Source organism: Gavia stellata, chromosome 4, assembly GCF_030936135.1.
Source record: "Gavia stellata isolate bGavSte3 chromosome 4, bGavSte3.hap2, whole genome shotgun sequence".
Classification (NCBI taxonomy): domain Eukaryota; kingdom Metazoa; phylum Chordata; class Aves; order Gaviiformes; family Gaviidae; genus Gavia; species Gavia stellata.
In genome coordinates, this window is record NC_082597.1 from 80683645 (window position 1) to 81823340 (window position 1139696).

The window sequence follows — 1139696 nt, forward strand, 5'->3', positions numbered from 1 at the left end:
ATGAACCTTGGGCGCTGAAGCGTGGAGAGGCTTAGAGGCTTGTTGGTACTGGAGGACAAGGCAGCAGGGTGTTTTCATCCACTTCATTGATTTCAGTTGCCTTTTATTCTCCTTCTGTTCTTCCTCCCAGCTGTGCAGTGCTGCAGTGAGGATGGCTTCAGAAACCATCTCTCTTCGCTCAGTGCTGTTTAGCATCTTGCGTCTGCTGTCGGGCGGTTGGATAGATGTTGACTCCTACCTGGGCCATACCTGGGGTCGATAATCAGTGGGTACTTATCTTTCTGGGTTGGGGGAAAGTTAATCTATAGATTTTGTTGTCTAGCAAAGCTATCTTCATCTGAGCGCAAGTAATGCAAAAGAGGGCTTAGCGTTTGCAAACAGGTGGAGCCGGGTGAGCCACGGTTGTTCGTGGAGCGTACGGCCTTTAAGTTCTGAGCTGCCAGTCTGGCTGAAAGCAGTGGAGGCGGTAGTTTCACAGCTGAGTCTGCAGTGCTCAAACACTGGCTTAGGCATCCCCTTCCTTCCTCATCCAGCCCACTCATTCCTGCCCCTGGCATTGCTGGTGAAGTTACTTGAGGAACTGCATCAGGGAATGGATCTGGCAGAGATTTCCCACCTTTCTTTCTTTGTTGTTGGTTTGCGTGTTGATTTCCCCCCCCCCGCCCCCCCCCCCCCCCCCCCAAGCTGGATCTATTTCTGGTCTAGTTCAACACGCGGCTGCACTAACAACCCGACCAGCACGGTGGGTGGGAATGAGCACGCTGGCAGCACTACCATGAAATCGCAGCCTGCGAGCTGGTAGCGTCTTCCTTGTGCTTTGCAGTAGAGCAAAAACTAAAGCCTTGTGCGGGACAACTGCCGTCCATCCTACAGCGGTGAGGTTTGCAAGGAGGTGCTGGGCAATCTCTGGTACTGCAGCCCAGGGCTCTGCCTCCCAGCTTTCACCTCATATCTCTGGCCGTCGAAATCTGCTCCACAAATGACCTGAGAGCTGCTTAGCTAGGGAGATAGTGGTTAGTGCCGATGGCCTGAAGTTTCCGCATTGTCTGCCAGGGGATCTCCATCACAGAGGTGTTCTAGAGAGATCTACTGAGTCACAGTTGTTCATTTTTTTGTAGGAAAGTAACCTGGTGCACTGGATGCAAAGACAGAGAAAGGTGCAACAGTGGCTTCTGGAGCTGCAGGCCCTGCATTCGTCATTGCCATCCCTGGGAAATCCTAACCTGCAGTGAGAAGCTTCTGTGAGCGCTCCTGTCCCATGGCCAGGTCCGTGCCTTGCTTGTGTACCCCATGGATTGCTGTCACTCTGCCTCCAGCTGTTGCCCTGGTCTGTGGTCTGTGCATGGTGTAGGGTCACGATAAAGGGGAGAGGGCACTGCAGCCCAGCAGCCACTTAGAGGCCCCTGAGCTGATGGACCTGTGAGAAGGTACAAGCTCTGGCTGTCACCTGGTGTGACAGCCCTTCCCCCTGCATGTCTTGGGCAGCTCGGTGTAGTAGGTGCTCTCACTGTACCTTTCCCGACAGACCTCTGTGGCAAAAGCGCTTGCTTTCTTTCAAGAGACACTGAAAGAAGTTGTTGCTCTGCGGCCACCTTTTATGCCCTTTCCTTTCACCTTCCCCGTCTGTTCCCCTTTTACCAGTCACTGAGTGGTGAGAGCACCCGGTATTTTGTGGACATCAATAATTACGTCTCCTGCCTGGGGGGACCAAAGTTTCTTTTCTCTCTGGAGAGTGTTCTGGGTGCTGGATTCCTGGCTTGCCTGGGTCCTGCTGTCCTTGTGAGCTGCTCCATCCTCTGAAAAAGAGTGAAAGATTCACTGTGTGTTGTCCAGAAGTCTTTTGGGTGGAAGCTGGAGCTCGGAGCTCCTTGTTCTGAGATGAGTGTCCCAGATGCTAAGTACAGAAGCCTGTTTTTTTTCTTCTTCTTTCTTTCCTTTCAGCCTTCCTCTTTCTTTCCAGATCTTTGAGGTCCCAGTGGAAAGAAAAGCTTGACAGACCTGATCAGTTCAGGTCCTTGGAAGGCTCCAAGCCCAGCTAACCTCGTCGTAGCAGGTTAAACCCTCTGCTATGCTCATTTAAAATCTAACCTAAAGGCACGCCCCTGCTTTCTAGAGCTTACTGCAGGTCACTCCCTCCTGATGCCATTTACTGCCCTGTCTAATCTGCATTTGTATTGCCCCTATTTGAAATAGCTCTCGGTGCCACCACATCACGTCCTACCTGTCACTCTCACCTTTAGGTGTGGCTCCGGTCTGAAAACAGCGATGCTGATGGTATTTTATTTAGCTAATCTGTTCAGCACAAATAAGAAAGAGGGTCTCGGGGTTCTTTTCTTAGGCAGCAGTGGAGCAGTTTGCATGTCCCTCATTCATAGCGAGGGTGTTGCAGTGGGCTTTGCTGGCTGACCATGTTGTATACGTTATATAATGGGATTTAAGGAATCGCTGCTGCTTCTGACAGTAACCTGCCCTGTGTTTCTGATCTCAGTGGCTTGGAACAGGAGAGTTGCATGAAGTTCATGTCTTTTGTCTTTATGTTCCAGGTGCTCGGTTGCTTGAACATCTCCTAGCTATAAAAAATTTGAATTCCAGTCTGAGGATCATATTCAAACCCTCTGCTTTTCAGATAGAATCACAGAATCACAGAGTGGTTTGGGTTGGAGGGGACTTTAAAGGTCATCTAGTCCAACCCCCCTGCAATGAGCAGGGACATCTTCAACCAGATCAGGTTGCTCAGAGCCCCGTCCAACCTGACCTTGAATATTTCCAGGGATGGGGCATCTGAAACCTCTCTGGGCAACCTGTGCCAGTGTCTCACCACCCTCAGTGTAAAAAATTTCAGATCCAGGGGGACTTGTAAGGTCGTCTATCCAGGAGACAGAGGTTTTCTCGAGGACCAGTCCAAGACCAAATGGCAGAAATTCTCCCAAGGAGAATCCCAGACTTACTTCTTTCTGCTCTCCATTTAAGGTATGCTTCCTGGTGCTGATTTCTCTAGCAGATGTCCACAAGCACCATAAAATAAAACGCCAAAGCGAAACAAGCCACCGAACACACAGACCTTCCCTGGGCAAGAGGATGAGAGCGAGCGAGCAAACCACATGTGGCAGATGTTAGGCATGTTGCTGAATGCAATTCTGGAAGCTTCTCAGTTGCTGTGCTCAGGTGGGTGGTATTACGAACCTATCCGGTCTAGAAAAGAGAAACATTTTTCTAGTAAATGAAACATATCTGGTAGAGAAAGCACTGCGAGGTAATAAACATGCAGCAGAGAACTGGTGCTTGAGGAAACGCTTTTTGGGGTGAAGCTGTGTCGTCATGGTGCTTTGTAAGTAAGTGCCCCATCACTTCAGAGTTGGGAAGGATAAGATGCACTGGTGGCAGCGCTACTGAGGTGGGAAATGGGCACGTGAAAGACAGACCCGCCGTACCTTAGAGTGCAAACCGGGTCCTGCTCCCAAAACAGCCTGCTTTTAACTGAACAGCCAGATACTTCTGGGTGGGTTTTTTTCCCCGGTTCCTGGATGTCCTGCGTGGGTTTTGCACGAAGCCCTGAATGAGTGTTGTGAATAGTTGCTTTGAGTAAGAGCGCTTTGCTTTTGAAGCCTGATAAATGTAAAGTTTTCTTGTATATGACAAACCCTTTTTCAGTCATGTAAGACAGCACACAGGATGATGGAATTTTTCCAGAGTGTCTCTCTGTCTGGAAATAGGTAATTTATTGTCACGTATGACCCTTCAGTAATACATGATGGTAACCCAGGGTGGCAATCTCAAAAGATCAAAAGAAACTGAGGACACCTGGATTATGCTGAAGAATCTGAACATCGTTTTCTGCTCTTTTACACCGGCCACAAAGATTTGCAGCATTTCTTGGGTCGGATGAGGGGCAAAAAAGCAGTTTTCACTTTTTCATTAGTACCCCATCAGAGGCTGGATGCCTGTAATTTTACAGGGATGCTCAGAACTGACAGATGGCCATCAGTATTTTCTCTGGGATCTCAGCAAAGGTGGATAACACTCCATCTTTAACCTACACTGAAATGGATTAGAAATGACAAATGGGCTTTTCCAAAGAAGATGTAAAGTTTTTCCTTCTTTAAGAAAATTTACAAACAACCTGCCCCTCTTCCCCCACACCCCTTCCCTAAAATTTGGCTTGCTTATCTCTACAGTCCGGGCCAGGGCCCCTCCAAAGACTTGCAGGAGCTCTGGCCAAGGCTGGGGAGGCCACTGATTCTCCACTTCACTGCAATTTGTTGCCTCTTTGAAGAGCAGCTGTTGCCTTTGAAGTGAACTTTTCTGGGCAAATGAGTAGCAACAGATAGGGTGAGATTTTGGCTGCAGACGGGCAGCAGCAAATTCCCTTCGCAGAGGGGACTCTGCTGGCAGAAGGCTTGCAAGACGGAGGTTCAGCTGCTCCACCAGCCACTTCTCATGGAAAATACGCAACAAGTGGGGATGAAGCGGAGGCATAACAGAGCTGGTCTGTGTTAACCTCCTCCTGGCCTGAAGTCCTTGGGAAGGGCCGACCTCGCTGCCCTGCCTGGCACCAAGCCCTCAATCTTTTTTCTGTCCCTCTGAGCTGATCTGGAGCTCAGGTAAAGGCAGAGTTTCCAGTCCCAGCTAATCTGCCTCCAGCGTGGGATGGGGTGGCGTGTTGCGTAGGTTTTGTCTGTGTTACAGAGAGCTTACTGGGCAGGGCTGAGTCATTCCAGAGAAGCACCGAGTTCTGCAAATGCTCAGATGTCTTTGTATTACCCTTCTGCCACCTTTTGTTCTTAGTCCTTTTTCCTCGTCCAGTACGTCTTTTTATTCTCTGCAATATGTCCTTATTTTCTCTACGCTTTTCATCCAACCTGCAACTGGCCTCTGAATCCAAAACCGCTCTTGCTGGCGGTTTGTGCTAATATTCAGGGTTAGTCCCTGTCACTCCCGAGGATCTGGCACGTGTCCCCCCTGCACCTGAGTGGTTGCCTCTGGCTGGGAGGTAGGTGACACCACCACTGCAGGTAAATCTACTAGAGACTGGGAGCCAGAGCCTGACTTGTCGTGTTAAGTGCCTAAATCCCAAATGTCTGCCCTTAAAACTCTGGGTCATCTGTCACCCATCTCTGAAGGTGCCTCAAGTTCATCAGTACCTACTTTACGTGTGAGGGTGCTGAGGTGTCAAGGTCTGCCCAGAAGTACCAAGCGTGGCTGACTTGCTTCCATGAGGCCCTCCTGTAGGTATCCCTCTATGTCACTCCTGGGAGGTGCTGGACCAGGTAGGCACGTTATCCGCGCCCAGCTATTGGAGACTCGTAGGGTGTTGCCACTGCTGGCCTTCTCCTCAAAGAGAGCACACAGGGCTGGCTGCTTGCCGGCAAGGAGATGTCTTTCTACAGGCCTAAATGCTGAAGCAGGCAGGGTGACAGGCATACCTTTCTCATGAGGATTTCTCTTTTGCTGGGGTCAGGCAGCTTTATCCTCCCTGTATTTGGGCTTTGCGGCTGCCACTGTAGGCATGCAATTCCCCTTACAAATTAACGTGAATGTCTAGGTACCTGGTTCAGACATTTCAAATACTCCTAGAGGGGCAAAGAATGAGAATTCAGACACTCGGGCAGGGAAAGCGTCACTCTATTATTTAGTTTGATAGGATCATAAATTACTGAAAACATGGCTCTATATTGTAAACTTGCAGGCAGGTTTGGGTACGGATGTATACGGCTGTGTATCGTACACTTTGCTGCATACGACAGCCCTGTGGAAAGTGAAACCTGGAACCTGCCAGGTGGCTTTACTGATTTTTGGGTTTGCTTTGTACAGGGCGGTTGCTAAAACAGACTTGTTCGTGGATGTCAGGCGGTTCACACTACTGTGTTTTTATGCAGCGTTTCACAAGCACTGGACTAATAGAGAAACAAAGCAGTCTTCATGACCACTCAAATTTGTCTTGACTAAGCACACCATTGCTGAATAAGTATATACGTATTGTTTTCAGACAGCTGTAATCCCTCTGCAGACTTCAGGGTAATTTAATCTCTTGACATGACTGTGCAACTCCTGTTATTTTTAGGCACATACATTAAGAGAAGAAAAGGTCCATTTAATCCGAAAACATATTAGCAAGTTTTCCTGCTTTCACAAATCTGAACCAGGTACCGCAGGGAATAAACTGAAAGTCGTTAACCTATGATTGCTATTTGATGGCCAGAATGAAGCAGTTTCATACCCACTCCTTACGGGCAGATTCTGCAAAGCCAGTTGCTACCCTTGAAGAGGGTATCAAAAGAGATTAAAAACTCATTGCAAGTTGTGCAAAATCATACCCAGATTCCTTGCAAACACTAGCTGTCTGCAACCTGTATGTGCAGTGGGCCGCTGGGCATGTGGGTGAGCTGGTGGGGGTGAGGCAAGGACCTGAAGTCCTCTCACATCGAGGATGAAGGTGGTGTGTTAGTGGCCTTCCCCATGATGCCTGAGGATGCTGAACTCGGCTGGCTCCCATCCCTGGTGTTGCAGCCCAGAGGACTGTCGCTGCCTGCTCTCCTCCTCCTCTTCCTCCCAGGTCACCCAGGACAAGTGACAATGGAGCCTGCCAGGCTACAGAATGAAACTGGTGGCTGTGAACGTGGTCCAGATGCTGGAGCTCAGGCTCTAAGTCTCCTCTTTGGCACAGCAGGGAGCTCCCATATCGCTCACCATGGTCCCTGTGCAAAGCTGTTTCCCTCCCCACTTCTAAAGGGGAGATGGGGTTACTAAAATCAAAGCAGTTTCCTGAAGGAGGTGTGGATTTAGTTTCCTTCTGAATATTCTTAGCAGCATTGTCCAACAGGCATTGGGACACGTGATGAAAACCAAGAAGGATGTTGCTGAGGCCTCCACAGACTCTTCCAGGCTTAGCTTGGGTGGGAAGGTGAGGTTATACGTGGCAGACTTTGCTCATGACTGTCCTCTTTGAGAATGAATGGGGGAAGGCAAAGGCGAGGGACAAAGTGAGAAAAAAAACCTTCAACTGCTGTGTTTCATGGGGTGGACCGTTGCAGCTAGCAGGAGATTGTTGATTGTTTGTTGAAAAGCCTCGCTAGCTGTGTTTGCTTTGGATACCACCAGGCACTGGGTCATGACGGGGACTGTGAGTCATGCTCCTCCTCGCAATGGAAAACACGGATTCATCACCGTGGTGCTGCGCTCCTTGCTCAGGCGCCCGGCAGGGCAGGCTGTCCCTTGGGAAAACGGGAAGGTGGCACAAGGCGGGACGCATGGAGGCCTTCCCCTCCAAAGAGTGTAGGAAAGTGTTTCTGAAATGCGTTTTGCTCTTCAGGCACCCGTTCTTGGTTCTGGGGAGAGCTTTGCTGGAGCCTTGAAAAAGTGGCACGCTGGAGTTCTTGACTTCTCATGTGCTTGTGTTGCTGTGGATACAGGGCTCTGTTTCTGTGCCTCTTGCCTCAGTTTTGCCTGCATCTTGCAGTGCCTTAAATGCATTTTTAGGATTTGGGGTCCTGGGTAGCTCAAAGCATTGAAGTCGCATCTTCCGTGGCCTCTGTGGGAGTTTAGAGCAGGTTGGTCGCGACGACGTTCCCTCCGCCACCTCTTCCTTTGGCAGAACGAAAGCAGGTGGTGGTTTCGTTCGGTTTATAGAGGAGCGATGCCTTTGTCAGTGAGAGATGTTGCAGCTCCCTTTCTTTGGCTCACGCGGAGAAGCCCTTGGTAGAAGAGAAGAATAATGCCAATAGCCGTCGGAGGCAGTGGAGGGCTAGCACGCAGGTCAGCGTGGACCTACACTGCCAGGATACTAGTACTGATTTTGGCCCTGAATGCACAGAGCACACAAACTACCTTTGTCTCTCGGTTTTCCTTGGGTCACTCCAGATTTAACCCTTCATTTTCTTTCTGCTGGAAGCATAGACCTGCGATGGCTCCAGATGCGTGCGTGGGTAAAGACTGTCACTGGGGATACCTAGCATGGGAGAAGGACCTCTGCGTTAGGCGGTGGTAAGCCATTAACTCCTTCCTTTACATCAGGGACGAGAAATTCTTTCCTTGCTGAGGGACAAATAAGTCTTTTGAGCACCTTTGGTCTGCCGCACATTAACACATGCCTTAGTGTTACCCCGTAAACGGTGGAATAATAATAATGCGGTTACAGGCCATCTGAAATGAAGTTGTGGGCTGTACCTGTCCCCATGGGCTGCAGGCTCCTGCCTCCTGTGAAAGAGCATGGGGCTAGTAAAGAGGCTGTGTGTGGTAAGAGAATAGGTGTATTTCAGGAAATGGGGTTTAAATGAGAATTTAATTACTTGGTTTTGGCCTCCTATCTGAGCAAGAATAACATGAAAACCTGAAATTAAGCACTTGTTGCATTCCAATACAGGGAAGAATGCCTCCAGTATTTGAAAATAATTCGAAGATAAATAGAATTAATACTTAACATATAAAAGAGGCAGCTAATGTTTTGACAGACAAGCCTCCTCCTCAGAGCCAAGAACATGCATTACCTAAAGGAGGAAAATCCTCATTTGTACTGAAGGTTGCCAGGAGTCATAATTAAAGAACAAAATTAGTCGAGGCGAGGACGGAATGAAGAGTAAAAAGATGGTTGCTTCTTAGATAACCGTGCAGGCATTGCAGAAGGAGCAACACACAGTGTCGATGATTTTTTTTTTTTTTTCCTTGATCTGTCCCTGTGGCCATCAAAACATTCACTGTGGGTTCCCTTACATTAAAAATAAAAATAGAAATGTCCCACTGTTCTGCTATAGGTGGAAATAAACCTGCTTGCCCTCTGTCGTGTAGAGTCTCTGATGTCTAATTAGGGGTGAGGTGTTTTTTTGCTATTTTATTGTGTCCATCACTATCGGCATCATTAAAGTCTCTTTTCTGTCCTTTGCCACCCTCTTGCACAAAGTGCGAGGCTTCGTACTAACTTGGATACAACTGCTCCTCTGTCACATTTGATGGAAATTTCCTAAGCAGTTGAAAAGCTCCTGGGAGGGCGAAGGGGAAGGGCAGATAACCGGAGACAGACGGACCCACCCACATGCTGTATGGTTGCATAAGGCTCATTTCTGCAGGAAACTAGCCTGAAATGTTGCAGAGGATTGGACCCGTTTGTAGGAGATTTGTTATTCTGATATTATTTAATGCCACACGCTGGCAACGGTTATCCAGATGTTCCCAAAAGGCAGGGAAGTGTAGATAACAGCAGTGCCATGGCCAGAGAAACGGTTAACTGGACAGGAAAAACGGAGGTATTTTTCTGTCAGAGAAAAACAGCGTCTCACTTGGATATATAAAACACACAGCCTTCTCCACCTTACGCGCCTTTCATAGCGGCAAATGTGTAAATCTTTTCTTCCAGAAAGGAATCCAGATGCTCGCTGCCTTTAATTCGAGTGAAGATAAAATGGCCAAATTTTCTCTGCCTGGAACATCTGCAGAAATGCCACTGAGGGATTTTGGCTTGTTGTTTTAGATAGAAAATTGCAGAAGCCCTCCCATTTTTTCCTCTTTCGAGGTTGGACCAAAAATACATTCAGCAGTCATAAGCTGTGGCGTATTAATAGAAAGATTTTCTCTATAAAACGTCCACTACTCCTAGAGGCAGATTTATAGGATATAATCCACCGTTTCAAAGGCTAAGGTCACCACCAAACATGTCAGCCCACCGGGATATCATAACACATAAATTACATGATCAATAGCACATGTTTTCCTCCTTTCTTTACCAATTAATGGATTTTTAAAGTAGAGGGCTTGACTTATATTGTTCCAGTCATGTTGGACGGGGAAACCTGTCTGAAGGAGGATTAAGCAAAAAAGCAGTTTTCAAAGACTCGGTAGAAGGCTGGTCTTTAAGATGCTCACATCAATTCTTTCTTGCACAGCGTTCGGCAAGTGCACAGGAGCATCAGCTGTACTTCCAGTGCCTGCTGCTTCATGCCTTCTGACAATTTTATTAATTCTTTAGAAAAATGAATGTATGTGCTACCAGAAGGTATTCCAGCTTTTTTCTTTTTTTTACTTCATCTCAGATTTGTAACATGTTTCTGTGCCAATGTATTTCTCCTCATAAAACCATCTCATTATCCTTTACCTCCTCCCTTCTTCTTGCAGGTTCTGATTAGAGCATTCTTCTAATTTTGAATGGGATTAGGGCCAGAGGATGAGATAGTGAGTGATTTATATCAGTTGATGGGATATTTCCTGCTCTTACCACGATGTTTTTGTATAAATTAGGTGTTTCTTTGTCAAGGTAATGGGAGTTTGCGCCTGGCTCAGCTCTTTACACTAATTACTCTTCCTATCTATTTACTTACTAAAGTATAGGTATTTTGGGCTGGATTGTGAAACTCAGTGGTCACTTGTGAGGATAGTCCCATTGAATTAGTAGGCGTACTTACTTGGATAGGGGCTTATCGGTGCAGTTTGGCTTAACTTCTGTTTGCTTGCGATAAATATCCAGAGCAGCGTAAGCAATATTTCATGATGTTGATACCTGATCACATCACATGAAAACACATTTTTTAAAAGTGCATAGGAAAGGTGGTCGAGCACAAGCTCATTTTCATTCTGGATTTCTTAACTGTTGCAGGCTTGGCTTTGTCACCTTCACTTTCTGCTTAGGATTTCTTGGATATACAGTTAACGTTCTTAAATTAGAAAAAGCGAAAGAGAAACCAAACTCCCCAAGGCGAACCATTTGTGGGTTTGTGTTACGTGAAGGACCTTCCCGAGTCTGAGGCTGATTCATCAGCAAGTTTTCCAGAGCCCTCGGGGTGGGTTTCTCTGGGCTAGCCTCTCTCTGGAGTAATCCCTTGAAGGAAACCTACACCCCAGTAGGTTTTGATATCAGCGGAGGTGAGACTCAAAGAACCGGTTCTCGTTCCAGAGGGACATGTACTCTTAAGGAATAGCCCCATTCCTTTTGTGTTCTTGTAGCAACGGTTGACCACCGTTAATGGAAGATGTGCTGCACAATGCTTGACAAAAGCAGAGGCTAAGCATACGAGTAGGAAGGAGGTTAGTGGGCTTGGAGGTATTGCTTCTCTAGCAATGGCTGGTTGGCAGCAACTGACCTTTTGTGAGCTAGAAGCTTTTGGAGACCCCAGAGCTGGGGAAGACAGTCCCCTCATAGTTTGTCCATCCTTTCCCCCCATCTCCTGATTGAAATGAGACTTACCCTGTCTTTCTGTCATGGTCCAGGCACATGGATGAAGCACGCAGGTGGAGTTTTCAAACCCTAAAAAGTCTCCCCCGAGCCTGCACAGACTGAGGTTTCTGGGAAGCTTATAACGTGGCTGATTTGGACAAAATCACACAGGGGCAGCAGGAGGCCCGGTTTTGACTGCGCACATGCCATATTCCTTTTCCAGTGTGCGGAGCCATTACAGGATCCCCCAAGCAGCTCTTTTCAAATGTAGAGTCTGTAACTGGGGCAAAATGTGTTTTTCCCCTAGCCTTGTGCTGAGGAGCGACTGAACCATTTTGCTGAAGCTTTCTCAAAAACCACTTAGCCTGGGGCCGACAGCATGCGTGGAAAAAATCCAGCCCAAACAGCTGAAATTTGGCAAAGTTGAACGCAAACTGAAACACGTTCTTCTCGTGGAAAAGTGTTGGGTGACCTCTGATAGGCAGAGTTCCCTGCTCCACCTAGCTGAGACACATAGGCAAAGTATGCAGCTTACCATCTGCGCTCGTCAGCTTGGGTGTATGTAATCCGAACAGCAGATTTTATGTATAAAAATATACACCCTTCTCTATATACATGCTGCATAGCTCCCTGCTACGCAGGATTCCTGGCCACACATCAGTTGCATCACTCCCCTGATGTCATCCTGGCATATACCACCTCCAGCATTCTTCTCTGCCTAGGCGAACGGTATAGTCCAAGACTGTTTTTTCTAGTTTTTCTTTTTTTTTTCCCCCCCTGGTTGGTTGCTGCCACTGCAGAAAATCAAAGGCAGCCTCACACATTTGTCTCTGTTTTTCATTTTGTTTTTGCTACAGAAGTTAAGAAGAAAAGCTTTGGACAGACTTTTCTTCAGTACAAGTGAGGAAGCAGCTGTTTACCATGAAGAAAGCCCATGAGTTTGTGCTTCCTGAGCTAGGAAATAGCTGCCGTCACCACCACTATGGTTTCTTTAGACGTTTCTTGTGGCCTGGGAGATGACTTGCCCTGACACTGTGGCACAAAAGGCTGGAGGATGACACTGGGGTGGGGATGGGAGACTAGGCAAAGTCATGTGGCTGTGACTCACTGGAAGTTATTTTTCAAAACCTTTACTGAGACCGTATGTCCAACAGTCCGTGCCAAGCCCTGTAAGAAATCTACCCTGCGTTATAGTTTCCTTGAAAGAAGAGCGGAAGGAGCAAATGCTGTGGGAATGTCGGTCAGCAAAGCCCGTGAAACTGGTGGCTATGCCACCAGGATGGGTTGTTTTGCTGTTTGTGCAAAAGCCAAGAGAGCAAACCACTGCAATCCACTGTCCGTGTTGGCATGCAGTTAAAAACTGTCTGTGTCCTTTTTCGAGATAGATGGTACCCAGCAAAGGCAGCAGAGGTGACCCTTGCACTGCATGTGCACAGGCAGAAGGTCCTCCCGGGAGGTTTGGCAGGACCTCCTGCAGTCAGGGGCAAGTCATTCTGGGGTATGGGCTTTACAAACATTTCCTCCTCTTTGCACAAGCAGAAACACAACAACACAGGAAGGGTTGCTCTCGTTTCCCAATTTATGCCCGCTTGCTTCCCCATCTGGGCATCAGCGCTGATGGGCTCCCACGCCTCTCTGCCAGTGCACAGTGGGCTGTGGCAGCGTTACACGGGGCAGCGTCGAGCAGGCACCGATGCAGAGGATATGCAAGAAGGTCAATCGCAGCAGTAACTGAATCTCTTGGTGTTAGCTCGTGATGGTGAGAGACAGGCACATCAGTAGTGACAGACAGATCAGACCTTTTTGGTGCCTGAGGCATTCACTTGCTGTGATTTTGCAACAGGCATTGCTTCGCTTCATGTGCTCATCCTCATGATAGTCCTTTGAGGTCTTTATGTGTAACACTGAAGTACAACAAAACATAACCATTTGCCCCAGGCGATTGGGAGCCAGTTGCCTGCAGTACTGCCTGGTCCAGAGAGCAGGATCATTCCCTTCCCTCGCCATGGTCAGAGCATGTCCTGCAGCCTGGCCTCCCCACGGCTGCCCGGGTTGGTCCCATCAGCCCTGCCTAGGACGAGACGTCCTCTTTCCTTCTCGTGGTCCAGTGTTAATGCTGAAGTGTGACTGTAGAAGACGACTGGGCAGGGAGGCTGGGGCAGGAGGTACATACCTGCACTTGGCATGTATGGCCTAATGTCATGGGTCTTCAAGTGTGTGTGGGGCTGTGAAACCCGCATCAAGAGCTGTGTAGACATTTAAGGTGTCTCCATATATCATGTTCTGTGCGTGACCTCCATTCAGTGATGCTTTGTGGCCATGTATGGCGATGGGGAAGGCAGGCACCTGCCACAGCGGTGTGGGACCTGCTCTAAGGGCCAAAGACTTGTTGCCTGTAGGTTATTTTCTAGGCTGTGGAAAAAGGGTGTTGCTGGACAAGGCTTTGAGGGCCAGTCTCACCTGCCCTAGGCTGGTGTTTTACCTACAGCCTGTTTGTCCTTCTTTCTTACCAGCAAGAAGCCTCTGCATGCGGTAGGGTGTGTCAGAAAGGGGGATACAAGCACATGTCTCGGAGATGTGGTGTAGTCTGATTTAGTAACTCCACCACTGCCACACCTGGAAGCAGGAAAGCAAAGAGAACCAGCTGTTGTTATGTCTCACTTTTCTTCTGCTCTGCCCACAGGACCTGGCTTTCCTCCGAAGATGCTCCCTGCATGCCGGGCTCCGCAGGGGCAGCAGGCGCATTTCACCCTGCAGTCCAGTCACCCTCCTGGTGGGAAAAACACTTGCTATTTTCCACAGAAAATGAGGTAGCAGTGCTAGACAGCGACTGCCGCAAAAGCATCGTTGAGAGGCTTGGGATCGCTGTCCCTGCCGCGCTAGGGCAGCAGACAGCAGTGAAGACCACCCGTGCGGTGGTGTAAATCAGCCAGGCCCATGTAACCGACAGGAGCCGTGCTGGCTTACACCAGCTCAAAGTCCACCCCTGGAAGCAGTCACCCTGTAGCACGCCGTCACTTTTAACATCCTTCCAGCCATCGCTTGCACAGGGTACCGAGACATGCCATGTGAGGACCGTAGACGCCTGCGAGCAGCACGGCTGGCACGACACTTCATTTCAGCTTCCACTTCATTTCCCTCTTAGCAAGGAAATCTTTCTCTTGAAACTGAAGTTTCACAATGAATGTACATTTGCTGAGATAAGGTTTGCGGGAGAGTTTTGTTTCATATACTGCTGAAAACACAGCTAGCTGAGCATATTTCTGAGTATTTCCTTTCTCTCTTCAGTGGGGGCAAGGGGGTGAAGTGTTATATGTGGAAAAGCAACATAATGTAGTTACTTTTTTTTCCCCCCCAGAAAGTCCTGATGACAAGTCCTTGAAGGATGCAGAAGTAACTGCATGCCAAGGGAACCCAGGAGACTGGGTTTGGGAAACCTAACCCAGGAGCCTTTTCTGGAGAGAGGGGAGAATGCAGGAAGAAAAGGCTTTTACATAGGAAGTAACAAATTAGCAGGACCAGAAGATTGTCTGGAGGGAGGGAAGAAGCCGGGAGGTGGCTGGTGCATTTACAAGCTGTTCTGAACAAGGTGCCGAACTTCCTGGGAAGCCGTTTTGGGGTTAACCAGTGATCCTGTCACAGCCATGCCTCCGGCTCGGAGCCAGCCTGGGTGCACAAGGGATGATGCCCTTTGCCTGCAGGCAGTTCACGCTCTCCTTCATCGGGTGGCCAGTTCACATTGCTGGCTAGGTGCAAAGAGAAGTAGTTTCATCCTTAGTTTCCCCTCCCCACGCGCTTGCAGGGATGGTGGAAGTAGGGTGCTGGAGTCCTTCCTTTGCTCTCGGGGCTGGGATCCTGGACCTGTGGGCTTGGGCTGAGCCCCTGCTGCCCTGGATGGAGAAGTAGCCGGGGACAAATGAGGAAGCGGTGTGTTGAGCAAAAACCTTGCGCTATAGAAATCTTTCTTCCAGAAAACCAGGGAAGGGAGTGGGGTGGGGGAGGCAGGACACCAGCCGCAGATACGTGTTTTCATTGTGATGCAAATATCTTCATGTAATTTGGGTCAGGTTCAGGTTCACCCAGTTCTTGTGGCTAGAACTGAAACCAGGATGTCTTCACTTTTGCTCACAGCTCTCAATGCTCTCCTCTCTCGCTGCAATCCCGGAGCTTGTTTTGCGACGGGGCTTCTTCCACGTCTCTATAGAGAGGTGCCGTTTGGTGGAGCATCGACCTTAGTCAGCTAGGCAGTCACCATGCCCCTCTCCCCCTCTCTGGTGGCTTTTTTTACTTGGAACAGCTTTTTTTCTCCAGAAAGGTCTGGTGGGATGTGCCTGGGAGCACACGGGTGTGCTATGATGCTGTGAGGTTTTGAAAACTGGTTTCGTTCAATCAGAGTCACTCACACTGAATTTAGGCTGACACTGTCTGCGGCGCCTGCAAACGTAGAAACCAGCCCCTCAGCACCAGATTGCAATTGCCGAGACGCTGCCCTGTATACCAGTCTGGGCAGCTTTGAAAATAGCAGCTTTAATTCTGGGAAACACGATGTACAGATTTGACCAGGAAATTTACTGCCTTCTTGCACAAAACTTGACTTCTCCTCACCCCCCACTTGCAGTCAGCCTGTAAATGTTTAAGTCACCTCACTGTTATCCTGTGTGGGGTCTTTGTTCCTCGCCTCTCCCGCTTATGTTGACCTAGCCCCGCTTCTCTCGCCGCACAGCCGGCATTAAACTCTGGGGGCACAGGGCAAAGGCAGGGCTTGGTCGCTTCTTGCCTGCCCCCCTTGGAGGGGCTGACTTTTGCTGCTGTCTAATGTGGATTAGTGGGGCTCCCCTCCAGTTTCGGGCCCTGAGCAGTCACCTTAGTTGCTCTCTCCTAAATCTAATTCTGTTCCGCTTTGTCCAGATGATAATGCTCCATGGAATTCATTTTAAATGCAGAGCAGGGTCAGGGGAGGCTTCAGGGACAGCTCGGATGCTGTTAGGGCTAGGGCTGTGCTAAAGGCACTTCAGGTCCGTTTTGTAGAATTGGCTGTTAAAATCATAGCAGTTTCCTGAGCTGGCTGTTAAAAAAATCACCTTTAGCAAGCTTGGCTCCCAGTAGCTGCTGCCGTCTCTCCCGGTACCCAGGCTCCCAGGCTGGATTCTGTGCATGGCTCCTCCTCCCACCCATGCCGGCTCAGACCTAAAAATCTCTGTCCCCATCTGTGGAGGGCCCAGCCCTTGCTAGCTCTCCATCCTGGCCTTATCCCTCCTGCTTCCTGGCCCTGGCCCTGACCCAGCTGGCAGCTCAACCTGCCTGGGTTCAGCATTCATCGAGCCATTCTGGTACGTTGAGTGGGGATGGAGCACGGTGGAAGGGATGCAAATCTCAAAGTCTTGCATTTCAAAATCTCCTCTTGCTTTGAAGGATCTGATTCCGCTTTATGGACAATCACGCTCCTGTAAGGCAATTTGGTTTCCGTGCACTTAAATGCAGCTGCTTCTGGTGCGAAGTATGGCAGCTGCTTTACACTGCACAGGAGAACACTTCGGCAAAGGAGACCTAATGATTGTGCTTGGCTGAATCTGCAGAGGGACTTTAGGTAGAGGGAATGTAATTGTTGGAGTTTGGCCAGGACACGGGGAGAAAACACCTGTACTCTTGTGACGTGCGCTGTGAGATTGCAGCAAAGGAAAGCGTACACAGGCAAGCAGTCAGTGTTAGGTAGGTCACTATCCTGGATGTGTAGCATCATGAGTAATGTTCTGCCCTCTCCATCTGTGGGGAATGGGGCTTTAATTCTTCCTACATGATGATTGCATGAGCCAACGATTTCCCTTAATAGGCACTCACAGAAAGAGGTAGTGGTCTCTAAATTTGTAGGGTCCATGGGGAAGCTGTCGGTAAGTTCTCCTGAAATAACTCTGGTTTCCTGGGCTTTGGTTTCACATAAAATTAGAGAAAAAAGCAAAACCGGAATCTTGGACCTGTACAGCCTGGAACCGCAGGGATGAAGGTATAACGGTTTCTTCATTAGGACTGTCTCTCTTCCACCCTGCCCCAGCTGAGACCCTAGGAGGTAAGGGGCTGAGTCTGGGTTTTGAGGTGGCAGTGCTCAAGACCCCAAGGTTCTACTGGACGTGGTGCGAGATGAGCTGGTCCCTTGGCCAACCTGAAGCCGAAGTCATGGCAACAGCTTCTTCGGTTTCTCGGTTGTTTTGTATCATCCTTAGCCCCTTAGCAGTCCCAAACCCAACTGATGTGAGAATTTTGCCTTGTTGACCATCTTTGGCCCTTCACAGTTATTTTAAGGTCCCTTAGAGATGAAGATTCTAAGCTCCTCAGAGAGGAAAAAAAATAATTTTCATGTTGTGTTTTTGCAGTGGCTGGCCTGAGAGGTGGTGAGATCTGTAACCTAACTCATTTGGATGTGACTCCTATCACAGTACAAATGATAAATGAGTGTGGTTGCTATTGATCCTAAATTTGACATAATTTTGATCAGCTTCAGGATTAGCTTTGCCTGACAGCATTCATTCTTGGAGCTGGACTCCTTCTCAAGGTGAACAAGAGCATTAAATGATCTCTTAATAAGTGAAAAAAAAAGGAAGAAGAACTCCTCCAGGCTCACTGCCATCACTAAGAAAGCAATTAGCTTTTGGACTGGACCACAGGATTGCTGTGAGAATGAGCGACTGACTTTTTCTTATGGAGGAGGAAGTTCTGTGTTACTCAGAGGGCATGAGGATACTACAGAAAGTGGCACTAGTTCTTGGAAACAGCACTACTGTTTTTTTCCCCCAAAAATTCAGGAAAATTCAGGGGGGATTTCCAACGAGCAGAATTGTGGCTGTAAAGAATGGTGGCTGTTCCAAACAGATAAATCAATCTCCAAACACAGTGATCCTCAAGAGAAACTGTGCTATTTTTTCCCAGCTATTAGTGAGAAAACTATTAACCCCAACGAGAAGGGTAAGAGGAAGTTCTTATGATGAAATGTTTACAAACAGGAAAACCCCATGGACTGTCTTCTTTAAAGAAAAGTCTAAATCTTCTAGGGGGAGGTCGAAGGCATTCCTTAAACCAGGGGATGAGCTGCCAGGTTTGGTTCATTTTCTTTCTTTCAGCTCTTGAGACCTTCAAGGGTGAGGTGAGCAGGGGGGCATTGGGAAACTCCTCAGCCAGGGACTTGGGGTGCAGGATCCCTGCCGTGTGTGGAGACATGGCCCCGTTGCGCTGTGCTGTCAGCTCACAGTTGGTTGATTTTATCTTTGTTTCCTCTTGGGAGAACTGTGCCTGATATCTGAAACATCCCAGAGGGGCAAGAAAGCCAGTGCGGTTCTTCCATGTCTGCCTAGAAAACGCTGAGCAATAGCAGCTCGGACATTCAACATTTCTTGGAAGCTGCTTTTCAGTTTCCAGGACTGCTTGTTCTTGGTGATCTGCTACGTATCTCTGAGGCACACATCTCCTGTGCTGTATGTAAATCTGCAGCAATACATCCTAGATTCCTGTAAGCTCATACCCCCCCACCTCGATTAATAGAAACCCCGAGTTCCTTTTTTAGCTTCCTCTGCTGACCACAACTCACGTCATGAGTAAAGTCCCGCCTGCCATCCTGCTTGCCAGCGTGTGTGCATATGGTCTGCAGAACATGAATGCAGCAAACCACTTCACAGCATTGTTGTTTGCTTTTGCCTCTTTTTTTTTCTTCTCTCAGTGGAAACTATTAAAGACCGAAAGCCTTTGCTAATAAAATTCACACAGCTGCTGTTGCTACAGATGAAATCCTAACACCACGGTAGGGATTTCCAGGCATGGATACCCCCTTGCAAAGTGCACTGAAGAGGGCAACGCATTTCCAGAGCGTGGAAAGCCATCGCAAAGACATGTCACTGTGTGTTTAGCCACCAAACCTGTAAATGAACTAGTCTGGAAGGCTCTTCTCTGCAATCAGTGCCGGCTTGCAATTTCCTCCCTCACCCCTGTGCCTCCACTGAAGCTGCCCTTCCCCCAAGGTTTGGAGAAGTCAGATTCAGATGCCAATTCTCTCCTGAAGGTCAGGATAACAGAGTTCACCGGAGGCTCACATTTGGCCTGTCAACAGCTGGCCATTTGTCTTCTAAGCTTCCAGTTGCCTGATACTGAGATATTGTAATGAGAGTGCTGACACTACGGTGTGGTTCTGCTACAGGGCAAAGGCAAGGGGAAAGAAGACCTCCATTCTTGCTTTCCCCCTTCTCCTAAACAGAGTTGAAAATGCTGTTTAAAAAAACCACATATACATAAAAATTAGTTTGCAGGTTCGAGAGTGGATCCATCCCAGAATGAGTGTTTGGGAGGAGTGGCTGGCCATGCTACAGAAACAACATTTTCTGTTGGATCCAGCCTTGCCAGGCTGGATAGTCTTTGCAGGGCGGCAGGCACCTCATCTTGGGCAGGAGTGTTTAAAGGGCAGAAGAAAGGTCGATTTCCATGGAAGTCTGCGTTTCTGGATTTCCTTCCCCTTTTCAGTACAAGCCAGCATTTATCCGTAGGTTCCCAGAAGACAAGTCACTTCTGAACTAGTACCTTTTGGTGCAAATACAGCCTGAGTAGCGGCAGTAGAAACGTCATGTTATTCTGTCAGGATACTCAAGCCATCAACACACAGACATACGTGTCAGATTTCCAAGCCACAGGGCTTTCAGTTCTTGTGATAATTTGTGCCAGTTGCAGTAGGAGTTGCTTTAGGTGGTTGCTTGTGCTAAACGAGTTGGGGCAGGAAGGTCTCTGTGGGAATGAGAGAAGCTGTTGCCCTATTTCAGGGCCACGGGAGCTTTTGCAGAGCCTTCCTGAACTTCACCATGGCTGGTGGCCTGCTTGTTGCTCCAGGTGTGAGACGTGGTCTGGCTGAGCCACGAGGCAGGTCTGGATTTATGGTGTCCTCTGCTTCTTGTGGCTTGCAATTTACTTTATCCTGGTGCCCAAAGCCTTATTTCACCTGCCAGTGATGGAGCAAGAATGAGCGAAGGCCATTTGTAGTAACAACCTGATTTTGGCAAATCAAGGTAAATGCGCTGCTTTGGTCTAGCATTTACCTGGGCCTGGTAGGAGGTGTGAAAGTGTAAGGCGGTGTTGTCTTTCCTGGTATTTAGCCTGCTTTTAGCGTTCTGGGACTAAAAGCCCTCCCACTCACCCTCCGGAGGCAGCACCTGCCAAAGAAGCTGTAAGCACTTTCTGCTGAGCTGTTCAAAGCCCTTCAGAGTTGTCTCCTGGTTTATTCGCCTCTAGTTTAATGCAGGTGGTTTACACATCTCATTTTGCCACAGGTGCCTATTTGAAAGAATAATTATTCATTCGGAGTGTATTTGTAATTTTCTGACATACTGCCCCTTTTCAGAAGAGTGCAGCATCACTTAGGGGAAGGAATAGTCTTTAAAACATGTCCCTGGTCCTGACTATTTGTGTTGTTAAAAAATAAATAACTCTAGGAAAAAAAAGTAACTATCCCCTCCTTCTCCTCAGCAGTGTTTCCTAATTATTTCAAAACCTAGTCCCTGAGCATTTTGCTCTGGTTGTTAGAAACCACACGTTCAGCAAGACACTCCTGCAAGGCTTAAGGCTTCTGCTCCCGAAACCCAGAAACGAGGTGTGCCAGCCGGGGTCTGGGAGCTTCACCCTGCAGCTCTTGTTCGCACAAAGATTTTTGTCTTGCACCTGTCCGGGGTGCAATGCAAACTCCCATCCCATTCAAGCATGATTTGAACAGGGCTTTATTCAATGCTTGGCCTTTCGCTGGGTTTATGGGTGAAGGCGCAAAGGGAAAAGAGGACTAAGTGAAAAGAAGTCTTCATTGACTTCAGCGGGAGTAGGCTTTCTTGCTTGGCTGAAGACTACTTGTTCCCCTAACGATTGCCTCCCTACTTGTGAGGGGCGTTGCAGGAGATCGAGCTGGTCCTGACAGATCCCGTCGCCATCTTCCATCCTTAGCACAAAAAACTCACGCACAACTTCAAAGCAGCTGTTAGTTATTTACTTAGCTATCTATGAGCGTGTTGGCCTGGTTCAATAAAATTGGTTATTAAAAATTATAGCTGGGTCCAAGGTTGCCTGTTCAAAGTTGCTGCCTGCAAGCTCTGCTCCCTGCCACCGCCGCTTTTTCACCGGAGGGGTGGACCATGTTTTCCTCTCTTGGCAAATGGTTCCTCTGCTCCCCCAGCCTGCTCCAGCCTGGATGCAGAAGTCTCTCCTCCAGCTTTCTGGGCCCATCGCAGATTATTGGCCCAGCCTGCTCATGTCCAAGCCCCTGACAGCCCCGGACATTTTGATTCCCAGGGGTCAGTTTCTGTTTTCCTGAGAACAGAGGGCTGCTGAGGTCAAAACATCTGAGCTGAATGGAGAGATCTGCCACCTCGTCAGGCGTTGCTGTCCTATTGATGAAGAGGGCAGAGGTTTATTGCGTCTTCTTTTCAGCCGGTTAGACACAAGCTTCAGGCTGCTGACAAAGTGCTATTTGGCTTATTGCTAATCTGGCAGAGAGAGAGCCCTGTATCTTTTATTTACAGCTGCACTCCTAATTAGTTAGCAACAAAAATACATAATAAAATACAGCTTGTACTCAGACGGGTTCTGGCTAAAGCTATGCTGAGATATAGTAAGGTACAAAACCTCAAGACTCTGAGCCATGCTGAAGGTAAATCCCACAGAATACAGAAAATTACCTCCACCCTGGGAAAATCAGAAATTTTAAGGTGTTCTCCATGCAGAAAGCTGCGAAGGTAACACATCAGAGCCAAGACTAGACAAATACTCATAATGTGCACATAATGAAGCCTCTGGATATTGAACAGGCTGGAGCTTGAATCTTTCCCACTGTGGCAACTCCTGCCTAAAATATATAGTTGCGATGATGAAGTCAGAGGATGCTTTATTTTTAAAATATTACTTTAGGAGGAGCAGTACATCTTTTCCCATGTTTAAAAATAAATGCATGTGATACACCACCCTTGGTTTTACTGTTCTTCTATCTGTTTTGCTGGGTGTTTGCTAGGAGGACATAGTGAATGCAGAAGGACCCAAACGCTCATGCATGTTAACCTCACACTTCTGTTTTGCTTGGAGACCCATAGTAGGTTTGCGCTGGTAACATCTCAGACATGTCCTACAGCTAGATATGTGCCATACTCACAGCACAGGGCTGTGAGTATTCCTGCCCATTTCTACTAAATCACCTTTCTCCCATCTTGCTTGCTGTGACTTGGCTTTCAGGACATCTCAGACCTTGTTTTTGCCAACATGAAGTGCCCTCTTGAGTTTTATCCCATAGCCTTGCTGGGAGGGTGTTCATGGAGGCTGTCAGAAATCCAGTGTCAAGTCCTACTGCTGCCTCAGGGGACTTTGGCCCATCTCTGCCAGGTGAATGTGGTGACACTTGGGCTTTTGGGTGCTCAAGCCTGGGTTTTCTCAGCCCCAGAAATCGAAGCACTTGTCTATCAATCAGCCTTAGCTAGTCTTCAGACTGGGAACTGGATGTCACTTGTCTCACTCATAGATGAGCGCCCGACATACTAGATTGCTGTATTCTCCTCTCTTTCTCCATCCCTGCGAGTGGCATGGACGTGGTGAAGTCCATAACTCAGTGCTGTGAATCCCAGCAGTCAGCAAAATTTGCTGCTAAGTTTTGCAGTTTGCTGGAGTGTGCTGGCCTGCCTCGTGAATCTGGCCCGCCTCGCTGAATCCAGGTCACCAGCTTAAGAACAAAGACCTTGTTTCTTCTTGAGGCCCTGCAGAATGTTGTCTAGGAGTCCGTGGGATGTGGTGATGTGTTGTGGTCTCTTTTTTTTAAAAAAAAATTATTATTCTTTTTTATTCAAGCATTTTCCAAAGCACAAGCAAAACAACCTTTTTTATTTTTTTTCTTAGTTCTCTGGTGTGCATGAGTGAGTCATGCTGATAGAGGAGCTCCCGGCCAGTGCTGTGTCAGATACTTGGACTCAACATGAGTGCTGTATGCAGATTTCCCCTTGCAGGCGAGCCAGAAAAAATTGGTCGTGAATATTCAGAAAATATTATTTAAAAATCTTGTGCTGGCTAGATTTTTCCTGTAGCTGTTAAATGCAAGGACTCCCTTTTCATTAGAAGTGACTGTATTTCCTGAGCAGTGCCTCCAGGCACCCCCCCATGCAGATAATCATGCAGAGAGCTGGGATGGTTTGAGGTCTCCAGATGGGAGAGTCTTTTGCTTGGAAGGTGCTGGGGCCAGGGCAGTCCTGCCGGAGAGCAATCAGAGGTCGTTTCCACCTGAGGGCAAGCTTTGTGAGCCTGTGTGAAATAGCTTGGTTCTTCCACAGGTTGTTTTCCGTGGATTCAGGTTTCCACGCTGTGAAAGCTACAGCTGGTAATAGCAGTCTTTTTAGCAGAGTTTGGGTTCTGACTGGGCCTGAGAGCCAAGCTTTGCTGTCCTGCCTAAACCAGGGTTGGGCTGACATGTGGAGGCAGAAGGTCTTTAGGGATGTCCTTCCTGGTGCAGAAGACAGCAGTGGTGTCAGACCAGAATCAGACCACGCGGTTGTCTCTGCCACGGTCTGACTCCAGCCTGCTCTGGCAGAGGAATAAACATCAGCCTCGAGGGACTCCAGTGCACCAACTTCCCTGTTTTAAATGTAGAGGAAAAAACCAAAAGGACTCTGTGAGAAGTCTCATGAAGTTGGTTGTTTCGGGACCAGCAGAAATGCTGCTCCCCCTGTCCTCTTTTGAGCTTTCACAGTTGATGTGACTAGGGCAGAGATTTCACCCCTAATCTGGAGAGGTGCTGTGCAGGTATGAACACTGCCAGAAACAAAGCAAAGTGGCATGTAATTTGCTCTCCTTTGGATGAGGCCCAAGGGAGCAGGTGTGCTGTGAGGATGAGGAGGTCTGCGAGGGGAAAAAACCCCAAACAATTATAGAGGAAAAATACATGGAGAAATTAAAAAGTGAAGAGAAGATTAATTAAATGACCAGAAAGTTAGAAAAATAGAAAAAACAAAAGCAATTAGAGCATTTTTTCCTCCTTCTTTACAACAACTGTCGGTATCTCTCCTTTCCTTCTCCAGAGCAGTGTGGCCTCCTCCGTGAGAGCTTCAGCGGCAGGCGTTGCATTTGAGACGAAAAGACAGCCAACAGTGAGAAAGCCTAGAAATATCCTCTGCAGACTGTAAGATTTCAAAGAGAATGGAGAAAAGATGGTCCCCAGACAGGGCGATAATGCATGGCTGGGCCGGGCCACCCAGGGAGGACATCCATCCCCCATGCAGCCGGTCCAGGGCTGCCTCCAGCAGCTGCCTCCAAAAAGATGGATGAAGGAGGTGCAGACCTGATGTACCCATCCCACAGAGTGACCACACGTCCTAACAGAGCTGATCCTTGCAAGGCTTGGTTTTCCCCACCAGCGTGGAGAAGCAGCAGCAGCTGGGCAAAGGCGTTTCTGCCTTCTGTCAGCTTTGGGCGGAGGCTGGCACTGAAGGTGATGGAAATGTGGTGTTGGTTAGAAATGGGGGGTTTTCAGGAAGGAAATGTTAAAAAAAAAAATGGAGAAAACAACTAAAAACCCTAGTGTGAAAGATTGCAGGAAGAAGCAGGGGCTTCCCCTGGGGAAACTTGCTTTGGCCTTTATAGTTTATAAGGCACGTGAGTGTTTCCTCTGCCATAGCCCATTGACTGACTGCAGAAAATGCCCTATCCTGCAGCGCAATGTGTCTGTCCTCCTCTCAGTCCTCCCCAGCCCTTCCCTGCCCTCCTGCAGGCCCCCCACTCATGCACAGTGAGTCTTCTGCATGGTTTTGGTCACTCTCCTTTCTGTTGTTTACCCGTGAACCTCTCCTTCTGCTGATTGCTACTGCCACCGCCTCCCCTCTCTCTCTGCAGGAGGGCCCATAGCCACAGCCAGGAGCATCTGCAAAGCAACGGCCCTTTCTTCCCCTCCTCTGCCCTGGGATTTGTGGGGTGGTAGCATTCCCCATCGCCCCGTGTGCAAGACGTGGCCCAAGGTGCCCAAGCAAATGAGGGGACGCTAAGCTGGGACATCACCTATCTGGAGGGTTTGCACGGGTCCACAGTGCTGGCACGAGCTCCAGCTGCCAAAGCCATGCCACAATGCTGTCTTCCCATCCCCTTCCACATCAGCTCATGTCCTGAGGCTTTGAAATCCGAGTCCGAACCATTGGTTATTGAGTACTGTTCCTGCTACAGCTGCTACTCCCTCCCCTTCCCCAGTCTTTTATTTCTTCTTCCTGGCATGGGCTTAGGTGGGCATGCATGACTTACGAGTTTTAATTTCCTGTGGGAAACATTTCTTATGGCCTGCAGGTAGGTGCTTTGTTATTTTTCCTCCCCTCCCCTGCCTCCCCCATCAGGTCTTTCCTTAGCTCTAGAGCTTTTCTGTGCCCCTAGCTGCTCCTTTTGAGATCCTGAGCCCCTTTGGATCTCATTTACGCTGAGATGTATCTTGACTGGTTTCAGTGGTGTTAGTGCTCATTCACATCTTGGGTAAGTGAGAGGAAAACCAAGAGTCTATTATTTGCTGGGTTTTCCTCGGTAAGTGTAAAACAGCCTGTCCACGTTGATATTTGCAATTGGGAAACATTCAGCACTAGCGCATTCTTGCATACAGCAGTGCATTTAATGGTCTGTCTGGTATGGGAGACGCTGGGTGGAGGGAGGGAGGTGAAATGGTCTGCCCCATGACAACTTCTAAATGATTATCTCCTGCTGAAGCGTGAAACAGGCTATGGCTCGTGCCGCCTGTGCCACAGATGGCACAGGCAGGGATGCACACATGGCGGCGGTGCCGGTGCCGGCCATCAGCAGGGCAGGACTGACGTGATGAACGCAAGAGGGGTGACAGTGCTCTGGGACCGCGGTCTCCAAGCTTTGCACCAAGCCTGGAGGCTCAGTGATCAACAGGAGTGGAAGCTAGCTGTAAAAATAACTCCTTGGCATTTTGCAATCTTTGCTTTCATTTCATCCCTGTGCTCGCGGTCTTTTAATTGGTTTGGACAGTCGATTTCCCCAATGGGCCAAGTCTTGACCTTCCAGGGGGGTCGGGGGCAGCAAGCTGTAATGTGTCACTGGGCTGCACTTACCAAAGGGGCAATGGATGGAGACGTGGGCATGTGCGTGTATGCGTGTGCGCTGCATGTTTGTGTATCTCGGTGATTAAAAGAGAGGCGTATGTATACACTTACACACATAGAGACACATCTATAAATATATATACATAGCTTGAGCTTTGAAATACGTCTCTTTCCCCACCCAATTTTTTCCATCCGGGATCCCAAATGATACTCCTTTTTCATTTCACTCCAACTCACAGATTCCCTTGGCCCTTAGGATGTAGGGCGGGACTTGATAAAATCATCCTTCCCCAGGACTCCCGTGGTCCACAGGGCCTTTAAACATCACTTGTAAAGAGAATTTGTAACCATGGCCACCTTCAACATGTGTCCTGCTGCCCGCAGGGTCCCTTCCAGCTGCCAGAGAGCCGAACACGTGGGTGCTCAGGGGTCTTGATTTGTCCATCAAAGCCCTGACACTGACCTCCCCCAGCTATACTGATTAATTCCCCCAGCTCACCTCGGCAGAGTGCTGAGAAACTATGGCAGGTCTGTGCCACAGCCTGCACGGCTGGGGAGTGGCAGAAAAGGAAAACGCAGCCCAGCAAGCCGCTCTGGCAACCTGCCGGGATGGGAGAGTCCAGCGGTGCAGCTACCGAGGAGGTGAGAAGGGCGACAACGTGTGTTGAGCCTGGACCAGTGTTAACTCTTGTTTTTTTATGCAGTTCTCCTCCTGACATCCCATGTGTTTAGCTGGTGTTTTTTTAAGAACAGTTTGGAAACACCTGGCCTAGGTTGAGTAAAAGGCGTAAATGGCCGAGATTTCTAACCGTTCACAGAACACAGTGCTCGGCGTTGGGAAGAAGTTTGGAGGTTTTGCTGAAAAGCGAAGCTTTCCTTTTTCTTTCCAGTTCTTCCTTTGCTCATTTATTAGCTGCCTCTGGCTTGGGTACCTGCACAGCCCCACGCTGCATTGCGCGGATGCTCTCCGTGCTCAGCAGCCCCGTAAAAAGCCTGATTTTCAAACGAGCCGAGCGTCTGAGCAGGTTCCACTGGCTTCACCTTATTATCCCAGGGCTCCTGCTCCAACCTACCAGTCAGACCCACCAACATCAAAGGCACTGGGTAGATTCACACCAGATAAAAGCCTGGCCCACCCCTCTTGGGATACACCCATTCCCTGCCCACGTAATGCCGCTTTCCCACCTGGCTGGCTGTGGGTAGGGGGTAGGGTGGGACCCTTGCTCAGCATGGCAGCCTCTGCCCCCGTTCCCTCTCTGCTGGAGGCACCCAGAGACTCAAAAGCTGCCTTCGCCCCGGGCTGTGTCTACAAAGGGAATTTCGCTTGCCGCCTTCTCCGTTGCAGGCAGCAGCTGCTGATGCTGCCGTGGGTGCGGAGGCACAGGCGCGCTTGGCTGCCGTCGCTCCTGCCGATGCCCTCTCCGCCGGGGGCTGTCTGGGCAATAAACGCCACGTACTGCAGACAGGCTCGGCGGGGTCTTTTTCTGCACCCATACCCTGCACTTTTGCAGGGACTTTTTGGCCAGTAGCACTTTGCCTACAGATTAGTGGGAATCCAGCACGAAGTGTCTGAATTCCTCTTTGTTCAGGCTCCTTTTTTAACCTGCGGGTTGGAAAATTCCCGCAGCCCCAGTCCCTGGCTGCCTCGCATCCTCTCCATCTCCCGGAGCAAGGCGACTCGCTCTGCTGCCGGCTGGGCTGCAGTTGTTTCGGGGAAAACTGAGAGCTTTGCTCTCCAGGTCTCCTTTCCCGGGCACAGGGCTCGCTTGGATGCAGCCTCCTAATTTTATTTAACTGAATCAGTTTTAAAAGGCTGGGCTGGTTTCCTGTGAAATGAAATCTCGAAAAAAAGTGGCTGCACCTTTTCCAAAAAGGCCCTGCTGTCAGCAAAATGCAGCTCGGGGTAGCGGGGCAGCATCTCTCTGTGGTATAACACTGCTGGAAAGGTATGAGTTTGCACAGCTTAGCTTATATAAATTGAACAGCAAGTGCCAGCAAACTGCAGCCGTACGAGAGAGCCCGAAAGGTTTGAAGTGTTGCAGAACAAAGCTACTTTTATGATTTATACACTTGCCAGACAACCATCAAATTCTTTGCTGAAACTGGAGCTTCCCTGGTAGCACCACGAGGGGCTGGCTGGCCCGCGAGGAATTCTTGGCATCGGAGCAGCTGTCCCAGAGTGGTACAAAGGGCTTTGCCAGTGCGAGATGGAGCTATCAATAGGATGTCTATCAGAGCAGGCAACAAATGGGCCGCTGGTCTTGGCTTCCTCCACCTCACCAGCCCCAGCGCATGTGATACACAGTGGTAACAACCCCTGAGACAACTGTCATAACATTTCTGTGCAAGGTGGGGTAGCCGCTGAGCGGCCCCTGGGCTTCAGAATGAGCTCTTGACCGTCTGCTGCGCAGAGCTGAGTGGCTGAGCAAAGGGAGAAGCCTACGGGGTGAGACGTCCCTGTGCGGGCAGGCTTCGGGCTGCCCATGGGGCACGGCTGCCCATGGGGCACGGCGCGCACAGGGAGCGGGCAGGAGCTGGCCCCACGGCGGCAGGACGCTGATGGCCACTGTTGGTCCTTCCCGGTAGGGCAGAGCCAGCCATTCCTATGGTCTGCCGGCTCCGGAGCTGTAATCTGGGGAGATGGTCTGGCAGTCAGGCGCTTCATATGGTTTCACTCCTGTTGAGAGTCATGCCACACTCTTAGCTTTGTTACACTTTTCTCAAGTGCCCAGCGAGGAGTCTCTTAGCTGTAACCTTTCTGAGGTGCTCTTTCCTCCTGCGTAAAATGAGGTTGATGAGAGTATTAAATTACTTTATAGCCAGATGAAGCATCTTTATAAAGGCAACAGGAAAGGTGAGGACTCCTGCAATTTTGCCTGTTGAGTGAACTTTGGCCACCATGCCCACCTGGGTGCACGGCTTAATGGTAGGGGCTTATGTGTCAGTGCTTCACTGGAGGGGGGTGGAAACACTGGTTAGAGCCGTCAGCCCAAAGTCTCTTTGCTAGGGCTAAGCTTGTATGCGCTGAGACATTATTTATTTAGAGAACAGCTCTTATTGCTGCTGTTTTGCCAGAAAACATCCTCTGGTTTCCGCTGGCTTCTGAGCCTGCAGCATTAGAGATTATTTTCCACATTTGTTTGCACATTGCTCTCATTAATGCTTCCAGCAGAAGTCTGTGGGCACTAAAGTGAGGAGACAGGGCACGAAATCAATGGCGGGCAGGCAGAAGGATGTGGCGTGTGAAAGCCCTGCAGGAATGTGTTTGAGTATCACCATAGAAAAGGTTTCGGAGGTTTTGCAAAGGTTGTAGTGGTACGCAGGCGTGGCGGGGGCTACCCCGTCAGCTACTGTGGGCTGACCGTTCAGATGAAGGTGTTTCACCTAAAGTAAGGAGGCTCCGTCTGCTTGAAAAGTTTTACAGGGTGGGACTCCAGCTCCAGGCTGACAGTATCCAGGGATCTCCTGTACCCAACAAACTGTCACTGGAGAGCACCAGACAAGTGCACAATGATACATAAACAGCTAATTTTATTTTGGGCATGGGCTTCGGTAAGCCTGGCAGTTCCTTCCTCTAGCTTTTTCTTACAAAGTGCATGTCATCTGGGATTTCTAGATCAGCTGAAATGACTTAACTTTGCAGGAGGGTGATGGTGATGATGCTCTGTAACGGATAGGGGAGAGGGGGAAACCCGTGCCAGAACAGAAACCTGTCGAGTTATTTTGGTATGGGGTGAAGTGGGGGACTGGTCCCATCGAAATAACGGATTTTGGCTCAGACTCCCAGTTCTTCTGTTTCTTACGGTGAGGCAAAGAGGGAGGCTGGTTAACACACAGTGAAAGAACTGGTTCTTCCCATCGGGAACCGTTGGTTTTGCCCTGCTCACCCCGTTTATTCGCAGGCAGCTGACTTGTCGTCTTCTTGGCTTTCTCTCTTCCCCCGGCTAATGTGGACCGGCCATCTCTTCCATTTAGACAGAATCCAGCAGTATTTTGATGCCAGGGAAAATACCAAAATGTTGCTCTGAAAGCCACAAAGGGTTCAATTATTTCCTGGAGACGATATGAAGCCTATTGAGTTGCAAGAGATGGTTATCGGCTCTTACTCGTGGGGGAAAAGGACTGGGAGTGAATGGAATAGAAATCATTGTGCAGGCAGCTTTTGCCTATGAAAGTCATACAGCTCATTTCATAAAATGAGGTTAAGAACGGAGTGCAGGAAGAGAAAAGGGGGACTGAAAATCTTGGCACTTTCTTATCCTTATCTCTTCTCCTGCTCTGCACTGGGCCTGGGCTCCGGGGACTGAGGGCTGTGTAAAACGGGAGCACACTCAGCTCCGGGGAGTGGGAGAGGCAGGGATGTCTCCTGTAGCCCTCCTCTCCACTGCTCCTCCTGGAAACCAGCAGCCTCTCAGTAGGGCAACGTGTGTTGACTGCAAGGATGAGAGGGAGCTAATTAGCTGTCTGGGTGCTTTATTAGGTGGAGGAGAAATGGCTCTTCTGGGAGAAGGAGAGAGGAGGGCACCAAGAAGTCATTTTTATGCCACTTTTTTAGCCCACTTGCTTGTTTTCTGTAAGAGTTGTCATTTTCTGATGCTGGGAATCAGGACATGTGTCTGGGAGACCGTCGGGGAACAAGTTTACATAGCATGGGTTATACTGGTGTGCCTGGAAATAAACAGGAGGCGTGTGGAAGCATGTGTGCATAATGCCTGTTGTAGCGGAGTGTCTTTGTGTGGGATTTCAAAATAGTTCAGAGACTTAATTGTGGTAAAAAAAAAAGTAATCTTCGGTGCGTGGTATGGAGGAGCTGGGAGAAAGTGCGATCTGCTCTTTGAGGCAGCCTCCTTAGCAAAGGCTGGGGAAGGAGAGTTGCTCACCAGTTAAAGCACCTGCATTCTGGTTCTTCAGTCACAAAGTAGCTTCCCTCCTAGAAACTCAGGTTTTATATACGGCATTTGTACAGTCAGCCAAAAATAGCATTTGTTAGGTAGCCCAGTAACAGAGTCTGGTACAAAGAGATCGTAGCTTCTACAAAGAAGCCCAGATAAGAAACAGCTGATTCCAGAAGCATTGCTGGAGATATAGCCCTTAATCCTATTACAGCAGGCAGTGGCCTCTCCAGGTCTCTTTCAGCTTGCTGCTGTTTTGTCTTTTAAACAGGCAGGATTTTCAGCTTGCTGCATGGGAAGACACCTTTCTTTTTTAAGGAAGGAGGGGGAAAACTGACTTAGGAGGTACGCGTGCGTTGGTACTTCTGCGTTGTAGCAGCTGTTGTGGTCACACCAGGGTTAAGGAGAAAGAGGAAGGTTCCTTTATGTGCCAATAGGTGGGGATTGGAGCTCATTTTTCAAATTAAGAGTAACTAAGGAGAGAAAGCAATACCCTGATAAAGAGTCCAATATGGTGGGAGAGTCCAAGAACAAGAGATGCTGGCTTGGCTCGGCCTCAAGGAGTTGTTCTTGCAGAGGAATGGGTGCAGGGATGGAAAACAAAGCACACCTCCGCTCCCAGCGTGGCTCCGAGGTCCGGAGAACTGCCTGGAGCAGTCAGTGTCCAGGCCCAGAGGGGATGAAGCGCTGATGCCGAACGGGCCGGCTGCCCACGCTTACCCTCCATCACTTTTAGCGTGGCCCCAGTCCTGCAGAGGAGCCCTCTGATTTACGATTCAGAAATCGGTGGCATCAGGTAATCCTGGCGATGTCAGCCCAGGGGGGAGCTTTTTACCCAAAACAGACATGTGTGTGCTAGTCTGGCCCTTGGTGAATATTGTAAGATGGTATTTTTCTTACCGTACTCCCAGCGCACTGCTGAGTTTGGGCACCAGGCTGTAAGCCCATTGAGGTGTCCGCAGTCACGCTGAATCAGACCGGCTCCTGTCTCTAGGATGCCAGGCTGAGACCTTCCTGCCAGTCCGGGGCTGGTAAGATCCCTTCACATTATTTTGACCACCCACTGGAGATGGGTCTTCAGGAGCATCCCCAGGCTCTGGAGGTAGCTTTAGGCAGAACCGCAGTCCCCCTGAAACCTGTAGACTCTCCTGGCTATGTGGGTGCACGTGCTTCTCTGTCTTGAAAGTTTATAACATAAAACCTTGAATTGTAGACATTTGGTTAAAGCCAGTATTTTGAGTTGAGCCATCACTCTGCTTTAGGTTGGCTAGAGCTACCTCTAAGCACCAGCTTTCCTCCCCAGTCAGATTCAGTCCCGTGGATGTTTTTGTGTCAACCCCCGAGTGCCTGGAGATGCGCTGGGGGTTGTTAGTGGCAGTTTTAGGCTTGGGATGTAACTTCAAGCATTTTGTTGTTCACCAGAGAAAGCAGGGCGTTTCTTGATTATGGAGATGTCCATTCTTCATTTATCTTCCTACTTCAAGGCTTAATACTGCAAACGTTGAAAATGGATCAGCTGGTCTTCCCGCTGCCTACCTCCCCACCCTCACTTCCTCCAGCTATTTGCTTTGAGTTATTTGCTCAGGATTTGTTTTCCCTCTGACTTTACAAGTTTGCCTTGCACAGCAAAAAAACCTGCTATTTTGTTCTCTCTGGTATTTGGCAGGAAAACAAAAAGAACACAAAGAAGAAAAGGATAATCATTGTTTTTTTCCTGATGATTTAACACACAAGTGTTCTTTTTGGTGCTACTGTTGCTGCTGTGTTAAAGCATCTTCTTTTCTTAGGCATGCCAAAGAGCTACTGCGGAGAGAAGAAAACAGGGTGTCTCTTCACTGTGCTTTCCTGGGGCTGGCAGTGGGCTCTAAGCTGAGCACTGCCTGCCTGCCGGGTGCTTGCTAGCAAGGCTCCCTCCCATGGGATTTTGATCCAGGTGATGGAACTGGACAGAGCCGCTTTTGTGCAGGGATTTGCAAAACTTGTCTCTTTGCTCTTCTGTTCCAGTGGAAGTTGAAACAGGTGTGCTGGAGCCACTGTACTCATTGCATTTTTGTCTGTTTTGCGGTTCACGTTCCCATGCATTATTTTATTTTATGACGCTCCTTATTTCAGGTTGGGGGTAACCTTCCTCTCCTCAGGACATACGAAACGGTTGGTGAAAGATCCCCAGCGGCTTCTTTCAAATAACTGGGGAAGGGCTGGTTTGACAGCAGGGTTGGTAGCTGGTTCAGGAGCGTATCTGAGCAGTTTGAGCCTCTCATTTGCGATGCATACTTTCTGGTTTCGGACATGGGACTAGCCTCTCTCATGTTATTTTTGTTTTCTTCTTCCACCACCAGCTGAGAGCAGGAGATGCACAGGGCACACTGAACGAGACGGCAATCCAGCAAGGCCAGCGAGATGAACTCTCCTAAGGGACTCTTCTGGGGGCCAGAAGGAAGAAGCCTGGGGGGACAGGCTATTTGCTCTCCTTTCTTTCTTTAATGCTCTCAGTCATTCCCTGCCCCCTCCTGCTTGCATGAAAGAAAACGAAGAGTCCCTCACCTTCCTCTTACCGCACAGCGGGTGGAAGAGACTTGCTCACAGACTGAAAGAAGAAGAAGGAAGAGGAAAATAAACAGCTGAGTCATTACTGCAAAAAAAAAACCCCTTCAGGAAAGGGGGGGACTGGAAGAGGCTGGCCATGAAACTTCAAGAGAAACCACAAATGTGGCGCTGGACGTTTACAAAGGCGGTCCCTCTCCATCTGCGGAGAAAGGGCTACAATGGCTCCCACAGAGGACATGGTGGGTACCAGGCAGCTCTTGGCCAGGGACAGTGGCAGCATTCAGTGGGTTCCAGCTGCTGAGAAATACGTGGAAATTACATGCTGTAAGTCAGCTAAATAAACAAGGAGGAGAAATGGCTGAGTCAGAAGAAGTGGAGTATTAAGTTCAAATGCGTTATTAATTGGAAAACTGCTTAACACAGCTGGAGATCCTATGGGCATGGGTAAACAAAAATATGATGAGGAGAGAACCGATTAAGGCACTAATTAGTCCTTTTAGGAAGTTCTCCAGGTCCATTAATGATAACCCTTAATTCTAAGCTATGGAAGAGACAACTTATCTGTATTGCTGCTGCTGCCTTGAGCATTAGTCCTACGTGTGTGCGTGCGTTTCTTGCGTTTTTGTGTCTATACACAAATCATCAACTTAAGAAACTGCACACTTACCAGTGGCAAGCGCAGGTTAATGAACAATTAGAGACTTGGTCTTCCAACTACCCCATGGGTAGGTCACCAAAGAATGATGTACTGGGATGGAATTTATGCAGGTCCATTTTCTGAAAGGAAGGACTACCAATTCATCCCTCGCATTCCCACAGCAGCAGAAATAAAGCAGCAGCACTGGAGCTGAAAATGTTTGCAAGAGCTAAGCATTAAGTATTAATAACCAAGTAATTATCTTACCAATAACTATAATGAAAAACACAAGGTAGTGTTTCCAGAAGATTATGCTTTGCAGGGATGGAAAGAGGTTTCATTCAGCCCATTGCCCTGCCTGTAAGAATGTAGTTTCCAGGCTGAGGAATTCAGCAATTACTGAACTGATCGTTCACTTGATCTTGGCCTCTGCAGCTTTGCCTTCACCAATAAAAGCAACTGTGGAATGAGTAGGGTGAGGGAAAACACCCATGTGCTTGCAAATTAGAATGCCGGCCTCTTCGATTTCTATGTGGAGTTGTTTTTCTGTTCAAGTGCATCCAGAAGAAACCTTCACATGTTTGTGTCTTGGACTGTGAGTGCCTCCTGAAAATAATAGTTATTTGAAGTATGGTGAATCCGAGTGAGTATATGCAAAGGGTCACTTCTGCTGCTGCTCAGAGACAATAAAACATCTACAACAAACAGAAACATTGTCAGGACACCAGAAGCGCTCTCATATTTAGGTGAAAATTATCTCAGACCATCATCTTGGCCGCCTGTGTTTTCCCAAATCTCAGATTCCTAAGTTTTCTCAGAAACAGTAAGTTTTATACTCCAGAAACAAATACAGTTTTAGGTTCCCATCCAAGCTGCTGGGCAGATTTTCAGTAGTGCATGAAGTAAACTGCATGTGGACCTTTGCGTGCTCCCAGTTAGTTTGCAAACTGCAGGGCAGGCAAGCAGCACCTTGCTTTAAACAGCTACGCTGTCTGGAGTCCTGCTGTGAGGAAGTGAAGGGGACTCTTCATTCAGCCGATGATGGAGGCTTGTTTCCCTCTTTTCATGACTACACAGCGGGGCTTCTAGGTTCTTCTGACACGTGAGCCCCAGCTAAACTGCACCGCATGAGCTTCAGTAGCTAAGTTAGCCACCCAAACCCGTAAAGTCTAGAGATTGCTTCAAAATAGTTTTCTCGTGCTGCATGGTGTCTTGAACTTTGTATACAGTTCTGTGCAGTCCACCGGGATGAGAATTTTAGCCTGGATCTCATAGCTCTTTTGAGAGCTTTTTTGAATACGTCTTTGCGTTAATGCATTTGAAAAACCTTAAAGACAAAAAAGTTGCAAGTTTTGAAGCAGAGCTACAAAGGTGCATTTTTCACTACAAATTGGGCAACAATATCGAATCCTTAGACTTTCCTCACATCTGATTTTTTACCTGCTCCTTGATGTCTCCTCCGTGATGTACCCCTCACCTGGAAGGACCATTACTGAGCAGAGCAGTCCTGATGGGGTTGTAATAATGGTCTTGCCTGGGAACAACAGCTCCTCTTTTTGCTTTGCTCTGCATTCACGTGCAAGGGTGCTGGACTGCCTCCTCTAAACTTCCAGTTGAAACCAGGTGGGATAAGTCATCTCCTCAAGAAGCATCTGTCTGTCACTGGTGACTAAGACTGAGTGCTTAATTTAGAGCAGATGCCCAGCTTTTAAGTGGATGGCTCAAATTAGGTGAGGCAAATCCCACCCAGAAGGAAAGTTTCTGATCAGTTGAAGCTCCTGCAGGACTATGGAAATGTGTGTTAAATTTTCCGTTACTGAGATTCAAAAAAATGTTGGGAAAATCAAATACCAAATAACTGTATAAATTGTAATAGCCTAAAACAACCTTGCAAACCATTGGCTCATTGAGCAAAACATCTTACAGCTCTTGTGTGGTGGAGATTCCTCTATTTGCTTTCCTTTCAAGATGCAGCTGCAATAACAAGGCATATGTGATTTTAATGTGACACCATAATCTGTCAACCCTGAGAACTAGGGAGCAGGCCCATATAAGATAACTAGCTCAACCTCGCAATGATAAACATGTCAAGATACAAAAATCAGTTCTTCCCTTACAAATGAGAGAAAGATGTCATGTAATTGGAGATGTCATGCTATGCTGGGATGAGCAACATTCCCACAATTAATCATACCAAATACATTATGTAGTAGTTGTTGCTTGAAGACAAAGGAGGAATAAATACTCGTGTAAACATGCCAAATACGAACTCTCCACAGATGTTGATTGCTGTTCCATATTTAGCATGGAGCACATCAGTACGTGGAAGATCTGCTCTACATCCGAGCAGAACGATAGCTCGGAAAAGGGCTTATGTGGAGGCTGCAGGTAACATGGCTGGTGTCTTTTCTAGGGTCCTTAGGAAACTGGACGTTAGGAGCTCTGCTACTGACAGCAAAAGAAAATTTGCCATTTTCTTGAATTAGGTCTGCATTGGGGCCCTGGTGAACAAGAGATGTTTGGCTGACAATACAGTGGCTTAGAAACTGAAGGCGAGTTCAAAAGTTCCTAACAACACTTCCAAACAAGAACTTTTGTGAATACAATGCAAAAGCGACCATGCATATTTGCTGGAATAAAAAACCAAATTAGCTTCAAGCTGGGTTTGTGATTCCTCCCTGACTTGTATGTTTACTTTTCATTAATATTGATTCCTTCTGACCTTCAAGTGCCTCTTCATTGTACGTGCTCCACAGTGAATAGCTTACTGGCAATAATATTAATAGCAACAGAAAATGTTAAGTTAACAATAGAGACTACTTGCATGGAGAAATGTCACCTTGTGAATAAATTCTTTTTTTTTTTTTGCATCAGAAAACCTCATTTGGGGACCAAAGATGATATACTGTGTGACCTTGTATATAGTGAAGCTGACTGGTATTGCATGAATTTTGATATCATAACAAATGGCTGACAAGCAGTGCAGAGACATATGATCCATCCTGAAAACGGCTCAGACATGAGATCGATACATAAGATTAGGAAGCCATAACCTCTAGGTGACCCATATGGCAATGAGAGCAAGGCTAAAGTCAATGAATAAAATGCTTACTTAGGTCTAGCCGAAATGAAGAGTTTTTGCATCGATTTAATTTTTGCCTTCGATTTTTTACTGCTTCTCTTTGATTTCCTTGCCAGCAGTGAAGCTTCCGTTCCCATCACCAGCAGTGATTTGGGAGCGTGGTTGGAGAGTGCTTCTGAAGACACCTCTCCCTTGGCATCTGCACGGGTTTCTGCAGCTGTGTTGGACCCTTCCAGTCCTTGGCCCGGGATTACTTTCAGCTGTCTCTAGCACCTAGTAGCTGCCTCCCTCTGCCCTCATGGGAGAGACAGGTAGGCAATGGCAAAGGTTGCTGCATCCTCTGTTTCTGAAGTACCTATTCCATGACGGGATGCATTGCCTTTGGGAGCTGACGTTCTCCCCTACGTACAGTCAGAACCTAGAGATCCAGCCTCCTGCGCTAGACACACCGCATACCTAGAGTTACATGTAATATATCCAGGCCTTGGTGTTCCTTCGCTAACTGATTTCTGCTCCACGGGCTAGCCTGTTCAGTAAGTGAAATTATCCTAGAAGGAAAAAATGCCTTTTGCTCTATGTTTTCCATGGGGAGCTCTTGTAGAATAAGGAGCGTGGAACGGCTTACTCCAAAATAGCTGTGCCAGGAGTCCTTCTGCCCTTCTTCCCAGGGTGAAATTTGTTTTCATTTTTGTTTGAGTACTATGGAAAAAGTCCTTTTTCCATAAGAAGCAGCTAAACACAGAAATCTTTTACAGTCCCCTCATAAAGCTGTAATAAAATTTGCATGAGAGAAGAATTTATGCTTGTTTATTTGCTGCCCTTTGTATCCCCCATTGCCTAGAGCTAGCACATCTGACAGCAATGATGGGCTGTGGATATGGGAATCCACCGTGCTGTGAAATCATCCCCAAAACGACAGTACTTATGGTTGAATTTGTAAATACAAATGCCACAGTGTCTGATTTGTAAATACAAATGCCACGGTGTGGCATCCATGGCATAGAAACTGACTCCAGGGTTTTAAAAAATTGAGGCTTATGGTTAGACTTGTGTTGCCCATGGAAATCCGTATTAGGTGTGATTTTTTTGGAAAGTGTCAGGCCAGGAGACAAAGTGAGATGGATGCCCCCCTTCCTCTGGCTCCTCGGAAGAATCCTCGCCCTTGGCTGCAATAGCAGCTACTGTGAGCTCGGAGCGTTTAAAAATCATATCGCTAAAGATGTGGATGGAGGGCTGAGATTTTCCAGAGCCTTTAAGAAGTGTTCTACTAGGCACTTGGATTCCTGTGTTATTAAGATGCTTTTGAAGCTTTTACTGAGGAGAGACTAACTTTAGGCACCCACTTTTGAGAATCTTAGCCAGAGGGAAAACAAACCACTGATAAAAGTTCGACAGAGTCTGTGTTTTGGAAATCTTCCCACAGTTATTTACACATCTGTGCATTATCTCCTATTGGTCACTGGTTTTCGTATGTGTATGTGTGGTTTGTTTGTTGGGTTTTTTTTACAGTGCACCTACCACAAACCTCAATTCAAATACAACCCAACCAACCAGGCAGTCACTAGCATGTTGGGACCCTATCCAGGGTGCACGTTTTGTAGAGGATGAGCACATACGATTTAAGCAACAGTCCCTCGATGCAGAGATGCACAACAGGCTGTCAAACATTACCTGGCTCAGTTCTCACCGCACGGCAAGTTCACAGCTGCTCTTTGAATGTTGAAGGTGATACGGTGAGTGCTCAGTAACAGAGACACCGAAGCCAGCGAAGAAATCTGCTATTGCAGAAAAACTTGACTTTGACCTTTCCCTATAACTAAGCTTCTTTTTTTTTTTTTTTCTTCCTTTACATTCTTTCAAGAATTGTGAGGCCCCAGAGACTTGAGGGAAAATTCATACAGCTCAGGTCATTTTACCAGTCTGTGTGCCGTTCAGTCAGTAATAAACACTCTAGCAGGGCAATGATTATTGGAATAGTAGGGGGCATTCTAGCCAGCAAGCCACATGAAAATGATCGACAGTTGCTGAAATCAAGAGAACTACAAAGCAAAGGAACAAAAGCGTAAGTAAGTGAATCATTAGGCTGGGCTCAGAGACGTGACATACCAAGTGCTGTGCCTCCTATAAATTTGGTGAGTTGATGATTTACCATAGCAGGGCTTTTCAGTAAAGAAAATGAAAACTTCAGGAGGGCTCTTCAGTTCCAAGAAACAGCACCAAGAGAAACATACCCTTTGTGTCACAACAGCTGACTTGGTATTAAAAGCATTGATACCAGTGAATGAGGCTGGAAGAGGCTTCAGACTCTCTCATTCCTATTAGGGTCTAAAAGCAGTAGTGCCAGATCCTGCAGTTCTTGCTCAAGCAAAGCTCCCATTGATGTGTTCTTAATCTGGAAAAAGTCAACATGGTTATTTATGGAGCTGTAGTGCCTAGGGGCTCTAATAAAAACTGTGCTAGACATTGTACCTATATTTAGTAGCAGCCAGTTCATGTCTCATAGAACTTGTGGTCTGCATAGACAAGACTGATAAAGCAGATATGGGGTAGGAATTGCTGTTATTCCTGTTTTACAGATGGGGAGTGAGAGTTAGAGATTGCAGGGGGATTTTCAAAGCCACATAGTGATGTTGGATATTTATTTCCCATGCATTTTAAAGGGAACTGGACGTACAGATGCCTTGGTTGTGTTGAAAGGCTCAGCCAAACACAGGCATCCCAGTTTTGGCGGGATGACGGGAAGTCTGTGATGGATGTGTAATTAGTTTAGATCTAGACATTCCAGGCCAGTCTGCTATGCCAGGAACATCCATTTTTGGAGAGAGTTTGCCCCAAGTTAGGGCTGCAGAATTCCGACCTATGGACAATGGCTGCTGTCAATGTATGGATATAAAAACAAATAGGTAGAAAACAGAGTGAGAGGGAAATGGAAACCCACAGAACCTTAATTACTCTGAAACCTCCTTTGTCTTTGGCGCATGTGGCTGCCTCTTCTTGCCTTTTGCGGAAGCCACCCAAAACCCACCAAGACTTGACTGCATCGCAACTGGATACCTAAGCCCAGGCTGGTTAGCTGTAGAGAACGCTTTTAAGTGAAATTTGGCAGCTGTGCCTGAAGCATCTAAGACCATAGAAACATAACCTGTCACAGGAATTTCCAGGCCGATGACAACCACCATGTTTTGGAAAGGGACCGACATGGCAGAGGAAAGAGTTTGGAAAATTGGAAAGGGTTCAGAAAAAAAGGTCACCAAGTGATCTGAAGCCTAGGAAATCTGCCTTATGTTGAGAGTCGTCAGAAGCTCCGTGTGTTTTACTCAAGGGAAGGCTGCAAAGTGATTTAGTAGAAACGTCTGTATGGGCAGTGACTTTTGGAACGAAGCAACGTGACTTTCTCTTAATTTATATCTGACCCACCTCTGTAAGATTCTGTGACTGAAAAGTGTCCATGGACAAATTTGGGCTGGGAATAGGGCACAAAATCTTACTTATTTTGAGAAAGCTTAATTTTGCCACTAGAACAACAAAGGGATCTGCAATGAATTCTCCATTACTGAAAGATTTGACAGCAAACTTGAAACTTTTCTCAAAGCTGTGGCCTTAGCCAGGCAGAAGCGTTCCGTTTCATCCAGGAGTTACTTTGTGTGGAGCAAAGGACAATGCTGTGTAAGAGTGAGGCAAGATGGTCACTGCACTTTTTAAACTTACATGCTGGGAAAGTCAAATAGAAAGGGAATGTTATTGATAACGGCCTGAAAAAATTCCTGTAGTATTTCCTTTAAGGTTGCATATTTCTCGTCCTCATGCAAAAGACTTCTTGGATTGGAGCTCTTGCAGTGTCCTGCGAATTTATTAGCCAGCCATTTCAGGCTAATGAAATCAGTCAATGTAATGGATACAATGCATACTTAAATATAATCAAGTTAAGAATGCAGGCTCTCTCCTAACTTCGGATGAGATCTGGAGGGGCCCCCAAACAGGATTGTCTAATGTATTCGAGGTCACTGCGGGGCCCAATTTTCAAAAGCACTTAGTGTGTGGCCATCCCTCGTGTGCTATAGGTCAGTGTTCCCTGCGCTGTGCTCTTTGGGAAAGGTGGTCTCATTCCTGGTCCTGAGCCCTTAGAAAAACGGTCCCATGATATGCAGGTGCTCTTTCCCAACGGGATTCAGCTCTTAGCAAAAGTGTTGTGACTTAAGTCAGACAGTACTCAGCTTGTGCTTACTTGAATTTCCACATTTGAAGCTCTAGGTCGTTAAAGACTCACTCATTTCTAGTTTTAGCTTGAAGAGAAGTTTGTTTATATGTGAATATTATATTTAAAAAAATCAGGTACAAATAACAGCAGAATAATAGTAATAATTAAAGTCTCAGTTAGCCAAAAAGGGGATCAGATGCATATGAGTGAAAGTAATGAATTACACTGGCTTGTGAATACAGAGCCACTGAATTTCCATTTTACTGTGCGTTTCGCTGCTCTGAAAACGTCCACTGTCTTTAGTGGGTGAGCCCTCGATCCTATACAAAATGAAGAGACTGTAACTTGTCCTTTTAATGCCTTTTTTCGCCTTCTCCTAATGGATCATCTGGAAGACAGCAGAAGGGCAAAGGTTTACTGCAGGGGAAGAGGGGGGGGAAAAACCCCGGCATCCCCTAAAATACCCATCCAGCACCCCATGAATATCGAGGGACAAGCAGGGACGCCGCGCACCGTCAGCTGCTGGGTTCCCCTCCGCTTGCCTCCGCCCCACCTGTTCCCAGGCGCCTCTCCAAGTGTGAGATGGGATTTCAGCGAGCGGCGTCCTGGGGGGGCTGAGCTGGGACGGGGCAGGGGTGGGAGGCAGAGCGCGGCTGGCCGGGCTGACACATCCAGGATGAAATGTCCAGGTGCAGGGAGCGGGAAGAAAAAAATTAAAAAAAAAAAGAGGAGAAGAAGAAGAAGAAAAAAAAAAAGGCTCTCTCGCGCGCAGGCACAGAAATGGATAAAAAGTGCAATGCATCTTTCTTTAATTAAATCCCACCCTTGAATTCGCTGGGCAGCCCCGTCCGGCGGCGACCTCTGCCCCGCGCGGGTTTGTTGACTGGCACAGCTGTTAGTAAATCACCTGCTGGTGCGGCTCTCTGGGGCTTTAAAGGTCATCTGTCAGCGGCTGCTGGGGAGAGATAAAGAAGAAAAACAGAACCAAAAGTCTAAAAAAAAAAAAAAAAAAGGCACTTTATGAAAGCCAAGCCGTTAGAGTGCTCTGCGTCCAACCTTTCCACTGTTTACCTTGCTGGCACCTGGGGGTGGGGGGGCGCTTTTTATTCCTCCAATTCACCCTACTCTTTTGTATGCATTTTTTCCAAGTTCCCAGTCACTTTTATAATCCTTTTGTTTTTAGCTTTTCTTTCCTGCAGGGGAATCTGTAACCCCTCTTCAGCAGCACTGCTGAGTCCCCGAGAGCCGCGTAAAACTCCCTGCGGGACAGGGTGATGCTGCTTGGGTGGGGTGCCCCCCTCCCCACTCCCCTGCCCTGCCGACACCGTGCCACGACGTGGCCGGGTGTCCAGGATGGCGGTGGTGGGAAGGACGCAGGGCACGTTTCCCCTCTTCCCGGGGTTTGGCCGGCTGCGCTCAAGGTCGTCTTGCTGCCGGGAGGATGCCCCTGTGTCCCCCTTTTTCTTGGGAGCTGCTTTTAAGCTGCGGGGCTCTCCCTGTGGGTGCCCACCTGAGCTATGCTGCTGCTGTGTTGCAGCCATGCCTGTGCCATGTACCCCATTGACCTGGAGCCTGACCCCATGCCTTGATTTCCCACCTTGACCTCCCTCCTTTTTCACCACCATGGACCTGGCAGGTGATCGGGACTCTTGGTTGAACCTGCTTTGCTGGTCTTGCTTGAGTCCTGTGGGAGCGGGTCCTCGTTGGCGAGGCCATGGCCTCTGTTGACCTCGTTATCACCCCGGGCATCTCCGCTCCTCACACAGAGCAGCCAGCCCCCATACCCCCTCACTCCCTGCTCCAGGTTACTTTAGGAAAAGCCAGAAGAAGCTATGCAACCTCAGCCTGCTGTTTCATTTCCAGTGATCTGTGGCTCCAGGGCTGCAGTGCTTCTCCAAACCAGTCATGTAGATAAGGACTGCCTACTGAAGGCCAAACACATGACTTCACCCAAATTAGAGAGTGGGCTGGGTGGAGGGGGGAGTACACGGAGCAGCTCCATCCCAGAACATGAAAGAGCATGATTGTCATAGGTGATCCCTTGCCACAAACCACTCTTTCAGCTATTTATGCTTGAAGGGATAAGCTGGTTTTATGCTTATTCAACAGTTCCACTGTCACCTTAATTTTCAGTTTCATGCAAAACGTTGTCAGTGAAAATGATGTTATTTTTATGAAATGGGTACATGGGCAAGGCCCAGATAATTTGGGAGCTTTTTTTTCCACCTGATAATTACTGACATATTTTCAGTAAGTTACCATTTTAATTCAGCATTGAACATGCAGCAACCTTCTCAGACTTTGATCCCAAGTCAGGCAGAATGTGCAGGGTCTGGTGCAATTTCAATTGTTTTTGCTTTGGGTTCATTAATGTACTAAACCCAAAAAGAAGCTTAGGGATCTGAGAACCCACTCAAAGCAATGCCATTCGCAAAATTGATCACAGCCATCGGGCACCTCCATCATGTCTGTCTCCATTTGTTTCCAAAAGCATGCATTTTCTGTGGAATAAAACCTACTATCTGCCATTGTAATATACAGGTTTTGCAGGCCACTGGAAAATTTTGACTCTAATTCAGAGCTCCAGTAAGGTTAGTGAAACTAGGTCTTCTTTTAACCTACCAACTGTTTATTCAGACACATGGTAAGAGAGATCAAGCCAAATTCACCTGTGGTGCGAGTCCATTGACTCCACTAGATTCATACCTGCATTGAATTTAGGCTGCTTTGACCACAGACCCCATCAAGTACGTAACCTCTCAGTGGCCTGTGTCTCTGCAGCAATGTTCATTCTTGTCCCTAATGCTCTTCCTTGTAAACCCTGTGGAGAGGAATGACTGTAGGCTGTCATCTGCAGCCCTTTGGACTAGATCTTGGTTGATGCTGAAGTTTATTGCTATTGCTTTCCTAATGCAATAGCCTTCCTAATCTGGAAGACTGGCTTAACTGGACTGTTGTGTGGGGAATAACATGATAACAAAGAGGAGAGGAAGCATCAGGACAGTAAAAGGGACATACGTGGCTCTGAGGATAGAGGCTCTGTTGGTCTCTTACTGCACTCTGCTAGTCTCTGACCAAAGCAGTAGCCTCCTGGGAGTTGGCCAACGGGTTTGGTGGAATCCAAGAGTGATGACACCCATGATGTAGCCAAACTGAAGAATTTGGCGCAGTGTTGATGTGTTACAGGAGCCGTCCCTAGCTCTTCTTGGCCTCCTGACCTGCTATCAAACAAAGGGAAGCTTGTACTTACAGTACCAACCATTAGAAGTAGAAAGGAGAAAAAAATCAGTAGTTGGCAGAATCATTTGTTTAGCTTGGAAGAAATGAGCTGTTTAGTGTTTCAGAAAGGGGAAAATTCTCAGCGAAGAAAACAAAAAGAATGAGGACATTGCATCAGGCAATTGCTCTTCTGCTGCAGGAATAGTGCACGGCTGCTTCCCCTTCCCCACACCTTGATGATGTAAAACACAGCCCCTCCACCACAAACACTAAGCTACTTGAAGGGCCCTACTGACTAGGTGTGGGATGGATCTATCTCTGCATCAGAAATGGTAAGAGTTTCTCTCCATAAGGAGAACTGAGGTCATTTGGATCAAAACCCAGAAGCTACTTGCAAAATCTCCCAAGTCACCCAACTCCAGGAGCGGAGTATCTTCATGTTACACTGTAGGACGATGACAAAGGGTAAGCTGTAGGCAGAGAAGAACCAACACACTGCCTCTGCCTGCTGTCACATCACCCGTGGTGTCAGAGATGAGTGAACGACGAGCTGGGCTAGCCTTAAGCAAATCATTGCTCACTTGACAAAGCAGAGGTCAGGAGATGTGGCAAGAGCCCACTCCTGTCCCTTCTGCTGCTCAGCAGCTCTGAACGTCTTGGCAGCAAGTGGTACTCATGGACCTGTCCTCATCCTGGTGTAAGCATTTCCATCTCTCAAGGCAGGCTTTATTGAGCATTTCTTTTGCCTTTTGGCAAAGAAAACGGCCTCTTAGATCTTTTTGGTCAGGGTTATCTATAACCTGTGAGTCAGCCAGAGGCTGCTTCATTTGAAAGACCTGGGACTTTGCTTCTCTCTAGCTTGGTCCTTAGGTAGAGTAGGTGTAAAATGCTGCTAGGCTATTTGACTTCATTTAGGCTCTCCTAACAACAGATGTGACAACCCGTGGTACACAGCAATAAAGAAGAAAAGCTACATTTTAGCTGTGCATAAGAAATGCTCGACAGCTATTTTTGAAATGTGAATTTTCTTTCCCCTTTATGGCTAAGGTAAGGCTCAGGCAAATGCTTAGCAGGCATTGTTCTTGAAAATTATGATTCTTTGGTTAAACAAGGAACAAGCTTTGCCAGTCTGATTGGACAGGCGAACTACAGCAGTTACATTAATCACAGAGTTCAAAAATCCCCTTCCCTTTGGCACTCGCATCGAGTCTGTCCCTTCCATGCAGCTCCGTGACCCCAGGGGGAGGTCAAATAACATCACGAAGATGAGTTAAAGTTCCGTTCACAAACCCACATGTACCAAATCCAAACCCCGAGAGGAACGGGTGCTCAGCCAGGAATCTAAGCAGAGACATTGTACTTTTGCGGAGTCATTCGGGAGCCACTCTAAACCATAATAAGGGCTAAACACAACATAATAAATATTTTCGCAAAGCAGCTCATTGTAGGGAAGATACTCTTTGCTGTTTTACTCTTTCGTGTCTAACAGACACTGTTTGCCGTAGGACGGGGAGAGCGCAGGAGAGAGCAGATGCACGTCCCCAGCACCAATGACATGAATATAATCCAGAGCTCGGGGTTCTCTGGAGGTTAGGAAAGCAGGTGGTCTGCAGTGGGAAACAGGATAATGACCATTAACAGGAGATTCAAAAAGTTTGTTAGACTTTTTGCTCTCTTCCAGTGTTTAATATTTCCAGCTACCTTTGACGGTCCCTTGACTAAGAAAAGAGGTTGCTTTAACTAAGAAAAGAGGTTGCTCTTCAGGCAGACTGAGAGGAACTCAAACCTGTTCCTACCACCGAGGTAGAATGGTACCATCTTGTTTAGTTTTGCTGGCTGGGCTCTGCTCGAGCTAAAAATCATGCCTGAGAAAGGTCTGCACCATGCTTTTCCTAGGCCGTTACAATGATTTTTAGCATGTACTCCTTCAGAATACTGAATAATGCAATTTTGCTGGTTGAGATTTTTCACTCTGTGGCATTTTATTCCCTAAAACATGCTTTTGTTTTTAGACACAGTTGTTGAGACAGTTTGGAAGAGTCTTGAATGAGCCCTGCCATTTAGGGCACATCCTAATACACGTCCTACATGTATTTATGAGTGCAGACCCTTCAGGGCTTAGGTTCGAAACATCAGCAAGAAGAGAAAACTGCGTGAGGTACTGAAAAGAGGCACCAAAATAATCCTGCTCGTTCTCCATAGCTACTGAGCTGGGAGCTAAGTCATGGCCCTATGGAGATGAAAGGGACTTCCAGCACATGCTCCTCCTCCTCCTCCAGGGCGAGGCAGGTGGATGGAAAACCTCCAGGGCCACTAAATGCACCCACATCTGAAATGGACAGCTGTGGCTGGAGAGTCTTTTCTCACTTTTTACTTTCCAGAGGTGGAGTGTTCCAGATGTGGCAGCAGACTTCTGATCTGTGACCCGTATCGGCTGTTTTGGGGGCACAGTTACCTTTTCTCAGGAATGAAAGCCCCCAGCTGATGAAAGCTGAACTTTTCATCCCCCTCACTGCTGCAGCCTTATCATACACAGGACTTTAATCCCACACATCACTTCAGAAATATTGTCGTTGAAGATCTGGGTATACATTTTGAGATAAGATTGGCTCATGATAATATCACTGACTGTGTAATTATGGAAATGAGAAAATAATCCCCTCAGGCTTTGTTGTAATGACTTCTGAGCATCTTGCATCATCATAGGCAGACAGCAGGCTTCAGGATGCCATGCATTATTAAAAGGAATGTGGAAAATCTTGTTTTGGTTGGTGTCGATGTCTCTAGTAAGGGAGGACACCATGTATCTTCACAGTGAAATTGGATCAGGTAGAAAAACATGTGATCTTTTTGAAAATAAATAGCTAATCTTTACTTGATCTCCTGTACTCTTGTCTTTTGATGCATCAGTTAAGCTGCATTCCTGACAGCCACCCCTGCTGATACCGTGGCCTTGAGAGACCTTGGCCGCCTGGTCTGTGCCTCTGTTCTGAATCAAAAGACAATGTGGGACCACTGCAGACCTGGCTGCACAGTGCAGGTGATAACTTCATTGGACCATGTTAATTCATGGTGTTATTACTATTCTACTGATGTGAGCAGAGTTGCTGTAGGAATGAGCTTGCTGAACGTATTTTTTGGTCAGCACCTGGGTGTGTGGTGTCTGTGTTGGACTCCCATCATGGAGAAATGAATAGGATGAACATCAGATCACTGCTGAAGCATGATAGCCTACTCAGTGCACTAATGTTATTAGAAGTGGAGATGAAAACACACAAATGGACTTCCCTAGGAATACTTTCTGTGATTCTGCTTTGTGTTAGCACCACCGCTGAGAGGGAATTCTCAATATCACACCCATTTTTAAAAAGGGTGATAAGGAGGACCCTGGGAACTACTGACCAGGCAGCCTCACCTCAGTGCCCAGTGAGATCATGGAACAGATCCTCCTGGAAGTTATGTCGAAGCACATGGAATACAGAGAGGTGATTAGAGACAGCCAACATGGCTTCAGAAAGGGCAAATTGTGCCTAAATCCAATGGCCTTCTACGCTGGAGTGACTGCATCAGTTGACAAGGGCTGAGCAACTGATGCCATCTACCTGGACTTCTGTAAGGCCTTTGATACAGTCCCCCACAACATTCTTACCTCTAAATTGGAGAGATAAGGGTTTGATGGATGGACTATTAGATGGATGAGGAATTGGCTGGATGGTTGCACCCAAAGAGTTTCAGTTAACAGCTCAATGTCGAAATGGAAACCAGTGAGAAGTGGTGTCCCTCAAGGGTCTGTACTGGGCTCAATACTATTTAACATCTTAATGAATGACATAGACAGTGGGATCGAGTGCACCCTCAGCAAGTTTGTGGATGATAACAAGGTGAGTGGTGCAGTTGATACGCTTGAGGGAAGGGATGCCATCCAGAAGGACCTTGACAGGCTTGAGGAGTGGGCCCATGCAAACCTCATGAAGTTCAACAAGGCCAAGTGCACGGTCCTGCACATGGGTCAGGGCAATCCCCAATATCAATACAGACTGGGGGATGAATTGATTGAGAGCAGCCCCATGGAGAAGGACTTGGGGATACTGGTGGATGGAAAATTGGATTATGAGCCAGCAATGTGCACTCGCAGCCCAGAAAGTCAATCATATCCTGGGCTGTATCAAAAGAAGCGTGGCCAGCAGGTCAAGGAAGGTGATTCACCCCCTCTACTCTGCTCTCATGAGACCCCACCTGCAGTACTGCATCCAGTTCTGGGGCTCCCAGCACAAGATAGACATGGACCTGTTGGAGTGGTTCCAGAGGAGGCCATGAAAATCATCAGAGGGCTGGAGCACCTCTCCTGTGAAGAAAGGCTGAGAGAGTTGGGATTGTTCAGCCTGGAGAAGAGAGGGCTCCAAGGAGACCTTATTGACGCCTTTCAATACTTAAAGAGGGCTTATAAGAGAGCTGGAGAGAGACTCTTTGGCACGGTTTGTAGTGACAGGAGAAGGGGCAATGGTTTTAAACTGAAAGATGGTAGATTTAGATTGGATATAAGGAAGATTTTTTTTTTATGATGAGAGTGGTGAGACACTGAAGAGGTTGCCCAGAGAAGCTGTGGATGCCCCATCCTTGAAAGTGTTCAAAGTCAAACCAACCAAAAGGTTGGACGGGGCTTTAAGCAACCTGATCTAGTGAAAGATGTCCCTGCCTATGGCAGAGGGATTGGACTAGGTGATCTTCAAAGGTCCCTTTCAACCCAAACCATTCTGTGATTCTATGATTTTATGATACAATTTTCAAAAAGATAATGCACAGGCAGAATTCTTCTTTTAAGTCCACCTTTGCTCTCTTCCTTCTAATGAACCTGTAGAGAAGGTATAGTTTTGGACAAGACCTCTACTAATAATCTTCCAACCAGGATTTCAGATAACTACTTAAATAATGGCATACATAGCAGTCAAACTTTCTCTGCAGCTATGCTGCATATTTATTCCCTGAAGGACTCCAGCATGTAACCTCAGGTGAGTCAGGCAGGTGGATCGAGGCAGTCAACTGTGGGAGCATATAATCTTCATGAAGAATTTAATTTCTTTCCAATCACATGCCAGACACATTATGACAAGTTTCCCTTAGAAGGAACTCTTCTAGAAGACACCTTTGGTGGTGCTTCTCCAAGAAATCCATGCTGCAGTTAGCAAAGTTAGCAGTTAGCCAGTTAGCAAATCCTGCCATGCTGCACCTGATGGTCTTCTGATACTGTTCCTTGATGGACTAGTTCATATCATAGGACTTGGGATTGCAAGAGGGCTCCTCAAGGTTTTGGAGTTTCCTGAAGCTCATCCCTGTGCTTCTTCCCTGCTCATTCCATTTCATTGCTGCTGCATTCACAATGGCCTAGATCTGATGCTGTTACTACCTGCTTAGTGGATGGCGAGGCCTGACAAAACCCCACTGAGTAGAAGTCAGTTCTTGCCTCGGGAAATCATAGCTTGCTGCCGAATGTTTGCTGATAGCACGTCTTGGTAGAGGGGCACTCAAAGTACTCATGACACGCAAATGTATTAACATGCAGTCTGTTCACTGTGCAAAACCACCTCTGCTGAGAAAAAGGGTCAGGCAGTATTACCAGACGGTCGCATCAGTGCTACTCCTGGATACTTTTACCCCGGGGCAATCAGAAAGATTTTGCTAGACGGCAACTCTCGTCTTAGCTGTGGGTGTGGAGATTTGCTTCAGTAAGGCTAAGCTATGTTGCTTTTATTTTTTTACCATTAACCTCCTCATACGGTGTGAAAATGGGTGTCTCCCACCAGCCTTCTTCCTCCCTCACTGCAATGTCTTCATGCCGCACCCTTATCTCTCCATCCTGGCAGTAGTGGTGGTCGCCGGCACGTGTTGATGGTGCTGCCTGAAGGTGTTACGCCACACTGCAGTGTTCGCAGTGGCCAGCCCCATAAAGTGGATGGCTGGCCAGCACTGCTGGATTTTCAAAACCTTAAAGGTTCAGGCTCTGGGGAAACTTTGGCTTGTGGTTAAAATAAAAGACACGCGCGCACATATGCACGCACACTTGCACGCATTCTTCTTTTCCGAAGGGACCACTGTGGGCCTCTTTATCCTTTCCTCCCACCCACTCATCCCTTCTGACACTCTCTGTAGCTGAGACCACTTTTATTTTGCTTAACTGAATTTTCTGGGGAAGGGTGTTTAGTATGTTTTCCAGGCACTTCAGAGTAGTAGGTGTTACTGTACGTATAGTGCCTTAACACTTCTACTGAGACTCATTAGTAAGTAAAATCACAGAATCACAGAATCACTAAGGTTGGAAAAGACCTGTAAGATCATCAAGTCCAACCATCCTCGGTCCACAAAACAGCGACCACGCACACCCCTCACGAAACTATCATCTGCAGTGTAGCAGAAGGAAGTTTCACCTTGTGTTGGCCATGGAAGTCCCTGAGCCCTTCTGCTGAAAGCTGCACTGCTCGTCTTCCGAACCTCTGTGGCAAAGGGATCTCCAGGGAGATTTTTTACTTGCGGCTGATGAAACGGTACCTACCTTTGGTGTCCAGTTCCTCGTTTAGCTCTGAGTGGCCAGAGTCAATGAGGTTATATGAAGGACCATTGCAGAAGCTCACGACCCTGACTGAAAGCCAGGAGCAACTCTGTGTTCTGACAATGATTATTTACCGTTTTCCCATGTTACATGCTGTATTTGGTCATGTTCAGTAACTCTGTAGTAATCAGACAAGATGGAACGGCGGCTTGTCAGCTGATTTAATTAAAACCACATTGCTTTTTTTTTTTTTATTGCCTCTCACACATCATTAATATTCTGCCTAAGACGCGCCTGCAATCTAAAGATTGGAATCAGTCTCATTGTGCTCTTTCCAAGCTTGAATTCCCAGACACACAAACCTGGGAAAGAGTTTTAAAGGGACAGGTAATAGTTAGAAGCTAATTTGATTACATTGAAATGGACCAGTCATTGGTCCAAATAAAAGCTTATTAAGGGACCAGTCTTTCAGGTTGCTTTTAAATGCACTGCAGGCTTTGCTTCCATGGATATGAGTGGGAATAGAATATATTTGGGATTTCCCAGGAATCAGGTCTTTGCTCTGCAGACTTCTGCTCATTCAAATGGTTGGTTATGCAAATATATTAAAAAGACTTGAGTAAATAACACTGCACCCTTTTTAGCTTGGTTTATTATTTACATATTTAGCAACAGTGTTGTATCGTCCCTTTTCTGGAGTGCCAGGTAAGATCCATTTCACAGTGACAGTGTATCAGCCAGATACGCACTCGATTTACAACCAGATTACAAGGAGGAAAAAAAACCCGCTAGCATTTAAAATGATATGCAGCAGTTTATTTAAACACCGATTAACTTTCATCAACAGTATGTGCATTTTTGTTTTCTTTAAGAAACCCTGCCATTCTCAATCACAGCTGCAGCCCTCCTGCAGCACCCTGTTACTCAGTGACTTGAATCGAGCTTTACAGATATTTCACAGCCAATTACCATACAGGTTTCTTATGTTAAAATTAAGGCAACCGGAGTCAACAACCACTGCTGAATGAAGGTAAAAGCTTGAGAACATTTTGCATAACAGTCATCAGCGTAGCTGATAGCTATTACAGTGTTCTTGTGCAGTAAGCCTACGCAGATACTATCTCTCTCGCCTGTCTGTTCCAACATGCATCTCATCTCATTTGCAACCCTTTGCTTTAATTAGCTGAAGTCTTTGCTTCAGTCTTTCATATGTCAACCAGCCTGTGTACACTTCCATATTTTTAATCAGTAGCCTATTGTCTTTACTTTGTCATTCGCACTAGCGTATAAATCTGCCCTTCTTATGATCCTCACTGCTTGGTAGAAGTCAAAACATGCTGTTTAATTTTCCTGTTCACTGATTTCCATTTGTTTCATGTTCAAATGCTGGCTCTTTTCCCCCTTTTGGGCATGCTGCGAGCATTAAACTTAGTGATTAAATGCCAAAAAACCAGTCCTTTTCCCCTTCGGCGCCCACGAATGGGTCATCCTAACCCTCGCTGGGATCCTTACCTCAACAGCGCGCCCTGTGCGTGTGCAGTCAGCCCAAATGGGGCTAGCTGCATGGGACCGCCGTAGGCTGACAGGGGTTAGCTAACGATGGCTAATAAAACAGGTGCAAAACTTATGTGCTCTCGTAGGGTCGTGACTGGGTCGTGACTGGCTTCTTGCTGCTTCTTCTCATTTTTTTTTTTTCATTTAACCTACTACAGCAGAATATTTCATTTCACCCACGACACAGCCGAACCCTGAGACACCGAGACTTAAAAATAACCGGACGTAAAAGAATGGGAGGGTGGCATGTGGCTGTCCTCCGGCTTTCAAATTTTCCGGTTGGCTGGGGGGGAATCCGAGGTTGGCTGTAGCGGGCTGACAGGTGGGGTGGCCGGCCCTGACATCTGTGCCTGTGGCTGATCCCCGAACTGAGCCTGGAGCGCGTTCAGGATGTCATCTAGCTTCTGGTCCATCTGCATGACCTGTTAAGGAATCAGAAAGCAGATGAGCTGTCAAATGGTTGCACATGCTTCTGGTGAGAGGCACTCACTGGCCAAAAGCGCTGAGAGGATAAAGCCCGGCAGGGAGCGTTGGCATCTGAGAACCACCAGTTCCCCCGAGTTTTGTCTAGCCTGTTGCTCTAGAAAGGTTGAAGAAGGCTACGAAGTCACAGGGAAGGGTGTAAAGCCATGTGAAGTGGCAGCAGAAGGACAGGACATCGGTGGCCCGAGCGCTTGACCGCTTGAGTCAGCCATTTCGTCTCTCAGCCTTTTCCCAGGGTTGCCAACTTCTCTCGGTGATGATGCATCCTGCAAATATCTGCCCTGAAACTCTCTTTTCGCTTTCGGGTTTATCGTGTTTTTTCCCACTACCTCTCCCAGTGCTTCACCACCCTTAGTCGTAGGACATCATGCTTTCCATTACTGTCTTGGGAAACAAAACAGCTCCCCTCCCTTCACACTGTAAATAGATGCCTCTGTGATACATGCTGCAGTCAGAGATCCTACCAGATACGGTGTTTATTCCCATGCATTGTTAGGAGGATAGCCTACTAAAAACCACATAATAATACCAATGATTTCATTAAAAAAAAGAACAACCGTTCCATAGGAAGCTTGACATGCTAATCCCTCCTCTCATTGCTTTGCTTTCCAGCTGAAATTTCTCAGGCAGAGGAGTCTTTTCTAGTCATTTTTAAGCAGGGAAAGGGAAATCTGGATTTTTAAAGGGACGCTGCTCTCATACTTTCAACCGCTTTTTGAAATCCTGACCTTTACCTAGGAGCCCCAAGCAGGCATTATCCCGTTGTGCTGGTAGGGATTGCCTTCACTGCAGACGGCATCCCGCTCGCTTAGCATCAGCCGAGGGGACAGCTGACTACTCTAGTTTGGCTCTAAAGGCAAAACTGTTGTCAGCATCCTGTAAGCAACCGGGATCGCTTCTAAGGATGCTTGAATACAGTGCAGCTTTGTGTAATAGATGAGCCCAAGAAAAATGAGCATTTTGAAGAACATTGGATGGTTCACTTTACAGTTATCTGCTGTGAAACGCCGAGCCTCTGAAAACTGCGATCTGTCCCAGTGGGTCTAATAAACTTTGATAACAAACCTTTTAACGTGATATCAGATCTAAACCGAGCTTTCATTAAAAAGGGAGACAGAGAGAATAAGAGAGAGAGAGAAGGATTCCAACCTTTTTCTGTGTAAAGATAACTTTGGACATAGCCATTGGCAGCAGGGACTGAAAGTTTAGCAGGCTGAGATTGCTTTAAAACCCAAGGCAAAGAAAATCACCTTATCCACTTCCCCCTCCTCTGCCTTTTCTCACTCCAAGTGTCTGCTCCCCTGCGGGCCCCTCAAACCTCAAGGTACCAGGAGCTTATTCAAGTTCTATCATTTTGGCAACCACTATTCTCTCCTATATACAACCTGCTGGGGGAAGGAGGAGTGGAGTGTCTCTCCAACCTCATGAAGGGAGAGATGTGTTCATGTGCTCGTCTCCCCTTCATTTCCACTTTCACGACTGCTATCTTCTAGCAGAAAAGCCCCTCTCCCTGTCTCTTCTTTGGTGTGGGTGCGGGTTATCGATTTTCAAGCAGCAAGGAGGGAGTGTTCAGGGTATGGGTTAGATAGTATAGCCCTTCACTACGATTTCTGCCTGAGTGCTTTCAGGTGCATGGCTGGCACTGCCTGAGCAGCGACCAGGGCAAGGTGTGCGGGCATGGGAGGATGGGGGCTGCTCGCTGCCCCATGATGATCTCACCTCTGCCTTTTCCCGTATCTAATGAGCTGCTAGGAGAGAGCGGGCGATGCTGCTGTGGCAGGTCTCTTCCCTCTCTAGTGTGGTCACCAAGAGAAGCACTGACAGTGCTCTCATCTCGGGCACAACAGCTACATATTCTGCTCAGCGTTAAATTGGTTGGAAGTCTGGAAGTCACGAGTGGTTTAAGGGTTAAGCAGCATGGAATTAATTTAAAAACCACAGCCTTTATTTTCTCCTCCATTCTTGAAAAGCCTGTTTGGCTGATGCTGGTAATGACTCAACAGAATCTTTCTTAAGCAGAAACGTTGCGCAGAGCAGAAACTAAAGCAGAACTAATACATTACATTAGGGTGAAAAGAGGTGTAGGCAGGGAAATGGGATCAGGCAGATGAAAGATCTTTTGGGGCTTTCTTTTGTGAGGCTCTGTTGATTTTGATCTTAGATAAGTTATGCATGCATATTCCCTATCACTTAAACTTGCTGTATTTCTTTGTATTTTGCCAACTCAGTGAAAGAATGTGATGGGGAATAATTTTATGCACTTTTCTTTCCAGGAGAGGAGCTGGGTGGAGAACGTAAATATTCATTTGTAAGGAGGGAAAAAGGGAAATTCATACATAAGGGAGTCGATTACACTACGTTTCTGTCGCACTTTCCACACAAGGATCTGCAAATATTTCCTGAACATTAACAAATGAAGCCGCCCAGTTCTCCTGTGTCAACCATATACATAGGAGGGGTTTAATGGCCATTTTTGAGATTAGAAGCAGGACCCTGCAAAATTAAGTGACCCATAAGAAGATGTGGTCAGTGGCAGATCTCTTCTAATCCTTAGCTTTGTATTTTATACACAGGATCAAGCCGCCAGTTTCTGGCTTCAGATGCTCTAAAATACGCCTTACTTTGAACATGCAACGAGGCTGGTAAAACTTTAGTCAAAAAGACAAATTCTTAAGTACCTTGTCGAATTGGAGCCTATTAAAAAGGGGTCAGATTTGGAGGCTGGTTAACTGTGATTAAGGAGTGACAAAAGGAGAGCTGTGGACTCTTCAAGGCTTGACCAAAGTCAGGAGGATAACGTGCAGGGTTAGAAGACTTTTCACATGGGTGAAGGTTTTTCACAAGAAAGTCCTGGTTTTAGGTTTCTCCAAAACCACCTAGCAGCTATAACTTTCCTTAAGCCCAAATGGTTGCTGGTTTTGAGTAACACACCCAGGCAAGCGCGCGAGCGAAGGGTTAAATTGTGCAATGTGTTTTTCGGCTGAGTAAAGTGAGAAGCCATCCAGGGCTGGCCGAAGAGTTTCCAGAGAGATGTGATATGCCCCTCGAAGGCTCGGTGGAGACAGGTGAGTTTGGCAGCTGTCCACGGGCAAATGGCAACAAAACTTCTGTTCTCCCACATCACAAAAGCGCTCCGGAGATGATCTATAAAATTGTTAAAAAGCTTTTATAGCCTTTCAACTGCCCTGTAGAAAGGAGACTTGCAAAAGCAGTTTAAAATATTACGCTGTTGTTATTGAGGCTGTGAGGTGAGCTGAAGGAGTGTTGAAATGTATATTCATTTTAACACCCCCCCCCGTGAAAAGGGGCTGGACTCCACGGTGACATGCAGGACTGGTAGGCAAAGAAAGTATCTTCCAACCAGGTCCAGTGAGCCACAGCAAGCCCCGAAGGGGAACTCGGTCAGTCAACCTGTGGGACGCGGGGCGTCCCTGCCCTTCCCCTTGAGCACCAGGTTGGCTTTCAATACCTACCTGCTATTTGAGCTATTGCTTTTAAGCCTCTGTTTGTGAAAGCCGCTGTCTCGACCCGTTATCTAAATACCCCATTTTACCTTGGCGGGCTCCAGCTGCAGAAATGCCTTGTTGGAGAAGGGAACCCTAGGAACGGCAGCAGCATGGAGAAGGAGCGCTGGATGGTGCCGGGGATTTGCCACATGCCGGGCAGATTCCTAACTCCCCTGAGAGCTTTTTTTCTGACATGTTTTGCACATGCACTCCATAAACAAAATGCATGTGTGGAAAACTCAGTTGGAGTAGCCACATGGTCTCCCCCAAATCCTCTCACTTTAAGCCAGAAAAATCCCTCCCCCCCAGGTTGTGCCTATCTTTTTAATATGATTTCTGGAGGCTGGGAAAGCACAACACACTGACTTGAACTATTTCCAGAGGAGTAGCAGAAGGGGAAGACGGTCTGCTGGAGCACTGAAGTAAATCTGTAAACCCACAAACACGCTCATATGTTGCTAAGTAGGTGGAGCTTGGTATCAAAAGCTAAACCCCATAAATCAAATAAAATTGCTGTCGCCTCCCCAAGGCTCTGCTCTCTCCCTGCTGATCGAAATGGCTGAGCTGTACAGCCTTCGTGCAGTTGTCTGCAACACGTCTGGGCTGCTGGTACTGGGGACGCAGCACAAAATGGAGGAGGGAGAGAAGGCAGCCCGAATTCGTCTTGCCGATCAGAATGTCATAGAGCAGCAATAAGTTCTGCTTTTGGTTAAGCTGGATTGACTTTGGCTTCCTGTTAGCCTCACTCAAGGGAGGAAAACTATGAAGCTGTGCCCACAGGACAGCCCGAGGTGTCGTGGCAGGGGTGAAGGACTGTAAGAGCCACTGCCTTGTTGAGCCCCATCCCCTGCTATCATCGGAGCCGCTGGACGATGGGGTGCTTTGGTTCTGGAAGCCCCACAAGACATCCAGGCTTCCTCTCCCTGACACGCAACCCTCACCCCGCAACAAACTGCACACCTAAGCACGGACAACCAAGAGCCACCAAAGCACAGTGGACCACAGGAGGCGAGGAAGGGCATTCCCAGAGCTTCTACACGGTGTTATGTGGGATTTTCCAGCTGCCACTGCAAAGTCAACCACATCTGGGGCCAGAGCTGCCATGGCCAGCTGCCCCGGTGCATGCAAACACCACATCCCAGCCCAGGGCTTCCAAACCACCGGAGTCCTCAGCTCAGCCTACTGAACACCCCTTCTCTAGCAGTGGCCCACCTCTGGGCTCCCAGGCTCACCACCACCTAGCCATGCCCCACCAAGACCCTACCATTTCCTCTGTTTCCAGTTGTTGCTCCCAAGGTAGCTAAAATGAAGCTGGATCCACTTGCTGCAGCTCTGACTTACAAACACTTCATTTGAGGGCTCTAACCCCAACTACTTGGAAAAGAGTCGTCCAACGGGTAGGATTTATTTTGTATGGAGAGAAGAGTGTATGTGAACCTTTGTCTGCCGTGAGCTATTCTGCCTGCACGTACTTATTTCTGAATATTCCCAGCTTGTTATCTGTGATAGGTCACCTAAGGTCTAGTTCATAGGAGAAAATGGTATTAATTTAGTAAAATCAGATGTGATTTAGTTGAACTAGTGCAATACATTTTATGGATGCTTCCATTTCTGATTGGTGTAACGCACTGATTTAGCTTAAGATCGTTATCCAGAAATTCGTGCCATTTTCTCATGTTGACCAGGTCTGTCACACGATTTTTCTTCTCATACCAGATGGTGGACTGATTTGATTAGATCCTGTAAAGCCTATGTTTAGCTTTATATGCACATCTGGTCTTGTAGCTTCTCTCTGCCTACAGTTACACCCAATTATTCAAACATACTAATTGCCTATCGTACGGTTCGAAGTCTGAATTGTTTATTTTAGGAATTGCTTTATTTTTTAGCATGTCCCTGAGTGGATTTATTGGTGTCCAGAGACTGCTGATTCTGGGAAGGGAAATCTTTCTCTAAAGCACTGCATGCAAAACTGCCTCCCTCCCACCTTGTGTGTCCCCTGTTAGAGAAATTTCACTGAGGTGAAATGCTGAAGCCTCTGAAGCATTTTTCTCTTCTTTTTAGCATGGCCAGACAATGTGAATGTTGATGTAGCCTGTTGGTAGCTGCCTGTGAGGAAGCCAACGGACATGCCAGCCATAGAGACCACAGATAGCTTGGGGAGATTCCTCTTGTGCAAGGTGCGGCTGTAGTGCAGCCTGTGTGAGCCTGGTCCAACAAAGTGCTTACGGATGTGTTAGCTTGAAGCTTGTGAAAAGTCTTGCTGAGTTCACCAAATACTTAAGTGCTTTGCTGGACTGGAGCCAGAATGGTCAACAGTTTGCAAGACTATACCTTTAGGATAAGCTTTTGGAGTCTCCTGAAGTACTCATACACACATATGCACAGAAATATATCTACAGCACCATTTTTCAAGTCTCTGAGGAATGGTAATTGGCATCTACCGTGGCATCCTTCATGAAATGACTTTGGCATTAATATTAGCAGAGACCTGGCAGCTTGTCTCTCCTCTTAAAACAACAACAACAACAGCAACAAGAGGGCTTTGATGAACAGGCTCCCATTAACTGACTGTTTTTGGGATGAGTTGTAACAGATTTGGAATTGGCCCGATTCCTAAAACGATGCTGTATCCCAAAGCAAGGTTGCCAGGTGGCACGTACACAGGGAAACATCTCAGTGTGGTATGTCAACGTCTCATAGCCAACTGCCAGCACTCCCTGCCCCAACACTGAGCCGTGCAGCTCCTCGCTTCGTTCTGCTGAGGGTGCAAAGGGCGCAGGAAGACCAGCCTCGGTCAATGGGAGCTTTTACCACTAACCTCAGAGGTCAGGTAAACAGGTACATGAGTAGAAGATACACAAAGCACAATGCCATGACAGCCTGCTCTTCTGGCAGACCCAATTCTCCATGAACACCAAAAAATACATAAACCACCAGACTGTCTTGTTTGACTTGCTCCGTGTACCCCTTAGCAGATATCAGTTGTTTATTTTCATTCCATGAAACTTATCTAGATAAGTCCACAATTTTCCAGGCCTCCCTTCCTTTATCCCAAACATCCCCACCCATTCTTAGGTCAGGTGTTACAACCTTTGGTGGCCTAGAATATAGTAATCTTTATTTTAAGTATAGCTTCATTTGTTTTGGTTTCCATCTACCTTTCCTGTTTAAATGAAAACACAAAGGTCTATCCCTCTGCACTTTGTTCCTGGGGTATTTCCTGTCGGTACCCTTTTGGTGAGCATTATATTTTTGTATTTCCTATGCCACAGTTGCACCGATGAACCTCTGCAGTAAGCCCTGCCTTTGTGGTTGCTGCTTCTGGGGTAAGATGCTGTTGGCTTAATCTCTAAGCAACTCTCAAGAGTTCAGCCCTGGGTTTCTAAAGCAGGTTTCTGGTCAGCACGCAGATTATGTTAGCAGTGTCACTGCTTTGGGGAAGGTGTGGGTTTTTTTTTTTTAAATAAATCCTGGCTTCCTAAGTAAATGAGGTTTAGTTGATGGTGTAGCTGGGTATATGTTGCCCCAGCAGGTTTGGCGTAAGCTGGCCAGCTTCAGGCGTGTTTGCCAGAGAGACAGAGTCCTTACAGATAAGAAGTTCAGACAGATTTCTGAAAGTCTGGCACTTGTGCAGAAGACAGACATCCAAATTAGTGCCTCATTGAAGGAAGGGCAGAAGAGGAAGGTGAACTGTATTATTAGACCCCGGAGAATCCACACAGGATGCCCTGACCACAGGAAAAGCTTTATTCAGCTCTTGCCCCTTATTAGCCTCGGATAATCAACCACAAAATACAGAGTCACAGGAAACCAGGCAGCATAATTTCTACTGCTCCCAGAAGTACTTGTTTCTAGCTGAAGAAACTCAAAAGAAATTCAAGCGGTGCCACTCTTCGAGTGGACACAACCATAACTTTCCACAGCCGCCATTACGCAGCAGCACTTGGCTGCCGGGCGTGCTGTAACTGCTGAGGGCGTCTGTCTCATTCTAGCTATGTGCACGTGCACCTGCCTGTCTGTTTGCAGCCAGTGCTTTGAAATGTTTGGGGGTTTTTCCCCCGATTTCCCCCCCGGTAGGTAAATCAGACTTTGCAGAACTCTCTTTCCCTTGATTTACATACATAAAGGGTTATTTTTGTTGTTGCAGGACGTTTCATTCTTCACCCTCCTCCAGATCCTGCCCAGATCCTCCCTGTAATCTTGCCATCTCTCTTTGCGACATCGCTCTCCAGCCACACCCTGGATGACGCACTGCCATTTCTCAGTTCATTATATTGTGTGGCTACAAGTCCTGCTGCAAAACCGGCGTGGAAAGAAACAACACACAAAAATAACAAAGCTAGTCCAGCCTCAAAGGTGGATATGCAGCTACTGTGAGTCACACCTTAATTTCACAATAAAGCAGCCTTGGGACTTATGCTCCAAGATGCTGATTAATTTAATTTTTAAATCTCTAAACAATAGTGGACGGAGAGAAAAAAGAAAGAGAAAATGCAGCACTGAGTATTTAAATGGTGCCAAAGGAGCACTGAGAAAGAAGTGACCTTAGCCTTTCACTAGCTGGGTGTGATAAGCTCAGCATCTGAGATGGGTGTGATGAACTCAGTATTTGCGCCTCACCTAAACCTTTGAGGAGATGGTATCAAGTCTTCTGCGCGCTGATTGTCTTGCCTTTAACTTTCGCTTTTTTTGAGCTCTATTAAATCTCCCCCGTGAGAACAAAATCTAACCCCACCAGCCTCCCAGCTAGATAGACTTGAGCAGTTCCTGTAACAGGGAGGACACTTTGGGCTGTGCTGCAGATGGTTTGTTTCTTTCAGCTTAGTTGCAAGGATTACTTACTGATACTGAAATCAGCGGGCAAATTCACTTAATCCAGGTCTACTGACCTGACAGCTAGCTAAGCTAGCATCTCGTTAGCACAGCTGGTGGACTGTGTATGACAAGGTAACTTTTATATGCCTCATCACAAGTATTGATACACAACTGCCCTCCGTTGACACTCACACGCACAAAAAGCTTTACTTCAAGTTATCAGTCCATCTTTTCTTATAGGTTGGCAAGAAAGGCAAAGAAAGAGGGAGAGAGGGAGTGTTATTATTGGGAGGAGCACAGGCATTATGGTGATGGCGATCTAGATAGTAAGACATGTAGGTACTAGAAAAGTTCCAGGCAGTTCTTGTAGGACTAGACCAGGACTTCATAAACTCAAGCTCCAGTCTACTCCCCAGCACAGCCTTCTTGCACTGAGGACGAGTCACTTTCTGGATGAGCCTCATCAATATTTCTTAACTGCATGAATCAAACAATCTGCCATTTTCTTATCTTTCTGACATGAAATCACATGAAATTGGGTAGGTTTGATTCTTGGTACAAACCAGAAGACACAGACCTACAAAAGATAAGAGTAATGTAAAATGTTGACTGGTGTGTTGGCTGTAGGAAGGAAGTAAGGTGTATGGAAAAAAGAAGATCAGTCCCTGTTAGGAGAGGACAGGAGGAGAGAAGATGGTGGTGCTCCTTTGTCTTTCCTACTGTTGGCTCTGTGAGGATTGAAACGGAAATGACAGAGCAAGGCTGGAAGTGTGGCATGGTGGTCATGCCAGGAAAAAACATTTAATCGGGAAGCAAAAGGACGATTGTCTAGGGATCAGAGGGTGTCACTGGGAGGCCACCATCTGGGCTTCTGTTCTCAGCTGCGCGAAAGAATCGTCATTCCATTTTAGCCAAACCCTGCAGCAAAACTAAGGGCTGGTCTGTGCGCAGATTTGTGCTGGTGTCAGGAAATCAAGCCTACAACATGCCTTTCGTTGTTGCAGGGGAACCTGTGCCCGGACACTCATTTTGCTGTGCTCTGTTTCAGTGAAAGCAATGAAGTAAGCTTGATAGGAGCTAACTCATTAGGGTCTTGGAAAGTGAAAACTGTGCCTTTGTACTATGCGCTCTTGAGAAGGGCGAATGAAAACTTCTGCCCTTATTTCTTCTCTACTCTGCATGGGACAAGTCTCTAGGGTCACCTTTATGTAACAAGCCCACTGAAACTCTCACACCCTTTGAAGGATGCCGCAAGCCTTGCTTAACGCACGCAACGCGATTTGAGGAAGAAGCTACAGAAGCACAATGTGGTGTTACGTATTTAACTCACGAGGATTACAAAACACCATTGTTTGCTCGTTAAAACACAGAAACCCAAAGCAAGTAAAATATTATCAGACAGTGCTGATTGAGGGTGTAGCAGTTCTTGATTCTTACTGATTCAAACATGCTTTGCTAAACCCTTTGGTTTTAGCCTGTCTGGCTTATCTGTCATTTGATGGATTTTACTAGCTTGCTTGTGTATACCGGGCCTGATTAACAGCACTGCCACACACATATTTTTAATGAATTCTTGAAAAAGTCACGGCGAGTGGGCGGACTCAGGGCTGTCTGGTCTGGTTTTGCAGCCGCAGTGACCCGACGTTGAGGGTGTCTGTCTGTCTGTTCAGTCATACCAAGCCACAGCATTCGGTCCCGGATCAGCAAAAGCCACAGGCAGAAACCGTGCAGGAAAAGCAACTACGCAGCAAGAAACAGTTTGTGACTTGAGCTGAGAATGCTCAGCCTCTGGAAGGGGCTGAGCAATAAGTGGTGTGTGACAGCATAAATCAGTGCATCAACTGGCTATAGCTACAGTAACTGTGGATGCAGAACATCAGAAGAGGTTGCAGGGAGAATGAATTTGACTGGATTTGTCTTTTTTCTCCTTCCCAAGCTAGAGAATTAATTGCATAATACGTTCTATAGCTAAAGAGATGTCTAAGGGCATTTAAAACACTGACTGAGAATAGGAAACTGAGTAAAGCAGATTTTCCAAACCCAGAATCTCAATGGTGGACATTTTCCGTTTCTTTTGCGCTTGAAAAATAACAGAGAAATTTGAAAAATCAGCATGACTACATCCCCAGGGGAGACTCAAATAAAGCATTAATTAAAGTAAAGAAAGGGAGGTGTCTTATTTGAACTCTGCTGAGCTAGATGGATTACCTATGAAAGCTGGCATTGACAGGACAGCTGTATGAAGAAGCCTGTGGCAGAAGTACCGGTGTCTTATACAAACAACAGGAGACAGGGCAGGAGACACAAAGCCATAATTGCCAGATAGATTTCTTCCTCATGAGGCATATGCTAAGTCAGCAGAAACCTGCTTTAGTTTTCTGTTGCAAGGCACCGCGCTGTTAATTAAGGAAAAAAAATGTCGGTTATACCTACTATCGCTCTTACAGCTCTTTAGCCTTATACTGCAGGGAATACTGTTGGAGAGAAGAATATTACAGATCTTGCTCAGAGAAACAATCACTTTTCTCTTGCATGTCTCTTCTTTTTCATATATCATTGCAGAGAAAAAGCACAGCAATAAAAAGGGACATGTATTAACATGAACATTGAGGTGTAGGAATATGAGAATGGCCTGGTGAGATTTCACTGTCCCAGCATTTAGTAAAGTAATTCAAAGTGGTGCTACAGTTTAATTAAGATTTTGGGTTACCGGCTTTTTTTTGAGGTTCTAGAGGTAGAACTGGGAAGCTATGGAGGTCTTTATGCAACTTTCTGCCGTAGCAGGAAACAGATCTTTTTCAGGTCAATAAGCTAAAATCCATTAATAAAATAGGTACCTGTTGGGACTACCGAGAACCTCACAGATTTAATTGCTTAGCTTCACATCTGATTGCTCTGATATTACTTTCACTCACCATGAACTATGACTTTGATCTACTAACTCAATATAATCTATAATAAGTCTAAGCTGTATTTAAAAATGCCTGGGTTATTTGTTGCTCTGCAGTGTTTCTCATCCCTTCAGAGCAAGCTTGTTTAACTCCACATGGAACTAGTTATCAGCGAGAAGAAAAATAAAATACCTATCTTTTTGCTAACTAATGCTTTAGAAAGCTTTCACTTTCATGTTTGAACGCATATTAAAAATCCCAGCTGTGACTGGGTGCTTGTCTTTCTGCACCAGTAGAGCGTAAACCAAAAATGACCATCACCATGAATCCATGACATTGAGGCTCTGGTTTTGGCTGCCTGATCACTGTGCTTGGCTTCCGTCACTGCACACCCAGCCCCAAAACCAGGATGAAAGAGCGGGCTTAAGCCCTGCTGCTGCTGCAAGGCATGGCCCTGCCTGCCCCAGCTGCACCCTCCTGCCCTCCCTGTGCTGTACAGGACCCCGGTCCACCCTTGGCTGGCCTCAGGAGCAAGCCCAGGAGAGCTTTGCAGCACGGCAAAGACTACCCATGTAGGAGGGCTGCCTCCAACCTGGATGCCAGGGCCATGGATGCCTCCTCCTCCATGCTTAAATGACTCTTTTACTGCTTGCAGCTTACACAGGAACGGAAGGAAAAGCAAAAGCCCTAAGTGAACCGGGGTCATCTGCTGCGCTCCAGCTGAGGCACTCTGCACCCCGTCAAAAAAGCTGGGGTTCTTTGCCCTGCTTTCCCTTACCTCTGGTATAGTCAGCTGAAATATCCATAGGAAGGCACATAACTGCTTTTTTTTCCTAGGAATTTGAGCTAAGGTTTTAATTACTGTTAATAAGGAAGTGGATTTTCTATCCTGCAAAAAGATTCAAAATAAAAAAAAAAATCCTCCAGACCCCCAGACCATGCCAAAACTGGGTAAAAGCAAATCATTTCTTTGCCATGAAATATAAATTTTTCCCTTTATTATTTGCTAGTAATTTGCAGAAGACAAAATCACCGTGAAATACATGGCCCCACAACTTCTCATTTTTAAAAGCACTGAACTACCTCCATTCAAATCTTCACTTGTTTTTACTTATTGTTCCCAAAAAAGTTCATCAAAATCAATACGATTGCCTGTAATACAGCAGAACCTGCACATTTTGCCAGGGAAGAAGCGTTTCGATGTAAAATCTCCCGCCAGCTCTAGTTCCAACACCTGTGACTTGGCATATGCCAAAAGCGCACATGGTCTTGCACAGACGGAGAGCGCGGGAGCCCCAGGAGCCAGCCTCGCCTGCACAGCCTCGGGAGAAGTCTGGTCGACCTGCAAGCCAGGACAAGGAGGTCTCTACTCCCCCCAAGGTGTTGGATGCTCGGGTAGGGGCACCAGGCTGTAGCGGGCACTGTGCTGAGCCCTATAACGGGCAGGTTCATTGTGGTACTCCCCTCCTTTCCGTGTACATCCCTTGGGTGCAGGGCTTCCCCCGGTCTGGGGAGGCTGCTACTCTCCCTGATTCTCTGATTTGGGCCCTGGTGCATGGTGTTGCCCCACTTACCACCCTTGGGTCTTTTGGCCGCATAAGCATCATCACTATTTTGGGGCTGGTGCCCTTCACCTCTATCCCTAGCCCTTCCAAGAGAGGCGGAGGGGAGCGGGAACCGCGCATGCAAGGGGGTACCGGCGAAGGCTTGCGCATCCGTGCTGCCAGCCAAAACGCCGTGCCTCCCCCCCCGCAGCCTCTCGCTCACAGTTTCCCTCCCGATGGCCTCTCCCGGGGACTCACGCGAGCAAGGTGAGGGATTACTCAGCTGAAAGCGGTCGTGGTGCTATGCCCCAGGGCAGAGCAAACGCCTCGGTACAGGATTTCGGACGCGGTTCTGTCTACCCGCAGCAGTGGGGCACCGCTGGTGAATGCGGCAATCTGAAATATGATTTTAAAGCCAGCCGAGGCACTCATAGGTGGATCTGCACAGGCAGCCAGGGAAGATTAAATCCTCTTGTTAGCTACAGGGCAGCGTGGTGTGGCAATTAGTATGTTAAGCAGAGCTGAGAGAGACTTTTGTAATGAAACCGAAAACTTGGCTGGCCCCCAAAATCTGCAAAGGTTCAAGAACCTTTCAGTAAACCTGGATTGAGCCTTGGCAGATTTATAATTTCAAGGAGGAACCGTTAAAAACACCCTGGTTTGTGCACGATTTTGAGCCCAGACCCGGCCACACTTGGCACTTCGGGAGTTTTGCTTTGGGTTTTTTGCATAGAAATCCAAAACACAATGTAGACTCAGCAGGGAGGAACCGATGCAAACCAAAACTGCTGAGTTTTGCACAGCTCTAATTATAATCTCTTCACAGTCCTGGTTTTATTTATTATTGTTTGTACTGTGGTAGCAGCGCAGGGCTCCAACCAGCTTTGGGGCCGCGCTGTGGTAGGTGTTGTAAAGGCAGAAGAAGGAGGCAGGATCCCTGGCCTGAAGAGTTTGCAATCTAAATAAACAAAATAGATAAAGAATGAGAGAAAGACATAAAACACATAAGCAAAGTGATCAGGGGGTGTTGGCAAGACAACTACTTTTTCTTAGCGTCTCTCTCACCCACATAAAATCGCGTCTATTTACCCCGTAAACTCTTTGGCGTCAGGGCCACATTTTCCAAAATGCAGAGGGAGATGGGATGCGAGAAACGAGTGGAGAAACGGAGGTGCTGGGGGGCGGCAGTGGGATCGGCCGCCCCCAGGGCAGCATCGCTGGATGTTGGTGGTGAGGGTGGCAGCGGGAGGCAGGCGATGGGGAGACCGGCGGAGGGGTGTGGAGGAGACGGACGGCACTCCCTAGCTTGGGTCAGGCCAGAAAACCCATCGCACGTGCCACGACGACCTGGGAGAAGTCGCCAGACCGCTCCGCGCTCCGATTTCCTCTAGGGTTGAGCAGGGCTAAAAATATTTCCCTATATGGCATAATTCTTCCTTGATGTAAACTGCTTTGAGATACTCAGGTGAAAGGTGCTAGAGGAATGCAAAGATTTATTTTTCATAAACCTCCTCACATATTCTTTTCCCTGCCAAGTCAAGGCCAGAAGCCAGGAATTTTAGAGATACATATATCTCTCTCACTATATATATATATATATGAATATAAAAATATATTTATGAAAGAGGCCAAGGTTTATTTTTTAGAAACGAAGCCTTAAGTTAGATTTCCTAAATCTATATATAGGAACTTAAATGAATGGCCAGATTTAAAATCAGGACAGTTATTTCTTTAAAACTGGGTTCAGGAGTCTAGCTATAAGTTCTTACTTGAAAATGCTTAGCCACAAGCTAGCTGGAAACTTCATATCTTAAAAGAAGTTTGTAATGTCTGGGTTGTTTTGTTTTTTTTTTCTTCTAGGATTTAGGTGAAGGTTTGGGCCGGTTATTTTATCCCAATTATTCACCATTCTGCAACTATTAATTAAAATAAACAGCTCTCTGAAGCTATTTCTCACACCGGGGAAGATTTATATCTTGAAAATGAAGCCTGTTTTCTCACTGCGTCTATTTTCTACACTGCGTAAACATCCAAGTTTGTTATTGCAGCAATCACCAGCGTGAGCTCTCGGAGCTCCTTGCCAGGCTTGTGATATTTATTGTTTGTTAAGCCCCAGCTCCTGGAGTGAAGTGATTAGATGAGAACTTCGGCTTGCAGTTAAAAAAATGATGTAACTTTGCGCTGGACCACAGGGCTGGTGAGAGAAATGGGAAAACATGAGCAGAATGTATAGTCAAGGGTCCAAACATCAGAAAGGCGGGCAAAAAAAGAAAACCCCACATGTATTATTATTTTTAAAACCTAAGGACTCTTAAGCCAGCCTCCCCCTTATAATTTGGAAGGGGGGGGCTGACTCATGAATTCTGACTGCCAAAGCATGGCCATGGTGGGGGTTACTCATCGCCTTATAGCTACCCGGAGGTTTCTCGCCGAGGGGCTGCTCACCCCTCTGCTGAGCCGCACGTGTTTGTTATCGCTGGGTGCTGGGCTCCTGCCACTTTTTTCCTTTTAAAACAACCTTACTGAGGCATTCGTTTATGAAAAAATCCTGTGCAAGGAATTAGACGGACTTGGCAAACAGAGACAAGAGGTCAATTTCTGGCCCTCCCAAATCTGACAGGATCCCTTTAGCTTTCAAAAAAAGAAGAAAAACAGAACTATTAAAAACTCTCAGCTGCCAAATAGTCAGTAAGTCTATAACAATGTAAAGCAAATGTAAACATTATATGATGAAATGCATTTTTTTAAAAAGCCCTCTTTTCTCAGTGGTTAGATGGGCTTTATATACAACGGGAAGATTCATTCCTGAAGGTAGCTCCAGTGTATGAAACAAACCCCTACGTATCACAGTACAAAATACCTATTTTACATGAAACAGCAACCGAGGCATCGCCTTTACCTTGGGAAAAGTTCATTCAGCCTCCTGATTTATGAAGGCTGTACTTCTCACTGCTCCGCTCCCCGCCTTGCCGTGCCCACAAACCCTCTGGGGAGAGGAGAAAAATACGTCTGCAGTGAAGGAACCTAGCTATTACCAGTGTGACTAAAGGACATTAATAACGGAAAACCAATACGAAGAGCACAACAGAAACACAAGCAGGAGGAAAATGAGAATGTTTGCGTGTGGAAAAATAGCTATACGAGGTTGCAGTTGAAGACACGCGAAGGTCTGGCGTGCGTTGTTCACCAAGCTATGGATGGGAGCCGGGGACGCAAGCAGGGATCCGTAGCCAGCTCTGGCCGGACCCTGCGCCCACCCATGCCCGCAGGCGTGGAAGTGAGCACAGAGGGCAACCCCCCTCTGCTTTCTCACCATTACAGCCCTGAGGAAAGGTCCTGTTGACACCCAGGGTAATGCCGTGGGTGTTTTCTACCCAGTTTCTTCTCCACGTGGTGGGATCTGGGCTGGACATACTGGTATTGGTTCTGAATGAAGTGCCTGCTTACGGGCGGTTGGGTGCTTGGGAGGAAGGAAAGGATGGGAAGATGATACCAAAGCTTTACACAAAACCTCATGACTGTAGTCACAGGTGAATTGCGCTGCTCAAAGAAAGCAGAAGAAAGAACAAACCACCCTTGACTTCCCTTCTCCCCTTGAGTGGGTCCCTGCTGCAGACAGTGCACTTGCCAGATGGCTGCAAAAGGCCTGCAAACCAGCGCAATATTCAGGGCATTGCTGCTGGAGGGTCTCCCTCTCTTGCCACCGCGGATGCTACCTGTAGCATATACCTGTGCTACCGTATTGCACATGGCAATAACCTCTGTGTACCAAAGGCAGGGTGGATCCCAGAAGAGGCAGTTGGGAGGAACGTGGTCTTTTCAGCTGGCTGAAAGTATGGTCTATAGCCATGCTGCAGTATATGTGGTCTACATGTATTAATTTACATGGGTACAATTCGCACCTCTCTTCAGGGTGCAGTGAAACCTGAGTTCTAGTTCAAGGTGTGGCTTCAGGAATCAGGACAGTTATAGACCAGCAACAGATGCAGACAGTTATAGCTCAGAGGAGAGATAAATCTTCTCTTGCATGAGTGAATAAATGCCAGATTACCCTGAAATGCCGCTATTCACCAGAGAACCTTGCATTATGAATGTTTGTGGATCTCTACTGGGGCTAGGGTTAGGCATGCAATAATGAACCGGTATTGTCCTTTCTGTTTCACACATACTTTGTGAGCTGGTGGAAGACAAATGTTGGACACACTAGTGCTGCCAGCTGCCCCAGTACACTTCAGGAACGTCATTCTTTCTATTCCTGCTGTTAATTCAGCAACACACCCTGCCAATAAGCCATAGCAATAGCTGCCTCACAGGTCATCATGACTACTGCAGAAGACCGGGCTGCTTGCCAACACCAGACAACTTAGCCACCAACCACGGACGCTCTGGCATAGCCAAATTCTCATGGGCAATGGCAGCCCCTCCTGAACTGATGTCTTCTCCCGCTGGGGCTGAAGGGTTAAGGCATGCTCCCCATACTTCTGGAGCCACAGCTGATCAACCCAAGGGTGCAGGCTGATGCAGTCCTACTGTTTTGTGCTTGCTGTTCTGGTCCAGAACGAGTCAGCACTGGGGTACCCACAGCTGGTAGAACCTACGTCAAGTGTCTTTGCTCTGCCATGTCTCAGCCTGTGTAAGCTGCTAGGCAAGGCACACCATTGTCTTCTCAAGGTGACAAGGCAGGGCTGAAGTGGTCTCCAGCCAAAACATCGTATACCCGGTACTCGTGTCCAGAGAGATGCATGAAGGTAAACAGCTTGAACAACTGGGTACCTGCTGGAAGGAATGACATGTCAAACCAGAGCTTTCTGTTTTATTACTCTTCTGCAGACGGATCAAAGGCAGGCAAGTATCCCACAATAACTTGGAAAATACCTCAGTACAATGCTCAAGTCTGTGGGATGTACCCTCACAGAAAAGCCCACCACCTAATGCAGCCCTGTTGTTGGCACAACCGTGCAATTAAACTTAAGCACCACTTAAGACTTTGGAGGCTTAAACTCAAGAATGCCATGCCCAGACAAATTCTGCTGTAAAGACAAAGTCAAAGTGACTTAGGCAGATTTGTAGATTAAAATGGAAATGCCCTCACTGTAATGATTACTTATGCCATTTTATTTTGTCCTTTGCTTTTGAAGAGGACTGTTGTGTGAGCAAACAGAGCTTCAGTTTTCTTGTCGAAACTCCTGACGCCAGTGATCCTCCACTTACATGCAAAGCAAAGCTATGTGTAAGTCATAGGGTCAATTTGTTTACCTTGCCTGTGGCAAGAGTTGGGTTCATCAGGTTAATTTCAGTAGTTGCTAAAAGGTCTGGAAATTTTTTCTGGTGTCATATGGCTTTTGCCTTTTTTTCAAAGCAGGGGGTAACCATGGACTGTTCAAAACATAATGAAGTAAACAACATTTTTCTGCATCAAGCTCATCCTGCAAATTAATTCATTTGCATTTCTAGCCCTTTCAAGTCATACAGATGTGAGCAGTCATTTAAGGATTTTAAGGGTTATGGTTCATATCATCCAAAATTGATTCCAGGACTACTCATTCACAGAAAAGGGAAAAATGAAGATTGACATGCTGGTGTGTTGGGAAAAATGGAGGATTTTTAATTTAAAAAAAATTATTTTACAGCTGCTGTTATTTATTTAAGTTCAAAGCCTCTGGGCACATCCACAGTCCACACTGCTCTGTTGTGAATTGCTCCTTTGTGGCTGGTTCTAGCGAAGTTGATTTCATATTGCTGATTCATCTAATGGGTTTGGACTACTCTTGTTATCCTTTCAGATAACGGGCCATTGAGCCTGCAAACAAGTCTGCTGTCTGCTACCATCAGCTGATTTACTTCAGATTTCTAAAATGGAGTAGTTCTAGGTTTTGGGGTTTGTACATACAGGAAAAGTGAGAACTTCATGAAAACCAGAGCAGTAAAATACTGTTTTGGTCAACAACCAGCACGTCTTAAATGTTGCTAATGGGAACCAGTCCTGTATACAGGAATGAGTTAATCCTCAGATAACTCTCTTAATAATTTGTCATTAACCATGGCTATTGATTCTGCTGCCTGGCCTTAGGTGAAATTGCTATGTAAAAAACCACAGTGGCAATAGCAACAAAGTACAGTGTTTTCTGGCAGACTCTGCAAGCCCCTTCAATGCAGGAAGCAATAGATTATAAACAAGTTTTATTTTAATCCCTGCAGGACATATTGTGAGAGTCCAAGAACAAGACCTATTTTTCTCAAAGCCCTCCAGAGAAAAAAGTTCTTGAGATCCCAATACAATATCAAAGAGATCAGCCAGTAAAGAAAAACTATCTGTTCCTGGCAAGACATCAAAACATTTCCCACAAGTTTATAGTTGTCCAACTGATCATCAAAGAAAAGAGTTTTGGTTGGGTTGGGGACTTTTTAGTGCCAAGAGGTGTTATTGATTCTGAGACGCCCGGTATTTTCAAGTATGCCAGCCAAAGGACTGCTGAGGGAACACAAATGGTCCTTACTGTGTGAAATGTGTTATCTCGGCGCTATTTTATGCATAAACTGGTTTTTCTGTGAGCAAAATGTTTAGTGGCGTGCCCAATGCAGGCAGCTATTGTGCACACAGTAGCTTCTATTTGCACATCCCACCATGCACACAATAAGTGAGTATAAATATACCTCCTGTGGAAAAAACCTGATGTCTAATTCTTAAAAGTACATGAGTCCATTAATTTCTGCTGTGCTCACCATGAACACATCACAATGGTTTATTTTCACACTTTTTAAGGTAGGGAAATATCTTCCTCTGAAGCAATGAGAGATTCAGTGGCAAAGATAATTTGTGGCTTAGCTGTGAAGGGATCCAGAAGCCAGTCTTACAATCTCTCATTTGTAATACTGTAAAGGAGAGGAGCTGAAGTCATGGGACATGGTCTTCTTGTGCCATATACAAATGCAGAAAAAGAAAAAATACTCTATATATCTGTATGACTGAAGCTTCCACAACATCAGCTGTGCCTCTGGATGAATCTAAATTTCTAGCTATGCTAGTAAACGCTCTGAGTAGAAATGCACGATTTACCAAAAGTGCAGCGCTTTCACTGATTTAGCTTCTGCCAAGTTGATGAGGAAAATAAATGCGAAACCGTGCTTATGCCCGTATCAGTGGGGCTAACCAGAGCTTATGGCAGCAGCGGTTCTGGGAAGCACGGACCTAAGGAAGCCAGCTTTTCTATGGCACCGATGGCTGGATACGTGGGTTGTCTCTCTCTCTTTTCTTCTCTCTGTTCCTGTCTCCTGCCCCTCTCATTCTGCTGTCCCCAGGCCAACGGCAAAGGGCTGATTGAGCGGCAGTGGCCAAGGGACAGCTGCAGGAGAGCAGCTCTGCTCTGCTCCCGTCAGGGACAAATGCAAACGCCCCACGCGCTTGCTCGTAGCCATCCTGCGTGCTGGGCTGGGAGCTGGGGTTTCAGGCTGAGTGGGGATTCAAAGAAAAGAAGCCAAAAGCAGGAAGGAGTCTTCTGGCTCTAAATTAAACCTTCATTTGGAAGGTCAGCTGCAAATGCTTCAGATCTCCTAGACAGTCATGAGGTCAAGCTGTGGCTGGGAAACCATCAGCCGCGGCCAGGGCTGTGCAGGAGAGCTCGGGAGGGCTCTCTGCTGAAGAGTGCTCCTGCCTGTGAGAAACACAGTGTCTCTGGGAGGACAAGCGCAGGTATTTTGGCAAATCTTCCTTGATGTCAGCTTAGGATTTAACTCAGATGATGCTCTGAGGCCACCTCCCTCTTCACGCACAGCCTTGCCACCCAAGCTGAGAGAATTTATGGTCCATATTTGCCCTTCACCCAGGCTAGCAGTGTGTCTACTTCTCTGACATGACCAAAGCGGTCACTTGAATGCTGATAGTCCCCCAGCCAAAAAGGCTGCAGGTCTTTCCCACTACCTCTTGCACTCCCCCCACTTCCCTCTGACCCTCCCACAAGGCATCAGGGGAACACCTCAGTTCCCAGCAGCGCAAAACAAATGCTGTCTTGGCAATAGACAGATGTTAATGAAACACCATACGGAGGCTGATGCTTGCACGTGGCTTTGCAGAGCTGCTGGGGTAACCATAACACCCGGCCTAACTCTGCAGCAAGCTCATCGTCGCTGCAGGGTGCCCATTGCCCTCCTGTCTGTTCCCCGCAGACCTTAGTCCGGGTCCTCGTCCCTCCTGAGCTGGAAGTGCTGATGCTAGACGGCTGTTTGGACGTCTGCACTGCTGTAGCTGGGCGTGAGCAAGCCCCAGCGCAGCTGCATGGGGCAAGCCCGCAGGAAGGGTGCTCCAGCACAGCTGGCCCCACCACCGAGGAGGATCCGTTGTCACGACTGCTTTGTGCATGCTGAGCTTCTGAGCCAGCGCCCGGCACAACCCGCCCTAAGTAGGTCCCAGACAAAATACTGGCGGTCCCAACATTCAAACCCTGCCATTTAAAGGTCATGCTCCTATAGAAACGATGTCCTTAGCGAGGCTGCAGCCCATCTCACTACAGAAGAGAGGAGATTTCAGAAAAGCTCAGCTCTGACAGTGGGCAACGCTTCCTTGTAGCATTGCCAAAAATTTGACGAGTTATTATTTTTGCGAAGCTCCTCTGCCGTAGCTGCCCCATCATCCTCTTAAATGCAAATGTTTCTGTCGTCTGTCACAAAGAGTGCTGCTGTTTTGCCGCAGCGGTAGGAAGCCCAGGCTGTTGAGATAGGAGCCGGAGTTTGACAGGAGATCTGTGCGAGTAGGGAGTGAAAAAAATTCCCAAGGTGGAAACACGCCAGCAGGAAAATTACAGTGTACTGAGAAAGCGGCGGTGCAAAATTTATGAAAGCAAGGGGGCAAGCCCTTTCCAAATGTCCGCCTTTATGAGAATAAGGTGAAGGCGGATGATTTCCTGGGGAGTTAGACTACTTGGTGTGAAAGCCAGCTCACGGTGGTCACTGCTGTTAGGCATGGCACAGAGTTTTGTAAATGGCATGAAGCAAATCCCAACTTCCAGAGCAGAGCATGTAGTTTTGCAGATTGTTGTGCATGCTGACCCTCAAAACTAATTTTAACTGTATTTCATCCGCGGCGAGTTAACCTGCAGTCCTCGTGACTGAATTCCTGGGAAATCAACACCATGGAGAAATTCAGCCAGTGATTTTCACAAAACCGTTTCCTGTGCAAACAATGTCTTTGCAAGGGACTTAATGAGATTTTATTTTGCTGCACAATTTTTTTCATGTATGCTAGTCATTTGAAATGGTAAATGACCCAGCTCTGGTTATGCAGTACTAAAAAAAATAGAAGGGTTGAAAAATGTTTCTGTAAATGGTTTTGACTGAATTATACTGCTTACTGATTTGTTTTTAGTGATGTAAGAGGTATTCAGAATTTTCTACTTTCCTTTTAAAAACAAAGTGCAGTTAACACTCTAAATTTCCAGCTTTTGATTTTTTTTAAGCCTTTTACTGAAAATGTGCTTATTTTAACCGAAGGCTTTTCTAAGGAATTAAAAAGTTAGTTTCAAGTTTTTATTAAAATGGAAGAAAATTAATAGAAAATTGATAAAAACAAGGGATACATCCCCACTCTGCTACCCCATTCATAATTGCCTTTTTTTTTTAATCAGCTCAGCACCAATGGCAAATAAAAGCCTGAATCCCAAGCACCTGTGACTTAAACCAACAACATGGCATGACAAAGTGTGCAATTCCACTAGATCTGCGCACTTTTTAAACAGGCAAAAACTCTTGGCCATTTGCCACGTCTTACAAGGTAGGCGAGGGGTCCGCGGACACCTCGGGGTGACTGCTGGGGGTCTGCCCAACCTCCCACCCACCTCGATGGGTACAGGCTCAAGTTACTTGCCCTGCCTTTCCGCTCGTGCTTTTAACGCTTATGGCACCTATATATATATATATCTCGTTTTTCTCGTTTGCCTCGTTTAACAATGCAACTAGCAACAGCTTTCACACTTTTCTTCACGATTTATAATGACATTTTTATTTGCCCAACAGAATTTTGAATGCGGCTTAATCCTCTCCACCCCTGACCTGCGTTCACCATAACACGAATAATGTTTAGGATTCAATTCATACTCCACCAGGCGAATATAACCAAAGTCACTGCAGGCTCTGATGCCGGGGGGGGGGAACCCAAAAACAAAGGGAAAAAACCCAAAACAAGCCACCCCCCCCTCCCTCCAGCCCCTTCCTGGGACAGAACAGAGTGTTTCGTACTCCATTCAGCCAGTTTGGCTGCAGCGCTGGCCGTGGTTTTGTGTACAGGTACAGCGACCTGCTGCTGCTAAACAATTCCGGGGAGCCCCAGTGATTTCGGGGATGACACTCCCCTGGGAAGAGCGGATGGATGCCTCTCCCTGGCTCAGCCCAGCGGGATGGCTCTTCTCTGCCCTTGACCCGCGGTAGCGTTGCACATCAGTGCATGCCGGGGTTTGTGCGTGTGTGTGTCTGTATTACTAGGGAAGTATTAAAAAAAGAAAAAAAGGAAACATTTTCAGGGACGGCACAGAAAACGGCGCAAGAGTTGCTAGAGCAGTGTGCATACGCTCGAGAGGAATCCCTTTCAGTTCCTCTTTTCTTCAGCTTTATTTAAAAAGGGTTTGAAGGCTGGTTTAATTACGAAAACCAGCTCTCTAGACACCAAACAAAACGGCAGCCTAGCCTAAGTTGGCACCAGGACAGATGCATATTTTGCTCACTTCTCCATGCCAATCGGCTGTAGCTCATCCAGTATGTCAATCCAAGTTGGCTGTCTGAAATCCAAGTTTAGTGGCCTGAAAATATCCCGGTCCGGCTTTGTTTCATGTGGTAAACAGCTTGCTCAGTCTATTTCTTCAACGTTCCAAAACAAAAATCAAACCCCTAAAAAAACTCGTTACTACACGTTATGGTAATAGCCTCTCTTTGCATTTTACCCCACTGCAGGATTTCCCTTTTTTTTCCTCTGCATACGCTGAGCACGAAACGCTGGCAAAACGCATGCTTTTTAAAAATAGGCCTGATTCTGCCGGGCACTGAGCTCTGGTGAACGGGTTCGGAGTTAAGACTGAAACGACCGAGTCCTGTAACAAAACTGTTGGGGGTGTTTGGTGCTTGCAGCTCTGCCAGCTCCTCCGAGCTGCCTGGCCATCTAGATTCGGCTCAAATCGCTAGCAGCTACCTGCGGGAGCAGGCAGGGCTCAGGGACGGCGGCTTTGCAAAGCCCGGTCTGCTCGGGGCTTTCTAGAGCCCGGTGGCTTCTTGGGGTTCGGTTCCCCCCCTCCTCTTATAAGGTTTTGCAGGACAACGCACGGTAAGGCAAAACTAGCAAGCGGTATCAGGGAGGGTTTATCGTGATTTACCACCGATGCGAATTCCCTTCCCTCCCTTTCCCCCCACTGCCATTTTCGTACAAATAAAGGGGCCCAAGCTCCCTAGTCAGCCAGCAGGATCGGGACTGCCAAAAGAAAACAAATTCAATGCGGGGAGGCTGCCCACAAAGCACGGCTTAGTCAGTATTGCGGAGAGGAGAAAAAAACCAAACAGCCTCCCGAATGCCAGTGATGGAATATGGTTTCCTCGATAATTAAATTCAAGCAAGGACTCATCTCTCCTGGTTTCCTACCGGCTATTTCCTCCCAAAGGAAATTGAACATCTCTGAAAACCTGAAATCGGGTCTCCGCTCGCCAGCTTTCCAAGCAGAAGCAACGGCTTTCTACAGGGTACAGCTAATCCCCGTGGAGAAAATTAACAAGTCAGTCACCTAGTTTCCACCTTTCCCAAAAGCTTTACGATTGACCCAGGGTTTACTGGTATATTTAAGGGATAGTGGAGAAGAAAAAAAGGTAGATAGAATGTGAAGGGATGAAAAAATTATATAGCTTGTGAAAAAGAGGTTAAGAAAGTCAGGGAGTCTGGAGAAATCCCTAGGAAATCAAGCAGTATCCCCAGCTGTCACCTTTCTTCTCCCACCTGCCTAGTGAGAAGTTATATGGTGTTCAAACAAGGGAAGAGCATGCCGCCTTTTAATTATCATACTCATGTGCTTTATAAGGGCACTGCACATAGTGGAAGTGCTGGGCAAATATTAACTTTGACTCATCCCAACCTTTGGTTTAAAACAAAGAAACCTGGGAGGTGTGGGGAAGCAAACATTGGGAGAAGAGGCTCAGTTTATTTACCCCATCAGTGAGCCTGACTGCAGAAAAAGACACCATCAACCGTGGAGGTGATTTTGCCCACACTAACGACACTGCAAAGTCGTACGTGCTATGTTGCGGTGTGTTTTTTGCCCCAGAGCAATCCCCTGCTTTACATTTGCACTTAGAGACCATGAGAACAGAAAACGAATAACTGCAAGCAGCCTCTGTCCGCCCTTGGTCTGCAGTATCTGGGCTTTTCGGAATACGCCTTTCCTCTTCCAAACTGCAAGGCAGGGAAATGGTGTGGGTATTGGATCTACCTCAGGGCAGCGTCTCTGTTAAACTTGGCAGGTTGGGTTAAAAGCGAATCACTAACAACAGGCGAGCGGCCGTGCCCTGCCATGCCCGCCTGCGCTGGCTGGGACACGGAGGGGCGCGGACGCAGCATCACTTGGGAAAACGCCATCCCGTTCCCTGAAAACGGAGCATTTCCAAGACTCGGATTATCCAACCTGCCGCCTCACCGCAGTGAGGGGAGAGGGTTGTGGGGCGCAGGAGGGGAGGGCAGCCCGAGCGGCTCTGGCAAGCGTGGTGCACGCACAGCCCAGGGGACCTGCCAACCCCACCGTCCAGCGGAGCCCGGGGCAGAGCGGGCAGGGTTAACCCTGACCACAGCGCCCACTTCCCCTTTCCCATCCCTCAGGAAGAAAAAATTGTATTTCCTGCAAAGGGATGACTTTGCAGCGCTCTGAGCAACTCTCCCAGCAGCCAGGGGATTTTCTAGGTATCTGGGCTGGGAGACTTTGAAAGCATGTGTTTTTTCCAGCAAAAGGCACTCTCAGTGTTTCAGGAGGAACGTGCAGATTCATCAGGCTTCTGTGCTACCCGGTTAGAAGAACGGCACTGAGGGTTAGGCTCCAAAAAGGGCATCTGCCTATTTGCAGGCAGTTACCAGGAAATGCACATCACCACATACATACACATGGGCGGACTGAGAAAATGCTGGGTTGCTGGATTGAGTCCAGTGGAGCTTTTATCTCTTGGGACAGATGAATCGTGAGATGCTGCCTGCTGAAACTCACAGGCGTTTTATTCCTTCGCTGCTTTCCAGTAAAAAGAGCAGCATCATCTGATAGTTGAGGAGGAAAGAGGAGGAGGAAGAGGAGAAGCAGAAGAGCAAAGAAAGGAGAAAAGGAGGATGGGCGTTATTTGCCGGTGAAATCTTAGCAGGGGGACCTGGTGTTATTTCACTGGAACTTGAAATTCTCTGCTCCCACCTTCAGGGAAGGGATGGCAAAGACTGAGCGAGCAGAGATGAGCCCCGGGTGAGCGGGGAGGGTGTTGTGTCACAGCCCCACTGGCCCGGAAAGGGGTAGCAGCCGGGGTTCGGAAGGCCAGTCCTTGTCAGCAGGAGGGTGGCAATGGGAACACGTCTCCTGGAGAACCGTGGGACCCTCAGAGCTCAGAGGTATGGACCCATCTCCGACACAGGAAGCGCTTGATGCTAATCGTAAACAAAGGCTGCCCTGGGTGCAGAAATACAGCTTTATTTCACAAGAGGCACAGACATCCAGAGGACAGAGAGGCTTGCCAAACTGAGGCTTTTTCTTTCTCAGCAATACCTGGCAATTTTTTTTTGTCCGGATGCTGTCCACCCACAAAGGCTGGCCCCCTTCTCTGCACTCAAGTTTTCCCCCTAGGATTCAAACCTTAACACCTCTAAATGTGAGGTGGCTTCCTTCCTAGAAGGAGCGGGGCTATGGGAAAGGGGTTGCACAGTGGCAACGCCTTGGTTCGGCATGGAGAACAAACCTGCAAACCTTTTCAAGCCCAAATGCCAGGGTGACGGGCATTTGCCATTATACAAGAGGGGGATTGTATGAAGACGGTGGGTAAGCTCAGCCGTCACCCATTGCAGGGGAGACAATGAAAACTCTGTATCGGGAGTGAATAAACAGTTTACTGTCACTGAAACCGCACTAGTCAGCTTGCAACGCAAAGGTTAACAGATTTTCATTAAGGTCTCTGAAACCTAGAGGGGTTTTAGTTTTGTTTTTTTGCTTGCTTTTCAGGAGCACAACAAAAAAGCCCCTCCTGGTTTTGGAGCACTCGAGCTGTAGAGCTTTCAGACTTTTCTCTGCAATCATACAGACAAGGAAGGTCCTTCTTCTTTCGAAAGAAAGCTGAGATTCTTGCACAACCGCTTCCCCCCAGGACCTTGTGCCCTAGCCCCCACTCCCAATCCCAACCCCAGTCCACCAAGTACCTTGAGACTTGCAATTAAGTCTGCTGGCAACATAATTGTGATGGTTGGCAACCCTGTGTTCACTGGAGGAGCTTCCACTCCCATGGCTGAAGGATTTGGGCTCCCTCTCTATTTCACATCCGCACCGATGCAGAGGGCATCGTGTTCCTTCTCTGTATAATAATCACTTATTTGCACAGTAATCTCAGCTGTGGCATGGAAACATCTTCTCTGGCCCAGGTTGTGAGCTGTTAAAAATCTGGCAGATCCCATGCTAGAGGTGGCTGCATTTCAGCGGTGGGAAAAGTGATTTTCATATTGTTCTGGCACGGTTCTTGTAAACTGAACTTCTATAACACTTCTCTTTGAGATGCATGGGAGTTTTGCCTTCTCTAGGCCTGCGGTGCAGGGCCATCAGTTTGTAAAACACTAAAAGAATGACTGAGAGGAATGCTATAATGAGGTTTGTTTGTCAGAGAATTTTTTTTTTTTGTCCTCATGTTTGGTTTCCCTTGAGATAATCAGAGTTGACTTTCGCATCTCGCACTTGAATCTTTTTCAAAATGAGCCGTGCTCAACGGGACACAACTCACTTGTGCTGTTACACCACTGATGTGCATTGTTGATACATTTGCATGTGCAAATGGTTATTTTGTGATGATTTTCTTGTGTAATTGATAATGACTTCACTAATTAGGTGTGCTACTGGGTGCAATTTAAAATCAGATCCTTTCCAAGGCTGAAGCTAACATTCAGCATGCAAACTTCATAAACCAACTTCAGCAGCTCTTTGCCCCCACTCCTGCACCTGTGGGCACTTATTTCTGCTTGCCACCCTGTGGGCCCGCGTAGCTGTCTGTGTGGCTACACAGGAAACCGGTGGAGGAAACTGATGCAAGTGAAAGAGAATTCAGAAAACAAAAATGGTTATTTTTCAGCAGGATCAGTTCCCCGACCTGGTTCATTGCACAGTCCCACAAACAGCTGGGCTGGCACAGTGCAGAAGATGGTGCAAGTCTTCAGGATGACACCCTGTTCTGGGCCCTGAACAGAGTCTGGCAGAACAAGGGAGATGAAGACCCCATGGCAGCCTGTTTCCTCTGGCTCTTGCTTGTACAAGTTAGACCAATGCCATTAAGGACAGGTTGTTCTGTATTGGTGGCACACAGTAATTTCCCAGTTGCTGTGCGAGATCTACTGCACAACCTTGCAAGATCTCATGGGAAAACCATTTCGTTTCATCAAGCTTTTGCACTCCGTCTTGTCCCTCTTCTTATACAATTCCAGTGAGAAGCTGAGTTTTTGCTGGTATAATAATACTAAAAAAAATAAACCCAAAGGAAATTAAACCACAAACAACTATATTCAAAAAACAAAGGGTCTGGCTGGTGTCCAAGAAAACAAGGAAATTTAAAGATAAAGCAAACTGTCCTTATTTCACCCTGTTGTGCCTGAGGATGGCTGGGGTTTCCAAAGGAGGCAAGCTCCGGCATGCCCCGCTCTGCCGGGGAGCGGCCAGCAAAGGGCCGAGCCCTCCCAGCAGATGAGCTGGACTTTCTCCCCGTCTCCTTAATGGGAAAGTCATGCGGCAACGTTGAAATTCAGACGTTGAAGTCTAAAAGCCCTCCTAGCCATGTATGCGGCTGGGATGGATTAGGACTAAATGAAGCCCGGACTCGCTGACAGGACGTGGAACAGGGGAAGACTCGAATGGGATGCACTTTCCTTGAACTTGATGATGGGTGCCCACCTCCCTGGGACTTCCGCCTGGCCGAGGAGAAGGAGCAGTGACTAGCCAAACTACATCAGGGGATGCTGGTCACGGTCTGGGAAGGGTGGACTGTGTGTCTAAAAGCCGATGTCTTTAAATCGGGAGGCTCTGGAGTAGCTGAGACTCCAGCTTTGATGCCTCGTCAAGTCAGAGGGAGGAAAATGGAAAGCAGCAATGTCAGAGCTGTCCAGAGGTTTCCTATCCTGTGGCACCACCATGGCTTGCACCGGTGGATGGCCTGGCCCAGCCTCCCAAACTCAAGCAAGGGCTAACGGCAGGACAACCTACCCAAGGCAAGAGAGCTACCTCTGCTCGCACTCAGCCTGAATTGGCTTGCGGTGCTCAGAGGGCAGGCAGGGCAGTGGGGGGAGAATTAGCAAGGAATAAAATCCCAAATAAAGCAACCCACTTTGCATGATCATTTGTTAAGCAAATACTCGCCTTGATTAGTGTATTTGCTGGTTTCATTATGACGCTTGGCAGCACGGTCTGTGCTCGCAGTCTGTATTAAGGGCCCCTTTCAACCTTGTAACGTCTTGGAGGAGCAAGTTGGCCCTTTCTAATTTTTATTCTTTTGTGATACCGGTTTTACTACTACCACAGGCCTCCAGATAAGCTAACTCTTATAATTTCTATTCATAAGTCATTGTTAATTTAGCAAAATCTATTTTATTTATTCTTGAATACTTTGAAAATCAAATAAAAGGATTTCCTCTGTCCTCCTTCTGAGCCTACGTGGCCCTGGTGAATGCCTGCGCTTTCATTCACAATGAAATTAAAAGGCGTAGGCGATGGCCTTGAATATGAAGATGTGCCAAACCATTCTGAAACAATATACCATACCCCCATCCATGACATCTGCATCCCTGAGAACGCTTCTTGCAGGTGCATGTCCTAGTACAGAGTAAAATGCACACAACTGATTTAGATGTTCACTTTGCTCACTGAAATCCCATTAAACAAATGAGGTGCATGCTTTTTTCTTTTCTTTTCTCACTGTCACATAAATTTAGGCTCTACTAATTTCCCTGTACTCACTTGGACCCCATCAATATTTTCTACCATGAAGTGAAAGGCAAGCAATAAAGCCACTGAATAACCAAGACCTTTCAAACCTGCTATGTCAGAAATTGTTTCCGAGTGATCAGAATGTTTTGCTGACTTTTCTTTTTGATGCAGTATGGCCTTTTCTACTTCAGGAACCAGGGATGGATTCAGGTCTAAGAGCCGACTTCATTTATAACCACATTTCTTAAAGACAATTGGGTGCAAAGGCTACCATCTCCTTGCAGCTCCATTGGCAGAGCCAGATGCCCTGAAATCCCAAGCTTTTTGGCAGTTTGCAGGGGAGCTGGGAACCTAGAGGCCAGCTCTGAGGGAGCATTCATTGCTTTGAAAAACCAAGCTCCCCCCTAGGTTGCCAGCCAAGAACTACTGGGGAACCTTGACTCCCAAGTGGGGTGGGAACATGGGGAGCTGAATTGGGCCTCCCACGTCCCAGCTGACAGCCTTAATTTCAGACCTGTTGATTATTCTGGGGTCTGGCTTTCTTTTTTGACATGCAACATTTCAAAAGGTCTCAGTTTCAACTCAACATGAATGAGGGAAATTTGTAGAAGCTTGAAAAAACTTGGCAGGATGGAAAAGCTCTTTCTCACCCATCTAAAGTCTTCTGTTTTCTCCTGGATGAGAGTAGTGGTTTTCAAGCTTATCTAAATTTTTCCCAGTGGAATTGGAGACTCCTGCACAGTGAAGTCATGAGAATAGCTTGCTTTTCTCAGTTATCTTTTGTTGAGCCTTCTGAAGTTGTACACAGACCTCCCTGCGCTGCATTCTGTTGAACAAGAGGGACAAATGCTAATATCCAGTACGGGGACTCCTATGTTCAATTCCTCCCAGAGGACCCTTTTCCTGTGCTCTTCGAATGTCTAGGTAAAGTTATTGCCAGATATTTAAAACTACACCTTTTCTTATTTTGGCCTTAATGAATAAATGCAGCTACCACTACCAGGAGGATCTGTAGCACCATTTTAGAGCCTCATTATTTGAGATGCTGATGTCCAGACTCCTACCGGTTCTTAGCAGCTGCAAAATAAGAACACCTTTTCCATTGATTCCTATCATATGATTTGCCAAAAAAGCGTAGTACTGCCCAAGCCATTTGGCACTTGGGTCCTACTGCACATTTTTCAGTGGTCAGGTCACAATGCAGGAAGCTATTAGAGAGTTAGTTTGAACTGGATACACAGATAACGCTGCTAAAAAGCGCTTCCTCTTGAAAGTACTTGTGTCCTGTGCCACTGTTTGCTAGATAGTTTGCAGTGTGAGCTTGCTCGAAGGAAGTCTCCTTCCAAGCCCAGTTTATGTATGGAAGCTGACATGGAGTCCTCGCTGCAGATGACTCAGTAGGGAGCACGCACGACTGTGTATATCACATCCATACAAAAAACTTCAGCTACTTGCTAGCTAACCAGCCTGCCAGCCAACATCTCAACTGTATTTCCCAAAAAGAGAAGAACTAACAGCATGAGATCTTTGCATCTGTTTTACCCTGACATTAGTACAACTGTCAGAGAGGCACAACTCCAGCGTGTAAACTCTCTGCTTTGAGCCAGGGCTCCAACTCCCTTCATTCGCGGCTCTGACTCACCACCACGCAGTGCCTGACCGCCTCTACAACTGGGTGATGGCTGTCTGCTTGGGGCAGGATTAGGCAACCACAGGTGGCACCACCTGCTGCAAAGCCCTCCCGCCTGGGTTTTCTTACTAATGACTCCTAGACATTTAAGAGCCTGCTCAGTTGCTGAAGGGGAAGCGGCCAAGGGGACAATGGGCTCCTTGTAGTTGTTCAACAGTATCACTTGACTTTACCATTGCCTGGCATTTGGCATAGCATGTTGGGCTGGATGCAAATGGTGTGAGCAGTTGGCTGTGCCTCTCCAGAAAGGTGGCAGGAAGAGTTACAGGTTTATGCTATGTACAATTACACGGAGTGTATGTAACTTTCTCTTTGCCACAAAATCCACCCTTCAGATGGTGATGTGAACTTCTGCAGGCTCTGTCACAGCCACTACAGGTCAATGGGGTACGGCTGCTGCTTTTCTTTATTCCTGTGCTTTCCTTATTGTGCTTTCTGCTCATTTGGATGAAGTACCTAATTAAGCATGTTTCCTGTAGGACAGCCTAGAACCTCACTAGAGCAAAGATGCTACCTGCTAAAAGTGCTGCCTTGCTACCTTTGCCTGCAGCCTAAGGGTATAAGCCAGTGCAGCCTTCTATTGATAAAGCCACCAACAACTGCCACTGTCACTGTCATTGCTTATCGCAAGTCCCAGGCCCATTCTGAGCCAGGGAACTGGCTGTGGAGTCCAGTGCTCCCAGGTGACATCTCCAGAACCTGCAGCTCTGATGTCAGTAGCATCTTCTGTGATGACAGATGGGAATTGCTTACAGCATTTATAAAAAATAAATCCCATGTGGAGGCTAATCTAAAGTCTTCGAGTTCCATTACGAAAGTCATCTATATAGTCCACCCTCTGCACCCTCTCCCCTGCAATCCCTCAAAGCATACAAGAGGTGGGAGGCCCCTAACCAGATCCCCTGAACCCTACACCTTACCTGCCTGGCTGCTCTGCAGCAGAATCTTGGTGTTCAGAGGATTGCTAGGTGAACCTTTCATTTTTATTCTGATGCAGCTTCTTTGTATTCTTAACAGGGGCCACACCGTCTCATGCAAACGAACAGTGTATGCTTGCTTCCTGGTATGCCTCACAGGCATGTGCCCTATGGTTTGGCTTTAATACCAAATAAAGTAATTACAAAAAGCAAAGTGGATGTGCCATCCTCTAGCCTATGCAGAAGAGGTCACTACCACAGCTACCTGTCTTCTCAGGTCAAGCCAAGCTATGAGCAATGTCAGAAAGCCAGGTATCTGTTGACAGACCACAAAGCAAAGCACAAAATCTGTTCTAGTATATGACTGATCTCATTTCTTGTACTGTGCCATCCCACAGTGCCAAGATTAAACCTGGTAAACCAAGATTAAACTCTCTGCTGCTGGTACCAAAGGCACTTCGGTACCCACACGAGGAGGTCCACAGGCAACATATGGAGTACAAGCACCTGAGAGCCCGATCCAGCTCCAGGGAACTGAGAAACAGTGTCCCTCAGACTTCACTTGGAACAGGACTGACTAATAAATTTATCCATATTCATAACTTCACACTTCACCGTCAATTAAAAGGAAGTTCAAGTGACTTTCACCCTACAGCCACAAAATGAGAAGACTTTCCTAGTGCACATGTGTGCACACACACTAGTGGGAAACAATGTAGATATGACTTTTGTATCTAGTCCAAGGCAAGCAAGGGTTTGAAATTTTTGGAGGGCAATGCATATTCGTTTACAAATTCCAGAGGGTCCTTAAATGCTGAATATTAAGAACTCATTGTAATACCAAAGTCCTTGTCAGAATGAGCAATCCAGCACCATTCTTCAGAGTCCATACTTCAGACAGTTTACTTGGGATCAATTTGATTTCAGGTAAGCCAACTGAGAACAAATGAATTTCATCTGCTTTTAAATGATTACATATTTTTGCAATAACGACCACAACTGCTGTGTTCCCTACAAGTCCATTTCCAAACACAAGGACACGCGATTTTGATTTACTAGCACACTTATTTGTGTGAGTTTGGAGATAGCTTCATCTTGTGGGGCTAATTCTCATTTTTCTTCATTCCCTGAGAGCACATCCTGCAGCAAATGCTTGAAACCTAAAAACCTGATGGCATTAAAATGCCTAGATTCATTTACTTCTCTGAATGTCATGCGGTGGAAAGACGAGACAGATTTTCTTGCCTCTGGCCTAGTCCTCTCCTGATCTGAAGATGTCGGCATTGCTAAGGCATCTTGGCTTGGCATTTGTTTTATCTCTTGTTTGCAAAGATACTGTTCTGAATAGTAAGTACTTTCTTCTTTGTGGTACCAAATGACTGGATATTAAAAGGGAAAAATACTGGAGGAAGAGACATTTGTCTTTTCTGAAGAACAACAAACAGAACTAAATGTTGACCTACAGCCTCCAGCTGTCTAGTAGACTAGCCGTACCCAGCTGCAAAACAGCCATCCTTTCTGTAGCCAATGTCCCAACATTCCCATGCATTCACACACTGGCTGATCAAGCAACCTTGTTCACGTCAATGCCGACTCTTCAGATTACTCAAAAGTACCCAGCACAAGTTAATGAAAATAGTGGCAATATTTGTCGCCTTTGATTCAGCTATTCAGTTACTTCTGCTGGTACGTACAAGTTATTGTACTTGTCTGTACTGTAGGCTTTTTAAGAGTGACACTAAATTAAAGTTGACAGCGAATGTCAGTCAGAGAGGCAAGAGGAGGAAGAAAAGGTTTCTGCTATGACATAGCAGATTTACTTGCACAGAAACAACACATGACTTTTGAGTGCTCGTATAGTTACTGCTACATTAACATATTAATGTTCTGTCTTTAATAAATGGAGTTAGAAACAAAAACGTCCTTAAAACCCCTGCCATCCCTCTGCTATCTGGTAGTTCAAATCACAAGAAGTCAGGAATGGGAAACTTTGAGTTATGCAGCTTAATATGGCTATGTTGCACACTGCTATTAAAAAAAAAAGGTCAGATTAAAAAAGTTAAGCACTAGTCTTTTTTTTTCTCTATTTAACAACCTGGAACTCTCCTGAATTCAGGTGGTAATCCCTTTTCTTCTAAAGGACCTCACTAGGGCCAGCCCTTTATTCAGTAATGGCTGCATAGGAGCTCCTGATTGTGCAAGCACCCAGTGGTTAAGGCACCCACTGAGAAGGGGTCAGTTTTCTCCTTTGCCTGAGGGGTGGAAACTCTCGTCTCTAGTGGTGACTGCACTCACAGCTGGGAAAGAAATTGTGCCCTCTCTGACTCCAGCTAAATGCATCTTTCATGGCTGGTAGTCATGCGGAGTAGGCTGAGCAGAAAGGCCAGGAATGACCTTACCCTCTCAGGATAGCCCCGTGAGTGTGACACTTGGAGGGGAGAAATATGTGCCTGACCCCCTCCAGGAGCTGAAGTCAGATCCCCTGTACCCAGAGGAATATAGCCATTGTTAAAGCAGGAGTCATACCACCGCTGTCACCCTCTGGGCTCAGAGGGAAAGCCACACTGACCACAGCATTTCATACAGAGCATCATTCAATGGGCTTGCTCAGAGATTGCCGAATGAATCGAGTCGTTTGTGTGAAATATGTAGAAAAATGCCACATCTGTGGTCGTGACAGGGCTTAACTATGAGGCAGACGCTGAGCAGCGGAGTCCTGCCAAGGCAGGGGCACTGCTGGGCACACCCCGCAGCAGAGACCTAAGTACATTTGTACACTTCTGTGTACAAAGCTGCGGGTGCTGGGTCTAAGGTTTGAGTGGGAGGTGCTGAAGTCTTATTTTGGGTGCCTAAAGCCTTTTATAGCTCTAGATATGCCTACAAAAAGCCCATTTAAATCCACAGAAACACCTTTGTTAATGACAAGGTCAGGCTGCTAGTGCTACACTGACCAGGGCTGGTATGGCCAGGCTGCTCTATAGCAAGGAAGGAGTCCTTCAACAAATGCAGGAGTCCAAGCACAGCATCTACACCACCACCGGCGATGGCAGCAGCAACCACCGCCCCCTTTGATTTCTAGGATGCCCATTCACCCTCCTACTTTCTATACCCCCAATTCCAGTTAGCCCATGTAACCTGCCTTGTGCACAACCCCCTGCAAACTAGACCTCTAAATCACACCCTGATCTCCCCAACTGCGAGCATCAAATTGCTCACTCCAACCGTGTTCTCACACACCAAAAGCACACGGCATCTCCAAACCTCTGCTCCGGTCCTCTTCTTGGATAAGGGTTCATACTATCGCTCTTGGAAAGCACAGCAGTAGCATTGGCAGCAGCAAACCAGATAGGTGCTCAGATGCTGGAAAACATTTTATATTTGTGCCTTCCCTTAAAACTTGCAAACCAGCAAAGTTGGAAGCATTTACTACCCTTCCCTAACCCAGCCCTAAGAAGTGGTTTATGTACTCATTAGTGAGATGGCAATCACGGGATGGGAGTCCCAGTGCTAACGATGAAATTGCCCCCAGGATCAAATGGTACCAGCTGTCCGACAGCACCCAGCAACACTCGCCCAGGAGTGCAAGGCAGCGAACGGAGAGCACTGTGTTCAACTGAAATTAAAGAGCTGATGCAGACACGCTGATCTATCCAGCCATTAATACTGGATAAATTCGGTGTAATGCCTTGTGAAAAATCTGTTTGTCACTTCCAGATGCTCATGCTTGTAGCTCGTTACTGAGCTTGGGGGGCTCAGATGTAAGTAATTAACATCCTAGCCCTGTTAACATTCCACTTTCATTCTGATGAAGCATCACATTGTAAAGCAGACAACAGTGAAAAGCATGTCCATTTTCAAATTGTTTAAATATATTAATCATATGAGCCGGGATGGATTTTAATTAATCATTTTTTAACTTGTGTATGGGGGGGTGGGATTAGCTGACGGAACTGCACAATGTCACTGCCAAAAGTCCCCGCTCTTTTAATAACTGTGTATGAAATTAGAGGGAAAAAAAATCTTTAGCTTAGTGACCAGACCAAAATATATTTTTACAGCTGCCAAGGTTCTCATTGAAGATATAAACCAGAATCTAAAGGGATCCTGTGTATGTGTGTGTTGCATTAAGATATCCTACTTACAACAGCACTAACATTAGTTTTGTCGGAGGATGAATGGTGGAAGGGGAGGGCGAGGGCTTGGCAGCGGTTGCACTCTGGCCAGCGCTGTGTTAATACATCCAAACAAAATCATTTAGGGAGACAAATTTCATGCCACAAGCTGCTGCTTTATTTAGCGTGTGCGTGATGGCTATGAAGGGTCTGGATTCCCTCCTGTGTTCCTCAGGTGGTGGATGAGGCTGGGGCAGTGCGAAATTGAAACTCGGCACATAGAGAGCTCTGCTCATGCTATTGCTAACTGAAAGCCAAATATTTAATGCAGTGCCCAAATGTATGATTTGGAAGCGACTTTGGGCTGGGGAGAGCTGCCAGCTTGCTAGCACCGGGATCTGAAGCATCTTGGAAAGACTCAGCAACCCCCCCTGCACCTGAAGGTGGGGATTCATAGTCAGCTTATGCTGATCTAAACCTGTGATAAAACAGGAGGCTGTCCTGCCTTAGACCATGACACAGCACACTAAATAATGTCATGTCCTCTGAGGCCGGTTTGCTTGAAGGATGGGAGCCTTGGTGAACAGGATGGCAGACCCAGTAACACAGTAATCGTCCCCACGTCTAGCCCAGTTGAACCTGAGGAGCTGTTCTCTGAGTAATGTTCCCCCCAAAATTTACCGGCTATCTTATTTTTGTGCAGACTGGTGTTGACTGTCCTGTCCCCTGCAGCCCCCATTGCAAAACAGAAGATGCCCGTCACTCTCTTAGACCACACTGACGCCACCCAAAATTATTGAAGCCGCTATAGCATACATGGGAGAGTTACCTTCCGTCTGCTGAAACCAACGCAGGTGTTAACAGTGGAAATACTTTAAAGTGCTGAAGCTGTTTGTCTTTTAGTAGCTGGACTTGATGCATTAACCTATTGCTCACAGGTGTCTCATCAAATGGGAATGATTTTCAGGCAGTAACATTTTGTCCAAATCCAAACTTAATTGAAAGATGTGACTTTCTATGATTTCTATGATCCGTTCGAACACCTCCAACTATACAACGAATTTTCTTTTATTGAAGCATTTTCTTTCTTAGGGGCCATATTTCCTTTTCATTCTGCCATACAAGCCCCAAGAATGATCAAAGTCTCAAACGGAATCCCAGCTGAAAGTGGTTACAAGAAACTGGAGATAATAAAACAAATATTGTAAGACCCCTAATACAAGCAGCTCGCATAAAAAATGAGCAATCGAGAAATATCTTTGCAAGTCCTCTTTTAAGTTCATTTAGTACATATATTACACGAGCGCTGAAGATCTAATGTCATAATTCTCCAAAAGTACCATAATGCTGTTTCCACTTAACCTAGAGATTTTCAGCAAATTTTGCAAATAAACAAATGGCTTCATGACATGTATTAAATTCAAAGTGAGCAAGATGAAGATACCAGAACAAAACAAAGTACACAATAAAAGAATAGTCATAGCTTATAAATCACAGTTTATAAATCGCAGATTATAAATCTCAATTTATAAATCACAGATTATAAATCATAATTGCCCTTCAAAATCTGCCACCCAGACTTTTGAATTTCTTTTCTGATGCTGGTGGCCTAATCTGTGTTCAAATTACCACTTGGCACTTGTAATAAATTCTTAAGATGAATGCAGAAAGAAATATTAATTTGTTCTATTAATTGTGTTAGAAAACGCTATGCAGCACTTGAAACATACCCTTTCAGATGAATGGAAATGAAATGTTCCTTTACAGCCTATTTCTCCTACTTTTCACAAAAAAGTTCAAAGAAATCAGAAACGGCTCTGGGAAGGCAACTAGTATTGTAACATATTTTCCTGGAGAAAGGAATAATTTGGATTTTTTTTCTGCAGATTGAATCTGAAGCACATTTGAAAAATGGTCAGGAGCCATATGTCTGAAATCTTCAAGGAATATTAAGGCTAACAGGCTAAATGTCTGCCTCCGAGATGCTCTAGAGGATGCAGATTGGCTAAATGATGTCCAGCCTTTGAAAACCTGGATATACTCCAACTTGGTGCTTGGAGAAAAGGGCCTTAATGAGTCTTTGGTATCTGCGTCTATTGTTCAACAGAACATCTTGAGCTGGGTAAAAGATGGATGTAATTTGTGAGGATCTAAACCTAAGGCAGCAGCTCTTCCCCTTATATGCACTGCTTCAAAGGCTTCCTGTGAAGCCTTGAAGATCAAGGAAAAGGGAAAGATCAAGGAGAAGGGAATGAACTATCTCAGTCTGACCTGCCCTTTGGCCAAGCTGTCTGGGGAGGTGGCATGTGGGGGCTTTTAAGCCATTCTGCTATGAAACCCAGCAAGGGAGCATGAGGTCCACGGACCCACAAGTTCGGGTGGCGTTGCTTCTGCCTCTGTCAACCTCATCAGCTGCACCATCACTGGGACCAGAGGATCTGGGAAGTCACACGCTGCTGCCGCTGGGGAGTTGCACTCTTTCTCTCCTACCCACTAAAAAGGGAAAGGTGCTTGAAGGTTTACCTCTTTTTTTACCATCTTGGGGGGAAGGGAATTCCCAACTACTACTAAAAGAAAATACAGGGCAGGACTCAGGACTAAGAAATAACTTGGAGGGACTCAGTTCAGGACAAGTTTCTGGAAGCCCTCAGCTCTATGAATTTGCAAACTGTGAAAGTAAACAGCAAAAAACCCATGTGGACAAATGTAGTCCATGGCCCCCTTGACTCTATGCATTCTGTAAAGGGTCTTTTGAACCCTGACAGCAGAGCCTCACCACTGCTGGTGGTCCCAGCTGCGTTCCTGCCAAGGGAAAAGAGGAAGAAGATGTGAAGCTACTGAATGGCATAAGGAAATTTTTAGTGTAATCTTCTGAAAGATGATTAGCTGGAACACATTACAGAGACTCAGCAAATACCTAAATTCCCATCAGGTTGGATTGGATGATGAGAGGGTCACCTTGAGACTTAACAAGTTTATGAAGTCCTAAGAGATTTTTAGAAAGTATTATTAAGTCTTGGTGAAGACAAACATGGAAACAAAAAAGACAGCTCTGCTCATGTCTCAAGATAGTCTTGCCTCCAAGAGTACACTGTTCCCGTCTACCTTAAATGTCTTTAAAGTGTGCTGTTCTTTGTTTCTATTCTGCTTCACAATTGCCCCCAAAGTGAAAAGTACTTCAGATGAAACAGAAAAACTCATTAGCAAGTTCTACCAAGTGTACAACATCCAGCCTCCTGAATCTGGACCAAGCCAAGAAACGTAATGGAAATTCTTACTGTGTATGAAAATGGTTATTGTCACAACTTCAAAGCTACTCAACCAGCTTTCTGCGTACTTAATCTGCTTTTTACATTTCACTAGTATACTCAAAATATATTGCCAGTATGTCCAACCATTACAATAAACATGCAGTGTTTGTGTTGGCATCTAAGGCACAATTATGCATTTGCTTGTTTGCGTTTTGAAGCACAAGTAAGCTATGCCAGTTTTCCTGATACTCAAAAATGAACAGAATGGACACTTTTGATCTAATAAAAGTTGACTGAGAGAGTTATGAGCAACTAAAAAGCTGTATTCATAGATGACAGAATGGAAATTGCATTCAGTCTTCATTGTTGTGATTTGTTGGTGCACAGCCATAATAAAACATCTTCAGTCAGCTTTGACGGAAGATGCAAGTCTGTTACTCCGATGGAACCTGTGGGAATAACAAAAAGCCTTTGTCTCAGATGTGGAAGGGTCTCCAGCATCCTTTCTGGACAGCACTGTCCCTCTAAACTAAACACACCTCTAGTCTAAAATCTTTTATTCAACCATGGAAAATAATGGAAATGAAGGTGCATGGCCAAAAATCCTATCCTGCCCTGGGAAAGCATTTTGAGAAAGATCACTATGGGCAGCAGTTACAGGAGTCCTGTCATAAAACAAATGAAGTCTGGGCTTATAGTAGCCCCAGATGTGCCAGGCCTCCTGAAAAGAAAATGAGAGAGAAGGCCAGTTCTGTTTCCCTTAGTCAGGAAACAACAACAGTAAATTATCCAGTACAGAGCTGTGCTGCTTCTGGTACCCAAAGCAGTTCATTTACAGCCTGTGTGGGTCTCTCTGCCCTCTTCTGCAACTGATAACCCCTTTGGGTCTTCCTCAAATGAACGAGAAAACGAGCCTGTAGGTTCTCAACCCCTATTTCCCTTCAACGAGGAGAACGTTAAGAGCTGTTCAGGTCCCGTAGGCTGTATTTATTTTGCATTGCTGTAGCCCTAGCGAGAAGGAGCGCTAGCACGGCACGGGGGCTGTTGGGGTAGGTGCTGTGCAAGCGGAGGAGAAAGGCGCCGGTGCCTGCCGCAGGGTGATGGGGCAGTGCACAGCCCTGCAGCTCTGGTGATCCACGCTCTTTTGTTCCGTCGAGGAAAGCCAGCTAGGTCTTGTTAGCATTTGGCCTTAGGAAGAAAGGGTTAATTGCCCCAGTTTTTGCCAGCTGGGGCGGCGCTGAGCCAACAGAAAATTGGGAGGGGAAGCAGGACAACCAGCTCTTCAGAGTGGGAGGGGAAAGAGGCTGCCAGGCCTTGCTGTTTGTGTTTGTATTTCTGTTTTAAGTTCTGTTTTGAAATAAATCACTTTATTACACCTCTGCAAAGTACTGAGTTGTATAAGCCAGCCCTGCGATACAGCCTACGATCTTGCAGAAACAAAGTCTATGGGCACATGTAGGAATACAAAGGCAAAAGAAGATAGGCTGTGGCCTCAGCAGCTACTTGTGCTGGCAGGAGCAAGTATCTGCATAAAAGCAAAACTAGGAAAACATCCATTTGATATACTTTCCAAACTGCAGCTTGATTCAGTCAAGGCTCAGCTCCTTTGTTTCAGTCCTACTACTGCTTGTTTTTCAAATTGACTATTTGCTGCAGGAATTTTGTTTTAATTTAGCAGGCAGCTGGAGCTTATTAAACATGATTTTCCATGGTAGTATTTTACATCAGTACTTGATAATGGCATACCTGTAAACACCCTCTATAACGAGCACCTTTAGGCGCCGGTGGAATCCGCCTGCTGCAGTTGGCGTGGTGGGGATGCTGAGTAACAACGGCGCGGCAGCTTAAGCCCAAACTTTCTTCAATGCATTTTTCCCCTGTTTCCTAATCTCTCCTGACATAATGTTGAAAGTTATTACTTAGCTGCATAAAGAAAACCATCTGTCAATTATTTACCTGCTTACATGTGGGACCAGGTAGCCAGAAGCTGTTACTGCAAGCCAAGGCCAATGCCCAGCTTCCGAGAAAGCAGAAATCCAATTACAGTCGTCTGAATCAACCATCTATCTAGGGTAAGTCAATAAAAATCTGTTCTCCGTCAGAGAACAACTGAGATTCCTCCAGATACCATTTTTGACATCCAAGTCACGGCTGAGTAGCCCTTAAACTTCTTTTGAGAGCTCTTGGAAAATGAGATTTTTAGCAGCTGTAAGTAAGCATTTAAGTGCACATCTTGCTGAATAGATATATAGAGATTGTTCATACTCATCTAGGAAGTGTATCCTCCTCGTGTTGTGTAACAAAAATGCTAACATCTGAGCTCCAGTCAGCATCCAGAGTGCTCTTGTCATAAGTTACAAAATTTACTGCTTCTCCAGTTTTCCTGGTATGAAGACTGGACTCTTCAGACGTACCTGGTGCCTGCTGAAGCCTGGTCCTGACAGAGTCACTATGAGTTTAACAATAATTTCAGTGGAAGTAGACTCTGAATAGAGGGCTTTGGCTATGTGTGCCTTGACTAAAATGCCCATTTTTTTTCCCTTCCATCCTGCAAATAACAGGAAACTGTACCAAAGGTTTTGTGAGGCTGCTTAGAAAGTCCATCTGGGAAAAAAGCCGCTCTTGAAGAAACTTGTGTGCTTTCCTCTCTCATGACCTGTAAGCAGATTTTTGCTAATGTTACTTCACACAAGTTATTTTCTGCTACGGTTGGTAGACTCACTTGAGTTCTGCGTATTTCTTATTGGGCTCCCTGGAGATTAAAAAGGGAAAACGAAGACTTCTTGTTTTAGGCTTGTGTGCTTGAATTTGCTGTAGCATAGTTGTCAGTGGATACTGCCCCCCTGGGTTCACAGAATTGGAAAAGAATTGAAAGCCAGTGTTTTACACTGCCCTTGCTTGAAATTAAAAGATATCTTTTGATAAACAGAGATTCTGCCATTTAAAAATCTGGCTCATGTTGTAACGTTTTCATTTTTGTTGTGATTTCTTTTTTCCTCTGGTAATTTCTAAGGAGAGGCTAGCAGTCCTGAAATAGAGTCGTCTAGATGGCTCTTTACGGACACCCTGGATGCAAGCCGGGTAAATGCAGTCAGTTTGGTGGGGGTGCCTCATCTGAGACTTACTAAAAGAAAAAAAGCCTAATTCCCAAGGAATTTACACAATATATTAGCAGCAATATTGCCAGGCGTGCCAGGGGAGGGTTAAAACACTTGCTAATAGATAATTCCAGGCATATGTTACCCACTTCCCTGCAGAAGGACTGAAAGCTTGAGGAATATATTTTCTCTGCCCCCCCACCCCTTCAAACTGGATGGATTAATAGAACTGTTTCCTTGAATTACTTACTTGCAAATCATAGCAGTTATAACATGAACTTCCAGAAATAACGTGCTAAAGATTTTGTAGAAGATAAGCTCGGATTACATAAATAGCATTCACGTAGCAGTGTGTCAGCTACTGGAATAACTGCGTGCTGGCCTTAACTTTGCGGAGGATCTTTTATTTGTGGATGCTCCATCTTTTCAAGAATAGAAAGAAGAGGAAAACAAAACACACTTAGTGTTGGTTACAGTGAGATCAGTTAGGTCAGTGCTGAGCATTTCTGAAATCCCAGACAATGGGAGCTAAAATGCTTATTGTGCTGGCTGGATAGGAAAAATGTGGAACCTATAGAAGCCAGAAGCAAAATGGCCAGCTTAAGGCAGCATTATCAGCAGCTGCTTTTCAGTCTTAAATAGAAAGTGCTTTTTAAGGAGGTCTGTTGGGAATACTCCTACAACTAAGTGAACCCGTAACAGCGTGCTGGTGATGACTAAGTAAATGGAGATGGAGGAGGAGAGTTCAATGGCTCCCAAAGGAGTTGCCATATTTCTTTCCAGGATTTCTTGGACAGAAGTATATGTCTGAGCTGTTTGTGATGCCTTCATAATGAGTATGGTCCTTGTGAGACCTAGTACGCGTGCACTGCTCCAATGTTTTGGTGTGTGCGATGGGTCCAACACACTTGGCACGCCTCAGGCTCAGCGGCTGCACCTGTACTCGTAACACAGGGCTAAGCCCGGACACCTGATCATCCGCACTGCTAAATTGCTACCATGGTGCCGGCTCTGTTTGGGCCAACTCTTGCCCTCCCAGACAATATGTGGGTATGGAAACACTTCTCTGTGACAGAAGGTAAAATAGGATGGGCAGGAACTGTGCTGAGCCCATTGGCCAAGCGCAGGAGAACGGGCCCCGTGCTGTTTTGTTTCATGTTAAAAATATGACCACTGTGTACAGGCTGCAAAACTGAGCTAGGATGCCTTTTGCTGCTCTACAGGGGACCTGTCCTAGATGTGCAGTTTGTACAAGCAGACAGTTGTACAAAATCTTCAGATTTTCCTGGGACAGAAACAGAAAATTGGATGAATTTGCATAAAGGATATTTCAGGATTTATAACTTCCTTTCAGCGGTTTTTTTATGACAGTTTTGCCAGCATCCTGTGTTGCTCTTGCATACAAGATGCTGCACAGTCAATGCAGCAATGGAGAAATCGCTGCTTTGCTACAACTTAAGGATAAACTCTACTTACAGCTCACAGTCCAAGGATGCTCAGACCTAACCATGGATGCTAGTGAGACCTAGATCCTCCTCTTTTTGGCTCTTAAACCACCTCTCCCATTCAGGACGAGCTTCCTCTAAACCCATTTTGTCATCAGTTTATAATTTCTTTTTCAGAATACTTAATTTGTACCTGCAGTGGGAGTAGCTTGACAGGACAGAGAACTACTGTCAGGGGCACACATGCTGCAAATGCCATTGGAGGCAAGTCAGCTCTTTCAAAGACATTTTTAAAATATCATCTCCACAGCTTGTGTGGCCATTTGTTAAAAACAAATGGCATTTGGGGAGTCTGGAAACCAGGAGCAGCCATTAGGTGGATCTAAAATATGTGTCATCTGTTTAGTGTTGTATCCCCTTACGCACTGTCTCTTCTCAGAAGGCCAGTCCCTCGAGATTTGTGAGATCAGAGGGAAACAGGAGACCCATCTGCAACCTGCTGATTAGCCAGTCATCAACAGATTATCTCCTACAAAGGGATGAGGGTAATGGGCTGAGGCCAGCTAAGTGCATATATGGTAGTGAAAGCACCAGTGCCACAAAGATGGGAAAGACCAGATGATGTGACTTCTGGGGAGGGCACCTTTAAACAGACAGAAAAAGAAGGGTGGGATTGTTGGGTGAGTCACTCCAGAATATTTGGCGTCGGTATCAAATCAATGGGTTCAGCCTGGTCTTGCGGTTTCCTTTCTTTCTGGGCACAGATCTCCACAAGCCGGAGGAGCTGGTGGGTGTACGGTATTTGCAACCGCTTTATTTTCTCTGGGCTAAAAATACTCTGCAAACTTTGGTTTTATTTTCCATTCCTAACAGCTGAGCCCTGGTCTGGAGGGAATGAATGTGTTATCCCACTGTGAAAACATCTAAACAGGTGGAAAGGACAAGGGAGGGTAAAAGGGAGGGTGGGGAGTCTGGTTTTAGACAGAAATCCTGTTTCCTTTCTAAAAACAGAGTGAAGGTCCTGTAGGTTATTTTAAAGCTAAAACTTGTATTCCCATTCTCATCTATTTGCTTATGTGAAAGAGCCTGGTGTTGGGAGACATCAGGAAGAAACTAGTTACGGAGACACTGCGAGTGGAAAGAGAAAATTGTGGGCACTGTGCTGCTGTTTTAGCCAGACCCAAGCACCCTGCCAATAAGCTTCATTTTTCACCTGTAACTTCTGTTATGCCAGCTGGAGTCTCCCATTCAGCTTTGCCAAAGTGCTTTCTTTCCTTTTCTTCTGAGAAAGCTCTTTCTGAAAACCGTGCTAGTTCTGAGACAGCTCTGTCGAAGCATCTCGGTGCTGACTGGTGGTGCTCTTTCTGTAGCCATCCCTCTGCCTCAGCACAGAAAAGGCTATCAAAGAGGCTGAATTGTGCTAAATGTTATGTTTTCCATTTTTCAGTATGGAAATATTTTCCATTGAGAAGCATGATCCTGCCTGGTAAGACTCTCTTCATCCAAATCCTGTCTGGATTGCAAGTAAGTCTGCAAAGGCAAGGGCTAATGCACTAATCCATTCTGGTACTGTATGTCTTTACAGAAGCTTTTTTAGAAAAGAAAAATAAGAATAAGGGTCCAGAGACTTGTACTATACAGAATGCAATCAATAAAGTTATTCAAAGTTTTACACAAAAGCACTCACACAGATCATTAGGGCAGAAACTTTAATCCACTGAGGTTTAGAAATGAGGAATTTCTTAAGCAGCACCTGAGATATTTTTTTTCTCTCCAAGTCTGCAGGGCTTTGTGGATTGTAAATCCTGCCAAAACACTTTTTCAAATAAATATTGGGGAGGAAAAATAAAAAGAGGAGTAAAGGGAAGCCAAGCTGAACTCTGATAAACAGTCCCAAGGTTTCAGCCCTTTCAGGGGTCACTGACTATTGCCCCAAATTCTCCCCTAGGTGATGGAAGTTAGTAAATAATCATAAACAGTGGGGAGGAAAAACGGTGCTGGTGAGAAGAACAAAACCATGCCGGTTTCATCTTTCCTACACCTGAGCCTTTGGGTAGGCTTTGAATTCCCTTAGACATGCCTCTTGCCATTCGTACTTTTTCTGCTAAACAAGGGCTGGCTACACCCCCCGCCTGCCCTTACTGAACGACAGGTTGGGGCTGTGTGAGCCCTGGATTTGCCTTGCCTGTCCAACAGCAGTTTTCTATCTTTCAGCAAAGGCAGCTAGGCTAGAGGAAGGCCAATGGGTCAAGCACAAAAGGACGGGCACCCTTCCTCTGGCAGGCAAGCACAGCTTGGAGGGTGCTCTTACGGGTGCTGAGTCTTTCTCTGCAAGACCATCGGTTGGAGTGCACCGGAGGCAGCCCTGTGGGCCTGCTGTCAGATTAGCAACACAGATGAGTGATGTGTTGGTCCAGCAGCCCAGCCTCAAGATGGTGCCTGTGCAGCCCTGCAGACATAGCTGCAGGTTAGGCATGAGCCCCACAAGTTCCTGCAGGTGCTTTCCAGCCATTGGCATGAGGATGACCTGGAAGAGCATCCTAGAGGTGGGTACCGGGCTGAGATAGTTCCATGACTATCAGTGGTGTGCAGCTGTCTAACAGAATGTTCTTGGCCAAGGCGTTTGGCCACAGAAGGGGCTTTCCTACGTGACAATTCACCTGACACCAGATGTGAGTTGTCCTGGTGAACCGTGATTCCTCCCAGACCTTCTGAAAAATGTGTGAGATTGGCAACAAAGCAGGGGGATTGTGGAGCTCTTGCAAAAGATAGCACTGGGACCATACATTGCTCTTGTGGCAACTTCTGTCACCATTATCATTTGCATGTCCTCTTTGGCTCAAAGCAGAGAGAGGACTGAGAGGTGGACTAGCATGTGTGAACTATGCGATAAATTAATGAAAAGACACATCTAGCCTACGTACTATACTCGTATAACCCAGACTGTTGCATGTGTCACCTCTACATTTATTGGACACATTTTATTTGCAGTAATGTTGGCATCAGACTGCGTGCTCATTTAAGCTGTCTGTATTATGCCTGCACAGTAGGTCTGGTGGAGCTGTGACGTATGGTCCTTCTCCTCCACCAGAAGAAGATCTGTGCCCTCTACAGTGGAAACTTAGGTGTCCCGCTGTTGTAGGTCAGTGGTTTTCAAACTGCTTGGTGAGGCTGGGTGCCTGGTCTACAGCTGTCTTGGATAGCCATATAAACCAAGGACTTGCAGACTCATTAGTTTTATGTGAGGCTGAGTTCATTTCAGGACTACCAAATGCCCTTTGGTCCATCATGGTTGGGAATGGGTGATTTAGGCTTGCTTGGGGTGCCATATCTGCTTGAGGGTAAGGGAGAACATGTGTGAGAGCTCCTCAGAGATTGCTTCTGCTTCATATAAGCCACTGGAGCAAAAGCAAGTTGGCAAGTGAGTGTTCCTGCCTTCAGCAGGTAAATGGAGATTGTTATGATTCGTTCAGACTCCACAACAGAGCAGTTGCACTAATGGCCATTAAAACGAATTCAGAATAAGATCAAAAAAAAGTACAGGCAGAACAACCATTTGGTTGTGTCACCACCAACAGAAATATTTTCACTTCATCCTGATTACAAATACTCACACTTAAATACTGAAAACACTGTGAAGCGGAGGCTGATGTTCTAGAGAGCACCTGTGAATTAGAAGTGAAGGAAATGCAGTATGGTCAAAGCCTGGCATAGCTAGTCATTCAGGGACAAACCAGAAGCAAGTGGCTGGGGGAGCAGAATGGAGAAAGACAACTGGAGAAAGAAAACGTGAGGAGGGAAAAAATGATTTTGCTGCCTGACTGCTGGTTTCAAGGTTAAAGAGAAATGATGAAATCAAAGCGCCCATTAATTCTAACTATTTGGTCTAACTTAGTTTGCTAATGCTGCAAAACCACTGGTTCACTTTTATCTAAAATTGAAAAAGCGTAATTCAAAGCCTGTTCAAAGAGAATAATGAGATAGCCTGGAAGACCATTACCTAAAAAACGGTTACAATTATATGTTATCTGTGTGGACTCAAGTTTTTATTAGCTTGCATTTGCCCTCCAGGGCATCAGACAAAGGCCATCTATTTGTTAGGCTTTGGAGGAGAGCTAAAATCAAGCTGTTTTGGACAGGGTTGAGGGCAGGACCCCCATATCTCTCTCTGGGATTTCCTAGAGAGATGTAAGCATGCGTGACTTATGCAGTGACTTTACCCTGTGCATGTACTGCACCAGAGATTTGCAAATGCATGGCGAGAGTTCTCTGGGGTTTGTAGATGTCCCTGTATGGGCTGTAGCAGTAGCTCTGACTTGGCTACAAGACTTAAAATCGTATCCCAGACAAATGGCCAATTTTTTTTTTTTTTTCAGCTGAGCAAGATTTGTGGACAGAAAAACTGGAATCAGACACAGGGGAAGCAGGAGCGGGGGGGGGCTCCTGTACCTCCTGTTGGTTAAATACCACTTGCCCTAGTGTGCTGGTGGACGCCCGATAATCTTGTCTGAGTTGCATATATAATTGCTGTCGGCGTACTTTACAGCTTGTGTAGAGGCAGTGTAAGTATGTTATATCCAAGTAAGTTCATAATACATCGGACAGTTGAAAGTTGTTGATTCTTACTTTGCCCATCATAAGCCCAGTCTCTCCCTCTGCAGCTGTGATTTAGTAACAGGGTACTGTTTTGCAGTCTCAGATTACTAAGTCTTTGAGTCCAAAATTAATTCCTTGCATAACTCAGTTGAAATTAATGGATTGATTGATACTGATGATTTGATGTTATTCTGTTAAACTGTTTTTGCGAAGACAGAAAAATGTGTCATGGTATGTTTATTTGTACACTGTGGAGCATAAATGAAAGAGTTGATTCAACTGTTTTATGAAAAAAAGGACAATAATATCTTGGCTGTCAGTACTCTATTGTATCTTTATTGCCTTTGATTCTTTATGGCCTTTAGTGGCTTCAGTGGACTTTGCATCAGACAGTTACTAATTCATCTTCAAATCTTTACACAAATGACAACAGCAAGTTCACTATGCATGTGAATTTCTTAATCTTCTGGGAAAATTTTAAGTCTACCTTGTAAACCAAAGACCTAACGGTAAGTTCTGAGGCTACTTCTGTCACCCCTATAAAAGGATCGTTTATCAGCCATCTGATGTGTTTCCTTGCCAAACTGCCAACATGAGGAAAAGTAGGTTGTGTATGATGCTGTGTGTAAAGTCAGATAGCCATCGGCAAATGGTGACTTTTAATAGATGCTTTTATAAGAAGAAGAGGTGTAAAATGTTGTCTAGTGGAGGATGATGGCTGAAGACTAAAGGAAAGGATACTCCGAGATGGAAAAACTGTTACTTCAATGTCTAGTCCTAGCATACCACATGTGAAAAAGAAGTTCAAGGTTCCACTTATTTAAGCTGTTTGGGACGAGCCATGCTGCAGAGGTGGAGCAGAGGAGGAGATATAAATCTCTCTGCATGCTCTCTAAGACTTGAAGAGAGCTCTGGAAAGAGCTCCTTGCAAAAACGGTTTTAAGAAAAAAAGGTGGAGAAGTAACTGTTCTAGTCTGGATTCAGATCCAGACAAAGCTTAAGGTGAATAAAGACAACTCCTCTGGCAGAGCTTTGCAGGTGACATGGAATGGTGTCACCAGCCCGTCACCATGCTGACCTGAAATCTTACATGCTCTGGCTGACCTGATCGAATGAATGTTTCTTCCACTCGGCTGCTGCTTCTCTGAAAGTATTGAGCCACAGTCCCTGGGGTGAATGTAGAATTTTGCTCGTTATTATTACAGACCATTACATCTCCCGTGCCAGTCACTGGAAACCTGCCTGAAGAGACATAGATCGCCATGCAGCAACAGCCAGAACCTGGATCCCAAAATACCCCTCAAAAGGCTGCACAACGGTAAGCGCTGGATCATTCTGAAGCACTCCCAAGCCACGACTGTTATTTTTCTCTGCTAAAAATCATTAAAAAACTCTGAGGAGGAACACAAATAACAGGGATGAAAGCCTAATCTTTGTCAGAGATCCAGACACTGACTGTATTGTAGTTTCAGCACGGGCATGTGTCTGACATAAAATCAAGGAGGCAGATAAAATGGGAGCACTCAATGCAATCGTGCAAAACTAGGATTTAACCCTTTTCCAGCCTAAGCAGTTGCAGCCTGGAGTGAATAGTGACCGTGTATTTTGTAAAGGAGGAGTTGTTTTTGTTTTTGTTTTAAAAAGAGCATTCAGATCAGCTGAGTTTGAGCCAATACTGAAAACAGAGCTGCCAAATTTATCATTGACCAGAAGATTTGTATGGGGCCAAAGGCAGTTGGTACAGCGAGATTAGAAGCAGATTATCAGCACGTTTTTAGCTTTATCTGTTTCTAGAAGCAAATAATTAGCCTCAGACACAACCTCAGCTTTAAATAAGCTTTTAAATATAAATTATTGGTGTGAAAAGACTGATAAAATTTATAGAAACTGTTATTTCTGCCAGAAGAAATTAATTCCCAGAGGAATTAATTTCAATCAATGTGGTTTCCGTAGCACTGCTACATTTTTGCCAGGAAAAGCCAATTTCAAGAAACTCATTTAGTTCCTTATTTCAAATCCTCGGTGTAACCTGCCTGAAGAAAAAGGGGAAAAAAGAGACAGTACTGATGTCAGAACTCATTTACCTTCTGGAGCTTTGTTACAAAACTGAGAAAATTGCTGGTAATGGCTTTTTTTAGGAGATGAAGTGAGTTGATTCATCCCGGTTTCTGAATTGCACGTGACCCAAAAGCCCCGACTGGAGCACAGCCGACCGGCTCCCAGCACGAGTGCTGTGAAACGTGGGCTGCGTAGCCGGGGCTCATCTAGCCCATGGAGGGATTGTCACCCGGGGAAATAAGCGTAATGTCATTGAGAAATGGCATTCGTTTGTGCTAGTGTCACGTGTGTCCTAAATGTAGGTCGCTGATAACTTTGGAAATGAAGGGAACGCTCATGGTTTGTCAGGAATATCCAGGTTTCCTTATGATCTTCTTGAGAGCCTGGATACCTGATGTCACCTTTTTTCGCTTAAACAGCCTTGCGGGAAGCATTATAGGGGAAAAAAGAGGTCTGATTTTAAACTGGTATGTTTATGTGTTTTTTCAAAGCAGTGAAGATTCAAGTAGTTTCCTTATGCCCCGTTCCCTTACGTTGCTTTGAAAGCCTCAATTATAGAAATTAAGGACCTTTCTGGAGACTAGGGAGAAGTCCTTTTTCATCTTTGAAAACTTATAAATGTTTATTGGAAAAAATGAGGTTAAAAAAAAATACTGTCCTGTATCTCAACACAGACAAAGTGATAAAAGCAAATGAGAAGTGAAAGAAAACTTCGTACACTGGGCTAGGCTCTACAGGTGATTTTTGTAAGATGAAACTTTATGCTGCTGGTATTCTTTATTCTTCTTACGCTGAAGAATAAGAAAGAAACTTTATGCTGCTGGTATTCTTTATTCTTCTTACGCTGAAGAATAAGAAAGCAGGCCTTTTCACCTACATGGTGGGCTTTTTTGCCAAACTTGAAAACTGCTGACTGCGTCCAGTCTCCTCCTTTCCTGGGAAAATATCTTGCCCATACTATGCCTCTAGCACTCTTGAGTTTTACTCTGCCTCCCCATTCGGGGTGTCCTCACCTGGGGAAATCTACATCGCCAGCCAAACGCAAATCCGTAGGAGGCCAGACCAGAAGTTAAGACCGAGGTCTGCAGTGCGTTCTTGTTAGGAGACCACCTCTGACCCACCCTTTTGAGAGGGAGAGCTGAAATCACCTTAAACGACAGACCTTGCTGCAGGGGTAGGACGGGCAGATGTGGATGGAAACACCAGGACCAGGACCTTTAATTTCCCATCTGACAGCATAGCTCCCCGGAACCCTCTGGCAGGCGGGTCACACTTGGTGACGTACAACTGACCTACTGCCTCTTTCCGAGGCGGTTTTAAATCCAGAAGTTACAGGTTCGATTGTTACCAAGAAATCCAGGACAATGCCACACCGAAAAAGGGCGTTCTCCTCAATACAATGCAAGTTAAACCCCCAACTTTCTCCAAGTCATTTGATAAATAAGCAGCTGCATTTTTTTCACAAGGGTGCCTTGACTTCTCTGCTCAGTGCCATCACCGCTCTACTTCAGGGAAGATGACAGTTGCGTGCTCGGTGAGGTGAGCTAAGAGCGAAGCCTCAGTGTGGCTTCCCCGAGGAGTGAAAATAAAACTGCATTTTTTAGTTAGGGTAAAAAAGTGTTACAAATCCGTGCCTGAGTGGGGGGGAAAAAAAAAATTGACACAAACGGGGCCTGGTGTATGCCAAATATATGAGCTGTTCTAAAAGTACGATGTGTCATGGGCTCATTATTCATCAATGCTTCATCACACTGAGTTTATGGTGGCATTAAAACTGGAGAAAAAAAGACGTCATTTACATGAAACGCTGGAGACACTCCCTCCACCCTTTGATTCCTTCAGTAAGCTGGAAGGAGGTTTGTGTGCGCATGAGAAAGTGTGCTATACAATGCCGGCCTTTATTCTCTTCTTGAATTACTCATACTGTGCAGTATGTAGCAAAAAAAAAAAAAAAAAAAAAAAAGTTTGGGGCTTATTTTGCTCTTAAGAAATAACAGTGAAACACTGAAGCAAAGCTACAATGCAAGGGAATGCACGGGTCGCTTCTGGAGTTTATTTTTCTAGTGGTTTTTTTTGAACGCTGGTATCTCTTTCTGTGCTTCACGCTGAAGTTGTTCCTTTCCTACGTACACAGGACAAGCCAAATTCCTTCCCCAGCCCCCTAAGTCCTGACCTCGACAAAGGAATGACTGTTGTCCCACTGCACAAGGTTCCTCAGGCTGTTAAGCAACTGAGGTGGAAAGCACCGGCCGGCCGAAGGGAGCTGGCGCTGGGGAAGGAGCTGGAAATTTGGGCCCACACCAGGGTAAGGGGTTGGGGCAAGGTGGTGAGCTTTGCATGGAAAACCAAGTCTCGTTGTGATGCAATTTGATGCAATTGAGGACTTGCGCGTTCAATAGCTGACCTCCTTCCCCGGGGTGGTTTTTTGTTTTTTTAGACCTTCTGGGTTTTCGCTCCTGACAAAAAAGGGCGTATTTTAAAATCCCAGCCACCACACAGAGCAAGGAGGAATATGGGAGGCTGAGCTCAATGGCCTTCAAACGGGGCTATGGCATTGCTGCCTCACAGCCAGCGGACCGGGTTCGAAGAGGGGCACGAGACCCACTGGAAGGACACAGAAGACAAAACAGGGGGTACGCGCCTGCGCATTTACATCTTGTGCTGACGTCCACCCTAAAGAACTTGTAAGGGTGTGTTTTGACGGAGTCCTCTGGCCATCAGCTAAGGTTTTAAGATCATTTGATCGCTAGTTTTGGAGGCTGTTTAGTTTTTCAAAGTTCATTTCCTAAATAGGCAAAACACCAACCTTTTTTCTTTCTTGCTTGCTTTTTTTTGCATTTTTTGCGAAGAGGGGAGAGTCAACTTTTACTATCTATGGCATTATCCATCTAAGGTTTCTTCAAGCCCATGGTCCACTCCGGCATAACACAATAGACCGGACTGGCTCCAGAGGAGTTTGTTTAGTCCCATATATAATTATTACCCTGTAAACAGGATGCACCTTTAAATTATAATTTAAATACGATAAATGGGCCAAGCCCAAGAGTTTTATTATCCCAGGACACAGTTATTACCAACTTAACAGGAAACACCTGCAAGTTATTGTTATAATTAGAGATGGCTGCAAAATGGGGAAATCATTTTGTGGAAAAAAAAATAGAATTATTGAAGTTATTTTCATTCTGAAAGGTTCAAATGTATCCATTTGGGCAGAATTTTGTGCATTCTTTTTACTGAAATCATGTGCTAATGTTCCCACTTGCAGAGAACCGTTACACTTTTCCACTCAGAACTAGCTCTTAGATAAAGAAAGAGTACTAAAAGGAAATTTAAAGCCATGTAAATTTGTAGTCTCATTGAAACAGTGATCATAGGTTTTGTTTAATGAAAAATGTAACAATGTGGGCAATTTGTGGGTCAACAATTTTTGTTCCCTAAAAGAAGACTATTTTCAACTGAAACAAGGAAATGTCAAGCTTTCTGATTATTATTTCACTGGAAAGTGTCTTAAATTCTTCTTTCTGCCCAAAGCCTTTCGGCTTGTGTGCTCTGGTGCCAGGATTACTGCCTCCTGCCCCTCAGCACTGCTCCTCCGGTTGGCAGTCACAGTCCCCTTTGCGACGCGGGCTGCGCCGCTTTTGTGAGCGCGCTCGATGCACTGTGGCCAAAGTAAACTGCATTAGGAAAGGTCTACTGCTCAAATGTTACAGGCACGGGTCCTCAGCCTTCGTCACCGCAGCCTGACTGTCACCCTAAGTACTTGTAGCAGAGCTGGCTTCAACCCTCAGTCCTGGCTCCAAGCCTCATTCACGCTCCCTGGTTTGGAAGCTGCTCCGTGTTCTGTCAGTCGGTCTCATCCCTCTCCTCGAACACGGTTCAGAGCGGGAAGTGCTATGGGAGGCAAGGGTGAAAAGAGAGATGATACGGTTTTTGCAAGGGGCAGGAATAAAAGACCCGTGAAATGACTTGGGAGCTGGGACTCGGAGAGTGGGGAGAGAGTCTCAGCAGTGGGAGGTGTGAACTTTGCTGTAGACGGTTTTGGGATAGCCACAGCGCATTGGTGAAAGGTCAAGAAGAACCTATCATTACTGTAGTCACTATATGAGGGGGCTTTCCTGGTAACTCAGGGTTGACGTGGTTTTTTAAGGAAGTGTTTCATTTCAGAAAGTTCTAGAAAATCATTTGAAGGTTTTTACTTCATGGTTTTGAAACTGTTACTGTTTTACTCGATGTCCTACTACTATGTCCCAAGAGCCGAAATAGGCTATTTTATTTTAAAATCACGAAGGGCATAGAGATTTATTAGTCTCTTTTCCAGATTAAAATGTCCACTGTGTATTCTGTGTGATAGGAGGGCACAATATGTGTTGTCTCAATGTTCTTTTTGAAAGTTGCTACTATGTTAAAGTCCCGTTGTCAGAAGTTTGTCAGATGTATAACCACAAATACGCATGCATTTCGAATGACACCGTTAGTCTAAACCTTACGGGGATGAAATGAAACATTGAATAGAAATAGTTTCCCCATTTTTGAAATAAGGTTGCACTAGATTAAGGGAGTATTACTAAATTAATTAACATTGAAAATGCATAACAATGTTTTAATGAACAGACCATCAATCAGAATAGATTATTATAGAGGCAAACAGTTCTGACTTTTTAGCGATACAGGTTTTAGTGCTGCAAAATTTTGAATTTAATAATACTTTTTTCAGTAGGAAAACGGGACATGGTTGGTGAGCAGTTTAATGAAAAATCTTTTAAAATAATGGAATATGTCTGTAAGGGATAGTTTTGAACATCTGTGAGTCTCAGTAGACTTCCATAGGCCTGGGTCACTTAAACATGGGACTGAGGCTACCAAGTCAGTAGAAGGCTTTACAAATGTTAACTGACATGTACCATCTATTCAATCTTCCTAGACTAGATTAGGAAGAACGTATTTTATAAATGCACTTTTAATGCAAAATGTATTATACTAATGTAAAGCAGGATGCTGTTTGGACAAAAACACGTCTCCTTTTTGCGACACTAACAGAAAGACAAAGACCAGAAAGCCAAGCTGACTGGAAAGTGCGGTAAACAAAAATGAAATTGAGTTACCGACATCCTTTACTTCTTGCCATATTCAACTTGCCATTTCCCTTTAAAATCAGATTCGCCTTCTAAGTGTGCAAAGGTGAAATGTCTTATTACTCGCTCTTGTTATATTATAATTATTGGCTTTTTAGTTTTGCTACAACTAAATGGTGAACAAGAGAAGTGACTCGAACACATGCTGCTTCTCTTTTCTCTGGTACCATCAGACTTTCCCATTGTGCATGCATAAGTAGGAGAGGACATGACTGAGTAATCAAAATGAGTCACTTTCTATCTTTAGTGAAATAACCCTCTGTTCAGCATTCCCCTTTGCCAAGTAGCAGGCAGCAATTGCAAGTAGGTAATTGCACTGCTAACACATGCCAAGGCTCAGATAAGAACCAATCTGGGTACACGCAGCGTATTAACAAATTCTCCAAGCACTGACTCTGCAGAATAAGATTCAGCATTTTCATCCAAGATAATATGCTCTAATTAACCAGTGCACGGTACTTTACACTAAATACAGGGCTTGAACAGAACTTTGGGAATGGGATAATGGAGGCTTATTAGGTTAATAAAGAATCATGTGTTCCAAGGCTGACTTAAAAACACGATTAGACTTCCTTTAAAATAGGCCAAAGTATTTCAGATTTAATCAGTCCCCTGGAGGTTATTGAAATTATGAAATAGGTTTGGCAATCGATAAGTGACATCATTTATGCTGTTCAGAAAATGAAAATGCTCTAAAGAAACATCAGGAGCTTTGGTGGCTAAAAGCCACCTTAAAGCAGCCTCAGAGACTGGATGCTTTTTGTGCAGTGTTTGGACAGAAAACATTTTATTACAAAAGTGAGAACCAGTCTCTGATGCTGCGTAAGATTTCTGTAACAGAAGGGAAGCTATATGTTATGCCATCTGGCTTCATTAAGATTACTTGTTGCTATTCCCTGGGAAGACTTCTCTAGATCTTTGACTTGAATTTAGAAGCCATCCAAAATGACTTCGCTGGGAAACCTTGATGAAACTTAAGACATGCAGTGTATTTACTAGGATGAGGTTGCCTGGTTCACACATTCAGTCAGGGGATGCTTTGCCCAAAACAGGGGACTTCAGCTACTTGCATGAGTTAATGACATCTTACAAAATTTTTTCATACCATGGTGCTCCTTTCTCATCAAACCTTCGAAATATTACACAGTTGTTTCATATAGTTCCATGGGCCAGTTTTGGAACACCCAGGTCCATTACCTGTGAACCACCGCTACAGTGATGTCCCTACTGGCCTATCCTTAAGCCCATGCGGCATCTATCTGACATCACTGGAGTACCTTCAGATGGCCGCAGATGTTGGGGCGCAGATGTCCAGGCACAGGGAGCTGATTTCAAAGCTCTGTGCTAGATCTGTAGGACTTCCTGCACGGACACAAACTCTTTGAGGACTCAGTCCCATAGAATGTTGGGAATTTGCTTTCTCTCAGCAACTTGAAACAGTTGCTGGACTGGTTTTGACATTTGACAACACTGTCTGAATCCTTCCTTGAGTCTTTCATGGTGACTGGACGACACAGTAGCATACACAACATTAATTGCCTTTCTATTTTTTTTTTTTTTTGAGGGAGCGTTTTTTCTTACACATACACCCTGAAATGTATTTGCTATGCCAGCAGTCTGTGCCTTTATTCCTGCTTTTTATCAATTCAAATTTTTCTTAGCTGATTACATTGCTACTGATGAGCCAAACACCCCAGGGCCTGATCATTAGGCAAAAATCTCACCTGAAATCAAAGGGAGTTACAGCCTAGAGGGTGGGACTGTCTGTCATGAATATTGCAAAAACATCATCAAAATGCATCACGCCATCACATATGTGTAATCAGAAAAGCCAAATGTGTTTTAGCCTTTTTAGTGGAAATAATATTTAAAAAGAAAAATACTGGAAGGGTGGGAACACATCTAAGGAAAGAGTCTGCAAGTAAAATTTGGCTCATGTGACTAGTTTGGTACATTTACAGGGGATTACTTCTAGGACTGGAGTTGGCAAAATTTAATCTTTCCTTTGCAGATCTTCTCAGATTAATTTGAATTTTTCTCCCATTTTTAAAAATCAAATATTCATCCAGCTTCTTTCAGTTTTTCTCCACTTATCACCCACCTTCCTCCACCTTAGCTGAAATTAAGCTCTAGTTGACCCATAACCAATACTTGAAAGACGGTAACTCTCAATACCTGCAAAAAAACCCCTTTAAAAGTCCAGCCTGACAAGGCACAAACTGTTCTCCTCCTAAGCCCCACAGTTATTCAGTGAGTATCACAGTATTTCATTGCTAGCTTCTCTAAAAAGTGCTAGAGAGAGTAAGTACACAGGACAAATCCAGACTTGTAGAAGGACTCCCACATGCTTTGCACTGAACCCTAATTTCACTGCATATCATAAAATATAACTATTTACACAGTCAGATTGGTTCCAAAACCCCCAGCGAAGAGATATGTAAAAAATACGTGCAGAACTGACAGGCAGTGCCTGAATACCAGGTGAATATTATCTGTAGATCTCCTTTTATCCCATTATGTGACATAGGTCTGAACAAAGCTGTCCTTAGTCAGGACAGGCCATTAGGAAAAATAATTCCTGAATTATGTGCAATTTCTGGAATTATGCTAATAATTTGCAAGCCAGTAAGAGTTACGTTTAATTATGCAGTGCGATCCTGCTCTATATTGGCTGTACAGAATAATTAAGATAACAAAGCCCATAGTTGTCTTTTGTTTACCTCAAATCACATTAGAATACAATGAGATAAGCAAGCAAATCTTGCTTTTGATGTTCTGGAACTCCGTTTCCGGCTTCAATGTGTATGTGCACCAGGAAACAGTAACTTAGGTATGTTTAGAAGGTCATGTCAGCCACTTTGTTCATATAACAACCAGCTGTATAATATTTGCCTAGAGGGGGGGTGATGCACCCGGCTTTTGCTGGTTTTCAAGGCACCAGAAAACATGGAGAAATACCACTGAGAGAAGGCACTGGCCTTGCTCCCCTTTTTAGGCAAAAAATTAGGTTTCTGCAGCCAAGTCACGCGTATCAATAATGAAGGCAGGGAATTTTTTTTTTTTTTTCTCATTAATATGCTCAGTCATGTCAAGAACAAACACTTCTTTACATATCTCTGTGGGTTGCCTCCTTAGGTCCCTGTGTTTTGCAGAGGACACTCATGAGGGATTAAGACCTTCACATTCGGGCCAGCGCAGTGAGGCCAGTCCTGCTCAGCCAGGTCTGGAGGGGGTAGGTGGCTACAGCAAGGGCCTGACCTCCATAAGCTGATGCTACCTCTGATCTGCTGCTACTCACATTCTACTGGTAGTTATGTTCAAGGCACCCAAAAGGCCCTGGAAGTCCGTTCTAGCTGCGAATGGTCAATGCGCCACTCATCTGTCACATAAAAGCAGAAGGAAGAATTTATCTTCTTCGCTGAGTTAAACACAATTTCAGCCTGGGTCCTCTCATGGTTGGGTGCATGTAACCCAGCACGCATTTCTCCGGTGGGACGCTGGTCCCTCTCCCTTCGAGAAGACCAGGCGCATCGTCAAGATAGCAAAAGCCAGGTGAGCTGATGGAAGTGAAGCTGCGGGTACCCCCGTGATACTGCACTTGTTCGCATGCTGCATCACCAGCACGTGGCTGGATACCGTGCGGGATGACTTCCTTGGGTAACACAGCTCTTGCTCCTTTGCTTGCCATTCTTACAGCCAGCAAGCTCTGCAGGACAAGTGATCCCTGCGCCAAAAGTGGGACTGCTGAAGGGAGCAGAGCTGTAATAAGCAGGAGCGGCCCTAGCTGGGAAAGAAGGCAGGCCTTCAGATGAACAGCAGAGGATGGGGAGAGGAAGGCGGGTGAAGCAGTCTGGGGCATCAGATCTGGTGGTGAGGCTAATGACGCAAGGCACTTCATGCAGGGACTCGCTGTGCGCACACCGGCTGCACCTGCCCAGGGCTGCTGTGGGAGAGGCTGGTGTCAGCATCCCAGGGGCGATGCCAGTTCCCTGCCCTGCGTGCCCCAGGACCCTCACAGCTCCTGCTCTGCGTGCCCCACGATTCCCACACACAGCTCCTGCCCTGCGTGCCCCAGGACGCTCACAGCTCCTGCCCTGTGTGCCCCAAGATGTTCACAGCTCCTGCCCTGTGTGCCCCAGGATTCCCACAGCTCCTGCCCTGCATGCCCCAGGACACTCACAGCTCCTGCCCTGTGTGCCCCAGGACGCTCACAGCTCCTGCCCTGCATGCCCCAGGATTCCCACAGCTCCTGCCCTGTGTGCCCCAGGATGCTCACAGCTCCTGCCCTGCGTGCCCCAAGATGCTCACAGCTCCTGCACTGCATGCCCCAGGATTCCCACAGCTCCTGCCCTGCACCCCGGGTTCGTCCTGCTCAACTCAGCAGGTCATCCTGATGTCAGGGACCAGGGGCTGGGAGAGCTCTCCGTGCGGATGACACTCACGGCACACTCCCACCGCCCCTCCAAAGGACGGTGACAGGCCTGGCTATGAACTGTGGCAGTTTCAGCTCAGAGAGTCCGATCTTAGTAGGTGTAAGGAGAAACGCACTCAAACTTAATCAAGACTTTTCAAGAGGCAAGATTTTACCCTTTTCCTGTCTGTAATTCTTCATCCTGACTCTTTTCAGCTGCGGCCAAGTCAAACATCCCTAAGATCCGAGACGGCTGCATTCAGCAAAGCCACACGCAGCAACTTCTTAAAGATGCAACAAGCCTTTTGCCCCCTCTCTGTTGTGTGGCTACACTTGGGGCCCCCTTTGTTTTTGAAAAGGTTCAGTTCTGCACATCTGGAGCAGTGCGGTGCCCCACCAGGAAAGGAATACGTTTACAGCAAGTGTAAGAATAAATATTTACCAGAATTCATCTGTAACAACAGAACAGGAAAACTATTTAAAAACAACAACAACAATAAAGAAATCAGCCAAGAAATAATGGAGTGTTTAATCCCATTGGCTGGACTGATCTATTTTTACACTAGGAATAACAAACAGATTTACAATGAATTGTACTTAATTATTTTCAATACGGTAGCACTGGGGGCCCCTGTTCAAGAATCAGTCCGTCAGTGGCATTGCTTGGTTTTCCATCGAAAACTAAAGCATCATTTTTATAGCGCATAGTGTCAACGTTCACAAAATAACCAAGTGCTGTGGCTTCACTTCCATTGAAGCGAATTTAAAGGCTCCCACTGACTTACGTGGGAGTTGGATCAGGCCCCACAGCAACTGCTGATTCCCAAATACAATGTATTGCTGCTGCAAGTAGGGGCAAGCTTTAGGTTTGTGTGATGATGATTGTATTTTAAATTTTGTATGGGGAACAGATGCATATTCTTGTTTGTTTTTCAGAACTGCTTTTATCTTTAAGTATTATGACAACCTTTTACTAGGCTCTAAGCTGACACTCTATAGTTTAAGGGAGGAGTGAACGCCACTAGTGCTTCTGCCCAGGAATAGACTCAGCATTAATGGGTGCCTGTGTTTGGGCGGTAGCAGGCTCAGGAAGAACGAAGGAGCAATTGCTCCTTGGTTAGAGCCATTTTTCTGAAACTCCTCTGCGGAGAACAAGGGCTCGAGGAAGCGGATGCATCCCAGGAGGGAGGAGAAGGAGCCAGGTGTTCGAGTCGGCATGTAAACCTCAGAAGGACCTGCAGAGACAGAAGTCTTAGGGAGGATGGAAGGGGAAAGGGGCATACGCCTTTAGGGGAGGATCATGCTAAAGGTACAAGAATCTCATTGCAAGACTCAAAGGTAGCCAACGTGAGCTATGTAAATCCGAGGTGACCTGAAATCTTGAGAAGACACTGGTGTAATACGCAAGGAACACTAGTGAACAACGAGGAAAGAGCAGCAGAGCGTGACTAAGAAGTGTGTCTTAATTTACCCAGATCTGTACAGCCTTCATGTTGCTTTTAAGAAGAGCATAACACATCACAGGCCTTTTACAGGTTTTAAAGATGATCCTTTTAAAGATGGAGAGTATGCCACAAGAAAAGGAGGAGGAGGAGGTGGAATGCAGTACAGAAGATCAAATGGCCACCTAGCACGTCTTCTGTTTCCAGCAGCGGCCAGCAGCAGATGTTTATGGGAGAGTATAAAACTGAGGATGTGCTACATTATTCATTTCCTTGTTTGGCCTCCCATTTTGGGTAATCAGCTCTTCAGGGACTTCCTGAGCTGGATGTTCAATATGGGCAGTCATGTCCTACTGATACAGCTTTCCGGCATGAATTTGTCCAGTGTCTCTTTGAACCTATTAGAATATCACTCTCCTCACTGTCCCGTGGCAAGAAGCTCTGCAAAGTTATTATATGATGCCCAATAAAACATAGAGCTTTTTTGCTCCCCAACCTCCTAACGTCATTTTTTGTGCCCTGTCGCTTATGTTGTAAAACTTAGTGACTAATGGTTAACTGCTGTCTCTCTCTTCCCATTTATGAATTCAGAGACTTCTCCCGTATCTCCCTTCAATCATGTCTTTTCCAGGTTGAGGGCTTCTAGCCTATGCTACTTGTGTGGTGGAACCACACACGTCTTTGCTCATCCTTGTGACCTTTGCTGGGCCTTCTCTAGTTCTCCAGTCTCCTGAAATGGCTCGGGATCAGACCTGCATATTCTAGTCATGCTTTCAGAAAGGGTTTTTTAGCTATTGGTGTATCTGGGGATGCTGGCAGCAATCTGATGGCTAAGATGGCAGAACCTGGAGGCTTAGTTTACGGCTGCCTGACCAGTACATCTAGAAATTTGGAGGAAGCACTTGGCAGTTTCTCAGGTGGGAAATTTGTTTTTTTGGGAAAAAAGTTCCTCGGAGACCCCAGACCTTCTTGACCAAGGTCCAAACTACTATAAAAGGGAGCCCTGTCCAATAAAGCCTAAACCACAAGGATTTGTCTCCCTGGAGGTCCCATGTAGAGCAGAGTGAGGATGACAGCTGTGTCATTCTCACATCCGTATGTGTGATCCTGGCATACACACAATGTTTCTGGTGGCGTTAAAGGCCTCCACTCCTGCTCTTCATTCCTCTGATTCTGTGCCTAAGGGTAGCTACTAAAGAAAGAGTTAAGGCATATTCGAAACCTCTTATGACTTTTTCTTTCTTCTTACTTTTTCCGTTTCATCTGGAGTTGTGAAGTCTATGTAATTTTGCTCAAAACACCAGTAAGATAAGAAATAGATCATCTTGATAGACCTTATTTATGGTAAATTCTTTCCTTTCTTTGTAAACTCAAATTATGTTCCCAAGGATGAACAGGTACAATTAAGGCCCTTTGAGCCCAAAGGTATTTATGGTTTCTTCAAGAAAGTAAGTGTCCGTGTAAGCTGGAGATAAAAATCACCTAAGGAAAATCATAGCACGTACATTTGAAAATCTCAAATTCAATCTTTGGGTGATTGTGGAAAGATCTATAAGACATACTTTCTTAAAAAAGTAAGGAGGTAATAATTTTCAAATTAGGTATTTAAAAATAATCCACTGGCTGCTAAACACTCCTGACTGTTTTACTGTTTGGAGCATGGCTATTAATTTACGTAAAGAAGGCAGACAATTCAAATAATGGGAAGACCGCTCCTTCCCCACCCTTTACAGCTGATCCAGCGCCCCAGCCCTGTTTTTACTCAGCTCTCTCAATTCTAATCTAAACCATTGACCGGATGCAACATGGAAAAAATATCTTGAAATAAACAGGCTTCTATATTTATACACATTCTGCTGTGCTTATGATAAAACTGATTAAGAAGATGTGTTTTTCTGGAACTCAACTCGTTCTTCACAGAAATAAAGATTAAAATAAAAGAAAAAGGCAATCCAGTGTTACATCAGTGGTCAAAGGATAGAGGAGGGGTGTAATCTGAATTTTGCTGAAAGGTTTGATAAGCTGTGGAAGAGCTCTGCAGGAGTAAAGCACAGAAACCCAGCACTATCCAGCCGACGGTGGCAGAAGAACACAGGATACATGGCAAATAAGCAAAAGCTGACATAGTCTACGGAGGCTGGTATCCTTTTCTTGCCACACTGACATATTAATCAGTCCCACCGTCCTTTCCCTCCTACCTCCTAATGCTAGCCACGTCTCAATGAGTTTACCTGTCCTCAGGGGCTATGATGGCATATAATACTTTCTCTGTTGTGACCAGTTTTAATTACATGTTTTAATCGAGCCAACGGCTGCTCTGATGAAGGACACAGCCATATTGCGAGTCGGTGAGTAGCAGACCTGGTATTTGTGGCATTTATGTCAATGTAAGTCAGCTACCTGAGTCATATCCACATGGGGAGACTAGGTCTCAGGTGCTTTTTTGCAACCGTTTGTTTCAGTTTTCCATAAAAACAAAGAGAGAAGAGCACTGGAAACAAAGCGCCGTTCATCGTTACCCAGAATTTTGTCAGCATTATACAATTTTTCACTCACTGTTTATCACTTCAGCCCCACAGAAAACACTGAGCAGAAGGCTTATTACCTACTAAACCTTATCTGAAACAGAAAGTCCTGGCAATATGCAAACCATCCAAGGCAAATTCTACCGGCATGATATTTATAATATCCAGATTAAGTCAGCAGACATACTGACGAGGTGTAATAAAAGCACTATAATTTTAAGGCTACTGCTGGTATCTTGACAATGCGATAAACGAGATCCCGTGTCATTTCATGCAGCAACGTAACCTTGCTGACTCCAGCAACAGTTACATGAAAATTATTGCAGGGCAGAAACTGAGCCAATGTTAATGGAAAAGAATAATATTCCCCAAATTTAAGGTTATGCAACTGTGGGGCAATGCAGATCGTCTAGAAACGGAGAACGCCAAAGAAACATAAAACAGCAGGACACTAAGTCCATGCAAATGATTTATAAGGGGACTTTTTTCCTTAATGAAATGATGTACCATTAACTGAATGGCTTCTTGCTGTTCCACTAAGTCCTAACTGTGGCCTGTTATGTCTTGGTGATAGCCAGAAGTGACTCTGCTGAAGTCAACAGAATAACCTCTGTATATAAGTGCTCCCTTAGAGTGAAGCAAAGACAATGTGTTTGTTTCTGATCAGGAGCAATGGTACTATGACGTGGTACCTTTTAGATATTGCTATAATGGTCCTTTTACAGTTGCTGTAATTTTTTTGGCATGCCAAATGGGGGGGTATATGTTTTGTGATTTAATATTCCAGCTTCTGGTATACTGCTTCTTACCTAGAAAGCAAACTAGCATGTTTTCAGCATTGAGAACAGAGACTAGTTTTTCCATCTGGGATTGCAGAAAGCAAAGCAGAGGAAAAAAGATATTGTGTGTCTGAACATGGGAAATATAAGAGGCAATACACACACACAGAAGCAAGTAAGGCAATATTCTATATACAGCCGTATTTAGCACTGAGGATTTGTTAAAAGAGAGAAAAGTTGCCAGCTCAAACCCAAACTCCTTTAGAGGTCAGCTGTTTCAGGACCAAGCTCTTGAGACCTCACAAGAAAAAAAGGAAAACATCCCCAAACAAAGAAAATGCAGTGAAAACCAGTCTTGGACACATGTTAAATAACAGCACTGCCTTGAGATAAAAGGGTACTGGGGAGAAATTAGAAAGGTCATCACCCCTAGGGCTTCATTTCCTTGGGGTCCCAAACTTAAAGTTTAGTAAACTAAAGTTTACTTTAACTAAAGCTTTAATCACTCTCAGCCGTGGAGTTTCTGTTATGGAAAAGCACGAGTTAAAAGAGAGTGGGAAAGCATAAACAAGTTGAATGTCACAGCCTGGTAAATAACAACAAGTAGCCGTCCTAAAGGAATGGCTGCGGATTTCAAGGAGACATGGACTCATGCAGGATGTGAGTAACTCCCATAGACTTCCCACTATCTTTAAGTGGGCTCCCACTGACGTTATTGGTATCCTGTGGCGAGAGAATAGGACCAATATTTTTAGATTTGTGTATGCTAGCTATTTTCTGGAGTTGTTACAACACTCGTATATTTTTAGTGGTTCATTATATTAAGTCGAAGAGCCTTTGCGTTGTGTTGTGTCATACACAGTGTGCGAACTTCCTGGAGCTCATCTGTTCCTTTGATCCTACCAGCCACAATAGCAGCAGAGCTGACTCATCAGCCACGACTATTTCTTCCTTAATAGGAGCTCCCCAGGTAGGCGGAAACATGCCAAACAGGGGACGGTAACGGCCATATCGACTCTGAGTCCGGCACTGACATGACGTCCACTGCAGGTGGGAAGAATCTGAGCAATATCAGAGATACTGCAGATATTTCATGTGTTTGCCATCTGATATTCTGTAGTAATACTACGTCACCGTATCCTAAGCGTATTTTGCACACTTTGCAACTATAGTAATGTCACACTATAGTAATGAGAAATTTCTTGTCGGGTACGGATATCTGTGCTTACTGTGTAGATGACAGGGTTTAATAGATAGACTACAAGGCCTGATGCACATATAGAACTCCTAATTCAATGTATCGTGACTAATAAGTTGATATAGAGAGGTCATTTCTAGGTGGTTTTTTCTGGTGTATGTTTCTAGGAAAGGCTGAAGGTCAGTTTTCCTTTGTAAAGTTTCTTTGACTTTCCTGTTGTCATTGTTATTCAAAATAACAAAAATATCACGTTCTACTAAACCTATATTTTTCTTCCTGCCTTCCTTTTCATCAGTGAACACTTAATTTGTGTTGTCAGCAACACATGCTAGCTGTTAGAAAATCCAACTAAAATTATACAATGCCTAATGACAGACATACCATTTCCCCACTCCTCACACAATCCTTCACGACAGCTGTTTAAGATACATGGTTCTGACTTTCTCCATAATGCCAGTATCTTATGTGAATTTGCTAGAAAAATATCACAGTGTTACTTTTAATTTTGAAAACATGGGAGTAATTCTTAGGTACAATATTTTGAGAACAGTTATATAAGTTTAACTCTATGCATTTCAACAGAATTTGCAAAATATTTATATTTGAGTTAGAGAATCACACAACGTATTTTAACATATTTTTGTCACAATTCTCTGTACTGGCTCTTGAGACCAATCCCTTCAACACAGTGTATCTCAAAGACTTTCAGAAGTTTATGAAGCAACATGACTATTGCCTGAGAGGTATTTTCTTTTTTTCCTTGTCTCTCCATCTCTCACAGGCAGAAGCCTGTGCAGCAATAATTTCGTTCTTTCTTTTCTTTTTTTTTTTGTGTGCGTGTACGTTGCACTGCAAATTTCTACTAGTGAAAGAAGAGCTGAAGAAGAGCACCTCTTTATACTTGGAGCAGAAACTGGTGACATCTGAAGTAATGCAAAAGACTGAACTACAGTGCACAGTCAGGAGGGCAGTAAGTTACTCTGGTTCAAAGTATATTTGAGATAACATTTTGGTTGGCTTAGCTCACAAGCTAAGAAAGGCTGGGGCTCATTACTACTTGGATGGGAGATCTCCAGACAGTGTTAAGATTTATTTCAGAAAGCTGTGTTAGTGACTTTGTAGCTGGCACTTTGAATTGGTGCTGTCTCAGCGTTTAGCATGTTCGTAGGGACAGACTATTGCAAGAGAGAAATGGCTGTATTTTCAACTACTTTGCAGAGTCTTTACTTCAGCATAAAAGACAAAAGTCAGATCCAGGAGATAAGAGCGAATGTTTCAGCACTAAAAATGCACTGTTGCTAATCCTAAGTGTAGAGGAGGTTTAACCGTAGTGCTCCTGGCCAAGCCTCTGCTTGGGTTCATTCTGCCCATGAGTGTGGTTTCACATGGGGCTTGAGTCAATCTAAAACCACCTTGCTACTTGACAGGAGTGGACCTGCTCTCCTCCACCACTTCCAGGCACATACTCCCTACTCTGGCCAGCTCTGGCTGAAAAGCAACCCTACAAAACACAGAGGTAATGCGGATCAATGAGGAGATGCAGCTGCGTGATTTAATGATGCCGGCACGAGGCGGGCGGGGGGACCCATGGCTGGGAGTAAGGCAGGGCTGGTCTACTGGCTACCCTCAAACAGTCTCAGGCGACTGCCAAAACAATACCCAGCAATCCCTCGGTGGTTTAGTTTTGAGAAGATATTCTGCTCGCCCTGCCCCAGGTCTTTCTGTGCAGGGTTATTCCATGAGCTGTCACATCCCCTCAAAGGATGGCTGCTGAGAGAATGAGTGACAGGGCTTCGTTTGTCTTCCATGCAAAGGGTGCTGGCCTTCCACAAAATAAAAGACCTAAAGTTTTCAACTGCCATTGTTTCCACAGAATCCAAATCCACTGAGAGTAAAGAGCTCTCTCAAAATCTCCCGCAGCCTCTCTAAGGGCACAGCAGAGACTACGTGAGGCCCCGGTCGCAATGTGAGTATTTAGGTTGCCACCTCATTTTTTCAAAACACGTTGGGCTCCCCAAATGCTGCGTGATGCACAGGAACTGTCCGCCGAGAGGCTTTTTCGTCCTTTGGGTTAATTGCTAGGGGGAAGTCTGGAGTCCCCTAACTGAATACTTGTCATCACAGCATGTGTGTATCTATCTGTGCATGGACATACAGATATGTATACATAAACAGGTACACACGCAAACTCTTCTGGCAAAGAAGGAGGGACAAGTTGCTAATTACAGAAGCAATTCTATCACTACATGAAATTTAAAACTTTTTGGCTTATTAAGAACATTTTATTCCTATTTTTGCTCTGCTTTGATAAATGGCAACTTCAACAAAAGGGAGGAAGAAAAACCGGAGCTGTGCACCAGCCAGTGATGGGAATGGAAACATCTCTCTGTTCCTTCCAAATGTAATCTCCAGACCAGCCTTCCCTCACGCTGCTCTTTCAGGCAGTGATACGTTGGAAAGCATTTCACAGCTTCAACTGTTTTTTCTATGCACAGGAGAGATTCCTGGTCTCAGCTGTGTAAATGTTTTAACTGAAATTCATGCTTGGCTATTCAGGTCATTGCTTTCTCTTCCGGCCCACACAGGCCAAAATGCATCTATATAAGCATAAAGTGTCCAAAATCAACACAGTGTTTTTCACTTGAACACACCCATGGCACGTGGATCACTCAACGTACAGGGTACAATGCCAAGCAGTAGATTTGTACATTTGCCTGATATGAACTTAGCATGATTTATAAACAAAGATGCAATAGCCCTGTTGTGCGCCTTTGCAAATCTGGATTGGCAGAAACACTTTCCAAAGAAGGAACCCAGGGAAACCAAACTCTCCCTTCTGTCTTAAGAAAGGACTAATCTAATGTAGGAAGTGTTTTCAAAATATCCAATTTATATTAAGAATTACAATGTATTTCTTTCTGAATTCAAGTAACCCTCTAGCTCCTTTACTGGAAGAATAAAATAATTTCCCTTCTGCTGTTTTGACTTATTGTATAAGGGTTTTAGGGACACCTTGAAGCTCAACAGCAGTGAAACGATTAAAACACCTTTAGTTACAGAAAGACCTAGGTAGCTCTAGAGACAGGTTTAATCAATGCACAAATTTGCAGGAATTGTGTTCCCACGTATTCTCATTCTGCCTGCAACTCTTTGCAATGTCAAATTAAGATAACAAAACCCAAGGCACACCATCCCGTAGTGCCAAGACTCTCCTTTTGTGACACTTCTCTAGAGGTTTCTTTCTAAAATTCAGTGTAATCATAAAACCAAGAACTTGAATACTATTTTTACTAAATTTAATGAGGAGACCATGAGGTTTTTTGTGATCCAAACTTGAGGACCTTCTGAACTCAGTGCTGCGGTATTTTCCTGTTTGACATGTCCCCTGCGGGGTGAAAGAAGCCATGTTCTCAGCACCCAGGAACTGGTTTTGGTATTTCAGTAGCTAATAGACTGCCACAAATACTTATCCTTGTTGCTTGAGACTGCAAGGCTAACTGATTGTTGGGCACCCTGAGAAAGGCTCCCAAAAAATGTTTGTGAGGCCACTGTTTGCAGCTGGCTTGGCTCAAGGGTTTCCCGTAGCGCTGGGCTCACAGACACTTGCCTGCTGGCATGCACAAGGAAGGCAGAAGGCTTCGCTACTGTCTGAGAGTCCTTGAGAAATAAAACTAGGCAGCTCCAGCCTTGGTACAGGTGCATTTACCATTTTAAGTCTAAAAGAATATGTACGTAATAAAAATAAAATAGTTCTTCTGCAGTTGATCTTGCAGAACAGGAGGAGGAGGGCTTCCATCTTTCCCTAAACTTGGGAAAACAAAAAAAAAAATGAAGGGTCTAGAGCTGAGAGATAGATGCCGCTGTCTTAAACCATCTCAATTTTTGTATCATTGTCATTGTCACTGTCACAAAATCCCCCTTCTCTTTGCCAGCTGCAGTCTATGGACAGAGGTGCTGCCTATGAGCCTTAGCACGCAAGGACCACCGACATGTCTTGCCTACAGCAAAGGAATGCTCCAACCGCTAAGCTATTTGATAACCATCACATTTTCTTTTTCCAGCTTTGTAAATCTATATCCGTGTTCTACCTTTGCATTTCTTTCCGACAGCATTTGTCTCCACAGATTTGGCTGAAAGCTGGCAATAGTTCTGGGACAACAAAGTCACCATTTTTGGTAAATCCTTTTTGTCAGAGAAAAAAATATAATCAAGTATTTCTCTGCTTTTGTTCAGGTCAAAGTTGCTCCGGCCTCTAGATAGCCCAAACTGCAATTGCATTTGTGTGCATCACTGTAAGTAAACAAACTTCCCGCAGGAGGTAGAATAACATATATTTGTGCTGAAAAATGCTTAATCAATCTCCTCCTCATGGACATGGTTGCTTATTGTGTACCTTACGAGCTGCATTCATTACAATTAGATATGCGTGCTTCAGGTGTCACGAAAGGCAGGTGATTCACATAATGGGCCAATTTAAAAGGCGGCTCACAGAAGACAAAAATTAAAACAATACAGAAGTTGAAAATATTTTTTCCGTAAGTTTCTTTTCTCCCTACAAAACGATTAAAGTTTTTATGCTGACATTTTAGGGCAACTGTCATATTGCCTCAATCCCTTCAATTAAAAATTGCCTCAATGTCTTCAATTCACTACGCATTTGTAACAAATTTGTAAAAATTTAGGACCTGGAGTGAAAGAAACACCTCCTGGTATTGCAGCTGGATCCCAGGACACTGTTTCATCCGGTCAGTCAAAATTTTTCTGAACCAGTTTGTTTGCCACCCCGTGCATGCCACGCTTTATTGCCTTTCGGTCTTAGCTCATGAGGTACCTTACCTGGAGGGTTAATCTATTCCTCTTCCCCGCAGACACCTCACTTTGCACTAACAAGGTATTTAAATTTCTATCTGAATGTAAGGCTTCGTACTGGAGTTTTTGGAATAGAGAAGAAAAGTATTTTTTTCTATGTTTTCAGGCACATCCTATTAGTTTCTAGTCAGTACATGTAATGCTGTCTTGTAACAAGTGGCATAGCAAGTCACGGTATTCGTGTTTTCCTTATGGTAGCAACCAGTGATCCGTAAACACTGTGCTGGCTGCTGCAGAAACACTCACTTGTCCTAAATGTTTTACAGAGTGAAGATTAGTGAAGTGTAAAAGGAAACACGAACACCCTTATTATCGATAGGAAATAAAAAATGAAGAGTTATTTAGAGCCTTTCCCAAGTTCAGATGGGAGGCCCATGTCACAGCTCCAGCTCCCTTAACGCCAGACCCATGCTCTAGTCACCAAAACTATCCTTCTTGTAGCTTTAAATGTGGTGTTGTGTTCTCCAGCACAGGCCACTACCAGATGCTTCCAGTCTGAATGACATGACTATATCAATTTTCTTGTTAGATGTGCTAGAAAAGGATGCAGATTATGTTTGACATCTTATAATTTTGTACGTATATTTTGGTAACTTTGATTTGATAACCCTTTTAGAAGCATATCGTGAAGTGGTAATCTCAGGAGACATGATTTGGTGGCAGCAGTAATGCGAGATATTTCAAGCCTGCACCCTGCTTGTTCCTACCCCCTGAATTCTGCCAGCAAAACTCTTACTGAGACCCGGCTGTGAAGAAGGTCAGGAAATTTGGTAGATCCTCCCCAAAACATTTATTTTTAATTTTAAAATAAGGCTATTTATTCTCCTAGAGGCAGGAATGAGAAGTGTTATACTGGAAAATCTGAAGCCGTGCTGCTGCTGAACACTCTCTACTCTGAAACCTCTGATGCAGAAAGGAAATGATAAGGAAATGATAGGAAATTTCATTTCATATCTGTGTTGCATGTCCTGACCAACACTATACCCACCAAAGCGAAGTGAATATGCATCTAAAGTCACATCTAATGAAACACACAGGCTGAATCCCCCCCACCCTGCTCCCCACGTTTTGTTGGGCTTTATCTTAAATCGAGCTGTGAATATTTCCATGCCACAAAACATCCGTGAAGGCCCATGTTTTACTTATGATCCCAGGGGAAAATGTACTATTACCATGCTAATTTGGAGAAGAGGATGCCGGATGGATGGATAGAACAGACTGCGGAATACATTTGAACTTAGGAGAGCTAACATCTTGTGTAAGATATACAATATAAAAAATTTAAAACAAAAAGAAAATGCTAAGTCTAGAGTAGCCTAGAGCTATTTTATCAGTCATATAGTGCATGTGAGTAAAATATTGTTAATTAATGAGGGTCAAGATATGCTTGAGGAGAAAGAAAGAAGAATATACATCTGGTATAGAAACTAACAGAGCCCACTCAACAAGCATTCACATTGCAAGCCCGAAGCAAATCCTAGAACTGCTGATAAAAAAGCCCACGAGAGTTGCCAGAGATCTTAGTGCAGGAGATAAATCTGAGAAGGAAATACAACAGCACATTGTCTGTTACATGTAAGAATAGCCCAGGTCCATCTATACATACAGCATCCAGGAAGAGACAAGGAAAGAGTTGCTTTCCCTATTTTATTTTCCCAGCAAACTGTGACCAAAGGTTGTAACCACGTTGTCAGAGCACTTGATACACCTTGCTTTTGTTAATTGGTCTACATTACATTTTTGAACCTGTTTATGCATATCTAAACTATCTTGCAATGGTGAGTGAAACATGTTAGTCACAAACATGGTATTTCCTCTGATTAAGTTGATAACTGCTGTTTTCACTTGCTGTCCTTTATTTCTTGTACAACTGGAAGGAGGGAATGGCCATTGCTCCTTCTTCTTCTGTACGTTATATTTGATCTGATGGACCCTCTCCAGTGCCTCTTTTCCAGATTGAAGAGTCCTAGTCTACTCAATCTAAAGCTGTACAGAAACCTCCCGTGCTTTTGACCATTCCTGCTCCCCAGGTGTATTTTCTTTCCAGTTCTATCACAGTCTTTCTAGAACTGCATGCAAGATCCACCGTGTGGGGTCACCAGGGATTTGTGTTGCAGTATAATGCAATACATCTTCTCTTCGCTTTTCATTTCTCTCCCAGTGATTCCCAAATGCCTTTTTCACTGCTGGCCTCAGATAGCATTTTAGGGAGTTGCAGAAAAGCACTCCAAGGTCTCCTTTGTGAGTGCTAGCTGCTCAGGCAGGGACTTCCCAGTACAGAAATTCTTAGGGTTCTTTCTCCTCTTATTATGTGTTATTTTGCATTTACTGACTCTGAACTCAGGCTACTATTTTATTACCCTGTCAGCTGAAGCTCTTCATGGTCATTATACTTCTGGGTACCTTGAATAATTTTGTGGCAACAGAATACTGCCACCCATAAAATGCTAAATAATCCTAAATTACTGACTTCTGTTGCCACTGCTCACAAGAGAGAACAAGTCTCATTAACACTTTGATCTTGCATGTCCGTCATATTAAGGGTGTATTCAATCAATCTATTCTTTATGTAATGTAGAGAAGGAACAGATCAACAGAAAACCAGACATACTGACAGAAGAACATGTCTGTACTATGGAAGGAATTTGCCTATTACATCTCAAGTCTGTGTGAAATGAAACCAAAAACGTAAAAGAGTCAATGGTGCAAGTCAATTATATCAGCAAGTATTAGTGAACTCCAGGGACCTCTTTCTCCGCCTGCCATGGACGTTCAGAGGAGTCTGATGTCTCTACAACCCCCAGGGCATTGCTTTGGTCTGTGCATACAGAAGTGCTGTCCCAAACTGAAGTTACTGAGGATTTATCACCACCAATATAATAATCCTCTTTAATTCCTAAGCCTAGTTGTTGAACTCTTCACGTGTATTATCCATTGCGTCAGAAGATAAACCTTTAACTATGTAACTGTGGCAATCCTTCAGTGATTCCATTCAGAAAATATGTAAGAGAAGCTATGTATGGTGGTTTGCCTCTAATTCTTTTATGTAGTTAAAACACACGAGATTTATTCTCAGTTGTTGAACCAGCCCCCCCTTTCTTATCTTCCTGACAATGACTTGCAACATCTGTCAATGCTTATTTAGGAGTGCACCAAGACACAAAGAGCACTAGGACAATTACTCTGAGCTATGTACTCCATTGTCAGGATGCTTTTGTCTTGGCTTTGAAAAAATATGTTCAATGGGAATAAGATAAAACCATGTGACTTTTTTATGGTTTAGAAAGTGTATGTTGGCAAAGGCTTGTCTCTAACAAACGCTGTTTCTTCTTTAAACAACATCAGGGGAAAACCCCATCATAACTCTTTTTAACTATTGTAAGACAATAAGCTACTTTACCCAAATAACATATGGCATCTTTCTCATTTCAACCTGCTGTATATCTCTTTGACAGACTTCAAAAAGTCCTCATAGTCACAGGGGGACAACACTGACAAATACAGAGCTCAGGAAAGTAAAATGAAAATTTTCCAATTGCTTGAATGGGAATAGATCCTGTCAAAAGAAGGCAAAGGATAAGACAATGGAGTTTCAGCTGACGGTCCTTCGGCTGCCACAAAAAGCCTAATGTATCTGCTAACAACTGCAGAAAGATGTATTTCCTTCAGGGTTTTTTGGCTTTGGGTTTTTTTTTTGAATACTTGCATGTTTAGGGACAGTTCTGTTTTAATGCCTACTTAGTGTTGAAAAAACAAAGGAAGGGCAACTCACTTCACTTCCAAACTGAAAGAAAATTCAATGCACAATTTATTTATTTTTTTTTAATTTTTGGAAGCTGCTCATTAAATACTGTGAAAAATAGCAATTTAAAGCACAAATACCAACAAGCAATTACTGTTGAGCATCACAAGAGCCCCAGTCCTGCACGCATTTATGTGGCAAGTTCTGGGACTGCCTACTGAAATAACTGCAACTGACAGAGGTCACATGCCTGAAGAACATCTTTATAAGGAAATATTTACACGACCTGGGTGTTAATGCAAATGTTTTCACAGAAGATGACAACTTTTCACCTAACTAAGGCTTGATTAAAATCCCACTGAAGTTAATGGAATTGGTCCACATGCCTGTAGAAGTCAAATCAAGTCCATAAGAAAAACTCACCACCCTCAGGTGTTCAGTGCAGCACCAGGTATCCGTTCTTTGGGTTGTCCTGTTTGGACAAATGTGTGTCTGACGGTGCTCAGGTAGGGCTATCTAGAGCCTGTAATCCAGTATAAATATTTCCACACTGGGTCTAAAGAACTAATGCTGGGTGCGTGAAGCAATGTAGAGTCGTCACCTGCCTACAAATAGTCTGGTGGGGGGGTTGTGGTGTGGGAAGAAAGAAGGGGAGACCAAACCACCCATCATGACTGAGTCACTGCAGGGCCCTTACTTGGAGAGGCAAAAGGGAAGAGGCTGCCCATCGTGACTGCATCCAACGTTGACCCAAGTTTGCGTTCGCAAAGGTAACGTGGGTATCTCACCCATTACAAAGCAATCTGCAATACAAATTTGCCTTTAAATTGGTCTTTAAAGATCAGGATTTTCCCTTTTTCAGACTGGCACATATATACAGCTCTAGACAACCTTCCCTTCTTACAGTCAAAACCCACAGATGGAAAAACCACTGCAACTCACAACATGAGGCTGAAAACTTATGCGGAACAGAAGAGGCAAAACTGCTAATAATTATGGTTGCTCAGTAGGTATAAAATAATTCCTCCTCCTCCCCTTCCCCCTAACACCCTGAAGAATTAAAATGAAGCACAAACACCACAGTGTAGTTTAGATGAAAATATTACTAGTTGAATTAAATATCTCGGATATTAAATTACTTCACTTGCCCATTTTGTTAATTGACTGTAAGGGAGACTTGCTCAGTACTTGGTCAGGTCAGATGCTCAGACTTGTAATCTGGGTGGCTGTGAAAACCCTGTGTATAATTATGTGTATATACACATAAATAAAGGTATTATCATATTATGAAATCAGTGACTAAAAGTTTCAGGCCTTTGTGACTGACTAGCATCATGGGCAATCTGAGCCACCAGAAGTGTCCCCAGTATTACCTGAAATGCTACAAAGCTGAAGTTATCCTAGCCACAACCACATTACATCTAAAAGATTTAGAACATTTATGAAAAGGCTAGTATTAGAATCATAGAATCATAGAATCATTTAGGTTAGAAAAGACCTTTAAGATCATCAAGTCCACCGTAAACCTGACCCTGCCAAGTCCACCACTAAACCATGTCGCTAAGCGCCTCATCCACACGTCTTTTGAATACCTCCAGGGGTGGTGACTGAACCACCTCCCTGGGCAGCCTGTTCCAATGCCTGACAACCCTTCCAGTGAAGAAATTTTTCCTAATGTCCAATCTAAACCTCCCCTGGTGCAACTTGTGGCCATTTCCTCTTGTCCTGTCACTTGTCACTTGGGAGAAGAGACCAACACCCACCTCTCTGCAACCCCCTTGAAGGTAGTTATAGAGAGCGATGAGGTCTCCCCTCAGCCTCCTCTTCTGCAGGCTAAACTTCTGGAGTCTTCTTGTGACGCTGGGCATGACAGCACAGTACTGCTAGGAGCAGTAAAATCATTTGTGAGAGACCACATTAAGGACACCCTAAGTAGGGTAACAGTCTTCTTTTCTCTGGAGAACACGTTTGGGTCTATGACAACAAGTGGGGGGCATGGGGATCATCTGACCCATTCATGCAGGTCTGAACTTCCCTTTCCAGTGCCCCCGGGGATCCAAGCTCCACGGCACTGCAAAGCATTTTGATGAGATGCCATATGTGGCAGACCGGTTCAGGAAGCTGCTATGCACCCAAAACTAAAACGGAAGTATTGCTTGTGCTCATGGACAAGAATTCAGAGAAAAGGTTTATTTTCCAGTACCTATAATGCTTTGAGATACCCTGTTGATGTGTCCATAATTATTACATAGTTTGTAATAATCCTCCTAATAGCCTTAAAGGTCCCATAATATATTTTGCAGTTACAATGTGAGATATGTGTCTATTTTGTGAAACGACTGACAATTTAAATAATTTTACAGAATAGTCTCAAGTGTGGAAGTAAGTGAGTATATGGTTCTGTAGAAATACACATGTAGAAAAATAATGCCAAATCTTAGGAAATTAATGAAACGGTAATTTTACTAAATGACTGGCTGAAACAATCATTTTGCAAAATGACTGGAAATTTTAGTCATTTTGCAAATGACTCATTTTACAATGTGAATAGAGCATATTTATGTGTTTGCAAGTGAATTTAATGCCCAAGAAAATGAGTGACTAACAAGCATTTGTTACTCCCTGGGTTCACTCCCCAGCACTCTGAACTTCTCAGACCCCGCTCTAGTTATCCATCTGTCTCTTGACCTGAGCTGTCCCTGCTAGGTTAACTGTAGGCTTGCTGGTAAGATGATTTTATGGTGGATGTTCATGAAACAGAAGTCCGTAACTCTGTTTTACTTCTGCTCCAAGTAAATGTAAGAACAGATGTCTCAGGGTTGAGAGAGTGATACGGCTCCTCGGCTGCTTCTGCTAATCTGACCCAAATGTATCTGCAGTTTAAAAAATTAGCAGAACGTCCAAATGCCAAAAATTCTACAACTAAATATGCAAACAATTACCAGGCTTGTGCGAATGTGTGGGTGTGTGAGCCTGTGGGTGTGCGTGTGCATGCCCACAGCAAATCCACACCCACATGGACTGCCATTAATCACTCTGGGATGTTTATTCCTGGCTCCTAAGGATGCATTCAAAGAACAAATATTTGGTTTTGGAGTGCATTAAATGACATTTTAAAAAAATAATAATTGTGTTTCTTGAGGGAGGAGACCCCTGACAACTGCACAATGGGTTTTGTCTTCTATGGTGTTAAATAGGCTGATTGGTAGAAACTACTGAAGATGAGTGCCAAGCTGTGTGGGACAGAGATCATCTCTTCTTACACATGCACACAACATGCAGAATCCAGTTTATGACCAATGGCAAAGCCTTGGTTAAGGCCTTTTCCAGGAGCAGGGGTCTTTAGTCTCCAGGCCTTTCCACTTGCCCTGTCCTCAGTCATGACACTAGCTTAGACCTCTTACGCCAGCTTGCTTAGTTCATCAATTGATGGCATTATGAAAAAAATACAGCACATGTGGTCATCGCTTGAAAGTGTTTATACTAGAAGTTTTGATTCTTGCTAGCAGGCTAGTGATAATGAATATACACATCTGAAAATGAATATGCATATTGGCATGCACTGTGCAATGCTTCTGTAGCAGCCTAAAGAAGCTAGAAGCTACTTAGCGGAGGAAAAAAGCAGAAGGCTCAGCTATGCTGAGCATCCAATCTTCCTCTGGATGCAGGGTATTAAATTCTGCATTCCCCAAACTCATCAGTGCCTCACTGCAGTGTATCTCTTTCTTAATCTGCAGCTAGCTGGAAAGCGCTCATCAGGGCAGCATAGCTGCATATGGGAACGGGCCAAGATTGATGCTAATGGCAGCAATGAAAAGTAGCCAGAGGCAGTAATCTCCTTGGCTTGGAACAGTTGTAGCTGGAAGGAGATGTTTGCCTGCCATCTTAGTTGCTTTTTGTTTTGTTATTACATAAGCCCAAACACCAGGAAAATTCAACTACTACCTATATAGGAGGAAGGAATAATTGAAGGGAGTTGTCTAAGTAAATATGGAGGAGAAGATGCTTTCAGATTTCTGAACCTTGTGTCCTTTATGGTCCATGATGCTATGGCTACATTTCTCAAATGAAATGGCTGGTGATTGTCTCTTCACATGATGGTCCAGCTACCCAGAAGAAGGAGGAGTCTTGTTATTTTACTAGTGTCAGGTAGTCCCACCTCCCAGTTTCATGTGAGAAATACTCAAGGGACCAACTGAAAGAGTGACCCTGAATCTCCTCTGACTGACAACGTCGTCATATTCTGGAGTTCCTCATCTGACTGCATTATCAAAGATAAAAGAATCAGGCTTCAGGTACAACTCACAGAAATTTTCTTTCAGTAGAAGATATCCTTGACTCCCAAAATACCATCCCCTTCCTCTTGTTTAGTCCTTTTCTCCTTAGTCTACACTTATGTTGAACTTAAAAAAAGTCCTTTTTTTTTCGCAAGGCCAAGGTTCTCTCCTACCAGTAAAAGTAAAAAATAAAATAAAAAAAAAATTCTGGAGACTGCCTACGATCAATATCCTTTACAGAAAGTAGAATGATTAGATCAAATCCTTAAGAGATCTGGTGAACCTTTTGTTATCCAAACACAGGTATGACTTGGTGAGTTTTCTGAAGCAAACCTATAGTTGAATTGTGTGAGACACTCTGAACTAGAACATTAGTGCTATGAAGTGCCTTCCAAATATTTATTTTTAGGGAGAGGACAATCCAGGGTTAGAGGAGATTGCCTGCATGAAAACGCAGTGGATAACACACCTCAACCAAACTTGATCAACCATGAAATCCACTTCTATTCTTTTCAGTCTGAATCATATTTTAAAATTTTATGTATCACATCCATACATATGTAATGTATACACACAAACACACATATATTGATTTGAGCATAACACATACATGTATATATGAACTTCTGTGTGCATGTGTAGTAGCTGCCAAATAAAGAGAACTTTTGTCTGCTGGTGTTAGCGCATTGACCTGGATATGAAATAATGACGATACAGCTAAAGCAGTAAAGGAGCAATTTCTTCAGAGCAAATTTACTCAACAGCTAGAAAAATGAATATACAGCGTTGAACAAACTGAAAACAGTCTCAACCTTTGTTGCTTCCCAACCGCCATGATAATATTTGGAAACCACCTGTGAAACATACACAAGGACTGGCATCCTATCTTGGTTTTGCTACGTACTTTTTCCAGAAAAGGGACCTTCAGACCTGTGCATCTGGAGGACACCGTACGCAGTAAAATAAAAAAAAAGGGAACTACTCAGAAATACCTCTTTGCCTCCAACCCTAACAAGACTTCTTTGGGGATGTAAAAATGCAGTAATACTGAACGGCTGCTAGGGTAAGCCAAATACAATAGCCAGAATCCTTTTGCTAGCCTGTTATTTTATAATTTATCAAAATGTTTAAATGCTCCTTTGCTTGGCTATTAAAAAATATTATTAAATGGAAGAAAGACTCTTCAGAAGGCAAAAGCTTTACTGCATTTCACAGAACACCCAGTCAGAGCAGAATGAAGGTGCAAAAATCCTGTCAAGGGCTCAGTGAATTAATAAAGCGTTAGAGGTGATGTGTGTTTTCAGAAGACAGTAGACAGTATAATTTCAAAATTAGGACAGGACACTCCCCCCCTTTCCAATCTGAAGGCCAAGTGTTAAAGCATATGGGCACACTGCGCTGGACAGACTACATCCTTAAAGTCTTATTCAGGTAAGATGTTCAAGGGATGAAATGAACGGGAAAGGGCAGATGCTCAGCTTGGGCTCCTTGAGGTCATATATTAAAACTGAAAGTTTCTGTTCAGTACACATACTCCTCTTCTATAAATGCTAAATACTAGCCTATGTCTATCACAGTAAATGAGTATATATTCGGACTTGTACACATTTCAGAGTTCTGCATGTTGCTCAAAAGCAAGGACACGAGTCCAAAAGCAGGAGTCTGTTCTCTGATATCGACAATATTAGATAAAAGTTGATGGAGCTACACCCATTTTAACCCTGACGCAGGAGGGAGATCAGAAACTCTAGAAAGGAATGTGCTCAAATCCATTTTCTGTATTTGAAAATTTGGAAGACTGGTGAGGAAGAAGCAAAGCCAAGATCTAGATGTGAGTTTGGCAAGTGGTACAAATCCCAGCTCAAACCACTTGGGAGCTTTGGACACTCAAGTTCTGCTTTAAAATCTGCTGCTGGGCCTCGAGCACATCTTGAATCTGGGGTGGATAAATAAATCACGACACCAAGAAAATAATTTTTTAATTTCCCTTATATGCAGTGAGATTGTTTTTATATTCAGTCATTCTTGATACCTGCCTTGCAGAGGGGATTTACAGCTGTTTGTTTCTTGGAAACTCTGGCTGGCCATTGCATTTGCTGTTTTCTTTCTAGCCAGCAGGGAATGCTGGTGTATGAAGTAAATCTCCCTCTCCCTATCATACGCAGAAATGCCTCTTCCTCGTGTTAGGAAAGCATAGAAAACATTCCCTGTACAATCTGGAATTTATTTGTTTCTGGAACAGCGGTGTTCAGACAAAATGCCAAACTGGTTTTCAAGTGCAGAGTACTCTTACCTTAGTCTACCCTGCTTTGCTAGGGTTTCTAGCAGCCTTGAAGTAGGATGTCCTATTCTACAGCACTTGCTGCTAGAGCTTCAGCCAAGAAAGATCTTCATGCTGCAGTTGTAGAAAACCTAGCTTGTCTCCAGGCTGGAAGACATAGTGGTCTTTAAGTTGCCAGCCTCTATTCTTAAACATGTAAATGGTCCAAAGGTCTCTCAGAGCTTGACATGGTATGACAAAGCAAAGGTATTTATGTTCCATGATTATTTTCCCTTGTCAGACCCAGTGAGGATAACATACAGATGTACTTTAAGACCTTCAGTATTGTCAAGAGAGAAAGCTCTTTTGGCAGGCATCCTTACTTTTTCAATAAACATAACGTTTTTCTAGGTTTTAATTTATAGCTCTGAAAGTTAGTATCTTTTCCATTCTGTAGCTGACAATATTGGAAGCTGGAAGTTAATAGTACCATAAAAAACCCCTAAAGCCTTGTTTCCAAAACCCGTACACATTCTTTATACTTTTTGAATCAGAGGATATTTAGGAGCAGGTTCTCCAAAGTAACTGAGCTCCAAGATAAATTGCCCTGGGGACTTTCTCACTTTGCACTCAAAAACCGCAATCCCCAAGAAAAAAGTCGCTCCACACTTATTGCGCCCCTGAAGAGTACCAAATGGAAATGTCTGCCAAAGGGGAGAGGAAAGAAGGATGATACTGTGTTTGGGCTGCAGTTGCAAACCTGCTGGGATGGAAAGGAGGCAATGCAGCTGTGGCAGAGAAATGCACAAGTTTTATCTGACTTGACTTCCCAGATCATAAATCTGCTGATCTTGAGGGGCATCCTCATTCTTTGACAACCATTCACAAGCCTCTGGCAAGCACTAGCATAGGGATCGCTGCCAACAGCTACAACAGCAAGGGCTGTAGCCTGACAGCTCAGCAAGGAGGGCAGCATGGCAGAATTTTTGCCACCCTGGGGTTTTGTGCCTCTGCCTCAGCTGTGGGTACTCCAAATGCCCAAGGAGAAGTGAACCAAATGAGTGGTCAGACTCTCAAATCTTGTGCGAGGTGCAGTATCATGAGTCGGGCGATGCGGCTGCTACGCAGGGCCGTGTAACAGGGGAGGCAGCAGGTTGTGTGCCGTCAGGAGGGAGGTGCTGCAGCTGGAATGAGAAAGCACATTGTCTCCTGGGACTCCTGAGTCTGGGGTCCCACCAGGTGTCAGGCACTCCAGCTGTAATGCCGCAGGGCCATTGTCCCTATCTAACAAATACATATGCATACACACCTATACAAACCATATATTAGATCCAGCCTGTGACTGAATTGTTGCAGAGGCCAACCATCAGCTTGGTACAGAAGACACTGATTGGGATGGCAAGTGGTTGTACAGAGCTGCACATGGATAGAATTACACCTATCCATGGGGGAACATAAGAAAAACGTCAATGGTGTGACAGTTTTGACTTATATCTAACAGGTTAAGCTCAGATGGATAGATGAGCTTCTGCTCTTCTCTTTGAGTCTGTCCCTACCTGTTTAAGCAGCTGAAGACCCTCTGAGTTTAACCCACCTACATTTGTGAATCAACAAGCTATGCATGAGCCTACCCAGGTCTGAGCATCTGCTGCTGTGCCCTGAGCCTTACATTGCTGGGTGGGAAAGTAGTTGCTTTAAGGGAGCCATTTCAGCTGACCCTCAGCAAGTTTGCAGATGACACCAAACTGGGAGGAGTGGCTGATATGCCAGAGGGTTGTGCTGCTGTCCAGAGGGACCTGGACAGGCTGGAGAAGTGGGCTGGCAGGAACCTTGTGCAGTTCAACAAGGGGAAGTGCAAAGTCCTGCACCTGGGGAGGAACAACTCTGTACACCTGACAATGCTGGGGGCTGCACAGCTGGAATGAAGCTTTGCAGGAAAGTACCTGGGGGTCCTGGTGGACAACAAGATCAACGTAAGCCAACAGCGTGCCTTTAGCAGCTAAGAAGGCCAATGGTATCTGGGGCTGCATTTGGAGGAGTGTTGCCAGGAGGTTGAAGGAGGTGATCCTTTCCCTTTATTCAGCCCTGGTGAGGCCACACCAGGAGTACTGTGTCCAGCTCTGGGCTCCCCAGTACAGGAAAGACATGAACATACTAGAAACAGTCCAGCAAAGGGCCACTAAAATGATTTAGGGACTGGAGCATGTCCCCTACAAGGAAAGGCTGAAAGAGCTGTGACTGTTCAGCCTAGAGAAGGGAAGGCTCAAGGAGACCTTATCAACGTATATGAATACTTGAAGGAGGGGTGTAAAGAGGACAGAGCCAGGCTCTTTTCAGAGGTGCCCAGTGACATGACCACAGGCAATGGGCACAACGTGAAACACAGGACAGTCCATCTGAACATCAGGAAACACTTTTTTACTGTGAGGGTGACCAAGCAGTGGCCCAGAGAGGTGGTGGAGTCTCCTTTCTTGGAAATATTCAAAAGCCATCTGGATATGGTCCTGGGCAACCGTCTCAAGGTGGCCCTGCTTGAGCAGGGAGATGCACTAGATGACCTCCAGAGGTCCCTGCCAACCTCAGCCATGATTCTGTGATACTGTATTACAGTGCTGCATCACATATTTTGCAAACTGCATTCCGGGTATTCTTTTAGTGAAGCATTGACCCTTACAACTCAGTATGCTCTAAATACCAGAACTGAATGAAATGTCATGAAAAATGCTCTCCAGTGCCACTCGCGAGCTGAAAACACGTAGGGACATTTTAGGCTGGTGTTGAATGACAGGTGTCACTTGCTTCTCCAGAGGAGGACCTCTGTCTCTCTCCATAGATAAGGGAAGCAGACCCATGCTGGACATCCTACCTTCCCCACTGCTGATGACCAGATATCAGGCCAAGTATAAAGGCCAGCTGCTGATAACAAAATATGAAGCCCAAGTGCAAGGTCCTGCACATGGGTCAGGGCAATCCCCAATATCAATACATATTGGGTGATGAATTGATTGAGAGCAGCCCTGTAGAGAAGGACTTGAGGATATTGGTGTGTGTAAAATTAGATATGAGCCAGCAATGTGTGCTTGCAGCCCAGAAATACTGGGCTACATAAAAAGAAGCGTGGCCAGTAGGTCGAGGGAGGTTATTCTCCCCCTCTACTCTGCTCTGGTGAGACCCCAGCTGCAGTACTGCATCCAACTCCAGGGCCCCCAGCACAGGACAGACGTGGACCTGTTGGAGCGGGTCCAGAGGAGGCCATGAAAATGGTCAGAGGGCTGGAGCACCTCTCCTGTGAAGAAAGGCTGAGAGAGTAGGGGACATTCAGCCTGGAGAAGAGAAAGCTCTGGGGTGACCTTATTGTGGCCTTTCAATATATAAAGGGGGCTTCTAAGAAAGATGGAGAAAGCCTTTTTACCAGGGTCTGTAGTTACAGGACAAGGGTCAATGGTAGTAAACTGAAAGAGGGTAGGTTTACATTGGACATAAGGAAGAAATTTTTTTTACAACGAGGGTGGTGAGGCACTGGAACAGGTTGCCCAGAGAAGCTGTGGATGCCCCATCATTGCAAGTGTTCAAGGTCCAGGTTGGATGGGGCTTCGAGCAACCCGGTCTAGTGGAAGATGTCCCTGCCCATGGCAGGGGGGTGGGACTGGGTGATCTTTAAAGGTCCCTTCCAACCCAAACCGTTCTATGATTATATGCTTCTATCTCCGTGGTATCAGAAGTTTTACTTCATGACCAAATAGCCGTAACAACGATAACTCAACCAGTTTCACTATTAGCTCAGCACCTTGCTGTTGGTTTCAGTGTTGGCTCTGCTTTTTCCCGAAACTCCTCACATTATCTGGGAAGGAAGCCAAAGAGCATTGAAAGATCAGTTTATGACAAGACAGAGCTATTTGTCAGCTTCGTAACACAGGGCACCATGATATACACCGTCCTGACATTTCATTCCCTGCACTGTTTCCCCTCTGAGCCTCCATCCTATCACTGACAGTCCTCCCTGGCATTTCTGGAGCACCTTCCCTGCCACAGCCACGGGGGACCGACTTTCCTACATGCAGGCTACCTTCCTCTCTTTTTGCAGACTGCCCACCAACCATGGCAGATCTGTAAGTGCTAGATATGAAGGTTTCACAGCAGCTAAGACTGGACTCGCTCCTGCCACAGAGAAGCTCCTGAATCAAAAGCAAAAAATATGTGGGTTTTTTTTTTCTTTTAATTTCTCTCTCTGAATAGGCCACGCTTGCACAAACGAGCAATGACCCAGAAAGAATATTACAATTGCTACTGCGTATTGCTGTTTTTAAACACCAGGCTCCTATCCTGACAGAGGCAACTAGGCAGAGATAAGGCTAAAGAGCAGTTCCTGTGGAACTGCAGTCTTAATTTTTATAATAGGATACTGTGGAAAGAAGTGTTATTTTTAGAGACCTAGTTTATCTGGGAAATTTCAGTTTGCAGCTGAAATATTACTTTCGTGATCCATACACACGGTTTTTTATTAATGGTTCTTAAGGGATACTTTTTGCTTCCAAGCCAGTGTTTGGTGACATTTAAAATTATAATAGCAGCATTATGAGGAATAACCTGGTCCAAGAACCCTTTAGAGGCACGAGCACACGTAGCAGATGTGTAGCATCTGCACATAGCAACAGCTCTTCCATTCACCAGGGTGTGCAGGCTCTGCACAAAATCTCATGGGCAAAGCTGCACGGGGCCATAACCACCACATCAGTTGGGCTGCTCCTCCGCTGTTTCACGTCCTCACTGAGCAGACAGCAGTCATTTTCCATGCCTGTGGAGAGAGCTCCTTTCAAAGATCGCAAGCCTCTGGGGTACAGCTAAAACTTTGCAGCAGCTTTGCACCCCGACACTCCCCTGCCCTCAGAAAAATGTACTTTATGCAACAGTTGAGCACTGCTGGCCCCCAGTGTCTGTCTCTCAGTGAGAAACACCTGAAAAGTTCAGTATCTTTTACGCCAGGTAATCAGCCTACAGTACGATCTGCACACATCCATCAGGACCATGGCTGAGTGCCCCGTGTGTAGCTTCCAACAGTGAGACTCTCCCTATCTCTTTTTTCTCTTTCCTTCTTTTTTCTTTGTTTACTTTCCAGGAGTTGTCTGAAGTGTTTCCAGTCTGACTTTACCCAGCTTCAGTTCTGATCCGACTTCCTTTCTTTCTTTTTTTTTTAATTTTTTTTCCATGGGCAGCCTCACTTGAACCTCCCGGCAGCTCAACGGCTAAGCCTGCTGACTTGCAGCATCCCTGGGGAGTTGATTCAGTCAGCCTCTGCCTGTGGGTCTCTTCAGATTGCTCCAGCTCAGAGCTGCGCTGAACTAGCAGCTTGCTCTGCTTTTAAATACGTAACCGAACAAACTGAAGGTCAGCACAGGAGAGATGGTAGGGTGGTGAGAGAAGGACTGGATTCGTGAGGGAAGCAGTGCAAGAGAGGGGAGAAGGGTCTTGAAAAATATCCCAGCCAAATCCATACATATATCACAGGGAGCGACCCGAGGTGGGGAGTGCAATCTGCAAGGTATTGAGATTTTATGAATTTTACAACGAAATAGAGGAATGTTAAAATTTTCTTTTGGGTTTACTTGAAATGTGTCATTTCGCTTGGGGATGTTTATCCCTTTAAAGCCCTTCTTCCCTTGTTTTTAACAAAATATGGCTTGATTTTTTTTAAAGGTCATCTTGGAGTAAGAGGAAGTTTCATTTCAGGACTGACAAAACACAACATTTCAACTTTCCATAAGCCACACATTTCCATTTTTAAAAATGTTGAATTGTTTTTTCTTGATATTTTCAAAACCCTTCCCTCATTACTTTTGCTGGGACAGATTCCTAAATATAAGTGGATTCAGGAACAGTTTTCATTTCTCCAAAACTCTCTGGTTGGCTTTACTACCTGTTGAACGCAGGAGCCATATGCTGCCAACAGACCTTGTGTAGAAGAGCAGTCTCATGGCTAAGCCGTCGTCCTGGGACTCTGAAGGCCTGGGTACAGCTTCTGACTCTGTCAACTGACTTCATGCTGGCCTTTACCCAAGGCCAAATTCCTAAAGGTATTTTGGCAAGGTTTTTTTTTTTTCAAAAAGGCGCCAAAATAGGCTCAGCATCTAATACACACTGACATAGTTTCCTGATAACTACAGCTAGTGAAAACCCTGGGATGACGTAGGATGATACAGCTTCCCTTGCACTTCTTCGCTGCCTTGTGTTACGCTATGTTAAGGGTGCAAAACCGCGCGAACAGATCACCCAGGGGAGCTGCTGGACTCCGGATCTGGCACCCAGATCAGTAAGAGGCAATTCTAACTGGTCTCTGATCAGCTCATTACAATCAGTTGCTACACGACAAACTGGCAACCCAGTGCGCTAATTAAGATGATAGCATAGAAAAAACATTGAGCTGCGGAAGGTATTACATAATTCAGAAATGTTTTGGGGAAATTAATCCAAACCAGAGCTAAGGAAAGGCCAAAACACCAGAGCGAGGTTTCTGAAAGCCTCCCTGGGTTGGGGTCTGCTTGGGAGAGCACTGGCCATCTTCATTCCAGCCAAATTCTCCTCGTTCTCCCTGAGATACTGTACTCATGGGTCACCCTGTGGCACAAATAATTAACTCATCGGAACAATTACTTATATCCAGATAGTTCCGGGATGGTCTTTTGATACCCTGAAAATGAAAGGTCGTGGTTGCTCTGAGGGAAGGCACTTCCACTGTCGCCATACAGATGGGGAAAGTGAGGAAAGTGTCGGAAGAGACGTTTGTCCAAGATCACGCTCAGCAGCAGTACAGGGAAGAGACTGTCACATAATACCAAAATTATTTTTTTCTCTTTTCTGACCTTGCATTTTGGGTCTTGGTGATATTCCACAACTTTGTAACAGGCTGTGAGTTCCTCAGAGCAGGAACTGCCCTGTTGGTATGCTCCCATTGCAATCAGAGATATGACCACAGCTCCAGACACATCCAAGCTATCCTAAAGCTGCCCCACTCACCACTGCAAGTGGAGCGGCAGTGGCATGAAGTTCAGGGAGCGCTAACTGCAGAGGTGTGCTGGAGGAAGAGGCACTGGGTCTTGGACAAGGTCACAAATTTAGCTTAAAGTTAGCTCAGATGCTGCAATCATATCTGTAGATTACACCTTCGACATAACTGCATGCACTTTACTGACTCCTGTGTTGCTTAAAGCATTATACACATATGTATTACTACACACATACACCACCTTATAGATATATTACATGAATTCTTTGTCCAAAGTGGTAGCCTGACTTTTGCATTGGTATTGAGCCTCCTTTGCAGTTCCCGGAAATTACAAATTAAAGGATCACAGAATCACAGAATCACTAAGGTTGGAAAAGACCTGTAAGACCACCAAGTCCAACCATCAACCAAAAAACCCCCACCATCATGCCCATTAAGTCATGTCCCACAATTAAGTCATGTCCCATGTGAAGAGATGATTAATATGTCTGAGCTCTGAACAGCTGGACTTTTCAGAGCTGACAAAATGCATACTCTCTTCATGCAAAACTCATCTGTAAGCGTTGAATCAGTTACACTCACTTATTAATTACCTTCACTGTTAAGACCTCTTAATAATTTTTTTATTCAATGACATTAACCAAGATGCTAAAAGTTCCTGCCTTTATAAACGAAATCACATCTTTCTTAAAGCAAGAACTTCCACACCTCAGGGAGATGCCGCCCCAGTTTCTCCCTCCCCTGGCACAAGGCTCATGCCGGGGCGGGGATTAACCTGGAGATGCCTGTGCCATTTCTGCCAGGGCAGATTTGCTCTCTTGAGCAGAAATCCTTCCCTGGACTTGGCGAAATCTTCCCCATTAAAGTTGCTGCCAGTGATAAATTCCAACAAAAGATCATGTTTGTGGTAAGTCAGTGTTTTTGTCGAGCAAAGCATCTTTTGCTGAAAAATTCTTCACCTGTGCCCGCCTCATCACTGCCCAGCCCTACCATCCTCCGGCTCTGCGGAGGCAGGGATGGGTATGCAATGAATTCACTCCTCTGCTCCGGCTGCAACCCCAGCCTGCGGGTTACTGGATGGGCACACATAGCCGCACCCTTCTCCAGCACATAACGGGGGGATATTTCAGCAGAGAGGCTTATAGAGGTGCAATTCCCTCCACAGTACCTGTGCCTTCACCGACTTCTTTTCTCTTCACCGTGCTTTACAAGCAGCAAGGTAATGGCACTGCCCACATAAAACACTAAGCTCCCATGCTGCTGTAAAAAAACTTCAGATACCCATTTTTAAGTGGAGTTTCCTATAAAGGATTTACGAAAGGATCCTTGGAGGATGTATCCTGTGTAAACACAGGAGTGCTAGGGCGCTTGAGAAGAGCAAGTTCATAAAATAAATGCCTTTGCGTACAGTCCCTGCAAAACGGTCATCCGTAAGAAACCCTCCTGGGTCAGACACTTGTACAGACACTTGTTCTCTTTGCTGACACTGCATCTGTTTGACCGGTGCTGTAAGTAAGGAGATGAATTCAGTTTTCAGGCTGTTAACTTTTCACAAGCAGCCAGTTCTCACTAAAAACACTCACAAACTTTCCTCTCGTAAAATGAACGTAACAAACGAAGCACCTCTCCTCCGATGGAGGAGTGGACCACACTGTCTTACGAAGTGTTATTTTTTTTAAGTCCAAAAAGAATTGAGAGAAAAGGGTAAGTAGAAATAAAGGACTCTGAATGCTAAGGAATCATCTGCACGTGAACAATAAAAATAAGCAAGTACTGCGTGTTTTGGAAATGGGAGGTGCAAGCCTGAGGGTTGTTTGTGCATTAACTTGTCATAGTGGCTTTACAAGTGTGTGCCTGCCTGTTTGCTCACGGACGCAGCAGGAACGGTGTGCTTTCCACGGCAGGCTGTACTGCAAGAAAGAAATATAACTCACAGATAAGTAGTATTGCATGGAGACAAAACACCCATCAAAAAACTGTGGGAACTTTGGTGTCTTTATAAAACATGTTTTGATGGGGAAAGACATGTATAACAACAAAGCCATCTTACCGGTACACAGTATTTAACATTTCTCCTAATTCCATTAACACTTTAATTCTTCCAGGAAGAAAGGCTGGCAAAGTTCATTTGGTTTTAATTAGGGGGGTGAAGTAATAGGTGACTAGGCTTTGCAAATCAGTCAAGTTGTTTTGAGAAACTAATTTACAAAAATTTCTTTTCTTATGATTTGTTCTCTTAAAAAAAAGAAAAAAAAAAAAAGAAAATCTATTTAAGATATGTTCCCTAGCTTAAAGGAGGCTTGTGGTAAGTGTTAGGGATGGAAGTGGAAATTCAGGTGTACTAGAAATAATAATTTTTAAATTGTTTTTCCCTGTCTGAAGTTTTCGCTCAAGCTTTATGAGCTCTTTCCAATGCATGACTTTAGGTCCTATTACCACAACATGCTCTTCTCAAATAGAGGCCTGTTAAATGGACAGGGAAGACAGGCGGTCACCCACTTCATGATTTTCCTTAGCGCGGTTTGTCACACCGCGCGAGCTGAGAGCTGGGTTTCAGGAAGGGAGAAAAGTGTTTGTTTTGCTGTTTGGGACCTATTCGCCTGAGCAAAAAAAAACCCAGGAGAAATTCGGGTTCATTGCAATGGTCACAAAGAAGGCCATAAAGTGATTTTTACTAGAGTTCAACTCTTGGTCAATGAGATTCATGTTTGCATATATATCACTGCGCGGTGGGGGTCCTGCAGCAGGTGTTCTGTGGGGAAACGCTCGGCACCACAATGGCACCTGTGCCCATAAAGTCATCACCTACCACCCGAGACGGGCGCAGAAGCGCGGCGGGTCGCAGAGCCTCTCTTGTTCAGGCACCGCTGCACGGTCAGGGGTTGGGCTCCTTCGAGGGGCGAGCCGGTTGGGAAGGATTAATGGCAGAATGACTCTTTCCCCTTTCGGGGCAACAACTGCCAGCGATACGCTTCTCTCCTCACCCCCGCCAGCCCCGCTCGGAGACAATAGACAGATTTGGCTGCAGCTGGCTGGCGAGCTGACATAAAACCGAACACCTGTGGACCAAATATGCACAGCTGCAGCGTGCCAGGGCTGAAGTACCTATTGTGCAAGCGCCGCACATGCCGCCTGCGAGCGCCTGCGAAATAACGTAAGTTGAAGGACAGAGCCGTCGTGGGGTGGGGGACAGAGAGGTTCGCCAGAACCCACTTATCTGCTTTTACTCAGATGCCCCCAAAAGTCTTTCTGTGGCAGAGGGCTGCGCAATGGATGGATGAAACCACCTAGAGCACTAATCAGACTACATGCCTGAAGAATTAAATGTCTGCTGTGGACACGCTTGGCCGTAGCTTGCAGTGTTGTTGCATTCAGCTTTTGTGTTATCTCTGTGATTCACAGAGAGTGATTCACAAGAGCAGTTAATGCATGCAATGGTCTATTCTATTACTGAATCGATACAGAAAATACCTAGGGAATCACTGAGCTGCATCTTTGTGGATTAAGTTCTGTACTGCACGCTGAATATGTAAAATAACATACACCTATTGTTAGCCACATAAGTGAGTGTAATGCAGACATTGAAGGCCAGATATTTCATGGAGCTGCTTTTGCTCATGAACCATATAGATCTCTCTAGACCATTCTTCCTACCCAAGGTTATACAAGCTTTAGCAAATTAAGACGTGGCCTTTTCCAAATTTGAAATACTAAATTGTTATAATTTGTTATCATGGATAGGGGATGACTACTTCACTGAAATTTATTTGAAGCTGCTCTGAGAAAACACCACCATCCAGCAATCCTCCTTGGAGATTTCAGCTCCGGCAGAACGTTGGTGGATGAGCTCTTGAACTAAGAAAGGAGGACAGCAGCAACTGCATGCTGCAAATTAAATTCCAGCATATTTGCATCCCTGAAAATGATCTGTTCACCAGATGTGTGGTCCAACCTGACTGGCTAAGCACTTTGACCTTAGAGCTTCTTTCAGTTGTGGGTAAAGACCCCTTCAGAAACCCCTTCACCCATGTTACCAGGTGTACCAAGATATGCAGTATAATACATTTGCACATATGCCTGACTGCTTCTATAGATGTGTTCAGTGTTCCCAGTTCTTTCAAAGAGTCCTAAGAACAGAGGACAGTCAAAACAGGTTGTCACCCCCAGAACAGTTTATTCTGTCAGCCTTTGTTTTTCAGGAAATAGCCAGGGAATAGCTGGAGGCCTGCCAGCATTCCCATGGACCCTGCGGTATCTTCCTGGATATGTGAAAGGTTAGGGGCTCTCGGGCCCCAGGAAGAAGCCAGAGACAAGGCATGGGATGGATGAATTGTCTTGGTCACTACATACTTCCCATGAATGTCAACTGCATAGTGTGGGACTGTCTGTTTTCACACTGTTACTTCAGACTCTTAAATAAGTTGCACGGACTAGCTGACTGCTCCAGGGCAGAAGCATGAGCACAGCTATATTTTTTTTTCCTGATGGGAAATTGACTGTGGGACTTGTAAATTTTTAAGTTAGCTTGAAAATGAAAAGAATTGTTGTGGGTTTGTTTCAATTATTTATTTACTTTTTTTAATATTTTCAGAAGAAAATGTTCATGAAGCTGTTTTTCACGGTGAAAGTTTTATATATTCAAAACAAAAGAAATTAAGAACTTGAACTTCACATGACAAGGTGTTTTGGAGTGTCTGTGTTTATTATGTTCACTGTACGGCAGTGTGGCTCAGCATGCTTCAGAAAGAATTTGTGTCTGCTGGAAAGGTGGCACTTCTGAAAACCAAACCCCCTTGTTTGTCCCTCAAACCAGTCAACAACATAAGGAAAAATCACTACTCAGCCAACGTACCCCTACACTGATATGAATAAAACTTCTAAAATGGAGATCCTACGCCAGTTTATAGGAGCTATTAAAAGGGTGTTGAGTATTTTACGCTTACTGGGAAATGGACAGAGGCCACCAAACTCATTTCACAAAGGCTGCTACAAATCCTCCAGTCAGCAACAACTTTCAGTCATCCATGGCTGGATTTCAACTGCCAGCCCATACGTAAGAGCTGCTGTATCCCTTCATCACTCAACCCCTCTCTCCTCAGTTTTTACAGTCAGCAGGTGTGTGTGTAGGAGAGACTGTGATCTCCCATTTAGTTTGTTTCTCCTGATTTATTATATAATATCAGTTAGGCAGGCTTCATGAAGTTGGAGGCCAGGAGGGACAACTAGATCACCTACTCTGACCTCCTGTGTAGCACAGCCCACTAAGTTTCACCCGGACACCAGTATATTAAGCTCAAAGAAAAAAGTCAGACTACAGTACACGGGGGAATGGACTATGTGCCACAGATGGAAAACAGGAGAGATGAAAAGTCATTGCTGCTCAAGACCTCTGCAGTCTCAAAGAAGAGGAGAGTTGAGAGAAGTCCAGCTGACACCAGCAGACAAACCCAACCCTGCCCTGTAGAAAGAGGGGAGAGTCCCCAGATCAAAGACAACAAAGCAAAAAAAGCCCAAGAGCAAGAGCAAAATGGCAGCCAGAAATTTCTACCAACCCGATCTGGGGAAAATCATATCTTAAGTCCAGGTATGGTGATCAGCTGAGCCCTGGATATGACAAGAAGGAACAGTAGCAGAAATATAGGAAATAAACCTCTTTGCCATCATAAGATTGCTCTTTCCTTCTCCCTTCAAGCTCCTGAGGAAGACCAAAGAAAAAAAAAAAACCTCAAACAAAAGGCTGCCTTGCACAGCTAATATTAGAATTGCTTTTTAAAAGGGTTTATAAGGGCACCCAGAGACATTGGGCATGTGACGGTGACAAGTGATGACTGTAATGTCATTTCAAGATGCGAAGCTAAAGCGTGGGGAAAACAAATCCTCGGAACAAGCCATGACATTAGGGCAGCTCTCTTGAGCCCTGACTTTCCTGACTAGGAAACAACTGACTAACAAGGATCGTGCATGGAATTAATTTACTGTCAGAGTGGGGGGAAAAATAATAGGGGTTTTTTGTTGGGTTTACTCCATCAGGGCAAAAGCATGACTGGTTGTCTCTGGAAAAGGCAACTGCAGAAAACTAATCATGCAGTTTCAGGAGTCTTTCAAAGCAGCTTTAGGGGTTGAAACTTTGATGTGTCTCCCTTAAAACGCAGCACTATAAATAAAGGAAAGTTCATTTCTCTCTAAAGTTGTTTTAAAATTAGTGATACTGCCATTGTGTTAATTTGCATTGTGGCTAAGCAGAGACAAGGGCTTTCCCAGGACTGGCACATACAAAAAGAGAAAAGCCAGTCCAAGCTCCAAGAGACAAGCAGTGCAAGCAAATACAACAATTAAACAATATTCGATGGATTTTAGTATCTTGTTTCTTTCAACTGTGTAAATGTTTTAAGGAGAAAACACACAAACAATGTCTTCCCCGGAATGATTAGGTGAAATATTAGGGTTTTTTAAGAGGTCAAAAGTCTCAGCCATCACCTTCCTGACAATTTTATTCTTCCATTTTCATATTAAAAGGCCAGGTTCCCCAGCAGCACTGTCTGTTGCTGCCAAACAGCATGGTGTGATTTCACTTGTGCAATGAATTTTACTGATTTTAATGGGATTTCTCAAGCAAGTAAAATTGCATGCGTACTTTGGTATTTTTTTAGATTCAGATTAAGGCTTTGCTTTTGCAGAGAGTGAGAGAGTCCATCTTACCTTTGCATTTGCCTTGTGCTTTCTTCAGTTTATCCACGTCGCACCATTGAATCTGAATCAAGGGGGACTTCACGAAGTAAAACCACAGTATATGGAGTGTATTGGGTAAGTATATTCAAAGGAGTGAAGAGTATAATGTTGGGTGGCTGGTTCATACAGGTGTCTGAACAGAGTTACATGCTAGGGAGGCATGCCCCAACCGATCAGCTTGTCCACCAGCCCTGAATGACACAGCAAGTAATTTTTCATCCGGTATTTCCAAGTTTCTTTGGTCATTTTCTGAACATTGTGGATGTAAGGAACAGATCTTGCTCCTCTCATTGTTTATCTAACATATTTCTCTTTGTCTGCACTGACTCCAGGGAAAATACAGTCTTGTGGACACCATCGTCAACTGACTGTCGTATACGGAATAACTACAAGGGAAAAAAGCCCGTATTATTAAAAAAAAGGAAAAAAAAAGGAACAGGAACACCAGAAAATGCTGGCATAAACTGAAGATTTTACAAGATTCTGGGTATAAGTATAAACCCAAGTTTTCTTGTGTAATGATGTCACCTGCACATACAATGTGATTCATACAGCCCTTTTTGCACCAAACTCCCTCTTGATATTTTTCTATGCATCACAGAGACTTTGGGCTCCCTCCACAAATAATGGGAGGGAGGGAAAAAATTAAGAGAGCTGTGGGGAGAGGCTGGAAGGGAAAACAAGAAAAAGCTGAAGGTTGTTTTAGAAAAATAAAAGAGAGAAGGATGCAAAGTGCTGGAAAGAGTGTCTGGAAGGAAAAAGTGTAGAAGTGGAAAGGAAAGAGGAAATCCAGCAAAATATGTACAAGTCAGAGACCAGCAAGCCAAGTTTTCAGCTGGGGTAAGCTAGTCAAGCTCCACTAAAGTGAGTGGAGCTGAAATGATGTCTGGCAATTGAGGATCTATCACATTTCGTTACATTAAAGAAATAAAGAACAGGAAATTCACTTTATAGAGAAGCTAGGACTCAGGAATTACGTGTGATTTAGCGGGCTCCCAGAAAAATTTAGCAAGAACCCTGCTAAGGCCCGCTATTCTATCAATGCTATCCAATTAGACTCGCTACATTTTACAAAGCTTGGTGTTCATACACTCAGGGTGGATCCTGGGGATGCCAAACGTGAAGCTTGGGGTTCTGGATACGTCCAAGCACAATAGAGAATATCTGAAGGCAGACTGGGATTTGCCCGCTTGTATCTACACATCCAACACAAGTCACCCAACTTTTCCTAAGCCTTCATGTTTGAATTGCACAGTCCTCGAATTTATCGCTGCAGGCAGAGAAGGCAGCAACACATGCAGTAAATCTCAGCCTCTTGTTAACAATTGCCATGCCAGACCATTAGAAAGTTTTAGAGAGCTGCTAGCCCAGCTGTGGAGGACAGGTCTATTTGATTTGACACAGAACAAATCACAAATCAAACAAAACAAACCCCCATCATGAAGCCTCATGTTAGACTGCCCTTCTTGAAAAGCTGGAACAGTCAAGGCTAAAGCCAGCCGTGTCTTTTGGGGTGGTGGGGAGGACTCCAGAGTCCCCCTCCCACGCGCAATCTCTCTCCTCGCTGCACTGTGGCAGCCCTCCATCCATCTGGAAACACTCCGAAGTTCGGAGGAAGCTCGAGAGGAGCAATGTGCAGCGCTCCTTCTCACAGCCTAGGGAGCTGTGCCAGGGACCAAGTTCAAGACCTGAACAATGCCCTGCTTGGCTAGTCGTTTGGATAGAAAAATTAATTTACAGCCAAAATGCGTAGGAGGGGCCAAATTCCAAAGAGCACTGAAGCCTCTTGAAGCTTGGCTGAAAATTTAGTAGCGCTGCTGCAGCAGCTGAGATTTCCACTTGTTGCAAACTGCGGCAAAACTTCATGGCCACGTACACAGGTAGCCCAAACTGACCTCCACATCACACTGTAAGCTGTCACCAACCGGGAACTGAGTGTGCGGTGCAGCTTTTCACCATGACTACAGTTAAGGTTAGGTCTCCTTGCCAATCTAAGTGCTGGGTGTTTAAAATGAAGAAAACACTGAGATGCTAGAACCTGCAGTGCATTACGTCTGATTGTAACACGCGGAAACGCTTCTTCATATTGAACATGAGAATGGTTGCAAGCAGGTCTTTTCCTGGAGGCTTAGTGCAAATTCTCTGGCTCCTGGAGAAGAGCCAGTATTTCTCCCAGGCAAGCAGGAGTGCCTGGTACTACCATGTACCACATCTACATTTCAGTGTCTCGCCGACTCCTCCGCATCAGTACGTTTAGACAGTAGAAGGATTGCTGAATTGCTACACCCAGGAAAAAGTCTGCACCAGTTTGGAGTGAGGGGGACCATCCAGCACTGGTCTTAGTACCTCTGAAGTAGACTGTGACACCCAGCCCTCCACACTGAGACTGCGACCACTGTGATGTGAATCACTGGGAGCAATGGAAGGGGAAGATGCTTGAAGGCACTTCCCGAAAGCAAGGGAAGATGTTAATGGTTTTCTGGGGGAAAACAAAAGCTGTTCCAACAACAAAAAAAATCTTGGGATTTTAGAAAGGCACAACACAGATCACAGGCCTATTTATACTGTGCCCAGTGAAAATTTCTGAAGAACTTTCAAAAGCTTTATTTCACATTTTTACCTACATTCTCTATTACCTTAGAGAAAATGCCCCTTTCGGCAATAAAATACAGCACGCTAAATGTTGCAAATTTAATCTGATTACCCATGCTTTGGGATTAAAGAAGAGGTTTTGCATCTGCCAAAGGTAAAAAACCCCAACACATTCTTGCCTCTGAGTGCATAGCTACCAAAACCAGATCCTGACTACATACCTCATTCATTGCTCTCAAAAGGTGGGGGGCTGCGCACGCAGCCGTCACTTGCAAAAGGTGTGCCAAGCCCCTTCCAAGGAGGTGGCTCGTGAAATAAAACTTCACAGCTAAAAAGCTAAAAATAAAACTTCAGTTCTTCTCAAGTGTCTGGCTTAACATTCTCTCTGTTCTTCTTCTTATTCTGATGATTCTTCCTGTTATTTGTACAGCTGAGCCAACGTTTCCAGGCAATCACAAAGTTACTCGGAAAGCTCAGCTGGGACATGAGGTATTATAAACTGTAATTTTCATTCTCATTTACACTACAGCTTCATTTACACCCAATTTTAAAGTCTCTTTAAATTCAAAGAGGTACGAAGGGGCTTTTTTCCTAACAGTGTCAGAGGTTTTCTATATGTATCATATATTATTAATTTAATTATAATCTCTCCTAATCAAGTTTTGGGGTTTTCCAAGAAGAACTCAGTTCTTGGTAAAATTCCACAGAAATCAAGGCAATAATAAAAAGAATTATTTTGGCCACTCCTATTATTTTAATAATTTTTCTACTACATGAAAGAAAGAAAACCTGAAGAGTGATACAGTGCAAATCAGGTTACTTAAAACGGGTTCTTTCTGAAGCGCAGGAACGCTATCGACTTTTGCAGCCTTGCAAAAAAAAGAGTTCTCAATGATAGTGATTCACTTCATAATTCACTATTTAATCATATTTCTCTCAGGTAAAGATAAGATTATTAAAAGATTTTTCAGCATAAAGGCAAGATATTTCTCCTTCAGAAACTGTAGTTTTTTTAAGTCTTTTAGTTAGTAGTGTAGGTGCAAAGTTAACCCAAACACCTTCTCATTACCCATGACACTCCCACACCTACTGTCAGTTGACCAGAGTATAAGTTACTCTCTTTCCTTTCCTAACAATTGGGGAAAACACAGGAAAAGAATGTTTAATGTAATGAGAGATATAGATATAATCTTCTAAAGAAAATAATTTCATGCCATGTAAGGTATTTTTCTACCCAAACACTGCACTAGTATTTCATTTTAAAACTTTACTATAGATTAAAAAAAGGGAGATATTTGAAACTGAGTAAAGCTTCTTTTCTGCCCTATTTTCACAACCGTCCTTTTATTTCTCTGCCTTCTGCTCCATTCTCTGTCATCCCCCCCCGCCCCCCGCCCTGCCTTTTCTTGGCTGTTGCAAGTGTACATTCCCTTAACATGAGCATTTCTCTTAATGAAAGCTTGTGAAGATTTTTCAACTATTATTTTCATAGGGATAGATCAGGTCCAAGAAGCATGCCTGTACATGTGGAGATATTTGTTTCAAGACATAGTACGAGAGATGCCGTATATTTGAAGGTAGTCATAGGCTGAATTGAGCTCACCCCATATAATCCACTAACATTTTCGTTGTAAGGGATGACATCATTTAAAATGGGCTTTTGACATTGGGAGCAAGGCTGATTCAAAGCATGCTGAAATCAGTAGGAGTCTCTCTTCCGACTGCAGTGAACTTACAATCAAGCCCTTTAATACCATCTGTAGAAGACAATTTCAAGGCCTTCCTTTCATTTAAAGGACACTCAAGCTCTCTGGTGCCCAGCAAGGCTTTTAAGAAGCTTGCGTATATCCAGTGGGCATGTCAGCCTACCTGCTCACTGCATGTTCCAAAGCCCTGCAAACTGCCCTCAGTGTTTGTTTGTCTAAGAAGTATCGTAATAGTCATTGTACCATTTTGACAGCTGAATGCAGAGACCCCTTCAGTCACTAAAGTATTACTGATGTGCCAGAGGCTGAAAAGCCTTTGCTTCACTTTGACTTTTTATTCCTACCAAATTGCCATTCACAGTTCAGCAAAATTAAATATCCTTCTGTTTAGGTGCCAGCAACTGATGGGCGCAGTAAAAGAAGTTAATTGAAAGCTATTGGCTGCAATACTCAAGCAAGAAAAAAGAAAAGAAAAGAAAAGAAAAGAAAAGAAAAGAAAAGAAAAGAAAAGAAAAGAAAAGAAAAGAAAAGAAAAGAAAAGAAAAGAAAAGAAAAGAAAAGAAAAGAAAAGAAAAGAAAAGAAAAGAAAAGAAAAGAAAAGAAAAGAAAAGAAAAGAAAAGAAAAGAAAAGAGAAGAAAAGAGGAAAAGAAAAGAAAAGGAAGGAGGAAAAGGAAAGAGGAAAAGAAAAGGAAAAGAGAAAAGAGAAGAAAAGAAAAAGAAAAAAGAGAAGAAAAGAAAGGAAAAGAATAAAAGAAAAAAGAAAAAGCAAAAAGAGAGGAAAAGAGAGAAGAGAAGAGAAGAGAAGAGAAGAGAAGAGAAGAGAAGAGAAGAGAAGAGAAGAGAAGAGAGAAGAAAGAAAAAGTCATGGTTTCCTAAAAGTCCTGTAGCTGTGACACAGAGTTAGGGACTATAAAATATAAAAACCTCATGTTCTGTTCTCAGGATGTTCCATCGCATTGACTCTTTTTCCCCCTTAAACTACTCTTTTGACTTTATAGCGGTCTGTTGAAATCACAGTTTATGTCAGGTGGCTTCCGAAATGGCACAGCTCACTGTTCCTACGTTGCTCTCTCTCACAGGAACTAGTGCAGGGCCAGGTATTGTCCACTCTTACCCACAGCGAGAAAGCTCTTCCCTCCCAAGTATTCCTGTCTGTGGAAGAACTGATGGATCCCTTTGGGAGAAAAGGAGACAGGGCCAGGCCCAGAGCGGTGCCCAAGCTCTATCTAAGCAGCAGGCAGAGGAGGAGGGAGATATGGGGCAGAGGAGGGAGATATGGGGCAGCCTGGGGTGGGGGCTGCAGCTGGGGAGAGGTACACGTGGCTCCCACCAGCACTGATGCTTCGTTCTGGCTTGTTGCATCTGGCATGAAGGATGGAGGTGCTGGATAAAAGCCGTAGTGCTGTGGGGGAACAACGTGAAGCACATGGGAAGCAAGAGGGAGAAACTAAGTGGGGAAAAGGAAGAAGAAAGCCCCTCTAGCCCCCTCCCAGTAAACCCAGAGTTGTCAGGCCTCTAAGGTCCTATAATTTCAGCGTGTAGGAGGGCTGCTGCACCCTTGTGGAGCACCTCTGAAGCTGATTGTGAACGGCCAAGTCCAGGATCCAACCCTCAACTCTGCAGCCCGCAAGACTAAATGTTTAACTCAGGAGAGCACTATGTCCACCAGCAGAAGTTTGCAAGATCAGGTCCAAAGAAAGCAATTTTACCAGAAACAGTTTTAAACTACAATTGAAGAATGGGAGCAGGGAAGACTGCAGAATGGGAAGGAAAAGCAGATGTCTCTCGCTACCATTGCTTGCTGCTGGTGTGCCCCATGGCTAAGGAAGACGCTCAAGCTGATGGAGCTACCTCTTGCCTCTTCTCCGTGCTTTTGCCTCCAAATACAACCCCTTGGTCACTACAGGGTATTGAAACAAAAATGATTTCTAAATCAAACTTACAATTTAGTATGAATTTCTTTCTTTGTTGTACTGCACTAATCACAAACTCAGCTGGACTTGATCCCTCCTTCTTCTCCAGACGTACAAGACTGTGCGTTGGGGTTTTCCCTGTAAGGTCCACCTTGCAGAGCCAGACTGGTCCGTACAGGTCCCGCTACTCCTAGTCTGTCTTTGACGCTAGTCAGCATCAACGTTTTCTGAGGAGAGCTCCAGAAATGCTGCAGAAGGCAGCCGTGCTGTGGGTTTTCTGTTCCTTTCACTCCTTAGTTCTGCCTACAGAAATTAGGATTCGCCACATACATAAGCTAATCCCTTCTTTGAATAGTTCTAAATTCTCACCTCAACAGCTTCCTGCAGCCACGAATCCCATAGTCTTATTACACACCCTGTGAGAAAGCGTTTCCTTTTATCGGTTTTGAATATGCCACTTTTCGTTTTCATTGTCTCCATTTTCTAGTATTTTTAGACAGAATCCCATTCTGAGCAAATAACTTAAAAGCCCCAAATCAGCTCTTCACTTACAATAGATACACAGGCTGAAGAAAGATTTCCCTCTGTCTCCTCTGGGGCTTCCTTGGCATTTTAAGCAGTAAGTTCAAAATTGAATTTCAGGTCATTGTGGCAGTGTCTGCTGGGTGACCTGTGCTCATACAATCTGGGCTACGTAAGAGGGGTTTTGTTTGATTTTTTTTTTAATTCAGTACTTGGCTAACTGAACAGAGTAGAAAAAGTACCTGACATGGGATGGACCGATCTCACTTCCAGCCACTTATCTGTAATACTCTGGTGTATACAAATACTGCAAATACTTGAGAGTCTCTTTGGCGTCCACAGAGTGAAGACTCCTAGCTAGTTTGGTGGTGAAAAAACCAGATGAATTTGCAAGTTTTGGATCAGAAACAGCCAGACGAATAAGCTTTTCACATACTGAAAGCCTCAAGTCACTCAGCACACGCAGCTCCAGCTGCACCAGCCCTGCGTTCGCATGGCCAAGTGGTTGCCCAGCTGGGTTATTTCTTACCGGCGGCTCTTCCTGATGCCGGACAGTCTTGCAGCACAGCTTTAGCCATTCTTTGGGCCTTGCATGGCCACATTTGGCTCCAGCTGGTCGTCGCTGGAGCTGAAAGGCAGCAGCCCCCAGTCGCTTATCCCTTCTGTCCGTCCCACCTTTGCTAGGTTAGAAAATCGTGGGTTGATGAGGGTGACAAAGGACCTCTCTGCTGGCTCTGGGCCACCCTGAGGGGGACGGTTATGCTGTCTGTCTGGCTGTGTTGAGGTCTCTGGGCTAGGTAAAGCAGCAATAAAAACTACCCACTGAACAGATGCATGGTTTCAGAAATGTCACCTTCCTCTCGCTTCTCCCTTCCTATGTAGAACTGATAAAGTCAAACCAGAGGTTAGTAAACATTGTGACAGGCCCATAACTCAAAATGTACGGAGCTTGTGCAACAGCCGCACAGCACAATTAAGTTCCTTGTGAATGACATGTAGCGTTACTCATGAAAAATATTATGAATACTCTGCATTCGCTGTCATAAAAATAAACATACTGACTAGTCCAGCCAGTTGTGCTACCGTTATGTACTTTGCTATTATAATCCAAGACATCTCTGTTGCCAGAATTGAGGCTTGCTGCTGAAGGACTTTATAATCTGGCCATTGCAGGAATACTGATTTCTGTTTGACGAGTATTCAGTCTGGTAGTTCAAGCTTCCTTTAGACAGGGCTGCTGCTAAGCAGTTGTTGGGGTTTTTTGGTTTGTTTTTAAGGAAGAATTAAAGCCTGGAAAATTTACTTCCTGGTATCACTACAAATTCTTAGGCAAAGCTGGTTCTGAATTCTGGGCAACGTGATCTCCAAAATCTCCCAAAGGCCACTGTAATTCCTATGTGTAATACAGGGTTTTTGTCAAACCGTAATAGGTTTCATCAACAATAGCTGCCAGAAGACCTGCATTTTCAAGCAAGAATCATAGATCCTATGTCTCCAAGGAAGGACAGGGCAAAGAGATTTGATATGAAAACTTTCTCGGGTCTCCAAATGAGCTTGTTACCATTGTATCCATGACATAATCTGTTAAACCCCTATATTAAAGTATTAAGGGCACACCTCAGTGAGACACCAATGGACGTTAGCCAACTTACTACATAATTATATTTAAAAATTATCATGAATATTTATCTAGCTGTATTCCTATAGCTCCCAAGAGTCCAAAACTATTCGATATCCTTCTGGGATGTGCATTGAAATATGTCCAAGATTACACTAAGAGTTAGGATGAATAAACTTGTTACTGTAAGGTAAATTCCGGTGTGAACTTGCAGCAGTACAGTAACTGTTGTGCACATGTGGCAGCTTATTTAGCTGTCCATACCTCAAATTACTGAAGATCAGTCTAATTAAGGACTTTTCCAAAAAACAAAGATAAACTGCATAATCCTTTATACAGAATCAGCAGCCACGATGGATTTGTAAAATGATATAAACAGCTTGTTTACAAACAAACAAAAAGAACATCTCTTAATTCAATATAACTCCTTTCAAAGAAGTTTGTTTTAAACAACAATTTATGCTCATTCAAGTACACTACTACCTACTTCCCTCTTTGGCCCCAGCAAAGACAGGCTCAGGTATGGCTGGACTGCTCTTGGAGAGACAAAAAGAGACAAAAAATACCTTTTTTTCAAGACGGGTTTCTTAAGAGACTGCACAGGAAAGGGGGACAGGAAAGAGGAATTGACCATCTGTGACAATGGAAAATAAAAGCTTTATATTATAAATCAAGGAGCAAGGGCTGGAGAAGATATATGTGGTCTCCATGCCTGGTCCTAGTCCACAGAGCACACATGATAAAGGGTATTACAGTAGCTGAAAGAACAAGGGAGAACAGCTGACAGAGCATAAGGATGAGAACAGCAGCCAGGCAGGTGATACTTAGTGATAGGTACAGTCAATCGGAAGTAGAAATGAAATTTTGTACAGAAAGGACAGGGCGTATCTTGAAATGAAGAAACCAGAACCCCTGGTGTAGGATATCAAACACATCATCGCAGGAATAACTCAAACCTGGTCTAACTATGGTTAGAATAGGAGTTATGATCAAAACACTGTTGCTGGAAATACTTGCTGTTCCACAAAAACACACATAATGACAAAAGCCATGGGTAACGCTGTACATTAACAGAGCGATAACAGGAATAAACAGAAACAAAACTGACTATCTGGTCACCATCATTTCAAATGGCAAAAAAATGAGCTACAGGCTGGAGTCACATTTTAGAATGAATGAAGATCTATGTAATGCTAGTAGAGACAGAAACATTTCTGAGCGTTGTACTACGTTGAGATACTGTAATTTTCCAGAAATATGTTGGAGAACAAATTCTAGCAATGATGTCAGAGAGCAGAGGTTCCTGGCAGGGGTACTTGACCGGTATTTTTTCACTGCTACTCTTGTGGAACCAACACAAGGAGATGTTACCTTAGATTCAGTTTTGGTGAGCACTTGAGGAAACGCTAGCCAAACTACTCAGAGAAGTAACCTTAGCTTGAATGCTCATGATTCAATCCACCTTAAATTTAGGAGAAGAAAAACCAAAATAAAACTATAAATAATAAAGGAAAAACTTCAGTGAGCTTAGGGAAACAGTTAGTGACACAGACTGGTCTGATTATTTCTAGGATTTGAACGTGGAGGAAACCTAGACTATCTTTGAATTAAGGTACACAAAGTTATCTGGAACTTGTGTCAGCCTGGCCTTTGGAGAAGGATTTCACAGCTAACCCTATCTCAAAACAGGATAGCAGAAATAATAAGAGACCGTCCTAATATGGAGAAAAGGATCCATCTTCAGAAAAGACCTGTCAAAGAAAAACTGCGTCTTACAACTGGAGAATTGGAGGGCCATTGTGAAAACTTCCTGGTCCACTTCTTTCAGGAAATTCAACTGCCTTAAAACAAATGGCAAAGGGCTCCTCACCCATATAAATAGAAAGAGAACAGGGAACATAAATATAAAACTTCTGTGCTTAAAAAAAAAGTAGATATACGATAAAACAGAACAAAAACTTTGCCAGATTTTGAGTAAGCACAACGGCATCGGCCGCAGTGCCAAAGACAGGAGGGGAAATGGAGCACAGATTTGGACAGCGTCAAAAACATGGAAGTATTTTTCTAAATTTGCATGCTTGCCGTGTTTCTGCCTTTCAGTGTGGTGTATTGGATGCAGGAATGGGTTAAAGTCTTGTCTTGGGCTGAGAGACAAGAAGTCTGGAGATATTTGAATTTCCTTGTTTTGCTTGGAGTGGGACAGACCTTCAGGACTGAATAGCACATTACTCGATAGAAAACACTGTTCTTCAGAGGCAATGGCAGCACCATTCATTTGACATTAACTTTCAACAGTGTATTCCTAGAGTACGGATAAAAGGAGTCACCTGAAAGACAAGTAACTTAAGGAGAGAGTGAGAAGAGCTAGACAAGCACTGGCAGCAAGGCACACATGCAGAGGACCCTGGCGAGGCTGGAGTCTGCTGGAGACAGAAGCTGACCCTTGTTTTATGGGGTTTTTCAAAGCCCATGAACAGTTGTTCTCTGATAGACAAAGACCTTGCTAAGATGGTTTCTCACCTGAGAACTCTGCATCTGTACCAGATGACCAATGAACGTAAATCTATGGCATAAAAATCATCTGGCCTTGCTGCAACATCGTTCTGACTGCTGATCTGTCCTGAGGGCCTGCGTCAATTTGGGTTTCTCTCTGGTGGGGCCATGGAAATAGCATGCTGTGACAACCACAGCAGAAGTTGTCAGCCAGGCTCTATAAGTACTGAAAGCTGCGGTCAACTTCAAGAGTTATGCGAGGAGGTTGCTTCAGGGCTGGGGTCAAGAGAAAGATGTGTCTTTGTCACAAATGCACAATAGGGATTACCACATCGGAGGTGGAAGCAAAAACATTCCTGTGCTCTAGTGAAAGGATTAGCTTTTGGACTGATCTCTTCAGCTATTTTCATGAATGGTCTTGGCACAATGATAGGAATGCACAGGAACGCATTCATCAAACTTTCTGATGAGAACTTGGGATATTGCCAGTACAGCAAAGGATCAAACTGTCATACATGAAGAACTGAACTAACTATTAGAATAAAAGAAGTGGAGTAGGTCATGCACTTATGAACTAATGATAACAGTTTCTGGAAAAAGCTGGGAACTCTCCAGTTGGAAATAGCTCAGGAAAGCTTGAAAATGCTGGTCAATACAGCATGACGGGGAGCCACGGTGTGAGGCAGCCATCAAAAAGATTGCTGTAATCCCACGATAACTATTTCCACTCAAAACAGGAAAGTGTTAGCATTGCTGTAGAGGGCAAGGGCAACTTTTTCCGGAAAACCTTGTACTGTTCTATTCACCCATGCTTAGAAGGGAGGAATTCAAAGTGGGACAAACACACAGACTCATTAACGATGCAGTTTATACGTCATGGTGAGCTGAGCTGAGTCCCACTTGGTCTCACACCCTTTCTTGTGTTCACGCAACTGCATGGTGAACCACAACATGAGAGGAAAAAACTTTTGAGGCAGACATTACCCTTATAAGATTTGAGAATGTAGTTCTTGTAGAACACGTAATACTTAAAGTCATCTTATTTCATTTCCTTTTTCAAGAATTTAAATATATAAATGGATTCTTAGAGATATTTAGCTCCCATTATTTTAGTAAGAACTTCAAGTGTTCAAAATACTAAAAAAGCACCTTAACTGCCATTTTTCCAAACCTGCTCAGCAGTTAAAACCAAGGCCAAACTGTCGAAGAGCTGAACTTCCACCAAGGAACTGAAAACTGTTGGGTTTCCAGAAGTGCCCTGTACCCCCCAGGTTTTCTCTTCAGATGGAGATGGAGGACTGGAAAGAGCTGAGTAGAGACAACCTCTGACACTTTGGCCACTTTAGACAACTGTGCTAAGTGTGCCTTCATGAAAATCTGGCCCTTCATTACTACAACAGCCTGCACGGGAACTCCTGGATGCTGATTTCTTATGCAAATTTGGTGCTTTAATGGATTGGCTGGGTTAATAAAAGCATCAGCAGTCTTTAAGCAGGGCTCACATGATGTCTGTCTTCATATGACATACAGTAACATGTGCACAAAATAAATCACGTGCATCAGTGAGGCTGAATATTGTAGCACTACAGAAGAGAACAGCTCAGTAAAATCCTGTCCACACAGAAGAATGGCAACGATTTCTGCCTGGGATTTTTACACTTGCGTTAAGAAAAAGTGTAAAAAGGTTAGTGCCCAGATCCATGTAGGAACTTGAGCATTACAAGACCTTTGATTAGCAGTATGGGTGGGAACTGGGTGCTTACGCTCTCTACAGCACATGCAGAGCATATTGGGTTACAGCTCAGTGTATTGTAGAAGAATACCAATCCTACTCCTCTGAGCATGATCCCTATCCCCTGGGGCACTCCTTGCCTGAATGGAGGCCCCAAGGGCCCTGGTGCTAGGATGCCATTCAAAATTGCCCAAACTGTCAAGTCAGGGACAATTCTGGCAGAATTCATACTCCAGATCTGCCTCGTCATGAAGAACACCTCAAAAACTGAGCAGGAGACATTGCTATCTTTGCAAACACAAATCAGGTTTGGGAGACTCCTCCTTTTATGAGATGCGATGGTGGTTGAAGAGTTGGGCAAGAATTGGCAGGTCTGTGATCGGTATCCCTTCAATCTGCTGCCTTTGGGAAGGATTGTCCACTGCCTCACACCATGCAAGAGCAAGGGGGCATGAAATGAAATAATCGGTTTGCAGCACAGAAAGAGCACTCCAGGTGGCACGCAGTTAGACTGTGGGACTCATTGCCACAAGTCACTCTTAATGCCAAAAACTAGCAGAGGTGATTAGAGAAATACATGGAAGAGAGGTCCACTTTGCATTTAATACAAAGATAGCATCTCTTTCTTGGGAAGTTCCCTGGGACAGATTGCTGGAGGCTGGGAAAATACTGTGGGGAGTGGCCCTACACGTTTGCCATGCACTGACAAGCTTCTCCAGGCATCTGCTACTGGGCCCTGTTGGAGACAGGGTGGTGCCCTAGTTGGACCTTTGGTCTGATCTAGAACTGCCATTGTTATGTTCCTGTGGAGCATAATTAAGCTAACTTATCACAAAGAAAACAGTAAAAACTGTCTCTCTCTCCTAGCTATTCAGAGATAAACTCCTTTTCTTTCCTTGAAAAAATTAGACTGTATGGATGAATATGAACTTCAGACAACCAGTAACATCAATATATTAATGGGAAAATTTTAATAACAATTCATATGAGTAAAACAGTCACTTATAATGACTTCTAACTTCTTCAAGGAGATAAACACCTGCAAAAATTTAGACAGGTTTTCCCCCCCTGAAAGCAGGTTCCTACAGGTAGGCTCCTAATTCCATATTTAAGCATTTATCTTTTATTCAGAGGCAGCAAGAACCCAACTATTTCTATTTTCTCCACTTCTTCTGCCCAGTAACCGGTCAGTTGCAATCTGTATTAACAAAGTCTGGTCTGTACCAATGAAGTCTGAACGATTCTTGCCCCCTTAAGGATACCTCACAGTTAAAAGAATGGCTTATGTTGCTCAAAATTGGCGAACATAGAGATTTAAAAGTCTGGACAATACCTTCTAACCTGGAGATGGAGGATGAGTGAGGAACAAAAAAAAGATGGCTATTAGTTTTACAGCAGAAAAAAGTTAGATGCCTTTTTACCCCTCAAAGCTGATAATGGCTCAGCTGTTTTCTTCTCAAGTTATGGAAGAAAGCTATTTCTTTAACACTGATCAGTTGTGTACAACTTGCTTTCTTTAGCCAGACTGCGTATGTGAATGTATTCATGGAAAATAAACCACTCCTACAAATGAAATATATGTTTATAGGGTTGATGTTATCTTACGCTTCATAAATAGTGTACCATGCGAACAAGCACTGACAAGATAAAACAAGTGTCCATAAAAATGTTTGGCCTGGGAAAACTCCGCTTCTGAATTTAAAAGCTACCTATTGTGACAGCACTGGACACCGTCTTTCTGAACCAGTGCCAGCCACACTTTCAAGACCACCGTTAAGCACCCATGTTAATGACTGAATTTTTCAAGACAGTGCAACTCCAGTGTAAGCACTTGAGTAAATGCTGAGCTCTTTGCAAATGCTGGCAACGAGCAGGAGATGCTAGCTGTTGGGTAACTTCTGAAAGTCTGGCTGTGGCTTAAAAGATAAGCAGAGATCATGTAAAAATGCAGTCCAATGTATGGGTGTTAAACACTTGGAATGGTAGTTCTGTATATGAACATTAGTATGTGAGCATCCAGAATGTCCTTCTCTTCATTTTGTCGGTGCAATGATGGGGGTGTAAAGAATAAAAAAAACCAGTCTGGCTTGCTTATAGATGCTCTGTTGGATTTTTTCCTCCCTTGTTTGTGTTCTTCCTACTTTCAGACTGTAACTTTTAAACATTAGACAGCTCTGAAATATGTATGTTGAGTCACAGTAAAGCTACCCCGCATTCGCTGACCCATGCAATTTCTTTACCTTAAGCCATTTATTGTTGCACTCAACGGAGCCTTCTACACAGCAACTGCGATCCAAGCTGGCAAAAGTTTCAGGTGCTGGACTACCTCGTGATACCATAGCCTAAGTGCCTCCTGCTGATGTAGCTTAAAGCAGGTTTTTCTCTAACACAGAGAGAACTTTGTTTCAGAGCCCTTTCACAGTCACTCCTGTAGATATTAAGCATGGTAGTGTAAGCCTACGGCATGCCCAAGACTCAGCTAGAGGACTACTGTATAAACAATAGTAACAGTAATGCTATATGTTAGATATAACACCTGGTACTGCAACAGACCCATTCCCATTTTCTACATGTAGACCAAGCAGGCTGCTGTAATCTGAGAAGAAACATCTGGTTCACAAGCTTTCGCTCGCTCTTTTCTAAACTGAAAAAAAAAAAAAAACCCAACCCCCAGCCCCTCCAAAACCCCACTTCTTCAAATGCCCAGGGAAATGTCCGATAATTAACTGCCTTTTCGAAATTAGCAAAGTATCACTCGGTTGTGATTAAGCTCATTTCAAACCTGTTCCTCAGGAAATGCCGCTATTAAATTCCAAGCAATTCTTCGGGCGAACCCACTTAGCATACAATAATAGAAAAATACATTTGTTCCAGGTGCTTTCTTGGCAGAACCTGACATTCGAGTCTGTTTATTCTTTCCATTGTCTCCCAAACCCCCTTCAGATTTTGTTATTCTGTAGTTCTCCAGGTTGCCCTGTCTCTTTCTCATGCAAGAGATGGCTGGGGAGGGAAGGAGCTTTAATGAAAGGAGCATGGATCAGCGCCACAAAATGATTCCAAATATGGCCTTTGTTTTCTTATTTTGCAGCTGACCCACATGCATTGTAAAACAGACTCGTCCATAACCACTACCCCATTAAAAAGATACTTAGAGCCTCAAATATTCTGCATGCTTTAAATGGAATTTGTTCTTTCGTTTGCGTGCTTGTTTATTAACTAACGTTGCGCAAGGTATTGTATAAGCACAAAGGAGAACATGCTATTTTCTTTAAAGGTCTTGCAGTCTAAGCAGACGGGCAAAGAGCAGAAACAAATACTGCAGCCCATAAAATGCTGCAAATTATGGCCACAGCTTCCAAAGTAACTTAGCCTTCTGTGTATTTGATTTAAAAAAAGGTCTGTATTGTGTTTGGTCATTTTCAGGGGGTGGGGGTGGAATGACTGGCAGGTGCTGAACATTAGGTGCATATAGGAAGTCTTCAGCAGAACGACTAAAACCAAATGTGCCCCAAATACTTGATCACTTTTAAAAGCTTGATACTGGATTTTTTTATTTTTTTGTACATACTTGGAGCTTTATTTGCCATTTCGATAATAGGTGTTCATAGTCCTTTTATTATATGGGCTGATACCTGTGGAGCTCTCAAAAGAAATAAGCTTTATCCAGAAGCAGTTTTTATTGCAAATTAGCTTCCTCTCAGCCCAAAAATCAATGCTAAAAAGGTTTACGGGTTGGGTGTTTTTTCACCTCTGAGTTTGAAGACGACTCTGGCAACGGCCGAAGAGTCCAGTAAAAGGGGACTTGCTGCAGAAGACAAGAGCACGCCAATAGAGAGAACCAGAGAGGAGAATAATATGATCTTATAAATCATGAGACTAGGATTTTATATTTGGGTAACTGTACAGATCTTAAAGCCTGAGCCACTGGCCTTGCCTCTTATCTGCTATATATTTTATTCTACCTCTTACCTCATTTACCACTGAATCACTTCGGTGCAACCTCTCTTTCCAGGTTATGGTTGTATCAGATTAGGACATCTGCTTCATATTCATGGTAGGTTTTTATTAATAATGCCCTTTCCTGAATTGAATTCAAGTCAACAAGGTAATTGTATCTGGAAAGACAATACAGTGTATCTTCCTTCCGTTTTTCATTTAATTAATTTGTACCATGGACAAAATCTGATGTGTAAAAAACCCCTTCTTTCCATAGTTTTGCATGACTAATGCAGGCAGAGCTTTGCCCTACAAGAGCAGCAATAATATAAACCACTTTTCATGTTTTTAACCCTCAGAGCACTGTACAAACATGTCATATCTATTCCTTTACAATGGAGATGTGACTCTCCTGTCCTGCATGACAACTGAAAAGACCACTGGACTTAAAACAACATAAGGGACCATTTCAGAATACAGGCCATTTTTAATCACCTTTTGTCTTTGCTTGTTCTAAAAATCTTGTAAATGCCAAAACCAAATGGATATTTAAGGAGAGATCTATTTAGAGGAGAACTCTAAAGTCCCTCTTATCTGTAAAAGGGCTTCGCAGTGCCCATCCTGGTCTTCCAGAGGCTGTGACAGGCCTCCAGAGTAAACACATGCTGATTATGCTGGAAATTTAGGAAGACATGATATCCCAAAAGAAAATCAAAGAAACAAATCTCCTTACAGATATCTTTCAGACCTTCACTCTGCGCAATACAACATTTAAGGGAGCAAACAACCATTGAAAAAAGAGTATTTTGCAGTTTAAGCAGAAACTGTTCCGTACTGTGAAAAAAAAATACGATCATTACGCTCAAAAAGTGATTTGCTGCTTCACAGAACAGTTCTCTCCCTAACCCTTTACGAGGAAACATGTTTTCAGGGCTAGAACTACATAGAAACGTATTATGTGCACTAACAGATTGTATACAGGCAAGCCAGATATTATTCTTCACAGCAGAAAAAGCACAGAATTTAAAATCCAGATTCCTAAATTAAATACTCAGAGTTGTTTGCTTGTGGAAATGGTTTGCTTTCCTGACAGGCTGACCAGGCAGCAGTTCCTACTGATTTTTTAAAAGCTCAGGCCTCCTTCATTTAGCAGCCTTGATATAAAATTAGAAAGCTAACTTTAGATACCCGGGTTGGAAAATGTTGGTGGCCTGTAAATATGATGACATGTCAGACAGTGCAATTAAAGTTCCAAGGAAATAATTGGTATGTTATACATACATCTATCTATCTGTCTTGCTATACTTACACACCCATACAGCCCCGACTACTGCCCCCAACACATGACATTAGCACTGGGACCATGAAATCCATCTGCCTTCACTTAACTCTGGCCCATTCTTTCTGAATGAAGTTAGCTACCTAAGCATACTTCTTGCCTATCTACTTGCCTTGAAATTGGAAAATAAATGGTATGTGATGCTATTTTGCCCATCCTCGGTTACCTCACTGAGAAGCTCCCCACCCATCTTGGCACCGTCTTCTCAAGACAGGAAGCACAAAATTGTGACCGCATAGGGTAAAGGTGGTGCCCCAGCAAAGCCACAAGGACTCTAAATTTAAGCCTGCCATAAAAGCTTTGAAAACGATGACACACAAAGAAGGAGAAACTACGGGGAATGAAACACCTTAATTTTGAAAAACCACAACGATCCACCCAGCACTTTTAGAGCTTTTGAGCTCTGAGGCATGAATTAACCACAGGCAGTTTTTAACCTACCAAACACGGGTACTCATTCTTTGTAACTTTGCAGCTGCTTAAAATGGCATGGATGTGTCTTACAAACAGAAAGTGGACTCTCAACATGTCTATGTCTGTTTAAAAAAAACACAACAACCCACACCCACAGTCCAGTAGGTTGGGCACCTGCTTCAACATATGCCTGGAATTCCCAAAGGTGAACTGGTGACCCTTCATTCTGGAATGCAAAATTCAGGATACCATCCTGGTACCTGACTTAGAAAGCCCAGAGCACCCTTGTTCTGAAAAAAAGTGTTCTGCACTACTTCATCTTGAGCTTGGGTCCCCCCGAAAAAGGCATCTGAAATAAGCAGTGTGAAAATCTTGGCCGGGAGTTTGTGATTTCAAAACTCTTGTGGGTTGGTCATGTTCCACAGAAAGGTGCTGACATTGTATTTAACTGTGACTGTAATTAAATCCATTTATTGCATCATTCATTATTCATTTGTATTCATTAGTCAATTACTGTTATTAATTAAGTGTTCTTTGGACTTCGCTTTCATTTGAATAACAGTCTTTAAAGGACAAGCGAACGGTATGAGATGCCTTCTCAACCATGATGCTATCCAGAACCAGCGGTGAGCGGAAAACTGTTATGTACATTAAGCTAAGCTCTTCCCTGAATTAGGGAAATGCTGACTAGTGCTTCCTCTGAAGGTATGTTTTTGGGGAAACTTTGTGTGCTGGTGAATGTGAATATCAAATTAAATCGAAAATAAAACCCTGCTCTCTGGAATCTACTTCCCCTCAAATCAGTCACAGTCTAATCACTGCTTTCCTTGGAGCAACGCTGTGTTTTAGTTTTGGGTTTGTGTTTTTTTTTTCGCATGTGTTCAAAAGACAGCGTGAAATTATAGGAATACTGGGACAGAGGAAATTCAAATGGAAATAAAACATGTTTACAGCCATCTGCAGGTTACTGCACTTGCTCTTACAGCCAAGATTTGCCAAGGAGCCTGAGGTCTTTGCTGAAAAAAATGAGTCCACTGCCCAGAGCCATACAAAGTATTCAAAAGTCTCAGCCCCGAAATCATTCCGAAATTTGCTACAAACATCAACTCTGTGCCCCTAGCAACTCGGAATCCCAAATTTGAGGTGATTTTGGTAGCACCTTCGGGCTAGGACCCAGAGGTCCCCGGAGCCCCACCGGTGGGGAGCAGGCTCTCCCAGGGAGGTACGCTGCCACGTAACTGGGAGCCACAGCGCTGGTCTCACCTTCCCGCCTGCTGCACCCTCTCCCTCTGGCAGGCTTTGCCTCCCGTTCGGTGTAGCTCAGCTGGGCGGGAGAGCCTTTGTTCCCCAGTCCTCTGCAGCTCGGGCAGGCCCCAGCAGGTTTCTAGGTCCCTGCAAGGCAGGACCCCAACGCGAGGAGCGAGCGAGGCACTTCTGGGTGAGTCAGATGGTGAGGATGACGATAGCACTGGGTGTGCCCGGGGATGACAGCATCCAGCAGCGAGGGAGGCAAAGCCGGCCAGCAAAGCAAAGTGGCTACACCCGCTGCGTCAGGCCACGGGGAGGGGAAGATGCTGCGGTGCAGGTGCAAGGCATGGCTTTGCGCATCAATGTGCGTGAAGCAGCGGCCAGATGCGTGATGGCCTGGCTTGGTGTTGAACTTGACTGCCTAGGTAGGAGAGAAACTCCTCTACATACTGAAAAGTGCCTTAAAACTGGATTCTAATATTTTTAAAGGGCTTTTTCTTTCCATTAGAAGCAGTTTTATTTCTCCTGATAAGACCAACTTTGTTTTTAACACTACGTGCTTTATAGAGACATTGGATCTAAGACAGACCGAAAAACCTAACCTTATGGAAGACAAAACTCTAGTAGATATCACAGAAAAAAGTTTGAGGATTTCATTCCAGCTCGCTCTACCTCCTCAAAACCTTTTCCTCAAGAATTGTCACCTTTTTACTGAAATAAACAGGGGAAGCTCTAGTCCAAAAGTTTAAAAGAGATTTTTGCATGTGTAGTTGTGTATATGCCTGTTCAGACAAATGTTTTAAAGCAAACGACATTCAGAAACTACATTTATTATTGGCACGTGATGTTACTCCATCTGTCACTCTGACAACAGAAGCAGGACCTCTAATCCATTACAATCTCAAGACATTACCAACTTACTCAAATTACTTTAAAATACACAGTAAAATACTGTTTTTCACAGAAATGAGATGTGGGGGATATGATTCAGTAGTCAAGAAGGTTGAGAGTCTTGTGGTTGCAATCAGCCCACTACACTTATGGGATCTGTCAAACTGTAGAGGAGAAACCGAGCCCGGCTCTGCCGGAGCCAGAGATGTGCTTTTGGGAAGATGGACAGGAGCATGGACAGGGCTGCCGTTACCGGGACCTCATGGCTGAGACGCAGTCTCTGCTTGAGATAATAAAGGGAGAAGGTGGTGGCTTATTTTGCTTACTTTCAAATCTGGGACATTGTTGCTTCTCTAAGGCATTTCAGTTCCCCAGGAGAGGCTGACGACAGGAGCAGGTTTGTACTCCGCAGGGGATGCCGCAGAGAGGCAACCCACCAGAAGCCTTCCAAGGGAGTGTAGTTTGTCGCTGCTCCCTGCTCTGCCTCGAAGCCTGACTTCACAGGAGGAGGAAAGAAGGAGCTACAGGAGGGCAGATTGCCTGGCCTTAAAAGGAGATTTCCAGTATGGAAATGTTGTGCATAGCCTGACTTTGCTGGTTGCTAAATGAAGGGGAATATACAAATAGGCAGGCACACTCACACAGATGTTCTTAAGGGAACCTTTACACACCCCTCTTCTTTCTTCTAAAAACACATTTCCACTCTTCACCTTTCAATGATGGAAAAGTTTTCATTTCTGTGACCTCAGCAAAGAATTATATTCCGAGACCAAAACACTGAGTCCTTTCTGGTGAGGGGCGTAGCTGAATCTTACACACCATCCTGGAGATGGACTGTTTTTCCTCTGCGCAGTTTCTAAAGGCGGGGTATACTATTAAGAGGCTTGTCTGCAGACATAAGGGCAATAATCTGACTGGAGCCAGTCGGTCCGTGACCTTAAGTGCACCGTTTAAAAACCACACCTCAAGCCTTGCCCTCATTCTTACTCCACCCTCTGCAGAACAAATCACGCCACTCCGGTTTCATAACTCTGGGAGGCTATTTACCCACGTTGGCTATGGTGCCATCAGCAGCTTTCGGGAGAACCGAGTTAGACACTGTGGGATAGCTTTAAGACAAAACTCTTTCTTCGGACTTCTCTTTTAGTACTACCTTGAGTGCCTCTCCTTGCTTTTCACGTTTCCCTTTCCTAACTTGACAGCATGTCTGGATAAGTTTGCATGGAGTTTATCAAGAACAGCATTATGACTAACATATTTTCATGGGTCACAGAACAACTTATATCAATCCAGCTAATTAGCTCTTTTCTGTGGTACTTTTTTTTACATGAAATATTTATTCAGTTTTCTTATCTGCTGGAATTTGTGATGTGCAGACAAAGACATACCACAAAGCGATGCATTATGAAAACCACAAGCCACTGATCTTTATTTGTTCACAAAAACATTCAAAATTCATTTCTCCTAAGGGATAAAAGAGGCAGAGGGAGCAAACTGAAAGAAGATGAAGATAAGGCAGACTGAAAGAGGCAGAGCAAAGCTTTGCCCAACATCTGGATCTGGCACCTCACCCTACAGACAGTCATCTGAATTCTACTTTCAGCCTCTTTGTTACATTACTGGCATTTTAGGCTGACCCCCGTCCGTCTCCTGGCAGCTCTGGGAAGCCACAACCTGCCTGATGACACACATTCACCTGCCAAGTAAATCTCTATCAGCCCTGGTAGGGCTGGGGAAGTGCTGGAGCGGGGCTGTGCTCTGTAACAGCCCCTCCAGGCTGTTGGCAGTGGGCTGTGAATCACAGAGCCAAAGTGCACGGCAGCACCGGCGAGCAGGAAGGTCACCCAGCTCATCCCTTGCCCAAGGCAGGTCGGCTGCATCCCCGTTCTTTCTCCTACATGTTTATCAAGCCTATTCTTAAAGATCTCTGCAACCCTCCAGGTAATCTAGTCCAGGTCTTAATTTTCTCTGTCTTTAGAAAGTGAAGAGTATTTTAGCTGCATATTACTTGCCCCGGTTTATCTTACCTCGCATGCAAATGGAGAACAGAGCCCCCTTTCCCTCCTTTTAGCTGTCTTTATGTATTTATGGCATCATGCTCCTCCTTCAGTCTTCCCCTTTTCAGACTAAATTAACAGAGATGAGTCACGTTTTTTGTAGGCCATTTCTCTAAAACCTTTGATCATATCCTGTGTTCTCCTCTGCTTTCTCCAACATCCCAAACTACAGTCCAGGACAACACTCAAACCCTGATCTAAGGATTTACAAGGTCTAGAAGAACTAGAGTGGAAGAATTATTTTGCATGTCAATCTCTACTCCTGGTTACACATCCCAGGCTGACATTTGCCCGTGTTGAAAACCATGATACTGCTGGCATTGTGGGCCGCCTGGATCCAGTATACCGCTTGCAAGCTTTTCTCCACCGAACTGCTTGTCTTGCTAATTCATTCCCACTCCTCATGCCTGCAGCTGACTACTGCTAAGTGTAGTTTCTGACACTTGTTGTTGTTGAAATGCATCCTATTTTTTCAGCTCATTTCTGTATTTTGTCATATGCAATTTGAATTCTAACCCTGCCCTTCAGCACGCTTGCACTCCCTCCCAAACTGTCATTTGCAAATTCCAGAAGCGTGTTCTCCTCCTCCGTCACCAAGATCACGAATGTAAACACCGCGTGGTATAGGACCTCTTTGGCACTCCCCAAATAATTTTCCACTGAATACAGGTTTTCACCTAGATTTCCAGCCACCCCTTTGTAAACATCTCTGGGCCACATTGCCTTTGCCACGTTGATGAGAACAACCTGCGGGACAGAGTCAAGAGACTTGCTTATCGGCTACTTGTCCTCTGGGTGTACAGTGTGGAAGCTGGCATCAGGTCCCATGGGAGAACACAGGGGACTGAAAAACACTGCTGCTGCTATCGCTCCCTTTGGATGCTGCTCTTTAAGGAGCTCAGCCAAACCAGAAAAGCAGAGCCTTTGTGTTTCAGCACACTGCAAACCCAGTCTCGGAAGGAACATATGAAATCAAAGCAGTTTCTACCTTTACGCTGGTTTTGGATTGCAAGCAAGAGGCCAAAATTCAGCCCTCAGCAGCAGTGGTGTGCATTTCCCACTGCCACTGGAGGGGGGAAGTATGTGTGCATTTCAGGGCTGAATTTGGACACGTTGCTTATGCACACGCTTTCCTTCTCTTGATCTCTACGATGCAGAGAACTGATACGATCCTGAAAAACTCATTATCCAACACCCGGGGCCAATGAGCTCCTATTGTTGTGGAACAAGCATGTTTCTTGTGGTTGGCTTACATGTTCCTTCACCTATCACACCTGTGATTTGAAATTTTGTTACAAAAAATTTAAAAATACTATTCTAAAAGAACTGTCCGCATTTGAAATACTATAAACATTTTACTAGTCCCAGATTTTCTTCAAAACATTTTTTTTACCTTTCACTGCAGACAAGACTTCTACTGATTTTGAAAAAGATTTTGCCAGAAGGACTGATGCTGTATCCAGATCTTGCAAATAAGACTTTATTATTTTGTTCTGCCCCTGGCTTGCCATTTATCTCAGTGGAATTCCCACCTGCTTCTTCCAGGTGCTGCCAACACAGATTCATAGGAGCTCTATTAACTTTTAAAGTGCCAGTTAACGTCATTCTAAAAAGCTGCTTGTTTTCATCTTACTGCCATGAGTCGAAAAAAAGCAGCACTCCTCTTTTCAGCAGCTCATTAAATCTTATTAAAATACATGCCTGCAAAATAGGTAAATTAACTCCACAAATCCGCTGTGACAGTGTCCAGCCTGCCAGCCATTCTTTTTTTGTTTTGTTGTTTGGGTGGTTTTTTTTTTTCTCTTTTCTTTCTTTTCTTTTCTTTTAGTAGCGAGCTACCAGGCTGGTAAGAATGGATACATAAGTGCCGCTCGCTCGCTCTCTCTTTCCCCCCAGCTTCATTTAATTTGAGACTTCACTAAATCATGCAAAAGAGATTTGATTCTTCACTCCCTACATCAGGGGGACTCCACTGACATTTTCCCTTACAATAGCTCAAATAGAGGAAAATTAAGGCCCCAGACCTGTCTGTCTTTAGGCAAAGTATTTCTGTTAAACCTAGCTAATATATGCTAAATGCTTGTAGGTAATTTCACTTTCTTTCACTTTTCTCACATATAGATAGATACTGCATATGTGTCAGCCAGCAGAACATTCACAAAAGAGCAGCTTGTGTGTCTCTAGTTTGCAAAGAACAAATAAGAACCACTGATTTCCAAAGCAGCACTTCTGATAAGAGTCGCTGATTAAGTGAAATACAGATGGAATAAAAGACTGCCATCTGCCTTCCTGTTGTAATTTTTGTGGTAAATTCTGAGAGCCTGTATCTCTCATTTATGCATATACACACATATGAATCATAGCCGTAGGGCGAATGGGGAGTACATGAGCATTATTAATTTGATAAAACAAAACAAAACATGAAAAGAAAAATAATTCCTTGTGTTATTTTTAAAGGGACCTTTATCTTTTGTTTGAACTTCAAACAGAGCTAATGCCAAGTAACCCAACCTTAATTTACCATGAAAGGCACTAATATCCAGGCCTTCACAGAAATGATCCACAATCAGCATTCCCTGCAGGATCTTTGCAACAGTCAGTGGAGCTTTTTCGTTGCCGTTTCTTACTTGTGAATATGCTTTACAATCAATTATTCATCCCATGTCCTCTACCTCCACTGCCTTTCATCATTATCTCTAAAGAGAAACTCAAGACGAGAAACATAATTGCTGCAAATTCATTACTTTATACCTGTCATTCTCTTCCATGACTCCCTTGACCAAAAGAGCGCTTCACTCATGGCTAAATCGCTCAGGCCATTCGTAACTTCTAAAATATTATTACTACCTAGCACTTGCTCAGTTAAAGTTCAGGCTTATGAGGAGAGGAGGGAAAATAGTGGGGGCGCACCTGGGTATAACACAAGCACAAGCACCGGTGCTGGCAAAAAAGCTCCGAGATCGTGAGTCTTGGTCGTACTGTTGCTATATGGATGCAGTGTCGTATAAGCATCCCACTTATACGGCACTGCATCCAGCTCCTCCGCCATCTCCCGTCTGGACGAGGGACCTTCCTCTGGGAGCAGCTGTGATTTGGGGGAGCAGGGAATGGGCTCTCCCCACATAGAAGCTGCTACCCATAATTGAATCATTGCAGGTCTGGTTGGTCTAACTTTATTCCTATCATCGCCTATGCTTCCGTTTGCATAGCTGCATAGTTACCTGCTAACTATAAACACGAGGAAGCCTTGTTGTGAAACTCATTGTTTGCATGTGAAGAAACATAGCGGTACAGAAAGGACTATTATGGAGAATATCCTCCATAATATTTCACAATTATGGAGACCAGATTTTTTTTTTTTTTTTTTTTTTTTAATGCCTTAAAGTTCAGGGCACTGAGATGTTTTGGCCAGAACCTAACATTCACATTGAATTTTATAAAAAAACAGAAAAAAAAAAGTGTATATTTCTGTAATTTGAAATCTCAGAAGCAATTTGACACTACAAATCTTTGTCAGTTACACCAATTCCCGATTAAAAGGAGAAAAAGACCACATCTGAGGGCAACCTTTTGCAAGCTCCTTACGAAATGGCACCCAGCAAAGTGGTAACTGAGGACGAGTAAGAAATCTGGAGCTGGATGAAATACCAAGTACCTCATGGGTAACGCCTGAGCTCAGTTGAAGTGAATGAACATCTCTCCCGCTACAAGAGCGCAATGGTCCGTTATTGCTTTTCATCTTTAACTCCCTAGTGTAACTAAGATTATAGACCAAACTGCATAATCTTTCCTTAGATGGCAAATCAAGCAGCTCACGTGTTTCAAGCTATTCTCTTTGCCGTGTCCAGAGCACAAAGGTCTCTCCTGGTAGCTGCTGCGGGTGGGTATAACCTAGTAAGCAAGATGAGAAAAAGAGGCTCAGGCTTGCCGTTGTGTTTAAACTCCACGTTTAATTGTATCTGGTTGCTGAGATGCACGTAGCTTTTAAAAACTGTAAATAGAGACTGGCTGCTCAAACAGTAGCTGCAGAAGCCTGCTGACAATTTCATCTGGTGACAGGAGCTAGTTTCAAAGAAGATTAGTCGCTGCTATTGAGAATATTCATTGAGACCTCACTCTTTCTGCCTGCAGATTACAAAGGTTTACCGGCAGTCCCGCTAACCTAAACAGACTGGGGTTGTTTTAACCATCCAGTTGCAGCAGTTTCCTAATGTCTTCTGGACCCAATTTACCACCAGCTTCTTTTAGCTGCAATGAGTTGCAGAAAGGAATACGACTCTTTTAAGACTGATTTTAGCCAAGAAAACTACGCGAAGGAAGAGCTACATCATACATTAACTGGGATTTCCATTCAGTTCTAATTAGGCTGCATAAAAATGTCTCCAAACATATTTAACTTGTATGCAGTGGCATAATGTTCAAGGCTTAAAATTTTAATTTATGGGTTTGGGTGGGTGCCTGATACTTCTAATGTTTAATGAATCTGTCCTCACTTGGCAATTTGCCATCGGTGATCATAGAGTTTGTGCATGCCCCTAGGTATTTATATCTGTAAAATTGATAGTGTGTGAAATGTCTTATATTTGACAAAACATGGCTGTTTTATTTTCTTCTGAAATGACATAATTACTCCTGCAGGATATGTGGTCAGTTGAAGATTTGCAATTTTTCATATTAAAGAGTTCTATATATTATTTCTGACAACCAATGTTTTATTTTTGTGAAAGATTCAGAGTCTGTTTAGTTAGTGGCTGTATTTTGCTTAAGTCTCACACTGGAAGCTCCCTGGGACAGGGGCTATCTTTGTGTTGTAACACAATTGAAACAATAACTTTAAAAAACTCTGTAAAAATGGGATTTTCCATTAATTGTACAGATGGTGATTTGCTAAAAATACACAGAGAAATTAAAGGAAAGTGGCACAAAAGCTAGTAAGAATAAACACAACAAAAAATCTCTTAGTCTAAGTCCAAAAAGAAAGGAACAAGAGACAACAAAAAGCTCATAGATGTTAATTAAAAAAGAAAAAAAGGGGGAAACCCCTTTTGTTATTCAAGCAGGTCTTTTAGAATATCTTTATTTTTTCCTTTCAGATACCACCAATGACATATTTAAGTAAAATTTCCACTCCCTTGCCAATAACTACTTAAAAACTACAGTGCTAAAAAAAGCCAGGAGAACAAAATCAGGAAGGCATGCATATATGAAAATAAAACCAATCTAAAGTCCTCTGGATGCAGTCTGAGGGTTCAACGCTGGTACAACAATAAGTCTTTTGAAGGCCTCCCAATTCAGCTACAGTTAAGAAAAATGATGGTGTTGTCAACCCCTCTCTACTGCTCTGGCTTTTGTGAGATGGGCCACCATAAAAATTCAAAGCACCTACACTTTCAGTGTCAGCTCAGGTTCATCCAGCCATAAAAGTAAACTTGCTCGCGTCCCTTCTACCACAGTTGCACTGACAGATCTAGCAAACCCCAGAGTTACTCTCTGTGCACTAAACAGTCTCCCTCATATCCTCTAAGAAAGGGAAACGGTAATTTAAAGGAGATACCTTTTAGAAATGGCATCTAGCAGGCTCTTTTTACCGTGATAGTCGCTAACCCTTACACAGGGCTCGTCTGGGCTTGTCTGTGAATAATTAGCAGGTAAAAGGGCTAGTTTGTTCCGATGCTAACGTACAGCAACAGCGAGTTACGTTACAGCAAATACCAGTGTCCCCAGTGCCTGTTATTATTGCTATGCTGAATCTCCTGTGTGAAACAGAGCAGAAAATAGTAGGTAGTATCCCTCACTTGTTGTCCTCTTTAGAGCGTCAGGAAAGGTCTTATAAATCAAAGGTTTAGAGCTGCTTGTTGTAACAACTCTGTTTACCTTCCTCTCTAATGCACTACTTCCTGAGCGTGATAGAGCCCTGGATATTTTTAACGACTTCTTTCTCCTCCATCTTCCTTCTTCTCCATAGCTCCCATTCTCCAGGGATCCTCCACCCTTCTGGCTGAAGGATGCTCCAATTTGCTCAGAGCCTAGCAGTCCTTTTTGGAGGTCAGTTTGAGGGAGCACTGCTGCCCGACGTGAAACTCCAGCTACGTGGGCTGAGCAAACTGAGCTCACTGGCCTCACACATGTAGGCATAAGAGTTTCTCTAAAGAAACTAGGCGACATTCATCAGTTTAGATCAGTGCTGATAACACATCTTCCTATGGAGTTGGTTTTTTTATGGAAGCAGTTTGGTTTGTTAAGATGGAGACAGTTTGCGGGGCTCCAGATAAACCTTTGAAAAATCCAGGCAGGCTTTTTGTCCAACTTTGTTTACCTGTTGGCTTGACACCCTGTCTAGGGTGCCTGTCTACTGTTGCTCTCCTCCTGGCCAAATCTGTTGCATCATTTTCTACCTCTCTTCTTGGAGGTTGTTCTTAAATTTCCATTCAAGAAAAGTTAGCATTTTTTACTTTTTGTTATGACCTGTAGCAATTTTTCCTCCCCAAAAAGTGATTTCCTTTCCCGACGCAAACCTGTCCGCACCACTCTACTTCTATCCTTGTTTGAAAGTTTCTTTGCATCAACCTTAATGTGCTTGTGGTCCCATATCACGTTTTATCCTTGGAGCTTTCCAGCTTTATTTCAAAAAGTTCTCTGTCCCCAGAATACCTCATACTTCACTTAACTTCAGTATTTAGCAAAGTTGTAGATTCTTCCTGAACCTTTAGGGTTCAGAATAACTGAAATTAAGATTGTGAACTTAACAAGACTGTCATAATACCTGTCCACTGAAGTCAATATTCTGAATTAATTTGGCCTCTTTACCTATGAAATCTTTCCTCTTACACAGGTTCAAGTACTTGAGTTAAGGTTTCACTGACACCAACACAAAGGGGATGGGGATTATTTGGCCCAACAGCTATGAGTTATTTATTTAGCCCACTGTACCAGCTTGGTTACCTTGACAGAACAGCGACACATTTTGGCACTGCAAATGGGCTGTAGAAGTTGTGCAACATTTTCAACCTCCAAGACAGTTTGAGCAGAGCTCAGAGATACTGATAGCACACACAAAAGGGAAAATTACTGGTGTTTTTAGGCTGTTTCTGTTCACTTACTAAATAAATGATTTAAAACTTCAAGGCTTTTTGTCAGATCAAAATGTCACCTAAGCTAAATAATTACATGCAAGAGGAATATGAGAGAAAGGATGTATATAAACAGACATGCTTGGCATCGGAGCTTGAAAGAATCCTTCAGTATGTTCATAAAAGCACAGGCAGGCAGAAAAACACGCGCACATGCAGACATACGTGCATATGCACGCACACATTTCTTCAGGCTCCAACTGTCACGCACATTTGTTTGAGGTTTTATGGGTCTCGGAAAATGCTACAAAATCAAATGAGAATACAGCAAAGAGATTCACATTTTTCAGACATTATTTTTCCTAAAGTGATATATTCACTTTCTGAATCAACATGCTTTCCATCCCAAGGGCCTATTATGAGGGGGAGAAGGAAGGGGAGGAAAAAAAAAAAGGTGGAGAAAAGGCAGTGAAGACTCCAGTACTACTAACTTAATTTGAAACTGAGCGATACTCAAACTGTGACGTTCATACATATTTCTGTGCAAACTGGACCAAAAAAGAAATAGTAAATGCACTGGAATATGGATTATTTGTTAAATTCTACTGTAAAGAGTGGCTGCATGTTTGTGTCTCTTGTAAACTTCTCTTGACATAAAATAACTGGTGTTCCTGGAATATTTCAGTTTAGTAAAGAGGTTTCACTGCTGAGCACAGCTTTTTTTCCTCCTCTTTTTTCTCTTCCCTCCCCCCTCTTTCTTTTTGAGTCTGACGATAGGATAAAACCTCAGTGATTAGCTTCGTTGCCGGCAACAAGCCTGATTCTTTAATGTAGCTGCTCTGCTCCTTAGCTTTGTTTTCATTATTATTTGCATTGTGCAGCAGATGACTAAGAGATAGTCAAAAGATCAAAGGTTTCCTTTGATGGTTTATATCACGGATCCCTGCTGTATTAAAAAGGATCTCAGGTCAGGACATTCTTGTTCACACGCAGATCTGAACAAGGGGCTGCACGGGGTGATCAAACTGGATGAAGGCTGAACACATCCATCAAAGGGCTGACCACACTGGCCCAAACAGAAGAGGAGGTTCTACCTCCATAACCATGACATTAACTAGTGACAGATGTCTCCCCGTGGCTGCTGCTTTGATGTGTCAGGACTAAGGAGAACCAGAGAACACGGAGAAGTTACACTTTCCACATTACTCTAGAACTGTTTTATAAAAAAAATTAAATCCTAATTCGTAACGAGCCATTTGTAATATCAAAGGGTTTTTGTTCTTTACAGAAGAACACAGATAGGCCCATCTTGCATAACCAAGCCACATGTGTGTCAGGTCACAATATGTATCTCTTACACACTGCATTTAATCTTGCAAACATTTAGTAAACAATAATAAACTAGTCATCGCAGTGCCTCTGTGAAGTAAAGTACTATCATGCACGGAAGGGAGATGGAGATATTGAGACCAAAAGGAAGGCCTAGTCTACAGAAGGTGGGCTGGTGCAGCTTGTCCACTTCCATGTGTAAAACTCCTGGCTGTAGGCTAAAATAATTTTGTGTGTTTCTTTGTTTGTGAGAGAGGGTGGTGACATTTTTGTACCATTTAGGATCTATCAGGCAAAGATTGCTTTTGCAGCAGGCCTGTCAAAACCCCTGCACTAAGCGAGACACTCGTTCAGTGAGTGTCGGCACTCCTCTTTAGTAGGTGTCTCACCAGCGTGCAGAACAGAGTCACTGCCGCTCTCCTCTGTGAGCCATATGCCAGATAGAGCAGCCTGCCCTGATTTAGAAACCGCTGCCCAGATGCACCTTGGTTGCAATTTCATGGAGCGGGGAAGAGACCGTGACCTGAACAGTGTCAACAGGGAATGAGGCCAAGGGAATACTGTACAAAAGAGCCTACCCCAGTGCTAGGTATTGTCATTTCCCTACCCCGCAACCCAGAACAACATCACAGAATCACTAAGGTTGGAAAAGACCTGTAAGATCATCAAGTCCAACCATCAACCCAACCCCACCATGCCCACTAAACCATGTCCTGCAGTGCCACATCCACACATTCCTTGAACACCTCCAGGGATGGTGACTCCACCACCTCCCTGGGCAGCCTGTTCCAGTGTTTCACCACTCGCTCAGTGAAGAAATTTTTCCTAATATCCAGCCTAAACCTCCCCTGGCGCAACTTGAGGCCATTTGCTCTCGTTCTATGGCTAGTCACATGGGAGAAGAGACCAACATCCACCTCTCTGCAGCCTTCTTTCAGGTAGTTGTAGAGAGCGATGAAGTCTCCCCTCAGCCTCCTCTTCTCCAGACTGAACAACCCCAGCTCCCTCAGCCGCTCCTCATCAGACTTGTGCTCCAGACCCCTCACCAGCTTCATCGCCCTTCTCTGGACATGCTAACATTTCCTCCAGGACATGATTCACATGCTGTTGGCTTTCCCATCATGTCAATCAAAGTGCCACTTTCTCCTGCGCTGAAGAGACATTTACTTGGAAGGGGTGCCCAAACAACCTGCACCCATTTCCTGAGTAAAATAGAAAAAAGCAACAACAACACCCACCCACCCCACCCCCCCTTTTATGGCAGGCAATTTTTGTTTACATTAGGACTTTTGCCAGGGTAAGTGCTGTCAAAAATAACTTCATGCCTCTAAAGAATATTAATCTATCATGAAAAGCTTTAAGTGTGGACTCACCCTAAATTTTACAGACCATCTCCAGATGCCATTACTTACAACAGCAGCACGGCTACAGCTCAAGGGGCAGGATTCAGCTCTGAAAACAGCATGTGAAGAGAGGTTTCTATCCTGAAGTGTTGAAGCCATCTGCCTCATGTTAGTTAAGGCTTCTCTCTCATAGAAGTGAGCTGACGGCACTTCCATAGCTCTCATGGCACTTCCAAAGAGCAGCTCATTTTGCCCACCCTACTGTCTGTGTTACGATGCTACAGAGGAAGCCCTGTTGACGAATTTTGCTTGGATATTTAGATGTCAAAAGTTAAGCAAAATAAATCCCATTGTAACGCATGATGGCTTTCCACCATGCAGCTGATGTCAGAGCTGGGATTTTAGAAGGAATCTTGGCTTGTGGTTTTGTATTCCTTCAACAGTTCTCACTCAGATCGTCCTAAATTGGTCTCCTTATTAGAAATTCACTGGGCTGATTTCACGTTTCAGGTAGTATGCATCTGACAGTATTTTTGAGATGGCTTGTTCAATTGCGTTACATCTCTGCCTTTAAAAAAACAATAACCCCTCCCCGACCCTCGACGTAGTCAGCAGATGCAAAACTAGAAGAATCTGAAAATCAAAGAGGACGTTTAACTAGAAAGCCCGTTGCTGAGTAGCTTTGTAGGAGTATGTACAAGGCGGCATATGTTCTTAAAAATGTGGAAAAGCAATCTTCTCCATCTATCATCAGAGCCAGCTTCTCTTACTGGACAATGGGGGATACCAAGTGGCAGAAACCTCATTATCTAAATGTGCTTATGAAGTAATGGAAAAATTCAGCTCTTGATCTATAGACTGCTTAAGGGAGCCTTTGTACTAATATCAATATTACCTGGATTAGCCCCATAGTTACTTGGCTTAAATTCCAAAAACTTGACAGGCTTACAGCCCAGGTTTTAGCTGTCCTCCTCCTCTCTACTGAGAAATTACCTGACATCAAAACACTTTTTTTTCCTCTCTTCTCAGAACATCAGATATCCAGTTCCAGTAACAGAGAGTTATTTCTCTGTCAGTTCCAGTCTTTGGCGGTGGAAAAGGAGATGCAATTCTGTTTTGTTACCAGTGAACTTTTGCATATGGTGCCTTGCTTTCCAAAATGATCACTTTTTTTAATGCCAGTTAGGAATCATGTTTGGAAACACTTATTCACAGTGGTGAATGTTTATGTAATAGTTTTAGTGGTGGTAGTGTGGATACTTGTAAAGTGGAAAATCCCCCACAATTTAGTCTTGAAGACGTGTTGTTTTTAAAGGACTGTTTGTTGTAGGTCTCCTATTCAACTTCTCATCTAAAATGGGAGCATTTGCTTCATGACTGAATCTACTAGAAAATTTTAGATTCATGTTCTCTATTTGCTGACGATGTATTATGAAAAGTAATAAGACTTGTAAGCAGTATTCTGGTACGCAGTATTCTCCGTGAGCTGCTTTTTTTGTTGAATGTAGGTGCCAGAGTTACACTGCTGCTCGCAGAGAGAATGCCTGGCAAAAACGTGAGGGCAAAAGCACGTTTGTGTATGCACAGGCTACATCCCAGCCTGTCAGCGACTTGAAATAACATGCAAATAGGTGCCAGTACATCTATCATTCTGCTTATTGTCTTTACTCACTTGCAGTTTGACTTCTCATACAATTCTGGCTCTAAGCAGCTGATAAACACCATTGGACTACTAGATTTTGATTCCCATCTTTATCTTTTGGAAAGGTTGATGAAATACAAACAGTGTAAGAAAAACTTTACTGGCAAGGGCCAGAGCAATGTACTATGGTTGCTTTGTATCTGTTGCATAAAGTTTGTTTGAGTGACAGTCTGACAAATGGTCTTTTTAGCACTGAAACTTAAACAAGGAGCGGATTGAGTAAAATCACAACCTGGACTGACTCAAAATGACATATCAGGACCATTTTTCAGTGGTCAGTTTCCTGATGGTTGAATTAACTGCAGTTTTATCTTGCTCTGTATTAGCTGTTTTACCTCACTTTCACCAAATTGCTTTCTTATCGTCATAAACACTACTGAATTACTGTAAACTGCCAAAGTGGCAGAACTCTGCTACCCAGCCCACGGGTGCAATCACTGGATTTTCTTCTCTCAGTTGTCCATTGTATTTGAAATCATCTCAAGAGAAACAAGCCAACAAAACCATATTTTATCTTGAATCGCACAAACTGTAACAACTCTATTTTCATATGCCTGGATATGAATTTCACGGACAAATATATGCCAGACAAATACATGCCAGAAAAATAGCTTTGCTCAGTCTTTTGGCAGGTTTAGGTGGGTTATAAAAACAAACACATTTCTGTGCAGGCCTCTCCATTCGTTTCATAGTTGCCAAGATGACATCCAGAGGAAACGGAAGGAAAGGCATTGAGACTTTGACATGGATGGGTTGGAGGGTCTTGCAACTGCTCTCTTCTGAGGGTAAGAATTCTCACTAATGAGAGGTGTGAGAGGGCAGGATATATGATTCTGCAAGTTAGGGATGAACCATATGTCTTAATCATTTCCTATTTCAAAGGAAGTACAAGGCAAGATCCATCAAAAGATTTCCCCGGTCAGTGAGGGAAAAAAACCCTAAAAAACAGAATGAGGAGCCCAAAGTTAGCCCCATAGGTTTTAAGAAATGCAACAAAAAGGCTGATTTTTGAAAGGCCTGAAATTGTTAGCCTTTCCTCTTTAACTTCTTTGCAGGAGGAAGCAGGGTCCTTCTGCTCAGGAGACAGAAAACCAGTGTCTAAAATTTATCTTGCCTTTTCAGTAACTAAGAGCCACCGCTGCACTACCTTTGTGACCAGCACACATGCATTGGTTTTCTGATAATCACAGACCTATACGAACTAAATCCATTTGCCACTGCTGTTACTGGAACACAGAGAAAGACAGAGATACGTCAAGACAGCCTGAAAAATATGCTGTGATCTGATTCCACTGCATCCTTCTCAGCCCATCAAAACCTTTCTCCTGAAAAACTCCAGATTTTCCCAAATTGTCCCTTTCAAAGGCAAAACAGGAGCCATAAAAGTAACTAGAAGACAAAACTCTTTGTGCTGATTGGAAGCTCCCAGATTTTAGGAAATAGCCGTTTGTGTCCCCAGCTTCAATTCATTTCACTTGGCTTTAGCAGGAACACTGCTTCTGGCCCTTTCCCTTGCTGCAGAAGCTCAGAGCTAAGAGAAAAACATGTGTCCACAGGAAAAAGATCACTTTTGCTTTGGTCAATAATGTATTGGGACCTGGCAGGAATAACTAAGCAGGTGCATGTGGATATGATTCATAAGCAGCTTACAAGAAGCTATCATTAAATGTGTAATAAGAGCACAGTGCTAGCAAAATAAGACAACTAGATCAGTCAAGGATACAGGATTTATAGACTAGTGCTTTATGTAACGTCCTTGAACTATGCTTTCTAGGTTGGCTTTCCAACAATCTCATGTTTGTCCTGGCAGTTCTGTCATATGGTGCCCACATTTTCCTGGGGTCTGAAAATACAAAGTCACCGTAAAAACTCCAGTAGCGAATGGGACAGGATGTTCTACACCCACCATTTGATATTTATCAGTGATCGCTGGGACCAGAGAGGAAGTGGTTATGGAGAAATAAGGCTGCTGATATCCACTTGGATTACAGCACTGGTGACAGGCAAAGTCTTTTTCAACAGGTTTGTGAGCCATCAGCAAACAAAAGAATTAGAAAGAGATCTTGTTCTTCTGAGGGGCTTGTCCCCAGAGATAGCAGAGAGTGGGACCGTGGAACCCACACAGACCACCGCCTTTGTAACGCTTCACAACGATTCTTCCTGTGCGTTTTCTAGCAGTGCCTGTTTTTGAGCAACAGAAACTAGAATCCAGCTAGTGTGGATCATTAGAGTGTTAGTAAAGCCGTGACCTCAGTAGACATGAATATACATTCTTAGTAAATTTCCAGGTGTGTCTCTTTATACCAGTAATAGTTGAAACTGTGCTTAAAAATGAGTCAAGGAACCTATGTATAAGCACTCAGTTTACCTGCCCGCGTTGAAGTAGGAAAGGTTTAATACCGTTTGCGTAGATTGTTTTCTTTCTAAATATGAGGCCTTCTGAGCTGCCCTTTATCAGCTTTTGAAATAGACAGCAAAAAATTTGCATCTTCTCATTACACTGATGTTAGGATGCAGACATGTCATTGAGCTTCCTTGCTTTCAAGAGTGGGGGCCCTGAACGCAGCCCCCACCGAGAGGCCTGGCCAGCTGGGCGCAAGGCGGCAGGGCTCGGTACGGTACGGCCGCGCAGCCCGGGATCAGCCTGTCGGGAGAAAGCGCCTGGCCCTCTTCGCCCGCAAGCTGCTCTTACCCTCAGGCCCTCGCCCAGGATCTTTGCCTGAGCTGTGCTGTGGCTTTACCGCGGTGCCGCCGCTATCCCCACTCCTGGTGCTTCCCGACACCAGCTCGCTTCTCCCACTTCCCCTTTCTAGTTTCAAGAGTGCAGCTAATTAAACGACGGTTGTGCTAGAATCAGACTTCGACCGCTTTGCAGAGCAATCAAATCATGTACTCTGTGAACTGACATTTCTATCTGCGCTGCCGTGTTCATTCAGTGACTTTATCCACGTCTCCTGGTCTCTTGTGTAGACCGCTGGTTCCAAACCTTCGCTGTCACAACTTTTTCCTCCTGTTTGACTTGCATACTTAAGCAGCTGTATCACAGAATCACTAAGGTTGGAAAAGACCTGTAAGATCATCAAGTCCAACCATTAACAAAAAAACCCAAAAAAACCACAAACAAAAAACCACACCACACACCACCATGCCCATCAAGCCACGTCCCACAATGCCACGTCCACACGCTCCTTGAATACCTCCAGGGAGGGTGACTCCACCACCTCTCTGGGCAGTCTATTCCAGTGTGTTACCACTCTCTCAGTAAAGAAATTTTTCCTAATATCCAGTCTGCATCTCCCCTGGCGCAACTTGAGGCCATATCCTCACCTGCCATCCTGAGACGTTTGTTTCAACCTCCTTATCATTCCCTGGATTGCCCCCTACCCACCATCCACAACTAATAAGCCAAGAAAGTCAACACAGCTTCATAGCTACTTCCTTCCATGGAAGCCTCACGTCCATTGGAGAAGCCTGTGCATCTCCCTGGTGAGGCCTGCCTTAGCACCTAGAAATCAGTGACAGTGACCACAAAACTGTTTTCTAAGGCGACTTAAATGAAAAAATAATGTTCACACTTTGAGAGTTAAAAAAGAAAAAAAAAAAGGAAAAAAGCATGACCCAACTACCCAAGGGGCAACTGTGCCACCACACTGGAGACAGTATCTTCAGAAAACTTCTCTGATGTACTCAGTGGGGCTCAACCATGTGGTGGGGGTCAGGCCACCATAGACCCACATGAATTCAGCCCCTTATTTAACATGACAGAAATTGGACTGGATGCAGAACAAGAAAAAGCGCTTGGGCCTTACTGTAGGTCATTTCTGAATCTACGATGTGCCACACGCCTTGCACATAGCAAGATGAAAAAGAGACCGTTGATAAGTGGGAAGAGTAGAAACAGTGGTACCGTACAATTTTTAGACTCCAGTAGCGTGAAAGGAAATTTTTAATTCTTTTCATTTTCTTTTCTCTTCTGGAAAACTGCATGCCTGAATGGTTTAGATAGGGATGAACATTAAAAACAATGAGTAATCTATAGCAGTTAATCTGCCTGGCTGGGAGAGCCTGTGGCTGAAGCCAGGCATCTGGGTCTGTGCTGGACAGTTGGGATTTATGTCAGCTGTCTGGTCCAGAGTTGCATCAGGACCAGGAAAGGTTGCCTGATTTGAAGTGTGTGGACTGAAGGCTCTCCACAGCAACACAGATGGGGCTGAAGGGGTTGTGGAGAGTGGTTCCAGGCAGACTCAAACCAGAGACAGCACGTGAAAAACTATGCGGGTTATCGCAGAAAATAACATAGCTGGAAGGATCTTAAGGGTTTAAATGATTTCTAGATTATTGCAGTGGCTGAACAAGTATTTTGTGACTCAAGAAAGGCCAGGACAACCAAGTAACAGCCAGCGCTGAGATACCCATCTCAGGTTTTGGGTAACATTCTCCCCAGAATAAGAAGCCATCATAATACATATTGACTTGAACATGCACATCTCCCTCTAACAGGCAGACTCTAGGGCTTCTTTGAGCAAACCCAGGGTTATAAGGTTAATCCTCTTAAAAAAGGTTTTATTAAAGAAAAAGGAGAAGATCCTGTAGGATCTGAAAGGAAAGTTATGTTTTGCCCAGAAGTTCCCAGCATCAGAAAAGTATTTTTTCTCAATTATGCATATGTGGCAGCCTCCAGTTTAACCACATCTTTGGCAGCGCTAGCTAACCTATGAGACCATACCCATCCCTTGGATGCGACAGCTGGGCTCGCTGGACAAGGATAAAGTGATAATTCATCTATTTGACGCTAAAAAATGCCTATATACACTATTAGCCAAATTATTGTCCCATTTAACTGTTTCTTCATGGTTTTGGCATTTTGTGCATATTTCTTAGTCCTATACTATGACTAGTTTTCAATGGGTTGAAAGTTACTTTGCTTTTCCTTTACACCTGCGCATCCAAAACCCAGAGAGTTTACTAACTGTTCTGCATTCTCTTATGCCTCTGTGTAGGCTCCTTTCATCCTGCAAATACTGAAGGCAAACCCCCTTCTAATGTAGAAGTAACAGTCGCTGGAAATGCGCTGCAGCTGATGAGGTATGGCACATAACACTGGCAACACAGCCCAGCTTAGATCTTGAAATGCATCCTGTGGTCTGCTGAACAGAATGTGAATTTGATGTACGCCTGAAAAAAATTGAATGAACTCTATAGGATCTATCGGACACGGTGAACGTGTCACTAAAAGGCAACATCTACTTTCCATAGGCTGGTTGTTGTTAATGCATCTGTTTTAAGGCATCCACACTTGAGGTCCCCAGCGCAATGTCATGTGATGCTGCACCAATAGCGTTTGCTGGTTTCTACATTATCTCAAGAATATTTTTCTTTTTTTCATATACATCTCAAAATAGTTGTCTCAAAACCTGGAAAATACCAGAAGTGAAAAGTTTCCCTTCCACTGTGTCTACATAAATCCATAGACTTCTGTCGTTTCAGATTATACTTTTTTTTGGAAGATGGTTCTTACATTCATCTTCAGAATGACAGCAAATTATTTTCCCTCATCTCACAAGTACAATAGTCCCTGAGTTAGTTACATGTTCAGGAGGAGACAGGCAAAAAATCTGCAGAAGTAAATTAAAAAATGATACAGCAAGATTTCTACTTCCGTTTATCCATCTAGAACATCCTGAGAGGATGACAAAAGGTCTTGGAAATCCATTAATTTAAAGCCGGCAGTACTTTCTCAGTGCAAACGTACATATGAATACAGAAAAAAAATAAGACAGAATGATGAATGAATCACTTCTTGTAGCTACCTTAAGACTTGACAAGATTTTGTGCTGGTGCAGCATTTCATCTGCTTGTGAGAATCCCACGAGAAACAAAAGATGTACCTGAAGGGAAATGGTAAGCTTAGAGACAGCTGCATAGCTTGCTGTATTTTGAGCGTACATGGTTCAGAAATCAATAAGGGATAAACTCCTCATCCTTACTGTAGGCCATAAGCCAAAGTCAAAACAAAATGAACTCAACGGACTCAAAAATTTCTACCCAGAGCGTTTTAAAACACTGGGGACAATTTCAGAATTGCAGAGGTTTGTGGGCATCTACCTGGTGACTTTCTGGTTCAAGCAATTATGCCCCATAAATAATCCAGTTTAAAACTTAGAATTCCAGCCTAATGCCACATAAACAACCAAATTTAAAAGTCCATTTGTAATAACTTTGTAATTAATCAAGTATTTTTTTTAATTAAGAAATTGATTTAAATGTGATTACTGATTTATAAGCATTCTAACTCGGAGCCAACATGTTTTTATTTTGTTTGCCTGAATTTACATTAGAGGTCAATTATTTCTGATGAAACAAAAGAATCATAATTTTGAGTGACAGCATCTATACGGGATCACACAGTTTAGCTTTAATGCATTTTAATCCACTTTCATACTTCTTGTTAATTTGCGTTATTCTTCCTCAGGGTCGATGTAGGTAAGCCCTAAATACAATTGTAAAGGTATTTATGCAGGATCTATGCTTTATCTCTGTCTTCCCTAGAGGAGTGGGGGGGGGTGACACAGTATCAGAGCACTTACTCTCAAGTCGGGGAAAGGCAGAGGAGGGAGATCTCTGTGTCTGGTTTTGGCATAGAAGAGGAGCTATGTTTTCACTGTCCTGCCTTTTATTTGCAACTAGCATTTTTTTCTCCTTGCAGCTGAAGCCCCTAACAAAAGGGAAAGAATGAAATGAGACAAAAAAGCATCTGCTCTGCATGGAATTGGGCCAGTCCAGTCAAGTTTAAAGACTCTGAATCATTTGAGGGGTATGAGACTGGCAATTTACTAATGACTACAACTTATTAAAAAGGCATGAAAAGCTCCCTAATTACATATTTGGATGCTAAGTAGCCATTCTCAGCTTCAGAGGCAGCACGACTTTCTCTTCCAGTCTTGTCCCAGACCACACATTAAAGAAAACAGACATCATAAAGGGTCAGGCGTTTTAGACGCTAGGAACTAAAATATTGTAAAAGAATTAACCAAACTCTTGCTTGAGGCTTTAGGCTACTCTCTCGTTTACCTCTTATTGAAGGCTAAAAAATTTTGGTCATCCTACAGTATATCCATTTACAAATATGTAGTAAATCTCCCTGAAATTACAATATATCCTAAATCTTTCAAAGGCAACACAGTACATTAATCCCAGCCACCTTTTCTATCCTACCAGGCTAAGATCACTGGATCATTAGTTTTAAACATCTATTACGCTGAAAAACTCAAACAAATCCTGAAAAGCTTAAGGACACAATGTCAGACATTCAAAAGTTCGGAAGCGCCAGAGTTAATGTTGACCACAGCCTTAATTCAGCTTCCTTGTGGGTATTAATTATGAGAGAGTCTTTAATTACATGATCATACGCTCTTTTTTTCCCCAGGAACCCTGCCTCATTTAGTGCAAAAGTTCACTGGGGCTCAGCGCAGGGGAATCTATTTACAATTCCTATTATACAAATTACTCAGTGCCTTTATTTACCGCATATCATCCAAAGCCAGCACTAAATAGAAAATTATTCATTTCCTGATGAGTGTTCTTTTTTTTTCTTAAATAATGCATTGTCCTAGTGTCGGACTGCTCCACAAACGTTCTTGGATTTATCTGCAAAAGACACCCTTGAAAGATGATATAAGTGTTATTATAGGTCCCGGTTTCCCAGGATTTACCCTTTTCCCTCTCCATCCATGAAGTAAAGCCAATATTTTCTGGAAGTGATGGATTCATTGTCTATGCACTGTACAGCTGAATTGTACGAAGTTGTATATAAAGACCAGCATAACCTGCATGTGTTGGGTTTGCAGTGTGTGAGCAAACCACCTGCCTGGAGCACAGACCCAAACCAGCCCTTTTCAGACATATCCAACTCTAGGCAGAAGCACAGAGGCCCTCCACGCAGAGCACGCATTTTCTGTGCTTTACAGGAAAGGAAACGACGTACAGATAGCAACACTGTGGTCAGAAAAGGACAGTCTATTCAGTGCATTGCTGCTGGTTGCAAAATCTAAAATCCAAAAAATCCCCACCAAGCACACACAATGAAAATCAACAGCTGTCTCTGCAGCAAGCATTTAAATACAACATATGTTTAAAACCCAAGGAAAATAAAGCTGATCCTGTGTTTTTGTATCAACAGCTCTACAGCTGTATGAGTACTTACTATACACCTATTTCTTTTGCTAAAGTAAACAGTCAGAGAACAGTAACTTCTTATGAAAACTACAAATCCTGTGAGTAAAATTCACATAAACCTATTTCTGTTCTTCGGACAGACATATGCAGACAGGTAGTACACTTCCAAGGAAGAGGGACAGACAGGATTTCTGTGGCTAGTCATTCATATGAGTAGCACCCAAATCACATTTCACCACAGCTGAAAACACGATGCCCGAGACCCATCTCACGTAACTTCAGTCATCTGGAAGATGGGTGTCTAGCTGAAGTTATCTTTGTAGACTTCCTCCATGATCAGTGGGCATAGGAACTTCCAAAGAATGCTTCATCCCACCTGTTCTAGCTTAAATGCAGGCTATACTACAACCAGGCAAACCATATGAAACACAGCCTGTACAAGTTGACTACAGTCAATTAAATTAGGATTGGAAAAGTGTCTGTTGGCTTTTTCAAAACCACAGAATAGTGAATGCCTAAATCGCATATAATCCAGAAGAGCTCAGCTCTCCTACCAATGCAATTCCATTCATGAAGAAGACGGTGACACCACCAAGGCTATTTGCTGCAAAAACATTTACCTTTAAAGTCTCCCATCAAATGCAGAGCCAGGCACACTTAAATCCTGAGATGAGGAAGCATGGCGTCTGCACTACTACCTTATTTCATTTAAAGGCATCTGACAAGGCGTGCATTTACAGCAAAAAAAGGACTGGCAAGGGCTTTCTGAGTAACTGAGTCTTTCCTTGCCACAGGGGTGGCCACGTTACGTTAAAACAAAAAAAATCTAATACAATATAAAAAAAAAAAGATTACTCTACACAGGAATAAAAACCCCCAGTGCCATAACTCCTTCCCCCAACGCACACATCTCTAAGGATTCCTACAGCCACAGAGACAACTTGGGAGCTGGAAAAGGAAGAGAAGGTGGGTAACTGGCAGGCAGTGCTCCTAATTTAATGAAAAAAGCTGTCACTGAAGTTCAGGCATTTTGCACACAGTCTGCAGGCGTTCTCATTTTTCCGAGAAAATCTAGACCTTATCGGTCGTAGAAGACACGACACGGAGGTGGAGCAATGAGATGGGGCTGAGTTCCAGCTTAGCGCCTCTGAGTAGAGAGGAGTCAAATAAAAAACCCCAAATCATTCACGTATGGCCAGACACAATCTGAAGACCACACTCATTTTCTGGAGAATGCTTCAATAAACTTGAACGAAAGCCATATACTATTAAACCAACCGAGGCATAAACACCAAGTTCTGTTTCAACTGATAGAAGGACAATGAAGAAATAATAGTACAACTCACAAGTGTTGTAGGGAAAAAGGGTAAAGATTATAAAGGTATTTTTATTCTTGGCTGACACTTCTATCAACCCAAGCCAAAAATCACAAGAAAAAGAATAGCTGCTTTCCTTTATCCACATAAAAGGATTCTGCGCTGAGCAGCACTTAAGAAAAATGATCAGATTGTGATTATATAACCCTAGCATGAACTTGGTGACCAGTATAGTCATGTCAAATTAGGATGCATTATTCAAGCAGCAGGGAAGGATGAAAGTGTTTACCATCAGATATAAAAACCCCTGCATTTCCCTTTCTTCTAACCTGTTCTCTTCTTTTTCCTTTGCTGGCTATGTTGGTGGGCTGGCTCACTTACTGTACCAGCTCCCCTTCAAAAACAGAGAAATTATCAGTAACAGATGGTGATGGTAACTGAAAAGAAAAGGAAAGACATCCAGTCATTATTTCTCCCATCTGCCTTTACCATAAGCTTCCATCTTCTCCCCCGTCAGGAAACTGGTTTATTTCTTGCTCCTCTCATCCCCAGACCTCTGCCCATTCTTTCCTCTTTTCCTTCATACCAGGGCTCCCATTCTCATTTTTTTGCAGGGGTTCTTCATATGACCCCATTCTCACTTTCTTAATCATCTTTTTTTAACTTCTTTTCACTAAAATGCATAGCATTGTGCCCATCAGTGCCTAGACCACACCCTGTCACTTTTTGGTTTTGTTGTTGATCAGATTTTAAAAAATGAAAAGGCAATGAAATGGAAGAAATAAATGCCATTGGGGTGCATGGATGAAACATAAGACTAAAGCAGTCATAAGCAATGTATGTTTTTAGATGCAGTTTAACTATGTCTAATTAGTATAATGCAAAGCAATTGTTATATTATTCAGGTATATTTTGTGCACAGCCATTCTTACTCTCTGAAAATTACTGACCATATCGTGAGAGCTAGCAAGTTTAATTTTTTGACCACTTTACAGCTTTGAAAACCAACAAAAGCAAAATTTAAGCCCCCAAGCGCCCCAAAGCCAAGACTGCAAAAGCCAGCTTTGGTATTACTAAATGGACCACCACAGCACTTGTTTACATCCCCTATGAATTTATTTTTATACAGTTTTTACCCTCCATCTGAAGATCACAGTTGGGAAAATTCAGTTAAATGTTTTCAACAATATTTAATTCCTCTATCAAGTCAGTTCAGGTAGTCTGGTTCCTTTTCTGAATCAGTCATTAACAATGAAATATAGAAGGGCTAGTTATCTGCCTTGAGACTATGGAATTACATGTGGACATTCAAACACGTATGCAGAGGAATGTTTCCTTTTCACCTACTTTTTTGCAGTAGGAGCTTGTCAGTAGAAATAAGCTTTTCAGGCCTTGGGCAAATACGTTACTCAGATAACGTGATTGCTTGATTCTAGAAGTGAGGTGAAAGACTTTCCATTGCACAGCCCAGCTCCCTCTTGGATGCCTTTAAAGGATTCACTGCCTAACTAATAGTATATGACAGAAGTCATAAAAAAATGTATCCCTTTGGAGGATAAGTAATGTGGTGAACTGGGGCCATCATCACGTTACCAGAGACCTGAAGCCACCATCCTATTAAGAATATTGCAATACGAGCTTAGCTTTTCATTGGAAATAATCTTATTTTACCTTTATTTGCTTTTTAGAATAATACATCCAGAAATCAGAACCACCAAAAGAAAAGCCTATTGCTGGGATGAAAGAGCATTCACTCTTGCTCTCACCTGCACTAATTCATGCACTCACCCTAACCGTCCGGCTTCTCCCTACGTACTCTCAAGGGAAAGAAATGGCTTTCTTCAGGGAATGGTTTAGCACACTCAGCTTTGGTTCCTGCTCAAAATGACTCTGAGAAAGGGCATCCCTCTCCCTCCTTGAACGCTGGCAGGGGTCTCGGTTCCTAACACCTATGCGCTTTCGACTGGCACAGCACGCCTTCATCACGAGGAAGCGGGATGCACGGGGCCACACTATTAAGAACGTGGAGCACACAGGCATCTTGCACCTTTTTGAAAGACGGGGGATGCTTACAGGCAAACCCACCCCCTCTTAATATGAAATTGTTTCTTTGAGAGGAAACCTACCTACCCCTGAATTACTCAGAATCCTTTCCTTAATATTGCACACCAACATTTCACGTTTCAGTATACCCTTCTCTTTATAAGAACAACAGTAGAAACTGGCAATTATTCCTCAACCCACAGAATCACACCATCGCTAAGGTTGGAAAAGACCTGTAAGATCAAGTCCAACCATCAACCAACAAACCCCACCGTGCCCATTAAACCATGTCCCACAATGCCTCGTCCACACGTTCCTTGAACACCTCCAGGGATGGTGACTCCACCACTTCCCTGGGCAGTTTATTCCAGCGTCTCACCACTCTCTCAGGAAAGAAATTTTTCCTAATATCAACTTTAAACCTCTCCTGGCGCAACTTGAGGCCATTTCCTCTTGTCCTGTCACTTGTCACTTGGGAGAAGAGGCCAAGACCCACCTCTCTGCAACCCCCTTTCCCAGAAACAGTCTGTCATCTGTTTGGAAGACATTTGTCCTTCACACATGCTTTTGTCTTATTTCTTACTTGTTCTGTAGAAGCCTTTTATGCAGTCAGCATCACATAGTACACTTATGCAGTTGGTTGCTTCAGAGAGAAATCCCACCCCACCAGCAACAGAAGGCAGGGCAAGGCAATTTCAAGGAGTGAGCCTGAGCGTTCCTAGCTGAAGAGGTAGCCCCTTATTGGCCAGGTCTAAAGAAAATCTTACCCACAATCTCACCCTTCTCCCTCCCACCTTCCTTTTTCTTCTTTTTTTTTTTTTTTTTTTGTACTTGCAATGCTTTTCTTGGCACCCCCTGACATTCCACCAGACTGACAGCTGAGCAGCACCTCACTAATGTATTACCTGATTACATTAAGTACTTTCACATGTGGAATTTTGCACATCCAGTATTCAACCAGTAACAGTAACAAATAGAGTATTAATTAACAACACAGTGATTAAAGACTTAGGATTCCGACATCTGTAATAAATGCTCCAAAGATAGTGTCCTTGCATGGCGAATCTGTAAATCAGGGTGCTTGCAAAATGAGCTCTGCTCTTTCTCAGCTCATTGCCATTCGCTGGGTACTAACGAGGTTAACAAGGCAGAGCTGAAGCATTTGAATCAACCCTTACTTTTTCAGAGGACTTAATGAATCATGAGCAGACCATTTATATCATGTGTTTTGCAGCAATAAGGGGAAGTTGATTAAGCAGTTTACTTACCCCACAGTGCATGAAAGTCGCAGTACATCAGAGGGAACCCAATCAGTTACATGAGAAATGTTTTTATTTCCTTCTCAACATCCAATTTGATTATCTCATTATGTTTTACCACACTTTGTCTAACTTAGCAATTTGCTTCTAGACCATTTCATTCTTCCTTTTTTGCTCACTGTTAAAAACCAGTGACAGGTCAGATGCAAATTCCTTCTCCAACAGGCCTTCACTTCAAAGATGAAGTTGATTAAAATGTCATATATGTAACAAAAATATTGGCATTCAGTCAAAACCTGACAAATTAGTTATGGCTTGTCTAATCCACATTCAACTATAAAACATGATTTTCCAAATACGCTCACCTAACAAAGGGTATTAGATTTCTTACTGAATTCCCTCTGTTTTGACACTCTGATAATATGCAAACATATATGGATTTAATTTTTTCATTTCCTTCACGATTGACTATTTCAACCTGTTAACGTATACACAAATCCTGGTAATCCTGAAAGCTGGTTGGGCTTTATTTTTCTTTCAGATTATACTTCCTTTAATTTTTTTTTCAGTTTCCTTTATGTTGCACACATCTTTGTGCACGGATTTACAAGAGCAGGCAAATCATCAAAATGGCATGTTGTCTCAAAGAAAGCAGTGGAAATAGGCAGAAGACCAAGACTGTAAAAAGATACTTTTAAAATCAAAGTTATTAACATCCTAACGCTTCTTAAAGTTCCCTGGAGAAATGGCTAAAATGGACTTTCCATCGTGCCAGCAATGGTAAAATTGGCAATGGCTAGGGACACTTACAGAGAGGTATTTCAGAAACTTTTTTTTCTAGTGCTTCTACCAGATGAAGACTGTATGAATCGTGGAATCGTAACCTCGCATCTGTTAGGACCGCTTTCGTATTTGTGTCCTAGGTACAATGGAGATGTGAAACTCAATCTGTGACATTAATGGGATCAAATGGTGATGCTTAATCCTACGGAACGGGCAGAGACCGTTTGAACACTCCCTTGAATCTTCATGGCTCTTGCAAAGGTCTTGACCTTTATCTTGTTACAATAAAGTTTGCTAACCAAAGGCATCTTGGTTTTCTCTATGTATTATATAAAACTCAACACATATTAGTTTCCCTGTCGGGTGGTATCAGAACGAAGAATGTATGACAAGCAAAAAGTGCCTCTTTTACCCAGAAATTCTGGTCTTCTTTAGTGCTAATAATTTTCAAAGGAAAAAATAACAATCAGACATCGCTCTATTTTTCAAGATAAACCATGCCTGAAAACAGGTTTTTTCTCTCAGAACGGACACCCTGTGCCTGATGCTGGAACCAACTATACCCCAGAAAACGTGTTCTTTTGTACAAAATGAAAAAAGACACAGTAATTTAAGAGGTTATTTGGAGAAACCTGTTTGTGGCACTAATACACTTGGACTAATATAAGAAAGCAAGCTATGAAAATGGGTGTAGCGGAGAACATGTCCTGCTGTAGCATTTCGGCTGGCAGCGGCCCTAGCATGTACGCACCAAACCAAAGACGATGGAAGGTATTAAGCGTTAATAACTGGACTGTGACTAAACCACAGGTTGGCTGAGGAAGTTGACTAAAGTTTAAGATCACTCCTTCTCCCAATATCTCTTCAGGAGGCAGATGTTTAGTGAATGGAAAATTCCTAGGCACAAAATAACCAGAGAAACAGCTATGGGTGAGGGAAGAAATGGGGCGAGAAGCACAGTGGTTTTCTGTGAGGAGGGCAGAGAGGCTTGGATTATGCGAGGTGCCTGCCAAAGTTAAGCTTAGCCAGAACATATCCATAGTTCAGAAGTCAAGAGAGCGCTGCAGAATAAAGATCGTGGACAATCTTTACCCAAATAATGCTGTCGAGCAGTGAGAAAAATGAAGTAAGCATCTGCTGGAGTTTGTTATTTTTATGCCACAGGGAGAGAACAATAATATTTCAGAATCCTGAGCGCAGCCTCTCTGCTCATCGTCAGCTATGGCCAGTCGAGTGTCCCTGAAGAGGGATGTTAGCCAGAGGAGCCAGACACCTGTGCTTCTGGAGCAGCTCCTGGGGATTCTTGGAGTCCAAATCAGTCTGGGGATCTAAGACAAACTGTCCTCGGCTGCAAGTGCCCATTTCCAGGAAGTGGTAACACAGAGGACACTCTGCCAAGGAAGTGTGACTGAAAAGCCAGTAAAGAACCAGTGCTAACAACCTAATGTGCTTCAGGGGAACTGATGGCACAGGTCTGTCCTTGGTAGCACTGAGGCCAAAGAACGAGGATTTTGAATTGCAAGCAGTGAGGACAAGGCAGTTGAGGAGCTATGAGCAGTGATACCCCATGAGATGTATTTGGGAGAAGTTGTTCTCATCTCTTGGATTTTGATGCCAATAGATCTAGAGGATTTCTTGCCTATCACAGGGGCAAGAAATGGCTTCATAGGCAGCAGACAATATGTTGCCTATTTGAGAGACACCAACCACTGCCAACTTCTAGCTGAGTTCCTACCTGCACCAATAAACTCTAATTTGAGAAAGAAAAATATAACTTGGCATACCCGTACTTGACCGGTCCAGTTTAGAGCATGGAGGCTTGAGACTCAAGAGCGTAGCGAGTGGCCCAGAATGGAAGCTGTCAGCTCTGCGTCAGTGTTCTCTCACTTGCTCTTCAGCAAAAATAAATCAACTGTCACTGCCTCCCTCTCTCTTGAGCCACGTATTCCCAATGGTTTCCTTCCTATGTCTCTCCTCCCCTTCGATGGCAATGTTAATATGTTTTCCAACGTTTCTGCTCCATTTGGTGCTTCTTTTGTGTGCTCTCCAGTGCTCTCCTTTTCTACCACCATCCACTCCTCATTTTCCCAGTTGCCAATTGCCTTTATTGCATTCTGCTCTTCCTGACTCAACCTGTCACAGCTACTGCCAGCTCTGCAGATCTTTTTCTCAGAGGACATCCAAAACACACAGAGCCCTCTTTTCAAATGTTACGCTCGCTTTTCATTTGGGTCTTTTTCTGACATCTAGTTCTCTTTTTTCTGGGATGTTATGTCTAATCAAGGCAAAGTGACTGTCATGTTAAAAAATTATCTCGTCTTAGAATCTGAGCCATTTCAGGATAAAAATGAAAGACGTAAGAAAACAGCTTGAGGTCCCCAGGAGTCATAGCAGGCCAAGAGCTTAAACAGAAGTCTTGTTTTTGTGCTATGTGCTCTTTGTTTCTCCTTAAACTCCACGGGGCGAACTCCCTGATGTGGATGAAACACAGCATCTCGTGATTGGCAGGTCAGAGCATCCTCTCCGGGAGCGCACCGCACCCACAGAAGCGGACAGCTGTCAAATCACCTCTGAGAAGCAGCCCCACTAACATCTTAGATTTAGGCCAGTGTTTTCCAACTGCAGGTCATGACCCCACTGGGCTGGGGTCAAGACAGGGTTCACACGGGGTCACCAAGTGTTAGAAAAAGCTAAAGAAATAGTTACGCTTAAGGACTTCTGTTGGGTTTTCTCCCAGTTGGTGGGGGGAAGGGAAGGAGTGGAGCTGCACACAAATAGATGACCCAAGGAGGCCGATTGTTTCAGAAATTCTGACTTGAAATATTGGGAATTCCACACTTGAGAGAAATAAAATGGTTCTGTGGCTTGTGTGCAGGGGGAATGCTTTGCCTATGCACATTTTTTCCTACATTTTCTTTTTTTAACGTATTAGTTTGAAACTAGCCAGAAGTCTGGAAAGGTTTCAGTAACCTTAGAAGACAGACTAGCAAACAAATACAAAAGACATCAGCACGAGCATCTTAGTAATAGTACCTGGCTTTCATCAGAAGATTCTGAAAGGGTTCTCAACAGTGAAAGCATTTCTACTTCCAGTAGAGTAAAAGAGGTTTTCATTATCCACATTTTGCAGAGGAGAACCTGGCTAGGTGACTTGCTCTATGTCATGCAAAAGTTCTGTGGCAGAGTTGAAAGCTGAATCCAAACCCGAATCCCTAATTAAGTTAATGCCCTCGCCGCAGGACTATTCCATGCTCAGAGCCCTGACAAAACGCATTTTCAATCATATGGATATCACCAGCACCTATGTAATTAGAATTGTGCAATTACAGGAGCATTGCAACAGACCTCGGGGTCACGGAAGGTGTGAGAGAGTTTAATCCAATGACGGAATTTTTTTGATCTTACACAAATAATATAGATACAGCCATAGATAGCGATTTACCAATATGATTTCATCCCTAAAGGGAAAACCTGTAAAATCTTGCCCACACTTGATTATAAAGATCAAATTTGGTGGCTGCCTTTTGTCCTTCAGGAGCAGGATAGCAGTCAAACAAACAATGTCATTATAGATGTTACGGTTCCTCCTAACAGCAATGGTAGTGGAATTGCCAAAGGTCTTCCTTACACGGGCCACCCGCAGCCCCCTTGCTGGTTGCTATAGCTTTTGCTAACCTGAGATAGATTGAAAGGCGGGAGCTGACATGGTGTGGACAACGGGCCATGCTGGGGGGACATCTTACAGCAGCGAAGCCAAGCGGGGTTTGTGAGCAGCTCCAACACAGCCTTCCTCACGTGTGCAACCCAGAGCAAGATGGACCTTGTCTAGGAGGAGACAAAACCTCTTCAACAGCGTATCTGAACTTGAGTAAGCTGCAATGGCAGCAAGACTTATCCAGAGGGGATCAGCCCACCATGTCCACGACTCCTTGGAGCAGGGACTAACCAGCACCAGAATGAACCTGCATTGATTACATTTTACAAGTCAGGATACTTTCAGTTAGCTGATATTTGGCGCTGGTTCATCAACCCAGCTGCTGGCACAATTCTGTTTTCTTGTGTAGATAAGAACTTGGCCTCACCCATTACAGACTGATTTGTTAGCTGGGAAAAGATCATTTATTGCTTTCACATCATTGCTTTAGCTATCCTTGGATAAACTGGGTACGCAATTTAATAGTTGACAGTTTTCTGCTTTCAGTATTTTCTTGATATCTGCATTCTATATACCTCCCTACTTACTTTAAATATTTCCTTATTTACTTTAAAATATTTTTAAAAGTGAAAACTTGTAGTAATTTTCTTCGTGCCATTTCCTAGTGATGAAATTAATCTTGCCAGTATCTTTGTATGTGAGAATAAGCTTGTTACAAATGAACAGATCCTCCCGCTGTTTCCCCCCTTGAATTTGGGAATCTTATCTGTTTACAATCATCACCTCTGTTCCTGCAGGGGAAGGTTGGGAAGCCTGGGACTTTCAAAAAAACACTTATGCATGTGCTGAGTGGGGTGGAGTAGGAATGGATACAGACTGGGAACATTTTGATTCCAGAGCTCTTAGAAAACTGTTAATAGGATGATGAAAGCTTGATCTCATAGATCTGTTACACTCTACTGGGCTGTTTTGCAAGGTTTCTTTGTGTATGGCACTTATTAAGTCCCATCAAAATACCTGTAAAATTTTCACCTGCTGGAAACAGAATCACTTTTCTTTGCCTGGACAAATACTGTGATAAAGGTGCTTGAAAATATCTGCCCAGAGACACTCTAGACTCCCTTGGAATCTAAGGTCTCTTATCCTGGTAGGCACAACAGAGGTTGCATCGAAGACCCATGTCCTTTTGGAAAAGAGGCTAGAGGCCAGATGAGATGTCCTAGGACATCTTAAATGGTACTACAAACCTTGTTTCTGTGGTAACCGAATCCCACATATACTTTTTCTTGGTGTTGGTGGTTTTTTTTTTTCTCTTTTTTAATAACAGGATGAAAAATATTATGGCTCTTCATTTCATCGTTGTAGGTACTTGTATGTGTGTACATTTATAAACAACATTAGGGCATTACACAGCAGCAGCAGCTTGAAGAAAAATGATGGCAAGTAACACAGCCTCGCCTGGCAATAGAGAAACTCACTGGACCTCTTAACTGTTCATTTTCCAAGATCTGGATTTTTTTAAATGTGAAAGTTTGTTTAGAATGTGTAATATCAAGAGCTAGGTGTTTGAAAAAGACTTAATGTTGAGTTGTAGCTAATTGTTTGTTCTGGAAGGTACTAGTAACATATATATATATATGTATATAACTACATAATGGGATGTATTTTTATATATATACATTACATATATTTAAATGTGGCAGCTCATCAGCAGAATCAGCTGAGTTGCACTCCTCTTCTAGAAGGGGGAGTATGGGTAAGCACAAGCTCAAAGTTTCTGTTAAATATCATACCTAGGCAGTCAAGACAGGGAAAAGTATAGTACAGAAATATAGAGACGGCAGGGACTAAAATAAGGAACGCTTTCAGCTCACGCCACTCTATCCTCTGTAACCGTTGTTACTCAGCTGCACAGCACTGGGCTCCAGAAATCTGCAGCCAGAGCAAAAGGAGACCAGAAGTGCAGATCGTTACCTTCTGAGATACAGAAGCAACTTCAAGACCACTCCTAATGCTGCATGATATACAACACGGTAAGAACCATGTGGCTGTAGGGAGCCAAGAACTGGATAAAAGACATAAGACTTCAGGATTTCTAGATGGAGTAATGAGTGGAATTACTTCATGTTTTCTTTAGGTTTCTAAGCAAAATCATATTTGGAGAGAGATCTTGGCTCAGCTCTTCTTTATTTTCCTTCATCTGGAAGGAAAGGTCAGCTTAACTATCTTTGCTGGAGTTCTAAACAGAATCTAAAGAGATGAATGATCAATTTTCCAGATGGGCTGGTGGTTTTCTATGTACCCTACCTATCTGATACACTCACAGGAACTGGGCCAAGAAGCAGGATCCCGATGAAATCCTGGCCCCAGTGAAATCAAGGCAAAAGTTTTATAAGGTGAAGATATCAAAGGTAATCTCAAATTGGTTGAACAATGAAAGGGTCTCCAGACTCAAGTATGTTGTGAAGTCTGACTTCATGCAGCTGTAAATGGAAGAAATAAAGAGTGGATGTACCCACTTGACAGAAGATGGGGTTCTTTTTGAAAGGTCTGACAGCCTCATTTCTGCAACAAGCAGAGCTAATACAATTATAAACACAGAAAAAAAGGCCTCTCAAACTGTTCTAGCCAAAGCCACATGTTTAAAATGCATTACAATGGGTGTTAGACTCAACCAGTAATTATCCGGATCTAGGCAATAAATAAATAACAATAACTTTAACTACAAATCTGTGATAGAACTCATGGAAGGAACAGAAAAATGGTGTCTGGAGCTAATTAATGCTCAAAAATTAACAAACAAGAGAAAGATAAACAGAATGAGATCATCTTCAAGTACTATGAGGAGCTAAACTGTAGTGTATTCCCTAGGCATGGTGGAAAACAGTGACAAATCTAAATCAGTTTTCCTGGGAATTGCAAGTTTTTTGAAGGACATATGAAATACATGTTGCATAAACATTCCTGATACCTAATTCCAAAGAGCTCAATGCCAGGTATGGTAATTTAAAATTACTGAGTTTCCTCGCATCAGCAGAATTCTCATAAACATAGGCATGCCCAATATGTTGACTGTGTGACTTCATATAAAACCACGATTATCCTTGTGCTCCAAGTTTGTAAACAAGAGTTACATAAATGGCACAATTTCATGCAGTGTTTTATCTGAAGCAGCTGGCAGCTGTGCACTTACCCCCACCAGCTCATTTATCAACAACTCTAAGCCCTTTCAAATACAAGACTTGCATTACAGCAAATGCAATGACTTTAAACCTAAAATTATCTCTGTCTTCTCAGCTCTGTCCTTGGATTGGTCTAAGCAAGCGCTGGCCCTATGTTTTGTACTATAAAGCGTATTAGTAGGCATCACCGCGATTGACCAACTCAGGTAGTACTTGTCAAGAGTGTGTCTCTCTGTCTCAGCAATGAATGTGGCTCTGGTAAGAGACATTTGATTGACACCTCGCCTCCATTCATCCACAAAACTGGGAGTGAAGAGATACAGGTAGCATTTGTCCACCGTTTAATCCATACCATGTCTGGAAATGACCACGTCCAGTGGTCACCAACGCCTCAGGGAAGTCTGTCCCTGATTTCAGTGACTCTTGGTTTGGTCTGCAGTCGCTCAGTTGTTGAACCCCGCTGTTGGAAATGACAAGAAGAATGCCAGTTGTGAAGGTGGTTTTCATTCCGTCCAGCAGACACGGGTCCAAAAGCAACTAGAGTGAGGCTGTGACTACTTAACAATTCATTTCAGATGGGCTCCTCTTGACCGTTGCTTTTCCACAGGCTTAATCTGACAACTAAAAGACATTGATACTTGAAGGTTTGTCCATTTGTTTTCAAATACTCCAAGCATACACTATGCTTTCTCTCTCCCTCTTGTTTTCCTTCTTACTATACAACCCATAGTTACAGTTAATTTCTTAGCGGAGACAAGCCCAAGTATTGCAGATTGCTATAATGTTAAAACTGGCTCCATTGTGAACGGTTGAAGTTACTAATAAAAAATTCCAAGCCAAGTCATAAAATGTTGTTTAATTTGAGTAACCTAAAACTAAGCTCAAAACACAGAGAAGGGAGATTCCTCTCTCTCCTCCATAAAACTGTTCCACAGTTGTACTATCAAGGCAGATAAAGGGAACATATTTCAATTCCTATGTCTTTACTCCAGTAGGTCTTTTTTTTTTTCTTATGGAGAAAACACAAGTGAACCTTTAATACCAGCCAAGTACAGCCATGAGGCAGCACAAGAAACTCTGGTTCATACTGCTGTCTTAGCATAACTTTATCTGTTTAAAAATTTTTCAGTGAAGCTTGCAGCAGCGCAAGAAACTATTTTTCTGTGAAAAACTAATGACCAAAAAAAAAAAATCCCCGTTTTTTAATCAAAAAATCAAATCCATTTTCCAACAGCCAGCCCCCCAACTGTCAAATTCGTGGATGACAAAACCAGAAAAAGGTTTTTCCACAGAATTTTGATAAACGTCAACAACAGTTAATACAAAAGTAGCTATTCTTGTAAAGAAAAGGCAATAAAACACAGAGGAGCTGGTTGTTCACTAAAAGATTTCATAAGCTGTTCTTCAGACCTTGTTCGTGTCTCATTTCCATGTCTGTTAGAAACTTAAAAAGGAATGAGGAAGAAAGTGCTGTAAAGTTTCAGAGAATTAAAGCAAAAAAGCCCTAATGACAGCTAAGGCCGTGTGATAACTGTGCAGGTAGTGCATGGTCTGTCACGTTCTGTCCAAGACAGAACCAACGCATAGCAGAAGAGGAAACTGGGGCAGCGTTGGGGAAAGCCTAGAAGTAGCGGTTATACAGAACTTAAGAGCTTCCCTGAATCTCGCCATTTTTTTCTTGCATGGCTAAAGCCATAGCTGGTGTAAATCACCTCCCTGGGGAAGAGCAAGCATCACAGTGTACTTTAGCCTCATGGCAGGGTCAAGCTCTTGCAGCAGAGCAAAGTGAGATTTGTATAAAGCTGGTTTCACAACTCATTCTGCCACAGTGGATTTCTGGTTTTCTAAGTCAACTAATCTTTCTGTACCTTGGTTTTCCCTTTGAAATATGCAAAAGATAGCTTCAGCTCCTAGAAGTAAGACGAGGAAAAGCTATCTGTAAGATTTCTGATGCTACCTCATTCCAGGCAAGAGAAGCAGATGAGACTTGCATAAATCATCGGTAGGAACACTGACTAGAAATGGGCCTTGGAGGGGGCTTTCTTCCTCAGGCAGAACTGCCATTTGCACAGCACAGTCTTGGCTTGACTACTTTTCTTTGGGGCTTCACGTTGCTGGGCTATTGCATTCCTAGTCCTGGCTCTCTTCCATAATAGAAATAGTTGATCATGCATAATTTGCAAAAGTACATCGTGGTTTAGTCTTCCTGTCTACTAGGAACAGTGTTTGGCAAGCAAAAAGATCTGGAGGTGAGGATCTCTGGGTTGTGCGAATAGGCACACATGCGCTGAAAGGAGAAGGGGCTTCAGAAAACATCAGCTCTTGGGAGCAACTTCTGGAAAGATTTCCAGGACTTGGAATCTGTCATGATTAAAACCAGTTGTTCTCTTCCTTATCTTCTGTCAAACTTGAGAAGTGTAATGACAGCTCTTAAAGATCGCACTCTCCAAGGATTGGGAATGCTCAGAGTGGCACGTGAGCCAAAGAGAGTGAGGGAGATAAAAAAAAGCAGGGGTGAAAGTTCCCTTCTGCATATCACAGAAATGTGGGCATGCTTTGCTTTGCCTCCCAACTAACGATATAAAAACATATCATCCTTGAACGTATTTGGCTTTAGAGTGAAAATCTAAAAGGCATCTATTGATATCAATATCACAAATATTGCACTGTGCTCCAAAATGAACTTTTTTGGCTCATACTGTGAAGTGTCAGTTCAGAAAATAAGAGTGCTCTGTTGTGGTAGCCTTTGATTGTCATGTGTGTATATGCATCACACACACACACACACACTCCCACACAAACAAATCTGTTTAGCGACGGCCTCCAAAACAAGGTCTTTGGAAAGGTTACCACTCCACCATATGTAGGACTTTGATTTATAGTTATATTTTTCACAGCACGACACACATTGTTGGTGAACTGAGGCTCTGATAAAATCGTAGAGGTGTAAAGTTTCACTGGCTGGATGGTAAAGAGCCGAGTCAGAGAGAGTGTAATGCGAGTCGAGAGCTGCACTCCAAATGAATGAACTTGTATTGTGGATCTGGTTACAGCCGGCACACTGCCCTAATCCATCAACAGCAAGTTCACTTACAAACCAGCCTTTGTTTTTAATCCATGAGCCTTTTGGGATTCACTATAATCAAATGACCAATCAGAGGAACACATAAGAGGGAAAAAAAAATAAATTGCTACGGTGAAGTTTACTCTCAGCCACAAACTCTCCCTCAAAACCCCCCAGGTAACGCAGATAACAGTATAATGCACAGCATTAAGCTTACAGGCATTAAAAACTCCACGAATTGAAAGTTAAGGCATGGCAAACCAGATCTTGTTACTTTCTGGGGGTGCTTCTCCGAGGCTCGAGAAGGCTTTGATTTCAAACCACGTGTGCTCGCGGCGCGGATACAGATTAGTGATGGAAGACAGCCACGGGGATTGCGATTGCTACAGCTCACTTTGAGTTTTCCCTTGTTTTGAACGAATGAAAAGAACACCCTGGATTTTGCAATTAAAATGTGTCAAGCTGAAATAACATATGTTCCTTGGCAAGGGCGTGATATTAAGCCTTGGGGTGTGTCTACGTATACATAAACAAATACTTTTATTTAAAAATGTGTATGTATGTGTTTTATTCTTTTTCATTTTAGCGTAAAGTATAATCAGGGAGTAACCTTTAGGCTACTTTTCCTTGCGGAAGACTAGGCCACTGCCCAACAGCCCACATTAGGGTGGTAGACACAGACGTAAAGACGGACCTGGGGACAGACCACCGTTCCCATGTTAGTACAATAAAATTACGTTTTCTACTCTTACGCCATAACTCCGGGCTACCTGGGCCACCCTACTGTCCTCTGCAGTTCCTCAAGATGGACCCAGAAGATGAGGACATGCAGCGTGGCTTACTCAGCGCCATATGGCTGAGCTCCTCAACGTGCGTGCGTGTGTGGCGGGGGGGCATGGGGGTGGCAGGGGGAAGGTGGCAAGATGCGCACACCATGCCATTAAAGGAGTGACAGATGGTGATGAAAGTGCCATAAAACCGTAAGCACTGACAGCTCACGGCCGCGACTGAAGCAGCTGCTGAGGTATCACGTTGTAAACAGCCCCCCGTTGGGGCACCCCCCTCGCAGCGCGTATCACAGAGACTGTCATCTCTTGCGAACGCTGCCCTGTCCTGCCACAAACCCACCTCACCCGCGTCTCCCTCTGGCAGGGGATGCCACGGGGTGAAAGGCAGGTGAAGGGACTGCGAGAAGCTTACGGTGGGACTAGAAGAAACCTTTTTGCACACCAGGCAACCTGAGATGAGGATGAAAATGGGGAGACAGCAACAAAGTCCCCCACGCCAGAGCACAGGCAGGATGTTGGTGCCACCAAGCAGTCACTACACATTTCTTGGTACTTCTCTCCAGCCTGGTCTCCCAGCTGCACGGCCTGACTCCCTGTGCGGGAAGGTCTCATACCCAAGAGCATGGCCAGCTCCTTCCTAGTGATGGAACAACTGAGCAGCATAAGTCCTCAGCCTTCAGGTCTGCTGTCCAGCTACGGTGAGGTCCCAGCCTCCTTTAGAGGTTTCCATCAGACCTCATGCAATCTCTCTTTACATCTCCTTCCCATCATGCTAAAGAGAGAAACATACAGTATTTCCTCTGCATCACAACTCTGGATGGCCAGAAACCTAGAAACAAGCTCTCCGCTCTTAGAGAGCTTTTCCTTTAACCTATAAGGAAGCTGAGGCACCGCAGCTTCTTCTCAGGACAAATGACATTGGAGACCAATGCTCCTGTGAGCTCACCTCAAACATCTTTTTTTCTTTTTTTTTTTTTTTTTAATATTTTTGTATTTTAACATACATACGCACACTTGGGCAGGGCGGCTGTGGCAGCACGCAATTTCTGCTGAAATTTCTGAGTCCCACTCTATTCACCTACTTGGCTTCAGCAGAAATGGTGAGCTTTGATGCACAAAAGGACATAGAAAGGGGGCAGATCAGTTACTCCTCACATTTGATCTTTCGATACTGTCGGTGTGGATGCCCTCAGGGTAGGGAGCCAGCAGAATCCTCTAAGAGCATTTTGGGTCAATCCTTTCAGAGCAACCTCAGAGACCGTCTGGCATGAGGTGACTCCTCCTGCTTCTGACAGAGCCCCGTGGCACAGTCCCATCCGACTGAGACCCTTGTCAGGGGGCATCTCTGTGGACTGCAAGTGCTGTGAGGACACTGTCCCACCAGCTGTAAGTGGGCATCAGACCAAGCTGCGCTTGGTTTTGTCAGACCAAACACAATCTCTGGGATCCCCAGCATCTGGCAGAGAAAGGGAAGCATTCAGAGGATCTGGGGTCTCTATATTAGCTTTTTTCTGGCATTATCTGACTGCTTAACACTAGAGCAATGCATAGCCACGGGGTTTTACTTAACTCGCCAAAGTATCTACATGCTCAGCGCAAGCCAGTTGGCCAGGGCTGCTGGCCTGGGAAACCTGCCCTCTTCCCTGACGTATAGACCCCAGCCGTCTCGCTGTGCTCCTCCCAGGCTAAACCCTGCTCTACGGGATCTACCTGGGAACGCCGCTATGAAGAAATAAGGTAGTCGGCGACTGTAGTGCTGCTTGCTGAACCAAACGTAGATCCATGGGAGTATCGTCGGACTATTTCATATCACTGTGAGCCTCACACATGTTGGTTTAAGGACTGTCGTTGGTTGGTGTTAGTTTAAGGACTATGAGAGCATCCCAACCCTGATTAATCCTGCATAACTTGAAGCACTTTGGTGCCTCATTCGCTTTGTTTTCAGTGAGGAGAGAAGGCAGAAGAGTCAGTCCTGTCATACTGAACTGCCTGCAGCAGGTGCCCCTTGCTAACCCAGCTTCAGGTCTGTTGAGGATAGATACATAGAAGAGAGGGCCTGCTTTCCTCTACGCAATGGGAAAGGAAGCTGGAGCTCCTCCGCTCTGGAAACACTGTACAACGAGCAACACAGTCTGCTGGAAAAATTTAGCTGGACCACTTGTCATAGGAAAAGCTCTGTTCTCACCCAAATAAAAACTTAAAAATGTGCTGACTTCAAAAGAAATAGCAAGATATTACATTTTTTAAATCTTTTTTTTTTTTTTAATTCAGGAAGTAATTTTTTACCAGCTGGGTTCTGATTTTTCTTATTTTTTATTCTTTCATGACGTAGTAGGAATAATGTACTAATAACATGTCATTAAAATAGTTCAACAAGTTTATTTTAAGGCTTTTTTCTGAAGTAATCTTTAGTACGTAATGCTGAGGAAAACATCTTGTCTCCTTTTCTTGACCCATTTGATGTAAGAAATAGGCTTGAGACGTAGATCAAAGTACAGCTTTGGGGTGGCGGAACCAGTCCCATGATGTTCACTGATACATTTTAGGGCACAGTTTTATTTTGCTTCACTCCCTGCTTCCCACTCTGCTCCTCATCTGTGCTGGAACTCTTGAAAAGTCCTTTCACCCTGGTGTGCCCTTCCTTTCCTTACATTTACCTCATCTGGACTCTGTACGGATTAGCAGTTTATTCCAGCTTCCCTTTGGAGGGAACTCTACATGGCAAGCCTAAAGTTAATTTCCATTCGTAACAGAGCAGTTTAGCCGCAGCAAAGCCCTGTCCAAGGCGCTGGCTTTTTTAGCAGCACCAATGAGCCCACGCAAATCTCCATGTGGCTGTTCCTTCGAAAGCATCCAGCATTTGGGCTTGCTCATTTAAAGCCACTTGCGTTGTACGTCAATCTGCCAAGAGACAAACCCATGGCCTCTTCACCACTGAGTCTCTTGCAATCTGCTTGAATGTGCCTCCCTTCTCTTCTATTTCCACGTCTTTCTTTAGACAAAGGTTTTCAAACTTTGCCAATATGTGGACCGCTATTTTTTTTTTTTTTGGTATGGGTGTGGACTTCTGGGTAAAGAATTTAAGCCTCCTGACTACATACTTAGTATTCACCACTAGCTTCTGTGGCCACCTTATAAATCATCTATGGAGCCACAGATCCCAAGCTGAAAACCACTGTTCTATGGTACTGCGATGCTTATGTCAATACTTAGTTATGAAAACGGTACTTATCTAGGAAAATATAGATAATCAGGCTGTGAAGTTACAAATATTCATGATTTTCAACATCTCTGCTCCTAAACCATGGTGTCAGTACAAGAATCTGTTTTCCTCAAAATAAATGTAAGAGAAAGCTCTTATGAGTCCTGAGGAACGTTTCCAACATGAACTCTGCACACTTCAGCACCAGAAGACTTTGTAGAAAGCAGAGTAATTCCTCTCCCCTTTCCCCTCACCCAGCCTCCTCTAAGTGTGCGCATTTTTAAATCCCATGCTTTCGGAGTGGGTTAGGCTCCACAATACTGGACTAGCAAAGGAGAAAGGAAAATAAAAAGTTTCAGTGTCACCATCAGGCTACTGCAAATGGTCTGTCATCTACTAGGAAATGAGACTGAAGCTACATGGTGGGAAATGAAATGACACAGCCCTGGTGACAGTGCAGGCAGACATCAATTCTTCAAGTGCTTCCTGTCATGAATCCAGGCATCTGACAGAAAACCACTGAAGATTGATTTAGCATCTTAAAGGATACATGAATATGTTACTAGAGGCTTGGACTGACAAATAGATTTCTAAATTCCCTTTAGACATTTGGGGTTTTTTGCTGAATTCATTTCTCATTTTATTGATATTTTTGGTTATATCATATTGTACTGTATGCTCATGCATCGTCTGAACATGGAAAACCTAGATTAAGAAAATACACAAATATTTGACTTACGGTTAAGTATCATCACCGAGCCTACCAGAAAGCAGGTAATTACACAAACCTGTGTTTCCTCGTGCATAGGAACAGAGCCTCAGTTTGACAAAGAACTAGTATTTTGCTAAGGTAAGAAAGCTGAAATCAGATCGTGTTGTTTTATTACCTTATTATTGATAAACATGGACTGCTAGAATGTTTTAACAGTGATCCAGCCCAGCTATCCTTTACTCATACAGGCTCTGCGTGTAAGCTTAGGCCCTTAAATGGTTGAACTATTCTTAGCCTTATGTGGTGAATACCCAGGAATGTTCATGGGCAGAATATTAAGGACAGAAGATGGCCCTAACAGTGCTTGGCAAAGGGAGATGGGATTTACGGAAAATTTGCTTTGATGCTGTTGACTCCTAACTACTGCCTTCTGATGCTGCCCCAACATACAAAATTAGCATTAAGCTTGCATTCCGGATGAATGACAGGGAGTGAAAAGCAAAAGGGATTTCAGTTAAAGCCTATGGAACTAGATTCAAGCCCAGGATCTGGCCAGGTTTAAAACCAGGCTGGATCTCTTTAGCTGGGAATTCCCTGACTGAGAAACTCTCTAGCCACTTCCTAAACAATACCCTTCCTCTTTAATCGCTTTATAGGAAACACAACATACCTGGTCCAAGTGCTATTTGTGGCTGGCACAATTACCACTGGATGCCACAAAGATGCATTAGAGCTGCAGCCGTATTATATAGACATCTGACCTGGAGGATTCTCCTTTCAAATATGCTCAGTGAACACAGGAATCCTCTACAAACCTTGCCCTACAGTTGTGCTTGCTTGTTATCACCAAAGCGAGAGAGAAGCTTAGCCAAGCAAAATAAACACACTATTTAAGAAAAAAAAGAAAAAAAAAAATCCTTCTACAGCTATCCTAAAAAACTAATCCAATGTTACATTACAGCGCAAATTGAAGTCACATGTAAATAATTACTACAACCATATATTAATTCATATTGCTTAACAGCTATGAGAAGTGACTAAACTGCAATTGCATATGAATGTATTTTGGGAGTGGATGGCAGGTATTTATGCACTGTCATAGAGCTTTGTGACTACCAGACTGTATATTTCTAACAGAATATTATTTGTTTCATGGTAAGTTTGAGCCTTTCCTGAACTTGCTTTTAAATCATTGTAATTACCACTGCACTAAGTTAAACAATGCCTTGTGCAAGCTAGAGATGAAGAATGACTCGGTCTGCGTATGAGGGGGTACTTGACCTATCATTTTGCAGCCTTTCTGGGCTGGAACAGAGCAGCTATTAAAATAGCACCACATAAATACGCGATACTTTGCGGGCAGAATCTCGGGACTCCCCCCTCAAACAAACCCAACCTACCACGCAAAAACACCTCATCCATTTAAAGAGAGAGAGAAGGTAGGCTGCCTTTTTGTCTTGTGATCAGACTAGAAGAACCAGCAACTACCACTGCTGGGAGGGGCAACGAGTGGTCTTCAATAATCAAAACTGACAGCGTTCTTCGCTTTACATCTCGTTAGCCCCAGAGCACCATGTAAGGGTGTTGACTTAGGACTGACACAGAGGGAATAGTGCCACCTACTGAAGTAATTATTTTTAGCACTCTAATTTCTTGACCCAGGCTCTTTTCAGCTAAGGTCTAAAGATACTGCGGCATCAATATGGTATTCATCATATTAAATAGCTCCTCTTCCTCCCTAATTTTTTCAGGAACCGAAAATAGCGTTGCAAAAAAACCCCACAAAGGCAACCCCCAACCCCCCCAAAACAAGCAATAGACTACCATCAAACCATATTATTATAAAGCTATTAATTTGAGAAATGAAACCTTGGCATGAGGGTGTCTTTAAGCTTAGGGAGACTTTGAAGCTAGATCAGAATTTTAGATCTGCTCTGATTCTATTTACACGAGTGAAGAAATGCAAAACTATTTTAGTGGGAGCAAGTTCACGCTGTGATTTTCTTCCAGACTACCTTATTCAGTGTTGGACAAAGAGCCTTGAACTACAAATTTGAAATTAGCTGCTACAGGGACTTGAGATGGCTTTAAAAATCCTGACTTAAAAAGCTGAGGTTACCTTTTAACCTCTCTCTCTTTTTTTTTTGTAGAATAAACACAACTTTTTCTATAACATGGTGATAAAAAAAAAAAGTACCCTTCCCCATATCAATGAACGCTTATAATAATGCCAGGCTAAAGAACAGCACTTTCTCTTTTCAGCAGGTGGAAGAAATACACGAATGTCCTGTCTTCAGATATTGATTAGTGTTGCTATGCGCTGCCAAACAGCTATGGGGAGTCACTTCACTGGCAGCTACTTATCAGCAATGAGTGAAGTGGTCCCTACAGTTTCCCTTAACTACTGCATAGACTTAAATAGTTAACGCCTGCGAAGCACGGCCAGAGGCTTGTTAAGAATGCTCTAGGAACACAGTGACATATCAGTCACGCCACGTGCTGTAAACTGAATTTACCAGTAGAATTATTAATTAATGACCAAAGTCATAAATAACAACAATAAAATGTTGCAATTCAAAAGTCATCTCAAGCGTCTTCCACGGAAGATCTAACCAACTCTGGATGCTGTTTCTGCTGACCCACCAGGAATTTTATTGCTGCAAAGGCAATGCAATGTGTCATAGCATGATAGATTTGGGCTTTTCTGACATCCAGCTGCTGACTGTTATTGTTGGCTGTTGCTGAAGTACTGGAGATGATACAGGTGTTCTCTGCTGTTAGAGCTGACTGTGCTAGAGAGAAATCTGGAATAAGCACGGGGTGAGGATTTGTCTGCTCTGGTGAGTGAGAGCAAGCGGTCAGATGGTACAGAGAAAAATGTCAAATAGGCTTCTTTTTGGTCCACTTCAAAATTAATGGATGACTAATTTATCAGGCTCCTCCTGGTTAAACAGGGAGGATGATCCGTAAATAGAGATCTTTGTTAGCTGGTTGGTTGTTTTTTATCTTATTTTTGCCGATCAGTTGAATGCCTCCAACCTACTCGGTCTGATAACACACACCAAAACTATTAGTATGTATGTAGTCATGCGTTTTGCAAGTTTAAAGCTAGTAGCCATATCTAGCTTGTAACTAAGAGTCATCCTCAATCTACAGATGGGCAAACTGAGGTATTGACCAACTGACCGTTGCTTCATCTTTAGAGGAAGCGATTTGTCCAAGGCTCCATGCTAAGTCTGGGAAAGAGCCTTAGTCAGGACACGGATGCTTCTCAATCTGAGAAGAATGTTTGAATAACGAGTTAGAGCAGGCAGGATAGTTCCCGCTAAACACAAACGCAGGTGAGCGTTATCTCTTTCCGGTATCAAAGAAGCAATACAAAGCTAATCCTATGCCTCTGTTTTTATAAAAAATACTTGACAAATATAATGAGTAAATAAACAGCTGCCTCTGAGTTATTTACAGTGCTGTTAACCGGTATTTAGGCTTCAAAATTGATCACCAGAGTCAACAAAGGGTTGAACAAACATATCCGTGGTTGAGTATTTGTATTTGAGATTAAGTACACATATACGACTGTGAACGCATGTGTTCAGCCAAACTATTGAGGCTAATTATGAAGAGACATCAGACCGTGCATTAAATGGCATTTTGGTGAAAAAGCAAACTATTCATGCAACTAGATCATACTTGTCCTCATCCCCTTGAATCTAATCTAAACCCTTATTTGGGACTCTTGTCAATACTTTATATCGAGCTTTGACCTGATCATTTTTTAATGAGTTGCTTTTGGTTTTTCCGTTTTAAATTCTTTCACCTCTCCCAATGGTATCTTGTCTAAAGCCTTAGTATCCTTTGAAAGGAGTAGTTCAATAGCAGAGCTTCCCTCCCCACACCTCTGGGAAAACAAGGAAATAGACAGCACACATCCTTGCTGGAGCTCCAAATGACCTCAGGAGGTAGCATCAGGAAAAAAATTCAGTGAGACCCTTTTCTATTTCAGGCTTAATTTTTCATATTGCAAATAAATTAAATGCCACAAGTGCTTCAGGGGCTGAATTTGCTCCTCTGCAGCAGTGCAGAGTGCAAGTGGGCATGTATTCAGATGGGCGGATACTACAACTTTTCAGTAGGGACTTGAGCAAACAACAGAGCCAGAAATAACCCAGTGGTAAACCCAAATAAAGGCAAACAGTTTGGCTTTTGCATTTGTGTTTACCTTTTTTAACTGGCTTTTTCAAAACCTTCAAGGAGCCATAACAACCCAAGATCTGGTTTTCTCACAGTACATCCACCATCCAGGAACTGAAATACCGGGAGAAGATCAATTCTTGCAGTATTTGGGCTTTACAAATCACTCACCTTAGACATTTAAAAAAGACTGAAAATACATCAGTCTAGATGTGAGAGAATTTGTGCACCTCTTGGCATGTAGGTATGTATGTATGTAGTCATCTGTTTTGCAAGTTTAAAGCTAGTAGCCATGTCTAGCTTGTAACTAAGAGTCATCCTTGATGACTCTTTGACACATAAGCTTTGACACGTAAAGCAGTGTCTTGTTTGGAAAAAAAGAAGTATATCACGCAATTAGGGAACTTGCAGCAACATGACACTAGAAAATGTTTTTATTCCTTTCCACCTGCCCTCAGAGAGATAGACGGCTCCGCTCAAGTGGGGGTTAGCAGGGCAGATGCTCCTCTCAGCTAATCCAGGTTCCCAAACTCCAATGACTTTGTGGTAAAGGCAGACGTAGTGCAAAGAGGAAATGCCCGCCTGCCTTCTGCCTACATCCACCAGGCAGGGAGTAAAGAGCCCTTGCAGGCTTCCCTGCCTGCACCTCCTTCGTAGTCTCCTGGCTCCCCTTGGGCTCCAGTCTAGGTTGTTAGCAATCAACATCTACTTCTGGTAGAGTTTTAGGTAGTTTCCTTGGAAGTTTTTTGCCCTCCTGTTTTGGCTAGCGTCACTCTGGAGTTATCACCAAAACGTACCTCTTACTGCGTATTACGCCTTTGGACTGTGGCAGGAGCTGGTCAGGGGCAGAGGGTGGGTGTGCTGTGCCGCATAGTGGGCAGGGGTTCGCTCTTACTGACATTTCACATCCTCTGGGCGTCACCGACACCGTTAGTACCACTGGTACTAACACAGTACCCTTGTTGGCTGTCTCACCACCCAGACCAGGCGCTGGATGCTTCCCACACAGCCTTCCCAGGAAGGAGAGTGGGTGGGGAAGCTCACAGTGCCCAAGCCAGTCCTATTCCCAAAAAACAAACAAACAAAAAAAGCCCCTCATTTTCTGCGGCTGCTAGTCTAGTACCTTTTGTTAGCACTAAACTTTCATGGGATGAAAAAAGAGATTAAAACCAAAATCACTCTTCTGCTCTGTGTAAGAGATTTCAGGTGCGGGGGTTTGTGTCCTGAATAACAAGCTACTTGACCAGAGGCTGATTCTTAACAATGCCACGTTCTTATATTCAAAAAACCCCAAGCTGCATGCACTGTAGCTACACACCCTGTTTCACTCCGGGTCTATTTTAACAGGGTTTTAAAGCTATTTCACCTGAGTGCCTGCTGATTAGCATGCTGAGTTTTTTAAACCAATCCATTGAATTCACTTCCTTTCTGCGTCCCCTGTGCCCATTCACCTATAGAAATATATAGACAAACAAGGCCACAGGTGCAGAAAATTGGGCCTTTCCTGCTGTTTATTACAATGTTGACCCCAGGGATTTGTCGGGGGGGTGGGGTGGCGGGGAGAAGGAAAGAGAAAAGAAGAAATACACGCTTTGCAATAGGATTCTGCTAAAATCCTACCTTCCTTTTCTTGCAAAGTTAAAAAAAAAAAGGCTCCTAGCTGCCAACAAACACAGACACCAAATTATTAGGAGGTGGAGTGGGGGCAGGGCTGTTTCTTTCGCATCTGTGAAGGGGTTTTGGATGAACTGCTGCTGCCCAGAAAGCGTGCTCTTCCCTCAGCCCCACTCCCTCTCCCCAGTTTGCCTTCTGGTTATTCTTGGGCGCAAGCATTTGCTCTGCCCTGGGGTCACCCAGCCTGCTGCCTGGTTTTAGGGACATGAGCACAGGAAGAAACAGCCACCTGCTTGCCATGTCAGCGAGGTGCCTTGTGCTGAAAAGGCAAGCCTGGAGAGCTCTCTTCTCGAAAACACACGGCCCCCATCCAAAACCGGACTGCCCCACACCAGGGACTGCGCTGCCTTGCGGGCAGCCCTGGTTCCCCTCCAGGAGCAGAGCGGAGATCCCCAGATGAAGTGGGCTTTGCCCACAGGAAGAGTTCCAACCTTTCTTGATGTAAACTGGAACAACTACTGAGCGGGCTAGATTTGAAGAATCACTTTGCTGACTGGATAGGGGTGGTGAGTGGCTTAACGCCACCCAGTACTTATCTGGGGTCACCCTTTGCTGTGCTGAGAGCTAAGGCAAAGCAGCACACAGGGCGCTGCGGCAAGAGATGGATGCGCGTGAGCGTGTGTAAGGCTTCAGCTTCCTTCTCTGTCTAGAAAGGTGTTTTGGACCGATGAGAGAGTGGCCAAACATTGGAACAGACTGCCGAGGGAGGTGGTGGAGTGACCATCCCTGGAGGTGTTCAAAAAACATGTGGACGTGACATTGAGGGACATGATTTAGTGGGCATGGTGGTGTTGGGTTGATGGTTGGACTTGATGATCTTACAGGTCTTTTCCAACCTTAATGATTCTGTGATTCTGTGTGATTCTGTGATTTCTAGAGCCTAGAAATTCCACTCGATCTCAGTGGATTACCTGAATGCATCTAGGAAGGGCTAGACCCTGACTCACAGAGCTTACAGTCGATTTAAAAATCAGAGACCATGGATGGGAGAAAGGATGTGTAATTCCCAGAATTAATAATGTGGATTTGATGTGCAGAAAGAATAAAGAGCTTGTTAAGGATGGTCTTTCTCATTTGGAAACTGAACTCATTTCTACTCAGCACCAGTTCAGTGCCTTAATCACATGACTGCTTTTCCTTAAAGCAAAGTGCTTCTCCTCAGGCTTACACAGATTTAGTCTGAGTTTGTCAAGGCTGCTTAGGTGCTTAGGCCCTTTGGAACCTGGTGTGCACCTGGTCAGACCGACCTGGAGGTAAAGGCTACTGCTTGAGTTAATGAAGACAAGCGCTCCCCATTTTGCTGTACATCCAGGGTACAAAGCTGACCTGCAGTAAGTAACCTACTCCCCCAGTCTGGTCTGCATTCCATCCATCCTGTTCTCATAGGCACTTCAGAACATGCGTGAAGGTTTACAGCAGAGGAATGCTTTTTATGTGCCTATTTAGGTATATCAGTGGGGGCTCTTTAGTTTGTTGGAAAGTTGGTGCCGAAAAAACCCTCCGAGAAACCTGGACTGGAAATCCTAATCCAAAGCGCTTTGAAGCACATTGCAAAATCTGACCAAAAAGGTCCAGATAGCAGCTTGTGTAAGCCTTGCATAAGGCTGGTCTTTGGTGGGCAGTGATGACTATGTCATGACTGATGATCTCAGCTCCTGAGTCACAAACAGAGCATTCTCATTGATTGCTACTTGATATTGCACTTTATTGGTAATAACTGGGAAAGGCTCAAAGCATGACCCTGCATTTTTATGACTTCTTTCCTCTCTCAGCACCATGTTTCTGGGGCACGATTAGTCACAGGGCCTCTGGCCTGATGCTCTACTATCCTGCCCGTGGCCTGCAGTACACCCATTCCACAGAAACACTTACCTATGCCCTTGCCTTTAATAGCTGCGACCAAAAACTCTAGGTAACAAACTCAGTTAACACAACCAAGGACAGCTGGCACAACAGAGGATGGGTTTCAAGCAGTTTGAACTCTCTTCTGATGATGTAGAGGCACCCATCTTAAAGGATACGACAGGTTGACCAGAAAACTAATCTACTTTCATTCAAGGTGCAGAGTCTCCTATTACACTGCTCGTGGAGACTGACATCCATATTCTTTATCAAGTGCAGACCCACACCCATGTTTGAGTCCAGCTTCACCTGAGGACACGAACTGGTGGTGACGCACAGCCATAGGGTGAGCTTGATGTCATACTGAAGACAGAAAGGGAATGAACTACTGGGGCCACTGAGGGGCTGTAGCACACCGAGGGTGACACAGAGGCCCTTCTGGGAACTGTCACAAGGATGGATAAAGTCTGTGGGCATTCTGAATTCAGGTTATCCTTATTTGGCGGGAAATGCTTGCCACCACATCACGGCCATCCCACTGGAGATGGCTAGGGCTGGGCTAGGACACCTGGGGCCCCTGGAGACAGTACAGGTTTTATCTAGAAGACCGTTTTTAAGGTACTGTGTAGCCACAGATAAAAGCCTGCAAGATATTTTCATTTCCATTTGTTTCCTTTTTCTGACATATGTCTTAGAATACAGGTCCCAAAATTTTAAGACTAATGATGTCAATATGCCACAGTTGGAGCTAATTACTACTTCATGCCTTCCCTGGCTTGAACACACATATTAAGAGGTGTGTTTAAAAACCAGTAAAATACATATGAGTTGTAGGAGTTCCCCTCCATCTCCTCGTGTTCACTTTGATGATCACCAAAAAACACAGTTTGCTTTGTCTGAGTTACGAATTTAGCTCCTATTAGTTAACAAACCTCAGGTCATTAAAATTAAGCAAGTCTTTTCTGTAATATAGGCAGGACTTAATGTTAACTCCCAATACAAAATTCAGCTTAGCCCCTTTTCATGTAAAAACGACTTTCTGCATTTCTCTTTTTCATTTGTTCAATTTTCTGAATTGGAATCATTACTGTAACTGAAAAAGCATGTTAAAAACCCCAGTTATTACAAATAAACACGCTGGAACCTTCATTCTAGAATTCATCACTTCATAAAACCATCCATCATAAAACTGGCCATTCTGGGCCAAACACATGCTCCATGTAACCCACTATCCTGTCTGTTACCATGATTAATAGGGGAAAGTGTAGAAGAAGATAAAAATGATCTTTTCCCCTGCTGTACCCTCCCACCTTCTAGTAATCAGTGGTTTACAGACCCAAAATGTTGTGTTGTAATAACAGACATGTAATGCTTCCAATAAATCAAAATTAAATTGCTGTTCACTTGCATTCAGTCACTCAATCTGATTTTATCATGGTATCTGCTTTTTAAAATTGTGTTTAATTTTTAGAAGCAAATGTATATCTTTATGCCAGCTCCAGAGAATTAAGCTGGAAATACTCCATTGAAATTACAGTACACAGGAAGAAGAAAGAGGGTTACAGCTGGAAAAGAAACTTCAACTAAAGACATGACCAAGACTGGCAAGGTGGGGGGAGCTGTGAATTTGCTCCCATCCTGCCCTGTAGAAACTATCTGGAAGTTAGAATTTTTTCTCTTTTTTTTTTTCTTTTTTTTCCCCTGAGGGTCTCTCTGGGTTGTTCCACATTCTTTCCTTATTCTCCTTCCTTCTTGCTCCTTGTTATTAATTGTATTTTTTATTCCCACTGCCTCTTTTCTCAGCTACTTCTTATGAGAATAGAAAGACAAACCCAAATTAAAACTTCAAACCTATAGATACACATTTGATTAGAAAACATGCAGGGATTCCCCCCACCCCAACTCCTTTTTAAACCCTTCTGTAAGCAAACACGTCTATTTAAACAGTTTGTTTCTCTATCAATCTGTGAAAAGTTAATACAGTTTTGTGCCATTTTTGTTATGGAAACAGCCCTGTAAAAATACCATCTGGTCCACTGAGGCCTGCCCTTATAACCCCAATAAACACAAATCACCCTAGAACTTATCATTGTAAGTTCAAATATGTAGCTAATGTAATCTCAAAAATCCTTCACAAAAAGAAAACAAACCAGCTCCTTTAAAACCCCTGACTTGTTGCTCTTGACTTCAGCTATTTGTTCAATATTTCAACAACACTAAATAAATGTGCCGGAAATAGTTATCATTTCTGAGTCACCCCCTTGCTACCCTAGATCCCAGACTCTTCAAATTAGTGACTATCTAAAAAAGATTAATGTGATTCACTCTCTTTGTTTCTCTCATTTCAGTATTGTCTTCGGTGTATCTCTTGAGAGTCTCCTATTATCGATGCTGCCTAATTCTGGCTAATCTTTCTTGATAATTCATTTCCCATCTCCCTGTCACAGGCTGCTCTGGCCATTCTGTTTTGTACCTTTTCAAACTCTGAAACATTAGTATTATTCATGGCACACAACACTGTATATTATATCCAGCTTATGGCTGATGTTAGCATAGATTTTTCTATTCTTTATATTCTGCGTATACACACCTATCAACAAAGTTTAAATGATATATGTTGCAGAAGAGCATCACCTTCCCTCACCTCCTCTGTAACATATGGCAATTAATTTGCCCTTCATTGCTTATTTATACATACGTTTTTCAGACAACAAGACTCTTCCCTAATTCCTCGTGAGTTATAAGAAAATAGAATAATAAGCTTCAAGCAAAAAAAATTGTTCTCTGAATGCAAAAAAAGAAGTACTCTGGGTATTATAGATATAGTGGGAAATGTGATCAGACAAACTGTATCATTTTATTATTTATCAACAGTATTTCACTAGTGAGTATCTAGAACTATCTTCATGTCAGGAGGCATAGTAGAAAGCAGCCTGATTTCCAATATCACATTAAACTCTGGTTCTGAACTACTTGCTCTTTCAGAGATGCTCAAGAGTTTAGTTTTAAAAGCGAGCGGCAGTTTTGGTGCCTCTCTTTCTGAGAGATCTGTATGACGTCTGATTTTTAAAACCTGTGTTTTTCTGCCAAGGAGTTCCAACATAGAAATGTCAAAATAAAAAGTAGCAAAAATCAAATAGTTGCTTTTGAATAATTTCAGTCTTCATGGCTCCTCTGTCTTCTTGAAGTGTACATGGTATTTTCAAGGACACGATCTTCGTTGTTGACACATCCTTTTTCTGGTTTTAATGCTGCTCTTGGAGTGGATTAGTAACAGTGGAAGTCAAACAACAGTAGCATAACAACAAGCTACACCTTGCTCTTCCCAAGGACCAACTGACTCCTGCCTCTCTTTAGGTCTGTCTTTTCCCTCGCACCTCTTCAACTGTTGGATTCGGGTCAGCGAGACAAAATAACATCAGGGTAACAACATCTGCACAAAAAATGCTTGTGCTTCTTTGTCCTTCATTTCCAGGGAGTGTTGCACGAGCACCACGAATGACAGAAAAACGACTTGGAAATGCATTTGATGATCTGTTCTGGGAGTGCTTCTACTCTCACCCAACTGAAAAATGGAAACAGTGCCAGACAGTTCAGCTAATAAATGCCAATTTAAAAAAGGGCTATTTGGGATCAACCCACACAGTACACAGTTCTAAAAGCTAACTGTAGGATAAATCAGAAGACTGGATATATATAATAAATAAATCACTGTTTACCCAGATAAACCACACAAGTAAAAAAAGATCAGAGAAGTTCATTGCAATGCTACAAGCTGCAAGATTCAGTCCCGGGAGGCTTTTGGGAGAATTCCCAGGTAGCCTGAATGCTACATGCCTGCCTCTGTACCTCCAGCATGTTACTTGTGCAAAAAGCACACCCACGCTGACGTTCGGCGCGAAAAAAGGCCGTGCCAGAGATTGCCTAAGTGCTAAGGGAAGGACTGGTGAGGGTTGCTTAACGCTACTTTCGTCTCTGTTCTTGGAGCTGTCCTGAGTAGAGCTGTTAAGGCATGATGCAGCCCAGGCTCCTAACCTTAATGTGTTAAATACATTGTCCGCTTCGGATTGTTCGCTTCGCTCCAGCAAATCCCTTGTATTTTTTCCTGTCTGAGTACAATTAAAATTGCAGGATATTTGCCAGACAGGCTGAGACTCTTTCTCCACTCTAAGCATCCCTTTGCAGTATTGTGAAGAAAGATCAATCAAATTCACTCTTAGTTTCACCTATAAACAACGTATTTTAACTGTCTCCACGGGTCTGTTTGGAGGCAGCTTGATACACAGACACATGTAGTGAGCGGTACTGATATCTGTGTCCGATTGCACTTTCATTCCCAAAGAAATCATAAAGGAAAACTGGGGTAGAAGTGAATGAATTTATCAGTGAGCTAAATATGGCATATGATAACAAATAAAATTAACATGGAAAGAAGAAATGGCTACTCAAGAATAGGAGAAAAACCCGTTCCTCATACCCTTTTGTATGCCTTCACATGCAAGTCTTAATGTTTTTTACAGGTGGCATACCACCAGGTACGCATAGGAATACATGAGAACAACAAACATGCAGCCTTCCTGCAAACTAACTGCAGACGTCTCTCATTATCAAGATCTGATATACAGCTGATTATATTCCAGGGAATTTCTTGAGTAGTGATTTTAAAAAAAGCCTCTTTGCATCCACTTCATTTATGGATCCAAGAATAGCAACCTAGTGTAAAGACGTCCCAGACACAGAAAATAAATAGATAAAGAAAGAAAGAAAGAAGGAAAGAAAAATTAATCTGTGCAGAGGCCAGGATAACATTATGCTTCATAAGGATATCAGTTCTGAAAGCATTTAAGAAGTTATTTTCCTGGTAATTTCATACTCAAATTTCCGTACACTTACATTTGTAACCTTGTGCAAAAGAAAAAGACCTTAACTATACTATATACAACTATTTAAATATAGTCCATTGTAAGAAACAGAAGCAAAACAAATTTATATGTTACCAATAGCACCTCTGAGACAAAGTGCATAATATTTTAAAAAATATATTCCAGGCTGTAACTTGCATTATTTTTTCTCACCATATACCTATATCCTGGTTTTCAGGACAAAAATTTAAAAGATTACTTTTGCCCTACGAGGTTATGACCAAGTGCACTCCTTTGTCATAAAATACTGCAAACCCTTTTCTGTTGGTACTGAATTGCAACTGTGTTATTTACTGTAGTTCCTCTCCTCCTCTTTTCTGAATACACACTTCTTCGCTCACAACTTGGCCTGCACTGTTTCTATTAAATTAGAAGCACTTTCAGTTTCTCTGAAACCAAATCCTCTAGCGCTAGAAAGAACTCTGCCTATATATGACAACAAATACAGTAGGGGCCCGACTATTTGAAAGGTTTTTTTAACATAACAACCTCTAAAGTCATTGTTACGCCTTTTATGAAAAGTCCATCTAGAAAACGTATGAAATTGGCAATTCAGGAAAAAAAAAATTGGCTAGACAATTGAGTTGCATCAAATCCCACTCTAACAGGTGCAAAGCATTAACTCAGTATCTTTTTATAGATTCCCATATGGGTGAGCAAGTCCCAGAATATTTTTGTATCTGTGTGCATTTTGCACTTTCAACACATTGTTTTTCGTTCTCTGCATACGCCTCTCTGGGTTTGTTGTCTGAAAACTACCGCAGCAAAACAGTCAAGAATGTAAGAGCAGGGGGTTTTCTTCCCCTTAATGTTTTTTGGAACCTGTAATTTTAGCACTTGTATATATGAACTTATGTGAGCCAGAACCACACCTGTAGACAAGCAAGAAACTAAATCATATAATTTATCCTGCTCGAGAAAGTACAATTCACTGACACAGCTCAGACAGAAAGTCCTTCAGAGTGAATGCACAGATTTTAAGTTATCTGCCAAATAACGCATACATCTTAGGAAACCACAACTAAGAACTGTTTTGTGTTCTGGAAACCTGAGGAGTTTCTTCTGTTTTTTAAAAACCGTATCTTCATGTCTATTGCTTATTCGTTAAAAGAAAGTCCCCCACGACACGGCTGCAAGGCATGTCTACAAAGGGAAGTTCAGTGCCCCTTCCCCAGCTTCCTCTTCCTCTACACACTCCTGGTCTCTGATTTTCTATAAGCTGCTCTCTTCTCTCTCGAAGGCTCCTCTGTCTCTGGTATCACACGGACTTATTTATTACAGAAGGGTACCTTTGATGACTTTCCTAGCAGATTATTTGCGTGAGTTACTAATTTGCCGGTCGCAACTGAGAGTACTATGACAGCAGAGAGTACTTATCTATGACTGAAAGAAGGATTTGTTTCTGTGGAAGTTATCCCAATCCACACTTTCGGTGGGAATGAAAAATTCTGATCCGGCAAAGCCTTCACATGACCAGTGCCCCCCAAAGTCTGCAAGAACCATGTGTGCCAACAGCTGGCAGGGCCGGGCGCACATGTGGGCGCTACCAGCTTGGGGTTGCTGCAAGTCAAAGTCCATCCTGAAGTACTTAGCAGGGACAGTGTTAAGCAGCTCTATTTCCAGGTCCTGTCGTGAAAACATCTCAAACATTCATATGTTTGTGAGCGTGTTTACAGGCTGGTGGAAATAGATCTGCCGGACATATCAGAGTGCTGCTGAAGAAAACAGCTTCCTGCGCACTTCTCGCGTCTCCCGCCACTCCTGCCGGCCCCTGGGGATTGCCTGGTTATTACTCATGTGCGTGGCTGTGGTGGCACCCGTCCTGCACCCATCGGGATAGGTGCTGTGCAGGTAAAGAACAAAAAGGCTATTTCTTAATCGCAGGAGTTAATTGTCTAGTTTTTTTTATCCTCCTGGCCGGTCTCCTCTTGAATCTTCATACTGTAACGCCACAGTAAAGTCAATGCTAAATTTATGACGTTACAATCAGCAGTGGAGGAGCAGACAGCAAAACTGTCCAACGGGAGTAAGGAGAAGGTCAATATGGAGAGAAGGGAGAAAAGCCCCACAATAGGGCTTGCCTCTTATTCCCAAACCCGGACCTTATAAGCAACTGTATTTCTTGGCTTGTCAAAGTAAAAAAGAAAATGTTTTGCAAACCAGGACTGAGCTTCAGGTAAAACGCCTTTGTTCCCTGCCAGCTGGAAGGAGAGTGTTATTGGGAGGTAAGATAAGGAAGTGATAATCTGCTTCTTGTATACAATCCACGAAGGACTACTTTCTTTAACAAAGAAAAACCCCACATGTGAATAACACTCCCTCTGCCTAAGGATTCCATATACTGTAACTATTTGTTTGCTTTTTTTTTTTTTATTTTTAACAACTCCCTTTTCTGCTCCTTGCGCTGTGCAGTAAATGCCACCACTAATGAGATAATATCAGTGTGTTTGAGAGCAGACTGACCCTGCTGTTTTCAAGCAGTTTCAACTTCTCGACAGTCAGGAGCCTGCCTAATGTTTTGTGGCTGCCTCTGGTCATTGACATGGTACAAACTGCCTTATCTCCCTGTGGGAGGGAGGTCATTGCCAAACCCACGGCTACTTGACTGGGGAAGAAGGCAGTCTACAGTGATTCGAACACATAGCCTGAGCCAAGCAGAGGGCTTATAACAAATAGCCTAAAATAGCTCCAGTCTGAACGTGTTTCAATTTTTCTCTGCATGTCAACAGATGACATGCATTGTCACGGCGCTATGTATGAGTCAAGAGGCTCGCTTCAGTATTTTACAGTAAAAACCCCATTGTTTAGGATTTCTGCAACTTGGGCACTTTCTCAAATATCCTCCTTTACTTTTTGCAAAGCCCTTTCAATGACCCTTTTTGTGTCAATGTGGAGCTCAGCTCAGCTCACAAATCAATTGTTCTATTTTTATTTCCAATATTACACTTCCTTCCAGAGTGCTCGTAGGACGATGCTGTGCATTTTGCCACCAACTCTTGCCGAGTTCCCCAAGAACTCTCTCACTGGGCCCAGGACTAGCAGGGAAGTGGAGAGAGTAGCAGGGGTTCAAGCAGTGTTATCCCTCTCCCCTCTCCCCGTTAGGACTGCTGGTGTAGAGCGTTTATTTGTGAGATCGGATATCCACCAAACTGGAGTGATGTCTGTGCGGCTGACCATCTGGGGTGGTCAAACGAGCCCAGGAGACTTTGTGGCTTACGGATGCGGGGAGCACTGAGCCTACTGCACATGTAAACTAGAGCTGGCCTGTGTTTCCCAGGGAGTCCAGTTCATCCAGAGCTCCCCCAACTCTGCCTATGCTTGGCAAGTTTCATCCGCCTGTGACTTCCCAGCCCCGTGACTCACCGTATGTGAGCAGCATAACTCAAACGCCAAATTTCTCTCCAGGATCTACCATTAACATGACTTTCTAGAGCACCAGATGAAGTCTCAGATACACATTGCCCACCCTCTCATCCGGCTGCTTCTGGTGCTGCTCAGCTCCTCAGCTCTTTATGGGAACAGGGGGTACCTCTGTGGGACTCCTCGGAGAGCATGGGGACCTTCAGCATGAGTAAGGACAGCACAAGACCCTCCTTCTTTTTGCATTTCACCACGTGTTAGTAGAGTGCCTTGCTGCATAACTGGGGCTCTGACGTACTCCTGCTGTACAATGAAGCAATACGCTAGAGTAAATACTAAGTTACTTCTGACCTCTGTATAAGGGAGATATTGACATTATGGACAACAAAAGCAGATCAAAACTTGCTGCAACAGTCAACTTTCGTATATGGTATCAGATCACGGACACTACTATATTATTTAAGGCTGAAGTCTGCTCCTGAAGGAGCATCCTGCTTCCATTTAACTCACCTGGAGGTATACATTGTTAGCCAGGGATATACACTGATCTTATGTACAAGAACTTTTAATCTCTTAGTCTATCTGGGAAGCTTGAACTACAAAATTGTACCTTAACTGATTTTTTTCCTTCCCCGTTACTTTTCAATTTGTTTTCCCAGGAGCTGAGTACCACTGACGTTCACTGCTTCAGCAACTGGAAGCCCATTATGAATGGAAACATGTATTATGAAAAGACCAAAACCCCCCAAAAAAAAGAGCAATAGCAACTGTCACACCAAATTACATGGAGTTTGTAGCGTGGGGTTATTGTCGCTACAAAGCACACGTGCTTCGCAAGCGCTGAGAATTTCACCTGTGCCGTGCCTGGGGCAGTTAAAGGAAGGGACCCTCACTTTATAGATATGGCACTGGGGCGTGGAGAAATTAACAGACATGCTCATGGTATCCTTCTCTCTCTCCAGATCTCTCTCTAGTCGTAATCCACCTGGCTTTTACCAAATGACATTAATTTTCTCTTATGACACTAATTGAAAGGAATTATTATGCATCATTCAAAGGAAGAGAAATACGCCAGTGGAAGGCCACAGGATGGGGTGTGGATCAGGGCACTGGCGCCAAGGACCAGGATAGTGCAGTCCCAAATCCCTGGCTCCACTGTTGACCCCCTGTTTGCCTGTGGGCCAGTCACTTGGGGTTGCTAGAAAACGGGGGTGATAGTAATCCCGTACCTCACCGCCTCTCGTGAGGGTGCTTAGAGCTAAAATAGAGGGTGTGGGTACGTGTTCGCAGCACAGCCCGTCTCTGGCGATGTTTCCTGGCACACCCATCCCTGGGCCCGAGGCTCCTTGTGCCGGGGCAGGACACCTGCGAGGTGGGACTCTGAGAGGAAGCCCAAGGCTGTGTGTTTCCTGCCGGGGAGGAACAGCGAAACTGTTTTGAGTCAGCTGCAGGTGGGGAGTTGCCTTTCTTCTCCGTTCGAGGCACCAGTAGCTGCTGCTCACGGTGCTCGTGGCCTTGCCGGGGAAACCCTACCAGCAGCTCCAGCCCACCACAGCAGAGAGGCACTTGCTGCTCTCCAGGGAGGGAGAGCTCCATCTTCTTTGCAGTATTTTTACCTTCCTCTTTGCCAAGCACAACTTGTTGCTTTGGCAAGTGGTGCTTTGGTCCCCCCTTTTCCCACTAGCGTTGCTCTTCTTGCATCTCATAATTTAGGGCCAGACTCAATAAAATCTCTGCCTACCTGTAACAGTGGAGACACTTAAGCCCTGAAAAAAAGACTAAATATTGGGCCAGGAGTCCTCTGTGCTGAAATTTACTGAATCTCCCTGATTCTACAGCAGAAAACCAGTCATTAAAACTGGCATGAGCAAAAAAGCAGTATTGTCAATTCACATTTCTCAGGGACTCAGCTGAAACCCACATCTCGGCGCAGATAGAAGATCTAAGTGAGGCGCAGTGTCCCCAAGACGACTGTATTCTTCCTTTGGGTAACGTTCAAATGTTTTCTATTCGCTAGTGTGTCCTTTGTAGAGAACTTGCTGAAGGGACACTGATTTTTAAAAAGCCAACAATTTATTTTAAAGGTTTTCTTTTTTCCTCCATCTTTGTACCAAAAATAGTTTCCCTACACAAAAGTAAGTAGAAAATACCAAAGAGTGACAAGGCACAACAACCTTTTCAGTATGACTGGCAAAGAGTAGTCTTTACCCTTTTCAAAGGTACAGTAGTGCCAGCTGATAAGACGATTGTAACCTACAGGAAAATAACAGCCTGGTCAGAAATTTATCCTCCTGTTTAAAGAATTCAAATAAACCATTCTCATAAATAGCTTTTAAATCACGTTCATGTTAACAAAATGACAAGTTTAGGTCAAATCTCAAGTCAGAGCTCATCACAAAGAAACAGGAGGAATAAAAAAAAAATCATCAGTAGAATCAAAGCTGAATTAACATGATGGAGCGGTCCTAAATAAATGTACTTCACAATACATCCTTCTTTGAAAGAGAGAGAGCAAGAGAGAGTGCAAACTATGCGTTTAATGTGTGCTTAAGCAACTGTAACAGCATAGTAAGAGCTTGTATTTTTTCTGGCACAGCCCTCTGTCATAATCCCATTGCATACTTCCAAATGTATTTTTAAGTTGCTCAACTTCTGTCAACAGATTCATTCAGGGCTGTGTTATTTAAAAAGTGAATGCAGAACTCGCAGGGCGTGCAACGTCCACTCCGACTGACACATCTATAACGAAGGATCACTAAATCACCCCTTTCCAAGTGAAAATAAAATTAGAAATAACTGATACCAAAAAAGGAAGACAGTCCCTGTATTTAGCTTCAGCATGCCAAGATGATGCCAAATATACTTCAAGACTCATTTTCATTAAAAAGATACTCACAAAAAAAAAAAAAAAAAAGTGTTTACCTTGCCTGACTTTGCATGGGTAAACATTCCTGCATCCAATGTAAGGAGCTATATTTAGAAATGTATCCTTACCAGGAAACTAAGTAGGCTTCAGTGAAACCAAAACAGTCCTGGGCCTAACTCTGTCACCAGCGAGATGGATGAAGTCAATAGGAGCTCCACCCGCCTCGCTGAGCTCAAAGCCAGACCCAGAAACTGCACCCCCTCTCCCCTCCACCGTGGGGTAAATCCTCCCTTCCAGGCTGCACAGATAGAGGAGGGCTTCTAAAACCATATGAAGCCATACCAATTATTTAAAAAGGAACAGCATTATTGAAAAAATGTTATACAAGCAGTGGTAAACCTCAGTGGTCTGGGTTTCAGACAACAGAAAATCCCTTTGACAAGTAGTAAACACACTAAAAATAGTACTTGGTTCTTTTCAAAGTCAGCTTAAAATAATTCTCTTTGCTTTTTGTATCCTGTTTTGCAGTTTCATACGAAGGTGCCCAGCAGTCTTTTACCAGCAATAAAAATGACTGAGGTCTTACTCCGCAGCCTGGTGTGGAGCCTAATGCAAATAGAGAAGATCATAGGACTTTCAAGTGAGGACCACATCTCAAGAGCAAAATTCCAGCCTGTGAGGCGTGCCTACATCTCATAGTGAGATTTTGATGCACCAAACGTATCTGGGAACAGGAAAATACTAACTTTAATGTCCTGAGCAACCAAGACAGAAAGGATAAGGATTAGTTACACTGCAATGTTCTTTAATTCATCTCAGCAATAACTCATCCAGGACAGGCTGTGACGGTATTCTGAATCATTTCCACCTGGTTAAAGACTGCCATCCCCCAGGCACCCTTCCCCTCCAGGTCTCAGCTATCACTTGGGAAGACATCACCCGCTGCTAATAAAAGAGAGAAGGTGTATCTCTTTCTACACCAGGCATGAGGAATGTGACTGAGCTCATCTCCTTTGCACTTGAGCTAGACATCTACACTTCCTTAGCAGTCCATGGAGAGAAACAAGGACTTCCAGAGAAAGACTCATCTGACCTATATCAGACACGTGCTTTAGGATGAATTATATGTCAAAAATGGAGTTTTTTTCTACGCTGACAATACAGGGAGCTAGCTCAGACTTAAATTCACATTTGATAAATTCTATCCTAGGTTGGCTAATTCCCTGCCTTGCTCAAATAGAGGATGCCATCTGCAAAATCACTACAATCTGGATTTATTAGGTGCTCAGAGCACGTACGAAATCAATACCTGTCCCGTATTAATTGTGGAAGCCCAGCTGATTCACTGCACTGGCTCTTCTGGGTGTGGACCTGAAACACACCTCACTTTGCTCCTTCAGCTTTGGCAGTGAGGGAAAATCCGTTCCTCTCTTGACACAACTGATCACACGCTTGCACCCCTGAACCACCCCTGAAATCTAGCTTCTGGTCAGTTATAATAGAGAACTCAGTTTCTACGCCTCCCTTCTGGTGTCAGTGGCTTAAGGGAACATTACTTGTGCGCTCTTTAAAGTATTCCTTTCTTTGCATCGCTGCTTTCAGTCCCAGATGGCGATCCCCAGAAGAACGCATGGCCTTTTTTCCTCACCAGGCTGGGCAATCTCCAACCGTCTTCGAGACTAGGAGAATTACTATAAAGTGCAGGTTAATGTATGCTTTTGAAAAACTTTGCTACTTTGGAACATATATTAGTAAGTACATTTAATAAAACATCCTATATGTTTCAAAGGTTTGGCATAAGTTGTTCTCATTTTCCTTCCACTTTGAAGTTGCTGCCTTTTTTTTTTTTATATAAATTCTGTAATTTTGACAAGAGTTTCCTTTTCATTTTCACTTAGCAGGCATTCCACCACAACAAGGGATTCTGTGATCCTAATCTTCTAATTTAGTTACTGAGTATCTCCAAAGTATACTTGTATTTCATTGCTGTATCTCCAGTACAGCTATAGCTATACTTAGCTACCCCGTATCTAAAATCTCATGTGTTCTTTAGTTTTCAGTTCATTAAGGTTCACTTTAGCTTTTCTACTGAAACAAAAGCAATGTTTCCATGGTCATAAAAGTAGTAGCTGGGGGAAGAAAAAGCCTTTGAACATTTGGCACAGTAGTTTGTTTTTTAATATTCGCTTTGTGCGTAAATTTAGAAGAAAAATATACTGTTTATAGGAGCCTTCAGCTAAGAAAGTAAACAAAGCTTCTTTTAAATATAGCTCCTCAAGCAACTATAATGCAGACTACGAAACAAGGATGGGAACGTACTAACGTTGTGCTTACTCCACAATGGGCAATCATACATTTTGAATAAACAGCAGAATTACCATAAAAGCCAAGATCAGTGCCTTTATGGGATGCCTGGTGTCCCGGTCTGTCACTCAGACTTCCCCTGAATGCTGAAAATACCTTGGAAATAACACTGGATGCAACTACTGCATGCTGTGGCTGTAAAATACAAAACCTCAAGCAGCCATTTTATATGAATTTTCACACCAAACCAGAAAACCTGAAGCAATCGGTTTAGAAACAAACCATTACCCTTCTTAGTCAAGACTGATCAGTTCTATGTGACGTGTTTGCCTGCCTGAACGTCATTAAAATTTCCTTTACATTTTGTATGAACAGACACAGACTTCTGTTATCCGAGATACTAAATGCAGCATGGAAAGATAAGAACTGAAGGGGAATAAAACATGAAAATAATTGCAATGGATTTTAGATTTCTGAAAGAAAAACTTAGCATGAACACTAGATATGCTCTGTTGGATGCTCTCCAGTGTTTTACCAATTAGTACATTATTGATACAAAATCTCACAGTATATCTGTTAGAAATATGCTTTTTTAATGCATTTTCATTAGCTTGAAAAGAAGAAATGACAAAGAGAGCTGGGTCTACAGCTCAGACCTCCCATCTTTCTGTCTGGGTGTCATAACCAGTGAGCCAGAGTCCTGGTCATCTTGCCTCCCTTTGGAGTCCGTTACTCCTGCCTCCCTCCACACCAACTCACTTATTCACGTAGTTATCGGATTCAGGTTTCCTCTCCCTAGACCACAGTTCAGGGGTCTCCCACCTTCTCCCTGAGTACTCTAAGCCCTGAATTTATCTCCAAAATATGAGCGTCGCCTCCCCCAGGTATGCCTTGAAAGAAAACGGCCCTAGCTGTTGTTACATATTGAATCACAGAATCACTAGGGTTGGAAAAGACCTGTAAGATCATCAAGTCCAACCATCAACCAACCCCACCATGCCCATTAAACCATGTCCCACAATGCCTTGTCCACACGTTCCTTGAACACCTCCAGGGATGGTGACTCCACCACCTCCCTGGGCAGTTTATTCCAGTGTCTCACCACGTTGTTGCTGTGTGGGAGGTATTCTCCAAGGACTCTGCTGGCACGGACCACAGGGGCTCAAGAAATAGGGAAGCCTCCTCTTCCATGAATCCCAAGTGATTTTAGGCACTAGAGAGATACCTAGATGTTCAGCCTCACCAAGGCAGCACTGCTATCGACCACATACAGTCACAGAATTTTGGGCATCTGAGTACCTTTTCATAATCAAATCCAGATGCTCTTGATGGTAAAATATTTTGTCTGCCCTACTGGGTTATCTACTTACCTCTGCAGAACTCATGGTCTGGATGAGTTGAACTCACTGTTAACTCTAGGCCATTGTTGGCATTTTTCAGATGGGGATTTGAATGACTCGCCTATAGAAGAAAAGGTGAGGGACAGAAGCAGTGGAGGAAATCATCATCTCCTGCTGCCAGCTTTCTGAATGACTAGTGGTGCATAGCTTTTGTCATGTATTCTCCTTCATAAGGAAATAAGGAAGGGCCCATGCTGAGATATCTGAATTTATATCTTCTGGTAGAGCAACGTGCTAGCCCTAAAGTTGTTTCAACTTTCCTCCTCATCTAGCAGTTACTGAAGCACAAACATGTAATCACGGGAAATGCTATAATTAACCATAAATCTCTGCTTCAAACCAAAAGGGCACAGAGCTTTCATTTCTGTGTGACTGAAAGGCTGGAACAAGAGCACAACTATTAGAGAATCTACCTTTGAATCAATTTCTGTCAGCGTGCTGTGCTTGCTTTTTTGGTCTAACCCACAAATTTGTACCTGTATGGTTAGCCAAAAACTGTGCATTATTTACCAACATCAGCATTAAAACTCGAGGATCTGGCAATGCTCCATCTTGGAACTAAAGAGCTGATGCTGTACGCTTACTTAAAGAAAAATCACAATTATGCCTGAGAATACTGCTCCTTCTATAACTCCACATATAAGAAGTAGAGATCAAATAGAGATTTCTTAAAGCTTTTTGCTTTTTCATCCATGAAATTGTTTTGAGCTTGTGAGAAATTGAGTATTCTCTAACACAAGGCCTGATTTTGCAAAGCATTTCGCACCTCTGTTCCCACTGAGGTATCTGCTGAGGTTACTGTAAAGCCCTCCTTCACCATAGTATATGAACAATTGACTATTCTGAAGAAAAGATAACAATAACAGTATCGCTTTCTTGCTTCGTCTTTTAACACAGGCAGACTGCATGAGAAATGCTGATTGTAGCAGAGCTCTGGTTTTGCTAAAATTAAAGTGGGAAAGCCCTAAAACTTAGGCTGAAATTGGGCTGATTTTTAAGTGTCTAAAAAACCTTGAGACTTATTTAGCTTACGCTGCAATTTGCTGGCATCATGGACAAGGTCGAAATAATCTGAGCAGAGTGCTCCCAAAATCCAGCCTTCACTCCAAATCAATTTCTCTCTTGTCCTGTCTTCAGAGGGGCAGGTTTGAGTTGTGTTGGGATTATTCTGAATGTTCCTGGGGTTCAAATCATGGCTCGACTGTTCCTTACCTGACTTCGTTGATTCCAGCTGTTGGAAAAGTGATGATAAAGCTGTTATGAGAGACACTTACTTAGTGTGTGAACTCTCTCAGTCCAAATCAGATTGCAATGTATGTAAACACAACATTGGGGTAAGATTTCCAGCCAGCCTTTTGCGACAGATCCTCCATGGTTCAAGTGTAGATACCATGGCCTTGGAAGGTGACCTGTAGCCAGTCCCACAAAGCTCAATAAAAGACATAAGTGATGAACCTTGGCAGATAGCTACAACCAACTCCTGCTCAGGAAGCTGGGGCTTTGCTGGGGAGATGTAGTTCATTTGGAAGAGGAAAGTAAAGTATGTATGTGAATGCTCACTGGAATACTGTTGGGATGTGGGAATTGAGAGGAGGCAGGGTACAAAGTGATGTAAAAATACAGAGGAAAGTAGCCCTTGGGAGGGATTGTTGGGGTTGGAAAGCAGGAGTGCAAAAAGAGGTGGTGGGAGAGAAACTGGAGGAAGACGAAGCAGCTGGCAAAGTCAGCAAGTGCGAGAAGCCTGCCAGTGGTGTATTCTTCACTTTCAAGTGTGCTAAGATCTGAGAGATGACAGGGGAAAGGGGAACTGTCTGAACTCCCCAAAATGCCGACATAAAAGATACATTGCTCCCGCATCAGGCAGAGAGCCTCTGACCTTGTTTAAAATACAGGAAATTTACTGTCAAAAACCCAAAGCAAAACAAAACCAAATGCAGATTCAAGCTCGCCTGCTGATAGCACATGCAGTTCTGGAGTATCAGGCTCTGTAAAACCTACTGCAGCGAACTCATCTGGTAAGCATGCCAGTAATTCCCGGGGACTCTGACTTTCCAGAGGGTGACAGTTAAGGTTCTGTTGGTATATGCCAGGACTCCTAATTTTCTGTTTTTTTCAGAGGTTTGAGTTTTGCTGAGCAAGGCATTTTGGAAAGGCACGAGAAACCATTTTAACGCTGTGTTAACAAAGATTGTTTTGGTCATTGAATTCGCTTATAGAGGATTTGCTTTAACTGTGTCAGAGTGTGTGTTGGAGAGGAGTTGCAGAGGGGAATCAATGCGTTTCTGAGGGAAACTCCCTCTGGCTGAAGCGCTCTGCAGAATAGTAGAGATTGAACCGTGTGATAAAGATAATATACAGAAGAGTTCAGGTGGGTGAGTGCAGCTGCAGGTTTCTGTACCTGTCCATCCATCCTTCCATTCCTTTTTCTGGAGGAGGAGAAATCCATGGGTAGAGAGGATCTCAGCACAGGCTGGACCGCAGTTTTATCCATAGAAATCTTAGATATTCACTGTGAACTCAGGATAGCTGCATATTTTCTGAACAGGATATTTGAAGATATTTTAACCCCCAGATCCCCATAAGCCGCCCATGAGTATGTCATCTGCTTCTTCAGAGAAGCATGAAGAATCATTGGCTAAACATATCTGCAACCTGGTTAACAATTTTGTTAAAATGGCTTAAAGTCAGTTGTCTTTTTGATTAGGGCATTGTCCTCTAATACAAAAAGTCCAAGCCAGAAATACCTTTTTAAACAGAATCTTTTTTTTTTCTTTTTTTTTTTTTTTTGTTTAGTTTCAGACAGTCTTCTGGATTACAAAAAAACACAAAGAGCTGTTTTGATTATCCTGGTCTGGTTCTACTTTAGGGAGTTTCTATAGCTGCTGAGCTACACACTAACTCGACTGGAGCTCCTTCACCCTTCACCATGTTTTTACATTCGTTATTCCGTTGTTCAGAGACAGCTTTCCGTTAGAGTGTAAAGTTGGGGTACCTTGTCTTGGCAGGCTTGTCCTGAACGTAAGAGAAATTTTAGTCTCATGGCATTTAAAAGGTTCTTGTTTGTCTTGTGGGGCATTTTTTTCAAAGGAAAACAGGGTTTAGCATCTAGGTCAGATAAAAAGATGTCTCACAGAGAGGTGATGGCATTGTTAGTGGACAGTTATAAGGGATGACCCGGCTATAGCAGAAATTTCCTTCTAAATCCATCATGTAGTGGTTAGGCTGATGCTCTGAGGCATGGAGAGGCACGAGACATAAGTCTGATTTTGAGAAAATACTAAATAATGTGTTCTTACTACCCATGAAGTATCTAATCCTGCAAAACTCTTCCACTTGATAATCTGCGTGGCACTGACTTCCACAGATGCGAGTGTGTCTATTTGGGGAAATAAAGAATATCCTTGAACTGCCTTTAACATACTTTCTTATTTCATTTAATTGCAACCCCCTTCAACCTATAAAAGCATACAATTAATTTTCTAAATGGGGTATTATTTGTTTGATTTTTTTTTTTTTTAGGATCATTTAATTATGCTTCCAGGCACAAAACCTTGCTTCTCAAAAACACAAAATTCAGTCTTGTTGCTGTGCCCTAACCAGGCTAGAGATTCAAGTTACAGAAATGAACTCTTCAGCTATAGAGGCACAGGAACCGAGAAAGTACTCATGTGTAAAATGATGTCACAAAATTTCTCACAACTGGACATATGCAAATAAAAATAAAGCAACATTTACAGCAATATACACACTGAATAAATCAGAAAATGAACTAGAAATGGAACTTTACTTACTACAGAAAGTATATACTCTATGTCTGTATATATTTATAGATACACACATACAATATATATTTAGCAAAATTGTGTCTTACTAGAAGAAAGTGCTGACAGTCATCTCAACTTGAGATGTCTATTAAAAACTCAGAAAGAGAGAAAGAAAGTGCTGTTCTGACGAAGTACTGAGCATAACATTTCTAAACTGCTTGTGCCATGCTGTCCCTGAGGTTAAGATCTGGGATTATAGGTATTTATAGAGTGTTGGTTTACTATCATGAAAAATGTTACTCTTCTCCGGGTGAATCAGAGTATTTTTCAACTTACACCGGCCACATGTACAGACAATTAGCAAAAAAAAAAAAAAAAGAGTTTGGGAACTTTACCTCCACCCAGTTCTCATCAAATCTTAACATATCGTTTTTGTTTTTTCCTGCAGACTGTTAAGGAAAGACGAGTGTACTTTCTTTGCAGTTCCTGCCCATGGCCCTGTACTGCCTCAGTCCGATTTCTTTTCCTCAGCAGAAAAAACTCCTAATGCTTTTCAGCACTGGTACAGCTCCAGTGGCTGCAGCAGTAATGGAATCTGAAACCCCAGAAGGTGAAGAGTTGTGTTATGCAACGCTGCGCACCATGCGTGCTACCAGACTTGCACTGGGGGGGGGGGGAAACATGCAGCCATATTTTTCCCAGGACTTGTCTCTGCCAGAAAATGACATCATGCTAGGACACGCAAAGCAATAAGGCATCAAACACTGTTTGGAGCTCGGTTACAGACAAGGTGGCCAGGATGCATCCATTTGATGTCAGCTATGCGAAAGCTGGGTGTCTAATTTAAACCAGTCATCTGGGCTTTTTCTGCAGTTAAGAGAAAGAGAGGTACCTCAAAGGGAGAGCCACCTTATCCACTTCTGGATAGACTGAACAGCATTTCCAAGGAAACCCTCCTGCTCAATCAACCCATTTAACTGAGACTTGTGACAGCTTGCTGTGAAACCTCGCAGGAGCTCAGCTCCGTCAGCCTCGCAGACCAGCCAGGCTTCTCGGCTCCGACCTCACCCAGATGAGAGCCAGGCTCCAGCCCCGCTTTGGGCTCAGACAGCTGTAAACTCCTCTATAGCGGTCATTTCCCTGAAGCACATTTAAATATCTGGAAATGGCGTTCAGCAGTTTTAAATATCTGTAAATTTTCAGACTGATAACATCTATCATACGCACAAGCTATAACACCTACTTATCCTGAAATCTAACTTTTTTCAGTTATACCACTGAAATCTAAAGAGTTAGATCTATGCATGAAAAAAGGCTAAACAGTCATTCTGCAAATATACCTGATCTCCCTACACCCTTTGCAAGCACAAAAGTTGTTTTCCAGGGGCTGTCATATTCACTAAGCAGTTAAATTTCAAGCTACTTCTTTCGGCAAAGGTCAGTAGTAGTCAAAATGTTCACATGCAACAGCATAATTTTCCCCAAGCTTTGGAGTCTGCTTTTAGAAAGGGCAACAATTTTTCCCCTGTGTATGAGGGACGCTTCTGAAAATTTGGGGTCAAACAGATTTGTTACTGTGATCAAAGCTGAAACTGGCAATTTTGACAGCTTTACTGAGCAGAATGCAGCTTGCTACTAGCAAAGGGGTTTATGAGTGAAATTAGAATCTCACAAAACGTGCCTTTATGCAGCCCATAAAGGAAAGAGTCCAAACTAAGATACTCCTTTGATATTAAACACACATAAAGCCTTATGCTGCTTGGTGCATGCCCTGAAGACCATAGAGAAGATAAAAATCAACAGCTGGAAGGCATCCTGCCTTCCTGCAAGGCTCTCCATCCTATATAAGCATGGTCAGGAAAGGGACTAAGGTGATGTTTTAATAAAACCCCTACAAAACATGGTAGATATTGTTGGAAGGTAATTCTCCTGTTTGCAGTAGTCGTTTATGCTCCCTGTCCCCCCCCTCCTTGGAGAATGATGACTACAGCTGCAGCAGAAGCATTGGCCAAACTGCGGCACCTCCAGAAGCTGTGGGGTCATTTAAGAATGAGGAACAAAGATTTAAATTTTCAGAAGAAAATGTTAGTGGGACGGCCAGGAATCAGCACAGAGGCTTCTCAGGTTAGACACTCAGTTACCCTGAGATCTGTCCTTGGAGCCCAGGGTTGCAGACTAGCCCATGTCTTTGCACAGCAAAACCATCCTAAAGCTTTACCACTGAAGCTCTTTCAATGTTGATGCTTTGGAGACATACCTCCCTCTCCTGTACGCCATCCCAGAGATGGAAGATCAAAAAGCATAGCCATCTATCTAGTAAGTTTGCAACCAGTGTGAGTACAAGTTGTCCTAAAGTGATTCAGACAGATTATATTGACAGCCGTACTGACTACTGGACATGAAGACCGTATTTTTCTTACCCGTCTGTATAAATCTGGTTGAAAATTAATTTAGTTCCCTTCTTTTATTGTCTTTTAATTCAGACGCTTACTCTGACAGACCAGTGAAACATCCTATTTTGCCTTTTGATGTCATCCTCGTTGCTCATTGGGGATCAAGATTAACGTTCCAGAGGGGCCATGGGCAGACACCACAGCCTAAACAAACCAGGAACCTCAGAACAAATGCCTCCAGGAAGGAAACTAATGAAACCACCACTCAGAGAATCAATTGATATTTTCCAAGAGACAAAAAAAAGAAAAATCTCACACACAGGAAATTAAAAAGACAAGCTCATGGTATTCTGAGGTAAAAACATGAACGGAGGGGAAGTCCAGCTTTTAGCACAAGCATCATAACGAAGAAATCCAAGTCAGAAGAGCTATCCTCTCCTCCCAATCTCTTTAAATGACAACATTATGTGCAAGTCAAATTCTGCAGGAGACTACACCTGTGTTGTCATAAACTTGTAAGTACGTGCAGAGAATTTCCTGCTTTGCTCTTGGAAACACCGTCATTTGCCATCTAAAGAGCACATGGGAGGCTTGCTTCCTTTCCCTCTAGTCTTATGTGGGATTTGGTTGAGGTATGTACAAAATTTTCCAGGCTCTTTACACCAGAAGACTTTGACCATGTTCCAGCTGACTCCCTTCTTTTAAAATGCTTCCCCTCCTGTATCTGTTTGGAGTTTGCTGAGGTTTTTCCCTGCCTGTTCCCAGAGTTTCTGAATAGTGCCTGGTCATGGCTTGTCATCCGGTATAGACTGGTATGGACTCATCTGCCAGAAGAGGTATCAGCCATCTTTAGAGTTGCAGGGACTACCATTTTTGAATGGGATTTTTTTCCAAAATCACTGGAGATTTTCATTGGAACATTATTTTTTTTCCATAAGGGATGATTGCAATAGAAATATAATGTTCCCACACATGCTCAAATAAAATCATCTGCCTTCTACCTCCTCCTGAGCCTTCAAGAAATGACACATCTTATGGGAAGCACATGAAAGAATATTTTGGCATTTATTCTCGACATGAATTCAGTCGTTGTATGAAAAGAGCTGAGAGTTAACACCTTTGCTGAGCTGTCAAAAAACTCCCCAACAACACCTACTTGCAAAAACTCAACCAAGAAACCATTGTCTATTGTCCAAAATGCAGCGCTGGCAGCCACGTGCCCCTGCCGGTCATTGTTAGTGGGTTGCATTTTTTCCAAAAGATATGTACAGTGCCTCTATTCTTTAGCATTTGTCACAAAAGTTTAACATGGTTACAAGGATGCTAGAAAATTCTTTCCTCCTCCTGGTCTCTGTCTCCGTATCACTGATAAAGAAATCCAACTGAACACCAACCTTTTAAGCTGAAAAGCAAGACAAATAATAATGACAAATCTAAACCAACCCCAAAACATCACAAAATGAACAAACAAAACACCACTACCACAGCTATAGTTCTTACCCCAAAAGGGAAAAGTGGCAAAAGGCGATTTAATTACCACCAGTGATATTAAAGGCAACCTGCTCAAACACTATTTCAGCTGTATGCAGCTATGGCAGAGAAAAAGAGAGGCAATGATGTACTAAATGAGACGTTAAATAATACACATTAAACAAACACTGTAACCAGCTTCACACAGAGACACGCAGTCTGACAAGAGCGCCCATCTAAACAAGCAAAAATGTAGGGGGAAAAAAAAATCAAAAGATCTGCTGCATATTTTTTCCAGTTTATTTTTCCCTTTTTTCCTCTCTGCACTAAGAGGTTTTAAGAGGCCAAAGATATTCAAAGTGAAATGTCACCATTCTTACAAGCTTAAATAAACTATTTATTAGAGGTAGACTAAGTACTCTGGAGAAATTTATTTGCCCTGGCAATAATATTTAAAAATGACCTATGAAATATTGACACTGTACCAGTAGCATTGCAGTTTGCCTGTGAGGATTTAGTTCCAATCAGCAAGTGCACTTAGACAGGGGAAATATTTCTGTGCAGGGCTGGTGAAGTGTGCAGGCAACACTTGGGAGAAGATGAAAAAGCCCTAAGTACAGTCTTTTCTTTGACACTGGCAATAAATAAATATAGAAGCAATAAATAAATAAATCATTCAGCTCAGAAAGAAATGCAGTCATTTTACAGTCCCAGAATCACAGAATCATTAAGGTTGGAAAAGACCTGTAAGATCACCAGGTCCGACCCTCAACCCAACACCACCATGCCCACTAAACCATGTCCCGCAGTGCCACGTCCCGAAGTCCCCATCAACTGTGTCTCTGCTGCTTGTAATGGAGAGGTCTAAACGCGGCATGGCTGAAACAGGGACCGGAGTTCCTCAGGCACAGGGTGGTGAAGGCTGCAAGACTACCGGAGGGGGAACGCAGGTACCTACTGATTGGAGGGAGGCATGGGCTGCTCTTTACGGTTCTTTTTTTTTTTTTTGACCAATGTACCGAGGCAGGAACGACAACAGAAACCCAGCAATTAGGTATTCCAAACAGAACCGCTATTTTAAGAACAACGAACTTCATTAATGGTTTGGGGGTGGAGGGTGGGGAGGGTTTAGAAGTGTGCAGACAAACGTGTAAAATTCAGATTTTTTAAATGCTGATAAATACTACACTTGATCACTTCTCCCAAATGACATAGAAGCCAAAATCTATTTTGCTGTAAACCATAAAGCTGTTTTAAAAGATGGCTTGTGTTGGTGATGAGATATTTGTCCTCCACCACAGGAGAGAGAAAAACTTAGCAAAAAAAAAAAAAAAAAAGGAAACAAAAAATATTGGAAAACAGCTTATGTTTTCATCTTTGTTCCCACTCAAGAAAAAGTTCAAAGTAGTAACTGTGGCACAAACACAAATATTTCCTTGGGATTTAAACACAGAAACCATCATTTGCAAGATCAACAGACGTCATGCAGAACATTTATTTCCAAACATCAACTCACTGAAACTACAAATGTAAGGTCACTCCATTTATGCTTCTTTTGATTTACATATAATTTATTAGTTCACTTCCTATACTGCACTATTCTGCATTACAGGATCTCCCCATAAAACCTGCATCACTTTGTATAAACGCTATTCCACAGTACTAGCCTAGCAATTATTGGGAATGCTTATGTGTTCATTCCAAGCTTTCACTGTAGGTATCATCTCATGCATGTAAGCCATGCAGGTTGAGATTCTTAGTTTTCAGATGAATAGCGACTTTCAAAGACACATTCAGTAAAATTCTACTTAGAATTCTTTATGTGAGCAAGATGGTTGAATATGGAGAAAAGAAATAAAAGAAAATAAATTGAATGGCACTTGCATGACATGTAAAAACTTTCTTTTTAAAATACCAGATTTGGTATGTGTACAGTCCTCAAGAACATACACCTAAAAGATTATATCTAATGAAAGCTGGATGAAAAAAAAAGTACCTGTAAAGTGGATGCTGAATTTTATTCTTTCCCTCTTACATCATGTTTGCCTTATTCCAACTCCATTGTGCTAATGCTGCAGAGGCATAAGACTGACACGATGATACAAAAAGCCCACAGACCCCAACCCTTTCGGTACTTCCATCACAGGCTGTTAGACTGGTGCAGTAGACTTTAAACAACACGCTTTGAAGTTTCCTTTAGGCTTCATTTTTTACCTGGATTTTTTTCTTTAATTTTTTTTTTTTTTTTACTGACCCCTAGCTCTTTGTGCACAAGATTTGAACATACGAAAACTAGAAAGCCCTGCTGAGATGTGGTTAGGAGCAGGTCTCAACAACATGCAGATCACGGGGCATGTCATGATTTTCATCTCCACAAGTACCTCGAGCCTTAGCTCCTCTAGGGAGTGGCCCTGGGCAGGAACCTCTACAAACTTGGCCCAGGTTTCCTGTTTATCGCTGAATAAGGTGTCTTTTGCCTAGTTTGCAAAACAAGCACAGAACTACCCACTGCTGATATTTAACGTGCACTTCCCAGTCACACTTCTCACACTGCACAGCTATCTGCTCTTCTGCGGTTCTTTGTCAGTGCCGTGTGAGTGTAAGGAGGTGGGGACAGAAGAATTCTTTATCTCCCCAGAAATAATGACCAGTGAAAACGCAGAAAGCAAAGCAATGTATGAGACCACAGTGGCTAAGGCAGCAAAACAAGACATTCAGAATCATGGGACTGCCTACAAAATTTCATTGGGATTCTTCTTATTTGACTCCTTGCCTTTAAGCGCTTGTGCTAAACCCCTGTGAGCGTTCAGGGTTTTCTCTGTGTGAGGTCTAGACGCCGTCACGTAACCACGAATCAGACTATGGGGCAACCCTCTAAGCTGGGCTTGGAGGAAAGCCCCAGCTGAGGAAGAGATGTGCAATGAACAGGTAAACTATTCCGCGCCGTGTACCTGCCGCCCCAGAGCAGAAGGGTTTGCAGGAAAGCTGTCACCCACCCGCACCCAGCGCTCACGGACGCTGGCCATGGGATGACAACAACCGTGTGCTTTTGAACACCAGCATCATCCATATTTCAGAGCTGCCGCTGGTGAGTTCTGGCTGCCTTCAGGTGCCTCCTGGCAGGTGAGACCTGCGTGCCAAGCTATGTGCTGGGGACGATACCGGGAGCAGATATGACATGGGGGGGAAGGTGCTGCCCAGCATGGCCCCATGCAGCAGCATGCCCACACCTGCAGTGCAGGACTACAGCCTTTCTCCCGCTGCTTGATGTCCAATAGAGATGGCAGTGGTCAGTGATTTAGAGATCAGACTGGCAGGTAAAGTCCAGTACCTGGAGCTCGGCAGAAGCCTCAACACAGTCCCATAAAGGGACAAGACTCAGGCCAGGCAAGGGGGGGAAACATGAGGTGAGGTTTCAAGAGTCCAGCTCGACATGTGTGAGGCATGAGAGGTCTCTCCCTAGCGCGGACCAAGGGACAGCCAACAAAAAGCAAAGGTCTATTGGTCTGGAAAACAACAGGCTTTTTTTGGCTAAATAAATTTCAATGGATCAATAGTAATCCCCTCTCAACTTTATCTTCAAGAGATAAAAATTGCGTCCCTCGGTTTCCTTCCTTTCTTCTTACCCTCCCCTCCTCCCCCCATTAATCTTAACTTGCTGCCTAGCATCTTCCATGTCTTTGTGCTGGGGCTGTGTGCAGCTAGGAGGTGCGTGTACGCCGTTATGACGAAGAAATGAAAAAGCATCATAAATGTAGGCTGATATATTAAAAGGTGCAAAACAAGATCTATTTTGTTCATTGCTGAATCCAACTTGCTCCACTCTGCCTGCTTATTCTAGTTAAATGCACATGTCAACATATAAAAAGTTATTTCAGACTGCAGCATTTCATTGCCCGAGCCAAGCCAAATGAACACAGGAATAGCAACAGTACACACGCCAAGGAAAATGAACTTTTTTTTCCTCCTACTGTGACATTTTTGGAGGCAGCCAATTATACATTAAAAAAATCATGAATGAGCAGTGTAATTTTGGAGCCATAACTTAAAGTGAAGTATTCCTTTAAATATGAAATTAATATAATCATGACATTTTAACAGTTTTTCATAGTTCTGCATTTTTCTACGAGGACTCATTCTAAGTAAACCTATATGCTATATAAAAAGACCACAATAATCTTTTCCCACTAGTAAAATTGCTACTCTTATGAGTGTTACATATATAGGAGTTTTTACATACATAAACAGAATGTGGTCACTTGTGGGATCTATAGATTACATTGGGGGCATATTAAGGGAGTAATGCGTGCGCCAAATTTGTTGGCGTGTTTTACAGTGTCTAGATTTTTCTATCCTGTGCTATTTTGTACATTTCCTGCCCTGACATAAATGACCTCATTAACAAGAAATTCTAATAAGTATTCATAGGGTTTTTTTATTTCAAAAGCTGAACTTTGCTGGCTACAGCTTACTTCTATTTTGTGACCTCCCTCTGTATGCATGGCCTTGGAGGGGAAGAGGGAGGAGAAAAAAAAAAATAAAATGAAACAAAATTCTGCTCACACAAGGGAGTTTTCTGCTGAATGACCTAACCATTACTCCCATCAGCCTGAGCTACGGTCAGCTTGCCCAACCATCTAGCAAAATTAAGTAAATGCAGAAAAGATATTTTGGGGATTGAAAATTACCTTCCAAATACAAGCAGTTTATTTTTGCCTCCCAAGCCAAAGAAGGAAATCACACAGCAGCATATGGAGTACTCTATTCCCTACGTATTAAGGTTGTGGTAGCTTTATAGCAGTTCCTGTCACCATTCAATAGCTCACCCCCCAGGCAGAGATGTTTTACCACAGGATCAGAAGTCTATTTTTGCAATCCCAACTCAGCGTAAAACTTCACTGGGATTCTAGGATCTGACCCACTTGCAAGTGATCCCTACAGTAACAGTGACCCTGTAGCTGGGGCTGGAAATAAATGTTGCTCTCAACATCGGAAACACTGTTTTGTTTTGGTTTTTTTTCCTCTGGATAGTGAGTTCAGAATGTGCTGCAGAAGGAGAGCAAAAGCTCCCGTCAAAAATAGAAATTATATTCAGTATGCATAGACCTCCAAAAGTGCTTTTTAGACTCTAAAAAATGGAGGCTGAAATGCATAAAATGTAAAAGATAGCCAGAAAAAGAGAAGATGTAGATGCAAAAATACAAAATAGAAATCAGAGCTATATATATGTATACACATCCATACTACTGCACACCCAGTTAACATATACAGTAACTACACCAAAGAAATGTTGACTAAGGTAGAGTCATGCAAGGCTGCAGGACCAGGCTCAAATGAAATCCGGCCTGAAGCATGACAGGGAGGTCAGGCTCTAAAATTCTCTAAGAAAATCTAATTTGTTTGCTGTTTCTAAATCCAGCAAGAGTGAGAGACTCCATGTTCCACCTCCATCCTTCTCTGTCAAACTACCATTTCCCCAACCTCATGTTGGACCTCATCTTCCAGCCATCTCCCCAGCCTCACAGCTGCCTTCCCAACCCACGCTGCACACACACTGTTACCCCGCGGCAGTTGCCCACTGTACTAATTTAACGATGAGGGTGAATGGAGAGGTCAGAGCTAAGGGGGGGCCCAGAAATGCCTATCCCCAGGGCATTAGTGTGCTCTTGTCTACCTAGCCATTTATTTCTGAAGATGGATATCCCATTTATACAGTAATCGTGCGTATAAATTTGGCTTTATGGTGAGTGTACTCTTTGTATATAGTCCTTCTACCCTTCAAAAAATGGTTTCTAAGTGGCTTGCCCAGACTAATTTCAGGTATGTGTGGCAATGCTGGGAAAAGACCGCTGTGCTTCAGCTTCTGGGTACTCATCAAGGACCATCCTCCTTCTATGGCACTACAGAGTTTTGAAACAAGAGCAGAGAAAACAGCAATTTCCTCAGTTTGATTGCAAATACTGAAGCAAACCAAACACTGCACAAAGACGTTAATGCTCTTTGCGTGGCACCTGCTCAACCGTGTTATAGGGTACAGGTTTAGCCTTTCACAGGCAAGAAGACTCGCTGCTGGTGGCTTTAGAAACCCTCCAGAATCACACAGCAACAAGTTGTGCAAGGCAGGTCAAGGCTGCAGCCGCTAAGCACCTTGAAAGTCGGTAACAAAACTAACGTTAATAGGCAGCTCATGGGAAGGCAGAGTAGGAAATGTAAAAGACGGTTGATGTGTTTTGAGCTGCTGCGAACGAACGTGGGCTTCTGCTGCCTCCTAGGGTATGTCCTCAGGGCAGTGCCCGCTGCTTGGGAGATACCTGGACTCATGTTAAACCTCCTAACTGCAGGGCAAGCTGGCAAGGTACTTAGGGTGGCAGGGGGGCCAGGGTGCTCTAGTTTTGAGCATTTACTTGGCCTTTCAGCTGGCTTTTCTGCCTCCCCTGGGCAGCGTGTAGCAATATATATCAGCGTCTGCTAGAGCTATTTACAATCAGTACAACTAGACTGTCTCAAAAAGCCTGACATTTTAAATACATGCTATATATTTTATGATCCTCCTATTTCTCTTTTGAGTTTTGAGGCTTCAGGACTCCTGTTTTTCATGTCTATCTCCACAGCGAAGGCTAGAAATGAGCAGTTTCAAGAATTCTCACATAATTGCGTGTCTCCAGATACCGAAGCCTTAAGAAACGCTCAGAGTAGTAGGAGATTTGTGATATTATCGCAGAGCTGATGGCCTGCACTTTCCGCTCCTGAAGAGGCAGGGAAGCTGTATGAGCCAGATCCTGAATCCAGACGGAGATCTGATCAGACATTTAACCTGAGCTGGCAGCAGACAGCACGGCTCTGTACTAGCCCACATTTTAAATGACTCTGTTTTGGCCACTTTCCGTACCTGTTAAACTTGCTTTACATGCCATGGCTGTATGCTTCACCTCTTGAAAAAAACAGTCCTTTTTATGTCAGTTCTAGCCCCTTATTTTTGTTAGCATTTTTCAGAAGAGAAAATACGACAGAATTTTCAGTACTTCCAGTTGTCAGGTTTTGGAAACACCGAGGCCAAAGACACTGCCATGTTCCATATGTCCACTTTAACTGTCGGCTGCGGGTCTCAGCAACAAATGCAGACCTGCCAATTCGGTGGACTGCAACTTACTGATGCCCCTTAAACACGAGCAAAGCCTGCCAGCACATTTTTAGTGATTATTTCTTCATCTGCATGCTACACGATACTACTAGAGAAGTGTGCTAGACCCACAGTGGAGATGGCGGGGTGCTGTAGGGACTAAACAACCTCCTGAGGTTCCCCTCCAAGCTGAATTATCCTGTGATCCCAAGATATTTGATGACACCACAACCATAGAATTGAGAACACCGGCTATGGCCTGATGCGAAAGCAGATATTTTACTTCACGGGCAGAGATAGGCACTTTAAGCTCAAAGAAAGATTAAAGGAGAGTTGTTTAGGATTGCTCAGTCGACAGAAGGGCATTGGACCCTTAAGAAAGCAGTATTGGAGACTGTGAGGCACACCTCTAGATGCTGAGTGATATTCTTCTAGATGAGGTATTTATACGTCTCTCTCTGTACGATAGTATCCGAGTACCTTATAGTAACTGAAGAAGCAAAGTATTGTATTATAGAGGGGGAGGATACCTCTAGTTTGCATTTGCACTGAGGTTCTCTGGCAGAGCACCCCGGCTTTTTGAAGCCGGAGCTCAGTGCGTGAGCCAACAGACGGTGCTTCCTTTCTTTCAGTCTATTCACAGTCGTAACCGTTCCACACAAAGCCATTTTAACCTGCAGAAAAACACTTGCTGATCGTGAAAAAAGCACAGTTCTGCAGTTACAAGACCATGAATAAATCCCTAGATAAACCGCTTAGTGCTTTAGTATTATTTGATTGTATTCTGACATTGCATAAAAACGCACTCGAGGATGAAGCCTGTGATAAACCAAGCACTGTACCTGCAGGACCAGCGGAGATCTGAGGTAGTCTACACCACCTCACCTCCTCAGACTCAGAACCCAGTGCCCTTCCCCTGGTCTCAAAGGACTGCAGCGTGTAACAGACACATTGACTAACACGTCTTTTACGAAAACACCCCAGAACACAGCACTGAAATCACAACCAAACTTCTAGACAAGAAAAATAGGAACATAATTTATCAGCAGTATTTACTAGTAGGAAAAGTAATTACGTTGTAGAAGGCAGTATGTATTACTGATCTGCTCACCATTTTCCTGCTACATAAAATTTAAAGCTATGTGTTGCAAATAACAACCTGGTGGTAAATACAGGGAGAAAAGAGTTTCTCAGTTTCTTGAAAGAGTTTCTCGTTTCTTGACATTTTATATCTCTCTCCCTTACCTCATAAGCCTTTATATGAAGTCCTTTGTATGAATTTACTGTTGAGTGAAAATTTTCGTCCCTAGGTACAGCCAACACGTCAGGGCAGGTCGCCACACTACTCCAGTGTATCTTGGTGGGGTTTTTAGTTTGTTTTTTTTTTCTTTTACACAGCTGTGTCATCCTGCAACTTGCCTTGTACAGCAGTATTCTTCATACTGCTTATTATATATAATCCATTGCAAACACCCAGAGATTAGTTACAGCAATTTAGACTCAATCTGTTCTTCTAGTCCATCCCTTAGTGCCCAAGACTGGCCACCAACAGCAACAGAATAGCTCCAGGACTACACAGATGTTTGCTTTGACTCAGCATCGCAGTTCTTGCATGAAACATAAATCCAACTGCTAGGCCAGTAACCTTTTGAATCATATAAATCTGGGTTTTTCCGGTGTACGTCCCCTGATCAAGACGAATAGAGGTCAATATTACACGGCATTCAAATAATATTAAAACTGCCCTTTAAATTACTGATCTGAAAAACGTGGTAGATGAAATAACCACAGTAATTCTGAAGTAAGGAGTACTAGAGGAATAGTACTCTTTTTCCTACAGGAAAATTTCTCTGTGTTCTCTGTGAATTCTTGATGATGCTGGAATGTCTTTCATTCAGAAACAGAATGAAATAATAACAATTTTAAACAAATGAATTAGAAATAAATCAGTTCAAGTGAAACGCTCAGAAAAATCAGAGTATTTCACCCCAATTCTGATTTTCAGAAAGTCACCCTGAAGTGGAAAATTGGGAATATTTTCTTTCAGTATATGATTGAAAATACAGTTCCATAGAATGTGACATCTTTTCAAAAAAATGTTCCATTGGAAACAAATTGTCATTTTCAGATGGAGAAACATTCCAAAGGAAAATTCTCAACTTGTCTGTAGGGAGGGCAGCAGTTGCAGCATACAGCCATAAGCAACTAAGAACAGCTACAAAATCTGTTTTTGAAAATAGCTTTCTAAATTAAATTGTTTAACATCGGCAACAATTGGAGGTCATAAAACCTGTTCAAATGAAAGTTATTTCCATCAGAAAATAACAATTTTTAAAAAGCTGTTCATAAGAAAAGACAGTTTTAATGAATTTATAATTTTTAAATTTTTTTTATTTGAACAGGATAGAAGAATTGTTGAAATACTCCATTTTCACATTTCATTGCCTTCATTTAGAAGGCATTTTGGTTTGGGGACCAGGATGACTAATCATTTAGAACTTTATGTTAATTTAGAATAACCTATTAAAAAGTATAAAAGGTAGAAGCAAAATAGCTATAGCCGATCTGATTTCTGTTATTCTTTGGAAGTTCAGGTCAAAGCTCTTTGTGGGAGGATTTGACTTTTTATAAAAAAAAAAAATTGTAAAGATCTCCAAAACACTCTGAAGATAAAAATATAGTTTTTCACCCAGCAACAGTAAATAAATTTCTTCATTGCTTCATAAGCAACAGAACTAACAGAGCTTTGTTTCCTATACATTTGTGGCCGGACTCTCTGGCACCTGAGAAGACCCATGCTCACACTGCAGTCTTTTCTTCTGGGAGCAGGGGGATTAACAGAGTGTCTGTCCTCAACCCAGGCACTTATTTTCTCTAAAACTTACAGGAAATCAACATCTCTAAGCTCATGACCCCCTTCTCAATTTCAGTTTAACCCAGTTGTGATGCTTAGAAGGTTTTGGTGGAGAACAGGAAGAGTCGGACAGGCTCCCCCAACCACAGCCTTTGTGGTCAATGCTGCTATTTCCAGGACCTTTTCCCAGCCTGGATGCATCGATATGATTAGATTTCCAACGTCGTAACAGCCTGTGAAAGACTCCCTTCCCCAAAGGCTCCGTTATTTACCAGCAGCCCTAAATCACTTTACTGTTTCTATCTTCCTTGGTATTCGCAGTTAATCTGCGTGCTCTCCTCAAGGAGCGTTAGGGTAGAGTAGTACATCTTCTGCAAGCGACTCTCCTCATTTCTTATCAAACATAAGGTAGCTGCAAACTGATTTCAGGCTGCTATGCAGCACATGGCTGTGAGCCCCTGCCTCCCCCCACCCCAGCATCCTCCAAGGTGTCATGGGCAGCGTTTGCTGGGTGGTTTTGGTTCCACCAGAAGAATTTCAGCCAAGAGAGCAGAAAAGCAACTAGATTGCACCAATTGCCTAATCACAGCATTCCTTGGGACTGCTATAAATGAGATCAAACTATTCAAGCTGGACGCTAATCAACAGTCAGTGCGATCACTGGGGAGCAGACGCTGCCATCTGCATGCTCATTTATTGGGCTTTGGAATTATTTAACGTTTGATTTATGGTGGTGAAGTGCGTCCTGGCAAACGTTCACTATGCGAAACTCTTTGCTCCCTCACCCATTAAAAATCAGGTCCTGATCCATGTGAAAGCCTCCTGCTGAGTTCACTGTGTTTTGGATCAGGCCTCTGGTTCTCAAGACTGGCAGATAATATTCCATTTCTGTCCAATTTTCTTGCTCAAATTTAGAAGAAGCTCAAGTGTTTTCCATCAACATTTTTATGTTTACTTCTGGGAGAACCTTCACAGTGGGTCAGGTTACTGTGATATAGAAAGGATGACCCACACTGACATACAAATTTTCCAAAAAATCTCAGCCTGAGGCAGACATCTGCCTCGGAGAATTTAAGCCCAGATGCCTAAAGTTTGGCAAAGATGTAAGCAACTGAAAATAGAGCTCTATAATGGAAAGTGGTATACAACCTTAATAATAGGAGGGTGCTACCAAGTACCACGTATGATAAGGCTCCGTAACAAGAACCATAAGGAAAGAATTCAGGCAGGATTCTTGCAGATACGCTTCAGACTATATGAGCTATCTCTTCTTTCCTTTTGCTTGAAAGGGGTATCAGAGTTAGCTCTTATTTTTGCCTGATCCTTCAGACATTACCGCCACAACCAGGCAGCTCAAAACCAGCCTTTCCCTCTCAACCGTATTAAACAAGGTTTATCCGAGAAGCATAAAACCACCCCGGATAGTCAAAAGAAGTCCAGGCTGCGATAGTTCCTCTCTGCACTGAGAAGCCAGCTAGCAAAGTAGAAAAGCTGTGAGGCTGAGGTCTAAGCTCTTAAATCAGCATTACAGATTAAAAACCCGTCTTGATGTTTCAGTACAAGAACACATGCAACAACTTCAGTTCTACGGTACCTTAAATCCCCAGCACACCACAAAGGTTCACTTAGACATAGTAGATGAAAACGTGATTTCACTCAGATTAATTCTGAACTTTCTGAGTCCCCGTTTCTGCTTTCACCTCATCTCTGACAATTTGCTCCTGTTGAGCAGGATGTGAAGACACGAGCTGGAATCTTGTTTAAGGAATTTGTAAGAAAAAAATGTAAGAAATCTGCTGCAATTTACATCTGTGTAAATCTTGAGTAACTCCACTGGCATAAATGAAAACACAGTTTGGCTTGAAGCATCAGGCACTTTTTTTTTTTTTCATTAGGTAACAGCTTCAAAATAAAAATCTAATGACTTCATGAGTATGGTGCAGAATCAATGGATTTGTGCTGGCCTGCCCTGGAGTAAATAAGATCAGGTTTTGACTGTCTTTACTGGCATCCATTCCAAACACACATTCACAGCATCTCTCCCTGTGAACCTCCTGTCCACCACCTTGAACATGGCATACTCCAAGAACACGTACAACAAGCAATACACCTTCTTCACAAGAGCTATACCAGTAACTGCAAGCCACATTAGCTACGTTAATTATTGACTCACACACATTTGTGTTGAGACGAGATGCTCCAAAAATCAGCAGTGTTCATGCATGTTTGCAAAACACAGAGGGCCAGGATGAAATGTATTTTCTATTTACAAGAAGGAACAGCAGTGCAACTCGGATAGCTACTTTTAAGAACTATCAGCCTCTTTTAGTAGCTAAGAAAATCCACAAAACACCCATTTGCAAAAAGACTTCTGAAAAGCTTTATATCATGGAATGACTCAATCTTTCAGGAACTAGGGGCAAACAACCCGCAAACACCTTAGCGCTAAAATATGTTTTTGTTAACAAATGCATTTGCTGGGTTTATTTCAGACATATGCTTGAAACCTCAAAAATGTAGCACGCTCATTTTGCAACTGACTCATTGTGCACCAATTTTCAGCTTTTTCCCTTTTTTTTTTTAATGCAGCTCAGTTATGCCCATCACCCCACTCACAAATTAGGGGTTTATAATGCAAATTCTGACAGGGCCTTCACTATGGTGGTGCTTTCAGGCACTGTCATGATAAATAATTTACTATTTCATGACTCCTGATGTAATCACAGCAGGAATCAGATTTGCTAACATCCATCTCTCCGTTGTTATGCAGGAGGAATAAGATAGTAGGGAAATGCCACTCTTCTCTGAGCCCATCTATTTAGCTCCCAACTTTAAAACGAGTGTTTAATTTGGTAAAGAGAGTTTACCACCACAATGCAACCTCTACATTTGTTTATGTTGGACGACACTTTTGCTCTGGCTCGCATTACTCAGATGGATAAAGCTCAGAAGGGTTCTGCTATACTGCCCTGTTTTCTCTTAGTGTTTCTGCATTTTTTAAATGCTACCAAATGGTTGCTTTTGGCTCCCAGCATTATCACATGTTGTCTATAAGTATGGAAATAGTTATGGTAATATGGACGTAAATCATAACTGTAAATACCACATAAAGACAACTGCCATATAATTATAAAAATACCTAATAGATTTCTTTTTCAAAGACAACACAGCTGTCCCTTCTAACCTTTCATTTGTAGATTCTTTTCTCTCCTGTTTTTATTTATAGGTTGCCGTGCAGTTTGACATAGCACACCACGATTTTTGTTTCTAATTTTGAAAAGAAAAGAAAAAGAAAGAAAACTCATTTCATCATAAAGAAGCATTAGTTTACAATTTTGAAAAGAAACTAACGCCAGCTCTAGAACATCATCTTGGAACCAATCTCCCTCTTAATACATTTCAAAAGAATCTGTCAATGGCTACATACCACAATTTAAAATTAAACCCTGCCATCGAACTAAAGAAAGGGTCGGCCAAATGGCACACATCACGTGTTGGGAAAGAAGCCCCATTCTTTCTCTAAGCATCTCAGTGTTTTTATGAAAAGAGCCACACTAGGTTATTACGCTGACCACAACAAAATAAGATTTTTGTACCCTACTCAGTGAAAAACAGGTTGAAAAATGTCATGGGTAAACTTACGCTATGCAACATGCCATGCTAATGAAAGGGGGAAAGCCTTACACAGCACAGATGTTGCCAAAAAGGTTTTTTACGTGTTGTCTGGAAACTACCACCATGCATTTTATACCTTTCTAGTCAGCTTTGCAATGCTTAAAAGCAAAGTGATAGGAGTGTATTTCTTCAACTCCGCTTTACGCTGGACTCACATGGTGCTTCAGCCTACACAAACTTGTTCTTACCTCTTTTGTTACCTTAAACTTACATACGGAGCCCGGATCGTCACAAAAGAGAGGCTGCAGACAACGCTGCTCATGCCACATGAATGGAAGGCTGTTATCTTTGAATCTTTGAAACATTTTGCCTCAAAGCTTTTATCTATCACTAAGCAACCACTTCAGAGATCTGTGCCTATGCCCTTCTACACAGCAAATCCCACATTTTAACTCAAATAGTAGCAAACCTCTCGAGGGAACGAAGTTCATCTTAACCATCAGAAATGTATGCTTCTCTCTCTCTCTCTCTCAAAATTTATAAAAAGAGTAATTATGGCTTCATGCAGAACAACACACCGCTCTGAATGGGTGAATTGCATTCTGATTCCCTTTTGGAGAAACAAATAAAACAAATGAACTGGAAAATGCTGGTGGGAAAGATCAGTCTGGGCTGGAGGTGTACTAATAGCTTATTGATACAGATTTTTAAGCAGATGAAACGTTCAAATCCGCGCTGCATTTTTATCAGTCTACACCAACTGGCCTTTGTCCAAAAATGTGCCATTTTATCAGATGTGTCACTCGGCTGGGAGGCTGCCATGACTATACTGGGTGACTGAATGTTAAAATAATTTCTCCAGGGGGAAGAGGCTGATCCCAAAGGTTTTTTAGTTCCAAGGGGGAGATCATTTTTCACCACCAGCTGGAGCCTGATGTCAGACATGCCCTTGCTTCATTTATTCTCCTCAGAGGTTGAAACCCAGCTTGTCCTTCCTGACTCCAATATTGTTTCACATTTGGGCACATAACAGCTACTACGCAGTGAACTATTAAAGCAGGAGAGCCCATGAGACATGGGAAAATAGTTTAGGGGAAGCTGTTTGACAGCAGGATGCGGTCGGTTTCTATTGTCCCATTAAAACAGAGATATCTGGGAAGCTTAACTTTGTTTTCACTACATAAACATATGTATTTTAGCCTAATGTGCCAAAAAGATGCAAATACAAAAAAAAAACCAAACCACCCAACCCAAACCCACACCATCAAAACCCCAAACAAACCAACACAACAAATGTTTGCCTTTTTTGTGCACTGTGTCTACTTTCTTAGCAGGAATATGAGAATGAAGCCCTGTACACCTGAAAGAAGGTTAATTTGTACTGAAAGAACGAATGTCCTGAGTTCTGTCAGACTCTGGCATTTTATTTTACATTTTTAGTTTGGTCTGAGAACAAAAAGGAAGCTGAAATGATTGAATGTTTTTTATAGAGTCATTTTAAGAAAAGATCTTGACATATTTTTATTCCCTTCTATTTGTTTTCTCCAGAACAATAAGTAGAGAGATAGGAATCACCAGTTACCATACAACGTGCGGTCAGTTAAAGCACTACAGTTTAATTCTTCAAACAAAATAGCAGCTAGGTCTTGCCCACACTAATGGTTTGAGCTTGCTCCAACTATATTTAGATCATGCTTAAATGAAGTTAAGATGGCTATATCATGGGGTTTTTTAACTTGCATGACTGTTGTTCTGAGAACACTGTTGTGAAACCTTGTTACAGACTGGTTACCACATGCTTACAATAGAAGTTTAACATGAGAAGGCAAAACCATGTGGCTTCATCATCTCTAAGCATTTACATCGAGGCAGTATTGATGAAAATTATAACGTTTTTGAATCAGCTAGAGTTCAGTTTTCTAGCGGGTTTAAGCTGTAAAGGCAGCGCATAAGCAGATATCTGCAACCGAGATCATTCACTGCAGCAGTTACCGTATACACTGGCATCTCCTGTAACGTTCCTCTTCTTACCCCAAGATACCTCTGCAACACTCTAATTAAGGCTTTGAAATAAAAAGTTACAAAATCCACTGTATATTGTGCTAAAGCTGGACCATTGCCAGACACATTAGCAACTTTCTGACCTCTCTTCTTCATAAATACGGAGCAGCGAAGAGAGCATGAACAACTGCTTCCAGAAGTATTTACAATACTAGTAATATTTCTCACACAAAGCAATCTAACTGTTACGGCAGATACTTTTACTGCTCAATGTTCAAATCTGTATTGTGGATTTCTCTATATATGCATATTCAAGAAATCTGCGTGAACTAGTGGTGTGAATTTACAGAATATACAGAGGCTAGAGAACATGGTATCTCTTTTGAAGTGAATTAAGGTAATCTGAACGAAAGCCATTTTCACTTTGAATGAGTGTGTCCGCACAAGGGGCCAATCCACTTTAAAAGTTAACTCAGATAATTTGTCTTTGTCTGTGAAGCTGATTCTCTGACACTGTCCAAGAAAGCTAGAAGTCAAAGAAAACCCGTTCTTTGACATCGCAGTGTCACGTATTTCCAATGTTGTCCTAACAGTGATCACTAGATATTAGGCAAGAGAGGGAGAAATTGTATTTGTTTAATTTCAATTTCTGCTTTTTGGCAAGATGCACAGTTCTTCTTAAGAATAATGACAAGTTTGCTTCCTCTTTCTTTCTCGCCTCACCTCCCCAGAAAAAAGCGAAAAGAAAATTTGCGTGACAAATTTGAGTAAGACAAGGCTACGAAAATGCTTGGATATGTTAAATTCAAATGGACTTTTGTCCCAGCTGTTACATCATACCACATACCAAAGCTACTGTGCTGCTACTATCCACAGAAAGCACACTGTTCCAGGGACACCAGCTTTGAGGGGTAGGTAAGAGAGCTGACCAAAAAACTATTAGAGAAATAGATTCCTAGTTTTAAGCACACTTGTATTTTTGTTATCACTTGAGTGGGAAAAGGTCTTGAGGATGTTTGGAATAGGTCTGAAACAATAGAGCCTCACTGAGCGTTGGCCTTTAGGCATACTTCTAAGTAACTCTAAATAATAACAAAGATGAGCATATTCTTGGAAAGAAGACAGTGGGGGAGGTGTAGAATTGATGCAAAGATAACTGCATGGGGGAAACCAGGCAGTAAACATTAAAGAACCTCAAGATTATTAACTGAGATATCAACTGTTGCTATTTGCAAAGACTCCTGATACTAGCCTTTCTGTTTAACTCACTAATTCTTGTACGACAAACACCTTGTCAGTTCACAGCACTTATCTACAAGATGTGTGGTTTGGCTTCCACATGAAAGTAGGCCCTTTTAAAATCAAGAGCCACATCTGTACGGCAGGTAAATAGTTAACACTGAACAACATGCACATGATACTTCATCAACTCCCTTACAAAAATTAGGATATTATTCTTTATTATGGTGCCCTGTAATTCTAAAGTAAATCATGCCAAGATACTATCTTGCACGTCTGTAGATCAGATATCATTACTCAGGGAAAAAAAAAAAGCTTTCATGCACTTACCTTATCCTCTAGACGGATCAGTCTGGCTCCTACAGTATAGTATCCTTTGTCTACCCCTTTTTCTAAATAAAGAAGAATAAAAATGGGACATTCGTTAGGTCGAGAATAAACTCAAACTAAGAATTATATCTATGGCATTTAAAGTAAAAAAGAAGCTGGTAATAGTAGGGTAGTATAAATAACATGAACATAACAGGAAGGAATTTCTTCATGGTGTAAAGAAGTGAAAAAGGGTAGCTGGAGAGAAGGGAATTAGTTTGTCTAACGGACAAGATTAAGTTAGTCTAAAGGGCAGCCTGGACTTTGGTAAAGGTAGTCTGTGGACACGAAGCACTATAGATAGTGTCTGAGGTAACTTGATTCCTTGTTGAATTATCTCAATTAGTTAATTGAGTAGTTAGATGGAATAGGTGTGCCCCCTGGGGCATACCCCCCATTTTGAGTATCATTGACATGAGCAATGTATGCTTTCTATACATAAAGAAATCGGGATAGTTTTCAATTGAGGTTGTAGATGTAGAAGGCAGCACTATCCAGGGGTTCAAGGGCTGGAGTGGCAGAGATCTATCTCCTCTCTGCAGATGAGTGACACTGGGGAAAGCCCCTGCATCTCCATTCTCGTTTTCCCTCCTAGCCTTCATGAGCCCTGGTTATTGAAGCCCAGTTACGCGATTCTTTTCACTCACACACTGCAAATGGTGGGATTGGGAGCCAAGACTGAAAACTCTGTAAAGTGGGGTCTATTCTTTGTGTTGATGTGGGCAATCACAAAGGAATGCCATAGTTTGGGGGGGTTATTTCACAGGGAATGAAGCACAAAAACACATATCTTCTGAGCTGGGAGAAAATGTTCACAAGAAAAAAAATACTCCCCAATACTGAAGTAACTTAGAAGCCTATAGCAATGGAAGTTGGACACATTTTTCTCTACTAAACTGTATTTCCAATACCAAGCTGGAGTAATTACCCCTTGTTTGTTCCATAAATTATTCCACTTTTGTGAGTGGTTGAGCTTTGGTTTTTAAAGCTATTTAAGTCCATTTTGCTTAGGGCGCGAGCACAATGTGAAGGGCTTCCTGGAAGGCAGGCTGAGATGGGAATTTACTATGCATCAGCATCCACCGTAACTGCCTGTATGTGTGCTCATTCTGCAGGGAACTCGCATTCTTGCATTTCTCAGTGAATGATACTTGCTTTACCATTACCATTAGCCGTGTATACATTTGCTAGTGTGATATGTTTAGTGATATATTTGCACCAAAGTTCATCTCAAGGTAACTTGTAGTGTGTATACCACAACCTTAGGGGAAGACTTTAGTGAAAAGCAATGCTAGCAAAAGTACTCTTCTTGCTTTCCTTCTCCTCTACAGACCGCCTAGAATATTAAAAAGGTCATGGACCCTTAGCAGCTCTGCACAGGCCTTAGAAAAGGGAAGTGTTTCATCAGAGAACCTGCAGGAGTAAATACCATAAAGCGAGAAAATTCAGAGATTGTTCAAGGACACTGTCTGGGGACAGAAAATAAATGATGACACAGCTTGGCTCATACACGTGTACCGTTCATCATTCATTAGTTCACAACCACAGAAACCTCTTAAAACATAAGTAGCTGAGGCTCAAGATTATCTATGTGTTCATCCCTGCTTAAACAAAATAATTAACTCTGCAGTCTACTTTCTAGATAGTAAATCTGTAGATAGTTATAATCTTTCAAAGTATATACCAGAAAAAAGGATGCCTTTAAGGATTTCTAAACTGGGGTGTGATTTGAACAGCAGTGGGTAAGGTAGTGTTTTTCTTTAGGTCTAAAACCAAAATGCCCCCCAGACCTGAAGAAATATTCCAATAAGATTTAAAAAAAAAAAAAAATAATAATTTCCTCACCAGCTCTAATTACGTCCTTCATATAGTCACCAAGACATCCCAAAATGACCAAAACAAGTTAATAACGTTTCCTATTTTAGTTATTCTTGAATGTGGTGTGGAACAGAAAATGAGAAAATAGGAAGCAGATAAGCAGTAAGAAGCTATTTTGTGGCATGTGGCACTCCTATCAGCCAAAGTGAAAAGAATGATATACGTGCATGTAGCTGTGTCATGTCCACCCCTTTATTGGCATGCAGGCTGTGTAAGCCACAAAAGGCTGCGGTCTTTCCCATTGCTTATTAGCCTCCATTTAAATCAGCATTCAGCTCTAACTTACAAGCATTTTCCTCTAATAAAGACCATCTTTAAAAGTAAATGGGGTGTGTAGACAATGTGCAGAGCCTTGTGGTAAGAAGGGTGGGCAGAAGTTTGGATAACATTGCTCTAGTACATTAGATTTCTATCTCACGTTTATGCTTTCTCTCTCAAGTCTTTTCAAGATAGAAGATTTTAGACTTCCTACATGAGATTATCTGCTTTAGCATAGTTGAAAAGATTGCACGGCTTACTATAAATCTGAAGTGTCTTAATTTTTACATTCTTTGCTTTGCAATCCAAAATAACTTTCTTTTAGTATTGACTTTTGTCTGTTCTTTGCGTTGGTCTGCAATAAAACAGATAGACCAGCTAAGCAATCCACTAACCGCATACACCTATGTGAAAGGCACAGACACAAAGGAAACATGCATGATCATCATGATAGGAGGCACAATTATTTCTAACTGGATGAAAATACATATGGGCAAATTTTAGCTCAGAAGAAAAAAATAATCTTGAAACAAGCTTGTATCACATGGTTGGTGTGACACAAACCCATCATTTTATATACTTAGACTTCTTCAATCAGATAAAACACTAGTATCTAAGCAATAGGCATTATGCTTCAGGAGACTGGATAGTTCTTGGGTCATCTAGTCCATTTCTCATCTTTATTAATATATAAATTTCTTCCCTGAAATTCTTTGCCTTCCTCAGTATACATACTATACTACTTTCAAAAAACCATGATCCTATATTTATTTCCTAGTATTTTCACAAAGATGGCCCATCTCTTTTTCTAGTGAATAACAAGAGATGCCTCTTGTAAAAAAAATCAAAAATTTTTAGGTATTCCCCACACCAGTTGAGAAAACAAGAAAGGCCATCCCCAACTCAAATTGAAGCATGTAACATAAATGACATATTATTCAAGTTTGTTTCCTTTTACAAAAAACAGCAATTACCACCTGAAATGAGTAAGAGGAGAAGAGCAAATCAAATGAGGGACGGCACGATAATCTTAATTTTCTACTCAATTAGTGTGCTCCATCTCATCAGAATATACCAAACTTTTAAGAAAATAGATTTTTTTTTTTTTCCTTTGGTCAGAAAAAATACTTACGGGGAGCATTAGGACAGTGAATGAATCGCAGACAGATGGTCTGAAAATGATAAAAGCTGGAAATCATCTACTCTGCTTTTGCAGAGTAAGAGTTCTTCCTTGATTTTTACTTTTATAGTGTATACAGCTAGAAGGGAACTAACTCAAAAACTTTAAAATTTATCTGAAAGCCGTCTTTTTTTTAAGCAGGAAATGAGGACTTGGAGCACTGTGACAATTAGGATACTCCATATTGCTAAAGACGTCTCAAAACCTCGACAAATTATATCAAGTTCAGTACTGGGACTGCAGAAAGCAGGATAGCGCAAGAGATAGCACTACCTTCTTTTGTCTAACTCAATGCCACTACAGCCTTCTGGATCTGTATTTGTTCAAGTTCTGTAAAAGCTCTATGTGGGGAAAACTGTGATGAGCTTACGGCAAGATCTAGATTCTTAGGTTTATAAACCAGGCATGCTTCTGAAAATGCAAGTCGGGATTTCCCTCTTAAACCCCAGATCCATAAAATAGCAAATAACAAAGTTGCCTTAGGCATCATGACTTTTGACTCGAGTCTCTTTTCTTGTCTGCTAGAGCCTTTTACAACTGATAGGTAGAAGAAATTAAAGAAAGGTAAGACATAATCCTAGATCACTTCTGATTTCCCTTGGACAGCCTAAAGAAAATTAAAAAAGCAAACTACCAAAATATTTTAGTTTAGAAGGCTGTACTGCAACACAGAAAACTTTGTGATAAAGCTAACTGTTCCATGGTGAAGGTTCAACGTTATACACCGAAAGTAGAAATTTCTAGCTTTTTCAAGTTGTTTGCAAAAATCTAGCTGCAGTGAGTAACTTGCCAGGTTAAAGACGAGCAATCACCTTTCAACAAATAAAAGTCCTAAACAAAAGGTCCGTCTGCCGACCTACTTCATTTATCCAGCCTCTGAGATGACACAATTTGCTCAAGTGGCTCATGAGGAACAATATAATCAATTTATTAGAGAGAAGCCATATACACTGAATCTGGTATGAACTATATCACGCTTTTGCCCTTCCTCCAGAAGGTGCTGATGGCAGGATTTAGACACACTATCAATATACTCTGTATAAAACAACTAATATACCAAATCCAAAACAAAATGCAAGCTTCTTTATTAGCTTTTTATTAAGAATGTGATTCAACACTGTTCAGAGGACTGGGATGAACAGTAATTTAGCTGCAGTTTCCCAGCCATTGAAGTAGGATATATGTGATATTTCTGCTGGCTCTTATGCATTGAGGTAAATCAACCCCAGTCATGAAATTAATTTTCAGAGACAAGATTGTGAACACCTGACAGCTACAGAAAATGTCCTAAATGGATTTATTTTTGACCAAGTTCCCATGGATTTTGTCTCCAGGAAGAGTGGAATAAATCAGTTCCTGCAGAAATATGGTATCTCTCATTTCAAATATTAATTGACTTAAAAAGATAAAAATTAAACTAAGCATATTTATTATGCTTTAAAAGATATTGTGACACAATTTCTTCTTAACAGCTGGAAAGGAAATAGCATCAGAAAGCTTAGGTGGCATTTAATGGAAAAAAAAGCAAACAACGGAACTGTCAATATTTCACAAGAAAGCCTTTTTCTCCAGGGATTCCCACCTGTGTTATGCAGACCCAAGAGGTTCAGATGAACTTCAGATAAACATCAGCATTTTGCCTACTTTTCTGAACCCAAACACTGGATCTTTTGTTTTACCTTGGCATTATTCTTCACCTTTGCCCCTGAAAAGCTACAGTAAGTCTCAAAAATGGCATTCAAAAGCAATTAACTCCATCAGTAGTGAAGGTCAAGTATTACACTCTTCTTATTTGTATCATTACATAAGTGCCTGCTTTGTTAATTCAATAAATTTTATTAACATGTGCTTTTCCTCTATATCAACACTTTCAATTATTAAGGGGTTTGTTTACATTTACAGGAATCTTTGTTTCATCTCACAAAATTGCGTTACCTGCAACACAGACAGGCTTTCAATGAAACTAAGACACGGTTTTCCGGGTATACTCATAAAAATGGGATTCAAGTCTTTGGAAAATTTATTCATTATCTTAATGTTTTTAAATCTGCTCATGATACTAAGAATTTCAAAGACAGCTAGTAGATGCCAAGGCCAAAACAAACAAAAAGAGAGGATTCCTCACAATATGTGTACGTGAAACTTAAATCACGAAAATTCTTGTCACAAAATATTGCAGATATTTAAATTTTACAGGGGAAACTAGGCAAGCTTGTTGAGGACAAACCAGTTAGGACTACTAAATACACAGAAAACATGTCAGGAAGCCTCTGATCTGCAAATGGCTGAAAGCTTACAGGAAGGTTAGAGGCTTATGCATGCCCTTTTGTTGTTCATTTCCCAAAGCACCTTGCTTTTGGCTCCGTCGGAGTCAGGACTGGTCTGACCCAGCACGGCTTTTATTCTGTTCTTGTATCCTTATCTTGTTTTAACACAGCTTTTAGTGCTTTTTATCTTTGAGAAACTAACTTGAAAAACAACAATAAGTGCTTCCAGTGAATTCAGATTCTGGATCTTTTATGACATCATTCACTTTTGAAAGGTAATAATACTATAGACACACTGCAATTACTTCATATAATATTATCAAAGTTGACAACAGGGTTTGAGTAACAGCCTGATCCAAAACCCACTGAGGTCACTGGAAAGACTCCCATTCATTTCAACGGGCTTGGAATCAGACCTTAAGATTCTTTGACTGGGAGTATAATAAAACAGAAAAAAAAAAAAAAGGAGCTGGAAAGGAAAATTCTTCTCATGTTTTTCTCCTTGGCGGTTTAATTTTCTTTGCATTGTCATTTCTCTTTTTCTTGCCATCAATACAAAAATAACACAGTCTGGAGGAAACACCCATATTGTTTACAAATGAGGTTTCTAGCAATGCCTTTGAACTGGAAAAATATCATATTGAAAATACATTTTCAATGTAGAATAAGCCATCCATTCTGATGAAAACTCAGGAAGAACTCTTTTTCCAGAGGAGGACATGGAACAGTCTATTTCCACCCAAAACAGACCAATACTATAACCACTCAACACTATTCGTCACTTGATTATTGGCAGGTTGGATAATACTGGGACTAATCACAAACTAATCCTAGTTTTAGTTCTGCACACCATTTATCTGGAACCACTTACCTATTTTTGGATTTGTGGAGGGTTTAGATAAAATAACTATTAGATCAAATAACTTTTGGTTTTGGTCTTGCAAACCCCTCTGAGCTTACCAGGTTTTGCATCCCTAACAACCATTTTACCTTTCCCAGTCAGTATATATTCAGTCCAGCTGAGGGCAGAGCCATATATCTTTGCAAGAGGTATGACTTTGTAGAGTTGGCATGCTGTGGAGGCAGACATCGTTCTTAGCAGGGCCACCATGCTTTTGCACCTAAGAGCTGTCTCAAAGCAGCTATTGAGCAGTGATGTTGCAAGAAAAGACTAACAAGGGAAGCTAGTTGCATGGACACGGATGCCATAATCTTCTTCAGAGCACAGATTATGGCTTTCCCAAATATCTCTGAAGTCCTATGATGCTCTCCACAGTAAGATTATCCATCATAAATTCTGATGATGAGCCTAACCTAAGTTATCTTACCTCTGGATGCCAGTGGGTTTTTTCCACATACTAAGTCAAAGCAAGAATTTTTGATAAAAAATGAAAATGAATGATAAAAAATGTGTGGCGGATTTTGACTTGAACCTTCCCCCCCCCCCCCCCCCCTTAATCATCTGGGGCTGTATTTGCAGGCTATCTCTCCAGGATGTGGCTGGTACAGCAAGTTGCTGTGTAACCTCAGGCCTACAAGTAGATCATTCACATTGCTTCTGTTGTCCAATGTTCTGGTGTAGGCTTTGCATGTGAGGTGCCCAGGACTGAATCAATGATGGACACAACCCCACAGCTCTTCCTCAGTACTTTAGACTCTTTTCAACGCTTCAACACTTGTTGAAATCCATGGACCCACCTAAGATTCTCCCAACGGTTGCTATGACCCTTTTGACCCAAGATTTAGTGAGACTAAACTTCCCAAACATCTTCAGCTTCCCAAACTTCTCAGAACATTATTTCACATTTAGCTTCTTTGCAGCCAACACTTCTAATTATTCCTCACCTCTGAAACAAGAAGCTGTTTAATGAAAAGTGCCTCTAACACTCGTCTTTTTGAGCACAACTTACAGTTCTAATTTGGTAATGCTGTATTTGAAATAAAGTAATACATTCTTAGAAGTAAACAAAGTTTTTCCATAAATTTAGCTTGCACATTGTGGAATGAATTCCCAAGCATAAATATTTATAGATGTATTCAATCTGACGGATTACTTTCCTGTGGTCCAAAACCAGCTCAGCTACAGAGAGAGAGGATTGTACTACTGAGTCTTCTGCAGCAATCAGATGTTAAAAATGTGTTTTGAGAGACGCTCCTCATTCTGATAGTATAAAACATTTTAACCACTGATAATACAGCATTTTTCAATGGCTCTGAAATAACTTTGGCACTCTCAGTTACACTTGTGCCCATGAGTGCTCACAGTCACTTGGGGTACGGGACTTCAGTTCCTAAGTCACTTTTGAGCTCGTAGGGACAGAGAATGAGATGAGACCTCTGGAAATTTGAAGTCAATCTCTTGTGATAAAAACCAAACACTTCTTTCAGCCCTTCCCATACAAGCACTCAGGTTCTTGATCTCCATGATTCCCACCACAAGGTTTTCCCAGAATCTCACCACTGTGTGTGGCCAGGGACTTTCCTCCTGGCCATACATTTTGAGCTTAAATGTATTTATATGGCCAGTTCACAAACATTTGTTCTTCTGCTTGCACTGTCCTTTCCCTTACATATTTCTTTTGCCTCACAGGTAATTAGTCCTCTTGCAGAATTAACAGACAACCCTTTCCAGCCCTTTGTTTTGCTAGATTAAAAAGACCAAACTTCTGTTTCCCACAAATAGAATACGTTCTCCTTTTCCGTAGACAACCTAGTATTTCTTCCCCGTTTTTGTTGCAGTTAGTCTTTCCTAAAGATGTGGAATCAAATTTTTGCACAATATGCCACATAAGGCCTTACCTGAGTCATGTGCAGAGACATGTATACTTCCCTGTAAAAACTTCTCTCCTGATCCTAGGATCAGACTAATTTTTTCATGGATATATCACATCATTTTCTTACATTCAGTTGGCATTTGCTTACAATTCATTAGCAGACCAGGCACTTCTTTTTCTCAGACATGCCAGACTCTTCACCACTATTCGCACGTAGGAATTTTTTTTATCAGTTTCCCCGTGCCTGATCTTGCATTTTTTATGATTGAGTTTCGGACCACTTCTATCGCTCTAGCTTTCAAGGCTATCCCAGTTCTTCCTGAATGATACCCTTGATCTTCCTCTGAGCTTTCCAAAACTGAAATTCACAGGTTGTTCAGAAAGGAAGAAATCTTTTAAAGTGGAACCAACATACATTCTAACCCCAGCACAAAAGATTTAGAAAGAATATTTTTGTGGAAAAATTTCCAGCAATATGTTTCCAACTCATTGTGCACTGATACACATTTTTAACGTTTATCCTTAATTTCCTTTTACTCCACTACCACCTGAATGCAAGGTATTTCTCTTTCCACAGTCGTTCCAGGGCTTATTAACAGAATTATATATTCAGGCATAATTGGTTGGATTATAAATCCATATTACTGTTGCCATGGGTATTTTCACAAAGTTATGAAGCTAATAATTTTTCATAAAATGCAGTCACTATACCTGGGAGGAAAAGGCCTGGCTTTCCCAAGGAATGGTCCAATCTGAAAAGCAAACAGAGAATTACCAGCAGTGCAATTACCAAGCAACTTAAACTCTGTTGCTAGGAAAAGCTTAGGAGCATAATTTACATGAGAATTTACAGTAGCTTTAAACCTAAACCAAAGCAAGTAAAAACATAAGACTAGCATGATTTTCTGCACGTACAGCCAGCAGTTTCATTCTTTAGAGTTTTTTTCCAAAATCAAACCAAATTATTATTGTTATTTTCGTGAGTACTAATATCTTATTTCTTAGACTTTCATGTTGTAACTAAAACATAGTTCTCCTGTGTCATATGTAATCTAATAACAAAGACTATACAAACAGAATGGCTTCTTAATAACATTTGCAACTATTCCTTGAATCTCATGCAGGCGGATTTAATATCTATACATGTTGACACAGTAGATTCCATTCAATAGGATTTTTTTTTTTTCATTTCATTTAAGGACCAGAGGAGCTCACTCTGGTGTCCCAGTCTGCAGTGTTCATTTGTAAAGAGAAAAGCACTTTGTGCTGAAACAGAAGAGAATAGTTTTGTGGCAAAATATTTCAGCTGCAATCCCCAAACTTGGAGAAAGCATGTGCATGGAGGAATGTGGGAAGGGAAAAGTTCCAGATAGAGAGGGGAGCGCAAGCAAACCAGATTTCTCTCACTTGTGGAGAACCACAGAGAGGGGACAGAAAGGTAAATCATTATTTGAAAAGCTTTCCTTTTCTACAAAGAGGGCAGAAAAGCTTGCTTCATACTATAAACTTCACAGTATGCACCTTAATTTCTTTTAATTTCACTTGGAGGAGGAGAGGAGGATAAAGGATAATTGTAAACTTGGTCATAAAAGGGTTAAAAATGACTCCAAGTTAAATCCTCTAGATATTGTGCTCCCTGTTGTGCTTGCAATTTTGGACAATTACTGTTCATTAAGTACACATCTCTCCTAAAGCCAGCTGGCACCAGAGAAATCAAATATTTCATGAGGCAGACAGGGCCTACCTTCTTTGAAGTTCTTTTATCCGAACCATCATATTGAGGTGTCCTTGTGAGTACTGTTCAATCACATCGCGTACGTCATATGGTTTCCGAGCTTGCTGTGAAAGGAGTCATACATGAGATTGAAAGGTAAGTATAGTTTAAACGTGATTTTTATTTTAGACAGGCCTTCATTCTATTTTTTTTATCTTCCAGAGGTTATTTGCTTGCCATTTTGCAACGGTTGTTGCAATGAATAAAAAATATGTAGGCATTGTAGGAGTGCATATTTATTGTGGAGATGGAGCCAAATGATTCCCATTACTGTCAGTTAGAGTCATGTCTTCATGTTACTTCATACTGAGCAAAATATTAGACCTTCACAGTGCATTTAAAAACCACAAAACCAAGATATATAATTTAACTGAGACTATCATGCGTGATATCTCTTGGCTCATTCCAAAACCACATGTTAAATCACAATGTCAGAGGACTGAACCACAGAGATGGGCCCAATTCATAACACTTGGACCCAGAATCAAATGCTTCTAAAGACTGAAGATGTCTGGTGACAGAAATATCATTGCTTAAGTAACTGGGAGGGCAGTTGCTTTGCATAAGTCTGAAGACTGCTGCACGTAGACTTTGTGCTTCTCCATCTTTAATGATACCTACGAGGTCAGAAAAAAGATGCAATTCAAATAAATAAAAAAGGACAGATAAAAAATGCAAGAGGGCTAAAAAACTGCCATCTGCCCAGCTTTATTCCCATTCTAATGAGAATCCAGATGCTTCTGCTGAGCTCTGGTTTCTTGCTATAAGTAAGGCAGAGTTTTGAAACAAGTCTGGAGAATTTGCCTAAAGCTATGTGATTATAAAAAGCGCAGCATGGCAAAATTTTATCAAGTAAAATCAACGTGTGTGTGTGTGCGTGCCGGAATAAATGCAAACGGTGTCCTTTTGAAAATTTCAGCGTTTTCAGAGCCATACCAAACCCTATGGGAAATGTAGGGCAAGATGTCTCCTTTTTGGCTCTGACTCAAGAAAAGAAGAAAAAAAAGAAAGGTAAACTGCAAATCTAGTAATTGGAAATTACTGAAAACAGCTCATTAGTCATCCTGTTGTCTGTTTCCACTCTGTCACAGCTTCAGCCAGAGCCATTAGCATGCACCACTGCACACATGCATTGAACACCTACAGTATGTGCTGGAGTCATGCTTGGAAAGCAGCCACAGGATCCTAGAAATTTCAAATGAAAGCATGGAACTGGAATGGAAACAAATCCTGTGAAATGAATGAAGAAGCAAAAGCTCTTCGTGATAAAACGCCTTCCTTGCACTCAGCCGTCAGCACTTACCTGCATTATTGCTTTCAGAAGAGTTCATGGCTTTGGTAGTGTGCATGTACATTTGCGTGCGTTTGTGAGAAGAGATACTTTGCGGGGGAGGGAGGTTTCAGCTTTCAGTTTATCGCCTTTTTTTTTTTTTTTTGCCGTCCCCAGCTTCACATTTTGCAGACGCTGACACATCACTATTTCTGGCCAGAAAAGCAGCCTATTGTCTTCACCCAGAGAAACAGTGCCAGTATCACTCTTTAGATTGACTAGCGGGGGTGCTTTGAGAGCATTTTGGCTAAATCCTCTATCCTTTCCTTTGGACACTCTCTATTTAAACACGATGCATGGCGCAGAGCCTAGATGTGCTGGGGATTTTTTCCCCACCTCCCTCCCGTCTCCCCCATGGGCTACTATGTGCATAATTAATTCTACTCCTTTCCAATGAAATTTCTTTTCTCCCTCAAAAAAAGTCCTCTATCCATTACCCCTTTTACCAAATCAGCAGCTCTGAATCCCATAGTTGCAAAGTACAGTACGCTGCAGTCTGCCCGAGCTCTCTTGAAAGCATAGCAAAAATATCCTTCCAGCTTTCACCAACTTTCTCTTCTCTTTTCCCATAAAGCTTTAGATCTGAGCATCTTATATCCTGCCAAACTTTGGCACAAGCTTTTATCATGTTTTTATTAGGAAATGCTGGTACAATACAGCTCAAGGCGGGAGGTACTGGGCTTCCAGGGAGGTTTGGTAAATGCAGAACTTGAAGAAGGTCTTTAACTTTCTTTCTGTCCATAATCCCAAATCCTGTCCATTTGGGCTCAGCATTCTACACCCAGCGTGCTTACAGCTCCTAATGCAAAACTCAAAATAATATTACCCAGCTTTGAACTTCCAAAATCTAATTAGCATGGGGAGTCTTATAAGCTATATTTCACAGTCCCACGAAAGAAAAAAACCAGAAGAGAATTCCTTCCCCTTCTTCCCTCTCACTAACACCAACTCACAGAATCCTCTCCATAGACTGATCAAGTTTGGTGTTTAAGGTTTGACATGACTGCTATTGGCTAACAGCTCCAGAACTTTAGGTCTCTGGTGGTTTGAAATATCCTGATTTTTATCCTAACTCATTTATATACTGATTTTATTTTCCAGGAACAGTGTCTTTAATTTTCTTTCTTTCTTTTTTTTTTTTTAAATTTCCCATAGCATTTCTCTCTCTGGCGTATTTATAAAATAAACCTGCTCTCCTGTTGTTTGCCGAGTTTAACAAACTGTCTTCTCTTAGTCTTCTTTCATAAGGTAAGGTCATCTGGAGATAGATTTCTGCATGAGCTTGCGAAATGCATGTGCTATTCTGTCTGCCCTAATTCAGAGTCTTCTGAGTGCTGTGAGCTTATCTCAGACTTCTATCCCTGGCAATTAAGTGCTCAGCTCTAATCAAACTTGCTTGAAATTTAGGTTTTTGCTTTATCTTTTTAAAACCTCTTCAAAAGGATTATGAAAGTTGATTAACTTGCAGTAGACCCTCTTAGACAAAAAAGCATGAACCTTCAGATGGAAATAACAGGGGCTTTGAAAATCAGGCCAGAAGTTAATTATTCATTTCCATGGCATCACCAGCACATGGGTGATGAGAATGATGATACCAGAATCACATTCCAAACAGATTTTATTATAATGGGCCTTAGTAAGCAGTCAAAGTAAGGCAGTTTGTCCCATGCAGCACATTTAGTTTGAGCACTTTGTAACCTGATTGAGAAATTTAACTTAAGACTTCATAAAGACAGCAAATTTCCAGAGGGCAGATGCTCCACAATTTTCTAAAATACAGCCTTTCTATAATGTCCCATTCTGGGAGACAAATTTGGAAATGCGGGCCACAAATGTGAAAGCAACTTTACACAGCATAGTACTCATCAGTAAGGTCTATTGATCTGTCAGCCATACATAGCACACAATTAGTTGAACATTCTCTAACCAGTCGTTAGATGATCAGTATAGACAGTAACAGCATTTTAGCAGACACTCCAACAGAGTCTTTTCTTCACTTCTTCTAGTAGATGGGTAAGTAGTTCATATATTGGTCAGTATAGTAAAACAAACAGAACCCAAACAAACCAAATGCAATAAAAAAGAGAAGTGAAAAATAACTATGCTGACTCCACAAATTCAAAAGGTTTTCATACCGTACTATCCCCATGGATAGTTGATAGTTTTGCCCACTCTATGAAAAAAACCACATAAGGTAAGTATGAGGCCGAGAGCCTAAACAGCACATTTGACTTATTACAACCGCATGCACAAGGACAAGTTCACTCTCCGAGCACTTCCAATGTCATATACTTAAGCTTACAAATTGTACTTATGTTTAATGGTGCTGCTTACCTGAAATTTTCTTCTGGCTACAAAATACTGCATTCTCCTGATGACTTTTACAGCTGTTCGATGTGCTTCAGTTAATCTGCCAAAAAAGACAAACACAGACATGCACCAGTGGGGGGGGAAAAAAAGTAGGAAAAATATCTTAATGGAAGACGTTGACTCTAAACACAAAAATCTATAAATACATTTTATGTCTACAATGAAAAAATTAAGCATAACACACTGTGTGTGCATGTGTATGTTGTTCTATTGCTTTACCCTCTTGTATATTGTGGTTCTAAGTATAAAAAAGTGACAACTGAGACAATAAAAGCAGGTGTACAAAGATAATATATGTGGGGGGGATTAGACAGGATTACTGTCAGTGCATACAACTGGCATCAGTTTGAAGAATGTGAAATGTCTTTAGAACCATGCCTGCATTCCTTATTTTGCATTTATTGTTTGCCCATGAGCTCTATTGCACAGAAATTAAGTCCTTTAAAAAGCACTTTGAATTCTCTAGGGAGGGAAGAAAAATTGAAAAAAAAAAAAATTAACACAACACACCCTCTCGGCACACTTGTGTGTGTGTGTGTGTGTTCATGTGGCTGTCTGTATTGATATCCAAACACAGAAGTGGACATATTATAACTTAGCAATATCACTTCACTGTATTTGCAGAACATTAATTGTGCCACTTGGCTGGCAGTTAATTACCACACCCTCTTATTTATGGTGAATTTTGGAAGGGCAGAAAGGAAGCAGGAATATGGTAATTATAAGAACAAGCATTTTATTTAAGGACTGACTCCTTCCCCATGGACTACTTCATTCATTCAAAATGAGTGAACTAAAGAAAACAAAATTTTCCTTCCAAGGAAGCCGCAATTGTGAGGAAATCTATGTTCTATACAGACATCATCTTTGACATGTGATGATAACCCTAGGAAAGCTTGCCAGCAAGTTTCTCAAGTCTCCTGAAAACACAATCTGCTGCCTCTTCCCAGTGTATCTGACTGGGAAAAAGGAAGTATTGGCTAGGCCACCTACTTGGATACCACAGTTAGAGATAAAGTCTTTAAAAAGTGGAAAGATTACAATGTATTATTTCAAAGTGAAGTAAATACAAGCTAAACAAACAGGGACTGTATTTAAGAACTAGCATCGTTTTTCATTTTTATAATTTCTCTTTGATAAAATTATTGCTTCTGGTTGGGTGAGATGCCGCAGGAACAGGGTTTATAAAACAAACTTTCAGCAGCTTTTTCTTGATCTTTCTATTTCAAGTCCCAGTTTAATAGTAAATACATGCACAAATATGTGTGAACCTCAGGTGTGTCTACTGCATATACCCTCACACTTCATATATCTATGTATATTCATGTACACATCCATATATATACACTCGCACATGCAAACACACTGCAGACAATACAGGGTGAGCATGATTCGAGAACCATCATTGTTGTATACCATCAACAGCATTGCTAAGTACGAATCTTTGCATTTGTGTAAGCCCATCAAAGGGATTTCGGTAGTTTAGCCTACAGGACCTTTATTATGGTGAAAGAAAAGCTCTCAGCTTGACACTCAGGGCCCCAGCTGAGCTCCTGTGGCTGGTGACTGGAAAGGAGACAACGTTCTGCTTGTAAATGGCACATACTTGATAGAGAAATCTTTGTCTGTCAGCCCGTACAAGTAATACATATATATTTTTATAGCCAGAAAAGAATCACAGTTTAAGGCTTAGGGTTTAGCCTACTTCCTTTGTGTATCAGTTAAGATAAAGGCTTGAAATTATCCCCTAGCTCTAAATGGTGTGAGACTTCGTATATATACTTAAGAAGGTTTTTTTTAGGGAAATCCATATGAGATGGTTCATGCATTGTTTAAAGAGCCTCAAATAGATAAGCTTAAAGAAGTCAGACATGGAAACAAACCAAGGCAGTAATTTCCTCCTAATTCCCCTCCTTCGGCAGAAATCAGGGCTACAGAACTTTTTCCAATGTGTTACCAAGTTTAAGTGTCCTAAACCACGAGGCTGACTCTTGGAACCTGATACACAGTTGAACAGGCCTTGTTTGTAGAGAGAAAAGTTATTTATTTGTGAAATACAGCAAAGAAAATCACCCAACTTTAATTCAAAAGCACTTGATATTGGCCTGTTCCAACTGGCAAAATTCACACCGATCTCATTGGGAGCAAACTTTGAAAAAGGAGTGAGTTACTGTTCAGATTTGATGGTCACTAGTATTAAACTGAGGGACAGAAATACATGAAACCTGGCTTTAATGGAAAAAAGACAGCGTGAAAAGGTGCAAATCCATAGACTGAGATATGTGGATGTGTTATCTTAATTACCTCAATAAATCTATGAGGAGCACAGCAGCTCTAGATGACTTAAACTCCCTGAGCTGTACAGTAAGCAGAGCTATCCTCCTGACGCGGGTTGTGCAGTGTGGCTGACTGTCATCCGAAACATTTTTGGAGATTTTAGCTGATTTTCATAGTTTCCTAGCACTGATGTCCAGAACGGATGATTACAGCTATTACTGGTCAGGTTACATTTATCCCTGTATCTATCCCAATACATTTATCCTGCTAAGCGTTATATTTTAGCGCAAAACCTTGGATTAGGCAAAACCCTTTCAGCCTCGAGGATGTCAGTCTGTTACATGCCAGAAGCACACAACAGGAGAGAACAAAAGGCCAGAGATGCTTTAGGTCATGCTTTAGTAATGCTCAATAGAAACACAACGCTGCTTACAGTGAATCTTCTAGATATTTTGAGATACGCAACTCACGAAACTACAACCCAGGGGGGTTGTGGTGGACACCATACTTGCACGCTCTTTCCATGTGGTATTTTCGACTGAGAGAAGACAGAAACAGACAGTTCTTCACAGGTATTAAGGTGCCTAACTGCTATGGAAGTGAAGATTTAACTACTGTCATAGCTCTAGCTCCCAAATGAAGTCAGTAGGACCTGAACACTTGCTTTAAATAGGAGTATGGGTGGGTGGGTGACCACACCTCTGCCCCTATGAAAGCAGCCAAGCTCTCCTGCCTCTGTGCAGCAGAGGAAAGTGGCACACACGCACATGGAGATGCTTTCCAGTACATTAAAAAAATCATTTAAAATTGTTTAAAAACTTTACCCATAAAACCAAGCTTAACTGCTAGACCTTGTAAGGACGGGGTCCATGCTGAGGTGGGGTGTTACTATTGGGTGGGTTGGTTTTTGTGTATGTTTTGCTCAAGAGAATATGATTAGAGTTTTATTGACAGACAATGGCGTACTTTCCCATCTTTTAACCTGAACAACAGCTAAGAAGGTTTTGTTAAAAACCTTCCCCCAAAAGACTGTAAAGGAGAACAAAATGACATTTGAACAGAAGCGATCAGGGCTTTGGAAACTTATGAGCACATAAAAAAATTAATAATGGAAGCTTGTAACATCTGTAACTATAATGGATACCATGAAACGTCTACTGAAATAACATATACTTGGATCCATAAATGATACTGACATCATCTATAACTATGTCTTCAAGTAGGACCCAAGCCTTGGACCCGTTTGCAAAACAGCGTGTGTTCCTTACCTCTCTGTTAACTGATTGCTCAGCAGGATGCTCAATTTTAAAAGCAGTCAAACCTAGTCTTAATTACCATGAGTCTTTCCTAGTTTGGCTTACGGACTCCTGGGCTGTCGTATCACTGTGGTAGGGCAGGGAAAAAGAGGAGCGGGTGGAGGGCCTGGAACACGTTAACAAGCAGTCCCCACCCTGATCTGATGTCGAGTAACTCTCCGGCAACTCTTCGAGAGGGCGAGGGGGAGCAGGGCCCCTCTTTGCTGGCTGACTCGACCTTCCCCTCCGCAGGTTTTGGGTACGCCTACGTGGCTGCAGGGCCTGGCGGGACGGCTGCCTGCCAAGGAGGCACTGCAGCCCCGGGTTTGGTCCTCTGCTCGTGGCTCAGACAGCACTGTGAAAAGTCACTACTTTGAGCTTAAAACACTTGGATGCATTTAAGACTTTTTTTTTAGCTGCACAAAGGCAGTAGCCTAAGCCAAAGCAGCCAAACATTTTCAGTTGAAAATAATTGAACCAGAGAAGGAAAGAGAGATGATCAAATCCAAAGCAACTCTGGAAACTATCCACAGGGATATTTTTTCTTTTATTTTTATATACCGCTCTGTTTGTTAAAAGCTTGTGTTGGCCAGTTCAGACCTACTCTTTTTCTTCTTCTTTTGTGTGGAGTCCGACAGCTTTCAGCTTAATGTGCTTTGGAACAGCCAGGGAATATTTTAAGTGAAAAACAGATATGGAAACGGACCCTAAATCCAGGCAAAGTTACAACTATTTCAGGCCATGCTGAGGCACAGCTCAAGTCTCCAAAACAAGCCTGTTATCAGTGCGATGCACCTTTCAGTCCAGAAGCATTTTTTAATCATTAGAGTTCACTTCAGTGTAGAGACAAGGGGAAGGACTTCACCCAGGCTCTGCTGCAGGATGGCTGCAGATAGCGGAACGTGCATTCCAGGCTGGTTTTCCTCCCGTTTATTCAGGTGTCGTGAATTAGAAGAGTTATTCAGTGTAATGTAACTACTTTGATCGTGAACTGTGGAAAATAAAGGCCACTTCAGCGAGGACAATTATAGCTCTCTGTCCCAATTTGCAAAACTGGTTTGAGGATACATGCTTACAGCACTTGGATTACTGCTGAGCTTCATTCATTTGTTACATTTTGATTGCTTAGCAGAAAAACACATGTAAGGTCACACTAACTCTATTTTAATATTGATCATTGGATAATGTTGTAACTCCTGCCCAGGGTGACATACGGCATCATCTATTCTGGAGTTGTTCGCTTGGCATTAGTTTCTAAGCCAGCACAAACAGTGACTAGGTCAGCGATGGCAACTGAAATGTAAAGAAGTTATTTGAGAAGCTCAGCCCTCCATCTGCCTTTTTGTTTTCCCATTGTATTTGATTAAGAGTATTCACTTCCCAGCTCTCTTTCTGGGAAAGAATTTTGATTTTCAGTCATAACTTTAATTTTTCTCATGTACCATTATCTCAAATGGGCTGATATTTTATCGGGTAAAATATAAAGCAAGCCTCATTTGCACTGAAAGCATTACCAGAATCAATGCAAAACGCAAAATGTTGGCATCACAGGGTACTTTTTGTCTCCAGATGCACGTAGCACAGGCCACTTGCTTTCAGAGGCGAGATTTTTCATTAAACTGCAGATTCCTGCTGTTACTGAAGGGCAATAGTTAGCAGAGATGAGTATCACCTGTATTCAGATATAGCTGAACTGTGTAATTATCCCGTCATATGGATAGCATGCGCCAGTAAGTTGTTGGGGGAGAAGAAGGGTGGGAAACAGAAATCATAAAGGACATAAAATTAGAGAGTTTATTCTGGACAGGCGCAGCAGTTAGTTCGTATGTATGCAGTCACATGCACTACGTGGACCTTCTATTGATGGAGACAAGTGGTGGAGAGAGATGGTTCTCATCGCAAGAACCATAAAGAAAAGAAGCTTATATAATGTCTTTTAAATACTGAGGGAAGTTACAATGTCTAAATAAAAATAAAAAAAATCTTCCTACCAATAAACGAAAATAAAATTAGTATTGCCTTCAGCTAAGCAAAGCCAGACAAAATGCCTCAAGCCTTTTAAACCACTCGAGTTAAGAGAAGGTTGCAGCTTGAATCTGACATGCAAACACCTGGAAATGTCAGGCGATGATCCTGATTCCAGAGCTCGCCCCAAGCCAGGAGCAGCAGAGAAGTACAACATAAATATAACAGAAGAGGTTTCCAGTCTTGTAACGTTTCATCAAAGCCTTGTGAAGAACAGATACTTCTGGAGAATTTCCACCACTTACATGATGGAAATTTTATAAGATGCCATTTGCACTGAAACCTGAGAGAACATTTCAGAAAATGTTGGCACAACTTTATTTTTCCCTTTATTCCTAATCACAATCCCACCTTAAACCTACCTCATCTCTGTACTAACCATATCCTTATCTGAACCTTTTCTTTTCAAGCCCATGTTTGGCTCAAAACTATAAATAAATTAGGATCGGCTTCTCTCAAAACAGAGCAGCCTGGAGGCCTATTTGGCTTCACCAAGCCCTGCTGACAGCCTCAATTTATGAAGGAATGCCGCGGATTCTGCAAATCCCCCCTCAGCAGGTACAGTCCTGGGCAAAGTAGGAAAGAGTACAGAAGTGACGTGTTCGTGGGGGGCTGCATTCTGGCATCTGGTTATTCTGCTGAAGATTTTGTGGCATTTGCTATCTCCACCCATCCATCACCATATACACTGCTGCCTCTCTGAATTCATTCCAGAATGCAATTGCCTCTGCTTCTACTTGCTGCTCCAACCTGGCCTGCCCTGAAGTGAATGAGAAAGAAAGCAGATTTCCTACAGCAGTGCTCCTAGGGATTGGGGCAGGGAAGACAGATAGTGCAGGGAGAGAAGAACAGCTCTGAGGAGAAACTGTTAGAAAAGGAAGAACTAGGACATCATTTTCAGGGAGCAACTGGCAAGACGATATATTGGCAGAGGAGACACCACTGGGAGAAGCAGCAGCGTGGGGTGTTTTCTTGATGTTGTCCATGAACAGAATAAAAAAAGTAGAAAGCTCCTGAAAATAATCAAAGGTAGATGTAACCTGCTCACTGAGTGTGATTTAATGAGGAAGAAACCCCCTTGAACTTTGAGTTGTTTTTCTCAACCCTAGATAGTTGGAGTTTTCAGTTACAAGTTTGTTCTGTAATATTACAGAGTGGGTTTATTGAGAAAGTGGGAGAAAAGCTCTGTGTTAGTCCCTTGCTAATTAAAATGCATAATTAAAATGAGTAATTAAGCTTACTACAGAATGCTCTTGTGTCTGGGAGCCCAACTGCCCTTGAACAACAATTCATCTGCTGAACTGTCTCTGAGAACTAAAGTAACCATTGGATATTTTGGTTACATCTTTCCTCTATGTTTTGTTGGCAGCAAAATAAAAGTGCCTGGTCTCTTTTCTGCCATTTTATTTCTTCCATTCTTCCTGCAATGTCAGAACAAACAAGATGATGTCATAGGGATGTCTTTTCAGTGTGGAAATGCAAACACAGAAAGTTTTTCTTTTTTTCCTTTTCCTGAGCAAACAGCTTCTAGAAATTGCCACAGTAATTTCCTGTATTAGCGCTGTACCACGACTACTTCTGGTCCCAGGATAGGTGAAATGCTCTTGTCTCCATGCCAGTTCTCATTTGCTTAGAAAACAGACTCTAGCCACAATCAATTCTTGGGAGGTGGACAAACACCGACAGACAATGACACGTTTTTACCCCACGTATTACAACAGTCGCTGATCCTAGCAGATAAAGGTATTTTTTCACTTCTCTCTCCTTAAGACTTGGTTTTCATCGAGTCGCCTTTTAAAAAATGCCAACAGCACTGAATGACCAGCTAATAACAGGCACTGCAGAGACAGCCACCACCAAGCCCAAACAACCTCCCAGCAGAGGAGATGCCTTTCTGGAATCCGAATAGCCTCCACGGTGGTGCAGGGGGAACTGGAATGGTTACGGCCTTATTCAATGGGCTCTGGTCCGCTCATTTTAAAAAATGCCACAACCCAAATTAATGAACTTTAAGACTTCATTTTCCTCTTCACTGTATTCAGCATTTATGGGAACAACGTGGTGTTGTTAATATACACCAATGACTGAGCGCTGTATTTATGGCTCAATGATTTTCTGTCATGAGAATATAATGCCTGGCAAAGACTGATTCTCTGAAATACCAGTTTGTTTGGGGTCATTAATCTTAATTCCTATCTTGCCTGAATAGGAACTGGATAACAGTCAAGTCAGGGAATAGTTCTGAGAATTAAAACTTCAATGGCTTTTGGGCTGCCCGAGGCTTTACATTTCTTTCAAAAAATACGTAATTAATTAATCTGCACCACGTACTAGGGAGAGACCCTGTGGAATTGAGCAAAATGCTTCTTGTGGTTTTAAAAAACAGAAAACAGTGGCTTTTGGCAGGATCTTTCCTTAGTAGCTCTTGTGATTTAGTAGTTACAGCAGGGGCTATGGAAACACAACTCCTGGGTTCTTGAATTGATTGATTTAACTGGCCTCTGTCTCTCTGGGTGATCTTGTGCAAGTCCTTTTACCTGGCTACGCTCTAGTTTGTGTGCCTATAAAGAAAGTGTAAAACCTAAGTCATGGAGGTGTCAGGAGCCTTACTTCCCTGAGGGTTTTAAGGCAATTAGCAGTCCCAAATGAAGATGTATTTTATTTCTAGAATGACTCGGCAGAAAAAAGCGTAGTGACAATATGTTTTTCCCTTAATAATGATGAGGAGCAAGGGAGACTGATCTGCGGGCTTGGGGTAAACTGCCACGTCACTGCCCCCTAAGCAAAGGCTATTCTCCAAAGCATTCTCCCCTCTCCACCTTCGCAACCTCTGCTCCTCCTCTCCTGAGCACCCGAGCGACCTGTTGGGGAATTAGTTCCCCATTCCCTGGACACTCACAGGATTGCAAGACACCCACGGCATCTGAAGCCAAACAGGACCATTAGATCATGAATGTGACCTGCTCAACAGTGCAGGGGATTGCATTTCACACAGCTGCCCTTGCCCTGAGCCAAAAACCTTGTGTTGGACTAAAGTAACTTTCCAAAAAGGCATCTGGCCTTGATATAAAGACCTTCATATACTGTTTAAAAATGCCTTATTTTTTATTTAAATCTGTCAGTATTCAGCTTCTAGGCTCCTCTCTCCAACTGGAGTAGCAGCAATTTTAGCCTCTTCCAGCCCTGTCTTTCTCCCAGGGACCTTCAGCGGTGCCAGATGCACTGCCTCTGGCTTGGCAGAGAGACCAGGCTCTGGTGTAGGGAAGAGAGAGTACTGCTCTCAGGGGAATTGCAAGGAGAGACTGAAACCCTAAAACATTTTTATCGTTGTTTTTCTGCCTGTGGTTTAAGTCATGCTATCAGTAATTATAGAGATGCATAAGGAAAATGCTAGACTGGCAGGAATGGAGAATGAATGGGAAGGTCTGCTTGTGGAAGTGTCAAAAAGGGGAAAACAGCTCAAAAAGCCCTGTGAGGAGGGCAGGTGCTTGTGGGACCTAGATCATCAACATCACAGCACATTTATGAGCAGCTTTTGAAGATACCCAATTCAGGAACACAAAGGAACTGGTACAGTCAGGAACTGCCTCCGCCTAGACTGAAAAAGGACTCCAGCAACGAAGAGGTGATGGTGGGAAAATACAGAACAGGGCTGGAGCCTTAAGACACTCTAGTAAGGAGACAGAGTACCGAGAATAAATCCTAATGATTCCCAGAGGTGGGAACGTGTTCAAGGAACATGTGGACCTGACATTAAGGGACATGGTTTAATGGGCATGGTGGGGTTGGGTTGATGGTTGGACTTGATGATCTTACAGGTCTTTTCCAACCTTAATGAGTCTGTGAGAGCACGGGGAGGTAAAAGATCCTGACCACTGTCAGCTCCCAGAGGCCAAAAAGGTTCAGTGGCACCCGGTTGCCATCCCGAGGAGATCCCACCAGCCACGATGAAGACTCAACAGAGCATTACTTGGCCCTCCGTGCAATTGCAAGAAATCCTGAGCAGCCCACCTGGATACATGCAGCTGGGATACAGGCATGGTGGACAGACTGCTTGGGTACGCACATCTTTGTATTTGTGAGCATGTGATTATGACAGTATGAACCACTGAAACTAGCCATTTTAAAATAAACTCACCTTGCCCTCCCCTAACGTCTTGTATCGAGTTTTGGTACACAACCACCAGTTCATACCAGCAGAAAAGATTCTTGAAAGCTAGCTCTAAAATTGACTTACTATCTGATCATCTTCAAATCTGCCCTTCAAAGGTCTTGTCAAAAACACATATCTTGTCATAATTGGCCTTGTGAACTCCCATCACCAACTCACAGCCCACTTTTGAGCTCCAACACCAGTTTCTACAAACCCATGGGCCATGAAAGAATATCGCTTTGCCATTAGAGGAACTGACATTTCAAAACCAGACAAAAATAATGATCTTTGTTTTTTTTAAAATTTTAGTGTCCGTAAACTATTTTGCAGTCAACAGTGATCGTACTCACAGAACCTCACAGGGAACTCTGTGTGGCCACAGACAGTTATTATTTTCCCACCCTGTATTTCATGTAAGAACACGCATAAAAATCTTCCAGGCCTCACTTGCTTAATACTGAAAAGATGCAGCGCTTATCAATAGTTTACTATGGAAATAAATATCTTGCTAAATGTTGGAAGCATCACTTGTGCAAAACTATCACTGAAACCAGAAGTTTTGCTGAGCTACTTATTTTAAGAGATTTCACTTGCTCATTGAGTATCTACTTTCCGTGCAAAGATTGTGCACTTTTTCTTTACCTTCAGGAAAAGATGCTATCTCTTGGCATTTTTTTTTTCTGGCAGACCTTTAGCTCAGCCAGTGGATGAACAGAAGGAAAGTGTTCATATACCCATTGCTCGTGACTTACTATTAAAGAACAGGAAAAATTCTTTTTTCAAAGTAAGTGAGGAAATCTGTGCCTTCATGCTCTGGGGAATTCTGATTTTCCTGTCTTTGTTTCCATCCTAACTCACAGGAAAAATATTTTAAAAGTCATTATGAAACAAAAGATTCTGAAAGTATTTGAGCCTGAAATGATAATATGTTTTGGTTTGTCCCACTTTAATACACATTTGTTTCCAAAAAGGAAATATTTTATCCTCTTATAAAATGAATGCATTTTATCTGGTTTGTGCCCTTCTGCCTCCCAGTAACTGGGACTCTGCCCTGAAGACATATACTCTAGACTGCATCATCTGGTGCAGAATGAAGACCACATGCCTTACAGAAGATGTAAACTGGTTTACAGGATACTATTAAAGAATGGCACATGCATGCTGTGAATCCTATGAAACAGCAGACCATGCTGGGCAGATCCAGTTCAGATACTGGTAACTTTGACTGTTTCCCACTAACCACAGTGTTCTGAACTGTGTCCTCCATCAAATGAATTTTAACTCCTCCTGTTATAAAAGCAAATTAATAAAACTCCCTCTCCCCCTCAAAATTTTCTCATGGATAAACTCCATTTTACAGAATATTTTTCCACTGGAAAGATCATCAGCTCTGTGTTCACTAAAAGTTATTAGCAAATGAAGATCTGATAGAAACAAAAGGTATCCATACAGTATTGAGTACATATGAGGTGATCTAATTAACAGGATAATAGCTATAAGTATCAGTGCTTCGAAGTCTCAGCCTTTTGGGTTTTGATTTTTTTTTTGTGTGTTTTGTTTGGGTTTTTTTTAATTGGGCCTTGAGGATGCCAGTACTGCAATCAAAAGTGTTTCTAAATAATTATGCGCTCATTTAGGTGGCTAACCACCTGAATTGCTGTAATTAGAACACTTAATACAAGCAATTAATTATGTCAGCAATGCTGAAGGCTGTTTTTAAGATCTAGATACAGAAATATGTTCAAAGAAACAAAAAAAACACCCAAAAGACAAAGGGATCTTTATTCCATTTGACACATTTCCACTGATTGTTCTCTGACAACAATCTGAGAAGTCCTCTTGGAAGTTCGGTGTAAGAAATGAAATAAAAACTGGGAACGTGCTATCAAGACTCCCACTGAAGTGGAATTTATTTTTTTTCTCCAAGGAACAGACATACAGATGTTGCCTCAAATTAACTTTATCTTGTCTTTGAGCAATTGACTTTATTCCGGATGTGAAGGCACTTACTGCAGAGACGAGGAAGCAGCTCAAGTATTCACATACTCAAGCCCAAAATTTCAGTGCTCAAAAATGTGAAATAAGTCATGACCATCTGTCCATTTGAAGCTGAAATAAGGACATGTTTCTTTTCTTCCAATATACTTCTGTTACACAGAAGTTTCCCAGTATCCTCCCATCCTCCAACAAGTCCTCACAATATTGAACTGGTTTGATAACGAATTACAGGCTCAGTTTTCTAAAAGTTCAGAAACGTAGAAACTTCAATCCCATTCCAAAGGAGCCTGACACAATTTATCTTTTTGCTTGGAAATTATGCAAAAAGAAATTATGCAAAATCTGAGGTTTGGCATGGATTCGCAGCAAAACCACTTGAAACACTGCAATTTAAAGTGAATTTACTTCGACAATTTCGGTTTGCCCAAACCTGAATCTCAAAGCAAACCTCAGGGCAGAAGTGTAAACCAGAACAGATAGAAATCAACAAACGTTTACACAACACTCCATGAATCAAAGATACTTAACTTCACATGACATGAAGCAGAGGCTGACAAACCGGGAATCAGGCAGGAACATTTTTTGAACACAATCTACTCTGTTCGCATTTAACAAGTCAACAGTTCATCTCTCCTATTCCCAGCCTTCTCAATCATGAAGCCCCATTAATCTCTAGTTTTAAGCTCCTCTCCCCATCTTAAAATTCATATTCACAGAATCACTAAGGTTGGAAAAGACCTGTAAGATCATCAAGTCCAACCATCAACCCAACACCACCATGCCCACTAAACCATGTCCCGCAGTGCCATGTCCACATGTTCCTTGAACACCTCCAGGGATGGTGACTCCACCACTTCCCTGGGCAGTTTATTGCAGTGTCTCACCACTCTCTCAGTAAAGAAATTTTTCCTAATATCCAGCCTGAACCTCCCCTGGCGCAGCTTGAGGCCATATTATCATCACTTCAATCTTTCTCTTTCTCAAATTTTCAAGCCTCATGCTGTGAGAACTACAGGGGAAATAAAGCCATTTTATACTACCCAAAAACATCTTTAAATTTGTTCTCAGAAGAATAATCACATGCGTCTAACAACCTGGTGAACCAGTTGCATCTGAGTGATAGCTGATAATTTTCCTGAATTATATAGGGTCACAAGTGATAATCAACCTGATACTATCACTTATCTGATGCAAAATACCTTTCTTCAAGGAAACAGATCCAGGCAAATAGTTAATAAATACCAGGGTGGGTTTTTTTTCTTCTTTTTTTTACGTAGCAATTTTTGGTCAAAGAGATGAACAATTTCAAGCACAGAGGTCTTTCTCTGTTACAAAGAGAGTGCGCTTGTCTCCCCAGCACATCGGGAGAAATGTTCAGTTTGATACACAGCACAATACAGCCTTCACTCCTGGCTACAAAAACTGACCATGTACACCTCAATACCATACACTCCTCAGGCCTCTTAACTTGTACAGACTATTCAGAGACCTAAGGACAGAATAAAGAACTAATTTTTAGTATTCTCCAAGATTAATGGGAAATAAGAAAATAGCTCTTCAAAACCAGCGCCTGTATATATTTGTACGTTAGGATATGTCTATGCTACACCTGTTATTATCTCCTATGCATTCTTAACTCTAAAAAACATTCATGACAGAATGGGCAGTATTCTGGATGTTTATTAGAATTGAATTACATATTTTCAATGCATCATTAATTTTATAAAATAACATGGGTGACCACACAATTATTTGCAAATTCAGCATGTTAGGAACTGGGATATACCAGGGAAAATATTCACAGAACTGCGAAAGATGATTTTTACCTAACAAACCAGCACATAAAATACCCATCCACCTAGGATTTGTTTAATGTCCTTCTTTAGATCTCTTATTTCTAACACCTTCCTCTTTCTCCTACTTCTTCCTCACTTACGGGGAAGAGAACCTTGGCACCTGCACCTGAGGCTCTGCCGGTCTCCTCTCAGCTAGGCTTGCCCTGCGTTGCATGGATAACTAAATATTCACCAAGCCAAAGAACATAAGCAACTGTCCAGCCTTGTGGTTACGGCATTCACTGGCCGATGGGAGAAGGCTGTTTAAGTCCCTGTCTCTGTGGGTGTTTCCTTTTGGAATGGAAAAGCATGAATGGTCTTGGCCTCCAAACCCAGAATATTCTGAGATCTGGTGGCGGGGCATGCTTGAGGGGAACCACGTGCTCAGATCCCTTCAAACGGAGGAAAGAATTGAACCTAAGCCTCTCACAATGTGGATCCATCATGATACTAAACGACAGAAGGACACCTTCTTTTCTAGGAGCTTCATAATCCTTAATCCTCTGCTATTTTTGCATGTCTGCAGGAGAAAAAGGTTTCTTTTTGAGTCAAATAAAGAATTTAATCCAACAGGAAACACATTGTTAGTTTTGTGAAAAAATTGAAAAAATGTTCATTTTCATTCAAACCAGAGTATTTTTTTCAAATATTTGGATCAGAAGCTGCAATGGAAAAAAAAAAAAAAAATTCAGCTGAGCTCTGGTAGACATACAAGTCAACGAGTATCACCAAAATCAGTTTCTACTAAGCAAATACAAATTAACCATTAATGTAAATTATGTGATAAATTGTCTGTGACAGTCTTTAAATCAAGACTGCAGCATCCTGTTGAAGACTATTCCTGGCTGACCGGAGTGCAGCTCCAGTCTATGTTACATCAAGACCTAAGATGGCCTAAAAAAATAAAATGCATTCAAACATTGAGCTTATGAACACAGTGTGGAGATGCTTCCTTCTGGCTTAGAGACTCTGAAGGAATTCGTGGCTGCCTGACGTGAAGGAAGTTTTCAGAAAGCTGCAGTGAAGACATTATTTCTGTCCAAAGCAACTCCCATCCACTTGTGTTTCTAGATAAGGCATCCTGGGGACACAGCTATTACAGACTATGGAGACTCTTGAAAACATTTTGCATTACCGTGGTACTGAAAATGCCCAGGAAGTTTTAAAAAATATAGTATCTCTACATATTGTTTTTCAAATATCTCGGGTGACATTGTGGAACTGCAGTCTTCCATTCCTGGCAGCCATATCATTAAACCCTGAAAGTGTTTGTGCACCTACACACCTCTCCTGCACCTTCAAAAATAGCTTTTTAATGGAAGCGCCTAGAGAAGGAGCAACTAGCTAACTTTCCAAATGACTGATGAGAAATACCTGCACAGGCTAAGATCTGATCAGCGTTAATGAAGGGTTTGATTCTGCAAACCCACTTCTAAGTAATTCTGTACGTGAGTTATTTCACGGAACTACATGGGCTGCAGACAGGTATCAAGCTATGTTCAAAAGTAAGGTTTGCAAAATGGTACTTTAATTATGCAATTAAAAGTGGTGTTGAGGGAATGTTCTTCAATTATTTATCCTCACTATTTTTGCATGTCTGCAAAGTGGGACAAATACTGTCAACAATGTATGTTGTCAGCCACACATACTGCTCTGGCATGCTTCAGCTGCCAAACACAGGTAGAGCTGATCCTGCACCCGAGGAAGGACTGCAAAATCTCCCAAGCAGTAATAGGCAGCTGGCATCATCCTGCAGGATTCTTACGGCTCCACCTTATCAGCTGTAACTTGCTGATCTACATTACATATATTCATTTTATTCACAAGAAAACTGGGCATTTTGGAGATACGCATATACGTATAGAAATAAACACACTTAATACACTTCCATGAATAAAGCCAGACTGTTTGGTAATGCTCAGAAAATAATTAAATATGCATTAAAGTATATGTATAGTTCTAGATTGTGAGCATAAATATGGAAAAATACAAACTTAAAATAATCTCAACAGTGATTTAGCTATAGTTTTAATAGTATGAAAATGACTAATTTAAGGTCAAGAGTAATTTAGTTTTGACCGATTTGGCAATCCTTTGTTCTCTGGGTCATGTAAGTGTTGAGTAAATTATAAACCTGTAATTCTATCCTGAGGTCAAGGGACTTCAGAATTGATTTGATATATTGGTCTCCTGGAAAGTTCTTCCAAGGCCAGTACCCCCTAAACTGTGTTTATGAGTTGACTGCATTAATAACTAATAGAGTCACATAATATTAGCAGAGGTGAAATTAACCCTTTCGAAGAAGAGCATGCTCAAATGCAGGATTTTTAAATGAGGGACAGAAAAATCAGATATATCTGTGAGAAGCCAAGTTTCTACAGGGTGTTGAAAAACTAACATGAATGTAAAAAGGTGTAGATATCTGACTTCAGGAACAAAAATTAGACTGCATCATGAACGTTATTTGGGAAAATCCTGGGTTTGTGAAGCAAAACCTATTAACTTGATATCTTATATGGGGGAAAATAAACAAACCAGCAAGTACTCTGGCAGGCTATGTTAGAAGTATAAATACAGAAAAAAAAATCAGAAACAGCTCATTTAGTGCAGGCTTTGCTCTGTCCCTTAACATTTGCCATTGAAAAACTGAGATGGGAAGTAAACAGAGATTTTTTCCATACAAGATTTAAGCATGCATTATAGCAGCACTTACTAATTTTGAACCTTTTAATGTTTCCAAATGAAAGTCATCACACTACTAAAAAAAATACACTGTAAAGCCCAGACACACGGCCTGGACTATTCTTTCGTCACCAGGCAAACATTAAAGTTAATGGTCCTCAAAGTGTTTAGGGTTATTTCTTTTGCCCGACGTCACAGTCCTGAACTCATTAGCAAGAGGTATATTCAGATTAGTCTGTTCAGTTCTGATTTAAAAGAAACTCAACAGTAATCACAATCTGAAATCTTGAAATCATTAGGAATAACCTAGTGTTCCCCTCGAGCAGTCCTGTGAAAAATTAGAAGTAGGTTCACCCCACCTCCAAGGCTGTAGATTTCAGGTGAATATTAATTTCTCCTGGTATCTATGGAGTACTAGGAGATGTTTGTCCTGGACAGTCCTTGGCTATCTCCTTCCACTGCTTTCAAATTCCGAGCAAGAGCACTAACTTTGCTGTATGCTTTTACATTTACTGTAATTCCTGTATAGAAATCCAACGGTTGGTTAGATTAATGTTCAATAAACACACACCGAGGTTAAAGAAATATCAGCATCAGAATTAAAACTGCAACAGCTCTTACTGCAATGGATGACAGCATTTGACCTGGTCACACAGTAGGAACCAATTCGCAAAAAAGGAATCGGTAAATAACACGACACAGGAGCATACCCAAAGACCACTGAATGTCACAGAATACGTTAAAGGAGCCTTCCTCTTGCAACTTCAAGGGACCTTTGAACAGGTTTTTAATGGATATTAAAAACACAAACCAACATTCAGACGCGTGTTTCACAATCAGCCTAGGTCAAGCTTTGGCCATGCCTCCTGAGAGAAGGCAGTCTTACTCCCTGCATGGTCAGCAGATCGCACTGCCTGCTTGTACCCGGGACCTCACAGCTACACATGGACCCAGGTCAGGCCATCGGTTTGTCAGAAAACTAACCCTGAAGGGGAGGAAAAAAGAGCATTTTCTGTTGGATAAGCGCTCTGAGCAAAAACACCTTTGCAGGGCAGGTGACAGCAGCGGATGGTGGGGGACAGAGAGAGGAAGGAGGAAGAGGTGGTTTGCAGTAGCTCAGATGTAGACCGGTTCAAGTTGTCAAGACACATACCCACTGTCCTAGTGCTCAGGGTCCACCTACCAAGTTTGGTGCCAAAGGTTTTTTGTGTGCAAATGTGCATTTCCAGACTGGGTAATTAAATAAAAAGAACGCTAGCACAGAGCAAAACCCTCCTAACTGACTGACTAGCCCTAATCAGCATCACTTTATGGAGGCCATCACTGTTTCAGGGCCTCAAGGACACTAAGGGTGGCCCTGACCAGCCTCACCTGGGCCTCCTCTCGCCCCTGCCCATGGGCTCTGGAGTCCTGTTTCAGCCCAGACCCTGCCAGAGCTATGCTGTAGGTGCATTTTTCTCTGGTCCGGTCTCCTGGACGGACCTCGGACCCACGTTGTAGCCTTGTCCCCAGTCGTGGCTCTGACCCCGTTTCCTTTGGGTCCTGGACCTGGCTCTTTCCTTACCTGTAGCTGTCAATGGACCCATCACTAGCCCCCAGATCTGCCCACTCTGAGGGTCTACACCCTGTCAGTGAGGGCACTGCTCATGCTGGAGTCACCATGGATCCCAGCTCGCCCCCCTCTTAGGGAGCAGCCAGACCTTGCTCCTCTGTGACACACTATCTAGTACAACCCTAACTGGGTTGTAAGATGGGGACGAGTGGCTGGAAAGCTGCCCTGCAGAAAAGGACCTGGGGGTGTTGGTCGACAGCTGGCTGAGTATGAGCCAGCAGTGTGCCCAGGTGGCCAAGAAGGCCAACGGCATCCTGGCCTGTATCAGAGACAGTGTGGCCAGCAGGAGCAGGGAGGTGATCGTGCCCCTGTACTCGGCGTTGGTGAGGCTGCACCTCGAATGCCGTGTTCAGTTTTGGGCCCCTCACTACAAGAAGGACATTGAGGTGCTGGAGCGTGTCCAGAGAAGGGCGACAAAGCTGGTGAGGGGTCTGGAGCACAAGTCTGATGAGGAACAGCTGAGGGAGCTGGGGTTGTTCAGTCTGGAGAAGAGGAGGCTGAGGGGAGACCTTATCACTCTCTACAACTACCTGAGAGGGGGTTGCAGAGAGGTGGGTGTTGGTCTCTTCTCCCAAGTGACTAGCAACAGGACAAGAGGAAATGGCCTCAAGTTGCGCCAGGGGAGGTTCAGGCTGGATATTAGGAAAAATTTCTTTCCTGAGAGAGTGGTGAGACACTGGAATAAACTGCCCAGGGAAGCGGTGGAGTCACCATCCCTGGAGGTGTTCAAGGAACGTGTGGACGAGGCATTGTGGGACATGGTTTAATGGGCATGGTGGGGTTTGTTGGTTGATGGTTGGACTTGATGATCTTAAAGGTCTTTTCCAACCTTAGTGATTCTGTGATTCTGTGTGACAGCAAATTTTTATGCTTGGCTTTGTTAACATCTTGTTCTTACTCTTTTTGCAAATAGCCAGTGTCCCACTCATTCTCAGTCACCTACTAGTTATGCACTAGAGTTATGTTAAAACTCTACCAAAACTTCCTTTTTTCCTTTACGAGAGGCAGTTGCCTCTCCCCTCCTCAGGCTCGTTAAGCCCATTCACTGCACTGACCTGGCAGAAACAGCTCATAGCTTTTGTCAGACTGCTCTTGGGCTGATGTAGCTATCTGAATCGGCTCAGAGCGCTATCAACACGGCGATGGGTAGAGGGGGGAGGAAAGGGGTGTGCAGTTGGAGCAGGACCTGCCCTGTCAGTAGCGGTGAGCTGTTCTGTTGGCTCAGCCTCAGACTGACTTACTACTTCAGCTCGGTGACTGCACGCTACAACAGGCACTTGACAGCTCGTGCAAAACCAGGTGAAGCTCGGCAGGTTTGAGAACTGAGCGTTGTCTTGTAACTGCATCTGGCAGGGAAGGAGAGCAAATGAGCAGCGAAAACAGTCTGCACTGATTTGAGAATGAGGGTACTTGAATTGGCTGCCTGCAAGCCCGCTTATCGAAGTATTATTTACATTACACATAAACGTAAGGTAGGACTCATCTCCTTGTGCTGAACTCAGGGCTGCAAGCTTCTAGTTGAGGATCAGAGGGACTTAAACTCAGGTTTAGGTTTTAACAACATCAGCAGGAGGTGGGCAAAGGCTTGAATCAAGGGCTCAGAGCTGGGTTTAACTTGCATTGCAAACCTTCCCTCAAATACGCAGTGAGTAGCAGCCTGTGACTGCTCACTGTGAAAAGCAATAGGTTTGGATGGATTATGTGTGGGACGGAAGATTTAGCGAGTAAAGGCAAAGGCTATCCCCTGTAACACAGCGAGTTCCTACAGTTGCAGTCACTGTGACATTATCTAATCTCCATCAAAAGTATCGCCTTAATCCTATATCTGCATTTCTTGGTTTATCAGTACTATAAAATAAAATTTCTGTTTGCTAACATTTATCGGCTGCATTTTAAATGAAAGCTATTTTCTTGGACGTACTGAAAGAAACTTCTCTCTTCTCCCTTTTTAGATACTATATACTGTATGGAGAGTATACGCTGTATTGTATATTTTCTATAAAAACATTACATTTTTAACTTCCCTGGGACCATGTATATAAATATTTGTACATGAAATTATACCATAGGCTTTGAAATTTATGCCATACATTTCTGTTAATGTTCTAAAAATATTTGTTCAGGCAAATGAAATTGCAGTAAAATATTTTACTACAGATCAGTCAAAGGTTCTCACAACTTTATCTTCCTAAAAAACAATATTTCAAGCTATAAAACAGAGTTCCATTTCAGCTATCTAAAAGGCAGATTTAACCAGCTTGATTTGATTAATACCAAGCAGTTTAACATTTTTTTAAACACTGAGGTTTAAGGTGAAATAAAGTCAAGATGTAAGCATTTTTTTTTCCTTACATGTATGATTTAATTTTGTTTTCTAGAAACGCATACTGTCAGAGGCAAATTGCCTAGGCGGTACGCGGGGGGTTATGTGCATATTTCCTATTGCCATTAACAATAATGAGAGCAGGGTGTGTTGCCCAGCACACAAAGCTTCAAGTATACAAATTGTTAATAAATCTGACTCCTCACAAACCAGAAAGTTCATGCCGTATTCAGAACGATGTGTGGTCTGAGATATATTTTCGAACACACTCCTTCGGGTGTCCCGACACCTTAATCACAAGCTCGGCAGCCATCTGGCGACTCCCAATGGCTTACCACCCACCGTGGAAGCCTCCTGGATAGCTGAGTAAGAGCCCTGTTCTGCACCACCATTTCTGCTCGCACAAAAGTCCCTTTAATGTCAGTAATTTTGCCTCGGGAAGGTTCCAAATGGCCCCCAAATCATACGCACAATATCAACAGTTTTCCTAGGCGGTGCACGGGAGGAGAGCCCGTGCGTCTTCACAAAAAGCTGTTTTTCTCCCCCTCTTTCTCCTCTAAATCCCCACCAAAAGACCTACCATCAGGTGAGCTTGAATCCCTACCAGCTCACAGTAAGTTTTACCACACGCTCAGCATACCTGCAGACACCTTTTTAGCAAACCTCACACCTAACTCGCGGCATTTTGTTCCGCTTGGCCGGATCCCAGCTCCCGCGAGAGTACGCTCCTCACCGTGCGCCTGCAGCTCCTGCTCCCTACCCTGCGCACATTGGCTGGCCTCCACCACCTCCAAATGCCAGTTGCCAAAGCTTGTTCCCTACTCTTCTCTGCAGGTCCGCTCTGCAGAAATGCCTCACACCTGGTTGCTAATCTCCCTTCAAAGGCGTCAGCGGTGCAGACGCTAAGTAGCCGCGCAGCGGCGAGTGGATGTTTCAGATAATAGGTGCCAGGGGAACAGCACAGAGAAATTCATGGGCTGTGGGCATAGCCTCAAGTTTAGGAATTTACACCAGCAATTTATTAATCCCCATGAATCTTTTAGATGTGCCCAAATACTTTTTCCCCTCACAGCGTTAGCACGTTGCCCAGCAGATGGAAATAGTTTTTCTTCCTCTCATTCACATGTCAGCAACAAGCAACAACTCAATGCATATTGGGCTCATGTCAGTTTTAGATGGGGGTTTTTTTTGGGAGGGGTGGCATGGGGCATATTTTTGTTCTTCTTTTGATTTAACACTATTTTCTTGTAGTTCATGTGTCACCTCTAAACGCAGCAATCTAAGGGTCATCTCAGTAGTTCCTCAAAACAACAGAAGCCGCAACACCAGCAATCACACTTAATATTGCCCGATTTTGAGACAGATCTCTAAATTACAGATCTCTACATAAAGTTCCCTGTTTTCCAATACAATGGAGTCTGGTAAGCCAGGAAATAGAAAAGACCATGATGTATTCAGCAATAAATGCTTATCCACTTCTGATTTGGGCTATATGAAGCCTACCTATTTCCTACACACACCCCCCAAGAGATGTTAGGGGATTTTATTTCTTCGTTCATTTGTTTTGTTATATTTATGCCCCTAGGAAATAGAGTGGGGACGCGACTCTGTCAGGGGACTGGAGGCATAGAGAGAGATGTAGGGGTAGGAAGGACGGGCTAGAGCCACCTGCCAAAGTAAACTAGAGCAAGTCTAGTAGAGAGCAGAGACCAGGATGAGGAACCAACAATGGGGAAGATGCAAAAAACATTTGGAGAAAATCCAGGGACAGAAGCTGGGGAACGGGAGTGAAAACAGCTGGTAAAAAAGTTTGTTATATAGTATGTGTCTGCACTTCTTCTGGTGTGGGCCCACATAACAGTTTTACAACTAACGCCTTAAATCAAGGATAAGATGCCACTGTGTCATTACTGTTAGGGTATTTTTTTGTTTATTGGATGACAGCAAACACATTTCAGAAATAAAAATTATTGATAAAATTTTAAAAAATAATATTAGGGTGATAGCATAAATCACGAAAGATTAAGAAATGCCATATGTTGAATACCTTCACAAACTCAATTTAAGCCTCTATGCATATGCATTTTAATAGGTTTGCTTGAGTTTTCAGAATGAGTGAAAATATATACAGATATTAGCTACTGCACTATATTCAGCAGAGAATGGAGAAAGTTCACACGTTACAATATGTTCATTAATACAGTTTCCTTTACCTAATTTAGCTTGCCTTTTGCAATAAATTTCAGGTGACTGCAATTTTAATGGGTTTTTTATTTAAAGAAAATACAGTGCAGTAAAGCAGCATCACAGTAGGGAAGCTTCAGTTATTTTATTCATTTAAAATCTGGGTCACTGCACAGCCATTAAAATAATCCTAAACCAAATAGATTGCCCATTCTTACAGCTGAAGAAAGGTGGTGCGAAAATTAACTGCCTGGGTTGAACTAACAAAGGTGGGAGACTGAAACACTTAAAGATGGACTAACCACACAGTTCAACTACTAACCAGCTTCAACTCTGAAGGAAAACCTGAAGCAACCAAGGGTGTGCCTTCCTTTGCACATGGTACTACATTGCAGAGCCAGCTCCAAGAAAATCGTTTTTTAAAAGTCTGAACTAATGTGCACATGAGAAATTCAATGTAAGAGTAAAGTTTGTACCAAATTGACAGTTAGGCTAGCAATTTAGATAAATGTCTGTGCAACTTTCCCAGTGATCTTGGCTACTTTAGGTTTCCCTCTGCCCTCAGAGGCCTTACTTTTGTCCAAGAAGCCGAACACAAACTAAATGAACAACAAAAGAAGTTGCAATGAACTACAGATGACATACTTTCCCACTATATAAAAAGCCAAAAGTCTTGAAAAAGAAACTTAGTACAAAAGCTTTCTATTCATGCTACATAATTGTAGATGCCTTTTAGACCTGAAGAAGTCAGATAGCTCAACTCAAGAGTTCCCAGAGAAACTTAATTTCAGCGTTTTTTTTTTTTTTCACATGCACGTGCTTATAATCTGCAAAGTTAAGCCACGGTGCTAAATGGAGATGGGTTTGTGTCAGAAATTTAGAATTTAAACCTTTAACTTTCTCAGACGTTAAGGGTCAGATCCACAGTAGCAAATCAAGACAGGAGACAGACACAAAAGCTAAAAGTATCATGAAAAATTCAACAAGACAGCCAAGTTTAGAGTTGCTGTGGAAACTCTACTGCTGTAACTTCTGACTTTTGTGCCTTTGACTTCTTGATCATAAGGTTTCACTAAAGGAGTGTTTGCATTGAATATATTTTCTTTTCCTTCTTTTTTGAGATGGATTTGCATGAGAATGGTATCTTTGTTTCCTGGGATTCCATCTGCTCCCACTGCTCCTTGCTCACCTGAAGCCATAATCCTCTGTATGAGACTTCACAAATGGCTACTGTGGACACAATTAAGGGCTTCAGGTGGGCAACAGTTACCAGAGTAAGATAAAAAAGGTCTCCTTTTCATGCAAACTTTCTTGATAATAAAGAATGAGAGAGGGGAAAAAAGAGAACAGAATGCATGGCAGTGACAGAAGGCTTTCCTAAGAAAATGTTCTTCCCAAGTTTTTCACCAGAAAACTTCCTGCTCACATGGGAAGCTGCCACGCCAGCAACATCTCGTAAATGAGTGAATGGGGAAGAGGGAAGACTGCAGCTGATAGGCAGCATACCCTTCTTCCTCTGCGTCAGGCTTATAAATCTGCTACATAGGTATGGCACCTCTTATGCAACATGTTTTCAAGTCCCTAAAGAAAGGTAAGAAACATTGGCAAGTCTACCAGAACTCAGAAATGCGAGCAGTGTCATCACTTTCTCTAAATTGCCAAAGAAAAAAAGTTACAGAATCACACAATCATTAAGGTTGGAAAAGACCTTGTAAGATCAACAAGTCCAACCATCAACCCACCACCACCATGCCCACTAAACCATGTCCCGCAGTGCCACATCTACACCTTCCTTGAACACCTCCAGGGATGGTGACTCCACCACCTCCCCGGGCAGCCTGTTCCAGTGCTTGACCATTCTCTCAGTAAATAAATTTTTCCTAATATCCAGTCTAAACCTCCCCTGGTGCAACTTGAGGCCATTTGCTCTCATTCTATGGCTAGTCACATGGGAGAAGAGACCAATACCCACCAGTTGTGGGTCTACCCAGCAAGCGAAGCTGAAGGACTTGCCTTGAGTTCGCAGCTCTCTCTCAGGCATTCTTTATAGACAAAAGGGCAAAGTAAAAACATGGGTTATGCTCCTTGTAGATGCTGTGTTGAAAGAATGGGTAACATTAAAATCCCTCAGAATTGGATGATGTTCTGCCAAAGCTATTAAAAAAGTGTGAGAATGAAGTGGCTTAGTCGCCACTAAAACCAGAATCGTACACTCATCCAGGTTGGAAGTACAGTTCAATCCCTTGTTAGCACACGGCTCATGTCAAAGTTAGGTCAGGTTGCTCAAGTTTTGAAAAATCTTTGGTACAGAATCTCCAGTTATCAGGTAATAATAATACCAGAGGCCCAGCAGGCTGGCAAGCTGTATTCCAGTATCACATAAATAAGCTGAAAATCATCATTAAATAGACACATGGAAAATTATCTACAGTTTGTGCAATATCATAGCAACACACTACACGATCCCAGTAAAAAAAGTACTCTCCTTAATTCCAGACTAGAATTCTTTTAGAAAACCAACAAAACAGTGAATGAAATTGTACCTGTGAACAACATAATCTTACTGGGGATGCTAAAGGATTTTGAAGATGGTTCAAAATCAGATCATGTAAGTGACTTCAATTCACAGAATCACTAAGGTTGGAAAAGACCTGTAAGATCATCAAGTCCAACCATCAACTAACACCACCATGCCCATTAAACCATGTCCCACAATGCCTCATCCACAGCACTGCAAGTTAGCCACATTCAGGTCTATCGCAGTTCAGGACATCCTGAAACAATTAGCTCTTTTCCCTGACCAAAACAGTACCACTGGCCAAACCTGTATGCAGTGAGTTTAGAGCAAGGATAGAGCAAGGAAGGGCTCAGTCAGCATCACTGCCTGGAAATTGTGCAACAGGCACCAGCAGCGGCAAAATATTATTATCTATAAGAAAGAGTAATTTGCAAGAGAAAGGCTTCCCTTTTGATGAAGCTGCATTTTTATGACAGAACAAATGTCACTTTTACAGTTTGTTAACATCAAAATACGAGAGCAGGGATCAGCTTTGTGGCAAGCAAATCACCGGCACACTACACACAAATTCGAGTAAGGGCAACATTGCAACTGTAAACGTTGAAGAAAATTTCAATCACCATCTGAGAGGTGTATGTAAGAGATTTTGGAAGGGCAGCAGAAAAAACAGCTTCTTTCCCCAAAACTACTAATGAACTGTTGTGTGACCTCAGGCAAAATCACTTCAGTGCTCCATACTTCTGCTTCCTTTCCTACTGGGTCTATTTAGACTAGGAGTGCTTTAGGGATAGAGACTGTCTCTCACTTTCTATTTATACAGCGTCTAGCACAGCAAGCCCCTGATCTTGCATGAGATCTATAGATGCTATTGCATTACAAAAAATAACAATAGTAACAACGAAGATGTAACCAAATTAGACAAATATGAGAGGGATTAGATTTACTCGTGAGAAGCTTTACCGGATCTCTTATTAAAGAGTCTATTACGACAGTCAATTTTAATGCACAGTTAATACAAGCAGGCAAAACCAACAATGAAAATGTACGTAGGTGAACAATTCTACAAACTGAAGGCTGAAGATCAACTCTGGGTCTGTTCAAGGGACCTATAGTTGGCCTGTTAGAGCTGATTTTTGTTATATGTGATATAGCAGATTTTTTTATTATTTTCAAAACGGGAAGATGTGTAACAGATTTGAGAGGCAGAAAACAGTTATGGGTGATTGTGTCTGTTAGTGAAATTTCACCCAGTTGTCCCTCATAATGACACCAATAACTTGGTTTTTATTAACTCTTATCTTCAAGAGGATCCTCTCTGTTTTTCAAGCACTAGTGAAATATGTGTAATGACTTTTCACCATTATCCTGGATTTCTTTTCAAAAGGAGAACCCATTTCAATCCTGTATGAACTACTCATCTGCTGAAGTCCATGAGAATTTTATTGTAGACTCCAGCAGAATTTTTAGCTCCTTCCAAGGGATGCTTCTAAGGAGAAGGAAGAATCTACTGATGCCTGGAGAGCCATTCATTTATTTTTTCATGTCAAGGAAAAAAGCAGTCTCAGAAGGAGGTAGCAGATAGTAAACAAAGAGATTAAGTGGCCTTGCTGGAAATATTTATACTTTCTTCCTAAAATACATTTTAGGATTATATGATTTAATATACAAACTAAGATCACTTAAAATGAGAGGTAAAGAATTACATCTTTGGTATTTCTCGATGGGGAACCTTTTTGGAGAGACCTTATACCTGGGAGAGTCCACTCCATTTCAAAGGCAAGTATTTGCTCTTTAGAAGTAACCTCTGCTAATGGATGCAGACCTAGCAAGGCAGCAAAACCACTTTGATCTCCCTTTCAAAATGTTTTTGGAATGTACCCATTGCCAGGGAATGAGTTTCTTCTCCTGGAAAGCACTGAACCCTTGATCAACAAAGCTAAATCTTAACATTTTAGACTCACAATATGATTTTTATTGATACAGTCCCCAAATATACCTTCACCATCTAAATATTGCAAAGATTTCTAGGTCCTTTCCTATTCTATTTTGATTTGGAGACTTACGGACAGAAGTACTTCGGCCCCTAACTTAGTCACTTCTATCTCAATATAAGTTTTATAAACAAGAAACTGCGCAGAAACGGCACAATTAACAGGGCATAAAATTAAAAAAAATACTGTACATCATGTCAAAAGTTACCAAAATTTTTTTTTGTTTTTGTACAATGCAGTGTATGTGAGTGGATATTTGAAATGCTGAATATCTGTAGCTTTTAATACTATTAGATGATTTACCCATGGACAAAGTTCTGCATAATTTCAAACAAAAATAACTAGAACACAGAGGAATTGAAGTCTGAAATACTTCGGACTTTTAATACAGTTTGATGAGGAAGTTTGTGTTCCTTACTATATGGAATTCTAAAATCTTAGGGAAACAAACTCAAAAATACCCCACTATTTGGAATCTGTTTGCTTTGTATTTTTTCATTAGAACCAATTATTTTTCTTGTACTGCTGTTTTGTCTGTATTTACACAAGCCAGAACTGAAGAGCTATATTCAGTGAGCTTTTTATCTTTGCAAGATCTCTTGGTATAAATATTTTTCCCACAGATTTAATTTAGTACGCTGAAATTTTAAGGACTTACTAAAAGAACAAAAGCAATAGGGAAGAATGCAAATTTCAAAGGTAATTTACAGCACATTAAATACCTTGCACTAAAACAATTGCTTCATATCCATTGAAGAGCCAGTGAAAATCAGACTGCATTAAAAAAATTACAGCCCACAAGGCAGATGCTAGAGTATGAACTCTTGAGTCTGGTCTCCTACTTTTATATAGTTTACAAAGGTCAAACCGAGCCCAAAAGGCAAGTGCACAAACCCAAGTGTTATACTAGCAGTTTAAAAGGTGAGAATTCAGTTATGTTTTATCTTTGTTTTGCCTTCCAGTCTTAAAGCTATTGTTATTAGCTTGTAACCCATGTATAATAACAAACACTCATCCAAGGGAAATATTAATAATAATAAATACAGGACTATACAATAATTTGATTAATCCAATAAATAAACAAACTGTAACTATCCAATACACTGTGTATAATGACTTAAAAAGAAAGTAGAGTAATTAAATTACATATTTTAAACATGACCAGATATATGACCAAGTCATACAATATGCATCAAGTTGAAGATCTGACTTTCCCTCTTCTTGATTCAGATTTTGACAATAGTGTTAGGCAAACACAAAGTTTGACTTCGGATCTCAATTTTGCTGAAAAGAATAGCTACTGAGTTCTGACTGAAGCCCATTTTGAAATATCACCCAGACTGAGTCTTCTATCCTTGATGAATGATTTGGATGATATTTGAAAATACATTTTATTACTTGATCTAGACAGTTACATTTATTCACCCTGGACTGAATGTAACTAACAGGTCTTCTCAAAGATGTAACGCTACCCGAGCAGTGGCCAGAAGTCTGACTGGTAGAAGAAAACCAGGCCATGGCTTAATTTTGAGTGGTCACCCTTACACCTTTGAACTAAACACCGTATTTACCATGTTTGCTGAACAGGAAGGTAAATTCTAAGAAATGCCCACACGAATAATTGTCAGTACCAGACATGAATGTTTCAGGAATTTGCATTTGGGGAGAAAAAATAAAACAAAACATCAAAGTGAGCTTTTATTGTTCAGACTGTAAAAAAAAAAATAATATTAATAAACCAGAAAGCAATATTATATTTCTTACTGTTTTGGAAGAAAAGAGGAAGTAGAAAAAACTTGAGGTGCAATATTTGCATTTTTTTAAGTGAATAGAGTAGACATTTTTCAGAGAGTGGCTGAGCACCTCCTTCAAAATAACCATCAGGAAGAGAGAGAAAGAAACCTCATGGCTTCTGCTCGCTAACGTCGCACAAAAGGCGCTGTTACCAAAACCTCCCCGCATCTCTAATGGGCGGGAAGCGGGATTACTACTGGATTTGTCGTCGCCCGCTGTGCACGCCACCGTTTCCCAACGTGTGCAACGGGAAACTTGCTTGTTCTAATCAAAGACAGGAGCACTAGTGCTGCGTGCGCATAGTCTCCTAGCACCGACGTATGTTGACTTCAACTGCAGAATGCCTTTCTACGACACTGTAGAGACACTTGACTTCCTATTGGGGAAGTGCAGCTTTCTTTCCTAACAATGGGCCAACTGGTTTTCATAACGGAGATAAACGCTCCCTGCTGTGAATTGTAATAGAAAAACATGTCAAACAACCAACAATAAAAAGAAGCACAGCCAAAAGACTGGCTTTTCCTGTTTTTATGTGCAGCACAGAGGAAACTAAGCACGTGAACGGCACTTGGCTCCTTACAAGTCAAAATATCACTTTTTTTAAATGAGAAGAGGAAAAACGCAACTCATTTCTGACCCTTTTTTCACTCTGAAGTGCAGACGTGAAAACTGAACCCATTAGCACTTATTTACCAGAGATTATTATGAAACCTCTGAATGTGAAAGTCGGACGCTTTATTAAAAAAGAATTGTTATTCAGTTAGAATTTTTCCTCACTTTTAAAAGCTGTTATAATTACGAATGATAAGGACATCCAGCTGCCATTCTAATGATCCCATGATATTCTCTAGTTTTGTGTTCTCTGCTTTTGCGCACAAAAGATCACTTGCTTAAGACCCCCTCCTCTTCCATCCCATCACCTGTTCACTTCCGCCCACCCTACACGAATCTCTTCTTCATTGTCTCACTTTTTCCTCTGACTGCCTTTTATAGCCCACTAGTTTTATTTTTAAGTTTCTCATTAATTAGTTCTGTGAAATTGCACTGTAAGTCTTCAGTGAAATCACTGCTCCTACACCCTCACCTTGTCCATCTGGAGTGTTTGCAATGTATCTTTCCCTTTCTTGCTGTCCTTCTCATCTGCTTAAACTGGAAGAAGACAACAATGAGGACTTTTCAGTGAGCATGGATGATTCTGCAAATTATTGGTTAATAGCAGATCTTCTCACTTTGGGTTAGATTGTGCAGAAGGTGGCAAGATGATTGTGGTCATAGTCATTTGATCTCTTTGACCTGAGATGCACACATCGCCAGGGCTCAAGACAGCCCTAGTTTGGGGGTAATCAACCTCTGGTAGTGGTTGATGACCAGGTATATCTAGAGTGATATCCGTAGACTGAGCAGCTGCCTACAGTGCCGAGAGTAATTTTGATAAGAGTGAACTTTTGACAGTCCTGCTTTGACAGGAGTCTTAGTACCTTTGTTCTTTCCTCAAGCAGAGATATATTCTGTTCTCTTTTTCTGTTTCTCTTGTTTGTTATCCGTACCAGACTCCTAGGAAGAAATACTGGTGCATGCGCCAGGCACGCTGATCCTCATATGCAGCAGACCTGCAGTATTTAACTTGTAAGCGTTACAAGGAACACCAGCGCACCTACAGGAAACCTGACACCTCCAAGTCTCAAAAGACTTAATTGAACATGCCTAGACTAACTACACACACATGTTATTTGGATGCATCTGACTCACTGTACCTATAGAATGAATATTTGCTTAGGATCTGAGGAACTTCTAAGCCACAGGTGCTGGGAAGCTGAGCAAGTGTCACTGGGCGCCTCTTCTCTTAGTTTTCTCAAAGTATCCACATCGCTGGCAGGTGACGAGGCTCCATGGACTTCTGATCCAGTACATTCTTAGGTCTCCAGCAGTCCTGTTGGTGTGAATCGTGCTGGTGAGAGATGGTGATAGAAGGGCTAAATCCTCTTAGGTCCCTCTGATGTCTAGCATTTCAGCCAGTCTGCGTGGTACTGTTAGCCGTGATTCTACTACAATGATCCTATTGCTGTTTGATTTTAAACCAAGCATTTCAAAAGGGCGAAAATAACAGTGACTTCATCTAAAGCTGCTGTTTGTGTACTACATTTTAAGTTTAACGCTCCTTTGCTCCCCATATGAAGCCAGCACCTCACACCTGGAAGTTACTGTTATCTTAATCATGAAGCCTAAATCTCCTAGAGCGTAGGAGGATTCCTCATCCACTCGCACGGTGGATGGCTGTGCTTTGGGAACAGAAGGAGCTGGACTGTCTGTGTTTATAAATGTGACATTCTGGACAAGCGCAAATTGTAAGATTAGAAACAATAGATTAGAGAATGCAAGATGTTTGTTACTGTAGTAAGGATGATTAGACTGTGGCTGGGTTGTGAGTGGAATGGGAGAGGTCACGGAAAAAGCAAAGAGAGAAGAGTCAGAACGAGAGGCCTCGAATGTGTGGTTATCAGGAAGGCTGCTTCCACCCTGCTCTGGTTTCTGTTAATAAGACCACAGCTTGGAACCCATCTGAAGACTCTGAAATATAAATGCATTAAGGTACATTAGCTACTATGGCTATAAAGAACCTTAGAGTCATGACATTATCAGATATGCAGGACAAAGAACAGATTCTCAGAGCAGCCAGAAAAAGCAAACAATTAATTACAAGAATAGCCTGCCCACATGTCGTTCTTCCCAGACCTGAGCCCGATACCAAAAATTCAAAAGGCATAATTAGATTTTAAGATGCTCCTAATGAAGCAAGATGCTGAAACTCACTTCCATTTGATATAGAATGAAGTGTTCTACAAAGAACAGTCATATACTGTTTGTGTAGGGTGTGGAAAAAGAAGAAATAATGCACTTGGAAGCATAATGATAATCAGGATCTCTGTGGCATTGGAGAAGATCCAGGGAAAGGAACGGATGCTGGAGGATCTCCTCAGCCAATATACTTGGGCTGGGATGGGAAGGGGGAGAAAAAGGGGAAAAAATAAAGCACAATTTATAGATGGCTGAAATTCTCTCCTCAAGTAACGACTGTCAAATATACCATAGGGAATCTTAGAATTCATGTGATATTTAGGACAACATTTCTGCATCATTAGATCAAATGCTAAAGACTGCAGGCATTCTGAGTAGGCCCACCTGCTCCCACAGTTATGTTGGTCAATGTTAACTACCTTTTTGTTCACATACCAAATCTCTGACTTTTATAATGAAAAAGAAACAAGCAGCGTCTTTCTGAGGGTTTATATCATATCAGAGAGGCAGCGAGCGATATGTTGTAATGGCTGGATAGTTTCCATCTGCCATTAATGAAGAGAGAGAAGAGGTTTTTTCCAGGTAGAAATGAAGACGACTTTGTTCCTAGTGATCGTCAGTCCTTATTACCACATTTTACTGAATTGGGGCCAAACGTGCGCTCTAGGAAATGGTATCAGTTGGAAGGATGTCATCATCTGCACCATGAAATTTAGTTTGCAATTTTTAAATTCAGTGAATAGATGTAAATAAACATTCCTCTGCGAATGAGTGGAAATAAGCAGCTGGCTGTGCTACATTATATTTGAGAACAGAAATGGAAATACAGTGAGAATAAAAAAAGGAGAACTGGCTGATTTAGGTTGTCAATTCTTGAATGTCAACAAAGAAGAAAACTGAGACTTGAGATTTTTTTAAATATGTCAAACTTTTAACAGTCAAATTTAAACACCTGCTTAGGACTTCATTATTAAGAAATCTTAAAGCTGAAGGCAGTAGAGATATTTACTAATTCAGGTTGCTCAGGAGTCCCTTTCTGCCAGAACTTGCCGGCAATGTACATGTCAGAGTTGAAATTAAGCATGATATTGGTGTGGCCTGCACAGCTGGGTATCTCCCAGAGTACATGACCAACGCCACATACATGATTGCTGGACAAAAGAAAGAAGAGCCACTTAACCTGCTGTGAAACCGGCCCTAGGTTTATGCTCTGCAGAGCTGGTCCATGCAAGTCATGACAAGCTCTGGCCGCTGCAATATAGCACCGAGGCTAAATATTTTGCTAATGTTAATCACTTGCATACCTCTTAGTAGCAATTAAATTTTGATTCATGTTTGCAGAGATTTTTCTTCCCCATCCCATCTTTGAACTACTTCACTGAAATTTTACATAGTGTAAAAATGTACCTGCAAAGGAACATGATATATTTGCAAAGGAAAAAGGGAAATATATCATGCAGAGTCACTTATTCAGGCCCAGACCTGCTCACTCCCAGTTTCATGCACATGAATAACGTCATTGCCTTCAATGGCACTTCTTGCAAATCTGATGTTTGACGCATAGAGGCCTAAGCCTTGTAACTATAAATTCCCTACTCATAGGAATACAAGCCTTCTGAGCTAAAATAAATAAACAAACAAAATTAAAAGGATCAAGTATATTCATTTAACAAAACATGCTTGTTAAATGTTGAAAAGGCTATAAAATATTTACAAAATATTTTGTGATTCTTTACAAAAGCCATGTACAATATGGCTTATTTTACTGCATATCTACTCTTTTTTTATTATTACTTGCTTAAAATTGCAATCTGTCAGAGTTGTGGTTCTATACCAATCTGACAACTCTGCAGTAACACTGTCTGTATTTTGTTCCTTTTCACAGTGGAACCACAGAAAAAATGTTTATAATTGACCGTGCAGCGACACACAGTTGCCATGTCTTTGTTTTAGTTCGCATGAGTTATCTACGTTCTATACTATTTCCTGTTATATGTATGTTTGCATTCTACTGTTTTCATCTCAGATCTGCTAAAAAAGTGCAGAATCTGTTGGTATCTGTGCTGCAGGGACTACCTATATAGCTCAGGGATATAGTCTGTAGTTCAGCAAAGCACTTAAGGACAAGAATAACCTCTTTGTTACTCAGCAAAGCAATTTATTTAAGTACACAGTTGAGCATTACGCTGAAAACGGAGAGAATTATTATTACTTGGTGCTAAAACTGTGTTTAATTGTATTTCTTGCCTAGGCAATCAGGGAATTAAAGGATGACCCCGTAGCTTTAGCTATAGTTAAAACTGTTGGTCAAAAATTACAAAGAGACCAGAGTAGTTTTCTCAGCCTTGTTTTCTTCTGAATGGTGAGCACAATAAACTGTGCTGTGATGGCAGACACAAACAATTGAAGGAAAACGTGTTTGTAGCCCATTACACCATTTTGTGCGTTAAAATGCAGAGACACACTTAATCTTTCAGCTGTGTTTATAAACTGGCATTTTACAGCATTTGTAGAGAAGCTGATGATAAATGCATATTTAGCTTATTTAAACCAGTCCCTCATTAACAACACATACTCAAAAATAGAATCCTTGTATTTAATTGCACATCCTAGTAAAAATGCGAATGCATCAGAACTATGCCAACGTTCCTCTTCCATTGGAAGAGGAATTTAACAATTTAAATTGTTAAAATTTATTTCTACCACAGATTGCCCCTCTTTTTGCTCTTACAGTCTTCTGAACACAGGTCTGTCTTTGACAGAAAGGTGAGCAGTCAAGTGACTTTCCATTTTCACCGTTACTTCTGTCACACGGTCACTTTTGCCAACGCACATGTCAACCCAGGCATTCAGTCTTCCGGCTGTGGGAGAGGTTTCCAATACCGCAGTTCACCAACATTTGCACTTCGTGAGAGATTCTGCACCGGTTATTGGGATCCAATCTCACCTGCTGTATACAGTCTTAAGCCACGCTTGTTTAAGAGAGATCAGTCAAGCTATGCCTAAGCATTCCTATTGCCAGTACAGGATTGTGCACGGGCAAGAGAGAAAGAGCTGCATGTAAAGACCCTCCAGGATAAATCCGTATGGCTCATGCCTCTTCAGAATAGATCCAGTAATAAGCAAAAGGAATATGACATTTTTATTGCTGAGTTATCACCAGAAGGATTCTGAGAAGCAAAGGGATATGGATGGATGTAAGTGAAGAGAGGAGGATGGGAGCTTGATGGAACAGAGAGGACGTACCCAGCCTGGAAAGAAGATCATGCAAAAAAGAGTTGGCTTTGTAAGGAGAAATAAGCAAGGATAAGAAAGGCAAGAAAAGCTACAAGAAAAGTTATTTAGGTGTTTTCCTCTTGAAGGTGAAGGAATTTGCACTGAAGTGTCCAGGAAAGCAGAAGCAAGAACTTGAAGCGTTTATCATGTGGTTCAAGCCACAAGAGACAAGGGGACTGTAAGCGTTTCGATGAGCAAGGAGCAAAGCAATTTACAAAGAATATGTCACTATATTGGACAATTGCAATAGGAGTACTTCTAAAACAAGTAGTCTACTTTTGACATATGGCTATGCCTAAAAAAAAGCCTACTCCTAGAGCCCCTCACACTTCTAGACTGAAAGGATCGTTTGCAGTGTGCCAAGGAATACTTACCAGACTACCACATTTCTTCAATTTTCCACCCCTATGAAATATGTCAGTCAGACCCCGTATATTGTTATATTGAATATTGTTACAGGACCTGGAGCCCTCAGTCACAAAATGGGCCCCTGTGCTAGGGTCCAGCGATGCATTTCAGCCAGTGGACTGGAGGAATTTGTGGTCTATAGCAATGCGTTTACATGCGCACACTGACATTTGCAGTGTGAGGGTTTATTGTTGATGGCAGTGAGTAGGAGAGGAAGGGCGGGAAACAATTCCACCCCATGCACAATGCAAACCAGAAAATTTATGGAATGAAAGCTCAGATACATCCCTGAAACAGGACAGAAGATCAGATTAATTTAGCCTTTTCTCTGTAACTTTTTTTTTTAATAATAATCTAAATTTGGGGAAATAATATTGTGCTAAGGACACCAACTTAGTAACTTGAGATAAAATACTGCATTTAGATTTCCCCACAGACGGGCAGAGAATATTTTACATTACCTATTCCAACAGAGCAGTAATCTCAAATGTATCATCTCACTGCTCTAATGATGCCATTACTATTTTATATTTATGCTATTATTCTTATAGCAGATTGTTCACAAAATATTTGATGTGCCTATTGCTCGTGAAACTTGGATTTCAGTATTTTAAGTATGACAGGATACAACAGCATGCTTTTAACCCCTTAATAGATAAGTAAATACCTAATATACAGTAAAATACATAGTTTTCAGCAGACTTATATACCAACTGTGGAGTAGCAGTTCTTTTTCCTTTTTATTAGGAAATATTCCTTATTAGTCACATGAAATCAAATGTTGCTGGAGGTAAATGTTTGCTACTGGCAAAAGACAGAATCAATACAATCTAGGAGAGTATACCATAAAACTTGAATATTTCCCAAACTGTTTTTCTCAGGGGAAGGGGGGGAAAAGGAGGAAAGAGAAGGGGGGGGGGGGGGGAACGATTTAACTAGCTCTAGACCTAGCCATACAATTCTTAACTTCATTTCTTTTTAATTCCATTCTCCCCTGAAGCAAATTTCTCATTGTGTTTTGATGAGCAGCTCAGACAAATATTCACAAACTCCTGGTGTTGCTGGAGGAAGATCTTCCTACAAGAAGAGGTAGATTTTATGGTCTTTTTAACAGATATTACTGGAAAGTACAATGACCTTATTTAAGTACAGGTGGGTGACCTCATAAATAGCGCAAACGCATTATTGTAAGAGTTAGCAGATTACAGCCTGATACCCAAGACCTCCGTCTGTTTATTAGCTATTGCTCTGAGCCCCCAGGGAATCTACACAGCGACGACTTCTCCTGTCATCTGCAGACTTTGTGGAGTCTCTCTAGCCTGGGAGTTTGGTAAACCCAAACCTCCCAAGGTCCTTTGAAAACTCGGTTTGCTTTCTTTTTGAATCAGTAATTACGTAACAGCACAAAATCTGAGCACTGTTGTAGTTTGTGATATCACCTCTCTCCCATATGTAAAATGCCATTTTAAGACTGTAGAGGAGCAGGCTTTGGAAAGGATTATTTCCTGTATTTAGGGGTAAATAGAGCACTCGTTAAGGAGTAGGAGTAAGAGCATTTCAGCTAAAGCAAGGCAGGCTCTTCTGCTCAACTTTCTCCCACGCATCCCTGCCAATGCCAATGACCTGTTTCACCTCCTGTTATTGCAGTCCTGAGCCTCTGCGTAACTCTGCCAAAACACCTCACTCCTGACCTGTGACGCCCTTTGCTATTCCAGTCCCGGGACTCCCAAAAGGTTCTGCCGAGACCTCCTGTCTGACCTGCACCGAGCTCCCCGCTATTTCTCTCCCCCAGCCGCCGTGCAACTTTGTGCGAAGGCCGCTCCTGTGCTCTGCAGCACCTCCTGCTATCTTTGCAGTCCTGGGCCCCTCCGTAGCTCTGTAAATAAGCCTCCATCCTGACCTGCAGCAACCCTCGCGATTAGGATCCAGGGGTCTCTTCTGAGCAGAGCCTGCCAATCATTCCAGACCACTGCCTGGGGGGACCGGGGGGACTTCTCTTCCTTTCTTTTGGGGGGGTGCGGATAGGGAAGAGAGAGGGATGGAGAGGGAAAGGGCTGTTTTTAAAGCTTAATAGAATCAACGAAGAATTTAAAGAATACAGTTTAACATGTTATGAAAACAAAGGCTTTGCTCTGGTTCACTGCAGCAAAAGCACGTGAAATGACACTTTGCTACTTGTGGGAACACAGTGCGGACCGAAATAGAAGGAAAGAGCCCATAGGAAAGGATTAGTCAGAAGCAATCAAAGATCCTGAGAGACAAAAGAAAAACGTACATTTCTGTGTGTGTAATTGGAGGTGCAGCCCTGCACAGCTCAGCTCTGCTTCCTCAAAGCATTTGCTACCGATTTCCCCTATTCAGCATTTTTGCTCTCCCCCATCTTTTCGTATCCTTGCTCGCGTGGGCCATAACCCAGCAAAAGCTGATGCGTGCTGAGTCTCACTGAGTTCAAGGGGATTGGTTCACATAGCTAACATTACTCATGAGTGAAAAGACCGGCAAACTTTGAGGACTCAAACCATAAAGTGTTTGAGATAGAGATTCATAAGTTTTGCCTGTAGGACTTTATACAAAAAGATGCATCAACAGCAATACTGTCTTGAATCGTATTAATGTCCAAGATGTCAAACTTTAAATGCATAAATCTACTTTTAGGAATGAGATAACTCTTGTTACTCCATAGTTTAGGATACAGACGTGGCTTCCCCCCCCCCCCCCCCCCCCAAGTCTTTTGTAAATACTTGCCCTGCAATCTTAAAATCTTAGTGCTCCCGATCTGGATTTTTTTTCCCTCTGATCAGTATCAGCATGTAAAATACTTATTTTGTGTTCATTTCTTACAGCTGTAGCATCCTCTTTTCTTGTTTCTGAAACAATGTAGTTTTTGCACACCCTCACTCTTCCCCCTCCTCTCCCCGCCAACACACTCAATGCTTTTGGTTTCTTCACATCATGGAGAAAATTTGTTTGCTGATAGTTGTTGTTCTTTTTTTTTAAAAAAAAAATCTTTAACTGTGTACATTTAGGAAGAGAGACAAAAGTTGTAACTTGTTTTGAGTTATTTCAGAATTCATTAAATGTTTGTACTTCCCAGATTTATGTCAAGACTGTAGGTTGAGATTACCATGATACATTTGCTGACTGGTCTATTTGATGATTTGCTGGAAGCATCATCTCATAGTTTAGATAACAGCTACGATTCATTAGAGACAAAAATGTTTATTCAGAAATTTCAAGGATTTTTAGGATAACTCTAGAGTCTACAACATGATGCATTGGGTGGAAAGTAATTTTAGACATCTATGAATATCGCTGGGCTGAGCAAAGAAAGAAAAATGTTTCATGTTTCTGTGCAATTACTTTTTAAAACAAAGTTTTGATATATTTCTAAATAGGAACCTGTTCAAGATTTAAGTAAAAATTTTCCTGTTAGTACTGATAAAATTAATTAATAAAAACCTTAAAAAAATAATCCTGTTTGGTCTTAATTTGGCCAAAATAAATAAATGCAACCTGATTTCAGGAACAATTTAAGTCCAACCAAAAACCACATCATCTGAAGTATTTAATCAGACATAGCTACAGGTGATCTTTCCAGTACTTAGACTGTAATTCTAGCTTTGGCTTAAGTTCACTTTGAGTTCACAGGTCATCCGCATTGAAAGCTCAGGGTCCCACGTAAATCATCACTGAAAAAAATGGCCTCGGCCAGTCGTTACTGAACACTAATTTGTTCCACCCTCAAATCCTGCTCTGCAGTGGTTGCTTGGGGAAAGCAGGCATTCATTTTCCCCATCTGCTCAACACCTCAAATTGTCTTTCCTAGTGTGATCAGACCCGTGATGATCCAGCGGCACCTGAGAAGCCTCCAGTCTGTCCCAAGGAAGAATCGGAAGAGAGATGAATCAGAAGATAGGACAGCCAGTCTCAACAGGCAGCTATACGAAGAGGCATGCTCAGCCATATTCAGAAGAGGGAACTTAATAACTTCACAGTGCTGCAACTGTTTTGAACCCTGGCCATTGGTGGGGAAGGGCAACACCGTAAAAACAAAACATGATAGGAAAAGACTATTCTCTAGATGCAAGATTTCTGAGACTTTCTGACTGTAGCTTAATCGATTCTAACCTCCATGTTTCATTTTCAACTACTATATATGACAAAGAGCGGGGTTTTTTTGAGCAAAATATATCCCTGAGCAGCTTATATTGGGTTTTATAAGGAAAACAGAACTGACACAGAAAGATTATTTTTTAAATGTCTTGTAGGTAGGGGAAAATACACTCATTAAGAGAAATGGAATTCTTTATCGCATAAAGCCCTCAAAAAATTAAATGCAGAGACAGGCATGACACAAATGTGGTCATGCATTATAAATGAATTCTATTAAAAAGGCCTAGTTAAATTAAATATACTTACACATCTTAAATAATATTTAGAGATGGCAAGATGGCAAGGGAGATGGCAAGAAAGCAAAACAGAACTCAGACTAGATAGGAGAGATTTACGGCATATATTCTGAAACACAATCCTTCAAATTCCCAGGTTTAGATTTTCATTTTACAACCAGAGGCCCAATCGGGATGGGGTAACAAGGATCTAAGCTACAGCAGGAGAGCCCAGGAGGAACTCTAGCAAAGCCAGCTAACATACTTCCAGGAGGAATGGATGATTTCTAGCCCCAATGACCTGGCTGCCGATGTCTTGTACGCCGTCCCTCACCACAACACACCCAGCAACTCTGGGCACATTTAATCAACTTTCTGAGACAGTTTCAGGGGGCTGGACCCTGGGTTGTATCAAATCCTTGCAGCGTGAGGCAAAGAAGTGTGGCTTCTCATGTTCCCTCCTCCCTCCTGTATCGTCAGGTACTGCCTGACCCACAGTTTGCAAACCAAAGAAAATCAATTAAACTGAACCCTGTTCTTACTCAGCTGGTTTTCATGAGGGTTTTATTTGCTAGAAAACTCTTCCTCTGTGCCCCAGTTCTCCCTCAGCACTATAGCGAGCTTCTCACAGTGGTCTCATGAGCTTGACACTGGCTGTTGACTTTCACAACACCATCTGAAACAGCTCTACCTCATGTCTCCTGCAGGAACAGTAACAAATCCACCGATCACAGCAAGGAGTGGAGAGAGGCATTGCCCACTGGGAGCTGCCATTTCTGCAGGCTGCATCACCACGTTACCAAAGACAAGACCCTAAGTAACTTAATCTGCTTTATGCAGATTTGATGCATTTCAAAGGTCCCAGAAACTTGGTGAAAGTTTGGCTTCAATGGTGAAAAATGTGAGCATCTCTTGAGACTTACGTTTCACAACACAAGTAAGGGGAAAACAATAAAGATGTCCTGCTACTATAGGTGCGCCTGAAGAAGAAATGTGACTTGACAGATGTTCATTGCAACATTAACTCAACAAGACCTTAAAACTGTCTTGCACTACCTTCCAAAAGCTCACAGTGAGAATGTAGGTACAGAAACGTGCAGGCTGTTTTTTAAACAGGCTAATGCTGTCTTTACTTTCCTCACCAGGGTTCGTAGTGGCCGTAACATAAACCTTATTGAGCACAATCAACATGGGAGGAGAGGATGGGGGAAGGGAGGGGGGAAATCAGTCGTGCTAGGGATTGTGTGACTAAAATAAGGTATTGAATTTCTGGTTTTCACAATGAAACACTCCAGGACAAATGAGGTGCTGAAGCAGGATTTATAATTCATTGAGTAATAGGATTTTGTACTGTTTAGCAGGATTAGGCATGTTAAAGAAAGACCTATTTATGTCAGTCTGACAATGGATGAGAAAAGTGTATAGTGCTCTTCGTTGTTATTTTAAGCAATTTACAGGATTACTTAGTAGTGGAGGCCCTGTGCTCCCCCTATCCGCAATGTGTCACAGTAATGGTGATATTTGGGTAATTGCAGTTTTCTCCATACAGTTGCAGAATCACAGCAGTCGAGGGATCAAAGGTGTGAAGGCTGGTGGAGGGGAGGAGGGAGGGAAAGGAGGGATGTCAGGGGAGAAGAAGTAGAAACCAATTAAAACACTCCCTTATTAGGACCATGACCTCGGTGACCTCAGGCTTCCAAGTCTTTGGGACAGCATGCTCTGTGACTTAATGGTTTGTTTCAGGGGTTTTATGCTAAAGTGCTGACTGTGCTTTCTCCAACGATGTCTGCCATTGACATGGCGAGGGACTGAAACCTCTCTTGCAAAGTGGTTGGGGGGAGGAAAAGTTGTTTTTCACTAACACTTAGGATGGGATTTCCTGTTACAGATGTTATTATTTTGTACCTTCTTGCTCCTCTTTTAAAAAAAAAGGCAAAACAAAAAAGCTGCACAGCTTGCTTATTTTTTTTTTTTACTTTCTTAATATTTGATGGTTTTCACACAGTTGTTTACTTCTGTTGGCAAACGTAGAAACAAAACTATCAGCACATCCAAGCTAAGGTTTCAGAGCAAAAGGCATGTGCAGAGAAAGTGGGACTTTTCCCAGCAGTGCTCATTCTAAAGCCCATGCATGAAACGGCAGCTCGTGTCAAGAGAGCACTCGGGTCGTGGAAGAGAAGCTGAAAGCCAGATTACTCCTTGGGAATCTGAAATGCAGCTTAATTAAACCAGTATTACAGTCTTTTTCGTAACTAAGTTGTTAATCATGGCTATTTTCCTTCTGAATTTAAAACATCTAAAGCAGTTTAAAAAATGAAAACCTTTCTCTCCAGAAACTGAGATGGCCAAACTATACCTCCAATTAATTTAAAGAATTCCTCTGGAAATATGCAGAGGTTGAATAATGCACAGCTCTAGGTAATTTTAACCCAGAAAATAAGCCCCAGCGGCATGATCACTTTGCTCTCAAAACCCTAGAGCTCTGCTGTGAGCAACAGAATGACCATTTCCCTTCTGGCAACCCCATTATTACTGAAGAAACTGGAAAACTAGGTGCTTAAATTGGGATGACTTGCTGTTGAACACTGAATTATAAATGTAATATGCAGAAAATGAAAATCTGCTTTTTATTTTTCCTAGTAGACGAAACATGAGTCTATTTACAGCAGGAAAAAATGGCTAATGGAAAATAACAACAATCTTTAAAATCTTTGTCACAAGCCCATTTACTGGACTGAGGTGTTCTCAACATTTAACTCTTGATACATATTCTGCTTGCAGAACAGAGTGCCAACTGCAGTGGATACCTACCTAATTTCCCTTTCTACCTAAAGGAACGGGAAAACATATTAAAAAATCCTCCAAAGAACAGAGTAAATTTTATGCGTGTGCCTATTTAAGCAGCACCTGCAGAAAGTGATTACATTCTCATGGTCTCCACAGAAAGAACTGAATTACCATCAAGTCAGGAACTCAGTGGACTTATGGCAGCAATAACAGAAATCTGAAAGTTCTCCTCACAATTTGAAAACAGATATTAAATATTTGACAATGCTAATCGTCATGTGGCAGAATTAATTAAAAAACAATCTCTTGAAAATTGGTCATTAGCACAGGCAGAGACGAAACAGAGGGGGGTCAATAATCTAACAAAATGGTCATTAGCAGCGGTTCAATACTTGGATTTGACTGCATTCTTGCTAGGCTCCAAAACAATAGGTTACCCAGCAACGAATAATAAAAATAAGGTCATAAAAATATATTCATGCTATCTGGCAACAAACACTAATTCAAAAGACGGGACAAATTATTTTGGACCACACCATTGATGGTCAGAATCACATTTTCTGCTCAGAAAATGTTTTACTGAGATGTGAAACCCTTTTTCAAACAGGAATTATGCCTCAGAGAATTCCTGGGAGGTGAACGTGCCAAATTTTAAAAGTAGTCTGTATGCTACCCGTGGCATAGAGAAGTGTATAAAATATTGCCGATAAAAAGCAAATTTGGGCACTCATTCGGAACATGCTTGTTTACAGGCGTGAGATTAGACCTCTGAAGCGACTAATGAACATTTACTCTTGTGACTTCATGGAGAGTCTCATGATACTTCATGATTTTCTTCTCGGAACCCCATGTCACTGGCAGCAAGGGATTATGTAAGAATTAATGCTTTCATTAGGGGAAATGTCCAGTTCCCAGGGCTCTAGAAAAACTTGTGGGCACGATGTCTGAGATTCAAAACTTGGAATGAAATGTGGAAGAATTTAAAATTAATCATAATAACGTAACATTTTGTGATTTTTGAGGTTTCTGGCTTGCAGTTTTGGAATGTCTTGGAATGGCAATACTGGCTGAACTTTCGGCTGTGCTACTCATTAGATACAATAAGAGGTCTATAAATAATTTATGAGAGGTGGAAGAGCTGCGATTATTTACTTATCTACTGTTTCTGCACATCCACTTCAAATTATATTTAGAATCCAAACTGAAAAACAGCCCCACCACGTCGTATTTCATTTAAGGGTATAGTAAAAATGCCAATTTAGAAGTCGTACTATGAGATTAGATTTTTAGCCTTTAGGTTTTGAATCTATTTCAACATGTAGAAAACTTATTACTCTATGCTTGATGTTCTGAGAAATGTCCACATGTCATGCTGTTTTATATTGACCCATTTTGACCAGTGAATAAAAACAGTTAATGAGCAGACAACCAAATCCATCAAAATTATGTTTAAAAATAACCCTGAACAATTATTCACTTTAGCCCCATTTGTGCTTTCAGTGGTTTGTGCTCAATAACAGACTGAGAGGTCACATCTGAAATGTATTTCAATCCAGTTATTAGGAATAGCAATTATCAATGACACAGACATGTTCCATCACCTACAAAATAATGTAAGAATGCTGTGAAATGTGCTTTGTGGAGGAGTAAGGTGATTTTACAGACAGGACTTCATCAGAAATGAACTGATGTAGGTACGCTAGGCAACCACACTGGAAATCTGTTCAGTCATGCTTTTTCCATTCATTGTCTTTTATATTCTTACACGTGGAACTACGTTTTAATGCACTGATTCTTTAACTTGCATTATATTATGATACTTTGGATAGCTATTATATTTAAAAGATAGTTTGGGATACCAGCCCATGAAACTGTTCCTCCTACTGATACACACATCATCAGCAATCCAAAGCCTTACAAACCAAACTTCCTAGGATGAGAAGACAGACACTGTTAGAGGTTTTTAAATTATCTAGTTTAGAACTCATTTTTGTGCCTTCTACTTGTAGGCTTCTTGAGTTGATGTCCCTTTTTCCAGTTTTTTTTTTCCCTACAGTCATTTTTCCTGAAATATATTTGAAAAGACAACAAAAGCCAAAGCTACAATCTAACCTATTTCAGCCCAGTATTCCCAATTTCTACCCATGTATTCCCTTAGTAGAATATCAAATATTGCCCAGGTCATAATAAAATTACAAAACAGTCATGCGCCACAATGCAACACAGCCTGACCTGTGGAGCCTTTTAAATCAGTAACACTCAGCCTGTGATACACAAATACTTCACTTTCCCTGAACTACTTCTTTAGAATCTGTAAAGGAAAGAAAGCCTATTATCAGCAAATTTGAATTCACTATGCAGAGCCCTGCCTCTCCACTAAAATGAAACTATCAAGCAACCAAAACCCCATACTCTCTAGTGTCTGAAAAACCATTGGGAATGAAAACTACTGTGCCAGATTAGATTTGGATCTGAAATGAAAACTAATGCACGGCTTTGCACTCTTCACCTTCCTGTGGAGACTGTAAATCTAATCCATTAAGACCAGTATCTTTGAAGCAAATTATTTGGAGGTCTTGTAAGTAGATTTCCCATTTTAGAAGAGTAGTATCTTCAGTTGCCCTAAGTCAAACCGCAGTCACAGAAGCAGATGACGTTATTTTACTAGCACACAGCATGCAAGTAACGTTTGCAGGATTTGGTCAGTCCTCCACAAGAAAAGATTCTGCTATTCTTATGGAATGCGTGGTAAGATTTTCCAGTATATCTTAAAGTAAGTAATCCATAAACTATTGTTGAGCTCAGTATCAAATACTTCTCTTTTAATGATAAAACAACACTGGAATAAGGTGCAAACAACTGAAGAATGACTGCAAATTTTTCTATTAGTTCTGCTTAGATAATGTAACATCCATACTCCTCTGAGCCACCAATCCCCAAGGATTAGTTCTGATAGATACAAGTTGCAGTACTTGTTCAAAATATTTGCTAAAAAACCTAGTATTTCAGTTCTGCAAACTCAAAACACCTGTCTATACAGTCAAAGCAAATTCATTACAAACTAAAATCTACTGCAAGGCGACATGAGATTAAAATGCTGATTCAGAAATGTGTCTTTACTTCTAGGAAGTAAACCAGGAGAGGCTTTTGGAAAGAGCATTGAACACAGCTTAGAACAAAAGCAGGGTATACTTCAAACATGGATATTAGGAAGGTATTTGTTACTAAATAGCTGCTATCTTCTTTCAAAAGATGTAAAATATCAACTTTCCACTGCTGTTACAAGTGATTTTAAAGGCTGACAATGATCCAAAGGATGTGTAAATTCTCTATCCCACTACTGAGGAAAAGGAATGAAAATAATGACACAGCCATCGTAAAAGAGCATAATCACACATGTGCAATTTGCCATAACAACACGGTAATGCGTGTCCTGCATGCTCTACAGAGGAGCTGAGAGTTCTGCAACAGAGGTGGCGACATTATTTTATCTTGTTCAAATACTGCAATGTCAACAAAATCTCTACGGGAAAAGGCTCAGTTCTGTGACACCTCAAACACCTTAATTCTATCAGAGTCTGGTCTGGATAGGCGCAAGTTTGATAGCAATTAACGTCACAGGAGTGGGCAGCTCTGGGATTGCAATAATATACTTATAAGCCAATTCCTTTGCTGTGAAACAGAGTTAATATTTACTCTCTTGTGTCATTTATCAGACTTACGCTCTTTGGTTTTCCATTATGCCTAGCACAATGACACCTCGGTGTCCAGTAACCCAATTGATAAACAATCTAATATGATCGCCATTGAAGGGCATGTATTTATTACATTAATTTTTTCATTGGTTACACAGTAGAGTTTGTTTAGAAGTGCACATGTGAGTACCTATGCACAGCTGAAACAGCACTTCTCCCAAAACCAAGTGACATGTGTTTGTTCTTTCCATCCCTTGGAAACCTGAAGTAGGATATTTTTTCTAATGACAGATGACCCACAGCTTCCAGACATCAAGTTTCTTTAAGATGTCAGCTTAGGTACCCAACATCATTAGTCATTTTTAAAAATGTTAGTCCTTTTCACTGTGGCACTGGATGTAGATGAGTCCACCCAGGAAGAAATCTGATTCCCTGTTTGAATTAAATACACTGTGTTTCTGCAGTAATGACATTGAATACTGATTGACCTTCCTGAATGTAACAAATGCTTATCCATTTAGCAAAATGTAATGCTTTGACCTCCTTTTCCCTCAGGAATCATAATTTCTTATTAGCTGACCAAGAGATGTTTCTGTCATCTAGCATTTAAAGAAAAAGATGTGAAGAAAACTGTTGCAGTTTTGATATGATTGTATATTACAGCCCCTAGAAAAGAGAGAATGCCATGCACGCTGAAAAACACAGAGCCCCTGCTTCACAGAGCTTATAGAGGCAACACTACGAACCGGATTGCATGACGACGTTGCTTGCAAGAACAGAAGAGCAGACTTTGTGAGCCGAGAAGTTTTTTGGCTTTGCCAAGGATAGCATTCATGCATCGTAAGAATTGCACTCCTTCCAATGAAATAATCAACATACCTGATTCGAATGCTGTAATCACCATTACTGCTTTCTCTTTTTCATGTTTAAAATCACTGAAACTTTATGGTGTTTTTTTTGTGGAAAGGAGGCAGTTCAATTGCAAGTACTACTTCAAGGAAAAATACTGTACTATTGCATTACGGCAGATGTAAGCTACTGTTTAAAATAATTCAGTACAGAAATTCATATCAAAATAAAGGCCTTAAAAACAGGAAACAGAAAGGGTATGGTCACAAAATATCACTTTCTTTTCATTGCTTCTGATTTATTTCTAATTCTGATTGTATCCTTTTTTTCCAAAATGCAAAAACCACTTGTGTAATTCTGGCTTTTATTTCTGTTGGGGATGAATATCAAGAGAGATTCATTTTTACTACTTTTCACAACCTAACTAATCTGGCTAACAATCTAATATTTTTACTGAAATACTTACACGCATATAAGCCTTCACATAAGCGTAATTGTACCACTGTAAGGGTTCCTTGTACTGTTAAAGCGGTAATTCCCTTACACGTCTATGAACATGCACATCTCTAAATATACATCAGGATTGTTTATCCTAAATTACTGTATCAGCCAAGTTAAACTACTCGGCTGTATGAATTGGGACCATTGTTTCCTTCAATGTCATGCTATCAAACTAAATAGGCGAGTGAGAGAATGAATTCGTACGTAACTTCTCAGTGACTGTTCTGAGCGCTGCCCCTCCAGATTATTTTTACATGTGTGGTACCGCACTGAACACACCTTCCTGATACTGGGCTGCTTTTCATTTCAGACTTTAAGCGCTAGTGTTATTGTACTAACCTCAATTTATAGAGCTATGTATGTGAATATTGCCAGGGCTAACGCACCAAGCTAACAACCAACATGTGACAGAAGTTAGTCACAGTGTGTAGTGCAGATCTGGCAGCGAATGCGATATGAGAACCTGTACAGAATGGAAAAATGAATTTTGTATTTTGCAACTACGGGAAAGCCCAGCTGAGCAATCAGCTATTGGGAACAGAAAGATACGGAGTGATAGGCTCTTCCCCACCCCCCCACCCCCCCCCGCATTTCTAGACCCTTTTTCCTCAGCTGACTGTCCAATAATGATTTTTTTTAGAGCTATATTTATCAGAAATGACAATTAGCACGTTGCATTCTTTTAATCCTGTCCACGCACAGTAGTAGCGAACTATTATTTTAAATGCAGCAAAAAGTTCGAAATTTTTTTTTTTTTTTGGTAATGATTTTCTGCTTTTAAATAAAGCAATTATATATGTGCAGATTGAATCTTTTGCCAGCTCTATTTTATACATGTGTGTGGTTCGAAATGCAGCAGGAACTCATGCTGTGTCTCTGAACTGAGGAATAGCAAGAGCTCTTTGGGGGTATTATTGAGAAACTTGCAGGAGTCATATAAACACCCCATGTCGCACTAAGTGTTGTTCCACAGCAGCGTCTACCCGTCCCCTTTTGGTGTCAAGACAAGGATGGACGCAAGAGTGAAGCAAGGGATACAGTGGGTGTATAATTCTGCTCTCCAAAACTGACTACAGAATCTTTCCGGCTTTGTTCCTTATTCTAAAGGATGTATTTTCCAAAAAGCAGACTCAGAACCGTGTAGCCTCGGGCTATCAGCTCTACACCTGAGTACCACCTTCTTTTGACTTGCTTCAGGAAAACCAGAAACCTTTTGGCAGTCTGCTTTGCACTTTAAATAGCATGGGCTCTTTGTCTCCATAATCTGTTTCACAGCCTGGAGGTTAGGTGCTGACAGACCTAACAAGTTACGGGTTGCCCTGTCTGCTGATGCAGCAGGGAGCTGGTTTCGTGCGCTTCGCTGTGCTATTCTGGAGATATGACCACATTTAATGTTACTTGGAATGAATGCAGGAAGAGACTTCTTTGTCACCTAAAGCCATTTAAAGCTTGGCGGATACAAATCTCTTTGCAGTCACTTGGTTCTAAACCATTCCTTCACTGTTGCTTACATCTCCAAAACAAAGCCAGATGATTCATCCTCCAAACCTGTCTTGTTACATGTGAGCACATTTTTCTGATAAGGTAAATTACAGAACAAAGGGAAATGCGCTGCTTCAACCCTCCCTCCCCCCTTTAATTATCAGTGGCTGGAGACACAATTAATTTTGGAATTAAGACTGTCTGCTTTCATAAAAACATATCCTTCCTTGTCTGGCTATGCTTTTTTTTTTTTTTCTTCTCTAAGCAATGTTAGTAATTATCTTCTGGGTCGCCTCTCCGTTGTCAATAGGCTGTCTGTGTGCGGCGCTGATTCTGCACTGTTTATAACAACAGGCTGTTTGTGACACAATGTGACACAGCCAGGAAGCTGACTGAGCAAGGGAGGAAAAAAAAAATCAAAATGCTTCAGCAGGGCTGCAGAGGCTGATATTACGGAGTAATTACAGATGTCATACAACCCGATAACATCTTTGAAACACAGGGCCTCCTAATGAGCATGATAAAACTTAAAGCAATTGTTTCAAGTCTTGAATGTGGCATAATCATGAAAAACAAAACCCCACCTCTGAGCTAAATCCCTGACTAAAGGCCGTGGATTTCACAAGCTTCAAACAAGCCTTAGAAAATGTCATCACTACCCACTCTGCATGATCTTAAGGGAAGGCATACAGAAGATCCGGGAACGGATGGTGACACAGACACGGATAAAACCGCACGTCTCGGAAAGAGTGGGGATTTCCTGTGGCTAAAATGTACTGTGTTGATAACTTTGGTGGTTGGAGTTCTCCCCATAAAATCTCTGCTCAGGCTGGAAGGAACCACACCTAAGGCACATGGTGACAGGATAATTTTGTCTCCGTATGGTTGACTTTGGTCCTTGATCTCCCCTTGAGAGTGCCCCCAAGGCTGACCGTCACAGTAGCCTGGCCTTGAGAAAAAGGTCCAAAAATGAAGACTGCGACTGGAATCACAATAATCTGCTCAAGTAAACTGGAGGTGCGTTGAAAATTGGTAACATGAGATAGACATAGACCAGGATGCTATCAATGAAAATAAAATAATGCAGTACCACTGGCCAGCCAATCCCTTTCTCTCTTGTTTTAATCTCAGAAATCCCACTGCTACATCCTAGTTGTGCCTCTCTGAGTTATACCTTCAGTGGCAGTCTTTTACCTTTGAATCTGGACAGAGGGAAGAACATTTTCAGAAGAGAGACAAATAAAAAGCACATATTGCTCATGCTGGGAGCTGAAGCAATACAGGTCCCCAAATGAAAATTCCTCTTCTCCTAGAAATTGAGCACTTGGCTGGCCTAGGAATCCCATAAATTTCTGAGCCAGGGTTCCCGTTAGCCAGCGCATGCTCTCTCACCGGACTACAATGTCAGAATATCATTCCTCAGTTTCAGTTTGTGATACAGTGACTCAGTGTAGTTCACTTGCCTGTAATACAAAGTTTCTAGAAATACTGGCTCATTGAATGCTGCTCATGATTTTACGATCTTACTTTGCATCCTTTGTGTTTCTTCATATTTGATTTTCTAGCAGGCCATCTAACAAACCACTCCAGTATTGATAGCTCCACGTTAAACTGAGGAGTTTCTCTTTCTCTTAGATGCTTATGTGCTGGAGAACAACCCAAGGGCAAATTAAAAACATACGGTAATGCAAACGTATCTACTGTCCTCCTTCAGAAAGATCGGATTATTTACCTTCCATAGAGCTTGTGTTTACTTTTGGAGATAGTCCATGCGACAGGCACTCCCCCTGCAAAGATGGCAGATGGGGCCATCAGACTGGGACACCTGGAGCTCGGCTACCCTAAGTGACAGCCAGCCCAGGGGAACTGCCAGAATAAGGCTGGAGTGTTACGGCAATACAAGCAATAAAGCAAACAAGTAATTTGCATTACAGCTTCCCACATCATCCCTTTAGCTGTGGAGTTTCACTCAGTTCTTGTGTTCTCAGTGATTTATATTACCTATGGTCTGGCTATTGCCAAAGGGGATCGTGTGTTTGTGTGTGTGTGTATTAGCTGCAGTGAGAACTTCATTAAAGCTCAGCGATGGAGAGCAGAAGGTGGGCTTGTATGGCTGAAAATGAGTTTGGGGTTACTGCAGGGTGGGCTGGGGTGAGCAGGGAGCACCTCCATCAGCATACCCCAGCCTGGCCTGGGTGCCGTCAGTCCCACTAACCGGAAGGTGTTATACAACTCATGGTGATTACATACAGCGCCGTTCATAAATATGTAAAAATTGCAAATAAAGTTACTGCACTTCATATGGGGTTCAAAATACTGATTCTTGACTCTACATTGTGGCCAACATCTTTCAAGATAATTTCACAGAATCACTGAGGTTGGAAAAGACTTGTAAGATCATCAAGCCCAACCATCAACCCAACACCACCACGCCCACTAAACCATGTCCCGCAGTGCCAGGTCCACACATTCCTTGAACACCTCCAGGGATGGTGACTCCACCACCTCCCTGGGCAGCCTGTTCCAGTGCTTCACCACTCTCTCAGTAAAGAAATTCTTCCCCTAATATCCAGCCTGAACCTCCTCTGGAACAACTTGAGGCCATTTCCTCTTGTCTTACCACTTGTCACTTGGGAGAAGAGACCAACCCCCATTTTCTTTTTTATTTATCCTTTCAGTTACAGTTCTATTCTAATCTGCCAAAATAAACCCACTATCATTCAGTTTCCTTTAAAAAGCACACAGCTTTCAGTTCTAGCTAGCAATAATCATATTTATCTGCAGACATTAAGGAACTTTACAAAATTGCTAAGTGTTATTATCTCAATTTTGTAGGTGAAAAAAAGAAGTTACAGAACTTCTCTCAGAGCAGGGATAGAACAAGGTCAAATGTAGAAGTAAGCTGTCTACACGTGATATAACCTCTTGACCACAGTAATGCTATTTTCTAAAGATAGAGCAATATGTGTACTGTCAAGAGCGTATAAAACTCCGAACAGTATTAAGTACAACAGCAAATTCACATGACTCTGAAAAAACTCATCACAGGAGGAGCAGTGACTCCCTGATCTATGAGATGTATTTTCTTTTTAAACTTTCCCACCAAGGAATGCCTATGCAGGCAAAGATGACTGATGATGCCATTAGTAGTACCTCTACTTATAGATCTGCCATGTGACAAGTTAGATTACGAAGTGGTTAAAAGACTGAAAACCAATTATATTTTACAGGAACTATTTTCTGAAAACCTATCCAAATGCGAAATATTTTAATTTTCCTCAAACAGCACATGTTAAAGAAACTGCTGAAAACAATGAATACATTTTAAATATTTGATTTTCTTTTTTAAATGATGTGATGGAACTAATTGTAAAAGCCAAAACCAGCAAGCAGGAAGAAGGGCAAAATATGTTCTACTTAGAAGGCCTTAGGAACTCATACGATTAGAAGGACATATGCCACACATAAGCTCTCGCATATAAAGCACATGCAAAAAGCTAGAAGAATTATTAAAAAAATGCAATTTCAGAAGAGTCTGATGAACACTTGAAGTAACTTGTGCTGGAAGAAATATTGCTACAAACGTGAGATGGAAAGAGAGATTATTCTTCAGTGTAGAGGCCTATGCAGACTCACGAAAGGAACAGATAAAGCAACGGACGAAGCATGTTGAGCACATGGTAATGTGCATCCGGGGGAAGGGAAGCAGATGGCCAGAAATAATTTATCAAAGGCCAGCAAGAACAGACCAGTTTCACTAGAGTATCTGGTAGAAGCACATCTAACAGACATTTTGGAAGTATTGGTGAAGCTAATCCAGCAGTATTGAGAGGGAACTGTACTCTACATTTTGATTTGGGATGGTTTTGGAACCCCATGGGCAGTGAAAACCAGGTACAGAACACACGTATTGTACTAAAAAGCCCACGCTGTAACTGCATTGCGACACTAGTAAAAGAGCGTGGGAAAATTTGAAGAGGAATTTGCCTCGAGAAGGAAAGGCTTGGGGGGATCTTATCAATGTCTATACATACCTGATGGGAGGGTATAAAGAAAATGGAGCCATACGCATCCCAGTGGTTTCCGGTGAAGGGATGAGAGGCAACGGGCACAAACTGAAATACAGGATAGTCCATTTCAAAGCAAGGAAAAACTTTTTTACTGTGAGGCTGGTTGAACACTGGCACAGCTTGTCCGGAGAGGTTGTGGAGTCTCCATCCTTGGTGATACTCACAATCCAACTAGAGAAGACCCTAACCAGCCTCCTTAGTTGACTCTCCTTTGAATGGGGGTTGGACTAGATTATCTTCTGAGGTTTCTTCCAGCCACAATGATTTTGTGATACCTGAATGAAGTGCGGATCTGAGGTAACTATTTAAATAGGAGTCTGATGAGACAGCTGAATTTGATGTTTCCACATCAGGAGCATCATGGAATCCTTAGGTAACCTCCAAAGCCAAGGACTCCATTCAGAAGCTATCCAACAGGAGCATCTGAAGCAGGTTGATTCATCCAGTACCCTACTGAACGGGAGCTGCCTGACCAAAAGAAAGCATTCCACCTCGTTCAACCCCCAGTTTCCCAGCCTTGTTCACGTTGTGAGATTACCTTGTAAGTAATGCATGGTCCCTCTGGGGCCCGCAACATAAGAAAGAAACGGACCTGCTCAAGAGGTTCCAGAGGATGGCCATGAAGATGATCGGGGGCTGGAGCATCTCCACTATGAGGACAGGCTGAGAGAGTTGGGGTTGTTTAATCTAGAGAATAGACAGCTCTGGGGAGACCTTATAGCGGCCTTCCAGTACTTAAAGGGGGCCACCAGGAGAGATGGGGACAGACTCTTTTTCAGGGAGTGTAGTGATAGGACAGGGGGGGGTAACGGTTTTAAACTGAAAGTGGGTAGATTTAGATCAGCTATTAGGAAGAAATTCTTTACTGTGAGGGTGGTGAGACACTGGAAGAGGTTGCTCAGAGAAGGTGTGGATGCCCCAATCCTGGAAGTGTTCAAGGCCAGGTTGGACGGGGCTCTGAGCAACCTGGTCTAGTGGAAAGTGTCCCTGCCCATGGCAGGGGCTTTGGAATGAGATTATCTTCAAGGTCCCTTCCAACCCAAACCATTCTATGGCCTCTGTGGAGTCCATTGCCACTAGACATTTACCAACCATTTGAATCAAAGTGAAGAAGGAATAACTTTTCAATAAAGGAGCATGCATAAATGTAGAAAACAATGATGCAATAATAAAGTAAATAATTCAGTCTTCCTGCCTCTCTAAAAACTGAACATTACCATGAAAAATCTCACTAGGTTTCTTTATAAAAGGCATTATTTTCTAATATTTTCACATTTCTAATTTAAGCTTACTTTTTGAAGCCACTGAGTCAGTGCTGACTTTCTGAGTTGCCATTCACCCATCCTCTTCTAACCATTTCCCTGAATCCAGCTGAACTGGAACCATCTTTGTCATGAACTTTGAAATGAAGATTCCACTTGATTTTTATGAAAGGGCAATCATTACATTGAACAAATCTTTGCCTTGAATCCTAGTTCATACTCTCTGAAGGAAAAAAGAAGATAGCAGAAATGACTGGAATACATTGCTCTCAAAAAGCTTCTTTACCGGAATTATGATGCTTTATTTAATTTTTGATTATGTGCTTGCGATCAATAGTAACCTCGCTTTCCAAAAACCTATCTGCAAGAAGGCAGTGGTGACATATATAACTTCCTCTGCTTGGACTGTGCCTAACAGACAAACTAAAAATAGCTGGCATGGAGTGCAAATGGTTCTAACAATGACACAGAATAAAAAACACACTTTCCATATCCCTGAGTAACTGTACAAATGTGTATAATTCCCAAAATGCTTAACATTGCCATGTAAACACTTTCCAGTTGCTTTCAATGATACAGTCCTCTTACTAATCATTACAACCTGAAATTATTACTGTGGTGGATGGTCATTTGGCTGCTGCTCCTAAAACCTTCAGTTATATCTCTAAACTACCTTCATTACCTAGAGTAGCCCAACTCCCTAATAAAAACTACGCGGTGTCTTGGTTAATCAAATCTTACACTTTGTAGTTAAGACATTAAAGAATTAAAAAGTAAAAGAAAAATGCAAAAATTGCATTCCACTAGGTCAGCTTGAAAAAAAAAAAGAAAAAAAAAGAGATTGCTTTACCTCATGAAAACAGTCATGCTTAACCTACAGCATCTTCTATTGCATGAACCCTCAAAATAAATGGAGACTTGTAAATGCCGAGCTGAAACGGAATAATGTCTTGCCTTAAAATCAGAGCTTAATTAGCCCAAGGGAGAACAAACAATTGAGCAGATTCCTCCTGCAACTGATGATTAGCTCTCATTATTTCAGGCTGTCTTCTAGGCCATGTAGCAGAGCAATGGAAGACAATCAGGGAAAAGGTTTACTTCAGTGAGAGTGCCTGCCAATGCAAGTTTTGATTTAATTTCATAGGACAGCACAGGTTATTTACATTCCAGCACAGTAAGATGTCAATGTAGACAGTGCAGGTCAAAGAAGTCAATCAAATAAAATGTAAGTGGAATTGGGCACCTTCAAAAAAAGGGAGAGGAAGAGTTCTACTGCGAGCAGCATTCATTGCAGCATTAAATCGTTTTCTGTTTGTCCAAAATATTGTATTTGCTAATGCACAGAAACACATTTCACAAAGAAAGTACATTTTTTTAGGCATAGAGATAGGCAGAGGAGGAAAAAAGTTACTTTCACAAATAATTTCATAGAAGTATCTGACCTTGTGCCTGTAGTAACAAGGAACCACTTCTAGTTGCTGAAGATGTTCCTTTTGATGAATAAAACACAATACAACTGCTCCTTTCATATGGGCAAAACTATTTGTTCTCTGTTATTCCAGTTATGTACTGATGTAACTCACTGCTACGACAGATTCTTGGAAACAGAGCTGAAAAAAATGTAATCAAGTTCAATGAGTACATTTTAAGCAAAGGACGCTGATTTGCCTAGCTAAGTGGGACTGTAAATTCCCAACCTACGAGAGAGGAAAAACTTCTTCAGCATCAAGTTCCACACAGTGAGGAACTATCCAGGCACAGGAGAGATTCTCTGTGACTGGAGGGTCTATCTACACATAACTGAAATACAGTTTCTGATATTTGCAGCACTAGGATACATACAAAAGTGATTTAGACTTTGCACATGAAGATTAGCTCAGAGAACAGAAGGCAAGCCCAGGGAAAGAGTCCCACTTTAGCTCCACTGGTATAGGAAAGCGTGGAAGAACGGTTACTATGCCACATCTACAGGTCCAAGCTGGAGTATCTGAGCCTTGAATACGTGGAGAACAATGAGCAAAGCAAGGCAGTATTTTACAAAACTCAGCAACATTACACAATTGTTAAGTCTAGGAATGAATTTCAGAGCCAAATGCAATTGGACCAGAGGTGAAAGAAAATCTACAATGCAATCATTCAAGCAGCAGTTTGGCCAGGCCACCAGGATTAACACCTTCAGCTTCTGCAAATACATCATGGGAACTTTAAGAACGACAAGCGCTCAGCGTTTTGTTTTCGTCTCTTGGGCAAACATCCTACTTTGTGAGTCAACAGGAGAGTTTTGAATAAATCAAGTTTACCTATACTGCCTTCTAGAAGACCAATAAACAAGAGTTGCAATAGTTAATCCTAGATGTTATCAAAGGAGTTTCAGTTCAGTTCAATCCTTTTAATTTGCAACCTTTGGCATTCAGCCAAATAGTTGTGACTTAATAGGATCTGCGAGTTAAAATTAAAATCCTGCATGCCTGTCTGTTTCAGTTCTTATCCCACACTTCCTCTTTGGGTAAAACACTCCATTATTACTGCTCTATCCAGAGCCTGTATTTTGTCTCTGGTCTCCTTTAACTTGTGGCAACCCCTACTTAACAAAGACCCAAACATACTATAGTGTAACTATTTGGGAATAGTTATATATTCTTTTAAGTCCCCAAAGAACTTTGGTTCAGGACCTTCAAAGCAAAAAAGAGACAATGCACCAGCCCAGCAGACAGAGCCTTGGAGATACATGGAAGACATTATATACTGTATGCCTGAATACAATAAAAAGCACCTTAGAGAAAGCATAGGGCTGAAAGGTCCAATTTAGAATTTTTTTGGTTTAAGATATTTCATTCCCTTACTTCCAATAACAAATGTAGGGGATTCTGATACCTGTTCAACTGAGGGATTAGAGATAATGAACAACTGCTGTGTTTGTATGTTATTTTTACTACACGGAAAGGAAACAATTTATGTTATGTAGCATAGGCCAGCACTTACAAAAAAAATACTTCTATGCACACTAAGAACAACTCTGAAAGACATTAGAGGCAATAATTTCAATCAGAGATCAACTGTGAATTTTTCCTTCACTTTTTTATTTACACTTCTTTTCTTCTTTCAGGCTTTTTCTTTCCTTCATCTTCTTTCCCCCTCACATTTCTATTCAAACAAGATGGCCAAATGTTTTAAACAATAAAATGTGTAGCAAATTCAATATCTGGCAGTTCCTTGTCAGTTTGCACGATGAATATACACTGTGTTTTCTACTGCAGCCTCAAGGCTTTGCAGACTTGGGAATCACTCTGTGTTTGTAAACCAATAAAAATAAATACACATGTATTTAAAAAAGGATCCTGTTGCTCTCAGAAGAGCTTATACCCAAAATACTTTCCCCACTTTATACTCTCCAGTAAACAAAATGAAGATCAAAGTTATAAGCTGAGAAATGCTAAGACTGATGTTTCCAAAAATTTGCTATTGAACAGTTCTTAAGCACATATGTAACACTTATTATTCCCTGTGAATGCTGTAAAAGGAAAAGTTCAGCAAACATGTTAGAAATTCTTATTTTAAGATGTACACGCTTCATACACCTCTGCTGATAACAAAACAATAGGGGTAAGATAATAAGTTTTTATCCTTGATTACTTTTCTGCTTTAGTGGAGTGCTCCCACTGTGCTCCGCACAAGACACTTCACAAGACATTTATCTACCAGAGAAAGGAACAGAAAGAAATTCAGGCAGAGTGATTAAACCTGATGTCTCCTTTCTACAGACACGTGCACAGGCTTAATCAATCTGACGCCAGCAGTCTCCACTTTCACATTGCCTGCTGGCTTCATGCCTGACAGATTCCACCTACTGTACATCTTTGTGGGCAGAATAAAGATGTGAGATAAAGAAAGCAAGCGAGCCAGCAGAGCAGACTGCATAAATTGCATGCCACCAGTCTAAGCTGCGTGAGGCTCTGATCCCTGCCACTGCTGCTGTCTCCGCCACCCCGCAGCGCAAATGGAGTGTTTATGAAGAGTATATGTTTGCTCTTGAAAGCCAAAGCTTGCAAAAAGTTAGGCTTACTCCGTTTTTTTCCAAACTGTGAATGGTAATGCTTTCAACATTAAAGCGTCTGCCTCCTTTAAGTGTTGAGTTGTCCACCTACACATACTACACTAGGCAAATAGGAAACATATTGTGGTAATGGAGGTTCTTACGAAAATTTACCAATTCATCTTAGGCACACTGACATAAGAGGATTTTTTTAAGCAACACCTATTAGGCTTGCTATATGAAAGCAATTACTGTTTCAGCCCTGAATTTTCCTAAGGGGCAAAAACCAAACAAAAACCTGTAACTAAATCTCTAGCATTCCCTCCCCCAATGAAAAACGCCAACAATGTTGCAATTTGAAATTCAGTAAGAAAAACAGTTAGCATAATAAATTGCTCTGGGCTTTATGTGTCCACGCTGAGGGTAATATTGGGTTCCCCCCTAAATAAAAACATCCCGCGAGGATGAAATGCTAGGACAGTAAATATTATGTTTTAAGAGGAGAAGAGGCAGACCTGCCAGCTGTCTTAAACTGAAATCCAGGAAAAAATCCCATTTCTTCCTCCTATCCACGTACAATTTAGTATTTCAAGGCCCAAATAAGGGGCTATATTTGTGTACAAGACGCAAAGAAAGGCACTGAAGAAAATAAATGACTGTGGGAAACCTTAAATAGCTCAGAAAATATATTCTAGGATCAAAAAAGCAAAGAGCTTCTAGTTTCAGATTTACACCATAAAAAGTTTACAATAATAAGAAAATTCCAAAAGTAAGAATAAGAAAATTACAACAGCAAGAGAAATTCCAAATGTGTGTCTGAAATTAAAAATAATTCCTTTATAATTACATAAATTGCAGAGGTATACTTCATTAATTGCAATAAATCTCATTATTACCACTGTATTACAAGTCTATCGGGGAAAAAACATACAGACAACAACAGATCGCAGACCAAGCTATTGTAGGTCAACCATACTCCCAATGGTGTGGGCCAGCATCGGGGAATTCCAATTCACTACAGTTCCATGATAAAAATTGGAATAAAATACTGAATGAGGAAAGTTATTTTCAAATAGATATGTAATAAGTTGTAAATAACTTCTGTATGGCTGGAAATTTTCCTTTCGTTTCATGGGAGGATACGGTTATGTGAATGGCATCTATTCTTGACGATAAAACACATGGAGTGTCCTTAATTCAGGAAAAGCAGGATAAAGAAAAAGGCTCCTGAGAATTATAGACCTTCACAAACAATCCTGGTATAAAAGAGATCATTCACTCAAACGCAGGAGAAGAAAGATAAGAACAACAGGGTGTCTTGACCCCAGCGTTTTAATAGTGGTCAGATGGAAAGAGCCAGATGGACAGTCCTGTCCTAACAAAACCTAACAAAAGGTTCATTTGAATTCTGTCTGTTAAGATTTCAAAAAAATTTAAAAGGACAACGTCAAAGCGGGTACTGTAGACCTGAAAAATAGACATCACGTCATCCCTGTGTTCTGCTCTCATGAGTAGGCAGTCAAGAGGATTCTTGTAAATACAAGTATTCTTCCTGTACTCATAGTGGAGAGAGGACAGACACCCCAGAAGAAATACTACATGTAGAGGTCTACGGTTGGGACGTCTATCCACTGCCACGGACAACACAAGCATCCTCTGAGACAAAATTATCAGTGTCTTTTTACATGTACCTTTTTGGAGTGCTGTTTTTTTTCTCATACTAAGAGAAATACTCTTTGAAAACTATGCCATTTTTTAATAAAATACCATCATCACCCATCAGAGTTGAGCGATGTATATTCCAGCAGTCTAAGGAAAGTAGGAAGGCATAACATTTCACCTAAAGTATTTTGAATGCCAAGTGATGCTATATGTAAATAGGAAATATAGGTAGATCTACGCATAGCACATGGTCTGCCAGGACATTTCCCAGGTCTCTCTTCAATCTTTTGGACACTGAGCAAATTTAAAAAAAAAAAAAACCCCGAACACCAAAAAACCCAAACCAAATCCACATAAAAATAGGAAAACCATGCTTTCCCCTATTTTTTTTTAACTCTCAGTTGACAGCTGAGTCCTACAATTTACAAACTTCTATTTCTGCCTGATCCTGCTATTGAGTAACAGTCCTGGGATTTGAGACACTGGAATCTGTTACCTATAAAATAACTGTACTAATGATATTGATCCAACTCAGAATTGCTACAACTGGATCAAGTGGGAAAGCTCAAGCACAAAAAGTAAGAGAGTTCCAAGTTTCCACTGATGTTTTCAATAATTAGATGAACAGAAAGCTAAATCTTGAAAAACAAACAACATCATTTCTGTTTAAAGAATGATGCTGTCACCTTGTCAACAGACCTTCAAGAAACCAATCGTGCCTAAGGGGGAGGAGAGATTATTTTCTTTCTAGTCAAGAATTGGGGGGGTCACCATTGCTGGGGCTGCCTAGAAGTAATCACTACACTCGTCAAGGAACATGCACTTCACAGACCTACTGCCCTTTGCACCTGAGACACCCTTTTACCCACTATTCTTTTTGGTGGTCAAGTCTTTTTGTAACAGGCTCAAAAGACAGGATGGAAAAGGCAGAGTCCTTCCTCTGGATCCCTCCAACCGCTTCTCTGTGGAAGCAAGGTGGTTTCACTCGGGTCAGCATCACCCCACAGCAGCCAGGATTTACCTCTGGCATGTCTGAAAGCTTTCTCGGGTACAAAAATCCTTCTTTAAAAAGAATGAACAAAAAGGAGGCAGAAAGAAAGCTCACTGAGCACTAGAAACAAACTACCTAAGTAAAACAGGCTCAAGGCTGAGGCATGTGATTTAATTGGGGATGTATTTAGGCTAACAGGAAATGCCACTGATAAGAAGTTAAGGACTAAATGGACAGTGTCTTCTAAGGGATTTCAAATTCTTTGATGGGCCTATAAGGCAGAAGTCCTCTAACAGTCTGTGCTGCAACCAGAGTTAATTACGGATTTATGTATGTGGAGAAAAGGCTTGATAGCTATCTGTAATAAGCCTAAATTGGAGAGAGACAACCTGAGGTCAGAGAAGTTATTAGTCTGCCACAGAGAACTTGTAGTGAATCCAGGAAAAAGGGGGGGGGGGGGGGGGGGGGAAAGCCCAAACCCACTCGCCCCTCCTTCCCAAATTGAAGTAACACTGCCTTCATCATGCTCACTTCCTAGCTGACATGCAAAAATCAAGGCTTCCCCCTTTCATAGTATCTGTTCAATTTACTTTACCTTTTCCATGCAAAATACTTTAACAATCACTCTGTAACCATGCTGTCACAAAGTCACAAATAACGTAATCAGCTGAAAACATAGCTGGCTTTTGGAACACAGGAATTTTTCAGGATATCACCTTGTTCTGAAGATGGAGATGGTCTTCCTCATATAGAGAAAAAAGGGTGCTTGGAGGCCAAAAGCAATTCTTCTCACTCGTGCAAGCATCCAGTACGCTACCTGGCTGAGCTTCTGCTGCTCTGCCTGAGGTTGGAGGTTATGATTTAAGAGAGTTCCAGCTGTGACAGAAAAGCGCTAGAAAAGCTCTGGAGGGAGAGGATTGAATGCCAGTTTTCTATGTTGTCATAAACATGAGGCATCCACGAATGAACAAGTAATTTGCCCTGGGGCTCTCTAACTTCATTTGCTATAGGCATGTTGAATCAAATTAAAAATCTTGCCTTTTCAAAAAGTTTACTGCATTTTCCAAGATGCAGTTTGATCAGCTGACTTTGATTTAACCGGAGGCCTACGTTATACACATTGTGCCTACCAAACTTTCATGAAAAAAAATACGTATTTAAGTGCCTGTTCTAAAAGGGAAAAAAAAACTTCAGTCTTCCTGGCTTCTAATGTTTGACACTCTGCACATTCGGAAGTACAATTCACTTGCCCGCTGAGAGTTTTTAAATCCAAGCAGCACTCACAGATTTCATGCAAAGGGCTGAGAATACACAGATCCCGATCTGGAACCCCACGGCCCTTGTTGCACAGAAACCCCAACCCATTGCACTGCTGGAACTGAAGCGTAAGCGTCAGGCTTGGCCTGGGAGCACCAAGAGGTTTTCTGAGACATGCTGATGTGCGAGCCACGTGCGACTGCATGGTTGCTTCTTATTGTAGGAGCTGCACTTGATGGAGCCCCTGCGTGGATGATAATTTTTGTCCGTGAACTTTGAACAGTTATCAAGGGAGGAAGCTAAACAAAACTAGTAACAAAATTTCTGGGTTATTTGACCTGATATCTTATTTGTGGGTTTGGACAACTGTATTTAAAAGTTTGCCCAGCACAGAGCAGAGAATACCTTAAATGCTGCAGATGTAACAAAACAAATGGTATTAAATTCTTTTTTGACCTACAGCATTATTTCTCTTTCCAGATCTTGCTATTTTATGGCATGTCTGGTTTCTTCTTGAAACTCCAGGTCTTGAGACCATACAATTGCCTTCATGAAATACTAAAAAAGGCTGAAGAACAAACAACATACGTGCCAGCGAAGCGCATGCCACACAGAGGGGATGCCCATGGATACTAGCTAATTCTGCCCAGCCTCTCAGCTCTTAGGGTGCAAGTCAGCTCTGATCCAAAAGCTCTTTGACCAATGTAATGCTGAAGAGGAACACAGTAGGGCTCACAGGCCGGGCTCAACACTGTTCTTGCAATCCAGTGTACTGCATGTAGAAACTGTCCTGCTTTCTACCGCTATTTACAGTGATGAGTGCTCGGATCACATTGTGATTTTGGTAGAATAACGATCGTGCAAAATTCTGAAGTGCCACGGCTTAAGGTGACCTCTGAACGCTCAGGCAATAGCAGGACCAAATCCTGATTCTTGCCTCAATAAAGAGAAACTCGAGGAAGCAGATCTCTGTGCCATGCTGAGCTTGGGGCTGTTCACGTTGAGGGTAAGTACGGCCCCGTCACCGGAGCTGGACCCCACCGGCATGTCCACCACCACAGGGAAGACACAAGTGTGATCACTGTGATTCATTCAGTCCTTTTTGTCTGTCCTGCATCTGTCCACAAGAAACTTAATTACTGCCAACTGGAAGGACTGGTTTGGTTAGAAAGCACAGGGGAGCAGACTATCAAGTTTTCCTTTGCAGATCCCTGCTAAATGCTCTTCAGAGTTTTCCTTTCCAAAGGGAAAAGTGGTGCTCCTCTCCTTCCCTTTTAGTGAAGGCCACGATTTCAATTTGAGTTATGAGTGGGATAAAATGTATCTTTAAATAAGCAGGTGAGCAGAAATAACTGAAGGGCTTGGTTTTATGGATCAAAAATTTCAGAGCAGTGAGACTGCAAGAATATGTGCTTCCATTAGAAACATGTATGCTGAATATTAGGTAAAATACTTTTGTTTCCAATACCGCCAGATACTTGAAATCAACCATTCATATCATGGTCATTAAGCTAAATGAGGATGCTTACTAAAGACACAAAAGAGTATTTTTTGTAACCTATAAGCCTAAGTTTTTATTTTCCTGTGGCTAGCTGTTTATATAATGAGGGAGAACATCTTTTCATTTCAGAAAATATCTAGGCCTATATAAAGCCTTCATCTGAGACTCATGTTAAATGTTGATTTCATCTGTCACTAAGAAATTATACCAACTTTTGTACAAACCTGTTACAAAACTTGTAATTCTCATGATTGATAGCTTTTAAAAAGCAGCCAATTTAAGACCTTTGACATTTCTTGTGAAAGATATGATAAGAATGAATAACCGAAATCAAATATCTGCTTCAACCTTTGATTTAGAAAAATCAATGCCAAACTTTAGGTGTGTTCTGTTGCATTTTGGACTGTGACATTTCTTTTCCAGATAAAAGAGATACCAGCTGTACTACAAAGACACTTAACATGTTTGCAAAGATGTCTGGATTTTTTAGTGCCAGGAATCAACACCAGATTTTTACCGTGCTTAAGACAAGTATAGAAAATGGTGCTTCTGATCTTTTTGCTGCATCTGTATTTCAAAACTCATCTGAATACTTCCAGTGCCAGTACACACTTCTAACACTCAATGGAACAAGCGCAACTCAAAAGAAGAATGTTTCAACCAAAAAATCTGCGCTACTTCCTGAAGCAATTAGGATTTCCCTTATGATTTCTCAGTCAAGTAATGATCGGGCTTAGCTTTACTTAGCTTACGATACCTGATAAGCCACAGCCGATGGCACAGTAGTGATGTTAGATAAGGAAATTCTCTTCCTCTCTTCATACATTTTTTTTTGCTGCAACGATTTCCTTTCCTTTAATTTATCAATGGCTACATAAGAAAAGAGCAAAGAAAAGCAACAAAAAGTGTTTCGCAGCTGAGTGAGAATGGAAACTCTTAACCTCCAGCATACTGCTCTGGAAAAGTTATATACCAACAACAACCAGGTTTGTAATAAATGCGCAGTAGCACTCATAGTAAGAGATAGTGCCTACTGTTATCGTAAACCGGGAATGCTAAAAAGTAGCATGCACAACAAATGAGAATGGAATAAAAATTACAGATGAATTTACACAGCTTATTTGCCTCTGTGCTACCATACACAGTTCTCTCCTTTAATTCAGAAAAAAGTCAGAGTACGGCTGGTGAGTCAAGTCTCTGACCTCACTTAAATCTTCAAACTAATCTGGTGATTAGGGTATTTCCTTATGACTGTTCTAATTTGTGAGTTATGATATTATGATTTTGCCATTTTAAGCTGTCCTTTCAAAACATGTATTTGGATTAACTATAATATATAAACACTTGTTCAAATTTCGGAAATTTTTTTGCAATTAGAACCAAGCAGATTATGTTGCAAATATATTTTAATTAAAAAGAGAATTATCTATAATCCAGCTCATCACGAGAAAGAACGCAAAATGAGTGGCATAAAAATTGGCATACAGATGGAAAATTTATGATTAAGATTGCCTGGTATTTACCATTACAATATCGTAATTTTATTTCCTTGCAACTTTGCCAGCTTTACAAAAAATATATATAATCGTTCCTGAGAATTTCAGGAGAAAACAAGCATTTATGTCCATGTAACAAAAGTACTTAGAAAAGGATCCTTCTGTCCAGTCACAGCAACAGTGTCACTCAAAAGATCTAACAGTACTCTGCTTTAAAGCAAAAAGCTAATGCTTGACAGAAGCCTTGCACTTCTGTCAGCAATGCGCTTTTTGCTCTTCCCAAGAAATCACCCAAATTTGACCCAACTACAAGTCTCCGAAAGACCTGAGTTTACAGTTACTCAGCAGAGATTTCTTACAGCTCGACAACTCAATGATCTAATGATTCCATTTAACCAAGCAGGCCGTATTTCTACAGAGCCTTTATGTGATGCCTATACAGACACAGGACACCCTCAAGCGGAAATGGGAGTTTCTTTGCAATTCCTCCTCACAGTTAATTGCAAGGGCTGCAATATTGGGAATCAGCAATAAGAGCACAGAATGATCTGCAGGTGCTGTTAGAAGATCCAGCCTTTACTGATGGTTAATCATACAATAACTAACACGGAGGAACATGCGTGCAGTAACACTGTTATAATTATATGGACACGGTGCAGCATGAGACAAATATGAGTTAACTGATGTTCCATAGCCAAATACTTTTACATTAACATGTCAATTTTATATGCTAAAAATCTCCATGTTGCCCCCAAAATAAAGACAAATCAGTAGAATAGTCTACTGGATATTTTGGATATTGGATTAAAAATACATTAATTGGCTTCCAGATAATGTTCTAGGTATTGGAACATTGAGGAAACTATAGTGCTCTTATGATGGCTACAGGAGAGCCATACATTACTTCTGTTGCAAGAACTTCTCCTGGTCAAACATGGTACCAGTTCACAGTGGCCACACAATCACTTTCCAAAATATGCACAACTTACTCCACAGCACCTCAGTAAGTTTGAATGGCTCATATTAAGCTAATTGCTGATTTTCTTTGTTTCATAAAAGATCACTGCTTTAGAAATCCTCCCGTGAATCAAAGAATCATCAATATTCGGAAGGGACACACAGAGGCCATCTAATCCAGCCTTTTGTTCAAAGCAGGGCCAGCTTAGACCAGATAGCTCACAGCTTTGTCCCATGGAGTTCTGTGTATCTCCGAGGATGGAGATCCCACACTATGATCAACTGTCCCGGCGTCTGATCACCCTCACGATGAAAAAACATTTCTCTATACCTATCCAGCATTTCCCATTGACCATCTTGGGTCTGTTGCTTCCTGTTCTGTCACGCTATGCCTCTGAGATGAAGTCTACACCCTCCCATCAGGTGGTTGCCCACAGCAGTAAGGTTTCCCCTGAGCCTTCTCTTCTAAAGGCCGAACAAACCCAGTTCTACCAGTGTCTTCTGATATTTCATGTACTCCAGCCCCCTAAACATATTGGTGGCACTCTGCCACTTTGGCAACTGAAGTCAGAGGGAATAATTGCAGATTAAAATGCAGTGAAAAAATGTATTAGAATCTGGTTAAGTATAAAATAAGTAGAAGTTTCAATGTACTATGGAGAGAGAAGTTATTTCACAGAGGAAAAGGGCCCATCATACCTCAATGCTCTCATATCTTACAAAACGATTTGTGTATTGCAAGTGTTTCTGTGGCATGTCTTCATGGCTTATCTGGATCTTAGAACCACCTTTCAAAAGGCACCGTTATTCAGTGTTTCACAGTAGAAATGACAAGCTGTAATACTCAGAACAACGAGCTCACAAACAACGTATACTTCCTACATTTCAGCAGGCAACTGAGGCACACAGGTCATGCGGGTGAATCTTCATCCAGCATGAGACCAGAAAAACAGCATTAGCGGCAAACGGAGAATCCGTAAGTAACTTAAGGGGAACGTCCTAACCCAGCAGAAACTTATCTTTTACAGTACACTACGCTGTTTTGGATTTATCACATACAGAATGGGGATGTGTATAGATACAGCCATAGATGTCAAGGTACACAAGAATCATTTTAGAAACATGCAGAGAGTCTATAAAAACACAATTATTTGCTATTGCTTGTACTCTTTCTCTCACAAACCTAACCTTCACTAATGCAGCTTAACCACACACAATCACCCAACTCAATCACATCAAAGTTTCCTAAATACGCAACCATTCCCTGCACCGTATCTCAGAAATTACCAGTTATATGAGCTACCTACTAATGGCCCAGGTAGTCGCAACAATATAACATATCTATTACATTACCATTAATAATTATCTAACTCGTTTCGTAGATAGAAATCCGTATTTTAACCTTCCTATAAAATCTCACAGACAAGCAAACTCCCCTTAAATTATTCATATTTAGCAGCTGTGTGCTGAAGAGCTTACGAGTTCCACACATTGAGCTCTCCATTTAAAAAAAAAAAACCACCACAAAACCGAAAAAAAACCAAACCAAAAAAACCCCACCCCACTGGAGAAACCAATACGAATGCAGTTCTGAAATTTAAACCAGATTTTAGTTTATGTGGAATGGAGACAAAATGGTGCTTATTAGCAGTTTGGTCACTTGTTTTGATGTTACCAGCATCTCCCCAGGACATGAATAATTAACAGTGGGACACTCAGAGAGACTTGGATCATTTCCAAGTGTTTCTTCTGTCCTTCGATGAAGCCTAGAGCCTTTTAGATATCTAAAATCATCATTATTATATTCCTTTCTTCCTCCTAGGTAATTGATCTTCAGTTTCTAACAAAATGATCACAGTTGCTTAATTAGTGTCAGATTTTAGAAAAAGAGCTTGACCAGTATTTATGCATTTTAATAGTACGCCGAACCTTTTAAGATCACCTCCAACTTGGCGTCATTTGTCAGCTGCAGCATGACAAATGTCACAATCAAGTCAGCATTATAAGACAGACTCAATGGTATCAATATTTGATTTTAAAATTCTCCTCTAAATACATATTTTAGTGAAAATGTCAGAGTCATTTATTTTATTCATTACCAATGATTCAGAATTACAGTCTTAAAATGTTGAGGTCAAAAGACTGTGTATGGTTTCCTACAGAAATTCAAACAGAAGTGTTTTTCTCTAGCTACACATGACATGGACGCAAAATCCTTCCAACAGCTACCTTTATACAAATAGTTTTGGCCATACGTTTCTATGACTTTATCTAGGCCATTAGGAGCTAGCTCATATTACTGTTAATTTCCCAGCTGTAATGTTATGCATTTAAGAAGCTTAAGTGCTTAATAGCTAAGTCTTTCACAATTCAGTATTTTGTCAGTTATTGCATGCAGTTTTAATGCGTTTAGTGATACCATGCTCTTACTGAAAAATCATTTAAGCCTGTTGAACTGCAAATTCCATTTTTCCTGATGGGGGTCACAATTCAGTACCCTTCTTGTATTTTTTTCGCTTTATCAAAGATAGTCCAGCCGTACAACTCCTAAGGCATCTGATTTTCATAGACTGCAGATTTCCTAGGAATGGAATGTGAAGTATTTGGGGATTTTTTGCCCGTAGAAGTATGATAAGAATCTCCAGTTTCCTGCTGGAAATCAGCGAGTTTTCAAAAAGAAAGTATGATGTAAACAACGTGTTACTTTGAAGGGCCTGTTCCACTGTTATATACAAGGATGCAGCTTCTGTTAGTGTGTTAGAAGTGTGGTTCCAGCACTGCCATGGAGCAAGTCCTCTAGATTAGGCAACCTACGCCTGTCGCACAGCCACAACGGTGGGCAAGCTGCTACGCTGAGCTGCAATATGCAGAATCACCCCGAAGGCTGGAGGAGAGGAGACCTCCGGAGGTTTCCCAGTCCAACCTCTCAGTTGAATTACATCAAGTTGCTCGGGGCCTTGCTCACTTGAGATATGAATATCTCTAGGGATGGAGATTACACATCTTCTTTGGACACCTGTCCCAGCACTTAATCACCCTCAATGTGATTTTCCTTCCGCGTATTTGGAAATTCCCTTAGCTGCAAAAGTTGTGTCTGCTGCATCTTGTTTTTTTGTCGTGCACCTCCAAGAAGCATTTGTCTCTACACACACAGTGATTCCTCTTAGTGTCCTGAACAACGGCTGGTCAGCACTGAAAATGGCCATTTCATATCTAATGCTGTTTAAGTTACTACCAAGACAGTCAACACACATGTGTGCTATAAAATGTGATATTTAGTGATATTTGCACTATAGTCATGAAACCCAGATGCTCCAACCCATGAGGTTACTCTGATGATATCACTGGATACAGACACTACTTGGACTGAAAGCTCGCTCCCTTTAAATCAAGTTTCTCAAAAGGCTATTTTTTAATAAAACTATTCTGTGAAATTAGCTCAGTAAAAAAAGTAATTTTGCTTAAATATAACTTCCTTTGACACAGGAGTATGTGGAGGTCATATACAGATCTCTCTTTTTCTAAGCATGTGTGTGCTCAAGGGGTGCGAACAGTAAGATATAGGAGTTTCCACAGTAATTAAAGACTGACATAACTATTTATTATGAACATCAACTGTGTAGACAGATACAGCAACGTGGCTTTTGCATGCCTCAGAAAAGGAACTGCCAGCCTACCAGTCTGGATAGAAAACTAAAACTTCATTCGGAATAAGGGAGGCCAGAGCCACTGTCAGCTTCGCTTTAACTGATCTTCAGTCCCCTCCATTAATGTTCCCTTATTTTTAGGATATGTAAGTCTTCAGTAAGATGTCCTTTAGCTTTTTCACTTAACAGATGTATTTCTGTCATTCCGGCCATGTCTTGTTTTGTATACGTAGTAATGAGAGGTCGTGAGTGCACTATAAAACAGAACCCCCAGGTCAGGAGGCCTTGAACAAAGGCAAATATTGCTAAAGGCAACATACTCTTAACTGCTAAGTGAGGGGAACTAGAAAAACACCACATTGTACCAATCAGAATATTTTTGCCTCCAACAGCTGGAAGTTTTCAACTGAACTATTACTGGAAGAGAGTGGTATAGTAATGTTTTTATCAATTTACATGGATAGCTACTCTTACAAGCCGTGATTAGGCTGTTGCAGTGTAGGTGTGCTGGCAAGAGGATTAGTGGAAGCAGCTGGTATTTGAAAAAGACACATGCCTGTGGACAGCTGTTTGAGTCAGACATTTCAGTCTCTTCAGCTAGTCTATGCCAGATTTGCGCTTTTTTTTAAATAAACAATGCTTTCTGTCAATCAAAAAAAAAAATCAAAATTGTAATAAACTGTTAATTTCATTAAGCAAGAACTGGCTATGATGAATGGTTAAAGCACAGTTTATCTTCATGAATACTTAGTTACCCTAGAAGCAAAAAAGAACAGAACATTGTATTCTTTTTGATTCTATCCAAATAACTTTTCCAGGGAATCAAGCTATCTTGCTGTCTCCTACAGCAGATGCAATTTTCTTAGGAATTTAGATTTATATTTAGTTTTGAACACCAGATATTTTCCAGAGAATTATAAAACAGGCACCCAATCAGCAGTAACAAAAATAAGGACACCATTTATATATAGCAGTTGTCGTCTTTGAAGCACTGTAGCCACAGCATATCTTACCCTAAGAGCACACGAAGCAGGCAAGGTTGTAGTCTCCTGATCATGCATATACCTTCTTGTTCGTGTATAAATGTCCAAAAGCCATTTCGCACATTTCCATCACAACTCTCGGTGTTAGAAGTCCACGTCTCTATTCCTACCGAAAGCCATGTTGAAGATCCATTTTGAGTACATCATCTCAAAGAGCAATACATTACTGCAAGTGTATTCTTCTTGAAATATGCGATTACGTGACTCTCCCTTGGATGAACTTGGCAGCGGGATTCAGTGTATTCAACTTCATTAGTCTAGTCGTGAACATCTTTCTCAAGTCAGCATCAAGATCTACTCATATGTCAAGACCACAGTATTTAACTGTGGTTAAGGTAATCACAGAATCATTAAGGTTGGAAAAGACCAGTAAGATCAACAAGTCCAACCATCAACCCAACACTACCATGCCCATTAAACCACGTCCCTCAATGTCACATCCACACGTTCCTTGAACACCTCCAGGGATGGTGACTCCACCACTTCCCTGGGCAGCCTGTTCCAGTGTTTCACCACTCCCTCAGTAAAGAAATTGTTCCTAATATCCAGCCTGAACCTCCCCTGGCGCAACTTGAGACCATTTCTTCTTGTCCTGTTGCTAGTCACTTGGGAGAAGAGACCAGCACCCACTGCTCTGCAATGCCCTTTCAGGTAATTGTAGAGAGTGAAGGTACTATACTAAATTACTGCTTTGTGCCATAGCTGAAATTTGCTTTGACATTTTGAGAGAGAAAGATCACACTCTCACGTAGAAAACCACTTTATGATCCACTTAAGGACTTAAGATGGTCTGAAACTTTTGTCCTATCATAGTCACAGATCAAATGCCAAAACCACACACACAATATGTAGGAAGAAGGCTAGCAGTTTAATTAGGTTATGTTCTGAGATTGCCATTAGGATGGATGTGCAATGTGATTTCAAGATGACCTTTTCCAAAAGGAAGTCATGACGCTGAACTCGCTGAGAATCCACAGTGAGGTCAGAGCAGAAAGAAAACAGTATCAAAGTCCACTTGCTTTATTCAGCAATGCAAAACATAGTTTACTGGAAGTGATAGGAATTTTAGCAAGACAATCTTGAGAGTCCTTGTAAAAGACAGGTCTGAACTATTGGCCCTTGAGGAATCTCAGCACCATAACAAGTTAGAAGACCAGTCAAAATACCATGATATGGCAATCATAATTCAGGACTGAATCACAAAAAAATAAACTTTAGACTACATTCATATCACCTAAATTAATCACCTACACAAGGTATCACGGCAACCAAGACTTAAGCACTCAGCCCCAGCAAGATATTTCAAAGAAATACTCAAAACAGTCTGGAGACATTTCATCACCTTTGACAGATAGTATCCAGTCATTTGCCCCAGGGGCTGAGTCTAGCAGTGCACTCGATACTGAACGGGATAGTCTTGAACTGATTACTACACCTTCTTGTGTGACAAACACCTACTTCAAACACCTGCTGATTCTCACCAGTTCATAAAATGACATAAAGCCATTTGATTCTAGTAGGGGAGCCGATGCCAGAGTTTCAGCAAGTTCTGAAGATAATCATTCTTGGTCCTTCCTCCAGCTAGTTCTACCAGTCTGGCTAGGAATACCACAGGAAAGCTTTGTCAGTTCCCCCAATACCCAGGACAGATTGGTGCTTAGATGTGTGTGAAGCAGACCACAATCTACTCAACAGAGCCACTGTAGCTCATTCATTGCAGAGATACGATCCAGCAGCGACCAAGCCTTGAAGGGAAAGACACCTGTTTTTTGTCAAGTATTAGCCATCCATCCTAGAAGGGAAGGTTTTACAATGGTCAGACACAAAATCATGCCCAGCACAGACATAAGAGTAGAATTCTTATGGATTTGTCATGTCTTAAGTACTGACATATCACCTAAGCACCAAGCAGATAGAAGTTTCCTCCATTGTCTCGTTGGAGCTCCTCATATAAGACCTGTGGAAGGTGACATTGATCTAACTGGCCCAGATCCAGCAGTGACTTAGTAGCAGCCACATCCACTGCCATCAAGCTCACCTCTTTACTTTACTTCTGGTGTACAAAGGTTTGTTTATGTCTACTCATGTTTAGAAAAAAATGAGACCCTTAGCATGAAAACCCAGACAAAAAAAAAAAAAAAATCTGCTGTTCTATTTTTTTAAACTTTTAACTACAAACACCAGCAAGTTTGTTGTGTTTCTGCGATTATGCTGAGAAGCAACGTCTATGTTCCAGTATGTTTTCCCAAGCATCTGTATTGTAAAGATGTTTCCTTTGAATACACACACAGCGAGATCAGAAGGGCTGCTCCAGCATTCCCATGGGAAAGTTTAAACTTGTGAAACAAATGTTTTCATTGGCTGTGCTAAATTGCAGTTTAATTTTTTTTTTAAACCAAGTGCAATTTACAACCCACATTATTACTGCTATTTTGTCAAAAATATGTGGATTCAAGAGAGTAAAAATGGAATTGGTCCTAAGGGTTTGTAGTTAATGGCTGAGGGACATACGGCAGCATTGTTATTTGTTCACAGATGGATAGCTAGAGCACTTACTCTAAATGCTAGCAGTGGTTAAATGTTTAAACAAACAACTTCTAGAAGTAATTGACTGTTCAATCGCTTTTACTGCTGGATAATATCAACTCTCTCATTTCCAGTATTTCTGCCTGTCTTCGCAGACCCTGCTGGTACTGGATTTGTTCTTCTCCTTAGAAGTCCTGAGGCACTTGCATCCATTATCATCAGTCAGGCTAATCATTTTTTATGGCTTTGACGGCAACATATACTATCATATTAAAGTATTACCTCCATTTTGTACACCATCACGTAAATACCAGTGCTTATTCATGTTTTACTTAGAAAGAAAACAATACGATGCTTGAAAGGCTAACCCAATTTTTAGCCCTGTCTCCTAAGGAAATTAAAGTGATCATACACTCTGCATAATTTTACATCTTTGTTGGCTTTCCATCTTAGTATGCCTGACATGGACTTTTAAAACCAATTTGACAGAGGAGCAATGATCACAATTATGTTTTGTTCTAATAAACTTAATGAAACTAAGAGGCAAAGAAGATTAAAAAAAAAAAGCCCCCATTAGTGGTGCCCCATGAACAGGAAAGACTGCAATATAAGCTCCCTTTTTATTAGACACCAGAGAATCCAGGCACACAAGAGGCTCTGTAAATATCCCAGCTGTGGGAAAAGCTTCAATTGGAACTTAGATTTTACTGGACATCAGAGAGTCCAACCATGAAACTCAAATCCATAGGAAACCAGGCTTCATTAGTTTCACTACTCACAGACATGTTAATAAATAGAGATTTATCAGAGGTTTAATTCTATTTTATTCCCATTCATGTGCACATGCAAATGTCAAGAAATACAATCAGCACGCACACAGCCTGCAGGAGATACTGTCTGTTTGCAAGAACAAAGCACTACAAATGAGGAAACTTTGGCACTCTTCCTGATTCTTTCACCAGGCTTCAATGCGTGATCTCAGGAAAAAATCAAACATTCCCAGGGGTCGGGCTTCCTTTATCCATATATGTTTATACAGTACTTTCTGATTCCCAGCTAAAAGGTGCTCTATGAAAGAGAGGAAGCTTGGGAGCGCTGCTAACGTGATGTTGCTCACTCTCCTACCAAACACACCTGACTCTCAGGTGCCTGTACGGCAGCGTTCATTGTTACTTCTACAGTACCTTAACTTCTTCAACTAAAGATGGCCTCTCTCAAATACAAAACCAAACAATAACACAACCAACTAAACCAACCCCAAAACAACAACAACTACTTTTTTCCACTCAAGACTCCTCCTCCAAGGTTTCTCCCTTGGTTGACCTCTACGCCAGAATCCCAAGATCCTTCCTACCCAGCTTTGTCCACCAGCTGCAGGTGCACAACCTCCACCCGTTCACATCCTCCAAGCCCAGACTCCCTCTACCCCACAGCCCTTCTCAGTGCCTCAAAGCCCCAGGTTCCCAAAACCATGCACTTCTGGACTCCCTGTTTGACCTCTCCCAGCCTGGGAGTCCTTTGTATTTCCCTCATTCCCACCCAGTTCCCTTCCTCCCCCTTCTTCTTCCTCCTCCTATCTCAGCTGTCCCTGCTATTTGAGAAGCCAGTCCAGCACACCAAAACAAAATAGCCACCATTACTAGATAGAGATAGGATGCAGCTTCTTCTGGGCTTCACTTCCAACCTCAACAGCCACAACATCTCTATGGGGGTGTGCAGCAGCCTCACAGTGGCCACTGGCCACTGCATCTGCAGTGGGGCCACCACATTTCTACATCTGGGGAGGCATTTAGCTCCTGACAGTCACCACGGCAGTTGGTCCTGCCTTGTACGCAGCCAGATAACAGAAGCTGAGGATTTGTACATACGGAGAGGTGGGCAGCCAGGGGCACCCTCTTAGATGAAATAGTAGCTTTTGAACTGGCATATTCTGACAAAACAGCAGTTTAAATGCGTTTAGATACCCGCATCTCGTTTAACTAGGACTGCTGCCTTTGCTGCCGTGACCAAATGCACTGGTTAGAAATTTTAAGAGATATCTAGTCGATCCAAAGCCACACTAAGCCTAAAACTTGTACTTCTGGCCCACTTCTTTCCAGCAACAGCTGAAATAAATGGCAGGTGCCAACTGTCCCCATCCTGTAACTCTCTCCTATATGACAGTAAAAAAGGATGCACATTAAATTACTTCTCACACATCTCCAGAACATAGGAAAATCTATAGGCTGCAGATGCATATGTCAGAAACTCCTGGTCCTTTTCTTCCCCCCTAGGTATATGAAAGAATTGATTTATCAAACTATGGGGCTTCCCATTTTGGTTTCAGACGGAGAAAGGACTCATTTTATTTGACATACTTTCAGTAGACCGTGCTATGACCATCTAGAAAGGTTATCAGAAGCAAATTTATTGTCTATGCTAAAAGGCAAAGGTCACGGTGAATGCACCAGAAGAGTATTATTATTTGAAGGATACATTGTGCGACCCCTACATTACCATGTCAGTCAAGTCATGTTTTAAATGACACAGGAGTCAGGTTGCAAAAGAAAGCAAACAGTGTTTTCAGCGTTTTGACTTAAACCACCAATTGCTCTTCAACAATGCCCTCCAAACTGCAGCTGCTAAACTGAATTATGCTTAGTGCCACTGTATATTTATAATAAAATAGCAGAGTTTAACTTGGAAACAGAGTATTATGGGATGGAATGATGTTTCAGGCTTCTCCTGAGTTCCATCTGAGTCACATATACCTTTCAAAAAATCCTTACAAACAAAAGAAAGGAGGTAAATGTTGCTGCAGTGAACTAGAAGATTAAAGAAAAATAAGAAAGTTGGAAAGGCAAGTAGATAATTTTATTTTCAAATTGAATCTGTTATATGGAGTTCATAACTTCCTTACGAAATGTGTCCTGGATGTAAAACAAAAGCTTAACTCCTTTGCCAAAGGTTTAGAGATTTTTTTAAAAAAGAGATTATCTCTGGATTCTTAACAGTACTGCTATAATTCAAGTCTTCCAAGGCTTACCTTGGTTGGGAGTTTAATGATCAAATGAGTATCTGAAATGCAAAGTTTAGTTCAAAAATTAAAGTCAATGCAACTGGCAAAAAGAACTTTCAGACTCTCCTCGGTGAGGGCAATTTTTCAAAATGCCCTTTTTTCATCCTTCTTTCATCACAGTCAATTATTGGGGAAAGCTCACTGTGAGGAAGAAAGTCTTTAGAGTTTGAATGCCATATGGACTTGATTTCAGTTATTGGGCCTTGGCACTGCTATACAGACGGGTAAAAAGAGAAATAAGGGGGTCATGTTCATTTTTTAATTAGTGATAAAATTAATTCTCCTTTTCCTCTTCGCATGAAACAATATCCTGAAAAACCTGTGGAGAATGCGGGCACAAACAGAATACGTGCACGAACACAGAGACATTCACGTGCCATGCATGCGGACTCACTCCAGGTGGGATTTAGCCGTGCAACACACAACACGGTAGATGTATCACATCCCGTGTCTGCCCACTGTGTCGTAAGGCTGTTACCAATACCCCTGTTTCAAACGAGGGACTGCACTTCACTGGCTCATGCCTCAAGACAGAATGGCTCGTGCTGCTTCAAATGACAAGAAGGGTTCTTCATAAAAATCAAATAACGATGGACTTTGGAGTGAAAGGAATGATTCTGTGTTCACTCTGAGAACATACTAAATTTTCATGTTTAGATAATACTTGATAGTAGAAATATGCAATTTATTATTTTTTTTCTGTGAGATATTTGCAAGATGAACACTTAAAATTGCGTCTTTTTTTGCACTTCTTTAATAAGGGTAATGCTTCACAATTTTTACGCAATGAAGACTCTTATTAGTAAAGAAGGAAATTATTTTAAAATGCCTGCATCTTGCAATTTGTATGACCAACACAAGAAAAAATAATCCAGGTCAAAGAATAGAAGGAAAAGAGTTCAATAAATATTGTTCTCAAACTACCAAAGCGTAATTATAAAGAGCCATGAAACTAACAATATTATGACAGTATCATTTTTAAACAGACTGGCAAAAGGGTAAGTTATGAGATAAACCTTTGTTTTTGCAACTTCATTTTTTTCTTGTTCTCTTGGTAAAGCTCTAGTCAAAATTCATCTCTGGAGTATCTCCAGGTAAGGCAAGGGAATTACAGCAGGGGGTATATTTATGTTTTCAGCAAGCGATCCTTTCAAAAGTCATAATGCGACAACAGCAGTTTTACAAAGCTAAATCATTTCATGTCTGGAATGCCTTTCTCTACCAATCTTTCCAACCCCAGTGAGGAGACCTACCCAATTAAAATGCAATGCAGTTTAACAGACTATAAAAGTGTAACAACATATTAAAAGCCACATAGACAACTTTTACTGTAAAGGCAGAAAATTATACAAGAGCCAGATGAAAATAACTCTGATTAAAAAAAAAAAAAAAGTATTTTCAGAATTGTTTTCTTAAAGGATCTGCCGAGGCAGCTGTCCAAGAGGAATAAATTCTACATCTCAAGAATCACTAAAGCAAAGGTTTTACCCTGCCAATCAAAGCTGCGAGACTCAAACCCTTTTAAAATGAATGCCATCTCAAAACTCGAAAAAAGCAGGTCTTGGATATCTTAAAACATCTCTTTGTGCTAAAGACTCTTTTCTTAAAGGCCAATTTTAAAATCAAACCACTAGCTTTTTTTCCGGGAGCCAAGATAAAGAAGGCAGAGGGGTAATTTGATCACAGCTATTCAACCCAGTGAGGTAGGCGTGCATTCTCAGCTCTCTCCAGCGCAGTGGTGGAGCTGAGCTGCAAGCCCAACTAAGAAAGAATTACAGTAAGGGAGTCTTGTGGTCACCAGGGCATATGGACTGCCTTTGAGAGGTCATCCCAGGATACACATGGACGAAGCCTGTGCAAACTGCACAGCTGAAAGAGGGATTTCTGCTGCACTGACACACGGTTTTCCACGGGAAGGGCATGGTCAAGGCTAACACCATGTTTCTTAAGTTAGCTCGCTGCTTCCCAGCATAACCCTTTCAGAAAGTGGGAAGGGGCAGGAAGAGAAAAACAGCCGACTCGCTCCTATTTTGCTTCCTCTGCCCTTTCAAGCCGCACTTCTCTCTCGCTCAGTTCTGTACAATTCTGCTATCATTATAACACTAATTTATAACCTACACTGAACAAGAAGCCAGGAAATAGGCTTAGTGGCACGTCCACTTTGCCTGCCTGTTCTACAGGGACCGTCGATAGAAGCTCATAATTAACAGGAAGTGTTTCAGTGTTATGACTATGACAGAAAAAGCAAGGGTTTACCTAAAGTAACACTGGCAAAGCCACTATTAATATAGCGCATAGTCATTTAATGAGGTCATCTCTGCACCATCATAACGCTTTTCTGTTTGCCCTGAGACTGACGTCTGACCTCAGCAGCCACCAGAGAGGAAAACAAAAAGTCCATGACAACACGGCTAATAACATACAAAACCCAACTGTTTGTGTTGGTCTTTTATTGACAAAGGTTACACTGCAGCTGACTTCCACTACAGAAGTTGTAACAACAAACCAAACATAACCTAGACACAGGCTGAATGGATGTTATGACAGAGTAATGGAACTGAATAATGACTTTAACAGTTCATCAAAATTATTCTTTCTGGCAGTGGTAATATATCTGCCCAACTCCAGGCTAATGTTATGATTTTGTATTGTTGGCTATTTGTGAATTGCCTATCATTACCGTGCGAACAAAAGCCACAGTCTTTCCAATGTAATGGGTAAGCGCCCTGCCCACTGATAGCTCTTTGTATAAAACTGATAATTGATGTGTTGAAATGGTCCCAAAGCCCTTCATTATATTTTACTGCACAGGGCCAACAGATAATCAGAGGAGAATTTTAGCAAAACCCAGGAACTCTGCTGAGGCAGCAAGTGCTAATGTAATTTTTTACTACAATATATAAATAACCCTCCTCAAGTTCCTCTGGTAAGCACATGTGGTAAAAGGAGCATGCAAAGTTTTTTTCACGCAACTCTTCTGTTGCCTTAGAATAATTAATCAAATAAAAGGTTCCAGAGCTCTAGCTAATGAAAATCTGTACCCTACACATTTGCTTTGGCAGTCGGACACTAATATTATGTTACTAAAGCAATTGAACTTTAATACACAATAAGTGAACTGAGGGAATCATGCTAAAAGATGAAAGATGAGAGGAACAAGATGGTGTTAAATTTCCACAACATGATTAGCGAGATATACTGTTTTGCCCTTCTTTTCAGGAAGGTCTCCACATTTCTGTATCAATATGAGACCATCTGTGTGGAAATAAACGTAGTGCAGAAGTGCTTACAAACTAACGTTTCATCTCCGTCTTGCCCAGCTATGTTTTTCATCACAAAAGTTGCTGCTTTCACTTGACCACATGTAATTAATTTTTATCTGCTATGACTTAATGAGCTAATTCAGGTTACTTCCTCATCTGGATACACTACATGTGCTCTCCCAGGCGTCATCATCTAAACACCGCAGTTTTTGTGGCAGTACCGTACATAACTAGGGAGCACGTGTACAATCCAGGAATAGGAACTGCATTAGAGGAGTGCAGTAGTAGGCTGTAAGGTAAGTGATGGATTGTTGGCTGAAGGAAAAACCTCAGCTGACTCCCTACATCACAGCCATGCTAACCAAGCTGTACCAAAATTTTAACATCCATTGACATCATTCAAACTTGCTTTCTGCATTGAGAAGTTTTGATATTTCAAACCTACATCAATATACCTTAAGCAGACTGCTGCTTATGTCACGTAAAGCTTATCTATTTCTTTTATCTCACACTTCTAAGGTGGTCTTGGATACAAAGAAAACCAGAAATAATTCAAATTTTGCACGGACAGTTTCTGGAGGGCAAAGGCACTTTTACTTGCATTTCTATCACTACCAATATTCATATATTTCGGTATTTTTTAAACAAAAGCACCTCATTTCAATTTATTGAGCTGACACAAAACACTTCAGATGACTTAATCTCAACATTAAAAATGCATTTCCCATTGCCATAGAGGAGGTCCAGTTCAGATCCTATTTATGTTAGGCTTTCTACATTTCATAATAAATTCCAGTTGTGTAACCCCATGATACACTACAAAGATGACTGGTTAACGGGGAAAGTGTTATTTTATGGCAGAAATAGTCCTCTGGTCAGCTCAGACTTCAGGAGACAGAGGGAGCTTGAATTTCAGGCCTCAGAGGGAAATGTGCTGGTTGGAAAATACAGGTATAGTAAGTTGTTTTAAAATTAAATGTTCGCAATCCATTCAACTAAATTCTGATGTGCACCAAACTGACCTGAAACAATATACTGCAATTTGGGTTTCCTGCTGTGTTTTGGCAATATTTCAGACCTTCACATGGAAAAAGTAGACTTTGTAGACATTGGATTTTCCACCAGACAATGATTCTCCAACAGGTCCTGTCAGTAACTGAAATGTATTCAGTATTTCAATGTAGACAATACACTTTCCCCTCCCTTGCTACCTTTCTCCCTGCCCCACCCCCCCCCCCAAAAAAAAAAAAAAAGAGGGCAAAAAAAGCAATACTGACAAGTGGTAATGGTAAGAGGCACGTAAATTACACCAGATATCAGAGGGCTCCCTTGGATTTCTCAGTTCTATTTTCAAGGTCCCCCATAATTTCTTCCTTCAGTTACCCAACAGAGACACTGACTGGCCCTAAACAATCACATCAGGCTGCGGCTCCAAGGAAATTCTCCAGACACCCATACGGAATCTGTTCTTCTTCTGGAAATGTTTTCCTTTTTCTGGACATCTCACAAAGGACAGCCCCATATCACAGGTTAGCCTGAAAACTGGAAATACTCTTGGTCATGAAGAAACATGATCGATGAGCTAATCACTGTCAGTTTACTATTAACCTTTGCTCGACAGGAGTTGAGAGGATCTGGCCTTGACCAGCTCATAAAGTGATAACTAAACTGAGTCCAGCTCATTATGTAATACCCCACAGAACACACTACTATGACAGTACACACCTAGTTACATACCTTTGGACTATTAATTCTTCTAATTTGCAGCATAATGGGGCATTGGAAGCTCAGCTTCCCAATCAGTAAGACAGCCTTCAAAATATGAAGCAAATGCAAATGTCACTGTAAGGTTTAGTTCTTGCATCCATTGATTACATGAAATCTGTGTAAATATCCAACTCCTAGAGCACCGGCTCTAAATCCCGGTGACAATTTGTAGCAGTGGAATTAACTGTTTTACTGCCCACAGATAACTCTGGTTGCAGGTGGAGGGATGGGAGCAAACTGGCACACAGAGGCTAAGGTAAAGAATAAAGAAATTACACTTCTCTTTCCCTGTGCCTCCACTTTCTCCACTTCTACACAGAGGTTTAAAGTAACTTCTGCCCAAAACCAGCAGACAAAAAGGAGGTTCACCTCATTCACATTACCAAAAATCTATCAGTAGTAAAAATTAAAAAATAAGAAAATCTAAACAGCCTCACCTATCATGTAGGCTGTTCAAATAACCAGCTGGCACCTCCTTGCCAGCAAAATCCTCGACCTTTACCCAGATGTCCACTACATGGCAGCTGACTCTTTCCAACACAATAACTCGGAAGAGGCTGGAAGCCAAAGTTTCAGCTTGGTGGCAAATAGAGCATAACAACAAACATCTAAGATTTAGTTATTATGCCAATCTTCCAGGCAGAAGTGAGACATAAAATCCTTCAAGTAATTTTTTACCTCCTCTAAAGCAAGGTTCAGGCTTCATCTCAAATTAGCTTTAAACATCCTTTTAAACTTCTTTTTCTTCAATACCCTTACCAGACTTTATATCCAGCTTGCCTAACCCAAGGGAGAAATGTCCTAAGCCAATGCATTTATATGAAAATATTATGGTTGAGTAGCCCAGTTTCCCAGTGATATAAATTGGCAGTAGCAGTTGTGATTTTTGGAAATTTTAATAAAAAATTAAGTTTTATTGTGCCAAAAAAACCTTATGTCTGGAATTATAAAACAGATTTAGTTGTCTGAGGAAGCACTGGTTGTATAAGTGGAAACAGCACATTCTACCAGTAGAGCTTGCAAACAAGCCATTTATGGGATAATTTCTGTATGAGTGAGATGTTTCACATTAAGAAGAAGATTATCTTCTGTCTCAAGACATTACAGCATAAAGTAAACAGCTTAGGTTATTTCAAAGGCTTTCAAATACTCCTTTGAGTGGAGTACACCCAGCATTGTCCCACTGACGCCAGTACACATAGACACCCGCAGTTACTGCCTGTTAGTGCCCATGGGCAGAGAAAAGGAGAAAATGATGCCTAAGGGTTCTAAAAACGTCACTGATTTGAGTTTTGTTGGTTACTGAGTGCCCATCTGGATACTCCCAAAACATGGCATGGCATCTGAAACCTCCATATTCCTAAAGGTTGTGAAGCTTCACAACAAGGGCACGTTCCGACACAGATGTATGCTTCTGAAGTAACTTGCCTTAAAGCACAGCCCTGCCTAGCAATTAATACTCCGTAACGTGGCAGAAAGAAAAAGTTCTTTGTAGTTTGTATCTTTTTTGGCTATAGGGTGGCTATGCTAAAAAAACACCACACACAAAGGATAGACAGCAGAGTGTTGAGACGGTTCTGCCAACACTTTCCCCTCCTAGTGACTTCCCCACCAAATGTCTGACAGGCTTTAAAATAAAAAAATAATAATAAAAATAATAAGACTAACATCCATTAGAACAAAAACTGGAGGCTTGTGAAATAGAAACACAAAATAGCTAAGCCAGAGAGAGAGAAGCAAGAAAGATTCTCCCCCATCTACTGCATTCTTGCTCCATTTCCGGATTTAATGAAATTGGTGACTTTGAGTGGCAGCAAACTCTACCCAGTCCCCTCTGATTACTAGGGAGATCAGTCACAACGGTGAGCGCCTGCTCCTTGCTCCTCATCACAATCTGTCTCCAAGCAGAGACCAGTCTCTCTTGCCACAACTCCCCCTTGCCATATCCCATGAGCTCTCAGACTTCAACACACTCATTAGCTTGAAGAAACACAACACAAACCAAACAAGTTCCTGTTTGCCACTAGAGAAGTAAACTACAGTTTGCACCCACCAGTCAGTTTTTATCTTTCTGGAACACAAAAGAGGATTCAAATGACTCTGGACTTCAGCTGTGTGAAACAGGACAAAACTTCCCCTCTGGCAATTCACATGTTCCTATTCAGCTAGAGGGCTTTACAATAGGGAGGGAAGCTCTTTACCATCTATCCTCTTTCTCTTATCCTTCTTCTTTCCATTTAATGGAAGAAGAGCTTCAACAAGAGTTGAAATATTATATTTCTGTGTCATGCAAATAAATCAGTTTTTGAGGCCAAGTTGAATGCAAAGGTGCCAGGATGCGTTGGCTGGAGTTATGAATATAACCCTCCTTCAAGTGTTCTTCCACACACTGTGAGATTGGGGACCTCCCTGTGTGCCACCAGGGCAACACTGACCGACCGGCCGGCAGGTTATACTCAGTACCCCAAGGCATTCAGGTTGAATGTCTTATGAGTAGACAACTTCTCAACTTCTCTGTTGGGTTGGTTTGCGTTGTGGGTTTGTTTTTTTTTTTTTTTTTGGGAGGGGGGAGGTTTGTTTGTTTTTTTTTTAAAAAACTATCCAGTTACCAACACTTGTTAGGAACCTGAAACTGCAGCACTGAAATCAATGGGAATTTAATCATGAGCTTCAATGAAGATTGATTGGGACATCGTAATTACTGGGAATTACATTTTAAACCACACACATACATAAAAGCATCTCTGTCAAGAGAATACTGTGATGTCAAAGCTAAGCCATTCAGAAATGAGTAAACACCCCTTAAGAATATGCGTTGTGATACAACCTGAGGCTAACAGCCTCTTGAAAAATAGTGATTCTGCAATTGAAGACTGGGATACACACATAAGGTTGGACATAACGTGAAACTTCAACTTCTGAATTATTATCTTTGAACGACTGGTGTCCTTTTAATGCCTGTTTTGATATGTAATAATTATGCATTTTCCATCTACATGCGTATGAAAACATTTGTGAAACGCACACAAATAACATTAGTTTGATGCAGCTGCCCAGATTTACTGCACCAATAAAAAGTTACAGTCCATGCAGTAAAGAGATATCTGGAAGAATTTCAAACTAAAAGAATTTGTTCACTTCATGCAAGAGAATGGGTTTCTGCAAAATGAGGTGTATGGAATAAGGCTCTTTAAGAAAGGTAGCATTTTTATATATTTGTACAGGTCTCACTACAATGGATACTGGAGCACAGTGCACCAACGTTAGAGCAAATAGGAATTACAGAAACAATAGAACATAACAGAAACAACAAATCATATCTGACTTGACTGTGTTTTGTATTACACAATGCACTCAAGAGAGACAATATTTTCACTTCAAATATAGCATTTCTGAGCAATATGCTGAAAAGAAATGCACAGCATTTATAAGCACATAACTGTATTAAAAAGATTGCTATCAGATCCCATGGCAATTGTAAGAACAAGCTGAGAATCCTGAGAGGGGACACTCTGCCACTACAAAAAAGAATCAAGTACAGACAATTGATTTCTCTCATTGGAGTCTCTGCAGAGCTTCTACAATGCAAAAGTTTATCTGAAAACAGAACCAAAAATGGGTTCAGGAAATACTTCTCATACAAGTAACTTGTATGAAAAAGAAATCATGATAAGGACAACATCAAAAATACTTAGTGAAACAGAAAATTAGCAGGTGGCGTACTGGAAGAATGACTTAGAAGTACTAAAGCAGAATATATAGAAATTCCTTTGGAATTCATAATTTGTTTTTGCTCCCAGTCCGCAAGCGCAATTCTCAGGGACTTGGACAAAAGGCATGACACAGGCTGCAGATGTCAGGTCCTTGTGACAGAACTGTATTGTTTCATGGAACATCAAAAGAAAACTCTGTCCGGTGATAGGAGCTTTAGCCCTGCCATTACCTAATACAGGGAACTGGACACCCTCTCCTTATTGTACAAAATGTGTGTAACAACAAAGGGTCTATCGTGTTTTCAGAAGAACTATACTGACACGTTAGATAATGTTACATCTGGATGCCTGTAACCTAGACTATACAACAGGAATTCGAAGACTAAAGCATGTGGCAGTGAAATAAGCAGTTTTGACTCAGAAATACTGTCAGGCTAAGAGACCGAGTTTACTACCAGTGAGTAACAGAAGTGCCTGCTTCAGCACTCATGATACTGAAAATGTATCACCAGGTTTCCGCTATGTCCCTAACAAGTCAAGAAAATACTATATTACATAAAAGGGGAATTCAATTCAGAAGGAAGACATCACCTAAATTGCTAGGAAAATTAAAAAAAAAAAGTGCCACTGTTCCTCAGCGACAACGGCTATTAGTGACTTAACGCATGACCTTTCCAAGGCTTTTGCCTCTCTTTATCAGCTTCACCTTGAAAAGGAACAGACAGTCAAACAAGAGGGACATGTACATCACTTACTGTGCATTCAAAGGTAAAAGCCCAAGTTATTACTAGAACACAAACATGAAGCTTTGAAAAGGACCCACCATTTTCTTTTATTCTCATATTTAGCCAAAACCAAACAACTTTCAAGTGAAAGAAAAACTCTACCATGACAATTCAACAGTTTCAATGCCTTTGGAAAGAACATATCTGAGGGCATCTACTCGGGCCAGGGTGATGCACACTGGGGACAGGAGGGTGAATTGTCCAAACTCCTTTGCAATACGGCTGACTGACATGGGGAGGTCTGTGAGGTTCTGCAAGTCTTCACTGCTGGACTGGCTTGGGACAGCGACCAAAGGGACTGCAGCAGGACAAACAGGAGGTAATTAATGATAGCTTCCTCCCGTCTGACCACCCTCAAGTGTACCAGCACTGAGCAGTAGCTGCCCAAGAAATGTTTGAAAGGCTCTGACCGGAAGGGGTTTTAGCTGCTGGAGCTGCCGTGAACAACATTTTGTAGTAACTACATTGTTGAGCTACCACGACCACCCATTCTTTCTGAGACAGTAGCACCTCTCACTGAGCTACATTCTCTTGACTGAGGTAAGTAAAAAGTATTCATCTCCTTTCTGTTAGGTCAGATGCAACGAACCTGCAGGCTGGAAGTTGCGTATAGTATAAATGATGACATTTGCTTTTTATTGCAACAGAGTAAATAACTTAAGTGGGGAGGAGAAACATCGGTTTTCAAAGTGTAATACCGGTGCTGCAAATGAGACTCCAACATCCTTACACTTTAAAGGAGAAAATGGGTTTTGAAATGGTACTGATGAAAGCAATTCCCATGCCCAGTTCCTGGAGACCCTCAACTTGCCATGTCATTCTGGTTTTCCTTGTATTCCTACCTACCCTTCTTGGTTTTCACTGAACTGACCATCAATGAGAGCATGTGTGGATTAGGCAAATATAAGCAGAAAAAGAGTTTACGTCTTAATTTGTGGAATCTATTTTGCGTTCAAATACATGTAATTTTATTTGGATTAAGAATGATCTAAGTGAAGCAATTTGGTCCTGTAGTTCTCCAGGTTGATTATGGTTGGCCATGGCTAGGGCATGCAAACATACTAGGTTCACATACAATAACTGGATTGAACTGACCCTTTAGAAAACAGGAAGGTTGGACTTTTAAGTTCTGTTGCATTTCTTAGTACATTTTGAGAGAAGGCTGGTTGTTCTCTGAATGAGTTACTCTTTAAAAAAGCTGTCCACAATTTTCCTGTTGCTTCTTTTAATTAATGACATCATTACCACTCCCTAAATAGTTAAAAAACAAACACACACCCAAAACCCAGAACACAATCACTTTCCTTCTTCCAAAACAAGGTCTTTGTTTTGGTGTTTCCAGGCCATCAAAATTCTTTTTGCCACAGTTCCTTGGTAAAATACCACAAGCACCACCATGATTCAGCTAGCAACTCAAGTATCATTCAAGGGGAAAAAAGAAATCTGTCTCTGAGGTCTGACACTCCTTAAATCAACATCTGTAAGGGAAAGTAGTTATCTTCATGCTATGTCATTAATTTATAATATTGATATTAAAAATTCATTTATAGTGTTCTTCCCAGGGAGGCATGAATCTGTGAAACACTGATGATAGATACACTCCTGGTGAAGTTCAGAATATTTCAGTGAACAGTGAAGTAAATATTAAATAGTTCATTGCAGAGGATAACATTCAGTACGGTACAATGCTATTGAACACATTTATCTCACATGGAAACTCTTATGCTAGTATCAGTTAATTTGCTGATCTCTTAGGCACAGAAGGTGATGTCAATACAAATATCTAGAGCCTGAAATCTTTATTCTTTGGTGGCTGATATTAATTAATTTGTCAGATATATCTGGTAAGTACACACTGAAAAATTAAATACCAAAATACAGAAAACAGTCAAAAGACACTGTCTGTTTAAATATATTTACTAATGCCATTTCAAATATCAGTCATGAAAGAAAAAAAATAAACACACACATTGACTCAATAAAAGCATTAAGGCGTTTTTCTTGGTTTTTTTCTAAATCACTGGTGGGAACATCAGAAACCCTCTTTGATTCATTTGAGACCATTATTCACAGCAATACTCAAAAGTAACAAATCATTCCCAGAGGGAAGTTCCCCTGCACATCTTTCTACAACGATTTTGCATTTTATTTTTTGTCTTCATATAAGACAAAACCAAAGTAAAATATATTGCTAATATGTTGACAGAACTTTTTCCAAGACGTTTTGAAAACTCTTACCCTTTAATTAAGTTTCAACCTTTTTGCTGTCACCAGCCTCTGGATGTTACGCTAACATATAACTGTCATCATTTTATTTCAAGAAGCCCCAAACAGCAATGCCATGTCTAGTAGTATTGGAGTTGACGTGAAATAGGTGTTATACCAAAACTAGATTTTAAATTGTCTGACTAAAAATACTTTGCCACCAAGGCACTCAATTTTCAATATTTTTTGACAGTATCTGGCAACAGAGATAGTGGATGGGGAAGATCCTTATTAATACTGGGCGCTTAAATGCTGGATATGAGAAATACTTACATTTTTTAAGAGCCTGGATTGAACCATACTATTTTAAAAGCCTGTGTATTTAGAGGTGTTCCTATCTGTTAGATTGACTAAAAAGAAAAAAAAAAAAATCCTACATTCCTCATTCAATCAGTAAGTAGACAGTTTTCTTCAATCATCACTTAAAACATGATAAAAGCAAATTCAGGAATTTAATGAGTTTCAAAGGAGATCTAAAGACAATATATGCAACTAAACATCCAGACGTACAGTAGCACGGGTTAGACACAACGAATGAGCCCGATTTTCAGAAAGGATATTGATTTTCCAGCTTCGGTCATGAGTCAGACTACACACTGAGAATGATTTGTTCTTGGGGTTTGATTATTGCCCAGACTGCCTTCCTTAGTGTTTCTGCTTTGGAAGTCACACGGTTATTGACAGAAATGGGGCACCAGCCCAGAGAGACCACTGTTTTGAACTTGTGTGGCAAAATATCTGTATTCTTATTTGGCTGGGAGAAGAGGAGAACGGCCAAAGTAGACATTTTTAATAGTGTTTGAATGAATATCTAGTAGAAAACCCACAGTGGGGTTGCTAGGAGGGGAAGCCAAAACCAGAATTCAAAGGGTAGAGGCGGGTAAACCAATGAAAGAAACTCCTTCCCATTTCCTAAAATATGTAAAGCTGAGGGAGAGGAAATCACCATCCTAAGAGCACAACTAAGAGCACAAAAGTGAGCACATGAATTGTTTAATCTGTGACTGTTCTCTGCAGTGTACCACTGCTGCTGTCACAGAAAAGGCACCGCATGAGAAGAGCACGTGGAGAAAGAGCCAGCAGGCGTTGATGGTAGACCTCAACTTTTTCATTTAGAACAGCTTAATGGCACAACAACTTTGCGAAACACTAGTTTAAAGAGTAATCTACTCTCTCAAAAAAGATAATGTTTCACCAGCCTGGACAAAAACTACCTATTTCTTTGCTCACCTGTCATTGTGTAACTTTAAAATAAAACCCAAAACCCTCCACGCACAAAAACCTACAAAGCAGGATTGCATATTGCGTACACATGTCAGGAAGAGGTGGCATGATTACCAGATGTTTAGGTCCATCTTAGTAATCAGACACCATGCAGACTTGAATAATAGGTAAAGAACCGTTTTCCCCATAATGACATATGCTTCCTTGAAAGACGACAGATCAGTTCAGCTTTGGTGAAAGTGATTCATCACTTTATAATGACAAAGCAGAAACCTCATGAGGAACACGCTGCTCTCCCTGTTCTTTATTTTTCCATGGGTGAAGAACAAAGTGGCATCAATTAATTATTAATTACAAAGATCTTTTTACATGTAGGATGGTAAATTATTGTGCTTTGCTAACAATGGTTAATTTGTTTCTGAGCAAGACTTCTGAAATATTTGAGTAATTTTCTTCATGTTATATACAAAGATTTGAGAGATTAATTGTCCAGATGTTTCCTTGGGTTTTGTTCTCTCTTTCTCACATAATAAAAATCTTTCAGCACATTTTTTTTTCCCAATAAACCCACAGTCCATCTGTTATACTTTGCTGGAGACATAAAACAGCACTACATGTGTGTTACAATCATTCTAAAAAGTAAATCTTCACCATTTCTTTTACAAATAAGGTGAAAGATTCCATTTTTATTTGTTAGGTAATGTCTTGATATGTTGCCCTTTGCCCTAAAACACTAGCTCTGTGCACTAATACCTTCACCTTTGCTTCTAATGTCATGGGCTAAAATATTCAAATCCCAAGTCAGACCATCAAGTATTTCTGTCTTTTTCACATCAGAAACTCTGGAAAAATACAGCAGAGCAAGTGTTGAACAGTTATCTCCTATTTAAATGCAGCACAACTCCTTTAGAACAGTTTAGAACTTACCTATCTCAGGATGTCATGGGTAAAGCGAATAATGACAGCATGCATTTTTATTTCTGTATGTACTACAAGAAGCATTTGTTCTGTAAACTGAGCAAGTGAAAACACTGGTTAAAAGGAAAGAAGTGTCAAAACCTACTTCCTAGATTGCTGCTACAAAGTGACAGCCCTGAAGTAGAACTGATAAGGAATTTTTCAGCTGTAGCTACGGAAAATTGGTAGATTTAAAGCTTGGTTTCCAAACCTACTTTTGGGAAGCAAAATTTGAAAGCTGCTATTGACTTTTACTGCAGTTGATAATACAAAAAAAAAAAAAAAATTCGCAGAAACCTCTCTCATCTCTAATCCTTCAAAGTCCCATGTCAAAGAAAAACAGGAGAACATTTAATAAAATAGTAAGGTAAGATCATGTCAAGAAGACCTATGTCAGCAGATGTGTTGCAGTCAGAACTTTTAACAGATTTGGAGGAAATCTTTATTTAACAACAGCATTCTGACTAGGCAGATGAGACCTGAAGTGGGTCTAATATTTGTTGGATTACTTGGAGCCTTGAGGGTTTACTACGTCTCAAACAGGTTTCACACAGGGTGAAGTCAAAATTGCTAACAGTTTGCAAGAGCACTGATGAATCTTTTTCAGAGGGCATTTCAGGGTTTCCTCAAGTCTTGCAAGAATCAAATCTTTGTTAAGCCACGTGCTAAATGAAGTAATACTGTGAAGAAGGCTGGCGTGATGCATCACTAGCATTCCCCAACTGAACAGTCTTCACCGAAAGCAAGGTACAAAGTCTGCTAAACTTAATGGCGAGAACTGCTTTGGCTTCATTTGACTTTGAATCCTTCTGAAAGTGACCTGTGAAGATGTGGGGAGAAACTGCATCAGGAGACTCATGGAAGAGGGTGATGCTAGATAGGTTCAAATCCAAGCCAAAGGTATGAATGTGTTCTGCGTCCATTTTTTGGGCCTCCAAAGGAAAACTTTGATCAACTTGAGTGAGTTCAGCAGGCGGTCACTTGGATGGGGGGGAAGAAGGTGTCATTTGAGAAGAATCTGAGGGAATAGCCCTCCTGCCCAAAGCCATTACCAGAAGTGGATGCTTAGAACCTAGTTTCTTCAAGAAAAAGCTGGCCAAAAGGTGTGGGGGAGGCTGACTGTAGCGACCAAAGGGAAAGTGTGAACGTCAGTAGCTGGCAGATGCATGGTGTTGGGGAACAGGTACTGACCGGGAAGATGCAGAAGGACTTGGCAGCTGCAGCTGATGTGGGAGACTGAATGGAAAACTTTAGTCGGAGCAGACTTCTGGCAAGTTGTGGGACAAGTAACTGGAAGAAAAAGGGCAGCAGATGTATGATGTATAAGGCTCAAGGTGAGAATGAACTGGGACTACTAACGGCCATATCTTCAAAATGACACTTTTAATTAGGACCTTGAGTCACGGCTGGGTATAGGCACACTCTCCATAGGAACACATAACAGAGGAGATTTCTGAGTACTTGATTTTTCCTCCTTTCTGCTGTTGAAAATGCATGGACCTGGGCTTGCTCATCAAATGAGAAAAGCCAGCCTTTCCCATACACAAGAAGTATGGTACTCTCCCTAAAATAACAAACCATGCTCATCAAAGTAAAACAAACCATCTGCATTAATTAGTAAAAAATAACAAAATATCATTTGTTTAAATGTTTATATAAACACTATTTCATGTGTGCCAAAAAGATCATAAAAATACAGTTAACATTAAAAAGCACTTCAAAGGGTAGGCAACAAGTGAGCTATTTGGATTTTTATCTTAATTAAAAGTCTAAGAGGTTACTTACACTAGCTTATACCTTGTCTTTCAAAACCTCATCTCACTCAAAAATGTTCATCCCAGCATCAACTATATCCTTCGAGAACACAGGTGCTCTTCTCTACCAAGTTATAAAACTGGTCTGTTTTCACATTTCAAGATACACAAATGGTGTTATTTTAGTCATTAAGCAGTATCCTGATTTTCTTAATATGCCTCCCTTGCTAGATCGTTACTTCCACTGTTGTGCCCTAACACCAGCTGGTTTCAGTCGCTATCCTCAACACGATGACAAAAATGTGCTTTCAGATATCAAGGAAGACCTAAAATTACTTAAATATAGCCAGAGTTTAACTCATTACTACCAGTTATAATATGATTTGAACAACCATTTCTAAGAAGCCACTGCTTTAGGAGAAAGGTGATTTAGTTCAATCAGGCAGAACACTCAAATCCACTCTTGTCCAAGATGAAACGCAGAGGTATTATAATGGCTCCTTGGTTCTCCAACTGTTGCCTGCAGAAACCTGGAGTCTGTAGACTATTTATAAGAGGCTAGGAAATGTCGCAAAGGAAAGCAAATTCATCTATGCTGTGCGTATTTGTGAAATTTCCGAAGAGGCTTACATACCCACCGGAATATGTTTAGGATCTGTAAACTAAAAGATGTTGAAAAACCACTACTCATGTCATCATTTTCTGGAAATCTGGTGGTAACCAGCTCTTGGAAAGTGAGAACACTGTTTCAGAAGGGCATTTGTATTCCTGGAAAGGCATGGGAGGAGCATAAGGAACAAGGCAGGAGAAGAGATAAAAAAACCCTTGCTTCCTCCCTGCAAGCACAGAGTTCCTCCTCCTGGTTCTTAGGAGTCAGAAATGAAGAAAGGGTGAGAAAATGAGAAAGCAGGATGAAGCTCAGTCAAAGTCCAGAGACCAAAATTCATATGTAGCTCAGAGCTCGGGCTGATTCTCCTTCTCTTGGAGAGTCAGTCCTTTGGGCTCATCATGATGTGTTTTAAATGAGCAATGTCAGCACATTATATCCACTTACGACAACACCACAATGCAAACACTGCAGCCTGATATCAGGATGCCAGACTGACCATGACCACTTTGTGGCACTCAGCATTTTTTAATCAACACAGCCAGTTCTCAATTTTTTTCAAGGATGAGTACTATTGCACATTTGAGCATTTTAAAAAAAACCCAAAATACTGGCCCAGAAATTTCAGTGAGCTATGCTGTTTTTTTCAAGTAACAAAGACTATCATTCACATCCCCCCTTTTATCACTGTAAGCTAGTTATTATCTCAGCCCGCATTTGCTGAAATCAAACAATCTTCATTCACAAAAGAAAGAAGAAAGAAAAAAAGGCATTTTTCTGATAAAGGCATTCAAAATGACAAATGTCACCTGTTAATGTCTGTACTGCTGCCAGAATTCCTAAGTTGGCACAAAAATCTTCATTTATGTATACTGACACAAGTTCAATCTTTTTATGATATTACAGAAATAAAACTATATAAATGCTCACGAAAAAAGCAGCTGAAAGCTGGATATTGCCATCTCTGTAATTTTACCCTGGCTTTTGGTGTCTCTGAAGGGATACTGTAATGTTAGCTTTTTAATAATAAACATTTAGCAACATCTATTATAAATGGCAGGTACCATATGCAGAGCTGGGTGGGGTCATTCTTTACAGCAACCCACCATATGGTATCCCCATGAATGTGGCCCTGATAAAAGTAAACTGTTGAACCTGAATGACTTACTCTGCTGCTGTAGTATTAAATTACGTTCCTTCCTCTTCCCCCATTCACTTGCACTAGGAGTAAAGTTGATTCACCTGTCTATCTCACACTGCAGCTACCGTGTTCTCCAGCTGCTTGTATCACCGGGATTTAATAGACTCTGCTACATTATTCTACTTGCATTTGGTTTGCAGAGCATGAGCAGAGAAAGGAGTAAAATGGGTGCGTTAGTGTTTAAAGGGTCAAACTAAAGGACTGAATCCTATGCCCTTCTCTCAGCTGCCGCTACTATAAGGAGGCTACAAAGCTTTTACCTGACTAAAGACTGCTGGGTCAGAGTGAATGATTAGAATTCAATCACCACTGCATTTCTCCATTTCCTTTTGTGTGTGCAGAGCATCTGATTTCACTGAAGAGGCACAGTAAGGTGCTACATCTGGCCTGAGATCATTGAAAGTGAACAGGGGAAGAAACAAATGACCTCTCCGTGTATGATTTATTTGTAAAGCAGGTAACCTACTCACCTTAAATTGGACCTCACAAACAACTACATGAAAACCACCTGTTTCGTGGACAGTGTCCCTAATAAAGGCTCAACTCCTGTCTTCTGTCCCCCATGTTCTCCTTTCCTTTGTACCAATTCCTTACCTTTCGGGGCTTTCCATCAGCCAAGAGACACTACTGTTGTGGCTGGTCCGGATCTACATATGTTTCTTGGGGACCACATGCCTGTATTGACTCAACTGGCTGGCTCCTATCAAACAGACTCTTTAATAGCCACATTTTGCTTTTCCTTCAGTAGAGGCCTTAACTTCAAGGTCCCTTTTCCACCAGTGGCAGATCTGCACAAAACATGCAAGCCCATAGTTATACGTCTATCAGTTTGGGCTGACATTTACCATGGGTTCGAAGTTTTGAGAAGAAAATATGAACAGTCAGAAGGCAGTGATCTCACCTAAGACTTACTGCCCTAGGAAGGCAGGCTAAAAGATACTTATATTAAAAGTGGCCCAGCGTATATTACCCAGGTGTGTATATTCTTTCCTCCCTAATTTTTTTCACTAGCTTTCATAAAGAAATTTACAGAAGATGTTTCATTTTAATATGTACACCAATAAAATAAATCCCTTGGTAGTAGATTTATTAACACTTTTATCAAAAGACTTTTAGAAGACAAAAGAACATCTATCAGACTAAAGCCTCTTCTAAACTGTGAGAAAAAGTTTAAACCATAAAGAGATTAAAACGTTCAGGTATCCAGGTATCTCAATTCCCTATCTTATCAGTAATAAAATTAATGAAGTGATATTTAACAGCTGTATCATTGCTGTTCCCAGTATTTTTTTTCCCCTCTACTCACCAAGTCATACCATGTTCAGTCTTGAGTCCTGAACTTTTAAACATTTAGGTCGTGTATAATTTTATCTAGGCAAGAGGTTCCAATGAAATCAGTGAAGCCATTCACAGGAGCAAATCTATGTATGTGGTTGGGTGCCTGCAAGATCAGGGGCTTAGATAATGAGCATTTTATGGCAGCAACTTTGTGCTATTTATTTGGACTGCTCCACACTAGCATACTTTTGGGCACTGCAAGATGTTAATCTGAATATATATTAAAAGATACTGGGAACCAGTGTCTGGATCACCAGGAAATTTTAGTTAACCAAAGTATAAATACAAGACTTTTAGAGCCATCACACTAGTCATACTGCTTATACATCAGAACCCTTTCTGTGGTCTCTGCCTTGTTTGCATGGATAATAATTTCTGGGCTGAGACAGTCTAACATCTTTGTGCAATATGCAGCATCAGTCACTAACCATAACATTAGCAAAAACAATTAGTTTGTATTAGTGGAAGGTTATTCTGGACATACAACCTGCTTGTGAACAATTCAATGAGTATTTGATATATGTCTCACTAATATAGCATAATTCTTGTCGGTTTTAGGTTCAGAGCAAAAGATAATTTTTCATATCTGTGCAGGTTTAATACAATGAGATCTTGCCTAATATGCAGACTTCCATATTTCTATAATGCATTAAAAACAAAGAATAGTAATAAGACCTTTTTTCTTACAGAAACAATATTTTTAGAGGAAAACTTCTTGCTGGGATATATAAAAGCTACAAGGAGTTATCAGATCCCATAGAAAGGCTGCCTGCTGAACCCCCTGACTTGATTGCCGCTGAATTCCATGGGGCAAGATATCACATACAGAAGTCAGCAGAAGTAATGCAGCGTGTTTGACTATTGCTTTGTGTCTTCAAAAGGAAAAGAACAAGAGGCAAAAAACATGAAATGATTCCTACTGTCTGTGCAACAGAACCACACAGGTACGTAGATGAGAGAACAAAATAAGCAGCATACAGAAGATGACAGTGAAGCTGACCTGAAGCTGTGATCCCTTAAGCATCTGTCCCACTATAAAAGGACTTTGGAGCCTTTACATTCGTGGTGGGCAAAGTGATACAACAAAAAGCAGCAGAAATGCTGGAAACTACCTGACAAAGGATCCCTTTTGCTGACCCAGCAGAAGCAACAGTGGGAATTTTTGCCACTTAAATTCCGCCATGTGGATGCAGACGAAGTCTCACACTAGAAATGAAGACAGGGCATGCATGGGAAACAGAGAGGCCGCTGATGAGGGCAAAAAAAGTGCTGAGCCGCTGCTGTTTTAGCTGGAGCACTGACAGCAGAATTGTCCCTGGGAAGTTTGGCTGCTGGATTTGCTATCTTTATTCCCAGCAAACAGGAACTGAGTATATTGTGTATTCAGGGTAATAGCTACATGATCCACGTAGGATGAACGATGGACTACAGACACTGCACCGATTCCTCTTTTCACATGAGTAAAAGGGGCAATGAGATAAGTGCTATATGAGTGTTCACAGATACTAATTGCCTTCCCCATCCTCTGCTGGCAGCACACAACGTGACTGCTCTATTTATGCCAGCGGTGCTGCACTTTATGGCAGAGCTCATACACAGAATAAAACAATGATGAAAACTGTTAGGGTTGCTGCAGATTGCATCCAGGACATGTACTCTGGTCCCTTCAATGTTCTGTGCTTTGTTAATACAATTAGACAGTGGAAAAAGAATTGGCAAGAAAGAGAGTTTCATGCACAGTAGAAACTAATGAACAGGTTATTATGTTTATTGTGGGCTTTTTCCATGCGACACTGATATGTTCAGAGAATCTCCTCCACATTCCTTAATGCGGCAGGCTTGCTGCATGACTAAACTCAAAGGCAACTTTCTATCTTGTTTTGACCAAGAATTCTAGTTTTCATTTTGTCCAGCTCTAATGTAGATGCTATGGATAAAAGAAAACACAAGAGAAAATGGGCACTGCCTTAAAGAATTCACTGGACAGCACGAGTATGGATTAATACACACACACAAAAATAGTTAACTGTTTGCAGCATTCATATGCATGTTGCTGGTGTATCATATTGGAGAGGAAAGTCAGGAACGCATCAGAATCACTCAATACTGGTTTGATGTAATGCACAGCATGAGGTAGTTTTCCCATTCTCTAGGCATTTCTTAGCAAAAGAGGAATGCCACATAGTTTAGCACCTCCTTCCTTCTCCTCTATCCTGCCTAATCTGAAAATGAACAATCTTCTTTCCATCTCTTTTTTCCCCCACTTCTAGAAATGAGGCAAAGTTGAGTCATGCAGATGAAACAAAAAAATTACTCCCTGGCCCACTGCAACTTAGAAAGTAGTCATTAAAATTAAAATGGACGGACAGATGGTCTCAGCCAGACTTTGAGGACATCCCTAGTGTCCTCTTTGCCAGACCTAGGAAGCTTAACCACAGTTGCAACACAGTGACAAAGACTCAGACATTTCTCACTTTGGTGGGAGCAGCAGCTGCACTACTGTTTGGTCCCAGACTTCTGCTCTCCCCTTAGGAGGTAATTAAAAAAGGATAAGGAGGCATAACTATTTTTCACTAGCCAAGACTCCAGGTCTGCAAAGTCTTGAGCCCCGACTGAGACTTGCTCAGTCCCCCAGCTACTTTTCACTGGTCTTCTCTGTGAAATCATGTTGCAAACTCCGCTGTGATCTACCAACCAGCCGACTCTGCCCCAGGGGATTATAAAAAGGGAGAGAAGCTGTGTTACTGCACTGAGGACAGAAAATATGCTCCTGAGATACTCAGATAGTACCAGGACCTAGCAAGGAAAGTCCTGTCCATTGTCTGCCATGTGTCATTTGCTACACTTCGCCTTTCAGACTTGCACACTGGGTTACAGAGGTCTGAGAGGTCGAGTTCTAAGAGACATCTTCCTTTGATTTTGTGTGGGGTGAAAGTGGCCATGCTCAAAGGGCCACTGGCCCGAGCAACTCCCTACCAGAGTCCTAGCATAGGACAGGGGAATTTGAATAAGCCGTGAGTTGAATACCGAACTGCTTGTACTGTTATTCAGATCTGACACAGCAGAATGCCCGATATCTAAAGCATATTCACGCTAATTCCCGGGGGCTGCAGTCGAGAACATTTAAGATGAATGAATCCATAAAATCCATCAGTCTGTGGAATTCTGTCTCCCCCTGAAAGAAGTATTACACTTTGTCTCTCCCGTTCAGTACGCTTACTGTTTTATAGCAGCCCATCGTGCTTGCTGCACACGAGAACAGTTTCTTGCTGCCCGAGATGAATTGACTTGCATCTTTTTCATTTGTGTACTTCACAGAAATGTAATGGTTTGGAAGGAGTAGAGTATCCAAGCATTTTAGGCAACCAAACCAGCACCTAACTAAAGCTAGTGAAAGAACCATCTAAAGCCAATCAAGGCCTAAATCGGACTATGAGAATCCAAAGGTACACGAAGATGTCCAGCACAAGCCTTTCAGCATTTTGAAACACCTGAAAGAAAAATAACTTTAGCATACGTCTCCTACTTCTATCTCCTGCCCAATATTCCCTCCCTTCTAGATGGCTATAAACCAGAAGGAGAGACAAAGACTAATTTGACAGGATTTGGGTAATACCACCCTCAGCTTGATGCCTGTAACTGATTCCTACCTGCTGTTTTTAAAATGGAGCTTGATGCCATGCACTCAGCTAAGAAGCATGCATGACAGCATTTTTGGCTCAATAAGAAAACGAGCTGTACAAAAGAAAAGGGGGGAAAAAAAACCCGCAAGTAGTTTTCAACTGGATCGCAGCACAGATTCAACTCACCACATCAGTCTTAGCATAAGACTGAGGAAGAGGAAGGACGCAGAGTCAAAAGAGGATAAGATGAGTCTGCTCCTTCCAGCAACTACATGTTCTTTTAGTTTCACGTCAGTCACTTTGGATCTGCACTATCAGTGTGTTTTCTAAAGCCTTTCCATTGACATAAATACAATAGTACAGCCAGACATGAGATTAAAACCAACCATCAATTGTTTTAAATAGTGACAAGAAAGCTTGGCGAGAGTTAGTTAAAGCATGGATTTAAGAGAGAAATAAATACATAAAAAACCTGTGATGTAGTTTGTGCAGCAGACCCCACTACAAAGGAAGAAACTGAATAGGAAAGAAACACCTGCTATGAAAGAATTCTGCCAGTTCTTCCTCTGATCACATTGTTATGTGCTTTCCTCTTCTTCTTCAACTGTAAGCCATTTGGGGTAGACTTTTCTTTTATTTGTGTTTCAACAATTTCTGACTCTGATGGGAGTGTAACATATGAATCATGCCCTCATTATACAGAAACCTCAAAAGCATTTTTCAAAATTATTTTTTGAAAACTAAACAAATTCAAAAACTGAAATGAAACTCTGAGTAAATTTAGTATAAATAAAATATAACAATAAAAAAGTAAATATTAAACCCTAAAAAAGTCCTGGTAGATTGTCTTGAAATAGACTGAAGAACCCTGGAAGAGCTACTCAATATCAAAACACAGCAGCTATTGTAGGAATAAATGGATTGTTGCCAGCCCTCATTGATAAGTGAATACTAGTCTATTAGTTGTCCATATCCCTCTTATGAGGTTCTGAGTGGAAAAGCTTAGCTTTATTTTGAAAATTTCCACTAAGTGCATTGCAGAATATGTATGTTTGGTTTTTCTCTTCTTCTTCCTTTTTCACACTTTCCCACACCACACTGAATAAAATGAGCGCTACCCAGGCTGGGATCTCCCACACTTTCCCAGCCCCTTATCCCTCTCCCAAATATTCAAAACTTCCATGACTAGTTTTCTTCCACAGTACTTCGGCTGCAGGCCTACTCCTCCACATGCCTAGGAAATACTGAACAAAGAGGAATGCAAACCAATTTTTGCAAAACCTGTTGGCAATTCAAATAAAACACAGTCAAAGTTTCCAGGCTCAAAAGTAGCAATTCGATTTCATGAAAGAAGAAGTAGGAAGCAGTGTTTGCAATTCATGGGCTCTTTTGAAAGTTCTATAAATCAGATCTAGTCAATTGTTTTATCTTTGTAATTATTGCTTAAATAGAATTTACAAAAATAAACACTCAATTTCCAATCAAAGTCACAGGAAATCCATCCGCCCATCCTAGATTTCAACCTGTCTCTCGCTATTCCTCCATTTCGGGGGGACTATCAATTTCATGGTTAAAGCTAGAGGAATGGGAATGAGTAGAATTCAGTTTTACTCCTACCTCTACTAAATTCCAACTATCTGTTTATGCTACTCCTTAGCTACAGAATTTCATAAAACTACAATATTTAGAACACACATTAACGTTGTAGTGGCATCGATCTACTCTGCTTTAAAAGCAAAACAGCCTGGTAAGCATGATAGTAAACCACAGTATAACGTTTCAAAACAAATGGAGATTTATCCCATGATGTAAATGAAGTATTTACATAACAATGCATATTTAAATTAAAAATAGACACACATTTAAACATTATTTACATTATGTAAGTAAAATATTCGACAGAAAGCACAGATATGTAAATAAGCAGGAGTGATTTAGTTGTACAGTAATTGGTATGCAGGATGCTGTATTATTTCCTTATGTTTTAAATTAGGTTTATTTAAAACAATCTGTTGTTTAATGAATATTTTTCTCTGTAGAGAAGTATTAGCATTCTGATTTGTTGACTGCTCTTTTCAGTCGAGGAAGGAGTTGAGCCAAGAAAAAAAGCAGCGTTCCCTAGTTATGTGTCCATATAAAGGAAATACCTCTTAATGCTGTATCAGCATATTGGGCAAAACCACAGGTAATGATCAGTAAACAGACCTCAGCGAAACAACATTTAAAGCCAGCAAAGTATACTAAAGCAGCCACAAGATTAATCTGAAGTCTCAGTAGCAGTCAGGACCTAGAAAGCTAAGAAAGCCACTGGCACTGGTGTCAGGGGCAGCATTGACAGGGGACTTGGGTTTTCTCAATGGCCGTGACAACACTACTTTGAAAAGAAATTTCTCAGAAGGCATTAGAGAAGTCCATTACCAGTCACTGACTTAGGCTGTAGAAGTCCATCACGAAAAGAAAGCTCCAAGAGCTTGATTCGGGAATGGATGGTTTAGAGGGACAAGACTTTTGCTTATTGATATCAGGGTTGATCTTTTGAAGACTAGACCCACGCATGTGCAGTCAGTTTGGCTTGCACCGCTTATTCTCTCCCAAAATTTTGATCCTGAAATTGCTCTGTGCTTTCCCACACCAACCTCTGCACAAACAGTGGAAACATGGGGAAGCAGAAACTTGAAAAACACCAGAAAGCAGTCATTCTTCACTGGAGCAGTGCTTGCGGAACAACAAAAAAGGACCGTCGAGCTGGTCAGGGACAGTGGATCACGTTACACAGTCATATTTCTCCATTCCACTCAGGCGTGATACAAATTGCTGCCTTCCACTCACCTAAGTAGGTAACCAAGAACATCTGTGAAAAAGTCACAACTAAAAGCCTGAAACTAAGCTTTTTTTGTCAGTAGGATGTTACAATCAACTTCTTTCTAAATAACATTCGAGGACTGAAATAAAATTAAAGATGCTATTATGACGTCACTGAAATATACCATAAGCTAAAAGAGGCACATAATTAGATTCAGAACAAACGTGTAATTTTTGATGGTAACATCACATCCTCCTTAAACTGAAGTTTTAAATGTAAAATAACTTTCCAAAATTATTCCTTCTATCAAAAAATTACAGCATTTGGCATGAAAATAGATACTTTCTGTTCTGTTACAGACCTCACGAAGAATGGAAGCTGCATTTCTGCCTTGTTTTGTTTAAAGTGCCAACTGTACTCCACTCCGCTCACACCTGATACTCAAAGCACAGTGGTTTCATACTTTTTGTATTGTGACATGTAAAAGCATGACATGGTTTCGCAAACGGCTCTGTGTTCAGAAGATCTATGGATGGTGGATACCTTTTTACAAGCTTCCAAAGACCCTGATGACACCATCATACATCATTATAAACCTGACACAGCTCTTATTCCTCAACAAATTTGGTTTTATTTCTGGGGGGAAAGAAAACTACCATCTGGGTCAGACTTGGCTCCAAGTGATTAGTGAACAGACACTAAATTGGCAACCTCAGTCTTGAACAGCTCCAGCAGCGAGAACTCAGAGAATAAAAATGTGTGTCCTGAAAGCGTGCCAGGTCAAGCTAGGCTTAAGCTGGCATGAAAATATGAAAGAGAAGTTGTACAACATCTGAGAGTGCTTTCTTCAAGAATAAAAGCTGAAAATGACCAGGTGGACAAAAAACTAATATATCCATTGACCAAAGTGTGAAATTACTCTGTATTAACAAGCAGTGAAAAGTATCTAGGATACATAGCATGTGTTTTAAAAAAATAGTTCTTCCTCAGGACTGCAAGTGTTAAAGCAAAATTGCATTTCACAGTTTATAAGTTAAGAACACAAACAGCAGACTGCTTCCAGGATCCTGGCACACACATTAAGTTACAGTATTATGAATTCCTAACTTACCTAATGTCTTTGGTATATTTATGTCTTGGTTGTATCAGTAGGGTAATCATCCCTGCCTTACTAATGGCACTGTTTAAGGAATCCTGGCACCCATTTCTTTAGTAATAAGCACTTCATTTTGTCAATGACTTCACTTGAAAAAAAAAAATAATAATCATCTTAGCTTTCCAAGATCTGCTTATTTTTACAGAGCATGAAAATTAACTTAACAACTCTACCTTATATAAATTCTTTTATCTGCTTGGAAAAAGTGCTGGTCCAAACTGTTGCACCATTTACGTGCCCCAGGTTTGGCTTCAACTGTCTGTGGTTTGCATATTTGGACTCGTGATATTTTTACTGCACTTTTCTTTGTCCATGCCAACTGTAAGCTATTTTCTTTGGTCAGCTGGGTACTCCGACCAACAAATCTCCCTTCTTCCAGTACCAGTGAGATAGCTGTCAGTTAGAGGTTTGGCATGCTTAAAACTCTGCTTCACTACCCAACATCCCAGAAAAATAAAAGATACAGAGACAGGCCCATAAATCATATGAAGAAAGAAAACATTTGTATTATACTAGGAGCCCAATAACACCACTGAACTTAAGAATCTGGCAGCCTTTATGTTACAACAGAATTTTCAGAGGCCATAAACATTCACACTGGACTGAAACTTGGCATGAAGTGATGCCATTTGACTGATCCGCATTTTACCCTAAACTCTGTTTCTCATTCAAAGGCAGTGATGGTACACAGCACTCTCTATTCATAACAGATTTGTGAGGTCTGTGCCACTGCTACAGCAGACTCTAGTGGCTAGTTAAAAGCAGAGCTCTGGGGAAAGGAGTTCTTGCACTCATGTAAGGAAAATTACCGTGATTTGCTGCAGGCTTTGCCATCCCTCTTTTTCTTCTGTACAGAAAAAACAACACCAAACCAAGCAACCCCTACGCAACTCCTCTTCCCTCTAGACAGACTCACATGTAACAGCGTGCACTAAATCAACTTCTGGGCATGTCCAGTTAACTTTTACAAAGTGCTGGTTTTACCACCCTCTGATTAGCTCTAAGCAACTCCATGAGGGTGGTACTGAATGTCAAGATACAGGTGCCTCTCTAATGCATAGTGCAGCACATGCAAATTAATAGACCTAACATTACACTTTTTGGAAAGATAAGCAGGGATTTCTTTACAAGATGCTTGGCAGGACCCATTCCTACCACAATCATTCAGTGTGCCTTGAAGGCACAGGAATACAGACTGCTTGACATTGCAGACTCATCACAAAATACATAACCTGCCTCATTTTTAACAAGTATGATTTTTCCAAAAGTGATCTTGGCTCCATTTTTTCTAACTATGAAGATTTCTGAAGCTCGATGAGACTATGTTTTAAAGTAAAAGTGACCTCAGGGACAGCTATTCCCCAAACCTCTGATACGCAGGATTTATTCCAAAATCAAAAGTAGCAGATGATTATTTTTCCTGCCTTTTTCTGCCAACAGACCAATTTGGCCAGTGCAGTCTGAAAAATCTCTAAAAACTGAAGAGTGGGAAGCTTTGCTTTTTTTTTTACAGTTTATAATCCAGAGACTGAAAATCACCGAATCACAAAATAGTTTGGGTTGGAAGGTACCTTTCAAGGCCATCTAGTCCAACCCCCAAAATGTTTTCCTTCTTCCCTTCCTTGCTCTTTATTCATGTCTCTACTAGATACAGTAAAAGTTTCAAGTCAAGGATAACCTTGACCGAAGGCATCAGTTGGCTATACAGAAGTCTAAACTGAGATGTTTGTAACTCTGGACAAGTTGATATACCAGGGTCATCAGCTTCAACATATTGTCATCACGACTGACATTCCACCCTGAGAGCTGGGATATGGGGAAAAATACAAATTGCTGATTATGTTCCAAGCAATATACTTTTATCCCAAGAGGTCCAAGACTTTCAGCTACCTTCTACTAAACAGCTCCATTTTGTCAGCTTGGCACTTCTCTATGGTATTATCTTAATGGACTTTAAAACAAAACTAAAGTTTCTGCTGCTCTGCGTGAATGAGACATCCGCATTCAATGTGCCAAATATGTCTTGCTGTTCTCTAGCAAGAAGCCAAAACTAGATCATTAAATAAGGTGTCTACACTTCTGAAGGTTGAGGTCAGAGGTAGATCTTCACAGTATGTCTGCATCCAGCATTTACAGTGAAGGTGAGGCCTTTTTGACTGAGCAAATGGAATTCAGGTCATTTCACGGTGAGTTGTAGTTTAGGATTATATTGCACATTGCTCACCACTAAATTGATGCTCAAAAATACCCACTCTTTAATCAAGTGATGGGGAAAAAAATCTGCAGCTGAAAAAGAAGAGGAGTGTCCTGCTTTTCCCAGAACATATTAGTATAGCATTTGGTGGCCTTAGAAGGTGCAAGAAGCAAGAAATTAATACCCAGTTAGATATCACTGGAGGTATCAGCTGAGATGTGGAGGTATTGAAGAAAATACCTAAAACATATAGCTAAATCTAGGGTGTTGCTGTTTGGAGTAGAAGGATGTTGCCTAGAAAGCAGAGAGAGACCTACTCATGCTAAGAAAAACTTGGCTTCAGTGATAAGTTTAAAGTCTTCCAGGATGTCAGACCACTGCGCTGGAGGCAACTCAGAATTAAGAGAGAACTAATCCCAGCATAAAAAAGTCTGGAATGAGAGACAAGGCTTAAGGAACAACCTCAATAAAATGCTTTAGAGAGAAAAATCACCACACTGTAATGTAAATCAGAAAGCAGCAAGTGAAAAATTACCCGCAGCTGGATGATAAGATCATTTGCTACAAGATTGGTAGTTACTTCTTGATGTAAGTAACTGAAGCTTCATTTCATATCAATGCTATGAAATTAATGTAGCAATATTAACAAATGTATTAACTAAGCTTGAGTAAGCTTTCATTACACTGAATAAAAATGGATTTCTTTTTATTCAGTAACTACATATCACCCATTTGCAACCCTTCATGGATATACCTTGGAACTTTACTGCCAAAAACAAGGTATCAACCCATAGACTCTGTGGCAGTAGAAACTCTGGAGGCTGGTTAAAAAAAACCATTAAGCTATGAGCCTTCTTGATCTGTCCACACATTTGGAGTTTAAAGATGTTTCAATAAAAGATTCTCTTGTGAAATGCTGGACTACACTTGCTCAGTGTCAGAGCAGAAACACCTTCGGGAAGGATGAGATGGGCGATGGCAAAAAGTGCTAGTAAATGAAAGGAAGGTGGGTTTCGGGAAGGGTCATTACTCTTTTTTTTTCATCTTAAGACTTTGGATTCAGGTTCTGATTGAGGAAAAAGTAATATTTTTAAACATTTTTTTTCTGTCAGTAAAGGGAATGTGCAATAGTACAGTTATGTACATACGTATAAAAAGAAGAATCTCTCAGTACAACACATGACTGTGCGCGTGTTACAGTCTTAAGCACTTTGCAATGGACTGAAGCTAAGGCTTCAAACTTAACGTTCTATTCCCTTGCTTTTGGAGGTTTAAACACCTATTCTTTACTTTTGCAAATTATTAATATTTACAGCTTGACTAGAGGTTGGCTTACTTATTAATGTTGGGTTTAGGGCCAGAATTTTATAAACAGCTAAGTCCTTTGCTTGCTAACATACAAGTTCAACACCTTTTTGATGTAGAACATGTTTTAATTGGATTAAAAAGAGTAAGGCTTTCTTTTAGGAACCATGGTTGCCTTTTATAAACCAACAATACCTAACAATAATCTTTTCACACATTGAAATGTTAGCGGAGGTTTTGTAACACCACTGTCCACAACACATGATGATACTTCACAATGGCCACAGACACTCCTAACAATCTACCATATCTTTAAGTACAGTTTAAAATAAAATGTATTTCATTTGTGATTGCTATCTCATATTGAGATTCAGAACAGAATTCAGACTGTGCGAAATATATCTTTCCCCCATTTATTAGAAGTTGCGAAACTAGACAGTAAACAAATAGTAACATATTGAACAGCTTACCCAGAATAGCGTATGACTTGCTCCTATGTAAAAGGAGTGACGTGAGTTTAAATACACTGCTAAAACCTTTCATCTTAGAACTCAATAAGCAGATTACTAGAAGTTGGGGGTTTTTTTCCAAACAAGCAAGCTTGAGGTAATGCCACAGATAAACTGAAGCAAGCAGAAAATCAGGAGAATAATAGACATGTGGTGAAGCATTGGAAGAGGCTGCCCAGGGAGGTGGTGGAGTCACCATCACTGGAGGTGTTCAAAAAATGCGTAGACGTGGCACTGCGGGACAGGGTTTAGTGGGCATGGTGGTGCTGGGTTGATGGTTGGACTTGATCTTACAGGTCTTTTCCAACCTTAATGATTCTGTGATTCTGAGCCATGACACACAAATATGCAGACCTGGCCAGTCACATGGTCATACTCTGTGCTGGCAAGCCTAAGAATTAGAGGACAGATTCCAAGGTGTCAAAGACATCTTTTTCATATTGAAAGCTACATGCAAGTCAGCTTGTTTCAGCTTTAAACCCAGTGCATGGCACTGGGTTGCAGAAAGCTGCAACTTCTTTGAGCCAAGGACTCAATAACAGTACCCACTGCCACCGCAGCCCCAGCTCATCATCTCTCCTCTGCTCCACAACTACACGTGGCATCAGAGTTGACGGCTGATGAAAGGATTCACCAGTCACCTCCATAAGGGTATGCAACGCCACAGAGCAAGGGAGAAGATGTGGTCCTTTTGTGTAAAGGTATGAGATGACTGCTTACTCTGTTTTTTCTTACGTGAGAAAAAATAGTTTGCCTTTCATCCTAGACAACTGTGATTGGATACTGTTATTTGGAGTAACTCATTATCTGGAGCTCTGGAGAATGATTGACTGATTGTCAGAAAGGGAGATTTGAAGCAAGTTAACCATGTGTTCAGAAGACAAAAAGAGATTTATCATCTGTCTTTCCAAAGGAGGCCAAACTAAGGTTATTGAGTCTGCACAGAAAGTCAAATAATTGCAGTGACAGAAAAACTGACTTAATTGTTACAAAGGACACAGAAGACTATGCTGGTTACTGATTACGTGAAGTAAGCTATTACATATAAAACACTCAAAAGAAACTATATCTAGTTCTGTAAAACAGAAAAGGATCATAAGCTGAAATACAGACAGAAGTGTTCTGCTGGCAAATCCAAAAAAGCCCCCAAAATTCTAGATTGAGAGATTTTATTTCTAAAGTCTACTTCATGTCCTGGCAGCTGAAACAATGCTTCCTTGCTAAGTCATGCTTTTCAGCAAGCAAAAGACAATGAAGAAATATGAAGCTGATGAGGCTAATTCCATCTTCTAAGCTGAAATGAACCAAAAATGACCCACAGAGAATCAATAACAGAAAGAATATTGGTCAACTAAAACCATCAGTTTCTTTTAAAAAAGTTTTAGCTTTTCTTTTAATCCTGTTCCCTTTTTTCTTTAAAAAAAAAAAAAAAAACAACCAAAACTTATTATTAACATATGGCATGGAAATCATCTCCCTATATAAATGGACTTCTACATTAAAAACTAGTGAATCTAATGATTTCTCTACCAGGACACATGTTCTTAACTTACAGCACAGTGGGGAGGGTGGGCACCAGTGAAAAAAACATCTGACACCTATCTACTGAAGCGAGGGGGGAAAAGGAAGGCTAAAAGAGCTGACAACAACATTCTCCCCCACAAGAAAATGAGACCGGATAGACTACATGTTTTGGCCTCCAAGAGAGGAAGAAAAAATGACTTCCTAGAACAAAGGAAAAATAATACATATATATAGGTATGGAAACTGTGTAGGTAATGAAATGTATATTCCCACGTACTTCAAGATACTTATTTGTCTGACCTTGAACTGTTCTAGTTTGCCCCTGCTTAGCCACAAGAGGCAGGAAATCTTCTGGCATTAATATTTTCTTTGTGGATATTTTTGTGCACATTTCAGGAAGAAACAATACTGTACAAACAGATTCATCACGGTAGAAAACTGGTTGAAAGTTTTTCAGCTATTCTGCAGATAGCCAACAATTTGGCATGCAGTATGTATTACATCAAGTGGTGTAACGAAGCCTGACGACACAACAAACCTAAAAGACTAGCAGTTAGCTGGAGATTTAAATCACTACACACCTATTGGTGAAAAACCAAGCTGCTGTTGGGTTCTACCAAAGTTTTTTCAGCTGTGGTGTGAGCTTGCTTCAGTGTTACTTAAAAACGGTTTCCTTTCGTATGGTTTTAATTGCTATGAAACCTCCAAAATCTCAACTACCACATCTATACAAATATCAAAAACACCAGATATCTCTCCCTAATTACCTGTTGTCCGAACGGGTAGTAGATACTTCCTCAGGATGGGATGGCTACGTTTTCCTTTGATTTAGCCTGTTAAGTCCTTGTCTAAATCTACAGCACAGCAACTTGATGGACTGCAGTGGCAGCCGGCTTCTGTCCCTTAGCCACATAGAGTGTCGAACAGTTGAACCATCCCTCCTTGTACTGGAGCTGCGCTGGCTCCTGGGTAACCCACAAGCCTTGTGTGTTCAGAGGTGAGCCACCACTGTAAGCTAAGACTGACCTCCTGGGTGCACAACCAGCCAGCCCCGGCATACAGTGGAGCAGTGAAATTCTGGGGTGGCAAATGTCATTTCTCATCCATGAAATGCTCTTCAACACTTCCAAGGTACATAGACTGCATCTCATGGTTCTCAGCTATACAAAGAATAAGTGCTTGTAGTCCCATGAAGACTGGCTACCATCGGGATGAAGTAATATGTCACGCAGGAGACAACAGGTAGCAATGGAATTGCTTCTAATAAAGAAGCACTTCGCAATAGAATAAAGAATATAGTAGAAAAATAGCAAGTGGCAAACGTTTAGGCATTTCCGTTGCAATGGTCTGAAACCAATATAGCCATCGGTGCCATTGCAGAGAACGCGGCGCACACAATGAAAGAGAATAAAAGGCAGTCCTGAAAGTATACCATACACTGTAGGTATTCTATTTATATTCCTCCATTAGACACCTTTTTTGCTTTTTGGGCCAGCTGCCTGGAGTGTAATGCTACAGGTTTCTGGGAAGCTGATACTAGCACTTGCTAAGTCTTTGACAGAGAGCACCAGTCAAGAATTTACCAGGTGTCCTAGGATGCACTGAAAAGGTGTCAAAATGCAATCAAAAAACTCAGGAGTGAAAAGTTAAGGTGACAGCTAAACGTGAAAAGGAGGAGCTGTTCAGGAATGGATTAGAGTCCAGAATGGGAGAGTGGAGAAAATACATGGCTAATTTTTTTCCTTTAGAACAGGCAAAACCCCCCAGTTCAGACTGATTTATTTCAACCATTTCTACTAGACAAGCTCACATGTGCCTTCAGAACTGGACAATTTACCTTCTTCTGGGTCATCATGATGAGATTTCTCCAACGCGTTATTTAGTAGCATTTAAAAAATGAGCACTGAAGGGAAAGAATCAGCCTAAGAGTGGCCCTACCCTGAAACCCCGATATTGCTAGGTGCTCTGCATCTGCCTCCGTTGAGTTAGGGTAACACTGACGTGCTCCTGGGCACGGGTGGGTGGGTGTCTCACCACAGGGCTCCCAGTTGCTGGAATAAAACACAATCTAGTCTAGCACTGGAAATAAAGCATTCGTGAACTACTTCTTCACTAAATGTAACAAATATGTCTTTGATAAAGCCGTGAGCATCTACAGCTACCTTTGGCTCTGTTCCCCCAGAAAAGAATAAGACTTCATAATAATACAAGGAAAATGAACACTCTCAAATCCTAAAGTTCCCCTTTACTCTTTCGTGCTCAGAGCAGTAAAACTAGGGAGATCTTAAGCACAACTGGCAAGGGCAATTCAAATGCCATGTTTAATAGACTTCATTTTTTGATAAAGTTGCATAATATGCATAAATGCATAGAATTGCATTTCAAAACGTTCATGGTTATGTGATTGGTAATTTCCAAACATAAGGTATCTGAGAAAGAGCAGAGAAAAAAAAAAAACAACCTTTACATTTCAAAAATCTATGCCAAAGCCAGCCACAATCCCAATTAACAATATTTTTTGCACTAGTGTCATCCCATCCTGGACCTGGTTAGGGCTTCAGAAACACATCTAATCGATCCCTTTTCCTAAAGCAGCATTTCTGCTATATAGCCTCTCTCAGCCTCCTCTCAAAGACCTTCAGTACAGTCTGGTTTAGAGCATCTCCTATGATCAGAAATTTTCTCAGGAGATTTCTACTAAATCCATCTTGCTATGGCATATGCCATATTTTAAGTCCTGTCTGTCAAGGAAATGGAGTGTATATCAGTTCCTTTCTCCTTATACAAGTTTTGTGTATTTTCTAAAAACCTCATAGGCATTGTCAAGCTTCCCTTCTCTAGGTAGAAGAATAGGTTTCTCACCTAGGTCATATTGTCTAGCTTGCCGATCATTTTCATTGCTCCCCATTAGAGTCTTTCTTAGTCTGTTCATTTTTCTCCTGAAATATGTTGCCCAAAACTGGACACAGTACTCCCACTGAGACTTTATGGGATTGTTTTACGTGTCTTGAAAGTTACATTCCTGTTTACACATCGCAAGATGGTATTTGCTGTCTTGCAATAGCGTGGCATTGCTGACTAATGCTCTGATGTGTGCTGAAACAACATCTGTACCCATTTCTGTAAAGCTGCTCCTGTTCCCCATCCTTTACTTTATCATTCTTGCATTTGAGCCTAAGTGTACTGCTGTAAACTTGTCCCTAATAATTTTCATCTTGGTTTTTTTCATCAATAATTTTCCCAATTTTACAAGATAATTCGATCTTAACTCATAGTCTGCCCTGCTCACAGCAACCTACTCTCAGAGTATGATTTTCCAAGCAGTTTTGTAGATCTACACAACAGTACTCTCCCTGTGGATCACATTTCCTGAGCTCATTTATGTCACAAGAGACGACGTCATGTGAAAGCGTGGCCAAGATCAAGAGAAGGGTGCATTTTTCCTTCTGTCAAAAGCAAACCACTGGGTCTTTTTCTGAAGAGGTGTGCTCTTCCCTTGATGACTCTGAAATAGGTTGAATCTCAGACAGTTATTTGCCCTCACTGATGTAAAAGCCACGCGCCATGGCTGCTCTTTGCACATTTGCGTTGGGCACTGGGAGAAGCACCATTTTGACAAAGTCCTAACTCACTTTGCTGGATGCTTATTGCTATTTGTCCAGTGTCACTTTTGAAAATTCGCAATTCAGCTTTGAATGAAAGGTTTTTCCACCACTAAAACTAATTAGCACTGACATTGATGACCGACGGTTTTGTTATCACTGACACACATTTCTAACTGCATTGCCTCCATTAAATTCCCATGTCATACACGACACTAAATGAAAGCAGCCTGAATTTCAAAGAACCAACGTAAAGACCTGGTAGGCTTATTTCAGACCTATGGTGGAAACATAATGAAAGAGTACGTAACTGTTGGTAGAAAACTGGATGGGATTCACATCACACTGCTTTTACTCAGCAGAGGCCTAAGGCATACATGAGAAAATGATGGATTTATTTTTCAGGAGGTAAAATAAATAGGTAATTTATTATTCCACTGCTAACACTAGGATTTTAAAGAGGTCACTCTCTCTTCATATATATGGTCACACAAATGAATATATACATATCTGCTGGAAGCCTTTTCTAAAGTATTCTCAATAAAAACAAGAACTTTTAAGAAGAATGAAAAATGTTTGAGTAGTCACACACTGACCTAGCGTAAGTGCTCTGCATTCCTTTGCCCATTTTCAACAGTCGAAACCTTTTAGAATTAAAAATTCATGAAAGTAAGTATCAGTCATTTTTTTAAAAGTAGCCAAATGTGCTATTGTAAAGTAACTGCAACTGTGGGAATATATTTCTGCGTTCCATACTTAAACAAAACATTCAGTACCCAGGAAACATTGCCGTTTTTCTAATTAAATAAAAAAGTACAGGTATGAAAGGTAAACCCACCATTCACTAGTGCCATGTAATTGTGCTTGGAATAAAAACTATACTGTAGCATGAAAGCTGTAATAAAACCAATCACCTCTGATGACAAAACCTGAATTCTGGCAGACAACTTCATTTCTAAAGATAGAAATCTGTATGTCCATATGCAGCACAAAGAATCCCTAGACAGTGTTCCTAACTAGTATTTGACCATAAAGCTTCAGTTTTCAAACACCTTCCCCTTTGCTACCTCTCCAGGGTTATTCCATTTTAATGACAGAGCTGACAGTTGCATACAACTGACCACAAAGACCTTTCATTTTGGCGAAAGTAAAAATGAAATCATAGCGTATTTTTTAACCAATATGGACAAAGACACACTTTTCTTTTGCGAGACCTGATATTTTTGCAAGGCAGCAAACCGTAGCGTACCACAGCCAAACTGAAGATGACGCGTTGCTAATGCTTGTCCAGGAGCTAGACAAAAGATACAAGTAATATAAAAAACCTAAGCAAGCTGAAGAAAAAGAGGGTTTAATTATTCCCAACATCACCCCCTAAAATCAGTTGTATTAACCAGCATTTTGTGTGTCATAAACGCAAGGAAAAAATAGAGATCAAAACTGAAGGCACTGGTATTAAAAATTAATTTAAACTTCAAATCACAATCAGGAAACTTTGCATTGCATAGTGCATTGTTTTAAGAAAATTTAATTACATGAAATTAAAAAAACCTTGAAAAAATTTAAAATGCAAAAGTCAAAATAAAATCACCTAAGTTGTTATTTGCAAGCTCAAACCCAGAGTTATGTATTTTTCAAGTGCATCAACTTAGTGTGCAAGTTGGTAAAAGCTTAGATGCCTATTTGAATCAGCTTAAAATGAAAAGGGAAAGTCAATTTCTCCTTTGCAGATAAAAAAAAAAAAATCCTTAAAATTTAAACAGATACAGCAGGAAAAAAACAAGCAATCACTTTTCTCCCTAGACACAGGTCCCTCTTTCATCCAGCTGGCACGCTGACTACATTCATATACCGATAGCTGACTTAACTGTACCACATATTAATTTAACATCAAATTGTCAGCGTTGAGAGCTGGATGAAATCACAATTAGATTCCAGACAGATGTCATTCAAAAAAACTCAATTCAACATTTTCTGCACTACCAATGAGCTTAATTCTCTGGCCTATTTTCACTTAAACAGCAGATGTTTGAAAACAATAATCTACTATGAAAATAGCCTTAACTGAAGGAGCAGTTCAGGGCCTCGATCTTTGGGAATTAATTTTGATTAGCGTACTCAATTTTCAAATTTCCAAATTGCAGTCCAAGTTCAAATGTGGAATTCAGTCCCTTTGTTCAGACTCTTATTCCATTCCCCATTTTGCAACCATGTAATTCTACTTGAGGATTTAACACTAAAAACTCAGGAAACATCACTGTTAAATTTATCATACCATCTGAACTCTCTCTTTTTGTGAATATGGAGTATGAGGCAGTCTTAATTTCACAGTTGTGTATCTTAAATGCAGTATGTTGGAATTTCCCACCCCCCCCCCCCCCCCCAAAAAAAAAAAAGGGAATGCTTTTCCTTTCTTGGCCTAGTTGCGTGGACATAGAGATTGCTTTTTGCCTTTTTTTTTTTCTTTAAAGGATTTAGGACTTCTAATTATGACAGATGCTAAATTACTCCCAACTCATAACAAAGAATACAGAGTTTGACTGTCTGAATTCCTGCAATGCTAAAACCGGGGGCCGACCGTAGAAATGAGTAGAAGAACAGTTTAGAAGACATTTTTAAAATCTTCCTCACAAGAGGAAGGTGAACTCCTGAAACTTGCTGCTATATGAGGCTGTGGAGGTCCGAAATATCAGCAAGTTCAAAAATAGATTACATAAAATAGAGAACTGGTTCATAAACAAAGATACTTAAAAAAAAACCCATTACTAAAAAGCAGGATGTACTTTTCTAACATTTTTAATTCAGCATTTACGAATGGTGGGGCAGCCCAAAGGCAGAGGACCACAGAAAGTGGCCAAGATACTTGTGTGCTGTCTAAACAGCAGCTCTTGCCCTTCTCAGGAGATGCAATGCTAGGCTGGATGGTGTGGCCTGCTAGGGAATTTCTAGTGTTATGTACTCATTACTGGTGTCCTTCGTGGGAGAGGAGGATACCTCTCCCTTCAGTATACTGATGGGCACCTTGGAGACTTTGTGGTTCCTCTTTCTCCTCAGAAGACCAAGGCTGAATTGCCAATGACAACATGGCCTTTACCTTTTGTCTGCACTGAACATAAATTGTTACAAAAATACCCATTCTTCCATTGTCTCTTGAATCCAGCCTTCACAAACATTGGTCCCTTTACTCCAGCTGTGGATCAGCAATGGGGTAAATGAATGTGAGCAAGTCTAGTGGCCCCACCACCCAGTCATCCAGTTCAGCTAGATGGGAGAAAAGCAGGGCAGCTGCAGATCCTAACGTCGGAAAGATGGGTCCATATCTTCAACTAAAGGTTCTACTATTAAAAGGATTTATCTACTGAAGTGATCTACTGGGGTGGTAGATGATGGAAGAGGTTACAGCAGAAGAGGCAAAAGTTTTATTAGGGATTTGGAAAGAGCATTCTTAACTCCGTTCACCTCTCCTTCCCCTCGCCAATGGGATGTAGTAAGGCCAAGGTGGAGAAGGGGAATGACTTAGCATTAGGAGGTGTTTTTTCCCTACTGCACAAGCTCTCGAGTGGGAGATCGCATCTGACAAATCCATGAATTTTCTGACTTCAGCCAATTGCAGGTACCTGGACCTTGCCCTGCTCTGTTGGAAGATAAAGCCTCAAGAGACACCATTGCACATACATGTGGAAACGACAGTTCTGGAAAACTCTTGTTCTTTGAGCCTATCTTGATGTTCTGAATGTTAACTCCTGAATTATTTTTTTTCCCCACTGACTTCTAGCTATTGCTCCCCACCATGACTTTCTACACCTAATGATGAGCAAAGCAAAATCATTTTTAAGGATTAAGCACAGTAAATGTCTCAATGAACAGTTCAAGAGGACATATTGTGTGCAGATGATCTCTGATCTGTCATGCACACATCCACTCACTTTTTTTCTGCCTCCAGCAGGTCATCACTTACTCCTGTAGTTCAGGCAAATGTTTCTTCTTCTTTATTTGAGCTGGATATGGGGATAGGGTAAGGCTAAACAATAAAAAATGCTTGCAGAGGAAGCCAAGAAAATAGCAACTCTATAACTATTGTAAGAATGTGCAATCTTATTTGCAATAAAATGAAGAAAGAATGGGGGCGGCGGGGGGGGGGGACGACCTGTACCAGATGATTACCAGCTGGAAGAGAGAATCAATCCAGAACGGTCTGTTGGAAAACAGCTTCCAACAACACTGTTGCATCGAATTTAAAGTTATGTATTCAAGGTACACTTACCCTAGGAAATTATTGCAATAACATCAAGAAAGGTCTCCTTTGGGAAAATCCTTACTGTATCCACAAATATCTATTATATTATATCAGATCACAAACATTTGTAAGAAGCGACAGAAATGAGTAATTGCAGAAAGTGTCAAGTGTTGCTTTTGGTATGACCGCTATGAACTGAATGTAATCTAATTTCACTCCTACTGTTTTGTAATATGCTCACAGCCCTGATTAGTGCTCTCTGAGTGACCTGACATGCTTCAGCATTCACAAAATTTCTAGTATAATGATTCACTTCTCAATGTTTCTGTGTTAGCTTTACTGCCCATTTGACTAAAAAATACATGTATCACTTGTGTGCAAATCCTTTAAACAGTTTGCCCTTCCCCATAAACAGATTTTGAACATTTTCAAAAAGAAAAACCCACTCCCCTCCGAACTCCTCACTATTCTCACGATTGATTTTAAGTATTTATTAGTATTTTTTTCGCTCTCCCCGTAGGTGGAAGTTCTGGCTTTCAACCTCTTCTGTCTGATAAAGGAACTGAAACCAGGTCCTACTTCATGAATGTTTTAATCAGTAATCTGTCATATAAAAAGTGGGTACCGCGTTTTTCTCTTTTCAACAGAAAAATGAGTAAGCCGTCTATTGTTCTGAAAACTCATCTTTTAGCATTTGATTGTAAAAGATGATTCCAGACTGTGTCTGCTTGAAAATAAATGTATTCTTCTACATCAGAGTTAGGCCCAAAGGGCCTTGGGATACAAGTTTATGCCTTGCCTCGCTCAGCCCTATCTTCATTCAAAGTGGCTGGATGTTATGAATCTTATTCTGAGCCACTGAACTTCTCCCTGTGCTTTAGGAAGGGAGATCAGGCATCTAATATACAGTTCTCCTACGGTGGTAGAGCTGGCCATCAGCCCTAGACCACCAACTATTTCCTCTAGACACGGAAGCTTGGACAATTTGCCGGAAGTGACTTCCATGGCAGAAGTTACTGTCCTCAACGCTGCCACTGCTTTCCTCCCCAACCATTTCAAAGGATATTTCAATCAAAACTCACTTATTTAATCACAGCATGAAATTCCTCCTTTGCATTTTTTGAAACCAAGCACTATTTTTCAAAGCACCGGTTTTCTCCACAAGGAAAAAGCAGCACTTTTTTCACCAACAATGCAATGGCACTGTCCTTCAGGGGAGATGCTGTATTTGCAACATACTCTGTTCTCCAGAGTTACATATACAACACCTATTTAGCTCACTGGCAACTGACTTTCCACATTATATAAGCTCATTACCACCATATTTTTCATGGTCTACGTAAAACTGAAACCAAAATAAAATAAAATTACTTAGATAAATTTTACATTTGATTTTCTTGCATCTAAATGCAGTTAAAAAAGTAAAGACTTATCTCTTAAAATACAAAAAAGAATGTATATAAATTGACAGCAAATATTCTATTCCATGTATGTGGAAATCTGAGAGCCCTCATTCATTATTCAGTAGATGAAAGAGAAGGAAGAAGAACCTGGAAAAGGATAGGGAAAAGTATTATTACTGCACTGTTTTGTAAAATTAACTATTTCAAGCTGCTTAAACCTTATCTCAGAACACTCTGTTGGACTGGTGCTGTTATGAAGAGAAACCTGCTGCAAATTAAATTCTTGTCTGCTGCTTTTAAAAATGAAAAGCTTGAGATACTTATAAAGTGGAGCCACCTTCTTTCCCCTTTTATTGATTTGAAAATGAGTCACATTTCAAATGCTTATTCCCATGTGTCATCCAGAGAAGACCACCCAAAGATATTACATTTTGAGCAAACTTTCAGTTCTTCAAACCTTCAGTAGTCCTCTGCACTCATCCCCTCCTGACCTAGTCTGTTGGGCTCTCACACACAAGTGTTAAGTGGGACAAAGAGCCACATGCTCCAGCTTCTTTAAAAACACGAAAGGAAAGGGAAGAAAGCCCCTATAATCTCAAGGTACACGTCTTCAAGAAGATTGGTAAGAAAGATGAGAATTTCCACCAAAACCAGAAGACCCACCCCCACAAAAGTCCAGCATCATAAGCCCTGCTACAACGACAGAGGCCACAGGCTTCAGCTTTACCTAATCTCAACAGATGGTATAACTCTGATGCAGTAACATTTTCAATTAATAGAGATCATCAGGTGACATGGGGATTAAATCTTAATGCTTAAGCACTTGCATAACTGCAGTTACATCTTATTCCTGGACTATTAATCTTTTAGAAATATATACATGACAACCAGGTGGTTGAGAAGAGTCAGACTTTGGAAAACACAACTAAAACATTACATTCCACTATATTGTGGGTTTGCTTCCAATAAATGCCTACATTGTATTCCCAAACCTGCTCAGACCAAATAAAAGATTTGTTTATGTTTTCTGCTTTCCCACTAGGACACACACTGAACTGCCAGTAAATTCATCAAAAGCCATTTCCTCTTTTTGTTGATTTTTTTTTTTTTCCTCGACTCAGGTTTTCCCATTTGCTTGCATTCAGGGATAGCAGTTTAAAATAGATTTGGTACTTGAGAACTGTCACACATGGAAAAGCTCTTAAAACACAGAAAGAATTATTGGTTGGCAATTCCTGAAGTGAAAATAAGTTGATTGGCCTGAGAATACTCCTCTTTCATCTAGTACATTTGTCATGTTTATACCAGCCTTTTAGTTCTAAACACTGTTTAGAGTAAGCGAAGAAGAAAAGCTGTGTGCAACTTATTCCTTTAGAGTCAAAGAATTTAGCAGATGGAAATTTTAAAGATTTTTTACCCGGTACATTCTGTCCTCCCAAAGTGGGATTGTTAGGATTGTTTTCTTTCTACTGCAAAGTGAGAAACTAGCATTTCACTACTTGCTTCAGGTGACCTAGCAGAAATTGGACAGAACCTCTATATCAGAAAACCACAGATGTTAGAAATCAAAAAGTGCTACTGTGAAATTTAGACCACAACACTGCAAAGGAAGCACTGCTCAATACTGAGAACACACACCCTTGTTATCCAGCTACGCTGTGAAAGTCACAGAGATTAGAAGGGCTCTCATCTTCCAAGAGCTTTTGTTTCAAGTTAAGAGAAACATTTCCAAAATAATATTCAAACATAAAGCAGTCTTCTGCTCAGTTTCCAGAAAAATATACTATTCTTAATGCTAACCTTAAAACTCTGTTGACTCCAAGATCATGTATTACTCTCTAAATCTTCTCACATCAATATATTTTGGGTTTTGGGGGTTTTATCACACATGATACAAAACAAAGCAGCATATCCCTCCCTTGCCGAATCCACCTGACACCTCCACTTCATTCACAGAAATCTGATTTGTATTACAACTGCTACAAAGCATAAATAACGATGGCAACAGGCACTATAATTTTTTCAGGAGAGAATTTTTTAATTTATGGGAACATGACACAGGGGTGTACACTCACTTGCAACTATAACATTCCTTCCTACCCTGACCGTGGATCACACAGAAAGCTACGTTTTCAACATACAAGGAAAGGAACATCATTGAATGTTGCAGTGGGAGCATAATAATCTACCTGACTTTTTATTTATTAAATAAAGAAAAGAAAGGTGCTGAAGGAAATGGACTCTAAATATTTTAAGACAGTATTTAAATAGGAGTTCCTGTGATTCTGTCACCAGGATCTTTAATAAACTGATAGGCAATTCCAAATAATGTCAAAAGAACGTAGGAGAACTAGGAAAGGAATTGAGTGGCAAGATTAGGATGATAACGGGTGTATAAAAAGTAAAAACAGAGACTAGAAAGCAATGTACTTCCTTACCTGGAAAGGAAGATTATAAGGGGTATATGATAGGTGTATACAAAATCATAGACAGTCTTGAGAAAGCAGAGCAGCGACAATTATTCAGTGTAACATACATGACAGGATCAACGAGCAGTCAGTGAACTTGTCAAGCCATGGTTCAACAGGATTGTGGAAGTCATTTGCCATGAATGTTTTTGAGGAGGCCCAAATAGAAATGGAACAAAAAGGGCAAATTTTGGAAAAAAGCTCCATTAGAAACATCAAACATTATTACCCAGATACAAACTCTGGCTCAGGCAGTGAGCCATGAATTGCTGATGGCAGAAGCAATATGGGGGGAAGGACAACTTTTTACTCTCCCTGCTTCTTTGTTTTCCTAGAGGCCAGTTCCTGCTCATATTTGGAGACAGCATACCGGGCTAGTGGGGCCTTCTGGTCTGATCCGTTACCACCGTTCCTAGGTTCTTAAATAACAAGGTTCTTAATAAGTTTGAGCCCACAACAGAAGGCTATTTCGAAACTCAAAGAAGAGGAATATCCTTCCCACCTCCCATATCATCCGTTGATAAATGAAGTACATAGTCTTGATAGGGAGAACACCACGCTATGGGTGACACAGGAACGCCATGGTGCAGCACGCTAGGCAGCCAAGCCTTCACTGTATGGCCTTCTGGAAGAACAGACTCTTCTGATGTGCCAGTCGCATAAAGAGCATTTAGCTCAAACATTGGCTGACCTTTGCTCCACATGCCACTGTTTCATTGGAATTAAATCTCAATCAACTGACAACCTGCTAAAACATGTTCATATTTCATTAGACGTATTTGGAAGGCTTGGCCCTCTAATGGGTTATTTAACCTATCTCTGTATAACACATTTAGGCAAAACTGATACGTCTGTCCATAAACCACTCTTCCCTAATACATTCCATGTGTTGGTTCACACACACACCTTCACTGTTGATGGTTCCTGCTGTGAGCATAGCTAGTTTATCTGTTGCCTAAATATTCTTAGTTTTTCTTAATCTAATCTAAAATATGGCTGGTACTGTGTGGGGGGAAGAGAGTCTATATATCTACATTTATTATCACATTTAATTTATGAGTTCCTAAGTGATTGCTGAAAAAATTTGAGAATCAACTCTATAATCTATTATCACCACCAAAAATGATAAGATGAAACAGGCGCTTATTACATTCTGCTTAAAATACAAAGAAAATCAGGTACATTTCAGTCATTGCCTACAGAGAGTATCACTACTCATATAGATAGGACCACTGGAACATGGCTTAGCACAATTATTAACGAAATTCAATGCAAAAAATCACAAATCTAAATATTATCAAATATCTATCTGCTGGTCCTATTGGCAATTAATTTGTTCTCTGTTCTTGAAAATAAAATTGGATTCATGTAACCGAACTCCTGTGCCTGTCTCCACAGGCCAAGAGAAGAATCCCAGTCCAATTTGTTAAATTCTTCACGTCACATCATTTAGGCAGGCTGGATGAAACAATCTGAAATACTGCTTTGAAAAATTACTGTGAAGAAGTGTCTTAGATGCATATGCTTTCAGAGAGAACACTTATCCACTTCAAGCTTTTCTTCCCAACTCCCTTGTGTAGGCTTGAAGAAAGTTTCACTCATTTGCCGTCCTGCTCTGTATGACAATCTTTCTGTGTCATGGCAACAGTCCTGCATTTATGGGACCGTCTGCAGCTCTGCCTCCAGGAGAAGTGCCCTTTGACCCTACGGGACAGAGGCAGATTTGTAGGTCTCGGTCTTCACGGACTTTAAACTCATTTCTACAGCTGGTTTACTGTAGAGCTAGCTTTACTTGCAAAAAAATTTCTCTGAAGTCCAGTGCATGATTAATGGCTCTTGGGTTTAGCTTCTTGCCCCATGCTCTCCTCCCCTCCCCTGCACACCACATCATTTGCTGTACCCTAGTTTTAAAATATTCTAGGAGCTGCATTTTCCCTCTACAACACAACAAGACTGATAGCAAACTTTAATGCTCTCTTCTTAAATTACAGGAAAAGGCACTCACCAAAACATCTGCATCATTTTTTGTCTTACACATTCTGTATTCGGCTTCCAAGTGGGAGAAGAACAGCTTGGCATGGCTAGTGATTCACATCCAAACAGAATGACAACGTGCGAGGAACTTTTCACACTTTCCAAAAACACTTTACAACTCAATCCTTTGAAAAACTCATCAGAAATGTCAAGGAATTGCCAAGCAATGTAATGTCGGGAATACCATATCAAATCTGTGGTCTCGCAGACTTAATAAAAGTTCTTTTAAATGGACAGCACTAGACATTCATAAAGTCATAAAATCTACTGAAAATACAGACAACTGAAAAATCCACTGAACAGCATTTTCCACACTTGTTTATCCTGAATCACTTCCATTGTTGTTTGCTGAGACGGTCACACATAACCATGACCTCAGAATTCAGTGGAAAACTGACATTTTAATATAGGCTGAATGGGATAAATTAACTATACATGAAGTGTAATGGACTAAAAGTACTCCAAAGAGGACAATGCTTGAATTGTTTAACAACTTATCAGTCAATGTTTTAACCTTTTATCAAGGCTGCCGTAGATAATGCCTTATCAACTAATACTGTATCTTTGTAGCAGGCAGCATTTTTCCTATTACTGTCTCTCTCTAAAAAAAAAAAATATTACAACAATACTTATTTGGCAACTAATTTATAGATGCTAAACTTAGGTTAGATAAAAGAGATAATGAACTACTTTACTGAGAGAAACTGAAACCTGAAATAAAGTTTTTTAAATACTATCATAAAAATAAAAGTAATAGAAAAAAAAAATAGAAAAAAAAAGTAATAGAAAACCAAGACATTTCATTTCAAGTTGATGTTATCACATTTGCACTTTTTTGCAGATCGTTAGATGAACCAGTGTTTTGGCAAATTTGGTAGGGATGGGAATAGAGAATTTGTTGCTCTATTATAAACTATGATAAGCATCCTACCGAAAAGCAAGTGTAAAAGCAGGGCTTCCATGGAAATGTATTCCTACACACGGAAGTTCAGAACCCCAACATTTCTATTTAAAAGACGTATCTCTTATCATAGTGAAATATGCAGCATTTCAAAATAGCACATACTTAATGTACACTTGACTTTCACAGAATTGGTTGAAAATGGTGATATTGTTTTGTTTACAAGTTCATACTTTGAATGCTTTTATTTTTATTTAAATAACTGTACTTATATGAAAAGCTAAAAGTACAAACCCCTTGTGAAGTTGAGAAGTCTAGGTTACACAAATAGTGAACAAAAAAACAAGTAGAAGAAATTAAGGAAGAGCTGCACACCAAACGAGAAGTTGGATATACCTTTTTTTTCATCTCTATTTTACTAGCATAAGTCAGTCATAAAAAAAAAATATATGCACTTTTCAATCAAGTCACTGAAATAATGTTATTTTCCACATCTCTCCAATAGTGTCTATAGCAATAGCTCTGTTAGCTATAATATAAGCACTAACACAGAAAAGATCCGTGCATGTGTCATTCATGTGAGAGTAAAATAATGTAAAAGAAAAATAAATTTTCTTATTTATTCTTATTGGCCCTAACAGCCAAATTGACCCCCATTAGCCAAATAATTGCAACATCAAAGCGTTAGCTCACTGCAAACTAGAAATGAAATTAGTGTTTGGATTCCTTTAGTACCTTCAATTCCTGTTATAATGGGAGAAAAATAAATCCTATTTTTACCACAAAAATGTCCATTTTGTGTCCACCGCTGATGAGCTATGGAACCTGCCTCTGTACCATTTATACATATTGGTTAATATTACAAAGTTGTTATTTAAATAGTAAGACAGAAAACTGATCAGCTTATTTTTTTTTGTTTGGTGAGTTTTCAGTTGTATCAGTTCTGTGGTCTGGGTTCACCGGATGGCTGCATGAGTATTGCAGTCAGCTTAAGGAAAAGAATAGGAACTAGTAGACCGGGCCAGGACAAGATCACTTCTCTCAGTAGCAGCCTAGCATATTTTGGCCTGGGGCAACAGGGAGCCTAAATTAGGTATCAGTGATAGCTGGCAACGGGAGACAAAACTTTTTCAAGGTGGGCAGGGCAGGGGGCAGAGAATGAATTCAGAAATAAATTCCTTGGGTCACATAAGAACCTCAGGAGAGGAAAGGGGAAGAAACAACCATTTGTGGTCTACCAGTTACTGGTGTGACTGTGGAACCACTCCAACTGCAACAATATAAGGTGAGCTGGGAAGATTCAGCAATGCAGAAGGCAAGCTATAGCCTTCAGGACAACGATGCTGGAAAACCTCAAAAACCTGAATCCACCTAAAAAAAGGCTCTAGACTGGTGGAAGAACACACAAGATCCATTATTGTTTCTCCAGATTTAGACATTTCCGTTGACTCAAGAACAACGTTGGGTTTGAATCTATGGAAAGTACACATATTTGTGAGAGAAAGTATGCAATATTCTGCTTTCCACCACCTATTTTTCTGAACCAGCAAACTGCAAGCTGGAAGGCTAATATCCCACGCAGAAACTTCTCAGAAATGTTGTGCATTATCTTGAGATTCTGCATTGATCCCAAAGAAACTTTAGGCTGTAGGGCTGCGCTTTGAAAGGTGTGAGAGAGGGAGTGCCTAACTCTAGGAAACTTCTCAAAGGGCTGTGGGCATAATCACTACCATAACCCACCAAGACTGAGAAATCTTAGCACACACAAGCACCTGAGCTGTGATCTGACACAGCAGTATAGTGAAAATCCAGGAAGAATAGCTTGAACAGTCTCTCACAGTGCTTTACAACTCAAGCCTTTTGCATTTTTGTGTGTTCACGTGTACTTGAAAATCACAACTTCTGTAAAAACAAAACTAGCTGCAGCGATTGTTTTCACTTTAGCCAAGTAGAACTGAAAAGGCATAAACTCAACTAACCTAGCAGAAGAGCAGGCAAATTTTGATGACATGCCTAAGTGGAAATCTGAAAATGTCCAAAAAACCTCAAAAATTCTAAAGCAGACCTAGTTTGGCACAGAAAAAAATAAGCCGGTCTCTAGCCCCCCTGCCCACCACCAGCAGTTCCAACCTAAAAAAGAGCCTACTTTAAGCTTGGCAGTACAAAGCATGAGGTGCCTTGTAAGCACAGGTGATGTGCCGAATGATTTGAAACACATTTTTTGTCAAAACTTCATATACTTCAGCGTACTAATGACAACATTCACAATAGCATGGTCATTCTGGACTTGTATGCAATTTTTGGCAAACTAATTTTGAAAAAGCTTATAATTTTCAAAGCACGGACACCCACAACTTTCTGAAAACAAGACTCTTAATACATACCTCAAGTTAAAAATCCTATAATTAAAGCAACCAAAATATCTAAACATTTGCATCCGTCTTGGCTTAAACGGACAACCATTTTTTTTTACTTACTCTAAATTTTAGTCACTTTATTTTTTTATCATAACATAGTGTAAGTTCAACCCTTCAACCACACACAGTGCATCAAAAACAATGTAAGAGAATTAGTAATTACAGGACATTTCTATTTTGCCACTTATAAGTAACTTGCTCACATTGTAAACTCTGAATAAGCTATTTCAAGCTCGACTTGTTGGTTTCTGAAATATTTTCTGTTACAACCCATCTGTTGTTACTTCAGAAAATCTATTACTCTGAAGTAGATGGGGGCGAGAGGGAGGAAACAGATCATCTCAGAAGGAAAAATTCCAGAGTTTCCTGGTGTTTCCCAACTTCCTTCTCAAGTAGCTGATTCAAAAATTGGAAGAGGTTTTTGCTATGTAAGAGCTTAAGTGTGCAGCCTTTAGTGAGAAGAACATGTTAAATCAAATGTACATTAGTGGGCCATTTGTGAAAATAATTTGACCATATGAGAAAGCTCAACTCAGGAAAACATCTTTTCTTCCCATAACTCAAAGACTAACATTTAAATGCATAAATCCCATTTCTGAATTGGGACCCAACCAGGACAGAGACCAAAATCATATTCTCAAAACAAGTTTTTAATAACACTCATTTTAAAACTCAAGCAAAAATGAGTTTCTGGTTTAATGGAGAGCTCATTCTATTAAAAAAAAAAAAGAAAGAAAGAAAGAAAAAGAAGTTCTGCATAACCACTTCTTTAGTAAAATACACTGAAGTTATTTATTTGTGTTGGCTTTAGTTTATTTGCTTTTGCTTCAGGAATTAACTTCAATAATCTTATAGGATACATTGCTGTACAACTACTATTGAAATGGATTGGAAAAATAAATCCTTTATTATAATACTAATATTTTATTTGCTTCTTTCTGGATTTTTTCAGGTAAGTTAGTGAAAAATGTTCCATTGGTATCTAAAAGCTGGTGAGTTACATATGGAAACACTTTCACACTTCATGTTGGAAAGTGACTTCCAAGTTAAACTAGTAAATTAAAAATCGAGCTCAGCCTCTCACATTCAGGAACTATAGTGTACTGCCTGAGCGAGGAGTGAAACATCAAACCGTTACATACAATTATTAAGGAATGCGAAGTTTAGCATCTGGTTTGTACTTCCATTTATTTCTGATTTTACAGTAAAACGGTCAAGCTTTCCTGAATTCACTCACAGAAGAAAATTAGTAGTAAGCTGAAAATAAGAGTGTCTGCAAAGGGAGCTTATTCAGGGGTAGTTTATTGAGAATAATTCCATGCACAGATAAAATCTCCAAGGAGTCTGTTTACTCACATAGATTGTCCTGCTGTCTTATGAAATCTAAAGAGTTATGGAATCTGACTGAAATTTCTTTTGGAAGATATTGAGAATTAAACTCTATCCTGAGATGGACATTGGAATTGGATGGAAATCACGAGTACAACTCTGTAGACATGATTTGTGCCTCAAAGTATGAAAAAACGGGGAGGTTCAGAAATAATTCTCTGTGTTTCAAGAAGAATATCAATACTATCATTACTTAACATCAGTATAATTAACTCCACACACAGGCACTATCCAGGAAAGATCCTTGTGGAGCTGGGGGAGGGAAGAAATGTTCCAATGCAATTGCACCCCATCTTTGGTTGAGATAGCTGAGCATTATTGCAAAATAAACCCCATTAATAACTGCTAAGCAGAAAATTCTGTGCAACTTACTGCAGAAAACATGAGCAGTGGTTTTAAAGGTTATCTTTTACACTAAACTAAATGTTATAACGATCTTTCCAGCCTTTAGGACTCAACCTTTGCCAAGCTAATATGCAAGCACAGAACATTTGCAGTCTGAAAGAAAAATCCCAGTTTAACATGAACACTGATTTCTACAAACCCTTACCTTCTTTTTCTATACAGCTTACGCACGCACCCGCCTCTGAACAGAACCATACAAACTACAATTAACTTTAGCAAATATACTCAAAGATTTCACTGTATGTTCTAATACACATTTTAGACTTTCATAATCACAAATATGATAGTCTGAGTACTGATACAACACGCTGATAGTACACCAGAGACGCAGACTTTAGGCAAACACTGCCCACCAATCCACCTCCGCCAACACACTACTTTCTCTTTATTTTCATACGGATCAGACAACTGCACAGTTAACCCTTCATCTAATTTCCTTCCAATTCACTATATTCATTCCCAAATCACCCGTCAGCTTCCTTGGATCCAATATAAAACTTTTCTCAAATTGTCTTTCTTTTCCTCATGAAGGACAAATGAATAATCTGGCAAAGGATTACAGTATATCTACTTTAAACCATAGTGACAACCTGTGGTGATCTATTTATGGTTTAAAGACAGTTCTAACTTCTTTTACTCACAACTGCTACACCCCGGGGAGAATAAAATCTAACATTATAAGCATCCCTACTTCTCGGCCAGTACGCATATAGAAGACAAATAACAAAATCTTCAGAAAGAATGTATTCAGATCAGAGTAACAAAAACACTACTGTTAATTAAAAGATGAAATTCTATAGGAAAATTTATAATGCAAAAAAGAAACATAACAGAAACAAAAAAGAGCTTAACAGAGGTGACAATAACATTTTTTTGCCAAAAAGTCTTCAGTAAAGTTACGGCTTTTCTTCCTCCATGTCTTTCCAACATGGAAGTGTCTGTAGCCAGCATAAGCATCCAGTCCATATGTCCTAGGATCATGCACAATAAAACCTTTTTGTGGCAACAGCACCCTTGCAGGTTCATAATGCAGCTAGGATTTGGGTATAGCATTGATAGGAGAGGCAGCACAGGGAGGGATGAGCCCTCTCCTATCCACTCTGGTTTAAGCATCCCTATGTCAGATCTCCTGATGTGGGACTGTTCCCACAGTGTGGAGCTGCCTGGATGGGGAAGAGACAGCATAGCTCATCTTGCACATGCAGCCTGATTACATCTCCTCTCTGCAGCCCTTCCTTCCTTTGGGAAGAGCCAGACAGAAACTGTAGAGCTGCATAGCAGCTGGAAGGCTAAGTTCTGCCAGTGCCCCAGAAAATGAGTACAAATGTAGTATAAACCCTGAGACATCGTTAAACTTGGAGAAAATCAGGTGGACTGAAGCAAAACAAAATTTCCATCCATGAAACACCACTGATCATTAGACTGTCATCAACCATATAAAAATAGAGTGACCATCACTGTTCAGGATAAAAAGTGTGTGGATTAGCATAGACAGACCTTTCCCAGGCTTAATTAATCACTGCTAAAATAATATAGTATGCCTCAAGTAACATTTTTGAAGGAATATAAACTTTTACACCTATGTTCTGCATGTGGCACAATGTCCTGTTTTGTGTTCCAAGTGGCATTAATGTCCTGAGAAACGCTGAGGTAAACATTTCTGTAGGCTCTCCTTCAGCATGGCAAACGTTCAGCTAAGCTTCCGGACACAAATGGTTTAAACTGAACATTCAATCACTTCCAGTGATGAATACGTTAGGAAAAGCATTCTACCCAGCCAGGCTTTGGCTATATTTACATTAGCAAGCAGGGCAACAAAAAAGGATTAGAGCTGTGAAGAGATCTTCTGCTGGGGAACATTTGTACCATATTTATGCCAGGTTTTTACCTCTGGCTAGATCTAGTCTAGATTTGTGGTCTAAAGGTCTGTTCACAGCTAGGATGCACCTTCTTGTTTAACTTCATCAAAATAAATCCATTTGCAGGCTCGGACAGTGCTGTACAATACATACTAAAGTGCAGTAAATGGGGGCAGTTCAAATTGCGCTCCTAAAAGGAATTGAAACGCTAATGCGGAAACACCTTTTCTTACAGGCAGAGGATCCCACAGCCCTACGAGGCAGGGGACGGGTTACATCTGCAATATTATTGATTGCGCTCTCTCTGGGTCAGCATGTTTCTTAGGCCTCCAAACAATGATGTCATTTTTTTTAGGAATTATCGTTCTTAAGCACCTGTTGACTCTTAGCTAATTCATTAATCTGGTTACATAGATCACATCCATGTACACTAATTGGATTATTGTCATAAGATGTAGAGGCAGCTAAGGCAGTTACCAATAAGCTTTAAATTCACTCTGCGTGATAGGTAAGCAAAGCTACAAAAGGGGAACGAAATACCACGTGTGAATATTCTTCTTCCTCCTAGACTGTCAGGTCTCCCTGGAATGACAGGATAATGCACCATAGACACTCCCCAAAGCACTTATATTTTCTGATGAGGGCTGACAACCCATTGCTCCAGGTAAGTTCAGTAACAGAGGAGCAAGCCAAGGACCCAGCCCACTTATGAGGTAGGAAGATGGTGGCTATGATACGAGTCTTTATGCAGCTGCAGCTAAATGATTAATTTTAACCCGTTGGGCTATAATTTACCTGTGAGCAAGCAGAAATCCTGAAAGGAAGAATATAAAAGCCTAGGAAACAATTGCATGCAAAGACCAGGAAAACGTTTCATAATAAGGAATAGTGATCATTGAGTTAGTCTAAGCAATTTTTTGAATTGTTTGATGAGCTGAGAACAAAATCATAAATTAAAATTTTCATAAAATGAGTACTTCCACAGCTACAAATGGTGGAGGAATAGCTAAGTGACTGCCTTTTTCTCACTCCTTGTTTGTATCAACTTGAACTATCTAGATTAACATGCCAGCTGACTTTTGGTTATTCATCATACCAATTGACAAGGACAGAGAGGGGAAAAAAAAAGTCTCATCATCATAATCCTGTCTTTATTGAAAGAGCTAGTCACAGCATGCCATTATCCCCAGTCTCATGATACTCATTTCCAACAAAAGGACCATGAAATTACAGAAAGAAGTTTGCCGCTCTTTTGGGGTAGGTAGTAGAAAAGATAAACCTACAAGCCTTTTATCTGCAAAAGCTTCTATTTTAATCTGGCTCAGGTCACAAAAGATATGAGCTTAGTGGTTTCAATCAAATGTTCTTGTCAATGAGGTACCATACAGCTCAACCTAAAAGGCACAGACCAAAACCTAAAACACCTAAGTTTTTGACAGAATAACCAAAATATGTTTATGAAGTTATCTGGGGAAACTCACATAGTGTTTCTGTATCCTACTCTGTGCTTCTGATAGTAGTTTCAGATCCAGAGATACCTTCAGTGCCTGCTGATTTAATGGTGAACGTGAGCTCAGCCACACGAGTCGCTTTGTATCTCCGTGGGCTGTAACCCGTATTTCTAATTCAGAAGTTTATGTCAGAAAAAGTCATAGAATTCTGATCGGCATTTTAAGCATCGTTGGACTCTACAAATGCCACCCTGCAACGCCATGTAGTCATGCAGCCTCTGTAACTTTAATCACAACTTTTGCAGGCAGAGGATTTTTGCCTATGTGATCTCAAGTGAAAGGCACAGGGCATTTTCTAAATTTGGAAGAGGCCTTCACAAGGCATTTTTTTTTTAAAGTCTACATCAATTTTTCTTGCCTGCTGTCATTTAGTGAAAACTGCTCATAGAAGTAAGCATGTCTCTGAACAGTTTCTCAGAACTGTGAAGGGTGATACTAGGAGACACTTCTTTTTAATTCTGAAAAATTCTGTCAGAAGAAAATTAATGTGTATTTAGCTCAATTAACAAATGGAGTCAAACAGCAAAAGAAGCTCCTTTTTTTCCTGTATTCTAACTATAAACCAAAAAAGAATACTAATGTAATAAAGCTGCATCAAACACTCTGATGAATTTACACCGGCAAAGGCTTGGTTGTACGATGACAGCACTCTCCCAGTGAATAAGTGCACAGTGCATTGTCCCTTCTAGAGCTCAACTTCAAAGCCCTTGAAAATCTCCTTTGAGTTTTGAAACTTCCAGATCAAAGCCTTGGAGTTCATTTATACTTCTAGGATCAGATGAAGGCAGGCAGTAAGACAGACGTGATTTAAAGGATAAATCACTTCAGAACAATGTCTATGAACATTCTCTATGGCATTACACTTGAAACCAGGTTTAGAAAGTAATACCACACAGGCACATATTCCGTTTCAGGAAAATTGAGGCAAAATAACATCATTTTATTTTATTTTTAACTTTCCCAGTGGAATTTACCTTTCCATTTTGCAAGTTTGTTTACAAAATAATTCCCCACACAGGTCTAAGCCCAATGTCTTGATGGTTCACACTCATGCCAATTTATACATAGGTTAGGATTTGATGTATCTCTGTTTGCTGCATTAAAGAAAAATAAAGATCCCAGTGTTTCAAAAAAATGTACACAAAAATCTAAAAGAATAAGCCTCCCCCCATCAAACAAACAAACAAAGGCCCTCTGGACCAAGCCTGTGGTTTGACATGCATGCAAGCTAGATCAAAGCATGCCTTGCCCAATCCTGCTACGTATGCATGGTTGAAAAGGACAAAAATAAGCCCTACAGCAACTCTGTTCACACTGAACAATGAAATCCTAACATGAGTTCAAATATATTGTACATATTAATTCCAATATTTATAGACTCTTACAGTGTTCTTGAACATAGGAAAGCAACAGTCAACCCAGCACGCTATCCAGACTCAAAAACTAATGGCTGATGAAAAGGAGAGATCTAAGGCCTCGATTACTTCTCTTGGTTGACCATATAAAAGACTCAAGCCCACAGCAGCTATGGGCCATGGTCTTGAAGTAAGATACCCTGTAGTCTCAGCACAGTTCTAAGCAACTTGGTATGAGGAAGTCTGTAGCAGAGCTGAGAAATGCAGCCACAGCTCCAATCACAACCCCAACCTTTCCTCTTCTCCAATACACGTGCTGTCATCATCTATAGTGCTTGTGCAAAAATAGACTGCTGCTTCTCTGTTCTTGCAATGTGTAAGTTACTTGTGTGCCTTCAGAAGGCAAATTATGCAGTGATATGTCTAATTCTCGAGACATCGTTTCTCTTTCACAACTAGCAATGTTTTTCCTTTTATAAACACACTGAACAGTGTATCCTAGGTGCGCACTGACCTGTAGGGGAACAGCAAATGCCCAGTATGAATACTGTACTGGGACTTAATTTTGTAGAAGGCATGTTATTGCAACTTTAAAGGCCTACTAAATCAAAACTCTGTTTCTAACTGTATACACATTTATAAAATCAGCAGAACAGAATTCTACTTTTCTAGAATCACAGAATCACTAAGGTTGGAAAAGACCTGTAAGATCATCAAGTCCAACACCACCATGCCCACTAAACCATGTCCTGCAGTGCCTCGTCCACATGTTCCTTGAACACCTCCAGCGATGGTGACTCTAGTACTTCCCTGGGCAGCTTATTCCAGTGTTTCACCACTCTCTCAGTAAAGAAATTTTTCCTAATATCCAGCCTGAACCTCCCCTGGCGCAACTTGAGGCCATTGTCTCCTCTGGACATTTTGTGAACCATCTGCACATAGCTGAAAATTTTCAAATGGAAACTTTTAAGATATAAACAACCAACATTGACAGGGTTTTCTGAGTTTGGATAAGAGTTTGGGTTTGAGTCATTTGCAAAAAATTGGTCCAGGTGGGGTTGGGCAAAGACTGTATAAGAGTTTGGGGGAGAGTGTCTGGAGGGAACTCTGAAGAGATAAATCTACAAATAAGATTAAAACCCCCCAACATTTTACATAGTGGTTTTAACTAATTAAAATTCTAGACTATAAAATTATTTAATAATGTCCAAGCATTATATTCAATTAAGACTTTTTTTGTTTCTTCTTACTGTCAATGAGGTCAAATACAACTAACTGATACACCCCTCCCAGTAATAAAAGTAAAATGCTCTCTGTGTGCCTCGAAAAAGTCTGTGTGTTCAGACATGTTTTGATTAACTGCTCAATACAGAGACACACTGCTGTGCTCACAAAAACTTACGTGTTTCTGATTTGCTTCCTGTCGAATAAAAACAAAACTTGAAAGAAGCCAAGGGGCAGCTGAATAGAAAAATTTTGTTTTCCTTACTGCCTACCTATTAAGTATTGCAAGCTGTTGGATGAAAATAGTACGCACAATTTGCTTCCATATAACCAAGACAAGGATTTACAGAGATTTCACTTTTTGATTTGACCAACAGAAATACTGGAAACAGATGACGTCGCTGTACTGGAAAGTTTTGGGCACTTTTTGCCCTATGTTTTATTAGTATGAGTTAGTCTAAGCAAAGAAACTACCCTTCCCTTACGAAGCTTGCCTTGGGTAGTCTCTTAGTCACAACTACAATAGTGTGTGTACTCCATATACATGAACTCTTTCCCTGTCCTCAATTAAGGCTATAGAAATAAGTATGCTGCATTAGGGAGGGATTTTAGAAACATTGACTGAACATACATAGATGGAAGCAGAGTTAGGCCAATCCTAAGCTTGTATGTCTGAATCCAAGTTCTGCTAACAGCTGATGTTAAATATTAGGGCAAGATACGGCTTTCTGGAGGAAAGCAAACAATATGTCAATCTATGGTCACCGGTCACTTGAACTACCTACTCTCTAAAAAAGCATAAACACTGTGAGCAGAGTCTGCATAGCTCAGCTGCTCTGACTTTATCTGGGTTTTTTTGTTGTTGTTGTTGCTTTTTGAGGTTGTCCTTTCAGATACGGGAATTCCGCAAGGATACAGAAGGATTTATAAAACAAAAGCAGTACAGAAAACAAGGTACCCACAAGCAGTGGGATAGCTTGGGCAGCCACTGGAAAACGGCTTTTACATATTCCTGCTGCACTCTCCAAAGTCTTCGGTTTGTTGAACACTATAGTCATCTAGCCAGGAGATTACAGACACACAGCTGACAAGCTCTGGTTCTGACAAAACATTTTAACTTTTAGCTACTCATTAAGATTTGCTGCTTAACTAAATGAAGACTGGGAGTCAGTAAGGAAGATATGGGGAATCTAAGAAGTAGCACAGACCCAGGAACATCTAAAAATCAAACACCTTCCTAACAAAGCAGACACAAAACTCAGCTTTCCTAACGTCTTCTACTTCCACCCCTATCATTCCTGTGCAGAGCAACCACCTCTGCTGGATAGCACAGAAGCAAAAGCTGAATCATCTAGCCACAACCCTGAAATTTGTTCAAACTTCCATAATTACACAATCTGGAATTTAAAACAGCTTTGAAGACTCCTGCTCCTCAACAACATGGAATGAGGCGAAAGGAGAGGAGAGGAAAGGGCAAGAGGAAGAGCCCTCTCTACAGTTGCCTACTTGGATTTCCTTGCATGGAAGCTACACATTCATGCCTGTGGACAACAACTAATGTTAGTTAAAATATTTCCCTACCAAATGTTTAGATCTTAACCAATTGCTTTCAATTAAAATTGCATTTTAATTATTTAAGTATTTTATTTTGAAGTCATCTAAACATGGATAACAATATTCGTATAAAATCTATTGGGTCAGAATTCATTGAATTCCAAAAATGAAGAATTATTAATGACTATTTGATTACTAAATGCTGTGGCATGCTCAGGCAAACTCTTCCTAAAAGTTAATGGGAAAAGATTCATATTGACCTTTTGTCAATAATTTTTTAACAGGGAAATCTAAATTAACCAAATAAATTGTACGTCAGTCTTGGCAACAAACCATAAAAGGAGCACTCTTTTTTCTTGTATACTTGGCCCCAAAAAACTTTCCCCTTCTCAGTTGTTCGGTTATGTGCAGAGCTATACCTTTCTGTTGCCCTTCACTCACCCCAAGGATAGGTCTGAGAGTAAGAAATCCTTTGAGATGAACACTAGTATTTAAAATAATAGAATACTGTGTAACAGGAAAATGTATGCCAATCATCTGAGAAGAATGCAGAAAGCCTTTACTTTATCAGAGGCTTTATATGTTATTGCAAGAATTAAGGAAAACTTTGGAACTTCACTTAGATGATGGAAAATGTCAATGTAATTCCTGAACACATAGAAGCAAATACTTATATGCTGGATTAGAAAAGAGCAAAGTTTCAAAGCACCAATTTTTTTATTCTGTCATCTAATGCATACAGTATCTTATTTCAGAAAGGAATGGAAAACATCAACAATTCAAAGCCAGGATCTCTGAAGAAAAAAACCAAACCAAACCCCCTCCCCCCATAGAATCTGGTTTGGGGGCAAAAAAAAAGCTACTACCTGACTATGAAAACACGGCATTTACGTCAACCTCTAGTTCATTCAGAATCAGTGGGAAAGAAGGTACAGTGCAATTGTACCTATGCAGAGGCCTTTATTGCTCAGAACGTCGAGGGAGAGCAAAATCAGGCTAAAACTTCAGTACAAACTATAGTCCAAGAGTAATTTTTAACTCTGACAATGACAAGCAATTACTCAAAAGATTACCAGAAACCTCAGTATGTTTTGCTGTGTAAAATCAGGGGGTGTAATCAAGTGCTAAAACAGAATTGCATTTGTTGATAGTTTATCTACCAGAAACGGTGAAGGCTAAAGTAGTTCATAATAATAGATGGAGAGCTCCCCTACCTTTTCCCTTCTCTTATGTCAACAAGGGTGGGGAAAAAGAGACACATTAGGTGGAAGATTTTAAAGTGAAAAGATCTGAAGCAGGCAAAACTCCATCTGCTGAAAGGCAACATAACAACAGCAGCTGTGGAACCTATTTCAAGCATTGGTAACTCATTAGCTGAACTAACCAGTTTAGCAACTCAGCTTCAGACCAGCACACACAGACATCTGTACCAGAAGGCCAAAGAGACAAGGTCACGTAACTAGCTAGCACAGAGCAACTTGTCCCTCCGCAGAAGACAAAAATCTGTAGACAGTAATGAAGAGTTTTCCATGCCTTAACCTCAGTGCTGCATGGCAGTGCTGCTGCATTAACGACTTCAAAGAGGCCTTGAGATTTGGAAACAAATCCAACACAATGCTCATCAGCTGAAGACCTCCCAAAGGTCTGTGGCCTTCTACACTCGTCTTCTACAATCTGCTGATCAGTCAACTCCCAAAGCCCACTGGTTTCAAAAATAAAAAGTTTAGAGATCGAGGAACAACAGACCTCACAGAAACATTGCCCAGAAGGATGAAGGGGATGAACTGGTGTAAAAACTCTCATCTCCCAAATACCAGATAAGCAAGTTAGAGATGCCATAACTCCTTGCCTTCAAATTAGAACAGTAGTTCTGAGAAGAATACAAACATGCAAACTCAACTCATCCTTTATCCAACAGGTTAATAATCATGAATCTCAGATTTCAAGAAAATCTGTGTTTGGATATCACTCTGCAATAAATACATCTCATGTAGTAACACTCCAAGGAATGTATTTTGACATGTCCAAGACCTAGAGATTTTGAGGTAGCATTTTATGCCATTGCTTGGGCATGAAATGGTGAATAGGTACAGTCAAAAAAAAAAAAGAGACTGAAAAAAAAGCTTTGAAATCTTTTCACAGCTTTTTAAAGAAACTTCTCCTTTCGCCAAAAAAAGTATTGCAATTTTTTTTTTTAGCGTTGAAAAATTAGACTAACTCCATGTCTGCTGGTAAATCGAGAAATACTGTACCAAAAGGTTTTGGGCAAATTATTATGAATTCTTTGTAGGTCCAAAACCAAAAGCTGAAACCAGAAATGTGAATCCGTTATCCTCCTGAGAAGTTCATTAGTAAAGCAGGGATGCCTACATATTTGATTGCAAAGTAGATAGTGGTCTTGGATGAGTAAATGGGATAGTGATTTAAAAAGTGACCTCATGAATTCAAAGTAACGAGACATATTCCCAAAGGATTCAGAATCCTAGTGAGGGCTTTTAAGTACAAAGCACTGTACACTAATCCTGTTTTGATTATGATCTTCTCTAAGCATCTGCTGCTGACCACAAATGGAGACAGAAGCTGGACAGGCCTTTGGTTTATATCAGTATTGCTACTGTTCCGTTCACAAGGATGCTGCCCTATATTATTTCACTATGTATGAGCCCACACACCTCCCTGGGAGCACAGAGTCCACTTACGTACGTTTATGTGCTGTGTTTTCCTCTTCCTGCTGCACGTCTTGTTCATTTAACAAAATCTTGCAGTGCTAGACTACTTAAAGATGTTGACATCTGATACACAAGTGATCTGTTCTTATTTGGATTAACATTAATGTAAGAAAATCTGCATATTAGCATTATCATACATACAACTCCACTTTAAAAATATTCTCCAGCTTGCAAAGTTAGTTAAGCGTGGTGGTTTATGTGTAAGCACTAGTGCCATTTGAGACTCTATAAGGCATCTGAAATGTTTGCACAGGGCTTACAGACAGGAGAAAAGATCGATTAGGGATTTGCACCCTTCAGAAACAGCAGCCGGGAGGCAGGTGGGATACCTTAGTGTCTCAAATGACAACAGATACTTACATTTAGGTAACCAAATCCCATCCTGAATGAGAGAACTGCAGAAGTTTAACATGCAAAGAGCTTCCTTGTGCATCTACTCCATACACATTAATGAAACTGTAGCCAGACAATTAAAGAATGCATTCCTAATTGCTATTCCAATTTAAAATAAACAGCTTAGCGAAACAAATAGTCTGGTTTCAGTCTTGCCAAGGTATCACTTTGACAGGAAAACAGATGGGTTTTTTTATTTTTGCTAAGATATTTTATATTTCATTAAATATGTCTCTACATAATTCTAAAATATTTAATGTATTCTGAAGCATAAACAAACCATCTGTTACTGAATTATCAACCAGCTCTGATCATTATACTTATGTGTGTAGTGACTGAATTAATATCACAAAGACAATTATAAATCTGCCATGCCCTGGTTTCCAAACACTTGCCTCCAAGTACATGACTTTAATGTGGTCTTTGTAATGAATATTACTTATCTTTATAGCATCAATAGTGTTCTATTTACTTCATGGACAAGTTAAGTCATGACCCCTGTCTGCTCCAGACTGTCAGTGGGAACGAGACCTGAAATATTAAATATCAAAAAGTACAGCTCTGTGCATAAAAATCCTCCTTCAACTCTGAGATAAAAACCAGACTGCATAGTTGCTCAGATCAGCTGCTAGTGAGTCATGACCGCATAACCAGGCCTTTTTATTACAGTTTGGGGATGTACAGACAACATGAGAAAAGAGAAAACTTTAACACTGGACAGTGACAATTACAGTATTCTATGTAGTTTGCTCATGAAAATAAAAAATATTATCTATATGCATATATGGGTGTGTGTACATATATACACACAGTTGTTATTAGTGTTTAATCCTACCTGGGAAGATAACCCTGAATATGGGCCTTTGAAAACCATGCAAATGTGTCCAATTTTTTCCTATTTTAATTCTACCACTTCTCCTGTATCGCTTCAGGTACTCTCACCATCCTTACTAGTTCTGGATGCCCAGTAGCCCATGTCGCAGGATATTCAAAACCTCTGGGCAAATGGCTGCTGCATACAGCCTGAGCGACTCCGCTCTGCAGTGGTGTCCGTGGAGCCACCCTGGATGCATCCGCTGATTCCTGGAGCCGATGACATTGGCAAGTGGGCAAACAGTTCACCCTCAGCCAGGGCCTGCGTTTGCCATCATAGAATCACCTGAGTATTACCAATGACTGACATAGGAGAAGAGGCAAGTTTTCCTCCCATTTGAGAGAAAAGAGGAAAATGTAGCGTACTAGTAATATATATCCGCAGAAGACAAATTTGGATTGCAGGAGCATTCAGTACCTTATTAGATTCCAAGGAGTAAGAGGCATTCACAGTGAAACTGTTTCATCTTTTCAACACATCCTACTACACAGCTTTGTAAAAAGTATCTACTTTTCAGGATAATACACCTTACTGTTTGCTTGTAAGTAGAAACAGAAGGAAGCAAAGAGAGTCGAGAGCTGACCTGTCGAAGCTCAGCCTGAATGGCTGATGAAGAGTGCGTGTGTATGCATCCAGCGGTTGGCTGGGTGTCACATACACAGGAAACGTGCAAATAAAAGAAAATAAATTAATCTCTGACTGCAAAATGTTCCCATAAATCTCCCATACAATAGCACTTCTGTGATTAATCCTGATGCTAAGTACAACATTTAGTACTCTAAAATCAAACATATCTGCAAACAGGAGAACTCATAGAATCATTTAGATGGAAAAGACCTTTAAGATCAAGCCCAACCATAAACCTAGCCCTGCCAAGTCCACCACTAAACCATGTCCCACAGTGCCACGTCTACATGTTTTTTGAACACCTCCAGGGATGGTGACTCCACCACCTCCCTGGGCAGCCTCTTCCAATGCCTGACAACCCTTCCAGTGAAGAAGTTTTTCCTAATATCCAATCTAAACCTCCCTTGGTGCAACTTGAGGCCGTTTCCTCTCGTCCTATGACTTGTTACTTGGGAAAAGAGACTGACACCCACCTCGCTACAACCCCCTTTCAGTTAATTGTAGGGAGCGATGAGGTCTCCCCTCAGCCTCCTCTTCTCCAGACTGAACAACCCCAGTTCCCTCAGCCGCTCCTCACAAGACTTGTGCTCCAGACCCCTCACCAGCTTCGTCGCCCTTCTCTGGACACGCTCCAGCACCTCAATGTCCTTCTTGGAGTGAGGGGCCCAAAACTGAAGACAGCATTCGAGGTGCGGCCTCACCAGTGCCAAGTACAGGGGCACGATCACCTCCCTGCTCCTGCTGCCCACACCATTTCTGATACAGGCCAGGATGCCGTTGGCCTTCTTGGCCACCTGGGCACACTGCTGGCTTGTATTCAGCCGGCTGTCGACCAGCACCGCCAGGTCCTTTTCCGCCGGGAAACAATGTCTTTGTTTAGAACCGCCCCTGTGTGGATTATCTGCACTCTAACAAGGATTACATTTACACTGTAAGCCTTTTCCTCCTTGGAGGGCATCTCCTTTGAGTTTCTCTCCACTACCTGGCTGCCAGTATTCACGATACCTCTAGGGATTGCATCTATTTCAGACTTGTCCTCCTCTAGCAAATGTGACTGAACTTGGCCAGTGGGTTCAAAAGTTACCGGTGAGGTCTGAGGGAGAAAGAGGGAGGGAAGAGGAGACTGACAAAAACAGAAACACAGAGAGGATGATCTCATAAACCTCATCGCCTTGGGAAACCATGAAAGTATGATCAGTACAGTTCAACCGTGATACATAAGAGCTGGATTAGAGTAATGCCTTTTTCGCGTTCTTTCACATGCCACAAATATGGAATATTCATTTAAACAAAATCCTTATTATAGCTTCTGGGAAAACTATGAAATAAACGTTAGTAACTAGAATATATACATATGGGCTGCAGAGCACAAAAGCAGTCCACTCTCACCTTGCAGACCATATCTGTCAGCTCAACAAACACAAATGAAAATCAACTCAGCTTACTTATACTTATACGCACAGGATCAATGGAATGGTGAGTGATCTTTGCAAAGACAAAGATCAAAGAGGGGAAAAGTATAAGAAAGGCCGGTGTGCACGCACAAACTGTTTTCATCAAACCCCTATAACGTAGTCATATCAAAACAGATTTTCTTAAGATGTATGACTTGGGATTATGACCCAGAGCACCAAAATCCTGCAGGGTGAAAGAGATTCAAAATAAATCCCCCCCCAAAAGCTAGCAACTTAAAATATACTATGTATGTGTATTTCTATGTATATATAATATGGTAAAGTACTTTTCTCAGCCAGAAAACCAAATTTAAACAGGCTTAAGTTTTGGGAAAACGCTTCTCCCACATAGCATTAGAAGTGGGTAGTTTCAGCCTAAACGAAAACATTTTGCAAAGCTATAAACATTTTAAAAAACAAAAACGAGAGTGAGAATTGAATCCCTCTTCGCTCTAGGTATCGCTCCATATACCATCTCTAATTATGTGGGCATATTCAAAGACAGATTTTCAAAAAGGCTAACGAACAACAAGAAACTCGGCACAGACAACCAGAGTTGGAAAAAGTCAGATCTTGCACTTCAATGCCTAGTGAACAGAAAACAACAGATTTCTTAGTGCTGGATGCTGATGACTTCTGAAAATCTGGCTTAAATAAATATATGAGAGAGAAAAGTAAGAAAGCCAAGATACCTCTATTTTGATCAAGCCAGGTTTTCAAGCCTATATTTAAGAGAAGAAAGGAAAAAGACAGTTTTGATTATTACATGGGGATGTTGAGGTACTGCAGACAGTTGTCAGGAAATCTTAGGCCAAGTATTAATACTAAAGCTGAGTTTTGGCTTTATGTATCCGAATACACAAACTTATCTACTTTTAAATATTTTATCAAAGCAACAATTTACATTTCCAAGCATAACACTGTCATAATTTTAGATACGGCACACAGAAGAAAGAATGGAATATTTTGTATACAATGTGTGTTGGCTTTCATCCTTAACTCCTTTCAACTATTATTGCCATTTCTAGAGTTCAAGAAAGCACATTACCTTACATATTCCTTTCAGTAGCTTTCATTCTTGTAAAAACAACAAAAAACACCCTCCCCGCTCCCCAAATGCAAACCTTAGAAACACTGTTTGCATCCTGTCTGGAATTTATGCAACATAAGAAAAAAGGATTTTTCACTTGATCGGACACACACAGTCACTTGAAGGTGTAATCACTTGTTTAGTAATTTTAAATATAAAATACAAGACAGTTTACAGAACGCCATGGACACAAATTAAAAAAGAGAAGCTCAACGCAGCACGTGTTCTTTTGGTGTCTGAGCGCCCTCTGCATCTTTTGAGGTGCATATTGATTTAAATTCCTGCTTTAAACATACTCCAAACTACTTTTTTTCTTCTTGCCAGCCACTCCCAGACATAATTTTTCTTTCTCTCTTTTGAGGAGTGGTGGAAAGCAGGGAACACACCTGCTTGCTTTGCCTGGGAATGAAAGCGGTCAGTCAGTGCACGGGGCAAGAGAAGGGAAGGATGAGTTTTCCTTTTCTCCTCTGCCCTTCCATACAGCGTGACTGTAACGTGACCAGGTGGCAGATTGTGACACTCTTACATGGCAACGGCTGAACACAACCCACCAACTCTCACGCTGAACGGCCAAGCCTAGAACTGGGCAGGACAGAGGTGCAGGACAGCCAGAGCTTTCACCTCCATGCACGAACAGAAGTTGTCTGCGCAGTGAAGTTGCTGGCTGTTTTTATCTCCTGGGTCCTGCTTCAAATCGTGCGAGAGAACAACTACTCGCTAGTATTAGCTGGAAGGTTTGGTGATTTTACTTTATTTTTTGCAAGGCAGTTATCTACATTGAGTAATTCTCTACATTAAAATAGAAGAGCAGAAAAGTACCTGCAATATACATTGCTTGCACAGTATTTCAGCAGTCAGCGAACTGTTTACATGAGAGGTGGGGTTTTTTTGTGCTGTCTGAATAGCTCTACTCCAGGCCGGCTTTTACGAAACGGTATTGCAGCAAACTGCAGTTTCAGAAGCACTGACACACACACAAGGATGAAAGATCATTTGCTATTGAGGACAGAGTAAATCCAATAGGAACAGGCTCAGTTGTTCTTAAACGGGTTTTAGCTAGCCTTAAAGGGCCACCGATAGTGTGAGGCTTTCAGCGTGCAGGGTTTCACCAAAGTTCAAGGAATAAGAAATATGAGGGCGTTGGGATCATAGAGTAACAGGGTTGCCTACTGTCGACAGTAGAACAAAAAGGAGAGCTGGGATGATTTTGACCTATGTCTCCGTGAATTTTACTTTACACCCATTTCTAACTACGTCATTTATTCTGGGACGTGCAGCCTCCAATTCTAGGGATTGAGGAAAAGAAATAGTTACTCTGAGCCGCTTAGGATGATGCACCAATTCTTTCTATTCTGAGACGCATCCGTAGTATATATATACTAACCTATCCTCCACAAGCATCACCTCTGGAGCAGAGCTTCAAAAAAATACATTTTGTGGTGGTTTTCTGAGAAACCCATCATGAGCTGAAACCAAAAATCTCTAAAGGGTATGTTCGCAGAATTTTTCATACAGGAAGTTTCTCAGCCTCAGGAAGAAATCTCTGACAAAAACGAGAATGTGTCCACTCTAATACCGTACCTGCTATGTCATTTGCTGAGTATGTAACTGGAGTCCCAGGTTCAGCCGCATGCCCCACTGACTACGGTGGAGGAACTTGGAACTCAATTTCCCACAATCATACAGAATAATATTACTTGTTCAGAAAAATATGACACACAGACATTTTTCTAACCAACAGTCCTACTGCACCTTTTTCAGCCATTCAAAGTTCTCTTTCCCTTTGAGTCTATCTGCTTTCTGTACTTCTTATCAATCTTAAAAGCCAAGATACATTAAAGATTCACTCTTTCCTGCATCATATCCTGTCAATCATCCGGCCTACCTACTCCGCAGATCGTAGTCCATTTTTCGCAAGGAGATCCTGGCACCATCATTAACTTAAGAACATAATGTTACGTTTCACTAACTACTTGGAGAATGAGAATCCTTTGGGTAAACCTTGCCATGCTCCTCACGATACCACATTTATGTAAAGTTAAAAGGTGACTAGAGAACTGTGTGAAAAAACGCACGTGGGGAGATATTTAGCATCATCAACTTATTTGCAGCTACAATATGAAATGCAATTGCAGCAGTGGATCAGGTGCACAACAGAAACCTTCTCCAGCTGCTTGCACTTCCAGCTTGGTTGCTTTGGAGCCTTCCTTCACCAGCAGCGTCCAGTGCTCCACAGCTGTTGAGCTGCTGATGTATCTGGGGCACGGTTCTGCGCAGGAAAGCAGAGCAGGTTTTGGATTCAGATCAAGTTCTATTGCCAACTGGGGCACACGCAGGGAAAGAGGGACTGGCTGGAGAAACCACAATTAAAACTCTTAAACTGAGCTACTTAAACCAGTTAGGAACTAAAGGCATGATTCTGTGATGCCCCACTGGACAAAAGCACCTCGGTTCCTTCTGTCTTCCTTCCCTCCTATACTATATCTCTCTTTTGATGTGGTGAGCCTCATTTTGAACCTCATTATAAGCTCTTTGAAGCAAGAACCATGTTTTCCTATAAGTTCATAAAGCACATAGTACAGCTGAACTTGCAGGGATGTTTCCAATAACAGTTCAGTCATTTAGATAATATTCTTCCAAAATGACTGAGAGTGATGCCAGCCATGTGTTGAGCAATGCTCTCTCCACCAGTAAATAAGGAACCCAGAGGCTGCATGAAGTCAACTTCCCAGAAAGCCCACAACAATCAAATTTGGTTTGTTGGCTCCAAGCAGGCAAAGATCTGACATCTGCACTATTAATATTGAAAAAAGCCTCCTCCTGTTTTATCTTGGAGTGCCTGTGGTCCACTTATGTTGCCACATATCAAAAGGGCAATAAACAGCAAAGCTTAGTGATTTTACTACTGCAGTATGTTATGGGGGGAGTTAACAAATAGGTAATAAGATAGGTTTCCAGTTGTAGTTTTTAGGATAGTGTTACACACAACTCAGAGCAATGGTGACCCAAGAAACATTACTAAACACATTTGCACTTTTTATTGTTGTGCTTACATGGAGATTTATGTAGGGTTTTTACAAACCTAAAATGGTTTTGATAATTTATGACCACAAGATATTGCTTATAGAACAATTTTGAAACTTCTAGGTACAGTCTGCCAAAAACTATAAAATCTAGTTCTGAAACCTTGAAGAAAAGAGCAAGAGGCTATTCAGTTTGTGCGTTAAACCACATCTGTGTGCAACATACAGTAGAGTACTTTAATGCTAAATGATTCCAAGATGAACAACCTGTACAAAAGAAAAATAAAATATCCCTTTCCAAACTTCTGCATCTCATGCTTTATACCACATTGCAAGGAGCATGCTCCAGACCTATAAAGTGATTGTTTTAATAAATACAAGAACGTTTCTCTTTAGAAAACCTCCTTATTGGACACCCACATCCAACCTCCAAAATCCCTTACTGTCAGTAAGTATTATAGCAAGTCAGCAGCCTTTCCCAATTTTAAGGCAACAACTCTGTTTCTCTCATAAGCCACACTTTCCACCATACAGTAGCACATGAAAATGACTCTCACAATGGGTAGCTGAGGCCTGGGAACCAAGATACAACACTTTACTGAACCATAAATGAGTTAGACTGACAGGAGTTTCCAATGACAACATTCTTGAAAACATTAAAATGGTATGTAAAAACTGCATTTTCATTCTGATCCTCCTAAACTACATCAACAAAAGGCCAATAAAGATTTACGGCTTCATAACAAAATAAAGTGGATGTATGTCATCTTGTCCTGCTGCTTGCAGAGACAAGGAGGGAGGTCAATGGGAAAATATTTCTTATTCATAAGTACTAAAAACAACAAAAAAATAATCACAGTTAATCGGATGAATTATTTATAAATTACAACATGTAATAAGGGATGGCAGACATTATAGTGAGAAAAAAAAATTCCCCTAATTTATTTTTACTCTGGTGGTCAGCAGAGCAGGGACAGTGGAAAACAGAGCGCAGCAAAGTGTGGCATTCCAACCTCATTCCTACCTTAATAGGCTTGTTGGGGGCCCCCTGTTTGCAACTGGCAAAACTCCAGAGATTACCCCACAATATATGTCTTAGCAGGCTCAGCAGGAGATCTTGCAAATAGTCTTCACCCACTGAAAGCCTTAATTTCAGCTCTCCCTGCCAGACCAAAGGGGGCTGCTAGGACTATGGTATTTTCAGCATGCAATCTAGGGACACATCAGCTAAGCAACTAGTAGCTCTGTAGAGAAGATACAATTTTGAATCTCGTCCACTTTACTGACCCTTCATTGCAGAAATGCAGCTTTTTCCCTTAGAAGAGGGAAAAAAAATTTTTTTTACGGGGTTGGTATTGTGTGCGTGTAGACATAGTGTTTACTCGTGTACAGCCCTCTCTTCTAAAACCTTTAGAAGTAGTAAATAAATAACTAAAAACCTGCTCAATAAGCTGCCTCTTTTTCTTTATACATTTACAAAAAGCAGTCTTTACAAGAATTAAGGGGAAAAAACCCCCCATAAATAAATATAGCAATAGTTACTATTCCCTAGGGTTGTCGAATATTACAAATGCTTAGTTTGAGAATAAGGTGGTGTGAAATCGCTTATTTGTGAAGGAACAAAATCCCAGGAAGAATAATTTAATTATCAGCTTCTGGACTACAGTTATAACTACACAAGTTAAAGCTTTTTGGTTATATAGGGTAGATCACCTGCTATAAAATGACCACGTTCACTATTTTACACAGCTTTTAACCATCGTAAAATCTATCTTGACCTTCATTGCTCACACGTTTCAGCCTGGCAGATTGCTTATTCTAAAAATAGTAAGAGATTATAAATCAAAATGAAAAATGTGACTTTTCAAAGTAGAACAGACATGAAGAATCTTACTGTCTACCAGACTTCACAGTCTTCCAGCAAAACACCGTAACACTGAAGCACTAAAAAAGTTACTATCAATCATAAGCTGTAAGTTCATTCCTAGAAATCAAGATTTCCTTGAGTGGAATACAAAGGAAATAAGAAGAGAACAGTGATGTGAGCAGTCCATACAGACTCCTAACGTCGCTAACATATCAGAGAAAAAAACCCACAGATTACCATCTTTACTTGATATTCATTATCACTTAATTCAGCTAAGTTGTTGAAGTGTCTGTATTTTGAAAGGGAAGAAAACGAAAGAAAATCTTCCCAGGAGAGAATAAAGCAGACTGCAGTTACACATGAACAAGAAATATGTTAAGTATGCTCATGAGAGGATGTATGTAGTTATTTGCTGGTTAGTTAATTAAATTAGAAACCAGATTTAATTCTGTATAGAACTAGAGCTTTTATATATTAAACACTTATATAAATTGCAACCAATTTATTTTCAAACTTTTGGGTTTACTGAGCCTGTGCTTTGTATCTCTAAGAAAATGAAATGCAGGGAGTACATTTGTACCTCTGTCCCCACTATCAGAAAAGAAATATTGGAGAACACTGTAGGATCCTTGTTTGACAACTCTCTGAGGAAGCAGCTGAAACTTTAGATATCATTTTACCTCCTATACATGAACACTTTGAAACAGGCCAGGCTCTACTTAGTGTAAGCAGCAATGAAAGTGCTGCTTCACTCCACAAAATTTATATATCAACATAATCTATTAACATGGTATTATTTTGGCTGTTGAACTGGATTGGCGTAAAAATTCCTTCCTCTGTGAAGAAAACGGAAACAAGTTTGGCACGTAGTAAACTTCGTCCAATCCAATATAGGGAAGTCATTCTGAAGTCAAAAGCTTAAGCTACGCCAAGTCCCAGCTCCCCAACAGCAGTGATGTGGACGCTGCGTCGAACCTGTTTGTTTAACACCAGTCCGTGCTTGGAACAGGTTTGCTCAGCTTTGCTTACACTGATTATGTTTATCGACGAGTTTCTGAACCCCACTGAACCAGCGACGATTGTTCTGTAATCACGCAAAAGACAGCACTTTGCATAGCGAAACCAACAGCACGTGAAACAGCAGAGAAAATATATAATAAAGCAGAGCCACGCTTTTAATACAGGCTTGGGCGTCAGCAACAGGCTCCTGCCCACAACAACAATGCGGTTCCCGTTCTCCCTTTTACACTCCAGTAGTGCCCTACAAAGTCTCAACTGGTCTCACAGAATGGTAACCTCAGCTGGCAGATAGATACTGTCATTTATACCCCTGTAAGAGATGTGGGCACAGTCCAAGTGGAAGAGACAACCGTTTCTGGCCTGCAGATCTTATGATGTGAAGGACAAAAGAGGGATAACAAAGGGCAGGCCTAAGCGTTACAAGGCGGAATGAGCACTGCCAGGGCAATGGTTAGCACACGCTCAGTTACAGCCTTTCATTAAGGCCAGAGCATCATTTCTTAGATATCTTCCTATTTCACAGGGCAGTGTGGCTAGGATGAAGAGCAGTTGGCTCAGGATGCTGGGCAGATGCACTGGTGGAAACGAGAAGATCTAACTTCTCCTGTTACTAGACCACCACAGGGTCCATCCCTTTACCAGGATGGTGCTTGTCTTCTGAAGTCTGCGGGACTCATCACTGACTCCACGTGCTCAAAGAGCATGGAAAAATGTCTTTTTTTTTTTTTCTTCCCTCCAGATCTACAGAAAAATGTACATATTTCCTTTCAGTTTTATCACTGTGGTCTGTGGTTTTACAATACAATATCAGACTGTGATATCGTTCTGCCTAAAATAAGACTTTTGACTATTGCCAGCGCCAGGCACCCAGCAGGGCAATTCACTCGCCCTTCAGGCGATATTAAACAAACTCCTCAGCTGCTGAATCCAGAAGCCTGAGACAGGCAAGGCTGCTGCAGCTCCATGCCTGCAGGTTCAACTGGTAGGAGCGCATTCCCAGTAGTCAGGCACGCACACATATACAACAAATCTATACGTATACACGTGGCCAGCCACACAGATCAACACAGACAGAAACACTCGGCGCTCATGCAAACAGCACCAACGGCCTCATCTTGTTCCTCTCGCTAGCTGATCAGGATGAAGGTCCATTACAGTAAAACGTATACGTATGTGTAGAATATGGATCTCCGCAGTAGCTGGCCTGGACATACCAGCCCTCGAGGCCCACAGCCCGCTCCAGCTGCTGGTTGAGGTCACCCTCGCACACGCCAACAGATTCACAGACAAACACACTATAGATTCCTCCAGTAACTGGTGTTAAGATACTCAGTCTACTCAGTAATCGGTCCTTGGACCCTCTCATCTCCAGCTGTCTCGCTCACCGGGGCATATATGTACACGCTCGCTTGACCCTCAAGCCCTGGGGTCTCCTTCGGAAATGGCTTGATCCCTACAGTTGCCAACTCACAGACCCTCTGGCCTCTACCTGGCTTCCCAAGTCTACTCACCGGCTAGTCTGTCTTCACACGGGCTAGCGATCACACACTGACCTGCAAAGCCCCATTCACACCAGTTGCGGGCTCCGCAGATGTACAAGCCCCTGCGAGTCGTGGTCTGACTCCGGTTGCTGACCTCTACACGCACACTTGCACGCAGAATAGATTCCCTCAAAAAAGAGTGGAGTTTAATAAGACGACAGGACAGACTGTGCTGATCAGGCAGAGGACATGGCTAGAAAAGTACTGACAATCAACTGTTTACATGTGACCACAGCCCCTTTTCTCTCCTTCTCCCTCTATTTTCCACACTTCTTCCTCCCCAAACCACCTTGAGCTCTCCCTTTCTCCACCTTTGTTTCCTCCACTAAACACCCCACAGTGAATTTCATACAATCCCATGGTGCTCTTCCCCTGCACCCCATAATGAGTCCCATACTCCCAGGCAGTGACCCCCTCAGTCTGTGAGGTTACCTGGAGAGATGTTCCCATTGACCCACCTTGATGAGGCAATGCAGGACCATGGGGCTGATGCTCTCCCCTGTGACAGCCCAGGTTGGGGACCCCTTCCTCTGTTCGTGTTATAGGGGAGCCCCAGCCTGCCGTTGTGTCTGCTTGTGTGGAGATGAGCCTTTTATCACATAACCTAACAGGTATAAACGTTCACCAGCAACATCTGCTAAACGGCTGTAAATCTCCCTCCAAAATTGTAACAGGCAAATGTCTTAATATTAAGACAAAATGTAAACCGCAGAGGGAAGGAGAAATGTTGCAGGCAGAAAGTCTGCTTTCCTTAAATTTGACTACAGCTTCAGGAACTACATAAATCCCTTCTCAAGCCCCCCAAAGTGGCTTCAGCCCCCTTGCCTGCACAGACAAAGCTAATGAGCACATTTAAAGCTTGAGCCTTGCCTAGTCCTGCTGCTTGGAAATGCGGAATATGTAAAACTACCCCAACACCAACAAATTCAGGTTCTGAGCAGGCTCAGCCTCCTAATCCCACTGCATTCAAAAGAAAGTTGCTTTGTTTACATAAATTTGGCTTTCAGAGGTTTTCACCAACAATCTGGACAAATTTACATGGGTAGAACGACCAGGCAGAGTTAGAGATTTCAGTGCACAGAAAGCCTAACGTACAGCATCTCCTAACACGCAACAAACGTTCTTTAAACTGCAAAGGCAAGGGGTTATTTTGTAAAAAGAAAAATCACTGCAATTAGTCAAGATTTTCTGGATAACGGGAGTCTCAAGAGAATATGCAGCCACAGCTGCCTCGTCTGCCTGTAAGTGATGTTTGAGATATCACTAGACACTGTACAAAACCAGGAGGAATGACTGAGAGAGGAGGTTGCTGGGCTGTAGCTGAGCAGCAGAGAGACTAAGTGTAGCCAGGACACTTAAATCTAGGCAAGTAATTTCCAACCTCGTAAGTCATAAGGTATCACAGTGCTCTAGGCAGCTAAGGCAACTAGAAATGCATGCAGAATGTATAATTTTCTTGCATCCCAACAGCAAATGGAAGCAATAACAGAGAGAACGGCAGCTTTTACTATCACTGACTCCCAAGTAAGCCAGATCCTTATTTCCTAAAGGATCCGTGCCTTTATTTCTCCGCAAGATGCTTCTGCAAACGTGTTCTCCTTCCCTCTCTCCCTCCTCCCCCAGCCCAGCTTCCCCATGTTCCACCAGCCAAAAAATATCCAGCAACAGGATAAGGGCAAAAGAGGAGTGGAAAAAAAAAAAAAAAAGGAGTTACAATGAAAAAAAACCCTCCGGACTACATTCTGTAATCAAATAGCCTCCAGGTTCTGCTCCAGGCTAGCCCATGTTTTTTGCTCCGGCTGTCTGTCGGCTATTCCGCCCTGCAGAAAAGAGCTGTTATTGTGCTCCGCACAGGTGCATAGAAAGGCTCCTAAAGAGAACTCCCAATGAACACAAGGCATAAACAAACTCAAGTGTGGTCTTCTCTTCAAGAAAATAATTCAGCCAATGTGAAACTCCCTCCTTGTAATAAATTAGCTCCTAAGAGTATTCAAAAGCTAACCTTTGACCTCCTCCCGTATTATTCTCATGACCACCAGTGGGAGAGGAGGTCAAGTTGGTCAGTTCTTCTCACCAGTCACTGATGCCTCTTTAGCAAAGGAGGGGTGGGGGAGGAGGGAAAAGAGAAAGAAAAAGAGAGGGAGGGGGGAGAAAAATCAAATTTGCTTCTCCATTGAAACATAGGCTTAGTAAGTAAACCAAGGAGGCCCAAGCCTCCCCCGGCAGGCGTCCAATTTTACAACACATTTGTAAGTGTGCTGCTGTCTAAATATACTCAACGCAGAGAAATTCCACACCATGGCTACAGCAAACGGGCCAGCGCTCCGCAGCCAGCTGCTGCAGGCTTTTTCGGCGTTCGGTCTGCAAACGAAAACCGTGGAAAGCTAATGGAAAGGCCACAACTGGCAGCTTGTTTTGGCCGCCTCACATACGTAAGGCTCGTCTCCTGATTGAAAGCATATGAAAAAGGTTAGGGTGCTAAAAATAGAATAATTTGTTAAGTGGCACATTCCACCCACCCGTGGCTGGCACATGCTAAGTTCATTCATACTCGCAAGACATTCCTTGCCAATCTGTTCTGACATTCTTCGCTTAGTGGGTAGTAATTTTTAGAATAACAATAATATGATAATATATAGTATCAGATAACCTTTGTTAATAAAACCACACATTAATTTGCTTCCCGTGTCACACGCAGTTTCATAGGAACCCCCTCCTTTGATAGTCTGGATAGTTACAGAACTCCTGGTAAATGGAGTTCTCTGGAAAGTATTCCAGCTATCTGTAGCTGGCCAGCACTTGATTTATTTTGCCAGCATACGCATCAGGCTGGACTGTGAAAAGAACCCACTTTTATTTTTATTTGAGGCACAAAAGCTGTTCTGTAGTTTCAGTACCTCCCATTGCCTGGATACTTCTCTGTCACCTCTGCACTTTGCATTGCTGAGGGGAAAGATTGGGACTTTCAGCAGAGAAACGCAGTGAGTATTTGCTTTGTCAGAACAATATACATCTGAAAGTCCATTTCATTACCTCTCAGCAAAGGTGAGCGTTTTTATCTCTGCATTCAACAGTATATAATACGTCTACTTGGCAAATCATCACCGACGTATCCTAGCTCCTCCTTGTAACCCCACGATAAAGTCTTCCGAGAGACCGCTTTGCAATTACTTCATAAAACTATAAACAAGCAAACACTCCTCCATAAAATAAACCTAAATTATATAATTCCACTATATTTAAAAGGATAGTTCAGTTAACTGGAAATGAAAGCTGAACACGTAAAAGGTCAGAGAATAAAAAAGGCAAGAAATCTTCATGCAGACAGAATGAATATAAATGTGGGGTTTTTCAGTATTGTTAAAGTCATAATATAATTTACAAGGAAAATTATATTCTGGGGACAGAAAAAAACCCCAGCATGCCATCTTTTATTTCAGTTTTTAAGTTGCACAAGTCTTGTAATGGGTTCACATTAAATTAAAACAATTTTTTCTACTCGTTTTATACTCTACAGTTTGTCCCAGTTTTGTAGAACATCACTGTACAAGAATAATTTATAATCTTTCATATATGACAGTTATATAAATTTTGTGATTTAACTACTGGAATGTATATGATACATACTCTTTTTAAGGAATTTCTCTTTTTGTGAAATTAAAGTGATTTTTATCTTGTATCTCAGTAAATCAAACAATCTGGTATGAAAGATTGCATTCATTCTAACGTTGAATAGTACGGCTATTATCTAATAACTTTCAAATATTGATTTCCATTCCTTTCTCTTCAGAAATAATGCAAGAATATAAATAGATACTGATGACTCAGACACGTGGCTCATCCCAAACCAAACTCCGATGACTTTTCCAAGACAGCAAAGAAAAACTGATAGTAACGTCACACAACCAGCTGCCATAAATGACCCATACAAGTTGTGATGGCAATCAACTGATGCAAAAAAATAAAACACAAGTCACAGCGCAGAGTCCAAAAGCACAGAATTTCCTACCTCACTAAGGTGGCAAGTGGTAGATCTAAGCTGCCAGCTTAATTTTCAGAATCTGAATATTTCAGAATAAACATGCAGCTGTGATAATTGAAATAGGAAACTATCCCACTGCAAGGCTACTGCTGATCTCACAGTTCCTTAACGACCTGTGTAAAACAAGCAGCGTGATCATATATCAGCTCTCAATAGATAATTCATGATAAAGCACCATTATAAGGGGCCATACTTGTCTCACGCTGTCAAACAATACAGGTTCTAAAATTTCACGAAGGCTGACGTACCTAGGTTAGTCCCTTGCTCAGTAATGTTACAGTCAGATTTCCTACAACTTTTCCCCGGGAGCACCGCTATCTGTCTGCACTAGCCATATATAAGCAGGATGACTTCTGGTTCAAGCTGCGGGACTGAAGAATAAAAGAACTGATGGGACTTTTGAGCAGTACCTTGCCAGGCTGGATGAGAGGAGGGAGGCTTTCATGCTTTCTCACTTCCCAAGTACATTTTGGTGTTCGGCTGCACTAAGGTACATGGCAAAGTACGTGCGCAGACATACCTCGGCGAATACACAATCGGATTTCAAAAGGGTTTTTGTCATTTTAGAGTGTGGCTGCTCACAGTCTCACATACAGCTCTTCACCCAGGGCTTGGCCCCACAAGGAAGAGGAACTGGTATGAAATGAGGCAATGCAGAGGGCTCAGAATAGGCTGCAAAGCGTAACACATTTCTCCTACACTTCAACTCCAACCAGTAGGTACCCGAGATGCTGAAAGCCTTCGGGACAATGTCTTTTACCAGCTGGACAAACGGTTGGTGGCACAGCACAATGATCAGATTGCATCACACAAGGGGAGAATTTGAAGTCACGCACAGACCTCTCCGGGCTGTAGACCGAATGTAAAAGCTTCCCTGTATTCACCCCTAAAAACTGACTAAGGAGAGGTACTGAGTTTCATAAAGTTCACGTAGAGAATCCTCTGTGCCTGCTGCTTCATGATAATGAGTATTAATCATGAGATCTGTAAGGCCATTAATTTCCTTCATTGTCACTGTTACCCAAGTGAGTGCCCAAACAGAACTCTCCTCTCTTGGCTCACGCTATGGCCTTCTGTGGGAATGGGGTAAGCCTAAGAGCCAGGATGGAACTGAGATATTAGCCTAGTAGCTATCCCTTTTCTCTCTCACTCCACCTGAAACCTGCTCATAAACCACTGCTTAATGCATAAGAAAAAGTAACAGTAAAAATGTACGTAAAAATATGTACATTTTCACCCATTAAATTACAGGAGAAAACTATTACCCATTCTCACACACGGGAAGAAGATGTAGTCATTCATAAAATGTCCACATGTCAGAAAAGAGCTCAAATAATAAGAAAATGGAGATGAATAGCTCTGATAAATACACAGAAAGCTCAAGGGCAGGAAAAGCCAAAGAGCTCTGATATTTATAAGGTTTTCGGCAATACAAGCGGAACAAAACTTGCCTACATTGACACAATGAACTTTCTGGATGGCAACAGGCGTGAAGCCGGAGAGTTGCCAGGCAGCCTCTCCTGTAGCCCAGCATTTCGTTTTTGGGTTCAGAACCTTTGTTCCGTGCAGCTCCAGCACAAGCACGCCACTGCTGTCAGGGAGTTGTTGGTTTTACTAAGTGCCTTAAAAAAAATATAATTGAATCTAGTATGAAAAAGCATCAGATACATTCCTGTAATGTTTTGAAAGCATTAAAAAGCAGTCGTGAATTCAGCCTCAAGTTATTCTTGGCTGATAGTACAGTATTGGGGGGGAACCAAAAACCAACACAATAAAAAGAGGTGTGCAGTTAAGCTAGCTAACATTCAAGCAGAATGAAACTAAGCCATGTGGGGTAAGAGGGCCACCAATCTCCTCTAAACCTCATTCAAGCCTGTGAAACAAAATTGGAGCGGCACACAGGGATTTCATCCTACCTATTAACCAATTTATTCCTCCCCTATTCAGAATACAATACATTAAGATTTTGGGGGTTTGGCGTGTGCCAAACACAGAGGTGCAAGTCTTCAACATCCTGTACTCCCTGTGCTGTGTCACAGAAAGCCAACAGGATTAAGTCCTAGAAAACTGCTCGGATTTTGTCCAGAGAGGTGAGGCACAAAAGCAGAAGCACAACTTGCACAAAGCTGAGGGTCATTTCTAGTTCCACACGACGAAGATAGGTAAATCACTTATTTAAGAGGACACAATTCCTTCTGAATCCTTCTATAGGTTATTCTATTCATAATTAAAATAGCTTTAATGTAATTTAATTTACATTCAAAGACAGGGTAAGCTGAATCTTCACATGTTTCAGAGACTGGTTAAAAAAATTTTGAATGGCTTTGCCCTGGAAGTATAAAACCAAAACAGTCTAAAAGTTAAATACCTTTACAAATTCAGTTTAGATTTGATGACAGATTCATAATTATTTGTGCTTTGTATTTAAATTGAGATTAAAAGTATTTTATCTTAATCTATTCATAGAAAATAAGCTCACATGAAAAACATTCAATCCATTTGTGGATAATCCATAGCAACTTCAGCAAATTGTTATTTTATAAAGTATAGCTGTATATGATTAGTGAGCGTATTAAACTGAACCACTGAAAGTTTCTCTGTACTGGCAAAGTTACCCAGCATGTTTTAAAACCGTACAAAGACTTTTAAAACTTGTTAGATCTGCAGTGCACGACTCATATGGTTTTAGTGAACATGACCTGCTTTTACCTCCATAACGAGCCCAGATCAGTAAAAATAAGGAAGTCTACCTGAAAGTGATTCAACGCTATACTGTGTTATACATGATAGTATAAAAATAATTTTAATTAGATTGATTGCCGTCTAAATTTTGCATCATTTTCAGATTAACTATTTTTGTAGCCATTTTTAAAATGACGAAATGAATATTACAAATTTTAAACGATGCCATGGAACGAATCCTTATCACTGACAAACTACTTGCCAAATCCAGGCCAAATTTGGGCATACTTTTGGTTGCACTGAAGGTGTAGGGTTTTTTTTTTTTTTTCAGTTTTCTAAGCAAGCAGTCCAGATTACTTAGAGGCTAAGATTGAGCAGCATATGTTTTTCCAAACTGTGAAATTTTTCAAGGCTTTTATTTTGAAATCATCCAAAACTAGAATAAAATCTCCAAAAGTGTTGTGAACCGTAACTGGAAAAAAACCGAAAATAATTTGTTTATATGTTGACTTTTTTTCTTCATTTAAATTTTTTTAGCACCTTTTAAAATGTTTCAATCAAAAGTCATCAAATAAAAAATGGAATTTAGTTCTTGAAATAAATCAAACCATTTAAGAAAAAGATGCTTCTTAATTCTTTTAAATATTAACAGATTTAACAATCTGCAAAGAAAAACAAGGTTAATGTATGAATTACGTAGTCTGTATTTTAGGGCTTATAACATGGTTTAGAAAAGCAAAATGAAGAGTAGATTTGCTTGATTTAAAGCTGCTGTAAGTCACAACTGAAGCATGCCATGTTTTCATAAATATCATTATGGATGAAATTCAACCATAAAACCAATATTCTCCCTCCATTCACTCACTGAGTACAGATACTCAGACGAAGGACTGATCTTGGGCCCCTCACCACAAGAAGGACATTGAGGTGCTGGAGCATGTCCAGAGAAGGGCGACGAAGCTGGTGAGGGGTCTGGAGCACAAGTCTGATGAGGAGCGGCTGAGGGAACGGGGGTTGTTCAGTCTGCAGAAGAGGAGGCTGAGGGGAGACCTCATCGCTCTCTACAATTACCTGAAAGGGGGTTGCAGAGAGGTGGGTGTTGGTCTCTTCTCCCCAGTGACAAGCAATAGGACAAGAGGAAATGGCCTCAAGTTGTGCCAGGAGAGGTTTAGATTGGATATTAAGAAAAATTCCTTCACTGAAGGGGTTGTGAAGCATTGGAGCAGGCTGCCCAGGGAGGTGGTGGAATCACCATCCCTGGAGGTGTTCAAGGAACATGTGGACATGGCACTGTGGGACATGGTTTAGTGGGCATGGTGGTGTTGGGGTGATGGTTGGACTTGATGATCTTACTGGTCTTTTCCAACCTTAATGATTCTGTGATTAAAACCGTTTTGCCCAAGACTGGTCCAGCTTTGTCACATGTGGACAGAAGTACTCCTGGTCAACTAAAGGAGCTGCACATACCCACTCCTCTGTCACATAACACAGGGGCCCATTCTGTGCCAGCTGGTCTAATTCAGAAGCTTAAATCCTTCACTTCTGTGTAAATTCAGACCTGTTGTCACATGGCTCCTTCATAACCTCAGGCAAGCTCCTTAGTATCTTTGTGTCTTAGACTCATCTACATCTCTCGCTTTTCAAAGAGAGAGCGCTTCCTTTCTCCAATCTTTTATAGCTACCTAGTCCTTTCAGATAATCTGAACTTTGAGGAAAGGACTCACTCCTCTCTCCCAGCCACAACACCAGAACTAACAGCAACAAATGCCATTTAGTGAACGTGCAAAAATAATTAAAAAATCCATTTCTCAAAATTACACATGAATTTTTTCAGAAAAAAAAAAATATTTCTGTTATTTCTGAAATTTCCATTTCTTCGCTTTGCCAGCGTGCAATAACAACAGAGTTTTGCCTGGGTTTATAAGCAGTTTGTCAACAGCCTCTGCAACAGGGAACGAGAGCAAATGCTTTCTGCTTTGAAGTATCAGTGAAGCCATCCGCTGTCCCTGTTTATGAATGAGTTAGGAATCCAGTGAACTGGAAAACAACTGCGCCGTAACAATCTGAACTAGAAAGAGGAGAAATATGCTCTATTCTGGGTGACCATACCCTCTATATAATGTTATGCAGTGTTTAACTGCAAATATCTCTGTTACAATTAAGTATAAAGGCTGTTTTATTTTCTGAACTTCATAGGATTTTTATACATGCTTTTTTTCCACTGTGGAGTTGTTCTTTTTAAAAGTGTTTGTAGGCAATTGGTTTTAAAAGGGCTCCAGGGGGCTTTTCCCTACTGTGTTAAGCTGTTTTGATATTCTTTTACAAGCGCAGTCTTAAAGTTGTTCTCCCAGATGCATTGTCTTACTAATCAGCTTTATGAGGTTCAAGGTCGCCATTCAACATTAATTATTCATTGTACAATTCACAGCTGGTGATGATGCTTACAATGGCAAATAATATGCATGTTCAAAAATACACTCCCAAAGCATCTTTTCCATAAAGCTTCAGATCAAAAGACACAAGAAGTCAGAAGAAAAGAAGAAAAAGATGATAAGATTAGTATGGTACTACAGAAAGCGTGCATTAAGGTCACCTCCAGAAACACCTGTGGCCCTCCTGTCTTTATATAGACATTTTCAGCTATCTCAAAATTAACTACAATGGAAGAAGGGCAGGTTGTGGCCACTGGTATCAAAACAGGCCGATGTCTAGTCTAAGCTAAGGCAACCGTAACAAAATCACAAAGAACAAACTGGATGTTTAAAAATGCATTGTTGAAAGATTTACAAAGTCAAAATACTTGAGAAAAAACTACCCTTGAATGAAAACTCATAGCATGGAAAGAGGGTATAAATATCCTACATTTATAGTAGTCCTTGTATGTGTTTTAAATCTGTGCAGTGTCAATTTTAGAAAGGTTTTTTCTTCTTCTTTAGGCAAGCCAAGACTCGTCACACGTTGACAGTGGCAGGAATGATGTCATCAGCAAAAAATAAGCCTTTTTTAAAGGGCTATTTAGATTTTGGCAAACTGATGTGGGCAAGCTGCTACAACAGATTCTGCCTGCTCTCTCCTCTGCTGTACTTGTTCCTTAACTTATTAAGGATTCAAGAACAGTTGAGGCTTTGAAACAGAGCAGAACCAGAGCCAAAACCTCCTATTATAAGTCTAATTATACTCAGTTCCCTCCACACACATTCTAACAAACATAGCACTTCTCTGTGTACAATCTACTTGCTTAACCGAACCTTTTTTTAATGATAGTACCATATTAAAGACCTTCTGTTTTCTTTTCTGATGTCCTGTTTTACAGTTAAAATACAAAATACTTGCTGCCTCCTCTCAATCACACTTCTGCAACTACTCGCTGTCTCCTGATAGTACTTCCGCAATTATTTTTATCTGCAGCTGGAATGTTTTTCTTTCCTCTGCATGTTAATTTCTTGGTTTGTTTAGACAAAATATGTTAAGCTGATTTCAAAAATGCGGTTTACAAAGCGCAGGTCACTGCCAGATGTTATTTAATACTTTCAGGCTGACGCTTTGTGTCCAGGAAAGTAGGTCCTGTGATGATTCTCTTGTCAATAACTGCTGAGCTGACATTTAACAAATGGATCTGGTTCAACACAAATATTGAAACTGATACCTTAATTCTGGCACAAATGTATTGTTTAGGTTCTTTTCAAAAGCAAGAGACAGCTTGGTTAAGTTTTTAAACACTATCAAATTCTAAATGCTTACACTCACGCATGTGTGCATCAATAAGTAGGTGCATTTACAAAACCTTGTTCAGTTATAAAGTATGCTCTATTTCTTGTCATTAATGATTGCTTATGATACTTGGGAAAAATTAAAGCAAGCTTTAACTACACACCTTATCCTGGCTGCATGCTATGTTTCTTTTTTGAACAACTGAATGCTTAAAGCACAAAATTTCATTGCCAACAAAATAGGCAGTCAAATTAACCATAGAAATACATTTCTGAAAGAAACCGATTTTTATTTCCAGCTCTGTTTTATGCAGGAATGAAGCATATAAAAACATAATTTCTCTGAGTGGACAGACAGTAATCATTTAAAAAATCATTAAGAATATGAAATGCTATATCTTTTTATATCCCTTGTAAATCATAAACATTCTGCATTTTTAACTTGCTTCGTAATTTCATCAATTTGGTTTAATTACAGGCAAAACTAATTACGGTACTTCCCCCCTCCCTCTCCAAAATACATACGGCTTTCAAAATTCTATCTAGAAGAGTAGTCAAGCTGCAAGATTGCAAATTTAAAATCTCAACTATCTAATTTTCTGGTTTTCTTTTCCTGTTTAGAGTTCTGTCACTTGTTATATAGCACCTTGTAGCATCACCAATGTCCCGCGTTACTCTTGCCAAGAAAACAAAGCTTGCATTTTAAGCAAAGAACATGGGTGAAAAATGGCTGCATCAGCATGGATTTTGAATGCAAGCAGTACTGATGACTCAATGTGTAGGAGAATGACAATGGTTTCGTTTCGGGAGAGCATGTCTCTATCTCCGGGTCTTCCACCGCTTTTCAGGGAACAGATTTAAGAAAATCTGTGCCTCCCTTACTCACACAGAGTTCTATGTTAGCCTGTGGATAGTTCCTGACCCTTTAGCACTGGGGATCAGTTTCTCTGACATTAAATCGGAAGGAAAAAGGAAGCATTAAGTTGTAGCCTGCTCTTGCTACGAATCTCTGCTCATGCAGCCACTCAGCAAAAGTGTTTCATTAAAAAAAAAAAAAAACCAAACCAAAACCTTGAAAACTTCTCTGCATTTTTTGTACATTTGCAATGTCTACTGGACTACGCCATGACCAATGGGCAACTTAACCTTTCTAGTTCAGTTCTTCAGTTTTCCCTTTGATTTCTGTTGACATAAAAGGCATTAAGTGTCTGACTTCAAAGAACAGCCAGTGTGGATATTTGTTGTTCAGCACGGTGGTCTTTGCTCAAATGGCTGCTTCTTTTGTGTTTCTTTTTTTTCCTTTAGTTGACTTACTATATAAACATTATGATCTTAGCCTCCCTGTCTCGCTGTTCACCCTTACAAAAAATTATACAGCCTTGTATAAATATTCTGGTAGCCAAATGTAACATATTCCCAGAATATTTTCTATTTCTTTAAAAATGTAAAATCACAATGTTTCCAAAATTATTTGTACTCATATCAAACATTACTCTGAAAACTTACAAATAATTAAGACGTTATAGTTGTATTAGCAATTACACTCTCAAACTTAGGAGGAAATGGAAAATGTATAAGAAGGTTAATTTCCTTTCCAAATTTTACACCAGAGATTCCCTCTCTAGAAATGAAAAGAAACTCAGCTACTCTCTGATCAAATTCAATTATTTTTTTACCACAGTGATTTTCTTCTATATTTATCATCCTCACATTAATTGCATTTAGCATATACATATCTAAAATTTAGCATATACCTATCTAAAATACTGCTCCCTTGAGTAAAGCAAGGAGAACAAGAAAGCAGAAGCAACTTGATCGCAAAGGCTGAGGTACAAGGCAGCAGCACCCACTGCTACTGCTAACAAAGTGCTATGGATGTAAGCTGTCACTCATTCACACGCTGGACCAGCTGGTGTAAATTAATACAGCACTCCCAAACTTAATAGAGATGTATTAATTTACACCAGTTGAGAATCTGGGACAGATTTTTGGATCACTGAATACACAACAGCAAGCAACTCCTCTGCAATAATTACGGACGAAACACCCTGGCCTGTGTTCAGGCTGAGTGCATCTCATGTATTATAAATAAGATTCCTCATGGCTCCCTTCGACAAAATCAATATAATGCATACTCACAGCACAACCACCTTCATCAAGCTAGCCGGGTCACAGTCCAAATGTGACATTGTGGTGACGCACTGCAACCAGGGTGCGTATTTATCAGAGCTCCATCGCAACGATCCCTTCTAAAGAGACAACCCATAGGAGAGAAGTCTTTGTACAGCCTGTTGCATGACTGTAGATCCAGGACATACTCCTGATGCCAGGTGGCTGTTCTTCCACCATACATACGCAGGACTGTGTGTTGGAAAGCTGGCAGCTTTCATCAACACTGATGGTTTGAGGGGATAACGCTACTTATTGTGAATTCTGATTGTAAATTTTCGGAGAAGCTTACACCGAGGAAGATAAAATTTTTCACAGTTATAGAATCACAGAATTATTTAGGTTGGAAAAGACCCTTAGGATCATCGAGTCCAACCGTTAACCTAACACTACCAAGTCCACCACTAAACCATGACTCTAAGTGCCTTATCCACAGGTCCAACTAAAAACAGCACTACAATTTCACCAAGTACCATGGACCTTCTTAGACTTTTGGAGAAGGAGCACATAGGACTTCCAAAAAGTTGAAGATGGGGCAAACCTTTTTCCATTTAATGCCATTTGTCAACACACTTTCTATTGCTGAGGAACCACAACAGGATCCAGAATGCTTCACTGTTTGGAGATTGCTGTAGTGCAAGAAGGTATTCCGTCTGGGACCATTTTCTCTTCCCTATCCTACACTGGTGCCCAGTAGAGCCCCTTCCCAGATGTGACAGATTCTTGCTGGCTGTGGTCTGCAGCTGCACTCCTCCTCCCCGCTACTGACAGGGAGAGGCTAGGTAAGCCACAGGAAAAACAGGTAGGGCTACAGCACCGGTGAACTGTGCACAACAGGGCCAGATTTTTGACAGAGGGCCACTACCACGATGCCGTAACACCACAGCAGTATTCTCTGCAAAGAATTTGGAAGCACTGTTCAGTATGGCTTACATTTATAGGAGTATTGGCAGATTTCAAAGAAAACAAAAGGGAAAAAATGTAAATGCTGTGGACAGCAAAGGCAAGCATTCTACTTCACTGCAGCATCTTCAGGGAATCTGGTCCATTGTTTTCATAAAGGAATTTTGAATTTCCCACAGGACTACTTAAGGAGTCTTAAGGGCCATGTGAAAAGAAAATAATTGCTCTTCAGGAGCTGGTATGACCCTATCCAGCAAGAATTTTACTTGGACGACATAGGACAAACAGGGACCAAGATAATATGTAGATGATTGGGGACAGACTTTTTAGTAGGGCCTGTAAGCGATAGGACAAGGGGTAATGGTTTTAAACTGAAAGAAGGGAGATTCAGACTAGGTATAAGGAAGAAATTTTTGACGATGAGGGTGGTGAGACAGTGGCACAGGTTGCCCAGAGAGGTTGCAGATAGCCCATCCCTGGAAACATTCACGGTTGGACGGAGCTTTAAGCAACCTGATCTAGTTGAAGATGTCCCTGCTCATTGCAGGGGGGTTGGACTAGGTGACCTTTAAAGGTCTCTTCCAATCCAAACCATCCCATGATTCTATGACATTGTACAAGTCTAGTTACTTTTATTGCCAGCAGTGTTAGATCATTTTACGAGCAAAAGGAAGAGATACAGGTCTACTTTTGAAAATCAGAAAGGAAGGAAACTCCCCTTATAATTTTTTCTCCACTGCTGAATGGCTGTCTCCTCAGAGTGGGGAGAAAAGGGGGGAGAAAAATAGAAAGAATGAACAAAAGGGAAACTGTGCATGGTGAGTGAATATGGCCCTGTATCACAGCCTCTGTGAGCTGGCAAGGCCAGAAGGACAGCACTCCCTTTCCAGTCCTTCCACTGGGTGAATTATACAGGACATGTCCCCTGTTTGTGCATCAGATTCCACCTGCAAAATGGAAATAACATCAGCAGTCTCTTCTGTAAAGTGTTTGGAGATCTACTGGTGGGGGGGAAAAAAAAACCCAACCAAAAGCAAACCATACAAAATTAGTTTCTTCATTTGAGTTTCATGAGAACAGTGCTTGTAAACTTTGTGACAGTGTCATCCTGAACACCCTTTGCAGTTGATTATGATATTATTATTCTACCTGGGCAAGGTGAACTAAAATAACAACTAGGTTTTTTGCACAACTTTTCTGATTTTTTTCACCAATAGATCTCAAAACACTGCACAGACGAGACAGTTGATGTTATTTCTATTACAGACTCTTCTCATGCTGCCCTCACCTTTGAGGAAACAGAAAGCTCAGGCTGAGCAACAAATCTGTGTCAAAGTCAGGAACAGAGCAGCCTTTTTGTGTTCAAACGAGAAGAGGAAATATTTCTCAAATTGAAAATTAGCATGACTTTTCCCCTACTCCCCTTTAGGAATCAAGGCAGTAAAACAGGCTTGTGTTTGGCCATAGGAACTTTTTACTGCTCCAAGTCAGTTTTACGGCAGTATTTGCTAGCTGCAACAGGTCTATAAAAAGATAATACCCATCACCATGTCCTATATTGCTTTTATTGTTTGTTGAATTTTAAATGCAATATCTGTATCCACAATAGCATAATAGAGAAGAAAGTAGAAAAACAAATTGGAATCTACATGGGTGAAGAGAGTTATTACCAACTACCTACAAAGAGTAGGGAACAATAAGAATAAACCCAAGGTGAAAACACAAGCTAACTTTTCAGCGAAGACATTTCCTAAAGCTAAAATGCAATGGTCTGTATAAAGCATTTCAGTGATCTGTTGCATGAATCAGCATGCACATTTTAAGTGTGTGCAGGTGAACCTATCAGGTACAGAAGGCTTACTATATCATTCACTCCAAAGGCATACCTTCTGATCTATTTGGTCTTTAAAAACAAGAAAGAAAGAAAAACTGGGGTCGTCTTTTTCACAGAATCACAGAATCGTTAAGGTTGGAAAAGACCTGTAAGACCACCGAGTCCAACCATCAACCCAACCCCACCATGCCCACTAAACCATGTCCCGCAATGCCACGCCCACACCTTCCTTGAACACCTCCAATGATGGTGACTCCACCACCTCCCTGGGCAGCCTATTCCAATGCTTCACCACTCTCTCTATAAAGAAATTTTTCCTAATATCCAGCCTGAACCTCCCCTGGTGCAACTTGTGGACATTTCCTCTTGTCCTGTCGCTAGTCACTTGGGAAAAAGAGACCAACACCCACCTCTCTGCAACCCCCTTTCAGGTAATTGTAGAGAGCGATGAGGTCCCCCCTCAGCCTCCTCTTCTCCATACTGAACAACCCCAGCTCCCTCAGCCGCTCCTCATCAGACTTGTGCTCCAGACCCCTCACCAGCTTCGTTGCCCTTCTCTGGACACAGGAGTTTATTTTGCTCTCCATCCCTGTATTCCAGCTCAGAGAGCTGAATACCCCGAGAATACCTGGTCTGGCTATTAATACCTTCTTTGCCTCTGTCTTTAAGTACCTCAGCCTTTTCATCATCCTTGGTGACAATGTTGTGAACCCCCCCCGGCCCCGCATCCAGTAAAAGATGGAGATTCTCCTTGTCTCTCTTTTTGTTGTTAATATATTTAATATATTTTCTTTCATACTTCTCTGCCACTGTCACTTCACTACAGTGACCAAGAAAAACACAGAAAATGTAAACTCCAGGATAAAAATCTTCCCTTTCTCCAGCCACTTTTCTTCTGCTAGAGGCTCTCTACCAGTTTGTACAGAATTGTGTCCCACAAAATGAGTTGGTTTATTGAGTAATATTATAACTGTTCTAATTACTGAAGGAAGTGAAAAGTCACCAAAACAAACATATTCAGTCTGCTAATTTTACTCGCAATTTCTGAAGTGACATAATGCAGCTTCTTTTTAAAGCCTTCTTGAAAAAACAGCAATTTCCTCTGTTTATTTTGTCTTCTCTTCTTATTTCAGAAAAGCCTCTCTGATTTGTGGCAGCAGATGTGATCTACACGACAGAAAGATTTTTACCAACAAGGGGTTTTAATTGGTGTGATCACTGGAGAAATAAAACCCTTTGAGTATTACTGCCTTCAGAGATTTTTAAACAAGTATTATCATGGGCCTTTCAAATGATTGTCATTTATGGTTTTAAAAAAGAATAATCTCAACGTTTAATTACTAGGACCATTATATAACAACTTGTGATCTACTTTCTGCCTTAAAGTTCTGCCTTAAACTCGATCCATTTTATTCAGCTGAGCAGAATGGAAACTCATATGGTATTTGTTATCTTGCAAGAGCTGCGACAATCTGTAGTAGGACTTTATGTTTTTAAATTACAATAGCAGTGACAGTATAACTTTTACGTGCTCATCTTATTGAAAAAGGATTGCAGGGATAGCATGGAAGCCAAGTGGACTAAACTGTAAGACAGATTTCAGTATGCTTTTTTACTGCTTTTACTGTAAGTCAGAATATGCGTATTTATAAATGAAACAGCTATTTTTTTAAAACGTGCTCTTGGCCAGGGGGTACAGACATCTACTGGTAAAAACACATTTCAGGGAGAAATTTTAAATAAACTGCAGCAATCAAGTTACAAGCAATGGGGAGAAGAAGTAGGAGAATGTAGATATAAAAAAAAAACCTGAACTGTCAAGTTGCATGAATTTGCTAAAAGCACAATTTTGTGATGAAATATAATGATTTTCCCTGTAAGTATTAAATTCTGAGAAACAATTTTAGTTTCAGAGGGAAGAAGAGGAGAGAGGAGGAAAACTTTCTAGAATTCAACTCACAAAACCAAAAGTGTCAGAATTTCATGTAAGAAAAGACACAGTCACCATGTCAGAAACAAGTAACTATTAGCGTAAGAGGAAAAGATAGCTAATACAGACCAAAGATTTAGTCACACATGCATCATAGAAAATATCAAAATCTTCTGACATAGCCTTCCTGAGGAGTACACATTGTACTGTACTATACTTTTCTTGATCCTCAGCAAAGGCTAGAATAGGATTTGTTACAAGTCTTCAGTAGAAATTTTCTTCACCTTCCAAAGTTGATATGAAGATTATTACATAGGCTGAATGTACACAGAATGGCATCCAAGTATCACAGAACACCTTTCACAGTCTATTTTTAATAGAGTACTTAAAAATGCTATAACGTGCTTACTAAAAATGCTATGGGAATAAAAGAAACACTCCGAATAATCTATTCATATGATCCCATTGGTGATACACAGGACCCAGTTTTCAAAGCTTTTATAGACCAGACTACCAAGTTCACGCTTGAGAAATCAAAAAAATTCCAAGGGATCTTTAACAGATGCTTGCACAGAGGGAGAGAGGAAGAAATGGCCTCAGTATAAAATTGTCCTCCCACAGGAATGCTCCCAAGAAGACAATATCCTCCAGCCACAGCAGTAAGCATGAACTCGGGTCTCTGTCAAGTATCAGTTGTTAACACTCTACAGCTCCAACTAGCCAAAGACAGACCCTTCAAATCACGTTTAAGACATGAAACCATGAATAAGGAAAAGACAAAACAGTTTATAAGAAAGCAAGACTCGCATATAAGAATAACTAATACATTTGAAATCATAACAGTCAATTTTACTGCATTGACTGAGCTCTGACTTTATTTCATCAATCTGTCTCCAAAAAAGATTTATTCCGTGTTTTCCTACTCTGTGGTATATAAGCCCTACCAATATTAAGAGAGCATAAAAGATCAGTAGATTACTCGTTGTTAGTACACCCAGTTTTATGATATAAGGAAGACCATATGCTTGCACCCTGGCTAAGACAGACACACCATCCTGGTTATGTCTTTTCCCTACCTACACACTCACTGAACACAGAGCGGCACTGTGAAAATTCTCAAGCTTCTGGACTAGTATATGTTTTTTTTCCAAAATTCACGTAAGCTTGAAAGAGAAATCCCTCACAACTAGAGAACTAGAGAATTTGAAGAGGTAAAATGAATGCATAACAGAAACTTCCCTATACTTATTTGCCACTAGCAAGAAACCAGAAATGGAGATCCTCCACACAATGCTCCTGTAGTATTCCGATTCCCACAAGGAACTCCACATCTTGGTTTTTTTGTTTATAAAGACACAGTTAACCTGATTGTCACCTGCTCGAGGGAAAACAAGCTGTTCATTTATTACAAGGCTCAAGGAACATAAATCTGCAGATGCCGCGCTTACCACCCACAGACTCCTGAAACACGCGTACAGGTGAGCGCTTGTTAAAGCCCTGCCTAACATTTAGGAAGCACAACAGCACTGACAGTTTTACAGTACGTAACGAGGCCCACAGTCACTACATAAAGTCTGTCAGGAAAACATGTCCAATCCTAACAATAGAGTATTTAGGGAGGAAGATTCTCCTTTAATATGAACACTCCTTATTCTAAAGCCTTTAAATGCCTATAGTTTCTATGATCGCTAAATACAGAGCATAATTTACTCCACCTATTGTTTGGCTCCCTGCTTTTTGAATAGACCGGTAGCCAGTTACCGACTATTTTTGCTGGGAAGTTCACTCTACTCTTTCTGTAGAAAATGCAAGGAAGTCATGCCTAGAATTATTTGTAACCGTTGTGGGTCTACAGAGTCAAAGTGCCTTCTCCACGCACAAGCTCTGTACGTCTCCGCATTGTCTGCAGCAATCTCTCCGGTTCCCCCAGCTCATAAAGCATTGTAGCCTCTCGCTCAGACAAGAACTCAAAATGGCTTTCCTGTGAGACTCCTGCCCACAGAGGGCTAGGCTTTATCAAACCATGCACCAATTCCATATTGCTACTTCCAAGTAAGAAAAAGAGAGGAAAACGGGGGAAAACAGAGGGGAGGGGAAATAGAGAGGAAAAAGGAAAAGGCGTTTGTCTCACAGCCACACAAAAACTGCAAAATGGACAACTTCTGCAAAACCTGACATGGGAAACTTGTCTGGGAACACTATGCTTTCACACAAAGGCAGCAGATTCAGAATTAACTTAAACGGTTTTGCCATGAAAGCTTTACAAATCTTCAGACACCAATATAGTCTGCAAAGCTGCATGCAAACACCTAAACGTGCTTGAGTTCACTTGAAATTCATCATACCCTAACACAAGAAAAATCCTATCTACAGAAAAAAAGAATAAATAAGAAATATATGCACACACTTGAACTTCAAAACAAAGCAACAATTTGAGCTTACACACAGACACACTGAACTACAGCAAACAGAAACCAGTCGTGATGGCGGTTGAATGCCTGGTGAAATATGGGAGCTGGAGGGATTTGTACTTTAAAGAGAAGTTAACATTGCACATTATTTTCTAATAGCTTCTGGTTCAAGACTCATGCAATATTTCTGGTTTTAATACCAACCATCTGTACTAAACTCAAAATGCATCAGAGCTGCATATCTTTAAGATACAGAAAAAAATGACTTATGTAACTACTGGTCACCAGCCCAATGTCCTTTCTGCCTTATAAGAAACACAAGTTTCTGATACTGGAAAGATACCCAAATTGAAACATTTTAATTGCTGATGCAAGGAAGGAAACCATTTTCTGCATTCGTATTAGAAAGTATTAAATCATTGACAGATACCTTTGAAAACCGGTTGTGCCTTAATTTATATTCGCAAAGGCTAAGAGAAAGAAATAAGAAGGGTTCTGGTACATCTCAGACTTCTACTAGCATAAACAGAGCTTGCTCCTGCCTATTGCTTATTAGTCTAAAAGTTGTCCAACTTTCAGGGCAGAGGTGGGAGAAAGAAGAATCCTACCTCTGCAAAACCTATGGACTCAAACTAAAAATAAACCCATTTCTCCCTTTTCCCTGAAACCCTTTTCTGCTTTTGTTTGTTTGTTCTGGATTTTATCAGTCTCTTTTTCATGCTGGTGAATCATGTCTCTGTCACAGCTGATTCCATTTATCTATCCTGGGAGAAAACAAAAGCTAAAAATAACTCTTTTGGGGTTTCTGCTGGGTTTTGCACGAGAAGGGACTGAATATGTTCATTCCAAGCTTGTGCGTCAATGTTTTGCTTTATCTTTGCCAGGGTTGATTTAACTAGTACCATGTTAGAAAAAGGAAAAAAAGGAAAGCTTTTTGCTGTCCATAAAATTCCAAGTTGGCTAAAATTTAACAACATCTGCGACAAATGAAAAAGAAAACTTTAACATACAAGTTAATACTAGAGTATTGTATTTGCAAGTGGGAGTTTTCCAAAAAGCGCCTTGCCATTTCTTGTAATGAACAACAAAGAAATACACAGGTTCTATTAGTAAAGCAGTATTTATAATTTAAGCAGCATTTGTGCTTAAAAGTGGGGGGTTTTTCTACTTTGAAAGATTCTAACCATGTAAAAATAGCCCCTAAATTTAAAATATCATTGCAACCAACAATCAGTCTCATACAGTGAAAGACACTTTGTCCAGGCTAGGCTGGAAATCTTGTAGGAACATTTCTATGATCTCCAGCACCTCTTTCTCCCATTTGTGCTCACCACACCTGACTAGCTTACTATGAACACAGCCCCAGGAGAAGCATTTTGATGTCTGTGGCTTATTCCATGAAGTGCAGTGGGCACATCTATTTCTGGGCAGTGGGAAGTTTTTGGGTTAAGTCTAGTACGTGTGCAGAGGGAAAGTTCAGGTCAGTATTGCATTTCATTAATTTCATCCATGTAATTCTAATAAAAAATTGAGATGTTAATTGCTGGGTTGCCTGCTTATGCAGCAATTGGGTTCAAGACAGATTTTCAGAACTCACACTAGTTATAACCAAAACTCAGATTTTCAGAAATCTCACAGCACCTGGTATCATTAGGGACAAGCACTTCAGGCTGTTTTCTCTACATGCACGTGCCCTAAAAAGTTAGGTTCTTGAGAACCAAGCTCAGTCTTTAGCCTGAAAAATACACATTCAAAATGAAATACACATTGCATGCACCAGGAAAGGTTGCATTCTTCCTACCACATCTTAAAGAAAATGTGGTGGTTAAAGTAAAAAGAACAAAGAACTATTAACAGTATCTTCAGATGGTTGATGTACGCTAGTGTGAGTCATTGGAGCGTGATTGAGATGTACAGAGAGACAAGACGAGTAATGGTACCAGGAGCTTAGCCCCAGCATGTCAGGCGACTGACCTCTTATCCTAGTTCTGTCTGTTCCATGCTAACTGCTCATCCCAAGCACCCTTTGCATTTGCTTAGGGTGGAGGGCAGTGGTACAGGCGGAATAAACCTCTTTAGAGCCTGCAAACTCAGCGCAGGAAGATAAGGACACTTGGGCAGGTAGCTACGCTGACCTTTATGGTACTACTGAAGCACTGCTGGCAGCACACAGATTTCTGGTTTCAAGTTACCTCACACCATGATTCAAATCACAGTTGTTGGCTAGCTTGCTGTAAAAGACACATGAAGCACCAGCGTGACTGAAAATAAAAAAAAAAAAACTGTAGATTTTAAACATATTTGGGGAACGCAGTAGAAAGACGTACCAAGGAAAAAAATGGTGCTACATTTAAAATGAGTGTCTAATTTTCTTTTTCGAAGTTTAACAAGATTAGTGACTGTGACATATGCAGTCGCTTGCCAAAAGAAAGCAGATAAGCTCTAAAGAATCCAGCAAGAAACACAGACTGCCTAGCACCAAAACGGTCCATAGGTAAGAGGTATGTCTTTAGGGATCATTATAAGGTAGTATTTAAAAAAAGAAGGGGGTTTTGAAGATTATTATTTCAATTATGATACTACTGGCAGTTATCAGATTTATTTAGTTTTCCTCTGTTGCCAGATCTTCCAAAACATTCCGAACAAAAGTCATAGGCAACGGACCACAGCAACTCAAGCACACCAGCTTAGACTTTAGGAAAGAATACTGGGGTGGCAGCATTTGCATGTTCTACAAATGAAACCTTGAGAGGTCTCCGGGCTGAAAACATCTAAAGGCAATGTCACGAAGTACAAAAGGATTTCTGAAAACAATATTCATCAAACAACAAAAAGTTACTTCTGTAAGTCACTTGGCAAAACTGCCCATGATATCACCACATTCCAGGCTTCTTACACTGACTGAGCTGGAAGCATTTAAGTTCATGAACTCCAGGCTCTCACAGCCACTCCTAGTAGAGTTATTCTAACTGGGGCTGCAATGTGCTTTTCAAAATGTTCCAAACCTAACCTTGAAATGAATGTGTGCCTCTCCTTGAGAAGGAATAGCTTGTTCTTCCTGCCATCTCCCAGTAACATGACTGCTCTGTTCTGTATTACACGTTACAATATATGAAGCAGCAGCTTTTTCAGCTGTTTCATTGAACGTGAAAATAGCGGGGATGCAGTGACTGCAGCTCCACTGAGTTGTGGTTGTTGTGGTTGTTCAGCTGCAAGCCATCTTGTATTTCAAAATCAAAATGAGTAGCAGAGGAAAAGGAAGAACAAAGTGTTACCTTGTAGAGACACCAGTAGCAAAATATTGACGAAATGCATAATTCTCTCACCATATCCAACTCAACTGCATTTACAAGGCAAGTACACTTAAAGTGCACTTGTTTAACAACACAAAAACATTATATGCAATTTCCCGTTCCATTTGCTCAGACATACCTACTCTGGGTTCAGAAAGGATTTGCTGTTGCATCACTGAATATAACTAGGCAAAGTATTATCTTACTGGCTTTTCCCTTATGAATCATTTACAAGAACGATCTACAAACTTACTCTGCAAAATTTGTAAACAGCTACTGAAACCAGGAATCACTCGTTTTTACTTCCAAAAGCCTAGTTAAGTTAGAAAGGCTGAGACTCAGAAGTTGTCTTTCAAAACACTCGTACCTGATCTGAAAGCCCTCCAAACTTAATGTGACACTATTTTCCTGACATTTTTCAGCATGCACCCATATTTTAGCTGGAGAATTTTTTACAGAAGCCCTACGGAGGAGGTATAGGTACCCATTCACAGTGTAGGATTTGGAACAAACACAGCAAGTGCTACCACAGTCATGACATAGGAAACACAACTCTCCAATACTAGCATTGCATTCAGTTTTCAAAATCAAAAATGCGTCTATGCACATACATGCAAGTAGATTATCATTAGAAGCAAAAATAACAAAGCCTGACACTACTCAGTGACATGCCTCCATGCCAGCAACTATCTGCAGATAGGGAGAGTGCATGATACAATAGTAAACATGCATGATTTTCTTCCGTTGCCAGAAGAAACAGAGGCTTTTCCTCTGTTGCATTGGTCATGGCCAATGTAACATGATGTCATTAAAAAATACAAATGTTCTTTTTCATCCCTGGAGAGAGCCATAAGTGGGACTGGAGAATTTACTATTGCTGAGGTATTTTAGGGAGGTACAGGAGGAAAATAAGAGTTCTTAATTCAACCTGACCTTTAAAAATACCTGTTTATTGTAAGAGTAGCGGCTCCTTCTTCCAGTTCTGAAATCACAAGCATCCTAAAAATGAATGCTTGTTATACTGAAGCCTCTATCATAGTGGGAAGCAGCTGGCACAAAGAAAGTATTAATAGGGCCAGGCGGCAAGTTCAAGTGGGCTGTGAAGAAGTGTGGAGCTGCCCGGGCCTTTTAAGATCAAAAACAACACTGTGGCAGAGCAAAACTCCATCTTAAAGCTGTGTAGAAAATAAACAGGAATTCAAGAAGAAAGTTAATACATTCTGCGGTAGGACTGAAGCACCTTGAAATTGCCTTGGAAAACAGCTTTTCTCCCACTGCTGCTTAAAAAGAAGGGATGTGGGAAAAGAGGGATATTTTAAGTCTAGTAAATATGCAGATTACTCCTTATCACTCAGCACATTGTTGAATGGGTCTTCTTCCTAACCCCTGGCCCTCCTCCTGCACATATACTATTCCTTAGCCTAGGCTCCTTATCCAGTCAATCCCGGCACATCCCTATTTGTTCACTCTTTCTTTCGAACAATGTTTCCATTTTGGCCAAATATCTGATTTAACTCTCTGAAATGGAACTTTTTTATTCTGGATGCTTTTCTTTAAATTACCGTACTTGGTGAATTTATAAAACAGTCTTGTCATTCTTGAAAGCAGATAAATCTGACGCAGGATACTGTAGCTGAATGTACTATTTTGTTGCTTTTTTGTCTCCCACTCCCTCAGCAGATATAAAGTTATTTCTCTTAAAGCACGCACTGTACTTAAACATCTGCTGGTGTTTAAGTGAAAATACAACAATATGCTTTGGGGTACATGCTTCAAATGCAACTGCTTATTTTCACGTTACTGTCCTTAAACAGAACTTTGTAAATACAGAATAGGAAAATATATCAGCCTGAATTTCACATACTTTTGTAGGTCATCTCAGTAGCATCCATTAATCAGTGTATTCCGACCTGGTTCAGCTGAGACATAGGCAAATAAAAGGCTGACCATATCATTAACATGCCCATATGTAAAGTGAAAGAAGAGGGCCAAGAGTTTTAGAAGTTGAAGTTAAGAGTAATACCTCCATAAACCTTGCAAGCCCACATAGAAAAGATTCAGTCTCAAAGTAAGGAAATGTCCCAAGCTAATGAAGGATTTCTTTTCTCCTTATCTGAGATAAGCAACCTGTATAATATCTAGTGCTGAGAAAAGGGGAAAAGTGGAAGCAGAGAAGCAGGAGTGCAGAGGGAAGAGCCAGACAAACCTTTTTAGAGGCAACATAGTCTTAGATAACTTCAAACTGATTGCGAAACCACAGCCATGAAAGTGAGAAACTGTGAGGATTTCTGTAACATATCAGTAAGAAGACCAGGGAAGGAGCTAGTGAAAGAAAATGAAGTACTTGGTGAAAAACAGGGGGATCTACTCACAACTTTGAAAGCGAACCTTGATGGTAATTTCTTGGTTTAAATATTGCTTCTACTTTTTGATGTGATTTTTTTTTTTACAGCTACATCAAAGTTCCCAACAATTTGCTGCCCTAAGTTATTCAAGTGCTTTTGGAGACTCCTCAACAAGACAGCTTTTTTACCTGGAGGAACTAGTTTTCTTGAGCCACAACTTCCACAAAACTAGACCTAGAGAAAGTTTCACATACCATTTTTTCTTCTAAAGGATAAAAAGGAAAGAGGAAAAACTGCTTCTCATGTATCCTTCTCATGCGAGTTCTGTAAGAAACCTATGTGAGCTCAAAAAAAAAACCCCACCCAAAAAACCCCAAAGATAAGCACACTTGTGGCTTTTTATTATTCTTTGTCCAAAGTGTCCTACCTTTCATTTATCTGTTCTATAATACACCTGTAATTGCCCTCCCTACTGCTCTTGTTTATTGAGACTCAATAGAATTTTCTTAAAACTCTTTTTGTTACCTGTTACTAAAGAGCTGATTTTTAACAGGTCATTTTACTTCCCTTCTCTATTCCCATTTTAGCCCTCTTGCATCATGTTTCTTAATTCAGTTCTTAAAAAAAAAAAAACAATATTAAAAAGTATTTGAAGCTACACTGGCCTATGTTTTATTTCAACAGTTATCATTGTTAATTAAAAAATTCCAGAGAAAGAGTAAGCTGCTGCTCCAAAGGATAGAGCAGTTTGCGTTATCAGTCTTCCTTTGCAATGGAAATAATTCATCTTCACACAGATAAATGGCCATTTGTACATGATTGGTAAAAATGTGTTTGTCTGCATTTTCTCAGGAGTATTACCTAGTGATTTTTTTTTAAAGTGTCTTTTTTCATCTGAAAACCGCAGAGTACGTTACAGGAATCTGGGAGCTTGCAGCAACGTCATTGCAATTCTGAGGTACGTACTCTGTGCTTTTACGAACGGGTAAAATGAAACAGAGACTGAACTTCCCAACCATGGAATAATCAAGCTCAGTAGTAAGTTAAATGAAGATCAGAAAGTATGCTACTCTTTTACAAGTGCTACAGCACTTGTACTTTTTAAAAAGTATTTGACATGATCGTATGATAGGGCTTGTCTAAATGAGCGTAGTAAGGTTGGACTAAGTAGAGAAGAAACATTAACCACTGTGATAGACTGTAAGAATTGACATTCTTCCTTTAGCATGGCTAAGGTAACTACATAGTAGAGCTGAGAATCTCCCTGTTTAGCTTAATTTTTTTCTTTAAGGAACATAAAGAACCAAGCAAAGATATGGAACGCCTGCAGGGCATTTCTTGGTATAGGAAAAGGAGAAAAGCACAAGCAAAACCAGACTCAAATTTTCAGCCAGGTGGCCATATGTTCCTTTAGTTCACAAAGCTCAGATCTCTTTTTTTTTTGGCAAATCAACAACAAACTTCTACCTTTCTACTGTCTTTCACTTGACTTTTTGCCAATGTGTTAAAGCATTTTTTTCCCCAAAAGAAAACACATCACCAGCATCATTTACTACTCCTCCTAAAAATACTTACAGCACAACATTACTTGCATACTTTTGACAATTGTGCTTTTGGAAAACATCATTCTCTGCAGCAGTTAGACAATAAAAGCTTTTTCATTCCAGAGAGATACTGTTTTAAATACGTGCTACTGACTAAGCACAGACAGACATAAACAAGAACCTTCCTTAAGATAATGTTCATTTCTTGTCTTTATAATCATAAAACATTTTACTGTAAATAGGTACAAGTCTGGGTAAACCCAGTCATGTAGCCTTGTAACTCCAAGCCCCCCAAAACTTCTTAATATATCTGTGATTAAAAGTTTTCTCTTTGTTGGTCAAAGTCAAGAGGAGTAGAAAAACTATTTTTATAACACTGTCTTATGCCAGAGTTTTCTTCTTTTCTTGTTGTCTCGAACTAATAATTCCTTTAGCCAAAATTTAACCTTGCTTTATATGTCAAACATTTTTGTAGATGATTGCCATCGAGAAACATAAGAAAAGTCAGGTGATTGAAGTTAAAAAATCAGATGCTAAGGGTCCTATAGCTATGATTAATACCAGAACAATTTTTACCGTCCTTTGCTCTTGAAGACAGAAATTCCCTTTCACTTTGCTGCATGGATATTATGCAAAATGGCATGTGCAAAAGAGGAAAAAACACAGAATCTGCAGAAAATGCAAGTTGACAGAATATTACAACAAACATGATAAGTATTACTTGGCTGAGTAGTGATCAAGCACTGTGTTTACATGTCCATAATCATTTGAAGGAAATGAAGATAAGGTCTGTTAGTTTCTTATTCAAAACTAACAGATGGATTTTAAGGCACGGAAGATTAAAGCTGACTATCAGAACATCTCCTTGATAGAACAAAACACACGTTCATAGGTCTCACACTCAGTATCACCAAGGATTACAAAATGTATATACTCCAATAACATCAAAGGAGAAACTACATGACCCAAAACCTGTTTCCCATTGGTGATTTGGACTTTGTGGATTGTATTTGTGCAAAAGGTGCCTTTCCACAGGTTGCTGTGCAGTAGTCCCAAACCCTTTGTGCAGTGAGTCCTCTTTGAAGCCATACCTTTGCAGTAGATACCGGCTAACACCCATGACCCTCAGAGCCTGCCTCCATAGTAAACTGCACAGAGACAGCTAACGGACCGTAGTTCACAGTCACTCAGCACAAGCTCATGTGTAAACGCCATGGTTTACAACCCATCTAAAAATTTGGGCCCAGAGCCTGCACAGAGACGTTACTCCCTTGCACTCTGAGGACAGATCAATCTAATATCACGTGTCAAGGAGTTCCTCAGATTTCTGACTCCATGGACTTTCATTGCCGGCTTCGGCAGCGCGACTACAGATTTCACCTGCCAGAGTACAGCTGGTTGCTAGTCCAAGACAGGCCAGCTATGTTTAAATAAAAGAACTCAAATGAGAACTAACAGTGTAAACCCAGAGGCCTTGAACTTGCAATGCTTCCTCCACTTTCCTACCCCTTGATAAAGTGAGGGGTTTTAAAACAGGTAGATAAGGAGGCTGTGGCTACTGCTGTGAAGGATATTTCTGAAATAAAGGTGAAGTCATCCACCTGACTTGTCAGACAATTCTATGCTATTTCTTTGTTACCAAACAAGGATACTGAAACCACTGAACAAGCAGAAACCCCTTACCCAGGGAGAAGTACAACTGTTGTCAAACTTTGATAATAATATTAACCTTGCTCAGACAGTGCTAGAAGAATAAAAGCCACCTCAGAGAAGTAGTAGTGAGGGGAATGGTGATGTCTTGAGTAGCAAATTCTAGAATGAGCTCATGCCTCGTACGTTTGTGAAAGAGATAAGCGCTTACTGAACAAGGAACAGGCAAAGATTAAATAACCTTGGTCACAGCTCCAGTTCTTCATTAGCTCATGCACTAAAGCATCACAATTCCTTTGCTGAAACCAGAGATTTTAGAAACGTTCATCACAGGTGCTCAAATGATACAATTCAAAAAGAGGACAGCTTTGTGATACTATGAGGTGGTTGGTTTTTTTTCCTCAGTTGCTATCATTTTATTGTGTAATACTTACCTGAGATAAAGACTGAATGGGTAAGGTAAGGGCATATATTGTGGTTTTGTTGTTTCCAATTTAGTTCCAGAGGTCCAAGATATAGGCTGTGGCAAAGTCTTTAATCCAAACATCAAAAACAAGACTCACGTTTTGAGCACTAGAGGACTCAGAAAACTTTACAATATGCCTATGAAAATACCAAAATAATTTTTAAATGTTTTACATTCGTCTGTTGGGATATTTGTTTCTCATGTCAAATAAACCAACCAGTAAAATCTGCTAAACCACGTCTAGGTGTTTATCTATTGAAGGTGAAGAAAGCTGCCCTTGCAAACACACACTTAAATTTTATTTTACCCTAGGCCACCCACAGTGTGTTTACTCATCACACACACAGACTTGCTGTAAAGTAAGCAGGAGGATAATTCTGACTTAATTTTCAGGGTTTAATACTATGCACGAGTGATAAAATTAAATTTAGACTCCAAGTAAATATGCAGGGGTTCAAGCACACAGGTTGGTTAAGAGCTTTCACAACTAGGCAAACAAACAACAAAAGAAATCTGAAAAGGTGTAACATAATATCATAGAAAAGAGAGACCTCTGTAAGACAGAGTCACAGATTCTGTTTCACAGAAATCCAATAGCTACCTATACGATTATGCCTCTGAACCTGTGTTTAATCAACTCGCATGGGGCTGACTGCTCACTGTAGCAAATGCGTACCTTTGAAGGAAATGGGGATACCCCCACACCCCAGCTTATCGATCGCATCTGCACAGCGGGGACCTGCTGCCATGTTGCTGAAGAGATGTGCGGATAACAAAAGATAAGACTTTTCTCCCAGTTTTCCAGATGAAAGACATTCTTCCTGGGAAAAGTTTAAGGCCCTCTGAGGATGCATAAACTCAGATCCTTGACCAGCTAGACAGACCAAACTCAGATGCTTGATCATTTAAATAGAAGTCAGAGCTCAATCAAATTTTGTTGTCCAGGGCTTTCCCCAGACACACGCAACTCCCACCCCACACAGAAGATGAGAAGCTGGAGGGATTAATGAGAAGCTGAGGTAGTTATGGATGACAAAGGGAGCTGAGAGGAGCAAGAACAAGCTCTGAAGTGGTCAGCAACATGTGCAAGGGCGCTCCGGGCAAGAGCGAGGGTGCCTTTAATCTTCATCCAGACTGCTGCTCTTTTCCCTGCATCTATTCTACTCTCTTTTCAGGCATGAGGTCCCCATCGCCTGCCCACCTCTCTACCACAATCGACAGATCCTGCAACTCACCACCTAACCGATCCCCCATCCTCAGGAACAGCCATTATTCCTGTGCCTCCAGTGTTGCTGGGGGAAAAGGGGGAAACAGGAGAAAAGGGCACAGGCTCAGCCCATTCCTGCTGCTGAGACATCAAAGTTCATGTCACAAAGTAATTCGCCCTCGCTGCCAGCAGCAGCAGTGTATAGAAGCAGCAGGGATAACTAGCTTAATAAATGGTACCGTATTTTATTTAGAGCTGACCTTAGGTTTCCCTGCAAGAGGGACCAAACAAAGGGCTTGCAGTCAAAACCCTCAGGGTACCAGAGCAGTTCCTTGGCTAGCAAGTTCTCCTTGCCCAGTGCTTGTTTAACTTAAACACTAACAAGCTCATTCTCTAAATTAAAATTTAAGCAGACCTTGGCAGGTGGATAACATGAGATTAATAGAAGCCTTTCACTCAAAGTTAGACATAAAAGATCATGCATACAAATCAAATTGAAACTTTTCCTACATTAAAAAAACATTAATTCTTTGTCAAGATGAGAAAGCATGTGAACTTCCACAAATAATGAAATTCTAAGATGAAGATGTCTAAAATTTACTGCAGCCACAGCCTAGAAAGAGTGAGAAAAGAACTAAATACAGGAAGAGTACATGCTTTGTTTATCTGAAATGCCTGGTGAATGTTGCAAGTTCCACGCATTTCAGTTTAGAAGTAATTTTTTTTAAATAACAAAATAGCTAAGTAAGCACCGAAACACATGGAAACCTCTAGCAAAGTTGTGTCCATGAAAACAAATACCAATTACATTATATTATCGGATTTGCATTACTACAGGGAGAACTCTCAGAACCCACTGGAGGGATTCTTCAGTAGCAACTGCTGAAGTAAGAGAAATCGGCACAAGAACAGCTTTATTAGCTCTTTGAGCTTTGTTTTCAAACATATTTTAATACTAATGAGTACCACATATTGTAGACAGCTGACTAAATAAAAAAGGCCGTCGAGATTATCTATTCTTGCTAGTCCTTGGGTGTAGGCAGTCTAACTAACGTAAACCAGAGGAGATAAGTATCAGTAACTTATGAAAAATGCCATTACAGCATGCTAGAAGCAAAACAGCCATGTGAAATGAGAGGAACAGAACTCAATATAGCGTGCAATGACTGTAAGCTTCAGTGCCCACATACTAAGCTTTCTGTACTGTAATGGTCTGATACATTCATTTTGACCCAGAGACCAGAGATAAATTGTCTTAGCAATGCAAACAAACAGCTAAGCAATTAGGGCAAAGTTTTTGGAGAACATAGTGATAACATCTAAAAGCATTGTTGGGTGATGGGGAAAAACAGCCCTGGAGATAGGGGGTTTAATCTGAAGTAATAGAGAGAGTATAATTGCTTCTCCAAATTACAGTGCACTAAAAAAAAAAAGCAGACAAGCAACTGGCACTGATATTTTTCTGGCATCTATTTCAGTGTATCCAACCTGAAAAGTAACTTTCATTGTCCCATTTGGAGTTAATCAAGTTTTGCCTATAAAAAGAAAGATTTTTACATGTGCAGTGAAAGTGTCAGAGCTGAGAAATCCATGAGGAACCACCAGGATTTAAAGAATTTCTATCACTTAAATTTCCTTAAAGTAACTTATTAAAATTAAGCTTCCAAGCACTGAGGTTACCACAGTAGTCAAATGACTAAGGCAACAATTTTATCTATCAGCTTTTATGTATCAGCCTCACTTAGAGGGTCAAACACAGATGTACGTTGGTTGTAATGCACAACATTGGCTGCAACGTCTATTACCCCCCAGGCACAGAAATGGAGGTAACTAGCATTTAACCTAAACTGTGTGTTGATTTAGCAACTAGCATTTGGTTATTGCTTTAAAACTTCGCGCAAAATTTTACCTACATAAAAGCAAAGTATTATATACATTTAGAAATGAGTGAAATATCAGGCCTAGAATACATTCCTTCAATTTGGGTAGGGTTACCAAGAAAACAGTCATAAGCAGATATAAGATAATATTTCAAATTAATACTAATTGTTGTTGTTGTGAACACTCTTGTCATACAGAAGAAGATAGTTTTATTAGATGGAGATGCCTCCTCATTGCAAAATATCTAAATTTGATTTTAGTGCAAAAAATTGCAATATGGAGGAGATAAACACGCATTGTACTTTTGCTGCAGCTGAATGACCAGTGGTCTCATTGTGTTCACCTAAGGGATGAAATAGGTATTGTTATCAAATGCATAATGAAATGAAGACGCATGCAGCAATTTTTACTAAGAACTTATTTTTCCTTTTAAGATATTTCTTTGAAATACATTTAAAAAAAATCAACAGGACATTTTGAAAGATACATAATTCAAACATTTATAAGAGAGGTGGTTTTGGAGCTGTCATAAATGATCCATAGCCTTAACTCCATCCCATATAACAGAAGCAGCTTCAATAACTCAGCCATGTCATCTGAACTCCAATGTAATTTAATGCATTCAAAGTAAGATGCGTCTTGCTCCATTGAGACCAACCTTGTAGCATACAAAAGTCTATAAAAGCCACCTGAATGAAATGAAAAACTAGTTATATTTCAATAAGGAAAACCACTTTACTAGTAATTCCAGAATAAGATTGTCCAGAGATTAGCAAATAAGGCAAGACTGCAACACCCCTTGGTACACATCAAATTAACACTTAAAAACACAGAAGAAAGTCTTCATTCTTTTATCTTAGGGTAAGTGGACAGTCTACCTGCTTTCTGGGTAGAAAGAAATTAGAAATTCCCATTTTTTTTTGTTCAAACTCCACTATGAAACATCATAATCAAATTATGGCATTTTAATTTATGACCGCTATGTTATTTTGCAAGTTATTTTGGAAGTTTTTTAACAGTTTTTTCTAATACTGATAATTATGAAATACCAAAGAAATCGCCCATAAATAGCATTCTCTAATTACACAACTGTTCTCCGCATCTGTAATAACATTTTCTTTCCTATGTCTTTTCTTCTGCTAATCCATTCAGCACAACCTATCAATTAACAACACTGAGGTGCCTTAACTTTCACTTCCAGTTTCTGCATTTTTCTCTGCCTGATACTGCCCCAGAATTAATGCCTGTAGGAGGAACACGTTAGACAGCCAACATGACTTCTTAAGAAAGTAGGCTATGGAGATGAAAAGTCACTCTTTCAACTAGAAGGCAGGATTCTGGCTTGCAAAGATACGCCATCAACACAGTGCTTGGAAGTATAGCAGGATAACGCTCAGATATTAGTAAGGTAAAATTTATACCCCCTGCCTTAGAGAGGATGTTAGGGGTTTTTTTATCCCAGCCCTCCCCTCCACTGCCACAACTTGAACTCCTGGGAAAACAAATGGTGTCTTCATGCCTTCAAGCCTTCCCTTGCTATTTTTCCCCCTAACAGCTTATATGCTCCTCATCAGCAGGGGTGGGCTTTTGACTTGATTTGAAAGGTGGGCTGCCCTTGCTTTCTGTCACAGGAGCAGCCCAGGGAAGCAACTGCAGAAGGAAAAAGGAAGGACAACTAGTATACGCAACTTCTAAAGTATTTTTTCTGTTGAATGCTGCCGATACAAAACACAGGCGGTGACGCAGCTTGTGGATGGAGCTAGACCAAATCAGGAATGACCTATGTATTTTAGCTGCAGACACCATGAAGTCCTACCACTGCGCTTTTCCTTTCCCTCAATATGCTTTACACACATGGACACAATGAACGCAATGAAGTGCCTTTTATTGGAATAGATATATGCATATGATTCATATACATCAAATTTAGTCTCACATAAAAAATGTTAATGATGAAACAACTGCAAAACCACGAGATCAAGGTCAAAAGAAAATGTATGCTCATTTATTTCTACCTATGCCATGGTAAAGGACAAAGTCACACTTCTCTGTGCATTGCAATCATCAAATTTTTCCACCCTTTTTATTTTTTCAGAGAAGCAGGTACCATGCTTGGCACTTTATTTTGTGTAACAACGAGAGACTGAAGTGATCTGATGAGAAGGGTTGTGCTGTCATCTGCAGCAAAGAACATACTTTAATGTTACATCTTTCAAACCTTCATCGCAGACGCATATAAATGCAGTTATCAACATTGCCAAGTGTCATGGAGCTCGATGGGCACAATTCCATGAGGTGTAATATGAACCATTAACTGAAAACCTTAACAAATTATGAAGCCCAATCAAAGCCTCTATAAAATGATTCCTCCCTTTACTAGTTTCATCCCCACACATACACACAAAACATGCCAATATTGAAGACTATGAATCCAGCCTAGCTCTTTGCACCCTTTTCAATAACAAATGAAAGACTTGCCTTATTTCCCTTCTCTAACTTGCTACTGAAATAAGTAATAATTTCTGAGTAAAACAAAGCCACAAAAGTGAGTCTTTTACTTTGATCTTAAAACAGAGACATTCTTTGTAAACTTTCTTATACAAGACAGATATTTGCAGCCATACAACCCAGAATCATCTCACCCCCCTTCATGAAAAATTCTATCCCTACCCTAAAATTCTGTGAAATGATAAGAAAACTCTAAGAAAAAATTACTTATATGAAATGTCATGGTTTTGTTTGTAGAAGCTTCTGTTTCCAAAACAACCTTTTATTTCAGACTTTTCCATCAGATCGGAACCATTTGTTGCACAGAGGCTTACATGATATATGCACTCAGTTATATTTTGACAGCCTTCAGTGGGCTGTTACAATAGTCTGTTTTCCAGAAAAGAAAGTATAACCACAATACCAAGTTGAGCCTTCGGGGGTTGGTTAAGTTTCTCATTAAACTGATGTTCAAGTACATGTAGCATTTTTTCCTTAGTGTGGCAACTGGCCAATTTAACATTGGGGAAATTTAGATGCTTATAAATGAAGTTTATAAGCAAGTTTGTTGAAATGACAAATCAGTTTTCGAAAACTCAAATGGGAGTTTCTGTCTCTCATTGTGTTATAGTGCAGTGCCCTCCACCGGCCAAATGTCCTCACTCAAAAAGCAAAAATTCTCTGAAAAATTACTCTTTGGACTAAAAACAAAAAAAAACCTCCAAAACCCCTCAGAAGCGGTGTCAAATTCTTAGAAAAGGTTACTACATAATGGCACCAATTTATACTAATGCCAGCCTTGCTTTCGTGTTACATGGTAATTAAATACTTTGGGTGCTGAAATAAATCCTGAAGCAGCCTTTTTAAAGAGTTCAAAATTAGAGGTGACAATACAAAAATAGGTGGTACTAAAAAGTGTAACTTAACACGAGGTTTTATAATGGTAGAAAGCATACAACCAGATCAGCAATTACTACTGTCTGTTGAATTTCCACTATTTCACCTTTTTCAGTTCAGAAATGACAGACCCTCATGTAAATTTCTCTCTGAAGCAATTAATAATGCTTTTGAGGGCAGTGGACAGAACTAGTTGCATCAGTACTACCTATATTAGATGTACTTGAGAGTGAGGATTAATAACCATCAAGAGTCAACAGCACAATGAGAAAGCTGGAAACAAGATATATATAAATGCTCTCTCCATGTTACTGAGGGTTGCCCACTTATTAGTTCTTCATCTCTCCCTCTCACTTCATTTTATGTTTGTTTCAAAAATATGGATGAAATCTAAATGCGGCGACGGTAGGCAAACTGTAACATCTTCAAGAATATTCTGTACTCTGACCAACCTTGCTGCTGTCATTTGGCCAACCCACTCCTCTTGGGTGATGTTACCTCTTAGAATACCATTCCCTTCACTAGCTGGTTGATGCCCAGTATTGCTTCACAGCTTTCTCCAATACCTATTATTAGCTCAGTGACAATATGGGCAATATTTACATGATACATTGAGTGCCTGACCATGCTTTCAAAAATTAAGAACAACAGTATTTGAAAATAATCCATGCACATGTGCAAAAGGAAAACAGGTCATACAATAAATCTAGCTGATCATTAAGGACACTAGTTGTCCCTATCTTAGTAATAAAAGCACTATTAATGAGCTTTCAGTAGATTCAATTATCCTACACAAGATTACTATCTAACTACTAGATCTAATGATAGACAGTGTGATTGATTTGCTGGTGATAAGGTGAACTGCTTCTTTAATAAGACTAAAAGCAATAAGCTATAGAGGGAAGTTGTTATAAAAATACAAAGATAAATGGTGTTTGCACAGATAGACCAAAACCATAGGAAGACTGAAAATATGCTTTGTGTCAAGAGTTGCAGACCGTTGGATTTTCAAACAGAGTCAAAGGACACAAAAATATTCTTCAGTCCCTGATAAAACCTTCGCTGCCATCTACAGACGGAGGGAACAACTGGAAGGCTGAAATAAAGCTCAAAGATGGATTTAACCTCCCCTTTTTCAAGTGCTGACCAATAACTTAAAAAGGGGCATACAGCACCATTTTATTTGAGGACACCTAATGTAAGCTTTAAGACCTAGCATACGTTTTACAGTTTGTTCCATTCACTTTGTATAAAATTTCTGCGTTAGCGGGCAACAGAGGAAACTAGTCATATTTCTTATCTGCCAATCCTATGATAAACTACTTCCACTAGAAAAAAAGAAAGCCCCACACTGTTCCTAAACTTCTTTTTAAGAAGGAAAGCTAGATGCCAAGACTAATCATGAAGCATCTTCCTTTGACTATAGCTGCATGGATTACTAACAAATGTTGGGATTTTCCACACCAGAAGAGCAGTGCTAAGTGCCCACCCCCCAGTCTCTGTAGACCCCAGTTGTGGTGAAGCGGGGAGCAGCTTTGATGCTCTGTTCTTCCAGGCAGCCTGGAGCAAGCACAAACACCAGCAAACAAGAATAACTTCTTTGCCTCATTAAGCCTCAATCCTCACAGAAGGTTCTGTTCCTCCTTGAAGATTAATTTGTGATGCTCCTTTTGTATCAGGATTCGCCAATGACGACGCACAGCAAGGCATTCAGTCACTCTCACCCTCGAGTCTCAGTTTCCCCTGTTAGAAGGAAGTGCTACACTGCAGGCCTTGAGGTTTTTCACCCATTGTCTTACCTCAGATCTTTTCACCCCTCCTCAGGGTTCTTATATAGCAGTCAGCCATTTCCTTTTTTTTTTTTTAAAGCAGATATTCCCACTTCCTTTCATTGTGCAATAACCACATACTAATGCTGGGTTGTTCTGCTAATGATTTTGCAGATAAGATCTCCCTTGTACAATCTTAAGAGCTGTTTTTCGTACTATGAGCTTGAAAGAAAAAAATTGGAGGTGGGAACAGTGGATATCTGGTTGCTTGCACATTCAGATCTCCCTGCTTCTATTACACCATTTTAAGACCTCAGATTGAAAGTCAGCCATTTCCACAGCCACGGGGCACAGATTAATACGCAGGAACGTAGCAGAAGTCCATAAATGCTTTCTAGACTTTTGCATAGAATTGTTTTAGCCAACTTGTATTAAACCCACAGTTCCTTAAACCTGATTTGACTCTGTTGTAGACAGGACCTCAGAAAGAAGAGCAACTGTTGGTCTCGCTCTCAACCCATGAAAAGTAATTAAGACCCCACTTTCCTGTGGGGAACAGGTGTAGCTATCACTTCCCTGGCAGCCTGTTCCAGCTGAAGAGTTATTACTACAGCTGTTCAGCTGACGGCAATTACCACTGACGATGGTCATTGTATGTGGATCTCACCTTCTAAAGGTTTCCTCCCAAGAGAGCTGACGTGATGACTGCTGAACTGCAGCATTACACTGCTTTCTGCTAAGAGACCAACTGACATTTACCTTTATGTGACCTTAGTGAGCTACAAAATGTGTTCTCAACCACAGTTGCTTAACCATGCTGACATATAGGATTTCTAACTTTTGCTTTTCCTTACAGTGTAAAAAGCTTTAAACACCACAGCTTTAAACCACAGAACTCTGAAAAACAAAAACAGGATGTCTGCTTCTAAAAGCTGGTGCTGGGTATATTTTTCCTGAGACTGTGCTATCTGGGACCAGGTTGGTGTAATCTTTCAATACAGTCTATTGGCCAAATTCTCTCCTTCCTGCTGGAAGGTTAACTCTGGTGTGTATGACAGAAAATATTTTCATGGCCAAGGGTTGTTGTCATCACAACCTGCGTAACAATAGGACCAGCTGGAGATATAAAAAAAAAAATAAGGCTTAAAGTTATGTTCAGTGCAAAGCTCCAGTGCAGCCAGGAAGAATCCAGAAAGAGACAAACACCATTTGCACAATTCAACATGGGAACAATGATAGCAAAAAAGCAAATCACATATAGTAGATACTCTCCCCTCTCACAGAAGATGGCCACTGCTCCTTCATAGAGCATACCAAGTCTCTGAAGGTGTCGGACCCTTTGGTCCTTCCTTTCCAGATTCTCTTTTCCCCCATGGATGACTAATAGGCAATGGATTTATTGCATGTGACAACTCCAGTTAGCAGCAGGGTGTACAAGTTAATACACCCCCCGCCTCCTCCAGATTATTGTGGTTCAAAACATGAAATCAAGGGCCAAGAGATACAATTCCTCTGTAAAGACAGGAGCATACCAAAAAAAATTAAAAGGAGCAAGCAAAGAAACAAGTACAAGACTCAAGGCCATCAGAAATAGGATGCCTCAGCAACTTCCACACCGACGCCAAAACCTCATGTCACAAGTCTCCCTACGATCTGGGGAGGGTTCCTTCCCAGCCAAATGAACTCTCAATTGCCACAGGCTTCAGCCTTACAGCTGCATGTCCCTTAACCAGAGGTAACTTACAGCGCTTCCCTAGTCCCGTAACCGTTCCCTGTAGGCAGCCCTCTCCCTTCCAAGATCCTTCATGACACACTGTATTCAGTTCATACAAACATTTGGTTCAATTTACGCAGGATCTGAGCAAGCTGCTCACCTGTGCCCAACATTTTAACTGCTATTGCTGCTTCTTCTTCCACAAGAATGGGTTTTGATACTGCAAGAGTATGTTAGTGCAGGTCTACAGGACTTGTAGTTGTCTATCCGACTTGTTAATCAAGCCACATACCCATCCCCAAAGGCTGTGTCACTTAACACAGGTAAAGCACATCTCAACTATAATTTCTGGTTTGAACTAGCTGTTGGGAGTAGCTGGCCTTAAATGTTCAAACTAGGAAGAAGGATCAGTAATCCACTGTTTGTCCCTGCTCTCATTCTGATGTGTATTTTCTCCTCCTTTCTTCCTTTTGTCACTTACCAAATTCTTTGCGAGGTTTTATTTGCATTCTTGTTGCTTATGGACACAGATCAAGAATTGGCAAGCTTACAGCTTACTCATCTTAGACCTCAATAGCATCAGCTCTTTCCTCAAAGACCTTGTGATACACATGATAGGCTGCATCAGACAGATAAAACAGTCCTGCCAACAATGGATAGGAGACAAGACTTTAACAAAAAAAAAAAAGCAGAAATCACAGCCTGCCACTTGCTTAATCAGTGCCATTTGGAGTAATCTCTTGCCTCTTTCATTAGTAAACAAGCTGTTACAGAGATACAGGAATTTGCCCTGTATTATTTTTACAAGCAGGCCTAATTCTATACCAGGTCCTCCGTCCTTCTGTCACAACATCTGTGTGCATACAGTAGGAAATTAGGAAGAAAGAGGGGCTCCAAGACATAACATCACAGAGAGAGAAGTGGCACTACGCACTATGTTGAATCAAGCTGGATGAAGGATCTATCTTCCAGTTGTTTGATTTTACATCTTCCACTAAAAAATCAGGTGATAGAAAGAAAGTGCTAAGCAGTTAGTAAGAAAGAGCAAAGTGATAAAAATGAACTTTCCAGTTCTAGAACAAACATTCTGAAGATGTAGACCTTCCCTAACATATAACTGAATTTAGATACTGTTATCAATATATGTAGAAGACTAACCCTAAGGACCAAGCAAATAAGCTGTAACGAGTCAAGTATAATCACTGTTTTTTTCCAGGTTTCAAAGCACAGAGAAAACATCATTTTGCAGTCTCTTTATACCCTGATAGACTCATCTTCTGACTGCTCAGCAGAGAATCTGAAAAATTGGGTGGGTAAGTACCTCAGGCAATAAGGTAGTCTAAGCATTTATTGTTAAAAGCAGAACTAACTCATCAACTCATTGAAATTAAGATATTTATTTCATCTGCCAGAATTTATTAATCTCTAACAACATCATTCTTATTCAACCGTGGACACCTCAGAAACAGCCAGTATAAAACAATATAGCTCCACTCAGGTCAGCAACCACATGAAATTTTTACCCCTAAGAATCTGGGCCAGAGATACTCAGCAAGAACTTTGGACAACAACAGAATTATATCTTGAATATGATGCTTTTGTTCCCTAGCTCAGGAGGTTGCATATTTCCACATTTTTGCCCAGATGACTGGAAAAAACATCATCTCAATTATCTAAAGAAGCTATATGTCTACAGAAAGGTATCTTAAGCTCAACTTGCAAGCTTGCTACTTGGTTTTGTTTTTATTGACACCTTCCACCGGGACAGCATACCTTCTCTAAGCTTGCATGGATCACTAACGTCAGAAATCCAATACTGGATGTATTAACCACTGAAACCTGGGCAGTGCTGCAACCCACTGAACTGGTTTGCTTTCACTCAAGACACATTCTTAAATAGTAGTATCACCACTTTTCCACCAGGCTGATAGGTTTTGCCGAGCAACCACTTTAGTTACTGTGAGACTAATGCATATGTGCAGATTGATGCAACAGATGTTTGTCCAAGGTAGCATAGCTCAAGGGTAGGAACTCTATTCTCCTGGGACAATATCTGCCTTCCCCCACAATGAAGGGAATCTTGAAGACACTATGGCCAAAAGTAAAGGTTACTGTCAGAGAACATCCCTCCTATCATCTCTCCAGCAGAGAGGATTTCAGAAGAATCTACTGTTCACATTACAGAAAAAAAAACCACCCTCAAAACATTACAGTTGTAGACCTGACATTTCATGTTTAATAATCAACATAGCAGCTTGCAAAGTTTAAAAAATGACCAGTTACTGGCTTTGGAATAAAGGTATACTGTGAGATTGATTTTGTAACTCATAACGCTTGTTGAAGGCAAGGAAAACTTTGCCTTTTGGCAGCTTGACAAAGTCAAGCTTGACTTCACAAAGTAGTGCTCCATGTGAAACTGTCATCATCCTAGCATACTATCATTAACTGTTACGTGAAAGCCATGTTTTCACTTACTTTGCAAACTGAAAAGGTTCATTGCATATGTATACACCTTTGGCTGAATTCTACTCTTGGAAGAATTTTTGTCTAATTCATTGACTGCATTGTGACTCTAGGCTGAAGATTTGTTGCACTGGTTATCAAATGCATGTTATTCCCAAATGAGATAAAACCACTTTCCATTATGTAGTTCGCTCCAAAGGGGGGTGGAGAAAAAAGAAAAAAATCTAACTGGTACCTAACTTCACAGCATTAAACAACATCTACATGAACAAACAGAATAACTCTTTATTCTAACCAGGTAAACAAGCAGAATTAAAAGTGGAACTTTCAATAGAAAAAAAATATTATTTCCCCATCACAAATTCCAAGGCACACTAGTGTAGGGGATACATTACTAAGTGCAATGCAAAAGCCATGCTGTTTTGGAAAGCTCACACACCAAAGCAAGTATAGCACACATGAAGACTTACCTGCTTATACTTCCGCTAAAAGACAAGACAAACAATCACGCTAAGTATATCTAATATTCATGTAGAAGGCATATGCATATCAGGCAAATGCATTAGAAGTGGCAATTTAAAACCAAGACACGTAAATACATCATGTTCTGTGCTTGTCCAACAAAGTTCACAATTTGAATAATGAGATACTACATTTCTACTCAAGAATCGGGACAATTCTTAAATGATTGCATCCTACTATGTAGAATTACACGCATATAAAATGAGATTATCAGTGATAAAGGTGAAAACTGGCACGCTTGACTTTAGAAGCGTAAAACTACAGGAAATGGTGTTTTGGCTTTGTTTTTACATAGTACTTTTATAACTTTATATTACACCTATAACTCCTGACCTTATGTTTTCTGTACATTTGAAGTTCATTACAAATATTCAGAAGCTAAAATTTAAACATACATTATATATAGTGTGTCTTAGAAGTTGATAATCATTAACTTGGCAATGTTTAGTTGCAAGATCATTCTGTTTATATACACCTGACATCCACATCAAGAGGCCTTAATGAATTAATAGTATATTACTTCAAACCCTGTAGCATATTACTTCAAATACTCTCCATATTTAAAATTCTTTTTCATTTGTATATTTGGTTAGCTTTCTAATATTCCTTTGCTTACACAAGACAGGAATGCATTTAAACTCTAATATGAGCTAGAAACTCAGCTACAGTTTGCAAGGTGCACTATACAGAATAACATGCAATACCCCCATTTTTCATGCACTAAATAGTAGAAGCAAGATTAGAACTGTTTCTTTCCAAATGCAAAATTCTGTGCTTGCACTGTGCTGATTAAAAATAAGACCAATTTGAATGGAAAAATTTGTAATTCTCTGATCTGAAAAAAGGTCAAAAATATAGCATGCTGGGAAAATACAAGCACCAGGATAGCCTGTATAAAAGCATAGTATAGTTACTAAAGATTTAGTAGACATATCATCTGTATGAGTCACCTGGACAGAAAGTAACCATACGACGTGAAATAAACATCTGAAAAGCATTCGCACTATACATTGGAACCGCATTGCTTTCAAATTCATCCTGAACACCATTGTCCATATTTTTCTCTGTCTGAAGGCAAGCAACAATTTTTGTTCTTCTTTTCAATCTCAGATATTTACCAAAGGGGTTTTCCAAAGACAAGTCCATATTTTCTCTTGCAAGCGTGAACTCAGGCAAGTTTTTCACCAACATTAATATAACATCCAAACGACTAGTTAGACTTTCATGAGTTTGTGCCAGCTGTACCGTACCTTTAGGCCCTATATGACTGGTAACTCAAGAGTTCTATTCACCAGCATTGTTTGTATCACTTTCTGCATGTAAGATAAAGCCTTAGTATGATACCTGGATGCTCTGGTCCATCCAGGCCTTGCTGTATGCTTTAATGCTCTGCTTCACATTTGAAATTTACTCCTGATTCCCTGATTCCTTACACTGGGATTGTACATTATACAACAAAAGCATGAAGGTTACTCAAAGACCCTGTCAAAACACAACATGGAGGCGTCCTCCATGAAGATGCTATTATGCTTATTTCAAGAAATAGGCATTTGCTAAACCAAATACAAGCAACATGAGAGATCATTCAACAATTGCAGTGAACTCACTGATAACGGGGACTTTCTGTCCTGGTCAATCCAGACACCTTCAGCATTTCTTTAATAATTTTGCTTTCTTATTTTTGGAACATAATTTCCTTACAAGTGTGCCTGCTTTATCAAAATATTACACATAATGTAGCCTTTCTATTTTCAGGCTGTATCTATAAATGACTATTTCATTTATGTTTCCAATCAATTCATACAGTATTCATATTAAGAGTGCTTTAGAGCTCAGACTGATTCAGAATTCTACAAAGCATAAACCTACCTCTAAAACTAAATCTCAGGAGCTGTGTCAGCTGCCTTAAAATATAAACCAAAGACACGGAGACCACAAGCCACCGGTTGCAGAGCAATGCTTCTCTTTCCAAGTGTCTGACTACTTCCATTAAACTTATAGCTCAACAGGCATTTTGTAGAAATGTTCACATATGGTTAAATAAGATTAAACTCATAATCACTTCAAGTGCAGCCAGCCAAAGAATAATACTTTTAATTCAGTGACAAGTCTCCCTCACCATTAGCGATCATTTATATTATCAATTAAAAAGCTGTTGTTCCACTTACTGTGCCACATCGGATACAGCTGGCAGTGGCAACTCTTCTGATACAAGGTCGATGTCATCAATGAAGCTGTTGGCCCGTGACATTTCTTGGGTATTCCCTTCCAAACGTCTTTTCACTGCAAGAATAATTCAAAGAAATCATAATACATTAGGGAGACAACATGTACAAGCTCTTTCCCTTGCTTAAGACATTGTGCAGTAGATTAAAGAAATGGTTCTAATATGCAATGTGGCTTTCTTTTTTTGTCAGAATCAGTGAAGTTGATGCTTATAACATATGCCATACAAAAATACATATGTGCATAATCATAGTTCAAATACACAGGAACCTTTTAGAAGAAAGGCTTGTCTTCTTGAGGACTGTCTCCCCGTAAGCAGAAATTCACCATATCTACAATTTCCATATGGGCATGACAATAGACAGAAATAATCTGACTTTTCATTTCCTCCGTTAATACTATTCGATATGCATACTCTAATTTCTCTAAACACCTTCTTTATAACTTTATTGCTATTATTATATAAACTGCACTTTTGTTTCAAGTATTCTATTTGGTCACTATATTCACCAGTGTTCAAAAATTCTCCCACGGACCAGGGAAAAGCCTCAGGTGTTTGAATGCCGTCGGCTCAGCAGGGTAACCATGATGGATGCAAAGCTGTACTGTAGCTCAGCTTACGCTCCAAGCATAAGAAAGCGACAGATTTCATTACAGACATATGATGGCCAACAAACAAAGGAGTTCACTCAGACTGCAAAAAATCAGAGAAGTGCAGCTAGCCCTGTAACTGATGAAAACCAATGGATTATGCTTTAAAAAGCTCTAGCCCCAGTGCTCATTTCCATCAAGTATAGGGCTGACTTCTTCCACTATAAATGTGAAGTATACACGTGCCTGCCTTTCTGAGTTCAGTTTCTGCTTTAAGGTCTTTTTAATATCTTTTCCAGTGTTTTTTGTTGTTCAAAAGCTATGAAGTAGCTTAAATTGCTGTGATGTGAAATAGCAATTTTTTTTCATGACTACTAGCGATCCTAACAGTTTCTAAGGAAGGTCCCTCTCTCTTTTAGTTCTGATCATTCTTGAAAGCTTGGCACATACAGCTATGAGCTGGCAGAGTCCAACTTGGAAAATGGATAGGATGACGCATATAAATTCAAGGGAGAAAAAAAGATAAATGTTTGCAGGGGGCAGGGATCACTAAAATTATGTGTCAGACAAAACAACTAAAAAACTAAGTACTGTCACTTGCATGTGTGTGATGGGTAAGAAGAAAAAAACCAACCAACATGACAAAAAGAAAGCTTGCCTCCTAGAAAACAGAATTGTTGAAGTCTGAAGCTAACTCAACAGCACCGCTTTGGCCGGACTACGTTCAAGCTAAACACTAAAAAGCATACAACATCAGAGCTTACTATTGGAAGAGCCATAGCATAAATGGCAAGGAGTGAAAATGAAGTCTATGGAATATATTTATAAAATGGCATAACTGAACACAGAGTCCGCCAAAGGCAGAGTTAAATCACTATGCCCACGTAAGGCATAATCAAATTAAAAGGAAAACATTGTATCACTAGCAATTCCTACTACACAACAGACTGCTGAAATAGTAAGGGAAGGACCTAGTGAATTCATGGGGGTTTGCCTCCTTTACAGCACAAGATAAATATTAAAATTACTGCAATGCATTTGTCATGATAAGAAGTAGGATTATATTTCATTTTCATCATTTTAAAGGTTTGGTCCATATTGCCTTATCAAACTTATCTCTGCCTCATATTGCCTTATCAAACTTATTTCTGTCTCATCACACTGCTGTTTCCAATCTGCATCCATGAATTCTCAGAAAAAACTCTAATTGTTTACATTTGCTTGCTAATTCCTTTTCGGAGAAGCGTTCACAACTACAATGGCTCTTTGCTCCATTATAACATGCTAGTTATGAGAAAAGAGAGACAACAGTAGCATGCCAGTTGTGAAACCTTCACTTTCTCATCATTCCATTTGTGGGTGCTGTACTGAGGGCTGCAGTGTGCACCTAGAACCCCGCTTCCCTGACCACAGACCTTCTGCAGAGATGTGTAGAATATAATCTGGGGCTTAATAGCCTCAACTGGTGCTTGGTTACCTACATGAGGATGGCAAGCTTCTGTCCCCTCTTTATGTAGGGTAAAAGCACGCGAGTTCTCCATTTGGTGAAGACTTTGCTATGATTACCTGTGACAGTCTCATCCCACAAGTAGTATGCATACTTTTCATTCCTACATGCATTTTGAAATAAAGACAATGCTGTGATTATCTACTTTATACAAACAGGAGTTCGTAACATATATTCCATAGTCCATTTTATTAGTTGAATTGAAGATGTGCACTTTGCTCAATGGAACTAAGTATTGGGGTCATGTCTCACAGATTACCTCCTCCTTGCTTCCTCTCTCCCCTCCCATGCTTCCCACATGGTCAGATCTGTGGACAGAACAATTTTTGCCAGTTTGGCTACAGACCAGATTTATCTCAAAAACCTGCCTCTAGCATACACAAGTATTAAGAGAAAGAAGAGCTTCCCCTAGAAGTGCCGCTCTTAAGCACCAAGTTAAAGCAGAAATCACAGCTCTGAGGCTCACGATATTTGGGTGGTGATAAGATTCCCTATTACTCTCAGAGCCACTTGACTCAATCTAGAGTCAGTTCAGGTTTGCGTTTTGTGAAGTATTAAGCCACCACAAAGGAATACCTGTTTTATCCTTGTAACCCTAATAATAAAAGTTATCTAATCCTAAATCCCTTTGTGCTTTTACCACCCATTAATAATGTTTTCTGTTCCACACATCCAAACATTAACATCAATGGTAAACACAAGTAACATGTCCTCTGTTCTAAATATTTTCTGTCTTTAAGGTGACTGTCAGAGTCATGAGCAGTTATCTTCTTATTTGAAACCCTCTTTCTGGAACCAGCTCAGTTTCTGAAGTCAACTGTTACTTTCCCTGGGTGAACTTCCAGAACTCATTCAGACAACAATGTTCAGTCATAAATCAAAATTCCCCAAATCACACAAAAAGGAACAAAAATATTTTTTGCATGTCAAGAAGCCATAGGCTTCTGAGCAGTGAAGTAATTCATAATAATGCTTTCATTTTGAGGAAGTGTGGAACATTAAAATACATTCAACACATGGCAGTGATGCTGTCCAGAAATAAAACTCAGAGTTGTAAGGTCCAGCTACTACATATGATAAGTTTCTAACAGCTGCAGCCCAAGTCAGAACAACTATATCTTCCATCTCTATATTTATTTTAATAAGCTTTCCTTTTCCAAACTGACTTTATGGGAATGAACGTCTAATTTTTGTTGTTGCAGAGTAGCGAGGAGAGGAGGCAAAGAAATACGAAAGGGAAAGAGAAGAGAAGCCATCCTTCCTTCCCAACGTGCTACTACTCAAAACATGAAGAAGCTGTACCTATTCGGTTATAAAACTCATAATATTTTCTGAGCATGAACACTCGGAAGCAGCAAGTTGAAAATACAGAACAGTATCTACCAGAGTACAACAAATACCAGTGACTGCCATAGACTTAGGAATCCATGGAACAGATCAACTCATTAAATCAAACAACAAAAGGAAAGCTAAATTTCATATATCTCTTTTTTCCTGCAGTGCCAGTTTCTAAAATGGTAAGAACATATAACAGACACATCCAAATGTAATGCAGAGATATTTTTGTAATGCTGCTTAGCTGTATCTAACCTTAGATTCCTTATCCGTCTTTTCAGTATGGGGAAAAAAGAAAACACCCAATTTACAACTGCAGTAGAAAAGATGATTGCACGTGGTTCCCATTACCATGGTCATCCTCAAATAGGCAATGCCTACCAATACCAGGACAAAATAACCAGGAAGATTTTGCACTATTCTCTTCTCAGATAAAGAAGGTGAAAAAGCGGGTCTCTTCTATTGCAAATAATTCCAACTTACTGTTTTTATTAGGAGGTTTTTCATATTCACCAAAAAAACCTCCAACACAAATTTAAAGATAATTCATACCACTCCCACAGACTTTACAGAAGTCTGCAGAGAATTGCAGTGGCTGCTTACGTTACATAGAAGGGTACCTGCAGTTCCTACTCCTAGGAATACAAACACCAAAGAACTTGAATGAAGGGAGATATTTGGCAAATTAAACTGGGAAAACACAAGCACGTGGCTAGAAACAGATGGTAAATCTGAGACAGTTTAACATAAACGAGTTCCTGTCGCATGAACATTTATTCCTCAAATTGTTAAGTAATAGATTGCGTGAAGACAACACCAAGTACCTGGTGACAGGGGAGAGCTCGCAGAGCAGATGGATAAAGATGACCAGGGAAGTTGTAGAGCTGCACGTAAAAAACGCAGACCGGAGAAGGGCCAGCTGGGACACAAAAGGTAAGCTAAACCAGTCCTCAACCAAAGCAGTAAAAAGATTAACATGTAGAGAACACTGATGAGGATAAGGTCTCCTCTACCAGATGAAAGTAAGGGTGGGGGCTTTTCTCTTTGTCTGGGGATTTTGCTTGTTTGGTTGGTTGTTTTTAAAACAGAACATTATAAATAACAGGCTTGAGATCAAAAGTAAATTCCAATCTGTTCCTTCAATGCCACTATCTTTTAATCACTTTCACCCACTTCAGTTATTCTTTTTCATTCTTAGAACAAGGACTTCTTATTAGCGCTAGAAAAGTTAACCTATATAGAATAACTCTTAAATGAAATAATCTGTGAGAGAAAAGTAACAAGATAGTCATAAAAACACATCTTGCAAAATGCTATTACGTGCTTAGCAAGAACTTAGTATGAAGAGTAACAGCAGAAACGGTAAATCCATAACTGCCTTCTTGAGAATATACACAATTAAAATGGAAATATACTCCCAATTTTTATTTTTTCACTGAATTCATTTGGAACGGGCACATCAAAATTATTATGACACCTAGCCCACTTTAAGTTACAATAAAACTTTTCTTTGTTAACAAAATCAAATTAAATATTAATATAAAGAACCATTCTGTAAATTTAACTACATGTTTAACAATCGGAAACAAAACAAGTTTATCAGCTTATTTACAGTGAGACCAATTGAATAGATTTTTTTTTAAAGGTGCCTAAACCCAATTTTCCAGTATGAGAGACATTCAGTAAAGTTTCCTAAATTCCATATGCACTTGAAAAAAAAAAAAAATGTGCTCTGCACGTTTCGTTGCCAGAACGTCTCATTGTTTGGTTAAACTATTACCCTAGCAATTATCAGTTTAAAAGACTGTATGTGCACAATATGCACTGTGGGTGATGCAGTCCTAGGAAAAAAGGAAAACCTCTTAATTTTTGTTCATACCCACTCTGTGACACACCTAAGCCAAAAACTTCTACTTTCTTTACAGTTAATGGGGAAAGGGACAAGGAGGGACTATTAGTTGACTGCTTTCCGACTTTCAGATCAGAAAGTGTTAAAACACACTCTCTCATAACACCAGGCTCCGCTACTCAATGTATGAATGTCTAGGAAGTAAACCTATGATTTGTTTAACTTGATACATAAGGCTGCACCTTGACAGAAAATCCATGGGATGACTATGCTTCCTTTATCCACAGGGAGAAAGTACCTGAGATCACAGCATTATTTCTTGTCTTCTTGCTTGTATCACCTCACTGCCCGAAACGCAGTATTTTTAAAGCTGTATAGAGAGGCAAGCTAGTTTGGGGCCTAGACTGAGACATTTCCACACCCTTACGTTCCTCAGAAAAAAAGGAAACTTAATGGCTTATGAAAGCTAAGGCACCTATAAGTGTCTGACACCTGACTACCAGCCTGCATTTAAAAACCTCTTCAACTTTGCTGCTGTTATTCATCTCAGCAGCCAAATGGTATTCAAGCTCTTTGCGCAGTCACGTTGGAAGAATACGTCAAAACATATCGCTAGCATACACCGAATAACTTCTTTAATAAAGTTACATTACGAGAGCTTTTCCTCATTACTATTGTGGAACTAAAGTGTCAGGAGTGTACTCAGCACTAGTCTAAATAAGAGCTATTTTCATTTCAGTTTTCTGTAAAAATGTGAGCATCTGAAGCTAGGATTTTCAGTCCTTGCTAGGTACTCAAATGTAAGCCATCTGCAAATGCCAAATACTCAGATTGTCCCATACACAACTCTAAGAGCTAGAAGTGCCCAGTACAGTTAAAAAAGCCAAGCCACTTTAGGTACCTAATTTTAGGCATCTAAATTTATTGTCATTAGAGACACGGCTGATACCGCAATTCTTGTACATTCTCCCTAAATTTGATTTTGCTCCCAGAAGACCTGCAGAATCAGGCCGCAATGTCTTAAACAGTAGTTTGCCAGCAGAACAGAAATAAAACAGCATCTGAAAAAGTGAAAAGAGGAATAAGAATAAATTTGTATTCGCTGTAAACATATTGCTAAGTATATGCAAAAAGTGCCATGCACTGTTGCTGCTGTACTTAGTTACATGTTCGGCTGCAAGTGTTTTAGATAAACTTCAACATCTGGTTTCCCATGTATCTGATTGGAAACAATCAGCACTCAAAAAACACTAATGCTGGCTTTATTTGTTGCACATTCTTTTGTTTAGATAAGCCTACAGGCCAAATTACATACTGCCTTACACCCCATGGAACCATAATCACTCATTACACATCTAATGGGACAGCATGGAAATGTAAATGAATACCAACACATAATTCAAAATCACAAAGGCACATAGTACCGGCAAACACGCAGAGAGAAAACAATGAAACGTACTTTTGAACGCACATGAAGATGCTGTTATCTACCCGACTACCTAAATCTTTGTAAGACCTAGCAAACAAGAAGGATGCAACACATTCACAAAAAAAAAAAACACCAAAAAATTTCTACAGCATCATAAATATAGGTCTACTTAAGAAAAAGTATATTCAGTGCAAAAATCAACTTCTTTTCTGTAAATGAAACATATTGGCTTAGAATATTTAGCTGAATATTTAGAGTGAAATAACTTGCAGAGTGAGCAAACATCCATACCACTGAACCTGTGTAATGGTTGGCATTAACCGACAAGCAGGTTTGTTGATAGATTCAGAAAAGTGGTCAGGGACCAATTGCATAAAGAGTTGTAAGTACCTCCTCATACACAGATATGACCTGTCAGAAGAGAATTGGAGATTAATGGAGCATAGTAGAGAAGCATGCAGTGTTGGTGCCACTCACTATCTGCTCAGATAGCAAGCTATGATTTCCCTTGTGCTCAGTTCAGTCCCTTTCAAAAGCATTCAGAAAGGATTTTCCTTGGCCAATTTAATCTGAGCAAATTAATTATTTTTTAAACGTCTATTGATTGCACTGTGATAAAAGCATTAATGATCAACTAAAAACATGAAAACATGGAGCTAAGCGACAAAGAAAAGATACTAATCTAGCTATGTTAACATTTACATTTCTGGTTGTATTATGCCAGGATTTGGTTTTCAGTTTTCTTCATGGGAATAGCCCACAACAGAAAGCTAGAGGAAGCTGTTTTCTGTTCCTTGTCAGAAGAGCAAGCTAAAATTTGTTCAAAAAAAGTGACAGATGTGATTTATTTATTTAAATTTTTTTTCAAACAGTGCTAAATGCAACTCACTATGAGTGAGATGTAGTCATTCTGCTATCATCATTTAGTCGTACTGCATGTTGGACAATAACATGAATATTTACTACATGGCTAGGTATGTGGTCCAACTGCCTGGATGCTTCACTCTGGCCTCCTGCCTTTCGTAAGAGAAAGGGGAGGGCGTTTCAGGAGTACACACAACTCTGTCAGCCAGATAACTTTTTCCATGCGTATGCATAACATGCCCTTAGAGCCTCTACTTGTTACAACAAAATTTACCTCTATAGACTTTTGTCCTCCATCTTACTGAGTCAAACAGACTAGAAGACCCCAAAGACACGGAAGCCAGAGAAACAGAAGGCCTATAACTGAACCCTAGAGGGGTTTCTCATTCTCAACCTGAATTATCCATAGAAATCTCCCATCTCTTTAAGATACGGGGTCTATATGTGTATCTCAGGTAGCAAGCCCTTCCCAGGTTTCTATGCAGATATAGAAGTGAACATGGACATCTTTGTTTTAACATTTCTTCTCTCTTTGGCTCTGTTTCTGAAAAAAGTAATGCCTTTTTTGTTAAAGCTATTTCTCCTAAACACAGAAAAAAAAGCAGGCTTCCAAACTCAGTCAAATGTGTGTGGTTGATACGGATGTTAATAAGGGGTAAGGTCAGACAAAGAGGTTGGAAAACAGATTTTCCTGGTTGGCTGGGAACAAGGAGCATTCTGAGAAACCCACAGAGTGAACTGCACAGAATATACAGTTCAGCTATCAAGTTGTGCCACGTGGCAGCAGCAGGAAGATCGTGACAGCGGGAAAAATACAGTGACACCAATAGGAAAAAGAACAGTTGTCCAAAACAAAGCACCCACCTACCTAATGCAGAGACTTCCCAGCCCTTGAGGATATCCTTCTTCAAGTGAGGACAGCAGGTACCTCATCTCCTCAAACATCTCCTAGCAAAAATCTGTCTTGGGACATATTTTAACACGTTGCCAACTCAACTTCATGTTCAACAAGAAATCCCTATATATCCCTCCTCTCCTGTTTCTCTTTCTTTGCAGGTTTACTAGCTTAATACTACATAGTCTTGCAGTAAACATTTCAATAACTGGGCAAATCTGCAGTCACAGCTTTCTGCAGAGGAGCTCCAATTCTGCCGCAGTAGTTTACGTTTGCCATTAACCATCGGTGGCTGGAACAGCACAGAAGTTGCTGACATATATTGTCAGCAGTGAGCTACTTTTCCTGCATACGTTAGGCCTAAATGCTGCCACAACTAGCGCAGGAGGAATGCGAACTGGACACCTTTGGGAAAGCATTACAAAGACAAGTTGTATTCAAATGATGTCAAGAAAACAGCGTTTCTCAATAGCATACAAAGTATTTTGATCAATTTCAACTTTGAAAAGTATTTCTTTCTCTTAACTAAAGCCTCATTCTGTTTCTTTTGCTTATCTGAGGCAACCTTTGTGTCCACAGATACTCTGAACATGTTCTCAGAGTTGGCGATACTATCTGCAGCTTGTGAATATGTTCAGAGATCAGCTCTCCATGACTAAATTCAAGTCACCAAAATTAATGCATTTGACTTCTTAAAGCTAGCAATACTTGACTGTTAGTTCAGTTATTCTGAAGAACAAAACAGAGTAAGAACAGTCAAGAAAAATAAGACAAAAATAGCTTTGAAAGTGATCTTTCTCCACTGCTTGGTTGTTTTTGTTTTTTTTTAAAGGACTAGAAGAACTTGACCTTAAAATGAAACAATTAATAGTCAGTGAAATGTAATTTGGCAGCTTGTTAGCTCTGCAGGGAGAGCTCTTAACACATACAAACTCTTAGAATTACACATAGGGAATGTATCATGTAATATAAATATATAGAGTTACTTTCCATTACAGGATTCAGAACTGCCATTATAGTAAAAATGTTTATTTTAAAAAGGAAGTACAGTTTTAGTGTGGCTATTAAAGAAAATAAACCAGTCTGAAAACATTTTTATTTTTCATGACTGTTAATGGTCAAAGCATACAAGTTGCAGTGACAGTAAAATTAGAAACATCTTCCAAATTGTTGTCAATATTTTGACTCACAAGGACACAAAACCCAATTATTGTAATTACAGTGAAATATGCCACAATTATTTGCTGGTCTAATGCAGTTCTCTGCATCACACAATTGAATCTTTGTAGAACAGTTTCCCATTGACTAGTAGTTAATCGTGAATTCCAGACATACAACATTGTTACCAATCTGCTTATTCTGTACTGACTGGAAAAAAGCTGTAAATTAAAGTAAATCTTCATACTAGAGGAAATAATTGCCATATTTGTCCTAGAACTCAAAGCAAGTTTAGCAAAATAATCTGTAGCTATTGACTGCACTAAATCAAAACTATTCCTGTCTAAAGCTCCAGCTGTTATTATCTTGTGCATTCCAGGTGAAAAACCAACATTTTATGGGAGTGTTCCCTTCCTATTTCAAATACATTTGCACCGAATACTTATTTGCTAAATGTTGAACGTGAAGACTTTTAGGTAGGGCAGTAATTTGAGTAAAAGTCCAAGTTACAACAATTAAAAAAGGAATTCAAAATAGCCATTGTTACTTGTACCCAATACTACACAAATTTTGAATGACAGATCTTCAGATCATAGAATTTGAACTGTAACATCTTGTAAGCACAAAAACCCCCTCATAAGCTATCTTCCTAGAAATGCTGCAAACCAACTGATTGCATTTTATTTAAAATTTAATTCATGAGGTCTTCAACCACGTACTTCAGAGCTCAATCAGTATGTGCATTCACTGTTAATGCTACAGTCCCACTTTCATATTGCTTATTCGGAAGTTCCATTAGGAAATATTTAGAATATCTTTTAAGTTCCTCTTAAATTTTTTTTAATTACAAAGAAGCTGATGAGCTTTTGCTGCTACAATGAAAACATGACTGTAATCCAATTTTTTGAGACTCAAATTATTAGCTTTAGAAGACCCAGCATAGTATTCTACACTCCCAATAGCAACCAAAAATTGTACATGACAAGGGAACAATGATATTTATAACTGAGACACAACTCTAAGTTCACACATGCCCTCAGTCAGAGGCTAAAGTCTTTCTTTACTGATGACATTGTGGAAACAGATTTTAATGTGTCCAGTAGTTCTTGAGGCTTAGGGTGACCTTGATTCTCCTCTGGCAGCAGGCCATGATTTTGCTTGAAAGATCACAGTGACAGTGAGAACAACTGACAGATGTAACGAGACATACAGCTCTACCATATGTCTCACCCTTCTCTCCACCAAAGGACCTGAGTGTAAGATGGTGAAAAAGCTCACTCTTAAGCACACCTTGCGCTTCTCAGTTTGACTGACCCACTCTCCCCATAAAACACATCTCCACGGAACAAAGAGCATTCCTCTTCAAGAGGAACAAAGCCCTGAAAAGCAGAGAACTAAGAGATCGCTGCTAATGCTGAGATTGCCAAATGCAACGGTCAGTACATTATGAACTACCTATAGATTCTGCCAATCCCAAAGAGAAATCTGGATGAATGCTGAATTTGAGGAATGACTTGACTGGGATCTGCATCTTCAGAGAAAGTAAATATTATACAAGTCACAACAGATATGTATTTTCTTAACCCATCAGTCCCATCACAAGGCTTGGTTCCACCTGCGCTTCTTTAAGCTATTGATCTTCACCACATTACTGAGGCCTGAGACACAAATTCATCTTTGCCATGTGTTAAAGTGACACGGCTCAATTACCAGTCTTACTGCCACTAATCTCATGATTTAGAGTCAACATTTTTATATATACACAGAGCTACAGATGTTGAGCCCCAACAGAGGCAGCAAGGGAAAAAACAGCTTCTATGCTACTGTCTTCCCAACCAAATATTTTTCTTTTACCAAAAAAAATGCAAGTACAATTTGTTTTCTAATCATCACTAACGGTTTCAGACACATTGTCAAGAGGACAGAAATTGCAAACACGATTAGGACAATCTTCTTTGTGCCACTGACTGCCTAAAGCAGCTCTGCTATTTATTGTTGGCAAACCACAGACTACCCTTGCAGAATATTCCCTTCAGTTTTCTGGAGCATGAAAGATTCAGATACCACTCAGTGCCTTAATTCCATTGAAGAATCCAAACAGTGATTCCCAACCTCCATACTCTGTCTTTTAATACATGCTAGGATCATACGATAACTGGAAAAATGTGTCTCTAGAATAACTTTGTTAGAGCCCTTGGGTAAACTTTTTCAGCTAGTAAAAACTCACAGAAAAGTGTTAATCTGATTTTTAAGTAAACTGGCAAATCCATTTTTAGCTGAAATAAGAAAGAGATTGCTCAAGACTGAATTCTCTTGTGTATAAAAAAATAGTTCAGCTCTCGCAAACATTTTCATCATAAACACTGTTTTGTAAGACACTTTAAAAAAAGACAGCTGAGTACTGTTCCCTTTTGAAAGAATGTTAAATACTTGACAGTTTCATCACTACCTCAAAGGGTTCTCCCTGAATCACTTCAGCTTGATTTTCCTTACAGTGGATTTCACAAGCCTTTGCTGTTGCCCAAGTGCTAAGAAGGACCTTTAAGGAAAGCGTGTATCACTACGCCCATGTCCAGAGCCAAGAGCACACCTGACTTGAGTCTGTGTCCTGAGCATGGCCACTAGCTCATTGCCATAAGGAGGCTGGGTTTTAAAGACAAGTAAAGGCACTTTGTTCCAAAACTACTTCTATTGCATTCAAAGACCAGGTTAGAATAGAACAGGTAATTCTGCCTCTACCTTTGTCCTGGGCAAACACCAGATATACAGGGTGCATCAAGAATATTTAAGACTTCAAGTGTTCTCTCAGCAATGGTTTGAAATTATAACTATTTCGCTTTATCCATTAAACATGGAAAAAATAGATGATTCACTATATATATTTTTGGTAAGTCTAAGTGCAGGGGTAGCAGGATTCCATGGTCATTCAAATGCAAACATATACATACCATCCTGGAATCATTTGCGCTTTTGAATAACTGCTGAAACAGACAAAACAGCTGGATTTTCCTAATATCAGGTAACAACAGATCAGGACAAAGAACTGTATTATGCACTGCCTTGTCTCCAACAGAGGTGAAGAGCAGATGCAGAAGGACAGGACAAATATACAGTGCTAGCTTCACAGAGAACTTCCTGTGGTCTGCAGCTGTGGGACTTTCCGAGTCTGAGGTGGTATCCAAGAATACTTAGTGGGTTTTCTTATTCAGTGAATTCATTCATGTGGAGATGAGAACACATCAAAATTTGTTTACACTGATTTTAGGAGAGATCTGAACATGCACTTGCCCAGTGAATGGAAAAAGCATGCAGGGGCCTCAAACGCTGTTAATATTGCTATGGGGGAAAATGCAATACTAGCGAAGCACCATGTCAAAACCCTAGAAAAGTAGGATATAAGTAAAATTAATTTTATTCCAATAAATCTTTAGAGGAAGGTATTACAGACTCTGGAAATAACAAAAGCATGGCCCAAGAGGCAAATTACTTCTTTCAAAAGGATAACATGAAGACTCTTATTACAATTGTAAAGCATTAAGACCCAAGATTTTCACTGCCATTTGGACTCTTGGCATCATAAAGGCTATGATTGTTGTACACAAGACTTGTCGAGATTTGATTTCAGACCAGTAGGGAGAAATTAACACTTTGCTCTTCATCTCCCTCCCCACCGCCTTCCTTTTCATTGATGCTCTTGTGCAGTTACTTCCTCATTCTGAATATTGACTATGTCTTTCTATTGGGGACCACTACACCCCAAGCCCATGCCTTACAAGTTGGCTTTCAAGCTATAAATACTTTAGTGTTCTCTTATCCAGATTTGGATAGGGTCCTTTTTCCATCTGAGAGCAGATTTAAATTAGGTTGAAATCACAAGTGAAGGGAAGATCTTACTGCCTGGTTCAAAGTACTGACCATTTCCAGCTTTGCAAAGGTTATTGTAGCAATGGTGTTTGCTAGCATGGCCCAAGAGAAGCAGGTCCCTGACAAGGTGCCCAATGACAGGACACAAGGTAACGGGCACAAACTTGGTCAAAGGAAGTTCCATCTAAACACGAGGAGGACCTTCTTTTCCTTTGAGGGTGGCAGAGCACTGGAACAAGCTGCCCAGAGAGGTTGTGGAGTCCCCTTCTCCGGAGATATTCAAAACTCGCCTGGGCACATTCCTGTGCAATCTGCTCCAGGTGAACCTGCTCTGGTGGAGGGGTTGGACTAGATGATCTCCAGAGGTCCCTTCCAACCCCTATCATTCTGCGATTCTCTTATGCCCAGATCTAACAGTCTCCCTCATCTGATGAGGGATTCACAACTGAAACCTTAGCTCTCTCCTGTTCCACTTCAAGGTCCTTATAGATTGGCAGTCAGCACAACATGCTCAGTTACTTGCAGTTCAACAGGTTAAATGAAAGCTGGCAGCATAGAGACAATTCAGCAGCATTATTTACCCTGAAGTATTTGTTCAGTTGCAAAAGCTTAGATGAGATCACTGAAATCAAAGAGTCTTTCTACAACAATTCCTTCATTTTTTCATGGCTAAGACCTCTATTCCTTCAGAGATAGTCTCATGGAAAAAGGTTACACTTCAGCATTTGAGATGGGACACATCTGCACTACACAAGGGAGGATGTGCAAAGCTAAGAAGTTTTATCTCCCTGCAGCATAATTTCTTCAGATGGTTGGCAGAGAAGCTAGCAAGATAAACATTGGAAAAATCTCTCGGACAATTCTATCTCATTTAGAGAAGAATTGCATTACCCAGATACAGCAGCATCTAAATGAAGGGAGGGAGCTACAGGATGCAATCACACATTGACAAGTCTTCTGAAGTGGGAACACACTAAGGTCCGTTCAATGCTCCAGAGGGGAAATAATAGAGGTGAAGGAGGTAGAAGAGGAGAGCATCAGAGGTCTCCTTAAAAAGACTTATTCCAAATTAAACACTTTTAAATAGTAAACAGCAAACTTGTTCAAATTAACCTGGTTTTAGAAATTGCTACTGATGCAGACTTTACGGACCCCAACCTAAACTGCCTTGCTCTCCATTTGTAAGAGAGGTTCAAGAAGCATTTTCCCCTCAGACCTTTCTACTCCAGTCAGTCCATGTCTGAGTTTGGCATATACTAAGGCATTTATTTATCTAGCAAAGAACATCTTTACCCCTAAGGAGACTTAAGCAGTCTGTAAATATAAATTGAGGCTCTTTACCAGGCAAAGTAATTCCCTGTAAAAACCATCACTATCTTACCCAAGTAGATCTCTATCAGCTAAAATTGATGTAATTCATCTGACATATAAATAGGCCTACTGTTTTAAGAATGTGATTTTACCTCATTAGAAGCAGCGCAACTGCAGAACTTCCAGAGATACCATTTCTCCAGCAAGAAAAGGAAAAATCCTGTTTAACACTGATATTTTATCATGCTAAGGCAAGTTTGTGTATACTTTTGCATATACTTTCTGCTAATCAGTCTAAGTTCGTCCCTGTAAACCTTAAACTGCTGGGCCCCCGTGTACACCAAGATCTATTGCACGCTCTCTCTTTCTTTTACAAGGTTACAGAAACAGCAGCCAGTCTGAGCCCTTCAAATAAACAGCCAGAGAAACTTGTAGACTTCTATCTAAGGCTGCTGGCACACACTTGCTTCATGATGGCTCACTCAGCACAAACTAATCTAGGATAGATTCAGGTCAACCTGACCTGAAATGGATCTTAATTGAGTTAGTACAACCAGGTCTAGAGTATCCCATTGCCATGGTCTGATTCACCCCATTAAAAACAGAATGAAAAAGCCACAAGCAACAAATACTGGCATTATGCTGCTTAAGATTTTTTTGAAAACTGGAATCAGGTTCTGAGAACTCAGCATAATATAATACTTAAAGGAACACAAATGGATCCAAAGGGTCAAAACACGGTCGCAGTTTACATACGCATAAGGCAGATTCAGGACCAGGCTGTGTGCAAGTCAGAATTCCTGGAATTAGTTATTAGAATTGTATTAGAGATGCTGTCCCCATAATTCATCTTGTTCAAAGATATAAAAAAATATTCTTCCCCGTCTACAGAGGAGTTTCTAAGTCCATGCAAACTACCCACAATTCTCTTGCTGGTGAGACCACAGAGAATCATAGAATTGGTTAGGTTGGAAAAGACCTTCAAGATCATCAAGTCCAACCATAGACCTAACGCCGCCAAGTCCACTACTAAACCATGTCCCTAAGCGCCTCATCCACACGTCTCTTAAATACCTCCAGGGATAGTGACTCCACCACCTCCCTGGGCAGCCTGTTCCAGTGTCTGACAACCCTTTCAGTGAAGAAGTTTTTCCTATATATCCAATCTAAACCTCCCCCGGCACAACTTGCGGCCATTTCCTCTTGTCACTGGGGAGACAAGACCAGCACCCACCTCTCTGCAACCCCCTTTCAGGTAATTATAGAGAGCAATAAGTTCTCCCGCAAGCGTCCTTTTCTCCAGACTAAATCACCCCAGTTCCCTCAACCGCTCCTCATCAGACTGGTGCTCCAGACCCCTCACCAGCTTCGTTGCCCTTCTCTGGACACGCTCCAGCAATGCTACAGACCATAGCAAGAATGAAAAAAGAAACCCAGGAGGTTTTTCCCTTGATGGTGGACTGCCACTGGAAGATGCTTAATACAAAAATAATACATTATTAAAATAATACATAATTTAAAAAGCCATCAGTGTTGCTTTATATTTCCAAGCTGGCTACTTTTCTGCTGCACTGTGAAGCGCTGATCACATCTGTATTTTTTCATAATACAAAGCAGGAGGGTGCCATATAGGAGTTTTATCCACATTAGCATAGAAGGAAAAGCAAGAGATCTCCCTCTTAGAGAGGAGGCAAAGCAGAGAGGAAGGGATGTCCAAAGTAATTCATCACCCTTCCCCCCAACCTCTATGGGCCTTACCCCAGGGGAATTACCATAGAAATTATTGCCAAGTCAGCTAGGATATTCACTGCAAATTTCTCTGCAGAACACTAAAGAAGAGCTTTTCCCAGAGATACATATACTCACTTATGGTTTCCAAGAGGTTCATTTAAATATAAATGTTGTCCTGCAAGTGAACAGGATTTATAGTGAAAAAGAATATATATTCCAGTTTTGCCAACTTCCCTTGTAAAAAAGGAATGTATTGTCCACACAAAACATTGCTGAAATGCATCAGTTATTTTTCCATATATCTCCCACTGAGTGCCTTTTTAACAACGGTTAAAGTTTTATCCAGTATTACTATCCAATTCAGCGATTACTTTAGTTTTATTTAACAGAAAAGTCAGCTGAAAAGCAGATATCAACAGCTCACTATAAAAGTCCAACACTCTAATTCTGCAAGAAAGACTAAAAATTTTAAGCAAAATTACTCATACATCATAGGCAGAAGCTTTTTACATCCTCAAAGTTTGCTCATAATTCAACATTGCTTTCTATCAAAAAAAGTAACAAGGTCAAATTTTGTCATCAGTTTAGTCAGGCAATGCTAAAGAGTTTAGAATTTGGCCCAATTTTAATCAATACAAATAAGCAGTCTTGCTCATTTAGACATTTATTAACTCTGATCAATAGATTTCTTACAACAGCTGCACAAAAATCAGTGAACAACGCAACCTATACAGAACATTGCAAATGTTTGCTCATTAGGAAATTACTGTTGCTTCCTCTTTTCTTTCCAAAAAGATAACAATATTGCAAAAGATTGTTTAGCCAAGTATTCTAATGCTAAAGGTGCACCAGTTGTATGTACACAGCAGATTACTGGACACTCCAAATGGAAGGGGAATCAGTTCCAGATGTTTTCCACTGATTAAATTCAGCCCAAGCAAGGTTAAGTAAATGACAAGCAGCTGCTTTTCGTTTTTGCAATAGTCATGAAAAATACTCTTAGAGTTTTGACTACCTCTAACTGGCAGCCACATGGTGCAGCACCTATTTTCCTAGGCTTTCATGATTAACAGAGACTGCGGACAGTCTTCAGAGCAACTACTTCTTGTTACCTCCAGTCTGTCAGATCTTAAACAGATCAGAATTAAGAGGAAGAAGCTCAACAATAAAAAAAGTCATCTCGCTTTGGCATGCCTCAATCAAGTACATCCCTAAGACACAGCCACTCTCATTGCATATACTAGTTTCTACTGGAGTAAGTAGAAAGGAAACAGGAAAATGTTGAATTATCACTAGACCAGATCGTGGCTTAGTGCCCTAATGACCCACCACTCCATTTCAAACAGGACAGCAAAGTCCATCACTTTCAGGTTGTCACACATAACACTCATGAGAAGAGCAAAAAGAAAATCTTAGCCAGCAACAGAGGCAGCAAGTATAAATTCAAAATTATTCAAGTGTGAAAATACAGAATGTAATAGCAAACAAGACCAGTTCAAATATGGGGTTTGCCTAGCTAGCCCTCCAAAGAGTTCTTGAACCTTTACTTGCAAAAAACCAGAGATCATTGACTAGAATGCATCAGTTTTTACCACGTACAGAGGTTGAAACAAAGCTTTATTTCTTAGCCTTTTCTCCTTCTATTTATACTCAGACATACAGGGGTTTTGTAACATCCGATAGGATTAAACTGACAGAAAGTCATAGAAGTCCCTCGCGCATGTATCTTTAGGCAAGTTGACAGGCCAGATTTTCCATCACAGCACTTATTCTGGGTGGTGCATAGAAGCATTTCCAAGGCACAGAAGTAAAAGCAAAGATTCCCATAGATTTGTGGTTGGGAAAATCTGGAAAGAACACCGTGTGTCCCTGTATATCAACATTAATTTCCAAGCACCATCTATGAGACTGCAAACAGCATGCTATGTAAAGAGATATATCAAGCAAACTAAAGTTGTTTAGAAAGTGGCTAACACCTGGGTATCTAAACAGGGAGCAAAACCAAAAAAGAAAACACTTCAACTTTTTTCTTCCCCATTTAAGTAATGGGGAGTGTTGCATATATAAATACACACACAACACCCTCAAAGAACCAGAATTTATTTTGCTTTTAATTCTAGAATCTTTTCAGCTTTCCCAGCTGACATACAAGGTAAAAATATGTAAAATACATGCTTTTCAAGCCCTATTAACTCACATATTCAAGTTACATTTAAACGAGTAGTAAAAGTATATTTACTACTCCACCATTTAAGTAGAACCAGTTAAAAAAACATAATTTTTTTTTTTTTTTTTTTATCATGATGCCCTGGTCCCCCACAATAATGTTTTGTCATGCCCCTCAGAAAGAACAAATTTTTGTGGCTAAAAAGTAGCTTTACATTCTGGATTAAATCACATCTTATTTTCTCCACAGAGCATTCACTACATTTTCTATGAAAATCAACTTCTCTTCTTGCAAAAGCTGACATTCCTGATTACCACTCCTCTTGTTTATGCTAACAATAAATAAACACGTAGGCCTATGTTTAATACCGCATTGACTAATAGCATTCTTCACTTCTGTAATGCTGTGTCAGTCTAAAAACACTTCATAAACAATTAAGACTCACAATATCCCTGTGACAGAGGAAAGACTTATATTCATTTAACTGATGACGCAACTGAAGCACAGCGAGTTAATTGTCTGCCCAAGGTCATGTAGCAAATCAGTAACAGAGCTGGGAACAGAATCCAGGAACACGGACCCATGCAGCGCTCCCTCCTCAACAGGAGACAAGCCTTTTACGTACAGCCTCAACACCAAAACAGGGTTTCCATTGCAGTCTAACAGCCCGCTACTACACGCTGGAGCTTTGTCATTGTCTTCCATTCTGCTTTTAACAGTCTCTAGCTGCCTCTGCTTCCTTTATGGAAAAGCTTAAGGCAAAACCTGACCATCCTTGGCTTTTTATGAAACCACTACACACACTAAAAACATAGGAAATGCAAACAGTTGCCCTTATTCCCATTTATAAGGTGAAGTACCTGCTTCTCACCTTGAGCAAGAAGGCTCTGAGGTGGCTCAAAAAGGTCTTCACTTCCATACAGTCACTAGTGAACCGTGATGGAAAACCTCACCAGCTACAGAACTACAACTGCGCTGTATGTCACTGCTGGCTTAAGTGCTGGTTGGGTTTTTCCCCCCCCTTTCCCGTTTCTTATCCACTGGATCAGATGGAGATATACCTTGCATTTTGAAATTAAATTACCGTTGTTTGAAGTTTGGTCTTCGGCATGTTAGACCACGTATTCTGTATTATGGGCTGCACTGGAGCGAGACTCACTACCTCACTGAAACATGTAATAAAAAGATGAGATTCTAAAACAGCAGCAGCGAGAAAAGTCTAAATTGCGTAGCTCATACTTATCTGTGCTTTTAAAGGTAAGTTTCACAGCCTGTTTCCCCAGGCAACCTCCATTTACATATTAGTTTCCCATTCCCTGATGCACAATCTGCATTATGATTTTTAATATTAGAGTTGCTCAACTCATTAGAACAGAATTAGAAAATTGTGGTCTTAACCAGAGTTCAAGCCCTCCATAAAAAGGAAACCTTAAATCCCAAATTGTCTCCCCCTCCCCCAAAGGTTGCCCTCACTTCCCCAAAATAATGTGGATGCTATGACCTGGAGAAGGGCGGGTGTGGCAGCGCTATGCTGTACAGGAAAAGGCTCTGCCTACAAGGGCTCATTTGAGCACAACGCATCCCCCAGCGCTACGCAATGAGGGGGTTCTCTTCTCCGCACTGCAGCATCATGTACCATAAACAGCTGGTTAATAGACCAGAGACCAGGTCAAGCAGCTGCCTTTGTACTTGATGTCAAAAGCATGGAGACAGATCACTGCAGTGAATTAGCAAAATAGAGGATTAGCAGGGGAACATGAGGCAGGAGCCAACCGCATGAGCGTTGCTGCTTCTGTGAGAGGCTCACAGGTCCACAGGCCATCTTCCAAAGTGCTCTCAGCCACTTCGAGTTGATACCAACCGCACATTGAAAAAAAATTCCACTCTAGTCAATGATCTGACCCACTGATGGGCTGATTTCATAGCACCAGGCTCGGAAACCTCTCTAAAATCATTTTTCAGTTAAATTGGTAAATCTTTCATTCAGTATCATATCCCAACAAGTTTTCATCCCTCTTACAGCAGCCTAAGCTAATTTTCTAGGCCACAATCCAGACCCTCTGTTTATGCACGTACAAGGATGAGACAGGAAAGAATGACTAAAATCAGTATGTAAACTGTCTTCTGCTTCTCTCCTATCTACAGCACACATTGCCACATCATAGAAAAATACCCCGCATCATCTGACGTGATTGCTCTTGACCAATTCGTGTTCACTGTTCCTTACCTTCCTTCCTACTGTCTGGGGTTTGGGTTTTTTATTTTACAAGTAGTTTGACCACACCAACATTCTTCTAGAAAATGGACTTTCCTAGAAATGGAAATGCCTCCCTCCCTCCCTTTCAAAGCATGCATTGCGCACCCTTTCATAGACCCATGCATCTCACCAGCCTCCTACCAGCCCCGGTAGTGGCTCTCAGGTTGATTCTGATCCCTCCCTTACTCCTCAGCTACTTACTTCACAAGCCCAGATAACTAAAAGCAACCTGACTCCAGTGTATCTAACTTTCCCAATTCTTTCTATTCTGTTCTGACTTGGTTTGCTATTATTTGGCTAATGATTCAGTGAGGAGCAAGTGACACAAATTGTAGTGTCAATTTTACTGAAATTCAGTGTTAATTGTCAGTGAAGAGAAAAAAGCATTAACTACTTCCTGACATCATTACTGTCTATACTTCACATTTAATAATTGGGCCAAAATTCCCTTCTGCACAGATTTTCACCCCAAGTTTACATTATCAAAAAGCTCACAATTTACCCAGACTGTTCCTATCTTCCCTACATTTTGGAGAAGTGACAGTTTGGGAAATTAATGTGAATTCATTAAGGAGCTCCTATGTCTCTTGAAACCTTCTGTGTCGTCCTGTGCTAGCACTGCTAGTAACAGAGCCTAAACTTTGTACCGAGTTTGCAAGTTTTTGAGTTTCCAAATTTTTCCTGGCCTGACTTAAAGTGATTTAGCCACGACAGCAATTTCTCTAATTGACCAGGTGTCTATATCAAACTTGTTTTATTTTGTTTATCTTTGTGTTGTACAACCATAGCTTCATATCTACAGTAGTAACAGCAGTTATTCTAGTAGAATGAGATATTTACAACTCAATAACGACATAGTTTATAGAAACACAGGCTGGGTAGAATATCGGAGGCCTTGAGATGTAGAAACACAGGATGCAGCGTATAGGAATACAGGCATGAGATAAGAGACAGGGCACAGGCTTGGCACTGGAGACCCCACAGCTATAAACAAATCACTAATGGGCAGTTAAAGAAAAATGCAGTCCTGGAGCAGGACAAATCTGGTTTTAAGGGTAACAGAACAAAGAAATACTATCTCACATACATGAAGGGGAACATATACAGTAAATTCAGATGAAACCTAGAGCTGCACACCAATGAAAAAATACATAAAAGTGTGTTACAAAACACTTATAAGTGACCCCAAGCAGATCCTGGGAGAGGAAGAAGAATCTATCACCACAGACATCATATTCCTCCTTGTGAAGGTCACCAGATTCCAACAACTCATTGCACCACTTCGCCTTCTCCCTCTACAGCAAATGAAACCTTCGGACCCAGATGAGCAAGAATGCCAGGAAAATAAGTAGAAATTAAGACATATGTGTTACAGTTCTAGTTGTATTTTTACTACTATTGCAACTTTTTAAATGTGCAAAAAACATTGCATTCAATTCTTTTTTGTAACAATCAGATCTAGACTAATAGTGATTAGATCTCAAGATTTCAGTTATACTAGCACTAAATTTAGTTTTACTTTTATAATGCTTGCTGCCTCTTGCTTGTAAAGACAACTTCGAGCATAACACTTCTTAGTCTTGCTTCCTACCATACCTTATCTATAACTCTGAGTTTCCATTCTTGAAGTCCAATAACTCCTATTTCATTTCTCTCTTCTTTCCAAGGCTGGCTAAGTCTATCATTTTATGGTTACTCTCCAACATGCCTTTCATATTTTTAATCAAATCTCTAGCAGTACAACCCAAAGGTAGAACACTCTCTCCTCTACTTCCACTCTCCACCTTCTGTACCCAGGCTAACGAAGAACTAGCAGAATGATACGTTTTTCCAATGCATTCCTGTCTTTATGGTCAACAGTTGAATTCTCCCTTGACACCCCTATGACAGGGTCTTGGATTTTCTTTCTTCATTCTCTTGCCCAGAGACTTACACAGCAAGACTATTGCAATGTATATTCTGGATCCAAGAGCAAAAATTATCAGGACCACACCAGTACTGTGAAATAGCTTACCAAAAACTATACAATTTATTAGGTTAATTTAATCTCACTTTTAAAAGCTGCCTTTGTTTTATTATTAGGCAAGATGTTGACTCAAACGTAATTTATTTGCTTCTCTAATTTTCTACATTTTTAAGGTTTTAACAGTTATCCAAAATATTAATTTTTGGCAACAAAACATCATATTCTGAGGTATGCCCTTCTTTGCAACTCATTTTTTTTCCTACTGCTGTGCCAACAATGCCTTTTTTTTTTTTACAGTTCTAATAGTCAACTTTACCAGAAACACCACTGCCACTCTTCCATGGTGGATAGGACTTCTGTTATTAATTTGTTTTTTTAACTCTGTAGCACAAACTTGTCATTCACCATGTGCTTATCCTAAGCCAATGTCATCCTAAAGTCTCTCTACCATGCAGAGAAACTTTTTTTTGCTACTGAACAGCTAAATTCAGTCTTGCATCACAACTGAAGTTAGCCAAAACATCTTCAACTAAATGAAGTTTCATCTCAGTGTACTGTCTTTGATGAAGCAAAAGTGTTTTCTGGATAAAAAAGTCTAGTAATATCAGTAAAAAAAAAAGTTTAATGAGAAAAAATTTGAGGGAGCTGCAAACGCCTTCTCTCACTTTGCACTCCCATGGTCTCTGGGACCATCTGGTACAGAGTCCCTACTCAAGTCCGGTGTGACGGGTGATCTAAACTCTGGTCCTAAATCAGGCAGAACAGGGAGTTGAATAAATGCAGAACAAAAATAAATTTTCAAACCTCAAAAGCTGCCAGATATAATCAGAAGTAAGTGTGAGTTTGGCAGAGGCAGCTGTTCCCGTCCTCTCAGCCTCTATCTCCCCTTACAGCACCCCCCCACCCCCAGTTCTACCATCCACTTTGGTCGTGCAAGATAAACCACAGGATTCACTGGACATTCTCACTCAGGACAGCTGGGGCTGAAACAGCAAAGACTGAAAATTTTCTGGTAGAGGCATACAGGTACATTTCCACAGTTCTCACCCACAGGCAAGTACCATTAGTACCTACAAGTCCTGAACTGACTGACATTTAGAAGTTAACAGCCCTATGCTGAATGCAGATGCTTAGTGCAAAACCACCAGCATCTGCTAAACTCACCTTCTTAAGAGCAAGACGTTTTTCAGAAGCATGGTATCTGGATACTTTCTCTTGTTAATTTGGAGCATATCTTTATATTTGTGCTTCTCTGACTTACTGACAGTTATGCAGACCCTCAAAAGCTTTGGTGTTTGCCTTATTCTGTTAGTTTTAGCCACGTGTTTTTTCTCACCTTTCACTCAGCTTGTCAGCACTGGAATCTATGAATCCACTTCATTTAAAATGTTTGCTTCTTTATATGTACTGCAGATTGTAATCCATTTAACTCCACTGAGGGAAAGCAGCCCTTTTTTCCCCAATGGAAATGCAACCAGTTTCCAGGAACAACCAATCCATTACTAGATAGGCAAGTTCTGGAATGTCAGCATCCAAACTAGCATTACAGACAGAATAAATCAACATTAACACTATTACACTCTTTATATAAAGAAGGCTTGCAAAGGTATTCCGGGGGTCATTGAAAATTACAGTTTTCTCCCCCCTCCTGGTAAAATTCCTCTTGTGCAGTTTTGCTTTAAATACGGAGGGGGGAAGGTGGGAGGGAATATGTCAGCATGCAAGAAACTCCAAAAAGCAAACAGAAAAGCACCGTGATAAATAGGGAATTTTGTTTTTACCCCAGTAGAGATTTATCACTGTGAGAGTCTTGCGACTTTGACAAATTTTACAATAATGAGTTGTGTATACAACCTACAATAACTGACAGAGAATAATATATTCCATCTGCTGGAGATGTCCCAGGAGGCTGACCTTCAAGGTCCAAAAACTTTCATGTTTTTATAATTTTTTCCTCCCTAATAAAACGTGTTATGAAACAGCTATTCAGTTCATTTTGAGAAGCATACATTGCAGTGAATAGCTGTTATGTGAAGATGAAACTCAAGTGCATGTAGAAGATAACATTTGAGTGTAACTGGTATTTTGTTTTTCTTCTATTTGGATCAGAATTTATGACCTGCCCCTCACTCTTGATATCATAGGTAACTACCACCTTGATATTTAAGTGCCTTCTTTAAATGTTACAGGAACATTAAAGACACCAGAGAGTTCATACACATCTTGTCATCCTGATAACAGACCCTGCTGCAGGGGAGCATGTACACAATAGTTGACAGAAGTACAGATAAAGATCTATTTCAAGACTATAGAGAACCATTATGGCTGTAAGGTCAGGTGAGGATGAAATCACTGAGGGTTTTAAATCACTACATGAAAAAATTAAACCATACACCCTGGTAAGAAAGAGTTCCTCAGTAGAAGCAAGAGATATCCATGAAAAGAATATACTGCACTCGAGTATCTTCAGCATCACAGTTATTTTCCAGAATTATTTTTATTAAATCCATGCTTGCTTTAGCTGTTCCTTTTTCATTTCTTTCTGAAGAGCTTCCTCATTTTGAGAGGTTTGACTTCAAATAAGGAAATCATTATTGAAGACGACTTTTGGCCTTTCCATTCGTGCGAGGATGGTTAAAGTTCTTAGGGTTACAGAGCATTATGTTAGTCACACCCAAAACTCTATGTGTGGTGCAGAACTAAGTCAGAGACTGTTTTCCTTCCAGGTTACCAAGTGTTTGTTTCAAGATTCCATCATTTATGATATGTAAAGATTTAGTTTCTACATTATGCACTATCCAATACATGGTTTTTATTACATATACACAAGTATCTCAGAAACCTTAATGTTGATCATATCTATAGGCTTTATAAGGCTTCCGTTTTCTCAAACCTTCTTCACATAGAAGAGGAAAGCATTTTTGCCTAGCTTCAAAAGACACCTCCTGAGCAAGTTTTGAGCAAGCCAAAAGGATGCTGGGTGGACATGGATACATGACCAGGATATCCTAAGAAAAACCTTATTTCCATTAAAAAAGGTATGCTCACACAATACAGTTCCTGCATTAAGGTAAATCTCTCCTTTATCAAGGAAATTTTAACTTTATTTTAGTCTACTTCTGCCCAGAACAAGGCATTTTCTTAGTGGGACTGTTATTCTGGTGCCTGCACTTGCCAGGCCTTTGTTTCAGGTCTCCCTACAGCCTCTCACATTTGACTGGAGCAGCAGACTAGAAGAGCTGTTTTAAAGCAACAGCTCCGCTCCTCCTAACTCAGGCCTATAAAAGTGATCTAATTCAACCTCAAAGTTTGCCATCATCTGTAAAACATCCAGCCCCCACAACCAATGAATAAAATATTCCACTATAGCAACACTGGAATAGAAGCTGGCATGGCCCTTTTCAATTGCCTTTTTTATTATTATTTTCTCTGCCTTTTCTACTTTCAGCTTTTTAAGAGAGGAAAAAAAATACCCCCATTTACAGCCTTGAAGCCTAGTACTTCCACTTCCCAAGAATAGAAGCCTATTAATTCTGGCAAGCAAAACTTCACTGAGAGAAATCAGGTTTAAACTTTTGAGAGGTGTCAAGAATGTTCAAGTCAATTGAGCAATCGAGTTAGCCAACTACATTCCTGGAAGCCTTGCAACAGAAGGAATGAATCAGAAAAATCAAATGAAGTGTGACTTACCCCAACACTGGCTAAGGCAAAATGTGAAAGAAAATGAAAAATAGATAAAACTTAATTGGTGAGGGAATAACATGCATGGCTGTCTCTCAGAACAAGAATAAATTAGACCAGCTATAATAAAAGCACAACAACAAGAAAACTTTTTTTTCTGAGAAAGTGGAAAAACTTATTCCATTCTCTTCTGTTACCAAGCTGTCAGGCAGAAAGAGATATAGGCTTGTCTTTTCAATCTCTTTCCTCTGATACACAGAGCTTTACTCAGATTAACTAGGAACATTTAAGGAACATAGCTTATGTGAATAAGTGTGCATTGGCAGAGTCATGAATACAGACAACATAGTCCTCAACATCTTAACTGTCTTCAGTACTGTTACAAGTTGCTGCTTCTGTCCATCACTGACTCATAACCACAGTATCAAAATACAAAATCTGCTATTACACGGTCAGCAAGAGAAGCTGCACAGCTCTAATAACAAAACACTATGTTCATTCTCAGCATGTTTAAGAGACATGTAGTTAAAGCAGCAACTTTATTTATAAATCACACCCTTCACCCCCTCTCCCAGAACCCTATAAAAGCAGTGGAAATGCCAAAAAACAATTAAAATACCACCATTGCTGAAAAGCATTCTGACCTCAAAATGCCAGACATATGATTTCTATAAGATTATAAAACATAAGGAAGAACATGAGGGATAACAAAAACCTCTATCAGTGGAAGAAAGAAACTCTTCCTCCTATAATGGCAGTTCATGGTAGCAGTTGCATGAAGCAGAGGCTTGAAGGTCTTTCTAAATCCCTGTGGGAGCCAGATGCTCCTACCCCTTACAGATGTGCCTCAATATGCCACAGCTCTCAGATCCCTGCTATTCCACATCTGAGTGACTGCTCAGATGACATAGGTTGCATTGACAATACAATCCAGCAACTCTGTAAAGTCAGAGGAACGCAGTGAAACTCCTGTATTGAACATAAAAGGTAGAAGACACCACATATTTCCTCTAAGAGCAAAAATATTTAAAGCACTTTTTATTAAAGAAACCATCGTGTCAAGACTACAGCCATATTCTCTCCAGGCTGAAATTGCTATTCTTATGTGACATTGAAGCTGACACACAATTTTATACAGATTTGATGTTCAGGTTTATCAAAGACAGATGAAAACCTAAGTCAAAGCACCACATGATAACATACCTTTAACTAGGGCCAGCATATTTTGATACCTCAGTTAACCCAGCAAGGCTTTGCATGCTTCTAGGTATGGAACATAGTTTCCTCGTAGGCTGAGGAGTTGTCTCCCCTGAGCTAAAGATTTAGCAGATCCACAACTAGCACAAGTTTCCCCAACCCCATCAGACAAAGGAAATCAACAGAAAGGTGGAAAAATTATCTTTCAAAAAAACCTCTCACTTTATAGTAAACAATACTATTTCATACCCAAATTTCCACTAAAAATTAAAAAAAAAAGAATTTTACAAACAAAACATCTTAGCTCAGCAGTGAAATTCAGACAGCTTCCAGGTTGGAGAAATACAACAGCCACTTAGATCAACAGACAAAATTTTAAATGAAGCAAGAAAAAGTCCACTTATCAAAACCTCTTGGTTGACATAGGCATAAAAATATTTAGCTGTTCCTGTCACAATTTATTTGCACAATGTTTAAGAGGGTGCAGTAAAAAAGTAAGAGATTTTTCCTGTTTTATTTTCCTTCTTTCAGGCTCTATGTGACAAAGTTTAAAGGTGAGGTAGATCTGAGGAAGCCTTCCATCTACCTCCGAGATAATTCAAAAAAGTAGAATTAACAATATAACCAACATCTTAATTGAGTTAACTTTGGCAAACAAAAGAAAGCTCTTTTGATGTTCACACCACATGAATCTAAAGATTTCCTTTAGTTTGTGTCCCCCTGTTTTTGTTATGCAATTGTCCTCAGTTTGAGGCATCTTGCTTTACTGATTAGTTTAAAATTATTTTTTCACAGAAATTTTTCCCTTCTTCAGTTCAATTCACTTTAATATTGTCTCTTAAAAAAATGCTAACCTGAGCATAAATGAAAGGAATTACCTCCTGGTTCATCAATGTAGAAAGACACATCTTTTTTGTCGTCTTGTTCATCAATGTGATCATAAGTGATCTGTGGAATAGACAAGGCATTCTCTCCTGGGTTTAATACAGGTGCAGAACCGTTACCACAGCCTAGTTTTCCTTTTCTTTTGTATCTTCTAGCCTGTGGTAATAGAAATGGGATATATCAGAAGATACTATCAAAACCAGAAAAGTACACATGTGAAATTCACTATACAGTAAATTCATCTGAGGTTGTTTTGGGGTTGGTTTTTTTTTTTTTTTAAAGAAAGCAATTGAATTTCAGTGAAAGTGTTACAACCTTGCTTAAGGTTTTCAAAGTGGCTGATTCTGAATCATCAACTTAAATCTGGTAAGAACTTGATTCTCAGGAGAAGATGCCTAGCAAATTCTGAAAAATCATGTCTCAAGTAAAGTTTCTCAAACTGGGTCCAAAACTCAAGGCACCCAAAATACTAATCACTTGGGTGTACAACAGCTTGGCTGTAACATCTTTCTAAAGCTCTAAACATAACCATAGACTTTGAATTATGAGCTAGGCACTGTGCAGCCTTTTCACAAAAGAAAACTTCACCATTTACCACAAAGGCTGAATTAGCATTTGTTTCCAGTCTTCATGACTACCTACCCTCTGGCTCTAGTTCTACTACTCAAACACCTCAAAACAGAGGTAAGAAGCGTACTTCAATTTGCCTGATGCTCCAGTAACCTTCTGACAAGGAGCAGAGATCTAAGGCTACCGCAGTCAATTCTGCAAAATACCCTGGCCTCTGATGTGACCACTAAGCAGTTAGTGGAGATAAGCATCAGAGAGAATAATTATTCACACACATCAACACAAACAGCTGCCGGCTCAATATATTCATAAATGGGACAATGCTATTCGGTCTAAGTAAACTGGTTCTTATTTTATTACAGTCTGCATTCAAGTCTTTTGGAATTCATATTTCTGTTCAGCTCTGCAGCAATTAAACAAAAGCATGTTCAAAATTAATCAAACAGGGTACAAAAAATGGTAGAAATAGGCATTTATTGTAGACAGTGGATGCACTACTATGCATTAAAATGCTTCTAAAGGCAAAGATTATGAGCTATCATAGCAGGAAAAGAAACTAGGAATTCTCTGGAGAGCAAAATGCTACAACATGCACAAAATGATCAATACACATTTAAGTCTTTAAAATAAGAGGCTAGGTAGGGAAAGAAAGAATGAGTCTCCTTTGACAAGAGACGATGATCCATTGGTAAGAGATGAAACAACCATTACTGTGTTCTTGAACGAGGGTTAGCAGTTCACAGGGAAGTTCAGGTTTAATAATCTATTCAGGAAATCCCTCTCACTAGAGAAAACAGAGGGAAAATACTAAGGGCACTAAAACCTGTCTATTTTTTGCAGCCCTCCCACCATGGATTGCTTGCTGTTCAGCAACACATACTACCCAGCCTTATCACTTTTCTCCTCGTTTTTCTTCCTCTAGTTATGAAGAAACTAGTCTCATGGCAAAGTTACACCCTGCTCAACACCAAGTAGATCGCACTGCTGTAACACCAAAACATATACAAACACACAGATCCTGCTGATACAGCTTTCTACACATGCTGTGGGGAAATTGTGCTGCAATTCTCCACTGGGCAACAACAGGCATCAGTGGGATTTCACTGCCTAAAACCAGGCCTCTAACATCACTTTAGAAACCCTGGGTGTCTGAGCTTGACCTGCTGCAGACCTGAGCCTTTCCAGAAAGGGTGCTGAAGGCAGGGCAAGCTTGCCAATGAAGCTACCTACGTTTAGGCAATCCCATCTGAGCAGGCAAACACTATTCCACTTTACTGCAGCCACAGCTCAGGAGTTTGCTCAAATATCTACACATGGCCCCAGATAAGAATACCATGAAGAGAAGTACTTGAGCAAGAAAAGCAGAGATACATCAGCCACATGTTGAATGCGAACATAAATTTTTAAACTAGCCTTCTCCTTTCTTCCTGTATGAACCACTATGCAAAATGGGAAAGTATCATCATTGACTTACACTACCCTTCAAGAAGGTAGAGGAGACTTCAAAGGGGATAAAGCAATGGAGAACTGGCACCTGTCTGACCACCGGGGCAAGTTTAAAATTAGAAAACATTTGTCCCTCAGGAATATCTTAAGGAAAACTAAAGTAATCACACTGCGGCATGAGGAAAACAATCAGATGTCCCATTACAAATGCCTTTCGGCTCTCCAAATCCTTTGGAGACTTCATAAGGATTTTGGCAAGTTATCCCAACCAAATGAAAAGCAAGAAGAGAACAGAGCTCTGCCAACTCTCCGTTACCTGTTTTCTCAGACTAGGGCTAGATGGCGCTGGTGGTTTTTTGGGATTCTGCACCGGTGATGTAACATAGATCTTCCATGTTGCTGTAGAACTGCAGGATTTCTCTGCTGCATAGCACCGCCACAGAGTCTATAATAAAACCCAAACCCAATAATCTCAGTGAATAAGCAGTCACTATTGTCCTGCAGGACAGGCAAGTCAGATTGTGCTGCAAATCAAACTCACAGCAAAGTCTTCAATCAATGTAAACAGGCTGCAAAGGGTTCTGACTGCAATCACTGTGCTATACCACACAACACCACACCTAAATAAAATACATTCTTCCCTGTATATAACTGTGGTGAGTGTAATTTGCACCAGGAAACATACACTCAGCACACAGTGATCTTAAGTACGCTCTTTGCAGCATTTTCCTTAGGAGCTGGGGTTAACCCTACCCACAGTAAAAAAAAAAAACACCACAACCCCACACAAAACCAAACAACCCTCACAAAAGCTAATCTCCACAAGCATCACAGAATAGTGCTGTTTCCCTTTTTCTGCAGTGTGCCACATTTTAGTATTTGTGCACCATGCTGCTGCATTCTTTATATGATAATATAGAATCTTATGCTGGGACATTTTTCTAAGCTGAGGGGGGTGTGTGTATACACATATATGTACACACATTCATCACCTCCGATTTGGCAGATGCACAGGACCTAAGGGAATATAAAAAGGAAGTTAGGAATTAAAGATTTTTTTTTTTTACTATTTCCCCAAATAGACTCACTGCATCCAGTTAGTGTCATTATGCCTGTGAATATCAAGTTAGTAAAGCCTCCTATGCTCACTCATAAGAGGTGGGGGGACAGGCAACTATCTAATTCTCTCTAGTGACTGAAGTGGATCAAAAAGACAAAGTGGTTTAACACAAGTTATAGATTTATTATAAGGTGTAGTAACTGCGATTCTCAGTACTTTAACTACTAGGCCACACCCCCCTCCAATACTCTCCTAAGCATCTTACTCTTAGGGGCCTTACCTGAATTAGAGAAGCTGCAGCTGGGATTTGTCTGTTGAAATGCTTCTGACGTTGCTTCTGCTGTACTTTCAAGGCAAAACCAGACCCCAGAATACCCTAAATATAACCAGAATTCCTAGTCAGACTCCAATATGGCTTCACATGCCTAAACCAAGTACTTGGCTTACGAAATAAACAGACATTTTTATAAAAGACTTCCCTAGAAAAAGAAAAGTTCCGGATTTTCAAGTGTCCACAGTGACAGAAATCTATTTATTCCAACAAATAAATCTGAAATTGAGCACACTGATACTGGCATCATGTAACTTCAGTAAGACGCATGTGTTTATTGCCATGATCTACAGGTGACATTTGTCAAAGGCATTGACAAAGACATTCACATTCCAAAGGCAACCCTACACAATGGTGGGAGAAGCAAATGCCAGTGTCACATGACTGATCTACAGCTATTCTTTACACTTGTTTTTAATTCCTTGCCACAAAAAAACCCCACAACTAAAGCCAGAACCCAGTTTGATTTTCCAGGCAAATTGAGCAAAGAAGCCAAAAGATATGCTTTATAATTTCAGCATTTCTGTTAAGATTAATAGTTACTGCAGAAATACTTTGTCTTTTCTAGTCGTCTTGACATTGTTGTCCTTATTTTCCCCCCATCCATTTATTTGATGATCCAAAAAGCCCAAATATACTTTATAGTACCATGTAGGAAAGCAGATGCAGTTTCCTGGACCTCTGCTTCATGGCAGTGTTCCTCTCCTCGCAGAACCCAAAAATTGTTCTTACATAATCACAAAACAGCAGAAACAAAGGAAGTTTCACCTTTGGCACTGACATGCTGATAAAAAAACCTCTCTTTCTCTTTACCTCAGAAAATAGCTTCAGCTCTCCGAGTAGTGAAAGTTATTCTTACCTCCTTTCTGGGCCACATATCTCTAAAATGACTGCAGTGAAGATACAGCAATTTCATTCGTGTGTGTGTGCCCAGACACACAGTCATACACTTGAGGATGTGAGTGCACACATTCTGAAGCAACACCCAACCCCATTACTTCCTATCAAAGGCACCCATTTCAAACGACTTAATTATGAGCCCAAGTCAGACAGATGCTTTAATAAAGTGATCCAAGTTCTACTGACCGCTGGCAGAGCGAAGAAAGATATAGCAAATACTGAAAAACAGGAAGCTATGGTCTTCCCAATCCATGTCCGGGGAACTTTGTCTCCATAGCCAATTGTTGTGACTGTTACCTAGGCCAGAAACAAACATCTGATTTACTGCAACGCACTACCTTTTTTCCCCCAAAAGCAGGAAAAAAAGAGAAAGAAAAAAGTAAAGAAGTATCAGGAGATACATATGGATCAACAGTGCTTGGATTTGTGCATAAGGAAACCACAGGAGTACGCTGAACATCACTGCAGATTTATCCTGCTTTTACATTCTTCAGCAGGCATTCACAACTGGCCACCGTTTTGGATGCAACCAAAACCTGCCCAGACCCAGGACAACTGTACTCATTAGCTGCTTCCACCCTCCCAAAACTGCACGGATCAGCCCTGGGGGCTTGAAACCATAGGCCTACAGTTTTTCTGCTTTTGTTTTTAAAGGGTAGTTCCACAGGGTTGAGAAGAAAGCCTTGAAAGTGTTGCCTTGCACGCAACCAATGCACAGACATCTGCCAAACTCTGGAGTCGGGCAGAGACATTAGCTGCGGCAGGGTAAGCTATGCCCTGAGCTGGCAGGAAGGAAAAGGGACAGAACTAACATCACCCCAGCTGAATCTTCATGGCAAGAGGAGAAACACGACCATTCTAGTAGGCATTATCTCCCAAAGTAAACACACCAGTAGACAAAGAGCTAAATACAGCTGAGAGCCATACTCAGCTTTTTCCCCTCCCCCCACAAATACAGTTCTTTGCCACTCAAAATTATGTTTAAGCCATAGGATGCATCATATTACTGTACCTGTGCATCGCTTACCAGGGTGCAGCGAGGGCCAGGGGCTCCCTAAGGGACAGGGAGCCCAGAGTCAAAGGAGATACTACAGCCAGCAAATCAGTGCCTCCCCAGTCAGGACCCAGTCCAGAAAGAGCAGCCAGCTCTAACCAAAAGTCCAAATTATAAGGCAATACCACAGCAATAAGGTAGGTCTGACATCAGGCTGGGTCAGGATTAAGTCCAGCAGTCAGCAGACAGGTCCACAGGGATAAGGAAAGCCAAGACACCAGCCCAAGGGTCAAAGGCACTCCATACCCAGCCATAACTGCAGTTGAGCTAGAGACCACCTCTCCTTCAGCAGCTTAAATAGAGCCCCTGGGTGTGGGTGGAGGCCACAGGTGATGCTGGTCAGGGTCATTAGGCCAATTAGTGCCCTCAGGACCCTGACAACAGCTTTCCCTCTCAGCAAGGCATGTGCTCACACAGGTCTGGGATCAGTAGGGAATTGCTGTAGCAGGACTAAATCACTGTGGGGGTGTCAGGCCACCCCTAAAAAGCCACAGAGGGAAGGAGAGCCTGAGTGGGACAGATGTTTTGGGCTGTTCCTGATGAGCCCCGGCAGGCTGGAAGAGAATTCATCAGGAGCCCAGTGGTCAGTAAAGGGTTGGTGCTGGGGGGCAATCAGAGTCCAGGTGAAGGCTGGTCCATCAGAAGGGTTTGTAATGTAACGAGGACCAGCTGCTCCCTAACAGAAGGTGACCCCAAGGAGGGATCCCAAGGCAAGCCAAGGGACTCCCACAGCTGGCCAAACAGGGGCCTCACCACCCTGGGCCCAGCCCCACAACAGGATAGACTCACAGACAGTGGCCGTGTCCAACAGAGTCTAAATCATATGGCAATATCAAGGTGAAGAGGTAAGTCTGAGGTTGGGTATGGAAGTCAGTCCATGGGTTGAGCTCCAGATCACCAGACCATGGCTGAACTGGAGACCAGCTCTTCTCCAGCACAAGTGTCCAGGGCTGAGCCTAAACAGGGGCCCTGGGTGTTGGGGGGGCCCCAGGTCTCACTGGTCAGAGCTGTTAAGGCTTTTTAGCATACTCAGAGCCCTGATGCTGCCATTAAATTGTATGAGAAAGATGACTTGCACCCCTGAGAAGTGGAAAGCTTCTGGTGAGGAAATGAAGATTTCTGTCACCAATACCAACCACTTGGGAGAGCTTTAAATAGAAAAAATGTACTTCTATTTGGGAGCACCAGCCCTAAATCCAGTCCCACTCCCTTCACTTTGCCTTGAATGGTAGCAGAAATGCAGCCAAAGCAGACTTAAAAGAATATGTAAATGTACACTGACTACAAAAGAGGGTGTGGAAATACTGCCTTTTATGGGAAAAGTTGCTGACAAATAGTTAGATATTGTGCAAAAAGAGGCTTCTCAGAAGACACTATCAGCAGTAAAGGCATGGGAAGAATATATTTCCTCCTCCTCTCAGAGCAGTTCTACAGAGAGCTGGAAGGAAAATTTGCAGGGAAAAAATGACCAACTACTATCAAATTGAGTTTTTCCAAGTTAAAAAAAAAAAACAGGCTTGTGTTTATTCATCATCAGTTTCTCACTTGATGAAGTCAACTTTGTAGCATCTATATCCTCTAATGAATATTGTTATTTTGAACTGGAAACTGCTCTCAGCAGGAGCTCTGTCTTGCCAGGTGTTTGTCCAGATTTAATGTGGCTTGCCCATGAAGTGACTCAGGTGCTGTGTACTACCAGCAGTACAAATAGATGAGGTTGCCAGCCCCCAAAATTAAACCAGACCCCCCAAAATTCATCTTTGAAATGCAGTATGTGTTAGCGGGGAGTGGAGGAAGTTAAAGCAGTGTTTCTTTAACGGCACTTCAGCTCCTCAGTGCACCCAGATGACCCCTTAAAGTCTGGGATTTTTCCTTCCTTTTCCTCTCCCTTTTCTTATGAAAGGCTTCTTGGTTTTTTGTGGGTTTGTTTTTTTGGTTTGGTTTTCTTTTTTTTTTAGTTCTCCAGCACTCAGGACTTAAAAACAAACTGCAGTAACATTGAGCTGCCTCAGTGTTACTATGGAAGACAGCATGAAAGCTGTAACCACAGAAAAGATGATTTTCCATCTCTACAGCAGGCATTTGGCTGGCATATTCCTGCAGGTGCCTGAACATGTCTCAGAAAGTTTCTCCCTGGCTACCTTAAGAGGGTTCCTTCTTGGTAATCTAATTAGTGCATTGAAGTATGTGGAAAGGATTATAAATAATGTAATTCTCTAGCTTTCTTAATCACAACCGGAATCATCTTCTACTTGTATATCCAAAAGTTATTAGAGTTATCTGCTCAGAGAATGTTTAATAACTAGGCTTTGGAAAATGACACTTCCTTCGTAACACAGATTTACTATGGCACATTCCAGCTGGTATGTACATGCTCTGACACAGGCTCTGACAACATATATGTACACTTCAAAAAAGGAAGAACTCTAATTTAGTAGAAGTCAACAGAGCTTCTCACATGCTTTAAGATAGGCAGATGCCCTGAAATTTGAAGAGTCAGAACTGCACACCTCAAAAAACATATTAAATATAAAGGGGATCAAACTGCTGCCTCTGGCGTGGAAACGTACTGCTGGAAATTCTGAGCAAGTGATCCCAAGCACCTCTGCCAGTTAACACCAACTTACTGGAGCGACTATTTAACTCAAGTTCAACGGTACAGAATAGTCCAGTTTGCTGCAAAAACAGTAAGCATTACCCACAGCAAGAGACGAGCATGGAAGGCCAACAGAAGAGAAGCCTCCTACATGCCCTTCTTCTTTCCTCAAGAAAAAAATACCCAGAAAAGACAGAAAAACTGCTGTGACATGGGTTGCAATTCTGGCAGACTGACAGTGCTGTTGGAAATGCTTTTGCGTGTGTTCTAACATGCTATAACTTCTGAAAGTGGCTTCATATAAAATACCACAAGGCTTTGATATATCTTTGCAGTTTAATCTGTGTGCCTGCCAAATCTAGGTGAAACAACCTTGCATTTAACTGGAGCGGGTGAATGTAGTTAGCATTTAATTCCAACTCTCATTCATTCTTTATTTTCTCTTTTCTTCCTATTTAAACCTTTCAGGTCATTTGTATCAAGTTCAGCAAGCTTGCACTTTCTACTCAAAGCAAAATGTTACCCATAATACACTCTGTGGTTTTTGTCAGACACATAAGACTTTCAAATACTTGCTACCACGATTTTTTTTCCTATGGTTCAGTTTTGAAAGGCAAAAGTGAAATCAAATTTCGCTCCCTAGTAACTCCACATCTGTGTTTCTACGTTACAGAAGATTTGAAAAGAAAAAGAAACTGATTCACTTCGTCCTTTGTCACTGTTCCCAGCTGTGACCTGCACCTGCACCGTGACTCACTAATGCTGAGGAGGCCCAGACGTCTGCAAAGCTTACACAACAATTTAACAGTGTTCTTCATGTGCCTCACACAGCTAGAGAAAGACAAAGCCGATTTTATCTTGCTATGACACAAAACAAGTCAAGTTTTGGAAAACAACAACAAAACCCATTGAAGACTTTGCAAGGCATATACATACACTTGGAAATACAGATTCCAAGTCATCTATCAACAAGGTAAAGTAAAGCACATTTTAAACTTCTCTGTTCGTCTTCATAACTGAACTCCTTTTAAATTCCTTAAGTCCAAAATATTAATAAAATATGCTTGTATAAACACAACCTGACTTTTTTGAGCTTAATTTTTTACTCTTCACTCAAATCAAGGCTGTAACTTCTAGCATTTAAAAATATTTTGTAATCCATATCTAAATATTCAATACAAGTTGTAAAGCAAGCTCTGGATAACTAGAGCGAAAAAAAGTAAAAAAGAAGGAAAGGTAGAAGTACTACACTGGCTTCACATGGAAGTTTTATTACATGCAGGAATAACCCATGCAGGAATACACACGGGCAGAACTGGGTGCTAAAAACCACACCTAGTTCCCAAACTGATTGCTGAAAATCCTTTTTTTCCCCTGTACCTTCTTCCCTTCAGTTTGATAAGGGGTTTTTCCTCCCTCCCACTCAGGTCTGAATTTGGGCATTTCTGGCCTTTTGCAGTTACAGGCCTGGGAATTTCTTTACGAAACACCAAAGATGTCGTGCAGAGCAAACATAAATCACCATCCTTTAATGATTACATATTAAATTAAACCTCCTTATTAATAAACTGTATGCTTTCCATTTGTTTCACTGCTGTCATTCTAATTCACACGGTGCTACAAACCTCTTCGGAACTTTACTATGCTAGAAAAATGTATGCGATATTTCTCATAGATGTAGCTGAACTAGTGCAAACTTTTACGGGAGCCCCTAATGCTGCTGAACTTGCCACAAGCAGCCCCACTTTTAATCAGATGTACTTCACAGACTATTCAGCTGGCCCATTAGTAAAAAGAGAAACAGTAGCTGCATTTCACTGCGTTCAGTCATTTGAGCACTGGTATTTGAGCTGAACCGCTCAAATAATAGCAGAATAAGTGAACCTGTGTACTGGTTTGTTTTCTTAAAGTAGACATAGAGTATCTCTCATCACATCAATTACACCCTAATTGTTTTACTTTTGCTTTTAAAATATAGCACAATCTTCTGGGACATTTATTCTTTTTTCCTCCACTAGCTAGAGGTTACCTCATGTCTATAACCATGAGGTTTTATGTTCTGAAAATTTTATCATATGTCTGTTGAGGACTTTAACAAGTGATTGTTGTATGGGCTAGTTCACGGTTTTGTTTCTTCCCAGCACATTAGATAATCAGGTCCATCTGGCCATTTAGTGGATATTTCTTTTAGATTCCTCTTGGTTTGTACTGTTTTGCACAGCCATAGGTGATACTTTGCAAATGAAATAAATACCTGATGACCTAATGAGAGGAATTTAATGTTTAAAAGATTTTTATACTGAACTACTTAAAAAGTAGTAACTTGGGCTACTTGTAATATAATCTATATTTCTGTATACTTCATTGAAGTAAAGGCTTATGCATCATCTAAGCTAAGGATTAGAAACATATCCATTAGGAACTTTTTGTCTGCCTTCCCAGACTTACTCACCAATTTACGTGAATGCAGATAAACAACTGGTTTATGGCCCAATAACTATATTGGCATTTTTCAAGTCTATCATCTAAGAACAAATCCAGCTTATTGTGTTTCAAATCACTCTTGAAATATATCCTTCTCTCTCTCTGGAAGTTGGTGCCTCTGCACCTGTTCTACTCCTTTCTTTTTTCTCTGTCACTAACACTGATGTGATGGATCTCCTTGGGTTTGTTACATTGAGACAGCCAACTCATAAAATATATGAGGTTCTCTAGTGGGGAAAAGGGACCACAAGAGAAGAGACGGCTCGTGCAACAGCAAATAAGGAAGGAAAGCATGAGTCACAGTGGGAAACGTGATGAGAAGAGCCATATGAAGGGAGTGTGGAAACAATCTGGTCTCTTATTCTGTCCATAGCTGTCTGTTCCTTTTTCAACTGATGCTGGGCATGCACACAATAATTACCACAATGCTCTCAAAATCCCAGTTCCCTCTTAATGATGTTGTTTTTCTTTATTTCACAAAAGATTTGCACTGACCCTGACTGATGATTGATATCCAAAGTAGTTGATGAATCTGTGAAGCTTTGCCAGCTGCTTTTGATGGAGCCATTTACCTTTACAGGGAATCATGGAATTATTAAAAAAACCCAGGAACCTGTAACCTGCATCAAGGTCTGCATTATTACTGAGAGAGTGAGCTTTACACAAAAAGATTAAAAAAAAATAGAGTCATTAACCCAGCTTCCACAAATAGAATATACCTTTTGCAGGTAACTAAGTAGAGTTTAAAAGAAGTAGTATAGGTTTTGGAGGGTCTTTATACTCTTTTTGAAATGTGGATTTCATTGTGGACTTTTTGTAGCTAAACATTCAATGTCTTTGCTAAGGACTTGCTACCATCCTTTCACAATAAAGTTTAATACCAAAATAATTTAATTGCATTTATTATTTTTTTCTTGTACCCTTTTTAAAAGGTTGTTGAGCTTCCCTACAGAAGTATGTTCTGCAAAGAAAGAAATGCCAGATTTTTTAAAAAGATCACAACTTCAACAGAAAATCTTGTGCATTAAGTTTGTGCACGTATTTTGTTGGTAAAGACTTACCACACCCCACCAAAGGGCATCAGCGTAGCTGGAGAAACCTGTCTTTCCAGCCTCATCAACTGCATCCTTCTCAGCAAGATAAACAAAATAGGATGAAAAAATTAATCCCAAGAATCCAATGTACAAGGTGGTTATGAGTTCCTATTAAAAGAGAAAGCAAACAAGCACATAAGGTTTACATCATATATATTCTATCATGGTAAAACATTTTAAATATCTGGGGGGTTTTTGCATCACAGTAGAAAAATTAGTAAGTTGTATTTCAGGTATGAACAGGTAGTTCAGTGACTTTTCTATTCATATCAGACGAAAGAATTCAAGAAGCCATCATTTATACAAGACCATTTGGACAACTAAATGTAGGGTGGGACATCTGTTTTGTGTCTTGTGAAAGGGAATGATTCCATTTAACTGTCCATTCAAAATACCAAATGTGAATACATTTTAAAAACAGTAAAACAGCTTTAGAAATGCACTTTATGAACAGTACGCTAAAATAACAGTTAAGAAATAACCATGTCTTGTGATTATGACCATATCTAAGCAATGAACTTGTGTATCTGATATTCAGATTGCTTAAGACTGAATATCACCTTAAGATAAAATAAAATCTTAAGATAAAATATGTGAGGTAGGTGTAACCTCTACTTCAGTCCTGAAAAACAAAGACTGTTTGAGGCTAGGCCAGTTTATTAGATAAGACGTTTGTTAGGGCATGATACAATGCTTGTGAATGTACCAGTTTCTCTATAGATTTTTGGACAGGAAAGTTGTATCAGAACTGATGTGACTTAGATATAGGATTGTTACAGCCTTCAGGAAAACAAGCCAAAATGTGTAAAGCTTATAAAAGCAGCGCTATATGGTAATCAAATGAGATATTCACCTACCCCTCACGAAAATCCAATACCTAGTTATGAGGGAAAATAGCTTATTTTAATTATTTAAAGTTTACAGTGCTTCAATAGTTAACACATATTATTCCTTTATTTTCTTTGCACATTTTTAGCCATCTTTATTATGAAACATTGTAGTACTACATCTTCATTGGCATCTTCCTTAAATTCTTGACAGAGTTATTTTTCTTTCCTTGGATCCAAACCAATACGGGAATTAAAATATTCCCACAAGATAAATTTAAAATTAAAACCTGTCTAAGAAGGATTGCCTCTAATTATAAAGTATGTCGGGTTTTCACAGATTTTCTGTAACGCTCTATCCACGTTTCTTAAACCACTTGTGAGGTAAGGTTCAGGTTTTATCATCAAACCTCTTTTGATTTTTTTTTTATTTCTTTCTTTTCATTCCCTTACAAGAGCTCTCTGGAAAAATGTAGCCCTGATAGCTAGTACCTGCATTCAGCAGCAGGAACTATATATACTCTTCCTTCTGCTATAGCACTAATTAAAATCTAGGTTCAGCAAGTGTTTAAGTAATCTTGGCAAAAAGCAAAGTAGGTGTTTTTTCTCTAATCAGTTAATAATGACCTAAATAATGAATTTTGATAGTATTCAGTCTTGCCCACAGGCAAGTCTTTTAATCTAAGCCTTAGCTTTTTGCAGACCTGTTTACTAAACAAGGCAGCTGAAAGAGGAAATGAAACTTGGGTTTTCAGTAGTTCAGATTTCTATGCTGGTCACCATTCTCTTCTCATCTTTTTCTCTAATGATAATGGTACACTGTGTACTTGTAGACATGACTTCATTGCTCTGAAAAGTTCCTTGTGGTTACATTTGTAGTTGACTATTTGCATTTCTCTAATTTTTCACAACTTTTTGGTTTGCCTACACAATATTTTTTCAATGCAAGATGAAACTGTTTAACACCTGAGACTGTAAGTTCAGTGATCCATAGAAAACTACAACAGAAATGGAGACTAATTCTTGTTGCCTGCTTACAAAGAAAACACTCTGCTTTCATCTCTAGTAGATTTGTGACTTCCTTCCACATCAACAGAAATCTTTTAGTTACACTTGGCATGTTGCTTACATCTCAGATATTAATAGACTTTACATGTTATTGAGGAATGGACATCACTGCTTTCTTTTAATTCTGTCTCAGAGGACAGAATTAGAGAGTGGATGATAATTGGAGTACTTCTGTGTTAAGTGCTGGCTTTTTGAGAAGCAGGCAGAAAAATATGCTTTTCAGAAGTGCTATGCATAGTCTCATGAGATCCTTTCAAAGTGGTTGAAATATTAACCGCACTACTCGGCTTATTTCACCATTGGCACATCACAACTCCAGTCCTAGTCATCTAAAGACTGAACTCTTTTTAAGTAAAGCCCAGATGAAAATGTAATTGCCTTAGGCTTAACCTAAATGTCACTCCATGTTACATATGTATAGAGAGACAAAATACTACATGCCTCTATGTAATTATTAAGAACAATGGCAGCAATCTAATACCCACTGCATTTACGAGAGAGTGCAGAAGATTTGAAAATAATACATGCTTCAAGAAATATGGATAAATTGGTGTCTACCAATGTCAAATAGTATGAACTGATACATGATCTCAAAGCAAAGAGCATTTTGCAGAAATCAGGCCTTAAAGCTTCACATTTATATGATTTTTTAATAGATCAGAGCTTAAGAATAAAGAGTGCTGCCTAATACAAATGACTGTTTTCAGCGACGACTTTCAGATATATATGCGCAAAGGAAACAGCAAGAAAAAAGCTCAAATATGCACAAAGGTAAATTTGAATACTGAGAGACTTGAGTCAACACATTTTTTTAACTGAGACAGAGTCATATTTTCGGTTATAATAAGGACCACACAATATAAAATTCAACGCTTAGGAAAAATACAAGAAAACCCCAAATCCACACTCATCAATAACTCCCTCCTCAAAGCAGTAGAATACCTCACAAAGCAAGGTGAGGAATAAGTAAAACTAATGGAGAGGCTTACAAGCTGGAGCTGGATTGGCTAACTCAGTTTTTCAGTAAGCTGCATGATTTTTCCATGTCTTTCCATCACCACATGTGATATTGACTCATGTTTTGTTGCTTTTGGCAAGAAATGCTTGTATAAGCTCAACCTGCTGAAAATAGCAGAGCATCCTAGCCAAATCGTGCCTGAGTGAGCTAATACAGCTATATGTAAAATTCCAAAACACATGGAAATCATTGGTGACAAATTTAGTAAGCTCTTCTGGGCCCACGGAGGTCCAAGTGCTTGTTATTTTCACAGGTCACGAAGACGTGAATTTATTTTCTCACATTGTTTAAGGGTTTAGGGTCCCATTTTTTCTGAAAGAGTACCAAATTCAACAAATAAATGAGGACCTTGTACTCTGCCTGTAAAGAAAAAGCAGCTGAGGTGTTTTTGTTTTATTTTTAAAAAAAAAAACCAAAATTTCTTTAAGAGGCTGGGCAGGAATAAAGGTTCCATTTTCCCTTCCGTTTGGTACCATGCTAGGGTTTCAGCTACACTTGTCCAATGTCAATACAGAACTGTGTGTTTGATTTTTTTTTTTATTAATGTGTTAGTGGGTGATCTGCTTTGACAAGTACCAGAGATCTGTAGAGTTTTATATATCACCATAATAACTTCTTTGGATTAGCAGAACTTCAGGTGCATTTATTCATAAATTCACTTCTCCAAGGGTATTTTTTTTCCTTTTAAATCATTGAACTTATTTATGTTTGTGACATTTAAGACTTAAGTGTTATATTTTGGAGATAGTATTTCCAGATTCTTGACTAAAACTCTGAACACCCACAGGAAAAAATTCTCTCAAACACCTCTGTCAGTAAGGTTTGCAAACGTTGAGAAAGCGTATTTGGATATCAGCTCTGCCCTAGCTAGATATCCCGGCAATGCGACCTTAATAAATGAAGACCACACAGACTTGGAGCATTAAAAGTCATCCTGTTGTACAGGATGAAAGTAGGCTTTATACTGGAGCACTTCGGTGCGCATCAACACTGCACAGCCATCATGACATAAAATTTCCTACAGTACTGGGGGAAAAAAATACAGGGAAGAAAAGTAACTTTTAATATTAAATTAATCTTTTGGATTAAGTACCTCCTATTCTCTGCCCCAGAACAACAGTTTTCTAAATAGCAAATGAAACAATGTCTGTGTGGAAATCTATAACTACTTGTCAATATCTGGAAAACAAACCTACACTCATAAAGAGTAGGTTAAAGAACCACCCTTACAAGTCTGATGCAAAGAGTCAGTATTAGCCCTCCACAGTACAGTATGATACGCAAGATTTAAAGGCTGATGATAAAAGTTTATTACTATGTTAATAAATCTAAGTCAGCTTTTCATCAAGAGGTTCCATGAAGCCCCCAAAAGAAGCCTTCAGCTAGAAATATTTAAAAGTCTGCAATAAAACATTTAAGATTTTCCTGTTTAGTGAACTTTCATACAGAATAACTGTTTCGAAGCTTTAACGGACATATAACTATTTACAGCCAAGTTTAACTCTGTCTCTACACGCCTGAAAAAGTAACTTTTCTTGCACATTATCATAACATAGTTAGTGTTTTCATTTATAGAAAGGATTAGAAAACTCCTTATTCAGGCAGAGAAAATAGAATAATTTAAATATTTGACTTGTTCTATCAATGCTTTTCCACTAGTATTTGTTTTTCCATGGAACAACCAAGCTAGGAACACATCTTCTGTGAAGACAGTGGACGGTATCTACAATATGCAAGGCAACCCACGTAACTGCATTTAATAAATTGTATTGAAGGATAACATCAAAGAGTACGACAGTTAATTTCAAAAAAAATACTGATGCTGATACCCTGTAAGCCACTGACCTGAAGTGAAGAATAGTGTTCCCATTTTAAAAGCAGAAACACATGATTGACTTTTAAAGTATTTTTTTCTTGCCACAGTAACTGCTCGTTTAAACCAGACTACGATTTGAAGTCCATGAAAAGAATATACTAAAGTAAACAAAATGCTGCGGATCTTTAAAGATCTAGTACCTGACGATGAATGAAAACAACTGATCCTAATAGTCGCCAGGTGCCACCCTGGCGATCTACATGAAGCATGCGAAGTATCTGGAGAAACCGGATCCCCCTGTAAGAAAAATAGGACATTAAAAATGATTGAGAACAATACTGCTCCTTCTATACATGGCTGACTATGCCATATTAGAGAACTGGGATAGCATTGCCCCTGGCTAGGGTTGCATCTTAGACTTGAGGCATCTTCAGTAGACAGTATGTTTAGACCACATTTCATTATATTCAAATATATTCAGAAATATTGACTAGGACAACAATTAGTTAAAAGAAAAACAAACAAACAAAAAAGTCTAAAATACATGCTTTCAAACTCAGAGGAAACTTGAATATTTTACCTGACTATGATTTTCAAATGCTTCCTTTCCAAGCAAAACCAGTGCTTCAAGCTTTGCTAACATAAATATGAGCAAACTTTTTTCTCTATTTGCCAAAAGCAGAAGGTGAATCAAACATGGTATTACTGAAGTCCTTTTTGTGTAAGTTATATAAATCATCTAATTGGAAATAGATACAGTCCTACTATGTGATTTTAGGACAATAACTGAATCATAAACTCCAAATATTTTCAACTAGAGGAAAATAATTATCCATATGGTTCTTCAGCAGAATTGTATTCAATGGAAATATTTCATTCTAGTTACCCTTTCAACAATGAACTTTGTTTGCCTACACTCATCTTACTATCTTATCACTGAACCAAAACAGTGAAGAGCAGGAAAGGATGAATGTTGAATTCATCTATCTGAAAATTTTTCACTAAAAGTATTTTTAGCTTTTTTTAGCGATCCTTAAAATTTTGTTGTTGTTGCTTTTGTTTTTTTAATTCAATCTTCTTATTTCAATTCCACTGTGGCTGCATTTTTCTCGGTTATACCAACAGGCAGGAAACTCAACATGGTGCCATCCTTCAGTCACCTGTGTTAGTCAGACTGGAAAGGCGTACTGTCTTCTGAAAGACCCAATTTTTCCTTTATTCAGAAAATAGGTTTTCTGAGTTTTCACAGCTGACAGTCAAACGATCAAATGCTTGTCAGTTTTTTGGAAAGCACGCAATAATCCTGACTATCAAATCACGTATCAGTGACTGGGTATATGAACACCATGTTTTGTTATTTTTTGATATGCCATTGGAATAATAATTTTAATTAGCTGGAAACTTTAAAATATCCACTTAAAACCTGTTAATTAAAATATGAGTCCAAGAAGAATTACAAGACTACCAAATATGTGAGCACCAGTAGCCTTACATAATGTAATAGCTCATTGGTTGCTTATGTCAGAAGGGGAGAGATCTACATGTAGTTCTCCTGTACAATTACTAGACACACCTCTTGATGCCTTGACCTAATGGCAGTTCTTGATTTTCCTGTCTCTGTTGTATCTGAGATGGTTACGGTTATGTTGCTGCCAAGTGCTGACATGCATGTTATAGGCTGGCAGTTTTACAAATAAAGATTTAAAAAATGAGACAGTGAACAAGAAACTCCAGATACACAGCCTCTGAACATGCACAACCCATCTCCTCTGAAAAGAGAAAAGAAATTGGTTGGAAAGACCATTTTTATCAATTTGGTGAACTTAAAACAGTAAGGACAGAAGGCTATAGGACTCCCCTGTGAACTCTGCAGTGCTACTAAGTTTCAGTCTCACTGGTTGCTGCAGGGAGCAAAATGTAAGCCTGTCATACCTGGTAGGTCTGGAGCTTGCAACTTCATTCTACAAGAAAACAACCTAACAGGCGTGCACCCATGCTTTCTGGGATCGCTGGGATTTAAGGGAGGTCCAAAGAGGACCATAACAGTATACCTTAAAGGCAACAAAAGAAGGGCAAGGATATGAGATTCATTCCTTCTTAATTCAAAAACAGCCACTCACATCACAGTTCTGAGGAAACCTGATGGGACTAAGACTTGCCTGACCCGGATGGTTTTTCAATGGGGCAATAACAACACTGCAGAGACGTGGGTTAAGCTTTGTGGGTTAAGCTTCCCTGGCAGAAAGCGTTCTGAGTTGTAGGACAGTGACTGTGTAATTTAACACCGGGAAAGGCTGCACTGAGCCCAAAGCCACCTGGGTTCACATATAAACACACAGCGGGCCTTTTCATTAAAGTCCCTCCTACACTTCCAGTTAAATTAAACAAAATCTTTGGAATTTTCACATTCACCCACCTCTTCTCCTATATAAGCTGATAAATCACATTCAAGCTGCCTGTGTGACTCTTTATCATCATGTAAGGATTAATGTTCTATGGTAATAGTTACCTTAAACATATTTTATACATGTAGTTCCCTGCAGTGTTTGTCTACACAGCTAGACAGTTTAGACAGTACTGTACATTCTCACTTCCCAGTGATTAGACTGCATTGGAAATCAGAGGCTTGTAACAGAACACAGCGCACATCTTGCAAGTTAAGTTAGAAGGAGTGGGAAGTACACCTACTCTGCTTATCATTCCTTTCTTCTATTTACCCACTTTACTTCCCAAAACAAGCTTGCAGTACTTGATGCAAGCTGAACAAACACTGTAGACATGAAATGTTTCTGGTTCATGCATGGCATGAGTTACTTGTGCCAAACAAATCCACCAAAGCATAATTACTCTTTAAACAAAGTAATTACTTGTACTCAAAAAGTACCGAGTTAAGTGCTGTCTGGATTACTTCTTAAATAAACCGATGTTCTGTAATACTCTTTTGTCTCAGAAAGAGAGCTGTTTGATGTTTTATATAGGACATAATGTTTCTTTAGTTTTTTCCTCTTGGCTTCAGCATTCCCACCATTCTTCATATGACTTCTTTCTGCACTCTTGTTTCCCAACCAGTGACCAAGCACGATAACACACAGTCTTTTACTGTCCAGTGTTCCAATATAATAGCTTTTCCTATGTTAGGAAAATTACATATACGTCTAATTCGGAATTTGGGAAATTAGATATACATCTAATATAGCCCTGCGACTGTGAAGAGCTACAGTCACTAGAAGAACATACCTTATTGCAGAGGTGGCAAACACCTGTCCATTAGATCCTATGCTCAGAACAATAATTGAGGCTACTACCACAATTAGATCTGTTAAAAAAAATGAAAAAAGAAAAAATGTATTAAAAGTTAGCTCTCAGCACTGAAACACACAGCAAATACAGACTGAGGAAAGCACTTTAAAAAACCATATAAAGTTAGCTGCAATTTGGTGGGCAGTAAGTTAATGTAATAGTTTCACATCAAAAAAATGATGACTACAGTTTCTTCCATGATGAATTTAATAATAGAAATTTTAAAGATCCTGACAGATCAGGCAGCTTGCCATGAAAACAACAAAGGCAAAGGCATATGTACGCCCTAGAAATGAATCCACGTTTTGGCTCAAGGCTCTTGATTTAAGAGGGAAAGTAAGGGTTTGCTTCAATCAATAATGAAATGCATGAAGTCAGGTATCATACATACGTACCCACACACACTTAGTTTAAAAATCGTATCAAAGCTGTAAAGCCAAGCTTTCAAAGTTTAGGGAATTGTCAGAACAAAGGTTGCCTAAAAAGAATCAGAGTTGTTGGTTTACTTTGTGATACAGTCTTTAATTGTATGAAAAAATAATCATTTCCAGAGTTTCAATTTTTTTCCACAACTCCACAGTTTACACAGTTCCAGCATTATACAACGCAAATGATGGATTGTGTTCACAGTGCCAGCATCCCTTATTTTCTCTTATCCTAGTTCAGTGAGCACGTCTATTGCTTTTAATTATTGAGCCCTACTCTAACATTCTTCTGAGAAGTCATTTTTCTAATTTCCTCATGGGCATTTCTGTGGTAATCCTCTTTACAGCATCTAAGTGCTTCACTTTCAAATCACTTTCAAATTCTAAGCAGAAAATAAAGGATAGTATTATAAATGGGTAACAAACGTAGACAGAATGAGGAAAAGTTTTGGTAAATTTTCCTTGCCAGTTTTAAACAGGCAGTACTTTATTCTTCAGAGCACTTAACGTTATATAGCACTTCAAAAAAACCAGTGCCTGCTGACTTCACTTGCAGCTGTGAGAGCTCTGAACCTCTGTAACCTGACTTCAAAGTCTTCATTTGTACATCCAGAAAATGAGGCACACTTGTGAAAACTGATTTAAATGACTGCCACAGAGTTTCCGTGTGATGCCTAGGCAAGATGCAGGATAGAATCCAACTTCAGAGGCAACGACAGTTGCCTTCAACAAGGGTAACATTTTTTCCTCTCCTTTAAACATTCTCCTGCCTCATTCACAACCATGTAATTGTTGCAACAAATATTGCAGCAGTTCTACAACCAACAGTGTCCTGCACTCTCTTGACTTGGATTAATTTCCAGTATCAGTCTGATTTTTGCTGTAACAGCAGGGTTCTTCCCCAAGGGATTGCACTCCATCAGTTTAAAGACTGTACTATAAAAATTGTACATTTATAAAAATGAAAATAAATATAGAGAGGGATAAGTTAATGCTACAGAAGGAGCTTCCATTTTGGGATAGTCTTAGCTTTTGAGTACCTGACCTTCCAAATTTTTTGTGCTGTTCCTTTATCATGTATGTGTGTGAACATACATTTGTAAACACTCAGGATTTAGGGAGAGTTTTCTTCCCATCACATCATAATACAGATCTTGGCCCTTAAGCAAATGATGCACCCAATGTCCTTGCTAAATTGTCAGACATATACATATCCATATCCATCTGATGACCAGCACTGGAGGAGGAAAAGACTGACACTTAGGAAATCAGTTTCAGTCAGGTAGTGACAGTAAGATAGATTTTTTATTTGCACTTTCCACTTTTCTGGAAGTGTGTTCTACATGGTAGAGATATTTCATTTTTTCTGCCCCAAACCTGTTCTTCTATCTCTGTTTCTTCTCTGTTCCTAGTTTTCATGCCAGTTTCCAATCTTCAGGCTTCTCATACTCATCCCAGCTTACTGGTTCAAACAGTCTTATTTTAGACTCTAGGTCTTTGGCATATCCTTCTGCCCTTACACTGCCACATTTCAATCCCACGTATTTTCAGCCCCTACTTTTTTTCCTTCAACCTCCTGCTTGCTTGTCAGTCTCATTATATGTCCTTCTCCCAGACCCTTACATCAGCATGCGTCTGATGCATGCTGTCAAAACCAGGAGAAACAAAAGTTAATTCATAAATTGGTTCTTTGTGACATTTTCTGCGACAGCAACAAAAGGATAAAAGAGGTTGTGAAAGGACATTCTCTTGATTTTGCCTGCGCTTGGTACCTGCCTTTCATAAAACCCTAATTAGGCTGTGATTTTCAGAAGCAGTTAGCTCCTAACCCAACCCTACTGAAATAGTAAGTAACGGAAGTGCTAAACCAATATTTAGGAAAGGTGTCACTATCACTGCTGCTGCCATAGTACATGAGCACCACATGCTCTTCAAACATGCTCATTCTGTGAACTAGGGAATGAAGAAGCATGGAGAGACAAAGTGATTTTTCTAGGGATTCTTGGTTTGCTGGGAACGAATTCCATCTATGTCTCCTGTCAGGTTCTTTAATTATACAATTGTCTTTTCTCACTTACATGTAATCACCTATAACCTGTCTGCAAAGAGGAGAAAAATTAGGCTAACTTTAGAAAATCTACCTAGGCAATAAAAAATTTTGATTTAGAAAGTAGAGAAGTTGCATCATTTTCCATTTTAGATAGAATTTTAAAAGACCATTCAAGAAATAGTGTGTCCTATCTTAACGTTTTCCTTCCCAGTTATAGAAGTTGCATGTTAACATACTATTTTATGCAGCATGGAATGCAATAATATTAAACAAGTTTATAAAAGAGAGTAGTAACTAGGCTTGACTACTAAATCTCTTTCTGGTAATAAGCAGAAAATAAAATTTATTTACAATTAGAGGGGGAAAAAGGAATGAGAATGGGAGAAAGTAAAGAAGTTCAAAATCGCTACCCAAGTTGAACTTTCTAAGAATGAATCCAAATTTTAGTATAGACAAAAACCCATAAAAGAAATCTCTCTAATATCAAAGACATTTCAGTGACAATTTCTGATTTTAAAATGAAGACTTTTGTATTAATGCAAAAGAAAAATTAGTACCTTATTTTTTACATTCTGTTCTAATCCTTTAATTCCTTTTTCTAGTGTTTGTATTTCATCCTTGTTGATTTGAAAATGATAGGATGAGTCAGTATGACTCTAGCATTCACAGCAAATGTATTTCCCAAGTTTAGCTATTTGGATTAGCGTAGACACAGTTCCGTCTGCATTTGATATGTAGAAACAAATCTTGACTTTAAATGTGTTGTATTCTTAGGGGAATTTTAAATGTAAAAACAGTACTGATACCTTTGAACGCACCACCAGCTGTAGTCATTCTTAGCTTTTCTTCACAAAAAATACTGTATCTCTCCAAGAGCTATACAAACATTGTTTACTGTGGTAGATGCACAATACCAGTATACAGAACCACTATCAAGTTGAAATCACCGTTTAATGGGACTGCCACATTTACTCCTACACCTGTGTACTATAATATACCTACTTAAGAAGCATTTCTTAATTGAAAGAGAAGTCAAGAACATGATCAGGAGAAAAAAAGTTACCTATAGGCTTCATGGTTAGATCATGAAATGAGATCAGCTCTAGAAGCAGCTGAAGAATTTGTTTGTATATAACAAAACACTTCTTTCTCAATAACCCACAACTGAGTACAGTATCTCGCCACATTATTCACTACCCACATCTAGATGTAGAATAGAATATGTTGTTTCCTGAGTTTTTGCACCAAGTTTGATAAAGTCACAGATGGTTACTAAGGAAACATCAGCTCATTCTCTCCCCTTTTCACCTGTCTCACTTTGGTCTATTTAAAACTCAATGAGTTGATGTATGAGTAATGTAAAATTCGCAGCTCTACTGGAGCTCACAGGCTTAAAACAGAAATGCTGATTTTATGGTCTACTACAATTTTGTCCAAACATCACCTTTTATTAATCCCTCACTGTTCCACAGGTTCTATTAGTCATCTCTCCCCCTAAACTGTCTCCTACTCCACAGATGCAACTCAGAATAGTCCGTCAAACCATCTAAAACTGCTTATCTTAACTTTAGTACTACCCAGGGGAATTTTTCCTGAGTTATACTTTGCACATTTCCATGTTTTTCCCAATTTATACTCACCTTTGTGTTTGCTTTCTACAGCACACCTAAGGAAGGATTTTGTGTTCAAAATCTTGTCAGTTTTCTCCAATTACACAAGTAGATTTAGTAAAGATTTCTTCACTTTACTGTTTTGCCTTTCTTAAGCTGAGGTCTGCCTGTGTCTCACAGCCATATTTTAAATGTTCAGTTCTAGCAATCCAAAAGAAGAAATAATTGCATAGGTTCACAAAGCAGATAAATGCTTAAGTGATAGACATAGCTCAGAACTGCAATATGGTCTCTGCAGTAGTTGACGTCTTTACTTTAAAATGCATGATAATAGCAAAGGTATGAAAAAAAAAAAAGGAGTTTAAATCTTACCGATAATTGATATTGGCTTTCTGGCAAACCGTATTCTTCCCTGGAAGCCAACATACTTACTCCTGCAGCCTGCAGACCACAATCGGACCACATATTCAGCACCAAAAAACACAACCAGAACGATTTCCTATCAGAATTAAAATATAATTAAAAAACAAAATATCAGTTTTTTTCATTAAAAGACAGACTACAGTTTGCACATGTAATTTATTCCCATGACTAATACAAATAAGCTTGTTGAGATGAAACATGCAATAAAAAAGATTGTGCCTAATCTGTTCACTTTTTATATGCGTATGCCAGCCAGTATGTAAAAGGGAGGTATAATCTGTTCCTGAATGTGATTTGCATGAATAAAAGGATGGGTTAAGCTCCATTCCATCAGTATGGAATTTCCATGAGGGAAAACCACAATATTCTTCTTCTTCTTTTGTTTCTTTCTAAGACTTAAAATTTTAAAAATAAGGCATGGAGGGAGGCTACAAGTATATCATTCCTAAAGCCAACAAGTATATGAAACATTTCTAGATCCTAAAACAGAATTTATAAACATAAAGCCAGAAAGTGTAATGTCAACTTTTGTATATTCAAAATAGAATCATAGAATATCTCAAGTCGAAAGGGACCCATAAGGATCATCAAGTCCAACTCCCTGCTCCTCCACCTAAAACTAAACCATATGACTAAGCAGATTATCCGGAGGCTCCTTGAACTCGATCAGGCTTGGTGCTCCCTGGGCAGCCTGCTCCAGTGACCAAACACCCTCTCAGCGAAGAACCTTTTCCTAATGTCCAGTGTGAACTTCCCCTGACGCAGCTTCGTTCCATTTCCTCATGTCCTATCACTGCTCACCAGAGAGAGGAGATCAGCACCTCCCCCTCCGCTGCCCCTCCTAAGGAAGTTGTAGACCACGATGAGGTCACCCCTCAGCCTTCTCTTCTCCAAGATGAACAAACCAAATGACTCATATTCAACTTGCCATCAACCAAAACCCCCAGATCTCTTTCCAGGGGGCTGCTCTCCAGCCTCTCGTCCCCCAGTTTGTATGTATAACCAGGATTGCCCCGTTCCAGGTGGAGAATCGAGCATTTGCTCTTGTTAAATTTCATACAGTTGGTAAGTGCCCAGCTCTCGAGTCTATCCAGATCTCTCTGCAAGGCCTTTCTACCCTCAAGGGAGTGCACAGCTCCTCCTAGTTGAGTATCATTGTCAAACCTACTTAATGTACATTTGATTCCTGCGTCCAGATCATTTATAAAAACATTAAAGAGCACTGGCCCTAAAACTGAGCCCTGGAGAATCCCACTGGTGACTGTCCACCAGCCTGATGTAACCCCATTTACTGTAACCCTTTGAAGCCAACCCATCAGCCAATTGCTCACCCAACGTATTATGGACTTGTCTAGCTGTGTGCTGGACGGTTTATCCAGAAGGATACTGTGAGAGAGAGTTTCAAAAGCTTTGCTAAAATCCAGAAACATCACATCTACTGACTTTCTTTGGTCAACTAGATGGCTGATCTTGTCATAAAAGGAAATTAAGTTGGTTAAGCAGGACTTTCCCCTCATGAACCTGTGCTGGCTATGACCAATGACTGTGTTGTCTCTCAAGTGTTTTTTGGTAACTCCCAGAATAACCTTCTCCATAATTTGGCCAGGCACTGAAGTGAGACTGACAGGCCTGTAATTACCAGGGTCTTCTTTCTTACCCTTCTTGAAAATTGGGACATTTGCCAGCTTCCAGTCGTCTGGGACCTCTCCAGACTCCCAAGACTGTTGAAAAATAATGGAGAGAGGTCCTGCAATGACATCGGCCAGCTCTTTCAGTACCCTGGGATGAATCCCATTGGGCCGCACAGATTTACGCGCATCCAGCTGGAGCAGCAAGCCTTGAACAAGTTCAGGTTCAGTTGGGAGTTTATCATCCTCCCAATCACTGTCTTCCAACACAGGGCTCTGGAGTTCCCAGGGTCCCTCATCAGTGTTGAAGACAGAGGCAAAGAAGGCATTAAATGTCTCCGCTTCGTCTACATCCCTGTTTGTGAGGTGACTGACCTCGTCAAGCAACATCCCAATGCTATCTCCGATTCTCCCTTTGCTATTAACATCTTTTAAAAAGCCCTTTTTTTGTCCTTCACAGTGTTGGCCAGCTTGAACTCTAATCGAGCTTTGGCCACACAAATTTTCTCCCTACCATGGCAAATAGCATCTCTGTAGTCCTCCCGTGTCACCTGTCCTTGCTTCCAATGTCCGTACACTTTCCTCTTCTGCCTAAGTTTTAGAAGAAGATCCCTGCCCAGCCAAGCCGGCCTTCTGTCCCACTTGCTTGACTTGTGACACTTTGGAATTGTCTGCTCCTGTGCTCTTAAGAGATGGCTCTTAAAAAGTGACCCAAATACCTTCAAAAGCAAATTCCCAGGGGTCCTTACTAACTAGCTCCTTCAGCAGCCCAAAGTCTGCTCTTACCATATCCAGGATTGAAGTTTTTCTCCTATCACCAACTTTTGAAACTCAGCTACTTCATGGTCACTGTGACCAAGACAGCCACCAATCACCACTTTGCCTACAAGTCCCTCTCTGTTTACAAACAACAAATCAAGGAGGGCACCTTTCCTAGTTGGCTACCTGCACTAAGAATGCTTCAACATGCTTCAGAAATTTCCTGGACCTGTTTGTTTCTGCTGTATGATAGTCCCAGTTAAAGTCTGGGAAGTTAAAATCACCCATAAAGACAAGGGCAGTTGATCTAGAGATACCCCTTAATTCCTTGTAGAATAATTCATCGGTCGTCCTGGCTGGGTGGTGGATAGTAGACTCCCACAACAACATCCGCTTTATTTGCTTTCCCCTTCATCCTTCCCTAGAGGCTCTCAACCATGTCATCGCCAACTGTAACACCATACAATCCAACCCCTCCCTTACATACAGTGCCACCCCCCCACCTCGCCTGCCCTGCCTATCCGTCCTGAAGACCCTATAACCGTCCATCATGGCACCCCAGTCACAGGACTCATCCCACCAGGTTTTGCTTATGCCAATGATGTCGTAGCTCTGGGACTGGGTCAAAGCTTCTAGCTCCTCTTGTTTATTCCTCATGCTGCGCGCATTAATATAGAGACGTTTCAAATGTGCTCCAGTGTACTGAGCACATTGTGGAGCAGACTGACGGACCTTGCTAGGACATTGTTCCTCAAACATCGGCGTGCCACCCCCAGGTTTATCTCTAGCAAGTCTGGTTTTATCCCTTTCTCCCATCAAATCTAGTTTAAAGCTCTTTCGATGAGCCCTGCTAACTCCTGCGTAAAGATCCTCTTCCCCCTTTGAGACAGGTGTACCCCATCTGTTGCCAGCAGGCCTGGTGTCGTGTAGACCAACTCATGATCAAAAAACCCAAAATTACACTGGTGACACCAGGCTCAAAGTCAGGTATTGATCTGCTGGCTCTTCCTGTTTCTCCCTTCATCATTCCCTGCAACTGGGAGGATGGAGGAGAACACTACTTGTGCTCCTGATCTCTTAACCAGGCCCACCCAAGTCTTGTCAGCTGCTGTGGCGTGAACTGCGAGGTCCTGGCGGGTCTCTCAGCTCCCCCTGAGGTTCCCCTGGTTCAGGACCTCCCCTGTGCACCGTGCTGGAGTGCTCCGCTGCAGACCGTGCTGGTACTAGAGCTGCTCGCCTCAGCAACTGAGGTGAGCAGCATATATACAGTGTATAAAATAAATGAATTATCTCTATTTTAATATTGCTTCTCTCTACAGCACTACATTGTAAAGCACTCATGCATAACCAAGGATCAGTGAACTTTGAGATACTTCTAATGAAGGCAGATTAGTAAAGATCACATGGACAGATTTGTTGAGATCTTTGTTCCTTCCTCCTTGTTTTCCTCCACCCCTGCAATACGCTAGCACAACCAAAATACAGCTTCTAGGCTTTCTTCCAACCCAAACTGTATCCAGTAACTCAGAGTCACCAAACACCTACTACATAAATTACAGCTTTGGAAAATATTTGTATTTTAACTTAAACATGCTTGCAATCTGCACCTGGGGAATTCTAAAGCACCCAAAGAGTGAACACACTTAAATCACATTTTTCACTGAATAACAATACCAACATGTCTTTAAAGCTGACATTCTGAATGGTTGAAAAGAGACCAAAATGTTTCAAAGCTGAAAAACAGATAAGAAAAACTCTACACTAATATGCAAAACTTCATGTCAATTTTGATTATTAACAAAGTTGGGTTAACATTTCTGTATTCACTTCTACCTCCTTGTTTTGCCTGGAATAAGAACCAAGAAAATATGCACAGTCTTCCTCTGTTTTCATGGCACTTTCAGCCTGACTAAAGCCAAGGATTAATAGAAAGCTAAGAAAGTTTACAGCACGGTTTCAAGGCAGAAGCACAAGAAAATGCACAGCAAATTAGCTCCACAAGTTTGATTTTTTCAATTATTCTATTATCTAGAGCTTCTACAAGTGATACTTCTAAGTTTGTGCTCTGTCTGAAATCTAAATGCAAAAATTTGTTCAAGCATAACAGTCAAAGCACAATTCAAGAACAATCTTCAAAGGAAAACAATTCTTGCATTTCAGTAATCTTGCAAAATGCTCTCTCACTTATTAAATTGTCTACATTTTTTGGCAGGTTCCTGGTATCATCACTCAGTAGCATTTGTTTTCAAGTCTCTTATTAAGGATCTCTTATTTCCACCAAAGGAAGCAGAATGCTTTCTATAGGGACCTCATAGACCTGCTGGAGGAATAGCACTCAAGCTTTGCAGTAGACTGTGAAGTCATGACCACTTCTTTCTGTAGTTAGGCAGAAGGCTAGTACCAAAGCTTGAACTGGAAGAGCATTTCTGAAGCAAACAGTTCCACGTCCTTATCTGCAGACTAAAATGGCTGAGCTCCACTGAGCGCCACCTCAGAAATACATGTGTTCACAGTCTTAGAGGAAAAAGCACAGTTGGAAAGCATAGCTTATGTGATTTTGCTGAGAATGTTGATGACTCACCCTTTGACAAGGGAAGATATCCACAGCAATTCAAATGAAAACAAACGTGCCATCCAACTGCACCAAAAGCATGCTTCTGCCACTCAGTGGCAGTTTATTCAGTGTCGGTCCTAACAGACAACACTGATGGCAGTGGAAGAATTATTTCTACAGAAACTGTATATTAGAATCACTGGGTCAGTTAGGTAAAAAATTGTGTACAAGGGAGACAAGCAGGTAAGTGCGAGGAAGCAAAAACTTCTTAGACTTAGGTTATTCTGAGGGTACTCTGAGGGTACTTTTAAAAGCTGAAAATAAAACTATATCTGGCCTGAGGGTATCTTATTCTCAAGGCAAATTCCAGAACCTATGATTTTATTTCAGCTACAAACAAGAACCCATCTTGGTTACGTCCGGGAAACCCTGCTGAAGTCAATAAGGTTGCACAGTTTATGGAAAGGAAAAATAAATTGTTGACAGGACAGAGGAAGATGGAGGAACCTACATCTTCAATAAATTTGAAATTAATTACTGATCTCAGTTCATTTTGTACTGGACAGGTGTCCACATTACCAAAACCACAGCAATTAACACATTTGTTGGCAGCCTCAGACAGGCCAAAGACCAAAAGGGCATGGAAACTGGACAAACATCACAGCTCTATAGGTGGTCCCTCAAGAAAAAAAAAAAAAAAAGAAGGAAGATTATGAAACCTACACTGTCGTTGTGTATAATTCTCATGAAAGATAGAAGACATTCATTTCCAAGGCTGTCAAGGCTGATCGAGCTTCACCTCACTAAATTCACCTTTAAAAAAGCCCTAACCTGCCTCCTTTTCCTCCTATACACATAAACACTTCTCAGAACCTTAAATTTATTCCCTCATATTTACCTTCTGGTAAAGAAAAAAAAACCCAGCAATTTTCTGGAAAGTCAGAAAAAATACTTGTTCTCACCGAAATGGCAACAAAAGATGGTGAGGAGTTGTTGTGGACAAAACATGAACCAGAAAAAATCTGCAAAAAGCATCTGCAAATGAAATAGTATGCCAAATATGCTCCTGATGATTGACATCCATCTCTATGTCCGTCTGAGATCTTTCTCCAGCTTTCTGAAATTCTCCAGAACCCTTGCTTTCAAAATAGGATTATACTCACAAGGATCCTGCAAAACTTTTTTATTTAGGGTCCTAGCAGTATTTTTCCCCTTCTCCTGCAAGCGGTGAAGGAAGAAATACACAATGGAGGATTCTCAGCAGATTTCATAAACCTGGAAAGCCATTTGGCATCATCTGAAAGCCAGGGATGAACTCCTCTAATGAAATCAAAACCAAAAATAAGAAGTAGGAACAAATGGTTACCTCAAAAAAGTAAGAGCCACATCAGGCTTGATCAAAATAGAGCTCAGAAATACCCTTGGCTACTCTATCTAGCAATCAGCTTTGGATATCAGCCTTCCATTTTTCTCAGCAACCCTTCTCTCAACTCCTATGAGGAAAGAAAGGGAAAGCACAGAAAGGAACAGAACAGCTGCCATAAACTGTCAGGACATTTGCCATGACCCACTGAAGGATCACGAGACGGGCACGGAAAAACACAATGCGTCATCCTTCATCTGGGGCACCAAACCTGCTCCAGAGGCACAGCCAGAGGCACACTGTATTGACAAATGTACCCGTGTCTTTAGGCAGCGCTGCAACTCGAATTATCTTCCAGGAAGCGGAGCACAGAGTAAGGAAACAACAGTGAGGACCAGATTCTTCACACTCACATGCGAGGCTCTTCCTGTTTTGTCAGCAGTAAAGGATGCTCTTGGCAATTCAAATTGCCACAGTAATACTAGGGAAAGCATTTAACATGCACTAACTTCCTATCCACTGTAAAGACCTGACATATAATATAATTACAGATTTTAAACTGGGCTTGTACTATCTAATATCTCCGCTAAAGTCAGTAGCACCGTTCCATTATTCTGTGCTTGTCCCTATTGTCTGGGAAAAAAAACCCAAACCACACACTTAAAATGTTCTTTGCCCAGTCAGGTGGAAGCCCTTAAACTCATTTCATCTTTCTATTTTTTCTCTTTTTCTTAAGTCTAGCCACTGCATAAGTCCTTCCCCCTCCACACACAAAATAAATCATAAAATAATACATAATCATATTTATGCTATTCTTAGTATAACTCCATTTTATTAATTTTATTAAATATATGAAAAAAAAAGCTTAAAAGGGAAATATGTATGCAAATAACTTCCATCCGTATCTAATTCAATCAGCCAAATAAGAAACTCTTGTGGAAAAGCCATCAACTTCTACGCAAGAATGTCATTGATGACCAAATAAAAAAATGCTCACATTAACACAGAAAATCAACATTTTATACAGGAGCATGTATAAATGAAATATATATCCTGGAATTTACAATATGTTCCAGTACGGTTATGGATAACTGCACGGGGGAAGCAGGAGAAGGGAAGGAGTTCGGCTGGAGTGATTAAAGTGCACACATGAAAAAGACAAGTATTTTCTCAGCTGCAGCTGTGTTTTAGGTGGAGAGCACACACAAGGCTCTCTTCACTTTTTTTATTGGAATATTTAGGTGCTCGGGTAAAAGGAGGAAGTGGGATGGCTAAAGGAATAGTGTGTGCTCACGAAGATTCAATCAAGGAATGGCAGCTCAAAACAATGAAGCCTCAGAAGCAGGCATAAAGGTTTAATAGTCCGAATGTTTGCACACGTGTACTTATGTCCAAAATTTAATCTGATAACCTGTCCTCAAGGTTTTTCCAGTCCTTAGAGTTGAAAATGTCAATTTAGTGACCTGTTTAGCTTAATAGTTACTCAAATGTTATGAAAACCTACTGATACTGAAAATACTTATTTCCTACGATCATGCTTGTGCTTATAAAGATGACAGACATCATATGTGAAAATATAATATCCAATATATGGAAGAAAAGATGCCAAACGCTGCTAAGTGTCCTATAGTATCATTAGCTTATTCAGAGTCACATCTCTTAGATGAAACCAATGCACTTAATGTTTAAAAGTCTGTTGTTTGGATACAAATGGATTTGTTTAACGTTTCTTAACAAAATGTTTCCATGCACGCGTGATAAATATGCTGAGTTTCCTGACTTCATACCAGGAGTATCTTTATCTTTCAGTTTATCGACATTTGCTATTTCCCGTACAGAACGAAGTTGTACGCTAATGAGGGAAGCACATGGTGCTCTAGTCACATTACCTGTGACAGCTACCATGCAAGTGAGTTGGGTGAGTCGGACAGGAAGACTTATGTTTTAATTCTAGGCAGGCAACAATTTTTCTACAAAGAAAATTAACTACAGACTCAAATATTTTTGAGCAGGACTTTTGTCTAGAATTGCTTAATTCAGAAAGATACCGCTAAGGCAAACACAATCAAATAGTAAATCAAGAAGATTCAAGAAGTTAGTGCCTGAAGATCTTCAGTTCTCACAGATCCACCAGTACCCCACAGGAGCCTGCCAGTTCCCCAACAGCATGCCGTGAAGCTGGACCTGAAGGGACCACCTCTGGTAGGAGGGGAAGGGTTTAGCTTTGCTCCTGTAGTGGAATCTATCCAATGTGAATATCCACTTCGGAATTGTAAATAATCATATCCATGTTTCTTAACCTTTTGATTTGGGAGGGTCTTAAAATTTCGAGGAGAGGAATTGGAAAAATCCTGCATGTACCTCTCCACCTTCCTCTCACTCCCAAGTAAGAAATGTTTCTCTAGTCTCTTGGGTCACATTCTGAAACCACTTTGCACAGAAAACTCTATGAGCTAGAGTAAGAAGTGAGTAAAATTTGACTAAGGGTTTTATGAGTTGGCCCTTTGTTAATTCGTCTCAGCCATACTTACTGCACGATTATTTCTATTTTAAGTAGTTGAAAAGCACACAGCAATCATCCAACACAACATGTTCTGTACTGCATTAGGGCAACCCACAAGGTAAGATAACCCACAAGAATAATTGTATAATAATTCACATTGAGAAGCTTCTTAGTTACATTTTATTCCAGAAAGGCTATGGCAACGCAGCAATATCACTTAGCAGACAACTTAAGCTTATGGAATGTGTTGAAAGACTTGTGGACTCAAACTTTTTCCTGTTTAATGTATGAAACAATATTCCATTTCTATTTTAGTAATGTTTTATATTGTAATAACATAATATTCCTGATCTATTTCTTCATCTTCCCACAGACCAACAAGAAGCTCAGAAAGAAACAGGCATTCTTCTTGTTTTCTCTCTCACAGGTCTACAAGGAATAAAAGAATAGAGCAAAAGCTTTTGAGCCACGTGGTTATTTTTATACAGATGTACTCTACACTAACATAGTTTGACTCTTCCATAGTATAAAAGAAATAGCATATTTTTCTACTGAAGCAGTTTACCTGTCAGTGCCTTTAAGGGATTGGACACCTCATTAACACCTACTCTTACATAGGCAATATACACTACACAAATATCACAAAATGCCACTAAATATTACGGGACCTACTCTGCATGTCATAATCTGAAAGAAATCCATTCCCGTCTGTAAGAAATGATCTGGTGAGGCCAGCAGGAGTACCTGTGAACTTCATGTATTAGACTATCAACATATCACTTTATTAAACAGAGCTGGAGAAGGCCCTAAGTGCTAATGCCAAGTGGCAAAGCACAGATTTAGAGTTATAAATTGGCACAGAAGCAGGAAATGGATAAAAATTCCACCATTTTTGCTTTCTAACACTGATTGCTTTGATGGGATGGAGAAAACGCCCGCAAACCTATCAGAATACATACACTTCATCATAAATCACAAAGACTAAATTAAGCTTATATACCATGCAGCCTTGTTTCTACTCTGCTAACAGATTAAAGATGACACAGCATTTTATGACATGACTACATAGCTTAAATGGGAGAAGGGACAAAAGCAGAGACAAAAATAAAGGAACGGGAGAGCTCCTCCACTGTAGACAGGAAGAGTGCATCCTCTTTTGAAAACACACACTTTGAAAATGGTGTCATCAACACACTACTTTCAAATAAGAAAAGCCATCCCGAGGTCCAGTTCAGAAACAGAGCGGTTTAATACACACGCCTTAGCTGGCTTAAGTAAGCCAACTATCACTCGGTACTCTGAAGTTTAGGTACCCAGAGAAGCCTAGCCTATGTATACAGCCGGAGGATGTGTTCATGGCACATGATGCAGAAGAAATCATTATATAAAGCCAAACCCAAGCAGGGACTTCAGGAAAGATACAGAACAACGTGACTTGTTTGCAGCCTCGAACTCTTTCATGAGATCCTCCCCTTAAACCCCAACTCCTAAATACAGCCACAGCATGAGCCTCTCTCCTGAAAAGCTTAAGCAGCAGCTGCTGTGGGAGCTCCTAAACTTACACCTCAGCCTTTTCTCCAACAGGATGTGCAGAGGAATGTTAATAAAAGCTACACGCTAAATGTAGTCACTACATGAGGATTGCTAGCAACCAAGCAATGTGAGAGGGCAGTGAAGGCCTACAACAGAGACAACAAGTGAGGACCCTGAAAACAGAGTCTTTAAGGGTGTTGTGTACCCTCTAGTATGGTACTGCTCTGAACTACAGGTGTTAATGTGTTTGGAAGATATGCTGTTGCTTTTTCCAGCAAAGAAACACGTCAGAGGAGAGCGGACGCATAAAGTCTGTCTCCCAAAGGAAGAGTTACCACAGGAGCTGAGCTCATCTAGAAAAACCACTGGAATCCAGGATCCAGCCCTGCTGAAACAGGGAAGGTGAGCCCGGCTGAAACACTAAGACTATCCACCTTGTTTGTGGCTCTGCTCTTCTAGGATGGCACACGCCCTTTAAAGTCTTATCCCATAAGCCTGAGAAAACTACAGTAGGAAACCACCCATCAGGAGAATATGACTAGAATCTAGTGACCCCTGGTGAAAGCGAAAGAAAATACTCAGAAGCGCTTTACCTATTTTAATATATAATAGTTTTGTAAGAAAGTCTTCCTTTTTTGCATTGAAAACAGACCACTATCAGAGATACAGTGCTGAAACAACTAAGCTTTTGGTCCAATCCAGTATATCAGTTCCCACACAGTTTTGCCACTTAGTCTGAAAACGTCGCAGTGATTTCACATTTGGATTACGTGTTCTGAATTTTAAAGTGCAGTAAGAAAAACAATATTTCCTATCCCTCCTTCATTCCAATTGCAATGACCACAACATTAAATACACCATGGCATACAAGTAGAAATTAAATTCACAAAGTTGAATCAACATGCTTTATAGCAAAAACGTTTTCTCGAAGTCAAGCACACTCTTGGTATTCTTAAATTAAAAAACTAATTAACATCAATATTTTAAAACAGTGAAAAGTTCCCCCTTCACCTACAACACTGTCATTATACAAATTGATGATTTGTTGTGTTCTGTTACTCATAGTGTGTAAAAACATCAAGCGTATGATAAAAAATAATATTTTGTTCTTGCCTTTAGAAGAGCACAATTAGTGAAATTACTCCCATGAGCTAAGAAACTCTCTTTTTGCAAGGTCTTTTACAATAAAAATAAAAATCTGTCTTTTGTAAACTACCATGGTGACCTCTCCTGGTAGAAAAATATATGACCTCTAACCATGAAAACACTCAATCAGATTAATCCTCAAAGGAGGAATTACACCTGGCCCCTTTTACAGTTTATTTTTTAACACCATATCCTTAAAGATCTAGATGCCATTTACAAATCAAAACTGACACACAGACTACTAGATCATTAAGAAAACATTACAGCCTCCTGCTGTACAGGCAAAAGCCTATACAAGAGGCTTTGGCAACTTTTTAAAAATCATTTTTCAATAGAATCATCTTACAGTAAGATAAAATTATAACTGTATATATTAGGGAATTAAAATTTGGGACAAAGTGGAAGGATAAAATGTTACTGAAAAGTGACACAGTGAAGGAAGCCTGAAAAAACAGATGGACATAAGTATGTGCAGGGTTTGCTGAAAACATAGTATTTTTTCCTTTTCTGACATAATTTTTTAAAATAAAACAATAATTTCCATGGAAACTTTCAGTAAAAATACTCCTAAACCCCTTTTTTATTTTTAATCTCAGTCACCTAGCTACTGTGATCTTGGACTCAGACAACTTCAAGGTTTGCCTATGGTCACGCAAAAAGTCTGTGCTAATACATCAGCAACTCTTTGAGAATAGCTCAAGACATTCTTTGCTTTGAACAACCACCCAACAACACTAACTAGTGAAAACATATAAATTTGTTGTATAATATGCACACACACCTGAAAGAAAGCTTTATACATCAGGAAGCAGACATGTCCATGTAAGTTTGATGACCTCCCAGGGAAGAAAGTGGCTGAAGAAGCAGCATAACTTTAAATACTACAGTAAATAAGATTTTAAAGGGTCCTTCTTAGAACAAGGAGTATAAAAGGAAGACTTACATACAAGTTACAAATATTAAAAGTCAAAAAGAGCAGTTAAGCAAGCAGAATTTTTGTAATGGAAGGCTTCATAAGCAATCAGCACTGATTTGATTGATTTGTTGAACTCACAGGGAAAAATTCAACAAGTGAAAGCAAAAAGAAGTAAAATGGTTAGAACTCTGGGAAATAGGGTCAATGGAAATAGAGTTGACCCGTGACAGGAATCCAAGGTAATGATAAAAGTGCATATATTTAATTTAAGAACAAGTAGATTAAAACCAACTCTAGTATTTAAAGACTAACTTTTTCTTCTTTTAATGATTTATTACCAAACCATCTGTAAATAGATCAGTGAAGAACTGAAGTATGAAATTTCTTCAAGCAGGTAGGGTTTCCAATTAAAAAGAAATACTACTATGCCTGTTCTCTTAATTTCTCAGAATATACATTTTGAAAGAATCTTACGTTAAAAAAAAGAATAACAAGCAACAGGTAAGGATGATGGAACAAAAAGACAGCTGTCAGGTTTTGCCTTCTTCGAGATGAACACTCTTCAAGAGCCAGGTTCCTGTCAGAAAAGTGCATGTGGATGCAGCTCTGCAGATCAGCCAGGAATCGCAAACTCATTCCGCACTCAGTCACTCGGTATTTAAGGAGCACTTATGAAAACCATTGGGAAGGTAGCAGATAAACACAAGTAATAATTAGGAGTCAATTCTACCAAGGACAGAAAGTGAACAGTGTTGACTCAAGATTAAGTATTGACTGTAGGAAATCCCATAATCACTGTTCTTGACTTCTATGTGGAAGAAGCTATTAAAAAGGCAAGTGAACCCTGACAAATATCTCCATGAGTGCCAAAAGTGTCTAGAGAGTACTTAAGTAGGAAAAAAAAAAGAGACGGCCATTTAACAGGTTTTTTCTTCTCTGTTTTTACCAAAAGTATTAATCCATTTTTTAAAAGGAATTTTAAACCAGTTCCAAAATTCTGATGCTCACATGCCTGTTGGGAACGGGTTTACCATGTGGTCCACAAAAAGGCAAGAAAGCCATATTCCCTCCCCTCCCCTCAAATTGTTACTCTTAGGACATACAATTCCCCCTCAAATTGTTACTCTTAGGACATACCATTCCCCCTCATTACCTACCTTCTGGTACTCAGGCATGGCATGATAATTTGTGAGGCTGTATCTCAAGTTGATAAACACCATCCTGGGCAGGATTATTTCAGAAACTTGGGTTTAGTATACAAGCTCTCTCTTTTCAACAGTCCCAGTTGCAGAACTGCCCACAGTCATCCCTCACACAGCTCTTTTGGCTCAGTATGCTGCCCAGTTTTGCCAATTTGTTCTGGTGATCAAAATGGAGGATTTCTTAAGAGAGTAACAGCTCCAATATTTAGGGCATAAGTTACTGGAAGAAATGCACAGGGACATCAGACAGGGGACTTAAAAGAGGCATGACAGACTTCTTCCAGAAGTCAGGGATTAAACACTTATTGCACAAAATCATGATCTGACAACAGGCCACTAAAGGTGACATCGTGGTGGAAATTTCACAGAATCACAGAATCATTAAGGTTGGAACAGACCTGTAAGATCATCAAATCCAACCATCAGCCCAACACCACCATGCCCACTAAACCATGTCCCACAGTGCCACGTCTACAGGTTTTTTGAACACCTCCAGTGATGGTGACTCCACCGCCTCCCTGGGCAGCCTCTTCCAATGCTTCACCACTCTCTCAGTAAAGAAATTTTTCCTAATATCCAGCCTGAACCTCCCCTGGTGCAACTTGAGGACATGTGATCAGGATAAGAAGGCAGACAAAGTCTTCTTTAAACAACTCAAGAAAGTTTCTCGATCATGCCCTGGTTCTTATAGCGGACTTTAATTCAGCTAGCACCTATCTGAAGAACAACACAGTGAGATGCAAGCAATCTGAGAGATTTCTGGAGTGTTTCAGAAGTAACTTTTAGATACAGGTATTGAATGGGCAACTGGGAATCTGCTGTTCAGATATACAAGGAAAAAAATAGTTGGGGATATAATAATCAATGACAATGCCTTGGATGTAGCATCCAAGAAATAATGTAATTCAAGATCCTGAAGGGATTACAGACCCTGCACTTCAGGAGAGCAAACTTCCAATCATTCAGGGAACTGATAGGTGGGATCCCATGGGAGACAGCTCTGAAGGGTCAACAAGCTCAGGATAGCTAGCAGGTCTTTAAAGACAACCTCCTCCCAATGCAAGGAAGTGATGAAAGCTAACAACAGGAGAACAAGGGAAGTGATTATACCCCTTTACTTAGCACTCATTAGATTGCACCTAGAATAGTGCACCTGGTTTTTTCTACCACTACAAGAAAGACTTTGATAAACTGGAGCAAGTTCCGCTTTGGGCCATCAAGGTGTCAGGGTGTTGGACCACATGCCCTATGAGGAGAGGCTGAGGGAACTGGACTTGTTCAGACAACAAACCAAAAACTGAAACAAAGGAGGTTCATACTGGATATGAGGAAAACCTTCTTCACCATGAGGGAGGGTCAGGCATTGGAACAGGCTGCCCTGAAAGGCTGCGCAGTCTCCGTCCTGGGAGGTTTTCAAGACCTGATGGGATAATGCCCTGAGCACCCTGGTCTGGTCTCATCACTAACCCTGTTTTGAGCAGGAGGTTGGACTAGAGATGTCCTGAGTTTCCTTCCAACCTGAATTATTCTATGACTGTATGAAAAGAAGAAACCACTGAGGCACATGGTTCCAGAGTTCTGTGAGATGCAGCATCTGCATGCTATGACAAGCAGAGATGCTATTCCCTCCCATTATGCAATCTGTAACTAGAGTGGCCACAATTATTTTGGAAAACCCTATTTGCCCTTCCTGCTTGGAAAATTCCAACATCTGCAGGAGCTGAAGAGAGGGGCAGGCAGTGGAAGTTTAGAAAGCAGACGGTAATGTAGTATTGCCTGAAGTGTTGCAAACACTTTATTTGCAACTGTGGCCTGTTCCATTGTGTTTGTTTCCCCACATCTTATACAAGAACTTTCTCATGCAGCAGATCCTAAATACTGATGGATAGACAAGTGAAAAAGCACCCAAGGGTACAGATCCAAGACCAAGGAAAGCAGGGGAAACTAGAGATTCCTTGTCATACCACACTACGTGTAGGCATCTGAATAAAAAACAACTGCAAGCGCATTTAAGCTTTGTGGATTGTGAAGTAACATGTACATTGTTGTTCTACCTAGAAATCTTGTGATCCATTTTAAACACTATTTGAAACTCTAAGCTTCTCTCTGCAAGTATAAAAAATTCAGGAGGAATTATGTTCTTCACTATCTATTCTGTCGGTGTTTATCAGCATGATTCATCGTGTCAATGCTACTGTCACTTCCCTCATTTGCGGGCTTGCTAAATAGTCAGAGGAGAAAAAAAAACAACCAGGAATTATACAATGTATGTATATGGAAAAATTAAATTAGATTATCTCAAACAGAGCTGGCAAAACCCCTCCCAAGAGTGTCAGTGAATACACAAAATATTTGGCAGTATGAGAACAAAAACCTCCTTCAAATGACAACATTCGCAAGTTCAAGACAAGCAATTTCACCAGTCCGCCTACCACAGAAATAAACTGATTTCACCACAATGACAATCAGGTGGAGATTTACATGTTGCCTTTTCTTTAGAATGCAAAGAACAGAAGTTTTCTTTAAGCCCAAGGACATCAAATAGAGCAATTTACAGCATTTAGGGAGGCATAGCATCAGCCTGTATCAGGCTTCAATGGCCTCAAAGATTACAGATTGGCCTTAACATTCAAACGCAGGGCCAAAAAGTCATATTTTTTCCCTCCAGAATTCACTGGAATTTTCAGAGACTTGAAAACATATGCTTGGGGGGGCAGGGGGAGGGGAGTAATGGTTTGGGGCTTTTCTTACTTTAAGTTCCAGCAACTGCTCCTTCAGACCCCTCTTTCCATTTAAACTGCAAACACTGCTTTGGAGGGCCTTCTTGATATGATATTCTCTTCTTGGTATATTCACATAGCTTGTCTGAATGATGATGGGTTTCACACTTGACAAGAAATTATCTTACACCACCCAGAACATTAAAACATTAAGTCTTTAAATCACAAGACTTTAGTGGCTTAGGACACATCTGCAGTTATGGCACATCTGTTACTAATGTGCCATATCTACCCCAGTGACACATATTATCCAAAATTGTATTTGGCACATCATCCCATCCTCTCTAAGAAAATAGAAAATACAAAAGCATTTAAGTGTCTACAAGTATCAAATGCTATACTTCTTGTCAGGCCTTACCAAATTTCAACATTGCAATTTTGAAGTTGATCTTTCCCAACTGTTAATTTACCTCAATATAATGAAAAGCAGTTTTTCCCCAAGTGGGAAAAAACCACAAGCATCACATACTGGTTTTTATTTGCTACCGACACACTAACAGGGCTATACAAAGAATTACAGGTTCCTTCAATCAGGAGAAAAACAAATCAATTTCAATTTGAACTTGAGCCAGTAGATGCTTTGGTCCAGTTTTGTTTCTCACCATACTGGCAGTCTCCATTGTTCTCTGTTTGAGAGAGAAGAGAGTCTCTCTTTCGAGAGAGCAGAGTGGCATGGAAGGCAGAATACATAGGCACGTGTTTTCATATTTCGGTGAGAGAAACTCTCTCTGGTTACATGAACAGTCAACTATGGCATGAAGTAGATCAGAGTAATGACCTACGACAGAGTAAAGAGAGCAATGATCTCCAGGCTTCTGTGGGGTTAGCACTCTGCTGGGTAAAACGGGAGATGCAGTTTGAAATCCCTTCGGGTAAAGGTGGGGAGAAGTGCTCCAAGTAGGAGTCTAACAGTTTAGCTACTAGAAACAAGAAACCTCACGACTCTATGAAAAAGAACCAATTTAATTATCTCTAAAAGCAATCTTTCAAGTGTTGTAATTGAAGTGAATTTATTTCAGAACTCTAAGACTCAGTTTTAAGACAAATTCTTTCTAGGCAAGTGAATCTACAGTAGCCAGCAGAACAGCTAACCTCTGCGCTGGCTGTTTCTAGGAAGGAAGCTAAGGAAACAGCAGGGAGGAAAATAAACTCAAGAGAGGTATCCTCCAGGGTAAGGTTGTAAGACAAGGTGGCCAAGAAATCGTTCCAGTGCTGACACTGACTATGCATGATTCATTTGTTGTATGATAAAATCACTTAAAAATAGCTAGCAATGCTATGTGGGCACTATGTGAGCGACCATCTGTCTTCACTAGTTATTTTTTGTCCAACAATATGTGTCTGCACATTCACACACCATCTACACAAAACCAATCAGCTAAGCAACATTTGTTACAGGATTAACATTAAACAAAACCCAAAATAACTGCAAAACCTGCATATGCTAACATTGTCTAAGCCATAGGAAAACAAATAAGTAACTGATTTTTATTTTCAAACCAGAGGGAAAACCAAACTCCATCACATTAGAAGTCACCACTTAGCAAAAAGAAATAACAATAAGAATACTGATATTATCACACATTGAGATCAGAGGATTTGAGTGGCTAAATTCAGATATCATGGGGAACTGTTTAAAAGTGATTTACTCCATTTTTATCAAGGATGTTTCATCTCCATTCTTAACTTCCTACAGGTGAAGAGGGGCAGGGGGGAACAGAGGAGGAACATTGTCTAGAGTCCTCATGCAAATTATTTGTACTTTTATTTCCCACCTACTTCAAATGAACGCTTAAATATATTGTACATATGTCGCAACAGTTTATAGATGGTTGCTGGATGTGATTTCACATTTTTAAGAGACTTAATAGCTCAGGACTGGTAACACAGTTCAGGTACATTTCATCTGTAAATTAGCCACTCAGTCCAGTGATAGAAAAATTGTTCCCTGGCTACGGTGAAAACAATACGCAACCTCTGTATACCTCCAAGTGAGCAGATCTTCCTATCACAACACCTGTTGTTTGAATTACTACTTAAGATCCTAATAGCAAGAGAAGGATATTAGATAAGTGACACAATGTCTTTATGTGTTTGCAAAATACCAAGTACAAAACTTAATGTATGCTCAAGAACCTGACACCCTAGTGGACTGCTAACAGCCACAACAGTTAACACACACCAACTTCAAAGGCAAATCACTGATACGTAGAAGGGTGATAGCAGCTCTTCCTTCCCATGCTGTATACTGGGAAACTAGTCTGACAGAAATCACTTACCCCTGAGATTCAGATACTTCTGAAGAGCATGGTTCTTGGCCGATTTTTTACCATAAGACTTAGAAGCGATATGTTTTAAAAATACATTCCTGCCTAAAGAATATCCTGTTCCACACCGCATAAGACTGATGAACACCAATTGTCCACTGTAAGAGCCACAGAGTACAGTTTCATACCTTATGAAAAGCAAGTATATAAAAGCTGTTAATCTATCAAGTAGCCTCACAGTTTACAGATCTAGAAAACAATCATCCCCGTCAAACTACGACCTTCCGTTAATGAAAGCAGGTACTATTTTAAATGTCCTCGTAGCGTGCTTTGCATAAGGATTTTTAATATTTATCATCTCCCTTGTTCACCTAAAGCAATTTAGATTTAGTCAAACTGATTAGAGTCTTTCCCAAGAAAGTTCACTTACCATCCAGAAAAGGGTTCCAGTGGCAAATTCCGAATAACGCTCTATTGTAGATAGCACACTGAATATCAAACAAATCAGCACCGAGAGAAATCTGTAAAAAGAAAAGTGTTTAGTGACCTGTCAAGCTGAACTGTAAATCTAGATCTAGTTTTAGCTTTCTCATTCACACAACTTTTTTCATCACAAGTACTTTGTGTTTAATCAGTTAATTCTTCATAGTCAAGTGAATATCATCATTTTGCATTCAATAACTTTTAAGAAACATGGAATAAAAATGACAGGAAGGCTGAACACAGTTAAATCAATAGGTAAAACTCACATTACCAAGTATCATTTCCCACAGAAGCTTGTCAGAGTGAATGTTTCATGTTTCACTGATTGCTACATGACTTATGTGCTGCAGTAGAAAGGTATCATAATTGATAATGCATTAATTAAAGCAGAATTAGACATATGACTGGCATGAGGAACAGTAACTTCAGTGAAAAATGTTCCATTAAATGCATTCCATAATTCAATTCAACAGAAGAAACAGCTACTACCACAGTATTTCTCGTATCACCATGCAGATCAAGAAAAAAAAATCTAAAGTCTCAAAATATATACTCCTATCCCCAAAAACAGTTTAGAAAAGCAAAATTGAAAAGTCATGACAATTGGAAAACAAAATGTGCAATTGAATCCTAGTTGATTAAATGCTGGCAGAATACCCATTACTGTGATGCGTACAATGTCTCGACCATCTTTCCACCATTGGTAACAGGTTAAACATTTAAACAACTGGTGAAAATAAATGATGTATGAAGAACTCTGATGGACAGACCAGGAAGACAGAGTTCTGATATGTTTGCACTACAGTTTTCACCATCTTTTAAGGTCATGCAGAAAATGAGAGAGAAGTAAGAAAACTCTAGTTTCTTCCACTAACAGCCAGAAACATTCCCTGTTGTGTACCAGCTCCTCCAGCTGTCATTCCCTCTGATTCCATGCCAAGAGGCTGTATCTAAACTCCTGAACTCCCAAACCAGCAATTAAAACCTTAAGTCCCGCATATGACGAGACATTTTTCCAATGAGAAACCCTTCTGAAGAAGATAAACACTACTGCAAGGCTAGTTCAAGAACTTCAAAGCAAATGACAGACTTAACAACCCTGTGGCTGTACTATTAAAATTGTGAGATTTCAGCAAACAGAAATACACTAACTACACTGAGTGTGCTTTTGGTAGCTTTTACATGAAAAAAATAGGAGGAAGAGCTTATCAGGAATGGGGGAAATTCATGTTCAACCTAGAGACCAGTGACAAGATGAGTTCCTTAGGAGTCTATCCAGGGACTTGCCCTGGTGAACATTTTTATCACTGTTCCAGAAGAGGAGATGAAATGCATCTCATCGAGTCCACACGTGACACCAAACCAAGGGTTCAGTCAATAAACCTGAGGGCAGAGCCACTGGTTAGAGGCGCCTGGACAGGCTAAGGAACAAGCCTACAGGAATTTCATAAAACTCAAACGTCAAGTCCTGCACGTAGCAAGGGGCAGGCCCAAACCCACATCGGATGAAGGCTGCCCATATCTTGGGCTGCATCCCCTGTAGCCCTGCCAGCATGTGAAGGGCAGTGATGGCTCCCTTTTGCCAGACTACACCTGGGGTGGTGCACACAGATGGGGCCCCAGGGTACAGCACAGAGGTGACAGACCAGAGGGAGCTTGGTGGAGCCCCGTCCGACCTGGCCTTGAACACTTCCAGGGTTGGGGCATCCACAACTTCTCTGGGCAACCTGTTCCAGTGTCTCACCACCCTCACGGTGAAGAATTTCTTCCTTAAATCTAATCTAAAATTACCTTCTTTCAGTTTAAAGCCATTACCCCTTGTCCTATCACTACCTGCCCTTGTAAATGGCCTAAATGTGAATAGAAAGTTCATTAACACGAGTAAAAGGCAGGTTCGGGGCCCCCCGCTTTGCAAGGCAGCTGAACAAGCACTACCATGTACGGGCTGGAGGAATTCCACAGGGGTGGGGGGCACCAGGACGCTGGGGGGACAGGAACAACTTGGAACATGCCTGAGGACTGCCCCCTGCGCAGCCCCCTCTGCATGGAAAGCAGAGACCCATCCTGTGAGCTGCATGGAGAGACCCCTGCGTCCACCCCCAACCAGCCAGGATGGCCATGGCCACCCCATGCCACTGGGGCAGTTGTTGGGCTCGGCACGGTGTTGCATGCCTTGGGCAACGCTGGCTGTGGAAAGGGGAACCCCCAACTATCTGGGGCCGGGTCTCTGACACCTATTTGCACTTTAAAAAGTCCTCTACCAATTATTTACTGTTACAGTATAGTCACACTGAAGAGTTAGTCAAAGTACACATACTTTATAGTTACTGTTTTCTATAAAGCGAAAAACTGAATCTGCACAGGACAATTCCCTGTGATGCTCATCTCAGGAATCTGTGTGATTAGATTCTGTTCTTTGGTTATTTTTAACTATTTCTGTCAGCTACAGGTGTGAAAGTTATTTATTTGAACACTTAGTCTCCCCTCAGACCTTGTTTAAGTGATGGGTAGCAAACGGTACATCTCTAATATGCCGAAATGGTAGCTACCATGGTGAGAGAGTTTACGCTGGCAGCCCAGGCACTTCATGGGTAAGTTTAGTTACTACAAAAACAATTAAGGCTGTGGGCTTTTTGTAAATCAGCACTGTGAAACGGAAGGGGAAAAAATCATCTAGATAGATCTATTTTTAAATTCTTCTAGTGAGGAGCTTGCAAAGATAACAGCTCCTCTCTGTTTACTCCGCACTGTGAGCTCTGCTGGGATAAGAATGGCTATCCACCGCTGTGGACTTTGTTTCAGGTATTACTGTAAAGCAGATTTTCAGATCCAGATAACACATCTTAGTCAGGGCTATCAGTGCTTTTAGCACGGGACAGATCTAAGCCACGTTCTCATGATTCACTAGTTACACAGCCCATCACCCAATCCTGCTACTTCTTTCACTTCAACATACACAAGTTGCTGAGCATATTATTCAGCAGTTTTACTTCCAGCCCCAAATATTTATCTCTTTGAAAATGGTGGTATGTTATAATAAAACTGGTAGTCATAATAAAACTGATATATTGCTTTAATGAGCCACTACACTGACCAAAGATAAGCCAGCCAGCAGAGGGGGAAAAAGTTCCACTTTCTTCCCATAGGCAGTATTACTGGAGAGCGATACTCCAAAAAAAGAGAACTAGAGCAAAGCGTTGCGAAGAGACACTGAAACACAAGCCAGCCTTTGTCAAATGTTAAAGAGCAAGTTGATAAGGAGTTTACAGCACAAGTATATTGCCAGCATCCAAGACTGGAAGAGTCCAGGCATGGGAATATGCAAATCTTCAGCCTTTCCTTAACACAGTAGCACTGCTTTCCATGTAAAGAAAATGCAGATATAAAAGTAAGGTAACCAGGGTTATAAGATTCTCCTTTTCTTCTTACATTTAGTATGAGAGTAGCATTAGTACACAGAAGCCCTCACAGGCACTGAGTACCCCACCCGGCTGGATGCAGTGTTCCATCAGGCAGTTTCTTTATCCAGATGGCTTTTACTTCCAATATAGCAATTCCAGTGATGGGTAAATGGAGAAAGACATGAAGAGGTGACCAGACTTGTCCATACATCAGAACAGTGTCAAAAGCATACAGAACTTGGATCTCTTGAAGCTCAGACCATCCTCCAGTCAATAGTCACGGGAACTTTGCTGGTCCCTGAAATAACCACATCAAGCAACTCAAGCAGAAATTTACCAAGCACTTCTTGAACCTAGTCAGTCTGTTAGTTCTCAACTTTTTTATGAGACTGATGTTCCACTCCTACCATTGTTACAGATCTTATTTCTAGGCAAAATGCATGTATATAAAGGTATGGAAAGCTTCCTCTGAGTACAGCCCCTTAATTTCTTCCAGATCCCTGCCATTTCAGTTACCTCCTTTCAAAATCCCTTTGCCTTCTTTTACTGCCCTCACTAGTAATAATAATAATAAATAATAGTAATAATAATAAATAAAAAGCCATCCACATTCTAAATATTGCCTGTCAAGATACTGAGGATGACAGAGCACTTTACACCTTTTCTCCTTTTCCACTCTAAGTTAAGCAAAGAGAAGAACTGACTATTCTTACACACCCTGCAGATATTATCACTACATCTTCAACCACATCTCCTATTAGGCCTCAGAATAAGTAATCAAATTTGTAAACCTCAAAAAAAGAGGTTTACAAAAAAATCAAGAAAAAGGTTATGCAAAGTGCCAAGACATATGTGCATAAGGATGTATAAGGGAGGCAACTGGTGCCATTTACTTACTAAGGGACCCAGAACTGTCCAAAGGCTGCTAATACAGCCTGCAAGTTTTGTAACTTCCAGGTAATTGTTGCTTCCCTCCTGTATTTCTGTGTTGAGACTCTCTCTCTTTTTCCGTTTCCAAAAAACACATTAAAACCATTCAAAGACCCTTTAAATTCACCTAATTTATGGCACTATATATTCTGGCCAGTGAGTGTCACTCCTTCCCAGTGAATAACAAAGGCATCATTTTGCTAGCACAGGATAGGCTGGGTGTTCTATGGATAAAGTATCGTGTCCTCACATAAAATGCATTTATTTGAAATGTAGAATCACTGCTGATCACTTTTGGTCATAAAAGATCAAGACTTGCTTTTTGCAAGAGGGGAAGGACTAGCTTCAGAGCACCTGGATATATTCCAGATTCAATAATCTCCTTTCCCAAGTCCAAATCATAATGTAAAACCCTCCTGGTAATGTCAAGCAGAAAGTTTTTTCTCGTTGTACACTACACTGTTAACAACTTCAAGCATTTAAGTGCCCACATCTAGTGACCACGTTTGTCACTTCTGTCAACTGCATGACACAACAGAATGATACCTACAAAGGAATGAAAGTTAAGGCTATCGGTGAAGACACACTTGAGATTGGCATTCAGAGCAAGGCAGACAAGGACTGTATCAGCTCTAAACAGTACCAGACTACCATACTATGTTATTCCAACACAGCTCAAAGTAGGGACAGATGGGCTTGATACTCTTGACCTTGATTCCAAAAAATGAGAAGTTATTACAGCCTGTTTATTGGAACCTGGAAGAATAACAAGCCTGGCATAGAAACGTCAGGTAATGTCAGAAAGCCTGATATTCAGCCTGAATGCCAGACAGCACAAGGAGACTTTAACAATTAACATCATTCTGGGGAAATGAGGGGTTTCTTTGTCCAAGTGATAAAAAGCCACGCTAAGCAGTGGCAAAAGCAACTGAACCATAAGCATGAGGGCAGCTCACATGAGGTGAGTACAGATTAAAGTTGCGGTGAGGACAAAGTCAAAGATAACCACAGACAAATGAGTGAGTAAGGGCATCAAGTCCCTCACAATTACCAGTAGCAAGAACAGCAACAAGAAAAACCCCAAAAGAAAGTAAGCCCAGTTCAAAGGGAGTTCCCCTAGTCAATCAGTAAGCCATGAACTGATACTAAAGATGTTGTTCCAGTAATCTCTAATCACAGCAAAGCTCTGGCACAGAAACACTAGGTTTAGAAAAGAAGACCGTACAATTATTTTTATGGAGTTAGAGACGTGCTGCAGGTGTCAGTCTGTTGCACAGCTCAGCAGCAAACTGCAGTGGCAGCATTCTTGCAAGTAATTTGTCACCGGAGAAAGCTGTGTTTTATAAAAAAAAAAGTTCCCTTCTTATTGAGCCCACCTTGGCTGAAAGATACAGCTATCAAGTGTCCTCAGTTGTAAATCCTAAACCAATCTCAGTGATTTTTCCCTTTTAGGTGATGGGAAGACCATATTTATTTTCCACCCAGGCAACTTATGTGGGGAGAAAAGAAGTGTTAATAGACATTAGAACTGCTAATAATAACCCAGACAATTGTCAAGGCCCTGTTGGCACTGATCTCAGCCTGTCCCAGTCCCCAGGGAGAATCCGGATGCCTGGGGCTGGGGCTGCCCCCCGCCCCGTCCTGCCCTGCTCTCTGGCTGGTGTCATATAATGGGTTCTGGCTGCAAGGTCCTGCCCTGCTGACCCCGGGGGACCCCCCAATGCCACCCAGGCCCTGGGGAGCCACCGGCCCCCACAGGGCCCTGACAGCATCCAACCATTCCTCGCCAGGCAAGGGAGGACTAACTGCTGCTACTGACACCCTTTCTGCCCTGTAACATTGCGTTACCGCTTCCATGTGAAGTTTCAAATTGCACTGGAACAGGTACTTCTGTAGACTTGTTTTTAAATCCACTGTCCTATACTGAAGCCTTTCAGTGAGATGCGAAACTGCGCTTACTGAATGCTCACCTCCTGTTTTAGGCTGCAGCTGCTATTTATTACACCAAAGGTGAACTGAGTTTTCCTAAGTGAGCAACAAAATGCTACAAAAGTGAAGGCATGTTCTGGGGTTGATCGTGTCCTCCTAGTTCCAAAACATCTCATGGATTAACAAGGAGCCTCTTCCTAGGTTGTCTGGTAGAATCTGTACTTTTAGATACCAGAACCCAGAAATCACTTTTCGCAGCTGTGATTTTACCATAACGTAGGTTAGTCGAAGGTTTTTCTTGCTGAACAGCTGTTTTAATTGTTGACTATACCAACTGTACTGGTACCCAAGGATTTCATATTTAAAAAAAACCATCTGAAGAGTATATGCACTCCTTTCTAATAAAAAAAATAGAAACTACCATGCACATACAGGAGAGAAAAACCTTACATAGCAATCTTATGGAAGCTTTTATAAAAATACTGCTGCTTTAGATACCACTGGATTAAGGCAGTTCTAAAATAGGTTGTACCCGACAGCAGGAATGTTTTTTCCTTTGCACACAGAACCTAACCGAGTGACTGCAGCACAGCTACCTCTTGAGCTGAATTAGGGAACATATTACCGGCAGATCACCCAGACTGCTAAAGGTCATTTTGCTTCCTGATGTATTAGTGAGAGAAAGCACAAATCCCATGATCTGACCCAGTTTTGCCAATACTGCATGACCGCTAACATGTAATTATTCATTCAAAATGAGTGCAAGACAAATATGTTATAAATCAAACCTGACTTAACAAGATTCTTAAGAAATTAAGAGTGGGGCTCAGATTGAAGAAAGCAGCTGGGGACTGTTCAGATCTCAGTTCATTATGATGGGAAAAAAGGCAAAAAGGAAAAGAGGAGATATGCCAGTTTTGGTTTTGTAACCTGTTTTAAGATGGTCTGCTTATATACAAGAAAAGGGTTCCCACTATGATGAATTTCCATTCAGAACTATTATTTGATGCTTTTTACAGCTTTCTAAGCATGCAATATACACTTGATCAAAGGACTGGAGCGCTTTAATTTCCTCTATATGAAGGGAGAGTAATTCCTGGCAAAGGGCTATGATGGAGGATTACAGGGGGAAGCTAATGTGTAAAACGTCCATGGCAAAATAAAATATCTGACTGAACTGCCTCAAGCTGTCGACTGGGGTTTTGCTCACTTGATCATTTCTTGTGCTTCTGTTGTCTTGTTTTGATGATAAAGATTCTTTTCTGTTCATGGTGTGTTTCCTCATCTCATTTCCTTCCACAGTTTTTGCAGCTAAAATGGCTATTCTCTACAGAGACAGGGAATTCTGGACACCATTTTAGATGTCAAACAGGAGATAACAGGAACCTGTTTTGCAGGTAATACCTGCAGTTCACTTTAATTTCTGTTATAACCATAAATGGTCATCAGTCCTAAAAATTAAAATTATAGGACAAAATATTAAATTTAATATTGCCAATAATAACGAATTTGATATCTTGAATTTTTTATTGTGACTAAAAATCATAAACATTTAACAACACTTGGAGGGTTCTTTATCTATCTTCTTATTTTTAAGTTTTTAGAATTGAAAAATTAAAACAATGAAAGTTTAAAATATACGTAACTAAATTTAAATACCTGTACTGTTAATATAATATTGATTCCAGGAATCAGTACACTTAAAGAATCCGTACACTAAAAAAGACGTTAAAACAGATTCAGAATTTTTTCTTGAACATCAAGGTAAAATAAAGGTAAGAATCCCAAAATAGACCCATTGAAAGTGTTATTAGTTGTAAACAATTTGGATGATGAACACAAACACACTCAAATACATCAAAATAAAGTTAAGCTTCTTACTAGCAAAGGCATCTTGAGAAGCAGATGGCGTTTATTGCTTTCTGCATCCAAAGGTGAATTTTCATGCTCATGAGAGCTCATACTCAGATGAAATGCTGTGTATTTTTACATACCATAAAAGAGAAAAGTGAGAATTACCTGTTGACTTCCTGATGTGTTAAAAAAAAATTTGAAAATGAAGATGTCTTTTGCCTGTATGTTGCAATGATTATTTCAGAAGCTGTAAAACATGCTGATTCCATGACAGCAGAATTTGCTCCTGACTTCAGCTCTGCTCCATAACCACCCGCTTGAAAACATAACCTTAAAAATAATACACTGAAGTGAGTGGGAATGGCAAGTACCTAATTACTACTCCTCACAACCAACATGAAAGTACATCTTCCCATTCTTTACTTGAAGTGTTTAGAAATTGAACTTGAAACAGATAAGGGCTAGTTTCTGGTATTATCAGCTAGAGTCAGATAGACTGAAGATTGCAAAAATAACAGGAGCATTTCAAGGTAGATATAAAAACATACACAAAAAACCAAAATGGCACTGTTCCAGGCAGTGATCTTTCAGTGCATAATTTCCCTTTCACTTAACACAGGTAGCGGTTCATGGGTGGCCACAACCTCAGTGTGAAGAAGCTGGGACTGCTCTCTCCTCTCCCAGGATGTGTGTGTCCTGGAGGGGGAGGCCAGCAAAGGCTGGAGCTGAGATCCTTGAGGGGCCATTCAGGACCCCTGGTTTACACAGCAGCCCCAGAGACAGGTTTTAGCCATTGCTGGCGATGCCCCTGCCATAGCAGTGGAGCTGTTTATACTCTCAGTGCACACCACAGGCTGTTGGAAAGAAGCCATGGGGTTGAGCTGGGTAACTGGCATCTGTGTTATGACAAAAGTGCTGGAGACAAGTAGCGGAAACAAAGGCCAAGTCCTCCCTGCACCCCAAGTAAATCCACTCCCATAGAAACAAACAGTTTACACCTTTGTCTCTAATACAGTGGAACAGCATTGCCTTCTCACTCTGATATCTTTAAACCAGCAGTCAGCGCATGCCACTGTCATATTTTTTTAAGGTTACTATCGCTGCCATTGAGCCATGCACCAGAATGCAGGTTAGTTTTGACAAATCTAACCTTAAAGATAAATGGCTTAATTAATTGCCAACTGATCTGCAGAATCCAACGAGCTACAGCTCTGTTGCCTCTTAGGCAATCAGGAAATCTCCTTGTGGATTGCTCCTAACAGACTCTGGGATACGAAACATAGCTCTAAACAATGACCTTTTTAAACATACTGCAGAAAAAACCCCTTGGGTGAGTGCCAAATTCCCTGTAAAGAGCAGAACAATAGTTGAATATGTGGTACCACATACAAACCTTTAGCAAGACTTACCACTAAATACCACTGGTTTGTCTTTATGTCTCACTTCACGTTTTGGTTTGAGAAAAAACCTGTTCCTCAAAATGCAATGGCAAAGTCTACCAGCGTTAACTTGTCAACAAGTGACAACCAGATCCTGGGGCTCCCTAAATATTTCTGATTAGATTTCTGGGGTACTTATAGGTAGGGTAAGTGGATGGGTGTGAGTTTAATACTGTTCTCTTGGGGCCAAAGTATTTAAAGTTCATCATGTGGCAATTTCCCTTTCCCATGTTCCCTGTTATCCATACTCTCCTGCAAAGGGCAGTTCTCTGGGCTGCAAGAGGGTGAAAACAGGTTGTGATTGTTTACTTGCTTGCAAGTAGTTATGTACATGAACAGAGAACAGTTTCACTTGTTGGCGGCTGTTCAGTTCCTAAAGGGAAGGAGCTGATAAGGAGGGGACATAAATAATTACCAACTAGTAGAGTTGGCCTACTCTTTCCTCTCCTAAAAGAACTGAGATGTTGCTTTGCGGTATTTTGTAGTCCTCTCCGAGTCTTTCTGTGATTCCCGAGGATGTCAAGCCATAGTTTGAGCTATTACTTCAGCAAATAATGTCTTCCTTTTCTACCATATAGCTGCTAAAAACAGAGAAGCATTTCCTCTCAAAACACCTGGCTTTCTCTTCCTTCAATTTTTTACTTTTCTGAAGACAGAAACTTACCCCCAATCACCTATTTGCAGACTTTTCCTCACTCTCTCTTTAAAAAGAAAAAACAAAAAAAAAGTTTTACTTATCAGAAGAAAGAGGATTATCTGAGAATTTCTCATTTGGTTTTGGATTCTTACTTAACGCAGTTCACACCAACAGAAGATGGAGGTGCCATGCTTTCTCAAGAGAGGTTTTGCTAACGTACACTAAATTTAAGTATTTCTTGATTTCTTCTAAATTCCTTGAGCCTCATGCATACAAAAAAATACAACTGCTTTTTCATCAATGTTTTTAAATCATCATCCTTAAATCTGCTCCATGCGTTAACAGATTTAAACAGGCAGTACTGGTGCATTGGACAGTTGATCAACCAGGGTTAGAGGTTACAAATGAGTGCCTCTCTGCATCCTGATCTTCCTAAACATTGCTTCATTTTGGAGAGTAGCGAGTACAACTGTAAACATATTTCTGCTGTTATTGTAGCCAGGGACAAATTCTGTTTAATAGATTAATTGGCCATGAGCACGCTCTACTGAAGCCTACAAACACTTGGAACTCATAGGTTAACTACAACACTGAGAGCAAAATGATGTCAAGTACTTTATCAAGGGTGAACTCTTTCAAGGTCATGCTATAAAAATCTTATTTTCCATGGAAGACAAGCCTACTGAAAGCTCTTAAAGGAGAAGTATTAATCATTCCTCCTTTTAAGTTTTGCATCAAATAATGCCATTTCTAGCAAAGACTATCTGTGCATGTAGTTTTTTGTGTTTATCTACTGCAGATAAGCGTACTTGAAGTGTTGATATACGAGATGCTTGTGGGAATGTTATCTCTTGAACAACAAAACAGGGATGGGTGAGGAGGGGACAAACTTATAAACCAGTAGACAGAGATATACTCCTTGGCAACCAAATACAAAATAGTAGCTTTGCAGCCTTTTGGGCTTGCCAAACTTAATTGACTCTGCAAAGTTGTGTTTAGGGAAGAAAACATTTTTAGAAAAATGTGAGCTCTATAGTGAGAGAAAACGAACAAAAATCATTTTAGAAAAAGCTATTGAAACCTACGCTCTGTAGTATTTAGCTGCCTTGATCATGGGTCACTGATATTTTTAACACAACCAGACATGTCTTTCCCCTGCTGTGCTCCTTCCTCAAAGCTGAGCTGCTGTGACTTACTTCACTATATGAAAGCCCTTCAGCTAGGTAATCACAAATGGCTTATATAGGTCTCCAGTTTAAATTCTATCCAAACCCTATTTTTTAATTTCTTAGATAATTTTTTTATCCTATCTACTGTTTGCTCCAGCAAGACATGAAGCCAAAATGTTCTGTTCTACTAACACACTAGGACAGAAGAAATCCAGTTGCTTAAGCTGGAGTTAAATAGCAAGAAAAAGAGATTGGATTGAAGCTAATATGTCCAAGTAAATCTACGTGCAACTACACCCATTGGAGCTTCAGCTTTTTTTTTGATGATAGACTACAGAGTTGTCCAGTGGAGACCGATAGCTTTAAGACAGCCTGTTATTAGGGAGAATAAATTAGTTTAGCCAACAGAAAGTTCTTCGAGGGACTCCAGAAGCATGGGCTGCTTTTTATTTTAAGTGGTTATTTTATGGCAGGAAAATTAAGAGAGCATTTCCATTTTTCAGGCTACAAAAGTGCAAGATATTCTCATTCCTGAGTGCATGAAGCACTTCACTTTCTTCTGAATGGGACTATACTGTCTTATGTTGACTAGCCATGCGCTTCTAAAAAACATTCCAGCTAGTCTGAATAAAACCTCATTCCTGTTATCCAAAGGAGTTTCTGACTAAGCCATGAAGAGAAGGCTGTCCATGTGCCTTTGTAAGGCAAGTTTTGATGTGCCTCAGTTCTCTCGTAGATCTATTTCCAGGCTCCTGAGGCTTGATGTTTTGTTGAAGAGTCTTGTGCTCATACATATGTGATCATACACAAATTAGAGTTGGTTGGAAATTTTGGTAAAGGAACAATTTTTCTGCTGAAAATACCAATATGTTAAAATTAGAAAATAGTCTGGGAATGTGTTGGTTTCAGCAGAACTGGAGAAGGAGACCAGACAGGTTTTAATGGAAGCTTGCCTAGCTTTGGACTCTACTAACAGGCAGCCTGCCTGGCAGGGAGTTTGGGCATATCTGACTTTCTGTTTTGCCTCTGAATAAAATATTTTCAGGGAAGCCCTCAACCAAAGGAAAATTCCACCTATAACATGGGTATACTGAGGATTTTTTTTTTTCTCCCCAGTTTTTTCTTCAGCTCGTTCTAGGTTGCATCCAGAAATGCCTGATAGCCCCATTGCATGTAACATGAAGTTGTCCAGCTGCTCCAATCAGAAGTAACTAGCTAATATTTCTAAAACACCTAGAAAATTTAAAAAGTAATTTATAAATACACACTATTATTCTGTATTTTTCCTGAGACCTTTCACCTGCATATGTATAAATTATCACAAACCAGTTTGAATGAATAGCTAATACCAATACTGTTCCAATCACAGCATGAGCCACACATCATACAAAAAGATCTCACACTTCAAACCAACTTTCTGAATCAACCACCCAGAGATATGTTATTTTTAAAACATTCACAGCTCCTATTAGTAATGAGCACTCCACATTTTTAAAGCATTTAACAGCCTAACATATTTGCTGCTCCTTAAAGAGCACCAAGATTTGGATTTTGCTTTTTCGCCGAGTTCAGCTGGCAGTAGTCCAGAACTGACAAATTACATTCATGCATCCATTACAATCGCCAGAAGCACTGATCTTATAGAAACCTTTTTTCAGTGCCCTGCCATTTCTAGGATTTAAGCTCCTCGATTCAATCGAGTGCCTGTATCTTCCACTAATGTCTGTGCTGCTGTTATTTTTTTTTGCTCTTATCTCCATATGTCTTGTTATCAGCATATCTGGATGTCCTCTGCTTCCCTGGGCACAAGAATCAAGCTTCCATTTTGATTCTATATCACCAAGACTTTCTAGAAGAGACCTAATCAGTTCTTTAAACATTGACAGAAACAGTTCATAATCATGACTTCATGATCAGTGTTCATGATTCTGATACATTTATCATCAACCTTGACTGCGAGACAAAAAAAACCAAGTAGGTTTCGGCATCTGATCTACGACACATCTCCACACGGACAGGAAATTACTACCACCATTTACAAAGTAACACCAACCTCTTTGTAGTATTCACATTAGCTAATGTTTCTTAGGTTCAGTATCAAAAAAGGGAAGGAATAAATACATATAATGATGCTGTGTAAATACATCCAGTAATAAGTTAATGCCAGCTTGATTATCATGAAGACATCTGAAACACTTTTCTTCTTGAATGTGATACCTTGTGGACTCCACAAGTTAATGAGCAATTGTAATGTTAACATCAAGGAATATTTTTTTATTTTGCTAGTTTCTGTAAGAACCAAGGGTTTTTCCACAAAAGCGTAACCAAATTCCATCAATAGCACCATATCAATGCCACACTACAGTATTTGTTTTCACTATAGAAACAAAATGATTTCACTATAGAAACAACATTAGCCTGTGGGGACATTAATGCATATTCATTGCACAGTCTATTAGAAAATTGAGCTTCTAGAATAAGATGGATTGAATTTCTTACATAAACGATGGAAAAAGTCATCAATAATTTCAAAAAATGAAAATAAAACTTACGTAGCCTGTGGCTTCGTGCCCTGTGGTTAGGTTATTCTGTGCCTAAAGCGAAGTACGCTCAGATCAAAGTTCTGCCTTAGGAACTTTTGTAACATCTCTCTCCTGAGAAGACTCTTCGGTGCCAAACAATGTAATTGAGCTTAAAGTGAAGTGTTTTCATCTTTGGGGCTATTAATTTATCTCTCCTCTGTCCAAATGCTTATTTTAACAAAACGTGAAGAAACTTAATATCCCTGACATGTCTCATCCTCTGTCAATATTAGTTGAAACTTGCCAACTGGCTCAAAAGTTTTTGGTAAAGCACTTTCAGACAGACGCGCTCAGACAGTGTGGTTGCATAAACCTCATTTCCTTAGGAAAAGAGGCTAAAAATTAATAACTGTCCCCATGTATTTTTAGAACAGCCAAATCTTGGAATTTTACAGAATCCTAAAGACAATTCTGTTTAATATTAGTGCGCCTCCATTAGCAACTTGAGCCATTCCACCATATTATCCAGTTGAACATGTAACCCTAAGCAGTAAGAGGAACATTCCACTTGAATAAAATTAATAGTTCTTGAGTTTCTTCCCTTTAATACTGCTCATCTTTTGGTACCTGGCGTTTATCATCATAAGCAAGACATCAGCTTAGTACCTCTCTGTAGCTAGTATATAGATGAAAAGTAGCTGTTGTAGTCCTAAACTGGAAAATTTCTCAGTTCAATTTCTGTATAAAAGGTCCAAATAAGTAACTTATGCTGGCAAGAAATACTCTGAACCCAATAATAATAACAATAATAGAAAGCCCTACCTAACTTACCATTATGAAAGCACATCATGTTCAGACCTAAGCTGTGACGTCAAGGTCAAACCCAGAATCTCAAAAGCAGTCATATGCTTATAATTACTCTGAACTTCAGTTGTTGCTCATATCACAATCACATCATTGGAAAAAGGAAAATATCTGCTTGCATTCTAGAGATAATTGTGGAAAGGACAAAAATGGGAATCTGACGGTCCCTTTGAGATAAACAGTTATAAATAATGGGCTATAGGCTCCATTTACAGATAAAACCAGAAGCAGGAGAACACTATGTGACTTACTTGCTATATATATTTAGTTTCACTAGGAGCTACTACACTCAAAGAACCAAAAGATATGCAGGCAAGTGCTCCACAGTCATTAAAAGGAACCACCAGACCCTTATATTTTTGCCTTTTAATGTTCTTTACATCAGCAGCAGTTGTATGCCAGGCAAAAATGAAGTATCAGCCAGAATGGTGGCTCTTAACTTCCTCAATTGCATTAACAGAACACAACTACAGCATTTCTTACATGAAGTTGAGGGAAATAAAAAGAATTGAGAAAGCAAAATTTGAAGAGAAACAGTAATAAGACAAAATTGAAATTTTTAATTTGTCCCAATAATATCTTGTTTATATTACTCATAGTGACACAGCCTTCGGTACATAGAATCTTTTCTAAAGGAAAAACCCCTTAACCGGCCAGCCCCCATTTTACAAACATGTTCTTGAACTTCTGTACTTTCCTCCCAAAGTTTTAAGTTAGTGACATTATGGATATTGTTCATATTTTTGTAAGGATCATGCACTTTTAAATTACTCAACAGTAATTCCTTAATGAGTTCTTTTCAAGAAGCTGCCAGAAACAAGTATGTGTGTGCGCGTCTCTATGAAGAGGCTGTGGGAGTCAGTCCCAAGGAGGAGAGGGGTAACAAAGTAAACTTAGGGCATGTTTTCATAGGAAACTGAGTCGACACCACAGTTCTCTGGTGGCAAAAAGGAGAACTCTCCCTCATCCCATTCCAGCCTTGGCCAACTGGTTATTACTGATTCCAGCCCCATCCGACCATTTGCTGACATGCTGTAATTCCTTAAGGTATCAAAAGTTGCTCACTTTATTGCTGGGCTAGATTTCTGCCATTACAGTGAGTTGACTTAGCTTAGGAGGTCTACAGTGAGTGCCAGAAGCAGCACACATTACGCAGGAGAAATGCGTAGCCAGGAGAGAGGAAGGGAAGGTGAGAGGAGGAACTTTGCCCTTTTGGTGTCGGTAAACTGTTATGCCAGCTCCTGTGAAACCATGCTCTAGGGAGGACATTCTCCTTATCTTTCCCATGCAGTCAGAGAGACAGACAGCATCCCCTAGGAACGATTCAGAGCAATAGCCATTATTCTCTCTGAGTCACCGTTTGGAGTTGTTGCCCCATAAATCATAAGACAGCCTGGAGACCAGACTTTGCTGCTAGGCAAACTCCGCATTTGTGAAATGTTTTGCAGTCAAACCAGGTGGTCTGCAGTACTTGCCAGATGATTCGCAGCATTACTTTGCAATTATTCTGTACAATTTTATGTGAAATTTAACAGGTGATTATGACCCACTAGGAGCACTAAGAGAACAATAGCAGACAGTGCTTCAAGATGCTCAAGGTGTATTACTAACCTGGCAGAAGACCATCCACTTTTTCCTGCTGGGCTAGGTTTCTGCTCCGTAATAAGTTGAGCTGGGTATCCAAGGATATCCAAGGACAACTAGAGCTGGCAGGAGCAAGCTGAACTGGAGGTGGTTTGTTAGCAATGGGCTGTTAGATCAGCTCACCCCATCCCTTGGGAAGTTATGGGATATAAAGACTGGTCTAAGTTTTAAATGAGAGCAAAGTCTAACACTCATTTAACAAGTGGCCAAACCAGCACAAAGTAGCCTGGAACAGCTGCAAGTTCTCACTTAAACTTCTGCAGTGTTACACGACAAGAAAGTGGCAGGCCTGAGAACACAATCAAAGAGTCCCTCTCATGGGCCTCCGTCTTGCCTTAGACTTGTCTCCCTTTTCAACCAGCCTGTGGTTTCTCTACTGACTGCCAGCAAGCCTTCCAGCTGTGCTAACTCCAGCGGTGATGCTGACATCCGTTCACTAAGAACTGGATTGAGACCAACAGCTCCTTTTGTATCTCCCCACAGTCATTACTACTTCTTCACTATTGACTTGGATGAGATTCAAACCAGTTGCCTACGGGTGAAAGGTTCCTTCTCCCATCATGAATTCCACACTCCCCCTTTCCCCTAGCTTCCAGCTGTCATCTCCTACCCCTTCTTCCTCCCAGTGGCTCTCTGAGATTCTTGACCATTTTCAGCTGTCCCACAGTTCCAGCTCTTTGTGCCTCTATCCAGCCTTCTGATCTGCAAAAGCTGCTAGTCCATTTTCCTTTGTCCTTCCTGCTTAAGTCTGCTCCTCTTTGTTCTCGAGCTAGCCTGCTTTTCCTCCAGTTTCAGCATCACTGGCACCAGTCTCAGTTTCCAATCCAGTCTAGCCTTCTGTCTCTTGGTCCCAGGTTCTCCTCTGTCCATGTTTCACCAGACTCAGTGTAGCCATTTGTTCTGCTTCCACACTTAGTCCAAGTGCTACCCACCCAGGTTCCCTCTAAGCTTCTGGCTTTTAATTGAGAAATTCAACTACCCAGCAAACAGCAGCTGAAAAAACCAAAATTAGAAGTCACTGGATGTTCCAGAGAAATGGAAAAGATAGGACTAGGCAGTTGGACTGCAGTGAGTATGCCAACTCAGTGGATACAGCAACAGGGCATATCCGAGGGGAAAAGGTAGTATGGAACCATCTTGCTTGCTGAGATATAAGGTCAGTCAGCCTCAGTGCAAACCTGTGCAAACTCAGTTGTTTTTTTGCTAGGACCTGAACCGGTGCAGCTGTGCAGCACAGGGCTGCCCTGTGATGTAGATACAGCCTTCGGCTGACACAAGGTGGCCTCTATCACTCACAGATCAGAGCAACATATGACAGCAAGCAGTTACCTCTTCTCCCCGAAGAGAAGTGAAACCATACTGTTCTATTACCAGTCACCACTTCAGTGTCTGAGTGCACATATAGTGATCCTCTTCTGTCAATAGGCTTGAGTCACGCCTTCCTACTTCTGGTTCTTTGCCTCTACAAACATGGCAGAAAAGCCAGACCATCTTCTCCACCCTTTGTCTATGACCAAGGTGGCCTGCAAAGACTTGGCAGTATAACATTCCCCACCACAATTACATTCTAGCACCTACACTGGGTTTTAGTTTATGATCATTGCTACCTGGTGTCTAAAAGGGATCAATAATCTTATCAGGAAAACCATTTGGCTTCACCCCTCCCAACTCAGTTCACATATATGTAAACAGTATTTTAGACAAATGAACACAATATTCTAGACTATAATTGAGCCATTCCAGTCGTAATTAAATGTATATGTTTCAGAAAAATAATTTCATCACATAAATAAGGCTCCACTTACAGTTAAATGATTTAAATGCGTGGATTTGCCAACTAACTTCATTAGCATACATAACTCATCACCGATACATATTGTATTTTTCATTCAAAAGATAAAATATGAGGGTTATACCCGAATATCTTGACATTTGGATGCAATTTAAGCAAGTGCATAGTTGAGTTTAGAAATCAAATTCAAGCCAGGCACACACTTCTTTTTCTGGACTGAGGACCATATGGCAAACAGCTGGACTCTATCATATATTGATGTCCAATACCTTAAGGCTCTTGCATAGCCACAAGAATTGGTTGGTTAGGATCAACGTATTGCTATTGCACGTCACAGCTGTTTCTCAAGCCCTCACCTCTTTTTGACTTGTCAGTGAGATCCTCTACTCTGGTCTTGCAGATTTCAGGAGTTAAGTATTTTACAGTACTTCCAGTGAAGCTGAAAATTACTTAAGTGAGAAGGTTTTCAGGACAGGGAGGGGGAATCTCAAGAAACTCACCCCCTCAAACATTTTGTTTTGAAACCATAATTTTAGCCTAACTCCTCTAAAATAACACAAATTCCAGATTTAATTAGGCAAAAAATAATTCCCTTTTCTAACACACTTTAAAAAGTTCCTTAAGAAGCATGAGTTTACTCCCTTAAAAGAAACTTGAAGTATCAGGCACACTACAAATGTTATAGGAGATGACATTATCTTGGTAATTTCAGAATGCAAGGGGAAGGTCACCTCCTGGAACACTTGCTGTTCCCTCGCCTCGCCTGTTTCTGGAAAGTTAGGTTCTTTCTAGCAGAACTGGCTCGAGGTCAGAACAGACTCCAGTCCTTCTTGGATAGAAACTTCCCACAAGTTTGTACATGAGTTATGTGGTCTTTGTGGCATATGAAGGACAAAAGGACAGTGAAGGGATGCTGCACATCCTGCTCTTCCAGGCTACACAAATATCAGCTACATACTTGGAAAACTGGATTTGTTATGAAAATAGTCATCATCAGATCAACTCTACATAAATTACCCCAAAACCACAGATATAACATGGGAAACTTTTTAAAAATAAATTACAGGTTGTTCTAATTATTAAATTAATTGTATTTTAAATAAGCACTTTATTGCTTTAACAGTGTTTAATTTTAATGATATTTAATGTTGTATAGTGTGTTCGTTCCAAAACAGAAACTTGTTATATAAATGAACACACCATGCAGTTATCAGGATAATTATTAGGACAAATACACTTAAGACAAAATGCTGGACAAAAACTACATTTAAAAATTTCACAGAATCACAGAATGACAGAGGTTGGAAGAGACCTCTGGAGATCATCTAGTCCAGTCCCCCCACCAGAGCAGGGTCACCTAGGGCAGGTTGCACAGGAATGTGTCCAGGTGAGTTCTGAATATCTCTGGAGAAGGAGATTCCCCAACCTCCCTGGGCAGCTTGTTCCAGTGCTCTGCCACCCTCAAAGTAAAGAAGATCCTCCTCATGTTTAGATGGAACCTCCTATGACCAAGTCTGTGCCCATTACCTCATGTCCTGTCACTGGGCACCACGGAAAAAAAAAAAAAAAAAAAAAAAAGACTGGCCCCATCTTCCTGGCACCCACCCCTTTAGTATTTATAAGCATTGATAAGATCCCCCCTGAGTCTTCTCTTCTCCAGACTAAAAAGACCCAAGTCCCTCAGCCTTTCCTCATAAGAAATATGTTCCAGTCCCCTGATCATTTCTGTAGCCCTTTGCTGCACCCTCTCCAGCAGCTCCCTGTCCTTCTTGAACCAGGGAGCCCAGAACTGGACACAGCGCTCCAGATGTGGCCTCACCAGGGCAGAGGGGGAGGATAACCTCCCTCACCCTGCTAGCCACACTCTCCTTGATGCACCCCAGGATGCCATTGGCCTTCTTGGCCCCGAGGGCACACTGCTGGCTCATGGCCATCCTGTTGTCCCCCAGGACTCCCAGGTCCCTTTCCACAGAGCTGCTCTCCAGCAGGTCAGCCCCTAACCTGTGCTGATGCGTGGGGTTATTCCGCCCCAGGTGCAGTGCCCTACACTCGCCTTTGTTGAATTTCATAAGGTTCCTCTCTGCCCAACTCTCCAGCCTGTCCAGGTCACGCTGAATGGCAGCGCAGCCTCCCGCTGTGCCCGCCACTCCTCCCAGTTTTGTGTCATCAGCAAACTTGCTGAGGGCACAGTCTATCCCTTCATCCAGGTCATTGACGAATATATTGATATATATTGCTTGAAAGAAATACATTCATCAATCTCAAGGAAAAAAGCTTTTAAAAGAAGTCAGTTTACGTATTCTTTCATTTAGGTTAGAAATCCTTGTACTGTTAAAAAAACAGAGCATTTTCTGTTAGTAATACCAGTATTTTCTCTAATTTTCTAGTATGGATGTGTGTGTGTATAGATTTTTACTTTTTTATCTTAATGCCCATTGCAGAATATAAGTATGTATTAAAGGTCAGCCTTAGTCTGATATAAAAGCAATACAGATGATGAAACAAATGCATTGTAGTAAGAGTAACAAGTCCTAACTTCAAATAGGCTTAAGTCATCGCTATTCACATATTTAGATCTACACAAATTACATCTGATTAAGCCCTGGGAATTATTATATACTACAAGCATAGTCCTTGAAAGAGGCCCTATCTTTTTACTTGGCAAAATTTCATGAATCAAAAAATACTTTAAAAAAATCCATCTATGATTGAGGGGTGAAAGGAAGCAAGTAAATAAGACTGTCTATGTTATGCCAAGCAGAAGCATTATGATTCATTCTTACAATTACCAATATATTTCTCCGGCCCAATATATTTCTCCGGCCAGTTCCTGACTGCAGTAACTGGTAATAGTTTTTCCAAAATGCAGCCAGGCCATAAAGTTCATCTGAGACAAAAAGAATAATTTCAACACTTGGCATTTCTTTAGGACATATGCTGATTTTATAATAAAAGCAAGGACTTTTGGCTCAGTCTGCATTCACTATAGCCCGTAAAACTTCCTCTCGCCTCAGTGAGAACACAATTGGACCCGTTCTACAGCTATGATGACAAATTATCATTCTGTTAAGTAGCATTCAAAACAGTAATTGAGGTCTTGCTAAACTTGACAGCTACCATAAGCAGCTCAGAGAAAACAGTAACAGCTGTACTAATATATTAACCACTGTTTTATGGTGGTAAATGGAAGCCTTAATTTCCTCCTTGCACGTACCACCTACAGGGTATAATGAAAAACTTCTTGCTAAATTTATACTCATTATGTGTTCATGACTGTAAATTAATTCAAATTAGTAATGTTATGATTATATGCTGGTCCAACAAATTACTTGTTTTGGCACCTCAGAAAAACTGACATAAAGATGTGATGTATCTGATCACAGCTGAACCTTCTAAATCTCATGCTAAAAACTGCAGTGTCTGAAGCTAGAACAACATAAAGCAGCTAAGGCAGCAATAAAAACTGCCAGGAGCGTATAGGGCTTCCCCTCAGAAATATCAAATATACAGTATACATCTTTGAAGACAAATATCATGCAAAGAATAAAAAGCCATCCTCTGGGAATGCTAATGGATATAGCGGCTGATCCTTTGAGAAACTGGCTTTTCCATCGCTTTCAGTGGAATTACTCATGCAACAGGTTTTCAGCCCAGGAGCCTAAGTACTACCATTTCTGGCTGATTAAGTGGATAGTTTCAGAATTTTCTTACAGCAAAGATTATGTGAAAATGTAGGGTACTTACACAGTAAAGTGGTAGATGAAACACTTCCATCCACTGGGCCTCTCCAGGAAGTTGTAGACATCTCCCTGAGTACTAGTTTTAGTTAAATAACGGTTATGGAAACACTTTGTTGCACAGGCCCTGCGGACTTCACTTTCTGCCAAGGCTGCAGCTTTTGTGCCTTCCTCAGGGTTGTGGGGAATCCCAGATCCATTATTCACCGGGGTTTCTGGATCCAGCGCCACGGAAGAATACTGCATATTGCTTAAGTTCCCCCTAACTTCCAGCAACGCTGCAGATTTCCTGTTTCCATTCAGACTGCTAATCTGGGAAGTGGAGCCTTGAACCTGCCCACAGCGGGTATACATGGGGTGCCCAACAGTTTCTCCGCTATCACAGGACATTCTGTAACAACGCACAGATATTACTAACCCTGATCAATATTTAAAATCCTGAAGAAGGTATCGTATGTCCTCCCTGCCCAGGGTGTTCTCCAGCAGCTGGTAAGATGACTTTCTGCTGTTATCACGGAGCTTCTCTGTGACACAAGTGTGAGCTGTCAGCCTGTCACCTGCTGTCACTCACAGCCTCTGAAATTAAATCAGAAAAACGTATTAGACAATGACACACGCTAGACACCAGAAGTGACAGGAGGCTGGGAAAGGAAAGAGGTTAAGGCTTCTGGAGGAAAACAGAATATTAAGATTTAAAGTTACATTTGTTAAGAAGGAAGCTTAAAACTATTTAAATAGCGCAACACTAGTACAACAGCAGAGTTGTCTTGAGAGCTAATCCTACTTTAAGCTGAGCAGTTCCTGAAGTGTCCTGATTAGAGGTGGAACTGTGAAAGTTTCCTGGAATTTATAAGCTTGCTTGTTGCCTGAAACACACCTGATTGAGGTTTTGAATTTCACCTGCATCTCAAGAGATCTTATCTAGAGGGTCAATGACAGAAAGCTTTTAAGACTTGAATAAATTATTTCAGTCACCTCATGGGATCTGATTTTGCAGTCCAAGGTACTCGGGAACAAATTTTCTCAAGTGTAAAAAGGAGGATGCCATTAACAGTAACTGTCACTGGGAAGTTAATATTGTTAGAAAGGAAAAAAAAATAAAAAAAAAAATCAAAGACTTCTGGCCTAATTCTTGATTTTCTTCAAGCCATTTAATGTTTGCTGCCAACTTCGCTACTCTCAAGCAAGTACGTAGAGAAAATAGAGTAGAAAATAAGACTCTTATAGACCCATATATATTTCATGGGGGAGAGTTAAATTGCTGCTAATACACAAATACAAGCAGCAATCTTAAACATCTTGTGAGACTGAAAGCAGCTGTCTCTGAAGTGTCATGTTTTGTACTGTCTTATTTCTTACAAACTGTCATGAAAAGCTTACTTATTTAAAATGCTTAGCTAAAGTGAAAATATGAGAATATTAGAATTATTATGAGGTGACTGTAACTTCAAAGCACTGCTGATGTTAATGTCAAAATTATGTCCGTAATGTCATATTTTATTGTATTGCATTATCCACAGTATAATGTTCACATGCCTAGAAGTTGCAGCTGACTGCTCCTCTGTCAGGAGAGACTCACACCCACATTTTGAGTTACTTCAGCCTCAGCAGAATAAAGTCATTTAGAGAGAGAGAATTTCAGCCTTCACCCCCTCTTTTTAAACGAACCTTATTTTTTGTTGCTGCTTAAAGATCCTCATGTGTAGTGGATGAGCTACCATTGTAGCACAGCTGAACAGAGCCCTCTAAGTTATTCCACAAAATATTTACATAGAGTAGCAGACTTGTTATAATGTACTCATTTCTTAACACTGGTCACAGTAAGGCAGACTGATGCATTTCTACATTAGTCCTACAGCAGACAAATACTTCCTTGCCCTCAACAGTTCTCTTAATAAAAAGCTGTAGGGACCAAACATTAAAGTTAAAACACAAAACCCTTCATCCAAGCCAATCTACAACAAGAACATAAGAAACACCTACCAGAAGTACACTCCCTTCACGTTATTTTAGGCTGCTGAGGCTACCTAGACAAGTGCTTGGAGCAAAGGCTGGCTACCCAGCAGTTGCAAACAGAGCCACCTGAAACGCGCTTGCTACCCTGCTTAATCAAAACAGGGGATCCCACACCATCAGACACAAAGCAGAGAAAAACCTGAAACCTGCTGGCAAACAGTACCTACTTTCTCTTGTCACATGTCCTTTTACTCCTTCTCTTTGCTGCTCCCTCAGCTCCACACAGCAGACTCCCTGGAGAGGTGCAGGGAGAGGAACTGCTGCCTGACTCTGCCCCCAGCTTATCAAGTCCCACCCTGACTAACGCCCTCCCTTTTATCTGCCTTATATGGGTGCCCTTGGAAAAGGCAGAGAAAGAACTGGGGAATGGTTTTGACAATTTCAGAGAGGAGTTGCTTCTGCTTCTTCCTGTTGTCAAAACCAGCAATCACAAGCAACAGCTTAATTTTGCTGAGGATCGGCCTCCTTTCCCTCCCAGTCCTTTTCTTATCTGCATATACTTAATTGCAATGGGTTAAGAGTGGCATTTGCTTACTTCACACCTTTTAAAAATTAAAATTAGGTGTTGCTTGTAGCTAGCTGGCAGCTCTGCAGCAGGCTTTCCTATTGAGTAAGTCTAAACAGGCAGCTTCAGCTGTTTGTTTTTTTCCATCAAAGTTTTGGCAGAACCAAAAGCAGTACTTCATTAGGTTACGTTAAGTAATGGAAAATCGGAGTTTTCTATTGCTGTTGCCTTTCTGAACTACTGCTCTTTTTTTTTTTTTTTACTAATTTGGGGAGGAAGAGAATCCCAAACATAACCATTCCAGCACTGAATTCCTCATTTTATTGTTGAACCTTTTAATCAGGAAGGAGAAATCAGGGAGGAATACTACTATTTCTCTCTTTTCACAGAATCACACAGAATCACTACGATTGGAAAAGACCTGTGAGATCATCAAGTCCAACCATCAACCAACCAACCCCACCATGCCCACTAAACCATGTCCCGCAGTGCCACGTCCACACATCCTTGAACACCTCCAGGGATGGTGACTCCACCACTTCCCTGGGCAGCCTGTTCCAATGCTTCACCACTCTCTCAGTGAAGAAATTTTTCCTAATATCCAGCCTGAACCTCCCCTGGCACAACTTGAGGCCAGTTCCTCTTGTCCTTTTGTAACAGAAGACAGACTATTGTCTAAAATGCCAGCATTCTGAACATGAGTTGTTCCCCACTTTTCCACATTCATGCAGCCGAGAGCGAAACAGAGGTAACAATTTAATCTTTTGTTCTGGCAGCAGGGGAATGTTGCCATTTTACATGGTCTTCAACTTTTATCATAATTGTTCATAGGGCTGAGACCTCGCATTCCTTGGGAAGATTATCCCAGAAAGTTACTTTCTTAGTTCCTTACCACTGAAAAAAATGTTCTTAGTTCCTTTCTTTTTCTGGTAAGTATAGACTGATCAGTATTATGTTTTTACTTCTCTAAAAACCCCTCCAGAACATCATCCTTGGATGCTATGTGACTCTCCGTTTACACTACGCATGGAATTGAATACAGTATTCCAGACAGTACCGTAGGTGAGCCATTGAGAAGGAATAATACCTGACTGAAGCCACAGAAATCCTTCTCCGGGTTTTTTGCTCATGCTTTTTCCTTGAAATGCTTTCTGCATCAAGTAATACTTCTCTGCTGTATTAACTTTTCCAGGCAATAATTTTCTAAATGCAAATTGTTGTCTGTTCTCACTTCTGACCTCTCCTGAATATACTTGTTCAAGCTCTCAATAACTAAATGTATGCAGGGGAAAAAAGCATTAAAAAAAAATTAACAATAATTATCTTGGATATTTTAAGGTTTAAAATCAGTTTCCTTTGAGGGAAAAGTACTACCCAACTTTACTGCAAATGCAGAAACTCAACATAATAGCAGCAGGTCTGAAACCACTGCAGAAATAGAATCCAGAGCATCTGACTACTATTTCTTGATCAAGGAAAAGATAATGATTTCATGTTAAGATTTTAGCAGACTGAGCTGTGGAAGATATGAACTCATTCCTTCACCCCCACAAATGTAGTGTATCTCATCTTTGGGTCTAACCCTCAAAAGGCAACTAGTCACCAAACTAATTTAGGACTTACATGAAATGGAAACGCATGATTTCAAGAATGTCTAACTGCTGAAGTTTTCACCAGTAAAATTATATATGCATATAAAGCCCTGCAACTGCATGTATACAAAAGTGTGGCTTTTATGGCTGGCCTCACTTCTCATGTCATATTTAATCTCGATGAGCCCACAAGCTCAGAGCATACCCACCCCACACTGACAGCACTGTATTTAGCAGTAGGCACAGCAAGCATGATAACTTATAACCAGAAGGCCAGGATGGGGAGGCACAGGGAAATGGCTGCTTTTGAGATGCAGATTTGAACCCCTTCTTGACAAGGAGACACTTCTCAGGAAACTGTCCTAAACACAAGACTGGACCCATTTTCCATTGGTACTACCATCACTTTTTCCTCCGGGGGCCTGTATTTTAGAAGAAAAGCGTTAATCAGTCATGCAAGAAACATAAAGGAATAATATGGAACCCAAATGCTAGAAAATATTTTGAATGGTAAATAACAGATGAGATTTGAGAAACATTCCCACGCTCCTCTGTTCATTTCAAATTCCATTCTCGGGACCTACACGTTCTGCATACAGTACTCTTAAACATTTGTGAATTCCACTCCCAGAACTGGGGGCCTAAAAGTTAGACACTGCTGACTGCCACGTACTGTTTTTCTAGCAATGATCATGTTGAGGCACAAATTCACCATGTTGTGTGGCTTGAACTGGTTACGCCCAGGCTGCCTGTAAGGGGCAAAATGCCAATCCCTGCTTTCTGCTTGATCTTCCCAGCCTGGTGAGCCAACAGTCTTACAGTGGACTGTAAACCAGAGCTTACCATGGGTAATTAGGGATCTTGGAATGGCTAGTGCCCCAGGTTCACATAACAGTACTCTCTGCACTTTTCACTTCTGAACTGCAGATTGAAGATGTGATAATACCTTTCTTGCAAATATGTTAGATAGTTCAGTCGTCTGTAGAGCATTTTGCAATCCTTGTAATGTGCACCATGAGTACCATTATCCTTCACAAGGACATGCCAAAGATGAGTTAAGACTATCTAGGCTTGTGTGCTGTGATATTGGATAGTAGATTGTGACACTGCTTCACTACCAAAAGCTTGACAAGCAAAATATATTGCAGCCTTTTATCACATGGGGGATGAGCTGAAGTGCTAATTTGCCTTTTATGTATGTAGGCACCACTCCGTTATTTTATTATTAATATAAATAGTCTACAAGGCTGACTGCTTGACCCAGAGTAGCATCTAACAATTCTGTAAATCTCTCAATTCCATGATGGAATTGCTGTAAGAAATGAAGTTTGATTCCTTCAGTTATGCAGATTTTTTTATCCATTCAACCTGAAAATAAAATGTTGCAGGACATAAAATGCAAGTTCTTCAAGAAATGCTTGACATTAGTAACAGCTGTGATGTGAAGAAAATGTCAGTCTCCTATAAACTAAGCTAGATCTTACACTTTAAAACATGGTTGTTATGCTGACTCTAATAAAACAAATTCTATCTACCTGGTGGAAATATTAATTAATTAATTCACATGATCTTTATAGGGGGAAGTAGTACCAACTTCCAGATCAGTTTGTCTGTCCCCACCAAACCCATCCTTTTCATTTTTTGAAATGTCATCAAAATTGCAAGCATGTGGACTGAAATTTTCTTTTGGAAGTCTGTCCAATTCTGGTTTTGACTGTTCGGTTAAAAAGCTGTTCAGCAACCTTTGACCATAAAGACAGGAAAAATTGCTAGCTCTTTTAAAATAAAAAACACTGGCAACAGACATATAGCAACCCAAACTGAAACCAACTATATGATGTTTCACCTTTTCACAGAATCACAGAATCAGTACGGTTGGAAAAGACCTGTAAGATCATCGAGTCCAACCTGGGGAGGGAAAAAAAAAAAAAAAAAAAAAAAAACAAAAAAAAAAAAACACACCACAAAACCCACGCCACACAACAACAATAACAAGCCACAACCCACCCAACACCACACAGCACCATGTCCATCAAGCTACATCCCACAATGCCACATCCACACGCTCCTTGAATACCTCCAGGGAGGGTGACTCTACCACCTCCCTGGGCAGCCTATTCCAGTGTTTCACCACTCTCTCAGTGAAGAACTTTTTCCTAATGTCTAGCCTGAACCTCCCCTGTCGCAACTTGAGGCCATTTCCTCTTGTCCTGTCACTAGTCACTTGGGAGAAGAGACCAACACCCACCTCTCTGCAACCCCCTTTCAGGTAGTTGTAGAGAGCGATAAGGTCTCCCCTCAGCCTCCTCTTCTCCAGGCTAAACAACCCCAGCTCCCTCAGCCGCTCCTCATAAGACTTGTGCTCCAGACCCCTCACCAGCTTCGTCGCCCTTCTCTGGACACGCTCCAGCACCTCAATGTCCTTCTTGTAGTGAGGGGCCCAAAACTGAACACAGTATTCGAGGTGCGGCCTCACCAGAGCCGAGTACAGAGGCATTTTGCGTATTACTGGGTTTTTTTGCTTTTCTGTTACGCCAACCATCCACTGTATCCAGGCAAACTCTGCTGTTTAGTGCAATGAAAAGGGAATAAGTGCTGGTTGCAGTGGTAGGTACAATAATGCTATCAAATGTTCCATGCTAAAGCACTGGGCAGCATGGCGAAGACACAACCCCAGGGGAAGGGTGAGAAGGGTATCAATGTAAAGTATCTGTTGATGAAAAGAGCACCTTCATTTGAAGGGTACAGTTTTCAGTCTCGATATCATAAGAGCACTGTATACACCCCATGGTATGGCAGACAACTGCAGTTCCTGTGGCTGTTTATAGCTTATTGGAATGACAAGAGGGGGAAAGCATAACGGCTTCTATATTGAAAGCACACTTCGATTTAATCCCTTCCAGGGCTCCTTCGATGGGTTCAGCACCCTGGAGAGTGCCAGGGAGCCCGCCCGGACAGCCCCCACCTCCCACCGGTTATTACACACCACCACCAGCCATTATCTAAGAGGGAACCTGAATCGCGTTAAAACTCCCACAGAAATGTCCAAAGCATTTGATGAGCAGAAGAGCTCCCAGATCACGCCCCCCCGCAAGCGAGCAAGGTGCATGTATGAGGTTTTCTTCAGTAAGTCCTGGTAAAAGAAGGGAATTCCTGTTTTCAAAATGGTTCTTCAGATTGCTTGGGAAACTGGGCTAGCATCCAGACTAACACCTGTGAGCTCCCGTTCTCATTACTATTTACTCTCAAATCAGTGATTTACATCACTGAAGAGCTACGGGTTACTGTGTCCTTATATAACGTGGATACATCTGCGGGATGTTGAATGTCACTACGGGGAGCACCTCTGATGCAAAGAAATGCGCGTGTGAACGAGGTACCAAGACAGCATGGGACAGCACATGTAGCAGCACTGTGAGTAAAGGAGAACAGTGCTTCCAAATGTTGACCCTGTCAAACGCTTACATGTTTTGTGTGTTTCATTATTTCAAAATATGGCACCATTTATGAATACTAAAAACTGCACTGGAAATTCTGCAAACTTGTTCTTTAAATTGGTGCTATCTGGTGGTCATTCAGGGCTGCGTGTGAAATCATCCCTTTGTCAGAGAGGTCAGGCAGAAGATGGACACGAGCTATTCCGATCAGGGGACACCCCCCATCTCTTCAGGCCGTATCAGTTTGCCACCTGCCCCCCACAATCGGCCACAACAGGCAGCTCCCTGTTCCACTTAGCTTTCAACCAAGTTTAGCAACAATAAATCCATTCAAAGGCCAGCTGGGGCACGTACAACAGCAGTGCACGATGCCCTACAGGATCTCTGTCCAGGAAGAACAGATACAAACAGTTAAGCTTTTCACTCATCGAGATGAAACCCAGGAACAAAATGTCACCTGTCTCCCTTTGGACTGCTATTATGAACAGCTTATCTTTTAAGGGAACAAAGCAGACTTAAAAACTTCAGAAGCCATTGGTTATAAAGAGCAGATAAAGCCTTACATTATGAAGATATGAGAAGAGTGAATGCCTCCTAAAGTTATATATTTTACCTCTTTCTCTTGCCAAATTTATAATTGCTATATGGTTCAGAATGAGGAGAGATGAGCAACAGAAAGAATTCTTTTTATTCATTGTTAACCCTTTGCCTTTGTGCAATTTCTCTTGTATGTTACCAGTGAAGTAAAACATCTGTTTCTAAGTCAACACTGTCCTTATTTCACAAAAGACCTTAGTTATTTATGACCTTAAAGACCTTAGATATTAATTACCCTTAGACTAGCATAATATTTCTAGGCAAGATTTCATATACCTTATACTTGAAAGAAGGAACGTGGTGGTAGGAATGAATCTATCCATCCATTTGTTTTCATGCAAAACATCAGAATTTTCAGAATCTTTATTTCTGAGTTTTTCTCTCTTTTTGTGAGTTCTGCTGGGTCAACAGCAGTCCAACGCTCACCTCTTAATAAATGCACACATTTTCATTTTTTTCTACTTCACTTTCAGCAAGGGTATCATGTGTACAGCTTATATTTTTTTTTTTTATTTGAAAAATCTCAGATAAGCAAATTACTTCTGTGGCTTAACTATGGTTCCACAGTCTTTCAGGATGAATTTCACTTTTCCGTGAAGAATATATACTGTGTGCCTCAGCCTCTTAACTTTGTATCCTGTTGCTAATTTTATGTTGTCTCCCACTACAAGGAGAGTGGGAGATAAAAGCTGGAGAATCAGGGGAAAGAGTTGACAAAAGAGTATGTTTTCCTCTGTAAGAAGGAACTGTGAAAAGTACTCAGTTCCATGACTTCTGCACCATAGTTCAGCCAGGTTTCAAGTGCACTAATTTCTATGAGACACATGCTGTGCCAACACCATTATGGGCTGTACATGCCATGGAAGCACCCCTCACTCTCACTTGCACAGAACAGTGACCTGTTTAGTTAATAGTTGTATGGTAAAGACAATGTTGGGCCCAGCAAAACGAGATCTGATATTCAAGAGAGCGAGAGAACCCTAGCAGAAAGGAAATAACTCGGGGATGTCATGGCTTCAGGCATCACTGTTCTTGAACTCACTGGGCACAGCAATAATCATGCACTGTGATGAAACAAATGTGACACCGCCCCCCCACCCCAAGTACACAACCTTGCTAATTATACTGTCATTTCAATAGGCTTTGGAAAAAAGGGAATTGTTAAATTGAAATATTGAGAATAAGGAGAAGTTTCATCATGAGGGTCCATTTTCTAACTTGGCATTATATGCTGATTAAGAAAATTTTGTTCATTGAAAGCCAGCATCATAGGGTCCTGATCCTGTTCGCCATTTTAGGCACTATTGTAAACCAAGCAATAATTATAATGCATTCCATGAGAGTTATTTTTTACAACGCTGAAGCCGAATTCTGCTGATCTCATGTTACTCTACCTGGACAATAGAGAACAGCTTGGTGTGCAGTTTAAGGTGTCCTTGGTCTTTAGGTTTAGTGCTCTTTACTCAGTAAGCAGAATTCTTATAATCATAGCGTACCTTCATAGAAGCCCATAGTATTTTTAATAGCTGCATAAATGAGAATAAAAATACTAAACAAATCGTGTGAATGAAAATAAACTGCTACCACATAGCACAAAGTATCTGTTGATATGCTTATATGTTGCATAAAAGGAAAACAAAACTACTGCTTGAAATATCGTACCTATTCTAATTGGTGACGAGGGATCAGATAGCAGTCATGGAGAGCCTTCAAATAGTAAGAGACAATATAAATTCTTGTACAGTGAACCTCAACTGTTACTTGATTCCTATCTTCAATTATCTTAAGTGTTCTAGCATTGTTTTATTGGGTTTGTTTAAATCATTAGTGATGCATTGGAGGAGAAGGATACTGTTATTGGTACTGAGGTTGTAACAGAACACCATTAGAAGTGGATGCTTATTAGAAGTGTATTTGAAAAGATTGATCGAAATATAACTATGGCTTCAGAGAGACTTTTTGCATAGGAGCTGTGTGTTATAACTGAAGAGAGAGTTTGGAAAGATGACAATGATCCTTTAAGGATAAGTGCAGTTGTACATTTTTACTTTCAGATGTATGAGTTTAAAAAGTCAATTAAGACATTCTGTTAATTTTAGTTAAAAATTTCCATAAAACTTTTTTCTGTAGGCTCTTTTATATAACCTTTAATTGATTAGCAAGGCCCCAGTAATAACCTTAAGGAAACTGCAGTAAAAATTAGCAATGTGATCACTACAGCTGATACTAAAGAGAAGTAAGCTAGACTTAAAATTCTTAATGTAACAGGTCCACATTACCTTCTCTTTCTGTACTCATCTGGAGTCTGAGGCAGTAATTCTTCTGAAATGATACACCTCATTCCCAAAACGGAGAATATCCTCAGTGAGATCCATCTCCTGTAATTTTAAGACAGGTGTCTATTACTCTCTTTGATAGTTCTAAATTCTTTACTGCTTCTAGAGTATGTAACATGCAGGGCACATGTGCAACATGACCAAAAGTCAGGCTTCAGTATTCATAATCTATTCTGCATAGATTTGAAGAGCACGATCGTAGAGGAGCCGGCCAAGTGCCTTCCTGCTTTGTTCCACACAATCAAATTAACCCAGGTTGACTTAGCTTTAGTACAGGCAGAAGGGTATACAGCTACGTGGTAATTACCATGCCATCGCTCTGTGCACTCGATGTTAACCGGGGGTGGGATTCGATCATAGAAGCAAATTCCCTCTTTCACCAATAAATTCTTGCTTATTGAAAGATCAGCGTGAAATCGAATCTGACTAGGAAAATTAGAGAGGAACCATAATCTTTTAGCTACAATTGACAATGACAGAGCCCTGGTAAATGCTGGGTTTTTCACTAAAATGATGGGAAAAGAAATCACAAAAATGGAAAGAGGAAGGAAAATAGTAGTAACATAATCTATGACTTAACTATATACAGTGAACATGCATTTATCTAACATCTCCAATACCTTTCTGCTTATCAGAGTTTCTAAACAACGTGTCTGTTCTTCTTCCCCATATACCAATTTTATGCAAAATCATAGTTTCAAATAAAAATGAACTGGCTTCAGTTGTACTGTAACTGGAAATTATTTTCAAAATGTGTGTGCATCTCAAAACAAAGGAAGAATACTTGTATGCTAAAGAAGTATTGCATTCATAGTTTGTCTCATGGTCACTTATAGGAAAATTGGATCTTTATCATCTGTATCTATTTCTCCTTTTTTTCTTTCACTCTTCAATTTCAAAAATAACATTACTTTCTCAAGTATTATGGGGCTAATAATGATGGGGAAAATAGACTTATGTCCTCACAGAGAAATAAGCAAATAGAGCAGAGGAAATACTGAAGAACTAAAATATTTTGTCATGCAAACACCAAATAATTAAAATCCAGGTAAGAATAAGAAATATGTTATTTTAAACAGTTTTCTTTGTACCTGTGCTGGGCAGGGGTTTTTTTTCTGCTTTTCCTTTGTAAGAAATCAGCTCTGGCTGTGTGGACTGGATGTTTTTTTAGGTATACATTTGTTTAAGGAGCCAGACAAGATGGAATGGAGAAAGAGTCCTGATGGAAGATTTTGAGCAAACCTCGGTGGCTGCATAGATCCTGCTCATTTTAGTGCATTTCCCAGCCTATTCATATAATTTTCTACTACTGTAGCATCAGCAGTTTCCATAGTATCACTAATACCAACAAGTGATAACCCATCATGATCAATCAGCTGAATATGATGAGTTCACCAAAGACACTCTGGATGTGTGGTGCTTCAGTTTTGTCCACCTTTTGGTAATCTGGGACTGTGTTTAGTTTGGCTGAGACAAAGAAATCTAAACAAAGATATCCGTGATGAGACTCTAAAAGTAGCTGTAGAAAAGAGGCTGCTTCGACAGTAAGTATTCTCAAGGAGATTGGAATCCTTGAGAGCTGTTTTTTCTAGCAACTAGAACATCCCATAAATGTTTCTTTAAAAAAACCCTTCTGACTTAGACAACTGGATGTTCACCTTCTTGAGTAAAATCTATCATGAGCAGCAGCGTGTTGAACATGGACCATTGCACTGAAAGCTGACGTTCAAACAATTGTGACTAACTGGATTCTTTTTAGGAAAAGCATGAAAAATTTGAAGAGGATTTTAAAATAAATTTATAACTTTTGATACTGCAACCCAACGCGTGCAACTGACCCGTGCTGAAATCATGAAACAGGAACTCCTAGCTAACACATAACACCTGCAGTTGGATCTTGTTCTGTTACCAGCACTACAGGCTTTCAACAACAAAAGATCTCGTCTTATGTTACCCTAATGTGGAAAATAAGATAAAATTCAGAGTGTCTTCTAAGAACATTCTAGTGAGAATACCCAGCAGGTCTTCAGGTCAGTAAGGCTGCCTAAGTCATTGCTTAGTATTTGTAAAATTCACTAACTATAATAAGCATTAATTCAAACCAAAGATTTATCAAACTTTACATATTCACACCATTCTCCATTTCGTCTTCATGTGCATCAACTGACTTGCAAGGTTTCTGTCATGAGGATATAGATAGGAGCGTAAGTGTGTGTAAACACAGCGTTTCTCTCAACCTTGGCAATGACACATCACTGGGAAGGCAATAGGGTGTGCCTGACAATTACTCTGAAAATGAAGATGCAATAACACATTTTTTTTAATTGGAAAAGCAGTTGTTATTTATAAGGGATATTTCTGAACATGATATTCAGTGCAATTTTATATTTCCCATGTATACAGCATGAAGAATATATACTCTGTCTCCAGAGATGTGTCCCAGCATCTAGTAACATTCAATTTTCTATTTCAGGATAGACTCAACCTCTTCAGGCACTCAAGCCCAAATCCTCACTTGGATGCCTAGGTCCCTTTGATCTCTGGACATTTTAGTTTCAGAATTAACTTCTTGAGAATTTAAAGAGTTATAGAACTCAGTTAATTCCTAGTTTGGAGCAATTATCAGACACTGCTATTAAGAATACCAACACATCTTGTTTTGTACTTTTTCCACCCGCTGTTAACAATGGGATGGATATTCCGTAATTCAGAATTTGCAAAAGTAACAAAAATCTTGTGGAAATCCACAATTGAAAGGTTTCTATTGTAATTAGCGCTAGTAATTAAGCGCTATCCTCACTACAAGAAGGACATTGAGGTGCTGGAGCGTGTCCAGAGAAGGGCGACGAAGCTGGTGAGGGGTCTGGAGCACAAGTCTGATGAGGAGCGGCTGAGGGAGGTGGGGTTGTTCAGTCTGGAGAAGAGGAGGCTGAGGGGAGACCTCATCACTCTCTACAGCTACCTGAAAGAGGGTTGTGGGGAGGTGGGTGTTGGTCTCTTCTCCCAAGTGACGAGTGACAGGACGAGAGGAAATGGCCTCAAGTTGCGCCAGGGGAGGTTCAGGCTGGATATTAAGAAAAAATTCTTTACTGAGAGAGTGGTGAGCCACTGGAGTAAGCTGCCCAGGGAGGTGGTGGAGTCACCATCACTGGAGGTGTTCAAGGAAGGTGTGGATGTGGCACTGCAGGACATGGTTTAGTGGGCATGGTGGGGTTGGTTGATGGTTGGACTTGATGATCTTACAGGTCTTTTCCAACCTTAGTGATTCTGTGATTCTGTGATTCAGAAGAATGCATTCTGACCAACAATTGCGTTAAAGTGGATGAAGTCATTTTGAGATGCTGTATTAATAATGAAAGGGTAAAATACATTACGGGTACGTTGTAATTAGAAACAAATAGATTAAAGCCAGGAACTCTTCAGCGTGGCCATGTATACAGGTATAGTGCTACAAAGATCCTAACACCTCACCTAACAGGTTCCGAGAAGCAGAAAAATGCTGAAGTTTAAGAAAAGCAGCACTCTAGTCCAGATTTACACACATGACAGCACGATCATCTTGTTTCCATACGACAGGGCTGAAACCACCTGCGTTTTGCTGAAGAAATCCACGCAGCTTTGCTTACAGGGGTGGCTGAAGGAGCCCGTCCCCGTTTTGGGGATACAAAGAGCACGCAGAGCCTGAGAAGTTGTATTTTCAACTGTGAGAGGAAGAAAGTGACTTCGGCAAAAAGCCGCGGGCAGAAATCCCCATCCCACCCCTCTGCCCACGGCACCGGCCAGGCCCGGAGGCCGCTGCGCTCCCACAGCCCGCGCAGGAGTTAACGGGCGCTAAGATGGCGGCAGCACAACGCCGGAGCGAGACGCTTTCTGAGCACGACCCGACCCCACTCTCCGCTCCCCCCCTCTCACGGGCAGTAAGATCACTGCCGGGGTTTTGTCCCGCCCCGGGCGCCTCACTCGGCCCCGCACCTCCCCTCACCGGCCGCGGCCCTTCCCGCTCGTGGGCGGGGAACGGCGACTATTCGCCTTTCGAACTGGCTTGGCCCGAGCCGGCTCCCGTCCTGCCCCGGTTGGGTGAGGGGGGAGCGGGCTGGCGGCGGGTCTCCAAGATGGCGCCCGTCAGTGGGGCGGCGCTGGCCGGGGCGGGTTACTGGGCCGTGCTCTCCCGGTGCTGCGGGAGGGTCCTGGGGGCCCCTTTTTTCTCTGGCGCGGCTTACTCCTCCGTGCCTGCGGTGAACAGCAGGGAAGGCCAGCAGAGGGAAGGTGAGAGCGGCCCGGCCCGCGCCGCGGTGGTGGCGGGGACAGGGGTGCAGCCGTCCGGGGCCGGGGGGCTCGGGCTGCGCCTGGCTCCGGGCTGGGGGGGCCTGGGAGCGGGCGGGGAGCTCAGGCCCGTGGTCCTGCTCCCTTCCCGGCTTCAGGCGGCTCTGGAAAAGAGGTTTTGGTTTGCAACGGTTTGCTGGAGAGCTTTGGGTAAAAATAATAAAAAAAAAATTAAAAAAAATATTTTTTTTACGCCGTAGGATACAGGTTTTAGAAGCGTAAATGCTGTGAATAGTCTGAATAAAGAAGTGAGCAAGTTGGTGTTTGCTAGACGGATTTTCAGCTCAGGGTTACAGTGGACTTACAGCACGTTGCCTGTGTGATAAATGACTCAACCCCAAATAGGATTGCAATTAAAGTTTACAATTTATTAAACGAATAGAGGCAAGCGAACAGCGCTGGGTGCGCCGGGAGTCTCTGCTCCACCAAGACGCACACCGTACAGTTCTTGTTTTCGGTTTATATTTCTCCTGCTGCTACATATTCATAGGAAAGGTTGGTCTTTGTAAATGAATTAGGTTCCCCCCCCCATATGTGACGTGTAGCATGATTTGGGTGGAGAGACGAGTGCTATAGTCATATATGTTTAGCATGACCTCTATAATCTTCATTAGCATATGCAGGGGTGTGAGTTGTAATATGCATTTCACAGGTAATGAAGCAAAGGTCAGTTATCGGACACGAAGCCTTTTCAAAGAAACAAAGGACTTCTCACATTCCTGTTATCTTACTGTCTTTGCTGACCATAAGCAGGGCTATCCTGCCTCCACAGGGCCCCCTCCTTATCTGCACCCTGTGTTAGCCGGGTGAGTCTCCACTCCCCCGGGTCGCACAAGAGATAGCAAGGACAGTCTTAACAGCTCTTTGAGCACAGGAATCCCACCTCATTATCCAAATTCCACACGCCCTATAGACTTCTTTTGCTTAATACTATGCGGTTAGCAACAAAACCAGTTTTGGAATATTTGTCAGGCAACCCTTGCAAGATACAAGAACTATATACATTAACCACTCTGTGTTTCTTAGGCTTATGGGAACTATATACATTAACCACTCTGTGTTTCTTAGGCTTATGGTTAACAAGGGTATGTAGGACAGAAAGTCACATTTCATCATGCGGCCCTAGCATTGTTCCATATTGACACGAATCAGATGAACACATTTCACACCTGGTTTTAGGTATTCCAAATGAGAATTTCCTTGTTTCCTAAGGGATGTGGACTCATCTTAAGCATTTGCTGTCGTGCCTGGCCTCAGGCTGAGCTGTTCGGGGTGTTCTGAGTGCAAATGGAGGCTGTTGGTCAGGGTTGTACCAACATTTTTCCAAAGGCTGGGTGGGCATTTGTCACCTGCAGATTCAGGAGCAGGCTAAGTTGCTGAAAGGGCCTTGAAGCGATGTTTGATGTTGCTGCCCGTGGCAGGAGTAAAAGGTGTCCTGAGCTGACATTGTAGATGTTTTTAAAAGAAATAATGAGACTGGTGGGAATGAAGCATGTCTGTGTGTGAAAGCATCACAAAAATGGCAGATCAAGGGGTAGAAGAATGCTGTGTATTAGCTGTTGCAGAGCCCCATATGTATTCTTCAGTTTAAATTTTTATATAACAGAATTGGATCCCTAAAATATTTAAATAAGGAAAACAAAAGAGCTGTGAAATTCACAAATTTTTCCAAGGCTTACGTGGAGTAGATTTGTAAGACAAGTTAATGAGGCAAATACAAACCAAACATCCACTCTTAAATCCCGTTCAATGGTTTTTGCTAAATATATACTGTATCGTAATGTGGCAACAATTAAAACCCAACCAACCAAACAAACCCCAAGCTCAAACAGGACACTTGAAAATAATTGTCATCAGATTCACCTTCATTTGTCCGACTATTGTAAAGGCCACATTGTTTTGGTGTTGTTTTTTGGAGGGAAGTGTTGAGAGTGATTAAATTAGAGTTTGAGGAGGGGGGAGGAAGTGAAGACAAGAAAATTAAGATCCCTGGTTAGATTGAATATCTAATGGTATTTGGTATCTTCATGTATCCCTTTGAGTCCCTTACCAGAGCTCCAACTGAAGTCAGTTGGCTGAAAAGTTGAGACAAATGGTGGCTCAGGCCTGCTAAAAGGGAGTAAGCTCTTTGACTTTCTATTGCATCTTCCCTGGGACTGCTCAATAAGCCAGATCTACATGGTAAAATGGCAGAAAACAAACCCATCGGTTTGCTCCCCATCCCCAGCTAAAGAAGAAAAACAGTTTGATGTGCTAACTGTTTATATAGAGGTTAGATGAGCTTGAGAGTGGCACAGAAGAGGGTGTGAAGGTGTGCTGTCAGAAGGAAGGGATGGAGCCATGGGATTCTCCTTTTGGTAATAGGGAACTGTTAGGTTTAGCTGTCTTGTACTGCTGGTGGAGAGTGATTTGTGACTTAACAGCTGTGTGGGACAGAGAAAAGGAGACACAGTTATGAAGGCAAAAGTGTATTTTCACTCATCTTGTTCTTCTTTCCTCCTGTATCAAGCCAGAATAAATGATGCTAGCAAAATGCATTTAGGCGTGTAACCACTAAATTATTGTTGACGTGTTTCTAGGATAGACCCAGACGAAATGGCTTCCAAGCTTTTTTTTAAGTTTCAAAAAATAAATGGCCAATCTGTAGTTCGAGTATCCATGTAAAGACTGGGAAGTACTAGTGTATATTGTCTTCGTAAAAGAAAAAAAGCGTACAGGATTGTGCTGCCTCCCCCCAAAAAAAAATCCCCGTATAATAGTTTGTATTGAAAAATGTTTCTTTTTCTTTCAGCTTCAACAAGGAGAAGAGGCAGGACACCACAGTTCATAAGATCAGTGAGTACTGAAACTATTTGCAGTTAACTCGGAGGTGTTTGAAAAAGTTTTCTAAGCTATATATCTTAGCAGTTTGTATAGGAACCCCTTCTGCAGTCAAAACCTGTTGAAACGGTCCATTGTGACTGTTCCAGGACCAGCACCTAGCTTCTTTAATCTCCCAGCTGTTTTCAGTCTGTGTTCTCATAAAGGCAAAAACTTTAACTATAACAAGCTAACAGTTAGCTTGTATTGACACCACGTACTGCAGGTCTTAAAAGTAACTTAAAGTTGCATTTAAAATAAAAGCAGACAGTTTAATGTTGTTTTCAGTATGAGTTTACAGGATTTGTAGTGGTTGCTTTCTGGTGTAATTAAAAAATCTGATACTGTGCATAAATTAAATTGTTCTTGCACAGTAGAATTAAAACTGATATCTGAACATTTAATCACTGAGAATTTTCTTATTTATTCAACACGTAAATTTCAAAAGTAGTATGTTATGTGTTACGATTTTTAAAGGCATATAGTAAAAGTGGACCTGGCCTGTATTAAATTTTTGTTTAACTTCCAAGAGCAGATTTAACGGTAATCTAAAGCAGTCAGATCAGCTGACTGCATATATCCATTTATCTTTTGCCCTTCTAAATTAAAAATTAAGGTTTTGGGGAAAGAAACAGTGACTTCATTTTTTTTTTTTTTTTTTTAAGGACATTTGACTAAAAACCTTGGTCAGTTATTGGAGGATATAAGCTATTTCTGCAATATAGTAATACATTGTTCCTATACTGGAATTTCTGTAGCAAGTAATTTCAGAGTTACTAATATCCATTTCTTTTAATAGGAACCTTTTCAGACTTTCAGAATTCCAGAATTTTAAAACTAATTTTCTTGCCCCCCACCAAATGCTTAGGCACTTTAGGAAATAGAGTTTGCAATTAAATACTGTTTTGATTCCCCTTCCTCCCCCTGCTGATTTATCACAACGCAGGAAGATGGTAAGTTCTTTTTTCTAAAATTTCTAAAATAAAATGCAGTTGAAGATTGGGAAAGGCCTGCTACCCAAGCTTTGAGGGGCTATCTCTTAAAAATTCCTTTACAAACGAGCACTAACTTCTGAAGTAAAGGTGTCTTGAAATTTCTAGCTGTGGGAATTTATTTCTGAAATAACTTGTGTGTGTTGCTCCTGCGTTGTCTCACAAAACAGTGTATCTCCCACCAAACTTTTATAATTTTCAATTTATTAGCATGCACCTCCCAGAACTGAGAGGATGGCTGTTGATCAGGACTGGAGCAGTGTTTATCCAACAGCAGCTGCGTTTAAACCTGCATCTGTGCCTCTCCCAATTCGAATGGGTTACCCAGTGAAGAGAGGAGTACCGCCACCAAAAGAAGGCAACTTAGAACTTATAAAGGTAAGATGCATTCCATTTGTGTGTGGTAACTTTTAAAATTATTATTAACTTAAGACTGCACTGCTTTGCTTGGAATATTTGTATTGGATACTGTTTTCTATTATTAAATAGGATAATAGTCTATTTAATTTCTAAATTAAATGGTAACAAATACAAATGTAAGTAACAAATTAACCACATCAGGAGACTTTCTTAGGATTATCATGCCTGTGACCTTTGCAATGGGGCTTAACTTAAGTCTTTTGCTAAGTCAGACTTGAGAAGAGTCTTCTTATCTGAATATTTTAATAAGTATATTGTAGTACCTTAACAAATGTTAGAAGTGTAATCAGATTTCAGCAATGTCCTTTTATTTATGAACAGACAAAAAGCTATTCTTTTGGTAACCCTTAATATGTCTGTTTCAGATTCCCAATTTTTTGCATCTTACTCCTCCTGCGATCAAGAAACACTGTGCAGCTCTCAAAGGTGAGGGTTTTCTCTTTTTTTCTGTTTTTGAAAAACATCTCTTGGGAGTTTTAAGACAATGCAAAATGTAACTGTGTGTGATGAAGTAGGAGGTGAGACATGGTCCACCTCTGAAGCCGGTTATGTGTCAGGCTTTGGCTAGTATTCTATGCTTTCAATGTTGCTGCGTTGAGTCACACACGTGGTAGGCAGATACGTGTTAGGAGGTTTATATTACACTAGTAAGACTTTAGTTTTACCTTTCCATTAGGCTCTGCTTGTACTGGAGAATTTATAGTTTAGTGTCTTAAGAAGATGAGTGATGAATGTAATTAAGTTTTCAGAAGATTATCTGTGATTAAACCAGGGTTTAATCAGTAGCCATTCTGACAGGCATTTAAAAAAAAAAAGCTATTAATAAATGAAACCCTCTGTGAGAGCAAAGTCTGCTGGGGAGATACACGATCTAATGAAGACCAAGAGCATCTCTGCCATCCAGCAAGCCAATAAGGAGAACCTAAGGAGGAGGTTAGCCCAGAGAGAAGTGGAGGCATGAGGGGACAGGGAGGAGATAGAATTGTAGAATCATTTAGGTTGGAAAAGACCCTTAATATCATCGAGTCCAACCACTAACCTAACACTGCCAAGTCCACTGCTAAACCATGTCCTTAAGCACCACGTCTACATGTCTTTTAAATACCTCCAGGGATGGTGACTCAACTACTTCCCTGGGCAGCCTGTTCCAATGCTTGACAACCTTTTCGGTGAAGAAATTTTTCCTAATATCCAGCCTGAACCTCCCCTGGTGCAACTTGAGGCCATTTCCTCTTGTCCCATCACTTCTTACTTGGAAGAAGAGACCAACACCCACCTTGCTACAGCCTCCTCTCAGGAAGTTGTAGAGAGTGATAAGGTCTCCCCTCAGCTTGTATGATAAGAGATAAGAGACGTGTCCTGAGGTGCCTGTATATAAATGTATTCAGCATAGGAAACAGGAGGAATTAGAAGTCTGAGGAATCACAGAAATGCAGAAAGTTTACATGACTGAGGTGCAGGCAGGGATCATGTGGAGGAGGAGCTGACCTGTGCCCAAAAGAACAGCTCAGATGCAGAGCTTTGCTATGAGATGTGTAGCAAGCTCGTTGAGAGTTTAAGAGTGGGGATCAGAGAAGAAGCCAAAAAGGTTGTGTTGGTGCCACAGGCTGCCTGGTTAAGAAGAGGAAGTGGATGAACAGCTGAAAAAAGCCTCACAGCTGAAAAAAGCCTCACAACTGCAAGCTTTGGTTTTCATGGGGGAACGCAGCCATCTCAGCATATGCTGGAAGGGTAACAGGATGGGATGGAAGCAATCTAGGAGATTTCTGGAGTGTATTGCGGATAATTTCTTCATGCAGATGGCTAAACAAACTGTCTGTGGGAAGGTGCTGTGTTGCACATGCTGCTCACAAGTATGGAAGCACAGGTTGGAGATGTCAAGGTTTCTGGCAGCCTTGGTTGTGAAAAGAAGATTGTGGAGGTTAAGATCTTGAGATAAGTGGGGAATGCAAGTAGTATATTGAAGGCAATTTCTCGATGCAGGCGATGGATGGGTTGACTAGGAGGTATGCTCTGTTGGATTTGTTGTTCAGAAACAAGGGAGAACTGGTCAAGTATGTGAAGGCTAGGGGCATCCTTGGTAACAATGGTCATGAAGCTGTGGTGTTTAAAGGCCTGAGAGGAGTGAGCAAGACAGACAGTGGAACTAGAGCCTGGACTTCAGGAGAGTGATTTTGGTTTATCTGGGAATCTGCTTGGCAGATCTCACAGGGTACTCTCCTGGGCAGCAAAGTGGCCCACGAGAGCTGTTGGATGGTCCATTCCAGTGTGCAGAAAGTTGAGCAAGTATGGCAGAAGGACAGCATGGGTATGCAGGGAACTCCTGAGTGACCTGAGATGCAAAAAGGAAGTACACAGAAAGTGGAAGCAGGTAAAGACTACCAAAGAGGAACAAGAGATTTTTGCCTGACCATCTTCAAGGAGGAGAAGAAAGAAGATGCAGGGAACTGCAGGTCAGTCAGCCTCACCACATTCCCTGGAAAATTACGAAGCAAACCTTCCTGGAAGCCATTTCCAAGCACGTGAAAACATGCTTTATAACAACCTGGATAATGGTAGCACCTGGAGCACAACCTCAGCAGGTCTTCAGATAATAATGAATTGGGGGGGAGCAAGTGATACACTGGAGAGCAGAGCTGCCATTTGGAGGGATGTCAACGGGCAGGAAAAAATCTGCAGCAAGGACCCTCATGAAGTTGAACAAAGGCAACTACAAAGTCCTGCATCTGGGATGGAATAACCTGTGCAGCAGTACAAGCAGGGGGAATAGGGGGGGAGGGAGGGCAAAAAGCCAGAGAGAAGCTTTGCAGAAAAAGCCATGTGGAGCCTGGTGGGTATTTGAAAGTTGATTGTGAGGCTGCAGTGTGCTCTTGTGTCAAGGAAGGCTAACTGCACACTGGGTTGTATTAAAAAGAGTGTAGCCACCACATTCAGAAAACTAATTCATTCCCCTCTATTGAGTATTGCATCCAGTTCTGGGGTCCCCAGTACAAGAAAGATGTGGACCTCTTAGAGGAGAGCCACACAAATGACCAGAGGGCTGGAACGTGTCTCCTGTGAAGAAAGGCTGAGAAAGTTGCGGTTGTTCAGTCTGGAGAAGAGAAGGCTCTTAAGGGACCTTATTGTCACCTTGCAGCCTATAAAAAAGGGCTTATAAGAAAGATGGGGAGAGACTTTTTACTAGGGCCTGTAGTGACAGGACAAGGGGCAACAGTTTTAAATTGCATGAGGGTAGATATTTAGATTGGACATAAGACATATTTTATGATGAGGGTGGTGAGACACTGGAACAGCTTGTCCAGAGAAGCTGTGGATGCCCCATCATTGGAAGTGTTCAAGGTCAGGTTGGCTGGGGCTTTGGGCAACCTGATCTAGTGAAAGATGTCCCTGCCCATGGCAGGGGGTTGGACTAGGTGATCTCTGAAGGTCCCTTCCAATCCAAACCATTCTGTGAATCTATTTGGCAATTGTGACACTGCATCTGGAGTACTGTATCGTGTTTTGGGGAACCCGGTAGAAAGAAAGACATTGAAATACTGGAGCAAGTCTAGGAGAGACCCTGCCGTTATCTAAATGAGTATGGTTTCTATAAATACTACTTTTAAAAAGATATATTGCAATAAATTTGAAAAAAAACCACCAAAAACCCAACAGATATTACTTGGAGTGTTTTCTCTTTATTATACAGATTTCTGCACTGAATGGCCAAGTGCTTTGGACAGTGATGAGAAATGTGAACGGCATTTTCCTATTGAAATTGAAACAGTAGATTATGTTTCTGCAGGGACATCTATTCGTAATCCCAAAGCAAGAGTGGTGACTTTAAGAGTAAGTAGTATTTTTGGTAAACAGCCTTTGTTTCAAAAACCCAAATGCTTGGCTTTCTTTTAAAAACATGTGCAAGTATGATATGTTGTAAGGAAATGAGGGAAATGGTTTACTGAATGTCTGAATAAAAAGCAAGGGATTTCCTTCAGTATATTGCAGGGTGTTAGAACTGAGGTTGTGAGGTTACGGATATGCAGTTATAAATGAAGACTAACCTCCAACATAAATAAAATAGTGTACCTTCCAAAGAATCTACTTACAGAAAAGGCTGTAAGTGCCTTTGTACTCAGTGTCTTGCTTAGACTCTCTCATTGCTAATTTATAGACCCTAGAAGTGCACAGGTTTTAAAAGCTAGGTCATATGAATGCGGCACTATTAATAAAGTATTAAGTTGGCAGGTCTCCAGGCATCACTGTGTATGCATTAGGGGCGGCAGCCTTCGGATCGTAGGGTCATAGGGTACTTGAGGTTGAAAAGAAGCTCAGGAGTTTTCCAGTCTGACCTTCTGCTCAAAGTAAGGTAGGTATGAGATCAGACCAGGTTACTTAGGACTTTATCCAGTTGGGTCTTGAAAACCTTCAGGGCTGGAGATGGCACAACCTTTCTGGACAGCCTGTTCCAGTGCTTGCCTGTCCTCTTGTTAGTAAAGTTAGGATTGTGCTGTGGCTTTTAAACATGCCTTTTGAGACGAGACTTGAGCCTATCTTAAGAGCAGCAGCAGCATTGGGGTCAGTGATAGTTGTCTTCTTACTCTGTCAGTATAGCATATATAGCACATGCTTGTAACACCTCTACAACATCTACTCATGGCAACTTTGAATGGTAGTAGTTCATTTTGTCTGTAGGAGTCTCCACTTCCCCTTTGTGTTGTAAAACCTTTTGGGCTGAAATTTAATTTGGTCTGTCATTGATTTAAATATGCATTTCACATCACTGTTAACATAACTGCACCATCCCTTGTAGTTGTTGCAAGCTAGAGTTTAGCCTTTAGTCTGCTAATTCGGATCCATGGTCAAGAGCAAGTTTTCACAAATTCGTATGCATTAGAAAGAAAAGGAAATGGAGTGCATCTGTGAGAATAGAAGCCCCTGACTTCATGCTGGGTTGTGAAGGTATGCAGGAGGAGGCACACATTGGAACCCCCTTGCTCCTGTATTCAGTTGTCTTGGGTGGAGTAATACTGACCTTTGCAGGCCGGTGCTGGATATGGTGTCCCAGGTAGGGGGAAGAGCTCAGCTGCTCAAACAGCCTTGAACCTCCTCCCTGTAAAAACAGCAGGTGGTGAGTGTATGCAAATTTCTTACTTTCTAAATCATGTAAAACATTGCTAGATCTACATGTCTTCTGTTAAATGTGGCTGTTGAGACACAAGCTGTGGGACTGGAGGTCAGCTGTGCTGCAGCGGAGAGGATAATTCAAAAGGATACACAAATAAGCATGTCTGTATTGTCCTACCTAAATCTTTCCGTTAGTGTTAACTGGCCTTGGTACTTGTAAGGATGTGTATTACGCATGTATGTTAAAAAAAGGAGGGGTTGGAGGGGGAAACAAAAATGGAATAATTATCCATATGCTTTTTCAATTACTGGTGTTCTGATCCCAGACTTCATTAATAAATTATTTCTCTGATTAATCCTCTGACAATAAAATCTGCATAGGGAGGGGGAAGAGAAGGGTTTAAAGGTGAAAGCGGATGGCACTGGCTCAGATAGTGGTTGAGTTTACATCAATGAGAGAGCATTTACTGTGTTTCAGACTATGATAAACTCTCTGGTGGATTGTCATGATAAGATTTCCTTTTTTTTTAATACTGTTTAAATGTTAAACTTTTTTAACCTTAATTAAAAAATCATGCCTTTTTTCTACCAGATATCATACTGGAGATGCTAATTTTTCCTCTCTTGTAGCCTAATGCCAATATTTCTTGTCATTAAATTTGTCCTAGTTGATTCCCAAGTGGAATTGTCCACATTGTGCCAGACAACATAGTACTATGGGATGTAAAACAAGGCTTTTTTTGAATCAACTGCAGTTCTTTGCAGAGCTCTAACTTTTCTAAAATTCAACATAAAATAGTCTGCAGCATTCCAGTGAACAGTTATAAGCTATCCAATTGATATGCAGTTTTGAAGTAGCCATTTAAATATTTGTCACTTCAATGTGACTTTGGATTAGTAAGAACAACATATTTTTTTGTGGGCCTGTAGCATAGGCAACAGACCAGATAGCTTTTTAGTTACGAAAAGCAAGTCATGTGAAGTAAAATCACATCTCTCTTAACAGTAAATTTAAGATGATCACACTGCGTGAAGGCAGCATGTTACAACTATGATAACGCCATCCTTTTAAGACGGTGCAAAAAGTGCTACTCAATGAAATTGTTTTGTATTTTTGGTTAAAACAAGCTAATGCTGGACATCTGGGCTGGTGGCTTTCACAATATGCTGGAGTGTCCCATTAAGTTTAGATAGTCATGGTCATGAAGTGCTTACATGCAGTAGCAGTTGTATGTTTGCCACAGAGTTGTGTTAGAAACCAATCAGAGTTTGGAGCATTCTTTCTTGTGTGAATGTTAGAAAGACAATGTTAAGAAAACATGTTTTACAAACAGGTGTTTCTGATCAATTTGGGTGAGCATTGCCAGGCAGCAGTGAGGGTAGGCTGTTCTGTAAGGAAAGGCGATCCAGGGGCAGTGACCTCCCCAAAAAGGGTGCAGCTGCTACCTGAGCAAGGTGAGCAGGACAGGTCTGGTAATAGTAACTTCGTCCATCCAACAGACCAGTAATCATCTGAAAAAGTTCCTGATGATAAGGCAAGTTTGAGGTCATAGGGGGAAGACAAGTCAGTGGATCAGGATTACATCTGGTGACAGTAACTAGGAGCAGTCAACAGTCTGGTGATTGTCAAGCCAATCCGTAGAGAGGGAGTAGGTGAGGTCAAGCCAGGAAGTCAAGGATGTGCATCACCGTTGGGTCAGCGTGGGCCATGGCTAGGCACAGACACGGCTGTCTTGTGGCTCAGGCAGAGACCGAGGCTCAGTGCCTCGGCTTAGATGAAGCTTCTCGGTAAAGCTGGGGTAGGCTTTACCTTCTCATAGCTCCTTTTTTTTTGTCGCCACTGATGGAAGCCTACGTGGCTGCACTGTATGGAAAGTAGCCTTGAGCCTTAGAAGGGGTTGCTATGTGCGTAGGGACCTTTGAAGTATCATGACTTCAAAAGTTAATGGTCATTTTAGGCTGCGCTAAGAATAGAGCTTGCTTTTTTTTTTTTTTTGTGCAGCTTGACCACTGCCTTAAAAACTGGATGCACCTAATAAGTCTGTTAGAATTAGACTTGACAAAATGTGAGCTAGGGAACAAAGCTAAGTGAGCTCCTGCTCACCAGTATTACAGGCATGCATTGTAAATGAGCATATAATTCCTTGAAAAGGAGGCATTTTTTGTATAATCTAGGGAGTAGTAGTGAATGTTAGGGTTTTCTCAAGATTAAAAGTTTCAGTATTGAAACCCTGTTGTCTCCCCCCTTGTCATATTTAGCTTTAGTACTTCAGTTTTCTATTCTTAGTAGTAGGGTTTTTTCTTTTCAGGTAGTACTTTTTTCCCTGATATTTATTGGAGCTTCTAATTTCTTTTAGTCCTTCAACTTTTTGTTAGTTTTTCTGATGCAGGTTTCTTGATTTTTTTGAACAGTTCTTTAGTACAGCAATGGCACAGTAGAAAGAATATAGAGGAAAAACAAGCAGTGGACAAATTAGTAAGAGACTACTATTATGTCTTCATGTTTTTAATATTCCTCAGCAACTCTCACTTGATAGAAACTTATGTTTCCAACACCATATATCTTCAGATTGTTAAGGTTCGCAGCCTTCTTATTTGCTATTGTGTAAACAAATAGCTAAAACGACCTTCCTTTATTTTTCATACTTGTTATTCCATATAGAAACTACCTTCAGACTAACTTCTTACAGTTCTTTTAAAAATAAATACTAGTTACTTTTTGTATATCTTGTGTTTGTGGGTTTTCTGGTATTGGAACAGAAGACAAGCCATTGACACTATTGTTTGATCAGTTATGTGAAATCAGACAGTTCTGGTTCATTATATTGTTATCTGTGCATCTTTGCATACTTCTGTTAATCTTCCAGTAATGACTTTGAGAATTCTGATTTGATATCTCTTGCACTGATGTCTTTCCTCCTCTTTTGGATGCTTGTCGTGAATATCTTTGATATTTGTTAGTATTAGCCTTACTGATCTGTATTTGAAAAAAAAAAATCTAAAAAAAGATTTATTTTTCTATTTGAAGTACACATTATTATGAAATGCAGCTACAAACTAAACTGACAGCTCTTTTCCTCTGGAAAAAAGTTTGAGTAGAAGTGTTCTCCCCCAGCTCCTCTGGTATTTGGATGAAAAGAAATTTATTGTTTGCATATTCAGATTATACTTGCCTTGTGTTAAGACTTCTGACGTGATATAATCAGAAGAAATTCTGCAAACGCATATTTAATAGCTATCATTCTAATTCTTGATAAAAGATGTGCCTAACTATCTCAAAATATTTTCAGGGTGCAGAGATTGGATTTATCCAAGTAATTAAAGGTGTTTTCTCTTGTACTTGAAGGTTAAACTTTCTAACCTGAATTTGGATGACCATGCAAAGAAGAAGCTCATTAAACTTGTAGGAGAGCGGTACTGTAAGGATACAGATATGCTCACAATTACAACGGACAGGTACGGTTACAAGAAGGAAAAAAATGCCTGTAGCAGTGGTCACAATATAGCAAGGAATGGGTGTCTTCCAGTAATATAAATTATTGCCTTAGTAAATTGTTATATTTTTAAGGCTAAAATATGATTTTAGGTAAACATACTAGTACTGCTGTTATTAACTGTTAAAATTGTAATGGACCAATCACATAATGTCAAACCTAATATTTGTTAAATATTGGTAGTTTTTGAAGCTCTGTATTTAGAAGTCTCAATTGTTATTTTAAAGTATTTGTCCTGTTTCCCAAATGGGTTCTGTTAGTTTTAACAATGATCTGAAGAGTTTCAGGCAAGAAAAATGACATCGCTGACCAGACATTTCTCAATGTTTTGATGTTCTAGATATAAACAAATCACTGCAGTTATTTACAGTTGTGTCCAGAAGGCTGCATTGGAGAAACATGTTTTCTGTATTGAATTCTAAAGCGTTTAAGAGAATGCATATGTATTCCTAAATTCACAATACATTTTAATTCACAGCTGCTTTCAGTGGTAGGAAAAACACTATTGGCAATCTTTTCTGTTTGCATGCTTTTATTAGAATTCTTTTTCCCCTCCTTAAATTTCCTGTCCTTTGCTATGAAATACTGTTTTATTTCTACATAAAATAAATACAAAACGGGTAAAATTATGCATAACTTTTTCACCTAGACCTGGAAATCTAGTTTACTGGGACCACTTGTGCTACCAACAGTTTCATTTTGCTAGCAAGACTTATTTTGTGGCTAAAACATTAGGATAGCTGAAAGGAGCTTGCCCTCTAGAGCATCTGTGAATGGTCTCATGCTGTGTTCCAGAAGAAACTCTTAATGTGCCTGTTGATATTTCACTTTATGTTTAGTAAATTCTAAGGCCTAAGCTCCGAGTGGTATCCACTTCATTGAAACAGGATTTTCCTGGCTGGTATTTAGATTACTTTTAAACTGAGGCTCTTTCACTATCAAAGAAATACAAGTCAAAAGCTTGAGTCCTTTTTAAAGTTTATTTGCTAGAAGAGTTATAGTCCATAGTCATGCAGATGAGTGTTTTTTAGAGTGTCTCAGATGTAGTCTCGCATGATTGAATTTATTCTGCATCAAAAAGGGGGGTGAAGGAGCCCGCAGGAAGAAGTTGCTGTCAGAAAGAGACAGGAGGTTATGGGTGATCAGCATGAGGAAGAGATTAATGTCATTAAATTCTCAGCAGAAGGTTTTGATGACTAGTTTTAAGAAATACACTGGTTTTGCAGGACTGTGTCTTATCCCAAAAAATTTAAATGGTGATCCTGTTTTGACTTACTGCTACATTAAATTAAACTTTTCTTGTTAAATTATTGGCTAGATCTTCTGTTCTGAACTGTATTTCATGGCAGTTTTCACCAGTCATCCTCTTCCCTTCAGGTCTGGGGGGAAAAAAAATAAATAAGGTTTTAAGGGAGTTCAGCCTAAAGTATGTTGGATTCCACTTTGGCACAGAGGGCAAAGAAGTTTTTAACGTTTCCTGAAGATCTGTAAATTCTTGCATTATGTACGTTTTCCTACTGACTTGCAGATGCTCATTCTTCGGTGTTCTTAATACTCCTGCTTTCATGATGTTATTCTTGATTATGTGTAATTCAGAAATGCGTGTGAATCAAACACATTTCCCTAAGATTCCCTACATTACAAATTAGAAATTTTGATGGTAAGATTAGTATTTTATTCAAAAGGATATTACAGTGGCTTGATTTCAAAAAGACTATCTTTATTTATGAATTTTCAGGTGTCCGCTAAGAAGACAGAACTATGATTATGGCATACACCTCCTCACAGTTTTGTACCATGAATCTTGGGTAAGCAATTGTGAATAACTCGCTCTCTCTCGTAACTTATAAAAAGTTCCATGACTGTGCACAGTTTAAAGTAAATTATCTTAGATTCTTTTCCTTTTCCACCTCACTTTTCTTCAAATTCAACCAAGAGAAGTTGATTATGTTTGAATCTTATTCCCCAGTTGACTTTGCATGCATTTCTTTAATTTTGCAAGTGCTCTTCTGTTGTTAGTATACACAGGTTGCCTCTTTTCAGAAGTTCTCTATTTTTTGACCTTAAGAGATTCTTTCCCAATACTTTGTTTCTCACAACAATGAGCCTAAAACTGACACTGAGCTTAGCAGAAAACACCTGAATTCTCAGGATTCCTAAATGTACCTTTAGTTTGGCAGCATGCTGGGCTGCCTGTACACAGTATTCAAATATGAATTGAGTGCGTGCAGAGAAGTGGTGTGCTCTGGGGTTATCACCTGTTACCTATGCATTTTTAACAGTGACCATGTTTAAAGATGAAAACAAGTCTATTCCAAAAAAGCAGAGGGGTGTTGTTACTGGTTTTAAAGCTATGAAGGCTAACGTACAGCACAGTATCTGCGTTTTGCCCAATTCCAAGCTCTTATCTGTTACATAAAATCTGTCTTTTCCTGGGCCGGGGTAAACCATGGCTGTAATTTGGAAGTATTCTGCTTCTTAAGTGCTCTCTCACAAGTCTTGCCTCAAGCTGGAAGGAGTGAGGACTTGGGCTGCTTTGCTGAGCTCCCTTTTGCTTGGAAAAGGGACATACTCCCTACCTTCTGTTAGTTTTAGGATTTCATTGCATCAGAGTTAGTGTCCCGAAAAATATGTAAAATTATTGTAATTCTTTAGATAAATATTTCTACCAAAGCAAGTATAATGTAAATTTTCTTATAATCATTCAGGATATGGCATATTTGGAATTTTTCCCCGTAGCTCATTTTGTTAAATGGTTATAAATGTGAAATATCCAATGTAAATGTATTAAAGATAATATTCCAATTTATTACAATTCTTAAGTAGTCCTCTCAATATAATAAGATATCTTTAGACCGCAGATCTTTCTTTTACAGTGAATTCTTCAGACTTGTCTCTTCTGTTTTTGTGGTTGATTGTGTTGGTTTTAAGTATTGCCTTCAACAGTTTTACAACCATTTTTTTACAGAAAACAAGTTAGCAGTCTGAAATGAAATTATTGTTGAAAATCCATAGTCATGTTTTAGATAACTCGTTTAAAGGTAATATGTTATCAGTCGCACTGTTTGAGACAGACAGTGAAAGCCTTCATCATCAGTATATTTATGTAGATGTACTTTTAAAAGAGTTGTAGCTGATTAACTACCAAAATTCACACTTAGTGTTTTCAATTGTTCTACAGTATTTAAATTAAATCTTCATATTTAGCATTTTTATGAATTTCAGTGTTCTTGATTTTGATCGTTGCAGTGATGCCATAAAAAAAACGTAATAAGGAGGATGAGCTCTATTGCCCTTTCACTGGAAGTTGCCTTGAAGAATATGTTTTGTAATTGTAGAGTACATCAAATTAAATTCAGCTTAGACTAACATCTTAAAAGATACATTTACTTTAGATTTCAAGTGTTTTGTACACGTGGATATTTTTCTCCCTAACAGCATTACATTGCATTACAAATCTTAAATTAATGACAGATCAGTTTCCGGTATTAAGCAATGACAAGAGAGGTAGACACTGCTCACTTTATTAATTCCAGACAAACACCACATCTGTCTTTTGCTCTAGCATTACTTAGTGATGGAAGACAGGGCCATACGATATTACTACGTGTGTGTTCAGTGTGTATTGAATATGCACAAGTCTCTTGCCCTTTTATTACCTTTCAACTTCCATCTTAATATTTGATGAGTTCATCAATCAGTTGTAATTGTCTTTGATTTCCATGAAAAATTAATGGTCTTCTGAGACATGTTTTTTTTATTTTGTGTGACATGTTTTGTTTTGTGGGTGGTTTGGGTTTTTATTCTGTGATCAGTGGTAATGCCTTTTAATGACTTTCTGAAAGGTAGTTTGGATAAGTTTTGTAAACCATAAGCAAATAATGTACAATGTACAATCTGTACGAACTTTAAGTATTGGAAGCTGATGGACGGGGACTGGCCTTCCATGTAGACAGTAACATTGATCCTGTTTACAGAACTAATTGCAAGGTTTTATGACTCTCCTAGCGCAGTAGTGCCACACTGTTCTCATGTGTGTATGTGATGGAATTCAATAAAAAGATGAGGGCAGTGTTCCATTCTTGCTGAGTGAAGGGAAAGCTGGCGGCATGTAGATTTTGCCCTCAATCCTCAAAACTTTGCCTACTATCTCTCTAAGCATGGCATAACTCTATAATTTATGTTAATAACTGGATTACTGAATTTTATGAACCAGCAAGCATGTGAATATATAAAAGGAAAAATTGCATGCAGATATAAATCAGGAAATGTAATTTCAAGCATAATTATGTTTTAATTGCCCGTGATGCATAATTCTTTTATTACAGTTGTGAACTAGAGTATCCAAATAGTTTTGGAATCTGAAACCCTTTTACAAGAATGACTGTTTTTTGTGGTTTTGTTGGGTATGTAGTGAACTACGTGCTATGAAGCTCCACTGTGTAGAGGTGCATTTCCAGCAGAAAGTTATTCTTAAAGTAATGAGTATGAAAAGTTTAATTCTGGCTCATCTGCCTCTTTGTATGCATGCTTAAAGACAAAATTTATCACAGTTTCAACAGTAGCATCTGTACGACAAATTTTCTTATATGCTTTTCCAAGCTCGGCTTCAATAACAGCCCAGGGCTTCCACAGCTCAGTAATTCAATTACTATTACAATTAGAGGGCTCAAGTGGAATTAGTTTGCAAGAATCCTTGTTGTAATGGATTGAAAATGGTTGAAATATGCAACAAGTGTGCAGACAAAAGAGAAAGGAAAGAGGAAAATTACCAACAATTGGTACAGGTATTGCTCTGCCTCAAGGCTCTGAGTATATTGTTAAGAATGGATTTTTTTTCTTGGATTGCGATGTGGGGATGAGAACTTGTTTGCATTTAAATAAATGAATAAAAGGTTATCCAAATAAAATTTGGCAAACTGGTTTCTGAGAGGTACCATAGCCAAAGTGAGGGAAGGTTAATGCACTGAAACTAGTATTTTTGTCTCCTCCAACCTGCTAGCAATCAATGGATGAGGCAAGAATACAGACTAGCCAAATTGTGAAAGGCTTTGAAGATATATTGGAGGATTGAACCTGGTGTAGAGAAGCTTTCAGAGAAGTTCAGGTGTTCTTTATAATCACATGTGTAAGAGAGCTCCCTTTTTTGAATGCATGGGGAAATAGGAGAAAGGGAAGGAATTGAAAGGAAGGAGCAATTTTACTTGGGTGTTTTTTTTGTCTTTTGTGTGCAAGGAGTAAATGAATGTCTGTTTTGTTTTGGTTTTGTGAGTGTTAGAGGAAGAAGCTCTACTGTGGGAGGGAGGGACAGGGGGAAAGAATTGTCAGACTGTTGATAGATGGTCAGAATAAAGAGTTAAGATGAAGAAGCTGACAGAGGTGGGAGAAGTGGGGAAAAAAAGGTACATTCATGACTTGGGAATGGAGAGAGTAGCTGAAGCTATTTGATTGCTTGTAGGAGAAGTGGGATACTACTGGGTAGCCTTTTGGGCTACATAACCCCTATGGATTGGTAGTTAAAAGTAGTATTGCATCTGAAACTGTCCTCTTTTTCCTGTCTTCTCATGTTCACACAGAAATGCCATCAGTGGACTTGACCATGTAAAAGCTGAGGGCGCTCAGGACATCTCAGGATTGTGTTAGAATTTACCAAAACACAGCGCAGTGTTACCAGTTGGTATTTGATCTGTATTTAAACAAATAAATCCCCTTTATTTTTAAGAAGCAAGTGTGATTATTTTCTTTTCTCTTCTAAAATGCATTCCCCTAGTGGATAATGCTACCCTTGTTTTTGGCAAAGGGAATCTGTAGTGCTTGTTATTTTCTGGCAGAAAAAAAAATCTTGCTTGTTTGTTTTAATAGAGGAAGTGAAGGAAGAGAGAGGAAAAATGTGAATTCATCCTCTCATTCTTGATCCATCCTCTGTTATCCCAAGTTCAAATGAGATGCACAGTAAAGCGCAACAACTATGGGAAGCTGTTCAGAATATTGGCAGCATATTGGTGGATTGATAGTAGTTGCTTGGTAAGACAGTGTGCTGTTTCTTGAGGTGGATCTGAACAGTGGGCGCAGTATTAATTAGGATCTACATATTGTGTTCTTGGTTCAACCTATTTGAATTACAGCTTGGCTAATGAGGCTGCCTAAATTTAATGGAGAGCTCAATTTAGTTGTAGTCTGTTACTCAGGGATCCATAAGAAGCAAGAAGTGTACCTTAAGATCCCAGACTTACGCATTTGGCAGCTCAGTTTTGATAAATGCAGGTAGATGTCAGGCATGTGAGTTCGGTTATCTTTAAAACATTCAGATTTTAAAACTTCAGAATGTTCATTATTTAATTATTTTGAAATACGTGGAGATCTTTTGCTTCATTTTTAATAGTTTTTGGGTTATTAATCAAATAATTGTTTTATTAGCTTTTAGAATGCATTCAGTAGATATCTGACTTGCACCACCTTGGCAAGAACTGAACATACCTTCTTCGGACTTTTTCTGTGATTATTTTCAAATTATCCCCCAGGATTGCACCTGGATTAAATTAATCAATGAAAGGGTGAGATAGATTGAGCTGCTGTTTAAGAAACTACCTAATCAATTGTATTTCGGCTACCTTTACATGATAGTACTTCTTGAATGCTGTTAACAGCAGTTCTAAAAACTGTATGTATTTTTATGGTATTAAGTCGTTTTTAAAGAGTAAGTGTTTGCTGCCCTCAAGTGGTTAAAAAGATCATAAACTGATTTCTTCACACTGGCTTGGATTAATAGTTCATCACTAAAAAGTAAAGTTCTCTAATGAGTTGAAAGCAGGAAGGAGAAACAAATGGAGCGGGAAGTTAATTTTCCAGTAAGGAAAAACTTTCATAGTCATTATAAAGGGGAGGAATCTGAAAAAGCTAGAATAAGGAGGAAATAACTCACAGTTACATTAAACCACTCAAGACTACAAAAAGGTGCAGCAGTTTTGCTTGGTCCAATTCCACGTGATTTTCAAAGTATGCAAATGCAAGATGATGGAGCGTGGAGGATACCATTCTGTGTTACACAGCTGAGATCTTGAAAGATGATTAGTGAAAAGTTGCCCTTGCATTTTCTATTCTACGGAGTATTTCTTACAGTAAAAGGTCTAATCTGACATACTAAGAATAAAGATAGAGTAGTGCTGTACACACTTTTGAACTCTCTCTTGCTTTTTCTAGTAATGTAGTTATGGGAGTCTGATAAAAAAAGATTCAAGACTTAAAAAGAGCAGTAAGGAAGGAGGAATACAGAAGTAGAGATAAGTGGAAAGTGGCTACTGAATATGTACAGTAATAGCCCAAGGGTCTTCTGGGTGTATCTGTTTGCAGTGTGCTTGGATTGTAGAAGTCAATAATACTTGAAATGAAAGTACAGGGAAGGTGAAGCAGAAGGTGAGGGAAGGAAAAAACTGCAGAATGGACAGACAGTGTGAAACTAGAGGTTTAACTAAAGTTTATCTATTAACACCAAAGCCGTGTAGTTTGAATGTGAGAAAAGCGTCCCACACTGCTTTTGCATTCCTTTTTAAGTAGAGTATTCAACTGCAAGGCACTGGTGGGGTGGGGAGTCTGTGTCTGCATGCAGCTGAATGAATATTTTTACATAACCATTGGTGATAATCCTAAAATCCATTGTATAGCTTTTCTCTAGACTTCAGTTAGCACTTAAATTGTATTGTCTTTTTTTAACCTACAGTCATTTTAAGCCATTACAAGTAAGTGTAATTTTTATCACTTCAGGTTGTGCCAGTAGAACTTAGTAACAGTGGAATTTTGCAGTTTTTGTAGTAGGAGTTTACCTTGTAATTCAGCCTCAAATATGTGAAAGGATGAGTCCGCTTTTGAAACTTAAGCAGGTCTCTGACTACTTAGGTTTCAAAAGTATACTTTAACTTCATGTTCTGAACACTCCGGATGTTATGACACATGGGTTGGAGGATTAAAATGGGAGGTGGAGGGAGGCACTTTTAAGTCTTGCTGAAACTCTGTCCCTGGGCAGAAGAAAAGTCGAGATTGAATGAACTGAAAAGGAGGGCCATAGCCTAGTGATTAGAGCATGTGCCTGGGAGAGACAGATTGAGAGCTCTGGGCACCATTTAATGTAGCTGAAGGCTGCTTAGTGTAAATCTCCTGACTTTGAGATCTTAGAATAATGAAGTGGGATATAATTGTGCCCTTCCTACAATAGTGTTCTTTCTCAATTTGTCATTATATATGGTTTAAGTAACGCAAACTGAGGCTGAAGTAAGGGTGGTCTCTAAAAGTTGTAATATATACTTTGTTTTGAAGTATGTATTACATTTCATTGTGCACTCAGCAGTGCTCAAAACCGAACAACTTGAAAGAGTCTTCATCATTAATGTGAGTCAGAAGCGATAAAGCTAAGTGGCATAGTAGGTGTTAAATTTAATGAACTTTCTCTGAAGATCTGAATTCAAATATTTAAAATCAAAGGAAAGTGGTTTGCTGACAGGAAATGTGTATTGCAGTGAAAGAAGGTTAAACTTTTTTTTGTACCTCTTGCTTGGAACCACAAAGAATAAACATTCAGGCAAAAGGTTGAATTAAAAATTGTCTCTGTACTGTTTCAGACTGTAGTAGGCTTTTTGCAATACCTTGTGTTTAAGCCTTACACTTCTAGTTGCTGGAGGAGCAAGGCTCCTTTTTAACACATAACTATAATTTTTACAGCTGTTTAATTTTCAGTCTAAATGTTGGAGAGAAATGAAGTCTTACAGGGAATAGATATTAACACAATGAAGAGAAAATCATCAAAGATTTGGACCCTTAATATCACTGATATATCTTGTTGAGGTCAGAATCTTACCTGATCGATGTTCAGAAAACATACTGAGTTAGATAAATACCTTTCAAATGACCCGTTCAGAAGCCTGGGTTTTCCAGAAAATAACATGCAGCCACTTCAGCCCAGAGAAATTAGGTGTTGTCCTCATTTTTGAAAGAGGCAATCTAGAGGATTGTGACTGCTGAGGACTCTGAAGTTAGTGACGGAACCAGAGCTTAAGCCTATGAGTGTCATCAAGTATGAGAGCATCTCTTGCATCCAGTATTATTTTTTGAGGCAAAGTTTTGTTCTTTCTTCTCTGCTTGTTCTTCTTTTCTATTTTATGTTTGTACATTACTGGAATGTTTAGTCCTCAGAGTCTTTCTCCTGATTTTCCTTGGCGCTCTAGAGGTCTTACCTGCCCTGTGCCATTGCTGTGTCCTAGAAAATAATGTTCTGCTCATTCAGAAGAATGTATTTTAACCTATTCTGCATCATTAAGCAATTAAAATTTTTTATGTCCCATCTTATCAAATGCAAATATGTTTTGCCTATTTACAAATTTATGTTGGTATTTCTTTTTAAGTCGCTAACTAAATAGTGCGGTTCAAAGGTGTAATATAGCCAAAGAGGTAAGTACGTAATTGTTTTGGCAACTCCTCTTTGGCTTGAATGTACCTAATAATTTGGAAAATGCTATCATAGCTGTCATTTGTTACCTGAAAATCCGTGATTATTGTACCACACAGAGTATCTTTTATTTCAGTGCAGTACGAAGAAATAGGTATATTTATTCCAGGCTATACAGAGTTTGAAATTTGACTTGCAACTTAAAGAACTTTCCCTCCCCTCAAAAAAAACCCCACTAAAATACTTAGTCTTTGCTAAACAGCATTAAACTTTTAACTGTTCAAACCATTGACAAGAAAATGGAACTAACGTGAGTCATGTTTTTAATTGCCTTGAAGATTTCTGTGTGCCATTTACAAATTTTCGTTAAAATGTCTTCCCCAAAAGAAACACCAGAGAACTGACAATTCTAATCCTGGCTGTGACAGCAAAATTATGAAAGTTAAACTGGCAAAAAACCCAAGAAAAATGACGGTGAAATGCTTTCCTTTTTTCTGTACTTAGGGGTACAATATATATTGAAGCTTTTTGTTAATGACTTTTATGTAAAAAGCAATTTCACTGGCCAGAGTACTATTTTAGTATTTATACTGTGTCAGCACTTCAGGTTAAGCACTGTAAAGGCTTGTAAACCTCCCAAAATGCTGGCTTAAACTGTCACACAAAAGATTTGCTTAGAAAAAAAATCCTTATTCTGTTTATAGCATTAAAAAAATAATTCTATGTATTTGCATTAGGAGGTATAAAAATCCAATCACTCTTTTGCACCTCTTGTATAGTAATAGGTTTATGTCCTTTGATTTTTATATAAAAAATTGTTTTCTGGTGATTCCCCCCTCCTTGGTTCTTACTGGAAGTTTAGGTAAGAGAAACAGTTGTAATTACCATCTGAGTGCATCTTCAGCCAGGCTGGTGAATACTTACTGAGATTCTGTCTTATGTGTGATAGAGTGAAGCAGTCATTTTTAGTGAATTCATTGAAGAAACATACGTTCTTGATTTTTAACCTTACTCACTAAGTAGGGATTCTAGAAAAATGTTACACAATGCCACACTTGTATTCCGGTTTTCACGGTTTTATTCTCATTTGTAAGACTCTTACTGCAGTGTTTACTAACATTTTAAATTTGCAGGGGACAAAAATAATCAACTAACAAAACTGAGTGATGAAGACCTCATTTCTGACGTCTTTTCATTGTCTCATTAGTTGTCTTCATAACGCTTTCAACTGAGACTACAATACTTGTAACATTTCCACTATTCAGAGTTCATGGGTGCTTGTCTACCTAGGATACTTTTTCAAATGAAAATGTAATTCCAGATTCACCTTTTCTCTTGCAGTAAATCTGGTTGGAAAGGTGTTTAAGTTTCATTCAATGCAGTCAGTTTGCAAAAATCTGGTTTCTGTTCAGTTTCCTGTTTGTGATGTATGGCTGGACGTGCGTACAGTCGGATAGCTTTTCATTTTGAGGCACGGCCACCAACATTGCAGCAATGGATACTGGCTTCTTGTAGCAGGGCTGAGGAATGGATTTTGAAATCTCCCCCTACTGTCAAATGCCTTCCTGCCTCCCTGCCCCCCAGAAGTCAGATTTTATTTTAAAATCCATTTTGACACACCATTCTGCTGGGAAGGATTCCAAGAAAGAAATACTCAACAGTTTCTTTGGCTTCCTTTAAAATCTTCCTGCTCTGTATAGCTCAAAAGAGATAGGGAAATCTTAATCTGTTTATCAGTGTGCATCTCCGAAATCCTGTAAGTTAATGTGTGCAGAGAAGGATTTTCCTGAAGAGATAAATGTAATAACTGTAATTAGTTCTTGTTGTCTCTGCTATAACTTATTAAAGGTGTTTAAAAGACTCACAGGGATCTTTTGTTTGAACTTCAAACATGAGCTTGGTCCAGGGAGTGACCAGCGGTGATACCCATATTCCCTTACTCTTGAGAAACCCTATCCCTGTGAGAGAAGCTTTTGCTTTAAAATTTTTTTTGGAGTTTAGGAAAAAAATGTCGTGGACAGCCATTATGCAGATAGACCAGGGATATGTAAAACAGGATGATGTCATTAATTTAAAACTATGTAAATCTCCACATTGAATTGCAGCATTTTTCATACATACCCACTGTTCTGCTCCTGTTTTAGCAATACAGACTACAGTATGTCCTTTTTTTTTCCCTCTAGAAATTGAATGAGGTTCTTTTTACTTCTGTGTTGTATTGTGTCCAGGTTTTAATGTCAGTCATATGAGCCTTTTAGCAGTTTTAATCACCGTTTCTGACTAAACGTTTGGACTAAGAGATTTAAAAGACAAGAGATTCTATTTACCAGGTGCAGGATGCAGCATTTGTTAAAATATTTTTAAATTCAGACGGAGCACACAGGGTTGTAGGGGGAAAGAAATAATCCTGGGCCTTAAGTAAAGGTTGTTAAATATTATGGTTTGACTGCAGCAACCTTGTTGACTAGTGGACAAAATACTGTAAAATAAACAAATGAAAACACAACCAAACAAAAAACCCCCAACCCTCCCGTGATTGCCAGGTTTATTTGGATTCTGGGTAGCATAGCTAAAAATTTACTGAAGAGGCCTTTCTGGCAAGGGATTAAAAAAAAATAATAAAAATCTCTATGAGTGAATGCTTTACTATAACGTTTCTTTGAACTTGCTTCTAGAGAAATAGAAGTTTTAGTTAGACATGATTTCTACAGCAATTGTAGGAAAAACATGACCACCAAAAATAAACCAAAAAGACTTCAAATTGTGATTCTTATAGAGTTGAAATAATACAAGGATGCTCTGTATTGTTTACCTCAGTAAAGTACTAAGTAATTATAAACATACAAATAAATATACAATCTACAATATATAAAAATGCAAATGTATGTACGAAGCATATGTATTTACCAAAGTACAATAAAAATTGAAATATACAAAAATAGCAGGTTATAACATTTGAAATATCCCTTAAACAGTCTGTGAAGCCAGAGGAAGGCCTGCTGAATCAGAGAAACATTCAAAGACAAAATTTATAAAGAACAACTTTACAAGCCAAGTGTTTACAGGCACTGGGATCATGTCCTGTGTCTGTGTTCAACTTTTGATCCTGTCTACTGTTGCAACGCTAATTAGGTAAAAATTAGCACCTTGTGGATACAGATTCTTTTGAGGAGCAATTTGTTTTGCAGAAAGAGGAGTGCTTTTCCTTATGAGTCACAATTAAAACTTTTCCCAAATGGTGAAGGATTGCTGTCTCTCATCATAGGTTACTTGGTATGAGCTGTCTCACTTCACGTCTTACAGCCAAGGTAAACATACCAAAATCATATGCTAGGGACATAATAGCTAGGTGGCTACTTCCGAAGCTTGAGCATTTAGGGTTATTTAAAATTCTTACTTTGACAACGTTTTTTGTTACTCATTATGTATAGTCCATAAGGTTTTCTTCCCATTCTGACTTGTCTAGTTTTATCTGCCAGGTACATAAAGAACTTGATAAGTGGGAGGAAAGAAACTCACTCCGCACAGAAAATGTGCAGCATATAGGCACTGTTTGAACTCTGTTTGAGGCTTGAGTTACAAGCCTTGGACTTTAGAGGAGGGGAAATACCTTTCATGACGGAAGTAAATTTTAAAGTGAATTGGTATGGGAGATAAGTTTCTTCAAATTATTGTAGCTTTGTTTCAGTCTTGAGTAGTTTTTAAGACGATGTATATTTTCTTTCAGAAAACTGAGATGTGGGAGAGTGAGAAGACTGGGGAAGACATGGAAGAGTATATCTGGGAAAATAGCTGCTCTCAGAAAAATGCCTTGGATACACTACTTCGAATAAAAGCCTCAGAGAATGTCAGTAATGTAACTAAGGAAGAGCTTCTTGCATCTGAAGTGGTTAAGGATTACAGAAACTCTGTAATTGCACTTAAAAATGAAGGTGAAACAGAAAATAACATGTCTCGTTATAAGGAATCCGTGAAGAAACTATTGAATATACAAGCATTACCATGAGAGTAGAATCTGCAGGTACATCTGATTATTACGGAAATATTAAACTACTATGTTAATATTTCTATATGATATAGATATATAATTATTCAGAACCTTAACCAACAATATGAAACTTGATGATGAGTTAATTTCAATAGTAATCAGATTTTTCTTTACCACTGGTTTTTCTTGTAAACATAATTTTCCTGTCCATGAGTATTATTCTTTGAATAAAATATGTTTTGAGTCATATTGGTGACTTGAACATTCTATTCTGTGCATTCTTAGCTTGGGAGATCCTGGTTCAGTCCTCTGCTTATTCACATTCTGACTTCTCACACAATTTCTTTTGGCATATAACTCGGAGCAACAATGTCAAAAACAATGAAGTGACTTAGGCTCCAAGTTCCATTAATTAAGAGTCTGAAAGTTAAGAGCTCTAAACTGCCTAAATGCTTTTCAAATGTCACTCAGATTTTTCTCTATCTGTACTTCCTATCTGTAAAATAAAGATAATGTTGCCTAAGTAGTTAAACTTTTGGAGAGGTGTGTAGTGAGAGGTGTGTAGTGTGAGGTTCTCAGTTGTCATGAGGGCTAACAAATATCCTAAGTAAAAATACCTCTCTCTAAAATGATGGAATAAAATAAGGTAGAAAATGGGATGGCAGTGGGAAGGTGAACTAGCAGTTATTTACAGGATACCGAATTACATGGGAAAGGAAGAATGATGAGAGTTGCTGAAAGTGAGAGCTGGTGAGTAGTGAGGCGAGTATATAGCTTAACTAGCAATGGACTGAGTCTTGGTACCCTGAGGTCCGCTGAACTGTCTCTTGAATGTACCCAGGCTCTTCAAGGAAAAAAAAGTTTGTAGCACCCAGCTTACTGCTGTGAAGCACAGAGAAAGAAATTATATGGCTGTTTATCTTGCATTTGGTAATTTGTATTTGAAAGGAATTGATTGAAACACTGGAATCACAGGCAACTTTTATTGCCTTCTCATGGTTAAGAAAAAAAACCCTTAAAAATACCAGCTTGAAAGGACATAAATAACTCTATTCTTGCTTTTATTGTACCTTCTTGGCTTACTAAGATTTCAGCTTACACAGAAGGTCTTCATTTTCTGGAAGGGGCAGAGGGAGTTTTTGTTCATCAGACTTAAGGATTCTGCATACCTATAAAAGAACCTAGCATGTGGCCCTGCCAGCAGCTCTTTGAGAGGAAACAGCATAAGAATAAGGACATTGAAAACTGAAGAGGAATTGATTTCTGTGGAGTGTTCTGTGTGGCTCAACTCACTCACTGCTAGGATTTCTCATTGTTGGTTTGGTGTTTACATACAGCCAAAGAGTGTATGTATTCCCATTTCCAAAACATTGTCAGTTTTGGAAGGATTCTTCTTGGGTAGAGATTGTTTTCATATGGCAGGATACTGAGTTTAATGCAGCTTTTTACTCCCTATGAGAATTTGCCAGAGCTGTAGCTAAAATTGAAAATGCTTGTCCTGTAATCCCCATTTTGCACTTACCAACTTGGTTACTTAGTGGTCCTTCCTCTTAGGTTTGTATTAATGTGAAGCTTAATATGGGGAAGGTTTTGGCTGTTATCAGGTTGTTCCTTTATTCATGGATAATGGGGGTAGTGTTTAAAATTCTCATTTGAAATAGCACATCTGTGTAACTCCTAATCTTTTTTGAACAGCCACAAAACCAAAATTACTGAGGAAGTAACTGCAGTTTGACTCAGAGAACGGTATGGATGGTGGAGTTGTGCCTGGCTTTATTCCAAAGGCGATTTGATTCTAGTATGTACACAAGAGAAATTTGTTTCCTTAATTAGCTTTGTCAGTGCTTGCATAAGGACTGGCATACTAGCAAGCATATGTAACTAACTTCTGTCGTGCAGTGGCATGTCTTTTAGCAGACTGTCTGAGTAATGCCCTTAAATGTTTTAAGAAACCTAAAATCCTGTAAGCTTGCCTTTCTCCATAAAGTTGTCCTACGTGTTCAGGACATATGAGCACTTGGTAAAATCCTCTTTGCACCAGAGAACAATTCAATTTTCCTTTGCTCATCATAGACTTTAAATGGACCTAAGCAGAACTCTGTGAAAATTGGACTTAAAATAATGGTTTGACTTTACTAATAATCATGACTGGTAGAAAGAATAGCACAGCAAGGGAAATGGATGTTTCATTTGATTATATTAGCATTTCATTAGCTTCACAGCTAATTCATGGAAAACCTAAAATGCACAGGCTTCTAGAGTTCCTGCTGAAGTGTTCAAGCGTAGCTTATATACATTCTATAAGTGTTTCAAGAAATACAGGCAGGATAAAAAGTGGCTGTCTCCTGAGTGCCAGGACACTCAAATGTCTCTAGCAACAATAGATTGTACCTACTGGCCAAGAACAGCGTTGGGGCTAATTCACTGTGGTCCCTAAACCACATCCAACACTTATCATCAGAAATTAATTGTCAAAGATGCCAGTTTTCTAGTAGTATCTGGCTTAATGACCCTATGGCTATAGAACACTTGGCCAGCTGGCCTTAGAAATCTGGAAGATTGACCTCCAACCTTGGTTTTCAATGTCATCTTCACTTCCTGTCCTTGCTAAGAAATGTAAGAGCAAAATTAAAAACCTTTATAAACCTGTAAGTGCCCGATCAAGCTGCTAGAATCAAAGACAATATAAAATTCAGTTACGCTTGTGATTTATACTAATGGTTTCTATGTTACAGTCTAGAACTTGTATAATGCAGTGGACTGGATCAAAGGTAGCCTGGATTATATTTTGAGTTCTTTGTCATCTTGAATGTTTCTCTGTATTTTTCTGCTTCTCCCTCCAAACTGTTTGTGTTTGAGAGTGGCAGTATTTCTCTGTGATTATGTAGAATACCTAGAACACTGGGATCTTAAGGTTGGGAAGACTCCCACTGGAGTTGATGCTGTCTAATGTAGCACATGTTTTTATGAACTAAACTATGCATCTTCATTTTCCTATATAATACTCTTGCAGACCATCTCATTGGAAACCTGCACTGAAGTTTAAAAACTGTGAAGAGTTAAAGAGTAATAGACTTACAGGTCAAGCAACTCCACAGCACAGTAATGAGTACCTCCTTAGCAATGGTCACTTACTGATGTATCATGTATGTTATAATGTAAATGCATGACTCTAAGGTGTGTATCCCTCTATACATACCTGTGTGCATGTACATGGAAATGCTCATGTTACTTTTAAATAGAAATGTAGATAGATAACATTTAAATCAAGAAGCAGGCTAGGCGCCCCAGTGCATAAATTCGGAAAGATGGAGGAGCAAAAAACCCACACATAATATCTAGAGGCATTGGCTGTCTCCATAGGTAGTTCTTTCACTGGTATTTACAGGCCAAGAGGAACATGGAGCTAGTTCATGACAGCCCTGACCTCAGACAACCCTGTCCATCACAGATTGAAACTTGAGCAGGAAGGCTACTATACGTGCTTCTTTGCGGTCACTGTTCTAACCTCCAAGTAGCAGATGTCTCATTTCAAATCCAAACACTTGCCCCCGCAAACTGGAAAAGTAAGTTCCTTATGGCAAGAAAAAATAAGCTGTCTCCAATGGAAAAAAAGCTCACACGAATTAAGTTCTTGGCCATCTGGAATAGATGTGATGCATAGTTTTGCTGGTGCTGTTGAGGAGACTAACCTTTCTTTTATCTCCCATATAAACATTCCAAAGAAAGGTTGAGATCTAGCACTTGGTCAAACTGGAAAAGAAGTTGCTTGGTCAGTATTCTAGCTAATTTTTTGCATCTAGGAATTACTGTAATCACTGGCATAAGAAGTCTTTAGTAAACAGTGTGCTAAGAGTTGTGAAGTGAAACATTCAAAGTGTTGCTAAATAGTTTCTTGAGGTTGTTTGTCTATGTTCTATCCCACTTGCGCCCTTTAAAGAAGGGCTATCGGATACTAAGCATAATCTCTTGCTCAGATTAGACAAAAAGGCTTGTACAGAGACATAATTCATTCTTTGCAAGGAGGGTAGATGTTACAACTACTTGCAACTTCACCAAGCTCTAAGACCTGAATGTGACTGGCTGTGTGTGAAGAGTTAGTATACCCCTACAGATAATCTCATGGTCTTCAGGGAACTAATTTATACTCCCGACTGGAGTTGACACTTTTTGTGCTGTTTTCACACATAGCGTTGCTACAGGCACAAGTAAGGGATAAAGAGACAGATGCCTAAAAAGGGATGTGTTGTCTGGGCAAACCATCTTTCTACCCATTTCTTGTTTTCCCTCATACTTAAAATGTATGTATTTATTTTCTTGTGACTCTCCTAGTCTGTAATAAAATAGTCCTGCTACTGTGCTTTGTATAACCCTTTTCCTGCCTATTTTTTTCTCTCTATGCCAATAAATCAAGAATACTCTGCAGAAAATTATCTAAATTCTAATCACTCCATCCTGCCCCAGAAGTGTTTGTGCATGGCACATACAAATTTTCACTTCTGTCTCATTGCTTTTTCTGGTGAGTATTGGGGTCATAGTTCCATTATATGATTCTACACAACATAATGTTAAGGGTGAATATCAAAGGAGCATCCAGGTGCTATTAAGTGCACTGTACAGTCACTAATCTGAAGATGAGGAAACCACAGACACCAAGGATGACTGTGACTTGCTGCAGATCACACAACTGATAGATCAGATAGAAGTTACTTTTCTGAGAGGAAAACAGGGTGAAAAAACAGCTGTTTTAAAGTAAATAGTACATTACCTATGACTTATTTCCATTAGAACTAATGCCTTCTTGTGGATATTTGTGTTTCTGGCATGTTGGACTGTATCATGTCCAGTGAAAGGATTTCTTTGCTAGTCTTTCAATTTGTATGGATACAACCTCCCTGATATAAGAATAGCAAGTTCTTAGATTTTCAGTAGTTTATTTCCTTTTTAAAAAAAATGTATTCTGCTAGTAGTATCTATCCCTTACGACTAGCTTTTCTCCTTTTTTTCTTGATTTAAGCTGCTACGGCGGATCATTTATAGCAAAGGAAGAGTTAAACAAGCTAGAAGAAGCCTGGCATTATTGACTTTGCAGTACTCCAGACTGTTAGCAGATGTTTCATGGGGCATTTAGGTTGCAGCCCAGCCTGAATAGGAAAAGTCAGGATAAGAATAGATATGAAGGATTTGGGGAATGAAAATAGTGCAAGTCTCGTATAATAAAGGTATTGCAATATATTAGAACCTGTCTCAGTTTTCAATTAAGTTGCATAATACTTATCTGAAAACAGCAATATCTTAATTGTACAGGAAGAAGAGAGCGGGGATGTCCCATGTTCACTTTTGTTTCTGATGTTTTCTGTCTTGAATGTTACCCATTATCATATGGGTGCTGCAAGATACCGATACTGCAAGAATTATATTGCCTTAGACATGCAATGATCTTGCTTATGTGGCTTCAAGTTCAGCAATATATTATAAAAATATATTATGTATTTAAGATTCTTCCCATATTTTATATGCATGATTAAATGAGTTGAATCAGAAATGCATTCTTCTCAGTACGATAAATCAATGGGTAAAGGGCATTGTGTTACAATAATACCGCCTCAAACTGTCAAACAGTTCTGCAAATCTTATTCTGTGAAACAGGGAGAAAGAGGTGTTGTGCACTCTTTCCATTAAAAACTGGAAAATGGAAAGAATAAAATACTTATATTGAAATTTTAAAAACCTCCAAAGTATGAAATAACTAAATATAACACAAAATGCATATGCCTCTGTAACTGAAGATAACTAACATTCAGCAATGCTTGGCAAAACTCTAGGCTAAGAAAAGTGAAACACGTTATCCAGCTGAAACTGAGGGGGAATTTTTAGGTAAACGGAATGAGATTTTTCTACCTGAATTGGACTAAGCTGCCTGCAGGTGAATTCTGTATCCTAAAAATTACATGCAATTATGTAGCAATAATAATTTAAGTATGTTCCCTGATTTTCAAGATAAATTATATTTGGAATTCAGTGCTGCAAAGTCTTGAAAATAAAGTTTGTGCAGTTTGAAATGGCATAATTTCTCAGGTAACATCTTCTCTTTGTCTGGGAGCTATTGAGACTATAATGTGAACACAAGCAGCATTTTAATGGCTCCATTCAGCCTGAAGAAAGGCATCGCAGTGCAGATCTAGTTCTCTTACAAAGTCTTCTGAGTCTAGGTTTAGGCTTTTTAACACTTACATATATAAAAATGCAAAGTTCTTCAAAGTGCGGTTTTTGCTGAGCCCTTCTTTGGCAGCAAACATATGCTTCACCATTTTGGTTGGTTTGACCATTTCAAACAAAGAGACGATTTCATAAGACACATAAGTATTACTGAATTACATTGGATGTTTATTCATGTGGCAGTAAATAGACCAGCAGAAAGATAACTAGCTGGATTTTAGGTCTGCTTTTGATATATCTTTATATTTTAGATGTAAGTTGGTTTTAAAATGTGTTTTCCTTGGTTACATGATTTTAAAAATTATGGGGAGAAAAAATTAATTTCAGAAGCACTTTCATTGCAAATTGATGTGACAATGCTGGCCGAAGTGCTTTGTGGGAGAATCCTGCAACAAAATGTGCTTGTCATCAGTACTGACTGAGTACTGAAAAGTACCGCGACGATTTGGAGCATGTTGATGGTTGTCATGGTGTGTGAAGCATCTCAATGTTATCTATGGTGGAGACCAAAACACGAACTTTGCAAACTTTCCGTTTTCCGATTAAGACTTTGTAAATGAAAATCAGTTATGCCTGCTGGTGTCTTTAACAGAAAGGTGCCTCACTGAGCCGTGAACATTTCCTTCAGAATTTGGTTGGTAGAGCACTGTACAAGGAGAATCCTGAACCACATGGTCTGCAGCTCCTAGTCTAAAAAAAGATTATACTGATGGTATATCCAGTGTAAGTTGCGGAGGAAGGATATAAAGCACATCACAGTAATCTACAGGCTGAGAAACCAAGTTCCTCCTCTGACATACATGTTCCTCCTCTGACATACATGTCCCTTTGTTTCCTGATGAAGTGAGTCAGACTTTTCCATTGTGAGGTCAGATCCATGAAGATTACCTTCAGATGATGATCACGTGAGAAATACGTTGTTCACAATATCACCACATTCAGCCTTTGGTACACTGTAGAGTATCTTGGTTCCTTTCTCCCTAGTTCCTTTCCTTTTGGTGTTAAAAACCTGGAAAAGAATACCTGTCAACTTCTAACTCAGAAGAGAGCCCGTGGGGTCTCATCATTCCTTGTTGAAATTTTTAGTGATAGTTAGACTATGTGCTAGATTCAGCCATACAATGAATTAGAAGAGTGCAATTTGATGATAAAAGTCAGCTTGTTGAAATTTAAAACACAACACGGAAAGGGTACATTTTTAGTGTTTGTATCACTTTACATATAAGCACAGAACTGCCCTAAAAACAAATCATACCTCATTCTAGTTTTTCTAGCTAAAATAGAAGGAATTGCTTTTGTGTTATTTCAACTGATTAAAAAACCCCACTCCTTTAAAATGTTCCTCTTGTCCTGTGTCAGTCTCTCTTCTATTCCATAAAAGTTAGCACACAAGGTCAATCAAGATAGTATAAGCAAGTCTTTTTTTAAACTTCAGTTTCCTAAGCTACGGTGCTGATCAGTGTGGGCTAAAATATCATTTTAGGGAGGTCTTTTTCTCTGAAACCAACCTGCTCAACTGGCCTTACAACCTCATCACTGTAGTCTTTGAACATTGCATGACTCTTACTAGTTTTAAAATCATTTTCTGCCACATAGACATGTGACAGTCAGTTTTATTTTTTATTGTTTCCTTTTATAACATTTATACACTTGTCTGGGAAATAGAAACTTCTTGCAGCAAGTGAAGAAAGTGAGAAACTGAGACATCAACAAGTCTAAAAGAGGAAGAAAATCCTGGTTACCGTTGAAAATGTTTGCATTGCTAAGCAAACTTCTGAGTAAGGTAAGGCAAGGAAATACCTTGCTACCTTGTTGATCTAGTCGCTTGATTTATATTCAGGAGGAGCACTTTTATGAGTAGAGTATACACTACAGGATGAGGAATATACATACAGGATGAGGAAACAAAAAGTGGGGCTTTTATTATAATGCTGACTCACAGAGCTTTCAAAACATTTTGTGTGTAGTCCTGTGCAACATACATTAAATGACTGTCCCTGTTTTAAAAAGCTAATGATGTTAATGATAAATATGAGTCAGCAAGAAAAAGCAAGTCGAGGTGGACAGCACAGATCGATGCTAAGGCACGAACAAATGTTGGCGGCGTTTGTGTTTTCCTTAGCTGATAAAGGAATGGATTTGTCAATGCATTGAGGAGCGAGTAACTTTACCAAAGCAGTTGTCTGAAGGTCCTTATGGGAGGGCTTGAAAAACATTTGAAGTGATTGTTGTCAGAGGAGTGAAGCGAGAAGCGGGGGAAAGTAAAGCATAAACATTGAATGAGCAGATGTTTGGGTATGAGTGAATGGAATTCAGGAGTTGTTTTGAACTTGGGTTGTTTTGGTGTTTTTCTCTGAAGAAGTAAAAAGTGCTGGCTGCATCGTTTTCTCTCAATATTAGGGATAAATGGGGAAAAAAGGTCAATCTAGAACTTAGTTGGGGAAAAATAGTTTTATAGAAACAACTAGATCTAAGGCAATTAAAGGATGATTAGAGTTAAATGATTTTATGATACTGTAAAGCTTCAGTCAGTTTTACTGATTGCACTTAGACTTAATTTTCTCAGGTTACTTCAAAGTCAGGGGAAAGGATACGTACAGCTGCAGTGAATCTGCTCTCTTAAGTTAGGGAGAAAGTATATTGTTTGTTAGGCATTAGCCTGGGTCAGGTTATGAACCAAAACATGCTCGAACACCTCTGAGCATGCAGTGGGAGCTATAAGTGTGTAATTCTTACCTAAAGAGACAGGGGAATTGTGTTTCATCCGTCCAGAATTAAATTACAACTGAAAGATTCTGAAACCATCAGTGAAAAAATTATCTTTGGTTCTGTAAAAGAAATAAGATGGTATATGCGATTCATTTTTAAAAAGCTGTTTTTTCCAAAACGAGGATGGTGACAGTATTTTACAAATTACCTTTGACAGTAGTATATTTTATGAAATGTCTCGACATTGTTCTTCTTCTCCTTATGGGCTTATACTGACCTCTCCTATTTCTGCAACTCCCTGCTGTGAAAGCAACAGTACAACAGCAAAGGAAGATGAGAGAAGAGCAAAGAACAACAGGGATCAACCAGACACCCAAAGCTGCAGCTTCCCAAGCAGGTGCCTCATTATCCGAAGTATAATTCCTACCACTGTAGCCTTTGGTTTCATTTAAGTGTTGCTTACTGCTGTTCAGACGAGGAGGAGTAGGCATGTGGGATAACACCTTGGGAGATTTGGATATCGAAGTTGAGTGTCCAGTCTTTTTGTCTGAGCTGGTGATTGACCTAGTGCTTACTGAAGTTGTGCTTGTCCACTTAGCAAAATGATCATCCAGTGGAAAGGTTTCTGACCTGGAATAAGTAGTAACTTCAGTTTTTTGGACCATCAGGCTTGTGCTGGAGGTGTAAGTGTTTGCTGTTAAGCCGTGGCTAGTGGTAGAAGATGGAGCTTGGAGCGGAAGAGAACTTGACGTGGCATTTTGATACTGGCATCTTTCCCACTCGGTGGTCTTTGTGCTGTTTTGCCTTTCGTATTTACTTGGTGAGGACTGAGTATTTGGCTTTTTGGATGTCAGTTTTTCAAAAATAAGAAGATCTGGATCAATCCCTATTAAATCATAAACATTGTTAGTTTATGTGATAAAAGCTCCTCTGCACCCCCACAAAAGGAGCACAGGGAGACAATGGCAGGTCAGGGAGCCCCAATAATACCCATCAATGCCTTCTGGACTGGGGGTGTCACTGCCTAGGGTTATGGGACACTTTATGGGGTACAGGGAAGTGCATTTTGGGATTGCACAGGACTTACTATGGGATGCTTAGGGAAAGAACCAAAGGTGAGGAAAGGGAGGGATCAAGGCTGCTGGGGAGTAGGGGAGTCCCGGCCAGCTCTGTGTGTGTGAGACAGTCTGCACCAGAGACTGGAGGGGGGCTGCGCCCTTGGAGGCTTATACATCCAGGTAGCAGCAACTGGGGAGACTGGGGCCCAGGGGCAGCTACTGGGTGGACTGAGCCTCTGAACCCAGCTGCTGGTGGGATTCACATTGTACGTATGTGTGTATATATATATTTTCACTAGCAGATCTCCATTCTGTGCAGCCAGAAAAAGCAGGATGAGGCTCTTGGTGCTACCTGTGTTCATATGTCTGCTTTATGCATTTGTCTGTGTTACCTGTGTGGCTGGCTGCGTATAAATGTGTATTTGTGGTATGTATGTGTGCTCTTCATGCATGTGCCTAATGGGAATACATTTTCAGCCTTGCTGCTGCTTAGATCTGGGGACATGGAGCAGTGGGCAGCCTCGCCTCTCAGTCTCTCGGGTCTGGTATGGTATTTTCCCTAAGCATTGTGTTGATTAGGTACTCAGAGCATGAACCTTGAAAGCAGGTGTATCTTCAAGGGCCTTTCTCAAAGACTGAATGGAAGCAAGGGGGGAAGAATTTTCAGAAGTAGGTGCATTAATGAAAAAGGAAAAAAGTCTTACACTTTTTTAGCATTGCATGTTACTTCAGAAGATCTTGTAGCACAATAACTGACCTAGTATAATTTTAACATTTCCTATAGTTGTTATGTTTTCAGCATTTATAAACGAAATGCTTAGTTACCTGTTGTGATGTTGTACAAAATGACATTGATTCTAGCTTTTAGTATGCAGCTTTCCAATGCTGGGCAAGACATGTGCAGGCAATTCATATTCTCATGAATAGCTCCATGGTAGAACACTGCTAGGTTGCAGGAAACTGTAATACAAAAAGAATAAAGTTGAGCTTATCAGCATAATGAACATTGCATGTTGCACGTTACTACATTATTTAACATCAGAAGATCATTAATACTGGGCAGCTCTGTAGCACTTTAAATCTGTGGTGTTCTCATTATCGTGCAAACTAATTAAGCACCTAGTCAGTAAAGTAGAACTACTTTTAACTATATTCTTATTTTAAGAAGAAGGACTAGAATAGCCATCTGAAGTCTAAATGTGCCTCTGATAAAATAAAATCATATGCTTTAGCTTGTAGTCCTCCTACCAGTTGCCTTCCTTCACGTCTCAGCTGCAGTGAGTGGACCATTTCTAAAAGTAAAGTTATCAAGGAAGACAACTTTGAGATGTTTGCTCTTTCTACTTAAAACTGGACTGCAACCATTCATTTCACCCAGATTATTAAAAAAGCATCCAGAACTACAATAAGTAAGTGATGTTCATGCCCTGCTGCCAGTTCCCAATTGTTTTTCTTGTTTGCCTTTGGGCTATTGTATTTCTGTGAATTGAGTAGTTTACACAATTCTTTATTTATGTTTGGAGGTTCAGTTCTATCTTCCCGCATCAGAAATCAGGGTGAAAGTAATAATGAAAAAATGCCTGAACAACTTGTCACTGAAACCCAATTTGCAAAAGTATATAGATGCTCGAATCCTGGTGGCTTCAGATTTAGATTGAAAATATATGCTACAATACTTATGGTTCGAGTCACACTGTATAAAAAGCAGGAAAGATTCTTCTTTCAGAGTCTCACAGGACATCAAAATCTCAAATAAAAATATCAAGTCAAAAGTTAATTTTATTTTATATCAATGTCCTTGGAGCAGGAGTAATGTTAGGTTTTGTTTCAGCTGTATGAAGTTTTGGGGGGGGTTCTTTATTTCATTTTACCTGCCTTGAATGTAACCTCCATACCTGAACTAATAACCTGAATGGCTACCTGCAATTAAAAAAAGTATTTGCAGGGCAGGGGACACATTCAATAGCAGAAAATACTGTAAATTATTAAAACAGCTAAGGAGAACTTCTCTGATACTGATTCTGACTCTCAAGCTTTGCACATCAGAAATTGTAGCATACCTTCTGACTCTAAATTGGACAATTTGTGTATGAAATAAGCTTTTAAGATAAGACCTGTATTTGTTAATGTAACTGTCTAGAACATGGGAATTAATAGGCCTGAAGAGTTGCTTCAGGCAAACAAGTCTCAAATAATTCTGTGATTGTTATTTTTTTTTTTTTTAAATATTGGAAAAGCATTTTAGTTACACTATATTCATGTAACACCCTTATGAAAAAGTTTTATTTTACATAAATTGTTAGGAAACTACCTAGCTTTATAAATGTATTCTATTTACTTAGGTATTTATTCCAAACATTTTTCTCACATTTGTTAAGTAATAAAAATAAATGTTCTGCAATGAACAACAGAAAAAGTCATGCAACTGTTTCCATTTTATGTGTAACTAAAAAACCCCAAAACCCTAACCTATCTACACATGAGAAAAGGAAGAAAATACAGTAAACCTGTGCTTACTATCTTTTCTATATTATTTGTATTTTTTCATCTAGTAGCCTCAGTACTGCATCATAGATTTAACACAGTAAACACACGCCTTGAAAATGTTTTTTCCGTCATAATGAACTTATCTGCCCTAAGAGAGGAGGATTATTTTCAAAAAATGTATGCAATTAATGAAACAAAAATTTGCAATGAAAATTGCAAGTCTGTCTGAACAATACAAAATTCAGCAGCTCTATGAAAGAAAAAATCATGGCAGAAGTGCTGTTACAGAATGTATATTGTCTTGTGTTTTTTACCTGCTTACACATAAAGATCAAGGTTGTCTGCCTAGCTGAAAACCAGTAATATTTACAAGTAAAACTGGGATCCTAAGCTCTGATGATAGCAAGGTAAAGATAAGATTTGTCGTCAAAGCTAAATCAAAGCATTTTTTCTTTCACTGATGTAATTTTCACGTCCTGTATCTACCTCTAGTTAGGCTTCCTCAGTTTCCAGTTCTAAGTCATAGGAACTTGAGCTTAGAGTAGAGATTTAGGAAAGTAAGACTGGTACGAAGAAGGTTATGATTATCAGAACAAGGGAAGAACAAAACTTGTGGAAGACAGAATGTGATAATCTTACAGGGATTATACGAAGCTCTGGATTTATTATACACCAATTGGTTTGCATTTTTATTTAAAAGAGTAGAAACATTAAGCAGTATTAGAGAAGCATCTTTAGCCTGTACATAACTATTTTGATATATTTCCTGAGGACTACAGGCATTTCTACAGGTGATATATAAAAAACATTGGCTTCTACAGATAAAGGAATTTAAAATCCAGTGTCTATTTTTAAGAAAAGAATTCTGAAAATAGAAATAGTTCTAGGCATCAGTAAACATTTTGCATCACTTTTAGTGTAAATTAACAGTTTAAAAGACAAAGCCCTTCAAATATTTCTATGAAATACCTATGTAGTATTTGCTTTTCTGTGATATCTTTTGTTCAAGGATTCTAAACACTCTGCAAACACTAACAATGTGGTATTATTGAAGTCACTGTTTGACAAATCACAATTTTCAGATATTTGTTAACAATGATGATTTTTCTTCCAACAGAAAACTGTTCTTCACTTGCATCACATGTCATAGCAATCTGTACCCTTGCCTTCAGACCCAGGTATACAATGTTCTGGATTTTGTCAAGGAGTGAATGTTTTGTGCTAATAGTATACTTTACATTTGGGTTTCAGTGTGATAAATGAATACTATGCAGGTTTCTGATATAGAGACTTATTTAAGAATATATGAAACACCTGAAAATACATGTATTTGTTTGAAGGGCGGAGTGAAATCTCTGAAACCTTTCCCATTTTCCAAGCTCATGCAAAGTTCTGTTGTCATTAGAGATTCTGGTTTTTAGCACAACATAATTAGAAATGGTTTTCATTTTAATGATTACTTTACATGCTTTATAAAAACATCATTAAATGGTTGAAAAAAAAATCTCATCTGAAGAACTTGGCTTCTATGGATCTATTCTCTTTGGGATCTGCAATGGATTTTATTGCGTGAAATCAGTTAAGAAAAATAAGTCATGAACCTGTTTTTTGGTAAGGAAGGATAGTTCTTTGGTCAGGAAGAATACTTTAAAAGCATGCTTATAAGGTATTTTGCGTTGGTTTGAGGAGACACAAGCAACATATTTTATTGCTTGTTTTTAAATTATTTCAAAATTCCTTTTTATCTTGTAAGATTAGTTTTCAGTAACTGTGCTATTACTGAGAATCCATCAAATCAAACGTCTTATCCGCATTTCTTGAAATCTTAATTCGGACATTCATTAGCAAGAGTATTTGTGGTAGTGACTACATCTGTCTCATTGGGATTATATGGAAACCACAAGCTGATTTAAAGCATATCTTCGAAATGCCATCTAATGACTCTGTATTTTAGTTAAGATTGTAACAAATTTGTGCTTGACTATGTAACATCATAAAAACAAGATTCCAAGTTACCATTACTTCTTTCTGTAAGGTAAAAAGTTTGTTGTCCAAATAGGAAAAACATTGCTGAAATGTATGTAATTGTTCTTTCCTTATAATATTTAAGAAAGAAGTTGACTCCTACTAGGAATGCTGCTGGCAGTTACGTTAGTTATCTCAGTGGCAGGTTGTCAAGGTCATATTTTTGCTCATAATTCAAAACCTCATCAAAATTTATATTGACTGCTTAAGTAACTGGTAGCTCACTTTCATCCTCCATATGCAAAAACCTTTCAAGTCTTGTGAGTTTTGCAGTCAAATTTAGGCACCACGGACACACACTTCATGTACACTCCTAAAGATATTCTTGTAGTGTACCAATGCAGTGTGATACACAGAAAGTGTAGTCTTGGGCTTAAGACAAGCAATGATTTTTCTTATTTTTATTCTGAGTCTGAGTTTACAAGGCTAGGGAAAAGGTGTTGCCAGCTGAATAACTGCTATTATTTATTACTATAAATTTATTGCTCATATTAATGCTTTACTTGGGTTGTACCAGAAACATGGTGTAAACACAGAACAAGAGAGTGCTCTCTCCAAGAAAATTAATATTCCTGTATCTCAGAGAAGGCCAGATTGTGCGTTCCCTCCCCTTTCCCCCTCACCATGTCCTAGTCTAGTCCCGTACTCCATGAAGAAGAGTCCTGTCGGAATCAGTGTCACTGATTTTTCTCTACAGGAGTAGATGGTGATGGATACTGAAGAGTTATTGTTTTAATGTTAGCATTGCCCACAAACTTCATAACAGAGATCTAGAATTCCAAAGCAGACCCTGAGATTTTCATGTGTTTCCAGTGTAGTCTTCTAAAAAATTCAGATTATCAAGTTCCTTTCTATGGGACTGATGATGGGGGAACAGTTACAATCTGCCTCTGCTTTCCTCCCTCAAAAAAACACATATATCCCAGGTTTTATGCATTATTTCTTCTTCAAAGAAAGGAGTGTTTCTATAAAAATTGCCCAGAATATTTTTCCTCATACGTCATGATGCAAATTTTAATGTATGCTGCAGTCTTGATAATGAACACTCACCATTCCTCAGAAGGCAGCAGGTTCTGCTGCACTGTTGAGGTGAGACTTCGGCATAAATCTTCAGCACCTGGGCTCCCCTCTTCTGCGATTCCTGCAGGTCAATCAGGAGACCTGGGAAGCGTCGGATCCAGCAGTTCTTGTAAAAGGTAGTGGGTGAGCAGAGAGAGTCTGACTCCACAGCCAAACCCAGGACCAACAGCACTTCTGCTATTGCCACCAGCAGAACCATCTCTTCAATGTAATGGGCTTAGTCAGCGCGCTTTCTCCTCCGTGGATGCACTAAAGTTTGGACCAGCATTTTAAGAGATGATCTCCTCAGTGGTGAGGATACTGCCAATTCTGCCAGGGACATGAGCCAGGGGATGTTTTTTCCAAACAATTCCCATGATGCTGTTTGGGCAGCTGCTGGAAGGAAGCAGCCAATTTTATGAGCTACATACGATTATAATAGCTATTATTGTTGTTCTCTAACTTAATTATTTGGAGACAGTTTTTGAGACAACAGGCACAGGTTGCTTTTAGTCATTCAGAGGACTTGTTTCTGTGGTCCCAAGTTTGTGTTTCTTGTCCTTCTAAGACCAAACTAGGCAGACAGCCTTAATATGTGATGAATAATGGTAAGCTCAGCATATTGTTTTGCCTCAGCTCTGAAAGTATGAGGTACAGTCGCTTGAGAGCAGGTAGGTCTGCCACTTTGTTCAGGCACGCTATTACACTCAACACAGAAGAAACAGCTCAGTTTAGTTTCGTAACAGTTTTTGAATTATCTGGTGGCTGCAAATATAGTTTCCTTCTGGTGGCTGCAAATTCAGTTTCCTTCTTTACTAACAAACTGAACTATCTAATTCTGTCTGCCAGCCAGAGGTGGAAATTTGTTTGTCTTCCCTACGCTGTTTTGGTTGCAAGAATAATACGATTTTATTTGTAAAGATCTAGGAACAGATGAATATGACTGGAGAAGGCTGTGACCTACATTCATATTTGGACTAGGTAGGTAATCAAAGTCCTGCCCCTAATCTTCCGTAAGTTTAAGAATATTGAACAGTCTTTATGGGTTCTTCTGCTTATGTTTAAGCTTGAAAAAGGCCTGTGAGAGTGCAAGAAACAAAATGTAGTTGGCATATAGGGAGGCAATTTTTTAAGCACCTGGTCTGAAACCTGAAACTCCCCAGTGTTTTTTTTCTTAAAAGGACCCAGTCTGATCCCCGATTCCCGCTTCTATATGCCTCTCATACAGAAAAGCTTTAAAATACTACAATGAGTTCATTTAAACTGAATGGACTATACAGTGAGGTTGAGAGAGTTAGGTAGAAATACAGTTGTCTGCAATAAAAATTGTGTGTTGAATATATAAAAATATTTTACACAGCTTTTTCTCCCCCTCAAGATTAGAATCAAGGAATTTCCCCAGTCCTACATGAAGTATAGATCAGTAACATGGGACGGGGGGAAGCCTCAAACTCATTTTAATTCTTTAGTCATTATAGCTGGTGTTTGTTTTGCAAAACAAGGCCCCCTGTTTGGAAAGGAGAGGACATGTATACAATTTTATTCCTTGCAGAGCTCCTTAGAACGTAATAGAGCTCAGAGCAGGTTAACTCCTGTTGATCCAATATCAAGACCAAGGCATTTATTTATTTAGTGGAACTACTGGCTATAATTAGGAGGATTCCAAATAAATGTCTGGTTTTATGCAGATTGCGTGTCTGTTGTGGGGAATATGTGAATTAAATTGTAGAGCGTAAGTGGGCGATTCTTTAAGCCTCTGTCCTGAAAACCAGCTCTTGGTACTTGTATTGTTTTATTTAGTCTGGTAGTTTGATGTGCTTTATCTTTATTTTCATCTCTGTGTGAAAATCCCTACCTAAAACCTTAGATGTGTTTCAATACACCTGTTATTTTGCATTCAGTGGACTGCCCAGGGATGTTTTTAGGCATTTTAGGCAATCTACCGTTGCCACAAGTACTATTGACAGTGTATTTTTCTAAAATTTTTGTTTCAGCTTTCCAAATATTCCAAGGCATCGCTTGATATGGGACACATTCAGAATTTTTAAAGATATGCTTGTATTTTGGCATTACCTCCAGCATTTAGTATGAATTTTGTATCTATTTTGTTCAGTAGGACTTGCATGCAAAAATGTTAATTCCTGATTGCTTTTCTCCTCTTACTCTTCCCATATCTCCAAGAAGAGAAATCTAGAAGACTCTGAATAACTTGGGGAAGCATGGAACAAGAAGATTAAACTGATACAAAACAAGTATTTATATTGGATAAAGCTGAATACGTCTTTAGTCCATTGAAATAAATAGGATTATTTGCATGAACAAAAAATTACATATAATAGGTAGCTTTAATAGTATATGTATTTATATTTATGTGAAGATTACGCTGTCTCAGCTCCTCTGTTTTTATACGTTTGGTGCCTTGCAAAGTGTATGTGTGAATGACAAATATGTTTACTTCTTCCTTTCCAGAAAAAAAAATAAAATAAAGGACTAGCCCTGTGATCTACTTCAGTTAGATGGACCTGAAATACTACACGATTTTTTCGATTTCAGTGGGGCTCTGTCCGGACATTAAGGTAAAGTGCGAGACTGGATGTGAACACACCTGAGCATCTAAGCATCTTTCAGACCATGGAATAAGTCTTTCTCTGTTTTGAGTAAAGCAACAAATTCCTAAGTATGTGTTACTTCCATTGAGGCAGTCACCAAACACAGTAAGTGTAAGTACTCACTGTGCGTGATGTTTAATTATGTATTTGCAAAATTGGGCTTGGGTAACCAGTCACGTTTTGTACAGATCTATATGTTTTCAATGGATATTTTAAATCTCTTTTTTGTTTGCCGCTGTTTGTCAATAGACATGTTGCTAGTCTTTCTCAGCACCTTCATGTTTTTATTCTGTTCTTCTGCTGTGTGCTTCAGCCAAGCAGCCTTTTCTCCTTTTCATTACTTGTCATTCTTTCTCCCTTCTCTGTTTCTGAATAAATCATAAGAGCAGGAAGAGCTGCAGGGAAATGTTTTATTTAATGAAATATAAAGAGATTGAAATAAATAAATGGCTGCTTTAGGCAATTTCCTTTAAAAACGGAAAAGTTTTCCCTCCTAAATTTCAGAGTCTTCTGCCAGCTTCCCCATAATTTCACTTTGACTTTTCTATGGGAAATGCATATATATAATTTAATGCTAAAGTTTTAAATCACAGACATTTTGCAAGAAGGAAATACCCGAGTCTTACCTGCAAACCAGTGACCGACTGTTTCATGTGCTCTGCAAGGAGGGATCAAGAGACTTTTACTGTTAGTAAGGAGCCCCTGACCAGTATCAGACCAGCACTTCATGTTATTTTCATCTGTCTTCTCAGATTTCATCCTGGAAAACAAAAAGGCAGTTGCCTGTTTTCTGTGAGAACGTGGATGTCTTTGCAGCCCTTTCAGTAAAAGAGATATAAACATACCTGCCACAAAGGAAGAGAATGATCTTTTTAATGATTCTTGTTATAAACAGAAACAGTACTTGAAGTTTTCCACCTGGGCTGGCAGTGATAATGGCACAATCCAAGAGCTTCCTGGCACAAAGGATTTCTCATGGGGCATTAACTCTTTTTTTGCCAAATATAAACAGAAGCAGACACCTTTTCCATATAAAGTAATGGTTATGTATTGATATTTGGAACTACATTTAGCTTATATGGAATATATGGTTCTAGTACTCAGAATATGTAAAGACCAGAAGGAAGATCTATACAGTACAGGAAGGCAGCCCCAAAAAGGACTAAAAATGCCACGGCTTTGATTCTGTGGTCAGATCAGCCTGTCTAAAACTGCACTGCACATTGGCTTTGTTCACGGGTCATCTGTTGCCCACACTGTTACTGTCCCGTGCTTCTCCGCTGAATGCCGTGAAGTCCCCTCTCAGCCCTGATGCGGGAGGACAGTCAGTGTCCCAGCTCAGGCTCAGGCTTAGGCATTTATCCTGTTTGAACGGCTACGGGAGACAGCGGTGTTAGCTGCTATGTCCCAGCCAAGGCTAATGCCTGTCTTTGATAGTTTCTCCTTTCTTCTGCCTTGTCAGTGGTGGTGAAGCCAGGGAAGGAGACATCCCCCGTGTAAATGCGGGCTATACAAGAGAGGACAGTTGGGCCTCCTGTCTGCCTCTTCCCTTTCCCAAGTACGTTGTAGGAGAGAAGGGAGAGATACTCCCTGAGGCCCAAATGTAGCAAGGCAACGCTCCTGGATGCTGCCACGATGATGGAGAAGTACGCCACGAATGATTGCTGCTAGCACAGACCCAGCCTGTCTCAGGCGTGGGGAGAGAGCGGTGCTAAGTGGGTAAAGCACTTCTTCTCTGCTACAGTTCAAGTCAAACATGACAGCTTAAACCATCCGTGGTTTAGACTGTCTCTGACAGGGCAGTCGGAAGATTGCAACTACCAGCTGAGAAATGAGACCAAAGCCTGCAGTTTCCCAGGCAAGGTATGAACCTGCCTATATCCTCCTTTGAACAGCAGTAAGCTTATTTAATCGAATGTGCAGCGTAATCCCATGCAACGTCAGCCCTAATAATCTCTGCTGAAGTCAGTGTTGCTCTGCGCCTGTGTTGCGTTCCATGTGAGTAAACTGAATTGCAGGCCTGCGTTGAAATCGTCGTTACCTCGTTTTTCTTAGATATGCACGTGTGTTTTCCCTTTATTACAGCAGTGTTTTTACCTAAAAATGTTTTTACCTAAAATTTTACCTAAGCTAAGTATTTTGATAATGCCAGAACATGTCACTGTAACTCTATTATAGTATAAAAGTTATAAAATACTAATGTAATGAATCATGAAATAGTGAAATGTAAGTACTTTGAAAAAAAATCAAAGCAAATCTTTTTGACATTACTGAAATACTGCGCTCACTTTCTCCTTTAAAATTTCCTTGAAATCAAAACATTCTTGCAAAATGTCTTAAGTCCAACAAAAGAGCATTTTTTGAGAGAACTGTTTTGTCAAAAACAGCTATTAGTGGTCAGATTTTGGTTTGGAGCAATATATCAAGTTTTTAATGAATCTGACTTTCTCCAAGGTTTGGGACAGTTGGGTCCAAGATTCTGGTTTCAGCCCCATCCCAACAACATGGTAAAAAGAGGTGAAATATTACGGTTTCTGTTCCTGGGACTTTGTGCAAGGCATTTTTTAAACCCTGTTTCAAAGGGGCTGCCAGGCCCTGAGATCCTCTCGGAGCTTGGCTTCAGACTAATTCTGGTAAAACCTCTGCACGAAGGCTGGAATCTGTGTGTTCAAACAGAGAGCAACAGAAGTCTTAGCCAGATTAGATTTATACAGATATAAATCTGCTGGCATACATGTAAACTTGAGCCAAGGTTTATGACAAAAGGCACAATGTTTAGCAAACACTCTAATGAATGAATGCTGATTTATGACAGAACTTGAAACTAGGCAAAGGGGATGGAGTTTCAATATTGTGATGAATTTTATACAGCTGGATACTTAGCGAAAGTCTTCCATGTGGGTTACCATTCATCTTACCTAGTTATTATGTACTAAAATTCAGCTCTGCCTGTCTGCACCAGGGTTTAAAAATATATGCTGTTTTAAAAGCACCCAGTTTACTCTCATCTAGACAGAGCTACACAAGAAAATTCTGGCGGGGGATGCACGATGCGTTTGTGCAGAACAAACAACCCTAACAGGAGGTTCAGCAGCAGGCAGAGCACTCCAGCAGCCTGACCCCCATTCAGGTTTTGTCAGGGAACACTTATTTCACCTGAGAGAGTTACAAGGAAATTCCTTACTGGATCTTTGGTGTAAAAAGCTGAACAGATTGAATGCCGTTGTAAGGATTTACACGCTCATGCCTCCATTCTGCTGTCCGGTGAGCCAGCTTTCTCATGATCCACAGAGAATGTCCACTAGCACACGGGCTATTGGAACAGCCTTTTTGCTGCCCAGAGAGAGCTCAGTAGCGCACGCTTTAGTATTAATCGCTCATTAAATCTGACTAAAGCAGGGCTAAGTTAAGTACTTGATAATAAATAATCAGTATTCCAAAAAAATACCACTGCAAGTATTTTTTCAGTAGTGTTACAACAGACATTTGTTGCAAGGAATAAATATTAAATAGTACATCAAAAGCAAAAAAAAAAAAAAAGGAAAATAATAGGGAATAAAGTCTAAACAAGTGCTATTAGAAATAGGAGTGCTTTTTTTTGGAATAGCATTGCTAATGGCATTGGGTAAGAAGTGCTTTGTTTGGCTACGAGTCTGAAAAAAGAAATTACCTTTTTTAGCAGCTCATCCTTCACAAATGATAGAGATTTCAGTTGAAATAAAATTATGCTCCAGTCAGTTCCTCTCAGAAATGCCAAGATCCTTTAGAACACTGATATTTTTAATGCTGAAATACTGGAGGATATTTCCTATGTTCCACAGATGCTTACTTTGTATCCTGTGACAAGGAAAATACTAAACAATGGCAGCAGTTGGTGAATCATTTCCAAAAGACTAATTCCTCTCTTGAGTAATTCCACTATTACTCAATACACAGTTCCCTGGCAGTACAGTACAATTCCCTGGCGTCTCAGAGGGAAGAATGTGGCACTTTATATTTTATATTAGATAGCATGTATATTTTAAATATCCCTTGATTCGGTTCCAGTTCACATTTTAGACTAGTAAGGCTGAAAGGAATTCAATTTTTCCTTTGTTTTTTGCCCTCTATGTGGTCCTTTCCTTAGAGCAATCGGCTTGGTGTTACTTTCTGGTTCTCATGTATTACCCAGTGTCTCTGTGTTGAATGAAGAGAAGGTCTGCCTAAAACAAACACAAAACCACTGCAGTCTTCCTCTAGGCACTGTACTGCTGCTTAAGGGTTTGCTTCTCCTCTGCTCCAGATTTTTTGTGTGCTCTTGGGTTAGACCCACAGAGAAATTTAGGCTATATTTCATGTATATGTAAACCAGGTTTCCTGCCAAGAAAAGCATTTGTCATTCTGATTCCCAGTCACTGGTACTTCTGTTACCCCTCTTCACTGTGTCTTGTGACCTTACCAGACTGGAGACCCATCCAGCTTACCACGCAGAGCCATTGAGTGGTTCACGGAGGAAAAACCAGTGGCCGTGGTTTTCTAAGTAAATCTAAGCAGTGTTAAATACTTGAAGTGAATCTAAAGCGTAAGCAGGCTTCAGTCTTAGCGCGCAGAGCAGGCTTGCACCAGCCCTATACACATGCCTCACCCATCAGGAAGCATGAGCCGAGCTCCACGCAAAATGGAAAGAGTGCTGCTTCTGTCTAATTATCTCTGGCTTTGGTTTTCCTATCTTTGTACCAGTAGCTCCTCCTGACTCTCCATGTTCCCTTGCTTTTGCAAAGCTAGAAAAGTCAGAGGGCTATAGACATGTATGCCCAGGCAGAGAAAGGGTCAGAAGCTTAGGTTTTCCATATCATGGTTGAATGGTCTATTACAATGTAGCTGCTGTATAGAAGAGCTTCTTCCATTTCCAAGTCTTTCTGAAAGAAAAGAGCGATCTCTCTTTAGCCTTGGAAATAATTCAGGCATTAACTACAAGAAAATAGTTCAGGCACCAAGCACAGGAAAAAGTGTCTAGACTGTGAATCCCAAGCAGAAACGGCCACCTGAACTCTCGAGAGCCCTTATTGACACTCTCTGGTGCCTTCCTGCTCCACTTGTTGTCCCTTGAGAATCCTTTTCCTTGAGATAAATTTGTCTCTTGGACGCTGTAGAGAGAGACCTGAAGTATCTAAAACAGGCTTGAAGATTTCGCTCCAGAAGCCAAACTCTAAAAGCTAGGTATTGAAAAGCTGAGCGTAGTTACCCTTGTCTTCTTCTCTGTGTAAATGCCTTGTTCTTCAGCGTATGTTATCGCGCACTCATTTAATACCTACCATGATGCAAACTTGTTTTCATGGTTTTTCATGCTTCAGCATGTTCTTGAAGAGTGATAGATGGTCTTTCGTATTTGTTTTAAAGATCGTGCAAGTCTTAACTCCAGATTTTGACTTTGTAGCTCTAGCACTAGAGTTCCATTTTTAACTCTGGAAAATACATTTCTTACTCTCTTAAGACCAACCAAGATGATTGCTGGCAAAACAGCAAGACCTTTTCTTTGATTCCAGTATAATAATATGTATTATTGATCTTATCATAAAACAGTATAGCTATTGACTGGGAGACAGATGAAATTATTTGTACAAACATGGAACAAAAAGGCAGTCCGTGCCTTGGTGCATTTGCAGTGTAAGTTCTATATAAGCACACCCCACAGACTGACTGATTAGCGTAGTAAAAAACCAAGAGAACTGCCCTGTCAGCATGCTCTGACTTAACACAATTGCCCAGTCCTAAGCCTGGATAAAGCACAGATAGCTGACAATCAGCCTAGTAAAAATAATTGGTTAAGGAAGCAGATTTAGGCTTTTTACAAAAGTGGCTCTTCAACAAAGAGTACTGCTGACCCCTTGTGCGTATGACAGCTCCTGATGGGAGCTATAGAAATCAGTGCTCTCGAAAGTTTGCCGGCAGAAAGAAAATACTTCTTAGTACGTGACTAAATATATGCAGTTTATTAAAAACCTCGTGGACTGTGAGGAAGATGGACCTGAAATCCTTGGCAGAGTGGCAGATGCAGGCACATAGGCAACCGAAGGATTCCATCTATCCAGGCTGCGGTGTCAACGCTTTGAGGGAACAGAACTTACCATAACTGACTACATGGAAAAAATCACTCACCAGTTAGGAGCTAACTTACCAATACATCAAACACACGAGACTCCAAAACAGATGTCTAAAGATGGCAATCATACCACTGTGTTGGCAGTCGTACTCTATTGCAACGGGGGAGCTTAATGGCCACGACAAACACGAGCTCTCTGTTTACCTCTGAAGTATGAGTGATTACAATTGCTTTGAAATGTCTCCCTACGGGAATTAAAGTACAAGAAGGAAATACGGGTTGGACTCCCACTGAAGCAGTAAGACATCTGTGTGCGATTATCTTTTCAAGGCTGAACCTGAGGCAGAGAAAAGACCGGCCAGTGCTCAGACTTGAGCTTCAGCTAGGCGTAAGAAGGTCAAAAAGCCAAATGATGCAGTGCTTCATCAAGAACAGAAGACAGGAAAGTGGAATTTGAAAATTGATTAAATATTGAGGGAGAATGAAAGAGGAATGCAGAACAAGCGAAGAGTGAAATTCATTGGTAGGAAAAAGAAAATGAGAGGTGGTAGTGACCTAGCTAGGGACTGAGGCTGCTGAAGAGAGCTCTTTGGAACTGGTTGGAAACCTATATAAGAGGATTTCAGAACATGAAACAGGCCCTTCAAGAGCAAGATGATGAAAATGCTTTGAAGTGAGGTGGAAAACAAAAAGGCGCAGAAATCTACCTCACCTCAACAAATGCTTTTATAAAAAAGTCAGCAGAAAAGAACACCTGTAACTGAGATTGACAGTCCTGTTGTCTGTCTGGGCTAGAGTTCGGAAGCTGAAGGTCAACAAAACAGTGAGAGAGGATTATTTCACAGAGGAAATGCTAAAAAGCAAACAACCCTGTCCTCCTTTAAAAAAAATAAAAAAGACAAAAAAAGAAAGGAAAGAAACAGCCTACTACCACTCTGAAGAGTTTTAGTAGTTGGGGGAAATGATCCTTTCTGAGTGGTGGAAATGGGGAGTTGTCTGAAAACTGAGCAATTGGCAGTAACTGGAGATGAGTCACATTACTGCTGAAGGGAAAGATTTTCTATGGTCTGCAGTACACGGGGTGAAAGAAATATCTTTATGAAGTTAAAAAACACAAGATATATTTTTAAATTCTTCATATTAAGCAGCATCATGTGAGAATAGAAATAACAGAGGATGGCAGACTTTGTCGGTTTCGGCAGGTTAAAAAAAAAGGAAGAGGGCTGTCATTCTGGTTCAAGAATGTAACAAAGAGCAAAACAGTCACTTTATCCATGCCCAGGATGCTCAGTTATTAATTTGCTCTTCCCTTGTTCATGCCAAACAAACTCAGGGCCCTGGTATGTAGAGCACTCACGAATAACATCCCCAGGATGTATTCCAGGATCTTAAACAGAAAAGATAGCGTAGCAGAACGGGTTATACAGTCTCTTTAGACGCCAAAGCGGGGGCTGAGCCTCTGAGGGAGTAGTGCGGGAGGAATCGGGCAGGTGAGAGTGGAACTGGGTCCCACCCGCCGTTCCTAACCCTGCTGCTGCGCTGGACGGGGGGCACGGCCCTTCTTCTCTCCCCCCGCGGCTGCCCAGGCGCTCCCGCCGCCTCCCTGCCCGTGCACGGCTACGTGGACATGTACCCCCCTTTTTTTTTTTTCCTTCCTGCGCCTGTGGTTCCAGAATATTCCCCCCCGCCGGGCCTGCAGAAGTACATTTATGGCAAGAGGCCGGAGCCGCCGGCTGGAGCTGCCAGCCCGGCCAGCGGCGGGGGGCGGGGGGGGGCCCTGAGGGAATGGCGGCGCCTTTTGCCGCGGAGCGCGGCGCTTGGCCGCTCTGGCCGTGCCCCGGGCACCCGCGTGGCCCGGAGACCCCCCTCCCCAGCACAGGGCCCGCCTGGGTGGGGGCCCTGCGGCGGCGTTTGGCGCTGATGGCGCCGGCGGGCAGCGCTGCGAGGCCCGGCCAGCGCCCGAGCCCTCAGCATTGCCTTTTTAGGGCTTTTCTCTCTTTCCTCTCCGGGTTGGGGGGGTGTTTGTGGGGTTTGGTTTTTTCCCCCTCCCTTCTTCTCGCCTTGCAGGGACGGAGCGGCGGCGGGGGCCGGCGGGGCTGCGGCAGCGCCTCCCCCCAGCCCGCCCCCCCCCCCCCGGCGGGGCCCGGCCCGGCCCGGCTCCGCTCGGCTCCGCTCCTCCCAGCCCGGCAGCGGCCGGCGGGCCGGAGGAGGAGCCTGCCCGCAGGCGGCAGCGGCCGGGCTGAAGCGCGGCCAGGGGAGGGGGTGAGCCATGTCCCTGGGGGAGCGGCGGCAGGAGGAAGAGGAGGGGGAAGGGGAAGAAGTATATGGGGCCGGTGCGGGGGAGGAGGTGGTGCAGATCCGGCTGGGCGACAAGTGCTACCCGGTGTGCAAGAGGAAGCTGATCGAGCAGAGTGACTATTTCCGAGCCCTTTACCGCTCGGGCATGCGGGAGGCAGGGCAGGGCCAGGGGGAGCAGCTGCTGCGCGGCGGGCTGAGCGCGCTGGGGCTGGAGCTGGTGCTGGACTTCATCAACACCTCCTGCCTGGCCAGGCTGGAGCAGGAGGAGGGGGGCGAGGAGGGGCCCCCTTTGCTGGAGGAGCTGGTGGAGGCCGCTTCCTACCTGCAGGTCACCCCCTTGCTCCGCCTGCTCCTCTCCCAGGTGAGGCTGGGCAACTGCTTCGAGCTGCACCGCCTGGCCCAGGTCTACGGTCTCCAGGACTTGCACGATGCCTGTCTAGACTTCATGGCCGCCCATTACCATCAGGTGCTGCGGAGGCCCGATGCCCGGCCGCATCTCCTCCTGCCCCATGCTCTCCAGCAGCACTTGAAGGAGAGGCGGATGAGGGGCACCGCCACCCTCGTGGCCATCGGGGATTTCATGGGTGCCTCCTCCCTGGGCCCGCCTGCGGGCTGTCACCCTCAGGTGGAAGCCCCCTGGTCCATGCTGAGGTACGATGAGGAAGCGCAGAGGTGGCTGCCCCTGGCCAACAACCTGCCCCCCGACCTGGTGAACGTCCGAGGCTACGGGTCGGCGACGCTGGACAACTACCTGTTCATCGTCGGGGGCTACAGGATCACCAGCCAGGAGATTTCGGCTGCCCATTGTTACAACCCTTGCCTAAACGAGTGGAGTCAGCTGGCTTCAATGAACCAGAAGAGGTAACCCCTGCTCCCTGAAATACACGTGTGTCCGTGCATGTTGTCAAAATAGACCCTGTTGAGTCACGCGGTGGTGACCGCACTCAGCGTTACGAGAAGCGATTCAGACCTGTCTCTGTGCCGTGAATCGCCCGTGTCTCTTGCGTCATGCGGTGGGAAGGACCGCCGTGCTTGGCGACGGACAGGCCTGGCAAACCTTGTCTTTACCCCACCACAGCACAACGCCGCAGCCTCTCTCCTGCTTAGGGGCCCCGTCTGCACGGCGCGGGGAGCTGCTGCGGCGAGGGAAGGGCGAGGAGGATGGGACTTTGTTGCCTGCGTGCTGGTGGTTAAGGCCTCAGCTGCGGGAGAACGTGAGCTAGGCATCAGCTGTGCTACAGCTCTCCACCATGTGTGCTCATTCACCTCGGTGAGAAATGGTGGTGGGCTCCCACTTCTCCTTTAAATTGTAGTATCCAAGGATCCAGTCTCTCCAAACAGCCCTCTCGCTGCTATTAGAAATTCTCCTTAAAATACCAAAGATTGAAAAAAAACCCCAAAGATAAAATTCTTCTCCTACTTTCTTTGTGATATATTTTAACTCCAGTACTGTAAGCGACAAGTTTTCCTGCTCTTAGTGGGGATGTACAGTCTATCGGAGCTAGAGGTGGCTGAAAACTTTTAGTTGGAGCGGTTTGTCAGTGGTTGGCACTTTCATAAAAATCTGAATGTTTTGTAGGTCTGCATTTCAGTGAAATATTCACCAGAAGATTGTGAGAAATTTCTCACTTTATGAGAATATTTGGAATCATTCATCGTTTTGACCGTTTGGCTTTTTTCCTTTATCCTTTTGAATTGTTTGTTTGACATTTATGTTTAAGTTAGTATTCAGAAACACTTGTATAATTTACATTTGAAAGAATAACAAGGAGCTAACCTTGAGGGAGACCCAAGAAGAGAGTCAATCGCCCTGGCCAAGGTTGTGGCTGCTCTACCTTAATCACGCTGCAGAGTTACCAAAACAAAGCCTTTTACTTCATTGAAACAGAATGTTTCTGTTTATCCAATGTGAACTTCCTCATTGTTTGATTTTAGAAAAAGTGCTTAAATTTTTATCATCTTCTCTGCCTGAATCAGAATTAAAACAAGGAAGGAGGCCAAAATTCACTGTAGAATGGAAATTCTCTTCTCCATCCGGTAAATTCAAGGATCATCCAGAGACCCCAACCATAGACATAAATGCTTTTTATCTGGGTAGTAAAACTGCAGTCTTTATTCCAGTGAGCTTGCCAGCTAAAACCCCTCAAAACAGAGGTTTGATCTAAAATTAGTCCTTTCCCATTTCACCTTTTTTTTTTTTTCCTCCCACTTCCTATATTGTGAGTATTTCACTGAAATGATTGCCTCCGTAATCAGTCATCAGAATTGATCGGAAACCTGGGATACTTCTGGCTTCTTGGAAGGGTGTTGTAAAAAATATCATATGTAAAATGAGTGTTTTGCTTTTAAACACTGCAAACACCTTTTCTTGCAGACACATTTCTTAGAGCCTGAGCCTATAAGCAGTCTTCACCGAGGCGCCTGTGGGAACTGAGATGTTTTAGCCGGCCTCGCTTCAGCGGTCTTGCCTACGTGAGCATGGTTGAGAGCGCGTTGGCCTTGGTAGGAAAGGATGATGGGGTCAGCCCACACAGCGTCTCCTATGGAAATTAACTTAAACATAGAAGTCCCACGTTGATCAAGTTACGAGGTTTTGGCATTGGTTTGCGTGATGTGTGTAGCAGGAGAAATGTTGTTATGTGCAATGATTCTGCAGCATGGCGAATGAGGGCGTTTAAAAAAATGCTTTTTCAAAGCCCTTTTTTTCACCTTACAACCTGACTGTTCAAATTCTAGATCAGCCTTTTTCCCTCCACGCTTTCCCTTTTTTCTAGGATATATAATCATTATATCTGCAATAAACACATGGGTATTTTTTCCTTATGTTACTATTTTCAACTGCACTGCCATACCGACTTAATCTTTAGGCCCATCGCAGGTGAGAGCAAGGTGTTCCTTAGCATAGAATTTCACATTGGCCATTTATGGCAGAAAAGTAGCACGCAAATGGGTATTTTTGGAACAGTGTCTATTCTTACATTTCGTGGTAGTTATTGCAGGTCAAAAAGAACCCAGGATTACATCTGCCTCTAGATTGCAAGGTTGCAAGTGAGTATGTTGCTCCTTGAATGACAAGCAGGGGAAGTTTTTCTCATGGCAAGTCTGCTGACCCATTCACAAAACACGTTGTTGACTTTAACATCTTCATGGAGTCTTGACTCTGAAGTTATTAATTAATTTTTTTTTTCCTATCTGACATAACGTTTCAGCTCTCTGATGACCGGCTTGACCTGTTGCCGCCAGAACGCAGGAGGGGGTGGCCTGTGCCGTAGGAGCCAAGAGCAGGGAGATTTTTAGGATCGGGGAGTTTGCATTCAACAGGAACAGCACTGATGCCCGTCTTGCAGATGTGCTGCAATTAGATCTGCACTTTGCTCGGCATTGTATTTTTAGTTTGTCCTGCTGTCGTAAAATAAGCAGGGCAGTTGCCCAGCGTGCTGTTTAGGAATTACAGTCATGTAACTGCCTGCCAAATGAATTTCTGTCAGCTGATATAATTACATCCCATGGATGAATTTTTTACATACCTTGAGGGAGGGTTCTAGTTCCCACTGAAGTTGGTTTGACCTCACGCAACAGAGTGTCTGGATTTGGCCTCTATGAATGGATGCATACGTTGGCCTCGAGGCATGGCTGAGAAGTTAGGGAAATAATTGTGCTGATTTGCTGCTAATATAAGAAGTTCTCTGCCCTCGACAAACCCTGTAAATTCTATGATATTTTTTTATCTTTAATTATTTCCATTATTGTAACATAGGATCCCAGGATGCCGGGATTCTTTACACATGCATAGATGAAATAGCCCCAACTTAATTCTAAGTAGAAGACAAAAGCCATCACATGTATAGTGAATACTTGGCAGGCCTTCTGGTTTAGGTTATAGCTGTTAGCTTTCTTTCTAGATGTAGAGGTCTTATTACTGTGGTTTCAAATTCGTTCACAATAGGTAACTCCTGTATATTATTCTTGTGATGCCCACATAAGCTTGCGAAAGTGTTATTCCCTATTTATGCATACACAAGGGAGATAAAATAATTTGCTCAGGCTCGTATAGGAAGCCTGTGACTGAGCCTGGAGTTTCTCATCACCTGAGGGCTAAATCTAGTGCTGGTCACAAATAGTCCATAACTGATCACAGTTTCTAGATCATTTCATTCTAGAGATATTGCTGTACTTGGAATAGTGTCTTCAGAGAACGACCTGGACTTTTTTGTGGAAGAAACTTCATGTAAGGGTTGCCCAAGACCACTTGTAGTCTTTGGAGACAAGAAGGTAACAAAGCGCATTGGGGACTGTTCAAGTAATGTCCTTGAATACCTTTCCATACTGTTCTTTAAATTGATGCTGTCAGTTGAAATTTGCTGTTTAAAAATAATATACTCACAGGATTTCTGCTGCATGTGCCAGTTACAGCTGTATATTCCACTTCGATTTTCCTTCAGAACCTTCCTACTCATGGCAGGTAAATCTTCCAGGCTTGGAAGACCCTTGTAAGCCCCTGGCTGGGATTATACACATGCACGTGGAACATGGGTTTTGTGAGCAATCTGTGCCTGAACTGCTGCCACTCTGAGGACTCTTACAGGAATATAGGAGAGGATGCTCCTGGGGAATGGTAGTGGTTTATGAGACCTTCTCTTTCTGCATTTTTAAATATTTTTTTTCACTCAAAATTCCTCTGTGTTGGGGGAAAAGAAAAAAAATTAAGTTCAAAATATTCATGTTGTATTTATCACAAACATAGCACACACTTCCAAAGCTAAATGTTGGATGCAGTGTGCTCTTGCAGACTCATGTAAGGAATGCAAAAAAAGTGGTTCATGCAAAAAAACATAAACCGCTTTGGAATTGCCTTCGTACCTGTGCTTTCATGGTTCTTCGTCTCTGTTGTAAATGCTTTAACACTAGAATAAAGAAGTCATCTGATTTGTGAGAAATTTTAAGGTTGAAGTTGATCGTTTGGCAGGAAGGAACCATGGGTTAGTTAGTTTGAGCCTCCCGTTCTACAGCAGGACCAAGCTTACCTTGCAAATACGCATCTAACTTGTTCTTGAAACCCTCCAGCAATGTAGATTCCAACCTCCTTCCTCCCAGGTAACTTGTTCCCATGTTTAGCCACCCCTCTGATCAGGAAGTCCTCTCTAATAGCTCTGCTAACTTCTCGTTGTCTACTAAATGAATGATATCTGTCAGTGAACCAGAAGAATGCTTGTTGTCCTCTTCATGGCCGCATAGTGGTCTCCTGCAGATGCATCTATGGCTGTTAATGCAATCGAGAACAACGCAGGTTTTTTTGCAAGTTGTTGAATGTTGTCCTGTATTCAGAAAGCTAGTCACTCTGCCCCCGAGGTCCTTTGCATTTGTGCATTATATTTTTCTTTCTTTGTGCATATAGTGCTTTGCGCTTGTCTTTATTGAATGAAAAATATATTTTGAACTATGGTAAAACCCCACAGCTCAGTCTTGTTTGTGTTCCTGGGGTTCCTTTCAGAGGAAACCAGGGACCTCAGAAGACATCTCGTACCTGGTCTTGTCCCAACAAGAAGGGTACGCGCTAGGCCTGGCATTTAGAAAGTACTTTTGATCCCCCGAGTTTAGAAAACTCACTGGTGTGAGTGGAGTTATATCGCAGTTGAATCTGAGGGCCTGTTCAGCTCTGTTGTTTCCAAGCTGTGGTCCATGGAACAGTTGTTAGTTGTGGAGAGCTGGCTGGTTGCTCAGTGTTTGCTTTCCTTGTTTCCAGCTGCTCCAACACATTAAAAGAGTGTAAAAATACACTAAATATTTCCTAATGTTCGCTCTCCATAAAAACACCTGCTGTTATTGGCATGGAAGGGTGAATGGCAGAAGTTTTTCATAACATATTGAGCCTTTGTCCAAATTTTCATATAAAATGTGCTGATGGATACTTATGGCTACTTCTGAGTAAAATGAACCTTATAGCTAATGAATTCCATAAATCTGAGATACTTCCACTGAATGTCATCCATTTTAACAAGTGTTGGAAGTGTATAAATGACTGACACAAATGTACGTGGCCTCCTAGAATAATTGAAGTTGAAAGTTGTGCTGTACATTTTTCACCAGACAGTTTTCCCTGTGCTGCAAGAAACAGTTCAGTGATACGAAGGCCATCAAGCAAAAACTGGATAAATTACCTCCATTCGGGTAAAATAGTAAGAGGCTACAATTAGAGGGTAACTAGAGAAGCATGTGTGAATTCGGAAACGTGAATTCTTTAATGTTCTGACACGACACGCTTGTTTAGTTAATTCCTGTCCTCTGTGGCAGAACTTTTAGCATGTTTAAAAAGTGGCTAGAAGGTCTTAGGATAGGGAAATGCTATCTGTGCGCATGAGACCTCATTTTATAAGCCAAAAATCCTGTACCATCTCCATCATAGGCACAGAGTTATGGACTTCCTTACATACTTTAGTTTTTAAAGGATTGCTTGGAAAATGCATTTACATTTTGTGTTTTTGTCCCTTTGTTAATTTGTGCAGGGTTTTTTTTCCCACCATAACTTTTAGAACAGGTACATTGCTTTGGAAATCATAATGTTTTGCAAGTAATTATCCTCATTTCATACCCGCTATTGATTGCTGTGTTATTCTGGATTCTCTAAGATGGAAAACATAATTGCTGTAGAGAGGAGATGAACAGAGTGACCTAATTGTAAATGTCAGCAAAAAAAATGAATAAAAAGCAATTAATTCCTTCAAAGGAGCATTTTAGTTTCCAAAGCTATATCAGGATGACAAGAACAAAATGATTCCATCTGGAAACAAATTCTTTTTCCAAATATATTTAATAAAAAGAAATTGCAGGGCAGTCTGCTGTTAGGCAGGGTTCATTTTGTCCAGACAAAACCCTGCAAAACTACTTAGCGGTAAGTTTTGAATCTTGGATTCATGCAGAGTGGAACTCACTTTACTGCTCAGCAGGCCAATGCAAGTCTAAAGCAGCACTTTGGTTTTACAGACATAACGCAGTCCCCCGGTTGGCTTTCTGCTGAGCTGGTGCACTCCAACGACTTTTATACATCTAGTTAATTGGGATGCTGCATGGTAATATCTCAGTTTGGCTGAGCAGTAGAGAAGGAACAACCTTTCAAGGCAATGAGACTGCTTCTGAGGAGAGGAAAAGCTCATCTTTCCTTAGACCATCTTCCACAGCTGGCAGGAATAGCTGAGCCTGCAAGCCCTCTGTCTTCAAGTCCTCTGGTTTCTTCCTGCAGATGTGCACCTTTAATATCCACAGACCATTTCTTTCTGCCTGTGTTATCTTACAAGTATAAGATATAAGGCTTCTTGAGCTTAAATAATGAGAAAGTTGCCCTTTGCCATGCGTGAAATACAACAGCGTAATGGAACAGAATAAGAAAGAAAAGAACAGGGCATCGCCTGTGGCGTGCAGTGTGTTTTGTTCAGCTATGGGTGGAACATTAATTTACAGATGTATCTTCCTTCAGTGGGACGGAGGAGGTATTTAGTAGTTTAATGCTGAATAAGGTACAGGAGATTCTCTCTTCCTTCTTTTGCAGAACATGATTCAGTGTGTACTGCTTTAAATTTCAGTTTATTAGGGTTATTAAAGAGATTCTATATTACAGACTGAGACGATTACGCATTCTTAGGTATTCATCAAGTCTTGTTTGAAATTTCTGCAATTTTAACTAAAATAATATCCTTGTTGGTATGTATACATAATAGGTTTTTCTCTGCTAAAGGTACTTCACTAAAAGCCTGGTAAAAATGAGACATCTACTGAACACATTAGTTAACTAAACATTTAGAGTTCAAACTGTGACAGCTTGAAATCCAAAGTAAAATATTCATCAGTCTCAGCATCAACATCATTAACATCCAGAATGTCACTGGTTACTGTCCGGAGTAATTACAGTGTAATTACAGAATTTTGGCCTTGCACGGAAGACTTCAAATGCTGTAATAGATGAAGTGATGGTACAAGTTGTAAGGTGATGATGAGTATGTTGGAGCCTGGATAGGAAGAACTTTCTTTCCTATACTTTTCTGTACATCTACGCAACCTATTTCAATGCTGCAACCTTTTCTTTCAGGTCCAATTTTAAGCTTTTGGCTGTAAATGGAAAACTCTATGCCATCGGTGGTCAATCCCTTTCCAACGTGGAGTGCTACAACCCAGAAAACGACTGGTGGAATTTCGTAGCATCCATGCCAAACCCTCTTGCAGAATTCTCCGCTTGCGAATGCAAGGGCAAGATCTACGTTATTGGAGGATACACTACACGAGGTAGAAAGCTTGCTTTTACTCTTTTTTTGTTTTTTAGCCTGATTGCTTTCAAGGCCCGGATAATTTCCTTCTCTTTTTCAGGAAATCTTTTGAACTGATGTATAAAGCTGCATAATACTCAGTAAAACATGTAGAAATAAATCACTGGTAGAAAATAATTGACAAATGAAACTCCCATGAAACTTCATTCCTTAAGCATATAGTGCCATTCTTCGGAGAAATACCGTTTTCTCAGTGTTTTAGAAGTCAATTTTTTTTCATGTCAAAAGTTCAGGATTTATCAGGATTTCCTAAATTTAAATTCCCATCTCTAGGCCTTTGCCCACTTCATTTGAACACAGTAGTTTTCATTTTTTTTCCCAAATGGAGAATAAAATTAGAAGAGAGATCAGCTTTTACAGAGAGTCCTGCAAGCGAAGCTAAAATGACATTAGAACAAGCTGCCTCTTCTAGTGTCTGAGCAGATTTTAGCTCTGAATCATTATGAACTGTATAAAAGACACACTTCCACCCCTCATGGTCCTCGTGGTAATGACAACCTGCAAAAGCATTTTGTTCGGTCCATTCTGACCCAGAACCTGGTGGCTTCACTGAGGAAAACAAAAGATATCGGCGTGCCTGTGTCTGTATGGAGGGCCACGCTGTGGTCTGTGGTGTGCTCTGCAGTCCCGGTCCTCTGGTCATCCCCCCTAAAGGACCTCTTGGCCTGCATTGTGCTCCCTGATGTCCGGCACTAGGACTGAAGGATGTCTGGCACGCAACACTTGCTGTGCTGGAAAGTCAGACCCAAGGGGAAACATCCTTTGAGACGAGAGAGCAGACAACAAGGAGAAGGAACTGAGACAGAGAGTAATGGGAAGACTTATCCCTAGAGCCTGGAGTTAGGGGTTTTCTCATGTTTATCTAGAGAAAGAATAGGTACGAAGAAAAAGCTCTGATTTGGTTAATGGTGCTGCTGGATTATGGGAGTGCCAGCTTGTCTCCTACATCCTCTGCACTTCACAAGTTCCTTTTCTGGTGCTTGTGCTGTTCTTTCTTCAGGCTGCCTAGTCCTGGTAGCATGGATAGGAAGATCAGCATCTTGCTGATGCAGATCCTACTCCCTTAACATTCATTGACAAAGCTTATGTTGTCAGGATTGCTGCCCTGTGTCAAGCTCCTTATTCAGTACTTATTATCTATGGTTTCAGTTGAAGAAGGATAATCAGTGAGTTACCTCTTGCTTCTTCCACACCTCAGGGGATTGCCACTGACATTCAGGCCACTGTCTTTTCCTAGATCTTTTAGGTCTTTTCCTAAAGGCCATTTTTGATGGAAATGGGTTATAAACCAGGATAAAATCATGAGCAGTGGATAGCTAGCACATTTAGGCTTATGTTTAAATCCAAGACCGTTCAGGACAACAAATGCCTGTGCTTGTTATGAATAAAGATCCTTTCCAGAACAAGGGTCTAGGGTCAGTTTTTCTATGACACCTTGGCTTAGGACACCTATCAGACTTAGAAACCAGAATTGCTGCAATTACACGGGTGATTCACCTTCAAAGTTGTGCAGATGTTGGAGGGTGTTAAGGCATAACTATCTGAGAGGTGCTGAGGTTCATTTGCTGTTTCACTACATTCACTAAATAAAACACATGCAGCAATTAATAATGTAATTTACTGGGGTTTTTTAGTATTTCTGCATATACCTCAGTAAGACTGTAGTTTTGGTAGGTTTTGTGGATCATTTTTTTTGATCTGTGTAGAGCCTTCTCCTGCGACTACACTTCCCAAAAGATAGTAGGTTCTGATATTTCCCACTGTAAATTACAATGAGACTTCTTGAATAAAGAGCCTCCTTCCAGTTCTCAGCTCTCAGTTGTGAACCTAGATCCTAATAGAAACTCCATGTTAGGAACTATAACATTCATGTTTTGTATTAGGGTTTTTTTTTAATTCAGTAGATATAAAAGACCCAGGCTCTGGATGGAGCAAATGAGGGCCATATCACAATGTACTTCCATTTCATATGCCCCCTCTCAAACCATAGCACCTTTTACCTGGGAAGATTACTGCTATGGATAGACATAGAAATTTAATTGCTAGAAATGTTGGGATTTTTCCCCACTAAAGAGTCGGAGAATGATACATTGTTTGTAGATAAAGAACATCTGTATGTAGAACTTTGATCAGCAATTTCATAGACCATTGCCACGATATTTTTCCTCTTTTTTCCTTTCTTTAAAGTGGATTAGGTGTTCAAGAAGGCAATGTAAAGGAATAAACAATGACTGAAAATCATCAGAGTGCAAGCAAATGCTATAGCAGCACCTCCCTAATCATGCTGCTAATGCACTTCATTCATGACAATCCATTTATATTTATGGCTATTTATACCTGTGCCCTTACATAACTCGTCAGTCTGTCACTGTCTGCTGTTCTGCTTGGGAGCTCATCTGGAGATTGTCATGCAGGGTAGACTTGGAATATGGAGCAGCTTTTATTAAAAGACCAGGCTGGAGTCTGCAAACCTGTTACTGCTTGTCACTTGAGTTTGGATTTAAGCTCAGGCCTCTAGAGATTGAAACTGAATTTACTAGCTAACGAGTCCTGTGCATTCTGTGTTAATTTAGTGAAGCCTTGGACACAGCCAGGCTCTCCACTGCACCATAAATCAGGGTGGTATTATAACAATTCCATAGAATAAGTGAATTCCACTGAATTGTAACTGAAGTATAGGTATGGCTTCAGCTTTTTTCCATGCCTCTGTCTGATGCTGGAGCACGGAGTTCCTGGTTCTTAATGATTTTGACAATGTGTGTTTCTCTCTTTTTAAGGTACTGAACGCATGCCCTTAGGTCATCCATGCCACTTGATGAAATGTAACTAGGCTTATGAATTTTATTCTGTAAAACTTTGATTTATGGAATGGAATGCAAAGTATGAAAGTTAAGCTTGGATGATAAATCATCACTTGACAGCCATTAATGAAGCATACTGTGTTCATGATAATTTGATTAATCTGTGATCACTGCTGGAGAGCAGAATATTGCTCCATTTCCCTTTTCATAATAAATTCTTACATATCAGTCGGAGACAAAATTAAAAGCCTAAGTTAAAAGGGAGGGATTATTCTGCTAAAATCTTATCCGCAGACCATTTACATCATGCAATGTGCCAGAAGCAGCTTAGTTTTTCCCTCTGCAACGGAACAAAACGTTCAAACTTGATTGTCAAGGGCAAAGAGTTGCAGTTCTCAATAATCAATATTTCTTCCCTGGTCTGCTATGTTTTTCCACTGTAATACATTAGCAGTCTGTGGCAGATACAGTTTGCAGGGAGGAAGAATCCTCCTGCGTGAGTACCTTCTAATATATTTATTTATTTGTAAATATCTCTCCTCTGTTTCAGATAGGAATATGAACATTTTGCAGTACTGTCCCACTTCTGATTCCTGGACCAACTTTGAACTTTGTGATGTCCATGTTCGCAAACAACAGATGCTCTCTGTTGAAGAAACTATATATCTGGTAGGGGGCTGTATTCATGAACTCGGACCAAACCAAAAATCCAGCCAAAGTGAGGACGTGTTAACTGTGCAGTCTTACAACATTGCTACCAAAGAATGGCTCTACCTCAAAGAGAACACATCAAAATCGGGTCTTAACTTGACTTGCACTCTCCACAATGATGGAGTCTATATATTGAGTAGGGATATTACTCTATCTACAAGCTTGGAGCACCGTGTTTTTCTTAAGTATAACATATTTACGGACAGTTGGGAGTCACTAAGACGCTTTCCAGCCTTTGGACAAAACATGCTGATCTGTTCTATGTATTTGCCTGATGTGCGAGAAGTGTAACAGCATCAGGTTTTTCTTTTCAGCTCATTAATCATTCTTGGAAGAAATATTGCTCCCTCTAAATAATTCCATTTTCAGAATGTAATGTGGTTGCATAACGTACGCATAAAACACTGATTCTGTTCTTTAAAAAAGCTGCAAAATCCAGTATTAAGAGAAATGCTTCCAGAAACAGTTTTAAGATTTCAGTTTAAAAATTTTGTTGTTTCGGGTTAAAATTTCACCAGGTATTGTTTGCAATTTAAACATAAAATTCTTGTGTTGGTAACTGGTAAAGGAATTCCAAAGACAAAACTGATCTGTCTAGTTTTATTCTCCATCTTAATAGACAGTGTAGAAGGTGAGCAAGAAGTATACATGGTAAAAGTGGAAATAATTCAAGAAAGTAACTAATAAGTATAATAAAAATTACAAAGGCAATGATTTCTTTTAAAATGCAGGTTTTACTCATACTATGTTCTGTCAAATGCACAATGTTTAAAATTGTTTATAGTATCACATTTTTACCTCTTCTACGGTAACAAGTGATTTTCTCAAAGGTGCTGGCAGTTGGGGTACCATCAAGGAATGAGAACTTCCCCTGAATTATTTGTAATGAAATGCTTTGCCAGGGACTGGCAGGAATTGCCTAGAGGCTTACAGTTACTGGTTGAATGCTAGATGCTCCTTTAATGGAAGTTGGCAACATTTATTGCTACCATTAAGATAGAGGTAAAAAGGCTCTAAATTCAAATGGAGAATTTTGCTGATCTTCAGGAAGGTTTTAAGTTTTAGTTACCTTGTTGTATTCTGTAGTACTGAGTGTTAAAGATCAAATTATAGTTGGCAACAAGCTGCACGTTAGGAAAATGTGCATGAGCACATGCAGTGGTGATTCTGCACCAGGTGCATCCTGCTTAGTAACAGTCACCCAGGACATCCATCACTTGGTTTGGAAGGGTTGATTTGTGGAAATGACTTCTTGCCAACGCCACCCAAGCAGGTACACAAGCCTTATGAGGAGCGGCTGAGGGAGCTGGGGTTGTTTAGTCTGGAGAAGAGGAGGCTGAGGGGAGACCTTCTCGCTCTCTACAATTACCTGCAAGGGGGTAGTAGAGAGGTGGATGCTAGTCTCTTCTCCCAAGTAACAAGTAATAGGACAAGAGGAAATGGCCGCAAGTTGCGCCGGGGGAGGTTTAGATTGGATATTGGGAAAAACTTCTTCTCTGAAAGGGTTGTCAGACATTGGAACAGGCTGCCCAGGGAGGTGGTGGAGTCACCATCCCTGAAGGTATTTAGGAGATGTGTGGATGAGGCGCTTAGGGACATGGTTTAGTGGTGGACTTAGCAGGGTTAGGTCTACGGTTGGACTTGAGGATCTTAAAGGTCTTTTCCAACCGAAATGATTCTATGATTCTATGAATCTTGGCTCTTTCTTGTGTTACCAGGAGCTTGATAGAGAGATTACCTCAAGTTTGCCACCCAAAGTTGTTAGTCTCTACAAAGATGGTCACTGTGAAAATTCCTTTGTGGGGATTCAGGAATAGATACTCCAGAAGCTTCTCCCAGTTCCTGCCTATTGCCTGAGAGCATTATAGACATGATTGGCCCCTTTTCTTTTTGTAGCTGACAAGTTCATAAGCATCTTCTGAAGGCACCTGCCCAGGTATGGAACGTGTGTCCTCGCGACAAGAAAAGGAGGTCTTGGTCATCACAGGAAGGTTTTACTGCGGCTGCCTTTAGGGAAGAGATACCCAGACTAGGCATGTGCTGAACACATTGCAGGGATGCTGGTTCTGCACCAGCTGTTTCTCCACATGAGAAAACACGAGATTTAATTCACCTCAACAGGTTCCTAGTATGTGGAGATGTCTTTCTTTTTTTCTTCATTGGAATTCAGGAATCTGAATCTTCTTTTGAAGATAGGTGCCTGTTATACAGAGAAGGAGGAGGCAGCAATGGTTCTCTCAAGGTCCTTTTAACTTCCTGCTTTTCCGTGGTTTTGCATGAAATCAGTGCTGACTAAAAGAGCGATCGGACTTGAAGTGCCTTGGCAATTATTGCTCACACATTCAGTGCTTAGGTGCATAATTTTGGTGCTTCCGATCATGCATAGCAACCCAAACAGAAAATCCCAGGAAACTCATCCAGAATGAGGGCATATGGGTTTGAATACTTTTAGGATACAGGTGGACATGAAGCAAGGTATTTTGGATGTCCAAGAGTTACTTTTGGGGTGGAATTTTTGCAGCCTGGCAGAGTGTGTTATGCTTCAGCCCAAACTAGTGTCTACTGTTCAGCTGTATGCATGAATTTAATTAGTTAAGTCCTTGTTTATGTGTTAGTGTTTATTCCTTTGAAAACACAACGCATCAGGCAGCTGCTGTGTTTTGACAGCAGTATCATACCAAACAATGGCTCTTCTGCAATGAAGAAATAAGGTGACTGTCATAAGATTCTTCTTTCAGAAGTGTTTTAGAATAAATACAAGCAGTATTGTCTGGTGATGAACTCTCAGTCGCATTATGGTACTTGCTTTCTTTCATTTCGTTTCAGTTCCAGATTCAGTACCCTACAACCATCCATAAGTCAACTCAAACCGATACTGGTGGAGGGAGTCACATCTGACTTGCGGCATTCTCTTGCCTAGCAAATTAACTGTGAAAACCCATCACTCCCAGATTTGCAGTGTGGTATATCTAATCAAGTCCTTTCAAACCCATTCATTTCTTAGTGCAGTCATAATTCCAAAAGCTATATCATCATCTTTTAGGTGTGATTTTTTTCACAAGAGGCCTTTCCACACTGGGTTTATCTATGTTTTGGTTTCAGCTTCCAGTGATCAAGTGACCACCTTGAAAATCTGGAGAACCTGCTCAGATGTAGAAGAGAAGGATGGCTCAGACTGTAAATACAGTCAGACCCTTTTGTTAATCCATGGTGCAAATTCCTCATATACTGACATCTAACAGTACTGCAATCACGAATCAAAACTGGTGTTGAATTTAGTGGTAGCACCAGACTAAAATAATCTAAATGAACTGTATTACTACAGGATGAAATATATATAGGTTTTTTAAACAAAATTCATTAGAGAAAAGTATGCAATGTGGGTAGCCTCCATACCTCAGAAAAAAACCCAAACACTGTAGTGAGTCTTTCATGCCCTTTTCATTTTCTTTCTATCACTTTAATATTTCACGTAAGGCACTGTTGGGCAGCTTCTGCCCTTCGGGTCAAGGAAAGCTGGTTGAAAGTCACTAACAGAGAATAATTAAAAAGCTGCTTTTTAGCCAACAGAACTGTTGCTCAGTGATTCAATGTGCTCTCTTTTCTTTGGTGATAAGAGGAAAGAGGTCCTTAAGGACAAAGAAGCTTCTTTTGAATGACCATGATAACAAGCGTAGACCAAGGGCCTTGCAGGCTGATCAACTGGAAACTCCTGTGTTATCCTGATGTTGCTTCTAACTTACCGTGTGGGCTTGGAGAGATCACTCCACCTTCTTGCCTCTTCATTCCCAAATGTAACACGTGAGTAGGAATGTTCGTCTTGTGGCAACACAAATGCTTTGTCTGGTGTAGTAGTATAATGTTTGTAAGACATCTTGAGCATGTGAAAAAGTACATATATTCTCATTGTCGTAACTGTTTACTTGGTTATTCAGACTGCTTCATGACAAGTGGCAGGATAGAAGGCAGCTGGTAATCTCACTGTGGTCTCTGCTAATTACCTTTATTTTGAACTGATGGCTATTTCCAGTCTGTTTCTTTATTTCTTTTTTTCTTTTTCATCACCTAACAGCCTGTAGTTCATCTAAGTTTCTTAGTCTTGGTGTTCTCAAGTCTGTATCCAAATTCAAAACTGCTGCTTTCCTGCTGTGTCTGGGTTATCCAGTGCGTACATATCTGCTATTCATCTTCTCTGTCTGGTGGACTGATTCCACTTGATACTGACCAGCAAAAGCTGACTATGGTAGAGGATGATCCCAAGTCGAAAGAAAGAACAACAGCCTCCAAAGTCCTGAGGGAGGAGTAAATGGAAAACTCTGGGAACTTAGTCCCTTCTCGTAAAACAGAGAAGCGTTTAAGAAGGTTGCTCCCATCAAGGCTAAGAGAGAGCATAATAGTTTCTTCCTTTCCAGGAATGGTTTGTGGTTTTCAATGTGAAATAAGAGTTGTGTGGAGCTTAACTTTAATCTCCCTGGCCAGTTTCCATAGGTTTCCCTTTCTGCCCTGTCAGTTGACTTTTCTTGGGCTTAATATCTGTGTTTTCCATTATTTGAGGATTTTGCCTTTCTACATCAGTGTCCAGCCTGTTTCGCTGAAATTCTATGGTAGTTTGTTGGTCTTTTCTATTTGTTACTCTGCTTTTCACAGTGATCTGTGTCTGTCAGTCACCGTGATGAAAACGTAAAGTAATTTGTAATTCAGGTTCAACTTTTTCACTTATTCCATTTTGGGCTCTTGGAAGAGAAGTCTACGAAGCTCCAACTGTTTTGTTTCATTTAATCCTCGTTTTAGTGAGAAATGATGCTACAGACATTCAGTTTGTGGAAATTGGTCTGCGTCAGTAACGCGATAGAGAACGGAGGGCACAGAGTGTAATGACAACATTTAGCACGTAACATGCTCAAAGCCCTACACAAGCAGAGATTACTCATCCCTATTGTCCCTGAAAGGTAACATATATACTGTAAATGGTGTTAAACCAGAGACAATCCTTGGCGTATCTGTCAGTATTACCAATGAATTTCTGCGTAAGAACCCTCCTCAAGGGCAAAACCCATCTGTGGTAGGTTATATTGATTTTGCATTTACAATAATGACCAAAGGGTGGCTCCCCACACCCACAGTAAGTCTTAGGAACCAGAATAAATGCTGTAAGATACAGAAAGTTTAAACGTCTTTCTCTACAATATTAACACTGCCATTCTCGGAGTATGTTTTCTATCTAATCAACTTAGAGCCTATTTTAGTCTAATCTCTGTCTTTTTTTCCCAAAAAGGAGAGTGGAGTTTGAAAAAGGAGTCTGGATTTTATCAACTGATAGGGATCATGCATTCACAGCTTTAAAAGTGCTATCCCAATTATATATGGTATGTGGATTTTTCTCTAAAAGCCTTGACATTACCAGTAAACATATGTTATTATGTCCTATGAATATCAGTATTTTCTTAAGTAAGTTTCAGTTTCTGTGTTGTAATTAGAAGAGTGAAACGTGTTTTGTTTCTGAAATACAAACTGTCTCTTATAAAAGAAAAGGAATTACTGCATTTTTCTAGTGGAAGGCAGATTAGACAGTGTCCAGTTTTAGAGTATCCAGTTATATGATGTGCTGCACATCTTCAACTTATATATGGTTCAGCAGGGGAAAAAGTTGTTCAGCACCTGAGCAAAGATATTTCCTCTTTGTTGGTACTCATACCATTATTTAAGATTCAGCAGTGAATGCAAACTCTCTGAATTCTCCTTCCCTCGCTCCATTTTTCAGTTGAGATTTGTAATTATTTGATCTGTTGTTGATTTTCCACTCTGATATTTTCCAGATGTTTTTAAGGGTGTGCCTTGTGATAAGACACCCTTTATGAATAATTTTCAGAAATTAAAATAGTTTACTCTGACTCATCGTCTTTTGCCTATGAAGATTTTACCCAGCCGCAGCTCTATCCTTTTTCTGCCAGCATGCTGCTCTAATGCTGCCCCACATTTGCCCTCGTCACCATATTATCCTCTATGAGCACCCCAAACTGGTAGCACCCTTGGATGAGGCTAAGCTGATTGTGTAATAGTTTATGTTGTACTACAAGTCCCAAATTCTTTTCCCAGGACAAACCTTTACCACGCTGCTTCTACTGTACAGTAACTCAACTTCGACTTATGAGATGCTGTCAGTTGACAAATCACTGCAAAAACCAGATTTCTGATGCAATAGCCAACCTCCTCTATGCTGGAAGCTGCCTGTCCCTCTTGGAGTTATACCCAACCCTTCTTGTTCAAGATTCCTGTAAACAAGTGCAAGTCAAGTGATAAAGACCCCTACTGTAGGGAGTTCCCGGCAATATTATCCTTCAAAATTAAAATTTAAATTAACTGGTTTTGATCTTCCCATTCCTCCCCTTTGTGATAATCCATCAACTTATCCAAGGATACATGGGTCCATCCATGTCTTCTGTGTGCTGGTTTTTTTCCTCAGATAATGTTTTCCAAGGAAAGACAGCTTTTTTCTCCATTCACCTTCTATAATTACAAAAACCTAAAATTCTCTTTCCAAGAATCTTCCTAATTTTAAGTTCTGACATCTTCAAAATGACTTAGCCTATAAACTTTCTGGTTTGCTTTTATTGCTCATGCTTTGAAAAATGATTCTGTAGAATGTTGAGTACTTTCTTGTATTTAGTAAGTATTCACAATATAAGGGATTTATGCAGTCTAAGGATAGGGAAATCTTACCTGTAGCTCTTCAAGGATGCAAATTCAGCTACGCAAGGTTTGAAATTTAAAAAGGGGCATTGCTTAGTCTCCTTTGGAACTATTCACTGAGGTTAAAAAACTTGTAACTGAACAGTGTTTTGGGAGGGCTCTGTTTTCATCCTTGGATATTGTTATTACAGTTTTCTTTTTCTGTTAGGGATATTATGTGTGTCTGGTATCACATTGTATTGCCTTTTTAGTTGGTTGTAAGGGAAATTTTGCCCTTTTATAGGTAGGGCCTTGATTTACTGTGAAGACCAGAGCTGTGTCATTTGACAGTGTGTATTTTGCAGTTGTAAATTATCAATTGATGATAACTCCTCTGAAGCCCATAGAAACATGATTTTGGGTGGTAGAGGTGGAGATAAAGTCAGAAAACAGATGCTTAGGAACAGCCATTCTCTAACCTCCAGGCATAAGCAATTTTCAAACGCAGAAGCAGGCAGAAGTTTTAAAGGGTTTTAAAATAACAACTCCTTTTTCCCTCTTCCCATCTCTCCCCCTGCAACGCAAACCATTTCAACCGCAATAATTTGTGGCAAGGCATCTGTGCGTTTGGAAGAAAATGTTAGTGGTGAGGTAGGAATGTACTGCTTGGGCAGGTGATCCCTTATCAGAACTACTACTTGGCAGACCAAGAAACCTTCCTTCAGCTTCTCTGGATGACTCTCTGACTGACATTTATGACTCTTTAATGACATGTTATCTGCTAACGTATGTATAATGATAGGCGAGGCAGGGAGAGGAATCACAGAAGCCCTATTGTGTACCTAATAGCAAATGCACAATAGGCTTGTAGAGGCTTTTTTTTTTAACAGGGCCTGATCCAAAGCCTTTTGAAGTTAATAAAAAGAACTAGCTTTGAATTAGGCACATATTTCAGTGAATTAGTTAATTCTGAAAGAATCTGAAGAGATATTAACTGTACAATTGGCTGATGAAAGAAAAGGCATAGACTGAAGACTTGGAGAACCTTGTTACAGGGTGATCTCTGATATGCCTCACCTGTGTTTTTTGTGTTGAATTTCAATGTGAAGTTGTCCATCTCTGTTAACACAAGTCTTTCAAATACAGTGGCTCAAGAGCAGCTGAGAGAATGATGTTTTCCTAAGAATATCTGGGGAAAGGTGAACATCTCTGCAATTATACTGTTGGGGAGTCACTGAGAAAACATTGCTGGTATTCATGACAGAACAACAAAGCACTGTTGTGTGTCCTGGTCTACGTTTTCTTGTACCAAGAAATGTGGTGTGGGGGATTGAAATGTTTTATTTTAGATTATGGTGCTATGAGATTTTGTTTGTTTCTTTCTTTTTTCCCCCAATGTCCTCTCAAAAAAAAAAAAAAAATTGTATATAGGCATTTAGATCCTTCTTTCACATGCTATAATAATGCCATACCCCAAAAAAATGCAGACTATGGTCATGTGGAACAGTCAGGCATCATTCCTGTTTTACATTGTCAATGTATACAAATGCAAAAAATTTCTTTGCACGAGGATTGGAACTTTGGCTGATATTCCATGCAAGGTGAAACAGCTCCAGGAACTGTTTGAGAGCAAACCACCTCAGGGCTACACCTTCATAGGAAAGATAAGAGTGTGTCCCAAGCAGTGAGTCGAAATCCTTGAAGAAGAGGATGGCCTTAAACCCAAATCTCTTATGTCTTGGCACATTTCCAGGTGAACATAGTCTCTTCTCTCTTCAGTTTGTATGTGTAACTGTTTTTTGTTATTTGCTTAAGCCAAAAATTTTCGCAGGCTTTATGTGGGATGATCAAACCGTGTTTTTTTTCCACAAAATAAAATACTTACCCAAACCTATCTACATATAACACCCCCAATTAGGATGTTCAAGCTTGCATTTCCTATATATTAATTCCCTTGGGTTTTTCCTAAATCTGCTTCAGCTACTAGAGTATTCAAATGAATCTCGTTAATGCTGTGTCCTCTGAGCGTTTGCAAAGCAGCTCATGAAACAAGAGTGTCTCTGTCCACCAGCCTGGTATAATTGTACCTATCTATGGGGAATTGGGCATGGGCTCTACTGGCACTCCAGTTTCATTAGGGCAGTTGGTCAGAGTGTCTTGAACCTGCTGTTCCAAATCAGTTGTAAAGACTATCTGTGATTTTGAGGAGTGACTGTTGTTGACCAGTGTGGCCATAATGCCCCTAGAAAATCCCCTTTCTGAGGCGCATAATGTAATAGTAACTCTGACATTGTTTCCTTCTGGATTTTTGGTTGATCCACCTACCTTCCAACACCTTCAAATCAGAGTCATCTTCTTCTGCCAGCTGCGTTGCATAAAAGGTTCCACGATCTATATGGCCCCTGAAGTCCAAAATAAACATACAGGAATATAAAGTCTTTCAGCCTTTCTGGGCCCAGCGTGCAGCGGACTCCTCACCCCTCCAACGGTCAATAGAAGTTTTTTTAAAAAAAAAAAAAAAAAAAAAAAAGCAAATACTTCCATCCCTCCTGGGATCAGGGACCCGTAAGTCCCTTGCAGCCAGAAAAATCACTCCTTTTCTGCCAGGCCTTCTTCACCAAAGGGAGGCTTTAATTGGGAACAGTCTTCCTTGGCTTCAGGCTTCTCAGTTAGTCACCATTAATAGCTAGGTACTCACCCTGTCAAGCTCTTCCTTGCCAGTCTAACACTTACTTCCTTCAGGTGCCGTAGGGTGGGACATATTAGGAACTCAGCAGCCCATTAATTCTTTCCTGATTTCTGTGGGAGGTCTTAACAGAAGCTCAAGATTTTCTTCAGAGGCAGCAAATTTGGGATTTGAGTTCCACCCTCTGAAGCAAGCGTGAACTATGTGCATAGTAATACTAAAACCTACCCGTCTTTTTATCTGAATTAAAACGCACTTGTGCTTTAAAAGTGAATGAATGCAAAGGTCAAGAATATGTTCCGGTGCTATGAAAATGTGAATTGGGGTACAGAGAACACTGCTAATAGCGGTGTTCACAGTTATGTGCAGCAATGGCAAGTCAGTAGACACAGACATAGACTTAGAAAAAAGGGGCAAAGGTTTTTCAGCATGGTCCCCAATGCCTTAAGCATTGGGGCATTGAATTTCAAGCACTTCAGAACAGCCTCTGATGTTTCGTAAGTAGAGCGCTTAAGTGCTTTCTGAAAGTGTTTCTAAGTAGGCGTCTAGAAGATATAGTCAATCGCTCTGAGTCGTTTCTGTAAATTTTACTAAGCAGCTCTCTGTATCTTCCTCTTCTGAATGCCTCGCAACTTCGAAAGCGCTTGTTTGCTCAATGGAGCAAATTAAATTGGGTAGGCTTCCCTCAAGCCGTGTTATCTGGACAGAAATAGCGAGGCACTTGCTTCACTTCCAGTGCGGAAGTGCAGTTCTTCCAGTTCACATCTCCACAGCTTTTGTACAATGTATTCTAGATAAGAGATTGCAAAATTATTGTATTTGTACTGTCCATTAAGAGCTATTGAACAGTGCTCAGTAAACAAGAATAGCATGACGCAGGAAAACCACTCAGCGTTGATTTAGTTAAGTATTAAGCTAAGCAACAGAGAGGGAGTGCGTACTCAAAGGAGGAGCCGGATGGAGAAGCAGAAGCACCTGGAAATACAGGGTCTATGTCTGCACAACAAAGTGATGAACAGACTTTTGGTTTTGGATGTACGCTGCTTTTGTGCAGGTGTCTGTCCACCCACCCACCCATTTTTTAACTTCTTTTAAGCCAGAGTTTGTTTTATCAAATTCTGAGAGATGTCTTTTCTTTTTTCACCCTTTGTTTTCCTCTCCCATCTCCTGTGTTTTCTGTGGCAGGGAAATTCCTTGCATGTTATAGATGATTTTGGGAAGAGGGGGCAGCCTTGCACTTCTCTCTCTCCACTATTTTCTGACAGCAGTAGCCGTTAGCGAATATTTAGGACCCAAAGTTCTTTACTGCACTTCTCAGCATTATTCACTTAAAACTGCCATTCTGTTGGAAGGAATAATCTATTAATTTGTGACTCAAATCTGCTGAAGAACTATCAGTTTTGATGTTGTGTTATGACGCTGATGGAATCCCCGAATTGCCAACAGCTGTGAAAATTATTTAGCTGATAGTTTGCTACCAAGACCTGGCAGGCTTGTAGAATCTCGAAGAGTATTTTTTTTTTGGTGACCTCAGAAAAGCCATTTCCCAGGCTTTGCCATCTCAGGTCTCCATGGTTTGCAGATGAGCTGTATGAATAAGGAGCCAGTAGAGAGTACCCACAGCAGAAGTCTCAGGCTGAACCCTACTGATTTGCACCACAGAGCGGTTTTGAAAGCGGTAGGAGGTGGCTGGATGGGGGAGGCAAAGATGTATTTCCTTTCCTATAACCCTGTCTTGTGTTTCACAGCGGACTTGTTCCAGGTGGTTGACAGTTTAATCTGTGCTGGGTCAAATGGGTTGCATAGCGTTCAGGGTTTTTTTGGTATGAAGAAATGTTACTCGGGAGGCTCAGAGAGGAATTTATCTGCCTCGGTGGAAGCAGCCCAGAGAAGTTAGGAGTGAAAGCTCCCTTTTCTGCATGCGTTTCAACCAGCTCTGCTTGGCCATGGCACCAGGGTACCTTTTGTGTCGGTCTGTGACATCTTCGGCTGTCCAGCTGGTGGGAGTCTGTAGGAAGGTTGTGGTTTTGTTGCTTTTGGTCTCTGCGTATGTCTCTAAATCAGTGCGTACATACTCATCTGGGCCCTTGCTCCAAAAATCTTTCTTACGCTGTTATCTCTGCAAAGCTTTTCCTTCAACTTTAGGGGAAGTTTAATCTAAAAGAGATCCGTTTCCCCACAGTTGCCCTCACTCGAGCTGCATTTGAATGCCTAATTACAAACTTAACACTTCCAGCACATAAAAATACAGATAAGCTAAAATAATCTTATCATCTGAAATATAAAAACTTACAAATTCTCGAATTTTATATGGATCTACACCCCAGGTAAGATAGATTTAATGACTTCTTAATGATGCATATACTCTGCCCCCCACGAACTTACAATTCCAAATGTGGTTTTGACACAAACTCCCATTTGTCAAATGTTATAAAAAGTCATACTTTGCATCGTTTAAGAGCATTTCAAAAAGTAAAACTTATACACCTAGGATAAACTCGATGCACTTATTCCACAGTTTTAGTGTACTGCCTTTGAGAAGCATACCATGCATTCTATAAACATTTATCATATAATACATTTCCTTTAGTAAATATTTAAGTAGCTGTGTAACCTATTCCAACACAGATGTAGACTTCCCCATGGCTGGGGGGAGAAGAAGATGTTGCTAGGTGTTGTTCTGCTAAGTCCTATACCGAGTGCACAGCCTGCTTTTGCAATAGCGGTGCATCTGTTATCTAGAATAAATACATGGTTTTGACTCTGTTAAAAGATTATTTGTATGACATAAAAAGCTTCAATGAGTGGAGGCTTATTTAAATTGTATGTTTATGCAGCTCTTGATCATGATGGAAATCTCTTTTCTTAGGCTTTTCAGTAACGGTAATAATTGCCTGTTTAAGGAGAGAGCCAAACCGCACTAAAACACACCAGCGGGTTGGAAGGCACAGATCTGCTGAACAGAGGACAATCTGGCCTCTCAAATCCCGTGTTCCCAGGGCAATATGTTATTGGGACTTTTGGCACTTTTGTTAGCAATGTTGTGACTGTATCCTGGGTTTACCTGTATGTCTGTTCTCCCTGTCCTACGCTTCCATTTCACCTCTTACGTTTAAAGGTCGGACTCTGATTTTCCTCAACTAAAGATACATATATTGCATGAAACATGTTTATTGCTGGACTGTACAGTCTTCAAAGGAAATTCAGAGAAGGTCAGTTCTTGTTAGCTGTGGAAGATGGGAGATCGACTTTGCTTGCCCCTCTAGTCAAAATATTCCAGAGACTGGAGATCGCTTACAAAAATACGATGCGTTTGCCTGCGGCTTTATCATGATGTCATTATAGGCTTGCGATAACAGCACTCCAGTAAGACACAATAATAACACACATATGCGTGGTCACACTCTGTTTAACTTTTAAGTTTACTCTGCTTTTGCCTCCAGCACTTCTTCTGTCTGATGCAGTATGATTTGAAAGCATTCCCAACGGGCCAAGAGCAAAGCCCCGGGCTCTGGCGTCCCTGGCGCTCTGTGTTCCCTTACCGGCTCGCTGGCGGAGTCCCTTTAATGGGAAGTTAATCACATTCCTTTGAACTGTTTATGACAATAAATTGGTGTGAAGTAATAAACATTGGCAGCTCTTTTCAATAATAAAGGTATCCCAGAACAGACACGAGGTCCTATCAGTTTCTTGAAGAAAGGACTTTGCGTATAACCTTTTAAAGCAATTTGTCCGTAAGTGAGCACGTTAAGAAATTCTCCTCGTGTCTTCCGGGGCTCTCGGGCTCTTTTATGCATTAAAGGGCTTGAGAAGCTTTGCTTTATTTTTTCAAATCTAAAAAAACTTCCAAGAAAGATAAAAATGCCACCACTTTGACTAATTATTTGATGTCTAGTAACAGTGTGTGGTTAACTGGGGCAGCACAGGAAAAGTATCTTCACTTTCTTGCTTCAATTTTTTTCCATCTCCTTCCCCAATGGTTACAGAAATTTACTGTTAACTTACTCATTGACAAAAACACTCCGATAACAGTATAAAGAGCCCTATCAGTGCCTAACAAATATAAACGAAACAAGATTGATGTTATTTTTTAAAGTAGAAACTTGGGCTCTTAAACAGCTCAAAGGGCTTGCCTACCCTAGAGAACTCTGTGGTGCTTAACCAGCTGGAGAACGTGGATAATTCCAGGCTATTTCTTCCTTCTGTCTCCTAACTCAGGTTTTCACCATTTTCCTATGAAGATGATAATTAAAAGAAGTTGCTGCGAACAACATCTCCTGCCACCACTACATTGTAGCGAAGCTGTGATGTTGTTTGGCAGAATTTAACTTGCGGTGCATAAGCAAATATTTTAAAGCAGGCAAATATTGTCTCACAGGGGAATGTGAGTTGGCTGAAGATTATGTTAAATATCAACTTGGAAATGTGCCCCAAATTCTGATCTCCTTACTGCTTAGGGGATTCTTTTTTCCTCACTGGCATTTTTAACACATTTCAAATTATTCCCAAATCCAGATAATACGAGAGCATTTATGATAACTGTACAACCAGTACATCCTGCAATAACCTATTTAAGATTTTAACTTTGAGGGAGAAAGTGTTTTAGAGAGATTCTGTTAAGATACGGATGTAAGGATGGATTTTATTTTAATGGAAGCATAGGCTTCTCTTTGTTTTGCTGCTTCTGTATCATTGGGACAGTAACACATAAAAAAAAAGATTGATGAACGGATGAAAATATTGAAGAACAGTGCAGACAAAATGAAAGGCATCCATTGTGTCATCATGATAGTAGATTCTCAAGTAGATACATAGCTCTAGGATATACAGCAGAAGCCAGCACACTGAGAAGGTAGCAGCAGCTTCGTTAGAGAGGCTCTTTGGGTGTTTCTGTAACTCAGCAAGGACATCACAGGACTTTTGTGCAGGAAAAGAACTAGCCAGATGTAGCTGAAAGTAATCACCGTGACTGGGATCAAATAGAGAATAAGCTGCGTAAGACAAATGGGATGGTGTTGATGACAGAGCGCTGACCGGCAGGAGGTTCTGTTTTGATTGTGACATGGATTTGCAATGATAAGCTGATGACCAAGCTGTGCCCAAACCACAGTCAGCATCAAGACAGTGGCACTGTCAGAAGTGGCACTTTTGGGAGCCCCGTAAGGTTTCAGAATGATTCTGGCTGTCCCATATAGCAGGAGGAGTCACATATAGCAAGGGGAGTAACACAAAGAGGCAGAATTATCAATTCCTGGATCTCTAAGTTTTGCAATGATAACAGGGTTTGTGAGAAGAGAGATAACTTGTGATATATGATCCTGCTATAGGGCAGGATGACCGGTGAAGGAGAACAGAAGGATGTAAAAGGAGGTTCATGGAGATACACGTTGAGCTTACTCTTTCTGTGTTGTGGAAAGTGATAGCTATAAACACCCTTCTGTGGTGAGGATTGCATGGTTGCTTCGAAGTCATCCCTGACCGCCACCATTCTCACGTCGTCATGAGTCAGTTTAGATCTGGAAAGTGCCAGGCAGCCAGCACGTGAAAGGCCGTGGTGCTGGGGCGTAACTAGGTGCTCGAGAGTGTGGTCTGCAGAAGCCAGGGTTGCTGCCAAAATCACGTGTGTGTGCAACCACAGCCTGTGGTCCGACAGTATCAAGTTTTTGGTGGCAGTCCCGGTTTACAGCCCTCACCGCACGTTCCTGCTTCTGTGCCACAGCACACTACCCACTTGGTTGTGCTGATATATCACTTGCATAGCCGTGCTATAAACCGGTCAGAGAATCTTAAAAAGAAACTGCAAAGGAAAAGGGGCATGTGAAGGGGTTGGTGATTTGAAAGATGGCTAGCTAGTTTTGTCTGATGTTGTAGCTCTCTGTGATAAAGTCTGGCAGCAAAACTAGCTTGAAGCTTTTCACCTCTCCACTCTTCACACCTTACAACTCTTCTGTACTCATCCTGTGGTGCCCTGTCCCCTCGGTTGTGTCAGCACAGCCGCTTTTGCAGCCAAACCTGCCAGCTGGAGTGTGGGCTTTCTTAATGCTCTGGATGTACAAAAAACCAATAATGAAATGAGAGAGTTGACATTTGTTAACGGTTTGCCATTGGAACAAAAGATGTTGGTCTCTTCTGTCAAACCACACGACAATTTGAGATCTTTATCCTATCGGTTCGGACCGTAGGGAGAAGTCCTACCTTGCATCCGCTCCTGACTTGAGTCTCGGGATGCTGCTAGCCTGCTGGCAAACCTTCCCCTCCCATTTCTCACCCCCACACAGCAGAAGCGGGGTGGCTTGCTGCTGTCATGGTACCGAGGGCCGGTATCCAGATTCCTAAGCTGCAGTTGGGGCTTCAGTCAGAGCAGAGCCAGTGCAGTAGGTGAGGAGCATGCTTCATTAGCGTCTGTGAGTCAGGTGTCGAGTACAGCATGGACTTACCCAGTTAAAGCTTGGTTGTTTAGTTGGTGAGTGTCCTGCTTTGCTTCCATTGACTTGAGTCAGTTTGGAGAAGAGGAGGCTGAGGGGAGACCTTATCGCTCTCTACAACTACCTGAAAGGGGGTTGCAGAGGTGGGTGTTGGCCTCTTCTCCCAAGTGACAAGCGACAGGACGAGAGGAGATGGCCTCAAGTTGCACCAAGGGAGGTTTAGACTGGATATTAGGAAAAATTTCTTTCCTGAGAGAGTGGTGAAGCATTGGAACAGGCTGCCCAGGGAAGTGGTGGAGTCACCATCACTGGAGGTGTTCAAGGAACGTGTAGACGTGGCACTGCAGAACATGGTTTAATGGGCATGGTGGTGTTAGTTGGTGGTTGGACTTGATGATCTTACAGGTCTTTTCCAACCTTAGTGATTCTGAGTGTGGCAGCTCCCATGGGCAGCGCTGGTACAGGTGAGGGTCCTACCCCTTGTACCACCCACTGATTCAATTGCCCGATTCACAGTGTCTTGTTTTTCTCGCTCCAGCTTTCCGCCTCCTGTTTTATGCTTTCTCTGAAGGCAGTGCCGCAGTCTGCCCCACACATTTCCAGGTTTATTCCTGGTTGCAGTTGGTCTCACCAAGTAGGAAAGTATGAATTTGCAACCTTGTGGTTATTTTTATATAAGAATGTCTTAATACATGGTGGATGTTTGAGTCTAGCTTTCGATGTTTTTCAAACGGTGTCTGTATTTTGATTTTTAATTTGCCTCTGAGCAAGACTGTCTACAAACACTGGCCAAATCTGCCTATCTGGGACCTGGAAGGGGTCCCTGGAGAAAGCACTTCAAGTCATTTATTCAGCACTGGCTGCTTTTACATTTGGCTTGAAGTCTGACAACTTTCCACCAGACCTGCAGCATAGTAAAGCACATCCTCTCTGTGACAGCAGTAGAGCCAAGGAACTAGCAGGTTGCAGGAGTGAATGCTATAAAACAGATGTTATTAGTGGGCTTCACCAAGGGTGGGAGGCTGAGTACAGTAGCCCTATTACAGCCTCCAAGGTGGGCCACAAGATTGCTGTCTTATGAGCAAGCTGTGCCTGCAGTATTTGGCTCAGCATCGCATCCTGAAAATTCCAGTGCTGAGAAGCACTTTTGCGCTATGAGTAAACTGTAAGCTAGATTTGAAAGGAAAGATTTTGATTAAAATCAGCATTTCAGAGCCTTCAGTTGGCAGCTGGTGTGGTGTTAAGGATGGACATCGTTGGAGACTCCTGCGGTAAAGAGGCCCCATGTCTGAGTGTTTAAAACCAGGTTCCATCCAGTTGTGATGGTGGTTTTTAACAGTCAGAGGAAAAAAAATATTGCTGCGTATTTACACATAGGGACAGATTCTGCTCCCATTAAAACCAGTGGCAGAGTTCCCGTTGATTTCCATGGGTGCCTGCCTCAAAATGTTTGAACAGTAAATATATTCTTCTGGGTGGGAAACCAGGATAGAAATCCCTCTCACAGCCTGCTCCCGGCACTGCAAATGTCAGGGTTTTTCAGCGCTAGGCTCAGAAACGCTACTTCTAATTTTAAAATCCTTTTAAACTTCAACCACCATATGTGGCCTTACTTCACAGCTGTCAATCAGAATCAACAGTCAGTATTATATTAGCCTATATTTACCTCTATTCTCCCTGTATGTGGAATTATTTCATTTTTATAAATATCAAATATATCAGAGTAATTGAGAAATGTAATATTAGATACAAGCATTTGCTCCCCGAGTGCTTTTAATCAAATAATAAATCTTGATGTGCTTTAGTTTCATTGACACTAGATGAGCTGATCTGGTATGGATTTTTTAGTGCTATGGCTTATGCTCTATATGCATTTCCCAAAGTGTGTGTGTGGCTGTGAGCGTGTATTTTTTGTCTCTCTCCCCACCTCTGTCTTGATTGAAAGCTTTAGAAGTTCATGATCATTTGGGATTTCTAGGGATATAGCATACAAAATTTATAGAAAACAACTTGTAAAGAAAAAAAATCCCTAGCTTCTCCCTAGAAATTTGAGACAAACGTCTTTCTTCAACGTCTCTGAAAGCTCCTTAATGCAGAGCATTCCCTCATAAACTGTTGGCTTTGTTTTAAACCTGTAATGCATCTATAGATTTCTGTTTCCAATAGTTTTCAGAGTTGTGTACAGTCAACTCAAATTATACAGAGCCAAAACTTCTGGCAAATTACTGTCAACCTGTATCAACATTTGCATCAATAACATTTGGTATCACTTGATGGATGGTCTACATCCGAGCTTTGGAAATGGGTATGGCGTCTGTGTGTTCAATGTGCTGTTAACTGCTCTCTTTGGCAGTCAGTGCTTCCTAAGGATACAATTGCATGATGGAGAACCTGCATATCCCAAACTTCTTGGTCCGAGAAAACTATAGATTTCTTCTGTGTTCCGAAATGTGCAGTAAGAGGGCCCAACGGCTGTCCAGAAAGGAGGGAGAAACAGATGAGCCATGGTCTCTGATAACCAAGGTCATCAGAGGAAAAAAAGAAAGAGAAAAAGAAAAAGAGAGGGAGAGGAATAAAAAAGGAGGAGAAAAGAGACGAAGAATCAGAGAAATAAAAGGGAAGTAGAAAAAGCAAATAACCGCTTCAGTTGATGTACCTGTGCTTCTAATAATGCGCAGGTATCAACCCGTTCTTACACGCAGCTGATAGTAAATTGCACCACCTTGGAAATAGTTTTGAAAATGCTCCTCACTTTTCTTTTTTGGTCCTAATGGAATATTAAACAAAGTTTTGAGCCTGTGCAGACATTCTTAAGTAGCCTGTGCCCATTACTTGTAGAGTAAAATCAGTCAAACGCCTACCTAAAGCCCAGAGTTCACAAGCCTTTCCTGGTTCACTGCAATGAATTTGGCTACTAGGGCTTATGCCTGATGGAGCCACTCTGATGAAATAACAGGATTGTTGGGGCTGTACCTACGTGTACATGTTGTTCTTCTCTTGTGAGAGAGGAGTGTCACTTATGCTGAAAGATAGTAGATCTTATGGAAACCTCCCAAAAAGAAAGAGTGAAGAACAGAAGAAATCATAGCAGAGGAGCAGAGACGCTTTCATTGCCCACTGCGTCTTCTAGGTCAGCTTTTACCCATGTTGGGATAGTTGGGTTGTGTGCAAGGACGATAGCAGCCAAAGTGGAGACAGAGAAACCTCTGTTTCTCTGAGGTTTTGGGGTCCCAAAGGGGAGAGGGTTTCCCCCGTGGGTGCTCACGCACTCCTGCCCTGCTCTTTCACAGGAGAGAGTCCAGTGAGCATCTAGCCCCAGCTTGCTTTCTCAGCACAGATGTGAAGGAAAGAAGGAAAGCTTGTCGTGAGTTTCTCTGCAACTCCAGTGCTTTTACAATGAAACGGTGACATAAAGAACGAACTCATTTAATTTACGATGCAGAAGCAACGATCTACTAAATATACATTTGGTGTTAAAGATGGCCCCTTTTACAATTCAGCTCGTGAGAGCAGTGTCTTCAAATGTTTTTGAATATTTTGCAGAGTCACATTCAAGTTTTCTTCCGTCAGTAACTGTGCATGCTGTCAGTAAAAATCACAAGATAACCTAGAAGGAAGAAAAGCTCACATTTATTTCCTTACTTTGGCACAAATTACTCACTAGTCAGAATTTTTGAATCTCTTCACCTTTCTGAGGTAAATAAATTGAGTGCCATGCGTCTTAATATGTATGGGTCTTTCATATAAGATGTTAAAAACTGCATTGTGTAGATAATAGGTCCATTGATGAGGGACCAGACTTGGAATTGGCTGAGCTGGGTTCTCTTGCAGGTTCTCTCTCTGAGTGGCTGTGTGGGGTTAAGAAAGTTGCTGAGCTTGGGAGCCCCTATTTGTGACAGCCCCTCTCCCAGTAAAGCACTCGAGGGTGTAGAGGTGAAAGTCACCACATATGGAGGGTGTCAATGACTGAGTGACCTATCCTCCTGTATCGCTGTACAAGAAAATTAGGGGTGGGGTTTTTTTGGTTTCTACTTTTCTCGTTTTTTCCTTTTTTTCCCCTGACTCTCCTTTCCTCTGCTGTGCAGTTTCTGCTGATGTTGAATGCAGAGTGTTTTTCAATGGTGTCTCACCAGTGTATTGGTTTATAAGTGTACTGTACTAATTTCCTAGTGTCCTTGTTACTGTGGTGGTGGTTACTTGGTGCGAGATCCACTGAGGTGACGATCAGTGTACCAGTATGAAGCCGTCTGTTGTTGTTTTGTTATGGTTGACATTTTGATAGCTACAAAAAAAAGGTACGTTTGTGTTAAGCTCTACAAATAATGGGGTTTTTTGCTTTGCTGGGACACTGAAAATGTGATCCAGTTTTAAGACTGCCTGAATTCCGCCTTTTTTAGAAGTGAAAAAGATTGTTTTGAAATAAAACTTTGATATGTTTCAATTAGTGTCAGTGCAAAACATTTCAGCTTTCCTACATTTTAATCTTTTTTTAGTCAAAAGTATTTGTGAAATTCAGCACAACTTCATGAATGGTGTCAGCCTTCCCAGTACTGCATAGTTCCACGAATAAGCTATTTGCCAAAAAGCAAAGAAATCGATCTACTCGGTTGTATTTATAAACAAAAACTTTAAGAATTCATCATTGTTTTCCAAAGCTTATTTTGCAGACCTGTCTCTGACTGAATAAATTGGATTAATTTTCAGTCTTGTAGTGTGTCTGTTCAAAATAACGAAAACAGAAATCCTGAATGCTTCTCATAGTTTTGAATTTGTTTTCAGCTGTGTTAATGACACAACATGCTATTTGCTGTCTGTGTTGATGTGGACATTTTCTACGCTTCCGTACAGTCCTTCATAAATGAGAGGGCTTTAGACTTATGTAACATAGGTTCAGGTTTTGCTTCCCTGTTTTCTCTTTCTCAAGCATTTAACTTTCCTGACTGTGCCCACAAAATGGCGACAATGCTGCAAGGTCACCAGGGAACACTAAAAAATCTCCTAGGGAAAGGCAATTGGATTAATGCTATGGATTAGAATATATTTGTGCTTGACTGATTTTCCAATATCTTCATTAACACTGGTGTTGATAACATGGCTTTTAATAGCTTTTATAACCACAAATGCAGCACGGAATGAAGCAAATAGGTCATTAATCCCTTAAAAGTACAATTTAATGCAATGCTTCATGACAGGAAGTGAACAGGATAATAAAACCTTTACTGTTTTAAGCCACACTTAATATTTTTACGGCACAGTTGGCTTGACAAAATACTCTTTGTGAGTCACCACTTCAAAGCAAGGTCCTGGGGACCAATTAAAGTGGTGTCTGCAACCCTCATGCATAACTGCGTGTAAGCGTGAGGTATTTCAAAATATCTCTTTCAAGTAATAAGAGTTGTACCAAGATGAAGTAAAAGGGACCTTTTGCTTCAAGCCTTTTAATTTAATATGCCCATGTGTGGAGACACCCTTGGGGAATGAGAAATTGATTTTCATTCTTTGCATGGATCCTACAGTAATTTGCACTGTCAAAACGGTCCATGGAATTTGTCTTCCAAAAATTATACCCTTGACAGACAAACAATAGCAAGAGAGATTGTCCTTGATTTCAAGCTTTATCTTGAAAGAGACCAAAATGCCCCTATTACGGCTGATTAAAAAGTGAGAAACATAAAAGTAATTGCTTTGCATCCAGTTTGCAGTTTCTGGTCCAACAGGACTGAATGAAGGACGAATACGAGGACTGGAGAACATTCTAATTTAATCTATACCAATAACCTGCTGTTTGACCAGGCAAGGTGTTTAACCTCCCTTTGGTTGATTTCCACTTCGAATGAATCGGAAATACGTCTGTGTTGTTCTGGGGTTGCCGATATTCCCACATCCCCAATGTGGATGTTCTCATCTGAATGGCATAGTGAGCATTTTTGAGTGAATTTTGTAGGTTTTTGGAGAATCAGCTTGGGTAGAAACTCCTTATAAGTAACATGATGGCTTTCATACCGGAACAAGTTACATCCACAATTTTTGTTGCTTGAGGATCATCTGGATAGAATCCCATTCATTACTCTGCAAACAGTGGGCATATAATGATAATTTGTCATTGGAGGAATAAGAAAGCAAATCCATTATTTTCATGTAAGTAGAGAATAAACAGTAGATGAGCTGTGTTTTCTGACAGAGACCACGTGGTTGTGGAAAAATCACTCTCTGCTGTACTAGGATTTAATGTTTTCATTGTGCTTATTCTGCAAATAAAATAGCGAGAGATAGTCTGTTCTTGAACAGGCTTATAATAAAATATTGATTGTTATTGTAACAAATATTGCTGCGGACGAAAAATGGAGGGCAACAGGCAGAAAGTAACATAATGGATCAGAGGAGACAACAAAATCTGTATTTCCTGGGTCCTAGTCTAGAGCTGTGTTTGCAGGACCCTAATATCACAGGTACTATTTTTTTCTTTTAAAAAAACTCTACAGTACCAGAAAAACAAATCAAAACCCAAATATTAAATTGTTTCAAGATCCAGCCACTTCTCCCCACCAGATAATAATTTTTCAACCACTGACATCTCTTCCTTTTTCTTTCAGAATTTCCTTGGCTTTTGATTGTGCAGTTTGTTTGTGAGTTGGGTTGGTGAATCAGGACTGAAGAACTGACTACTGTAACAGATCATAGGATTTTTATCTGTTAGTATCCTGACAAGTTCATAAGAAACGTGCTGTGGAGAAGGAATAGAGGTGCAGAGAGAAGGTACTTGCGTGACTGGTAGAAATTTGAGATGCAGCTGCAAATGACAGAGTTCACATGAGAATCTTTAGATTTCTGTTTTCTATCTAGGAAGCATTTTTGCAAGAGTGTTTCTATGAACAACCAACTTCATTTTTCTCACCTTTCCCCTCATGCTTCCTGATGATCTGTCCCTTCCATCTCTTTATCCTGTATCTCCGTATAATGCCCTAGAAACATCTTGGGAGCTTGAAAGCAGACAGCTTTGGTTTAGCAGTGGCTCATGTGCAGATTTCTGAATTCAGGGAGGTTCAACCCGTGGGAAAGTTTCAAGTCCCATCTTAGGACTAAGCTCCAAGTATTGTTAAATGGCTGAGGTTAGAAATAGTGGGAAAAGAGTAAATAGATGCAGAGCTGCAAGTCAAATCTTTACGCCCTTTCTTTTCCCTCTCCCCACAACCTTGCCTCATGCACTGTTGTTGCATGAGTCAGTCTGTTTCTCCCTCTGCAACCCCCCTCTAAGTGGGAAAGTGGATCTATAAAAACTAATAGAAACGAGAGGGAAAAAAACCCCACCAACCAACTCTTGATCTTCAGACTCCGAGACTTTGACTGAGAGCCAAATATTTCAAACAGCAGCCCTTTCATAACTGGGAGAGCTAGCGCTAGATCTGTTGGGTATGCAGTGTGACCACATAACGCTCAGCACATGTCAACATAACTGATAACCAAATTGTACCTCTCAACCTCCCATACAGCATAACTTTGGCAGGCTGCCAGTCTCTCAGTCCTAATTAACACGCTGCCATGCTATGACTGGAAGGTTAAAGCCACAGCTTTATTTACTGCACAATTAACGGGTAAACATGACTTAATCATAACTTAAACATTCAGCATTTATGAGAAAATTTCAAAATCCTTTTAGAAGCCCTTTTGACCTCAAGTCTCCAAGCAGACCTCTTGTAATGTGGAATTAACCGCCTGTTCCACCAAGGGACATCAGGGCTTTCTGTGACACTATAGATTTCCATCCCTGAACAAATTAAAACCAACAGCAACTTAATAGACATTCTTCTGCGTGGCTCTGAGTAGTCATAGTCTCATCCCAGTGGCAGGGTTCTTCTGGGCTAAATCTGCATCTGATGGCATCGGAGCACTGACCTCAGCGAGGATCCCCAAGTAGCAGGAGATCTCTTTATTGCTCTTGGATCTCAGTAACTCTATTGTGGTCCGTGCAGACCCCTCAGCTTGGATGGAAATGCAGCAGCTTAGCCCCGGTCCTGCAGAGACCTAGGCATGTGCTTAACTTTACATCTTGAGAGCAAGCATGTTAACTTTAATAAACTAACCACTCAAAAAGTTTGGCATCCATACACTCTTTGTTTATCATATTTGGAGCTTTAGATGGTATCTGGCTTACTCAGTTTTAGTTTTTAAGTACTGTAGAAACCCACCAAGGTAAAGTGACTTCAGCAGCAGATTTCTTTTTGCTTAAGAGAACTGGTGCCACAGTACCCAATTTATGGTTTGTCTCACACCCAAACAGACACGTAATCCTTTCAAGTAGACTAGATGTTATACAAGGGGTGGGGAGCAATCTTAATCTCTGTGGAACCACCACAGTGCAAAGGGAATTGTGTTGTAGCATGGTGGTCCACCAGCAGCACCTGCTCCATGCTGGACCATTCACATGCTCAGAGTTAGGCAGCCGTTCCTCATCTCCAGAATGAAGTAAATTACATATCACTGGGTGTACAGGCACATTTTGATAACACCCCACCGCTGCCACCACTAGATGTACAGCCATCTTGCTGGTACATGCATAGGAATATATCCCTAAAAGGGATGGGAGGGGAAAAAAGTTTTCCTCTTCTGAAAGTAGAATGACTTGTTGTAAATAAGCACTATCTACTGAAATTCATTATTTTTCAATATGGCAATGTTTTTCAACACGGCAATATTTTTCAGTACTGTGCAGAGAAACACAAGGCAATTGTCCACCATGAAGAATATTAACCATCTTCCACCTGAACTCCTGATCTTCTAATATCACCTTTGTTACCAGCACACTGTTTCTGCCATTGCAGTAAATGCTGAGCTGGCAGTTTTACCTCTCCTGCCCCTGATTCAGGCTGCAATGAGGAGAATCTTCAGCAGGAAAGAAGGTGAAGTAAAGAAGGATGTTGCTGATATCAACTGGAGTGGGTCAATAAAGTATTTTAAACACCCATTTAGATATAGTACTCTATTTTACAACCCATAAATTGTGATACAGAATAAAACTGATCAAGAGAGAAAGAAAATTGTTCCTATCTTGTTGCTGGAAAATGCTGTTTATTAAAAGCCTTGGTGTAGTTGCCAATACCGATTTTTTCATAGTCATAGGTATTTCTCCTAGGTACCAAAAATGCCACATCTTCTACCGTGTAAGATTTACGTAAGGACATGTGAGAAGAAAAGTGGATGAATAGAAGCTGGTTCTTCCAGTGCAGGGTGAGGGGAGAGAGCAGAGGACAGTTGATTGTGAACTGTCAGGAAGGTCCCCAGCTGTGCAGTTTGGATGGGCAGAGTTGAGCAAAGTGGTCCCTGCATGTAGGGTGCAGTCCTTCCCCGTCGCCCTCCCTGATCCTTTGAGCTTCTCCCAACCCTTTAAGAGGTGTTTCCTCTTCTAATTCAGGCCCCAGTAGAGGCTGATATAGAGTGGGAGGAATTGCAGAATAAAGGAAGCTTTGTGGATCAGGGACTGGCCAATTCATTGGCAAAATTCCTATGCCCTCCTACTCACTACTCCTGCTGCTGCCCGGGGTGTGTTTACCACCTGTTTGGGTATGCCCTGTGACTGCAAGAAGGTAACCATTGTGCATTACGCTGCTTCAGATCTGCATTCAGCCAGTCGCAGAATCACTAAGGTTGGAAAAGACCTGTAAGATCATCAAGTCCAACCATCAACCCAACACCACCATGCCCACTAAACCATGTCCCGCAGTGCCACGTCTACAGTGATGCGAGACTGTCTTGTAGGGACGAGATTCAAGGAAGAATTAGGAGTCTAATCTTCTATTTCCAGCCCTGACGTTGACTTGCTTGCATTGAGAGGGAAACCAGTTACTCTGACTTCCATGCTCTTCAGCTTTCCTCTCTGTACAACGGAGCTAGTGATGCTTATCAAGAAAACGTGAGTGACTTGTAGTCTTCCTTGCGTTTGGAGAAAGCTTTGGTTTCATGGATTCGAGGTCCCGTTGGAAGTGTCGAGTAGTATTAATGTAAAGAGAATATGGTGTTTTTTTGCTTCCTGTTAATGTGTTATTCACTTCTTGGCTTCAGGAATAATATGCACATCCTCATATGTGTCTGTGCCAATGCTCAATATTGTGTGTGCCAAGATACGTTATAGTGTCTGTGTTTACTATGTACAGCCTACATACCGCCTTTGTGAGTAAGTATGGCAGCAATGTAGTAGGGGAAGGGGGGGAGTATCTGTGTGTCTGTATATAAGATCATATATTTGTACAAAGTGTGTGTCTGTGGGCTTCAGAGACTGAGGGGAGTCTGTGGTTCAGACAGTCTGCCTGTTTTTTTCTTTCTTTCTCTGAAGGCAGCAAAATATGTTGATACGGATTTTTTTACAGGAGCTTTTTGTGTTTTGAGTTAATACATTTCCCTCGCATCAGATCTTGCCAAACATCACTTACTTACGAGTACTGTGAAAGCAGGTTACCCAAAGGCAGCACCATTCCCCGTTGTTTTCTCTTCTTCCAAACTGCTCAGAGACATGCTGTAATAAGACTCCTAGTTAAAAACAACAGAATATCAGCACGAGTAGAAAAGTTGACCAAAAAAGCCCGTGCTTATGCCGCATGTGTGCTTAAGTATTTAGCTGAAGTAGCGCCAAGGTGGTGAGTTTATACAGCAGAAATACTGCCATTGATGTGCTCTGTGTAACTGTGACCCGGTAACTTCATTTGTGAATTGTGTCCAGTGTGATATTTCTGTGCAGTATTCCCACAGGTAAAATGAGGCTTTAATCACGGTGCATGTGAGAGAAAGAGAGACGCTTCATACAGACTAGTCTACAATGAAGTACAGAATTTTCATTCATGAGAGTAATGTTTGTGATTTTTTTCCTCCCAGAAATGAAATGCCTGCGGTAAGAAAGTCCAATACAAAGGAATTGAACTCTTCTTCCCCCCCTTCCCCGTACCCTCCTTTTTTCTTTTTTTGTTGTTACTGACTAGCAAGATTTCTCAGTGGAAAAAAGCTATTTAGTCTATGTATAGATTGTTCATCAGAGGGATTGAAATACACGCTTCACAAGCATGCTGAACATACCCAGCCATTAATAAAAAAAATATTTAGTGGTGAATAAAACAAAGGATATTACACATTGCCAGTAGGGAAATTGATTTATCTTGCTTTGGTTGGTTGTCTGCATTAAGAAATGTCACACATATTCGAAGTGTTTTGCATAGCTAGTGTCTTGTGTTTTGCCATACCAAAATCTCTGCTAGACTATATTTTGGCGTCTTTTTCTTGACCTCATGTCAGCAAGGAAACAACTACTTTTGATGAAGAATGTTTAGCCGGTTAACATACATACTTTTTATATATATGTATATATACATCTAAATATATTTAGATAGTTATGCACATGTTTAGATATTTTGATGATTTAGACCAAAAAACTTACTTGCTTCTCCAAAAAGGACCACACTGAAGTGTGTATACGCTGACTTTGTATACAGTCTTCAAGGACGGATTATTGACACATGGGAAGACTTGCTGCTTCTGAGAGTAAGGCTTCAGAGCACTCACGCTGCCGGACCTTATCTTTTCCCATCAAAATCAGTGGCTTTCAGATAATTAAAACTAGATTTACGGACTTACAAGACAGCTCGCAGAGTGATGCAGCCAAAGCACAGCCCCTACAAGTGGAATTCAGTTTGCCTAGGTCCACAAGGCTGGTTGGCACGCTTTCAGATAAGTTTAACTCAATTGGTTAAAAAAAATAATGCAGTCCACGATATAGCCATAGAGGCAGGATATAAGGCATGTCGTGCCAACAGACGCTTTTATAACTGCCTTTCAGAGCTGTGTGAACATATCCAATGAGCATCATTACGCTAATGGTGATGATTCCACTCTAAGTATTTATAAATTTTCAAACTACACCTTGAAAGACAGAAGGTACTTAAGTTACATCCTGAAAATGAAATTTAAATGACTTATAACACTAAATTTGTTAACGTCCAGATTTGGCTTGAGGTTTTTGTGTTTGTTTGTTGTTGGTTTTTTTTCCTAAACTTATTGAGATCAATGATACATACAAGCAAAATTTGGAAATTCCTTACTGTGGTTGATTTTGAGTTCATTGAGCAGAAAATGTCTGATCAGAACATACACGGAAAATTTTTTTGTGTGGCTTTTTTTGTTTTCAGTGCTAACATAAATAAACTGTTTAACTGATTTTGTATAAACTTTCCAAAAAAAATCTCAAGCATGGAAAATTTCAGCCCAAAATGGAGTTTATTTGAGAAAATTACAAGCAACAGAAAAAGAGGGTTAGAATGGAAATCTGAACTCCTCATTAACTAGAGTTAAGCGCCAACTTAAATGCCAGGGTTTTTTTCTGTTAATATTTGGTTTAAAGTTACATACAGGTTTGGAAGAGCTTAGCTCTTTTTAACCCCTTTTTTTATTGCTGTCACTGACTTAGTTTTGTTTCAAAGTGATGGCATGGGTTCAGGACTCAATAGCTATCTTCGCCGCAGCAGGAGACATACTTTTTAGCTTTTTCTTTCAGATCATCGCTTGAGACTGTGTTCACATAGCCTTGAATTTCACCTAAATCCCTCTCCCTAGTATTTACTATTGGCTGGCTCTAAATATTTAGTGGCACAAGCCAATGGGGATCATTAGGCTAAGGTGGGCCTTAGGCTGTCGGATTATGGCTTCTGGTTTCCATTACGGATCTGTGGCGGTGTGAGGAGAAGACAGGAGGTCTACCTAACGCAGCGAAAAGGTACGCATGAAACTCAGTAAAATACAGGGCAGCCGAAACAATGGTGTACTGTGGTTTTAATCCTTAGCTGGGGCAGAAACCTGCACAGTTTCATCTCTGAAAATGATGGCAAGTGATGTTTCGAGCACATGTCATACTTTTCGTCTGGAAATCTCAGCGCCTTTAGGAAAGTGAGGAGATGGATGTTATTTGACTGCTTTTACTCTTGGTCTAACTAAATATGGAGATTGCTGTGGTCTAATGGATAGGACCTGCATCTAACTCCTTAGCAAGCAGCTAACTCCATTCCTGGCTCTGCTGCAAATTCCCTATGTAACCTCTGGCAAACTTTCTCTTCCTCTGCTCCTTCCTTTGGAAAATTCCTCTGAATTCAGGGGGGCATTTTGTTGGGGGAATGCAGGATGAGGAGTCGCTTTACCAGATTTGGAGTCTCTTTTGCTTCTTGAAGGTTAGCCAATTCAGTTCTGAGACCAACAATGAATGTCTCCATTGCAGTTCTTAAGAGAATCATCTCTTTTTCCAGTGATGTAAATTTTGTTTACATTTTATGCTTTCTACTTCTAAAAACCTCCCTGGTCTGTCTTTGTTCCCAATATTTTAGTCCAAAAGATCTTTATGAGAGATACAGAAGACGGGATCCAAGTATGTATTAAAAGCAATTATACGAACTCTTAATTTAAAAAGTGCCTATTGCAAATATTCAGAAGAAGTTCAAGAGGTCAGTGATACTGCACCGAGTGTGGGAGTGTGCACTTCTCTTATTTTTAAGTTATGAAAATGATTAACTTTTCTAGAGCTGTGAGGAAGCAACTGACAACCCAGGCACCTGGGAGAGCAGGGCTACAACTCTGGTACTGCAGCGCCGAAACAGAGGTCCCTGACACTTAAAAGAAGACCATTAAAAGAAGACAATTAAAAAAGAATTCTGTCAAGCACTGACAGTCTGCAGAAACATGCGTGCAAACTAAATGGCAAGGTGCCCACACACTAAGGGCGTAATCAGGCAGCCTAAATCCCATGAGTGCCTGTGCCTAGTTTTTCCTACCGGCTGTTTTTCAACGTCTCCATCCTTCGCTTACTTCAGTCCTCTGGACCATACTTCAGAGGCCTTTGGAGGTGCTTGGCTTTCTCCACTGAGTAAGCATAGGGAATTAAGTAGGTTATAGACCGTCTGAATGTGGTCCTCAGAGCCTAGTCATGTTTTCATGAAATGATAGCAAATCCTCCACCGTCATCACTGAAAGCTGAAGTGGACTCCGATCTGTCCATAGCAAGTTATTATTAGTTAAAATTTACAAAACCATAAACTGTTGATTGACTTTTCTGATAAATTCGGATTCTTTAGACAGACAACTCCACTTCTAGTTAAACATATTTGTAGATTTCTGAAAATGCTCTGGAAGTTTCAGCCATTTCTTCACTAGCGTGCCTCTCTTCAAGGAGATCTAATTACGCAGAAAGCTTGAAAGTGTTGTAACAAGCTGCATTTTGCTGTTTCCATTTTTCAGAAACACGGACAAAAATACAATCTAATGAGCAAAACATTTATTTTGGTACAGGATTCTTCCTGCTGCTTTAATGCTCTTTCCTTCTGCTTTTTTCTAGAGTACACATTTTTTCACATTGGCAGGATGCGTGTGGACATGAGCTGAATATGTATTTCATCTTAAATTCGGTAGCAAGCACTAAGTTATTGAACAACAATGCCTGCATGAAGACAAAATTATGGCAGCCCAGTAGGGACTTAGGATAAGGTTGTTACTGACTTTCTTGAGTAGCCTGGGCCCTGCTTTCAAATAAATAGGCTCCAGCATTTTCTGAAGTAGCAATTTCTCAGAAATGCTCATAAATGCCAGCTAGCCCAATATTGTTCTGTGACTGGCACTGTGTAATATCTACATTTGAGATATTGCCATGCTCTGACCAGAAAAATCCCAACTGACTCCAACTCTTGATCTTCGTGGAAGGGCTCCTCACAAAGCTACTCCATCCACTTCGAGGTCCAGCTGGACACACGGCTTCTTTGGTGCTGATTTATGCAACCTGATATGTTTACTCTGCTGTGGATATTTCCTTCTGGTGATGAAAACAGCTCAGAGTGGCAGAGCGCTGCTTTTCTTTCTCACAATTTCTTTCTTTTTGCCCTTTCTGAGATGCTGATGTTGCCTGTCAGCTTGGAGCTTCATCCTCCCATCCGTTAGTTACCAGTCCTCCTGCTACTTCAGCCTCGTGCGGATGGTGGGGCCCTTATGTCACAGTGACTGAAAGGCAGAAAGAGGTGACCTTGCAGGAGCTCAAGGATGAGGTGGGATCTGGCAATGGAACTCTGGGGATGGTTTCAAGTTTGTAAGCTGGGGCTGGGCTCTGTGCTGTAGGTCAAGGAGCAGGGAATGGCTCAACGTCTCTTCTTTTTCTCCCCGTCATTCCTAGCCCTCTACTCCAAAACTGCGCTGCTCTGAGAGGCCGGGAAGTTGAGTCTACTGCTTTTGCCAACACTGTTGTCCTCCTGCACGAATACTCTGGAGTTTTGGCTTGGGAGGGTGGGAAGCTGTGGTGAAAGTGCTTTGACCTTCACAAGCTTTTAGCAGCACAGTTTTTGCTCATTCCTTCGTTGCCCTCAATTGTTCCCAGATGAGTGGATGTGCCCCAAGGCACAATTACAGATGGTCTGCAGAGAAGGAACACAGTCAAACAGAAAGAATAGTCACAAAAAGTAACCAAGCTCTTAGGTTTATTTAATGATGTCTTCCATTTCTTAAAAGGGACTAGATTTTTAAAAGCTTTTAGATGATTAAAAATCGAGTAATTTAAAAATCCTGGTAGGTGTCTGCCTGCTTATTCAGGTGCTTAATGACTTTTTAACATCTGGTCATCAGAGCTTTCTTTCCATACAGATTTTGGGGCAATTTTTCCTGTGTTGGCACTGTCACCAGCCATTGTTTTGCTGTCACCTGTAAGAGAAGGATATGTCCGCTGCTCCTAAGTGCCAGATAACCCTTCAGAAAGCGTAAGTAAAGATGTAATGATATATGGTTAAAACATGGCTACAATATTGCCGTTAATGTGGGTGACCAAATGCCTGAAACCAAAATGTAAGATGCCTGTTTTTCCTAGTGAGCCTCTGAAGCTGATACTCCATCGGTGTAGGAATGAAGCCAAGTAATATGACAAGTGAAATGTTGTGGTTCTGGGAATTTCTAGCAGGCTTATGGCTCACATGTGTATTTCATGTGAAAGCATGTCATGTGCCTGTCCTGGCTGATCTTGTATACAGCTGTCGAACAAAAGTATGTGGAAGAAAGCTTGCATGCAAATCTCTCTTCTATGTGTGCCAAATAATAGAGGTGTTTTCTTTTCAGTCCAGGAGATGTTAATTATTGGGGCTGGGCAAGGAAGTACTTTCAGCAAAGGACTTTTGCTCTGAGGAATGGCAGGTTTTCCCACTTGGAAAAGTTAATTTTTAATATGTCTTTTGGTTTTAGAGTTTATAGGGCAATTTGTAGTGTATATTATTACTAACTAGTATAGAGCTCCTATCAGAAAGCTAGGGGCCAGTGAAGCAAACAGCATCCTTTTCTAAGAGAAAGAGAGGCTAAAAGTTTTGTAAGGTGTATTGGAGTTTTGCTTGCATATATCAGTTTGGTAGGGTAGAAAGAGGTAATAACAGGATCGTTACGAGGAAAAACAATTCAGCCTTTAATTGATGTACACTCTTTTTACTTGTTGCCATGCGCTTTTGCTACCTGAAATGTAGCATGCCAGTCATGATAATTGATATTCTACTCTCTACCTGTAAACTTGTTCCTTTTCTCCATCATCAACATTTCCCAGCAGTGAGTCATTGAAAACTGCAAAGACACATTCAGACACTGCAATTTATTGCTTACTTTGCTTATAAGGAATCTCTGATCCTTGATGTGATATAGATTATATATAGAATTGCAAATGTAGCATTCAAGAGGCTGCCAGAGTTTCTGTGTCTGCACAGCTTCAGACCATCAGTGTGGCCTGAACCCTTGAACTCTTAATAGCGAAAGCATGAATCCTGTCAGATGGAAATAAAGAGCTAGACTTGTAATAAGGCAGTTTATAGTTCACGCTTTTTTGCTGATCAGGCAAAAATGGCCAAAAAAAAGGTGGGAATAAGACACTCAAAATAGGGATCATGCTTTTTCTTTGAGCTTTTGCAAAAGTCAGCAAGTACGTGGAGATTGGAACTACTGCTGGGCCATGACTGGTTGATTCTGGGGAGAGCAGGTTACGTTTTGAAACCCCTTAAAAACCATCTGTGCTTCCACTGGCTTCAAATGGTGACAAAAGTGTTGAGAAGCTGGTTTTATGGGAAGTTCAAGGAGGGAAGTTAGAAATAATGGATAGGGAAGAACATACCAGTGAATCTGATAGTTTGGTGACCTTCCTTGAACGATGAATAATCCATCTTAATAATTTTGAGCTGTTATCCTAGTTAAAAACCAAAAGGATTCTTCCTTGATCAGTTGGACATTGAGAAGCCTTGGTTTCTTATGGTAAATTCTTCCATGACTTCTCACCTGCAAGTTTTTCCTGTTTTTTGAAGTCAAGAGATAAACGTCATTCAAGAGTGGCTCAGCTGTGCAGATCAGGGAGACAGATTAAGATGATGTTTCTCTCAGCCAAGAAATGTGACAGTCTGTTTTTATATGGAGTCAATTTTAAGAAGTCTTACTTAAGAAAACAGAAAGAAGAACTGAAGAGAAGTTTAGTCCGTGACATTTCCTTTTTTCTCCCCCTAAATTTGTACTATATAAATACTCCCTGAAATCATTGCTTGGAGTGACCTTGAATGGGTTCTCAACCTTTGATGAATCGCTTTCAAGTTTTATTTCTGAGGAGTTTGCGCAATTAAAGAAAAAAGATATTCCTAGGGGATTCCCTAGGAAGATCTGTCTGTCTTGTTACGGGATACGTTTCTTGTACTGTCACAAGATGAAATGAGGGGCTCCCCTGACAAGTATAAAAGTTATGTGACAACCCATCTATTTTTAGATGATTTAAATCAGTGAAGGGGGAAAAACATTTGTTTCCAAGACTGTAATTTTCCAGATGACACCATTTTATTGCACGGTGCCATACCATGAGAAAGAGCATTCTTGTGGCTTTTGAACTGGAAATCCTGTAGGAATGCTATTTCTGGCATTTATTTGCTGTGAAGCCAGGCACACATGGAGAGCAGACAGACTGACCAGATACAGTTTGTGGTATTAAGGCATTCAGAAAAGTCCCTGCTGCACAGCCCTTTTCCAGTATACAAAGTGTTGAGTGAAGTTGAAAAATTATCAATGAAAATCAAATCTGAAAGCCTTGATCTGATCAGACAGCCAGACTTTCACGCTATTAATGTATTCCTTCCTCTTGCAAAAACGCTATTTTGAAAATTCAGCTTTTCTGTCCTCAGACATTGATGCTTATAAAGTAATTCCTGGTAATGAAGAAGATGTTGATACAAAGTGGGAGTGAAGGTTGAATGCACACTTTAATGAAAAACCAAATGCGGTCACTCCAGTTTAACTGGGAAGATATTTTATTATTTACCTTAGTACTGCGTGTGAGCACGCAAAAAAAATGGTGATTGAAGAATGAACACAAGAGTAGACAGCTTCAGCCCATTCTTTGGTAACCTTCCAAAGTAGGCAGTCATAGTGAATTCAGTATGGCTACCCATGCAAGAAGAGTTTTTGCATGGGTAAGTGCTTATGTGAGGTAGCCTTCTAGAGGTTAAGAATTTGTGTCTTCGGATACTTTCTGTATTCAGTTAAATAGAGTAGGCTGGATTTTTTCTTTTTTTTTTTTAAAAAAAAGTACGCTTTGAAATTTTTCTTGAATATGGTTGTGCCTCTCCACAGCCTCTCTCATAGGAACACTCTAAAATGATAGTCTGCCTGAACGGAGCAAAAACCCTAATAAATATGGTGCATTCCTCTTTAAAAAGTATATTTATTTAGTAAGTTTAGAAACCACTCTGAGGTTAGGTTACAGCTATTGGGATTAGAGGGCGTCTCGTGGGCAGTTCAGACATCAAGCTATAGGTCCGTGGAGCGAAGCTGAGCTGTTTCTAGCCTGATGTCTGAATTATGAATTAGGTTCATTCTAATTCCAATGGGGTAAACCTCAGAGCAGTTTATATACTTATGGCTAAGTGCTCCTAAAATACAGGCTATTTATTTAAAACATACATGTAAAATGTAATATCTAAAAAAGATGTCCGGCCTAGCGATGCTGGAGCACAGCGACCCAGCCAAATAAAATCCGAATTCCAACTTGGGAGCCCTACGGAAGGGGATGGCACAGCTGGCTTTACGCCACACGCTGATACGCCCAGCTAGACCAGATCCCCGCTTGGCTCAGGGTGAACTGGAACAGCCACAAGACTGAATTAATTTGCCTCAGCCCAAGGCACTTGCCTCTTCCGCAGCCATGCCTGTCACGCCGCGGCTGGGAGAGCCTTGGGTCATGATGCCCTCCCTTGGCCATTCGGGAAAGTTTCTTAGGCCAAGAATACTCTGCAGGGTTGGCTCCTCTCTCTTTCTATGGCTGGAGTTGTGCAAAGAAGCCTGAATCTACTTTTTAGTCTAGTTGGATATTTGGGAAATAGAATGGAGCGGGAGGGTTGGACAGAAAGCACAGGATTTATTAATAGCACCAGCAACTGCTTCCATCTGGAGCCACCCCGGTCTCTGAGCTCATTCTAGCAGCGGTGCCAGCTGGTGAACCTCTCACCTTAATCATATGTCTTTGACCCCTGCTGCTAGCAGTCAGGTAGCTGTGCCAAGCTGCAGTCTACGGCTGGCTTTTTCACAGGACGCTTCTGACTGGCTGCCTTGTGGGGAAGAGCAGTCAGCGAGGGTTTCTGCAGGAGGCTAAGCCATCCCTTCCTCTATTCATTTTGCTCAGGCTACCAGAGAATCTAAAGGAGAGACAGCATCTGAAGTTATTTTCCTGGGATGGGAGTGGAACAGAAACTACCCGTCATTTTAGGACAGCTGAGCTGGCTCCATCGCTGTACAAAAAAATGAGTCAGTTTACACGCTGGTTCTCTCTTCCCTCCTCACCATCCTCCTTTAATTTCCATTCCAGGAAATAAACGGGACAAAATACCTCTCAAGTAATGACTTCTGCCTTGGCATTGAGTGAGGTGTAGAGAAATCTTCTGGAAACTACCATTCCCAGGTTTGGTCAGAAGGTGAAGATCTGTTGCAGATGCAGAAGCAGCAGATGAGTAGTGGACACAAAGGGCAGATTTCTTTGGGCACTGAAGAATTGTCATAGGGCTGAAGGAGTGCGTAATTAATTCATGTGGGGATCCTGGTGCCAAAGATCACTTTATACAAATTTGCAGGAGTTGACAAAACTAAATGTCACGAGCGAGCTAGTGGGAGTTAAAAACTGAACATGGACAAAACCCGCTGCTATTGTTTTCTGTTTTCAAAGAAACTAGATCTCGCCATTTTGTGTGGCAGCAGAGTGCTTACTCATAGTTCTTGGATGCCTGAGGCTGACCATGCAGCACTAAATATGCGTGAGTGTAATGAGAATATTGGAATAATCCCTTTCCCTCAGCTGCCTAAATCTATTCAGAGATGCTTGGAAGACAATACTTCGTCCAGCGTAAGTGAATTTTGGTCTGGGCTCCATTCGGTACAGGAATGAGAAGTGAACTTCTTTCAGTGGACTGTTGGGATACCAGCAAACTTCCCACATCATTGATAAGCATGAAGGTAACTCTACTGAAGGGTTTTGGAGAGTGCCATAAAAGCAATGAAACATCTGAATAGTGGATCTCTGTCTAGCCTTGCTGATGTCCTTTGGTCCGTGATTCTAACTATCATCCCCCTCTGGGCATTGTCAAACGCGTCTATATTATCAACAACCTTTCCCTGGGCTGTAGCATTCAACTAGGTGGGTAGTAACAGCAAGGTCATACCAAAGCCTTTTATTCAGATGCACTCCAAGTGCAGGAGAAAGATCCCATCTAGAATTGCTTGACTTTTTGCGTGCTCTCTACCAGGAGGATTTAGGCAATGAGATTTGCTCAGCTGAATGTGCCTTTTTCTTTCACTTCGTTTTGATAGGCTACTCATCTGTCCTCAGAGCTATCTGGATTAGCATCTGGGTTACTTCAGAGGAGGTAGAGCAGGTCCTTGAGGTATGATGGCACTATAGAACAGACACGATGGCTTGGTAAGGGCTCAGATGTTGTGCCTGCAGTGTGTTAGAACCAGCTGCATGCCTGGAATTTTATTTATTTCCTTTGCTGATGACCAATACACATGGCCAGAGGAAAAATTCTCCAGGAAAGTGTCACAGGAGAATATGCATCAGTCAGTAAAAGCAGAATTACAGAAAAAAAAAGATCCTGTTGTAACAGATTAAGTACCTATCAAGTGACAACAGCAGTTTATTTTCCTCGAGCAAAAGTAATGGATATACTTAGACATAATCCTTCCCTCAAGTGTTTCAATTCTGATGGCACTTCTTATTAAGGAGAGTCGTCAAAATGGAAAAGTGCACACTCTCATGGAAACAATGTCATAAAGTTGACAGCATTTCTACAAGGTAGATTGACACCTAAATTAGGTAAGAAGGCTTGAGACAAGATGGAAAAAAAATTAAAATTAAAAGGAAAGAAAAAGATTTGCTATGAGTCAGTGTTTTTATTATTTGATGAGTGTTTTGCAGTCTGTTTTCACAGCCAATTAAGATACAAAGGGTAAGAGGATTAGGTCTTGCTTGTTTTATTCTACCTTCCCCGTCTGTTGACAGGCTAATCAAGAAAGCTCCAGGCCCAGGTGGGAATTCATACCCACTTGTGATTTCTCTTTCCTCCGTGTTTTACTTGAAAATGTACTTTGTTAAACTTGCAACTCATCCTATACCTGTGAGACAAAAAAGGCAAATGCAATGGATTCAAGCTTCCATGTCTTTTTGGCCTCTTGCTGTTGATACTGTAGATATTGCTTATCTATGCAGGATAGAGACTATGCCAATACACTTATTTATTCCATACAGATGACCAAAATCACATCTGTGTGCAGGTATATTGAATGCTGATATGACCAGACTTGCTTGTATATCTCCTTAATTTCATTTGTAAGGAGATAATTTTTTCCTAATCAAATATTTGCGGGTTATTAAAGTCACCCAGCAGGCTAATGAGACCTACAGTGTGTTTCTACATGATTCCTAGGATATTTTCTCAACCTAAGCAAAACCAAAGTTGTGTAACTCCAGGAGCACCTGAGGGGGAAAAAAAAAAGCATGTTTTAAAGAGGCACAGTTCTTTTGTGCTGTCTCCTGGCTCCTGGTGGAGAAAGTATTACTTTTGTACTAGCCCACACTATCAGCAGATTACTTTGCAAACCTCTGTGCAGAATATGGCATGCCGTAAAGAAAGCTGCTTATGTGCAAACTGAATTTTTGGTTCATCATAAGTCAGTTAGTCTATGTTAAATTTCAAGTCTGTGGATTTAATAAAACAAGAGACTTCGAGGTTGGAGATCATTCTGGAGAGCTCAGCTTAAGTTCCTGAAATACAATTTTCCTTCTCTACTCACGTGAGAATTTCTTTGCCTGTATTATATGGTGCAAGGAGTAGGATTTGATTCTCTGTCTTCAAGGAAGGGGGAGGAAGTCATATGGAAGGACTACAGAAGGACATTCACACACACACAAAGACGACCAAAAAAAAGGCATAACCATGAGCACTTGGTTGGAAAGAAGTTCTTTCGGGTTCTTTCATGACATTCAGACTTTCAGTCTCCTCCATTCAAAAACTTAACATGACAGGTAGACCAAGATGATATAGTTTAGGGGTGATGAATCTAAAATTGAAACTACCTCTATAAGAAATAACAGAAAAAACTCTCTGATATCTCTGTCAGCATGTCTAATGTTTTGAGACAGTCCGGAAGACATTTCATAAAACAAGCTTCCATGGCTCATTGCTTTAGGTTGATTACTCATATTTTCCCTTTGTAGTAATGTTTTTCTGAATGCATTTCATTCAACACAGTGTTTCTCTGGCAACAAATGGCAGCTCATTGTTGAATAGCTAGCATTGCTTTGATGATTTTATTACTTCAGTGCCCATTTGCATAGCAGAATCCTCTATAGAACTAACACAGCCAGTTCCTTGTGTCAAAATTTTCAGGAGGTTGAGCTTTAAAAGTGCACAGCTTTCAACAGCAGAAAGATGAGTGCTTCATCCCGTGAAAGCGTTTGAAGTTCAAGAAAGGTTCTTTACTTGTATAGTGGTGAGGCCAAGGAAAACTAAAAGACCTTGTAAGACATTTTCACACACATGTGCAAAGACACCTTGGGACAGCTAAGAGCTGTCTACTTAGGGCACTTGTGTGGGTTGGCAGAGAACGACTTAGCAGAGGTTTAAATTCAATTTTTTTATACCCCAGCTGACAGCCCCAATCACTAGGCTATCACCTATGCTGAAGTTATTTGGTCAGCCTCTTGTGTGTCTCTCTCCTGTCTCACATCAGTGTGGTCCTTGGTTTTCCTCCTTCCCAGGCAGTCTACTCTCTGACACACGGTAAGAGGATTTCCATGTTAATTTTTTTGCACAGAGAATAAAGAAGTTCTACCAAGCTTTAAAACGGAGTAATTTTAATCTGTTTCAGGCTCCCCCCAGGTCCTGACCATACAGCGGCTGGCTAGGCCTAACACTCTACTGGAGTTCTCTGTTCTGCTTTACTGAGACTTAGATTACAGTTTATTTTGGATGATTTCTGGCTGTGAGTCTATTGGAAGACCTGTAGCTTAGTCTTTCTGTCATCTCAGAGCAGTCCCACTTATTTAAATAAATAAGTATTTTTTCAGTGAAAGAAGGTTTTGACATATATTCCAGATGAGTGTCAAATTACTGAAACTAAACTTTACAGAAAATTCCATTCAAAATTTAGAAGGCATTTCGTGATACAAGGTTATTCTAAATTAACCATTAAGAGTTCTGGTTTTATGGTACTGGTATTTTTGGCATTAAAATGTATGGTAAAAAAGAATACTAATGGATGTTTGTGTTTTTCTGCAGACTCACGTGAGATGAACATCCTGACCTGAGCAAAGAAGGAGCAGGAGTTGTTATACTGAAGAACTTGATGTACTGATGCTAGATTTTTAAACCACTATTTCAATGCTCCTTCTTAGCCAAATAGGTCCAGCTTTATCGATTATTGTGGGAGCTCATTTGCCTCCAACATAAAAATACATTTATTATAGTATTCTAACTTGTTTCTGACAGAGGAAATAAACCTCTGGATTTCAGGTGTTAATTAAAGTGAGGATTCTTCCAATATATCACTGTGCTCCCACTAAACTAAGTTATAAAACTTCTCTGGGAACAAGGCTAAGCCACTTCAGAAAACCCGGCCTCACATTCCTTGTCATTTCTCACCTCCGTCCAAGATGGTTGGAACCTCAACCCTTCCCTCCTTAGTTTAAGAACATCCTTGCCATTAGGAGCTCTTGGTTACCTGGCCAGCTCTCATTCTACTAGGATGAGAGCTGACTGGGTTGTAATTAACTGGACACTTTTAGGTTTATCTCTTCATGCTGGATCAACATGGTAAAATGAAGACTACGTGTTTAAAGCTCTTGAAAGGCAGTAAACTTTAAAGTGGCATCTAATCAACCTGTGGAATTTGTTGCTGTGGGACATGGAGGCAAACAGTTTGAGAGTCAGGGTAGGATTAAGCACTTGAATAGGAATAATACCTGCAGTTAACTTGTGAGGTTAAAGTATTATGAGGTTTATCAGTTCCTTTGCTTCTGGGCATAAACTGCCATCTCAGCTTGTGAAAGAACTGGTTTCTGCTCTCGCTTATTGCTCCGAGCTGTTTGTGGGATGTTTTCACAGGGTGTGGGGCACCTGAGTAAGTTGGTGCCGGAGCGGAGGACAGCAAACCGGAATGGTCAATAGCCCTACTGTGGAGCAGGGACTGCCGCGCTGGGTTTGATCCCCCGCTTCTGAGGGATTCCACAGCTCATGTGGGAGGTGAGCAGCGCAGCCAGTGGGCTGCCTTGTATTAAATCTTGTTCGCAGAAAATTGTCAAGGCTGGGCAGTGATTTATCTTCCAGTCACTGCATGGCCACTTTTCCATACAAAATAGAAGCCCTCCATTATGTATGTATGTCTTCGGACACATGAATATATCAAAAGAAATTAAATCCTCTCGCCATTTGGTCTGAGATCACACTTATCTGCACATTTTCTTTCTGTCTTTTTGGTAGAGAAAAGCTAGACGAAGGTGGCTTGAGCATTCCTGCCTTTTAAAAACTTTTTCCGTAATGTCTCTTCACAGACAGAGATTATAAGTATGCATGTTATGGCTAGAAGTAAATGCACAGGCATTAACTACAGCAGCAGGTGTTTGGGGGTTTGTTCACCTCTAGAATATTTGCACAACAGCATTTAAACAATGAGCTGTTTGCCCTCAAGGACTGGGGTTTATAAAATGGAGCACTTTACAGCAAGGGTGGCTCTGACTGGAAATGGCACCAGTTAGTTAGGGGAGGGTTTTTGTTCTCAGACTTGAAGATTAAGATTAAAACTTTAAATGCCTGGTTGTACTGAAGAGGAGCTTTGGATTTAGACTGCAAAACTATGTTTAGGCTGCGGGAGAGCAGAGAGACGGTAGTGTTGGTAAAGATGTAACATTAGAAAACAGGGTTAAGAGTGGCTCTCTTCAGGCAGAGATACGGTGCCTTTGGATAGGCTTGCAGGAGCATCTGATGGTCTTATCTCACAGAGTTTTTAAAAAACGAGGACATTCTGACGGCTTTGAATGATTAATGTAACCACGAGTGTTACTAAGAGGTCTAGCTGAACCCAAACAAAAGCAAGTGATGCTTTTCCTCCAGTTGGCTTCAAGGAGCCAGTCAAGTTGTTAGATACGCTGATCTCGAAGACCAGGATAAAGGGTTGGGGAACCCAGTTTAAATGCTTCTTTTATTTCCAGACTTCTGCAAATTTCTTTTCTCCATTCACAGCTTTATTCTTAAAGAGGGCAAAGTGTTGAAGATGCCATGAAATATGCTGTTTCTCTCCTATTGATCATGTGTCTACGTAGGGACGCTAAGTTCTTGCATGGATTCTTGGGTGGAGGTAGCTGGACAAGCACTAGCTATCTGCATGACAACTACTATCTGGAAATTTAATATATGGATCTACCAACCTTACCAATCCCTTGAAGGACCATCCCTTTAAGACTGTGTGTGCTGAGGTGAGTTGAGCAATGGGACAGAGCACCACCGGATTACTAAAGGATGGTAATTCCCTCATGTTACAAGCTCTCTTGCCAAGATAGAGCAGCCAGGGCCTTGAGTGCACCAAAAGCCCTCAGTTGCCCTGACCAGCCTTACCCAGGGCCTCCATCCATGCAGCCCCTGCCCAGTGGTGCACGAGGAGCTCCATTAAGCTCCGTCCTGGGCCCCCAGAGCGCCTGAGTGATGCTGGGGATGCGCCTGTCTCTTGTTGTCCTGAGCTGCTGACTGGATTTCCAAGATGGACACCAGGCCCGTGTTGTAGCCCTATTTCTGATCCTGTCTCGGGTCTGAGCTACAACGTTGGTAATCTTGTCTCTGGTTCTGTCTCCTCCTATCTTGACTAGATGACTTGACTTCCTGGATGATCTCCAGACCGAGTAGGTAGTCTTGTCTCCAGCTCTGTCTCCAGAGACTGTTGTGTTATGCAGTAAACATGGAATAATCCAAAGTACATTTGGCATTGCGCTGCAGCTGGGAGGATATTACCTGGCATAGTCAAAGCCAGAGAGGAAGGGAGAGAGAATTGCAGCTGTGGTGATGTGCTGCTTAATGTACTGTAGACTAATTTACTCGTTGTGAACCACCCCATGGCATCCAGCTTCATTGTGCCTATTCCTCTAGTTCAGACATGTAGCTAAACAATGTCCTGATTCTAGTTCTGTGCCAGAAGGGCAGCTTATAAACCCTTCTCAGACAACGTACAACCTCCTTCTTCCTTCCTGTGAAACCTCCTGGGGCTTAGCATGTGCGGGGGTGGTGGAAAAAGGGAGGGAGAAGAGGAGGAAGGGTGAGAGGAGCAAATATCCATTGCCAGCCATTCCCGATGGAGAAAAAGGCTGTGATAGTAAATGATGCATTTTATGGCAGAGAGGAAATGCCTTCATCCCGTGAGCTGTGGCTGCTTACGAGCGCCCTGGCCAGGGCTCTGGCTACCTGAGGAGGAGGGGGTAGGACCCTGACTGTATTCGGCCAGATGAGAAGTCTGCAAGTTGGGAGGTGTTGTCCCTGATGGATGTAAAATACTTACAGGTGCTTCCTGCCGCCTGGCTCCAGCTCCAGCTCTTATGTCGGGAGGTGGGAGAGCTGTGAGCAGATGATGTAGTTGTGTCTGGAAGTTCTCAGGTGGCAGATCACCCCTTAGAGACTGTCCCAGCAAGCGTGGATCAGCACAGTGAGCTGAGTCTGGAGCTCTGGAAGATTGGGAACTATAACAGGCTGTGCTTTTCTTACCTGGAAAAAAAAGGACACAGGCATAGACTGGTTGCAGGTTTTTGTTTGTGGAATTTCTTGCTGTTGTCCTTTCATGTTATCTGAAATGCACTTTGAGCCTTTTCTTGAAATGAAACTTTTCAACACTCATTTGGAGGCATGCCCAAGGGATGGTCTAAAAGCTCTACAGGAAAGATCTGCGTCATGATAGCCTCTTATGAAGTCCGAAGAAAAAGAGGCTTATACCAGGTCTAGCAAAGTTTGTAAGCAGAACTCTAACCCTTTTGCAAGGAAGAACATTTTCTCTCAGCCATCAGGGCTTTTTTTCTTAGTTTTCGTCTTCATTCTATTTATAGCCTGCTCTAGTTTAATTTTTCTTGGCCATCAGACAAGTAAGCAAGTCTTTTCTCTGCTGATCTTAAGGTGGAGTTTGTTTATACGTATTCAAGATCTGTAATTACACAGCAGTGTGATTCCCCACAAAACACCCCCTAGCCTCCACTCCCCAAATTCATATAGGACTTCTTTTCTGCAAGGCCAAACACACTTTCAGAGTTTCTAGACAAAGCTATTTTGTGTATATAGAATCTTCCCTCCCGTCTCAACACTTCCCTCACAAAAAAGAAAAAGGAGTGGAAAAAAAGAAGACGATAGGGCAGCTGGGAGATCTTAGACTAGAGGGCAGATCACATTTCAAAACATTGTGATCTAAAAATAACAATTCTGATTTCCCCTTCCCTCTCTTTCTCTCCCCCTTCCCCTTCTTCTCAATGTAATTCATTTTCTCTAAAGAAAATTCCCATCCTGGGAATATATGAACCATGTAACACTTCAGTGAGATTGATTTAATTTGCAAGATGCAGTTGTGATTTAAAAAATTGGGAATTGGGATAAGAGCAAGCCTGAGACTATTGTGACTTGTGCAACTTGATGTAATACTGTACGTACATGCATGCACATGCATGTGTGGTAGCAGGAGTAATAAGGCTAGAATTCATGTCCATTTCATTTTATGTCAGGATCAGATATTTTTATGGATTTCACATTAATTATTAAATATTTTGGCTTTGTGGACTTCCTTCTATCTCTCAAAGGACAGTTCCTACTGAAGTTTGTGGGTCTACCCTTCTTGTATGTAGATCAGAGGTTTTCAGGTGTGTGAATTAGATTGGAGGGTTTGGGTTGTTGGTTTGTTTTTGTTGTTTTTTTTTTAAACTTTCATTGGTGTTTTCAAAAGCAAAGAAGAATTTTGCACCTTTTTGAGTGCCACTCTGCTGCAGGTAAAGAATGTAACAGCTTGTGAGAGTGCAGCGAGAGCCAATAATAATTTGACTGACATGTCTTGGCACTGAAATGCCTATTAAAACTCACTCTGTCCTTTCAAGATGGAGATTTTAATGCTGGGCACTTGTTTGAGCTGAAAATTCACTCTCTTTATAGATCCAAAGAGCCTACATCCATGAAAGATTCTCAGAAGCATCTAATATTTCTATTGATGATAGAATAAATCCTTCAGTGTCACGAAGTTTCCAGGCCATGGAAGTTTCCAAGCCCAGTACGTACTGCAAACATGTTTCCATATGTAACACACCGTACTTTTCCATACAGGATCCCAAAGATTCCTTGGAAAACCACAGAGGACAGTCAACTATGATAACCTGGTAACAGTTTTAGGAAAAAATATATTTACTTTTGAGAATCTATACGAAATATAGCAATTCTCAGTAGGGGTTAACTGTGGATTCTAGGGATAACAAAGTTCATCAGGGGAACAAATGTCTTCAGATATTCGATGGGTGTGATTTCAATGACAAATAAGCCAGCTCTGTTCGGAAGAGTTTGACAATCTATATACTCTTTTTTCACAGAAAGGCAACTTCTTTGATTTTATGTAAGATATGCACGCTTTTAAAGCCAGTTCCAAAGTAAAATCACTGATATTCTTTCCATGGATTTGAGAGAGTTCCAGTAGGTGGGAGGTTAGCTCTCCTACCTACACTGCCAGTAACCAGAAGAGGTTTTTTAAAGAGCTGTTTATTACATGGTATGGTAGAACAAAATTTTTCAATACAACCCCCTGTCTCCTGCAGCTTGTGGTGCTAACACAGGTTTGTGGTGCCTGCTGGAATCTGCCTGGGTTTTAAGGCAGGATTTTAAAATACGCTATCTGTTTGTTTCCCTCTTTACACACAATGCAAGAAAAGCTTGCATTAGCATTTAGAAAATTCTGCAAGCGTGAGAGACCATGACATTTGTTTGACACAGACTCACATGTTGACTTTCTGCAGAATTAAAGATACTTTACCACAGAAGGTGCTGTACACGTGTAGGCAAATGTCTATGTGTAGGCACAGGTATTATAAAGAGATTGATATCCCTAGTACTCTTACTGCTTTCATTTTCTTTCATAACTTTGAACATCATCGTCATCTTAACGGTGAATCCTAAGGTTTCTACAAGTGCTTTCCAATCCAGTATCAGCAAGGATGAATATATCCGTTTAATCCTGGTATCTGCACCACCACTGTGCTTTTGTTCAGAATCCAGAGACATGTAGAAATTCGGGGTGAGATCTTGCCTTCCTGGATCACTCTCTGCTACAAACCCCTTGAAACAGAAATGAAATGGCACTATGCTGAAGAGTCAGATCCTTGTAGATTGCCAGGAAATTGGCACCTCACAGCTGTGCAACAGCTTTTATTCCTCTCCTTGCTGAGAAGTCAAATGAAATTATTTAGCAGAGTCCGGTTTTAGCATCCAGTTTTAGGAACTGAGCTGAGCTAGCTAAATTAGCTGTGTCCCTGAACTCCTTGTATAGACAAGGGTGACAGGATTCTCCGGAGGTTGATGCAAGGGGGACATAACTACCTCCAGCAGCACCTGTAGAAGGACCCCAGGGGAACTGGGTGCCTGGGATCAGGTAGTACAATGGCTGCTGCTGGTATCAAAATCCCATGTACATGAGGGCTTCTCATCGATCCTCTGTGGAGCCTACTGAGGATTTTGTTTCTTACAATGGGAGATGCTGTTGGGGTGGCTGTAACTCTGAATTGTAAATGGTCAGGCATGAAAGAGAGCGCAGACAAACCTCTTTGAATAGGGAACCTCGATTTTCTACAGTCCCCCAATTTGTCAAAACCCACGTTTATGGAGCAGAGAAGAGCAATTGTTCTCCCACGGCAGCCCACGGGAGCAGCAGGAGCCAAATACGAGCTACCTCACTGCTCTGCAATTTGCAGTGCTGTAGAATATCTGCATAAAGAACAGTGAAACAGTCTTTGTGATTTCCATGAATCTGATTAATCTTTCACGTCGTCTTAGTTCTAGTTGCACTCTGGCATTTCTGCGTGTTTGTGCCACAAGCAAAAATCATTTTTTCCTAAAGCAATAATAATAACTTTTGAAATTCATTGCCCCTAAACAAGCCTACCTTGAGGAAAATATTATCTTTCTTTTCCTTCCCACCACACAGTTTAACAAAAAGATTTACAAACGAGTATGTATATTGTATACTGTACAGATTTATTTGGATTAGAAATCTTGCTTGTTAGGTGTGTAGTTTTTGAAATACTTCTTTGAATGAGCAAGAAATGCAATTATATAAGGAAAGGAGGAAATTATAATATAATGAAAGTTAGGCTGAATTAGGGGGGAAAAAAAAACCAAACCATTTTAAGATGCCACAGATAATATGAAGCTTCTGATTTCTTTCAAAGAAGTCAGGCCATATTCCTCCTAAAAGAACCTGAGCTTCAGGCTGTTTTGTCCTTGTGCCGGTCTGTGGGGTCTCAGGTGTTCCAGCTCAGTCACCCCACGCTGTGGTTAAAGCTGTCCTACTGACAGTCCTTTGACAGTTTCACAGGGTAGGTGAGAATATATCCTGAGGTATGTTTTCAGGAAAGGTGTTAGAAACCTATTAGCATAATGTTGTCCCACTGCATTTCCACTGCATGACCACTTTTCTTCCATTGGTGGTTGTTCCATGGTTGTGTTGGGAACCATCTCTGGGTGAATGAGGGCAAAACTTGGCTTTCATCATGCGTAAAACTCCACTTATCTCTCGTTTAACTTTACAACAAAGTTTGTAGAAGTTGTGTGAGTCTGCAGCCAGCAGCGCTGTGAGAACTACATCTCCCTTGCTTCAAGTATGAAAGGGCAAGTTCATCCAGGTGTACCTGGCTGCAGTATCGAAGACCATATCTGAACTGGTCACACTGGGCTCCATTTTCAGTCAGGATCCAATCAGTGTAATTACTGATGCCTAGAGCATGATCTAGCCCCTCGGAAGCTAGACAACTAAAATGGGTCTCTAGAAGTGCCACTTTCTCTTCACTATTTATCAAGGGAGCTCGGAATGACTCATTTGGCTGTAGAATGAAATCTACTGTGTAAAGATTGGAAGTGAGGGGAGATGAGCCCCACCTGAACTCTGCTGCCATCAATAAGCACAGTGAATGTGGATTGCAGAATTCAGCTTCTGTCTCTCTCCTAATATAGAGCACATGCTAGCAAAAACAGAGTTGATGGGTAGCTTTTATTGTGACAGCTGATGCTGATGATTTGACTTCTTCCGTTAAAAAGGTGGCTCATCTACAATTTGTTTTCAGATTGTCTAGATTATGTGTACTTAAAGTCCTTTGGGGATTTTAACTCTGGATTTCATCTGTGACAAGGAAAAGGGCAGGCGTGTTGAGCACATGAAGATACAAAAAGGAGACCTGAAGGTTTCCCAGGCTCTGTGAAGCACAGAGTCAGATGCCCTAAGAAAGCAGGCAACACAGATGTATAAACTCGTCTTTGGTGTCAGGGATCTGTTTTCTAAAGCAGCAGTAGGAATATGCAGGTGGCATTTCTAGCACTGCTGCTGAGATAGAAGCAGCTACAGAGTGAGTCTGGTGGGATCACACTGCCTTCCTGAGAAGAGAGAGGGAAAGAACATGGATGCTTGCTGATAGGATCAGGTGGTGGAGGAAGGCTTCCTCAAGACACCCCAATTTTACGGTCAGAAATCCGTAATGAAACTCACCAAATGACAGCCAGCATGCAAACCTTTATCTTCACCTAAACACCTGTTGGTTGTTCGGACATGAACTATATCTTGGGTGCTGAGTTCTCTTCGGTATTATTTCTGCGGTTCCAAGAATTTTGCCTCTCCTGCAGCAGCGTGTGCTAGAGGCTGGAGCACATCCCTCCACTGTCTCTCCAGAGACGTACCTCTCTTTAGGAAAAAAAAAAAAAAAAAAAAAGAAGAAAAACACTGAACCTTCTTTCTTCCACACTAAAAGACCTTTGTCCCAAACCACACATGTAGATTTTAAACAGAAAATAATATGAAAGCACAGTGCTTCCTTTATAGCAGACCTTATGTGCCTTATGCAGCTTTCTGAGTTCCTGTGTCCATGGATTTATGATGTGCTCTACACTTTCCACATTCTCAGTGTTGTTTTCCCACATTTGAAGGAGAAATGATCAAGAGATTTGTGCTGGAGTGAAATTTATTCTGTCTTAAGCTGTGTAAAGGTTCCAAATTCACCACAGCATGGAAAATAGAAATGCTGTAAGCATCTTGGGCCCTTCCCAGGCATGCAGACACCGTGCCTTCTGTAGAAATGAACATTACATTCTTGTAATTACTGTTCTTGTCAGAACTGCTTTGGCCTCTAATAGATCAGGTAAATATGGACTGAGCATATGTTATAATGCCCAGGGGGTCATTTCTGCATGGGAAAATAGCCCCCAACCCAAAGAAAAGTTGCGCCTCTCTGCAGAAGGGGGAGGTTGAGTGGCCCTTCTGGTCGTTTAGAGTGAATTGCAGGGGTGGACCATCAGCACTCCAAGGGGACCCTTTGCTTTGGGGTAGGAGAACTGTAATTTAATATTTAAACCCCCCCCACATTTTAGGACTGTGGTAAACAGGGTCACACCATCCAGTGTCCTCTGCCTGTGCTAGAAGACTGTCAGTGACCATCAAGTCTCAGGTGCTGAAGCCACTGCCCCACTGTGCTGACACCCCGGTAAGGCCCCCACTTCCACAGCAATTCCGAATAGCAGCACTGCCAGGCTTGCCTCCGTACTGCTTAGCAAGGAACCACCTCGCTACCTCCTCAGTAACCTGGAGTATTCCTTGGAAATGTTGGTCAGTACAGCCATGGTTCTCTCCCCACTGTTGAGGAATACTCTAATTCTGCTGAAATTCCTCAGTGGTTTGCCAACTGCCCTTTCCATGGAACAAACAAAAAAACCCAAGCGAAAGTAAAGAATTAATTTCTTCTTGCGCCAAGACTAACAAAACAGACACAGAGAAATAAAATAAAACCACACTTACAATTACTCTTTCCTTAGATCACCTATTAACCAGCTAACCAGCTCTCAAGACACTTACGTAGCTGGGATCAATCTTTACTCAAGATTCCTGGGCATTACTTACACAGAAAGGAATTGAGACTCGATGAGGAACTTCTCCTTATATATCTATTTGGTCCTTGAGCAAGTAGCTCCAGCTTGAAAAGCCTTTTGTAATTCATAACTTAATTAGGATGCCAATTTTTAACAGGGCTATTAAAAGATTACTGACCTCCCCTGCCTAATTTTAGAAATATCGATGTCTCTTTGGCATGGCTAGGTATATCTATTTTCTGATCAGAGAATAAACATAACTTGTTAATGACTGTGCTAGTGCTTAACAGGCTACAGATCTATTTATAGTAATGAAGGAAATCTTCCTGCCCGGAACTGTCGAACATACACTAATGTTCAAACATTTGTATATGACCGGTGTACATAAAAGCCTATAATTCAAAGAAACATGTAAATTGATAACCATACTTCATTCTCTTTTCTGTGTTTGCATAATATGCGTCATTCATTATTATCTCTCAAATCTGGTCAGAATGTGACGGTCATCAATCAAATCTGAGTTGAGAACTGGGGAATAAACATGCCTTACTTTGGCTTGGAGGGGTATTTTGATTTGCAGCCTCATATTTTCCCCATTCCATTCCTTTTTCTTTTTGTTATTCTACAGGGATTTTTAGACTACAGTCACTGGCAGCTGCAGTGAAGAGCATTCAGTTTAATACGATCTAGCCAGATTGTAGGCAAATGCCAGGTAAGTGCCTCTCTGGCTACATACTCCATGGTGAAAGATGAAGCTCCCTTGATCTACCCATCAGCAGAACTATGCAGGATAGAATACTTGCCTGAGTGTAGTGGAGTCTGATGATATCAAATATTCATTTTTTAGTATTGTTTTTATTCTAACATGTATTAAAGTTAGCAAACTGAAGAAACTTCTATTCCAAATACGGGTTTACGTTGTCAGCTGGTGATCGTGTTAACTGATAAACACTTCTTACTGTGTCTCACTGCGCCCTGAAGTTTCCCTAAAACAAAAACAACGCCTGAAGATCAGACCATCACAGAGTGTTAACCCAAGGCCTCTACAGCCCACTTATACCCCACTTAAACATTGGGCTTCCAAATCTAACCGTCATGGAACGACTCACGGTGTCAAAGGGAAAAGCATCCTTCTTGCGAACCTTAGCTGCTTTGATCCTTGCTGAGCGACGAGCTGTGCCAGGCCGTGCTCGAATTGTCAGTCAACACAGGCTCTGCTCTACTGCTCTCAAACTGAGCAGCGGTATATTTCTCTCTCCTGATCTCCTGCTTCCAAGGCCAGCAGAAGCTGCAGAGACAGCACATTTGGCTCCCTCCGGAAGGACGTTACTGCTTTGTTTGGTTTGAATCTTTCACCTCACCCTCTAGCCAATGACCAATCATCATGGGCAGACTCTGAAGGGAATTTTCTCCAGGTCTTCTTGAAGGAAAGATGATGCCAGTGATCTGGCAAGGGCGGATAGTCATGCCTCAGAAACCAACATGGCTCTACCACACCTACCCACAAAAAAAATAATAATATGAACGGTAAAATTAGGGTTGGAAATAAGTAGTGCAATGCTATGACCACAAGTACAGCACAAAAGAGAGCCAGAGAAACTGGCATGGTAGCAAAATGTGCTGGGATCTGCGCAGAAGGAAAAGAGACCTTGGAACGAGTCAGGAAGGTAAGATCAACTGGAAAAAAATGTGCTGCATTATCAGTTATTCTAGTCCCTTGCAGCAGATGGCACTGTGGAATTCCCATGGGCCACTACGGTTTATGAGACTGAAGAAGGAGTAATTGAAAAATCTTTCTTTTCCTCTTCAAGGGATGTGATCAAGGGCATCAGAAGTAAAAATTAACCGAATAAGAATTGATAGAAAACAAGATAGAAAATATGTACTTTAAAAAAAAAACCCAGACAAACCCAAAAACATTAAAGGGAGGTAGCCTTAAAAGCAGAAACTGAATGGGAAGCCGGGTTCTTTTGTCTATCATATAGGCACTAAAGACACTATATGGGTCTCAGCGATTTGGATGTGGAACAGAAAACGAATGTATTGCAATTCAGATCAAAAGATAAATAATAGATTCAGAGAGCGGCATAAAAAAAGAAGATCCTTCTTTATTTTGACTATCAATTTTTGAACGGCAGAGGCAGGCAAAGCTGGGCAAAACTACTCCATGATGGGTTTCCAACTGGACCACGACACCGCAGTCTCAGGCCTGTGGGGTTCTGGAGCCCAAGGAAACATCATCTGTGAGACAGCAGAGCTTTCCAAAGCCTCGTATGACAGGTACAGTGTAGATAGCTAGGACAGAGCTGGCAGCACTACCTCTCGGTGTAAGACCCCACTTTTAGTGGACTTTGAATTTATTGAATTGCAGTAATTTCAACTGACATCTTCCACACCACAGGTCTGGCTCAACGTACATGATTATTTCTGGGTTTTATTGTATCCACAGTGACTAGTAGGTATAGGGAATAAGGAAGCTGTGTGAGGTTGGCTTTTTCATAACACCCAATGCCCTACCGAGTGCCTTATTTTGGTGTGTCATTGCAATAATTCCCCTTACAAATATTGCTTTGTATGCATGAATGCTATAGCTGTGCATGCAAATCAAGGGCGTATAATTGCCCTGGCATTTTCAAAAACTAAGTTTCAATGCAGAATTTTAATTTGCTCAGTGTAATCAACCTGGTTTTAAAGGCCTATACACCAGATTTCCTGCAATGTCCATAGGAATCTTTTCTGCAGCTTGATTTCTTGATTGTCAAGAATTTTCCCTTACCTGTGTTTATGAAAATAAAATGTCGCCTTAAAAAAAAAAGTAATCTTACTTTGTTTCTAACTGGTTTGACATCAGATTTGATATGTTTGCTAGCAGAGAACATAATCTCTACTGCAAGGAACTTGGCATGTCAGAGCAGACAACATGACACTTTTGTGTACAGATGCATATGCACAGGATTCCACTTCTGACAAAATGGGAGAGCTTTACGAGGAAGGTATAGGGCCTTTTTTTATCAGTGTTACGATAAATTAATGAATTATTGTGGTAAGGCCTTTCAAAAGTGTACGGTTGATCAAGAATACTCCTGCTCCTGCTATTTTGTTTATAGCACAGAAGGTGAAGGAGGAACAACAGGTCCTAAGACTTTTGGCTGGATCAATTAAGCCTTGGGTGCCCTGGCTGAATTAAATTTAAAAAAAAAAAAAAAGTGCAGGGGAGAAAACTCAGTGTCCCTTTGCAAAACTCATCTTCTACTTGAACAAGTGCAGTTGGAAAAGAATGAATAGACTGATCATTGCTTTTTAAGGAAGCCATCATCTGCCTGTCTGAAATCTCTCTTCATGCTGTAATAGCTATTAACAGCATCTCTTACTGTAAACACTATTTTTCCATCTTTATTTCTTGTTCGTATATTTTTTATATATAGAAGTTCTGGTGTATAATTAGCTCTAGTGTATCCTGAGATACTCAACCGCTTTTTCATACTGGTTATGTGACCAGGCAATTGATGGAGCAATAGAAAGATTTCTTTCTCCCCATTCCTTTTTTTTTAAGGAATGTTCACCACAGGACCAAGGGCAACTCCTTTGGCAAGTTTGCCTGTGCTTTCTGAATATTTATTTAGTATCATTGTTTAGTACTGAATCCTCTGGTTAATCTTCAGCGACAGTAACTTCAAGAAAAAATTACACAGCTTCAAAAAGTGTGTGGGCAAATTCATGGCAGAAGAATCTACTAAGACTATTAAATACAAAACCAGAAAGTCCCTAAACTGCAAATTGCTGGAAGTTGGAAGAGTGTTCCAAGGAAGTATCACTGTATCTTTTGCTTATAATTTTCCCTGGGCATCTGCTTTTGGCCAGCGTTGGAGACGGGGTATTGAGCCAGACGGATCTTTGGTCTGACTCAGTACTGTTACAATTTTACGGAAGTGTCATGAGAGAGACGTGACAGATGCAGGGATGCAGGTGAAGAAGTGCTTTTTTTGTTAGAGGTAACTCGTCTTTTTTTCCCCTTTTCTTTCTTTTCTTTTTTCTTTCTTTTGTTTTTGGTTTTGGGTGTTTTTTCCCCCAGTAATTAATATGTTACGTTTTGCTGTGAGAAGCCATTTAACTTCAGTCATTGTTTTGCCAGAGCTGGCCTTTGCAAATTCAACCTAACTGCAAATGTTGTGGGGAAAGAGAAACCTCTCTATCCCTGGAGGAATTAAAGCTCTCAGTGAGAATTCACTGGTCTGATCCTTTGTGTAACCACAGTGTTGTTGCTGAGCTCCTGCTCTCTATTAGCCTCCCGTGCAGTCTAGGGTTTAACTTGGCAGAACTCAAGGTTTTCAGAGAAATTGGTTCAGCTCTTTAACCATCACGTTTACCAGCCCACATGCAAAATCCCTAACTATCAAAAGTCACATACTTTGATACTCTGAAAGCACATGAAAATCCATGACTCACATGACAGCTGTGACAAAAATGCAGTCTTTCTTATCGCCCTTTTGTTTATGGTCTTTCAGCCAGTTTCCAGTCTGAGAGTAGAGAAGTTCAAGTCAATTTTCAAATAAATGAGAGAAGTTCAACAGCAATACCTTGAAACCTTTGCTAAAACTCAGATGCAGTTTTCACTGTGTTCGCTTCATCTGTAGCTCTTTTAAAGTACAGAATGAAAAAAAACCCACATTTTTTGCCTGAAAAGACTTGATTTTTATATTTATTGTATTTATTTGTGTTTTTAAGAGTTCTTTTTGCGCCTCTGGTACTCAGGCATTTATACATACATATTTTAACATTCTTTCTTTTAAATACATTAACAGGAATGTCAGTCACTGCTAAAAGGGAGAAGTCTTCAATCAATTGTGTGATGGTGGATTAAAAGAAAATTGCAAGGGCTGTCAACATTTCTAAAAAGCTTGAGAATATGTCAGTTCATGAACAAATTCAACAATCACAGCTTTTCAGATCTCACCCGGTTATTGACTGGTCACTTTAATTTGGAATAAATCTATGCAGCCAAAAGGGGTACCTCTGCCATCCTCCCCTCCATCGCACCCTCGGCTACTGCTTGTTTTTTTGCCTCTCCTGTGCTGGCACTAGCACTGATCTCCAGCCTGGTCTTTCTGCCAGACGGCTGCATAAACTCTAGCAGTGGAATGAGGATGAGTGTGGGCAGGACTGTTCCTTGACGCAGCACAAGCCAGCGCCTAATTAAAGTGGGCATGTAACCATGGCCCCGGTGCTTGGCCCTTCCGTCAAGTATTGTGTGCTGAACGGTTTATCTGGGTTGTTTCTGTTTCAGCTGAGGAAGGTTATACAGGGGAGGAGGGAGACTTTAAAATATGATGGGGAACCAGCCTCATAGTACCTGCCCTAAGCCGAGGTTAAGCTGAAGTCTGCAGTTGCCCCCACAGAGTGCAGGTAGCTGTGGAGTACATGCAGCACGAGCGTGCTCTGCCTCTCTACTAATGCCGTCACCAAAACAGGCAATTTGCTGATACCTGCAGCCCGTTAAGCACTTAAATGGCTGCCAAGGAGCATTATTTGGACAACAGTCTCAGCCTAACAAGGCCAGTTGCAGCTGTTATCTGGAAAGGGGATGAGGGCAGAAAGCGAAGGCCTCCTAGTACATGCTGTCCCAGGAGGTTATAGCTGTGGGCCATCGCCTTCTCTCTCCCTGACCTCTGCTAACTGTTAATAAACGCTCACCAGGGAAGAGAAAGGAGTGGTGACCTCTAGGCAGCTTTATCAGCCATAGGAAAGCAAGGACTGTGAGGAAGAGGAGGCCCGTCCAGACACCGGTGCTAATTCAGGACCCACCAGGAGAAGAGCGGGACTGCTGCCGCTGTCGGCTCCTTGAACCGAACAGAAGCGCAGTCTCTTGCAAAGGAAGGATGAAACATGGCTCCTGGTGGTGACTCCGAATCTTTCCAGACCTTATCGCTCTCTACAACTACCTGAAAGGGGGTTGCAGAGAGGTGGGTGCTGGTCTCTTCTCCCAAGTGACTAGTGACAGGACTAGAGGAAATGGCCTCAAGTTGCGCCAGGGGAGGTTCAGGCTGGATATTAGGAAAAAGTTCTTTACGGAGAGAGTAGTGAAACATTGGAATAGGCTGCCCAGGGAGGTGGTAGAGTCACCCTCCCTGGAGATATTCAAGGAGCGTGTGGATGTGGCATTGTGGCATGTAGCTTGATGGACATGGTGCTGTGTGGTGTTGGGTGGGTTGTGGCTTGTTGTTGTTGTGTGGTGGGTTTTGGTTTTTTGTTTTGTTTTGGTTTTTTTTTTTTTTTTTTTCCCCCAGGTTGGACTTGATGATCTTACAGGTCTTTTCCAACCGTAGTGATTCTGTGATTCTGTGATTCTGTGTCATCTCCAGCTTCGTCTAACAGCTTTTGTTTTGAACTCCTCATCTAGAAGCAGTGACACGGCTAGATCTTACCCAGAAACAACGGTTAGGTCTACTGGGCGTTCAAACGCAGCCCAAAGCATTGTAGAAGCCTCCCTAAGTTCACACAAACACATACATTGAAAAAATTACAAGACGGGTGGTCAAATAAAAGCCTACATGCTCCTGTGAAATAGATCTGCTGTTGGGGGGGAGGAATCATCCAAGCTCACGGAGGATTAAATTACCCTGTTGAGCTCAGTCTTAACAATAATAGCAATAGTCATGATCATCCCCTGCCTCTGAACATGGGCCAGTTAATAGTATCTCACGAGTAGGGGCATAAAAGGCAGTTATGACCATGGAGGCATGACCAGGGTCTACAACAAGCTTTCAGCAAGGCAAGTGGCAGAATCCGTCTTGATGAAGGGATTGATTAAAATGTGATGGTCTAGAAAGTACAAAAACATCTTTCCCTTTAAAGGGAAAGACTTGAAATCCAAAGACACTTAGCCAGAAACAAACAAGGAGCCATACTTCTTACTCCTGACTCACCTACCAGCCTCTAAATGCTGAGGATCCTTTTCTGAGCATTTGCAGTTTTGTTCTAATTACAGGCTAATTTCTGGCTAATTTCTGACTGTTAATTGGCGACATTCTTCCTGCCTTCCTCTCAGTTTAAATAGCACTATTGATGTCATACTTTTTTCCATTCTCTCTCCCAATTACTTCAAAGTATAGATACTAGCAACTCAGTCTGTTCACTAGCTAACTTGCTTCTACAACCAATAATGGCTGCTGTGTGGTGCCTTCGAGGAACAGGTGTCGGGTATGTTTTCCTGTCATTTCTATATTTACACTTGCTTTTTGTCATGGTTTCCAACTTTACTTATCCTATTCTTGTTAAAGAGGGGTTTGAAATTCATTTTGGACATCTCACCTCCAATAGTAATGCTTCTTAGCTTCTGGTTTTTGAATTTATTTAGTTCCTTTTTTTGGGTTGCTGTAGTTTTCTTCCTCTTATGACTTTTTTCCCCCTCATTTTGTGTCTCGGTGAAATGTTTTTATCTGCAAGAGAAAAGAAGGGAGCATGCAGTTTCCCTGTTTCCATTACAATGTATTTTAGAATCACGTGTTTGAGCAATCCCTCCTGAAGACCTGTTGGCTGGTTTCTGGTTTTGACTTCTTTTTTGGAGAAATTGTAACCTGTTGGGCCTTAATTATAATGACTCCAAGATTCCCCAGCTGCCTTGGATTTTACTATTTCCTCTTGCTATATTTCTTCCACTACTCCACCTCTTCTTCGCCTCCAACTCTTCTGCTCTTCTTCTGATGAACTGAATTAAAACTTTCACCAGCAGAAATTATGGTGTGCAGCTGTGCACACCATTTGCTGATTCCAGATTCTTTCCCTCTGTTTATGCTTTCCACACAGATTGTTGCTGCCACTGGAAAAACAAATTAAATAAAACTGGCACCCGGCTTACTGGTGAGACTAGCAGTAAACAAGCTGGGGAATGTTGGAGCTGTGTGATAGCCTTAAGAAAATGAAATTAAATAAAAAGTCCAGCTGCAATGAACCATTTAGCACAAATGCCTCGAAAGTGTCATGAAGGTGAGGCGTCCCAAAGGGGGATGGCTGCGGGTTGATTTTTATTGAGCCTAATAAGCTTTGGTGTCTTTCTCCAGGTTAGGGAGCTAACAGGTTGACTTGGAGGCCCTGGGAAGGATAACTTGCTCTTTCTAAAAGGCCAAGATTTCTAGTAAAGGATTTATTTCCATTCTCCTATTCTCAGCAAACCATTTTGCTTGCTTATTAGTTAATGAGTATGGAGAATAAGGGGAAACATTCCCTACTTGGTGTTAAGATACACATATGGGTCTGCTGAGATATTTCAAGTCTGGAACCTAACTGGCAAAACGTTGGGTATCTTCCAACGTGTGTCGCCAGCTGCATGTGAATATGCATCCCTGAAATGCTAGCATTTGGCAGCCATCAAGATCTGCAAATATTAAAGTATTCGTTCTTGGATCTACCTATATGTTTATAACTTGCCTCCCCCAAATGTGTGTGAGAGTCCAAAACCAAAGAATCCCCAAATACCCTTTATATGCTCTCTGGCTCTCACTCCCACACACACTCGTACGTGCATGTGCATGTATGCATAGTTATTAGTCAAAAATACATGCAGACATACACAAAAAACAAGGCAGAAAGGAAAGCTGCTCTTGAAGGGACGTCGTTCGCAAGATGTAGCACTTACAGCTTCAGTTTTGTTCTTTCATTTGATAGCAGATATTTCACTTTTCTCCTGCTTTTATAAGGTATTCTGTGCTGAATATGAAGTTACCAGAAACTTGTGGAGGGCAACAGGGTGGATTAAGGGCACAGCAGAAATTGGTCTGAGAGCGAGACTATGGGATGGGAAGGAAGCTGCAGGCTAAAGAGGGGGCCTCTGAAGGGCAAAAAAAAAGGAGCGTGCATAGCTTTTTGGATTCTTATTCCAAATGAACTCGCAAACCTCTTCTCCTGTGGGTCCAGCCAAGTGATTTCAGCCATTGCAAGTGATGATTGCTGCGCATACCTCTGTCGCAGGGGCAGCAGGCATCGCAGGAGAAATGTGGGATTTAACAGCTGGCGGGGGGAAGGGTGGAAAAAGCCGAAAATTACCCCCTACATTTGAAAGGCGTGATGTTTCTTGCCTTGTCCCCCTCGCCCCCACCATGCTTCCTTCCCTCCCTCCTACACACGCATTAATAAAGCGAATAAGGATTTCAAGCTATGCATTTCTTGGAAATAGGTTGGAGAGCCAGCGGCGCTGTAACCGATGTGCGATTCTCCTTTTAGGACCGAGTCCCATGTGCTGTGTACAGGGCTGGGGCGCAAAAGCCTCGCTGCCAGCCGGGGCAGAGGCAAAGTATCTGCAGCCTTTGGTTAAAGTTCCCTCGGTGCTGGGAAAAACAGTATTTCTGAAAGCAAAATGGTATTATGTATGTAAAATATAACGTAACTTTGTTTTTTACAAAAGCTCCTATTCAGCGCGAAGCGGCGCTGGGAGGCTCTGAGCAGGGCAGGACACTTCACAGTCAGATTGAAGACGGTAAACACGTACAGGAGATAAAAGTTTGAGATTCTTTGGAGGGAAAGCTGGTCAGTATTCAAGCTTTTGATGTGGACACGAGCCTCGTCTCCTGCCTTGCTTCTGCAGCCAGGGCCTCCAAGTTCCAGTAAAGTCAGACTGGAGATGCAGTCTCTTCTCTCGCCCTTTCAGCCCCCGCCGCCACCACCACCACCTCAAACGGGTGGCTGGTGCATTGGAGGTCCTGCTTTCATCTGACTCATTCTCCTTTTCTGTCACAGTGACCTCCAGTGGTTCTCTTCATTTATGTCCTGCATGCTCTGTCCCTCTACAGAAATGGGGCTAATGTTTCCCTTTTTTTCCTTTTCTTCTAAACATCCACAGAGCAAAACCTGTTGAAGGGAAGAAATCAGAACGCATCAGTTTTTTAACCACGTTATTATTGTTGCTTGTGTGGGCACTGGATTCCTCCTCGCTGAACGTGCCGGAAAGGCATGCATCTGTGAGACTGGTGAAATAATTAGCTGGTGAAACAGAACCATTATTTGTGACTATTAAATGAATGAGTAAAACTGTTCTGAGATCTGCCAAAATGTTCACATAGAAAAATCAGACTGCTCAAGGGGAGGGAGGGAGTGAAAGCCTTGGAAAAACTGATTTGCTCTCAAGTTTGAAGCAGGTCAGGGAAGACTGGGGGTGGGGAAGGGACTAACTTCATCTCTGAGGTGGTCCCACTTTCAAGAACTTTGTGAGCCCTCTTTCTGGAAGTGGTTCTCTTTATACATTCAGACTTGGCTGGCAGCGGTCACCTTGCTTGGCCTTCCCTTATTTAAAGAAACAGCTGCATATGTCAGTGTTTTTGTTGCTATTACTTTGTACCTCATGCCAGAAGCTCTGAAGCTATAAGCCTGCTCACCTTATATGTACAGCATATAAATCTGTACTCTAAAGAGGGCTGATGGGACAGTCCTGGAGGGTGGGAATGAAAGGGCAGGGCATCAGAGGCTAGGACTGAGACACCTCTGTACACAAAGAAGAGACAGATCATTATAGACTGGAAGAGGAATCGTGTTGAAAACGAGCCAAATGCTGTCAACCTCCGAGGAGCACTTGGGAATACTTTTCATGCAGGCAAAGCTACCAGTGCACTCAATGGAAGGTTTGCCTGATTAAGGGCAGTCGAATATAGCCCTAGAGCATCCCTCCCCCCGCCTGCCCAAGCCCAACAAAAAAAAAAAGCAGAAGTCTGGGTGTTAAAGAAAATGGCTATGAATGAATTCATAGTCTGTTGTTGAAACCAGTATCAGGGAAAATTTACGCATAAATTTCGTTGCTTGGAAGTGCCTGCGGTGTTCACTTTTGTTCTGAGACAGCTCTGCATCTCATCTGCTGTGAGATCTTCCTCATTCTTGCTAGCCCTGTCTAGTGGCAGAAGGGAAAATATTGGTGAAATGCAGGATGACTCCCAAGAATCCAGTGTGAGATCAGCCTCTGGTTTATGTGCTAGCTACTGGTATTTTTTTTCCAGCTGGATGAAGAGCCTGCCCTCAGAGTAGCCGAGTCCGCCTGTGCACGAGGCAGATGATGAGCGGGTGAGCGCAGCCTGCAGCACGACGTCCGATGCGTGTGTGCTGGTCCCAGGGATAGCTCCTGCTAACATCAACAAAAGCTCTGCGGGGTGTTTATAGTGCACCCAGGCAAGCATTCCTTTCACAATACCTAACAGACATTGTATATACCACTGTAGATCGTTCCATATAATCCTACCTAGGCACTGATAAATAAGACCACATCGCGGTCTGCTCTTCCCCAGCTTCAGGCTACTTGTCGTTGTGCTCTTTTTCCTCTTACTGTGTTAAAATCACCCAGGATGAGCCTCACATTTTCCTGAGGTCTTTTTTTCGGACAATTTTAATTAGATCCTTGTAGTTGGTTTTCATTATGCATGCATGTGTTCTTACTACAATGCTGTTTAAATAATAACATGCACAGCAAATTGTTCATGTAAGTGTGTTCTAAATTTACTGGTGATTTTGGACTGTGAGACTAACTCTTGTTATGTCTGTCTCTGTTGGTCTCTGGCTGCTGGCTTTTTTTATAAGTGTAACTATTAATGGTCCCAGTGGGTTCATCTTTGATAAAAACGTCTCTTAAATGGATTAAATATAAATGATGCATCATCTGTCGCTAGAGCTGCTCTTAACTCCAAGTATTTACCCCATGTCATCTTATCATTATCTGAATAACTCGAATACAGTCATAGTGATTGTGATATATTTATTTAAAGTTTTCATTCTCCTGCCAATAGCGAGCCTCTGAAACAGAGCAAAGCTGAGAGCTCTGGATCTGCTTAGCCCTACAGAGTCCTGATGTGAGAGTAACTGCAATGTAAAAAAAAAACCCAAAAAATCAGTGGATGTCAGCTGCATTTCATTAACGTAGATAGCATTTTCTGTATCTTATTTCATGATCTGGTGTTTCAAATATAAAAAAAGTCTACTCTGTCCTGTAAGGAACTTCCTGTAGCCATTGCACAACAGCTAGGCTACTTGAGAAGAGGCTTTTTAAAGAACAGCCTCTCTTTATCTTTCGCACTTAAAAAAACCCCAAAGTTTTGTCAAGTTTTTATACTGGTGCCAATTCCTCACAGCATATCATTTGGAACTGACTGCCATCCAAGTGATTGTCAGTAATGCTGTCCTGTGCTGCCCAGTTGTACTGAGAAATGAGCCTTCAGATCTCCCCAGCCGCTGGTGGTGGCTCTGATCCTGTGCTTCCCAGGAGTACATCGGCTTTGCAGTGACCCTGCATTGGCTTGCTTTTGCCAACCCTTTTGGTGAAGAAATTTTTCCTGATATCCAGTCTAAACCTCCCCGGTGCAACTTGAGACCATTTGCTCCTGTCCTATCACTTGTCACCTGGGAGAAGAGACCAGCACACACCTCGCTGCAACCTCCTTTCGGTAGTTGTAGATAGCGATAAGGTCTCCCCTCAGCTTCCAGGCTAAACAACCCCAGTTCCCTCAGCTGCCTCTCACAGGACTTGTGCTCTAGACCCTTCACCAGCTTCGTTGCCCTTCTCTGAGGTGCGGCCTCACCAGCGCCGAGTACAGGGGGACAATCACTTCCCTGCTTCTGCTGGCCATACTATTTCTGATACAGGCCAGGATGCCGTTGGCCTTCTTGGCCACCTGGGCACACTGCTGGCTCATATTCAGCCGGCTGTCAACCAACACCCCCAGGTCCTTTTCTGGGGGGCAGCTTTCCAGCCACTCGTCCCCAAGCCTGTAGCGTTGCCTGGGGTTGTTGTGACCCAAGTGCAGGACCCGGCACCTGGTCTTGTTGAACCTCATACAATTGGCCTCCCGGCACCTGGTCTTGTTGAACCTCATACAATTGGCCTCTGCCCATCGATCCAGCCTGTCCAGATCCCTCTGCAGAGCCTTCCGACCCTCGAGCAGATCAACACTCCCACCCAACTTGGTGTCATCTGCAAATTTACTGAGGGGGGCACTCAATCCCCTCGTCCAGATCGTTGATAAAGATATTAAACAGAACTGGCCCCAATACTGAGCCCTGGAGAACACTGCTTGTGACCTCCCACCAACTGGATTTCACTCCATTCACCACAACCCTTTGGGCCCGGCCATCCAGCCGGTTCTTTACCCAGCGAAGCGTGTGCCCGTCCAAGCCATGAGCAGCCAGTTTCTCCAGAATGCTGTGGGAAACAGTGTCCAAGGCTTTACTAAAGTCCAGCTAGACAACATCCACAGCCTTTCCCTCATCAACTAAGTGGGTCACCTTGTCACAGAGGGAGATCAGGTTAGTCAGGCAGGACCTGCCTTTCATACCCATGCTGACTGGGCCTGATCACCTGGTTGTCCTGTATGCACCACATGATGGCACTCAACATGATCTGCTCCATAACCTTCCCTGGCACCGAGGTCAGACTGACAGGCCTGTAGTTCCCCAGATCCTCCTTCTGGCCCTTCTTGTAGATGGACGTCATATTTGTTAACCTCCAGTCAACTGGGATCTCCCTGGTGAGCCAGGACTGCTGGTAGATGATGGAAAGGGGCTAGGTGAGCACTTCCGCCAGCTCCCTCAGTACCCTTGGGTGGATCCCATCCGGCCTCATAGACTTGTGGATGTCTAAGTGGTGTAGCAGGTCACTAACCATTTCCCCTTGGATTATGGGGGCTTCATTCTGCTCCCCATCCCCATCTTCCAGCTCAGGCTGCTGGGTACCCAGAGAACAACTGGTCAAACCATTAAAGATGGGGGCAAAGAAGGCATTAAATGCCTCAGCATTTTCCTCATCCTTTGTTACTATGTTTCCCCCTGCATCTATAAAGGATGGAGATTCTCCTTAGCCTTCCTTTTGTTGCTAATGTATTTATAGAAACATTTTTTATTGTCTTGTATGGCAGCAGCCAGATGAAGTTCTAGTCCGGCATTGGCCCTTCTAATTTTCTCCCTGCATAACCTCATGACATCCTTCTAGTCCTCCTGTGTTGCCTGCCCCTTCTTCCAAAGGTCATAAACTCTTTTTTTCCTGAGTTGCAGCCGGGTCGGACTTCTTCCCTACCAGCTCGTCTTTAGGCACACGGGGACGGCCTGCTTCTGTGCCTTTAAGATTTCCTTCTTGAAGAATGTCCAGCCTTCCTGGACTCCTTTGCCCTTCAGGGCTGCCTCCCAAGGGATTCTGTCAACCAGGCCCCTAAACAAGCCAAAGTCAGCCCTCCGGAAGTCCAAGGTGGCAGTTCTGCTGACCCCCCTCCTTAATTCTCCAAGAATCAATCATTTCAAGATCGCTGTGCTCAAGATGGCCTCCAACCATCACATCACCCACAAGTCCTTCTCTGTTCGCAAACAACAGGTCCAGTGGAGCGCCTTCCCTAGCTGGCTCACTCACCAGCTGTGTCAGGAAGTTATCTTCCCCACACTCCAAGAACCTCCTGGACTGTTTTCTCTCTGTTGTATTGTATTTCCAGCAGACATCTGGTAAGTTGGAGTACTCCAAGAGAACAGGGCCTAGCGATTGTGAGACTTCTCCCAGCTGCTTATAGAATAATTTGCCTCTTCATCCTGGTTGGGTGGTCTGTAACAGACTCCCACCATGATATCTGCCTTGTTGGCCTTCCCCCTGATTCTTACCCATAAACACTCAACCCTATTATCACCATCATTAAGCTCTAGATGATCAAAACACTCCCTAACATACAGGGCTACCCCACCACCTCTCCTTCCTTGCCTGTCCCTTCTGAAGAGATTATAGTCATCCATTGCAGCACTCCAGTTGTGCGAGTCATCCCAGCATTTTTCCGTGGTGGCAACTGTATCATAGTTTTCCAGCTGCACTACAGCTTCCAGCTCCTCCTCTTTGTTGCCCATGCCGCGTGCATTGGTGCAGATGCACTTCAGTTGGGCTATTGATCCTGCCACCCTTTTGGGGCCAGAAGCCCTAATTCCTACGTGACCATTCTCAGGCGCTTCCGTGGTTTCTAACACATCAATAACCCTTGTGTCTTTGCTGCCGCGTGGATTTCCATCCCCTACCTCCACTGAGATGGCAGAATGAAGGACCTCGCTAGCACACGGTCCTTCAAACGCTGGCGTGCCACCCCCAGGCTTATCTCTAGCAAGTCTGGTTTTATCCCTTTCCCCCTTCAAACCTAGTTTAAAGCTCTTTCGATGAACCCTGTAACTCCTGCGCAAAGATGCTTTTCCTCCTTTGAGAGAGGTGCACCCCTTCTGTCTGCAGCAGGCCTGGTGTCGTGTAGACCAACCCATGATGAAAAACCCCAAAATTCTGCTGGTGGCACCAGCCTTGGAGCAAGGTATTGATCTGCTGGCTCTTCCTGTTTTTTCCCTCATCATTCCCTGCAATATTGGTGTATTAGACTCATACTGCTTGAGGCTGTAAAGCAAGCCTGTCAACCCAAGGTACATTTAAGGTAACTTCTCAATATAGTTAGTGAGTTACAAGGAGACTTGTCCTTCATCTCTTGTGATTTCATATGTGTGAGTGGAATGTCATCACTACACAATGAGAAGACTCATCATTATCTCCCAAAGCATGATAAGCCCATTTTGTCCTACAAAAATTTATTAAGCCTATGTGCTTTCCTGGTAAATCTCTCTTGGTTATTATTGGAACAGGAACTGGAGCGATGCAAAAGATAGGAAGGAAAAGAATCTATTTACAGACACTTCTTGCCTGCTGGCATTGAAAACTGTAGACATTTTAAGTGGGTACAGCAAAATACTAAATCTTCCCTGTTTTGTCTCAGAATTGCAAAAGCAGACTGGCCTAAAAGCCTGACTGAGGAATTGGTTACTAATACCCCCAGTTCTCATGTTGATGGGTCATCACTCCTACGAGCCCCAACCTGGATGAGAGGAGCCTTGGGGCAGTTCGCACTTCCCACTGCGGGTTGATCTGCTTGCAGAACTGAACCACTGACAAAGTGGTATACAGCCACTTTTTCTTCTTATTGGGAAAAGAATTAATCTTATTTGGACCAGAGTTTAGCTGCGCTCAGCAATTTACTCTGACGTGCTTGTGTGTTTCCACGTCCTTTCAGCTACTAGAGGGTGAAAGAGGGCAAGAATAAGTTTCTTAACGCAGGTAAAATGACTAACAGTGTGAAAACTTGAAATGTGTCGGAGTAGGTCTTCTTCACTCCTCCCTTGTAGTGACAAAATGGAAAATTTTGATACATACTGGAAAACTCAGGTTATAAGGTGGGATACTTTCTCCTTTTGTTGTGCCCTAGTTTTCTGCCTGAGTGATCCAGATCTTGTAAAATGTAGTTCTAATGGCATTAATCCACGCAAATCCCTCCCGCCTCTACCGTGTTTATACATGCACAGTCATGGCAAGAAAGGCCATTCCAGTATCTTCCTGCTAACGAAGGATTTTCATTAGTGCATATGTAGAGCTTACCTTGTAGTTCCACTGGGAAAAACAATCTCTTCACATTTTCTGAAGTTTTCCTTAAGGGAAGCTTGTCCACAACACATAGAGCAGTCTTAAACCTGCTTTCTAAAGTCCAAACATGGACTCTAGTGTAGCAGTGCACCCGGTAAGGTGCAGAGGATGCTCACCTGCATTGGCAGAGAACAGGATCCAGCCGTTGGGAAAGGACAGTCCATGGCATACGCATTGCAAGCCACTCTGTTGGATCACTAACTCATTCGGAAGGAGAGGCATGAAGAGGCTTAGATCATAGATATTTTCCACAGTAAATTAGTTAACATTAACTTTCGGAAAAATTATTTGTGAGGAGAAGAGTCCAAGAAACCAATTACAAGAGAGGACTCTAGGGGGTATATATTCAAAGAATTGTGTGGGAAGCTGTGTGCATAACCTCCACTGAAGTCACTGTCTAGAGGGGCATCGTGGTGGATGGCTGATGAGAAACTGTCTTTGAGCGTGGTCACCTTTATCTGGGCGAATACTGAAACCTATGACTTACTATCTGATGACTGTATTCAGAGCCTGAGTGAAAGAACCGGGATAACCAACTGTGAAAAAAAACCCAAACCCCAACAAAAACCGGTGGGGTGGGGAAGGAGGGCAGGCTATACAATAATGCTTTGCCTTTCTGCACCAAGCTTTCGGCAGAGCTCAGAACAGTTTAGAAAAGTGGTCAAGTCTGATGCCATTTTGAATAATAACTGGGATAAAGAAGTAAAATTACTTCTCCAAGGAGTGCCAGTGCTCCTGTTGTTAAAATTGGGGGCTAATGCACGTGCTTCTTTCCCTGCTTTGTTCTTGAAGCCCTTAGAAGAAACTGGTGGTGGTATCCGTAGCGCACAAAATGTATACTTTTTGAGTTTGTTGCTTGCATGACCCGGCTCCTCATGCTGATGGTTTCTATTTTATTATTGGGGCTATTGTGGTCAGGTGCTTAGAAGGTAGTTTGTGCTTCCTCTGCTTGTATCTATTTTGTAATTAAATAAAGACCTTCAGACTCCAGAGAAACTATTCCAGCACCTTTTCTCTGCAGTAAATTATGACCAAATAACAAAATGTTTTAAACTCTCAAAGACCGTAACTAAATACAGCCGGCATTCCCCTACTTTCTGAATCAGGGCAAAAGAGCCAAATTCCCTGTGGTGGCTCAGGAGATCAAGGGCACTTACTCATATGTGAACACGCGTGCTTACTACACTGTAGGTGCATTGTATTGGGAATAGTGCTATCCACATGTTGAGATGGTGAATGCCTAAAAGCAAGCCAAATAGTTCCTGTGTCTGAAATCCCTTCCTTGAGAGCATCGAGTCATTTCATAGTACAGGCGTAAACTATAATGGCTTTTTTTGTGTGTCTTGAATGCCAGATGAATGTCTGTATTTACAAAGAACCACGAAACAAACTCTGTTAGTGAGCTACCACTGCCAAGTGCACAGAGCCTAAAAAGGTCTGTTATTGAGGTCCAGCACAGGGTAGCTGCTGTCAAGAGCTGTCATCATTCGATGTCTCGTAACAGCTTTTAAGTTCTGTAGTAAACATGACGACGACTTTAAAAGCAGAGCAGCAGTGGGGTGACAAATGTAGGTTCCCCTCGGAGGTCTTGGGCAGTAACAACGTTTCTGACTGTGTTAGCTGGATCTGAGAGGCAGGACAGCTGTTTAAAGTACTTCTGAGGTAGTCCACCATCTTCTAGTAGGACACCTTGGCTTAATTTCTTTGTCATTCTGACTCATCTTTGACCTCTCAAGCTGAAAACTGTCTTTTAGAAAATTTCAGCCAAAATAGTCATACTGTTTTAAAATGCAAAACAAGGAAAACCCATTGTATTATCCACGTTAAAAATATTCTGGAATTTCTTCTGAGAAGCCCTAGCACCTTTGTGGCTCAGTGGAAAACCCAGAAATTTGGAAGTGCATCATCTGCATTGTGAATGCTCTTTTATCACCTTGAAGAACACCTGGACAAGTTGTAACCCTCTGGAAAAACCACACTAGTTTAATGAAGGCTCCTTTATCAGCAAAAGCCTTCATCACTGATCATGGTCCAACTCCTGTGCATGACTGGACTTTGAGTGCACATCCCTTACTGAACAACCAAAGGTACCCCACCACCCTCCAGCTCCCATGTTCCACCAGGAGCGCAGACCCTGCCATCTGAGCAGGCTCACACTCAGAGGCTATGAAGGCAAAGGCAGACTTTTCCCACAACTCCTGCTTAGCCAGGAGACCGGGAAAAGGCAGTGGGATAGGGTGGTGTAAAGCAACAGCGAGGAGGAAGCCTCCCCGCTCTGCTCTGGGTGGTTTTCCTGCTGGCTGGTGGACAGAGAGCAGGAGGACGCTGGCGTGGCTGCTGAGAAAAAGGAGACCAGGAGAAAAGCTGGGACGAAGAGCTTGGAGAAACACAAGATCAGTGACTGTGAGCCAGGACGTGGAGGAAGGACTTGCTGAGCCAGAAGACTGGCGAAGGAAGCTGACATGGGTGAGGTGCGGTCTGGAATTAGCTGGCCAAAGAGGAGGGAAGGTGGAGTGTTGCTGGGGATGGTGGGGACCGGGAGAAACAGAGCTGAAAGGACTTGGGGTGTGGAGAGGGAAGGAGGAGTGAGTAGATGGATGGTGACAGAAATGGTGGGAGCAGAAACGGTGAGCCAAGGAGAGCACAGGGCAGCTGATGTCGGGTGAAAAGACAAGAACTGGATTTTGGTTTCAGCAGACGAAAATGAATGAGGCATGGATGGGGAAGCAGAGGGATGGAGGAGAGAGCGGGAAGAGAAAATAAGGGCAGAAGTAAGAACTGTAACATCTGATTCTGTAATCCTAGCTCTGACTGTGATGTGGGAGCAAAGAGGTCAAACGAAAGTTGCGTGAGCAACCTGCCTTCTGGTACTCCCAAACTCTTGGAGTGCCTCCTTACCCATAATGCTGTCCATTTTCGGCATGTTTAAGTGTGCTCGTGTCATGTAGAACATCAAGTGGGCAGACATACATGAATGTAAAAGTGCAGTCTTCCAAGAGGTCATACAACACAAAGGATGAAGCTCTAGCACCATTTTTTTTCTCCTCTTACATTTGATGCAATGTGTATCAGAAAATATCAGGATAAATCCTGATTACTGCACGGTCTTTGAGACAAGTTGAATCATTTGGGTTGAACTGTCTGAGAAACTGAAATCTCTGGAAGATTTTAGCCACCCGCCAGTTCGGAAGGGAGAGCTGCTGTAGTTTGTCTCAGAAATAGGGGTTTTCAGGATTTATTTTCCTGCAAAGCTGAGAGCTCAAAAAAACCTTGCATTCAGCTTTGCAGAGTTAAATCCAACAGTCTGCAGCAGTGACTTTCAAACCATAGTCTGTGAACCACGGGATCCATAGGCAGCTTTTATAAGGCCTGTGTAATGGTCTTTAAGAAGAACAGGACTTTTGCTCTAATTCGCTACAATCACAAATTTGACATATAGAAACTAGGAAAAAATTGCAAGTCCTTAATGGACAGCGTAAAGATATGTGGAATACTGGAGGTACTTCAAAATCAGGCCTCCTCTTCTGAAGTGGCTAGTTCTATGGAGCCAAGGTTTAGCACTTGGGTGTATAGTTTTCTTTTACACTCTTTGGTCTCTGTCTGCCCAGGACCATCCTTCCTGACGAAGACAAATTGCCTCTGCCCACCGTAGCTTTAGGTTTTAGTTCCAGCTGGGATATGCTGGTAATCCTGAGATACAGAATCGTGTTCTGAATATATTGCAGTTAACTTCAGTTGTATAAATCCAAGCATTAGCTGGATACTATAAATAGGCAGGATGTGCAAGGAGGCCAAGTTGAAAATGTGCAGGAACCATGCCTTTTTTCTTTAATGCAACGCCGAAGTTGTGCTACGTCTCATCATATGTAATATTTTTCATCTGAAAAGGAAACGATATGCATGTGCTTTGTGGCTGTAGTAATTAACTGGACATAATGAAGCGTTGAATTTCACACTTCAGAGAAGGGGATGGGGGAGGATGGGTAAGTTTTTCTCAAGTTTTCTTGCTTTTAGTGCTTTCTTGGAGGTAGTTTTCTCCAAGATTGGGTAGAGAGCAAAAATACATCTGTTTTCTATTATATGATGGCTGTACTTTGGCAATGGAAAAAGATGGCACTTAAAAAAAAGGAAAGAAGAATAAAAAAGAAAAGCTTGGCAACTACAGAATGGAGCAACAATTACAAGAACTATCTTAAAATTCCCAGGATTTGTAATTTATTTTTCCACGCTTGCATTTTTCTGATGTTGCTGATGTTAAAGGACTGAGACAGAGGAAATTCAGTAGGATTTTACAAAGTACAGACATCTCCATGAAACAAATCTCCTTTATTCAGGTTGCCCCCACAGCAGCTGCTGAGATTAACATGGGGGTGGTAGCGAAAGGGGTAGGAGGCAGGATTCATACGTTCACTTTAAAAAAGTGATAGATGACAATTTTCTTCTGTTGTTTTCTTCAGCCAGTGGCCATGAAGTAATGAAGGTGGTCTCCCCCTTAACTGCAATTATCTATGGGTATAAGGCAGAAGTAAAATTACCGCAGATGTTTTTCAGAAACAGAGCCATGTGAGGCATCTTTCTGGTGGGAGAGGGGAAAAGTTATTCAAGCAATGCGACAGTACCTAGTGATGTGTCACCTACCGCCGTTTCCATTTTTTCTTTCCTTTCATTCACCCAGGAAACACTCTTTTGTTTTCCCCCCTCACTGTAACATAAGGTGGTCCCAAAGTACAAAGAGCTGAGACTCTACTCATGTGGTAGACATTTGCATCTTTGAGTAAAGTTGGTGGGAGCCGAGGACAATGAGCATCTGCCTATTTTTGAACAAGACTACGGGATGTGACATGTCAGCATCTTCCAAGAGTGTGGTAAGCGATGCATCCCCTGGGGCTGCTTTTCACATCCTAACATTTGGGGAGCATAATGCTTCAGCCTTTGCAGGGCTGGGGGCTGGAAAGGTTGGGGATCGTGCTTTCCCTGCAGCGGGGTCTGAGCTGTATGACCGTACCCCCAGGTTGTTCAGCAACTTAGCTGGCTTGAAATAGAGCGCTGGAACAAAATATGTTCTGAGTGATTTTTAAGTAAAAGCTAATGTGAAAATGTGGAAGTTTGAACCAATGTAAACACATTAAATTTAAAACGATTTTCAAATGTAGTAAAGAAAAAAAATAGTGTTCCTGCTCTTGAAATTCCTAAAGGACATATTTTTCCTTCTGAGTCATGAATTAATTAGATTATATTTTATTAGACATTCTTTACAAATTTTAAAATACTGCTATTATACATGCACAAAGGAAGATCAGTTTGAACAATTGTATGTAGGCATTCATTGAAGTCAACCACAAAACAGGAACATTTTATGTCAGTTATCAATGTACTCGATATGTATATCTAAAGTGCATTATGTTACAAAAAATATAGAAAGTCAGCAGCACCAAGATACGTTCACAAAATAAATACACCAGTCAACAAAATAAATTATGGTAAATGTGACAATAATAATTGTCTTAGCCTTAGCAAAAAAAAAAAAAAAAAAAAAAAGGAAAATTCACAATAACCAAATGTGCAGTTTCAGAGAGCAATGGGGGAAAAAAAGGTTTTATTCTGAGCATTTACAATATTTACAGGTAATAAATATTTTAATACTTCCCATATGTTCACTATTACAGAATACTGCAATGTGTCTTCCAAAAATCTCTTGCTGAAAATGTCAGCGCCTCCTGCAATTAAAAAAGGACAGAAAAAATAGAAAAATTAATTTCCGCTTCAAATACATAGACACAAAATTAATAGCAAGAGTGCCATAGACCATAACAGGTGTGCCTTGCTAGTAAACATTTGCAATAATAGGGCTGGTTTAACAATGCTACAGCTTTAGACATCTTTTCAAGACCTCTACTCTATTTCCTTCAACGCAACTCAGCTAGCAGCGTGAAGAGCGGCAGTTTGTCATGACATTGAGGCCATCTATTAGGCTATATTGTACACTCAGAGAAATAGGAAGGGGCTTTAGTTTTCTTTAAAGCCTTGTGCGAGAAGATTCCTGAGCGCTACAGCTAGAAAAATTGTATCAACCTAGAATAAATATGCCAAGAGCGTAAAAGAAAAAAAATACAGTTGGAGAAATGAGAAATTTGTTTTGAAGATAAGAAAAGGAAAGTCCTCACTGAACACTGTGGCAATCGTGTCCCTGCTGTGTTAACCGCTTGGGTGTGATGCCAGGCTTCTGATTAAAACAGTCCCACGGGGCTTCTTCGGTCTGATAGACCGCCTGTCAGACACGAGTCTGTTTATCTTAGAGGTATGTACTTCTATGCTGTCGTGCACATGGGTACATGCAGTAGTTACGCAGCAAAGGCTGCTCAGGTCTTGAAGCGAGCAGATCCTTGATAGCATGTCTCTTGAACTGCTTGAATGAATGAAAAGACCACAAGCCTGAAATTTTCCCTCTGTGAGCCAAAGAGCTTGGTCCTGGAAGAAAATGAGCATCTTATTGTGTTGAGCTCTGACTCCTGTTGCGTTCAGTCGGAGCTGAAACAGTCAGTTGTGTACAGTCCTGGGATTTGGGAGTTTTCTAAGGGATGCTGGCAGCCTGGTGTGAGTTCTGTACTCCTCCCTTCCTTGGGAAGGCATGAGAACAAAAGCAGAGCCTGCTCCTATCCAGTCAGTATATTATTTATTCTACAATATTATTTTAAGTTACTACTGAGCGGAGCTGCAGAAAATGCTGAAGGGTTGGGCTTTTTTCCCTTCTGTCCCTGTGAACAGCACATTTCTGTAATGCACATTGGTTCCCTGGGAAACAGCTATAGGATGGAATGCGAAGCTATAGGATGGAGCGGGATTCGCTCTGTTGCTGGACTGATGGCCGAAGCTGCGGGTAGAGTTCCACCTGGCAGACGCGTGTGGGTGGGAGGCACAAAAAAAAGCAAATCCTTGAGAGTTTAAGAGTGGGGATTTTTATGCGCAGTTTGAAAGCAAGACTACATTTAACATTAGGGAGTTTACTCATTCGAAAGGTTTCTTAGGAAATTAGGTAATAACAGCTTGATTGAATTGGAATGGAAACATAGCTGGAATGTCCATGAGAAAGAATTTTTTTAAGTGCCTGGAATGGAAATGCTAGCGTGAAGCTCCTTAATAATTAACTAGCAATATTAGGGTGTATTCAGGCTATATTACAGTACGTACAATAACGGCACACAATTCATACAGCGTGACTGTCTATGTGTGTCTGCACTACACAGGCCTATTTTTAAGAGGGTGACATTTTCCATTTGGCTTGGATTTTAGGCTTCGTTTTAGAGTTTAAGCTAAGCCACATCTTGACAATGGGCTCTGTAGTAATGACTACTTAGAAGCTGCTTTCTGTGATTTGGTCCCTGATTTTGCAAGATTGGCTTCTTTTATGAGGTACTGCCTGTAGTAAGTCAAAAGACCTAGAGAGCACATTATTTTTTGGTCTTTTTTTCTGCCCTAAACCCAAAATTTTGGGATCAAGATTGAGCAGAGAGAATTGGCACAAGGATTTTAATTCAGTGTGTTGAGCAGAAAAGAAGCACAAAGATACTGTGAAAAGCACGGTTGAAGTTTGTCTTTGCACTTCCTTGACATTTACCCTGCTGCAACTGGGGTTGTTCAGTCTGGAGAAGAGGAGGCTGAGGGGAGACCTCATTGCTCTCTACAATTACCTGAAAGGGGGTTGTGGTGAGGTGGGTGTTGGTCTCTTCTCCCAAGTGACAAGCGACAGGACAAGAGGAAATGGCCTCAAGTTGTGCCAGGGGAGGTTTAGGCTGGATATTAGGAAAAATGTCTTTACTGAGAGAGTGGCGAAGCATTGGAACAGGCTGCCCAGGGAGGTGGTGGAGTCACCATCTCTGGAGGTGTTCAAGGAACGTGTAGATGTGGCACTGCAGGACATGGTTTAGTGGGCATGGTGGGGTTGGGTTGATGGTTGGACTTGATGATCTTAAAGGTCTTTTCCAACCTTAGTGATTCTGTGATTCTGTGATTATGCATATCCTCTTCACTGTAAAGTGATGATGCTTCTCCTAAGCTGCAGCTCGCCTTAGGGGTGCTACAAAAGCAGCTCCTACTGGTGTAGCATATGGAAATCCTGTCTGCAGACACCTTCCTTGCCCCCCATCAGCAGATAGAGTAGAAGTTCCTGACTCAGCTCAGTAGAGCTGAAGAATCAACATCCCTCAGATCTGGTCATTCCTCCATCTAAAATGCACTCACCCACCTTGTGCCAACAACCGCACGGACAACTGCATTGAACCTCACTCCCCCTACGTAAAGTACATGTCAGGGAGTTGGGACTTGCTTTCATTTAAAGTTTAGAAATGATATCTTTTGCCAGTCTACAGGGATAACTATGAGCTCATATACTAGCAGTTTCTTAAGAGCTGAACCAGCGTATTATGCTCTGTACTTGTGAAGGAGTAATTTTGTTTTCCTGTTTTATGGCTTCTCTTTGTTCAATCAACTTCAAGTAAGTATCTAAAATATAGGTCCTCTTTAGGAATCTGTTTCTTGCCCTGGAGAAATACTGCCTCTTGAGCAATAATATCAGGAAGATAAAGCTGGACTGCCTTCAGCAGTCTGGACTCCACAGTAAAGCTGACTGTCTTCAGCCATACAACCATACTTGAAACAGAAAGGCTGAACTAGGAAAATCAACAGGGTTGTACCTGTAATTCTTTTACATATCCCATCGGATATGCAACCAAAGGCAGAGTAGTAAGAAAAAGAACTAACAGTTGAAATGCCCTAGGATGTTTTTTCCCACATTCAAGATCTCTATGTGCCAAAGACAGGTGTTATTCATTGGCCACCACAGTTCCTTAACATCTGTTGAAACATCAGGCGTCTCCTGACCGGAGTCCCGGAGCGTGCCTTTCCTAAGGCGCTGAGACAAACCAGCCTCTCTTACTTCGCTACTAACTGCTACAGCCATGCTAACTGGTTTATGGTCCGGGACACCAAATGCCTAGCCCCAAATGCCGGTAACTCCTGTGGATGCCTGCAGAAATTGAGGCGATGGAGCATGTTGCAAATTGTAGCCTGTAAAGCTTAACCCAAGACTGATTTTAGTAAATCTCACAGCTGGCATCTCTTTCTAAGGGATTTACTGTGAGCAAGTGGCACTTCTCTTACGTCTCTATTCTGCCAAAGTGAAGGGGAAGAAGAGAGAAAAGGGTGGGGTTTTTGCTGTTGAAAATGCAAACATTTGAGGAGAACTGAGGAGTGGACTCCTTGGCTTTGTCTGCAAGTGTGCAGACTTCCACTCAAGCTGAGATGACCGCAAGCAGATGAGTCGCTTGGGGCACCTAGGCTGAAGTCTCCAGCTCGCCACTGCCCTGAAAACCCTTCATTGTCATACATGAGGGAAGCACGTCTCTCTCCAAAAGCAATGCTCAACATTTTTCAGCAGCAACGTAATTGTTTCACGAGCTGGCAAAAAGATGGAGCTGAATTAAAAAGTCCTAATGGCAGGGAAAATTTTATGGTGAAAGGCTGGTCTGCGTTGTTTGCAGATATTACTAAGAGAGAAATTTTCCGTGTTCTCCCCTAAGGTTAAACAGTAAAATAAAAAACTGTAAAGTAAGGGTAGGAAAGTTGCCAAAAAGGGGAGGCGTTGAGAGGGAGGAAAGAAAACTTCGCCATTTTATAGATGCAGAGCCTTAAATAAAACTCAAAGCTTTCAGTCTGCTGAGGCCCAAGTGTGGGACCAAGATCTGACGTGAGAGACACTATAGTTAAAACAGGAAAGGAAATTTTAATGGCTGTGATGTGCTTTCTTTTCGCAGGAATAACTTTACTTACTACTCACTCAGCTTCAGGAAGGTCATTTTGGCAATAAGTGGTCTACTTGAATTGCTTGTCATAGGAAAGAAAGACTTTGTCACCAGTGGAAAGTGTACTTACTTACCTCCAGAAAACACCTTGAGACTGTGCACTGCTTCAAAAGCCACTGCCCAGTTATGAGCATAAAGGTCTGCTATTACTCCAGGTTTGCGTGAGGCCTTGGCCTCTCACACTGGAGGATAACAATTACAGTAAATATATGGTATGCCCCCCAAAAGGATATAGCAGAATTACCTTGAAGTGTGATTATGTGTAGTAACAGAGTTGTCCAAGAGTGGGCTCTTGGTCACGTCGCTTCCATACACGCCAGAATTTAGCCAAGCCGAGCGGGCTCGCCTCTTTTTCTTCTCTTGTTCCTTACGTTTTCCAGGTTTTGCTTTCTTTTTCTTCCCCGATACCTTCAGGGGCTGCTCCTTATAGGTCTGTGATTTGTTTGTCTCCTGAGTTAGGTATCTGCCCTCATCTTCACTACCAAATCGGACAGGGTAGTTCTTCGTGTTGGTAGCAGGCTTAGGGTTAGGTGAAACTTCCGAAGTTGCACGGATTTCTGCAGTGTTGACACCTTCAATTAAATTTTGAAGGAATATTCTTCTTCGTAAGTCTTGGATTGACTTGCCCTTGTCATGCAATAGCTGGTGCTCTGATACAGCCCGTTTGCTAAAGAAAGAGAAAAGAGGAGGGGGGAAAAAACCATTTAGGATTTGTTTATTGCTCAGTACTTGGCAGAGCTCCTCTCTCCTCTGACAGTGGTGGCCCCAGTGACCGTGTACCAGCTCTCAGGCTTGGAGACATCCAGTTAAGCCGGACTGCTGGAGCAAGTTCTGCTTCTCAGAGTAGCTGCTCCCTACAGAGAAGGGAAAGACCTAAGCAGGTAATAATTCTCAGCTGAGCGATTACACACCACTGGACCTGGAGCTGGGTTAGTCACTGCTCGGTTCGAGGAAAGCACTACAACTCTTAGTATGTCACACTTCAGGCAGTAAAAGCAGCAAAGCAGTTGTCAGAGACAGGAAAACTAAAGGGTCAGGTAATGGAGCACTGCAGTCAAGCGAGAGAGGGAATAACAAGTACTTGTACTGCAGCCGGAAGCAGTGTTTATACAGCATCATCCTAATAATTTTCTTCTGCTCAGTCATGTATTTCAAGAACATAAATAAATACATAAAAGTGCATTTCCTTTCTAAATTTAAAAAAGTGCAATTGCAGAAGCGTGATGGAAAAATGTTGGAATTTGAGTGCCTAAACGTAGGCACTTCAGTCCGTAATGAGCTATCCGGAGAGGCAGCAGCCTGGGCATCGGCAGAGACGAGCCTCAGCCACTCCTCTTGATTTTACTGCTTGGCCACTTGTGTCTCATTACGGTTTTAGATGCCTTTCTAGTATTCCTTTAAGCATGAACTTTTGGGGCTAGATTTCTCATCTGCTGTGCTCTCTGAGTTTTACGTTAGCCGCCTTCACTGGATCTTCTTCAAGAGCATCCTGGTTTGTTTGAGTGGGTCCCTGGTACTTTTCCAGAGTACATGACCTTTTGGTTCACTAACCTCTGTCTTGTTTTCGAGGAACTGGGAGGCGGTTAGCTATCTGTCTTTTAGAGATGTTGTACTGGCAAAGAAGGTATGAAACATCTGAGGAAAGAAGATACAAGTGGCACCTGGATATTAAATAACCATGAGAAAATACATGCTTTTTCCTTGGTGTGGGATAGACGCACAGCTGCGCTGTGAACCACAGAAAGAGCGCAAGCTGGGGTTTTAGCTATGTTCCCATGAATGCTATAATACAGTTTATCCTTCCAATTGCCCTACTTCAGAGTGCTGAGATTGGCTACGTATCCTCTCATCTTGCATCAGGGTACCGCATGTGACTGGATGCTTACTGGCCAAAGAAAATGAATTGACTGCCTTGCCTGTCGTATAATCATTTGGTCAGTCAGCTGGATAAGAAGTTGTTTCTGCGTGTGGGTGAAATGGGAGAAGATACATAACTGTGAGTGAATATTCCTTCCTTCCGTCCCATCCCTAATTATCCTGCTACGTTACCAGGTTTCAAAATGTGGCAGACAAAGATAGTATGCTAAATGATTGGGAGTGTTCTGCAATTTATCTTTCTCAGTCCCTTCAGCCAAACTCTTTAGATTTGGGATTTGATCAACAGTAGAGCTATTTGAAATTGGCAACTTCAAGCAGCTTTGGTTTAAGAGCATCTCCTTCACTTTTTGTCTTTGTAGAGCTGCGCTTTTTAAGTATTGGGTTCAAGTGACAGGTTGAAGTGATATTACATCTCTATCACTCAGTGTAAAATTCAAACAGCAGCTTTCCGGCATTCCGCGATGAGACTGAAAGATGACTGTTGTTTTTGTGGGAAGCGATAAAGTAGGGATACTTGCTCAAAATCAGGCCTAGAGACACTCAGCTTTGAGAGCACACATTTGACCGAACGCTGTCTATGTTTTAAGGGTCCTAAATCAGTTTTGGATGACTTCAGGCTTTAGGGCAACTATTTTATGCCCTTCAACTCCATGTCCCTAAGCAAAAATGCAACGTGATAATACTGAGCTGAACCCATATCATTTCACTCTCTTCAGTGCAGCTGTGACTGCACGCAAGCTCAAGATCTCCCCTGGGAGAATTTTTTTGACCAGTGCACTCCCTGAAGCTCTTCAATAGCCTTCTCTAACAACCTTCTCAGTAAGGTCAGTCTGATTTGCAAGTATGCTAATAAAACTAGCACCTTGGACTCCTCGGAGTGGCATACTTCCGTGCTGCTTGTCAAGCTGTCCATTGCGGCTCACGTTACATTCCTAGCTTCAGGAACCTATTTTCCCAGGATATTTGCATGGGAAATGCAGTTCTCCTTTCACTCTTCTAGTTTAGAAAAAGCATATAAAATCTCAGTGCTTTACTGAGTCTGAAACGATATGTCTCATGTGATGAGCAAAGCTTTCCTACTGCCTCTTGTGAACTACCAAGGATAATTCCTTTTATCACAGACAACCTAAAACTGCCTTAATCCTGTAATGTGTATTTGGTCAATTTACCCACTGTGACAAAATCTTGAATCTCTAAAGCCTGTTATTAAAGTCCTCTTGATTGAAAAGCTATTCCATTTTACAGAGCTGAAACCTAAAGATTTGGTTCCAGTACGCACAAGGCAGTCGAAGAGCATTACACGATCTGCATCTTGTGTGAGTACGCCTTTCCAAAATAACGCAGGGATTGACGTGTGAGGGGTTGGTGTGCCAAAGAGGGTGGGTTTCTGTTTAAATGTCTGTATGATATTTAGCATCAAGTCTGGCCCCAAATAACATTCTGCTATTCCAGATGATTGTATAACATTACGTAGTGTTACATTTCACATGACTTTTATTACTCAGCCAGACTTAAGGATTACATTTTGCCTACCAATTTCCTTTGTATGCTCTAGATCAAAAATCTTCTTAAAACAAAGAAGATGTGGTAGATACATATCTCTTTGACCTTCTGCCTCAGTTATTCAAACAACTCCTGTGTTTGTAAATCAGGAGAAAACACTTGCCCAAGAAGCCTGATGTAAGAAGTGCTTCATAATGGAGATATCAACAATATCTCACCCCCACACACAGAGTAGGAAGGTGATGGAAACTGGAACGATTGCATTGACAGATTGGCTGCGGTACGAAAAAAAATATTAGGCTGTTAGGGTTAAGAGGACCCACTAGAGGTCCCTTCCATCCTTCTGTAAAATGCACCTCTCCTTCAAGGAAAAAGAGTCTGACCCCAAACCAAGCGCAGTAAATGCTCAGCTTACATGTGGTAGGCACTTTTGAGAGAAGGATGTTGATGGTTTGTATTTGAGCGGAGTGTCCAGACTAATTACTCTATCTAAGTACGCTATGCACACACGAGACTTAAGGTCTTCTTAAGGGGAAAAGAGTAGAAATCCATGACTTGTGACTATTCTGACTTCATGCACTTCTAGATAAGCTGTTCTTTTCAGGCACATTCTTTCTTCATTTTTTTCACCGGCTATCTAGCGTCACTGAGAGGCAACATTCCTCAAGCGACAACTTTCTGCCTCAGAGTTGCTCTTATTTAACCATTACTAGCCTTGACTATTCACGCTGGGTCTGATCATGAGTTCAGCAAAATAACTGGGAAGGATTCAGTCAGCTCTCTGCCTGGGTTTTGCAAAACTGAGTGCCCTTGCCCCTGGCTCCAAAGGGAGTGAAAGCTGCTCAACCTATCTCAGGGTTAGGGAAAATATTTTGAACAGATCTGGGGACATGATGCTGCAGCGTCTGGGCACACTGATAAAAATATCTAATTTCACTTTGAGGCATTACTGGGTTTCTCAGAAGTTCTTTAGCAGCTAAAGCATTTCTATAACAAATAATACGCCTGGCAATCTTTTCTTGGGACAATTTGCTATTGGTTTCCATGGGAGATTTCCCTTAGTAAAGTCTGTAGAACCAGGCCTATGTCATTTTGATTATTTTTGCATGGCTGTAATAACGTGCTTCAGTATTTTCATCCGTTACTGGTTTAAGCCTTTGACTGAAAAAAAATATCTCGAGGCTTAAGTGAGTTATTAACCATTAACTCTAGGAATGGTTTGTGGTGATATTAAAACAGGACACATGTTTGAGTGTGGTGTCTGTGTTTGTGCTGTACCCACAAACAAAACTACGTGAATGCCACTAACTGACAGCTCACTGGTTTCTTGTGTGTGTTTTACATGCCATGGCAAAGAGGGAGCTGAGAAATGCATTTTCACTCTTCAGCTTCCACTTTTTCCCCCCCCCTGTCAGGACAGAATGGGGATGTTGGGAAGATCTCTAATCCTGACCTTTACAAACAAGTGTTAGAACAACGCTGGCTTCAAAAAGAGGAAGAGTATTTCTTAGCGAGTCTAATTTTTTAAAAAACAAATTTGGCTGAGATCCAGGTCAGAGTTTCTTAGCCAAGGAAATACAGCATTTGACTGTACTTCGAATATTTTCATTTACTTTTTACTTCTGAAACTGAATTTTGGTTCCTCTATATCCCAAGAGAAGAAAACGGTCTCAAATGAAAGAAATAGCCCAACAATAGTCTGCAGGCGTACAAACCGGCTAAGCATTAATGGGCTGGGAAGAACACACTGTAGCATTATCAGCAATGACATGTTCTACACACTTTGCTGTGGGAGATTTGTAATAGCTGTCTGCCTGGTGCCAAAGTTTAGGTGTGTCTGAAGTCGCTTCACCTGGGGGATTTTTTTTAGTTGCTTAAATGGCAGAGGAAGTGCTATTTGGAGCTCTTGTCCTTACGTATGTAATAGAACAGTTACAAGGAAACCCATTTGAAATTAACTTTGCTGTGTCATGTTTCCCTATGAGTTGTGATTGGATTTTCCAACCCTCTTTCTCCAACCTGACTCCTTTTTGAACTCAGTAACAATACAGCCCTCCGCAGCACGACCGAAACGTTTCTTCCTTAGAAAATCTGATGCAAGGCCAGTGAAAGCCAGAGGGTTAGATACGTGAGACAGCTGCTCCTGCATCAGCCCAGCAGCTTCTCTTCTGCACTTTGCGTGGGGGATATTAGTATAAACCACGCTGATTATTTTGGAAGGAGCAAAAAGGTCATTTCCTGAACAGACTCTCTAACATTACATTATCATTTATCAAAAAATACGCTTCTGCCTGCAGGTCAGATACCGGACTCCCTTTGGGAATTTATTTTTTTTTCTTTTTTTTTGCGCTGAAGTGACAGAGGTCCAAAGAAATTGTTCGGTCCTCATGACGGCCCTTACCACTGCGTCTTCCCCCTACCCTTATCAATACTGGCTCCGTGCCAGTGCCGGAGAAACGTGTGGCACTTCTCGTACCACCCAGTAGTGGGATAAAAGGGGCTGCTCCCTCCTAGGACCCTCCGGGACCACGGAAAGGAGCCCGGGCAGCAGCTCATGCTGGACGGGGGCACAGAGCTGCCCGGCCGCTCCCCTCGGAAGAAGAGACCCTCAGCTCTAACACCTCCTTCCCCCCAAGCGGTGTAGGTTCAGAGGGCCGAAAAGCGTCTTTTCCCTGCCCCAACAGCCCTCTGCCCCGGCCAGGGGACACAGGGGAGCACCTGGGGCAGGTGACCCGCGGCCGCTCCGCTGCCCAACCGCGCCGGGGAGCGCTGCTGGAGGCTGCGAACCGCCCCCCCCCGCGCTGCTCCCGCCGCCGCACCGGTGCTGCCGGCCCGGGGGGGGGGGGGGGCCGTCACCGAAGCGGGGGGGGGGGGAGCAAAAAAAAAAAAAAAAAGAAAGAAAAAAAGAAAAAGAGAGAAACTCACAGTCTGCGGCTGATCCCCTCTACTGATCTCCCGTAAGCGGGCGCGGAGTAACTCAGCAGAAACACTGCGAAACTCCACTGCTGGAAGAGTTTCGTGAACATTGTACCCTCCGGGGCTCGAAACCTGCAAGGAAAGGGAGATGAGTCCCGAGGGACGCCGGCGCCAGCCCCGTCCCCAGGCAGTCCCTGCGCGGCTCCTCCAGCCCCGGGGCTGCGACGGAAAAACAAACTTGGGGCGCGCTGGGCAGCGGCTCCCGAACTTGGCTCCGCCGCAATCCCTTCCTCGCTGTCTGCCTCTCCCTCCCTCCCTCCCTCCCTCCTTCCTTCCCTCCCTCCCTCCCTCCCTCTCTCTGCCTCTCGCTCCCCGGAGGCAAGAGCTCTCTCAATATTAGTTAAAAAAAAAACCAACCCCCAAAAAATCATCTCGCTGGTGTTTGAAGGGGGTTAGAGAGCGCGGCCGTTTGCCTCCCTGGGGGGGGTCCCGCTCCGGGAGGAGCCCTCCCCGCAGCGAAGGACAGACTCCCCAAATCGGCTCCGCCACCCTCTTCTCTGCCGGGACACGGGCGGCCACACGCGCGGAGAGGTTCAGGCGCAGGGACGCGGAGGGCGGGGGGGGGGGGGGGGCTCGTCTATACATCTCTCTTGACGTATACCTCTGAAAAAACCCAAGTCAGGTTCACGTCCTCTGCTTCTGGAAAGTTGGCTCCACAGCTGTGCCCGGGGACGGGAAGCGAAGCAGGGAGCGCTGCCCGGCTGGGGAGCCCCGGGAGCGGCGGGGCGGGGGGGGCTCAGGGGCTGGGAAGCACGCCTGGCCCCGCGGCTCGCATCGGGCCGCAGCCTGCCGCGTTCACACGCTCCGGAGCCGGTTCGGAGGGAGCCGGGGGAGGCCCCGGGGGGGGGGGGTTGAAAAGAGACGGCACCCTAAGAACGTGTGCGGGGAGAGGGAGAGCCCGGGCGGGACACCCGCAGCCAGAAAGGAGAGGAGCAATCGGCGCTGCGCGGGGCCGGAGTTAAAAAAGGGGGGACGGCAGCGGACCCCCCCGCCAGCACATGCAGCCGGCGGAGCCTGAGGAGTCCGGCCAAGCTCTTTCGCACCTCCCGCAGCCGGGCTCCTCTCTCCCTCTGCCCCCACCTCTCCCTTTTTGTGCTCACCCCGAGGTCAGCGCCTCCCCCGCCGGAGCAGGGAGGAGAGGGCGAGCCCCCCCCCCCCCCCCCGGCAGCGGGGGCACCCCTTCCACCGAGCCCAAAAGCTCGGCCGGGGGTGGCTTTGCCGCCCTTCCCTTCGCACACCTACCGTTGTTGGTCGCCGTTCCCCTATCAGCCGGTGGGTCGGTTCCTAATGATGTTAATTGGAGGGTAGTAAAGGGCGGGGGGGGGGGCGGCTCGGGGGGGGAGGGCTGGGGGAAGGACCCGCCGTCTATGAAAAGCGGGCGCTCGCGGCCAAAAAAGTAAATTAGTGGAAAGTTTTTCTCCTCCTCTCCCTCTTTTGCCTTCCACTTCGCCCTCCGTCAGCTATAGCGAGCAGCCGTGTCAGGCGGGCGGGGGCTGCCGTGCCCGGAGCGGCGGGGGAGCCGCCAGCCCCCCGCGCCCCCCCCCCCCCCCGCCACGGAGGGACCAAATTTTTCCATCACAGCAAAACACTTCTGTAAAATCCTAAAGGTAACACAACCCGCCCCTTCATACAGCCTGCTGGCGGGAGGAGCTGCCCCCGCCTTGGTCAAGGAAGGTACCGGGAGGGGGGGGGGGCTCGGTGCGCCCCTTGCCCCCACCCCCGACGGCTCTTCCAAAGGGAATTCCGCGGCGAGCCACCCTCCTCTCTTCCGCACGCCCAGGCGGGCAGCGACCAGCACCTGGGGGGGGACCGGCTCCGTCCCGCCAGCAGCCCGGGAGCCCTCGCCCCTCCGCGGTGGCGCAGCCTCCGCGCCCCGTCGAACCCCCCCCTCACCCCGGGAGCTCCGCTGCCCGCGGGGCCGGAGGGGTGGCGGGTTGCTGCCCCCCCCCCCAGCCCGATTCACGCTTTCCCAACGCCTTCCCAAGCCGCTACAGAACACCGAGGTGTGCCGCTGCCTCTCGTCCTCTCCCCGCCTTAAGGAACGCTTTCTGGAGAAAGTTTATTTTATATTTCTTTTTTTTTTTCTACCTGCGGGTTATTTCGCCTTAAACGACACTTGCTGCCGCAATGTAAAAGCCCAGCTCCTTAGCCAAATGTCATACCACCTCGGCAAATCAACCCGAAAACATAAGAGCTGAAACAGAAATCATGCTGAAAACATTTATGCTGTAAATAAATTCCCTGAGCACCTGGTAGGCTGTAAATTACAATGTATAGCTAATAGGCTGCTTTGATTTACACTGCCCTTTCGACTAATTAAAAATAATTGTGACATCCCCTGAAAACAGCCCCCGCAACCTTAAAGGTCTATTGCTGATGTTAAAGGTAAAGCGTCCATCAAATAGTTTTAGAATTTCCTTTCCCCCAGAAATAATAATAATAATAATAATAATAATAATAATAATAATAATAATAATAATAATAATAATAAAAACCCCAACCCTTACAGACTCAGGAAAAATAAATAGCCTTTATAAACTTGGAATACTAAAGTTTCTTCACAATTTATTACTTCACCTTTTCCTTGAGTTACAGCCCTCTGTGCCTCTCAGAGATCACCCTGGCCAACAGTGGTTGATCTTCTCAGCAAGCGCTTCCAAAACTATGTTCTAGCCTTAAGAAAAAGAAAAAAAAAAAAAAAAGAAAAGTGAAATAAATCAAAAAAGTAATACTTTTCAAAAGAAATCCAGCCCTACAGAGTTTTTATTCTGCCTGCAACAGATTATGCTAAATAAGGGCTGTTAAAAGCAGGTGCTTTTCTCCCTTGCTGCTCTTTTTATTATGAAGAACAGAAGCTTCTCCTAATATATATAGTGAGGGAGACCCTTCTCCATTGCTTTTATTGAAAAGACCAAACGTGTGACATCACTAACCACCTTCCTATGGCTGAGTTTGCCTCTTCTCTGCCTCAGTGGGCTTGGAAAAAAAAAAAAAAAAAAAAAAATACAACCCAACTATGGCAGGAACTGAGCAGTGCCAAACCCGTTGAGACTTACTATCATACCGTGCCCTTTCCCCCCCACCCCAGCACACCCCCCCCCCCCCCCCCCGAAGCCTGTTTGTCATCTGCAACAACCGGCGCAACGCTTTTTCTCCTGCCACCTACACAAATGCTTAACCCGTGAGCAAACTCCTCCTGGTACCTAGCCTCACCGCAAGCCTGAGCCCTCCTCCTTGGCGGGACGGGAGGGGGGAAAAAAAATCCCCTTTATCAGGGTTTAACCCCCCCCGGCCCCCTCCGCCTTCCCCGCAGGATGGAGCCCGGCCGGGGGATGCGCACCCGGGGAAGCGGCTCCCGGGAAGGGACCCGCTGGCACCTGCCAGCACCTCACCCCGGCGGTCCCCACCGCCTCTCCCGGCCACTTCGGGGGGGTCCCCTGACCTCGGGGGTTGGGAGGAGGAGGATGGAGGAGAGGAAGGAGCATCGCTCCGCGCATAGGGCACCCCCAGGCACGGCTGGCCCCGCGGCTAGAAGGCAGGAACCCCCCCCCCCCCGGTTTTGTTCAGCTTTCACCTGCCGGGGAGCACGGAGGGACCGGGGGGGGTTGTCTGGATCTGGAAAAGGCTTCGGCTGCGGGGAGGTGAGGGGAAAAAAACCGTGTTTGCCTTCTCCCTGCCGCGACAAGGCAAACCTTATCATTTTAGGTTGTCTGCCTCCCCCTTCTCCCCCCCCCCCCCCCCCTTCGCTCCTCAAAGACAATGAGATTTTGGAGGGATGCCGCGCTTGGCTTCTACCTCCTTTTTCCATACGTATAAACAGGCATAAATCAGCTTTTCTCCGAGGAAGTTGACCTGGGAGCTTGGCTAGGAAAAGAAATCCCTGTTCCAGGTTTGGCACGTAATTCCCGAGTGGGGAATAAGGCCAGAGGGCTGCGGGCGGGTGGGTGACCGGGGTCCCCCCCAAAAAAAAGAAGCGAAACCTTCCCCTGGACCAAAAGGCGAGGAGCGGGACAGGTTCGGCTCATCGGGGAGGAGATGCCGTTGCAGCCTCGGAGAGAGAGAAGGAAAGAATGACAAACCCCCCCGCCCGCTGCTCAGAGACAGGCTAAACCCTCCGCTCTGCAAACTTCCCATCCTTCACCTTTGTGAAGTTCCGCCTCTCCCTCCTCCCTCTTGTTTTAGTCACAATAAAGCATTTTCGTCATTTCCCCTCCCGGATTTCTATAACCTCAGTTGCACTCGTCCAGGATTTCGGTTCAGACAGGGAGTTTAACCTCCTCGCTCTTCCCAGGGTGGAAAAAAATGGTGTTCAGCAAAAAAAAAAATAAAACCACCCCAAAACCCCCAAGAACCCAGGAGTGCTGACTGCTTGGGAGTCTGGCGGGGAAGGGAAGGGAGGGCAGGTTGCCGGCCTCCTCCTGCCAGGCCCAGAAATCCCCCGGGACTTGCACAAGCCCTGGGATCTGGGCAGGTCCGGGGCCGGCGAGCGCAGCTCTCGGTAGGAGAGGTGCGAAGTCCCGGTGCCTTTTTTTTTTTTACACGGCTCCCGGGGTGGTCTTGAGGGCCAGGCTGTCAGGCGGCTAGCAGCAAAGGCGATTCCTTGCAGATTTAGGCAGATTTGCTAGCCCATACCCGTTCTTGCCCGCAAGGCAGCCCCGGCGCGCCCCGCTGGCCCCAGCTCCCAGCACGGTTGCCTTCCTCCCCTCCGACTCGCCCGTGGCTAGCAGGGCTGGGAAACTCCTTAGTCCCCGTTTGTCGCAGGGTAATCTCTCATTCTGGTGAAAAGATCGCTTGGGGAGAAAGAGAAAAGCGGTTTGTTGGTTGTTTGGGTTTTTTTTCCCCTCCCCATCAGCAAGACCCAGACGTTTCGTGGCACTCCGGCTGCGCACACTGATCTCCTTTATTGAACAACGATGGAGTGGCTGAGCAGAGCTGCTTCTCCCACCCGGGAGGCGGCCGGAGCTCCCCGAGCCCGGCTGTTGGCACAACGCGCGGTTTATTTAGATATTTCATTCAACGCGCTCGGGCGAGGGGGAAAAAAAGAAACAAAACAACCAAAAAAAAAAAAAAAAGAAAAAAAAGCTGCGCGGACGCGCAGAGGTTTTCACCAACTCCTCCGCCCGGCTCCTGGAACCCGGCAGGCACCGAAAGGAAGACTTTGCAAACCGGAGGGCGAAGAGGCGGTTATTAACGCCCCGAGCCCGTCCCCGCTGCCTGCGGCACCGCAGCCGGCGGAGCGCGGGCGGGCCCCGGCGGGCGGCGGAGCCGGTGAGCCCCAGTGAGCTGTCCATGGTGGCGGCGGGCCCCGCCGGCCCGCTCCGCTCCGCCCGCTCCGCCCGCTCCGCCCGCTCCGCCCGCTCCGCCGCCTGCCCCCGGGCGCCCCCCGCCGCCCGCCCCGGCCCCCGCCCCGGCCCCGGCCCCGGTGGGGCGCTGCCGCTGCGGCCAGGTGAGGAGTGGGGAGCGCAGGTGCCGCCTCACCGCCCCCCTGAGCCTGCCTTCTCCCCGGGCACGGCCGGCCCGCCTCGGCCGGTTCTCCTCGTCAAGCCTCAATCCGGATCCGTAGGGGAGTTACCGTTGAGAAACAGGCAGCTCCTTCAGCCCCCCGTTGAAGGGAGACTTGGGGACGCACCCGCTCCAAGCCTTGGCGGCTGACAGCACCCATGCTTTCGACGATGCGTGCGTTTTCATTTAGTCCTCTGAAACCTTAAGCCGTTAAGCCGCCCTTCTCTAGGTCTGGCCTTGACTTCAGCTTTAAGTATCTCTTAACATAGATTGGGCTGGTTTATTTGTTCCATTTTTGTGTCTGAATATCTATTAAATACCAACAGGAACAAACGTGTCTGGTCTTTTTAACTTACACAAAACTATTACCAAGCTGGGCTGGCTGGAGAACAAGAATTCAATTTAAAGGAGTGGTGGGGGGGGAAGCTTTGCAATTTGTTTTTGCACCACGTTGGAACAAAATCCAGCCCTTTAGACATTTTTCTGAGAGGAGACAGACTCACCTCCTGCCTTGGAATAGCTTAGTGGTTAGTGTACTCATCTGGGCTGTGGGACACCAGAGTTCAAGTCCTTCCCTTCTCTGATTCAGAGCCCTGATCCCTGGACCGTTGGCTTCTCTCAGTTCCATCCCAGACCTAAAAACCTTTCCAATGACATTTCTGACGAATTGATATTTTCCAATGGGTGAAAAACGAATGTTTAGTTAAGGAAAAATCCCCAGCTAACAGTTATGCTGAGCAGCCTGGGATTTTTGGTTAAACAAGGAGATGTTCAGGCTGCCGTCATACAACAATGGAAGGGAACTGCAAGTCGGGAAAAGAAGGGGTGTGCTAGCAAAAAGGAAGGAGTCTCCTTCTCCAGTGGCACACAGGGCTAGTGTGGTTAAGGCATAGTTTCTTTATCTTTAGGTTTGCAGATTATTTCAAAAAAGGAGGACTCTGTCCTTCCCCATAGGTACACGGGGCCAGTACGGTTAAGGTATGCTTTCCTTAGACCTAGTTTTGTTTGATTTTTTTTTCTATTTCTTCAGCAAATGGAACACAAGAGAAAGTTGCACCTAGGATCGCACCTGGGCTGATGGAAATAACTCGTTTGTGTGAAGCTTAAAGTCAGGTCTAAGAATCCGGACAGCAAGGTACCGTAACATGCTCTACCGTGAGCACAGCCTTTATTTGCTAGCATTTCTTAAATACGTATCTTTGTTTTATGCATTTTGTGTTCTATTAATCTAATCATGCTTTTGTAATCTCCAGTCTGCCTTCCAGGAACTTTGCTGCTTCTTGCTGTTTGTTTTAAAACATCGAGATGACAGGAATGGCTATGTGCATCCTCAGCTTTGACTCAGATGTGCTTTGCTCCTTCCTTTGCTCCTACACAAGTAAAATGATCCTGCACCCTCTCCTTTCATACCACATTAATTACCCGTTTTCATAGCCCTAATTCCCAGTGGAACGAACGGCATCTTTAAACTTTTCCCAGAAGTCATGGGATCTGGTCCAGCTCTCACTGAAGCCAAACTGATTCTCTTCATTCACTTTGTTTGGATGGTGGTCAGCAACTTACATGGCCATCCCGTCTCCAAATTTTGAATGTTCTTTGATCTCGCGGTGCGGTTACTTTTTCAGACGTGATGTCCCATCGGGTGTGAAGCCTAAGCTGTAATTAGCAAAGTGGAATGGCAACCTGACTTGCTTTAAACAGGCCATGCATAGTGAAATGTAGCCCGTAGAGTTGCCCATGACACGCTGCATAAGCAGCTTGGACAGCAGGAGATGTGAGCAAGCACATTTTCAGAGGAGCTTCAATTAACCCTTGCAGGCCAGGGTTTTAAATTTACTAGCTTATCAAATGTGAAATTCAATTAACCTGAAGAAATAAATAAGGATCAACTATAAAAGTTATATACTGGCTGTTAATTGTTTATCCCAAGATGATTAAACTGTTTCTTATATCATTCTAACACCTTGTCTTACACTGAGAATAAGTTAATTGCTCCTTCATCTCCAGATTTCCTCTCTCTTAAAAACAGAAATAACATCCTGCGTGTTTGGTCTGACCTATCAATGGGGCTCTCCTCATTGGTCTAAAAGCTGGTTTTTCTTTCTTAGGAATATCGACTACTTTATTTCTGCCAAATGCTTGAAGCAATTTCAGTGGCTGTGGGAGATGGAAGTGTAAAGGTGCCAAAAAGTTGGTAAAGCAATATTTGGCTTTAGCAAGCCAAGGTGACAAGGTCTAATTTTCCGCTAAAAATCGAAAAGCAGTTAGAGTTTTGGGCTCTGAGCAGGACTGGGTTCTGCCGCCCTCTTTGAAATCACTCCGTCTTCCGAGCCCTTGAGATGACTTGAGTCTTACACAGGTTCTTGAGCTGGCAAATGAGGGCATGACACATGGGAGAGTTTCCTGCGAGCAGCCCGTATGACTCAGGGGTGGCCTCTGTAGTCATAGCGCGTGTGAAAACAAAGCAAGCTGTACTCAGGGCAGGCTGAGGACAGCTCTAGGAAGGATCTGGAGGTTGCTATGCTGGCGGGACTGAGATCCAAGGCTGTAATACACAGCCTCGACAAAAGGAGGCTGTAGACATCATTTCAAGATGAAGATCAGAATAGCAGCAAGGGGTTGGCTTCTATTTTATTGGAAATATTTAACTTTCTCAATTGCTTTGCAGACGACCGGGTTAGAAACAAAATCTTTAAGTGGTTTTCCCATCTGTGTCCTGTCGGAGTATCGCACTTGCTGTCTGGCTAACCGTACCTCTTGAATGAGCCTTGTCCCTGCAGTATGACAAGCATGCCTGAAGTAGCCAAAAGGTGCCTGCTTGATGTTGCTTTCTGGAAAGGGCCAGTAGCTGAGCATGGAAATGTGACAAGCCTCTTGCTTCCAGCCCTGAGTGACGTATTGGTTTTGAAATTATGCGTACACACAGACCAAAAAGGCTCCTGGGCTCCTGGCAAAGAGTTAAGTCATTCGGGGCACGTGGCTATTGCAGTCCTTTTCAGAGACCCTCTCAGACCCTACTCATCGGAGAAATTCCTCACACATGCCCAGACTTGACAGAGCTCTTCCTTGCTTTATTATTTTCCATTTTTGAAAGCACAGCCCTGAAACTCCTACAACAACCTTGCGCCAGGACCAGTAGAACAGAAAAACTGCCATTAAAATTGAGGGATCCCATTTGTATGGAGAGAAAGAGCTTGCAGGACTCGGGGAGGGGGGAGTGTCAGACCTGATTAAATCTGTGTGGCTTTTCATCAACCATCCACGAAGTCCCAGGTATGAATAGGGGTTGTGGTCACTGTCAGACCATGTCGGACTCTCCCTCAAACCATCTCTTGGAGGACACGCTCATAAACTCCTTTCGTGAAACCAACCACTGCGCAGCCAGCCTGAAGGGTTGGGTCTGCGAGGGGGAGGAAGGGAAACAAAGTTGATTTCAGCGACTACGGATATCAGAAACATCAGCAACCCATGCGGCGAAGGCCGTCTGCTCGCTGTGCAATCTGTCCTCCCAACAGCTTCAGAGCAGGTGTTTTTTAATCGAGGTCTCCAGGTGCTTGTTTATGAAACACTTTGTTTCGAGGGACACATGCGCAGTCTGTGGAGGAGTGTGATATCTGTGCAGTCCTCTGGAATCCCGTACTCATTAGTAAGTAGTGATGATGTGCTTGTCAACACCTATAGGAAAGCCAATTTGTACTAAATTATTTAAACCCTGCTCAAACAATGATGATCTTATTTGAGTTGCAGGTGCTCAGCTTCAGGCCCAGGCTTGTGTAAGCTGTTTACTTGTTATGTCTCAAAACGCATTTACCCCAAAAAAAAAAAAAAAAAGAAAAAAACGTGAATGTGAGAATGCACAAAACAGTGTCTTTGTTAAGTTTTAGGGCCTTTTTCCATAAGCACACAAAAGCCAAATAGTCTTGTTAAGTTTTGCCAAGCGTTGGGGCCTCTGAGTTCCCGTGTATGTTCTACAGAGTTTTTGCACAACAGATAGTATCTACAGCGTAAGGGCTCTGCTGTGTTTGGTGCTCTACTGTCCTGTGGTACAAAAATAGCTTCTGCTTAACAATCCAGTTCAAGCACAAGTTGCAACAGGGAAACGAAACCAGCAAGCAGGGAGAGGACAAAGGGGATAACAATAAACCCAAAGCCATTTCAGTTAGCTTTGGATCAGTCCAGCCCACCGTCTATAAAGCGGTAACTGCTAGACATCGAGGCAGAAGTAAAGCTTCAGGTGGAATTTAAAGGTGTGTAAGGAAGTGGCTTAATGCGTCAGGGACACAAGGAGACAAAGCACAGAGGGATGCGAGGTAGCTGTGGGTGAACAGGTGGGGAAAGCCGGTAGTGCTAGTAGAGTGAAGATGACAATGCGGCAAGAACTGAACTGCCAGGTAAGGTGCAGTTCAGTTGTGAAAGGATTTAAAGGGAGGGGAAAATGGTGGAGGGCTTTTTTGTCGTTTTAGAAGGGGGCAGGTAGCAGAAGGTATAAATTGTAGGACTGAAATAACTAGCAAAGAGGACAACTTGGGCAATTCTTTGAGCAGACCGGGTGGTGAACAGCTTGCAACGGCTGAGGGTTAAGATGCAGTGGGTGAAGCACCCAAGTGAAAGCTTTCGTATTCAGGATACGTTCCAGAGATGTTGAAAGAGGAAAATATTTGAGTATAAGCCAAGTGTTGGAAGCATCAAAATGCTTCAAACCCCCCCTCCAAATCAAAATCCATAACCATGGACCCAAGGGACTGCATGTTTGATAGGACTTATCAACAGGGAGAAATAGTAAAAAAAGAGTGTGGGTTTGGAGAAGAGCTCAGCTGAGACCTTAACCGCGTTTAGCTTAAGCTCAAGCCTATACAAGTGAGAGATGGAATAAAGGATGGAATTGGATGGAGGCAATTTCATGTGTCATGATCCTAAAGATGGTTTGAGAGTCAGTAAAGGCTCTGCATTTAGGGAGGCCTCATACTGTGGGTCTTGGTTCATAGTTCATCTCTTAGCTGTTATGGTAATGCAAACACATAATAATCTTAAAGGAAGGGTTCAACGACAGCCTGGCGTAAAGCCCAAAGAAAGGGAAGGGGGAAAAAGACAGAAGATCATCTGGATAAGGTTCTGAACAGCCCAGTAAAGAAATGTAGTGAAAACCAACGCCCAGTGAGACGTGGAATTTAAACAGGGTGTTGCTGAACAGAAGAACTGAACAGTTTATGAGGATGTGGATAGAGGAGGAGATTTGGGACTTAGCCAAGTGAAAGAGGTTGGAAACTTATCTGAGAGTTGCATTAGTCAAAAGAAGAGGCTAGAAGTCAACCTAGAAACAGCTGTGGATAGTATTAGTGAGAAGGATTCTAGGGCGGGTTTTTTTGGTGTTGCAAAAGGCATGCTTCCTCATTTGAGGGGAGAAAGAAAGTGGGAATCTTGTCAAGTATGGGTTGTTTAAAGACAGGAATAACTACAGCGTGTTTAAAACAATGTTGTGCCTTTCTCTGTCTTCTTTTGTCCCATTAGTGTAGGACAGGAATATTTTGCCAAGTGCAAGTTCACATTTTGCTTGTATACTGTAATTCTTATAAGGAACTTCAATCTACTTCAGTTGTGTTGCAACATAGCATATTCCAGGCTTCCTGTTGCTGAACTTTTACCTTGGTATGAAAAGTACTTCTTTTCTCTCTTTTTTTAATCCCTCAGGTCCATCATTGTCCTTTGTGGATGCCTCGCTTTTGTAATAAGTTTGCCTCTTACAGTTGGTTAATACCCTGATCCCCAAGATTTTCTATCCTGGCTTATTCATTTTTGTGTACAGTTTGCTTATACCCCTTTGCTATCAGCTATTTTAGAAACATCTGAAGTTTTACATTACCTCCTCAAGTAATTCACATGGAAGATACTGAGTCTTTCAAGTTGCTCCAAAGAATCAAACCAAGCCAGCCAGTTCACTGACCTGAAACCATTCTCCCAAATCCCAGTTATAGCTGATTGCTTAATTGATCCTCTGTACTGGAAGGTTCCCTCTGAATTTGGCCAGGGGACATACCCGAAGTTTTTCTGCATTTCTGTCATTTCCAAGGTCTTGCTGGAAGCACTTGATAAATTACGTAATCACACCTTTAAGTCCAAAAATTCCACCTACAGAGTTCCATGAAAACACTGCTGTGTGAAGAAGTACTGGGGTTTTTTTCGAACCTCTTTTGCAGAAGTTTCATTATAAGCTTCATTATGTGTGACAAGGCATGTGGGTACAGTGCTTGGCCATAAACATAACGACTGACTTTGTGACAAAATGTATTAATTTTGATTTATTTATATCATCTTGTTTATTTTGCTTTGTTCGTCATGCTACCATGTTTTTATTCTTTTTATGCTGTCACAGAACAGATAAACTCCATCTTTCAGTGATGTGGGAAAGGCAACAACTGACTGTTTACTGAACCAAACAGTAACAGTGGAGCCGGCCTTCTTGCGATAAAGAATTAGATCATGTATTTTATGTGAAAGATTGACAAAACCAATCTGAATGTTGCTCCTTGCCTTACTTCACAAGTTCTCTGTCTCCCCCAGTGTAGTACAGCATGAAGCACAGACGGCATGATTCTAGCGCTGTGATTAGAAACAGTTTTCCCCAAGACTACTTTTGATTTTAACGCTTGAAGTCTGTTTTTATTTATCGTATATAAAAGCTCATTTCTGTAATGGAGGCTGTTTGAAAAGATGAAGCTATGCATACTTAAATCAAGAAAGATAAATAATTTAATTATTATTTATAGGATTATCAACCGATTGATTATTTAATCAAAACAAGCTATTTAGTAATTATAGGAAATACAGCAAGGGTCACACGTACAGTAAATGCTTAGCTAAAAAGAAAGGAGCCTATTGAGATGGTTTCCCTGCTAATCAGAAGGATGGCAAATTTTCAGGCTCAGGAAGTTCATTTAGGTTGCAGCAAGGCAACAATAGATAGATATATTGTTCAGTTTACTTTTTTTCAACAAGGAGTAACGGAGTCTTCAGTCACAGCATGGCAGAATAAGAGGACGAGAGAAAATGACTGTACAAATCCCTGCAACCAGAAATCTATTTCTGATTAGAATTTATGAATTAAGAATTTAAGAATACTTTTTCTAAGACTTCTATGTGACTACCCATTTGCAAAGTAATGTGAAGTGTTTGGAGATGTATCGTTTGAGCTGCTGACATAATTAATGATTTCATTAAGAGCATGAAAGGAGGCTCTTGTATTTCTCTGGTGTTAGCAAGCCAAGTTCATGTCCGAACTCTAATAACCAAAGTCGCTTTTGCCGATCTAGACTGTTGGTCCTCTTGTTGCAAAACAAAAATTTGAAAGCCAAATATTATACTGGGCTGTGATACTTCCCAACATGTCAGGAGTGTGACGTGTTTTAAATATGAGCAGCTACTACGGATTACAGGCTGGCAGAAAGCTTACTAACATTTCACATAACAATGCAAATGGGAAGAACGTAAACAGAGTAATGCGCTTCCAGAAGTTCAAAGGAAATCAATTTAAAAATTACCACTTATCCCTCCCAGTTTTCATGTAAGAACCTTGCTTAGGTAGTCTGCGCTTCAGAAGTGATGTTGATCCTTGAAAATTTATGGCGATCCTAAGAAAACTGCAGTAGGATTTGTTAGGAATAAATCATGAGTTTGGGACAGTGCCCTTTTAGTTATGCCCTGACTGACTTTTCATCTCATGAGAGTTGGGCTAACATCCTGAATAAGTTGACATGCGTTTGGTTTCTTCGTCTTGATACCTAATGAATAATAAAGATACAGCTGCTACAAAATCCATACTTTGAAGTAGTCCGGAGAAGTGGATCAGAAAGTGTGCTGAAAGCCAGATTCGTGCACTAGACCTATGAGAAAACAAAGCACGTAGGAGGTACAAATAGCCAAACTGACTTCGCAGAGACTACCCAAGTGCTTAAGTTAAGGAAAGGCTGCTGAGCTTTTCTGGGTCAGACCCAAGCACAACAGGGGATAAAATACTAAGAGGGCTGGAACCTATGTCAGGATTGAGAGGCATCGCGGGACTACATGGAAAACTTCCCGTCTGTGCCTGGCCTCAGCCACTATTAGCCTCTTCAACAAACGTTAACGTCACGCAGTGCCCTGCATCAGTCTATACCGTATGTTTGTTAATTTTATAAAAAAGCCAACTCTTCGATGCAGTTACAGTTGTGAAATCAATGATACAAACTGGGCTAAGCGTACACGTGGCATTAAGCCTGCAAGTAGTCCTTTTTAAATCAGCTTTCACACGTTAAAACATGCACACTTATCAAAAGTAAGGAAACTGTGAAACTGTTTGGACATTAAGGGGAAAAATGACCCTGTATCATATTTTGGGAAGTCTTTTGCTGATACATGCTAACATGTATGGTAGCTTCACCTCTTCATCAATTTGAGGATATTACCTTGCAACGAAAATGAAAGGAAAATGTCATAGTTCTCTGTTTATGTGTATTATTTCATAGGGCCTAAATTTACACAGACCTTGATATCTGAAGGTTTCCGAGAGGATAAGAATAACCATATTAGGTCAGAATCCAGGTGCAGCTAGCCCATTGGATTGCCTGTGGCAGAGGCCAGCAGCAGACGCACAGGCTAATATCAAGTGAATCATCTCCAGTTAAATTCTCCCGTCTCTCGGTAATCACTGATTTAGAGGGTGACTGGAGGATGCATTTGTACCATCATTTTGAATAGCCACCAATAGACTTACTCTTCCTGAGTTTTACTAAAACCTTTTCTGACCTCGGTTACAGTGCTGGCCTCCACAACATCCTGTGGTGGACTTCCACAGTTTAATTATTATGTTGTGCGAAAAAGTACTTCCTTTTGTTTGTTTTTAATGCGGAGGGAACTGCATTCTCCCTAATTTTTTATGTTATGAGAAATAGGGAATAGTCATTTTCTGCTCATCTTCTCTTTGCCATTCATAATTTTGCAGACCCTATTATATTTCTCCCCGTCATCTCTTTTTCCAGCAGGGAAGTTGTAGTCCATTTAATTTCTCTTCCTGTGCAAGCCTGTCCTTAATTCAAGTTGTTTTTCTCAGAACAGTTATGCTCTGTATCTTTTCCACTTCTGCTGTAGCATTATCAACAAAGGACAATCAGAATTATGAAACTATTCAAAAGTGTGCAAACACACCACGTAAGAATATGCGGAACTCGGGTTGCTTTTCCCTCACACATTTATAGTACTTCATTTTCACAGTAATGGCCAGTTACATATGGAGCTTTAGTGTTTCTTGTCCTGAACGTTTTCTGCGTACTCTGTCCTACTGGAGTATTTATATAAAGAAAATATCAAATTGCTTTTCTCCTCTAAGCAACCCAAAGAGATGACAAATATGGATTTGTTATTTATTTGTCTGCTAGATTCAAATAAGAGAAGGAAAAAAAAGAGAAAGTATAAAATGTCTGCAAATCCTTTATGTAATTTTCAAAGCTGTTGAAGAACCATCATCAGGCATTACCTTTAGAAACGAACTTAGATTCCAAAATTCATATTTAGTTCCTTGGAAGTAAGGAAGAAATCCAAGTTTCCTTGGAAGTCCTGTTCCTAAAAGTCTGTCTCTTAGCTTTTGCTTGGCTGTTTGGTTGCATGTGTACATGTGTGCTAGTACGTGTGTGTGTGTGCGTGTGCTGGTGTGTGTGTGAGCTCATTCACTTTGTGCTCGGGTTAATAAGATATGAGGTCATTCTTTCTTGAGAAAGGGTTTTGTGGTCTGGCCGGAGAAAAAAAGCCATGTTCAGCATTTTAAGCTGTCTCTTGCTGGTGAAAAGCTCAACTTTCTTGAGGAGCCCACTTATCACAAAGAGATCTGGGCATGGAATGAAGTGCTATACTTCAGGTTGCTCAGTCCTAATCCTCTGAATTTATGGGACCAATATATATAAAAAAAGGAAATGGGTTTATCCCTATATACCTATACATGTGTCTAGATAGGTTATGCTTTATATGTAATAGAAAAAAAATGTTTAATATGTATTTCACATGTATGTAGTATACATATGCATAGTGTGTGCATATGCCCATACTTGATGTATACATTACATATGTGTATATACGTAGACATATCTATTTGCAAGCAGCAGTAAGTCTGGGGAGTAACAGGAAGCTCTTCCGCCTAGGGAGACCCTCTTTGAGGTAAACAACTGAGGTACAGTGTTTATGTTCCTGCAAAACTCCACTTTTGAGAACCTGAGATAAATTCACGTATTGCTCAACAGAGTTGTGGTTTGGTGCTGAGTGCCTTACAGTCCTGGACTACATTCATTCCACCTCCTCTCTCTTTTTAGTTCTTTTTTTCCTAATTTAGGGTATTCTTTTATTCCTAGCTTCTGGCTCATTAGGGTGGATATCAGTTGCAACATTTACTTGAGTTGTCCCATGAAATTGGTAGCATTATTTGGCAGCATTATTCATGTCGGTGGGAGATGCAGGAACGCTTACATCTATCCACATGCAAAAGTTACAGCTTTGCTTATGATTTTTAGCTATGTGAGTACAAGACTTTACTTTGAACATCTGGGAAGCATGTGAGTTGAGAGTGCAGATATACATAAATGAGATTTGCTCAAGCTAAAACCAAGCTAAAGAAGAAATGGCCTTTTGGTAGAAAGTGGGCACAGGGTGTTTCATCCCAAAGTGAATTGGTTTGGGAAAGTTTTAAGCAACTGAAAATCCAAGATTAGAAATGTGTATAGAAGGAGAGGACTCGGGACTGATCTGGTTAGTGAGAAAGGGTTGGCAAGGGATTATGAAACCTCATGTCTGGGACTGCATCTTGTGGTAGGGAAACATTTACCACACCAACCAATGTGTATTGGAGGGAGCTGAAAAGTCCTTTCCCCTTCCCTCCTTTCTCTCAGTAAATCCCCTTTAAATGAACTTTAGCTGTTACTATCCAAAATGCTAAACTGTACTTCTGTAAACTGCACGTCTGCACCTAGAAAGCGTCTGTTGTGAGGTTTTCCTGGTTCCTCCCAGTGTACCACACACCCAGCAGTATACAGCGCTGGTGAGGGAGAAGACTAACAGGTGTGGCTATAATGTATGATTAAATAATAAAATCTTAAACCAAAACTGCCATTTAATGGGGAGGTTGACTGACAGGGAAAAAAAAAAAAAAGACTTTTACCATCATCGCCAGGTTCTGACTACGTGCCTCTTTCCATTTAATCTGACTTCAGAGTTGCGCTGCAATTGCAGTAGGTTCCCTTTTCAGTTGACACATCCAAAGAGGAACACCTCATATAACCGCACGCTGAGTCAGTACTAACGTTTAATGGGAAAAGAGTAGTTGTTGATCTTTAGGTATTAAAACAATAGCTGAACTATTAATCATTCCACATTTAATGCAGAGATGAACAACCCATTTCCCTGAAGTTAAATATATTTGTTTGAGTATTATTTCCATGTCATAACTGATTCAGTTCTGCTACGCTCTAACTGCTAAATGGAAAGAATTAATTTAAAATTATACAAATGACCATTTTGTTATGTTGTGAGACTGTGATTAATGTGTATTTTAACAAATTGTTTCTGTTGGGTTTGGATTTGGTGGGTTTGGGGTTACTTTTATTTTGTTGTACCCAATTCTATAATAATTACATGATATATTCTATTCTTGAAGAATAATTTATCCTGTAGAAACAGCTACACCTTACAAGGATTTTTCCTCTTTCCAGAACACTTTTCTTCCAGAAACTTTCAAAACACTGTGCAGACTTAAAATATAACTTGCAAATCTAAACATAAGTTTGATTTAATGCCCAAGGAATGACTTCCATTAGCTTTGATGGCTCTGTCTCAGATACTATAACTTTACTCATTGTTAAAATAGGATGGGATAGAAAAGCATTTCAACACTGCATGGCAGTACTCGGCAATATTTCAAGAAAATGCACGCAGGAAAAGAAAATATATATTTTTAATATATATTTTTATATGTATAGTATATATTTTTAATATATATCTATAGATAAAAAACCCAGCAAAAGCTGCAGTACAATTAAAATGCAATACCATAAGAGAAGTTTGAGTAGGACATGAACATTATCTTCTCCCAGTCTACTTATAAATGCTGTGGAATTTTATAGAGCAGAAGAGCTTACCTCTACATTGTCAAATCTTTGTGCAGCCTTTGGCATATACTTACTTCAAGAGTAGTTCAGGAAGGTTATATTAACACGGCCCCTTGGGAAGAACAGTTTGGAACATTGCCTTGAAGTAATTAATATGTAAGCATTGCTGGGAAATGAGTAAACAGTAATCCCAGAGGTAATCCTCGTAGTCTCAGGCGGAATGGGAATTCTTAGTTTCCACACTCTTATTTGCAGAATTCTTCCCTTTTGGTAGATTAACGGAAGGAGTTCAGAAGGCCTCGCAAGATTTCTTTGAATCTGTGCTTATACAGCATGCTGAGTTTGAGATTTTTATAAAAATGGGTCTAGAGATGGCATGGAAACCATAGGAACAGAGTTTTCCCCTCCCCGCCAAAGCAGGCCACTGTTAGTTCGGCCTTCTTGGAATGCTTTGTGTTCAACCCCTGCCGAACAACTGCAAAATCATACGGCAGGCTATCATATCTAGAAATCTTAGCTAAGCCAGATGTAACACTCAATTACTATAACTTCTGTTATAACAACTCCGTAACTGACTCCGCAGTTGGAAACATACAGTTGAAGTCCTGAAGCTCCTGAATTTTGAAGACAGTAGCAGACAAGCAGTGCGTGCCAGAGCGCTGGGTCTGGGAGCACTCTCAGCACAACCGCAATGCTCGTTTGGATGTTGGGAAGACAAAGGCTAGAAAACTGCATGTAGGCTGAAGGTGGATGGGAGTCCCCAGGGCTAGGATGCTCAGCTACATGGCTAATGGAGCTAAAAGCCGCAGTTCTGCCTAGTTCAGACCAGAGCAGATTTCAGCCCCGCTTCCCATTTTCTGAAGCGTAGGCGTTGTGCCTAGTTCACGATGCCTTGAGGGTTTGCCATTGCCTCCACCCTCCGTCAGCGATGTGACCGTCTCACAGCTCACTGCTTTCTAGTAACCTTGTGCTACCCTATTCCTCCCCATCACTCTCTGTCGCTGCTCTGGGGTCTACCTTTAAGCACAGAAATGTAAACCAACGAAGGGAACTATTATCACATATGTGACCTGAGGAGGTATGCTGTATTTGCTGTATTTCCTTAATCCACGTTCTTTTCTTTCTATCTTTTTTTTTCTTCTTTTTTGGTTAGCATTTGGTGTATTAGGTCCAAGTTCATTTGGTGTATTAGCTTCAACTTGCCACCTCCTCAGGGAGACTAGGAGCTAACTTGTTTTACAGATTGAGAAAATATAAATGTTTTACTGTCATGAAGTTCTGCAATACATAGGTTTACACAAGGCAATTGTAAACCTTTAATTTCTCTACCTTTAGAAGCCTTCAGATGGCAGCTAAAATAAGGGGCTTCTATCATTGTGTATGTAATTTCACATTAGTTGCAGGCTTTTAATTAATAAACACAACAGAAAAAGGTTTACTCTAACACTAATTTATCGTTCTCCATTGATAAAATTTGACTCCAGGCATAACAACACAAGCAATTTCCAATTGAGCGTCATCAAACAGAAGCACGTTATTCAGTTCATTAAAAAAAACGGTCATTCCCTGTGTGAACTGGAGATTTGAGGGAGATGTACGGCGAGTTCTATTTCTTTGAGTTAATTTTCCTTTGAAGTGATGTCTTCACCACATCTTTGCCCATGAGCCTCCCTCTTCCTTTCATCTCGGTAGCTCTTTTCTTTGTCGACTGCTCCCACACACCGGGTCTCTCATCCCAGTGACTTGTTCTTCCTTCCTTGTTTCCTGAGGTAGCTGCCACCATACCATGTCCCCACACCGGCCTCTGTAACCTCTGCCTATCACACGGAGTCCCCTTGGTGGACTGGCAGAGCCGTTTTGCCTGTACCAGCCTAAGACATAGCCCTTCATGGAGATGCTGTTGGTGTAGCATGGAGGCAGACGCATCAAATCACTGGGGGTTTTAGCTAGTTGCCAAAATAACTCTGGGCTTTGGAAAATACAATTAAAAAATGGTGATTTTCAACACGTCTATTACTTGTCCAAATCTGAATTTATTAACAGCACCAGCGAAAGGCATGACACTGGCCCTAAGGCATTCCCCACTGCTGCCAGATTTCAAAGACAAACAATAGAGGTGTTAACGTTATTCAAAAATTGATTGCAATAATCTTATAATGGAAAGCATTAGGCAACTTACACACAGGGGCTGGTGCCAGCTCCCACTACAATAACAGTCTCCTCTGTCTCACCGTGCCCAGGCACTATCGGATCCAATTCAGGGCAAAGCGTCAACTGCAGTCTGATTTTTATTTCTCTTTCAGCTTTTCTCATGCACTCACTTTGCTTAACCAAGGGGTCTAACCCTGGGGAGGGAAGTGGGGAGACAGGGATGTGGGGGACAGTTCCAGGTCAGCACCTCAGAAGAATGGGCGCTAGCGGGGCTTGTGGAATAGGATACCCTTGCAGAGAAAACAGCTTCGAAGACTGTGTAGGCTGCTTGGTGCGTCTCTTTGTGAATGTTTTCTCCTCTCTGGCCTCATTAGGACAGGGTGACTATTGTGTTCCATTGAAATGTCATTTATTTGTCTTGCTTTTGCTCTGTGACTGGATCCTCTTCTCATTTATTTCAAAACCTGCCCGGTGTCTCGGAGTACTTCCTATCAGCTATAAGACTGGGATGCCTGTCTGGGATGAATGGGGTTAAGAAGAGAGGTTAGGAAAAGCAATCCCACTATACCTGAGCATCTCCACCATGAACAAAAAGGACCCCATGGTACATGTAGTGAATGATCAGGCTCTCTTCACAGTTTTGTCTGGGGACTAGTTTCACTGGAGAGCTGAATTTGGCTGACTGTCATTCAGTTTCAATTTATTAATCTCATCTAATTTAATGACAGGAAATGAGTAATGAAATTCAGCAGTGACAGGCTGCTTATTTAGGCCAGGTGATTTGCATCTGAACAGAAAGGGGCCCAAACCGTTACATTGCCAAGAGGTTTGTTCTGCTGATTGCTAATACACATTCACACAGATGAAATACAAAAGCATTTACGACAACTTTAAAGCATTACTGGGAGGCAATACAAGAAAGTACTACCTCTTTAGAGTCTGCTGTAGTGAGTTCTGACAGCCACGTCCACTGCCACTAGTGGCAATGGGATGCTGCCTGTAAGTTGGCCAGAAAGAGTTTGTGGCAAGATGGGCAGAGCTGAGTTAGCAATATTTACTGCTTCCCATAAATTCCAAGTAAAACATGCACACCTGCTGGGATAATGTCTAAAATAGTGATTTTAAGTTTGTTTCCATAGTCCTTCATCTGTTGTATGTCATTTCCGAGCTACAATGAGGGGGAAGGAGGAACAGAAGAAGCCAGATGAAGTGAGATTTTTTAAAAATTTAAATGTGAAGGTATTGCCTGGAGGTATTTTCAGCTACAACCCGAGGTTTCGGAATAGAAGTTTAATTGATGTGATGTCATAAAATAAATAGAATAAATTCATGAATTGATGGTCTCTCAGTCTGGCTCTCAGTGGGTGGCAGGTATCTACGTTACAAAGACCATCAAGACTGGCACCTCTCTTGGCAGTGGCAGCTGGGAACCTAAGCATTAATTTAGCATGGGGATTACACCGTTCTTCAAGGTGGTCTCTCCAGGTGTTGGCTTCAGCACCATGTTTTATTCATGAGGGGAGGTCTGGGGGGTGGCATAGGAGGCAAAAAGCACTATCAGTGCCTAACCAGGACGCGTGCGTGCATCACTGCAAGCTGTCTTCTGCGGTGCTGTCAGTCTGACATCTCTCACCACCGCTAAGTCAGCTATTAAAATTTCGAGGAAGATATTTGTTTGCTTGCTTTTAATGTTAGGGTGTTTTTCAAGTGCTAAAGGGCCCCTTGTTAAGAAAGTGACGGTGAGATCAGAAGGGTTTGCTCTGCCATGTTAAACATGATCCCCAGGCTGGAGGACCGTGCTGTCTGCTCTTACTGTGGAATGAGTTAGTACTGGAGGGTTGGAGGCCATCGTGGAGGGGAGCAAAGCAAAAAGGGGCTTGGGGCCACAGAGAAAGAGTGATACCAAGGCAATGAGCTGCTCTGAGAAGAAGGTGGACTGTCTAAGAAGACAGCTGACAAGCAAGTTGCTGAAGTTACAGTTAAGCCTTGAAGGGGACAGGGCTTCATCTAGAAGGACTATTGCCAGAACACAATCTGGAAATGTAAGCCACGCACATGTCTAAAGACACAATTATACAGGTAATAGGGCTTATCCTCAGTTTTGTAAGATGAAACTGTCTCTGTGTGGGTGGGGTCAGTGTTGTGAAAGCTGAAGTGCTGTAACCAAACCCAAATAAGCATTTGCCTTTATGGTATTACATTATTACTCCAAATTAGGGTCTGCAGTTCCAGCTGTTTTGAATGTAATAGCAGGCTACTAGTGCTCTGCATCCCTATGAAGTATCTGCCAATATCCTCAGTCCAGATGTACAGGGTGAGGTCCGAAGCTGATTTTTTTTTTGCGTTTTTTTCGGTTTTGTTTTTTTTAAATTTTATTTGGCAAGGAGTGAAATCTACACCTTCAAGGGGAGGGGAATTTTCCGCAGTACTTCTCAGTCTGCTGGGTTTTAGGTTATGGAAGTGCTGTGATAACAGGTGGTGAGTAAGGGGAGGGAAACCATTTCCAACTAACACTCGGTGTCTTAATGAGGGTATGTTTGAAATTATCTATCTGCACATGCCATCTTCTCTATGTTGAAAAAAACTGTCTTTCAAGCAACACGTAGCACAAGAATTTTATGTAGCTCTGTTACATTCAGGTTCTTTGCCCAGGCAAGCATGATTATAGGGGAAAACTTTGTTTGCCCATGTTCATTCATGGATACCTGTGACTATATACATCATTATTGCTAAATATAAATTGTGTCCTAACAGAAATCTTGATCTAAAGAGGTGATGGAGACAGAGGATTTGTATGGTCTGGGACATTACTCACCGTTCAAAAAAAAGCCTTACGAAAAGCCTCAGAATTAATACTTGACTGAAGAAACACAATTGTCATAATTATGCCAGGTCTGCACTATTATTTTACGCCTTCTCGATACAACGGGGAATTACAGGATTCCAGTGAATGCTGCCATGACCATTTCAGCACAGAAGTACATGCCAGTTGCTAGCTTCATTTATTTTCGGTATGAACACTGTTTGCCGTGCTGTGAACAAAAGACAATTACTAGGAGCGGGCAACAGTAAATCCTAGGTCTTAGTTGTACAGTTCTCACTTCCCTGCCTCCTTCCCGTCCTCCCATTTCTTTATATGGTTAATTTGTGAAGAATCCTCTTGAAATGTCAATTATAACTTCTTTTAACATTTTCACAATTTAAATAAAATCTATTGAACTTTATTAACAGGAAAAGAAAAACAGTATGTGATAGTCTTGTTAAACCATGCTATTGCTAAAGTTTTCATGGCTAGGTCAATGGATACATGCTGAGTCTTGATTTCTGTTAAGGTATTTATTTGCTTTCAGAAGGGATTTTTTTTTTTTTTTTTTTTTTGAGGAGGTGGAAATGGGGTGCCTCTGGCCATGGTCCACCCACATGAAAGTCTGGGAGAATTATTTTATTTATTACTTTTCATCACACCTCTTCTGAATTCTGCTTTTGTCTTCTCATGTGTTAATCTTTTAATCAACTAATTGGTCTTGAAACTTTGCTTTGTGGCCACACTTAAGAATTAATCAATGGATATTTCCTTTAATGTTTGGCATTTGCTGGAGTTATAAATGTGTGTGAATTTACATGTGTATGTGAAGATAAATATATGAAGGAAACCATTTCATAAATACTGTATTTAAAAAGCAGTGAATTGAATTGCTAGCACTGAGAAAGGAATTAATATCTGTGCTTAATGTCAGAATGAGGCTCATGCAACACCTCTGTCTCAAAAACAGGATTAAGGTAGACTTTAAGTGAGATTTAACAATATAAATATATAATAAAAATACAGGGATAGTTCCTTGCTTGCAAATAGTTGTACTGGGCTAATCAGAACTCATTCTAAGTCTTCTGGCAGGTTATATTCTGAGCCAACACTTTGTAGAAAGATGTGATGAAAGAAATGATTTCTTCTACAACACCATGGAAGGCTAAATGAGGACTCCTCCCCATGACCGGCCTTCACGGGTAAAACCATATGTGATACTTAATTGACTGAGGAACAATGAAGAAGGTGCCTACATGCGCTTTGTATTCTAGGCAGAAGCTCTGCTATCAAAATGGCATCTTGTTTTCACAGCAGGAAGAATCCCCTTTCCTTGGTGACTGATAAGGGCTTTATGTTTCTTTTTGACTCCCAGACAGCGCAATGCCTTAGTGTGTGTACTGATTTTAAAAGGATAAGACACTGGTGTGCTAGAGGAAAGAGCAGTCAGGATCTACAAATAGATATACATGAACATAAACACTAAAACACGTGAGACCTGGAGCTGTACACATTTATATCTCGTCTGACTGGAACTCTAGTCATACATCCACTTCCCCAGTCTTTCTCCCGCCTCCCCTTTTCCCTCCTCTCCCTTTCTTTTCCCCTCCTGCTTTTCTTCCTTTTCCCTCTTTCTTGCTTCCTCCCTCTCCCTTTCCTCCCTTCCTTTTCTCCCCTTTTCTCACTTTTCCTCACCCTTCATCCCTTTCCCCACCTTATTCTCCCTTTCCCCCACTTTCTCCTCTTTTTACCATTTATTATTTTCCTTTTTTCATCCCCTTTTTTCTTTCCTTTTGCACATTTTTGTGAAGTTCAGCATGACTTCAGACCAGTTCAGGACTCTCAAGTCCTCAGGAAAATGTGCCCAGTTCCCCTTTCAGCTAATAATGCTTTACTGCATTTACTGCAGAGAACGGAATGTCAGGATTCAAAGGAAATGGACAGTGAATACTTCTCTCAAGGTGATGGCACCCACTCTGACTTATATGGAGATATTAGCGAACTTGACAGAAGGAAGCATTTACCTCCCTGTGTCAGGGGAAGGGTGGAGCAGTCGTGGTTCACTTAGTTCAGAGCATGATCAAATGCAAAATTTAGGATGCTGGAAAAGTGTCCTGCTCAGTTTTCTTGGTTCCTAGAAAAGGTCTGCCACTGCTGAGCTTCAGCCTTTTCAGTGAGCATGGAGCAGTAGGGAGAGGCATAAAAAAGAACTACTAGCAGGTATCTTCCGTGAAAACGTGTTGCCTATTTTGAGCCTAGAATATAAAGCAGAGAAATTTTTGTAAACAAAGACTTTCACTGGTGTTCATCTGTAGTGCTGAAAAAGTGCTGAAGTACGTGTGACCTGACTGATGACAACGAGAGATTCCAAAACAGCACATTATGGAGCAGATCATGTTGAGTGCCATCACGTGGCACGTACACGACAACCAGGTGATCAGGCCCAGTCAGCATGGGTATGAAAGGCAGGTCCTGCCTGACTAACCTGATCTCCCTCTGTGACAAGGTGACCTGCTTAGCGGAAAGGCTGTGGATGTTGTCTAGCTGGACTTTAGTAAAGCCTTGGACACTGTTTCCCACAGCATTCTGGAGAAACTGGCTACTCATGGCTTGGATGGGCACACGCTTCGCTGGGTAAAGAACCGGCTGGATGGCCGGGCCCAAAGGGTTGTGGTGAATGGAGTGAAATCCAGTTGGTGGGAGGTCACAAGCAGTGTTCTCCAGGGCTCAGTATTGGGGCCAGTTCTGTTTAATATCTTTATCAACGATCTGGATGAGGGGATCGAGTGCCCCCCTCAGTAAATTTGCAGATGACAGCAAGTTGGGCGTGAGTGTTGATCTGCTGGAGGGCAGGAAGGCTCTGCAGAGGGATCTGGACAGGCTGGATCGATGGGCTGAGGCCAATTGTATGAGGTTCAACAAGGCCAAGTGCCGGGTCCTGCACTTGGGTCACAACAACCCCATGCAACGCTACAGGCTTGGGGACGAGTGGCTGGAAAGCTGCCCCCCAGAAAAGGACCTGGGGGTGTTGGTCAACAGCCGGCTGAATACGAGCCAGCAGTGTTTCCAGGTGGCCAAGAAGGCCAACGGCATCCTGGCCTGTATCAGAAATAGCGTGGCCAGCAGGAGTAGGGAGGTGATCGTGCCCCTGTACTCGGCACTGGTGAGGCCGCACCTCTAATACTGTGTTCAGTTTTGGGCGCCTCACTCCAAGAAGGACATTGAGGTGCTGGAGCGTGTCCAAAGAAGGGCGACGAAGCTGGTGAGGGGTCTGGAGCACAAGTCTTGTGAGGAGCGGCTGAGGGAGCTGGGGTTGTTTAGGCTGGAGAAGAGGAGGCTGAGGGGAGACCTTATCGCTCTCTACAACTACCTAAGATGAGGTTGTAGCGAGGTGGGTGTCAGTCTCTTCTCCCAAGTAACAAATGATAGGACAAGAGGAAACAGCCTCAAGTTGCGCCAGGGGAGGTTCAGGCTGGATATCAGGAAAAATTTCTTCACTGGAAGGATTGTCAGGCATTGGAACAGGCTGCCCAGGGAGGTGGTTGAGTCACCATCCCTGGAGGTATTTAAAAGACGTGTGGATGAGGTGCTTAGGGACATGGTTTAGTGGTGGACTTTTCAGTGTTAGGTTAACGGTTGGACTTGATGATCTTAAGGGTCTTTTCCAACCTAAATGATTCTACTCTGTTAGAAAGTAAAGTCATTAGAAAGGATGTATGTTTGATAGCCCCATGCACTGTTGGATAACCCGGGGCAGATTTATTGAGGGTGCTAAGGGGGCTGTCCACTACTCTTTACTGCCCTTCTGCATAAGAAGCCCAGTGCAAGCTATACTAGGCAGAAATTAGTAATGACATTTTGCTGTCCACCAGATAAGGTTTGCATTCATTTTGAAAACTGTTTACTTCTAATAATATTCAAGGGACGTTAGTAAATGTGTGTATGTCTGTGAGTGAGGGAAAGTGCTGCCTTTCATTGTCTGCATTTCAGGAGATACTAGAAATTTCAATATGGTTGTTACTATCAATTATAATTAACTCTTAATGGAGTTTTTTTCCATTCTTTTTATTGATTTAATTCTCAAACATTTTAAATTAATATTTTTTCTTCATATACCATGTATTCTATCCTAAGATGCATAGACACACTTGACTTCACTGATTTAACTTGAAGAAGTGATGGAAAAATAACTCCTTGTCTTATAGCCTGCTATGACAACGGGAATGACACAGAATCACCATGGTTGGAAAAGACCTGTAAGATCATCAAGTCCAACCATCAACCCAACACCGCCATGCCCACTAATCCATGTCCCACAATGCCACGCCTACAAGCATTGTTCACTTATGTGTATGTTCACATGTGTGTGCATAGACAATTCCACACGCACTTTCACCCTCTTCTTTGAAGGCTTCCTGCAAGGGTGTAGACAGGCATAGTGGTACATTTGTGACTCTAGCCGTCTCCACCTTGTGAAATATTTATTTCCTACAGTTGAAAGAATCAGTAGGACCCACCAAATTAGAGATAGCAGTAATAAAGATTATGAAATCTGGTCCTCGCTAATCACACTAAAAATGTTTTGGAAAAAGAAGGGAAAGGGAACACCTTAGCAAAAACTGTGGCTGATTGTCCAAGTCAAGTTTATGTTTTGTCTAATGATTTGCCTCAGCAATTCTTGTTTAAATCCCTACACAGAGGGCACGTTAAGTAAAGGTATAATTTCTGTTCATACTGGATTTGAATATTTAATGGAAGTTAAATGGATTATGTCGGCCCATTGCAGAGGCTTACATTTCACCCAAGCTTTGTTGGATCATTTTTGATAAACTGGAATATAATTTGAAGGACATTTACCAGATTTCTAGAACCAGTGGGTATTATTTTGGCTCTGTACCATAAAAAAATTACCATTACTGTGTTACACATATACAGTCACATTTGGCTTTCAGATACATAACGGCTAATTCAAAATAACTTTTATAAGTATGGGTATTGCTTTATGTAACTGAGAAGAGACTTTGCTCCTGTCAAGCATTACAATGGCAGTGCGCCATAGTCATGGCAGAGATATGAGCGCAGTCATTTTAAACCCCAGAAGCTGGGGTCAAAACAAGTCTTATTTTGCAAAGAAGGATTTGGGTCAGTATTGCGTCCACATGAAGGCTCCAGTCATGTTTCCATTGCAGTTTCACTAGCTGAGATGTACCATCTACTATAACAGACACTTTCCCAGGGATTAAATGTGTTTACATTTGTGGTTATTTTGAAAGCACTATGAAGCCTTTTTATTTAATTAAATTAACATTTATTCTCTTTAGTGAAACATAGTGTGCATTCTCCCTTTATATTCATTCTTTACCTTAGGCAATTTGGATAACATTGTTAGGTTGTTAAAAAAGATTAGCCTCGCATAGGATTGTGCTAGCTTTGCAAAACGTATTCTTTCATATCTTTTCAACTCTTGAGTTTGTTTGTTAGGGAATGAATAAAACATATCATCCTGTAGGCTAGAATACATCTAATTGCCATCTATCATATTTCAAGGGAGCTCAATCAAATAGGTTATTTCCTTATGCATTAAATATGTTATTTAACCTTTTAATTCCTTAAAACAAAAGAAGTATCCTAACTGTACCATGTGGTATAAATAAACAAAGTAGAAAACTTATTTTTGTTTCATGCCCCCTATCTTTTTATCTCATCCCCTATGAGAATGTCTTCATAAAGTAATAATAAGTGCTCAGACTTCATCAATCTGGTACATGGTGAACTCAAAAGACTGGAAGGAAAAAAAAACAGGCTTAAGGGATACATTTATTAGGCAGCGTTCAGAACTGTCCTGATTTATTGCAGGTTTGTTATCCTTTTTGTATTTTATGTTTTCCATTTCCCACCATATAAAAAATAGGCTAGCAACACAGGTTTGCTGTCACTGTTTCATTTAATCTCAGTCAGAGTAGATGGAGCTGAATGAATAAAATGGTGTTAATCTATGCTTCCCACTATGCTTCATTAAGCACACCTCTGCACAGTATCAAGGAAGAAACCAACCATAGGAACTGAAACTTAAACCACCATTTTTTTCCTGTAGTAAATAGTTTAGCAAGCTAAATAACTGAGATACAGTACTGAGTAACAACACGTACAGGTATTTCCTAGGGATTGATAACTGGGAGACCACAACTAATGCTGTGGCCAGGCACTAGAGCACCCTCTAAAATAAAGGCTTGAAAAGGGTTTTTATCCTCCAGCTTTCTCAGTGGTGTAATACAGATTGAAGGGTTAGCATGTTTTGAAGTAATCCAGTTCCCCTTTAGATTTGGCACTGTGAAAGTAGGCATCAAAAATCTCTTGCCGATTTTTAAACATCACAGTGGCTCTTTCTTAAGACGTGGCTGAAGTCAGCGCTATTCTGAATGAGCCCAGAAGAGTGGTATGGGAAATTTCATAACTGACATGACTTCACTTTGGTATGTGTAATAAATGGGATTTCTAGATAATACATTTCATGTACTATTAGGTAAGTCCTGCTCGGAATTGGATGAATACACTCCCAAGGATTTGGTGTCCTTCCCAGATTTCCTGCTCTTCTTCCTCCTCAGACACTGCCACTACCTCTTGTCAGCCTGTCCATCACAAAAAAAATAAATCTCTCTCCACGTCTCTTCACCTGTATATTCACATTTGTTGCTCCTCACCTTTCTGCATGGCATTTGCAGGCAGAACAAAAGAAGGGATGTTTCCTCGTAAGTAGTGTTTAAGTCTGAAGGGAAAGAGCAAATTTTAGAGCTTGACCTGCTGGTTAATGAAGATGCTGTTATTTCTGATCTTTAGCCATATTATTGAAGAGAAGCTGGTACTTTGCTGCAGACCGCCTTTCCACTTAGCTGCTAGGGCCAAATTCTGCTCCCATACTCCAACTAACTGTGAACTAAACACAAAACGTGTCTCCAAGGAGTCATAGGGAGAGTATCTTTTATTCAAGGAGAGATTTCAGGAGAAACACATACAGAACTAGTGGCGAATTATCTGACTCTACTTTTGTTGTTGTTCATGGAAAAAGTTGACCTGCTGAAGTTAATCTTTCCATGAAACTACATCAGTTGTGAGGAAAGCTGAGTCAGGAAAAAAATTCTTAGAAATTGAAAGAAGAAAAGAAAAAGGGATTGGAAGGATGAGACTCCCTGGACCATGTGGCTCCTACCAGAGACAGCTAATCCAGGCTCAAGAGCTTGATCTGAAGCAGGCAAAGCAGGGATCTGCTACTGGGTCTTGCAGTCTCTGTGTGAAATTCGTGATCACTGAGCAAAGGAGTTTGTTTTCAAAACGTATTGGAGGAGGTCCCAGCTCTGTCCTGTTGAAACCTGGAACAAGAAAGGAAGCAAAGGAGAGAGGAAGGGAGGGAAGGAAGAGGGAAGATTGATTGATATGCGGGACAGATTAGGTGTTTCCTACTCTACTTGCTTTCTGTTCAAGTATCTCTGAGTAAGGGTTTAAGTTTGGAGACATAACATGTGTGACAGGTCTCTGTTCAAGTAAATGTTCTTGAATCCCACTTCTCTCACCTTCCAAATCATCTTCTGAGATCAGGTCTCTTTTCTAGGAGTGAATGAAGCTACACCTCAAACACGATGTATGTCACGATGGACAAAAGTAAGGTAGGACATTTCTGTTGTGCACCTCCTTTTCATCGGAAAGGTTTCTGGAGACACCTTTGAGCAACTGTTCGCTAAACTTGCTCTACTATAATTAACCCTTTCTCTTTTTGACCCTAAATGTCCTTTGTACTGAAAAGAGCAAACCATTACGGAACTCACTCAGCAGCACTGTACTAAAACATTTTTAAAGACAAAACAGCTGATTCGCATCACTGGTATTCGCCAGGGTTGTCCTCATGCTTGGGGTATTTTTTTTTTTTTTTTCTATTTTCACCTTTCTCTGAAAGTAATCCCAGAACAAAAGAGCCAGGCTAACAGTTTTTCCAATCTCTGGAAGGATGTACTGAACAGAAAGACTCTAATACCTTCAGCAGTGCTCCTCAAACAGAGAAAGTGTAGACATCTGGGCTTTGAGAATATTTGCTAAACTCCTGGTCTTTGTTTTATTTTTTATCTTTGTTTTGTTACCAAAAGTTACAAGCAATTCAGTACATTCTTCTCATGCTGAAGGTCTGATTTTACTCTCATGTCTTCTGCTTTCCCCACACATCCTTTACGACTCATGTGTAAAAAGAAAAAAAGAGACTAACCCACTGCCTAAGATGAGTTATAGTCCATGAATATTTCTTACAGAACTGTGAAATATGCTCACTTGCTTACTGAAATCTGTGGGCACTAACTACTTGCAAAGTGAAATTACGGTACACAGATACTTCGATATAGTCTGTGCTTCCAAAAGCTGGAGGTGCACTGTTCTAAAAAAAACTTCTGATGTTTAAAGAACTCCATTCTTTAGTATAATTTAATAACTGATACTAATACAATGCAGCTGGAAATCCTTAATTCTATTGTATCAATTGCTAAAATTACCGTGGAAGGAAGGAGAGAGAAAGTAAAGCCCTAAAATGTCACTGAGGAAAAGTTCAGGCCAGTATTAAGCTGGAATGCAATTATTTTCGTATCTGGATGAACTAGAAGTGCTCATGCAAAAGTGACACGGACTATACTAAACTGCAGGCTTGCAAATGGCAGTCGTGAAGATGGCATACCAGAGAAATTGGAAACATTTTCTACCTCATCTGGCAAGAGGCACATTAAACTGCGTATACACTTAGTTGTAGTGTTTCCAGAAGAATCAGTCCCCAGAGAGATGCTACTTGACTTTGCACATGTTGAAATTTATTGGATTATATTTTTGAAATACCCCAAGTTTCATGTTCCAGCACTTCAGAAAATGTCACCCATAGCACATTAGTTTCCTGTAAATCAACCGTATGTATGAATATCTATGTAAAATATTTGCGTATATGCTATGATCAAGTACATGGGTAAAGCTAAGGCTGGATCAAGGGAATAAGCAATATAAGTGTGTAGATAATCCCAGCTGAGTAATTACAAAAATTTGTGAATTCGTGCAGAAATTACAAAGATGAACTTTTAAAAAACTTTAAAATCTTTTTTGTTTCTTCTAGTTTGAGCATATAATGCCCTAGCTATTGTAAATACATGTGAAACTCAAGAGCAGAATAAAATAACACAGCTCTTTCAGGCTAGGCTATTTTTGGTTATTTTTAGATGAATTTTACTTACTTACATTGTTTTTAGTCTTTAATTAGTTTTATTTTGGGCCCTTACATAGCTAGAAGCAACAGTTGTGTGTTTTACTGGGATTCTGGGAAATTCCCTCTTCCAAAAGATATAAAGTTCCCTTATCTAACCCTGCAGGGCTTCAATTTATCAAACTTTAAGATAATTAAATGTTTATATGTATATATATATATATGTATGTATACGTAGGTACAAAAGCCTGCGACAGAACCTTGCCCAAGCTGAGCCTCCTGCAAGAATATCAGAATTTTTTGTGGTTTCCATCTCCTATATTAAAGAAGATGGCTTAGTGTCTTGGGAGCAAATTATGTGGCTGAAATTAAACTAGTATATCTATTGCAACACCTTTCAAAATAGAGGAGAAAATTCTTCAGAATGTTTTCTGAAGAATGAAATAAAGTTGGCATTTGAAAGGATCATAGAGGAGCCATAGATAATAGGTTACAGATTGAAAATAAGATTATAATAATCTAATTGCAAAAAAGGCAGAAGTCCTACTAGGTTGTGTGAATCAGTCTGTTCCACCTCCTGCTGTCTTTGGCTCTGCCTAGGCAGAGAAAGTCAACAGGACAGCAGCAAAAATGATAGGAGGTTTAGAAAAAATGTCAGGTAAAGAAAAAGTCAACAAATTGTAGATGAATAGTCTACATGAAGAAAATGAGGCACCCCATCTAGATGTACAAAAAGGCTGCTGCAGAGACAAAGGAAATAATTTATTTTCTTATGTCTATGACGGATAGGACTAAAAGTAATAGGCCAATCTGGAGGGAGGAGTGTTTAATCTGGATGCTGGGAAAAATCTTTCTAATATTACGAAGAGGTTGCTTGTAGAGGTTACAGTCTATGAGAAGATATTAGAGACACCTCAGTCAAGGATAAGTTGGTTGGTCTTGTCTTGGGCAGCAGGATAGACTATCTAACCCCCGAGGCTTCTTCCAGGATTATTTTTGTATGATTTTACTAACGTTCTGATGTGCAATGCCCTGACAATTTTTCTATAAAGTGCTTTATAATGAGTTGGTCCCAGGTAGTGAAATGGGCCTATGGGAAGGGAGTCACTCATTTATGACCTATTTTTAATATGCCAGAGCTATGCAAATTTCCATGCACAGACCTGTTGCATTTTCTTTACAGAAGATTCACTGTACTTGAAGACAGTATAGAATGGGTTTAGTAAATGTGCTTATTCAGAGCACAAAACCAGGAGGGGAGGTCAGCTAAGATGCTGTCTTAAGAATAAAAACTTTGGCTAAAGTATAGTCAGATAGTTTATAGCAATAATACAGTGTTCCTGTGCATCTAACCACACATAAGTGCTTCCATTGACTTCACTGATGTTCCTCTAAGCTTCAGCTGAGTTAAGCTCTATATGACTGTCTGTAAATACGTCCCCATGCATGGATGGTTTCATTAACACTCAGTAATTTGATAGTAATGTGATTTTTTTGCTTGCCTATGGGACATGAATATTGTCCCTACAGTTCGAGACATTGTCATACCCGCTTTTTGGCCCCAGTGAGACTCGTGAGTATGAGTTTCCTTGATCTGGAATTACATAAAAACATAAAGGAGAAATATTACCATTTTATTTAATGGAAAACATCCAAAAATGTTCCTTTGGGAGACAGCATTGAAATGGCTAGTTTTGGCTAATAGGTTTCTAGGAGTGAAAAATAAGGTTGTATAGCTATGGGAGTAAGGAGAGATACTATAACCTCTTTCTTTCCTGATTTTTTAATGTGAGAATGTCCTCCTGGTATCATGTCTTAACAGAGTCCCATGTTCTTTTCAGATCAGAAGTTACAAGCAGAGATAGCCTGCATAACTGAGATCCAGACTGCAAAGACGTTACTGATTCACTGGTTCACTGAGAGTGCCCAGATCTGCATGCTAGAGTGTTTTAAATGCAGTCAATAATAGGAAATGCATGACTGCTGGAGCGAGACACTGTTCAGAGAGCCAGAGCGACTTGGTTTGCATTACACTTGCTAAATTCTTTGGAGATACAGGTGGCGTGCAAAGGCCTTGTTCTTCTGCCTATAAGCACACGCATTTCTTGCCTTCTTTGAAAGCTACACTGGGTTTATCTATGTGGTATTTTCCAGGCTGACGAGAGCCTGCTTGAGCCGCTCTGTGAGCCACCATGAAGCTTCCATTAGCTCAGCTGGGAGACGAACGTTATTAGCTTTGGCACAGCAACGTTAGCTCCAGCTCAGCACTGACCACATTCTGGTCACTGACTGCTTCTGGTCTGGGCAGCTCAGCGAGCAAGCAGGCTGGGCTGGCAGTTGGTCAAGGCACATGCAATCCTGGCTCTTGTCTGCATACTAAATGTCATGTCGGCATTCCCACCATGTTAGGCTAGGGCACTGGGAAAAAAAAAAAAAGATTGCTCAAAGGCTTAAAGAAGTGGTTGACTATATCTAACGCTTGCTGGGAAAAGGCACAGAAGGTGAACGCATGGTTTCGCAGTCTGAGTAATAGTTTACTGAGGTGTACCTAAAAGATAGGGTGGATCTGTGTAACTACAAGCTCGCCCTTTAGATCTCGTCCTCCTTCACTTGAGAAGATTTCCTCAGCGGGGAAAAGATCTGAGTTCGGTACGAAAGCAATTGTTCATTGTGTGGTTTCTTTATTGTCTGTTGGCATGAATCAGAGCCAAGCTTCCTCAGGTTTGCTGGGCAACCAACGACTATGCTATTGTGCTTTCACCAGTCAAGGAGGATTTTCATAACCCTTGGTGTGCTAGATATCTATGTGTGAAATCCGATTTTAATCTGTCTCTATAAACATACTAACATATCTCTAGCTAGCCCTTAGGGCATTAATGCCTGAGGTAATGTCTGGATTTGACGCCCCTCCCCTCCATTGCTCCCTGCTTCCTCTTTCACACAAAAGCTTCTTGGCTCAGCAACGAGTCTAGTCCCTCATCCTCACGAGATTTTTTTTATTCTCGAGAGAGCTTCCATTTCTTTTTGCTTGTACCTAATGAACACCACCAACGCACCTGCAGAAGGAGCAGATGTAAGTTTTTCTATGGTGACCTTGTGGCCCCCTAACAGCACGTCTACCAGTGAAGAGGTTTGGCAAAGCTAATCATAGTGAGGAAACAGAGCAAACTACCATCATTGGTCTAATATACCTCCAAAGTAGCATCTGTTGGTAAATAGTGGTTTTGGAAAAGCCAGCTCCCAGGACAGTAGTACAGTCGGTCTGATGCTACCAACCCTCCATTGAATCTTGTGAAGAGGAAGAAACAACAAAGTTCCCTAGCCTGTCCACACATCTTATTCCAGCTGAAATACATTCCTGTTCATGTTTTGTCTCTTGTTGACAAGAGGCGAGCGTACGGACTGACAAACTCCACTTCCAGACGATGAAAAAAGTGGACCTCTAAGTAATTCTGGTCATTTTGTACTACATATTTCCTTTTTTGGCCAATGCGCAGGTGGTATTGCTTTGTTACATCACCCAACTTGCAAGCCTGGCTCTTTAATTACTGCTGTACCTGCACAAGCATCAGGCTCTGTAAATCTACAAGGTGGTGACTGATACTTGGGCACATCGTGCTAATTAAGCGCTCGCTCTTCTCGTAGGGAGAGGTTAGATCGTTTCTAATGAATCCAGTTAGTCCTTCTGTCTGTCGTAACAGTGCCCGGTCTTGCACACGTATGTTGTAATACCTTATCATCACCCTTTCATTAATGTATGAAAATCACAGAATGTAGAAAGGTTTATCGGGCTTCTGTTGTGTAACTCAACACCGACGAGCAGAAGTGCGTTTCGTCACCATTCCTTAGGGAGGGCAGCAGAGAGGAGCTGCTATTGAGATAGTTGAATTTGGGCCATCTCTCCAGACATCAAGTCTCCTCTGTTTTATATCAGGTAGACTATAAAAGTTTAACTCTTTCAATGAATAACTGAATGTTAGAAATGTAATCAGCAAAGTGCAGCACTTAAGAACCAGAAGTTAGATGTTGCGGCTTTTCACTAACCCACAATAAAAGGCCTCAAAACTGCATTATGAGCCATGGAGGGGTTCAAATTTGCTTGAGGAGTAAAAAGACAGTGAAGAGAATTACTACACATCTTTAAGTCCTCTGAGGTAGTGTTTCCTGCTTGACTAACGTTAGAAAAGCTACAAGTTTGCATACATGTATAATTGAAAGGGATGGCACTTGAAGAGTTACCATACATGAAGAAATAGCTTTTGCAGCTGATGAAGGATCTAGTCTCTTTCTCACTGAAGTCCGCAGAATTCCCTGTGGATTTGAGTGGAAGCAGAATTTGGCCCTAACTACTAAAGCAAGACCGAGACATCTAAGAACCACAAGATCACTTGGTGTAAGACACTCTTTATTATAATAATTACTGTGTTGCTTAATGGCAACTGAATAGTATTGACTCTTACAAAATGTGTTTTTCTTTGGAAATGTTTATATTGTCATCCAGAAAGGGGTTTTCAACAAAGATCTGTCCCACAACTGGTAGAATCTCTTAGACTTAACAGTAGTTTATTGTGCAGGGTCAGTGTATAAAACGGAGCATAATTGTATGCATTATAAAACAATATACACATTGAATGTAAATTTACTTGTACAATAGCGAAAGATATTTAATGTAGCCACTTCCATCACGCCTTGTTTCAAATAAGAAAAAAAAGGTGAAATAATAGAAATTTCATCTGTAAGCACACAGGATGTTTCACATAAATGAAGCAGATCTTCAGAGTGGAAATTCCCGAACCTGAACTCCTTAGCTACAGTCTACAATGGCTGTGTAAATAAAAAGAGCCCTTGACATCCCCATATTGGGTGGTGACCTGCAATATGAAGTGAGAGCGAGACTTCATATACATGCAACACAGTATGAGGTTGGCCTAGGAGTAAATACATCTGTTCCACTTTTCAAGCAATTAGTAGCAACTAGAAAAATAGTTTTCATAGAAGGGACTTTTATGGAGCACGTGACCTTGCCCTGCTGGTGGTTTCATCAGGCCATATATAGAAGTTCTACTGATTTGTGGAATTACTTACTGCAACTTGTTAAAGAATTTAACAACGGCTGAGTGAGATAAATCTGTGAATCCCTGAGGCTGCAGGTGTTACGTAGGGAAAGTTGTTAAACTGTATCTTAACTAAATTTACAGCGATATTGTGAGCTTTCTTATGAACTCCAGTGAGGTGTCCTTACTAAGGAATGGTAACGTGGATTGCTGAGTTCACAGCAGTCCTTTACCCGAAATCCTATATGCTAGCTCTACTGAGAATTAAAATATTCTAGAAGTCTCAGCAAACTTTCTTCGTCCGTGTCATTTAAGCTGTGGCCATCCACATTGGTAAGTATGAAGTCTGATGCAGTGTCCCTCCTTCCCCATGATATCAGAGCTGAGAAAAGAGCACCTTTGCTGTTTGAATTTGAGAGGCGGGTGAAAACAGGGGTCTCAGGGGTGCAGGAGCTGCCTCCAGCTCTTTTAAAACTCACTTGAGGACTGGCAGCGGTAGGTGTGCCTGTTGCTAGTGGCTGCTCCCTGTGAAATCAAGGACCTGCCCGGCAGGGATGCCGCTAGAGACTGTCCACTGTCTCTCAGGGGAAATAAGCTGATTTTGAGGAAACGCATTTTTTATTAAAAAAAAAATAAAATGCAAATATAGGTCTAACTGCATAATGGAAAATACATTAAAATATTCACATTTACCACTTTGACTTCAAATAAGAAGTGAAGTTAATTAACATTCAAGTTCTATGTGACTGAGACGCAGGAAGACAGCATCCTCTGGGATGATTTTGTTAGCTGGCAGGTACGTAAGATGCTACCTACCTTGTGGTATGTTGAACACAAAGCAGAACTACAGCTCTTCCTTCCCTTATCCATGGTTAGGACTTGCAAGCAGGCTTGTCTGAAAGAATTACACCAATGGTATAGCCAAATGTTGTGTGTGTCAATGTCATGTGTTGTCAAGCATGTTCTCTAAGCTGGGGATGGCAATAAGAAGCAAATCTTTTTCTCCAGTTTTATTCAAATAATAAGGAGTCCAGGAGGTGGCAAACATTTTTCAAACCAGGAAGAATTTTGATTTGAAACCCAGGGCATGAGCCAGCCAACTAACCTCCTTCCCAGCATCATGGCAATGGAGGAGGGAATATGGAGAAGCTTAGGGAAATTTGCTGGAGAGGGGGAGACGGAGGAGAGAAAAGACTCAAGTGGTGAGGCAGAGCCAAGTTATGGGGTCATGACAAAAAGGCAGAAGCAAGCCCACCAGCATATACAGAACATGTTGCAAAACCCCTTCTTGAGCTGCATCTACTAAGGACAACACACCCAGGGGCTCTGCCAGTAGGATAGAGGGTCTCCAAAGCACTCAGACTTCCAGTATTTGCTCAGGTTGGACAGGTTTGCTGCTATCCTCTTGCAGCTTATACAGAGAAACAGGTCGTTGCGATCCTACCAGTGCTCTCCATGTTGATGTCCAGCTGATTAAGTAGGAAGCAACGGCTATCCTTGAAGACTCCACAGATGTACTCGGAGGTCAATAGACAGAAGTTGAGGACCAAGCTGCACTACATATTGGTGTCAGGGTTGTCACAGTAAGCCTGCAAACAAAAAGCAGCAGGGGATTGGCAGACATACAGGTACCTCTACTCACAGAGTTTAAAACATGATACTGACAGTGGGGGCTGGATTTTCTTGTAAAATAGATATCGGATTTGGGGGGGGAAAAATGCCGTATAAAAGCTGAGCCAACCTGCTGCAGCTGAGAAGCATAGATTGTTGAGAAGCATAGACTCTGACGAAGTAAGATGGCATCGTTAGAACAGCTGGAGTAATTTGGGGACCCTTCTGACGTACACCAAATAGGAATTGCTGCAGAGCTGAGTGTGCTGAATGGCAAAATGTTCTCTTGATGAGCAGCCACTCATGGGCAAACCTGCCAGCATGTGCCCACCAAGACTTTCATAATGATTACAGCAAAATGGACTGGCAATGCCCCGCTGCCATACCTCTGATCTGTATGAGCATGCCTGTAGGGTTATATCCATGTGCTAGATATTTACCCACAACCACTGGGACACAGTGAATGTCAGCTTAGTGGTAGCACCTTGAACAACCTAGTTGTGCTTTTGACATAGGAGAAAGTGGCCTTCTTGGAAGAGGCCAGGGCAGCACAATATTTGAGATGCTTGTACCCGTTTGACCTTCTATGAAGCCTCTACCTGCTTCGGTGTGCTTTCTCAGTGCCAGTGTCCTGCTGCAGTATACGGAGGTAAGAAGAGCACTGTGAATGCTGAAGGACAGCACTGGATGGGGCCTCTTATAAAGGGCTATGCAGCAGATCTAGCAGCCGAAGACAAAGTAGACTACTAGGTATGAGTGCCAGAAGGCCTGTGTTCAGTGTATTGCAAGGACTTACAGGGCAGTAGGTAGTCCCAAGGGCAACTCAGCTTTGAAGCAGTGTTGTCATGCCCGAGGCTCGCTGGGGGGCAGGGGCCACGAGCGGCAGGTTGGAAACATTAACCGAGGCAATTCTAGCAGAGGAGGCGAGACACAGCCACTACATCCAGGCCAGAAATCAAAAACTATACTGATAAATCAGATGGTTCAGAGAGGAGCGAGGAGCATGACGAACAGTAAATAGAAAGGATCTCATATTGCTCAGTTTAACAAAAAGAATGATATGGAAAGACTTGTTAACAGGTTACATGCACCTACATGGAGAGAAGAAATTTGCTAATAGAGAGAATGTGCTCCTGAAGGCAGCATTTTAATGTGATGAAGCGGAACATGAATGCAGTCTGGAATTTTGGAAACAGTATATCAAAGACTTCTGTGGATGGAATTGTGTAAAACGTGGGGTAACAATCAGTCAAAAGTCCTTACAGAAAGAGACCGAGTTGGATATTGCTCTCATTCCTCATCCCACATAGCTATTTGAAATACCAATATTACAGTATCTCTGTTCTTATCAGCCTCTGAAGTTCAATATGAAGAAGTGGAATCTGCTTGCTAAACTTGTCTAAAGATTTACACTCTTATTAACTTCACATAAGCAGTGCCACTAATGGGAAGAGAATGCCTTTTCCAGATACGTTTCCTTCAGTACACCCCATGTAGGAAATTTAAGTCTCTGCTCCAAAAAAATGTATAATTTATAGAAGAGGCTGATTGCTTTACAGTATGAAACTGAAAGCTACATTTCATTAAGACAAGTTGGCTGTTCTGGGAATGGGACTGCTACAGTTATAGATCATAAAAAGCCATAGTAGCATTGGTCTGCTCTAACAGCTGTTAGGTTTTACAGTGCTTACAGGTAATATTTGCCAGTGATTTAAACAGATAGACTTTTATTTTCACTAATCTGAGTGTTAACTTGAAAATTTTGATTAGTCAGAACAATTTCAAAAGGCTTGCATTCTGTTACAGTGAAGAATTATGGCCCTAGATGACACGAGAGGCTTTTCCATCAGAGTAACATTTATTAATCTTAAGAACGGTCCAAGTAGAATCAAGATATATTCTTATGTTCCATATCTTATCCACAGACTAGTGAGATATGACATGAAACACATTGAAAAATTGCCTTGCTTCTTAGAAGAAGATCCGATTGTATAATTTTACTCTTTATCAAGTGTTTTCTTTGTCTGGAGAGCCCTGTTAACTTGAATGGCAAAGCCACTCTTCCCCCCCCCCCCCCCCCATGGAGGCACATCAAGAGCACTTGACCACCTGCATAGATCAGATTGCAGGACGGGGATCCTGGTTCAGCTACTTGTATTTACATTTTTACTAAAATGAAGTTTCATTATTTCACATTCCAGAGTTTTCAAATTCCTGCCAAGTATCCAGTCTGTTAATAGGTCTATCAGCCTGTAATCACTTCAGACCAGTTACAAGACTTCCCCAGTTAAAGAAAAAAAAGCTTTGTAGGCAGGGAGGAAAGAAATATTTTTACCATTCCTTTAAAACTTCTGAGGCATTATCATCTGGGACATAATTACAAACAAATTCTAGTTTTCCCCTTGAGCATCTAAATTGGTTATGCTGGCACATAAAATCGAGTGTTGTGACTGTTACTGTTTGTGTTGTACCATATGGAGAGGATTATATATTGTATATTATATAGGATTCTATTATATATTTCTGTTGTCCCATATGTGCTTAAAGCAGAAGAAGGAACCACAGCCTTTTCAGGTAGTTAATCTGTACCAGTCAATCTGTTGATTTTTCAACCCATATGTTTCTTGTTCTGTAACAATAAGCATAATTAATGGATCAAATTGTGGCTGGTAGAGATGGCAGTTATTACACACTGAGTTTAATATAAAGAAAATACCCATACAGATGAAAAGTAATGCCGAAGTAATTCAACCTAAGAAATACACAAATAAATACTACACAATCTCTTCCCTTTGACCCAATTGCGATTCAGATTGCCTCCCTATGCGAGACTGTACTTGTCCCAAGTAAACAAAATCCATGCCATATGCAATAAACATGTTAAAGAAAGCCTACCTCAACTGAAGGAAACTGAGAGTATGCTGAAAGCTATTTCGCTAAATAAATAATGTCTCAATTATGCCTATTAGCATCAAAGGAGAAAGCAAATTACTAGACAATTTTAAAAACAAACCTATCACATTATTTTGTTGTCGTTCTAGCAAGGAAAGCAAGCAGCACCTTTACAAAAGAGGTTTGGTGTACAACTAAATACAAAGAAAAAGTCTGAAGTGGCTTTTTAAGACGTCTGATAGTGTATCAGAAAATTTTTGTTTGCAATGCAGTTTGTGTCTATTTCTATTGTTTTATAAGTAGAAATCAAGCACAGAGGCTCTTCATCCATTGCGGGTCGTCTTTGGCTTTATCACAATAAGAATGATAAGACCTTTATAGGTGTACATACATTCCCTGAAGACCAGTGGCTTTATTATGTATTTCCACTAATGTTAAGCAAGAGCATTTTGGCAACTATGTTTTCTACAAAATGCAGGAATTTAGTAGGCAACATTGCCGAATTACAAATTTAGCTCTCTTGACCCCTCTATTCTGCCATCTTCCTACTACTTGCCTATCTCCCTGTCTTCTCTTTATCTTTTATTTTACCTCTGAGCTATACTCCAGATCCACTGGAATTTAAATGGGAAAAAAATGGTACCTCTTCCCAACAACTGAGTGCATTCAAGCAAGCTGAATGAGCCTTCCTTACCCCAAAGACATGGAACAAAGAAACTTGAAAACGGCCATGCAGTCAGGATTTCTAGCCAGGAGCTTTTGAAATGCTAGGCAAACAAATGCAATATCTAATGCCAGAGCTGGTGTTGCATCACAAGTCATTGGGAAGCTATTTAGTGCTTTTTTTTCACTGTGTTTGTTGTTAGACGAGTGGTATTTACTGTTGCATCTTCATGCATGCAAGCACATATAAACTCATCCTGTTTTTATTATCCTAATATTTCTATCATTCACAGTATGATTGAAAATTTCCTGGAAGGATAAATCTGGACTTAGGGAGGTGCCTTTTGTGGGTTCCAAAAACGTCAGTTTACATTTGGTTGATTTATAATTGTGGAACAGGCATTTTTCAGCCCACAGTTTGAATAGTACAGGAGGTTTGTTTTTTTTTTTTTTAAGGGGGGGGGGATTGGAAACATGTCAAACCCCTTCTGTGCTACATGCAGTAGCACTAAGCATGCCCTATTGCGGTGTTTCACATCCCCATCTTAGCAGCGTCCAGACTCTGTGGCTACATAAAAAACGGCCCCTCCATTTCCTTCTGCGCGGATGCACGGCGGAGTGCCGACAAGTATTCAGCAGTAGAGATGACACTGAGTTTCCATCTTGGTGTGTGAGTGGAAGAGTGATGAGAGAAGTAGGCTATGCTGGCACTTGGGCTCAGAAACCTCTTCAGAGGTTAGTGGTGCTGCCTGCCTATCTCGCCTCAACGAGCTGAGAGGCAAGAAGGTGAATTTTACAGATGTATCTTCCGAGGAAAAACCTTTTTGCTGGGATACATTGCCCAGAGTGAAAAGAACAGCTGCTTGAAGGTGCTGAGAAGTATGGAATGGTAGAAATAGTCCCCAGAAGAGGCAGGTTAGTAGGGAAAGGCCAGATGAGGTGTTCAGAAGCACATAATAAATTGTGAAGCCATGTCATAAATATTATTTAGTGCATGGTTCTGCAGTTTATCTTATGATTCTAAGCTTACCGTGAGGGTAACACCATCCATATATTTATGCATATGCTCTATATAATATTTATGCAGACACGTAAAATACTCCTGTAAATAGGACCCTATTTATATATAAATAGCCTGCTGTGTTTTGAAATACTCCTGACTTCTTTGGTAATATTAGTATAAAGATAACAGTGGAATGTTCCTTGGCATTGGAATAGCTTCATCTTTGGCTGTTTACAACTTTTGCACACTTGTATAAACCAGCTGGTATCAAGTTTAAAAGGAAATCGTATCAATGACTGAGAAAAATCAAAACAGATGCTCATTACATTTGTCTAAGATAAAATTAACTGAACCTGTCATATTTTGTGGGCAACTCTTCTAACATCTGCAGAACAAAGCAAATACACTTAATTCACTACAGCCTTCAGTTTATAGGTCAGATATGGCCTCTCAGGGCTAGTGTGTTTGTGTTTAAAAAGCTTAGAGTAAGTTTGAAAACAAAAAAGCTGGAAATGTTTATTTTTGTGGCCTGAGATAATCATCCTTCCTGAGTTTCAGTTATTCTAATTTAAGGTTTACACTTGGATGGAATAACCAGGCTCGGCACAAATAATTCATACGCAGCTGGATGGGGGAAAGGGAACTCATGCAGGGAATTAATGAATTTAACTGTTACCTCCTGAGACCGGAGAGGAACCTCTGTCTTAAATAGATTTGTCTCAGAAGAAAGACATGCCTGTGTGTCTCTACTTCAGAGAAGGCATCTGTCTTCATTGCTGTACAGTTTGGCTTGATTGGAGAAATTGATATTTCTGCCATACAAGAGCAAGGTACGCTGGCAGGTCTGTAACAATCCCGCTGTTAGCTGTACTTCACGTCTCAAATTTTCTAAGCAATAGAATAGCTCAAATGTTTATCTCTCGTTAGGTATCTAACCACTCCCTCCCACCCCCATGCCAAATTTGGGGTGGTATCGCTGTGGCTGAGTTCACACAGGGAACTCGAAAGCACTGAGATGAAGCAACAAAAGGTGAAACCTTGAATTCAGCGAGGCTTTCCATGCAGCCTCCCATAGCAGGCTTGTTAGTACACTGCAGCAGAAGGGATGTCTAGACTACAGGGTGGGTGAAAATCTGCTCCGAGGGCAGTGGTGAGAGTTTTGAAGATCAACTGGTGGCTGGTTGCTGGGGCTGACGTTGTTTCACACCTTCCTCAACAACCAGGCTGACGGGATGGAGGGTGCCCACAGACAGTCCATGGATAACACCAAACCGGAGGAGTGGGTAACGTGCTGGAGGGGAGGGCCGCCACTCAGCACCATGTCAACAGGCTGGAGAAAATGGCAGACAGAAACCCCATGAAGCCCATCAAAGGCAAATGTAGAGACTTGCACGTGGGACAGGATAAGTCCACGCCTCAGTACCGCCCGGGACTCAATGGCTGGAAAGCTGCTCTGCAGAAAAGGTCTGGGATGTCCTGGTGGTGAGGAAGTTGGACCTGAGTCAGCAGTGTGTCCTCGTGATGATGAAGGCCAAACAGACCCAGGGCTGTATGAGTAAGAGTGTTGCCAGTGGTCCAGCAGAAGCGATTTTTTCCTTCTGCCTAGCCCTTGGGAGGCTGCTCCTGCAGTACCGTGTCCTGTTAGGGGCTTCACGTGCAAGAAAGATGTCGGCATACTGCAGTGAGTCCATGGAACACATGGTGTGTGAGAGGGGCTCTGAGAGATGGATTTGTTCACCTTGGAGAAGGAAAGGCTAAGTGGAGGATGGGAGGGAATCTTGTTGTTGTCTTCAATTACCCAAAGGAGGATTATAAAGAAAATGGAACTAGACTCTTCTCAAATTTGCAAAGTGAAATGCAAAAGATTGCAGCAAAGGACCTCCCGGTTAGACGTAAGGAAAATGTATTCACCTGAGAGAGGCACAACACTGGAAAAAGTACCCAGGGAGGCTGTTGGATCTCCCTAGATTTTCAAAACTCAGCCTGACAAGGCCCTGAGCAACCAGATCTAGCTTCAAAACAGGCCCTGCTTTGAGCAGTAGATTAGTCTAGAGATTTTCAGAGGTTTCTTCCAACCTCAGCTGTCCTATGACTCTGTGGAACTTGCCCTGGGTTTCTGCCGCATAGTTATTTAGGAATTTCCCCACCTCGTTTTCTTTATCTTCACAGCTCCCAAATTTCGAATCTTCCTCTCTCCCCTCTCTTGCAATTGAAACAACCTCACATTTGGAGAAGGAAAATACAACTTAAGAGATTAGAAGTCAGGTATTTCATGCACCATTCGGATCCTAGAAATGGGAGCGGTATCTATGACTTCTTTATTCACAAATTCCTAACTATTCACAAATAGTTACTACATCAACACTTTATCCAGTCCTACACTGTATATAGTTTTTTCAATCTTTCATAAAATAATTCCTTCAAATCCATAGTCACATGGACCAGATTGTGCTTTGTTGTTTTGGGGGAAGGAAGGAAGTTGCTGTAAAGGATATAACCAATGCAAGACTGCTTTGTGAGGAGTTAATATCCTTGGGGAAAAGCCAGAGAGGGTCAGAAGGGAGGTGGCTCTGATCAGGCTTATCCTTTGAGTCAGTTTGCGGAGCTAATCCCATTATAGTTTGACAAACAAGCTGCATGCAAAGAACAATCGGAGTGGTGAACTTGTAATTCCCATGCGTGCCTGGAAACTCGGGAAGGAATCCCCCTCCCAGGCTGGTAAGGCAGCACCTAACGGAGTCCTCTAAACAGCTTTTGCTGCTATTCTCCACACTTCCTTTCACTGTGTCATCATTTGCGGGAATTTCAAGGAATTATGTATGTGCTTATAATGTGGAAGTTGATGATTTAACTTGTACTGGATCTGCTTGGCTAAACTCTTTTACCTTACTGAAGCTCTGTGGTTGAGTAGTACCACCCATGGGCAGAGATTTTTCAGGAGCAGGACCTATCCATAACCCTTTAACATATGTGAAGCTGAATAGACCTTTAAGGACTTCTATTTTGAAAGAAATACCAGTGATTTTTTTAAAAAATATTTTGCATGAGGTAGATTCCTAATATGAAATAAGTGTAAATAAAATCATTCTTTAAGTACAATCTATGCTGGGTATGGAATATTGTTCCATTTTTATGGTACTTTCAGTTTTGAAACAGAAGGGTTGGGGTTTATTAAACACACAGGCCTTCAGGGCTCTTTTCTGGTAATTAGACACATAACTTAAATCCATAAAAGTGCTTTCTTGGAACCACTGTTGCTAAAGCGGTGACACAATTTACTTTTGTGCTTGGCATGAGTCCTTGAAGCAATATATACCATTTTATTTCAGGATGTATAAACTACACATTATTGTCAACAGTAGAAACAATTATAAGTAGACTTGCTTATTCATGTTAACCCATAATATCATTATAGAATGATTTGAGGTTAAAGCTAAGAATACTAAAAAAATACATTTTATTTTTATACAGAATCCATAATAAATACTGCCACAAAAATCTCTGTAGAGAGTCGATAAAAGATCTAATAAGGAAGGGCAAATTTATGTGTGCAACTGGAAATACCAGGTTTGTTATATACTATGGTTTGAGAGGGAATGGAAGAATATCAGTTACTTATGAGAGAGGAAAGAACACCTTTTGTTTGCAAAGCTGTAGTTAGCCCTACCAGTTGAAAGCTTTCACCACAGCTTCTGGAGATACATGTCAGCCCTGACTTCCCACTGTTGGAACAAACATAAGCAACAATTTTTCAAGAATGAGTGAGCCTCACTTCCCTCTGAGTCCATGTGACTAGAAGATCACATTTCAAGATAAAGCAAGGAGGATTTTCCAATGCTACCCTTTTGAACCAGCATTTTTATAAACTCTGAACTGCACCTTGTAAATGGCAATGCTCAAATTCATGCCACATCCAAGTGCAGATGGATCTCGACTTCTAACTAGTTGCAGACCAGTTACACTAGCGCTTGGCCATTACTTATTGTAGACAACTTGACTTTTCTTTCCCACGGCAGGTAAATAAAGGCAGGCATCTGATTCAAATCAGTTTTCTAGGAGCTCATGAACCCATTGCAAAGATCACAGAATCACAGAATCATTAAGGTTGGAAAAGACCTGTAAGATCATGAAGTCCAACCATCACCCCAACCCCACCATGCCCACTAAACCATGTCCCACAGTGCCACGTCCACATGTTCCTTGAACACCTGAATGCTGAGTACTGCACAGTTAAAGGAGAGATCTGAAGTATTTCAGATTCGGACAATCCAATTTAGAATGTCAATCTAATTCAGAAACCAGCAATGGGATCGGGAATTCAAGGAGGAAAGGAATCTAAAAAAGTGTTTAAAAGCACCTATTAGAAAATAATGGATTATTATGTCTATCAAAAAACTAGAGAGCTTTCACTTCTGTTTTGATACTTCCTTTCTCATGTCAAGCACTGCTTCACCACTATTTGGGAGCCTGCAAGAAGTTATTCAAGTTCTAGTACAAGGTTGTCTGTACCATAAATAAAATGATCCATGCTGAAAGCAGCTAGTTTCTCCACAGGGAGCCTCAGAGAAAGCAACAGTTTAATAAGCGAGGGGAATAAATGACTGTTTTACTCTTTGGATGTGGTCTGTCATGGCAAATTTCAGGTGCATTGTCAAAATAATGGTGAGGGAGTGTATGCTTCCGCTCCCCGTGTCACACAGAACCTGTGAACAAATAGATGTGTTCACTATTGGGACTTCTCATATTGCCTTTTTTCACTGGGGATCAGCTTCATTTTTTCTTTTGAGAAAACCATGGAATTACCGGTGCTTAAATTGCCAATCTCTGCTCCCTAAAGTGGATAGTATTGCTGAAAGATTCTCTCTAAGGCACTCTGAGGCTCAGTCCCACTGTTTCTCTGCTCAAGAGATACCTGTCACTCAATAAAAACATAGCTTGAACTTGGTGCCACTGCTGTGCCAGGGTGCTTCAGCCCATCGTTAATGAAAAGTCTTCTACCGCTGCAAACAGAGTGCTTTTCCAAGGCTCCTGGCAAACACTGAAGAACTGATTTGAAATATTAAGACCCTTGCACACGGGTGTCACCTGAAAGGAAGACAGCTGAAATAAGTCACGAAAGGCAGAAGAACCATTTACTTCACAGTATCTAGGGTCGGAGTCAAGGCAGAAATAGGAAATGGAACAAATGAAGCAGGAATCAGAAGGCACCTAAGTCTGGTGTCAAAAGGCGAAGTCTGAAAGTACGGGAGGAGCCAAAAGCCACAGACAGAGGCTTGAAGCACCAGCTCGCTAGGGAACAACGTGGGCTGCTCCAAAGGTTATCTGTGGTTAGGCTGTGGTTACCAAAGCTCCAGCTGGAAAGAGCGGTTCTTTGATCCTGGCTAATGAACCCCAGCTAGTGAGAACTGAGGCCAAACTCAGATACCTGAAAGCAAGCCACAGTAGAGCAGGCTCCTAGCTGAAGGGCATAGCTTAATCCAGCATTTGAGGTAAACTGCATCATTTGAGAGGCCGGGTCAGCGGCTAGATGGTTGCACTGTGCTTTGGTGCAATATTCTGTTCAAGTATTTTGCTCTTCTGTTTCTCCAGTAAGAACCAGATATTGAAGAGAATGCGAATACCAGTTCAGTACTCCCTATCCAACAAGTCATGGAAAGGATTTTTTTCCTTTCCATGGACTTTGGAGCAGGTTCACGAGGCCTTTAGGAGCTCAGTTTGGTGGGTGATTGTGAATTTTAGGTCATGATGTGTGCTAGCTTTTGTAAAAAGAAAAGCAGAATCACAAGATATCTCACTGATCTAGGAGGAATAATTTTCTTTCTTATCCTACAGGTACATCCTCTACTTTGGCAGACCGACTGCTGCTGTTTTCCAAAGATCTTGAGAAACTGAATGAAAGGAAGCAAGCATTAGACAGGGTAATTTTCCTGTGATGAATTAGGGCTGGGCATTCATTTGTTCCTTTGAGAAATCTTTGATCTGGTTTTATAACTTAGTTGTCCTTGATGGGAAACAAACTGAGCCTTTGTCAGGTAGTCACGAGTGGGATAATACCTGTACCTTAAGTTGCTTGCCTAGTTCCTGTAGGCTTAATGATCATCTGTCTTCCTCAGACTCCTGAGAACTTCTATAAGATGCCGTAAGGGGGAAAAGAAGGGAGCAAGAATAGTATAGATCAGCACTTTAGGCCATGTTATAAACTATGTGGTAATCCGGACTGCTGCCTTTACAGCTAAGTTCTACCAGATGACACATACAGAATGAATCATAACATGCCTGAGTCTGCACACCCTTCTGACTGCAGTGAGCTCAGGGCAAGAAGGGGCAAAGGGATTAAGTACTCTGCTGTCGTCTTCCTCAAGAGGCCAAATCAAAGACCTGCCTCCTGCTTTTTGAATCTCTCGTTTTTTGCCACAGCTCACTCCAGTCCAAAAGTTCAGTGTCAGTAGTTTTGCATATATTTACTTATATAAGTATTACATATACGGATATATTTATACACACACACACACTCTTATATAAACAATATATTTATACTAACTTCCATAGTTTCAACGTTGTTTGCATATGTCAGTGTTAAAAGGAACATCACCATATGACTGCAAGGGAATGAGTTGCCATTGCTGCAAGAAAGCCGCCTCTTCCCTTCTCAAAAGCTTGTGCCACAAAATGATAGCAAGGAAGACAAAGCTCAGTAGACTTTTCTGAAATGATATTGTTGCCCTTTTGCTGACCTCTTCGCTGTACTTGAGCAACTGGCAGCACTGAGCTATTAAGAAACAGGGCGTGCACGTTGCACCCAAAAATCTTTCATAAACACCCATCTATCATGGTTTCTCGGGAGGAAAATGTACTGTTGCCATTGCTCCTGGCACCTTGGAACAACGCTGCACACCATTTGGTCCTCTGACCTTATCAGCTGGGTCTAGCTGCATGTAGAGCTTAGCAAAACCAAAACACAATTCAGTCTAGAGCATTTCCCATGGGCTCTTTTTTTTTTCTTCCCCTCTCTATGAATTGTTACCGACAATGTTCTTCCATGAGTAAACGTTTTCAGCATTCCTACGATCTCATTCAGCCTTTTCCTGTAGGTCTTGTTGAGACAGGAGGGTGAAAATAAACACACTTCTGGTGGGTGAATGGATGACTTGGAAATTTGTAGTAGGATGTAAGAGATGTCTTTTTTCTTCTTCCCTGTTTTCAGTCCTGGCTAGACTTCTGTTGCATATGTAGCAGTTGTCTTCTGCATAAGGAGAGGAAATTCGTGTTTGAGAGTCATATTTTATTTCACAGCCTACAGAACACACTTCAAATGTTCTTTTGAAAGCACAAACTTCAGTCTTTGAGTTACACCAAACCTAAACGAGAGCCTGGGAACAATGAGGCTTATTCTCTTCAGCAGACAAACAGCACTGGGGTGAAAAGCTGAAGTCTTGATTTTAGCAAAAGTACATCACACATGCTCTGAATGAGCTCCTTCCCCATTCTGCCTCTTCCCCCCATCGGATGATGATTGCAATGGGCAATTACAGCGTCTCACGGAGAAGGAAAGGGTAGTTCGGACAATCCAGTGAGCCCAGTTTATACCCTCGTGTACTCCCGGTAAGGCCTGCCTGGGGCCGTTTTGCAAGGGCTTAGTTAGTCTAGCCCAGTGACAGCTGTTTCTTTCATCATCTGTTTTTTATATGTTACATTTCTATTTAACATTGCTCTCTGTCAGGTCTAATCACTCTTTTCTTTTGAGGGGCTGCTTTCTGAAAGGGGCTAAAGAATTTATTCTCCAGGCTAAAAAAAAAAAAAAAAAAACTGGATTGAAAAAGAGCTAGAGAAAAGTATATTACCCTGAAAGCAAATTTTGTTTTGGCTTTAATGCCTGGAAATAGGGTAGCAGAAATGGAGGTAAATACCTTACTGGAATCAGTCATTAGCCTCTCCACTTCCCCGTCTTACAAGAAGACAGAAAGCTTGAGGCAAGTCCCTGGCAGCAGTTGCAAAGTTGGGTGGGGATTCCCTTCCACAGCAGAAAGAGCAATTACTCGCTATCATTACTTGATCCTTTTTAATTAGCCTTTGGACATCTATTTTACAACTCAGTTTCTCTCCAATGGCAATGAAGTAGTGTTGGAGTCATGCGAGTGCCACTGTTCTTTCTCTCTTTTCTGTTCCTCTGAAAGCCCACCGACTCCTACACAGAGGATCATCAAGCGGTAAGGGTGGAATAATTCTCCAAAAAAAAAAAAAAAGTTAACCCTAATGACATGTGTACTAAATTCTAAGATAAAAATTTTTATGCTGAAGTTGCATGTCAGTACCTGAGCAGATCAGGTTCATGCGCAAGACTTGCTAGCTGTTCAATACTATTTAATTCCTGTACCAAAAAAACAAGAGGCCGGGAAATCTTCTGAGGAGACAAGTCCATAGGGGCGGAGGTAGAATAAGATAAGAATCTAGGGCAAGGTTTTGTTACGGTTTGATATATTGCTCTTATTTGTAAAGGCAGGCTAATTTTGTGTCAGAATGACCCAGAATTACAGAGACTTTTCCATCTATGTACTGAGGGGCTATATTTCATGCAATTTTTATGTATTAGAGTTCTTGTATTTCATTTCACTAGCTCCTCCCGCATAAAATAAGCTTTATGCAAATAAATGCTTGAGATTTCTGGATTGCTCTATGTTTTCAAAGGGCTGACAATGCACGAATCATTAAAAGAAGGTAATGATCTTTCATAACAGTTTTTCTACATCATCACTCAGAAAAAGTCCCAGTAAACTTCACAGATCTGACCTAACTAAAACCAGCATCAAACACATGCCTCTTCAGTTTTGATTCAAAACCCAAATCGGATTCTGATTTCCGAATATAAATAAGAAGCTGATTCCATAATTGTGAAGCACAAATACGAAAGGCTCCAGCCGCCAAACGTTTTCAATTTATATTTAGGACAAGCTAATAAATCAGACTCTGACCTCAAAGTATAACTGGAAGCATAAAATGAAAGTAAATTGTAAGGATATTCTAGAGTAATGTGAAGAACAGGATAGGTAAACAAAAATACTTTAAAAATATCAGTATAAAATATTACTGCTAACCGATGAAAAGTTTTCAGCTTCAGGGTGTTTTATTCCAAGACTTCTCCAGACTTTTTTTTGCTTTACAGTAAACCAGCTGTACTTACTTATGCAATCTAGCAGGCTACAGTATTGTATCAGTAAATGAACTGAAACTGTTCACAGGGTACCAGTTGTGAGAGTTTTCTTAAACCAGCACATAAAGATTTGAGATCTAAATGCTACTGATAGCACCTGTGCCGAGTGGTCACAAACTGCATCTAGAGACCTGTCCTAAGAGCATCATTATAAAAATTGCAGGGTGATCCTGTAGGGATGGCATCTTCTGACATCTCTTGACACCCTATGCCAGAAGTAGGGTTTTAATTTATTATTTAAGAATTCCTTTCCAGTCTTAGCTGAGGCAAGCAGAGTGTCTTCATCTAGAGCTCCCTTGTTATCATTCTTGTATCTCGGACGTAGAATTCACCCTTGTTTTTCCATTGTTCCCTGACAATGAAAAAAGTCTTGCTTTTTAACTTCATTTTTCCTTTACAGTTCTCCAAAGAGAAGGAAGAGTTCCTTGCCAAATATCGGTGTCTGTCTGACATAACTGTGGGCTTGATCACATGAAAATTGAAAGTGTTTCTCTTTTCAATTGATTAAATGATTGAGTACAGGCTTCTTTAATAGAGCAGTCAGTATAACTCATCCATAAACTCAGCATGGAGCACTGTGCGAGCATTGCTGACAAACAGTTTATGGTTTGTCACATTTGGCAATCTCTGTACAGAAAAAAGGCCAGTTTTAAGCTGAAATAAAAATAGGTGCTTTAACCAGAACTTGGAAACAACTGGTAGGAAGAGAGGTTGTGCAAATATGTATCAAAAACACTCAGCTTTTCATTTCTCACTTTACTAGCTCTGGTTTTACACATCATCGTATCTACCCTTTCCAGGCAATTGCCTTCTGTAAACAATTCAATGTAAAGAATGTTAAGATTTTGTATCATGCAATCAGACAACATTTCTAACACATTCAGTTAATGCTGGGCATCCGTGAAATAGAGTGGTAGCTAAAGGAGGGAGGAAGGTGAACTTGGGACATCTTGACTCTGTTTTCTTACTCCCTTAAATCTCCCTCTCCCAGGTGACACAGACCTTAGAGTGGTTCTTCCACCTCTCCACCTTCTGGCAACTTTTTGAAAGGTGACAATTGTGAATTTCTTTAGAAAAGTGTTTTGCTTTGACTTTCTGCAAACATCTAGTATTTAAAAAAAAATAATCATGCCCAATAATTTTAACTATTTGGACAGATATACGGTTCCATTTCCATAACTCTTGGGTTTTGCAGCTTCTAGAGAAGCCCTGTAGAACCAGGATGTCAACTTGCTATGTGTTTTACAAACTTCTAAGAAAAGATACATCTTCATGCAAAGCGATGACATACATACTGCTCAGCCCCATCGTCTCTAAGATGGTCTAGATGAACAGGTCTTCACGGCAACACAAAGCTCTGCTGAGATTAGTTGAGCCACAGCTGGGCACATGGAACCGTCGCTGAATCATAACCCAAACGGCAGCAAGCAGCAAAAACAAAGTGCGGAAAAAAGCAGTAGTAATGAGTGGCATACGTATACGTTTTGTGCGTGGTTTTGCTTTATAATGTAAGAAAGCCATCTGAGAATCCACTGGTGGTATCTGACTCTTCAATGGCAGCTAATGTATCTGTGGGTGAAAATTATGACGGTCTAGCAAAGCCATGGGAGGATTAAAGATCAGCAGAAGTGTCACAGATCAGAATTCAGCAGCTCCTTTATATACTAGACATACCTTAAAAAGCCAAAATATTCTTGACCTGATTAAATCTGATCTCTAAAAAGCAGTGAAAATCTGCATGGCATAAAACTACCCCAAGAATAATGTTTCTGGAAAGTCTTGTCTCTACTTAAGTAGAATATGGATTCAGGGCAGGATTACTGATTTTATTTTTCTTAGTTTGTTTAAAGCAATGACTGTAAAAACACTGCCTTTCAGTTGCTGTGACCTTATGACCAGGATTAAGAAGTATTATCTACTGGAGAACATGGGCTGGCATTGTAGCGTATCTAGTAGATAGCAGATACAGTAGCTGTAGATCCAAAGTTCTCTTCCTGCATTGGGAATATACAACCTAATATGTAAAAGGCTGTAATAGTTCAAGAATCTGAATAGTACAGCAATATTTGCAAAATGCTTCCTCTTTCAGAACCTCCTATGATCCTGAAATGTGCCATAGTGCCAAATCACAAATGGTAATTACCTGATTTTGCTACTGTTCCTCATAGTGAAGTGGACCTTATTTATACCAGTTAGTATGACTTGTCCATCCAGTCACAAAGGAACCACTTTCTGTGCTGTGATCCCTGATCCCAGAATAGTACAGTGCCTTTGCTTTTTAAAACCTTTGCTTCCATCTACCCCTCACATATGTTAATAAAACACTTCTTGACATAGAAATGCATTCTTTGCTTCTGACACAAAGAATGAGAAGAAAAGCTCCATAACTGACCATTTTCCTTACATCATCTATTTTTAAAGCATTTTATAGACGCTAATAGAGTGTTATGGGTGTCATCCAAATTTCAGTGACATAAGTGAAAAAACTCCCACTATTTCAGTGACTTCAGTGAGTTTTGGAAGTTACATGAGTAATGTTCATTGCATAAATCTGGATAGCGTTCATTCAGAGAGCATTTACAGATTTAAAACTTTACTTTTTCCCAATAATTGTTTTTGTAGTTGTTTCTGTTTCATGTAGAATTTTTGCCATGTTTAGTTTTTGATCCAAACCAGAATAAAGTTAAACAGCTTTGATAATTTCATGACACTGATAATATTTGTCAATGTCTGATGTGTAGAACTAGTACACATCAAGAAACCAGTGTAGTCCAAGATTCAAATAATGACTCCATAGTTTCCCTATTTTGTGTAATACAATGCATTTCACTCACAGATGAAAGTCAGATTGTTTAACACTATATATATATAATTCTTCTACAGAAATATGTGTGTATATATAAAAACGACTACATCAGAAATATAGAGAATACAAGTGCATGATCACTCAACTTATTCATGTTAATTTAAATTTGCTAATTTTGATAATCTATTATAGAAGAGTTAATAAAGATTCCGAAAAGGGCAGAAGCACAAATGAGGAAAAAACTGCAGATTAACTTTGGAGTTAATTGATTTTATTTAAATAGAATAGCTGTTTGCTGAACAGTTTTCAAATTGTTTTAATTGTAAAAGGTATTCTAACAAACTTTGTGTCTCTTTTGCAGATGCAGACTCTTCTAGCTTGTTAAACATTTCAAAGTGAACTCTCTACTAACACAGAATGGCATGAAAAAAATGTTGTTTTAGAATGTGCCTGCATTAGAACAGCTTCTGGACAATGAATTTAAAGATTTCAGAAAATGTTTACTACATTTGAGGAGTAGGAATTCTATTCCTTCTAGGAATAAGGTATTCCTTCTAGGAATAAGGAACCATAAGCATATTCTGGTAATCAGCTTCTCAGCCATAATTCTTTGTGCAATTTAGCAAGTTAGTAGATAATAGTATCACTGAGAAATGGGAATGATCTTCATTAACGTAGGTCTGAATGTTTTTAAGTCTCTCAATTTGATTCAGTATTCTGTAGTAATTACCTGAAATATCAGCGGAGATCCTACACCAGCAAAATACTTACAACGGCATTGTCATCCAACGAGGAATATTTGGAAGTAAGAATAGAAATACATTTCTGATATCCTTTTATGGCAGCTGATGGAAAACGTTGATTTTTTAAAAGGCAACCATTCAGTCATTAGTTAACTTGATGGAAATACCTACTTCAAGTTAGTCCAGGTGGAAGAAACCTAGCATAGCTGTAGGCATACCACGCTCTGAACTGAAACCTTGAAAGAGTCATGGATCAGAATCAGAATGTGTAGGGCAAATGAAGGTGCCACAGGGTTGATACTAGAGTCAACCTCTGGGCTTCTGACAGCAGCTTCAGTGCCCTGGAGAAATCCAGCAACCAAAGGGTTTAAAAGGAGTGCATTTTGTGATTCCTGTGGGCACTTTCTCAGCACTACTGATGCTTTCAAGAGAAGACTGGTCACAGAAAGACTTCAGCATTGGCAGCTAAGGTAGAGCTTCAAAAGGATCCAATTTCATGCTGCTGAATTCCATATAAAGGTTTCTGTTCTTTTTTTCTTTTTTAATTCTGAGCCAAAACTCTATTCAAATTTGGCACTGTTTCTATGTATGATGCAGATGGCAGAATAGCACATGGAAGTTGAGAGCATTGCTACATCTGCTTAATTTGCTACACAAATGAGCATACACAAGTAGGAAGTACTTAGCTCTTTGCAGGTAACTGTTTAGTTATGGCTCATTTGGAAACAAGGCTTTCCCTTTTATCCAGCAATTGAAGCACACAAATCACAACGGGGGAAAATTTTTATTTGATATTTGTCATTTTTCTGCTTTATGTTTTCTTTCTGATAGCGTTCCTCTTCTTCAAAATCTCCATTAGCTTTTACATGCTGGGCTACTTGGTTCAACTAACCTGCTGCTTAGAGCAGAGTCATCATGGGTGACATCATGAGATACCTTTTGTTCTTTATTAGGCTTCAGTATTCCCAGAGAGGGAAGAAGTTAAAGGAAATGAGATGAAGAAGAGAGTGGCAAAATAAAAATGTGTTTCTCTTGTGGTTAGTTGACTTTGGCTGGCCGCCAGATGCCCATCCAGACGCTCTCTCACTACCCATTCTCAACAGATAAGGGGAGTAAATAAGATGAAAAAGCTCATGGTTCAAGATAAATACAGGGCGGGCACTTCCCAGTTTTTGTCAATAGGCAAAACAGATGACTCGAGAAAATTAATTTAATTTATTGCAAATAAAAATCAAGTTGGATGGCGAGAAACAAAGACAAAAATTAAAACACCTTTCCCCGTCCCCCTTTTTTTCCCCAGGCTCAACTTCACTCCTTCAATCCCAACACCTCTCCGTCCTCCCCCTCATCCCCCAGGGTCGTGCAAAAGGATGGGGAGTGGGGGGTTATGGGGCCAATCCATAACAGTTCTGCTGCTCCTTCCTCCTCACACTTTTCCCCTGTGGATCCTCTCCACAGGCTGTAGTCCTTCAGGATAAACCTGCACCAGTATGGCGTCCTCCATGGGATGCAGTGTGGATATCTGCTCCGACATGGTCCTCTCCATTGGCTCTGCGGGAATATCTGCTCCACTGTGGTCTTTTCCACAGGCTGCAGGGGAATCTGATCCAGTGCCTAGAGCACCTCCTCCTCCTCCTCCTTCCTCCCTGACCTTGATATCCACAGGGTTGTTTCTCACACTTATTTTCCTCACTTCTCACACTGCTGTGAGTGAATTTTGGCCTTTTTGAAATATGTTTTCCCAGAGGTGCCACTGGCTTGGCTGATGGGGTCAGCTATGTCCTGTGGTGGGCAGCTCCTGGTCTCTTCCCAGAGAGACCACCCCTGCAGCTCCCCTGCTGCCAAAACCTTGCCAATGCAATTACAAAGACAAGGAAAGCTCACTCTATCTTAGAAAAGGTGGAGCTCCTCACTCAGCCCCAGTTTTTCCTGCTTGCCAGTTACACCTGGGAAGCTTCCTTCCAAGCCAGAGGTTACAAGTTGTCTTCACAATGCACTTCCCCATTCCTCCGGACCACTCATGCATTGCTCTACAAGTGAACTACCAGAAGGAGAGACGCAGGAAGGCACAAGCCAACAGAAAGACCTTTGGGACAGTGGTCATTAGACACTGCCACAGCCCAAGAAACTTCCAGCCAGAATTGTTACATGAAACTTCTGTTCGCTGTTCATTAATGTGCAGGAAAGTGAGAAAATCTAGTTGAAAAGCCCACGAGAATCAAACGTTCAGGGGAGAGGGACAGCACAAACTGACTTTCTGCTCACCTGACTTTCCCCATATACCTCCAAAGTGAAAACGGAGCCACGTGAGACCACACTGGATATCTCTGATAACTCCTCAGACTCTCCTTCAGCAGAAGCAGCAATCCTGCTACGTGTAAAAAGGGTGTAACAGGCAGAAGTGCTTTCTAAAGACTGACCTCAATCTTCTGTAGCCATTTAAAGCCTCCAGGTAAGAATAGTGAAGGTACCTATGCTTGCTATGACTACTGTCATCTTGCTTCGCTGAATGGAGTTAAATATATTGTGCAACAGCTGTGCCAAGAGGTTGTTGTGCATCCTCTTACCTCGTTTCAGCTTCCCATTCAGGTACTTGCTTTCCCCTTTCATACCTCCTCCTGCTTCATCTTTGGCCCTTCATCATTGGGCCCCTCACTCCAAGAAGGACATTGAGGTGCTGGAGCGTGTCCAGAGAAGGGCGACGAAGCTGGTGAGGGGTCTGGAGCACAAGTCTTGTGAGGAGCGGCTGAGGGAGCTGGGGGTGTTCAGTCTGGAGAAGAGGAGGCTGAGGGGAGACCTCATCGCTCTCTACAATTACCTGAGAGGGGGTTGCAGAGAGGTGGGTGTTGGTCTCTTCTCCCAAGTGACAAGCGACAGGACAAAAGGAAATGGCCTCAAGTTGCGCCAGGGGAAGTTCAGGCTGGATATTAGGAAAAAATTCTTTACTGAGAGAGTGGTGAGACACTGGAACAGGCTGCCCAGGGAAGTGGTGGAGTCACCATCCCTGGAGGTGTTCAAGGAATGTGTGGAAATGGCACTGTGGGACATGGTTTAGTGGGCATGGTGGTGGTAGTTGATGGTTGGACTTGATGATCTTACAGGTCTTTTCCAACCTTAGTGATTCTGTGATTCTGTGATCTCTTCTCAGCTCTGGCTTCTTCTGGAGGCTTTCCTCATCTCTCCACTTTACAGCTTGGTCCAGCTATTTCCTAGGTTCTTTTACCTGGTATTGTCCTTGTTTTGTGCTCTGGATCCTTCACAGGCATTATTCTTCTCTTGCTCTTATTTGATTACTTTCTGGCAAATCTTTTCTCTTTTCCAGCCCTTATCACTGTGCCTTCCAGCCTCTACTACCTGCTCGGCTTGGCAGTGGCAGCAGCAGATGAAAAACAGGCATCAGACATACTTACCCCTATATGGCATCCCTCGTGGGATGGTCACGATGTTTATCCCAGCCTTGCTGTGGACTGGTCAGCATATGTGTTTACCCTGGCCAGTTGGTCTACAAAGAAAACAAAACCAAACTCCAGGCATTGTAAATCAGATTAATACAATAGGAGTGTTTCTAATCTTGTTTATGTCAGCTGCACAAAATTGACGTAAGTGTGGTCACTCCTGGTTTACCTGGTTGTTTGGGCAATTTGAGTAAATAGCAGTGAAAATGAACTGTCATGGAAGAATAAGGTGAGCTTGGGCTTAATTCCCGACTCCAGTATTACACCAGTTTAATGCCTCTGAAATCAGTGGCATTGCTCTAGCACAAAAATGTAGTAAGCTGTGGGGAATGAAATCCTGTTTTGTTGCCTCTGAGAATTTTCGGAGTCTGCCTGATATGGCATGAGTCAAAAATATTTTGTTATTCACTGCTTTTTCTAATTATCAGATTTGTCTCCAGTCCATTTTGTGGTGTTGGCCAGGCACTTGATCTGAGTCAAATTTTCCATACAATCCACACTGCTTTATGTTTCAGTGTTTTTTTTCTTCTGCCTTAAAACCAGAACAGAAGAGCTGGCTAAGCATGTACAAACCTGCCTGATGAAAAGACTTGTTTTTCCTTTTCCCTCACCCCTTCTTTTCCATCTAATATTAGTACAAAGATGAAACACACTTTAAGTAGCATAGTGGTTAGAATTATGAATTGGGGAAAGTGATTAGCATGTCATCAGTCTGTTCACTTGCCAGTGGACCACTTCATCCACACAAGTCATCTTAATTAAAGAAGCCAATCTCTTGGAGATAGCATTAATTTTTATAATAAGGAACTGTGGTATATGTCTGATATTGTTTTGGGAACACTTGTTTCAGCATCCCTTTACCACTGGGGTTAGTGTATGGAGAGTTATTTCGGGTTGAAAAACATCTCTAGTTGCATAAAAGCATATGAGAAACACAAAACAACTGGAATGAATAAGTAACAAATCCTCCTATTCCTCATCACTGAGTTCTCCCATCACTTGGCCCAAGTTCCTATTTATATTCTTCCCACTATGTACTTGATGCTGGCATGGTTTTCCCCAGCCATTTCTGCATTTGGAGGAAGGTTGTTCACTTTTCAAGTTTAGGTGAAATTTCAGCTGCAAGTTGCTCACTGACAGTTTTATGCACTACAGTCTGGATCCGTGACAGACAATCTGGTAGAAGAAGGGGATTACTTGGTCTGGGTAACATGATAGTTTCACTGAATTTTCTGAGCACGGGGTAGACCTAAGATGCATCATTGCAAGTATTGATTCAGACAAACCTATTTCCTACTGAAGAGCACAGCCATAGTTATGCGGCTCCCAGGCTTGATACGTTGTCTTGCTTAGTGAAAATATGCATAAAAACCTACTTTGGTTTACAAGCCATGGCTGAAGGAGGTCCTTTGATGAAACTATAGCTTTTGGACAAAAAGGGAATGGTCTCTTTCCTATACATTATACTAAAAATGCCAGCGTTGTTGGCTTTTCTAGAAAATTCCCAGTGGCGTTGGCTTTGGACATCAGAGATTATCAGAAGTCTGTTTTAAAAATCCACTGTTCTAACCTGGCTTTTCCTGAAATTTCCAACTCACCAGGAATAAAAGAATCCAGTAGCTGCTGTTGCACTTCAGTTCCTTTTATTTTTCTGAGCGTGTCTTGAGTTGTGTGCTGCCTTTGTCTTATCCAGGGTCAAAGACATCAAAACAAACCAAATGTTTCTGAAGTCGAAAAAAACATTAAACTTCTGGTCCAGGTGGAACCTCATTTTTTTTTCAAGACACCAAATAGATCTGAGTGTTACATCCGGCCTTAAATGCTCTGTTTTAGCTTTACACTTTTGAACTAAAATCTTTTTCTTACCCTGACTGATGTCAGCTGAAAGAAAGTTCCAAGTAAAACGCCCTTTACAGTGCTATTTTAGGGCTGAGGCCATTCTTTCTCTCTTCTCTTCATCTTTCCATTTTCCTGATGCAATCCTCAGTCTGGCCTTGGGCTCACCTCACAGACATTAAAAAACAAAACCAAAAAAAAGTAAAACCAGAGGGACCCTTCAAACCTCAACATTTTGCTTTCAGAATAGGCTCAGAACCTAGTGATTAGCTTCCTCGGAAATAGCTTTTCTGATTCCCCAGCTTAGAAAAATTGGAATCATCGAAAGGCCTGGTGGCAGATATATATCTTTTTTTTCATTGAGCCTATAACTCAATCTGGCAATGGAGAAGTCTACAAAAGAAACACTGCAGAGAGAGGAAGTAGCTCAGTAAGGCTTGGCAAATACCTTCAAAGAATAACGATTCTTCCAAGTTTGATCACTACAGACACAAGCAAACACATATTAGCGTATTGCCTTATCTAGGATTCTTCTGAAGAGCAGAGGGGGTGCTTAGGGGGTACTATCCTACCAAAACGACTCTGCTCTTTTTGCAGCAGTTAATCTTCCATGTTTGGTTTCACACTGCTTTACAGTTGGCCTCACCAAAGTGCCAGAAGGTCAGCTTGCTTGTCCAAGGTCACCAAATGACTCAGTAGATTAAGTGAAAACTGAACTCAGAGGACCACCCTGCTTTCTAGCTTTTGTTTTAGGGATTCAACTTACACAGTTTCACTGGTATTTCACACATTCCATTAATCCCACTGGCTATCAGCCATAAAGATATTGCAGAAAGATTCAATACCTGTAAATGTGCACAGTGATATATAACTTCATGCTGACGAAAAATATACTGGACAAGCATGATTTAGTTCCTTTGCATTAAAAATACCCTTCAGGCCCGGGGCTCAAAAATAGAAGAATATGAGAATACTATTTGTGGCTTTGCCTGTGTTTATTAAGATCCATAAGATGAATCTTTCATCTTATTTCACTCTTGCACTAACCACACATATTCAAAATCCCGTTTTTGTACCCAACTTCTCAACTTACTCCTACCTGAAAATGAAATTAGTAGCTTGACTATTATGACTACTCTCCTGTTGATGCCCTCTGGATGCAGAATAGATAAATTCCAAATTTCAGGATAAGATATTTGTTCACAGTTTTCCCATTTGTAAAAACTGAGGGCTTGAGATGTGATGAAGTTCTCAGTCCATCAACAGAGCAAGCAAGGCAAACTTTCATCTAAGAACTTGTTCTCTACCCAGTTGTGAAAGTCTTGTAAAAGTGAGAAATTGCCTCATTCTAAAGCGCATCGTATTCTAAAGAAATTGGATTTGGAAATGGAAGCATTAAGAAGCAGCTACTCATAATTACATTTCATGAAGGAGCAACAGTAGTAACTGACCCTTGTGAAAGTGTGTAAGAGGATAAAGCCCTGTGCTGCTGTAGCAAGGTCTGCAAGGATGTCCCAGAACATTGCGAGGTGGTTAACTAGCAAGAAAAGGACCTTGCTATTATTTCCTTCTTTATGACAGCATCCTTGGACTTCTTAACATAAGCACTGAGTGTTACCCTGACCTGCCAGTTTGCATAAACTCTCAAAATAATTGTTATATCAAACATGTGTAGTGGTGGTGCTGCGGGACATGGTTTAGTGGGCATGGTAGTGTTGGGCTGATGGTGGGACTTGATGATCTTACAGGTCTTTTCCAACCTTAATGATCTGTGATTCTACATCAATTGGATTAAAGAAATCTGTCTCCTGTCTGAGGTTCTGTATGTTTCACTTTGCACATCCCCCTACAAAACCAAGTCCAACCTTATTGGTAAGCCTCTTCCTTTTGGAAACTTGGGTGAGAATCTCCCAAGATTGGGCTTTCTACTGCCATTTCCAATATTTTAAGCCTTTTTGCTTTGGGTTCTGTGGGAGTTCCTGGAAAAGGTATTGGTCAGTTCAGATGTTTTCTGAGCCAGTTTGCTGCTTCCTTCTGTAAGAAATACTCCCATCAGCCAGTGGTGGTAATCAGCTTCTGGAGACCTATTCACTGAGGTTTTCTTACCTTAGGGTGTCCTCATTGCATGGTAAAAGGGCAAGGGAACCAGGACAAAAAGCATTTCAAACATTTTGAAGGGCATGAAGGTGGTTACTTGTTAGCCAGCAAAGGGAGTGAGTCTCTGTGTGTTGCATTAGTACTCTACGCCTGTACAAATGGAATAGGTAAGTTGCCAGTAGATGGTGGTCAGGATTGGTAGGAGAGTTCCCAAGTTTTACAGTACCATTAAAATGTGTTTCCTTTGATTTATGTCAGCTATTAGCATATAGCATGCCCTCTTGGAAACCCCACTGCTTCCCACATCTCCATGAAGAAACACTGCCATTTCCTCTTCACTAAAAATCTCTGCATGTACCCCCCAGCTTTGTCTGTAAGTCATATGTGCCTAGAGGGCCATACGCAAAGCTCCACGGAGGAACAGACTTGCAGAAAATTCTACTGTAAGTTATGTGATTCTCCTTACTCATGGATCAAAATATACATGCAGAAGTGCTGCAGGAATGGGTGTGCAGTGAAAGTCCCACTGTCAAGAGTGCACAGGAGCTTGTGTGGATCTACCAGGCAACACTACACCCTTCATAGCTCTTTGTAGGAGTCGTAGAGTACAGCCTACCACGCGATGTCAGTCAATTAAAGAGAGCAAACCCGAGTGTAGTTGCTCTCATGGAGCCCTGGCAGGAATTCATGAAGTGGGGGCAGACCCTCAATCTTCAGTACTGTGGATCCCAATTCTCCACTCCACTCATTCTCTCTGCCCCTCTCTATCCCTTCTGCCTTTTTCAGCAGCTAGGTGGCTTGCGAGACACTTGCGTGATCGTCTGCTTGGTACAAACATTTCTTTTTAAATGGAGCCAGTTGCAAGATCAAAAGGTGAATTACAGTGATTTTCTTTAGCACGTGAAAGTGAAAACAACACTTGTTTAGAGATGGTCTTTCCAGGACAGCTAAGCAAGAGCTTGTTAGAAACGGCATGGCTGAAAAATAGCCATGTTAGAAGAGCTGGGCTTACCTGCCTGTGGAGGTTTCCAGGTTTACTGTGAAAGAGTGCCACAGTATTTATCCATTCATGGCTTCATTTGACTTGTTTAGGTTTTATTTCTTGGTAGCTCTGGAAAAATGTTTTAGTAGCCAAAAAATCTGTACTTAATTAGACACACAAAACCCAGCAGACAGGAAGTCTATTTCCTCACAGAGATACTGTGGTTTACATATTCTGCCCTAATACGAACAAGTCTACTATTATGTTCTGATGTCCGTCTTGTTTAAGATGCTCTGAGTAACACGAAAGCTCTTTTTTTTGTACACCAATCAAAAAAGACGACTTGTCAAGATACAGGCATGCTAGACATTTTGGTATTGGATGGTTCCTAATTCCATTTGAAAAAAACTTCTGTCTGATTTTATTTTATAGACGTTTATCTCATAGAAAAGTATTTAAATGTAGCTGTGGATATGTGTGCAGGCTTAGGGGCAAAATCTGATAATGACTCTATACCAGTGCTCCCACCCTGAATTTCATCAGTGTTCTAAGTAGTGGTTTTATTTTCATGCTACTGGGGGTTAGTCCAAATATCCAATGACTGGAAGCTGTTTAGGACAAGGGCTCTGTGTTCATGAAGTATCTCATGGAAAGGGCCATCAGAGAGCTGCTGTAATAGAATAACTAATGCAGAATAATAACATCTGCAGCCAAAAAAGGAGGTGAGGTCTTATAAGGGATGTTGATTCTCCTCACTTAAATTTAGAAGTTGAGGGGGAAAAGTAAAATTTGTACCCACAAAAGTGGTTCAGGTTACCTTAGGACTCTAAGCAAATGTCGGAAAATCTCTGAATGTCACTATTGCTTTTGCTTGTGTTCAGAAAGTATTCAGATCTTACTTGATGAGTGGTCATACAACACCCACCCCCACTAAGCGAAGGAGGAAATTGTTGTGGGTTAAAAACTAGCACTATTTCTTAAATATTAAATGCAAATTAAGGTATGCAGCATGACTTAGATGGCATGACAGCTATAAATAACCTACTCTCACTGTTATTGGTCCTTGGTTTTTTTTTTTGAGGGGGGTGTGGGTTTTTTGATTTTGGTGTTGGTTTCTTTTTTCCCATTTGGCCTTATTTTCCTTAGGCTAATTACGAGAATGTAATTTGTTACGTCTTCAAATATTCCAAGCTTCTTTATTTTTGAAGTCCTTTCTTGGGATTCCACAGACCTTCCACTCTACTGTGAAGGTTTCTTGCCTCCAACATTTGCTCTACTTCTTCTCCTCACTCTGTCCTAGCATTACCTCTCTGTTATTGTATCCCTTCAGTCTTTATTGTTCCGATTTCACTCTTCCTCCCACAGAGCTGAGATAGAGCGAGTAGTATATTCCATGATCATCATGAAGGGAAAACAAGGACTAAAAAAACTTTGAAGATGAGGCCAGTGTTGACAGTGCTGGAACAGGAACTCTTGAAAACTTGATCCATGCCAGGAGATGTGGAAACAAAGATGAGTCTCTTACCCAGATATCATCCTACTCCATCACTACTATAAACATACCTGAACTAGATCTGGAGTTAAAAATAAAAACCCCTGAAATCACTGCACTGCATTGCTTGCATTGCTTATTAAGAACAATCTCCTTCCTCAAACTAAAATCACCTACTCGGTATTTCCCACCTGAAATCACAGCCTTAGGTACGTCCAAAGCAAGTCCTCTAGAGCATGTGGGACCCCTCTCTATATCCCACGTCCAAATGCACAAATACTCTAATTTGCCAACTGACGTCGGCTGTCTGTGAGGTAGCCACGTGGCTGGAAAACAGCCAGGACCTGGAGAAGGCCTGTGTTCATGGTGCCTCTGCAAGTCATCCTTTCCTTGGGGCAGCCAGTAAGACTAGAACACAAATAATTAATGAAGGAGATACAGTCTTGTGTTTTCTTTCATCTTACATCTGCCTGGTGTGGCCAAGGGGAGATCTCTACCAGATATGGAGTAGAAAGCATGTGCGTATGAAAGCGTTCTCTTAACGGTTCTTCTCAGACCCATTTGGGGTAGGTGCCATAAATTCTCAAGGAGACTTATCCTTCTAATATATATATTTCTTCTGGTAGGAAAAAAAATAGTTAAGCGCATTTAGTGTCACATTCATGTCCATGTGTAATGGCAACTAACGATTTCAGAAGAAAGCTAAGCCCTCACTTACTGACGGGGAGCTAGCCCCCTGCAAGGCAGCACATAGTCTGGCAATGTTTGGGCTGAGTAACGCCCTCTCCCAGTACATCTTTTAGATCCAATGTGGGGTACGTCTGAGGAGACTTTCAGTACCACAAAAGTATTTATGTTTTCTTAACATCTCCAATTTTCACCATATTTTTCCAGAAAAAGAGCTAACGCTTATTGACGGCATATGAACACAAAATCACTACCCTTCCTGAGCACCCTGGATGCCCCACCACTCTTTTATCATCAGTGAAGGAAAGGTGGGAGAAAGGTGGAACTTTTAACCACATTGTTTTGAACAAAGAAGGAAAAAATATAGCTGTCAAAATACCAGTGGGCTCTACAGTCCTTAAGTTGGTAATGACAGCACAGATGAATGACGCTCTTCTCCAAAAAGAAGCGTGCTCTAAAGTAATCACTCAAGATTCTTTTGTGACTTAGTGTATTGCAAGCTGCTCTGAGAGACCTACCTCTGCGGTATGTCTAAATTCTAGTATATTCTTTGCTACAGGCAAGACAAGTGACATGAAAAAAACAGACCCAGTGGTAACATTATTGGAAAGCAGATTCCTGCTCAAACAAGCTAGAGATTAATAAGACAGATATCTAGTGACTAGATTCATCCCTGGCTTTTGTCTTCCTTCAGAGTAAAATAGAAGACAGATAGTTTGATAGAGGAAAGTCTGGCAAAGGTAAACGGTAACGATGGAGCAAAGGAGTCATAACATTCTCCTGACGAAGCCCGGGTGCCTGAACAGTGAAATGCAGAGGTACGTTGATTAAGGTGACTGTGAAGCTTCCCATAGGCTGCCGGCAGTAGCTAGAGTATTCTCCCAAAAGCATACAACGAAGTTGTATCTTTCTTTTCTCTGCACAAACTTCTCTAAAATGCAGTTATCCTCTCTCATAGAGGCATGTTGCATTTTAATTCCTCTATGCTAGGTTGTGTGAACGTCACCTTCTTCCCCATGTTTTGCAACACAAAAGGCGTAAGTTACTCATGGTGACTATTTCTTAAGGCTAAAGGTTTTGCTAGCAATTTCCACATTGCGCAATCCTCCTGGGAAACCTAAACTTTTCTTTTAATGAAAATGTCATTCTCCGTCCTCACGATTCACAAAAAAAAATTACAACCTCTCTGTGTCTGTGCTTCAAAATAATCTGACAAAGTGTGCTATGTCTATTTTAAATAAGCAGTAGATTGCTTCTTTCCAATTAAATATAATATACAGTAATTGCAGGAATGTAGACTGCACAATTGTTTTTCCTAAGGATATCTTCAGGTACAGAGGTAAAGCACTAAAAGATGCAAAGCACTAGTTCACTGTTTTGCAAAGCCAGATTGTTATGCAATTTTTACAGCTATAAAGAAAAGAGATTTAAAATTTATTAATGTATTTTCTGGAGAAAACAAAATGTACATTTAATATTGGATAGAGTGCCAAAACAACGTAGGAAGAGATAATGATCTAGTAACTCAGAATCCATTTTCAGTGGAAAAAAACAATATACTTGGAACATCTTGACTTGATCTTTGAATGACATATTAGGTAACCTTTTTTTTTTCCTGTTGATAGACATTTGTAATGTGAGGGGGAGGATATTTCCCTAGCCAAGTCATTTATATGAGCATAAGAGCCATCTTGTGCCATAGATTCGACTGACTCAGCACTAATATGGATTAAAAAAGACATTTCTTCCTTGCCCTGTAGTAGCCATTTTCATTCTAAAACTGGCAGCCCTGTTATCATGTGGTAACTATTTTAATACGTTCAATTATCAAAAGAGGCAAATATGAAGAATATTCCTTTTAGGCTGACTAGCAAGCAGGGTATTCCTGATTAAGTGACCTGTTACAGATATAAACTAATACAACTAATTGCTTAACATTAAGCAGAAGCACAGAACAGCACGAGTTGTTACCTTTTCATGTAGAACCTTTGAATTCAAATTTGAACCCTGTTCATAAGAGCTACACCAAATGATATTGCTTCTGTGTGTGAGGATCACATCACACTTTAAGAAGGCTGGAAATGAATCTGTAACTCCCCTCCCCCCCCCCCCCCAATCCCTTAAATATTATTTGGTGTTAGGAAAATAAGACTCCTGATCTGCAAATATTTATATCTTTGCATAAACCTCTGAGTTGCTAGATCTGGGATCAGGTAGCATAAACGGATGAATTTATGTGCTTAAAGCTGAGCACAGGCAGAAATATTTACAGCCCCAAAGTCTAAGATATCAGTGTTTTCTTTTAAGTGGTGTAATTACCCAAAAATTCAGGGACACACGCTGGGGAGTACAAAAGGGACCAAGGCACCTAACTTCCACTGAAGCAAAGAACTGGAATGCCTTTAAAAATGTAGTGGTAAAGAGAAACTTCCTGATGCCCTTTCATTCACACTGAGCCATACCTTATTTTGCAATAGTTCCCCTGACTTCTCAACATCAGGGTTCTGGGACATAGCCTAGAGAGGTCATATGGCTTTCTCTTCAGCACATCAGAAGAGGAAGAAAGAGGAATGAGATCCTTCTGCCCCTTGACCTAAATATTAAGCTCTGCAAGAACATCTCGACTGGATGAATTCTCTTACGTTGTTCCAGTTGGTCAATATCAGACCGTTTGGTAGTTTAGGTTCAGGAAAGTACTTAAGCAAGTACACATTTTCCAAATGTCTTGGGCATGCAGTTTTGAAATTTTAGGAAAAAAAAAAAATTATAGTACTATTTCCAGACAAATCTATATGATTTCCTCTGAGAGGTTTCAGTATTTCTGCTTCTAATGTTGGATGAAACCAGGAAGCATGGATGCTTGCAAAAATAGGGATGAACAAGAGAAATATGGAAATGAATTGCTCAGGGCTCACAGGAGAACTGAGGCTATGCTCAAACCTCATGACAATTGGTTGATACTCAAATTCCAAGTGTAACACACATGTGGTTCTTGGGATTTTTTTCCACTGGAGTAAAAAGAGTAGTGCATTCAAAGGACGGTTGTAAATTTTTATGCCATATTAAGAGAAAGCTTTTGAATTCAATAAAAATTGAGCAACTTTGTCTACGGTATCGCTTAATATTGCACCAATTTTGGAAGCGGTTTATCATTTGGTCTTAGCTTGCAGTCACCATCATGGCTTTCTTTTCAGACATGCACCTGTAGCTTACAAGGATGTTCGATAAGGTAAGGAGCAAGCTAATCTGTGAAGAGAAATAGAAAACTCTGTTCATAATATAAAATGAAAATGTCATCTGAAACAGATTTAAGTATACGCAAGTTACAACAGACTCCCTTAGGCATCTATAACTTGTATGCTTACAACAAGAGATAACTTAAACTGATGTTCAGTTTGCCAGTTTATTGCAAGGGTGCTATTTTGACTAGTATTAAACAGTCTTGACTGATGACCTCTCTAATTTGTTTGGTGCAAACACTTTCTTTCAACATCAGACACTTACTTTTTTTAACCATCTACTTACTTGAGAGAAAAATCTATTGTGGCCTGTGCAGACAATCCTGCTTTTTAATTGTGTTACGGGTTTTCTGCATCTGCTAGACAATGCATGAGAGCATTTGATGATGAGAGCATTGATTAACCTTGAAACATATAATCTGGTTCCCAGGCTTGGTTCTAAAGGGTTTTTGGCTCTCTTTTCAAACATAATTTGCCAAAAAGCAATTACTAGGGAGCTGCAAAAAACCTCGCCTTCTGGATTTTAAATTCACTTTCTTCCTTAATGTATTAGGAATCTGAGCATGCTGCCTCCTGCTTCTTATCAGTTAAATATATGCAGTGATACCAGAAAAAGAAACCATGAATGCTGCAATTCTAGTTCATTAGAAGTCGTCATATAGGGAACATCTATAAAAGCAAACGATGCCAAGCAAAGAGCCAAGGCTGTTCATCGACTCTGGATTTAATAAGTACCTTATTTATATCCCACATGCTAGGAAAAATACTGTAATTGGGATGGATTATGTAGAACATGAGGAATGGAATAATTAACGGAATAATTAAAAAAAAAACAGTCTGCTTTGCTTCTAAGTTATTTGTTTGAGACTGGGTGATTCAGTGGTAACAATGGCATACCATTAGTGTCCAATTCCTTTTACTTTTCTATGTGACATTGGTGTACAGGTCTTTGTAGAGAGAACTTTTTAATGGATGACAACACTAGAAGATATTTTCGTTTGTCTTGCTTGTAGTCAGCAAGGGGCCTGCCCGGCTTGCTCAAGATTTTTGTCACAGAGTGCCTCTCTCAGCGGCTGGCTTGCAGCCGGGCAACCCAGAACATGCGCACTATCGCTCATGCTCTGCCCCAACACCTTAAAACGCGCTGAGAGTATCTGTGCAGCAAAGCAGGATGGGAGGGTGACATCCTAGCTTCCACATTTCATCCTCTCTGGGTTTTGCAGGTTAAGGGAATTTTCGTGTCCCTGACTGTCAGTGAGCCATCTTTTGTTGGCACTCATCAGCCCTGGAAACAATGGAAAGTATACAGTGTGTTAAGACTTGCACAGGTATCTGATGCAATCTAAATGTTAGACAGTCCTGTTGCATTACCTAATATGTCTAAATGAATGTCCCATAACCCAAATTTTTATGCTGGGGAACTGCTGATTGCAGTAGCTGTTCATTACAGACACTTATATGTCTCCAGGTGATAATCCAGCAAATGAAGGACATTTTAAACTGACATATTTAATATATATCCTTCTTATTTAAGGACACCAAGAATATGGAGTGGTGTTCCAATAAAAGGGGACTTGCTCTGAAGTTCAAAGGGTGAACTGCAGCAGCGTGGGAATGAACCTTGGACTGTCAAGATCCTTTGCCTTGCAAAAGTGCTCATACAGGTTTTAGCATAAATAAGAACCAAATCTTTATTTTGAGAATCAGCTGAGAAGGGAACAAGATTTTTGATAACCTAATATAAAAATAATCAAAATATGTTACACATTTTGAATTATTTTCTTGGTATTTTTGTTTTATTTCAAAGAGGAGAATGGATACAGCAGATTAAAAAAAAAACAACACATGGAGATACATGGTTGTGCAATGAAATACTTAAAACATTCACTGACCCTTTATTAATATGGTTATTAAAGATGTACATTTTGTAATGTTCCTATCTGGAATCAGCACTTCACTTTTTGTTGTAGACAGAGAAAAAAAAAAACCCAACAAATTAAGTATTTAATTAAGATCATGGAGACAAAAAAGCAGAGAAAGTAGTGTGTGTGCACATTACAATTATATTATCAAGGCTTTCTGTAATGTTATTATAGGCTGTTCCAAGTTACCATGTATGAAAACAAACCACACTGATTTCAAGCCTCAAAACGAGAGAAGTTAGGGAAATATAATCAGTGCAGCTGTGGCAACAATACTATTGTTAAAGTACAGGGATATTTCATAAACAGTGAGTAAGAAGTCAAAAAGGAAATAGTTGTAGACAAAATCATTGCTAGAAAACATGAAAGCAACTCTTTTTTTCCCATCCCATCCCATCCCCTCTCCACCCTGTGAAAAGATTATCCATGGAAGGGGAAAAAAGGGTGAGGTTGTGGGTGGTGTCCTACATAAGGCCATAACACACAAAAAGTATGTGTGCTTTTTTCTCTTGGAAGAAGATGAGGAAAAAAAATGAGCCTGGAATTGCTTTTGGAACAGATACTGTACTTTCAGGTGCCATCTGTGGGCCATGCATTGGATGAAATAAGTCTATGTTGAAACAAGAATAAAAGAGATAAAGGACATTTGACAATCCATCGGAGCCATTGCTTGCAGCGTGACATAGATGTTCCCAAGCTGGTTTTAAACTGCCTAGCTGTAAGAACTAGTGGCACTTCAGTTTCTGTGCCAGCAATGTGTAACATAGGGCAACAAATATTTCAACAAACACTAATTTATCCTGCTTCTTATTGACAAAGCTACAGATGCCTTAGTCAAAAAAAGAAATGCCACTGAGTCAACAGCAGTGCTTTTCATTCACTTTGCTTCGGCGTTGTGTTAAAAACTTCAGTGGCATTGCTCCTGCTTGACACCACTGTGGAAGAAGTACTCAAAGTCCGATCCCCTGATAAATACTGTTTCAAAAGAAATTGATGGTGCAAGTCCCCATAGCATAAGAGAGGCCAGGCTTTAACCCACACGTTTTAAACTGCTTCCATGAGCCATTCAGTGATGTGATAGTTGAAACCAAAAGAGATGAAACTTGACTAGTGTATCATCCAAATTTACGTTAAATAAAAGATAATTTTCCATCTGCAGGGAAATTTACTTAGTATGAACAGCAAACATGAAATGTGAAAGCAGGTGTTTCCTGATATCACCGAAACTACAGGTATACGAAAAGAGGTTCCCAGTCCAGCCAGTTTTCACCTTACAGTTGTGTTTGGATCATACACTTCAGTTTAAAGCATTTCTAGGCTGTAGCTCGGGAGTATGGCAGTGCTGCTGTTCTTCTCTGCCAAGATAAAAGAGAGATTTTCACCATTTCTTTTGAAGTTTAGACTCTATTAAGCAGCAATATAACATTCACAGTTTGGAAAAAAGGGTTCTTGTGAACTGGCAGGAAGCGTAACATGACTTGCTGGTAATTATTTCCATGACATTAAGTTATTCCCTTTTGAGGTTTGCTCAGAACATATCTATATGGTGCAGCTAGGAAAGTTTCTTGAGCAAATGTGCGCACTGGTGAGTGACAATGACATTTTGGAAGAAAGGACTGTGACTGTTTCTTCAGATCACTTCGATACGATGCTGGTATTCCAGGCCAGATTCCTGAGGTGAGATGTGCAATGTCAATTCAATACTGGAAGCTGAAAGGCTGAATGGGACTTAATCCTGTAGACAGAAAGAGGCATTCTCCATAAAGATTACTGTATCTCTTAGCAGTAAAGATCATACCAGCATCCTTATCTAACATCTTATCTTCTGCAGACTCAGGTTACTTCCCCTTCCCCCCAGTCAATTTACAAACTCCAACGAAATAATTTCAGCCCTTTGTGACTGCGCTTTCTCTCTATTACCTTCAGCATGTTTCTGTCTTCTCCCTGCCAAAAATATTTCCTGTCCCCCAGACATATAAAACTGGCAGCAAAGAGGTTAGGTCAGCTGCGAGAGGATTTCCATGGAATCAATTAAAGCTTTCTGGCAGCAGGAAGGCAGACACTGTGGGATGTGATGGGACTCACTTCACTCAGAGTTTTGACCTCATCCAGTTTCTAAAAGCGCTCCTTGACCTCCAGCCCAGCACCTCCATTGCTACCGCTGCCCAGAACTTTGGAACACCCAGTTCCCAGACAGACCAGGTGCTGCGCAATGAGAGCTTTTTGCCTCCTTTTGGTACCAGAAACTGGGGTTCAGTGGAATCCCAGAGCAACAACTAAGGCGACTAATTTTTCTGAATATAGATGGCTTAGGGCCAGACACAGCATCGCATCGATACAGTTATTGCCAACTACTAAAACCAAATAGATCAACCACAACTTACTAGCATTCCTGACTCTTTTTCTGAGTTAAGATTAGTACATTTTGAGAGTTTTCAGAGAACATTTGAGAGAATTCAGCTGGATGAGGAACAAGAGTTGTTTCGCTGACATAATTTATTTGGATTTTTAAAGCGCTTTTGACAGTATACCTCACAAGAGGCTAGTAAGGAAACTAAGAAGGTGGGAGGTGTAGTTGTGTTTTGATCACAAAATGGCTAAAAGAAAACAGAATAGAATAAAATGGTCCGTTTTCAATATGGCAGCGCTTAGCAGCAGAACACTGTAAGACTAACAGGTCTTGACTATATTCATTAACGTTCTGGAAAAGGGCTTAATCAGCACGGCGGCAAGACCTGCCATGGAACTGGTTTTTTAACAAGTAGCAATTGTTTAACTGAGCAGTTATTTAAGTTAGTCAAGACAAACCTAGGCAATCAGGCAGCACAATGGCAGAGGAAGTTCATGATGGAAAATTCAAAATAAGGTGTGTTGGAAGGATATTACTAATACACATTGTTGGATTTTGAATTAACAGTAACCACCCAAGAAAATGACCTGTGTGTCACCTTGGAGAGCTTAATAAAAACATCTGCTTAATATGGAACGGCAATCAAAAGCAAATGAAACGTTACCATGAATAAAGAAAGGGGTGGGGTCCCACAGAACCTGCTCTGGCCAGGGCTGCCCAGGATGTACAGTGAATCAGTGCACTTTCTCACTCCGCTGCGCAATTTCTAGGATGAGTTGGCTGGTCCCCTGGAGGAGAGCAAAGTGTTGAGTACCTTTGACATCGCTTTCCGTTCTCTGCCCCCAGCTTTCTGCAAAAGGCCTTCCTGTTGCTGAGAACCAGCTGCTCATAGACTTCTGCCGTTGGAAAGAAACCGAGTTCATAAAGCAAGGCCACTGAAATGTAGCCATTTAACAACATACAGCATTTCAAAGCAGATGAATAACACATCCACTTAAAAATAAAAATAAAAAAATCAGGTAAGGAGAGTTGTTCAGATCAATTGTGTTGAAAATCGGTCTACACGCAATGGCTAACGCTCCCAGTTACAGAGTCCAACATTTCTTTTGTTTTAATTCTCAAACGAAACCATAATTAAGCAGTGTATAGGCTCAAAAGCTAGCAATACTTACTATTTTGTGATGAGGAAAGATTATTTACCACAGGGCGGCAGGTCTTACTAATCTTTAAAAGCCTAAATTAAAAACATCAAGCACCCACAATACCCAATTAATCACCAGATTTTGTGTGTGGGAGTTCTTTGCACCTCCATATAAACATAATCCCGTAATAGCAAAACATTCCATTGCCTCTAACTTAACACACTATTATTCAGCATGTAAAGTCTTATTCTCTCTGCAGTAAAGTGGGAGGGTGGAGACTAGAAGGACTGATAGAACCAGCCTTGCTCAAACTTACAGCATGAGGCAGAAATCAAACTTTGATTATATCTAATTGAGAATGCATTTTTTATTTCTTATATAACCCACTTCGCAGCATAGGAGGTGTTCTGTACATGTCTGAAAACGCATAAACAAAAATAGTGCGGAACTGTAGTAAAACCTTCCAACCCAAATCATTCTATGATTTTAGGATTCTGTGAAAACAAGAAAGCAGTTGATCAAAATGCATAGGACCCCCACAAGATTATCTATTTACAGATCTTGTGGGAAACAGATGCACTGGAAAGAAAACCAGTGGCCAGATTCTTTCATTTGCCAGAATTGCTTTGTGCTAGTCATGCAGGTCAGGTTCAGGTATCTGAAGAGAGACGCTCTGAAATATTTTGTCCCTTTAGTAAGGAAAGGCAGGGAGAGGGAAGGAGGATGTTTGAATGCCTGCAGATGAGAAGAACAGGGCTTAAGTTGTGAGAGATTGGAGGAGGGAGTAGAATTGAACTGGCCTTTGACAGGAAGGAAAGAGACACTGGGAGATACTGGTGAGGTCTGGGCGTAGGAGAAGAAGAAATTGATAAGCAGTCATTCTCATCAACTTGGAACGGAACTGACTGAGGCTACAACTAAAGTGCTTAGCAGGAAAGCTGGGCTTAGACATTCCCAGTCTGCTGCATGTAGATAAGCAAGAGCGAGGGGAGAAAGCAGAGCTGGACAACTGCCCAGTGACTATCAGCTGGGTCTTTCAGTAGCCATACAAGAAACTAAGTCTGGGATAAAAAAATCCCAGGGGAAGGCAAAGAGACTAGGACTGGAAAGAGGAAACAGCAGAATGCAGTCCTGAGTGGAACCAGGAATTATCAGGCATCATGTTGTTACTTTGCTAGAAAAATGTATTAGTTCTGGTTGTGCTGGTTCACCTAGACAATGGTTAGTCATCCTGCAATCAATTACTCGGTCAGTTTATGTAGGACAAAACAGTACAGTGGATCTAGATTCCAATCCTGCTGACATTTCACATGCTGCCAGAATACAGTACTTTTTTTCCAGTTAATTTCTTAAAAAGTTAAGAAGAAATAAAACATTACATGAGAATTATGCATTATGGTCATAAAGTCAAATGTTAACATTTATGAAAAGCCCAAACCAGAATTATTTATGCAACCTTAATTTGGCCACCACATACATAGTCATAATACCAGCTTTAATTACATAGGCAAAGAGTTATTTATACACAAGATCCCAGGTTTTTTTCAGTATAATGAAGGAAACTTTAGCTATAGCAGAAGTCCAAGGCAAAGGGAGTCACAAGGCAGTGAACACAGTGTAAGAGAAATAAAGTCTTCATGGCTCTCAGATACCAACCTGGAGGATTCTCTTCTAGACTCTACTACTTCCCATGTAATAACACACAGCTGACTTAAATCTGTCTTTCCCAGATGATCAGTAAGCATATTCTCCATTTTATAGGTGTTTGCCTTAGGCCTGATTTACAGAAATGCCTAAAGCTCAGGACCATATTTGACATGTATGGGACCTGTGCTTTGAGCACATTAAGCGGTAGATAAATCTTTATGTTCTGAAAAGATCTAGTCCTAGGCATGCAAGATCTGACCCGCACAATCAGTGAAAACTTTTGACCTTGATATCTTTGTGCTTCTGTTCTCTACCTGTAATACTGTGTTCCCTGAGATTGCCTTGTGAAAATAATACCACTAATATTTGTGAAGCATTCATAAACTGTAGACATGAATATTAAGCAAAAAGCCAGAGAGAAAGGTGCAATTCTGTTTTTACATCATGGATCCAACAGTTTGCAATAAACAGGCCATGAAATCACATACAGAAAAAAAAATCTGTTATAGATGCTCCATGCTTGTTCGTTAACTGAAGACTGTCCACCCTGTGTACTCAATGAGACAGAGATCCCCATGGAGAAAAAAAAAAACACAATATGGTCTTTAATCTCATGATCTCAATGGACATACAAAAGGTGACCCAAAATTCTGACAGTCCCTTAGTTTGAGTACTTCATGATTTTGCAATTCTACATGATCTTTTAAGTCTTTTAACTCAATTTCACCTGTGTGAGATATATGTAAGCACTGATTTTGTAACAAAGAACAACAGACACTCGACGCTGAGTGACTTGATTAACTATCAACGTATTATTTGCATTCTATTTTTCATTAAAATCACAGCAGAGCCTGTGGCAAAGAAAATTTCCAAAGATCTACTTATCTCAGAGCTCCTTGATCCTTCTTAGTCCCTATATTTGCATGGGTATGGGATGGAAATTGCACTGGTTCCATCAATCTGAGAATGAATTACGACTGTATGTCTATGGCAATACTGCTAGACTTCTCTTCCAATTTCACTGACTTTCCTATTACACAACAGACGCAAACACTGCTTTTGAATTGCTGTTTTCTCTCCCAATTCGCTTTTCCCCGAATGCCTTGTGTGAAACTAACTTCCTTCCCCTTAAGGCACTGTGATGGGAGACTACATTAGAGATCTGCCTTGTCATCTTCTCTGTTCAATGTCTATTTGAGACTGTTGGGTGAGTGGGAGTAACAGGATCCAGGTATTGTTTCTAGGACGTTCTCACAATTTTATCACTCCTCTAACAATCAGTGCAGCAGTGTCTTGCCAAAAAGTCTGGGGATGCTGCAGAAGGATGAAATCTTGATGATTCATCCAATGCAACTGGGATTAAACTGATGGCATGGGTGGGCATAGTAATTGAACTGTAAAACCACTAAATCCTTCATTGTTTCACTATTTCTTACTTATGTTTGCAAATCTGTGGTTATGTTGGATACCAGCTGCTCTCTGATCAAGTAGCAGAAGCTACCAAAAATGCTGTATTGTCTGTGCTTGAAACATTACCTTTGACTGAAATTTGCTGTTAGGAACCTTGCTTTCATACTTCAGGATGGGATTACTTCAAAGTGAACTATACAGGGCACAATCCAAGATCACAGAATGACAGAATCACAGAATCATTAAGGTTGGAAAAGACCAGTAAGATCACCAAGTCCAACCATCAACCCAACACCACCATGCCGACTAAACCATGTCCCACAATGCCACGTCCACACGTTCCTTGAACACCTCCAGCGATGGTGACTCCACCACCTCCCTGGGCAGCCTGTTTCAGTGCTTCATCACTCTCTCCGTAAAGAAATTTTTCCTAATATCCAGCCTGAACCTCCCCTGGCGCAACTTGAGGCCATTTCCTCTTGCCCTATCGCTAGTCACTTGGGAGAAGAGACCAACACCCACCTCTCTGCAACCCCCTTTCAGGTAATTGTAGAGAGAGATAAGGTCTCCCCTCAGCCTCCTCTTCTCCAGGCTAAACAACCCCAGCTCCTTCAGCCGCACCTCATAAGACTTGTGCTCCAGACCCCTCACCAGCTTCGTCGCCCTTCTCTGGACACGCTCCAGCACCTCAATGTCCTTCTTGGAGTGAGGGGCCCAAAACTGAACACAACATTCGAGGTGCGGCCTCACCAGTGCCGAGTACAGAGGCATGATCACCTCCCTACTCCTGCTGCCCACACTGTCTCTGATACAGGCCAGGATGGCGTTGGCCTTCTTGGCCACCTGGGCACACTGCTGGCTCATCTTCAGCCGGCTGTCAATCAACACCCCCAGGTCCTTTTCCACTGGGCAGCTTTCCAGCCACTCGTCCCCAAGCCTGTAACATTGCCTGGGGATGTTGTGACCCAAGTGCAGGACCCGGCACTTGGTCTTGTTGAACCTCATACAATTGGCCTGGGCCCATCAATCCAGCCTGTCCAGATCCTACAAAACACAGAATACCAAAAGAAGAGCTGCTGTTGTTAGCAGCAAGATATGCCCCTGGTGTTCCTTGCTGTGAAATGGTTCCTAACTGGAATATAAGAAATTGGTTTTAGCTCTGAGGTATTGGTAGTGAGTCCTGAGTGCCTGGGTTCTTGTGGCCTGCCTACACACGTTGTCTCTTTGTGCCAAGTCACCAAAGGTTGTCTCAGTGGAAATACTCTAACTAAATCCTCGACCTGAAAGACAGAAGCATCCTCCGTTAGCATGCTTCAGCTTTGGAATGACCTTTTTTCCTCTTCTACTGACCTCCTTTGTATGCTAGAAGTAGTATGCAGCTGGCTGCCACAGGAGTGGAATTTTGAGGGAGATTTGGGACTTCGCTTTTGTTTGTATAATATATGGCAGGGATAGCCAGAGACTTTAGAGTTTTCCTCTTCTGCTTTTCTGTAAGTCTTATTAAACACAAATGTTAAAGATACCTGTGAAACAAGACTTTTGGCCTGTGCCACTACATGAGCATCCTCAGGCAATGGAAGGTGCAAAAACAGTTTCATATTGCAACCCCATAGATTAAAAAAAAGGGTGAAAGAAATCCTTCTACAGGGAGAGAAAACCACTGTAGAGATTTTTTTCTTCTGTCATTTCTTCTTTTGGATCAATAAAACCCTGCATAGTTATGAGAACCTGCACTTGTCATTTCATCACTTATGAGCAATGCAGTAATTCCAAACTCATGTTTATAAAACTGTTACATCCCTTCAACATCTGTTTCCAATATATATGAGAACTAGGTTTATCTTTGTTGTCTAGTGCAGTCTGGCAGTTTTACTTAGGATTAAAATCTCTGAATATACCATTTTGCTGATCTGCTCTGAAATTTTGGGCCAATAGAATGAAGCTCACCTGGAAATGCTACGTCCTTGTTTTATAGCTGAGGAAGATACACATCTTTTTGAACCTAGTAAACATCATTATACCGATTGAGCAGAAGATTTAATTATCATTCTTTCTACCCCTGTTTCTTCTGCTGTTTTCTTCTATTATGATTATACGGTCAGAATCCATTTTATGGTGGATGAGTAAGCTGTCTTAGCTATATTTCCTACAACACTATGAATCAACTATTTTAACCCTAAGTTAACCTTGTGCAAATATGTAAGTACAGGTTTGTCACTTCCTGTAGAATTATTTCAAAGTAAATAGTATGTTGTAGAAATTAATGCAGGCTGGATGATCTGAGGTGAATCGAACAGGTCTGATCATGTGAGATTTTATACTACTGAAAATTAAAAGAAAAAAAGTATTTTGTCTTCAAATACTGACAGTTTTCATCACAGTGATGGTTACTATTTCCCAAAATGTTCAAGAATTGCATTAATTTTAGCACTAGTTTTCTCTATCCAAGAGAAGCTTTTAAATAATCAGTTCCTATGGTTGTATTTTTCCTTTCCTATCCCATCCTTTAATTTTTTTTTCTTAAGAGCCACATTGTTACTGTGTGTTTGTCAGAGTGGCTAGGCTCATGGTCTCTATGGGACAAATAAGCAGAAAGGAAAGAGCGTTTACTTCAACATGGCTTGTGCCCACCAGCACAAATATCGGCCTGAGATCGAAAAGACAGTTTATGTCATTTTTTAAAATCAAAGACAACCAACATATTAATTGATGAAGGTTGCATGAGAAGCTCCAAAAAGTAGACAATCAGCAACAAAAGGAGTAAGACCAAATTGGATTTAACATACTGACGTGATTACTTTTGTAACCACCTGGGATACATTCTGACAGCTTTTCCTGGTTTTTATTCATTTCTTACTCGGGCAAGACTCCCACTAACTTCTCTCCCACGGTATTTTTTCTGACTAATATTTAAGTACATTATCTTTATGTCGTCTTGTACGGATCACACAGAACATCATCTTACTCATTTAGCTTCAGGAGACAGTGTATTTCATATTCAGAGACAGGCAGACTGTTACAGCCTAAACATGAAAAAGGATTAGAAACTTTATTACACTCATTACTACTTCACCGTGCAACTTTATACTTCCTTACATAACAATGTTTCTTTTAAAATGGAGAAAAGCTTTCATTATACCATTCTGACAAATAAGTATATAACCATATGATGGCAGCAATATGCTTAAATATGTGGATTCCAATATGCAATATGTTTTAACTTGTCTAAAAAAGAAAGATACGACTCAAACCAGCGTTCTGAAGAGTAAGACTTGCAGCAGTCAAATAGCACGTTCAAACTGAAGCTTTCACAAGTTTTGACTACAAAATAAAGAGCGGTTATAATTTTAGTTGCTGAGTACAACTCTAATGACTCTGGTCATTCATTCCAAGGCCATTTTTTCCTCTTTAAATGCAGAGATAAGCATTTAAAATCAAAATTTGCCTTACATATATGCAGTTCCCAGAGATCTTTGGGCATCTGCAGGAAAGGACTCGTCATTTTATTTCTTCAATATTAGATGCACATTGTTACCACAGTACATGTACTAGATGCCGTGGAATTACCTATGCACTTCCCTTCCACAGTAGTTGAAGGGAGATTATGATGCGCAACAGTATTAAACTGAGATGATCTAGAGTAAGAAGATGCTGGAAATTTTAATAGAATTTACCCTGTTGACCTAGATCTCTCCAAAATTTACTTTTTAACATCTAATGAAAGTGAAGGAATACTAAATACAAGCCAGAATGGAAGGAGATTTTATAAACATGCCGTGCTTGATAAATTGTTTACAATTAGTTACCAGAGTTCTTAAATTACAGATGCTCTGAAAAATAGGGGTATGTAAAATCCCTGTGTATATACAATCATGTCTATAAAGGTTGTATAAATAATTACAGCATTGGCATAGAACAACTTTCTTTGTCATTACCTGAAACTACAGGTTTTTCTCAGCTTGTGAAGTACTTAAGTGGCTTCTTCAGTAGGTGGATCATGACTATCTCGTTTGTACACAAGAGAGATATTTTAGGACTGGAAGTATAAAAAATAATGGAGATACTATCTGGCAGGATAAGGGGACACTGGAAAACCGTTCTCCTATCCCTCTCAGGGTAATTTATACTAAGATTGTTCCCAGGGACAGTTTTGCTGAAAAACTAGTGAGCGTACATTTCTATCCAGTGAATTTGAGCTCCTAGGATTTGATGGGGGAAAAATGTTGCAGGGAAAGGAAGTGGCATGCCTATAACTCGGACAATGAGATATTCTTTAGATAAATACAGATAAGGTCAGTCAAGGGGATGTCTAAAAGAAATGTGGGCTCCCTCTAGACTTTAGTTTAGACCAAAGGTTAGCGTAAGTCAGAAGTCGAGGGGTCAGTCTGCTCTAGTACCTACTGTATAACTCCAAATAGGCCTAAAGGAGCATAACAGTGTTTAAACAACTTCAAGGAAATGGGGTTATACAACTTTACACCTCTTTCTTCTTTGTTTATTTTAACTTGCTCTCACAATCTTTTTTGACTAATCCTTTACCAGTTTGTGGTATTATTAAACAAGGAGGAATCCTATTTAAAAAACAAACCACAACAAAATAAAACATACTTTCACTGATTTGATATCTAGATAGAGGAAAGAAGCAATTTTTAATCAACAGATTAAACAGATTACAATAGTTTTTAATAACTTATGACTGTTAGAACACAATTTCTCATCCAGGGATCCTAATCATTCCTGGAAACAGCTTTGTACCTGATTCATCTGTTTGTGGTCGGAGGTGCTATACGAAGAAGATCAAAGGTATTTTAAAAAAGGACAAATATCCATTTGGTCCATATGGGTCTGTGAATTAAGAAAACCAAACACAATTTTTTTTAACAGATGGTTTCTTACAGATCATTTTGAGTATGCATCTGTATTGTCTACTTTCATAGCCATGAAAAAATGTAATCAATAAATAAATGGAGAAGAGGAAAACTTCGTGGCTTACTAGGTATAATTAAAGTCCAAAAAGGTCCTGAAGACCATGCTGTGCCTTGTTCTTGATGAACATGCTTTTATGTATTTATCAGCAACTGAACACTGAGTGTATATTGAATGCTAAAGATGTCTCGCCATTGACCAACAGGTTCCACCAAATGAAAAATACTAAAATAATGAATTTCTTAAAAAGAAATGAGTAGTGACTTTCAGGGAACTTAAAAAGAATTTCAGTGAACCTTTCAAAATTTAAATATTTGTATAGGTTTCACAAATTAATGTTTAGTATCAATGTGAGTTTACAAGCAAACAGAAAATCAGCTAAATCCAGTGAAATTTCTCATTTAATTAAACTCGTCCATATTGATGTTCTTTTATATAATTAAGGCAGGTATGTCATATTTTTCACCTCCCATACTTCTTGCACTACTTACTGATTTGATTCTGCAAGTTGCAGCTCGAAAGATCAGAGCTCAAAGTTTTTCTAAATGAGCTGTGCTTGCGTAGAAGAAATACCTTGAAGGAAATGTGGACTTGTAGATTCATTCCTCAGTTATCTCTAAACCTCACCTATCAGCATCTTGACCTTTTCTTCCTGAGCCTCATCCCTTTATCTGAAAAATACAGACAGCATTTTCTTAACTTACAGAATGTTCTGAGATGAGATCTTGAACATGATCAGATCCCATGGTGATGAGCTTTCTAAAAACAAATAATCTGTAATCAGCACCTAAGCAATTTCCTGTTATTATCACAGTCCCATTTTATTCATATCTCAAAGCCACCTGCATGACTGGTCTCTGATCAACAAGTGCTTCATCAGCGAATACCATGTTTCAAGTAAAACTGGAAAAGGCAGGACTGGAGAATCTGCAGAGAACCCAGGTGACTAGACTCCAGCAATGCCTGGCTTGCTTTCTTCCATGAGCTCTTCAATCAGTCATTCTTGATCATCAGCTAATGCTGCCAGCTTCTCCAAACCTCCACTTCTGTCTGTTCAGAAATCACAGAATTGATAACTAGCCCATTGACATTGTTGGCCTTTGGATCAGGTCTCACATGGAAAGGAAATTCGTTTAAACAGATGCCAGCAGTACTATCCAAACTGAATAATACGTATGTAATAAGGTATAGCAGTTTCACAGACATGTTACCAAATGATCACTTCCACACTTAACTAAGACCTAATGGGTGCTTCCACTATATTCAAATTTTTCCTTTGTGTCTTGACCTTTTCTCCTTAGAATATTACTTCCAATTTTCAGTCATTTACCATATGAGATAAAATCCACATAGAGTTCATACAAGACTCAAACAGAGTTTCTGCTGCTTCTGTTTTCATTTTATTTAGGTTTATTTTTCTAAACCACATGTTACCTTACACCTTGCCAATGTAACTCGTTTGGAAATAACGTATTAATTCAAACAATGTTTGTTTGGAGGAACTCTCTGATAGCTTTCAGCTGGCTAAACACTCTTAGATAGCATCCTGTTGGTTTCTAAGACAGAAGTGAAAGGCTGATATGCTTACCAAGTGACAGCTTTGATGCAATATCCTTACAGTATATGAGCACTTAGAGTCCTCTATTACTAGTGATAGCTTTTTCTCAGGAGTCCTTCAAGTGCCAAAGTTCATGCAGTTCATGTTTATATTCAATTAAAACCTCAACTAAAATATTTGCAGACAAATGCTACATTCTCAAGCTCTACGGAAGCCATTCAGACACATCTTCTACATAGATAACAGGGTGGGCTAAGTAGATAATTCTATGGCAAATTAGCTTTGCTGCTGTTTATTTTGGTAGAAAGTAGTTGCTAAAATTGTTTTCATGCATCCAAAATGAAATGTAACTTGATAACACACCCACTGCAAATATAAAGGAGGTTCAGAAAAGGAAACTGTGATTCAGATTTGTTTGAAAGCATTTCATAAACTGCCTGATTATTTTGTTTTCCAGGGGAAACAAAAAGCTAGATGTGCCATATGCAAAACCCAATGAAATTCAGTGTGCTTCTGAAATGAACTTGAAATCCTAGTAGTTAAATATAATGATTCATAACCATGTTTTGATAGTGTTTTTCTCTTTTACTGCTCCCTGAAAGACTTCTAGAAGCAATCAAGGAAAGTGATTACATACAAATGAATGTTAAATGCATTACGAATAACAGTATACCTCTTTAGTATAATAGCCTTTCCCCTCCCTTTGAAAAAAATACATTTATTTTACTAGTGTTGCAGCAGCGTATTTTATTATATATTTTACTTAATCTCAAAACCCCTAGAGTTTAGCTAGAGAATGGTCTAATAATATAAAATATCTTTATTATGGCACACCCACACCTTCACATCAAATGTTTGCTTTTCTAGCTGTCTACGAGAATAGCACTCCTTTGAAGTAATTTGTAAGGGAAACATATCTAACGGCAAATAAATGTTTTAAAGGACAAGGGGTAATGGCTTTAAGCTGGAAGAGGGTAGATTTAGCTTAGATACTAGGACGAAATTCTTCACCATGAGGTTGGTGAGGCACTGGAACAGGTTGCCCAGAGAAGCTGTAGATACCCCGTCACTGGAAATATTCGAGGCCAGGTTGGATGGGGCTCTGAGCAACCGGGTCTAGTGGAAGGTGTCCCTGCCCATGGCAGGGGGTTGGAACAAGATGATCTTCAAGGTCCCTTCCAACCTAAACCATTTTATGATTCTACAATGATTCTATAATAAAGTGTAGGTAGATATCATCATTATTACAGCACTATGTTATTTGCTGCTAAACCACTGATAGTTCAGGTTGATCAGGGCAACATAATCAGCTGGTCGCTAATTAATCGTCATTAATGTTATCTGCGTTCCATGCTGTTAGGACAAACTAATTATAGAAAACCAGCAGTTCTAGTATCATTAGCCACTACTTGTCTGTCTTACACTGTTTATAAGCCTTACAAAGAAGAAGAGCATCTTTTGAAGGATTGTGGGCAGGGTATTTGCTTTCCTGTAAAGGGAAAGGCCTCTTTCAACTACCCAGCCCTGTAATCTTTAAAAAAAAAAAAAGTTAAATCGTAGAGAAGTAGTGCAAACAATACAGAAGAGGAGTAATTTGAAGAATCTTCCGTTTCAGTAGAGTAAGATTACTATCCATTTCTGGATAACATATGCAATTTCTCACTAAAAAAACCTGCCTTATGCCTTTGACAGTTATCTGGGAATGTCCATGGTATGACTATCGTAACTTGATAATTCCCCTCCTTTCAAAGCCCTGATAAGAAGCCGTGATGGCCACTGACAATCTTTCACAACCAGACACTGTCTACACTTACACACGATTCATGAGGGTTTTCTTCTCTCATTTCATCTTTTGGTTCACCAAAGAATCATAACTGGCAGTGTTGATGTAGTCTCATAATTTGTTTCAAAAGAATGCCTTTTTTTTAAAATGTAAATTTTGACTGAAGAGAAACTTCAGTCGAACCTCAGGATATTTATTGGAGAAAAGCCAAAACCAACCCACCCTAAACAAAATGGAATCCCTGAGAACAAATCCCTTCCCAAAACTACGAACAGGTTTGGTCCTGTGTTCCTAAAGCTGGATAGATTCTATCAGTACCACGTAATTACTCTCATGGCTTCTTACAATACCTGCTAGGACAAAGCAATAGACCTGAAATGTGTCAGTGGACTTCAGAATGACAGTCATCTCCTAAATAAAGGATGTTTTCTGTCAGTAGCCTCTGTTCTGGAGCATAAACTTTCCTGGTTCCTCGGGATACATCTGCGCTGTCACGTTTGCACAATCTCAAGCTTAAAATATAGTTCCTGCAACACCTTTGTTATCTACATGTTAATGCATGTTCAGACTCAACTTCAGCATATGCCAGCTTGCTCACTGGCAGAGAAATTCTATGCTGGAGAAGGAACAAGAACAAAGGATTGAGATCTGATTTATGCTTCAGCTCTATTGTTACAGAAGGTAAGGGGCATGGCTGAATTAAGCTGTCCTGGCTCCAGTCCTCCAAAAGTGTATCAGCTTGCCATGTCCTTCTGCCATGACTCAATACCCACATAATCTCAGGGTTCTACTAAAAATCTGTTAGGCATGAAACAGAATTTTGCTTCCTGGGGGAGCCTTTATATAATTAGGTAGCTATTGCATGAAATGGGTTAGTAAATAACAGTATAGAAGGGAACTATATGGGCCGAGGAGAAAAATAAAGTTTCTGGAAATAGTTAAAGGAAGAAAAAGTTTTCTTCTAACAAATCTCTAACCAGCACACAAAGAAGGCCACAGAGGGAATATGACTCCAATTTGGATGCAACAGCAGAATACAACTACAAGATTAAAAACGGAAGAATTTATACTTGTACATACGGAACCTCAGCTAGCCCTGCAGGGACACACTTGCCTGTTCCATGAGGAGCAGACTGGATGTAATCTACATGACGTAATTCTTGAGCACCTGTGATTCACTTGCATGACCGCAAGTGAAATAGGCAATTAGGCCACAGCCTCCATGATGTATTCAAGGTGTGAGGCCATAGGGCATCGGCCCCTAACCTGTCAGCCAGGTTGATTTTGGAAATCCCCTTGCTACAGATGTGTATCTTATACATGCTTCATTGCAGACCGTTACTAAAGATCTTGTAGATCAAATCTGGCTGACTACACAGGCGTAATGTAGATGTTTGCAGTGGCGAGCACAGATGGAGGGTCTGTCATGAAAGCTGCAGCACATATGGAATAACTGGCAAATCCAAGCTCCTACTGTGAAAATTCTGACTGTTTGAGCCTAGGATGAGTCTAAACAAGGTATCGGGGCAGACTGTACACACCTCCAGAAGTTGTACCTTTGCAGATCTTTCATATCTCTGAGAAACACACAAAAATACAGATGTATTAGAAGGATAAAGTACAAGAGCATAGGTATCTTACTATAGAAAACAGGTATTTAAGCAACTATCATCTGGTGAAGATTTCTATCTTACATATCTTTGCCAATTCCCTTGATGTGCCTGAAAATGAATTTTCTATCATTCTAGCTTTATTTAATTTATTCAATTTATTTAATTCTACCATTATTAAACAAAAACACTCACAAAGTAAACCTGAGTGAATAGAAAATGTACATAGAAATGGAAGTCACTTTGCTTTACAAATAGGTGTTTAAACTATGTAGAAGAACATTTATAATAATGTTATCAGAATTTTAAAACATACAGGCATGCTTATTAGTGTGAATTAGGTTTATTCACACCACGTCTATGGAATGTGAAAAGTTAGGTGGTGGCAAGTCTTACAGCCTGTGGGGTCAATCTTGCCCCTAGACACACGTGTATGTGTCATTTATCTGCTCCAACACTAGCCAACACTTGCTGATTTTAGAAAGTATGTGCACACAACTGTGGGCAAGACTGAACAGTGACTTCAATTTGAAGTTTCTTCACACAAATGCAAACACTTTTTGCAATCTGATTCTAATTAACAATAGAGCCATTCATTCATTCTCTAACAAATGAGCAGAAATCCCCTTCCTTTAGCAATACACAGACATTTGATAGTAACTAAATATTTGAGGTGATTATGTGTTACAAGATCTGATTTTGTTGTACTTAAGACTCAAGTCCTGTTTCCATCTCAGCTATAGGCCACAAAACCACTATGCTGTATTACTAGCTCAGGGGCATGGGAAGAAGTCATCTTCCATCCACAGCTGCAAAGAAAGCAGTGGAGCCATTTTGTTACCATGAAGAAAACTTCAGGTTTGGCCTAATACTTGGCTCATAATCTACATAACAGAAAAGTACCTACTGAATGTCAGCAGTGGCAGCTAGCATAGTCTTTTCATGGTCTGAGTTCACTATTATAAGAAACTTCTCAGTGACTCCATTAATCCCAATTAATAAAATCAGATTTGTGTAAAAGTGCCCCTCAATCTCCTGGCAACACTCTTGCTTATACAGCCCAGTATGCAGTTGGCCTTTTTCCCCACAAGAGCCTACTGTTGGCTTACGTTCAACTTGTTGTCCCTCAGGACTCCCAGGACCTTTCCAGCATACCTGCTTCTATGAGACTCTTGTTTAAGAGTAGAGGCAAGAGGTGCAAAACCATCATTTTTTTTTTGAGAACTACTACCAGGGTGTTCACTTTGTGCTGGAGAGCATTCAAAGAAGAGCAATGAAGCTGGTGAGGGGTCTGGAGCACAAGTCTGATGAGGAGCAGCTGAGGGAACTGGGGTTGTTCAGTCTGGAGAAAAGGAGGCTGAGGGGAGACCTTATCACTCTCTCCAACTACCTGACAGGAGGTTGTAGCAAGGTGGGTGTCGGTCTCTTTTCCCAAGTAAGAAGTGATAGGACGAGAGGAAACGCCCTCAAGTTGTGCCTGGGGAGGTTTAAATTGGATATCAGGAAAAATTTCTTCACTGAAAGGGTTGTCAGGCATTGGAACAGGCTGCCCAAGGAAGTGGTGGAGTCACCATCCCTGGAGGTATTTAAAAGACATATAGACGTGGCCGTTAGGGACACGGTTTCAGGACAAGAGGAAATGGCCTCAAGTTGCACCAGGGAAGGTTTAGGCTGGGCATTACGAAAAATTTCTTTACGGAGAGAGTGGCGAGACACTGGAACAGGCTGCCCTAGGAAGTGGAGGAGTCACCATCCCTGGAGGTGTTCAAGGAACGTGTGGACGTGGCATTGTGGGACATGGTTTAGTAGGCATGGCGGTGTTGGGTTGATGGTTGGACTTGATGATCTTACAGATCCTTTCCAACCTTCGTGATTCTGTGATTCTGTGGACGTGGCAGTGCTAGGTTAATGGTTGGATTTGATGATCTTAAGGGTCTTTTCCAACCTAAATAATTCTATGATTCTGTGACTGGTTCTATCCGGTCTTATGCACCAAACAATTATTAACAGCTGGGGATATTAGGTGCACTACCTGGCAGGAATCTTCCAGTTTAGTTTCATTCAAAAGGAATTCAGCTCATGTGTTTCAAGACTATTCCATGATGTGACTTGAAGTGCTGTAAGCGGGGACAATTAAGAGATTCACTTCAAAAGCACACTTCTGATCTAAACTAAAATGCTAATATGGACACACCCATAGGATCCTTCTCAGAACCTTGAGGGAATGGAAATCCTATGATCTTGACCAGGTGCTAGATGCAAACCCTGTAGCTTGAAATACATTCCATGAGACTCATTAAGGCCTGAAAAATATGAATAGGATCTCAGACGCTGGTATGGAAGACCCCAATGATTTTTGTCCCTAGCAAAGGACCTACCTCTGTAATGATACACCTCTAAGTAAAATTCCATTCAAGTCAGAGAAGTGGCAAGCAAAAGATTCTGGATCTTGGTGATCTAAATAAGAATCTGGTGACTCTAAAGCTGTTCCAAGTACCATGACTGATGGTCTTTTGCACAAGATATCAACAACATCAGTATTTAGAAGCATAAAATCATAGAATGGTTTGGGTTGGAAGGGACCTTTACAGATCATCTAGTCCAACCCCCCTACAATGAGCAGGGACATCTTCAACTAGATCAGGTTGCTCAGAGCCCCGTCCAACCTGACCTTGAATGCTTCCAGGGATGGAGCACCTACAACCTCTCTGGGCAACCTCTGCCAATGTTTCACCACCCTCACTGTGAAAAATTTCTTCCTTATATTCAGCCTGAATCTCCCCTCTTTCAGTTTAAAACCATTACCCCTTGTCCTATTGCAACACGCCCTACTAAAAATTCTGTCCCCATCTTTCTTATAAGCCCCCTTTACGTACTGAAAGACCGCAATAAGGTCTCGCTGAAGCATTCTCTTCTCCAGGCTAAACAACCCCAACTCTCTCAGCCTTTCCTCATAGGAGAGGTGTTCCATCCCTCTGATCATTTTTGTGGCCCTTCGCTGGACCAGCTCCAACAGGTCCATGTCTTTCCTGTACTGAGGACTCCAGAGCTGGATGCAGTACCCCACGTGGGGTCTCACTAGAGCACAGTAGTGGAGGAGAATTGCTTCCCTCGACCCGCTGGCCACTCTTCTTTTTATGCAGCCCAGGATACCATTGGCTTTCTGGGCTGTGAGCGCACATTGCCAGCTCAAGTCCGGTTTTTCATCCACCAGTACTCCCAAGTCCTTCTCGGTAGGGCTGCTCTCAATCCCTTCTTCCCCCAGCCTGTATGGATACTGGGGGTTGCCCTGACCCAGGTGCAGAACCTTGCACTTGGCCTTGTTGAACCTCATGAGGTTCACATGGGTCCACTTCTCAAGCTTGTCCAGATTCCTCTGAATGGCATCCCGTCCCTCAGGTCTGTCAACCACACCACTCAGCTTGGTGTCATCTGCAAATTTGCTGAGGGTGCACTTGATCCCACTGTCTATGTCATTGATGAAGATATTAAACAGTCCCAATATGGACCCTTGAGGGACACCACTCGTCACTGATCTCCATGCAGACATTGAGCTGTTGACCGCTACTCTCTGGATCCAACCATCCAACCAATTCCTTATTCACCAAACAGTCCACCCATCACATCCATATCTCTCCAATTTAGAAAGAAGGATGTTGTGGGGGACTGTGTCAAAGGCCTTACAGAAGTCCAGACAGATGACATCTGTAGCTCCTCCCTTGTCCTCTGATGTAGTTACTCCATCATAGAAGGCCACTAGGTTGGTCAGGCAAGACTTGCCCTTGGTGAAGCCATGCTGGCTGTCTCTAATCACCTCCCTGTCCTCCATGTGCCTTAAGACAGCTTCTAGGAGGATCAGTTCCATGATCTTCCCAGGCACAGAGGTGAGGCTGGCAGGTCACTAGTTCCCAGGGTCCTTCTTTCTACCCTTTTTAAAAACGGATGCAATGTTTCCCTTTTCCCAGGCAGTTAATATATAATCTGCAAATGTTGACAGAATCATTGTCAACAGAAGGGTCATTAGTGTTCTGGAAGTTTGTGTTGCACAAAGTAGCACTACAGTAAGCAGCACTGATTGCCTTGAAACAATCTGATTAATATTGGGCAGTCTTAGACATGGTTTTGTATGAAATACAGAAGCTGTGTAACCAATACATAGGTGATACTGGGAGAGTCCTTCTGAGGTCTTAGCCTGCCCTTCCACCCCAGCATTCTAGAAGTCTTGAGGATGTCACTATGTCACCATTACCTGTGCCTCATGCACTTACATTTTTTATATGCATAGGTAATCTGCCAATATTGAAGCACACTCCTATGGAAATATCTGGTTATGGAGATCAAAAATTTTAAATAACAGTAATATCAAACAATAGAAAAGAGCAAGGATCCTGACAGAACAGTAACAGTAACTAGGAGAAATATAAAACCCAAAGGAAATCGAAATTTGAAGAGTGGTCATTGCATCTATGTTTGAGATGTAGCAGGGAAAATGCACAGCAAGCAAATTTGTCCTCAGATTAATGCTGTTGTGTAGTGTGAAGACGACTGCTTGAATTTTGTGGTTAATCAACTTTGCTGTTTCAGAAAACGAGTGACATCCTTCATAATGTTCCACTTGCCTTCCTCTCTGCTTCTTGTGCAGCAGACTCCTGGCTCCCCTCCTACTACTTCCCCCTACTCTTGTCTGTTTGCCCTTGGGTAGGAAGGACACTCTACAGTACTCACAGGAGGAACAAAAATCTTTGGTGATGTGGCGTTACTGTAAGAAGGCTGTGATTTGGCATAGGATGTATCAGACTGGACTCTCTCTGTTCTCCTTGGTAGTGAGTGCCTTGTATTGATCTTAGACTGCACTAGCAGGAGAAAACTGAGAATGCAGCTCAGTTCATTATGTTCTAATGTCTCAGCAATGCTCTACCTCAGCTGCTTTATACATTTTATCTTCTCTGGTGCACCTTTTTTAAAAGCCTATCTGCTCCAATAGCGTTTCTGCTTTTCAAGACTATAAAGCTGATGGATGAGGATAAAAGAGAACAGACTTTTCCAGAGCTTTATAGCAGAACAGTAGAAAACGAGAGGACAGATAAGCATTGGAACAAGTGGTGGAATCTCTGTCCTCGGAGGTTTTCAAGGTCAGATTTGATAAAGCTCTGAGCTACCTGCTCTGAAATTGATGTTAATCCTGACCTGAGCAGGAGGTTGGACCTCCTGAGGTCCTTTCCAACCTCAATTATTCTGATAATCACTGAGGAAAACTTCCTAAAGTTTCTGTAAGTTAGCTTTCCCCACATAGTAGCACAGAGGCCAGATTTGCAGACAATTTAGAATGATGTAACTGACAGTAGTGGGACTATGATATTGATGACAATAAACCTCGCTACAAACTAAGATGTGCAGTGACAAGAATGACTCTTGACTGGACCACAGATGCATAAAATGAGGGGTTTTTTTCCTGAGGCTGTGCAATGGTACAGTCATGGGTCCACAGTACAGAATAACAGTCAAGTCAAACCGATAGAAAATTGAGAGGGATTTAAACCCCACGGTAGCAACTGAAAGGTGTTTTGCTTGCACTCTACTCCACTCTTTGTGGGTAAGGAATCGAAGTTCAGATGGGAAAACACTGAAAGATAGTATTTTCAGACATCAAAAAAATTGCTCAGCAGATACTTTGTATATATGATTTCCACTTTATTGTGTATCTCGTCTAATAATAAGTCAAATAAATAAATTACACAAATTGCAATATTTAAAAAGTACAAGCATTACATACAAATACAAAAGACATTTAGCAACATGGTCTGGCTGAAAAAAATGGTGTGGAAAAAATGAGCTGCAATGACTTGTTTAGTGGCATTTTGACACAGGCATTTGAAAGATGATGTCCGTGTATTACCTACACTTGTCAGAAGATTCCTGTATTATCTACTGTATAGCTGGTCCAGTTTTCCACTTGTGGAAACTGTTGGTCTGTCTTCGCTTATTAAATGAAGATGACATTATCAAGATACGTCTCAAAATAATGTCTCAAGAAAACCTTCCTTATCTGTACTACAGGGACTTTGAATTGATCGAAACTGAAAATGTTTTAGAACTAAATTACTTGCCACTACTTAGATTGTTTAGGATTTATTACTTACTCAGTTAAACTGGAATTAGAGTAATCTTTTATTTTTGTCTTATTGACAAGCATTTTTGTCTTACCTACACATTATTTTGGTTTCCCTACCAAGATAAATAGAACATGTGATAATTGCTTAAAATATTTTATATTGTTAAATTTATAAAATACTTCCAGTAATTAGGTTTTGGCAACACATGAGACTCATCCTCGTAAAATGTTAACATATTCATTGTATTACTCAAACATTTAAAACCATTTTGCGCCGCTAGCTTGAGTGTATACCTACCACATTATAGGAAACTGTCTTGGCCAAACAATTTCCTCAACAGAGCAAGAGAGATATTACATAGAATTTTACTAGATATTTTGTGCTTGTTCCAACTGTTCATAAAAGGCATCAGTCCAATAGTAATCTGCTACTTTTTCTCCAAGAAGTAGTTAGAAAACGTTTTTCACCTCAATTTATGATTTCATCTTTGAAAACCATGTCATAGACTATAATTGTAGAATCATTTAGGTTGGAAAAGACCCTTAAGATCATCGAGTCCAACCGTTAACCTAACCCTGCCAAGCCCACCACTAAACCATGTCCCTAAGGGCCTCATCCACACATCTTTTAAATACCTCCAGGGATGGTGACTCAACCACCTCCCTGGGCAGCCTGTTCCAGTGTCTGACAACCCTTTCAGTGAAGAAATTTTTCCTAAAATCCAATCTAAATGTCTCCTGGCACAACTTGAGGCCATTTCCTCTTGTCTTGTTACTTGGGAAAAGAGACCAACACCCACCTCGCTACAACCTCCTTTCAGGTAGCTGTAGAGAGCTTGTCAGAAACAAGCAAAGGGATCATTTTCGTGCCCAACATACATGACAACTTCCTTTAATATATCTATGATACAGGCTATCATACAATTTTAAAATGCTTTCCCAGATCTTCCATCTAAAGTAATCCAGTTCAAGATTAATTCCATGTGCACTGAAGTATATGGAAAGGATTTCATTGATTTTAAAATAATTGGATTGATTTGATTTAGCATTGGATGATGTCAATTATCACCAGACCATAGTTTAGAACTTTCTGTTCTAGCCATCTGCGTGAAGGCCATGAAAATAAGATATGGCAATAAAGTGTTTTTCTCTAACAAAAAGAGAAAAATATCATTCAGGAGCAGACTTCTTAAATCCTGTTGACTGGCCAACAAAATGGATTAAAATGAGTTACAAATGTAACTTAGCACGTTCACCAATTCCTCCAGACTATTAGCTTCTTTGTCTAAATATTTCTTTGCTGGCCATTGTGTAAAAGAGCCATACAAACAGCAAGATGAATGACTGAGGGCAGTACAAATACACAAAATTAGAAAACTGAAAACTATTTTCCTTTTAATCTCTGCCATAATAATCTGTCACGTTGCATTGGGACTATGTAAATCCAATTTCATGAGTACAGTCCTCTAAGTACTTTTTCCTTTTGTTATTTATGTTTTTCCAAAATAAGTATCTTAAAAAGATACTTGTAGTACATAAATTAACTTTTCAAAATCTTTGCATTATTTACATTGAGTATTAATGTCAGTTTACTCTTCTGCCGAGTGGAAGTTCTGTTTCTAAACAAATATGCAATCTGGAAAAGAAAGGCAATACAGGCTTAATTTCTCCATGTTTAAGAAATGTACATATTTGTCTAAATTATTTAAATGTAAAGCCAATTACTCTCCCTCATACGTAGTAACTCACAATAAATCAGAAAATCTTCAGTTTTGGAATTATGTTTTTGGTTTTTTCACTCATGCAAATAATGTACTGTTGTGATATTCCATTATAATATGCTAATAAATAATTTTATTTTTAATGTATATAGTATAATAAAATATGGATTAACAGATTAAGGTCAAAATTCTCCTGACTGATTTTGCAAATATTAATCTAATTTTTCAACATATGGACACATTTCTTAATACATATTTTCAGAAGACAGATGTTTCCACTACTTTGAAGGTTTAATAATAGCTTGTGCAACTGAGAAATGCAGATTTTGTATATATGCATAAGTTGTTTTGCAAACATCTTGCAAGTAAACTCTCAGAGTCTGTAACATTTCAGGCCATACCCGGTGTTCAGTACTTTCTCATAATTTCCTTGATTGCTTAAAGTAATTCTATGCAACTAATATTGGCATTTTAATGGGTATGATAACACAAAATGTTGGGACATAACTCTCTGGTGCTGTGAAGGTATTTGCAGTGTGGATGTTTCTTTGCTTATTAATGAAATGAAAATGTTGGTTAATGAAAACCGCCAACAGCAGTGGCCATCAAATTTGCCAACTGGAACATCTCACCAGAAAGCTAATAGTCCCTTTTTTTTAATCGCTTGTTTGGGTAAAAATAATTGCCAAGTATTTAAAGCCCCATTGGGAGATGGTAAGTAGAGGTTTATTTCTAATGTTATTGTGGCATTTTTTGAGGATAAGATGCAAGCAGTCTTAGTTTATAGTGTAACAAACATTTTATCTTGTCTTGTAATTAAAATACTTGCTAACTGGTCAACAGTGTTTTTTTTTGGAGAGGTAATAGCTTGATAGCAGCAATAAAAGAAGTGTGGCCAGCAGGTTGAGGGAGGTGATTCTCCCCCTCGGCTCTCCTGAGATCCCACCTGGAGTACTGTGTCCAGCTCTGGGGCCCCCAGCACAGGACAGACACGGACCTGCTTGAGCAGGTCCAGAGGAGGCCATGAAGATGACCTCTTCATGGAGCACCTCTGCTGGAGCACCCCACCTATGAAGACAGGTTGAGAGAGTTGGGGTTGTTCAGCCTGGGGAAGAGAAGGCTCTGGGGAGACCTTATAGTGGCCTTCCAGTACTTACAGGGGGCCACCAGGAGAGATGGGGAGGGACACTTTATCAGGGAGTGTAGTGATAGGACAGGGGTAACTGTTTTAAGCTGAAAGAGGGTAGATTTAGATTAGACATTAGGAAGAAATTCTCTACTGTGAGGGTGGTGAGACACTGGAAGAGGCTGTCCGGAGAAGCTGTGGATGTCCCCTCCCTGGCAGTGTTCAAGGCCAGGTTGGACGGGGCTTTGAGCAACCTGGTCTAGTGAAAGGTGTCCCTGCCCACGGCAGGAGGGCTGGAACTAGATGACCTTTAAGGTCCCTTCCAACCTGAATCATTCTCTGATTCTATTCTATGGTTTGAGGAAAAAAGGGCAAATCAATATAGGAAAATTAAACACAGGATAATACCAGATCTTAATGTGTTTAACAGCCAGTTGTTCCACTGAAAGCAGTAAGAGTTGGGAGCACGTATAACCTGCTCATCTACTTCCCAGGTTTGCCCAATGAACTTTTTTTTTTTTAAAGAAAAATAAGGGGTGTCTTCTTGCAATAATTTCCCCAAGGTGATAATGTATTTTATGAATGTCAAAAGTCTTCAATGCTACTTGTATTCCCTTGCTTGTCAGGCAGTTTCTTTGCTACACTTTCACATTAGCAAACATTTAATGCTTTATCTATTGTCAGTAAAAATATCTAGTCAAACTATCATTTTACATTTTTAATTAAATTTTTGCATAGCAGCTGGATTACTTGGGAGTGCTTCTAATGGAAAAACAAGCTCCAGTAGATGGATAAATAATCAGGATTTGGATAGTAATCGCCTATTTACTTGATGATTATTACTACAATGCTATCCCAAAGAATGGCTTATCATGTGGTTGCACAACGAAAAGATGCAATTTATACAAAACATTTGCTATGTGCATGTCATGATTTTTCTGTATCAGACAGTACTATAAGAAATAATTGTTATTTCAGGTGTTCATTCCACAATTTTTTTCCTTCCATAATGAAACACAACTACACAGGTTACGTAAGCTCTTGGCTAAACCACTTCAATTAGCAGCGTTAAAGTCTTTAATTAATCTTTAATTAATAAAATCTTTAATTTTTATTATTAATTTTATTTATTATTAATTTATTATTAATTAATCTTTAATTAATAAAATAGAGATTAGTTTATCTAGGACTGAAAGCAAAATGTAATTGTCCCCACTGTAGCTATTTTGCAAGTGGTCAACCAGCAAAAATGATCGATTGCTTCTAATTCCAGAGGCAGACTATTCTCCCTCAACTTCAGTGTGAAGAGATGGAAAAAATACGTCTTCATTCAGGAAAGAGGAGTGGAATACAAATCTGTGTTCCTTTTAGTATTGTAATTTCAAACTCGATCTTTGACTATATCTAGACATGGATACATAAAACCAGACTGAAATTCCTTCAGGGCTCCCATTTGGTGCAATTGCCTGACACTGCTGGATTACTGCTGAAGAAAGGAATGGTCAGTCCCCTCTGACGGCCGGTGGAAAGAATGCCATTCCCTATGTAATAGCTGTCCAACAATAATGGGTGCAGCCACCACTGCTGACGAAGTCCAGGGCTCAGAAAAGGATGCACACTTTTTACAAAGAGAACTAACTAAGGAATTTTCGTTCCAGAACATTTCTGGCTGTTTGACTGCATCTGTCTCAAACATAACAAAGGCACAGTTGACCATAAAGAACTGCAGGATTGTGAAGAGGCTAGTCTGAAGATTTTAATGTGAGATAGTAAGGAACTTTCTTGGAATAATTTTTGGAGTTCATCTGCAATACAATTAGGTCTTACTGCAAGCTATTTTTAAGAGTGGATATTCCATTACTCCTAAGGAATGATATGCTAACATGCTGACCAATCTGATGCAGTACCTGGTTCCAGCAAATTTGGTGAGAGAGGATTCCAGGACTTACTAATGTGGTACTGCACCTCGTTCAACTACTGTACTAGGGTCATGCTTTGCACTATAGGACATGCAATTCCAAGTAGCCGTTCCAAAACAACGGTATTTGTCCTTCTTTGATGCTCAGATGATGACCTTGTTTACAGAATCCTGTCTTTGCTCACCTGTAGCCTCCCAGTTCAGCCCCTGACTCGGTAATTGGGACAGTTGCTCACTCAAGGTCTCTGAAAAATTCTGCCCCTAGCTTTTAGCTGTTTGACCATCCACCTGAGATTTCTGAGATCCTATTGATGAAAATTTTGCACACTGTTTCTATGGTTTGGGGTAGGGGGCAGTGAGACATCGAATCTTGCCAAAGAGTCTAAGGTCAACAATGATTATAGGCTAGATACACACGTGTTACTGCGCATCGTTTAAGAAAGTGCTTGCTCCTGTGAAGCAATGCTCGTACCATGTTATGCGAATGATTCTGAAGGCTGCATTTTTTCATATTCTTCAGTCCTACGGCCAGAATTTAAACCTATAGTAAAACTGGAAGCGAAACCAAGTTTCCCAGATGCCTCATCGGACACATTTGTTTACACTGTCAGCTCTGGATTTCCATAGCTTTGAGAGAACTGTGTCAGTTCCTGCTTACGGGAAGTTCAGGACTGACTGCGTGACTTCCTAGATTACTTCATGTCTGTATCAAGTCATTGCTATTAATACAGCAAACTTACTATGATAAATTTTCTTGGTAAATTTAGCAAAATATAAATAAATAAACAAAATCCTTATGATAAAGCTCTACCTTTCAAATACTGGTATTCTGAGTAAAGGTACTGAAAGGAAGTGAAGTGGCATGATTTAGCTGCTCTCTCATTCCTTGAGGTAGTCTCCCCAAAACTATGTTAATGGGATAAATCCAGTAGTGCTGCAAAGCCTGTCCTTTTCTTTTGATGCATTTATTAAAAATGAAAATAAATACAGAAAAACAACAACACAGCAAAAACTTAGGAAGAGGACAAAAAGCTTCAGGGAAACTTTTGCCCCATTGAATTTATCTCCTACCAGGCTTAACCCACAACATATGCTTAACTTTATGCACTTTGGCAACATTGCGGAGAAGGTACTGATTACGTTGGAAATAAAATTATGTTTCAGAATGATCCTTGGAAGTCCTGAATACTGAAGTTCTAAGAAAGCCAAGTGGAAAAATAGAATTATTTTCAAAGGCCAATACTTTTGTCCTCAGAAACTATTTGTTCTGGGTAAAGTTCAGAGTTCTTGAACTTGGTGTTGAGAGAATTTACGCACCTTGTTTGTCGACTTTTTCAAATCCCCACAAAATGTGTGTACATTAGCTACCAGCTGAAGAATACAGCCCTAGTCCTTGTTGACGAGGTTTGACTGATTTAAAGTGCTGCAAGTATGCTTGTAAAGGCATTTAAAAGGCCTACTTGGACATTTCCCTCACAGCTTAACCAAACTCCCGGCACTTGTGCAGTTTTCCATGATTAACTAGGTGATTTCTTTGTGCAATATTGTTTTCTCTAGAATTTCTATGAATTCAAATATTTATTTATTTTAACATTAAATAAGGGAAACTAAAATACTGTAGGAAAATACCACTTGAAGTAAAAGCACTGTTCATAAATTGCTCTTGCAGATGTATGCAAAAACTGATTTAAAAAGAGTTGTTCTTGTGAATTAAAAATGTCTTAAACCTTTTAACATGATTTCACAAAGAAGTCTCCAGCATAGCATTGCTGCTTATACAAATGCATTTAACATACAAATCAATTAAACCTGGAAAAAGGTAGCTGAAAAATAGATCATTGAGCACAAATTCAAAAGTGCTTCCACAGGATTTAAAACACAGCAGGACCAGATATTTAAAAGAAAAACACCCAACCCAGAAAAACACGAAGTCACCTAGTACAGTGTCTATTTAGCTGCATAAAAGCTGTAACAGTTAGAGAAGGTTGGTGAAGTGGATACTACTAATTCACTGCACGCACAGGATTGCATGACTTGAGACGGCAGCTACGGTACAATAGTCAGAATGCCTAGTTGATGAACCTGGAGAAAACTTTACATTTCTGTCTATAACTGCCTAAAGAGTTTGCCAACAGATAGATTCTACAAACGGGAAAAAAATACTTTAGAACTTTGCCTCTGGGTTCTGCTACTGTCATCTGGTAGAGAAATATATTACAATAGGTTGGGAAAAAAAGGTACTCTTACAGGAGGCTTTTTGTTTAACAGCAGGAGTTTTAAATGTCTATTTTTTAGTAAATTTTCTTGAAAGGAAATCGTAATGATTTCTATACCATGATTTTTCCTATAAAACCTTAAAAGGCAAACAAGTATAGTACGCTTTCACTGTGGGTTTTTTAGTGGGTAGAAAAGGGTGGCAGAATTTTTCTAAGCAGGCGGATTGTGGTCTAGCAACAAATACGCTTTTTGCTTTATTGCCAATTGTGGTAATACCAGTGAGGACTGAACTAGGTGGTGATGGGAGCAGTGACCTCAACATGGGAGAAATCAGTGATTTAAGTTGATGAAACAGACTAAATTATTCTACGCATGATGGCTAGTTTCAGGGTTGACACAGTATTTTCTTCTCCTGCCCATTCAAACTGTTTAACTGTTTGGATCTTGCTCCTAATATTGGCCACAAGAATGAGAGGGTATGTTGGTTCTTATCATGGAAACGATAGCTTGCTAACAAGCTGAACTTGGTCCATTCTTTCCTGCTGATCACCAAACAACAGATCATAAAGACTTCAGATGCTCTAAGCCTTGATTGTATTTGAAAATGTTGAATGGCACAGCATTAAAATAGTGGTAATCTTTCATATAAAGAAAGCTTACTGTCCTACATCCCATTGTCTCAATCTGCTTCAGAAGAAGAAAAGTGAATACTTCATTTTGTTGTCAGCTCTATCATCAATTTCCCTCAGTAAGAAAGTCAGCTCTTCAGGTTAATGATGGCATTTAATAGTGGTAAATAATCCATATCTACTTTATAAATCCTGCTTGTTCAACAGAGTTTTTCTTATTTCTCTACAAAGATTTAAAAAAGCATCCAGTCCAATAACATTACAAACATTGTTTGATTTGGAAGACCCACAAATATGACCGGCTTCATACCACACAAACTGCTATCCTGAAGGGTGGTATTACCCACTTATTTATAACCACCTCATGTTACCATGTAAGGCTGAATCAATTAAAAAAAAAGAGTTCCAGAACTGACAGGAATCTCTATAAACTTTGCTCTCTAGGAGACATAACAATAACATTCAGCCCAAATTAAGAAGTTTTTGGTCTTAGATTGGTTCAAACTATTTTGGGTGCAATTATACTGGACTTTCTGTTTTTCAGTAATCTAAGTATTATGAAAGGTCTTTTTTCATATTTCATAAAACTCTAGAGAGAAACATAGTTTTAAGTTGAGTACAGCTACCAAACATAAACAACCAATCTTTTGCTAATTGCTACATTCAATCTTAAGTCAAAATATAAGCCTCCTATACAGCTTCTACTTCATGATTCCTTTTGAAAACTGTAATCAGTGTATAGCTTGCATTGTGTTTCCTCCTCTTGCTTTTTCTTTACTTGCTGAATTTACATTTATTAAATTGTCCATTTCAGGCTTCAGGGAATGAGTCTGAGAGTGAGACAAATGGATTTTCTTGTTTCCTTTTGTTTCTTCATCCTTTAGTTTCCCAAAATATGGCGTCTGTCAAGAATGAGTACTACTTTCGAAGAATGACAACAATTTATACTGACGGTCTGTCCAAATCGGGGTATTCAATGAACTGCAGTGTTAGACAGTAAGAAAATTTGTGTTCTATTTCCTTGGGGTGCATTACAATAGGAAATACTCCTAAAATATAAGGGGCATTATCCAGGTTGATTTTTGAAAATTAAGTGATGAGTGCCTTGAGACAGGTCAGTGGAAGTAAAAGTAGAAGTAGATTCACCAATTGTAGCTTATTTCAAGGGCTACAGTGTGGTAACTCAGCAGGGAAGATGATTATCAAAACAAAACCACATCAGACCCCAAGGAAACCATAAAATACAGATACTCAGAAAATTATAGACTTAAGGGACTTTTCCCACTTGAGTTAATTTGGGAAAAAAATAAACAACCAGAGATAGAGGCTTGCGTTACAAAAATCTAAATTGTGAAGAATTGATGTTGAAATTGATTTTTGGACAAGCTAAACATTATCGTACATGAAAAACCTTAATATTTGATTTCTTTTTGGAACTGCTTTAGTATACTAGGGACACCTTCCTCTCTTGTGATGCTGATACATGAATTAAGGATACAAGATACTTTTGCATCCTCTTTCCAGAAATTTTTGAGCACTTTAAGTTAAGGAAACATACATTTAATAGTTTATGAATTTGTTTTCTAGGCCAGTATTGGTTGACCATATATGCACATAGATGTTGCATACCCAATTTTTACAGACACTAAAAAAGTCTTAGAATATTAGTGACTATTTAGATTGTACGCTTCAAGGAACTCTGTAAGATACTGTAATCTTACTGCATATCTACTTAACAAAACCACAGCATAATTTTTATCAGTCTTCTTCAGTTACTGAGGGAATGGCATTAGTGGTGTCATTTTCTTAGCACAGAGAAAATTGAGTAACTATACGTCATCTTTCATTGATACTTACTACCTGTTATTAAAATAGTATTGAAAGGTATTGAGATACAATATTAATGTAATAATTTTAGTGGAAACTCAAAACAAAAGTGATTTCATTTTTTTCTCATCTACCAAATTCTGACACAGAAAGAAGTAAGAGATGTCTGTTAATGGCCACTATAAACCATCAAACTCAGGAAAAATAAAAAAAAATAAAATTAGAATAAGCAATGCATTTACTTTTACTGATTTTCAAAATGGAGAAAATGAGCTAATTAGACAAGTTTGCATTTTGAAGGGACATTTTCCCTTACATAAGAAGAAAAGTATAAAGTTAAGTATATTATATACTAATTCTCGTAACCCAAAAGATACAGCTGTGCTTTAAAAACACAGTGAAAATGTAATTACCTAATTTAGCTTGGTAAGAGCTACTTTTTCTTGGCTTTTTGCCCAGAATATGTGTATTCCTTCTGCAAAAACAGTATGGCAAACTCTAAAAAAGAAAAGGAATGTGTTGCAGAGAGGCAAAACAGAATACATTCATTATAAACAAAACATACTTAAGGATTACTGCCTTCAGTAATAGAAGTTTGCATTAATCTGTACAAAGAGAAGAATACCTTGATAGTCAAAACAGTGAAATCTTCAATTTATTGACAAAACAGGAGCAGGCCGTCCTGGCCTGACAGCATGTTTGAACACCATTCTGGAAAGGATCTCCTGAAGTCCTGAGAATCTGAATTTTCACTTTTAGTATTATAGAAACCATTGAGATAACTACTGACTAAAACTTTACAGAACTTCTGGAATGTCCACATATTAATAAAGAATATTCAAAAGGTCCTTTTAAGATTTTTTTCCCCTTGTACATCCAAGAAGAAAGTCTACCATCTGACTGACCTATATAATGGTCTCTAGCTGGGATAATACTGCAGTGGAAGATTAACTAATGCAGGAAACAAGAGCCCTTAGAATTGCTGTGCTTGTCTGCTGAGGATGAATGTTTCAGAAACGTCCATCAAACTTTCAAATTTTGTAGTGATTCAGGCACAAGCTTTTTTTTTTTTGTTAATGCACAGCCTAACTTGTAAAAAGACTGACAAAGGTCTATATGTTATTTACAAAAAAAAATTAATGTTCTTTGGGAACACTGCAGTTGGGTGTAATGGTCTAAACCATTGTATTTTCTGTTTCTTCATGTAGTATGGAACGTGAAAATTACTGCAGTGTACCGTCCCAGTCCCGTAATGCTAAATCTTTTTCATTCTACGTCTTTTAATGCACTGTTCATTAAATAAGTTTCTATTAGGTAATGAAACTGTTTTGTCCACAAAACAGGTTCAGTAGCGAAAACAACCAGTGACGTCTCCCCAGTTCATCACGCTAGTGTATGGCATTCACAACTTGGATGTTCTGCCTTCGTTTCTGCCACTTTATGCCATGTCCTCTCAGCCCCTTACAGCATCTCCAGAGAGGTCTGCCCAAAAGCTTTTCTCTTCCTCCTGTCCAGACCGGGGAGGTGGTTTGATCTTCACTGTCCAGTCAGTTGGTCATCCATCTTCCGCGCTGACGCAGAAGGGTGGCAGCTGGTGCTGACTAAACATGCTGCTACTGTTTGAGGACAAACCTGAAGGCAACCAGTCTAAGGTCACCACGCAGGCAGGGCGGGCAACCGCGTTTTGACTGCAGAACCAAAGGCCAAGAGGCAAAAAGGCTCCATGCAGGGGCCGGGGCTGCTCCCAGACCGGCGCCAGCCGGTGTTTTCCAGTGGCGTCGGGTTTCCGTGACTGGCCCGGTAAGGAAGAATAAGGCGCCGTGGCGGCCGGGGAGCCGTCCGAGGATGACCAGCCACTCCCCATCGTCGGCGGTGCCCCTTGCCCCGGCGCTGGGCCCCGAGCGGCGGTGACGGCGGTTATCGCAGCCCGACACCGGCAGCGAACCTCCTCTCCCCTCAGGCGGCGGCGACGGCGGTGGCGGCCGCGCGCCCGCCCCCGCGCGCGCCCTCGCCGGCACCCAATCAGCGACCTCCGCCTCCCAACGCGCGCGTGCGGGGCCGGCACCACGTGACTCGCGGGGTGCCGGGGAGTGGGTGTGGGAGGGGAGCGGCGTGAAATCCACTTCCGGGTGAGGCCGCGCGGGCTGGGGCTTGCGTGCGTGACCGGCTCGCGCGCGTGGGGGCGGTTTTCCCGGGGCGGGGGGTGGGGGCGGCCCTCAACGGCAGGCGCGCGCGCTGCCTGGGCGGGAGCGAGGCGGGTGGCGGCGACGGCGACCCCCCCCCGGCCGCGGGGTCTCTGAGGGGGCCGACCGCGGAGCGGGCCGCCGTGAAGGCGGGAGGCCGCCCTCCTCTGTAGAGGCTGCCCGCCCGCGCCGAATAAGCCTGGCGGGGGGAGGCAGGCGCTGTTTCCAGCTGGTTCACCGCCCTCCCCTCACCGGGGTTGCGGGGAGCGGAGCTGGCCCGGTTCCGGTGGTGGTAGAGCCTGGCTGCAGCGGTTGCTGCAGGTGATGGTCTCTGCGAGGCCTGGTTTCACCTGCCCGAGTCCTCCTCCGGTGCTGCCCCCGGGTCCAGGCCCTCCCTGTGCCACAGCTACTCCCTGCCGATACTGATCCCCCTGTGCCGTGGTGGCTGTTCTTAGCGATGGGACTTCAGGGTTGCTACAAAAGGGGGTTTTAAAAGTAGTTTAGAGGAACAACAGAAGCCTTCCGTCCCTGCACCAGAAAATTGATATCCCTGTCAACAGGAAGGAGAACCTTGTGAGTAGTTCTTTAGCCCAGAGGTTTGGAAATCTTGGCTATGACTTCTCTGCCTCTCCGCTTCTGAGGCCAAACTGCGCATGGCCAAATTTTCAAACATTGTCCGGAATCTGAAATTGTGGCGAAATATCTAGTCTGATTTTTCAGAGGTGCCTCTGTGCCTAGTATCCGTTACTATAAGTGGAGTTAGGTGTTGAAGTATTTCTGAAAATCTGTCTGAATCTTCAGGCATCTAAAACATTTTCTGTAAATCTGGTCTTTAAACATTTTAGGTTTTGAGGCTTCTCATACATACGATAAGGTTGACTATATCCTCTTGATACCTCAGAACCTGAGCCTAACCTTTTGCTCTGGGATACTCCCTTGGCGAACTCTCTCTGCAGCTTTAGTTCTTCTCAGGAGGCTATAGTTTATCTTATAAGCAGTTTTCCTTTCCTGTTGTAGCAATTCTTTTTGCCTATCAACTACACATTGTGAGTGCATTTCGTGCCATCTTACTGCAGCATTTTAGTGGAGCTTTGGGTAGTTTTTGTCACAGTGCTTGAACACCTCTTTCTGTAGACTTGCTTAATTGTTTTTGTTCTCAGCCCTTTCTGACTGTTTTGCTTCCTCCTGCCCTTCAGATTTTGCTCTTCTGCATACTTTTCTTAAATTTACGACTTTGTTCTGAGTGCCTCCATATCCATGGCTTGAATGTCTGTGTAACTGTTGGTGCTAGTGTTCTTGTACTTCATTGTTTTTTCTTCAGGGGTGTCAGTTTCTCAGTCACTAATACAGGAAGCAGACTGCTGACCGTTTTCAGACAGACTTTGCGAGGTAGGCAATGTCTGTTAACAAGTGCAGTAGTGAACTGCATGCTGGTAAGATTTGAAAGAAAAAAATCCCAGCAGTGTTCAAACAGGTGATGTCTGGATGCTCATTGAATAGTTGATAATCCAAGAGCCTTTTTCAGAACCTCTTAGAGAGATTCTTGAGAATCTGGTGCAAATTTATTTTAAGCTATTTGGAAAGGAAAATGATTAAGTACAGGAGACGAGGAGAGTAACTCATGAGCTGTGTGCCTCAACATGTCTTTGTGAATAGCTTCACCAGTAATGCCTTCTGGTGTTGGTCTGGGACATCCCAGCCTCCACGTGCTGATTCCTTCTACCTTAAAGCTGAGGTAGTATTTTACTGTAGCTCATCTGAGGAGGTAGGTGGATTTTGTACACACCAGATTGAGACAGTGGACATTAAAATAGAGTCTGTCACCTTTAGACATGTTTTTATCCAAATCTTTATTCTGACCATTGCTATAATTAAGTTTAAGGCTTGCTTCCAGTTTAATTCTAGCTAGAGATAGAAATGGTTGAAAACTGAGTATGCCTGATGACACATTTACATATGTGATGTTCATGCATAAACCCCCACAAGCATTTAGAGACATTGATCAGTCAGTGCCACACTGGAACTCTCAATGCAGTTTAAGTACTTTTGCATTTAATTACATGCTCCTTGATTGTTTTCTGCATGTCTTTGAACACCATGGACTGTCAGACCAGCTCCTTTGCATTTCTTTCCAAGTGACACAACTACTGCCAGAGCTTGGTGAAGAATATATGTTGTCTAGACAATGTTAGCTGTTTATGTGGTGTCAGGCTGATGTTCAAGATGATGATAGCTACATAGATTTGTAGGTGCCAAAATACAATTATGCTATAACGCATATTTCTGGTCCAGAGGAACAATTGGATCGCAATCTTAAGGGCAATAACTGGCATTCTCCAAATGTTTACAGAACTGCTAAGACATCTAAGTATGGTGTGTATCTGAGCAGCTGGCTTGATTCCTCCTGGCTTACTGAAAACCAACTTCCAGGAAAGCTTGCAACACCAAATGGAAAAAAGTTTGTGGTATGATGGAAACAAGCTTCTTGTGAATCTTGAAATGTAAAGTTCACGATACCTTCTGGCCCATGTTCGTTTAAGTTCATTCAGGTTCACAAGGTGGTGGTTTCAGTCTGCAGTGGTCTGATATGCTCCTGTGTTTTGTAATCTGCTGCTCTCCATTTGTGCAGTTTTTGACACTTAAATGCCCTTACATGAAAGTTATTTCTGCTTATATAAAACTAATTTGATCATCGCAATGAAGGAAAAAAACTCTTGTTAAACCAATCTTGATACATTTTCAGCTATGTTTTTTCTTTTGTGTAGGGCTTTTTCCCTAGCACGCTAGAGGTTTCAGGCTGCAGACAGTGTAAATTTTAAGTCATGCAGACTAGATCTACCTTTAAGTGCACTGTAAGTGGTAGATTATCTAAAAAGTGTTGCAAGGTGACTTTCAGACATTGTATTTTAGCATCTGTTGCATTTCACTACTTTGTTACTTTGATATTTATAATCATAAGAATGCATCAGTAATTCAAGGCGGGGGTTGTTTTTCCGTTTTGGTTATCTCATGCTTCTAAAGAGTTAAAATTTATTTGGAAATAACTCTTACTTGTGTTAGTAAAAATAAATACCTTACATTTTGAAGTTGGATTTAGCTTTTCTGATAAGGCCTACTGCAAACTTAAACTTTCTTTATCCCTTTGTGTCCCTTAAGCAATGGTACCTGCTCTCCAGGTCTGAGTTTCCGGAAGTGGTGCTATTTTAATGGAAAGGAATTAAGTGATTTGTAATTTTCTTTATGAAGAATAACACACTGTCTAGACTTCCTTAACATACAGTAGGATTCATATTCTTTCTTCCTGAAGAGTTTGGGATTGACCAATGTGAAGAATTTTGCTTTTCTGACATAGCAGGCTTTTTTCCTTTACGCTGTTCAGTTGGCAGATTTATTTTTGGAGTGACTGAAACGAATTCTGGGGGTTCTGTCCACTCTTTTGATGAAACCAAGGCTTAAAAATGTTAATTCCATTATAGGGTATGGTTGGAGAAGCAGAACTATGTACTCATAAATTTATTTTTAAATAATCACAGAAGACTTATTTGAATTAAAAGAAAGTGAATTATATTTATTACTTTTTTGTTAAAGTGGTGATGGATATTCCTAGAGAGATTTTTAGGGATGGCATTTTTATAGAAGTCTTCTGCAGTGTTTTGGCAGCTGTATGTGGCATCTGTTTGCCTTTGTGTACATGAGGCTAGTATTTCCTGTTGATCACATTGTTATAGATACTGTCTAGTAAGTATTTCAAGCCTTTGAGACAGAGCTAGAGGAATGGACATAATATTTATAAAGGTGTTTAGATCCTCAGAAAGAAAAATGTTTCTCATGCCTGTATAATGCCTATATAAGAAAAGCAGTTTTTGCTATTTGTCATTAAAGTGATCGCAATTCAGTTTTTGTATGTCTTTCAGAGAAGACATCTGGAAACAGCTTTAGTTTAAGTTGCTAATTTCAGTCAATATAAAATATGTCTTCTGATATACTTGCACAAAGTTCTAAGTTTTAGTTTTAAGAAAATCAAGCATGCCCAAACTATGGTGCTAACTTAGTAAAAAAAGATCTAAAATCTCAGGCAGTTTATGGAACACTGGCTTTAAAAACCTTCACTTACTGAAAATGATACAGGATCAAATTCTGATTTTTAAGGTTTTCACTAGCAACTCTGGTAATAGTTTTAGAATGTGAAGTTTTCACCTATTCAGCACTTTCCTTGATCGAAGAACCAAATTTTGAATGCTTTAGCTAATTTTTGTGAACCTCCTTATCTGATAACGTATGACATTGTAATACTCCAATATTAACTGATCAAGCAAGTTTTCAGGTGCAGTGAAACGTAAGTTTGGTCTTGTCCAATTCTTCTACCTTTAGACTCCAGGAATATTGCTTCTCTTGGTGTAGTTCTTCTGGAAAAGATGGCAGGTTTTTGTGCACGTATGTAAACTAATTTTAGGTGACTATGCAACAATAACGGTTGGGCTTTTTGTTTGTTTGTTTTAGGAAAAAGTAGTTAAAATAATTATGCTGATAGCAGGGGTGGTTCCAAATTGTGACTCTTCCTTCTGTTCACCTTCCCTTTGAATTATAAGGCTGTAGCAGATACGGTACGGGGAAAAGCAATCTGTACTGGAGAGTAGATTGCTTGTAGTCCATGGAATACAGTTGGAAATTGGTGCTAAGGGTTGACAATATTAAAAACCATTTTCTTTGTAAACAAAGGATATAGGGTGTGCAAGCACATGTTTAAGGTACGAAACATCCAAACCCAAATTCTTCCAGTTGGAAAACTAATTTCAAGGCTTTGGGCCCTGAATCTATTACTAGAGCTGTTGCTTTTACTTCAACAAAGGACTTAAAAAGGGATTTCATGTGATGTGTTTTTTCTATAAAAGCAGTTCACAGTGGCATTACCACAAAGAATATCAATGTTTTGAGTATGCTTATTGGTTGTCTTTCAGTTTTTGTATGTGTTGAAGAATTGTATTCTCATGATGAAGTATTGCATTCTTAAGAGCTGTTGTGTGACAACACAGACGTGCCAAGGCACTGCAGTCTTCCGCTCTGAATAGAAGCAGAAATATATACAATTCGCAATCATCTGTTTCAAGTGATGATAAACTTGCATGAAAATATAATGAAAATTTCAAACTTACTTCAATATTATGAATATTGAAATTCATATTCAAATTAATAAATGAAAATGAATATTCAAAATTACGAATGTTATGAGCTTGAAGGCATGTCCTATGAGAAGCAGCAAAGGTCACTGGGTTTGTCTAGTTTGGAGAAAAGGAGGCTGAGGAGCAACCTCATTGCTCTCTCCAGCTTTCTGAGGAGGGGACGTGGAGAGGGAGGCGCTGAGCTCTTCTCCCTGGGATCCGGTGACAGGACACGTGGGAATGGCTCAAAGCTGCATCAGGGGAGGTTCAGACTTGACATTAGGAAGCATTTCTTTACTGAGAGGGTGGTCAAACACTGGAACAGACTTCCTAAAGAGGTGGTCGATGCCCCAAGCCTGGCAGTGTTTAAGAGGCATTTGAACAATGCCCTTAATAACATGCTTTACAGCCCTTAAGTTCTCAGGCAGTCGGACTAGATCATTGTTGTAGGTCCCTTCCAACTGAAATACTCTATTCTATTCTATGAATACTCTGGGGAAGAGATGCAGCTCTGGGTGAGGACACTGAATAAATGTGAGCTGAAAGGGATGACAAATATTAGCTCTAAGCTATGGACTTTTCAAGAAAATAACTGCTGTAGACATACTTTCTGTTGCACATGTTCTTTTGGGGACACTGAATGAAAGTAGGAGAAATCTGTAAGAAGGTGAGCAGGTTTAGAGACGCTTCATCTGTTGTTGTGTACCCAGAATAGGTACCTGCTTACTGGGAAAATCCTGTCATTAATCCTGGCTGAGGTGGGGGTCCATGTTTCCTTGATGCTATTTGGGGCTTTTTGTAATGTTCAGAGGTGTCTCTGTCAGGAACTACCTCCTGTGCCTGGCTGCAGAGGGTTACTGTTACAGTCTGTAAAGACTATTTTTAAAGCACTGGAAGTTGCTCAGGGATTGCCCTGTGCCTTCATTGGTAAGCGTATTAAAAGTGGTGTATAGGTGCCTCCTACAAATGAAGAATTCGGCTCCTGAATTCTCTGTCCACATATTTACATGAGACATATCTTCTGTCATGCTGAAGAAAGCTTAAAGCTTTGGAAATTTCAATGGATAAATGGGGTTTCTTCTGGCTTTAGGTCATCTGAATGGAATGGTAACACAAGGGCCATGTGATTCTGCAGTGTATGATTATATAAACTGATCCCAGTTTGATTCAGGCTGTATGGTAAAGCATTAGGAAAAATGTAAAGGAGGCAAAATGTATTTAAATTTTCTTTTTTTTCCCCCACACAAATTCATTCTGAGATGAGCTGACTCCATTTTAGAAATGGGTTGTGGAGTCCCACAGAGTTAGTCGTTCTTCACTGAGAGTCTGCTGGATTTCAGTTTTCAGTTTATTATTGTAGAATTTGTACTTACTGTTTCCACTATGCTTTGCTAATGCTTTTAGGTATCATTAATATTACCAATAATGAATTAATGAAATGTAAAACAAAAAAAATCAACAGTTTTATTAATTATTTATTTTTTTAACTAAACGTAAAAATTTAAAAAATGTTTTGCCAACTGACAAACTCATTAAAACTTATAGGACCCCTCATATTAGAAAGGGGCAGAATACGCACTGTAATTTGCATTTAACAGTCCGTGGAGAGACGAGAAAGCATTAGTAGGATCATGTTGTTATTGTGCTTATGCAGGTCCTGTTCTGTAAAATAACTAAGGGACTCAAGTCTTTCGAAGACTTTTTGTTTTCTAAGTTGATTTTTTTTTTATTTCTGATGCTTACTGTATTTATATAATATGGTTGTGATGAAAATGTTCTCAGTATTTAAAACCAGATAAATGTTACTGCGGAAAGTATAAATACCTCTCTATCAAATGGAAGTTCTTTTTTATGGAATAGAATGAACAATTTTATATTGGAATTTTGTACGTGTATTATATTCAAAGGTGAGAACAGATTATAATCAGATTTCCAGATTGGGTTGTATCTGTTGTTGAGACAGGTCTTTATCTTCTTGTAGGTATACTTTTTGCCTTGTTTGGTACAGCAGCCCTTGTTTGGAATGCCTGGGTTTCAGAAAGGCAGTGTTTTTACCTGAGGTCTTTGAAAGTCAGTTTTCATTCCTTTTCCACATCAGATTTGCGATTCCTGCGTGAGTGGTAGTAAGAAAATGGAAAGGGTTTGATCTGCGATGTGGTAGGAGCTTGTGGCCAATGACTGTCCTGTTTAAAAAACTAATCTGTGTGGTAGGGAAAACTTTCTGTGCTTCGCTTCTAGAGGAGTTACAGACTGACTTTAGAGGGAAGTGTCTTCTAAGACAGTAATGACTTTAGAAAATATTTTCATTGCTGACAGCTTCTTATTTTTTTGTTTTAAGGCAAAATCTGTAAGTGATAATGAACATACAGTTCCTTATTAAAAAAGAAAAGGCAAAACAAATTACGTGCATTCTGATCTGTTATCACAAACCACTGATTTTTATTTGGTGTCCATCTGAACTTTTCTAGAAGTGTTGCAGCTTGTATGTTTTTTACTAAAAACGTTAATAATGATGTTCTTGAGGAGTGAGGGTAAGGCAGATCGGAATACCTTGGGGACATAGTGATGGGGGTCCAGAATCTATCCCTTCAAAATCAGTGCTCCAAATTCAGTCCAGCTTGTTAGCAGACAAATTATTTTGTGTAAAATGAGCTGGGGGGTTGACCAGGTCATACACGCCTATGATTTTCATTTGTGTTAAGATTGAACTGCTGCTTGGTCAGTAGCTGAGGACTGGCTGTGTTCTTCATCTTTGGGTTGGGTTTTTTGTTTTGGGTTTTTTGTTTTTTTTTTTGCGGCGGGGAATTTTTTGAAGTAGTCACTTCCTTATGGCCAAGATGTCGGAGCTGGGCACACGGTTAGTTGGGCAGGTGTGGTATAGCAGCTGGAACTACGACTGCAGTTTTACTGTCTTTTTGTGTATATTTTTGGTGAAGAACTCCAGGCACACCTGATGTAGGCCTTAGAATATAAAAGCAACTGAAACTGCTAAGAAAGAAAAGGAAGATGGTGGGAGTTTTTTGGATGATTTTGTTGGGTAAGATAAAGATCCTATGTTCTCAAACATCTGAAGAGGTAATAGAAGAAATACATTGCATAGTCCTCTCTGGCCAGAGGAAACTATGAGGACAACTGGTGCCCCTTTGAAATGTGTTTTATGCCTTTTACTCTCTAAGCAGCAGCAGACTTCAGTTTCGGCTAATGGTGGCTACCCTCTTAACCCAGTTGTGAAAAGTGAATATAATCCCTTACTCCATTTAAATGCAGAGCAAAACAGGTTGCTTAACCTGGCCCTGAAAGAAACATAACATTTAAAAACCAAACAAATAAAACCCCTTCATCTGAGAAGCAGAAACTAACAACCCATTGCAGCAACTTCATAAACAATTTGAACGCAATATACAAGATTATGAGGGGATTCTCTGTAACAGTGTGTTACAAGCCTTAGAATTAGAATTTCATAAGGAATTTTTTGTTTCCTTCCCTGGGAATGATATTCAATTGAAATAATTCAAGATAAAACAGTCTTTGTTCCCCTGGTACATTGTTTAGATTTCTGTTTTCTACTGGAGCGTGAAGTTAAGGGAAAAGGAGATGTCAGAAAACTAGCCTAATCTTCTGCATATGGTTTTGGTTGTAATGGGTGAAATATAGGAATCTAAATGCATTGAGTGATAATAGACCTGTTAGGAAAATAAAATAAAACAAAACTGCATGTGGTAGAAATAGGTAACTATTGAGCTAAGCTGGGGCGGGGGGATGACATAAAAAAGATTTGAGTGGTTCATCTGACGCATTTGTTTACGTATTATGTTTCTCTATAGCAATTTCCTGATGGTTTGTGGAAGGGACTGTCAATGTTCTTAGTTAATGTGTGTCTGTGCTAAGTTAGGCAGCAGATAATTTGTTGTGTTGTTACACTGCTGTTAAGCCTGGATAGAAGACATTGCAGCAGTGATACTACCTGTTGACCAGTTACAACTTATTTTCTCATGCTCTTCTCCTCTGAGAAGTTTGTCCAGGGAGCAAACTTCTTTTCCATTTTTAGTTCTGTGTATTCAGGCTTAATATGTGGGTATTATTTTTCTGACTGCTGTCACCTGCAGTAGAGGAAGGGACTAAAAGGTTGCTGATTTAAAACGCTGCTGGTTGTGATGGTATCTGCAAAGTATGAGCTGTGAAGAACAGTATAACTAATTTAAAGGTACCATGTATCATGCTTTACCATCTACTTCCTAAAGGTGTTTGTGGCTGATCAGTCCATTGGAAGGCACGTGAAAGCCATGCCTTGCTACAAGAAGTGTAGCTCGTGTTTAAAAGACAGTGTTACCGAGTGATACATCAAGTTTTTAGGTATTGAAGAGATGAACAGTTCTGATTATGTTTGCTAGAAGACATCCCTTGCTATAATAGTTGGTGAAATTTATATTCAGAGTACCATCTAGATCAGAGAAGTAAGTAAATTTGGATGTTAAGTAAGTGTTATCTGTAAGAATCAGTGTGTGTGAGAGAGTAGGTAATAACACTAGTAGATGACACTGATTAGTTGAGCTAGGCTGCAGGTAAGATTTGAAGATTCAAAACCCCAAACTTCCAAAGGTTTGGAAATGGTGTTGTGATGCTAGGTGGTTGTAGATAGTTGAGGGAGCGAACTAATTTGAACTTCAGACAGAGGACGTGTAAATAGTACTTACTCATTGCCAGTCAATTCTTTTGTCTTCCAGACCAGCAAAAAGGTAGCTTTTTATACAGAGGAAACTAGTACTGGCTGTGCTTTTCTGTTAATATTTCTGAAAAACCTCTGAGGCAATTTGCCCCTAGAGATTATTTAGTGGATGTGACAATGAGTCCTTAGCTCAGTTTGCAGTGACAATGGCAAACTTAGTCAGATTGAGGTACAAAACTGCTAAACCAAACCTGAAGTGCTTTGAATATTGATTTAGAAGTCCATACTAACAATATACTTCTGAAGTAGTCTTGGTGTCTATGCAAATGTGTATAGATGCCCTTGACAAGTAAAGACAAATGCTGAATTCATTCTTAAGCCACTCCTCTTCTGCTTTCCATTAGAAGTCCTGTGGAACAGTTTATTTTCAAATGCTTCAGAGCCAAAAAAGTCAGCAGACTACTTATATGCTGTGCTTGTTCTTGATTGTATTTGCTTTAGTTTTTTGCTACAGTGTAATTTCTTGCACAGAATTGATTGTTAGGTAAATAAGAAGGTGGTGTTGAACCATGCCGCCAATGCAGGAGCCTGCTTTTAATCAGAAGAATTATTTGGCTGTAAATTAGTTTTGAACACAATAAATTGTAAGGAGAAGAATGAGAAAGAACTGTCTTTTGTTATTTTAATTGTAGTTGAAGTCTTCATAGAATGGGGAACACCAATAAGTACATATCAAAAGTAATCAAGAAAATACTGATTATTGACTTTGATCTGTTTGAAACCTGTCATCTAGTACCATGAGAAGATTTTGTTGCTTACAGTGCTTTCTGTACATGCTTTAGATTCTGAAGTTCCATTAGCTTGTAAATAAATAAATGTACTATATAACTGCTAAATGTACTGAACAGTAAGTTCATTCCATGTCTCCTTAAGATTTTTGAATAAGGTGAATGTAGGTAAAAGCTATCCGATATTCTGTGTACTGTTGCCAAAACTTGGTCTTGTAGTTCTTTACAGTTTAATTTTTCCTCATTAAATACTTTACTGCCAGGACACACTGCTAGAATTGATTTCATTTATCTCGAGGTGGGGCTTGAGGGAAAGATTGGAATTGCATTACTTTGAATTTGTTTTAGTATCCTTTGATATTACATACCTACATTTTCACTTAAATATCTTTTATTTATCGCAGAACACAGGCTAGTGATTTTTATTTTTCTTTTTTAAAATTTCTGAGGAAGAGAGACCTACAGTCAAATTATTTGCACTAGGCTTACTCCTTTTTTCAAAACTTTAACGACGCTTTCCTATGTTACAGTTCTTGAGTTTAGTGTGTGTGTGTGTATAGAGAGAAATAAACTGGAAATCCTGTCTCTGAGGATTGGAATTTAGTGTAGTTTTAGATGGAAAACAAAATATTTTAGCATACAGTTTCCAGTTAAGCTTTTAAAAGGACTTTCCATAGGGTGCAACTTCTGAAATAATGCAGAGCTTCTAAAGAGGTTTCCGCGTGACATACATGCCACAGTCGACTTGCTTTTAGTTCATAAGCTGCCGGAGCGAAAAATCAGTATCCTGGCCTGATCAACTACAGATTGAAGAAAAGTTGTACTTAGTTTGAAATGCTGGTTTTCAGTCAAGTCTTGTGGCCTGTGATATGTTCTGCTGGTGGGCTCTCAAGTTTTTCTCATATTTCTATCTGTGAAACTTTAAACACTTTGGTTTACTTCTTTTTTTTTTCTTTTTTTTGCTGGACAAGTTCTTGTACACCCGATTACCACTAATGTATAGTAACACTGTAAAATGGCTGTGGAAAAGGTCTCAGAAACTGAATTTAAAACCGCTTTTGTTTAAAAGTTACAATCCACTTATTAAATTTATGTTTGAATTATTTTTTATGAATTACTGTATGATGAATGGCAAAGTGGGATATTGATAGTCCAGGATGAGATTAATTTTATTATTAGGAGATAAAAAATAGTTTGTGTTTTTAGGATTTTTGTGAATGCTATTTTTTTAGTTAATGAGTGCTTAAAAAGTGCGTGGTACAGCTATCTAACTTTATCGATATTGAAGGTACCTGAGATTTGGTGGAGTTATCCTTATAAGTAAATGTATGAACTGCCTTTAGAAAGAGGCCTGACTTGTCCTTTTTTAGGGTTAAAAGAGCAATATTGGTTCAAGAACCACATTTTCTTTAAAAGGAGAAGGGTCAGGAATTAATGTGCTTGAAAATTTCAAAAATAGAGGCAAATTATATTTATTTTTGGAAATGATTAAATTTAAACTGATGGAAGACTTTGGTATACATAGATCCTTTTTGTTTTACTATCTGAAAATAAGTGTGTGTTCTTTCTCTCTTTTTTTATATATATATATACACACACACATATATGTTGCCCCAGTGGTACGTGCACAGTTGAGCAAAGTTATGAGTTGTTTTTTGGTTTGGTTTTTTTTTTTTAATTATAGCAAGCAGAAAATACGTCATATAAATCCTTAATGCTTTAAGTGCACACTTTTAGAAGTAAACCACCTTTGTTATGCATTTGAAAGGGACCAAGGTAATACCGTTAGGAAATGAATTTATCAGGAAAAGGTTTCAAAATCTTTTTACAAGGGTAAAGATACTGACCTGCTGGGTTGCCTTAATGTATTCCAGAGTGTGTTTAAGATGGATTTTGGAAGTTAATTTATCCAGTTATTGTGATGTGAACTGTATTAGAGACACGTTTTAGTAAAATGGGTGTGTATAAAAAGTTGAGTAGCGAGAGTGCTCAAAAATAGTTACTAAAAAAAATTTAAGTCACTCTTTATTACTGCTGATCTACATGGTATATGTAAAACACACACTCAAAAGTGAATTGATTATCTTTCTGACGTACCTGAATCCTTTTTCTTAAAAAGAGGAGAAAGTTCACAAAGTTGTTGCAAAAATGTAACACATTTTTATTTTAAACGGTCATCTTCAGGTAGCAGCTATGCTTAAATTGTTCCGATTTCCTCATAGCCTAAAATACCCTGATTACAGTGTCTAGTTTAGAAGTCTAAATAATAAATAAGAGCTATTATTTAAAAAAAAAGAAAATATATTTAATTGTATGTCAACATTGGATCCCATGGAAAAATGCACACATCTGTATTTAACCAGGTTAAACTATAAATGTCTATGGAACATCTGGAGTTAGTAAAAGTGATGAAGGATAGAACACTGGAAGTATCTTTGTTACAGCAGGGGCTACTGTATAGTTCTTGCTTATTAATCCAATCCTAGTTCCTCCATTAGGTTTGAATTACAGAACCACACGCTAAATAAAAACAGTAAAGGAAAGGTGAAAGAAGACCAACAGTTTGCAGAGTTGAATTTAGTTGTCGTCTTCTGGCAGACTCTTCCTCCTGTGTAGTATCCTAGGGACAGCCAGCCAGGCTGCGTTCTGAGCTGCTCTCGTGACATGCACTGGGCTTGAATGTCTTAAAATTGTTTTGGCATTTGGGATTAAAAAAAGGATTTTTCTTTGTTCTTATTTAATGAAATGTTTATGGTAATAATTTTCCATATAAGTTGAGCACTCAGCAATATTTGTCCTGGGAAAATAGTGATTTGATTATTGAAGTAGCCTAACGTGCTACTCATAATGAGTGAAGGAAAATAGTTGCGATTTTTCTGTTAATATTTTTTTAACCATCTGATATTTTAGAAAATGACTGGATTAACTGAAGTTGTCCATTGACATAAATTTTTTTCTTAAAGTCTCTAAAGAAAATGGTAGTAACTACCTGAAACTTTTAATTGTTAAATGCATTGTTTTTATTATTGAGTGTAAGTATAGGCTATTAATAGTTGTTCAAATATTCAAGCTTTTTCTTGCTGACTTTAGTCAAGCAAAACTTGTCTTCATTGGGAGTTTTGCTGACTAAAGACGATGTAATTGCCCAGTAATTAATGTAGTTAAAAGATATCGTTCTACACGTAGTTTACTCTTTGGAACCTGAATGTTCAGCCTGTTTTCTCAGCGTCGCCAGAAGGGATCACTTCTGCATAGCAATTTTTGGATAAATTTCAGTAGTTCTCTTTAAACAGTGCCGTTTCAAAAGCTATTAAGCTCTGTGAATATACAAGGTCCTTGTTAACTTAAATAATTCCATGAATTCTTAAGTATATTATATACAAGTTCACTACAGTTTGTTATTATTTTGTTCTTGTATGTGTATTCTACGTGCATGGTAGTTTTATACTTTAGGATGAATATCTGTTAGACATGCATTTATTTCCAGTTTAACAAAGGTCTTGGAGGATATACAAAATTGTGATTTAAAATGAATTACACGGGAGAAAGAACAATTAGTTTCCGTTAGACTGGGAAGATGTGGAACACTTTGAATTAGGCACACTGTGATGAATGGAGGCTTGTCTGCATATATTGGCTATACTTCATAAACTTTGTGCATCCGATTTATTCTGCATCGTAGCTGTGAGGCAACGTTTGTTTTATGAATTATCTATTTTTTTGTGTGTGTGCGCATGCTAGTGTAACATGGGGATGGATATCCTTACTCCTCTAATACCACATTTCGCAGCAATGGCAGCAGTGATGGCAGAGAAGTACTGTAGAAGGCACGGGCGTTTTGAAAGTGGTCGATGTCTGCTTAGTGGCATAGCAGAATATGGGTTTTCTATTTCTGGAAGGATCTGCGTGCTAAGCATTGTTATATGATGGTAACTGCTAATAGAATCGAGGAGAAGTTGTGCAGATCTTGGAAAAGAAAATCGTTGGGTTTCTGCTTCTAGGGCATGCCTGGCATGCTCCCTGCCTAGCTTTGTAGGCTAGCTAGGGAAGGAGACAAAACGGAATGGATTATAGGATGGGTGGAGAATCTGGCTGGTATCTTGTCGTCTGTCTGTTTGTTTGGGGCTGCGGGGAGTTCAACTCCTCTTGAATGGGAAATAATTTTTGCTTAATTGTTAACTGATGAGTAATATTCCTGATGTCAATGTCCTCATCACACACTTGGTACTTAAATTACTTAAATGTCCTGGTAACTTGCTGGATATGGGACCTCTTAGAAAATGTCTTCCTCTTTCTGGAATGGGCACGGTAGTGCCTACCCATCTTTGTCAAAAGCTTTGGGACTAGAGAAGAAGAGTATTCTAGAAATGCGTAGTAGGTATAAAGAATCAACTTGGAGAAAGAAATTATTTTAAAGCATTGTGGTCTGATTGAAAAGAAAAGGACTTAGGTGTTGAGCCCTAATCCCATTTTTATTCTGGCCTCATCTGTGATCTCTGCTTCCAGCTTCTTCCTCGTATTACAAAGGCATCAGTGGCAATCAACCTTTTCCTTGAGAAGTAAATATATTTTTCTTGATTGCAACAGAGAACATGCAATTATGATAATACCCATTTGGTCAAAGGTCTTGTGATGAAAGTGTCATGTTACATGCTTAGGAGTAGACCAAAAATGAAGAAGAAAAAAGGAAAGATAATGTGCACAGACATTCTGGCAGCAGTGTTTTCTGTTGGAAAGCAAATTAGCATTTTTGTTTTACTTGTTCAAGGATTAGGAGTTGGATAATGTGAAACCTTTCCAGTTTGCTTCGTAAGCGTCATACGAAAATGAATTTAAAATCATATCTTGAGTTGCTTCTCCATGAGTTGAACCTTCTCTTTAGGAGAGTATGAAAAATCAAATTAATCTGCTTGGTGTCTGAACAAAAAGTCATTAAGTCTTCTTTTCAAGTATTGGTAAAAGGGGAAAAAGGCACAATGAAGATGTATTCTTCTTTCCATGTGGAAGGGAGTAATGCCTGGTCTTTTCTGCTTCTAACAGTATATCCAGAGCTTGCAAAACAAATGATTAAAAGTTTTTTAAATGAAATCCAGTGTTTGGATTAAACTTTCATAGAATCTGAATTGGTTTGGGGGGGGGGGGGGAAGGGGAAGAATATTATTATGTTTATTTAAGGTGTTCTGTTTCAAGAGCAGCAACTGAGGCATGTAAAATCACTAAGGCTTGAAAATCTGAGACGTAATTTTTATTCTTTTTGATAATACCGTCTCATGTCAGAGAAAGAGGTTAATATCCTTTTCTTGCCTCAAATTAGTACCATGTCCCTATGAGAAGTACTGTACTTCCAGCGTTTGGAGGAAGCTGAGGGAAGGAGTTTTATTAATTGGAAAAGTGAGTTTTCCTGTCTATTAGGAAACATACAGTAATAATAAAGGAATGCTATTTATTTTTATTTAGTATAATTGGTATCACATTTTTTGCATAATAGAGTTTTGCATAATAGAGTTACCATGTACTAGTGATTTTTTTTTTTCCATGTATCCATGGTCACCTGTCAGCTTTTCTAGCATAAATATAGAATAATAGTCTGTAAACTCTGACATTTTGTAGTTTTTGCAAACTGTCTAGGCACAAGTTAAACAATATCCCTTTCATAATATTTAACTATCAGGTTTACTGTGGATCCTTTGTATTTTGACCTTTGCTATTTTAGTTTTAATTGAGAGAAAAAGCTGCATTTTAACTTGGTATCAAAGTGATCTACTGAATTTTTAAGCTTTGTTTTTTACATGAAAGATTCCTTTTCCGGTGGAAATAGTGTTGGTTTTTAGAATCAGTGATTCACTCAGCACCAGATTTTCCTAGGCAGTGCATCGTGCCAAAAATCTAGTATTCTCCTGTTTCTTGTTTTTTTTTTCTAAAAAAAACCCCCAAAAACCCAACTTTTTTTTTCTGTAAAGGGTATATTATTTCTTAATATGTAAGAACTTGAGCACTCTTTTATTAGCATTAATGACATTTTGTTTGTACAAGTTACCGTACATCCATATGAGCATATATTCAAAGACTTCTGTTTTTGTTTGACATGTTGTCATATTAAATTGTTGCTATGATGCTCTAACTGTTACTAAGATTGTGTCAAACCTTCTATTTTCAGATATCTAATGCTGTGACAAAGTTCCCTTGAGGCAGAACTTGGTGGTTTTTACTCTTGGAAAGCTTCTGCCTTCATCATACAGACACCTCTTTCTAAGTTCTAGTAAAATCACTTTAGCGTGATTTGCACGTAAAAAGAATCAGTTGCATTTAGGAACATTGGGTATTAACAGAAAAGAATAGAGAAGCAGAAATATTTTAATTGTTAGTCTAAGTTCTTGAAGCTTAGTAATATTTTCAGTGGAAATGCATTTGAAATACCTATGACCCTTCTATTTTACTTTTAAACCCTCTGTTTCTTAAGTTTATCAAACATGGGCTATAGAAGAAGGACCACTGTTTGTCGTAGCATTCCCAACAGTGGATGTTTTTGTACCATTAATTTCTTTGCTTCCAGCTAAAAAAGATTATGTTACGTGAATAAGCACTTTACAGAAGTTAAGCATGCAGTTGAGTGCCCAGTTGCATGAACTGTCTGCAGCTGATATCCGGCTCTTCTCTTGAGAGAGAAGCACTAAGTAGCAAAGCACTGTATCAAGGCCAAGAGGGAGAAATAGACTGAGACTACTAAAACTGGCTCAAAAAGCCATTCATTCATTATGAAACGTTAAACTTCCTTTTTTCAAAAAGAATTGCTATGTGTAGATGTCTTAACCATATTCACAGTCAAATTGTGCTATTTAATGATTGTTAGGGAGGTTTTTGAACAAATTAATGAATTAACTAAGTTTTCTGTTACTTTCAGAGAAGAAACATCCCCATGCAATTTTTCTTGTCAAGGTTTTTTTTCTTAATGCTAAGTTTACCTCAGCCTTCTTCAAGAAACATCTCTGTTGAGTACAGAGATTTATGTAAGACATTTTTTCTTTGAACTCATGATGGAAATATTTCATTAGGTTTTTGCTACTTTTGTCCCTCCTACAACAGTGAAGATTTCTAGAGGTACTCTTTCTCTTTCATGCTTCTCTCTTGAAGTTGGTTCATTTCCCATTAGCAAACCCAATCCTAAAATGATCCTGGACAGATGTTGGTAGTACAGTTCAACTGAAGAACAATCTCAAAGGTGGATTCACTTTTTCACAGCCTCTACTTCTGGATTTTTTAATTTATTTTTTTTTTTTACTATACTATTCTAGATAAAACTGAAAGTATTGACTCATAGACCATGCACGGAAGGGACATCTGGAGGTTTTCTAGTCCAAACCTCTGCTTAAAGCAGGTCTGGTTAGAGCAGGTGGCTCAGAGCCCTGTCCAGTTGAGTTCTGAGTATCTTCAGGGATGAAGAGTCCACAATGTCTGTGGGCAGCCTGTTCCAGTATCTGGTCAGAACCGTCACTGTTCTGACTTTTGTCCTATGGATCTTGTCCTAATCCCTGTGCAACTCAGAGAACAGCCTGACTCTGTCTTTTAGAGGACTGTGTCCAATTTTGTGGTCTCTAGTACAGTTAGAATACTTTAAATATGAGAGTTTTTAGCCTACTGTGGTCACATTTGCTCAGGCATTTGCAGGGCCATTGGTGTCTGATCTTTGTGACCTAGCTAGAAGATGACAAGTCACACTTTTCTTACCTTTTTTTGTAGAATACAAACTAATTTCCAGGGCTTCTGATTATCGTTATCCTGAAAAAGGGTTACCGAGATTGTTGATCTGGACTTGATGTTGATTAATTATAGATACATTGTATTGCCTAGCTGTGCATAATAGAAATGTTAATTCCAGTTTAATTCAAGCTACTTTTTGAGGGTTTTTTGGGGGCAGATGGGAGAAAGAGGTTTTTCCTCCAGAAAGCACAATATGTTTGAATTGTATCAGCTTTGTCAGACTTCTCACAGCAGTTTATGTACATTTTGTAAAAGTGTGTGGCTTTTGAAGTAAAAAGATATTTGTGATAGAGAAAGTTTATAAAGGGACATTAGAGAAATTGAAAAATTAGTTAACTGTGTGATTCTTTATTTTTATAATGAAATAAAACCTAGTATTTCTTGTTCTGGTCACAAGCAAGCAATTATGGTGAAGACAGAAGACCTTGGAAGGACTTGCTATAAAATCTGGAGTTACTGAAGTTGTTAGAATTAAGGCTTGAGAAAGTGTCTGTAGATTCTGGAGACAAAGAAATAAGCTGAATAATAGGGTAATATGATATTTCTGCTGGAGCTGATACAGTTTTATTTGAACTCATCTTTGAAAATCTGGAATGAAAAAGTTGGTATTTTCTAAGTGGAAAATTCTTAAAGTTAGGGGAAGCTGACAAAGAATCATGGGCAAAAATGTAAAAAAGGTCCTTGATCAAGAAGTGCATGTGTTACTATAATTACTCATGTCAATAGGTAACCCTCTGGAATTAAATCCATATTTGTCTTGCTAGAGATAATTTTTTTTTTTCCTTTACCATAGATAGATCCCAATGACCAAGACATTTGGAAGCCAAAGTGTAGAGACCTTTTCTCTCTTCAGCCTTTTAATTGAAAATATGTCCTAAAAGTACCACTGTGATACTTGCAAAGTCTTTTTTCTGAATGATGCTATCCTCTGACTACTTATGGTTACGCATGGAATCCCCATGTGGTCCATGGCTTGTGGTCTGGTATAGAGACAAAAATGGTACATGCGTGTGGTAGATCTCTACCTCAGGAAATACTCTGAAGTCAACCTCGGCAATTATTTCTGAATCACAAGCAGAGTAGTATTTCAGACGTTGGCCTAGGGTTTGCACCTTTTTATTGATCCAGGAGAAAGCACTTCTCTCTCAATTTATGTTCATTCTTTCCTATACATAAATGGACACGATGTATTCGGTGATTTTACATATATGTAGAGTTCAGGAACAATGAGTGAAAGTTACGCAGTTTCTATCTAATATTGCACCTTCTTTTCCCCACTAGTAATTTCTTTTTCTCACGGTCTATATATCCTTTTATGCTTTGTCACTCACAGAATACCATTCTAAATTACTCCAGTGCACCATACCTTTTACAAATACATTTCTTAATAGCTTTTCAGAGATCAGATTTCACAGAGCATGGTTTTGGTAGTTTTCTGATGTTAGTTTCTTCTAGGATATGTCTGAGGAATTGCCAGTTCTTGAATGCATTTTCCACATGAGGCTGTGGTGGTTTTTTCCTCTCCTATATCTTAGGTGAATTTGAAAACCAGTACCTGCCTTCTCTGTAGGAGCTATCAGTGCCCCTTTTCTTCTTGTGGGTAAAAATGGAACGCTCGCTTTCTTTTCTGTGAAGCTGTATCTGATCTAGGGAAATGAGATGGCATTTGCACTTTATTGCTTTTTCTTGCTTTAAGCAGTGTTTATAAAAGCCAGTAGCGTATGCTGAAGAAGAGGACCCACAAGTTCTAAACCACAAATTTTTGTGGAATTGATTCTGCAGATTATCCTAATACCTGTTCCTGTGGAATTTCAGAGATTTTTGCTCATATTAGCTCAGTACCTTTCAGATGAGAATATGATTTGTAAAGAATATTTTTATTCCAATTTCTTTAATAAGGACTATATCAAGTTAAAGAAGTTTTGTTTTATTTGTGATTTTATGCAGTTGTTGAAAATTTTGCCACCCTTATGATGCTTATAAAAGGTATATTTATTGGTGTTTAACATTAAGCTGTGGTTTGTTGCTCTTTAAAAATTCTTTTGTAAATAGAAGTGGGAAAGGCGGTTGTAGAAGTCTTGCAGATCGCGTAAGGTGTTCTTACGTGAAACTGATACAAATGCTACAGCTTTTGCTGCTACTGTTTTATTACATACAGCACTGTTACATTAAGTAGTGTTATTTGCAAATCAGTCATGAAGCTAGGTATGAAATACCATATCATAGGATATAGAATCTTACATACATACAGAGTTTTATAGGATCTGGATCTTTCGGTCCAAGAGGTGTCTCCTGAGAAAAGGACTTAGTGGTAAAAAAAAAATTGTTATTGGTTGGGTTTTTTTTGGGGGGGGAAGGGGAGTGTTTGTGGTTTTTTTGTTTTTGTTTAATTCTTAAATTCACTGTAGGAATTGATAGAAAAGTTTTAGCTATTGGCTTCTATTTTACATATTCCATTTTGTGTAAATCAATCCTTGACTTTTATTGTCACATTCCTTAATGTGCTGTTCTCATCTCTAAGCGTTGAAACTTTCTTGAGACTTCAGAATAAATGGATAAATGAATAGATGACAAAGGTGAATAGGAAAAGAAAATTCTCTGGGTATCTGCTCTAGTGTTTGACTGCTGTTGCCTTGTTAGACTGGAGTCCTTGCAGATATTATAAACTTGACTATATGTGGCCTTATACAGCCTGATACAGTGTCTAAGGTGGCCTTGCTTTCAGGTGGAGTTGCATCAGGTGTCCTCCTGAGATGCTTCCCAAACTAATTTTATTCTGGTTTTCCTTTAAATTGTATTGGTTTACTTGGGCTGTGTAAAAGAATTAGTTACAAAGGGACAGACTTGCATTTTTCTTAAAAGCCACATAGATTTCAGTTTAAACAATTGTAATGTAAGCAATTGTACTGCAAAACATCACCTATTTTACATCTGCTTGCTCTGTTTTTTTTTTATTAAAAAGGTATTTTATTTAGTAAGTGTTTATTACATCAGTACTGGGATTGAAATGAGCCAGCCTCGCTTCCCAGAAGAAAATTGCTGTGATGTGTTCTGTGTTGTTGTCTTTTTCTTTTTCCCCATAACCTTGAAGTCTCTTCCTTTAACATGTGATTGGGCATGCTTCTGTTGTGTGTTCAAATACAGGTACTAACTGCCATATTATTGTGCCTTTCAATATGGAGCCGATATGCATACTGCTTCATGGGGGTGGGCATTTCCTAGATGTCCCATTATATGACTAAATACACGCTGTAACATGATGGAGAACATTGGCATTTTGGTGGTGCCTGATTTTTTACTATCTCATGATAGGGGTAGGGCATACAGCCCTTGAACAACTTTGTATAGAGTGGTATTGGCTGTTTGACTGAAAGATAAAAGGACAATTGTTTGAGTGAAGAAGTGAAATACTCTTGTTTCCGTCTCAGCATTGCATCTTAGATGTTACAGGTTCTCAGTCCCACCATCTAACCACCTTCTTTAACAACTGGCATGTACAGAAAGACATAAGTTTGTATACCTACAGGGATTTAGATACTCTACTTCAGGAAAAAAAAAATTTAGGCTTTCTTTTTGTAATGGAGCATGAAAACAAAGTTTGCATCTCTTAATATGGAGAGGATGCTATATGCATTTGGCAACAGTTCGTTGGTTTGAATAATATTAAATGATACTTTCCAAAGTAGTTAATTTTCTCCTTTTTCTTAAAATTTTGAAGCTGTGTTTGCCTTGTATTGTTGTTAAAAATGACATAAAAAAAAAAAAAACCCAAACAACCCAAACCAAAAATTGAGAACCATAACCCCCCTCACCTTTCTAAAAGTAGAAAACGTAATTGATTTTCCAAGTTTATTTGGGCATTTCATTCTCTGAAATGATAAAAAGCTTGTATTTCTATTTCTTCTTAAAAGGTCTTCCTAATGTTTACCTTCGTTTCTAGCCAGAAGTCTTATAGATATCTCATTAATGAATCTTGGATAAGCTATAATTTTTTAATGAGCACTCAAAGTAGCATATTTCTTAATAGTAGAAGAATGTCACAGAATCACAGAATCACTACAGTTGGAAAAGACCTGTAAGATCGTCAGGTCCAACCATCAACCCAACACCACCATGCCCATTAAACCATGTCCCACAGTGCCACATCCACACGTTCCTTGAACACCTCCAGTGATGGTGACTCTACCACCTCCCTGGGCAGCCTGTTCCAGCACTTCACCACTCTCTCAGTAAAGAAATTTTTCCTAATATCCAGCCTGAACCTCCCCTGGCGCAACTTGAGGCCATTTCCTCTCATTCTATTGCTAGTTACATGGGAGAAGAGACCAACACCCACCTCTCTGCAACCCCCTTTCAGGTAATTGTAGTGAGTGAAATTTCGTGTATCTCTGGGGAAATAATTAGCCTAATTTCTTATGTATCTGATTTATTATATTTTTGGCACACTTTAAATTTCTTATGGAAGTCTTGTGTTAATTTTCTTAGTTCCAAGATTTTTTTTTTTAAATCCTGTTTAGTGTAATTACTAACGCAGTCTATTTTTCAAGTTGAAAGACAGTCCTAAATTCCCCTTGGTCTCATGTCCTCATGGTCTTGTGAGGTTAGCCCCTGCTCAATTGTATACTTTCCTTGTTAGATACAGACGATAAATACTGAATATTTAATGCAGAGTTTAGGAGCTGTTAAGAGCTTTCCCGTTAAACCAATACAGAATACTCTTTTTCTGTAACAGGACTGTGAATTCTGTTCATTAAATAACAAACCACTAAGTGAATGTTAACCACATGGATCATGCTATCTCTGTAGGAATTTTTTCCATTCAATTTTACTGTATAGTCAGCTGCTTTAAGAAGAGAGGAAAAAAAAAAGTCTGCAGAAGCTTTTCATTGCAAACAAGGTATTGCTATGAGGCAAATTACAGAATTGGAAGTTACAAAAATAAAACACTAAAAGGATTGAACTCTCCATTGATTTGATGGATTGAGAATTACTGCATCGTATTGTTTCATTCGTTTTGGAAAAAAAAAAGGCGCCTATGTTTCAGTACCTCATTACAGCTGCCATTTTTAGAAATTGATACCTGACAGATACGCCGGAAGAATTTAGCCTTACTGCTAGGAAGGGAAGTTAGAATTCCTCAATCTCAAAAAAACCCCAAAAAACCCAAACAACCTGCCAGTAGCTATTGTTTAATTTTTGTTTTGATAGTGCACTTTGGTAATGTTTATATTGTTTTTCATGCCACTGAATTCCTGGCCATAATAAATGGAAAGTATTCCTCTGGTTATGGTCTAAGTGTTATTAAACAGGTTACTTATAGTGCTGAGATCTCAAGCAGGAGTGAAGTGAGAAATATAAGTTTTATTTTTTTAGAAAATTTTACAGATGCTCTAAATTTATTTTAGTTTCTGCTATACTGTACATTCATATTCTGGTCTTTCTTGGGCTATGTTTCCTTTGGGATATGTGTATTCTGTAATCAAAAATTTCTTATTAATCGCTTAGTAGCTGCTATAAGTTGTTAAGATGCCACATGCTTATCCTGCAGCTGTGATTGGTATAGATAAGGAGAAAAGCCTGTATCAGCTGGGTAAAGAGAAGAAAGTTTGTTCCTGTTTTGAAATTGCTGTGAGATGCTTGGAGTTTTGGCAGAAGAGCCATGAGGAAAAGCGCATGTGAGCTCGTTAGAACTTTTGTGATACAGAAACTTCCCGTCTGTTTTGCTCTTTATCAGTATATATGCTTTCTAAATGACTACTTTTTTATTTTATTCTATTGTTTTTTTTAATCTCGTGCTTCTTTTGGATAGGCTTTTTGGAGCCTGCAGTTTTGGCCAAAGATTTATTCTTCACATAATGCGGTCTATGTTATGACCGGTGAAGAAACAGCTAATAAGCCTGTCCTGGATAGAACACATGAATGAGTCACTTAGTAAGCATAAACATGCGAGTAAAACTGATACGTTGTCATAGGTAGGGGTTAACCACCGGCAGTGTTTGCCAGAAATACAGATGCAGCAGCCCCACCCTCAGCCAGCTCCACACATACTGTTCTGACAAAACAAACAGCAATATGCTCTGTAAGTTGTTTCTTTAAAATGTACAAAATTCTGCAAGTAAGTTAGCTACTTACTCAAAATTACAGGTCAGGTAATATATTGTCCAGTTGAATGTACCTGGCAAAATTAGTTGTCTTTATTACTGAGGCAAATTTGCATTTGATTTATCAAGGAATAGATCGGGACTTGATTAATTTGAATTATTAAGAACCAGAAGTAGACTTTTAAGTGAGTGAAGAATCCTTCTTAATTCACTGTTTGGTCTCTCTACCACTTTTGCCATTTGGATATGAAGAATACCAGGATTTCTGGGGGGATTACAACATTCCTTCTCCTTCTAACAGTTGGAAGGGGGAAGAGGGGCTTTTTTCCCAGGTTACATTTTTCTGTCTTACTCCTTGTGAATGGCTCCCGATCTTCCTGTGTATAAACCCATGATTTTGCTATGTCTGTTAGGTAAGTGCATTTCACAAAGTTCTCATGACCTCTGTTAAGCTGATGGTCAGGCTTTGGTGACTGCATTTTATGTAGGAGAGCTTGCAAGCACCTGAGATATGTGCAACTGTCTGTGTTTGAGTTGGTCATAGAGAAGGAAGTCTTGAGCAACCTGATCCGAATGCAGTGTTGACCCTGCTTTGAGCAGGAGCTTGGATTGTGTGACCTGCTGGTCTGAATTCTTGCCTAAATTATTGTATGGTTTGATGAATACAAATTTGTGGATAAAAATCTACTGAAAATTCAGTGACTTACATACTGGTGATCCATGACAAGTTTCCTTCTTTTCACAGGAGTGTGACTGGAGAGCTTCTCAAGCCTTTTAGGACATGACTGTCTTGAGAACTGTAATGTTTTGGAAATGGCCTGGGCTGGATGACCTACTGTGTCTTTTCCAACCATAATTTCTATGAATCTGTAATTTTGAGGTTGACTTCTTGTTGCCCAATTTTACAGTTACTTAATTCCAGTATCAGGCATATCTTAAGAGACCACATTTAGTCATGGTAAGACTGTGTGGGTTGTTTCGTCTTTTTGTGTTATTTTTTAAATCCTTCTGCAGATTGTCAGCACTCAATGTATTCTTTCCTATTCCGGTGCCACAAATAATGTTCCTAGTCTGTGAGGAAAGAAAAGTCTGATTACCCATTTTGGAATAGATGTTTGATTAAAAAATGCTGCTCCCAAAATTGTTGCAGTTCTACATGGTGTTAGGCTAGTTCTGTTTGTTTATACCAGAAATGCATTTCCATCACCAGAATAAGGGGTGCGATTGGGAAATTGTGTATTTAGTCATATTTTCAGCATTGTTATCAATTAAGTTTATAACTAATTATTCAAACATTTTTTAGAGCTAAATGCACATATACTTTTGAGGGCTATGCAAGACACCTAGCTAAAAATAGGCTTGGTTAATTCTTTTTCTAAACAGTTCTTCAAACATTGCTGTGGCTCTGTTCCCTTCTTGCAGAAAGCACCCTTTTCTTTTTATGCAAGAAGAAACATCTTTTTGGAAAGACATCTCCTAGTAAGAGCTCTTGCACTAACAGTCTTTGAAAAGAACATCTCAGCCTTTGAGTTTTGCAGTGCCCTACCTATATCAGCATCCCTCAGGACTTAATCCATGTTCTCTATCCTATTTGCTGCCTGCTTACTTGTAAGACATACTGAGTTTGCCAGTTTCATTCTGATTTTTACTTTTTGCCTACAGCAAACAAAGCACGTAAACAAATCAGGATTTCTTTTTAGTGGACTAAAAACTCAGCTTTGTCTTTGAAAACAGAGGTAGATGTATGAATATATATTAGATGTACACAAATAGCAAACAGTCCTCCCTTGCTGGTTGAGAATCACTCAGCCTAGAATTCCTGTGGCTTCTCCAAAAAACTGGAAATTGGAGGATTAGCAGTTGGGTGTGAAAACTCCATTGATACTGCTGAGACTTGCTTGAGGTCTGTTTCTCTTTTATTCCATTTAAATGATGTGTGGAATAATTCATAGATTAATCGTGCTGTTACAGCCATGAAATGTCTGTGTTAAAGTTTGTGGAGTAAGGTAATCTTAGGTCAAAATAGTCTTGTGATCATTACCAGACTTATGAAAACTGTATATGAAATGTAATAACAAAGATGATGGATTCAATAACATGTTGTTCTCCATTTTTTTCTTTTGCCCTACATCCTTTTTCTCTATCAAAAGTTACTTCTGTTTTATGTATACATAGGTTCTTATAAATTTTTGTGTAGGGGTTTACATTGCCTTCCTGGAAATCCTCACTAGTATTTAACACAGTTTTGCCTACAGAGGCTTCTGTCCTTTATTGCCTTATGTCAGCGCGGCATTTGATGATAAATGAAAGTAGTTAATCACTTCTTGGAACATTATTTTTCATATTTTGTAGATATTTGTTTGCCTTTTTTAATTAAAAAAAAAAAAAACCTCTCCATTTTAGTGTGCCTTTCCAAAATTGCTTTAATTCCTGTTGTACTCCTTTGAACTTGTTCCAGTTTGTCTTTTTAAAACATAGTGCTGAATATGGAATGTAATTCCTCCAGTTGAGACATAACCAGTTCTGAGATGATGGGAATAATGTCTCTTGCTTTTCAGGAAGAAAATCTGCTGTGGTCCTTTGAAGTAATTACTGGGGTCCTTTGAAGTAAATTTGGGTAGAGCCTGTAGGACCTGCTGATGTGATACGTAGTGTATAGATGAAATACCTATTTGTCTTTCTAAGGGCTCTCTTTCTCCAACTGACTGCTGTGATTGCTACTTGAATGCTGCATTTTGCAGTACCTATATAAATCACCAGTCTGTTTTGGAGGGTGTTTAATAGTAGGTAGCGTGGATACGTTGACATTGTCAGTTGTTTGTGCATTGCTGTCTGCTTCAGCAGTGGAGTTTTACAGATAGAACTTCCTTTGCTATCATTTGTGTGTGTTATTTTTTAGAGTTATATATTAAAGCTCTGAATATTAATGGAATACGTGAATGTTTGACCAGTTAACATTGATGGGAAAAATAGCCAACTACCTTCTTACTCTCTTAAAAAATAAAACAGCACAAAACCAACAAAACCCCTTGCAGTCCCTAAAAAGATATTTAGTTCTTATACCACATGTGAATATTGGACAATACTCTTCTTTAATTTAACCAAATCTGTCTGTTTACACTGTGATAGTGGTGATTTGAACTAAGTTTGTCAATAAAAACTTGGGAATTAATTTGTTAAACTTTGGAAGATGTGTGTTTGAATTGAAGTCTGTCTTGGTAGTGATTTCCAGCAGTGGATATAAACTCGAAGTGTCCCCTTCTGACATTCTAATACTTTAATTTGGAGATTTCCTCCAAACCCTTTGAGTTCTTCTGTTTCTGAGCATGTGCTTTCACAGTAATAAAAGTTTCTCCAGCCTATAGTCTGTTTTAACTGAAGTCAATTAACTTTACAAATAGAATGTCAAAATGTAAAGACCCTAAAAGTTTTTTGGTTCATTCTTCATTCACATATCAGAATGATATATTTTTTTTTAAATACATATAATACCCTTCTTTGAACAGCCATGTGTATCTTGAGTTACTTTCATTAGCTGAGTAACTTACCCTGCATTTTTGTAAAAGGAACTGCAATTTAACTATAAATATATCAAAATGCCACAGAATTCAGGGCTACAACTCAAAAATGCTGATCAGTTTGTAAAATCTAAATCAGCCCCTCCATGAAACCTAGGGAAAGGACCTCTGTGGTAGCAGAAAAATTTCCAGAAATTCACCACAGTCTTTTTCTAAGTTGCAGTTTGTGCTGATGTTGCCAGACAGCTAAGAAGAGATGGGAAAAGCAGGAAATCTTTTTGGAGTTAATCACAGTGCTGATTTGGAAAAGCAACTCAACAATGGAAAATATTTTTATATTTTAAATCATAAACACAAAGCTATGAAGTACATGGTAGATCGTGATTGTATTAAATTGGATCGTCTTCATTACTAATGAAGAAAATTCTTCATTTTGGAATCTGATGGTCAGAAGTCCTACTTCCTGGACTACTTTTTTTGTTATATATCCAGACTAGTTACTTGCTGTTTTCGGTACCATTTGTTGAGGTATTGGGGACTTGACTGCTATATTTGAGAGGAATAGATACAGCTTTTAAAGTACCATCTTTGTTTTCCTGTCTTGGAAAGCTTTTTCTACATACTTGCTTTCAAAAGATGTTTGACTATATTGATGGGCAGTGCTTATCTTTTCCCTTGAAGATATTCAAGTCCCATCGTAAAATACCCATTTTTTTCATTTATCTTGATCAATAAAAAAGTGCTTCTTAAGAGAGATCTTGCAGTTCTAGCCCTTGCATCCTCTATGTCGAAAAAGTTCTTATTTAGGTCCTTTGATCTTTTGCAGAACTTGTAAATTAGGAAGACTTCAAGTAACCAGTGGAGATGAGTACTTGGGTGAAGGGCTGAATATTCATTTCTAAATGAGAAGGTGATGAGGTTATGAAGAGCACATAGATGAGCTAGGTAGCATTCATATCCAAGTGAAGGTGTCTACTCATCTGTCACATAACTGAACTAGAAATACATGAGTCATTTTGTCTTTTGACTCCTAGTTGATCATAAAATCAGCACAGTTCTCTTACGAGACTGGCTAATGAAATACACCCATTTTCCTGCAGTGTAGAGCATTGTATTACTTCATACTGCTGGGCTTTTAGGGTTTGAGCACAGTGACTTGTTCTACCCGAGTCTGTCCTTTAAAACTAACACCATACCTTTGGTTTTAAAAAGTTTTTATTGCTATTTTATGAGTAAAGGGGATATAACAACTTAGTGGTTTTGTTTTTGTTTTTAAATCAGGATTTCTGCTATATTCTGGTACCAGTTGAAAGATGGATGATGATGACTTTGGAGGATTTGAGGTATGTTATTTGGATTCCTTAATTTTGAAATTTAACTATTTTCAACTACTTTTATTGGAATTTATAGCATTTTCTAAAATATGTAACAATAATTTTTTTGTGTTTCTAGGCAGCAGAGAGTTATGAGTGTGGAAATGGTGAAAAGCAGACTACATCACCTGCTATTGCTTGGGCAGCATTTCCTACAGGTATGGATAAAATCGCTATAAAAATTCTTAAGAATGTATTGCTGTTCTTCTGTATTCACTGTAAATATTAGTACCCAGAAGGGTGTAACACCCTTCACAGTAAAAGAATGGGCAGCAGTGAAAACCTAGCATAAGAACGTTCCTGAGTAATTATTTTGGGAAGCTGCACTTCTCAAAGTTACGCTTTCTTGAGGAGTGAAAGAGAAGTACAGTTTATCCAGTTCAAAGGCTGATTGGCATCTTGTGGGAAGAAGAAACGGAGCTTCTTCGCTCAAAGGATATTCTTACGTTTGAGTATGGAAGGTCTGTTGCAATTGATGGGAAAACATACAAAAAGTAAACTTAAAAATAGGACTTGACCATGTTGCTTCCTCCATATTTTATTACTGTAAAATCTTTATGTGACTTTTTAATGCAAATGTTGCTGTGAATAAATTAAATTATTGCAAGAGGATCGATCAAAATGCTTGTTAGGCTTTGGCTTGTAAGTTAATGTTTTTAGTAAGAGAAATAACTGAATTGTCTGCCCAATGTTGTTGTTCTTGTCTTACCAACTGACAAATTTCTAGGGTAAAGTTTGCTGAAAAATGTCAGAAATTCAAATGTATTATGGTGCTACTGAGATGATTTTGATAAATTTGGAGTGTGATAGCATTATATACACCCAAGATTCGGTGAATTGTATGGAGGAGTACGTTACTCATAAATTTCCTGCATATCTGATGTTTGTAAGGTATAAAAAGTTACAGAACGAAACACTGATACCTGTTGCCGTATTTCTCAGTGTGCAAGAAGTAATCAGAAATTATTTTGAAGGCCCCAGTGTTGATTACAGTGAGCAATTTTGCCCTTGAAATTTGTCTTGGGCTTCTTACTATCTTTTTGAACATCGATTTCACTTTTTCAGTAGACTTACAGTATGATAAAACGTTTATTGTTGTGTGCAAATAGTCTTTTCTATGCAGTACTTCAAATCAGAAAATGTTTATTAATTGTGGTTGCTGGTTCAGAAAGGGAGAAAAATAAGATTTGTACAGCAGAAATATTGTACCGTTCTTTCCCCTTCCACCAGAACAATTACCAGAGAGTGGGCACCTCTTTCTGTTAGGCTTCTCTAGCACCTAGTGTCACCTCATAGGGAAACACTGGTTTTATTCTAAATGGTAAAAGTGAGAAGAAATTTATTTCTTTTTATCTCTCATGGTTGCAAATTTGAATTAGAACCTGTCATACCAGCTGCTGTAGAAACATGGAAATAGAAAGTAGGGCTGGTCCGAAGACAGCTCTCTGGGAAAGTATGCGTTATAAGCATGAGGGAATGAGCAAGTAGTGGAAGAAAAATAACATGCATTTGTGCAGTCCTGTTACTTAGGTGTCTTTGCTACTACTGTTAGCAAAGTCCGAAGAACTGCCTGTTGTCTTGGGTCTATTCCTTCTGATTGTTTAACTGAGGTAGAAACAAGTAGTCCTTCTTATTTAGTGTCGTTATGTATGTGATGGATTTCCTTTTTTCTTTCCAGCCTGGGGAAGTACCAAAAAGTATCACTACTGTATGCCCAATGTCTGGGCTTTGGAGAAATCTGAGAGAACTACTCAAACATCAGTGTTTTCTTAGCTTGGATTCAGTAAATGTGTTCGCAAAGTTGAAAAAGAGGAAAATCTGTTTAAAAAAAAAAAAAAACAACAAAACACTTTGGGAATAAAAAGTTATTTTTTGGAAGGGTAAGACCTCTCTAAGAACAGTAATGAAGTACTAAGTCTTATGCTTAAGCCTCAGACTTCAATACAGTTCAGAACTGAAAACAAAAATTTAAGTTTTTAAGAACTCTAAAATAAATTATGGAATATTCTAGTGCCTTAACACTAGTCCGCCTGATTCCCAGAAGAGATTCAAAGAAGCTGACTGTATTAATTATTATGGCTGGCCAGAAAACTCATGATGGTTTCTTGGTTTGTTATTGTAAGACACTTTTCAGGGGGTTTTGCTCTTTGGATTCATAAACTAACTTTTTTTTGAGGAAAAAAATGTAACAGTTATGCTGTTCTCAAGTAATTTTGTTTATTGAACATTAGTATTAATATTTAAACAGAGCTATTTTTTAATACAGTGGCCAAACCTAACTATGAATGTGTTATTATTGACTTCAGAGATGTTAGTGGGGGCAAGATACACTTTTTTGATTTAAGAAAGTAACTGTCATGTATTGTAGACTCTAGAATGGTCCTTGCAACTGATAAGCAAGATACTTCAATGAAAGAAATAATTAAGTCAGTTTTGCTTTGTTCCTTCTTCAGATGCTTAGTAGTAGAAACACATTGTTACGCAACTTAATAAAAATAAGGTTTTAAGAGTGATGTCAGTTTGCAATTCAGTAAGTGTGTACTGGAATCTTGAAGTGCCTACTTTTTTTTAATTATTTGTTTTAGAGTTTTTTCTTCGTGAAGAAGAGATGTACAAACTGTCAATTTTCTTGTACTTCTGTAGGTGTCAGGTTGTGTACCTTTATGTGCCTGTAAGGAGAATCTTGAAATTTAGCACTGCACTTGCATGTCAACAGATTCTGGTGTTATCTCTGCTTTTCTAAAGTTATGAATAATATGTCTGTTGCTTATAGTGAATAGCAGGAACAGAATCTGGGTCTCTACGTGCTGTGTCAGTGTTTCATTTTGGCAGGAATTCTTCTCCGTCCATCAGAAGGAGCTTGTGTAATGGGACTGATGGAAAAACCAAGCAGATCTTCACCAAAGGAGGACTGTTTTGGCCGAGATGGAGCCTCTTGAATCTATCTGTTGTGGATCATTTTAAGTAAAACAAAAGTTGTTTTTAAAAAAAAAAAAAGACAAAACAGGGTGAGAGATGCTTTTTCAGTGAAATTAAGACAGAATTTCCATCTGCGAATGGGTTGGAAATGCAGTCTCAGCAGGTGTTGCTGATTCAAGCTGTGCAGATTCAGAATGATTTTGTTTTCAAGTGTTAGGTGAGACCAGATTCATGGTGGTGTTAACTGTGGATGAGGTGGAGATTTTTTTTAGCTTCATTTTGTGAAGAAATGGAGCTTATGCTATTTTTTCAGTCCCTGTTCTCCCATTACAGGTTTTGAATATGTTGCTTAGTTTTAGTGAAATCGTTTATAGTCTCAGTTAATTACAGTTCTCCTTTTTTTTTCATCAGGAACTGAGTAATGATACAGCTTGACCTGGTGCTTCACCAGAGGAAAGGAAAGCTGAATCCAGTCACTATAGATTCTATAGAAGCTGTCTGGTGTTGAAACATAGTTGGAGATTTAGAAGAGCTATAGCCTATAGCTACCACCTAGGACCACAGGAGATGAAGGAACTAAAAGAACTAGGGGACAAGAACACAACTGTATGGAAGCCAGCACTAAATAATAAACATCTTAATTTCACTGTTTTACATGACCTAGGTGACCTCCATTTGTTGAATGGAAATGTAATCAGTTCAGTCTATGAACTGGAGAGCTGTTCAAATGCCCAAAAGCTGAATTCAGCTTTTAGGGTGAGCTTGAGTAGCTTCTTTGTGTCCATCCATTGTATTGACCAAGTCTCTACTGACTGTAATGCTCACGTAGCCATGTAAGTTTACATGTCTTAATGTGGAGCCATATGCATTCCCAAGTTTCATTGGTTTGGCTGCTTACAGGGCAACACTCTTTAATTTTCTTCTATCCTTTGGCTACATACATTAGAAAAATTGTTAGGTTTTTTTATGTAGCCTCCAGTGTGTATTGATGCAAGGTTATTTTACTTATTAAATTTTGACTGAAACGTTATTTCTGTACTTCCTGGGGCAAAGGTGTGTCAGAGGAGCTCTATTTATTTGCTTAAGTTCTTTTGGGAATCTTTTCTATGCTTTCTGTCATGTCAATATGCTTACTTACTGTAAGAAGATTGGAGGTAATATATACAATTTCGAAGCTCTTGATTTACCCTTTGGATTAATTTGGCCAAGTTTTATGTTTGGTCTGACAGTGAGAATTCTCAATGCCTGCCTGAATAACAGAACATCCTCCAAATTACTGGAGAAGATTTTTCTCCTTGTTCTATTACTCTTTCATTAACAAGGCAGGTGGACTGTATATATGCAAAGCCTATTTTTCATGCTTCAACTAAGAATTCAGTATTTCTGATGGTCTTGTTTGCAGCATTGAAAGAACAGATGTTTTGAAGTCTATACAATATGAGATGGGGTGATCTGTGCTAGTGTGCAGACATGTAAGCAGACATCTGCATGGCTTGAAAGGTGCTGTTTTCAGCTGTTGTGTTGAAATGGTTGCTTTCAGTTGTTTCTTTACATAATAAATTTTGGTGTTCTGCAGAACACAAACATCTTGACTTGGGAGGAGTGGTGGAGGGGTGGGAAATTGTAGTAAGAAACTAATACATCCCTAAGGAGGTTGGAGGGAATTGGTTTCATTCCTTGCCATGATTGGACAGGGTTCAAAGGTCTTTGATAATGGTATACAGCCTCATTTAACTCTGGAATGGTCTTGGATTTTGTTTGCTAACATTTCCATTACCTGGGATATGCTGCTTTGAAAATGAGTTAATAACTTTTCAGATTTGACTATCTAGAATTTACATATGGTTAAAAGATTGTCTTGTTGCACGTTTATTAGATTACACACCACCTCCCCTCTCTCTTGCTTGCAGTTGCCAAACTGCTTTAAAAGACAGTCATATTGACTGAATGTTTTGGCAGTTTTCTGGAAATCGATTTCTTTAAAAAAACAAAACCAAACCAAAAAACCCAAAACTGATGGGAATGAGTTCTCAGTTTTCTTCTGTTATGTAGTCATTGAATACAATTGATTTGTTTCTGAGGTTCATCTAAATAGTTGCAGTGTTGTGAACTTTTGGTAGCTGTATACAAGTTTTGCTTAAATAAGAAGTTAGGAAATAAAAGTAGTATTTCCATATGGCCTTAGATTTAAGATGTTGGAATAGTATATGTAATTACTTATTTTCTAGAGTAGTTTGGCTTTGGAAGAATAAAATGCGGGGAAGAGCTTTCTGCTGTGAATGATAAGAAATCATCTTGAAAGCACATTAGAGTGGTTTTTCCTCCTCTCTGTATGTTGATGTACTGCTGTAAGCTGGTATGTGTAGAGAAGCAGCCATGTCTTTCCTGTGGATAGGAGGACATTCATGCTCATTGAAGTCAACGGAGAAATTGCTATCAACTTCAGCATTAGGTAGACGTTTACCTGTTGATCCTAATTCTATTTACACTTTTGGAATTAACACTGACTTATGTTTTGCTTCTTTTTGAAGTCTGTATTCCCCAACAGATGTGGAAATGCACCTCATTTTGGTGAATCGGTGATCTGCAAATACAGAAATTAAAAGTGTTGGTTTTGGAAGGGGAAAATTCCTAAGGAAACTACTAAAACTTCTGCAACTTTGCAGAATGCTATGCATGCCATCTGAGACTTTTACAACATTTGTTATGGGCATATTGGGTGTCGATATATATTAATATATCACTCCATTTGTTCTTTAAGCAATTTAACCCTTTCTAATAGTTATCCATTTACATTGCGTTAAAAGCATCTAAGTACAAGAAATACTTTGTCTATTTTGAATTAAATTTATTAATTGTTTATTTTTGTTTTGTGGGAAAAGATGATTTTTTTGGGGGGGAACAGATTCTGTTCTTCTTTCATAAATTAAGTTGTTTTCCACTGTCAATGATAGGTTAATTTTATTGGGTGTTTGCTACTTACGGGTTTTAGAATGCATTTGACACATTCTGTTGTGTGCTGGTTTGCTGTGTATTGGCAAAAGTAAATTGCTTGGTGTCTGTAAATACAGTAATTCTCAGTTTGTTTTTCCTAAGCCGCTTATTATGTGGCATGTAGATCCCTGCGTTCTACCTCTGACATTACAGTTGACAGAAATTCCTGCCTTGTAGAATGTAGTTTCCTGTCTCTTAGAGTTATGCTTGAGCAACCATATGTGGGGCTGGGATTTAAGCAGATCACTGAAGTTTGGACACGCAAAACCAGTCTTCAGCTTTCTATCTGAATGTTACTTTTAACTGAAACTGTTCAGTGATACAGTTTACAGTGTATACAGTATAATTTAAAGGGTCATTGAATTGTGTCATCGAAGACATGGGTAGTTGAGGGTGGAAATTTAGTTTTTGTTTCTTGGTTTTTTTTTTTTTAACAGCTGAAACCTACATGTAAGGGGTACTGTGCTGCGAGTAGTTTGCAACATTCTGCAAAAGTATGTCAAAGAATTATTATATGGTCTTTTGCTCAGAGCCCTGCTGACATATCATCTCTTCATTGTTGGATATAAATAACATCCAATGTTACTCATGTTTATTTTTTCAGTGGTATATTTCATATCTAATGTCTTCATTCTGAAGCTCAAAAGTACCTACTCATATGGAATGTTGATTTAACAGTTCACGTTCATCCACTTGTTTTTGTTTTCAGAATTTCTGATCCCCCAGTGATTGTAATAATTGTTTGAGCTTCGTTACTGGGATAAAGATACAGACATTTTCTTGCATGAGCAAGATTGCAGGCTGTTACTGATCTCCGCTTCTATTAACAAACTGCATGATTTTGTTGGTTCTTACATACAAACCTGTGACAGAATATTCTTAATATTGGGAAGCCAAGGGTTCAGAATTTATGAGATTTTTTTTTTTTAAGTACAGTTCTGGCAATAACATATATTTGCATCTTATTTTAGCCTTCTTGGGCACTTTCGCTATACCTGTAATTGAGTACATGCTGCTTTTCTTTGTAGTACTGCAGCTTTGATCAATGAACAATACCAGTTTTCTTTGGAAATTTTTCAGGACTATCAGACTCCTGCCTTGCTTACTGAAGAAGTTAGAGGAGATGTATTGCATCAGGACAGGACACTGGAAAATTATTGTCAGAATGGCTGTGTATCGTAGTAGGTGGTGCAGCAGTTGAAGAGGAGAGGATCTGTAAAGTGGTGCTGAAAAGCCAATATCCATACTAGATGTGCTTCAGGAGTTTTATTTCAGGCTAGCGTTGGCCTGGTCCTGTGGACTTGATTGTCCATTAGCTGTTGGAGTCTAGTCAGGTAGTTTTATCAGAGGCAAGTTTTTGTTTCAGGGTTTCTGAAACTGTTCCATTATTACAACTAAGGTATGGTAAGCAGGAATGATTGAGGAGTCGTCTTCATAAGCGAATTTTGAGCTGAACTAAAATGCTAATGCAATTTCACCAGTATATACACAAGAGGAAAGAATTAAGAGTGCTTGGATTACAGACATAGCACATGTAATTCTAGGAATGTCTAATTTATGAATCTTTAACATTGCTGAAAGTGAAAAGAAGGTTTTGTAAAAAAAGTTGTTTGAATGATACCTTGGAGAGTTGCCGCCTTTTCTTGTCTTCTGCAAGGTCATGTATTTAGTTGAATAATTTTAAACCACAGTGTTAAGAGGTGGTCACCAGTTGTTGCTCCTCATTTCCTAGGCTTTATTTTGACAACTTAAGAAGCGGGTTTTTGTTTCTGTTTTTTCTTCCCCCTCAAAATGCTAAGCATTCATTACTATAACTGAAATAACTGGAAGCTCAATTGGATTGTAGAAGGTTCACATGAAACTATTATCTGAAAAATGAAGTCTTATGCCTAGTATTGGCTACCCCAAAATATGTGAATACCTTAAGCTTTAATCTCTGTGAGTCTCCATTCCTCATCTGTATTCAGACTCAGTTTCTTTTTTTGCTTTTGTGATCAATTATTTATGTGGGAACTACACCTGTACTGTTCTGTTCATCACCAAAGGAGGAACGCTGACACCACAAGGATCAGTGTCATGTTGGGTTTTTCCTTGTGAGTTGACAGGATGTCAGAGCAACAGCTTGTCTGCTCGGTCAGAATTGCCTGGTACATTATTTTACTTGGTTTTCCATCTGTTGGAAATCGATTTCAAACTGAAATTCAGGGTATTAAGTGATAGCATAGAACTGAGACTTTACTGGTTTTTTAGAAGCAAAAAAGGTCATCTTCTCTGTCATCTCACTGTCATTTGAACTAACAGAGTAGGTAATAGTTATAGGAAGCTGCTTTGTAAGCGGACATTTGGAAGGGTAAGGGAGAGACGAATCAAACACTTTGGTGGATTTCACAGATACCTTATGGTCCATAAAGGAAGCCTAAAAAGTCTGTTTATTTTTTTTTTCCCCACGTGTCTAAATCTACTATTGCTGCAGTTAGCATCCTGATATTTTTCTGTCTTGTAGTCTATTTTCTTTTTTCTTTATGCTAGATGAGTTTTGCATGTTTCCTCTATGTTAACCTGGATCCCAGAACTGGGAGGTAAAGGAGATGGGACACAGAGCGCCTGGATTCAAGGATTAGTGTGTCCTTTTGAATGCCTTTAGGCCAATGTATACACTTGTTTGCACTGTGTATGCGCACTTGTGCAGTATTAAATAGTGATACTGAGAGGCTGAGCCTTGCTCCGGGATAGTGGCATCTTTTACATTTTACCAGATTCGTAACGATAACGTGAGCTGCTTTTTCTAAAGCAATTGGATATACTTTCTTGTCTACTGCAAAGGCATACATGTAGCGGACCATGTCAAAGTTTGCAGGACTTTGCTGTTAAATTAAAAATGTATGCAAAGCTTTCTCTTCTCCTTTCTTTTTATTTAGTTTGTGTCTGAATCTTTCGTAAAAGTGCTCAAATTTCTGTTGTGCCGGGGTGGTAATGATGATCCACTGTTCAGGATTTTTATGGCATAACTGGAAACTGCTGTGGAAAAGTGCTCACTCCAGTATTAATTACGCTTAAGTTTTATTAGCTAGAGAGTTATTTACTTTTTATCTTTTGATATCTTATAAAATGTAAAGCTGCTTTTATCATGTGTCTGGTGAGGTGTTTGTATATGTCTTCTAAGACAGTTGAGGATTTGTTTTACCTTTAAAATTTATAAAACTTAGGAAACTAAGTATGGTTTTACAGTTGACAAACTGATTAGAGATCAGGCTGAAGCTGAAAGGTTATGTGAGTGGAAAGAGACAAAAGTTAAAACTGCTGCTTTTAATGGCAGTTGTCTTGTGAAAGCTCTGTGTAAGTTACAAGTCTAACTTTACTGTGACCACAAAGTTGAATATTCTTAAGTTGATAGTACTCAAAAATACGGGAACTTTGTATGGAATTACTTGTCAGTGCAATTCGATTGTAAGAGGTTCATAACCTTGCATTAGTATGACTATACTTGTTGCTACTGAGAGGGGTTTTGCTAGGTATAGATTTCAGAAACAGAATTAACTTTTGAATGCTTTATCATATCGTGTGTATGTTTTCTGGTTTTATTTCTTGCATTAGTGTCTGAAGCCCATATATCTCCTGACATTCTTCTGGAACACTCTGTGCCTTCTTCCTGCCTGGTTCCTTCTGACTCATTCACTTTATCAAGTGATAATGTCGCAACAGCTATTCAAACAGCCAACAATGTTATAAACCCAGCTGTTCCTGAAGAACAGGTAAGACCACAATTTTTGTCTTTCAGTATGGGAACTTGATGTATTAAATATCTTAGCATTGTATCTTTTCTGTGCAAATTTAGATTGAATTGTCTTTTAAGAGCAAAGGGTCTTTGGATTTCTGTGATACAGACTTGGAAGTAAAAGAATTTTTAAATTACGTTTAAATCCTGTAACTGGGAGACACCATACTACTTCGGTATGGACTGCAAGAGAGATAAGTGTGTCAAAGAGTTATTAAAAGTTTAAGGCATGCTGATAGTGCTAGGCATGAAAGTAGGAAACAATAGCAGGAAGGTTTTGTAAAAAAAAAAAATGTGTTACTGTTAAAGCTGTAAACTTTACCACAGAATCGCTACGGTTGGAAAAGACCTGTAAGATCATCAGGTCCAACCATCAACCAACGCCACCATGCCCATTAAACCATGTCCCACAAAGCCATGTCTTACACGTTCCTTGAACACCTCCAGTGATGGTGACTCTACCGCTTCCCTGCGCAGACTGTTCCGGTGTTTCACCATGCTCTCAGTAAAGAAATTTTTCGTAATATCCAGCCTAAACCTCCCCTGGCGCAACTTGAGGCCATTTCCTCTTGTTCTATTGCTAGTTACATGGGAGAAGAGACCAACACGCACCTCTCTGCAACCCCCTCTCAGGTAATTGTAGAGAGCGATGAGGTCTCCCCTCAGCCTCCTCTTCTCCAAATGGAACAACTCCAGTTCCCTCAGCCGCTCCTCACAAGACTTGTGCTCCAGACCCCTCATCAGCTTCATCGCCCTTCTCTGGACACGCTCCAGCACCTCAATGTCCTTCTTGGAGTGAGGGGCCCAAAACTGAACACAGCATTCGAGGTGTGGCCTCACCAGTGCCGAGTACAGTGGCACGATCACCTCCCTACTCCTGGTGGCCACACTGTTTCTGATACAGGCCAGGATGCTGTTGGCCTTCTTGGCCACCTGGGCACACTGCTGGCTCATCTTCAGCCGGCTGTCAACCAACACCCCCATGCACCCCCATGGCTGTGCATATGTATCATACTTGTATGTTTTCTCAAGCAGTTTTAGGAATAGAGAATTAACATTTAATTTTTACTTAATTGAATTATTTTCAGTTTTATTTTTTACTTTATTTTAGTTTATTTCCCCCCCCATTGCTTTTAAGGTTTATTTTTACTTTTTTTTTGGTGATCTGATGCAGTCCTAGTTGTGTGATCTTGCTCTCTCCTTGTGGTTGCAATACTGCTGACAACTGATCTTAGCATCTTTTTGGGTGGTGAAAGTGTTTAGTTTTTAACTAAACAATTAGGTGAGCAAGAGAGGGAAAAGAATTCCTGCCTGGAGATTAGCACAAGAATGCAAGATTGCTGTGGACGAGAATTAACTAGATTTACACTCCCAAGTGAATTTTTATTGCTATTGATTGCAGTGTCACCTATGTGAACAAGTTTATTGATTGTAAAGTTCCTTGTTTCAGGATGCATAGCAGTATATACTTAAATTAGAAAGTGCTCTTTTCTTTCTCTGAATCAATCAATATTTTGGGCTAGTTTGTGACCCTCCCATTCCCAGCACTTTCTTGGTTTATGATTCTTCAAGCAGTCTCATCAAGTCCTAGGGCTACTCATGGTGAAAATTGAATTTCATCATTAAGTCAGATTTCCATAATCTGACCATTTAAAAGCATTTCTCTAGGGTTATATAAACAACTTGTACAAAATACTTGTTTTGATGGAACTGACTCTTACCATTTTTCCTTTGAGCAGTATCTGTATGTTCACACTTCAGAAGGACAGTGGCTAGTACAGCTCCAATAGTTCAGTCTTAGTAATGAATTGGTTACTGGTTTGTATTTGTTCCCAGCCTAATGTTTTGGGGAAAGCCTATAAAAAGTGAAGAGGAGATGTGCCCAGGTAGAAATAATATCTCAGAAATTTTTTTAGAAATCCTAAAGTGAGTTTTTTTCTTGGGATGGGGGAGTGTTTGCTTTCTTTTTTGGCTGATGCCAGCCAGGGTCATTTTCTGTGTTGAAAGCTCTTCTTCTCCCTCTCTGACAATGTTTTGATAAGTAAATTTCTGTTACTGGCAGGATGATCAAAATATGCTTTCCTTCAGCCACAACAGATCCTACCCTTTTTGATTTGGGCTAACGGTGAAATGTGAATAACCTGTGTCCTTTCTTGTTTGAGCTAGGCCAGCAACTTTAGCTTGTGTGCTCTCTGGAAACAGCACTTTGGACATTGCAGAATACTAAGGCTTAGGTGTATTTTTTAAAACTAAAAAGTCATTTGGTTAGGTAATCTTACTAAAAATAAGAAATAGACTTTGTTACTTCTGAACAATTATGTGTGCAAGTTCTATTTGTAGGCCATGTTTCAGTCTGCTGACAGACCCTTGGTTCCATAAACTCTCTCTTTAATGCAGGCAATAATACAAACTACAGAATACAACATTAGCAAGTGTTACTAAAGGGAGAAGGGGAGTTGAGAGGAGGTCCTTTAACAGTACTTTGAAATGGAGATCAGACTTTGCACTTTTGGATAAAGCTAAAAGAAAATGGTGGGCATAAAACTATAATGAAATATTTTCACACCTGTTAGAGGAGGATGTTAGAACTGTATTCTTCTATAATTGTGTCTCCAGAACCTCTTGAGGTTTCATGTTAAAAAAAACTTCAAAGTTTTGGTTTCCAACATCACAATTTTTGGCAGTGCCAGACTCTAATCTTGGGTAGTACTTGGAAGTAGAATTAGCACATCTAGGTTCTCTTCGCTTCTTACAGAAGGGGAATTCAGAGCACAAACTGCAGTTTTCTTTCTGGCTGTTTTATCTACTGGATCTTATGTATCCATGTACAGTCAAGATCTCAGCTATTTTTGTTTCTTTCTTTGAATCCTTCGAGAGATACTTATCTATTGAAAAGTTAATCTGTTATTTGAGTGTCTGTTTGGAATAAAAGGTGTTAAGGGAGTGGATTAAATCAGATCAGTCAAGCCCCTCAATAAACACATTGAGATGTTCATTTCACTACCCCTCCCCAAATCTCATGTGCTCTTGGCTTTCAAATTGTTGTTGAAAATGTGGCAGCTGAAATTAATTTACCAGCTTTTTCCTTTGAAGTTCCTTTGCTGTGATAGAAACAAATTTTTGCCTTTTTTTTTAAAGGAAAAAAGAGCTTTGGCTTGTGTTAATTATACCACGAAATATTTTAAACCTCACCTAATTTATTTTTGTGCTTTTCTGAAAATATGGGCTTATTATCAGTGTTTCATCTGTTTTGGGTTGTGTATTCTAGGAGCCTCTGTTTCAGTTTTTGTACTTCCACGGTTCACTGAAAAAGCATTAACTAAATGTTGTAGACATGTCCCAATTACTCTTATTCTGTTGGTCTAGCCGCAAGATGATATACTCATTTCAGCACAAAAAATTTGTATTCCCTTTCCATGGCTACTGTTTGCAGTCTGCGTTGGGTGAAAACATGGAGTGAGTAATCCAGGGAGAGTTCATTTCCCTGTAAGCCCGATGCTTTGAGACAGATGATTCAGTTTCACTTCTCTCTCTTTTCACCTCTTTTGAGTAGTTTGACCTCATTGGAAACTGAGGTATCCATGCCATCTTCCTTCTTAAAGCCTTCTCCTAAAGTATTCTTGAAAAGCAGTCGAGGAGATCGGAAGGATTGATGTGAATCCATCTAGAATTACTAGCCAATTTCAGAGAAGTGTGGTTTCAAAAAAGTAACCTTAGTATTTACTGTTCTTAAGTTCTGTAATGTCATCTGGAAATGAAATTTGACTTGACTGGAATGTTGAATTCCCTTTACCATTTCCTTTACCGTTTTGTTTCTTGTATGAATTAGATTCAAGCAGATATTCCAGTTGCCTCTTTGAATGTGATTGAAGACAAGACTTTAGTTACATCAACCGTTGCTTTGGTTGATGCTGAGACACAGAGAACAAATGAACCGAAGAGCTACCTTCAACAAGCTGTTGCAAACCTAGAAATCAAGCTTGGCACTGCTGAAGAGGAAAAATTAAAAATTAAAAAGGTATGAATAATTTTTTAATGAAAATGTTTGGCATTTATATAGGATTTAAATATAGCTGGAGCTGGCAGAGATTTGCAATGCATTTTTTGTAGAAATTAGCCAAATTCCAGAGAAATTGGCCAAATTTGGCCAAAATACATTTTTTTTTCATGTCTGGTGTCTCTTTTAGGCTGAATTTTTCTAAAGTTTCAGGAAAAAAAAAATTTTTTCCTGGAAGGGAAGAAAAAAAAGAAAGAAGAAAAAAAAAGACAAGTTTTCTTAGCATGGAGCTGTGTGGTTGTGGTTAGAAGGGATAGTGGTTCCCCCATGTTTTGGGAGTGAGTGTGTGGTCACTGAAGTTGACAGTGCCTTTGGCTATCTTCATGAACATAACAGATAACACTTTTTTCTTTTTTTTCTGGGAGCTCTGGTAACTAAATTTTTCATATTCCTTCTGACCTGAATGTGATACGCTACCAAGCAGACCTATGCCTGTAGTTATGTGGCTGAGTTAGCAAAAGGTCACTGAGGCATGGGAGAGTACGTTGAATTTCTGCTATTCTTAATACTGTTCCTTGACAGCTATCAAGGTGTGCTAGGGAAGGAGGAAATGGCTGGTTGGAAATGAAAATGAGGATGAGTAACTAGAGCCAAAGATGAGGAGGTTTGGAATGGACTGATTTTGCGAGGAATTAAGAGTATAGAGGAGGGCTGGAAGGCAGGCATGAATGCAGACTATAAGAGGAGATAGGCTGAGAGCTAGGCTCTGAACTGAAGAAATATTGCACAATCAGTTTCTATCTCTGCATTTGAATCAAAGACTTTGAATCTCAAGAACTGTTTTTATTATTTCGTCCAAAAGCAGGCTTGAACTAAGCAGACCTGCTTTTTCTGTCCTCCTTATGACCCTCTCAGTTGTGCCTTTGTTTGAATAGCTGTACAGTGATCTGGCAGGTCATTTGTTTCTATGCTGGCTTCCTGTGTGGCTGTAGAAATAGTTGTTCCTGAGCAACTGAAAGGGTGCCAACAGCTTAGGTATAGGAGGAAAGAGTTTGGTAGGAGCAACAGCTGCACTAAGAAAAAATAAAAGTCTTTAGGTCTTTGTATAGCAAATAATTTCAAAGTTTATTGTCAGTACTGTTATTCTCCTTCCTCTCTATTGGTTCATGTTGGGCAGGCTGCTGGACTGGCTCTCTGTGAGATCACAGAATATTTTAAAATTTTATTCATTTTGGAGATGTAGGTGGAGATCATTAGGGCTGTATGTAATGGGATTTCTGCCTTTTTAGTGAAACCATTTGCTAAAAGTACTTTTTAATATGCTGCTTTTCAAATGGAGAAAGACAGAACAAGCTATTAAAAATATGGAAATAATTAGAATAGAATAGTTCCAGTTGGAAGGGACCTACAACGATCATCTGGTCCAACTGCCTCAGAACTTCAGGGCTCACCAGAAGTTAAAGCATATTAAAGGCATTGTCCAAATGCCTCTTAAACACTGCCAGGCTTGGGGCATCGACCACCTCTTTAGGAAGCCTGTTCCGGTGTTTGACCACCCTCTCGGTAAAGAAATGCTTCCTAACGTCAAGTCTGAACCTCCCCTGATGCAGCTGTGAACCATTCCCACATGTCCTGTCACCAGATCCCAGGGAGAAGAGCTCAGCACCTCCCTCTCCATGTTCCCTCCTCAGAAAGCTGGAGAGAGCAATGAGGTTGCTCCTCAGCCTCCTTTTCTCCAAACTAGACAAACCCAGTGACCTTTGCTGCTTCTCGTAGGACATGCCTCCAGGACATGCCTTTGATTTTAAATCCCTTATACTTCTTGAAAATATTGTCTCAATTTAAAGACTGCAATCAGAGTTTTCTTGCACAACCCTTTATCTCTGTGTATATCGTGATAGCAAATGTCATAGCCTTCAGAAATGAAATTAGTTGGAGTGATTAACTGAATCTGTTTACAAATGTTTGTAACTTTACGGTGTTGTGTTTTTTTTTTACACTTTATAGGAATTAGAATATTTACTGGAAAAACATAGTGTTCTAGAAATGGATTTCTTGAAGGAAAAAAAAGAAAAAGTAATTTCGCATCAAGATCATTACAGGATGCTCCAGGTAATGTCTTTCTTGTAGTATCTTACTTTTTTCCAGGATGGTTTTGTTTAGAGTATATTTATGTCCAACAAATACTCTGTTAAGTATCTACAGGCCTGGTCCAAAGCCTTTCAAATTTAAAGAATTTCTAAGGTCTTTAGATCAGAGCCTGACTTTTGACATTACCCGGAAAATAGGTTTAATAGCCCACTGCGTAGGTACATTATTGTAACTCGGATCACTCATTCTTATGATGATCTATTTCATAGAACAGATGAAAAGAAAAACACTTTGCACAGTAGATGTGTGTTTAACAGAATGACTTAGCATGTTCTAGAGTAGCTATGGCCAATTATTTCTAAAGTATTAGCTGACTTGAATATGGAATAGTTTGTGTTGTGTAATAAAAATCTGTAATGTGTAATTAGATGCTAGACAATGGAATTAAAATTGCTTCCATTGCAAAAATCAACATCGTTCATTGAATACATTTGTGAAGTCTCACATACAAGACAAATTTTTCATTGAAGCTTTCAGTCTTCTTCCAGTGTTGTAGCAGGACAAACTAAATATTACAGACTTAGAACACTTCAGAAGTTTCTTGTTGGTAATTCAGCTTCACGTAATTTTTTTGCTGCTGTGGATGATTTTTAAGTAGCTACTGCATTGTTTGCCATTTGTACGTAAGGGTAATAATTTATATTGAATTCCTGGCTGCAGTACTTCCTAGAACTTATGGTAATATAATAATCTAATCTTTTTTTTTTTTCCTTGTTTATGTGTGTAACATCCTACTCAATGAAAGAAATCTTTGCTTAGCTATGTTATAAAAAAGTTTTGCTTAAAAACCTTCTGATTTAGTTATACTGGCTAAATTAATGATCATCATCAAGCTCTTTACAATAGAATTAGTGGATTTTATTTTTTAATACTTTCACGATGCTCTTCAAGCAGAAGTATTTAGGTAGTGGAAATGGTACCGGGGTTTGCAAGTATCAGTCTGTCTGTATCATACCTCTTTGAGTCAGGTACTACAGTTTTCAAGAATGGCAATGAAAGGGTCATAACCTTTAACTTACTTTGTAGAAGAACTCATATACTTCCGCTTGTTGTCTTCTGGATATAGCCAGGATCAAATCAGAGAAGAAAAGCGAGTCATGCTTCTAAGAGCTGATGGTTAAAATTACTTTCATGAAACTTGAATATTGGATGCCTTCTGTTAGTACAGCTTTTAATGCCAATTTCTTTTGTCTTTCTCCTTTGGCTCCTACAACACTAGGGTCAACACCTGTGGCCACACACTGAGTAAATCTGGCAGCTACACAGTACAGATGTCTGTCTCACTAGCATTTCTTTTTCCAGTAGAAACAGCTGGTTATTAGTGTTGTTGATTTGAAAAGCTTAAAAGCAGACTATAGTGGTGACTCTGGCATAGCTTTGGGAACTCTCAGGATAAGACTTCCAACTGAACTGATTCTGGCATCCTAAGCTGTAGGTGTGCATTGACTTAATTCCTCTTAAATGAAATTTCCATGTTAATATTTGATTTTAATATGTAAAACAAGTGCCTCATGAGATGGTTCTAACTGCTTTTTAAGTGATAGTGCATTATTTAGTGCACCTTTATATTTACTAATTAACTGACTTCCAGCACTTGTGACATAGGGAATTTTCAAAAGCTGGTTTGGAGGCAATAGAGCCAGTCAGTCAGATCTTTAACAAGGTGATATTTAAATTAGACTCTTTTCTTTTTTTTGTGGAGTTATTGTGCTTGGTTCTCAGAGAAGATTTCATTAATCTTTGTCAACTAAGCCAGTAATTCTTTTTTTTTATCTTTTCCTATTGATTTCTGCCTCAGTCAAGGGTAACAGTTATGTTACCACATTTTTGTTGTCACAAAATTGTTTCAATAAAGTATGCTTTCAGGTTTTTTTGATATTAAAAAAGTATTTTGAAAGACAAGGTAGGAACATAAAGCATATTACAGATGTTTTCTGAGTTGGGTTAGCGTGCTGATAAAGTAAATTGTGTTCTGGACTAGTCACAAACTTTCTTCATCGTAGGGGTGAAAAAAGCCTTATACCTAATTTGGTAGTACTGAAAATGGAAGAATTGAAGGGGAGTGATAATCACTGCTCCTAATCAGAGGGTCAGAATTCCAAGTCTTTGGTAGAGTTTTAGCATTTAACCAATGGACGACAATGGAATGTTGCTACATTTATGCTTGTGCAAAAGAGAAAAGTAAAAAGTTCTGTGTTTTGTCTAAATAAAATCAGCTTTAAAAAAATCAAGATTGAACAGAGCGTGTAGTATTTTCACATTCTTAATGTTGTTTCCATATGTTACTACAACAACCAGAGACAGTAAAGGGGCAGCAGTGGGTTCATAAATAGACTAAACGAATTGCTATTAACTAGTATTATAGAGTTGTTTGGCTATTTAATGCAATGGTCTCTTTGAGGTCTTGAATTCATACAAGCTGGTAAAATTAGAGTTATAATTCCCGCTTTGGTGTTTGTAGTATTTAAGAGGCAGAATAACAAACTGTAATTCTAACTTATTTGCGTACAAAATGTAGCTGAGTTAAAATTGCTTTGGGAAGTGTAATCTTAGTTTTCTTGACTTGTGTGGAGTGTTGCAACCATGAAGTTGCATAAATGCAATTTCAGCCTTAAAATTCCTTGCTTATTTAGACAGGAAGGAAACAAGTGCAAATGTATGTCTGATTTTCATATTTTTTCTCGGTATGTCAGTCTTATTTTTTCCCTTTTTTTGATCATAGTCATTTATATATTCATCTCAACTCTTAATACCTCAGCTCTTCTCTACATATGAGGTGCTGCATATTTTCAAGACGTTTAGTGCTAGTAAGTAATACATGTTTTTGATTATAATGCAGAATTAGTAGCCATTTTAATCTAATAAATCTAAACTTGTGCTGCAGCCTCATTGCAATATGTTGTAGAAAGGAATAACTGCTGCATTTTAAAACTACCAAACCCCAGTTTGTAATGTAGTGAAAAACCGTCAACAGGAAAATGAATACTCCTGTTTAGTAGGTGATGTTCTTTTATTTGCAAATCAGAGAGGGAACATTTAATTTGAGAAGGGAAAACAGTGCCTGGGTTCTAGCGCTCTGAGTAGGAACTTAATTCTTTGGACAGATTGGTTAGCTGATAAGACTTCTGCTGTTTGGTCTATCTACAGACAACTGTTTTTGATGATCCACTAAGAACTGGATCATACATTTCCCCTGCTATTTCTTTGATTTACCACACAGTCACATTTGAAGTAATACTGCATTGCTGCTGGAAAATTCTAGTTGCGGTTATACACATTTTTTCCCATCATCAACCCTTTCTGGAAGTTAAGCAGGCTGTTTTTTTTTAAAGAACAATATAGTTGATGTGGTGCAATCCTTCTTTTTGAAATAGATTCTTTTTTCTTTTGGCAACTGACATCTATTCTTCTAACCTAACAAATCTATAGTTGTTTTGAAAGCACCAAATATGTTTTGTTTTGGAATCCTTTGTTTCTGTTCTGCCTTTTTTTAGGGAATGTCTTTTAAAATTTTATTGAAAAAGTGACTTCAATGTGCTTGTTTTATTTAGCAATATTCCTGTTGCAAAAAGTCATGATTAAAAATGAACTAGCTTAATACTATAATTTCATTTTGAATGATATTCTTGTGTGTAAAAAGGCAGGTCAGATAGACTCCCTGTTTAAATGATGTTTTAAAAAGGTAGGAAAGGAAGCTTATAGTGAAGAAAACATTGACAGATGAGTACACAACGATCCAAAGAAACTTCCCTAGGTCATGCAGTAACACCTAGCTGGGAATAAATGGCATGGTAACCTAAGTACAATCATTGCTGGTATTAGATGTTATTTTGTTTATTTATTTCTGTAACTGTTGATGTTTGGGGAGTTTTTCATTTGAGTACCTGTGCAAATGTCACATTAAGTTAGAACGGTTTACATTATGAGGAAAAGACTTTAAGTGCAGTTAAGTAAAGACAGGAGAAGGTAAACTTGTGATTTTGGGCTAGTTTCTTCCTTCGGAATTCTGAGGGATGAGTTTATTTTTATTCTGATTAATATTGCCTGTGAATTTTTGGGTTTTTTTGTATATTGGACCCATGAATCTCACATATTCATATAAAATAGAATGTATACTTTGTTTTGTTTGTCTCCTTGTTTTTGGAGATGATGATGCAAAATTTTAAAATAGTTTTTAAGGTATATAAGAATTAAAACTTTATGTTAACGATAGATTCATCCTACAATTTTACCTTTAAGTAGAATTGTACAAACAGTGATTTTGATGTACTTACGTTTTAGGACTGAACATAATATGAATCTCAAAAATTGCACCTAATACATGTAAAAAGTTGCTTGTATTCGTAAGGTGTTGAAAAAGGAATGTTAAATAATGTGGCTTAATGGGATGATGCCTGATTTTGTGTATGGATCCTTTTGATTTTTTTTACTCTTTCTTGTAGTATATAAAATGATGTGTCCTAACTGTTGCCCCATCACCACACTTCATGGAGTTTCTTCCTTTCAGAATTGAATTAAGCCTCATAATATTTCATAATGTATCTTAAAAGCTCTGATTTTTAGATACAAACAATGTCACAGTAATCTCAATATTAATGAAATAAATGACTGAATAAGTAAATACTAGGTCTAGTGGTTACATGCTAAACTTCTATAAAGAAAATAATTACTCTTGGACAGTTGACATTACATTTTTGCAATTCTAAGAACAAGAAACAAGGTAACTAATTCTGTCTTGAGGATGGCAAAATTCAGTTTTGCAATTCAGAAGTAAGTAGGGACGCTGGTTGCTGAGAAGGGTAAAGCAGCTTTGGGAGAGCTGTGGTTTTGGGGGCTGAAAGTTCAGTGGTATTCCGAGAAGGGGAGGAGGACAGCAGCTAAAAGTGAATAGAAGGTACTGATAGGGATTGAGAAGTGGGAAGTTAATCATAGATACCACCCCTCCTTGCTACTCCCAATGCAATCGCAATCAGAAGGCTATCAGGTTGGTTAAGCGTGATTCTCCCTTTGTAAATCCATGCTGACTACACCTTCTTGTATTTCATGTGGAGGAGGACAGCAGGAGGACACCTTGTAGGACACCTTCAAGAAGGAGGACACCTTCTTGTATTTCATGTGGAGGAGGACAGCAGCTAAAAGGGAATAGAAGGTACTGATAGGGATTGAGAAGTGGGAAGTTAATCATAGATATCACCCCTCCTCGCTACTCCCAATGCAATCGCAATCAGAAGGCTATCAGGTTGGTTAAGCGTGATTTTCCCTTTGTAAATCCATGCTGACTACACCTTCTTGTATTTCATGTGTCTGGAAATGGTTTCTAGGATCAGTTGCTCCGTCACCTTCCTGGGGACTGAGGTGAGACTGATGGGCCTGTAGTTCCCCAGATCCTCTTTCCTGCCCTTTTTGAGGACAGGCATGATATTTGCTTTCTTCCAGTCCTCAGGAACCTCCCCTGCTCACCATGGTCTTTCAAAGATAATTGAGAGTGGCCCCACAGTGACATCAGCCAGCTCCCTCAGCACTTGTGGCTGCATCCTGTTAAGGCACCATGGACTTGTTTAAGTCCGCTTTGTTTTAGTGTTCCCTAACCCACTCGTCTTCCACTGAGGGTTTAAGTCTTCCTTGCTCCAGACTTTCCCTTGGGTCTCAGGGGCCTGGGATTCTTACCAGTAAAAACTGAGGCAAAGAAGGCATTTTTCATATCCTTTGTCACCAGGGCCCCTGCCTCACTCAGCAGTGGGTTCGCATTTCCCCCAGTCTTCCTTCAGTTGTTAACACACTTGTGGAGTCCTTTCTTGTAGCCCTTCATGTCCCTAGCTAGCTTCAAACCCAAGTGGTCTTTAGTTTTCCTAACCCCATCCTTACACTCTTGGAAAGCAGCTCTGCGTTCCTCCTGGGTCACTGGCTCCTGCTTCTACCTCCTATATGCTTCCTTTTTATGACAGAGTTTAGTGAGGAGCTTCTTGTTCATCCGTGCAGGCCTCCTGCTGCCTTTGCTTGATCTCCTGCTTGTCACGATGGACCATTCTTGAGCTTGGAGGAGATAGTACTTGAACAGCAACCAGCTCTCTGGGAGCCCTCTTTCGAGGGTTGTCTCCCATGGGATTCTTCCAAGCAGACCCCCAAAGAGACCGAAGTCTTCTCTCCTCAAGTCCAGTGTTGTGATCCTGCTTTTTGCCTTGCTCCTTGCCCTACCCCGAACTCCACCCTCTCATGGTCACTGCAGCCAAGGCAGGCTGCCACTGATCTTCACATCCCCAGACAGTCCTTCCGTGTTTTTAAGTGTCACGACCAACAGAATGCCTCCGATTGCTCCTCAGTCACCTGTGTTAGGAAGTTGTTATCAATGAACGTGCCCCAGGAATCTCTTGGGTTGCTTGTGCCCTGCTGTGTTGTCTCTCCAGCAAATACTGGGGTGGATAACGTCCCTCATGAGGACCAGGCCCTGGGAATGTGAGGCTTCTTCCCATTGTCTGAAGAAGGCTTCATCTACGTTGTCTTCCTGTAGACCACCTGGTCTATAGCAGACAGACGTGGCAATGCCCGCCACGCTGGTCTGCCTGCTAATCCTGACCCATAAGTTCTTGACTGATTGCTTACCCCAAAACAGAGCTCCATGCATTCCGACTCCTGTCTCACATAAAAGGCAACACCCTGTCGTCGCCTTCCTGGTCTTTCCTTCCAGAAGAGTGCATTTATGATTCTGAAAAAGGTGTTCTGCAGGAGATTGGAAACAGGTCTTGGAGGTGGGTGCTTTTTGTGGCTGGAGTACTAGAAAATGTATGTTTTCTTACAAAACTAATATATGACTTACATCCTGTTAAATACCATCTTCTAAGAAAATATTTAGGTTGGTTTTAGGTGCAGACATAGAGGAGACAGAATGCTAATAACTTTTTTCACACCTATTTTTCGTTATCTACTGTACCTGCAACTAAATTTATAAATGAGATTCCAGGAAATTTCACAGGTCACAGCAGGGTTTAAAATTACGGAACACTGAAAAGGGGGGATTTCAGAAAAGGTGCTTTCACAGATAGCAATGCATCTTTTTGCTGAACTGTTAAAGGTATTTATGGATATGGCAACAATCCCTTGCCCACCTCTTTTTCAAGTGTGTGCCAGATACCTCACGTTTATTTCTTCACCTTTTAAAATTTTTGTTAATGTTACTCTATGTACTCTTCTTTCAGACACTCATTTTTATTCAGTCTCTATTTTACTAATAATTTCAGAGCTGTTTATCTTTTGGCCTGTTTTTTTTCCCCCAGTTTTGATGTCTTCTTTCCTCTAAATTATTTTTCCACAGTATAAGGAAAAATAACTTTATTTCTATTAGGAAAAGATTCTGCTCCCTTGCCTTTGTTTGCTGCTTAAAATTAATTTTTTAATGAATTACTTGATTGTCTTGTTTCAGAATGATTGATTAGAAAAATGAATATAAGACTAAGCATGCTAATTTTATTTTAAAAATATGCTGTGTTCAAATATACCTCTGTTATGCTATTGTGCTGTTACTTAACAGCTTTGAATGCCTAACTTGCCTCGTACTGTAGTATTCAGTTATGCTCACAAAGTGTGCCTAGCATTTATTCTTTTAGAGTTATGTGCCTCCTTTGGCTCTCTGATTTTAAAGATATGCAAGAAATTGTGCTTAGACAACTTTCATTTTTCTAGGGTGTAAGTATGTGGAAGTAAAAATATTTCTTTGGAAACAAGATTCGTGGGCCTGACCTGTTTTATGCCAGCGTATCGTAGATTTAGTTGAATGGATTGACTAATTTACGTTCAGTGTGTCACAAGTCCGTCACAGCTACTGCGCATCTCCATTTGTGCATTCACAGTGAGCGTGTTCAGGAGATTCATCTTTTTCTTTTTTCTATTTAATACGGAAATTCTACTGGAGATGGTTGTGAAACGTCCACATATATTTAACACTGATAAATTGGAGTTCTTTACCACCAAGCTTGTCTCATCAAGATTTTCACTGGATCTAGCTTTTGTAGAAATAGTATCTTGTTGGATTATTGGGGGGGTTAATGGAAATGTGCAAAATGTACTCAAAATTAAGAAGCCCATGTAGAGTAGAACTTGGATAATTGTACTGTTAAGGCAGTGCTTCTAGGTCGATTATCTGTTACGTGGCATGCACTTTCTTAAAACATGTGGGGAATGGTACCAAAGCAACTCCATGCCTCGGGATCCACTTGAGTCTTGTTTGTGTTCAGTGTAAGGCATCTGAGACAGTGTCAGTAGTGTTAGTAGTTGACCGTTGCTCACTATCAAAATTCTAAATCTTAGCCAATATTAGTCAAAATGAGTCAATACTTTTAATAGCATTTTTGTATTTCATGTTTATATACTTGGGAGAAATAAGATGCGTACCAAATATCAGGATGTTATTTTGGGAACAATTTTGAAGAACTGTTCCTTCATTGCCCTTTAACTGCTAAGTCATCTTATTTGGTTCATAGTTCATTAATAAACTACGAACTATTGCCTACTTAACCTATTACTTAAACACCTTTAAATTCACTTCTTCAATCTATATTAAATTTTATTTATATTTAGTACACACTTGGTGTTGGAACAGTTTGATCAGTTGAAAAGTATCATTTGTCAAGTATTAAACAACTTTATTTCTATAATCTAAATCTATTCTAATCTAAATCATACACTGGAGGTTAATACATAACTAGAAAAACTCATGTGACTTACATGTCAAAGTTAAATTTATTCATGCATTTTCTGTTAAGTTGGAAACTACCTTATTATTAATGCCTTTAAGATTCAGGCTCTTTTTACTTGAGTAAACTGCTGAAATTTTAGTATGTGGGCAAAATGCATAGCATCTTAATTTCAACAAGTAACTAGTGTTGCAGACTACTGCAAAGGTGTGTAACGGGTCATTTCTGTATAGCTCCTGACATTGGGAAAGTGGTGAACGTTTTACAGTGGTGAAGTGTTAGTTATTGCAGTGATCACAACAGAATGTAAATATAGCAACTTTATATCATCAAGGTTTTAAAACTGCTATCTGATTATAAGAAACTTTAAAGGTTAAAATAATGTTTGGGAGATGGAGGAGATAAGGGAAGGTAAAAGTCAGCTCTAATTATGTACCGACATAACTAGATTGCTGTTCCTCTTTTTTCCCCCCTTCAAATAAAAATACATGTTTATAAGGTTAAAGCAGTTTTCTGGTGTATATTCTTACACTGATTATTTTTGATTCTGCTTATAGATAACGTAGTGACACTAATTACTTCTAGTTACTTCACTGTTACTGTTCTTAAAAACAAAAAAGAAGTTTTGCTGCTGAGACTTGTATAATTTTTTTCCTCATTAAAGGCTTAAAATGTCCACAACAGCATGTGACATTTAAAATAATTATGTACTTAAACTACCGAGAACTCTTTTTTTACTTTTCTTGGCTGAAGTTTTATCATTTAAAGAAAACTGATACTAATGAAAACTAAAACATCTGTTCTTAAACCTGAAGGATGTTGAGATAAAACAGACTTTCCTAGTCCAATGCAATTCCTTAAAAATAAACCTGTTACTTAATTGTATTGCTAGACAGACAATATTTTGGTTTTGGATATGCATTACAAATTCAAGCATCCTCAAGGAAATAATTGTTTAGGATGATCAACATGAATTTCCAGAAATAAATACCATAATGAAATTTAACTTAAAATATGAAAGTGCAAGTCTGATTTAATGCTTAAAAAATAATCCACCATACCATGATAAAGGACTGGGAGCAATTTTGAAATTCTTCATGTATTATAATATTTTTCTATATATTAAGAATAATTTCAGCTAGTAATTCTGCACTTAATGTAGTTCCTTTTTATGTGGGGAGTACAATTCAAGTTCCTGTGCTAGGCTTTCAAAGGGCTGAGGGTATAGTCTGGGTTTTCAGATAAGTATATAGAAAGAAGTGAGCATGTCATTGAAAAGTAAACTTCCATTCATCTGCTAGGTAGAGAGTTTGAAACAAGGGTAGGTAACTTCAGGGAAGCTAAGAAGGAAAAACAGACTTTGAGCTCATAAGCAAGAAGTAAGGAAGAATATTCAGGACCTCCCTTATCTTCAAACTGTATAACTGGAAAAGTAATTTTTATGGTTGAAGAGCTTTCTTGTTAGTGATAAAGAAGAAAAGGAGATATCCATTTCCATCTTCATAATCTACACCATAATTTCAGGCAGTGTTTCAGTTTGTTGCCTGCTTTTGTGGCACTGTTTTGTGAAATACTTTGTTTTTTTAAAAAAAAAAACCAAAACCAAAAAAACCCCAAAACACCACCACACCCCCAAAAAAACCCCAGAAACAACTCTTTGTACTATTTCATAACTACTATTTAAAACTACTAAGACGATATTATTACAGTTCTGTGATAGTGTAATTTTTGTAATTACTTTTGTAAGTAAAATGACAGTTGATGATTGTTTCCATTAAGGAATGTTTAATCTCATGCTTTTTATTTTTATGTAGCAGTTGCAATTTTCATTGACAGTTTTAATAGTGAGTTGTGCTAAACACTTTGGCCTGAACGCAAGAATATCTGTACTAGATTATGATGAAATTAGCTGCTCCTAGGGCGATTTTGCTCTCCTTTCTTCCTTCTTGAGTCTTCCAGTGTTTATTGGGTGTTTTTCAGTATTATCATCACTTCCATTGGATCTGCTTCATTTGGGAACTTCCCCCTTGTAAATAGAGAGAAATGTAATTTTGGTCACTAGAGGAGAACAATTCCTGGGTTTCATATGGAGCGTGATCATATCTCTGCCTCCTGGGAATACCATTACCTGTGCAGAATCCCCCCGATGACCGGCCAGAAAGCAGCTGCGTGCAGCTGGAGTGGAGAGAAGTTGCTTCAGTGAATGGGACTTGGACACATTGCTTATAAAGATTCATTTTAGCCATGTATCACTTTATCGCAGTCAAGGTTATTATTTTAAGCTAGATTAAGCAGGTCTTAGATACCCTATACTGTTGTTACTTACTAAAAATATGGTGACAGTGTTAACTGAGGAAAATTATTCAGGGCTTTATGGTATTCAGCCAAAAATACAGTAGACATCTCGCATGCAGGGAGAAAGAGGATACTGTAGCTCTCCTGTAACAAAGACTACAGGAGTAGTCTGAAGATATCTTATATTTCGCATAATATTTTCATGAGGTAGCTCTCACATGGATGGCAAGTCGAGTGGCACTTGCCCCCCTTCTTACATCAAGGTTGTCTGTCTTTGCTTGCACATTCTTTTGAGAACTGAAGATTTATTAAATAAAAATAACAGCTCTTTGAGACATGTTGCAATTCCGATGACAGTATTTCATAAGCTTTCAACACATTCCTATTCTGTCACCAACAATTAAATTATCTTAGCCGATACCAATCACTGCCATAGCTGATGAATCTTCCATTGCACAATAGTAACCCAGTAGTATTTGTCAAAGGAAGAAACACTTTTTTATTCATTTTTTTGATCTTTTGTATTTTTCATCTCTGCTGCACTACTTTAGGTTTTTAAATGTGGCCTCCAGTCTTTTAAATACCTTTACATATGCTTAGTAAATCTGCATGCATCCAGTTGAGGAAGGCTATATTCCAGGAGGATTTGCTTTTGCTTTTTGAAAAGACGTCTAGCCAAGAGCCTTACTGTAAGCAGTGTTTGTGCCCCTCTGAAGAGGGGAGCTGCTCAGAACAAGAACGTGTCTTAATCATGATTTTTCTCATCTGGATTAGCCAATTTGTGGGAGGTCTGACGTAATGTAAAATACCAAGAAGTTTCAAATAAAGTTAAAATACAGCTAAAGCTTTCCATCAAATTCAGTCCTAATGCTACAGCCTTTTAAAATATATTTACATTTTAATTTGTCTTATACAACAAAGAAAGCGTGAGCTTGTTTCTGCATCCCAGCCAGCTGGCTTGTAGAAGGGAACCGAGGGACTCTCGAAAGGGGTAGTGTATGTATGGTCTTAGTTTGTAGAGTTAGAGGAAGTGATATTTGTGTCCAAATTAGCATCCCTTTGCTTCTCCCTCTCACTTTTTCAGCAACAGGAGGTTGTTACTTGCTGTTAGTATTTTGTCCTACTCTTGATTTTTTTTTGGGGGGGAAAAGTGTGATCTCTGTTCTTGCCTTTTTTTTTTTCTGCTGTGGCATTTTGAGCGGGGGTTTTTTTGTTTTGTTTTTTAAACTGCAGCATATTGACTAGATTAAAGAAGGGAGCTGTGGAGAGAGTTACTGTTGTCCAAAGAGAAAATTTCGAAGATGAGAACCATGGTTTTACCATCGTTGGAGGGAAGGAGAGAGTGCGTGGGGGGAAAGAGTGTATTCTAGAAACAATATAATGGCAAAGTGGAAAAGATCTAGGGAGCGAATGGCTGTTAGACGGAAAAGTGGAAAAGTCGGTCACTGCCTCAAAGGTATGCATGTGCGAGTCTTGGACAGGAGTGCAGTTCTCAAACTGAGACAATGGGAAAAGGAAAGACTCTAAGATGACAAAAATTACATTTTATCCGTGTTTATTCTGTTCATGTCACTTTATCTCTGTTCCTTGTTTGCGCAGGAGAGAAGTTGCTGGGCTGGGTTTTGGGGTTTTTTTCAGTTCTTTCCTTGTTGAAGACTTTCTATAGCGGGAAAGTTCTTCTTTGCATATCCACATACAACTTCAACTGAAGTAAATAAAAGTTTCAGCTGAAGGCTAGATTTTACTTAAATATTTTTTTCTAACATTGTTCCCAACTTCATGTTTCATCCTTCCATTAGTACTCTGCTTTTTTGCTTTCAAAAAGACTGACTTCTGTTACAGAAGAGATGGTGTTGTTTCTCAAAGAATGTTTCTCACTGTTTCTTTTTTTAAGTCTTGATATCATCAAGATCAAGAAGTAAATGGAGTGTGTAAAATAAATAAAACAGCCACATCACTGTCAAGGATCTTGAGTTTTATTCCTCTTAGAGTATCTTTTGAAAAGCACAGGTATATGTCTTATTTTTGTTGTTTTCACTATAGATTTAGAATTTTGAATATTTATCTCTATGAATCCATTTCCCTTTTGTGGTCCATTTCTACAATAGTCACATTTTTTAAAAATGCATTAGATGACATAGCTTAATGATCTGTAGTTTTTAAGATCTACTTTTTCAATTTGCAATTAAATTTAAAAAAAACTAACCCAAAACCAATGAAACCCCAACATTATAATAGCTTTTAGTTATCTGTAAGTAACTTAATGCAGTATCAATGATTGCTGACTTTTTTTCAGAATGTTAAATCTCATGTGTTCTGGCTTAAACAAAAGAAAACTTTTGATTTTTTTTTTTTTTTGTTATTTAAGAGACGACTTTGCTTAGAGAAAGAGAATAGATTAAATATATCATCCTTTTATAGATTGATTAAATTTTCCACCCACCCCACACCCAGAGACGTAACTTTTCGCCTCTGGAGTGAGCAGTTTTGCTTTTAGTTCAATGACATAAGTGTTTCACAGTAAGTAAAATAGTGAAAGCCCTTTTTTTTCTTTAGCTTGTATCTCCTTCCATTAGCTCACAAGTTAAAAAATAAATAAATGCATGTTACAGTTTTCACATGGGAATGCTCTTTAGATGTCTAGTTCTGTATCTAGGCTCCAAAGTATCAGGGGGATTTTGTGGGGTTGGGTTTTTTTCTGGGGGGGGGTGTGTTTTTTTGTTTTTTGTGTTTTTTTTTTTACAAATACTGTACAACTGGAACTTCATTGATGACAGGCAACTAGAGGTTGAGATCATCTTTGCTTATCAAGCCAAAGTTCTTAAACACAGACTTAGGAACTAAATACTGTCATCTCTTTTTGTCTGTCTTACGTGTTGCTTGCAAAGGAGGGATGCAAGACTATATTTCTTCTCTCACGTATGAGTTTAACATCTATTTATTTTTAAGAAGTGTGAGTTTAGTTGCCTCAGAGGTGGGAAGTGGTAAAAGAAATAACCAAAAGCAGACTCTCGCTCATCAAACAACACAAAAATTGAATCAATTTTCAGGGGCCCATGTCAAATGTGCATATACGAATACATGCCATCTGGGAACCAAGCAGGAGGAGCCAGAGCTCCATGTGCAGAGGCTGAACTATGAAATGGTGGAAATAACTGTGATGTGTTGGGGTACTTTGTGTGGCTGGATCTCTAGTATGGATGATGGATATCAGTTCATTATAAAGGCAGGGAAGAAGAGGTAAGGTTGTAATTTATAAAAATGAGCAGCTTTAGACAATGGAGCATAGGAGAGGACAGACCACAGGGTTCAGGAGAGCAGCCTGGTTTAGTTAGGTGATGAGAGAGTTGGCTGTCACTATGAGAGAGTTCAGCATCACCTCAGAGACTGAGGAAAGTCTCTGATGATTGAAGAAAGACAAGAAGGATGATGTATGGATCCAGGCTTGCCAGCCTTTTGGTCCTTGGGGAAAATCATGGCGCAAGTGCTCGTGGCAGCCATTTCTGGGCACATGAAGAAGGTGATTGGGAATAGCCAACATCGATTTACCGAAAGATAAATTATGCCTGACCAACCTGATTGCCTTCTGCTATGAAACACCTAGACTGTGGATGAGAGGAATGCAGTGGACATTGTATATCTTGACCTCAACCTGGAGAGAAGAGAAGTCTTAGGGGGAACCTGATAGCGGATGTCCAAAACCTATAAGGTTGTAAGAAAACTGGAACTAGGCAGGCTCTGCAGAGATGGATAGCAGGAGGATGAGTGGAAATGATCATAAATTGAAACATTGGAAGTTGCAACTTGGCATAAGGAAAAAAATATTTTTGTGATGAAGATAAGCATTGGGATGTTTTAGCCAGCGAGGTTGTGAAATCTCCATCCTCGGAGGTTTTCAAGGTCCGACTGGATAAGAATCTGAACAATCTGGTCTGAATTCAGTGTTGACCTTGCTTTCAGCAGGAGGTTCAACTAGATGACCTCCAGAGGTCCTTTCCAACCTGAATGATTCTGTGATTTTGTGATTTAATACTTTGGTCATAAACTGAGAAAAATAAATAGCCCACTCCCAGTCACTAAGGTCATAACTCAAATTGAGGGGATACTCCCCGGGCTGAATTATTTGGAATATTTTACTCCAGTCTGGCCTACCTCATTGCCAGCAAAAAGACATTAGCAATTTAAAGGCAGGGCCAGGAATGCCTGAACCAAAAATCTGATTAATGCAGTATTTGAAATGTTACACTAATCAGAATATCAGTTACTGTAAACTTAAATCACTGTTGTATGGAATATAACTGTGTGAGGTTTTACAGTAGTCAAAACATAGTCATTCAGAATGTGGAACTGAATTGCTAGTTCCCGAAGATAAACAACAAGAAGTGAGAAAGTTGTCTTATAAAATCTGTGTATCTGTGATTTGAGTACCTTTTTCTGGACTGTGGGAGATGCTTCGTTCAGTTGGAATTTTTATGAGGTTAAGCAACAAACCCTTTCCTTCAGAAACCATAGGAGTACTATTGTATCTTAAAATAAGGGAGAAGTTAGTTCTCCTGCTTTCTTGATTTATTTTTTTGTTGTCTCTGGTGAAGGTATAACTTGTGTCTCTTTTGTGTTTGGTTTTTTTTTTCCTACATGCTTAGATTATTTATGAATTTGTCAGGTATATAAAACAAATAACTGACGATTTAATCCAGAAGTTTACAATTTGATAGCAGTTCTCTGGATGCAAGAAAAATGTTGGAGTAAGTTGCAGATGCAGTTTGCATTATGGGTTGGGCAATATGGTCTAACTAACAAGTGTTCGTTTTTTTATTTCATGAACCTCTTTCCTCTTGAACAACAAGATCAAGAGAAGCTTGTCTTGCAGATCTTCAGCTGAGCAAGTCTATATAAGGCTTCGCTGTAGTCTTCTTCAGTACCTGTTTTTCTTGGCATTTGTATTATCCCAAACTCCTTGATTTGATGCTCATTTTCCCAAACTATTGTTCATTTTGTCTTCCAATCTAAATTCTTGTCACTTTTCTAGTGGAACAAATACAACAGCTTGATGAAAAGATGATTATTTGTCTCTCTGGTTGTCCTAAAAGTTCTGTCATTTTTGTTCAACTTGCACATTGTACCCTTCATTCATTGTCTTCAGGAAACAAACAAACAAAAAAACATCCGTTACCCTGAATAAATACAGCAACCACTTTGTGTTGGAGCTGCTTTGCTTGTACTTTGATGGGAAAATAGCTGTTGATCAGCTGGTTTTTCAGATAGCATGTCTGATTTGGAATGTTTTTAGTGTCCAAAATGTATTTACAAATTGGAAAAGGAGATAAGATTGGAAGAAGACTTAAGTATTATCACCATTGTTTGCTTCCTGAGCTTTGTATCAAGAGGCAGCCAAAGAAAATAGTTCAGATACTGCAAATGGAAAGGAGATTAAAATACGAAGATGTAATTTATTTCTCTGTTCATTTTTGTAGTAAATAGGATTGTTTACATTATACTTCAACTTACTTTCTATACTGCAAAAACAAGGAAGGAAGAAAACAATTTGTCCTTTTATTACATTGGAAAAATTTCAAAGATATGTTAATCTTAGAGTCTTTACATACAATGATGCCACGTGTTGTTACTTTATATCTTCTAGAATTAAATCTTAAAGCTTTTATTCATGCTTAAATGGAATTTCTGCCTGCATGCTTTTGAAGCTATTGGACTGAGTGTCAAGTTTCTTCGTAGTTGTCTTAGGTTTTTAAACATACATGAAAAGACTAAAGCTATCCTCTAGGAATGTGCTATGAACATCATTATGTGTTATGAATAGTATAACTCTATGAAAATTCAATATGCATTATTTCAATTAGTTATATTTCTAAAACATGTTGATGACTTCTCAAAGGTTAACAAAGCTGCAGATGGAAATGTTACCAGTTTTTGGCACAGAAGGTATCTTTAGTTCAATTATAGTTTTGTTAATATAAATGATGGTTTTGATTACTATTCACTGTGAGGTTTGAAGTTTCATATGTTTGAAACTAGGAATAAAAGGTTGTATCCAGAATAAATATTGGAAAGCAGCATATATGTTCTAGTGAACTGCAGGCAATGGGTCCTTTGAAAGAGTTCACCTGTGATAGGTCTATAAATATGCAGCACTCCCTGTTTGCTTTGTAATACAATAGCAAGTTCTTTTTAGTACATTCTGGGGAAAAGTTGGGAGGAAAACCAAGTAGCCTGATGACTGACACCTAGCAGATCAGGGGTTGGTAAATATGATTGTGATTCACAGACTGGTTGAGGCTGGAAGGGACCTCTGGAGGTCATCTCCTCCAACCCCCCTGCTCAAGCAGGGCTACCTAGAGCCAGTTGCCCAGGACTGCATCCAGACAGCTTTTGAATATCTCCAAGAAGAGAGACTCCACCACCTCTCTGGGCAACCTGTGCCAATGCTTAGCCACCCTCACAGTAAAAAAGTGTTTCCTGATGTTCAGATGGAGCCTCCTGTGTTTCAGTTTGTACCCATTGCCTCTTGTCCTGTCATTTGCACCAGTGAAGAGAGCCTGGCTCTGTCCTCTTTGCACCCTCCTTCAGGTATTCGTATACATTGATAAGATCCCCCTGAGCCTTCTCTTCTCCAGGCAAAACAGTCCCAGCTGTCTCAGTCTCTCCTCAGGTGAAAGACACTCCAGTCCCATCGTCATCCTTGTGACCCTTCGTGGGACTCTCTCCAGTGTGTACATGTGTTTTTTGTACTGGGGGGCCCAGAGCTTGACACAGTGCTCCAGGTGTGGCCTCACCAGTGCTGAGTAGAGGGGAAGGATCACCTCCCTCAACCTGGGGGAGGGCATACTTTGCCTAATGCAGCCCAGGATACCATTAGCCTTCTTTGCAGCGAAGGCATGTTGCTGACTCATGTTCAACTTGTTATCCGCTGAGATCCCTTGGGTCTTTTTCTGCAGAGCTGCTTTCCACATGGGTGGCCCCCAGCATATACTGGTGCATGGAGTTGTTTCTCCCCAGGTGTAGGACTTTGTGCTTCCCCTTGTTGAACTTCACAAGGTTCCTGCCAGGCCTTTTCTCCAGCCTGTCCAGGTCCCTCTGGATGGCAGCACAACCCTCTGGAGTATCAGCCACTCCTCCCAGTGTTGTCATCTGCAAACTTGCTGAGGGTACACTGTGCTCCATCATCCAGATCATTAATAAAGATATTAAACAGGATCAGACCCAGCATTTACCCCTGGGATACGCCACTAGTTTCTGGCCTTCAGCTTTAGGCTTCATGCCACTGATTGCCACCTTCTGGGCCTGGCGGTTCAGCCAGTTTTCAGTCCCCCTCACTCTCTGCTTATCCAGCTCACACGTCAACAGCTTCGCTTACGGGGAATCTTACGAGGATCTTACAGGAGACAGCGTTAAAGGCCTTACTGGAGTTTAGGTAGACAATGTCCACTGCTCTCTCCTCATCTACCAAGCTGGTCATTTCACCACAGAAGTGATGAAGTTGGTCAAGCATGACTTCCCTTTGGTGAAGCCATGCTGACTACTCCTGGTGACTTTCTTGTCCTTCCTGTGCTTGGAGATGGTTTCCAGGATTAGCTGCTCCATCACCTTCCCAGGTACTGAGGTGAGGCTGACCAGCCTGTAGTTCCTTCCTGCCCTTTTTGAAGATAGGAGTGACATTTTCTTGCCTCCAGTCCTCAGGCACTTCTCCCAGTCACTATTATCAGTCTAAGAGTATTGAGGGGGACCTCACAATGGCATCAGCCAGCTCCCTCAGCACTTGTGAGTGCATCCCGTCAGGCCTCATGGGCTTAATTATGTCCAGTTTGCTTAAGTATTTCCTGACCTGATCTAAAGGTAAGTTGTCCTTGCTCCAGACTTTCCCCTGGTCTCTGGGATTCCTGAAGGCTGGTCTTGCTAGTAAAGGCATTCAGTACCTCAGCCTTTTCCATGTCCTGTGTGACCAGGTCCCCCATCTCCTTCAGCAGTGGGCTCACATTTTCCCTAGCCGCCTTTTCATCATCTCTACTTATAGAAGCCCTTCTTGTTGTCTGTGACATCCCTTGCCAGATTCAGTTCCAGCTGGGCTTTGGCTTTCCTGACCTCATCCCTGCATGCTCGGACAATGTCTCTGTATTCCTCCCAGGTGACATGTCCTTGCTTCCAACCTGTGTATGCTTCCTCTTTGGTTTTGAGTTTTGCCAGGAGCTCCTTGGTCATCCATGCAGGCCTCCTGACAGTTTTGCTTGACTTCCTACTCATTGGGTTAACCTAATCTTCTGCAATCTTTTTTGTCCCTTTGCAGTCTGCAGGTTAGTTTCCTATCTAGAAAAAGAAGGAAAACTCTCTTTGTGTAGTTTTTTTGTACATATTTATATATAGTAATATAGTATACTATAGCGGAGTAATACCAATATATTTATAAATATATGTAGTATATAAAATCGTGTTGGGTGTTAAACCTTCGGTATCAGTAGCTATTGATGACAGCTGGCAACCCTTTCCAAGTTAATATTTTGTTCTTTAAATTAAATTCCACCATTGTTCATAATCTGAAGGCTGATGCTCTTGAGATAAAAGACATGAGACTGTCCTAATGAAGATAAGAATTCCTTTCATGCTTACTCTGTTGTTTAATGGAAACATTCTCTTTTGACAGCTTCCCTGGGATTGTTCTTTTTGCTCTTTGTTCTTTGCTTTCTCTTGCTATTGCGTCCCATCGTTTAGATTATGTGGGGAATTAGGAAAGCATCAGTGGCGTAAGATGCCCTGGCACAGTTGTAGCTCTATCCCAAAGAAGTAACTATATATATAATGTTTTAGAAACCTGAAGGCAGTCAGAGGCGGCTTCCTGAGCCAAATGTACTGTGCTATTTACTGTATCATACAGTTTTATTAGCAAAATGTATATTAATACTAAGAACACTTAGTATTAATTAACAGATTGTTCTGCATGTGAGTTAGCTCTTGTTTTTCTTGTTTCATGTCCTTCTCAGTGGAAAGTCTCTCTATTTACATCCTGTAGAATAAATGAGCAGATATAAACTGTAGTTGTTCTTAACACAATATTAATGTCTTAAATGTGACAGGGTAGAGATCCATGTTATACACTGCAAATACTTGAAGAGTTTAGTTACATGTGGGAACTATAATTATGTTTCAGTTTTGGGCATGTACAGGCTCTTCCATACTATTTCCTTTACATAGTTTTTCACATTTAATCAGTCACAATGTCTCCCAGCAGACTGGTCCATTCACACTCACTCAGCTCTGGCTCAGCTCAGTTCTAATGCAGCAGGAAATGTCCTCACCACTGTATTAGGAAGTTGCTCATGAAAGTTTGTTCGCTACCTTGCTTCGTTATTTACTTCAAAGTCTTTATTGTTGTATACTCCAGGTAGCAATGATATTTACTTGTATAAAATGAATGATAGTATCTCCTTGGTTCCTGTGGTGAGCTTAAGGTTGCACATACTGCATAGTGTTTTGGTTATATAGGGAAATCTGAAATCTTTCTTTCCTTCCTGTAAAAATGTTTGTCCTTATCTTTAGGTTCTCAGCTGTATCTTTCACTAGGATGTTAGTGATATGACCAAAGTGAAAATACGTGCTTTGCTCTAGACCTGGAGGCAATCCTGTGTCTTAGTTCTGGAGGGCTCACACTCTTATTTCACATGAACAGAAATAGTGACCAATCTTATATACAATAGCACACTCTAGTGTATATATTAATTAGCCATTATAGACTGATTCTCATCATGTTTAACTCAATTTTTCAGTTATTTATTTTCTGTTGTATTCAGTAGTATTCAGTTATTTATTTTCTGATGTATTCAGTAGAATTATTTTTTCTCTGTACTTGGGTGAATTGGAGGAAATGTGTATCTTCAAACGAGAAGTTACCAGTTTCTCAACAGAATCATTATGATACTAAATGTTACTTACTATTTTTTAAAATGATGCTTTGAAAGACAAGAAGAGCTGATAATTTTTGTGAAGAGGAAAATCTTGATGTAATGGAGGAATTGAGTCTAATATGAAGAGTCTTAATGATTTAATTGTACACAGCAAAACTGTGTAAGATGGATTTGAAATTTGTCTTCTGGTTTAGTTGCCTGCAGGGACCTACAGTTTGCCTTTTTGCATTAGGACAGAAATCGGGAGGGAAGAGAGTACATCACTTCCTAAGGTGTTGGCTCGGACTTGCAGCTCGTTCTGAAGCTACCACAGCCTTACAGAGGATAGGCAGTCAGCATCAACTCATAGCTGGCTTGCACGTCATATATAGGGATATATGACTCTTAACAGGTGTTACAGAAACATTTCTACAGTTAAAACATGGGTGGTTTGTTTTAACTTACCATTTTATTGGCTTGTTTTTACTGACTTTTTTTAAACGGGTTTTATGAATAAGTAATGTAAAAAGCACATAATATCAGTTGACCCTAAAATACAGGATTTTATTTTATGCATCATATTTGATTATTTCTGAAAGTGGGCAAAAATTTGGGATCTTTTCCTGAATTGATTTTATTTCTTCTATCATTTTTTCCCCACATACAAATGTGATCTCATAGTGCTTCTTCGCAGTACTGGTTTTTGCTTTATCGGTGTATTACTGCTCTGATCTTTTTTTAATGTTATAAATCGTGATTATTGATAACCTAATAAAAAAAAAAAAAGGAAGAATTAAATTACATTTCTTTTGCTCTGATCACAAGAGAAAAATCAGTGGGGAAAAAAATACCCGTGGAAAAAATGTCATAAATTCAATAGGCATGATATAAATTAATTTCTTCAGTTATGTTAAAAACTTTGGGGGTTTTTTGGTGTTCGTTATGCCTGCTATAGAACTGGGATTGTGAAATTATTACGGTGTTTACTGTGGTGGGTTGATTATTATCAATGGTACTTTGAGATGTAGCCATTTACTTCCTTTTCAGGTGGCTGTTTGGTGGCCTTAATTTTCAGTATCAGGTCTTTTTTTTTGATGCTGTTTGTGATACGTGTTAGGAGCACTGACACAAAACTTTTCGAAGCATCCACTTTGATAATGAAAAGAATTGCAGTTGCTCTGAATTAGGGGAGAAGAAAGTGAGGCAACGAGTACTTTTTTCTTCCCTTCTTGTATGTGCTTTCACTTCTTGATGTTACAATAGGTGTGACGTGTGCAGGCGTGCCAGAGTGGAAGGTTAGTAGGGAATCTGTGCAGTGTCTGTGGGTGGCATGCACTTTCCCCCAATAATTCAAGACAGTCTGCCTCTTAAAAAGTTAGCAGAAAAATATGTCAACTTCAGGGTAGGTAAATATAGTGAAATAACAACGTTTGAGGTCGTTACTCTCTCTTCTTCCCCCATCAGATCTCACAAATCCTCTTACTGTGGATCTTACACAGTACTCTGTTGAGAGGTGTTACCCTTACACTACCCAGTATGCGCAAACACATGCCCTGCATTTCTATCGAAATGTTGGATGTTAACAAAGAACCCTGTTTAAACTGTTTATACTAACAATGGTTCACTTAGACAGAAATGATTTAGGAAGCAATTCAGCTAAAAGATCTAAAAGAAGTCCTAAGTGACAAGCGGCTGGATGGCGGGTGGTCAGTAATGTTTCCTGCTGTCACAGCCGCTTCAGAAGGCTTCTCTGCCCAGCGGCGTCCTTGGGAACCGCACCACTCGGAAGCTCACCAGGCATTTGGATCCATCTGCCTCTACAGTGGTTTGATTCACAGGGGCCTAATAAAAGAAAAGGAGAGTCTGGAGTCACTTAGATTTTAGATTGTAAGAAAACATTTAAAGTTCGATCCCATTTTCTCATCGTTCAAGCTTTATTTGATATTATTTCCGAAGGCACATATAGTTGGTAGCATTAAAGCATGTATTTGTATGCATAAATTGTTCACAATGACATGTTTCTTTGTATAAGAGTTGCAAAACAGAACAAATTGCAACATTGATAACCATTGAGCAATGAATTGCCTGTTACTTTCATACTGTGTCCACACAGAATGCCTCATTGCTCTCAAGATTTTGATCACAAAATAAAATAAACTCTTCTGTCTTCCAAGTTTAATTACTGTCAGTGTTCTGATGCGAGATTCTGTCCATCACAAGGCGCAAGGGGAGGGGGTGAAAGTCATCTGAAGATGATTTCACTTAAATTTCAAACCTCTCAACTCCTGTTTGATTCCTTTCTTAAAAGTGTTTATTAAATAAAGGATGGAAACAACAAGGTTCCTTAAAAACCTCTCTGAAGTTATGCAAACCACGCAGGAAAATTCTACGAGAGTCAGAAAACACAAAATTCTTCTCTCTCTGATAGGAAAACTGAATATTGCATTTTAATTTCAGGTCTGTACCATTCAGAACTTTTCATAGAGCTTCCCTTCTCTTTCTTACAAGCAGAGTAATAATTCTAAGAGTAGTTATGTTAATTCATTAAACTCATTTTTCATATGGACAGTACACATTTTATTGAGGATTTGTGAAGAACTGACATGACCATTGTTCATCAGATGAGTATGCTGCTGTTCTTGGAATGTTTCTGTTGTGTTCATAGCCAAATCATGGAACTCAGCAACTTTGATGTATCTTCATTGTTAGACAGTAAATCAATGCATACACTTCCGAAATGTGTTACTTAAAGTGACTTTGGGTCTTCTCCTTACTGGATATTGCAAGGACCAAGCACACATTCCTTTGAGTGATGTATCTATAAGATTTTGAAACAGTGTTTTACAGACTTGCAGAAGAGGCCAGCCATCCTCAAAAGAATTGAAATTCACCCTTACAAGTTAAAAGAAAGAAACTTACAGGCCTGCTGTCTTAGCTGAAGAATCTTGCAAATAGACACAGAAAAAAGGCAGTGTAGTGTTCATCAGACTGGATGAAGCCCTAACTTGGAGGGAGCATCGCAATGTGACCTTAAACTTTTTGTCTCTGTGCTTGTAATAATGCCCTTCCATTCTGTCTTCTACCTCTGTTGTAGAAAATGATTGCTAGTCCTGACCTAAGCAAGACTGATGCCTTACTATTAGTTCTTTCCTAATGACTCTTTTCCTTTACTTCAGGAAATATTGCAAGAAAGTACGTACTCTAAAATGTGTTGGATGGAATCTTCATGTTGGTAGTTATACATTGGTGTTGATGCTTCAACTTACGTTATCAGTTCGTATTTAGTATACGACTTTGAGCAAGTCACTAATTCTGAAAAACTTGAGGGATTTATTGTAAGAGGACAAACTGCACTTTTTGCTTTCCATCTCGGTTTGCCTGGTAATGCCAGTGAGAGGCATTGTACTTTTTACCGGAAGGAAATACATGACTTCCTCGGTCCACACACTTGATTCACTGTCTCATTGTTGCATTCAAGGTAGTTCTGATGGATCTTAGATGGAAATCTTACTGTTTTAACTCTTCTCATTTAAAGTCTTTCCTCAACACAGAATGCTTTCTCTTCAGTTTTGGTTTTGTTGTTCCATTTTTTTTTCAGCTAGAATAATTAATGACCATTAACTTCCTCTTTCTATATAATTCTTTCTTCACATTTGTGAATTCAGGATACGCTACTATAGTAATGACATTTTTTCTCATTCCCCCCGCCCCATGTTCACTTTTCACAGGGAACTTAATGATTTGTGAAGTTTTGGAGTTAAGCACTGCATCACTTTTTTTTTTTTTCTTATAGCAATTCTGTAGTTCTGCATTGTAAAAATATTTCTAGCACAGCACTTTTTTTCTTTTTACATATATAAGATCTGAGTTTAGCTAGTTTGTGGTATCAATGATACCTGTGCATCACAATGTGACTAAACTGATGTACCCAGCTGTTGTGCATTGTCATCTGATGTGGTAGTTTATTTACACTTCAAAATATTTCCATCTCCAATTCTTCTGCTTCATATCATTTGTTTTTGCAGGGCTTCACAAAAAAAAAGGTTCTTTTCAAGAGAATCTGAATGCCTCATTATAGTTGGGCCAATGATAAGCAGTTTGTATAGCTATAATTTCACACTTTTTGCTAAGATGGCCCTTTCAGGAGAAAGGAACTGAATGGCAGAGCAGAAACCTCTAATCAAATATAGAGTTACAAACAGATTGTTTTTAATGGTGCTATATAGCCTTTCATAATAAAATTGAACATGTTTTGTTAGACGCTAGGTTTTGCTTATTTCAAACATACAGATCTTAGAAAACAGAATTGTATTAATTAATTTCAACTTGAATTCCAGCCAAAAAGCAATAAATACGTAGTGTAAGTTGTGTATGGTTTTGCCCTGTAATCACTGCAAGGTAAGGTTTGTGTTGAACGTCTTTCTGCTTTCTGCACCAGTTTTCCAAGGTGATTTAAATCACCTCTGACCTGCCATACTAGCTGATATAAGAACAGATCCCTGAAGCAAAGAATGAGGGAGGAGGGACAGTTTTTCATCTTCTTGCTAATTGGTGATTTAAAAAAGTGGTGCTGCTCATTGATAAGCGTGAAATGCTGGTGAAAATCTAATGGAGCATTCACGTTGCAGACTCAGACACTTGCAAACTGCAGGCAAGCGTGTTTTTATGTAAAGGCAAAAACATTAGAATGTTCCTGTCCCTGTTATTTTTACATAATACTGTGAATAAAATAAAAAGTAAGGAGTAGAGCTTTATTTGAAAAAAATATTCAGGATATCTTGTGCAAGAACACTTTCCTGGGAACCTTAAGAATAAAAAAAGATAAAAAAGGAACTGTGTAATGAGTAGGAGAAGGGTCTGCTCTTCTGAGGAAGCTGAATCTGACACTAGTCCATTTCAACATTTTTATTAAAATATGCAGTAAATAACATGTACTAAGAGAGTGATTTGGAAGGCCTGCCATCCATAGGTATACCAAGAAACCAGAAAAATCAGAGGAACAAAGAAAATTTAAAAAAAAATAATTGGAGAACCATTTAGAATTATCTGGGCACTAATAAAGTAAAATTAAGAAATAAAGAAAAATAAGTTTAATACGAGGACCAACTTGAATTGTGCATATATATATAATATCTAAAGAGCAAAGATGTGTGCATTTTTTCATGAAAGGTACCGAAAATGAGGAAAATAATTGGTCTTTACTCTTCTAATTAAAATGGTTATGTCAGGTGTCTATGCTTCATATAATCTTTCCATGTTTTTGTACAGGAAAAGCATAAGCAGGAGTTAGAAGACATGAGAAAAGCTGGACATGAAGCTTTGAGTATTATTGTTGAAGAATTCAAGGTAAATGCATTGCCAAGATAACACAATTTCCCAATAATAGTATTGTAATAGTATAATAAGTATGCACTACAGGCAGTCGTCTTTAGTACTGCTTGTTCTGGTTGCTCAACCTCTTTCACTTTAAGATTCTCTTTTCTGTTGCTTCCAGTTTAGGCTGTTTGGCCTGAAATTTTGCATGACATGTTTTCTCACTCTGCACTTTGGGAAACTTCAGATAAAGTAGGTTAGCCATTTTCAGTAATGAAACAAAACTGGAACAAAACAAAGATGCTCAGTCAATTGTGATAAACTTTGGGTTTGGTTATTTATCACATATCTACATTTTGGACCTACTCAGTCTCAACAAACTGCACTTGCAGGAAAACAGCCTCACAGAGCAATTCAGCACGTTTTTATCTACACAGCACTAAGAGAAGGAGTTAAGGATGAAATAAGGCTGAATCTGTAATTCTTCTCCCATGTTCCTAGTTCCTCTCAGCTGGTAAGATGAAAGAACTGGATGTTACCATGGAGGATAAATCTGTGTCTTTTGTACTGTTATGGAAACTTTGTAGTAAGAAATGCCTGGAGGACACAAACTGAATCAAGTTAGGCTAAGGAGTAGGTAAAGCTAAGAATTCTAATTAGACTTAGAGAGGTAAAGAGGATCTGACAGGGATAAAAAAACCCCCTGATAATGGGAAATGTAAAAGAAGGCTGTTTTTGAGAATGAGAAGGGAGACACGAGACCTGGTAGGCGACTGTGAGCTGGGAACACAAATCTGACAATGTAGTTAGTGAAGGGGAAATTCAAATTGTAACTGCTCAGCAACAGTCATTCATGACCAAGGAATGATTTGGCATGGAGGACAAGAAGACCCAACTGCAGAAAGGTTTAAACTTGCTGGAAGCAGGAATGTCAGAGGCAGAAGGACTCCACGTAAGGGAGTGAGGTTTCCCTTGGTAATGAGATAAGAAATGTCGCAGAATTGTCTTGTAGCTATCCGTCCTGGAATGTGAGCGCTCAGGGGCCACTTTTGGTAAACAGAGCTGATGCTGGGGGATGAACTGAACACTGGGCTAAGGTGCCCCATGCCGATACTCACATGATCAGTGCTGGTGCACATGTATATAAGGAATTGTCTCCTGTTGCATCTTTGCAGGCTCCTTGTAGAGCTGCTTATGGAGGTAGAGCTGTCCAATCCATTGTTCATAAAATCTTTTTATGTTTAAGTACAAACATGTTTAATTTGCCTCAAGGGGTATTATAAAAATTCCTCAACATTAGTTAGGGTTGTAATGGAACTGGCAAAGTAAAAAGGATAGAATTGAGGTTGGGTCTTGTGATTCAGGTAATAAGCTGAAAGCTTGAGTCGAGGACCTGCTGGGCAAGAAGCCTGCAATACCTCGGTATGGAGGGGTAGGCAGGTTGGTTGGTTTGTTTTCAGCAAATACCCAACACTTACTTGCAATGTATGTTTCTTTCTGACGGTGTCACGATCTGCAGCTCCAGGAGAGCTATCTGTGCCAGACTCCAAGTCTGCTGCAAAATTTGGGATCTTAATGTTAGGCAAAACTTTTTTTTTTTTTATATAAATAGGTTCTATAGGGCTTGTAGACTCCGTTCCTCACATGGGAGGTAGGCCTACGAGGTTCCAATTCGGAGAGAGCACTGCTCTGTAGGGGACCTGATGATGCTTTTAGGACCCTCTGCTTGAAGGCAGCCCGTGTCATAGGCTGCAGAAAAGTATAAAGTAATTCTCGTCATCATACACGTTTGCAACAACTCATAGTAAGAAAACCTTTTAATAATTTTGTTAATAAATCTTAGTAGTGTTCTAGCTAATATTGAAATTGGACTATGTGTAGAAATTTGTCTGTCTCCATCAGTACAACTTATACTAATTTCGTTTAAAGGGAACCTATCCAGAAAAAAGTTTCAAAAGTTTCCATTCCTGAGAAAAGTTAAGCATGGCCATTGGTGATGGCCCATTCCTCCATACCTCCCTCATTTCACTTCTGGAGGAGAATTATTGCGTTTATTTTTCCTTACTTCTTTGGGGACCACTTTGCAATAGAAATTCTCAAATGGGAATTTTTTTTGGACTGTCCCACTTTGGCCACTGAACATGTTGCGTATCAGCATTTTTCATTTCTGTTTTGTGCTAGATGTGTATAAAATGTCTGATTGTTTCTGTGTGAACTTACATTTTGAAAAACCCAGTGAGCTACTGGTAATTGCTGTACCTACGTTTCCTCCTTTTTATTTCTGAAAATATAAACAAATTGTGAAATGCAACAATATTATAGTATTGAATGAAAGTTCTGTGTGTTTTCTAGCTATAATTTTTCAACATTTTAATGCCTTTGTGTGAGCTAAAGGAGGGTTTTGCATGGATGATATTTTCCCTTTTAAGGAATAATTTCTTCATGTGTAGTTGGGTAGAGGAATATACTCATGGGCCATATTGATTTTTGAAAACTATTTTACCAGTCAACAGCAGCTGGGAAGATCTGATATGCCTTTTGGAAAAGAAGATTTATGTTTATAATTTTCTATGATTTGGCACAAAAGATTAGGGATTTAATTGAATACTGTGATTCTAAGCAATATTTATATTTAGCATATTATTTCTCATAGACTGTTTATATTCAAGTTATATAAAGACATTCTTTAATACCAGGGAACCATGGCATGAATATACTTCATACAAGTCTTCCTGTTGCCTCATGTGGTTAGTTGCCATGTTTTGGTCAATGAGATCACAGTACTCTGAGGAGAAATAACATCAGATATGCCAGCCTCCGAGTAAAATACTGCAACCAACCTTGTCTGGAAACTTGCAGTGAGTTATTCTTCAGGGGAGCAGGAAAAATCAAAAAAGTTTGTTAGGTTTAAGAAATAATCAAGCTTTTTTTGGTTGTTTGTTTATAGTTTAAATACCTTTTTAGTAACCCTTTACCATGTACTTAAAAAAAAATAACAGTGAATCATCAGAGAATTCAGTGAAGGCAAAAACTCTTCTGTAGTTTTGTTTGAGAAAATAATTTCATTGATTCTTTTACAATATTAATTCATGGTTAATATTTCAATATGGAACAGGCTTAAGACATTTTTTTTAAGTAAATGGGTCAGATGTGTTTTTTGTAATTATAAAAGTAGTTTTTTACATCTGGGGGACTTTGTAGCTACTCATATCTTTAGGAATTTTTATTTATCAGACATGTTGGCGGTTAGTAGCTGGATAACCAAATAAGGAGCCCTACATAGAGCATATTTTTAAGAATATAAAGTAAATCTGATTAGTCCTTGTAATGAAATACAGAATTGTGGAATTCATTGACTCTTAATTCACTTATGATTAGCCGTACTTAATTTTGTGCTGAAATATGTCGTCTTTAGGATTTAAGACCATGTTACACTATTACATATCATTTATATGCAGAAGTAATTTCCATTTTCAGTAGATTTTGCAGGTACTATCTAATTAATCCCCAAGTTACCTTGGGTGTGGAAATTCACCTAAGCAAGTCTACAGAATTGTTTAAAAGGCATAGGAAGGAAAATCTTTCTTACGATAGTCCTATTTTGCATTCCTTGGGTTTTAATAAAATGACTGATGCAGATTATTCCAACCAAGTGCTTGCACATGGCCCAAATTAGGTTCTGTTGCAGTCATGACTGTTGGAATTATGACTAATCCTCTCTGACACTAGCCAGTTATAATTTTGTAATGCCACTCCAAGCAGAGTTGTAGCATGAGTGAATGTAATGCCCAACATTGTGTATTTGAAAATAGCTGTGTGAAAATATGAACCATTCATCATTAGCCCCAGAAAATAATCCCCAGAATCCCTCAAGCCCCAAATCCTCTAAATTAGGTATTGAAACTCTGGGTTGAGCAACAATGGAAAAGAGTTGACTACTTGCCTTTTCCATATTCCTGGCATAGATAAGGCTTCCTACTGGTAGATTTGTGAAAGTGCCTTTCTTTTGGCGTACAAAGGAAAAGAGAGTTGCTGTTTTTTCACTTCTATCTACAAGGCTGCCAAGGTAGTAACCAAAAGCTCATATTTTTCTTACAGTTAGAGCTAATTATTACTCCTTGCAGACTTAATGCAGCAGACTTGTTGTTGTTTTATCTTTCTAGGCTTGAAAAGGGGTTACGCTTTCTGATAATCACTCTCCTGTATTTTGGGGAATTATTTGTTGTAAAAGGGACAACATTTCTCTACGTTGATCTTTCATTAGTATATTATCCCTAGGCAGACCAGGCATTCAAGTTTAAGACCAAACCCTCTCAATTCCTACCTTTGTTTTGACTGGTCCTTTTTAATGTGGCAACAGTGTCGAAAATGGAGCTTACACAAGAAGTCAAATACTGAATGATCTAACTTCAAGGACCTGAATACACCAAAGCCCTTAGAATTATTGCGGTTGTCTTTGGAATATTAGCTTGCCAAATGTGCTGGGAAAGCCATTAACAGAGACCATTAGACACTTTATAGCACAAACCCTCAAAAACCTTGGCCATTGTTAGGCATCTCACATTCTTATCTTCCTTTCAACAAATAAACCATCGACAACACAGTTATGAAATTTGTGTTAAAAAACATGGGAAAACAAATCAAAAATGAACGTAGTGTTCTGTGTGGGCCAAGTTTCCCCTTCTCGTGTTGACCTAATTTTGTTTAATTTCTGTCTTTCATGTCATTATTTTTTTAAACTTTTATCCCTGGTAATCAACTGCGGTAAAGAAAAGTAAATGTAGATCTTGGAAACGATGCTTGTGGGATCGTGTCACATTTTAAGATATTTACCACAAGCAACATAAGGATTTTTCCTCTGCTTGTTTAATCAAGCTTTTGTTCTGAAATTGTCATAGTTCTGTAAATAGACGAGTTAAGATTTTTAATCTGTTTTGTTTATATTTCTCACCATATAAAATATCCTTTCATGTAAGCTTTAAAGAATATGAGGTTACAGGCAGGTGTATTTATTTGCTGGTCTTTATTTACGTAGATTATTTGATGCAATTATTAGTCTTCTAAAAGACGACTTGCGTGAATCAGATGTGTGTTTCACGATGCAAAGTCCTTTCCAGCCCTTCCTACAGGGAGAGTTTTGTCTATCAGTTTTCAGTGTTAGGTGGTTGGGGTTTTTTCAGCTTTCCAGAATGTAAGAACAGACAGATTTGCAAAGTATGGGATATGTGGGCGCCATCAGATTGTCTTTCAAAAATATTTTGTGTCAATAATAGACCTCTGAACTAAGAGGTTACCCTCTAATAAACAAAGGAAAATTTAAGATTTCGTTACAAAAGAAGTTAATCTAGAATCAGGATATCTTTTTTTAGCCATAGTTTATCGCTAGTCAGGAGGGAAAACTCTTGACATGTGGCCAATTTTCAGCTCTTTAAAACACCAGCTTAGCTTATTAAGTTTCCAAGATGACATACTGGCTCAGAAAGAACTGACGCATGAATAAATTGATAAATTCAGAAGTTGTTGCAAGGGCTTCTATTTCACGTCCGACTTCTATAGTTGTCCATGTGTAAGTTGCACTAGAATTCAAGTGGGCCTTGAATATAATACAGTATAGTTTTTGTCATGAAGAGCTGATGGCTAGAAAAGAAGAGATTCCTTGTCATTTTTACAGTATAGGAGTACTCATGTACAACAGTGATGCTGCTATAAAAATCTTTCTACAGAATTCTGATAAAAGCAAGGTACAATCAAGTCTCAATCTGCTGAAGGTCTGGCTATCAAAAATATATTATTGATTAAAGCATCTTGATATTTTAAAAGTAATTGTAAGAATTACAAGATATCTCTCCCTCCCTTTTTAGTAAGGATGACTTTTTAGATGTGGTTCTGACGATAGAACAAGAAATACGGTGTTAAATATTATAATAATTGAAAGGTTTGATTAAGAGTGAGTTTGCAGTTTGTTTCTGGCAGGAGTCTGGGAGAACAGTGTTTTGTGGAAAATAAATCCTTTAAACTCACATGCCAGAGAACTGAGATATCTGGATAAACTGAGCGTAGTATTCAAACTGTAAGTTGTCAGTCACGGTATCAACATTATTGTCATTACTGATATACCAAAAGCAGTTGAAAACGAAACGGAAGTTGTTATAGCTCTTTGCAAAAACCATGGTGCCTTATTCTTGTATTTGATTTAAATGTCTTTTATGTTATATCTTTGAAACACCTGACTAAATTTCAGGTCACCCTGTAAACAGGACAGCGGTTAGGGAAACCGTGAAGCTTCCTCATACCCCGATGCGCACAAAATGTGTTGACCTTTTGCAAAGAATAACTTGCGAGAAGAATTTTCCGCAAGAAATACTTTTTAACTTGATATGTAAAATTTTGCGGCACAAGTTCTGTTTAAAGCTTTGGTAGCACACTATGACTATGAGTGGAAACAACTCAGGGAATTCAACTCAATGTTTTATTTCATTTAGAACCTACTTCATTGCAAGTTGACTCTGACCTAAACAGGAGTTTATTTGCTTTCATTTTGGTTAATACTCACGTGTACAAAAAAATCGTTTATTCCATAGCACCTGTATGGACATGTTTCATTTTCATTAAAGGGAGGCTCCCCTGAAAATAGCCTGATCATGAAAATATGCAGTATCTTGGGCTGAAGTGGGTAAGTTAGATTCTGTTGGAAAAGACATTTTCGGAAATCTTTTAAATAGTTTTATTTTTATAGTATGTGTACTAGCTAAGAACTGAGTTACAACACAACCAGTCAAATAGTACGTTTTATTGAGTTAATGTAGCTTCTCCAAGGGTCAGGAAAGTATTTTGGTTGTGTCCTCTGCTCTATCATTCAGTAATTCCTTAATGATATTTTGCCCTTAAAGTAGTAGAGGCAGGATGCTGAATTAGGTGAATCATTGTCTAACGCTATGAAGCATAGACATTCTTATATACTATTGCTGAAATTAATGCTGATATTTAATATAGTTCATATGTTTGTAGTACGGTAACTTTACTTTTCACTAGGTAACCTTATTTTTAAAGGTGACTTGTTTTGGCCATCCTGACTCCGCAATTTTGAAGTAAAGATGATGTTTGATGTTTGAAGTAAAGAAGGCTTGTATTTAGTTACTTAAGCAAGTTAATGATGGTTGAGCAGTGGAAAGAAACCAGGGAGGATATTCTTTTGGATTGACTAAGGGTTTTGGTGCAGCGTTTTTGAGTGACATTATAGAAGATAACGCAGCAGTCTGTAGATGTGACGCATGTTTCATCCTGATGTTTCTTGTGAGTTGGTTTGATGTTTTCAAACAATGTTACATGTCTGAGAAGTCTGGTTTTTTGCATGGATTGGAATTGCTTTTATACTGTTTTTCAGAAGAGATGAGAGGGGATAATAAACTCTGTTCTTGCCTTTTTTTTTCCCCCCGACTAGTTTTCCCCTCTTATAAAAAGAGGGAGTTGAGAGAAAGAGACTTGGCAATTTGTTACTGTTAGGGAATTTGGGATGAATTTGGGGGTAACAGTCTATATTTTGACTATATAATTCCATAAGGATTCTTATAAATTCTAGCTTTTGGCCATAGAATAAATCCAGTTCTGGGCAAGCAGCTGTGGTTTCTATTGCCAGTAGAATTAAGATAGTACGCACTAGGGCTGGGCAAGTAGGTTTCTATTAAAAATGGGCTGGACTGTCTGTGCTATGGTTTTGGCAAAATCTTAATCATTGCACCTTTACCTTTCCAAGGATGAGGACAAATTTTAGAAAGCATCTAGTACTTCATACGTAATACAACCTGTAGAAATACAGGATAAAGTTGTGTGATGGTTTGTATTTTCTGATCTTTAAACTTTTCTTAGGTACGGTACAGTTTTTCAGTCTCTAGTCTGTATGCTGTGATGCAGTTCTCCAGTGTTCCCACAGTACCTGCAGTGTGCTCTCAATTACATTCCAGGACTACTTAATTCTCTGACCGTTGCTAAAGCATATAATAGAGTAATTAAGATGTGCATTCCCTTAAGGACACCTCAAAGTGATTATGGATAAAGTTCTTATTATGATGTTTGGATCATGTTTGAAATCAGGGTCTTCCAAAATTATTCTAATGTATGAAACTTAAAGCTAAGGTTATCTCTTTATCTGAGTTCAAACAGGGGTTCGGACTAATTTACTTAAGTTTTATTTTGTTTTGGTAAAATTCCAGTTTATAAAATAAAGATGGATTCACTTTTAATATTTCTGCAAACTAATTTGAAAATGTTTTGTACTGTCATTTAAATGTGTGAAGGTTTTGATAATGGTTTGAGGAAATAATGTTTTCTGTGACTTTTATAACCCATCATATATAAAACTAAAATGGATATAAAGACTCTTTAGAGAACAACTTCTTAAGGGATTTTGTTCTCTTTGTTCTGTCAGAAGCCACCAGGCTTTTTTGATTAGTGACGGAAAAGTAGGATCAATTCTCTGATAGCTTTTTTGGGTTAGGAGAGCGATGAGAAAGAAGGGAACAAGCAGGATTTCTTGGATGGTTTGGAATGTTTCTGATAGTTTAAGCTTCAGAAGACGAGTTGCTTTTCTGTCATTGTCATCCTACAAGTCCTATTATTTGGAGCATTCCTTTGGAGCAGCCATGCTGTATATAGTTACTGTTAAATGTGAGCGTGCATGTAACGCCTTAGCTTTCCCATTAACAATGTGAATTTGTTCTTTAAAAACCTCCCCAAAGTTGTTCATGTGTATATGTCCAGAAACAATGAACAGAAAACATAAGACAGTTTGGTGATGGAGTATAACGTGCATTGGGAATATGAATTATTTCCAAGTGGCGAAATAGCAAGTAGAAGACAGAACTTCTCCCAATAAATTCTAGCATTTAAACTACCTTATCATACAACTAAACCACATAGTTTACAGACACCAGAACATGTTCCGCCCCCAAGGATCTACAAGGTTCTAGCACATTCTACAATTCTGCTATTATTTTGTTATTTCTTGCACTGTAAAGGCTGCTTTACTAACAAGAATCCAGAGATACAGATATTAGAATAAGAACTATAATCAATGAATCTTTGAAAATTTAGAACTTAGAAAATTTGGCTTCATCTGTAGTGGTTCAAGAGCCATTTTCCTATTCTCTGGGAAAGGAAAATCAGGGCTGAGGCAGAATGCAGACTCCTAATTTTCCTTTTTGGTTAAATTCCACTGATTTTTGTCCTGATGAGAGGAGCATATGATAATTTCTTTCTTTCTTTTTTTTTTTGAAAGGAAGAAAATACAGCTGTACATCAGACTGTAATCCATCTGATGCCTGATAGGTTTTGGAAAGGGACCTAAAGGTTTGCCATTCCATATCTGACTCTGATAGTTTCTTGTCAGTTCTTTGAGTCGTCTTAAGTTCCTATACTGAAACTGAGGATACCGAGCTAGATGAATTGTTAAAATATGAGGTATTTTATTCTTGTCCTGGTTTTTCTTGACCAAATAAAACCCACTGAATACCTTAAGTCAGTGTAATTTTCAGAAGTAATTCTGGTTTTAGAGGTATTAAATGTAAACGTGTTAACTTGGCACGTTTTCTTCCCCTAATAACTTTCTCAGTGCTACCTACTACTATCTTTTTCTGATCTACAAGCCAAAACAGCTATAGATTAAAGCCTGAGGCTTAAAACTTGACTGAATTTTAGCTTTGGTTAGCTAAGAAGATTACGCCAAGTTGAAAATTAATAATAACTGAACCAAACCTAGTAAAACAGTGTCAATGTAGACATTAATTCTTGGTTTTCTTTGTTAGTGTTTTTTTTTTCCCCCTCCAGTTTAGTCATGGTAAATGGTAATATGAGATATGGGGAAGAAGGAAATGTCAAAAGGCAATGTTTGTCTGATTACTTGGAGCTTTGGTGATATTTTTTTTTCTTTTCAGGAGTCAGAGGGAAATTGTTACTGTTCTTATTTTATTATACCTAAATATACTTTGATTATTTAGTACGTAAGCCTTGTAAATTTTGTCTTTCATTAGTGGAAAGGTATCAGCTCAGATGATGATGTACACAATCATAACTGTGGTTATGCAGCCACTATAGTGGCTGCAGTTCGTTCTTACATTCACGCATGGCTTTGTATTTGACTTTTAAGCACAGCGCTTTACGTAGTTGTTTATCTAAGGTACCACAGTCCTTTAAACTGTTCCCTGATACAATAACGTACGTAAGCGATTGGGAGGCAGAAGATTTTTGAAAGCCGAGGAAATTACAAATGGGCAAAGAAGATCTAGTAGCTCCCTGAAAAAGATGATTGTTTGGCTCTAGTAAAGACCTAAAAGGCAACCTCACGTTTGGTTAAAGGCAGATGTAGTTAGGGCTTGTGAAGTCTCTTGTGCTGCAGAAGGAGAAAAAAAAAAAAAAGCCAGGAAGGACTAATTGATAAAAGTAAAGAACTCTTGAAAATCTGAACCCACCACTACTTCTATGACTGTATCAAGTGTAGACTGAAGCAACAAATGTGATCGGGGTGTAGAAACAGATCCACATCAAAATTGATGCCTCTTGCCATCACAGTCCTGAAACCGGCTGTTGGTACAGGATGACCCTTGCCACTGTGTGTCAGGGAAGTTCATTGCACAATACATAGAAGGAGAAATGAATTACCAAGAGCACCCACGCCCTTTGACTTCATGCAACAGATGCCATAGGCTACATTCTGCTCTAACCTTACTTGAAATAATTCAGTGAGCTATTAAAAGGAGACTGCTTCAAGAATGCCAGCTTGATAGTAGGTCAGTGGCCACAGATTTATGGAACATCAGCCCACCAGGATAACTGTGTAATTAATTAAGGAAGAAGGTGGTATTTCAGCAGTGATAGGTGGTTGCCCAGAATAGCAATTAGCCAAAAGACTTTTAGTGTCATAGTACTGAAGGAAGTATGTAACCATAAGAGTTAGAGATGCCTATTGTCAAATAGCTAAATATATGTTTTAGTTTAGTCAATTTGTTTTTTTAATTAGTAATTTAAGTAGTTGATTATCTTGAAATTTGCAAAAGCTTTGGATGGATATTATGCATCTCTGCTTTATTTACCCTATCAAGAAACCTTAAATCATGGTTGTGATCAGACAAAGAAGAAAATGACCTCATTTTTTAACTCTGTTTTATTTTTTCTTTTCTTTTTCTTTTTTTACAGTCTTGGAAAGACATTGTTTTATGACATCTTTATGTTCATATTTACTTTTTATAGTCAGCTGGAGCCAGGCAGATGTAGGATATATGCAATGGACATAGTAGTGTCCTAGGCAACAACTGCATGTTAGATCACAATTAAAGGAAATTGTCAAATTTGGCTTTTATTTTCTTTTAAAAAATGTCTTATTTCTGATAATTTATTAAATACAAGACATGATTTCAATGATAAGTGAAGAATAATGAAAGTCTTAATCTAAATGGCAAGATTCATTTGTTTAGTCATGCCAATTCTCTATGACACTTTTCTGTTCATGCTTCAGAAGAATAGACTTTGTTTTATAGAAGTGCCTTGTCTAACAACACTGACAATTATGAGCAGTCCTGAGCATAAAAATTTTCTCATGAGAATAAAATCATTCTACACTTTAAAATAAATTAGAGCTCAGCATTCTGTTTTGAATATCTTAAAACCATAAGGTTCTGAGAATCTTCAGATTCCTCTTGAAAGGGGAAATCTTATTTTTATAATAAGGAGTTATTGCTATTTCAGGGTATTATGTAACACACCATCTTCTTTTAAGTGACTTGAAAAGATTTGGGTCTTGACATAAATAATTTATGCTGTATTTTAAAGGCCTGTTTGACTGGCTGATCTGCTGGACCTCGCTGTAGAAAATGAAGGTTTTTGGAGCTTTTTTTTTTAATGGCATAACTTGGAAGCTATCTCTGAAGTACTGTGCCACATAGGGGGATTTTTCTCTCAGTCTCCTTACTTGGCCAACCAATGGAATAGTCAAATACAGGATCAATTCTGTGGTACTATTTAAACTATATTAGTAGTGTGTATGATAGAAAAGGAAGGCTTTTGTTTCTGGTTGTGCAATTTTGTGTATTTTCTAAAGCAAATAATAATAACAAAATACATTTTAAAATTTAACAACCTCTGTAAGCCATCCAATGAATAATAATTATTTCCTTGAAAACTGAAAGTTCTTTATACCATTTAATACAAATTTAACAGTCGCCAATTAAGTTCGCGTAATAAAGTGCGTAAAGTGACTCAACCCTTGGCGTGAGCAAGAAGCTGAGAAATGGCATTGCAACTTAATGACCATTCTGTTACTGGTTTCCCTAAGATCAGAGTTTGATTTTTCTTTTTTTCTTTTGTGCCAGTTATATGAAACAATTCTTGTCACAATAGTTTAGGCAAAAAAACCCCTTACCCCAAAGTACAGATGTATTTTTTGCCAGTTATATGTGGCAATTCTAGTTCACATGCTAAACCCTACTGTGTATAAAGTTTCACATACAGAAGTTACACTTCTTTGAGAGTTAAGTTTTTGTGATTGCCCAAATTTATATCAATAAAAGAACTGAATTTAGTTGGAAAGAAATTGGCTTTTATGAAAGTATATGAAAGTAAACTTATGGCTGGCTAAATCCCCTGCAAACCCCAGTAAATGTATTCTTACACTTTGATTAAAGTAGAGGTTAAGCACCACTTTTTATCTTTTAAATCTTTCTAAACCTGTGCTGAAAACTCCTACCATACTATAGCATTACAGAAGGAGACCGATTATGGCATAAGAGGCTAATTAATGGGAAATTTGGAAAGGTAGTTCAAAAAATTGTCAGAAGGTTGTTTTTATACGCTTTTGGGTTTTTGAAAGTGTTCAAAATTGTGTTTTATGTGTGTGTTATGTTCCATGAAGTAAATATCTCTCTAAAATAAAGATAGTTTGAAAGATGGGATTTTTTTTTTCTGCATTTGGGCCAGAGGTCTGTTTTCTATAAAACTTATGTCTGTTTTAACTTACACAGTAATTTCAACTACTTCACTATATTGATTACTAGTTAAAAATAGTTTGCTACATTGTGTATAAATAGCCCAATGAATATTTGGAAAGTGACATAAATATTTCATAGTATTAGGGGAAAAGACTTGCATAGCATGAGTTAAGTAAATCCTGCGTTAAAATACCATCATTGTTTAAGGAAGCCTGAGTGTCGTTCTTCAAAGGGTAATTTGGTTTTCCACATATTTTAAAATTTTTTTTTATTTCTCTTTTTGCATTCAGATGCTGGAAATTCTGCAGAGTTCAGTCAAGTGCCTGTGAATACACACGTGTGCATGCACACGTGCGCACACAGAGTCTTCCTAATTTTATCATCTTTTTGTTACTGTCTTGGTACTTTGACTTTCCACACTTTGACTTCCACTGCTTCACATTTGAGTGTGAACTTCCTGGGGGGGCGTTCTTTTATGTTTTAAATTACTCAGAATTTCCATCTGCTTTTACTTGACTTGTGGTTGTGAAGATCATGCTTGGCCCATGGGATCTTACACTGTGCCGAGAGGATGTGGAGTTTTGTCAGCCAGGGAAATATGTCTGGCTTTTTTTTTTTTTTTCTTCAGCAGCTTTCATATGCTTCTCTTCTTGTGTGGTCCCACTAAACTGAGTATATTTAACAGAAATACTCGCCCTCTCTATCTTCTGTGTGCTGCTCTCTTTTAAGCAGACTGTGTATAAGAAATTTGAGATCCAAAAAATTTTAGTCCTGACTGAAAACAAGGTAGTGTTACATAGAAAGGTACTTTAATAGTTGCACATTCCGAATTTATAACAGCGTTCCACATTCTGGTTATACACAAGTATTAGTAGATCTGCAGTTACCAATAAACATCCCAGTTATATCTTTGTTGAATTACTCTGTGCTTTCTTTTTGCAGGCACTGCTACAATCTACAGTTCAACAGCAAGAAGCAGCTATTGAAAAACAGTATATACTAGCAATTGAGAAACATTCTCACAAATGTGAAGAACTTCTTAATGCTCAGGTATGGATGTGCACATACAAAAATCTTCATGATTTTCTTACAGTTTCAGCTCTTCTCTGTTTGAAAAAATATTAACATATATGATCATCAAAGAAAATAATCAGTCTTTCACCTCGTGTCCTCAGCAGTCTTTCACCTCGTGTCCTCAGCATAACAGTAAACACAAGTATTTAAAAATGCAAAATAAACAATGACTCTTCATCTGTTGGGATCAAAGGTGTTTTATAACATTTAAACCTGCTTAGAACAGATTCAAGAAGAGTCTAGCACTGAGAAAAAGTCTCAGAGCAACTTAACACTTACTCCTTTAACAGCTGCTATTTTCTTGGAGTAAACATGCAATTATTTTTAATTGCTATAGTTGAATGCAGGATTTGATTGTACGTGATTTGCACAAATTTTTGGTCCAAATTTTTGATGCTTCTTAGATGGTAGACACAAACTTCCGTTGTCCTAACCTATTTTTATTTCATAGAAATTTTACATTAAAAAAAACCCCACCTAGCTATGAGGAATTACATAATATTCAGAAATATATATACATAAATAGGCCTATATGGGCTCATTTAACATGACTTGAGCAAAAGCACACTGCATAGCAAGTATTTGGAATCACAGCAATTATTGATGAGTATCTGAAGAGCATAAACCTGCTTTGTTACTGAAAATATCTTGGTTTGACTTAAGTACAGCTCTTGAATAAAAATAATAATAATGAACATTAGTATGCAAGTTTAAAAAAAAAGAAAGCTAATATGGTAATAGCATCCTGAAGTTGTTTACCTTGCCATTAACAGTATTAACAGTTGCCTTTTGAGTACTGTTAGCAACAATTCTTACTAAAAATACAAAGGATATTAGTTTGTTTATTTAATTTTCTTGGGGTATATTTGACCTAAAAACATCAAAAGGCCACTTGAAGTATTCCACCATTTCCAATAGTGTTTTATGACCATTTCACTGTTCTGACCATATCAATTAACACTTAGGGCAAATGTATTAAATATATAAGCATCTGTATAAACAGTGTGAAGGAAAGATGTAATAGTCTGGATAAATCGATTCCATCATGAATGAGTAGTTTATTGCACAGAACTACAATTAGTTAATGCTTACCATAAAGCTCTGCCTAAAAAGCAAGTAAAAATGAGTTTTAAGAAAATGTTTTGTGTTTCTGAAATGAACATACTGTTTACTGACTTTTTAACATTCAGAAAATGTTATCAGGAGTGAATCTCATGAAATCTGGAAGAATTATAGGAAGATTTTTTGAGGGTGTACTTACAGAGTGAGCAAAAATGTTTCTCCCATGATCTGTTACATTTGCATGGCAAACCAAAAGGTGGGGACAGAAATTTGAAAACGTGTTCAAGAGGTTCAGATTTGCCTGGGGAGAACCCAACAATGTAAGGGACCTATTCTTGGTTATAGGACAGGAGAGTATTTATGACGTAACACAATGCCCAGTTCACATCATGTCTACATTTAACGCAATTTAACACCCCCTTTGGATCCCAGAAAAGGTTTACATTTTGTTCACAAACTTCCAAGTCATTTCTCATTCACCTCAATCAACGTTTACCACCTTTAACTGTAGTATAAAACTGGGATTTTGAAGCCTAATCATGTAGACAAGTGTGAGTGCTTATGGTAGAACTACCAGGTTTAATAAAATAGGGTTTATGCTGGCAAACTTCGTTCACTCAAATCTTTGTTGGAAAAGATCTGAGTAACGTGTAGTATGTTTCTATTCTTTTTGAATACATCTATTCTTAAATGTGTGCTTTGGTCTTTGTTTTAACATTTGTTTTTGTTCAGATGATTTTGTTCTGTGCTAACAGTTAAGATTGCTGAAATAATTACTAATGATTATACACCAAGTTGATTAATATCCTACGTTACGGGATTGTACGTGCCTATCCAACTTACACAGAGATTTATGAGTATCTATATCACTGTAAAGAATTCTTTTTTTGGTGCAGCGGTAATCACACAGCGCAAGTATGTTCTGTACACAAACACAGCTTCTTTTTTTTTTTGTTCCCTTCTAATATTATTGCCTTACAAGCAGTATTTTGCCTTCAAACTTTTAAGCCCTTGTAAGACTTTGTCAACCCACATAATTTTTTGTCCTCATATGCTGTTCCTTCTAAATTTTCTGCTGTTTTATTTCCAGTTCCACAAAATCAAGATTACCTCATGTAGTAATTCCTTCCTCATGCTTTCTCCTAATCCCGTTTTCCCCCTAAATTCCCATACCCCTCCCTCCCACAAATGTCTCTTTGAGAAGGTATAAAGGCTGTTTTTCTCTGCTTGTCTTTAACCTATCATTAATTTAAGTTTCTGATTTTGTAGCTGTATTTTTTCAGGGTGCTGTGCCTGTGATGGGGATGCATGTTAAAAGTCTGTCCAGAGCGGTACCGTACCGCTGAGACGGTCAGTGTACCAGGCTGTATCTTCCAGGCGAGGGGAAGATGTGAAAGGCGTAGTCCTATGGTTTTATCTCAGTTTCCTGCTGGACAAATTTCTGCAATTCATCTTTGATCATTACATTTGCAGCATACTGGCTAGCTATAGGTAACATCATCATCATCTACAGGAGGGAACCGTCAGCCCATCAACACAAATTGTCTGCAATTCTGTATTTTGTTTCAGGTCTGTCAGCTGTCTTTTCACTGTACTCTTCTACTAGACCTAACTCCATAGATCTGCGGTTTAGGATGTTGCTAAAATTGCAGAAACTTCTCCCAAGTAAAATTCTGAGCCTTTTTCTATTCTGGCCCTTCTGACACATGCCTTCCCCACCGATTCTGAAGTAAGAAAGTTCTGGTCTATTTTCTAGTTTAGTTTCATCTGCTTGAAGTCCAATATACTCTCTGACATACTGTACTGAACTGCCTCTCAGTGAAGCGTCCCTCTGTATTAATCGTTATCGCTATCCATTACTTTTGAAACAAACACTTGAGAGATGAGCTGGCGGTATCAGTTACTATTCAGTTACCACCTCCAGATGCCAGATATTTATTTCTACATCTACCCTTTTTTTAGTCCATTAATGTCATTTGTCTTGAATATCAGCTCTCAAATGTCCCCTAGGTCTGGAGCTTATGGGTCCCCTTCCCCCTTTCCCGGCACGTGGTTAAAGGACCAGTTCCCCCAAAGAAATTGATGATGACTGTAATGACTGCTTCCTGGGGAACAATCTCTAGGGCTGCTGGTTTTTTCAAGGAATTACACTCTCATATCAACATTTCAAAAAGCAAACCAGGCATTCTGGTGGCATGTTCAGGGGCTCCAGGGTCATGGTGCCCTCATCAATGAACAGGACAATGTCATGTAGTGAAAACTTAGGAAAGCAATGCATGTCAGTTGTACCTTTCTAGCTTTTGAGGATATGGGAGAAAATGTCATTGGAAAACACATGTCAGTTGGAAAATCACAAATTTCATCCTTATCTTTTTCTGAGACAGAAACATATTTGATGTTGCCTCCTGAAAACGAACAGCAACTTGTGGTGTAACTCGTGTGCTGTATGAAAATACATACCGAAAAATATGATCAACAGACTTTTGAATGGAAATTTTTAATACGCAGAAAACGAAGGCACATGTAACAGCAAGTTAATAAAAGTGCTTCAGTATAGTCAGGTATATGGTCAGTACTAGAAGTGAGATGCCACATGGGGTAGGACAATATGTATCTTGTAAAGTATGAATATTAAAAACAAAATAAACCCAAACAAAACCCCAAAACAAACCAGACATCTGACAGTAGAATTTATCTCTCTGTGAGATTACTGACAAATTTAGATTGTGGTTCTACCTTCTTTAGTAAGTGCTTGCAATTTTTTATGACAAATGAGGCATAGAAAAGGTCTGCAGGCTATGCATACTCCAATTTTTAGTGGGAAAGAGCAATTTATATATATATATATATAAAAAAAATATAAAATTTAAGTTCATTAAATATATCTCATACTTACGGAGAAATACAGTTTTTTCACTTTGTAACTAAGCAATTGCCTGGGCTGGATGCAGCTAGCAGAGGCAGGTATCACTGGCAATGTTCTGCTGTTCCATACTTCAGTATGTGGAGTAGAGTGTCTTTCAGCTTTCCCTGTTTTCCATTGTTCAGATAGTAGTCTGTTCAAACATCAAAGTAGGTTTTTCTTCTGAACGTAGAGAAGACATAGAAGCCGAGTAGCTTTAAAAAGCATGAACCATAGAAGGCACCATAAAAAGATGGAGTAGGTAAGCATCTCTTATTTAAATGTATTTACTGTGTAGGACTAGGATATTCTAAAGAATTTTCTCATGAAGGTTTCTAGACCATGAACATGATAATTTAAAAGGAGTGGCCTGTTTTCACTGGAAGCCCTAGAAATTATGATGTATCAGAAATTTCTCTCCCTATTCAAAGTAGATGGTGTTAAAAATGTAGACTATATCGAGGTTGATTTTTATATTCGTTTTAAAACAGTCAGTGATCTGTGTATTAAGGTAAAATAAAATCTTAAATACCTGCAGCAAATGACTTTTCATTTATAAGAAATCATTTTCTCTCTGTTTATTTATCTTGCATTTTTCTTTCCGTACCTTGATGGTTTCCTTCCTTACTGTCTTCTAAACAATGTGAAACAGGCGTTCTTGGATGGGGAGATATTAAAGAATATGTCAAGTGAGGCTCAGATCACATATTTCCATCTCTAAATTATGACTTGACAATATTCCTCTCTTTCTGTATGTCTTCCTGAGGAAACACTATCAATCAAAGAGATACAACTGGACATTCTGTGTAGTGTTTTCATGCTTGGATGTAGTTAGGGAGGATATATTTTACTGTGGTCCTTAATTTTGTTAGGCTGCATATTTTCCATTTTGATTCATGTGAAAGAAGAATAAAGGAAGACAAGGGATAGAAGTCTAATTCTGTAGTTCAGTTGCATGCATATTCCTTTCCTGGGATGGACTTCTTGTCTTCTACTCAGTAAACCCTTAAGGATGTGCGTAGAGGGTGTGTGGCCTGCAGTTTTCCTTTGTATAGAGTATATTATGCTGAATTTTTTTCTATAGTTTAAGAAGCCAAAGGAGCTTGCTGAGACAGAACAGTACTGGAAGTGTCACACAAAAAGGAAAGAACTCAGTTAAATGCTTCCTCTGCACTTCTGCATATTGATATTTTTGGTGATGATTTTTTGTGAAGCTATGAAAGAAATCTCACATTTGTAGATGCAACAACATTTAAGATAAATAGAGTTAGCCCCATGTCCTTCATTCTTTTTCCACTCTGCTGATGTTGGCTGTCATTTGTGTGACAAATAGTAGTTCAAAATCTGTTGGATGGTGCATAAAATCTCGTGCCCTTTTTTTGAGACATGCTCAGAAAAGTACTGGTTTAGCTTCAGTTTGAAAACAATTTGCTGAAAGGTCAGTCAGAATAGAAGTTCCATTTGCTAGAACTCAGTTTTTTGAAGCATGTGATGCTTCCACGAACAGCTTGTGGACAAGCAGAAGACTGGTGTGACAACGGTAATGAGCTGCTGGAATGTCACAGATACCTTACCTTCTCCAGTATTTGGGTGATGCATTTTGATGGGTTTTGCATAGCCTTCTGTGAGGAGTACCAGTAAGTCCCCCGACAATTCCTAAAATGTCAAATGTAAATAGTACTTGTCTTGTATAGCAAGTGATTGTTTGTTTGCCAGAGAAAATGTTTATTTCCTTCAGCAACTTAGTTCCACAGTCACCAAGTGTAATTTTCTATTATTTCAAATCTTGGTTTTATATCTACTCATAGCGTGCAGCATGTTTATATAATAATGCTTATTCTATGAACTTTGATTATTTAGTTTTTCCCCTCTTGTAAACAAAAGAGGTTCTATGTTTTTCCCACCTGGTGATAGTAATTCTGAAATCTATTTAATGCATGATCTTGAAGGGAACATATGCAAACTAGATTCTGAGAGAATTTTGAATATTTGCATTTTATGAGACATTAGTCAATTTTTGCAGTGAGAGTCGTAGATACTTGAATAATCCTGAAGACTTACAGACTGAAAAAATGAAGAATGCAGTGGACATAACCTTTTGGGTTCATTAATTCCAACTGTGATAGGTTTGGAACTTCTTGAGAGTATTTATCATGTCCCATTCTTTGGGCATTTCCTCTCAGTTCTCAGAAATGTTGCAGTTTGCTGCTGTGAGAATAATTGTGATTTCATTCCCTCCAAAACGAAGTACTTCCTATCACTCATTCCTGTTACGTTTTCATCTAATTCACTTTGCACCTAACCTCTCGTCTTTAAAACATAGTTCATCTAGATGTGTCTTTTCAGGTCTGCTGCTTTTCTGCTAAAAGCGAAGTTAGACCTTCTCAAAACTTCTTTATTCTCTGGTAGCTCCTGATTATGTAAAGGGGGGAAAAATGTATTTATTAGAACCCTGTTGTCAATTTGAGTAATTTATTCCTAAATGCATAATACCGCTGTGATTTCTGCATATATAGAGAGAATTAGAGTGAAAAGATCAAGAATCAGCGATTCCTGTGTTGGGAAGACTTTTTTTTTGTTTGGTTGGGTTTTTTTTTCCTTAAATCCTGAAAAAGTTTGATTTATCCTCGCTCTGTGTTTTGGTTTTGTACGTGTTGACATTGTATCCAGTCTTGCTTGGTATTTTACCTCCCAAAGTCAAAGCTACGTTGCTAAGATGCAAAGGCATATCTATTTTTTGAAAAAATGCAAATCCTTACCCCAGAGTCTTCTAACTTCATTTGAAGCTAGTTAAAGGATGATTTTGCAGTCCCTTTGCACTGTTAATTCAGGCAGGATACAACCAAAAATCTTCTTTGGAAATTGCATTGGCTTCCTTGGATTTGTCAAGTTCCACTTGAAAGCAGCTCTGTAGTGTGACTTTTGCTTTCTGCCTTGTGCTTATATAACAAGTTTCCTAAAAATCTTCATTACGTGTTACGAATTCCTATCATCAACTCTTGTCAATACTGAACAACTGAGTAATATAGTGTGATTTTCCTCCTCAGTTATTTTTCTGTCAGCTATTGTTGAAAAATGATTTTTTTTTTTTCCTCCGTTTGCTGTCTTCTGTTACTGAACATTTTGCTGTTTATATTGCTCATCTTTTCGGAGTTCATTTCCTTTTATTTTTCCTGATAGATGAAGCAATTCTGTGAGAACTCGTACAGGCTGTGAAATGAATTAGATCACAAGAACAGAAGGGCTAATTAATACTTTTTTTTCCCTTCATATTTTTACTGAAGCTCCTTATTTCTGTATCCTTAGGACCTTGAAGTTTGTGGGGTTTTTCATCTCTGTTACTATGTATGCTTTCTGAGAACAGTATTTGCATTATTAGATGACTTTGTATAGCTTCTTTCTTCATTTATAAAAACAATAAAGCACATATGCAGCAAAAGGTTTTAAGCTTAATTTCAGCCTCTGATGTGCCTCTAATTATATAGTGGACATACTGTCCGTATACTGCTGAGTGGAACCCTGAGGACAAGTATAGGCTTAGTTATTTTATTACCGCTATTACAATTTTTCTTTATATTTTCATTGTTTTCACTTTTCTGGTTTAGTAATGTTTTGCTGATTCCTGAGCTTTCTCTTAGAAAAGTTTTGCTGCTTTGTTAGCCGCTTGGACCTCAAACTGGCAAAAAGATCCAGTTCAACCATGCAGTAATAAGTTATAATTTGAGGAAGTGGAAATATGTAACAGATGTTGGAATTCTTCAGACAGATTTTCCACCTTGCGCTGCCAAACGCTCAGATGCCACAGATAGTGAGGACAGTGTAGGAAACCAGTTATGATTACCAGATCTTGTCATTTGACTTGGGCATAGTTTAGCAGAAAGAAAAGGTGCAGCGTAAAAGAATATGCTGTTGAATAAAACTAACCTTTCTACAGGAGTAGCAGACTATTATTAGTGTTTTAATAAGATTGCCTTTTTCCTCAGGATAATATTTTGAATAGGGTGCAGAAATGGACATATTTTTATAACATTACAAAATCATAACGCTGTAACCGTGTATTTTTGTTATGTCATCTCCCTCTCATGTAGAGATAATGTTTCCCACGACCTGTGTTATTTCTTCCTACTGTTAGATTCCTTCATCAGAGACAGAAATAAAAGGAGAACTTTGTGGATTAAGGTGGTTTCTCATTAAAATAGGTGAACAAATTTGAATTGGTGAATTCTTAAAAAGCCCAATCTAGAGGTTTATTATTCCTGCGGGTGAATGAAGTACTGAAACATTTGCTAGATGTTTCCGAAGACAATTTTTCCCAAATCTCGAGGCACAGGGATTGGTCTATGTCCATATGCAATGAAGGTAGAAAAAATATGTAATTATACTGGAGATGAGGATAAAGTCTTACTATGCCTGTGTTTTTTCTGTTCAACTCCTAACTACAGTGCAGTTTCATTAGATTAAAAAATTCAGTAGACTTTTGTTTCAAGAAAAACTAGTCATTCACTGAGGGGGAATTAGACTTACGTGTGTCTTGGTATACTGTTTTTCAGAATGATACCATTAAAAGCAGGTTCCAAGTGTCATTTCATTAGTGTGTGAAAATTGTTTCTTCAGCCGAAAGATCTGTGAAAGTTAGAAATATCATCATTTTGTTGCAGTGATACTACAAATAATGCCAGCTTTTTTTTTCTGTTTAGTATTAGGATATTCATATTAACTTTGGTTGTTCTGTTGCTGTTTTGTTTTTGAATGATTAACTGACTACTTTTACATAACCTATGAATAGCAGCTAACAAAATTAATTTATCCACCCTATTTTCCATTTTTCTTTAAATTTGTGGTTTAGGATTAATAGGAATATGCAAGGAATTATAACTGCACTAAATCAGAATTAGTTATTGATAGCTTTAATACAGTGGGTTTAGCTGTAAAATAGCTCGTATGCTGCATTATTTCATTCACTCTATGAATTATTATAATGTATAGTATGTAATCCTTTAAAAGATGCTTACCTGAAAGAAAAATGTCATGATTCCTCAGAAATAAATTTAATATATAAAAATAACAAAAAAGACTGACTAGTTGCTATTGTGATTAAATCTGTTTACAATGTCTTCTGTGACTCACATTCCAGGAAAAAAAGAAAGATTTTTTTGATTTCTTTTTTACAGGAATCAAGAAAAACCACAGGACCTCTGTATTTATATTTGAATCTACATCAAACGATTTTCATTTGGAACCATTGCCTAGAGAACTTCTTGCAGGGAGGAAAACATTATAACCTATTTTTGAATGCCTTTTGTTTTAAGTTGATTTTCAGAAGACTTTTCTTGACCCTCTCTTGCTACTTTCCAGAGAGTAGGGTAGAAATACTAGTATTTCTCTCCACTTTGGAATACCACTTTTCTAAAAAGCTTGGGTTTTTTCTTTTATCGGAAAACACTTTCTTGTGTCTCTTTGGGCCATCATGTCCCACTACAATTTGCTCTTCAGAACTTTTGCACATCAGAATTTTGCACTCTTAACCCTATACTCCCTGTCGAAGGAATAAAAGGAAGCAAATTACAGCTTTGTCAGAAAGAGGGCTAGGTAAGGGTGCAGGACTATGGGAATTAGTTTAGGCAAAGTGATGCATTAAAGAGCATCTTTATACTATTTGTTGTACCTAAGCTGAAGGTTTTTAGATCTGGCTGGGTATCTCTACTGTGCCTTACAGATAACATGCACAATGTCAATGTGGAGCCTGGCAAACTTATGCTGGCTGAAAACTTCCTTGTTGCACTAAAGTGGAGTTTTCACTGAGTTTTGTTTTGACCTCCCGCTGTTTCATCCACCATATTTCCAGTTCAGGACTCTTTTTCTTTTTTTCTTTCTTCTTTTTTTTTTTTAAGATTATCTGTAGCCATAACTTGTCATCGATTTCTGTTTTTGCACTTTAGTCCAGAGAGTCAGTAGGGTATATTTGTTTAATAACAGCTGGATAATTGGATTCAAAGACCCAACATGTTTAGAATTTTCTTACCTGTTTTCTGGTTCTTGGATCGTTGATTAATAAAGGAAAAACCTCACTTCAACTTCCATTCAGAAACTTTGTGCATACTGTCTTACGGTCTAGGCAGGTTAGGTGCTTTTTTCCAAACGTAAGGCTCCATAAGTACGTCTCCATCATAACTTTCACAGGAAAACTGGAATAGACTTGATTATTTTTCATAGGACTGTTAGGTCTGATGAACTCATTAGCCAACTTACAGGAGTCTGATCACTCTTTCTTGAAGGCGTTTATTAGGTTTACTTGTTGAAGCACGGGCAATATCCTCTTGACAGGTACGATTCCCAGGAGACCTCCAACTTTGACATCCAGATAAGTGTAAGAGAAAGTGGCCTCTGCAAGGCTTGGGAATCAAAATTCAGTGTGTAGATAGCCCAGAGTGGTGCCTTAAGTCTCAACGCTCTTCCTTTATTCCTTTAATACTGTTTAACAGAGAGAAACGCGTTCATAATTCTTACCTGTGGAAACTGGAAATGCTGAATGAGATTCATTCAACTCACATCCTTTCTATGGCTTTTATTCCCGTTGAGAAGGGGAGGAAGTTATGAGATAAGTTTGCTTAGCTGTAGGCATGTATCTCCGCATATGTGATCTTTAATTCAGCAATGCTCTGTATTGTTCAGAGACCTTTACTATAGTTGAACAAAAATCTACAAGCCAAGTAAATGAGCCTAAAACATCCTGTTATTTCCTGTTAGCTAAAAGTGCAAGAGCACTTGAAAGCTCTCAAATCTGTAAGTGCTGAAGTGAAACTGCGACCTTTTATATGTTTTTAACCTTCAGCACCCTTTAATAACTTCATCTGAAAGACCAACTGAGGAAGCACTGACTGTATATAAATTTCATTGTGGCCATTTGGTGCCAGAGTCCAAAGTTGTTCTGCATACTTCTAGAAAATTAATGTACCTAATGCTTCTGTGTAATAACTTCTACTTAGAAGGTATATGGATTGTTTTAACATCTGAAGTAAAAAGCAAGTTGCCCTAATTTAAAGACTGGTTCGAGAGGGGCTACAATAGCTTGCTGTGCAGAGACATTTAAACTAACAGCTTGGAATTCTGTTTGTACATTCATTAATCATTTCCTTTGCATTACTGCTTTTTTTCGAAGTCTGTCAGAATGCTGTCATCATACAGAAATAGCTAAAATTTCCTCGATCGCTGTCAGAAGAGGGAATGCACAGAAACCTTTACTATCCATAACCTCCCACGTTTTCAGCTCAAGTGTTATGCATAACCTAGATACCTGAGTATGCCTTTGAAAGATTTGTGCTTCTGTAAAAAGGAATTCAGATGACAAGGTGGTGCATTCTTTTCTATAAAATGGGTTAATAATACCACGGAGCTCGCTTTACATCATTTTAATAAGCACAGCTTTCAAGGAGATTCCATGGCTCCGTATGAGGGCTAATACTACTGTGGGGCACAGTGCTGTGAAAAAATAGAAGTTCTTGATAAGTAAGTAAATTGCTTATTAATTACATGCAGAATGGAAGCTTTCATCCTTTTTTTGTATCTATGCTAACTATGCAAGATGGGCTTTCTGGACTCAAGACCTGTTTCAGGGAGAAGCAGTTCACATTATTTTATTCTGCTTTGTCTATTTCCAGTCACTTATTTCTTTTCATATAATTTATGTAATTTAATAGCTGAAGGTATGTTCCTCTCTGAAAAAGAAAACTATTTGGCCAAATGTAAATTCTGAAGCCAAATAAACAGTTCTTCAAGGTATTTCTCTAGGACTTGTACAAAAGAATTTGCTTTACTGGGTTGTATGGACAGCTGTTGCAACATTTGTGATGATATATGAACTTTTGGAAGTTCCGATATGAAGGTAACCATTTATGGAATGAATATGCCACATGAATAAACATTTACATTATAATAGGAAAGGACATGCCAAGCTATTCACAAGGGGCTTACAATCTTGAAATTATAAATTTTACGTTTCCATGAGAAATGGGGATGCTATGTAATGTAAAAGAAGTTGCACTGGAATATGCCAGAAGTCATTAGCTTTTATTTTGAAAGCTTTCTAAATGTGCTCACAAGTAGTTACCTCTAGTTTCTTGAAAAATAGGAATTAGTGTGTGTTTATACACTGATACAATTCTTAATTCAGTTCTTACAGAATTTCTGTGAATTCCATAGAACTCAAAATGTAATACCATATAGATTTTCTAATCTACCAAGGAAACAGGAGATCCTAAGCTCAATGAAAGTGATCATACTGCGAACGGCAGTCACAGCAGCCTTCATTTTCATGGTGATGGTTTACTCATTAGGCAACCTTTTTTGTAGTTAAAGTGGCAAGCAAAAGCAGTATCTTATATTGTAAAGATTTCCCTTTATGTTTCCACGAGAAGCAAACTGATTTATTTTATACTGCTGTCTATATTTCTATTTGTTTGGTATGCTGTATCTCCATGGTACTGATTGAACTTGACAGCTACGTCCAGGTGTTGTTAAACTCCTCATGACCGTAAGAACCAGCTGGAGGACCATTTTCTTGTTTTGTGCAAAGAGCTCATCTCTGGATTTAGATGTGCATTCTTCTTTGCAGTGAAGGAGATACATTTGCACTTCAGAGACGTAGTAAAGATTAGAACTTTTCAGGTTTCTGTATGATGAAAAAGTTTTGGTCCCAATATCTGTATTTTTCAGGATTGTAGGTCCACCACAGGTTTATGAAAAGTAAACTGCTGGGTAGTGAGGTTAGGGTCACGCGGAAGGCTGTAGTCATGAAAGTATTTCGTCTGCAGGGAGAATAGACATTAGTTGTCTCCATTGGCCATGTATACATGTTCCATATCGTATTAATGCAAACGTCTGCATTATTTCAGGACTTCCAGGATGGGCTTGAATGTTTTCTTATACGTAAAATAAGATTTCTAAAACCGGCCTGAAGTTCGAAGGCTGAAAATTGTAGTCCCATGGTGAATATTGTAAAATACATCTGGTAGCTGGCCCATTATGGCAACTTGAAATATGCATCCACAGTCTTCATATCGAACCTAGAATCTTACGGTCAGAGTCAAACTGGAATTAAATGCCTGCAAGTTTTACACTAGAAATTCTAATCTTGCTGAACAAGTTGACTGCCATTCCATTGTAGATGTTTTAAAGATAGAGGAGATTTTCTTTAATGAGCTTTCCTTAGAAAGTCTCTTGCTGATTCTTGACTGAAGCAAATAAAGTTTCAGTCTTTTAATTAAGATCAGTAAACTTTGATTTGTGGCATATGTCTGATTAAAATATTTGTGTATGTTTGTCTTCTATTGAGTCTTTCTTTCAAATAAAAGTGAAATAACAGATTCGTAGTCTGTGCAGTCAGTCAAGTGAAGAGTCACGGCGATCATTTAACTAATAAAATCCATTTATTGTTTCACCTTTGAGTTACTGGGAAAAAATAACTTCTGTAAGTGCCCCGATAGTTGAAGCTAATGTCTGAAAAGACTGAGTCCACAAGAAAAGTTAGTTACACATCATTAAGTATAACCATGATGTGAATTTCACCACTCCTTCCACAGGTGTTTTCCATTAGAATATGTCTGCTCCATTCAGACCTATTTTAAGTAATTCACAAGGAAATGCCTCTTTACATGTTTATCCTGGAAGGGCAGATAGGTGTTTTATTTTATAAAGCAGTCTAGAAGTTTTCTATTCTATTCTTCAAATGAAAAAATATTTTTCAGTACATAGTGTTGCAGTTTGGTAATGTATTTCTAGCTGCCATTAGACACACTTATAATTAAAACATAATAAAATTCATGAAACAGAAATGACTGTTTCTTAGAAATGCTGCTGAAAAGGGTATTTGCCTGCATAAGTGTTTGTGTAAAAAATTTTGTGTTCATTATATACGCTTTTATTAATATAAAACTCTGCTGTTACACTTTTGGTGTTCGTGTAAAATAGTATGATGCATTGATATTATACTTTAAGGTTATAATATATAATATCTTAAATAACATGTAAAAAAGTGTACTGATTTGCTAGCAATTGTCTCATGACAAATTCTCAACATCAGTAATTTCCAGTAATAATTTTTAGTTTTAGAAAACAGCTTAGCTCTTGTAGACAAACCCCACATCTTTCCAATGCTTTACTTGGTTTACTGAAAAACAGACAAATGGGTTGTGATTAAGAACAGTGACAGATTATGCATCTACACATAGACTACTTGGTCGCTTTATTTCAGTGGTCATTTTCTCGCCGAAAAAATGTTTCGGATTACAAGAAAATTAGCAGAAAGCAGCGTTCCCTTTTGCTCTCATCGCCTGGCTTTCAAAGTTCAGGGTATCACAAATGGTTGAAAAAAATACATTTGCCTTCTGCCCTCTATACGTATAACTGAGAGGTAGCGCAAGCATAATTTAAAATCAGCAGCTGTTTAAATGAAATGTTTAAAGTGTAGTATTGCTTAGATCATCTTTATAAATTTTGTAAGTGTTGCCTTCATATAGTGGGGGTTTTTTTCAACTTCTTTACTAATACTCTTCAGACTGAGAGGAAATGTTAAATAATCAGAAAGCTAAACATCTCTTATTGCAATTTTTTTTTTTCATGTCATGAAATCAGTTAAAGGAGTGCTGTATGTGTCATTGAACTGAATTTACATTTTAAGTAAGTCATTCGTAAGCAACCGACAAACCTAAGTGTCTTGGATGAGTTCTTTTTGTCTGTTTTACTAGCAGACTGGTTACAATAATATGGATGTTTTCTCCCAATAGCATCAGCGACTTCTCGACATTTTGGAAGCAGAAAAGGAAGCGTTATCAGAAAAGATAGAGGAAGCTTTGATGCAGCAGTCGCAAAAACACAAGGTATTGCTTTTATTTATTAAAAAAAAAAAAGGGTCTGATCTGCACCATGGAGTTCATTGGGAATGATCCTGTGACAATCATTGACAGGAAGAGGAAGCTTCCTCTAGCACCGTGACTGTTTGAAATGATTTTTTGCCACTCCTCTATTGTGTATCGCAGTTTAATTTTTCATAACATTTACAGGAAGTGCTTGACAAATGTTTGGATGAAGAAAGACAAAGAAGTAAGGAGGCTGTGGCAGCTGCTGCAAAGGTATCTCCTGTTAAGTAGTAGACGTGTAATGTGGATTTCATGTGTGTCATTACAAATGCCAAGTTCAGCAACTCATTCTTATTTCTAAATTTTCAAACTCTGTGTTCTCATCTGTGTTTAAAGAAGCTAGTTCTAGAAATCATGAACATATCTGCTATATCCTATGCCTTAAAACAGATAGTCTATGTAACTTACTTCTATCTAAGATAACCTCTGAATTAGTTTATAATGAGAAGTCACAATATTGCAGTTCAGTTGTTGATGTTACCCAAACATCTGGTTTCATGGTCTTCCAGTTAACAACATCAATACATCTTGATTTGAAGAGCTAGGTAGCAGGGTCACCTGATGATTTTAGTAAGACAATTAGCATTGTGTCTTATTTAAGTTCTGTTAAATATGGTCATTTTCAATGAGGACAGAACTATTTTATAAATCGTATAAAAATTTGGGCGTTTTAACAGGTCTTCAATTATTTTATTTAAGTTGATGTTTGACTAAAAGTGAGTATTCACTTTTTAAAATATGATTTCCTCAGTCTGTTTTGTTATTAAGTGCATTGGGGCTATGACAGTAATTTTATCTTTCATTTCTAATACTGAAGTAGAATCCAATACAAAATTTCAGTTGCATGTAATGAGCTGGGAGAACTAGTGATGGATGTTACCTAGCACAGCTGGTTAGGCTATATTATTTCCTGTATATCTTCATATTTAGTATATGCACACTAGCTGAGCACCTCTCCGAATAACATTAACGCAAGAAACATCTGTTACATGGTTGGTATCTAGAGGAAAATGTGTGTATAATAGAATATCTTAACTTACAGGGCATTTTTTTAACTTACATTTTTATTATATGTTATAAATGTCTAAATAAAAAGTCAAGTCCCAATGAATTGCAAGAAACAGCTTTATTCATAAGTGTAGGTATTTGAGGAACCCAGTATTATAACTTCACTTGACCAGTCCCATAATCACCACCAAAGGGCATTGGAATGACCTGTAAGCTTATTAAAATTGAAGGGGGGTGTGGGTGTGATTTGTCAGCCCATGTTTGTTTATTTTGAACTTCAGCCTGCCGTTACTTATTTGTAGATACTACGCAATGATTGTCTTGCTGATGTGTATATTTGTGTGGCTCAGCATGTGTAGAGCTGTCCTTGTTACTTCAAATTCAGTGTGTGTCTTCTGACAGTTTCATGTACTGGTTGAATATAAACATCAAAAAAGAAAAAGAAAAAGATGAAACTACTTCTTGTAGAATGCATAGCTAAGGAGCTTTGGGAGAGAAGACACATTTGTTTTAAGTGTGCATTGGCTACTTTGTCACAGAAATCATTCAGATTGTTTGGTTTTGGACTTCAGATACTTGTAGAGAAGAGCAGGGATATCTCATATATGGGAATATCAGGCAGTGTATAGAGTCCCATGATGTACCTACTCTTACGGGGTTTCTGATGCATGTTTTTTGTGTTGGCATTAAGCAAGCTAGTTATGATATATTGTGTTTTCAGTAGGTGGGAATTTAAGATCCTTGCTTGTAACTTTTTCTTTCTGTAACTACAAAGTCATTGTCCAGCGGTAATACCTGCTTGGTAGCACCTTAAGATAAATTTAAGGTTATAGTTCAGAAGTTAAAATATTCACGTCCCATATCTTGTCAGCTCATAAATCTCATTAGGAGATGTAATATGTATTAGGCACCCATATTGGGTATTTTGGTCATTTATGTGTGCTTCATTTGTTTCAAAGGCTGAAAAAGAAGCAGTGCAGGAGGCTGTTCTGAAAGCAGTAGAGGAGGAGAGGAGAAATATGGAGAAGATTCATGCAGAAGAAAGAAAAATGTGGAAAGCAGAACGTGACACACACAAAGAGAAGATTGCCCAGGCTGTTCGGGAAGCCATGCAAGAGCAAAGAAACCATAATCAGGTCAGTATATTTTACCCTTTCATGAACCTGCTTTGTGTACTTTATTTTTTCCTTTGAATGTCTTCCTAATGTTGTGGTAGATCTTCTTGTGACATCCATCATTCATCACTGCACCTAGTTGATATTTGCAATGCACAGCGATCGTGTTAGTTTCTCTTCATCTAGACTATGTGTGTGAAGTTGGCACACTCTGTACAAAATTCCTGCAACCTTTTCAGGTTCGTATACTGAAATGAGATGAATCATGCCCTGTAAGCGCCTGCTTTTGTCGACTGCCTTCAAAAGGAGCCCAAGATGACTAGCTCAGATACTGGCATTTATGTTTTAGACAGTTTAAGTGACTTTTTTTTTTTTTTTTAGACCTATGGAGGAGAAGAGATGTTACATTTGTTCCTTATTATGCTGGAATTCCATTGTGTGTCTTAGTAAAAATATATTTTTCTAAGACGAAGATACAAAATAAAAGGGAGGGTTATGAAAATTGGAAACTTAAACCAGTAATGAAGCAGAAATGCTTCTAGAGTTACTTTTTAGAGAGGTCCTTCTATAGGGATAATCGTACTTCACTTAACACAAATTGAGAGGTACATTCCCAACATTGCAACGATTGTAGGAATTACAAATTGAATCTATTATAATAGCAGTTAAATTACTCTTCCAAAACTGGAATTTTGTAGTCTCTGATGTTGGAAATATTTGGGGGAACAGTCTGTAAATTCACTGATTTCCTGGTGGCATATTTGAATGTTACAGTCTGAACAATTTTAAACAAGATATGTTTCATTTGGGTGTTGGAATTTGATATTACTATGTTTTTAATGTCCTGAATAACAAAAAAAAAACCAAACCAAACCTTTAGAATTTGAAGTAGAAGAGAAGTAAAATTGCATATCACAGAAGTTTAAAATTCAACTCTGGAAACAGACCCCATTTCCCTTTCCAGTGTTAAACAGAATTGTTAACCTCATACCTAATCAACTACATAAAAAGTTGGTTTTTGATGCTAAGCCATTATTATACTCTGTGTTGCTTACTTTTGTAGTGTAAATAGAATGATTTTACTTCTTATATAGCTTGTTTACTTCTTTTTAATGTAAAGGTATCAAGTGGTAAGATGTCTGTTTTCAAGACTGTAATTTTCATAGAATTGTAGAATGGTTTAGGTTGGAAGGGACCTTGAAGATCATCTAGTTCCAACCCCCTGCCATGGGCAGGGACACCTTCCACTAGACCAGGTTGCTCAAAGCCCCGACCAACCTGGCCTTGAACACTTCCAGGGAGGGGACATCCACAACTTCTCTGGGCAACCTGTTCCAGTGCCTCACCACCCTCATGGTGAAGAAATTCTTTCTAATATTTAATCTAAATCAATCCTCTTTCAGCTTAAAACCGTTACCCCTTGTCCTATCACTACATGCCCTTGTAAAAAGTCCCTCTCCAGCTTTCTTGTAGGCCCCTTCAGGTACTGGAAGGCTGCTAGAAGGTCTCCTCAGAGCCTTCTCTTCTCCACGCTGAACAACCCCAACTCTCTCAGCTTGTCCTCACAGGACAGGTGCTCCAGCCCTCCTATTTTTTTTAACTATACTGATACTGATGATACTATTACTAATTTTACTATACTGATAAGCCTTCAGGCACTCAAACTCTTCTTTACAACAAAAAGATAAGCAGCTGACTTCAAAGCTAAATTCAAGCTGAGAACAATTACTCAGGGTTTAGTTAGATGCAAATCATTTAGACTGTCCAGAATGAGAATTGGTACCAGTGGTGTAGAGGATCTGTTAATAGAAGGGAGAGCAATGAAGTAGTTGTTTACTACAGCAAAGAAAAAGACAGCAATTTTATAGCTTTGTGGAACATGAAGAGATTAACAGGAGGATGACTATGGTAATAGTTTTGATGAATCCTGAAGATTTTTGCTGAAGAAGTCCCATAGCTGGACGCATGAGGTCAGCCAGGGTTCTATATTTATGGATTTGGGGAGCATGTGAAACATCCCAGGGGTGGGAGAGTGGTGGATTAAGTAGATGTAGTGCCTCAGGGTAGGTTTACCTTCCCTGTGGAGTGTTCTGCCAGTTTCTTCTTGTTGTTGCTACTGCCTTTGAAGTTGTCCCAGGACAGGATGATATTAGAAGTAGTTTAATACTGATGGACGTATTCTTTCAGACAAAGTCTTAAATTTACTGAGATGTCAGTGCTTTTCTGAGGAAGACATTCAGCCTTTCCAAAGGACAGGTTTTTCAGCTCCAGCTGCTAGTTGATCAAGTAGTTGATACTGTTGGAGTATCTAGTGGTGTACTACTTGTGACAGTGAGTAGCACTGAGGTATTGGAGAGTGTTGTGATTAATTCTCCTGGAAATATCTTGCTCTTGATGTAGTCATGTGGCATTAGGTAATTCCATCTTTTTTAATGCTGAATAGCTCTGACAACTTTGATAGTAACAGGAATCATTTATCTTATTCAGTTACAATATATAATGATTTCTCCTTTGAGTTAGGTTCATTTTTCAAATACCTAATCTATTTTAAGTTAAGGAAAATGCAGATTTTTCTTGAGATTTCCAAAATTCTCTCACATAAATGTATAACATACTTGAAGTTCCACTATTTATTCTCTGATTAATGAGTACAAATTCTTTGGGGAAGATGGGCTTTTATGTAGAAATTTTTTTCTTGCAGAAATTTTCACTTGTCACCTCTGCCGAGAACTTTCCTGCCTCCTTTAGGCCATTGCTATTATAAACACACGACAACTACTAAAATTCTCTGTCTGACAACACAAGTAGTCCTGCAGAGCTAATGTGCCAACTGATAGCTTATATGTGGTGTCAGACGTGACTTTGGTTTAGCAATGAAAAACACTTGGGACTACAGGCAGTTGGTGTGCGGATGTTAATTTTTCTGCGTAGAGCCTTCCACTCATAATCGTGGAAGGGCGACGAAGCTGGTGAGGGGTCTGGAGCACAAGTCTGATGAAGAGCGGCTGAGGGAGCTGGGGTTGTTCAGTCTGGAGAAGAGGAGGCTAAGGGGAGACCTCATCGCTCTCTACAACTACCTGAGAGGGGGTTGTGGTGAGGTGGGTGTTGGTCTCTTCTCCCAAGTGACAAGTGATAGAACAAGAGGAAACAGCCTCAAGTTGCACCAGAGGAGGTTTAGGCTGGATATTAGGAAAAATGTCTTCACTGAGAGAGTGGTGAAGCACTGGAAGAGGCTGCCCAGGGAGGTGGTGGAGTCACCATCACTGGAGGTGTTCAAGGAATGTGTGGACGTGGCACTGTGGGACATGGTTTAGTGGGCATGGTGGGGTTGGGTTGATGGTTGGACTTACAGGTCTTTTCCAACCTTAGTGATTCTGTGATTCTGTTTCTTATTTATATTTTTTTACTGTAAGATTTCTCTTTCAAGAGCTGTAACTGCACTATTGACTTTCTTGCCGTTATTGTTTAGACGTTACTGTCAAGTCAGCTCTGTAATGGCCAAAAGTAAAACAGAACAGTCTAACATTTTAGACAATGAAATGTAAAATTGTGGCTGTGTAACACTTGTGTCATTTAATTCTTTATGCTGTGCTGTATAATCCTTTATGCTTCCTGCTTCAAAATTGTCACCTGATACTATTATTATGTTTAGTACCAAGTAATGAAACAACTGAGTGTAGTTGAATGTAAGTGAACATGCAAATTAGTATCTTGGTATCAGACATAAAAAGAGCTTTAAGAGCAATACTGTTACCTCAAGAAAGAGAGCTTTCTTTCTGACTAACTCATGATTTTGGAATATAATCCTAGGAAAGAGAAGCCTGACTTGTTTTTAACAAAATCTCTCGTCTCTTAGTTTCTCTTCTTCAATTTATCACCAGAGGAAATAATCTGTGTGTAAGAAAGAAAAGCTATTTTTGTATTTACTTCTCTGTCTTTTTCTTTTGTAGTTTGTATCAAACTTGTAATTGTCATACAAACCCAGATTACAATTTAATTTTATTCTGCTCTAAGTTAATTTGAAGAGATTTACTTTACTGATTTGACCTAAACCAAAGAAATTAAGCGTAGTAGTAAAGAGAAGGACTTTTACTTCACTACTACTGTACGTCTGCAAAAATGAAAGAGAAAGATCAGAAAGGGTCAGTGTAGTCTTCTGCAAACAGGTGAGGCAGAATGGCTTCTGGTCATGGCAGCCATAAGTAACTCTAGGAATAATTAATGGAAAAATTTGAAGACATTCAAAATTTTATAATTTTCTTTGAGATAGAAACCCACTTTATAATCCATGTGGTTTAGATATATTTTGGTCTGTGTCAGAGTTGAATAAGAACAAAACAGAAGAAATTGAGACACTAAATTTGACAGCCAAAGAGGACCTCAAGAGAATTGTGAGTTTGGTAGTAAAAGCTGGGGTACGGTGTCAGCACACACAGAGAATCAGAACCAAGAACCTACAACCCTGGCCTTAAGAAAAAGAATTTCTGCCAAATGGTTGTAAATTAAGAACAGAGAAGATACATATCAATGTAAAAAAACTGAAAAGTAAAACCTGACAAACCGTTAGGGAAAAGGACGCTGTCATATGCATGGGCAAGAGTTGATAAACTAGATGGGAAAGACATTTGTAAAACTGCAGCACCATTGTGTATCTGTAAAACATTAAAATGATGGGAAAAAATTTCTGTGTTGTAATTGTATGAATTTGTTGGCTTCTCCTTTGACTTCTAGATCAGAAAATATGTTTAGGAGTTTTGATTCTTTGTTTTAAAGGAGGAATTCATTATCCACTAATTTTCTTTATAAAATAAAAGATGTTATTTTTTTCACCAGTTTTTAAACACGTGCACTAGAAGAACCTTGTAGAACTTGGTTATATATGAGAAAGCAATCGGAAAAAACCTTAAAGTATGCTAGTTAACATTTCTTCAGTCAGGAAATTTTAGCATAAGAACAATAAAGCTTTGAAGATTACAGTTCTGCTGAATCAGGTGGTGAGATTTCCCTTCATCTTCTAAATAATTTGTTTAAAAGAAGAAAAGATGAATGTTTACTGTGCAGGGATGATACAGGTATTATTTTAGACTTTTTTTTGGTGGTGGTGCAGAGTGGCCAGGAGGGAGAGCCACAGTGGATGCAAATCTGGAAGCTGTATGCAGATTGCTTCTACTTGTCAGATATTTATCCTTGACAAAACTTTGTCCTAAAAAATTGTTTGTCCTCAGTCGCACAGATGTTGAGGCTGCAGACAAGGAGGTGCTACTTCCATATAAGATTTATTTTATGAGTTTAACATTGCCAGAGAAAAATCTGGGGACTTGGGGACAGTTTAATAAATAACTCATGATTAATATCAAATATTTTGTTACCAAATGTGAAACAGCAGAGTAAAGATAAACTTACAGTGAAAGTAGGAACTAAGACATACTGAGTTAATGTTTTGGCTTGATGGAGCAACCTTGACATATCCCTTTCTCCTTTTTTTAAAAGAAATTAAAGGATTAAACTAACATGAATATTGCATTTCTCTTCATGAAAGCTTTGACTGTTCCAGTGACTTGGGGTCTTTACTTAGAGACAATGAAATTAAAGATGATATTCTTTGAAGCCTTATATCTGAAGGGATAAATGAGATGTATTACATCACCAAGGATATGGTAAAAGTTTTTCTAGAGCAATGTCTCAAGAGGCTGTAAGATATTAGAAGTCCAAAAGATTTTCCTTTTGATTCAGACTGGCAGCATCTTCAGGTTTTATACATGTGTTATCCAGATGGTTAGTGCTGTTATAAGAGACCTTTTCTTTTTTCTTTTTTCTTTTTTTTCTTTTTTTTTCTTTTTTTTTTTTCTTTTTAAATTCAGAAGCGGATTCTTAGTTTTGGGAAGGGTGGGCTTGCATTTTAAAGCAGGGAGAATAAGCTTTTCTTGAAAGAAGTGAGTAGTCTTTTGATTAAAGATAATGTTCATTTGCACAGTAACCTTGTGATCCTTTTACAACACATTGAAAAGTCATTATAGATGAGGAACTCATATATTCAGCAGGCTAGATGTAGCCTGGCATGTTTCCAGTTTGTTGTTTTTCTAGTTTTGATACATTGTGTGGCATTTTTTACAGTGGCAACTTCCCTGCAAGGGGAGTTTAACATGTCTGGTAGTTGTCAGTGTTAAGAGGAATGCTTGGTGAAATTCTTCCACTAGAATGTTTTTTCTGCAACACTTAATTGAATAAAGAAGCGCTTGCCCTCTAGATAAGGAGAAACTATAACAGGTAATTTGGCTGAAGCAGAAGGTTTTTCCCCAGAAAAATGCAGTGAAAAAACTATGGACAGTGCTCTACATTGTCATCTTCTTTCCACTTGTTTTTACTCTTTGAAAAAACTAAAATCCAAAAATTCTTTGGGGATATAAGAAGATGAGATCCATACAGTTTTGGATAAAATAGAAGGATAATATATTTTATTTATAATTAGTGGGCAATGCAGAGTAGCTATAGCAGTAGCTACCGTAGCTATAACGCTATCGTGCACAGAGCTCTCTGCATGGTAGTTGTTGTCATCTTACAAAGCTAAATACTCAGTTACGTAAATGAGGTGTAATCGGGGAGGGAGAGAAGTAGCAAAAGAAGCTAACAAGAATTTATGCACCACAATTTTTGTTTTAAAGAAAATTCATTAAAAGTAAAATGAAAGCTGACGGTTGCGGAGTGACCCCTGGAAATTTAGGTCCATGTCATAGCTTGAAATTAATAACTCTCCTAAAGCACTCGAAGCAAAGAATCACCTTTGTCATTTCCTGAAGGCTTAAATTTAAAACACTGTGTGTAGTCTGCTGTAGTTTACCCTAATTCTCAAGGGAAAAAAAGCCTGAGCTCATCATTGCCATAATCCACACAGCAGATACGTTAGAGACTCAAGTGTTCTGAATGCTGCAAATAATTAAAAAAAAAAAAGTGCCTTTAACTTATTAAAAGAACTAACATAAACTTTGCTTCCTCTTGGACATGAGCAAAAGCACTAAGGCAAAATGATCTTACCAATGGGAAAGTATTTCAGGAAAACTGAGGCTGCAGTGTTTCATTCAGCCAAGCCACAACTGAGATACACTGAGATATACAAAGAACAAATATTTTTGCAAGAAAAGTTAACTGAAAGGCTTACAGAAAAAAAATGGGAACGTCCCAATAGCCTTTGCTCGGCAAATCTTTAAGCATTCAGGACAATTGACTGTGTTCACACCCCTGAGGGTTCATGTGGTGGTGTTCTTTGCAGAACAATAAATTTGTAATTTGTTGTCTTGGAACGTATTAATATAATTTTAGTGGCAAACAGCTAAATAGTTGAAAAAAATTTGATTCTTCTGTACTATATGGGCTTCAAAGTATATTTAATGTTTTTCCATGAGTTTATGAATAGCACATGAATGGCTACTTACCTGCTACATTATTAAAACTTCTTTGGTATTCATGCTCATCTGCTTGAGGGAGTGCTTCTGTTGATAGTTTTGGCACACCTGAATCATTTTTGTATTGAGTGTCTTAAGGATTTCCACAGCTAGTCATATGTAAGTGAACAAAGGATGTGTAAGTGAAAACACGAAGGCATTGGCTGTGTACTTAAAGAACTGGCTTTTGTTTCTTTTCTACTATTGCTGAACTTAACTGTTAAATTTTTCGTGAAAATTATTATTTGTCTAAATATTTTTCCTCATTGCCCTGTATTTGAGAAGATTGGAAGAACTAATAAATAAAAAAAGTTTGTCTAAAAAGTTATTTCCCACTCTAGCTTTCAGTCAGATTTATTAGCTGTTGAATGGCTCTTTCTTAGCCCTATAATTTTTAAAAAACACTTATATTTTCTCGTGTGTCAAATCAGTAGGTGTATAATGAATATTTTGGAGGATAGTATGAGGAAAAAATAAAATATATGGGGATTATACATTTGTCTTATCTTTTTATTGTCCAATAAGACTATTTTTGCAGGTAGATTCCCCAACATAACTTTTTTAGGTGTCAAAACTATGGGATTTTGTTTATTGGCACCACAGTTTCCTTACCTTAAAAAAATAGAGACCATTGAGTGCAAGTGTATGCCCCTTTCCTGATTTTTGAAATCTGTGCACGAATTTCATATTCTGAAGCCACTTCTCTGTTTTTATTTCGGTCGTTTGTTGTACACAGTAGTTTTCAGGGTTGTCCTTGCAGAACTTTTCTCATTTGATCTCCTGTAAATCTCTATCCTGTCTGTTCATCTCTTTCATACGAACGCTTTCTCCTGAACTGCTTATGGGTAAACATGCATTCAGCTGCTGTTTCCATGATAGTGGTGCAAAAATCTTGTTTTCTTCTTCCACCACTTCAAGTGATGTGCTACATGGCATTCCCTACAACTTTATTATGAAATCATCATGCTGTTTTTAAGATAGAGCTGTTTTCCCGTGATCTGTGCCTCCTGTAACTTGCAGAACTTGCATCTTGTTTCTGTGTGATAATTTAGATAGTTGCTTTATGCTTTCTGTGCAAGATTGCCTCTTGGCTCATATCGAACTTGGAAGCCTAACTCACTTTTTCCTCCATGCCCACTTTGAGTGCTATTTCTGTCTATGCTAAAAACACTGATAAATCTCTTTGCTATCACTTTATGAATGCATCGCTATCACTTGAAGTTCAATAGGTCTTTTAGTCTTTCCTTCCTTTCCCACTCTCCAAATACTTTCTGGTACCTTCAGCACCAACCATGTTGCTTGTTACTCTGGACTGTAGTATCATGGTTTTGTTTCAGATCTAATTGTAAATATAATTGTTCACATGTTGCTGGTCATTTAGGCATCATATCTGCAAGAGATGACAAATTGTATCTAACAAAATAGGTACAATCTTCATCCAAGCCTCCCGGTTTTCCTGTATTTCTATTAATGCATCTTTTTTTTCTGTCCTAACAATTATAGTTTGTCCTTTCAGAATACTGCCATAACGATCACTTTCCAGCCCTTTACTTTGGGCTTTCCATCACTCTCTCTGTTAAATAGACTATAAACTGCATTTTGTCTCTGCTTTAGAGTTTGCTTTTGTCTCTTTCTCATCATTATTCACTCTATTTATATTATTTGTTACTAGGAGATCAACTTTTACCTATAAAACATTCATGATATCAGCATTGCTTTCTCTTCTTTTATGATGCTTTTGTACTTGGGAGGATTTCCACATGACATATAATACTAATTTCATTTCCTTAAATACATCCTCAAAACTCTTCTCATCTATGATATAGAAAGCATTGAGTGTGTTGTCAGTTAAGGGAATACAAAATAGTATCAGTTTATCAGTCTTTCTTTGTCCGTTTGTTATTTGTTTCATCTTATACATCGGTTGCAGAATCCTGTGGGGGAGGCAGAGTTTGAAATACTCCATTTATTCTGTGTTTCTGAAGTACCCAGCAAAATGGCATATTTGGTATTGCAATTCCAGGAATAACTTTGTTAGACTTTGTAGGATTTTGATTGGGTGGGAGAGTGTTAATCTTTAGAAGAAAAAAAGATATTTTTTCAGCAACAGGTTTGGACTATCATAACATTGCTGTTCATGTTCAGTATCTTGTGGATTCATACAAGAAATTGTTGGGGTTTTTTCTCAAAATCATGATTCCTACCCAGATAGGCTATTGATAATATAGTATCACGTAATGTGCTGGAGAAGAACTTGCTCTTCAAAGGACATCTTCTGCAATTTCTATTGCCTTTACTATATTGCTCAACTTTCAGTCGGAGAGTTTGCTTACATTTTTTTCAAGAGGATATCCAACCAGTATTCTCAGTTTCACTTTCTTCTTCTTCCACCTTCTTGCAGAAACATTAGTGTGTCCAGTGTTTGTGAAGACCATGGTGATTCCATAAAGACACAGAAAAGCATTTTTCATTTAAAAAAAAAATAATTGTATAATCTTGAGTGTGTGAGGAAGCCCTGGGTGGAAAGTTATCCCTGCCATTAGATCAGTTTATTTTTAATACGCTTGCAAAGTCTGGAAAAGGAGTAAGCCACTGCATGCAGACTCTAACCATGTCTGACTTCAGAAGTAGTTTGTAGTAGTTTATAACCACAGACATTATAATTTGAGGGTTACTATTTTCTGAAAAACCACTAACATTGCAGTCTGCGGTTGCATTTCCTAGATAAAATTTAGTACTGCCACCTGATCCTTGTGTGGAAACAAAAGAATTTTCCTATGAAATTGCAGACCATCATATGGCTCTTTTTTTTTCTAAATACTGACTGGAGCTTTCTGGTATATACAGTACACTGTTTTTTCTTTCTGTCTTCCTGCAGATATATATATTGTGATTACATGATTGTGATTCCTAATATATGGTTGAATAGGATTTGTCAATTGAGTACTTGAATGACTTTATTTTATTTTTTATTAGGTATTCTAATCTTCTAACTGGTGTCAAGCACAAGTATATAAAGTCCTGTAAAGAACCTAACTTAGTGACTATAATGTAGTACTCCAGCCTCTGATCAGATATTTAAAAAAAAAAAGGAGGGGGGAACCCCAAGAGTTGCACCTCAAGTGCGATTTGTGGAGTGCTCTTCAGCTTCTTATGGGAAACTGAGCTTTCCTATTTTTTTGAATCTATTAAAATAGCACTAAGAGCCTCGAATAATGCTGTACCCTTTTTAGCTAAAGATGAAATAAGGGCCAATTTTCACCTTTGCAGCCAAAATCTAAATTAGGATAAAATCTAAAGGTAGATATAGCATAACGGGAACGAGCAACGAAAGAGATGAAGGAAAAATAAGCACATACGCTTGAGAGGATGTACGTGCAGCTAAGACTTTGTTAAACAGTAGTAATAAGTAATATCAGAATTTCAATACTTTTCATATCAGTTGATAATTTACTGTAATGACTGACAGAAATAGAGTGAAGACAGACGGTGACTTTGAGAACTTAGAGGAGAGCACTTCATGAAAGGTCAGATAGAAGAAGGAGTGAAGATTCTTTTCACAGAAGGAAAAACTAATATCACCGATTAATTTGAAGGACAGGGCAAAAATACATGGCTGAGTTGGCTGGGGGACTGAGTGTTGTATGATGTTTGCTCTTTGAAGCCTTCTGAAAACTGGATGGAAAGGATAAAAGAGTTTTCTTCCCAGTTCATTGATACCACAGCAAGGCTGTCTTTTGATATTCTTGAGTGGTCTGTCATTGTTACACAGAGGTCTATGTTTGCTCAATGTGAGCTGCGAGGAAGGGACAGTGCAAACTACATCAGCCGGTTCAGTAGTGTTAGTGGTTGTAATGTCTGGTTTTTAAGACATAAGCCTGGGGAGAAAGTTGTGTGTTTTCATGTCCTGTTTCATTTCTCCTTAATTTAGCAAGCAGGATAATGTTTAAAGTCAGTTGAGAGACAGACATTCAAATCACAGAGAAATAGAACCATATGATTCATCTGAGGGTATGGTTGGTGAAGTTTAATCGCCAATAATAAGTGTTCTGGAGTATTACCAGGAGTCTCGTAAATACAAATGTTGGGATGAAGCCCACTAAAGTATGAGACGTTGTCTACAGTCATATGAGATAGTCCAGTCTGATGGCTACATGATCTGTCTGTCAAATTACCATTGTCATGGCAGACTGTGACTGTTGAGATAATTTTCAGATTATAAGTATACTTACTATGTATCTGAAATAGTGAGGTTTCAGTTGCATTATATACCCTAGATTAATTTTGTATTATGAAGTAAAAAATGTTTATGTATTTGGAAGATATATCAGTACTTCTTTTGGTTAACTACAATGTGGTAGATGAATCATAGAATCATAAAATCATTTAGGTTGGAAGAGACCCGTAAGATCATCAAATCCAACCGTTAACCTAACACTGCCAAGTCCACCACTAAACTATGTCCCTAAGCGCCACGTCTACATGTCTTTTAAATACCTCCAGAGATGGTAACTCAACCACTTCCCTGGGCTGCCTATTCCAGTGCTTCACAACCCTTTCAGTGAAGGAATTTTTCCTGATACCCAATCTAAACCTCCCCTGGTGCAACTTGAGGCCATTTCCTCTCATCCTATCACTTCTTACTTGGGAGAAGAGACCAGCACCCACCATGTTACAACCTCCTTTCAGGTAGTTGTAGAGAGTGGTAAGGTCTCCCTTCAGCCTCTTTTTCTCCAGACTGAACATCCCCAGTTCCCTCAGCCGCTCCTCATCAGACTTGTGCTCCAGACCCCTCACCAGCTCCGTCGCCCTTCTCTGGACACGCTCCAGCACCTCAATGTCCTTCTTGGAGTGAGGGGCCCAAAACTGAACACAAGATTCGAGGTGCGGCCTCACCAGTGCCGAGTACAGGGGCACGATCACCTCCCTGCTCCTGCTGGCCACACTGTTTCTGATCCAGGCCAGGATGCCGTTGGCCTTCTTGGCCACCTGGGCACACTGCTGGCTCGTATTCAGCCGGCTGTCAATCAACACCCCCAGGTCCTTTTCTGTGGGGAAGCTTTCCAGCCACTCGTCCCCAAGCCTGTAGCGTTGCCTGGGGTTGTTGTGACCCAAGTGCAGGACCCGGCACTTGGCCTTGTTGAACCTCATACAATTGGCCTCAGCCCATCGATCCAGCCTGTCCAGATCCCTCTGTGGAACCTTCCTTCCTCAAGCAGATGAACACTCCCACCCAACTTGGTGTCATCTGCAAATTTACTGAGGGTGCACTCAATCCCCTCGTCCAGATCATTGATAAAAGATATTAAACAGAACTGGCCCCAATACTGAGCCCTGGAGAACACCACCTGTGACCTCCCACCAACTGGATTTCACTCCATTCACCACAACCCTTTGGGTTTGGCCATCCAGCCGGTTCTTTACCCAGCGAAGAGTACACCCATCTAAGCCATGAGCAGTCAGTTTCTCCAGGAGAACGCTGTAGGAAACGGTGTTAAAGGCTTTACTGAAGTAAGGCTCTGTTTCCTCTGTTCTCTTAAAATTAAACTTAGTATGTGGTATGGCAGTTGTTCTCACTCAAATTTTGAGTCATCCATTGTGTAATTAGATAATCTATGTAAGACTAAAGAAAGCACATGGATTGAAGAACTGGGAATAGCTGTTCAACATACTAGCTATTCCTGGTACCTTTTGGAATAGGTATTTGCTTTTTGAAATACCGGGATTTTGGAATATCCACTTGTTCAGGATTATTCATATTTTTCTGAACTACTGGATGCTGGGAATATATAGAAAACCTAACATTTATGCTGTAGAGTGAGGCATTGAAAAACCGTGAGGGACTTGGCTGAATTCTTAAATCTTCCATTTTTTGGAGTTTCTGTGGAAGCTAAGAGGGCCCTTGGATCTCCTTATTATAAAACTCTTACTTTATAAGTATCATGACTGTGACAAAGAAAAAAAAAAAAAGTAAGTAAGAAGTTAAAGCAACTTCTTTATTTAGTAGTATAGAAATAATCAGTAATCTTTTGTTCCTTGTGGTAAAACAAATAAGGATATAGGATGTTAGAAAATAATATTTTTTTATCAACTCGTTGCTCTTGAAATAAGTATTGATAGCAAAGAGTGAAAACTAGCATAGTTATGGTATGCTTTGCTTATTGCCTCAACAGTACGTTATACAACTTTGCTTTCACTGTTACCCGTAACTGTATATTCTTCAGAGAATTAATACTGCTCTTAATTTTGGGAACTTGCCATTGTAAATGAAAAAGAATTCTTTCTAATTTTATTTTTTCTGTTTTAATCTTGGTGTTCTAAAATCATCTCTGTAAAAGTATTGCTAATGGTTTCTGTTTTCTTGCATTTTTTTAATAGACTTGTAGAATTTAATTGTATTTTTATTTGGACCTTTATTCATATAGTGTTTCAAGTAGCATGACATCAAGGAAAGTTAACATACTTAAATTGATTCTAAGTATTTTATTGATGTAAAATTTTCTACATATGAAGATACAGCACCTTATCAGTTCTGTAATTTGCTTTGTAGAGTTTAATGGGGTAAATAACAGGATTTTTTCCAATTCTAATACAAGACACTATTTTGGGACCTTTTGACAAATTAAGCTGGCATGAGAATATAATTAAGAGAACAGCATATTTCTATAATAGGTAAATGTCTGCTACTTTTTCTGTTAGTCTTGCCAGAGTTCTGTAGTGAAAGAGATCTTTGTCTCAGGATTTTTCTTTGGTAAACTGAATTAAAATAGAAAAAAATGATAATCACTTTTCACAACTATGGTTTTCATATTTGCTGTGTTCCAGAACAGCGGGCACTACATAGTTGTGCATTTCAAATTTGGGATTTTAGACTTTGTCTGTTGTAAAGATAGCAGTAGTATAGTTTTGCAGAAACTGTTTGGTTTTGGCTGAAAAGGAGTAAATAGCTAAAGGTAAGAAATAACACTTTCTCTTTCAGTTGAAACACTTCCACTGAAGAATCTTCAGAAAAAATCGTGTTTGGTCCAATTCAGTGGTGATATTCTTCATTTTGTACGCTAATAGCGTATGGTAAAATGCCACTCTTATATGTATAGATGAATTATGTAACTTCAGAAATATCTTCTACATCCAAAACCTTAGAATTCCTCCTGTTCTCCAGAGTGACTCCATTCAATACCACTGAGTTCCTGCAAAAATACTTTCTGCAAAGAAGACAGAATTGTAAAGCACCAAGAATGCCTAAGTTAGCATTCTGAGATTTGGTATTGTGAGCAGGTGTCGCTGTAGGTTGACAAATGTTTCTTAAACCGAAGACAGAGCAATAAAATGGTTGTCATTCTATCTCACAAACGTTTGTAAAGTTATATATTTCTCCTTATGTTAGTCATTATTCCCATATAAATAAGTATGGTGCTTTAACTGAATACTTTAAATCGAATGCTTTAAGTACTGCACCAAAGTAATTCATTTCTTCTAAGCCTGACAATGTATGTACAAGGTAGACTCAGTTACTTTGACCAGAGCCTGAAAGCCTGTGAATACTTAAATCCAAAAAAACGAACTAAGCTATCCTTGATTTTTATCGTTTTTCTTACTGAAGTGGTGAAAAATGTTTTTTAGTTTTACTTTGTGTACAAACTGTGTTGCTTAGTAGGCATTATTCTGATGTAATATTTAGCTACTAATGGCAATAATAATTTAATATTTAGTTAATAATGGCAATAATAATTTAAATATTTAGTTAATAACAACAGTGTGCCCAGGTGGCCAAGGCAGCCAACGGCATCCTGGCCTGTATCAGAAATGGTGTGGCCAGCAGGAGTAGGGAGGTGATCGTGCCCCTGTACTCGGCACTGGTGAGGCCACACCTCGAATGCTGTGTTCAGTTTTGGGCCCCTCACTCCAAGAAGGACATTGAGGTGCTGGAGCGTGTCCAGAGAAGGGCGACGAAGCTGGTGAGGGGTCTGGAGCACAAGTCTTGTGAGGAGCGGCTGAGGGAACTGGGGATGTTCAGTCTGGAGAAGAGGAGGCTGAGGGGAGACCTCATCGCTCTCTACAACTACCTGAAAGGGGGTTGCAGAGAGGTGGGTGTTGGTCTCTTCTCCCAAGTGACAAGCAATAGGACAAGAGGAAACAGCCTCAAGTTGCACCAGGGGAGGTTTAGACTGGGTGTCGGGAAAAATTCCTTCATTGAAAGGGTTGTCAGACACTGGAACAGGCTGCCCAGGGAGGTGGTGGAGTCACCTGGAGGTGTTCAAGAAATGTCTGGATGAGGCACTTAGGGACATGGTTTAGTGGTGGACTTAGCAGGGTTAGGTTAACGGTTGGACTTGATGATCTTACAGGTCTTTTCCAAACTAAATAATTCTATGATTCTATGGGTGGTGGATCTTACCTGATAATGTAGCACATAGCAAAAGAAAGAGTTTGAACTTGTTTAGATCTTTGGTCCTTGGCCAGTAGATATCCGGGGGTGGGGGAGAAAAGAAAAAAGGGAAAAACAAGAATAGACCAACCTTCTGCACTCCACTCCACAATCCAAGTTGTAAATATGTGTCATAAAATGTCTGTGTTACTCTGCAGTCAAGCAAACCTATAGACAAATCTTTTCGGCACCTGCTAGTAACACAGTGTTACGTCTAATCAGCGAACAGTAATAAGGAAGATTGTCCATGTAGATTTACTTTCCATTTTCAAAAAGTTTTGATTAAAAAAAAAAGTCATATATGTGAATAAATACACTAGAAGTCCTGGTGTGTTCCTTTTTGAACTATTGTTTTTTTCCATTAATTCAATTTTTTTAATTTCTATTTTTTCCATGGCTGCATTGCTTTGAGTATTGTGAAAGTCTGCACTTAGAGGGAAACTGAGATTCTTCTTTTCCATGTGCTGCCCTCCAAACCCTCCCTCAGAGCAACTGCAACATGACCTCAATAGCTACCTGGTTTGCTTACCCATTTATTTTATTACTCTCCAGATCCTCAGTTCAGTGTGTGGTGCATGGCTATGGTGCGGTAGCAGGGGAGGTGAATTTTGGCCCGTAGGAAAAAAAAGTAATGTAAGAACATTATTTACAATTTCTATGAGTATTGCAACAGTTATCGGGTTTTTTCCCTCCAGTTTTCACGCGTGTATTTTTGAAGGACTGTGCAGCTGCTTGCCACAAAGAAACCCCAACCCCCCTTTTTTTTTTCTGAAGAAGCAGTATTTCTGAATAGCTATAAAGAATATAAATGCGCTATATTTTTTTTCTTTAAAAAGAAAAATAAATTTCATCCTATGAAATTCTGATTACACCTTACTGTTTATGCTAAATGTGAATGCATTAAGTAGGCTTGATGATACTGTTGAGAGAGATGTGTGTCACAAAGCCCTGCTCCGTTCTGCAGGCGCACCGCTAGTGCTTCTGCTGCTTCCACTTTGGAATATCTAACACAACGGCATAGGAATTGCAAAGGCCACTACCTGATTTCTGAGACGCTCTCGGTCTCCCCTCCAAGCATTTTAATGTTGTGTGCTTATATTTACTGGATATTTTGTAGTTTTCTGAAAATGTTACATTTTTGGATGGTTTGTTGTCAGGAATCTTATGTTTGTCGCTTTGTTTGCCTGAATTTTGTAAACAAAACTTGGCTAAATAATGTTATTACTTATTTCATGAGTGGCTTTGGGATGCTGGGGCTTAAGTTTTAGGAGAGTGACTTTGGTCCAGGAAGTTGCTTCCTGAGCTGATAACTTACAGAGGGAAGTTGTACTGGAGGTGATGGAGGTGTTTTAAGAAGTGGTTCCTGGCTTTCTCCGCTGTGATGTGTTTCTAGTACTGAGACAGGTTGGATATAGGGTAATGCTAATTTGTGGGGTGGGTGGGTGTCCATTGTTGCTTTTTACTGCTGTGTACAGAATGACCCTGGCATTTCCCAAGGTTTGGAAACAAATTTATTGTCATTGGGACTCTGGTGGTTGTGATGTGAGAAGAGCCCTTACATAAGTCCTGAACAGCCGTGCAGTACGGAGAAACGGAGGCTGAGGAGCGACCTCATTGCTCTCTCCAGCTTCCTGAGGAGGGGACGTGGAGAGGGAGGCGCTGAGCTCTTCTCCCTGGGATCCGGTGACAGGACACGTGGGAATGGCTCAAAGCTGCGTCAGGGGAGGTTCAGACTTGACGTTAGGAAGCATTTCTTTACCGAGAGGGTGGTCAAACACTGGAACAGACTTCCTAGAGAGGTGGTCGATGCCCCAAGCCTGGCAGTGTTTAAGAGGCATTTGGCCAATGGCCTTAATAATTTGCTTTAATCTTTGGTCAGCCCTGAAGTGCTCAGGCAGTCGGACTAGATGATCGTTGTAGGTCCCTTCCAGTTGGAACTAATTTATCTTATTTTATTAGTAGCAACTAGTACATCCCTGCATCTGTTGGAATGTAGTACCGGTACTGCTTCCTTTTCTTCTGCTCTCAGGGAACATTATGTATCTATTAACACAGCTTTAAAGTGATTATTTTGCTCTTCTTTAGGTCCTTCAGTGATCAAAGTATTGAGTTTATAAATTTTGTAAAGGTATTGCGTACGTTTAGGATAATTATCATCGAGAAAGGAGTGTGGTCATGATAAAATTTTAGTAGGAAGGAACAGGGTGACCTGTATTACATTTGTGAAATACTTTTAATATTTACACTTACATGTTTCCCTTTTACAAAGGAAATTGTCAAGGAAGCATTAATGGAGGAGCAAAAACGAAGTGAAAAAGCAATCGAAGAAGCAGTGAAAAGGACAAGAGAGGAACTGATGGAATATATTAAAGAGCAGAAAAGGGTGAGTTATCAGGGGCTAATGGGTTTCACTTCATACGGTGAGCAATTGGTGAAGTTTATTAATCCTGAAACGTGTCTTAAAATGAACAAGAAAACAGAATCAGGAGTTATGTCTTCAGTTTTGTCACTCATTTTTCAAACAGTTTGTTACTATGATATATTTCTTCATGTATATTTATAGAATTTTAAGTTCATCACAGGCCAAAAAGAAGAAAAGCAGAAATTAATACATTGGTTGAAATTTACAGTATTTCTTATTACAGTAACTTAAAGATGGGGCATAAATGCAGTCTATCAAATTCAAATTGTGATCTGAGTTCAGTTCATTGAAAGCGTTTCAGTATCAATAACAGATGCTATTTTATGTTCACAAATGAACTTTATTGTGCAGTTTGCATGCACACAAAGGTCATTAACTTTTTCTTTCAGCCCGTATTATATGACAGCCTGAAAATATATTGCTATTCTATTGAGCATGTTTTATAGCCAGTGCACTGGTCTTGTTATGAAACGTTGTAATATTCTGAAACTTCGTTTCAGGTATTCTGTTAATGCTATATACTTGCACTTTAATGCTTGTGTAAAATGTAACTTAAAACAGTTTGATTCACTTTCAGTAGGAGGAGAAAAATTAACACACTTCTGCCCTTTGAGGCTTTTTATAAAAATAAAAGCAAAAAAAGTAATTAAAAAAACCTCTTTCATATGGCAGTAGCAGCCCGAGTTCAGATTCACTTATTTCAGTATTCTCAATAAACAAAATCACTACGCTTGAATCTAACTGGTAATGCTGTCCTAAGAAGGAAGTAGAAATAATGTGTTTGGCCTCTTCTATTCCCTGCTTTTATGGGCTGAACAGTATTATGGGAAATAGGATTTAACTTCAGAAGTTTCATGCCACTACTAGTTAAGGTTAGTATTGGATGAGCTGTCACCCATTGTGCTGTGCATGGAGAAGTTTACATTTAGCAGGATAGGTCTTATTGGCAAAGTCATTTAAATAGATATCTGGGGAAAACAGGATCCATAAGGATGTTTGAGCTTGTTTCTATCTGAAGTTGGTAATTTCTGAAGGATAAGCTGTGGGAAAGGTGAAAATAGGTCTACTATTAAAATAGCTTGTGTGATAAATAAATTGGTCAATGGGACCACTAATGCAGATCACCTAGTCCAGCTAATGCAGACCCCTCACTGTTGACAGCTAGATCACACCATTTTGAATTGACAGGAATTTCCTGCAGGCATGTCAATAGCAACTGACCTGTCCTTAATCTCTTAGATTTCCATTTGCATCATGAATGGAGACGTTCTTCTGTTTTCTTTCCACCTACACACAGTTGGAGCTCATTGCCATTATTCCATTGTCTGACTACTGTTAGTCTGTGTTGTCCTTGTGAAGTTTTCACAAATCGGTGAAACAATGAAAATATCATCTTCGAAGAAATAAAATCCTCTTTGGTTTATCTCGTAGGAGCATCATTTCCATTCATTCCATAGAGTTCTTCAATATCAAAGTATTTCAGTCACCTTTTTTCCCTTATTGACCAGTTGGCACATATTTCCATTCATGTAAAAAAAAAATCCTGTGTAAGGACAGCTAGCTTTTTCTGGCATAAGATTTAAGTTGAGAGTGGAAGATGTTTTTAACTCCAAATCATTTGGCATAATAGCTTTTATATGATTACATAAGAGGCAGAGTAAATGGACCTTGGTGAAAGCCCATGCACCTCGCAGAGTAATAAATATACTTTATGGACTATACTAAAAAGTAGCAGCTTATGGAAGGAATTCCTAGAAAGAACTCAGGGAAAATGCCTCGCTTTCCTCGCTGAGATTCAGTGATGGTTTTTTTTCTTTGAGTGGGGTGAGTCCCAGTTACACACTTGCAAAGGTAGTGTACACCGTATACATTTCATCATTGCTTTGAAAGTAAGTGTGTAGAATTCTTCACACCACGGGACATGGGCACAACAGTATTTTTACTTGGTTAGCAGTGGTTAAGTGCTTCAGGAAAAGACTCATAAACAGATTCTTATCCAGCTTCTTTTGTAATAGTACAAAGTACATTTCATCCCTCATGGTAAATGTAGTATATATCAGTTTTCAAAGTAGCTTGTAATTGCTTAGTCATTTATTCCATTAAAGCTTTCTTTTAGTAGAAGTACAATAATTGTGATACCAGGTTAAGAAAATCAATTGTGTATTTGGCCAGTTACGTATTCGCTACAAATATTTTAAAATATTAACGAGCATTTACTGTTGTATATGTACTTGGATTCTTAGAAGAATTTCTATAACAGTTTATAAAAGTTGGATCTGGCAATCCCACAAGTTTTGCAGTACGTTATAAATGTAGTCCAGCATTATACTGTACTATATATAATAGTGAATATTTACTTTGAGTGAGAAAGAACTGATTGTAAATGAGTATTTTTAAAAATAGATTGATCTGATAATTATTTGTAGAAATCATCTGTATCAACATAACATATACATTGAAAGTAAACCATAGAAATCTCCTGTTGCAGTTCCAAAACCGACTTCAGTTATATACTAGCTATGCTGGTGCTAAAATAGTGGTTACACTTGAGAGCCAAGACGCTGTACGATTTAAGTGTTCAGAGACTTACCAACCACGATTTAAGTGTTCAGAGACTTACCAACCACAAATCCAGCATATCGGCAACCTATGTACAGTGTAACGGTCCCTTAGTATATGGGACATATGCATGGGATTATTTGAATTAGTAGAAAGTTACTTAGCAAAAAGCAAGTAATTGATGTTCCTTTGTCCTAACACAGTGCTTTTCAACCCTTTTCTTTCCTGATCAGTAATCTTTCAATGGGAATTCTTTAGAGCTGAGGAAACTAAATGTCCTGCCTTTGATAAAATTCTTACCCAAGTAATTTAATGTCATATGCATAAAAATGTTCCATACCTAGGGTGTTTATAGAGCCACCATATCTCAGAGCCTTTCACAGATAAATAACTCAGTTAAATTAAGTCGTTTTACATGTTTGACGTTACCCACAAATGAGTCACATTCAGTATCAGTGAAGCAAAAGTGATTTGTAGTCTCTTTGTTCATATTTTCTCATGCACAAACAAGCAAACTTCAATGCATTTTTTTTTAATACTAAAAATGAGAGGTTGGTAAGATTAAAATTAAGAGGAGGAAATGGAAAGTGATGCAACAATATCATCATACTAAAATGCCCAACATAAGACAAGAATAAAAGTAACTTGCTCTGTATTCAAGCCAAAGTCTCTAAAGCTAGTGGAGAATTTGTTGGCAGTTCTTCACCTTTGATTAAAGGACACTTCAAGCTAAAACAAAAAAAAAACAAAAACCAAACCTGTGATGGCAACATATATTTTCACGCAATAAATAAAAGATGGGCAATGCATTGTGGTTATGCTTTTTTCATACTTCAAATATAATCCCAAGTTTTAAAGATGTAGCACTATATTGGTAACAGTTCAACTTATGTGCTGCAATCTTAGCTTTATTTTCTCTGTTCTATATTAAATGAAGAATTTTATACTAGAAAAATGGTTTTTATGCTGCCACAGGTAACATATTAAGAATCTGGATATCTAAGATGTGAGGGAAATTTCAGTCAGGAATTTGACTCTTTACTATTTCATGATTATTTCATAACCACCACCATTCCGAAGCATGCTTCAAAACTGAAACAGAGTAAGACTGTCATATCTTTTCAAAGACATCTTCCATAGCTATCAAACTTGTAGAGGTTTATATAAACCTTTACAACACCTTGAAGAACTCTTCTGAGTCAAATTTGAATACACTTACTACAACTATTAGCCAGACTGGCTTTCTCCAGCAAAGGTACATCCACATTATGTCCAGAAAATTGTATTTAGTAATTGCCTGAAGGTGTATTTGATCTTGTCATATTGACATGTCCTTGTTTGCATATAAGTATCAGGAAGGCAAAATAATGCTTTACCTTCCTTCTAGTGGGGTGGGAAATGAGGGGAGAGAGGTGAAGTGTAGCGCACAGCTAAAAAGGAGATAGGCACTGAAGTACCGTTAAATGGCAAGGCACTACTTCCACTTTTGCCATATGAATCAAGAATAACATTTATTTTCATCCAGTGCATGGATACAGCGCAGTATTGTGCGCCACCTATATCCATGAAACATGGATGTGTAGAGGGAAGCGAGATCTTTCGGTTTGGTTAGAGTGAGTTGAGTAAAGAGTAAGGCAGCACTTGTCCATGAGTATCCAAAGTCTATCCGTTTTGATGTAAGCTCAAGATCCACTAACTTACTTGTCAGTATTGTCTTTTGTTGGCTGATGTTCATAATCCTATCACCTCTGGCCCTGCATTGTGGTCTTCGGTCATCTGACAGGTACCAGCACCCCAAGATACAATAAATCACATAAGCCAGCTGTTGAGGCTCACTGTGACTGTGTTACTTATTGGACTGGGAAGCATTTACCAGCTTTTTGCGTGAATACTTTAAAAATTCTAGTCTTTGTTTTTATACTGAATTTATGGGAAGGGGTTCCCCATTATTAGGTGGAACAGCTCTGGGGTTTTTTTAAGGGTTAACAGTTTTGTTTTGCTAAAACATCATGCTGATGTGGTAGCATACATTTGCGTGTCTGTATGTAGGCTCTTATGTGTGTGTGTGTGTGTATACATTCATATTTGTATTTATTACCTGGAGATCGGGGCAAGAAGTAGAGCCTAATGGCATGTAAACCATGGCCTAGTATTACAATTCCCAAACTGTGATCCCTGGACTGTGAGACAGAGGCATAGCAGTGCCCTACCACCGACCTGTAGAACTGTATTGCTTTTCTAATATTTTTGGTTAAAGACTTGATGAATGGGTACATGGTGCTCTGTTAGGAATGTAAAGACAGGCTAGGCCTGTCCCTGCTCCAGTTTTTCTGGTGGAAAAGGACCTGGGAGTGCTGGTTGACAGCAGTGTGCCCAGGTGGCCAAGAAGGCCAACGGCATCCTGGCCTGTATCAGAAACAGTGTGGGCAGCGGGAGCAGGGAGGTGATCGTGCCCCTGTACTCGGCGCTGGTGAGGCCACACCTCGAATGCTGTGTTCAGTTTTGGGCCCCTCACTCCAAGAAGGACATTGAGGTGCTGGAGTGTGTCCAGAGAAGGACAATGAAGCTGGTGAGGGGTCTGGAACACAAGTCTGATGAGGAGCGGCTGAGGGAGCTGGGGTTGTTCAGTCTGGAGAAGAGGAGGCTGAGGGGAGACCTCATCGCTCTCTACAACTACCTGAGAGGGGGTTGCAGAGAGGTGGGTGTTGGCCTCTTCTCCCAAGAGACAAGTGATAGGACAAGAGCAAATGGCCTCAAGTTGCGCCAGGGGAGGTTCAGGCTGGATATTAGGAAAAATTTCTTTATGGAGAGAGTGGTGAAGCACTGGAACAGGCTGCCCAGGGAGGTGGTGGAGTCACCATCACTGGAAGTGTTCAAGGAACGTGTGGATGTGGCACTGTGGGACATGGTTTAGTGGGCATGGTGGGGTTGGGTTGATGGTTGGACTTGGTGATCTTAGAGGTCTTTTCCAACCTTAATGATTCTGTGATTCTGTTTGTGTGGACTTCATGTGGGGCTTTGGCCCATTCACTGAACACTCTTTGCTTCAGCTTGCTAGCACCGAATTATGTGAATATAAACATAGCTTTGTCCCAAAGTGCAAGAACTTTCACGTTTGTTGTTTGCTTCTGTGTGCAATGTAGTTACAAGATTGACTGAAATTTTGGAGGTATGTTAAAAGTATTCCAAATACGAGAGTGGAAGAACAAGAGAAGTACGTTAGCTTCCCGTGTAAAGTAATATTTGGCCAACACGTTTGCCCTCGTCGTTTGCTTACGCTCCGTCTCCTTTTACTGATCCAAGTTGTGAAGAAAACGAGGTGCAGCCTGCACTAGATGCACCAGTCCATGAAGCTGTAGAGTGGAAAATAGGAATTGTTTTAAGGTAGTAAAGGCAAGTTTTCAAAATCCATTGGTCTGAGAGAAGCCAAGCCAACTGATTTACAGGAGTAACGGTTAAGTTCTGAACAGGAAATAAGCTTGAAAATAACTTGTAAAATAGCAGGAAATTAGTCTCTGAATAAAATAAAATCAGCGTTGGAATATATTAATCTCCCCTGCTTCTTAATCTTATTTTGAAGTAATAAAGGCATTCCTAAACGCCATGTTTTGGCCTTTTCTTTGTATTCACAATGTGGAACTACAGATTTTTCTTTTTACGCAGTTGAGTTTAGTGCCTGCTGTTCTATGAAGACAATTGCAGAAAGATAATTACATTTTATATGACTGGCTGAGATGATTTTTTTAAATGAATTTGCAGTTAGAAAGCAAGAAAAACAACTTAGTAGAAACAATTTTTAAATCATTCAGAAAGTCTGAAAAGGTTGAATTCTGTGAATTTTGGTCAATTCATTTTTTTCAAATGAAATAGTTGAGATCTTCAATGCCAACAACTAATACATGGGGATTACTTTATTTTTTTAATATTTTAGCTAGGTAGTCACACAACATTCTGTGTTTCTGGCAGGTGAAATGGTGCATGGATCTAAACTAACCACATTCCAGCAGTAAAACATACTGGGAAGTAAGTATTTCCATACGAATTCTAGAATAGAATATTTCAGGTGGAAGGGACCTACAATGATCATCTAGTCCAACTGCCTGTACATTCCCTTACTAATTTCTGAGAGGCTTTATATACCATAACTGCTTATAGAATAAAGAAAAAGATGGGCATTCAGTATATTATTAATATTTATACTTCATTAGCTTCTGTGTATTTTTTTGGTTTTCTTTCCTGTTGGTTGCATATACTAGTATCATTAAACTTAATTATGAGCCAAAGGTCTGCTGTATAGTACCTAGGGAAAAAACTCATGCTTTATTCTCCTGCAATAAATATGAAAGAAAAGTAAATTACCTGTTACCTTTTGGTCTGGTTGTATCCAAATGGACTATCCAGTGGAAAATAGCCTTGTAGACCTGATCCTGCAAAAATATGTTTGCATACTTTATTTTATGTGCTGTAATTGATCCTGTTTCCTTCAGATGGCATGAACTGTAAAATTTTGGCATAAAAATTATTTCAGTATCAGACAAAGAAAATCTAGAAGTGGTCTCACACTCAATTCCCTGCTATATATTTAATGTTTAAATTGCTACTTTCAGTTCAAGTCTCAAACTATGAATATAAGCTTAGTGAGTTCCAGGAAAAGACCAATTATGCTTTTGTATACAAAAGTTACAATTCTTGTTAAATTTATTAATTCTAAGGAGGGTGTGTCACCCTTTAAGATTGACAACTGAAATTCAAACAGGCTTCATTTTTCTGGCAGTATTGTGTATTTAAAAAATGAACAAAGTAAGACCAATTCAGTTGTTTCTCAAAATCAGAAAGTACCAAATGAGTCCAGTAAAAAAAATCTGTGATAACACTATTGCCAGTATAAGTCTACTAATTTCTTTTTGTTTTTCTTTTTTTTTTTTTTACTACACATTCCTGATGAAGATTAGTAAACTTAAAATCTTCTAGGGGAGTGGAGGAACAGTAGGAAATATGAAGTTTGATTTTTAAGGTCACATTCAAACCGTCTTTATCCTGGCAGATACAAAGTAGATATTCTGAAACAGTCTGACCTACTGCATCTCAGGATTTGAAAGGAAACTTAAAGTTTCTATCACAGTCTCCCATTAGTCTTTCGTCAGTGAGAACTGAAGCAAGAATGTATAGCTTAGCCATAAGCCACAAAAATTGCCCCAGCAATTTAGTAATTATTGACTAAAATATGATATTTCACAAGTCCAGGGTTTGTTTAAAAAACATGCAGTGATGGTTGTGGGGGTTCTGTTCATTCTGTGTCACATTCTGTGATTTTGCACACTGGCTTCTGAAAGCAAATTTATTTATAACTAGATTTTCTGGAATAGGAGGGTTATAAGACTGGAGTGGACTTTTTGGGTTATCAAACCAATCTTTTTGCCGTTACATATAATCCCTTTCCCAAGTGGTCATAGAAGTATCATTTTAAAGCACCCAGAGTAATCCTTTTCCAATTTATGGCGTGAGCTGTATTAGGAATCGGTCAGTTCACGAATTTGCGATTCAAATGGCGATACTGCAGGGGCTGGGATGATCCTTGGCAGCATGGACCTTGGTTTTTTTTTTGCCTAATGTGTTTTCTAGCCTAGTCCTCTGGTCACAAGGTCAACCGCTTCTCTCTTCTGCTTCTTTACTGCTTTCTTCAGTAGAGGGTCATTGAGTCCTAGCACTGCAGTTACTACTTTCCCAATAGCTGGTATTTCTGTCCATTGTATATAACTGTAAAAGTATTAGGAGACAAAATGAATCAGTAGTAATAATTTTGTGTTAGTTTGTTCTGCATCCATACAGAGCAATTAACAATGTGGTCACAAAGTTGAGAGGTTTTTGCCCTTCCAAGTTTTGTTCTCTTCTGTAATGTGGCCTTAGTGTAATTGTTCATTATTTTTGCATATAGAATTGATTGGAAATCCTTTCTGTAATCATCAATGAAGAGTTTTATGACCATTTTCGTGTAAGGAGCTTTATCCAGTACCCCTTGAAATAAATTCCCATTTGATTTTAGTGTGAATACAAGTGCCTCAAAAATGTCAGCTTTACCCTGGAACGTAGTACTTTAATTGAATTTTCCTAGTTATTTTACAGGAATTCTTACTCTTCGAGTTATCCATTTTGGGGTTTTTACTGTGGGGTTATTTGACATTTTAAATAATTTAATTACTTGGATTTTTTTTCTCTTTATGGTCATTTATTCATACTAGATTTTGTGCAAGACATTTATCCACCGTTTTGTCTTTGTGCTTAATTCTTTTTTTCCATTCCTGTGGCTCACTTTTTAATGTCTGCAGTACTGTGCATTTTGTGTTTTACAATAATTATTTCCAGTAGTGTCAAATAAATAATTGAACTGGGTTTTCTTTGAAACAGATGTTTGGCACTTGCAAAGATGCAAGTTAATATTTTCCATTAGTTTCAATTTTATTGAAATTTCTTATTTAAAAAAAATCATCATATGGTTTTGTTTTCTGCATATTTCATGAAGAAGCAGTACACAAGAGCATCTCTTGGGTTTACCCCCTACTTTGTATTTGACCTGATCTTTTGTGCAGTTGTAACGCTTCAGTGTTATACATTTTTTTACTTGCTTTGTGGACATGGTTGAATTTTCCTTCATCACGTTGATGGTTTTTGTTCTATCATATTGTAACAGTTTTCTAAAAACCAGGGAGAAATATAAACATAGTGTTTGTCAGAAGTGTTTGTCTCTTAAGCTAGGTGCTCTATTATGTCTGTTCCAAGAGGTTCCTATAGTCTTATTTTACCAGAAGCCGCAAAACTCCTAACTTGGTCAATACGAAAGAGTCTTCTGATCACACAGTTCATTCTCTTTGCATGCAAACACGTTTGCATTCAAACACTGCATCATACAATTAATTCGTGAAATCCTGCAATTAACAATACTTAAAATATGGCATTAATGATTATAAAGTGGTCTAGTAAATACAGTTAGAAGATGTCAGCTGCAAAACAAGCAAGAAGATACAGTTCTTTCCATAATATGGAACTCCCTGCCACCAGATGTTGTAGATGTTAAAAGCCTAAATGATTCTTTTTCTTTTTTTTTAAATACAGGCAAATTTATTGGAAGAAAAATTCATCAAGAGCTGTTAAATGCAAACATATTTTGCTCTGGCTAAGGTAGTAACTGAGTCAGTGCATGCTTCTCCTGTTGTACTCTTTTCTACCTACTTGCCATTTGCCTCTGGTAAAGATAGATGCTGTGCTAGATGGATGTTGGTCTGACATGGACTGACATGTTGCGTAAGGCTTACTCATGTTCTTGTTATGAAAACAAAGTGAATAGAGAGCAAGAATAATTTATATGACTTTTTTTAGGGGGAAAAAAAACAAACCACCAAGGTGTAATGTCTGTAAGCAATGCCAAATCCACTGGCTGTGTGCTACATCGTGGGGAAGTACAGAAGGAGGCACTTGGTTGGTTTCCATTTCCTCAGGGGACCAGTGCAGCAGCTACCACATTTGTAGGACCTACCTGTGGCTCGTGTACCATTTGTTGCCTCAGTACTAAATACAGACATTTCTGATCTGTGTTCTTATTTTGGCATACATGCAATCAACTCTTCTGTGTCTACCAGAAAAGAAAAAAAAAAAAAAAAAAGGACTTGTGGAAAGTGGTAGGATGCTAAAAATTCAATTATGACTCAAATATTTCTGCTTTTAATTGTCTCAGGAAGAATGGAGAACTGAGCTCTTAATAAATCCATTATGCTTTCATACATGGACTTCATTAAGGCTTTTTTAAAATTTAATTATGAAATTAAAACCTGGTACTTAAAAGTAAAAACGACTTGTGATATGCATGCCTTCAGCACATCATCCAGGCCAGGAGAGTCAAATGTTACTTTAAAGCATTTCTGTAAACATTCTTAGGAAAGAAACCAAATGACGATGTCAAAAGCTTATCAGTTTGACAGCATGTTTTAGATAGTGTATTTTCCTGGAATACATTTTTTAGTGAAATGTACATCTTGTTAGGCAATGTAAATGAGATTTACTTTGAAACAGAAGATAACATCTCTGATCAACTCTATGAACCTGTGTTTGGGAGGATTAACATAAGAGTTCCTATGAATTCAATAATTTTACTCTCTGTATATCCTGTGTATTTTTAGTGGAAGATACAGAGCCATAGCAAGACTAGATCAATAAATGCACTTGGTATTATTCCAAGTCATCAGCCTCACCGCTGCCGCCTTTTTTTGGTCAGCAGCTGCAGCAGCAGGTAGAGCTTGCTGTAGTTATCCCTGTTGGGTTCCCTGCCCATGCTGTGGATCCCACAAGCTATATAGTTGTCACGTGTTACACCATTTTTTTTGGTGGAAAATAATGTGGATTTTTTTAGGGTAGAAAATACCTCCCAGGAGCCATTTTCAAAATTACTTTCATTATAAGCTCAGTGCCACAACTGAAAAAAATACAGTTACTTTCTGAGATGCAAAAGTTGCACAGAAGGCAGCCTTACTCAGAGGGAAATACACAGTGCTGCATTGAGCTTTCCTTAGAAAGAACAAGGAAAAAACAAATAAAAGCAATAAAATTCTTTTATTATGACAGCAAGAGATGGACTCAAGGAATAGTTATGCTCCGAAAGGATAGCTTCCACCTGGAGAGCAGTCACTCAAAGAATCTGCTCTTCTGGGCTCCTAACTCAGGACATCAGGCCACTTAAGCGTTACCAATTTCAAGTTGCTGTGTAATACTGACTTAAGTAAGTATATATCTGTTTGTCAGAGGCGACATCTATACAGACTGGAGTGCCACCCAGAGAGTTCAGGCTGAGTTTTAGTTCCTCCTAATATCTACCACTCCCTGTCGCATGAGGAGGTTCAAGAGCATCACCATCGTACTTGCTTCCTACCCATTCGGAGTGTGCCTGCCTCTCTGCCGGTGGCTACCTCAGGGTAAGGAAGGTCTCACAACTTCTAAAACCCCTGCCTCATCAGTGGGGATGTAGAGCTGGGAAAGGAAGAATTTAACTGATACATATATTGTGCAGCAGTTAGCCACTCTTTTGACTCACGTTGAACCGAGGAAAGTAAGGCAATTCGCCTTCCAGTCTCCTGTTGTTCCTTCGCTCATGTTCAGTAAGTGAAAAGTAGGCAAACTGAGAGCAATAGCATAGTGGTTTTGAGTTGTTTTTACAAATGCATTTCATTTTTAGTCACCTTAAGGGTTGCTTACAAGTAGATAGGAAACTTTCAGACAGAAATGTGATTTTTGCATGCTGACGGTGTCCTTGTAAACTGTCCAGAAACTGGGTAAGTCTGAAGTCAATAAAAGTAAAAAACCAAAATATTTCCAAGTGTCTTATAAAAATTCTAATGATCAAAGCAGTTAATTGGTCACTACTGTACCTCAAACTAAGATCTGCTTCTAATTATTCGTTGTTAGAAAGGTCAGGAAATTCTTTGCTCTGCTTCATGTTTTTTTCAAACTTGGACAGTGTTCGGGCTTCTTCTACATAATCTGCAAATGTCATTTGCCTTTTGTTCAAAGCTAGGCATTGTTAACTCTTAAAGTCACACAGATGTTAGGAATGGAGGTCTACAAAAGTATTCTGTTGTCCAATTCCAGTATTTTTATTGTCAGTGCTACAGATTGAATGTTGTTTATAAGCCTCATAGTTCAGTAATTTACTGCCTATTCATTGCTATTGAGTGCTTCAAAAAATATTCTTTCAATATGTTATAGTTTGCATGTTTATAACAGACAAAAATGCAGTGCTCGAATATTGTGCCTATTATTTATGTACTTCTTAATTTTCATGACCATTAGCTGTGCAGAGAAAAAAATGAATTCTTGTAGTTGGCATGCATAGGAGAAAGTAAGCCACAAAAGAGAAAGTTTTTTTTCTACCCAATAACTCTTGTGCTGAATAGGTTATTTAAAGAAATTTTCTAAATGACAAAGTTTTACTCATGAGATAAGTACTTAGAGTAAGCATTCCTTATATTTGTAGTTCCTGAACTACTACCCACGTAGCTAGCCAGCAAGCAAATTGTGGTTTTGCCTGTTTACATTGACATTCATCTTCTTTCAGGAAAATTTACTGCTTGTTTTCTGACAACAAAACTAATTATATTGAGCAGTCACATTTTGTCTGCTACATTGTACGCAGCTCTCATTGACTTTAAAGGGCATATTTTGGCCTCGAGGGGAAAGCTTACGCGTTCGGACTTGAGTAATCATTTCAATGATTGGTTTTACGCAGCCCATCTTTCTCTGAAAGACACAGAGACTTATCACAAATGCGCTCCCATCCCGATTTAAGGGGCAGAAGCTGGGAGCAAAGATATAACCATTGTAATGAAAGTCACTGTACTGCTGTGTGTTCCCATATGATTTGTGCAGCTGTGCCTCATAACCTTTACAAGAAAGCGTAACTAAACATCGCGTTTCTCTGACTAATATTTACCAAATTAGAAGTGCACGCTTCAGAATTGCGAATATCCAAATGAGGTATTTTGGGGGTTTAGTATTTCATAGACCATTTTTTTCCGATATTGTGGAAACTAAGGACCTATTTCAACAACAGCATTTGATTTATATTTAAGAATCACTGGCAAGCTGGTATAAACCATGTCTGTCTTACTGTAAAGTGAAGAAAAAGCTGGCAAGTTTCTCTTCTGGCTTTGTATAGAGAAATTATTCCTTTAGCTTGGTAATAATACAATTACTTTTGGAAACTAGAATTCCAGGCCCGTTTCCTGCATCCCTGACCAGGTGCTTTCCGCACGGATTTGTCCAGGCAGCGGGATGCGTGGCAGGTTACCTCTGTGGGGGCTTGGTATGTGCTAGGACAGTCACCTGGGCTAGTTACCATCTAACTAGAAGAACTGGAAATATTTTTGCTCTTTTCTGAAAAAGACTTGGAATATTTGGAAAATACCAGCGTTTACCCTAATAACACACATCTACAGAGGGTCAGCTCATCTTGGGCTGTACCTTAAAGTGCAAGTCATACATTTGCCCAGTTTCAGTGGGATTCTTCTGGAAAGAAACAATTTGGAGAGGGAATTGTGCATTTCATTCTGTGCACAGTTGAACTGTAGTCACAATGCTTTTTAAGGGAAGAAAAATAGTGAACAAGTTATACCCAAGATAGCAGGAAATACCTGTGAGTAAGTCAGATTAACACCCCTAATTTCCTCCATGGCCATTCTTGTGTATCAGGGTTAGTTTTAATAATGTACTAAACCTGTGGAGTGTATTTTGTATGTTTATTTTGTCTGAAGAAAACAACTAGACCTTTGTTTTGGCCTTTTGAGTAGTCTTTTATCTGGTACAGTGGTTTTTGGGTTTGGTTATGGTACAAAATCCCATTTCAGTTTTTTTGGAGTTCCATTTTATAATTACATATAGTCATACAGATTTGATTTATTATATATGCACTTTTTTTTCACTGTTGGTTTTGTAGATCAGCTACAAAGCCTATAAAATCTATCTTGAAAGCACCTTTCCCAGTATAGATTGTGGAAGGTGATCTATGTTACAATTGCTATAACCCTTGTTATCTATGTAGATTTTTTTTTCCTAATATGTGAAGTATTTTCTTTGCAGTGTTCACAGAGAACATCTTTGTTTTATTCTTTCAAAACAGAAATACATGGGTGGCTGGATATTCTGCAAAGCTATCTGCGTTCTCAACTCCCATCACCTGGCTATTATTTGAGTCACGTGCTTATGAAAGAGTATAAAAGTAGTTTATGTTCAATACTTGTTTGCTGGCACCACAGATAATTGTTTTTATTGCTTGTAGATCAGAGAAAATTTAAAAGACCTAGAGTTCTAGAGGAATCTAGTATTGAGAAGTATCTAAGATTTTCAAAACAATATTGAAGTATTCTATATAAAAAAATCTAAACCCAAGGATCAATTACATGTTTTTATTAACGATTCTTCATGTGTACTGTCAACATCATGTAACTGTTCTAAAATCTGAGTAAGGTTATTATAGGCAGGTGATTCTATTAATACTGTGTCTGGAACTACAAGTCTTATTTTTACTGCTTAACACACAGAATTTTCCCAATAAAGAAAAAATAGTCTAACAGTGCAGAAAGGAGGGTGAACAAGAAGGAATAGGGTTTCTTTACAAAAGCAATAAAGGAAACAGGCTAACTAAGAGCAACAAAAAATTCTAGAAATGGACAAGGACAAACATTCCGTGCAGAAAAATTATCATGTATTTAGTGTTCAGATCAAGATTTCCAGTTGAGATTGCAGTTTCTGACTATTCGGTTAAGAAAACAGAATCAGCCTTTTTTTTAAAGGTGATGTTGGTTGGTATACTGAATCATCAGTCGGTTCAGAAAAACGTGGTCTGTTAAGGGTAGTGATGTGCTAAAGAACATATAAAGTGTCTAAAGTCAAATACGAATGGCCAGATATTTTTATGGTTATGCCAAAAATAATCTTGTTTTACGTTTATGCCTTTGACTTCTGTTGCAAAAGGTAACTTACTCTGTGCTTTGGGGTTACTGTATCTGGCTTTTAATTAACAATTGTGAACTAGTCTAACAAAGCAGTGAATATTTTTGTGTCTTTATTATGTAAAATTGGCATATCTTTAGGGTTCCTTTTTACTATGAAACAAGTTATTACAAGTATTTTGAATTCAGATTTTGCATTTTCAGCTTTGTTTAGATACGGGACCAAAGAATTAACCAATGTTAATTCACTTTTATTAGTAAAGTCAAATAATAGAAATAGAAAAATGTGATGAAAGGACTTAAAACTGAAAAGAAGTGTTGGTGTTTCTCCTGATACTAAAGAGATGATACCTTACATAAAAATCACTCTCAAAATAACCTTTAGAGACAATAAGCATAAATGCCCACTCATTCTTCATTTGTAAATTAGATTTTCAGATTTGCCTACTTCCTATCTCAGTTCATACTCCCTGGGGAAGAAGAGTGGGTCTTCCTTAACAGCACATTTTACTAATACTGGTGCAGGCCAGAGTTTGTTAGGGAATCTTCTGAGGGCTAGGCTGTTTTTTGAAATAACATTCGTCAGTTAAAAAAAAAATTAATTTGAGGTAGTGATGATGGCAACATTTTTTGATAAGACATCTCAGACTTTTTCAGAGAGAGTGTTTTGGAAGATACGGAGAAAGATGCCTCTGTCTACAAGGTTCATCATTCTTTAATATTTTAAGAGAAGATTTTGTGATGAAAACTAGTATCTTGCATTCAATTATTCAAGGTAAAGACTGCAAGAGAATGCTGGAAGTTCAGCGTAAACATTCACGTTAATTAGATTTATCCACCCTGTTGAGGAGAGGCAGCAAATTCCTTTGGGTTGTTCAAATTGTTTGAGGAACTGCCGGTAATTCACTCCTAAAGGCTGGCTGTATGAGAAGGTATATGTACCTCTACATAGTTGCTCTGTTATTCATCCATCAAAATTATCACAGAAAATGGTCAATGAAGTTTTTCTTAAACAAATCAGACTAAAAGTTCTCCCTTTACGTTTTTTAGCCCTGCAGTTGAAATAATATTTTAGTTCTTTACACTATTGGCAAAACTGCCTTGGTTAGCATATAGGTCATATAGTCTTCATAAGAACCTTATAGTTTATAACACTTCTTATATTAATAATTAGATCAAATTAATGGGGAAAATCAGCACAGCAGAAGAGGAATAAGATAGCTGTCTGGTAGCTGAAACTGGCTGTGACTGTAAAAAGTAATTTGAAAACAATATTGTTACCAGAAAACACTTCCAAATGTCACTTTAATAGAAAATAACAGTGGCTTAGTGGCCCCTGTTATCAGACAGATAAAAGTCTATTTTTTTTCTCCCTATTTCTGTTAATGATTTTTAATTTTCTACTTTCAAAGGTGATGTTATCTCTGTAGAAAAATCTGTATATGTAATTGGTGTTTCTGCCACTGAGGAAATGTCACAAGGCTGGAACCATTTTCATCTTACCCATACATCAGTCTTCAAGCTTATTATCGTAATTGTGGCACATTGCAGTTAAAGCAATTTTTATAGCATTTTGGCTTTCTATCCAACTAAGAGTTGACGTAGAGTTCAGCTATTGCTTATCTATATTTTGTCTTCCCTGAAATTATTAAATAGGTTGCCTTCTAGACTTTTATTACATAGGTAACATCTCTCAGCTTTATTTAGCTGAGAATTCCTTGACCTTCTCTCACTGACTTCACTTTTGCTTTCCTCTCTGTGCTTCTGTACATGCATGTTGTATCTACTTTTGTGATGCATCTATGGGCAGTAACCATTCCAACTCAGCCAAATCTCCTCTTGAAACTTGAATCCTGATGTAGCTTTAAATCCATGATAATTACACTGTAAGAGCTCAGCTTCTTGGGGTGATAATCACATTTAGATTATAAATCAATTCTTTTACTTTCTTTATATTGCCTAAACTTCTCAACTGTGCTCATCCAATTGTTTTTGGTTTTTACTCTTAAGCAAACTTGCAAAATTATTCACTGTTTCTCATAAAGTATATATTTATACAACTGACTGGCATGATGATGAGTGGAGGTAAAAGAAGAAACCTTTCACTTGCCTTTCAGAAATATACTGCATGTGAATGTGAAATGATGTGCTTTGAAAGGCTTCTGAAATACTTACTAATGTCTTGGATTCAACAGAAAATAACTGTTACTGAAGTTACTGTAGTAGTTTATGGTAACTAGACTGTGCACCCATAATCTGCAGGTTTTTAAAATATGTCGTTGACTTTATGGTTCCCAGAAGAGTGCTGATGTTATTCATGTTGAGTACTGATGTGCTTCCACAGTTACAAAGTGTTTGCTGCCAAACCTTGTCAGCTATAGCTTAGAACAGTATTAGGGATCGCAGAATCATTAAGGTTGGAAGAGACCTGTAAGATCATCAAGTCCAACCATCACCCCAACCCCACCATGCCCACTAAACCATGTCCCGCAGTGCCACGTCCACACGTTCCTTGAACACTTCTAGTGATGGTGACTCCAGCACCTCCCTGGGCAGCCTGTTCCAATGCTTCACCACTCTCAGGAAAGAAATTTTTCCTAATATCCAGCCTGAACCTCCCCTGGTGCAACTTGAGGCCATTCCCTCTTGTCCTGTCACTCGTCACTTGGGAGAAGAGACCAACACCCACCTCTCTGCAACCCCCTTTCAGGTAGTTGTAGAGAGCGATGAGGTCTCCCTTCAGCCTCCTCTTCTCCAGACTGAACAACCCCAGCTCCCTCAGCCGCTCCTCATCAGACTTGTGCTCCAGACCCCTCACCAGCTTCGTCGCCCTTCTCTGGACACGCTCCAGCACCTCAATGTCCTTCTTGTAGTGAGGGGCCCAAAACTGAACACAAGATTCAAGGTGTGGCCTCACCAGCGCCGAGTACAGGGGCACGATCACCTCCCTGCTCCTGCTGCCACACCATTTCTGATACAGGCCAGGATGCCGTTGGCCTTCTTGGCCACCTGGGCACACTGCTGGCTCATATTCAGCCGGCTGTCAACCAACACCCCCAGGTCCTTTTCTGGGGGGCAGCTTTCCAGCCACTCATCCCCAAGCCTGTAGCATTGCATGGGGTTGTTGTGACCCAAGTGCAGGACCCGGCACTTGGCCTTCTTGAACCTCATACAATTGGCCTCGGCCCATCAATCCAGCCTGTCCAGATCCCTCTGCAGAGCCTTCCCACCCTCGAGCACTCTGCCTTCTTTCCACTTATTTACTTCAGGAAGGGCATGACAAGCACACAGCATCTGCTTATCCAATGCTTTCAAACCGAAATCTGGGAAGTCTGCAAATAAAAGTGGGAGGTTTCTACACAGTGATGTAGGCTAGCGCATGAACTGGCACCTACTTGGTCACACTTTGTCATTCATATTGCAGAGCTGATTTTAATGGTTACTTTTCAAAATAAAGACAAAAAAAAGAGCTTGGAAATCACTCAGTATATTGGATGTAAGTCTAGAGTATATCATAATCTCATATTCTTCAAGTGACCACTGTGCATTAGCAGAGGAACATTTCCTAATGCGTCCTGTTAGAAGTCCTGGCACGCCCTTTCCTTTGTCTCCTTGGTAAATCGGTATCTTCACATCCTTCAGATTTTCCATTTCTCCAGTGGCAGGTAAGCTATCTTCAATCATTGTTTTGAGGCATATTTACAATCTGCTCTTTGAGTCAGATTAACTTCCACCCCAGATTCCTATCTGGGAGAAGTGTATTAGAACAGTGGTTATATAAGATGCTCCATACATCCCACGTAGATCCAAACTGCAATTTTGCCTGTATAGGGGATAGTGTCTATGCACCAGGTGGCATTAAAGAAGCTTCTTGGGCAAGAGATCCCCATTCCTTACCTGGGACAAAGAATATATCGTACATCTTATCTGGTACTCTCGATCTGTCTACGTTGTGAGACTACAGAAGGCTACTGCTAGAGTCTCAGAAGAGAGAGAAGAATACAACTAATAGCTGGAGCAGCACACTGTCACCTTGGATGCAATGTGTTTAGGAAAAGAAGGTGGGATAAGAGAGAGAACTTAAACAGATGCTTGTATGAAATGTTTCAGCAGCAGAGTTATGATATTAGCGTATCTTATCACTGTGAATAGGAAGGACCCTTCTTGAAAAACTTGTGTTACAGATTGGTGACTTTCATTTATTGATCCATTTGTGTTAAGTCACTTGCGAAATCATGCATCAAAATCAAAGAATTTATTTTTGCACTCCTGTAGGTAAAACTTATGCCCTTCAGTGGTAGCCAGTTATTATCAGAGTTTTGATATGTGTTACTGTTTTGCAAGTGTGCTTGATTTCAAACCTCCAGCTTTCTTCTGAAGGTTTATTATTTGAAGGTAAGTGCAAGTGGGAGAGGTTATGAAAATCAGTTTCTTTTAAGTTATTAATCTCAAATGAGTGATTTTTTTTTTTTAATACTTGCTATATTTTAATATGACTTAGAAGAAAATAGGGTGTCATTACCATTCTTGTTCCTGAATGTTTGCCTTGGCATTTGATGCAAGGCCTCAATTGCAGGCTGAAGTGCCAGCAGCCGAAGCTGAAAACAAGACTGCGGTGGGCAAACTCAAGATTTAATTTCAGAAAGAGTGTTTATATTTTCCCTGGGGCCACATTAATGAGAGTCCAAACCCGAAATGTTACCACCAACACATTTTAACAGACCAGTTTCCCAGTTTTTAAAGTGTGGTGTCACCTTGAGTATTTTTCTGTTAACTTTTTCCCCTTCTTCTGACTTTAAAAGAAAAGCAATAAAGCTGTATCATTTTTGGCTGAGTTCAATGTCATGTTTGGGGAACACAGAGTTCTGTGTAATGCAACAAAGTCACATTGAAAAACATTTAATCCTATCTTCTATTTCTGTATCAGCTATTTTAATAATTCAGCTTTAAGTTACCAGTGCAAAACTCCACGTTACTACGAAACACACCACCATCTGGTATGTACATATGTGTTATAGGGGTCCACATATTGATGTCCTGAATCAGCCTGATGTCAGAACATCTGCGCCATGCCTACGATGAACTTGTGACCAACAGGTCAGTGCCAAGAGAGACAGTAGTGACGGGGTCACGGAGAGTTCCTTAGCTCAGTTTCCTGCTCCTTCAGCTGGGCCTGTTTTGTGGCTTTAATAGGATTAAAGAAACATTTACATTGAGGCTTTAGGAGCATTTTCACACTGCTCCTTTACCCAACTCAAAGAGCAGTATAAATCCAAAGGATTAAATAAGGGATTTATGTAAAGTTGTAGTGTAAGATGAGTTGGTGCACCTGGCTCTCCTTTTTCTCCTCGGTGCATAAGGCGTACTGAAGCAGTGTACCGCATGTGATACAGAAGTGAGCGTGGCATTTTTTCCTGAACTTTTAAATCTCTCTGAGCTTTGAAGTTGTTGTTTCTAAATATTAAAAAGAAATGGTAGTTTCTGATGGAGGAATATAGTATTTCAATCTATAGATCCTATTAGACATTTTTCTTCAGAGGGTCTTACAGCATTTTTCTGCCACTTTTCAATACTGAAACATCATGCATTTAAGAGAATGTTTAATTTCCTGGAAATTATAGTACTCTGTCTTTAAAAATGGAAAGGGGAAAAAATACAATACTCTGCCACTTACTTAGGTTCATTAAAATCCAAAGGAAATTGTTAAATAACCAAAATTATAATTTTCAGACTCCTTGAGTAATCATTTATGCTGATGAAAGCAATTTAGTTGAAACTACATACGAACCTATTGTATGTTTTTTGCAATTACTTTAGAGTAAAATTGCCAGAGCTTGAAATTCTTTACCTAAGTTAAAACTGTTTCATATATCCTTTTGTGCCTCACTGTATAAATCTACAAAGACCGAGATTATGCCTGTATTCTTTAGTCGGGCGAGAGTCCAGTTGAAACTGAAATCAAGTGGTGTTATTGCTGAGAAAATACTGTGCTATCAAAGCCAAAAGGGGAAAAAATAACAGGATGAATTATAATGTTCAACAGTGAGATGACTGGTTACTACGCTATTTCAAAACTACTCTTGTGATTTAGATGTATTGTGGTTTTAATCCAATGTGCATCATTATAATTACTGTAAGAAGTATATCAACTTTGGATTTGGTCTGCAATCACATAATCATTCAACTTGCTCTGTGGATATAGACTGGTCACATTAATAAAGATTTACTAATGTCACCCAGATGTATCCATCAGTGGATCGCGGTGTTGTTTTTCACGTCATTAGGTGATTAAGCAACACTTGAGGTCCAGGGAGATGCAACATCTGTCAGCCAGGGTTCCTCTATTCTGCACGTATTTGATGAGGAAACAGGAGAGACTTCCATATTTCTTCCTGTTGTCCGTTAGGAAGGCTGTGTGTGAGAGGAAGAAGCGACGCATCCTTATACACCTCCTGTCCTCTGTGACTGAGGGTGTCCTGTAGTACACCTGATCCGTCCTTCAGTGTTATAATTGAACAGTATTTTATGCTGTACTTCTGGAAATCTGAGAATTATTACCAGATCATTTAGTTTGAGATTGGTTATTTTGCGTTCCGTACAACTTTCTCAAAATCTGTTTTGAGGTTAAGTAGAGAAAAAATTCAGAGTTCTTAATTAGATGTGTGGAATTACTCGTTTTTAAAGCAATTCATGACTCTTGTCCATAGGCATTTTCATGAGAGCTTTAGATTGACTAAGAGAAGCTAATAAAAAACCCAGAAAAAACTATGGATCCTTGTGTATGAATGAACACAGATACCCTTATTTTAGCATCCTAGTGAGAAAGATAGACAGGTCAGCTGAATTTTGGATGTTAGACATTTACTATTCTACTAGACTGAATAAGTGAATGCTTTGAGGAGGAGGACTTGGTGAAGATTTTGTCATTCCTATTAAAATAAAACTTTTATTCATTTGCTGTCTTCTTCTTTCCAAATTCATTTATATGCTTGTAACCAAATTTGTATTCCAATGGTTTGTATCTCACTGACATTTCTTAATCCAGAATTTTTGAGTATATATAATTAGGTATTTTGGTAACACAGCAGCAGTTATAAATTTTCTTTTTTAGGTTAGTGTAATCCACATTACTTTGTACTAGATGCAAAGTTTAATCAGTTCAATATGATCAACTTGGATTAATCAAAGCTAAGCAAATATTCTGCAATTTTATTTTCTTAGTCATAGGCCAACTTCTTGGCTTTTTATAAGTCCCTGTTGTACCATTCTCATGGCACCAAGGGGATCCTAAAGAGTCTTATGATGGACGTGCTCAGCAAAGGCATTTTGGCATGTACCTGCAAGGCTGTCAAATTGCAAGAGAGAAGAGGCAGTTGTTCCACTCTGATCGACATTATCATGAGTTCTCCGTGCAAAGATCAGAAGTTGGGTCAAGGTCTCTTCAATCCCTAGATTTCTGTGGTACCATTTTAATTACATTAGAATTGACCCCCAAAGAGACAAGGACAGAATACAGAAGGTCCTTTTCTCCATTGTGTTTCCATGACACGCAAGAAGGATGCTCTTGTGGTCTCTGGATTTGTATTGTGAAGATCCAGAACTCACATCCATCTTCATTAAAAAAAAAAAAAACTTGCTGTCTGTAGAATTTCTCTGTCCATGTATGAGGATAGGATAAGCCTAGAGGGATTGCAGGGCCACCACAAAGTCCTGTTACTTAACAGATTCTTTTGGCTGTACAGTTTTGAGAGGGAATTAATTTTTTCTTTTGTTCACTGAACAAATAAAATGAGTAGATAAATTTGTGCATAAGGATGGTTTATTCTGTTCCTAAATGTGTTTTGCTACAGCTGAGGAATATTCAAGAGTTCAGAGTTTGGTTTTTTTGTACTGCTTCTCATTCACACCCAAGTCTTTTTATGTGGAGATAATTCAGTAGTTTTTATCTGCTTGCTTTTTTTGTTGGGTTTTTAGCTGGAGAATTATTGGAAACATTTCAGAACTGGTTATATGCAGAAATTTTCAGGCTATTTTTATCCCAAATCTTGCAGCTTCTTTGCTTTATTTTTCAGGTATGTCTTTTTCTTTCACTGGCTTTACCCTTCTGCTGAACTTTGATTTTAAAAAGTAAATGGGAAAGTTGGCCTTGCTGTATATGTTTTGATGAAGCTTTCTTATGATTGTTTCCTGCAGTTGGATTCCTGCAGCAAAGCCAGTGGGATCAAAATTTGAGGCTTAATCAAGTTGTCTCTGAAGCTAGAGAAACATGTAAAGAAGTAAATTTTCTTACCTACAGCAACAGTAAGATTAGAGAGATGAAGCAACCCGATGCAGTTTCCTGTTTAGTTTTTGTATTCAGGTCAGCGTGAATAATAAAAAGTCTTTACCCGTTGGTTAGAAATTTAGCAAGATGCTTCAGTGACTTAAGAGAGATATATATATATCTAGTTAAGACGTATATATGTTATTTTTCTGCTTTGGCTGCAGACTACTGACTCATATTATTCGGTCGAAGGTATTTTTCCCTCCCTTGCCCTCCCCTTCCCCGCCTGCTTAGCAATGGTTTCTTGTCTTCTTTTTTTTAAATAATGTAAAATAAGGTATTGCCGAGGTAAAAAGCTACCATTCTATTTGCAGTTGTATGTCCTTGATGTTGTTATTTCACTCCAAAGCCTTAATACAAATCTGCATCTGGAAAAGAAGGAGAATAGCTAGTCTAGTAACCAAAGGAAGCTGCTTTGGGGAATGTACTATACCCGTGGTGTTGAGAAGTCTCCGCTGGCTGGCAGTTGCAGAAGTAATTTGGAGTTGTGTAGAGCATAAAGCCTGCAGATTATTATGTTTTGCGGGTGATATTTTCCTCCTTTAGAATCTCCTGCTTGTGGTGTTGTAAGTGATGACCTGCTGAGAGCCATGGGTACTCAATCTGTGGATGTTTAGAAACAAGGAGGTCTTGTCTTTGATGACATTGTTGCAGCTGCAGCTTTGTGAAGTGCTTCTGCAGCAGCTGTCCTGAATTTTGCTGCAGTAGTTTGGCTTCAAATTCCAAACTGAGGTTTCCAGTAAAATGTGTTTGTCAGTAAAAAGCATTAGCAAAAGCTGCAATCCTGTCAATACTGAGGAAGGCCAGTAGTAAGTGTGGTCTCAAAAATGCCTATCTGAATAGTAGAAAATTAATTTTTCTGTTCCCTGAACCTTAATGCTTAATTACTTATTTTAATGCATATATACACTTACCACTGCCTTAGCGCTAAATCTATCACAGATTCACTGCAGGCTGATTTTCCTTATTGAATTTCTTCATGTGAATCCGTCAACTTTAATCTACAGTGGTAATTTTAGAAAGTTATCTGTATTTCACATGATATCACCTTTGCCTCTGCCTTCAAGTATATACTGTTTCATCCTGTCACATCTTATAATTAAAGTTCCATTAAAATGAAAACTGAAAACCTGTTAAATCAAGTGTTCCTCAAAACTAAGAGGTAGGTTTTTTCTCGTGCTACTTCAGTACGTACCAAACTCCAGTGTGTTGTTAGGGGACGCTTTGCTTTAGAGATAAATAGTGGCATATAGTATCGCAATTTCACAGGAACCTTCAGGTAATCATGATACACCTCCAGTCTCCTGACAGCCAAGTAGAATAACTACAGTCTGACTCCTTATGTTATCTGTAGTTTCAGCTTTGTAGATAACGTTGTTTTTCACCTCCCGTCTAAAACAGTGATTCTCTGCGACGTGTCTTATTAACCACCTGTATATTTCTTCTTAGAGGCAAGGAGATTGCACTCCTGGTGAATCTCCTATTGATGAAGAATCATGTTAGATACCATTGTTTAGAAAGCACTCATGGCAAGGGAATAGCAGCTATATGCCTGTGGAAAGATTTACCCTATGGTTGCCCCATCATGCACATTATTAGGGTAGTTTTTTTCAGTTTGCATCCACTGCAAACACTTATGATGCAATGATTATTTCGATTTTACATACTTACTCCCTGATAGTGTGAAACACATTCTCACAGTAATAAAAAATACTGTTCTTATTAATGCCTGTATTTGCTGTTTGCTTTTCGGTTAGGCTTAATTAATCCAGTTCTGTAGATATCATCTTAATACTGCAAGGCAATTCTGTGAGCATGACTTACCATGAGCCCATCAGATAACATTTTTCTATTTGGTTTGATAACAATAGCAATTTATGTATGTAGGAGAATTGCTGTTGCTTTTAACCAAACATGCTTACCCTGGTTTAGTTTGGAACATGTATGCATACTGACAAATGAAGCAGATCTTTGGTACCAGATCTAGCACCCAACCCTGCACTCGGGGCTTTTCAGGAAGCGTAGTCTGATAGTCTTCAGGCACTTTCCTGGAGAGATGGTAATTTGCGGTTATGAAGCTCCACAGAAGCCCTGTGTAATCTCTGCCAAGTCATTTGTAGCCATATTAAAACAGCACGTGATGGTGCCTAAGACTGACTTGGGTACTTAAAAGAGTTCATGATTAAAAAAAAAAAAAAACTATTAAGGACTTCTGCCCTCTATGAGGACTCAGGATCTGACAAGCCTGGATAGAAAGCAGTCTGAGTCGCTTACAAATCCTTTATTTAGGTGCTGTTATACATCTCTAGTTCCTTCTTCCGTATCAGAGGAAGTGATCTGATGAATTTGGCCCTTAGTTACATTGTGATTAGTCTTCTGCTTTGTGCCTACCTTGTGGAGACTGTAGTCTAGCATATATCAGAAGCTATACAGATGTTTGCCAGAACCAAACGCTAACCATTTATCATTCAGAGATTTTGCAGACGCTGCTGAGTCTACCTGCTGCTGGGTAGAATCAGCTCTTGCTCGGGAAGACATACAGCGTAGATACACTCGCGTGGCTCCATCTGTAAAACAATCAGAACAGCATTCACAGAAGTATGAGAGTTAAGATGCAGAGTATCAACAGGGATAACATAAAAGTACTTTGAATAAATAGGGGTGATCAGGATCTCTGTGATTTGTGTCCATTTCAAATAATTTCTCGCATTTTTTTTTTTTGTTCTCACAATCGGTAGAAAATATTGTGCCCAGAGGAAAATATTAATTGGTCCTGTGTGGCGTAACACATGGGAAGTTGGCTTTTTTTGAAACCAGCCTAGTCTAAGCCAGTGTTACTCAGCCTGTAGTCTATAAAACATTAGAAGCAGTCTGAAAATAATTCCCTGTTCTACTCTTTCATTAATTCAAATATATGCATTTTTCCTTTAATGTACAGGTACCAAATGTAATTGGTTTGTTATTTATTTTAGGACTGGAACTGATCTTTGCTTTCCTAAGTAGTCTATTTAATACTCTTCAGTCATTAAACAAGAGAAGGACACAAGGTGGTGATATAGGTATTTATTTATTTTTTTTATTTAGAAAGAGAAGCAGGACTTATTGACACTGAAGATAGTCTGTGGTTTAGTAGAGGTTTCCTCATAAGAGAGAAAGAGAAACGGCAGAGTGCTCTTTTTGTTTCAATGCCTGTAAATAAAAGTGAATTTTAACAGCTTCACAATTCCCCATAGCTTTCATGTCAGCATTATAAAATCCTGTGATCTTGGAAAGAACAGTCCAAGTCTGCGTATCGATGGATCCACAGTGGAATGTCACTCCTCAACACTGAGGAGGAAGGGAAAGAGCAGCTTTAAAAAAATCTTGACTTCCTTCTTATATTTAATCAGCATTTTCCGTGCATCTGATACTAAGCCATAAGGCAGACACTTGTTTTCTACACGTTCAACAAGTTTTTGCAAAAGCTTTTGTTTTGGAAACCTTTAAAAATCAATGAGGTCTCTGTCCACATAGTATACGTGGGTGACTTTAATAGTGGGAGAGGCTCTACTGTGGTCAAAGTTTTGCCTGCATCCAAAAGTTTGCAGCTTCAGGGACTCAATTTGTAAGTTTATGCAAGTGCATTTCATCGTATAAGATATTCAGATGCTTAAGTACTGTTTGCATGTATTTCTGTATGTTTGTCTTAAGTATGTTGAATCTGATTGCTAGACCAATCAGCAATTATAGTAGCAAGTATGGTAACTCTACATACTTAGTGCATGGCAATGGTCTATAAATAACTTGGTCGAGGAATCCTATGTTCCTAATCTGTTAAGTAGGTAGGTCACCCCAGAGGTTGCTCATGTGTTTCTGCCCATAAATATTTCCATTATTATTTTTGTGCATTTAGATAATGCCCATTTTTCACCTTCTCCAGTAGTCTGAGCAGGTGCTGCAACCGTTTTAGTTCCTTTATGCACTCAATCTAGCTTTCTTGATTGAAAGCAAATTTCCTTCTCTTATTTATATGAAGGAAATTTAGTATTTTCTTACATTCCTATGTCCAGCTGGGAGACAGGGGAGATTCTGAGAGGGTTGACAGGGTGTTTTCCCACCACCTTCAGCAGACTAGGCAAGTCTGTTTTAAAGATGTGTCCAACATATGGTATTATTTTAATGGTTTCACTGATCAAGTTCAGAGCATAAAATCCTTAAGGTTTAGAAGTTGCAGCATTATTTATTTAAGGAGAAAGAAACATTTTCACATGGCGATATAATTTATTAAACATCACTCTTTCCTAGAGGTTCAGTCTTGAACACTGATGGCTTTCTAATGTGTAGCAGATACTGTATAAATTACAGCTGTGAAGAACCTTGTTTTTATATACTTAGTAAGTGTTATCAATAGTAGAAATTCACAGGTGGACAGACAAAAATGTCCTGTTCTGGGATTAACTCTAAAATAAGCTCTGCTACACATATGTACCATATGGATCTGTTTTCCTTCTCATCCGTTATAGAAATGAGAGGAAGTAGTTCATTGTTTTCTCATCCAACTCTCAGATTTGCAGGTTCCTCAAGGTAATAATTTTTTTATATGGTCTATTTAATGCGCTAGGGCATTTTTTTAAGCCTTCTGTTGAATCTGTGGGGAGAAGTTCGTGTTAGTGCACTGGGAAAGCTTTCTGAGCCCATAGTTTTACTAGAAAAATATAATCACGTAGCTGAACTTCTGCACCTATGGAAATTTTCAGAATCATGTCAGGCTCATTCACTAGTGTGGGTTAGTTGTGGGGGAAAAAAAAGGCAAAACAAAACAACAGAACCTATACATCATAAAAAGTGTACCAAACCAACCCCTCAACTTTGACTTTTCCTCAAAGAGGGACTTCTACCAATCAAAATATGAGGAGACATTTATGAGTCTGTAATTACACTGTAGTGTTCTGCTGAACACCGGGTTTGTTAGCCGATATCCAGTATGGTATATGCGAAGAATCCTAACACTAAGTTGCAGTAGTCCGTTTCAATGGATTATCATGCACCGTGAATGGGGACAGGAGGAATCTGCAAAAGCTAAGGTTTTAATCATGCAAGAAAACCCATAATTTTTCAGAAATAATTTTTCTCTAAAAATTTTTAGCAAGTGGCTACGGGTTTAGAATGCAGTCATTCATCCACTAAGCACTTAAGTTCAGACCATTTTTCGGAAAGACCGTAACTGTCTTTAATAATGCAGACTGATGCTCAAATGATTTAAAGAAAATATTGCATCTTATCACAGGTGTACATATAATTAGGCCAAACAGAAATACCTAAATGTGAATTCAGTTGCAACATCAATGGTTGACTCTAGGCAAGCTGTTGCGTTACATCTGGATTAGCTGCTCTATGAGCAACCCAGTATATTTTTAAAATCATATTGCCTATGTGGAATGAGTCCCTGCACAGAGGAAAAGAATTTTTTACTAAATTATTTACATGCATGAACAAATGAAGAGTCATAGTAAGTTCTTCCTTATGCTTAACTAAAGTATATTCCTGATTCCACTGATTTTTTCCTCTAGTCCTTAATTATTAAGTACATAAATATTTAGAAAAGCAGTCTTTCATCATCAACGCTTTTGACTAGTATTCTGTTCTCCATGGACACAACCATCTAAGTGTTGATCAAACTATGCTAAGTTAGAACTATAGAATAAAACAAAAAATTATTCCAGAGTCTTTTCATGGAAGAATGTAAGTTCACTTTATTGTTAGTTTAGGCTTATATTAGTTTTCTGCAAAGATGAGGACATTTAAAGAAATGATCAAAAAATCATAATCTAAAGTACGTTTATCATCATTCTTTAATTTATATTTACTGTTTTTTTTAAAAAAAATTTCTTTAGTTAGTAAATTCATAGAATGCAAAACCATATAGAAAAATAAGAAATAGAAATTAGTTATAGTTAGTTTGCAAGCATTAAATAGAGAAAGCTTTGGTATATTTATCAATAATGAAAATACATAGAGAAATGAAGACTAAATAAAAGAAGATAGATTTTGACAAATATTACAACAAAATCTTGATTGCTTTTACCTACAGTGTTAAAATGTCCCCTTTCTGCTGGACGTTACTTAGAAAGGGGCCAGGAAATATGTAGGATTGCTCATACTACTAGTCCTTTGAAAAAAATGTAACGATGCCATGATGATGTCTATAAATAATTACTTGTGGCTAATCAATATTCAACTTCAAAGGATTACCTTGGCAGTGAATCCTATTCAACAGCTAACAAGCAGCTACTTGTAAATACTAAATAAATGGGAAGTCTTTATATCAGCCTCACTAATCTAGACCTGCCAAACTCGATCTTCAGAACACATTCTCTTACACATCAGTCTCTGTGTTTTCAATTCCCCCAAACAATCATTTTGCATTTGAAATTTCCTGCCTTTGCATGAACATGATTTTCTTTGAGTGCCGAGGATACTTTTCAGGATTTGAAGTCTTCCCCCACCAACCCCTGCCTTTATGGATGAATATAAACGTACATATCACTGTGCTAGAATGTTTTCTTTATGTGCTTCTTTGCATGAGTTTCATAAGAAATCAACAGGACTCAAAAGATGATTTCTGATTTTATGATCTTTAAGGGAAACTGCACTGCTTCATTAAGTTATAATGGCATGATTATTTTTTTATTTATTTTATAGTGTACCTGTGTGTGATCAGCTATGAAAAATACCAGTAATAAAAGTAAAATTAAATACTTTTTACTCAACATCTTTGCTCTTTTTTAATCTCTGGTCATTGTATTTGTTGAACCTCATGATAAAAAGAAGATCACAACTTTTACTTGTGTTAGTATTACAGAGCCAGCATAGTGAGCTGAACTGTATTTGAATACTTTAATCATCAGATTATCATTTGAAGTACAGGTAGATTGTTCCATACATGTTTGTATAAATGTAGCTACCATTTTCTACAGCTACAAATATATTTGGTATTGGAAAACGGTACTGTCTGAGACATAGTTTTGAAAAAGACACTTTTGAACATCTTAATGTTCATACAAAAGGGAATTTTGCTTTCTTCGCTTTTCTGGGTGAACCTCAGGCCACAGTGAGATTAATAACGAAACATATCTTTACTATGGTGAGATCAGAATTTCATCCTTAAATCTTCAGTGCTAAACCTAAAATGACATTTTCCATAAGATATTTTATTAGTTACTAGTAATGGATAATACAATTCTGACATATAGTAGTTATTTATAGAGTTGTGACTGGGTTTCTCTTCTAGCAAATTGAAATGTTTAACGGGTTGCAGAATATTCAATAAAGGAAGGTAAGCACATACACCATGAAAATCTATCTATTTGAAGGGAGATATTACAAGGGAAAAATATGGAGGATGTGCATGCTCAGTTATTTGTGTAAGAACCTGTTTTTCTGCTTTAGGCATTGGCCATGTAGACTTCCATTCCATTTTACAGAAAATTTGAACTGTATGATGAAAGCTGAGAAAATGTAGAGCTAAGAATAATTATTGACTTTGGTTTGAGGTATGGGTTTATGAAGTGATACAGGGGAAAATGGATTGACTTAAAGTAAAATAGAGCAGCCTGGGATGAAAGCAGTCACCTGGTGGCAATATTCTGCAGAGTTATGTTGTGTGAGCCTTTCTTTTTATTTCCCAAGTCAAATTCTTGCATCCAGTGATAGAAGTTCTGCTGGGGCCTATGCCTCCCTTCAGAGCATGCCTTGCATGGCTCAAAGGCACGTCATTCTGGGTGGTCTCGGGATATGACTGAGGCGGGACCCCACAGGGAGTCTCATCCAGTCGTCTTTGGCCAGAAGGAGGGTGGAATCGCACTTAGACCTCAAAAGTGGACTAAAGGTTTAAACAGAAGGGAAAACCCAGCAGTGAATGTGTTAGAATGTCCTGCAAGAATCAGCTCATTTTTGGAAAATCAATGTCTCTCAATGATCGTGGGAATTTCAGGAGTGGTGTAGACCCTATGGAGCTCAGGAACTGCTTTTCCAAATCTTACGTAGCCAGTTCCTCAGTAGGTTCCATACGAGTACATAGAGAGGCAACCTCTGGTTCTTACAAAACCCAACTCTGTGCAGAGTTAAGAAGATACTGTTGAGTAACTTAAAATGATGAAGTTCAGGAACATTAAAACTTTGAGCTAATTAAAGCTGTGGTGATAGGACACAACGTGGAGAATTGGGAGCTTCGACCTGGGTAGATGTCACATGGTGGAAGAGAAACATTGATTAGCAATGACAACAGTGATGGTGTGATGTAGAAAATTGCCTTCTCATGTGGTAGATCTGGACCAACAAGGTGCATTTTTTAGTATCTATAGAATTAGAACAGTTGGGTTGGTTTGGTTGTGCAAATGCTCCATCCCTAATATGTTATTCATACGGATTACATTTGCATATGAGTCACATTCAGTTTGAATGCGCCAGATGTCCATTTATGTTTGTTTAAATAATGAGATCATTCCATGAAGTGAACAGGACCTAAAAATATAAAGGGAAGACTGTTTAGAAAAACAAGATTTAAAATGCCTTACTTACGTATCTTCACATCTCATGGTATATTATGCAAGCAGAAGCACAGCAGTGTGGAGGCACTGTTCAAAAAAACGTGTCCATTGCTAACACTTCATTAAACAATTTATTATATAACAAAGTTTCATTGGATTTGTTTCTATTTCCCAGTCAATTTCTCCATTAATGGCAATGTTCTCCTTCTGAATACGTTCAAATGTAGCATTTTCAAAGCCAGCATCATTTTGCTGCTTCTCGTTTTGTGTGACGTGAAGATCCCAAGTCTTTTCAGAGTGTTTTGTCATTTACTGTAGCATGGAGGAATGTTAAAATGTACTGCTCAGGGCAAAGCTTATATATATACTGAGCAGACAAGGGGCAACTGAATTCTGAATTTTTATGTTATTGAATTTACATAAACTTTTAACAAGCAATAAACTTTTCTTATGCATAAAGGGAGACTACCAACTAACCACTTGAGTTCAACAAAGACTCCTCAAATGTGTACTTAATTCATTTGAGACTTTTAAAATCTTTCTCAAGCCTGAAGAAATTCTGGTTTATTCGTATTGCAGCCAATCACTGCACACATTAAACATTTACATTAGTACTTGGTGAAATAAATTTAACGGTATACAATTTGAGATTGCTGCCTTGGTAAAGAAAGTTAACAGCAGCATATCAGAACACACATCTGGTGAGCTACTTTGAACTCTAAAGCAAAATCTGCGAGGAAAGGCTGCAAGAAGAGAAAACGGAGAGTTTAGCCACAGCTCTGGGTCAAAGCTCGATAGAGAGCTGTCTAGGAGTATAGATAATATAATATGCAATCAAAGGAAACCATTGAAAATCAGTTTCATGCTAAGCTCCTCCAACTGATACATCCACCAGAAGCAACAGAATTTGATGACATGTTTGGAGAAAGAGGGTTCTCCTTTCTTAAGACGTAACAGATGATTTTATGTGAATTGCACTATATCTGCCCATTCCCCGGAGAAATACAGGTCACAAGCACAAAAACATCTGCAAGCTTCCCTGTGCAAAATGGTCTTTCTATTCCGGAACAGAGAAGAGGAAGGAGGCAAGACACCGTTCAAATCAGCAGAAATGCACCATCACAACAGTGTGTTTATGTTGTTCACTTGTTCCAGACTGTCTTTTCTAGATACAGCTTCTTTACAGCTTAGTTCGCTCTTTCTAAGTCTTTCATTTTCTTGTCAGTAGCAGCTGTTACTTACATATATCAAGAGCAGACTTTTCTGAAATTTATTCGAACTAGATCTGCTTTAAAATCTGTTATAAATCAGTGGGCTAGGTTCACATCAGGCTGTGTATGGAGCACTAATGTCTGCTTTTGCTAAGAGATGCAAAACTTCGCACAACAGCTGGAAATCTGCAGGAGAAGTAGAAGTACAAGTAGACATATTACTGAAGGAGAGTTTTATGATTGTGTGGCTTCTAGAAAATATGTGTGTATTCTGCTTGTGACTAGATTTGACACATCCACCTCTGTTGAAACAAAATGCCAAAATACTCAAACTACCAGAGCCTGGGTTTGCATGTTAGAGGAACTTAATGAGCAGCAAAGCACAGGGTCGTAAAAATGTTTCCCTTTGTGTATTCAATCACAGCACTGCAGCTCTACCCTGAGTGCATTTTCAAAGCGAAGCGGGAAGGTATCTCTAACTTTGCCCTGCATTCTGTATTAATATTTTTTTAAAAGAGTAGATCTGTTATAAAACAAAATGTCCATTCAAGTGAGTGTTAGAGCAGCTAACTGGACTGCTGAATGATGAGCATATATGTGCAGAGAGATACCACCGGATCAGAGTTTTTGTTGAAAGCTATAATTAAAGCTGTGAGTGCTAGATACATGAGGCACAATATATTTTTATATATATTTGCCTATGGACTTGTGCACGACAGTTTGACAGAAGTGCGGAGCTGGACTTCTTCCAAATTCCGTTACTTCCTTTCTCGTGAGTGGCGTAACTTTTATATCCCATTAGCTTTGTGCCACTACCTTTCAGTCTTACCCTCTGTCATTGTTATATATGTATTTAGTTGAATTTGCGGCTGATTAAAGGATAGTCAAGTTGAAAACATCTCTCAATTGTGATACTATTTGACATTTGAAGTTTAAAATTCAAATGAAAGGAATGCTGCAGTGCATTTTATTTATTAATGTTATGATATTAAGAAAATTCAAATACCTTTCGGTAAACTGTGTTTTTATGTCATTTATATGACATAACATACTAAGTCTTGTTATTGTGTCCTTATTTTTTTGGTGGGGAAGAAAGGGCCATTGTCTTTACTGCCAGTAAGTATATCGTTTACATTGTTTGACAGTAGGGGACTCCAATAAAATGTTGGAATAAACAAAGTAGGCAGAAAATATTACCACTTTTCCTCTGGGAACTATTTAATCGTGCTGCCATTTAAATTAACAGTAGACTTTGAATTTTTGAATATGCAGTTGTATGTAGTGTTCATTTTAAAGCAGAAGTGGTATCTTTTATAAAAGCAACAGCTGCAATTCTGAAAGATGCTGTGGGGATTTATCTAGTGTGGCAGCTAGGCTGTTTAGCTTTTTCAAACTTATTGTGTAGAATTTGACAGCTGTTGGAAAGTTATTTTTAGCCTTATGTACATTTTACTTTGAAGAAACTCAAATATTTCATTAAAAAGTTGTTACTAAATTGCATGCATAGAAATTACTTCGGTTCTTTTGTTGTTGTCGCATTTGGTTGTTGAATTTTTGTTGTTTAACATGGTTGCATTTTTGCTGACAAACCCAGGCATTTATTTCCAGGTTTTCTTAAAGTTGATTTATCTTTTTTTTATTTTTTTTTTTATTTCAACAGCTTGATCAAGTTGTCCGTCAGAGAAATTTGTATAGTTTGGAACTTTTCCTCTCATGTGCACAAAAACAGTTAAGCGTTTTATTGAAGGAAGAGCCAACCACTACAGAGGAAAACAGAGAGACTGACATTCTCCGTACTGCTGACAGAGTGTGATTTGTGAAGCCGCAAATCTCAGTCCAGCAAATGACAAATATATTCTAATCATCTGGGATTGTATCACTGATTCAAGATTGATCTGAAACTACGCTTGATAGAAGTATTTGTGGATGATGTTCTTTTATTTATTTATTTATTTTACTATTATTATCAGATTGCAAATATGGGAGGGAAAAAATCCCTGGAAAAAATTATTTTTATTTATGATTTTTCTTTCATTGTTTTCTAGTAGCCCATGATTGAAGTTCTAGATAACTGCAGCAATGATGAAAACGTTTCCCTGTTATGTCTGTTTTAAATTTGGCATCATGTGTTGATGTAATTTATCAGTATTTTTGATACTTTAAAAAACGGAGAAAAACATTTAATTGAACACAGATACAAACCCATCTCTGTTTCCAAAGTGTATGCCCAAGTGTATTGCCTCAGGTGAGCCTGAGGAGCTTATTATTTCTTGCTATTTTTGAGGTATAACAGAAGAATCAGTACTGAAACCTAAGAGCGTTGACAGGCATTTCTCTAGTAATTTATAGAGAACTCCAGCTCTAGTAAGAGAAAAGTTTAAAAACTAAACAGTGCATCTTTTTAGAGTAGTGCAAAGCATTGCCATAACCGACGTACAGTATGTATTTTATTTCTGTTTTACAAAGCTAGTTTGATTCCAAAAGTCATTTTTCTCATGAAAGTACAATTAATGTGACTGACCTCAGTTTCAGGAAGAAGATGTATGTAATTATGTGGAGACTGATACTGCACTGCCTCAGTGGAATTTCTGACAGAATAAGGAGTGCAGCTTGCTGACCTCAGATGCCCTTTCTAAACCCGTTGAAGGAAGTAGAAAAAGTTCCCACTGACATTACGGGACTTTGGATCAAGTCGTAGGTCCTTCTAGTCTTGCTAACGGCAGCATGGAGGGGAATTTCTGTGCCTACACTCTATTGATTGTAGATTTGAGGCCTTAGTTATAAAAGAGTTCTGAATGAAATAAAGGAAAATAAATGTTCATGCTTAGGAATGTAAATAAACTGAGAATGCTATCTCCCATGGTGAGCTTGTGATTCAATGGGGGACTTACGGACATTTTTTCATGTGGTTTTTGTTACTCAGTGGTGTGTTGCGTTTTTTTTGTTTGGCTGGTTTTTTGCATCAGCAGTCACTTTTCATGAATTGCTTTTTTATAAGGAAACACCAAATGGTTGCATATATGTTTGGCAGTATGAAATATGTACTGCAGAGAGCTTAGGTTTTTATTTAAACCTTTTTCTGTGCTTCATTTTTGTAATCAACACCAAAGATTGTGTCTTCTGTACACAAAGGTTCACTGAAGAAGTAAGTAATGCTGGTTTTACTAGATGATGATCTCACCCTACAAATGGATGAAAATCCAGTTGTCTTTGTGATATTTCTTGGTTGACTGAACAGTTTCCATTTCTTCTGGCAGAGAAAAAAATACGTTAGTGTTAATGAGTCGCCTACTTCTTTATTGTTCCTAAGCCAGTGAAATTCTTGTCTTTGTCAACCGCACCGAAGATGACACGGATGTCCACGTGGGTTTTTTTGGAAAGTAGAGGCAGTGTAAAATGAAATTGATTGTCTAGTGCTGTCTCACAATCTATGTTTATTTGTGGAAAGGTGGTATGAGCAGGTTCCTAGATGAACTTCAGCATTCTTGTTTTTACTTCTAGGCCTGTACATGGAATAATATTCCTTTTTACTAACGACCTCAAAGTGTTCCCCATCAAAGCCAGAGCCTTAGCGGTATGTCAGCATTCTCCTACTAAAGAGTTTTGTATTCTGACTTGCAACAATATGTAAAAGCACTTGTTGGAGAAGCTTGTGATTGGAGTCAGTAAGATTTCACTGGCGACTATGGTGTACCTTTCCCATTAGAACATCACGTGTTGTTTAAGCTCAGCTCTTGAATATTGTGATTGTCACAGAGAACTGTAGGTATGCTTTTCTCACCTTTGACAGTTTTAGTCCTTTAATCTTTCTCTCTACCCTGCAAGCAAAACTGCAGAATTAGACTACAGACATACAAGATCAGATTGGGAGCTTGGAACACATTCAAAACTCCAGAGTCTCAGAGGAGAAGTGTAGTTATCCGGCAGAAAAAGCCCTACCCAGTATGCAAGCTTTGGAGTATGCAATAACCTCCATCTTCTTCTCATCACATCTAACGTTTTAAAGCTTAATTTTATTTTTCATTATTTCTGCCTAACCATAGGTGAATACAGTTTGTGGAAATCTGAGAGGAGGGAAGGCAGGGAGAAGTTTGCAAAACCCGGTCTAGTTCCTAGAAGGTGACATCACAATTTTATTGTATTTTTTTATTCCTACATACAGACTGAAGAATGAAAATAATATGCTCAAGGCCTACAGGGTAGAGCTTCATCTGCTTCTGAGGCATGGCTGCTAGTGTAACAATTTTGGCAAGACTGATATGTAATGGGAGGAACAAGAAGCCCTAGAACTAAGCCTTAAAATCGAAATGCAAGAACTGAAATGTTCCAGCTAGTGAGTCTGCAGTCTAGAACATCACCAAAGCTCATATAATATGCATCTTATATATGTATGATTATATACTTCATGTTAGAAATAAACGATAAATCTTAATATGTAAAGATGTGTTTTAAACAATCGTGTGTGTGTGAGTGTGTAGGTCCAGTGTATATAATTTTAACACTGCTACTTGATGGTCTAGAACAGAGAAGATCAGAACAGTGGGATTTGTAACGAATAGTTTAATAAGTTAATACTGAATATTGTGATATCATACAGTCCTACACATTTGGGTTTTATTGCTGTACGTTTCTGTTGGCTCCCTATCTGCTTCCATTACAGAATTCTAGATTAGGTCTGAGACTCTGTGTGTACAAGTCCTTAACAAAGAAGAAGTCATTTGCCACACACTTTTTGTACACTGTCTGTGGTTAAGATACGGGAATATTTGAATTTTTGCCTTGCTCTAAGAATCACATTGACAAATGACACTTGAATTCCTTGAAGCATTGAATTCCTTCACTCCATCATAAGAAGGCAGAACAAAGAAAAAGCAGTAGTCGTTGCAGAGGCTGACATCGCATTAGTGTTTTGAGTTTTTTGTGCATCTTTACATTGGCGTCTGGTCAAAAGTTGCCTCATGTCCTGCCAGCTCAGTAAATGGCAATGTTAATTCCTGACTGTCTGAAATTATCCACGTAGACATGACCTTAAAGAGTCTAATTCCTGTTCACGCTGAAACTCCCTCATAGCACTCTGGACCCTCCTCTTCCACTGGGTATTTTTTATGTCCACCTATTTGAGCTTACAGATTTTTCCCCACCCCTTGGATGGAGGGAATACGTGATAAGCTTTCATCTTGTTTCCTAGCAGGAAATAGCCACTGATAAAAATTGTTCATCAAGGGGACAGGTATAATTTATGCTTACTTTCAGAACAAGTGTAGTGTCAGCGCAGTTATCAAATGGACTTAGTGCAAATGTAAAATGAGCTGGATTGGGGCATACCCGACCTAGCTTACAGCTAGTTAGCTTTCTTGATGCCAGATGGGAAGGTGTTAAAGCATAGAGCACAGCATGGTCTTAGTAGCCATTTACATCTTCCTGCTTCCCCAGCTGCATTGCAGCCTACACTGAGCTACATAGTTTGCTTCAACTAGTTTACCTACTGTAAACTCCGTTGCAGGAGTGACTAACCTGTGGATGAGATTGTTTGAAAAATTTTTATGTGGCCATTCTGAATACTGTCTAGAAAGATTTCGTAACATACGAGACATTCCTTTTTCAGTGATGGATTATAAATGTGCCAAAGAAACATTGGTCTGGAAAACATTTTTACATGGGTATAATTTGGGCCTCCAATTCAATTCAATGTGCTTGCAGGAACTGACAAAACAAATGTTTTCTTTTCTGTGATCTGGCTAAGAATATTGTTCTAAGGCTTCAAGAATCAATGGCTTACCTGCGAGTATAGCTTAAGCACGGATTTCTTTATTAATTTTTAAGCCTACAAAAACCAAATAATCCTGCTGCTGAATTAGGGTCACATTTGCACAGTTGAACATCACCGGGAAACCATCTGAGTTGCACTCTCTTTGGCTCAAGTTTTGTGTTTGCCTTTGAAAGCGTACGCTTCGTTAGCTAAAGGAAAGCACTGAGGTGTGTAGACTTCTCATTGTAGACGTTACCTAAGCAGTTCGCTTGCCATGGCGATGTAGTAGCTAAAAATGCCCTCATCAACGTCCCTCATACATGGAGCAAAAGGTCAGTCTTGCTTTATGCCATTAGCCACGTGGTAGGGTATGGTGTTTACATTTCTGTGGGACGCAATGCTAGCATTGCATTATAAAGACCTATAGTAATGTCCTGAAAGTGGTGAGAGTCAACTGTAGGTGCTGGTGGCAGCACAGTATTTAGCAACACAAAATAGACCTGATTAATTTTTTTTTGATTGCTCTTGTTTATTGTATAGTGTGTATTTTGAATTTGTTGTATCACCTTTCAGTGATACAACATTCCTGTGATAATAATAATTATTATCCTGTGATAATAACAATAATAATAACAATACTTTCCTGTGATGGATGTGGTATCAGTATTTTATCCATGTCTTAGACACTGTGTAATTATAACAATTTTAATATGCGTCAGAGATTCACATTAGTTTATATTGCCTGTAATTCCTCACATTTCAGACTTACAAAATGAGCATTTTTTAGATGCTTTCCATTGTCTGGCATGGATAATATGATACACAAAGAAAGTATTATTGAATAAACACTCAGACTACTCCACTTTTTTCAGATGGCATTTTTAAACAGTTTGACAGTGAACACTAGTAAAAAAATGAGATGTTTATTAATACACATATCCTAAAAAGACAATTATCAACAAAATGCTACCAATTTATCTCTTTCTTTTTTTTACAGATTTGGTAATAAATCTGTATCAATAGATATGGGTCACCATCAGATGGCAAGTCATTGACATTCATTCTCTTTCTCCAAGTTAAAATATTTTGTTGTCTTACGAAAGCCAAAGGGATTTTCACCTCTGAGTTTAAAAAGAAGCTTGTCTTAACTGATCCGCTCTACAATATAATGGTAGGAGGCCCTTTAGCCAAGGGAGAAACAGAATTGTTTTTGCTAAGTGAACTTTGAAGGATGTTTCAGTTCTTGTACTACTACCAAATTAGGGCATCAGTTAAGACTACACGTTGATCTCGCTACATAAATTTTCTGAAAGATAGCTGGTCATGATGATACATGGCCAGTCACTATTTTTGTGGAAATAATTTTAAAAATTCCATTACTTAAACGTCCCGCTCTTTTATTGTGACCATAGATTACATATTTAGAGAGTGATTGTGAAGTTCTGGCTCCCGGGAAGTCAGCAGGAATTCTGCTGTTGGTCATTTCCAGCTCAAAATTTCATCCTTCCTCACATTTTTTTGCAATTGCAACTACAGTGAGTATAACGCACACAGCTTTCTCTTTGTATGGTTCTGGAAACGTACGGAGAAGTTATTTCAAGAGCAGATTTCGTGTTCAACCCTGAAGAAAATGTCAGCATTTGTTCTGTACATGGTATAGTGGGGAAGGGGGATAAGCTGTTGGCTGAGACCTTGGTGAGGATACATGTGACTCATTATTACTATACTACTGCTAAGAAGAATGTATTTTCATATTCTTGTTGAAATAAGTTGCTTCTCCCTTGGTGCGTCAGAACTAATAGCGACTCTGTAGTATTCCCTACTGAAATGCCTAGAAAAACCACATTCAGTTACACGAACAAAATTGCTATCACAACGGTAGAAATCAGCCCGTTTTAGTATCAGGCTGAACAGCAGTGGAAACGTGAAGGTAAATGTAAGGTGCTACTAGTTGTTATATATCCCTTTGACTGCTAGTTTTACTAACAAAGAAAATGGGGTCATTATGAAATACTCTATCTCCTGCAAATTCAACTGACTGATGAATTTTGCAGCTGGATAGTAGTTTGATAAAAAGCTCGATGAATCTTAATATGTTTGTCAGGACCAAAGAGTCGTACAAATAAGAGCATCTTGCTTTTTTTATGGATTATTGTTAGAATGAGTCAAAATCTGTCCTGGAGTGTCAACGGCCAAGGATTTCAGCAGTTGACTGAATGAAACAGAACTGCATTTCTCTGTTTGAAACAATAACATTGACATTGGAAAGCATGATTATTTCAGAAAACTGTCCATATACAATTTTCCAACTCTTGTGTCTTTAAGGTTTTTTTGCATGTTTTTCACATGTCCCTTGCCCTAGGGCAAAAGGAACAGTGTTTTCATAAATGTTTATGAGCATGATGGTGAAACAAAAGGAGGAGTTGTAAGCTAGGTGGAATTCATTTTCTCCATACTCTTGGTAGTGAGGGCAAGGATATTTGAAACAACAGAAGTTCTCTAGATGCAGAAAACCCAAAATAATAGTATTGTGGTTTATGAATTCAGAGGGACTTGGTGAGGAAGAAGAGACAAAGAGGTATTCTTTTAAAATGTGAACTTTGTGGCATATTAAGAGAAAGAAAAGATGTGATTTCACAGAATAGAGAGGGATGACAGGTGCAAATGAGAAGTGCAGACAGGAGGTTCTGAATCCTTTAGAAAGTACTCAGAAAGAACCTAGAAACTTCTCAGATGTAAAGAGCAAAATGAGTCAAGAAAAAAGGAAGGTGAAGATTCACGTATTTCCTGTGCAGTTGAAAGAGTAATTGGTTTCAGGACTCAGAACTTCTCAAGCATAACAGTGGTTTCTGTCAGGACCTAGACAATTTAACCAGAAGGTCTCATCTCTCAGAAAATCGTACTGCATGAGAGTCTGTTCTTCAAAACGACATCCAAAACCTCAAAATAAAATAAAATAAAATAAAATAAAATAAAATAAAATAAAATAAAATAAAATAAATGTTTATGCTTTGTAAAGCTTAAAAGCATTGCAAGGCTGACACGTTGAGACCCAAATATGTTAGTCTGACAAATGTCAACGGAGATTCCAGGTCATCCTGAACAGAATGTTTTGGGAGCTTCTCTGAAGGAATGGTGCTTGCTGGGGGTACTACTGTATCAGCATGATGAGCGTATTCTTGCTTGAGTGTTACACTAATATTAAAAACAAAGTTATATACACAATGGAGAAGTCTTTAAATGTCTGCCAAATAAAATGGAAGAGGATCCAGATGTTGTTCAAAGATAATATATCATCTATTTATCTTCTTGAGAACAAGAAATGTGCTTGGGTCTTGGACAAAAATAATTTTTTATTTGCAGAGATTGGAATAAAAATTCCTATAAGCTTAAGACAGCAGTAGAGAAACTCCACAAAAGACTGGTAGTTACACAGTTCATGAATGACAAGACTACTCAGAAGAATACAAATAACTATAAGCAGGATCAGCATCAAATTGCACTCCATTTGATTATATCTGTATGTAGTATAAATATCCTAGTCATAATGTGTATGCACAGTCTTCAAGACAATTTTTCTTCAACGAATTCTTCAAAGAACAAGTGAGTTGAAGGAGGGCATGACAAGGTCAACCTCCACTGTATTTAAGAAGGATACAACTGGATGGTTGATCGGTTTATTATGTGTTGGGGCCAAATGTTGAAACCTATTCTGATGCATAAGCATCCAGAAGCGCATGCTGGTTCTCATAGAGCAATCATATAGCGCAATTGTCTGTACCAATTAGATGTTTTAATCATATTTTTCCTGTTGGTTAAGCTTCAATAAATCAAGCTGGTAAGTGGATTAAAGTCTTTTATGTGCCTTGTATACTGTTGGTGTGATGAATAATTTAATTACGGCTGCCTCCAGGACAAAACTCAGAAAAGTCAATTAACAACTTTTAAAAAGGTTTTCTACATTATAGTGAGAGTTGATTCACACTTTCTAGACTTTCTGTTGTTGAGCTCAGTGAAATGGATGCTGTTTTCCTTTAAAGATGACAAAACCGGGATGCTAAATTTGCTTGGGTTTATTAATTAAGAAAGCCTGTTGGCCAGTAATGTTTTTTATAGCGCTCTGAAAAATACATATTATTTTGAAAGAGTCCACAAATCAACCAGAACAGATGTATTCTTTGCTGACTTGCAAGTCAGAGTTTGTTAGTGGATTTTACTCCTGCCGTTAATCAACGAGGCCAGGATTTTGCTCATTGTTTCCAGCTAATGCCTTGCCTTCTTGACAATGGAGCTTTGAGGGAAAATCAGCTATACCACCCTCAAAAAGGACTCTCTGACAAGGAAAGAGAGAAACACTAAAAAGCATTCCAGCCAGGAGTCCAGCTGGGAACACGTTGCTTCCATTTCCAAAGACGTCATCCTGCCAATTTCTCTCACCAAATCTATCAGCTAACTCAAAATTTGCAGGGAGAACTCCCCCACTTACATAGATTACAATGTGTTTTGAGTCTTGGAGGGAAATGTTTTATCACATTTTCACAGCGACAATAGATCTTGTACTCAGCAGTGGTTCCTGACATGCTGCGCTACGGTATTGGCCTTTTAATGTTGAATTTTACATAGCTGCCTATTGTGCATTGTACTAAAGACACTTCAGGTACCATACTGAAGGGAAACTGACTGTATGAAAAGATCTGGAATTTTATTTTCTGTTTCATTAGTGAAAACTGCTGATAAGTCTTTGCATAGAGGAGGAGATTGCTAGTACCAGAAGACTTTCAGCATTCTTTCAATGAAAGGTATTGTATGTGTCTTACTGTGTGTCTTCGAGCAAGAGTCCAGTGCCCTTAGCACTTAAAATTGGCTGATGAGACAGAATTAGAAGACTGGTTTTCATCCTCCTCTTCCTCGATTTAGGGATTTGTTTCTTTTCAAAGGCAAGTTTCATTACCTTTAAGGCATGTGAAACAAGTACCTGTTAAAAAGAACAAATAACGCAACCACTTCCAGGTTCACACAGAGGAGATAGTGAAGTAGCCTCATTCCTTTCCTTATGGAAGTCCTGAGGATCAGTTTTAGCCTGACCCATAAGAGTAAGCAAAACAAGGGCCTTTGCTCACCTTTGCGTAGGCAGATATAATACAATCCCTGTATAACCCAATTCTCCTCCCTTCATGCTTTCCATCCTGTGCTGTCCCAGACTCCTACAAACAGGGAGCAGGATGCTAACAAGGTACTCGCGTATGCCTGCAAATGAGCTAAATATTAGTTGTTGTCATTGCTGCCAAGCTTTGGTCACTTTTTTCTAGCATGTATCAGCATATCTTGCAGAAATGACATCATGTGTGGTTCAGCTTTAGGTTCAGCTTTGGTAGAGAGGTGATGCATGCACTTCTTTTGACACGTTTGAGGAGTTGACTACTTTCAACCCTTGTGTTTGCCTTTCATTGAATGACCGGTAAACTAGTGCCCCAATACGTACGTGCTTGACAAGGCTATAAAATCCTAAATAGGCAAGCGTTATCATCAAATAGTCCAAGATCTTCAGATATTTTTGAAAGTCATAGGATGTTTTTTAGTCATTTAAATAATAAATAATTACGCTCTCAGTGTGCCTCACAGTTTTGAAACCCTTAATGTTCAAGCTTTCCCCTAGAAATGCGAGTGCTAGAAAGTCTTTTTTCCCCTTTATGAGATCTAAGATTTACAGCATCCCAGGAGGTAAAGTGTTAAGGAAAATATCAACTATTGTAAAACCTATGATAAAATCAGCAGGGGAGCAGCCATGCGTGGGATGGGTCAGTGGTTCAGCTGAATCTGCCCTGCTTCTCCTGTCCTGCTGTTAACCTCAGTTGTAGGGCCATAAGTTCCCTTGCCCCTCAGGGTTGAAGGTTTGGGGTTAGTTCTCAGGTTGGCTTTACACTAATGCTGGTTTCATTTGTGATCTTACAGTCTTCTGTTACTAACAAGAAAACATGAGCAGCGTGCCGTTCTGTCGGGTTGTCCTACATTATATAACCTCAGAAACCTGGACAAACATTTTTTATTTAGATTATTCAGGACAAAAGGGATCGCTCTCCTTCCCTGAACAAGTGTCACAGCTGTAGGATACACTGGAAAGCTGAGGGACTTAACTTTGTGTAAAAACAGTAAATCCCAATGCAATCTGAGTTGGTAGACTGCTTCTGGTGCGGTTACCGGAGCAGTAGCCTCTGTGTTTAAATAGAGTACGGAGTCCTCACTAGTTCTTGTTGACAGTCCACCACAAATGTGAATAAAATCATGCAGACCCTGAATTAATCACTCCCACAGTATTTGGCTTATTACATACCAAACTGACAGGCTGCTGGGCAGCTTGGGTACAGATAAGGCACAAATGTGGAAAGCGACAACTGCTCCACGTGTCAAAATCCTGTCGATGATCCTCTTTACAGAGAAATTTCTTCACATCAGAAAAGCCAAGTCTTGCCTCATTCTGATACACAATAAAACATGGTAAAATCTATGGAGCTGATGTGATCAAAACATATATTTGCAGCAGCTGTATTTTAAATATGATTGCCGACAAGCAGAGGAGAGCTTGGTACTGCTAAAGAAAGAGAGTAATTCTTTTCCCTATAAATTACCCTGTGGATATATCTAAACTAAGGTTAAAAATAAAGAACATACATAAATAAAGTAGCTAATCACAGGTTCTCAGTGGAGATAGAGTTTTTTCAAGCATATTGGGTCTTCACAGAAATTCATTAAAGCAAAGACAATGCAATGGACTTTGACCCATCGGAGCACGCTGAATACAGCGTCTTTCCCTCAATTGACTGGAAAACTAGTAGAAAATGACTGGTTCTCATTTACAAATCAAGACCAAAAGGCAGCTTGTGTCTGTGCATGGAAAAAGGGGAAAATCTGTGGAAGAATAATGATCCATCAGCATTATAAGAAGTTCTCATTTAGTACTGTAAATAAATACTAATTTAATAATGGAATAAGACTGAGTTAATAATATTAAGTACGGAGAGTCTTTTTTCCAACCTTGTGATGTTTGATGTGTAAGGCATTACAAATGAATAAATGGCCGCGCCGGAAAGTCGTTTTTATTGCTCTGTCAAAAAGCTCCGCTGCTCTGCGTTTCCCAAGGGAAGCAGCGTTGCAGGGAGCTGAAGGAAGGTGGAGCAAATGGCCCATCATCATTAGCGATCTTACAGGGCCCTTAAAAAAACTAGCTAAACTTGCTCAGAGCAACCAGGCTTTCAGTGTCCCCTGAGAAAGGTCTCTCTTCACCACTTCCAGATCAGACTATGGACCCGGGTGGTAATTCTGAGCCACAGGCTGCACTGTCAGGGCTAGTGAAAACTGTGTTTCCCACAAGAAAGTAATATCAAGCAGTAAAGAGAATGAAGAGCATCCAAGAAAAATCTGCCTCGACGTAAAGACAATCCAAGACCGAAAAAATGGCACAGGCCAAACCTGTCTGCCATAAATGTGAAATAAAAATAGCAAGGTTAGACAATGGTAGCCAAGATAAGAAACACGCTGCTAAAAAACATGGGGAAAAGAAAAAAAGCCCTCAATATTTTGCAATTCTGCAAATTCTCCTCAATTCTGCAAATCCTCCTCAATTCTTTTGGCAACACGCAGAGAAATAGGTCAGTGAATCCACCTGCAGAAGATACAGCTGGTGATTCAGAAAGAAGGTGAACTTAGACGCTGGAACTTCGGGCTTTGTAATAATAGAATACCAGTAAATGCCTCCTGTGCCGGGTGTTGGTGTCACGGTGCTGGTGGAGGGGGGCTGCAGGGGCGGCCTCCCTGAGGAGGGGACTGCGCGGGGCCTGCCCGGTGCCAGACACAGCCGGTTCCAGCCGGCTCCAACGGACCCAGAACAGGCCCCTCAGCCAAGATGGTGGCGCCTCTGGGAAAACACATTTAAGGAAGGACAAAAATGCCACGCAGGCAGAGAGGAGTGAGGAAAAAAGTGTGAGAAAGAGCCCTGCAGACACCGAGGCGAGAGCGGGAGGAGGTGCTCCAGGTTCCCAAGCAGAGATTCCCCCACAGCTCGCGGAGAGATCACGCTGGAGCAGGTATTTCCCTGCAATGCCTGGAGAGGACCCATGCCAGAGCAGACATCCACACTGCAGCCCATGGAGGACCCCATGCCGGAGCAGGTGGATATTTCCTGAAGGAACTGAGGCCTGTGGAGAGCCCACGCTGGAGCAGGTTTATCCTGAAGGACTGCAGCCCGTGGAGAGGACCCACACTGGAGCAGGGGAACAGTGTGAGGGGGAAGGAGCAGTAGAGATGAGCTGTTATGGACTGACCCCATAACCTGCTGTTCCCCATCCTCCTGCACTGCTTGGCAGGGAAGGGGAAGAGGAGTTGGGAATGAAGGGGTGAAGCCTGGGGGAAAAAAGTGGGGCAGGGGGAAAGAAGTTGTTTTAATTTTTGTCTTTGTTTCTCACCATCCAACTTGAATTTAATCAGCAATAAATTAAATTTATTTTCCCCAAGTTGAGTCTGGTTTGCCTGTTGATGGTAAGATGAGCTCCCTATCTTTACCTCCACCCACAAGCTTTTTCATCTTATTTTTCTCCCCCCACCCTGTTAAGGAAGGAGAGTGAGTGAGCGGCTGGGTGGGTGTCTGGCAGCCAGCCAAGGTCAACCCACCAGACATGCACTGACATCGGCACCTCAGTGACAGCTTTAAGTGGATACCTGCTCCAGTCACGTCAACGGGGCTGGAAAACAAAGGCAAGTCTCCCATAGGTCTTTCCTCATCTCACACCGCTGTTACATTGTCAGCAAGAGCTAGAAGCATCGGGGGAAAGAGGGAGAAAGAGCATGGTCTAGAGGAAGAGGTTGGTGCGCAGTGCCAGCGGTGAGGAGAGACTGCTCTCAGGACAGAGGAAGCCCGCCCTTCCCAAGCATGCATTTGCTTCCGGGAGTCCCAGCAGTGCAAGAGAATGGCAAACAGAAAGTTGGGTGAACTCAACCAGCACTGAGATGCTCCATCCTGAAGGTTAGAAGACTGGATGAGAGAAAATAAAATAAGGGAATAGCAAAGCAGCTGATAAGAGAGGAACGAGTAGAGTTGGGAGCTGGCACCAGAGAAGTCAGCAAACCAGGGATTGAACTAAACACGAGAGTGCAAGAATGCGATAATGAAGATGACAAACAGAGATACCGGAGTGAGCAATGCTGAAAAGAATGAAAGTGGTGGTTAGTGAGAGAAAGTCTTGACAAGACTAATCATAAAGAAAAAACAAATAGTGACCATTCAGATGTAGAGCTAGGGTTGGGGCAGGGACAGGGAGGCGGGGGACCAGGAGGGGAGGATGAACTTCTGTGTAATATTTGCTTCCACACACGCACTATTAAAGTTGGAGAGTGGTGCTGAAAGAGATTTAAATAGAGTTGATTTCCTGAGCTTGTAATGAGTCCATGCACTTTGGGTTTGGCTGAATTTTTTTCCATTTTTGTTTCTTTTTTTTTTTTTCCACAGGAAGAAGTAATAATATTTTCAAACCGACTGTAGTTCTGGTCCAAATCAGTTTTAAGATTCTAGTTTGGGAATGACAGGATCAAATTCTCACAAGCCTTCTCAGGAGATTATGGCCCAGAAAAGATTAAGATATTTCTGCTGTCTTGATCTGGATCCAGAAATTCTTTCCACTTCTGAGTCTGCTTTCCAGCCAGTGCTGCTAAGGTGTATTTGCATCAGAAGACTAGGCTCCAAGCAGTTGTTTTTCTCTCTCCTTTGTCCTCTTCTCTCCTCCCATGTCCTAACCCCCACCACTCGCCAAAGTTTCACTCCCTCCTGCCTCTACCTTGCTGCCAAAAAAAAGGAAAACAAAAACCTCACAGCTCACCCTCCTTTTTTTAATAAGATCAGATTTTGAGGCTTTGGTTTTGACTCATGTCTATATGAGGTAAAAACCACTCAGCTTTTTTTTTTTTCCTCAGTCTTAAAACCTGATGTTGCTTTGGGTTTGTGGTAAAAAGGAGATTAATGTCCTCGTGTATTCCCAATAACAAACATTTTCTTTTCTTTTTCTTTTGCCTTCAGTTTTTGCATTCATTCTGCAGAATCACACAGGGCTAGATTGATAGCTGGTCTTAAGCCAACGTGTTTTTTCCTATGTTCTTAAGTGTTTCTGCTGACTTCTGTTTTCTGACGTGTTTTTGGATTGCCGTGGTACGATGCTGTCAAGCAGAAATATAATTGTCTGTTTGTTTTGGTTTTTTTCTTATCTACTGTCAAAATACTTCACAAGGTGGCCCACAGCTTTGAAGGCAGGAAGCACAAATATACACACACACACACACACAGAGATACACATTCATCTGTCACAGATGTTGTCACATTGAGCTAATCACGCAGTCCGTTTAGGAGGCTGTAGCTGAAGGCAGAGGAGTTGAGCAGTTTGAGTTTTGCAACTCAAAGCTTGACTGCAGAGTCGCTTGAGCAGTGACTCACTGAGTAGTCATTGTAAACAAATTAATCTGTGCCTCAGTTTACTGCACTGTAAAAATAAAGTGTCACTAAAGTGTTCGGAGGTTGGAACACTATTCTGAGACCATACTGAGGTGCTTTCCAATTCAGGTGACTATTGATAAGCGTCATTTTGACTGTATCTCCCCTGAGAAATAAACAAATTGGTGTTTGGAAAGCTGCCATTCCCAGCAGCCGTGCATTCAGAACGTTCCTCCTTCTCCATCGTCTCAGTTTGTTTGTAAGGGACTTTTCGGTTGTTTTCTTTACGCTGGAAAATGTCAAACACAAAACGAGCATGAAGCAAAAAAATTTGCTAATGAGTGCTAAGAAAGGTAAAACTGTCAGGATCTTTTTTTTTTAGGAAACATTTCCTCCATCAAAAAATCTGTGCCGCCTTTTTATGAGGGGAGGCAAAAAGCAAGGAGTTTGCAGGGGGGAGTAGGTTGTATGAAGATGTAATGATTACATGTTAGCTTTGAGTCTTTTTTTTTTGGCCTGCTAGGAGCTATGTACCATGGTGATACATAAACAAGAAGTGACCAATTATTCATGTGAAAAGAGGTTTCATGAATCACCGGAAAACAGTAAATTATGTGGAAAACAACACTTCACACTCTTTTCAGGATATAATTATGACAACATGGCATCGCTATAATAACTATGCACATTGTTTTTAATAAGATTTTGGGGGGGTGGGGGTGGGAGAAGGGGTTCTGATAGTACTGGAATGATTCGCTACAAGCCCTTTCTTCTGTTTTTGAGGAGCAAAAAAGCCTACTTTAGCTGTCTCTCTGGTATGGCTCATTGAAGTATGTGCCAAGTGTGTAAACGAAACCCTGGCAGAACTGGCAAGCCTGCAGAAGGTCAAGCCCTGAAGTGCGTGTTGTTTGTTAGCAGAAGCTCTAGCAGAACACCAAGGGAATGGTGGGTGCAGTGCCACCCGTCAGCTGAAGATGAAAGAACTATTTAAGCAATACAGCACCTCTGTCCACAGGAGTACCTTTTTGCTTCTTTGGTGGTACGTTGTAAGGGAGGAGTTTTTCCAAGTACAGAGGAGGAATCTACTCCTAATAGACACCTTGCATTGCATGGGTTGTTCCTTGCTTGAGGGACTTAAGTTCCAGTCTCCAGCACTGAAAGTCCACTGGCATAAACACCCTACCACGCTTTTGGCCTGATCTTGCAGTTGGCTCTGCCTGAGGACAGATTTGTGCTGAAGTAGAATCCCTGTGACTTCACTCAGTCTCTGAGATGGCACGTATATCCACAAGCCCCAGAGAAGGCAATAGGGCTGGAGAGCTAATGCTGCCAAATCGCTTTTAGGTAGCAAGGAAATGTTTTTCCTTCTGCTTTTAATGAAATCACGTTGATCAAAATCCATACTTGCCTTCACTGCCCAGTGCTGCTTGGCTTCATGATCTGCTACAAGAATCCATCATCTGTTTTGTCCATTGTATACACCTAGCTAGTAAGAACAGGTAGCCTCACCAAACTGTGCAGCGGAAGGGAGAGCACAGCATCTCCCGCAATGTCAGAGCTGTTTGGTTCTCAGGCGCTTCGCCGGTTTAGTGTTGTGTTGGCCACAGACTGCTGTGCCTGCCTGAAACTCTTTGTTACAGAATGCAATGTCTGAGGAACATTATCTGTCTGCGGCTTGGAAAGCCAGGCGGTGAATCTGACATCGCAGGGTTCATGATTCTGAAAGTGTCACTCCACTGACTTGATGAGAAAAAACAGATACCCCATAGAAAGGGCTTTAATAATACCTTTCCATTAGCACCCAAAATCCATAAGAATGAGGTCAGAAGGGACATGGAATATGTAAGACTTGAATGCCATCACTTGACATAAAGTGGTAAAGAGAAAAGGAATGATTTTAGTCTTAAATGAGAATGTCAAGAGTTAGTAACACCCAGTTTCTGGACCTGGAAGCCCCTCATAGTGAAAAATTCATGTGCAGAGATGAAGGCGTAGAGACCTATGTGTAGACAGGATAATCAGAAAGCGGCCAAAGTGCATAGTTCTTGCTTTCAGCCTGCCTTCTTTCTCATTGCTTTGCGCACTGGATGGCCAGCCATGGTTTTGAACAGTGGGGATAAAGTTCCTCCTATCAAAGGATACTAATTGAGAGCTCTCATTGATTTTGTTTTATTTTGTCTCAGTGACTTTGCCCAGGCTGAAATGATTGAGCAGGGTGCCGGTGACTAGACTAGAGAATCAGGCCCAGGACATGACCTCCTTTGAGCTGGGAGTGGGTGATGAGGAGCGAGAGGAGGGACTGGCTCACGCTGGATGGGAGGAGTCCTGCTACTAAAAACACTCCTCACATCAGTGGTGCTGGCCATTATGTCATGTCACAAGTAGGATGAAAAGGAGCCAAGATGCCCACCAGCCCCCACTTTGCTTTTTGTTCTTATCGCCATTCATCAGGTGCCATGTCACATTTAATATTTTCCATCTGCTTTTGGCCAATATGGTCTGGTACTGCTCAACAGCAGAAACCTGTTGATTCTGGACTGCTAACTACTACTGGCTGGCACACCAAACTGCAGGGTGACTTAACTCTGGTGGAAGACAGACAGAATTGTTTCCAATGTACACCTAAGGAGGCCCTCAGTAAAGCAAACATTGATTTTGGAGAAGGTTTTTTTTATTTTTTTTACCTGTCTGCTGCCAGCAGGCTGTAAATAGGATCCCTATATTTTTCCCTGTTGGTACTAACCCACACCGGAGCTCATCGGCAACCTTGAAGCCAATGGAAGTTGCTGAGCGTTGCTAGAAGCCACACACGCCTCAGAACAGATGAGGTCCCTACCAGTTGTCACAGACCGGTTGTGAGGAGCGAAGGCACTGCAGGCAACGCCGCAGCCCACGGGTGGCCTGTGACTGCTGGGTTCATCTTGCCTTTCATGGACTAACTCCCGCTGTTATAAATCATATAGGTATGAATTTCTTCCTGGAGCAACTTGTTTGCTTTATTTATTTGGAAAATGTCAGTAACTGCACTCACCGCAGCCTCTTTTTCTGCTGCTGAACTTGCCATAACTGAGGCTCGCTCAAGAATGTTTGGTCTTAACAGCGTGTGATTTCCCCTCGTGATTTCTGAACGACATACTGAATAGACGTGCTGGTAATGTGTGGTAACTACATTTCCAGATAAACTAATGGTATCTCAGAAATGACCCACTTCTCTAGAGACAGAACGCCACGGATTTGAGGCACCCTCAGACTAAAAAAGACCTGGACATCCTGTCCCATTCCCCCCCGCCCCCGATTTTAAGATCAGTGAAACATTTAGAACAGAAAACAATCTATTTTTAGCAGAATTGCACAGTCACTCTGGGTATTATTTATATTTAAATTAAAACCAGCTTTTAGGCCTTCAGCTAACCCAGAACACTAATGTTATTTAAGAAGGGGGGAAAAAAAAAAAAAAAAGGAAAGGTTTAAAATAGCTAAATAATTAATTTGAACCTGGCATCACACACTGAGAGGAAGCAACAGCACGTGGTGATGGCTACTCGCTCTGGAAAGTTGGTGGAAAACCCAGATGTGCTATACATTTGTACAAAAGTGGCTACCAGGGCATGGTTTACAGAGGTCACGTGTATGCTCTGCGGCAAAGCAATAGTTAAACATTGCTTGGGCTGAGTCAAATGCCCAGCGGTGCCTGTTTGGAACATTTTCCTTTGAGTCACTTTGTTTGAAATGTAATAGATGGCTGGTCAATCTGTTGTTAGAGCCTCTGTAGTTGTTGCCTGGAATATTATTCCAAAATGTTTACTCCACAGAGGTGTCTCATGAGCGGTACCTCTTACTCATATCTGTCACTTTTTTAGGAAGGGTAATTTGAACTTGCTCTGGTTTTTTGCTCACATCTCACAGATGTTCAGACAAGCAGGAGTGTTTCCTTCAGTCACCCTGTCACTGCATATTTTTCCAAGGTGAATGGGGCCAGATTTAAAAGTGACCAAAGTGAACAGAAAGAGAGAGCCAAGTATATTCAGAATAAAAAAGTATTTCCAGCACAACCAAAAGTCCTGCAAAATAGTGAAAGGATCAATGCTTCTGCTGACTGGTCGCAGGAAGGGGTCAGCGAGAGGTCTGGGTCTACGTAGGAGATGTTCTCATGGAAGTCAGTGAGTGAAGAGCCTTGACATAACAATCTCTGATATTCCCCCAAATCCCACATTCATGCGGTATAAACATGTTTCAGTGGAGTTTTGGTAAAGCCTGGTATGTGTCTGAGGCAAAGGAGGCTCTAGGTGATTTATCACTTGCTAGAGCTTTACACAGCCATCCAGTGTGGTCCTTAACCAGCTGATGTACTCCTGACACAAACTCCATGCAGTCTGAAACCGAAGGGGAGTTGGAAGGAACATGGGACTGGTGCGTTTGACCTGAAACGTCAGAGTGCCTGCACTGCCAAATCCTTTTGGTAAGTGATGGTGAACTGGGGCTTGTGCTGGTGCCCGGTGCCTGTTCGAACTGAGGAAGAGAAGAGCTCCAGCATAAAGACCTGGGATGTTTTTTGACGTAGGCAGAGGTAGGTATCATCCTGAGTTAGCTGGCAGCTTCTGAGACTCAGACTCCTCCTATAAAGACTAAGACTAAACACGCCTCACTGCCTAAAAGCTGGACAAGCTTTAGGACTGAAGAGCTGGCTGTTGCAGTCCTTCCAGGCCCCTGTTATTTCTGTCTTCAGAGCGGGGCTGGATTCATGATCTCTTCTTCAACGTACGGAACTGGGTCTGGTAGCTGTTTTGGGAACAAGTTTAATTGACTGCAAAGGTGTGCAGGGGACTCTGAGGGAACGTGCTGCACTGCTATCCCTCATGGCATAAATAGCACTTGATTCTTCTGATTTCTTGGAAAGTTCCTCAGCTTCATTCTTGCAAAGACCACCATTATAGAAGGAATGAAGGAGAATGTGATCTAAGCTTTCCTGCCCAAAGGCAGATGCTGGTGCTGAGCAATGATACTGCAAAGATTTTTTCAAGATTATATGCTATACCTGCAAAGAGACCAGATAGGCAACCCTCTGTCTCCCCAATAGCATCCCATAAAATCTCATTTGGTGGGATTGATTTGGATCAGGACAGGTGGTCACGGAATCACAGAATCGTTAAGGTTGGAAAAGACCTGTAAGATCATCAAGTCCAACCATCAACTTCACCAAATTAGTTTGTGCTATTTCCATTCACTCGCTGGCTTAAGCAGTTTCCACCAAGAGGTTATTTCAGGTTATTTTGCGTACAGAATCGGTCTGATAGTCGTTGCTTTCAGAGAAGCTTTGATTTGCACTTTATACCAGGAGATGTGTTTGATTAACTGTCCTTTTCAGATAGTAAATTATTGGGAAAAGAAATCTTCCCTTTCCCAGTGAAAACAATGTAAATTGCTCTAAGGGATTGATTTTTCTTGTGTCTTTTAAAATTGCTATTTCTTTATGCTGTTGACTAGGATCTAATCTTGATGGCTCAGGTAATTTAAAGCACTGTGTCGACCTTTGCAGGTGCAGCGGATGCCAATATCACACTTAACGTAGTCTGTCAGAGTTACAGCGTGGGCTTGATGGGGGATATCAGCTGGTTCAGCTGGCAAATGCTCTCATACTGTTATGAGTTATGAGCTGCCTGTATTACAGGACATCGTGAGTTCGTGTTGGTTTACACAAGGACTCTGGAGAATAACCAGAAGGTCCTCACGTGAAAAGATCCTGGGAAGTATCAGTGGGAAAATGCTGGGATCTCTCCCGCTGTCTGCTCTGAGAGTAATGGGGTGCTGCAGCCTTGTCGGGAAGGGGAGATATGAGTCTCCTGGCAGGACCCCAGGTCACGCTGTGAGGCCATACTTGCAACACAGGACTGCAACCTTTCTCTGGTACTTTGCCTCTGAGCATAAAGTTGGGAATTATAGAGGAGCCTGAAACTGGATGAAGAACTTGTGTAAAGCCTGCACTGTGGCAAGGGCTGTCATTGGTGATAAAGCACCCTGACATCCTGAAAAATCCACACCTGAAGTGAAACGGTTGTCTGCCTGGGAAGATGGAGTGGCTGAAATCGTCTTGTGTCGGAGGGACTGCTTAGAGGATGAACATTTCCCAATCTCTTGATCAATGTCCCCCCGGCTCCCCCTCCCCGCCCCGGCACTTACCTCTTTTTAAATCAAACAATCAAGCAAACAAGAGAAAACACGTGTGCTGTCAATTCTGTGTTCTAGTAAAATGTCTAGCAATTAACAGGAAGCAGTTGTGACCTCATCTGGCAACGCATAAAAGCTGGTTCTAAAAATGGTGTTTAAAACAGTGACATTTAATTGGTAGCTGCCAGAGAAGGACACACACAAACTTTGTTTAAGTATAACCTGATTTTCAGCATGAAGGAATCTGGAGATGTTTTGACATATTTACATTATGTAATGGAAGTGTTAAATAGGAAGTGAGACGTCAAACTTTTTTCTTAAAACCCCCTATTTATGTTTACATACCCAGACAAAATTTAGCACTACAGTAATGCCCTACTCCTCTTTTCCTTTCCATAGTTTTGTCCCATGTCTCTGTTGTTTACATTCCAGTTAATCTGAGCTAGCTGATGGTTGAAGTCAATTACCTCATTGTCCTTTTTGTGTAACAGCAGCGGTATAATTGTAAATTACAGATTTATTAATGAAACTTCTGAAGCGTCCAAGAATCATTAGCAGGCAGGATGGAAAGATGTATCCTATGCATGCTGCAGGATTACTTACCATCTTCTGTATACTTAGGAAAAAACGTCAGAAAACGTGGGCAGCGTCATTTAAAGCATAAATCTGACATTCTGGAAGACTATGCAATGGAGATAACAGCTTGGGAGTTGGCTGAGCTATGCTCAAGGCTGAGCTTGAGATGTTAGAGAGGGAAGAAGGTGGCTCTCCTTCATCGTTATGTCCCTCCAGCTTTAACTGGTGCTTACTTGGAGGTAGGAATGAGTTTGGGTGACATTTACAGCAGCTTAAATAAATGCTTTGCTAAATTATTCTGGCCCAAATGCTTTTTTGAACTGATGTCTTCGCTAAAGATAATGAGGGCAATGTGCTTTAACACCCCTCTGTTTCTAGTCTTATCCACTGCTGTCTCCACATGACTCCACCTAGGTGAGAGGTGCAATAGGTACTTTATTAATGGCATTGTATTTGGGAAGGTCTTAGCTTTCCTTAGAGCAACTACCGTCCATCTTGTCCCAGAAAGGGGAACAGTGAAAAGGGACTTTTCTGGTATGTCATTTAGGGAATGGTTCAGGGTCTTGAGTTTGAAGTCAGGAAGGGTGAAGAGCAATAGTAAAAGCTTACTTATTTTTCTTCTTGAGTTGTATCTCACTAATATCTCCATAACTCATTTTGATATTTGTATTGCTATCACTGGTTTTTAAGATGGGAATCTAAAGAATGATTTCATGTCGAGAGATGAATTCAGGTCTCTGACTAACGGTTCCCAAACTGTGGGCAGGGGTTGCTTCAAAGCACCATAGAAAGTGCATGAAACCTCCTTGCCCTTACGCTGTAGAAAATAAGGAAACAAATGAAGGGCTGACAGTTGTCCAAAAATCTCAGCAAGAGATGAAATGGTTGAGGGAGTTGCATGGGCAAGGGAGAAACCCACTGTTGGAAGCAGAGAGAAAACCCTTAGCATGCAAGATAGCGAGGTAGAAAAAACCTGAAGGCAATGGTGGAACTCCCATTCACTTCTAGGGAAGAGGCTTTAAACTCTGATCTTCTCAGCATTAGAAGAAATCAGGAGAATTTAGAGTTAGACAAAATATATGCCCACTTATAAGGAATAATTTAGTAAGAAGTTTGATTCTAAGGACCTTTGCTGCATTGCATAGATTTTTACCCAGGTTAAAAATGAATACAGTTGGCCAAAGACAGAAAGTGCAAATATGACAGGCTACAGATTATATTATGAAATGGTGCCCAAAAACTGCCTAGCAGAACATCTGCCTGCTTTGTAAAAACGTGTTTTCAGCTTCAACTTTCAGCTGAAGTTTTCAGTGGTGAACACAATTACAAGGCTATGAAACAGTTTCTGAAGTCATTCCCTGCTCCATTTCATCTCTGTTCCCAGGTTTTGTTTGAAAATTTTTCACTCTTGGAGGCTGTCTGAGTTTAAAATCCAGTAGATATTTCTCAGAAATTGCTATAGAGAGGTAGTCTGGTAGGGTTTTTTTTGAAAGAGGGGGTGAATGTTGAGGAAGAATCGTAAATTTACCCATAGCAACAGTGAAGGGAGTGTGAAGCTTGCAAATTTTTCTCTTTTTTTATGGAGGACTTGAGTCTTTGCTTGGTTTGATTAAACAGTGCTATTGCTGAAAGGATCGAGAATCTCCTAAAAACATCAGCAGAGTGTAAACATCCAGTTATAGCATTACACACACTTATGCAAAAATTAATATGGGGTAAACCCTGGCAGTTAGATTTCAAAGCCTTCTTTCCATTTTGCCTGAAAGAAAGTGGAAAATTGCATGCCACTATTTGACCACTCTTATGTTAAAAATATTGTTTCCTAATGTCTGTTTGGAATTTCCCACATTCCAACTTGTGCCCATTGCCCTCATCCTATCACTGTGCACCTCCAAGAAAAGTCTGTCTCCATCTTCTCTAAACCCTGTGATCGGATAGTTGCAGACAGCAATATGGTCTCCCCTTCACTTTTTCTTCTCCAGGCTGGACAGACCCAGCTCTGTCAGCCTCTCCTTCTACACCATGTGCTCCTGCCCTGTTGCCAGCTTTGTGGGCCCCCACTGAACTTGAGCTCATATGTCAATATCCTTCTTGTACTGGGGAACCCAAAGCTGGACATAGTAGTCCAGATATGGTCATACGAGTGTCAAACAGAGGGAAAGGATTTCTCTGGACCTGCTGGCTACATTCTTCCTAATAAAGCCCAGGACCCTGCTGGCTTTCTTTGCCTCAAGGGCACACAGTGCTCCTTCATGTTCAACCTGCTGTCTGCTGTGACCCCCAGATGCTTTTCTGCAGAGCTATTTCATACCAGTCAGCCACCGGTCTGCATCATTGCATAAAGCTCTTCCATCCAAGATGCAAGACCTTGTGCTTGTTCTTGCTGAACCTCAGCAGCTTCTTGTCAGCCCATTTCTTCACCCTGTTCGTGCTATTCCAGTTCCTTTGAATAGAGGTCCTGCCCTCCAGGATATGGACCACTCTTCCCAATTTGGTGTCATCTTCCTGAGAATACACTTCATCCCATCATCCAGGTCATTAATGAAGACACTAAACAGTACTGATCCCTGAGGGATGGCCCTAGTTACTGACCACCAGCTGGACTTTGCATCACTGATCACAATTCTTTGAGCCTGACAATCCAGCCAATTTTTCACCCCACTGATCCAGCCTGTCTGGATTTCTCACCAATGATGATGATTAGGAGACTATAGGAGACTGTGTCAAAGGCCTTATGAAAATCGAGGCATTCAACATCCCTCTCCCTCCCCTTGTCCACAATGTCAGGCACCTCGTCATAGAAAGCAATGAAGTTGGTCAGGCATCATCTTCCCTTGGTAAATCCATGCTGGTTCCATGCTGGTTCCCCCTAGTGATCTTCTCATCCTTCCTGTGTTTAGAACTGGCTTCTAAGAGCATTTGCTCCACAACCTTCCCAAGGACTGACGGCCAGCTACAAGGTCCCTGGGTTCTTCTTACGCTTTTTGGGGTTGGTGCAACATCTGCCTTTTTCCAGGCATTAGGACTCTTCCCCAATTGCCATAACCTTTCAAAGGTGGTAGAAATTGGCCCCTCAATGACATCAGCCAGCTCCTTTAGTACCCTTGGATGGCCCCTATCTGGTCTGATGGACTTGTGCACGTCCAGTTGGGTGAAGTGATCTCCAACTCTTTTTCCTGTGGGTACTGCTTCATACCCACAGACTGTATTAGGAGGCTCAGAAACTTGGGAGACCTAAGGACGAGCCTTACCTGTGAAATACGAGCTACAAAACGCCTCTTTTTCCCTATAGCTTGTCACTAGGTCCCTTAACCCACTGAGCAATGGATCCACATGGTCTTTGGCCTTTCTTCTACCAATGTACATATAGAAACCTTTGTTGCTAGTTTCAACTCCAGCTGAGCTTTGGCTTTGGCCTGACCGCATTCCTACTCAGGCAGCTCATGCAGACACGACATGTGTAATCTTACCATTTTGCCATTTACCATTTACAGGTTTTGCTGTTTACATTACCAGTGCTATCAAGCTACGCTGAGTCTCCAGAAATAGAAGAAAAAAGCCTGTTGTGATTCGGTTAATTCAGGGATGGTTAAACAGCAGCTCATTTAAAACTGTAAATTAGTTTTATTGGTTTTACTCTCATCTTCTGCACCTCCAGGAATTGAATCTATTCGTCAGTCAAGACACATGGAAGGCTTTTCTCTGTATGACTGATGGCAAAGAGTAATGTGCAGATCCTAACTGGTGCTGTCAGAGCGCTTTAATTTACATGAGATGCTGTGAAAAATGTGGCTTTACTGTCCCTGAACCACCTGGGTAAAGCCTGAAGTGGGGCCGAGCATTCAGAAGCTCACCACCTTTAACAAAATGCATCTTCTGGCCTGCAGTTGATAATCCAGTGTCCTTTGCAGTCTGGTCCTGAGTCAGTCAAACAAAGAGGTTTGCCCTGCTGTGGTGGATGTCCTGCTTTGAAACAGCTCAGGGAGGTCTTAGAAAGGGAGAGGGATCGACATGCTCTCTCTCGGTGGGGGTGAGCTGCTTGACAGAACAAGGAACTGGCTTGGAATAGCAGATGAAAGGATATTACAATGTGACAGTAAGGCAAAGGAGACCCCAGGCAGCTCTGATTTAGGCTCAGCTGTTAATCAAAAATTCTGGGGGAAATCCAAGCCTCCAGAGCTTGAACAGAAATAGAAAAGGCTGTTTCATATTATACAAGCACATAAAGCTGTGCTAAAGGGGAAATCCAACTGGAAAAGGGCTTTTCTCCCTATCCAGCTTATAGCTTGTGCTGGAGCAGTAAGAGGCACAGAGAGCTGTGCACTCTTCTGGAGTAGCTTACATATTAACCTGTGGCGTGAGTATAGAGGTAGAAATTGAGGCACTGCGGGACATGGTTTAATGGGCATGGTGGTGTTAGTTGATGGTTGGACTTGATGATCTTACAGGTCTTTTCCAACCTTAGTGATTCTGTGATTCTGTGAAATACTCTGTGGGTATTCTGCTTGAAAATCCCTTTACATGATAGTCACTGTGTAATGACTTTCTATCAGTCCTGCTCAGGCTAATTGTCACTTAAGACCCCTCCATACCCATAGGCCTCATCCAAAACCCATCAAAGATAATGTAAAGATTCTCTTTGACTTTAATGGGCTTTGAATCAAGCCTATAAAACAACCTGACATCTGCAGTACATACTCAGGCCTTAATGACCCTTTTTCCCTAGGGCTCTGGAACACCATTCCAACATCTGGGAGCCTTCCCTTTCCTGGTGTTTCCCATTTGATATATGTTTTTTAACAGATTAAAAAGCATAAGCTGCAGGCCAATTGGATCCTCACTTGCTGGGTTAGTTCAGGTTCTGCTGCAAATCAGAATGTCAAATAATTCTTTCCAGACCTTACTCTCACGCTGAGAAACTGGGACAGACTGTGTAGCAAGGGATGGGTAAGTTAGGTCTTTTGTAGTTGAAGGGAGCAGTACTGGATGTTCCAGAGAACAGAGAAAGAAAGGGAGATATCGTTATTATCTTTCAAAGGGTAGTTGCATCTTATTTCTTCGAGCAAATAAGAAAAAAGGTCTGTTGCTGAGTCGGTGCACCTGACACCAACAAAAGGGTTGAGATGGTTTGCCTAGCTGCATAAACACTGCATGTCGTTTTGGGCTTTCGTCCTTTTTACTTCGCACTCCAACAACTCTGAGAATAGGAAACCACCACTTTTGTCCACAAAAGCCTGACCACACATGCTCACAGCAGGAATTTTACAGGGTTTGTCTTTCAGGGAAGCAGCAAATGCTGCCTCCTTACATAACAGCAGTGGTGAAAGGGAAAAGGAAGGGGTCTAAACCACTTGGACAAGCCTGGGCTGAATCTCACAGACTGAAAGTGACCACGGAAACAGAAAATGTCCACTTGAAGAAGATGATGGGAGCCTGAGGGTGTTGTCAGCAGCAGCAGGGAGGGGGGAAAGGGAGGGAGATGCAAAGAGGAAGAGAGTTTCCCCAGCCCAAAAACTGGAGTCGTTAAGGCTGAGGAGAATTGAAAGATAACTTCAAGGCAAGTTTAAAGCTTGGGGAGAGGAGAATACCTGTGTAGCCCTTTCCTTTATTAATGCTGTGGTCTGCATGCAGTGAACCTTTTAGTGAAGTGAGACTGGCTTGGTTTTTTGATCCAATGGTGCTCACAAGTCTTAAGAGCGAAATGGCTTACAGGTTGGAAAATGGGATCGCTACCATGAAATCATGACCAGCCTCAAAATATTTGGGCCTTAAGTTTCCATTCATGGTCTCTACAACAGTACTCAGGCCACAGCAAAAAAAGATCTGAAGTGTGGCTTACCACAAACACTCCTTGAAATCCCAACTAGCAGTCTGGCACTTTCTCTAGCTCACTTCTCGTGTCTCCAAGCCACTCATCTATCTGCTGATCATGTTAGGCATGAACAGCATCCAGAACTCTCTCCATCTGGATTCTTGCATATGATTTTTAGAAAGACTCCAAAACAGACTCTGTTTCTTTTCTTTGTTTTTGTTTCTACTTTGTTATTTTTTCCATGTCCAGATTCAGAGCTTAGATGTTACTGTGGTTGCCTTTCTCACAATGACACTCTCATAATTAATCTCTACACTTTAGAAGCATCAGTGCCTGGTTTAGGATACATCAAGATCTCAGGCTTAGAATATTTATGTGCAAAACTGTGCCTGCAGTTAAGGAGGCAGCATAGAAATTCCTGTCCTAAACTTCTCTTTATGCAGGGATTTGCACAGAGTGCCAAGCCAGAATCATATGAGTTTCTTTAAGACTTAGATTTTCCCATGTTTTCTGTTACTGAAAGGTCATGATGTTTTTTAAAGGTCTCTGCTGTTCCTGGGTTAGTTTCTTCTTCTGCAGCAACCTGTAGGGAAGTCATAACGCAGTGTTTACGATGACATCCCTTTCGTGCTGTGGAAAGAATTTTAATGTCATGAATTCCACCTTATGACTGGAGAGATGGGCTTGAACTGGAATCTCACAATCACACAGCCCCAAACTAGGTGGAATTTGAATCCCCAGCTGAACTTACATTTTGGGAGCCAAAACTCTGCTTTCATCCTCCATCTTCCAGTCTTTGAAGAAATTTAGATCTGGGATTCTCTGGCTCAAATGCCTGTCTAATGGTGGCTTCAGTGCCAGAACAAATGGGAAGGAGAAGGCAGGAAACACGGAGATAAATAGAACCCCTAAATGGAAAAAGTGGTAATAAAATCTATGAAATAACAATCAACAATGAAGGAGTTACTTTTCTATCTGCCCAATCTGTCTGAGCACTTCCCTCTGCAAAATTCATTAGTAAAGAATTTTCTTTCTGTGTAGACTGTCATTTTACCTACCCACTTGGGCCATTCTTAGTGGCATAGCTTTTAACACCTCACCATGGCATCTTTTTAGGCTCAAAAAATGCCAGTGAGTTAAGGAAGGGCTGTAACATATCCCCTTTACGAATGGGAAAACCACAGTGTGGAGAAATTAAACAACAGACCTAAGGTCACACTAGAAGACTGTGGCAGAGGAGAGACTCACTATGCCAGTCTCTCTGTACAAATGTCTGAATGATGATGCTAACCTTTATTGGCATCTAAGAGATACCCTGCTACCCACAGGGAGAGTAGACCTTGCTTCTCACCCTAAGAAGGACCAAGGAGTCCTGAGAGCTAGTAAAGTCCATAACGGAGTGTTATAGTGTACCACCCTGGGAGAGAAAATAATTTTTCTGACTTTGGGTAGTTAAAGGTTGGCTTTTAACCTTGAAGATTGAAACTCTGTAGTCTTAATATCTTGTTCTTTTTATTTTTGGCTCTTTGGTAACTGCTTATCCTCAATAATACACTGTGACTCTGAGCTCCCCAAGTAAGTGTTTTGTATTTAACAGCAAAAGGTTTAATTTCGTATTCAATGGATGTCTTTCTGTCCCTGTAGTCTGAGAATAGTTCAACATTATTCTTGCCCATTCAGTTTTTGACTGTGTACATGTGTGCCTACCCTAGCTTTACAGACCTTGCTGCTAGACCAGCCTCTCTCACGGTCCACCCATCAGCTGGTCCTGGATCCTCATCTCCCCTGTTGCCTTCTGCTCAGAGACACGCACAGACACAAAAGGGATGCTCTGACAGCCAACTCCTCGAGGTGCCTCCTCCTCCACTCAGACACACACACACCCCCCTGGCTCCCAGGCTGCTTCACCCACTCGATGCCTAATCTAGCCTGTGATACTCCCTCGCGATCACACGCTGACATGCACTTGCTGCACTTGCCAGCACCATGGATATACAGGCCCTCTGTCCCAGGTCCTCTGACCCACGGTCTTCTCTCCAGTAACTGGCACTTGGACCTCCACGCATGCACATGCACACAGAATACTCTGTCACCCAGAAGTTTAGTAAGAAGACAGGACAGGTTGTGCTGGTCAGGCAGAGGGCATGACCAGACAAGTGTACTGACAAGCAACTCTACACATGACCAGCCCCTTTTGTCCCCTTTTGTCCCAGTTTTCCACACTTCCTCCTTCCCAAACCACCTTGATCTCTCCCTTCCCCAGCTTTCATTTCCTCCACTAAACATCCCATAGTAAATTTTCTACAATCCCAAGATGCTCTTCCCCTGCATCCTATAGTGTCCCATACCCCAAGGCAGTGACCCCCTCAGTCTGTGAGGTAACCTGGAGAGACATTCCGGGTGATTCATCTTAGTGGGTGTCTCTGGTGGACCATGGGGCTGATGGTCCCCTGTGGCAGCCCTGAGAGGGGCCAGGGTGGGGGCTCATTTCTCTGACGAGGTTTTTGGGGTGCCCCCACCTGCCGTAGTGCCTCTCTGCTCCTTTCATGTGTGTGGAGATGAGCCACTGATGGCTCCTGGGATAGTAGCCGTATCAGGGTATTAGTTGGGTTCCCCTACTTGCCTCTGCCTCTTCGTGCACCTTTGTGTTTGTGGAGGTGAGCTTTTATCACGTAAGCTAACAACAGGAATAAAACATTTATAGTGTTCCCACTTGCTTTAAAGCTGCTAATGGCTCTAGTGTGTGAAAAACTTCCCTGACTTTAGATCCTGCTCTGTCTCACGAGCAACTTTGCCACTTCGCGCAGTGTTACGGAGGCCATCATCATATTGTACATAGCTAACCCGCTGATAACTTGAAGGCCGTTACAGGAAGGCCATTACAGGGAGACATGGCACTGTCTCTCTGTTTTTCTTTCCTAAACCCAAATGATGTCTCTCCAGCCTAGACATTATCAGCAGTGTTATTCCATCTCTCTGAATTTGTTAATCACAACACGGCGATACAGCTGGGACAGGGCAAAGTGTGTACAGTGCTTGCACTTCACTCATTTCCCTGGTCTATGTGCTGCTTCGAGGTCAAAGATACAGGTTCAGATTCTTGTCCTAACAGCACTGCGCCTCTCTCTCACAATGAAAACATGTTTTGGTATACATTTTTGTTTCATCCCATCTAAGTCTTGTGCATTGCTGGAATGGGGCACTGGGACCCTGTTCTTTACCTAAAATCTCACCCTCCCAACGTGCCTGCACTATAGTGTGGTTTCCTAATTCCTGGATACAAAAGATCATTAAAACAGAGGTTAATTTTCAATCATGCTCACATTGCAATGACTTTCGTGTTGCTTTAACTTTAAATTTTTCCCTTCCCTGTTTTGTTTTCCTGAAAGATGTAGTTCGTATAGGACTCAAGTGACCTTTTGTTTATTGAGAATTATTTTTTCTGTAAAATATCACACACATTTCTGGTTTATTCAACTGTTTTTAGAAAAGTAGGTGATATATTCTCATGTCCCTGACATGTTACATAAGTTTCAGGTCAGAGCACAAAGACTCCATTTTGCAAAAATAAATGCATTCTCTTTCAACTCACGTCCGTAGGATATCCCAAATGTACGGTAGTATGTTTACTGGGCACTAATATAATATGTAGCTGTGCAACCCATGAACGTATTAGTAAAGCATTAATGCTTAACACACGTCGTTGATGCATCAATTAACTTCATTAGAGTTGGCCCCTTGAATGATTGTGAGTGCTTCCTTGTACAGAATGTTCCTTGCCTGCCTTTGGCAAGGGAAGCCAGCCAGAGGAACTAGCTGTTTATTTTTGAACCCATGTAAAAGTAGACCAGGAGCAGACACCTCCTGCTGCAGGCTAGACCTGACAAAGAGGTCATCTTTGTTGCACATGGCTAAGGAATCACATCCCCTGCTGAAGATCCGAGTTATTTTTAGAAACAGGCTAGAACTCTTCATTCTTGAAATTGTTTTAATTTCCATCTGAAGAGTCAGCCTGCATGGCTAGGGAAGAGAAAAAAAAAAAAGTCGACTAGGCTGAAGGGCCAGTGTGAGCCGCAAGTCTGTGTAAAAAGAAACCTGATGCAATTGCTTCTTGTGGTGCTGACAGAATTTTGTCCTGGCAGCACCGATGTGCTAATCACTGTAGGCTGACAAAAAGCCATTGCCCAAGAGCAGCTCGTAATGATCATGTAAATTTTACTTAAGTATATATGATTACAAGAAATTGCCCAGAATTTTAACAGACATTGTGCTGCCCTGTTTATAGAACAGTATAGATTTACTGGCTCCATTTTTCTACTGTAAATGAAAGCCTTAGGGCTTGGGAGGGGGGAGGTGGAGGAAAGGAAATGTTTTGGCTTCACAGTATATAACTGCCTACGGAATAATTTTAATGTACATTAAAACCTCATTCAGGTCTGCCACAGATATAGTGAGTATAAACAAGCCAGTGGGGCACCTTCCTCATCTAACTATTCCACATCTCTTAGTCTGCAGACTGCAGTTCTATGGATGGCGATATCTCTTCTGGAGACATACAAACTCTGGTCCTGTTTTCCACAGTAAGAAAACTGAGTTTTGCAGAGGTTTCAAAAACCACATGGGAAAATTATAAACTACTCTGACTCTTACATAGTGCAGGCTACAGCATCTCACCCAGAAATTTCTACTTCAAGCCCAGAGCTCTGGCAGACTGATCCCATGTGTCCAGGTCTGGATTGAATTTCAAGTTCTTAGCTCAGAAAGAAAGCACCATAATCCCAATAGCTCATTTGTCGCCCTGTTAAAAAAGCAAACTCCTAGCCTGGATTATGTCTAACTGCAGCTTCTAGTCACTGAACCTTATTTGCATCTTCTTCTGCTAGATTAGAAAGCTATCTATTATCTGAAATTACTTTCCGACTGTGATATTTCCAGACCAGTCTCACACTGAGACACATGTATTTGTAATCTCAGGTCATTCTCATAGCTCTTTCTAAACACTTTCCAGTTTTTCTACATTCTTTTGGCAGGGTAGACATCAAACTGGATAGATGACTCCCAGAAAGCTCTCCCTGGTGCCAGATAGAGGGGTAATAGACCTTTTCTATTTCTACTCAGTAATCTCCTTCTTTTGCAACCAAAAATTATGTCTACGAAGACAGTCTCAACATCTCACCAGACCTCACAAATGATCATTTGCTAGAATCCTCATGTTTTTCAGAGCTACTAATTTGCAGTACTCACCTATTTTAAAGGCACGATACCCGTTCTTCATTCATGAGTTTTAAAATGCACGTGTTTTAAGCCCACTTTATCATATCTTCTGTGTTAATTAGTATCCAGCTTAATATGATCTCTTTCTGATATCACTTGCAGTTCCAATAGCTTTTAATGTACATATTTTTTAATTTTGCTGCCAGTCTTTGAGATATCTGATAAAGACAGCGAGTAGCACTCAGCCAGGGACACCAGTAGAAACAGTACTGTATGATGATCCTCTTTTTCACAAAAACTGCTGTAATCTGTTAACCTCTGATATATTTAACATGAGCTACACTGATATTCACTTTTGCTAGCATTATTTATTTGTTTTTCAGATGAAAAAACAAGTCACGCAGAACTGTATCAAATTCTTTATAGAGTGCTAAAAACATTTTGTCTACACAACTATCTCTAACCATCAACCCTGTGGTCTTGAAAAGAAAGGAAATAATCAGAAAAAAACCCCAAGCCTTTCATGACAGCATATCTTTCATCTTGATATTACAATTTCTTCATTCCTTTTGGATAGTGTCGCATAGCAGCCTCTCTGTGATTTTGCCTGAGATCAGTGTCAGGCTCATCTTGTATTTGCCCTGATTCCTCCAACTGACTTCTTAACTATTATCAGTCATTGTTTCTTATCAAGCCTCTAGAATTTCTTGGTGTTCTAGTCTTTCTTAAAAATCAATGTTATTAATGTTTCTGAGATCTCCTTGGACAATTGTTTTAATATCTTAGGTGCAAATTATCTGTTCCTGCAAATAAAAAAAATATGGTTTGCTTTAATGGCCACAGTTTTAATGTCTGTTATCTAAAGCAATGGCATATACTATATTGACATTGAAAAAGACAACGACGTGAGCCTGTTGCTTTCCTAATGAAGAAAAACCCACTGCATTGTATATATTGCACACATCTGCTTTTTCTTCACCAGGCTTGGTAATTTACCAGCCCCATTCAGCATTAGAATGTTTCGGTTTCAGCTCCGAGTGACCCACAGTGCTGCAGACCAAATACCTGGGTGTTATTTACTTCAAATGACCCTGTAATGGATGGGAAGTGCCTTCATCTAGTTATATGAGAGTGCAATGCTGAATTAGCAGGAGGTAGATGGGATTTGGGAGACAGCCAGGAGAGGAACAGCAGGCAGAAGAGGTGAGCTGGGACTGAGGTATGCTGCAAAAGCAATAGCAGACATGGTCCAAGTAACCTATGGAGAGGTATTAGAGAAAGAATGGAAGGTCAGAGTCTGAAGTAGCTCTGGACTGGGTTACCCTGACACAGCCTGGAGGGAGATGGTCTTCATCAGCAAGCCCAAATCACTTTTTGACTTTAATTGGACATCTCAGCCATCACTTTCACTGGCACAAGGTTGACCTAGTTAAAAATAAAATCCAGACAATCTATATGTCATCATCTACTGTTTTAATCAGGGTTCCTGATTTGTCTTTGCCCGATGACATGAGCTCAGCTGTTGCACTGCCAGAAGGGAATCCTGAGGCTGGAGAATGTTTTCAGGTCAACAGCTTGACTGGTGAGTTCATCAGAGGCAGCATGGATAGCCCAATGGCTCCCAGCGCTGCTCATGTGCCAGAACCTGCACCAGCCCAGCCGAGCAGTTAAGAAAGGAAGTTAAAAAATGTAAGCAATGTAAAAAAATAGGCAGAAAGAGCTCTGTAGGAGAATAGGGCTATTGCAAAATAAACAACTTGTAGCAAAGAACAATGTGATTATTCTAGTTGCACACTCGTTGTGGAAAAAGCATGATTTTTTTTCAGTTCTCTCTGGAATTTAAACTGGAAGAATCACATTCTTCCTCAGTGCATTTCTGCAGAAGTTCCCTCAAAGATTAATTTAATATTAGATCCCTACAAAACCAGGCAGACTTCCAAAGCAGGAATGGACTCCTAGTGTCACAGGATAGAAATCATCTTTTGATGTTTCAACAGTTAGGCTTTTGCATTGCATCTGTTAGCTTTGTCTACGTTTGTAGACATTGCTTATTCTTTTGCTACATGTGCACATGCATGTTGGTGCATGAACCTTGCATACTCATAGCCCGGTTATCCTGCATCGTATGTGTACCAGTGTAATGCTGATCATTTGGTTGGAAGGATTTCTAAATTAGGTAGGAACTCTAACTCAAAGGAGAAGTAGATCTTTTAGTTTCCTGGGTTTATTTTGATAAATTATATAGAGGTAGCACTCAGAAATATCCAGGTGCTGTTGTGCTAGACGTTAGACAGCGTAAAGGTAAAATATTCCTTCTCCAATCATGCAGCTCAAAAAAGATTCTGAGCTAATAAATGTCCTAAATGGACACCTTAAAAAAGATGATGTTGGGTGAAAGCCGACCTGAGGATAAAGGAAGTTATTGGACAGCGAAGGAAATTAAAGGCAACTGCTTCCTTTCATTTGCAGATCATGTGGCCTAAAAGAATTCTTTTACGTTAGGCAGCAGAAGCAGTTGGACACTGGTGTCCTGGTAAAAGGATGCAACACCTCATCTATTTACGAGTTTTGTTGTTCTCTCTCTGTATTGACAAGTGACAAACAGGAATTTCTGGAGAAGGAAAAGATTCTACAACACAGTGTCTTTTCAAGGAAGATTCTGATTTTACTTCATGTTTATCAGTTTCCTTCATTAGCTGACTGAAGAAGAAATACAACTAAGTGATTCAAAAAATTTTTTATGAGGAATTTTAACTGTACATAGAGACAAAAAGTGATATTTATATACAGGAAAATGTCTCCTGCATGCATTAAAGTTTTTGGAGGCTCCTTCATGATCTTCTTTTTTGCAAATCTTAGGCAATATATAAGGATGAACATGTGATTGGAGCAAATTAGAGCAAAGAAATAGGAAGATGCCTTAACTGCTCTACCTACGTCTTAGGAAAAGCTTTGTAACTGGCACATGCATAAGAGAAATAATGTTTGGGTTTTCTTTTGTGTCGAAGTCATGTATCTACTGTAAGATCTTCTACAGTCAGTGAAGGGAGACAGGAGCTGCTAGAAGACGATTCATCATGCTTATTTTAGAAAACTATCTCAGGAGGACTGAATCAGCATCTGGAAGGCTCCAATTCTCCCCTTTGATTAGAGAGATCATAGAGACAAAATGACTTATTTATGTACACCCAACAGATGACTTCTTGCCAAAAGTGAGTTATTTGTAGTGATTAAACCCATTTGTCTTGGTTTTTCTGTCTTTCATTTTCATTAATTTGATACCAAGTCCTCTTTCTTTGCATTGGCCGAGGTCATTCACAGGCACACAAGACACTGACTGTTGCAGTTGGCTTCTTGTGTGTTGTTTTGGAAGGTGCAACAATTATATTCCTAAAATAAAAGAGACAGGATTTATAACCCAGAACACACAAGGGAAATCCACTTTCCTTGAAAGGCTTGGCTGCTGTCTAAGTTGCCTCTTGACACAGTTACATAAAAGACCTACTTTATTTTTCCACTTTCTGAGTCAGAAGAGCTTTGGAGAAAATTTACAGTGGCCCTACTAAATGTATGGATCTGAACTCTCAGTGAGACTTGAAGTACACCCAGAAATTTAAATTCTAACATAAGATTTGTTTTGCAGGACAAAAAAGTGGCTAAGATAGTAGCCAAGGACTCAGGAGATGTGGATTCATTTCCTTGCTCTGCCACAGACTTCTTACATGACTTTGGGAAAGTCATTTAATCTCTTTGTAGCAGTTTCCTGTGGTAAAACTTTCTGGATGTCTGTGAAGATAAACAGATTAAGATGGGTGCTTTGAAACCAGAGCCCATATGTCTGATGAAGAAAAGTAGACAGTTTCTAATCAAATGCTATTTCCATTTACAGAGATTTGATTTATAGCAAATCAATTTGAAAGGATGCCTCTCCCAAACTGCCAATGCCATGACAACGATTAAAATCTCAATTAAACAGTGCTCCCTGCCCACCAATAGTTCCAGCTGCCATGGGTCACTAGTACGAAATAAACCATATAACAAACCCTCCCTCTTCCTCGCCTTCTCCCCAACAGAGAAGACCCACTTATCTCACCTGTATCCTGTGAGCAATATCCCATCACCCTGAAAATTCTTCTTAAAAGATGGTTGTTGCAATAAATCCAGGAGACAGACAAATACTAACTAGTCTGAATCGAAAGGACTAAAGACTTCCCAAGCAAAATTGTCATTGCATAATACTGTACCACCACTTCCTTTTCTTCAGGGCCAATGAAGTTCACAGTCAGGAACTTACGCTGATTTCAACAGCTTGGGGATGTAACAGAAAGATGCTGTCTCTCATGTGGGGCAGTACAGGGCTGAATGGAATCTGATTAGCTCATTATGCTTAACAGAAATGCTTGGATACAGCCCAAAATCTGGTCAGCTCTACTGAAATGCTCCTTTAGTTTTCACTCTGTTTCAACTCATATATGAGGTGGACTCAGTATATTTGAACCATTTTTATGGCGTTTGAATATTTAACATGGCTTAACTCTCCCTGACATAATATGCAATATTTTTTTTTCTTGCAGAAGAGACAAATACTGACTCTATCACTTACTCCATTGCCTTTTTCCTTTTCCAAATACTAATAAAGCATTACCCTCCGCAGAATAAAATCGATGATAATGTTTGAAGGTGTAATGAACTGTTCTTTGCTGGGCTTTCAGATTACATACTTGTGGCAGTAAATGTGACTCTAAATGAACCGTATGCTTTCCCAAACCTAAAATCCACTTCTCTAAAATTAACTCCCTCCATATAAAAAGAGATATCTCGATTCTTCAGGTGATTGATTTTATCAAAACAAGTAGGACCATGTCAGGGGTGCTGAAGAACAGACAACCTAACACACAAATCCCTTCTGTTATGCCCTCCTACCTCAGATTGAAAACTCAAGTTTGTCAAGAGACCTGGATTATGTAACTGAAGCTTTCACATTTTTTATTTCAAGTTTTAATTAAACTTGAAGCTTCAGCTACCTCTGTGTCTCTCTTTCTAGCACGAGATTGTTTTCTGTCTCAAAAAAAAGCAGAGAGAATCACAGACTCACAGAATCACAGAATGACAGGGGTTGGAAGGGACCTCTGGAGATCATCTAGTCCAACCCCTCCGCCAGAGCAGGTTCACCTAGAGCAGACTGCACAGGAATGCGTCCAGGTGAATTTCGAGTATCTCCAGAGAAGGAGACTCCGCAACCTCTCTGGGCAGCTTGTTCCAGTGCTCTGCCACCCTCAAAGGAAAGAAGGTCCTCCTCATGTTTTGATGGAGCTTCCAATGACCAAGTTTGTGCCCATTACCTCGTGTCCTGTCACTGGGCACCACTGAAAAAAGACCGGCCCCATCCTCCTGGCACCCACCCCTTTAGTATTTATAAGCATTGATAAGATCCCCCCTCAGTCTTCTCTTCTCCAGACTAAAAAGACCCAAGTCCCTCAGCCTTTCCTCATAAGAAATATGTTCCAGTCCCCTGATCATCTTTGTAGCCCTTTGCTGCACCCCCTCCAGCAGCTCCCTGTCCTTCTTGAACTGGGGAGCCCAGAACTGGACACAGCACTCCAGATGTGGCCTCACCAGGGCAGAGTAGAGGCGGAGGTTAACCTCCCTCACCCTGCTAGCCACACTCTTCTTGATGCACCCCAGGATGCCATCAGCCTTCTTGGCCCCGAGGGCACACTGCTGGCTCATGGCCATCCCGTTATCCCCCAGGACTCCCAGGTCCCTTTCCACAGAGCTGCTCTCCAGCAGGTCAGCCCCTAACCTGCACTGATGCGTGGGGTTATTCCTCCCCAGGTGCAGTGCCCTACACTCGCCTTTGTTGAATTTCATAAGGTTCCTCTCTGCCCAACTCTCCAGCCTGTCCAAGTCACTCTGAATGGCAGCGCAGCCTCCCGCTGTGCCCGCCACTCCTCCCAGTTTTGTGTCATCAGCAAACTTGCTGAGGGCACGGTCTATCCCTTCATCCAGGTCACTGATGAATGTATTGAACAGGACTGGACCCAGTACCGACCCCTGGGGAACACCACTTGTTACAGACCTCCTACTAGACTCTGTGCCACTCATCGCAACCCTCTGAGCTCTACCTATCAGCCAGTTTTCAATCCACCCCACTGTCCGTTCATCTAACCCACACTTCCTAAGCTTGCCTATGAGGATGATGTGGGACATGATGTCGACAGCCTTGCTGAAATCAAGGTAGACAACATCCACTGCCCTCCCCTCATCTATCCATCCAGTCCTGCCATCGTAGAAGGCCATCAGATTGGTCAGACATGACTTCCCCTTGGTGAATCCATGTTGACCACTTCTGATAACCTTCTTTTCCCCCAGATGCTTTGAAATGACACCCAGAACAAGCTGTTCCATCATCTTTCCAGGGATGGAGGTGAGGCTGACTGGCCCATAGTTTCCTGGGTCTTTCTTCTTGCCCTTTTTGAAGATTGGAGTGACATTGGATTTCCTCCAGTCCTCAGGCACTTCGCCTGTTCTCCAGGACCTTTCAAAGATGATGGAGAGTGGCCCAGCAATTACTTCTGCCAGCTCCCTCAGTAGTCGCGGGTGCATCCCATCAGGACCCGTGGACTTGTGGATGTCCAGTTTACTTAATTGGTCTCTAACTTGATCCTCCTCAACCAAGGGAAAGTCTTCCTTCCTCCAGACTTTCTCTGTGACCTCCAAAGTCTGGGACTCCTGAGGGCTGGCCAGAGCAGTAAAGACTGAAGCAAAGGCAGCATTCAGTAACTCTGCCTTCTCTGCATCATCTGTCACCATGGCACCTGTCTCATTCAACAGCGGGCCCACATTTTCTCTAGTTTTCCTTTTGCCCCCAATGCACTTGAAGAAACTCTTCCTGTTGACCTTGACATCCCTTGCCAGGTTTAATTCCAAGGAGGCCTTGGCTTTCCTCATTTCATCCCTGCATACTCTGACGGCATTCTTGTAATCTTCCCAAGTGGTTGGTGCCTTCTTCCACATACTGAAGACCCAGAAAGATCTGAGCCCTGATGGAAATCTACTCTGTGGCAACCTTTGAATATACCAAGAGAATCGGCACTAAGGATAAAGTGAATCTTCTCTCAGGAAAATGTGTGGAATTGAAGGGTGCACTCTCAAAGGACTATCAAGCGGTTAGAGGGTGGCCGGAGTGGGACAGGGTTGATGAAGCATCAGGGGCTCCGTATCTCCACACAGAGGGGTCAGGGCCTGAAAGGGAAGCGCAGTGGAAAGAACTGCTACTGGGCTGAGGATCCACTGGGGATGAAGCAGTACACCTCATTTCCAAGCCACTGATTTCCAAATCAGATGTGGTTTTGAACAATTGTTTGGATCAAACTGGACCACTCCACTTCCAACAGAACGTGGGTAAACTTGGAGTTCAAATACTTGTCCAAAAACTGGGAAACTTGGTTCTGTTGCCCGATTTGGCTCAGATTCTGTGTATAGTCTATGGCATGTCATATATTCATTTTGTGTCATTTTGTAAATGGGCGTTAGTTATGTTCTCCTCCTTTAGAGACATGTAATAGGATAGATCCATAAAATCAGAAGAGGTTCAGAGGAGCAACTAGATTAAACAATAATGAAATTAACTAATGCTAAATACCAGGAAAAAAAAGCACTGGGGCACTATGAACTATGAATTATGACATGGTTCCCCAAGAGAAGCAATCAGGATTCTAGTAACCAGGGAATTAACAGCTTGTCTCACCTAGTTTAGAGGCTACAGAGTGGGAGAAAAGTCCTCAGCTGGCAAACAGAAAGACCTGAGACATTTTAGTGTCTCTTTATATGTCTAACTTTGTTGACCTAATCCTGTAATTTATTAGGCATGGGAGAATGGATCTGGATACAATAAGGATTGACCTTCCCATAATTTCCAGTGAATCTAAAGCCTTTTCACAGAATTCTGGTTAACTGTTTCCCCTCTTATTTTAATTTCCCACGCCTCTTGACTTCCAGGCTATGCTTGTGACCGGAAGCCAAAATGCCATGAGAAAAAGCTCTTCCTGTGGTAATTTTAACACTGCCAAGCAGAAGGCCTACAAACCACACGGGAAAGCTTGTTCACATACAATTCACTGCCCAAAAATATCCAAAAAGTTTGGGATAAGAATCCAACCTTTAAACATTAATACAAACCAAACTTCTCAAATATTTCAGAGTCAGCCCTTTTAGTGGTTTTTATCCAGAAGTAAAGAGCACTTCCATTAACCATTCTAAATGTTTATTGGGGATGCCAAAGCCATGAATCAAATAATTTATTAAATGCATTCATCTGCTTAGTTAGAAGTTCAGAACATTAAGTGTTTTAAGCAGCATATTTTTATCTATTTTGCACAGGGCTGTGGTAAACTAGTGAAGCTCCTTGATGCCAGTGAGATCCTGCAGATTTACACAGTCTGAGGACTGTTCCTGCATGAACTCCATTCAGTCTCAAGCCAAATCCCACATCCCCAAGCATTGTCTGTTCAGTAACGTCACATCTTCCTTTCCAGAAAATCCAAGTTTCTTTTCAAGTTTGTCTGACCGCTTAAGAATGGCTGTACTAAAGGTCATCTGAGACAGTCTAGCAAGGTCCTACTCTCCAACAGTGGCCATAAACACATGCTAAAATGTAGTCAAGCCAAGATAAAATTGTACTGTACTTTCTCCAAATGCTCTCCCAGTCTCTGACTATTTATTTCCAGCTTAAGATAGCTCCTGAGTCTGATGCACTTTGTCCAGTTAGTAAGAGAGTTCTCTTCTGTACGCTTGTCCAGTCTTCTTCTGAACCCATGAACTTCGAGTTCATTTGAACTCTTTACATCAACAACCCTCTTTGACAAGGAGTTCCACATGTCTACCACCCCCTTGAGTAAGGACTTGCACAGAAAGCACTGCTAACTCTCCACAGCAACTGGCTACGGTGAGTTGCTCAAGCCCGTTGCCTGTTCTTGAGGTCTCCTGTACATTTCCAGTCATATTAAAAAAAAAAAGTGAGCATCTAAGGGAACAGCTAAACAACATTCACGTCAAAGAATGGACCTATTGTAGATGCACGTTAATTACCTTTAAATAGTCAGCATGCATGCTGCTACCAGGTCAGCTGCAATGGCAAGGATTGTAGCACAGGCTGGGAAAAGTTAGAAAACAAACAAACCCCACTTTGTTTGAATAATCTGCTGATAGCTCATCAGGAGCTCCAGCATGCCAGGGCTACATGACTAGCTGTTCTCAAGCTAACTAGTTAAAGCTAGCTTACAATTATATCAGAAGCAATTCTGGTAGCACCTGCTCAGGAGTTCTGCTCTGAAATAGATGGTTTAAGCAAGAGGTAGAGTTTTCTTGGAACCCACCCCAAGCCAGTGAATTAATCATCAGATGGACCAAAGAAAATGATTAACTTCATTGTATCCTAGTTCAAGTACAAAGGCCTCTGCTTTCATCTTACTTCTCTAACAACATCTCTGTATTAAAAACAAAAGGATAGAAAGTCTAAGTTATTTCAGCTTTGCCTGTTCCTTGCTGGAGGAGCACTGGATAATGCCCTTCAAGAAGACTTCTTCCCCATTATCTTGCATAGGATGATGTGAGCACCTAGGACTTCTTTTTTTTTCCAGAAGCCTAAACCCTGTACCATTATCCTCAGGCATCCCTACTCCCTGACTCATTCTTTGGTTGCATAAATACAAAAGGTTTCTCTTTCACACCAATTTACCTGGATTTCTGTGAAGATGATGTGCTTTGACTTGTCACATTTGCACTGGTTCTCAGTTTTAGGCAGCATGTAGCTGTTCCAAGGTGCTGACTAATTTGGGAAAGCTGCTCAGAGCATTGCTGAGATACTCCCCTTCTTCTGCTGGGGATGGCATATCCTTTCCATTCTTGCCCCCTTTTTCCCCTTCACAGTCTTTTGCCAAAGGGATTCCAGCTTTAGGATCATGGAGTTCTTATACCAATTGTAGCTGTAAGGATTTAGTTTTAATTTCCTAGTTCTCTGTGGTCATGCTTCTCATCCTACCCCAAAGTCACTTCTTGGGAATGTCCAGAACATTGACTCCCACTCTATTTCTTAATGCATTTTTTCTGGTTCAAACTTTTCAAGATTTTCACCATAATTTAAAAGTCATATATCACTTTCACTATTCATATTGCTGGGCTCTTAATTTCCAGTCTGCTGTGAGCTTTCCACAGGGAAAACACATGACATATTTGATATCTACAATACTTCTAAATACCTTCACCCTCCTCTATCCCTTCACTACCACCTTGTGTCAGGTTTTGGCGTGTATGTGTGTGGCAGTAGTGAGGGATTGCTGCTATAGGAAGAATAAGAATGTATGTAAAAAATAATTGATTCATTATATTACTGAAATCAGTGGGTTTTCATGAAAAGTCTACCCATTGCAGTCAACGTGAATGCAACATCTGGAAGCATATAGCAAAGAACATCGTATCCAGTTAAAGGCAAGCTGTGATGCAGCCAAGATGTCAGGGCAAGCACACCTAACTGCAACCTCTAAAGGCTTGTAGCCATAGACTAGGACATGTGTCTGTAGGTCGGAAGAGTGAGCTACCATTGGCCAAAGGCAACAACCACAAAAATTTTGCTTTTCCAAAGAGTGTACTCTCGAGGTTTCGAATTTGCAGTTTGAAAATGAAAGAAACAAAAAATCTTTGATGTAATGAAAGAATAAGAGGCCTGCATTGGCTGTTGGCACTTCAGTAGTTACTGGAAAAGCAGGCAATGTTTCTGGGAGACTGACGGTGAAGAGCCACTCTGGGTTCTTGAATGAGAGGAGCAATCTAATCAGGTATTACAACTTTATGTGTCAGTGAGATTAGAAAGGGAGGCAAATCCCCACTTGCTAATATTCATGATCTCTGCGTGCCTTTAAAACATCTGAACACACCAAGCCTTGTAGGCTGACCACATCATAACTCCAAGTGCCATGCTGAAACGGTGGTTGAGGATGGAATAAGGAGGGGAAGGGTGCCACCTGCTGAATGGCTAACCCTATTCCTTGCCTCCTCTTGCCTCATCTGTTTTGTGAAGGTCAAGTACCAGCCTAGTCCAACTATGCTGCAGAGCTCTTAAAAAGATCCCTGTGCCACACTTGAATGCTCAAAACAAAATAAAACCCATAATTTCTAACAGCTACACTCCATAGAGAGCAGGGAAGGGGGACACGTCATCAGCAGATCCCGGAGTTTGGTCACATCTCTTCAAATGGAGCAATCAAAGTTTCCTATCTGTCTCTGGTCTTTCCGTAGCTGTCATTACTAGTAGTCTCAGAGTACTGGTGAATTTGGAGTGCATTTCTGGTTGTAACACCCTTTGCAATAATGAAGACTTGTGTTCCTGTTTGAGAATGGGATCTGAGGCTCTCAAGACCTGGCCTGAAGTGCAAGCTACTGCCTCACTCTTCCAACACCTCCATGTCAGCTGTCAGCTTCCTTCAGGGAAGAGGCCTGTTCAGTAAGCAATGACTATGCCAAAAATTAAACCTAAGCCTGCCTGGCCCTGCTCCTTATTACTATATATATAGTTTTGGGGTTTTTTTTACTTCTTGGACTCATAGTCAACAGGGGCTTAGGAGTGAGGGATAAGGTAGAAGGGTTAATTGCTGCAGCAATGACAGGTCCTTCTTCCTTTTTGTTTTGTTTTGTTTTGTTTTAGCTTTTTTTTTTTAACACTGCTTGGGGCTTTCTTTTCTAATCTACTTTCTAAAATGTCTAGTGCTGAGAGATGTATTTATCCATAATGATGAACACATGGTTTATGCCGCCTAGGTATTATATATCCATGCATTTCACAGGGACATATTGTTTTAGGTAAGTTATGCAGCTTTTTTTTTTTTCTTTCAGTTTGGGGGAGTATCCTGAATCAAATACCCATATCCCCAAGGTTTTCTGCTCATGGCCACATGCACTGAAAGATGGCCACATATCTAATTTGAATTAGATATGTTTTATTAATATTTAATTAATTTAATTTGAATTTATATGTTTTATTAATATTTAAGGATAGTGAGCCACCCTCTGAGACAACCTTCATTCTTAACATGTGCCAGATTTTTCCTGCTCTGCCCATGGACCACTTCTCAGTGTTGCAAAAGGAGCCTGCCAGCACCACACCTTATTTTCTGGTAGATTATTCTGGATTGATGCAAGAAAAATTATTCCTAAAATGAGGGGTAACCCAGATAGGCAGGTGAATTAAACTAATCAGGTGATTTTGTATTTGCTGCACCATAAACATAAAGGTAGTACAACCAGACCCTTGAAATCAAGACTTTGGTTTGACCAGTTCAGTAGCTTGTATGTTTCTTGCAGAACTCATCAAGTATTTCAATGGGTCATCCTCTGAAAGTAATTATATCTTTTAAAACACTCCACATTCTGTTAAGGTCTTATCAACCAAAGTGTGGATTTCGGTGGTGACAAGTGGAGGAAAACTATGGTAATTTGTAAAAGGCAATGTGCATTCTAGCCCAGCGTACCATGAAGTCCCTTCACCCAACTAAGAAGAAAAAAACTGTGCTTCAATGAAATTAATAGCCTTGGTAAATTCAGCATGTACAGAATGGTTAAAAGGTGGGGGGGGAAGCTTTACTCTTCTGGGTTGTCAGGTCTGTTTTGAGAAGGTGTTAAGAAGGTATCGTTCTAAATTACTTGGCAGCTGTCAAAAGTATTCTTGAATAATTTGGACTGGCGTCTAAAAGGGAGTGTTTCATTCTGTGTAGGTAAGCAAGGAAAAATAAATGAAAAGCTTAACAGTGATACCGCAGAGTATACCTCCAAGCCCACATCAGAGGAGAAAAAGAACTGCTAAGGTGGGAAAAAAATCCACTATGGATGTTGCTGACTGTGATTTTTGTCATGTGTTTGAATGGCTTGGAGCTGTAGAACAAGGCTGCAGTTGTGAGGGTATGAGGTCCTGCTGCTTCAGAGGTGTCAAATTATTACTCCTCAGCTGGAAGAAACAGAGCCACAGTGCCAGAAGCCTGTAGGCTTTGGCCCGTGTCTTATCCACTGCTGGCACGTGTTCATTGTTGTTCTTAAATAAAAAAAAAAAAAAAGAAGTTTTAATTCTGATTTAAAGAGGAGAGATTGTTGTTGATGTTGCTAATATCAAAGGGGTGAAAACTGAATGGGATCACACAAGTCATGAAACTGGCTGTGAGGTAAGGAACTTATCACCTTTAGGCTGCCTCTATTCTGGTTCAGGTGAGAGCAACTGAAAGTTGCTTCTATCTGATGGTTGGGGTTGGCCTACCATGTTTGAAATGTCTCCATTCAGGTCATCAGTAAAAGGTACTGAAACAGGAGATGGCTTGCACAAGCATTATCCCTGCTTTGTCAGTTCTGTAGGTAAGAGAAGGACTTGGCTGTCCAGTTCAGCAAGCTGTATATTCAACTGAAAGACCTTTCCTGAACACAGCACTGGAGTTGTCACTGTTTTAAACTTATGATGAAAGGAAGATTTCTGCACTGAGCATTCGTGAGTCAGCCCCTGAGGTCATCTAGCTGCATAGCAATAACAGCATTAATGACATCTATAGAAATCATTCACAGTCATCCTCAAAAATCTATAGGCAGATGATCCTCTGATGAAATGAGTCCAGGTACTGTTAAAGCACTTCTCACCTTATGGTCTGTGCAGTTTAGCTCACCGCTTAACCTAACCTTAAATCAATAAAAGGCCAGATAAACAAGGTTCTACACACCCAACTCATCCAGTATCATTAAGAGAAGCTTTTATGAACGTTCTGTTTTGTGGTGGGTTGACCCCAGCTGGCAGGTAAGCCCCCACCCAGTCATCCTCTCACTCCTCCAGAGCAGGATCGGGGAGAGAATTGGAAGGGCAAAAGTGAGAAAAAATCCTTGTGTGTCGAGAGAAAAACAGTTTAATAAGTGAAGGGGCGAAAAAAGTGGAAAAGGAAACAAGTGGTGCAAAAGCAGTCACTCACCACCAGCAGACCGATGCTCAGCCAGCCTTGGAGCAACGGCTACTTTGGAAAAACTCCCCCCCAGTTTTATTGCTGAGCATGATGTCATAGAGTATGGACTATCCCTTTGGTCGTTTTGGGTCACCTTTCCTGGCCATGTCCCCTCCCAGGTTCTTGTCGACCCCCAGCCTCCTCACTGGGGGTGGAGAGTGAGGAGAGATGGCCCTTGAGGCTGTGCCAGGCCTGTTCAGCAACAGCTAAACCACCACCACGTTATCAACACTCTTTTGGTCACCAATCTAAAACACAGCACCATACGGCCTGCTAGGAAGAAAATTAACTCCATCCCAACCAGAGCCAGGACACATTTCTAAAAATATGTCCAGAGACCACTTGAGAGCACCCTAATTGAGTGGCACACTTACGGTACCGCTCACTCTCACCGGGCTTTCAACATGAAGAGCTTTCCAAAGAAGGGCTTTGTCTGGGAGCTTTGCACTTTGGCTTCTTGCTTCAGCCTGGAAATTCAGAGATATGACAGTGACATGGAGTCTGACTTTCAGGCTAAGGTTCATGCCTATAGTTTTATAAATCAAACTGATGCACGCATTCCCAGCTACACTGGATAAAACAAGATGGCTTTGTTTTAACCAAATCCAAAGGCCAGTAGGCAGCAGTCTCTCTCTATAACCTATGCCATCCAGGCCTTTATGGCACATAGACCATTTTAAAAAGTTGCTTTGTCACACCAGCTGCGGGAAGGGCAGGGAATTCTCCACTGCAATGCGTTGGTTTTACTGTAGGGAAGGCAAATTAATTCAAAATTCCTTTGAGGTATGTCTGCTAGAGTCATGAAGCTAATATCATTTTATTATAGTGAAATTTTTGAGGCTTTTGCCTAAGTTTTACACAGCGTGCCCTGTTCCAGCTCTTACAGTCCTAGAATTGTCCAACAGGGGCAATATTCCAGGAGTGAAGGTAAGGGGATTTTTACTGTTTGACCTCATCTGAACCAAAGTTTTACTTAGAGAGTTTTGCCATCCTAGACTTGTCTTTGAAAGTGTTGCAGTGAATGGGAATTTCTCTCCATTTATTGCATCTCTTCCCTCCAGCTTCCTTTCTTAATGAGATTTGGGCTTGAAAACAGGTGTTTCGGTCATACTTCCGACTTCTAAATTCAGGCTCCCTGTTTTTGACAGCTATGAATTCATCCCTCCTCACTCAGGAAATTCTTTGCTGCTTCCATTCATCTGTGCCTGTCTGAAAACTGGCCAGAGGGACCCCAGTTGTTCTCGTTGTTGGCATTCCACAGCTAGAAGACAGACAAGTCCATTTGTAATGAAAGGGAGATTTTTCACATCCTGTCCTTCTTTTACAGGCTGTCTGTGCCAGCACGATTTCATGCTCAGAATAAGCCATAAATCCAGAGAGGAAGGCTTTTTTAGATGATAACCAACTGTGTTTTGTATTTCTTGAAATACTTCACTATTTCAAAAAACTGAGTTTAAGAAATGCAGATATTGGAGGCAGTGTTTCACTTGAAGTTACACAGAGCACAGCTTCTACAGCTCCAAGTGATAGACTTATGGCTACTAAAGTGACATTAATAAATAAAAAACACAGACAGGGTAAGGCTTATTAAAAATTACATCTTCCACTGTCTAAACATGAGTTTAATATGAGTCAGTGGTGTTTTCACAGCTTGGTTCATAGCTTGACCATGGTGGTGGTCCATTAAGGAAAGATATAAATAATTAACATGTCCCTCTAGGTTGCAAAAAGAAGGTCTGCTTTGTGTCATGCCGTGGCTCTGTGGCCAAGGAAAGAGACCCATTACAGCGTGTTCTACGAGCAGGAACATCTAGCTATACAGCTATGTCTGCAGGGCTGACTATTTGTCTATAAAAATATGATTAGTTTAGAAAAACTCTAAAGAAATTCATTGGGTTCACAGCCAAGATTTTTTTTTAAATATACACAACTAAAAAATCAGCTCTGAAACAAAACGCTTCTGAATTAATTATTCACGTTTGGACAATTCTGACCTGAAGTATGCATCTTGCTGCCAGACTGAATTAGCTAGTAGTTGAGCAAAGGATTGGGTCATTTTAACAATTATTCTCTTTCTCAAGAGCAATTATACCAAAAGTGGGGGCAGGGGAAGTTGAGAAGGATGGTTCCAGGAATAATCAGCATGTTCCAAGCATATAAGTAAAATTTTGAGGCTGCATGCCGAAGGTTGTAGAATGGGAGTTTCCTAGGAGATCATGTAAGATATCCCAAACTGCACGCTTAAAGGGTTGAGTTCAGTTCTCTAAGCATCCTCTTCAAAATAAAAGGTTGCTTGGAGGAAATAGATGCCAGTCCCACCAGGATTGTCTCAACCTTTCACCTTTTAAGGAGTGAGAGAGAAAGTGAGAGAAAAGAAGTAATCCATTCAGTTGGCCACATAGTCTGAATAATTTTTTTTTACTGAAGCACAGACAACAAATATTGAGAAGTAATTTATACAAGGTTTAAAAATCTTGGTACACCAACAATTTTGCCACAGTGTCTGCGTCAAAAATCTTACCAGTTAATACAGATGATCTGTCATCTCTTCGTTTGCTTATTTGTTGCCTTCCCACCCCAGAAGCTGTTTCATTTCAATAGACAAGTAATTATTGCATAGTTGCTAGTTGGGATAAGTAAACTTCTTGTCTGGGAACTTTATAGCCCCTGTAACAAGGATATCATTCCTATACGTGAGTACCCAAGCAACCTCATGCAAATATGACTTGTGATACATAGCACTTGATGCCTGCTGGAAGTGGGGCAGAATGCTCTGTATTGCTCCATAGCGTGTAAATTCAATATAAGAACTACTTAAGGCACGGCACAGATGGGCTCCAGAGGACATGTGTGCTGTAGCATTCTTCGGCTGGAGAGGATGTTATTTTGCATGAAGAGGCATAGGTGGGGGGCTATTAGCAGAGAAATATGGAGGCTTATTTTGTTAATGTACTACCCCTTGCTGACCATTTCATTATTACAGCTGATAACCTATAGTTAGAAGAAAAAGTTAGAAAAATGTGCTTGAACTGCTGTTTATATTATAGTCCATTTGGTGAGGTGCAGTATTGCTTGCCTGACCCTAAACTATTGGGACAAATGAATGGCAGTTCTTCTGAATTACAAATATTTCTCACTTTCAGTAAACAACTATTTTCTTCTTCTCAGAAACATGAAATGTGAACATCCCTGATCCAAGCTAGCCCATCCCTACTTAGCAGCACAAAACAGGCATCTTCATGTAACACTTGGCCTAGTGTCGGGCTAAATAGAAAGATTTTTACGTTATGCATTTAATGTAAAATTCATGCAAATGCTTGGAGTTAGCTTCATTTTTTTGTTACCAAAGCTAGAATTTAGATCCTGTTTACAATGTGAATGAGTAAGAGGTATTATAAGTCATAGGCACTGATCTTACATCGAACAGAACACTGCTGGAGCGGGGTCTATGTGTCACCGTGGCTCGACACATACCTTCTTGCATGTTCAAAGCCATACAGGAAAACAACAAAACTGTGTTTATCACAGTAACTACTTAAAATAGCCAATATGACCATCTAAAAGGCAGCTTGCTTTTTTTTTTTTTTAACTGTGTTTTTTTTCTTTTTTGTGTCTGCATAGATTTGAGTAAAAAAAATTAACCTAATTAGTTTTGTAGCAGCTTGAGGCCATTTCACTTTGATTTCTCAATGCTACAAGGTCTGGGTTTCAGATATTGGGAAGCAATTTTTTTTTTTTTTAACAACTATTGGAGTAAAAACAAAATCACAAAAATACTCCATTAGCTTTGTGGAAAAAAAATCATGTCATGTTTTGAGACCGACAGCTTCCAGTTGTTCCAGCTGGTCCCTGTGCAGACCACAATGAAACCTGAATGAATGGACATTGAAATGGTTCAAACAAAATTGATCAGTTATTGAATAGCTGGATTGGTGGTCCTTGATGTGTTATCACTCTTTTTCCCCCCAAAAGGCTTTAAGACAGTTTTGGGCCTCAAACATTCTTAGCAATACACGGAGCAGCACCAGAAATACACAGAGGATGAACTGCCTTCTTTGGAAAGAAGCTTTTCCTATAACTGTGACTTGCCAGACCACTGGGCTAACCAAGAGAGTCCATAGTTCATATCAGATGTCCGGACAGAAACACAGCCCTAGTTCTTAAAAGCCCAGTCACCTGGCCCTCAGTCTGCCAGCAGTATGGCTCCCCAGACAGAAACCTTCATGGCTGGAAGAAGCAGAACTCAGGCTGCTCGTCAGATGTATTTGGCAAGCCTTCTGTCATCTATAACTTGGAGGGAGAAAGTACCCAACTCCACAGACAGTTGGGATCGGACTCTCCACAGAACATCTGGAGGAACTACCCAGGAGGACACTGAGTCCAATCAATTTATAAGGTCTTCCATTCACATTTATTTAGTCAAATGAACCAGTTACGTCTGCGGTTCCCCCAGGCTCATTTTGAAGAGAAATTGGGTACCCAATGGATTTCCCTTTCATACTCTATGCACCTACTTGCTTCAGCACGCACCATTATAATTACACACATATGCATGCTTGCTTTCTTTCTCATAATTAGCTACCTCTAGGCATTGATCAAGAGGTGCAGATTCCCTTCAGGCATCTGCGTCATTTTAGCAGCATAAGTTCCAGCCTGCAGAAAGATGCAATGTTCCACCCCATCCCCAATTCCATACGGCAACATACAGACTTTCTTACTCTAGGTATGGCCAAATCTAAATGTCCGAAAAATCTGAAGTCCATCCTCCCAGAATCGTAGGATAGAGTTATGAATCATGAGATTTAAAAAGTAGTTTACCATTCTTTTACTTGTCTTTTGGCTCTTTGACCTTCAGTATTAATACCTTCAAATAACAGGGGAGGGGAGCAGGGGTTGGAATGCAATAAACACAAAAAATCTCCCATGGTTGCAGGAGCTAAAGTGCATCATAAAATCAGGCACCACTGTATGCTCATCAGCTTCAGCCACGAGTCAAAAATATGAACACTAAGGACCTATTTATCCACGCCTATGACACAAAATTAACATGTGTAAAACCTAGCAACAAAATCACTTCATTTTCATTCTTAAAATCTATTTTAATGTTCTGTCAACACATTACACTGAGAAAGCATGTAGAATGTGGACTCATATAATTTAGTGGGTTCAGGATTATACTGCTTTGGAAATCCGTGCCTCAGTTTGAAGAGCCATCATATGGTATCAGCCATTTGTGTTCAGCAGCACTGTTTCAGAAGAAAGCAAAGCATAGAAACAAATTTTGTTGAGCAGTGTAAGTAGCATGAGGCAATATGTTATTGTGTCCCTCCCTGTTGGTGCAGTATGTTACACAATGGCATTCCCATACTGATTAGCCCCTTTTTATAACACATAATCAAAATACTACCACTGCTTATACTATTATTACCACCAATAAACACAATCAACAGAAAAGTATTATCTTGTGAACTGCATCACCTAGCTGTTCAATTCCAACCTTTTTAATATTCATGTTGGTACTTTAGGTTTATTTTTTGTGGCAATTTGTTTGTTTGTTTGTTTACAGAAACAGACATTTTGGCTAGTAATTTGTTGGACTCCAGCGTTAAACTCTAAATTTTCAGCTAATGTGGTGTGTCAATCCTTTCTGATTTATTTCTCTGTCCTGTCAAATGGAGGGATTGGAGAAGTGATGGAAACCACAAACTGCGTCCATGAGATTCCAAGTAAATAACAGCAGTGCTTCAGCCTCTTAGGCATCCTGGTTGGTAGCAGACCTATTAGAGACTTGTCATATCTGAGGAACAGAGCTGTGAATTTTATAATTATGAAATACGCTTTCTCTTTTGTAGTTTGCTTCTTTGCCAATCACCCTTCTGTGAAGATTGCTAAAGAACAAAGCAAACACAAACAGTTGTAGTGTTTGCATCTACCTTGCATCTAATATCACATTTACCACAAGCTCCTTCTTTCAAGAATTTGTCAGGTATTTCCTTACTTTTCTCATATTTTCTTCCTCATTTCCAAGATATCTAAACAATATGTAGTTACATGATTCAGAGGGAGGAAAAAAAAACACCAATAGCTTGACAGCAAATCTTATAATGCTGTTCACTATCAGAATGTTTACTTATTTAAATCAGGGCCACGACTAGAAAATTACTTACCGTTGAACTCATTCTTAAATTACCCCTCAGAAAGAAAATGTATCTGTTTCCTTGAGGCTTCTTCTCATTCAATTAGACTTACTGTTAAATTATAAATAACCAGTAAACACAGAACATATTCAGTTTACTCAACCAACAGAATAGTGATTTATAGTGATGAGTAAGAATATTAAGCAACTTTAGAAGTGGTGGGATTTAAATCATCAAGAATCGCGAGACTATGATGGAAATAAGAATTATAACTAAATTAATTACTTGGGTTGATATTTAGGAAATGAGAGCAAAAGAGGATAAAGTAGTCAGTATGTGATAATTCTTTACAGTACATGCTATATAAATAAGAATTTCAAAAATAAGGTTGAAACGTTTGGAATCTAAACCTTGTGGAAAACTTTGAAAAAATTCAGGCAGAACATATGAAGAGACTAAGAGTCTGTTTAATGCTAGCTTTCCTATCCACATTGACTGCAAATTCATACTTGCCACCACTTTTGTTAAGATCCATCAAAGCTCTATTGAGACTATGGGTGCAGGCTTTTTAATGCAGGCAATTGCACTGTAACACAATTGAAATATTTCTTTGACCTTGCTCAGTTTTTACATTTAAAGTCACACTACAGATACTGTACATCCTTCATTGTAGTATAGATTTTTTTTTTTCCCCCTAGCAAATGATCTGTCATTCTGAAAAAGCTGAATAAAATCAGGATGATTTGGAAAGTGAGAGGACACTGTAAGTAGAGAAGGGAATTACCTCATCATTGAATAAGCGTATTGTACAGATCTGAGTATTCTGCTTCTGTCTAGCAGACAGTTTTGAAAGGCACAATTTTTTTTCAGTATTCTGAAAAAAGTATTTTTCAGCATGTTCAGTACTCTATACTAAAAAATAAAAAACTTTAGCAAGCTCCTTCCCCCTTGAAAAAATCTGAATTGAAAGGAAGCTTCTCTGTATAGTCCAAACTCCGACCTTTCTTGTTTATGTTTTAGCATCTTCGATGTTCCAGTCTCAACAGCATCTCTTCACAAGGCTCTTGTTTCTTAAAGTGTAGCAAAGTACACATTAACCTGTCTGCCTCATTAACTATAGTAGTTAGACAATGTGCAATTAATGACACAGATAATCAGATATTTTCTTCTGGTGCCGGGTATTAAATACAGGCTAACTATCTACTTCTAGTCACTCAACACCAATGTCTCCACAGCAACAATCTCTTTATTTATTTCATATGGATACTGGAACATCTCACATGGATAGTGGAAAGTATGTAAAGAACCTGGAATTCCTGAGTGCCTACAAATGAGAACTATACTTTATATGTTAAGATATTTGAGATATCAGTAATTGCTTCAAAGAAGCAGGGCTTGAAATCCCATATAAGTGGAGTCTCACAATTTTTGCTACCAAAGCTGAGCCAAGTGTTTTGTCTATAAGCAGGCTGAATATTTGAGGATAGGAAAGGGTTAATGGGCTTTGATAAATCTTAGGGTTAACCAGTACACAATTTTTCATGTTTTTATTTGGTACTGGTAAGTATTTGCATACTCAGATTTCTTGAGTTTAAAGAGGAGGTGAAAATATTCTTCCCTAATTCTGCTGTATTACACCCACTGATATCACAGACTGTCATATTATTTGCAAATAAATTAGCTTCTGTCTCTTCCACTTTTGACCACTGCGTGAGACAGCACTGCAGTTTTCCAGTTCTTGCTGGAAAATCATTGGAAAAATACTTCTACACAAAAAGCGAAAAAAGGGAGATGATTGGTTCAACTTTACTGCTGCAGATTGGTAAAGGCTTGGGGGGGAACCAGAGGTTTCCCTCCAAACTGCAAAAGCCATCCTGAAAATGCATCAAAATCAGCTGGATGGTTTGCAGTTCATAGTGCACTATTAACATTCCTATGGAGGGAGGTGGCCTGCTTTCATTACTGCAGAGGTAACTAAAACCTGGTTTGCAACTACATATACTACAGTGATGCCTTTCTATTCCTGACTGCAGCATACAAGGCTGAAGAGCCGTTCTAATGCGGATTTCTGAATATAATTCCTTTTCTGACTGATGGGATGACTCTTCCTGGTGCCCCATTACCTGCTGCAAAAAAAACACCTCCCATTTTTTTCTCTATTTGTCAATGACAGGGTGACAAAGCGTTCCTCATGGGCTGTAAGAGCTAGTGACTGGGGTAGATCAAGGAATGTGTTTCCTTAGCCCAGCAAACAAGACAGCAGAAAAGCAAAAGAGCCTTCACTTCCCCACTCCCTGGGGCTACTTGTCCTATGATACATAATCGTCAGCATCTTCATGTGAGTCTCTTGCTCCATTTTCAATCAGGTTTCCGTAATTTTTTTTTTAAACATGATACAGCCCAGTTCCAGCACCACCGCACTCTTTAAAAGTAAATATGAACACAAATTCAAAGCTTAAATAAATACAAATTTTCTTGAAGAACAAGAATCCCATTGTCTAGGTTGGGAAATTTACCCAAAGGTGGTTTTTTGATCCTTAATTGAAAAACTGAGCCTCCAGTGGCCAAAACATACACTGAAATGCTAAAGACATTGGGGTATTGGCATCTTCAGGAACCCAGCAGTGGTTACTCCAGCCACGGGTTTTTTTGCTGAAAGCCTGCTTTTGATTTATTTCCATAATAAAGAGCAAATAGCTGTAGCATCATAATGATTTGAGATTCGTTTCTAGCTAACAGGTCTCTGGTGGCCTTATAAATTTATTATGGAAGCACACATTAAAGAAAACGGAACCTGTCCGACAGGATACCCGGCATGACTCTGGTAGGTGGTAGAAAACATGAGCAAAACTGCTCCAGCACACCTCTCCCTCTCTAGAGCTGTAATCTTGCAGCCTTTCCATCATGCCTGCTCTTCCCTACACTTTTACAGGAAAGTATGTGGATGAATTCCGTGCATTTCCGTCTGGTGACACCCAGGCAGAGCATCCTGGCTGGCTGGAGACAGCTCTACGGGAGGCTGAGAGGAAGAGAGGGAACATGGAGGTGAGGGAGGCATTAACGGCCCTCCCAAGAAGCAACCAACCTAATGAATAACTATGAAAGACTCTCCTGCCTGGAACATTAATGCTTAGAAATACCCAACAGAAAATCAACACTCTCTCTCTCTCCCAAGAGCAGTAATATCTCATTCCCAGGCTTGTGGTCTGCCAGCTCAGAGTTCAGATCCATAAATTTATCTGTTTGAAATACACATTTTTACACCTTAATTCAGCTCCTTCTTAGAAGGAGTTGTACTTCTCAAAAAGAAATTTAACATATGGAGGGTTCATGGGTGACTGTATGTCAGCACAGGTGTGAACGGGGTTAAGCAATTGCAGGGCAGCTGAAGTCTGCCTTGGCCCTAAGCATCCTTGGGAGGAACATCATTTAAACCAGGTCTCTCCCATGCTGTGCACTATTCATTGGTGCATCCGAGTCCAGCTTCAAAAGTGTGCGGTTTCATCCATTGCATTCCCAGTGCTCTTTTAATTCAGCTAAGAAATCATGAGCTGAGTATAGACATGGAGTAGCAGTCTTAACCACATGAATTTTGCACTTTTCTGACAATGGTTAGAAAAAGCCTCCCTGAGGAAAGGGATGCATTATGAGCTCCTCCCTCTTTAAACACCAAGGAATTCAATCATGAGACACAAGGCTGCTGGAAGCCAGGCTTTCTTTGTATCACTCTGCACAAATCTACCTTTTTCTCAGCCTCTAGTTCTCCTGTTTGTCTGAGTCAACAGCTTGCTGTAAAATGTTTTATTATTCCTTTGTGAACAATCCCTAATAACCTAATATAATCTCTCCTAACGTTTGTGGCACATCCATGAGAAACTTTGAATGTTCTTCAATTCATTTGTTGCTTAGTTGTTCTGTAAAGCCACATCTATAAATGTCTTAGATAGCTGCTCCATTAAAAATTTAAATTTTATCTTTGTTGCCCAGTTCTAATTGAATGCATGAGTCACATGGCATTGTTTGGTCTCAAATAGGTTTGTACTGAATGAGCATTCTGAACGAATTCATTCTGAATTCATTCAGCCTGCCTGAATTAGGAGTTTGCTGCTTATGAGTACTGTCTTAGAGTTCCTTAAAATTTATTGAGAATGTTCCTGGTGGCAAATTTTGTTCATATGGATACTCATGTGAAAGGAACAAAAATGGGCAGCACCGCACCCAACACAAATTGTTTTACCTGCATAAATACTACTTGCTTCAGGTTTCAGTTACCACTCTCTTTTATTACAATCCAAAAGCTTCTCTTCCCCACTACTGTACAACATTAGACAATGACAAGATTCTTGGCCCAAAGATGTTACACGCTCTGACATATGTCTGTTTTATTGCTTTTAGACCACAGGAACCCTGAGTCTCTACAGCCACACTGTTGTAACAGAAGAAGAAATCTGTCCAAGAAAGTTAGAAACAAAGATCTCTGCCTTTATTGAATACTGGAGACACTGCTCTTATTTACTGAAGATCTTATCTTCATAGGAAATTGGCTGGAATAACTACAGAAGAAAAAATGCTTCTTCAAAGACCATTTCTGAACCATTCCAGCTTCGAGTTCTTTTCTTTCAAATAATTATTCCATTTTAGAAGTATATCAGTTATTCTGGGATGCAAGTGTCTTTCATTTCAGAATGACATCTACTTCAAGATTTTCTGGTATTAGAGAATAATTTATGTCACAATAGCTGACTGATAATTCCTCTGTAAATGAAACTTCTTTGATTATGTCAGAACTCAGCCTTAAGACTAAACCATTCAGTTTTTCCTCTTTCTGTAAATAAACTGTAATTGTAGATCATCACTGAAAATCTTACTTGAAGAGCTGTCCTGTGGATTAGATTGTTGGGAGTTTGGGGAACAAGCAGGGAGAAGACCTAAGTAAGGGTCAAATTCTACAGTCAGTTCTTCATACTCTAACTCCATTTGTTTCTGTGGAAGACATATGTGAGAAATGGATTAAAAGACTTGGTCCTAGTGACCTGATGATCTTTCCTCATATAAAATACTTGATGCAACCACAGAAGTGGTTGGCTACAATACTGTGTGTTACATTTCCATGAAAGTATCAAAGGTCAAAATGAAAATGGCATGAGTACTGCTTTAGTGCAGTTTCTTGGATGCATTTCAGGGTTTTTTCACCATTATTTACTATCATCTATTTTTCTCAATTTTGCCTGGGTTTGAAAATTACATCACAACTAACACTGAAGATCATTTCACTGCAAGCATAGACAAAGACAAGCCATATTCAATATTTATCCCAGAGCACAGCTGTAAATATGTTTTATTCTCATCCACACTTTCATCTAAACAGCAGCCAGCTGTCAGCTGTGTTCATTTTGATGCCAAGAGTGAGTGGCAGATAACTTTCCTGTTCTAGACAAGGTTTTTACTAGAAACTTTCTAATACTCTTCCCATATTTTGATTTGATTTCAGAACTTGAAACCTTTAACTAGGGTTTACCATAATGTCATAAACCCAATAGCATATTAATAATGCAACTTCTAAACGAAAGTCCTGAGTTAGTCCATTTCTGAGACTCACCTTATTCTTTACAAATTCATCAGAACTATCTAAGGAATGTGCTGAAATGCATGAAAAGATTGATAGGCACTCAAAGACAAGGCTGATCCTCCTCTCATTAAGATTAAAGATGTAGATTAGTTTTGGTATTTTGGGAACTTGCATGTTACAATTGACAATTGTATTGTGGCCATGAGAAGGAATAAGTTATCTTGGCTCCCAGCAGGAGGGGCTCGGAACTGCTTATTTTGCAAGAAAAGACAAAAAGTTTTAATAAAGGTCCTCAGGCAGAGAGGTGAGCGTGACCTGGGGTGTAATAACCTCAGGTCAAATTACAGAATGCAGCACAAAGCACAATCTCAGTCGCTGCTCAGAACTCTTTGGAAAGCAGAGGAAAATATAAACAGAGACCGAGCACCCAAAATACCCCATTAACGTCAGTAGGTGCTCCATCTTTTGTCCAAAGTCAACGTCAGGAATGTGACCTGAATCCCAAGCTTGCTCCTTCTATTACTGGATCCCTCCCGTCCCAGGAAAAAGGAGGAAATTAAGTACTAAAAAACTAGCTTTAATTCTATTCTCCCAAACCTCTTTATTTCACATAAAAGTTGTGTTACAATTCTGCATAAGCCATAAAAATTTGGGGTTAGGACTGACATGCCAGTCTTTGAAATGCAAAGGGAGAAAAAGGAAAAAGAAAACAATGAGATCTTCAGCATGACAGTAGGCAAGCTGTCGGCCTTAGCTGGGAGTTTGGTGGCTTTTGTTGTTCTTGTGTCACTATCTCACTGTTATTTAAATGTCAAATTGATTTTTTTCATCTTGAAGAAAAAAGGGTTTTGATTGTCAGGCTTTTCGTGTTGGTACTTGGAACTTGGAAAATTTGTTTTCCTCCTCATTCTGCCAGGCTAGTAAAGAAGAAGAATTAGGTGATGAGTGCTGTATATTTGTTGGCAAAATATCTCAAGAATATTAAATGAAACTACCACTTTTTTCTGAATATTTTGCCTCTGCATGTAGAGCTCAGTTTGTTCAGATGCAGGGATATTAGAAGGTGGACTGTTAGACTGAGCATGGCTGCTAAAATGCTGTCATTCTACACAAGCAAATTTCTGTGTCAACTCCACTACTGAAATATGTTTTGCTATCAAACCACACAGCCCAAAGTGAGCGCAATTGTCAATCGTATGCACTGCAAGCATCATAGGTAACCAAATATTTTCAGTAACAGTACGTCAGGGTAATTAAGGTTAATTATCTGCAACTACAGAGGTCTGCTATTGGCACAACAATCTGCTTCCATGACAACCTGAAATTCATTTGATCTTTCTATGTTTTCAAAGCATGGATAATTTAGCTTTTCTCATGCCCAGACCCAGTGGAGTAAAAGCTTTTACGGTTTTTAATTAAATAAAAACTGTGAATACCTGGCGGACTTACATCAGAAATCTTGCATTTGGACTGCTGTGGCTCAAAAAACTTCAGCAGATGGTAAAATTATTATGATTTCTCATTGTAAGAAATTCTGTGGGTTTCCTGTTATTCTGCAGGACTAGTAATTAACTCTATTCCACTCAGGGGAGGGATAACAGTGGGTCTTTGGGCTCTGGGCCAGACATTCAGCAGAAGCACAAAATTCAGCCAGGTGCAGCACCTGGCAATGAAAGAGGGCAAAGCAGTCTTGGTCATCATGTCTGGCAAAGACATATCAATGCTTTAAGCAAAACATGCCAGTTTCAAAACAAGATGGGGAAATAAGACTGAAAGGGGCAAACGCAAAGCTGGGTAGAAAGTGGTATTCCTGTCTTGGCAAAATGGTCGAGAATTCCAAAGTATTCCTAAGAGAGACAAAATCAAATTTTTTTTTCATTAGATGTGAGAGCACAAAAGCATCGTAATCAAGGGGATAAAGAAATCTACCGGGAGGTAGGAGAATTCAGATCAAATGCCAATTCCACTCTAAAACCTTCTGCATGGCAGGCATCTTGACCACCATAGTCTCAGCTATCATGGGTGGAGAGGGCCACAATATGTTTACAATATTTAAAATAATTGTATTCTGGTCCTGTCAAAGGGATGATTATATCCATCTACAAGCAAAAGGAATCACATACATAACTGGCTGAAGCTCTAAACTACTGTAACCCAAGCATCACGAATTCTGCAGCAATTTTTTGCTGTGATTGGCTGTAAGAAAGTGGAAAAACCAACAGTGTTATGTTTTTTATTCCTTTCCCCTAAATTGTTGGTATATGTGGCTTTTTTATTGAATCAGGATAGAATTTGTGTGTGCAGACCTATTCCAAGGGGGGAAAAAACCCCACATGTTGTTTCTTTGAAACAAATGTACCTGTCTCACCTCTGGGGAAACAGAACGTTTAAAGTCACAGCATGATGGTGGCTTAGAAATAGCACAAAATTCCATCAGTGTTTCCTTTGGAAACAGCCACAGCTGGACTTGTGAGTACTCCTAGAGACACACCAGCGCCGGACAACTACAGGGCAGGAGATATCTCCTTAATGTCCTGTACAGAACAGCTTCTACAACCTGATTTACTCTGTCCCCAAAATGATAATCCTGTTGAGTATCACAACTTTGTTTGAAATGACACCAGCTGTAACAGTTCATTAGAAAATTTGCTATTAAATTAAATTAATGCATTAATTCATTAAATTAATGAACACAGCAGCAATGCCTTTTTTTCCCCATGCTATATCAATATTCTGATAACAGAAGAGATATGTCAAATCACCTCAGAGTTATATAAATGCCTGCTAGGTAGAATCACTTTGGAAATGAAAATCTATCTTAGCATTTTGTCCATAGTCAGTTCCCAGAGGGTCTTAAATTCAGGCAAAGGGACAGCAGTTTTTCACAAACTGGGTGTCTAAAAATGAACTTGGAAAAGCAGATGCCTAAGCTGAAGCAGTAGCTCAGGCAGGGTCCATGCACTTAAGAGCTTCAGCTTAAAAGCTTCTCCTACAGGAAGGGGATCAGTCCCAACTGCCGCCTCCCAGTAAAGTAGTCTGTGAGCTGCTCCCCAACATCACCCAGGTAAGGGGGCTGCCCTCAGCTCTGCTGTCTCCGGGCTAGCCCTGAGCCCAGGCAGCCCACCCTCTGGCAGGGGAGAAGCTCTCTTGGCCCTTACACCTCTCTGCCTTGACCAGAAGCAACAGACTTCCTCCTGTAACAGTACTTGTTGATAAACAGTGATTTTCATTTTGAAAATTAGTGCGTCTTTTGGCATTTGATTTAGTTTCATGCCAGAAGAGACTGAAAATCTTTTGAATTTTAATTTTTTTTTTTTTTTTTTTTACAAAGAGAAACTCCTGACCTGATTAACTGATAGCTAAGTAAACACAGATAGCTAAGTAAACACAGAAATTACTACAATTGAGAGGAGGACTTCGTAGTCTGTTGGAGAGAATGATTTCATACAAGATGTGGCAGACCCCAGCTGATTCCCTGCTCCCCTGTAATTTGGGGGATCTTTTTTGACATTGGAGTCTGGCATTATGTCCTTGCCTGAAAACAGTACCTGAATGTGGGCTTGTATATCCTAAATACTGGCTGGTTTTGTTCACTTACTTATTTTGGCCAGAAATTCTATTCTAGAATCTGTGAAAATTTTCACCAAAGCTGATATGGCTTCAAAGTGTAGATATTTGTTAACAAAAAAAGTACTTCATTGTCAAATTCCTTGCTACTTCTGTTCAGGTATCTCTAAGAGGAGATTTTGGGGGCCTGTCTCTTTCCAAGAGCAGCTCTTTGTCTTTTGCCTTGTAGTCATGAGTTCAATCAAGAGTCACATGTCTTCGATTGCTATTAAATCTGGTTACAATATGATGTTCTAGATGATGTAGACACCTGCTGACAAACTACGATCCACTTCAGCAAGGTGAAACATGGTTCCTTCCAGCCAACCTAAAATAAATATTTCAGGGGCATTTTGCATGATGGCTGGGCTCCAGCTGCATAGATCTCTGTTCAGGTCCTTAGATAGTCTGTCCTGATTCATCTAATACTTTGCAGGAGCTACAAATGGAAGTATAACCTGCTATTCTTGATCAAGTGTCTTTGGATTTGCTTCTTAGACAATGGACTCTTGAAGACAGTAAGTATCCTTTAATTTAGCTCTTCTGAGTTATGCCTTCAATAATTATATATCAATATTATTATTATATAGCAATAAAGGCTAAGAGATTATTCCTCTCCCTCTCCTTGCTCCTTTGATTTAGATGTCTTTGAAAATACTGCAATCACTTGCCAGCAGGAGCTTATATGAGTCTCCCTTTGCTTGAAATACATGTTGTGATGATTTTGTCTTTGAAGGACAAGGAGGAGAATCTTTCTCATTCAAATCCAAGTGACTTTTAAAGTTGGTAGCTGTATCGTGAGATAGCATTCAAGTTTTACTTAATAACAAATTAACTTACTGTGCATCTGAAAATAGTGATACTGAAAGTGCAGCCCATCGTTCTGTCATCTGAGGAAACTGTAGCGCCTGTTCATAAGCATGAGAAAAACTTCATTTTAGATCCAAATAATAGAAATGGTTTTCAAGTTTCATCAAATGACTATTTCATTAAGCCGTACTTGATTTTAGTTTTATGAAAGGAAAAAAAGTACCAAAGAGTAGAAGCTCGGACTAAAGGCATACAGTCCCTGCCCACTGCTCCACGCCATTTGTGTGCTGATTGACTTGGGAATGTGGTGCATAGCCTAAAACTAATGTGGTTTTAGCTGTGCCTGCAATTTTCAAATTAACAATTTTTTTTGTGTTAAGTTTTTCTAAACTGTGAATCTTTCAACAAAATTAGAAGCAGAATATCTTGCCCTTTCTGGAGAGAGACAAATTTTTAGAAGCGTATTTTTGCCGGCTTGCTTTAGGTTTGTGTCATGGTTTCATGTAAAGATTTGTCTGCTGTTGTAACCCAACTGAGGGCACTGAAAGGCCTTAATTTCCCTGAGCAGCCTCACCTGGGACCTCCACCTACCCTCCTGCTGCCCCTTGCCCCAGCAGCTCCATTTAAACTCCTAGCCCCGTTGTGTGTCCAGTCCTGCCTCTGCTTGCTTACTCATGGGACTTCCTTGAAGGACTCTAGATGAATGCTGTAGGTAGCTTCCTCTCCACTCCTGCTCCTGGCCTCACCTTGCTGGTTTTGACTGGGAATGGATGGACGGACCTGACTCATCACCTTGCCTTGCCTTAGGCTGTTGATGGACCCTGTTGTCAGCACCCTGCTCTGACTTGGTTGTGCAGATGCTCCAGAACTGTGCCCTGGTTGGGGAGGGCACCATCGCTGCCTGTGCTGGGGTTGTCCCTGGCTCCGGGCTTGTTGTCCTTTGCAGAGCAGCCTCAGTCTTGCTGATCCCTGAGACCAAGAGCCCTGACTCTGCTGGCGATGTTTGGTGGTAGAGGCAGAAAAGCACGCAGTTGGCTGGTGGAGGTCTGTCCAATTTTTTTTTTAATGTATTTATTTGCTGTGTGCTACATAGAGACTGCTATGATTCATAGTAACGTGGTGTAACATGTCAGCTGGGGCTTTTAGATCTTTTATGTTCTGAGACTATGCCAACACATGATCTTACCTTGTTAGTGGGAGGGTTTTTTTTAACGCACTCCTGTAAAACCCACTGGGCTGCTGCACACCTGGTGTAAATTGGGTGGTTCCATCAGAGTTACTGGGGCTGTGCCAACCTGTGCCACTTAAGAATATGACCTAATGTAAGGACAAATTCCTTTCATGCCATCTCCTCCTGCAAAGCATACTTATCAAGAGATCCATAGCAAATGATTTGTCAGTTTGTTAGACATGAGTGATATGGGTGTTTGTAAGCAGCTAAAACTACCACCTTTTTCTGAGCAGACTCTACATGATGCAGGTTGAGGCATACCCCCTCACCGGCTTCTGGCTTTTCCATAGCCACAGTAAGGACAGAGCCCAACTATTCTTTTCAAGCTTAACTGTTCTTGGAGCTTTCTCTGGGGGATTCCTCTGTTGCAGCTGCAAGTTTCCACTGTTCCAACAACACACTCCAAATCCTCTTATATCATGCTTGGAATAAATAAGGTCTGTCTGCCAGCGTGAGTCAGCAGTAAACACCATCCCTGTACGATTTTGTGAGCAGCTGACTGGGGGGTGGCATGCCACAAAGCCTCTCTAACTGTGAGTAGGGTCCCAGGAACTGCCATGTTCTTGGTGGTTCAGTTAATTCCCAACAGTATCTGGAGCTGGTTATTGCTGTTGTTCATTTGTTGTGTGCTTCTGGGTTGAGAAACTGCCAAAATACCATAAGCAGCAATCCTCTTAGCTCTATTCTCACGAGATTTCCTTTTTTCTTCTCTGATCTCATGCAATTCCCCACCCAGTTTTTCCATGCCTAAATGATCCAGATAACTTGGACGAGAACTGACAGTTCTGAGTGCTTATCCAGAATCACAGGACAGTGTTTTTCGTATTTATCCATTATTATAACAACATGTATGTTTACAGACTTGAGTGAATAAAACAAACCACTATCTGTCATATAGCTATTCTTTTAACTTCAAAGTGTATTTCAGTTCCTTCATTGTACACTTTTATGTACTTTTATGTTTGATCTTTCCTAGCAGGATCCTCATGGATAATGCATTATTTTTATCATAGTTTGAATTTCGAATGGTCCGCCAGAATCTTTAACTGCATAGTCAAAAGCAATGTGACTTATATTTTAGGTTTGGACACCACTTCTCAGATAAAGAGGGCAGTGAAAAGCAATGCTGCATTGAGTGGACTTTTTTGCCGAAGAACGTAACCTTCAGTATGAGTGCTTTGGATCTAACTCAGACATAGGCTGCTTCTGACACACAGTAAGTCTAACTCATGCCTGCTGCAAATGGCTCATGGTACTCAATCATATCCAGTCCTGCACCTAGTGTCAAAATGTTAGATGACTACTCTGGAATACAGGCAAGGATAAATTAAGAATTGCTGACGAGAACATACTTCTACATTCAACAGTTCTTAGTCAAGTCTGTGGCAAAATTCCTTCTGGCTTTGATATTAAAGGAAATAGAATTAGTGTTCTTCGTTGTTTTCTGCTGGGTTTTGGTGGGTTTTTTTTACAGATTTTTCCTTCATTGACTAAGCTCTTCCAGTGTTTCCTCATCTGACCCAGCCTTCAGAGTCCTGAACTATCTGCTCAGCACAAAAGAGTCTTCTTCAGGGCTCCAGGGGACAAGTTTAAGTTTAAGTTTACCTTGTTAAGTTAAGTTTAAGTTAAGTTTAAGTTTACCTTGTGGAGGAGTGAGGTGGGTAGGAGTAATTCCTTTAGGATGAAGATATCTGTCTAATGCATCTGCCTAGTGGATTGCTGGGTTGTGAATCTTTCCTGGCGATAGGATAGGATTCCTACTGAATCAGTAATATTTATTCAAGGTCACAGAATCCCATACACTCTCATAGCAGTATTTTATAACCATGGTGATCAAAGGATGAAGTGTTGCAAGGCACCATGCAGCACCAAAGACAGGCTGCTCTTTAAGGAGCTGAGAGTCACAGAAAGGTAGGCAGGGGCACGGACCTTGCCAAGAAGGGACCTGCTCCACCCTACCCAAACAGGTCCAGTGACAGTAACCACAGCCAGCCAAGAGTACCGATCAAAAAGTCCACAGTGATGAGGCAGGTCTGAGATCAAGCCCGAAAGCCCAATCAGTGGGCTGGGATACTGGCCGAAATTAGGAAGGTGTTAAACCGTGCACAGGTGTACCAGCAACATAACTCAGGTGAGTGGCAAGGGCCTGAGCATAAAAGTGGTCCCCAAGCACAGGAGGGGCAAAGCCCCACAAGAGCAGGCAGCTCTTTCTCCACAGCTGCTCTTTCACAACCGTCTGAAGCAGTGGATAATGTGGCTGTGCCACATCAGAGAGCTGGCAGTGGACCCAGGCAGCAAAACTCTTTGGGATGGGGAGATGTGCTCAGGGACCTGATGCATGGTTTGCTGGGAGCTGTGGACTTCTTATGTCAAACCAAGTGATGATACAAAGAGAAAAAGTGTACAGGCTTTCCGATTCATCAGCTTTTCTGTCCACACACTGTATCTCACGTCACCTCATCTCATTTCTTCCTACTCATGTGACTGAGAACGGCAAAGTGAAACATTTCCCACAGTCACAGAAGTGAGGGCTAGCAGCCTTTGAACTTAAAAGCCCCAGCATTGTTGTTATGTTGCTTATTGAATAGCATTTCAGTTCCTTAGGGATGAGTGAGATTATTCCAGTATGAGATTATTATCATATTATGAACATAATATTAAGATATTACAAGATCTCACAACATTTTGTGTTGGAGCCCATGTTTTGATCAAGAACCAAGAGACTGCTAATCCTTTAGAAGCTTTTACATGTGAAAAGAATAAAGAAAATCATTCATCTCTCCCTTTCTCAATAAAAGGGTGTAATCAATGGGGAACATGCCAGTTGCCCAGTTGAAAGATATAACATTCCTGTTTATGATGGCAGGAGAGACATAAAAATCTTCACAGTCCTTGGCATACCTTCCATGTGGGTCTTGGCACCCGGGGCAATGCCATTTCACCCAGAAAACTGCTGTCTGTTTCAGTGTGGTAACCATACACACTAGCCAGGGATAATTTTGGAATACATCTTTACTTCTTTCTCTTAAAAAAAAAAAAAAAAAAAAAAAAAACCTTTCAAAAGAGAGATAGATTTTTGTTTTGGTCAAATTAAAAAATGAAGGAGATGTACTTCTTCACAGTGTAAATTCTTTCAGAAGCACAGAGTTCTAATTGTTGGAGTGGAAAAATCAACTATTTAAGAAATGTAAAAACCCACTTTTTATTTCAGGTTTGAAACATAGTGGTTCTTCGAGCCAGGACACACAAATTTTAGCTTTACCTTCTAGGGTTTGGCATCTCGTGTATCCTGGCAATTAGTTTGGCCTCTACAGTAAAATTCTGGGCCTGAGCTTGATTAAGAGAACATTTATGAATAACATCCTCAGAAAAATTAAGGCCGTGGCCAGGACCAGGCCACAGTGGCAGTGAAGTAGGTATGTTCTATGGCTAAGCTGTTCCATAAAACAGAAGAACCAGGCAGCTCGTAACTCTTTACATCGATAGCAGTCATCACTCTTCTTTCACAACTTGCTAAGCCCAATTGGAAATTCCTGAAATTTTCATTTCACTTCTTTCTAAGTACATTTGCCAATTTCAGTGGAAAACACCAGGCACGGTGGTATATTTATGAATATGATGCTTTTGACATGACGGATGAAACATGGTTTTACATAGGGAGAGAAAGACCAATCTATTTAATCGTGCTAAAAAAAAAGGGATATTAAAAAAGTTATTACCCATGGAGGGCCAGATCCTGCAGCCCTTACTCCCACTGATATGACTGAGAAGGAAAGAAGACTACCAGTCTTGTAAGTATTTGGAATTTTTCAAACTTTGATAGCCGTTTACTGCAAATGTTTTTTCAGTTACCAGTGCTCTTTTTAATCCTTCATCCATCTGGCTACTGAGCTGGATACTTTGACAGAAGGCAGGTTGAACTGACTTGTACCTTAAGAAGTTGGCTTATTGGACAAAAAGTCCCAGAGTTCCCAGTGAGGCACTCCCTGCACTCTGCACCAGTCCTCAACTCAGCGCAACTGCGCAGAGCGTGGTAAGGGTGCTGATGCCCACCAAATCCACATGCTTAGAAAGCCTGTCGCCTTAAATCAGGGGCACTGGCAAATACCTTCTAGAGGCAGTAGCAAGGTTGCTATTTCCACCCATTAGTTTCCTCCTCCCGTTGGAGGGATCTTTGCTGCATCAGAGGCGGGGGAATGCTTCTGAGGCACTATTGAATAATTAACTTTGGGGACTGTTCTCATGCTCTGCCCTGTACAGCTGGTCCTTCCACCCTCTGGTCAGAGGTGCTCTGGCAGAAGGCAGTACAGTTCTTGATAGTGCTCTCCTGGCAACGTAAAATCCACCTAGAAAGAAATGATGGTTGTGCAAAAAATGCCACAGCCTCTTCCGCCAGATGAGCTATACTGTAATATATAATGCACAAACAACACTACACAGTAAAGATGCGGTTCGTATGACCTAACTTTTCCCATTTTTATGTTAGGAATCTTTTCTAGAGTAGTTGTCTAGAGTCTTTCTATGCTCATTGAAGAGAAATGATCACTCTCAAGAGGTTCTTAGAATACACGTCTGGGATAAGAAGGCTCTGGGATGTACGTGTCTGTTTGTTGACACAAAAGCATCGTGTTTTGACTAGGCACCTTGCTTTTAAAACCTGATGAAAAGAATTCCACCCTTACTATGAAAGGTGGAATACAGTCAGAGGTATCGGAAAGTGTCCCTGTAACAAACTCTATGGACTAGGATTTAAACAGGTAGGGGTTTTTCATCTGTTGTTCCAGTATCCCCCAGAAAGGAAGGGCGGTATCTCAGTATGGTATTAAACAGGAGGTGACAGATGTCTGTGAGGATCCTCTACCATCTAACATGCAGAAGGTTCATTTTCATAACCAAAGGGCATAAAATATCTCAGGGCCATTCATGAGGTTTTGCAAACTCACCCATACCTGAACCTTGTCTGCCAGAACTGCTTCCCTTCTTCAGGCACTCCCTTTTAGACTTTGAAGGATGGTTCTCACAATACTAGGGTCAAGCCCCTAGTTACTTCTCTTATTGTCCTGCGACCACTTGCAAGAAGAGTGAGAGGTTATGTTGCTCCAAGGGGCACACATATCTCTGTACTTGTCAACACGGCAAAACTTTCTAGAAGCAGGTGGAGTTCCTAGCTTTCTGGTAAGGACTTCTGAGATGTGGCTCAGTCCTGCTCTTGTGCCTCTCTAACTCTCTAGTGGCCACCAAAGGAAAGCAAGTGAGATGACTTTTCTGTGCCAGATGAAAGAGCTAACAAAGCTAGGGCAGGCAGTACGGGTGGAGTGTGTCAGAAATAAGGGACATTTCCAAGCTGTCTAGAAGACAGACTTGCTAAGGGGCCCTATCCACAGCTCATTACTAGACTGCCCAACGGCGTTTCAAGGGGAACGCACAACCCTTGTGCACTGCAAAAGTGGTTAGGCAGAGTGTCATGAAGTGAAGGGGAAAAATGGGTAAGTCTTGCTGCAAATCTTTTATTGTATGCAATGGGGTAACAATACCCCTTCCCACACTGTGACATGGCTCTGAGCATCACATTAGGAATGTTGCAAACACAGAGAAAATGGTTCAAATGTGAAAACCACGTCTCTATGACAATTTTCACTCCCATCTGCTAATAAATTTTGGCTCTCACCTAATTCATTATATTGCTAGCTGTGAAGACATGTGCTAGGAGAAAACTGTTCTAGGCAGTGTAGTTAAAAGCACGCCATTCTCTTCAGAAGGCACATATTCTGCACAGTCCATTGAATCAGCCTGCAGATCATCTGGTTTCATTATTTTCTCCTTCCTGTTTATAAGACTTTTGTGCAGGTGTTTTAACAAATATTCACAAGTATTTTCTTCTACTTTACATGAGATTTTCTAATGAAGCAAATATTGTCCTAATTATGTAGTACTTTTCTGTAATTATTCTTGTAGTCTCTTTTCTTATAATCCCAGAGTCTAAGGCCATAGCTATCCACACTGGTATGACTTGCAATATTCCATACCAAACAATGGGAACTACGCCTTTGGGTCTCAAGCTAAAAGTCTGAATGCATTTTTCAAATATGCTTGGGGCATTGACATGCCTGAATTAATAAAAATAAGTGTAAACTCTATGACATTTTTCTCTGCAGCTTGCAAAACTCATACTGGAGCAAAAAAATAATCTTCAGCAGTTTTGCAGATCATAGATTAGATTACTATGAGACCATGGTACTTACAAACATTTCTCTCCCTGCCTGTGAGACAGCTGGGCCTCATCCCAGGTTCTGAAGAATGGCACCAGTTGTGCCAGTTCTGGCCAGGGGGGTAAGGGGATGGCTGGAGCAGGGCGTTGCCATTTTCAAGAACTTGAATTTCCCACCTATGCCAAGCCTAGGTGGGAAAGAGAGATGGGAAGCTACTATATACAAATGCTTTAATTTCCATGGAACATGAAATGACACAACTACAGAATAAGAAAAAAGAACGTTGTTGTCCCTTTTTCCCTTCCTGGCACTAGATTTTTCCCTTTCCTCCCTTTCTGTGGGTGAAAAGCTTTGGAGAGTTTTTTCTCTGGCTACAGCTTTGCTTCCAGCAAAACCGCCATTTTACATTCTACTCCAGGGATAGGTGCTCTACTTCAGAAAGCAAAAAGAATCAGAAATGGACTGAAAAACTGGAAACGTAAGTGAAAGTTTGAGTCAAGAATTTCGACAATGTATGCTGGAAAACTGTTGGAACAACTTCTTTTCCAGAGGTTGGCTCCCATGGCCATCTTTCTCGTGAACACAGACTGATTAGATGTTTCTGCTTACAACTCGTGACTTTGCCTGTTCCATTTGTACATTGCAGTCGTAATCCCAGAATCGTTCAGACTGGAAAGGAATCAGGAGGTCACCTAATCCAACCTCCTGCTCAAAGCGAAATCAACACTGAATTCAGGTGAGGCTGCTTAAGACTTTGTCCAGTTGGACCTTGAAAACCTCCAAGGACAGATATTCCATAAAATCTCTGGGCAGCTGTTCCAGTGATTAGTTGTCCTTATCATGATATTTTTTTCCCTTATACACAACTTAAACCTCAGTTGTTTCAGTTTATGATCACTGTTGCTCATTCTCCTGCTGTGCACCTTCCTAAATTCTTGGCTCCATTTTCTGAATAACTTCCTTGTAGATATGGGCAGTTATTAGGTCTCCCCTCCTCCCACCAAACCTTCTTTTCTCCATGCTAAATAAGCCATGCTCCCTCAGTCTCTCCTCATAGTTGATGGGTCTCAGCTCCATGGCTATCTTGGTGGCTGTCAACTGGACCTGCTTGAGTTTATAACGATCTTTCTTGTTTGAGGGGGTAGGGAGGTGTGGGGAAAAATCTGGGTGCAATATTTTGGATGTGGCCAAACAGGTGTTGAGTACAGGGAAATAGTCACTTCCCTCAATCAACTGACTGCGTTCCTGTTGCTGTCAGTTGGGACACTGTTAGCCTTCATTGCTGCCAAAGTGCAATGCTGACTCCTGTCCAGCCTTCTATCCACCAGGACCCCAGGACTTCTGGGTCATTTACAGCAGAACTTCTACCCATCCAGTCAGTCCCCTGGCTGTACAATTACATGGGGTTTGTCCACCCCATGTGCAGGACTTTGCAATTGTCCCTTTAAAATTTCAGAAGGTTCCAGTCAGCCCATTCCTCCAGCTTCTCCAGCCCACTCTCCAGCTGAATGACAGTTCTGCATAAGGACTCTATCGACTGTCCTCAACCAGCTTGGTGAGACTGCATTCCCTCTTCTCCTCTAGGTCACTGATAAATGGTGAAGTGTTTGGACTTTAGCACCCACTATTTTATGGATAAATGAGAATTTACACACTGTACTGGACTTTTAAGGGAACTAGAGACCTGTACATGTGCATGCATGTCAGTAGTAAGGCACCTGCAGAGAACAAATTGAGGTATATGCATGGACATTTCCTCTATAAAACCAGAGGACCTGAGTCCTTCATATAAAATTATTCTCCCTGCAGGCATTCTTGTTCGGAATCTCAAGAGACTGAGTGACATTTGAAGAGTTGTATGTAATGAGGTCTTGTATTGCTATTCCTAAATGTTTCCATACAGTAAGTCAAGTCTCCTTACAGCATTGAGGTTTTCTTCAAATTAAATTTTCTTATGTGATAAAGGCTTGGCCCTTTTTTATGCCGCTTGAGTTTTCAACCATATCAAAGTTTCTCTAAAAAAAAAAGTAAAAGTCAGAAAATGGCAAGTGTCCCCAAGACTACGAGTGAGACAAATCACAGACTCACAGAATGATATGGGTTGGAAGGGACCTCTGGAGATCATCTAGTCCAACCCCCCCATCAGAGCAGGTTCACCTAGAGCAGACTGCACAGGAATGCGTCCAGGCGAGTTTTGAGTATCTCCAGAGAAGGAGATTTTATTGTGAAATTCAGTATAAAAGTGTGAAGGCTGAGAACTCTCAAATTCTCTAGGAAAGGCAGTTCTTCCTGAGTGAAAAAGTGAGTCATCTTAAATATTTTCAAACCTTGTGCCATGAAGTTCTAGAAAGTAAAAAAAAATTCTTTGCCCTCATCAGCTGGTGGCAAACGGGAAGAACAGCCACAGAGAGCACTTTATTCAGCTAAGATTTCTGCTTGGAATTCCTCCGGTGACACATTCAGAGACACTGCAACTTGGCCAAAGCTTGGGATCGCTTGGGTGATAAAACTGTGGAGAGTTTCTTCGGTCTCTCTTTCTTTCTTTTATTACTTTAACTAAAATTTGTGGATTTTTTTTTTGTTGTTGTTTTTATCTTTTTTTAAAATAAAGAGTAGACAAGTGGCTTGCAGAACCTAGGATATTTATTTCTCCAGGTGAGGACTTTAACTCTAGGCTGCAAATTCACGCATCTAAGCTCTGGTAAGGGATAAACTTTGATACACAGCCCATACTCAGCATTTCTTGTCTAGAATCTCTACTAGGTCGCTCCCCACTAGCATGCAATTTTCTCTTCTTATGTGGAGGTGCCTAATTCTCTTCATTCAGTCTTGTGGAGGCCTAGATGGCTAACAGAAACACCTGTGTTTCCCTTTGGGAGTCAAGGTGCTGTAACTTAGACACTTTGTTCTTTATTGGATCTAGGTCTTGAATACTTGCTTGATTGTAAGAACATCCCTGGTTCAGTTGAGACAGAAGTTTTACAGGTGCTATAGCTGACCTGGCATAAATCAATGCATGCATGTACATCACGTCTTCCATGGCTCTTAGGCAGAAATTTGCCCTAGTACAGTAAGTGAGCATAGGCATGCAAGTCAGTCTTTGCACTGATACACTGTAAGACACCAGTGAAGGCATCCAGCATGAGTAGGGCTCAGGTTTGAGTCCTCACTAAGCCCCTTTTGCACCAGTACAGTAGAAGAAGAGGCAACGAAGACTGAGTTAAGAGTGCTTAAATTGCTCTTTTTGGTAGGAAGTTCTTCAATAGCCAACAGTAGTTATTGTAGACCTGTGCTATCCACTGATACATAGCAAGCATGCTGGGGTGCTACTTAGGGACATGGTTTAGTGGTGGACTTGGCAGTGTTAGATTAATGGTTGGACTCGATGTTCTTAAAGGTCTTTTCTAACCTAAAGAATTCTATGATTCTATGAGTGTGCTGGCTTAACAGTGGTGGTCTCTTTCCTTCTTCTTTCCCAGTTTGCATATAAGGGTTGCTAAAGAGTGCGGCTCTTAATGGCGGAGTTAAAATAGCAGCTGAAGCTACAGGGGAACATACTCAAAGAGTGGGGCAGGGTGGGGGTTAGAGGTAGGGTCTTAAGCAAGCTTCACGTAAAGTCCCGTTTCTCATCTTGCAGAAGCTATGGGTACAGTACACGAAACAATAGACAGCATCAAATCTCTGCAGAATGCATTTATCTTGAGAACTCTCCTAAGAACCTAATCAATGCTGAGTGTTTTAGAAAAGAATGTATTTCTGATACATATCTTTCCCCAGTCCACTTTACTTGAACCTTTTTGAAGGGCAAACACCCAAAGAGAAGGTACCCGCTGACTCGCTCCAATCTTGTGGTTGAGAGCTGCAGCCACACCTTTACAGAGTTTCACTCCTCAGCTCCTTGTCTTTGCAAAGGCCTCGGGCACTGGTGACAGTTTGATCTCTCCTGGTCTCCACTCACGGTATTCAGACTGATCTCTTGGGAACAGAAACTTTTCAGCTCAAGTGTCTGGGTTTAGTATGAGGGGATTTGGGTGACACTTAATAAGCAACTCTATACAGGAGATGATTCAGTGGTCTCTTGTGGCTTTTAAAGTTTCCAAATGTGTGAAAATCTAATCAGTTTTATTCAGCTCTCCAACCCCAAAATGATGTCATTAACTGTTGTATCAATAAATAATAGCGATAAAGTTGTTATTCATGTATATATAAACCTTGTTTACATCGTGCTAAATTCTTTGTTTCAAGCACATCCGTAGCAAGGACCAATTATACGTTCTGCTAAAAACTGTTTACTTTCACCATCTTTAAGTGACTTAACATTTAACTTCCTTGAATGTGACTATTCTCTCTTTTCAGAGCATCTGTGATATTGTATAATCTTCTCTTGTCCCTTGTTATTTACTTCTTCTCTGAAGTGAAGAAATCCTTTCTTTTTCCCTGATTTTCCAAACCTGGAAACTAGTCAATATCTTTGCTGAGGCAGAACTGGTTATAGATAAGACCACATGTGATGTAAGTGGCTTTATAACAATATCTGCATTATTTATTCCATGTGTCCTCAGGTTGCCCAGCTCTGCTGTCTAACAGCTAAACAATACCCTCTCTTGCTTTGAGGGGAAAAAAACCAAAAAACCCAAGTATTTCACATATACTCATTTAAAACCAGAGCAAAGCAGATGGAATATTTGAATAGCCCTAACCATTATGCTTCAGTGTCAGAAATTTTGGCTTGTCTTTCATGGGATGCACCCACGGCTTTAGCGTCCCAAACTGTCAGCCTGCAGGCTCACGCCAACCCATAAAGAATGTGAAACATTGCTGTTTTAATTTAATTTATGTTTCTTTGTTTGCAGAGAAACTTTTGTTCCCCAGCTTCAAGCAAAGTTCGAAGCTGCTTCCATCCTTACAGTGTGCTGCTTCCCCTCCAGAAGATAGCATTACAGAAAAAATTATATTCTCATAATGTTAATCTGGGTTTTTTTGAGACTTAAAACCTGATTCTCATTAGAGCAAAGTATCTTTTAAATAATGGTAGCTAGGGAGGGGTTGGGGAGGCAAAAAGAGATTTTTTGCCTTCTTCAAAACCTCTATAAATTGCCTTCTTCAAGACCTCTCTAATTTACTAGGGTGATTTAAATTGTCCTCAGCATATGGTTGAGTCTAGACTATATGTAACACAGGACTAGAAAACTGTACAAGTAAAATGGAAATATTTCTTTATTTTATCCCTTTTCCCTTTTTTTTTTTTTCACCCTCAGCTAATTACATTCTAGGTCATTAAAGGATGGATGGAAGAGGATGGAACTAGGGCATTAATCTGGGATTTGGAACTACATGCAGTTCCTTTCTTTTCCATGAACTTCTGGTAAGTCTTTGGTTGAGGCCTGTGATCCCAATTTCTCAGATGTACATAAGTAACTAAATACTCCTGAAAAACACAGAAACTGGATACTTTACTAGGATCCGCATCTTCAAGAGCCTTCAGCTCTTCACCTGAAAGAACAGAAAAAAAATTTACTTTCCTACCTTACAGAGTAGAAAATATGGTTTGTAGAAAATGCATGAAAGATGGTGAAGAGCTTTGGAACCTGCAATTATGCAGAAATAGGGATGGTGGGTCCTACCTGTGCACCTACCTGAGGCACATGTGTGTACACGTTAATGTATTTTTAGATGGGAAACCCAGAGGAATCTAAACCTTTCTTCACTGATCACCCTGGCAGCCACCTTGGAAGACTCAGAGAAACGTAGATGAGCCTTACACAGGCGAGTAACTTTAGTTATGTCAATCTTAGGTGAAAACGAAACCCACCATGTCTGCAGAGTTGACTCATCAGTGCATCCGTGGATAACTCTATAGTTTTGATTCATTTACCGCTGGTCTTAAAGTCTTCTGTGACAGGGTTATTTTTAGGCTGATTTTCTAAAGAAATAATCTATCTGTGAGCATATGGTCTGTCCATCCATCCTTCCTAATAACTTTTAAACTCACTAGTCCATTTCAGCTCAATTTGGCAGCGGATAGAAGTGAAGACAAGTGCCCATGAATTTTCATGAAAAGGAGTATCTGGGTAGAAGAAGAAGATTCAGATTAGTGCATTCACTGAGGAAAAGGCAATAATAACTTATCCACCTGAAAAAGTAGCAACCAGCTGAGCAGGCAGCACATGCATCGCTCTGAAACAGCTGGGACCACTGTCCCAGCCAACTGCTAAGATGTACGGCATGCCACCATGGAGAGGGGAAGGAGGGGAGATGCTGTGGATGTGATAAAGACGGTGGGAATGGGGAATATGGGAACAGGGGACAGGGCATTAATCCATAGGGAACCAGGCATCCAGAGCTGTTTCGCTCGCATTTTTTTGTGTTGTTTTCTCTTGTGTTGGAGCTATTGAAACCTCCTTCTGTGAGGGCAAGGGCATGGAGAGAGAAAAGCATGGCAGGTGCTAACTTAAAACTTATAAAACGGGGAAACAGAGCCAAGACTGGCGCCTGTGGCAATGAAGGTTCTGGACAGAAAGAAAGCGGCTGCCCTGCAAACATGTGAGTTAGAGGTCTGGTTATGTGGAAATGGGAGAGAGGATACGGTTGCAAGCCTCCTAGTTAGTTTGTGGGACTTAATAGCTCTGCTGTGTATTTGGGGCCCACCGAAAAGCAGCCAATATTATCTATACGCTCTACTCTTTTCCTCAGGGGTGAAGTAAGGACAGGCTTTCAGTCAGACCTTACCGTGCTTCCCAGCTTTTGTGGGTTTCAGTCAGCCCCTTGTAGTTTAGTGGAGGGGATGGTTTTTTCGCTGTGGTTTGAATACTTAAGGAATATATGCTAACGCACCATTGTAATTTCAACTGGTTAGCCTGATTATATACACCCTTCGTTTTTGCCTTCCAAATGCAAGGAAATCCGTTAGACAGTGTGTAAGATTTGCCCCCTCGGTCTCATTTGTAGCTGTAGGGAGGGTGGCAAAAAACCCCAACACTATTGCGCGATGAAATGTGGTGATGCATTGTTACATCACATTGTTGGAGGGAAGCAATGGGAGCCCTGGTCTGAAGCAAATGAAAACCTTCAGATCCACTTGCGAGCCCTTTCTGCACCCTTTGCTCACGCAGGAGCCGGCAGCGGCAGCCTCTGCACCAGAGGCTCCCGGCTTCGCGGGGCAGTGCGGCCAGGATATTTCTGAATATCCAACACTTCATGCCAGCTGTTTATCTAACTCTGTGAATAGCATCAGTCAGCTCCTCAACTGGGGCTCACTCCTCTCTGGTGTTAGCGTGCTGCTGTAGCTTGTCGGTGCAATTGTGCCTGTGCTTGCATTCGGCACGAGTGGGGCCATACCAGTGTAGATTGCTCGCTGGCCTGATGGTGCAAATATTCTTGGAGGCAGGATGTACCCTTGCAGCATTGGGACTCCCAGGCGAGTGTGTGTAGCTCTAGCTGCTTCCATGGCTTTGTGCAGACATATACGAGTTGAGGATCTAACTGAGAAATACCACCTTTCCTACCCCTTTCCCTCCCCACAGTGAGACAAAAAATACCATTTTTTATTTTAATTTTAGGAAGAAACACTTCTCAGGATTCCCTTTCTTTACAAAATGAAACAATCATTTTTCCATTATACTGACATATTTCTCTGTGGGAACTGCAAGGGAAAGAGCTCTGCCAAATATATTCCGCTTTTTCTTCTTTTTTTAACATATGTTGTCTTGAATCAGTGAGAGGTCTCCTATGCCCAAACATGATTAAAAACCATATAAGTTAAGTCTTTTTGAGCTAAGTGCATGTTATAAAAGCCGCTGTGAGTCAAGGGCAATTTTACAGTCCTAGTTTTGTGTGGTCCTTGTTTGGAGAGTATTAGGCATAAAGTTGTCATACTGGAGCTCTAATGGGTGCACTCAGTAGGTGTGATTTATGGGACTTGTTGCCTTGTGAGAATGAAGTCATGTAGTGTATCAGGCTTGACCTGCAAACGAAGCAATTAAATTTTGTCATCTTTCTTCCAAAGGTGTCCTGAGCAGGGGTAAGAGCAAGCATGGGGGAATGTAAAATGGGAGGTGGGAGAGGTGATTAGATTCCTTCTGTTGATGAACACTTACAACATTTTTTCTAAAGTCTTTAATTGAATTTCATTTGCTGAAGCCCAGTGCCACGTCTGGAGGCAAACAGCACATCTTTTGCTTGCCAGTTCTATTTATATGCCTGTGAAGTAGATCATTGTAATGAATACAGATGGGCAATAACTACAAAGTTATTGCATAATTTTTCAAAATTTTATGATTGCCTTTCCTACTTCCTCTTAGAATAATGGCTCCACTGTACAGCCTGCAGACCATTCACTATATCTTTCGTACATTTTACCACTTCAGCGGATTTTAATTTGCTGGAGACACACTAGAAGTGGTAGGTAAACAATCTACAGAAAGAATCCGATTTATAAGACAAGGAAGACTTGAACCAGTATTAAGTTGCTTTGGAGATCACTTGGTGAATGCAAGTATATATGATTTTTCGGCTTTCTGACTTGGCAGCGAAGGGCAGTGAGTGTGTGTGTGGGGAGGAAGTCAACTGAAAGCCACCCACCACCAGCTTTACAGAATATAGAACAGGTTTGTAATAGGATGTCTAGGCGGATGGAAAGTGTTTTTGTACAATTTGCAGGTTTAAACCTGCCGCAGGGAAAGTTTCAGACCTGCTACGAGAAATCCAATTCTATTTCACAGGGATGAAGCAGGCTTGGTTCTGCCACCCCGGTGCTAGCTGGAGTAGTCTTGACCTGTGACTGTCATTCTGCTTTCTCCCCACTCCAGTCTGTGAAGTGGAGTACTTTTTCCTGAGCTGTGATTATGAGTAAACTGGCTTCTGCTAGTACGATCCATCTCCCATTTAAGTCAATGGAAGCCTCTGAGTTGATAAAATGAGTGTTGGATGTGTCCCTAAAACAACTGGGTTTAAATCCTGGCCGCACTGAAGTTGATGGCAAAGAGAAATTGGAATTTCACCCCGATGTCTATGCATTATCTGCTGTATTGGCAAAGATTATCAGAAAGTCTGCTTCCCCTTGAAGGCAGAGCTAAGTGCTTTTGAACCACATGCAGCTTTTCTCAGTCTCACTTCTGAAACCAGTTCCAACTCGAGTCTGTAGTCCTCAGGACCACCAATAATGAACTGTATGAATGCCAGTTAAGCTGGTCTTTGAACCTCGTTTTGGGACTGGCTTATGATTACAGAATTGACTCTCAAAACCAAAGACCTTTGACCTAAATATTCAGAAATGTATTGCATTTTGGGCGCCAAGCTAGAAATCTGTCAGAGACACTCGATTTTCAGAAGGGTCCCTGCATCTAAAAATCTTGACTTCCTAAATTGCTTCATGGTATATAATAAAAAATCTGGATACCTCAGTCACTCTTTGTAACTGAAACATCCTTTCATTTATCGATTTTTTGCAGCACACACCACCAATGAATGCTTACACCATAGAAGTATGGTTTTGGGTTGAATTCCCATTCATCTTTCTTTGGTTGATCTTTTTAAGTAACACTACCAGGACTGATAACTGATTATGGTGGGAAAAGGGGTTCTGTAAGCTGGTTTTGCAAGCACAGAGAATACTATATCCCCATCCAGCAATAATGGATTTTTGTCATTGTTGTCTGCTTTTTATTCAAACCTGGGATTGGTTTTTTTTCCCATGATTTTATGGTATTTCATTTATTATCTACTATTACAATAAATTTGACCCTTGCTACCCACTCTGAATAAGGGACATCTGTTGTGTTTTGTTCTCCTTTCCCTGAAGCATAAGGACTCTGACTTTGCTAGATGAATTGTCTCAAGAAACCACAAGCACATACTTAGTACCGTGCCAGCAACTTCATAATACATTGTAAATGGAGCTAAAATGTTTTTTGATGTACTTTTTGTCATTCTGATCAACAGTTTAAAGTTGGAAGAAGAACTGAAGCCGTCAGTGTCACGGTCTCTCAGCAGCCTCCCATCCTCTGACTGGAATCTTTCAGCCTTCAGCCTGAATCGTGCGTAGAGCAGAGGAAGGTAAATCTGTCTAACCTTCGCCCCTGCTCCAAACGCTGAAACCTATATTATCAGCATTCCAAATCATAAGTTTCCCTTTCACATGCAGACAACCGTTTCCTTCACGTGAGGTCACAAGCATTTTAGATTCCTGATCTCCTCAAAAGATTTTACTCTTGCTTTTCCCTCTTCCTATATTTTTTTAATATTTTGGCATAGTCGGTTCTTTCACCATATGGAACCACTTCTACCTCCTTATCCCCTGTACACACTTTCCCACTCAACATGATGACATGTGACCACTCAACTCATAAACAGGAGTTAGGGAAACAGAGGTTAAACCACGGGCACCAAAAGTGGTTTTGAGAATGCAAATGTGGAAAAAGTGGGATAATCCACAAGCATGTGGTTTGTTACCATCTGCCTCATGTTCTGAATGTATAAGCACATTCACCCGGCGTTTACAATTATTGAAGGGATACAATGTTTTTTTTTCCTGGTAAAATACTGTGCATTTTGGCTTGAAAAGCATGCTTGCTTCCCTTCCCGTGGTGAGATTACAGGTGCTGCACGCTGCTATTATGGTTGATCTTTGTCAATAAAGATCCCACACAGGCCAGGATACTAAACACGCAACTCGGCTTGATCCTGATGGATTGCCTACAATCCCACATCTATCTTCTTCCTCCTGTAGCCCCATCTAGTGGCTTACTACATCTGTACGTCTGCCATATCGCCCATCTGTGTACGTAAGTGAACGAGAAATGTGTAAATAGGGGTACGCGTATGTGTAGAAATACACGTAAGCAAATGCGTATCTTCACCCGCACGCATAGAGCACAGGGCAGATTTCAAAAGGTGTTTAGCATCACTAGGGCATTATTTGGGCGACTGGCAGCTGCCGTGCACAGACAACAAACTTGGGGTGGTAGGGAGGGTTGCAGCCAAGGTAGCATAGTCTATAAGGTACATGGAAAATTCCATCCCCTGGGTGTAGGTACTGGGCACAGCTCCAGGCTGCTCGGGAAGTACTGTCACCAGCTGGGGCTGCCTCAGAGCTGGCCGGCGATGCTGGCAGTTCAGGGGCCATCTGCTCCGCTGCTGCATGGACTCGTCTCAAAAAGGAGCTGACTTTTCAGAAAACTCATGCCCAGTAGATCATGAGTGGCTCCAAGGTGTCACGGGGATTATACATCTCTTAAAAGGAGTGGAAGTTGATATGTACCAAAACAGTCTAACGCATGCCGGCAGGGAAAAAGAGGGACGGCTGAATATGGAAGTAGCCCCCCAGCTTTTGCACTTTGACCTTTCTTTGTTGTAAATGCTCATTCCAAAGATGAACACTCAAAGCTGAATGCTTCTTTCTTAACTTTTCTTGGTTTTTTATCCTTTCATCAATTTAGTTTCCATTGAGAATAGGCTTAAGGTGATTAAACAAAGGAAGGTGATCAGCTAAGATGGGAGAATATAGGAACTGGTGGGGCATCTGCTGGGAGAAGTGGTGTCTAAGGCAGGACTTAAAAACGGATAATGAAACATAGGTCTTAAAAGAAGCTGGTGAAACAGCCCCGCTACCCAAGTCCTGCTTTTGGGAAGATATAATTGGCACCTCTTTCCAAAGAGCCAGTCTTCAGCTTCGGACTTCTCCTTTGGCTGGGACTTGCTGGCCAGCACAGGCGTTCCTGGGAGCATCTCTCAGTGCCAGCCCTCGGTGCCTCGGCTTCTGGCACTCAGCAAGCATTTCAGCTGAGACACTTCACCACAGCCACTTATTCAGAAGGAGGAGTTAACTGGAAGCAGGAGGGGAAAGGCTGTGTGAGGCACTTGAAACAGGTAGAGCCTTTTCAAAGAAACACTAGACCCAAAAATTTGTCAAGAGCACAGAGCTGGCTTAAATGCCTGACTTGTTTGTGAAATCTGGCACCAGAGGTGTTAGCAACAGAGTATCTGGGCAAACCAGAATCAGGGCTGTAATTAACTTCAGAAGCTGCAATTAGTCAAGAGCTGCTCCAAGGTCTGGGGGACCCACAACACAAGGCCGTGCACAGTCCAGGGGATCGCTCCTCTTGCCGGCCACGCTTCTGTCGTGTGGGTGACACGCGACACGTCTTCCGGATTTGCTGTTCAAATTTTCACGCGCTTTCATCGTACTCCACGAGGTAACCATGTCTTTTCACAATACAAAAGTCTTTGTATTGTGTATGTGTATAGAACACGAAGCAGGGAGCTGGCGAGCTGAAATTTGTAGGTTTGGGGCTCCGGTCTGCTGCTGACAGACTTCATCCAGGTCATTTCACCCTCTGTGTCAGTCTCCCACCTGCAGAAAACAGTGTTAATAATATTTAACTGCCTCATGGTACTAAATTGCAGCTTAATTAATGGCTTGCAAAGCACTTTGAAATGCTCACTTGAAATAGGCAAAGGATAATTAACATCACGTATTTATTTAGTGAGCTTTCCTTGCCAGGCACAATCTTCTTAAAATTCCCCTTGCAATAACTGTTTGCACTGCTCTAGGAAAAACAAAGCGGTTCAGCCAGTATGTTTTCTGTGGGGAGACTTTTTGCTGCATGAATCAGATGGTTGAAACTTGAAGAAAGCGGCTGCCAAGACGAGGGGCAGACATGTTCCTGAACGGGGGGAGGAGATGAACAGATGTACAAGTGTTCGCGCTCCCTCAGAGGCGTGTGCATTGTACCGGGCAACCTTAGTGACACAACTACAAGGCTGTTGTTCACCTCTGAACTTGGCCAAAACAGGCCCCCGTTCTTCTGTAGGACTGCTGCTCGTGTCTCGTGGGTGAATGCCGGCATCAGCTAGACAGCAAGGTCTTCAGAGCTGACCTGCTTCTATGAGAGATTTCATACCTCCCCTTCACTGTGCTTTCCAAATTTTGCTAAATATGGAACGATGGCTTCAAGACCAGGACGGGAAAAAAAATCTTAAATCTGAATCACTCTTGCCATAGCGAAGCTTGTACCTCTGCCCAGGAAAAGTCACACGTTCAGATAGCTGCCACACCGAGTTGCGCTCTCTGTTTATGCGATGGATGCAGCACAAGTGATGCAAGGTGGGATGCAGCCCCCCACCAGCAAATGAGGCAGCACGCAAGAAAACACAGCCTACCGCGGAGTCTTTGCGGGCTCCCGAATTTTAGGCATACCTGCAGTGTTGGAGAGAAGGCTAAGCGTTAAGTTTGGCTTGAATGATTAACAAATAATTTCCAGTAAGAAGCTGCTTGTTCTTGGATAGGACTGTGCAAACTGAATTTTAGGTCTAAATATTGAGTTGTCCACGGAGAGGTCATGGTCACTCACTCCGGAAAGGAATGACTGACGTTTTCGTAACGCCCGGCCGATGCTCTGTCTTTTTTCACTTCCTCGCCCCTGAGGTGAGACTGGGAGAGAACACTCAAACAGTTCCTACAACTTTTCCCTGGCGTTATGAGTGAGAAATGGGAGGTTCAAAGCAAACAGGGGAATTTGATGCCTAAACCAAGCAGGCTTTGCCTAGTTAGTCTGTATAACAATAAACGCTGAAGACTGCTCTTGAGGCATATTGTGAAATCCTGCCTCCTAATGGGGATAGAGGCTTAGGATAAACCGTATCTCCATGTCAGCAGTAGTCTGGGTTCAGGAGCTTGGTTCTGTAGGTCAGGCCTTGAAAAACGGTACACAGGAAAATAAGCCCAGTGAGCCCTCTGTGCATGTGCTGAGAATTTTTTGTGACTATTTCAAAGGGATCACATCATTGAAGAAAAGCATATACTGAAAAGGCTGCTTAGAGGCTTTCGGATAAACTAGAGCTGTTTAATTACATTGATGATTTTTGTTCGCTTATGTCAGCATTGCTAACCTGAAACTTTCATAGAATGTGAGCCAGGACCCTCAAAACAAGGAAACTAGTTTTAAAATCATGTCATTTCTAAAATAAATAAATAAATACGGCGTGAGTTTTCACTTTCCCTCCCAATGACCTTCTGATTTTTAAGTTTTTAGATCTCCTTTTCAAGCTTTCCTCTATGCTCACACAGGTTGAAGGGGTTTTTTGGTGGGTTTTTTCACTGAAAGCAGAGATTATAACTTAATCACGTCCCTTTGTCAACTGAAGCTGTAAAAGCATTAAATGTAGAAAGACTCAAAACAAAACCAGTGAAGCTGCCAAAACTGTGACATCTGCCTGTTGCACCCCGCATTGCAGATCTCACACCCGCCTTTCGTCCATCACCCCCAGCCCGGGGTGGGATCTCGCAGGGGCAGAGCCACTTCGGTGCAGGGAGACGGGAATGTGGGGCAGGACGGGAGCCCACGTCTCAGCCTCACCTCTCCGACCACTGACCTACCTGTAAAGCACCAGGTCCCACCTTCCCTCAGAGCAGGTCATGCCTTACTCCAGGATCAGCCCTGATGAGATCAAAGAGGCTGCCTGCAGAATAAGTTATTAATCCGGGTAAGGCTGGAGCAGATCTCAGGTTGCCTCTGAATTGAAGTGCAATTCAGCCGGTAAGGTCAGGCTTGTCCCTTTCTTTGACTTAAGCCTACCACAATGCAGAAGTGCCCTCTAATGTTGTTCATGAAATAGAAGGCCTGCATGCTCAAGCAAAGCTTCTGATAGCTGCAGGTGTATTTTTCTTGGGAAGCTAAATTGCTAGAGAAACAAAAGTTTTGGTTAGTTTAATTTGGCAAGACAAAAATGCCGTCCTAGGGGAAGACTTTATTTAGAAACTTTATTTTTCCCCTGTTAACTTAGATATTTTGTTGAAAAAAAAGTTTAAAGGTTCAAAAGTCCACAAGAGGCTTTTTTCTGTTGTATTAAAAAAAATAATAATTTCCCAGTTGGGCAGGACACTCCATAGATTAATTTGTTGTTACAGAACATGTTGAACCCAAAAGTTCATTAGTTTTTGTGCTATAGTTTTAAATCTTTTTCTGTATAACTCATTTGTCTAACGTCAGAGTCTATAGCCCCAGTGCAAAAGGAAAAGGGGACTGCTTCCTTCTAACAAAAATCCTGACTTTGCTAGCATGAGGTATGCAACATATAATTCTACCAGCCATTAGTTTTTGCTAGTGGAATGAGGTCTAATGATTTTAATAGCTGACATTTCTTTACTCTAATTAAGAAATACTCTTCACCGTTGGAAGCCTGATCATGACATGAATGATTCTTCTCCAGACAAAGCCAAGAATGTTCAGCCAACATCAAGGTCAGCTACTAGGTGACAGCTGGCACTTGAAACCAGGAGAGAAGAATAGTGTACAGTCTTCATGTGTGCACAATGGGCAATGAGTCTGCAGGATGTTTTTGGTGGGGGAAATACGGAGGTCACCATGGAGTGAAATAATACTCTGACTTTTTTCTACAGAGCCTGAGTTCACAGAAGTAAAACAATTGCTGCACGCAGCGCCTTTTAATATTATACTAAAAATAAGATTCCCCTACAAAACACATTATATCCCGTTCTGGGTACTTTGGCTTTAGGAATACTGTAACACAGTCTTTGATAATCAAGAGAAGGCCCAGCAAAGACAAAAATAAGATTCACTACAGTCTTAGAAAAAGAAAGAAGCCGTAGAGGAGCCATCATCATCTAACTATGTGGAACAGACCTGAAAAAAAGAAAGAGATCCTGGAGGAAAGATGCAAGGATATAACACAGGATAACTAACAAAGAACTCCAAACAAAGCCCCCTGCTTGGGATTCAGTAAATATTGCACCAGGTGCTGCATCTGCCTGCTAGGACGAGTGAAAATGCCGTATTTGAGCTTGCTGCTTCTGGCCTCCAGACGCAGGCCAAAAATAAACCTGTGCATAAAAATGTAGTGAGCACTTTGAAGGGCAGCTATGGGGAGTGCGGGGTAAGACTTCTGGCTCATTGCATGAATGGCAGGACACGTCTGTGCCCCCTTCTCTGATCAGAGCAGGCAAACGCTAGCAGAAGAGGTGAACGACATCGGGTGCCTGGGAAGCTGCATGCTTGTGACTTGGGAGAGCCTGGAGCTCTCTTAAGGGGAGCCTTGACCTTCAGAGGGCAGCTGGGAGGTGTTACTGTGGGTGGTTTCTTAGTTTATATTTCCTCAGAGGATCCTCAGACACTCCAAGCAGCTACAGCCAGATTAGATGACCGGTCAGCCTTTTCAATTCCCACTGTATAGCAGGTGAAACAATAAAAAAAGTATTGAGTAAGGAACATGAATCTGTGTTCAGAGCTTTTTAATAAATTATAAATAAATATATCTGCTTCATTGCTTTGAATTCTACCCGCTTGTGTTTAGCTATGTGTTTTTAGTGGCAACACAATCTCCGTGAGCTGTAGGCCCAACAAAATCATGAGCTATTTTTAAAAAAATAAAAATAATCTGAGCTGGGATTTAAAATAGGGTGTGGTGGAACGGCAAGGGTGAAAAGTTTGACGGCGTATCAATAGGCGGTTGGGACCTCCTGGCAATCCCTTCACTTCCTCTTCAGTGAACACAAGATTTTTGCAGAGGTGCATTTTTGCTGCCACTTTTTTGCAGCTTCAGTTTTTTGCAAACTTCAGCCCCAGTTTATGCATTCCCCAGCAAGAAATCAAAAACTATCACATGCTACCTCTCATCCTCTGAACAACCTTTTTCTTTCAGACGCTTTGGCTGAAGCAGACAGCATGCCACAGAATTTGAAATTTAAAATTGAAGCGTTCCCTTTAGCATTATGTTTAACTCTTTGCAGGAAAGGGGCTGGGAGGATATTTCCAAAGTAGTTCCTGGCCTGCCTGAAGCATGAGCCAGAGGAGACATATAGCCTTAGGAAGGCAGAGGGGGAGAATGGTAGAGGAGATGGAAAAGGAAGTTGTTACAGAAATTAAATAAAGTGAAAGCTTCTAGGGGGGAGATGGGATAGGGCAGGGAATACAGGACAGAGGATCCAGGCAAGCTGTCCATTCGATGAGGAGGAGGGAATAAGAATCACAAACTGAAGCTTGAACAAAAAAGCAATCTCAAAGTGTAGATGGTCACCTTCATCCCTTGTTTTCATTGAACTCCATCTGGATAAGGGGGAAGAATGAATGCTGTAAGAGCCGTACAGGACAAAACGACTTTAGAAACTGGAGTAGCCATTCACTGCTTTGCTTGTGGTGATTTATGAACAGGTTTCACGACCAAGACTCCTGCTCTGTCTCCTTGAATGCTACATTGGTCGGAAAAACCTTTTACAAGTAAGATTGTTCAGTAAAAATGTAGATTTTGGTACTTTATTCCTTGCAGTCTATCTTCCCTCTCCTCTTCCTTATCCCTTTTTACTTCCATTTTTTTGTTAAGCCACATTTGTGAGGACGTGGCCTCATATCTAGGTATGGCGAAGTACAAAACAGAGGCAGGAAGAGTGATTGATAGAAGCATGACTTTTTATGAGTGTGAAAGGTAGAATTAAATGTTCATTTTCATTCCATTGTTGTTGTGGAGAAGTGTCTTATTTTTATTAATGAAGCATTCCTAATAAGTTCAGTATTTTTGTGTTGGCTGGTGTTGGTATCAGTGAAACCCAGTGTTGTTGGTTAAAACACTTTGGTTATTTTTTGGTGAACTGGGCATCATTATAGTTTTAGAAAAAAAGCGACAGTGGTTCCAGGCAGCTATTTTTCCTGAATTCCCTGTAGCAGATTCTTTTTCTCTAGGCAGGAAACTCTAACAACTCTAGGTGAATGGGCCAGAGGAAAGCAGTGGTTTTGTACACTTCCCTAACATTCATGTGGCTTGGGCCATTCCAGAGGCTTGGAAGTCTTGCTTGGGGACTCTGAAACTTGCATTTTCAGAGTACTCGACAGACATTTTGGATAGATGACAACCACTTCTTTTCCCTAAAGTCCTTCTTTCTAACTTTTCCATTAACATTTACTTTTTCCAGTCACCACATCTCACAGAAGGGTTGGGGATTTTCATTCACTGCTAAAGCTGTCAGTCAAAATTGCTGGTTTTCTTTTTTTTTCTTTAGATTATCTCTGAAGTCCATCTTCCCATCTCCATACACAGAATTAAAGTTGGTGACAAAGCTCATGTCATTCAAACACCGTGTCTTTCTTCTGGGCAGCCTCTCTGATACTAACATCTCCCCTCACAGCACTCAGGTCTTTTTTATCTCACCTTCAGCTTTCTTCATGGTTTCTTGCCTTGCACATCTAATTTGAGAGCATTGTCTTCTTTTTCATATTCCTATGGCAGATAAGTGCTAACATACTCAAATCTGGGGTGAAGCAGCAAACGCCAACGGCCTGTTGCCACCTTGGAAAGGAAGGTCCTGGACTAGTAGGGCAGATCAAAATGAACAGGGAGTCTTGGATACTCTTATTTAATACATTTGAATGCTCTTCCAGCTATCCCTCTCCTAATGTAAAAAGTAATACGCTTTTTCCCAGGTTCTCACCTCGTTCCCACTGTCCTGCAAGCAACATTTCTTTCTTACGAAACCGGTGATTTAAAGAAAATGTATTTTGAGAACTAAGTTTTTAAGGCTGTAAGCCAATTAAGGGGGTCTCCAGGCTTCCTCTAGTTTTTCTTTATTAAGCTGTGATGGCCTGAAGAGAACTGCTCGCAGTTCAATTTAAGATTATCGTGAGAAAACAGAATGCTGAAGACTGGGCCTTTAAGTAAATCTTCTATGAACATGGGGTCTCAGGAGGGCTCCGAGGTTTGGCTGTCATCTCTCCTTCACTTTGATTAACCCGTTTATTGACCAGGGCACTACAATTCTTGGGTAACTATCTCCTCCACCATCTCTTTCAACCATATCCCCAGCGTGCGTTCTGAAAAGGTGCTTTTGAAGTCAGACCCTTCTTCTTTCTATAACAAAAATAAGAACAATTTAGAAGTGTCAACACATGAAGCACTTCAAAAAGTGTGATTAACACACCAAAATGATTAGTCTTAGTTCTGTCATGTTGCTTCACTCAACTGCACTTGTGGATGTTAGCTGGCACAATGTAACCTGTCTGGATCGTGATTAGCACTCATTTGGGCACAACAGTCAAGTCTGTCTAGTAGGTGACCCCACCTTTGTTGAATGTGCTAATCCCTGAAAGGCCAGAGGATTGTGTAAAAGAGTGGAAAATCAAGGATCATCTTAAGACCAGCTCACAAAAGGTACACTTATATTGTCCAGGGAAGGACTTATCTTCTCTCTGAAAATTATTCTAATGCAGATGTGTGGGAATACTTAAGCCACATGTGGCATCTGGTGAAAATAAAGATTTATTTTGGCTGAACTGGCTGTATTAGCAGATAGAGATCCAGCTTTGAACTAGATCTTAGTTCATAGCCTGCTGCTGCCTTGGGATTAATTTCAGAATTTCTGTTTGTTTTTAATATGGAGAAATTACTTGCAGCTGATTTTTTAAGGTCTTCGTATTCTTCAAACAGGCAAGCTACTGAAAAGAGATGGGAAAGTCAGAAAAGACTGAAAATGACAGCAATTTTAGATGACGTCAGCTACAACTTTTTGGTTCCAGTTTTAAAGAAGGGTTATCCTAGTCTTGCAGAAGTTAATAGCCATCTTGACAAGAGCTGGAGTTTCATGCATTTATCCTCACCATGCTGTGTCTTCACCAGAGAATGCTCTCTTGCTTTGTGGACATGTTTGGGCTTCACCACTGCCTTCTGCTCAGAAGAACCACTGTGACTATGCACAGACATGTTTTCAGTCTGTGCCCTGCTGTCTTTTGCTGTGACTCTGCTATCCCAGGACATTCTTTGGGCTGTTGGACCATCCTTTGCCTGGCTTTGTCCAGGAGGCACAGTGAATGCTTGCAGAGGCAGACAGGTGGGAAGATACCTAGCGTTGCCATTGATTTCTGCTGTTTTATTCTGTTTTGAGTGTGTCTTGCTTCCAATGGTGAAATGGAAAGCATAGCGGGTGGCAGCGGAGGTTAGCAGAAGGAATTCGTGCAGCAGAGGAGGGGAACAGAGATCCTTTGTTGGCAGAGTTCGGACTGGACAAGTTTTAGTGATGGAGAGTGAGACTCAAACAAGCTTTTAGACTCTCACTGTCATGCAAATAGGCCTGTACGTGCCCAATTCCTTCTGTAGCATGTCTCGCTCTGTGATGTACCTGGTTGCCTCACCTGTGAACTCCCCACATCTTGCACACAAGGTTGCAAAGCAAGAAAGGGCCCCAAAGGGTGTTGCCAGTTGGGCATGTCCACATAGAAAATAGCATTACTAACAATCTCCAGATGCAACCCAGCAGTGTTGCCTGTCCTCACGTGAAGTCTCCCTACTCCCTGCCTTTCACACCTCCAAATAACCCAATGCACATCGTTGGATTAAAAAGAAACTCCAAGCCTTAAAGCTGTGAGTATGCCTTTGCATATTGGGAACGTACATTCTCATGGCCAGCCTGAGTTTCTGTCCCTCAAAGCTACTCTCTTCCCAGCTCATCTGCTGTCAGGCAAGCAAGACAAGATGAACTACTGGCAGAATAAAAAAGAAATCTGTTTGCCTTCCCCCCACTAGAAGGAGGGGATTGTGGGTGGGCAGATGAGGTGGGCAACGAAAGATATTTCTATGTCTTCACTCCATGTATAATACTCAAACTGAAGCTGGTTTACTTCTGTGATTCAAGTCAAAGATTTCAAAGTAGTTTATTATGCATCCCACTTCACTGTGGGATCTCTTCAGATCTGACAAACCAACCTTGTGTATGTCATCGTTTGGCCTTCTAGGCAAACCACAGCATACTGTGGAGAGGGTTTTGAGTGGGTGGTACTACATTAATGCCTAGAGCTGTTATGAAGAGAATAAAGCTTCCTGGGGGTTCTTTCTTTTGATTAAAATGTAGTATTTCAAGTACTGACCACAATTTATAATATCTCTTAATCAAAGAGACCAGGATGTTACCATTGTAACTGTAATTTGTCTACCTAGAGCTCACTCGAAGTTTTAGCTGAACTTGGTTTGTTCTGAATTTTCTGAGCTAGTTTTCTGTAGTGCGTGTAGTCCCACTGAGCGCGCTTCTCTGCTGCAAAAAATTGAAATAGAAGGAAACCTTTAAGAATTGCATAGATTTGTCAGCATTTATGCCATCATGTCTGATAGTAAAATTTGAACTATACAGAAACAGCTTGTTGCTCCAATCCATTACAGAGACTGGACCAAGTGATTTCACCTAAAAGTATCACAGAGCGCTATAGGATCCCTCAGAAGGAAAGGCAACATGTGAAATACAATGCAATCCAGGATAGGGTCTCTTTAACCATTTTGCATACTCCTTCCAGTTCCCCAGCCAAAAATAAATGAATCTGTGGAGTCAGTTGAATATTTCAAGGAGTAAGTGAACTCATGCCCTTCTGAAAAAATATAACTATGATCTTTTAGACCTGTAGCCACCCCAAAACAGACTCTTGCTTCTTCTTATACTCTTCTAGTTCCCGAGAATTTATGAACCACATTTCTGCTCTGCATTAGCTCCAAATAATTGAGATAAATCAGTTTCTTGTCCCAGCTGAGCTCTCGCCCCCGTGACTTTACCAGTCCACACAATCCCAGCCACCCTGTAGCATGCTTACAGCTGGGCTAGTCAGGGGAGCAAGATTTCATTGGTGTAGAGCTTTTCACCCTTAATCCTTACTTGAGGTCCTGCTTAGATTGTTCAAATGTTGCTGACAATCTGACCACTGGTCTGTCTGAAGTATTGTCTGTCTGGTCTAGCTGTCTGTCTGTGAAACTAGCTCCATCTGAACAGGCGCAGTATCCTTCAAGCCACTGTCATGGATGGCTTCAATGGAAGAAATTGGAGGAATGATCAAAGGCGGTTACAGGTACAAAGCCACCTTTTGGGATGCGTGCAGCAAGGTTGTAAGCTGAGGATTAGGCTCAGCTGTGACAAGGTTGTCTGCCCCTTTTCAGGGCACATTTGTAGAGGGGACAGTAAAGGTAAAAGGATTTATGTGGAGAAGGATGAGAGAAGGGGGATGTACTCAGGCTATCATTTCAGGCAATCATTTGAAATGCAAAAGCTAGACTTGGTCTTGCTAGAGAACTGGCCTGCCTGTCCATCACTCCTGACTTGGCATCTTTAATCAGTAAGGTATTAATAGTACATTAAGTCTAAAAAGACATCAAAGGAGGAAACCGGACACTAACGAAAAACAAGGCTTTCTGTAATACATAGTACGTAAATAGCACTGGAGAGACAGGCAAGGTGAAGAACTTTGGGGAAGGTCACACTTTAGAAGATGTGGGAAGGATGGATTATGTTTTGCTGCTTTAGATTCTTGGCTGCTCTGCTGCCCATGAGTTACTTCTAGATGGAGAGTACCATGGAGTCTGGAATGGCAGAGAGGTGCCTTGTTTTACTTTGCATTTAAATCTAAATATGTAAAGTAAGACATTTGCTGTGGTCTTTTTCCCACTGAAAGAAATCTCACTGGTAAATATTCAAAGTGATCAAACAGGCAAAATAGTCTCATCGCATACTGAAAATCACAGTAGTTCATAATTTTTAAAACCAAGCACAAAACAGCTAGGGGACTTAACAATTTACTTTTTTATTCTCACTCCTAAAATGCTGACTCCATTTCAATCACAGCTGGGGACAAGGACAGCCAACAACAACACATCACTCCTAGTGTGAGACCTTTTTGTGTCCTCTTCTGGGATGCATCAAATGTTGATGACCAAATTATGACCCTTTCCACCTCCCTTCCTGAAAGCATAGCATTTTTGCCAATAGCCATCAGCAAAGGTTTTAAAACAATGTGAAGCGTAGGATTATGCCTAAAATATTAAAGCACCTTCCATACTATCAAACAGGTTGGTTCTTAAGCAGCTGCTGGTGATCTCAAAGCTGTCAAGTACTTGGCACCTTAAAGATAAGATGGCAGTTAGGTATTGATACAGGTTGAGTACCTCGGTGTCAGGTTCCTTCCCCTTGAAAACCTCAGGCTGATGACCTTAACCCTGCCTTTGACTTTCCTTACAGAGAGGTAATGGCTTTTTTTTAATAAGTAACCCCTGTTTTCAACAGCAGTAAATCTGTACAGGAGGTGCAGAGTCAAATTTTAATGTTGTTATGGTACAGAAAATGTGGAGCACTCCTGTTTACTTTCCAAAATCATGGTGTACTCGTGGCTTATCCAGTGATACATTCAATATTCCCTGAAGGAAAATGAGACAGAACGTGTCACTGAGGCTCACGTAATTTTGACTGAGCTTTTGGGATCTGTGTCATTCTGTTCTCATAAGTGGACAAGCAGTGATAATGAATGACCTGACACAGATTTAGAGGTAGAACTTAAAGCATCATTGAAAGGTTTGTTTCAACAACTTTACAGTTTATTCAAGACTTTCAGCCTTTCTGGTTCTTCAGAATTGAGTGGGATGGTTTATGGGAATAAAATTCCTTGTGAGGTTAGGATCAAATTCTGCTGCAGCTACCCCAGAAAAACCTTCAAACTTTCTTCTTCCCTCCACTGTCAAAAATAGGCTGGGCTAAGGAGCAAGGCAGTGGTGGAAGGATATAACCCAAAACTTCCTGAAAGAGAAGGCATATCAGGTTTGGTTCAATAATGTTCTTCATTCTCCCATTTGTTCTGCTCCAGTTGCTTATGAGAGCATCTGTCTACAACCAGAAAACGTAATTTGTCTTCTCAAAAAGTAGGTCTAAGAAGTTGTATTGAAAACTTGATGTGTGATCGCTGAGATAGAAGTCTTTGAAGGACTTCAGAGGAGTATGATTTAGGTCATGGGGCAAAACCTGCAGTCCAGTAAAGTCAATAGGCTCTTGACCTTTAACTTAAACAAAGTTTCACACTTCTGTCTGCCAACTTGATAGACTTTCCCTGTACTTCAGACTTTCCCAGAACAAAATACCAAAGAAAACTGTTCCCCACCCCAGGGACATTTTACAACCATCCAATAGGGAAAAAAAGAAACAACAAAAGAGTGTTTAGCATTTGGGTAGTGCAAAAACTATTTTTAAATTAAAAGTTAGTGTAGGCTTGTCTTTTCAGTTCTGACCACTTCTGAGTCTGAACAAAACCAGTAATGATGCCAGCAAAATTTCATCAGCCAGTGTCATGAGGTGAATTTCCATGAATGCTAGAGATGTTTTGGCTACAAAACTTTTACTCATTAATGATGTATGGAATCATTCAAAGGATTTTTGATTTATTCTTGATGAAATAGTTAATGACTTTTTTCACCCTCAGCTGTTCTATAGCAGCTCTTGGGAATCCTGAAACTGAAAAATCTGTGTCTTCATGAACATGTTTTAATTTCAATGGAGCATACATGTTAGTGTGTCATTGAAGTGCTGCTCCAGAAATAGAGTTGTTCCCAGCTGACATGCTGTTCAAGTGCTGTTGTAACAGCGTTCATGTGTGCTAGAGTGTGAAAATCAGTTTGTTTTAGGGACTGGTTACATGTGCTGAGATACATGACACATTGGCTGGCACTGGTTTTGATTTAAAAATCATAACAGAGAAACCACTAATGACCTTAAGCAACGCCTCAACTATTTAGAGTGCATAATAAGAAATTACAGAAAATTTGTAAACTACACAGAACCCCACTAGAATGTCAAAATTTATTACAGCTGTGGAGCTAGGAGTCAACTAGTTGAACTGAAAGGACTTGCATTACCATGTTTTAATTAAGTTCAGATAAACTAATGACTCAAAAGCAGCAATCTGTGATGGTTGTCCAGTAAACTATCCGAAATAAATGTTGGCACAATCACGTTAAAGACAGGCTTCTTCCTTAACATTAATATCATTAGTACAACAGTGCACTGCCATAAGAAATCTGAAGAGAAAGTGCAAGAATAAATAAATGACATCTTAGCTACAGTCTTACCATTTGAGGAAGACTCATTGCTCACAGAGGCGGTAAATTGACCAGTAGCATCCCTCATGACGCAGTTGAAAAATTAATGCCTGGTACCTTGCTCTGTCAATCAGATGCCCATCACTGGGCCGTCAATCCAGCTTCTTTAACAAGCACTAAACCACTTTCTTGAAATAGATTTACTTAAAATAATTTGACACTTCCTATCCCTTTTATGTGTCCTCCCTTTGAATGTGGTGCGTAGTTCTTTGCTTTGCGTGGTCAAACACATTTGCTTCTTCAATACATCCAGAGATTGCAGAATGAGATTGATCTTGTGTTACTTCAGCACAGTGAAAAGCATTAAAAAGAGCAACAGAACTGGATGACCTACCATCATCTCCAGTTCTGCCGCAGAACAGCATAATATTAAATCCATTTATGAGCATATATCAGATTCAAGAAATTCAATAAATAGGCCATGGCCTTAAAGTAGTATAGTCTGCTGTAGCTAGAAGAGAAACACAGCATAAAGCAGTGGATCAATCCTCTCCTTGGAGCATTTTATGGAAAACTATGGCACATTCCATTCCTTTCTGTAGGAGCTCACACAGACATGAGAAGTGAATGTCTTTAGGGAAATTTTTGGACAGCTGAGTTATTTGACTCATTAAGTAAAAATTTCTGTGCCCCCCCCGCCGCCGTCTCCTCCTCTCTTCTACTCCACTCCCCCATTTCCAAAATGGCATGCTGAACCACGTTCTAAAACAGAAGGCTACCTCTGATTAAAACACAGCAAAGGTGGGCAAGATCCCTGCAGAATCAGAAGTACTGTAAAGTATTCCAGGCTGCTGTTGCCCGATTCATTTTGTTTGCTTAGAAGGTGGTGCAAACACTTGTAAGCTTTTCCTCAGGTGCAAACAGAAGGAAAATAACTATTCACTCAAAATCTGATTAAGGATATAAAGTCATCCAGTCATCCCACGCTAGGCTGACTCAGCCTGGTCTGTAAAATCCATGTATGAGCTTAAGGAAGCCACAGACTTACTAACACCCTAGTCTAAAAGCTTTATCTAAAGAGAATGTTGTTTGGTTATTTCAAAACTGTTTCATCTTTTTTTCCTATTCCCTGTGAAGTATGAATTTCAGAGGAGATGAAGGCATTTCAGGGTAAGTGCTTGATCTGAAGGCCAGATCTAAAAGGCATTTAGTCCCCTAACATGCATTTGAATACTTTGCTTCCACTGGGAAATTACTAGTCTACATGCTATGAGTGGCATACCAGTAAGAATACGAGTAGAATTTCAAGTGGCTTTTACATGCACAGTTAGAACCTTATATTGTTGTTTGCGTTATTTTTTTTTTTTTTTTTTTTGCTAAGCCAAACTTCAGTAGTCAGCTTCCTTTTCTCCTAATCTGCAGCTGTTTCATGGACTATCCATCATCTTTATTACAGTGTCACTTCTGTACGTCATTCTCTTACACTAATCAGAAGCAGACCAAGTTGGAAAGAAATTGCTCCACAGGGATGAGGTCTGTTGCTGTAAACGATATGGTGAATAAGAGTGGAATTCAATGCAAGAGACACTATGCTTGTTTACACATGTTGAACTGATATCTTTTATCTGTAGGACACATTGCAGCTCTTTGTTGTGGTCATTTATGGCCATAATCCAACAACGCTCTGCAGAAAACCTGTAAGCAGTGAAGCAGTCCCACTGTTTCCAATATTGCCATTAAGCTGCATAAAGCCCAGCACCCACCACAGTGCTGTGATGAACTGGAGCCCAGCAGCTTGAAAACAGAGGTTGGTCTATGAGCACTAGGATTGACGAAGCCTAGTTTCTTACGAATACATGTTCTGCATGCCCTTTATCCTCACACTACAGTAACCCCAGCCTTTTCCACCACCTTGAAGAACTTTCCCAAATGTTACAGTAATTTGTTCCACCTTGCCCAAACCACCCACTCCCATGTCACCTTCAGCCCTTTTCACCTCCTACTTACCGTTGGGAGCCTTGCTAGCTCAGCAGGAGATGGGCAGTACTGTGAGTTTCAGACTATGGCTTTCCTGATCGCTTGACTGACTGCTCCTTCTCACTTGTTATATGCAGCAAAGGCAGCAAGTAAAGGTCGAGCCCTTCCTCCAGGGCTCTGTCAGGCTGTCTTCCTCCCTCCTGCCCCTGAGATACCAATTTTCACAAGTAATAGTATCTTACTGTCCTTACTGCCCAGCTTCCTGACCACTGTTCCTCTGTCAGGTTTACTTGATGGGTTCAGCCTGTGGGTTTAAAGGTTGTTAGAAAGATGCAGATGGTATCATGAGCAAAGAAGTCCCATTTCCATAGAAAACCAGGATAGTTTGTATTCTTCAGCTAAGATGGCCTTCACTGTAGTTGTTCCATCACTTTTGCCTTTGGAGCAAATTTTGTCATCTTATCAAAAGCCTATTTCGCAAGGCAGGTATTATTAATGGAAGTGCTTGAAATACGTAGTCACGGTGAACAGCAATACTTGGAATTGGGAGGATTTTAGGAACTCCGTTTCTTCACTTCTAAGTCATGGTGTGGGTAAAAGCAAGGCTCAGCATGACCAGATAGATAGGACATTGCTGGGGAACTGGAAAGAAAAATCAATAGGGAAAATGAAGTCCAATAAAAAGAAGTTAAAACAAACAAACAGAAAGACAATCTTGAAAAAAAAAAGAATTCTTTAGATTGTGGTTTACCCCTTGGGGTCATTACTGGCCACCTGTCATTTGGACAGGTTTTAAATATTAACGAGAATTTTCATGATAAGTAAGAGCTTAATATATATAAACCCCAAATGTACATTTTCTTCGTGGTTTGCATGCAATTGTCCACGGCACACTAAATAAATTGGTAACGCTTTCAGCGCATCCCTCTGGTGTCTAAATCAAAGATATTCTGTATAAACTTCCAGATGGTATTGGCGCTTTTATATCTTTATCAACTAGTGTGTGACTTCAAGAGTGTAGCAACAGTTACGGGAAATTCCCAGTCACATCTGTAAAGAAAAGTATGTAATTATACATAATTATACATATCTAATTTATATAGTTATAAATACACATATAAACACAGATAAAATACATAATCAAAAATATTATTCAATGCTGCTGAAAGGCATTCTGTGATCTATGAATTAATTGCATATGTTTTGCCACCCACTACTGATGCCAAACATTTGAAGTCTTCTTCTCACATACTAAAGTTTAATTTTTCAGTAACTACCCAGCTGTTCAAAGCTGATCTTGCGTTCAATTAAGTCCACTGGAAATTTGGATTGTTGATGCAGTTCAGCAGTTTAGTCCTTAAAAGCTGGATGCGTTGGCAGTGGTATCACTAAGATGTTCTCACTTATTTGCAAGGCTGAGATTTTGTAAGTCAATTGCCTAGAATAACTGCAGATAAATAGGTAGACATTGGAAGGGGAAAAGAATGCAGCAACAAAAAATATATTACTTTTATGGTTGTCTGAAGTCATAGCTTCTTCCTTAGGTAGGAGCGATAACCTCATCCAAGATCATGTTGGGCACTTTGTCCAAAGCTGTAAGGAAAGACACAGCTTTCCATTCTCTTCCAGGAACAAAAGCAGGGAAAGAGGACGTGAGTGAGGAGAAACTGATAACACAACTGCCGAGGGAAGGAGGTTCTTCCTTAATCCTGAGAAATACCATGCCCTGAAGCCTGGGAGGCATGCCTTTAGGCTTCTCACAGTGAAGAGAAAGGGAAATTACATATGTGAAGCTCAGTAGAGCAAACCAAAAGGGAAGTGAGAGAGGATTTCTCCCCCCCCGCCCCGCTCCTGTTCGGGTAATTCTGTGTTGTTTGCTTCAGAATCTGGGTAGATTTCTAGACATTTCCAAACCCATCTTATTCCTATACATTGCCATCCTCAAGCATCTTTTCTACAATTAGTCCCAATATATATTGTTCTGAACTGTCTAAAATATACTGACAAAGCTTAACTTTAACTTTCATAAGGAAGCTGAAGGAAATCCCCAGAATGCCAGAAGCCCAGTTTGTATAGCCTTGTTTGAGGCTTTTCTTTCTAGTACAATAGTGCTCACTCCAAATTTCATGAATCCATGACATGCTCTTCCAAGGTCTAGGCCAACTCCGCGGGTCCCATTTTCCTAGCAGATGCCAGAGCTGTTTTCTATGGAGGCCACGTCTTTTATTAATGGTACAAATGGTGCCTGACCAGCAGCACAACAAACTTGCCCTCTTCTCCTCCCCACTTCCATCCCCGAATTCTCACCAAGTGACTCTCCTGAACCGGCGAGCGTGCACGTCAGTTCTTGCGCTGCAGCTGCCAAGAAGCCTGCGAATAGCGCTTGTGGTTTCTGTAATGTGGACACCTGCCCCATAAGGTCTGGCCTGAGACCACCAGCTAATTCCGTGCTGGCCACCTGACAGTAACGCGCAGCCATTCGCTTTCCTCTCAAAGTGTGTGCATGTGTGGGTCCGGGTGTGCGTGTGAAAGGCCGTATTTCTTCTCTTTTATTGGTCTTTTTTTCACCTGCTGCCAGATAAACAGCATGGGATAAGAGTCTGCTTCATGCCAGACATAATTTTGAATTTATTAACTTGCCATTCTTTCTACTCTTGATAGAACTTGACAGGCAAGCAGACAAGCACCTAAATTAACTCAGCTCCCAACCGGCACCTAGACAGGCCAAGAATAACACAGAGATAAATTGGAGGGCTTGAGGATGGCGATGGAGTCAAAAAGAAGTGGGGGGGGAAGAGCATGAGAGAAGGGAAAAAAGTGAACTTTGGACTGGAGAAGTTTTAAAAAAATAATTATTCAAAGCATAACAACATGACAGAAGGCTGCCAGAAAAACCTCATCTGTGTGAGGAGGGCAGCACATACGCAGTGGGAAAAACCCAGACGCACATTTGCCTCTGGGACAACGTGGATTTAAATGCAAGACAACTTCGTAAATGGAAATGAATGCAATGACCTCAGCTCAGGTCGCAAGAGAGTAGAAGCCCACCAGGTTATGAAACTACTGCCGAATTAGGCATGTTTGGCAGCATGAGCGTTTGGGAGAGGCCCAAGGATGAGCAAGTTCTGAGGATTTGATTTCATTTCGAAGGAGGGTGGTCTTTCCATTTCAGGGTCAGCAGCAGGACAGTGTAGTGGGTGTAGAGGTGGAAAGGGAAGCACACAATTTGGCTGACTGTCATGACCTCTCGATAATTGGAGATTTAACTTTCCATGTCTCAACACTCCCTAAATCTTCCCACACAAGCCAAGTCACCAAAAAAATAGATGGAGGAAAATCTTCCTAGGTGGAGGAAGGTACATAATAGATGTGTTATGACTTTCTTCCTCGTCAGCTGGCCTGTCACAACAGACACCAGTCATTAAAGTCTATAATACAAAGGGCAGGGGGGTGGTTGTTCACAACCGAAGCTGTAATAGATAACGTGTCAGACTGGAAGTACTTGGAGTGTGTGGGAAGAGAGTGCAGTGAGTATTGGTTAGGCTTGTAAAGAACAGTGAGTTATGTCTGGAGCAAAGGGGTGTGTGCACTTACACACGTACTCGGAGATACAAGTTGTGTTTCAGATGCATCACATCTCCTTTACAGCGATCTTTATGACTTCCTCCCATGCCCCTTCATGATAAGGCGAGGCAAAAGCAGTAAAGCAAGGCAAAATGAGGTGCACAGTGATAATTATAGGGCGCATGCGCCTACATCTAAAGCAAAGAGAATGAAAAGCTTGCCATGCGGATCAGAAGCAAAACTCCCCAAAGCTCACAGAGGTTTGACAAACAGGTTCAAGTCTGGGATGAAAAGAGGGCTTCAGAACTGTTCTCTTTGCTATACAAAAAATGTAATTTGGTAAGGTGGCTAGTGAAAAGCAATAAACTTTAAAAATGTAGATGTACGTGAAATAAGAGGTGGAACTTTACTTTTATGAAGAATGAGAGAAAAATGTCCCGGTCAAGCTTGTGAGTTTGCATTTGCAGGAATCGTATAAAGTACTGCCACTTTAAATGTTTTCTCAGGAGAAGTAAATATTTAATGTTATACTTAAATATCCTAAGTAATTACCCATGTTCCTCTAAAACAGTGCCCCACAGGGTGTCTCAAGACTGTCTCTTTCTGATAGACAGTAGCTCTGCAGAGAGGCACCTCATGCTGACATCCTGTTTCAGGATCTGCCAGTGAGCTGAAGGGTGGAGCACGATTGCTACAGCAACAGCACGTCCAGCTGCAAATGTACGTGCTACCATGAGTTTAAGCAGAGGACACATAGGTAGGCAAAAATACCTGTGGTGATAAATTACGCATGAAAAAATAAGTGGCCTCCTTCCTGCGGATGCTATCAAACCTGCTTCGCCTGTGCCAGTGGCATATCAGGTATTTTAACATGCACAGAAGCAAAGAATTTACCAGTTGGACGCATGGTACTTGGCCTTCATTACTTGCCTAACTGTGGAACCAGTCTTAAAAGACTTCGTTGTGCTGTGTCAATGTTTCATGTCCCTTGAACTGTAAAAAGTGGTATCAGCGTAAAGATAGAACTTATACTAAATGAGGCATTTTCCTAAAGAAGTATTCCATTTTGCATTAACTGCATTTTTTGGCTATATTTCTGCCCCCATCTTCTCCTTCCTTCTTTCCCTACCAAAGAAATAAAAACAGAAAATCAACAGCTAGCTCTACAGAACTCTTTGCAAATTGGTTCAGTGTACTGAAGTCCAAGAGAGCCATCAATGTTACGTAGCCGGAATGGTAGAAGGTAATCCATATTAGAGTATTTGCTTGCTTATCTTCTGTCTCCCTGTTCCCACAACATGGCTGTGCCTCAGAAATAAGTTGTCAGTCAGTATTACATGGTTATTTCCTATTCTAAGCACAATGCTCACAAAATATCCCCTTCTAATTCCTGCATGTGACTTTGAAAGAGCCAAACAAATGATTGCCCCTCAAGAGAATTCCTCTCAAGTTTTCTACTAATTAAGTTCAAAGCATGCGTGGGCAGGTCTTTGAGAGTTTAATCGGTGCAATGTAAGAAAAGATGCAGTGCAGACAGAATCATTTAATGCTTATGATGAAGTACCCACTATTGAATATATGACTTTTGATTTAAAGCGCTCTGAATAATCTAGGATGTATATAATGCAGGAGGTTTGGGGAATTTTTGCTTTACTCTTTAATAGCAAAATTGCTTACTTATTCATCTGGGTGTGGGGGAGGCACCAATAAATAATCTGCACTTTGGCAGGTTCATCATCATATATCGAAGATTAGAAACAATAGCTGATAATTATTTCCCTATTATATGGAAGACTTTAATAATGTTGGCTCTTTATTGTCTATATCTGGCTAAATAATTTTATGGAAAAAAGACACATTGCACAGCAGTGATACATCCAATTCCTAAAACAAGAAGGCTGAATAGATAGTAAATGCAGCTTTAGGTCTTAACTTCTGGCCTAGACAACAGATAAGGAAACCTCACGGATTCGTTGTGATGTTTCCTAATTTCTTAACTTTTCTTTCTGAGAAAGATTTAAAGAAAGCAACAACAAGTTTTAGGCGGTAACACTTAGTGGGACTGATGTAGCCATCATTGTATCATGACATGTATGTCCATGAGTTTAAAGACAGTGAAAAGATACTTACAGTGATGATTGACCGGTACTGAGCTTGGTTTGAGTAAGAACTGGTGTCCAACCAGCCAACCAGCTGCTCACAGAGAGTTTGGCCAGTCAGGCAATGTCATCCTAAGGTGGTGTACCAAGGTGAGCCATGCTACACAGCACAGCAGCAACGGCTTGTGTATATCAACCAGGTTCCTACAACTGCTTGTTGGGAAACCTAAGATCCTGCTAGGTATTATTTTACTTATTGGGTGGTTGGAGCCAAAGTGTTCTTGGCACAGTAGGAATAGGAAGACATTCCCCTTGCCCTCCTTAAACCTGCCATCTGGATCTATTTATGCTTGGTGTAAAGTTCCTAGGAAATGAGTCAGTATGACTGGAGGTTGAATGCACCCTCCCAAAGAAGCCAGTGTAGACAGAAACAAGTGATAATAAGTTTGACTGTTCCTTTCTCTTATTTCAGCAATTGATATATTAAAACGTTTTGAGCAAAGTTGTGGGTAGAGTTAAATTCTATATTAAATCTGACTCTGCATCCTAGACTGAAGTTTTAGCTTTTCTTGCTAAAACTTTTACCCCACGCTTGACAGCCACCTCAGCCAGGCCCTGAAAACTACTCACCCCCAGATCAGGGCAGAACACCACGTATCTCAGTCTTGGCTTCATCTCAAGTATTCTCAGTTTCAGGTTGCTGCAGTCTGCTTTTATGGGGAAATTTTTTCCCCATCAAGCGTATCTGTAGGACAATATCTAGTTCTCCCCCTCAACAATCCTCACCTGCCACTTCTCACACTGTCAAATGCTTACTCAATTGCAGAAAAAAAGAAGTCTCCATATAGTTTTACTTTAAGTGTTTGCAAATATCTGAAAATTAGGAACAACCTGCCCGGCCAACGCTACAGAATAAACAAGGGGACTTAACACATTATTGAAACTGTTAAGGGGTAACTAAAATGTTTGCTAGTTTCTCTTCTGCTTTTTCTAGCCACAGCTGGCTGGACTTCTGAGCTCAGGGCACAGTCTACTAACATAACAAATAGATGAGTCCCATAGACCTGTGTTAGAAGGATACTAGCAGCATTTCTTGGGTATTTGTGGCTATTTCCATTACTTTACAAGAGTTCTACTCCAGATGCTGACTTTTTCTGTTTCAAGGTAGACATGAAACAAGTGCAGCTTGGGACGTGAAACACCTTTCTCACATAACTGATGAGTTAGAGCTAGAGTTTTGCACTGGATCATTAGGCAGCCTGGGTATAACCTAGATTTGAAATTTTCCATGACTGCTTTTGTTGCATCTGGAGCCAAGTGTTTGTAGTTGAAGGAGATGAACCCATGCAAGGTTCCACTTTGTAATTCCACTGAGTGACCCTTCGCTTGCCTTGGGTCTAGTCTTCACACAGGTACATTGTATTATTTGCAAAAGACAATAAAAATTTCTTACTGTTCTGTGCCATTGTGAAATAGAGGGAAAAACATGACGCAGATAAAGCACTGTTTAGGCAGGAAGAATGAAGCGTAATCCTTATATGCTTAAAATATGCGAGTACACTTGCTCTTATGTGTGAAGGTGCAGGAAAGAGAGCATAAAATCTGGAAGAGTTATAGAATCAATTACTGTATGTGTGAATATGCTAAAATTTTAAACATCTGGTGGTAGAAATAAGGAATGCAAATAGTCAACTGTTTCTCACATCTTTCCCCTCATCTACCTCCCCAAATTTTATTTGTTTTGCATGCTGCAGGGAAAGACATCTGTTTTCTCTTCCTTACTTCACTCAGCGCTCACTTCCATTAGAGTGCCTGAGGAGCTGGGGTGCACCACTGCCACTTCTGCTGGCAGTCTCTCCAAGAGATGCTCTGAGCTCCTCCTGCATCCCCCACTGCCTCTGCCCCAGGAAACCCCTGTGCCCCGAATTGCTGGAGACATGGGGGAGTACTCTGAGGAAGTGTCACTGTATTTGTGCTATTACACTCTTCCTTAGGCGTCCAGTTTGCTGGTTGAGACAAAATACAGGGCCGGTTAGCTGAGCTGATGTGCCTGCTCTTTTGCTCACCCAGGTTTTAAACTCCACTAGAAACTCTTGGTTTATTTTGATATTGCATACATTAATGAACAAAGGGGTCGGCTCCCCTGGCCACCAAGATATTCATCAGCCTATGTTCATGAAATGGCATACACGTGCTTTCTGTTTGTCCCCCGAGTCCCTTACTGTGCTCTTCCAGAAAGGCTAAAAAAGGGAGAGCAGCAGCAGTACGAGCACAGCTGCCTGGCTGAAAAGGGGCTGGGACACAGCTAGGCAGATTACAAAACCCTCGGGCAAGCCTGGGGCAAGCAGAAGAGCAATAATGCGGGGTACTTACTCCATGTCTCATGCATGTTTGAAAACATCTAGACCACAGAGCCTTTTTTGTGTGAGGTAAGAGGTGGATGCTAGCCAGTGTTTTTCCATAGATGGATTGACAGGCAAATATGCCATGTGTAAAGGCTGGATGATGAAGCAAAGCTGGGTGATGTAGCAATTGCACAACTGCAGGACAGTAGTTTGACTGTGAGAAAGAAAGAGGCCTTGAATCTCTCCGTTTCAACATAGGTCTCCATAATTATAATAAAGGCTGTATAAGAAAATCAGGCAATCTATTTAAACTGGCTTCATACTCTACATTTACTAACACTTTTGTCCAGAGCAGTTTGTAAACGTCATTTTAGTGACAGGAGTTCTTTCCTTATTTCTCATCAATTTTTCCCAGCTGAATTAAATCCTATTGCTCCATAGTGTGAACCCTCTAAGTAATTTCTTTCCCTTCTAGTGTTTATATTTTTCAAGCTTCTGTAGAGTCTTACCTTTCCCCCTCCCCAGGTCCCCCTCCTTCCTCTGTCTTAGTTATTACTAAGCCAGGCTGCAGACAAATGGTTGGTTGAATCCCTAAAGCAAGTTATGACAGACATGCATAAAACAAATACACATATACACACCCTTCACCGCCCAGAGCGTAGACAGGATGCAGTCAAAACTCAGCAATTACTGCTCCTTGCTGCTTCAGACTTTGACACATAATAACATGCTCTGACCTAGCTGGGAGTGTCCCGCTAATCCTAGAAATTTAGTCTTTAAATTGCACAAGTGCAAGAAGCTGACACATCTCCAGACTGTATTAAAATCTGGAGAAAAAAAAAAAACTTTAAAACCATAATGGAATACATGTTTTGAAGCTTACTGTGTCTGATTAATTCCTTGTGCAACCTCTGTCAGATCCATGAAGTATGGCAGGGAGGTATTTGATTCATGACTTTCTGAACAAAATTTTATAAATCTAGGTTACTGACACAGACAGATATAAGCAGATAGATACATACACACACAAGTTTTTAAATGTTCTGCTTTTTTGTCAGATACAATATCAAGAAAAAAGATGACTAGTTGTGGACTTGGGAGATTCCCCCTTTTCTTTGCCTTCTCCTGCTAAAGATTTTCTGTACGATGGTAGTCAATGCATTTCAAGCCAAGTTTTTTTATGATATCCAGTCACGTAAATATGCCCAGACTGCCCAGAAACATTTTCAAAGGTGCCCATCTACCAAAGTTTCAAAGCTGGGCTCTTCTGAAAGATCCTGTCCAAAATTTGGTCTGGATCTCTTTTGGGGGCATTCTCCTCTCTCACAGCTAGAAAATAGGAATCATAAATTCTTTCTTCAGAGTGCGGGGAGGATAATGCAGAAATTAAATAAGAAAGCTCACTGAGGCTTGAATCAAAAAAAAAAGCAGCTTCCAATAACGGGTTGGGATGGTCAGATCTTGTATCAAGAGTGTTCTCTGTCATATTGGGACCATCACAGAGAGCTTTTATTCTCTATTTATTTTTAGTTAATTCTATGCCAATGTGTTAATCTTTTTAACTAGAAAGTCTCTCACTTCTTCACCTATAAGAAAAATTCATGAGATAGTAAAGGCCACTGGTGAAAGTCAACATCTGATGCTTTTCTAAGAGTAAGAATTGCACAGGGAATTGGTTCTGGGGATGTGTTTGCAGAACGAGAAAGCATTTCTCACCATGGCCATCCTTCCTGTTTGAACTGGAAATCTCTGTATCGAACCATTCTCTGCTTGATCTCTTCTCTATTCCTGAGACCATTCCCCTTCCTCTTTTCTGAATTCCATCTGCTTAGAGATGGGAAGTTAGCTGTCCCTGTTTAAATACAAAACCAGGTTCACCTCAGACCATTCATCCCCTGTGACAAATGGGCCTTGAATGAATTACAGCATGTTAAAATTGCTAGATTGCTAAATTGCCTTGTTTGGGCCTGCCTTGCTGGCTACGGTCCTCAGGACTGCTAATAGTATTAACAAATCAACAGGGAACACGTCTTTGAGCTTTCTCAGCAGGAAGACCTTTTAATAAATAATATTCAGCTAAAATGTTTAAAGCAGGTTCTAGATTTCAGGCAAATTCTCCTATCAAACACAGACAAAGCCTGGATGCAATGGGAATAAAAGCTATTGTTGAATTAGTCCTCCCCTGGAAAACTATAAAGGCCTTTACAGAAGAGCTGCCTACAAAGAAGCCTTCCTATCAATTTCCCTTGTTTGCAAACACATAGAGATGCCTTTGCTCTTGTATGACTCTCTGTTTGATTTTCCTTTCACTGCACATCAGTTTCACAGCATCTGAGCACACTCTTTTCAACAATGCAAGTAGGACCCACACCAAAAAGAAGAAAGAAAAAATCAGAGTCAACGCACTCCAAGGACCAGTGAAAGTCTAGATGAGAAAGAGATCTCTATCTGCTGTAACCACAGGCTTGTAGGTATCCTGGAGGAAGTTTCTAAGGTAAACATGGTACTGATAAGGTTTATCAGCAAACGCGTCATCAAACACCACAGCGTGCGAAACAGCCTCGCTGTGAATTTACCACAGAGGCTGCAGGAACTATAATTCTTGCTCTACAGCACTACCCAATGCTCTGCGCATTCTTGTGGCCTTCTGATATAATGTGTGTCTTGCCCAAGGCTATATCTGCCTGTGCCTGCCCAAATGTACGTGTTGGGGATGTACGCCACTGTACCTGCATGAATGCCCAAAAAGCCTCTCTTACTAGAGATGACTCTTTTCTTGTGAAAAGGGCAGATAAAAGAGAATTTTTTTGTTGTTTTCTCTGAAGATTTTGCTATTTATCAGCAATTATCTCAGAAGGTTTCATTTCTTGGCGTACTATTTTAAAAAATTTGTGTTTAAAAAAAAAAAAAATTATGACTTTCTGATGAAGAGTATTATTTACTTGACATAAAATTTTCCCTAAAAGTCTAAACTGAATTGCTTGGGTGGAAAATATGTGATTTGTTCCACTCACCGGAGGTAAAGTACTGTGAAAGTACTGACTGATCATCAGCTCTCCCCGTCACTAGTAAAAAAAAATCTTATGATCAAAATTCTCCTTCTTTTCTCCCTCTAGGCAGTTGTTCCGATGTCCTTAGTAAGACCTGGAAGCAGTTGATGAAAATATAACTTTTGTTTAGGCTGTATAACAAGTGGGGTTTTTGTTAAAAAAAAAAATAAAAATAAGGAATGAAAAAAGATGGATCTTTCTTCCTCCAGAACTAGAAAACTATGACTGGTGTATAGGTGAACTAGAAAACGATGACTGCTGTACAGGTAAGAAATTGGCTTGCAATGGTCTTTCAAAATTATGAAACCAAACTTTGGCAAAAGTTAGGTTGAAAATCTGAGACCTGAGCATCGCTGTTGACTAGAAGAGTGATGTTGTAACAGCAGCAAAGTTAATAGGAATTCTGCTACTGACTTCTCAAAGAGCAAGCTTAAAGCTTTCTACCCAACAGCACTGCCTGTTTTCTTGTCCCCACAGTATCTTGAGCTACGTCGTCCCTTTTATGACTCACACCACCAATGCTGCTGCTCTGTACTCCCCTTTTTCTCCTACATACTACATCTGCAATGATACAGAATAATCTCTAAATAGAAGCAGCAAGTAAATACAATACTTTAAAGCAAATCTCGTTTTGTTAAATATAACAGGTGAAGGGAACATCTGCTCTAGCTAAGTTCCAAAATCCATTGTAATATTATTTTTCAGATGCTCATACGTTTCTTCTCTGACACTGTAATTTTCAGAACTTATGCCAGAAAGAAATGCATTTCCATCCCCTCATTCTTGAATTCTTACACAAAAACCATAGAAAAGAGACTATTCTTTCTTTGTGAGGAAGTTCAAAAATGGCTGAAGTAAATATCTTCAAGGTATGTTGCTTCCTAAACTCTAATTTTGTGAATAGTGCCAAGTTTGAGAAAATGGTCCCATTATTATCATATTAAGAGAGTTAAAGTCAATTATCTGAATGCACACAGTAAGACATTTCTAGTCTTTACCCTTGATGCACTTTCGGAGGATGTTAATTAAGGGATATAGGTGTTGAAGATTTGTTGACTTTGTTTTCTCACATAATTGTGTAGTAATTGAGACTACTCTTTCCACACAACCTGATTTTAAAATCTCACTAACACTGATGAGCCAGATAGGTCTTTAAGTTGTTCAGTTCAGTTGTTTTTGAGTTTCACCTCTCTAACTGAGCTATTAACAACTACAGCTGAGAAACCCACCGTCAGGCGGACACATGGCTGCAGGCTGGGAGTCTCACTCAGCGTCCAAGCTCTCGTTGTTCTTGTGTGCCACAGCTGCTTCCAAAAACTTCACACCGATGCTTTGTGAAGGTGCAGTGTCCTCACATACTCCTTTCCAGGCCAAACGTGATAAAAACTGTAATTAACAATCAAAATTAATATTATATGACTTTCCAGATATTTATATGCAGTCAAGTAAATAGCCAGCCAGCACTGCTTAGTAAGGTTCCTGCAGTACCTTGCATTGTGGCTTACATCTTCAGGTCTCCCTAAACTGTCAGTATCACCTTTGTCCAACAGAAGCAATTAGTAAATCTATCCATTCCATTTGTGCCGTTCAGCTCTGGATATATTCACAGGCAGTTCTGCTTTTGTGTTTTACTGCCACAGTGCCTCAACAGTGCTGTCCAAAAGTGGAACTTAATGTGCACACAGGTGGGTGCTCTGTTTTCCAAAGAACCGTAGCTAGCATAGAAATGCACAGAAGATATAGAAAAATATTTAGCACCAGACTTTCCTCCAAAGACATAGCTCCATATAGAGGTCTGCATTCTTAGGTTATATGTATCTGTACCAGAATTAAGGCTTCTGTTCTTTTCCACCAGGTCTTGTATCAGTTCTGTAAATTCTTCTATAAATTCTCTGCATTAACAATTTCCCAGCAAACGACCTTACCTGCAACGGTACCTTTCTTGTATCTCCTTTACACTCACAAAGGACATAATGTGGGACACCTGAGTCCTTTCTGGTATACACTCTCTAAAGAAAATCTTCGCTGTCCTGCTTCAGTAAATTCACACACACACAAACAAAAAAAAAGCCTTGTCACTCCTTTTTTTTTAACTCCTCATCCATTTTTTTCCCAAAGCAATATTAGAAATGGTGGGTTTTCCATGAAGTTACTTACTTTTAGTTGATATTATTCTTCAGTGTGGGTTAGCCTCTAATTTCACCTATTTAACTTCTATTACCTTGTAGCTTTATTGCAAAGATAGAATGGCTTTCTGTCTGGACGATTAAAAAGAAATTGATTTCATTTGCAGGCTCATGGTCCATTCCGGCTATGAACAATTTGTCTGACGAATGTGAATCTTTGAGAGTCAAATTTCTCAGAGTCCTCTTGTCTTTCTCCAAATACTGATCGTTGTCTTGGACTCTGATGTGTGTCACAGCTCTATTTACTGATTTTTGTGACTCCTGACAAGCTCTGCAAGGCATTCTGCCATAAATCTCTGCTTTCAACACTCCCCAAGGCCCATTTTTTACAGCTCAGGAGCTTTCCTTAGAGGAGTCAAACAACATGTTTTATAGTTTTGTTTTTAAACCATTTTGCTTGTGCTTCCCTTTCTCATGTCTTTAGTGCTGTTCTGTAATGTAGTAGCCAGAAACTACTGAAAACAGCAAGTACGTCAAAAGTAATTACTGTCAAAAATCAGATTATCATCTGAGGGTCTCTCTACGGTTGGTATCTTTTGTTCACAGATACAGACTAAGGTGCTGTTCAAAATATTATCAGTTGCCCTGCACATACCTTAGAGGGACTGACTTGACCAGAGTTGCTCCGTTCTTCAATTACTCAGTTAATTTTACTGCTGATATCATGTATTACCCAACATGGAAATCTGCTTCAAATGCTAGCTTACTGGTAGCAGAAAACATCCTTTTGCAAAACATAACTAACAAATTTAAGTCAGAGTCTCTGAAACGTGTGGATCCCTGTGATTGCTTGGCTGAATGGTGAATGTTAAAGCCCAATAGCAGGAATGTTGATGAGCAGTAAGAATTGAACTGTGAAAAGTTTGTAAAACAGTAAAATTGTATTTCATAGTGTCTGAAATGCCGGTAGTATAGTTAAAACCGGGTAGGTCCCCAAAAGGTTTGGGCAGATTTTCAAAAGACATGGACTTGACAGAACTCATGTAGGGGAGCAGGAGATTTTAATCTTTGCATCCTCTACTCCTTGTCATCCTCCCACACTTCAGCTTCAAGGAAAAGGGCCAGTTAGGGATGAGTCACTGCCGCTCTCCAGTAGAGCACTTGCTACATCAAGACTGACTTTCAAGAGCTTCATTTGTAGGCCAAAGGAACTGGCAGATTTCAGCCTGCTGTCATGCCTGTCCCCCCCTCTCACTTCAGATATACCACCCTGGAATCACTAAATGACAATAGCGTAGTCACTACCATGCTAAACTGGCTTTGGAGAAGAAAGAGTTTTGTTACGCATTTGCAGCAGCTTGAAGTGGTTTATTAAAGAAGTTGCTCATAAAATGTAACCCTCTTGGGTGTACGTACCAGAGCACGAGAAGTTCACATATTCTATAAAGAGGAGAATAAACCAAGCCTTAGTCTCACTGACTTTCTCTATTCAAGATAGAAGGTAAGGCTTCAGGCAAGCTTTTAAAATGCTCTAGGAATATTTTTTTTTGCAGTTTTGGGGAGAGAGGGAGGTGAGGAAAGAGGAGTTTAAATATATAATTTAATCAGCTTCCAAGAAGAAATGGAGCCTTTCAGTGATGTTTGAGATGGCAACTGCTTTTCTAATGCCATACTGGTATAGCAGTAATGGAAAATATGCCTCAGTGGAAAAAAAAAGAAAGAGGTTTCATCATTAAAGGTGTGGCAAAAGGTTTTGTAAATTAAATCATAAATCAGTCAACTTTTACTTCAATTAGCCCAGCCAAAAATACTCCTATTAAAAAAAGTCACTTCAGAGTTTAAGGAAAGCCATAAATCATTGCCTAATCACAGATTTTAGTACCTTAGAATAAAGTACCCTCCCAGTACTGCCCACCATGCTGGCATGTGAGCGGAGTTAATAAGGAGCTTGCCAAAAATTTTGAAGTGAAAACCATAGGGGTATTACTCTTTCATTCAAAAAACACATTAGAGACCTTGGCTATAAATTTTAGCATGACCTGTGGCACTGTTTATTCAATTTACTTCATGCCCTCAAGGGAGGTAGTGTATATGTTAGCCTGTGGTCCCTTTCTGAACATACACAGTAGACCCTACCACCTTCCTGACAAATGCAACTGCTAATTATTGAACAAATTCACTCTAGTGTTTTAATTAAAGCAGTATTTCTTATTTTAACTTGTGACACTGCGTCAGGTTACTCAGGGCTCTGTGTACAATGTAGGGAACGTGTTGAACAAGTCAAGATATTATGGCAGTCAGCAAGCTCTGAGAAATAAAAGTTGATTTCCTTTCCAATATGCAGTAATGTTGTGTATTATGGACACCAGCCTTGGGCATTTGATTCAGAATAATACTTACATCCCACTTTTCAGAGATAATCATCCACACCTGAGATGGTCTCTTGGAAGTGGACAATGGATGTATGCCAGATAACATAAAACATTCCTTTTCTGAATCCAGCTGGTTCAAAGAGCAGAAAGTCATGGAAACACTGCAGAAAAAGTGACTCTGCTGTGTACTGTACCTTTGGTTAGTGACAGAGACGAGGGCATTTGAGCCTCTTACTAATGATGAATGTCAGCTCCTCATTCAAGAAGGAAGCCTGCCACAGTTATGCCTGCTCCTCATGCTCCAGAGAACCCGACAATTAACTGTTGCTCATTATCACCCAGCATGTAACCTGCTGTTCTGCAAATCACTGCACGGCTTAACCGTGGGCATCTCCATCTACAGCTCAGTATTGCCAGCACCCTAAAGCCCATACCTCTATCAGGACAAAGAAGGAGGAAGAAGGGGAGTATCTGTGGCTCAGAGTCACATCATGGTGTCTATATTGCTGAGACTTCCCTCAGCGTATCGTACAGTACTTCTGCTGGCCTTCCTCAAGGGAATAGGTTTTGATTAAGCTGAGAAAGCTGGTTATTTTTCTGTCTTTGCTCAAATTTATGATGAGCAAACTCTCTTTCTCTCCCAAACCCTTGGGAGCTGAAAGCATGTATGTAATTCCATCACCTCGCTGTACAGTTAGAGGGTGTTCCAGGTGGCAACGTGAAACAGTAATGCAAAGATCCACTATTCCTTATTACTTTCACAGCAGACATGAATAATCAGCTATCATCTCTAAGGTCTCGAGAGATTTAGCTGATATTCATCTGAGCTTAGCAGTTAGTGAGGTGAATCTGTTTGGGGGAAAAGCAGCTCTTCAAAAAACTGTCTTCTGATATGAAGTGGTCTTCAACAAAATAAATCTGGTCTCAAAATTTTATGACTGTCTGCAACTTTGATTTTCTTCCGAAAGCCAGATATTTCTGACCACAAAAAACAAAACAAAACAAAAAACATCCTTTCCATTTGCAGTTGGGGAAAAAAAGACTAAGGCCAGCCTAATGGATTCGGGATTAGTCATTATGATTCACTTCATAAATAGCAGTCCCGGTTATTGTAAATTTCCTATATCTAGCTATCTAGTTTCCTTTGGGAAACCTATAGTTAGTTGAAAACAGAACAAACCTAAAGCCTCAGTCTTTATATTTTAGGCTTGATAATGAGTGACATTTTGTGGCCTCTTACTGGCTGAGGATCCATAACTTATTTTCTGTGGAAAGTCCAACAAGTCCCTTCTGACTTTAACAACCATTAATCTTCAAAGCCCTCCATTGTTCTGCATTCCCACCAGGCATAGAGCACTGTGGTCAGGACGAGCTCTGTGCTAGTAGAAGAGACTGAAAAGTTATTGTTTGGGTTTGTTTTAATTCCTCTTTCAACGTGTAGGGTTTTCAGCGTGCAGCGTCCTTTTGTTTCAGCTCTAGGGTTGGGTTTTCTTTTAGTCATTAATTACTTGATTTAGTTTTCCCCGTTTTTCTTATACTTTTCTCTCCTTATGATACTGTTGCCTGCTTCAAAGGGAATTGGATTTCTTTTATGGTGTGTTTCTAACGCTGGCTTTCTTTCATAGTGTATTTTAAAATGTTTATCAGCTCTGACCTTCTATTCTTTATAGTGGTTTGAAAAACTTATTTGCTGCTCATGAAAGGTACTAGACCATGACAGCACTGGAGACAGAAATCTTCTCTTTCTGCTGCCCTTAGAGTACCTATTTGAATTCTACACCACGAGGCACTTCTAGAAAGTCTTCCATCTTCACAACTAACTCAAATACTGTATAATCCTCCACGTGCTAAGAAAACGATAGTATCTTTTACCTTCATGAACAGAACTCCATGTGTAGCTTGGAAGAAAGGCCCCATTTTCCTTGCTCCAGTAAGTCCTTAAAGCCCTAATTACAGAGCTCTGAGAAGAGGTTGAGAGAACTCAAGGAGAAAACAGAACAAAAAGCCACGATCAGTCTAACACAGCGTGCTTATGTTTGGAGACCTTGTATTATTATACTGGCCAACATGTGCTCCATGTACCTTGTGTGTCATTTCTCAGTAGAAAGAGTCTTCCTTTCAGGGGGCTGAGACCACCCAGGTGAATGGGAAAGTACCTTGGGATATATGGTCACCTCAGGTGGGCCTGTTGAACAGGAGTTTCCCTACTGCTGCTGAGAATTGAATTCATACTCATAAAAGGTTCTCAAGACAGCAGATCTGGACACCCAAGCTGGAGAGAAGCCCTTTCCAGGAGTTTCTTAGGACTCTCTTTTATAATTCAAATTTCAGCTTACATACCACTGGTGAGAGTAAAGAGCAGCTGTTAAATTTTTTTCCCCCGTGTGTGAGTAATAAAAACTCCTGGTTTACCTTGAAGCCCCTCTAATTGACTCCCTAATACTGCCAGTGAATCCCATATAATCCTGCACTCCGCCTGCTTGAAAGTCAGCAGCAGATTCAAGCATCGCAGGGCTTTCCAAGTCTGTGCGGTCACCCCGTTCATTAATCATGAAAGAGACAGCAAAAGACCCGAATCTCAGGGGACCTTCTCATCTTTACTTACTCTGTTTGTTTGTTTATTTTGCCACAACACAAGCAGTAGCCCAGGCAGTCTCAGAGGAGACCACTGCTCTTAAGACCAGGTTTTCTAGAAAGAGCATTCAACTTTTGGGTTGCCATGAGCCTTGTTTTTGAGCTAGTTAGGCCAAAATTTTTCTCCCCCTCCACCACACCTCCTTTCTTAGCGTGAAATCTAGTAGAAGCAAAGTAATAGTATCTCTGTTTGCTTGTTTAATACATAAAAATAACAATAACGCCGTACATAAATGAAAAGGAAAGGTACTTCCTGCAGATTTCTGAAAGTTTCTGAAAATAGTCTCAGGACTCAGCCAAAATTAATACTGTTATGTAGCCAGAGTTTCCATGAAAGCATCTGTACCTGGGTGTCTGTACAAGTAAAATTGTGCAAATAACTACAGCCTCTTTTCCGGCCAAAATCCTGTTACATCTCAACAAGTGAACTCCTTTTTTTTTCTTACTGGAAAGATGGCAATAACCTTTTTTACTTTTCCCCAAAAGCTATTCAAAACAGTTCTGATATTTAAAAAAGTGTGTTGTTTCATTCGAAGTTTTACTCCTGTCACGGTGTATGCAGTGCAGTAACCAGCTGCCACCGTTTGGTTATTCAAGGCACAGACTCATATGCACTGATGGCTTTAGCATGCCATGGCCATCTGGCAGAGTTTGCTGCCAAGTAGAGGGAGTGGTGGGATAGGACTTATGTCCATGGCTCAAACTACTCATTTCAAGGTCCCAAATACTAATGCAAGCTTTCCTTCTTCTGCAGTACAGAAGATTACAAATGAAGATGATGCAAGGCAAGAACTTGTAGCCCATTCTTCTACCCCTGCCACAGAGCAGCGACGCCCCATGTTGGGATGGGTCATCCCTGGGAGAAGTAACATCTCAAATTGACAGAACTTACTCCCAGAGGAGTCTTCTGTCAGTGTCCAGAGACAGATGGGATGTTGAAATATTGCAGCATTAAGTGAACTGCCCAAAGTCACAAACAGAGCCTGTGGCACCCAGAGTATTGAAAAAGGAGTAGCACAACACTGTAGCTGGTGATGTGCTGCCCTAGCAAGTGCTTTGTATTGAGAGAAGTCCTGCCAGAAGCTTGCTCTGCAGCACTGTCCCCTGAACCTCCCCTCCATCTTCTGAACTACCACGGTCCCTTACCATCAAGTGACTTGGTATCAGATACAGCCTGTGACATACAGCTCTTTGATGTGCCTTCCTCTGCTTGGAGAGATGCTGTGTGCTCCTGCTTCCAGTCTTCCCCAGTATGCTGCCTACGAGCATCCTGGAAGCCTGGCAAAGCTTAGCTTGTATCTTGGGAAAAAGATGGCCTTAGGGAAGGAAGAGGGCAAAAGAAGGAGAAAGTGCAGTTTGTGAAGGTAATTCCTTAGAAACAAATAGTGGTGGGTCATGTTTTGCTGTGAGATCTTAGCGGTGTCACTGTCACTCCTGTTGCTATACACTGCTCTTTGAAAGACTGTTTTGATAACTTCTGTTACCAGAAGAGTGGGGGTTTCTTTCACATCATTTGTACTTATTTTAATAAATATGAGCAAATAAATAAATAAAATAACTCCCCAGTCAAATAGAAGCTCTTCCTCCCAACCGCTTTCATAAAAAGTTAAGTAAACAGATGGGCTTCCTGGCATGTCTGAAGCGGATGCGTATATCATATTGCAGGCAATGGCTCTCTATATCATCCAGGCTGGATTCACATCTTTGATGTACGGAAGACAGCACTTAAGCTAAATCTCTAGGTAGCCCTGAAATCACAGGCGGTTGGCTCAGAAATAGAGGCTGGGCTAACTACTTCCTCTCACGGTGTACTGGCTGGTTTACATTCAGGAGCCCCTCCTCAGTTTCTCTATACATCGTCCAGGTCAAGCACATCTGGCAACATTCACTCTACAGGAATCAGGAGCCCCAACCATGGTGATCAAAGACAATTACTGCTCCTTCCCAGCTGAGAGATCAACAGCTTCTTGTGCAATGCTATTTTTCTCTTTGCCACACAAGAAGCAAAAAAAAAGTCAAATATCATAACAACATTTTTAAAAATCTTTTCCTGACGATCAGACCTCTCGTGATTCACCCTTGAGAGAGTATGAGGCAGGCTTCAGAGCCTAGATGCAGGAAAGCAGCATGCCATTTGCAATTTTTCATCTGACATTGGACAGGAGGACAACAGACACTGGGACAGTTCTCTCACTTGAGGAACTTCCCGATGTATAAAACAGTTACCAGGCAGTTATCTTGCAAAGATCTGAATATTTGGAGTAAGATACATTGGTCAGAAGCCGAAGGAAGGGGGAGAGGACACCAAACTGGCTTCTGTATAGAGGGTACTACTTTAAAAGAATAAAAAATGAGGACTTTTTCTACCCTGTGAGAGGAAGTTTCTGTTTTATTTGTTGGCAACTTATTATTTCTGAGTACAAGACAGTCTTCCTCGGTACACACCTTCAAGATGGAGCGGTTGGGCAATAGAAAGGTGAACTGCCTCTTTTCCTTGTCCCGACTGCTGGACAAGAGAGAAAGTGGGAAGATTGCTCCTTCCCTGAGAGCATCTGAATGGATACATCCCGGAGTAGGGGGACTGCAAGCGGCAGGGACCCGGAGAAGTCTGCGCAGAGCTGCTGTATCCCAGGAAGCAGACGTTGCACGGCAAAACGATGTTGCGCGATGAGCAGGCCTGAGGGAAACAGGCACCATGCACAACCGGCAGGGAGAATTCTTGTCAAATTCCTTCGTTCTGGTTCAAGTTAACCTGAAGATCTTATTTCTCTACATTGTAAAAAGAGCCCTTCTTTAGTTTAGGTTCTCGTAAATCCCAGCTCCAGAGTTTTGAAATTCCTTCTGGTGTTCTGGGGGGATTCTTGCTTTAAGGAAAATATACAAGCTAGTCTCCCTCAAATTTCTGGCTGATTCAGGGTCCTGTCATAACCAGTTTACTCCTAACTTTGGTCAGGTCTAAGTCTAAAGTAAAAGATTGTGGTATTTTTTACTAAAAGAGTGGTAAGGAATTGCTAGCCTCCAAAAACACGTTGGGGAAAATACATAGCACTGTATATAACTCTATCTTGGCTTTAATTCCTTCTCCTTTTATCAAAACTGACCTGAAAGTTCATTTCTCTGTTTTAATTGTTCTGATAAAAGTTTCTAGTGTAGGCCATTCCTAAAGGTGGTAAAAACTGCTCTACAAAGACATGATAGAAACTGAAAAGCTGTTACCGCTTTTTTTTTTTTAATTTGCAAAACTTGAAAATAATGTGAATGAAATATATGCTTAGTAACTAAAAAAAATGCAGCTGACAGAAAAGTATGTTGCTGCTGACTGAAAAAAAACCCAAACAAACCAACCCCAAAACCCCAAACAAACAAACAAAAACCAGAAGATTAAACACCACCACCCCTCCCCAAGCATTTTGTAACTTTGACAATAAGAAAATGAGATTGGCCAAAAGGGTCCCTCAATCCCAGTATCTTGTCTCTGGCAGTGGACAGTAGTATCTACTTCCAAAAGGGGATAAGAAACAGGCGCATATTTCTTCCTGAGGGACCATTGCAAATAGGATCCTGAAACGCATCAATGCGGAGAGCCGGTGAAAGATAACTAACTGCTGAGAAGAAAGACTTATCTGGCAGGTCAGCCGGTGACAACTGGAAAAGATTTCTGGAGTATAATAGATTCAAAATTTGTTCCCCAGATTCCTTGGGAACTGGGAAATATGCTTTGAACAGAGGAACTGCAGCTATTGGGCAAGAGTAATTCACTCAACGGCCATCAGTGGTTGTGCTTCAGAAAACACAGCATACTCCCATAATGAAACTGTGGGGTGGGAAAGAAGAGAAGAAGGCCAATTTCTTATTTAGTTTCCTTCTTTTACCACACATGGCCTGAGTTTGGTCTGGGAGGGAAAATGGGACCTTCTGGGTATTTAGCTTAAAAAATAAATAAAGCCAATTCTTCTAGTATTTGTCTTAAGAATTATTAAACACATAATGAAACTGCCTTTTCCTTTACTATCTCCTGTTGAACCAGACTACCGTGAATTTTGTAGGAATACCAGAAAAAAGATACTGAAACAGATCGCAGCTTTCAACCCCTTTCTGTGCGTAATGCTAAAAAGGGGGATATAGGTTTTTGTTAAGCACATGTTTCTTAATTATATCCTTGATGGTATATTCGAGACTAGGAGGAAGAGGAGAAATTGGGTGATGTGCCAGATGGACTCAAGCGAGGAAATACTGAGCGAAGAGATGGACACCCACGGTTAGAAGCAGAAAAGAGATCCCCTTTTTCTGTTTCTCTGAATTTCAGTTCTAGTGTGAGGTCCTGGATTGACGAGTCCCGAGACTTGGGTCTCCTGTTTAGCCGCAGAAACGTTATACTGTGGGTTAGCTTTCTGTTTTTCCAAAAAAACAGCCACAACACTAGAAATACTTCAAAAAGGCGGGGGGAGAGGAGGGGAGAAGAAGGAGGTGTACCAAGAGATTAACTGGATGGTACAAAGCAACGGGAAGAGAAGGAGGCAAGAGCAATCCCGTGCAATATTCCCAGCGGCGGGCTGAGGCATGGGAGCAGCTGGAGCGCGTTCTCCGCGGCGTCGAGCAGACAGGAGGGCAACAAGGGCGGCCAAGCCCTCGCCACAGGGAGGGTGGGGTGGGCTGCGGGCCGGGGCGGGGGGATCGCTGCCTGCCAACGCCGGCTTCGGTGCCACCCGGAGCAAGGCGCTGGGGGAAGACAGGTAGGAGGGAGGCAGGGGGGCTTTGCGAGAGTCGGCGTGCTTTCAGCCGGGGTTTTGTGGGAGAGGGAGGGAGGGAAAGCCGGGTTTCTCCCTGCCCTCCCTTGGGTGCTGCGCTTTCTCAGCCTTTCTGACAGAAAGGAGCAGTTACAGGGGAGACAGGCTGGTCCTTGGAGCAGCGCTACAAATGATTAATTGTATTAAGAAAAAGAAACAGTGTCTCCTTGCTGAGCTTTGTAACGGGCTTCATATAAATTTGCGTGAAATATTATGTGGGATTACTGCAGCCAGCCAGGAGTTCGGCTGCCGGAGCCAAGAGGAGGATGGGAGCCCGGCCAACAAGGAGAAGCAGGAGATGAAGTGGATCGTGTTTGCCAAGGCCAGGAGGAGAGCCAAACCATAGCTACAGTAGCATAGTAATGAGAAATGGGAATTGCATTCAGCATCGGCTCTTCTTCTTATCATGATCGTTATTGCTCTGAATCTAATCGTCCTGCCCTCCTCCCCGCCCTTGCCGCAGGCCCCGGCAGAATGCAGGATAACAACAGAAGGTAGAGAAAATAGCATGTAGGAGCTTAAACATAATCCTGCTGGAGCCCACAGCTGGTGTTGCATGAAACCACTTACCCACCCACTAGTGCAGACCAGACTGCTGTAACAGACACTCTCTTCTTACCCAGGAGGGATGGAGGGGTGCCGGGGGGGGCAGAGGGAGAAGGGAGAGGGGTGACACAAAATGACATTTTCCAGGTATTTTACTCACAGCGGCACGTTAAGGACGACGAGGGAGAATTGGGACTTCACGACGACATTTGTTGGACCCTCCTGCTGTCTCTCACTCCCACACAGTCAGTGGTCACTTTTGTTCCCATCTTGTTCCCATCTTGGTTCCCATTCATCTCCAAAGCAGATCCTGCCCTTCAAAGCTAGAGAGGGCTGCGAAGGCAGCTGGACCACCGGCTCTTGTCCTGTCCCTGCACCTGGGGGGTCCCTGGTTAATTTAAGCAGAGAGGTCTCACCTGGAGCTTCACGTCGATGAACACATAAGGTGTGGCAAAACTTGAACTGCGTGTCTCACCCTTATTTCCTCCGGGGAACAGATTGCAGTCCCAGACCCGAGCATCCTTCCCAGAAAGCTGTGTCTGGATCCAGGCTTGGCATCCTCAGTCCGTAATGGCCTGAACTCAGCCTCTTCCCCCAGAAATAGTTCAAATCTTGAACAACTTTATACTTTGGGACTCTTTCTAGGATTTCTGATTCTGCGTAAAAACGCCTCAGCCCTTGTGTAACTAATAACCAGTGACGAGGGACCCGGACAGACTTTCCGAACGTGCGTATTGCCACAGCTGAGCTACATGCTGAAGGTGCTCTGCAGGCAACAGCCCCTCTTGGCAAGCCGAAGGGGAACCTTATCATTAGCTGTGCCAAATGGAGCAGCACTAAGCCTGCTTCAGCCAGACATCGCGCTTTGCCTTCTTCCGAGGCCTTTACACCATAGGATGTGCTGCTTTCCCCTGGGACTGAGACTTTCTCGGCAGGGGTGGGAAGTGGGGTACACTCAAACCGTTATGGAATAACCTACAGTCCCAGCCTGTGTGCGCAGACAACCTCCAGCCTGGCTAAGAAAAGGGCGTGTTTTTTTTCTCTCTCTTTTTCCCTCCAGCTGGAATGAAACGTGAAATCTTCTCATACACGCAAACTGAGAGATTCTTGTTTTCTCGAAGGACACAGGGCAAAGACTTTGAATTTCTTCTCCTAGCCAACGTTGAGGGAGTTCCCCTCCGGGAGGGGAGTTCCAGCCTCACGGGGCATCAGAGTGCCTGGAAAAGGGCAGCGCTGACCAGGAGCGCCGTGTGCCACCACTGGGGATTCATCCCTTTGCTCTCCAGAGGCACCTCCACAACGTCACCCCTGTCTCCCGTCCTATCACCTGATCAGCGTGGTTTCTCTCCTGCCCTTGCTCATGAAGAAAGGCATGGCTTTTCTGGTGTGCTGTGTCAACGCTTGTGCTAGCTCTAGGCTTTATTTGAGGTCTCCACTGTCCAGAGAAGCTTTAGAAGAGATCATACACAGCTTTCATTAAATGTTTCAGGAACTGTTAGGTTTCCGTGTGCGTAGAAATAGGTACTAAAAATTTGGCCTATGTCACACATGTAGTCACACGGGGGCCATAAATTAAACTTTGTATGTTTAGAAGAAAAATCCATCACTAAAGTAGCTCCTTTTCAGAAAAGAAGATTTGAAAATGAACTGTTTTGAGGTTAATGAAAAATGTTCCCTGTAGAAGTAGACATCCTGAAAGAGCAGAATATACAGAGATGGGATATCTCTCTTGTTTTGTTTTCATTTCCTTTTGCAGTCTTTTTGCAGTTTAACAAGTTAATTTGGGCCCTGCAAGCCAATGTTGGCTGTGCATCTACGTTCACTAGACTGCCGGGGCTCTCCCCTTGCAGAAGTCAGATCAATACCAAGCTCTGCATAGAACCACCCGGACTCTGGTAGTGGTGATTTTGTTTTGTTTTTTTCGTCACATTCTGCCCCTCTCATAGGAAAGGGTTCCTTAACTTGGTCTGAACTGAGACAGAGTGAAAAGTAAATTGTTTGGTCTTTCCTTTGAGGCTGAGCCCACAGTTTTATTTTCTTAAAGTGTTTAAACGAGCTTCAGGTTTTGTGATGCGGCCAAATACCATAATCTGTATTTCTCTGTTTTAACAAAAGCAAGTTTTATTCCACTCCCTACACCTCTTACCCCTACTCAAGGTAAACAGATGTGTTTCTGTCCATCAGCTAGCAAATGGTAAACTCTCTTTCCACCTCCCTGAGCACCTTCTGAGCAGCTATATAGCCTTCCTCTCTCTTTTCTCTTCACATTGGGCAACCACATACGTAGGGTTTCAGGCAGACACTCCTCAGAAGCCAGTACCTCTAGGCTACTCAGGTCCTTTACTGCACACTGTGCTGGAATACAAGTAGCAAAGACCACCTCCCTCTGCATGGTAGCTCCTCACCCTTCTCGCCTACCCCAAGAAGCAAAAGTCTTCCCCTTCATCTGCAAGGTACCTTTGCATTTGCCTACAAAAACCGAAAAGTTTTGGTTAAACGATCCTGTACAGTTGGGTTTGCTGCCTTTCCTCACTCTGCGTAGAGTGCCCTGATATATAAACAGACATGTACAAACTGTACACCCTCGTAGAGAGGAGTGTCTTTACTCCTGGCAGGCAACAGCCTGATACAAGGTGAGATTAAGCGGCAGTAGGAACCGTAGCCGAGCTATGATCTGAGCTACAGAGAATTGGAGTTGAAAGCTGAGTAATAAGCCAGTTTATCTGGGCTCCTCCATGAAAGAGCTGCCGCTGTGACACATATGCAGCCTAATGGCACTTGAAGGGGTTAATACACCTGGAAAGTGAGTTTTCAAATGAATTCCTTTTCCTCTTGGCCTCAGCATAAGGCAGTGCTCTATTAGACTTGACCTTTCTTAATGTGAATTAGCAGCTCAGTGGAACAGGATCCAGAACTCAGAGTCCCTTCCCTCTTCACATCCATGCATTAATGTAACAAAAGCAAAAAGGTGTCAGCAAGGCTAAGAATAACTGAACAGATCCTGTGCCAATTTGGAATAAAATATAGGACCCTCCAGAAGTGGAAGTAACTTGGTTGCTTCTGAACTCTAGGTAAGGCAGGCATTTTAACTCACCCCCCTCCAAACCGCAAAAAAATGAAACATGGACAAGTTCAGGTACTGAATTTAAAATAAAAAATAAATAAAATAAAATGAAACGAATCAGTTCATCATTTTGGTAGGACAAACAAGAGGGAATGCCAAATTATCTCTCTAGAATATAAATTACCTTTTCCCTCCTGAAACATATTTGCTTGCTGACTTTAAAATATAAAAGTGCCCCCTCGCCCCATTTCCACTGCTATCCTGGGAGGGTTTCCTCGCCCATTCCCCTTGCTCAAAACGTTTCATCAATCTTGTCACCTTGGTCCTACCCTGTCTCATGAGGTAATGGATGGAGCCCAGCTAGACATGAAGATGTGCCATCCAGGAAACCAGACCCAAACTGGTATGTTTAAAAACGTGTTTGAAGAGAGCACAGGATGACAGGGAGGGGGAGACGGGGCAGGGGATGTTTTTCAGCCAATGCTTTCCTTCCCCCCTTCTTCTCACAGACGCTTGCTGTTGTCCAGCAGCCCAGAGAAAGAAATATACATATATATATATTTCTTTATTGGCGGGGGGTGGGAAGGAGGAATGATAACCAGATCCTCATGGCACATCTGTCTTTGGGTCCTCATGGGAGTCACAGCTGTGCAAAGAGGGGAAAGTGAGGAGAAAGGGGTGGGGGCGGTGGGGGGGTGTCCAACTTCAACTTTCTAGAGATGGAGTTATTTTAAGCAATATCTCTGAAACAAAAAAACATGTGTTCTCCGTTCTGCAAAGCGCCGGGCAAGGCTCAAACACCGGGCTGGGTTGCCCGGGGTCGCAGGCCCCGCCAAAAAAAACAGAGAGCTCTGAGGTGGGTCTGAGGCGAAGCTGGTCACCAGCGAGGAGCGGTGACGCGGCCAAGCCCGAAGGAGCGCGCCCCGGTTGGCAAACAGGGACCGCAGTGTTGACTGCCCCGCCGGCATTTCCCTTCCAGCGCGTTGCGCGCTCGGCGCGCGCTGCTACAAACAAACGTTCCGTGATGCGTGGATGAAGGATGGGGGCTCGCGTACTGGGCACGAGCTTTGTGCTCCTTTCAGGCTGGAATTTACTTTGATTTGTTTTTCAGGTTGTGATCCGCCTGGGCTTGGCTGGAGACTTTGCCGGCGAGGGGAGCGGTGACACATCGCACCCCGCTGTGTTGTCACGTTGGCCCGCCAGCCGCTGTGCGGCCAAGTCCGGTCGCACACCGCTTCCCTGGTTCGCAGTTCACACCATCGCACCTCGGTGCCTCTCCTGCACCTATAAAAACCGACTTCCACACACCCTCAAAGGAAGCATTTAACTATGGTTATACACCGAGCGCAGGTCTGGATGCTAACTTCCTCAAAGGCTAAGTGTTTTCAGGCAGGGAAGCGCTGGTTCAATCACATCCCCCAAAGCCAAGTGTTATTGTTAATTGAGTTTTAAAACCTGTCTCAGCTCAGCGAGGAATTAAGCTCCATTTTCAAGTAGAAACAAACCAGCTGCTTTTCTGAGAAAGGACCAAATGCCTCCCTCACTCAAAGCTGTCATATTGGTTTTGACCGGGTGGAAAATAACGCCCTGCACCCAGCACCTTATGGAGGAAAACCGGCACAAGGGAGAAGGATTCCCATCTGCCCATGGTTTTTGGAGTGCGCTCACATGCTGCTGGAGCTCTTGGGACTCAGGGATGCGTATGAGAGGGAAGGGGAGACCCGAGGCCATCCTAGAGACTGGAGAAAGTAATGGCAAAATCCTCACCCCTTTTTCCTTCCTGACTTGTGTTCTCCGGAGCTGCACTAGTACATATGTATGGGTTGGAGGGCAACAATAAGGTAGGGAGAAAAGAGATAATTCCTACCTCCTTTGGTATTTTAAGCTACAGCTTTCCAAGTTTTGCACCTAGCATGCAGAAGGTGCAGCAGTTGAGCTTGGTGGAACTTCTTATGGTAAGGGTGTTTGCATTTGTGAAAATATGCAGACTGAGGAATAAGGCTTCATTTGAATGCCTTTTGTTCATTAAATGATTATTTTACATCTGAATTTGCTGAGTGCCCACAACTGGAGTCAGTGGGGAGCAGAGGGTACTCAGCATTCCTGAGAATTAGCCCCAGGATGTATAAGTATTGCATTAAGTCTCCTTAGCATTTTACAGATTTGGCTGATTTTCAAGACCTTTAAAGCATGACACCGTACATTTGTCCTATTTTTTCCTTTGGTGTGGGTGTGTGCCCATGGCGGGAGTGCTGGTATCGGAATTTACCTCAAAAGCAACCTTTAAATCCAGCTTCTTGTTTTCCCAGGAGTATTTGTTTACATAAAAGGCTTTGTTATGGCAGTAAGCACTAATGTGTTTGAAAATCTGTCACACAGTAATTAATTTATCCTCATTGCACCAAGCTGTTAGATAGGTTAACATTATCCCCATACTACAGGAAGAGAAGTAAGGAATAGAGATTAACCCATGAGGGGCCTAAGGAGACTGTAGGAGAGCCAGAAAAGGAACACAAATCTCCTGAATTAACAGGCTAATGCCTTAACCACATGAATATCCTTTCTAAGGTTTTATTTGTTGCCATATCCTTTTTCTGCTTGATCACTTAGGACAAAATGACCTGTCCCTAGATAACATTTTATATGCTGGAACTAAAAATAGGAATTCTCTTCTCCTACTCTTAAATTGTAGCATTGTAAGGGTACAGTATGGGAACTTGTGTGAAAAAAAACTACTAGGGATCAAGAGGAAAAACAGATAAAGGCCAAGTGTGGGAGAAGAGGGCAGCTATGGAGGGAAAGAACCTTTGGAAGTGTCTGCAGGGGATCCAGCTCCAAATACTTCTCACTGTTCAAGACTTTTCTTGCCGTTTCCTTCCGTGCCCTTCGGAGAAATAAACATGGGATTGATGAGCATTTGCTTTAATCCTCACACGTGATGCATGTACGTGCAAAGATTTGCCATGCTATTTCTTTAACAAGAATCCAGCCACCTCGTTGGAGAGGCACAGACCAAAAGCTGCAGGAAGACAGATCTTCTCCATTCACTTCATTAGGTTTTTGTCTTTGCCACAAAATACTGCTTTGCTATAGTCTTCAAGCAACCGTAGAGCAGAAGAAAGCCTGGGGCTGGTGATTTCTCTGTAGTCTTTGTAAGTATGAAGAATACAAGATTCTTCATACACCCCGCTGTCACCTCAGGCTAGTTTTGCAACAGTTTTGCAGTGCCAAACCCAGACCTGCCAAGTCTCACTGTTTCTGGTTGAAGATTCCCTCAGCTGGCTCCTGTCTCACAGCCCCTCATTGCAGGGCTGGCACTTCACTTAGCATCACATCGCAACTTCTCTCTGGCTCCAGGACCCTCTTATATCGGATGGAGCCAACTGGCCGGCCAAGCATCCAGTCTGGGACCTGCGTTTCCGAATAAGAGGTGATTCATCTACCGAGACTGTATCCCTCTGACTCTACCGTCCTAGTGTCTTCCAAGGAATCTGCGTAGAGAAAAACACCTTTGGTGCAGGATGCCCTTAGCCATGGCAAGAAAAGCCTGCCCTACCCCTCTGTTTCTGTTGTGCCTTCACTTTGCGGGAACCTGGGTAGTGTTTAGGTGTTTTGTTAAGCATTGCTCACTGCCAGTGCCTGAATTGTGAAACCAGGGCTGCATGGAAGAGTGTATGTGAGCTGGGTGACTGTGCGGGGGACTGTCTGGAGAAGAGGAGGCTGAGGGGAGACCTCATCGCTCTCTACAATTACCTGAAAGGGGGTTGTAACAAGGTGGGTGTTGGTCTCTTCTCCCATGTAACTAGCAATGGAATGAGAGGAAATGGCCTCAAGTTGCACCAGGGGAGGTTCAGGCTGGATATTAGGAAAAATATTCTTCACTGAGAGAGTGGTGAAGCATTGGAAGAGGCTGCCCAGGGAGGTGGTGCAATCACCGTCCCTGGAGGTGTTCAAAAAACATGTAGACGTGGCACTGCGGGACATGGTTTAGTGGGCATGGTGGTGTTGGGTTGATGGTTGGACTTGATGATCTTACAGGTCTTTTCCAACCTTAATGATTCCGTGATTCTGTGTGATTCTGTGAAGTAACCTTCCTTAGAAAAAAAATGGGGTCCCAAATTATCTTTGGGTCTCATGGGAAAAGCTGTAACATGTCTTAGAGCGAGGATTCCCAAAAGCACTTGGCTCTGGTATCAGAACAGGCAGCAGCTGTCACATATATGCATGAGCAGGAGGAGGCATTTGGCTGCTCACAGAAGAACATGCCACCTCTTTGGGAACCCCGGCCTCAGAGCAAATTCATTGCCATATACCGCAGACTTACTCCTCTCTCCTATTAGTGTGGCTCTGGTGTAAGAGTTTTGCATAGCAGCCACAGAACAACTGGTGGCATTTTGCAGTAGTGTAACTTGGGTGGAAATTCCTTACTAGTCATCTGACGGAAACAAAGCCAGGTGTTCGCTGAGATAAGGTCCTGCCTACGCACTCCTTTGGGTAATCAGATGGACTTGCCGTCTTCAAATCGCAAGGGTCCTGGTTTCAGCCTGTAAGTAACTGGCAGGGAGCACAGCCAGCATAGCACCTGTGCGATGCAGCCTGCTAATTCACTGCCAAAGTTCATCTTAGCATCTGACCACCAGATACAACAGTTGCCTTCGCGTCGGGAAAAGCGCTAACTGTGGTGCTTAGAGGTGATTGCTGTGTTAGCAGTTGTGATGTCATAGCTAAGGGTAGCTACAACACATTTCCTCTTGAAGCCAAAGTGCTAATAAAAGTATATGTGGAACTGAAATAAATCTAATTATAGGGTTCAGCTAAGCCTTTTAATAGGAATGTCTACATTCATCGTTAAATTCAAGATAGACCTTTCTGTAGCACGCAGAAACGTACAGCGTGTAGAGCACGCAGCATGTACAAAAATGCCTAAATACATTACAGAAGAAATTTAGTATCCTTTGATAGTCAGCACAAGGTTTGTTATACACAGAAACGGTGGAAAATGCCTCACTCAGGGACTACCAGATTCTAGCTCAACTCATATGGCTACGAGCAACAAGTCACTTGACTGTTGCGTGTGAACGTCCCAAGCAGTGGGAGAGATGAGCAGGCCTTGGGCTCATGCTTGTAGCTGAGCCCTTCAAAGAGGAACCAGGAATCCACACATGTAGCTCCATGGTCATTTGGGAGAAGTCCAGTCAAAGAACCTTCCATCTCGTTAAAAACAAAACCCCATGAGCTGCTGTGATCGGCAAGTAATCTGAAGGAAGCAGGTAATACTGTCCTTCAGCAGGAACAGTTCATGCATAGTTAGCAGGACTGGAAAAATAGAGCATAATGAGTTTTTTGTGTCTGGGTGGATAATGAATGCTTTTTTAATGTCTACAGGGCTTTTACAGGTGAAATTTGAGCCAGCAAATTGGCATTATGCCAAACCCAGCTGGGCTCCCCTCTCAAATTGGCTGCAAGGCACAATCATATTCTCTGTTCCTTCTCTCCCCTTTATCTCTTAAAAGGATAATTCCTGAAAATTTACATTAGCAGGCAGACTTGGGGAGGTGAGTGGGTAGGGGGGCTTGCTTGCTTACTTTCTGGAAAGTGCTTAATTTGAGGTCTTCTGTCCCCTCTCAGAAGCCATTTAGACCTCAGTTACTCGCACAAAGGGAGGTGGGAAACAAAATATCCTAATATTCCTTATTGTCTAATCTTTCTAAACAGGCTTAATGCAGAGCATCTCCCTCCCTCCTCAGCCTCTGTTGTGAGAGGCAAAGCTCTGTTTTGCAGAGCTCCCCTGACCGGCTTCTGAGCAGATGATACCATGGTCAGAGCCAGAGGTGGAAGTGGTAACGTGGAGAAAGAGGGATATTGCTTTCCAGTTTCACAGTGTACAACCAGTCAGTGACACGGTCGGTGCTCCCTGGCGAGGTCACGCTGTGTTCTTCGGGGCTCCTGTTGGACATGCAGCCCAGGAGCAGTTTCCTCCTGGGAGGGGGGCTCAGAAGAGGCTGCAGGCACACAGTCTTGGTGGGAGGACTGCGCATCCATGCGTGGATGCATCTTGTAAGCTGGGATATATATTGTGTTCAGGGCAGTGCTTCGGGTGCTCCCAGGGACTTGCAGGCCCTTTAAAGGACTGACCTGGCAAGTGTATGTCTGGAGAAGGCACTGCTCTGTTCTTTGTTCCTCTGGTAGGGCATGCGTGGTAGTGTGAAGGAGGTATTTTCTCTTTGCCAATGAGCAGAGAAGCCTCCTAGAAAACCACCCGCTGCCAGTGTTTCACAGTGAATGTTACCCACATTATCCCTGGCACAGAAACATAGCCAGCTTGGAAACGGACATTATGAAAGAAAAATAATGGCTCAGCATTTCAGCCTTAGTGGTACAATGGGTTTATTTTCACGGCGCCATGGAACGAGCGGGAGAGGTAAGGCTGCTGAGCTGTACTTCTGGACCTGATCTAGTACCACAGGAAGGCTTTCTGCTGTGTGGATGTGCCAGCTTGACAGGAGTGGCCTGGCGCCTTCTGCCGTGTGCTGCCTTGCCTGCTGCAGACATCCACATTCACAGTTTTGCTCAGAGTCTCTTCAATACCTCTGCCCTTCCACTGCTTCATCAGAGTGGTAGCCTCTCCTGGCGTAGGAGGAGATAAGAAAGAGGTGCATCAGTCCAGTTTCTTTCTTTTGTACCAGCAATTCTGACATTTGGAAGCCTCTGTCCCAATATTCAACCTCGATTCATCTTTCTCTGTCTTACCAGAGGGTTTAATCACCTTAAAGTCATGTTTGATGAGATGGGTGGGCTCTTTTGTCTTTATTTATTCTTGAAACATCACTATAAATGTGACGCAGAAGATGGCTGCTTTGAGACTGTTTCAATGCCAGGAACATGAGCTGAACTTCTACCTCAGGTCAAAAAGTGTAAATAACTAGGTTACTTTCTTCTTAGCTCCTCGTAGGTTTGTGTTTGTCAGAGAAATGAAACCAGCTGGTAACCTCTGTGTAGGAAAGCTTCAGGCTTCAAACACCACAAGAAAACTTCTCATGCATTGGCAAGGTTGTGTATATCTCTGTACACAAACTATCCCAGGACTTTGACTAACTCTTACTCCAAGTGCTAATCCTTCACTTTCCTATCCTGACTAATAAAAACCAGGCAATCCTCATGCATGTCCAGCTATGGGCGGGATGCTGCCTTTGTGGTCTGAAAGCCAGTCAATTTACTCTCTTGATATGGAACGCGTTTGACATGGATGAAAACTGTTTCTGAACCATGCGTCTGGTTCAGGAAGAAGAAATAATCTTTGAGCCAGATCCCCCAGACAACCTGAAGAGCTGCTCAGAAGTCATTACGTTCTGAACCGTGTTGTAAGAAATTTTTATTTAACCTCGTTTGGCTTTGACATCTGTGTCTCCCTCCTTGCATCATATGTTTTGGGGTTTTCTTTTATTCCCAGAGCAACCAAGAGATATAGAGTAAATAAAGTAGCCAGCAAAACAGACAAACAGAAGTATCTGCTAACCTATTGACTCACCATTTCCTGAAATCAGTGGGGAATTTAGAAACCAGAGATGGAAAAGCCCTATGAAGTAATCTTATCTACCCCACTGCCAAAGCAAGTTCAAGAATGGGACATTATTAGCCACGCTACTTTTCAGTTTCCAGTTCAGTCTTTTAAGTGAGTCGATTGTATCTACATCGGATAGTGCTAGAGAAGAACAGTCTAAAGATCTAAAAGCTAAAGCATTTGCTTGGTCCTCCAGAGCCTGGTTCAGCTGTCAAGATGGCTGTGGATGATGAGCACTGCTCTTGTAAATAGGTGTCACCCCAAACAGTGGTAGTTATTAGCGGTGAGTTTTACAGGTAACTGGCCGAGTATGAGAGGTAAAACCACTACCAAAAAACCAAGACAATGAAGTCAGAGGTGGTTTGAGAGGAGAAGCGAATAAGACACAAACAGAACTTGATGACTGAGCAGAAACCAAATAGGATGCTATGAGGATTTGTTTATTTCACACCAGTTAACCTTTGGGTTAAACCAGTCGGCAACTGCATTCATAGAAGCTTCGCAGCAAGGAAGACTACGCTAGGAAAACGACTCTGGCTCCAAGGTCAAGGGGTGTTCAGCTCAGTATCTTTGTCCACATTGTTCTCACTGGTTTTGTTCCATTCCTGGTGTTTGCCAACGGGATCCAGGCTTTGCTATTTGACATAATTTTATTTCACATGAATTTAGAACTGTTGAAAGGTGCTGGCTTTTCTGTCTTAGATGCTGGCTTCTCTTTATACCTATGAGCTAGGCAGCAGCTCAACAAGCTTCCGCCTCCATCCTGCCAGGATGTCCTAGTCCTGAGAACAGAACTCATTGCCCATCTCATTCATCCTCAAGCCACTAGATCAAAGTGATCGTTTCACAGATCCTTCGATTTTAAGGCCCTAGAACGATCATTCTGAACATTTATTCTTGTCACCTGCAACGTAGTATGTGAAATTATAAATGGGATATGACAGGTAACTACTTCCACACAGGTAAGGAGGATTTTTCTACCCCTTTCTCCACTCTCCATCCCAGGCAGCAACGACAACAATTATAATATAGTGTAGTAGTGTAATATAAACACTACTGAGAAACTTAATATAAACTTCATTGGTCATTGAAGTAGCTCACCTCCAACTGTAGCTGAGCTTCATTTTATTAGTGCTAATAAGGCGATCATCAGGTACACCAGTGATGGACACCTGACCAGGTTTTAATTTACAAAATATCTCCAGGAAGAGGAAAGCTTGTTCGGCTGATGGCTTGGTCCAACAGCAAATATAGAGAATGTCAGAGAAGCCTGTGGAAGGGCTGGTGCCTTCACAGTTTAGAGGCATCTCAGGGACACGTGTTTCCTCTGTGCTGGCACTTCAAAGGACGATGGGTATTCCCTGAAGGAAACCTTGAAGGGTTACCTGATTCCACCAGATCATAATAAGGTAAAACGCATGAGAAATGGGTACTTTTTGAAAGTCAGAGATCATTCATAACCAGAATGTCATAAGCCTACTTAGGCCTTCTAAGCATCCCTGGGACAGAATGTAGAAAGCTCTGGGTGGCTTTTTAAGCTCCCACATGGAAGGCAATTGACACAAAAAGGTCCTTTGGCAAAAAATAAAATCTTTACACACATGGGAACACCAGAAGGGCTGCTGTATAATTAGTTGCTTACCTGCTTATGTAAAGGTGCTTGAAAAGCACATTTGTGAAACTGCCATGTTTCTTTCCAGACCTTACTTTCAAGACCAGCGTGATTTGCCGTTCTAGCATTTCTTACCAGCTATACATCAGTATAACTCTCCTGACTTCAAAAAAAAAAAAAAAAAAAGAATTCCCAAACCTTTCAATGCAAAGATTAGAGCAGTCTAAATCAGGAGTAGGCCTAGCTCTGATGGACATCCAGATTAGGCTGTAGGTCTCTACTGAAATGAAGAAAAGTGGTCTTGGTTTTAACAGGCAAGGGGAAAACCAGAACAATATGAATTGACTCTGTAATTCCCAAAGACTTGTTTTCTTGTTTATGCCAAGCAAAAATTATATCACCTACATTATTCCTTTGCCATCCATCTCCGTTTTCTTCTCACTCCTAGCCGGATACTACTTATATTCTTTCTCTTCCTCATTCTCCTATTTAGTTTTGTCTTCTAGCTGGAAAGAGTTGCCTCCTGAAAATACAGCTTTGCTTAAAATAGATATGCACTTCAGTGCACAAACCATTTACATGGACAAATGTGCTATGAATCCAAATATATCGTATTCACTAACTTATGAACTCACACAGGAATAAGAAGGTATCTTGAAGGCAACTAGCTGTCGTGCACGACTTCCAATTTTGCACTGAAGTGAGAAGCTCTTGTCACTTATTTTGTTTCTGAGCCTGTCCTGGGGAACAAACACTGTATGGCACAGGCTTTTGTGTGATATACTGTGCACTTTGATGATAGCAAATTGCGGAGAATGTCACGCACCCAATATAATCAGGTATCTTAAGCCCTGATAAAGGATCTCCTAGGGAGCAAAGCACCTCCAGGGTAGAATTACAGTCTGATACGCTGCTGAGTGGATTTTATTATTAAAAATACATGGTAAATTATAGCCCCCATATGCTCCTGATTTCACTGATTTTAAAAATAGAAAGTGAAAGCTCCCAGCTGGGGGCACAGCTGCTGCTAAACGCTAGTAGAAATCATAGCCAGGAGTGTCAGTTGTAAATGCAGCAGCCTGCAACAGAAGCGGTGGGAGAGTTTTGTTTCTCCTTAGTCTGCAGCTGGATCTTTGCAGGGGGAGCCTTCCCCAACGCCTGAAGGGTCAACTGTCTCTTCTCTGAGGCAGATGCAGACATGTTTAGCCGTAAGATCCTCAAAACTTGACAGTGCTTAGCCAACACTGTACTTCCAGGAACCTGTTGTTACTGTCGCTATCTTCTTTTAAAATCGTTCAAGTCTGAGCACTTAAAAAAATGCATCCGTACGGACTGTCAGGATGGAGCTGGGCTACAGGCTTCGTGACTCCTGGTGCTGGGATGAAGAGGAAGGCCAGCTATTGAGGGCTGTTGAGGGCAATTCTCATGACCTACAGAAACAGTGAAGGGAAGAATGGAAGTGAAGAGAGGAATGGAAATGAGTTGCCACAGGAAGCACGTACCAAGTGGCTGTGTTGTGCCTTTTGCGACGCGCCAGCATCTCCCCCAAGTAACGTTCTGCTGACTTCTAGATGGCAGGTTCTGTGGGAAGGAGGCTATCGTATGCGGGCTATCGGGAGGGACAGCTGCGGAGATCAAGCGTCTCCTCTTCCAGCAGAGAATAGCTTGCATTGAGTCATCGTTGCCAATGTGACAGTAGAAAAACCTATCCTGTGCTTGTTTGTGCTTTATTTGGGTTGTTTAAAATGCATCTACTTGTAAAGTCTTATAAATATCGGATTCAGCTTCTTTCCAATCGTCTGTACAAACTGGAAGGCTTTTGTTTAAATGGACTTTAAAATGCAAATGTAAACAGTCCTTTTGCCTCTTCCCTTTTAAAAGAGAGAAGGAACGAAACTGTGAAAAGTGGGTTTAGCCTGTTGGTGAGGCTCTGTGCAGGGTCTGTGTAATGAGAGACTCCGAGGAGAACAGTTTCTACACAGCTGCTGCCTCTTGATCTTTAATGTCTACAGCGCTCCTGACTTGTACAGCAGGGAAAATAAGTAATGCTATCTTGTTTAATCATGCTGTCTCCTACCTTGCTTAGCATTTAGTAACTGGACTGGACCACCTAACTTGAAGACCTGCTTTAAAGGCAACTCTTTGATGGCAGAAACCTCGGTTGGGGAATTTTTGAAACAAGAGCACCCTCTAATGGAACCGAGAAGGAAAGAGCACCCACAGGCAGCTACAGTAGGGAACATGCATTTTCCCTTCTCTGAGTATTTATGCTAAACTTTATGCAAGAATCAATTCCTCTCCCATTCTCAAAGGAATGGCTGAATATTCTGCCCTTTTTAATGTAAAGCGGAGAAGAATTTTTTTTCACTGCGGATCAAAGCTTACAAAAAATAACCACCTTCTACTCAGAATCCAAAAACACCAACCTGAAAGGCTAAATGGCATCTTGGCGTCTTGTGGTCCCAGCTGTAAGCTAGCACAGGAGCTCTGGCCTCTGAGGAGGCCAGAGCCCACCGTTAGGTTGCTTCTGTTTAGATTAGCTGTTTTTCCTGCTGCAAACTGCATCAGCAGCAATTTGGCTTCTCCTGAGCTGCTGCTGGTGCTCTAAGGGAGCAATAACTGGCACACGGCATGGGAGGACACAGTAATTGCTACTCTGTAGGCACTTATTCTTGCCCAATTAGTCTAAAGAGTTCTTTCATACGAACCAGCGTAGGTGCTCAGTGTGAGCTGCAATCAAATCGCTAAGGCTATGTCAGCAAGCCCTGTCTTACATATCAACAGAAGTGTTTCACAGACGGTGAAAAGCAAAATGGAAAGGCTATGTCACACAACTAGGAGGTCTCCCAATGATTTTGCTGCCTGCCTCCACAAGCTAGATCTCTCCTGATTCTCATCCAGGAAATGAATGATGGTGTCCCTGCAGAGAAATAAATTCCATGAGTGTTTATGAAGTTTCTTGCCTTGGACTTGCTCTTTCTCATCCTGCATGCCATCGTGTGGTTACAGGGGGCTCAGAACTGTGAGACATGAGTTTGTCACCGGAGCCCTGATCGGTATGTTCTTATAGTATCAGAGGACTTTTGAAGGGTGCCACTGCATACGCTTGCCATTTAATCATCAGCCAATTTCATTTTGCCCTGAGCGCCCACAGGCCTATGCGATACAAAGGATGTGCAAGCCCTACGAAGCCACATCAAACAGAAGAAGTGTGCTATGTCCAGGCATGCCGGCTGCACCTACCGAACGAAACATGCTCAAGCATTTCCTGAGAAAGTCTGGTGAGTCAAATCAGGCCAGTAGCATATCCCAGCTGTGTGCATCTTCTGTTTTTCTTGTGTTACTGGTCAATAAAATAACTAACACGGATTGCCTCAGCTTCAAAAATTGCATCTGTAAATCAATGCTATGTCTGTATCATCGCATCCACATGCGATGACGTAGTATTGTAGTCAAGGCTGCAAAACAGTTTTTGCTCCAAGTCCAGTGTTTTCTCTTGCTCCTGAGTTTCTGAAAGGTTCTACTTTCTAGGCTGAAATTTTCCATCACTGAGCTCAGCCAATGGCTTCTGGGAGAAAGTCTGAGGAAAATCCATTCAACCATTCTGTGAAGGTGGAAAACAAAACAAAACTGCTCTGGAAAATTATTTAGAAATATATTAACTTGCACACCCAGTGAGGAAAACAGGAGCAGAAAACACAGCTGTGCTTCAATTAGGAAGCTGATTAGAATTTTTTAAGGACATGATTCCCCATTCACTCATACTAGATTTACCCTGATGTGGCTCTTCTGATTTCACTCTTCACTTGTACTGATTCAGGTGACAACAGAGTTAGATACTATTTTACCATGGCCTTAGAGTTATCTTTTGGTGTGTGCTGTGAATGCAGATGTTACTTAGAGGAACGTGAGTATCATCGCTGCGTACGCAACACATACAGTCCCTACCCTTTGGCCTGTGCCATGAGGTGTAGGAGCTGCCCCGCTTCGTGACAGCCGAACAAACTGTCCTGTTGTGTCATTCAAAACCTGGAAATCCAGAGAAGACACAAGGAAAAAAAAAAATTAGTTCTTCTTGGGTTAATTATATCTAATGCAGAGCTCTCACACATGATAATGATAAAATAAATATTATTTGGTATGTACTCCCTGTGTGGACTTTCTGTGCACATGCTTATGTTATCGCTAGGTAATGAGGGACGCAAGATGCAAATAGATATTCCTATAGAATAATACTATTTTATTCACATTTCTATAAATCTCAATACCAGGCATACACATCCCCTTCTTTTTATCTGTACCTTACTCTGAGCAAAAATTTAATATTCAGATGACCCTAAACATAAGAGATGGGTTTCCCACACTTTGGTGTTGGACATGGTGCCTCTCAAGTTACCCACAAAACAAAGCCGGCGAATGGCCTTGGTGTAGTCATTTGCTGCGGTGGACGCCGTGGATCAGGTCTCCAGTGAAACTTGACAGGGTAATGCTGATGAATTGCATCAGCTGGAAGTCTGGCTTGCTGGTGTATTTGGGAACTGTGGTGACGGTGGTGACTAATGTGTTGCAGTGTTTCTCAGGCTTTGAGGCTGAACATCCTGAGGAAACTCTGATCTCAGAGCAAACCTGAAGGAAGTGCCTTGTGTATGTTGTGGGAGAGGAAGGCTAGGAGGATGGACGAGAAGGAAAGGATTTTTAGGGGATTTCTAATGCTCAAGACTTGGCAAAACCAGATCTTGGGACGAGCTCACATTAATAAACAGAGCTTGTTTTGCTGAGTCTAGAGAAAAACTGACTTAGTGAGAAAGAAATGAAAAAGCTCTTGTGTTAGAAGTTTTAAGATGTGCTAGAAGTTTTCATAAAGAAAAAAGAAAAAAAAAAACAGGCAAAAGTTCACATTTCCACATCACTTTTTTTCTGCTTTTGGTCTTCTAGCCTTTAAAGAAATGGGTCTTTTCCAAAGAAGGTATTTAGTGTTTACGTCTTTGGATGAGAAACTATTTCATGAAATCACTCTGTGGAGCTAACCCTTACCATGGGGATCCAGCCCAGAGCCTTCGGCGTGGCTGACCTCTCTTATCCTATGGACAAACCAAACAGAGGAGTGGGCTGCGACATTTCTGGAACTCCTTCCTGCTTCATTTGACTGCTTCGGAGTGATCAGCACGGTTAGTTCTATGTGATGGGGAGACCAGGGGGATAAAGCAATAGCATTTGATTTGCCTGGGGCAGAGAAATTGCTTGGGCCGGTGAAAGTCAATTAGGCAAACTCATTTTACAGGCCTCCATCACGCATTTCTTTAAGAACATTATCCAGCTTACCTCCCAAGGAGTTCAAGCCTGGAAATGTTGGGAAATGCTGTAGGTCGGGAGAATGATGATATGATGGGTAAAACACAGAGGGCAAGCTTCAGCGTGACCTAGCACATGAACTGCTCATAGTAGCCACTACAAGTGGCTCAAAGGACAACTCTTTGTCCCCTAACTCGCGTGAGCGAGACGCCGCTAGTGCTGAAGGGCAGAGTGGGGGAAATAAAGCCCTTTGCACGTACTGCCAATGCGCACAGGCGTTCCTATCTAGAAAGCTTAAACGTGGGAGCCCTCCTGTGGTAGTTCTTCGGAAGGATGTTTTTCACCAGGATAAAACAGTCACCAGAAATGTGTTGAAATCCAAGTAGAGAGCAACATAGTCATAAAAGAAACCTGTATCTGTACGCGGTGGGTATGAGCGTCCATGTATACACAGCTACTAAATGCCAGCGGGCAAGCCAACCACACGTTGCTTGTGTTGGGCAGATCACAAAATTTAACTTGACCAACCCTATGACAACTCAGCAAATTAGGCTTAACCTTGAACATTGAAGCCATTTGCACCTGTGTGAGTCTGATGCGCTGACTGCAAGCACAGAGCCACCGCTCCTGTTTATTTGAAAGGTTTGAGGGTAAGACATATTCTCCGTGCACCCAGAGTGTCAAGGTGAACCAGCCAGCAGAGGAAGGCTGAATGCTATATGTGAAGTTACCCCAGCACAGAAGTCTAGCCCAAAGCTGATGTGTGATAACAGGACTTATTTGAAGCCTCTAAGAGAGCCAGATGGCCTGGCTGGGCCTGAAGCCATCCCACACTGCTGGTGGTGAATTTGCAAATCAGGCTGAGAAGTTACAAGAGAGCACACAGGGCAAGTGCCACCAGCGGTCCTCACGCCGTCTGGCAGCTCCCTCCCGTTGGGTGTCAATGCAGGTACTGCCAAGGGGGGCTCCTGTGGTCACACACGGCAAAGGACTGCAGATACAGCCAAAGCAAAACTCTCTTTGGAGTTTAGGGATTGCCACCCACCCAGTTCGCTCAGTGCTCACGGGATTTACAGCTGGGCTAATTACCCGTCAAGCTGTGCAGAGTGGTCGGACGGGTGGCTCTTGGGTGTTTCATTCTCCGCTGAATTCACAGTGGCTGGTTTTGTCACAGCCCCTGGTGTTATGCTCTGCCTCTGAGGTTTGCACTGGAGACTTTGAGCTCTGGCCACCCCGGGCGGATCATATTTGTCAACTGAGGGTGCAGAAAAATAATCCCACAATAAATACTGGTTTTTCAGTATTTGTGAGTGGAGGGAAGGCAGGACTGACCCTTTTGGGAACATCACACATTTAAAACCACATAAGCTGGTCATGAATCCACTCTCTAAGGGTGGTGGCTGCGTGCCCGCATTGGTATGCACAACCTACTGTAATGGCTCTATCTATTAACAACGATGTGCTCTAACTGAAACAGACAATTATTAGTTATTGATATTTCCCTAAGAAGAAGACTTCAAAAGCATCTCTCTAGAGTCAGAAAAGACAGGAATTTTGGAATCTTTATGTTCAAAGTTACAAAACTGTTAAATTTTAATGAACAAACAAAAAGCCTTTTGAACAGAAATAACACATACTGCCACACACTGCAAATGTACACGCTGGTTAACCAGCACCCACTTTTATGCAGGTTCCAGACCATGTTCTGAAACTCACTTGGTTAAGCTAGAGCTTAAACAAATTTGAGTTTGCTTATTCAAGGTAGCAGCATCCAAAGGACTGAACCTCAATGTAATTATTGCATAAGAGGCTGCGTCCAGGAATTTTGATGTGAAAGACCCGCTTTTATCTTAGATGCTCAAAATAAGAACAGTGATAATGATGCTTTAAGTGACCAAAGAACTTTACATAACAAAGCCGTCTAATACCATAAGTGGGATCGAAAGTATTGATCACTCATTTTTGTTACCAAATGTCCTTTTTATTGTCTATTGTAGCTTTTTTCAATGCACTCTTTTTACAGCAGAGGCTGGCACCCTCCAGTTTCTCACGTGTCTCCTTGGTAGTGAGGTTTAATATGACATATTTCTATATGGTTGCTTTCTTTTAACAGAAGTTGCTATGTCCTAGCGTTTGCTACTTTTATTAAGAGACATATTTTTATGGATAAGACAGTATTCTATGTGCACTTACGAAGACTAAGAAGAAACCCTGTGAACACTTTCTAAAGTGCTTTCTAAGGCTAAGAAAAGAATCTGTAGAAAACTAGCTATCTTTAAAATGCTGAAACAATGGGAATTCATACCGTTTCACTTCCTTCAATCAATGCCATCTCTGAAATACTGATATAGAGAAGTTTCCAGGTCATATAAAACATCAGGTTTTCAAATATTTTGCATGCTAGGATAAAAAAGTCAAAATCCTAATTCTTTTCAAAATGATTGAAATTCTTGAAGATTTTGTTTGGGATACCTAAGCATTCCTGCTCGGGCTAACAGGCTTTCTGACTGCTTGACTCACTTGGGCCAGTCGAATGGCTAGCAAGGCAGGGTGCCTGAAGAAAGTGAGCAGATCAGGTGGATTTGAATAAATCCGTGTATTCCCAGTCAAATCCCTATTATCCAGCGTTATGCTAGAATCTGATGATCAGATCCATGAGTGGACTAATGAATTTGCTAAGGAGGCCACGGCAAACCATTTAAATCTCTGTCTAACTAGCCATGCGCAAAGCATGTTGCCTGGTGGGAATAGAAGTTTTAAAGTGTAGGTTTAAATGTTTCGACTGATTAAGGGTCAAATGATCCCAAATTTTAATCTTCTATTTAGTATGATAACGTAAGGCCTTCTTATATTGCAGAACAACAGCCTCTTATTGTGATAAACCAACGTTTTATTCTTATTCTTTGTGGTATCATTAGCCACCATGATCTTCTGTGAGTTGCAGCTGCAGAAGTTCGAGGCATCTTGCATGGCCGGGCGCTGCCGTCTTCCCTTACTCACGCCCTGGACACCTGACCCCGTCAGAGAAATGGGTAGAAACCATCATTTTGGTGTGTAGCACTAAACGCCGACAATTAAGTAGAACCGTTTTGCTGATCTTAGGTGCTGTATTAAAGGATATCAAATTTAAGTCAGCCACAAAGAAATGTTCTGGAAGGTATTTTAATCTCTCTGAGTTAATGATCTTGCATCTTTGGTAAAGCTAATTGTGAAAATGAGTGAAGGTAAGATTTTGCCTGATGTGTAGATAAACACATGCACAAATATATATGCACAGATACATAAATAAAGATCTCTTTAATGCTGTTTTCTTTTAATGATATTTTGATTTTTCTTCCTTTATGTCTTCCTTTGGTTTTATGCAAAGATATCTGGAAGAGAAGTCCATGCATGAGGAGATCACATGGAAAAGGCCTAGGGATCACTGATGTTTCACCATCAGAGGCTTCAGTGAAACTTAACTAACGCGTAAGTGTCTGCTGCTGAGGAATGAATCTAACCCATAGTGAACTACTATGGTAAGTCTTGGTATTTTGAGACTGGCAACAGTTGGCAAGTTAACAGTCACCTACTGTGCAAGCCCAGGACATTTTTCTCCCAAGCGAAGTTTCACAGGGCTTCCCATTCTGAATTCACACATGCTAATAACGCAATTACACACCTTGTTTGTTGCCACTGCCTAATTATAAAATATAATTTTCCTCTCCTAACAGAGAGGAGGAAGTATAAATATTTTTATAAACATAAATCTTGATTATGCAGATTGATATTTACAAAATTAGGGCTGATGTTGTTGTTGTGCAAGGACAATTTCCCATCACAAAAAAAGCAGTAAACTAAAGTGGGAGATTGGGATGTGCTGTTACATTATGAAAATAAAGGAAATCCTTCGAGGAGACCAATGATTCTGAAGGGGTTTGGCATCAGTCCGACCAGGAGTGGTCCTGATTCCCTTGTCCAGGCAAAATTCTTTCTAGAAAGGATTTTTGCTTTATATGCTGCTTTAAAAAGTCTCCTAAAACCATATATTTTTGAGGCAAATTTTTATGATTTCAAAACAAAAATGAAGTTAAAATAAAAAATGAAAATGCCAAGGCCAAGTCTTAAAAAAAGTGTCAGTCAGTCAGTTTTCCCTTCTGTGCGATACGTTGTAGTGACTGATATTTGACAAACGCTCTTTCTGATTTGTACAAGATCACCTCCATCCCACCTTTCATGGATAATTGTAAAACGAAGCCTTGCCTTAGAATTTTATTAGGGAATAGTTACTCCATCAGTAAAACTGTGATCAGACATGACCTTGTTAACTGCAGAATAAAACCAGAAAAAGTAATTTGGCTTCCAAGAGAAGAAGCTCTGTTGCTCCTGCAAGTATCTTTAATAATATTTACTCAGAAATGTACGTACTGGCAAAGAAAAATGTAAAATGTTTTCGTTTCTGCATGTTTGTCCCAGCATGAAAGTCCCTCTTTAATTACTTGCTACAGCCAGCTCCCTGCCAAAAATGGGGAGGAGGGAGTGGGAGGGGGCACGCGGGGGAGAGCTATTTTAAGAAATAAGAAGAAGTTTTCAAGGCTCTTTTCCTATTGTTGTTTGGCCGTGATTTTGCTCCTTGAGAGATTCCAAGGTAGGAATGGCTCTTTGCCGTTCTTCACCAGTTGGGTATCAAGCGTGCTGCGGCAAGGAGGCGTCGGGCCCCGGCTATAGCCTTGTCCTTCCTTCTCTTTCTTTGCCGTTGTATGCTCCTGGAGACTTCAGAAAGCTGAATGGTCTTTCTCCTGCGGTCTGTGCTACATTACCAAGGCTGAGCAGATAGTGCAAAGCCCCTCAGTGCTGCCGAAATTGCAAGATCAGGGAGCTCCTTGGATCCTTCTGAGTTTCAGTAACGGCCTGTTCCCTTTAACGTGGTTTTGACAGGCTGCATATTGCTTCTCTTTGTACAACCTGTACTTTTAGAAGTAGTAAGGTATTTGTGGGTGTCTGGCGAAGGGATCTCAAAATCCCAGCCAGAATGTAAACAAAATACAGTTCTTCAATAAAATTCAATAAATATTGGCCAATATAAACCTGCAAAAATCAGACTGTGCCATGCAACATTAAACCTTGTGAACTGCTGAAATCCCTCACCTTGAGTCTTTTTCAAAAGCACCAGAAAAAGTACGGTCTAATGTACACAAATACACAGAGACTGTGTAAGGATGGTATGTAGAGGCCAATTAGCGTACTTGCTCCATATTTTAGGGAGCAACTTTTGAATTTGTCTGTGCATTCAGAAGATGAGGTCTCTAAACCCCAACTCTATTGTCAACAGTGTTTTCTTTGGAAAATAAACTGCCTTGGCTGAATTTGGAACTGCTCCCAAATTCAGCTTAGTGCTCACTTCCTGATAAATGGTAGTAGAAAATTTAGACCAGCTAACATAAACATTAGCATCTGTGTCCATAGAGAGAAGGGACGTATAATAATACCGGGTAGACATCACTCAAAGAATTGTGTAGGCCACTTAAATACTAGAATCCACTGTCCTTTATTTATACAGCACTGACAGATGGCTGGTCTGAAAAATCCAGCTACGCCGCAGAGCAGCACTGCTCCAACGGCACTTGTCTAGGTCCAGACCAAAAGTCTATTTTGCCCAGACCCCATGGAGGCCTCATAAACGTGATATATCCAAAATTCCTGTGGGAAAGCTTGCATTTCTGATGATACACTTATTTTTTTTAAGGAGCAGCTTGTGGTGCCCAGGTAGGGTCCCCAGCTGGGTGGGGGGAGGTATGAGGAGCCAGGCAGAGCAGGATATGGCACTGTCTTTCCTTCTGAGAAAACTTTAACAGCAACGGCTGGATACTGATAGGATTACCCATCAGATAGTGCTAAGATCTAACTGAGGATCTTCAACTCCTGAACAGAAATGTGACTGGACCAATGCTCCCAAGTCACTGCTGAAAAAGCTGTGAGGGAGCAGTTTCTGCACACAGGGAAGTGCGAAGTTAGAGGATATAATAATTTCTGAATTACCTCCTTTTCTCCCTAGAGACTGGGGAAAAAAAAAAGAGTAAAATATACAGGCATCATCTGTCAAAGAACAGAAAGAAGTTCTTCTTTCAAGTAGCATTTGGATGCCATTGCCAGCACCATCCTCACAATACATACAATTTGTATCACCACTGTCTTGCAGTCGTGCTTGCACTTCTGTCCACATCTCTCCCTCCGTGCTCATGATATCACCATCTGGAAGGTGCAGGACGTGGGGCTTGCGGCAGAGGAGGGGAATGTGGCAGTGCAGTGGAGAGGTGGGCATAAGTTCCTGGCTGGATGGAGGGAGGACAGCTGCTGGGAGGGTTTGGCCTGTGGCAGGAAGGATGGCCCAAAACCTGGATCTGACCTCTGTGGCCACTGGGCCCATTTGGACTATTGTGTATCTTTTCCCCTTTAGCCATTCTGTGCACCTTCCGATGGATGCTCTCCGTGGTTGAGTTTTACAGGAAAAGCTGGACTTGTACCATGAGAAGGAATGCCGGTGATACCTGGCCATCACATGACGGCCTTCCAGTTGTCATGACAGAAGGATCTAAAACTCAGGACATATCTATAGAAACTATATGGAATGGGTTTTTTCAGCCTGGAAAAGAGATAATGGGAAAGGAGGTGGAGGGGCTACAGGACAAACACCTGTCTAATGGGTGGCAGAAAAGGAGGTAATTCAGAAATTATTATTTGCTATTTCTCGTAGTACAAGAAGAAGGGAACACCCACGGAAATTAGCAGGCCCAAGGGCCAAAGCAAACAGAAGGAAATGCTCCTTTACCAAAAGCATAAATTGTGGAACTCATTGACATGGGATCTTGTAAAGGCCAAAAGTGTAGTTTGGTTAAAAGGGAAACTAGATAAGTTTATGGAGAATAGACCCCTAAAAAGTAATTTAATTGGCATGCTCCAGCTTTAACCTTCTCCTGAGGAAGCCCTTAAAATACCTCCTGCTCTAGGCTGCAAAAGTTTGGCAGGGTAAGGGTTATCTCCATCCTTGCTCTGCTCTAAGACTTTTTTGCAAAGCTTTTACTGTGGGGCACTGTCAGAAACAGCACAGTGGACTAGCTGGACCTTTGGTTTCAGTGTCACAGTTGTTTCAAGGCACCGTAGGTTGTGGCTGGAGAGGGGGGCTAGAGGTATTTGTACAGGAGAGGCCATGTGGTGACTAATTAGAGAGAAGCCAGGGCCTGCGCTTTCGGGTCAGGACACCGTCTGTGAAGCATTTCCAGCCTCACCACCGGTCTGGTGCTGAGCAGGCTGCTAGAGTGAAAGGTAGGCAGTGGTGTGGCAGGAAAACCAGAGCTGGAGTCCAGGTCCCCCAAACATCAAATAGACAGCTAATTCACATTGGCTTCAAAATGAAATAATTAAGTGACTAAGTACTATAGACCCATGTCTGGGCTCTGATGTTTATTATTTGCATTTTCTGAACCATCTTTAACTTTTTGATACAATTCTACCACAAGGGAAAAAAAAATAAAAGGAATTTCTTCTCTCTTTTTTTTTTTCATTTTCCATTTATAACCAAGCAGATGTTTTCTCTATTTTTTTCGGGAAGGATCCACACACAAAAATGACTTGGGCAGATGTTCATCTACACTTCTCTGTAGCCAGATTTTTTTCCCTTACCCACAACTTTCTCATTCATTTAATGCAGCAGGGATGATACAATGGAGGACGCTGGTAAGCAAAGGTGAAAATAAGCTGTAGTGGTGTCTCTACTCACTATTTTCACTCATCTATTTGTCTTTTGATATGCAAATCAAAGATGGGGACAAGCAAGTGTCCTGGAAATGTTTTAGTTCCCTTGAAGTTTTATCATGTCTGACAGGAATTTGAGAAGTTGTGACCTTTTCCAGCATTTCCAGACACCCTGGAGGCTGGACAGAACTATTCTAGGTAAACTAATGGTCATCTGGCACGCCCCTTCCATCAGGCAGGCCATAGGCACATGGAGTAGGGACCACCCTCACCAAAACCTGCCATGATGCACCTCATCATTTTCAAGGCAGAAGTGCCTTGAATGCCTTTCAATGCCTTCAGAATGGAATAAAGGGGAAGGGACCAGAGGAATGAGTGGTCCTGTGGGGACCCGCAAGAGGGACTAGTGGGATGACTGTGGGCTCCAGTCTGAGGCGGTAAATGAAAGAGCAGGAGTCATCCACACATTGTCCTCAGTCAGCCGAATTTCTCCACATTGCACACTCTGTTGAGGCTCCCTGAGTCTGCTAGTGTTTCAGTTTCTGTGGGAGAGAGCACTCCAGTCATACTCTGTTGTATGTCCTTCTTTAGGTTTAACGTGTTCCCAACTGATCTTCCATCCAGTGAACAAACCACTACTTCATGTGCTAAAATGTCTTTCAAGAGGAAAGAAGCAATTATCAGATGTCAACATTTTCTTCCTTCTTTACAGTCGAACGACTCCAAGGATTTTACATGCGAACAGTAATAAATGCAATCTGGGAAAGGATGAAATGAGTCTGAAACAAGCTAAAGAATATTTCAGAGGCAAATGAAGATACTAATTAGTGTATTTTCAAGTCATTCCCTCGGTGTGACTGGCTGAAAATATTAAAATTCACTGTAAATGTTCTCAGTGTTTCCTTCCTGACCCTTCTTCTGAACACAGCATACATCACCTTTCAGAGGTTATAATGATGCTTCAAAAACTGTAGGCTAGATCCTCAGCTGTGGTGAGTCTGAGCACATAGATTGAATCAATGGAGGCACAGCCATAGAAACCAGCTGAATATCTGGCCCGCCATATAACGCATCAGGGAAGTCAACTGAAGTGACAAAGTAAGTTCCAGCCACGAGTCACTAAACAACATCTCAGAATTTTGAACGATAGAGCTCATCATCAGTCATTGCAACTGTAGGTCTGTATTTTCCCCTTAAGCTGTGCTGTACTGACACAAACGTGAGACGACTTTAGCTCTTTCTTTCATGCGGAATCAATAAATTGCTTGCACCAACACTGGTCATGAAATGACCACGGACCATGAAATGTTTGTCTGACTTTATTTTATGATACACTGAAAGTATCTCCAAAATTAATCAGGTCATAAGGCTGAGACGACAGTTATATAGCTACAAAAGTTTGGGCAAACCTGCCAGGCCTAAATGTATTTTTGGTAAGTAGTCCCCCTCATCTATCATAACAGCAGCAGCAAGAGCAGTGACTGAAGAAAAGAGGAAAATTGTTTAAGCTTCCTGAGAGCAGTAAAACCTGTGAGTGATCAAGTATGGGGTGGTTCTCCTACTGAGGAGCAGAAAGTCACTAAAAAATGGAAGGAAGAAGAGCAGTTAACTCCTCTTTCAGGAGAAAACTGCACTTTGGAGGAGGTTTGCGGTTTAGGAGGAACTGCAGTTTGTAAAGATCTTCCCTGAGCAGGCATCTTGGGGTAGATAACAGAGCCTCAGAAATCGATGCCAATAGTCTTTGAGGAAGATTGGGGGGGTGGGTTAGACGACCTTTAAAGGTCCCTTCCAACCCAAACCATTCTGTGATTCTAAGATGACTGCTGTCACAGCAGGGGGTTGACAGCCAGCTGCCCACATAGTTTTCCTGCCAAGAAATCACAGAAAGAGACTTCAAAATGGTATGCATTGCTCAGAGGGGTACATTTATTTATTATTTTTGGTATGTTGTTCTGGTTTTGTCTGCTTTGCCTCCAAGTATTTTTTTTTAGATTATTTGTTTCAAAGTAAAAACAGATGAGTCAGGGAGTTTCATGTGATTTTCTAAGATTTTGAGTGGAGCTGGGAAGCTGTTTGCTAATGATTGCTACAATGGGATCTTGATGATACCATGTAAGCTTGGTAGAATGGCTATAAATGAACTCTGTATCTGTTTATTTTTATTAATGCAAAAAAACACTTGCATAAACTTTACCTACCTACAAGTATATCTAAATCACAGAATCACAGAAGTACTGATACTGGAAGGCACCTCTGGAGATCACATAGTCCAAACCCCTGCTCAAAGCAAGGTCAGCTGGACCAAGTTGCCCAGGAATATGTTGAGTCATGTTTTGAATATCCCCAAGGGTGGAGATTCCATAACCTCTCTGGGAAATCTGTGCCAGTGCTCAATCACTCTCACAGCAAAAACATTTTTGTCTTATGTTTAAATGGATTTTTTTAATATATATTGCAATTTGTGTCCATTGCCTCTTGCCCACCCCTGGACACCCCTGAGAAGAGTCTGGTTCCACCTCCTTTAATTGCCCTATTAGGTATTCATACACATCGCTAAGATCCCCCCGAGCCTGCTCTTGTTCAGGCTAAACAACCCCAGCTCTCTCAGCCTCTCCTTGTACGACAGATACTCCAGACTCTTAACCATCGCTTTGGCCTTCTACTGGACTTGCTCCAATACATCCACATCTCTTTTGTTATGGGGAGCCAAGCACTGGGCAGAGCAGTGCCATTAATGAAGTGCCATTAATCCAGGCCATTAATGAAGATGGTGAACAGTACTGGACCCAGTATCAACCCCCAGGGTACACCACTAGTGACTGGCCTCCAGGTGGACTTTGTGCCACTGACCAAAACACTTTGAGCTCAGTAGTTCACCAGTTTTTAATTCACTTCACTGTCCACTGACCTAGACTGTTTGTTGAGGAAATGAGGCCACCTGCCAGGAATTATGCCACCGTCCACAGGGCTTGGCCATAGGTTCCTGCTCGAAGAAGAGGAGTCGTCAATCCACTGAGTAAATAAGTGTTTTATTTAACCGACATGTGGAGCAGCTCGAGCTGGGTGCCTCCGAATGAGGACCCTAAACAAAGAAATCCCTGGGTAATTATATAAATTCCCCACCCCTCATGCAACAGTTCTGACCAGTAGCAATATTAGGGTCTGGGGGTCTTCCCGTTCTTCATTGGGTCCCTTCATTGTCTCTAGGCGGGCTGTTTCTTCTCTTACCTCTAAGGTCGCTGCGTCAGCTGATGATCGTAGCGGCCTTCCTTGCTTCCTTATTTTACAGCTCGAACAGGCTCTGGGGCCTTCTTTTACTTAACTAGGTAAAAGTTCAGCATATCTGGGTGAACGTTCACAGCTTGCAACCTATGGCTTCAGCAAATTTAGCTCCTAATGCTAAGCAAGTTATGCTAAGCAAGCTCTATATAAGTAGTATACCAAATCACACAACACTGTTTGTTCCTGAGGGTATTATGGGAGATAGTGTTGACATCATCTGGGCGAACATCTTCATCTAGGAAAACTCCACGGTGTTGAAAGGACTGAGAGCCATTGCTACACCCAAAATGTCTCTTGCTCTCTTTCCATGAAATATTATTTTTGTGGATTTGAATCTTTTGTAGTAAATTGTTTGGCTTGGTTAGATGTGTTAAGATGTTTTATGGCCTGCGGAATGTGGGTATTTGTGATGCAGTTGTTCTGTGGATGCAACTTTCACAGAATTTAGCCGCATGAAGTTCAGGGAGCAGGCCCTACTAGATGTATGCTACCCTATTCCAGGAGCAGTACTCCTTTGATAACAGTTCTGGGTAATTTAGAGGGTGTTGTTGACATGCCATTGCTTATGTGTATTCTGTTCCTACATTAAGATGTGCAAATGTCTTCCATAAAAAAGATGTACAAATTCTACAGTTTTTCCAACAAAATGCGACATAAATATTTGGCTAAGAAATTTTAATCCTGGAACAAAGGTTTCACAAGCTAAAATGAAAATATTGTCCCTCCCATAGTGATCAGACAAGTCACCATGGGCTAGTAGTCAATGTGCTCACCTGCAATCCAGATTAGCACTCTCATTTTCTAATTACTCCTTAGTATTTGCAATGAGGTATTTATTTGCAACACCATACAGGTATTACAGAGAGTAGCAAGTCAAATTCCACAACCAAAAAAAAAAAAAAAAAGACATAATTAACAAGCAGCCACTCCTGAAGCAACATTAGAATTAGGTATGTATTTCAGCATAAACAACTTCATGATTAGGTTCCTGCCCTGGATTTTACTTAACTGTCTTTTGGGGAGGAGGATGGAAGGAGTTGGCCAGAAATTTGCCGTTTATATGGAGCAGCTATTCAACAGGAATGTAAAATGGAACAATTGTGCCTGTATAGAGTGCTCAGTACAAAGACTTTAATCCCAAAAGATGTCATGTTTGTTCTGCTAGGCTTTCTAAAGCAATAAAACCTAAAAGTAAAATACCACTTGCAATAAAAGTAGTATGAGCAATTGCATTTTTTTTTCCAACTTTCAACAGGAAAAATACATTTCTTGCTGAGGTCAACATTTTTTAGAACCCTGACTTGCCCTCTTGCCTTCCTGCCCCAAACAGAAAGCTGCCATACACTGAATTTAAAACCTCTCTGAACAAAAGCACTCTGTAACTATGATCATGCCCATAAAAACATGTGCCTCTGGAAAAGTACACTGACAATGGTGGAGATTAAAAAAAAAAAAAAAACCAAACAAAAACAACCAGGAAAATGAGGTGATCACGCTGTCCGTGTCAGCTAAATCTGACAGAGGAGTAAGAGCCTGAAATCTGTGGAAATAAATGGCTGGGAAGAGTGAAGACAGCCTCTCAGGAACCCACTGAAGAGCTGTGAGTCCCTACAAGACCTTAGAGAATCAACATGGGGGGACACACACCTCTAAAGCTTCAAATTTTGCACTCCGGAGATGCCCACTTTGAAACTAAAGGAATAGGAAACCACATTTCATTAGTTCTGTTGTCCATGAAGGAACCTGGATTTTTTTTTTTTTTCCCCCAGGGATATTGAAGTTGAGGGTCAGCAGAAAAGAGGTAGATCTGTCTGGAGACAGGCAAGGGAAAAGGCTCTACAAAAGGGGGTCCAGAGGAGTCTTGAAGGGATGGAGCAGCTGAGACAAATCAGCAAATCATGACAGCCTGTAGGCAGAGGGAGTGCTCCCTGCGTGACTGCTGCAAAAAACAGAAAAGATGTTCAGTGAGGAAAAGAATATGAGTTTGTGAATTGTACTGATTTTTCCAGAAGGGAGCAGTTAAAATGGGGTTTGACAGAGAGCCTGTCATAAAGAGAAGCTATTGCTATCTTGCCACTAAGCATAATTCTGTTTTACACAAAATTAATTGTTCTGTGCAAGGAAAAATATGAAGCATCCCGCTGTTGGCGCAACCCGGGAACAAAAAGTAGAAGCAGTTTCTGTTTTCCATATTCTTGGGTAACCTCAACAAAGCTGGCTGCATCTTAAAAGTTAAAGGAGCTATCAGTGAAGTACTTTTCTCAATGTAGCGATTCAGAAAATTAATGTGTGTGCCTGATAGAGAAAATGTGCTTTCTTCAGCCTCTTCATCTTGCACCAAATTATTGTGTCCATATTTCTTTTGTTCCCAAACCCTGACAATAGTTCCAACAAAATCCCCTTGTCACAGAACCACAGAAGGGTTTGGGTTGAAAGGGACCTTTGAAGATCATCTAGTCCAATCCCTCTGTCATGGGCAGGGACATCTTTCACTAGATCAGGTTGCTCAAAGCCCCGTGTTACGAGAAAAAAGCAGGTGCAGATCCCTCAGGGGCAAGGCACGACACTCACCCAGTGAAAGCTTTGGCTTTATTGAAAGGGTAGCATTACCACAGTGGCAGCCCCAGGACACCGACGCTAGTAAAAATGGTGACCCGACGCAGCAGAGCCCTTCTTGGGGGTGAAAGCACTGCAGGGGTGGGTAATAAAACTTGCACTGATGAACATAACATACATATGCAATGACTTGTTTTGCTCATGTGGTATTCCAAACTTAAATGAGGTTTGAGCTCTAAAACTGGGTGCTTCTTTGCTTTAAGTCTTTTGCATCCTAAAGAAGAGGTTGTCTAGCAATGCCCAGCAGAAGTGTCCAAGTTAAGAGTTTATCTCTTTTGTAGTAAGCTGTAAGTTATTTGGTATCATCCTTCAAAGTTTAAATTGCAAACTTCAGGGACTTGGCTGTCTCAAAAAATATTCACTTAGCTATCTGTTGTGCTGGTGAAAACACACAGACAAATCCTGATGAGATGTAAGCTACAAGCACATGCTAGATCCTAATCCTGACCCGAGCAATTTCTTTAGTAGAAGACAGGACAATGTGTTTAAGTACCATGAAAGTTGTAATTGATTTAAAAAAAAACCCAGACTCACCAGGAGTCTCATCACTAGTAATTAGCTGGTGATAATAACATGAGCCACATCACATGAAGCATTGCCAACCGCATTGCTTATTCCCCACTCTTGCCCCTCTCCTGCATGGGTTGGGGCTGGAGCTGGAGCTGTTGCAGATGCACACCCTTGGTGTGGTGCTGCATACCACGCCTCTGGGGAGTTTTAGGTGGGAGACATGGGACATAGCAGCTTTTGCTCTGAAGTTAACTCCTTTAGCGTGGGTGTTTGGAGGAGTTAGCAGTAGCGGGCATACCATGTATAGCTGAGCAGTCTTTAATTTGTGTTGGTAGAAAGCAATTCCCTGCCTGTTTCCTGGGATGCTCCAGGTGCCATGCTTAGATGATTCTGGGGGAGGTCTGACCACCTCCACTTAATCCGACTAAGCGAAGGCAGAGAGACCAGTCAGTCCCTGGGCTCTCACTTTGGGATGATGATGATCACTTTTTCTAAAGGCTGTGGGAGAGATTCGCTGTCTGGTGTGCATTTGTGACAATAATCTTATATCTAGCATAAGAGCATCAGGTTTCTTTGGCAAACTGGGTGCTCCTGGTGAATGCTGGAAGTCAGGGTTGAGACTCTGCTCCTGTTGTCGTAAGAGTGTGTCTCCACTGAGCTGGATCCACGCCTCTACCCTGATGCCTCTGGAAATGAAAGACAACTCCAGAACAAAAAGGCCTCTGAGGAAGAGTCACTTAAACATTGTGGTGGGTTGACCCAGGCTGGACACCAGGTGCCCACCAAAGCCACTCTATCGCTCCGCTCCTCAGCTGGACAGGGGAGAGAAAATATAAGGAAAGGCTCGTGGGTCAAGATAAGGACAGGGAGATCACTCACCAATTACCGTCACTGGCGAAACAGACTCGACTTGGGGAAATTAGTTTAATTTATTACCAATCAAAATCAGAGTAGGATAATGAGAAATAAAACCAAATCTTAAAACTACCTTCCCCCCATCCCTCCCTTCTTCCTGGGCTTTAACTTTACTCCCGATTTTCTCTACCTCCTCCCCTTGGGTGGCACAGGGGGATGGGGAATGGGGGTTGCGGTCAGTTCATCACTCTTTGTCTCTGCTGTTCCATCCTCCTCAGGGGGAAGACTCCTCACACTCTTCCCCTGCTCCAACGTCGGGTCCCTTCCACAGGAGACAGTCCTCCATGAACTTCTCCAATGTGAATCCTTCCCACGGGCTGCAATTCTTCACAAACTGCTCCAGCATGGGTCCTTTCCACAGGGTGCAGTCCTTCAGGAACAGACTGCTCCAGCGTGGGTCCCCCACAGGGTCACAAGTCCTGCCAGCAAACTTGCTCCAGCGTGGGCTCCTCTCTCCACGGGTCCACAGCTCCTGCCAGGAGCCTGCTCCAGCATGGGATTCCCATGGGGTCACAGCCTCCTTCGGGCATCCACCTGCTCCAGCGTAGGGTCCTCCATGGGCTGCAGGTGGGTATCTGCTCCACTGTGGACCTCCATGGGTGCAGGGCACAGCCTGCCTCACCATGGTCTTCACCAGGGCTGCAGGGGAATGTCTGCTCCAGCGCCTGGAGCACCTCCTCCCCTCCTTCTTCACTGGCCTTGGGGTCTTCAGAGTTGGTTCTCTCCCATATTCTCACTCCTCTCTGCTGCTGTTGTTGCACAGCAGTTTTTTCCCCTTCTTAAATACGTTATCCCAGAGGCGCTACCACCACTGCTGATGGGCTCAGCCTTGGCCAGCAGCAGGTCTGTTTTGGAGCCAGTTCCATTGGCTCTATCAGACATCCAGCAGCTTCTCACAGAAGCCACCTCCGTAGCCCCCCCCCACCCCGCTACCAAAACCTTGCCATGCAAACCCAATACAAACATTCAAAATAAATACAGATACAGGAACCTATTCTCTTTTTTTTTTTTTTTTGTAGTTGACAGCACTGCTGTTGTGCTGGCTCACCCAGTACAATGCCTGTTTGTGATGTGAAGAGACTGCAAAAATCTCTAGCTGAACATATGGTTTTCATCGGGTTTTGTGGCATCTTGTTCTCTCTCTTCTTGTTTTGTTTCATGTCTTAGTCTTTTTCTCATTATTTTTTTCCAAGTGCCATGGCTGGGCTATTAATTAATGACAGATGTACTTGTTTATGCAGATTCTGGCTATTATTTAACATTTATTATTTTTGTAGCTCCTCAAGGCATCAGGGCCAGGATTCTTCTTCCACTTACAAATACGTTTAAGAAATAGTATCTCACCCAGTGATTATATTTTAAGCAATTCTAAAGGGAAGAATTTCATGCTCAAATTAGAATTTCCATGTTTTTTTTTTTTCCCCAGGAAACGGCAGTGTGCTGCTTAATATTTCATATGTTTCAGGATGCAGCACCCTAGTTATTCACAATCTTAAGGGATTTAATTTCCCATTTCCATTTATAGGATTAGTATTTGAATAAACTGACTCTGATTGCCAGTGGCTGGGAAACACCGAGATGATTTTACGGACACAGGGATAATTGAAGCAGAAAAGTGTCTTTACATCATATTATGTAAATTTAGCAGCATTTTATTTACTCCTGCCTCCTTGTTCTTTCTTTTTTCCCCTTGCTTGTCTGGCAGGGAGTTCATCCAACTTTCACCACGACTCCTTTGTGCTTGCTCTGCCATTTGCATTTCAGAATTACTTATCCCTTGCAAGAGGAAGGTTGTTTCTGGGTGCCTTTGCAGTGAAACTCCTGCTGAAGCTATGTTGAGAGCAGCTGGCACTTTTTAGCTCTGGGCTCTGTGTCAGGGCTCGTCTATTAGCAGCCACAAGGGATGCGCAAATTTTCACTGATGTAACTGTATTGGTTTCACTTCCAGAGTGTTTTACAAGTGGTTACTGAAAGGGATGGTGCCTGTTATTCATGTTGTTCATCACTTGTTATATGGCGGGGTGTGTTATTTAAAAGCAGAGAGATACCTGGCACTGAAGTTTCATTACTTGTCCAGTTTCTTTCAATTAATACTGAGGCTTAGCCTTTTTCTAACAAATGATAAAAATAATGTCTGCCTTTGTTTAATGTACATCTTTTGCTGTACACAAACCCAAGTCAAATGTTTATCTCTGCTCTACTAGCTTACGCTATTTTTCTAATATTCCCAAAAGTATGCGGATAAAGAATAGACCTTTCTAATTATGACACTAGTAAGTTCAAACCTCACTTTTATGCTCAGATATGTTTCTTTCCATACTATTCAGTAGCATAAGATTTTATTTTGTCCTCTGTATGTCTGTAAACTTAACAGGAGAAGCTAGTCCAGTTAATGATGCTACTAATTTCCATCAAAAAAGTGTATCTTTGTTTCATTATAGCTCCAAAGGCAATCTTAGCAGTCTCCCTCTAAGAGCAAGGTTCCATATGTACCTACACATATATGGAAGTCATTGGGTACTAGAAACCCTAATGCTCATGCCAAGTGACCAGACCTGGCATCCTCCAGCCTTGCAGATGAAAACATTAGCTGACTGCTGCAAGTGTAGTTTTATTTCAACCATTGCACTGGGGTTGTGCAGAGGAAGTGTATATTAAGCTGGAGTGCAAGCTGGCTTTCTTCAAGACTCGTTCACTACTGTTAGTCCACCTAGCTTGAAGGTCAGGCAGGCCCTGAGCAGCAAGAGTCACTCAGCAGGAATCCTTGCCTTGCTCCTGCTCCCACCTTGTGTGTGAGCCCTCTGCCAGGGCTTCTTTCAGATTCCGAGCTGTTCCCGATGAGTGGTGTCGTGAACTAGGAGAAGTGCCGTGGTGATCTTCCTTCTAGGAGTACCTCACTGGAAGACAATTTCTTTGGAAAGCAGCATACTGCTGCAGCTTCTTGACAGAACGAGAGTAAATGGCCTCGAGTTGCACCAGGGGAGGTTTAGGCTGGATATTAGGAAAAATTTCTTTACTGAGAGAGTGGTGAAGCGCTGGAACAGGCTGCCCAGGGAGGTGGTGGAGTCACCATCACTGGAGGTGTTCAAGGATCATGTGGACGTGGTACTGCAGGACATGGTTTAGTGGGCATGGTGGTGTTGGGTTGATGGTTGGACTTGATGATCTTACAGGTCTTTTCCAACCTTAACGACTCTGTGATTCTGTGATTCTTCAACTTCATATGGCCTGGAAGGCTGTAGGTATTTGGAATGCATGTAGCGTAATTCAATATACACCTTTCCATACTACGATTGCCGGTCATATGAGAGAGAGAAGATGGCACTTCACATGTTGGCACAAGTAACAAGGTAAGTTGAGTTGTGGAAGTGAACTCATAAAGGTTCAAACCACATATATGCATGCATAGCAGGAGCTCAGTATAGACCAGCTGCAAGGAATCCCAAGTTCATACCTCTATTCCCCCACCTTGAAATTGCTGTGGATGAGGATCCTCTTGTGTTTTTCCAGCCCCTCCATAGCTCAGAGATAGTGGCCATATGAAAATACTCTCTTGGCTTTCCAGTGGTCTCGGGCCACTGAGTCAACACCTCATAGTCATACAGAGACATCAGGATGCTGCGCTTTCCCCAGAGCAAGGGCACCGAGGGGCATCTGTGGGACACCCCTGGGGTCTGGCCTGGACCTGGCCGTGTGCTCAGCATTGGAATTGCTCATCTGGCCCATCTTCTGAGCACCTGTCAAGCTGCCAGAAAGTCCTATACCTGGCACATGCCACATCCCTCCTCAGCCCTGGGTTCCAAAGGCAGCTCTGGAGAAGGGTGAGGGAGCCCCTGGGGCTCCCCAGAGTCCCAGGGGCAAAGGGGAGGTCCTACAGTGAGGGATGGAGCTCTAATGAGATCTGATGGCAGCCTTTGTGCTTTAGTCAGCCACCTGTGATGTGACCTGATGCAGGAGAAGAGAGGAGGAGATGGCACATCCCTTACAGAATTTATTGTGTCGCCATTTCTTGTATGTCAGCTTCTCCTTCACAAGTTACATGGAGTCTGTATGCTGTCCAACACTCCTCTCCTGTCTGTCTTTGGGCACTTTATCCTTGTTAATCGTGTTCATTTTTCTTCTGGTTTTCTGAGGGCTTTTCTGGATGCTTTGTGGGGCTTTTCTGTCTTTAATATTTGTGGGGTTTTTTTCATTCCCTCCTTCCTCGTCTCATTCCCTGCCCACACATATCCTGTAAAGAAGCTGGTCACATCTGGCTTCTCATATGCTGCAGGTACCAAGCTCAAATCAGAGAACTTAAAGAGGGGGGCTACTAGGCAGTCTACTAGAGATGCCTGAAAGCTTGCTTTCTGGAACACGCTCCAGAGTCTATTATGGGATATCACCAATCACCAGCCAGTGTGATATAACAGGTTTTGATGGTGACAAGCATCCTCTTCTCACAGAATGTCCCTGCTAATAAAGGAACAGACCAGATAAACAGAAACTACTGACATCAGAACAGGAAAGTCCCTAAACTTATTTAGAAAAAAAAAAAAAGGCAAAGGAAGGGGCAGCACACTTCACATCCCTTGGTGAAAGATTTTCTTAGCTCCTCAAGTTCCTAGGTAGACAAAACATCCAAAAAAATGGTTATTTATCATTTATATTTATATAATTTATATTTACTGATAGCATTCCTCAAATCCACTCTTGGTAATGCATATAATAGGTAATGGCAATACACGTGGTGCATGTGATGCT

The 1139696-nt window shown here is 41.0% G+C and overlaps 6 protein-coding genes across 9 annotated transcripts; 3 read left to right on the top strand and 3 right to left on the bottom strand.

Moving 5' to 3' along the window:
* Window positions 1–51962: 51962 nt before the first annotated feature.
* On the bottom strand, window positions 51963–559982 carry LOC104259201 (potassium voltage-gated channel subfamily KQT member 1). Of its 4 annotated transcripts, none has more exons than XM_059815978.1 (17): window positions 559420–559982; window positions 537442–537532; window positions 518310–518436; window positions 513790–513868; window positions 510753–510849; window positions 505791–505931; window positions 498782–498892; window positions 497645–497740; window positions 496621–496749; window positions 494282–494444; window positions 465544–465658; window positions 416007–416018; window positions 272084–272159; window positions 268390–268484; window positions 267357–267397; window positions 258250–258311; window positions 51963–53312 (listed from the first exon to the last, which is right to left on the bottom strand). In XM_059815978.1, exons 1-17 carry the CDS (start codon window positions 559800–559802, stop codon window positions 53157–53159), a joined length of 1974 nt encoding a protein of 657 aa, XP_059671961.1. In that variant the 5' UTR covers window positions 559803–559982; the 3' UTR covers window positions 51963–53156. The 4 variants fall into 4 exon arrangements, with proteins under 4 accessions (XP_059671961.1, XP_059671959.1, XP_059671960.1 ...); XM_059815976.1 differs by lacking the exon at window positions 416007–416018 and adding an exon at window positions 463324–463338; XM_059815979.1 differs by lacking the exons at window positions 51963–53312; window positions 416007–416018 and adding exons at window positions 93685–93707; window positions 463324–463338.
* A 14025-nt stretch (window positions 559983–574007) lies between these two features.
* Window positions 574008–600762, top strand: MRPS35 (mitochondrial ribosomal protein S35). The gene is made up of 8 exons (XM_059816226.1): window positions 574008–574161; window positions 577010–577053; window positions 578280–578447; window positions 578855–578915; window positions 582178–582317; window positions 586942–587051; window positions 588828–588897; window positions 600253–600762. Exons 1-8 carry the CDS (start codon window positions 574008–574010, stop codon window positions 600529–600531), a joined length of 1026 nt encoding a protein of 341 aa, XP_059672209.1. The 3' UTR covers window positions 600532–600762.
* An 8876-nt stretch (window positions 600763–609638) lies between these two features.
* On the bottom strand, window positions 609639–616290 carry MANSC4 (MANSC domain containing 4). Its single transcript, XM_009814357.2, has 3 exons — window positions 616062–616290; window positions 611325–611459; window positions 609639–610327 (listed from the first exon to the last, which is right to left on the bottom strand). Exons 1-3 carry the CDS (start codon window positions 616288–616290, stop codon window positions 609639–609641), a joined length of 1053 nt encoding a protein of 350 aa, XP_009812659.2.
* A 10740-nt stretch (window positions 616291–627030) lies between these two features.
* Window positions 627031–639423, top strand: KLHL42 (kelch like family member 42). Its single transcript, XM_009814556.2, has 3 exons — window positions 627031–627920; window positions 635140–635333; window positions 638726–639423. Exons 1-3 carry the CDS (start codon window positions 627031–627033, stop codon window positions 639175–639177), a joined length of 1536 nt encoding a protein of 511 aa, XP_009812858.2. The 3' UTR covers window positions 639178–639423.
* Window positions 639424–714872: 75449 nt separating this feature from the next.
* Window positions 714873–721039, bottom strand: PTHLH (parathyroid hormone like hormone). Its single transcript, XM_059817147.1, has 2 exons — window positions 720939–721039; window positions 714873–715299 (listed from the first exon to the last, which is right to left on the bottom strand). Exons 1-2 carry the CDS (start codon window positions 721037–721039, stop codon window positions 714873–714875), a joined length of 528 nt encoding a protein of 175 aa, XP_059673130.1.
* A 134871-nt stretch (window positions 721040–855910) lies between these two features.
* Window positions 855911–983324, top strand: CCDC91 (coiled-coil domain containing 91). The gene is made up of 12 exons (XM_059816607.1): window positions 855911–855966; window positions 856076–856154; window positions 865504–865661; window positions 869514–869702; window positions 871689–871793; window positions 897973–898050; window positions 911934–912041; window positions 926811–926903; window positions 927087–927155; window positions 928910–929086; window positions 947202–947315; window positions 982127–983324. Exons 1-12 carry the CDS (start codon window positions 855937–855939, stop codon window positions 982277–982279), a joined length of 1353 nt encoding a protein of 450 aa, XP_059672590.1. The 5' UTR covers window positions 855911–855936; the 3' UTR covers window positions 982280–983324.
* The last annotated feature ends 156372 nt before the right edge of the window (window positions 983325–1139696 follow it).

Bases quoted from the DNA above. Each gene is read 5' to 3' on its own strand.
- KLHL42 (XM_009814556.2), top strand. From the start codon at position 627,031: ATGTCCCTGGGGGAGCGGCGGCAGGAGGAAGAGGAGGGGGAAGGGGAA. The intron at 627,921-635,139 runs GTAACCCCTGCT...CTTTTCTTTCAG, and splicing joins GCTTCAATGAACCAGAAGAG to GTCCAATTTTAAGCTTTTGG. The intron at 635,334-638,725 runs GTAGAAAGCTTG...CCTCTGTTTCAG, and splicing joins TGGAGGATACACTACACGAG to ATAGGAATATGAACATTTTG.
- LOC104259201 (XM_059815976.1), bottom strand. From the start codon at position 559,802: ATGTCCTGTGATAGCGGAGAAACTGTTGGGCACCCCATGTATACCCGC. The intron at 505,932-510,752 runs GTACTAGATCTT...CTCTTTTAATAG, and splicing joins TTGTTTTCATTCATCGTCAG to GAACTCATAACCACCTTGTA. The intron at 268,485-272,083 runs GTAAGCAGCACC...CTCCTTTCACAG, and splicing joins TAGCCAGAAGAAAATTTCAG to CAAGCTCGGAAACCATATGA.
- CCDC91 (XM_059816607.1), top strand. From the start codon at position 855,937: ATGGATGATGATGACTTTGGAGGATTTGAG. The intron at 871,794-897,972 runs GTAATGTCTTTC...GTTTTTGTACAG, and splicing joins ATCATTACAGGATGCTCCAG to GAAAAGCATAAGCAGGAGTT. The intron at 898,051-911,933 runs GTAAATGCATTG...TTCTTTTTGCAG, and splicing joins TTATTGTTGAAGAATTCAAG to GCACTGCTACAATCTACAGT.
- PTHLH (XM_059817147.1), bottom strand. From the start codon at position 721,039: ATGTTCACGAAACTCTTCCAGCAGTGGAGTTTCGCAGTGTTTCTGCTG. The intron at 715,300-720,938 runs GTGAGTTTCTCT...CTCTTTCTTTAG, and splicing joins GAGGGGATCAGCCGCAGACT to CAAACGGGCTGTATCAGAGC.
- MRPS35 (XM_059816226.1), top strand. From the start codon at position 574,008: ATGGCGCCCGTCAGTGGGGCGGCGCTGGCCGGGGCGGGTTACTGGGCC. The intron at 574,162-577,009 runs GTGAGAGCGGCC...TTTTTCTTTCAG, and splicing joins GGAAGGCCAGCAGAGGGAAG to CTTCAACAAGGAGAAGAGGC. The intron at 578,916-582,177 runs GTGAGGGTTTTC...TTTATTATACAG, and splicing joins ACACTGTGCAGCTCTCAAAG to ATTTCTGCACTGAATGGCCA.
- MANSC4 (XM_009814357.2), bottom strand. From the start codon at position 616,290: ATGGTTCTGCTGGTGGCAATAGCAGAAGTGCTGTTGGTCCTGGGTTTG. The intron at 611,460-616,061 runs GTGAGTGTTCAT...TTTGTATTACAG, and splicing joins CTGCTGCCTTCTGAGGAATG to TTTCCTGCAACCTAGCAGTG. The intron at 610,328-611,324 runs GTAACTAAGCAT...ATGATTTAATAG, and splicing joins TTTGTACAACATCACAACAG to GGATTGATCCAGATCTTCTT.